This window comes from Balaenoptera physalus, assembly GCF_965194825.1.
Source record: "Balaenoptera physalus genome assembly, chromosome: 14".
Lineage (NCBI taxonomy): Eukaryota > Metazoa > Chordata > Mammalia > Artiodactyla > Balaenopteridae > Balaenoptera > Balaenoptera physalus.
In genome coordinates this window covers 72,704,403-73,686,145 of record NC_138893.1, presented here as the reverse complement: position 1 = coordinate 73,686,145, position 981,743 = coordinate 72,704,403, and the positions used below count along the sequence as shown (strand labels likewise).

At 45.6% G+C, this 981,743-nt stretch overlaps 5 protein-coding genes and 4 long non-coding RNA genes across 15 annotated transcripts; 5 read left to right on the top strand and 4 right to left on the bottom strand.

Annotated features, from left to right (window-relative positions):
• Positions 1-9,156: 9,156 nt before the first annotated feature.
• GRID1 (glutamate ionotropic receptor delta type subunit 1) lies at positions 9,157-669,420 on the bottom strand. 2 transcript variants are annotated; one of them, XM_082424199.1, is made up of 17 exons: positions 669,294-669,420; positions 666,919-667,074; positions 540,076-540,360; positions 476,537-476,742; positions 268,812-268,865; positions 230,249-230,419; positions 217,210-217,371; positions 215,587-215,706; positions 131,761-131,862; positions 130,111-130,308; positions 126,129-126,453; positions 124,786-124,924; positions 66,123-66,318; positions 38,418-38,584; positions 31,351-31,591; positions 31,011-31,092; positions 13,163-13,292 (listed from the first exon to the last, which is right to left on the bottom strand). In XM_082424199.1, exons 1-16 carry the CDS (start codon positions 669,370-669,372, stop codon positions 31,012-31,014), a joined length of 2,682 nt encoding a protein of 893 aa, XP_082280325.1. In that variant the 5' UTR covers positions 669,373-669,420; the 3' UTR covers positions 13,163-13,292; position 31,011. The 2 variants fall into 2 exon arrangements, with proteins under 2 accessions (XP_082280324.1, XP_082280325.1); XM_082424198.1 differs by lacking the exon at positions 31,011-31,092 and having other exon boundaries at positions 9,157-13,292.
• LOC309642553 (uncharacterized protein) lies at positions 669,371-670,529 on the top strand (the record flags this gene model as incomplete). The annotated part of the gene is made up of 2 exons (XM_082424246.1): positions 669,371-670,302; positions 670,361-670,529. 2 exons carry the CDS (start codon positions 669,371-669,373, stop codon positions 670,527-670,529), a joined length of 1,101 nt encoding a protein of 366 aa, XP_082280372.1.
• Positions 670,530-682,891: 12,362 nt separating this feature from the next.
• On the top strand, positions 682,892-688,906 carry LOC309642562. Its single transcript, XR_014253253.1, has 3 exons — positions 682,892-683,019; positions 686,625-686,860; positions 687,490-688,906. It is a non-coding gene; the product is annotated as an uncharacterized lncRNA (long non-coding RNA).
• Positions 688,907-753,801: 64,895 nt separating this feature from the next.
• On the bottom strand, positions 753,802-830,887 carry WAPL (WAPL cohesin release factor). Of its 4 annotated transcripts, none has more exons than XM_082424178.1 (19): positions 830,442-830,887; positions 827,231-827,751; positions 805,755-806,798; positions 802,863-802,963; positions 778,357-778,452; positions 776,754-776,906; positions 776,342-776,478; positions 775,518-775,629; positions 773,108-773,335; positions 769,859-769,970; positions 769,386-769,483; positions 768,602-768,678; positions 765,647-765,822; positions 764,833-764,948; positions 764,292-764,456; positions 760,830-761,037; positions 759,942-760,030; positions 756,476-756,571; positions 753,802-756,130 (listed from the first exon to the last, which is right to left on the bottom strand). In XM_082424178.1, the coding sequence occupies exons 2-19, from the start codon at positions 827,727-827,729 to the stop codon at positions 756,065-756,067; spliced, it is 3,573 nt and encodes a 1,190-aa protein (XP_082280304.1). In that variant the 5' UTR covers positions 827,730-827,751; positions 830,442-830,887; the 3' UTR covers positions 753,802-756,064. The 4 variants fall into 4 exon arrangements, with proteins under 4 accessions (XP_082280304.1, XP_082280303.1, XP_082280302.1 ...); XM_082424177.1 differs by having other exon boundaries at positions 802,863-802,981; positions 805,755-806,792; XM_082424176.1 differs by having other exon boundaries at positions 802,863-802,981; positions 830,442-830,886.
• On the bottom strand, positions 809,075-827,224 carry LOC309642565. Its single transcript, XR_014253257.1, has 2 exons — positions 823,758-827,224; positions 809,075-823,063 (listed from the first exon to the last, which is right to left on the bottom strand). It is a non-coding gene; the product is annotated as an uncharacterized lncRNA (long non-coding RNA).
• A 139-nt stretch (positions 830,888-831,026) lies between the features above and the next one.
• LOC309642560 lies at positions 831,027-834,532 on the top strand. The gene is made up of 2 exons (XR_014253251.1): positions 831,027-831,171; positions 834,150-834,532. It is a non-coding gene; the product is annotated as an uncharacterized lncRNA (long non-coding RNA).
• Positions 834,533-893,208: 58,676 nt separating this feature from the next.
• Positions 893,209-908,537, top strand: OPN4 (opsin 4). The gene is given in 12 exon segments (XM_082423106.1): positions 893,209-897,642; positions 898,865-899,010; positions 900,092-900,225; positions 900,545-900,748; positions 901,411-901,582; positions 902,024-902,188; positions 903,130-903,237; positions 904,097-904,277; positions 905,426-905,599; positions 905,601-905,641; positions 907,439-907,494; positions 907,497-908,537. Coding segments are annotated over 12 exon segments (1,989 nt in total). The 5' UTR covers positions 893,209-897,498; the 3' UTR covers positions 907,961-908,537.
• LOC309642112 lies at positions 902,001-906,707 on the bottom strand. The gene is made up of 3 exons (XR_014252977.1): positions 905,713-906,707; positions 902,546-903,040; positions 902,001-902,084 (listed from the first exon to the last, which is right to left on the bottom strand). It is a non-coding gene; the product is annotated as an uncharacterized lncRNA (long non-coding RNA).
• A 1,476-nt stretch (positions 908,538-910,013) lies between the features above and the next one.
• LDB3 (LIM domain binding 3) lies at positions 910,014-969,834 on the top strand. 3 transcript variants are annotated; one of them, XM_082424231.1, is made up of 15 exons: positions 910,014-910,172; positions 910,269-910,384; positions 919,820-919,971; positions 920,433-920,508; positions 926,067-926,089; positions 927,165-927,368; positions 932,022-932,191; positions 932,688-932,724; positions 945,359-945,541; positions 948,688-948,830; positions 954,213-954,627; positions 955,813-955,993; positions 956,609-956,729; positions 961,437-961,552; positions 967,041-969,834. In XM_082424231.1, exons 2-15 carry the CDS (start codon positions 910,292-910,294, stop codon positions 967,128-967,130), a joined length of 2,004 nt encoding a protein of 667 aa, XP_082280357.1. In that variant the 5' UTR covers positions 910,014-910,172; positions 910,269-910,291; the 3' UTR covers positions 967,131-969,834. The 3 variants fall into 3 exon arrangements, with proteins under 3 accessions (XP_082280357.1, XP_082280358.1, XP_082280359.1); XM_082424232.1 differs by lacking the exon at positions 945,359-945,541; XM_082424233.1 differs by lacking the exons at positions 945,359-945,541; positions 948,688-948,830; positions 954,213-954,627; ... (2 more) ...; positions 961,437-961,552; positions 967,041-969,834 and adding an exon at positions 939,016-939,807 and having other exon boundaries at positions 910,015-910,172.
• The last annotated feature ends 11,909 nt before the right edge of the window (positions 969,835-981,743 follow it).

The following is a 981,743-nucleotide window of genomic DNA, read 5'->3' as shown; positions in this document are numbered from 1 at the left end:
TATCCTGGGTGTGATGTTGTACTATAGTTTTGCAAGATGTCACCATTAGAGGAAACTGACTAAAGGGTCATTGGATCTCTTTGTATTATTTCTAACAACTACATAGTCTATAATTATATCAAAAAAAATTTTTTTTTTTTTTTAGAAATTCACGTTCTTTTATTTATTTATTTATGACTGTGTTGGGTCTTCGTTTCTGTGCGAGGGCTTTCTCTAGTTGTGGCAAGTGGGGACCACTCTTCATCGCGGTGCGCGGGCCTCTCACCATCGTGGCCTCTCTTGTTGTGGAGCACAGGCTCCAGACGCGCAGGCTCAGTAATTGTGGCTCACGGGCCCAGTTGCTCCGTGGCATGTGGGATCTTCCCAGACCAGGGCTCGAACCCGTGTCCCCTGCATTGGCAGGCAGATTCTCAACCACTGCGCCACCAGGGAAGCCCCTCAAAAAAATTTTAAGTTTAATTTTAAAAATGTTGAGTGAGGGGAGAGGAGGCATGTTCATGCATTTCTAAAATGTGAACAGTTTCTGGGGAAAATGAAGATTGAATTGGTCAGATGGTCCTAGTAGAATTTTCAGGTCTCCTTGAGACTGGTGATCATGAATTTATAAGGACAGCAATCTGCTCTGCTGTGAAGCTTACGTCACCTGTGCTTCACTGTCTGGGTGTAGGAATAGAGAAAACAGGTGGTTGGGTTTATTCAGGGTACAGGTGTCACTGAACAGGTGCAACAATAATAAGAAATGAAGGATAATGTTTCTCAAATCCATCTCTGTCCTTTCCACCCTCCCCTGCTGCTGCCTCAGCTCAGAATCCTGTTCTCACTCTCTGAGCTATGGCCAGCACCTCCTCAGGACCCTGCTACCTTTTGTTCCCATCCTACCACTTCAGCCACTGCTAGAGAGAGCCTTAGGAAAAAGTCAACACCCCCAGGGCTGACTTTTAACTGCTTAAGTTCCCTGGTGGCTCCTCATTACCTGGGAAGCACTTTATCAGAAGTGCAAACTGCTCTGGCCCTCCAGAGCTTACCCCTGACTGCCTCTTCCAGGCCCTCCACCAGTTCCCAGTTCCCAGCCACAAATAACTCAGCATCCCCACATCCATGATAGCTAGAGTGACCACATAATGTACCCCTCTAATTGAAGTGTATTAGTAACTCTGTTAGAACAATAAGCATAAACTGGGACAGTCTCTGGCAGATGAGGATGTAAGGTCATCCTCATTATAGTCCCACCACAGTAGACTTTGATATCTCCGTAGGAATTTCTATGCATCTCTCCATCCCCAGAAGAACATGGTGCCCTGCACGTTCTTGTGTTTGATAAATGTTTACCACCTCTCCTGGCCCTTGTCAAAAATATATGTAGAATTAAAATAATACAAGGTGGGAAATAAAATAATAAATTGATTTAAAGTGTTTTAAGGTGCTGACTTTGTCTTGGACATGGTAAAAATACATATTTATATCTTTAGGGTAATTCCTTTAAGAATTTAGAGGATATAAGACTGTATAACCAACGTGCTAGCAGAGACAAAGATATTGAATGACAAAGCATTATTTTGACTACAAAGTAGGCCAAAAAAGAAGATAATTAACATAGAACAAGAGGGACAAATAGAAAAATAAATAAATAAATAAGATTGTAGATCTAACCCAAATGAATCAGTACATTGAATGCAAATGGACTAATTACTACAATTAAAGATTCTAAGAAATATACCAAATTAAACACAGACCCCCCCACACACACATTTACACAGAACTTTAATCTGCTTACAGATGTCACACCTTAAATATAAGCGCACAGAAAAGTTGAAAGTAAGGAATGGAGAGGTGTCAATTTTCCCCAGATTTATTTCTGGATTCAATGCAGTTTCAATCAAAATGTTAAGAGGAATTTTGTGGAAAATAGGATAGTGATTCTAAAACTGATGTGTAAATGCAAAGGACTGACTTAAATTACCAATTATCACAACTGATTACAAGGCTGCAGTAATCAAGGCAGTGTGATCTTAGTGAAAATGGACAGATAGGCCATCAGAACAGAATATGAAGACAGGCCAACACATACAAGCTCACTTGATTTATGATAAACGTGACACTGCAATGGTGATGGCAACGGGACTTTTTTCCAATGCGTGGTGCTGGAATAATCAAATATCTGTGTTTTTTAAAATGTATTTTAAAATACATTTCTCGAAAGTTAAGTCCAGGAGGATTGTAGATGTAAATGTGAAAACCAAACTGTCCCTGGCCTGGGTTAGGTAAAGCTTTCAGAAACAGGACAAGTTGAGCACTGAGGGTAAAAGAAAAGTTGATACATGAACCTACATTTAAATTAAGAACTTCTGTTCAACAAAAGATACCAGAAAGAGAGTGAAAAGGCAAGTCACAGTGTGGAAGAAGAGAGGCATTTCACAAGAGCAGATATTCAGACAAGCATATGTAAAGGCTCAGTCTCATTAGTCAACAGGAACATGCAAATGAAATCCACAGTTTGGTATACTACATTCCCACTAGAATGACTGCAATTAAAATATCTGAAAGCACTACTGTTGGTGAGGATTTACAATACTTGCAACTCTCAAACATCACAGGTAAAGTGCAGAAATCCGCACAACTGTTTCTGAAAACTTTTTAGCAGTATCTACATAAAGTCCAACTGATGCTTATCTTTGAACCAGCACTCCAACAGAAAGGCATACATAAATTTGCCTAAAATCATGAACAAAAAAATGTTCATAGGGACACTATTTGTAATAACATCAAATGAAAACAAACCAAAAGTCTATCAACAGTAGACTGCATAAATTGTGATATTCAGATAATTAAATCCTCTATAGCAATGAAAATGAACTTCACATAGAAATGTAGAGAAATCTCTAAAGCCAATGTTGAATGAAAAAAAAAAAAGCCAGGCCAAAAAAAGGATAATTAATTCTATCTGTACGTATTTCAAAAATATATGAAATTAATCAGTGGCTATAGAACTGGGAGGCGTGGTTACCTTTGGGCTTCCAGACGTGTCCATTGGGAAGGTGGCAACGTTCTATTCCTGCTTTGGCCAGTGGCTACACGAGAGTGCTCACCTTGTTAAAAATGAATCAAGCTGTACGCTTATCATTTGTGCACTTTTCTGGTGTATTTTATAATTCTTTTAAAAAGTATATTTTCAAACAGTGCCCTTGTAGTCAGTTGAGCCCTTTGTGACCATATTTCCTACACTAACGATGTTCATCACTGACTAAGTACTTGCTATGTACTAGCCAGTGACGCTGGTACTAGACGTTTTATTCCAAGTTTTATTATTTCATCCTTTGAGACGGGATTGCTGCCCTCAGTGTATAGATCTCACAGATGTGGAAGCTGATACTCAGGGGGGTTAAGTGACTTGCTCATGGTCATATAGCAAGAAAATAGCAGAATTTGACTTCAAAAACATGCTTTTCTGATTGCAATTCACTGCCTCCTCTGTAGTTCCCCACCTCAGCATTATTTGGGAATCCATTCAGAAGAGTGGTCTCCAACAACTGGAGTTTTGAGGGATACAGTCACTCTGCCTCAGCTGTGAAAAGGGAAACGAGTGTTTTCTCCACAAATGTCACATACTCTGCTCTGCCTAGCTCACCCACAAGCTTGCAATCTGTGATGGCTGAGCCCCAGATCTGGGAAAGTGGCCCTCTGCCTGACGGTATCTCACGTCTACATCGTCTGAACATGCGGGGCAATCTAGGGTGGAAAGAACACAGCTTTTATCTAGGCTGACAGACTAGCTGGACCACCTTGAGCAAACCACTTAATTATTCTGAGTCTCTTTCACCTCATTTGTCAGAAAGTGATTTCTTGATTTTCCAAGGTAAGAAATGAGTTAATTCTCCTAGAACATGATAGGCATATATTCCACGTGACTCCCCTTTTTCCTCCTCTGGATCCCTGCTCTGTGCCTCAGGAGGCTGGCTAGTGTGAACTGTCTTGGTGGGCTCCCTGCCCTCTGCTCTTGGGATTAGCAGATTAGGAGGTGGGAGGACCAATGAAGTCAGAGTCTGTGTTCCCCGCTCTGGCTCCTTGTGGGGTCATCCCTTGGAGATGGACTCAGGCAGCCCGTTCCACACCTCCTCTCTCCCAGTTAGAAGACATGCTTTCTCCTCCTGTCCTTTCAGGCCATGAGGGGGTAAGAGTGTGCTGCTCTTTCTAACTACAGTCTTCTCCACTATCCTTGTGGCTTTCACGACCCGCGTACATCTTTCTGAATGGTCCCCCTCCTCAAATTCCTCAGCTTCAATGTGCCCTGTCTTTCCTACTGGGCAGGATCCTTACTGATCTGGTAGCCTGCTTTTCTCCTGAATCGAGAGGCACCTTCTACCTGAGGTAACATAGCTTGTCCAGATGCTGATCAAAGAAGATTCATCCACTGTGAGCTTCACACCTAAGGTAGTGGCAGAAACTGAAAAGCAGGTACAGACAGAGTAAATGTAAAATGATCTCAGCACACATACTCATGCATCTATTTTTTTCATAAGACACAAGGGAGTTAGGTCCTACCTCAGAAGAAAAGAGCCATCACCCCAGGAAGCCCCTGAAGATCTGGGGTTTTATGGAATACGTGACTATGGACCTCACCCCTGAAACTATATTCCCCAGGACTCAGTGCCTCTACAGCTTTGGAGGCTGGTCCTCCCCAGAGCCTGCTTCTTCTCTCATCTGCATTTCATTATGAGCACATATAGAAGTCAGGGCACTGACTGAACAGCTCCCAATCAATTCATGCCACTCTAAGTGAGCCAGGCTGCTTTTCATTTGCTTTCTGGGAACCATCAGAATTATTACCTGAGCGGGTCTTGGAAACGGGTGAAGGCTGCAGCCACTGTCAGCTCCCAGCGGGATAGGGCTGGGGCATAGGGCAAGTGTCCCAGTCCTAGGGGTGAAAATGGAAATGTTGCTTTTCTTTGACCTGGAAGGCAACTTTGCCTGCTGCCCAAGCTGAAAGGAAGTGTTCCATATGTGAACACTGTGAATGAGATGCTTGGCTCAGCTCCGAGGCTGAGCAGTTCCCACTGAGAAGTGGGATGATGTAGGTATGCAAATCACCCCAAGAGCTGCCATTTATGAGACTTTATTTGTGCAGATGCCTTATCACTGATCCTCACAACCGATCAGGACTCAGGACCCATTTTACAGGTGAAGGGACACAACAGGGGCTTGGAGATAATAGTGATGGGACCAGGGATACTCATCTGGTGAGTGACAAAGGCCAGACTTTAAGCCAGATCCGTTTGATCCTCAGTTTGTACTTATTATATGAATGTTAAGCCATGCTGCCTTCCATAGAGGTTCATTTGGCTCTACCTTAATGCAGAAGAAAGTAATTTGACCTCCATGAAGCAAAGGTAAGCATGGCCTTGCTTGTCAGCCTCTGCGTAGGTTCGACAGGAGACAGGTATCAGAAGAGGGGAGCTTATGAACTGGAAAAACGTCATTCTAGCCGTCTTAGGTCACAGACAGCTCTACGCATTTAGTCTCCTCACCTTAAATCCAGGATCACAGAGCTGAAAGGTCCAGAAACAAAATGAAAATCCAGGTCTTGCTTATTTTAGTGACACTCAGCAGTTGCCTAGCTTGAGGTCTAAGGGACACTGATCCCTTCTCCCCATTCCATCCCCCAAGGAGCCAGGCATAGGCAAATACATGTTGATATGTCCCAGGCCCTGTGCTAACAGTTTCAATGTAAAGTGTTAATACTTGGTCATGAGTAAGAGCGTGGGCTCTGCACTCAGATTGCCTGGATGTCACATCCCTGCTCCACCAGGTAAGCAAGTCACTGAACTCTGAGCATCATTTTCCTCGTTAGCTACAATGCGCGATAATAACAGGAACAAATGAGATGATACAGAGAAAGCTTTGGCACGTAGCAAACACTCAAAAACTTCCAGCTATCCATATGGTTACTAAGTATGGAATTCTCACAAAAGACAATGAGACAGATATTATCATCATCAATATATGAATAAAGCAGTGAGACTCAAAGAAGTAAAAAACAGCAACAACAACAACAAAAAACCCACTGTACTCAAGATGTCACAACCAATACGTGCCAGAAGTAGGATTCTAGCCCACACTTGGCCAGTTTCAATAGCTGTTCCTTCGCCTTGTCTGGACCACCTTCCTGTGCACCAGGATTACAGCATCAGCACCGCCCCATGGCCCCTGCATCCTGCAGTTTCTAGTGTGCCCTGCCAGTGGGACTTCTCAGCCTCAGGGTTAAAGTCCCAAGGGTCCTAGCCACAGTGAATTTCCCACACTCTTTCCTCTGGCTACAGTTCTGTAATTCTTTCCCCCCTCAGACAGGTACCAACTTGCCATCACACCTAAACACTGGCATTGGGAGAGTGGGACACAAGGGCTTGCCTGAATTCCATCTCTTACAGGCAGTGTCTTAGAGTTTTTATGAGATAATTTTTAAGAATATCCTAGAAGATACGGACCTTGTTTCTGAAAAGCATGCACACACACACAAAGTAACTCAACAATTTGACAAACAATTTTTAGAAGGTTGTCAGGCACCTCTGAGATCTATCCAGGGACTTCAGGGGAGGAATTCCTGCTCTGGGGAGAATCCTAAAGTGCTGTAGAGCACAAGTCAGCCCTGGAGCTTCCCTTGGCCTGATATACAGTTTGCTTTCTGTAGAAGGAGGGGCTTTTGGGAGAAGAGATACCCTCGGGAAGCAGCCCATCTTCTGAGTGAATCTGGCAGACTCTGATTCCCTGCCTGGTTAAGGGCTCTTTAAAGGAGCAGGTACCTGGCCTAGACTCTGTGGATAGTAATAACCCTGTTAGCCCAGGCTAGCCACGTCCACAGCAGGGGTGCAAGAGCAGATACTCACCAACACACCTGAGGCCACTGGAGAGGAAGCAGCAGATGCAGAAGCTGAGGGAGCTGGTGGGGCTGTCTCCACCATACCTTGGGACAGAGAAGGCCAGCACGGGTCCAGCGGCTGAGAGACAGCAGGTGTGCTCCCTACCGAGGGAGAGCCAGCTGTGTTGGCAGGAACACGTGCTATGAACTCAGACAGACAAGGAACTATGCATCCCAGCACTATCACTTACCAGCTTTGGGACCATGCCTTTTTGAGTCTCATCTTCCCTTTCCACAAATTTTGGATAATAATTTTTACTTCGCAGCGCTGATCTGAGAATGAAAGGGCATTTGTATGCAAGGGGTAGAGTACAGTCCCTGGAACACTCTACAGGCAGACCTCGTTTTATTGTATTTCACTTCACTTTATTGCACTTTGCAGATATTGCATTAGCTATAAATTAAAAGTTTGTGGCATCCCTGTGTCAAACACGTCTGTTGGCACCATTTTCCCAACAGCATTTGCTTACTTCGTGTCTCTGTGTCACATTTTGGTAATTCTCACAATATTTCAAATTTTGTCATCATTATTGTATTTGTTAGAGTGATCTGTGATCAGTGATCTTTGATGTCACTATTGCACTTTGATGTTATGACTCCCTGAAAGCTCAGATGATGGTTAGCATTTTTTAGCAATAAAGTATTTTAAATTGAGGTATGTACATTGTTTTCTTAGACATAATGCTATTGCACATTTAGTAGACTACAATATAGTGTAAACATAACTTTTATATACAATGGGAAATTCGTGTGACTTGTTTTATTGTGATATTCACTTTATTGCAGTGCTCTGGGACCAAACCTGCAGTATCTCTGAGGTCTGCCTATAGCTCATGTCTATTCTTATGTGGAAACAATTAGATGCCTTGGAGAATGCTTGAGATTTCTTTGCATATTTCAAGGATTTGGGTTGAAAATCCGAAGGATTTCAAAATAATGGTTTGGTTACAGTTCACTGCACACCGGGCCACCTGGCCAGAGAGAGGCCACTTTGCAGGAAATGCATCTCCCGCCACAGCGGCTGATTGCAGAACACCACTTGGCTGATGGTTGCATTGAGACTGCGCACTGGGCAGAAAAGCTCTGAAATAGCCTCTTTCTTCCCTGGACTCTGTTTCCTAGATCTGAGGAGCAGGACCTGCTTCCATGACCTAAGTGCATTGCTGTGTGCTTTTAAACTCTATATGCCTGCGCCTGCAACGGTGAGTGTGTGTGCATGGACCTCAGTGTCCGTGCATGAGCATGTGTATATGTGTACGTGTGCCTGTGTACCCTTGTTGTGTTTGTTGGTAAGTCTCAGTGTGTTGGTGGCTATTTTGTTTCCCTCTGAGCTTGGATACTTGGTTGTCCCTAGCAACTGTATGCTTGAATCTGCCAGCAACTGAGCCCTCCCAGAGACACATTTGATTGCTCACCCTGGTGCTCCCTCTTCCAGATCCTGGCCATTGACCATTGCAAATTTCTGTAGCAAGAGTTTTCTTCTTGCTGTGGAGAGACCCTCTCCTTTCTCTGGAGCTCAGCACCCAATATCAAGTTCAGAGGTGAAAATGAAAGCTAGAGGGAGGGTCTGATATCATTGACAATTGTCCCTTCCTCCCTTATAGGAGGTATTAGCTTACCTGATTTATCTGGAACGTGTGCACTTCTCTCATAAATAATCCCTCTGACTATATACCAATGGGAGGGAAAAAAAGACAGTAATTAAAGTTATTGGCACAGGAAATTGTTACCTATCTGAAGTTTCCTGGTATGAAGGGTAAGAGTAATAAGGATCAAGCATAATTTCATTTATTAAAAGCAACTAATGGTATGAAATAAAATAATATTTTAGATGTAAAACATGTCACATTAGGAACAGAAATTCTGTCTCTTTTATTGTGCTCATAACCAGGGAAGGTCAGTTAAAATATTTTGAAATTTTATCTAATCTTGTGTTGCCAAAGCTAGGAGAGCAAAACAAAGCTTTTGTTAAGACATAGATGCTAATTCATGAGCGCTCACCTGTGGGAGTGAAAGGTGAGTTTTTCTAGACAGTTTCCTGCAATGAAGGCAGAGGCCCGTGTGTAAGTAACCCCTTAGTCTTGGAAGCATATTGTCACACAGAGACCCAGGTTCTCCATGGGACCTTGCCCATCCCTATGATGATAAAATGAGAAGGCATAGACCAGAGGAACGGAATATTCCTTCCATGTGATCATGTGGTCAGTGGTCAGTGGTCTTTTCTTCCTTTGTGTGTCAGTGGTCAGTGGTCTTTTCTTCCTTTATGTGTCCTTTGTCTTCTTTCAGCACTTGAAAAGACAAGATTAAATATGGAATTCATTTCACCTTGGCAAGATTTAGAAGGATCTAGAATTTAGGAACTGGGCAGTTTTTTCTTAAGAAAATAGAACCCTTTGGGATTCCTGTCTAGATCCGTCTGTCTGTCCAGATGACCTGGGAATGCCTAAGGGTTCTCTGCCTCCCCCCTCCCAGCCTTTGGAGCCTGCACCCAACATTGGAGAAGCCTCTCATTGGTGGGGGGATAGAAGGGCAAGGGCCAGACAGGCTCCTTTCAGTGCCTAAGAGTTGAAAACTTGATCATGAAGACCAAATTCCTCAGGTCAGTCCTCTTTGGCCCAAGTCTGGCAGTGGAGCTGTTTCTCCTGCAAAGGCCTAAAAGTCAGAGGGGAACCTTGTGATGCAAAAGATAGGTCTGGAGAGCATATGAATCTGGAGGTCCAGGGCCCAGGCTGGTGATCCTGGGGCCATAGAGATGACTGGGCACATGGATGTTCACTGGAAAATGGTACCCACAGACCCTCTGAGGGCCAAATATTGAGAAGCCAAGCTGTGGGCCCTCAAAGAATGACAGACCCTTAGCCCGAAGGCCAAAGCACAAGGAAGCAACTTCTCCAAGGTCAGAGTGGATGTAGAAATGAGAGAAGAAACAAAGGCACCCAACTCTTAAAAGGATGTTCATTCCACAAGGCCATGGGAACACTTCCCTATGGAGTGTGGCCCAATTTTCTCCAAGGAGTTTCCCAAGAAATCACATATCACAGGAAGCTGTTAGGTTAACCAAAGATTAAGATGACTTCTCAGCCTGCTCTCACATTGCTCCCCAGTCGGTGTGAGGGTACTCTGTATACACACTGGGTGAGGAGTGCATGCCTCCACCCCTAGGCGTGTCTGAGTCCCACTTGGCCAACGAAGTTTCACTCACAACAGTCCACGCCAATGGGACAGAATCCAGCTGCTGCCCAGGAACAAGCAGATAGCATTCCTTCCCCCACAGAAGAAGAGGATAGGGAGCAAAGTCAAGTTTTATTATTAAACAACTTTAATCCAAATGCTGATTATTATTTGCAGTGTCTGAAGGCACAAAATATACCTAAAATGTATGGAATAGTCTAAACAGAGTTATAAATCCAAAGAGCAAAGCGTGAAAAAAAGATACATTCTGAGCTGACACAGAAATCTGAGTTGGGAAGAATTTTTTGCTAGATAATTTGCTTGGATATCAATCATTTCCCCTCATGCCAAGGATAGGAAATTTTAAAAAATAACATAAACATGGCGAAGAATAACACCATGAGGTGTTAATATTTTTTTATCAGCAAAATACCTTTCCCTCAAAGATCCACTTGCTCTCATCCTCTCTCTCTCTCTCTCTCTCTCTCTCTCACACACACACACACACACACACACACACACAATCTCTCACCTCTCCCTGACACCCATTCAAAGCAAACTGTCCAAGAAGATACCCATGGTATACCCCAGAAGACAGGTCATTTCAGGGAGAAAAACAAAAACAAAAAATGAAAAAAAACAGACTTGGGTGTGAGATAAGGCAGTGAGACCAGAATTTGATTAAAAAAATAGAGAAATATATATGACAACTTGACCATCCAGGGCAGGACCCCTCAAAGTGCTGATGGAAAGAAAATGAACCCCGTCCTCCCTCAGGGTAACCATTGCCCACCTAAGCTTCACCATGTGCGTGCACCCAGGTCTGGGCTCTACACGCTGTGATTGGAGAAGCGTCAGTGGATCTCCTTGGTAGCATGAATATCAGGCCATTCTCAGAATCCACAGATAAATAACATAATTATAAACACTGTCCTCCCCAGAGTGTTTTTAGCTGACTGTGTGATGCAGCCGCTCCTTACTGCTCAATCATGCCACGCGGGACTTTGGGAAAGAAATCAATCCCAAGCTAGTTATCACCCTCATAAATACATCTCTGGAGTAACTCCATAGTGCTATAGGAGAGGCAATCAATAGGACTCTGTATTTCTCCACGACCACAGATCCGAGCTCTTAGCCCCCTGATTACTGCTGGGAGAGGGAGCCCCACCCTTTTTGGTGCCAGAGGTAGGCACCACATTCTGGCAGGTTAGGAAAGCAGAATCACCTTCGTCTTCAGAAGAAGAGCTTGAAGGTACAGCTCACAGTACTCGAATTACTCTGCCCCTAGTGTTTTGCTTTGTTTTTGTTTTTTCCCTCTCTGGTTCTCTAGTTTAATTGCCCCAAAAAGGGCAATGGAGGGAGGCAGGGCTGTCAGGTTGTCTTCGGCTTAAGAAACAGAGTTTCCTAGCAGGTTCACCAGCTCAAGGATAGGCCTGAGGATCTCAGAAACTATATGATGCCATCAGCCAGGAGGGCCCCTGCTATGGGCCACATCACAGCTTGAGGGTTTCTGGTCTGGAGAAGGTGGCAAAGCAGGGTATGAGGGCTCATGCTGGGTTCCGGCCCTGTTTGGCAGACTGCCTGCAGTGTTTAAGACCCAGAGACATTCTTTTACTTTTGGGGCTACTTCCCTGGGGCCTGGGAATTACTTGTCTCCACATCACACACAGTTACGCTGTTCTTTCTCTCAGAGCCGAGGCTTCCTCTTACCTGAACCAACATGATCCCTTTGATCTACTCTGGGCACTCCCATCACCTACAGCACTGGTCTGCTCACCTGGCGTACCTCCCTCCACTCCTCCAACAGGATCCTTTTACCTGAAACCACGGGTCTCACATCCAAGGGAATGTTCTCCCCCTACCTGGCTTCTCATCCCCCCCACCTCACCTGGTCCACACATCACACCTCCCATCTCCCTATCCCCACAGACAAGGCCAAGCCCACCTCTGCCCAGTCTCCAGAGGAAATGATGGGACCTACCCTCCTTCTCCCAGATTCCATCACTTGTTGATTCTTCCAACTAGGAAAAGAAAGTAAAAAACAAGGCCAACAGGATAACCCTAGAGCATGTCGGCCTCAGGGCCCTCAGAGTCGGTTGCATTGGCCTGGGTGCTTCTCCTGGGTCCACAGCACACCGTGACATGCAGTGGGGTGACCAACAGGACTGTCCTGTGTCCCGGGAGCCTCCTCAGTCCCAGGCTGACTGGCACAGTTGATCACCCTACAGCACAGGGACCCAGGGGTCGGACCAGCACTGACTTGAGGCTCACCTTTTATCTACCCGAGAGGACTAAGGGGAACCGAGGGCCAGGAGCGGAGGAACATGGCAGGAAACCATGGGACAGGGCAGCAAGCAGCAATTGGGGCTCCTCTAAAGGGACCGGCTGCTTACCTTCCGCTCTCCGCCAGCAGGGGGCGTCCTTATCTGATCGCCCCTCCTGCCCTCGCCCTCAGAAAGGCCCAGGAACAGGGGGCTTCTTTGGCACTTCAGAATGATCACAAGTAATTTGCCTTTTTATTCATATAGAACAAAATTTACAAAGTCATTCATACAGTTTTTGTGGTTTTTTTTTTTTTACTGACTTCGAAAATTGGGAATATTCAAAATACACTTTTACCCCACTCCATTCTGTCATTATTTACACATATATACAAGAAAAATGAAAGAGTCTCTGTGTGTGTGTGTGTGCACGTGTGCGTGTGGTTTATGTTGTTTTCTGGTATTAAAAAGCTCTGCTGGTCGGGTGGGTGGATGGGTGGGCAGGAGGGCAGGCGGTGCGATCAGATGGAGGTGCCGTGGGAGGTGTCCAAGGCCTCCGGAAGGACGCCTCCAGGCACGGGCTGGAAGGACATGGGGATGGGGGTCTTCACGGGGCTCTGGCGGAACAGCCCCCCGTTGGGCGACCTGTGTTTGCACTGCATGGAGGGCATGGTGGCCGAACTGCTCAGTGGCAGAGGCAGGTTGCTGCTGGGCCCTGACGAGAGTGTCCGGCTGGTGCCGTGGCTGCTTTGCTCCGGCAAGAAGGTGCTGACCGAGAGCTGCGTGTTCTGATACTCCCGCGCCGGCTCCAAGGCCTGGCTGGGAGCCAGGCCCCCCATCTCCAGGGCCGAGAGCTCAATGGACGCTGGGGAAATCTGCTTGTGAGCAATGTCTTCATCCATTAGACTGTTCATACGCCGATGGACCTGCTCCAGATTCACTTCTTTGTCCTGCAGGGAGAGCACAGGAGGGTCAGGCCAAGCCCTAACAGGAGCCCCAACTGGCTTTCTGAAAACTCTGGGAGGCTGGAGACCCCAGGCCTGTTCAGCCTGCTGGGCAGTGGGTGAGCATGCCTCCATTTCTCCCACCTCCCCTCAACTGCATGGCCAGCCCTGCTACCTGGGGTACCAGTAGCCTGGGACACTGCCCCCAGGTAGCAAAGACCCAGCAAGCAGGACTTGGCAGCATCTGCCACCCGCCCCCACCCCCCCGCCCGCGCTCTGCTTAGAACGACTGTCACACCCAGAGGCAAGCCTTGGGAGAAGATGCTTTGAACAACTGGCAGAAACAGCAGCAGGAGTCCCATGGGAATAAACGGGAATGGTCCTTGAGCTCCTAACGTGCCCCATGGATTTGCCATTTAGTGCTCATAATGCTCAAAAGACCTGGTGGGATCAACCCCACCTTAGGCAAAAGGAGGCTTGGGTTCAGGAAGGTCGATGGCCTCCCAGATTCATAACCTCAGTGAGTGGCACAGGCAGCACAGGAAGCCTGGAGCATTCAAAATCTCCAGAGATGCCAGGGAGGGGGCATGTCCCCGTCTGGAGTCTCACGGGGCTGGGGTCCTGGATGAGGATGGGGGGTGGGATGGTGAGGGAAGAGACTTCCCAGGGGTCAGCTGACTTTTCCGCTATCATGAGGGTTTGAGGCTGCCAAGATAGGTGACCCTCACACACCTGACTCTTTCTCCATATGGTGAACGGCATCAAGGAAATTGTTTTGTTTGTTCAATTATCTATTTGCTTAAGAAAAGAAGCAGAACAAATATCACTGATATTTTGTCTACAGTGTCAGAATAAATCAAAGAGGCCAAACTACTTGAAAGCTCCTTAAAGAAAAAGACCATGTAATCTACTTCCTCAGTTTCTCCCCAGTGACCTGGGGTACAAAACCAGGTGTCCATGGAAGAGCCATGCTAGCCCTTCAATGAGGTGTTAGAAGTTGCAGACCTATTTTCAGGAGTATTAGTGCGGATGTGCCAGGCAAGGTTATTCCCACTGCCTTTGCTTCCCTGTTGTCAAACTGCATGAGCAATACCAAGTCAAAGCTCTGCTCCAAGACACAGCATCACAGGCTGTCTAATGTCAACATCCATATAGCAGAGAGAGAAACCTGTCCCCTGCCCACCTTGTAGGGTTGTTAGAAATATCACAAAATGTAAAAGCCCTGAATGTACTTTCAAAAGAAAAAAGAAGGAGACACACAAATCCAAGGGCCATTCCAGTGGCTGCTTTGGGCTCCTCTGAGGCTAGTGGGAGAGGATATTCCCCAGGAAGAGGCAACCCTCAATAACTGGCGTGAGCTCCCCTCTCATAGGAGAGTACATGGGGTTGGTTAAGTTTCATCCCATTAAGTCTCATCCCAGCCTTTCTCAGCAAGGAAGCTGTCTCTGCAGTCCACTCCATGCTCCCAATGCACCCTGGCATGGAGAAGGCAGGACCACTGCTCTCTCCACAACTTTGTTGAGTTCATGACTAGCATACAGGACTTCGCTTCTGGCGGGACACCTGCTATCTTCCCCAGAACCTTTCCCAGAACAAGAAGACTGACAACACCCATACAACAATGAGGAACTCATTCAAGGCCAAGAGGAAACATGAGGATAAGAAATCCAACTGGTTTGAGGGTGGAAGGCACTATGGGAAGTGGGTCATGTCATAATGGAAGCCACATCAGAAATCGTTGACATGGCCCCATGGGCAGAGCCAAGTTTCCAGTGATCCGAAGCCCCAGCTCAGCAGAGCTCAGCTCACCGTTGCTGGGAGACTAGCTCCAAGTTAGGGACACCTCTGGGTGGCAAGTACGACGGGTGAAATTAGGGGAAGTGGCTAGAGAGTACCAGGCCTTTACTTAGACTAAACATGGTGCATACAATGTCTTTCACTGGCTCCTTCAACAGTTTGTAAAATGTTTAGCAAACTAAATCCAAGTTCTCTTCTTAATTATGTTACAGCATGGTTGATCCAGCTCTGTGCAACCTTGCTCTTTTCCCTGTATCATTTATATGCTTTGTTTCTATTCTTGAATATTAAACTATTTTTAATAGTTGTTAAACTGTTATATTAGGCACTGGCTGTTTTACTGCTATCAAGCATCTATTCTACCTTCCCAAGAAGACCATGATTCATTTTCCTTGGGGGAATCACTTTTTCCCCACTGGATGACAGTTTGGCAGTGCCCTGCCTACCTGTAGCCAAAAGGCAGGACCATGACCCAGGTAAGGACAAGAGAACTGGATCTGAATCCTGAACAAAGAGATAAAGAGATAGAAGGTGGTTGATGGTCCATCCATGACAGCGGTAGTGCTTCAAGAAACTTTCTACTCTGGGACCACCTCCTCGATTTTGCCTCCCAGCCCTCCAAACAAGCCTTGACTTCTGCCAGCATGCTTCTCCAGCCTTCTCATGGCTGCTGTGAGCTCCTGATAAGCTTCTGATGCACTGTTTCATGTGTGTCAGCCAAAGTCAATGCCACAGCTGTGTTGGTAAATATTTGTATCTGTGGGCTATTTTCATTTCAAAATACATGAAGGGCAGAAGACAGGTACCAGAAAGACTGGAAGCTGGAGAAATTGAAGGAGAATTTCAGACACTTTTGGAGCTTAATAATATAAACTTCCCTTCTCTCTGCATCCAGCCAAGCTCGAAGAATGGACAAGCCAAGGGCTGGCAGAGCCTTTAGCCTAAAGAAAAACTGATGACCCAGTGAGTGGTCCTGGGATCACTGGAAGAACTAGTTAGTTGCATAATCTTGCCTTTTTCTCCTTTCTATTTTCTTTTCAGGGCTGTAAGAATCCTTTTGAGGACAGAAATAAGTAGTTTAAGAGTAGACTAATTTGGAGTGGGAGGTGAGTGTCTTGGTCCCAGCTGTGTTCACTCTGGATTCTAGCAGTTAAAGGAGAGGGCTTGGCCCCCTTTTTCATAGTCAATGGAACACTTGGCCAGGACAAGTGTTCAGATGCTCCCCATGTTTTTGGGGTTGACAGGTACAGAATGAGAACTTCCTGCCAAAGAAGGCCAGAGGGAGACAGAGAGTTGAGAGTGGGAGCAAAGTGAAAGGAGCCCTCTTACCTAATGCCAGGGAAACAGACATAAGGAAAGCATTGTGGGAAGACCAACCAACCAAAATCTTCTGGAGAAATGGGAGCAAAAGAGGTCACCCTTTTGATGAAATCCTTCACCAGTGAAGGACAAGGGAGAGGAGGTTTGGGGGCAGTATTATAAAAGTGATAGGGCACAGGCATAATTATATAATAATCTAGCATAATTATCACAGTTCTGAGGGGTTGACCAGGTAATATCAAAGCATCTAGAATAAAGACCATCCCAGAGTGTGGATGTGGAGACAATCCGATACCCTAGAGTGAGGATTTTTGGAGGCAAGAACTTGAATAAATAGCATTTTTGTGTTTTTTGTGTTTTTTTTAACATCTTTTCTTCCACTTATTATTAGCAGTTGACATGAGGTGGAGAAGAAGGAGGATGAAATTTGGAGCCAAAGCTTGAGATTTGAGTCTGGCTTCTGCTAAGACACACAATCTATCTGGGCCTCCATTCTCTCCCCTATAACATGGCAGTTGTACTAAAATCTGCTTCCTAGGAGCCAGGTAAAGATCAGGGAAGATGGTGAATATAAAAGCAAATGTTGTGATAATTGTACAAATATTTAACAATGTTAATAATATTTGCTGCTATTCATAAGATTGAAAAATATTTCCCAAATCTTGCATACCCGACTCCTGAGGCCTTTCTAAGATGGGTTTCTTTTTTAATTTTTATTGTATCATTCCCTATGTCATTTTTAAAAAAATTTATTGTAATTTTTTATACAGCAGGTTCTTATTAGATAACTATTTTATACATATTAGTGTATATATGTCAATCCCAATCTCCCAATTCATCACACCACCACCCCACCTCCACTTACCTCCCTTGGTGTCCATACGTTTGTTCTCTACATCCGTGTCTCTATTTCTGCCTTGCAAACCAGTTCATTGGTACCATTTTTCTAGATTCCACATATATGAGTTAATATACGATATTTGTTTTTCTCTTTCTGACTTACTTCACTCTGTATGACAGTCTCTAGGCCCATCCACGTCTCTACAAACGACCCAATTTCGTTCCTTTTTAGGCTGAGTAATATTCCATCGTATATGTGTACCACATCTTCTTTATCTATTCGTCTGTCAATGGACATTTAGGTTGCTTCCATGTCCTGGCTATTGTAAATAGAGCTGCAATGAACATTTTGGTGCATAACTCTTTTTGAATTATGGTTTTCTCAGGGTATATGCCCAGTAGTGGGATTGCTGGGTCATATGGTAATTCTATTTTTAGTTTTTTAAGGAATCTCCATACTGTTCCCCATAGTGGCTGTATCAATATACATTCCCACCAACAGTGCAGGAGGGTTCCCTTTTCTCCACACCCTCTCCAGCATTTGTTGTTTGTAGATTTTCTGATGACGCCCATTCTAACTGGTGTGAGGTGATACCTCATTGTAGTTTTGATTTGCATTTCTCTAATAATTAGTGATGTTGAGCAGCTTTTCATGTGCCTCTTGGGCATCTGTATGTCTTCTTTGGAGAAATGTCTATTTAGGTCTTCTGCCCATTTTTGGATTGGGTTGTTTTTTTAATATTGAGCTGCATGAGCTGTTTATGTATTTTGGAGATTAATCGTTTGTCCATGGATTTGTTTGCAAATATTTTTTCCCATTCTGAGGGTTGTCTTTTCCTCTTGTTTGTAGTTTCCTTTGCTTTGCAAAAGCTTTTAAGTTTCATTATGTCCCATTTGTTTATTTTTGTTTTTATTTCCATTACTCTAGGAAGTGGATCAAAAAAGATCTTGCTGTGATTTATGTCAAAGAGTGTTCTTCTTATGTTTTACTCTAAGAGTTTTATAGTGTCCGGTCTTACATTTAGGTCTCTAATCCATTTTGACTTTATTTTTGTGTATGGTGTTAGGGACTGTTCTAATTTCATTCTTTTACATGTAGCTGTCCAGTTTTCCCAGCACCACTTATTGAAGATGCTGTCTTTTCTCCATTGTATATCCTTGCCTCCTTTGTCATAGATGAGTTGACCATAGGTGCGTGGGTTTATCTCTGGGCTTTCTATCCTGTTCCATTGATCTATATTTCTGTTTTTGTGCCAGTACCATATTGTCTTGATTACTGTAGCTTTGTAGTATAGTCTGAAGTCAGGGAGTCTGATTCCTCCAGCCCCGTTTTTTTCCCTCAAGACTGCTTTGGCTATTGGGGTCTTTTGTGTCTCCATACAAATTTTAAGATTTTTTGTTCTAGTTCAGCAAAAAATGCCATTGGTAATTTGATAGGGATTGCATCGTATAGTCATTTTCACAATATTAATTCTTCCAATCCAAGAACAAGATGTATCTCTCCATCTGTTGGTATCATCTTAAATTTCTTTCAACAGTGTCTTGTAGTTTTCTGCATACAGGTCTTTTGTCTCCCAAGGTAGGTTTATTCCTAGGTATTTTATTCTTTTTGTTGCAATGGTAAATGGGAGTGTTTACTTCATTTCTCTTTCAGATTTTTCATCATTAGTGTATAGGAATGCAAGAGATTTCTGTGCATTAATTTTGTATCCTGCAACTTTATGAAATTCATTGATTAGCTCTAGTAGTTTTCTGGTGGCATCTTTAGGATTCTCTATGTATAGTATCACGTCATCTGCAAACAGTGACAGTTTTACTTCTTCTTTTCCAATTTGTATTCCTTTTATTTCTTTTTCTTCTCTGATTGCCATGGCTAGGACTTCCAAAACTATGTTTAATAACAGTGGTGAGAGTGGACATCTTTGTCTTGTTCCTGATCTTAGAGGAAATGCTTTCAGTTTTTCACCATTGAGAATGATGTTTGATGTGGGTTTGTCGTCTATGGCCTTTATTATGTTGAGGTAGAGTCCCTCTATGCCCACACTCTGGAGAGTTTTTATCATAAATGGGTGTTGAATTTTGTCAAAAGCTTTTTCTGCATCTATTGAGATGATCATATAGTTTTTACTCTTCAATTTGTTCATGTGGTGTATCACATTGATTGATTTGTGAATATTGAAGAATCCTTGCATCCCTGGGATAAATCCCACTTGATCAGGGTGTATAATCCTTTTAATTATATGATGGTGGCCTCATAGAATGAGTTTGGGAGTGTTCCTTCCCCTGCAAGTTTTTGGAAGAGTTTGAGAAGGATGGGTGTTAGCTCTTCTCTAAATGTTTGATAGAATTCACCTGTGACACCGTCTGGTCCTGGACTTTTGTTTGCTGGAAACTTTTTATCACAGTTTCAATTTCATTACTTGTGATTGGTCTGTTCATATTTTCTATTTCTTCCTGGTTCAGTCTTGGAAGGTTATACCTTTCTAAGCATTTGTCCATTTCTTCCAGGTTGTCCATTTTATTGGCATAGAGTTGCTTGTAGTAGTCTCCTAGGATGCTTTGTATTTCTGTGGTGTCCATTGTAATTTCTCCTTTTTCATTTCTAATTTTATTGATTTGAGTCCTCTCTCTCTCTTTCTTGATGAGTCTGGCTAAAGGTTTATCAATTTTGTTTATCTTCTCAAAGAACCAGCTATTAGTTTTATTGATTTTTACTATTGTTTTGTTTCTATTTCATTTATTTCTGCTCTGATCTTTATGATTTCTTCCCTTCTACTAACTTTGGGTTTTGTTTGTTCTTCTTTCTCTAGCTCCTTTAGCTGTAAGGTTAGATTGTTTATTTGAGATTTTTCTCGTTCCTTGAGGTAGGCTCGTATTGCTATAAATTTTCCTCTTAGAACTGCTTTTGTGGCATCCCATAGGTTTTGGATCATTGTGTTTTCATTGTTATTTGTCTCTAGGTATTTTTTGATTTCCTCTTTGATTTCTTCAGTGACCTCTTGGTTATTTAGTAACGTATCGTTTAGCCTCCATGTTTTTGTGTTTTTTACGTTTTCTTCCCTGTAATTGATTTCTAATCTCACAGAGTTGTGGTCAGAAAAGATGCCTGATATGATTTCAATTTTCTTAAATTTACCAAGGCTTGATTTGTGACCCAAGATGTGAATCCTGGAGAATGCTCCATGTGCACTTGAGAAGAAAGTGTAATCTGCTGTTTTTGGATGGAATGTCCTATAAATATCAATTAAATCTATCTGGTCTATTGTGTCATTTAAAGCTTGTGTTAGCTTATTAATTTTCTGTCTGGATGTTCTGTCCACTGATGTAAGTAAGGTGTTAGAGTCCCCCACAATTACTGTGTTACTGCCAATTTCCTCTTTTATAGATGTTAGCATTTGCCTTATGTATTGAGGTGCTCCTATTTTGGGTGCATATTTATTTAAACTGTTATATCTTCTTCTTGGATTGATCCCTTGATCGTAATGGAGTGTCCTTTCTTGTCTCTTATAACATTCTTTATCTTAAAGTCTATTTTATCTGATATGAGTATTGCTACTCCAGCTTTCTTTTGATTTCCATTTGTATGGAATATCTTTTTCCATCCCTGCACTTTCAGTCTGTATGTGTCCCTAGGTCTGAAGTGGGTCTCTTGTAGACAGCCTATAGACGGGTCTTGTTTTTGTATCCATTCAACAAGCCTGTGTCATTTGGTTGGAGCATTTATTCCATTCACACTTAAGGTGATTATCGATATGCATGTTCCTATTACCATTTTCTAATTGTTTTGGGTTTGTTTTTGTAGGTCCTTTTCTTCTCCTGTGTTTCCCACTTAGAGAAGTTCCTTTAGCATTTGTTGTAGAGCTGGTTTGGTGGTGTTGAATTCTCTTAGCTTTTGCTTGTCTGTAAAGCTTTTGATTTATCCATCGAATCTGAATGAGATCCTTGCCAGGTAGAGTAATCTTGGTTGTAGGTTCTTTCCTTTCATCACTTTAAATATATTGTGCCACTCCCTTCTGTATTGTAGCGTTTCTGCTGAGAAATCAGCTGTTAACCTTATGGGAGTTCCCATGTATGTTATTTGTCATTTTTCCCTTCTTGCTTTTAATAATTTTTCTTTGTCTTTAATTATTGTCAATTTGATTACTTGATTTGATTACTTCATGGACTTGGGTGGCTATTTCCTTTCCCATGTTAGGGAAGTTTTCGACTATAATCTCTTCAAATATTTTCTCAGGTCCTTTCTCTCTCTCTTCTCCTTCTGGGACTCCTATAATGAGAATGTTGGTGCACTTAATGTTGTCCCAGAGGTCTCTTAGAGTGTCTGCATTTCTTTTCATTGTTTTTTCTTTATTCTGTTCCATGGCAGTGAATTCCACCATTCTGTTTTCCAGGTCCCTTCTCTGTCCTTCTGCCTTAGTTATTCTGCTATTGATTCCTTCTAGTGTATTTTTCATTTCAGTTATTGTATTGTTCATCTCTGTTTGTTTGTTCTTTAATTCTTCTAGGTCTTTGTTAAATATTTCTTGCATCTTCTCAATCTTTGCCTCAATTATTTTTCCGAGGTCCTGGATCATCTTCACTATCATTATTCTGAATTCTTTTTCTGGAAGGTTGCCTATCGCCACTTCATTTAGTTGTTTTTTGGGGGTTTCACCTTGTTCCTTCATCTGGTACATAGTCCTCTGCCTTTTCATTTTGTCTGTCTTTTTGTGAATGTGGTTTTCGTTCCACAGGCTGCAGGATTGTAGTTCTTCTTGCTTCTGCTGTCTGCCCTCTGGTGGATGAGGCTATCTAAGAGGCTTGTGCAAGCTTCCTGATGGGATGAACTGGGGATGGGTAGAGCTGGGTGTTGCTCTGGTGGGCAGAGCTCAGTAAAACTTTAATCTGCTTGTCTGCTAATGGGTGGGGCTGGGTTCCCTCCCTGTTGGTTGTTTGGCCAGAGGCAACCTAGCACTGGAGCCTACCCAGCTCTTTGGTGTGGTTAATGGTGTACTCCAGGAGGGCTCACGCTAAGGAGTACTTCCCAGAACTTCCACTGCCAGTGTCCTTGTCCCCGTGGTGAGCCACAGCCATCCCCCACCTCTTCAGGAGACCCTCCAACACTAGCAGATAGGTCTGGTTCAGTCTCCTGTGGGGTCACTGCTCCTTCCCCTGAGTCCTGATGCACACACTACTTTGTGTGTGCCCTCCAAGAGTGGTGTCTCTGTTTCCCCTAGTACTGTTGAATTCCTGCCATGAAATCCTTCTAGCCGTCAAAGTCTGATTCTCTGGGAATTCCTACGCCTGTTGCTGGACCCCCAGCTTGGGAAGCCTGACGTGGGGCTCAGAACCTTCACTCCAGTGGGTGGACTTCTGTCCAGTTTGTGAGTCACCCACCCAGTGGTTATGGGATTTGATTTTATTGTGATTGTGCCCCTCATACTGTGTCACTGCAGCTTCTCCTTTGTCTTTGGATGTGGGGTATCTTTTTTGGTGAGTTCCAGTGTCTTCCTGTCAATGATTGTCCAGCAGTTAGTTGTGATTCCGGTGTTCTCGCAAGAGGGAGTGAGAGCACGTCCTTCTACTCTGCCATCTTGAACCAATCTAAGATGGCTTTCTTAAGTGCAGTCTTTTCCTGAGACGGCTACCTGCTCTCCTCCGCCTGGAAGGCCTCTCTCTGATCTTTTCCTCCAATAAACAGCATTTTTAAATCCATATTTTTTTCTTGCCTCCAATTAAGGACAAATTAATTAGTTCCAAGAAGGTCTGCAAAGCTGTGCAGTGGGTCTCAATTCATTAGCCTGTAACCTCTCCTCATCGGGACACAGAGAAAATGTCCATACCCACTGAACAAACTTTCCAAGGAGACCTTCCTACTCCAAATGGCAGTCAAGAAACCCATCCTCTCAACACCAGTGGGACCTCATTCTATTCAAAATCTATTACTGCTGGTCGATCCAACACAAAATCAAACCTGGGAAGAAGAGGGTGCCATCATGAGCTTCCTACATTGGTTGTTTAACTGCACAAGAAAATGAGTAGAACTAAGCCAAATACCTCCTTATCCTCTCTGAAAAACACATGCAGCCCATTTCTGAGTCTCCCAATATGTCCCATTAGGTGTCTGTTCAGGGGGCCAGAGCTGAAGTGCAGAGGATTGGAACAAACCACCTTCTTTGGAAACTCTGGAAACACTGTCTTCTTGGATCAGATTGAGCACACATCGAGTCATTTCTGGTGGCCCCCTATCCAAGGAAATAGGAGGCAGACATAATCCACCTGCTCAAGGAAAGAGGCAGGAGTGATTTGAATAATTATCTATATTTTAGACAAAATGGGGCATTCTATTATGTTATGCAAATTCAAATAATGGACTTTTTTATGTGCACTACATCAGTTTACATCCTCATTATATCGAGGTTTCAGTGTTCAACCAGGTAATGACAGCTGTGGAAAGAGACTTGGAAGATTGCTGCTGCATTCATTAATTTACTGTAAGTAACTGACCTAGTTAAACAGCCCTGAATATGACATAAAATTCATTGGTGGCATTTATCCATGAATCCGGCTGAATTCCAGTTCTGTGTTTCTTACCTCATATCATACATGACAACCTATGCACCAACAAAGGTTACTGGAGACCCTCTCCCAGCTATTGTCTTGCAGAGGAATAAAGTTCTGTAACTGAGCCTCTGTTCACCAACATGGAAATAAAACACTGTACTGGAAAACGGTAATTAACTAAACTATCATCTATGCAACAGCCAGTTCCAGGTGGGACTGATTACAACTGACTTTGTTTGGAGTCCAATGGCTCCTACTTTAAGTTAGGCAGGAACAAAATGGAATGAGGGACTTCTCACCTGATGTGGATGGTTGTAGGAGGTGATCTTCTATTACTGCAGACCAACCAGGTAGTAAATAAGACCCAACTGGCTGGGAGACAACCATCAACGTGATCTTCTAAAGTGTTGCTCCAAAGAATTGCTCCAACCCAAAGAGCTGGGCTGGGGATCTGAGAGTAACAGCCGGGTATGAGCAAAGAAGCTGAACTTTAAGCCAATGAAGTGGTCTCAGGGGACGAGATGGGTAGTATTTCAGAACATTAGAGAAAGAGTTCTGATGAGCTTATTTGCAGATTTTGTAGGGGCAGACAAGGAAAAGAGGGAGCTAACAGACACCTCCCATCATACGTGGTAGCAGCAGGTACACACGGGGTGGAGAGACTTGCTCACGGTTACACAATTCTATGGTAAGTGGAGCACCAGGATGACAGCCCTTGTCTACCCAGTTCCAAAACCTGAGCTCTTTTCCACTCATTTTCCCCTTGGCATGATGGTGTAGACCACTGGTTTTCATCCTTGACAGGATATCAGAAGCACATGGGGAGCTTCTAGAAATTACAGTTGTCCAGATCTGCTTAATATGACCCTTTGGGGAATGGAGCCCAAGCATCTGTATTTCTAAAAAGCTCCAGAATGAATCACCTCTGATGTGCAGCCAGAACTGAAAGCCATTGATTCAGCTGCAATAGTTCCACAACAATTTAACATTAATAATATTTTCTTTATAGGATCCTAGACTGGTTCATTCATTCGATAAACACTTTCGAGCTTCTACTACCAGAGGAGCTAATGTTCTTCATGAAGCATCCATCTTGGTCCCTGGCACACAGAAGGTGCTCAATAGTTTGTATTCATCACCCCTTAATGAGAGGTCCCACCGTTCCAGAAACTGAGCAAAGTGATAGGAATGCAGAGGTGGAGAAGAGCCAACAGACTCAAAGCAGAGATAGGCAGGTAAACCATTAGTGGCAATTTGGAATCCCACCCAACACTCAATCCTGCGTGTTTACACAGGGAGGTAAGAAGGCCCGTGGAGATGGGCAAGGGAGGTTTTACAGAGCGGGGTGACGTCTGAGCTGGTTTTGAGATACACACTGGTGTATGATAAGTGTTCAGTGCCTTCTTACTGAAAGGCCCTGAGTGAAGGGCTGAAACACACACTCACTGTCTTTACCCTCGTGCCCAGGGATTTGATATCAGCAGTGTAGCCACTGGGCCAGGATCAGTTTTCAGCAGAAGCTCTGAACCCCTCTGGGTTAGGACTAACCCCTCTGGGGTTCAGAGGATGTAAATGCCTAGCTAGGAGCCAGGATCCTGGTTCAGGGAAAGGATCACTGGTCTACACTCTTCATCCACAAACCATCTGGAAAGGCTAAGTAGGAACCCCTGCTCCTGCACACTCCTGATGTAAGGCCCAGTGGCAGACACATCATTCCTATCCCAGTTCTGCCCTTGCTATTTCTGAGTCCTGTTTCTCCAGGGATAGGGATACCTTCCTCAAATGTTGTTGAAGAGAATCAGGAGAGTTAAGAAGATAACAAGGGAACATGAGAATCATGTGGGGGCCTTGGAAAAAACAAAAAAAGACTCAGGTTCAGCTCTGAATCCATGGGGTGGGGCCTGGGAATCCGTATTTCTAACAGTGCTGCAGAGCCAGATTCCAGGCCTGGTTTGGGAAGGCTTCTTAATCTCTCCCCATCTGAGAAGCAACAACAGTGGTGGTGGTGATGACTATGACAATGACAATGACCAGACCAGCTGCCACGTTGTGAGCTGGCCTATGGAGAGGCCCATGTGCAAAGATGTCAGTGATGGCCTCTGGCCAACAGCCAGTGAGGACATGAGGTCTTCAGCCCAATGGCCCATAAGGAACTGAATCCTGACCACAAAAACAACCATGTGAGTGAGCTTGGAAGTGGATCTGTCCCCAGTATAGCCTTCAGATGAGATCCCAGCCCTGGTCAATAACTTGATTACATCCTTGTGAGAGACCTTGAGACAGAAGACCCAGCTAAGCTATGCTTCCATTTCCGACCCAAACTCTGAAATAATAAATAGTTTACGTTTTAAGAAAAAAAAAAAAAGAAGATAACATGTACTTTTCCTGGCACAGAGAAGGTGCCCTAAGATGTGATTCCTCTTCCTGCACCCCTTTCTGCCCATCACAAGGTCCTTGGGAGGGAGCAGCCCCTTGGCCACCATTCAACAAGAGCGTTCCCATGGGTCAGCTGCTACTTAAGGCAATTTACACACCGTCCCTTGTTGAACCTCAGAGTGACTCTGTGGGGTTAGCATAAATGAAGAAGGCAAAGGTGCAGGAGAGAAAGTCTCTACATGGAGTTGAAGAAACATCGGAGGATGGAGGCAGGGAAAGGTGTACATTTGAGGGGAGTGTCCTTAGCAACAAATCTCCCATGGAGCACAGGAGTGTGCTGTGGGTGTTCGCAGACAGAAGCTGGACCACTGGCCAGAAGAGAGGGGCTTGGCTGCTGCTTCACCCCTGCTGCCTGGCCATCCCAGACTCTGTCAGCCCCTGACAGAGGAAGCAGAGACTGGGGGAGGGCAGGCAAGGCAGGAAGCAACAAGAATTCCAAGCTCCCAGCCTAGTGACAAACGATTCATCCCTCACTTCTCATGTCATCTCGCATTTGTGCAGTTCTCATCTTTATTTCATGAATATTTTATTCTCAGAGCAATGACTCCACTTTCCCCATAAATCTAGAGGATGGCTCTTTACAGCAACTGCAGAGCGGGGTGCACTCACCTGCATTGGGTAACTACATAATCGTCTGATTCCTTAGAAAAAATATGACCTCAAATCCACATGAATATTAAGAGGTTGAACGCACATTACTACTCCTCCTGAAGTAGGTGTCTAAACTCTGAAGACGTCGCAGCATAAGCTGTTAAATACGACTTAGGACTCCACCCAAAGACAGGTTTCTGGCTTTTAAGAAATATGGCCAGTGTCCCCAAATGAAGCATTCTAAGCTCAAGCAGACACTCTCACCTAATTGCAAATGCTGCTCCATAAAATACAGGCAACCAGTAATACAAAGCGGTTCTCGATTAAATACCATCATTATTTGTCAAAGGTTTTCAATACATGCTTCTAAAATCTGTTGTTTCAACCCCTTTCCTAGCTCCTATTCCCTATGTGATGAGGTATAAACCCCTTGGCCTGGCATCTAAGTCCTTCAGAGCAAGTCCCTGCTTTGCACTCCAGCCTCCTCTACTCCCATCTCCTTGCTGATGCCCCAGAGCCCCAGGAGGTGTGATGACTTTGTCTACCCTGTGCTGGTCACCCTGCCCCAAAGCAAGCTCCAATCTCCTCCAGCTCGAGGATTAGTACCAATCCTTCAACACTCAGTTCCAACAAACCCAAGCCCCAGGAACTCTCCACTAACCAGTATCCCTACCCTCTGTGACCCCACCATGCCCCGGCTGGGCTGGGTGCCCCTGAGCCCTTGATGGAAACTGTGGCTCATTCCAGGGTGGCCCTGATCAACTGATGACGGAGACCGCTTGGCTGACCCCTCTGCCATGTCTGCCCATGTAGAGCTAAGCTCCCTAAGGACAGGAACTGTGTCCTTACAGGCGTACTTACTAAAGAAATGAGGAAAGGAAGGGAGAAATTTCATTTGAAAAGCAGAAACCTATAAAAACAGGAAAAAGATGGAACAGTTCTTCCTTTTACCGTGTAACACCCAAAAGGGCTGGAGGACAGGCAGCTACTATGTTTTATTCAACCCACCTCTACATCAACTCTCATTCCTATCTGGAAGCAGGCTGGCATCCCCAGGCAGAAAGTTCCACATTTTCTAAGCAGGAATACTGTATTTCATTCTCTTGTGCCTGAGATCCTGGGCTTATGTAGAAGCCAAAAAGGAAGCTAGGAGGCTTTCCAGGCAAGAATGGAGCTGTTCCTCTCAGCAAGGTCATCCCTTGGTCTCCTGGTCTTTCTCTCTTTGGGCCTCTGTCTTCTATGTCTCTCCAGTGATCCCCCCCACCTCTCTCAAACACATACACAGCCCCTGTGACAATTCATTCTGGGCTGTCCAGGCTGGACCTGGCGCTAGATACTGAACCAGGGGATGTGAAGAGACAAGGACTGGAAGCAACAAGGATGGACTCACAAAGGACATTCTGGGTCTGAGCCTGTGTCCCCTGATCTCCACACTGCCCACAGCGCCCAGAATGGTGCCTACGTGACAGTGCAATGCCCACCCAGCTGGAAAAGCTGTCCTCCTCCCCTAATCAAAGGGACATTTGTATAGAGGAACATTTGCTGTAAACTTCATTGAAGATTTTCCAGTAGCAAAAGAAGCTTGGCAATCTTGAGAAAGAAAAACGGAGCTGGAGGAATCAGGCTCCCTGACTTCACACTATACTACAAAGCTACAGTAATCAAGACAGTATGGTACTGGCACAAAAACAGAAATATAGATCAATGGAACAGGATAGAAAGTCCAGAGATAAACCCACGCACATATGGTCACCTTATCTTTGATAAAGGAGGCAAGAATATAAGGCAAGAATATACAGTGGAGAAAAGACAGCCTCTTCAATAAGTGGTGCTGGCAAAACTGGACAGCTACATGTAAAAGAATGAAATTAGAACAGTCCCTAACACCATACACAAAAATAAACTCAAAATGGATTCAAGACCTAAATGTAAGGCCAGACACCATCAAACTCTTAGAGGAAAACATAGGAAGAACACTCTATGACATAAATCACAGCAAGACCCAGCTCCTAGAGAAATGGAAATAAAAACAAAAATAAACAAATGGGACCTAATGAAACTTAAAAGCTTTTGCACAGCAAAGGAAACCATAAACCAGACGAAAAGACCACCCTCAGAATGGAAGAAAATATTTGCAAATGAAGCAACTGACAAAGGATTAATCTCCAAAACATACAAGCAACTCATGCAGCTCAATATCAAAAAAACAAACAACCCAATCCAAAAATGGGCAGAAGACCTAAATAGACATTTCTCCAAAGAAGATATACAGATTGCCAACAAACCCATGAAAGAATGCTCAACATCATTAATCATTAGAGAAATGCAAATCAAAACTACAATGAGATATCATCTCACACCGGTCAGAATGGCCATCATCAAAAAATCTAGAAACAATAAATGCTGGAGAGGGTGTGGAGAAAAGGGAACCCTCTTGCACTGTTGGTGGGAATGTAAATTGATATAGCCACTATGGAGAACACTATGGAGGTTCCTTAAAAAACTAAAAATAGAATTACCATACGACCCAGCAATCCCACTACTGGGCATATACCCTGAGAAAACCATAATTCAAAAAGAGTCATGTACCAAAATGTTCATTGCAGCTCTATTTACAATAGCCAGGACATGGAAGCAACCTATGTGTCCATCGACAGATGAATGGATAAACATGTGGCACACATATACAATGGGATATTACTCAACCATAAAAAGGAACGAAACTGAGTTATTTGTAGTGAGGTGGATGAACCTAGAGACTGTCATACAGAGTGAAGTAAGTCAGAAAGAGAAAAACAAATATCGTATATTAACACATATATGTGGAATCTAAAAAAAAAAAAAAGAAAAAAAAATGGTCAGAAGAACCTAGGAGCAAGACGGGAATAAAGATGCAGACCAACTAGAGAATGGACTTGATGATACAGGGAAGGGGAAGGGTAAGCTGGGATAAAGTGAGAGAGTGGCATGGACATATATACACTACCAAACGTAAAATAGATAGCTAGTGGGAAGCAGCCGCATAGCACAGGGAGATCAGCTCAGTGCTTTGTGACCACCTAGAGGGGTGGGAATAGGGAGGGTGAGAGGGAGGGAGATGCAAGAGGGAAGAGATATGGGGACATATGTATATGTACAACTGATTCACTTTGTTATAAAGCAGAAATTGACAATTGACACACCATTGTAAAGCAATTATACTCCAATAAAGATGTTAAAAAAAAAAAAAGAAGCTTGGGACGGGACCATTAACTGTTCCTGTCAGTGGGTTTTCCTCAAATCTCTTCCTTCCTCCTCTCATATGGCCCAGGGGTGACAGGAGACCCCTGAGTCTGTGGGAGACTCCAGCCTTGCATGGCCTTACATGAAGGTATACAGATAGCATGAGAGGAAGATGGAGGTCCTCAGAATATTTCAGACATGCTGAGTCAAACAGCAAGCTCTTTCCAGCAAAATCTAAGCGTGATGACAGAGAGCTCACTGCCTGGTATGAATGGAGGGTCCGTCCTCACTCCCAGTCATGTCAGGGGCTCTGTTACAGACTGATGTATGGGGCTGTGGTCAGCCAGCCTTTCCAGGCTGCAGAGATGGTGGCCATGGTGATGCTGCCTCTTTGAATGCTGGTTCTGGTTACTTTAGTGCTTCTTGTTTGAAATTTACCCCTGTTTGCATCAACATAATCTTTAAGTGGAGCTATGATTCAAGAATTAGCTGAGGTATATGTATCAGGTAGTGACAGCCCTACAGTGCAGTGGCTGGGCTTGTGCTACAGTGCCTGTGTGCAGGTTTCGACCAGGAGAGCATCATTACCAAATGACGCTCCTTGCCACCCTTCCCTAGAGGCATTGGCTCCAGGAGAACTTCATGAAGACTCTACAGACAAGAAAAAAAAAATCGAGCTTGAAGATGTGCAAAACCCAAAGAACAGGAAGTGTGGAGGGCAGAATCAGCTTGTAGTTGGTACCCATGGGGAAGGAAATGTGCCCAGAACCTACAGTCAGAACAGAGCCACAGTGGTCCCTGTGCTGGGTGTGCCTGGAGGGGCGTGGGCAAGGCTGGGCCCTGCAAGGAGGAGGAAGAGAGGGAGCACGGATGATGGGGGCGGGGGCCGGTCCTCCCTCCCATGCTGGGGAAGCAGGGCCCATGACCATTGATGAACCAAAGAGAACCAGGAAGGAATGCGGTTTCCTCTCTTACCCTACAGCTGGTCTCTCCAGGTCAGGGTGGAGGCACATGGGCGGGGCAGGGTAGGGAAGGCGCTGTTCATGCTGTACCCGCTCTATAGATAAATACACGGCTTTAGTGGCCATTGCTGGAGCCTTGGCACTTGCTCAAGCATGACAACATTCCTTACATTTGTTATCTGGCTTTCAAGGCAAAATAAAACAATGATACCATCCCCCCTATAAAACATTGCTGTCTCCAGACAAGTGGCTTGGATAAATACTAACTGGAAGAAAACCGCCCGCCGAGTGGCCCAGTGGGACTCTCCTGCCTCTAGGCTGCAGAAAGGAGAAGTAGGGCCCAGGGCACGGACCTCTTTGGGGGTCTCCTGGTGGCACCGGTTGCTGTTCCACCACAACTCCAGGGCGGCCACCAGGCAGGCGAGGAGGAGGCCAATGGCCAAGATGCAGAAGACCCCGGCGAAACTGTGCAGCTTGAGGGACTTGCCATCCGCCTGGGCGCTGGCATGGCTGGTAAGGTCGCAGCGGCCCGTGTGCGGCCACCACTTCTGCTTGAGCACATCCAGGTCCCCAGTGTCCTGAAGCTCCAGGATCCTGCAAGATACAATCCACATGAGCCACAGCCCTGGCCTCACTGACACAGCCATGGGGGCCCTGGCCCCTTCCCCACCATGCCGGCCCCTCCACAGACACGCTGAACCATCATAGTGGCTCTCTGCCTCAGCTTTTCCCTCCCAACCCATTGTCCACTCTGCAGGCAAAGCACCCTTCTCAAAACACTGCTCAGATTTTGTCACTTTCCTCCTCAAAGCCTTGATGTCCTCTCCCACCCTGTCCCACTGCCCATGGATGAAGTCCAACAGCAAAGCACATAAGGACCCTTGACATGGGATCCTGGGGCAAGCTCTGAGGATAAAATCAGGAAATACAGAAATGCATGATGCAATCACTCAGACTGTGGACCCACAGAAAGGCTTTCTTTCAAATGTCAATAACTATATCCTAAGTCTCTCCCACTAGGATTCATCAAATCACTCATTCATTCATTCATTGATTTGAGGAGCATCTGCATTGTGCCAAGTATGATGTTCAACACTGCTGAGAGCATGGTCCAGAGCAGGGGTCCCCAACCCCTGGGCCATGGACTGGTAGTGGTCCGTGGCCTGTTAGGAACCCGGCCCCACGGCAGGAGGTTAGTGGCGGGTGAGTGAGTGAAGCTTCATCTGTATTTACAGCCGCTCCCCATCGCTCGCATTACCGCCTGAGCTCTGCCTCCTGTCAGCATTATGGTGAGTCGTAAAATTATTTCATTATATATTACAATGTAATAATAATAGAAATAAAGTGCACAATAAGTAATGCACTTGAATCATCCCGAAACCACCCCCGCCGACCCTGGTCCATGGAAGACTTGTCTTCCGTGAAACTGGTCCCTGATGCCAAAAAGGTTGGGGAGTGCTGGTCTAGAGATACTTACCCGGACACTGAAACAATTAGAGCAATCAACGTGGAGTCAGAAGCTGTGATCAATACAACGAGATGAAAGTAGAAGTGCTAAGAAAGGCGCCCATTGGGAGGGTGGCCTGGACTGGAGAGTGAGGGGAGACCTCATCAAGGAGGTGAAAGGTAAGCATAAAATAGCTCACAGGGGTTTAGCACACCTATGTGCCAGGAAATCGCCTAAGTGCTTGACAGTGTTTAATTCTCATGTCAATCCTTTGAGAAGGCTACTTCCATGGTCCCATTTTTATAGAGAAGGATATTGAGGCACAGAGAGGTGAAATATCTTGCCAAGGTCATTTTGTGGTTGGCAAGGACAGCATTCAACAGGTTAGAGGAAGAGCCTTCCTGAGACTAGAACCATGGTTGAAAGTCTTGTCTAGGGTGAGTGTATGAGAAGCTAAAATGTGGCAAGTGAGGCTGTAGATGGTGGCTGAGGAGGAGGAGGAGGATGTGAGTTGAAGTTAATGAAACAGGCACACCCAAGAATGTGGGCTCTGAGAAGGTACGAGAAGGAGCCTGGCTTTTATCCTGCTCACAGAGGTGGGGCAACCCCCCTGCTCCCGTATTCCCCAGGTCGGTGTCTGGATGGCAGTTTTCCTTTGTTGTAGTATTTCATGGACTCTTCCTGTAATCCAGGGGTCTGGACAGTGAACCAGTGGTAGCTGGCGGCCCCCGGGCTCCTCACACCCAAGCTTTTTTATTTGTGGAGGCAGGGCTCTTTTGGCCTGGTCCATGGTCATCTGTTCAGTTGACAACACCCACGGTGGCCTCTCTGAGCCCTCTGGGTATGCACAGTTCAAGAGCAGTGGTTCTTGATGGTCAGGAGAAGTTCATGGCCAACTGGCCACTTGAGCAGACTCTGCCCTGGACCTGCATTGCAGGCCAGCTGTGACCACAGGCTGAAGCTGAGCTCAGTAACAATCATGGGCTGTGACTGTGGAGAGGGAGGGAGAGAGCCCAGAGGGGGTGCCCTGCCCTGTCAGCATCTAGGGGCCAGCGTAGCGTGGCATCTCGCCGGCTGGGTACAGCCTGGCTCTGTGCAAAGAATCTGCACCAATCCCAGCTGGGTGTCCTCGGACAAGTGACTCGCCCCTACTAAGCTTGGCTTCCTCATCATTGCAAGATTGACCCATGATTACCGCTAGCTGAGTAGATCCTTTGGATCTCCATGGCTTCCCCTGAGCAAGCACAATGGCCAGCACAACTTGAGCCATCAATGGATATTTGTTGCATCGATAATGTACGAATGTATGAACTGAATCATGAAAACTAACCTCAACTAAAATGGCTGTGGTGAGATAATGAGATAATGTCGGCTAAGTGGCCAGCGCACAAGTCAGCACAAAAGACTTAGAATTCAGCTTGGTCATTGAGATAAAGGCATGATTTACACAGGCATTTGGGGTCGCACTTGGTATGCCATAGGTCTCTTCTGTGGCACATGCCGTGATTAACTGGGCAGCTGCAGGGTCCCACTACCTCCAAGTGGCTCTGGACGTGTTAGGGAAGCTGCATGTCTGTACGTCCACTGGCTCATGCTGAGTGGCCGTTATGTAAGTCTCTACTGGCAGTTCCGAGTAGGCTGGGCCTCCTGGCAGTTACAGGAACCCCAGGGCTAGGTATGCAGGACCTCAGGGCATTCAAGAGGACTCGTGGTTGGGCTACTGGCTCACCATGGAGAAGCAGCAGAGTTTTTTATTTATTGCCGCAGATTCTGCTCTGATGGACACCAGTCAAACCCAGACTCTGCCATCACACTAGCCATGTTAGGAAACCTCTCAACTTTACCTTTTGTATCACTAAAATCTGAGACCATAACAAAGGTGAGAAAGGCTGGGACCTGGGACCCTTTAGCGGAGTGCTTGCACTCGTACCTGGACAAATGTCTGCTGGAGCAACAGAACACAAAGAAACTGTAACGGACTGAAAACAACTGCATGCATGTGCAGTCGGGGCAATTATGAAGAGTAAGATACAAAAGGGCCACAAACGAACTGCTGCTTCTAAGTTTCAGGGAGCAAAAGCAGGGTACTGCAAACGATCCCTGCACACAGCACCACCACGGGGGTGGGCAGACCACCTAAGCCAGCCCTCCAGCCAGACCCACCCATCCGCCCCCACCCTTACCCCGTTTAAGGTACAAGCTTGCCCCCCTCCCCACCCTTGGGGAGTGAGCAAGGGACCTTTGTCTTGTTTTTGCTCCCTCCTGCTGTAGCACGAGTCCCAGTGAAGCCTTGCCTGAATTCCTTGTCTGGCCTCTTATCAATTTCTATTGATTCAGGAGTCCAAGGACCCAGGTCGGTAACAAAAGCACCTACCTCACAGAATTATCACAACCAAATGAAAAGCGGGAACATGTGGGACCACTCAGCTCACGAGCTAGCAAGCAAGAAGAGCTCCTTAAATCTGGTCAGTATGGCACCACACTCTGGCGCCATACTGACCAGCAGTCCTATCCATCCAATATGGACACAAGCTGCCTTTTATTGAGGACACAGTAGGGACTGATCATTTTACACTGTTTTAATCCTCACAATAGCCTGCAAAGTAGTTCTTATGTCTACAGATGGAAGACCTGAGGCTCAGAATCTAGACGGCTTGCCACCAGTTGCAATTAGCAAGTGGCATAGCTGCTCTTCAGAGCTGGGTCATGCTGACCCGGGAGGCCACGCTCTCTCCAGAACACCAAGCTGCTAAGCGCAGTCAGCCTCCTCTCTGAGGGTCAGCTCCAGCCTAGGGGATGGTGAGACTCCAACAAGAGCGGGGCCAGAGGGCCGGATGCCCACTCTTCCGCTCGTTAACTGCAGGAGGCTTCATTTTGCTGACGCTTCCCTTCTTCCTGCTCCTTATAATTGTATGCATTTTTATGCCCAATATTATTCCAGGAAGAATGTGAGGCAATTTACAGGAAAACATAGAATAAAATAAAAACAAACAAGCCAATCCAAAAGGAAATTTAAATATGTAAGCAACAGAGGAAAGATAAAACGAGTCACGGGCACAAAATGACTCCTGGAATGAGGCTAAACTAATGCACACCATAATAATCTCTACTCCTGCCTATGAGTAAGCCAGAACGATAATAGCCACTTCCTGAAGCCAGTTGTTCTATTTTCCAGACAGATATAATTGCAGGTGCTTTCCTTTAGTCAATAGTCATGCAGGCTGCTACATAGTAGGTGCTCTATAAACGGCTATTAAGTTGCTTAACATTTGCTGAATGCCTACTCTGCACGCCATGGTCCATAAAAGGGCTATGGCACTCAACCGCAGTCCCACACACACACGTAAGTTGTAGCCTAAAGACCCAGTCCTCTGCCAAAACAAGGGAACATATCCGTATTCAAGGAAATAAGTTGAGTCCCTGGGACTCAGGGAAGGAAGGCTACAGCAGTTCCAGATAAGACTGGCATCTGCTATTTACACAGGATTCTCTTTCTGTCAGTGGCATGCGGCATTGCTTCCTGGACCTGCCCCCTTCCTCCTCTCAGGCATGACCCAGTTAGGGGCAGCCCACAGTTCTGCATACATCATATAATGGAGCCTCTTAAAGAACCGCTGGCAGCAGAAAGTTGGAAACCTGAAGTCTTGAGTGTTCCCCCCAAGTAGGTACCCATGTGTCCAGGTAGGGGAGGTGGGGGGATGCTTCCAGCCCAGGAAAGGCTAAAACATAGAGACCAATGACAATACTTCAGGAGGCCAGCACAGCCTACTGGGGACATTTACTTACAGTCCTAGAGCATGTGGCCTTCTGATGAAAGCAAAGGGTAATTAATCACTTCCTGCCAGAATAGCACAGAAACTGGACTAGCCACTTTCATTCATGTTCGTTGAAAGATCCAGCCAAGAACCAGGCTCTCTCCTCTCTCCAGTGTGTTCAGCAGACTTTCAGGGGATCTCTGAGCGGTTTGAGTGCACGGGGACCCTAAGCTTTCCACACTGGGGACGCTGTGCTTCTGTGAGCACTGTGTTGGGGCACATTAGCTGTCTTGGTGGTGCTGCTGCTGCTGCGTTCGTCCCACAAGCTCCCTTACCGTCTGTTTCAGAGAGGTGCTCACAGGTTGATGGCCTGGGGAATGCCCTCAGCATCCTGTCTCAGAAAACCAAGTAGGGTAAACCTCGAGAACACCACTGTCTTATATACCCTGGAGAGAAGCCATCCCTTCTTCATGCCTTTAATCCGAGCAATTGATAAATCACTACTCCTCCTTCTCTCGTGTCATCCCTCTCTGCTCCAGGGAGCAAAGGGAGGCATGGATGTATACTTGATTAAATTCTACAGAAAACCCCAAAGCCTCATTGAACTTAATTAGTTCTACCCCTTTTCCCAGTTCTGCAAACAAGCCACTGAATGAATGAGTTGCAGGCCCTCCTCCTAGGCCTCTCCCTGATGGGGTTTAGGCTCAGGTGCTCGTGATCAGAAGAGCCCAGTCAACATCTGGGAGGTGGGAGGAGGGACGCAGTAGGGCTCAGAGATCCGATAGCAACATGGGCACAGCACTGGGGCTCAGGGGATCTGCCTTCTCCTCCCAACTCCGCCAGTAGCTGGCTGAGCTGCCCTCAGCACACATTACCCTGAGCTTCAGGATGTGAAATGAATGATCTTTAACAATTCTCACCCCTCCAGGTGGACGCCCCTCAGTGCTGGAAAGCATGTGTTCATCAGGTAACAGGGCGCTGCCCCTAAGCCTCAGCGCCATGCCGGCCTTTTCACCGGGACACTTCCACCACAGTTTGGATTTTGGTGGACCAAGGCAGAGCTCTAGTTCTGCTCCTTCACCCACCAGGATGTCACCCCACAGACATGTATGAGTGGTGGGCTTAGACATCCTTGGGAACAAGAGCCCCTGTTAGCAGGCTGGCTGCTGGGAAAAGGCCACTGAGCTCACCCATGCTGTTCACCTCCATCCTCTCTGTGAGGCCAGGTAACCTGGTCAAGGACTAAGGTAAGTTCCTGTGGGGAAGCGAGAAATGGGGGTGGGATGATGAGAGATTATCTTCCTCAAGGAGGCCGACCAGGTGTCCAGACTGAGCACTTGGAAACTCAATCATGCCCAGGAGTCCAGAGAAGATCAAGTCCAAAGGATGGACTTGCACCAGAAAATCACCTGGGAAGCTAAAGAGGCCAATGCAAACTAGACACACATATCAATTTCTGGTGGACAGGGTCCACGTGTCTTTGCTTAGGCCAGAACACTCCTGTCTACACAGTGTTTCCCCCCACTCTCCCCCAACACACCCCATCGCTAGTATTAATTACCAGGAGCTGATCCGGAAAGGATGGGGAGGAGGTGGGCAGTGAGGGCCAGGTCCCTGTCCTGCCCCAGCGGGTAGCATCTGCTCCCTCAGCCCCTGTGCAGGTGAATATGGAGTCAATCTGCTTCTCTGGCCCCAGTTTTTCACGTCTCCACACTGACTCTTCCCACCCAGCATTTATCTTAGGAAGTTATTATTGGGCCCTTGCCAGATCCAGTTAATCTTTCATTTAATTTTAAATTACTAGGCCCGTCTGGCTAACTCCTACTCTACCTTCAGGCCTCAGGTGTCACCTCCTCTGGGAAGTCCTCCCTGGTCTTCTGGGTCTGGTCAGATGCCCTTCTTTGTCCTCCTCCACCCCCAGAATATCCTCTCTGTCTCACTGACTGCCCTGTGCTGACATCGCCTACTCACATCACAGCTCCCACTGAGACTATGCAGCTTCATGGGAAGGTTACACATACTTCCTCTTTTTTATCCCAGGACCCGGCACAGGACTAGTTGGGGACAGGGGTGGAGAGCAGCATGTACTGGTACATAGTCGGCACTGAGGAAAACGTGATGAATAAACAAGTTTGTGTTGGCTCTCATCTCTTGAAGGCTGGTTAAACCCCAACTGGAGCACGGGGGCTGCCAGCGTGTTCTCACTGACCGAGCCTACCTCTGAGAGAAGAGGTCCCTGTAGGGGCTGCCGTGCTGCAGGGCGATCCCATAGCCCTTGCTGCTAACGCTGTTGCCAGTGACAGTCACGGAGCAGTCGTCATCTGTCAGGGCTGCGTACTCCACCACGGCCACATCCCACAGAAAGGCGTAGTTCCCCTTCTTTGCCTGAAACACCAAAATCACCATGAAGTCAGGCAGACCTGGCCTCCCGTATTATTTTCGAGCAGGGAGGCCTCTCAGTGGTGGGATTTGAGGGACCCTTCTAAATGGTCCTCCTGCCCAACCAGCCGGCACAGCAACCTCTCCTAGCTTCTGGTCTGCAGATTCCACCCCGGGTTGATGCCGCTCACTGTGGTTAGACATAGAAGGATGTGATGCTGCATCTAGGAGGCCCCAGAGCTGCGCATCTCACAGAGAGGTGGGCAAGATGAGCTATACGTGGCCTCTGAGCTAGCCTCCTGGTCACAGTGGCATGGACCTGTTTCTCAGAGTAGTGAGCTCACCTTGGAGAGTGCAGAAAGTCTGACCCCAAGGAATTGAGATTTTCTGATCAGAGATTTAGGGGGAGGCATAATAGTATCCATTTAATGTTTCTACTTAGAGCTTGACTGAGCCCTGCTTAAGGCGAACATGGGAGACGGCCCTAGGATCAGTGCCCCTGAGTGGCTGAGACTTAATATCTAAGTCGTGAACTTGCTATGCCTGGGGAAGAAGCCATTAAGGACAGGGTCCTGACTGTTATGGTGCCAAGCCAGGATTCTGCCACTTCCCTTTCACTGCCCACACAAGAGTGTGCACACACAAACACACATGCACATACATAAGCATACACACATTTATATGCACACACATATATGTGCATACATGTGCACAAACACACGCACATGCATCTACATGGAGGAGGCTTCTGGTGTCAGTGTTTCTATATCCATGCAATGGTGGCAAACTATTCCATCAGAATTTGCCTGTGGCCACAGCTGAAGTCCCACTCCATCACACCCATCCATAGCAGACATTCAGTTCTATCCTGAGCCATAATCCTGACTTGGCCTGGAGTTTAGGCACTCGGAAGTAATGTGAGCTGCTTCGATTTTTGGAAGAAGATGCAAACTAGACATTGTCACTCGGCCAGCTTAAAATAGAGCATGATGTTCTTAATGCAGCCAAGAGCCTGGTTTTAATTCTCTAGTGAACACACAGACACCTCATGCTTTCTTCTCTCCTACCACAGCTCACACTAGATGCTGGAGGACCCCAGTCTGGGGCAGTGGCAGGGCTGAAACATCACAGGTAACAACAGGCCAAGCTGGCAAGCTACAAGCTTTGTGGCACTGTCAGCAGGGCTGTTATTCCCTTTTCCTGCCTTTATTCAGTTGTCTTTGTGTCCACTGAGAATCTCTGGAGAATGCCATAGCTGCTTAGATGAAGCTCATCACGATATTGCTTCTTTTGGGACCCTAGGTGTCCATGGGCCAAGCTGGCTTATTTTTTCATCAGGAGTTTTCCATCCGAAGGATTTGTGGGTAGAGCATGGCCTCCCCCTGCCAGGAATAGACTGCTCCTAGCCATTCACACAATTTTACCCGACGACCTTGTAAGAAATGACATAGACCATACCACCCATTGACATTCACCTCAGGGAACAATCCAAATATTACCTCAGAGCCTCTTTCCTTGGCCAAGTCAATTTCAGGAGTCCCTAAAGGCCGTTGACCCAGGTTGCAAAATTACACTCATCTCTCTCCCTCCACAAGGGAAGATAACAGTCTTTGAAATTTTTTCCTGCTGGCAAACACGTTTTCTCATGAAAAGATATAAATTTTCCACCTCTTAGTAACCGAGTTTCTCAGCAAAATGTTGACTTATGACCTAATATTTGGCTTCTGTCCAACTCTGGAGCATTTCATACCCGTGCTTGCAATTCAACATGACAATCAGACATTGTTATTTGCACAATTTCAAAAGGGCAGGTCATGTTGAAGAAAGAATTAAGATCAAGTTCATTTCTACGTTTCAAGTGATGTTCCAAGAAGGAGAAAGAAATAAGCTGGCCCACCTCGAGTGGAAACCGGCTCTGACAAAAGCCTGGCATGGCCATTTTAATGGGGCACTTGGATCCGTCAAGCCACAGGCATCTGTGGCTCCAGTTTGGGCTAAGTGACAGGTGAGCACAGATCCATGAAGGAAGCTGCATTTATAGTCCCGCTGCCTAAGCTGAGAAGGCAGAAAACATATGGAAGGCATGCTGGCAATGTCTCAGCTGCAAATCCCTGCTAACCAGGAAGGCAGTCAGGAAAAGAGGAGAAAAGAGAAGTTCTCCTTCTTGAGTTGCTGAATGACCCCAGACACTCATCTCCCTATTTGTAAACAGGGACTACATTTACTACCATAGCTCTTATGTCTGCTTCAAGAAGCATGTGGCTGGCCCCTATCTACCTGACGATGCCAGAACAGGGAAGACCTGGAGAGGCTGGCTGATATGCCACCTCTTATATGTGGGCTAACTCAGAAACTGCAATTGCAATGGAGCTCTAGCCTTATAAAATACTCCCCATCCCCAACGTCCCTTCCTCACTTCCTCAGCATCCCACGGCTTCCTGGGTCCTCTTCTCTTAGCCTCATGCTGAGTAAAATGCACCACCAAAACCTTCCCTGGGCTTCCCAAGTTCATCAGTTTCCAGCACAACTTCCTGGACCTTACAGATGTCTCCCCAATCTTCCTGGTATGTCGCAGCCCCTGTATGAGACAGAAAGCTTCTTAGGTAGGACCATATTCTCAGGAACACTTTGGATGCCAGTATCAGAAGCCCAAACATGCCATCCACCATGGCTATACCCCCTCTATATAGACCCTCTTCTTGCTCCAGGCAGAATGAACGCCCCATAACCTCCCCACAGTTATAACTCTTCCTTATAGGATCAGAACCAATTTTCCATGCAGCCCCTAATAATTATGTGTCCACCTTCTTATTCTGTGCTGCTTATCCAAAAGTTCTGGCTTCTCCATATGTGGGAGATGCCAGATACATCAAAAATCTGCCTCCAAGAGATCCAAGAATTTCCTCTCTTTCTCTCCCCTCCTGTCATAGGCTCATCCTCTGCCTTTCTTGAGTCTGAGCATCTCTCCCATTCTGCTCTTGGCTCAGCTCCTTCCTCTGTAGCTCAGCTTCTTGCCTCGTCTCTACTTCCATTGAGAAGGCATTTCTACGCCTCTCCCTCTACCCTCCACCCCCTCAACTCTATGCCAGAGATCTCGCACACTTTGGGACATCTGTCATTTCCTATTTATATTAACTACTTCTTTTTGCTGAGGATTTTTTTCCAGTCTCTTGGGAAGACAGACTATTGGCAGGAATCTAGCCTCTTCTCAACTGTGTGCCATCGGCTGCTCCTCACAGAGAAAGAAGGGTGAACCAGACACCTTCCTGCAGGAAACTGGGAATGCTTTGGCTAAATGGCACAACAGAGCTCTAGAGTGGCTATTTTGCCACTGTTCATACCAACTCATCCTTTCTTATGTCTCCCAGTCCTATCCTTTCTTATGTCTCCCAGTCCTGTCCTTTCCCTACTTCCCAGGGGGCTGAGGGGAGTTAAGGAGGATGTTATGTGAGATCAGGAGCAATAGGCAGTGAGCTGTTTACAAACAGATTATTGACATTTATTTCATAAAGTCTAAAAGATGAAAGTGGTACCATAGATTTGTGTTCTGCATTAAAACAAGAACAAAAACTGGATTTCACCTCTTTAATGAGTTAAATTACCTTGATCTGGCTGGCCCATTTATAATATTAAATGTATTCCTAACTTCTAATCATTGACTTACTATGCATCAATGCCTTGGAATGCGGCTGTTGGAAAGTTAGGCTGGAGACAAGGCTGGTAGATTCAGCCAAGCCTTCCCCGAGCCTTTGGCTCTATGCAGAAGGTGGGCACAGTGACCCAGAGAGCCCTTCAGAGCTAGCTCTGGGGTCCTGGGATTCCAGCCCAAGATCCTTCCAGGAGCTATGAAGGCATTTTTTAGCTCATCTAAGACAGTGGAGGTTTGACAGTTAACATAGCCTAGGAATATAATTTCCTACTTCCACAGTTTGTTTTTAATTGATCATATCCAGTGTTAGTGAGGCTGTGACAAAGTGGGCGTGATCCTTCGTGGCCATAGGCATCACAGAATGACACAACACTTCGGAAAGTAATGCAGCATCCATAACATGAACATCTAAAACTGCTCATACCCTTTGCCTAGCAAATTAAGAATTTAACCTAAAAAGTAAACCAAACGTATCGATGTATCTTAATGACATGACAGGCATTTTAAATCTAATGTTGACTATAAAGTAAGCATGGGACAGTTTAAATATTTAATTTAGGGAAATAATTTAATAAATTATGGTTCACTAATACGATATGGTTTTATGCAACCAATAGTAATTATAAAGACTATGCAGAAACATAGAAATGTATATATACATATTATATACATATGTATATACACATAGAAATATATACATATTATCTATGTAAATTAGTAGAAAACAATGGGATGGATACACTATTATTACTGTTCTGTATACATGTGAAATGTAATACGCCAAAAGCTGAACAGGAATATTACATAATGGAGTGGGATTAGTGATGATTCTTAGGACAAGTTAATTAAAATATTTTCTTTAATCTTGTTACACAATCTATGCTATCACACACTACATAGGTACCAGATCCGACCTCTGTACCAGATTCAATCTCCATTGCCCTGTGTGCTCTTGGCTCCTAAAGGCGCCTTTGCCCATCAACAGAGCACAAAAGTCTGTCAGAGCTCTCTGGTTTCCCAGGGCACTGGCTCCCTGACACTACTCAAACACCTGGGAAAGTCTCCCTTACATCCCTGGCCTGCATCTAAACATGTGGCTTCATTTCTCTCTCTCCTTTTCCTTAAAAAAAAAAAAAAAAGAAAAAAAGAAAAGGCATTTGGTTCACACATAAAAGAAGAGATGTGAGGACTCTGGGGAAAGGAGGAAAGAACAGCTTTGACATCGCATAAAATGTCAAAGAAAATGTCCAGCTGGCATCTCAGGATGCCAGGAGAGCAGCAGGTAGACAGACCACTCCTAGTTTGTCTCCCAGGAAGCATCTTAGCAAACAGAATCCAAGCCCATCCCTGAAGTCCACTCCCTACCGAGTCCACCCACACGCCGGTGCACTGCTACAAATGGAAAGGGATTGAGACCACGGGGCTGCCTGACCCCAGTGCTTAAAGCATCCTCCCTAACATCTGGGGGAACACGATCAGCCTACTTTGCTGGAGGAAGGCTGGGCACCATAAACAGAGTCACAAGTGAGCCGGGATATTGGATGGCTCATCGCCATTGCTCCACACTGGTAATAAAATGAGATTGCATTGCCCTTCATTGCACCACTGATATGGCCCTTCCCAGGACTCACTTGGAGCACAAACTTTCCAAGACAACAGCCTTGGAGGCAAGAACTTCGTAATGCTCTTCTACTCCATCCTAGCTGCTTTTAGAAAGGGACAAGCAACCACGCTATCCCCCCAAACAAGAATGCAGGTACTACAAACATCAAACACAAATACTATCAGAAAAGACGTGCTAAAGGAAATCAGGTGTCTGCATTGCCAGGTACAGGGTAGGTGTGAAGTACCTGCTGGATGCCGAGTTGTCAGATACATGATTCCTTTTCTATCCATGGTATAATTCTGAGGGGCTGAACATTAATCCCATTTTACAGATGAAGAAACTGAGACTCAGAAAAATGAAGTGACTTGTCCCAAATAAACCCAGATGGTGAGTAGTGGAGCCAGGTCAATCTGGAGAAAGACAGTCATTGCCATTCCCATGGGTTCTATCACCAACAGCATTCCCCTGGGAAGTGCTCAGAGGGTGAGGGCACCATAGCAGTTTCCCCAGCCCTCCCTTCATGAGTCCAAGCATGGCAAGGGGAAGAGCACAGGTTTCTTTGGCTCCAGTGACTGTCCTCCTCCAGCTTTACAGAGGTGGTTTGTGGAACAGCTGAAATGCGGGGAGAGGGAGGACACAGGGGCCTGTGCTGTCTGTGGATGGGGATGTTAGGGTATCAGGGACACCTTGGAAACCTGATGCAGCCTCATGGGCATTAACCATCCAGGGACACGCTCATTGTCTCTCCTTGCATCCACCCTTCACCCCAACAAAGCAGAGCTCAGCATCCCAAATCTTAGCTCCTACGCTCATGTTCACGAAATGGCCACACATCACCACAGGTATCCTGAATCCTGGCTACAGTGATACTTTATTATGCACTACGCCAAATCAAAAGATGCAACAGCAAGACCCAGATTATCTATGGAGAAAAGGACAATTTTACAGTCTGCTGGTAGGAGTGTGTGCTGGCATGATATTTCTGGAATGGCAATTTGGTGGGGAGAATCAAATGCTTTTAAAATGTGCATATGTAGCAATCCTACCCTTAGGGATTCATTCTAAGGAATTATTCCCTTTCAGAGAAGATGTTTGTACAAAGATTCTCAGGGCAATATTGTTTAAACTAGCAAGAATTGGAAACCATCTAAATGCTCCCCAATTGAGAATCAGCTAGGTAAATGATGTGTTAGATGATGGAATATTATGTTACTGCTACTATGGTGTTTTAAAAGAGCGTTCCCTGCTAAGGGAAACAACTGTCCATGATGAAGAAGAGCCAGCCTGGGTTCTGAAATCCAACCGTATAGATACGAATCCCAACTCCACTGCTTGCTGGCTGTGTGAGTACCGACAAGATGCTTAACATCTCTGAACCTCAGTTCTCCTGGATGTAAAATGGTCCATACTTCAGAGAGTTCTGATGATGATTAAATCCCTCAGTAAATGTAACATGCTTAGGGTTTTGCCTGGCATGTGGTGAGCACTAAATAAATGATAACCAGTATTATATTGTTTAGTGAAAAAGAACCTGTTACAAGAGAGTACTTACATTGTGATATCTTTTTAAAATTATCATGCAAGAACTTTATGAAGAATCAAAACCAGGTACCAAATACTATCTTTGGGTGATGCCATCATGGGTGACTTCTGCTGGTTTCTTTCAGTCTCCTGTGCCCCCATGTTTTCTGCAACTCAGCAAGCATTTCTTCTGTGACTGCAGCTGCCCAAGAGGGTAGTTTTAGTGATTCAGCCTCCTTCACAGAGCACAGTGTAGAGAAAAGAGCAGGATTCTGAACGAAGACAGACACACGGCCACATTCCAGCTCTCTGGTGAACCTACAGACTTGGGGCTTGAAATGAACCTATATAGACTTGGGGCTTGAGGATGAAATTACAGGACACAATGCACCGTGCCTGGCACACAGTGAGGACCCAACACAAGTTCCTTCTTCTCTGTCTGGCATTCCCCAGCTCGATTCAGAAGATCGATACCTCAGCTGTCATTGAAACATCTTTCCTCCCACCCACTCCCCTCCTGCCAACCATTCCTCCACCCTGACCAAGTCAGCAACATGCTCTGTGTGTGGGGGGCGTGTGTGTGAGTGTGTGTACGTGTGTGCCCATGAGGATGTGTGTGCATGAATGTATGCATGTGTGGAAGTGTGTGTGTATGAGTGTGAGCACCACAGCCCCCAGGGAAGCAGAAGAGAGGTGAACTCAGGTACGAAGCACCTGGAGACCACACGAGGTTCAGGAAAAGGAGACCTTCAGCTGGAAAGAAGAAGCCTACATCTCTTCGGTCCCTCAGAACAGTGGAAAGAGGCCTCCAAAATGATGTGAAAATGTAAGGCAGACAATCAACGGGACCCTCGGAAGTGTTCACATGCCCTCCTCAGGAGGATGTAAGGAAACCTGCCAAGCAAGGAGCGAAAGAGAATGACCCTTCACCTGGATCAGCCCCTGGACCAGCACAAGCAAGCAAAGCCAGGTGGGCTCAGTGGGATGGGGTACGGCAGCTGGGCTCTCCCATGGGTAGTGCAACAGCTGTTTTCCTGAAGCGTCCACAGGGTACAAAATCAATTTGGCTCCTGGCTTCAGACCAGAGTGAACAAGATGGAGCTGACAATGAGATAACCCAACTAAAGGGGTGGCAAGAACATCTGGTAGGGGGATGTCGTGTGTGTGTGTGTGTGTGTATGGCCACGAGCACAGGCCTGAGCCCTGAAGTTTTGTCATGGTGGTTGGTCCCAGGGAGGCCCGTTACCTGGGCAAGAGGACAGAGATGATAGAGACATCCCAAGGCTACAGCAGCAGAGAACAGTTCCTGACGGCCAGGCAGTAGGTCTGCAAAACTATTTCTGCAAATGATTACCTGCCCTATCCTGGTACTCCTGTGTCCTAGAGGAACAGAGTCAGTAGTGAGAAGCAGAGCAAGTGGTATAGAGTGGCAAGTCATTTTTCAGGCCACCAATGCCATTACCTTCTCTTTGATTCCTTAATTTCCTTTACAGAATCTTCAATTTCATTTCATAGAAAGTATGGCATGGTATGTGGGTGAGAGCAAGGGCCTGGAGACGGGGAGACCAGGTCTTCCCCTAGTGTCCTTAGCCAGCCACCTGAACCCTCTGAGCCTGAGTAACCTCTTCTAGAAGACAGGAGTAGCGAGCCCCGCCCACCGCTTAGGCTTATCACAGGAAGAGACAACACAGAAAGTGTCTGATTCATTGAAGGAACTCAAACAATAAGACACTATCCTTATGATCATGATAATCATCACCGGCATCATCCTTATAGCTTTAAGTTCAGATCCTAATTGAAATGCAGTTGCCTTGGGGAAAATAACACTTGAAATTGTCCTCAGTCATCCAGCCTGGTAATTTAGAAAGTCTGTTAGACGGGGTCACAGTCTTGCCCCAGTTACTGACTCACTACTGATTAGTAAAAATGGAAGATGAGCCCAGACAGTTCTTAAGATCTTCTCCAGCTTTAACATCCTCCAAGTTTATAATATAGACCAGTTGTTCTCAAAGAATGTTCCCTAGACCAGCAGCCTCAGCATCACTGGAGAAATACAAATTCTCAGGCTCTATTCCAGACCCAGTGAAAAGAAGACCCTGGGAGTAGAGCCCAACAATCTGTCTTAATAATCTCTCCAGGTGCGCCTGATGTGTGCTAAAGTTGGGATTCAATGATAGAGACCTCTCTGTCAATGAATTTCTGATCTTCTCTTCAGAGTAGGTTTAGGAAGGAAAAGAGTATTACGGCTCTAGGATCTTGAGTCGGGGCAGCAAATGGAGGAGGGAATAGCACAGGGTTGAGACCAGGGCTATTGAAAACAAACATTAAAGGAAAGTCACACTTCACATCTTCTTCCTGAAAGTCACTCTACTTGGTGCTTTCCCATCCATTCTCCTATTAGAAAGTTCAGGCTGAACTTCCACAGTACAAACTGTGTCCATTTTCCAAGGAAATGGAGACGCAAAAAGGACTTTGCCCAAGACCCCAGAAGCAGCTATTCCGGCAGAGCTTGAATGTCTCCCCAGGTCTCCTTGACTGCAAATGGCCTTTCCTTCTCCCACATCAAAAGTTCAACATCAGTAGCCCCGAAGAGCCACACAGAGCTCCCTGAGCAGCTGGCTGTCATCACACTGCCAGATTCTGGACAAGCTTTGCTAATGATGTCTGCCTCCAGCACCTTACCTTATGGAGGCTTCATAGCTGCTTTCCCTTTTAGGGCCTCTGGCACTCTGGGGAGAAAGAATCTTATTTAGTGAACCAAGTACTGTCTCAGTGGGAGAAGCTTTCTCACATCTCCAAGGGAGAAGAAGCTGGTTTGGTACAATGGAAAAAAGAAAGGCCCTAATTTGGAAGAATCAATGGCTCCTTCCTCAAAAGTCTGAAACTGTATACCGTCAGCAAAACTAGGGGCCATAAACAACCTTCTCAGCTGGGCAAAGGGACACATTGATTTTCAATGATTTGTCAAAAGTTTAAACTGTCCAAAGACCATGATAAACAACAATCTAATCTGAGTTATTCCATGGGAAAGATTAAGAATGATCTAAAAAAAGGGTAATTTGGTTTGCTTAGATACAAGATAGATTAGGAAGAGACAAGAATACAGAATGAGAAATACCCATGTAGGAAAGGGAAACAACCTAAGAATACATGAACCCAGCAATCACAGAGGACAGGCATCCATGTGGTCAAACATTCCACGAAGAAGCACAGGGATAGGGCTTCGCAGATACTCCCAGCACGCGTGCACATGCGCGTGCACACACACACGCCCGCGCACACACGGAAGGATGTGAGCCCCATGCGTGTCCTTTTCACCGCCCTAGCATGATGTCTGGCATACAGCTGGTGCTGAATAAATATGTATAAAGTGATGAGTGCAGAACTGAAGGGCTGAATACTAGAATCTGAGAAGCCTGGGGACTTGAATCAAAGCAAGCTGGGCTGGCTATGTCCTGTTTGCCCCTCCAAGTCTGCCTTCCACCCTTTTCCATCCTGTGCTCTCCTCCAGAGCCTGATTTCATGGATAGTATCAATGGTTACCTTTGGTCTCTGGCTAAGAGTCACTTCCTAAGATTCAGGAATAAATCAAATACTGATACTATTAAAGCAACAATCATACCAATAAGCACTATTCATTCAAGCATACGTTCTCAAACTTGAGAGGGAGTGAGAAACCCCTGGAGGGCATGTTCAAATACAGATGATTAACCTCTCCCCAACTCCCCTCCTCCAGCTTCTGATTCATTAGGTCTAAAGTAGGGCCCACAAGTTTCATTTCTAACACGTTCCTGGATGATGTTGATGCTACTGGTGCAAAGACCACCCCTGGAGAACGACTGTGTTAAAACACACTCTACAAGGCATTGCACTCATCCATTCACATCACCTCTACTCTTTACAATACATCTGAGAAGACCTGGTATTATTATTCCTATTTTTCAGATGAGATAACTTTGTTTAGGAGTAAGTTTTTTTTTTAATACATCTTTATCAGAGTATAATTGCTTCACAATGCTGTGTTAGTTTCTGTTGCACAACAAAGTGAATCAGCCTTGCCCAAGATGTCACCTCTGGCACAAGATGGGTACAAGAATCAAACCCAATTCTTTTTTTTTTAACTTTTTATTTTATATTGGAGTATAGTTGATTAACAATGTTGTGTTAGTTTCAGGTGTACAGCAAAGTGATTCAGTTATACATGTACATGTATCTATTTTTTTTCAAATTCTTTTCCCATTTAGGTTTTTACATAATATTGAGCAGAATTCTCTGTGCTATACAGTAGGTCCTTCTTGGTTATCCATTTTAAATATAGCATGTCAATCCCAAACACCCTAACTATCCCTCCCCCCTGCCCCTGCCCCCCACCCCGGTAACCATAAGTTCATTCTCTAAGTCTGTGAGTCTGTTTCTCAAACCCAATTCTTGTTAACTCAAATCCCACCCTTTAGTCACTACGCTACGTGGCCTTCACTGAGCACTTGACTCCATTGAGACAAAGTTCAAGTGAGACTCACGAAACTACACCCTGAGGCCAGCGTAGCTTTGCCATCTGCAGCCAGATCCTCTCAGTGTTTCTGTAGCCATAACGGGTTGTTGGAACCTGGCAACCTGGCCTATGCAGGAAGGAGAAAGAAGCAGTAAAGCTGCATGTGATCACGATTCATATTAAAGACTATCCCTTAATGTGTGCAGAGACCATCCCTGTGGGGCTTATGTTGAAGAGCCCCATTTTCTAATCCCATTTGTAGCTAAGGATTCCTTTATGGCCCTTGCTAAAATGTCAGCCTTGAGAGAGAGAGAGAGAGCTCTCACAATAGCCTTTCACTCTTTGAGGAGCCACACAAGAGGTCATGTCCTGACCAAAAAGATCCAGATGGACTCCCATCCCTCACAGAACGAGCTCTGAGCTCTACCTGTCAGGATGTACGGCTCTGTAAAGTCAAAGAATCTGCAAGATGCGCCACTAGAGGGGCCTGCAGGGTCACGGCCCTGATAGAAGCCCACCTCATGGTCCAGGGATGCTGGACACTCACTAGAAAGTGTAGTGATGCCTGCTCATCACTTCCCGACATAACCAGCTGAGGTCTGAGATCCGAGCTGCATGGATAGGTTCAAAACCTTTCAATGTGAAGATTCTTAGTGTTAGAAATACCAAATCTCACTGCTGAGCATTTTCTTTACCAGGCTCCTTCGCCATTCCTGTTTCCTTTATCTGACCCTTAGGAAGCATTGTTTTCTGAGCTCTTACTGTTCTTATAACTCTTCCTGATTTGAGTTAATCCACCTCTCATCTCTCTCTCTCTGTTTCTCTGCCTTTGTCCACCTGTTTGTGTGTGTGTGTAAAACACACACACACGGTAAAATTTTTAAATGTAGGGTTCAAAGCCAATCTTAATACCTCTATGTTGGAGAGTAAAGGGACTCTTTACTAGAGGTTCCCATCCCAGTGGAAACAACTACTTATACCCAAATAGGTTTTTTTGTTGTTGTTTTTAAAATTGAGGTATAGTTGATTTGCAATATCGTGTTAGTTTCGGGTGTACAGCATAGTGACTTGGTTTTTTGTTTGGTTTTTGAAGATTATATTCCATTATAGGTTACTACAAGATATTGGGTATAATTCCCTGTGCTATACAGTAAATCCTTGCTGCTTATGTATTTTATGTATAGTAGTTTGTATCTGTTAATCCCATACTCTTAATTTGTCCCTCCCTGACTCCCTCTCCCCTTTGGCAACCATATGTTTGTTTATGTCTGTGACTCTGTTTCTGTTTTGTATATACATTCATTTGTACTGTTTTTTACATACCACATATAAGTCATATCATACAGTACTTGTCTCTAACTTATTTCACTAAGCGTAATATTCTCTAGGTCCCTCCATGTTGTTACAAGTGGCAATATTTCATTCTTTTTTATAGCTGAGTAATATTCCATTATATATATATATATATATATATATATATATATATCTCACATCATCTTAAACAGTCATCTCATGATGGGCACTCAGGTTGATTCCATGTCTTGACTAGTGTAATACTGCTGCTACGAACACTGGGGTGCATGCATCTTTTCAACTTAGAGTTTCATTTTTTCTGGGTATATACTCAGGGGTGAAATTTCTGGATCATATGGTAGTGCTAATTTTAGTTTTCAAGAAACATGCATACTGTTTTCCATAGTGACTGCACCAATTTACATTCCCACCAACAGTGTTCAAGGGTTCCTTTTTCTCTTCATCCTCTTCAATATTTCTCACTTGTAGACTTTTTGATGATGGCCATTTTGACAGCTGTGAGGTGATATCTCGTTGTTTTGATTAGCATTTCTCTAATAATTAGCAATGTTAAGCATCTTTTCATGTGCCTATTGGCCATCTGCATGTCTTCTTTGGAAAAATGTCTATTTAGATCTTCTGCCCATTTTTTGACTGGGTTGTTTGTTTTTTAAATATTGAGTTGTATGAGCTGTTTGTATATTTTGGATCTTAATCCCTTGTCAGTCACAAATATTTCCTTATTGATGATGACAATGATGATGGTGATAGTAATAATAATAAACACATGGATGGTAGAAAGAGTGTGATAATCTTCAGGCAAATTGTTTAACCACTCTGAGTTTTACGTTCCTTATTTTCAAAATGGAAATATCACAAAATGCCCTCAATGGTAAAGATAAAGTATATGAACACAATAGCACGCATAATAATTTCTTAATAAATGTTATTTTCCTTCCCCTCTTTCTCCCTGCTTGTTCCTGGACAAACAACATTATACCAACAAAATGGAAATAAAAATAAGCTAAACAAAAACTGCCAATGATCTGACTGACACAATAAATCAAAATTGTTCTCACCAGCTACTGCTTCTTGATTTTAATGTAATCAAAGAACATAACAATTCAGTTCAAAATACAAAAACTTAAATCATAAAACCCAAAGCCATAATACTCAGTGGAACAAACAGAATGGAATCAGCCCACAATTATAGACAGCACTAAGGTGAAGTGTATCAGACTTGGGTAAAAAGCAAATTATGGGGCAGAGGAAATCTGAAGAATAAAATCAGATTTAAGGGAAGTGAATGTCCTCCCACACTTCTAATGAGGAGTTTGAAAATAAAGTTAGCATGATGGCACAGATATTGGTTTGATTCCAAAGCTTACCCTACCAAATTATAAAAATCGCAAAAGAAAGTAATTGAAGAATTCATAATAAGATTTGCTTGGCAATGCTCAAAACCCAAAGCAAAGTAATTTAATAAGGGAGGCACAGTGAGGGTTTTCCTTGACCTTAGCACTGTATTATCCCAAACCAATCATCATCAAACAAAGTTAAGCTGTAGGGCATTATGAAGGGGCCAACGTAGTCAACTGCATGGAAACCTGCTCCAGGAGACTGACTAAGTCCCCTGCCCTCCCCGCCCTTCCTCATCCCTTCTTGCCCCCTCTGCAACTAGATTCCAGCAATCCTGCTCATTCTTCTTGAAGAAAGATGCACATGGATGCATTTCTGAATACTCTCATTTCTTATTCACTGAACATTTATTTTGTTTGATTTTTGAAAGGATAAAAGGTTTTGGATGTCCATGTTCATTGCCCTGTGCTTACCTCTGCTCTAGGCCCTGGGGACAAACAAACGAATAAGAGACAGGCCCAACCCTGTGGAGGCTCAGAGTCTAGTCAGGATGTGACAGAGCAGGGCACTGAGGATGGGGGTGACATCTGATGAATCTGCACTCTGGGATGCATAGGGTGTTAAGGGAGCCCCTGGTCCTGCCCTGAGAAACGAGAAGCTCCAGCAGGGGGTCAGGAAGAGTGAACACTTCTGCTGAGGCTGGAGAGATAATCAAGAATCAGCCTGGCCAACAAAGAAAAGGAAGGCTTTCCAAGCAGCACGTACCCAGGTGTATAAAGGTGAGGAGAGGGGAAGGAACTGCTCAGGTTTCCTGTGATGAAGACACTAGGTAAGTGGCAGCAGGAGCTGAGGCTTCATTTTGATCATGCATCTCTTCCATTTTTGCACAGTGTCACCAGGTAATGACACAGGCGCTGGAGTGAGAAAAGTACTGAGTTCAAACCCTGGGTCCGATATTGACTCAAGCTTGATTTTCAGCAAGTCCCTTGCCCTCCTTAAACTCTAGTTTCCTAATTAATAAACGAGTTGTCTAGAAGCACAGCTGAGCTAATTAATGCACGGGAGAAACTTATCCTCACCCCTGATCCATCCGAGGGCTCTCTAACAGTAGCCATTGCGATTAAATTAACCTCCTGATTGTCCAAACATTGATGCAAGGCCCCAAAGGAAGGAAGGAAAACTCTGGGCAAAGTAACACAAATCTTTTATTTTTGAAATAACATACTGTCCCAAACCAGCCTTCATCTTCACTTTGACCTTACAGCAAGTCTAACTCAATTTTATCAGGAAAGTATCAAGCCCACTCTTACATATTAACTGAGCTCACCACTAGTAAATGAGTTGACGAATGAATAAAAAACCTATATATTTCAAACATCAAATCATTGCATAAATACACATTTGAGGAAGGGGTTTTTAGGTGCATCCATTTTATTATTAAACAAAGGTAGGTGTCTAACCATGATCTTATTCAGTTTCCTCAAATTGCCAAAATTCATGAATTTTGCCTAATGTAGGCCAAGGAAAAAGTGAGTTGAAAAGAAAGAGATTTCTTCTCCACTTCAGTCCCCGGAATAATAAAGCAAAATAAAGTTAAAATTCATATGTACCTATATAAAGAGAAAGAGAAAGAAACTTTAAAAAATCACTATAAAGGATTTGAGAAAAGTAGAAAAATACCAATTCATTAAAAGGCTTTTCCTACTAAAGATAAATCCACAAGGATTTAATAAGAAAACAAAAACAAAAACAAAAAACAACACTGAAGCCTGAGTATTCTTTTGATCCCAAAGATAGAATGTAATTTATTCAAAGCCCTGCTTTTGGCAATACTCAGGAATATTTTGTTGAGAGCTTTAAATGTTTATATCCTTTTCTGACACCATATTTCTACTTTTGAGAATTTGACCTGAAGAAATAAATATAGCTACTGAAAAACCATGAGGCACGAAGATGTTCATTATAATGTTATTTGTATTTGTGAAAAACTGGAATTGACCCAAATGACAATCAAGAAGGAAATGTTTAATTTTACATCTATTTGATAAATATTAAGTAGCCACTAAAATGATTTTTAAAGTTTTACAACAGTGTTAAAAAAGTACAGGATAAAACATATTTTCTCTAACATCATAATTACGTAAAACATTTGCAGAGATTCAAAAAAGACTCCCCAGAAATACCCATAAGAATTCCTAGAGCCTTATTTAGGTGGTGAAAAAAATATGTTTAACTGGTTCTTTTCTGCTTATTTTTAGAAATAGTCTAAACTTTTAAAAATGGTGACATATATTTATTTAAATGACATACACATTTAAATTATAAATGTATAACCTAAGATTTCCTCTCAAAACGTCTTATTTTAAACGTTGTCATGGATTGGGGGCTATTTAACCTGAGTGCCCTTGGAGTTGAGTTGGACCACAGATTTAAAGCATGTGAAGAAGGCTCAGGTATATTACAGGGTCAAGACAGCCAGAACTCAGCCTGAGACCCAGAGAAGGGATTCTGTAGACAGCAATTGTTAAACAGGGAAAATACCACTGCTGTCATTCTCCTACAAGGAAACTATACATTTAGTAGAAATAAAAATGAAGTTTTGTTCACATGGCATTCCACTGTCTTTTCTGCCTCTCTGGTTTCCCTTATTTTTCTGTGTATTTTATTTCCTGCTTGTCAGTTTTCTCTCACATTCTCACATTTGTATCTTCAAAACTGAAAAGGAATTGAGGCATTTAGATTGTAAAATGTAGGTACATGACAGGACTACCTTAGGAAGCTTTCCTCGACCTCACTAAGCAGAATAAATCCCCAATTTCTGTTCTCATACCCTTTTCCACACTAAATCACAGCCATTTGTTGTCCTCCAGAACTCAATAGGGATACCTGAAGAAAAAGACTGAGTCTGATGCTTTATATTTTGAGCTGATGATAATGAAAGCACAACATATAAAAATTCATGGAATTCAGCTAAAACAGTACTTAGAGGGAAATGTATAGCTTTAAATACTTATATTAGGAAAGAAAACAGGAGTAAAATCAATGATCTAAGTTTCAACATTAAGAAGCGAGAAGAGGTAAGAGCAAATTGAAACCAAAGTAAATAGAAGTAAGAAAAAAATAACAAAAAAACTGAAATCAATAAGATATAACAACAATCGAGAAAATCAATAATATCAAAAGTTGATGTTTTAAAAGGAAAAACTATGTTCATGTATTAAAAAACTCAATAGTGTAAAGATATCATTTTCCCCCAAATGATCTATAGATTCAATGTAATAGCTATCAAAATCTCAAGCTTTCTTGAGGAAATTGACAAGATGATTATAAAAATTAAACGGAAGTACAAAAGTTCTAGAATTGACCAAATAATCTTGTAAGAGAAGAACAAAGTTGAAAGTGCTACGTGATTTAAGGAATTATTATAAAGCTGTAGTGATCAAGACTTTTTTTATTGGCATAAGAATAGATATATAGATCAATGGAATGGAATGGAGAATCCAGAAACAGACCAACACATATATGTCCAGTTGATTTTCAATCAAAGCACCTAGTCATTTGTTAACTAAATACAAGTCTTTTAAATAAATGGTGCTAGGTCAATTGGATAGACACATGGGGAAAAAAAAGTGAATCTGGACTACTTCTTCATTCCATATACAAAAACTAATTTGAGAATGCAATGTAGACATAAATGTAAAACTTCTAGAAGAAAACTTGGAACTTTGAGGTAGGCAAAACTTTCTTAGGACACAAGAATTATTAACTGCAAAAGAAAAGAAAAATTGATATATGGGGCTTTATCAAAATTAAAATTTTCTACTCTCCAAAAGACATCATTAAGAAAATGAATGGGCAAATTACAGACTGGGAATTATATCTGGAGTACTTATATTTGATCAAGGACTTATATCCAGAATATATTTTAAAAAACTCATCTAAATCAACAATGAAAAGATGAAGTGCCAAGTAAAAATTTAAAAAGGACTTGAGCACACCCCTCTCCAAGGAAGCAACATGGATGCCGAATAAGCACATTAAAGTGCTGGACATTATTAGCCACCAAAGGAATGCAAATTAAAACAATGAGATAACCTCACAGCCACTTAATTGTTTACTGTCCCAAAGGCTGACAACACTAAATGTTGGTTAGGATGTCCAGCAACTGGAACTTACAAGCACATAAGTAGGATATCACTAGTGGGATTGTAAAATAGAATAATCACATTGGAGGTGGTCAGGCGGTTTTTTACAGAGGTAAACATACATCTGCCCAATGACCCAGAAAATTCACTCTATCGTATTTAGCAAAGAGAAATGGAAATATATATCCACAAAATTTTGTACAAAAATGATCATACTGCCTTATTCATAATAGCTCTAAATTGGCAACAAGTGAAATGTATGTCAACTGGAGAATGGATAAACAAATTAAGGTTTGTTAATATAATGGAATACTACTCAAAGGAAAATAAAAGAAGAAAGAACTCAGTACTGATATCTACAACTTCATGGTTAAATCTCATAGATATTTGTTGGGTGAAAGAAACTAAACACAAATATACATATTTTATATTATTCAATTTATATGAATTCCAAGAACAGTAAATTTAATCTGTGGTACCAGAAATTCATAAGTGGTTGCTTCTGAGGTTAGGGAGAGACGTTTCTAGAAAGTGACATGAGAAAACTTTTCAAGGTGATGGAAATGTTCTACACAGTTGGCCCTCTGTATCTGTGGGTTCTGCACTGAGAATTCAACCAACTGTGGATGAAAAATATAAAAAACAATTCCAGAAAATTCCAAACAAAAAAACCTGAATTTGTTGCGTGCATGCTGGCACTGATTTGCTGGCATTTACATTGTATTTACAACTATTTGCATAGCACTTACATTGTATCAGATATTGTAAGTAATTTTATAATGATTGATGATTATTTAAAGTACACAGAAGGATGCTTATAGGTTATATGCAAATACTCCACCATTTTATATAAGGAATTTGAGCATCCATGGATTTTGGTATCTGCAGTGTCCTGGAACCAATCCCCCTCAGATACTGAGGGATGACTCTATCTTCTTTTGGGTGGTGATTACGCAGTTGTACATAATAGTCTAAATCCATGAGATAAACATTTAATATAAGTGCATTTTATTGTTTGTCAACTATGCCTCATAAAAAGACTAAGTGTTATTTATCTTTATATTTTTATTATGTTCTTTTCCTAATATATAGTAGGTGCTAAGGCATTTTGCTGACATCTACCCAATGTCAACCTTGTACTGCAATCTGCACTGGACATTTTCCATTTTTGCAGTGGTAAACTCAACTCATCTGGGCAGGCTTGTCTCAGTCTCACAGATAGCTCAGAGATGTGAATTCTCTTGACCAAAGCCACAGATTAAATGTGATTGAAAGTGGAACTTAAATTCACATATCCAAGCTCTTAGGAGGAAGCTATTCAAATTACATTTATTGAATGGATGAATAAGTGAATAAATGAAGGAATAAAGAGAAGAGACCATCCAACTTGCAAAAAGGATATAGTGCCTTTTGACTATTTACAATAGCTAGGACAAGGAAGCAACCTAAATGTCCATCAACAGAGGAATGGATAAAGAAGATGTGGTACATATATACAATGGAATATTACTCAGCCTTAAAAAAGAATGAAATAATGCTATTTGCAGCAACATGGATGGATCTAGAGATTGTCATACTGAGTGAAGTAAGTCAGACAGAGAAAGACAAATATCATATGGCATCACTTATATGTGGCATCTAAAAAAAAAGGGTATAAGTGAACTTATCTACAAAACAGAAATAGAGTTACAGATGTAGAAAACAAAGTTATGGTTACTGGGGGTAAGATGTGGGGAGGGATAAATTGGGATACTGGGATTGACATATACATACTACTATATATAAAATAGATAACTAATAAGGACCTACTGTATAGCATAGAGACTCTACTCAATACTCTGTAATGGCCTATATGGGAAAAGAATCTCTAAAAAAGTGGATATATATATATATGTATAACTGATTCACTTTGCTGTACATCTGAAACTAACACAACATTGTAAATCAACTATACTCCAATAAAATTTTTTTTTAAAAAAGGATATAGTGCCTTTTGAGCAAGAATGAAAGAATAGAGATGAATGGGGAATTCTCTGGTGGTCCAGTGATTAGGACTCGACGCTTTCATTGCCGAGAACCCAGGTTCAATGCCTGGTCAGAACTAAGAAAGATCCCACAAGCTGCACAGTGTGGCCAAAAAAACAAAAAAAAACAATAGAGATGAATGATTATCCAACGTCTGTGAGTGTCTGAGAAGGAAGGAGGCATGTAGAATCCCCAAGGTGCACTGACTTAGCAGCAGAAAAAGGACAAAATATGTGTCTTGGAGCATGCCTACAAAGCCCACTGCTGCTACAGAGAACAGCATTGTTGGTTTCCACTGCACAGGGCTGCCTAGTTTGTACCAGTCCTTTTTCTGGGGGGTCAGACCTGCATCAAAGGATCCCTTTCATCAACTTGACCAAACCTTCCTGATCACCGAACCTAGCATCCCCAAGATATAAAGGAGTGCCATCCCATGTAAGCCTCTTCCCACTCCTCAGTAAGGACTTCCAGTATGCCATGGAAGCAGGATGCTTCCTCACTTTGCTCCCTCCAAATGGAGGGCACTGTGGGGCATCAGAGTTCCTGATCCTCCCATGGAAGACTGTAGTCCTTCTGGGGACCACCTTTTCTGCCACAAGGTATGGTCCCTGGCACTCAGCAGGGAGTGTGTACAATGAGAGCATCCTTTGTCACAGAGCAGAGAGCCAGGGCAAGGAATGAAGGCAGGTGCTGACTGGTGATACCCACACTCAATCCGGCGCCAGGGCAAGCATTAGATCAGTGTGGAAATAAATAAGATTTGTGGGCCCGTTTTCTTCCTGCATTTGCATTCACACTTTATGACCTCAGCGATACTTACTGAGTGGAAAAAACAACCTTCTGTTACAACTGCTTGATTCCAAAGTGACTTCCATCTGAAAAATACTATCTCCAGCCACAGGGTCTGAAACAAGCTACTTGTCTATTTATTCAAAGAGCCCAATGAGCTGTGAAGATTGACATTTAAACTATTAAGCTGTATTCTATTTGACAATGTTATTAAATATTAGGTTTGATTTATGGAAAGACTTAATAAATTGGCAGCCTGGGTTAGCCCTGACACTGCACAGAAATTGGGTTATGCTGGATGTTACTTCATAGAGTTGATCAAGCTAAGGAAAAATTTAAAAAGTCTTACCAACAACATTAAAGTCAGATTCCATGTGACAAAGCTATTATCATACAAATTCGAACCACTTGCCAGCTCAATTCTGCATCCCAGAGTTTCTCTAATTGATATTTTTAACAATTGGGAAATCAAAAGATAAAATCACAGACTTAAATAACCTTTGCTATGTCACATGGAAAGAGAGCTAAGGCTTTTAAACATGCGAGCCAGGCATATATCTTGCTACTTTGGTGTAAAAGAGGAAGGGAAATAGAAGCACAAGTAAACAGTATGCAAGGGGCTGCAGACACATTGGGTATAGAAATGGGGATGTAACCCCATGGGAAGAGGCAAGGTTGAAGTAAGACATGACTGTGCCATGGCTTACTCACGTCCGCGTGACCTTGAACAAGCTACTTAATCTCCCTGAGGGTCAGTCCCATTTCTACATGATGGAGACAGTAATAATCAAGTAGTTCTGTTTAGGATGAAAAGAACAATATATGTAGATCATTTGGCAGAGCGCCTGGTACACAGTGACTGCTCAGTAGATTTCAGGGGGGAATTAGGCCAGGTCAGGAGTGAGGCTGGGTCCCAGTATAGTGAGGGCAAAGACTGTGGGCCATGAGAGGTAGGCCTGAAAAGAACAAGAAAGGACAAAGCCTATATGCTACTAGATGGTACGGAACTTAGGTGATGGCATAGAGCTAGATGATGTATCCCTGCATGTGTTGACGTGCTATTAGATGACATAAAGCCAGAGGAGGAACTACCTGCTAGATGTGCTTATATACTCTAGTAGGTAGTTTTATAGAGCTTATTAGATGATAAGCTACTGGATATGTCTGTAAGTTATCAGATGGCGTTGACCGATGGGCAGTATCCCTGGAGCACCCACGGCTCTGGGCTAGGGATCCTCAGAACTTTTTCTACGAAGGGCCAGGTAAGAAATATTTTAGGCTTTGGAGACCACATGGTCTCTGCCACAACTACTCAACTCTACTGAAGTAGCAGAAAAGCAGCCATAGACAGTATGTAAATGACCGAGCGTGTGTTCCAATAAAAGTTTATTTGTAAAAGCAGGTGGTGGGCCAGATTTAGCCCATGGACCATAGTTTGTGGACCCTTGCTCTAGTCTGCCTCAGGCCTGACAAGTACAGGTGGCTGAGAGAAATGAAGGCAGCCTCTTTCTATTCTCCAAGGACCAGCAGGACCTCTTTCCTAAGAGGCGGGTATCAAGAGACAAGGGACTATAAAGCTATTTACCTCATCCCTCCCATCAAGGAATTCACAGACGGTAACCTACTCACTGATGGCACCAACTACACCCCTGATTTATGTGTCTCTGCTCAGTCAGACAACAAACAGATGATTCATTCAGGGACAATTCAGTATTTATTGAGAATTACTGGGCACCAGGCAGGTTTGCTCTAAAAACTGCACACTGTGGGCTTTTAATAAATAAATAAAACTTCCCTCCGCTTCCAAATTCCTTTCTGCTTTCTTCGCCAGGGCCCAGAAAGGGCTGCCCCCTCCTTATCTGAGTGATGGCTGGCATGAAGGAGTAGGTCACAGCAGTGGGGGCAACCATGACATAATTCCTTTCTCTGGTTCTGATACTGTGCAAAAGTGATCACCTCTTGCTAAGCAATTTCCCACCTAAATTGGTTTCAAGTCATTAAAAGCTGCAGCACTCCCAAGGAAAAAAATAATAGCAGCTCTCTGAGGTTGCTTTCAACACCAAGCTCCTTGACTTTAGCAGCAATTAGACATTGTTCCACTACCAAGCACTCTCTGGAAATGGAGCCAGGGTCACCAAAGAGTAACTGGAAATTAGAAGTTGCAGCATCCTCCTCTTGCTAAAGCAGTTTCCTCTGATATCCCTTGGGGGCATGCAGTCCTCACCTTTGCCAGGCTGCCTGCATTGCACCCACGCGGGTTCTGCCTGGGATTCGGAGAAGCCCCTCCTCCCTGAATATCAAGATCATGTCCATATTTCCCAATATGCTGGATTTTTCCTTACAGTTTCTGGATTCAGGATATGACCCTCACTCAGGGCACAGCCATCCCCAGTCTGGTGTGCTTCGGGCTGGGGATTCATAAGGTATTTGAAGTCAAAACCTGGGGGATGAGGAGCAATTCCATAGGGGGCAGGGGACAGGAAGAGTTTCGGATAAGCATGTAAATACAGTAGCCACCCAAACAGGCACATGCAGAAGGAAGGTTTGAGAGTGGAATCTGAGCTCTCCTTGCAGTAAAAAATGTAGTGCACTCCACTTTCTGACAGTACTATAAACTCACTTATATGACACTAGTTATAAAACCCTTAACATTTGCCGAGTGCTGACAGTCAGGTTTTTTTCTTAAAGATCCAAGTGCAAGAGGGAGATCTGTGACCCCAAAGCTGGCTTGGGGTTTATAAAATGAAGGTGTCATAAAAGTGACACATCCTCTGTACTGGAAAAAGATTAGATTCTGTACCATGAAGCTTTAGGCATTTATAAAGAACCCCTTTTTTGCATCTTCCACCACTTACTTTTTTAACATTGTTTTATTCATGCGTAAGACCCTAAATATCACCAGAGGGTGATGATTTCTAAGGTGCCAACTATGGACTAGGAGTAAATAGGATGATGGGGAGATATTTCTCTAACAACCCATTTCCAGGTTTATCGTGCTCCAGAGGGCGTTACTGGTGGCGTTGGCCTTCTTGAGGAACACCAGGAGTAGGCCTGCACCTGGGCACCCGCAAGGAGGGAAGCGGCTGGTGTGTCTTAAAGGTCTTAAATCAAACTCTGCCTGGCTGGCCTGGAATTATTTATTTGAAAGAGTAGGTAGGTGCAAAGAATGAGATTAATCACAACCCGTGGTTCAGGACACACGTCCTTTTGTCTAGGAACGGCCCTATTTTAAAATTAACTTATTAATTATTTATTTTAATGAGAAATGAAAAATTAAAAAAAAACAAAAAGGAAAGACTGACTATAAAGCTAACACTGACCCTGACTTAGAGCCAACAATACGCTTCTCTCCTTCCTCTTGCTCTGTCTCTCCCATCTGTAGTAACCCCTACCCTGAGTCTTATATTTTATCATTACTTTGGATGTGTGTATGCCTGTGTTTAAAAGGGTGTTATGTTGAATGTTATTTTCTATTAGTTGACCTATATGAAATTGCCTTTAATGCTCTTTTTTTTTACTCAATATTATTCAGCTAAGATTCATCCATACTATTACATGAAGCTGTGGTTCATTCATTTCATTGCAGGTCTTATTTTTTAACTTGTTAATGCTCATTTGGATTGTTTCCAGGGTTCTGGCTCTATAAGCAATGCTACCATGGTCTTTCTTATCCCTGAGGTGCTGCAGGAGTTTGTTTTGGGTGGATGTATAGGAGTGGAATTGCTGAGTCATAGGGTATGCAAATGTTCCATTTTCTACTAGAATGACAAACTTGTTTCCAAAGTGTCTGTACTGAGTACACTACCACCAGCAATTAACCCCCTGTTACTCCCATCCTTTCTACCACCTCTCATTTGGGGCAAGTCTAATTGAGGTAAAGTGAGTGATATATCTTTATGGTCTTGATTTTCCTTTTCTGGAAACACTAATGACTTTGAACATCTCTTCATATGATTATCAGCCATATGTGGTGCCTCTTCTGTGAAAGTCCTGTACAAGTCTTTAGCCCATTTTTCTATTAAATTGTTTGAGCTTTTCTTATTAATTTTTAAAAGTTCTTCATATAACATCTATATAGGATATTAATCCTATATTGATTGTATGCATTGTAAATATCCACTCGTAGTGTGTGACTTGCCTTTTTATTTTCTTTAAAGTGCCTTGTAATGAATAGAAGTTTGATAAAGTCAAAAGCTGCTATCTTTTCTTTTCTAAGTTCTTTTTGTAGCCTTGTTGCAATGAATCTTCATAAGCATCCAGTTTGAATGGGAGTATTGGCTCTCTGTGAGAGACAAGGAAATCAGAGAAGGGAAACTCGAAGGCCATTTGGCCCAAGCCTTATATTCATAAAAGGTCTTAAATCAACTTTGTATTCATTATCTCCAAATGAGGTCACCTACAGCCACAAAGATCCACTGTCAGGGATGAAAGAAGACCCAGCAGCTCAAGGTCAGGGCGCCATATTTCTCTGTGCACGAGGATGTAAGAGGTTTTAATAAACCTTGTGAGCATGGGAATAGCACATTTATGTTGCATTCTATTATTTTTGTCAAGATATCACCTGGTTAAATATAAACATTCCAAATCTACCATAATGTGTACTTTTAAATGTTTTAAGTGTGTAAAGGGAACCCGAAACAGGAAGTTGCCCAGGCCTCTCTCAACACTGAGAGGTTCCCGACAGGGAGAGTGGTGTGCTCAGTTTTATGTCATTGGTGAGCTGTGGGACTGGGATTCACAGCCAAACGTGCCAGGCCCCAGAGCCCAGACACTCTCTGCTGCTCAACTTCGCTCAACGACAGGGAGAAACCACCCCAAGCCAACTGCCCTGTGAGCACACGTGCCCCGGGGGCTCCCACGCCACGCAAAGCACTGCCTTCAGGGGCCAGGGCCTATCGCTTCTGAAGCAGGACTCTGGCTCTGCCTCTCTCCTTGGACCCATCTGGGGCTCTCCTGAGAGGGGCTGGCAAACTGCTGAGGACTCTTCTCACCGTGAAGAGCAAGGTGGCGGGCCCTAGTGGCCCCTAAGCTTTCTGCAGACTGCCCCCTTATATCCACCGCCCTCTGCAGTAAGGCTAAGGGATGGCCAAACGGCTGGGGATGTAGAACACGGGTATGTGCGTACATGAATATGTGTGTGCATTAGTGTGTGTGAGTAGTGGGAGCGTGTGCATGAGTGACTTTGTGTGAGAGCCTGTGAGAAGGTTCTGCAGAGGTAGAACTGATGGGTAGGGAAAGGCAGGACACACTGAGGCAGGCTGGACAGGTGTGTGCATGCATGTGGGTATGTGTGTGAAGGTTCCACAGAGGTGGTGGGGCAGGTTGAATAGGGAACAGAAGGGAAGAGATGCTGAGCGAGACAGGCTGGACAGCTGGTCTACCCAGAGAGGCAGTAGTGCTGGCCACGGTGCACACCTTTCTTGCATCATTCACTAATGACCAAGAGATAGTAGCCTCTGCATGTGAGGGTCATTGGGAAGAAGGTGCCACCACCAGCAACATCCTGATGACACCTGCCTTCATCCCACCACCTTCCTCCTCACGGACCTTCAAGGGTTCTGCAGCACATGGCAGATAAATACCAAACCCCTCAGTCTAGAACCCCAAGCATCAAAATTAACGAGGAGTGGGCTTCCCTGGTGGCGCAGTGGTTGAGAATCTGTCTGCCAATGCAGGGGACACGGGTTCGAGCCCTGGTCTGGGAAGATCCCACATGCCACGGAGCAACTCGGCCCGTGAGCCACAATTACTGAGCCTGCGCGTCTGGAGCCTGTGCTCGGCAACGAGAGGCCGCGACAGTGAGAGGCCCGCGCACTGCGATGAAAAGTGGCCCCCACTTGCCGCAACTAGAGAAAGCCCTCGCACAGAAACGAAGACCCAACACAGCCATACATACATACATACATACATACATACATAAAAAGAATGTAAGCAGACAAGAATAGCATTAAAAAAATAAAAAATAAAAAAAAATTAAAAAAAAAATTAACGAGGAGTGTAACCCACGGCTCTGATTCTCATCTGTACAATGGGATAATCATGATTAATTCGGGTCACTGTGGAAATTCACTGTAATAAATGAGCAAAGTCTAACCCACTGCTGAAGAATGTATTAACCTTTTTCTGCCCCTCCTCCTCCCATTCAGCCTCCATCCCGGGCTTGCTGTTCTTACCACCATCTCCCAAGCACACCTCTGCTCCACAGCTGGATCTTGCAGTGTGCCCAGCCTCCCCTGAGCCTGTCTCCCCACTCCCTCTACCTCTCACCTGGTCCTCTGCGTCTGCTTTTGCCACGTGTTCTCACCTGGGGCGGGGAGTCCCCTCTGCGCCACCATCCTCTGAGCCCAGGAGGAGGGAGGTCCATGTCTTGGGCTTAACCTGTCTGCTCTTCCCTGACCCTTTGGAAACTTAGAAAGGCCATAAGGACCAGCCCCTTTGCTTCTCCGGCCAAAAATGGGCGTCTACCTAAAGAATGTGTGCCTCTTTACCTGATACCCACATGCTTATGAGAAGTGTCTATCTAGGCTGCTAACATGGATCACCTTGCAGGTGACAGGGATACTCAAAGGAGATGCCTCTGGGAAGGTATCTCCTTCCCCAAGGATGACAGTCCCCGTGGCCCCTGTCACAGCACACACATGCCCAGGTGGCCAGCTCTCGCCTACCTTCCTGATGCCTTCTGAAGGGCTGGACACGCAGTTGTCAGCCCCTCCATTCTTGCTGATGGTCCGCCAGAGCTCAGCAAATGTGCTGTCTTGCTCTAGAGGGTTGGTGCCCTTGGCTCGGAAGTACTCGTACACAGCAGAATCCCGGACGGTGCCGTAAGACATCTCCACTTGTTTGGACAGGTCCTGGAACGTCCTGAAATACAAAATGGCCATGAAACATGGGTACATGTTGCAACTTGCAGGGACACACATGGGCTACAAGGCCCTCCTGAGGTCGGAGCCTGGCTGTGGCCACCGTCCACATCCTTCACTGCCAACCCCCAGCAGTATGAGTCCCTCAGTCTGGAGCACCACTCGCCAGGGCCTCATTCTATCCCAGTTACGTTCCCTCAGTGTAGATTAATTCAATAATGTCACTGAACACCTAAAACCAGGTTCTGTGCTGAGCCTGAAGGACAAAAGGATGAGAAAGACATGATTCCTGCCCTCAAGGAGCTTAGAGTCTAGCTGTAGAAACATATAGACAGACAGTCACAATATGAAAGAGTCAGGGCAACATGGGAGGCTGTACACTGAAGGTCTCCAACTCAAATTCCTGCAGAAGCACAGGAAAGAGAGACACGTTGGCAAGACTGACGATGGTAACTGGTCTCTGACACTCAGAGATGGCGTGGGGCAGACACACACTCAGAGGTTGTGTCAGTGAAGAGGCATGTTCCCTCCAAAGCTTGCAGCTGTTCTGGAGTTCCACCCAATTGTTGCCTTTTAAGAATCTCCGCCCAGTTTGTTTTTCAATAAAGAAATCTGGGTTTGTACATGAAATCTCTTGACTTTGAAGTGTTGACAGTTATTCAAAAGGTGATGAAGATAAAACAAAGCACTTCTGAGAGCCTCAGTCTGTTGTACATGGAGGAGAAGCAAGTAGCTCAGGCCAGGTGCATGATGCAGGGAGGGGTACATCAGGTAGGTCCACCAGCTGTCCAGGAGCAGATGTCTGAGCTGGGGGCAGAGGAACAGTGCCTTCCTTGGGGTAGAAGGAAGAGTCACATCAGGAAGGACCAACTGGCATAAAGTTTTCACTTGTCCCGAGATGAGCAGTACCTGACTCTGTGTGCTGAGAGGACAGAACTGCAAAACACAAAAAGCTCAAGGGTGAGCCAGCCTCTCTCTGCAGGCTCCAACCTGATCCCTCTTTATTTCTCTTCTGGGAATCTGTCTCTCCTTTGAATCAACCAGAATCATCATCCCCACCTCTCACTGAGTCACCGTTCCCACAAAGAGATCCAGTCATTTCCACCTGATCTACACAACCCTCCATCTTCTGATCTCATCTTCCCCTGTTGCTCCTGCATCCACAGGACCCCAAAGCCAAGGCTGAAATGAGAAATCCTACACAGTCCCCATTTATGGCACCAAACCATGGAGCTCCCTCTTCCTGGAATCCCTTTATCTTACTCATCCACCTGATACACTTCTGCAAACACCCTGAAGTTCCAGCTGCCGCCTTTCCCTGTGGGAAGACATCGCCATCCTCCGCCTCCCTGACCACCTCTATACCCTGCATGGCTTCTATGGAAGTAAGATCTCACTGTGATTGCAGGGAGCAGCACAGCAGAATGGGTAAAGCAGGGGCTCTGGAATCCAACTACCTGCCTTGCCTCTCAGCTCCACCAGCACTAACACTATGGGCCTGGGCAAGTTAGCTGACCTCTCTGTGCCTCAGTTCCCAAATGTTTAAAAGAATAGGGCTAGAAGCAGAGCCTGTAGCAGAGGCTGCTGTGAAGATGAAATGAGGTGATATGTGTTCAACTCTTAGAGCAGTGACTGATGTAAACTCAGTGCCTGGTAACTAGTAGCAATACTTCTGTGCTATTATGATATGGCTGGGTCCTCAGTAGATGGAGCCAAAGTAGCCCAGTATTTGCATCCTCAGCACTAGACCCAGGGCAGTTGCCAGCCTACACAGCCTGTACACAGAGGAACTAGCAATGGACGCTTCCTCCTGTTTTGGAGACACACTCCATGGAATTCCTTCAGGCCCTGCTACACGGCCCAGAAACAGAGCTCAGTATTCGTTTCAATACATTACAGATGAAAGAAGACACAAAATAACAAATTTGATGAAGAAATCTTTCTAATTATTGTTCATTATTTATATCTAATTGAAGCAAGATGTTCCTTTGCTTAAAGGGCCCCAAGGGTTTTAACTCTGTCGTAATCTGCCTGTAATGAAAGGAAGAGGGATCTTTTTTTCCCCCCGCATTTTTTATTTTTCTCATGGTAATACAAACAAACACAAGGCTTTGATGAATGGGAAACATCAGGATGAATTACACAGTTGAGTCTAAATACTGAACAGCTCTAAATTACTACAGTTTCCATGAGTCTGGAATGAATGCGTAACGGCCAAGGAGTTCAGCACTACTGTTTCATCCCCATGTTTGAAATGTAGATTTCCTCTCTCCTCTTGGTATTTATTCACAACGGAGCTCCTGGCAGGAGGCTCGGGGAGCGTCTCTGGAATGCAAGCAGGCAGCCCAAATGTTAATGGCTTCATGTCCATTTCTGTCCCCTTAGAGGTCACTGTTCCCATCCCCAAACACCACTGTCATCTTTGCTGTGCCAGCCCCCTGGCCTCCATCCATCACCTCCTGCAGCCATGAGTCTGTGTAGAGGGATCTTTCCCATCTTAAAGGCACATTGCTTCTTTCAAGGAAGGTCTCCAAGCTCATTAATACACAGTAAGTACTACCATCATATTTCAGAGTGACTAAACCTAAGGCTCTTTGGAATCTGGCGGGAGGGCCCGACTACTCATGGACCAAAGCTGTCATCTCCCTGGGGCACTCATCCTCTTGTCCGAGTGCCCAGCTTTGGAAGGGACATGGAAGGAGGAATAAAGAACAGCCAGCCATCCAGGCTCTAAGCCATCAGTCAGCAGAAGACAGATGTTCCCATCAGATAAGACGCCCATCCGAACAAGCAAGGGAGGCTTAGCCTGGAGAAGGCTGCACTAGAAGCACACTTAATTGAGCATGTGTCCCAGAACAGTCTCTTCAGCAACAACTGCTAGCAACTGTCCAAGCACCCTCACCACAGAGATGGAGGAGATCTTCCTGTCACAGGTGGTGTCTCTATAAACCAAAATCATGCATGATGCAACTGGCTGAAGTCGTTCAACCAGGTGTCTCATCCACAGTTAGCTAGCTAGCTAGCTAGTTAGTTAGTTGGTACTAGGTAAGGCACAGAGGCACATAGGCAAGGAATGGATGGTGGGCCTCATCAAGGGGTTTATAGTGACGGGTGATGAGTGGTCAGAGAAGTAAACCAACAGTAACTAAACAATGTGAGAGGGACTAAAGCAGAGTTCTGCATGAGGGGTCCCGGAAGCACACAGGAGAAGCACCTAGCCTGTTGGCCAGAGCTGAAGAAAGGATTTCTAGAAAAGGAAGCCTGCCTGGGTCTGGATTGACTAATTAAGTGTCCTGTGCAGGCATGCAGACTTAGCAGCTGACACCCAGCTCTGTGCTCGGCTGCCTATCTCCTTACTTCACCTTTTAGTAACGATGAGTGTTACAATCCTCCCACGGCAAAGCTTAGCCTCTCTTCCATGCTTTCCACTGAGCCAGTATCTTTTACTCAACTGAACCCTATTGAAACTGGGTTTGGGACCAATAGGAGCTGCTTCTCTGCATCTCCTGGCCTGGATGGCTGATTTGGGGATCTTCCCTAGCTGAAAGCACAGCTGACTCCTGTGAGCACGTCAGACTGTTTCACAAAAGAACTCTGTAAGCATCCCTTGCCTCTGAGAGCAGTTTCCTCCAATTAAACAGGCACCTTCTGGAAGTCCCACAATGGCTCCTTCAGCTGTGGCCAAGGACAGTCTACCCAGCCTGGCACCACCTCCCTCCCTCTCCGTACCTTTCTCCATAAATCAATCTTACTATTTCCCAGGTACATTTTCATTAACAAAGAGATAAATTGTTTGCAGCATGAGAAAAAATCAATAACACAGAATGTATAAATACGTCTTTGCACGTTACAGAAATACATTGGCAATGAAGATAAATACATTTGCAACAAGAGGAGAATCAATATACAGTATATGTAAAACAGATTTCAACAACTGTGGGGTTGCCATCGTCACGGGTCTGATAAATCTAAATCCCAAAGCCCTGTTATTCTTGCCTAAGGAGAAAAGGAATGGGAATTCCCTGGTGGGCCAGTGGTTAGGACTCTGTGCTTCCACTGAAGGGAGCACGGCTTCCATCCCTGGTCAGGGAACTAAGATCACACATGTTGCGATGCGGCCAAAAAGAAAAAAAGAGAGAGTGAGAGAAAAGGAACTAGTGGAGTACCCCAAAAGATACAGGCAGGTGGAGGTGCTCATCCTTGTAATCTGAAGCTGTCGTAACTACAGCCCACAGATGCCTTTGCTATCATTCTAGCAGCCTCACTTTTCTTTTTCTTATTAATTAATTAATTTTATTTATTTATTTTTGGCTGAGTTGGGTCTTCGTTGCTACACATGGGCTTTCTCTAGCTGCGGCAAGCGGAGGCTAGTCTTTGTTGCAGTGTGCGGGCTTCTCATTGCGGTGGCTTCTCCTGTTGCAGAGCATGGGCTCTAGGCGCACCGGTTTCACTAGTTGTGGCCCGTGGGCTCAGTAGTTGTGGCGCACGGGCTTAGTTGCATGTGGGATCTTCCCGGACCAGGGCTCGAACCCATGTCCCCTGCATTGGCAGGCGGATTCCTAACCACTGAGCCACCAGGGAAGCCCCCTCACTTTTCTCTCTCGTGTCTGACTTGACAAGAATGGTGCTGTGCCAATCAGTTGGGATTGCCTGGTCAGGTTTCCACAGCCTCCTTCCGGGACGTTTGGGTACCAGAGCTGCCCATTTCCCTGCCCTTCCTGAGCTTCTTCCCAGGGCTCCCCCTGTGCTTCCAGTCTCACTAATCCTTCTCCCATGCAGTGGCTCCAACCCAGGGCTCTGCCACGTTTCCCATTCTCTCCACCCCAGACCTGGGTTCTTCAAGGCGAACAGGACCTCAGGTGAAGGCTGAGACACTCCAAGATGCTTCTCAGCCTTGGGCCCTGACAGGCAACTCAGGGTCTTCATTCTTCCCTTCATCCAATGAAAAAAAAATCCTATTTCCTGAGCATCTGCTTCTGTCAAGCACTGTTCTAGGTCTAAGGATATGAGCAACGCAAAGTTCCCACTCTTGTGGAGTTTGCATGATGGAGGTGGGAGAGAGAAACAAACATATGAGCAACAAACAAAAGAACCAATAATTACAAAATGCTGGGGTCAGCAAATTTTCTGGGAAGGGACAGAGAGCACGTACGTAGGCAATAAGGGCCACATACCACTCTGTTGCATATTCCTTGATTCTGTGTTTTGGGGTTTTTTTTTTTAGAACATTGTAAAATGTTTCAAAAAAAGAAAAACAATCTTAGCTTGCAGGCTGCAGGAAAATAGGCTGCTAGCCAGATGTGGCCTGTGGGGACGTAGTCAGCCGACTGCCGATGTCATGTTTCCAGTGATGAAAAGTGTTACGAAGAGTAATAAAGCAAAGTAAGGGTTACAGAAAATGATGGAGGAAGTGATTATATGAAGTATGCAGGGGGGTGTTTTAGCCATCAGAGCTGACATCGAGGGCGTGTGTTTCTTCACTACTTCTTGAGCGGGTCTGGGAGGAGGTGAGAGTAGAGACTGCTGAGGGCAGGGCTTAGACCTGGAGACGCTTGCCTTCCAAGGAGCAGAGGCCGGCAGGCCCGAAGCTCATCAGCCTCTCTCCCTTGGAATGACCCCCTTAACGTGGACCAGGGACCCCCCCGGGAGGCTGCGGCAGGCAATGTTGGATATTACACGGGGCTCCTTTGTATCCACAGGCTGTCATCTGAGTGACTGCAGATTAGAATTCCAGCTTAGGAAACTGTCAGGTTAACACTGTATGAGGACACTTATACACGGGATGAGGGTCACGTGGCAGGAAAATGCCTCTTTGTAGGACATAGGAGGCCAGGAAGCCCTTTTTCAAAAGTGTGCCCCACGTGCCAGTCACAGAGGGCCCGGTGGGTACCGGGTACCCAGCTGATGTGTGCTCACTCCCTCCCCCAATCTTCCCTCCACATTCTTTTCCCTCCAAATCCCATTTCTTTGATTACTATTGAAAATCAAAGATGCCCAAAGTACGCTAAGGAAAAAAAAAAAAACCTCAATGCATTTGTATGTAGTATATTTCCATTCTTATAAAGAGTAACCATTAATAAATGTATGTAAATATAGGGACAAAAACAGGAGGAATGTGCACTGAACAGTAGTGAGACTTCCACTTTTTACAAATGTATTTCTGTACAATTTGCATTTTTTATTATATTGTAAACACAAGTGTGATCTGAATGACTTAACAAATCCTCCTGCTGCCCAAGTGTCAGTTCTGGGCCTTGGGAATTTAGCTCTGTGCTATTCTGTCTCCTCCACGTCCACCCCCTCCACCAACCGCCCCTGCAGCCAAGATCCGCTTGGAAGAAAGAGGCCTCTCTCCTGCCCCACTACACTCGTGCCCCGCTGACTGTAGGGAGAGGGCTCCAAGGGGCTGTGATAGTTGCATCTTCCGTCCCTGGAGCAAGACAAACATGCCCGTATTAACCCCAAGGGGGCTGAGCCATCCTGGGCATCCAGGGCCCGTCAGGACCAAGGTTCCCTCACCAAAGCAGGCTGGAGTTTCCCTTACTTGCACATTTTCTGCTTGGATTCAGCCCAGCTCAGGTGCCCTTGGTTGCCAAAGCAGATGGGGGTGGCTAAACAGGAGTTTCTGAAAGAAGGGCATATGCATCACATGTTTGTGATTTGCTAAATGCAGTCTAGACCCTGGAAGTGAGCAAGGCTCAGTAATAGGTGCTGAAGGATCAGTAATAGGTGCTAATAGTAATAGGTGCTCAGTAATAGGTGCTGAAGGATCACCTCGGTCAGGCCAGATAACTCTGGGCCAGGTACCGAGCCCAGGCCCTGGCATGTGGCAGAGGTTGAATATCCACATCTTTCACTGGGTCTAATCCGGGGACCGCCAATACCATTGGCAAAGGGTGCTCAGCCCATGGAGACTTCTGCACTCCGGTTTTACCTCCTCCAGCCTCTTCTCAGACTACCCTGCTCTCGGGTGTTAGCCTGGTGGATGTCCTGCTCTCTTAGGCCTCTGAACCTTCACTCAGGCTCATTGTCTGTTCCCCACACAGTTCCCTGCCTTCATGTGACTAAAACCCACCCTCCTTCCAGGAATCAGCTCAGCTGTCATCTCCAGTAGAGAGAGTGGATTCCCCCCTGGGCCCATGCCCCCTCTATGTGCTCCCCGCTTAGTCTATCCTATCCTACCTCCTGGACTTCACGTGGCTATTGACATGCCTGTTTCCCGCACCTTGACAGTGGGCTCCCTCAGGGCCGGACTCGGTGTACATCTCTGGATCCCTGTCACCCCTCATATGGTCTGACAGACAGTGGGTGCTGAGTTCATGCTTTCTGGAAGAATCAAGTCTAGTTTAAAAACAACTCTGTGTTTACAGCTGAATATGGCTGGAGAAAATCCAACTTGGAGACTAGCACAGTGATGGGCCTAACTTTAGAATCATGACCACTAACCTCAAGTGACCCCTAACGCTGCCTGGCAATCTAAATTCTCCTGTTCAATTCACCCTCCCACTCTCTTAGATGACTCTCAGATAAGGACCCTACTTCCAATTTCCTAAGAGAGTAGAAGTAATCAGTAGAGAAATTTGCCTCTCTATAAAGAACTTCCTTTTCAAAAATCATCAAATACCTGCTTTTCAAAACACTGGCTTTGCCTTTGCTCCTATTTATTTCTAACTCTGTCTTCTGGATCCCAGACTTTCTTGCTTTCTCAAGTACGTTGCCCTTCCAGTTGTCATCTTTATCTCCCACATCATGAAATTGCTTCTCTCTACAGGTCATTTCCATCAGCATACAAACACATACATCTTCTACCTTTTAAAAAAAAATCCTGCTTTGAATTCCCATCCTCCTCCAACCACTCTCCAGTTCTTCTAGGGAGCTGTCTATGGTCACTGCCTCCATTACTCTCTTCCCATTTCTCATGAACCTAGCTTAAGTTTTCATCCCACCACTCAACTGAAGTGGCTTCTGTCAAGGTCATTAATGATCTCTCAAACACAGTGGCCCATTCCCAGTCTTCACTTTACTCCCACCCACCAGCATTTATTTGACAAACTTGATCAATCTGTCCCTCCCTCACTTGGCTGCTGGGACAGCACTCTTTCTTAGTTCTCCCACCTTGCAGGCACCTCCCTATCCATCTCCTTTCTAGTTCTTGCTCTCTTTTCAGACTCTGAATCTTGGGGTGTCCCGGGTTCAATCCACAGATTCCTTCTCTTCTCTGGTGAGCCCCCTTCTCCACGATCTGGTCAAGTCAACTGGCTGTAGATACATCTATACACTGATGACTCCAATGGACCACCCCAGCCCTGATCCACCCCGCTGACTTTAGGCAGCTGCCCCCTGACATCTCCATTTGGATGGCTATTAGGTCCCTACACCAATCATGTTCAAATCCAAGTTCTTGAATCGCAAACCCCCAAACCTACCACCAAACCTCTATTTTTAGTTCATCCACCTCGGTCAAATGCTGCTCTATTTTTGACATGCTGTAGCCAAAAGCCATGGGGTCACTACTGATTCCTCTCTCTTGCATATTTTACATACAATCTCAGCATGTTTGATATCTTCTGCCATCAAGATAGATGCAGAATCACATCGCTTCTCATTACGTTCATGATGAACCAGTCTGTGTCTTACCTGGATATTGAGATCATCTCCCCAGTGGTTTTCTTGCTTCCACCTTTAACTCTATAGTCTGTTACTTGGGGGATAAGTAGGGTATCCTTTCAAAATCTAAGTCAGATCATGTGACCTCATTGCTAGAAACCCTCCAATTGCTTCTCACCTCTCTAGGAAACACCCCCAATCCTCACATGGCCTGAAAGGTCACACACAATCTGGACCCAATACCTCTGCTCTCACCACACTGGCTGCTCTGCCTTCCTGCCTTGGGGGTTCTGCAGCTGTTTTTTTCCATGTGATATACTCTTCCCTCACATCTCTAATTGGCTCATTCCCTCAGTGCTTTGGGAACATCAAATGTCACCTTCTCCATGAGACCTTCGTTGACAACCCTCTATAAAATACCACCCTCTTTAAATTATATGATAAAAACAAAGAAATATATAACAGGCTGTTTCATAGCAGTTCTCCCCCTAGAATGGGACTTGTCTGGTTTATTACAATGTCACCAGTGCCTACACCTGCATGACCAATCATCCTAGTTTGCACAGGACAGAGAGGTTTCCTGGGATACAGGACTCTCAGTGCTAAAACCAGGGAAGTTCCAGCCAAATTGTGGTAATATCCCCCCCTACCTACAACAGTGCCTGGCACATAGTAGATGCTCTAGTAAACATGGGTTATTAGGTGCATGAATAATATATTAACGAATTAGCCTTTTTCTCACTTTCCCATTATCTAGGTTGGATATTCTGTTGGAAAGGTCTTGGGTTGACCAGTGTCCTTTCAGGACAAGCGTGGGCCGGTCATCTGCAGAGAAGCAAGCATACTGATGGCTTGGGGAGTTTGAATGGAAGAGCTGTAGCCTTGGGCCAGGAGGTGCAGCACAGAGCTACACGGTCATAGCCAGGCCAGGAACAAATCACCAAGAAGCCCAGGGATCAGGCTGGGTTCTCCACGGGCTTCCTTCTCAGGGTCTGGAAGCTTCAGGATCAAGCTTTCTTACGGATCTGAGGAAATCAGCACTGGCTGAGAGTCTCCTCCTGGGTCTGAATCCCCAGCAGCTGCTGTCTGCCTCCCTAGCTCCCATGCCCCTCCTACTCGGTGGGAGCCCCACACAAACAGCTCCACCAGGCGGCAATACCACCATGCCAAGAACACGACTGGCTCCCAGCTCTCCGCACCCACAAATATTTGCTGCCACAAATCCATACAAAAGCAGGATGCACCATTAACCTTTAATATATCAGTGCTAGGGCTCTTAATCCATTATGAGGCTGTCATAAATGTGACTGAAATGCAAATCATAGCAGCAGCCCTCCGGGAGGGTGTGAAGGTGCCTTCACTGTCTCCTGGCACAGCCTGCATCCTCTGTGCTCTGGAGAAACAGCCGGAGTCTCCTCTCTCCCTGCTGGCTTTTGTTTTCACCCTCTTCCCCTCCCTCTGCTCCTTCTTTCCAGATGTCTGACTGAGCCCCTCTATTACGTCAGCTTCCCTGGCATGCAGTCACTTGATATGCTAGAAGAAAGCTACAATAATGTTAACTTCCAGACACTGTGCTAAGACTTCATTGGTATTGCTTCATTTAACCTTGGCCATAATTTCATGAAGTTATTATTATCCCTCCATTTTACAGATGAAGAAATCAAGGCTCAAGGAGATTAAGCAACTATGGAAGGCCACAGAAGCAGCAAGTAGAAGAGCCATCTCCCCACTCAGGACTGGCTTGATCCAAAAACCCACACATTCGATCACCATTCTACAGTGATGTTAGGCAGCCCATAGCTAAGTGTGGAGGATTAACAAGTAAGCAGACGATCAAAAATATCGTGCAGAATATATTGCTAGAAATAAGCTCAGAGTCATTAGGACACGATGTTGAACCTATCCCAGCTTGGCAGATGAGAGACTGAGGGTGGGGATAAGGAGACAGGGTTAGCAGGAAAGGCGGGGCTTAAGTTGAGACTTAAGGAGAAAGCGGAAATTGACATTGGAGGGGAATAAAAGATGTTCTGTGCAAAGGTGATAGTATTTTCAAACCATGGATGTCTTGAGAGCAAAACCTCCTGGGAACTACTAATGGTTTACTACAAGGGAGCAGAAATGGTAAGTAACCAAGAAGCACTAAGGATAGGATTGAGGAAATAATTATTCATAAAATACTTATAGGCTAGTATAACGGGATGGAAAAGCAAAAATGATGGTGTTCCCTGGACAATTACAGGGTCCAAGCATGTGGGAGATGAGCAGGTGGGCACGTCCTGTACAATGGGCAGTAGGGAAGGTACTGCAGAAAGCTATCACACGTGTTTTAGAAGGCAGGGCTGAGGAGTCACAGTGAGCCCACGTGCTTGCACGTGAGTGTGCATGCACGCCTGTGCACATGTGTTCAGGGCCTGGATGTGTGCATGTATGTGTGTGCATGGAAGGACTCCAGGGCAGAAAGAAGAGAGGAAAGAGGGAGAGTTGTATAGCTGGAGGGCTGGGACACTCAGATTAAGGGATGTCATTTGCTATGACAAATGTTAAAATAAATGAGCAGGTATGGGTTCTTCGGTAGCGGAATGGTGACCTCATAGGAGGCAGATATGTATGACGGGGAAACCAACCAAAGCATCTAGTGCAGGGATCATAGCACATGACACATCTTGCCCACTTGAGTGTGTTTATGGGCCTGGGCAGTTAGCACTCCTTGCGCAAAAAATCGGAGACTCAGGCCCTTGTCACATGGGGAAGCTGGAGAGAAAATACTAGCGCATGTGAGTCTGCTATTGAACAATACAAACCCAGCTGTAATTAAACGTGAAGCTACAAGATGTTAGCCATTCTGAATCAGTCTGCAGAATAATCACTTAACAAGGATATGGACGCCGATGGAGAGGTTAGGGAAGGGAGGTGGGAGGACAGAGGTATGTTCTGATACTGATGAGCCTTGCTTGGTTCAGGGATGGAGGGGGACCTACTTTGTGCCAGGTGCTACATGAGGGTCAGCTCATTTCATCTACGGAAACACACTTCGTGACAAGTTATTCGACCCCTTCCTAGATGAGGAAATGATGACGTCTTTAGGGCTAGTCCCATGCCAGGGCCAGGTTGAGCTTGCTGGTCTGTCTGATCCCGAGCTTTCCCAGGCCTGTATCTCTGAGATGCCTGAGAGTTCTTCCCAAACGAGCTCCAACTGGGGGTGATGTCCCTGCTGTGCACCATTCAGTTACAGCTGGTTTTCTCTTGGACAAAAGGCTCTTCTAGCACCATTAGCAATGCCAGGTGCCAGCCACACCACCCCAGAAGTCCCACCAGCCAAACGGCCTTGATCTGACACTCTCTCTGGCTAGTGACAGAGGCTGTCTGCTTCACTCCCCAGGCAGGCACCGTCGGAAGCTGCCAGTGCCCGAGCAGAGGAACACTGCCTACAGCTGCAGCACCGGGATGCTGGCAGAACTACACATGGTCCTGCTTTTTGTTCTCTAAGATGATTATTCATCCCATTAACTTCTTAGGGTTTGGGCAAAACACTCAGGACAACTCTGCAGTGTCCAACAGGAGACTGTCTGATGGGAGCAAAACACCCAGCTGTGGAACACTAGATAAAGGACCCCAGAGAAATTTCTGGAAAAGTTTCTGCAGCCTGGTGGACAAAGAGGAGGATTCTGGCACTTGGTGGGGGGGGGGGCATCCAAATATACGCACGCCTTCCTTGTGCTATCTCCGCTTTTACTGGATCCTCCTAATAGCTCAGGATGGAAGTTACCACAGTCCTCATTCTCAGGGCCCTGTGAGGCCAACTAACTTCTGCAAGAATTAGAGACTTGCGCCAACTTACCCAAGACCATGTAGCATCAGCACTAGAGCTGAGCATGTACATCTGTCTGTTCTGGCTGCAAAGCCTGGCTCTACACCTTGACGTGGTACCTCCTGAGAAACAGGAGCAAGTTAGGGAAGCAACATGGGCTAGTTTGGTGAGTCTGGGAGGTCTGGGACCTGGGTTCTGGGCTCTGCCTAGAGAACACGGCACCTCCCTGCTCTGAGGGGCACCCGTCCTGGGGGGACAGTGCAGGGCAGGGGTCCAGGGCTTCAGTGCTGGAGTCAGACTGTGGTTGTGAGTATCACGCTACACTGCTAGCTCTGTGGCCTTGGATAAGATGCTCAACCTCTCTGTGCCTCGGTTTCCTCATCTACACAACAGGGCTACTCACAAGATTGAGTGAATTCAGGAAAAGCCCTGAGAATAGTGCTGGACCCTGGGACACACTTGATCAATGGTTGCTTCAGTTTCCCTAACTATTCAATGAGAAAACGAGGCTGTGTCATGGTTATAAACTGCCAGTCCTCAGGACAGGTCCAGGAGTGGCTGGATTGGTCCAGCGTGGTGTTTGTGTTAAATTTGAATGCTTTTAACGTGGGCATGTGATTTCTGGGTCATCACAAGCTCCGGTGCTCTCAGACCCTCATGGACACTCTCTACCCAGCCCTGTAAACATTCGTGACTGAAACCCCTGGACAAGATGCTCTCTTAGATCTCCCCCGACCGTGATATCTCATGAGTCTATGGCCTGGGCTGGAACTCAAAACCTCATCTTATTTAGGATTCTCTCTTCTGACAAAGCAGCAGCGCCATGGACTGTTTTCTGTGAAAACTGGAATCTCATTTTCCAGTGTCTGTCAGGGCTCAGAGCTACCGAGGGGAGGACCCCACAAAGAACAGACTTCTAGCGATTAAAATCCAGTTTGTCCAGATGCCAGGAGACTTGCGCCTATGGGAAGCTGGCAGCGCCTCCCCAGAAGCAGGGGTCTCGGGAGCTTGTCTCCAAGTCACACCAAGGCTGTGGCCACAACCCACCTAATGGGGCAAAGCAAATTAACCACCTTCAAAGGCATCTGCTCAGGCCTCTGTGGGCTTCCCTGACTCTTAGCAGCATAATATTGCCCCCACGGTGCCTAGGGATGAAAGAAAAATGCACAAAAACCAGCCACAAACCCAAAGCGAAGCCAACCCCTTCCTCGATGTAGCAGGGAGGGTTGATGGTAAATTTTAGGAAGATGCTGGCTGTCATCTTCAAGAGAAATGAGCATTCCATGGGAACCTTCAAAGGACTGTGTTGTTCAAAGATGGGGTGCCCTGTGTCTGCCACCCTTCCAGATTGCTGTGTCTGTCAAAATCAAGGCTCTGCCTCAAATGTCTCCCTCCTGCCATGTTCACAGGCCATCCACATTCACAGCCACCTCCCGTGTCTCCTGGGATTCAGGACCTAGAGCACCAGGGCCAGGCTGTTCCTGGATCTTTATACCCAGATCACAAGAGTCACTAAGTAGACAGTGCACTTCCATTTGATTGAGCGGATGAAGGATGTATAAGCACACATCTCTGCTGCCTCAGCCATGCTTTTCTCTCTTTTTCTTCTCTTCTGGAGGCTCTGCAATAGTCACTTGACCTTGATGTGCAGCAGAACAGGAACACAGAAGTCAGGTCTCAGTAAGGAGCTCCTAGCTGGGAGTCAAAGATCACAGCCTGAGAGCTCACATGTAAGAGCCTTCAGCAAGAAGAGTCACACTGTGTAAAGAACACCTACTATGTGTCAGGCACCTGTCAAATCCTCATGAAACCCAAGACAGCTAAATATGAACATCTCAATTTTCCTATGAGGAAGCCAAGGCATATGAAATAGGTGACTTATGTGGTCCTGCAGCCAGTAGGGGTGTGAGCAAAGATTTCCTAGCGGTGTCTGACTCCAAAATGCTCTTCTCTTGGAATTAGAGGATTACTTTGAGGCTACACTTCGACTCACAATCTATGTTTTCAGTTTTTTAATCTCTTGTAATGTCTGAAGGTATTCATGTTTTATCATCCTGCATGGGCTGAGGAAGCATTTCAAAGTCCCAGCCAACCTTAGCTGTTCTTGGGGACCCAAGGGATGAGTTCTGTCTCTTTACTGAGAGCCGAGCTTGAAGCTGTAGCCATGGGTACCTTGGAGATGGTGGTGGCAGAGATAATAGAACCTGAGGTTTCATTTCCCCAAAGGAAATGAAACTCAGGAGGGCACAATAGGTCCCCTCTCAACTTGGAGGCTTTCCTGTCAGCTTTTCAGCATGAATACCTTATTAAGTGCTGTATGCCAGTGAAGAGCATTGGCTTTGGTTCAAACAAGCTTACATTTGAACCCAGGCCCTGATACATACCAGCTGTGTGAACTGGTTTTCTGCCTCGGTTTCCTCATCTGCAATAATAGTTCAATATGGTAACAAACAAATGATAAAATTTATGTAAAGCACTTAGGCAACTTCTGGCACATTATTGTACAACTCCCTCTTTCTCCAGTAAATGATATGCATCGATGCTGTCATTCCAATTATTATTAGTGTTGTTGCTGAAGTATATTCCCTTACAGAGTCAGGGAAATAGGTATGACTGATATTTCAATAGACTCCTCTATTATACACTCCAGTTTCCTTTCCACACAAGAAAACTCCAGCAGCCCCAGGGTCATACCTGGGCAGTGACCAGCCCAGGACATGCACTCAAAGCCCTGGGGCTCAGGATGAAAGATGTCAACACACAGATCCAAAGGTCTCTAAAGAGCCATCCAGTCCACACTCCTACCTTCCCCTGTTTCTTCCCATGGCTGTAAAGGGTTAACATGGTAATGAAAGCATGAGATCCTAGTTCTTATGATATTAATTAAAGTGAAAACTACAGATGGTGTTTAATAACAACTTCATCCCAGCAGGTTCCAGGCACTTTACCTAAATCAAACATATCATAAAGTTGGCATGAGAATCACAGAGCTTGGCCCTGGCACATCTAGCCAGGGACACATGTCCTCACCTGGAGTGAAAGTAACAAACCATCTCTATTACTTACACAGATGTGGCCTTAAGTGGCTTGACAGTCTGATTCTACCCTACGACCTCCTGGAGCCAAAAATAAAGGAGTATTGATTGCAAAGATTAATAACGGAGCTCAAGAAGGATAATGATGCAAAACACCTTTTTCTCTCCCTTCGTGATATAAACGCCTGCCACCCCTGCAACCTAATTTTGTCACCCAGCACACGGGAGTGTATTAATTAAAGTGACACCAAGGACAGGAAAATCTGAGCTCTGGGGGTGTGACTGGAAATACATAAATATGCATCTCCAGGCTGTCTCAGGAAGAGAGGCACGTTGCCAGGCAAGATCAGCATAATTCCACCGAGGGGAGGGGGGAGAGGAGTGCACACAGCTCACCCCTGGAGGTCATGGCTCCGGTTCTCCCAAATAGCTCCCGAAACCAGACAGAGAAACTAGACCAAGAGTGACTATCTGATATCCCACCTCTTTTGTAGAGAACTAGGCCATCACTTTTGTAAACATCCCTTGATAAGGCCTGGGGATTAGCTCATATTTAATGGATAGTTATTATGTGCTGGATTTTCACAATATACTGACACAGAGTGGTGTCAATTTGGATGAGGAAACTGAGGCCCAGTATGGCTAGTCAACGGCTCAGCAGAATTCAAGACCATGTTTGATTAAAATCACCGCCCTGCACTGTTCTGATCAAACAGGAGGTATCAGAGGCCAGGGTACAATGAGAAGGCTCTGTCCAGGGGACCAGTCCTGGGATAGGCCTTCTGATGGGACATCCCTCCAGGGTCAGAGCCTCCCTCCGCAAGACCATGGCCTGCTGTTTCCGCTCCCAACAGCAGAGGTTACACTGGGACTTGGACTTCCCAGCCAGGGAAGCTCTTCTCCCCAGGGAGGGGCAGGTACTAGCAACTCTCCATGGACAAGTTAGAGATTTAGTTGGGGTTAACTTGTAAGGCATGAGGAGATGGTGGATGATTTTAGAGACTCCATGTTTGCATTGCATTATTTAGGTCAATTTCACTGTAGTCAGTAAATCAGTTTTAGTAGTCGTCTGTGCTGTATGCCCTGATTTCAGATACTATAGGAGATGTGACCTCACCTCATCCTGAGCTCCCTTACTATAATTACCTGTTGGGCATCTCCACATGGACATCCATGAGCATCTAAAACTTATGGTCCCAACTGCTCCTCCCCTGTACACTTCACATCAGGTCAGGCATCACCAGCCACCCAGGCCCTGGAGCCAGGACCTGGGCTGTCCTGCTTCCTCACTTCAGCCTTCCTCCCATCTGTCATATCCCAACAGGCATGTTCAAGTTGACCTCCTCAATCTTTCTCAGATTTCCCTCCTCCTCCAATAGCACTGCTGCCCTAGTTCAGGAAAATACAGAGAATGTTCACTGGGCTGTAAGGAGAAGAGAACTAAGCAGAAGCAGAGAGGAGCAGACAGAATGAGCTTAGTCTCATTAAGAGCAGGAAAGTAGAGTAGATTCCACCCCTGGCATCCTTCTGTGATCCCCATGTTACGGGGGAAGGCATCCTGATACGCAACACTTCTTTTTCTTTAACCAAAGTCTTGTATTATATATCTCATATTATCTTGCTTGTTCCCCTAATAAGCTGTTATTTTAAAAAAGAAGAAGAAGAAAGGCAAATAAGAGAAGATTATTGAGTGCTTACTATGTACAGAGCACTGTTCTGAGTATTTGCAGAACAACCCTTTTAGGTAGGGCCTATTATTATTCTCAATTTACAGAAGGGGAATTCGGGGCCCAGAAGGTTAATTAAGTTGCCCAAAGTCATGCCTCCATTAAATATTGGGTCCCAGGTGTGAGTTCAGGCAATATGGCTCCCTAGCCTGCATTCCTTCCATGCTTTAAGCTCCATGAGAACATTCCACAGGTCTGCCTTCTTCCCCAGTAGGTCTCAGAACTGAGCACAGTGCCTGGAACATAGTAGGTAATCAATAAAGATCTGGTGAGTGGATGGGTCCAGACTGTCCTGCTGCAGTGCGTGTCATCACTCTAGGCCCTGATAATGGTTCCTGCTCCTGGCTCCCTCTGCTCCCCTCGGCTCCTGGCTCCACTGCCTGACTTGGCTTCCCTCCCCTACAAGAAATGGCACCTCCTCCTTCCCCACCTCTCCATCCATTCAGGCTGAGCCAGTGCTCTCGCCGGGAGGGCACCCACCATCCCCACAGTCCCCCGAGCAACAGGCAGAGGCGAGCTCCCCAACGATCACACACATCTCACCAGCTGAGTTCTCCCCATGTTCAGAGGCAAAGCCCATGCCAAGATGCTGTATGTTTTGACCACTGTTATTATGATATAAAGCACATTAGCCACGTGAGGGCATCAGGCACACGTGCACATCCCACAGCTTGCCAGACACAGGAGTCAGGAATGTTCTGACACAGAGGCGCCAGGAGTAATCCTAAGGAGGGAAATGCACCAACAGCCCTGCCTTTCTCAGCCAAAAGCAGAGAGGGGAGTAGAAGAAGGCAGGCAATGCACAAAGAGATCAGATTCCCTTCCCTTCAGGGTGTGAGCAACAGAGTACGTGGCTCGGATGTGCGTGCGTGTGTGTGTGTGTGTGTGTACCTGTGTGGCCACCTCTGAGTGGGTGTGTGCGAGCTGATGTGTGCCCTCCCAACGTGGAGCTCTGCAGTGGAGGGAAGAAAACATGTCTTTTCTTGACCCTAATCTGAAGCCTGTTTTGCTTAGTGGGCTGGGTCAAGAGAAGCCACTTCTGAGATGTTCTGCTACTGTGTCAGACCAGGGTAGCAGCTAAGTTGTTGATAGGCTTGCAAACTGTTGGAATGAGAAGGAACTTTAGAAATCTTGTAAAATCCCTGCATTTTATAGAAAAAGAAAGTGAGGCCCAGTAAGGACATTCTTCCAAGGACACACAGCTGTTGAGTTTGCCAGGACTCCCAGAAGCCTATGCAGTAGACTTTGCACAGTGCCCGAGGGGCTGCTATAAAACCTGCCACTGCTTTAAGGTAGACCTTATCCCACGTTTCAGCAGCAGAGTAAGACAAGGCTCCTAAGAAAGGCCACCAATATTCACATTCAATGTGGCACATCCAAGTCGCATTGGTCAATGCCTTCTCAACTGCTCAGGACTCTTCCTGTGAGTCCAGAAGCCAAGTCATGACAATGCGAGTGTGCTCTAAGGGGTCCAGAGCTCGGGAGGCCAGAGGGAAAAGCAGTGACCCAGAGGACACACGGGAAACCACAGAGGCTTTGCACTGATGAAGTCAGGTGTTTGGAAAGCATCATTCAAGTCAGGAATGCCCTTGATTCCCCCCGAGCATGATACAGGGCTAATCACAGGATTCCCCACTCCAGGCCTGAGCAAGCATGAGGCCCTAACCAAGTTCGACTCCATGTCCCTGGCCAAGGGGTATTTCATGGCCATAATCTGAAGCCAGGATATGGTCTTCTCCTACGGCTCTAGGTGGGAGGGTGGGGTGAGTACAAGTGGAGGACAGTAGGAAGTCTATTGATTGAGGACCACTATGTGCCAGGCACTGTGCAGAGCCCTTTGCTGATGGCATCTCCTTCCACAATCACAGAACTTTTGGGAAGTCAGTGCTATCTCACAGAGGAGGGACCTGGGGTTCTGAGAAGACTCCCAGTGCTTCTCTACGGGACGTGAGGAAAGACATGAAAGGCAAATGATTTCCAATGTGGACAAGTCAGCTGCAGAATATAAAAAACAAAACACATCCACATACAACCATGCTCACACTTCCCTGAGCCTCTAGCTTCACCCTCCCTCCACTCCTCTACCCCTCTGGTATGGCTCCCAACCCATTTTCCATCCCAGGCTTCTTCCTGCATATCCAGTTTGACCACCCAGCCTTACCCCTCATGGCGTCCTACCTCAGCCCTGCTTCGTGGGTCCTGATTTTACCCATCCTTAGATCAAGCTGTCTAAGACAGGACTGCAGACTCCCACCTCCTAGAACACACTCTGCTGTGATTTGGCTTACAGTGAGAGATACTGGCAAAATTGTGGCATAAAAAATGGATTTTGTTTCCTGTAAAAATGTGATGAAAATATTTTTATCAAGTTAGCTAATCATATTCTCTTTCTCATCTTTTTTTTAGGAGATAAATATTTTCGATTTTTTTAAAAAACAAAGTTCATTAGTAAAATACATTTGGGAAAGGCTGAACACTGTGGCTCCCTCCTGGAGATTTACGATGCACAATAACATAGTGAAGACTCTGACACGTCCTCTAAAAGAAAACTGTTAACTTTATTTAGCCCAACTTTTTCAATGTTAGGAAAATAAAGTTACTATGAATTCACTTTTGGAAATGTTGGTGTATAGACTATCCAAAGACCAGAAGGTTCCAAAATGGGTATCAAATGCTGAATCAGAATCAAGACTTGTATCAGAAACAGAGCATTCGGGACTTTTTTTTTCCCCTTTACAAGCCCTTGTATTTCCATCTTGAGATTAACTGAAGAAACTCTGCTCCTTGAGAAAGGGAGACGACTAAGGATGACACCTCAGAAAAAGAGCTAAAAACAATATCAGAAGTTAAGGACCTAAGCACAAAGTAACATAAAGATATAGTCTTCTGGGGTCTAAAGACAAAACTGAGGACAACTCAAGAGCACAAAAAGCACATGTGAATCCCCTGCAACTTCACTTTCTGCTCTCACCCATCAGTCAATGGGCTCTCCCATCTCCCTGGATCAGTACACCACCACTTCCTGGAAACTGCCGTATCCCTGGCCATCCACGTTGATAATGCCCTGTTTTACCTTTTCTCTTTCATCTCTGATTGCAAACCCTCTGTCACCTCCTCCATTTCCTCTGCCTCATCTCACCCACTTATAGATTGTTTGCTGTTTCTCCCTTACCCCTCCAGCCCTCTTACTCTCATGGGGTTATAGCAAGTGCCTCCATGATGCCAAAATATGGCCCTTCCACCCTGAGAACTCCATCAATCAAACTTCTTCCAAAACCAGCTCTTCCTCTTGACTTCTCTATTTCCTCTGAGGACACTGTCATCATTTAATCCCCTAAACACAAAGTCTTAGGACTATTTACTAATCCTTTCTTTTTCTCCATTTGCCATATTTAACCAATAGAATTCTACTGCCATCCCTCTTCTTTTTCATTCCTGCTGCTACCCTTTTAGTTCAGTTTCTTTCCCAGTCACCCAATTTTTGTAGTATTCTTGTCACAGGCCTCCACTATCCCAATCTCTCACTGCTTGAGTCCAGCTACAAATTCCTCTCAGATCTCTCTTCTTAATCTATAAATCCATTTTTAAAACCCGGCTTATGCTAAAAATTGTTACTTTTCTTTCCCACATCTCTACCTGTCCTACTTGATGAGATTTCCTTTCTGCTCCCTTCCATGAACCCTTCCACGAACCCTTCCACACTGGATGTGTGAGTTGGCCCTTTTCTCTGCGCCTCTTCTCTGGCTCATTTGCCCAATAATTACCAAACTGTGGGCTAGTCTGTTCTCCCCCCATACCTACCTAGAGGAAAAAAATCAGCATCTTTCTCCATTTGATTCTAGATGTCCCTCAGAAAGCCTCCCACAGACCAGGTACCCAGGAAATGGATATTAAGTAGAAATTAAATAAAAGAGAACAGCTTTAGCATATTCTGCTGCACAGCTCAAAGTTCAAGAAATACAAATTATAAAAGTCCTATTCCACAGATTGATGGGTTATAAAAGCTTATACGTTATATCTCATAAGACATTTTATAATACTCCAGGAATTAGCACACTGATTGATCAAGATGACTATCCTATAAAATTAACTGCAGTTATTTTTCCTCATTTTAAAAATGAGGAAACAGGATTCTGAGTGGTTAAGGGTTATTCCAAATCACAGAGCTGGTACTGTATGGAACCCTATCATCTATCCTTTTTGCTACATCAGTTATCACAAGAGAAGTTAGGAGATGACACTGTAGATTTTTTTCAAGTGCCACATAAATCCATCCACAGTAGAGACAAATGGATTAGCTACTATGACACAGCCAGTGTATATCCATAAGAAGCTCACTCATTATTAATGTAAATCGTAACCAAAGACACACTACATCCTTCATCCCAAGAGGGGATAAATGTAGAGACAAACTCTATTCATGGAGTTTGAACTCAGACATGTAGAGAATCGTTCTGCCTAAACTGATATATTCCATTGGAGTTTATTGAAAATTATCTTTTAAAGCTCATTTCCGGGTTCATGTTCAATGCTCTATCCATGGCTTTACAGCTGTTTCAGAGAAGATAAGAGACCGTCCATCAGGCTCAATGCTGCTGTTTTGTGTCATTTCCTCTTAGGAAAATTGTGTCATTTCCTCTTAGGAAAACTATCTCAGGGAAAGTTTTCAGAAATTATTCACACTATGAGAGGGTCCAGAAAGGATCTAATGTCAGTGTCTACCCTGGGGCAGCACATACATGAGAGCCTGGCGAGGAGGGAGTGATGAGGTACATTAGGGCTGGCAACTGACCAGCATGGACAGTCTGGAATGTAACTGCCCTCCTCCTCCATCCCTTCGCCTCCACCCCAGTTTCTCCCCAGTTCGGGGACAATGAAGAACTCAACCTGGGGCAAAACAATGCAGAAGGAGCTCGACCTTAGAGCAGGGACGCATGACAACTACTCGCGGGGAAGGCTGCTTTGAGGAATCACATTGTATGTGTGTCATTTAGGGGGCTCCCTGACCTGCTCCTGCAGACTATAGCTCAAGATCCTTAAGGGAGATGTCTGAGAAAATGACAAAGCAAGTTAATTAAAATGTGTTAATGTGGTGGAAAATCAGCCCCATCTCTCTTTCCATCTTTATCTCTCCCAAACAGAGGGAGGTCACAAACACGATGAAGCCAGCATTCAAACTTCAGGGATAAGAAGAAGAATGCCCTCTCACCGTCCAGCAGGGCCCCTGGTATAAAAATGCTGTACAGCCTGGTATGACACTAACCCGCAAAGGCAAAATTGGATGTGTCAGCTTCAGGTGTGCATGAGAGAGACAGGATTGGTTCTTGACCTGTGACGCAGAGTCAGAGGCCAGGGATGGAGTCTGTGTCAGGGGACCACAGGCAGGAGCTGTGAGCATTCCAGGCAGCCCAAGAGGGCCGGGAACTGCAGGGGAAGTGACAATTAGGAAGTGAAGGTCCACAGCTAGGCCCCAAGTTCAGAATCCTGGGCTTGGTCAAAGAGCATTTGGCAAATTCTGCCTCCTGCCCTGCCTCTCCCCATGTGGTTTTTCACTAAAAAGGCTGTGCAGTGCCACGGGGACAGCTAAGCTGGAGGGTTTTCATAGCAGCAAAGAACACAGGTATAATCTGAGTACCTGCTCATGGAAGGGAGGTCTGCCAGACCTGCACGGGATACGGTTGGTGCCCTGCCTAGATCCCTTTTTGCAAGGATGTAGCCACCCCTCCTGTGAGTGTTGGATGCTAATGGCAAAGGAGCTTTGCCCTCCACGGAGGGGAGCTCCCTCCCCTACAGATTACCCCCTCCTATCTCCTCTGCAGGGCGCAGCTCACAGCCCAAAACTGAATGATGTGGGGCTGAAAAAGGCCAGCCCTTTTGCCTGAGGATAGGACCATATCTGTGGGGTAGCTCCTACCAGAGCTCTTGTAGGATCAGTCTGGAGCTAGTTTCCGGCTGATATCGCATCCTTTCTTAGCAAATTTTCCCTGCCTGACTCTATTTCTCTCATTCTGCTTCTCTTGAGATTCTCCCCTCTCACCCCCGATCCCCTAAAACATTTGTGGAAGGTTCCTTGGCTCAGGCTCTGTTTGTAGGGATCCCAACTAGGGGCGAGAGGCCTGGAGCTTTGGGGTCAAATACACCATAAGGAAGATGCAGACTCCAGCAAGCCTCTCCCAGCCCCAGGCTGGCAGATGGAAGCTGAGAAGCACATACTTCCGAGGTACAGAAAGCTATGAGGCACAGAACTGAGAACGTCGTTAAGCACCCATTAAATCCTGGAGGTCTGACTTGATTGATAAAACTCCATATTTTCATACGGCTGGCTCTCTGCACACCTGCATTTCTGCTCTCCCCTAAGTCCTCAGGAGCCAGGCTCTGCAAGGACAATTAATTTCACGTGCTCACCAGATTGAAGCACAATTAGTCACTGAGTTTGCCATTAGTTAATGGCAGCCAGAACCATCAGAACCATCATTTTTCTGTTTGGGGAAGGAATAAAATAAATAAGGCCTAAGAGAAAACCTGATCCACAGTGGCTGCTGGTTGCAGACAAGCTGAGAAACCAATTCTTCAGCCCCCATGTTTGGACTGCACATTCCAAGCTGTGCTGATGATTCTGGACTGTGTGACTTTGATCATCTCAGAGCAGGACTTTCTGACCCACCCCGCCCAAAACAGTCAGGGTCACTCGCTGTTAAGCCTGGAAGCTATTTCTAGAACAAATTCTCATAAGCCAAAATGTTCAACAGGACAAGAGATCAAGTGGGACTAGGGCAGGTAAGTTTTAATTAAGACCAAGGTCAGGTGTGATGGCTGCAGGCAGACCAAGACTCCCCAGGCAGCCAGTCTTCCCAGCAAAATGTGGCGAGCAAGCGGGAGGAAGAGGGTCTGCTTGCCTGAGTCACCCCTGTGACTTGGAGGTGGCGGGAAAATGGGGATCAGAGATCAGTATGTTCCTGAATGCCTCAAGAATCGGGGATTTAAAAAGAGGGAAAGAAAAGAGAGGCGGTAATCCCAATGGAGGACCTACCATGTGCTAGGTGCATTCATATGGTGATCTCTATTAACCTTTTCAACAGGCTTATGGAGAAGGAATTCATTTTTCTAGCTAATAGCCCAAGGAAACAGAGCTGAGAAGATACCAACCTATATCAGTTGAGTACCAAAGTCAAGGTGATTTCCACCCACCACGGTTCTACTCTCAATATTTTTCTGGTATCCGAGTTGGATAGGGCCTTCCCTGGAGAGAATGGAGTTTTGAGTCTGAACCTGAGTCTCCCCTAGGAAGTAGTGTTTATGAGCTGAGCCATGAATGAAAAGTAGAATGTTGGAGGTATATAACCTGCAAGAACATTTCAGGGAGTAGGAATAGCATGAGTGATGATGGGTAATGAATGAACAGTAAGGTCCTACTGTACAGCACAGAGAACTATATTCAATATCTTATGATAAACCATAATGGAAAAAAATAGTTAAAAAAAGAATATATATATATGTGTGTGTGTGTGTGTGTGTGTGTGTGTGTGTGTACATATACGTATAACTGAATCATTTTCCTGTACAGCAGTAATTAAAACAACACTGTAAGTCAACTATACTTCAATTAAAAATTAAAAAAGGACATGACGCATTTTGCAGATTGGTGAGATTAGAGAGAAGTGAGCTCATAGAGCTGCATCTTGAGATACATACAAAAAATAAGAAACTCCAAAGAATGATGGTGCCAGAGCCCCCTCAGACACCAAAAACACCACACTGGAGTCTATAGAAGGGCTTTAAAATAGGAAATGTGCAGGCAGCATGCTGTTTCTCATTCTTTAGTTACATGGCACTCAGAGGCCAAGAATCCTGTTTCTCCACCACCAGCCCCCTGCCCCCCAACTTTAAGTTGGCCAGAGCTGAGGCAAGGCCTGGGATGGGCTTCCTGGCAAAAGTGGGGTAGTCACTAATGAGCCTTTCAATTGAGGCCTCACTGGGGCAGGAGGTTCAGGGCCCTGTTGGGTGCCAATCCACCCCAGGAGGAAACCTCAGCTTGGATGATTCAGCAGAGAAGTATTTTTTCTTATTGATGTCCTGAAGGGAAGGATCAAAGAGTGGACATAATGCACTCATTTCTACTTCTCCACCAGCCTCCTTCAAACATGTTCAAAGACAATTATGGCCCCAGGCTTCCCTTTTGCCCTTTCTCAAGCCCTAAGAGCAGAAATCGTAAACTGGGAAGAGTGGACTTCTAGAAGGATCAATACCCAAACATGAGCTTCTTCGACAGGTTGTGTCCGTGGAGAGGTCTTATCACCTCAAATGGTCTTTGCATCTTTATTCTCTGGTTCCTTTGTCCACCTGAATCTCACCTTTAATCTCATTTTCTCTAGTCTTCTTAGAGACTAGACCCCTTGATCAGTCCCTCTTTCTCTTACCCCTGGTTACTCTCATTCTAGAAGCACAACCAGGTCTGCCTTATCTGAAAAAAATAACTACAACATCCAAATCTCCCCAGACAGTTCCTCTCCCGACCCCAACCCTACCACCATCACCTCTGCAAGCTACAGCCTTCTCTCCCTTTCCTCTTACTGTTAAAATTCTCAGTAACAATATATCCTCACTTCTTCAAGTTCGGTTTATACTCCTTGAAATTTAAATTACACCCTTAGCATGCAACTAAATTTCTCTATCTATGGATAAAGGAGAGGGAGTTATACTCAGCTAAGTCCCACCCTATATGTTAACATGCATCATTATAGGTAATCTACACCTGCCATAAGAGAAAACAGGCTCTCAAAGAGTGCTGATGACCTAATTTGTCATTTAACCCAGCATTTGTGCTAGTCTCTCGTGCCCCATCACATCTAGAGACAGGACATCTTCCTGGTGGCAAGAAGGCCTAACTGCCATGGCAGCGATTCTCAGTGGTGGTGGTGGCATAGTTTCAACCCCCGCCCACAGGATTCTGAAATCAACCCCGGACCAACTGCCTCCCCTCTGCTGCTGCATCCCCACAATGCTTGCTCCTTGGAACACCATGCCAATCCAGCTCCTCGAGCCTCCCCCGCACCTCCCTAACCACAGATCTCCCTCCTCTTCCTTGGCCATACCCTACACGCAACTCCTGTCCAAGGTCCGTCCATGCCCTCCTGGTTATACAATCTACAGTATCTCCACTGAGAATTCGTTAACGTCCACAATGATGAGTGCATTTCCTGGCAGGGAGCTCTGAAAGCTCTGGGTTTAGCAGTCTTTACTTGTCTCAGACCAGCAGGTATACATTTCCAGCTGTTCCTCAACCCATCCTAGGGGGATCTGGGAAGGCCTCCTGGAGGAGGTAACAACTGAACTGAGTCTTCAGGGGCAGGTAGAGACATAAGTTCCCTGGAGAAGCAGGAGAGCAGATTCTGCCAGGCAGGAGAAGGATGCAGAACAGGGGATGCAGAGCCAGTAAGCCCCCAGTCTGCTAGGGAAATGTGTCACTGGTGGGGTTAGGGAAGTGCATGAGGCAAAAATGTTTCCAGAGAAATGACAGCTAGCTGAAAAGAAAATGAAAGAGAATCCAGCAAGGCAGCAAGTGTCCATAAATTAATTTCAGGATACAAAGACAATCCACCTGCCGGAGTCACTGCGGTGATATTAACATACTCCAGTCCCTGTCACTGAGGCAGCCCCAGTCCCTGTAAGGAGTAGCATGAGAGTGTTGAGCAGGCAACGATGGTGATGGCCTAGGGAGGGGGTAGTGGGTCAGTGTGGGTGGTTATAGAAGGAGTCACGTGGCTCTGGGAGGGCAGCTTGGGTTCTACTGCATCTGCCCTAACCTTGATCACATCAGGCCACATGGTGGCCTACACCACCAACCCGTTCCTCCTTTCTCTGCCCAAGCCTGGTCCTCTGGCCATTCCACAGAGGTCCTGGAACTCCCAATAATATTGCAGGGTCACTGTGAGAGTAAGTGTGCACGGAGTGGGAGGAGGGTGTAGAGTATGACAAGGAAACTAGGCAGCAGGAAGCTCCAGAAAGGCCAAGCTTAATACCTTTCGCCCTCCTCTTCAGGCCACGCCCCAACAGCACGCACATTCTGCCAGTCACCCTCTGCTGTATCTTCTTTCACTGGTGCTTCTTCCACTAGAGCTGCCCCCTGGAGATAATACCCTCATCCCTTCCTTAGCCCAGGAACTCACAACTTCTCTCTCCAATATGTTCACACAAACGCATCTCCCAAATGTGTCACCATGATCACGGCTGACTCCTGATTGAAACCCTCATTCTCCAAGTCATTAACTGTAAAAATTCTTGATCTCATGTGCAGGGCCCTCCATCCAAGAACCTGGCCCAACCTCAGGTCCAAGTTTATTCCCCTGGCTCCCCTATGAGCCCTGTTCTCCACCTAATCTGAACCCAGGAAGAGAGAAAAGGAGCACTTAGGGAATTATCTGGATACCTCCTTGGTGTCCAGCAGTGCATGCAACACTTCCAAATGCATTAGCTTCTTAAAAAAAAAAAAAAAATCCGAACAACCCTCATAAAGCAGATATTAGTATTTTCATTTATTTCTGGAAAAAGAAAAAAGAAAGAAAACTAGAACCAGAAAAGTTAAGTTGTGCAAGGTTTATTGATTTCCAGAGCAAGGACTCAGGCCTTTGTCTGACAGCCTCCACAGCTTTGCTCCTTTCACTCCAACCTGATGCTTCCCCAGAATACTCTCTAAATTCCCACCTCTGCTTTTACCCAACATGCATTGCCTCTTTACCTGGAATGCCCCGCTTACCATCACTTTCTAAATCTTACACCTCCTTCACAACCCAGCTCCTTTCCTGCCACCTCAGCTGAAAATAATTATTTCCTCCACAGTGCCTTTGGCCCACGCATCTGACACATCGCTCTGGGTTGTTCTGCTGGCATTTCTGCTTCTCTCTTATTTCCCATGTCAAACAGCAATGTCTCTAATGAAGGGTCCTTTCCAAGGACGACAGTATATGCCCCCACTCTGCCCACACATTGTCAGCACAGTGTTTAGGCAGAGCTGATGCTCAACTAGAGTTGAATGAATGTCAGGGTTCCCCAGGCAATTCATTCAAAAGCACCCTCTCAGTGTACTTCCTGGAAGAGCTTACACACTAGCAAACACGGAGAGAGCATCCCATCCCCTCTCTTATCATGGCCTGGAGTATTTTTTACGTGAAAGCAGCAGTAGAGAGCAACAGGTCCTGGATGATGACGACAGGAAAGACAGACTTACCTTCTCAGAACCAGCAGGCTTCTCTGTAGCAAGAGACAAGGGTTCCAACCAAGGCCTTGAAGATGTGGGGAAATGGTAATGAGTCAATATAAGAAGGCTATGGGAGGAAGCTCAGGACCACAGAGCTTTCATGAGCTGTCAGGTAACAGTGGGCAAGGCTCTTAATTTCTGAGATCCTCTATTTCCTCTTCAGTGAAATGGGAATAGTACGGCACCCACCTCCCAGAGAGTTGGGATGATAATGAGATTATGAGACATAATGACATTATGTTTATAACACATTTACTAAAGGGTTTAGTACACAGTGGTTGTACAGCATTTATGGACTATGGTTGGCAGAATGAATGCCCAACAACAGGCTCCGAAAAAATAAGCAAGTAAATAAATAAAAAAAATAAAAAGCCCTGAATTGTAGAGTGTGCCGATTTCTATGGTATGATACTCCCACCATGGCCAATTTCAAGCTAAAAACATGATGTCACCAAACTATGACTTAGTCAACTCCAGCATACCACCGCGTGTGGCTCACAAAAAAAAAAAACAAAAAAAAAAAAACAGGGTTAATTCCATGTGCCACTCTCTCCACCTCCCTGTAAATAAAGACAGACTTCTCTGCTAGGTGAAAAAGGAAACAACTACGACTTCCAACTGGGGTATGGAGAGAAGACTGAGACCTCAGGCACCCCCAACAGAGGCTGAGCATGCACTGAGCCTGCCTGCATGCCCTCAGCAGCATAGACTTGACTGGGTGGAGTGCCTGGGGTGTGGCCAAGCTCATGCAATGTAGGCACCTGGAGAGAATCACAAGCTTGCCTGTTCTGAGAATTCTCTTCAAATGCACAAGAGCCTCCTTTTGGCATCCATCTCCAGGGAAGATGGCTCATGGCCAGACAACTTTTCGGTTGTGGTCATTTCTCAATTTCCAAGGATATGAAGAACATCCTGCATTTTCCTTCATGATTAATTTTGTTTCATTTCTCAGTTTGCCTCAACCAGTCTGGTAAAGCAACCTCTTCTTATAATCAGTACTTAAGAGATACTCAGTTCCTATGGCAACATGTCAGACTAGTAGCTCTCACATCCAGCTCACGACCACTCCCAAATAAACAGCAATTCCAACAGAGATCCCATTTGTCTCTGCCTGAAACCTACTCAACATCAGAGACCTCACTTTATAGAAAATTCTAGAGGCTTGTTGTAGGCATGCAGAAGGAAAATAGGGAAACAAAATTTCACTGGACAAAAGTGAAAATGAGCTTCTACAGAGATGTTTTTAGGGATGTGTGAGTGCCAGAGTAGACAGGGTGAGCTCCAAGTCTCTCTCAATAACAATATACAAATCTGATTGGAGAGGTGATCTCTAGACCTTAAGAGAGGAATTTTTGAAATTTTTGATCTGACAAAGAAAATATGAGCTAATCGTCACAATATTGTTTAGAGCCCTTAGTGAAGACTTGACATGGGGCATAGGAAGTGTCCTGAGGACTGGTAATCTGAGACATGGTGCTGTGGAACATACAAAGCCATGATATCTACTCTAAAGCAAACATCTTTCCTCCTTTCCTCCTTACGAGCAGCAGAAAATTGCCATGCAATCCTTGGGATTCCAGCTTTTTATGGTTATTGGTCATGAACAAATACTTGAAACACAGCACTGAAGATGTCTAGTAAAATCTGACAGGAGAAAAAATTGAAAACTTAAATAGTCCTACAAGTATTAGAGAAACTAAACCCATATTTTGAAACCTTCCTGCATTGAAAATTCTTGGCCCAGTTAGCTTCACTAGTGTGCTACCAAATACTGAAGAACTAAATATTTCCAGTCTTCAACAGACTCTTGCAGATAATAGCCAACAAAAGTTTCTTCCTGTAATCAAGTGTCTAAATGCTCATTAAACCTATTTCCTCTTACTGGACACAATGGAAAACTACATTTTCTAGCCTTCCTGGCAGTTAGACTGGGGCCACGTGCTAGATTCAAATTAATGGCATATGGGCATAAATTATGTATAAAAATTCTAGACCAGACCATAAAACCTGAGCCCATATACTCTTTCCCCTTCCATGGAAACCTCAGGAACCACACATTTAAGATGAGAGCCTTATAGTATGCCCAGATTTTGGACCCTTAATCATCCCCATGCCAAAAGGAGTCTCCTGAACTATTCTAGACTATAATGCATCCAAAGTGAATTGTATTAAGGCATTTTGGCATTTAACTGTTATCACAATATAGCACAGATTAACCTGACAGATACTCATACCCCTAACCCAAGGGCTTATGAAACCCAAGTTATGAAACTAGCATAACTTTCACAACAAAATCTGACAAAGATAGTACGAGAATGGAAATTAGAGGCCAAACTTAATCACAAATATAGATGTAAAAATCCTAAACAAAATATCAGGAAAATGAATACAGCAATATATATTTTAAAAGATAAACATGGTAACTTAATTGGGTTTCTTTTATAAATGCAAAGTTGGTTTAGCATTAGAAATATCAATGTAATTTACCATGTTAGCATAATAAAGCAGAAAAAAAAACCTATGATCATCTTCATAGATGTAGAAAAAGCATTTAATAAAAATATAATATCCATTCATCTTAAGAAAAAACAAAAACTCTCAGCTTCATCAGAATGAAGGAATTTCTTAATCATATTTATCTGGAAAACATATCAAACATCATTCTAAATGGCAAAATACTGAAAGCTTCCCTTTTGAGACAAGAAACAAGATGAGTAGTATTAGTGAGCTCAGGCTGCCATAACAAAATAACAAAAACTGGTGGTTTAAACAACAGAAATATGTTTTCTCACAGTTTTGGAGGCTGGAAGTCTGAGATCACGGTTGAGTTCTTGGGGGGGACAATTCAGTCCATAGCACTCCATCCCTGGCCTGCCAAAATCATGTCCTTATTGCAGTCCAAATACATTGATTCCATCCCAGTAGCCCCCAAAGTCTTAACTCACTTCAACATCAATTCTAAAGTCCGAAGTCTCATCTAAATATCTAAATCAGATGAGAATGATAATTGAGATACAATTCATCCTGAGGCAAAATTTGTCTCCAGCTGTGAATCTATGAAATCAGACACGTTATGTGTTTCCAAAATATAAATGGTAGGACAGGCATAGGATAGACACTCCTATTCTAAAGGGAGAAACTGGAAGGAAGTAAGGCATGACAGGTCCCAAACAAGTTCAAAACCTAGCTAAGGTAAATTCCACTAGATCTTAAGGCTGGAGAATTATCCTCTTTGGTCAAATACCCTGCCTTCCGCTGGGTTGCCACCCTCAAGGCTCTGTAGGGCCACTCCTCCCCCTTGGCTCTCTGAAGACCCTGCACATGAGGCTCTCTGGAGAGGGCAGCTCCACCCCTGAGGCACTGGGCAGAGTGATCTTAACCCACTGAAACCAGAGAGGTGGGCCCCACCCTTTGAAATCAGGGCAAAACCAAATTTGCCCCTGGGCCTATGGTGGGAGTGGCAGCCCTGAAGATATCTGTATCACCTTCCTGGAAATTCTTCCCTTTTCTTGGAGAATAGCATATGTTCACAGCCAAATAAATCTATGGTCCAGGTCTATCGAATCCAAAGGTTCAAGTGACTTCCTGCCCTCCATCCCACTTTCTCTGACTCCTTTAGTTCAAACTGGAAATGTCTTTGTTGGTGTTAATCCCACTCTACTCCCGGATTTTGCAGAGATGGCTGATTAAGTCCACGAGGCACACCTGGGTTCTCTTTATTAAATGATTACTCTTTATTAAATGGCTGTTCAGCCAAACCATTAGTGTTCTCTTCAGAACACGATTTCTCATTTTTTGCAATATGGATAGGCTGAGAATTTCCCAAATATTCAACTTCTGGTTCCTTTTTGCTTAACAATTCCTCCTTCAGTTCATCTCTCCTTTCACCTTTTACCGTAATGAGTCAGGAGAAAGCAAGCTGCTCCTCTGACACTTAGAAATCTCCTCAGCTAAATATCTAATTTCCTTGTCTGCGAGTTCTACCTTCCACAAAACACTAGAATATAGTCAAGTTCTTTGCCACTTTATAGCAAGGATTGTACTTCTTACAGTTTCCAGTAACATGACCCTATTTCCATCAGAGACCTCACCAGAATTTCCCTCAAAATCCATATTACTAGCACACACCTTAAAACCCTCCAGTCTCTATCCATTACCAGCTCCAATGTGGCTTCCACACGTTTGTTTAGGTATCTGTTACAGTAGCACCCCACTTTAGCACCAACATCTGTATTAGTCAGCTCAGACTACCGAAACAAAATACCACAGACTGGATGGTTTGAAAAACAGAAATATATTTTCTCACAATTCTGGAGGCTGGAGGTCCAAGATCAGGGTGCCAGCATGGTCAGGTTCAGCTGAGAGATCTCCTCTGGCTTGCGGACGGCCACCTTCTCACTGTGTCCTCACATGTCAGAGAGATAGAGAGAGAGAGAAAAATCTCTCTTCCTCTTCTTATAAGGCCACAGTCCTATCGGATTACAGCCCCATCCTTATGATCTCATTTATCCTACTAACTCCTAGAGACCCTATCTCCAGATACAGTCACATTGGAGGTTAGGGCTTCAACATATGAATTCTGGGGAGACACATTTCCGTCCACAGCATCCACTACCATTGTTTTTATTCAACATTATGTTGGAGGTCCTATTTAGTGCATTAAATGAAAGGAGAATGAAACTCTAAGGAACTGAACAAATAAACAAAATCCTGATTTTTCACAAATGATATGATTTTGTACATAGAAATTCTAAAAAGACTCTATAGTTAAATTACTAGAATTATGACTGCTCTGAAAAGCAATTACATTTAAAATAAATAAACTAAATTATTTTTCTACATATTAGCAACATAAATATTCAAGATAAAGTTAAAAATTATAAGATACCATTTAAAATGGCATCAAAATTTCAAACACCAAGTAATAAATCTAACAAAAGGTGTTTATGTCTTTGTCACAAAAACATTATTGAGAGAAATTAAATTGAAAGAAAGAATATTTATATAAATGGAGAGACTACCATTTACATGAGTTGGAATATCCAATATTGAAGAAAAAAATTAAAATAAATAAATAATAAATGGAAAGAGAGATATACCATGCTCATGAATAGAAAAACTCATGCCAAAAAGGGGCCAATTATCTCAAAATTTATCTACAAATATATTATAATTTTGTTTTGGGGAAATATAAGAAGCTTATTTTAAAATGTTTTGAAAGAATTATGCTTCAAGGCAGTTTTGGAGAAGAAAAACAAAGATGAGTGTGGCAATTACAAAAGTATACAGTGCATAGGGGCAGACAAATAGACCATTCAAAGAGAAAGAAAGCCCAGACAGGGTCTCAGGGACATACAAAGCCTGTTTATGTGATAAAAGAGGCACTGGCAACAGTGGCGCTTGTCCAAACCCACAGAACTTTATAGGAGAAAGAGTGGTAGAATATAAATTATATAAATTGTGATACAGGACTCTAACTGTAATACAAATGTATCACATAACCTCTGAAAGGTATGGGGAAGAATAAGCTTACCCAGGTAACTTTGGCAAACAATGTTTTACTGAAAGGTGTAAGGCTAAGGACAAAAGGTAGTGTTCATAAATGCTGTGTTCTAGTTGGTAAATTTGTCTCTCGTGGAATAATGAGATCAATTCTGAAACCGGTTCATGTATTCACTGGGATTGAAAAAATAAGTAAATGAATGATAGATAGTGGGACCCAGGTTTCTGACTGTTGGAGAGGGAAATTACAGAGAAGCAAAGGGAGAAAACTAGAATGTAACATGTGACACTGAATTAGAAGCAGAGACAACACTATGAATTCATGTGTAACTTAGTAAAGATACAGATGAACAGATAAAGAAACAATTACAGACACATGGGTTAGTGAACAGATAGAGAGATGATAGACAGATACATAGACAGACAGATAATTTCCTAGCTCTAACCTCTGAGAGGGTCTAAAAGCAGTGATGCCCCAGTAGCAATGAGCACAGCTAGAACCTGTATGTTAGATTCCAATACCATTCTTAAACAAAAGAAGCCAGGCTCCTTGGATAAATGGCTGATTCTAGGGCTGGGGCAGGATATCGTGGAAAAGATGATTGTGAAAAATCCGGTAGTGTCAGAAAGCAAAGAAGTGCTAAAATATAAAAGAATGGGGGTATGCCACAGGAGCCAACCCAAAACAGCTCCCAATGGCCAAAGCTAAAATAATTTGAGTAACAGAATAAATGCAGTAGTATTGGGTTATCATTTGAAGCATAAAATATTCATGAGTCCATACTAATATAAATTAATAACTGAATAAATAAATAAATAGGGAGAGAAGGGATGAATTTCCCTTAGAGAAAAACTCCAAATAGCTTATGTAGATATTCACTCCTCCAGAAAGTGGAACTTATCCTCTCAACCCTCAGTGTGGGCTGTGCTTAATGACTCGTTTCTCAAGTACAGAGTACAGAAAAGATGAAAATGTAACTTCACATTAGAGAAACCTGGCAAACACTACCTTGGCCAGGTGAACAAGGCTAACATCACCAGTCATGAATAATGTCCATAGAATGTAAATGATATGATGATATAATGTCATGAGAAGGACATTTCTTCTCTATGGTCTTCCTCACAAAAACCCACGGGGAAAAAAAAAAAAAGCAAGCAAACCCCAACTGAGGAACATTCTACAAATTATCTGTTATACAATAATACAACACTCCTCAAAAACTGCCAAGGTCATGAAAAACAAGGAAAGTCTGAATAACAGTCACAGACTAAGGAGACATGATAAATAAGTGTAACATGGGATCCTGGATGGAATCCCAGAAAAGACGAATGACACTGGGGAAAACTAGTGAAATCCAAACAAACTGTGGCATTTAGTTAATAGTAATTTAAATAGTAATAGTAAATGCTGGATTTTAGTCATGACAAATATACCATCATAATATGAGGTGTTACCATAGGTGAAACTGGGTGAGAAGTATACAGAAATTCTCTGTACTATTTGCTCAACTTTTCTGTAAATATCAACTATTCTAAAATAAAATGTTTATTCAAAAGAATCACAGGGGAAAGCCTGGGTTTTTCCAATAAACGGTGCTGTAAAAATAGTTTATTCACATGGGTTAAATGATATTCTCAAAACCAAATTCAAGATGAATAAAAAAATCTATATGTGAAAAATCAATGTCATACAATGTTTAATACAAATTATATGACTTGGAGTTAGGTGTGATATATTAAAATAACACACAAACAGAACAAACCCTAAAGGGATAACTGATAAAGTTGACTATGTTAATATTAAAATCTTCTTCACAATAAAAGATACTGTAAAAAAAATAAAATATAAGCCCAGACAGGAAGAAAATAGTTGTATACACATAACAGATAAATGTAAGCTTAGTATGAATAAAACTAATAATCCAATTGAATAAAAGCAAAAGCAAGAAGTATGAAAAGGAAATGTGCAAAAAAATAAGCTTCAGTGGAAATAAACTCACGAAAAAATGCTTAGCCTCACTTGTAATCAGGAAACTGCAAATTAATATAGTCATAAAATATCATGTCAGACTCATAAGATCTTCAAAAGTGAAAAGTGTGAAATCATCAAATATTCAGAACATTAACAAACAATGGGTATTTTCTTTCACAGTTATTGAGAATGCAAATTTGCAAAACCACATTAGAGAGCAATTTGGCAATATCTAATAAAATCAAACAGGCCTGTACCAATGAGCCAGAAATTCTAGTTCAAGGTCTATATCCCAAGAAACATATCCATGTGTTCACAAAACACATATAAAAATGCACAAGGCAGGGCTGTCAATACTGGCAAAATATTGGAAATAATCCAATGTCAGCAGGGAGATAAGTAAAGATACATGCTTGTATAATTAAAATATACTCCACTATATAGTATCTAAATAAATGGACTAGACCTTTATGTATAAAATATCGACTGTAGGGACTTTCCTGGTGCTGCAGTGGTTAAGAATCCACTTGCCAGTGCAGGGGAAAACAGGTTCGATCCCTGGTCGGGGAAGATCCCACATGCCACGGAGCAACTAAGCCCGCATGCCACAACTACTGAGCCCGCGAACCACAACTAGTGAAGCCAGCGCGCCTAGAGCCCGTGCTCCACGACAAGAGAAGCCACCGCAATGAGAAGCCCGCGCACCGCAACTAGAGAAAGCCTGTGCGCAGCAACGAAGACCCAACACAGCCAAAAATAAATTAATTTAAAAAAATATTGATTGTAAAGCGCAATATATAGAAGACCTTCTACTGTACATAGATTATATGCTACAATACTACCTATATATATTTGAAGGTATTAAAAATATTACACTGAATATTTTAAATATATAGATATAAATATATTAAGATATTAAAAGAGATAGTAAATATATTAAAATAATCCTGTATTTTATTTATAGATGCATATTATATAGGGTAAAATTTTATTTATATATATGTAAACGCAACACACTCTGAATTCATGTCAGAAAATGCCTCTGGGTAGAATAAAAGGTAATGAAACTGGGAATAGGTTCAAATGTGTGTTCAGCTGTGTCTATAAGATTTTATTCCAAAAACACAATTTGAAGCAAATGGATTAAGTAACATTTGCTACATGTGGGTGGTGGGGCAAAAGTCTTTGTTATATTATTTTTAATTTTTTTTTCACAATTTAAATGTTTTGTACAAAACCCAAGATAACTAATGAGATGTGAACTATGCTACAAATGCAAATATTGAGCAAACCCTGAATTCATGTACTTATAGAACTAATATTTGTAAATTCTGGGTTATGGTCGTTACAGAAAAGGCATGCAAATGTCATAATTTTTTACCATGTATGTAAATACAATAACTAGTAAAAAAAAAAATGAAAGTAATGCTCAGGGAAATGGGGAGAATATCTGTGTATGGTATTTCTCTTTTTTCCGTAGTAGAGATTCAAATAATTGAAGCAGGTGGTTATGAAGTATTTGGATTCCTTCAGTTTTTCAGATATGATTTTATAACTACAAAGAATAATTTAGGAACTAATATTTCCTGCTATAAATAAATATTTATCAAATTTCAGCAGTATCTTTAGTTCTACTTTTTTCATTTTTCTTCAAGGTCAAGAAAAAATAAATGTAAAAATGTAATGATTTTACCAAAAATAAATTTGATCATATGATCCCATTGTTTCCTAGATTACCTCTCTATATCCATAAATATGCAGAACCAGACACCTACAATTATTTTCTCCAAATGGAAATATTCATTATTTTAGGGGAAGGGGAAGGATTTTGGTGATTGTTAGTATTTTTTACTTGAATTTTTATGGTAAGAATAAGAAATATTTATAAAAAAGAATACAACCACTATTATTTTAAGACTCATGAAGCAATGACAATGAAGTACCACATGCCAGAAGAGGACAGCGTGACAAGGAATTTTAAAGAAAGGAATACCAACTAAATTGGAAAAGTTCAAGAACAATTCAAGGAAGAAAAGACTTTAACCAGACCTGGAAGAGTACAGTGTCACAAAGAACGGAAGGATGGAATGTGTGTTGGGTAGTGGGGGAAACTAACTTGAAAATGACTGGTTCACTGACAGTGAAATGACTGTATTCAAAAATACAGTAATATTTAAACACTAAACTATTTAAATATTAAACATTTAAAATATTAAAATACTATGTAGGAAATACAGTATAGTAATGATACAATTTCAATAGAGGGAGTTGGCCATTAATATTGATATGTGTAAAGCCCTGGGAAAGCATAGGAAAATGGGATTGTTCAGAGTCTGGTAGATCACAGAAGGACTCACAGAGGATGGAGTACTTGAGTAGATTCTCAAATAGAAAATTATGAATTTTCCAGGAAGATGAGGGCTAATATTCCATGATGGAAAAAAAATGCAAAAGGACAGAAAGGAGACAACTTGTGATTAAAACGTGTGTGAGGAGAAATGGAGAAGGGTGAGGCTGCAAAGGCAGGCAAGGATAACGTTCTTGCCTTCGGTACTTTCTGGAAGAGCTTATATCTAGCAGAAAATCACTAATAGACTCTTTCTTGGAGTGGGGTGGAAATGGGAAATAACATGATCAAATTTGTCTTTTAAAAAGATGGTCAGAAGGAAATGGATGAAAGAAAAGCAGAAAAGATGGGTTTAAACACTTCCAAAGGCTGGGAGGAAGACATCCAGGTTTGTGAGCCCCTTCTCTAACAGTACAGTGAAGAGAGGAAGATTTTGAGAAATAATAATGAGGCAGACAATCTATAGGTGGCAAATGATTTCCTGTGGGAAATGGGGACAGGCTGGGTTAAGGATGACTGAGTGACCTGGTGGATGGGGATGCTCTTCAACGAATGAATAATGTTGGTGGGATAGTTTGGGGGCTGAGCTAATGAGCTCAGGGTTGAACAAGTTGACTTTAAGTGCCTGGCCTGGACTGGGGCCACAGATGTCACATCTTCCCGCATTTGGTGGTAATTGAAGCCTTCAGGATGGATGAGATTGGCTGTGAAGGTCAGGAGAATGAGCAGAGCAGTGAGCTGAATGTGTAAGCCTGGAAATACACCCAGTCAGGCATCCCCTAGACTGTCCTGTATATAAGTGGCTGATTATTTTTAGGTAGCCTGTCAGATTTCATTTATCCAGCTTGCTGGTTTCAGCACTTTGTTCCATGTTGTTGATACCATTTAGAGTCTTGATTCTATCAGTCAACATATTAACCATCCTAAGATGCGTCCGCTGAAAATGGTTTCTAGCTAGCACGCACTAGTCTCCCAACTTCCTAGTAAAATAACCATAGAAAGGATAAAATGTCACATGATCACTCAAAACTTAACAACTCTCTAAAATAGAAAATGTGCTGTTCCTTTGCAAACATTTCTGGAACTGGTACAGAAAGCCTAAGAAGAAAACAGCCAGAAGTGAAAAGTCAACAGGATGAGATGTAAAGGAAAATGGTTTATAAAATAAAGAATTGCAAGTGAAAAATTGTAATTGCTCAAATAAAACCCATGTTGACAGTAGAGAACACAGAATAAATTGTATGAATGACACACTTCAAAAGTTGGCTCTGAATCCAGAGTAAAAGAATAAAGAAATGGAAGGAAAATGAAAATAAATTGATGATAGTTGCAGAGGCAAAAGACCAGAGCACCACCCTCAGAATAGAGTAGTTCCTAAGATACACGTAAAATGTATAGTAGAAGTAATAGCCAAAGTTGTACTTTAAAAAAAATCCTCAAATACAACAAAACAACAAAATATAGGAGAAGGAAAGTTGAAAGAGTTTATCACATTCAAAGGGAAACCCATGAAAAGAAACCTACAATACTTGTACACATACTAACAAAAATCTGTCAAAAATACCCTACAATTCAAGCTTAAGAATGGAAAGCAGGACAGATCCAAAGGAAGAAAAATAAAGCTGGTCATTCATCTCATGTGGAATCTACATGCTAGAGAATATAAACTTGGGTCCACTGAGTTATCCTTCATATCTAAAGAACCAGAAATGAAACATATCTGCAGAAATGAAGGAGTTTTGAAAAGAAAATGCCTAGAGTCTGTTGTTAAAACACCTACCAAAAACATCAACCAATCAAGAGTTAAATTCACACTAAGAACATCAACCAATCAAGGGTTAAATTGACATTAAGAACCTAAACAGGAAAACCGTATATAAAATGATTTTCAGATTTTCCAAAAAAATAGTCAGCAGGAGCAATACTCTACCTTTCAAAATTATCTTAAAGAGAAAGATTTTAATAAACCATACCTATTTGAACTGGCCGTGAATTAAATCTGCAATAAAATAAGTATATATTGAAATATGCAGTCTTATATTTTTGTACTTTGATTTGTGCACTTGTCTTTAATGAATATGTATTTTTAATAATCGACTTTGTATAAAACATATTATATGTCCTTGAAATTTTATATCATCTGGGAAATTGATCAGTATGTCTTTGATATCTTAATGTTAAGACTTTAATGATTATTGAACACAGTGGTTCCAAGGTCAGAAATTTATGCCTCTCGACTAGGCAAGCATCTGCCAAGTTAAATCAAATATTATTTAATTAATGGTTTGGGACATTTTTAAAACCAATTACAAATCTATTTAACTATAAACCACATTTTCCCTCTTATTCACAAGATTACTATGTAAGAGCATCAAATGTATTGCTTAAATCAATATATAATATGTTTATACCATTATTCTATTTTGCCAGTCTAATAAGCCTATCAGAAACAAACAAAAACGAATTGAAAGAGGTTAGCCTAACCCAATATGATTTGTTCTTGGGGAATTGGTACCACCTCCTAGGAATCACTTTTTTGTTTCTAAGTATTTACAAATCTCTTTTCAACTAAATCATTCATAAATTTTGCCATGGTTGCACATCAAATTCACTAGCATATCAAATAAAAAATTCAACTGCTTTCCAAAAGGTTAGATATTTAAACATCATCAATAATCTGACACTATCCTCATTTTTAAATATTATAAGCTGTACATTTGCATATATATCTGCAATTTTCTAATGTCTTGGGATGGTTATCCAATTGAATCTGGAAGCAAGATTTAAAAGGCATCAGGGAAAAATGATTTATTTATTTATCGAGGACCAACTGAATGCCAACACCAGGCTGGATCTTATAAAGTTCAATTTAATTAACTGACATAACACAGCATTGAACTGGTAGGTTTGTGTCTATTTTGGAAATGAGAAAGCTAAGGCTCTGATCCATGAAGTGACCATCTAAAATCACACAGACAGCAACCACTATGCTAGCACAGTGTTCGAATGCCATGATTTTTATATTGCAGCAGTGATTTTGCTTCACTTTTTCATCCATTCATACCACCCAGTATTCCTTAAGCGCTGGCATTCTCTTTCCTTGTGACAGTTTTAAAATCAAAACTAGAGCTTAGAAATTAATTCTGACTAAACTTTACATTTGTTTTCTTCAGCATTTTTCCCAATTTAAGCTAATTCTGTAACTTGGCCCTACCTGCATGTGTTTTCTTTTTCTTTTTTTAAAATTTATTTATTTTAACTTATTTATTTTTGGCTGTGTTGGGTCTTCTTGCTGCACGCGGGCCTTCTCTAGTTGCAGCAAGTGGGGGCTACTCTTCGTTGCAGTGCGTGGGCTTCTCATTGCAGTGGCTTCTCTTGTTGTGGAGCACGGGCTTTAGTAGTTGTGGCTCACGGGCTCAGTAGCTGTGGCTCGCGGGCTCTAGAGTGCAGGCTCTTTAGTTATGGTGCACAGGCATAGTTGCTCCACAGCATGTGGGATCTTCCCGGACCAGGGATCAAACCCATGTCCCCTGCAGTGGCAGGTGGATTCTTAACGACTGCACCACCAGGGAAGTCTCATGTGTTTTCAAGTAGATGTGCCTGTTTTGTTTTATAACCCTGTGCATTATCTCTCAGCTTCTGTACTTGTCTTTTAGCCACCTGACCCCATGGGAGATGCCATGGGCATCGGCTTGCTGTCCCTTCCTCACTGGGATCATTTGTGATTAGACAACTACCATTTTATTATTTAAAGACCTGACCAGCTAGAGGGGTGGGATAGGGAGGGTGGGAGGGAGGGAGATGCAAGAGGGAAGAGATATAGAAACATATGTATATGTATAACTGATTCACTTTGTTATAAAGCAGAAGCTAACACACCATTGTAAAGCAATTATACTCCAATAAAAATGTTAAAAAAAATAGCATTAGGGCAATAATAAACATTATAAATAAATACAAAAGAAAAAAAAAAAGACCTTCCCTTCTGAAATTTCTTGTAATCTGAGATAACTGCCAAGTTATGCCTAGCTCTTTTTCTATTTCAGGTCTATTATAATAGATTTCAATAAGACAGTTTCTCTTTCCCCAAAACTTCTCATTACTTGCATTATCAACACATTATTTTCTTTCTATAATAATTAAAATGTGAACAGATCCACATGGCCCCAAATTTGCCATAAATATGCTGGTTGTTTTCCAAGACACTTGACCTGGGCTTGTTAGAAGACAGTTACTGAACACCAAGAACACCCAGGTTGGCTGGAAGATGGATGGTTCCATAGTCACTGAACACCAAGAGCAACGACCAACTCATTGAAACTACTTCGTTTCCACTTCAGAGGATACTGGAATCGGGGTCCCATTGTACACTGGGTGGTCTCACTTCAAATTGTCACTGTATCCCTCTCGCTCTCAGTAGCACTTGATATAGCCTCACTGGTACCCAAATGTCCCACATGATACTATACAAGCCCAATGAGGAGCTCATTCTCAGCAACAGATATTCTTCTTCCTGGTTTCACCAGCAGCCCCATTTTTGCTACTTTCTCTCTACATTCAACCATTTCTTCCTCCAGCTTTCAAATGCTCATTTTTGTTATTGTTTATTTTCCTACTGACTCTAGGTTACCTGAGTCTGTCAAGTTCTCTAGTCCATTCATTCATGCACCTGTCTAACCCTACTAAGTTCTAGCTAAGTACAAAACCCTTTACTTAGGATGGAGAATCCTAATATGACTCTTTTTACCCTCAAAGAGCTCATGGTCTAATAAAGGAGATAACTTATAACTGAACAGTAATAATTCAGTTTAATAAGTCTGATGATAGAAACACAAAGAGAACAAATAAATCAACAGTTAAAATTCAATTTAAGAAGTTCTATATGGAAAAAAAATAAGGGAAGGAAAACCATACAAGATTGAAAAAAAAAAAAACCTGCATCTTAAAAAAGTTCAACTCTTACACTAGCTAAGTACTGGAAGTACATATATCGAGATACCCATCATGACTTAGCAATTTGAGGCAAAACGGAATATACATGTAGTTATAAAGTTGAGTCTGGAAGGGTGGCTAAGGTCAAGTGAAGATTCTATGCTAAAGAAGCTGAATTGTTAACCTGAAATGTATGGGGAACCACTGGAAATTTAAAAGCAAGGAACTGACTTGATCAGAATTTATTTTACAAAGATGTTTCTGATGGCTATACAGAGAAAGGTTTGAAGGAGTTCTTCAAGAAAGAAAAAAGAAAGTCAGAAGGCTGCTGTAATAAACTAAGCAGTCATCAGGACCTGGATATGGCAGAAAGAATACATAAATGACACCTATTTGAGAGATTTAGGAGGTAGAATGGATATGATCTATTTACAAAATAGTCTGGAGAGTATGGAACAGGTAGGTTTTTAGAATGACCCCAGTTTCTGCTTAGTTAAAAATAATATTCAAAAAGGAAGAGGACAGGATGAATAGAGAACAGGGAATTTTTAGCACAGTAAAGCTGTTTCGTATGCTACTATGATACTGGATACGCATCATTATACATTTATCAAAATCTATGTAATGCACAATACATGAATGAGCCCTAGGTAAACTATGACCTGCAGTTAATAATCATGTAACAATGTTGGCTCATCAAATGTACCACATTACTGTAAAATATTAATAATAGGGGAAATTAGCGGGGTGGGTATATGGAAACTCCCCATACTTTCCACTCAATTTTCCTGTAAACCTAAAGCCATTCAAAAAACTAGTCTATTTTTTTAGAAAAAATAGAAGGTGTGAGAAATACCAGTTCGAGGTCTCCCAGCACCTTGGGTATGCCACTTTAAGGTAGCCATAGAGAAGGATCAGCTTCTTGAACAGTCTACACAGTAAGCCTGAGGAAGCCCTATCTCTACACTTGCTTAGGATCCCAACATCTGCTTCAGAGGACTGGGTTCCAAGCCTTTCACGTTTCTTTCACAGCATGATGACGTAGTTCTACATGCGACAGGAGAGAAGCGGGCATGCATCCCATCACAGGAGTGGCACAATCTGTTTGCCCCTTATGAACCCAGCTTTCCTGAATTATATCAATTTTGCTCATATATTGCGCATTCATAAGCCTGAGCCTGAATACAAATTCTACAGCCAATTTGTGCCTATGGATGATTTATCACAGCCATAAAAATCTGGAGCTTTTCAATTCGTGAATCTCATGGTTCCAATGTGAAACAGTACACAGACTGCAAGCTGCATTTCATGTGATTCTAATGGATCCATGAATACAGGAGCAATAGAGGAATAAAAAGAATGATTTAAAAAAATCAAAAAATGTGGAAAATCTCCAATGTGACCTTTAGAAAAAGGTGTTCTAGCAACACTTTGCCCAGCAGGAGACCAACACATATATCCAATAGAAGACTTTGCCCTCAAGATAAAAATAAATAATCAGAGAAAAACAAACAAAAAGCAAAGCCAACTCCTTCTTTGCATACAGATCTATAAATGGAGTGTGACCCAAAAAACAAGGAGCACAGAATACATGACTTCAGAGTTTAGGAGTGACATTCCTGATTCCCAGCTATTGCAGACACACTTCTAGGGATATGCAGCTCATCACCTCCCAAGGTCATTTACTAAACTTCAGACAGGTCTGACGCCAGGAAGGGACTTTTTGTTGTTGAGCTAAACTCTGTATCTTGAATTGTTCTACCCAAAGTTCCTCATTTTCTATATATGAACCAAAAAGAACAAGTCTTCCTTCAAAACTTAATGCATCCATTTAACATATATTGGGCATACATAGTGAGTGGTATGGACTGAATGTTGTATTCCACTCAGCCCTCCCCAAATTCACAAGTTGAAGCCCTTATCTCTGATGTGATGGTATTTCAAGGTGGGCCTTTGGGAGGTAATTAGGTTTAGATAAGGTCATGAGGGTGGAGCCCCCATGATGGGATTAGTGACCTTATAAGAAAAAGAGAGACCAGTGCTCCCTCTCTCTCCACCATGTGAGGACCCAGCAGAGAGAAGGAGGCCATCTGCAAGCCAGGAAGAGGACTCTCACCAAGAACCAAACCTGCTGGCACCGGGATCTTGGACTTCCCAGCCCCCAGAACTATGAGAAATAAATTCCTATTGTTTAAGCCATCCAGTCTATGGTATTTTGTTATGGCAGCTGAGCTGTGCCAGGCATTGTGCTAAGCATTGGTTATACAATGGAGGACAAACAAACTCAGTCCCTGGATCCATGGAGTTTAATATCTAGAATGACGGATGCATTATAACAAAAGTAAACACATAAACTCATGTGACAATTACTAAGAAAGAAAAGTACTAAAGTATATGAAAGAGAAAAATAGAAAAGGGTGATTTAAATTGAGGAATATCCAGGAAGGCCACTGTGAGGAGGTGACATTTGAGTAGAGACTTGAGAAATGAGTCAGTGTTGGTTGGGTCAAAAGCATAGAAGAGTGTTCCAAAAATAACTAGCTTAGTGAAGGCCACAGAGCAGAAAACTAACTGTGATCTTTGAGGAACATAGCCAGGGAAGCAAGAGCACTGAGAAATGAGAATAAATACAGTTAGACAGAGGGCATGCAGAATGCCCCTACAGCTCTGTAGAAAGTCTTGAAATCAAGTAGTGCTGGTCTTCCAACTTTGTTCTTTTTCAAAATTCTGTTCCCCATTCTAGAGCCTTTGAATATATATATATAATCTTTTCCAGTTCTATTTTTTAAAAGTCTGCTGGAATTTTAATGGGGATTGCATTGACTCTACAGCTCAGTTAGGACGATTTGCCATCTCAACATATTGAGTATTCCAATCCATGAATATTGGATATCTCTCCATTTATTTAGATCTTTAATTTCTCTTGGTGACATTTTCCACTAAATTTTCTGCTAAAGGTATAACTTATACATTTAAAAAAAAAAGTATTCCTAAGAATTTATACTTTTGGTACTATTATAATTTTTTAAAATTTGTTTTCCAGTTGTTGGTTATTAGTATGTAAAAATACAATTGATTTTTGCATAGGGACTTTGTTTCTGGCAGCCTATGAAGATTTATTTATTAGATTTAATTTTATTAGAAGACTTTTAGGATTTTTCACAAAGCTAATCATGTCATCAGAAAACAGACAGTGTTACTTCTCCCTCTCAAGTCTGTACATCCATCTTTCATTTCTTTTATTGCTTGTTGGTCAGACATGGACCCACAATATGATGTTGGGGAAAAAGCATCGCTAAGTATGTTGTTAGTAGTCAGTTCTCTGTGCTGTTATCAGGGTGTGGAAGTTTCCTTTTATGTATTTATTTATTAATCATGAATGGGTGGTTAATTTTGTCAGATGCTTTTCTGTATCATTTGAGATGATCATGTGAATTTTGTCCTTTATTTTGTTAATGTGGTGAATCACATTAATTGGTTCTCAAATACTGAAACAAACTTGTATCCCAGGGATAAGACTACACTGGAATATGATGTATTATCCTGTTTATGTATTGCTAGATTCAATCTCCTACCATTTTGTTGAGGATGTTTACATCTAAGTTCATGGGGGATATTGGGCAGTGATTTTCTTGTCTTGTAATATCTTTTTTGGTTTTTGGTATCAGAATTATGCCAGTTTCATTAAATGAATTAAAAAACATTTTCTCCTCTATTTTCTGAAAAAGTTTATGATTAGTGTCATTTATTTGAGTGTTGGCTAGAACTCACCAGCGATGCCATCTGGGCCTGGAATTTCATTTGTAGTGAGGCTTACAAATCCAATATATTTAATAGATAATTAATATTCAGATTTTCTGTCTCTTTTTAAATCAGTTTTTATAAGATGTGTTTTTAAAGAAATGTATCCATTTCATTTAAGTTGTTGAATTTACTGGCATAAAGTTGTTCATAATATTGTCTTGTTATTCATTTAATGTCTAAAAGATCTATAGTGAAATCCCCACTTTCATTCGTGATATTAATAATTTCAGTTTTCTCTCATTTTTCTTGATTATTCTTGTTTGGGGTTTATTAACTTTATTAAACTTATCAAACAACCAACTTTTGACTTTGCTACTTTTCTATGTTGTTATACATAATCTATGTCTTTCTTTAAAATTACTTTGAGTTTAGCCTGTTCTTATTTTTTTTTTATCTTTTCTGAGAGGGAAACTAAGAATCTCAAATTTTAGCATTTTCTGTCCCTTATATAGGCATTTAAAGCTATAAACTTTCCTTTAAGCATTATTTTACCTGCATTCCACAAATTTTGATATATTGTGTTTTCATTATTGCTTACTTAGAAATATTTTTTATATTTCTTTTATGATTCTTTTCTTTGACCCATAGGTTTAGAATTATGTTATTTAAATTTCAGTGGGGATTTTCTAGATTTTTTTTTTTTTTTTTGCTTTCTACTTTAACTCAATTATAGTGATAGAACATACTTGGTAAGATTTTATTCTTTTGAACTTGATTGAGATTTAACTCTATGGCCCAATGAATGATGCATCTTGGTGGATGCATACTTGAAAAGAATGTGTATTCTGCAATTGTTGGGTGTAGTGTCCTATAAATGTCAATTACATCAAGTTGGTTGATAGCATTTTTTAGATCTTCTATAGCCTTGTTAGTCTTTTGCTTACTTGTTATGTAAATTTCTAAGAGAATGAAATTAAAATTTGGACTATATTAGATTTTTCTATTTCTCCCATTAGATTTGTCAAATTTTATATCATAAACTTTGATGCTTCGTTATAAAGTACAAACATATTTAGAATTGCCTTTTTGGTGAAACTGTTTCTTTTATCATTATGTAAGGTCTCCCTTTACCCCTTGTAATACTCTATGGCATAAATTCTACTTTGTCTAATGTTGAGATAGCCTTACAAGCTTTCTTATGCTTATTATTTGCATGGTATATCTTTTCCCTTCTTTCTCAATCTACCTGTGCCTTTATGTTTAAAATGCTTGTAAACAGCCTATTTTTCCAGTTTTCCAGTTGTTAATGATGGGAGGTCTACTCAGATAACTGTTATTCCATCATGGCATGTAGAGTAAGTCCCACATTCTTTTTCTTGGTACCATTAATATGCACCATCTTTCTTTTACAGTTTGTGGTGCCCCGAAGGCAGGAACTGATGTATATAGCTCTATTAAAATGCATTTGTTAGTTGAAACCAATCGCTTCAGGCTGTTAGAATTTCATAGATCATTTTTGTCTAATTGGAGGCAGTGCTTTTCAAACTTTAATGTGAACAAAAATTATTTGGAGACCTACTTAGATAAAAATTCTGATTCATGAGATCTGAGATAAGGCCTAGGATTTATGCCAGCAATGTTGGTCTGTGTGCCACACTTTGAATAGCACGGATGTGTAAGACTTGCTAGCTCACAAAGAGTCATCCAGGTCTTCTATGTCACAGGGCACTAACTTGAATGACTTGATGTTGAAAGATGAGTATGTGAAAGTGTGAAGCTATCAGGTGTAATAAAACAGAGGATGGTGGGACCAGAGGCAACCTGAAGAGTGCTAGCACCACCAAAGTCATTCAAATTTAAATATTTAAAACACTATGCTACCAAAAAACCCCACAAACTTGGGAAGTAAATTCAGGTCACATCCAACTGTTTATGATTCCTGTTCAATGTCTTTATCCATAAGTTAACTTTAAAAATGGAATCTTCACATCCAAATTGATGATGATCCATGTGTAAAAAGCCTTTAAGTTCAGTTTGCAAAGAGCAATTGATCCACCTTGGGTTTGGCCATGACTTCTTAGATATAACACCAATAGCATGATCAATTAAAAATATGTTAAGTTGGCTTTATTTGGCCTAATACATATCTAGTGCTGCCCTGCTCATATTTTTTCCCATTTTATCCACAAAGATATCTTAAAACTTACATACATAGGTCTTCATAAAATCCATACATCTCTCTCTCTCTTTATATACATATATAAAATAAATCTATACATTATAAAATTTGTAAATATATATATATATACACATACATATGTATTTATTTATCATAAGGCTTTCACTTATCAATATGTATTTAAGGTTCCTCCATGTTTTTCCATGGCTTGATAGTTCCTTTCTTTTTAGCACTGGTATTCCATTACCTGGATGTACTCCAGTTTACTTATACTTTACCTCTTTAAGGACATCTTAGTTGTTGCCACATTTTGACAATTTAAGAAAACTGCTATAAAAAATTCACATGCAGGCTTTCATGTGGATATGGAGAAAGAGGAATGGGAGGGAGGAGGAGGAAGGATTAAACTAGAGGGAGGAAGAGGAAGGACAGAAAGCATAGGAGGGAGAGGAGGAAGAGAAGGGAAAGGGAAGGAGGAAGGGGAAGATGATGGAAACGGGGGGGAGAGAAAGAGGGGAGAACAGAGAACAGAGTAAGAAGGGGAAGAGAAGTAGAGAAAGAGGAGGTGAATGGGGTATACTTATGCTTCTCTGTAGCATTACATACAAGAAGAGCAAGGGAACAAATTCTATAGAATTCAGGCAATGGAGCAACTTCTATAGAATAGTAAGGGGAGAAGTTGTGACACAAGAATATTACACTCAGATAAGTTCAATTCATGTGTAAATAGAACAGAAAAAGATTCGCAGATATGCTGTCCCAGAAAATATACCACTCTTGCTAGATATATTGCTCAAAGAGCTATTCTAGTAGAGTAAAAATGCATTAAAATAAAGAAATGAATGATGGCTAAATCATAGAATAAAGAGGTAGTCAACAAGCACTGAAACATTTTGAACATAGAATTCAGTGCAAATAATGACTATAAATATGGATGAGATAAAACAAAAGAATGCAAATGCCAAATATGTATCTTAGAGAAACCGTAGAAGATTTAAAAACATAACAAAAGAAAAAAATCAGAGTAAACTGAGTCTAAAATCTCAGATTCTATCAACCAAAAAAATGACTGAGTAGGTGGAAGAAGAGGAAAAAAAGATATCCCACTATCCTCTTACATAGGAAGAGATATGAATACATGGTTTCACTCTTGATTCTGAAAGAGAAATAGCAGTGCATGCAAATTGAAGCCTAAAGGAAACCACTGGAGGTTAAAAGAGGATGCTTAATTTCTAGTGGGGGGGAAGGTGGTGGGAGAAACACAGTAATAACAATGGTAACTAAATGTTAAACTTTATGAAAATAATTAAGAATGCATAAAAATCATGTAAACATGATAGCAGTAAGAACAAATGTATTTATATCATAATACCTGTCAACTGTATTTTAACAAATTAGATAGTCTACCTAGATAAAATGGACAAATTTCTATAAATGCACAACCTACTAAGACTGAATCATGAAGAAACAATATCTGAATAGACCTATAACTAGTAAGGAGATCTAATCAGGATCTAATCAGAAAAGCCCAGGACCAGATAGCTTCACTGTGGACTTCTACAATTTAAAGAAGAATAAACACCAGGACTTCCTTGGTGGCTCAGTGGTTAAGAATCCACCTGCCAATGCAGGGGACATGGGTTCAATCCCTGGTCTGAGAAGATCCCACATGCCATGGAGCAACTAAGTCCGTGTGCCACAACTACTGAGCCTGTGCTCTAGAGCCCACAAGCCACAACTATTGAAGCCAGCATGCTGTGCTCCACAACAAGAGAAGCCACTGCAATGAGAAGCCCGCGCACTGCAACGCAGAGTAGCCCCTGCTCTCTGCAACTAGAGAAAGCCCACGTGCAACAAAGAAGACCCAATGCAGCCAAATAAATAAATAAATAATTTTTAAAAAGAAGAAGAAACACCAATCTTCATCAAACTCTTACCAAAAAAATTCAAGAAGAGGGAATACTTCCTAATTCATTTTATGAGGCCAGCATTACCTTGATACTAAAGTCCAAAAAAGACACTACAAAAAAAGAAAACTACAAACCAATATTCCTAATGAATGTTGATGCAAAAATTCTCAGTGAAATACTTACAAACTGAATTCAACAGCATATTAAAAGGATTATGTACCATGACCAAGAAGGATTTATTCCTGGAATGCAAGAATGGTTCAACATAAAAAATTTTATCAATGTAATATAGCACATTAACAGAATGAAGATACAAACCACATTATCATCTCAATGCAGGAAAAGCATTTGAAAAAATCCAGCACCCTTTCATAATAAAAACTCAAGCTAGGAATAAAAGGAAACAACCATAACGTAACAATGGTTGAGAAACCCAAAGCTAACATCATACTCAATGGTGAAAGACTGAAAGACTTTTCTCTAAAATTAGGAACAAGACAAGGATATCTTCTTTTACCACGTAGTACTCAACATAGTACTAGAAATCACAGTTAGACAATTAGGTAAGAAAAAGAAATAACTGGAAATAAATTGGAAAGGAAGAAGTAGAAGTATCTCTGTTGTCAGACATGACCTTATACACAGAAAATGCTAAAATTAGACAGACACATATGCACACACACACACAAAACTATTAGAACTAACAAATTAATTAAGCAATGTTTCAGGATACAAAAATCAATGCACAAAACCCAGCTGCATTTCTATACATTCACAATGAGCAGTCTGAAAGGGAAATTACAAAAACAATTCCAATTACAATAATATCAAAAAGAATAAAATACTGAAGAAAAAAAAAAGGCAAAAGGCATGTACACCAAAAACTAAAAATTTTGGAAAAAGAATTTAAAACACAAATAAATGGAATGAATCCTGTATTCATGGATTGGAAGACTTAATATTGTTATGATGTCAATACTACCTAAAGCAATCTATAAATTCAATGCAACCTCTATCAAAATTCCAATGATGGGGCTTCCCTGGTGGTGCAGTGGTTGAGAGTCTGCCTGCCAATGCAGGGGACACGGGTTCGAGCCCTGGTCTGGGAGGATCCCACATGCCGCGGAGCAACTGGGCCCGTGAGCCACAATTACTGAGCCTGCGTGTCTGGAGCCTGTGCTCCGCAACAAGAGAGGCCGCGATAGTGAGAGGCCCGCGCACCGCGATGAAGAGTGGCCCCCCGCTTGCCACAACTGGAGAAAGCCCTCGCACAGAAACGAAGACCCAACACAGCCATAAATAAATAAATTTAAAAAAAATTCCAATGATGTTTTCTGCAGAAATAGAAAATTCCACCCTAAAATTCATATGGAATCTCAAGGGACGCCAAACAGCCAAAACAATCTTGATAAAGAACAAAGTTGGAGATCTCAAACTTCTGAATTTAAAATGTACTACAAGCCACAGTAATCAAAACAGTGAGGAACTGGCGTGATGACAGACATACAAACAAATGGAATAGAATAGACAACATAGAAATACTGTCCCATAAGTGGTCAAATGATTTTCAACAATGGTGTCAAGATTTCTTTGTTATGACAACAAAAGCAAAGGCAATGACAACAACAAAGAAATAGATAATTTGGACTTCATCAAAATTAAAAAAAAACAAATTCTGCATCCAAGGACACTATCAGCAGGAAGAAAAGGCAACCCATGGAATGGGAGAAAGTATTTGCAAATCACATATCTCGTAAGGGATTAATATCCAGAATACAAAAATCTCCTACAACTCAGTAGCAAACAAACAAAAACAACTCAATTAAAAATGGGCAAAGGGGGCTTCCCTGGTGGCGCAGTGGTTGAGAATCTGCCTGCCAATGCAGGGGACACGGGTTCGAGCTCTGGTCTGGGAGGATCCCACATGCCGCGGAGCGGCTAGGCCCATGTGCCACAACTGCTGAGCCTGCGCATCTGGAGCCTGTGCTCCGCAACAAGAGAGGCCCCCGCAGTGAGAGGCCTGCGCACCGCGATGAAGAGTGGCCCCCGCTTGCCGCAACTAGGGAGAGCCCTCGCACAGAAACGAAGACCCAACACAACCATAAATAAATAAATAAATAATTTTAAAAAAAAAAATGGGCAAAGGACTTGAATAGAAATTTCTATAAAGAAGGTATACAAATGGAAAATAAACACATGAAAATAAGCTCAACATCTCTAATCACGAGGGAAATGCAAATCAAAACCAAAATGAGATCACTTCATACTCATTAGGATAGCTATTACAAAAATAAAAACAAAAAGCCAAAATAAAAACAAGTGTTGGTGAGGATTTAAAGAAATTGGAATCCTTGTGTCTTGCTGGTGGGAATGTGAAATGGTGCAGCTACTGTGGAATAAGGTAAGGTAGTTCCTCAACGTTATTAAACATAAAATTTCCATATGATCCAGCAATTCCACTTCTGACTATATACCCAAAAATATTGAAAGCAGGGACTTGAACAGCTATTTTTATGCCTATATTTATAGCAGCATTATTAAATAATAGCCAAAAGAAGGAAGCAACCCATGTTCCTGGACAGATGACTAGATCAATAAAATGTGGCATATACATACAATGAAATGTTATTCATCCTTAAAAAGCAAGGAAATTCTGACACATACGACAAAATGGTGAACCTTGAAGACATGCTAAGTGAAATAAACCAGTCATAAAAAGACAAAAACTGTATTATTTCACTTATATGAGGTACCTAGAGAGTCAAATTGATAGAGACAGAAAATAGAATGGTGGTTTCCAGGGTCTGGGGAAGAGGGGAATAAAGAATATTGTATATATATTTGCAAGATGACGTGATCTAGAGATAGTAGTGATATTTGCAGAACACTGTGATTATACTTAATGACACTGAACTGTACACTTAAAATGATTAAAATGATAAAATTTATGTTATGTATATTTTACCACAATTTTAAAAACAAAGATAAAAAAACAACAAACATGCATTTTAATAATATATTCTAATATCTAGGTAAATTTGTTGTTTTAAAAAAATGAAGTTTATTCAGTAAGTAAAATACCAAAAAATAACAATTTAAAAACTAACTTGAGAAGACTATCCATTGAATAAATTGGAAAAAAAACTAATTATCTCCTAAAAAGGAAGGGGTCAGACAGCTTCGAAAATGAGTTGTTGGGGCAGGGATGCAGTGGAACAGAATAATATAGGAGCAAAGTTTTTGTACACTATTAAAATAAGGTAGTATTAATCCAAGTTAAATTGCTATAAACTAAGATATTAATTGTAATGCCTAGGGTAACCACTAAGAATATAACTCAAAAAATATATAGTAAAAGAAACATTAAGGTAATTAAAATGGTATGCAAAACATATCTACTTGGGCTTCCCTGGTGGCGCAGTGGTTGAGAATCTGCCTGCCAATGCAGGGGACACGGGTTCGAGCCCTGGTCTGGGAAGATCCCACATGCCGTGGAGCAACTGGGCCTGTGAGCCACAATTACTGAGCCTGCGCGTCTGGAGCCTGTGCTCCGCAACAAGAGAGGCCGCGACAGTGAGAGGCCCGCGCACCGCGATGAAGAGTGGCCCCCGCTTGCCACAACTAGAGAAAGCCCTCGCACAGAAACGAAGACCCAACACAGCCATAAATAAATAAAAATAAATAAATAAATTTATAAAAAAAAAAAAAAAAAACATATCTACTTAACACAAAATAAGGCAGTAATGGAGAAAATGAACAAAAAAGATGTAAGACATATATAAAATGAATAGCAAAATGGGAGAAGTGAAGTCTTCTTTATCACTAATTACATTAAATATATAAATGGATTAAACTTTCTGATTACAATGTAGACAGTGGTAGATTGAATTAAAAACCACAATTCAACTATTTGCTGTGTAGAAGCTACTCACTTTAGATTCAGAGACAGACAGATTGAAATGATATAAAAGGATAGAAAAAATATTCTGTACAAACAATAATCAAAAGAGAAGTGGAGTGGCTATGCTAATGATCAGAAAAAGTAGACTTTAAAACAAAAATTTTATGAGACACAAAGAACATTAAATAATGATAAAACAGCCATCAATAAGAATATATAACGATTACAATTATAAACATATACACATGTAACACATGAAGAGAAATTGATAAAATTGAAGGGAGAAAGAGGCAGGTCTACAAAAATAGTTGGAGACTTCAATATCCCACTTTCAGTAATTGATAGAACAACAAGGCAGAAGATCAACAAGTAAATGAAAACATGAACAACACTATAAACCAACTAGACTTGATGAAACAGACAATATGAATTGCCCTATAGCTATGAAAAATTTAATTCACAATCTAAAAGCTCCAAAAATATGAAATCTCCATGCCTGGATGGTTTCCCTGGAGAATAATGCCAAACACTTAAAGATGAATTAACAGCAATTTTACATAATCTCTTCCAAAAAATAGAAGATGATTTCCTAAATCACTTTATGAGGCCAGTGTTACCCTGATATCAAAACCAGACAAAGACACTACAAATAAAAGTACAAACCAATATTTCTTCTAAGTTTAGATGCAAAAATCCTCAACCAGAATATCAGTGAACAGAATTCAACAATATATGAAAAGAATCATAGACCATGACAAAGTGAGATTCATTCAAGATATACATTTGAAAAAACAATCAATTTAATCTACCATATTAATAAGTTAGAGAAGAAAAAGCATATAATTATGGCAAGTAATGTAAAAAAAGCATTTGGCAAAATCCAGTACCCATTCATGATAAATATTCTCAGCAAATCATGACCTTTTGGCTTAAAGCAATTATAACTATAATTAATGCAATTCCTGTCAAAACCACAGAATTTTTTTATATAGCCATAGACAAACTTATTCTAAAATTTGTATGGAAAATGCAGGTCCCAGAATAGTTAAAACAATCTTGACAAAGAACAATAAAATGGGAGGAATCACTATGCTCAGTATTAAGGCTTACTGTGCAGCCACAGTAATCAAGACAGTGTGCTATTGGCAAAGGAATCAGCACACAGATCAATGGAATGAATAGAGAACCCAGAAATAGACCCACATAAATATGTTCAACTGATTTCGGACAAACTTAAATAGCAATTAAATTAATAAGTGGTGCTATAGCAATTGGACATCCATAGCCAAAAAAAAAAAAAAAAAAAGAGAACTCAAACTTCACACCTTATACAAAAATTAACTCAAAACTGATTGTGGACCAAAATGTAAAATGTAAAACTAAAAAACTTCTAGAAAAACAAGCAAACAAACAAACAATCCCAGATTATCTTCAGGGTCTAGGGCTAGGCAAAGAGTTAGACTTGATACCGAAAGCATGATCCACAAAAGAATAAATTTATAAATTAGACCTCATAAGAATTAAAAACTCCTCTTTGTGAAAGACCTTGATAAGAGGTTGATAAAACAAACTTCAGAGTGGGGGAAAATATTTGCAAACCACACATCTGGCAAGAAACCAGTGTCTAAAATATATAAAGAACTTTCAAAACTCAACATTAACAATCCAGTGAGAAAATGGGCAAAACACACAAAGAGGTATTTCATCGAAGAGAATACACAGATAGCAATAAGCACATGAAAAGGTATTCAATATAATTAGTTGTTAGGGAAACACAAAACCACAATGAGCTATCTCACCATGCCTATCAGAATAGTAAAATAAAAAATAGTGACAACACTAAATATTGGCAAAGATGCAAAGAAACTGGATCATTCCTGCATTACTAGTAATGTAAAATGGTACAGTCACTAGAAAGCAGTTTGATCGTTTTTTTAATAAAACAACATGCTATTACCACAGATGCAGCAATTACATTCTTGGATATGTATCACATATTAATAAAAACACGTTCACACAAAAACCTACACACAAATGTTCACAGTGGCTTTATTCATAATTGCCCAAAACTGGAAACAACCCAGATGTCCTTCAATGGGTGGATTGTTAAATAAACTGTGTTACACTGGCTTCTACCAAGCAAAAAGAAGCAATGAACTATTAATACACATAACAATTTGAATGAATCTCCAGAGAATTATACTGAAAGAAAAAGTCAATCCCAAAAGTGTGATTCAATTTATATAACATACTTGAAACAACAAAATTTTAGAGATGGAGAACACATTAGTGTTTTCCAGGTGTTAAGAACAGGACTGGAGGGGAAGAAGTGCAAAGGAGGTGAGTGTGGTTATAAAAGAACAATACAAATCTACACATACGATAAGATTGTGTAGAATAAAATGCACACACACACACACACACACACACATAGAAATGAGGGCAAGTACAAATGAGAAATCTGAATAGAATCAGTCAATTGTATCAACATTAATATCCTGGTTTTGCAAAATGTTACCATTGGGGCAAACTTGTTAAAAGATATTATGAGATCTCTCTGCATTACTAATTATAATTGCATGTGAATCTATAATTATCTCAATAAAATGTCAATTAAAATAAAGACTACATAATGTCATTCTGAATTCTGAATCCTAATCAAGGAATCTAACCTCTTTCAAATAGGCAGTTGGGAGCTATAGAAGCTGGTCGAGTATGGATGACTTGATTATAGGGCTATGGATCAAAAGAATCAATATGATGATAGTAAGTATGATGAATTAAAGGAGAAATTACTGAAGGCAGGGACACAGAAAACCATAATCAGGGATCAAGTAAGAGGTGATACTGAAGAGGGTATTGCACCCAAGGAAGTACGACTATATCTTTGCCTTTGGTCAGTTCAGCGATGACATATCTAACAGACATTCACTTTGTCCAAGCTCTTTTGTAATTCACACAGTATGTGAGAATCTGACTATAAAGCAAACGCATTTCCAAGTTATTTCACTATGTTGAACTAATTCTTTTATGCCATATTTTTAACATTTTGGTTAAAATGAAACATTTTTAGTCCTTGGTTTCAATAATTTTACAATTTTGTAACTGTAAGTGACAAATTTTCTAATCACTGTGATAACTGGCATGTTTCTAAAAACAATTTTTAGATGTTTGAAGACTGGAAAAATATATTAGACTTGTGGTTTTAATTAATTTTAATTAAATGTTTAAAAATTTTGATTAAATAAGTTGGTAATCAATATTGAAAGGTCTGAGGACTTTTACTTTGTTAATTTTTAATGTTTTGACTGATTAGTCTTATAAGCAGAATTTAAATGTTCAAAGAACTATTATTTAATGAATTTATACACTGTTTAATTGTGCATGAAATAAAACACAACAGGAGTGATGCTCCTCATGCATTAAAGATTACTGTCATCAAATTGCAGATCTGGAATCTAAGTCCTTCTCTGCCTCCTTGACACCAGGCTGCCCTGGCTAGGTTTGCATCCTCTCTTTACAGCCTTCTGGAAGGAGTAATGGATCTTACCTTATGGGGTTATCCATCCTGGACACCGTGAGGAAGGCAGCAAGATTGGCTGTGTAGGAGGAGCACACGATGAGGGTGAAGAGCCACCAGCTGCCCATCACGATTCGCATGGCCATGGAGTTCGCTGAGGATTCACCACCTGCAGGAGGCAGGCAAAGGGGATTGGTCCTGGGCTTCTGCTCTTGCTTGCATCTCCAGAGAAATTCTCTGCCCTGCGGCCAGGCATAGGGAACCACCCCTGGTGGTGAGCTGGGGATCAGGAAGGTGACTGCCGGCTGGTTATGGTGGGCTCTGACAATTCTGGGGAAAAAATGCCAGGACCACCAATCTTGGAAAGGGATGGCAGACCACAAAATACGGAAAAGCTAGGATTGGCATTTTCAGTGACAGGATGTTTGTCAAAATGCCAACAGTAGAGTTCCGAATATCGAAATCTTCTAGTTAGAAGATTCTACCTCACTGTGTTGAGAACTTTCAGGGCTGCAACCCTATGTAATGTCCCTTTCCATTTTAAATTCACATGGAACAGTCTCAGGAATTCTGTAAATGTAAAATTACCTCCTACCTGGAGGATTTCCTGGCTTTCTTTTAAGAAATGAGATGCACCATATCACTTTTATTATTACTCAGCCCTCACTAGATGACCTTTTTTTTTTTCCTATGATTTTCAGAAATCACTGCATGTGGCTTGTAGTCAGAAGCTGCCTCTTTGAGGCCAATTGTTTCTCCTTGGTCCCTTAGGTGGTAGCAGAAGAAAACTCCTCACTGACTATTCTTATATAACCTCTCAAGCAAGTAATGCATACATTTGCCATGGTGCAAATAAGGCTAGGACTCACATTAGGAACTTTGCAATTTGTTGTTTCCAGTCAAAACTGCACAATCCTGTAACTCCCCAAGTGCTATCCAGACTTCTCAGAGACAGGAGACTTTGTATCTCAAGAATGGCTGGAGTACCTCTTAGATGATTGCAAAACAATTTTGATTTTTTATCCCATTAAGACTTCAAATTTAAACAAGATAGAGTTTCATCTGACAACCCTGTCTGCATAACAATCAATCTAATGTAGGAGGCAAGGAAAGTGCAAAGCAGAACTCGGAGGTTAATTTTATCTAAAGTGGAAAATCAGGACTTGAAGTTAAGTTCCCTGTTGTCATCTCATTTAGTTCCTATCTGGTATTACTCAGAGAAACTGGGAGCAGCATGACATTAGGACTACCTTAGAGATTAAATAAGATTGCATTTCAAATGACTTTGGCAAAACGCATCCAAGAACTTTGCCAACGGACAAGTTCTTCCAAGCCCCTGGGGCTCTTCCAACATTGAGAAACCAGGAGGGTACCTTGCTGTACGAAGGCTCCGTAGACGATCCAGATGGCACTGTTTAAGGTGGCAGAAGCAGATGGCCTGGGCTGGGCAGCACTCTGAGCCCTCACGGCCTGTATCCGGTTCAACACAAATATCAGCACGCCAACCACAGGGATGGCTGCTGCAATGCAGGCCCACACGGCAAAATCAAAAGGAGCAAAAAGGGAGAAGATGCTGATTTTCTCCTCGGGCTTCTTGATGAGGATCCCCACCGAGTAGTCCATGTACCGCTTGCTGAAGTCCACCACACTCTCCCTCTCTGGGGTGATGGTGATGGCGGAGATGGCTAGGTCCGCTCTCTGAAAGGCAAACCCATCTCATCAGACAGCAGTCCTCAGTTTACCACTGGGTTCTACCCTGGGTCAAGGCCTGTCCTCTGCCCTTTGTTGGGTTGTTCAGTTCAGAGGAAATGGATTCGAGAGTTGACACCTCGTGACTTTGAATGTTGTAAGGAAAATCCAGCACTAAGGTGTCTGTTATTACCTCTTTCACCTTACAAATTTCTCTCCCAAACCCTAAAAGCTCCTGGAAACCACTTCTGGAGGAAAGAGTCTATAACCATCTTCATTCCTGTGTGAATTACAGTTTTTCTTCATTTTCTTAACAGTCCCCTTAGTGAACTATCTCCTTTCTTTTGTTGGTATTTCCCTCTTACCGCCCACCCCCATCCCCGCCCCAACTCCCTTCTATCTTCTTCTGGCCTTATCTACATCCTTCCTATACTTCAAGGCCACAGGGACACTCCATTTTTCCATCAAACCTCTCCAAACGTCATTAGCCCACACAAGTATCTCTCTTCTCTAAAACACTTTAGAAGTTATATGATGAGTATACAACTACCTTGAATCTCATTAGTGTATCAGGCCTAGATTGTTTTATATGCAGACTTTATGCCAGAGAGTAACATCCTCCAAGAAGAAAGGGGTCATCCACTTCCTTTGATCTTCTGCCTGCCTTAACTCATGGCTTCTCAGACAGATGGGCTGCTTTGTCCTTTAGTAAAGCCAAGCTGTGAAGGGGTTCTCTGGGCATCCTGTGCTGCGACCTCAGAAGTACCTCCCAAGATTTTTGCTTTCCAAGATGAGCTTAATTTTAAAATAGACAAAGAGGGCTTCCCTGCTGGTGCAGTGGTTAAGAATCCACCTGCCAATGCAGGGGACACGGGTTCGAGCCCTGGTCTGGGAAGATCCCACATGCCACGGAGCAACTAAGCCCGTGCTCCACAACTACTGAGCCTGCGCTTTAGAGCCCGCAAGCCACAGCTCCTGAAGTCCAGGTGCCTAGAGCCTGTGCTCTGCAACAAGAGAAGCCACCACAATGAGAAGCCCGTGCACCGCAATGAAGAGTAGCCCCCGCTCACCGCAACTAGAGAAAGCCCACGAGCAGCAACAAAGACCCAAAGCAGCCAAAAATAAATAAATAAAATAAATAAATTAAAAATACCTTTAAAAATAAATAGACAAAGACCCATTAATAGTCTCATGCTCTACTAACTGAGCTAGTTGGGCACCCAAGACCCCATTAAGATGGAACTAGATTGTGAGGTTAAAGCTGCCAAGACTGGTGGAGACTAGGATCCTTATGCCTAGGTGGATGTTAACATAAGAGCCTTAAAATGTACAGTGATCATCTCTATCTTGGCTCTGGGGTCTCTTAAGTAGGAGGCATCGTCAGAGCTAGGTTTATTTTAGAATGACCGGTTGCGACAGCTGATCCAAACTACATATTCAAATTGGGGAAAACTATATAGAAGGATTTTATCAGGTCCAATATGCGGGCTAGAGGGGCAAATATACTGACTTCTAAACTGTGAAATCCAACAACATACCTAGAGTAAAGAGAAAAAATGGTGGAGGTGACCGTGTCAGAGATCTCAGACTTGCCACATTTGCATCTCTGGTTCTTGCTTCTCTTCTCAGAAACCCACGATCCAGGGAGGTTTTCTGGTTTTTTTGGTTTATTTGTTTGTCTGTTTTGTTTTTGTTTTGTTTAAGTTTGGAGCATATTTAATGACAGAGGAAGAAATCTAGGGGATCAGGATAGGTTAACAACATAGGATGGAGGGAAACTAATTTATGAAACCAGGTCCAGAGGAGGCACAAGAGAGTTGACTCGTGATGCTGGTGGAGGGGTGAGCTGTAACAGGAGGAAAAACACTCCCCCTACCCCGAAACTGGAGGCGAGGGCACGTGTCTGCAGATATGAACTTCATAGGAAGTTGAAGTAGAATCTCATGCCCAGATGTCTCCATTTCTTTCCCTAATATAGGAGCACTTTGTTTTCTAATTTAAGATAGAAGATTATTAGGTTGCTTGAGGAGAAAGATAAAGTTTTGAAACAGTCTCTAAGGAATGTAGCCAAGGGGTCCAATAAAGGACATGTTAAGGAACTGTCCCGAAGGCCCAGTTGAGTTGGGAGGCCACACATTGTTCATACATCCATCTGGACAAATTTGTGATTTTCTCCTCTAATTGCATACAGCAAGCTGGGTGTCAGAGTCAGAGGGTAGATAATAGAACCAGGTCAGGGTTTCAATGTAACAAGAAATCAAGAATAATTTAGGAGAATCGTAAAGGATGAAGGGAACAGGGGTTTATCTGGACAACCACAGAGGACACACCAGGAAAGGATGCAGTATCAGAAGGGCGCAGAAATCTTAGAGAAGAATGAACCTCAAATACATGTGCCAAGTGAAAAGGGCCAGACACAAAAGACCACATATGGGATGACTCCGTTTATAGTAAATGTTTGCAAAAGCAAATCTATAGAGCTAGAAAGTAGATTAAAGGTTGCCTCTGGCTGGGGTTGGGAATGGGATTAACTGTAAATGAATATGAGGGATCTCATTGGGGTGATGGAAGTACTGTAAAACTAGATATGGTGAAGGTTGCACAACTCACTAGATTTCCTAGCAATCATTGAATGATACATCTGAAATGGGTGAATTTGATATATAACTTTTTCCACAATAAAGTTGTTGTGTGTGTTTTGTTTGTTTGTTTGTTTAAGCTTAGGAGAAACCGGAGAGAATATAAGCCTTGTGTCTGCATTCATGGGTTATAAAGCAGAGGACCTGTGTTTTAGGAACAAAGGCCAGAAAGAGTCAGAAGGATGACAGGATTTAGTTATGGAGTGGGACAGTGACAGTGACATGCAAGATGCTAACAGGATGCATGGCGGCAGGTCCTCAAAGGTCACTGGAGGTGAAGGGATCAAAGCACTCGAAGCCCAGGGTGGTCCGTAGTGATGTCAGAAACATCAAGATTGATGGCAACAGTAATACTGGAGACGGAGGGCTTGAGCAGATCCACCAATGTAAATGGTTGCCAGGAAATGACCTAGAGGTCATAAGACGGAAGGGGCAAGGATGGGGACACAGCAAATTGGCCTCACGCCATGAATCTAAATGATGACCCAGGTTCTACAGGAAGGAGGAAGATTAATGATTTGAAATTAATCTGAGGAGCTGGGGAATGCCGTATCACTTATACATAGCAATGCAGACACACCCACACACTCATTCACCGACACACATGCATGTGGACACACACGATATGCATGCCCACTTGTGGGCCTTGAAGAAGAGAATAAGCATTCACCAGTCCCCCCAACCACCCCTCGGGAGAATTGGGTTCCTATTGCAGCCCAAACGTGGGAGTGGATTTCATGAAGTGTGGATTACAGAACAGGCACAGTGGACACGTTTCAAAGGAATGAGAGCAATGGGCACAGAAGGAAAACACAAAGTGCCAGCGAATTAGAAAATAAAAGAGCAAAAATGGGTATAGCAGGGAGGAGGCGGGGTGGAGGAAAAGAGATCCTTAGTGTGTGGAGAGTGGTAACTGTGGTCTGTCTAGCTGGTCCCAAGGTTCCAGCTTCATAATGGGCCCAATTTAGACGTCACCCCAGAGGCAGACTGGGGTACCCCTCCCCATGGACCTGCTTTGGGGACCTACCTTGCTGATGAGCTCCCCGATCATCCCGTTCCAGGAGGTGTTATGGAGCTGGTGACCGTACCTGCCATCGGGGGCCTGGTAAATCTCATATTTGAAGCCCAGAGCCTTGGCCAGTGCATCCAGGACATCGATGGAGAACCCTTTGTAGCGCTTGGGCTGTCCAAGGATGTTCTCAGCCACCATCACAAAAGGCTCTTCCTGAGGACAACAAAATGAATGTTCTTCAACTAAATCACAGGTTCATTAACACACATCTTTCCAGGGTATTATTAGAGAGACCAATCCGATGAACCATAATTTCAGAACGTTTGTGGACATGTGCATTGTATTTACCCAATTTAGGCCTGGAGCCTGAACCTCTCTGCCTTTTTCTAAAGCAGTTTGTGGACACTCAGGATACAGGGCACAGGAAAATCCCTCCAACCAGCATATTGATGGAGGAACAGATTTATTTGTCCTGTGTCATCCCAGACTCGGCCCAGAGCCCCATCTCCCAGAATAGCATGGCTTGTTTTCATTCCTTCATTTGTGACATTGAGGCCTCTGTCCTTTGGAAATGCCATAATTCAGGACCCACATAAGAAATGTGGATACCTCTCATCCAGGATATTAAATGAAAACAGAGCTCTGTGATACTGGATTGAGGGAAGACAGTAATACATCTATCAGATTGTACTAGAAAATGGATGTTGAGTCACAGGACAAGGCCCTACTGCACGTCAAGGACAGGATAGTATTAAACCCCACGGTCCGAAAGTCCAAAGCCAGGCCATGTGCACATTCATACATTTTGTGCTGTATCACATGTGCTCTTGTAGGGCACACGATCATCTGGAAAACATCTCAGGCTTCCCCACCACCACCCTGTGAAACTGAACAAGAAGGAGGTTTTTGGCAACAGCCCCAGAGACTACATCTCATTAATTTAATTTTGGGGGGAAATAAGGTATAATGTTTATTCCTGGTGGGCATATGGGGAATGCGGAAACGCGGCTGCCAAAGGCTTCTAGAACCAAGAGACGCCAGTGCTGCTGGGACAGAGGGGAATGTTTGGACCATGTCTGACCAGCTAATAAGAGATAAATCTAAAATGTCTCCTACGGTTCTAAAGAGGTGAAGAAAGAAATGGAAAGGAAGATGCTTCTAAGGTATCTTAAATATGTAAAAGTCTCTGATTCCAGGACAACCATGCAGAGAAATTGCAACAAATGGTCTTCATTATGAACTCTGTGTCACATGGGCCCATCAGTGGTATTGGGTTCTGGAAGGATGTCCTCTCAACATCCTTCTGGGGACTCTAGCTACCAGCAAAGCTCTCCTAAGGACCACCAGTAGGTCAAGATCGTTTACATCCAAGAACAAGTAGAGTTGTTATTCCCACTCTGGAGCTCAGCACTGGATCCGGATTAGTGGTCCTTTTCTAGAGCAGTCCAGTGACCTCCCATGGAAGGTCTCAGAGGCCCTGGGGCAGAATCTCCAATCTCACTCTCCCTTCAGTATTCATAAAATTGTTTGAGTGAAAGGCCTTATGAAAGCTCAAGGCACTACTTAAGATCCCCTTCTCTCTAAACCCAGCATCAAGCCAAACAGAGAGAAGCCTCTGACTCAAAGCCTGAATGGCAGACCTCCCCCATATGCCCATGATCCTACCAAGACAGTCACCACTTTGAGAGTCAGTCCTTGGAGGCGACTGCCCATGGGCCTCTCCTGCAGGCTGCCATTCAGGCCCTTCTCCGAGTCCCACGTCGCCAGCTGTGAAGGAAAAAGGGAGTGTGAGGGACAGAACGGGCACCTGTGCAAACCTTAGGAATCGACTCCTAAACTGGGCTCCTGAATCAGGCAGATAGGTGGACAACAGCCCTAGGAGTTTCCCAGAGAGCAAGAGCCATCTTACAACCTTAGAAAAAAGAATAAAGGTGTGACAGATAGAGCTCCACTTCCTCCAGCAGCTCATCTGGATCTTGAGGACTTGCCTCATCCTTGAAATGAAACCAATTGGTAGGAACTTGTTTCTGGAATGAACATTTATGTCCAATTTTATTGTCCACCTACTGAGGCCATGTCACTGTGTCTCGCACAAAGTGCCCTCTTTCTTTAATACTCCTTTGACTTGCCCAGGCCAGAAGGTCCTTGAGATCAGCTGCTTCCATCACCAGAGCAGGATGAGACTCAAAAGTGAAGCAGGTAACAAAGACCCAAGTTTACAGCTTGTCTTACACCCTGATGCCAAATGCAAACAGGACCGAGAGCTCACTGTCTTCACTGTAGTGCAAACTTCATAATTTTCCCTGATAGGCAGGTAGAGGCCAAGAATACATGTGCTCTGGGTCTGCCATATCCTCCTGAGCCTGCAGGATCTGTCCAATAGATGCATTTAAGACTATCTAAGACCATCTAAGATGGTCAAGGAGACCCTATCCTGGCTCAGAAACAACTGGAGACACAGATGCTCTTGGGACTGCTTCCCTTCCCTGCCTCCCTGCAGGGCCTGAGCAACAACGATGAACCCTTTGTCTGATCAGTGATTCTCAATCATTAATTGGTGAGATGTAAAAAGATACAGATATTGGCCCCATCTAAAGCCAACATAATTAGGGTCTCAGCACTTGGACATGAGGAATGTTAATGCTTCTCCAGAGATCCTCGTTGAAAACCTCTGCTCTTCTAGGTCACTGGGCCTCTGACGTAGCTGCATATTAGAATCTCTTAAGAGGGTTTTTAAAACGAACTAAAGCCTGCCCCCCTGCCCGAGAGTCTGATTTAACTGGTCAGTAGTGGACTGGATACGGATCGTTTAGCTCCCCAGGTGATTCTAATGCACAGCCAGGATTGTGAACCACTGCTACAGATGAAAGCAGTGATCTTCAAACCTTAATATGCAGACAAATCACCCAGGGATTTTGCATGCACTTTCTGATTCTGGGACCTGAGATTATTCCTGTCTAACAAGCTCCCACGTGCTGCTGCTGCTGACCCATGGACCATCAGTTCAGTACCAAGGGGTTAAAATTCAGACTGTCACAGGTAGCACCTACCCTTCGTCAGGGAAAACCCACAAGACCCCCAGTTAGGCTGAGCAAAAGAACCACCCCTCTGTGGAAAGGTGCCACCAGGTGCCCTAAAGGAGCCACCAATAGTGCCGCTTACGGACGCTTCTACTCTCCCAGCATTTCCCATAGCCCTGACATCTGCAGCAAGGTCGGCACCCGGAGCCTTGACTATGAGGCCACAGTTCCAGAATCTGTGGGGCCGCTCTACCTGGAAGATCCTAGAACCCTGAGGCCTAAAGCAGGAACATCAGAATGAGATATGTGGTTCTATAACCAGTTTAAAGGAAGCTGGAACCTCCTGCCATCACTTCCAACATGATACAAGCTAAAACCCACTTCACCCTAGATAATAGGATGTCTGGAAGTGATGAATAAATCACTTAGTTAAGAGCACAGTCACATACTCTGAGGAACTCCCCACAGTCACCACTCATTAATTTGAGGGGCACTGCAGTGAAGAACAAAGTTAAGATCTATCCAAAGTCCTGTTCAAGGACATCAAAGATGCCACACTCTTGCAACTGGTATAGTGAGAAGGAAACTTCATGCCTATTTCCCTATGGGGTCTCAGGACATAGCCCTGGGACTTGGAATCAATTCCTGCAGCCGGATTCAAATGCTGGTCAAAGGGAAAAGACAAACTCAGACAGAGTCAAGGTGTTGACTCCCTGCATGCTTTGGACTCTTCGATATCAGACTCAGGGGACTCATGGTGTGTATTTGGGCAGCCTGCATCTCATCCCCATTAACTGTTTAACCCAGGCATTGGGGCTGCTTAACTCTATGTGTGATCTGCTGCACCCCCTGGGTTGGGTGGTGTTATGAAGGTCCCCTTTACTACCTCAGTGACTTACAGAGTCATAATGGAAGCAAAGATGACATGTCAGCTCCAGGGACTGGATATTCTGCTCTGTACCAGGACTTGAATTCATAACACCTGCTGCCCAACCTCCTTGGCACTGGTGAAGGGGCATCTTGACTTTGTGCTGCCCTGGTTTGGATGAGCACCTGGAATGAGGCTCTGCTTGGCATTGATCAACCGGCTTTACCTGTCTTTCTATTGGGATTGTAATCAGTCATGGGAATGGAAGCAGGAAAAACAGTTGGGATAAAGCCCTGTCCTTCTAGGGTTTTAGCTCAGCTGTGAGAAATGCTCTGCCTCTCCATCCCTGTCCTCGCCATCCTCTGCTTCTAGTCCACTGCCTGGCTCAAGGCAGCAGCACCTCTGCCCCGAAGTACTGCAACAGCCTCCCCCCTGTTACCCCAACCTCTCTCTCTTAACAGCCCTCCTCCATTGTGCTGATATTCACCATAAACTCAAATACAAACTATGTTAATTAAAACTTTCTAATTACTTCCTATTTCTTAAAGAATAAAGGCTAACACTTTTAAACTTGGCCTAAATGAAAAGGCCTTCCTGATCGAGACCCAACCTTGACTGTCAGCTTCAGTTCACTCCAACCCCACCAAATTCCTCACCTTTCTCAAGCGCATGGTGTTCCCTCCTGACTCTTTACATCCAGTTTCTTCCCCCTGGAATGCCATTTCTCTCTGGCTGGGTCTGGTAAACTCTTACTCAATTTCTCAAAAAAATAGTAGTTTAGATAGTAGTAGTTTTAGATTCACAGAGAAGTCGCAGAGGTTATGCAGAGACCGTCCATATACCCCACACCCAGTTGCCCCTGTTGTTAAGATGTTACATTGGTATGATTAGTATGATACATTCCTCCCAACTAATGAAATGTTTAGTTCAATCTCCGCCATTGATACAAAGCTGCAGTAGAAATGATCTTCAGTGTCTTCCATTCTAGACCTAAGTCTGTGATTCCGCTGTGCTATTTGGGTTTCTTACCCTGTTCCCCGGGATCCAAACCCTGTCTTCATAAACTGTCTAGAGTCTTGGGCACTTGGATTGGACCTTGCCTTGCTTATTCCCATCTCAGAGTTTCTAACCTTGCCCTGAATGCCATTTCTCCTCTAGACGATCAGCTCCCTATTACTGGTATAGTTTGGGAACTTGGAGGTATTAAATTAGCATATGTTTATGAGCCAATATAACTATGTTCTAGGTGTGTTTCCACCACTTACCTGAGTGACCTCAGCACATTTTACAGCACAGTACTTAAATCACAAGAGGCAACAAATATTTTTGAATAAATCAAACTTCACTGAGATTCCATTTTCCTATCTATAAAATGGAATAAAAATACCTTCCCTGCCTACCATGTTGAGGGGCTGTTCAAAGGAGAAAATAGTTTTGAAATAATATGTAATAAAATAACTTAAATAATAATCACAAAGTAAAGAATCAAGATATTAAAAGGTGTGTACAATGCGACCTTAATTATGTCTTTTTTTAAAGGCAGTGGTTAAAACGCAAGGAAATGTGTTTAAATGTAATATTTGGATTTATCTTGGTGGTAGAATTATGAATAACCATGATCACTTTTTTTTACAGTTTCCTATGTTTTTAACAGGTTTGTCATTACTTTCACAAAAAGGAAAATACGCTTTTGATAAAAATAGCTAACACAGGTGACAAAGCAAAATCCTGTCACATGCACTTGTATGACTGAGGGCTGAATGGAAGGAAGCAATCAGAGTCAAATTATCTATCGGTAGGTCAAGGCCAGTCTAAGGGTCAGAACTTAATATGGAATACATCAGTTCTCTGGCTGCAAGGAGCTATGGCCGAGGTGCCCATCTCCTAGAAGAGGCACATTGCAAGGTCTTTCAGGACAGCATCTCACATTCTAAGACACCTCCAAGATTGTGTAGGGCCCCATGAGCCTGTTTGGGTTTGGAGACAGGGCAGTGGCCCCTCCTGGGGCCCAGCTCCATGAAGACAGGCAGTCTTCCTCCACTAAGGAAGAGGGGCGGGCGGCATCAAATCCTATTAGTTACTATTCAGACCATCCTAAGGCAAAGTCATTTAAATCAAAGTGCAACTTCATGAGAGAAAGAAAAAAAAAATTCCTCCAACCTGTTATTATTATTCCTATTTCTTTCGTCTGAAAGTACTTAGGGCTTAAAGGTTTTTTAGTTTATTGGTTTTCAGTACTCACTTCTCTCTCCCTGGCCTTCAGGCATCCTGTACTCTAACAAAGAAAGAAAAAATACTTCAAAGAGAAACCAAAATTCTGCCTTCAAACACATCAAAGTAACCATGTTCCAGGATCTGGGAGCCTTCGAGTTGGGCAGGAAAGTGTATTATTCCCTCACATCAGCCTGAAGCCGAGTGCCCTAGGCTGAGTGAATCTCCCTATTTCCACAAAGCCTTGGCTCTTGTCCAGATCTTAAGACCAGAGTGGTAAACCTTCATTTGAGTGAGGCCATCCCTCTGAGCACGCAATATGTAAGACCAGAGCAGAGAAAGTCACAACCCTTTTCAAACAAAATCTTTTGTTTAAAAGACTGAAGTGGAAATTTTTAAAAATAAAATAAAGCCTTTAAATGGATTCCCAAACTTGCAGCCCATCAAGATTAGGAGAGACTGTGTTCTGCCTCCCTCCTGAGGACAGCTGGGGCTCCCGGATCAGAATGCTGGAGAAAAAAATTCAGATAATAAAAGCCAAATGAGGCTGATAGCCTTGATAAATGGGAAGCCAGAAAAACCTTTCACCCAAAGAAGTCCTGACACTTAGTCATACAGCTGCAGACCATTTCATTTGTACATAAGTGCATCTACTCTGACTTCCTCTTGTATTTTGCAGACAGCATTTTGTTTATGGGATCAATGAATTTATGGCCACAGAAACCCACTTTTGACAGCTGACCTGTCAAGAACAGTGCCTGAAAAACTAATTTCCAGCACTGTTTAACAAAACGAGAACTGCCGCTATTTGATAAGACAGCTATGGTTTTCATTCATTGCCAAGATCTGCTCTACCCAGACCAGAAGCGTGGATGGAGCCAGAGGTTACAGCACAATCATCACTTGAAAGGGGATAAGTGGTTTCAAAATCTGATGATGACAAACAACCGTTCAAGAGATCAGCCAACTGGAGAATAAATTTCATAAACCATTGGTCTCAGGAAAATATATTTCCTGAGTCAATCAGGGTGTTCTTCATGTTTGCGTTTGAGTTGTGAGATGTAGGGGTTTGGGACTTTGTGGCCTGTCCTTATTAAATGCAGGACTATTAACCCTAAATGGGACAGACCTCCTTTGGAAGATCGGGCTTTGTGGTCTGTCGTCTAGTTATAGAGGTGTCGTAAAGTGCCGGTCCTCTTTTCATGGCGGGGGCTGAGAGGGGAAGGAGAGAAGAGGCAATCCAACTGCTGTGCAGCCCAGAATATGACCAGCTTCATACATTGAGCCTTGCCAATTCCTTGGGAGGGGAGAGGAAGGGAAGAAGGAAGGTAGGTTTGCTTATCCCCAAATCTTATACTTAGCTATATCCAACAAGACAATAGATCAATAACCTCTATCGTCACATTTCGCAACTGAGTGAGCAATACTTTGGTGGTAAGCTTGTCTCAAGAGAGCACTGGAGGCTGGAAGTGAAGTTTTTATGACCATGCCAGTCAGGTCTCACAGCCATAGTTGGAGCTCCATCTGAGCTGTATCCTCATTGACCAGTGAGTGATTGCCATCAGCCGAGTGCAGACATCTTCGGCTGGCATACAGGATTCAGTGTGATGGCACATGGGTTTATCATCATGTCAGTACATGGGCTTTTCTGAAATAATAAGCCCTCTATTAGCTTTTATTCCTTGGTCCATTTTTATTGGAAAACAAAACTGTCTGGTGTATGTTTCAAAGAATCAGAGCCTTGGGTGGGGGTGGGGTGAAGGGGGAACCCACATCTTGAATCAGCGTGCACCGGGGGATTCAGCCAGCACTGATTTCAGTCAGGAAATTGCACATTTTAAACTTTGACTAAATGCAAGGACAACATGCTTAGACACAAACAGGGCATCTTGGAAGCAGAGTGCAAGCATCTGAGGATAGGATATTAATATTTGTAGCCAGGGTTCCTGAAGGAAGGCCTACTTTGAGAATTCATTTTGGGAATTCCAGTACATCAGGATTACTAAGGGCAGGCCTTGTAGAGTATGAACCATAGGAGATGACCATCAGATTAGATATATCTACGGAGAAAGGGGCCAGGACCACTCTTGAGGCTCCAGATGTGCTCTATAGGAGAGGGGAGGGGACTCACTCTGAGACATGGGATAACTGAAAATCTCAGCCCAGGAGCATTTGCACAGGGAATTAAGCATTTGGTGAAAGTTGTACTTTCTGAAAACAAGCCCCAGCAGAACTTAGGCTACATGTCCAAAGGGAAGAGCCCTTAGGAAGTGAAAGAAAAGTGAAATGGCTGGAGAGATATCACATATGGGGGCTTCATGAAAAACCTTTAGCAAGGATGAGAGAAAGATACTCCCCCAGTGGTATTACAGAGGAGGACGAGGAAAACTAGAAGTGCCCTTGACCCTGGCAACCAGGTCATTCATGATGCAGGCCACACACAGGCCCAAACTCTAGCCTCTCCTCTCTGAAAGTGTGGGCCCAGGGAGCCCTCTGGGAGCACAGAGGGCTCCCTGGGCCCACACTGACTGACTCTAGTGGTGCCAGCAATGAAATTCTTCCGTCACGTTCACAGGGAGGATGGAGGCAGTTCCACTTCTGCTTAAGATACAGAAAGCAAGATGATGTTGCTCTCGTTGTAACAAACAAACAAACCAACAAAAAGTCAGAGCATCAACAAAACTATATTTTAAAAATTATCCTCTGAGAAACCTGTGGTCCTAAGACCCTCTGGTGAACTGAATGTCAAAGGATGAGAAACCCCTCCAAGGAGAGACAGCACATAAGAAATATTTCATCTTTGGCAGAAAATGGGACAAAAGAGGTGGTAGTTATATGAGTGGATAAGAAGAAAAAAAACCGAAATTTTACCAAATTCTTAAAGGCCATGTGTAGGCCAGCATGACAGTGAGGCTGCCTGGGAGCCCAGACTCAAGGGAGGCCCCAAGGGGGGCCACACCCACTCATCAGCTCTTTCCACCAAGCCTCCACTGGGTGGAGTACAAGAAAGAAGAACAACAGAGCATCCAAAAGTTATGGGACAATATCAGATACATGTATATCCGACATAGGACTTGTGTCTGATATATGTGAAGAAAACTTACAACTCAATTACAGGAAGGCAAACAACTCAATTTTTAAAAATAGAGAAAGAACTTATTTTTCCAAGAAAATATATATGAATGGATAATATGCATATGAAAACTCAACATCATGAGTCATCATGGTAATGCAAAACAAGACCACATGGACATCCACTATACCTCACTAGAATGACTAGAATCAAAGGCTGATGTTACTGAGTGCTGACGAGGATCTGGAATGCAAAAGGTGCAGCCACCTGGAAGACAGCTTGGCAATTTCCTAGAAAGTTAAACATACACTGAGCATACCTTCCAACAATTCCACTTCTAGTTATTTATGTAAGGAAAATATAAAATATGTCCAACACAAAGGTCAGGACGTGGCTGTTCGTAGAAGCTTTATTCATAACAGTCCCAAAGTGGAAACACTCACATGTCAACCATGGGTGACTGGTGAATGGATAAACAAAGTGGGGTATACTTATACAACGGAATACTACTCAGCAATAAAAAGCAACAAGCTACAGACACAGGCAACAGCACGGATAAAGCTCAAAAGCATTACACCGAGGGAATGAAGCCAGACACAAAAGACCACAGACTTTATGATTCCATTTATATGACTTCCTTGAAAAGGCATTATTCTAGGTCCTGAAGATAGAGCAGTGGTGGCCTGCAGCCAGGAGTGGGAGGAGGGTATCAAATGCAAAGTAAAAGGAAGGCTATATGGGGGTAATGGCAGTGTTCTATATTTTGAGTGTTCTTGTGATTATACTACCATTTACATTTGCCAGAGCTGATCACCTAAACCAGTGAATTTATTGAAGATAATTGCATCTAAATAATCCTGACTTGTTTTATACACACATACACAAGTGCACATCTTGATAATGATTTGAAAGAGGATGGAGCCATGTGCTAGAGAGGTGGGCTAGTGGCACTAACCTGTCATGTGACCCAACTATGACCTTTTGGCAAGGATGGTAAGAGGGGAGGATTCCCAAAATAACATGATGAGCAGTGTTAGGACACTCGCGTAATTGTGCCTGAACTAGTTAGAGCTAGATGGATATCAAGTGGCCAAGAAATCATTTATCTATCTGGAAGAATTGAATTCATCTTTATAAAGGTTTAGGAAGAACATAAGGGCAGTTTTACCTTCAAATGGTTCCTTGGTTTGTGGGTTTGTGTGGGAGAAAAAATAGATTACATAACATTTTATATAGTATGATCCAATTTTTTCACGCTTATTTCATTTTGTGAGACGGTGCATGTGCATACCTAAGACACAAAAGGGTAGTTATAAGTGGCTATTTCTGGAATTAGGTAGAGTGATGAGATTGCGGGGAATGTTCATCTCTTGTCCAATACAATCCTGTAATGTTTGAATTATTTTACTGAGAGGAAACATTGTTTCTGTAATCAGAAGAAAAACAATAAGCTATTTTCATTTTGAAGCTGCATCGCAATATGGCTTATAACTGTAATGTTGATTTCATATCTCTAATTGTTTTAGGCTTATTGGTTTTGTCTCTCTAAATAAGCTGCAAGTTCTCCCAGAGGCAGTATCCATAGTGAAACAAGCCAGGATGGAATTTGTTTCTCCCACCTGTGCGCCGGAGGACCTCTGGCAAGTTACTTGAATTGGTCATATTCTTTTTCTGGGCTCAAGTGTGCACAACTGTTATTGGTTATTAATAGGCATTAGTTAGTGTTATTGACAATACTTTTTTCTCAGGTCTTTACTATGCTCAGGTCCATGCTAGCAGCTTAAGAAATTTTTGCTAGTGTGAATTGACTAGAATTAATGGCACTATACATTTTATACATCAGTCTGAAGTCTGACAAGATACCTTCTGACAGCCAGTACTATGAGTCTTTGCACTGAAAAAGGAGCAGGTGTCTCTCATTATACTCTCTCTAAATTCCGGGCTATCTCCTTTCCCTAGAACACTCTCTTTGTCCTTTGTTTTCTGACTCTGAGTCATCCTTTGAAGATCATTCTAGAGATCCTTCCTTGCACCTTTCACCAAGAGTACGTCTCCCGTTGGCGATCCCAATCCATAGCACTCCAGCCTTGATCCTGTGGAAATGCTTTTCACAATATATTAAAATTGCATGTCTATTATTCACAAATATACTCTATCTCTCTAAAAGCAGGGACTCTCTTTTCTTCATTTTGATTCCCTCAATAAAATTTTATTAGAAAAATTAATAAAATTTATCATCCCCTGGGCACTTTCTCATTAACTGGGCTGAAATTTCATGCTTTTCTCAAACTCTAACTCCCAGGATACGTCCCATATCTGAAGCTCTGTAAACGGTTTTCTCACTCACTTCTGATTTATTTATAATGGTTGAGAGTTCCTGGGCTGGATTTTCTCTTTTGCATGATTTTGTTTTGTATATTTACTTTTAAGACTTCTAGTGATGGGAAAGTGTTGGTAAAATGAATGATTCAAAAGGCATTTTAAAAAAACCCACTTTTTATGTCTTTACCTCTAGACTCTCATTGCACAAAGTGTGGTCTGTGGACCAGGACATCACATTTCCTGGAAATTTGTTTAAATCAAAGAATCTTGGCTCTATCCCATGTCTCTTGAGTCATTATCCACATTTTAACAAGATTCCCAGGTCACGTGTGGGCACAGAAAAATTTGAGAAGCATATTTCTCGATCATGCCACCATTATTTCTGGCCTAGAATCTTTATGAGTTGCTTTACCTGTCTCTCAATGTCTCTTATCCACCTGCTATCTAATCCCCACTCAGCAGCCAGAATTGTCTTTCCTTTCCTTTTTTTTTTTTTAATATTATTTATTTATTTGGTTGCATTGGGTCTTAGCTGCGGCAGGCGGGCTCCTTAGTTGTGGCATGCAAACTCTTAGTTGCAGCATGCATGTGGGATCTAGTTCCCTGACCAGGGATCGAACCCGGCCCCCTGCAATGGGAACGCGGAGTCTTATCCACTGTGCCACCAGGGAAGTCGCTTTCCTTTCCTTTCCTTTTTTAATAAAAATTGTTTTATTTCACTCTCTTAAAATTCTCAAGTGATTTTCTGTTAAACTTGGATTTAAAGGCATACATCCTTTTCATGGCTTATAAGACTTTCCAAGACCTGCCCCAGGCCTGCCCTTCTACCTCAGCCCCTGCCATGCTTTCCATCTTGCTTACTAAGTTCCACCAAAATGCATCACCTTTCAATTACTCTCTCAAGCCAAGATATTTGCTGCCTTGGGAACTTTGTGTACACTCTTCACTTACCTGATAATTCTTATCTCTGTCCTTCACATCTCATGTTTGGCTCTTTCTCATCTGGCAGGTCTTACCTTTATCCTCTTGATAAAGTCAAGCTCACTCTTCCTAAGTACTCAATATTCTTAAGTTCAGAACTTTGTTATTTTCTTTATAGCTCTCAAATATTGTAATTGTTAAAACCACCCTCCATGACAGAAATTTTTTTTTGTTTCTATCTGTTCCACTGTTTTTCTGTTTAGCTCACCATCCGATACCCGACCTCTGATACATTTCTAGCATACAGCAGGCACTTAATAAGTATTTGTTGAATAAGCAAATAAATCAATGAACTAGTCCAAGGGGTCAGCAAAGTTTTCCATAAAGGACCAGGCAGTACATATTTTAGGCTCCTTGGGTCATATGGTCTCTGGGGTCAGCTACTCATTGAGTGCGTGTGGCTTGATTCCAATAAATTTAACTTACAAAATAAATGACAAGCTAGATTTGATCCAAAACCCATAGTTTGCAGATCCTTAATACTTAATAGCTTTTTAAAAAAATTTTTTAATAGATCTTTATTGGAGTACAATTGCTTCACCTTACTGTGTTAGTTTCTGTTGCACAACAAAAAGAATCAGCCGTATGCATACACATGTCCCCATATCCCCTCCCTCTTGAGCCTCCCTCCCATCCTCCCCATCCCACCCCTCTAGGTCATCGCAAAGCACCGAGCCGATCTCCCTGTGCTATGCTGCTGCTTCCCACCAGCCAACTATTTTACATTCGGTAGTGTATATATGTCAATGTTACTCTCACTTCGCCTCAGCTTCGCCCCCCCCACCCCATGTCCTCAAGTCCATTATCTATGTCTACATCTTTATTTCTGCCCTGGAACTAGGTTCATCAGTACCAATTTTTTTTTTTAGATTCCATATATATGGGTTAGCATACGTTATTTGCTTTTCTCTTTCTGACTTACTTCACTCTGTATGACAGACTCTAGGTCCATCCACCTCACTACAAATAACTCAATTTCATTTTTTTTATGGCTGAGTAATAGTCCATAGTATATGTGTGCCACATCTTATTTATCCATTCATCTGTTGATGGACACTTAGGTTGCTTCCATGTCCTGGTTATTGTAAATAGTGCTGCAATGAACATTGTGGTACATGTCTCTTTTTGAATTATGGTTTTCCCAGGGTATATGTCCAGTAGTGGGATTGCTGGGTCATATGGTAGTTCTATTTTTAGTTTTTTTAAGGAACCTCCATACTGTTTTCCATAGTGGTTGTATCAATCTACATTCCCACCAACAATGCAGGAGGGCTCCCTTTTCACCACACCCTTTCCAGCATTTATTGTTTCTAGATTTTTTGATAATGGCCATTCTAACTGGCATGAGGTGATACCTCACTGTAGTTTTGATTTGCATTTCTCTAATAATTAGTGATGTTAAGCATCTTTTCTTGTGCCTCTTGGCCATCTGTATGTCTGCCTTGGTGAAATGTCTACTTAGGTCTTCCGCCCATTTTTTAACTGGATTGTTTGTTGTTTTGATATTGAGCTCCATGAGCTATTTGTATATTTTGGAGATTAATCCTTTGCCTGTTTTATTTGCAAATATTTTCTCCCATTCTGAGGGCTTTTTTGTCTTGTTTATGGTTTCCTTTGCTGTGAAAAAGCTTTTAAGTTTAATTAACTCCCATTTGTTTATTTTTGTTTTTATTTCCGTTACTCTAGGAGATGGGTCAAAAAAGATCTTGCTGTTTATGTCAAAGAGTGCTTTTTCCTATGTTTTCCTCTAAGAGTTTTATAGTGTCTGGTCTTACATTTAATTCTTTAATCCATTTGCAGTTTATTTTTGTGTATGGTGTTAGATAGTGTTCTAATTTCATTCTTTTACATGTAGCTGTCCAGTTTTCCCAGCAACACTTATTGAAGAGGCTGTCTTTTCTCCATTGTATGTTCTTGCCTTTGTCGTAAATCAGGTGCCCATATGTGCATGGGTTTATCTCTGGGCATTCTATCTTGTACCATTGATCTATATTTCTGTTTTTGTGCTAGTACCATAATGTCTTGATTACTGTAGCTTTGTGGTATAGTCTGAAGTCAGGGAGTCTGATTCCTCCAACTCCATTTTTCTTTCTATTGTTCTTTCCATCTAAAATGTTTGCCTCTCCAACTGAACTTTTCAAAACACTACACTTCTTTCAAGGTTTAATTTGTCATTTAAAAAGATTGTTTAACTGTCATGTTTTCCAGAAATCCCACTTTATCCCTCCAACCAGAAGTGGCAGATACTCCTGCATCCTTAAAGCATTCTGCTTGCCCCTTTTTCATGGCATGGATCACATTCAGATTTCCCTGACAGTTCCTGCAGCAGGCTGTATTTTCTAAAGATGGATGTGACAATGTTTCCCATCCCACATTCTCTTCTATAATATGACTTCACCACCCCCTATCAAGAAGTGACGTTTAATTCCCTTCTCTCTTAAAATCTGGTCTGAATCTGATGCTGCATGTCTTTGAGTCTAGGTCAGAAACTTCTGCTTGACTCTTAGGATGATGCTCACTCTAGGAAAGGGATTTTCAACGTCGACAACATTGACATTTGAGGCCAGATAGTTCTTTGTTGCGGGGGGTGGGGTGTCTGTCCTGTGCACTGTAGGATGTTTAGCAGCATCCCTGACCTCTATCAACTAGATGCCAGTAGCATCCCCTCCCCCAGATGACCACCAGAAATACCTCCAGACATTGCCAAATATTCCCCTGGGGGACAGAATCGCCTCCCATTTAGAACCTCTTATCTAGGAGAAGCCTGCTGCCGTGCAAAAAGTTCAGCAGCCCTGAGACTACCATGCTGGAATAATCACATGCAGGTATTCTAGTCAACAGTCCCAGATGAATCTGGTCTTCCAGCCACCTCTGCCAAAACACTAGACATGTGAGTGAGGCTATCTTAGGCCCTTAAGAGCAGCCCATCAGGCAGCTGAGTACCAGCAAGCGATCTCAGTTAATGTCAAAAGAATCACCAAACCAAGCCCTGATCACATTTCTGACGTGCAGAATACATGAGATATAATAATATTATTGTCTAAAATAGCAAATTTGGGGACATTTGTTATGCAGCAGTAATATCTCAAATAGCATTTGGTACCTGGAAGTATGGTGGCATTACTATAAGGAAAATATAAAATATGTGGAATTGGCTTTGGGACTGTGTAGCAGGAGGAATCTACAAGGACCTTAAGGAGACTTTTAGTGGAAGCAAAATGAGCCTTGAGGAGACTGGTTGTGAGAGTTTAAAGGAAGGTGAGGAAAAATACTGGGTTGGCCAAAAAGTTCGTTTGGGTTTTTCCATAAGATGTTATGAAAAACCTGAACGAACTTTTTGGCCAACCCAGTATTACTGGGAGCTAGAAGGAAGAGTACCCTTGTTATATAATGGCAGAAAATTAAGCAAAACTGTCACCTGCAGTAATATGGAAAATAGAAATCTACTTAATAAACAGATGGATTTGGCTAAGAGAGTGTCAGGCAGAATTTGAAGTGTCTTTTCTCTTAGCTGTATATCATAATGTAAACACAGACACATAGATAGTTCATAGATGGACTAAAGAAGGGATTTTGTTTTCAAGCAAAATTTAGAGAAAATATATAGAAGCCATGATTTGTTGGATTCAAAAATAAAAACTATTTCTCAACCCGTGTCTTTTCTAGCAGAAAATCCCAAAATAAAAGAAGTCCTTGATGCAAAGAAATCTCATAGGTTACCTGGAAAATATGGACCCATGAGGTCAAGGGTGCAATGGTAAAACCCTTCCTTAAGATCTCAGAAATGCTTAAGGTAGTATCTTGTAGACCTTTCAGAGAAGCAAATGGCATTTTCTGCAATCTGAAAGGCGTGTATCACAGGCCCTCTGTGGTAAACAATAAAGTTTCTAAAACTCCATGGCAAACTGTTAGGGAAGTCGAGGTAGAAAAGAACCTGTCTCAAATAAATTTGTAGGCATGGTTTTCATCTAATATAGTGAAACAACCAATAAACTTTATAAAACACCCACACAATTTTTTAAAGAATTGCAATGGCAGAAGCACAGCCAGGGGACATAGAAGCACAGACTAAATGGGACATAGAAGATGCAAAATGGAAAGAGCCTTTTAGACCTCTAAACTTCTATGGGCAGGAAGCAGCTGAGACAACTATTAAGCTTAAAACAGAGTATATATTTTTATGGAACAGTAAGGATGAATCAGAAGGCAGAATTGAGAACTCAGAGGACTGATAAGACAGAATCATTCCCAGGAAGCAGTAACAGGTCCTAATCAAGATGCTACTAATGTGAGCCCAGGTGGATATCAAAATTACTATGGACCAGCAATCACTATGTGCCTCCAGAGAGGAGATACTGCCCTCCCTTAGGGATGGAAGTCTTTCTTGCAGTTATCCTATCACCTTCTTACCTTTATATATTGAGTGTGGGGAGGCCAGAAAACTTATCTCTTTAGATTGAGGTCTTCAGATTGGGAAGACCTATACTTGGAAAGCTGTATGCAAGAATTTGTACCCAAAGAGCCTTATCCTCAGCCTGACCTGATTTCAATGAAAGACCCTGGACTTTGAGCCAATGCCATAATGTGCTGAGACTCTGGGGTCCTTGAGGGAAGGAATGAGAGTATTTCTCATTTGGGAGGGGTGAGGATCGCTGTGTCCAGAGGAAAGATCACAGAAGATTTTATCTTCCAAGGGTAGGAACAAAGTCATCTATCTCATATGCTCTTCTAGGATGTGCCTTGCCACTTCCCCATCAATATGTGGAGCCTAATTCCTCCTCTTCCCCTTGAGTTTTGACTAGTTTCTCTTGGAATTTATAAGTTGTGGTAGAAGTGACACTGATTTCTGAGGCTACATTCTAAGTGATCATGCAACATCCACTTGGTTCTCTTGTGACACTTGCTCTGGGGGAAGTCAGTCACCCTGTAAGAAATCCAACAGTCCTGAGACTACCATGCTGCATGTAGGTTCCCTAGAAGATAGTCTTAGATGAGCTCAGCCTTCCCTCTCCACTACTAAGGTTCCTGACATACCAGTGTAGTCCTCTTGGACTCTCCAAACCAGTCCATCTGCCAGCTGAGTACAATTAAGAAATCTTAGTTGTTTCCACAAGGAGCAAAAAAATTCCCAGCCAAGCCCTGCTCCACATCCTGACCTGCAGGATCTGTGAGATATAATAAAATGATTGCTGTTTGAAACCACTAAATTTTGGGGTAGTTTGTTATGCATCAATAGTAACAGTTTCCCCTGCATTTGTCCTTGTGCTCATCTTTTTTTTTTTTTTTTTTTTTTTCGCCACACCATGAGGCTTGCGGGATCTTACTTCCCCAACCAGGGATTGAATCCGTGGCCACGGCAGCGAAAGCGTGGAGTCCTAACCACTGGACCGCCAGGGAGTTCCCTCCTTGTGCTCATCTTAAAGGCATGGGCTGATTCATTTCTCTCTGTATTCTTAACGTGTCTAAAGTAATGCCTCCCAAACATTAAACGGACTTTTTTTACTCTACAAAGCATCATCCCACAATACATCTCATTTGAGTACCACCAAGACTTTGTCAGTTAAGCAGAACAGGAATTAGCATTCTCAACTTTGCCAGTGGAGAAATTGCCACCCAGAGAATTAACATGACTTGTTGTGTGTCTACTAAATATCAATAGTTTAGGGAGGCTGTAAACTCAAGACTTCTGAATCCCAGACCACTGGACTTTTCTTGTAAAATGTTCCCTCTGCACAGAGTAGGGCCTTCATAAGCATCTGCTTATTTCATAAAGGAAGAAGGAAAGGACACATGTCTCCAAGGCTGCTAACTTCCATGGTGATGGAATCTCCTCTGACTCCAGGGCTACGGATGAGGGGCAGAACCAGACACGTTCCTGAGGTCAGCCTTCTCCCGTTCTCCCAACATTTTATTGACATTCTGGGAGCCAGATCATTATTCTGGTGCAATCTGGAAACTTCACAGCCTCAGACCTCCTTTCTCCCATCCTTTCCTCTTAGCCTCACAATTTAGAGGTCTCTCCAACTGCATAGAAGGCAAATGGGCTCTAATTGCCCTCAGCACCAGAGTCAAAGAATTACCCAGAAACTACACATAAGGGTGACAATAAGAGGGCTAAAACCTACCCCTGAAAGTGATTGCTTTATGCAGTAGGAAATCAAGAGATAGAGATTTTGAAAGCATTTTATGTTATGGGGGATAGAAGAAGACTTGAGCTGGCTACAGGGACAGTTTAGGAGAAGAAAGATGGTTCTTCCCATTTCTCATTTTCCCTTTCATAGTCCACAACCAGAAGGGAAATGATATTTGCTTCCAGCCCCAGGGATTCTTCTTTAGATTATACATGTCACTCGGATCTGAAGGTAACCAAATAAAGCATCTTTATTTCTAAAACAGTAAAACCAGAAATGATCGGTACACTACTTTGTAAGAGGACTCTGGCTCTGATGAGCTTTAAGGCTACGAGCAGGGAAATGAGTCACAGGAATAAAGGGTACCTAGCCATCTTGACTGTGTGCATCAGAAGGTCAGCATCTGAAGGTATTTACCTCTTTGTGGCCTCCAAAGCCCTGGGCTCAAATACTCAGGGGAGATATTTGTAACTGAACTGAAATAAATGGAATGGAGTAAAATGTTTACATGACTCCTTATTGATGGAGAGGCAGTACAGTGCAGTACAATGTAGTAGGGTTGAAAAACTTACAAATCAAGAGTAAGATTGCCTGAAATATATCATATGACCTTAGCCAATTAATTTGAATATTCTATGTCCCATACTCATCACCTGGAAATTGGGGGTAAGAATTTTTTATATTGACTCTCTCCCCTAGTGAAAGCATGCATGAAAAAAGAGGGCTGAGAGCTACAAAATGGAACAAAAACTTGATGTTGCATTAATAATACTAAAGCAATTATTATCTTTGGCAGAATGAGTTTGGACAGACTTGAATTTGAACCCTATCTCAGTCATGCTAATTATGACCTTGATCAAGCTACTTAACCCTCTTCAGCCTCAAGTCTTCTTTAAAATAGAGAATATAATAACACTGATGGTAGGTTCTTCTGAGTTTTAAAATCCACCAATGATCTGATCACTTTCAAATTTTTCTTCCTAGATCAGGTTTCTTCCCTGGGCTCCAGATTCCAATGTTGGGGTTCCAACTTAACATCTCCGTATGAATACTTAAGAGACAACTCAGAGTCAAACATCTCCAAAACATAACTTTTGATCCCCAAACTCCTAAAATATGCATCATACACTAGTCTTTTATTTTCCTCCCCTCAGTTACAAGCACCATCATCCACTTAGTTGCTTAAGCCAAAGACAACAGAGTCAGCTTTGATTTCACCTCCCACATAAAAGCTATCTGCTTCTGAAATATGTCCTGAAACTGAACCATCTCTGTTGCTGCCTCCCAAGTCCCAGCCAACAGTATCATTTAGATCACTGAAACTGCTTTGTAACTGGTATCCTTAATAATACTATTTCCATGCCAGCCTCATGCGATTACAGGCAATTACTGTTCATCAGATATCAGTTATGTTCCCTTAAATTTCTCAGTCTTATTTCAGGGAGGTTGGGGCTGCCTCTAGGGAATATCTTCTCCATGCAGTGATTCAGGGATCCAGGCAACACCTATCCTGTGATAATCTCTATCAACATGTGACCTCCATGACACAAAGAAGAGATGAAAAGGAAAGCATACAAACTCTTATGTGCTCTGGACCAAAAGTAAGAATCCCTTTTGCAAACATTCCCATTTGTTAGAACTCAGGAACATGGCCTTATGACTAGCATATGGCTTTTATGCAGGAGGGGAAATCAAAGATGACTCCGAAGTCTTTGCTTAAGCATCTCACTATGTGTGAACAAAAAATAAACTTGTATTAAACCTCTGACAACAGCACAGTCTAGCTTATCCTGACCGTAGTCCATCCTTCACATAGCAGGCAGAGTGACATTTCAGAAACATCAATGATTTCATATCACTCCTTCATCTGAAATGCTCCCTTAGCTCCCAATTAAAATAAGATCCAAAATCCTAAGCACGACCTATGCCATTCTCCACGATCTGACCCCTATTACTTCTCTAATAACATCCTATCACTTCCTCCTAGTTACCTGAAACAGCCACACTGGTCTTCTTTCTCCTCAAACATTCTACAACTATTCCTAGTTTAGAGCCTTTGTACATGTTCCTCTTCTAGAAACATTTTTACTGTAGATCTATTCTGAGTTGGCTTCTTTGCATCATTTTCAGTTGGTCCTCATTTTCTCTAAAGAGATTCCTTGTCGATCTCAGCAGATTCCCCTGCTGAGTCCCTCTCTATCTATTTTCCTGTTTCATTTCTGAATAGTATATGTGACCATATAAAATTATCCAACTTATTTTATTATGTAATTGCTAAAAATTTTTATAAAGGTATAGTCTATCTTCCCTCACTGCAATAGAAGCTACCTGAGGACAGAATACTTTTGACACATTTTCAGCAGTGCCCTCAGCACTTATTAAAATGCCTGGCACAGAGCAGGCGCTCAGTAAAAGCTAATGATTAATACTATCATCATATCCAATAATGCAGATATGCATGCTATTTTTATAGTTAGTTGAATTCCAACAGAAACATCTATCCCAGTGCAGACAAATGACTAGAGTGTGGATCTGGAAGAATCCTAATATAAGATCATATGGTACGTTCCCTCACCCCAAATTCAGGGAAGACTCAGCTATGCTCAGAAGCACAAGACTCTTCTGACTCATTATCAGGTAAGAATTTAAGCATCTGATCACCTGTCATGATTGGTTGAAAGGTGTGATACTCTAGTGTCAAAAACAGGGCTTCTGCCCCAGCCTCACTGACAGAAAGCCTTGCATCACAAAACACTTGTAAAAACTGAAAAGAAAGAAAACCAGTAATCATACGGAAAAAATAAAAACAAATACTTCCACAGTATTACCTAACAAGCATGGAAATACGTTTCATCTAGTAACATAAAAAGACAAAGTTGTAGTGATATACTATTTCTTGCTTATAAAAATATTTTTAAAAAGTAAAATACCTAGTTGATGATACAGTGAAATGAGCACCATCATAATACAGGGTAAATTGGTACTCTGTGGAAGGTACTTGACAGTCTGCCTCAAGAGCTTAACAAATATACCTCTTGACTAGTCATTTCAATTCTAGGGGACTTTCATAGGGAAGGAACTCTATGCATTAATGACAAAAAAAAAATCATTCACATAGATGATCATCAGATAATTAAATACAATGGTGAAAACAAACAAAAAAGGACACTTTAAAATCCAATTACATGAGAATTGTTAAGTCGTTATGGTCCACCCCCAGATATAATATAATGCAGTGCTAAAAACGATTGTTAGAGATGGTAATAACATTAGAAAATATCATGACCCTAAATGTTGGGTAGTGATAATCAGAAGGGGACTCTTGTAACCGTTGAAGAACTGTTTAGTCAGTAGAAACAGAATGTATTGTGCCCGTGGGTTGAGGGGAGGCCCTGGAGAAAAGGGCACGAGATGAAGGCAGATTCTGGGTGTTTACACTCTTACAATCTCAAGAGAGAAGGGAGTCAAGAGTGGATCAGAATCCAACTAAATGGAGCAGAAAGTCTGTTTAAGTCTGAATTGCAAAAGCACCTCTTCTGGTTGCCCTGGTTACAGGCCTCCTTCTCTTGGTAATGGTATTATAAATGGGCCAAGTCACATGCAAATGAAGTAAGCAGTATTAGGGAACAGTAGGGTTGACTCTAAGATGCTCTGCTTTGGGGTAGGTCTGGGGAAGAATTTGGGAAGATTATGTGCAGGAAACAAAAGGTGACATTAAGAAGAGACAATGTCACAGTCAAAATAACAATGAACTGCTGCCAAAGCTTGAAAACACCAGATCTTCTGTCACTCCCACCAAGGTGGTCCCATCACAGCAGGGAGTCCACAGGCCTTTACTTGTTCAGTTTGTGGTTTTGGGGGTCAGTACAGGTCAAAGGCAGGGAATCAAGATTACCTGATTTTATAAGGAAACAAGAAAGATATATGATAAATATATTCTTATTGTTATATATGTGTATATATGAAAATATACACCATGTATATGGTATATAGTATGGGGATCTATAGTACCTGATAGATAGATAGGTACAAAACTTAATAATGATTCCTTTTAAGTAATGAAATTATTTTCTTTAGAATTCAGTGCATTTAAAAAACTTTCTATAATGAGCTTGCCTTCCTTTTATAATGAGAAAAATAAACTGTAATTTGAAATTAAGCCGTGCTTTTACACAAGAAGGCTCAGTGTTCCCTGGCAGAGAAGCCCAGGGGTATTTCCATGCCAGTGACCAGCTGAAAGCCATCATCCCCCTATTTATGCTAATCAGCCTATTTTGGCCAGGACAGAGCCACATCGGCCTTCCCCAAATGGCCTTTCTTTAATCCACATTCTTTAATGAAGCTTGGAATAGACAAACTGTAGAAAGAGTCAATGTGCCCCTTGAGCGTATCTTCATGATCCTTGTAATTGGTACAAGACCAAAGCACACACAATCCCAGCCCTCAGGCCCTTTATGAGTTAGAATTGTTGGGAAACACATCCCGGGACCAGCCCTGAGCTCATGTTCTTGGAGACACACTCCAGCTGGAGAAAGACCAGAAATCTTGACCCACACTTGGAGGGTAAAATGTGGAGACACATCTGGCCACCTTCTCCAAGGCTGGGAAGGCCTTGGAGGTGATCTCGCGCCATCATCTCCACATTTCCTGGGCATTACTCCTTCAGTGAAAGAATGTTAAGCCCCAAGACAATATGTGTATGCTTATTTATGAAAAATATACATATATACTAACATACTGCATATATTATAAAAAATAGGTAAAGTAGAATTTTACAAGTGGAGATACAGATGCAACCAATTATCGTTAAATGTCCTGCCAGACTTGGTAGATCATATTTTCATTAGGGAATATTTCAAGATCCAATATACACTTAAGGAAAGGTTCATTATTAACCACTATAAATTTAATTTGATATCTTTTTTTTTTTTTAATTTGATATCTTAAATAATTCTACTGATAACTTGGAATTTTTTTAACCAGTTTCCTACAACATCAGTACATGATGTCATTGTTTTTATCTTATAATATGGCTGACAAGGAGCTGACACGAAAATCTGGAGAAATGTCCACTTTGCTGTTTTCATGTTGTTTACCTTATTTGTATTACCTTCAATCTGAAAATTATTAATAGGTAACTTTTTAAGCCATTTTCCCCCATTCTCTAAGAATCATTTTACTTAAAACTCAATATTATCTATAAACCCCTTAACAAGCAGATATGAATTATAATATATTATAATTTATTGAAATCAAATTAAAACTTGGGCATTCTGGGCAACCATCTGTGTTCTAAAATCCCTACTTTTCCCTTGGGGTACCCCACATTCCACACATCAGTACTGCTTAGAGTGTGATCCGTGGACCAATGCCAGCCCTCAAACTATTTCTAGTCCTCAATGAGATAAGCAGAGAAATCAAAAGTAAGTGTATAAACACATCTAGCAATTTGACAGATCACCCTGTGTAGTCTAATTTAAGACAAAGAGGGAGAGACTTATGTTTGTAGGTCTTTTATTTCATTTTATCTTTTTAGAAACCCATTTTATGGTACTTCATGAAAATATTGGTTAGTGGCAGATTGAAAATAAAAATACGTGGTCCTTCCTTGCAGACAGCTGAGAAGCTCTGCCATAGGTGACACGTAGACAGAGTGAGGGCGCTGTCAGGCACACAGGTAAGGCCAGGACCAAAGCCTGAACGATTCGGATGGTAAAGCTACAACAAGCCACTTTTAGATTCAGACAGTTTATTACTTACATAGACAGAGAAAGGAAAAGTGGCCAAATGTACTAGCTTCCTGGGTCCTTTTACCACACACCAAAAATGACAGCACTGAAACAAAAGGGTCTAGACGACTGTAACACAAATGGTGGGATACCTCGTTGCTATGGAGCCAATTCGAGACTCAGCTAAGCAGTTTTCTAGCCCACAGCTATACTCTGTATTCAGAAAGCCTCCCAACTCATCAGAGCCCGAGCAGCAATGAGAAGCTGTCTCAGGACAGCCCCCCAGGAGAAATAGGGAGGGGATGGGAGATGACAATAGCGAACTCCTGACAGGCCTCCTCTCCTCTCAGGTTCCAGGAGGATCACAAGGTGTTCCACCAAGACTCACAGTAGCTGCAGTTCAAGTCTTTGCCTACGTGGCCCTTCTGGATACACGCAAGGCTGTCAGAGCATCATGGCAGAATCACTCCCCTACAAGCACCATTGTCAATCTATGTCATAAATACTGTAAAGCTTCATTTCCTTCTTAAGTTTTAGGAAATAAAAACCTATAAAAAACATTCTAATTTTATCCTCTGTCACCCGATGGTCCATTTCACTCATGAGACCACTCATCTAGTGAAATCCCCATATGATGTCAGAATCCACATAACAGCAGCCTAAATGACTACTTAGGCACTCAACCGATGGAGGGGAAGGGGCTCACTTCTATCCCAGGTGTCATTTTCGAAATATGGGCAATTCACTGAGTTATTTCTTCTATTGACTCATCAATATATCCATTAACTAAATAAACATTTATTGAAGCCTGTCACATGCCAGAACCTGACAGGCAGGGGTCACAAAGATGGGTGAGGTATAGCCCCATCTCATCCGTCTTAGAGAAATTTATGATCTAGAAGGGAGAAAGGAACAATGACAGAAAGTAATTAAAATCATGGGTTACATATGAGAGGGTTTGTAGAATGCACTGTGGAAAGACAGAGGGAAGAATGGCCCTCTGAGCCTGGAAGCCTAGGGAAACCTATGACAAAGAGAGTGAAATATGATATTAAAGGGTGAATAGGATTCCTTCAAACAAAGAACAGAAGGGTCATTGCTGGTTAAAGGAAGAGCATATGCAACATAGTAGAGGTGAAAGAGAGCATGCCATGCCCAGAGATTGCCCCTTCCCCCAAAAAATGTTCCCTTTCCTCGAGTTCCATCCAGTAGGCCACGAAAGAGACAGCAAGGCATACTGGAGAGAGGTCCGTCTTGGGAGTCGAACTTAGGCTCAAATTCTAGTGTCTCCCCTTTAGACACTGCGATCTTGGGCAAGTAACTTAACCTCTTTGATTCTGTTTCTCCACTTGCAAAATAATGAATTCTTACCTTCAAGAGTTATTTACAGGATTAGGGTAGGCTGCATGTAAAATGACTGGCTTATTGGAAGTTCTTATTTTTTATCATTGTTACGATTCTTCTTAACGCACTTGGGATGTTTCTGGATCAGTCTCATCTCTAGCACAGGACAGCCCTCCTGGTATTTGAAGCAGCCTAATGGGCCGCCTGGGGGGTTTTTAGTCTTTCTTCTCAACAGCTCCTCTCCTACCGTTCCTGATGAAGCATGCTTCTGAGTCACCCTTTTCCAAACACAATCCAGTTTTACTTCATCTGTGGGTAGAGAGGCAGCTAGAAAGGGGCCCAGGGCTCCAAGCCTGGTCTGACCTTGGCAGGTGTTTCAATGATCTGTTGTACCAAAACACACTATCCCAAAACCAAGTGGCCGGAAACAGCTACAATGAGCATCCAAGCGTGCGAAGTAAAAGCTGAGCGGCTTCCTGAGGTTCTGGAACTTCTGCAACATCACTTCTGCCATATTCTATTGGTCAAAACATGACACTGGCCAGCCCAGATTGCCAGGGTAGAGCAAGAGACTCTCTGTCTGGAAGGAGAAGCAACAGAGGCAAGTGCCAAGGAGCACACATGCAGAACGCAGGGATCTGCCACCGTGAGAGAACCTAACGGAGCAGAGGACTGTGCCGTTCTCACTTCTCAGCTCTGACGTGGCACGTCTGCTCAGGGACACCTGTGCAGGCAGCCCAGAAGGCAAAACAGACCTGAAAACACACATGACGGGGGCCCCGACACCCGGGCCCCTCCCAGGACCCAGTACCTGGTGATATGGACAGGAAAGGTCCGATACAAACTTACACAGGTTTCTCCCCTGGTCCTGGGCATCAGTCATCTCATCTTAAAATGAGGGGTAGCATCCTGACCTCTCAGAGCCCTTCCACCACCACAAGGACTTATTGAGACCCTGCCATGCACTGGACACTAGTGGAAGAAGCTCTGAAACAACCCTCACCATGGTGATCTCTCTCCCACTCTCTCCATCCCTCTCTCTCTCATCCCCTACCTACATGTATATATGGGCATCCAGCCATGTGTCCATCTGTCCTGTACACTGAGGTAGCCATTGTTTCTTTATTGATTAAATCAACAACTATATAGGTTATGCCAGGCACTGCTCTGAGCACTGTACAAATATGAGCTCCTCCAGTCCTCATGACGATCTAATGAGGTAGGCACCATTACCAACCCCAAGTACAACGGGAAAGAGAGGCAGGGAGTCGTCTTCAAGCTTTAAGGGCAGGTGGCTGCACTTTTTGATCAAATATGCTCATAGTCTGCTGGCTACTTGTACACAGGGATCTAGCTGTTAGAATGTGCCCTGAGCTATGTGCAAGACCTAAGATGTGAAAAACATACTGACCCCACAGAGGAGAGCCCGGGGGCTCAGGGCTCACCTATTCAGCAGATGCTTCTACCTCCCCATCAAGGCTCTGCTGCCCCCGCTCCCTGGGAAGCGCCAGCCCTCACGTAGGAATGCCTCCCTGCTCATTCTCTGTGGGTGAGAAGGAGACACTTGCCCATGGCCCAGCCAGAACCCGATCCCAAAAGAGCCACAAGAAAGCAAGCTGGCTATGGTACTGCTGTGCTGAGGACAGTGTCCAGGATGCAGAGAGGAGCCGATGCCCACTGTGAACAAAGGAAATCCTCCCATCTGTCTTCTGGGGGAGCTGGTGTGCCCAGAAAAACAAACATAATGGTCTCTGATCAGGGGAGTGAGGAGGGGCCACCAAGCCTGGGTTGTCTTACAAACTTTCAAAGCATCTCCGGGGTAGTGGCTGACCTTGATGTTGAAGGAGGGAGCGGGGGAGGCAGCTGAATTTAGACACAGTTCAGCAACAGCTTGAAGGTGTGGCAGCGCCTGCTGGGGACACTGACTAGTGGGTGCAAGAGGTGGAGCTGGACCAGGGGCCGCGTACGGAGGTGGAGCTGGACCAGGGGCCACGTACGCAGGTGGAGCTGGGCCAGGGGCCGCGTACGCAGGTGGAGCTGGGCCAGGGGCCGCGTACGGAGGTGGAGCTGGGCCAGGGGCCGCGTACGGAGGTGGAGCTGGGCCAGGGGCCGCGTACGGAGGTGGAGCTGGGCCAGGGGCCGCGTACGGAGGTGGAGCTGGGCCAGGGGCCGCGTACGCAGGTGGAGCTGGGCCAGGGGCCGCGTACGCAGGTGGAGCTGGACCAGGCTGAAATTCTAGCTGCACTCCAAACACACTGTGTTAACCTGAGCAAATTAGATCTCCAAGCCTCAGTTTTCCTATCTGCAAGCTGGGGACCATCATCTTAACTGTGGTAAGACTGCATGATAAGGCTGCTAAAAAGTGTCTAGTACGTTTCTGGAGTTCAGTAAAGTCTGTAGCATACCCCTAGGCTGGGAGGTATTCTAAAGGTGGAATGGAAGCTCCAACCAGACCAAGAAGGCCCAGTAGGCGGGGGCTCACTTATAACACCATTCCCTTTAGTACATCCTTGAACATGTACCAACAGAGGGAGCAGAGAATAGCACAGAGGGAGCAGGGAATAGAGTGCATCTCTGCACTCACACTCCTTGATTAATTTTGCATCTGCTACTTCCTAGCTGTATCATTTTGGGCATGTTCTACAGCTTCTTTGTACCTCACATTTTTTATCAGTGAAGTGAGTAGGTGTTTCAATCATGTTTTGCTGCATTATCAAACAACTGCAAAACTTAGTAGCTTAAGATAAAAAGCATTTTCAATCATTTTATTTCTTTGCTCACACCTTTGCAATTTGGATAGAGTTCAGCATTAGCTCGTCTCTGCTCCACGTGGCATCAGTCAGGGAAGCTCACAGGGGCAGCAGGGTCTACTTCCAGGATGGCTTTGCTCATCTGGCTGGCAAGGTGCTGGGGCTATCAGCTGGGATCTCAGCAGGGGCTACTGGCTGGGGCCTCAGTTTCCCTCCACATAGCTTCTTCTCATTGCTGAGGATGGTGGCTTCAGGGAAATCGGATGTCTTACATGGCAGCTGGCTTCCCCCAGAGCATAAAATAAAGGCCAACAGGTGTCATAAGATTGAGACCCAGAATGGTCCCAGTGTCAGCTCTGCCACATCCTGTTGATTAAAGCAAGTCATAGGCCAGCCCAGGTTCAAAGGGAGGAGATTACAAAAGGGTGTGAATACCTGGAGGTGTGATTCATTGAGGACCACCAGACTCACAGCTCACCACAGTGCCCTCTCCCTCATAAGGCTATTGAGAGGATTAAGCGCATGTGTGAATCTATGGCACTGGCTGAGTCATGAGTGACCTGCTCGTACTGAGGTGGGAGAATGGAGTTGTCAAAGCGAAGGAATACAGCCAAACTGCTGGAGTACCCCCGTCACTGGCAATGTGACCCAGGACAAGCTACTTCACCCTTATGCACCTCAACGTCCTCCTCTGTAAAATATAGATAATAACAGCACTTGCATCTAGAATTGTTGCAAGGATTAGACAAGTGGGTGTTTGTAAAGTATTAAAGACACCCTTTAACAACACTGAGCAACACTGAAGTTAAACACTAGTGTTGAACAACACGAAACTGCCTGGCACACAGTGCATATGGTAGAGGGCTTGCTGCTTTTATAATACTAATCCAAGCCCACTCCAATCTCTGAGCCTTTCCCCGGATCAAGTCAGTAGCATCAGCACTTCCCAGTGTGCAAAGTGACTTCTACAGAGTCACTGTCTTCTGCCTCATCCCTGAATGGTAGTCAAGGTCACCGAGTGCTATTCATGCTTCTGCCACCCTGCTGCTCTCTGCCAGGCAGCCCACTCTGATGGGATTTGCTGCCGGTTCCTGGACCAGCCCTTAGCCTGCTGTGTCCTTACATCCCCAGGACCTGGTCAAACAGCTGAAGGCATCTGCTCTTGGCGAAAGACCTGGAGCCCCAGACAAGCCAGTCCCCATCACTCTGTCTTCCTGAAAAGGAGAGCACTTGTGTTTCTTCGTCTTCATGAACAACCAACTCCCTCTTGGAATACGTCTCCCTAACTTTTTCTTGATTAATCACTGCATAGAAACGACCCTCCATAACCAGAGAGAACTGTCCTCCTGGGTGGTAAAAGGCGATTTGCACAGTGATAGAAAAATAATATTTTTTATCCAACCCATAATTAGGTCTTGGAGAAACAAATTAAATGAAGGCAAAATTATGTTACTTTAAAGCATGAATACTGATCTGCATAATGGTGTACATTTAATGGTTTTAATTTCCAAGGGAAACTATTTTTAAATGAGTTTGGAAAATATATTTTTCCCTTCAATTCTATGTCTATAAAGCTAAGTCCCCAGCCCTGGTGCTGCATCACCCCAGCCTGCAATCCTAGCTAAGTAGTGATGACATTTTAAACTTAATACAGCAAAAGCACCTTCCACCTCTGAGGGCACCCTGCCATGCAGGTAAAGAGCACGAGAAAGAAATGGTCCCCAAACATGGGGAGGGGGGAGGGTAAGCTGGGACGAAGTGAGAGAGTGGCATGGACATATATACACTACCAAATGTAAAACAGATAAGCTAGTAGGAAGCAGCCGCATAGCACAGGGAGATCAGCTCGGTGCTTTGTGACCACCTAGAGGGGTGGGATAGGGAGGGTGGGAGGGAGATGCAAGAGGGAGGCGATATGGGGATATATGTATACATATAGCTGATTCACTTTGTTATACAGCAGAAACTAACACACCATTGTAGAGCATTTATACTCCAATAAAGATGTTTAAAAAAAAAAAAAAAGAAATGGTCCCCAAAGCAAGGTGCATGGGAACTTGCTCGCTTGCCTCACAACACGCCTACCTCCTCTGATTCCTAGGCCTAAGCCATCTCGGTGGGACCCTTGATAGTAACAACTGTTGTTGCTATGAATATATAACATGGCTTTCTGACATACGTTTTGGCAGGAGCCCTGTAGCTTACCTCCTTAGGAGGTAGTGTCACAATAGGAAACCTGGAGTCACACGGCCTGTCTGACTTAAGTTAGTTCAGTCACAAATAAGATACACGGAAAGTGTTGACTTTCCATTGTTTTTTACCTACACAGATGGCAATTTTACATGGTTCAGCTTTATGAAATGCCTATATATGGCAAGTGCTCAATAGATTTCAGGTATTGTTATTATTATCGTTGTTGTTATTAATTGTATGAGTTGGGCAACTCATCTGTAAATGGGGAGTTGGGAAAAGCAGATGGAATTATATGAGATAAGGTACTTAGCACCCTGCCCAGCATACCAGCCAATTTCAAAACAATTTTGTTCACTCCCTTTGCCAGTTTTCGGTTTGCCCCATTCATTTGCTGCCAGGAAAACAGAATTAACTCAACAAGCCATAGGCACCTTGCATGCCTTTATCTTTAAGCCTGCCCACATCTTGGAAGAGCAGTTGAGGCTGGTCACACTCATCGTATCAGCTAGGGAGACAGAAGTCAACAGTAAGTTTGTATTTGCAATATTCTCTATGGTTTCTCAAGCACAACCTCCCCAATTTTCCCATTTTCTCTCTCCTAAGAGCTCCATGAAGTTATGCCTGGATTTCCCGTGTGGTAGCCATTCTGCTTGGCAGTAGCAATTTGAGGGTTATTGATCTTCCCGGGCAGGGAAAGCTGCATCTTATGGATACCAAGCCCCAGGAAGGCCATCAAACTCCACCTGTGGCAGCGATGTTCTCAGCTGAAAGCACAGGCAGAAGGTCTTTCTTCAACATGGGCAGATTTGCCCACTGACCACTGACACCCATGAGCTGTGGCTTTGGGCCCACAGCATCGAAAATACAACAATAACGCCTCTAACCTGTAGTTAAAGCTCCTGCCTTTTGGATCCTTAATGAAATCTTGGCCAAATCTTCCATAGATAAAGAGACTCTGAGGTCAGATGAATGAATGGAAAGTAACTTTTTATGCATATCCTAGAAGGACAGAGGGCTTGCCAACCTCCAGGCACCTACTATACACTCTTTCAGTTTGTCCTCTCAAAGATGCCCGAGACCAGCTTTATAATCCCCGTTGACCCGCAAGAAGCCAATCTGTTAGCTCCTGGTCCTGCATCAAGTGGAAGGTCCATGTTTCAAACACTAATGGTTTTATCTCTAGAGTGTTATAGATCACACCCCCAAACCAAGCGTCTTTGAGGACAGCTTGTTTAGGCTTCAGCACAGTTAGGGATGTGTGGAGATGAAGGACTGACTCCTGTTCTTTGCAGTTTTTGATCATACATTCAAACAAACATTTACTGAGCCCTTTCTTTGCAGGTGCTGTGCTGGGGACGGGGGAGCCAAGGCTGAACAAAGGATGTGGTCCCTGCTCTCACAGTGGGCGCCCACAGTGTACAGGGTAACAGGCACACAAATTAGCATATATGTTGATGTCGTTGTCCCGCGCAAGTAAGTGTGTGGCACCCAACCCAACCCAGGGTCATCAGGGGAGCCTCCTTTTTTTAAAATTGAAGTATAGTTGATTAACAATATTGTGATAGTTTCAGGTGCACAGCAAAGTGATTCAGTTATATATATGTCCTTTTTTCAATTCTTTTCCATTATACGTTATTACAAGATACTGAATATAGTTCCTTGTGCTAAACAGTACATCCTTGTTGTTCATCTGTTTTATATGTAGTAGTTTGTATCTGTTAAATCCATACTCCTAATTTATCCCTCCCCTGCTTCCCCTCTGGTAACCATAAGTTTGTTCTCTATGTCTGTGAGTCTGTTTCTATTTTGTAAATAAATTCATTTATATAATTTTTTAGATTCCACATATAAGTGATATCATATGATATCTGTCTTTAGGGGAGCCCTGTTAAAGCGAGGCGGTGGCAATACGTTCTAAAGGGTAGGTGTTAGCCAGCCAAAGGGAGGAAGGTAGGATGGGGGCCAGGAGACAGATAATCCTGATGTGGGTCCCCAACAGGTCAGCCTCTAATATCACAAACTCTGAAATCCTTGGGATCCACATTGCCCTGGTCCATCTGTCCACCAGACACTCTTCGTGCCACCCCCATATACTCCCCCAAACACACACACCCTTTCAAAGTCCCCTTCAGCAGCTCACTTGGATGTTTCAAGCTGAATTCTGCGATTCAGAAGAGGTGAGGCTACCACAAGAACAGAGAACAAAAGAAATGCTTAAAGACGGGGAAACATTTTTATCAGCCTACTTGAAATGTAGTTTGCTCCTCTCCAATATGTTGAAAACATTGAAAAGCCTTTCCAAATATCTCAAACATCTGCTGAGCGGGCCAAACGCCCCCTCCCTTTCGCTCCACCCACCATCTCTGTATCCATCAAGCCTCATATTAAGCGACACTCAATTACAACATGTATAATTCTGCACCACGTTCCTCAATCAAGAGCCCGTGCTGCGGCAGTCTTTTCCCCACTGTCCTCTGGGTGTGCATGGTGATGTCACAAAATGCACGTGCGTGATAATTAAATTTGGCATAATTACTTTTCCAAATGATCACTGACACTCCATTGTTCCAAAAGTATTAATCCTCAGCGCCTTCCTTATGCCGTCTGTTTCCTGGATCTAAATGAGATTTCAAAGAAAGTAATGTATAATAACCACAATCCCTAATGCACACTTTAATATATCCTTTCTTTGTTGCAGTCATTTACTGGTAAAATCCTGCCAAATTAGAATTCTCCTAGGATGATGAGCTACCTGTCCGCGGATGCTGGCTGCACTGTCACAGACACTCCACTGCAAGTCCCTCCCGGATCTGCCCTGATGCAGGGACTGTGCCTCAATCGGCTTCCTCTCTCTAGCTAAGCCCTGGACTACTCCACGGGCCAGGGAGAGGGAACAGACCACTTGCTCCCTTCCTGCTGACCCAAAAAGGTGACTGGGGCTTTGCCAGGACAGAGAGAGGGTAGTGGGGAGGAAAAGGGAACCCCCAGTCCTGATGTTGTAAAAATGCATGGCAAAAAAAAAAAAAAAAAAATGCATGGCAGTCAGGTTGGAGCCAGTGGGAGGACTGAGTGCCTGCTATGAACCAGGTGATGTGCCAGGTGCCTGATAAAATCTTAGCTCGCTGATTAAGCAGAATGATCCCAGGAGACGGCTTCTCTACCCCGCTCTGACACATGAGGCTCCTGAGCAGCCTCAGCGCTTAAACCTACACTAAAGTCACACAGCTAGCATGGCATAGGGCTAGATTTGCAATTACCATGTATCTATGGGGCTAGAAATCTCATGCTCTTTCTGGAAACTTGGAAACCACAGCAGAACACAGAGTACCTGGGGAGAGGGGGTGGGTGGACAGCAAACTGGCAAAGACCTTCTGTGGCCCGAGCAAGAGGTGCTGCCCTTCTTCAAAAATCAAGACGACTTTCGGGATGACAGGAGGGGGACGCTAGAATCTTGGTCTCTGTCATCAGTGACCCCACGCCAGCTGTCCCCTCCCCAGCCCACCCCCTGCTGCAGCTGTTAAGCCCCTCTCCTCTGTGTGCCTACCCCATCCTGTTGTCTGTTCCACTCCTTGTAAAAAAGGATGCTATGGCCACCTGGTCAAGGATGCCCACTGAGATGACAGTTCCTGGCTACATTTTCTCTTATGAAGAAGACAAGCAGCCACGATAAACCTTTGCAAGACTGTGTGAGGGGAAGACCTGGGGATGCCCACTTGCCTTCCCTCTCACTGACGGCCCCCTGGTGGACTAATGTCTGACACTCCATTTTCCCATTATGCCCTGACAACGCACCCCTACCCCATCACCTTCTGATTTACATAGTGCAACTCATCTCATAAAACGTTTCCCAAATGCTAGGTTGATTTCTCATAATAGTACCGATTTATCTGGTTAAGTAAACACCACCCACAGATATCACGAACATGGGTCTCATTTATAACACACATTTTTACCTTACTTACTGGAAACGGATAGCAAAAATGGCAATCACAAGGAGATTTGGGTATTCCTGCAATTTTAAACAGCATCCTCTGCATTAGTTAGAGTCTTCAGTATTTAGACAGATTTGAATATGTATAACATTTATTAACTATAACATTAGCTCTGACATTTCAATTTAATCTGTGTTACTGCAGACAAGTAAAGTAATTCTCTCATACTCATACATAAACAGTATTATCTTTTCATTTCCAAAAGGTAGCATTTCGCGATCTAAGACGCTCGGGGAATAATTTCATCTCTGTGTGGGGAGGCAGATGAGGAAAATCCAGCAAAGTCTCTGTGAGACTGCATTTGAAGATTAAATCACACATAAATTACAGAGGAGGCCACAGAGAAGACCTCTGGAGACGGCTGGCTGCTTCCACGTTAGTTCACAATAGAAGTTAAATAAATATGTTTTCTGCCCACAGAAATCCAGTTTGTTCAGGACTAGGACAGTGAATGAGCCTCTGAAATGGTGAGCCCTTCCATGAAGGGTGAGGGGTGGTGATCCTTAAATGCTCAAGAAATCCTTCCTGGATCAAGGGGCGGCGTGTTTAATAATCAGAGAGATGCACTGTCTTTCTACACTGCTGGGCACTGCCCTGCAAAGTGATGGTTCTAAAAGGGCATCACAGAGTGCCCCAATGAGAGCCGTTTTTAGTAGGGGGATATCTGGCAAATCCACCCACCACACAGCCTCAGAAATAAATGCAGGCCTTTTGCCTGGCCCTACATGGCAATTTTTGGCAGGATCACAAGCCCTCCGCTAGACCCTATAGAGACAGAGAGAGCAGGCAGAGGTAGAGAAGGGTTCCCTGGTCCCCTTAAGAGTCAGCCTTCCGGGTGTGGAGAAAGTCAGCCACCTGACTTTCTCCACACCCGGAGAAATCCTTAGGATTTACGTAGGATTTATGTAGGTAATCCGTAGACACCATATGGTCCAGAGCAAGCTACAGCCCAGGACGTGATGGGTAGACAGAGGAAGATGAATGTCCAACATGTGCTATGGGGGAACACTGGAAAACACACTTAGACTTTATTCCCGCATCTACTCCAACTAGGTTCTGAATCTGCTCCAACTAGGTTCTGAATCTGCTCCAACTAGGTTAACAAACCTGTGTCCTCGAGTGAGTCCTCCCACACCTATGCTAGGTCAGCACCCTCGCCCCACTCACAAAAAGCAGCTAGAGTTTGCTCATTGTAGCTTACACCTCTGGTTAATGTTGAACCCAAGCACAACTCAAGGAGAAGAGAAGAGGAAAATTGAAAACAAAAATCAGAATCACTAAATTCAAAATACTACTTGTCTGAAGGTGAGACTTTTATAATTCTAAAATACGAAGGGTCATTGGACCGTATAGTACAAATACGGCAAGGATTTGGTCCCAAAGAGGACAAAGCAAGTGGTTAGGTGGTCTTTTTGAGGATGTGCAGTGTACCTTTATACCTGGTATTTATTTAGAGCTTATGATGTTCCAGGTGCTGTACAAAGCAATTGAAATATATCTCACTTAAAACAATCTCATACGTTCGTAGTATTATTATGATGATCTCAATTCTCAACCTGATGAAACTGAGGCTCAGAGACGTTAAACAACTAGCGCTTGGTCACACCGCAATAAAGTGGGACCTGGTGTCTGCCTCCAAATCCCATAAGTGAAACCCTCCAGGAGGCATGAGAAATGATCATGGTTACCCCGTGGTGTTCTGCATGCAGAAGGAGATTTAACTAAAGGGGATCATTTAGGCCTCAGACACCTTCTGTTGCTCTAGCAAATTGGTCAGATTGCTAAGGAGGGGCCCTAGCTATGTGCTCCTATGCCCCTTTGTAAAATTTGTAAAAGTACAATACTTAACTGAAATCAATTAAGACCACTGTTTCACTCCAATTCCCTTTAGCCACACTTTCTCTTATGTCTACTACTGCTGGAGCAGCTGGTAGAAACTTGGGGAAGCTAAATTTTAGTATGTTTGGTTTGAGTTTAGTGGGACACATTTTCGCGGTCTAAGGGCACTTCCGTGCATAGTTAACCTATTGCCAGCTCTCCCAGGGGGCAATCCAGGATTTCTTTAAGCCACCCTGTGTGTCAACTCACCTGGCCTCATGCCACCAAGGTGCGCAGGTGAGGTCGTGTCATGGCAATATACATCCTGCAGCCCCTGGCACCAGAAGTATTGTGGCAGTGGAGGAGAAACAGGGTTTGAAATAAACCAAGTCAGAAGCTAGCCACGGAAAAATCTTCCAAATCTTACAACTCACATGTGGAAACCCAAATTTGACAATAATCTTAAATTTACAAGACCTTAACAATGATGGGAATCTGCATAAAACTTTTCTAACTGTTAATTAAAAAACCATTCAATCAACCATACTAAAGATTTAATTATCTTTCTATTCTCGCCATAGAAAATTAAATTTAAAGAGATGGTCATATGAAGAGAGGGTCAAACAGTAGTCAAAAAAAGATAGGGGAAATGTTTATAGACCATGTACCAGGCAGTTTATGTGTATGTGTGTATGTGTGTGTATGTGTGTGTGTGTGTGTGTGTGTGTGTGTGTGATTTGTTGTATTTGTCATCTTTTTCATGTTTTTTTAATGATTTGTGTTATGATTTATATTCTCAGTAAATATATATTCACTTTCATGTCTGATTTTATATTCACAATTTCATATTCTTTTCCTTAAAAAATGTTCTGAAATTGCATACACTTCCTGTCTCACAAAACCTGGATCCAACCTGCCTGCAAAGCTAACCAGAAGTGAAGGATCTTCTCCTTCACAGCATAAAGATCCATCTATGCCCCTGTTTCCTCTGTAATCAAATTCACATACATGATTGTCAATCCCAGAGAGCATTTGGATCTTTTGGAGAACAAGGGCCCAGGACTTGGTATCAGAAGTTGGACTTCTCATGGGCAGCTCTTTATCTTACTGTAAAGATTGTAACTAATATTCCCCTTTTTTGCTTTGCCTGCTAGGAAATATTGAGCCAAATAATGTGTGCAATGTAGCAACTGTACCAACTCATATAAGTCACACTTCTATGAGCCCATCTTCCTTTCTCACCATCATCCCTAACACCCTAGCTTTATGGCTTTCTTGCCCTTCATTATCAAATTCCACCAGTTATTTTTTCTTATCTTTTTTGGTTTGTTTAGCTGCTTCAAATTCTTTATTGAATCAGATTCATTAAAAATTCAAATAAGTTAAAAAGCATATCTATAACCAATGAACAGGCTTATTTTTATATGGGGAAATCAACTTTATATAGAAATGCATACAGAGACAAACAGGACCCAGAAGTCCTGAGTCAGTTACATTTTGCTGGAGTTTTCAGCTTGTGGTTAATCATCCCATTGGCAAGAATTGTTGAGTGAGGGAGATGGAAAGGGATCAAGGTGGAATTCAGGGGAAGGGCTTAAGCATTTCTTTAGTTATCTCTTCATACGCTTGACAGCTGATATTTTCTTCCACCCTTATGTTTTTACTTCCCAAATGTAGCCCCTATTCCACCTGTCAATATTTCTTTTGGCTGGCGGCACCCAATCTGTGCAGAGGCAGAATCATTTGGGAGAAATTAGCAAGCCATGAGGTACTTGTTGAGAACTCTCTGCTTGCAGATGGCTATGGCTGGTGCTGTAGTTGTAACCACCATGAAAGCACATCAGACACATTGGGCCTTGAGTTGCCTTTTGTAGGAAAAGAATCCTTTTGTTAAGGCTTGGAAAGCAGGTGACAAGAGTTAAGAAGTACACAGTAATCCCAAACAGAACAGGAAATACACACACTAGGGACCTTGACAAAGAGATTTATCACCTTCTTAGGAAATCCTAGGCTAAAATCCATTAAAGCCAATGAGAGTTGAGAATGTTTTGCCCTTAACCAAACCCTGAGAAAGTACAGAAAATGTGAATTATTCAATAAGTGGTGTTGGAACAACTAGGCGACGATCTGAAAAACTATTAAGTGGGATCCATTCTTCACACAAGGCACACAATATACGAAGATGAATTCCAAAAGGATCATAGCTTCAAAGCCATCAAATTGAAACTATAAAAAATACTAGAAGAAAACATGGAAAAATTATTTAAAAATCTAGGGTCCATAAAAGGAAAAAAAATGGTAAATGGACTACATAAACACATTCCATGTGGTAGAAAATAATAATGATGACAATAATAATGATAATAAGTAAAGTAAAAAAATAACAATATTCTAGAGGAAATATTGGCAGTGCACAGCACAAAGGGTAATAATCTCCCTGATGTATAAAAACACCTACAAATCAACAAGAAAGAGACACATCAACAACCCAATTTTTAACATGGAGAAGTTATATGAATAGTAGCTAACAAGGAAGGAAAAACAAGTGGATCTAAAACATTTGGAAAGATACACAGCCTCATGCAGCATAATATAAATGTAAATTCCAATTATTCTGTGTTACAATTTTTTACCTATCATATTGGCAGGTATATCAAAGATTGGTAAGACACAGTCCTAACAAGGCTATAGGAAATTGGTACCTCCACACATTGTTGGTGGTTGTAGAAATTGACACGACCCCTATGGAGGGCAACTTGGCAATATTTAGCAATATTACACACATACACATCCTTTTAATCAGAAGTTCTATTTCTAGATATTTATCTTAAAAGTTATTCTCACACACTTGTGAATTAATATACGTTCAGTGTTATTCATTCAATGATGTTTTCAATAGCAAAAGATTAGAAATAGCTTAAATGTCCCTCAACTGGGTACTAGTAAAATAAATCATGCTCCATTCACTCACAGGAAAGTATTGCAGTTGTAAACAGACAAATAAAAAACCTGTAGTCATGCACCCATAAAAAATGAATCATGAAGTACTTTCTGAATTATTAACTAAAAGAATATCAGTAAATAAAGGAAGGGCTTAAGGTCTATATATTCTTATTTGTTTGTATGTGGTTTAAAAAATGATAGGCAAGAAACTAACAACATTAGGTATCTATTCAGGCAGGAAGGAAATGAGAAGTAAACACACAGAAGCCACGCTACTTGTCAAAGAGGGGGAATGGAGGGTGGAGAGGAGAATTTTCACTCTATACTCTTTTAATACTTAAAAAGTTTTTTTGAATCATGTGAATTATTACATAATTAATTTATAAATTAAAAAAATTCTTACATGATGAACTTTAAAAATGATATTGCCTGAGTTGTATACCATCAGAAGAACAGCCAAATACTTTCTGTTGGTGGTATCATTAGCGAGGTGGCCAGTTAGAAGCTGTGAGCTGAGAGCCTTGGGTGTGCATCCTGACCTTGGCACTGACCCCCTCCACGATCCTGCCAAATCACTCAATACCCCTGGGTCTCGCATGTTGGAGGAGATGGTGGGTAAGGCCTCTGTTGCTCTGAGAGAAGCTATAGAAAGTTAGCAAGCAGACCTGGATGCCTTAGGCCCAAGAATGAGCACTTAACATGAGTGTATGACATACAATAAATCCTCAAAGCTATCCTGTTTTACAAATAAGAAAAGTGAGGCTTAGATCAGTTTCATGATTTCCTCAATGAAGGTCATGGAACAGAGAATTGATAGAAGATAAAATACGAAAGGTTAATAAATAAATAAATAAATAAGAAAGGCCGCCCCCTCCCCCCCTTCACTTATGAGGAAAATAGAAACACACCTTTACAAGACAATGCTGTGGTCCTGGCTGGGGCAGAGCTAAGGTCACCTATGCAGAGCATGGGCATGACTTAGAGCACCAAGTGGCTGAAAGGAAGTGACAGGAGGTGAGACGACTCCCGGAGGCCAGACCGCCAGATGGAGGTCTTCTACCAAGCATGATGGCCAGAACCTCAACTCAGGCTGTCACACTTGGATCCTCCCACACAAACAAGCAAGCACTACCGGTTACCAGAGAGCACAGGGAGCACCAGCCCTGGCAGAAGGGGTCCCGGGGGTGCTGGAGAAGCCGAGATTCCAGGCTCGTGGGATGAGCCCACATCCAACACACCTTTCCATCCTGTGAGGCGGGAGGGAAACCCAGTGAGGCTTACGGACAGGGAGCAGGGCATGGAGGGACGCGGTGATGAACAGGTGTTTCAGGGACGAAAGATGCAGGCACCAAGGGGAGCCAAGGCGACAGGGCAGAGGATGACAGCCGGCAACACTATTCCAGGGCCAGCTTGTCAAGAACCGTAAATACAGAAAAAAATGTATTGTGCTTCTCTTCTTCGCTAGTCACTATAGGCCCTTGGGATACTGCCATGAACACAAAAGATGCAATTCCTGACCTCAGGAAGCTCACTTTCTAGTGGATGGGAAGGTCTATAAGAGATCATTTCAGGGCATGGGGACAAGCATGTCACGTGTGCCAGACTGACGTTTTGGATTTTAACTGCCAGTAAGAAACCAAACATTCCCAGCAGAAAGAAGGACCTCAGCAATGAACTGTAGAAGGACTCCTGAGCTGGAGATGAAGAAAATGAAAGTTCCTCAAAGCTGGGCCGTGACAGATAGTAACTGGGGAGAGTGTGCACCAGTACAATATCCCCAGGAAATAACAGTATTTAAAGGGATGCAAAGGAGAAAAAAGCGCCTGAGAAGTCTGAGAGGGAGCTGCCTATTTAAACATAAACATTCTTATGTTGTCATTTTTCAAAATATTTTCAGGGAAGTACAATACCGCTCTTTCTTCCTGTTGTTCATGTGACCAAGCTGCTGGTCACATGGGGGGAAAGTTGGGTGGCAAAGCTGGCATGCCTTTCATGTGAGGGAAATGTGCACCTAGAAAGGCCCTGGCCCGGGGACGCCTCGTCTCATTTGTTGGTGTTTCTCGCTCTATGAAGGCCTCCAGGCAAGCACGGAAAACACATCAAATGGAAACAAGACTCGGTTTTTGTCTCCCTGCCTTACTCTGTCAGAAAAATCTAAAACCTGCCTTGGGGACGTGAAATCTCTCTTCCCCAGTAAGAGCCTCTTCAGTTCTCCTGCCAGAGTTTCATCACTGCCCCTCAGCTCAGGCACGGCTTACTAAGCCCCTACTCTGTGCCAAGCCCCGTGCTCCCAGCAGACACCACTCCCAGATGTTTCAGAAGGATGGAGCCCGACAGGATGATAAACTGCTTGGCAAATCCAAAAAACAAAAACAAAAAAAAAACACAGGCTCAACTGCTCCTCTCCCTGTGCAGCCCCTGCTTTTCTATTTTAATTAAAACATGTTGAATACCAGAAAAGATCGGACAGCGTTTGACAGCGTTATCCACTCTACAAGCAGAAATGTGACGAGGTTAATTACATCGTCTAAAGAGGTCCTAACTGCCCCTTCCAGGCATGTTCTGCTCTCAGTTTGCCCCTGAGAGAGCAGTCAATAATAGCAGCTAATCTCATACAACAGACACTGGCAAGGCAGCCGCTGAGATGAGGATGGAAAGAGAAACAGGAAAGTGAAATGCAGAAATGGTGGGTGGCTTCTGTGATGCCACCGCATCCAGGTCCTTTGCTTCGGGACCTGGTTGGCTAGAGCCTGTGGGTGATGGAAAGACGCCTGCGGGGACCAGGAAGGGAGAGCTGACTGGAGCCAGGGGCAGCCTTGGACAAATTCTCATTTTATCTACTTTCCACAGGCATGAGCCCAGATGGCGTGCTCTGTTACAACTCAGGTGGTGCCAGGTCAGGACTGGATGGAACGAAAGGAGTAAAGCAGCTCTACTTTGTGTCACTGCACAGAGCTGGGAGGACCGTGCAGGCCCCTCACCTATACCCAGCCCGAGGGTTTCAGAGCAAATCTTCTGTATAAGAAAGGAGGGTCTGCTAGACCCCTGTCCACTCACTGCTTTGCTCCCTTGGGCGCTGCAGCCCAAATGGACTGAAAGCCAAGGCCCCCAGCAGCTGGGATTCTGGAACATGTTGACCTTCAACGGCCAACAGATCCCCACAGACCCACAAACCAAGGTGTGCTTGGAGGAGGTCGTGGCGGAGGGCTTGAGGGGGGAGAACTGGTGAGCACTGCGGTTACAGAGAGGACGCGAGCCTGCTTCTCACCCTACAGCATCGGGCCAAGGTCCTGTCTCTCCCAGCTACTATTCATGGGACCTTGAGCACATTACTCAACCTCCATCAACCTCAGTTCCCCCACTGGTAAAACATGGACCATAACCCCTCCTAGAGGGTAGCTGCCAGGACAGAGAGGTGATATGCGCAAGGTGTCTGGCACGCGGCAAGCCTGATGTGAAATTAGCTATATCAATGACACACATGAGCCGACTTCCCCAACACCCAGTCTGCAGGCAGACCCTCTGGGTCAGGCCCTATTTTCACCCCTTCTAAGCTGCGATTCTGGCCGAGTTATACCTCCTTGCGCCTCTCTTTTATAAACTGGAGGCCAGCATCAGTTCCTAAGTCACAGAGGTATTATGAGGATTATATTAGTTATCAGATATAAAGTGCTTCCAATAATTTCTGGCATGTAGTTAAGTGCTTAATAAAGATTGGTTGCTGTGATGATTTCCAGAGTATGTGGTCTTGTCAAGAGACATGGAAGCCCTGCTTGGCCCAGCAGGTGGTTCCACAGGTGTGCTTAGAAACCCAGGCGCGAAGGGAAGGGAATGATTCTCTGTATCGCAGGAGGTGCCTCCCCCAATCCCTGTAGAGCAGCAGGAGACTCTTTCCGGCTCCCCAACCAGAAGGCAGATGAAAACATGGTGTGCTCCGAGGATTAAGAGCCGGCATGTGAATCTCTGCGCTCAGATTAAGTGTGAAGGCAGCAGAACCCAAATGAAAAAGAATCAATATCGAATCGAGGATGATTTTTCCTCTGCTAGAAAGAAACTAAAGTTAATTCCCCTCGACTCCCGAGCCATAATATCATTTGGGAAAGAACGTTTCCCTTCAAATATTGAGACACCTCTTTATGCTTCCACCGTGCCACGTAAGCACTTCTGGCACCACCAGAAGTTAATTCTTCGTCCTCTGAAATCCATACCGTTATGTTTTCACAGTGTATCTCTGACAAATGAAGAATCTTTGCTTTTGTAAAATGTGGCATAAATTTTGTAAAATTGATGACATAAGCTATAAGAGAGTGGTGTTCGACCAGTATAAACATGTAGTTCAGATGTGAAAATGGTGTGACATAGTTAATAGGCAGGTTACTAAGCTTCACTTTCTAGCCAGAGGGTTTGGCTCAGGGAATGCTAATTCAGTCCTTTAAGCCTCTTGAGTAAAACCTGTATTTAATGAACATCTACTACATGCCTGGCCTTGTGGTAGGCATTATGCACAAAGGATTTATTTAATAAGTCTGTGAAGTAAATACCATTGTCTCCATTTTCCAGCAAAGAAATAGAGATTTATTGTTCATTAAAAACTAGTTCAGGGCTTCCCTGCTGGCGCAGTGGTTGAGAATCTGCCTGCCAATGCAGGACACACGGGTTCGAGCCCTGGTCTGGGAAGATCCCACATGCCGCGGAGCAACTGGGCCCGTGAGCCACAATTACTGAGCCTGCGCGTCTGGAGCCTGTGCTCCACAACAGGAGAGGCCGCGACGGTGAGAGGCCCGCGCACCGTGATGAAGAGTGGCCCCCACTTGCCGCAACTAGAGAAAGCCCTCGCAGAGAAACGAAGACCCAACACAGCCATAAATAAATAAATAAATAAATAAATAAAAATTTAAAAAATACGTTAAAAAAAAAAAGTGAAGTGGCGCACATCACTTCTAAAAAAAAAAAAAAAAAAAAACTAGTTCAAAGTAGTTTTCACACAGTCAGTAACTGATTGGGCCTGGATTTGAACTCTAAAATATCTGGTCTCAGAAGCCATGATCTTAATTAATCACTAAGCCCTGACAAGGTCTTCTAGACCTTGCTGGTTATTAAGGAGGCCAGGAATTCTCAATAGTTTAGCATTGGTTTGACCTCTTTTGTTAGTCCTTTGTCTCAAAATTAATCTTCCTCAAGGCACAAATAAAAGTTTAATTATAATGAATCCAAATTAATATTCTTTTAAGAATTTCATGACATTCCTAAGTTGAAAAGCCAGCCAGGTCTGGGAGCCACAACAGTTAGCACAAAATGATAATGACAGAAACAATATTAATTCCGACACTTAACAATTAATCTTCAGACCAGAACCACAAATACACACACGCACACGCATACACACACAGCATTCTGAATCTATATCATAAGATATCATGTCAAGGAAGTGCTTGAATTATTGACAATCAATGTCTTTCACAAGGAGTCTGTGGGACGGACAGTATTATTGTCTATTGACAGCTTGAAGACAGAATTTCGTCATTCATTCGACAAATGTTGATTGAGCACGCCAGGCCCTGTGCTAAACCTTGGGGACCTAGCAGTAAACAAAACAAGCACAAATCACAGCTTTCCTATATGCTATGGTCTAGTGGAGAGAGACAGACAAAAAGCAAAACAAGTCAAAATAAAGAATGTGCTATATAATGTGACGGTTAATTTTGTGTGTCAACTTGACTGGGCAACAGGGTGGCTGGATATTTGGTCAATTATTCTGGGGGTTTCTGTGGAGGTGTTTTAGATGAGGTTCACATTTAAGTCTAGAGACTGAGTGAAGCAGATTGTCCTCCCCAATGTGGGTGGGCCTCATCAACTGAAGGCTTGACTTGAATAAAAAGGCTGACCTGACCCTCCCCAAGTAGGAGAGAAGTCCTCCTGCTAACTGCCTTCAGACTGGGAGGTCAGCTTTTTCCTGCTTTCGAGATCAAAATAAAACATTGGCTCTTCTTGGGTCTTCACCTGCCAGCCTTTGGACTGGAACCACACTAATCAGCTCTCCTGGGTCTCCAGCTGGCCACTCACCCTGCAGATCTTGGGACTTTGTCAGCCTCCATAATCATGTGAGCCAATTCATATATATATATATATTCATGGAGAGCCCTAGTGGACTAATACAAATGTTTATATGGGAAGAGGGATAGGGAGGCTTAAAATTTTAAGTAAAGGGGACCCAAAAAAGCCTCATTAAAAAGGAGATATTTGAGTGAACATCTGAAAGATTTGAAGAAATAAGCCAAGTGAATATCAGGGAGAAGAGCATTCCAGGCTGAGAGAAGAGCAAGTGCAAAGGCCCTGGGGTAGGTGCATGCCTGGTAGGCATAGAGAGCAGCAAGGAGGCCACGATAGCTGCAGTGGAGTTAGGGAAGTCAAGGATGATGGACTGCATTGGCCTCGGGACCTACTCTAGAAATGATTCATGTAAACGTCAGTGTGTTTGTGTGTGCATGTCTAATCCTCCTTCCATAAGGGATTTTGGGCACCTTAAAAACTTCATTGCAATAAAATAGTGTACATTGACATACGATCAAAAGAAGGAAGGAAATAAACAAGGATGGAAATAAACTGGAGCCAGACCTAACTAGAAATCAAAGATGTTCTCCGTATCTCCAACTGGTGACCCTCTCTTTTGCTGTCAGCCTCCTAGGAGCCAGCAGGAGGACAGAAACGCTGTTAGTCACCAAATTCCTCACCTCCAAAAGATACTTGCAAACAAAGCTCTCTCTGGGATTACAAAGGTTCTTGGCAATATGATCAGAAAAGACTATCTTCTGGGGGATCATAAACCCAGGCTGTGTACAACAAAGTGACTGACAACATCATTAGCAGTATCCTTACAATGAATGCAGCTAGAAGTTTCCCAGACCCTGTTTCTTAGGTAGCAAAGTGCAAGGTACTCAAAGCAGTTCTGCAGAGGATGCTGGGAGGGCTGGGTGTTTCAGCGTGTCACCTTTAGACATGCAGACTGACTTTACAATGTATTCTATCAAGAGGAGAGGTGAGGCCTCTTGTTCTTCATGTAATCCTCGCTGAATGGGGTTTCTTGAAGCTGAATTATAGACAGAAAGAGCTATGGTGAGCTTGGGACTGTCCGGAACTACCCAGCAAACTCCAGGGATGCAGCTCTCTGTTTGCCAGTTGAGCAGGGACCTCTGAGACTTAGTAGGAAACAGAGCCAGGGAGAGGGGACATCTTTCTGTAGAATCTACGGATCCTGATAGGAATGCATCCCACCTGTGTCATGAGGTGAGCTGAGAATTACTCCCGGCAGGGTCAAGAATCACCTCGGAAGACTGCTGTGAATCTGCTTCGAAACATGGACAAATGGGCAGTCAGGGACTGATCCAATGTTTCCTTTCATCTAGCATGGCCAGAATCATTTTACTCTGAAAAAACATAAAGCCATTGCCACCAGACACTTGTTTGAGCCAGAATAAAACCTCCCAAGAGCACGCAGAGAACAGCAGGCTTTGAGAAAGGATAGCCACACCAGGATGCACCTAGGAAACCACATTGTGTGTGTGTGTGTGTGTGTGAGAGAGAGTGTGTGTGAGTGTGTGTGTGTGTGTGTGGAAGGGGCTAGTTGAGGTCAGGGACACCCCAGCATTGGGGGGCCAAGGGCCTTTTAAGAACATGCACATGCGATGTTCAATTTCTGTGCGGCTTCCTGTGTGGGGCTGGGATACGACTGCCTTCCATCCTGTCAAAACTTCAGTAAAATCTGCTACAGATGAAAAAAGATCTGGGGGACATTTAGCAAAGATAATAACATAAATTTTAGGAAGGCTGAAGAAATGTGGACCTTCTCTTGGAGTAATTATTTTGGAGGGTTTACTGTCTGACCAGGAATCTTCCAGTTCAAGATGATAGAAGCATGTCAGCTGTGTGCGATATAATTTTTGATTCTCATCTCAATAGTTGGATTCATGCTTATCTATTACTATATGTATAAACATATATCAAACAAGAGCTTTGACTATATAAGCCAATCCTCAAGCCCATAAACCTATATACACACTCCACAGCACCCACCTCAGATGTGGCCACAAAGGCTGATGGGTAAAGAGCAACCTCTAGAGAGGGAATCAGAAGCCACAGAGGACATGGGTCAAGGAAGTTTCCCCCAGAGAGAAGAACTGGCCTCTGCTCAGGGAACTTTGTCCACTGCCAGGGAAGAAGAGCTCACGAGGGCTTTCTAGGAATTCAGCATCACTTTGAATGACTGCTGCGTTTCTCCCTTTCTTCTTTCTCCTGAGTGGGAGTGTTTACTGTACTTATCCTGTCCCGATTCCAGGACCGTGTATGATATGGTTTTGGGAGAGCGAAGCAGACAAGCAGAGGTATTGCTTTGCTTGTTTTAGCTCCTAAGCGGCAGAACCACAGAGAACCTCATCATAAGCTGACAGAATCCAGAACCCATGGCCTTTGGACCAGATCCAGAGGCTGGACCAGATTTGGGGGTTGTCTCCTTTGAGGATGAGGTGTATGTTCCACGTGAGGGGAGAAAGATGGAACACTGCATGGGCTAACTGTGGCAGTGCACTGTGGATGGTAACCGGACTCTCCTTCTTCTCTCTCTCAGCCCACAGTAGGACTGTATTTCCAGCCTCCCTTCCATTTCAGCCCGGCCATGTGATGGAGTTCTGCTCAATGAGATGTGACAGGGGACGGACACTTCTAAGCCTGGCAATGATCCTCCAAGGAGGCCCCCCGTGCTCTCCCCTGCAGATGGGATCATTTCACCTAGCATTGCTTTGGAATCAGTCACTCAGTCTGGGGCACAGCACACGATTGGGAGGAGCAGACCCCCTCACACACACACATACACACACACATACACACACTCCTCGTGGATTTTATATGAATGAGAAATAAACTTGAGTGCAGTTCAGAGGCTTTTAAACTCAGGGGCTAAATATTCAGGTAAGGAATGCCTTATGCTGGTCTCTGAACACCCCTAATCCTTCACTGAAACTCTACTACTGCAACAGCCCCGGGTTGGGGTCACTTTTGTAAATCAAAGGAAAAGAGTCTGGATCCACAGTGGTTCAGAGCAACACCAAGGAAAGAGACTCACAGGCGGAGATAAAATGATGAGGAGATGAATTCCTTGGAGGCGGGAGAGCGACGAGAAAGACGGTGACTGGGAGGAAGCGAGCTCCTCTGAGATGTCCAGAGCAGGGGGGCTGGGGTTACCACCATAACGTGGATGAACACTCAGCCATTTGTACATGTTGACAGAAGCATGACTTCCAGAGTCTGAGGCTTGTGGGCTGAGATGAACTAAGCTATCGCCACTGGTCCCCAGGGACACGGATGGTGACTTCCTTTTTCTGTGTTCCTGGTGTCTGGTGCTTCAGCAAATGAACCTCATTGGACGTTATGACAAAGCCCCCAGTAATAAATGGTTTGTACCCAGCTTTCTACCACAACGACCACCACCATCCCCAAGACTTCCAAACCCTGGAATCAAATCAGGAAATGTGTCTGGCTCAGGGTAAGGCTGAAGACAGATTAGCTCCCCTTCAATAGAAGGAAAAGGAAAAATGGTCACAAAGTACATCAAACAGGGTGCACATACACATGCAACACATCATCATATCACATGCACACACTCACAACCTCTAGCCCAACTACATACATCATGCTATGCAAAATGAAATGCTTTTTTTCATAAATTATTCCCCCAAGCAATCATCTTTCCCAGATTACAGAGGCAGTGAGTCCCGACTCCCAGATAGAAAGCTGCCTAGATCAACGGCCAGCCTAAATGACACAATATTTGTTTTTAATGCTGCTTTTTACATCATTTGCCGAACACTCGTTCGGCACCTACCATGTGCCAGACATCCCATTAGGCACTTGAGAAACTGCGTGTAGGGGCTGTCATCCTCATCCTTAAAGGATTCTGCAACCAGAATGCAGCGGCCACCTCCCGGGCACTGTAGCCGGTGGTGACTCTAGCTCTCAGGTCCAAGACGACACCCTCCCTGCAGGGTCAGTCCACCTGAGGTTGACGTGACCATCCCGCCTCTTTCCCAACGGCTGAATGGCCCACCCACCAGCAGACATGCTGGACTCCAGGGGAAGGTGGGGACGTCCCGGGGCGGCCCGGGGGCAGTAACCCGCAAAGGCGGTGGCCACGGTGTGAGGCGGCACTCTCCCCCAAAGCCCTCCCCAGCCTGCCGCCTCACCCAGGGGCTTATTTCTATTGGCGATCTCAGCAGTGCACCTCCGCATTTAGATAAGTGGCACTAAAATAAAATGGACTGTAATTATTGTTATAGATTACAGTAATTACAGAGGGGGAACGGGCTGATTAGATAAGCATGCCCACCCTCCCCCACCAGGACCCGGCTGACATGAGGGAGATTTGTGCAGAGGGCGATGAACCCACTGTGAGTGTTGGATGTCACTTAGGCCTCCCGGGGCCCAGGCTGCAAAGGGCAGGGCAGCTGAGGAGGGGCGGTGGAAGGGAGAAGGTTTCAACCTTGGAAATAAACCAGCCATTAGAGAACAAAGCCTCTTACCAGCTTGCCTGCGGGGGTCACAACCAGCCAACCCCACTGCCCGTATGAGGGGCAGAGTCGTATGGCTGGGCTTCCCACTGTGGCCCGGGACTCGGGGACTGAATCCTCCTGCTATGGAAAGACTTTCCCCTCTGCCTCCCAGCTCTGGTCGGCCTTCTGCCATCAGGGCCACACAGGCCTGCCTGCAGCACAGCATCTACCAAGCATGGCCGGGATACTAGCAAGTGACTTAGATTCTCTTGGAGCCTCGCTGTCCTCCTCGGGGGATGAAGAGACCACTCCCATTCATATAACGCTGTAGTAAGATCACAGACATAGAGCGTCCAGGACAGACTCTGCCTGGCAAGGAGGAGGGCCTGGTCTAGGTGACTGCTCCTTCCCCTGCCCTGGCCACTTCCGGCCCCCACTGGACCTGCTGGGGCTCCTATCCTCATGCCCAGCCTGGTCCCTACAACTGAACAATGCTGACCTTGGTAGAAGGACTTAGCCTACAACTGCCTTGGCCATGAAATGTGCATTGCCCTCTGAGTCACGGCTCTGCCGTCTACCTGGACCCCATTCATAAAAGGTCCCATGGGTAAGGTTACCACCAGAGCAGCTCTTGGCTTGTCCATGGACTGGGTACCCACATCAGTGCTAGCCTCCAGTGTCTAGGCCCCCCTCCCTCTCACTCATCTCTCTTACTATTATTATGGCCCTATTTTGAATCCTGGGGTGGGATAACTGGGAGCTGAAGTCAGGAACATCTCTTGCCCAAACAACCCTATTTCCCTTCCCAGAGCCTTCCCAGCTTCAGTGACACCTACCACTACCCGGACACCCAGGGCCACACATTTGTCTGAACCACGGATGGAGCCAGGCACATGCCCAGCCAAGGGCGCTGCCCCACCAGCTGGACCGCCACCATCTCCCAGACCAGACCATCCCCCAGCCAGTCTCAATAGGTGTGTTACTGCCACGGCCCCGCTCTTCTCTGACGCTCTGTCCAGTTGATGCCCGTCCGCCGGGGGCCCATGCGGCCAGGCAGTCCCCACTAAAGTTTCTTCCTATGCAGACACTTCCGCTCCTGGGTCTGAGAGGGTCCCTGCGGCTCACAGAATCCAGTCCAAAATCATTCCCCAGGGTTGGCTCCTCGTTACGCTCTCTGCTTTCATCTCCTATTTCCCTGCAAAATGCTTGTCACATCTTAAGTATCTGCTTACTCATCGGTCACCCTCAGGAGGCTATAAACTTCATGAAAAAAAAAAAGTTATTTTGCCTTTTAATTACCCCTTAGCAGAGTGTCTGACACACGGTAGACACCAATTAAGAGCTGATGAATGAGTGAAAAAAATAAGAAAGTATTGATGCCTAGAAGCTTGCCAGCCTCTTTTTACTTTCTTGATTTACTCCTTCTCTGTGGGGGGAAACTTTCCTTATGGAATATGGTCAGGGGTAGGGGGTGCCGTGAATCTGGCCAGAAGAGGCAGGTGCTCAGTGCACTGCTAGACAGGGACATGGGCCCAGCAAGTCAGGAAGGAGGCCTGGAAGCACTGGAAAACCTTACCTGTGGGCTGGCTTATTATCCCCCCTGGAGATACAGTCTCGGTCAATGTTAAGTAAGCTAGCGGATTCATGATTCCAAATGGTCTCCTCTTACCTTGCAGCCACTCCTGCAAGAGCTGAAACCCCAAGGCTTGACAGGAGGGCTTGTACAGCTTGGCTTCAGCTGCTAGATTATTATCTCTGCTCCTTACATTCACCAAGAAAAACTGAATCTAAATGAAATGCTTTTCTGAAAATCTGCAAGTTGCTACCAGGCCAGATTTTGTTTCCAGGCTCCACAGTTTGCCTGTTGGCCCCTGCCCTCTGGATAGAAAACCAAAGTGCAGATGTATCCATAAACCAAGAGCATCGGCAATTCGGCTACATCACCCCAACTATCAAGCTCTCACTCCCATTTCCCACTATCACAATCTGACCCAGAAGCATCTGTAGTGATATAGAACCTCAGAAGGATAACCACTCAGTGGAAAATCTTGGGACTCTGCTTCCCATGGAGGCAGGTCCCACCCAAGGTGGCCTCTCTATATACCCTCCACATCCTCCCAACATCCCTAGTGTTCTCTCTTAAAGCCAATATCTGATCAGATGAAAGTAGGGTAAGTCTGATCTGGGTCCTTCTGTACCATGTAATGCTCATGATCAGATTTCACTGGTGGCGGGAGCCAGGCAAGGTCACTTTCCTTCAGGTCCTAAATATACTGCCGAGTTTGCCCCCATACCCCCTCCTCTGTCTTGAGGACCAGGTGTTCCCCAGTAATGGGTAAGCTGAGGCAATGACTAGAGGGTCCCTGCATGCCTTTTCTTACCATGCAATCCTCAGAGAGATCATGCGTTGAAAACTACAAGCCATGGGCACTTCTGGGAGGAGCCACCTGATCCCTGGAGAATGAGGGCACCTCTTAGAGGATGCCTGGTTTCCTGCCCTGGGTCCTGTATCACAATCCTTATCACCACATCCTCAAAGTCCCCCTCAGCCATGCAGGCTCCTACACCAGCTCCTCCCCGCTCTCAGCAGATAAAGTCAATCCTGACCACAGAAGATGAAGTCCCCCACTGAAACCTAGCTGCCCTAACCCAGTGTCCACCCAGGCCTGATAAGCTCCCTTTACTTTAAGGAGGCCAAACCGTTGAAACCTCCAGAGCCGCTCCTGCCTCCAAGAAAGCCCAGACTCTCACCTGGAGCATTGTCAGAGTCAGGCTCTCAGGCTGAGGCCCTGGGAGCCCTAGAGTAGAGACACGAACTGCGAAGTCAAAGATCTTCGAAGCGGCACTAACGCCCCTCAATCCCTAGAATTCTCTAAGGTTTGTCTCACCTTGGCGTCTTTGCCCTTTCCTCTCCTCTCCCTGGCTCTTTGGGTGGCTTTCTCCCTCTCAACCTTCAGGTTTCAATTTGTGTATTACACCTCCTCAGAAAGAGCTCTACAGAGCACAGCCCTACCAACAGCGCCGCCTATTTCCCCATCAGAATCCCTCCCGTCCCCTTCTTAGAACTCACCAGGACCTTCAATTACTATGTGTTCTTTCTATGGTGTGTCTCCCTGATGTCCCCTCTCAAGCACCGAGCACAGCGGCTGGCCCAGAGTAAGGTCAGTAAGGACTTGTTGACTGATCACGTGAATTTATTCCCTGTTGAAAGGCAAACACCATTTGTATCTAAATATAAATCACCTACTGGAAGATTTCTTCAGTTCTGAGTATCTGGGAAGCCTCATCTTCTCCTGGGGTACCTGATTTGTCTTTGCCTTAGGGCAGTCTGGCACTTTGACCAGGACTTGTTTCCTTCTTCACTGTGACCAGTAGGAGGCTCCCAGGCACATAAGGAGCATCTGGAGCTGACCTCTAGCAATGGATCACATTCTCAGCAAATGAGTCACTGAGCACCAACCACAGGAGCCTGGAGGACTTTGGCTGCTTTAGAGGCCTCAGCCCAAGTCAGGACTCCCCTGGGAAACAGAACTGGGCTAGAGAATGCAGTGGGGGGAGGTAGAGTGGGTACATGCAATTCATAAACTCATCTTTCCACTGTCTTCAGCTTACACCCCTGCCCTCATTTTCCTCTTTGGCCTGATTTCCCCTATTTCTTGATTAGGGGGGAAAAAAAAAAACAAAAAGAAAAAGAACAAGAAAAACTTCACTTGTACATTAAGTATTTCTGTAAACTGCAACTAATCCTTTTTTGGAATGAGGCAGGATATAAATAAATAAATATAAATAAATAAATAAGTTCCATCTTCCCCCAGGGTGCCCCACTCCACTTGGATTTAGGTCATCCACGTGTCTGTTTGTGATCTATTTTCGAATTGCTGAATTCTGACTGTGTAAGCAGAAATCACAGGGCTGGCTCTGGGATGGAGACACCTGCCTGAGCTGCCAATCCATGGAGCCCCGCAGCCCAAGTGCAGGCTGAGAGCAGCTCAGAGGCCTGGGGAAGATGCTGGACCTTCCACGGAGGGACTGTCAGCACGCCGGACCTGGGCAGTCCCTCGAATCCAGAGGAACAATCAATAGTCACATCTCTTCCTGGGCCTCAGCTTGAACTTATGGGAAATGGGGGTTTTGGACAAAGAGCATCTCTGAGGGTGGAAAGGGGATTTTGCAGAGCTCCTGGTGCAGGGTCTGGGATAACGTATGGTCCCTGGTATCTACAGACCTTTCTCTTGCACGGGTGGTCTTCAGATGCTGTGTTCTAGGCTCGGCCTTACCTGCTCTTTGCCACAATTAAAGCAGCAGACACTCTCAAGGTTCAGAACAGAGCAGAGAGACGGAGCTGACTTCAGACCTGCCCATAAAGTGGACGATCCCCAAGCCACCCACACAATTCTGGGGCCTCGTGGTCAGGGTGAAAGAGGTACAGAGCAGAGGTGTACCGATGCCCCAGGCTCCAGCCTCAGCCGGTCCTAAACATCCCCACACCGTGGCAGAATGATCTCACAAAATGCAAACCTTCCCAGTACCCTCAGAATACAGTCTGAACACACAAGTGCAGGATGAGGGTCCGAGTGATTTGGCCCCTGCTCTCTCCCGCTTCACCCACCCTGAAGAGCCCCCAGTTCTTTGACAGCAGCACCCACCTTTCTCATGCCTCAGGGCACTCACATCTGCTCCTCCATCTGCAGGGAGCCCTCTCCCTTTTCCACTCCTTAACCTGACCCTGCTTCAGGCCTCAGCTTAGATGTTACTTTGTCTGGAAGCTTTTCTTGCTGCTGCCCCCGACCCCCTAGCCGGGCTGGGACCACCGCTGCGTGTTCTCCTGTAACACCCTGTCCTCCCCCAGTCACGGCACTCAGAGCATCACTGAAAATGTCTGCTGGGTGGGGTAAGGGCCGGCCACCACACTGGAGACAGGGCAAGGCTATGCCTCCTTTTGTCCCCTGTCATTTCCCTGGCACCAAAGCCCATAACTGGCAGATACCAGGAACTCAATAAATATAGATTGAGAAGAAGATGATTAAATGAGATGACACTCAGTCCGCCAAGCACCAGCAGTTTGTCACCAGGCAATTGTCCTCAGGGGACCTGGCTCTATACCCAGGGGCCATTCCGGGCCTTGAAAAAGGGAAATTGGCAAGAAACAAACAAGGTCTACATCTGCGAGGACATGGTGGGACAGAGAAGTCACGGTGGGGATTCAGAGCTGGGCAGAAAGGAAGCTCTGTCATAGGGAATGGGCTAGGTGGGCAGAGGTGGGGCAACAGATGGGATGATGTGGGGAGGGTTCAAGTCCCATCAGGACAGGGGACTAGGACACACTGGGGTCACTGGCTTTGCACCTGACCCTATCCTGGGTCAGATCAGGAGGTACCTGGCAGGGGGTGGCCCTTGGTCCAATCGGCTTTCTGGCTTGGTCAGGCACACCTGGGGATGGGTACCATCCTGCTCGGTAAGTAGCCATGCAGAGGTAGAGGACAGAGGTGGCTGCCGATAGACACCAGGCTTTAAAAGAGTCAGGTAGGGCTGCCCTGGTGGCGCAGTGGTTAAGAATCTGCCTGCCAATGCAAGGGACACAGGTTCGAGCCCTGGCCCAGGAAGATCCCACATGCCGCAGAGCAACTAAGCGTGTGTGCCACAACTACTGAGCCTGAGCTCTAGAGCCTGTGAGCCACAACTACTGAGCCCGCGTGCCACAACTACTGAAGCCTGCACGCCTAGAGCCCGTGATCTGCCACAAGAGAAGCCACCGCAATGAGAAGCCCGCACACCGCAACGAAGAGTAGCCCCCGCTCGTCTTAACTAGAGAAAGCCCGCACTCAGCAATGAAGACCCAACACAGCCAAAAATAAATATTGATTAATTAAAAAATAAAAATAAAAATAAAAGAGTCAGGTACCTTGTTGTTGTAGGGACATCCAACTTGTAATTCCTCCTCCTCAACCCCGTAATTTCTACCCTCACCCACTGCCCAGAAGAAGCCCTCATCAGGGGCTGCACAGAGTCCTCTGTGTCCCAGCTCCTGCTCTCCTGTTTGGGAAGCTTTCCAGGATGCCAGCCACATCCTGACACTGTGGGAAGCAGAGATGAGAAACTCACTGGCTCCTGGTCTTCCTGAGGGCCTGGGGGTGACACACTCTACTGTCCCCCTTAATCAGCTCCCCTTCTAATCCTGACTTTCTCAGAGACAACAAGGGACCTTCACCCCCAGAGACTCCAAACCACAGTGGTCAGAGCACACCTGTTTGGGAGTGATACCTGAGTGGGGAGACAGATGCTAATGAGCAGAACACAAGTGTCCCCAGACGAGTGTGGCAGGGAGCCTGTGGAAGAAGTGAGTGATGTCGCAGAACAGACCAGGTCAGCCCCCAAACACAGCAGGGGACCGAACAAGAGAAAGGCCATGCGGCGGTTTCCAGCCAGACCCCAGCCAGGAGAGATGCCCCAAGAAGAGGTGGAGTGAAGGAGCTGAGGGCAGAACCCCCCACCAAGTCATAACGAGGATAATGTGGACCTTAAGGGGATTTTCAGAAAGCCCCTTCACATTTTGAATCCTGAGAATTACAGAGACACACACACCCAGGACAAAGTGAGAACTCTCTCACGGAGAGAGTTCCCAGGACGTCATGAGAACATCACTGAATTGGATGGAGGTCCAGGATTGCCCCCACCCCCTCTGCACCCCCAGCCCCAATTCTTCCCCAAGCGTATTTTAACAGGGAGCTAGTGGTCCTGAAAGATGGGTGACAACAAGAAAGGAAACAAATAATGAATGTATGAGCAGAATTTCCCCCAAAATGGATTAAGAGAGGGAGAAGCAGGCATGGGGAAGAAAGGCTCATCAGAAAGAGCAGATAAAGAAAATGTAAAATCCATTACAAGGAATTATCTCTCAGGGAGAGAAAAAAAAAGAAAGATGAAGAGTTCAGACAAACATTCTCCCCAGTCTCAAAGAAATTACAGATAACATGGTCTCTCTAAGGAAAAAGAAAGCTAGGATGAGAGACGAGAGTTCAAAGAGGAGATTATAAAACAACAAACGGAGATAAAAAACAAGCAGTGGAGCTGAGGAAAGAGAAGCCAGGAGACCCTGTCTGGGGGCTCGGCGGGAGGGCTAGAGGGGAGGGTCCAGCTGTTCAGTTACGGGGAGGGCGGCAGCACTAGGTGGAGGGGAGCAGCTGAGGCCCTGAAGCCTGGGCAGCAAAGCTGCTGCCGGGCAGAAGAGCAGCTCAGAGAGAAGCGCATTTACAGGCTAGGGCGTAACTAAAGTTCTCTGTCCACCCCCTGCCAAATCGTGGAGCAGGGCTTTCCCCAAATCCTCCTTCCACCGGCCTGGGACTTCAGCCGCCCTGGAACCACTGCCCACCCCACTGGACCATCATGTCCCCACTATCAGTGCCACCAGAGAGCCATCTTGCTCTGTGAAGTCCCTGAGGACGGCAGCGGCAGCAGCAGGAGGAACAAGCTGTAGCTGTCACTTCTGAAATGCACACAGCATTGTCCCTGTTTCTGGATGATGCCACAGGACTCAGGTCCTCAAATGAATCTTGCATTGATATTTCCACCAGCGGAGGGAGCCCTGGTGAGGTGCCTTTCAATATTTTTAAAATGATTTTTCCTCTTGGCTGTACTTCATAATCAGTCATCAGACACTGGAAGCCAGAATTCTCTTTCTTGCTGAAATGATTTGTTCTCTGGCAGGATGCAAGGTTTATGACTCTGGAATCCAGCTCACGATCCAAGCTGAGCGTCGCGGAAGGCCTCGGGCCCCTGGTCTCCCTCTGCCATTCTCACAGCACGGACTGAATAAAGCGACAGCTGCAGCTCTGTCTGAGCACCCAGATTCACAGGGCAAGTTCAAAGGCAGGGACATTCCAGGCCTTCTCAAAGGAGGTTGTCTTCTTCCCCTTAAGTTGAAGCCCTCCTTGATACCCCAGTGGAACAATGGAAATAACACCCTGGAGTTCTACAGGGTGAGCCACAGGGATCCTGGGTCTGATTCCCCTTCCAACAAAACTATACCAGAGCGCACGGCTCGTGAGACAGCGGAGCGGCAAAGCAGAGGGCGATGGAGGCCCTCACCTTATCAGAAAGACAGCAGTGAGGATGATGCAAAATGTCTGATTTAGTCAGATGCCTGCTTCAGGGCTCTGGCACACCTGTCCCACCCCAGGCAAGCACCGGGCAAGGAAGAGAACTAGCCATGGACAATGGTGGGTCAAGTTGTCCAGGTCTCTGGAGGCCCAGCCACAGAGAAGTCCCACAATCTCCAGCACTGTCAACGTGGTTCTTTCTTTTTATCACCTTCAAACAAAACATTTGTTAATGGATAATATGTCTCATACGCTGCGTCTACAATGGAGGAAATCTGTATCCATATCTCTAGGGAGATGCAGACAGGAAGCTCAACATACCCAGTTTTGGTCCTCAACATGCACTGAGACTGGGGTCCCAAAAATGCAGTACGTGCATCCCATCCTGGGTTCCAAGGCCATCAAGCCACCAAGCACCCGCAGGACCTGATACAGTCTGGATCCAAATACGCACTGATCACGACAGAAAAGAAAGCACTGTGCTTCGTGTCATTTGTGTGATGTGGTCTTAAATCTGTCCCCATCTTTAGGACTACGGTTTCAGGAACTACTGAATACCTCAAAATCTGGAAGAGGCTCAGAAACCTAGAATGGGAAGGAACCTCGGAGGTCAGCTAGTCAAAAATCCCACTGACAACAGAAACCCCCTCTATAGTATCTGGAGTCTGGACTCTGCATGAATACCCCCAGGGATGGGGCACTCACTACCTCACAAAGCAGCCCATGATGTCTTCTGACAGCTCTGTTAGAAACTTACTTTTATTGCAAGCTGTCTCCCTATAATCTCTCCCTTCCGGAATGATACAGAGCACACCCTCATACCTTTATATGACATACTGTCCTAGGACCACTTCAAGGGTCATATGTGCTTTTAGAAGGCAAGGCCTCAATTATCAATGGTACCTAGTCCACCTAAGCAGCCCTCAAATCCCATCTCTTTCCTACAATTCTTTCGAGTCCTTCAATCCTTTCCAAGCCTCCCTGCCAGAGCCTTGGTCCATACTCTCAACATCTCTCTCCTAAACTATTTCAATGGCCTCCTCACCATCCTTCATGCCTCCAATCTCTCTTCCTCCCAGCCCCTCACCACATGGAATTATCCTTCTAAAAAGAAACCTAACTATGCCATCACCCCTTTTAATATCCTTCGATGGTTCCCCATTGCCTTTGGACAAACCCCACAATTCTCAGTAGGGATGTTTATAATGGATAGCTAGCTATTCTAGAACGTGTAACCTATATGGAACTCAGAGGATGTGCCAGGCAAAGCCTACGGTATCTCATTTAAGCCTTTAAGCTCCACTTCTAGCCCCATTTAACAAGTGAAGAAAAAAAGGCCTTTGTCAAGTCTCTAAGTAGCTTTCTCAAGAATAAATGTCTGGCAAGTGCCAGATGTTAGATCCCAGTGTTTCTTGCATAGGTACCCACTCGCTGTAGTTCAGCACCTGAGGATGGGCCTTGGCAATCTCTCCAGCACCATCTTCCATCTTCCTCTCCCCAGAGGTTCTATGATCTGGCTACACTACACTCACTGCCTCAAGCAGAAGCAACTATTGGCAGTTCCTTACACAAATTTTTGGGCCACACACTGTGGAGATGTGGCCTGGCTTCCCTGCTGGAAATCCTTAGCCTGCCACCCACCTGGCAGCCCCTGTCCATCCAGCAGCTCAGGTGACTGCTCCTCAATCATGAACCAAGACTAAGCAATTCCTCTTCTGGAGTCTCTTACCCCAGCTGCTGTCATATGCTGGGCCCCGTGTGTTCACTTGTCTGTCACCACTCCGGATGTTAAGCCCTTGGAGACAATGTCTATATCTTATTCGTAACTTTATTCACAGAACCTAGCACAGGCCTGGAAGAAGGTCAGTCAAGATGTGAATGAAGGAGTCAGGTCCTGCTCTTGGACCACCAGCTGTCACATGAGGTCCTCCAACCTCTATGATGCAAGGCCCCACCTTTCAGCATGCTTGGTATGCTTCTTTTTATTAAATGTATACACTGTATAAAGTGTCTGGACACCCCATAAATAGTAGCTATTGCTACTATTGTAAAGAAAGAGTTCCAGGAAAATAATGAAGAGTATATGAAAAGATAAAAGCGCTATGATAGTGGGGGACAGCCAATAGTATGAGGAAAAATGCACTGGCCTTTTAGGTTAAATGACTTAACCCAGCATTTTCTAAAGTGAATTCTATCGAGAACTCCTTAAATAGTACGAGGTCCTGTGAGGACTAACATCAACAATAACAACACGCAAAGTCCTCTGGTCAATGAACATTGGAAGAAAAAATGGCAACATCAAAAATTAAACACTTCTTTACTACAAACTTTTACTATGCTAATATGTGTTGTGAATGATCATAAGATATATTTGACATACAGCGTTTCCCATACTTAGTATTCCTCAGGGCTCTTCCTCTGGGAAGCATCTCCTGGAAACATGGTTGCTCACAACACACTTTTGGAAAAGCGAAATTAATCTCGCCATCAGGGCAGGTGTTTCAACTGATTGTTTTTACCCAAAGAAGGCTGTAGATTTTCCCCTGATGAGGTTATTTTGTTAGGCTTTACCAGCCTGCCATAATGATTTTTTTTATATGAATATATATCAATCCCAATCTCCCAACTCATCTCACCACCACCACGCTCCCCAACTTTACCCTGTTGGTGTCCATACGTTTGTTCCCTACATCTGTGTCTCTCTTTCTGCCTTGCAAACCAGTTTATCTGTACCATTTTTCTAGATTCCACATATATGCATTAATATACGATATTTGTTTTTCTCTTTCTGATTTACTTCACTCTGTATGACAGTCTCTAGATCCAGCCACGTCTATACAAATGACCCAATTTCATTCCTTTTTATGGCTGAGAAATATGCCATTGTATATATGTACCACATCTTCTTTATCCATTCGCCTGTCGATGGGCATTTAGGTTGTTTCCATGACCTGGCTATTGTAAATAGTGCTGCAATGAACATTATGGTGCATGTGGCTTTTTGAATTGTGGTTTTCTCTGGGTATATGCCCAGGAGTGGGATTGCTCGGTTATATGGTAATTCTATTTTTAGTTTTATAAGGAACCTCCATACTGTTCTCCATAGCGGCTGTATAAATTTACATTCCCACCAATAGTGCAGGAGGGTTCCCTTTTCTCCACACCCTCTCCAGCACTTGTTGTTTGTAGATTTTCTGATGATGCCCATTCTAACTGGTGTGAGGTGATACCTCATTGTAGTTTTGATGTGCATTTCTCTAATAATTAGTGATGTTGAGCAGCTTTTCATGTGCCTCTTGGCCATCTGTATGTCTTCTTTGGAGAAATGTCTATTTAGGTCTTCTGCCCATTTTTGGATTGGGTTGTTTGTTTTTTTTAATATTGAGCTGCATGAGCTATTTATATATTTTGGAGATTAATCCTTTGTCCATTGATTCATTTGCAAATATTTTCTCCCATTCTGAGGGTTGTCTTTTCGTCTTGTTTATAGTTTCCTTTGCTGTGAAAAAGCTTTTAAGTTTCATTAGGTCCCCTTTGTTAATTTTTGTTTTTATTTCCATTACTCTAGGAGGTGGATCAAAAAAGATCTTGCTGTGATTTATGTCAAAGAGTGTTCTTCCTATGTTTTCCTCTAAGAGATTTATAGTGTCCGGTCTTAGATTTAGGTCTTTAATCCATTTTGAGTTTATTTTTGTGTATGGTGTTAGGGAGTGTTCTGATTTCATTCTTTTACAAGTAGCCATCCAGTTTTCCCAGCACCACTTATTGAAGAGACTGCCTTTTCTCCATTGTATATCCTTGCCTTCTTTGTCATAGATTAGTTGACCATGGGTGCGTGGGTTTATCTTTGGACTTTCTATCCTGTTCCATTGATCTATATTTCTGTTTCTGTGCCAGTACCATATTGTCTTGATTACTATAGCTTTGTAGTATAGTCTAAAGTCAGGGAGTCTGATGCCTCCAGCTCCGTTTTTTTCCATCAAGATTGCTCTGGCTATTCAGGGTCTTTTGTGTCTCCATACAAATTTTAAGATTTTTTTGTTCTAGTTATGTAAAAAATGCCATTGGTAATTTGATAGGGATTGCACTGAATCTGTAGATTGCTTTGGGTAGTATAGTCATTCTCACAATACTGATTCTTCCAGTCCAAGAACATGGTATATCTCTCCAACTGTTTGTGTCATATTTGATTTCTTTCATCAGTGTCTTATAGTTTTCTGAGTACAGGTCTTTTACCTCCTTAGGTATGTTTATTCCTAGGTATTTTATTCTTTTTGTTGCAATGGTGAATGGGATTTTTTCCTTAATTTCTCTTTCTGATCTTTTGTGGTTAGTGTATGGGAATGCGAGAGATTTCTGTGTATTAATTTTGTATCCTGAAACTGTACTGAATTCACTGACTAGCTCTAGTAGTTTTCTGGTGGCATCTTTAGGATTATCTATGTATAGTATCATGTCATCTGCAAACAGTGACAGCTTTACTTCTTCTTCTCCAATTTGTATTCCTTTTATTTCTTTTTCTTCTCTGATTGCCATGGTTAGGACTTCCAAAACTATGTTGAATAATAGTGGCGAGAGTGGACTTCCTTGTCGTGTTCCTGATCTTAGAGGAAATGCTTTCAGTTTTTCACCATTGAGAATGATGTTTGCTGTGTGTCTGTCATCTATGGCCTTTATTATGTTGAGGTAGGTTCCCTATATGTCCACTTTCTGGAGAGGTTTTATCATAAATGGGTGTTGAATTTTGTCAAAAGCTTTTTCTGCATCTATTGAGATGATCATATGGATTTTCTTCTTCAATTTGTTCATATGGTGTATCACATTGATTGAATTGCATATATAGAAGAATCCTTGCATCCCTGGGATAAATCCCACTTGATCATGGTGTATGATCCTTTTAATCTGCTGTTGGATTCTGTTTGCTAGTATTTTGTTGAGGATTTTTGCATCTATATTCATCAGTGATATTGGTCTGTAATTTCCTTTTTTTGTAGTATCTTTGTCTGGTTTTGGTATCAGGGTGATGGTGGCCTTGTAGAACGAGTTTGGGAGTGTTCCTTCCTCTGCAATTTTTGGAAGAGTTTGAAAAGGATGGGTGTTAGCTCTTCTCTAAATGTTTGATAGAATTCACCTGTGAAGTCATCTGGTCCTGGACTTTTGTTTGTTGGAAGATTTTTAATCATCATTTTAATTTCATTACTTGTGATTAATCTCCTCATACTTTCTTTTTCTTTTTCTTTTTTTTTAATTTATTTATTTATTTATTTATGGGTGTGTTGGGTCTTCGTTTCTGTGCAAGGGCTTTCTCTAGTTGCGGCGAGTGGGGGCCACTCTTCATCGCGGCGCGCAGGCCTCTCACTATCGTGGCCTCTCTTGTTGTGGAGCACAGGCTCCAGATGCGCAGGCTCAGTAATTGTGGCTCACAGGCCCAGTTGCTCCGCGTCATGTGGGATCTTCCCAGACCAGGGCTCGAACCCGTGTCCCCTGCATTGGCAGGCAGATTCTCAACCACTGCGCCACCAGGGAAGCCCTCCTCATACTTTCTATTTCTTCTTGGTTCTGTCTTGGAAGGTTATACCTTTCTAAGAATTTGTCCATTTCTTCCAGGTTGTCCATTTTATTGGCATAGAGTTGCTTGTAGTAGTCTCTTAGGATGCTTTGTATTTCTGCAGTGTCCGTTGTAACTTCTCCTTTTTCATTTCTAATTTTATTGATTTGAGTCTTCTCCCTCTTTTTCTTGATGAGTCTGGCTAAAGGTTTATCAATTTTGTTTATCTTCTCAAAGAACCAGCTTTTAGTTTTATTGATCTTTGCTATTGTTTTCTTTGTTTCTATTTCATTTATTTCCGCTCTGATCTTTATGATTTCTTTCCTTCTACTAACTTTGGGTTTTGTTTGTTCTTCTTTCTCTAGTTCCTTTAGGTGTAAGGTTAAATTGTTTATTTGAGATTTTTGTTTTTTGAGGTAGGACTGTATTGCTATAAACTTCCCTCTTAAAAACACTTTTGCTGCATCCCATAGGTTTTGGATCCTCGTGTTTTCATTGTCATTTGTCTCTAGGTATTTTTTGATTTCCTCTTTGATTTCTTCAGTGATCTCTTGGTTATTTAATAACATATTGTTTAGCCTCCATGTGTTTGTGTTTTTTACATTTTTCTCCCTGTAATTCATTTCTAATCTCATAGTGTTGTGGTCAGAAAAGATGCTTGATATGATTTCAATTTTCTTAAATTTACTGAGGCTTGATTTGTGACCCAAGATGTGATCTATCCTGGAGAATGTTCCATGTGCATTTGAGAAGAAAGTGTAATCTGCTGTTTTCAGATGGAATGTCCTATAAATATCAATTAAATCTAACTGTTCTACTGTGTCATTTAAAGCTTGTGTTTCCTTATTAATTTTCTGTCTGGATGATCTGTCCATTGGTGTAAGTGAGGTGTTAAAGTACCCCACTATTATTGTGTCATTGTCGATATCCTCTTTTATAGCTGTTAGCATTTGCCTTATGTATTGAGGTGCTCCTATGTTAGGTGCATATATATTTATAATTGTTATGTCTTCTTTTTGGATTGATCCCTTGATCATTATGTAGTGTCCTTCCTTGTCTCTTGTAACATTCTTTATTTTAAAGTCTATTTTATCTGATATAAGTATTGCTACTACAGCTTTCTTTTGATTTCCATTTGCATGGAATATCTTTTTCCATCCCTACACTTTCAGTCTGTATGTGTCCCTAGGTCTGAAGTGGGTCTCATGTAGACAGCATATAGATGGGTCTTGTTTTTGTATGCATTCAGCAAGCCTGTGTCTTTTGGTTGGAGCATTTAATCCATCCACATTTAAGGTGATTATCGATATATATGTTCCTATTACCATTTTCTTAATTGTTTTGGGTTTGTTTTTGTAGGTCCTTTTCTCCAGTTGTGTTTCCCACTTAGAGGAGTTCCTTTAGCATTTGTTGTAGAGCTGGTTTGGTGGTGCTGAATTCTCTTAGCTTTTGCTTGTCTGTAAAGCTTTTTATTTCTCCGTTGAATCTGAATGAGATTCTTGCTGGGTAGAGTAATCTTGGTTGTAGGTTCTTCCCTTTCATCACTTTAAATATATCATGCCACTTCCTTCTGGCCTGTACAGTTTCTGCTGAGAAATCAGCTGTTAACCTTATGGGAGTTCCCTTGTATGTTATTCGTTGTTTTTCCCTTGCTGCTTTTAATAATTTTTCTTTGCCTTTAATTTTTGTCAATTTGATTACTATGTGTCTCGGTGTGCTTCTCCTTGGGTTTATCCTGCCTAGACTCTCTGAGCTTCCTGGACTTGGGTGCTATTTTCTTTCCCACGTTAGGGAAGTTTTCGACTATAATCTCTTCAAATATTTTCTCTGGTCCTTTCTCTCTCTCTTCTCCTTCTGGGACCCCTATAATGTGAATGTTGGTGCATTTAATGTTGTCCCAGAGGTCTCTTAGGCTGTCTTCATTTCTTTTCATTCTTTTTTCTTTATTCTGTTCCATGGCAGTGAATTCCACCATTCTGTCTTCCAGGTCACTTATCTGTTCTTCTGCCTCAGTTATTCTGCTATTGATTCCTTCTAGTGTATTTTTCATTTCAGTTATTGTATTGTTCATCTCTGTTTGTTCTTTAATTCTTCTTGGTGTTTGTTCTTTAATTCTTCTAGGTCTTTGTTAAACATTTCTTGCATCTTCTCGATCTTTGCCTCCATTCTTTTTCCGAGGTCCTGGATCATCTTCACTCTCATTATTCTGAATTCTTTTTCTGGAAGGTTGCCTATCTCCACTTCATTTAGTTGTTTTTTGGGGGTTTCATCTTGTTCCTTCATCTGGTACACAGTCCTCTGACTGTTCATTTTGTCTGTCTTTCTGTGAATATGGTTTTCGTTCCACAGGCTGCAGGACTGTAGTTCTTCTAGCTTCTGCTATCTGCCCTCTGGTGGATGAGGCTATCTAAGAGGCTTGCGCAAGCTTCCTGATGGGAGGAACTGGGGTTGGGTAGAGCTGGATGTTACTCTGGTGGGCAGAGCTCAGCAAAACTTTAATCTGCTTGTCTGCTAATGGGTGGGACTGGGTTCCCTCCCTATTGGTTGTTTGGCTGGAGGCAACCCAGTGCTGGAGCCTACCTGGCTCTTTGGTGTGGCTAATGGTGGACTCCAGGAGGGCTCACGCTAAGAAGTACTTTCTAGAACCTCTGCTGCCAGTGTCCTTGTCCCCGCGGTGAGCCGCAGCCACCCCCCAACTGTGCAGGAGACCCTCCAACACTAGCAGATAGGTCTGGTTCAGTCTCCTATGGGCCATTGCTCCTTCCCCTGGTTCCTGATGCACAAACTACTTTGTGTGTGCCCTCCAAGACTGGAGTCTCTGCTTCCCCCAGTCCTGTCAAATTCCTGAAATCAAATTCCACTAGGCTTCAAAGTTTGATTCTCTGGGAATTCCTCCTCTTGTTGCCAGACCCCCAGGTTGAGAAGTCTGAGGTGGGGCTCAGAACCTTCACTCCAGTGGGTAGACTTCTGTAGTATAACTGTTGTCCAGTTTGTGAGCCACCCACCCAGTGGTTATGAGGTTTGATTTTACTGTGATTCCATCCCTCCTACCGTCTCACTGCGGCTTCTCCTTTGTCTTTGGATGTGGGGTATCTTTTTCAGTGAGTTCCAGTGTCTTCTTGTCAATGATTGTTCAGCAGTTAGTTGTGATTCCGGTGCTCTCACAAGAGGGAGTGAGAGCACATCCTTCTACTCCACCATCTTGAACCAATCTCTCCCATGATTTAAATATCAACTCTGTCACCCATCATTTTAGCTACTTAATATGATCAGTAACCTAATCATTTACATGATTTATAATATCATAGGACAAGAACAAGCATGCTTTTTCTATCGCTGAGACTGAATCTCTGTGCATCAGTGCTTATAGAGAAAACGTTTCAGGCAGCAAATGTTTTCAAGATCAGGCTCATAATAAAGTTAATAATGAGTTTCATAAGTGTATTTCTAACCATGTCTCTCCATGACAGCCAATGACATCACACCAAAAATATTGGCTGAAATGGGTCTCCATGGAGGAAAGCAATTCTCAATAGAGGAAGTTTGTCTGATGCCAGCATTATCGGATTATAAACCTTAGAGTGTCCAAAGGATTGACGGATTGAATAGCTTTCAGGTAATCTACTAAAAGTATTGTTTCTCTCAAGCTACATTTGATGGGGATTAAGCAGTGGCAAGTTCAAAGTTTTACTTCTAAACAAGTGCCTGGGGTACAGCCAGTACTCACCACTGGGTGCCAATAGAGCCATGTGCTAGGAAAGGCAGCTGAGCCAGAGGTAAGACCTTGCATTTGCCTGCTGTCATCATGGGACAACATAGCCATGCCCTTGAGGTCAAAGGCTCATGGAGAAGTGTAAAGGTGGCTTGCTTCCAAATGATTGCTTTCCCTGCCCCTAAGGAGACAGCAAATTCAATGTGGATTATTCACCAACCTCTTGCACTACTTACCTAAGTCTCTGGTTTAAAATGGCAGATGGCACATTTCCCCCCAAATTCTAACTAAAATATTTATGAATACAGAGAAATGATTTTTTTTAAATCAAAGAAAAAAAGATGAAGACAATTTGGCAATCATCCTATTATAAATATTGGGGGAATTTCCATTGAATATAAGGTTGATGGATATGGATTGAGAAATATAACTACCTAAGTTTTCTGGCAAAAGACAGGACAGCCTGGCCCTTCTAAAATGGCATAGGCAGATATTCTAACATCACCCTTCCCTTCCTTGCTTGCTCTTGAGATTGGTACCCAGGGTCTAAGCTAACCTGAAGAGTGCACAGTAATTCCATGCGCATGTGGTTCCTGCTCTTAGGCAGCTAGACAAATTTCCCATCTTCCCAAACATATGACAGCAAAGGCTCTTGAAGGGTGATCTGCAGAACATTAGTCTTATAAAATGTATCACAAAGAGCCTCATCTAGCCCCATCACAAGGAGCTACAGAGCCATCAAAGCCTCAGAGAGGCCATTCAGTAAAGAATCCTTTATGGTTTTGTCTCACTATTTCTTAAATGCATTTGAATAATTTTATTTTTCACTTAATGTCTAATACACATTTGGAAGAACTACTGTTCCTTGAAACATATTTTCAGAAAATGTTCTAAATCCATTCAGGAAAAACAGTTTCCAGAGAACTAGAGCAAGAAGTGGAGAAGTATGGGGACAGGCAAGGACACACTGAATTCTGGGAAATGTAGTCCCCCCCAGCAAAGCACACTGGGCTGAGACAGATTTAGAAAGAAGCTTAGTCCTACAGCAGGGATTAGTCCTCACCGGGTAATATATTTAGAGTGCCAGAGAAAGTGACCATGGATAAAACAACGTACAATGTGGTAAACAACACAACCTGCAAAATAATTCAGAGGACATTTCTTTTTTTTTTTTTTTTAATGAAACTTACAAAGAACTAAAAGAAAACAGACTAAGATGGAAGTCACAGGAAGAGACAGAAAAATAATAAGCTGAGCTTAAGAGGCAGTTGGTGAGTTAAGGAAAGAAGGGTTGCCAATAGAACCAAACTTTTCTAATCCCAATATTCAAGTCTACATTGGAATGGACAAAGAGAAGACTGAATTGGTGAGATGACGCCTCCTTTCCCTGGCTATGTGAGGGCAATGACAGAAATGGCAATGGCAAGGGGTGAAACATACGGAGAAGACCAAGGATGGGGAGCAAGGCCAGAATTACAGAAGATTCTTAGAAAATACAAATCTGCAAATACACAAAAACTTTAACAGAACCAAATGAAGATACAAATGAAGGTATATTTTTTGAATTTTAGAAGAATCAATTGTAAATCAAAAGAAACTACAGTACTTGAAACAAAATTATTTCAAATAAATCTAAACATTTTCTGGTAAAATAGATATTTTAATTGAACAAACAGTACATATTACAACAAATTCCTACAGAAAAAATGTGATGTTGACTAAAATCAGATTATTTTGGATTTTTCCTTTCTTACACTAAAAACAGAGAAAAAGGAGTAAATGTCTCCAGCTTATGTAATAACACAAGAAAAGTGGATTACAGGTTAAGGATGGCATTGCTGGATATAAAGGTCCAGAAATTAATAAAAAGTGACATACTTGGAATAACTGCATAAATATATAACCCAGCAGATTGGAAAAATAGCATGAATATAAAATCCAGCCACCTGAAAGAAATAACAGAGTTCAGAAACCAAGATAGTCAAATCATGCTACAAAGGCAATGATGCTGAACACTGAAATAATTTAAGCACATAGTTTATATGTGTTAACTCTGATTTTTGGATTTCTGATAATTAAATGCCAACCTGTCACTTTCCTCTCAAAAGTAGATAGAATATCAAGAAGCAATACTAAGTTCCCTTGTTTGGAACACAAGAATGCAAGGTATTGGATAGTAGGAGAAACATCTCTGGACCACACTGGGTACCATAGAAAAGCAGAGGAGGATTATGAAGGAAGAAAGAGACAAAAAGCAGTCTGTGGGTGAGGCATGGCAGAGGAGAAAATAAATGAGGTAACTCTATAGATAAATTTTCCAAGACTTCAAGCAGTTATAACCTCCAGGAACACATGAAGAACTCTTATTAACCAATGAGAAAGAGAGAAATTATTCAATAATCAATGATAAAGAGAGCAAAAAATGAGCAAAAGAAGCAAACATTATCAGGAAAAATGTATGCTAAATTAACATGTGAAGAAAACTCAATCTTCATAGTGATCAAGGTATGCAAATCAAGATCATTTTCTTGACTGGCAAAGATAAGAAGTCCAAAATATAGTAAGGGGTAAAGAAGACATGGATCAGTGGAATATCACACACATCACTGGGGGCATGAGTTAATATAACCACTCTGGAAAACAAAATGATACTATATGTTGATTTTTAAGTTGATTATTCACAACCCAGCAATTCCATCTCTGTACATAGTCAAGAGAAACTCTTGTACATGAGCACATGTATAAGTCAAATAGTGTTAATGACAGTAATGTTTATAATAATAATAATAAAAACCTATAAATAAATCGTGTCCAAGTCCAGGGAAATAGATAAATCATATACTCAGAAAATATTATACACCCATGAAAATTAACCAACTTTGTTACACAGAACAAACGTTATTAACATAATGTTGAATTTAAAATTTATTCCCAGGAGAATATTTACAACATGGTATCCTTATTTAAAGTTCAAAACCATTTAAACTAAACAGTGCTTCGAACAGGAAGAGTGTGGCATGTAAATAAATATGTGATAGAATCATAAAAATAAGGGAACCTACCATGATAAATAACTATAAGACCTATTAAAATGTATAGAATAACTGTTTTCAGGCCTTTATATATCAACCATGTAGTACATGACTACATTTGAGATAATGAAAAAAACATGAGAAGAACCCAATAGTCACACTAGATCTTCTTACCTAAAGACATTTTTCAATCCATTTTGCATATACATCCAACAAAAGCACGGATTAGCAATCTCAGTAGGTGGGGGGAACAGTTTGTGGTAGCAAGGTGAGACAAATTTGTGAAGCATGTTGAGAGAGGAATAGCTGCAGTGAAAAAGTACAAAATATCTCTGCAAGAATTGCATGCATCTTCTTGAATGTCTCCTAGGATATGTATCCAGCTCGCAAAGAATCTACGAGGATGTGATTGACCTGCTAGGAGGATGGAGAAATAGGCAGGTACTTCAGAGTCTCAGGATGCTGGAGCTATGTTAAACTTTAGGCTCAGCAAACTGTAAACATCTTGATGAATATCAATCACTTTCAATTGAGATCCCAGGAAGCTGTGTCCTAAGAGTAAGAATTCTATTTTAAGAGTGAGGGAAAGATTACAATCATCAGAGGAAGAAAATACAAGCCAGACCCTTCAACATTTCTCACACAATGTAAGTGGAGAGATTCCTTAAAAATCACAACTTAACAAAACTGACTCAAGAAATAATATAAAATCTAAATACACTCATTGCATGTGTATGTGTGGTCAACATGAGTTTGCTTCACTAGTGGAATCTCCCAAACATTTAAGAATGAAGTTACACCCATGTCACAAGTTCTTCCAGAGACAGAAACAAGGCAAACACTTTCTACCTCATTTTAAGAACCTCAGCCCTTGATAATCTTGATACTAAAACCTAACAAGGACATTATCACACAGGATAATTACAAACTCTCCATGAACTTAAAGAAATTATCAACAAAATATTAGCAGATTAAATGTAGTGATATACAAAAAGGATAAGGAATTATGACCTAGCAGGGCTTATCTGAGCAATGAAAAATTGTTTAACTTTCAAAAATCAATCAAAGTGAAAGTTTCTGAACAAGATGGTGCAGACTCATTTCTCCCTCCTCCTCCCTGTTAAGTACAACTATACACCCTGGAAATAATGCAAGAGGCAACCAAAGGAGAACCTTGAAAGATAGAAAGGGGGCAAACTGGTCAAAGAACCCAGGACTAGAGGAACAGCAGAGTGATAGAGTGCCCTATGGTCCCCAACCAACAGAAGAAAGCAAAGCCTTGAATTGGGAACTACAATCTAGCAACAGAAGGTGGCCCATGTAGGCTCATTCTTTGCCCAGCCAGCCCGGCCCAAGAACACTGGAAAGGGAGATCCATCAAGAGCCTGTCTGGCAACAAATGGCCCGGTCTAGAAACTACTCTCCTTTTGCACCAGCCTGAGCACCAGCCTGATCCAACAAAAGACACCAGGCAGCTGGGCAGCACTAGGAAGGGGGTCTCACCACGTGCTTATAGTCCAGGCATTCCTTTTGTTGCTGTGGGCACAAGACTCTGTTCCCCTACCAAGAGACACTGAGGTAGCTTGGCAGGACCAACAAGGGAGATTCCACCACAGCTAGTGCTCAGTACACGAAGCCTCTTTTTCCCCATAGGCCTGAGAATGCCCTCCATCACCAAGAGCCACCAGCTGGCCTTAGCAAGGTGCATCCTGCCACAACCTGGACTCAGCCAGGGAAGTGCTCTCCATTCCCCACAGGCAGGGTGGTCTGGCCTCAGGTGCCCAGCCTGGGAAGTGCTCCTCATCTTCACAGGCCAGAGATTCTCTTCCTTCAACCAGAGGTACCAGGTGGGGTCCATCCTGGAGAAACCCCTTCACCTTCTTCAGGAAGCATGAAGAGGGAGCTATAGGAGCCCAATGGCACCAGGTAAACCAAGCAGACCAAATCAGCAGCACAAAATAGCACCAGCTCTTAAAATTAAGTAGTCATTGTAAGCACAGCAGACAAAAATAGGCCAGACATGTATGCTTAAGCTAAACAGGATAAATCCCTACTAAAACAAAAGACTTAAATAAAACACAGTTTCCTAAGATAATCACCATGATGTTCAGTATATAATAAAAATTACTCGGGCTTCCCTGGCGGCACAGTGGTTGAGAATCTGCCTGCCAATGCAGGGGACATGGGTTCAAGCCCTGGTCCAGGAAGATCCCACATGCCGCGGAGCAACTAAGCCTGTGTGCCACAACTACTGAGCCTGCGCTCTAAAGCCTGCAAGCCACAACTACTGAGCCCACGTGCTGCAACTACTGAAGCCCATGCACCCTAGAGCCCGTGCTCCGCAACAACAGAAGCCACTGCAACGATACGGCCGCGCACTGCAACGAAGAGTGGCCCCCGCTCTCCCCAGCTAGAGAAAGCCTGAGCACAGCAACGAAGACCCAACACAGCCAAAAACAAATAAATAAAATTAAAAAAAAAATTTTTTGGGGGGGTGAAGTAGAAAAGAATAGCTTTATTGCTTTGCCAGGCAAAGGGGGCCACAGCAGGCCCAGGCCCTCAAAACTGTGTGTCACAACCTGGAGGGGGTAGTGAGGAGTTTTATAGTAATGGTTCAAAGAGAAGGGCATGATCAGCTGGTGGACATTCTTCTGACTGGTTGGTGGGGAAGTAAGCAGGAGTCAGCATCATCAGCCTTCTGGTTCCAACCGGCCTGGGGGCTACGTGCTTGTGGGCAGCATACAATTAACTTCTCCCACCTGGTGGGGGTTTCAGTATGATTTTAGACGCTATCCGTTCCAAGGTAGTCTCCCAACCAGGTGTTAGTGCCCAAAAAGTTCTCACAAAGAAACAGCACAGAAGATGTCCCCAGTGGTGTTGATGATGAGCGGGAGTTGGTCTAGCTGTAAGTTGGGAATAAAGGGTCAGCACCTGGCTTCAGGACTTAAGCTCAGCTTCTTGATGTCTCATTGCAGAAAGAATTCAGTGAGAGACAAAGTGATAGGTAACAAGTGGGTTTATTTATAGAGAAGCACACTCCACAGACAGAGTGTGGGCCATCTCAGAAGGTGAGAAAGGCCAAAATAAATAAATTTATTAAAAAAAAATTACTCATCATATCAAGAACCAGGAAAATCACAACTCAGATTAAAAAAAAAAAAGACAATCAACTGATGCAAAGACCAAGACAATCAGATGTTAGAATTATCTGATGAGGATTTTAAATTTCATTATAAAAATGCTTCAACAAGCAATTACAAATTCTCTTGAAACAAATGAAAAAATAGAAAATCTCAGCATAGAGAAAGTATAAAATAGAACTAAATGGAAATGATGGAATTGCAAATTAACAAAAATAAAAAACTCACTGGATGGGATTATTTTAGAGTTTAAAGGACAGAGTATAGAATCAGTAAACTGGCAAACAGAACAATAAAATTTACACAACATGAGACTGAAAAAAAAATGAATAGGGCCTCAGGGCCCTGTGGAATAATAATAAAATATCTAACATTAATTTCATTGGAATACCAGAAAGAGAGGAGAAAGAGTGTGGGGATGAAAGAGTATTCAGATAAATAATGGCCGGCAATTTATCAAATTCAGTGAAAGACTTAAACTTTGAGATGCAAGAATCTAGGAACCCCAAACAGGGTAAATTCAAAGAAATACATAACACAATACATCATAATACAACTTCTGAAAAACAAACACAGGAAAAAAAAATTTTTGAAAGCACACAGAGAGAAACTAGCCAAAATAAAACCAAACTAAATGACAGCAGATTCCTAATCTGAAACCATGGAGGGCAGTAGAAATGGCACAACACGTTTCCAGTGCTGAAAGAAAAGAATTCTCAACCACAAATTCTGTATCTGGCAAAACTATCTTTCAGGAATGAAAAAGAAATAAATGCATTACCAGATGAAGGAAAATGAAAAGAATTTGTGGCTAACAGACTGATCCTTAAATATTGGCTAAAGGAAGTTTATTAAACAGAAAAGAAATGGTAAAAGGATTCTTGGAGCATCAGAAATAATAAAGAACCACAGAAAGAGTAGAAATATGAGAATATACAATAGATTGACCTCCTCATGAGTTTTTTATATTTCATATTTGATGATTGAAACAGAAATTATAACACTGATACTCAAGACAATGAAATTTAGAAGTGAAGAAAGAGACCCAAATGGAAGTAAGATTTCCATATGTCACTCAAAGTGGTAAAATGTTGACTGATAGACTGATAAGTCGCATATGTATATTGTAATACCCAGAGCAACCACACACAAACACACACACACGACACCACACACACACACACAAATGAAACTGAGGAAATCTGAAAGTGAGGCAGATTCATGCACTGGATCAATGTCTACCATTGGAAGAAACAATAAAGGGTATACTGGATCTCGGGATCTCTCTGTATTATTTATTACAACTGAATGTGAATCTACATTAATTTCAAAATAAAAGTTTAACTTAAAAAAGAATATTACGAAAAGGAAGAGAAATTAGGAGGTACCAACCTTTCCAAATACTGGAGCATATTGTAAAATAATAATATTCAAAACAGCAAGGTATAGTATTAATGTAAAAAAGAGAATTAATAAGCTAGCATCAAAAAGGAAAAAAATAAATCAATGCAATTTACTGCATTGAGAGTAAAAAGTGAAAATATAAGTTATATAATTATCTCAATAGATGTAAAAGAGTCTTTGACTAAATGTAAAAATGCCTTTGACTAATACCCCTTTTGACAAAGCTGTTACCAAACTAGAAATTCAAGGGAATTTTCTCAATCTGAAAAAAGAACACTTACCAAGCACATTGGGACTTCCCTGGTAGTCCAGTGGTTAAGAATCTGCCTTCCCGTGACTTCCCTGGTGGCACAGTGGTTAAGAATCCACCTGCCAATGCAGGGGACATGGGTTCGTGCCCTGTTCCAGGAAGATCTCACATACTGCGAAACAGCTAAGCCTGTGCACCACAACTACTGTGCCTGCGCTCTAGAGCCCGCGAGCCACAACTATTGAGCCCACATGCCACAACTACTGAAGCCCCTGCGCCTAGAACCCATGCTCCGCAACAAGAGAAGCCACTGCAATGAGAAGCCCACACACCACAATGAAGAGTAGCCCCTGCTCGCCACAACTAAAGAAAGCCCACGTGCAGCAACGAAGACCCAACACAGCCAAAAATAATAATTAATTAATTAATTAATTAAAAAGAATCCACCTTCCAATGCAGGAGACGCAGGTTCAATCCCTGGTTGGGGAACTAAGATACCACATGCAGCGGGGCTACTAAGCCCAAGTGCTCTGGAGCCCACACACCACAACTAGAGAGAAGCCGCAACAAAGAACACGTGTGCAGCAACTAAGACCCGACGCAGCCAAATAAATAAATAAAATAAATATCTTTTTAAAAAATGGTGCATTATAAAAAGTTATCCTCTGAGATTAAGAACAAGATAAGGATACCCACTATCATTACATCTATTCAACTTAAATTAATGATCCTAAGTAGTGTAATAAGTAAAGAGAAAGGAATAAAGGGCATAAAAATTTAAGAAGAAAAAAAACTCTCATTTTTCATAGATGATATGATTGTGTGTATAGAAAAATCTTAAAGAATCTTCAGGCAAACTATTAGAATAAATCAATAACTAGAGTTCACTAGAAACAAGTTTCATATACAAACCAACTATGTTTCTATATACACACAATGAACAAGTAGAAAAATAAATTTAATATATACTATATATATTATCATAAATGTCAATATCTGGAGGCAAAAATCAAACAAAGATTATTCATAATCTCTACAGTGAAAGCTACAAAGCTTTCTTGAGAGAAATTAAAGACCTAAATAAATTCAGGGGATACTATGTTCATGAGTTGGATTACTGAATATTAGTAAGATGTTAATTCTCCCTAAGTTGATCTAGAGTCCATGCAATTTCAGTCGAAATCCTAAATTTATAAGAAAATGCAAAGGGCCAAAAATAGCCAAGTCTATCTTTTCTGCCCATTCCTTCCTACACAAACCACAATAAAGGCTCTTGTTCACATTTTACCCTGCTGCTTCTGCCTCCTGACTAAGCCTGGTGTGTCCCCATGTGGCCCTGTATGGTGTGGTGTGCCCCCTTCTCTTAGGAATTGTAACAAACTATCTTTTCAATAGCAGGGATCTCCTGACCTGTTGGCCTCACCATACCTGAATAATAAAACCTATATTTTAAAACACAATAAAATGAATGAACTAAAACTATATACGATGAAAATAATAGTAAATCTCACAAACGTGATATTAAGCAAAAGAAGGCCGTTACAAAAGAGGTCAGAATAAGTGCGTTAAACGTCAGTAGTGTTTCCGCTCATGAGTGTAATGACCAGAAGGGGGCATGAGGGAGCCCTCTGGGGACACTGGTGATGTTCTGTTTCTTGTTGTAGGTGTTGATTGCATGGGTGTGTTCAGAAAATTCACTGTGATTTACTCATGATTTAGGCACTTTTCTATATGAGTGTTACACTTCAGTTTTCGTTAGAAAAACCACTAGGATTCAGCCACAACTATATTCAGAATAAAATAAGAACATTCCAAAACTGGAAAGAATAAAACTAAATTATCTAACACTTCATATGATAAGTTTAAAAATTAACGATGAAATAAATACTAGCAGCAGGGAGACAAGAAGGAAAAACAAATTAATTAGAGTAACATAAAATGCAACAAAATTGATTAAATAAATCAGAACTAGTTCTTTGAAGAAATCAATTTAGAAAACTTCAGTCAAGTCTAATCAAGAAATAAAGGAAGACAATACAAAAACACAATAGTATCAATGAAGAGAAAGATATTTCAACAGGTAGATATTTTTAAATTATTTGCAAATACTATATCAAGCTTTAATGAAACATTTGAAAATGCCAGTGTTTTCTAAGATTTTCTGTACAGCAGGTTACTAAAAATGACTCGAGGAAATGTAGCAACCAGAAAAGAAATTTTTCAAGATATCGAAGTAATAGCTCCAAGACCAACATCTAGCCCAGATAATTTTACAGTTGAATTTTTTTCCAACTTTCAAGAGCTCTGTCCATACAAGGGCAAAAGAATGAGCAATTCCTCATCCACATCATGAAGGGAGTAAACCCTAATACAAGTTGAACACAAGCATCTGAGAGAGAAACTATTGGTCACGGTCACATATGCATCTAGGTGGAAAACTTCAACTGCAATAACAAAAAAGCAAAACAACCGTTATATGAAAACAGAAAGCCAGGGTCAACTCCTGGGAAAGTTCTCCCCACCTATAAAAAGGAAACACAGAAAAGAATACCCTCTTTCTTCCCTGTGCTGCTGTCCTTCTGGGTATGGCAGTTGGAACTGCCACAGCCATCCTAAAACTATGAGGAGAGCTCAGACTCCGCCCTGTGGAGAGCCAAGAAGAAAGATGAAAAAGACCAGAGCCCTTGATCTGGGCACTGATCGTCTGAAGTGGCCAACCCTGGAGCCACCCTAGCTCCAGGCCTCTTTTCATGTGACATAATAAGTCTTCCTTATTCCTTAAGCCACTCAAAGTGAGCATTGTTACTTGCAGACAAGTACATTCTAATAATATACAAAGATGAATTACACTTAAGCAGAGGAAGAAAAGAAAGAAAAGAGTCTAAGAATTTTTTAAAAATCACTGAGGAAATACAAAAAATTTAGTAGAACATATGATAAATATGACATTCAAGTCCATGGGGGAAAGGAAGGATTACTGGATAAATGACAGAAGGAGCCAGTACTGAAAAATGTAAAAGATAGGCCATAACCTCACAATTTACCCCAAATCTAATCCCAAGTAGATGGCAGATTTCATTGAAATATAATCAAACCATAAAAATACTAGAAGAAAGTATGGATGAAGAGTATCTACTTTGCAAACTGGGAATGGCTTTCCAAAAAAATATAAACACATACATTTTTAAATGTCCCTATGTGAAAATATTTTCTTAATTCAAAAGCAAAGGATAAGGGACTTCCCTGGTGGCGCAGTGGTTAAGAATCCGCCTGCCAATGCAGGGGACGCGGGTTCAATCCCTGGTCCGGGAAGATCCCACATGCCGCAGAGCAACAAAGCCTGTGCACCACAACTACTGAGCCTACGCTGTAGAGCCCATGAGCCACAACTACTGAGGCCCGCGCACCTAGAGCCCGTGCTCTGCTACAAGAGAAGCCACTGCAATGAGAAGCCCGCACACCGCAACAAAGAGTTGCGCACCCTCGCTCGCTGCAACTAGAGAAAGCCCGTGTGCAGCAACAAAGACGCGACGCAGCCATAAATAAATAAATAAATAAGCAAGCAAGCAAAGGATATATGGGAACAACATATTTGACACAAATAACTATCAATTCCCTTCCGAAAGACAGGTTATATGAGTTGACAAGAAAAATTTCATTCCTGATATAAAAAAGCAAAGGACCTGAGGTATAATTTACAAAATGTGAAATATATATGACCAATGATCACATTTTTAAATGTACGATCTCCTAAAAAATGCAAATTTAGTAGCATTTTTTCATACTGTTACCAAATTAGCAAAAATGTTTAATATATCACTCAATTTTTGAGTATAGGCTATAACAGAGACTTCCATATATTACTGATGGATGTGTAAATTATTAAATCTTTCTATAATCAATTTGAAAATATGTATGTATCAAGTACATCAAGAACCTAAAATTATTATCCGTGGCTTGGTAATGCCACTTACTAAAAAAAGTTAAAGAAATATAGATGTAATAAAAGTATACATATTTTGCATATCTGTCACAATACTATTTTATAATAACACGGTGAAAATGCCTAAAGATACATCATATGGAAAGATAAAATTAACGATGGCTCCCTGTTAGTTGAGTAATGTGTTTCCATTAAAAATAGTTGTAAAGAATAGTTAAAGAAGTGAGAAAATACTCCCTAGACAGAATTAAGTGGAGAAGTCAGGATGTAAAATTTATGTACAATAAATAGCAATTTGATAAGTACACATATTACTATCTCTATCTCTATGTGCAGGGTGATGGAAAAAAGAAAAAAATAACTATAAGGAAAATGCACCAGAAATGCTAACAGTATTTATTTCTTGGTTCAGAGATTATAGCTGACTTTTATATTCTTCTTTTCATTTATCTGTATTTTCTAAACATTTTACCCTAAATGAGCATGTATCGACGCTATCTTCAAAACGAAGAGATGTCACTTAAAATGAAATATTTAATCGTATCTTTTCCTCATCCCTTTACTCAGATGAAGCAGCAGTGTTTGTTTTGGGTCTCAGCTCTATCCAAAGTGGTTCCGCACAAGGGTTTGGAAGGGCTGACATTTTACTTGGGAAATACGCTGCAGGAATGCTAATCCACGAAGAGACTGAAGTTTATTTCTCTTCTGTGACTCCCTGTGCATGGCCGGAGTCTCTATCAGAGCAGCTTAATAGAGACACTGCACAATTCTCAGGCTGGCTCCTCCCAGCCCCACCACCGCTCACTGCCCACCGCCCCTTCCCCATTACTGAACCCACTGCGAGGCTCCTGGCACTGCGGCGGGAGCCACCAGGTAAAGGATCCCACCTGGGCTCTAAGAGGCAGCTCCTGCTTCATTACCAGAGCTCTCTTGTCCGCTGGCTGATACCCTTTCCTCCTGGCCCCACTGCTTAGAGCTCCTGGACCCTGAGACTGTGGGACAATTTGTAACACAGTGCAGCAGACCTGGGTTAGAATGTTAATGATGTACTTCCAAGCCCAGGGAGGGCTGGGGTCCTATAGCATGACAATCACTCCATGATGAGCAATTATTACTCTGTGAATTATTTTCACAGCAGCCACAAGGCCCTGCCAGGGACATGACATCAAGAGAGGCATTTGATTCCTGTCCAAAGCCAGCTTTTACGAAGAATCAAAATTGACAGAGAAGACAGAAGAAACGTCTTAAACTAGTAAAGGAGAAGGAAGGCCTCCCATCTCCCTGGGTAACTGCTGGAACAGGGAGGCTGAGCCAAGGGCACTGGTGGAACTTCATGTCAGCAGGCTCTAGAGCAATGGGAAGGAACTATGGGGCCCTAATGCTGGCCGGGGGAGTGGGGTGGGCGGCAGCGGAAAACAGGCTGAGGGGAGTGAGGGAGTCACAGAACTGCATCATCCTAAATTCAGAAACGATGTTCCAGGCCCTTTGCCACACATCCCCCCACCCCCACCCCAGGAAACCTGGCTTCCAGCCCCAGCGCAGCCACCTGCTTGTTGGTACCACCTAACTGAGTCTCTCCAGGCTCTGGGCCTCAGTTTCCCAACTGGAGCTGCATAGAACACCATGGAGAGGCTGGGGACCAGGGAGACCGTGGGGACCAGGGAGACTGTTCAGGTGAAGCTCGAGACCCCCTGTCCCAATTCCCCACCATCGTAACCACTGCATGTCTGCTTCCACGACGGTTTAATATATTTGGGTTGCAGTAAGGTACTGCTGCAACAGATTTTCTAGGACTAGAGAAAAGCTGGAAAACCACTGGGCTAAATCCTTTCTCAGTCTCTTGGTCCTAACTCAATTCTACTCTATGGAAAGGAGCATAAAACAGTCCCTTTCTCTCTCTCATCACACCAGGGTGTCCTTTGTCCTGGAATGTCAACGCATAAAGCAGCTTCACAGTCTTTCCAGATGCTTCCCGCCCACTTCCCCACCCTCCTGCCCAAGGAGACAGGCTAACCTCCACTGAGCTAGTGAATTAGGTGGATGGTGCCCATGGGAAATGAGGTTCAAAGGGCCTTCAGGCATCTGGCAATTTTCCCAGAGTTTCACTGTATCAGGGAACCTCGTTAGTGGAAAGGAATGATTCCCCCACAATGGAATCTTTAGGACAGAGAAGGGCAGACATCCTCAGCAATCATGTCATGGAAGAATGTTTCTGCTGGCCTGTGGCTCACGTTACACTCCAGGCAAGTCATGCTTGTGGACAAGACGATAAAAATGTTTTCCTTCTTCCATTCATCATATCAAAACAGTCCTAAAAACAAAATCTCATCAGAGGTGAAGCCCCCAGCTCCCTCTCAGCCCTTGGTCTTTATAAGGAGTGGAATCTGCCCCCAGGCATGGAAGCGGGGATGGGCACTGCCCACCATGCAGAGCCCTGCTCCTGTCTCTGGCCTCAGGCTTTGGCACACAGGTGTGGAGAGGAGCTTCCTATCCAGGGCACCTGCAGGCAGAAAGCCGTGCTCTAAGCCTCCCTGTGCCTCTCTGCTCTTGTGGGATCTGGGGTAGAATACTCAGAGAAGGTGTACAGCTCCAGCCGCCCGAAGCTGATGGCCCAGGCCACACGGGAGAGCTCTCACTGCCAAGTGCTGCATCAGGGTCATTACTCTGGCTGACCAGGAGGTTCCTATTGTTTGCACCTTCCATCTGAGAACGTGAAAATTCAAAAAAAGGAAGTGGCTGCAAAAGCTCAGGAGCGCAGAGCCAGGAGCATCACAGAGGCCCCCAAGTCAGGGAGACAACGTACTGCGATGCATCTTTGCCCACAGTAGGTGCTCAGTGGTCCCTCCTTGGCTCCCTCTTGTCCTGTGCTTTAAACAACTTCCCCTGCCCCCACCTTTGGAAACTTTCCTACAGGTGGTCTCCACCAATCCCATCCCAGCTCATGTCATGAGCTGAGGATATGTGCAAGGACGAACCCATGGGACCCTCCTCTGGAGACTTCCGTCCGAACAAAGAGAAAGCCAAAGAGAAAAGTGTAGGGCTCCAATAGGAACAAGCATGGGTCCCCAGGACAAATATTAAGCCAAGTCCTGTGGGAGCTGGACAAGACTTTCCAGCAAAGCCTGCCCCTGGCGGGGTTGCTTGGTAATCACCCATGCCAGACAGCGCCAAGCGGAACACAAAACGCCAAGCGGAACACAAAGATGATTAATATTTTGCCTGGAGTTACACAGCAAGCAGGTGACATAGACCTTTGATTTTGCCATCCCACACTCCCTCAACAAGAACGCGCTTCCTGGATGAGATAATTTAATTAGTATTTGTCCAGCACCCTGCAGTGAAAGGCGATCACCCACTCCTTCCATCCTCTGGAGGGGCTGAGTAATCTACAGCCTCTTGATGCCACTTAATCTAAAACGTCTGGGTGACTCACCCTCCCCGAGAGTTCCCTCCAGGGTATTCACTTAAAGAAAACATCCATTTGCTCCTTAATTTAAACAATTCCTCTGGATTTAAATCTTAAAGAAACTACTTGGTTTTTGTTTTTGTGTCTGTGTTTGTTTACTGTTGTTGTCGTTCAATATAGATAGATAGATAGATAGATAGACAATATATTCATATATTGATACATATCATCTTCTCAGGGAACCCCTGACACTGCTCCACCATGAGAGCATTCTGCCATCAGTCCAGTTGGCTCCTCTATCCACAGAGATGCAGTTGAGGGGGCCTCCTCAGAGCTGCCCTTGCCTCCTAAGGATGACTGATCTTTGCACTGCCTTTTGTGTGTCTCTGAACCCTAACCCTACCATCACATCTGCTGCCCACCCTGAACTTTACTTTTAGGTTGCCCCAATTTCCCAGCCCTACCCCTCCCAGCCCCATCTTCCACCAGGAACCACAGCTCAGCTCTGCCTTTAAATGCTCTCCTAGACCCCTGCCACTCTGTCCCAATGCGCTCTCCTTGCTTCATCCTGAACCCCCCAAGGCCTTGCTTTAAGGCACCCTGGGCCTGAATAGCAAACATTTGCTATGGTAAATCCCATTCCCTGCTTTCCAGATAACTTCTCCTTAACAGAGATAAGCTGCCAGGCAGACAGATAACAACTGGGATATGCAGTTATTAAGGGCAAATTTTAAAATGACAAAAGATTACATTTAAAAATAAAGCCCACTTGAAAATCAGCTTCCCTTCCAACTCAATCACATTCAAACCTCCTGCTCAGCAGCTCCTTATACCGAGAGATTCCAGCTCCCATTGGCTTCAGGGTATTGGAGGAGCGTTGCCATGGCAACACGGAAGGCCCAGACACCTGAAACGGGAAGTGGAGGACACAGTACCTCCCGTCTCTCAGGCACCTGGAGTAGCCAGCATGACCCCAGTCAGCTGCCTAAGACGAGGCAGGGAGCCCTACAGCCAACATTCCCACCCAATGGGGGAACCTTGGGGTTAGAGCTGAGCTAAGAGAAAGTGGAGGGGGTAGCAAAGGAGCCAGCAGGCAGGGCCTGATTTTCTAGGACCTCAGAGGAAGACTTGGGGATGAAGGCAAGTACTGTGGCAAATATGAATGGTCACTGAGGCAGGCAGCTTCTTTCATACCAGAGTGACTGAAAGGGCTCCCTGGTCCTGGTTCCCCCTTGCCAGGTGGAAGTCCCAACACAAGCCAGTTTCTATAGTGGCCATGAATGACCCAGACCAACGCTGACCACCCATCCCCAGGCTCCCACCCACCAAACCTCACAGCTTTGGGCATCCCTAACAGACATCACAGGTCATCTCTGACACCCTTGACATTGCAGGCCACACCCTGGCTTCCCAAGGTTTCACACCATAGTCACTAACCCCCTTTCTGATGCCACAATCCTCCGAGCCCCCAAATGTCATCAAAGCTTGGGTGTCACCGTTGCCTCACAACCAATTATTGAACTTCTTATTATTTGACCAAGTCATGACTATACTTTCTGTCACAGAATGGGCTGAAAGTCCACCATCCCCACGTCACAAATGGACCCCCCCCAGCCAACCCAGCCTCTCCCTAGCAAGCCAGGTCTCCCTCCTCCCCACGTTCTAACTGATGAATGCTCCCCCCGTGCTTTCCAGCTCTCACACCCTCCACGACTTCACACATGCATCCTTCCATCTGGTCCTCAAGGGGCACAGCCAGAGAATGCCTTCATCCAGATTCTCAGTACCCCAACATCATGTAACCCCTTCCTGCCCCTCTGCCGCCCCCAGCCAATGCCAGAGGACAGGCTAGAGGGCTCTCTATTAGAGGTTTATCCCACCTGCTGAGAACTCACCATGCCCTTCAACTCCAGGGCACTATCATTAGTAGAGATGTCTCCCCCTCAAATGTATAGAAATTGTGTGTGTGTGTGTGTGTGTGTGTGTGTGTGTGTGTGTGTGTGTGTGTGTGTGTGTGTGTGTGTGTGTGTGTGTGTGTGTGTGTGTGTGTGTGTGTGTGTGTGACTGCAGGAGCCTCTGCCTGAGTCTATGCCAACCAGCTCATGCTTTAGTGCTTTCCTGATTAGACGGAGCCCTGTGACCCCTTTACATCATGGATGCTCCCATCTCTGGCTCCAACAAGCACGTGGTCTTCCTGTGCAGGCCACTTGTGGGAGAGCATCCCTGGAGAGCCAGCAACTGCCCTTACCTGCACCCCCGCTATTGGTTCCACACCGGCTCATAAGCACCGTATCTGAGGTCCCTTGCTGGATAACTGTTCCATCCCCTTGCTTGCCACACTGATCTCTTGGTCCTAACACCTTATTCGACTCTTGACTTCACAGGCCACCCCTTCAATTTGGGGAGTTCCAACTCTGGGTAAAGGCCACCTCGCCAGACCTCAGTTCTGAAAATCCCCGCCATGGGGTGGGGGAGTAAGAGACAAAGTATCACTGAAAAGAGTCCCCAGGCCTGCCACTTGCATCAGCACCAAATAAAAGCAAGTCAAAGCCTACCCTGAACTCTGCGGCTCACCTGTCTCTCACTTGTGTCTCCAGTGGGCGCCTGCACTGCCTACTTCTCACGCTCCGCGGAGCTCATTTTCTGGCCTTGGCTTTGCCTCACTCTTGATCGGGGACACTCTGGCCGTAACCTCTGCCTCCTGCCTCAGTAACAGTCACACCTGTCCCTGACGTTGGGCTGATTTCAGCGACTCACATCGCCCCTTCCGGCCTCGTCCAGGACCACAAGGCTGGTCCTCCAGGCCCAAGCAGCAGGACCCACTGGCACCAGACGCCCCTGCTGCACTCAGAGCTGAATTAGTGGCACTTTCTGTCCGAAACCCCTTGCAGCCCCCTCCCCACCATGCCCCACGAACACCAGCATCAACAGCAGCATCTGCAGAGAAAGACTGGAGAGGGGACTTTCGTGCCGGTTAACATCTGCTTGGAACACAGGCCCAACGCGTGGCAGTGGGAAAAGCAGGAGGTGCGCGCCCCGAGGCTTACCTTCCGCATATCTTTGCCAAAGGTCTCGCTGTAGGTCGTGCCCAAGATTTCAAACTGCACGTAGGGGTTCGATCTGTCTTCCCGAAACTCCATCACCCCTGTGAGACCAGTGATGTGGCCCTGCGAGAGAGAAGGAAAAACCATGAGAGGGTAGGGCAAACGTGGACGGGCAGGGGATGGAATCCCAAAGGCAAGGAAGAAAAAGGAAGTGTCACCAAGGTCTGGGAAACAATGGACGCACTGCAATAAGGCCAGAGGTGCTGGCAGTCCTGGGGCCTCGGAGCAGGATCAACACTTCCTAGGCCCTTGCTCACAAGGGAAGTTCCTAGGCTTGTCCCTGTCATTCATGCCGTTGATGTGATTAGAGCATCTGCTTTATTCCACACACCGTGCCAGCCCTGAGATTAGAGAGGGGCAGCTTTTGTCCCCACCCTCCTGGAGCTTACAGTCTTTCACTGCAACCTGCTCTAGGGGCTCACCTTAGCCTGAGCCAAGAGGGAAGGCCAAGGTCAGCGAGAGCCATCTCACACAGGTGGCGGAAAGTGGCAGGGCAGCGAGCGTGAGCATTGGAGGCTAAAACCCAGCTCAAGTCCTGGCTTTGCCACCTTGGGCAAGTCATCTCCCGTCTCCCAGCTTCGGCCTGGAGTTAATTAGACCCACATCACAGAGCCTGCAAGGGCCGAAGGAGAAAATGTGTACAAAGCGTGGTGTCTGGCACACACCGGATGTAGGGGCGTGCCAGTCCTGTGCCTCTCTCTGGTCGCTCTGTGGGCTCTGGAGTAGCAGGCGGCAGAGGGGCTGAGTGAGCCTGTGCTGAGCCCTTTTCTTTCTTCAAGCCTGGGGTTGGGGGTCACATCCAGCCTTGATCTCCCACAGACTGTAAGCGGGGAGAGTCCCAGAGAATGAGTTGGCCCCAAAGAGGCCCCCGCTCGGGCTTGGGCTGCAGCAGATTCAAACCAACATCAGACTCCATTCACTGCTATAGAAACCATGCAGAATTTACTGTGACTAAGACTCCTGGCACTATAGATTTCCCTAAATGTCTTTTTGAAGCCTCTCAAAGCCAATTCACTCTAACACGTCTTCTGCGGATTACCCAGTTCACTTCAGATCCAGTCTTTTGATGGATTTACTGTCACACCTAAGCATATAGGACACATGATGTCCTACATGCTGAGGTGTGACAAGAAATCCACAAAGTCATAGGTATGCCGAGGTATGCACAGGGATGCACACACACACACAAGGTGAGGTCCTGCTGAGTAGCACGTGCACTGCCAACTGAGACAAACTCTCCTGGGGACAGTGGCAGCCTGCAGAGTGGGGTATCTGGCAGGCATGAGCAAGCTGGTTGCCTCCATTTTTTACTTACTTGTGATCTTGGGCAAGTTACATAACCTCTCCGATACTAATCTCCTTATATAAAATGAAGATAATAATAACACGCATCCATGAACCCCAGCTCACCAGCCCTCAAATGCCGGGACAGGAAGAGTGGCAAGGGGAGAGGCCTGGGAGGGGCCTGGCTGGGTGACCACAGAAAGAGCTGGAGCGGGAAGAGAGCAGGGGTGCGAGAAGGGGCTTGTCTTTGGCCTTGGCCTGGAGGGTGCCCCTTGCACACACCTTTTTGATCGTGTCCAGCATGGACCTCCCTCCATTCCACGGCTTGGTGGACTTGCGGATGCAGTTGAGGCTTGCCATGCTGTGCCACTTCCGGTCCTCCAGCTTCCTATGGAAGGCGTTGGCCAACATCAGGACACTGTCGTACAGGTAGAGGTTAGAGATCTGCAAAGACAAAGATGGTGAAACCCTTTCCACTGGTGCATTTCCAGGGACAGGGAGAAACCAGTAGAGGACTAGAGTGACCCACGATGCTAACACTGAGAAGTGGGGCCCAATACCCAGGCCATGATCTTGCGGCTTCCAGGTGGTCATCCAAGCACCCAGCCAGGTGCTGGCGTCCTGAGTGGAATCAGACCTGGCCCTGCTTCAGGAACTAGAGTGGGAGGTGGATCTGTACATCAACAGAACCAGTGCGATCAGAGCCATGACTGAGGCTTGGACACAGCTCTGTGTAAGACTTGGAGGGGGCATCACACTCAGGTAACAAAGGATGGAGGGAAGGATGGGCAGAAAGCTCAGTCTAGAAGGATTAGGATAAAGGGTGGGCAGCATTGTAGGGAGGGCGCCACATTTGAAGAGGCATGAGGTGCAAAGAAGCTGGGCCAGGTAGAGCAGGTTCCACCAGCATTTTCGGCAAAGGACGAGACAGTAAAGATTTTAGACTTTGTGGGCCTTATCAGTCTCTTTTGCAACTGCTCAACCATGCTGTTCTAGCAGGAAAGCTGTTCCAAATGGTACAGACACAGAGGATATGCCAAGAAAAGTTTATTTAGAAAATAGACAGTGGGCCACAGCTGGCTGACCCCTGGGTTAGAGGGACTGAAAACAGTTCAAGATGTCTGCATCAAGGGGACAGTACGGAGGCAGGGATCATGACCTTGTGGGCCATGCTAAAGAGGAACAACATAGGTGGCTTCAGGATCTGTGCCTGAAATCAGATCTGTGCCTTAAAAAGACCACTCTGGTCCCTGGACAGGCCTAGGGTAGATGGTGGCCTGAGTGACACTGGCAGCTTGTGTGAGATTCTGGAGGCCACGGAGCCTGCGCTACAGTGACATCACTGCTGGCTAGGGGATGCATTTGGAATTTGCAACCATGAGCCTCTGAGAATTACTCCTTTGCTTGGCTGTCCACAGTAGAGCTGGATCTTAGAGGTGACATAGTCCCTCTCAGAAGTCTCGAGAGCACGGTAGTAAGGGAAAGTTTGTAGTAACAGTGAGAAGAACGGCACCACAGTGGTGAGATGCAGGGGTGGGACAGGTCTGGGCCACCCTCATGACCATGATTAAGACCCGGATGGGCATGAGCCTGGACTCCAGCGGTCACAAGAGCCCTTGGTGGGGAGGAGGGCAGCCCTGCTTTCCAAGGTTACCACCACCCCACCCCACCCTGCTCCTCCAAGGGGTTGTCACGGAGCATGAAGTGGTGGGGGGATGTAACACCCATCCTCGGTCAGGTTTGTGACCCCTCAGGGGTAACTGTTGCACAAACAACCATTAGCCAAAGTGGGTCAAGGGGATGATTCTCTGCACACCTCAGCAGCAAGGTGTCTGCTAAAAATATTTCAGAAAAACAAAATCGCCAGATATAAATAGGAGAATATGTTGGCCTCACAGGACTCCTGGGAAGATCAAATAGGATCCTTGGGCTGTGGAAAGAATTCCAGCCACCTCCCACTGCTCCCCAGTATGCCCCTCACACTCTCAACACCTCCATATCTTGTTCTCAGCCTGCAATTCCCTTCCTCACAAGTCTTAGATGGGATACCCCCAAAGCAGAGGCCCAGACAGGAACTTGGGTGTTAGGAACTGTCCCCTGCAACTGAAATCAGAGGTGGCCCAAAGGAGCTGGTCCAGGGCATCACACACATCTGCTCCATCGTGCCCTTTCCCCAACTCATGCTAACCTCCGGGGGTCATCTCTGCCGTGACAGGTCTGAGCAGAGCTGACCTCTTCCTCCATAGATGTCCCTGTGCTTGACCATTCCTGCACAGCCCTGTCCTATCCACCCTCAACTGGTGTCCTTGCAGTGGGCACAGGGATGTATGTCACTAAGGCCTGCATGTCTGACGCCTCTCCATTCGGTAGGTGGAAGATGGACAGGAGATGTCTCAGAGGTGGCAGGAGCAAGCCTGGCGTGACCGACCACTGCTGATTTAAACAAGGTCCTCAGGCCATAGGGAAGCAGGCATGTCAGTGCCTAGTGACCTTTTTCAGGGTCCTGCACTACACAGGTGCTTACCTGACAGCAGAGAGAAATCACTCCCACCACCGGGAATCCACCCCCTGTCCTGCAGGGAACAGACAGGACAGAACATTGTCTCCCACTCCTTGAAACCTGGGGGATGATTGCCTCGATGAGAGAGACAAACCCACTCCCTGCTCTTGTCAGCCCCCAGCTCTCAGGAGCCTCTACCATTGCAAAATTATTTCTGACATGTGTACCTCCCCTCTGAAATACAAACCAATAATGGAGGTGTTCTAAGAGGATATAAGCCACTTTGAGTTGGCTTGGTCTTATTTTTTATTTTATTTCTTCCAAAAGGATAACTCAAAGCTGAGAGTCCTTGACGATGTGAAGATTTCTCTTCTCAAGACGTTTGTGGATCTCCCGGCCACCCACTCACAGCCAATGCTATTCAACCAGCTGGGACCCTTTGACCCACATCCCCGCCTATATGTGCATTCACACACACACACGGGGCAACACCTCCCCTGCAGTGGCCCAGACTAGCGCCCAGTGGAATTTCCTTTTTTCCCTCCAGCACTTCTAGTCACAATAAATTAAAGTACTTAATTACATAAGTGATTCATACGATACAAATGTATGAATGCAGAAAGGCCTGACGTGAAGAGGAAAAAACAGGATGTGACTCAGAAAGGCCAAAGGAAGAACAGGCTTGAGCAATGCTCTTTTCCAGCTCTATATATTTTCACTATCTCTAGAACTCAGCACCAACCAAGACACACGGTTGGTGCTTAATGCATGTTTGATGGATGGATGCATGGTGGATGGGTGGATGGGTGGATGAGTCTGGATGGATGGGTATGTGGGGGTGAGTGGGGAAGATGGGTGGATGGACGGATGGATGGATGGATGGATCTCTGCTAAGAATGTACACATTGATCTTGGTTCACAAAAAGAGAAAACATACAAAATAGCACGAAAAAGAGATTTTCTGCCTCCAACTTTGACTTGAGAGGGGACCTCCTTTGTTCAAACAAAAATCTGGTTCTCATTTATAGGTTGCTCAGAATGTCTTCTTGAGCCTTCTTGAGTCAACTTGGAGTTGTTTCCATCTCTCCACTCACTCCTGCGCCTTCTCTTGTAAGGTGCTGTCTCAGTACTTCTCCCTGCCTTGGCAGAAGCTAACACTCCAGTACCGGCCTGTGGCTCCACAGTCTGCTCACCAACCTCAGCACCCTCACGTAGGTGACTTGCCAGGTCCACTGGTGGGTATACACAGGCAGGGATGCTACCCTCACAGTCTGGTTGTCCAGAGAAGGGACTTTTAGGGGAAAAGATCAAGAACATATAGTAAAAAGGCAGCCTCTGCTTGGGGCTCCCTCCAGGTCCTGACAAACATAAGAAAAGCCTTTCCTCACGGTGGGTGGGTGAAGACCAGTGTCCCAGTGTCCCGGCTTGGTCAAGCCAGGTCCCTGAGCCAAGAGGAGAAGTGTAGAAGGACAGAGGCTCTCAGCTGCATGGACCCTCGCTCACTGCTGGTCTCGAGGGGCAAACAGCCCGAGCTGGAGCTACAGGTCACAGGGTCAGAGAAGGGGCCCTGGCCTGAAAGAGTCCTTGCCTCTCTCCCTCACATCTCAGATGAGGTCCACCACAGAGTTCACTAGCAAAAGACAGACAAGCAGAGCAGACACTGTCACCTCACCCCTCTGCTGGCAGGAGCCCTGGGCTCTGGCTGGCCTAGGAACACTGCAGCACTAAAGCGACAAAAGACTAAAAGCATTTCAGGTAAGAGCAGACTTGAGAAGCTAAAGAGAGGCCAAGTGTCGAGGCCAAGGGCATGGCAGAGGAAAGACCCAGATGCACGGCAAAAGACCTGGGACCAGGTCAGAGATGCCAGATGGAGTAAAGTCAGAGGCAGACAAGAGCCAGAGCTGGGAGAGGCTTTCCTGGGAGCCTGTGGCCTCCATTCTAAGTGGATACGCAGCTGCAAGGGGCCCAGCTGGTTCAGTGAGCCACCCTAGAGATGCATGCTGGGGTCCCCTTTTGCTGTCATACAGTACAACTCTTACTCTACCATGTGGGGAGCTTAGCTGGGGCCCTGGGAGGATGAGCAAGAGCTTTGGATTCATCACAACCTGGGCCACCTCCACTCACTGCTGAACCCCCAGAGTGGACAGCAGCACATGGATATAGCACATGCTTGATAAATGCTCACTGTATGGGTGAATTGAATCTCCTCTGGAACTTACCTGCGAGGTGATGTTGAACAAGTCATTTAAAGCTCTAGCCTCATCTTGATGACAATAAAATACAGTGTGATCAGTGGCCCTAGAGAGGTGCAGTGGGGCAGCCCTGATTTACCCGCCCTGTGAAATGCAGATGGTGATAACCCTGGGTGCCTAGTACCATCCTGAGCTCTTTGCATGCATTTCTGTTTTGGGGGGTAACAGGGACAGAAAGGAATGGAAGGGGAAATGAAGGACCCCAGCAGGCTCCTGACTTCAATGTGGATGAGCTGAGAGCTTGTCCAGGGATATCGCTGGCGGCTGGGGCCCAGCGTGGGTCTTGCATACAGAAGCATGGGGGCTATCGTGAAAAGCAGTCTCTATCTTCCACCACCACTCACCCTCTCCTTCAATGCCCCTTGGTCCGAAAGCTTTTCAAGGGCAAGCAGGGGTCATATCTGGCTTCTGTAGCTTCTGGGTCAAAAGACTGAGCAAGGATCAGCCCTGAGTCTCACATCCCCAGCGTTGCCTGAAATCTGCTCACCTGGGTGCACGTCCCTGGCTTCCTCCTGGCTCGGCAGCAAGGTCATGACTGCCACAGCCTCCCAGGCCTGATCCGGGCCTTTCAGGTCTGCATGTTCTGAAGGGTTGCAGAGTTGCCCTTTGAGAAAAAGGCCACTTCTCTGCTCCCGGGGTGTTCTATAAAAGCTGCCAATACAGGAAGGCCCAGAGTGAGGGCCTCTACAATACCCTGACCCAGGTTCCTGAAAGGGAAGTGGCTTAGCCCACTTCAAAGGCCTGACATTTGCACTGCAGGGCTGGCTCAGCCACGGGAGCCTGGGGCACAGCCAGTCCTGCAGCAAGACCATCCAGGTGTGCAGGGGAGAGGAGAAGGCAGGCAGGATGTGACTAGGGACAGCTGCAGCCCAGTACCTGTGGGAGGTGCCATGCCCTGCACACTGTCACCGGCTGCCCGTCCCCTGCCCAGGCTTAGGGGTTTCACCCCTGGGGAAGCTTCCTAACATCCTCTCTACATGGTCACTTCCCACGGCCACTGCATAGTTCAGGTGCCCTCATTTCTCCCTGGGGAGATGGTAACCCCTGGTTACCTCGTCCCCCAGCCCAGGCCCTCCAATTCCACCCTGCACCGAGTTGTCGTTCTCAGATGCACATCCTGCCCTGTCACATCTCCAAGGGCTGCACCCCAAGCCTCGGTGCCCTGCAGCTGACCTCCTCGATGATTGATTTCCAAACACTTCTTGCCTCTCACCCCTTGCCTCAGACACTGAATTCAGCCCCTGCTCTCCTTGGCTTCTTGGCCTTTGCATATGCCATTCTCCATAACTGGAACGTGCTACTAAACGGAGATTAAAATTCTCAATTTATTTGGAGTTTGTGAGAATTCGGAGAGACAACATTTGTGAAATGTTTAACATAGGAACTGGCCCATAATAAGTGCTTAAGGGGTGTTTGTGGAATTAATGGATGTTGAATGAATAGTTTTAAATCTGCTCTTAGGAAGAAACACCGATGTAAACAGATGTCAAAGTGTTTGGAAAGAGGATGCCTCTTAGAATAGGAGTGATGGAGGACAGAAGCCACCCTGGGAAAGGAAACAGGACCTCCACATGGGTATATTCCATGTGGAACTGCCCATCTGTAGTCAGAATCTGGGTTATGTGCTCCCACGAGATGGGGGCATCCTGGCAAGGCTTGCATTTCCAAAGTCAATACCTACATAAGAGGCAGGTCCTCACATCTGCGGGAAACAGAAGAGAGAATTCAGCCATGAGCTCTTGACTGGGGCTTCAGCTCTTGAGAAACCCAGGCAGACATTCCTGGCTGCTGGATAATTAAAGACCAATCACATGAAGCCAGAGGACCAAGGATGGAAAGATATAATTTTTTTGAACAGTTAACACCCAGAATCCCCACTACATCAGTAACTATATTTTATTTAGGAAAATACCTGTGTCAGCAGGAGCAAAGGCTACCAGTAAAATTGTTAAATTGATCTTCATGAGAAAATGAGGCGAATTTACTTTGGAGTCAAGACCCAGAGGGAGAAAAGAGAGGGTGGATAGGCAAAGGGAAGCCAGCAAGATGTGGAGAAAGGATGAGGCCCTGGGTGGAGGGGGTGGGGCTGTGGAGAAGCACACACGCCTTCTCCGGGAAGACTTCGAACCTTAGAGGCTGTTTGTGCAGCTGCAATGCGAAAGTCCCACCTCAACCTCCACTGTATGTGACACCATCTCCGAGACTTGGATTTGTTGTCTTGTTGAAACCAGGAAAGGCATTGATTTCCCATCTGGATCGGTACTGGGTGGGGTAGAGGCAGCCCCATCAGAAGCTCAGATGATTTGTTTACTTCCTTACTGAGTCCCTAGCGGCAGGATTAGGGCCAGGAGTAATGAAAATAGAAGCCCCCTGTGAAATGTGCTGAGCTCTTCAGGAGACCTGTCCGCGTCCAGTCCTATCTGGACCTCAGCGGCCTGAGACCTATGCCCACCCCCATCAGGCTGGAAGGGAGAGGCCCCGGAGGATGACGGCCCTGCTAGGTAGGTCACTGGCTGTCTGCCTTCCCAGTGCTCTGTGCACGTTTCTCCACAGTAAATCTGAGAATTGAGGCAAGTCATATTAGGGTGCTCCAGCCTTGCCTCCCTTGCACTCCAGGGGCCCAGGGAACTGTTGTGCATCCACATGATCAAGGTACAAATCATCCTGGAAGGCAAAGGAAGATGAATGGCAGGCCAGGGTCACAGCCACACGGACCAGCTGCATCTCGCCACCAGACCACTACCCACCCAACACCAAAGCTAAAAATGTGGGAAATGTGCTCATTAAGAAAGGCTGCATTTCCTCCAGGCTTCTAAAGAGCCCAGTTTCCTCTTGCCTCCGTCATTAATCAAGCAAAGTAATTAATCAATCAAAGTGCAGGGAGACCTCACAGAGGCAAACAGCAGGAACTGACCTCTGACCAGATCCTTTGACAGGCTCTAGCCGTCCAGCGAAGTCAGACAAGCAGCCGGCAGAGGGTCCAGCTGGGAGGACAAGCTGACGCCCAGATATCACAGCTTGAGAAATCCATCTCCAGGCGAGAGCTCTCTGTCAACCTGCTGCCAGCCCACCCGTCCTGAGAGAGGGCGCCACAGACAGGCCTGAGGAGGGAGCCGATGGTGGCAGAGGGCCAAGAGGATGGGGATCTCTGCTCATGTTGAATCCGAGGAGGGGGGATGGGGGAGAGTTGTGGAGGAGCATTTGCTATACCCGAGGCTCTCTGGCCTCCAGTTGTACACATGGCCACCGGCGGCCAGAACTGCAATGAGCTGCACCCAAGCAGACCACCTGTTCAACTGGCCCTGACAAAGGCATCGATGATCACGCTTCCCCAGTCTGGTCCCTACATGTTCCATCTGGGTCTTCAGGGTGAAGAAAACCAGAGAAAGTGACATGAAGTCCAAGGTAGCTCTGAGGTGAGCAGGCTCAGTGTTGCTCCAGAGGAAAGAATTCTACAGGCAGGTTGACAAAAAACTTGTAAGCTGGGGAAAGAGTCCAGAAAGCCTTAAAGAAACAGGGATGTAAGGGGCAGGGTGAAATGCTTTAATAGATTGAGCGAGGAAGGAGTGATTCCATCTATCAAGCCATTCCGCAATTTAAAAATGCACAAAGCAGAGAAATTCCAACCTGAGGGAGCATTTTATAATAACACCACATTAGCCCCTGCAGCCTAGTTCAAGCATCAGGCTTCACAGTGACCAGACAACACAGCTTCTCTCATTCGCCTGACCCGCCTTGGAAACACATTTGAATAGAAATGGGGTAACAATGTGACAATGTGTCTGTTAGGTCAATTATAGCCCTGAAGTCACCAGGCAATGCAGTTCTGGAGACCAAGGATGCTAAAGATGCTTCTCTGACCAAGGCTACCCATGAAATCTGAGCAAAGTCTCAGGGGTCCTTAAGGTCTGGTTGTCACTTTTATTACTGGCTGAGTAAGACAGGCCCTAAACTAACTTGTCGAGAAAACAAGAATCAGAAACACCCAAATAAGACAGTGCTTCGTAGGGAAAAATAAACAACAGCACTGCACACTGGCAAAGGCAATACTCTTGGAGCCACTAGAAGCCACTTACTTAAGTACTTTTCTTCCAAAAGACGTTCTCTTTACTAAATAGGAACTAAAATCATTTGCTATAACAGTGCCTGGTTGGCTCTGGAGCACAGAAAGCCCTGACCACAGGCCTAATAGAAGAAGATGGAGCTTCTGGGGCCAGCTCAGTACAGAAGCGGAGAGATGAATGATCCTGTAAAAATTCCCTGTTTTTGATGGTCCGCTTGAAAACTTCTAATCCAGAATTATCATCCCAAGAACAGCCATCTGGGGGAGGAACTAAAGATGGACTTGAGGGTTCCATTTCCAAAAGGATTTTCATTAATTTCATCAAGACAAAGTTAATAATCCACGACATCAATGTTGTTTTTTTTTTTTCCAGTTGTGCTAAACATGTTAGAATCTTCTCCATAAATCTCACAGCTAGAGGCTAGTAGAAATCAGTTTGCCTTCTACACTGTCATTAAGAAGGAAAGAAGTGGTAATAGCTACTGAGGAAACTTGAAGGGAATGGCTTGTAAATGAGATGAATCTGCCCAAATGGTTGTTGGGTAGGATGAGTAAATAAATCCACGTTTGCCTCTCGTCAAAGCCCGCACAAGGAAGGAGATGCAATGAATGGAGATAGATTGCTTTAATAACGTATTTTATTTATGGATCTATAAAGAGGCTTCTAGAGACAGTTTAACTTATGTTAAGACCTGCATTCTTAACAGATCCACCCCATCAGTCCTTATCGAGAGTCTCCAAGGAGCAGGGTCTTGTCTGAAGAGCTAAGCGGGTCGCAAAGACAAGGCCTCTCCTCTCCCACACAAGGCAGCGATGATTGAGTTCCTGTGTGACTGATGCAGACAGAAAGTGGTGCTGGATGCTGGTGATCAGGGGCTGGACAGGTGGGAAGTGCTCTCCCACCCACTGTGAGGCTTTCCAAGAGCATGCTCAAGAACAGAGCGGACTACATCATACACAAAATAACGAGGCCGTGTTCAGCCTTGCCGTGGAAACCCTGAACACACCTGGCTCCCTCCTCCAGAGCGGTACTGTTAAGAGCTCAGCCTTGTTCGAATTGCTTTCGAACAGTTGTTCTCCCCTTTAATTTTCATTATGACTCTGAAGGGTAGGTAGTGTTCTAATCCCCAGTTTACACAGAAGGAAACTGAGGCACAGAATGACAAATAAATAATAATAAACATTTAGTAACTAGAGTTACTGAAATTTGAACCCAAGCAAGCTGGCTCCTGTGCTGTTGCTGCTGTTGCTACTACTTCTATTATTGCCACTGCTGCTTCTGCTACTACTGCTACTGCTACTATTACTACTACTGCTACCGCTACTGTTACTACTACTGCCGCTATCACTACTACTGCTACCACTACTATTACTAACACTACTACAGGTGCTACGGTTGCTACTGTGACTACTACTACTATTACTGTTACTGCTGCTACCGCTACTATTACTACTACTGCCGCTATCACTACTACTGCTACCACTACTATTACTAACACTACTACAGGTCCTACGGTTGCTACTGTGACTACTGCTACTATTACTGTTACTACTGCTACTGCTACTATTACTACTACTACTACCGCTACCGCTACTATTACTACTACTGCCGCCATCACTACTACCGTTAACACTACTATTACTAACACTACTATAGGTACTACTGTTGCTACTGTGACTACTGCTACTATTACTGCTACTGCTGCTGCTACTATTACTACTACTACTACCACTACCGCTACTATTACTATTACTGCTGCTATCACTACTACTGCTACCACTACTATTACTAACACTACTACAGGTACTACTGTTGCTACTGTGACTACTGCTACTATTACTGCTACTGCTGCTACTGATACTATTACTACTACTACTACCGCTACTATTACTACTACTGCTGCTATCACTACTACTGCTACCACTACTATTACTAATACTACTATAGGTACTACTGTTGCTACTGTGACTACTGCTACTATTACTTCTATTACTGCTGCTACTACTGCTACTACTTCTGCTGCTATTACTGCTGCTACTATTACTACTACTGCTGCTACCACTACTATTACTAACACTATTATAGCCACTGCTGCTGCTACTGTGACTACTGCTACTATTACTGCTAGTGCTGCTACTGTTACTATTACTGCTACTGCCGCTACTGTTACTATTACTGCTGCTACTACTGCTACTACTCCTTCTGCTGCTATTACTGCTGCTACTATTACTGCCGCTATCACTACTACTGCTACCGCTACTATTACTAACACTATTATAGCCACTGCTGCTGCTACTGTGACTACTGCTACTATTACTGCTACTGCTGCTACTGTTACTACTGCTGCTGCTACTGCTACAAGATCTCTATGATGTCACTCTTAAATGTTGCACTTTATGTAGTGCCTGGGTCTCAGAAGGAACAAAGAGAGGTAGGGTGGCCAGGATTCTAGGTTCGATATTGCACTGACCTCACTTGATGATGACTAGCTACCCACCTCAGAGCCATGGCTTTGTTCATCCTCCTAATGGGTGTGTGCCATTTCAGAAAGCCCTCTACTGCATTCCTCGCTGCTACCATCAGTCTCCTTTTCTCTCTTGCCCTCCAGGACAGATTCTTTGTATCCAATGTGTTTGATGTGCAACCAAAGAGCTCACCTAAGCCTTTTGCCCAGGGCAAAATGAGTAATCAAGACCTAGACAAGAAGCACTTTCTCCTCTCCCTCCACCCCATCAGGGCAGCACGTGTTGGTGTAACGGGAAGCAGCCCTCCTTTCTCCTGGAGTAGAAGGAGTGCAGTATGGTAAGCAAGAACTGAGAAAAATGGATGGGGGGTATGGGGCAGGGCGCAGCAGGGCTGGTGTACGTTTGGAGGAGGACAAAGCCCTTTGAGGAGAGAGAACTTGGGGAGACCTTCCTAGGAGTGAGACCCTCCCGGGGTCTGGCCCCACAGAGAGTGGCCGGCACCTCCCTGTCCTGCCCCGGGTGGGGATGAGCACACACTGCCTGGGCCACATGGTCGCACTGCACTTCCATCCACACGGAGAGTGGGGTGGTAAATACAGAGGCACCATGAGAGCCCCTCACCTCTTCTTCCAAACTCCAGAAGAGAGGAAAGCAGCACAGGTCATGGCAGGATCCAAAAACACAAATCCTTGCATTAAGCACCTTCCACGTCTGGCCCATATGCCCAGGGCTCTCAAGTCCATGGCCCTGTGGAGGCCTTTGGTCCACTCTCTCGGTCAACCCTTCACCACCTTAGAAAGACCCCAGATCTTGTGATGGCTCCCTGGAGCCGTGGCCTTTGGGGAAGAGGAAGTTACTCTAGCTAAAATCCCAGTGTCGTCTGTGTTTCCCTATCAACCAAGAACATATTTCTAGCGTTTGCTGTCTGTTGGAGCGTGTTTCCTCCCCCCGCCCTGCCCATATAAGGTGATAGACTGGATTTGGTACCATGGCAAATCACACATGTACCCAGCCTACCCTAGAGATTCTAATAACCCCCCTCCGCAAAACATGTGCCCCCTGATTAGATGATACCAAGATGTTCTGGGGTGGCACTGATACTCAGGTGGCAGATACAGCCCATTTCTGCCCTACAGTCCTTACGCCTGGTTAAGTAAAGAAGGTGTAACTAGTTTCAAATGCTGAGTGGCAAGCATATCCCATGCACAAACTTCTGAGCACTTTCCACAAATCCAACTGGGAGAAATTTCCAAGCGTCAAATGGAAGTTTTCTTGGGTGCTCTATTCCTAGTGGAGATGCAGATGCCGGGCTACCAACAGACAGTCTCCACAGTGCTTCACTGTTACCCCCAAACATCCAGGGAGAAAACCACCTCTTACAACAGGTGCACAGCTCCACATCCTCCTCCCTGGCCCGAGGAGCTAACCCTGACTGCACCTCTGTCACGAGAGTGGCAGAGTAACTAACCATACACACTGTACTTCTCATCTTGGAAGGAACGGAACAGGTGGGCAAGTGATGCTCCTACCCTTTTGCCCCTCCCTGCTCAGCTGGGAATCCAGCATGTTCTGGTTGACCTAAGCCTCAGCATTCAGAAGATGAACTGGGACAGTTCCCAGTTGTTTCCATATTATTGACTTTCTACACGGAAGAACTTAAAACAGGTTCAAAATGATGACTCCCTGCAGGAAGGCTCTACCCCCAGTCCTGCCAGATGAAATCATGCCCCACAAAACAGTCATCACAGAAGCCTAAGAGACAGGACTCTCCTTACTCCCTAAGCATGCAACTTTTAAATATCAGAGGCACCCAATGAGCTCGTATGTCCTCTCTGCTGACAATGGCCACAACTGCCTGCTAATGTGCTTAGACGCACTGCCCAGTTGACTGGTTTCCGTTTCAGCAAATGACAGAGTTCTAGTTATTAAAGTTGGTGAGCAAGGGCACTCAGCCAGAGCTGAGGCATATCGCTGACCATGACAGGCCAAGTGTACGGGTGAGACTCCCTCCTGGAGGGAGCTTGGGAGGCAAGCACTGACCTGCAGCATTTGGAGGTAGCCTTCCTGGGGGTCGCAGAGCAGGGAAGAGATGCGGTGGTTGTTCCTCATGCATTTCTGGTTGTCCTTTGCAGATGGGAAGATCTGCCGGACTACGGTCATCCTGCCAAGGGCGCTGTGGACCAGATCCAGAATCTCTGGGTCACTGATTTCCTGGGAAGATAGCCAGAAATGTTTACCATTGACTCATGAACTCATGATCTCTGCAAAAGACTTACCAGTAGTTGTCTAGGTCTACAGCCTAAATAGCTGATGCCAAAGGGGTTATGAGTTTGGGCCCAAGGTCAAAGAATTCATTTGTTGCTTATTTACAAATAATACTTGCTTACCCTAAAATGCAAACAGGATTATTCAACACCTTCCCTGAAGGACAGGAAAAGATATCTGCAGCTAAACCACCAATGCACTGGCTTCCACGGAGTCAAACTCTAAAAGAACCAGTGCTGTCAAATGTCACAACAGGCATTAGCTGGAATTAAAGGCTAAATTTCCTGTTGGGAGTCATCTACCTGATTTAGACAAGGAAAACTGGTTTTCTCTGGCATAGATGACGAAAATGCAACGAGTTTCCCCTAATTCTTTAATAATTATATTTTTTTTAAAAAAAAGATTTGCATACAAATTTTAAAAATATGTCCACTCATTCATTGCACAAAATCTACCCAATAGCTCCTCTGTGATTTGTTCTGTGTTGAGCACTGGGCATATAGCAGTGAGTGAGTCAGGCTTAATCCCATCTGATGAAACTCAAGGTTTCATCATAGGATGAAATATGCTGAGTGATGTCATATGGAAATCTAGGGGCAAAGGAAACCCATCGTGCTTCCGCATGAGACCACTTGCTAAGCTCTTTACACACATTTTCTCAGTTGGTACTCACAACAACCCTAGGAATTCTATGAGGAAGATCCTATTATTATCCTATTTTAAATGAGCACTCTCACGCATAGAAATAGCAAAGGGAGCAGGCTAAGGGGAGCTCTTTCCAGGATGAGGCTTGTGTGAGGAATTAGCGCTGAAGCTGAACCTGAAGGATGACCTTGTTAGGCAAAGTGCTTGCAGGTGGTGGGGGGGGAGGGGGAGGGGCAGTGCAGAGCTGAGTTGTTGGCCGTGCTCCTGAAGATGTGGGCAACAGGTGGCACCCTGTGTTACCCTCTTCTGGTACAGGTAGCGGGGTGCCCCTCCAACCTAGGGAGGGGCAGGGCCACTGGCAGGGGGGAGGGATGGTCAAAGGCAGCGTGGGATCTGTGTCCTGGGCCAGATATGGGTGTGGGGTTCAGTAAATCCCGCTAAATCATCCACACTAGAGACAATGAGAAGCCCTTGAAAGATTTTATGCACCAACTAGCCACAGTCAGATTTACATTTAAAAAAAATCTCTGGCTGCTGTATGGAGCGAGGATTAGAGAGGAACAAAACAGCTCCATGTCTGAGATCAACACAGGAACTACAAGAAATGGACATTCACCGAGGGTTTTGACGGTGGGAGAGAGTCAGGTTAAGAAAGCCCTGGTTCGCTGGTTCTAAGAAGTGACTCCATCAGTGTTGGTTGCAAGTCAAGATTTTAACTGTGAATAACTGTGTTTTAAAATTGGTCTTAAGTCTTCCTCCTTGCAGATGACACAGTCTAGAGTTGAGACAACGAGATGGTATAAATGGACCTAATGAGGTTAGAAATGAGTGATCAGGAGTTTCAAAATCACTTAAACAAGAACATAACATGTTTAAGGGTATAAGGGTAAACAAAGTATTTCAGGAATGTCCTAGGAACTCAATATGAGTGTGTAGACTGGTCAGTTGTAGCCATATGCTAGATCTGGGAGAAAGGAAGAAATTAAGAATTGCATCCTTTTAGAATGATCAGTAGTTCCCAAGTATGCAGAACTGCAGGCATTTCAAAAGAATTAAAGTGCTGTTACCTATTGAATCTGGGTTTAAACCACTTAAACTTTGTATTTCAGACAAAAGTCTGTTTAAGGGACAGTGATCTTGTTGGGTTGGGACCAACTGACAATCAATGGTGAGGAAATTGCAGAATGTTCATATAAGACCACCAAGTGAGACGGGCCCAGGACCCAGTTGGGCTTCAGGAAATGAAGCAGAGAATGTAGCTGAGCCTGGACATTTGTGCTCTGCTCTTAGCTGTCCTGCTAATGGATGCCTTGCCCCAAGCATAGGATGGTAGGATGAGAGAAATCATATTCTGACCTAATAGTAAGTAGAACTATAAGAAAGAGCAATGAGCAGAGTGGTCAGCTTTACTTGGAGAAGGAATATAGAGGCCTTTGCAGTGGGAGAGAGGGGGATTTTTTTTTTTTTTTTTTTTACCTAGAAAAATCATGAAGTCATGAAGAATGTAATTTGAATTATGCATAAGGGGGTTCATCAAAGCCAGCACACCTTGGAAAGGAAATGGATATGTTACAAACCTTTTGTTTTTCTCGCTTACTCTTCATAGCAGAGGTCACCATAGAAGTTCTTTTATTAAACCTCTCCTGCACCCTCAACTTCCTGATGAGAGAGTCAGTGGCATTGAACCCTCCCTACTGCACCCCAAGAAGAACCCTGGAAATTGTAGGGGACCTGGCTGATGGGGGAACACAGTTCCTTTCTAATAGGTGTAACCCTCACCTTCCCTGGCCACATGCAGCAGCACCTGGCGTGAGCGGCTAAAGAAGCCAGGACAGCCAGGACCTAATCAAGGGGGCTGGGTCCCTGTCCCAAGTAGCCCTGATCTCCAGACTATTCCTTTTCAATTCTGCCTACCCAGGGCAGAGATGAGAACTTGGTACAGCTTCCTCCAACCCATTAGCTGCTTTAAGCCTTCCTCAGAGTAAGGATCAGCTGGATTTCTGCAGACCTCCCATCTCCTGTGGCCCAGTTCTCACCCACTCACTCGGGGTTGAAGCACATAGTCTTGTCTGCCAAAGCACTCCTACACACCTCCCCACACTTCTGGGCCTATCCTTAGTATCTAGTACAGAGATAGCTGCAATCACATTCTAAGAATCCATGGAAGCAACTCCCCCGGATCGCTTGGAGGCAAGAAAAAGGGTCACTTCTCCTAGGAATGTATCCTTCCCTTGGAGACTTCCAAGCCTGCATCATCAATCAGTTCCGGCAGCTTCATGCCAGGCCCTCTTCTGTCCTGTTGGCCCCACCATGTCCCTTCAGTACCACTGGGCTGCACACAGGTATCTGCTCGCTGCTGTCAGGCAGGCACTGCCTCCAGGCTGCACACCAGGTCAGCCTCTGGACCACTGTGAACGGGACCAAACTCCGGGCCTTCCTAAGGGTGCAGAGGGCAATGCAAGCAGCCTATTGACACAACCCACATGGAGAACAAACTTCCCCTCTGTCCCAGTTGGACATTCCTTCCAGACAGTGCTGCTGATGAGCAGAAGAAACAAGACAATGTGTATATACTGTGTGATCTCCACTGACCTCACCAAAGTCATCAAGGCAGCAATGAAACAGTAACACATCATACCCAGAAGCTCACTGAAGTGCTGAAGGGCACAGGCTCAAAATAAATCTTGCTTATTTTATTACTTTTTAAGTTTGCCTTGTGAAATATATCTTAATGCACAAACATTACATAAAGTATGAATAATAAAATGATTTCAGTGTACCTTCCATCAAAAAATAACCTGGGGCTTCCCTGGTGGCGCAGTGGTTGAGAGTCCGCCTGCCAATGCAGGGGACACGGGTTCGAGCCCTGCTCTGGGAAGATCCCACATGCCGCGGAGCAGCTAGGCCCGTGAGCCACAACTACTGAGCCTGCGCGTCTGGAGCCTGTGCTCCGTAACAAGAGAGGCCGTGACAGTGAGAGGCCCGCGCACCGCAATGAAGAGTGGCCCCCGCTTGCCGCAACTAGAGGAAGCCCCCGCACAGAAACGAAGACCCAACACAGCCAGAAATTAAATAAATAAATAAATAAATAATTTTAAAAAAAATTAAAAAAAAAAAAAAAAAAATAACCTGCATCTTGGTTGGATGCCTCCTCCCCAAATGCTTACCATTTCCTCCTCACCAGGAGCTGCATTTGTCTTGCTATAACTTATGTACATAACCTAAATAATATATATCTTAGTCTTGTACGTCTTGTTCACCTTTGTGTAAGCTAAACAGTCTGCACGCCTCTTACAACTGTGTTTTAACACAGTGGTTCTCAAACTTTGTTGTGTATCAGGATCACCTGGGGAACTGGCAAAATTACAGAGGTACAGTCCAGTCCCATTTCCACAAGCAAGGCTTCTGTGTCTCCACTGGCTCTCCAGACAATTCCAGTACTCACCAATGTCTAAAACCCACTGGGTTTAACATTAAGTTTTTGTGATCTATTCATGGTGATGGATGCAGCTCTGGTTTATTCGTTTCCACAGCTGTACTATTATGCTGTGTGATTCTGCCACAATATATTCACCCTATTGTGATTACCATTTGAATGTTTTTGCTTCTTTGCTATTAGGAACAAAGCTTCTATGTACATTTTTCCTGCCTGTGTGTCTTGGTACATACTTTTAAGAATTTCTCTATATACCTAGAATTAGAATTCTTCCATGGGAGAATATGTACATGTTCAAGTTTACTAGGTAATACCAAATTTCCAAAGTGATTTGTATCCACTTATAATTGTGTGTGGTGACGAGAGTTCCTGTTGTTCTGCATCGTTCCCTGCTCCTAATATCCTATGACTTCCTAATATTTGCCAATCTGGTGAGAATGAACTGGTACATCACTGGACTTTAATTTCCACTTCCCTAATTCTTAATAGAGTTAAATATCTTTCATACATTCATGAATCATTTGTGTTTCCTTTCTTGTGTCTGTGTTTTTGTCCAATTTCCTGGGTTGGATATCTTGCATATTGATTTGTGGGACTTTTTTTTTAGTTCTGGATATTAAGTTTTTGTCACATGCTGCAAATATCTTTTTCAGCTTCCAGAATGTTAGGTAGAACTAGCCTATAAATTCATCTAAACTGGTGTTTTCTTTGTAGAAAGATTTTTATTACTAATTAAATTTCCTTATTTTTATAGGAATTTTGCTTGTTTTGTCTTCCTTGCCCTGTCACTTTTTTCTAAAAATTCAGCCATGTTGTCCAAATTTTCCAATTAATGTCATAAGCTGTTCACAATGTCACTCTACTTCTTCTATTCTCTCCAGTGCATCTAAAGTTGTGTGCCATCATCCATTTCTAATAATCTGTGTTTGTGTCTTCTTACTTTGATCCTAGAAGTTTGTGTATTTTATAAATTCTCTTTAAAAAGTAAGTTTTGGCTTAACTGATACTCTCTTACGTGTTGGTTTTCTATTTCATTAATGTCTACTCATCTTTATCATTTTTATTTTCCTATTTTCTTTGGATTTATTAAGTGGTTATTTTTCAAACATTTTTTCATATGAAGCTTAGGAAAGCTTTTGTCTTTCCTAATGAAGTATTTAAGACTATATATCTACACCCAAACATTGCTTTGGTTGTGTCCCACAAGTTATCATATATATTAATTGTATCATTATTTCTAAAATTCCTTTTTGATTTATTTTTGACCCATGAATGTTTACTAGAGATTTTTTTTCCAAAATTTTCCAAACATGAGGTTATTATTATTTTTTTTAGTAATCTTCATATTGATTTAACTTTAAATGCATTGTAACCCAAGAATGTGGACCGTGTGATACAAATCCTTTAAAATTTATTGAGCCTCACTTTGTGACAGTTTGCATGAATGTTTCATGAATGTTCACTGTCCAATTGTTGTTGATTTCAATGGTCTGTTTTTAGGTCCATTAGATGAGGAATTTTTCTATTTCTCTTTGTATTCAGTCTATATTTTCAAAAACCATATTGTCTTTTATTAATTACATGTAAGTTTAGAATCACAACCTCTTGCTCAACTGAACCTTTTATCATTATTTAGATATCCTCTTTATTTCTAGTAATGCACCTTGCCTTATAGTCTACTGTTATTAACATATCTACACCAGTTTTATTTTGGTTAGAATCTGCCTGCTTTTTTCTCATTACTTTGCTGTCAGTCTTCCTCCATCTCACATTTTAGGTGGGACTCCTGTAAGCAAAATATACTCGATTTTTTATATCCGTCCTAGACATTTGAGTAGAAATCTTAATCCATTTATATTGGATTATGATTACATACATATATGGTTTAATTTTATCATATTATTTACATATTTTACCATTTCTTTTTTCTTCCTTCTTTTTACCTTCCTCTTGGAATGATTTTTTCCTGTTTTCATTTTCTTACCCTCTTTTAGAAGTTATATTATCCATTATTCTCTCATTGGATATCATAGGTATTTTAATATGCATAAAAGTGTAAAATTAATCATTATTTTTTACTCTCTTCTTCGATCTTTATCTCTAATCACCATCGTTTCAACTAATGTGATAATGATATCTAGTATTTTAATTCTATCTTTGTGCCCTCTTATCACACATAATTTCCATTGTTTTATACAGTTAATATTTATCTACTTAACCAATATTTATCAATATATTTGTTAAACATTCTTCTGTGGACCTCAAACCTTACATCTGAGATCATTTTTCTCCCCCTGAAGTATATCATTTAGGATTTCCTTTAATGTGGGTTTGCTGGTGATAAACTTAGTTTCTGTTTATTCGAAAATATCTTTTGCTTAGCTCATTCTTGAAATAGAAAATTCTAAGTTGAACACTATTTTTCATAGCACAGTGAAGATAATATTACACTGTATTCTTGCTTCTATTTTTGTCCAGTGTATTAGTTTCCTATGGTTGCAATAACAAATTAACACAAACTTAGTGGCTTGGAACAACAGCATTTTATTCTGCCACAGTTCCACAGGCCAGAAGTCCAAAAATCAGTCTCACTGGGCTGATATGAGAATGTTGGCAAGGATATACTCCTTCCAGAGGCTCTAGGGGAGAATCTGTTCCTTGCCTCTTACAGTTTCTCGTGGTTGCCAGCACTTCTTTGCTTGTAGCCACATCACTCCAATCTCTTCCTCCCTGGTCACATTGCCTTCTCCTCTTCTGTATAGTTAAATATCCCTTTGCCTTCCTCTTAAAAGGACACCTGGGGTTCTATTTAGGGTACACTTGGATAACCCAAGGTAATCTCCCCATTTCAAGACTGTTAACTTAATCATGTTACAAAATCTCTTCTGCCATATAAGGTGACACTCACAGTTTCCAGGGACTAGGCCCTGGATATCTTTGTGGACCATTATTCAGGCCACAACCTCCAGTTATTAGGAATCAGTTTAACTGTCATTCCTTTGAAGATGACCCGTGTTTTCTCTCTGGATGCTCTTCAGACTTTTTATAGTCTCTGGTGTTCTGCAGTCACACTATGAGGTGTGGATTTCTCATTTTTATTCTGCTCCTGATCCTTGGGCTTCCTAGATCTGGGGTTTAGTTTCTTTCAATAATTCTAGAGAAGTCTAAACCATAATATCCTTTAATGTTACTTTTCCCTGTTATCTCCTATTTCCTTCTGGAAATCCAATCAACAGTATGTTAGATCTTATTCTATCTTTTATGTTTATTAACCTCTCTTTCATATTTTCCACCTCTTTGTTTCTCTGGGCTACATCCCAAATAATCTCTTCATATTTTCCACTTCACTAATTCTTTCTCTATATGTGTCCACTTTGATTTTTTTTTTAGCTTCAATTATTAGGTTTTTAATTTCCTGAAGCTCTGTTTCTTTCTTAATTCTGCTTCTTTTTAAAATGTGTTTTTATTCCTTGCTCATATTTTCCAGCATCTCTTTACTTTTGAAACATATCTAAGCATACTTATTTCATATTCTATGTCAGATAATTCTAATATCTAAAGTCACTTCAGATCTGATGAATCTGTCCCCCTTTTTTTTTTTCCTGGGATTTCACTCATGATGGCTTTTCTTTCTCTCTCATCCTCCCTCCTTCCCTTTTTCCTTCCTTCCTTCCTTTCTTCCTTCCTTCTTTCCTTCCTTCCTTCCTTCCTCCCTCCCTCCCTTCCTTCCACCCTCCTTCCCTCCCTCCTTCTCTTTCTTTCTCACATGCAATCTTATTCTCCTAGAACTTCCTTAGGAATTCTTTGAAGTTTGACGCAATTGCCATTACTTCAGAAAATATTTATGCTTGCTTCTACCATCTAGCTAGGATCACTCCCAATCTATAACCACATAATTTAACATGAGATTTTCCTTTGTGCTTTGTTAGGCACCATAGGTGGTGTGACTTGGATCACAAGCCTGCATGAGAGTTATCACTTCTCAAGAAAATATCCCTCCTCTAGACAACTCCAAGTCAAGGCAGGAAATTTCCCTTCCTATTCCCTTCTGCACAGTGGGTTTGTTTCTCATCAACCCTTATACTGAGGATGTAAGTTTCCAGCTTTATGTGGAAATCTCTCATTTGCTTGGTCCTTACACTGAACCTCATGTGTTCTATGTCCCACACAGCCAGAAGAACAAAAGCTCAAGGTCTCCACAGTGTGACCAATAGATTTAAGGCAAAACCTAATTTGAAGCTCAACTATTTCCCAGAGTTTCCATTTTCACTTTATATTTGGCTCTTGTGGACATTACTCTTGACTGTTCAGTGACCTATTTTAAACTATTTTTAAAATACATTATTTCCACCTTTTTTAGTTCTTTTCCTTTTGGGAGTGTCATTCAAGCTAATTATTCTTCTGTAAAGACATACTACTCAACCTTGTATATAGAATTTTAATTCTTTAAGGCATGGCTCTGCCTTTTTCTTGGGATACCTATCCATCTCCCAAATCCCTCTCCATGTGTCTTGGCTGTGTGATTGACTAAACCTCAGTTCTTATGCTACAATTTACATTTGCTTCATTTGCCTGCCTTCTCCAAAGTTCACTGTCATTAATATTAAAAGGAGGCCTAGTTCTGAGGGGCCCAAGAGAAGCATGTGTAACCTTTTCCATTTGGTTAAATCCCAATTGTATCCTTGAATCATCTCACTATTATAGGTGGAAGAAGGTAAATATTTGGCAGGTTCCACCTTATTTATTTTCTGTTGCTCCAGAAATATCCCCCCTGAATTTCTGTTACCTTCCTCTCCTGCAATCTAGAAGGCTCCACTATAAATCCTCTCTCAATACTGCTCACTCAAGAGATCATCTTTGTGAGAGATGACGCTGTCTTGGACTAAAGTGGTTCCAAATGGATCATCTTTAAAGATGGTAAAATGTAGGAAATGGAGCACATATTGACGTGGAATTAAAACAGAGAGATAGCAAACTACTGCTGGAACTAGCTTCTTTTTCAATGGAAGAATTATATGCAGTTTGGTAACAAAAATATTGTAACAACTAAAACAAGTAGAGAAGAAAACAGGGGTGACGCTCCCAGTAACAATACATCCTTCTTGCCAGTCATCAGGGGGAAAAAAAGACTCTTTTGTGTCTTGTAGCACACCTAAAGAAAGATTTCTATGAAAACAATAAAATGTGAGACTTGCATCATGCACTGAATAATAAAAATATTTACTGTATCTAAATTTGTACTGAGAATACACACTGAAGCGTAGGCGATCTTTATTTTGGCTCAATTAAATTATTAGGAAACCTCTACAAATCTCCACTTACAAAGAGTTAAAACTGAAGAAAAATTAGAAAAATTCGAAAGAAAATCCAATCCTCACAACCTCCCAGACAGGACATACTTAATTCACTGATCGAAACCAAAATTGTCCTTCTTAAAGAGCACAGAAAGGAACAGAATGGGATCTGATAGTCACCATTCAGAGGTAACGTGTGTCTTCAGCCAGTGTCTCTGGCTGGCTTCAGGGGGGCCCACCTTTCCCCCCAAATGTAAAGTATACAAGTACGTGTGCATTTTCCTGTGGAGAAAAGACCACAGGTTTCCAAAGAAGCCTTTGACTCCAAAAAGGTGATGAACCACTGATATGGAAGCTAGTAAGGGTTTTTAAAGTCTTCCTTGCTGCCAACTGTGAGAATATGAACGATGATGACAACATTGACAGAATAATTTGGAGACAAAGGAGTTTCAGTATCTGTCAGACTTAGCTGTTTCTTCCTCACTTCCATTCAGACCTCTGATGTAAAATCAACAACGAAGACAACAAAAATAGAATCCAAGAAGCAATGGAATTTGTATGGTGAACTACTATGCAGGAATAAAAGAGACTGAATAAATCTACAGTACTACGTTATTACCTGTACAGCTGTAGATAACAGAGCTAAGGAAAACAGAAAAAGAAAGGAAGACAATGAAGAGCAAGTTACAGAATGATATATCAAACAGTAGAAATGTATGTAATGAGACAATACAAACATGACTGTGAAGGACACCCACCGACCTCAGGAGAGGGTTGCCACTGGGGAACAAACAGATCTGCTGCCTTCCTGACCGTCTCGCCCCTCTTCTTCTGTGCTGGCACAGCCCTCATGTGAACAGGTGCCCTGCCCTCCACCATGGGATTCCAAGTCGGAGTGACCCCCTGTGCCCAGAACCAGAGGTACATCCTGCTTGGTCTGAGCCAACCTGCGTGGTCCTACTACTTTCAGCAGTTTTAGGGAGGGTACATGACTCCATTTCTGATTGCTGAGATGTGGGGGTGTTCTCTTTGAGGGATTCTGAGGTTTGCTCAGTATTAAGAAGACCTAGAAGAGACAGCAACTTTCTGCCTCTGGAGGTTTGAATCACAGGGAGATTCCATGTGAGGGCAGGCCCAGCACACTGAGGACCACAGACCAAACAGGGGTCCTGAGGGTACGACTCAGCCTCTGAATCACTCTGCCCTGTAACCATATGGCATATCTCTGAGCCTTCTCTAAGGAGAGATAATAAAATTTCGGTCCACTTAAGGAAATCAGATTCAGATTTTTCTGTAATTTATAGTCAACATCAATCTGTCTGGTACAGAATTTAATGGGATCGGTAAGTGGGTACAGAACAGACTCCAAGGTAAGTGGGTATAGAAAAGACTCCAAATCTATCTGAAATGGTCAATTTCTTAAAAATTAAGATCTCAAATAATGCAAAATTTGAATGGTGGACATATAGGTGTTTGTTATATCGTGCTGTGTATCTTTTAAACTTCTTAAAAATATTTTACTTAAAACAGAGGGAGAATCACTGCAGAAGTCTCACTTCAAGTATGAATAGCAAAGAGGATAAATTTTTATAATGAGGAGAAATCTTCGAAATAGCAATCAAAATGATAAGGCTCTCTTTTTTCTAAATACACATTTTGGCAAAGGAGATGCGAACCTCATACACAAGTAAGTTTTTGTCTGATCTTTAAGACTTCAGTAAAATTTCTGAACCTTCTGATATCAGGGGAAACTATTATTAAATATTTATTTAGAGTTCTAAACTTACATAGGGCTGTGCAATCACATTATTAGTCATTTCCTTTTATTCCTTAGAAAGACCTAGATCTATCAAACATCTGTGTGATACCAGCATTATTCCATCTCTGGAAAAATAATAAAATTTATTTTCCTCATAAAAAAGATGGTGTCAGTAATTTAAAGTTGATGATCGTAGAGAAACTTCACAGACAAGGCTGGCTTGAGAGAAGTTGAGAAGACGGAAGGAGGATTCAATAAAGCTGTGATGAAAGAATTACTCCCAGCAAAGTCAACAGGCTTTTCAGAATGCCTGCTGTATTCGGGTCCCTATGGAGCGCTTAAGGCAAGGCAAGCTAAGGCTCCAAGGAGACAAAGACATCCTGGTGAGGAAGAGAGGGCAGGAAGAAGCTGCCAAAGCTTGTGCTGGTTCCATTTCCAGGACAGAAGGCAGAGAAGAAGGGCACCTTCTGAGAGGTTGTTTTGACCAGAGACATACCATGTCTCATTATTCATCCCCTAAGAACACATGGGGCCTGCATGAGTCTCCCTATTTTGCATAGTATATAGAAAATAGCCATAGAGGATCCCCTTTGCTCCTCCAAATGTGGCCCAGGGACCAAAAGAATCAGCATCACTGCCAGCTTGTTAGAAATGCAGACTCTCAGACTCCTCCCAGACCTATCTAACCAGAATCTGCATTTTGACACCAGCCCCAGGTGATTCATAGGCATGTTATGTTTGAGAAGCTCTGGTCTAAGATATTATACAGTGAAGTGAAGAGGCTGTAGGATCTGGAATCAGATGGGTTTGGGTTCTGTCCATGGCTTCTCCTCTTCCTGGCTCTGTAACTTGGACAAGGCACTTAATTCCTTTGAGTGTCATCAAGTACATGGGATAACAGTACTTCCAGGGTTTTTGACTTAATTCAGTGACTTTAATTCAATGGGATCCAACACTTCTAGCACAAAGTTTTGCAGCAAGTACCGCTTATCCTTCTAACTCAAAAACTAAAGCTCTTTCTACAACCTTAGAAGGCCAACAGAAGACCCGCGCCAGCCTGGCCTCCAAGCGAGCCAGAGCAGCCCTTTTCCTGCCCTTCCTGTCACCCCATTGCTCCTGCAGCCTCTTCCTCACCCCTAAAGGAGCCCATAGCTGACCACCCCAATTTGCTTTGAGTTCTTTCCTGCTCCTCATCTCCAAGAGACCCCAGCATATACTTGACTCCCTGGATTCAACCACTCCATCATTTTCTTTAAAATGGCCCACTGATTGAAAATTTGTATGGCTTCTTTTATTTTTATAAATGGCACAAACAGTTTCTGATCACAAGCCCACACTCTTCCTGCCCCTTTATACTCGGGTTGCCGAGGGGTACAGGTGGCAGGGCTCTCCCCCACCCCACCTCCTCCATCACAGCCCATTCCCATGAATGGTCCAGTCAGACCAGCCAGCAATAAGCAGCTGAACTTGTTCCCTAAAGACCTGCAGCTGCCTGTGGCCAGAGGGCTGGACGGATGTCCCCTCAGGCTCTCTGTGAAGTTCTGGGAAACCCTCCCCAGGCCTGTTCGTTTACCAGGAGAATCTTCCGTCTTGCCTGAGAAGGTTAAATTTGCCCAGAGCTTTGCATTTTTAGTGGCTCTTTTATTCTATTTCATTTAATTGAGTTTTTATTTCATCACATTTTATTCTATTTTATTTGGCCATGAGCACATGGCCATGGATATCTGCCCTCCAATGAGCCAGGGGACACACACACGTCCCCAGCATTTACTGGGGACAGTCCCTAAAGCTCCTCTGATAGGCTGGTTATTTACGGATGACAGCTTGAGTGGGCTATCGGTGAGAGTCATCCACCCTTTCTCTCCCCTCCTTTCCTTCCTGTCTCTAATTTTCACTTTCTCCTCTATTTCCACTGTCTCCTGTCTCTCCCTCTTCATCCTGCCCCCCCTCTTTTCCCTCCATCTTCTTCAGCCTTCCTGCTTCCTCCAACCTTGCAAGTCCTGAATTCTTACAACCCCATGTCACCCACCTCTACTCATACAGTTTCCCTTAATTCCAGTGAACTTAGAACATCTAAGGTAAGTCAAAACAATTCCCAGAAGTGGTTCAGCGTTTGCTAATCTTACCCTCTCTTTTTCAGATGTGATATTCCTGAAATATGCTCTAAGTTGGACCTGAAATGTGTATTTCTGTAGGTCTGGACCTGGGCATTAAAAGCACTAAAATAACTGTAGGGACAGGCTAAAAATAGTTTGGTCTGCCATTTGGAGAGCAGGACAAATCAAAGTCTGCCCAGTTCAATAACTCGGGGCAGAGTCTGAGTAGAAATTTTCCATGTAACAGGACTCTGCAGTCACAGGCAGAGAAGTGGCCCTTCATGCAATCCTATGCCTCCAGCAGAGTAGCAAAGAATTCACCCCGGAAAGGGGGTCTCAAGAGCCACATAAAGAAACTCCATTTATTCAGATCCTCTGGTCCTTTGTTGTGTACCCACAACTCAGATCCAGATCTGGGGCACTATGAATTCTCAGTGTTCCCTGCACTGGAGGAAACTGCAGGTGTTTGTCTAGCACTGCATCTTTGCTGGAGCTGGAACCAGAACTTGCTCCTCCAGGACAGGGCATAGATCGCTCATATTCTGCTGCCTTCCTAGCGCTGAGCACCAAGCCTAGCAAATACTTATGAAGGAAGGAAGGAAGGGAATGAGGGAGGAAGAAGAGAGAAGAAAAGAGGGAGGGAAGAAGAGAGAGAAAGGGAGGGATGGAAGGAAGGAGTTCTTCAGAATTCCACACACACAAAAAATGAGGACCTCAAAAATTTAAACTTTTAAAGCTCTGACCTAAGTAACTATCTCTATAACACAAAGCCAATGCTTTCATTCTGCTGTTAAACTTTTAAAAGCTGGTTGAGGCTTCAATTTGCAGCTTACTCCCCAGGCAGATATTCAAAAAGAAAAAAAATAAATATAATAGCGGCTGATCTTTCACAGCATTCATTTGCTAGCTTGCTACAAACCACTTAATTATTCTGTTTGCAATGCCTATTTGTTCACCTCAGAAGAATATTTAAATCCACTTTTATTGGTGTACAACTATCCCTACCACTAGGAAATGAGACCTTATGTTTCACATTAACACCTTGTGTTATTTTTAACCCCAAGGAGCTGACAGAAAATTATAATTTTTAACTGCATTTATAATTTAAAATCCAGAAATATTACCAAAAACAAATTATAAAGATGTTTTTAAAATAAAATTGCATGGCACAGAGCTCTGGAATGGATGGCTCTGAAGTTTATAGGCCTGTATTTAACATATCAAAGCGCTTACATCTAAACTGGATCCAATTGTGTAGACCCAAGTGTAAAAATCTGAGAATATAAATTCAGAAGACTAGAGATATACAGCATGGTAGTTAAGTGTGTAGATGCTGACCTTGATGGACTAATACAGGTTGAACTTACTTCTCACCTTAAATAACTAAAAAACAAATGAAACATATGAAACAATAGTTCTCAGATGTGGGACAACAGGCATAGCTGAACAGTGATACCCAAGAAAAAAGAAAAAAATGAAATAATCCTGAGTTTATTGCTCCAACAGACTTTCCAGGTTGCTGCAGAGGAAGGGGAAACCTAGGCAGAACCTGATGGTCTCCATGAGTGGAAGACAGAGTTTGGGGTTTGAGAAGGCCAAGGAAGCAGAATTCCAGAGAAGAGAGAGTTACACAGAAAAAGTCCTCTAGAAATGTGTAGAAAGTTCCCTTTGAGTCTTGAGCTGAGTATGGATTAGCATATGTGCATGAGGAAACTACGAGGGAAAGGACCACCTGAAAGGATGGGGTTTAACAATCCTCAAAAATGGGTCAAATGGCAACAGACTAAGGACTGGTTTTGTCCTGCTTAACAAAACTTCAAAGCAAGTCTTGAAAAATCAAAATGTTCCAAAGTAACTTAACTGAGTCCCAGGGGGGAAAAGAAGTATTTAAAGGAATAAAAAGGATTCAAGCAACAAACTATGTAAAATTTACAAAGTCTAGTATCTACTCAAAAATTACTAGGCATGAAAAGAAACAGGAAAATACAACCCATAATGAGGAGACAAATCAGTCAATAGAAACAGGCCCAGAAATAATACAGATGGTAGAATTAGTAGAACAGGACATTAAAACAGAAATTGTAAATATTATAAATACACACCATATGTTCCAGAAGACAGAGGAAAATTTGTGCATGATAGGGAGAAAAATAAAAGACAAAAACTGAATTTCTACAAATAAAAATGCAGTGTCTGAGATGAAAAGTACTCTAGATGAAATCAACAGGAAATTAGACACTGTAGAAGAAAAATAAATGAACTTGAAAGTGTGGAAACAAGAAGTCTCCAAAATGAATCATAGGAAGAAAAAAAAAAAAAGACTGAAAAGAATCAACAGAGCACTAATAATGAGCAGTGGAACAACTTCAAGTAACTTAATATACATGTCATTTAAGTCCATGAAGAAGAGAGAAATGGGGGGACAGAAAAAAATATAAGAAATAATTCAAAATATGTTTTGAATTAAAATATGTTTAAAGAAGATATGATATCAATTCTACAAAACCCTTTCAAAAAAATTGAAGATAAGTAAACACATCCCATCCAGGAGGCTGGTGGTACCCTGATAACAAAACCAGACAAAAGATTTACAAGACAAGAAAACTACAGACTAACATCCCTTGTGAACATAGATACAAAACTTCTTTAAAATATCTTAGCTAATACTTTAGCTAAAATACTTTAGCTAACTTTAAATCCAACAATTCAAAAAATACCCAAAAGCATCAAGATCAAGTGAGGTTTATTCCAGTCCTGTGAGGTTGGTTTCACATTTGAAAAGGAATCTCCTTAGTTCTCTGTATTCACAGAATTTTAAAAAAGAAAAAGAAAAAAGAATGTGATTATCTCAATAGATGCACAAAAAGCATTTGACAAAATCCAACTTCCAATTATTTTTAAAACCCTCAGGAATAAAAGTAAAACTTCTTTAACTTAATCAAGGGTATCTATGATCAACATGCATCTAACATCATAATTAATGGTGAAAAGCTGAATATTTTCCCCTAAGGTCAGGAAAAAGACAAAGATATCCACTCTTATTACGTCTATTCAGCATTGTACTGGAGGTTCTAGCCAGTACAACAGAGCAAGAAAAAGAAATAAAGGAGACCCAGATTGGAAAGGAAGAAGTATAAACTGTCTTTATTCACAGATGGCATGATTGTCTACATAGAAAATCCCAGGAACTCTACAAATGAACGCCACTAGAACTAAGTGAGTTTAGCAAGGTTGTGGGATACAAGGATAGTATTCAGAAATCAATTGTATTTTCTGCATGATAGCAACAAACAATTGAAAATTTAAATTGAAAAAGCAACATCATCTACAACTGTATCAAAATATTAGATTAGATATGTAAGGATGAATTTAACAACAAGATTTTGTACACTTAACACTTCAAAACATTGCTAAAAATAATTCAGAAGGATACAATAAATTTTAAAAAATATACCTTGTTCATGGATCAGAAGACTTAATATTGTGAGGACCTTAACTGTCCCTCAAAGTATCTCTAGATTCAACACAATTGAAATTAATATTCTGTAAGTCTTTTTCTAGAAACTGGCAAGTTAATTCTAAAATGTATGTGGACAATCTCTAGGTCCATCCATGTTGCTGCAAATGGCATTATTTCATTCTTTTCTATGTCTGAGTAATACTGTCATACTAAGTAAAGTAAGTCAGACAGAGAAAGACAAATATATGATATCACTTACATGTGGAATCTAAAAAAAGGGTACAAATGAACTTAGTCACAAAGCAGAAATAAAGTTACAGATGTAGAAAACTTATGGTTACCAGGTAAAGAGGAGGGAGGGATAAATTGGGAGATCGGGATTGACATATATACACTACTATATATAAAACAGATAACTAATAAGGACCTACTGTATAGCACAGGGAACTCTACCCAATCCTCTGTAATGGCCTATATGGGAAAAAGAAACTAAAAAAGAGTGGATATATGTATATGTATAACTGATTCACTTTGCTGTACACCTGAAACTAACACAACATTGGAAATCAACTATACTCCAATAAAAATTTTTTGAAAATAAAATGTGTGTGGAAATGCAGACCAGAACTAGGGTGAGATATATGCACACACTTGAGAGTGAGTTCCTCCTTGAATTTTGTGCCTCATTTGCCTCACCCTAGTCCCAGTCCTGTGAAAATGTGGAGGACCTAAAAGGGTGGAAGCACATTTTTCAAAAAGAAAAAGGTGGAGAACTTATTCCACTTGATTTCAGGATTAACTATAAAGCTGCAGTATGAAGACAGGGTGGCACTGGTGTGAAGATAAACATAAAGGCTAATGGAACAGAATAAAGAGTCCAGGAAAAGACCCAAATACTGAAGGCCAATTGATTTTCAGCAAAGGATTCAAAGGGGAAAGGATACTATTTCCAACAAATGGTGCAGAAGCAATTAAATAACCATGTGTAAAAATAAAATAAAATAAAATCATTGAACTCAACCCTTGCCTCACACCATATACTAACATTAACCATCAATATACACAACAGTATAAATGAATCTCAAAATCACTGTGCCACGTGAAATAAGCTGGAAAAAAAAGAATAATCTGTACTTTATTAATCCATTGATATAAAACTCTGGAAAATGCAAAGTAATCTATAGTGACAAAACAGATTAGAGGTTGCCTGAGATCAGGTGGAGAGAGAAATGTATTACAGAGGGGCATGAAGAAACTCTCATGGGTAATATAAATGTGTATTATCATGACTGTGGTGATAGTTTTACAAGTAAATACGTCAAAACTCCAAATTGTAACATCAAATTACGCAGTATTTTTAATGTCAATTATACTTCAAAAAGTTTGCAAAATAATGAGAGTATAAGCAAGTGAGCTAGAATGCCTGGGTTCAAAGCCAGAGCACCCTACATAAACTACCACTCACCTCGCTCACACCCTAAAATATCCATCTCCCTTTCCCGGCTTTAAATGCTTGCCAGGAGTTTGCCCTTGGGCTAGTCATTTGCCCTCTTCGTACATCAATTTGGTCAGCAACATCTGTCAGCCCCACCTTCAAAATCTGAGCACGTCTCACCTCCTATGCTCATATCACCCCAGACCAAGCCACCATCATCTCTAATTAAAGGCCTTAATTTTTAAACTTTTTTTCACCCCAACCCCCGCCACACACACAGTGTATTTTCAACACAGAAGTCAGGGTGGGCCTTCTAAAGCATAATTCAGATCACATGACTCCTCAGCTCAAAATGTCCCAGTGGCTCCTCAGCTCACTCAGAGTAAAACCCAAAGTCCTTGTAGCAAGAGATGCAGCCGAATCTCTTCACACCCTCCCTCACATATTGCCACCTTCTACTCCAAGTCATTGGAGTAGATGACTGTCCATAATTTCATGCCCCATTGTCACCACACTTTCCGGTCCTAGTTGCTGTGACTGCTTCTCACCTGGGGTATGCACCCCTCCCAGGGCTGTGTCATGCAAGCTGAGATACAAAAATCTAATGGATGATAGAGCCCTTCTTCATGAAGCCAATATTTGGGGGAGGAAATGGCATTTTATATTAAACTGACCCATTATGCTAAACTGGAATTTCCCTTGGAGGCACCAAGCTTTAATGATATGAAATTCCATAGTGAAGTGCCTGGTGCATATGCAGATGGGCCAAGGGAAATGACTGAGAATCAATTCCTGGACTCCAAAAATTTTCACCCACAAGGAAGATATAAAAAGTCCAGAAGAGTCAAAATTGAAGGAAAGAAGATTTAGTGAGGAACACTTCTTTGAGGGGAAAAGAGAATTTGGATATGCTTCCACTCTGTGGAAGAGGAAGGAGGGTGCCCACCCTTTCCCTGAAAGTCTTCCTGAAGGGGTTTCACATGGGGGTCATCAAAGACACCCATAGAATAGAGCCAGAGCCTTGAACAAGCAGGATTCTTTCGGTTTAATCATAAAAGCTACTTAATGTTGTTTTTCCATTGGCCTTTTGACCCTGCTCATTCCCTTCTATTGGATGAAAATTAGGCAAAGTTTCATGACTTTTCTGTTCACTAACCAAGGTTAATAGAAAATTCTATTTAAGTTGCAAAACCAAGTTTTGACGCAGATATTTAAATGATCTAATCCAACAGAATAACTGGAATATTTACTTGCTTTGGTGTAGAAATTTTGACCCTTAAAAGACATAAATCAATAATGTATTTCCCATTAAGGTAGGGCTGGGCTGGTTCAAAAGCAGTACTACGTGGAAATAACACAGGCTTTGAAATGAGATCAACTTAAGCTCAAAATTCCAGCTTGTCTTCATACCTTAGACCTTTTCAGAGCCTCGATTTTATTATCTGTACTCTGGTCTTAACAATGTATCTCTTAGAGGGTTGTTGTAAAGATCCAGTCATATAACAAAAGACATACATTTGCACAAAGGACAGAAGCAACCAAGTCACAAAATTAGAAATAGACATGATCAACCAATAAATGTTCAAAGTATTTGACTTGACTAATAAGCAAGGAAATGCAAATTAAATCAAGGCAGTGTGAGCTTTTTTCATCTAAAATATTGGTAAAAATGAAAAACCAATATATATTTGTTTATGTAGATTATATTCATGTTCACAAGACATAATAAGGGTGGGATGAGACAGGCACTCTGAAAAAAGGAGCTCAGCTCTTTGCGAGCTCCCATACCCTGAAACAATATTTTTACTATCATAAGAAATCAGAGAGACATCAGCAGATCTAGGTATAACGATGTTGATCGCAGTATTATTTGCAATAGCATTAACTAACCTACATTTCCAAAAATGGTGAAGATTTACATAAATTATGATTCCTCCAAGTGACAGACTACTGCAAGGCTATTAAATATTACCCCAAATGCTATTTACTGAGCTGATAAAATGTTAATGATATATTATTAATTGAAAACAGTAGGACATAATACTGAACCAAACAGGAAAACCTCAATTTGGCAAAACATGCTACATATATAAGGCTGTTAGAAAAGATAATTTTATTGATTTTTTATATTGATTTTTTTTTGTATTTTGTTTTACTATTGTAGAAGAATCAGAAAGAATTAGAACAATTTTTCTGCACTTTCCTTCTATCTCTGTACCCCCCCTCCGCCATGCCCCTGCCCACACACACCCACACAGAGGTCAGCAATACCTTATGCTCTAGGAAGTTTGTGCTGTTCTTCCTCCCAAGATATTTTCTTTCAGTACAGGTGAACTGACAATGATGGCTGGCTGGAAAGCCCTCTGTGGCTTGGAGAGTGGAGGTGGTCAAAGTGGCCTGAGACAGGAAGCTTCCAGTAGATATAGAAGTGACAGAAGAAAGGCTTGTGGTCTACCCATCCCTGATCCACATTAGGCCCAGGGTGAGATATCAGAGAAAAATGGCTGGTGGCCATTTAGGAAGGCTGGGCCCCAAGCATGGGGTGTCTCAGGCTCAGAAAAAAAATCACCATCCCTAAGCAAGTGAACTGGAAGTTCCGAGTTCTCCGAGTGTCCACGGAGATCTTTCTATGATTGACCTTGACAGTGTAAAACCCAGGGACCTTTACACAACTTCCTGAGGACAAGGAGGAAGCTATCCTTTTATAATGGCTTCAAATTTCTTGCCATCTCTTTTTTTTTTTTTAAAGGAATTCCTTTATTTTTATTTTATTTATTTATTTATTTATTTTTGGCTGTGTTGGGTCTTCGTTTCTGTGCAAGGGCTTTCTCTAGTTGCGGCAAGCGGGGGCCACTCTTCATCGCGGTGCGCGGGCCTCTCACTATCGCGGCCTCTCTTGTTGCGGAGCACAGGCTCCAGAGGCGCAGGCTCAGTAGTTGTGGCTCACGGGCCTAGTTGCTCCGCGGCATGTGGGATCTTCCCAGACCATGGCTCGAACCTGTGTCCCCTGCATTGGCAGGCAGATTCTCAACCACTGCGCCACCAGGGAAGCCCTTGCAATCTCTTTAAGTGGGATTTCATGGGCAGATGTCATTTGTTTTGTCTATAAGGCATCCAAAGCAGGGCCTGTCACACAGTAGGTACTCAACAATGTGAGTCTCCTTGCTTCTGAGGACAAACCACGTGGCTCACTGTTTTTGCAATGCCCCACAGCAAACAAGCAGAGATCTGAGGGTACGGAGGAGGTTGTTTAGAACCCCCTGGCCTCACAAGGTGGGCTCTTCAGCAATTCTTGACCAGGAGCCCAACTCTACACCTGGCCAGGAGTAGTGCCAGACACGATGGAGGCAGCATCTGGTCCTCAGTCTCTCATTGCCATGGTAACTGACAAGCCAGTCTCCAAGGCTGTAGGAAACTATGTCACAGTTCTGATCACTGACAATTAAAGGGTTCCCTCCCCTTTCTGAAACTGCACAATACTCACTTTGGATTCTTCAACCAGCTCTAAGACACAGGCTGCCTCAGTGCACATATCCTCTGTTTGAGACAGCGGTAAAAAGAACCAAAGCTGAGTCTACTGTCTCTAGGAGCCCTCACACATGATTTAAGACACCTCACAAGAAGCTCTGGTGGCTTGAATTTTCTCCTGCCTCCATTTCTGCTTTCATGTTCCAGTTTTGAAAGGACTCTCCCTGAGAGCTCCTACAGGAGCTGCACATGAAAGCAGCAGCCTGTCTTTGCATATGTGTGTGTGTATGTGTATGTGTGTGTGTGGTGTGTGGTGTGTGTGTGTGTGTGTGTACACAAACCCTTGCTTCTCACTTCTCTGTGTGGTGCCTGATGATTATCCAGCCTGGCAAAGGAGGTGTAATAACAGGGTAGAAGGCACAGATAATAGGGTCTTTCTGGCACAAGCAACGAGTTCATCTGAATCCACCAGAATCCATTTGTGGGAAGAGAGATGGATAGGAATGCAGAAAGGTAGAGACGCTAACCTTTAGTTTTCAGATATATTTGCTGCAAGTGGTAATTAAACCTATTTTTATAACTCCCTAAGTGTCAGCACTCCCTTTCCCAAGCATTCTTCTGTCAAAACTCTGCAAAATAACAATAAACTTGCTGGAAACAATTGACTCACGTCTAAAACATGGAGTCTGATTCCACAGCAATGGGGTCTGGCTGAGCCGTTCTGTTTGCAGGGAGTTAACTTGCTCGCAAATTGCAGAGAATCTGAAGTGGCTCCTAGAATCACTGCCTAGCTGTAGTTTAGTAATCCAGGCACACATTTCCTACCCATGATAATATAAGCTGAGGGTGAGGAGCATATCTCTCTAATTCTCATAAGCACCCCCAGTGCCTCATAGGTGTTTGGTACATGGATGCTAAATGAATGATAGATGGTCAAGAGTTACAGATCCAGGTAGGGAAATAGGACATAGAGGAAGAAGCTAAGGACCACTGAAGAATCACAGCCTGAGTTCTCTGGGGTATTGGAAGAAGGAAAGTTTACAGAAGAAATCAATAGGTATTGCAAAGTAGGGAGAGGGTAATTTGATCTGAGTCTCAAAGGATGCATAGGAGTTTGAAAGACAGAGATAGGGAGAACTAGGGTCCCAGCAAGCTAAAACACAGTTATAAATGCTGCAATTCAAGTTCATCCAGGCGATGAACCAAGCTATGTCCCCAACCCCCTGACCTCCTCATAAAGACACGCACTGACCTGTTATCAAGTCCTTAAATCTGGATGCTTCTTTGATTAAGTTCCAAAAACAAACTTGCCCACAGAACATTAGCTGATTGTTAATAAGAAGAGCTACCTTTTAAGAGTTCCTGCTCTATGCCAGACCCTGTGAAGGGTCATTTCTGGTGAGTTATCTCATTTAGTCTTCATAAATTTCCCATGAGTTGTTTATCACAAACCCTACTGAGTGGATGAGGAGAATAAAGTTCAAGGAAGGAAGTAAAACAATTTACCCAAAGTCAAAGAAGTGGTCGGCACTGGAGTCAAATCCTATCCATGGCGTGTTCCCAAAGGTTGATCTAAAACACAATGGTACCTTGCTGCTTTCTCAATACTGCTCCCCAAAGGCACTATCAGTGTAGCTCCAAGTTCCCCCACATGGGGCTTTCAAAAGGGCTGAAGAATGATATTACACAACAAAAATTTCTTCATCTATCTGTAACCATAAGTGTTAACTCTCATAGATTCCTTTTGGGCTGAGAAAGGAAAACAGATATATTCTGATTAACAAACGGAAGTACATTTCCAGTAAATATGGTTTGTTCCTTTCAGATACTACTCATGTGACATGCATTAGCTTATTTGTGTGGGCTTTTCCAGGATTCTTTCACCTTTTCCATAGGAAATTTTATTCTTGAAATTTATTTTAATTTTTAAAAAAAATTTTTGGCTGCATTGGGTCTTCGTTGCTGTGCCCAGGCTTTCTCTAGTTGCGGTGAGAGGGGGCTACTCTTCATTGTGGTGCGCGGGCTTCCCACTGCGGTGGCTTCTCTTGTTGCGGAGCATGGGTTCTAGGCGCGCAGGTTTCAGTAGTCATGGCACGTGTGCTCAGTAGTTGTGGCTCACAGGCTCTACAGCGCAGGCTCAGTAGTTGTGGTGCCCAGGCTCATGTGCTCCGCGGCATGTGGGATCTTCCTGGACCAGGGCTCGAACCCACGTCCCCCGCATTGGCAGGTGGATTCTTAACCACTGCACCACCAGGGAAGTCCCATAGGAAATTTTAAAAATAAGGTGCTGATATGGAAAATAACATAAAGGGAAGAAATTTAATAATAAATAATAAAAATTTTATAATAAGACTTTCCACACAAGATTATATTACTACTTCCACATTATTTTTAAAAAGTCAAATATTGCTGGAATTCAGTCATGTATTTAGCATTTAATTAGTGCTGAGTGTGAAGGGGAAAGGTGAGAGAGGGGCAGTGTGGCATTGGGAATGTATTTCTTTTCTTTATATAAATTTGTCTATTTATCTTCTTAATTTTGGCTGCTTTGGGTCTTCGTTGCTGCTCACGGGCTTTCTCTAGTTACGGTGAGGGGGAGCTACTCTTTGTTGTGGTGGCTTCTCTTGTTGCGGAGCACAGGCTCTAGGCACATGGGCTTCAGTAGTTGTGGCACACGGGCTCAGTAATTGTGGCTCGTGGGCTCTGGAGCGCAGGCTCAGTAGTTGTGGCACATGGGCTTAGTTGCTCTGTGGCATGTGGTATCTTCCCAGACCAGGGCTTGAACCTGTGTCCCCTGCATTGGCAGGTGGATTCTCTTTATTTATTGTTTTTTTTTTAATTTTTGAATTTTACTTATTTTTTTATACACCAGGTTCTTATTAGTCATCAATTTTATACACATCAGTGTATACATGTCAATCCCAATTGCCCAATTCATCACACCACCATCCCCACCCCCCACAGCTTTCCCCACTTGGTGTCCATACGTTTGTTCTCTACATCTGTGTCTCAACTTCTGCCCTGCAAACCGGTTCATCTGTACCATTTTTATAGGTTCCACATACATGTGTTAATACACAATATTAGTTTTTCTCTTTCTGACTTACTTCACTCTGTATGACAGTCTCTAGATCCATCCATGTCTCAACAAATGACCCAATTTCGTTCCTTTTTATGTCTGAGTAATATTCCATTGTATATATGTACCACATCTTCTTTATCCATTCGCCTGTCGATGGGCATTTAGGTTGCTTCCATGACCTGGCTATTGTAAATAGTGCTGCAATGAACATTATGGTGCACGTGGCTTTTTGAATTATGGTTTTCTCAAGGTGTATGCCCAGTAGTGGGATTGCTGGATCATATGGTAATTCTATTTTTAGTTTTTTAAGGAACCTCCATACTGTTCTCCATAGTTGCTGTATCAATTTACATTCCCACCAACAGTGCAAGAGGGTTCCCTTTTCTCCACACCCTCTCCAGTATTTATGGTTTGTAGATTTTCTGATGATGCCCATTCTAACTGGTGTGAGGTGATACCTCATTGTAGTTTTGATTTGCATTTCTCTAATAGTTAGTGAGGTTGAGCAGCTTTTCATATGCCTCTTGGCCATCTGTATGCCTTCTTTGGAGAAATGTCTATTTAGGTCTTCTGCCCATTTTTGGATTGGGTTGTTTGTTTTTTTAATATTGAGCTGCATGAGCTGTTTATATATTTTGGAGATTAATCCTTTGTCCGTTGATTCGTTTGCAAATATTTTCTCCCATTCTGAGTGTTGTCTTTTCGTCTTGTTTATGGTTTCCTTTGCTGTGCAAAAGCTTTTAAGTTTCATTAGGTCCCCTTTGTTAATTTTTGTTTTTATTTCCATTACTCTAGGAGGTGGATCAAAAAAGATCTTGCTGTGATTTATGTCAAAGAGTGTTCTTCCTATGTTTTCCTCTAAGAGTTTTATAGTGTCTGGTCTTACATTTAGGTCTCTAATCCATTTTGAGTTTATTTTTGTGTATGGTGTTAGGGAGTGTCCTAATTTCATTCTTTTACATGTAGCTGTCCAGTTTTCCCAGCACCACTTATTGAAGAGACTGTCTTTTCTCCATTGTACATCCTTGCCTCCTTTGTCATAGATTAGTTGACCATAGGTGCGAGGGTTTGTCTCTGGGCTTTCTATCTTGTTCCATTGATCTATGTTTCTGTTTTTGTGCCAGTACCATATTGTCTTCATTACTGCAGCTTTGTAGTATAGTCTGAAGTCAGGGAGTCTGATTCCTCCAGCTCCGCTTTTTTCCCACAAGACTGCTTTGGCTATTCAGGGTCTTTTGTGCCTCCATAAAATTTTAAGATTTTTTGTTCTAGTTCCATAAAAAATGCCATTGGTAATTTGATAGGGATTGCATTGAATCTGTAGATTGCTTTGGGTAGTATAGTCATTTTCACAATGTAGATTCTTCCAATCCAAGAACATGGTATATCTCTCCATCGGTTGGTATCATCTTTAATTTCTTTCATCAGTGTCTTATAGTTTTCTGCATACAGGTATTTTGTCTCCCTAGGTAGGTTTATTCCTAGGTATTTTATTCTTTTTGTTGCAATGGTAAATGGGAGTGTTTCCTTAATTTCTCTTTCAGATTTTTCATCATTAGTGTGTAGGAATGCAAGAGAATTCTGTGCATTAATTTTGTATCCTGCAACTTTATCAAATTCATTGATTAGCTCTAGTAGTTTTCTGGGGGCGTCTTTAGGATTCTCTATGTATAGTATCATGTCATCTGCAAACAGTGACAGTTTTACTTCTTCTTTTCCAATTTGTATTACTTTTATTTCCTTTTCTTCTCTGATTGCCATGGCTAGGACTTCCAAAACTATGTTGAATAATAGTGGCGAGAGTGGACACCCTGTCCTGTCCCTGATCTTAGAGGAAATACTTTCAGTTTTTCACCATTGAGAATGATGTTTGCTGTGGGTTTGTCATATATGGCCTTTATTATGTTGAGGTAGGTTCCAGCTATGCCCACTTTCTGGAGAGTTTTTATCATAAATGGGTGTTGAATTCATCAAAAGCTTTTTCTGCATCTATTGAGATGATCATATGATTTTTATTCTTCAATTTGTTAATATGGTGTATCACATTGATTGATTTGCACATACTGAAGAATCCTTGCATCCCTGGGATAAATCCCACTTGATCATGGTGTGTGATCCTTTTAATGTGTTGTTGGATTCTGTTTGCTAATATTTTGTTGAGGATTTTTGCATCTATATTCATCAGTGATATTGATCTGTAATTTTCTTTTTTTGTAGTATCTTTGTCTGCTTTTGGTATCAGGGTGATGGTGGCCTCATAGAATGTGTTTGGGAGTGTTCCTTCCTCTGCAATTTTTTGGAAGAGTTTGAGAAGGATGGGTGTTAGCTCTTCTCTAAATGTTTGATAGAATTCACCTGTGAAGCCATCTGGTCCTGAACTTTTGTTTGCTGGAAGATTTTTAATCACAGTTTCAATTCATTACTTGTGATTGGTCTGTTCATATTTTCTGTTTCTTCCTGGTTCAGTCTTGGAAGGTTATACCTTTCTAAGAATTTGTCCATTTCTTCCAGGTTGTCCATTTTATTGGCATAGAGTTGCCTGTAGTAGTCTCTTAGGATGCTTTGTATTTCTGCGATGTCTGTTGTAACTTCTCCTTTTTCATTTCTAATTTTATTGATTTGAGTCTTCTCCCTCTTTTTCTTGATGAGTCTGGCTAAGGGTTTATCAATTTTGTTTACCTTCTCAAAGAACCAGCTTTTAGTTTTATTGATCTTTGCTATTGTTTTCTTTGTTTCTATTTCATTTATTTCTGCTCTGATCTTTATGATTTCTTTCTGCTAACTTTGGGTTTTGTTTGTTCTTCTTTCTCTAGTTCCTTTAGGTGTAAGGTTAGATTGTTTATTTGAGATTTTTCTTGTTTCTTGAGGTAGGCTTGTATTGCTATAAACTTCCCTCTTAGAGCTGCTTTTGCTGCATCCCATAGGTTTTGGATTGTCGTGTTTTCATTGTTATTTGTCTCTAGGTATTTTTTTTATTTCCTCTTTGATTTCTTCAGTGATCTATTGGTTATTTAGTAATGTATTGTTTAGCCTCCATGTGTTTGTGTTTTTTTACGTTTTTTTTCCCTGTAATTCATTTCTAATCTCATAGCGTTGTGTTCAGAAAAGATGCTTGATATAATTTCAATTTTCTTAAATTTACTTAGGCTTGATTTGTGACCCAAGATGTGATCTATCCTGGAGAATGTTCCATGAGCACTGGAGAAGAAAGTGTAATCTGCTGTTTTCAGATGGAATGTCCTATAAATATCAATTAAATCTATCTGGTCTATTATGTCATTTAAAGCTTGTGTTTCCTTATTTATTTTCATTTTGGATGATCTGTCCATTGGTGTAAGTGAGGTGTTAAAGTCCCCCACTATTATTGTGTTACTGTCGATTTCCTCTTTTATAGCTGTTAGCAGTTGCCTTATGTTTTGAGGTGCTCCTATGTTGGGTGCATATATATTTATAATTGTTCTATCTTACTCTTGGACTGATCCCTTGATCATTATGTAGTGTCCTTCCTTGTCTCTTGTAACATTCTTTATTTTAAAGTCTATTTTATCTGATATAAGTATTGCTACTCCAGCTTTCTTTTGATTTCCATTTGCATGGAATATCTTTTTCCAACCCCTCACTTTCAGTCTGTATGTGTCCCTAGGTCTGAAGTGGGTCTCTTGTAGACAGCATATAGATGGGTCTTGTTCTTGTATCCATTCAGCAAGTCTGTGTCTTTTGGTTGGAGCATTTAATCCATTCACATTTAGGGTAATTATCGATATGTATGTTCCTATGACCATTTTCTTAATTGTTTTGGGTTTGTTTTTGTAGGTCCTTTTCTTCTCTTGTGTTTCCCACTTAGAGAAGTTCCTTTAGCATTTGTTGTAGAGCTGGTTTGGTGGTGCTGAATTCTTAGCTTTTGCTTGTCTGTAAAGCTTTTAATTTCTCCATCGAATCTGAATGAGATCCTTGCTGGGTAGAGTAATCTTGGTTGTAGGTTCTTCCCTTTCATCACTTTAAGTATATCATGCCACTCCCTTCTGGCTTGTAGAGTTTCTGCTGAGAAATCAGCTGTTAACCTTATGGGACTTCCCTTGTATGTTATTTGTTGCTTTTCCCTTGCTGCTTTTAATAATTTTTCTTTGTCTTTAATTTTTGCCAGTTTAATTACTATGTGTCTCGGAGTGTTTCTCCTTGGGTTTTTCCTGTATGGGACTCGCTGTGCTTCCTGGACTTGGGTGGCTATTTCCTTTCCCATGTTAGGGAAGTTTTCAACTATAATCTCTTCAAATATTTTCTTGGGTCCTTTCTCTCTCTCTTCTCCTTCTGGGACCCCTATAATGCGAATGTTGTTGCGTTTAATGTTGTCCCAGAGGTCTCTTAGGCTGTCTACATTTCTTTTCATTCTTTCTTCTTTATTCTGTTCCATAGCAGTGAATTCCCCGATTCTCTCTTCCAGGTCACTTATCCGTTCTTCTGCCTCAGTTATTCTGCTATTGATTCCTTCTAGTGTAGTTTTCATTTCAGTTATTGTATTGGTCATCTCTGTTTGTTTGTTCTTTAATTCTTCTAGGTCTTTGTTAAACATTTCTTGCATCTTCTCGATCTTTGCCTCCATTCTTTTTCCGAGGTCCTGGATCATCTTCACTATCATTATTCTGAATTCTTTTTCTGGAAGGTTGCCTATCTCCACTTCATTTAGTTGTTTTTCTGGGGTTTTATCTTGTTCCTTTATCTGGTACATAGCCTTCTGCCTTTTCATCTTGTCTATCTTTCTGTGAATGTGGTTTTTGTGCCACAGGCTGCAGGATTGTAGTTCTTCTTGCTTTTGCTGTCTTCCCTCTGGTGGATGAAGCTATCTAAGAGGCTTGTGCAAGGTTTCTAATGGGAGGGACTGGTGGTGGGTAGAGCTGACTGTTGCTCTGGTGGGCAGACCTTAGTAAAACTTTAATCTGCTTGACTGCTGATGGGTGGGGCTGGATTCCCTCCCTGTTGGTTGTTTGGCCTGAGGCGACCCAACACTGGAGCCTACCTGGGCTCTTTGGTGGGGCTAATGGCAGACTCTTGGAGGGCTAACACCAAGGAGTACTTCCCAGAACTTCCACCAGTGTCCTTGTCCCCATAGTGAGCCACAGCCACCCCCCGGGCAGGTGGATTCTTAGCCAATGCGCCACCAGGGAAGTCCCAGGAATATATTTCTGAAATGTGTAGTCACTCACACTTAAGTTCAAATCCTGATTCTGCCACTTACTAAGTGATATTGAAAAGTCAATCCATTTCTCTAAGCCTCTGTTTCCTTATCTGTAAAATGGAATGATATAAGTTGAAGTACCTGGAAACTTATCCTCTAACCCTTTCCCAACATTCACCCCCAAGGTCACCACATCCTCAAGTCGGCAGCATCTGACACCAATGAGCTCTCCCTCCTCTTTGAAATAATTTCTTAATTTGGCTTCCAGGACTCCACCCTCTCCTAACCATATCAATACTCATATTGAATTATCAAAGCACTTTAATTAAAACGCAGTGTCAAGAGATATGGGGACATATTTATATGTATAACTGATTCACTTTGTTATAAAGCAGAAACTAACACACCATTGTAAAGCAATTATACTCCAATAAAGATGTTAAAAAATTAAAAACAAAAAACAAACAAACAAAAGAAACACAGTGTCCTAATGAATAAAATAGCAAGATCCAAGTAGGAATGGCCTTCAAGAAACATACTTTAAAGAAACAAATAAGTTAAAAGGAAAAGAATGGAGAAAACTATATTAGGCTAACACTAGTCAAAATAAATCTCCAATAGCTTCAGTAATATCAGATAAAGTATATTTCAGAGCAGAGGACATTTCAGAGCAGAGGGACAAAGAAGGTCATTCCGTAATGATAATAGATCAATTAATCGACAGGACATAAAAATCCTAAACATTTATGCCTCTTGTAACAAAGCTTCAAAATATATTAAGCAACAACTGATAAAACTGCAAGAAGTAGGCAAACTCAAAATTAAAGTTGAATATTTTGATACCCTGTTCTTAATAATTGATAGAACAAATAGACAAAATATAATCAACGATACAGAAGACATAAACAGCACTATCAACAAAATTGACCCAATTGACATTTATAGAACATTCCTCACAACAGATTACACATCCTTTTCAAGTGCACAAAAAAATTTATCAGCAAAGACAATATATTGGACTATCAAATAAGTCTCAATAAATTTAAAAGGATTCACGTAATATTCAAGAATTCAAGTAATTCAGCTATGGTCTCTGACCACAATGGAGCTAAATTAAAAATCAATAAGAGAAAGATCCCTGAAAAATCTTCAAATATTTAGAGACTATTATAACACACATCTAAACAACGCATGGGTCAAAGAAGAAATCAAAAGGTAATATAGAAAGTATTCTGAACTGAATAACAATGAAAATACAGCATATCAAAATTTGGGAGATGCCATTAAATCACTTAAAGGAAGTTTAAAGCAGTAAAGAAAAATAAAGTTCTCAAATCAATGACTTCAGCTTCCCCCCCAAGGAAGCTATAGATATAGATGGCAAATAAACACCTGAAAAGATGCTCAGTATCGTTAGTCGTTAGGGAAATGAAAACTACAACCATAATGAGGTGCCATTACACACCACTACAGTGGCTAATATCAAAAACCCTGATCAAACCAGGTACTGAAGAAGATGTGGAACAACTGGAATGCTCATATAACCTGGAAGTTTCTTAAAGAATTCAATGTACATCTGCCATACAACATTGCAATTCCACTTGGAAATGTGTACCCAAGGAAAATGAAAGCCTTTGTCCATACAAAGACTTGTATATGAAGGCTCATAGCACCCTTATTTGTAATCACCAAAATTCTCGAACAACCCAAATGCCCATCAAGGGGTAAATGTATGTTCAAATTGTGGTGTAGCCATACAATTGAACATGCCTCATCAATAAAAAGAACTATTGTTGTATATTGCAATATGGGTAAATCTCAAAAAAATAATTATCTGGAGGGAAATAGCCATAGCAAAATAGAAGAAAAGAAGAGTATGTACTCTATGATTCCACTTACATAAAAACTCTAGAAAATACAAATAATCTGTAGAGCGAGAAACAGACTACCTAGGGAGTGGGGAAGGTAGGACAGGGGTGGGGATTACAAAGGGGCATGAAGACACTGTCGGGGTGACATATATGTTCACCATCTTCATTGTGGTTACAGTTTCACAGGTGTATACATATGGCAAAGAAAAACTGTACATTTAAATATGTGTGTTTATTGTATGCGAATTAAACCTCAATAAAGCGGTTAATTTTTAAGTAAAAAATAGATTTGAAAAGTGATGCTCAGAAACAGTGCCTGGCTCCATCTAATGTCTGATAAACAGCGGCTCCTATTCTTCATTCTGGGCTCTCAGTGGGCTACAGAGCTGGCTAAGATGTGGCCCCTGTCCTCAAGGACTCCTCAGTGGGGCTGGGGAGAGAAACAAGTGAATCGATTACAATAAACATAATTGTTCTGGAGTGTTGGTAAATGAAATTTGCAGACGGTAAATGGTACAGGGACTTAACATCCGAACAGAATTGGAAGCTTCAGAATGAAAGGAAGAAAAAAAATTAAATCTTTACCCTCCCTCTCTTCCTCTGTGCCACAAATAGAGACTTCTTAAAGCTATTTGATTCAGCATGCATATCATGGTCTATTTATTCTTGTTTTCTTCAATTAGTATATTAGCATTTCTCTCCCTTACATTATGCATGTGTAGCCTAATCTCATTTTCATTTGCTTTAACTCAGTGTGTGTTTGGGGGTAGGGATGGTTTGAAAGTCTACAGTGATGTTCTCTGGACTGTTGACGGGAGTCTCCTCTGGGTCAGGCCAAGGTCTGTACCCAGAGGGTCCTTATGGAATGTTTGTTGGTGGCAAACCAGTGAAGGTGATAAGGTGGAGGCCAGGGCCTGAGGGGCAACAACAGGAGAACACTCTGGGCAGAGGGGGCTATGAAGAGGTCCAGACACTGGGATGACCCTGCACTTGGGGTGGCAGAGATGTCTTATGATACAGGCACAGCAGCTCTAGATGACAAGCAATCTCTGGAACTGAGACCAGAGAGGGCTCTGAAGTCAGCTCATCAACAGTCTCATAGACCACATGGAGGAATATGAACTCTATGTTATGGACCCTGGCAGCCCACCACCTGCCAAAGACCTATTCCAGCATACAGGTGAGCAGATGTCGAGAGAAAAAGCACATGAGTGTGTTTGAAACACAAATGCATGTGGCAGCCAGAGTGCACCACTTCATCCTTGGAAAGCACAGTATGCATTAGAGATGGAAGATGCCTGCAGGAGACAACTCTTTCTTGCTGTTTAACTTATCCACCCTCTTTGATCACAGAATCCTTTTTCCACAAAGCATCTACGAATTAGCAGAACATGTGTTCCCCCGAGCCCAGTGTGGAGACTGCTGCAGGAAGCCTGGCCACTGCTTCCCTTGCCCTCCTCCCTGGCTGCTCCACCACCTGCCAATGGCCTGTCCAGGGCACAGGGGAGCCTGTGTGCCCGAGAGGAAGAGCTTGTACCCCACAGGACTTGAAATGCAGGCACAGGAAAAGGAGATGCAATGGAACATGAGGTGTTGACAGCGGTAGCTCATGAAGCAGGATCACAGCTTTCTGAGTTCCTGAAGGATTGGGAGGTTATAAATGCCTCTTCCTCTACATGTAGGCAATTAAACAAGCAGAGTCAAGGTGAGGAAGCAGGAGGCAGATGCAGAGCAGGAGGTTTAACCCAGCACCTCCTCTGTGTGTGAGCCCCTCATGCTGGCGGCTCTAGGGAGCTCGAAAGAAAGGAGGTCCAGCCCTCACTTATAGGCTGTTCGGGAAGCCAGGCATGTGCATCAAGGCCCCAACACAGCATAACTGGGGTGAGGAGTACAGGACACCAGGAGAAGGAATAACCCTACCGGGAAATCCAGGAAGAGCTTTTGGCAGAGGCAATGTTTAGCAAACTCTTGCAGGAAAGGTAAGTCCTTGATAGTCAGAGACAGGCATTCCAGGAATAAAGGAAAATCCTAGCAAAGGTCCAGAGCCAGGAGAGGAAATAAATAGAGGAAACAACAAGTCACCCACTGCTTGCATGGATGAGCCATGGGAGAGTGGGCAGAGGGTAAGAAGTACAAAAGCATGGAAAGGTGTGATGGGGTCATCCTGGAGCAGGTTCTGAGGCAGGGAGCAGGATGTGGGCTTTTCTCCATTGGCTAGGGAGCCAACAAATAGGATGGAGACACCGGTCCCTGGGATTGGAGCACTGGGTGAGAACCAGGTTAGGGGGAGGATGATGAGTTCAGAGAGAGATGCACTGAGCTGGAGGTGGTCATGAGGCTTCCAAGTGGCTGAGTCCAGAAGGCATCTGGATCCGTGGGTCTGGAGCTCAGAGAACAAAGATATGGGATGTGGGGGTCATGGACATTGGCTGGCAAGGAGGCAGGGTGTGAGGGCCTGCCGGATGTGACTCCTCCCTCCTAGAGCCCACCTCCCCCTGGGCCCCTGCTGAACCACAGAACACAGCTCAGAACATCACTTGCTGACAAAACCTAAGTGCAAGGGTTATGCATGTGCTTCTGCATTTCTTGAACCACTTCCATCAAAGCTTGCTTTTGTTTCTATGCCTGGAGGAGCTAGTCTAACCATGAGAGCTGTCCAGTAACAAATGGAGTGCTTCAAGTCCCCTTCACAGATGGTTCTGGAAGAGGCTGGAGAGATAGATATATTCCATAAAAGAATTTCCTCCAAAAAGTTCCCAAGAGGCCAGGCTATGAGGCAGATGTGTCCTGCCTGGACACAGAGCCTCTCAGGAAGGGCATTCTCCACTGCGTCCCGACTCCACCCAGTACTGAGGACACCTGGTGCATCACTGGGCCAGAGCCACGTGGACAGAAAGCTCTCCAGACCAGCTGATAAAGAGGTTCTGGGAGCCAAAGTCAAGTCTGACTGGTCCTGAACTGGTAGCTTCCGATGAATGACCCAGAGCTGTCTCCTCCATCCCTGAGCCTCCCATCTTAATTGTTGCCTTTGCCTTTTCTCAGAGGCTGGCTGGGAAGTACTATTCAAAGCAACTTGTTCTGCCCTATCCTAAGTACATCGACTTGCCTTCAACCAAACCTTTTTAAGAATCTACTCTTGGGCTTCCCTGGTGGCGCAGTGGTTGAGAATCTGCCTGCCAATGCAAGGGACACGGGTTCGAGCCCTGGTCTGGGAAGATCCCACATGCCGCGGAGCAACTAGGCCCGTGAGCCACAACTACTGAGCCTGCGCGTTTGGAGCCGGTGCTCCGCAACAAGAGAGGCCGCGATAATGAGAGGCCTGCGCACCGCGATGAAGAGTGGCCCCCACTTGCTGAAACTAGAGAAAGCCCTTGCACAGAAACGAAGACCCAACACAGCCATAAATAAATAAATAAAATAAATTAAAAAAAAAAAAAGAATCTACTCTTTGCATGGGGTATTGGGGATTCAGTGGTGAGCTGGATTCTGATCACGTCCTCAAGGGACTCATGGCCTAGTGGCCACCTTGACTAATGTTCAAATTTGCTTTCCACACGTTCTTTTGAATCCCCCATCCTCCTCCAAATTAACGTGTAATTTAATCAATCAATAAAAATAGAGTTTACACCCCAAAGCACACCTGCTCGCCAGTGTCCCCACAGTGGAGCCCAGAGACCTGCAGAAATTGTCAGTGAGGCTCACATACTCACAAACCTTTCTCTGTATCCAATTACCCCTTCTCCAAATAAAACAGGCTTGTAACATGCAACACCAATATTCACTGGTGAAGGGGTAGATATATTAAGAAAACCACTGCATGAAGAAAGCAAACAAAAATATGTGCCCTTGAATGTTTATCTTGAATCCAGGAAAATATATTAAGAAACTCAAATACAGAGAGAGAAACTGGAGGACAGAGCCTGTAAGGAATGAGGGAAGCAGGGGGTGGAGCCGGAGGACAGCCCTGGAGAAAAACGTGGTAGGAAGAGGCACAGACCTGAGCTCATCTGATGGACTGAACTTCCTCCAGAGAAGTGGGGAGCAGCTCAGGAAGAGGGAAGATGGGGCCCCGGTGTAGATGCTGGATTCTGGAGACCATGTTGGAGCTACCAAATGCCTGTTCCTCTTCTTTTCCTATTTTAGTTTTTCCTAGCCATCACATATGATAAATGGAAAAGCAACTGGGAAAATATTTGTCTGTGGCTCTTTGAATAAAGCCTGGAAATCTAACTGTCATAAGAATAACAGGACTTGTTCCCAATGGGGCCATGCTGTAATAGGAAACAGCAGTTTTGAATATGGCTAGCTCCAAAGAATAAGTCAATTTAGAGAACATCTTAGCCATTAACCAGAGGCCACACTGGGGTCTAAGGGTCAAAGCTTTACAAAAGGACCCACCTTTAGATCGCAGGCTTCAGGAATGTCCATGAGCGGACACCAAGGCCAGCCCAAGAGTGTCCCTGTCAGTATGCATACCTGAGCCCTACTGACTGACCTTATTGAATTAGACCCTGACCATAGGTTAAGGATCGTTGTCAGGGCCACATGCATGATGGTGTCCTTTGGTGGAAAGGGCTCTGGAGACAGTCATCACACAGAATCCCAAATGCACCATTCAATAGCTGTATGACCTTGAGCAAGTGATGTAACCTCTCGAGCCTCCCTTTTCCCATCTGCAAAATGAGGATGGTAATAACTGACATACAGGGTTGTTGATGAGGATAAGGATATTAACAAACACAAAACGCCCTGACAAGTGCTTGGCCTCCCCATAGAAAAGGAAACCAAGAAAGAGGGAGGTCACTTCTGGAGGAGGACACACTTATCCCAGGGACAGTCACATGATTGGAGTGCCAGCTCACGGTGCGGTGCACTGACGACTGGGGTGGAACACAGCCATCCTCTTGGGTGCGGCTGTTCCAGTGTGGCTCCGACAGGTGCCTGATGCCTCCCAGTGGCACTAAGTAAGTCCTGGGTTCCAGCCGCCCCGGCAATGCCCTGGGGGCACTTCACATTGGCTAGTGTTAACCCCAGCCCTCGAAAGGGAATAAGAGGGACAGACAAGAGGGCCCTGGGAGTGGGTCGGGATGCAGGGGAGGAAAAAGGAAATAAGTTAGAAATGTAAAAATAGAGCACTTTTTGAAGACTGGCAATAGAGAAACACTGGCTATCCAATTTGGAGGCGCCCCCCCTAAAATAAAGCCAGCACTAGATATTTGCCTTAAGTGGTACATAGAATGCATCCTTCCCCCAAAATAAAAGAAACCTATAAAGACGTGGCAAAGCCCAGAGGATCAAACTTCCCAGGGACCACGGGGGACTCTGTCAGGCTCTGAAGAAAGGGGAGGTGGCTGTCATGTCCCTTCTCCTAATCAACAGCACAACCATCCGCAACCCGAGGGAAATGGGCAGTTACCTCGCATGCCTCCCACTGGCCCGTGTAAACGTGGCGCTAATAAGATATAAATTTATGGACAAACCATGAAAAGTGGGCCTTGCGAGCAGTTACTATCTGATACTACCTGCAAAATTATAAAATCAGCCACCCCAAGCTCTTTCAGCCATAGTAGCACCGAGCCGATGAAGATACACACATCATAAAAGCATAAATTACCTGCACAATAAACCTTGCATCTTCTAGTATGTGGCCATTAGAAATCGATCAGTTAATTTAGGAGCAACGGAAGGCCACAGGGCTGATGAAAGCCCGTGCCAGGAAGCACTTTCTAGAGTCAGCTGTGTTAACAGCTGGCTAGGGTCACCAGGCTGCCCTGGTGGGTGCTTCCTGAATGGATGTGCGGGCAGAGGGCACGGCATCACAGGCCACTCCCGTGTAATGTTTGCAGCGTGGAGGTGGCCAGGACAAGTTACGGTGTCATTGATGGAGAGCAGACCAGGCTGCAGTGAAACCTTGGTGTGCCCATTCCTCCCAGGACCCAAACCAGTGGAATGGCCAGTCATGGGAGAGATTTCCCATTTACCCCCTTTAAGTGGTTACACTGAACCGTGCCCTGACCAGCTGCATGGGGGGGGGGGGGTATGCACACACATACACATCCACACACACCTATACACACACACATATACTCATACACATACTGACATGCACACACACACTTATGCACACACATCCACACTCTCACAAATATATACAGTTACACACTCACACCTATGCACTCTTATACACACACCCTCACGCAGAATCACATAACACACATATCTTCAACCTCCTGCAGGAAATGCAGCCTCCATCCCCTCTGCATTCCTTTGCCCACCCCCTCTGCACCCCATTTTCTAACCCGCCCTCATCTCTCCGGTCTCTGACCCCTGACTGGCGACCTCCCCTCACCCTGCACATCTAATGCCTGACACCACTTCTCATTGACTCTTGACTTCCTCCTGGACTCAGATCTCCACTCTTCCCCTGGTTTCCACCTGCTCCAGGTGAGTAGCTTGGCAAGCTCTGTCTACCTCTCTCACCTCTTGTCTTGCACAGTGGAGCCCTGGAATCTATTCCAGCACCCCAAGTCAGAGTTGAGCCTGAAAGGATCACTCTGCACTTTCCCAAGGGGTGGGGGCTCAGTGCAGGCCACGCCCCTCACCATTCTGGGGCTCTTACCTCATTCACAAAGACCCAGTGGCTGTCCTTGGAAGCCAGGTTGGTCTCCACGGCCTGCAGAGAGAGAGAGAGAAAAAAAAAAAACATGACCAGAAGCAAGCCAGAAGCTGGCAGATGCACAGGATGACTGCCGAGATGGAGTTTGATAAACATTGTTTCTGGAAAATTTTTTCTGCACAAAACACGCCATCCCCCTGGGGCCAGCTCTGGCTGCCTTAGCTACAAGACGCATCATTTGAACACGGACATCTGATTTCCTGCTGTTCTTCGGAGCTCTCACGCGCCAGTGCAGTTCCAGGAGGCGTCACGGGGCCATGGGCGGGGACATCCCTCCCCTCTCTCCTCTTGGAGAATGCCTGCAAACACCTTTCTGGAGGGGCGCTCAGGGGGGAATGTCTCATCACTGCCTGAGGCTAGAGAATCAGGAATCTGGAACAAGGGATTTACAGCAGCTTGTCCAGCCTAGCTAAACAACACCCAGGAAGATGGCAGCTCACAGCTGGGGCTCTGAGCTGCCTTCAGCTCTAAAGAAGCCATCAAGGACCCTAGAACTGGCTCTTTTTTGCTCCGGGGCAGTGATCCCCATCCCCATCATTCTCTCTTAGAGCATTTTGTTCTATTTCTTTATGGCACTTGCCATGTCTGTACTTGAATAATTATCAGCTTATTTATTTTTTATTGTCTATCTCCTTCACCAAGTTGGGGGTCTCCATGAGGTCAGGGGCCACATCTGTGGCTGTCACATTTGTGTCTCAAAACCTTACACTATAACCAGCACATAGTAGGTGTTCAATATATAAATGAATACTGTTGTTGAAGATGTGAATGAAGTATAGGAGGGCGAAGCAGATAGGACCCAGTTACTTATTTTGTTTCTCATATGTTTTCATGAGTGCGCTTTCCCTTTTTTAATTGGTAATCCAACAGATTGAAAAGAGGAGGAACTGAGAGTTTTCAAGACTGTCCTGTAAGAATACTCACAGTTAGCACGAGCCAAATACTGCTGAGTGCCAGGCACTGTTCCAGGCCATCTACGAACCTGGGAGAGAGCTCAGATTGTAGTCCTCTTTTATTTTTACTTTTTTTGGTATTTTTTTAATGTAATTTTTGTCACTTTTTTATTTGGAAAAATACAGAAAAATTAAAATGTTCAAAATTATCCCATAAACCTGCCCCATTTTTTTAATGCACTACAGTAGTGAAAACACCCTACGTATCCCTCCAAATTCATCCCCCAGAGTGTTCCAAATGGCCCCTTCCAGAAGTTTTCAGTCACTTCTGCATGTATGTATCTACATACACATGTCAGACAGATGTTTTTATTAAAATGGGATCATGAAATACACATCAGGTTACAATTGTCATTTTTGACTTAGTGTATCAAAAATATCTTTCCTCTTCAGTACACAGAGATCTGATTCGTTCTTCCTAACAGATGAGTCACAAAGTGGTAAGGAGCCTCCCTGCTCCAGTAACCCAGGGGGCTGGGGGTCTGTGCTACCCCTTGGGGGGTTGACTACTGGGCCACCCTGCATGATAGGGGGCACTCCAGACTGGAAGCGGTCACAGAATGGGACAGTGAAAACTGATGGCCAGTTACAGTCACCAGGGACAGTGCAGGTGTGCAAGAGAGGCTGGAATTGCTCTTTGCAGCCTCTGAGAGTTGATTTAGGACCAAAGGCTCCTGTACTCAGGGGAGCAGATATCAACTCAATATAGAAGAGAAGTTCCTGACTTTCCAAGGAGTTCAAGATGGAATGGGTTGCCGCAGGAGCAACAAGATCTCATTGTGGAAATGCCTGCATGGAAGGCAGATAGCAGGAACATATATGGTATGCAAATATCAACACGGAGGTTGACCACAGGTGCGGGGTAACACGCCATCATGCACTGGCATTCTGCAGCTGTGAGTCTCAAGTCTGGCTGCATGTAACAACCTCCTAGGGAGCTTTTAAGAATGCCGATCCTGGGCCGCACTCCTTGGATTCCTAACTCACTGGGAATAGTCATGTGCCTGACATGCTGTGTTGTTTCAGAGCTCTGAACCCTGACTCTTAGCCTCTGGAGCTGAGAGCTCTACTCCAGAATGTACAGTTCTGTGAATCTGAAGGTATAGGTGCACCTGTACAGGTGAGAGGTCCTCCAGTGTCCCTGCAGGAGCCAGCAGTGCAGAGGACCTGACTCAGTTGCCAGGACATCCCAGGAAGCAGGTGGGAGCCCTGGCTACATTAAGGCATCTTCCCGCCTGGTCTCATCCTCATGCGTGGAAGATAGTGATGGAAAGAATTGATCAGAAAACCCCACAGGACAACTGGCCAACTTTCCTGTCCTACTTTCCCTCACCAATTAGCTAATTTGTTAAGCCTCTTTTCCCCACACGGAGATAAATAGCACTTGGCTACAGCCTTTTCCAGAGGGTGCAACTCCCACAGAAGCTGAGATAGATGGTGAGGAGAAGTGACTGCAGATTTAGCAAGAACACCCCTCCCCCCGATGGCTGGAGAGCTGCCAGCTCCGTGGGCAGAGCCCTAAATGTTCCCAGCCCAGTGGACGTGTCCCCTTCTAAGTGCCATCCTTTCCTTGTTCCTCCCCAGCCATGTCTGAGGCAGGTGGAGGCCCCCAAGACCTCCCTTTCACCTCAGAGCCAGCAAGGTAAGGAGGGGGCAGGCAAGCACAGGACGGTCGAATCCCAGGTCTGCCTCTGCTTAGCTGAGTGCTTCTGGGGGAGCTACTCCACCTCTCTGAGCGGCAGTCCCATGCATACAGGGTGTTCGGAGGCCAGCAGTACTATTGACACTCTGCCCTGGTCCCCCTCAAATTCCATTAGGAATTCGGAGCCCAGTGGCTCCCCGTATGCGTTCACTGCCAATGGCAGGCACTGCGGCCAGCTGTCAGAACCTTCCTTGGCACTCGGGAAAATGTACACCCTCACCAAGGACTGAGGGTGCCACGTATCCAAACCGCAGCTGCCCCGTTCCCTGACGGGGACTGCCCAGAGTGTGAGCTCAGCTGTTTCTGGATTCCTTCTGCGGGGCCAGCCCACACGACCTCGCTCATGCACCCTCGCTGGCTGCTTTCACTTCCCTGTTCCACTTTCCCACTCCCCAGCCAGGTTTGTTTTTTTTTTAATTCCCCTGGGAACACTTCTTACTAAATCACTGTCACACACACTCTTGCCCCAAAGTCTGCTTCGGGGGACCCAACCTGAGACAAACACCTCCTATCTTAAAGTTACTGTGAGAATTAAATGAAATTACGGGTGAAGCTTCCAGCCCAGAAAGAAGCTCACTATGGACGATCAGTGAACACGAAGGCCCTCCCTACTCCTTCCACTCACATCTCCTGGCTGGCTGTCCTTCGATGGTCTCTTTTGAATGTGTAGAAGTGGGTAATCTCTCATGTGTTCCTTCTTTCAGTCAACAGACGGCACCAGACACACACAGCAGCTGCCCTAACTCTCCTGCATACGGGTGTGAGCCAGGAGTCCCGTCCATGCCGCTGTGGAGCCAACAGACCAGTAACAAACACGCAGGTATGGTCGGCACTGCCTCCTCTACGAGTCCACAGACCCTTCAGGGCAGCACAGTGGGGCCTCCCCTCATCCCAGCCACGCTGCGGGTTTACCACTGCAAAACACTGCTGGCGTCTGCAGAGGAGTGCTGGACCAACTAGACCAATAAGGGCAGGCCCTTCATTCCACGGGTAGGCAGAGAGTGGAGCTGGCGTTCTGCTCCGGCTGGGCTCCTGGTCACTTGCCCACCGCAGGTAGGGAGGCTGGTTTCCTGCAACCGGGCTTCTCTCCTGGAACGGGGCACCACGGCTGTGAAACTCCCCACTAAATAATGCAGTGGCAGGTGGTAGAGTCCTGAGCAACTTCAGGAGCTCCGCACAGACCCTGGAAACTAGGTCTCAGTGAACCCAAGGGATGCCCGCCGTGGCGCAATGCCTCGGCACAGCACAGGCAGCCCTGCTTAGGTCATTGCTGTGAGTCCCTGAAAGGCTAGGCCAGACCATCAGAACCCAAAGGCCTGACTCCTGAGGCCCCTCAATAGAGTGGCAAGTGGAGAACTTTAGAAGAAGAACTGAGGAGGTGTGAACTTCTAAAGAGTCATGCTGACTCCTGTTTTAGCCCCTTTTGAATAGAAGAGGAGACCCAAAATGCTTCAGGTGGCATGTAGTCCAGGCTAAGAGCTGGGATGGTGGACACAGACAGCCAATGGGAAGGGACATCACTTGCAGAGGTAGAACTGGACATCTGCCCTTGTTCTGACACCCACATACCACCCTTTCGAGAGATAAGTGCACTGTCATAGGTAGACCCCTGTTAAAGCAAGCGGAAGGCAGCTGTTCTTCCCACACCCACACCTGGAGGAGGGAATGTGTCCCCTCGTCCGTAAGCAGCAGCCCCTGTCCGAACCTCAGGGTGCCTTTTCCTACGGCCAGTTGCATCTATGGAGCCAGAGTATAAGTGATGCAGGACACACCATCCCTGCAGGCTTGCCAGGCGCCAGGGGACATTTAGATGCTGTCCTGAACACCCAGCCACCTTGATCCCACAGTTTCCATAGGGAAGTAGAGGCAGACCAAACCCCAGCTCCTGGCTCCCAAAATGACAGCAACCCCTAGCACTGCCAGGAATGGGATGTGGGGGGCAGCTCGCCTGGAAGGGCCTGGGACCACGTGGAAGTGAGGATCAGTGCTAATATGCAAACATCTGGACGGAAGCAGAGAAGACAGGAGTTCTGAGGGATCAGAGAAAGCATCTCCAGCCTGTTCCCTTTCCTCTGTGTTCACAGTCTTTCATGCAGAACCAAGTTGCAGCCATTTCCAAGGGCGACGAGAGCCTGCTTTTATCAAGCACCAGCCAGATACTTCAATACAACCCGTCCACTTGACAAGCCACAGGTTTCGCTTGGTTCACAACACCCTAAGGAGCCAGGTAGGTTCTCATCCCCATTTCACAGCCGAGGAACTAAGATCTAGATCTAGACTTGGATCTTGCACAAGCCCCTCTGTTAGTAGAGACTGGATTTGAACTCAGGTCCATCTGTCCCCAAAGCCTATGTTCTTTTCCCTTGATAATGCAGCTCCCTAAAAGGCCTGGACAACCGTCAGAGCAAATGTACGAGCCTTTGAGCCTGGCCCTCTGACTATGGGAACAAAATGATCTTTTTTTTCATATCTAAGAAAATGGCCTTACTAGCCGCGGTGCCTTCCTTCCCAGGTTAACTTATCCTCCTAAGTATGAGACCACTGTACCACTTGCCGTTGTCAAGTCTGAGGCTGTTTCACTCTATCTTGGCCTCAAGGAATAGTAAATGGAGTGGAAAAAACCTCCACACGAAAGTCTTCCAGCAACATCGCTGAGGATTTATTTTACAAAGTGCAAATGCCACTGACTATTCATGTACATGTTAATTGTTGGCCACTTATCCAGCATCCCCCACCCCCCAACACTGGGAGCCTGAGATAATGAAAGCTTGTCAACGACTAGCATCTCTTTAAAACCACAACTCTAACATTTCAGAACATTCTCCCCATGGAGCCCGGGGCCTGGCATTTTCCCAAGGACAGATATTGAGCTAACTTTAAAGACCCACTGCTGCCTTTGCAACAACATGCTATTTAGGAACAATTCTCTCTGTGCAATGTCACCCCTCTGAAGCACGAGGGAGTGCGATGCCCCCCATTTGCAAGGAAGGGGAGTAGCTGATGGCGAGACTACGGACAATTTCAGGAGCCCATTTATAAGGAAATCAGCAAAGCAGCCACCATGAGGCCCGAGTTTCAAAAGATACGCCCAGAACCACCACGAGGAACCCCATAAAGGACAGTTATCACTACGTCAGGCCACACCATGGTTCCCAGGGGCTGCCTTCTTGGGAAAAGGGCCTGAACTTCTGGCTCAGATACTTTCTGGCCCTCTGTACTCCAGTCTTTTCTCTAGAACCTCTTGGAGCCTTCTTTTCACCAGAAAACTGCCTTAAGGATCTCCCCCAGTCTCCCACGGCTCCTACTTCTGGCTCCATCCTTACTCCTAGAGCTGAGTGGGGAATCTTGGGCCCTATGTGGGTCTCTTTTCCAGTTTCCTCTCCCAGACCCTTCCCAATAGATGGCACCTCCTGACTGAGTGTGAGGTTTCTGTTCCCACCTCACCCATCGTTCTGCTACAGCTTCCTTGAAGCCCAGGGCCCTCACCCTTGGTGGGAGCAGGAAATTCAGCCACCTGAGCACATGTGTGTATGTCGGGGGACGGAAGGGGAGTTTGCTGGAGGATGGTGGAGACAAGGAAATCACCCCAGCTACACAAGGCCATCTGGGGAAGGTGTGGCAGAATTAATCTTGCACAGCTTCCAAACATAACTCTGGGACAGTAAGAGGGTGTTTTTGCTGAGGGAGAGCTGAGCCTGTGGCCTGGGAGTTCAGGGAACGCTCTGGCTGGGAGAGGCTGGATGGAGATGAGAGTTGCTTGCAGGCTGGGTTCAATCACTGACACTCACTGAACAACTCTGCCACCCGACCTGGAGCTAAGCCCTCTGCACATGAAACCTCCCTGAGTCTCACAACAGCCCACTGACAGAGGTTCTGAGCCTACAGATGGGGAAACTTGCCCCAAGTCTCCCAGCAAGTCAGTGCAACCGAGGCAGCATAATCAAGCCTTTCAGATGCCAGATCCCACGCACTTTTGAGTGTATCATGCCGACTCAGGGACCAAACAAAGACAAACTCATTCTTGGCACTTTTTGTAGATGTTTCATGAAAAACCAAGAGTTGAGCGTGAAGACGATGCAGACAGTGGTGAGGCTTGGCGTGTGGAGCCACAGGGACTTCTGTAAAGTCAGGTCCTGGATTCTGGAGTTTCCTGCCACCACCCCTCCCCAGAACCCCTGGGTCAGGTGGTCCTCTGGTTGCCAAAGGGTTTCTGTATATGGAGAGCAGCTTACAGTCCGTCACCAAGAGGTGAGCTCCTCGAGGGCTGAGGTCTGGTGCAGTTACCATGCAACCCTGGCAGACAGTGAACTTCAGAAGATGTCTACGGAAGAAATGAATGGTGGGTTCACACGCCTGCACATTTCCCTGGTGCTCAGTATGAGGAAGGTCAGGGGCATAAATAGGAAGCCCAGCACAGTGCAAAGGGATATTGACATACAGGCAGCCATCACTCTGCACAGTAGGTACTGAACTAATGGAAACCCACGCATGAGGGGCCTGTGTCCTCGCTTCCCACGGCATCGATACGCACTTAATTTCCAGTTAACACTGTGTTGTGCGAAGTAAGTCCTGCCTGTATTTGAAAGTAGCATTCTTTTTCAACACATCTGTGAGAACCTGAGAATGAAGTGAAGTGAATGTGAAAGGTGGATAAATGCAAGATATCATGACCTTTAGATGCTGATGCCAACATGATCAAATTTTAGAGCTTTTTTGTGGGAATGTAATCGTTTCTTCATTTGTGCTGAGTTCTTTTTTTTTGGCTGTGTGGGTCTTCATTGCTGCTCACAGGCTTTCTATAGTTGTGGCGAGCGGGGGCTACTCTTCGTTGCGGTGCGCGGGCCCCTCACTGCGGTGTCTTCTCTTGTTGCGGAGCACGGGCTCTAGGTGTGCAGGCTTCAGTACTTGTGGCACGCGGGCTCAGTAGTTGTGGCTTGTAGGCTCTAGAGTGCAGGCTCAGTAGTTGTGGCACATGGGCTTAGTTGCTCCGTGACATGTGGGATCTTCCCGGACCAGGGCTCAAACCTGTGTCCCCTGCATTGGCAGGCGGATTCTTAACCACTGCGCCACCAGGGAAGCCCTGTGCTGAGTTCTGAACCTCCTGATGAAAGTCCCCATCTCTCCTGCTTAGCGACACAATAAGTTCTGGACTAGTTTGGTCCATCGATGGCATTTAAAAAGATACTACCATCACACCTGAGAGAGAGTGTTGTTCATGAGATTTGTTTCTTACACTTGCTTTGATCTCAGAAAAACTATTATGTTGCTATTGGGGAAAAAAAAAAAAAGAAAGCATAATTGACTAAGTACATGTAAAAATCTGATGGATCTAAACAATTTCTAGTCAATCATGAGACCTCCCTGCCCTCAGTCCCCACTGTTTACCAAGTTTGAGATAAACAGCTCTTCCAAACCACCTTCCCACTTCGTACAGAGGGCAGAAGGGCCAGCTCACGGCCTCTGGGGGATGAAGGTTCATTACAGATCACTTGTGGATCCTTCAGATGAAACAGAGACAGGTTCCAGGGCTGTACAGGCAGTGCAATTGACTGTAATAAAAAGTGAGAATACGCTACATGTGGACAATTTATGACGAAGTGTTAATATCAGCAGAAAAATGAAATGGAGTCCGCTCGCAGGCACGATCTGTTTAATAAGATCAACTTGGAGAAGTGAAGCCAGGCAGTGCCGATGAGTAGAAACTGATGGATACTTGGATTTTAATCAATGGTCCATAATTTCCCTGCCACCTGGAAGGCAGAGAAGCCAAATAAGGCCCTCTGTGTTCTCACTCTCACAGACACCCAAGCTGTTCTGATGGGAGGGAATGGGAGCCAGCTTTTCTGTCAATCTTATCTGATGGAAGAGAAAGGTATACCCGGCCCTTGGCCACACGGAGGCTACCACACAATCATTTGGGGAGACTGGGGTGTACAACAGAACAAATGGCTTCTGAACTTATTTACATCCGCTCTGGTTCGGTGAGAGCAGCAGCCAGTCTCTGCAGTGGGCTGTGAACAGTGTCACCACGTGGTCCCCGAGGGGGCAGGGTACGCTGCTCTTGGGTGGCAGGTGGCTGCGTTGAACCATTTCTCATACACTCTGCTGTCCAGCTCCAGCTTCAAGCGATTTTCAGATATAAGCAAAGAAAAGTCTAAAACTGATTAAAAATGTTTTTTTTCTCCCTCCCACGGGTATTTGCACGTTCATACTGGAGCTTGAGCCGGTGCTGTGAGCATCCAAAGACTGGCTCTGGGGACCCACAGCATCAGATGCTGCTGAAGGAGGGGATGGGGACCGTTTGGGGCAGAAAAGTCCCTCCTAGTGCCACTGGGTCACATAATGCCGCAGAGGCCTGCCCCCCACGTGTGGCTGTCAGCCCCAGAGACCAAGACCCACAGCGGGACGTCCAGTGGGAGAACAACGACACTGTCTCTGCTGCTCAATTAAAGCATCATCGTTCAAGGTTAATACCGCGACCCCTTCCAATTGTGCCAAGCAAGCCATTTCTGCACACGCATCTAATTCCTTTTCCCAACCTAAATTGTTTTTAAAAGATGGAAGCGTTTGAATTCTTTTTAAGGCAATAACGTTGAAAGCAGCAATTCTTTACCAAGCTGATAAGAGCTGCTGGGTGTAATTTGTATTCTTTTTTATGAGCCTGACTTTTGGGAGAATGAAATAGGAAGAAAAATCTCTTTTCAGTTCTGGAGACAAGAACCGCTTCTTTCTCTGGGTGCTGGGGAGGAGTTCCCTGGCTCAGGAGTTGTCAGGAAACAAGTCGCTGATTTGTGACACAGGAAAGCCAGGGAGACACCCTGTGCTGGGGTGGGGACAGGGGACTGGGGAGCTGGGGTATAAATAGCTGCTCATCTTGGGGCTCACTTGGACTCTGGATCCCCTGAAAATGATTCAGAGTCCATGGGTGGGGCTCCGAGGTCTTGGGGAGTAAGGAAGAGAGGATGTGGCAAACTCAGTGAAAAGAAAAGAGGGAGGAGGAATCCACAATATAAATTCTCACCAAATACAAAGCCTCTGTACAGTTGGGGCCCAGACCTGGGCATGGCCAGGAGCTTAGTTTTTAAGCAAAGTCCTCTGAGCCCAACAGTAAAGCCATGTCACTCTGCGTTGTGCTGCAGAGTAGATGTAGAAGCCAAATACTCGTGTGCTTCATCCTCGGGGGTGTGGCCCACCTGCCCCACCCTCCACCTCTACTGCCTGCACAAAGGACCTGGAAAGGCCCTACCCACGGGGTGGCATCATTTGGAGAAAAAAAACTCTCTGAACACAAGGCTTCCAAGCTCAGTACCTGGAGTGGAAAAAACAATGAATTTACCACCAATCTCGTCCTGCAACCTGCCTTGATCTGAGGCACCCCACTGGTTTCATCTACTGATCTTGGTATTAGGCATGACCTTGACCCCCAGGGCAATATTAAACTTTAAACTCTCCAAACATTCCTATTCCTGTGGGTGTGTGCATACACAAATATATACACATACACACATAAATAATTGTACTTCATTCACTTTGTGGGGGAAAATGGGGCACAAATAAAAAGAATATTAATGAATCAACAAACAAAAATGCCCAGCACAGGCATTATTGTAGCTCTCAAAAATTCTTGCCTCAAATCCACACTCGTCTTTCCATGATTTTTCATATGGCCTCCAAGGTGCTTATTCTAAAATGTAAACCTCAATCTACATTGCCGCTAATTCTTGCAACAATCATGGAAGGTGATCATTTATGATCTCCTATTAATAGAAAAAGAAAGTGAAGCTTACAAACTAGTATATAACTACATGGTCAGCTCTTTGGAGTCACCGACAGGAATAGCATCATCTGTGCCCAGGTGGGAGAGCCCAAGGGTACAGCTCAAACCATGATGGCACGAGACAGCCTGTCCCCATGTCTGGACTAGCCATCTGTCCCACCAGACTCCAAGGACAGGGAAGCTCATGAGGGGCTCAGCCCCTCCCCTGGTGGTCATTCAGTGTGGTTGTGATGCATCTTGACTCTGTCCTCCCTGGCACCAGTTGGCCATGGCCCAGGGAAGGGCCAAGTGCTGGCTAGTGTCCGGCTGGCAGTACAGGGCCCAGGGGAAGGGCCATCGGCACAAAGCAAGAGGCTTCAGGCTAGAAAGGGACCCACCCCATAGGCCTCCTGAGGAAAGAGCAAGACATGATGGAGGCCCCAGGGAGGATAGCAGGAGTCTCTGACTTGTCCACTTCATGGATTAATGAGATGGAAAAGTCAAAGAAGCAGGCGTCACCCTCAGGAAAATCCATGAGCAGGTGGGAGGGAGACAACAGCAGAACGCACCCACCCATTTAGCAAGCATGTCCTGGGCTCCTACTAGGTGCTGGGTGCTATGAAGGATGCTTAACATGGAGATGAGGCAGTCTTGGGCCCCATCCTTGAATAAAGCCAGCTGACTGGGAGAGACAAAGCCACAGAGAGAGAGAATTCCACTAGACCAAGGGAGAAAGAGCAGTGATAGAGAGGCTTTCAGTGAATCAGGAACCAGACACCAACTCTTGCCTGGCAAGTAGAAGCCCCCTGCTGGGGGTGGGTAGTGGTAGGATGGGAGGGTCTTCCAGTCTAAGGAGACAGCATGTATAAGCCTGGAGGTGAAAAGGGCATTCAGTTGGTTAAGAATGGTGGTTGAGTCACATCTTCACATCTTATGAATAAGGATTTGGTTCTCAGGTTATTAGATGAGGCAAAAATCAATTATAATCAAAATTAGCCATGGAGATTTCTTAGCTCATAGATACAGTACAGAAAATATAATTTGTGTAAAGAACCCTGTAGCCAATCCTCTAACCTTTATTAATCAATGTTTTTCCATGGTGGTCCTCAATTAAGGCTTCATTTTTTTCCCTGAGTGTACTGACTAACTCATCACCCACCTGCCCAGCCCTGGAATGCCATGCACCCTATGCTGCCCTGTCACGCCACTGCGCTATCCAAATGGCCAGACCAGAACCTCTTCCTGCCTTGTAAGTTAGGATGGTATATGTATGGTCAGATCTGCATTCCAGAGAGGTCAGACTGGCCATGTGGAGAAGCCCTTGAGACCACACACCCATTCTTTCCAGCAGGTTCTTCCTCACTATGTCAAGCTTCACTGTGCCCAGGGCCTGTTGGTGAGGCAGTCATGGCATTGTCTGGTCCAAGTACCTATCAGCTGGAGTTAAATGTGCGTGTGAACCATCCTCACTGTTGGTCATGCTGTGGCTTAAAATCAGGGGTGTAAGGGTCAGTAGCATGAAGCATGAGTTATGGACTGAAATACTGCCAGGTCCCAATCAGCAGGGTCTTACGCTATGCAGTGGAGCCTGGCTTTTACCTTGTGAATTGGGAGCTTCCAGATTGTGTTCTATGGAATAGAAAAGGCTTAGGAGGTGCTAAAAGTTCTCCTGTAAAAAAAAAGGTCTATGCTGAGAAAGTTTGAGATATACTGTATTTATATCCCTACCTTGAAGAATCACAAAAGGACACTAACAGAAATGTCCTCGGAATGTTATGGGCTGAATTGTGGCCCTCCATATTCATATGTGGAAGCCCCAATCCCCAGGACTTCAGAATGTAATTGTATTTAGAGGCAAGGTCTTTAAAGAGTTAAGTTAAAATGAGGCCATTAAGATGGGCCTAATCCAATTTGACTGGTGTCCTTTTAACAAGAATAAGAAACATGAGGGATGCAAGCTCACAGAGAAAAGGCCATGTGAGGACAAAGAAAGAAGGCAACCATCTACAATCCAGGAAGGGAGGCCTCAGGAGAAACCAACCCTGCTGACACCTTAATCTTGGGACTTCAAGCCTCCAGAACTGTGAGACAATATTACAAAAACACTGTTCCCTACTAAGCCAAGTAGTAGACTGTGATTATAGTATTTTCTTGGTTACACAACTTCTGCTTTTCTTGCATTAGCAATTACTTTTATTTGTATTTATACAAGTTCTATAATATATTTGTCCAAATGCTCAGCCATACAAAAGCAGCTCTCAGTTCCCTTTCACCCCAGAGACAGCCTCTCAGAGCCCTCTCTCCCCTGCTCCTGTATGGACCCCTGCTCTCCAGCTGGATGACCAGAGACTGCCCTGAGACTTTCCTATCTGTTCTGCTGGCTGGATTCTCTATACTTGTTATTACTTACTTCTATCTTTTTGGTTTTTATTTTCTTTTTCTGAAGCTCATCCCACAGCCTCTTCCTAAGAAAAGGTGCATGGGCTGTAAATTTTTGAGTCTATGCATGTACAGAAATTTCTTTAAAAAATATTTCTATCACATTGATTGTTTCACTTAGACATAATAGGGTAGTACTAACTCATCCACAAAAATAGTGTTTCTCCAGTATCTTCGTGCATCCATTGTTACTCCTAAGCATCCCGATGTCATTCTGATTCCTGTTCCCTTTATGTCACCTGCCCATCTTCCTCCTTCCCTCCTCCTCCTTCTTTTCTTCTTTCTCCCTCTCACTCTCTCTCTCTCTCTCTGCATCCCTTCTTCTCTCTCCCTGGTGCTCTGAAACTTGCCATTGAAGTACCCTGATGTGGGTGTTCTTTTCCTTTATTTTGGCTAAGAGAGAAATGGTTGATAGGACTTTTTAGTCTGAAGACACATTCCTTTTGTTCCAAAATATTTTCTTGTTTATTTCTTTGATATCTGCCTTGTTTCCATTTTTATCTGTTCTTTCTCTAGGATTTCTGTTAGAAGAATATTGAACTTTCTAGACTAAATCATTCATTTTTGTCAAGTTTACTCTCCAATTTTATACCTCTTTACTTTTGATCTTACTTTCCTCAACTCTAATACTTCTATTGGACTTTTAAAAGTTCAGTTAATTTATTTTTTTGCCTTCAGTTGCTATTTTGTGCTCTCTGTTCTTCTACATAGTATCCTGTTCATGTCTTAAGCAAAAAATATTTTTAATCCCTTTAAATCAGTGATATGGTTTTTGATGTTTTCTTCTGTTCCCTAAACTAAGTTTGGCCCTGGATTCCTTTTTCATATTTGTTTTGTACTCTCTCTTTCATATAAGAGACATTCCTCAAATGCATAATAATCCCTGGTTGTTCTTTCATGTTTAAAGTGGGGCATTTGCAGCATCATGGATGCAACTAAAGATTATCATACTGAATGAAGTAAGTAAGAAAGAGAAAAACAAATACCATATGATATCACTTACATGTGGAATCTAAAATATGACACAAATGAACCTATCTATGAAACAGAAACAGAACCACGGGCATAGAGAACAGACAGGTGGTTGCCAAGGGGGAGGGGGTTGGGGGAGGGATGGAGTGGGAGATTGGGGTTAGCAGATGTAAGCTTTTATATAAAGAATGGATAAACAACAAGGTTCTACTGTATAGCACAGAGAACTATATTCAATATCTTTGATAAACCATAATGGAAAAGAATATTAAAAAAGAATGTATATATATGTATAACTGAATTACTATGCTGTACAGCAGAAATTAACACAACATTGTAAATCAACTATACTTCAATAAAAAAAATAAAGTGGGGCATTCAAAAGCTCACTAAAGGGCATGAATGTGGCTTGTGGATGGATGGATTGGTGGGCTTCCCTGCTTTTGCACTGGAAGACACCTCTCTCCTCCACAATTTCAGCTCCTGGAGGTCTTTTCTCCAGTTCAGGTTCTCCAGAAAAGATTCTTCCAATAACCTGCCTGAAGGGTATCTTCCAGGTGCTGGCATTTTGAAAGCAGGAAAAGGAAGTAAAGGTCCTACTACTCTCCATGCAAATCTCTGCTTAATTTCTGCTGGTTTCTGCCACCTGCCTCATCCTACTTTCTGGGGTCTCTGGGTTCTAAGGCTCTCAAGCAGGTAGAACCAACTCACTTCCCATGAGCATCTTTATCATCAGGCACTGAGGTTGTAACATCCTTACCTCAGCTGAATCAGTCACCCTTCCTCCACCTACTCTCTACTTTCCAAAAACTAGCCCCAAGATCTCACCAACTGTTGTCTCCTCCCATGTAGTCTTTGACCTTGCGGGTTTTTAACATTTAACTTTACTGTCATTTTAAAATAGTTTGAGGGAAAGAGGGATTAAACATGGGCAACAAATCAGAATTGTCTCATCAATCAGAAATCAATAAAACTGAAGTCAGTCAGAGGTTAGTAGGTTCATTTTATGCTCAAGATAACTAGAGTAGGTTTTTGTTGTTGGCAACTGAGCACACTGACCGATCCAAGAAGGTTGTAGGAGGGCACAGTAGGGATGAGCATGGCCTGTGCCAGGGCTGATGAAAAACGGCAAGTTGGAGGCAAAACTAGAATGAAAAGGAACATCTTTTTTCTGCAGTTAGCCTGGAAAGCTAGCTGAGAACCCAAACTCCAAAACTTCTCATGAAGAACTTATTTTCATAAGCTTTGGGAGGGTAAGACTGCCTACCCAGACTTTGGGATGAGAGAGGGACAGCTCTCTTCTCTGCTCTTATCTACAGCCCCTGGAGGCTGTTTGGGGCAGTGTGTTCTCTGGGCAATCATGCAACTGAAAAGGTACAATTTCACAGAGAATTCTTGATCAAACCCACAAGCACATTTTGGGCTCATGCTCTGTTTATCACTCCTAGAGGGGAAGGATGTCAGATTCTTACCCAACAACTTCATTCCACAGCCCATTTAAATAACCATACATCAGGCAACCCAAGGTAAGGAGACCATCAACAACCTCAGGAATGATATGATATCAATCGGATGTGTGTGAGATTTGGGGATTTATAATAGCCTGTTCAAAGGAATCGTTCAAACATACTGGCTCACTTTTATCAACACATCTCTCTAGAAGAATGAAAGATTTAAGAATCTGTAGAATTCAGGAATCTGGACTCCTTCAACATAAACCCAGGATGAGGGTTTCCTAGGCATGTCCTTGACGCTGAAGGCAACAAGGGAAGCCATGGACGATGTCTCTACCCCAATCAGACCGGTTCTGTTGGGAAGACAGGTATGAAGAACAGATGTGCATGCAGCCTGTGGATGGATGAGCTGCCTCGAGGGGCCTCCGACAGGGAGACGTGAGAGCAGACGTGGGAAAGGCTCCTTGGAGGGACTGGGCTGGAAGGGTGAGAAGGTTTGGATAGACTCAAAGCAAGAAAGAAGCCGTAGGTAGGAAGAGTGAAGATGAGCAAAACGGTGAAGGCAACAGAGTGCAAAACATGCCCCTGTCCTCAAAAATAACAATAAGGATACAGACAAATGGCTCTGAGTCAAAAGTGCCCACAGTATGCCCCAAAATAGCGGCTTGAAGTACCTCTACTGACAGAGACAGAAAACATAAGAAAACCACAGCAGAGATAATCGCTCACCTGGAGCATGTTCAACCAAAAGGATGTACCACCAGGCCAGGGATGGGTCCAAGCTAGAGTCTGGGCAATACCTCAGAGTCTAGATTCACATGTGTGGCCCCTGTACCATGCATATTTCAGGGTGTGCGTATGTTTCCCTCTGGGGCTAAGATTTCTGCAAAGCCTAAACTCAGGGCTTCTTTTCTGTCTCTAGTACACAGTACGCTGTATTTACATTAACAAAATCATATGTTCTTCTCAGAAAAAACCACTTTACACATCACTTTCTGCACAAGTATGATGAAAAGTATTTCTTTTTTTTTTCCTGAATCCTTTTCTAGTAAAATATTTGTGTGTCTTTTAGAGCAGAAAATGCAGTTAGTGTGAACAGGGCACTGAGAAGCCCATCCTGGCCTGGATATACACAGGCAGATGGGAGGCCAGTGAGGCTGGCTGCAGTCACTGGCCAGGCCTGGGCCCGAGTGCTAGGCAGCCTACCTGTTGCAGGAGGGCCCAGGGGGAAGGGGTTGTACAGAGGCTCCTGTAACTCCAGGATCTGGTTGGCGAACACTGGTCTCCACCCACAACTAAGTCCTGGGGACCTTGGTTCAGATAAAGCCACCTTGGAACTTTAAGGCTTCCCGAGTCTTTCTGGCTATTTTCACAAAGATGAATTCTAAAGTGAGTTCATGTCATGGAGAAAAAGGTTGGGTGTAGACATCAGAGAAGTGAGTTTCCCAAAGCCTAGAGGAACTGCATCCAACACTGAGTGTGTGGCAATCACATGCTGGGTCCTGGCCAAGCGCTGTACATAGATGACCTCACTGGATCCTTACAACAGCCGTCCCTCCCAGTGGTACCATCATCCTTATTATTAAAGGTGAGACAGTTGATGTCACGTGACCCACCCTAGTTCACACAGGAAACAAGAGACTGAGCCAGGAGAGGATCCCAAGTCTGTTGGCGGCCAAAGACCCCTCAGTCGCTTCCCAAAGGAAACCGAGGCAGGGTGAGAAGCCCCGGAAGAAGGCTGGAGAGCCTCAGAGATGGAGTTCTGACCTTGGAATCACAAATATCCTTCCACAAACCTGCCCCACTGTGGGAGCACAGGGAGCTCTGAGAAGGATGCATGGGGTTTCCCAACCTCTAGACAGACGCAGCCAGGAGAGCCAATGAGCGCAGAGTGTCAGCCTGGTTCCCCACGTGCCCAAGAGCTGCTTTAGAGTGACCAAAAAGTGGCCGTCTGCCAGGCCCAGTATGGACGGACCACAACTCAGCACATCTGCCTACTAACACTGGCCAAGAGCTGCTGGGACACCAGACACAATTCATCATGGCCAATTACACACAAAGCAATATCGATGCACCACCATGTATCGATTCCCTTAATTCCCTCAGCAATCCTACAACATAGGTACTATTATTAGCCCCATATTATAGATGAGGAAACTGAAGCACAGAGTGCTTCTTTAACTTGTCCAAGGTAGCAGAGCTAGACAGTAGCAGAGGCCCAAATCTGAACCCAGCAATCTGGTGCCAAAGCCCAGACTTTAACCATTCTGTACACTACATCTCCTATACCAAGAACGGCTCTGAGTTTTGGCATGCCTGATAAATACCCACAAAGGCCTGTTAGGTGCCAAAGCCACTGTGTGAGCTGGGAATATGAACATAACTGAGGTCATGCCTACCTTTCAGGATCCCACCATCTTCAACACAGACACATAACCAGGTATAATGAGGTAGGGGCTCTATGGAGGGGAAGGATGCACAGGGCATTAGGGGAGCATATTGAAGGGAGCCTAACTCAACCTCAAGGAGTCAGGGAAAGTTTCTCGGAACAGATGATGCTGGAGCTACATCTTAAAAAGGAAGCAGAAGCGAGCCAGCAAGACAACCTAAGAAACACCACTTTTTAATTCTTCTAAAGCTTTTAAGTTCTTCCTTGTGCCAAGTCAAATCCCTAGGAAGCTCTGAGTCTGGGTGATATCATTTTGGCTTTTCACAGAAAAATCTGCACTGAACTGGAATATCACATTGTTTATGCCTTTCAGCCTTATGCCTTATTGTTTATGCCTTTCAGCCAAGGCTGATATAAGAGGCAGCCATATGAATCACATTTGCATTGTTTGTAGAACTGCGAGCAAAGTCACTATCCATTATGTTGTTCTATGTCCCCTTATCTAGAGACTCATGTGATAAATGTCTCCCAAAGAACTAAACCGAAAAAATAAGAAATAGAAGTCTCTCTCCCAATGGATTGGTGTTGTTCTTTGTCGTCAGCACTGAAGGCTATGCATTCTGTCAGGTTCTGTTGTTGCTTCGCCTACCACGAACCTCAGAACGGAGGTCCATATTAAAAGCTTCCCTTAGCCTAAGTTTTCTGGCCTAAAGGTCCCATTGCCCTTGGTTATTTGGCTCTTAACATTGTAACTTTGTTTTAATGGATTGAGGGTTTTATCTTGTTTTGTAACTAGACTTTTAGTTATCAATACTACTGTGACACAGTGCAGCATACGGAAAACAGCTGAGTAGGCTTGCTTGACACTCAGAGCCACCCTACTCCCCAACGCATTGATACCTACGATTTCCCATTATTTTCTTCAAACCCTGAGTGTCCCTTTATACCCCGAAGGGATGAGTACAGATCTGCAGTCAAATATGAAAGGGTCAAAACAGCCCCCATCTGCCACTTGGGGGATGGGTCCTCTCAGAAGAGAAGAAAGAGTTGTGCCTCACACTTCTCCAGGCATGACCCCCTCCAGGACTTCAAGAAAGCTCTGAAGACATGTTCTTTGGGAACTCCAAGCATCAGGGCCAGAGGCCGAGAGGCATTTGCGCTAACTCTGGTGAAAGGAGGTGCACTGCCATCTTTCACAATATGTATGTGTCGGCGTGTGTGTCTGTGTCTCTGTGCATGCCCGAATCCACCCTCTCATGCTCTGTCTTGGCATGACCGATGCTTTTTTATCCCCACCCACAAAGTGAGGTTGCTATGAAGCATTACGTACATACAAGCATTGCTATGATGCATCTGACATACAGCAGGCAATTTACAAAGGTTATCTCATCGTCATTTGCTCTCTCCATGCTAGACTACGGTCTCTGTGAGGGTGAAGACTGTGACTATCTTACTGTCTCAGTCTCAGTGCCTAAGGCATATCCTGGCCCTAGGAGCTACCAGACAGATGCTCAGTCTTAGAATACAACACTCACTGGATAAATATTGCTTAAATGAATCAGTGACAACAAACAACAGATCTGAACAACTGACATGATATAAAGCCGAGTTGCGATTTCACTCCTTTTACTCAGTTGTGCAAAGATAACATAGCCTTTTTCCAGAACATTCTTCACAAGTCTCCATCCCCACCCTTGCGCACAGGAAAACAGACCTGTGCATACACTGTGTCTCAGTCACTTTAGGTTTAGTTGGTCTCCTTGGTGGATGCTCTGTCTTCCGGATAGCCTCCCCCTTGCTCCTGCTCCTTTTTCCCACGGAGAGGTTTCATGACCTCGTGGTATGGGGCACTCTCCTCTGACCCAGCTGTTCTGGTCTGGTCTGGTCTGGTCTGGTCCTTCACTCCATGTGCTGGTCTTGCTGGCGGGGTTGGTGGGTGGTTTCCTGACTAGGTGAGGTCCTGGTGGTCCCACCTGGCTGATTTGGCTCCCATGATACTTGGACCCTGGTCAAGCTTCTTCCATGTCCTCCCTTTGACCACAGCTTGTATGGTCCTCATGCAACCCTTATAGGAAGAACATTCCATCCTTCTCCATGGCAGTGCTAAACCCAGCTGTCTTCTATTTTCTCCATTCAGAAACGTTCAGATCCCTTACCTATTCAACATACTTCCCGGCCTGGCACTCGGTAGATGGATGGGTGACCAGACCAAACTCATAGTGTATGTACCTTGCGTCTTATGTGTACGTTTCTTAGAGACTGTTCCTCACTCATCTGCTTCCCACCTGCTAGGATTGTCCTGGACAAATAAGAGGTACCACAAAGGTCAGTTAAACTGAAGTGAGCTGCACTGAACTAAATACAACTGAGATGATTTGAATTGGATACTGATCACTCCTTATTTCTGAGTTTATGTTAAGGAAAACTAAATCTTTTGAAAACTAGCTTGTAGAATCCATTCAAGAGAAGAACTTGACTCTAGTTTGAGAGAAAAAGCTGACATTCAATATTTTTATTGAGCTATTTTGATGTTCAATTTAAAGTATTTATTTAAAAGACAGTGCGCTTTAAAATGACATCCATAAAATCTCTTCCGGTACTAGTTTTAAAGATTGGTTTAATAAGTTAATTTTAATTCACATTTGTTTTTCCAATTAATGGAGTTTAATCTTATAAATTAAAACAAAGATTTGGTTTTCCAGAAGTGGCCATTCCCCAACTTTACTGATGTGAACCAGCCCAGCCCTGGAGAGTGGGTTTCATTTCGAGAGACGCAGCAAGCCCACATCCTGCTCTGCTTTGCGCAAACCCTCCTTCAGTCTCGTCTCTCTACTTGAGACCAATGGTTCTCAACCTGATGAGAAGCTTAAAAAAATTCTGTGTCTAGGCTCCATCCTTCACAATTCTGACTTAATTATTCTGGAAGGGGCCTGAGCAAGCCTTAGCACTTTGAGAGAAGAATAAGAATGCTAGAGACAGACTACGAATGATAAGAAGTGAAAACTGCCCAACAGACACACAAAGTCAAAATGTAGAGTGTGGTAAGGGGTCATTTGCTGTAGGGTCAAAGAGTAGTACCCTCTGATTGGCCCCTGTGGCATCAGGAAACCAAAACTGATATTCAAATTACTCACCTGTATTCACAAGAAAAGTCTCCTTGGTCTTGGGGTGGGAAGGGATAAATTAGGAGTTTGGGATTTACAGATACACACCACTATATATAAAATAGATAAACAACAAGTACCTACTGTATAGCACAGGGAACAATATTCAATATCTTATAATAACCTATAATGGAAAAGAATCTGAAAAAGAATATGTGTGTGTGTGTGCGTGTGTGTTTATGTATAATTGAATCACTTTGCTGTACACCTGAAACTAACACAACATTGTAAATCAACTATACTTCAATTAAAAAAAAAATTTTTTTCCTACATCATCCAGATAAGGACATCATGATCTATAAACATCTAGAATCCTCACAGCAGATTTGTTAGCTATCTGCCCTCAATTTGACAAGCTTTTAAATTTAATATATTAACCAGCAGAGTTCTTTCAGGAGGTCTGAGTGCCTCCATTCCAATGACAATCCCAAAGCTCTTGACAGAAGAGATGTAGATGGGAAAGACTGGCTCCCTAGGACCAGTTCTCCAGGAAAGTCCACATAAATTAAGGAGGAAGATATCTGGACACATGTATCTATAATTAGGGTTGAATACTGAAGGGGAGCTTCCAGCCACACCCATGACCCCCCTATTGGATCACCAGCATCTAAATGCTCCAGTGGGATTAAACTCCATCCTCTACACTTGCCTTGACCCTCAATACAGCATTCTCCAATTGTTCATATTATCATTCAAGTTTATAATAACAATGAGATAAACCATTATTTTTATTTGAGCACTTACTATGCACTACGTGATGTGCTCAGAATTTTATATGGCTTAACTCCTGGAATGCTCACAGCAACTCTGTGGGTAGTTTCTATCATTATGTCTATTATACAGATGAGAAAAATGAGACTCAAACATATGATAATACACCACGATACGACATAGCCAGGATTTCACCTCAGGGATAGTGAGTAAACAAACTGAAAATGTACAAAAGCCTCTCTAATTCTAATCAGCAGAACTCAGAAAGCCAAGCAACTGTCAACAACCCAGTCCTCTATGGGACAGCACCTATAACAACAGAGCAACAGATAGGAAATAGGCCAGAAACCAGTTCTGTTAGCCCCTAGCTGGACCACTGAAGATAGTCACTTAACCTTGGACGCAAAAAGCTTTAAAAAATTAAAGCATGCTAGTGCCAGCAATAAAATAATCTCTCATATTGGACCCAAAGAAATCACACAGAAATACATTATGTAAAATCCCTTTTTAAAATTAATTTCCTCCAAAAAAAAAATTAATCAAACATATTTGAGCACACTTATTCAAATCTGCCAAGGGCTGGTTATTTGAAGAATAGACAGTGACAGTTGTGGCCCCCTGGAAAGCTGGGCCTTACCAATGGCTGTGCCCTCCAGCCAACCCTCTACAGATGGTCATTGCTCAGCCCCAGTTCCACCTGGCACCTGGTCTGTAGAATCACCTCTCAGTCAACTCCCCTGAACTGCCTCGGGGAACCATAATCCTCACCTGAGTCAGCAACTAAGTCAAGTCTATGCCTTCCCACCTCACCCTACCCAAGGAGGTCTTGTTGGGCCCCATGATGCAGACTGAGATTTCCCTCTTATTGGTTCACAGAAAAGATACCGCTTGTGTTACTTCTCTATGGATGCTGCAACAAATTACCCCAAATTTAGCAGCTCAAACAACACAAATGTATCATCGTGGAGTTCTATAGATTAGAAGTCTAATATGGGTCTCACTGGTCTAAAATCAAGGTGTCAGCAGGGCTGTATTCCCTTCTGGAGACTCCAGTATAGAACCCATTCCCTTGCCCTTTCCAACTTCCAGAAGCTGCTTTCATTCCTTGGCTTGTGGTACCCTACCTCCATCTTCAAAATCAGCAACATTGCATCTTCCTGTGCCTTTCTTCAGTAATCACATCTTCCTCTGACTCTTCTGTCTCCCTGTCCAGTTTTAAGGACCATTGTGATTACATCAACCCACCTGGGTAATCCAGGATAATCTCCCTATTGTAAAGTCAGCTGATTAGCAACCTTAATTCCATCTACAACCTTAATTCTCCTTTGCCATGTAACTTAATATATTCACAGGTTCCAGGGGTTAGGATATGGACTTGGGGGGAGGTGGGGAGGCATTATTCTGCCTACCATACCACCTCTCCGATAGGGTAGCAAACTGTCAGAGGACTTTGGCCCACATGATAATTTCTTAATTGAATTTGAAAGCCTTTCTATGTGACACACCCTTTCCAGTTTGCCCAGTCCCTACCACTCTTGATTGTCTTTCTCCACCCTCTGCCCTCATTTACATTATCTGCCTGAATCAAGGAGGAATTTGGGTTTTCCAACCCAAGTCTAATAAATCGTCAAGAGAGGGCCAGTCTTGCTTAGCTTAGGCTCTTCTCTTAGGAGTGATCTTAGGAATGAACCCCAAGAAGTCCTTGGCACCATGCCATCTGCAGTGCTCTCAAAAGCTATTGGAATGAATAAGAAATGCAGATTCTTGGGTACACACACACTGATGTGATTTCCAAAAAAAGAAATTGGAGAAGCATTCATTTCTAGTGATGTCTGGGTGATATCTATATATCTATATATCTATATCTATATCTACCTACCTACCTATCTATCTATCTATCTATCTATCTATCTATCTATATCTCTCTATCTATCTCCGGAATGATTTATCTGAATTTTATAGACCCTAGACTTTACCCAGCTGAAACCCAGTTACTGCTTCCACAATAACTAATTGGATTGATCGCTTTAAATTTAAAGGGGCACTGGGAGAACTTTGGCTGCCTGAACTGTTTAGATCTTGTCCTCTGTGAAGGGTTCTGTTATACTTCTGGATGACCTGGACACAAAGCACGTCAGGTCCATGGTAAAAACATGGCGCTAGTGGAGGAGACAGAGCCAGAGCCGGGCTGGAGGGTTGGAGAAGGGCGCCAGCCAGAACCAAGGACAGCAGATCAAGGCAGAGGCTCAGGTACCAAAGGGAAGAGCTTCGGAAATAGCAGCTCTAGCAATGAGAGCTTCTGTGGAAGGGTGGTTATAAACTAAGACTGACAGAGGCAGGAACCCTGGTAGGGAATAAGAATTGCCCTGCCTGAGGAAGGCAAGGCAGGGCAGGTGGAGAAAAAATTTATTAAGGACCCACACACATCAGGTACGTTACATCAACCTATGGCATTTATTCATGTATTCTTCTAACCTTGGGAGGACTGTTGGGTCTTAATAATCAGAAAGGTATAGGTTCAAATCCCAACTGTACCATATGCTATCTGGGTGTCCTTGGGTAAGTTAATTAACCTTTCTGACCCTCAGCTTCTCATTTGTATTTAGAAATTATAAATATGCATACATATATAATTTGTATTTAGAAATTATTATATATGTATATATAAATTATAGTATACCTCGCAGAGCATGCACCTTTTAAAGTGTGTTTTCAAAGAGTATTTAATAGCATGGGGAAATGTTCATTAACAACATTAAAAGGAAAAAAAGTAGATGACAAATACCGATACAATTCTGACTTTGTAAAAAGAATATATATACTTTAAATCTACCTACAAATATACATATGAAAGAAAATATATAAAAATATTAATGATGGTTACTTTCATGGTGGGAATTCAGATGATTTAATTTTTAAATATAATTTTCATATTTTCCAAATTGCCCACAACGAACATGACATACTTTGAAATATTTTTCTGGATTTGCATTTTTATTGCAAAAGTGATCCATATTCAGTGTAGGAAATTAAACTTTGTTACCACTGGGAATAGCTTGTTATGAGTCCTTCCAGATATTTTTTTATGCATATCTAAATACATAAGTACAGGGCACGCATTTCACAGGCCACAAATTTAGGTGTGCAAAAGAGGGCAGCTTTAGTTTTCTGTCACTGAATTTTGTTTCGAGTCCCCATTCCACCTAGTGGCAGAAACTCCATTTTAAGCAATGGAGAGTAAGCTCGGGCAAATAAGAGTTCTCTCTGTGGATTTCACTTACCTACCTGTTCTCCTCCCTGGACTTGCACCTTCATCCTGGGGGGCTGACAAGGTATCCAGGTGTGTGGGAGTGTCTGGTGCTCACTTATCATCCAATCTTGTTAGTGTAACTAGTCGTGATAGACTTTTTGCCTGGCCTTGGTCTGCAGGATGTACCCCAGCTGACAGACCCTAAGACGTCAAGTTTCCCAAATCTACTTACCAACCGTGCCAAACACTCGGGGCACCCCTTTCTCAACTGCGAGCCCTCTTCTGGTCTAACAGCTCTGTGCTCTCCATTTCTCAAAACCCCTCTCAAGGGGCCGCATGGAAAACTTCTGGATGCTCTTCCACTCATCCCTGGGAGGGGCTTTCTCAGGCTCTCTCTCAGGCTCTGAGAGAAATTTCTAGTCTTCTAATGCTGCAGCGACCTGGCTCCGGGGACATTTTGAGGGCCACCACCCCCATTGAGCTCTGGCGTGGTCTCAGATCACCAACCTGCTTCACCCAGGGAGAGCCCCGAAGACACTGAGTCCCTCTCAGACGTCCCTCACCGCCCCCCCCATGCTCCGAGATCAACCTCTGCTCAGGTTCTCTCCTCTCCGGGGCTAGTGCGATCTGTGACCTTTAACCCCTCTGTGTGAGTTGGACAGTGTGCTTGGGTATCTGAGGGGTATGACATAAATCTGATGTTGGGAATCCTTTGCCTCAGCCTGGAGACTACACAAGTCTTGGCTTCTAAACAGTATCTCTATCATGGAGTCTAAAAGTCTATTTTAAAATCCCAAAGCTGGAAACTAACTTCGGTTCTGTGGCCTCATTTTCGCACTAGCATGACTATTCCTTTCCTACAGCAGGAGCAAGAAAGGACCTAATTGCTGCCTGAAGTTGGAGGGGTCAGTGGGCTTGGCATAGAAAGAACAGAAAAACACATCTGTGAATGTCTCAAAATATTAACTTACTGTATTTGTGTCTTTGGGTGTGTGAGATACATAGTGTAATAACAGTATCACAGTGGGATCAGACAACACATACTTCCACGGTGTTCTTTTATTCACTGAGCAATAGGTCTTGGAGTTATCGAGCTAATACATTCTTTGTAACAGTTGAGTGACAGTCTATTGTCCTATTTGGTTATCTAATCCTCTGTTTCAAAAAGAGAGTACTACCCAATTTTTCACTATTATAATGCTGCAATGCGCATGCTTGTTCATATCTTTTGTTCAATTGATCAACTATTTCTGGAGGATAAACTCCTAGAGGCCATTTTTTTTATGTCAAAGGATATTGCTAAATAACCTCCCACCAGCAAAATATATATGGGAATATTATAGGTTAAAAATTCAATTCCATGTAAAAATGATACTTTATTTAATAAATAAGTGTAATAAAAAATACTTGAATAAATCAGGATAAGTTAAAGATATCTAAGACATATACCGTATACAAAACGATACACTAGACAGACTAAAGCTCTAAATAGGAAAGAAAAAAAAAAAGGCTAAACCAAGTAGTACGAAATACCAGAAACATGAGTATTACCTCACCTTAGAATGAGGAAGAACTTCTTAAGAAAGATAGTTTTTAATACAGTAAAAGATACCACAAACAAAGCCAAGAGATCAACAAAAGATTAGAAAATATATTTATAAGCATATGACAAGAAACTGGTTAATGTCAAAAAACAAGGATCTCCCTTAGAATTGATAAGAAAAAAAAGAGGGCAAAGATTGCAAAAAGCAACGCAGAGAAGAAACTGGAAGGGTAGATTGCAAACAATGGCCACACAACTTCCCCTTCACATTGGGAGGTGGAGCCTAATTCTCCACCCCCCACACCAGTCTGGATTGGCCATGTGCCTTGCTTTGGCCAATGGAAAATTAACAAATATAATGCAAGCAAAGAAAAGTGCTTGATATTCGGGCTTGCCCTGTCTTGCTGCTCTGAGGAACCTTGTGACAACCACCCTGTGAACAGGTCCAGGCTAGCCTGGTAAATGATGAGAGACACATGGCCCACTCACCTCCCTCACCCTAGCCAACAGCCAGCCAACTACCATGCACCAGAGCCACTTAACTGACCAGTAGTTAACCACAGACCCATGAGGGAGCTGAAGCAAGACCAGTAGCAGAACTTCCCAGCTGAACCCAGTCCAAATTGCTGACCCCCAGAATCATAAGCTAGATAAATAGCTGTTGCTTTAGACCAGGGGTCCCCAACCCCCGGGCCGTGTACCTGTTAGGAACTGGGCCTCGCAGCAGGAGGTGAGCGGCGGGCAAGCGTGCGAAGCTGCATCTGCCGCTCCCCATGGCTCCCCATCACTTGTGTTACCGCCTGAACCGTCCCCCCACACCCCAGTCCACGGAAAAACTGTCCTCCACGAAACTGGTCCCTGGTGCCAAAAAGGTTGGGGACCGCTGCTTTAGACCATTAAGTTTTGGGTTGGTTTGTTATGCAACAAAAGCTAACAGAAACAGCTAATAAATAAAAACATGTTCAAACTCACAAGCAGCAAATTTAAACAAAACATCATTTTTTACCCATCAAATTGACAAAAATGAAGAAAAATGATAACCGGTTCAGGCAAGGATGTGAAGACATAAATACTTTCATTCACTGATGACAAGAGTGTAAATTGCTGCAAACTTATTTGAACAGTAATGTGAAAATACCTATTAAAAATGAAAATACATATACCTTTGACCATTTTGGGGGGTTTTATCTTACAGAAATTAAAAAATGTAAAAAGATATTTATTGGAGCATTGTCTGGATTGGTGGGGATGGAGGAGAAATCACCAAAGAAATAAGAAAAGAAGAAAGGAAGGAAAGGGCAAAGGAGAAAGAGATAGAAGGACAGAAACAAGAAAAGAAAAGAAACCCTGAGAAAACGTGTATACCTCTCAAAAGGAAAATGCTTAATAATACGTAGTCCATGCATATTATGGATTATCATATAAATATTAAAGGAATGAATTAGAGATATATCTACTAATATGGAGGGATTAATTTGATTTACTGTTGAATTTTTAAAGTAACTTATAATGTATATAATATAATCCTATTTTTCTAAAATAAAAGATGTATGAGCATGTGTTTTAGCAGAATAATACTGACATGTTTTCATATCACTAATTCCATTTATCCAGTGGCCCTCCTAAAGAACAGAAATACACATGCCATAGCAGATTACAGAAACACCAGTTAATTCATGGCTTTGAGTCTCAAATTCTGAGGTCTTTGTCTAAACCATAACTCCTAAACGTCCTGTGTACACCTATCAGTAAAACCTTTGAAGCAGGTACCCCATTATATATGTACTTAGCTACTTGAAATTTATGTACATGAATTACTATAGAGTATAAAACATATAAAATATATAACTATAAAGGGGAGAGCCAAAAGAGGATATAAACTATTTGTAATCAGTGATATTATTATATACAATTCATTGAGCACAAAATCTTTTTGCTATGATTAAAAATATATATCCTCAATCATAAATAATTTTTAGTGACAGCAGAGTAACTGGAAATGCTTTTTTTAAAACAATCTTGGTTTAACCTTGCATGATACAGTAATTCAAAGACCTGGTTCCAGTTTCCATTTATTTCAATGCTTGATTTTAATGGTAACTGTAGCTGAAAGAGGTGAATTTCAGAATTTCATGGGTCCAAATTAAAGAAGTTCATCTCTGGTGGCTTTGGTTTCTCAATCAAAGAATATGTCAAAAGTTCACTGGAACATTTTCATCCACCCAAAGATGTTAATCAGTGCTTCCTGCAAAGGCTTCAGAACGTAATGTAATTCCATGTTTTTAGGGGGTTAATTACTATTTGTGGGTGACATATGCTCTTTGCAGCAACAACAGCAAAATAATAGAAATATTTCCAAACATTCACTTTCAAAATGCCTTCCAAGAGCAAGCGTTCCTTTCAAAAAGCAATTGCTTTCTCATGAATTGTTAAACACTATCTTCCACTGAAGGAACAAATTAAATATGTTTAATTTCTCAAAAATACCTGCCAAGTAGCATTTGACTAATATTGTCATCTCAAACAAAGGTCGGTAAACTTGAATGTCTGTCTTTCTATGAAAGAAAAGGTATCTTAACATCTATTTCAACGAGTCTTTTAAGCACTTTGCCATGAAATCATCAGTGAAGCTCTGGGTGGTAAAAAAGATTTCAAAATGTCTCCCCATTTCATTACAAAGTACTGTAAAGAATCTACCGTTTAAAAGTCTTGTTTTTATCAAAGCAATCAGCTAACGGTACCCGTGGCACGTTACACGGGATGTGCTGTGATACCCTGAAGACAGACAGACAGGAGTGGTCCCCACCCCAGACACTCCTCACTGTCCAAGTGCCAACTCATATCACATATTAGGAAAGCTTAGTTCCTTTCCTTTTTGATTAAAAAAAAAAAGGGAGAGAAACAGATGTTTTAATATTTTCCTCTCATAACCCAGGGGATCAATTGTGCAACCCACTCTGGAGATGACTGCCCTAAATAAGCCATTTGGAAAAACACCTTCTATGCCACAAGGAGATAAAAACACATTGCTAGGGCAATTAGTGAGAGCATGAGGCACTTGAGAATAGAGTCAATAGGGTCTCTGAAAGCTGTGGTGTCTCCGCTCCCTGGGCCCTGGCCCCCAGCCCAAGGCCAGGTCTCGGGAGTGGGTGTTGAGGGAACCCCCAGACAGTCTTGGGTGGTTCTGAATGAAGAGGAGCTGGTCTTCCATTTTGCTGGGAGGCTATGATGCCAGGAAGCCTAGTGTTCCCAGGCACCTAGGAAGAAGGATGTGGGGCCCCTGACGGAACCCTGGTCACACTCCCCAGTGTGATGCTTAGAGCTGCCTGGTGACCTGAGAGTCTTGGACGAGGGCAATCATAGGTGCCGATGAGAAAGACACAGTACAAGTGCCAAAAACTAAAGACGTGGAAATGCGAATAGAGCAGGAGAGATGACAGCCAGTAAATTCAAGAAGGAATAGTCTATAGCTCAGAAGAAGGGAGGCAGATGATGACCCTGGACCAGAGCAGTCCCCACCATCCATCACCACCATTTCCACCACCAATCAGAGAGATTCCTCCAGGAGGAGGGAAGAGAGGAAATTCATCATGGCTATGACTGCTTTCTCCGGCCCCAGACAGAAAGGGAAGTTCAAGGTAAACATTAAGTTCACCCATAGACATCAACAGTTACATTGTTTTCACTTCTGAATTTGTGGTTTGAGATAAGTACCCACTATGTATGTTGTACATTATACAGAGATGTGCAAGGATACACTCCAGGATGTGAACAGGGGTTAGTTCAGCAGGCTGGGACCGGAGGGTGGCATAGGGTGGAGGAGGAATCACTAATTTATGCTTCTTTACATCGTTTCACTTGATCTGATGGCCATTTGTAACTTACGTAATTCAGATAAAATATAATTTAAAATATATATGTAGAGCGATTACCAGCTCGCTGGCTGGTTTTGTGAGTAAAGCTGTGGTCACAGACTCCTGTAGAAGACCCAGCCCCTGTCCTGGGGGGTTGTGGTTTGCCCCCAGGCTGCCACAGAGCAGTCCTGCATGGAAAGCCTTGTGACATTTCTACGGGATGCTGTGCCACAGGAAAGGACACAAAAAGCAGGACCAGTCAGCTTCACAGAATTTTCTCAAGAATGCTTAGCACGGAAGAGGCCCACCATGTCTCCAAAGGAGAGAGGGAAACTTGAAGACATGACAAAAGTATACAAGCCTTGTTATGGAAGCCTTATTTCCCTCTGAAGGGAAAGAAAAGAGGTTCAAGAACCCCAATGCACCAAATAGCCTCCTTCGACCTGTTCTTGTTTGTTCTGCCTATCGCCCAGACATCAAGGGAGAGCATCTTGGAAATGCTGCAAAAGAATTGGGAGAATGTTAAATAATGCTAAGGATGATGAGCACCTGTATTAGAAGTCAGCTAAGCCGGAAAAAAACTGAAAATGACATTGCTTTACTGGGTTAAAGGAGAGTCTGGCATAGGAAGAAAGGAAGTTGTCCTAATTACAGTGTGGTACCCTGGATGGAATCCTGGAGCAGGAAAGGGACATCAGTGGAAAAATTGGTGAAATCCAAATAAAGTCCGGGGTTTCATTAATGGTAATGCACCAAGGTTAGTTTCTTAGTTTTGACAAATGTACTATAATAAAGTAAGATTTGATTAAAGGAGATTGTTAACATTAGGGGAAACTGGGTGAGGGGACACATGAAAACTCTCTGTACTATGTTTAACAATCAAAAATTATTCCAAAATAGAGTTTATTTTTTAAAAAAGAGAAGTTGTCAAGGATAAAAAGAGAAAGACCCAGAAGAGAAAGATGAGGAGGAGGTAGCTGAAGATAAGTTAATGCATTAGTTGGTTCTAGTGAAGGTTTTCCTCGAAAGGAATAAACTACCCAATATACATCTCACTTGTTTAAAAAAAAAATGACTATTGAAATCACAAGGATACATAAGATCATTTTTTGTACAGTAAAGCTACTATTAAGATAACCCTGTATGTCAGTGAGATTTGCAATAGCCATTAACCTTGAATGGTACAGTATGGGGCTGTAAATTGGCATGGAAGTTTAAAGCAGGTCATGTATAATACAAATTATATATGGGTTGGTAGTTTTGCTTTTGATATACAGCTTATATTAAATCATTGTTCTGTGAACTGAATAAATTATTTTTTATAATTTTTAAAAATTTTCAACTGTCTTGTCGACATTCTGAATGCTTGGAAGTATATACATTTTTTTAAATTAAATAAAAATGTATTTTAAGGACAAAAAGAAATGTAAACATAATAACCCTCCCCCAAAATACCCTGACCATTCTGAAAGATAGTATGGTATTTTATTGTTGTCTTAATTTACATTTTTTGTTATTGTTTTTATAATAAGGAAAAGGTATACAGAAAGAAACTTTAAGCCCATACAGAAATACACAAACTGGAAAGGAGTGAAACCATGTGGACACCATAGCTAAATCTGGGCATAAAGGACAAAGGAAAAGCCTTCACTGTGAGAACAGAAGAGATGCTTGGGAGGGAGAGAGAGAGATACCAGTCTTTCCTTGGTATCAGGGTGTGGTAGTTTTAAACAGGCTTTGAAATATTTATGATGAAAATAACTATTATTAAAATAATAATATTTATAAAAATTTCAAAAAAGTTTTCATTGAAAATTCCTCTCTATCCCCCAATCTCATTTCCCAGAAGTAACTGCTGATAGCTGCATACTTTTGGGCAGCTTTCCAGACTTTCTACGCATATATAAAAACAGAGAGATGATGCTAATGGAAATAGGATAATATTATATATACTACTGTATAATTTGCTTCTTTTTTTCATGAAGCAATAGATCATGGACATTTTTCTACCCTTTGTGTATACAGGTCTAATTCATTCTTTTGAAAAGCTACATCATATTCCATTTTATGGATGAACCTTAAATTACTTATCCAGTCTCTTATTGATTTTCACTTACAGTGTTTTCAGTTTCTTGCTATTATAGATAGGGTTGCCACATTGTTTGTGCTCTGATGAGCATAATCTTTACAACAAGCCCTCTGAACTACTATCCTGGCACCTCCAAAGACAAACTCTGTGTTTTGGGATGGATTATTTCACCTCCCTGAAACGCAGTGCCCTCGTTTTAATTGGAGATAATACCTGCTTTATAGGGAGGTGTATGGATTAAATCAGTGTACATTAATGAGTAAAATTTTATGAACAAAAATGTCTAGTAGTTTCCCTGATATGTGTGTGTGTCTATAGATGGATGTGGGGAGGGAGAGAAACAGAGAGAGCGAGATGGATGTATATAAAGATGGAAGGACAGATGGACTGATGGAAGGACTGATGGATGGATGGATGGACCGATAGACAAGCAAGTGGATAGATACCTGGTAGGTAAGGACGCCTAGCAGGAGTTGCTCCTCACTAACAGGGCATAAGGGAAATTTTATAAGTTAGTGATCAATAAACTTAATACCCTTCCTTGTCTACTCACAGAAATAGGGAGCAGACAAAACACAGAAGCAATGGGAGAGTTAGATCCTCTAAGGTAACTGCTTGAGCAGTGTACCTGGAAGTGACAGTAGCCTGACTCAGAGTGAAGAGGAAGCAATGGAGGAGATGGCATTACGCCAGACCTAAGGAGAAGTGGCTCAGGTAATAGGAGTGGCAAGAACATTGAGAAAATGTGGCCCTGTCATTTTAATAGCAGGGTAGCCAGGGAGGGTCAAGCTCTATAGAATCGCAAATGAAATGTATCCCAGCCTTTGGCCAGAGACATTGTAAAATACCCAGAGAAAAGCAAGACTAAGATTCTTAAAAATGATACAGCTACAGATGTGGGAGGTTCTCAGAATCCAAAGTTGACCAGACTATAATAAGTAATCCTGGCAAGGAGCAGAAAGAGAGAATATCTCAAAGGCCTAGGAGACAACAAAATATTTAAAATCAGAAGCATAGCTTTGTAGTTACCTTTGATTCATCCTCTAATTCAATCTGTTCCCAAATCCCATAAACCTTATGTCCAATACAAACCTCCCACTAGAGTGATCATCTTAAACCTGTTTTTGATCAAGTCAGGCCTTCCAGTCCTCTGTGGTTTACAGAAGAAAGTCTAAAGTCCAGAGTCCTCCCAAATCTGGTCCCAGCCTGACTTGCACCACTCCCCTCTACATACCCTACACTCTGATCGCACCACCACTCAGGAGTCCCCTCCCGTGGTAGCGACGGCCTGACCCGTACCCTGGGCCCGGAGTATACACAGTGGACACTTGGAGTTTGGGTACCTGTTGGCACCCCCATTCTATTTGGAAATGGTCCCGATATGATGGCGTCTGGTTCCGGTTGGATACCACTCACAAGACCCCACTTCATACCTGGCCGTGGCAGGTTTACATCCTCCTGTTCACAGTGACTAGCCCAGAGGATAGGAACACAACCCAGGCCAGGCCAAACCCAGCCTTTCTAAGAGAGGTGACAGATGAACGTGGGGACAGACTCAGCCTCTATTTGCCTTGGGATCAGAAGCCATTGAAATGTGGGCTGAGGCTGCCAGCCCGCCTCCCGCCCACGATGGAGGAAAACTGGCCTCTGAGCTCCATAAGGGCAGGGGTTCCCCTCTGGCACATAGTGCCTGCATATTTGTTGAATGAATAAATGAATGTGACGGGATCAATTCAGATCAGCAGGCATATAATAGGACAGGCAGAGCCACTGTGCAGAGAGAGTTCTGAACGTGTGCCCTTTAGACCTCCTAATTAAGTCCACTCACATGCTCCATGTCTGCCTTTCTGCTTACACTAACTTGAGCTGGGCTTCTGTCACATACAACCAAAAGACCGTTCCCTATACATGCTCAAAAGTTCCAATCTCTCCAGATTTGTTTCACATACTAGTTCTGTGACGCAGTCTTCCCAGGTGCTCCCAGGTCAAGGTACCCTCTATACCTTCCAACTCCAATTGCATGTTATATAAACCTTCTAGTAACATTTACTATTTGTCTATCTTGATTTAAGACTGTTTACACAGCTGCAGCAGACACCATTGGTGCCTCACCTAGAAGCACCCCAGGATCCCTTTTAGTGGCCCAGCAGCTATGACCCTGCCCCAGAGGTTACAGGTGCTGGGCTAACGCTCTCACAATGTCCCTAGAGCTACTGAAGCCCAGGCGTGCCTGGGAGTTACCCACAGGGCCACATCCCCATCCCATAGCCAATGTGCTGAAGAACAAAAGATGGCCCTCTCACCTCAGGGCAACAACACTCTGAAGCACCATTCACGCTCGAGAGTCAGGCTGAAGCTAGATTTCTCCTGAAACCGCATTCTTGAGTAGCGCCACACTTTCCTCTCCCCCAAGTCCCTCACTCCTTTCCGCGCGTCTCCCTTCTTCAATAAATAAAGTGCTCACGAGTCTCCCTGCCAGGCTCTGCTTCTAAGAAATCCAATCTGACGTAACATTCCAACAAATCTCTTAAAAGCCAGATGTAGGTCAATTCTCCCTTCTATCTCCTGTAGTGCAGTGCCTTCCCGGCACTCTAAAAACAAACAGAAGGGGGTTGTATGAATGAAGGAATGAGGGAGCGACTGCATGGAGTTAATAATTTTTACTAAACAAGGAGGAGTAAATGTTATGACACAAACCTGTGAACACAGCATAAGGAAGCAAACTTCTAGAACAGGCCAAAACTATTCAGAGAACAACAAAAATGGCATATTTTTTTTAGCTCAATCCAGAGGAAAATCTAGACACAGAAATTTGAAAATCTTTTTATTTTTTTAATGATCCTCTTCAATGTTTCTTAAATCCCCCCACTCAAGTAAACTGCCAACTCATCTAAATTCCCCAATTCATCTTTGATGAAATGGGCACTTAGAAATCAATCCCAATATTCCTACAATGCCTTCAGTATCTATACAAAACCTGTTTTTTAAGATTTGTTTTCCTCCAAGCTCACCTTCCTCTCCAAAAAAAAGAAAAAAAAAAAAAAAAAAAGTCTTCTACCACCAACAAAACAAAACAAACAAAACCCAGGGAACAGGGCCTCGCAAATTGACTCAGTTCTGTGGGCTCCCTGGTATGCATTTTTTTCCTCCACTGATCTGGACTATCACCTTGGGAGAATTGTACAGTTTCTAGGATATTTCATGAGAGGAAACTTCCCGACTAATATAACTAAAAAGGCTTCCTCAGTGTGCAGAATCCATGGGCTCTGGGATACTCTGGGCTTCCCAACATTAAGCTCTATCAAGTACCCCTCCTCCTCTGCTTCAGCCCCTGACGGGTTAAGCGTTTAACCACTTCACAGTCTCTCTTTCAGGTCCACCGGCAGTATGCTTGAAGGCACAGGCGTAACCAGCACATGCACACTCACAGAAACCTTCACACAGAGACATCACACTTTCTGGTTTTAATATTCATCGGCTTCATCTCCGCCCAGAGTTCCTAATTCTCACTGTGGAACAATGTTTTCCTATTAAACAATTTCCCCTAAGCCTCATTACCTCTCTGTGGTAGAAAATCACTGTGGTGCTTTGGCTGTCTTTGCGGGGAAGAAGGTTAATTTACAAAAGAGGGCAAAATAATTTCCAAATAACAAATCCTTCTGAACCTTGGAATCTGGCACTTCGCAACCAAGTCAGATAGAAGAAGAGGCTATGGCTGCTCCACAAACTACAGGGAGTAGCTGAAACTGACCTGAAATTAACAAGTGCACAGAATGGAGGAAAGAAGGGGAGCCAGTGGGAAACCCCGGCCCCAGAAAGCCATGCCATGAAATGCCATTAAAGAAGACCATAATCGGATGGCACTCTCAGAATAGGTGGGTGACAACAAGAGAGGGTGAGACGTTCAATTAAATATAAACTCTAACAGAAAGAACTGCACTTCCACTGCAAATCAATGGCAGCCAATTATTGCATCAAACAAGTATAAACATCATCTCTCCTTATCTATTTAATGCCTTACCTATTTAATGAACTGAGAGTGACTTACAGTAATGGGAAATCTTCCGAAATTAAATCTACATGAAAATTTAAGTCATAAATATAGGAAATAAAAATGACCCTTTGAGCAGCACTCTAGGCATGCAAAAAATCTTTATACCTTTTATTTTAAAAGGAATTAATTCATGAAATACAGATAATTGACCTTTGATATATTTGAAAAAGCTTTCCCCCAATTGACAACAGTACTGTACATGTGGTTCCTCTGATAAACTGTGTGCTCTAGTATAAGCAGAAAATAACAAAATTGGGTGTTATGTGTCCCTACACCAGCTTCCCAGGTCCTCACAAGCTTGCTGAACTGTGTTAAACCCCCTAAATGCAGATCAAGATAGTAAATTACATTAACAAGTGTTGAAGTCGTGTGAACGCAAACACTTACTAATCATGTGATCTAGAATAAATCGCTTAATCTCTCTGAGCCACAGTTCCCCACCGTGTTGTTGTGAAACTTAATGAGGTCATGGATGTAAAGTGTCAAACCCATTGCAGGTGCTTGTCAAACATTAGTTTTTCTCCTTTCTAGTACCTGCTCTGAAATAGGTGTAAAGGATTGGAGTCCACAGGTCCAAGAATACTAAATACTCTGGCACATGCATGTCAGCTTGGCCCCATTCCCTGGGGAGAGCATGCATGTGATGGAGTGAAGAGGACCACTGATGCCCGCTCAGTGACTCACAGCTTCAGATGATGAGCTGCTGGGACTTGAAGGAGAAACTCCATCTCCCTGTCCCTTGGATGGTGCTCACTCAGCGGGAACTGGGGCAACAGTAGCTTTTCTGACCTTGCCCCAGAGTCCCAGCCCCCAGGGACCAGAGGTCAGCACCAAGGTGGCAAACCTCTAGCCACAGGAGTAAGTACCAAGAACCTTCATGCAAGGGCCTCTTTTAGGAGTAAAACTGGTGAAATCTGTGGAGGAGGGTCTGACAGGCTCCCTACCTGGCCCCCTGCCTAGGAGAGTCTCTGCAGTCAAAGCAGGAACAGCAGGGCCTGGGAACAGGAACTCATTAAGGGTACTGTTCTACTGCAAGACACAGGGCAGAGTGAAAGACAGAAAAATGTTTCCAGGCCTCCAGTCTTGTCTGGGATAAGAAAAAAAGAAAGCTCTAGCCAGCTATGTAAAGGGTCCAGTGGGTCAGACAGGTTTCTATCAACAGACAAGTGGAGGCTTCAGGACACCATGATTCATTCATTCACTCAGTCTGTCTCTACTGAGCATCTTATGTGCCAAACACTTTGCCCCTGTCTGCCAAAGGCACGGTGGACAGTGCAGCCGGCCTGTCCCTGAGTGCTGCAGTGGGCACCTCTCCTTCTCACTCCCCAGCACCCATATGCTGCCAGACCCCCACAGAAGCTCCTCCAGCTCAGCTTCCACAAGAGGGCCTGCTGGCCTGATACCAGCCATTGTGGGCTCCCCGGCCCTGTCTAATTCAGAGTATAGTAACAGAATTGGGATCTGACATGAGCGACAGTTTCTTGTGAATGTGACTGGCTTGAGTCACCTCCAGGCACCCTGGCAGAGTCTCAATTCTGTCCCTCGAAGTGGAAGAATAGAGTCCAGATATGGTTACTCAGGACCCATGATGTTCAAGCTACTAAGCAGCCTCACTAGTCAGCAAGAGATCTTGTACTTTCTCCCTTCAACATCCGATATGCCCATGTTCCATTATCCACATATTTTTTCTTATTTTCATTTTAACCAAAATAGTTTCCCAAATCAGATCATATGCTACCGCCTCAAATGGTCTGTGCCTACCTGGCAAATCCTGGGCTCCAAGAGGCCCAGACGAAGGGCCTTACAACTGGGTACCACTGACCACCTGAGCCTTTAGTTGGCTATGCCAACTCCTTTCCAGAACAATTCCTACTCCAGCAAGCTCCTGCTAGCCCAAACTTCCCCAACACTCTTCTCTGGATACCCTTGAGCTGCCGATGGCTATTCCTTTGAAAGTTCAGGAAGATGTTTGCAAGTTCAGTACATTACATAATGTCATATATTAAGAAAGTATAAAATACATGTTCAGGATTTCTCTTTTCAAATGGGAGCAGGTGGGGATTAAATGCAGTTTTGACCCCTAGGGACCATCTTAGCTTGATTTGTGCTCATGTGTGTGGTCTGATTACCATAAGCTTCCCAAACATTCAGTAGTAGCACGAGAACAGCCCCTTCCGAGCCCAGCATTCTACAAACTCTAATTAAAAGAGGCCAACTGAGCTGAATTGAAAATGCCCTTCCTCATATTGATGAGATCAGTGCAGGAATGAGGTAGAGATGAAAAGCATCAATTTGAAGTGGGTCCAGGAAGCTGCCACCACCACTGGGTTTCTTTAGTGCAAGCAACAGAAATTAATTCTAATTAAAGTTAAGGAATTATTGTAAGGAGTCTGGGAGTTGACAGAATCACTGCCAAAAGCTGGAAAATGAAGCTGGGATATAAGACAGCTCCAGGGGGTTGGAGAATAAATTACGGAAACAACCTTAGAGCAGGAACGTTGTAACCAGACTGTCCCTTAGTCCCATGCCCCCAGATGAATGAACTCTAGCTGGGCCTTTGGTCCTCAAATTTCCAAAGCTCCACAAGAAAGTATGTCACTAGCCACATTAGATCTTGGTGTTCCCTCTGCTTGTACTAGGGAGGGAGAGGAAATATTAGGCCTCTTTGGCATCCTGTTTAGTGGGAAAATCTCCCCAGACTATAAACAGAGGCAAGAGTCATCTCTCCAAAAGGAAATCAGAGAGCTGTGGGAAGGAGGAAAGTGTGAATATATCCCCAGTGAAAATGAAGATAAGGATGTCCCTTTAAAATCATGTGGCAACTCTGGAAATCATATTTACGCCCACTCCAGGGTTTGCTGTTCTTGCTGTTTGTTTTTGTTGCCTTTTGTTTTTTTAGTGGGTTTCCCGAATTAATTCTGTAAGTCTGTATTGTTTTTCACTGTGGTCACTGCAGTTTTGCTTGATTAGATTAGTGGTCAGCTGATGTCTGTACAGAAATTCCTTTTTTTTTTTTTAATTTTATTTATTTTTTATATATCAGGTTCTTATTAGTTATCCATTTTTTTTGTTTGTTTGTATAGAAATTCCTTAAATACCTGGAGCCAATAAGTTTCCCAGGCTTTATTGAGAGGCTCCACGTATTGGGGCATGCCTTTTAATGTTCAGGCAGGCAGTTTACAACTCTGCCTTAGCCTTTACTTCCTGCTTGCACAGAGCCTCAAGGTTAGCAAGAGGTGAGAGTTTAGGCTTTCTCAAGTCTTCCCTGGGTATCACACAGCCCTGGACATGTTCACAGCCTTGGGCATGCATGTAGCCCAGAGATTCTCAAGAATATGTTAGAGCTTTGCAAAGCATCCTATGGACATATTATTTTCCACATCTTCATTAAAAATTTTTCTGGTGAAAAAAAAAAATAAGATAAGGATGTCCTAACACCCAGAGCCCTCATGGCAGGATGACACCCTGCTTTGGACATCCTGGCTCCCAGCCAGGGTTGGCCTGGCAAGACCCCAAGTCTTCTGTGCAGACTCTCTCCCTGCATTCATCCTAAAGGTGAGCCATGCTTCCCAAGTTAACCTTTCCCCAGAGCTTGGGAGACAAGGGGTTAATGGAAAGGCAGCAAGACTTGGGATGTCTTGTCTGGCTCATCAAGTGAACCTGCCAGTCAGAGGCGCTTCTGCAAACCTAGCTGTCATCTGCCACAGTGAGACCAGCTGGAAGCAGGGACCTTTCCCCAAATTGAGCTACTTTTAGTTAAAATGAGAATGAAATGTGTGAAAGTACTCCTAAGGGAGATCAGGAAATGTGCTAGCTAGTTAGGCTGGTGATGGCAGAATCCAGAAAGTAGACAACAAAGGTAAACCTCACAGACCTGGGGCCATCGTCTTCTGGAAACCCCACCTGATACCCAGCTGAGTCAGGTCACCCAGGGCTGCTCCAGGATCCCACACAGCTCCTTCATGGACATTGTTGCAGTCTGCATTTTACTTCCTTGGGCAACTACTTACTGGGAAAGGTCTCTCTCAAAGGAGCACAATCTTCGAAAGCACTGGGACCAAGTCTGGTCTTACGCATGCTCCCACAAATGTCACCAGCATTTAGCATCTGGTACTTAGAAGCGGGAACTCATTAAATCTGTGTTGTGTTAGGCACTGAATGAATAAATGAATGAATACACTAAGCCTGACTCTCTTGTTTTCCACAGCCCAATTATTCATGTAATATCACTCCTACCTCATGGTGGCTAAGGTTCTGTAGAAGATACTGGCTTTATTCAGTAGTGCAGCAGTGATTCTAAACATGGATTGAGGAGTGGTGGCATGGAAAGCATGTGTGCCCAGAAGAACAAATCAGATTCTGGTACACTGAGCCTGTGTGCATACACTAAGTAATACCACATCTGTCTACTGCTCCAAGGCCCCTTGGTGACCCCTGTGATGTTAATTTTATGTGTCAACTTGACTGGGCCATGGGGTGCCTAGACATTTGGTCAAACATTATTCTAGGTGTGTTTGTGAGGGTGTTTCTGGATGAGATTAACATTTGAATCAATAGACTGAGTAAAGCAGATTGCCCTCCATACTGTGGGTGGGCCTCATCCAATCAGTTGAAGACCTGGATAGAACAACACGACTGAATAAGAGGGAACTCCTCCTGCCCAACCATTGAGCTAGGACATCAACTGCTTTCAGACTCCAATGGAAACATCAGCTTTCCTTGGGTTTCCAGCCTGTTGGCTCTCAGACTAGAACTTACACATCAGTTCCTCCTGGGTCTCAGGCCTTTGGACTCAGACTGGAATTTCACCACTGGCTCTCCTGGGTCTCCAGCTGATTGACTGCAGATCTTGGGACATCTCAGTTTCCATAATTGTGTGATTGTGTAAGCCAATTCCTCATAATATATCTCTTTATATATATATTATAGGTATATGTAATACATATATATATCTTATTGGTCTGTGTCTCTGGAGCATTTTAATACAATACCCCTCTAACACCTCTTCACTGTCCTGGCCACACTACACCCTCCCCTGGGAAGCTCTAGGCCTCCCCATGATCTGGCAGATGAAAGGGGTAAGACATGACACAGCAGGAAGTCGGCCTCCGATGCTCTAACAGCATCTGCTTTGAGGTATGTAGGTCAATGAGTTGACGAGTGCATCCACCACTATAATCATGATGTAGCACACATTCATCACCCTGGAAAGTTCCCTCTGCCCTGCCTAGCCAATCTCCCACCCCACTTCATCCCAGGAAACCACTGACCTGCTTCATATCACCACGGATCAGATTAGTCTTTTCTAGGGATTCATATACATGCCATCATACACATGGTACTCTTTTTAAATTCTGATATCTGTTGCTCAGTATAATGTTTTTGAGATTCACCTTTGTCTCTGCAGTTTTCAATAGGCTGCTTTCTTTTATTACTGCTCAGTTTTCTATTACCTGAATACATCATAATTTCTTTATCTATTCACCTGCTGATGGGAACTTGGATTATTTCCAGTTTTTTTCTATTAAGATTAAAGCTCTTCTAAACATTCACATCCAAGTCTTTGTGTGGGAATGTATCTTCTTTTCTTCCAGGTAAATATTTAGGCACCAAGTAGTAGGCTCGTAAGGTAAATTTACGCATAACTTTATAAGAAAGGGACAGACTATCTTCTGAAGTGGCTGCAGCACCTTCCATTCCCAGAGCAAAGTCTGAGTATCACTCTGCCCCCACAGACAGGTGAAGAGGTGTTCACGTGGGACTTGCAGGCTCTGCGGGCTGGAAGAGGTGACGGTATCACAGTGGGACAGGAATTCCCAGCCAGGTCTGGAGGGCCCTCCGTGCTGAAGCCTTCTCTAGCCCTCAAGTCTGAACTCCTCTCTGTCCCTCCAGTGTGCACAGTGACACGTGTCCACACAGCACTGGCCACACTGAGGTAGAGAGAGCACCATATGCTCTACCAGCCAAGGGCTCAAGGGCAGAGCTCCATTTTATCTACCTGGGTGTCTCTCCTCCTGACCCCCACCCCTGAGAAGCTTTCCTCACGCCTGGCATTACCATTTGCTGGTACATGTGTGATGAACAATTGCATGAATGAATAAATGAATGGAGCCTGGGTTAATCACATGCCTGCCTCACTCAATTGGAACACTGATTTCTCCACTTGGATGCACAATTTTGAGCACTGACCTCTCTCAGGGAAAACATTTCCTTCAATCTTTTGAGAAGAACACTAAGCCTGAAGGCTTGGGGAGGGAGAAGGGGCTTCTGCAGAGTTCCCTACCAGCCCTTGCCTTCTCCCTGAGGACTGACAGAGGGAGGTCCCCCTGGTGGGGTCTTTCATCTTGCACACACAGGCTGGCACACAGCTCTCCTATGTGGTTGTCCTGGTCCTGGGAGTGAGGGCTCCAGAGCTGGGTCTCATGCATCTCAGGAGTGGTCCCCGCCTTGGTTGAGTGGCAGGGTTATTCTAAGCCCAGATTTTCTCCTCTGAAAAAAGCAGTGGTAATAATACACTCACAGCATTGCTCTGAGGGTAGAATGAGATAATGTATATGAAAGTGCTTTCAAAACACTAAATAGCTCCCCAAACATAAGTCCCTATTGTCATGTGGCATTTGGCTCGCCTCACCCTGCCTGCATGCCCCCCCACCCGGTACCACCAGACTCATCAGCTGTGCTGAGCAAGTACTCATGTATCTGTCAGTCTCAAAAACCTATGAACAGACCCACCATCAGCACCCACAGTGACCTTGTATGATGAGCACAGTGAGAGCCAGACCAGGTAAGGGGGCATTCATCACTGGGGCTCTGAGGTAACAGGAAGCAGGGTTGCAGAGCCTCAGGACCTATGGGTTACACTTTCCTTCCTTCCTTCCATCTTTCCTCCCTCCCATCTTCCCTCCCTTCCTTCCTTCCCCCGTGTTCCTTACGTCTTTGGCTACAAAGCTACTTAGGATCTTGGAGGCTGGGCATGGATCCTCCTCCCTACCGCTTTCTCTCCAAGTTTCCACTTTGCTTCTCCACTTAGGAGACAACCTGAAACTGCCTGTCTCTAAAATCGGAAAAAAGCCCCAGCTTAGCAAAGTGGCACTGCTGAACGCAAGGCAAAACTCCATGATTATTCAAAAGCTCCACTCAAAGTTGATGCCCAGGGAAGTTGTATTGCCCTGAGCCAAATCAGCTCCCCAAATGGGGAGAAAGGGAAGAATATACCATTGCAATGTTGCTCCCAGTACAGTCTGGACCTCCAGGCACACAGGGAGCTCTGAGCAGGGATCCCGGAAGGCAAGATGGCGGCTCTGGAGAAACCATTGTGCATCAGGGGTCACCCTGACTCTAGGGAGGCTGGGTGTCTCAAACACTGAGGAGGGCTATGTCAACCTCATGCCTAGTTAGTATGAAAGGGCCCAGTCGCAGAGGGTGGCCACAGTTCTGCTAAGCACATGGTAACAAGCATGTGAGCCCAAGATCAGTAAACCCATCCCCCTCCCAGGTCAGCACGGGGACCTCACAAGTGCCTGGGAGAAAAGAGTCAATAGAAGCTGGGAGAGGGGCCAAAGTCTCACTTGACTTCAGCAACTAAACAGAACAAGGATTGGCAGATGCAAGTTGAGGAATGGCCAAGTCAGAATTGGCCATCCTGAATTGGGAGGCTGAAGTTCCTTGCCCAATATGTATTTATGATGCTGCTTTATCTGGACACACTGATCACTGGGCACCAGCACCACAGTCTATGAACTCTAAGCTCTTTGTGGTGAGGACAGAGGACACTGAACACACTGCTCAGGCTTGGGAGGTCCTGAACTTAGAGAGGGATTTAGGAATTGATGGAACCACTCAGTAATAACCTGCCAGATGCCCTTTTCCTCCCAACCCCCTACACCCAAATTCAGTTCAATGCACAAATTGTGAAGCCCCTACTCTGGGACAAGCTAGCAATATAATGATGAGTACGAACTTGGTTCCTAATCTTGAGATATTCATAGTTTATAAGAAAAATAGGCACATACGCAGATAATTTTAAAATACTGTGCTAAGTACTCTACTGGGGATAAAAAATAGGTTCTGTGTCAGCCTTCCAACCCAGCCAGGAGAGTCTGGAAAAATGGTCTGTGCTGCTGATGCCTGAGCTTACCTGAGCTAGGAATTGCTTCTCCTCTATTCATTTCTCCTGCTGCAAATGTATCATGGATTCTGGAACATGTTCCTAAAGGCAGTTGAAGCCTAGAGTCCATGGCATTCTTCATGTGGAATGAGCTACATCTTCCAGACACAGAATGATTCTTCTGACTTTTTCCTCCACATGCAACTAGGTCCTAAGCCCCATGGATACCACTGCTGAATTTTCTCCCCACTCCACCCCTTCCTTCTCTTGTACACTGCCACTGCTTTAGTCCATGTACTGGCCATCACTTCTCTGCACAATTTATATGGCAATAATAGTACAAAGGAGGAGGAGGAAACAGCTATACTGGAGTAAAGTTTTGTTAATATTAAAATTAAGCTACTATTAATCTGAACTAGATTGTTTTAAGTTAGGATATTAATTGTAATCCCCAGGGCAACCACTAAGAAAATAACTCAAAAATATAATAAAAGATACAAACAAAAGAATAAAGAGGTTACACTAGAAAATATCTATCAATGCACATTAAGTCACTAGGAAGAATAGAGGGATAAATACATAAGGCATATAGAAAACAAATGGCAAAATGAAACATGAAAATTATACTTTATCAGTAATTATATTAAATGTAAATAGCTTAAACAATTCCAATCAAAGGTAGAGATCAGCATATACAAATCTTTGAAAAGATCCAACCAGATGCAGTCTACAAGAAACAAACTTTAGATTCAAAGATAGAGGTGTGGCCAAGGTGGCAGACTAGGAAGTCCCTGCACCCACTTCCTCCCCACAGGCACACCAAAATTACAACTATTTACACAGCAACTATTTATGAGAAGGACCTGAAGATTAGCAGAGATTTTCCACATCTAAAGATACTAAGAAGGAACCACAGGGAGACAGGTAGGAGGGGTGAAGATGTGGTACAGTCAAGACCCACAACCCCAGGTGGTGACCCACAAGTGAGAGGATAATCACTGTGGAAGAGGTTCTCCCCAAAGAGCAAGAGTCCAAGGCCCACATCAGGCTCCCCAGTGTGGAGCAGCAGGAAGATGAACCCCAAGACTGTCTGGCTTTAAGGCCACTGGGATTGACATATAGGAGAGATAAAGAGCTGTAGGAAACAGAGACTCCACTCTTAAAAGATGCAAACAAAATCTCACACACTCCAAGTCTCAGTGCAGAGGCAGTAATTTGAAAGGCGACTGGGTTAGACCCGCTTGATGATCCTGGAGAGCCTCTGGAGAGACACCTGGAACTCCCCCTGGGGAAAGAGATGCTGGTAGCAGCCATTTCTTGGAAATCCTTCTACCATGAGGATACTAGTGCTGGCAAATGCCATTTTGGAGTCTTCCCTCTAGCCTGTTAGTGCTGGGGGCTTACCTGCCCACTAGTGAACTGAGCAGCTGGCCACATGGCGACTTGGGCCCACCCACCATCAGGCTGGTACCAGCCCTGGGACCCCCCAGGCTGCACAGCCAGCCACACTGAGACCCAGCCTCATCCATCAGCAGGCCAGTAGCCACTGCACAAGGCAGGGCCTAGGAGCCAAACTGGACAGGGGCCAGTCCCACCTACCAGTGACCCACTGTTGTTGACTCTGCCATAAAAGAAGGGCCCACACAGCCCGCATAGGGGGCATTCCTAGAGCATATAGCTCTGGTGACCAGATGGGGGTGAGCTGCTGGGCACCATAGGAAATCTCCTACATAAGGCCACTTCTCCAAGATCAGAAAATGTAACTGACCTACCTAATACATAAAAATCAACACTGAGAATTAGGCAAAATGAGGAGACAGAGGAATATATTCCAAATGAAGGAACAAGACAAATCCCCAGAAGAAGAACTAAGCAAAGTGGAGATAAGCAATCTACCTGATAAAGAGTTCAAGGTAATGATTATAAAGATGCTCAATGAACTTGGGAGAAGAATGAATGAACATAGTGACAAGTTTAACAAAGAGTTAGAAAATATGAAGAAGAACCAAACAGAGATGAAGAAAAAATACACTAGAAGGAGTCAAAAGTAAATTAGATGATACAGAGGAACATATCAGTGAACTGGAAGACAGAGTAGTGGAAATCACCCAAGCTGAAGAGAAAAAATAAGACAATTTTTTAATGAGGAAAGTTTAAAAAACTTCTGGGACAACATCAAGTGTACTAACATTTTCATTACAGGGGTCCCAAAAGGAAAGGAGAGAGAGAAAGAGGCAAAAAAAATATCTGAAAAAATACGTAATAGATGAAAACTTCCCTAAACTGGGAAAGGAAACAGACACCCAGGTCCAGGAAGCACAGAGAGTCCCAAATAAGATGAATCAAAAGAGGTCCACACCAAGACACATTATAATTAAAATGGCAAAAATTAAAGAGAGACTCGTAAAAGCAGGAAGGGAAAAGCAGCTAGTTGTGTGCAAGGGAATTCCCATAAGATTAAGCTAACTTTTCAGCAGAAACTTTGCAGGCCAGAAGGGAATGGCACAATGTATTCAAAGTGATAAAAGGAAAAAACCTACAACAAAAAGTCTCTACCCAGCAAGGCTATCATTCAGATTTGAAGGAGGAATAGAGTTTTATAGACAAGCAAAGGCTAAAAATGTTTAGCACCATTAAACTGGCTTAACATAAAATGTTTAAGCAACTCCCCTAAGTGAAAAAGAAAAGACCACAACTAGAAATACAAAAATTATGAAAAAAAATCTCATTGGTAAAGGCAAACATTCAGTAAAGTTAGTTATCAGCCACTTATGTATTCAACAATACATTCATCAAAGGATCATACCATGATCAAGTGGGATTTATCCCAGGGATGCAAGGATGATTCAATATCCACAAATCAATCAATGTGATATACCACATTAACAAACTGAAGAGTAAAAGTCATATTATCACCTCAACAGATGCAGGAAAACCTTTTGACAAATTCCATATCCATTTATGACAAAAACTCTCAATAAAGTGGCTATAGATGGAAAATCCCTCAACATTTTATTATGTTGAGGCCATATATGACAAACTTACAGCCAACATCATACTCAATGGTTAAAAGACGAAAGCATATCCTCTAAGATCAAGAACGAGACAAGAATACCCACTCTCCTTGCTTTTAGTCAGCGTAGTATTGGAAGTCCTAGCCATAGCAAGTCAGACACACACACACAAAAGAAATAAAAGGAATCCAAATTGGAAAGGAAGAAGTAAAACTGTCACTGTTTCCAAATGGCATGAAACTACATACACACACACACACACACACACACACACATACACACATATATATAATAGGTCTAAATATAATATGTATATATATATAGACACCAGAAAAGACTACTAGAATTAATAAATAAATGCATTAAAGATGCAAAATTAATATACAGAATTCTGTTGCATTTCTATACACTAACAATGAACTATCAGAAAGTGAAATTAAGAAAACAATCCCATGTACAATTACATCAAAAAGAATAAAATACTTGGGAATAAATCTAAGGCAGTAAAAGATCTGTACTCAGAAAACTATAAGATACTGATGAAAGAAATAGAAGATGACACAAACAAATGGAACAATATACTGTGCTCATGGATTGGAAGAATTAATATTGTTAAAATGACCATACTACCCAAGACAATATACAGAATCAATGCAATCCCTGTCAAAATACCCACACTTACATGAGAAATTAATCTATGACAAAGGAGGCAAGAATATACAAGGGGGAAAAGACAGCTTTTTCAGTAAATGGTGCTTGGAAACTGGATAGTTACACGTGGACTACTTTCTCTGGACTACTTTCTCACACCGTATAAAAAAATAAACTCAAAATGGATTAAAGATTTACATAGAAGACCTGACACCAAAGAGCTCCAAGAATAAAACACTCTTTGACACCAGTCTTAGCAATATTTTTTTAAATATGTCTCCTTGAGGAAACAAAATCAAAAATAAACAAATGGACTACTCAAACTGAAAACTTTCACACAGCGAAGGAAACTATCAACAAATGAAAAGGCAGCTTAAAGGGAGGAGATATTTGCAAATAATATATCTAATAATATCCAAAATATAACCAAAAAAGGACTCATATTCAGAATACATATTTTAAATAATTCTACAAATCAAAAAGAAAAAGACCAACAACCCATTGGAAAAGTACAGTGGGCAAAAGAGCTGATCAGGTCCTTTACAAAAGAGGATATCTAAATGTGATATCTAAATGTATATCTAAATCAGTAAGAATGTGAAAAGATGCTCAACATATTTAGTCATTGGGGAAATAAAAATTAAAACCACAGTGACACACCACTGCATTCCCTTCAGTAGACCTAAAATTAAAAAGACTAAGAGTTGGTGAGAATGCAAATATCTGAAACTTTCATACCTTGCTGGTGGGAGTGAAAAATGCTACAATCACTTTAAGAAAATGTTTGGTCGTATCTTCTAAAGCTAAATATGGACATACTTCATAATCCTGCAATTCCATTCCTATATATATGTATGAGAGAAATGGACATCAATGGACACCACCAAAAGCATGGACAGGAACATTAACGGTGGATGCATTCATACTACCACAAAATTAGAAATAATACGTATGTCCATCAACTGGGGAACGGACAAATAAATTGTGATACATGCATACAATGGAACACTACACAGCACCAAACCCATGGAAGACATAACAACATGGGAAAATCTCTAAGACATTATGTTGCATGACAGAAACCAGACATAACAAGAGTATTCCCTGTATGATTCCACTTATATGAAGTTCAGAGAAAACTAACTGATGGTGATAAAAATCAGTGGTAACCTCCCAGTGAGAAACAGATGAGAACTGACTGAGACTAGGGCACCATGGAACCTTCTGGAATACCATTATGTTCTATATCTTGATCTGGGTGGTAGTTACATAAGAGTGTACATATGTACAATTAAACCAAGTTCTACCATTAAAATTAACATTTTTATGCACTTTACCAAACCATGATTTAAAGAAATTTTAATCACATCATCAAAGATAAAATTAAAATAGATTGAATAATAGCAAAATAAAATAAAAATTATATTAAAAAAAACTGCACCCAGAACTCCAGCCTGAGTCTGCCCCAGCACACATCACGTCTATGTCCCCATGTCCTGTAGGTCTCATGCTGTTGTCTCAATAAAAGCAGCCAAGGATTTCCTGAGCATTTTTTACTGACCTAAAATATTAATGGCTCATAGTGAATTTTCAGTCAACTAAAATTCCTGACTCTCTTTTTTCCCATGCACAGCTAGGACCTATTGTCCTCATTCTGTCCTTATGCATGTTTAAAATTTTTTTAGTGTTATTATTATCACTTGTTACTGCAAATTGTAACAACCCTAATGAAAATCAAATGCAGTTGGGAAGAGGAAATTTTCCCATAGGCTTGCCATCCCACGAATCATCAAGTTCTAGGGCCCTCCGTTCCTGTCCACTTACATATTTAATTTTTATGCACTTATAGTCACCTCATTAGATACAATTTTGCTATTCTTTTAATAAATATACTGTTATATCATAAATATTTCCCATCGTCTTTATCATCTTTATTGGCTGCAGAATAGTCTATTGTGTGGCTACACCCATAATTTACTTAGCTAGTCTCTGCACTGAACTTTTAGGTTGTTTCCAATTTTTCAGTGTGATAAATAACACTGCAATAAAATCCTTATATATTTGTCTGTCTCATTTAAATTATACTTTTAGGCAAAATTCTTAGAAGTGAGATCATTGGGTCAAATGTATGATTCTAGGTATGTTTTGCAAAATGGTTCCTAATGGACATGGTCACTAAAAATGTATAAAGGTAACAGTTTTATCACTATCTTGGCAGGAGTATTATAACTTTTAATCAAATACAGTTGATATTAGATGATTTCATGGATTTTGTCTCATTTTGCAATTATATGAGTACTCCAGTAGTTGTCCGTTTTTGCCATGTTAGTTTTTGAAATTCTGGTATTTAGCACAGGGTCAGGCTTGGTGAAGGAGCTCAATAAACATCTTTTGAGTGAACTGAACTTTATCTCTTCTGATGTTAGTGTTCACGCATGCCTTTTGTACATTTTTAAATCAGGATTCTACTTTTTGTCTCATTAATTTGAATGAGACAAGGTAAATATTTCCATCTTGTCATATTTGTAACAAAAGCTATTCCTTCCATCATTTCTTTCTTTTTTGTCTTTAATTGCTATAGAGTTATATCTATTTACTTTTTTTAATTGAAGTATAGTTGATTTACAATATTGTATTCGTTTCAGGTGTACCATTTAAAATTTAGAAAATTATCTGAAAAATCTTGTGGTCTATTTTTTGCTAGTTTTCCATGATTTAAAAAATATTTAATTCCTTAATAGGACTATTATTTATTTTTGGCTCATTATGAGGTGTGTGGCTATTTTTTCCCTAATAACTAATAAATTCTGTCAACATCTTTTATTAAACAATCCTTCCTTTCTCCATGGTGTTTGATTTCTCCTTTATTGGTTACATAAATTACTTCATATAATAGAATCTTTTTCAGCTGTAAATCTGTGTTCCAATGGTATCTCTCTGATTTAATTGTTATTGGTTTATATGTCCTAAAATCTGTTAATACTGGTCCTCTTCATTATTTCCTGTTCCCTGAGTATTTTTTGTTAACCATCTTTCTCCTTCCAGAGTAATTTTCTAATGATTTTGTAAAAGTCCAATAAGAAAATTGATTGGGATTTTGATAGAGATTGAACTACAATTATAAATTGAGAATAGGCTTTTTTATATTTAGCCAAACACTCCATCCAGGAATACAGTAAGTCTCCTTGATTATTCTTCCCTATTTCTTTCAATTAAATATGGTGAAATACCAAAGCACATGGGCTCTGGAGTCATATTATCTAGGTTTGAATCCCAGCTTGGCTACAAACAGATATAGATATAGATATAGATATAGATATAGATATAGATATAGATATAGATATAGATATAGATATAGATATAATCAGTCAGTGCTGCTAAGTGACAACCATAAAATCTAGCTCAGCAGCACACAACACTGAGGACATATTTCTCACACTGGCAGGTTTCTAGGTCAGCTGGATGGCCCTGCTCTGTGTGTCTCATTCTTGGATCCAGGCAGGAGGGCAGTTAGCACCTGGGGCATGTTCTCATCTGCATGTGGTCAGAAGCAGAGGGACAGGTGGAAACATGCCTTGCCACTGAAGGCCTAGGCTCATAACGTGCACACTCACATTTGCCCGTATGTCATTGGCCAAAGCAAATCTGTGGCCAGGTCCAGCATCAATGGTACATGGAACTAAACGTATCAATGAATATTTAGGAAAGAGAATGAATATTTGTTGTACAATAATCTAGTCCACCACACCATATGACCTAGGGAAGTTCGCTTAAAGCCCCAGTCTCAGTTTCCTTCTTTTGTAAAACCTTATGATTGTTTTTAATTCTAGAGCAGGTACTAAAGTTGATCTTTTGAACCCAGGTGGAGACGTTCCATTTTTCCATATCAGATTTCATCCTGTTATCTCTGACACATTGTTCCAGTCATTGGAGATATTTGGAATCATCATCTATCATGTAAATAAATTCTGAGAGCGCTACACTAAGTAGGTTCCCATATATTACCTGGCTGGCTTGTGCGGTGCTGATGAAATAGCTTTCCCTGTTGACTTGCTATAATTTGCATGTTCAATCACTGTGCCACTGCTCTTCACAGGTGGTGGATGAGTCTAGGGAGACAGGACAATCCTGAAGCCCTCTTTCAATTGACAGAAATCAGTGAATCAATAACCTCTGGGTACCTGTGTTTAAAGTTAACATATCCACCTAACTGTCCTGCTTAAAATTCTGTGTTTCTCCATTTTCTTTACAAGGGCTGATCAAGAGCCTTGTATAAATCTGAATATGCTGCCTTAAGTATCTCCACTCCCATTCTGTGTCCTTGTCCTAAGTATGAATTTGTCCAAAATCTCTGGATATGGCTTTGTTGATCTATCCTAATCTTCCCTATCTCCTCTAGGGACTTTCACAATTATTTGTCCACGTTCAATTCAATCTCTGTAGCCCGAAGAGCCATCTTCCTTTGTTTAGACAAAAACACTGGGATTTCTTTGGGCGTTTTGAAATCTCCCTTACCAAGGTGAAGGGTGAGCATGTGCTTGCCCAGCCTTCCCTTCCTGGCTTCAAAACCTAAAGGGCCGGGGCCTTCCCTGGTGGCGCAGTGGTTGAGGATCTGCCTGCCAATGCAGGGGACACGGGTTCGAGCCCTGGTCTGGGAAGATCCCACATGCCACGGAGCAACTGGGCCCGTGAGCCACAACTACTGAGCCTGCGCGTCTGGAGCCTGTGCTCTGCAACAAGAGAGGCTGCGATAGCGAGAGGCCCGTGCACCGCGATGAAGAGTGGTCCCTGCTTGCCGCAACTAGAGAAAGCCCTCACACAGAAACAAAGACCCAACAAAGCCAAAAAAAAAAAATTTTTAATTAATTAATTAATTAATTAAAACAAAACAAAACAAAACAAAAAAAACTAAAGGGTCATCTGGGCAGCTTGTCACAAGTTTCTTTTCTCTTCTACTTTACCAAAAAGTTCCTCTATATCATCCACATGTAGGGGCAAGGTAGCAATTGTCTTCATTGGATTCTCTGTCCTATGGGAACTAAAGTTGTCAAAAAGCTATATGATGCTCAGTGAGACCTAGCAGATGCTAGTGGGTGACTGGGATCAGCTTAGGGGTCAGCCTAGAATTTTCAAACAGAGGATGCCAACTGGTTTCACTGTGAATGATGGGCTGGGCCAGTCGGTAGTAGGCTAAAGCGGGAACTCGACATTGCAGGGACTGACTTTTCTTGGTCCGGATTTGTGGTCAGTGGGTCTCCAGGTAGCCCTCCTTCAACCAAGCTCCCCCAAGGCAGGAGAACACCCAACAGGTGATCAAGAAAATCAGTGCACATGGCCAAGCTCTCTCATAGACCATCTTTTCCAGTAACTAGGTGAATTTGTGCTCCCCAAAAAAGACAATAGCGATTTTTTTCCCCTATAAAATATATTTCACCTACATGAAAAGTTAACATATTTATATGTCTTTTCTTTACTATTCTTCCAAAATCTATCTATCCAAAATGGTGTGCCATATGTGCCAGGAAGCCTTGAGAGAGCTCACCTAAGGCTCAGGAGCCCTCTTTGCCTCTGTTTACTTGTCAGCTAACTGCTGAGTTAAGCAAATGCCGTCTAATAGCCGCTAATGCCTCTGTGTTGTGTGTCTTCTCTTTCTTAGAATCCTAACATATTTGTGTTATTCTCTTCCTTTTTTTTCTCATTAATGTAAAAGCATTTATTTCTCTAATTTGATTATCGGGTTTTTGTTCTATTGTCAACTGAAAATAAAATGACCAGAGATCAAACTGTGGTCATTTCCTGCAGCAATTAATCTGTCTTTAAGGCCGTGTTCTGCTGAGCACTTTGATCCCCGTTAATCATGACTCGGGACCGTGTTCCATCAATACAGCACGACTGCCAGAGTGGCTCACAGTCAACTGTTTAGAATCACTGCCCCAGGAGCGGGGATGCCTCCAGACTGGGTGAAGGCAGTCTGTGCTATTGCTCACGTGACTCGTGCCTGGTTCTCTGCAGAGAAGGCAGGCCCCTTAGCAGCTCCTACTGACCTTGAAGGAAGGTTCCAGATTCTGGCTCCTCCCAGAACTCACCAGTGGGACAAACTACTGCTTCCTTGTCTTATAAAACCTGACCCACCCAGCTAGCCCCTTGCTGCCTCAGACACTCCCATGTGTGTGCAACCAACAGGTGGAGCGCTCACATCCCAGGTGACACCCAGGAAACGCAGCCCTCCTGTCCCTACAGCAGCCTGAGGAGAAACAGCAGCTTCTCTCTCAGCCAGAGCCCGTATCTCCTCATCTCTGGGTACATTTTTTGCAAATGTCTACCTTCAGGCCTGACGGTCTTCAAAAGCCCCAGAGGACAGGCAAAAACAGAAACACAGAGTTACTGAGGACCCAGGAAAATATAACACATTGCCACAGATTTGCTCCAGCCATAACGGGACTGATCCGTATGCTCTGCAAGCATAAATGATCTGAAATCATCAAAGGAACCATCCTCCCTCCCCTGGTCCATATGGAAGGCACTGAGGGAGGACATATTTCTAAAGGAGGCACTGGCCCATGGATTCCAAAGTAGTCTTTTCCCTCTGACAAAGCCCAGCTCCCAGGGGAGACGTGAAACCCACGAAGCCTGTGTAGCAAACAGCGATGCGGAAATCCTGCAAAATACTCTGCTTACATATCTGATGTGGGGTCCCAGCCCCCTCCACTGAAAATGCAGTTAGCGTCTACACGGTAGGTGTGATGTAATTTGAAGAAGACTAGAGTATTTTTTAATGCTTAGAATTGTGACTGGTACGTGGTAGAGATTCAGTAAATATTTTTCTTCCATCCTACAGCCTATTGTGGTCAAACTGCAGATGCTGGAGGAGCACAGACTCTGTCCCAGGTGGGTCATACAGGGAGGAGGGAGAGGAACAGGCAGGGAGGAGCCCACGACCCCGAGGGCTGACCCCAAGGATGTACACCCCACCTAAAGGCACCCCAATGCGTACTGCAAAAACCACTATGCCAGCCACCCAAACACATTTCTGAGCTGCCCAGAGGCAGTAAGTTTTCAACTCTGAGGAGAGAAACATCTGGAAAACAAGGGAATAAATATAGCTGTAGAACATTTCTAGCAACATAAAGGGAGCAGATCATGCACACCTGCTGAGCCTAGAAACTCACCCTCTTGCATGTACACACTCAAGGCTGCCCCCTCAGGACCCAATGCCATCAAGGGGTCTCCTTCACTTCCCTGGATTAGATCACAAGTCCCAGTTCCCATGCAGAAATGCCGGGCCAACATACATGTGGCAAATACCCACAATTCAATAAAGACCCTCCACCGAAAGTGAAATCCCAACCCATATTTATATACAGAGTGTCAAGGCTTGGACCCCAGTATGCCATCATGGACCATGCCCAGGAGCCTGGGAAGACACCTGGCCCATCCAATCAATGCACTGGAGGGTGAGCAGGTAAGACAGCAGTCAGCCATTTCAGGGCCCACATGAGGGTACCCATGTCAGGTTGGACCAGAAGGCCCAAAGGGCCAGGGAACTCATTCAGCTCTCTGAAAGCATTTTGCTAACCTTCCAGGACTCCCCAGGTAGCTGAGGTTATCCTTGTAGTTCTTGCTCTCCATATAAAGTAAAGCCACTAACAAGTGATGCAGGGATGGGCATTTTCCCAGGCCATGCAGCATCTATCCCACTCACTCCGTGATCAAAGAAATATCCCTGAAGACACATCCTTGGGCTTCAGGCTCAACACCATGCAGCTGCCAGGGCTGCTCCATTCGCCTCTGACCGTCTGCCAGACTAAAGGACCCAGAACGGTCACAAGATGTGCTGGCCAAAGTCTAAAAACGTGTTGCATCTACTTATGAACATTTTCTCGAAAGGAACTGGGATGGCTTACCATAAAGAATGTATTTAATCAACTGGTACAACATAAATAAAGCATAATAAATTAGAACGAGGGAAAGGGAGAATACAATCGTGCAAGCATAAGAATTAATAGTCTTGACCCTCTTGGCAGTGAGAGCAAAAAAAGGAAATAGATTCAGTTACATGGATCATGATGTCAGGGAGGAGGAAGCAAATGCTCACTGAATTCTGAAAAATATCCCTCCAAATGGTGTAATGGGCAATTCTTCAAGGGAAAAAGCAAATGCTCATTGGACATCGACTACATGCTGGGAATGCGATGAGACCCTTGACGTACGGGGTCACCCCAGCTCGTAGGGGCCAAGAAAAACATGATCCAGCGTGGAAGGGGTGGTGAGCAACGTGCTGACCAGGTCCAGCTCTGATTCACCCCCTGGCCACCGTGTGCAGGACACAACCTGCCCAGCTGCATGTGGCGGCCTTGTTTATGCACATCTTCTCTGCATCTTCACCATGACTCTGCAAGGACATGGTTCTACCTCACAGATAAAGAAACTGGGACTCAGAATCTTTAAGTGTCTTGGCCAAGTTCAAGTCAGTGAGTGACACTTGCATTCTCTGACTCCCATATCCAGCTTCTTTCTACTATACACCAATAACAGTGTCAGCCACAGACACTGTGGCAAATTCCATACTGCTTTGTTGCCTGTAAGACCCTTGACAAAAGCTGCCACTTTTGCATAGGGAACTCTAAGTCTGGGGACATAATGAAGGCCTAGTGCAGAGCTTTGTGGTGGTCCGGCTTCCCCCAAGGACAGAACTGAGGACCAAAGGTGAAAATGCACAGAGGGAGACCTGTGTGAGACTTAGGCTCTGCATCCGTCTCTCCCCACATCCCAGAATGCTCATCAGCATCACCTGGAGAGCCCTCTCCACCACCACACATCTGTGTCACCAAGAGTGGGACCCAGGTGTGCTGATGTTCCAAAGGGCCCAAAATTTCTATATGAAGACACAAGGGTGTATTAGCCTGTTAGAGCTGTGTAACAACCTACCATAGACTGGGTGGCTTAAACAACAGACATTTATTCTCTCACAGTTCTGGAGGCCAGAAGTCCAAGATAAAGGTGTCAGCAGGGTTACCTTCATTCTGAGAGCCGTGAGGGAAAAATCTGTTCCAGGACTCGCTCCTTGGCTTACAGATGGATGTCTTCTCCCTGTATCTTCACATAATCTTCCCTCTGTCTGCCTCTGTGTCCAAATTTGTCCTTTTCATAAGGACACCAGTCATATGGGATCAGGGCCCACCCTAATGACCCTGTCTTAACTTCATCATCTATAAATACCCTATTTCCAAATAAGCTCACATGCTGACGTACTGGGGTTAAGACTCCAACAGATCTTTTTTGGTGGGGGTGGGGATTCAATCCATAACAGAAGGCTATAGCCCAGACAGGTATGGTCTGTGACAAGGGCTGGTCCACAGGGATCAGGAAGGGTCAGAAGGCCAAGCAGAGAACTGGCCCCCTGCCAGGTTCCAGGTCTATCCACTGCTGCTCCAAGCCACCTTCATCCATTGCCAAAACAACATCAAGATCTTCCTGGCTGGTCTTCACTCAACCACAACTGTTGCCCCCATCCGGGCTCCACACAGCAGCCAGAATGAACTTTTCAATCAAACACAAATCTGATAACAGAAGTCACTGTTTAAGAGCCTTCAGAAAGCTGCCCATTAGTTTCAGAAGAGAGACCAAAGCCACTCCATCCTTATTACTTTCCAAATACCACCCTGGGTCCTGAAACACACTCCCCTTCTGACCTTCCCCACCTGGGACTCACACTTAAGTTCCTCTCAACCGCCAGATCCCAGCTCAGAAATTTTCCCTCCAGGGTCTCCTGTATCAGACCACAGCCCCCAGCACAACAACATCAAGTCTGTTCTGCTCCCACTGAAACCCCCTCAACACACCCCCCAGCACGTAGAACATTGCCCGTCACATGGTGGTGGTTCCATATTTGTTAAGTGAAGACGAAGTGTGACAGTGATTCATTTAAATGTATTATCCTGGATTACTTTCTCTCTTTTTGTGAATGCTTGTTAAATCCTTTCTAGGCTTAAGGCACTGCACTAGAAGCCTTAGATACAAAGAAAACTTTTATTTCCATATAATAGATGAGGAAGCTGAATTTCTGAGACCGGAAATGACCACCCAAGGTCACACAGCGAACGCAATCTGACTCCTGATTCTGAGTTCTCAACCACAAAGCTCCACTGGCTCCCCGGACTGGGCATTATCCAAGGCAGTCCTGATTTCTTCCTTCTGCATCTCACCTCTGGCTGTTTCCTGGCCAGCAGAGGGAACTCCCTGCTCCCTCTCCACAGAAATACCCTCATGTTCCCACCCAGAAGTTATGGGGCTAAAGGCTGATAAGAGAGCAATAATGAAAACAAGCAAGAGAGCTGGCCGTGCCCCAAGCACGGTCAGAAGAGGGATCTGCCTTCCGAACACGCTGTAATGAATTGAACCTTGGATCTGGAGTTCCCAAATGAGGCATCCGATCCTGCTTCTGCTACTTATGGGGGCAGGAACTTGGGAGAGTCACATGGCTTCTCTGGACCCTTTCCTTCTCTGTAAAATGTGAGGGAATACTGAAGCCCATTTCATAGCGAAGACTCTGGAAATCACAGATGCCTTGCTGGATGCCGGCCACTGCAGGCACCCAGGCAATGACAGCTGTCTCTCCCTTCCACCAGGGTGACTTGTAGCTTGGGGAGCCCCAGTGTAAAAGGGGCCACTGGCTCCCACTAAGGCTGTGGGACAAAGAGCTGTCTGAGGATAAATCTCAGTTCAACCACAGCCAATGAGCACAGAGTACTGAGAACTGACCAATAGGCTGCAGGTTCCAGTCCAACCCCTGGAAGAAACGACCACCAGTAGCCAAACGAGATGAATGTGGCCACTCCACACCCTCATCTCTGCAAGCACCACCTTCGGTCAGACGCACAGCTGAAAAGGCAAGACCTGTTTGATTTTGCTCTATTGTACGTGTGGAAATGTGCAGGCAATGGCCATGGATTGCAGTCACTCCAGGGAAGAGCCCTTGAGGATTATTAGCCTTTGTAGAAGGGAACCTGGCAGCACCTGGCTGCCAACGACGCTAATTGCACCAGGGCTTCATTGCCCGTCCAGCCTTAAATGGGAGCACGGCAGCCATGAGGAACCTTGACAAAGGACTTCACGTCGGACTCCTTCAAATGGTGCCAAAGGTCCTTTAAGCTCTGCCTCCTTGCCTGGGGTCCCTGGCAGGCTGGTGGCCTTGTGCCCAGATGTGCACATTTGGAAGTGTTGTCTAAAAGACCTGGCCTTCTCTTCCTTTACTGTCACTTTTTGTGTTTCCCCACCCCACCACCCCTTTGATCCTGGTGTTTGTTCAAGGAGTGCTTCATTCACCAAACACACAGAGTCCCGACTGTGTGACAGCTGCCACCGCAGGCATGGAGGAGGGTATGACAGGGGCAAGACAGACATAGACCCTTTTGTCGCAGCCTGGTAGGAGAGAGACAATCAACGGAGCACCAAACTAGCATATGATATAAGGTCAGGTCATGACAAATACTATGGAGTGAAGCAGGGGAAGGGCCAGAGGGGAGCGGGGAGGATGCTGTTTTAGACATAGTGGTCAGAGGCAGCCTCTCTGATGAGGCAGCATCGTGCAGAGGGACCAGCAAGATTAAGGAGGTGAACCTGAGGCTATCTGGGGGAAAAAGGGATCCAGTTAGAGGCAGTAGCCAGTGCCAAGGCCCTGAGAGGGGAGCCTGCTTGACATGTTTGAGGACCAAAAAGGAGGTACCAGGTGACACAGGGGATAGACGCTGGATATGAGGCCAGAGGGAGCAACAGCCGTTTCATGAGGGCCTTTGAGGTGATGAACAGGACTTTGGATCTTATTCTAAGTGAGAACAAAAACCACTGAAAGCATTTTGAGCAAAAATAATCTGAGTTATATTTACGAGGGTCATTCCGGGTACTCTATGGAAATTTGTCTCTAGAGGTCAAAGGTGAGGAGTCCTGCAGCTGTGGTTAATTAGGTAGGAAGGAGGGTGGCACAGGTAGTGTTCCTGGCAGGGGAGGAGACTCCTGGTGAGCCCAGCCCTTGACAGATGTCTGATTTGAGACAAGCTGGGGAGGCTTCTCCAAGCCTCAGCGTCTGCCTCTGGACAACACCAGGATCACGTGGGTTCCGAGTAAGAACGTAATGAGATAACATACGTAAAGGGCTTTGCACAGTGCCTGCCTCTTATCAGGACTTTCGTTCTTCCTCCACTATCATCTCTATTCTGGGGGGAGAACATCTCCCCACAGTAGCTGTTACAGCTGGAAAAGGTACTCCCTCAGAGGAGGCCCAAGTTTCTCAGCAAGAGCAATCCATGGGCAAAACACAGGAAAACTCAAAAAATCTCTTAAATCAGGACCTAAAAAACCATTATAAAAAAGACAACCTGCCAGTTTTACGGCTCCCTAAAAACACTTTAGAAACACACATGGCGTTCTCTCGAGGACCTCTGCTGTTGATCCAATTAGCCAGTTTGGGCCCTGGAAACAATACGGAACTCCAGAGACTGGTGGCCCCCAGAGAGGCGGGCAGCTACCCAGGTGGAAGCAGATGCTGGCCCTGACCTGGATGTAGGCCTCCAGGGGAGCAGGTGGGCAGCCCCTCTTGTGCCCCCACCACCTTGTCTGCAATGAGTGTGACTGGACAACCTCTGTTGAGTTGATAAGTGAGGAAATGGGGTCTCTCCCCAACGTGCCGGTTGACCCTGGGCCTGGGGTAGGACCCAGTTCAAACCAGAAAGGCTGGGGGAGCCACGTGCAGGAGGCAGGGACGGGAGGATGGGAGCAGGGTGTGTGTGAAAGTTCACTGGGTGAGACTGTGCCCTGCAGTGACTCCTGAGTTCACAGTACTGCACAGCTTCAGAGAGGAGCCCAGCTAATTTTCACAGCTGCCCTGTGAGATGGACAGGGCAGAAATGATTATTCCGTTTTAGAGAAGAGAGAATCTATTCCCCTCTGTGCTGACAGACAGGATATGAAGCCTTGAATGGAACCTGCTTCCAAAATGACCAAGGAGAGGGGACCTTCGAGATGGCAGAGGAGTAAGACATAGAGATCACCTTTCTCCTCACAAATATATCAAAAATGCATCTACATGTGGAACAACTCCTAAAGAACACCTACTGAGTGCTGGCAGAAGACCTCAGACTTCCCAAAAGATGCCAGAGGGCGACCTACATGCAGAGGCAGAACCAAATCCAAAGCAGAACCCCAGGAGCTGTGCGAACAAAGAAGAGAAAGGGAAATTTCTCCCAGCAGCCTCAGGAGCAGTGGATTAAATCTCCACAATCAATTTGATGTACCCTGCATCTGTGGAATACCTGAATAGACAACAAATCACCCCAAAATTGAGGTGGAAGATTTGGGGAGCAACTGTAGACTTGGGGTTTGCTTTCTATATCTAATTTGTTTCTGGTTTTATGTTTATCTTAGTTTAGTATTTAGAGCTTATTATCATTGGTAGATTTGTTTGCTGATTTGGTTGCATTGTTCCTTTTTATATATATATATATATTTTTCCTTTTTCTCTTTTTGTGAGTGTGTACGTGTATGCGTCTTTGTGTGATTTTGTCTGTAAAGGTTTGTTTTTACCATTTGTCCTAGGGTTCTATCTGTCTGTTTTCTTTTTTCTTTTTTTGTTTTTAGTATAGTTTTTTGGGGGTTTTTTTGTTTTATAAATTTATTTATTTATTTTTGGCTGAGTTGGGTCTTTGTTGCTGGGAGCGGGCTTTCTCTAGTTGCGGTGAGTGGGGGCTACTCTTTGTTGTGGTGGGCGGGCTTCTCACTGCCGTGGCTTCTCTTGTTGCAGACCATGGGCTCTAGGCACGCAGGCTTCAATAGTTGTGGCACATGGGCTCAGTAGTTGTGGCTCGTGGGCTCTAGAGGGCAAGCTCAGTATTTGTGGCACACAGGCTTAGTTCCTCCACGGCACATAGGATCTTCCCAGACCAGGGCTCGAACCCGTGTCCCCTGCATTGGCAGGCAGATTCTTAACCACTGCGCCACCAGGGACGCCCTTTAGTATACTTTTTAATGCTTGATATCATTGGTGGATTTGTTTATTGGTTTGGTTGCTCTCTTCTTTCTTTTTTATTACTTTTTATTTTAATGATTTTTTAAAATTTTTTATTTTAATGACTTCATTTTTTTTCTTTCTTTCTTTTTTTTTTCTCCCTTTTCTTCTGAGCCCTGTGGCTGACAGGGTCTTGGTGCTCCGGCCAGGTGTCAGGCCTGAGCCTCTGAGGTGGGAGATCCAAGTTCAGGACATTGGTCCACCAGAGACCTCCCGGACTCATGTAATATCAATCAGTGAGGACTCTCTGAGAGATCTCCGTCTCAGTGCTAAGACCCAGCTCCACTCAATGACAAGCAAGCTCCAGTGCTGGACACCCTATGTCAAACAACTGGCAAGACAGGAACACAACCCCACCCATTAGCAGAGAGGATGCCTGAAATCATAATAAGCTCACAGACACCCCAAAACACACCACCGGACATGGTCCTGCCCACCAGAAAGACAAGATCCAGCCTCATCCACCAGAACACAGGTGCCAGTCCCCTCCACCAGGAAGCCTACACAACCCACTGAAACAACCTTACCCACTGGGGGCAGACACCAAAAACAACGGGAACTACGAACCTGCAGCCTGTGAAAAGGAGACCCCAAACACAGTAAATTAAGCAAAATGAGAAAACAGAGAGATACACAGCAGATGAAGGAGTAAGGTAAAAACCCACCAGACTAAACAAATGAACAGGAAATGGGCAGTCTACCTGAAAAAGAATTCAGAGTAATGATAGTAAAGATGATCCAAATCTTAGAAATAGAATGGAGAAAATACAAGAAAAGTTTAACAAGGACCTAGAAGAACTAAAGAGCAAACAAACAATGATGAACAACACAATAAATGCAATTAAAAATTCTCTAGAAGGAATCAATAGATTCCTTCTTATCTGTTCTTCTGCCTCAGAATAACTGAGGCAGAAGAACGGATAAGTAACCAGGAAGATAAAATAGTGGAAATAACTACCGCAGAGCAGAATAAAGAAAAAAGAATGAAAGGAATTGAGGACAGTCTCAGAGACTTCTGGGACAACATTAAACACACCAACATTCGAATTATAGGAGTCCCAGAAGAAGAGAAAAAGACAGGGACTGAGAAAATATTTGAAGAGACTATAGTTGAAAACTTCCCTAATATGGGAAAGGAAATAGTCAATCAAGTCCAGGAAGCGCAGAGAGTACCATTCAAGACAAATCCAAGGAGAAACATGCCAAGACACATATTAACCAAACTATCAAAAATTAAATACAAAGAAAAAATATTAAAAGCAGCAAGGGAAAAGCAACAAATAACATACAAGGGAATCCCATAAGGTTGACAGCTCATTTTCCAGCAGAAACTCTGCAAGCCAGAAGGGTGTGGCAGGACATATTTAAAGTGATGAAAGGCAAAAACCTACAAAAAAGATTACTCTACCCAGCAAGGATCTCATTCAGATTCGATGGAGAAATTAAAACCCTTACAGACAAGCAAAAGGTACGAGAATTTAGCACCACCAAACCAGCTTTACAACAAGTGCTAAAGAAACTTCCCCAGGCAGGAAACACAAGAGAAGGAAAAGACCTACAACAACAAACCGAATACAATTAAGAAAATGGTAACAGGAACATACATATTGATAATTACCTTAAATGTAAATGGATTAAATGCTCTAACCAAAAGACACAGACTGGCTGAATGGATACAAAAACAAGACCGTGTATATACTGTCTACAAGAGAAACACTTCAGACCCAGGAACACATACAGACTGAAAATGAGGGGATGGAAAAACATATTCCATGCAAATGGAAATCAAGAGAAAACTGGAGTAGCAATGCTCATATCAGACAAAATAGACTTTAAAATAAAGACTATTACAAGAGACAAAGAAGGACACTACATAATGATCAAGGGATCAATCCAAGAAGACGATATAACAGTTGTAAATATTTATGCAACCAACATAGGAGTACCTCAATACATAAGGCAAATGTTAAAAGTCATAAAAGGGGAAATAGAGAGTAAGACAATAATAGTAGGGGACTTTAACACCCCACTTTCACCAAAGGACAGATCATCCAAAATGAAAATAAATAAGGAAACACAAGCTTTAAATGATACATTAAACAAGATGGACGTAATTGATATTTATAGGACATTCCATCCAAAAACAACAGAATACACTTTCTTCTCAAGTGTTCATGGAACATTCTCCAGGACAGATCATATCTTGGGTCACAAATCAAGCCTTGGTAAATTTAAGAAAATTGAAATTGTATCAAGTATCTTTTCCGACCACAACGCTATGAGACTAGATATCAATTACAGGAAAAAACCTGTAAAAAATACAAACACATGGAGGCTAAACAATACACTAGTAAATAACCAAGAGATCCCTGAAGAAATCAAAGAGGAAATCAAAAAATACCTAGAAACAAATGACAATGAAAACACGATGACCCAAAACCTGTAGGATGAAGCAAAAGCAGTTCTAAGACGGAAATTTATAGCAATACAATCCTACCTCAAGAAACAAGAAAAATCTCAAATAAACAACCTAATCTTACACCTAAAGCAATTAGAGAAAGAACAACAAAAAAACCCCAAAGTTAGCAGAAGGAAAGAAATCATAAAGATCAGATCAGAAATAAAAGAAAAAGAAATGAAGGAAATGATAGCAAAGATCAATAAAACTAAAAGCTGGTTCTTTGAGAAGATAAACAAAATTGATAAACCATTAGCCAGACTCATCAAGAAAAAAAAGGGATAAGACTCAAATCAATAGAATTAGAAACGAAAAAGGAGAAGTAACAACTGACACTGCAGAAATACAAAGGATCATGAGAGATTACGCAAGCAACTATATGCCAATAAAATGGACACCCTGGAAGAAATGGACAAATTCTTAGAAAAACACAACCTTCCGAGACTGAACCAGGAAGAAATAGAAAATATAAACAGACCAATCACAAGCACTGAAATTGAGACGGTGATTAAAAATCTTCCAACAAATAAAAGCCCAGGACCAGATGCCTTTACAGGCAAATTCTATCAAACATTTAGAGAAGAGCTACCACCTATCCTTCTCAAACTCTTCCAAAATATAGCAGACGGAGGAACACTCCCAAACTCATTCTATGAGGCCACCATCACCCTGATACCAAAACCAGACAAAGATGTCACAAAATAAGAAAACTACAGGCCAATATCACTGATGAACATAGATGCAAAAATTCTCAACAAAATACTAGTAAACGGAATCCAACAGCACATTAAAAGGATCATACACCATGTTCAAGTGGGGTTTATCCCAGGAATGCAAGGATTCTTCAATATACACAATCAATCAATGTGTAAACCATATTAACAAATTAAAGTATAAAAACCATATGATCATCTCAATAGACGCAGAAAAAGCTTTCAACAAAATTCAACACCCATTTATGATAAAATCCCTCCAGAAAGTAGGAATAGAGGGAACCTACATCAACAAAAACCCATAGCCAACATCTTTCTCAATGGTTAAAAACCGAAACCGTTTCCACTAACATCAGAGACAAGACAAGGTTGCCCACTCTCATCACTATGGTTCAACATAGTTTTGGAAGTTTTAGCCACAGCAATCAGAGAAGAAAAAGAAATAAAAGGAATGCCAATTGGAAAAGATGAAGTAAAACTGTCACTGTTTGCAGATGACATGATACTATACATAGAGAATCCTAAACATGCTACCAGAAAACTACTAGGACTAATCAATGAATATGGTAAAGTAGCAGGATACAAAATTAATGCACAGAAATCTCTTGCATTCCTATAGAGACTAATGATGAAAAATCTGAAAGAGAAATTAAGGAAACACTCTTATTTACCAGTGCAACAAAAAGAATAAAATACCTAGGAATAAACCTACATAGGGAGACAAAAGACCTGTATGCAGAAAACTATAAAACACTGATGAAAGAAATTAAAGATGATACAAACAGATGGAGAGATATACCATGTTCTTGGATTGGAAGAATCAACATTGTGAAAATGAATATACTACCCAAAGCAATCTACAGATCCAATGCAATCCCTATCAAACTACCAATGGCATTTTTCACAGAACTAGAACCAAAAATTTCACAATTTGTATGGAAACACAAAAAACCCCGAACAGCCAAAGCAATCTTGAGAAAGAAAAACAGAGCTGGAGGGATCAGGCTCCCTGATTTCAGACTATACTACAAAGCTACAGTAACCAAGACAGTCTGGTACTGGCACAAAAACAGAAATATAGATCAATGCAACAGGATAGAAAGCCCAGAGATAAACCCACACACATATGGTCACCTTATCTTTGATAAAGGAGGCAAGGACATACAATGGAAAAAAGATAGCCTCTTCAATAAGTGGTGCTGGGAAAACTGGACAGCTACATGTAAAAGAATGAAATTAGAACACTCTCTAACACCATATACCAAAATAAACTCAAAATGGATTCAAGACCTAAATGTAAGGCCAGGCACTATAAAACTCTTAGAGGAAAACATAGGCAGAACACTCTATGACATAAATCACAGCAAGATCCTTTTTGATCCACCTCCTAGAGAAAGGGAAATAAAAACAAAAATAAACACATGGGACTTAATGAAACTTAAAAGCTTTTGCACAGCAAAGGAAATCATAAGCAAGACGAAAAGACAACACTCAGAATGGGAGAAAATTGTTGCAAACGAAGCAACTGACAAAGGATTAATCTCCAAAATATACAAGCAGCTCATGCAGCTCAATATCAGAAAAACAAACAACCCAATCAAAAAATGGGCAGAAGACCTAAATAGACATTTCTCCAAAGAAGATATACAGATTGCCAACAAACACATGAAAGGATGCTCAACATCACTAATCATTAGAGAAATGCAAATCAAAACTACAGTGAGGTACCACCTCACACCGGTCAGAATGGCCATCGTCAAAAAATCTACAAACCATAAATTCTGGAGAGGGTTTGGAGAAAAGGGAACACTCTTGCACTGTTGGTGGGAATGTAAATTGATACAGCCACTATGGAGAACAGTATGGAGGTTCCTTAAAAAACTAAACATAGAACTATCATACGACCCAGCAATCCCACTACTGGGCATATACCCTGAGAAAACCATAATTCAAAAAGAGTCATGTACCACAATGTTCACTGCAGCTCTATTTACAACAGCCAGGACATGGAAGCAACCTAAGTGTCCATCGACAGATGAATGGATAAAGAAGATGTGGCACATATATACAATGGAATATTACTCAGCCATAAAAAGAAACAAAATTGAGTTATTTGTAGTGAGGTGGATGGACGTAGAGACTGTCATACAGAATGAAGTATGTCAGAAAGAGAAAAACAAGTACCATATGCAGACACATACATATGGAATCTAAAAAAAAAAATGGTTCTGAAGAACCCAGGGCCAGGACAGGAGTAAAGACGCAGATGTAGAGAATGGACTTGAGGACACGGGGAGGGGGAAGGGCAAGCTGGGACAATGTGAGAGAGTGGCATGGACATATATACACTACCAAATGTAAAATAGATAGCTAGTGGGAAGCAGCTGCGTAGCACAGGGAGATCAGCTTGGTGCTTTGTGACCACCTAGAGGGGTGGGATAGGGAGGGTGGGAGGGAGATGCAAGAGGGAAGGGATACGGGGATATATGTATACGTATAGCTGATTCACTTTGTTATATAGCAGAAACTAACACACCATTGTAAAGCAATTATACTCCAATAAAGATGTTAAAAAAAGAAAAATGACCAAGGAGTCCCAGTTGCCCAACTTCTCCTGGGCCAGTGGGTCACATCCTGGGCTGTCAGACTGGAACGGGCCTCTCGACCCTGTGGATTGTCATCAGGAACTGGCTGGGCCAAGAAAGGCCCAACGGAGTCTCCACAGCAGTGCTCAGCTCCTCCTCAAGGCCATGCTCCATTGCTTTCCCGGCCGAGTTCCCATCAAGGGGGGTGGTGGGGGAGGACCAAGACTCGTCATTGAGGCCACGGCCTTGGGAACTGCTGAGAGAAGAGAGCTCCGTCTCTCCATCCTGCACTGCACAACACTGTTCTCTCCCGCAGCCCCAGGACTCGTAACCCTCAGCACGCCCAAACTGAGCTTCTCCCCACACCTGTCACTTCTCTTCCCCTCCCTTCTCCTCTTGACACCTGGGGTCAGGCCCTCTCCTCCATAGCCGACCGCCCCCATCTGGCCATGGGATTTCAGGAAAGTTGCCCGAATCCAGCCCTCCTCATCACCTGCCTCCATGACATTTCAGCATCCTCATCACCTCTCCCTGACCACAGACGGAGGCCCTAGCACATCCTCTGGCCTCCTCCTGCCCCGCTAATCTCGCTATGTGTTTGCTGCCAGCAACTCTGCCACAAGGCTCCTAACAGATACCCTTTGTTCCTGGCTCCCCGGCCCGGTGGCCACAGAAAGACCTGGGACGAGTCAACGTGGAACAAGGAAGAGACACAAGGGTTCTCTTCCTTCCTGTGGACTCACCACACCCAGCCCAGCCTGAGGAGCTCCTTGAAGCCCAAACCTGCAGGGGTCTAGTATCTATCTACCACCTGGCTGCCCGGGGCCAAGGCATGAACTCCTTACACCAAGAACAAAGCCCCATGCTGAGGGGTCCTGGGGAAAAGCATGCTCCCCCAACTGCTGTGCTTCATCTCCAGCAGCTGCAGGCAGCGGGGATGAACTGGGTCCAGGACCCACAGCTGGGGACCAGGGGTGTGTGGCAGGACCCCTGTGAAAAGCTCACAAAAGCCCTGGTCCGGGCCAGAGCCCAGGAAGAACATCAGAGCCAGATGGCCCTCAGAAGGCCTCAGACCTATGACGTTACAGGCAGTGAAAGTGACAGCCAGAAAGGGGAAGGGAAGTGTCCTCAGTCAGCAACAGGCTCAGGACCCGTCACGCTCCCTGACAAAGAATACCCCCCACTATAGCACCCCTGCCCGGGGTCCCAGAGGCCAGACACGGAGCATCCAGGTGCCTGACAGGAGTCCCAGCAAAGAGGTCTCCTGCTCTTAACACCCTGAATTCAGTTCACCTTAATTCACACCCTCCTGGGTGCTAAGCACTAGGTGAAGCTTCATCCTTCACACCAGGGTTTCTCAACCTCGGCTCTACTGACATTCTGGGCGGGATCATGCTTCGTGGTGGGGGGTTGGCCTCTGCAGTGTAAAACACTGAGCAGCATCCCGGGGCTCTACCCACTAGATGCCACAGCCCTCCATCCCCCTCGCTGAGACAACCAAAAACGTCTGCAGACATTGCCAAATGCCCCCTGGAGGACACAATCATCTTGAGTTGAGAACCACTGGTACACACCATTTAATCCTTACGCTAGCAACAGATATTTCTATCCCAAGCTGCAAGTGAGAAAGCTGAGACTCAGAGAGGTTTCGTGGACTTGCCCAAGGTCACCAAGCAAGTGGCAGAGCTCATGTGTGAATCCAGGGCTTTCTGATTTCAAGTGCAGGGCACTTTCCGCTACGTAACTCCATCTCCTGATGCAAAGAGGAACAGTAAATCCCTGCCTACTTCAGTCTCCCCTCCTGTAACCAAGAGGAAAATGTCTGAATTCCATCAATAAAATATAAGTAACCTCCGTGTATGTACCTAGACTATGGCGTTCAGAGGTCAGAGGTAGGGCTCACTGCATGGTACAGGGAGCTCATGGGGTGGCCCCCTCCTGGTAGGAGCCATTCTCAGCACAGAATGAACATTCCCAGGGTCCCGGGATGGCTGCTCAGTGCCTGTGGAGCCCCTGAAATGCTACCTCCACAGTCCCCACCTGGTTGAGCAGGTGTTTGTGCCTGTCCCCACCGTGCTCCTCCATTCCATCCATCTTTCTATCTGCAGGACCTAAACCCGTGCCTGGAGGAGGTCCCATCTCCAGACATAGCCCCACCTGACCTCCCAGACCTGGCTGCCTGGCCCACGGGGAGAGGCAAAAGTAGGACAAGTCAGCTGCCGTCTGCCTGTCTCACCCACTGTCAGGTTCACCAGGGGAAAAGGTCAAGGTCTGGTCTCTTGGTACAAATCCTGACAAATTCTGAACAAATGGTTTCATCTCTCAAAGCCTTCATTTACTCCCCCAGAGAACAAAAATAATAATACCCACCTCACAGGGACAGAATGGAAATAGAACCATACGTTGGAGGCTAAATGCCCAGCACAGTGTCTGCTGCATTCAAGGTGCTCAATAAATTCATTTAATGAAATTATGAAACACTAAGCACAACCAGAAGAAAAGCTTTGCATGCCTCCCAGGTGTTTTTGAGCTCACAGATAGATTGGTTGGATACCCAAATGAATGCTAAGAAGTCCATGATAAGTCAGGCTCCCGTATTTGAGGCAGCCCCAATTTAATAGAGAACAACCTTAAAGGTAATGAAGTTGTCTCAGACTGCCGTGGTCTTAAAAGGCAATTGCCTGCAGATAGCAAGCCCAGAATATTTCCAAATGAGATGGGGAGGGCCCTTGGTGGGCGCCGAAGCAGTCAGTCTGAGAGAAAAATAATAATAATAAAGGTTGCTGTCCAAGGCATTTACCTGTGCATTCTGCTGGGAAAACAGCATTAGCTGCAGAGACAGGCATGACAGGGGGTTCAGCTGGGGGGAGATACAGCATGTGGAAAAGCTTGGTATCACTGCCAAAGCCCACCTGCAATATCAACACACTCCACCTGCCAGCCACACTGGGGGAAGGGACGGGTGTGAGCAAGCAGAAGGAAGCATGTCAGCACCAGGCCCATGGAGGTGAGGGAGTGGGCAGGGATGCTGGGGCTTTCTGAAACTTGCCCTGGCCCCTGGTCAACTCAGCCTGCATCTGCACCTAAGTCTAACATATGTGGAATATCATATATTCAACAAGTGTTTGCTGAGCACGAAGACCAAAGAATCACTCTAGGTACTGAAGATACAGCAAAGGACAACACAGGTAAAGCTTTCTTCTCTCTCAGCTCTCATGTGAGTGGGAAAGCGAACAACAGTCCCTTTTGCTCAGTTTCAATGGAGCCAGGATTCTGCCCACTCCCCTGCTCAGTACCCTGGCCCAGAGCAGCTCCATCCCAGCACGGCGGCATCTCCCAGCCACGGGTGCTTATTCCTAGGTGAGGACTGCCAGCCTGAGCCCCAGAGTGGGCCAGAACTTCTCTCCCTGCCCCACCCTAACTGTTTCTCCCATCCAGGTCTGTCTTGGGAGAGCAGGGGTGCACTCCAGCAGAGGACATGGCAGCCACTCAATGCTCAGACCTCAGAATTGTCCCCAGCCTGCCAGCTCCCGAGACCAGCAGCCAGAGTGGTCTTTCTAATTAAAGCCCACCCCGGATGGAGCCACTGTCCCCACCTTTTAAAGTCCCGCTCCTGAGGATCAGGTGCTCCCTCTCAGCCTTACCTTACCCACAGGAGGCTTTACCCGCCTCCCTCTCCACCTCGCCTCCCTCCCTCCCAGCCTCAACCCTGTCAAATGTTACAGAGAGGGTCGGGAAATGGCAACAAGCTCTGGACTGGAAATATGAAAACTGTCGGCCATGACAAAGGTAGTTTCAGGGCAGGGAGAGTGTCACACTGCGGTGGGTTGAAAGTGGACAAACAGAGAGAAAATGGAGATGAGAGAAACAGGAAAGTCACTAAAAGGGAGTGTGGAAAATTTCGTGGGTTTTTTTTCTCAGAAGATTCTAAAACAAGTTTCTAGGGAGGGCAGCGATGAATGCCTGGAGAGACAGCGATTGATAATGCTGGAGAGAGATGTGCAGAGGGGAAATGCAAAATCCTAGTGAGGGGAAAGGGGGTGGATCCAGAGCTCAGGGGAGGAAGTGGCTTTTTCAAGGTGAAGGGACACTTACTTCCTCTAGAGTGACAGGGTGGGGTCATGAGCCAAAGGGTGCAGATGCAGGTGGGTCTATAAATTTGGAGATAGGAAATGAGGGGCCTCCCAACCAATGGCTGAGAAGTAGGAAAGGAGGAGGATGGGGGTTTGAGAACAGAAGACAAAGTATGAAATATGGGTTTGGGGAGGAAGAGCAAAAACTGTGATTTGTGATGAATACTGCAAAGCGAAACCAGCTGCCTAGTTCTGTGACTCTCTACAGCAACGCTCAGTTTTTCTGTGCCAGATGCCGAGGTGGTGGCCAGGCTCAGCTCCTGTTGGAGTTTTGCCTGAAGAATATCCCAAAGGAAAGGGATCAAAGAAATTGGGCAGGCAAGGGAGGGATGATTCTAGAACAAAATTCTGAAGCTTAACTCAGAAGATATGAAGACAAGGGCTTTGTTAAAAAAAAAAAAATGTGGGGCTGGAGGTCTCACTAAGGTCGAAGAATATTTCAGTGGAAGAACTTGTTGGAGAACAGTATGTTGAGGCTGTGATTTCAGATACAGTGTGGTTATCACTAATGGGCGTGTCTAGAGTGGTATATCCACGAAAGCAGAAGGCTCGGGTAAGGGGAGAAGATGGAGATGAAGAGATTAAGGAAATACAAGGCCAAGATGTGAAGGTCATTAGGAATGAGCCAGATTTGGGATGGAGAGAGAGCCAGAGCGTTCAGTGAATGGTAGGAAAGGGGAGTGAGTTGAACATGAGGATAGGGAGAGGGGGGTGGAGGCAATGGCATGAGTTAGAAAGAGCAGGGTGTTGGCAGAAGAAAGAAAAGAAATGGTTTGCAGGTGGTGATGTGAAATAAGGAAGATACCTCCTAGGAAGCATGGAATGTAAGGGGAATAAGACCTTCAACTCGACAGGTTGTCCCAAGAGGACAACCAGGTATGAACCAAGGTAAGTAAGAAAAGAGAAGAAAAGGAGGTCAGAGGGTTTGCTGGCCCCAGGGCAGCAGTTACAGATGGAGAGAGGAAGTGATAGCAGGCGGAGGTTGTGCAGGTTCTGGGGCAGCTTTGACTGAGGTAAGCAGGGTTGATGGTAGTTGACAGATGCGTAGTGGGGAAGGGACTCAGTTCTGGAGCTGAGGTGTCTAATCCTCTAGTAGATGGTGTAGTTAATCCCAGGACACTACCTCACTTGGCTATTCTCTGCACACAAGTCTTTCTTTATATATTAGAAAACGTTTCCAAAGCATAGACATGTATATTAATCAAGAAGTAATGGGGAAGCAATTAATACTGGAAACCCACTGGTCCCAGAAGAAGTTATTTGTGTCCCATTAATCCTCCCACAATCTGCAGAGAAAATACTACTGCTCCCAATTTACACCTGAGGGAAAGGTTCAGAGAAATTAGGTACCACACCCAGGGCGTACAACTTGTAAGTAATAGAAGAAGAGCATCATTTAGATTTACTGCAGCAGACTTGTGGCTAATTGCTTTTCCATTCATTGTCTTATTTAATCCTCATGATAAAATTATAAAGCAAATTACATTATGTACTCATTTGATACATGATGGAATTGTGACTTGGAGAGTAATGAGTCTTGCCCAAAGTCAAAGGCAGGCACCCCCTTCTGTTGTTGCAGATGATGTGTCCTTGCATGGCAGCCTGCCCATAGGAGTCCTGCTCCAAGCTCTGTCAGGCATCTGCCCCATCAGGAGACCAGCTTATATACACAGCAGGTGCCCCTGCCACAGTGATGGACACCACATCTTTTAACCACGTCGGACTCTGGCCCTGCTGAGCCATCCCCCGTGATAAATCAGCTAATCAGACGTGTGCTGGGGCAGGGGCTGAAAGCTGTTTCAATTTTTCAAACACAACAAACAACAGGAAAGAAAAATGAGCAAACTACACCCAGAAAGGGGCTCGACCCAATGCCCCCAAATAGCTCCACCAGTCAAGAAACAGACCCTCCATCTGGGCTTACAGATGCTATGCAGTGACCCACAGCATGGCAGCCTGGTCTGCTGGGGCAGGCGTGAGGATTGCAGTGACAGCGTCTGTGAGCAGGCAGAGGTAAGGCAGGGTGGTTTCCAGTGGCGGAAGTTGACTAGGATTGAAATGGCCTGAAGTCCAGCCAATAACTGTCAATAACTGCAATCTCTGCACCAGACATCCCTGCCCTTGAATCACACACCTAGAATCAGAGACTGAGGACCACACAGAGCCCCAGCTGCCCACTTCTGTGTAACTATAAAACCGACTAAATCCAAGAGATAATGGGAGACTCTGGGATAGAGAAATAGAAGCCTGTCCTGGCCAGAGCACCAGGCATGCTCTTCATTTATTGGTGAACCACTGGATGCTCTGCACACTTGTGTGCAGTTGTGACAGTGGGCCGAATGCTGAGGTCACCCTGATGGTCACCCTACAGTCTAGGAACCATGGCTGGAACCTTATCTTCAGCTGCCCAGGCAGGATTAGGAAAGGCAGACTTTGGTTTTAAAGAGAGAGCCTTCTACAGACAAGAATCCCCTACTATTTAATGCAGTTTAAAGGTTCTTGGAGCAATAAAAAGCACTTCATGTGTGAGGTTTATTAAGAAGAGAAAACGGTATCTTCAGTCCAAATGCCACTGGGCTTACATTTTTAAACATTTCTGCTAGCCCAACCCAGGACTGGCTGAAACAGATGCAAATGTACAATTAACCTTTACAGACCCTGTCTGGTTTCACAAACTTACCATAAATGTTTTCAAAGGCACATATTTGTGTTTTATATTCTTTTCATTTATTTCATGTTAAACTTGGGGGTTTTAATGTTACAAAGTGATTTTCCAGAAGTAGAATCCTGCACCCATAGAAAATAACACTGTGTCCATGGGAAACTGAAGCTTCACTTACAACAACTCAAAGGAGGGGCATCATCTAGGAATAAAGTATTTCTATGGTATCAAGAGCCAACTCCTTGATTTGCCATCTATCGGCTATCCTGTATTCTGTTTCTAGATAGAGCAAGTGTCCTAAGAGCATCCATCTAGCAGAGCAGTCCCCAACTAGCGAGCAGCTGGATTATCTCACCCCATCTGTTGGCTCCGTCTCAGTTTCCAGGGACTTTCCCACCATGGCTACACTGTTTAAGGGTCTCCAGCCTTAGGTGTGAGGGAAGGTTGTAAACCCTACTTAAAGGGCTCCATAAAAACTACAGAAGGGAAAGAACATTCTCCAGCTGAGTTAGAAGCACACACCTGGTGAAGAAGCACACACCTGGTGAAGAAGCACATGATGGAGCAATCACACCCCACCATGATTCTCCCCTTGAATGTAGCCATAAAACCTGGCCAGATGCATGGACCAGCTATTGCAGGAATCTGAAGAGTAAGTAATCGTAGGCAGATAAGGGAAGAGGACAAGAATTTGAAACACCACGAAACTGGCTTTAAATTTACCAAGTTTTTAATCCTCTGTTCCTCCTACCACTTGACCCTAGAGGTAGGTACAGCAATGAAAGTATGCAGCAAGTCAAGATCACAAAGGTCACGTCTATCTGGCTGAAAGACCTTTTCAAAGGGGAACTCGCAGGAACAGGAAAATACTGGTGATGTCACAGAGAGGGAGCAGTCCAGGAAAACAGCCCTATCAAGTTGTTTATGAACTCCTGGGCTCACTCCTGAGCTGTTCATGCATGGATAGGATCCTAATCAGGATATAAAAAACTCTGAGAACAGAATTTAAAGGCAGATTACCATCTAAGTTCCAGACTGGCCACTGCAGGGGAGCACACATGGTGCAAAGCTTTGAAAACTGAACTGACATTGGAAACAGTCTACAGGGAAGACACTAGAACTTGTGGCTTTAACCAAATCTGCTAAAACAAAACATCAACATCCTCCATAGGATGTAAATGAGACCAAGAGTCTTATAACATAATATTCAAAATATCCAAGATAAAACCCAAAAATACCCGCAATAAAAAGAACGAGCAAAATCTCAACTCACAAGGGAAAAGATAATCAACAGACATCTACCCCAAGATAAGAGATGTTGGAATTTTCTTACAAAAGCTATTTTTAAAAACTGTTCTTAAAAATGTTCCAACAAGCAATCATGAATACCCTGAAAATAAATGGGAAAATTAAAAGTCTCAGTAAAGAAACAGAAGAGATAAAGAAAGACAAACCAAATAGAAATGTTAAGCTGAAATATACAATAACTTAAAAAAAAAATCATTGGATCAGTTGAATAAGAGAATGAAGATACAGAAGAAAGAGTTAATGAACTTGAAGACATATCAATAGAAATTATACAATGAGAACAAGAGAAAGAAATAAGAATTTTTAAAAATAAACAAATCCTTAGGGATCTATGAAACAAAAACATATTTTGAATATTTATGAAAGAGTCTCAAAATGAGAGGAGAAAGAAAAAATAACATTTGAAGAAATAATCGCTGAAAACTTGCCAAATTTGTTGAAAGACAAAAACCTATAGATTCAAGAAGTTCAACTAATCCAAAACAGGATAAACCTAAAGAAATGTATGTTAAGACACATCATAATCAAACTGCTAAAAACTAGAGATAAAATAAAAATCTTGAAGGCAGGACTTCCCTGGTGGTGCAGTGGTTAAGAATCCGCCTGCCAATGCAGGGGACACGGGTTCGAGCCCTTGTCCAGGAAGATCCCACATGCCGCGGAGCACCTAAGCCCATGCACCACAACTACTGAGGCTTGCTCTAGAGGCTGCAAGCCACAACTACTGAGCCCACATGCTGCAACTACTGAAGCCTGCATGCCTAGAGCCCGTGCTCTGCAGCAAGAGAAGCCACGGCAACAAAGAGCAGCCCCCACTCGCCACAACTAAAGAAAGCCTGCACATGCAGCAACAAAGACCCAAAGCAGCCAAAAATAAATAAATAAATAAAATCAATTAATTAAAAAAAAAATCTTGAAGGCAGTTAAACCCATGTAAACAAGAGACTATTCTCCTCTTGAGTTCTCTAAAATATGTTTGATGGCTAAAAGGAAAAATCAAAACATAGTCCAGTGGGGGTTTTGATGTATGTAGATATAATATATAAGACAAATAAAACATAAATTGAGGAGAGAAAAAGGAACTAAATTGTGGTAAGATTTATATATTCACTTGAAGTGGTAAAATACTGATTCAAAGTACACTGTGAAAAACTAAGGATACATATATTGTCTCCAAGGAAATTATTACAAAAGATAATCAAAGGAATATAATCAAAATCACAATATATATACCCAAAAGAAATGCTAAAAAAATGTTCAAATAACCCAAAAGAAGGCAAAAAATAAGAAACAGAGGAATAAGAAACAGAGGAATGAAACAGAAAACAAATAAGAAAACAGAAGACCTAAATCTAAACATATCAACAAATGCACTAAATGTAAATACCCTAAACATACCAATTAAAAGACAGATGGTCAGAATGATATTTTAAAAACACACAAAGTAATTATGTGCTACCTACAAAACACTCACTTCAAATATAATGTCATAGGTAGATTAAAGATAAAAGGGTGGAAAACATATCATGCAAGCATTAATCAAAAGAAACTTGGAGCAGCTATATTAATATCAAAGGAGACATAAGAGCAAAGAAAATTACTATGGATAATAACAAAAGGGTCAGTTTCCCAAGAAAATATAACAATCTTAAATTGTTATATAAAAAATTATATATTCAAATATACATAACAAATATATAGAACAGAAATTTAAATACACAGAAGAAAACCTGGAAGAATTAAAATGAGATATAAATTCATAATTATAGAGACTCCAACACAACTTTCTCAGTAATTGATATGACTAGTAGACAGAAAATCAGCAAAGATATAGAAGAACTAGACAACACCATCAGCCTACTAGATCTTGTTGACATTTACAGACCACTTCACACAACTACATCAGAATACACTTTATTATCAAGTACACATGGAACATTCCCAACAAAAGACTATACACTGCATCGTAAAACAAATCTTTCAAAGTTTTAAATAATTGAATCATAAAAAGTAGGCTTTCTGGTCATAATGGAATTAAACTAGAATTCAGTTACAGAAAAATTACAAGAAAATCTCCAAACACTTGAAAACACACTTATAAATAATCCATGGGTCAAAGAGAAAATCTAAAGAAAATCAGAAAATATTTTCAAGAAAACAAAACTTGAAAGTACAGCATTTTACAATTTGTGAGATGCAAGCAAAGCAGTACTTAGAGGAAAGTATTGTAGTATTGAAATACTTATAAAAGAAGAAAGAACTCAAAGCAATAATCTAAGTTTTCATCAAAAGAGACTTGAAAAAGAAGAGCATATCAAGCCCAAAGCAAGCATAAGAAAAGAAATAAGAAGATGGGAAATCAAATAAATTGAAAGTATAAAAACAATAGATAAAATAAATGGAACCAAAACTGGTTCTTTGAAAAGATAACAAAACTGACAAACCTTTAGAAAGACTAACAAAGAAAAAAGAGAGAATACATAAATTACCAATGTCAGGAACTTAAGAGGAGCCATCACTACAGACTCCACAGCTATTTAAAGGAAAATAAAGGAATATGATAAATAACTCTACACACATAAATTCAGCAGTTTAGATGGCACAGACCAACTCACTGAAAAACAGAAATACCACAATTCATGCAAAATGCAATCAATAACCTGAACAGTACTATAAGTACTAAATAAATTTAACGAATAGTTAAAAGCCTTCAAAAAAGAAAACTGCAGTCCTACATGATCTTACTGGACAATTCTACTGAACATTTAATGAAAAAATAAAACCACTTCTGCACCATCTTTTCCAGAAGACAGAAGAGAAAGTTATATTCCCTACTCTTTTATATAATGTCAGCACTTACCAAAGCCAAAAACAGTGCAGAAATTAAAAAAAAAATAAACCTGCAGATCAATATTTCTCATGAACATAGACACAAAAATCTTCAAGAAACTATTAAATATTATCAAATTGAATCTAGCAATATATATAAAAAGAATAATAAATGTGACCATGTGAGAGCTATCTCAGAAATGCAAGCCTAATTCAGTATTTAAAAGTAAATTATTCTTCATATTGAAAGACTGAAACTTTCCCCCTAAAATCAAGAAAAGGCAAAGATGACCACTTTCAGCATTCCTATTATACATTGTATTAGAAGTCAAAGCCAGTACAATAAAGTAAGGAAAATAAATTAAAGCACATGGATTGGAAAGGAAGAAATAAAACTGACCTATTCACAACCAACAAGATTGTTTATGTATAGGAACTCCTAATTAATCTATGGAACAATTTCTAGAATCAAAAATTAAGTTTATCAAGGTTGCAGAATACAAGGTCCACCCACAAAAATCAACTGTATTTCAATATAGTAGCCATGTAGAGTTGAAAACAAAATTTTAAAACAGTTCTATTTACAATAGCTCCAAAATAAGAAATTAGTTATAAAGCTAACATAAATTGTGAAGCACCTGTACAAAACGTGGAGAGAGGAAATCAGAGACCTAACTAAATGGAAGAACAAACCATGTTCACAGATTGGAAGACTCAACATAGCAATAATATCAGTTCTCCCCCAAATTGGTCTATAGATTTAAGGTAATTCTGATCAAAATCCCAGGAGGATTTTTAAAATATAAAGAAATGGTTTCTAAAATGTAAATTGAATGGCAAAGGAATTAGAATAGCTAAAACAATTTTCAAAAAGAAGTTGAAAGAACCACTCTATCCAATTTTAAGAACTATAGTGATCAAGACAACATATTGGTGAAAGGGCAGACAAATAGATCAGTGGAATAAAGAGTCCTGAAATAGACCCAAATAAATATGGCAAATTGATTTTAATGGTGCAAAAGCAATTCAATGCTTAAAGGATAGTCTTTTCAACAAATGTTGTTGCAACAACTAGACATTCATATACCAAAAAAACAAACAAACAAACAAAAAAACCTTGTACTAAGCCTCACAACTATACAAACGTTAACTCAAAATGGATCAGCCATTCTGGAAAAGTTTGGCAGTTTTAATAAGTTAAATATGTACTAACCAGATGCCCCAGCAAACTCACTCCTGGGTGTTTACCCTAGAGTAAATAAAATCTTCACACAAAAGCATGTACACAAATGTTTTTAACAGCACTATTCATAATCACCTAAAACTGGAAAAAAAAAATGTCCTCCAGCAGATGAATGGATAAACACACCATGGTATATCCAATAAAATCCTACTCTGCAATAAAATGAGCAAACTATTTGTGCACACATGGATGAATCCCAAAGGCATTATTCTGAGTGAAAGAAGCCAGTCTCAAAAGGTTACATTACCATCTCATTCCACTTAAAGAACAGTCTTAAAATTATAAAATGATCATGATGGAGAACAGATCGGGTGTTCAGGGTGGAGAAATGGTGGGACTATAAAGGAGTAGCATGAAGGAGTTTTTGATGGAATTGTTGTGTATCTTGATTAGGGTGGTGACGTCACAAATCTCTACATGTTAATATTCAGAGAACTGTAAACAAAAACAAAACAAACAAAAACACAATGACACAAACTAGATGGGACTCCGTGGCAGCCCCCAATCAGTCTCCAAGGTCTTGGGTGAAAGCTTCTTAAGTTAAAAACTTAAAACAAAACAAAAAACGCATTGGAAACCAGAAGACACAGAAGGATAATAAAAGCATTAAAGGAGCAGATGTGGGCCCCCTCCTGAGCCTGGAGAACTGTTCAGCCACTTTCCCCTGAATTTGGTGAGCTCTTATAGCACTGGTCCTCAAACTTGCCTGTACACAGTGTCCAAAGAGGTTTCCTAAAGAAATTTGGCCTTGCAATGGAAGGGCATGTGTTAACAAATGCAGAAATTCAGCTTCAGTGATGTCTGTGATTCTTCCATACAGTTTAGCATCCAACCATCTAGAAAGTTCCCTTATGTGGGATATACATCTGACAATTGGCTTGATTGTTGAAACTGTAGCTACCTCAAATATATTAGTTTGCTAGGGCTGCTGTAACAGTAAGCACAAACTGACTGGTTTAAAATAAATATATTCTCTCACAGTTCTGGAGGCTAGAAGTCCAAAATCAAGGTGTTGACAGGGCCATGCTCTCTCCAAAGCCTCCAAGGAAGGATCCTGCCTTGCCTCTTCCAGTTTCTGGTAGCCCCATGCATTCTTTGGCTTGTGGCCACATCACTCTACTCTTTGCCTCCATCTTCACATGGCCGTCTTCTTTCTGTGTGTCATCATATGACATTTTCCTCTCTGTGTGTGTCTGTGTCTGAATCTCCCCCTTCTTATGAATAATCCAGTCATATTGGATTAGGGCCCACCCTAATTAGACTTTATTTTAATTTGATCACATTTGGAAAGACCCTATTTCCAAATAAGGTCACATTGACAGGTATGGGGAATTAGGACTTCAACATACCTTTTGGCAGGATACAATTTAACCTATAATATCAAGATTTCATAGAATATAGGAAATGAAAGGTACAGTAATAGCACTGGCATTAGTTTGTTTGATGTACTAATAGCAGTTGATTCTAAAGAAGTTCACTGGCATTAAGTCTCTGTTCTCCTTATCTTGAATCGCCTTCTTGAGTTCCTGGGAAAAAGAGAGCCACCCCTTGAGCTGTATGTTTTTATATAATGCAGGCTACACCACTATTTAAAGTTTTCAAACCAGCTCTCACAGATGTAAAATTTAATGATTTTTTTTTTTTTTTTTTTTTTTGCACTTGCATTTCTCCTGTGTTTCAATTTCCCAATTCTCAGCAAAATACTTGTTTAACCGTCTGGCCTTTTCACAAAATTATCATGGTAGTTACTGGGACTGGGAGGGGTATAAACAAATCTCACTCCCCTCATAACCTCCCAGACTCAGCTACACGTTTTAGGAGGAAGGAGCCATATTTATTGCTGTGTTCTTTTGTTTAAAGGGACTATGTTGAATTATGCATATGCTAAAAGATTGTGAAATTTAACACTTTTAGTATACAGAAACAGAAGTGGCATTTCAAAACCATGGTTGGCAAGGATCATTGTATCTTCCTCCATTGGTTCATTTATTCACTCAGTAAATATTCACTGAGCACATACTATCTTCCACACCCCACGTATTGTGCTGGGGTACAAAGACAAATAGGGCAGAGCCATAAAACTGATAAAAATTCAGTTTTAAGTGTTCTCATGGGGTTAGCACAAGGTTCCTTGGGATCTAGGGGCTGCCTCTAATTCTTCCTGGAGAGTGAGGGGTGACTGTCCTCCAACTAGTTTAATTCATTTCACCATGTCCGTGGCAAACCCATACGGACAAAGATGTCTTCTCCTCCTTCTATCTCCTCTGCGTAATGCAGCCCAGAACCTCCAGGACAACCAGAGACACCTTACACACTCATTTAGCAAATGCAAGTGCACAACTACAATATGCCAATGCTGTGTCAGGCAATGGAGTTAAGTGACGGTAGAGAGCCACAGGGCACCTGTCCTCCCTGAGCCTTCATCTACTCGAGACTTGCTCCTAGGAAGCCAGGGAGGTGGGAGAATGGGGAGCCCTTGGCATATCAGCTGGCTGGGAGAGCCCATGAGGCAGCCGACAGATGCTCATCCCGATATAGCCCTGATGTCCTGAGAACCTGTCAGCTTCTTACTCAAAAACAAGAAGTATTTTTAATTCTCTGGCACTTGTGCCCCACTTAGAATATTACTTCAGTCACTAATCATGGGAGCCCAACTGCTCTGGACTCCTAAGAGCTCAGGTGGCTTCTCAAAGCTACCAGTGCCACCAGCAGCCAACAGGACACAGAGCAGGTGGCTCATGGAGCCCCAGGTGGGCCTGGCCACCTTCCCAATCTTCATCATGCCCAGGTACATGAGGGAAGCTGCCCTCGCAGACACCAAATGTGAAGGTGGCTTTCTTTTGAAACCAATAGCCACTGAGTATCTGAAAACATATTCAAACATCGGCAAACAGGGAGCTGTACGTGATAACAAGACACCACTTAAAGCCATCTGACAGAAAACTATAACACACTGATGAAAGAAATTAAAGATGATACAAACAGATGGAGAGATATACCATGTTCTTGGATTGGAAGAATCAACATTGTGAAAATGAATATACTACCCAAAGCAATCTACAGATACAATGCAATCCCTATCAAACTACCAATGGCATTTTTCACAGAACTAGAACCAAAAATTTCACAATGTGTATGGAAACACAAAAGACCCCGAACAGCCAAAGCAATCTCGAGAAAGAAAAACAGAGCTGGAGGGATCAGGCTCCCTGATTTCAGACTATACTACAAAGCTACAGTAACCAAGACAGTCTGGTACTGGCACAAAAACAGAAATATAGATCAATGGAACAGGATAGAAAGCCCAGAGATAAACCCACACACATATGGTCACCTTATCTTTGTTAAAGGAGGCAAGAATATACAATAGAGAAAAGACAGCCTCTTCAATAAGTGGTACTGGGAAAACTGGACAGCTACATGTAAAAGAATGAAACTGAACACTCCCTAACACCATACACAAAAATAAACTCAAAATGGATTCAAGACCTAAATGTAAGGCCAGGCACTATCAAACTCTTAGAGGAAAACATAGGCAGAACACTCTATGACATAAATCACAGCAAGATCCTTTTTGACCCACCTCCTAGAGAAAGGGAAATAAAAACAAAAATAAACACATGGGACTTAATGAAACTTAAAAGCTTTTGCACAGCAAAGGAAACCATAAGCAAGACGAAAAGACAACACTCAGAATGGGAGAAAATAGTTGCAAATGAAGCAACTGACAAAGGATTAATCTCCAAAATATACAAGCAGCTCAATATCAGAAAAACAAACAACCCAATCAAAAAATGGGCAGAAGACCTAAACAGACATTTCTCCAAAGAAGATATACAGATTGCCAACAAACACATGAAAGAATGCTCAACATCACTAATCATTAGAGAAACGCAAATCAAAACTACAATGAGGTATCACCTCACACCGGTCAGAATGGCCATCATCAAAAAATCTACAAACAGTAAATGCTGGAGAGGGTGTGGAGAAAAGGAAATCCTCTTGCACTGTTGGTGGGAATGTAAATTGATACAGCCACTATGGAGAACAGTATGGAGGTTCCTTAAAAAACTAAAAATAGAACTACCCTATGACCCAGCAATCCCACTACTGGGCATATACCCTGAGAGAACCATAATTCAAAAAGAGTCATGGACCACAATGTTCACTGCAGCTCTATTTACAACAGCCAGGACATGGAAGCAACCTAAGTGTCCATCGACAGATGAATGGATAAAGAAGATGTGGCACATATATACAATGGAATATTACTCAGCTATAAAAAGAAATGAAATTGAGTTATTTGTAGTGAGGTGGATGGACCTAGAGTCTGTCATACAGAGTGAAATAAGTCAGAAAGAGAAAAACAAATACCGTATGCTAACACATATATATGGAATCTAAAAAAAAAAAAAAGGATATGAAGAACCTAGGGGCAGGACAGGAATAAAGACGCAGACGTACAGAATGGACCTGAGGACATGGGGAGGGGGAAGGGTAAGCTGGGACAAAGTGAGAGAGTGGCATGGACTTATATATACTACCAAATGTATAATAGATAGCTAGTGGGAAGCAACCGCATAGCACAGGGAGATCAGCTCAGTGCTTTGTGACCACCTAGAGGGGTGGGATAAGGAGGGTGGGAGGGAGACGCAAGAGGGAGGAGATATAGGGATATATGTATATGTATAGCTGATTCACTATGTTATAAAGCAGAAACTAACACACCATTGTAAAGCAATTTTACTCCAATAAACATGTTAAAAAAATTTTTTTTAATATAAAAAAAGATAAAGCCATTTGACAGGCAAAGACTTTTAAGCCTGACAATATCAACCAAGCATTAGCCAGCATTTGTCAGTACCCAGGGAACCTCCAACATGCCTGCCCTACCCTGCAGCCTATCACAAGGGCACAAAGAGAGCCATAGGCTGTGTCCATCACAGCACTGCTTGTGACATCAAAACATTAGAAACTCCCCAACATCCAGCAGTACGGGCACAAGAAGGTAAGCTATTCATACAAGGAATCTAATCATCATTAAAATGAGACAATTCTTTATATATTCAGAATTGTTAGATCCCAACGACATGCTGCTGAGTAAAAATAAGGCAAGTTACAGAATATTATGTACTCTATGATACCATATTCCATCATTTGAAACACAGAAAGCACTGCTATCTCTTGTTAATGGGTATGTAGTTAAAATGTAGAAAAAAAAATAACTGCCAAATCAAATGCTACACTTAGGACAATGCTGCCTTCAATGAAGAAGAAAGGGAAAAGAACTTGCAAAGAGAAACAAAGGAGGTTTTAACTATATATATTATTTTTCATTTAACTATTTGGCATAAACATATCATATCATAATGTTTAAATGTATTAACTCTAAAGGTGAATGATAAAAACGGCCAGGTGTCAGGCACTGATCTATGCTTTGCATACATTACATCATTTAACCCTCACTACAACTCTGTGAGGTAAATGTACTATTTACCCCCATTTCCCAATGGGGAAACTGATGCACTGAGAGGATGCCTCAGGTTACCCACCCAGGATCCAAACCCAGGACATGTGGACCCCTATCTGTGCTCCTAACCACTCTAGAATCCTATCTCTGTGGAATGGACGTGGAGGCACATTGCAAATCTTCCTGATGTTTACATACGTTCAAACAATGTAATTACAGAAGAAGAGGGAGAAGTGCTACAAGAAAGAGATTTCCAAAGCCCCTGTGTGATGGTTCATTTTGTTTCAACCTGGCTGGGTCACAGTGGCCAGATATTTGATCAGACATTCTCCTGGATGTTCCTGTGAGGATGTTCTACATTTAAATCAATGGATGAGATTTACATTTAAATCAGTGGACTCTGAGTAAGGCAGAGTGTCCTCCATAAGGTGGATGGGCCTCATCCAATCAGCTGAAGGCCTGGACAGAACGAAAGGCTGACCTACCTCAGCAAGAGTGAATTCTGCCAGCGGGCTGCCTTTGGACATCATCTGCAACCTCAGCTCATCCCTGGGTCTCCAGCCTGCCAGCCCACCCTGCAGATTTTAGACTTGCCAGCCCCCATAATTGTGTGAACCAATTCCTCCTTAAAATCTTCCCCTCTCTCTCCCCCACATATATATATAGATGATAGACAGATATAGATAAATATATCTCTCTCCCATTGGTGCTGTTTCCCTGACTAATACACCTTCCCTCCAGCTCTTTCCCTACGGCGACTGCTGATGGACAGATGGAACAAGGCCTGTCTGGGCTGCTCCTATTCCCTCCTGTTTGGAGTCTTGAGAGAAAGAACCACAAGAAGCCACTAATTATCAGAACATCATACTCCAAGGTAGCTATTGTTAGTCCCATTTTATGGGAAGAAAACTGAGGCTCAGAAAAGCTAAAGAACTTCCCAACAGCTCCAGTCAGGCAAGGGACAAAGTGCTTCTATGCTCAAATCTCACATCTTTCCCTAAAGCATATGGCAAGGGCCAAGATAGTGGGTGCACCTTGGCTCTGCCAGCAATCAAACACAAATGGGGTAAATGCCAGGGAACCTAAGAGTAACTGAGCAATTGAGCAGACATTGAATTAAGACAATATACAGGAATGTATAGTTATGGGGCATAGCTCATGTTATGCTATGGAGAAATAGATGATGAGGGCTTCCACGACAGCAAGCAAGAGAAATATTGGAATACAAGGTCCTATCTGATCTAAGAAAACCCTAAATAAATGAAGACCCATACCATCCTTATGGGGAGGAATATATAGTATTATGCAGATGTAAAATCTTTTCCAATTTATCTGCATATTTAATGCAATTCTACTCAAGAGTCCAACAGGATTTTTATGGACCCCAACAGGCTGATTCTAAAATTTACATGAAAGAATAAAGAATAGCCCATACACTTGTGAGAAAGAAGACTGATGAGGAGAGGCTCGTTTTACCAGATATCAAGAATTATTACGAAGCTATAGCAATTACGACATTGTGGTACTACTGCAGTAGTAGATAAATTAACCAGAAGAGAATACAAAGCCCTGAAACAGATATTATAAGTATATGGAAATGTTCTAGGTGACACACGTGGCAGGTCAGGTCCCTCAGGACACATGAGGGACTATTCAACAGATGGAGTTAGAAAATATGGTATTCGCTTGGGAAAATAAGTGAATTTCAATCCCTAACTCAATTCAAACATAAAAATTAACTGTAGTTGGATTAAGAACTTAATGACAACAGCCAACTTTAATACTTTTATATATGTAAATATCTTTCTGATCTAGGGATAGAAAAGGATTTCTTAAACCCCCTCAAAACAAAACTATAGAAAATAAATGGGTGATAAATTTTGGCTATATCCAAATTTAGAACTCTTGTTTATCAATGGAAACTTTCAAGAAGATAAAAAAGCCAAATAAGAAAATAATATTTGTAATGATTATAACAGACAATGGACTAATATATCAATAACATATAAAGAACTACAAATCAGTAAGAATCTTCAAAACCAATAGAAAAATGAGCAAAAGACATAAATGAGCAGTTCACAGAAAAGGAAACTCCTGCGAACAATAAAGCTGTAAGATTCTTACTCTCCTTTGTGATCAGGAAATGCAAATGAAGACCATAATAAAATCCCGTTTTACACACATTCTGTCAACACAGATTAAGAAGCCTCTGCCTGTTGCAGAGTATGTGGATCAAGAGCATCTCCTATATGTTGCTGGTAGGAGGATAAATTGATACAGTCAATTAGAAAATAATTTGTAATTTTCTTGTAAAATTGAACATTCAGTCCCCGACAATTCAACAATGCCACTCCAGGAGAAACTTGTACATGTATAGCAGGTAACATGCATAAGAATGTTCACAGCAGCACAGCTCATAATAGCAAAATCTTGGCATCCTGCCTAATGCCCATCAACAGGAGAATGGATTAAAAAGGAGACACCGTTCACAACAGCATCCCATTGTAATATTATATAGTACTCAAAATGCTAATACATAACTAACTCTGGCTACACGTAGTAATAATGAGAATATGTCATAAACCAGGGATTACAATTAATCCAATTCCGTGGTCTAAAATATAAATGAAAAAAAGTGGGAAAAAAATCTTTGAAAGGACACCTATCTTCCCTGGTCAGACAAATGCTGTGATCTCATCCTTGCAAAGGGCGTAAGTGTTTATGGCAGAAGAATCATTTTAACAACAAGTCCTTCCTGACATTCCTCAAGCCAACGCCATAAATGAAATATCTACACCAGCATCCCAGAGTGAGATAAATTGGGATTTAAGTGGCAGAGGATGGGGGCTTAGCTACAGCCATTTTTATTTATGCATGCATCCAGGCAGAGCAAAAAGAGAATTCTATAGTCCTGATGATAAAAGTTAACAGGAACATCAAGCTACAGAATTTGGGAAGGAAATGGCTTCTACATCAGTCTGTCTGCTGGAACCAATTACCTGAGATAAAGCCAGGCCACGCTGCTAAAGGTGGATAATCAGAAGTTTATTGGACAAATGAACCAGCAATGATAAAAGAGGTAACCTCGTTGCCAAGAAGGTAGGTAAATATAGCTGGAACAATGGAAAAGGCTGTTGTTAGATTCCAGTTTCCCAAACATTGCTTATGCTCCTCCCCTGCAAAGGCTTTCTCACATTCCTAAAGAATTTTGAAGAACCAGGGACATGGACACATCATCCAGAAGTTTCCTAACCCAACCTAAGCCGTGGTCTGTAAGCTGCCTTAATTATCTGTTTCAAACACCAGAAGCAACAAAAAGGGGATAACCCCCAAAAGCTGGGTCATAATTATTAGCGGATTAATGAACAGGGAGGTTACAAGGCCGAAAACCTGTGTCTCAGTGGTGTCTGCAGACCAAGACAAAAATGCTACTACCTCTTTCCACTTCCTTGACTCCAGATAGTGAATTAAAACCAACAATTACCTCATTCAGGTTTGCATATCAGGCAGAGTAAGATCCAAAACAAAAAGACCCAGGCTACTGTCAAACACCCACTTAGAAACAAACTCAGTTCATTTCATGGCTTAAACTTTCCTGTAGGAAGCCATCCCTGATTGCCCTTGGAAGCCTTGAAGGGCCTATTACCCAAGTGACAATAGTATTACTACCATCCCTATTGTGGCACTTAGAGACTGAGTAGTCATTAGAATGGGTAACAGGATGCTGTTCATTCATTAGACGAATATCACTGAATACTGCTACGTGCCAGACAGCATGCTGCACACTAGGAATGTGGCAGTAAACAAACACAAACATGGCATCTGCTTTCTTTGGGCCCACTTGTTGTCAAGGGAGAGACCCTTCATCAGATAGTCATAAAACTGTAAGCTTGATTACAATCTGAACCAAGGGCTATGGAGGGCAGGCAAGGTGCTGAGGGACCAGATCATGTTGGCAGGGGTGGGAGTGAGGTTAGGAAGTGAAGTTTAACTTGATGTATGCAAAATGAAAAGGAAGTACCCGTGTGTGTGTGTGTGTGTGTGTGTGTGTGTGTGTGTGTGTGTGTGTGTGTATGCACGTGTACGTGTTTGAGTGGAGGAGCCAACAGGCAGAGGAAATGCGTGCAAAATTAGGTGGTAGATGGACCATGAAGGTCACGTTTAAGACTCTGGTCCTAACCTTAAATTTGATGGAAATCTTAAAAGGAATCTGGGGTAAGAAAGAGTAGGTGCAGGAGACTACCTCTGCATTTTGTTTTTTGAAAAATAATCACTCTGGATGAAGATTAGAGGTGTTCAAAGTGAATATTTGAAGACAAGTCAATAGTCTATTGCAATAAGAAACAATGAGCGATATCTGGGACTGATATTCCGGCCCCATTGTGAGCTAAAGTAATGAAAATCTTGTTGGGATTCAGGGATGAGAAGCTGAAGCCAATACTTTGCAACGATGAAATAATTCATCAGTTTATCACATATGATCATCTGAAATAAAATGTCTGCTAGACTGGGAACTCCGTGAGGTCAGGGATTTTTCTCAGTTTTTTTTTTTTTTCCTCCACTATATCCTAACACCTAGAATAATACCTAGTAAATAACAGATGCTTACTAAATGTTTGTTGGATGGATAGATGGATAGATAGAAGGCAAGCCTTTGGGGAACTAAGGCTAAAATCCCAAAAAGCAGTATGAAAGGCATAAAGGGATGAATAACAATGGAGTGAGGCAGAGGGGCAGTTACTAACTGTACCGTATAAATGAAAGAAAGAGAAAGAAAAACTCAGATCTCTGAACTTTAGGCCCTATAGGTGCTGAATTATATTAGTTGCATTTAAAATCTCACCAAGGGGGGGCTTCCCTGGTGGTGCAGTGGTTAAGAGTCCGCCTGCCAATGCAGGGGACACGGGTTCGAGCCCTGGTCCAGGAAGATCCCACATGCTGCAGAGCAGCCAAGCCCGTGCGCCACAACTACTGAGCCTGAGCTCTACAGCCTGTGAGCCACAACTACTGAAGCCCGCATACTGCAACTACTGAAGCCCACAAGCCTAGAGCCCACACTCGGCAACAAGAGAAGCCACCACAATGAGAAACCCACGCACCTCAACGAAGAGTAGCCCCCACTAGCCGCAACTAGAGAAAGCCCACGCGCAGCAACAAAAACCCAAGGCAGGCAAAAATAAACAAATTAATTAATTAATTAAAAAAATAAAATCTCACCAAGGGGCTTCCCTGGTGGCGCAGTGGTTAAGAATCCGCCTACCAATGCAGGGGACACGGGTTCGAGCCCTGGTCCGGGAAGATCCCACAGGACGCGGAGCAACTAAGCCCGTGCACCACAACTACTGAAGCCCATGCGCCTAGAGCCCGTATTCCGCAACAAGAGAAGCCACCGCAAGGAGAAGCCCGCACACTGCAACGAAGAGTAGCCCCCGCTCGCCGCAACTAGAGAAAGCCTGCAGGCAGCAATGAAGACCCAACGCAGCCAAAAATAAATAAATAAAATTTATTTTTAAAAATCTTACCAAGTGTCTTACGAAGTGGGGGCATTGACTGGGAACAAACAGGGAGCTGATAATTGAAATGAATATTAATGGGAGACTTTAACTCAATGTGCCCTTACTCCCAACCCACTCAGCCTCCCGTATTGGCTGAAACAGCTTCTCCTCCCTTCCCTGTTAGCACAACCCTCCTTTATTTGAAGACCCAAAACTCCTTTGATTTCAGCTTCTACTTTGAAACAAGGAGCTCATTTTCATCATGTTCTAACAACTCCAAAACACAACACATATGCACGTGTGCGTGCGCGCACACACACACACACACACACATATCACTGTCTCTATATCTATAACTAGAGTATTATCCCAGCATCTCTTGCAGGACAATTACAAAGTCAAGCGTGGGAGGAGAAGCCTTGATCACACACAAATATAGCAGGACTTAGGTAATTTACAGCAGGAATGGATGTATAGGTATGGATCTCAAGAGGGTTAGACCAAGGAGAGAGAAACATAATCTCAAGCCAGACTGAGTTCATTGATATGAAGGGACTCACCAGACTTCTTAAGTTCAGTGTCCTAGCTCAAGCAGCTGGGAGTGGTTCTAATTGTTTGCTCAGCTATTTTTTTTTAATATAAATTTATTTATTTTTGGCTGCGTTGGGTCTTCATTGCTGTGTGTGGGCTTTCTCTAGTTGCAGCAAGCAGGGGCTACCCTTCGTTGCAATGCACGGGCTTCTCATCACGGTGGCTTCCCTTGTTGCGGAGCACGGGCTGTAGGCACGCGGGCTTCAGTAGTTGTGGCATGTGGGCTCAGTAGTTGTGGCTCCCAGGCTCTAGAGCACAGGCTCAGTAGTTGTGGCACATGGGCTTAGTTGCTCCGCGGCATGTGGGATCTTCCCGGACCGGGGCTTGAATCCGTGTCCCCTGCACTGGCAGGCGGATTCTTAACCACTGCGCCACCAGGGAAGCCCTGTTTGCTCAGCTATTTAACAGGAATCTAAACTCAACAATGATCTATTCTAAATGAAGTTGAGATGCCAGAACTTCTTTGGCATAATGTAGATGAAGTAGCCCAAAGACCAGAGAATACCGACATCCCTTTATGTTATCTCCCTCTGCTTACCCTTAAGCACACTCCCACAAGCCATGCCACGCCCTTCACCAAGTGCTGATAAATACGAAGGTGAGGAGAGCACCAGCATTGTGTCTAAACATTTCAGTGCCTGATGCCTATAAGCTATAAAGTTCTGGTTCAAATGCAGTCTTGAAATTGGATGCCTGATTTTAACAGAGAGGAGCAGAGGCCAAGGGTCAGCATCCAAACACCAGAGGGAAGGTGAGCCTGGTGACTGAAAGAAGCAGCAGGACCAGATTATCTCTGGAATGTTCTTACCCACAGGCAGAGCTGACTGTGATTGACTCTGAGGTCCCCAAAACAAAAGGAGACAGGTGATCCACCAAGATCTTACTTAATTTGTATAACTGGGGGGAAAAAGAGGCCTTATTTAAGCCATAAAAATGGAAACACAGACTGTTTTCATCCAATGTCCAAACCCTGAGCCCCTTGAATGACCCTGTACTCTTTTTGTTCCCACCATGGGACTAGTAAACCGTTTATTATATTATAGTTTTTAGCAATGAATAGTGCATATGTCTTGTGTGTGTGTGTGTGTGTGTGTGTGTGTGTTTAGTTGTTTTTTTTTTTAACATCTTTATTGGAGTATAATTGCTTTACTATGTTGTGTTAGTTACTCCTGTATAACAAAGTGAATCAGCTATATGTATACATATATCCCCATGTCTCCTCCCTCTTGCGTCTCCCTCCTACCCTCCCTATCCCACCTCTCTAGGTGGTCACAAAGCACCGAGCTGATTTCCCTGTGCTATTTGGCTGCTTCCCACTAGCTATCTATTTTACATTTGGTAGTGTATATACGTCCATGCCACTCTCTCACTTCGTCCCAGCTTACCCTTCCCCCTCCCCCTGTCCTCAAGTTGTGGCACATATATGCAATGGAATATTACTCAGCCATAAAAAGAAATGAAATTTAGTCATCTGTAGTGAGGTGGATGGACCTAGAGTCTATCATACAGAGTGACGTCAGAAAGAGAAAATCAAATACTATATGCTAACACATATATATGGAATCTTAAAAAAAAAAAAAATGGTTCTGAAGAACGTAGGGGTAGGACAGGAATAAAGATGCAGACGTGGAGAATGGACCCTGTACTCTTTAAATGAGAGGAGGACCTGAACTCTTCCTGGAGCATCACAATTAAGTATTGTGAATATTCTTCTTGGCTTTTCTTAAAGAGACCTGAAACTATTTATCAAGATAACTTTGCACTGGAGGAAAGGAAATTCCATGACCTACTGGGTATTATCGAATGCTGAATCTTGGCTATTCCTAATTCCTAGAAACCTGGAACACTGCTGGGGCCTATCAGTCAGAGTGGGGGCTAATGGAAGTCAAACAAAAAATCGGGTTTTGACCCAAGTCAGCCTTATAGAATGTCCGAGGAACCCCAGACCATTTCCTGAGTGAATGTTTGGAATAGATAACTTCAGCAATACGATAAACTTCCTAACTGTCTGAAAATCGACTAAGGGTTAACAAGGCAGAAAGAGCAAAGTGGAAACCATTTCCCTCTCCCTGCTGAAATAAGAAAACAAAAACACTGCTACATCCCCAGGGAAATCAGAGAAATTAGCATCATCATTAAATATTTGAAAGGTGCAAAGCAGAAGATTCCAATCACATCCCATGCAACTTTCTAGGTTGACAGATGCAGAAGATAATGAGTCATAAGGAGTGACAGTGGATTATCATCAACTTAATCAAGTGGTGACTCCAATTGTGTCTGCTGCTCCTGATATGGTCTCTTTATTGGATCAAATCAATACAGACCCTAGCAACTGGTCCACAGTTATTGATCTGCCAGTATTTTTCCCTCTATCCCAACAAACAAAAAACCACTAGAAACAATTAGCTTTCTCCAGTAGGTGCAGCAATAAACCTTCACTGTCCTACCCGAGGGCCATATCAACTTCCTGTCTCTGAGTTACACAGTCTATGAGAATTTGACTATCTGACCATCTAATAGAACATCATGCTAGTCTAATACATTGATGACTTCATGCTGATAAGACGTGGAGAGCATAAATCAGCAGGTACCAAGTGCCTTAGTAAGACACACATATACATGGTAGAAAATAACTTCTAAAATAGTATAGGAACTTGCCAAACTTGGTCAAGTTTTTTGGAGTTCCAATGTTCTGGGTTCTTTAAGAATGTGCTCTAGAAAATAAAGAACAAGATGCTGCTCCTTGTATACCATGTCATTAATAAAGAGGCACAACACAAGGTGGACATCTTCGGATTTTAGAGGCAATAGATACCGTGTTTTATTTATTTATTTATGTATTTATTTATTTTTGGCCACACCTCACGGCTTGTGGGATCTTAGTTCCCCAACCAGGGATCAAACCCGGGCCCTCGGCAGTGAAGGCGCAGAGTCCTAACCACTAGACCACCAGGGAATTCCCAACAGATACCATATTTAGGTGTGCTGCTCCCATCCACTCACCGGATGGCCATCCCCCTCAGCCATGGGGACACACACTTCTCATGAGCTCCTTTACGCCACGAGGCATAACCAAACCCTGGCATCAGAAACCTCTGCCTGAAACACACCAAAGGTGACCCAGCTTGGTCAGAGTTCTGTGAGCACCCGTGGTGGATGCGAGCGAGGCAGCGACTCACTCTCTGGCTTCCCACAACTCTGTGCGAAGAGATAAGACAGGCCTGTGAGAAGCAGCCAGCACTACAAAACAGACGGCCTCCCGTGCCAAAACGTCTGGGGGAGCCGCATCCAGTTACACATGCAGCATTCTCAGCACAGCATGACAACCCGTCTCTCACTCCAGCAAGTCTAGGTTCTTTATTACAGCTCCGAGGCCAAGCGCAAACAGCTGGCTTTGGCACACGGCATGTGACTGCAGGTGCCCACGCCTCCATCTGGGCCGAGCCTCCATCCTCCGGAGCTGCTGGGTGACAAAAGCTATACCTCCCGAGCCCGTGGAGCCCACCAGTGGACGGCCAGCCAGAATGCTGGGGCCACAGACACACCCCCAAGACTGGCCTGTCACTGAGAGGAGCAGCCCCGTCTCCCAGCCCCGTCAAAGGCTAGTACGTGCTCCGCTGTTTCCACCAGCCACAGACCCAGGGTTCCGACACCATCCACACAGCGCTGTCCTCGCCTTCCTCAGGAGGCAACCAGATAGTTTCTGCCCTTGGGAAACCCCAAGAGAGCATGCACACCCAGCCCCCAATGGCCCTCTTCCAAAAGATACTCCGGATGCAGAGTGAGGAGTTTGCAAACCCCAAATCAGGATGCACGATCACGAGACCTAATACTGGATGCCAGACCATACGGACGATGAAGGACATGATGGCTGTTTTCAGACAGGAAGGTGTCTGTGATGAAGGTGGAGCCTTCTCACTCCTGTGAGGGTGCAGAGGGAGGGACACAGGCAGCTTGAGCCAAAGGCCTGGATGCGCCCCCGAAGCCCACCTGGGACACATCCAGACCCGACTTGGCTTCTGTCCTGCAGAGGTGTCTGGGCACCCCGGCACACCTCCACCCCAGTGCTGACCATGGCAAGCCCTGCCTCGCCCCTGCACCCCGGCTGCCCTCTGCACAGACACCGTGTCCCCTTGATGTGACAGTGCTTCCACAGGCACCACAACAGCAAGCCCCCCGAGGCCTCAGCCCCCTAACCCGAACCCCAGGAAGCCCGCCATCCCTGTCATGGAGAAGGCAGCAACTTCGGGCTCCTAGAGGACTTCGGAGCACAAGATGCTTCCCCTTTCCTTTCCCAGGACCCGAACCCCACTCCAATCCGCTTACTCCATCCCGGCGTCTCTTACCGTCCATATGGATGGAACACCCTGGCCAGGCCCTTGTCAGATCGTTCACTTGCTCCTCCCAGAAACCTCCGGGCGCACGCAGGTACGTGACTAGCACGAGCCACACCCTCTTGTGGTAGCTGATAAGTAGATCCGGGTTCAAATAGAGATCTGTCTGACTGCAAGCCAGGGCCAAAAGAAGGCAGAGGCACATCTATCTGGTCAGGGCCACAGGCCATGCTGGGCAGGGATGCCGAGGGTCAGCGGCCCGAGCACAGCACCCTAGTGGCGGTGACCCACTCACTGACAAGCCCCCACTCCCCAGCACTGCCGGCTCCGTCCTAGTGATTACAGAGGGAAACAGTGATCCCAAACCCACCAGAGGCTTGGAAATGCCCAACTCCAAATAAATTAGCTCTCCTCTAGCTGTCCTACCACAGGGGAAAACGTGACAGACATCATACATCACCTGAAACCAAATTCAATTTGTACCCATTTATAACACAAACATGTCTCAGGGGTAACATCAAGGGAGCTCATTTTGTATTCTGCCCACTCACCTCCGAGGGCTGGCAATGCACTGGCAGAGGCGAGACAGCACAGATCCACTTATGAGCAAACTTGTTCCAATGTGGGAGAAAAATTGGTTGACTTTAGATGGCAGGAGGCAGGGAAACCCCTCGCTCATTTGTAAAGTGCCAGACAGGAGGAAGGACGGAGCCCGCACAGGAGAGGAACAAAAGCTGAGCTGGCCACTCCGAGCCCCTGTGACTGACAAGATGGCTCCCGGCCACTGACAGGCTGACAGACAAGCCCAGCTCGAGATAAGCAGCCCACCCACCACTCAGCTCCAGCCCGCAGGGGGCCCTGGGTGGTCCTGGGTGCAGCCTGTGGGACCCAGGGGAATTGAGCTGAACTGAATTCAAATCTCTGCCCAGTGACCCTGTTGAAGTGTCTTGACTTTTCTAAGCCTCTGTTTCCAGCCTATTAAAATGGAATCAAGTCTGTGAAGGTGACTGTGGGTCAGAGGAAGTAACAGATGCAGGAAAAAGAGTAGGAAGTGCTTTGTCATCCATCATCAACTCCATCCCCCCCATTTGTGCAATCCTAAAGCATCATGTCACTTCAGCCAGCACTACAGGCCCCCAGCGTGCAAAGCCAGCAAGGCAGCCAGGCCTCCATGGGGAGGCCACTCTGCTCCACTCTGGGAGCCGCACCCTGCTGGCTTCTCATGGGTTTGGTGGCAGGGACAGCTAACTCTGGGGCCTTTTGTTAAAGAAATTATGTTTACTGAAGTATAAATGGGCAAACAGAAAGTGCAAAAATCCTAAAGACTGGCAAATTTTCATAGATGAACACACAGAGATGGGAAAACTGAATATTAGCAGCCCCACTAGAACTCCCAGGAACCACTTTGCAAGGTGTTTTCACCTTCTGATTCTCAAACATGCTTAACTTAACCCTGGACCAGCCTGCCTGGGAGGAGGATCAAAGTGTCTGAAAGCTGCTCTACAATTCGAAGAACATGTCTATGATCAAAGCTTGGATGGGATCCACCTGTAATCGCAGGGTTTGATTTGAGGCCTTGATGTCCAAAACAGAGGCCGGCCAAATTAAGAAAAGGTATTTTCTTTCTTTCTGGGCCTCTCTGGGTTTCCTAGTGAGAATTTCAGGAGAGACTTCTTGATGGGCAGGCGGCTTCTGCCTGCAGCTCTGCCTTGTGCTGTGTGATGGGCAGCCTCAAGGATGCTCTGATGAGATGCTTTGATGCACAGGTGCCTTTCCTGATAAGGAGGGATTCACTGAGCAAATTTCTTTCCCCAAAAAACACTGATGGCACTCTGAGATGTCTTGTTGTGTTCTTCTGTTTGTTGTTTGTTTTCCTTACTCTTCTGCCTAAATTTTTCAATAGACTTTATTTGTTAGAGAAGTTTTAGGTTCACAGCAAAATTGAGCAGAAAGTAGAGTTCCCACTGACCGCCTGCCCCTACGCATGCATGGCCTCCCCCATTATCAACATCCCCTACCCTAGTGGTCCACCTGCTACAACGGATGAGCCTGCACTGACACATCATTAGCACCCAAAGTCCATAGTTTAAATTATAGTTGATGTCTGTTCCAAACCTGCAAAACTTTCCCATTCACCCCCGTGGCATATTCTCTAAGTGAAGCCCAGAGCCATGGGCTTCTCAGACCAGAGGATAAGACTGGTCTCCTCGATTTTCTAGTTTTCTAGCAGCCGTCTTAAAAAGAAGCAGGTGAAATTAATTTTAATAGCAGATTTTACTTAGCCCAATATATCCAAAATATTATCATTTCAACATGTAATCAATATAAAAATTATCAATAGGATATTTTACAGTCATACTAAGTCTTCGACTGGTAAAAGTATGACTTTTACATTTACAGCACATCTCAGTGTTAAATTTTCATCAGAAATACTTGATCCAAATTTAGATTTCATAAAATGTACCTTTAGAAAAGTAGATTCACGTAATCAAGTTGTGCCCAACACACTTAAAATTTTTCTAATGCTTGAATTGGTGTCGGTGTTTAAAATTTAAGTTAATTAAAATTAAGTATTATTAAAAATCCAGGTCCTCAGTCACACTGCCACGTGTCACGTGCTGAACGGCCACATGGGGCTGGCGGCTCCTGTGTTGGCCAGGGCAGGACCATAGCGCAAGGCGGGGGAGTCCCACAGTTCATCTGGTGCTGGCTTTGGCCCACGATGGCCATTATCCCCCATGATGCCAAAGTCAATTAAAGGTGGAAAAGCAAGGGCAGCTCTGAAGTTCTTTTCTTCCCAAAGTCTCCCTGAATGGTTAGTTCAAGGCCACTAGTCTACTGGGGAATGAGCGGTCTGGCTAACGCCTTTTCCAAGACCTGCAAGATGGTTACGAGATGAGGACCCAAAGCAGGGTCACGTGGTGAGGAGGCCCATAGATTTTAACCACTGCCCCCCGGGCAGACCGACTGCAGCCCTCCCGACCTCCCATCCAGCCCTGGGCTGGTCGCCTTATCCCCTTGCACTGCCACCTCCTACTGTGTTTCAGGGTCTCCCCTGCCCTGAGGGACGTGGTCAAGAGTCCCAGCTCCCCACCCACTAACACCTGACCAAGGGTGAAAAGTGTGCCCGAAGGACGGCTGGAGAAACCAATCGAAGCAGAACAATAGCTACACCGAAACCCACAGCAGCCATGCCAATGGCTGCCTGGCCTGCCAATTCAGTGTCCGGCGCTCTGCGGTAAACACTCCAGCCTGCGTCACCTCATTGAACTCTCACAACCCCGCAAGCTAAGTGCTATGATGATCTTGTTTTTGCAAGGGTGCCCCTGACCTCTCACTGCCTCCGCCCAGCCCATCTATTCTGGCTCTGCCCCTGAGTCCGCTTTCCTCCTAGACTATCTCTCTAAACGATCTGCTCCATGCCTGCTGCTGCTGCTACCACCACCTAGAGACCCAGGCCTCCCAGCCAGGGCCCCCTCTTGAACACCATTTCTTTAGTACCATCTGCTTACTGAAAACCCCTGCAGGCCAGTATCGCACCAACCCTGCACACCCCAAATGCCCAAGGCTGGGCTTACCATCTCCCCCTGGCCAAACACGTTCTTCCGTCTGCCTTCTTAGTCTCCGTGAGTCATGTACAACTTACACAGCCACACAAGAAGCACCGAGGCCTCACCCCAGCCTCTGTCTTATGACTCATCTGTCTCCTATCTCCCTACGTTCAATTACATTAACCCTACACATGAACCAAGTTAGACCCCTCCCACCCCTGTGCTGCACATGACAAGGACCTCACCAGCTTTTAGTTACGCTACAGCAAAAGACACACAAGTTCACAGACAAAAAAGTAATAATCACAACCACATCTGAATGCCTAGCACATAACAAGCGTGTACGTATTAACTGTGCTGAATTAATGCCTTCCTCTTTTTCCACTTCATTCTATCCTCCATGACCTCTATGAACTGAGGCCAGCCATTTATGTCTCCAGAGGGTGCAGATGGTATAAAAGCTGACAGATTTCCCTATCGAGGGCCCCCACCCTCCAACAGAGGATGGTGAGAAGGAGGTGGGTGTCCACACTCTGACAGCCCACAAGCCATGGGAGGCAAAGCAACCGCTAGACTGGGTAACCTGGGATGAGACCACCCAGCTCCCAGATTGGTGGGCAGAGACTAGACCTGGTTAGCATCCTGCAGAATCACCTTCCTGCTCCCTCTTTGCCACCCCTTTTCCACGATCACCCAGTTGTCTGGTGGGAACGACCCATTTACACACCTCCGAAGTGACGAAGAGAAGCAGGATAATGAGGTAGCCAGCCCTGGGCCCCCAGGCAGTGAGATCACTGTGTGCAGGATGGGGTGCACGAGCCTCTCCGTCGCTCTCGTGTGTCACACATCAAGTGAGAGAAGATCTATTTTTCCCCCAGGCAGCATGCCTACAACTTCAACGGGCCCAAAATACGCTTGGCTAAATTTACCTGCGTGATGCTCTAAGTGGTACACTGTGTTCTATAAGAAGGCGTTGCAAGAAACCTCAGCACGAGGTGGCAGGGACCAGGAATCCGCAAGGTGAGCACATCTGAGCCAGGTGCAGGGCTCCTCCCAGTAAATGATGTCCCCCGTTCTGAGCCCCGTTTCTCTGGCTGGCTGCAGCCCAGATGTCCTTGTGGCCGCCATGCTGCTTCCCAGTGGCCTCACAGTGCCCTGCTGAGCCAGAGCGCATCTCCCTCCTGCCCCTGGTGGCTTCCTCTCCGAGTACCCAGCCCTGCCTCATCACTCACTGCTAGTACCAGCATGCAGGGGGCTATCGGTTCCCCAGCACAGGGAGCCAATGGAAGGAGAAAGATCCTCAGCCCCATCTGCCAAGACGTAAACAAGGAAAGCACCCAAAGAGTACATGAGCCCAGGCATCCTAAGATATCACCTGATACCCAGGGGTCTTTATGCCAGGATAAGTCCAGGAAAGCAGGCCTGGGGAGTCTGCAACATCGATTCCAATGAGCAGAAACCTGAAACAGCACCAGTGGCTTGAAATTGCCTTAAACACAGAGCGTGTGATGCGAAGGGCTCAAGATGCAGAAATGCGTCCCCCACATGGCCAGCACTATTTGGAGAGAGGCTGCCCTGATGGAAGGAGATGGCCACAGAGCAGTGTACTCTGGACCTGGACAGGGCTGGACTCAGATCCTGGCTCCCTCTGATCAGCCCTGTGACCTGGGCACACAGTTCCACTTGCTGAGCTGCAGCTCCCTCAGCTATAGGCTGGGAAGAGTAATGGGACCACCTCTCCATTCGGGAGGGAATAGGTCATAAAATGCGTATAAAGCATTTAGTGCCTGGCACAGAGTAGGTCCTCAAAAATAGGGATTACAGCAGTTCCCCTGTGTCTGGGCCGTGTGATTGTGGAGCCAGCCCTAAAGGGGAGATAGTTGGATCCCAACGCATTGCTCACTGACGGTGCCACTGGGTCACTGGCTCTGATAAGGAGACCCAGCGATCTTCTCATTAGATTCAGCTTCCCCCTTGTAGCTTCCCTGCCATCAGAGTCACAGTCATGGGACCCACCAACCGGGCACTAATTATACGTGCCAAGTTCTTTCCAAGTGGTATTCATTGGTCCCCACCACAACCCTGAGAGAGGATCCGATCTCTCCTCATTTTACAGAGGAAACAGACCCTTAGAGAGGGTAAGCTTCTCCCCCAGGGGTCCCACACACAGCCCGGAAGTGGCAGGGTTGGATTTTGAATGCAGAGCAGAATTCGATGCCTGTGCTCTGTACCGTGTCAGCAAGGGTAACCCATGCTACTCAGCCAAGGTGAATCTCCTAGCCAGCCGACACTGGGTTCCTAACTACGAATAGTCCAGTCTCCCCACTTCAGTTAAACTGGAACCATGCCTCTGGCCCATTCACTCCCCAGGGCCCCAATATAACTGAATTTCAGGTTTGCCAAACTGAAAGCCAGGCCCCTGGCCTGGGGAACATGCATCTAAGCCTTCTGCCTCAAGGTCTAGCCCTCTGCTCCCCGAGGCAGGCAGCCAGCACCCCTCCCCAGGCCACACCGCTACCCAGCTCTCCCGACACTCCCAGGCTTGCGAATGTGCTGCTGACACACCCATCACAAACCCATCTAAGCCCAGAGTACTGACAACAATCAGCTCAAACTAACATATGCGCCACATCTATATTGCTGCGTAATTTATATACATTTCACACTGTTTGTGGGGGATATATGCACTACACCACAAGCTATTTGCATATAGATGGCGGGTTGTAGACAGATGCTTGTATTCAATGGGTAATAGCTGATATACACACATACACACATTGCTCTTACAAAAGCTGAAACGCTCGCTTTGCCACCACTTGAAGTGCACTGATCCTTCAACAGTTTGTTAATCTGTAAACTTTACAATATTGAATTGTCCATTTCTGAACACAGAAATGATTTTCAACTGCTTGATGCGCTGTGGCTGCCAAGTCTCAGGGAAAAGGAGGATAAGGGTGTCGAGAAGCTTTACTTCGGAGAAGTTAGGAGTCAGGCTTGCTTTTGTTGAAATCACTCATATTAATGGTTGTCAAAGAGGACATCATCCTCCCAATCCAGTCTGCAGTCTACCACCAAGTCACCAGCCTCTAGGACAAAAACCTGACATTTATTTATCAGATACACACTCAAGTTTCTACCCTCTGCCAGAGATCACACGCTGTGCTAAGTACAGGGGACCCGGAAGCCTAACCCAGATGGTGAGAAAGCAGCCCAGACCTAGCATGGAGCCCGGCACACAGTCGGTGCTTAATAAATGGCAATGACTATGATGGTTGACAAGAGGTTCGTGCTCGTGGTGGCAAGTCCAGCCCTAATGTGGAGATGGACACAGCCAGCGTCTGAATGACAGGTCAGCACAGGCTGGTTCTATGATTTGAGAAAATGAATGACACTTTCCCAACCCCACACTCCTGGTCCATAAGCAGGAAGACTAATGCCTCCACCCTCATGGAGCTGCTATGAAGATCATGTCTAATGTGTTCTGGGCTGTGTCTGGCCCACAGAGGGGCAGTGGGAGACAGGAAAAAAAGAGCTCCAGGGCTTCCCTGGTGGCGCAGTGGTTGAGAATCTGCCTGCCAATGCAGGGGACACGGGTTCGAGCCCTGGTCTGGGAAGATCCCACATGCCACGGAGCAACTGGGCCCGTGAGCCACAATTACTGAGCCTGCGCGTCTGGAGCCTGTGCTCCGCAACAAGAGAGGCCACGGTGGTGAGAGGCCCGCGCACCGCGATGAAGAGTGGTCCCCACTTGCCACAACTGGAGAAAGCCCTCGCACAGAAACGAAGACTCAACACAGTCATAAATAAATAAATAAAAGAACGTGAATTTCTAAAAAAAAAAAAAAAAAAAAAAAAAAGAGCTCCACACAGCGGTAGCAGCCTGCCTTGAGAGCCTTTAGGGTAAAATCCCAGCTTCCCTTATCTGATTATTTTTTTACTGAGGTAAAATACACATAACATAAAATTAGCCATTTGGCCACATTAAAGTACGCAAGTAAATGACATTCAGTGCATTCACAATGTCTGGCAACTATCACTTCTATCCAGTTTCAGAATATTTTTATCCCCACAAGAGGAAATCCTGTACCTATTAGCAATCACTCTCCATGTCTCCCTTCCCCCAGCCCTGGCAACCACTAAACTGCTTTCTGTCTCCACGAATTTGCCTATTCTGGACACCGCATATAAATGGAGTCATACAACAAATCATATTTGTCATTTTACGTCTGGTTTCTTTCACTCAGCATGTTTTCCAGTTTCATCCAAGTTGTAGCATCTATCAGTACTTCATTCCTTTTTATGGCTGAATAATATCCCATTGTGTGGACAAATCACATTCTATTTATGCATTCAACAGCTGACCGACATTCTGGGTGTTTCCACTTTTTGCCTATTATGAATAGTGCGGCTATAAACCCTTATCTGATTTTAAAGGATGGGGACAACAGTGCTTCAATTTCAGGGTGCTGTGTTCATTAACTCAGATCATCATAACATCCTTAAGGGGTCTGGACCTGCTCCTCCCAATGTCCCTCGAAGACCAAGATTTCTTCTGGTAAAGCCAGCATCTGATGGCTTTTCCATTCATACACACCTTCTTTGTTTTGCCTACGTATCAGGCACCACCTTGTGTTTTCTCAGCTCAGGTTTCCTAATTGATTTATTGATGGAAAAAATCCACCCTCAAGTTATTACAATAGTCATTACAGAAACTGTTCATCATTAACTATTATCAGCATGAATTTCTTGTTGGCTGCATATAGATGAGGAAAGAGAATAAACATTGGGTGAGTGCTAAGTTCATACAAGGCTCTGTGCTGGCTCCTTTACCTACTTTATCTGACTTGATCCTCACAACCACTCTTTGAGGTAGGAGTTAACATCCCCTGTCACATGGATGAGAAAATTAAAGCTCAAAGAGATGCAGTGACTTGTCTCAAATTACACAGCTAATGAGAGGCTGAGTGACGATCATTCAGCCCCCAGGTGCGTTTGGCTCCAAAGCTGCCCCCTGTGTGATAAGGCAATGCTTTCTTTTTTTTTTTTTAAACATCTTTATTGAAGTATAATTGCTTTACAATGGTGTGTTAGTTTCTGCTTTATAACAAAGTGAATCAGGTATACATATACATACGTTCCCATATCTCTTCCCTCCTGCATCTCCCTCCCTCCCACCCATCCCTATCCCACCCCTCTAGGTGGTCACAAAGCACCGAGCTGATCTCCCTGTGCTATGCGGCTGCTTCCCACTAGCTATCTATTTTACGTTTGGTAGTGTATATATGTCCATGCCACTCTCTCACTTTGTCACATCTCACCCCTCCCCCTCCCCATATCCTCAAGTCCATTCTCTAGTAGATCTGTGTCTTTATTCCCGTCTTGCCACTAGGTTCTTCATGACCTTTTTTTTTTTTCCTTAGATTCCATATATATGTGTTAGCATACGGTATTTGTTTTTCTCTTTCTGACTTACTTCACTCTGTATGACAGACTCTAACTCCATCCACCTCATTACAAATACCTCCATTTCATTTCTTTTTATGGCTGAGTAATATTCCACTGCTTTCTTGATAGTATAATTATTAACACTGGGCCACCTTAGCGTGCTCCCGCTTGTCTCTGATGGCATCCGTTTGCTTCCTGCCCCATCAAACTAAGTACCACTGCCTTTCTAGGAATAAACAAAGCTCCCATCCTTGTATGCTGGGTTCGGGGGCAACTCTACCCCCATCATTCTGGGAAGGTAATGAAATTTTATACACTCAGCAAGGTTATGGAATTGGGATCCTGCACCAAGGGACTCAAAGCCCAGGTGTCTGGTGTGTCCTAAGTTACTGTCTGACTGAAGGTGAGCCAGTCTGCTGAACTGGCCTTCACATCTCTGCCAGCAAAAATGGACAGCTGTTGTCTGTCCTAGGAACTGTGAGAATTGTCTTTAGATACTGTTATCTTTAGCTATTCGTTTACATATTCACATGGAAGAGCTGGGCTTGAATCCAGGGAAAGGGAGCGAGTGATACTTAGTACTTACCAGAGAGAAGGCAATCAGAAAAGCCAGGGCTCCCCTTGGCACCAGCCCTCAGCCAGTGCCCAGGGTCCTGGGGCATCCCTTGTCTGGTAGAAGGAATTCAGGGGCTATGGAAAGGGGGTGTTATCCACTCACATGACAGCTCTTTAACTAAATAATGTTTGCCTCATCATAAGCAAAACATCCACACTTTTTAGAAAGTGTCCCAGGTCTTTGAGTAGAAGACTTCCAAACTGGAAGAGTCAAAGGTCCAAAAATCATGTGAATTCTCGGCGGTGAGAAGCAGGAAAGCGGCTGCTTTAGGCTCCCACCTTCAGTCCTTACAAACAGTCCTCCTGGGACCAGTCCTCAGACCTCTTCTCTTCTCAACCTTCACTCCCTCCCTCACCTGTGGGTCTCATCTGGTGTCCTGGTTTTTTGAGTCTGTGTGATGGTGTCAAGGCTGTACTTGCAGCCCTGACCTCCCTCCAACCCCAGTGTGGCAGACCTGACTGCCTCCTCGAAACCGCCGAATGGATGTCCAAGGTGCACCTCAAATTTAGCATGTCCAAAACCAAACTCCTGGTTTTCACATCCCCCCACATCCACTCTTCTGCAGTCCTCCACACCCCAGGAGACGGCCACTCCATTCCTGTTGCTCAAACCAAAATCAATGGCCCCATCCTTGATTCCTATTCCTCTCCACACCCACATCCACACTATCGGCAAATGCTGACAATCTGCCTTCAAAATACACCCCAGAATCAGACCACTTTCCAAGTTTCCCACTTCTGCCCCCTCGTCAAAGCCCCTTACACCTCTTGCCTGGACTGTTTCAGGCATGTCCTACAAGCCTTCCCTAACTCCTCTGTCCCGCTATGGTCTGTTCTTCACATTGGATCTGCTCAAAACCCTCCAACGGCTTCCATCGTGGAGTAAAATCCAATTTCCTTACCAAGCTCACAAGGCCCTACCTGACCTGTTCCCATGCTGCTTCTCTGACCACAGCTCCACACTCAACTGCGTCCAGTTCTTGAGCATGCCAAAGACCCGTGCTCAGTCTTTGCACTTAACAGTTCTCTCTGCTTGAAGGCTCTTCCCCCAACATCCCAGAGCCTCACTCTCCCACCTCCTTTGGACCTCTGCTCAAATGACCCCACACCTGATAGGCCTCCCTTCCCCTCCACTCTGTAGTAGAACCCTCACCCTTCTCTTTCCTCCTTATGCATCTTTATTTTCCTTCATCCTATGTATCCTTACCAGATGTATTTTATATTTATGTGGTTATCTGATTATTACCTGTCTTACTTAACTAGAATGTAAGCTTCATGATAAAGGGGGCTTGGTCTGGTTCACCACCATATCTCACTGGCTGGCATGTAGTAGGTGCTTATTAAATATTTATAGGAGGGAGGGAATGAGGGATGGAGGGAGGGAGGGAATTTTAAACCCTCAACAAAGTTATGGGAATCAGAATTGTCTTTAGATATTGGCATCTTTACCAATAATGGAAATTCAAGGCCAGAAATTCAAGCTGGGCTAAATTCATCCAGCTGGAAAGTGAAAAAGCCAGAATGTGTGCCCAGGCTGTGAGGCTCTAAAACCTTTGCTCTTTGTTCAACAATGAATTGCCTCTCTGGGCCACATTCTTTGTAGAAATTGAAATCGCTGTCCTGAGTCAAGCAGAGCTGAAGACAGATACCATTTCTAAGAAAAATGTGAAAAATAAATGTTATGGTAACAAATTGCCCATGATCTAATTATCATCATCAAACATTTATTGAGGGTCCGTGAGCACATGGTGCCCTGCTTGGCAGGCTCCTCAGAAGGACAGAGAAAACTAGAACAGCAGACAATGGGAGGCCCATTAATATGAATGATGCTTCAGCCTCTGTACTGTCCATGGGTGGGGAAGAAAGCAGAGAGCCAAGGCAGGCTAGAAATTAGGTGTAGATGAGATGGGAATTGGACTTCACTTTAAAAGACCCAATCTAGGCCTCTGTGGAAATCTCCTGAAGCCTTTGTAAAAGGACCACAGCCTTACCCTACGGAAGTGTGGACCCTAAGACAGTCTGGAGCAGCACCCAGACAGGCAGACGTTACTGCTTCCTTCCCACGGCTCCAGGTTGATGGGTTCCTCACGCCCCCACTGAGCTCTCTCTATCAGGGCCCAGGTCTCCAGGCTGGACTAGCCACCGGACAAGCAAGAATGTTAGCTCTGCCCCATCGCTTGCTGGAGGTACCGCGAGATGGAAATGGTAATCATCTCCTTTCAGAGCAAAACGTTCCAAATTCCCATCATCTTGGCTCCGGTTAAAATGTGCTAACAGCATTCCTGCTGACTTTGATATCACCCTGTAACACCTCACCCCCATTTAGCCTGGTGTCTCTCCTATAGAAAATATGGATTTTATGTCTACATTTGGATTCATGGGAAGAAAGTTTTCAGGGAACAGTGCTATTCAAATTTACAACTTCAGAATTATAAATTTGTTTATATTAAGTAAGCTTACCCTTCAGAGTAATCAAATAGAAAGCCCAAGGCTCCTGCTATGTGTGTTAATATTTGATTTTTTTTAACGAGGTACTTAAAACGTGTGCTAACACAGCTAATGGCATCAAGGTGGCAGATGTCCTTTTGAGTCGCCCAGGAAAAGGAAACACTTTAATGCTGAACTGAGAGTTTTAAATTCCATGGATGTGTGTGAGTGTGTATGTGTAAAATATAGGATATATAAATATCTTTAAACAGAATCTGTATTTTATAATGAATTAAGGGAGGCTTTGCACAGGACAGAGAGGAGGACACTAAAATTTACTGCCCAGCTACTAATGGCAGGCATTCTGAGCGCTCCACAGACCCCATCTCGCTGACTCCTCACAGAATTATGCTGGGATATCACCGTCTTCATTTTAAAGGTGAGGAAAATAAAGGCTCCGAGAGGCTTGATAACTTACCCACAGTCGCTCAAATTGTAAGTGGCAGAGCCAGGATTAAAATCCATTTCTGCCAAGTTCCAGCGCAAACATTCTTCGCACAATAACACACTGCTTCCCAGGAAATGGCTGAAGTTTCACTTCCTGGTAAGGAGTTCTCCCCTGGGCTCCCAGAGCATCTGCAAGGTCCCCGGTAATCCCACTCATTAAGCAATTTTGCGATTGTCAGTATTCTCTTTGGCCTCCCTTACTGAACGTGAGTTTCTGAGTCAAGGATCTTGTCTATCTTTTCACCTTCGTATCCCCATATTGTGCCTGGATGTAAGGATAGATGCGCAAGTGGGAGGATGGATGGATGCACGGATGGAATCAGAGAGGACTTTATTGAGTCTAGGTTCTAGCCTTCAGGAATATGGTTATTTGTGCAAGAGCTTTTGGGGGCTGGGCTGTCTTGGGCCAGGGCCTCTCTCCCTGGCCAATCAAAGGGCAGCAGCTATACCCACCCTCTCACCAGCCCCTTTTATTTTATCTACTTTCTTCTAATAGGCCTGCTATCCCTCCGTCACAGCTGGTGGTAAGATTTTACCGAACAGCCCTGGGATGGATTTCTGTGGAAAGGGAAGCTCCCTGTTAACAGATGCTATTCTTATTCATAGAGGTTTCTAATCCCCTCCCTAGTCATGCTGAATTATTTGCTTCAATGATGTCCTGCAGGATTGAGTTCCGAAGGTTGATTCATTGTATGCTGCCCAAAAAAGGGTCCCTGCGTGTCTATTTTAAATTTGCAGCCTTTAAGTTTCATCAAGTACCCTCCTGACTACGAAAGCACTGAGGGTGGGAGTGTGCTGTGCAGGACCCAGCCCCATGTGAATGCCCTCGGGTCCCAGGCAAGTGTCCCGAGTGGGGTGTCCAGAGTCCAGTAGGTCGATGAGGTGTCCCGGGGGTCCCCTCTCAGGGCTGAACTTTCTGTGCGTAAAACAACTATTTTATTGAGCACGCACTAGGTGCTAGGCCTTGGGCTAGGCACCAGGTGTGCCCTAATGAACAAAACAGATACAGGCTGGGAGGGAGACAATGAGCATAAATTAATAAATAAATAAATTTACAATGTAACATAAATATATAAATATTAATAAGTAGATATTTATAAGCTGAGATACACACTCCAATGAAAATAGCAGTGGTTTTGATAGAATAACATGGGCTGGCAAAATATGAGGAAATATCAGAAAACTGGTATCATCAGACACATGGGGTGGAAGCCTCAGGCTGAAGCTTTGGGGAGCCTCCCACAGTCCACCCCAAGTGGCCCTGGGTGTGACCCCAAAGGGCGAGGCTGTGGGGACACCTCGCCAAATATATTATAATTAGTTTGGGTAAAAGAAAGAGGGGGAACTTCCCTGGTGGTCCAGTGGTTAGGACTCCAGGCTCTCACTGCCGAGGGCCCGGGTTCAATCCCTGGTCGGGGAACTATAATCCCACAAGCCGTGTGGTGACCAAAAAAAAAAAAAAAGATTAAAGAAAAAGTTTCTTTTAAAAAAAAAAAAAAGAAAAGAAAAGAAAGAGGAGGTGATCAGCCTGGAACCCAGGGAGGGAAGAGCCAACAGGCGGATGTTGAGGGCACCCATGCAAGTGCTATCAGGGAAAGGGTGCCCAGGGCCCCCGACTTGAGCCCGCCAGGCCTGGGGCAGGTGGATCCTGGGTGAGGGCCCAGACCCGCGATGCCCCCACTGTGCGACTGCCCTCCCTGGGCAGGCAGGAGGTGTGCGTTCCCAGGCAGTCTGGCCTGGGGTCACACAGGGCTTTCCTTAGCTGGAAGTTTCCTTGGTGTGAGCTTGTCCTGGGAAGGGAGTCCCTCTAAACATGCTGACAAAATCAAGCTTCTAAGGATTCAACCCAAAGACCCAATCCTGCACTTTGGTGATGAATCTCCCAAGGAACTCTGGCCCCGGAAGTCTTGGAAAAGGGGCTACTGGCACTCTGACCGCATCCCTGTCACCTCCAGCCCCAAGAAAGCCTAGCCAGAGGTCCAGAGCCAGTTCCCCTGACACTCCCGTGGCCAGCAGAGGGCCATGGAAAGTGATCTTGTCTGGCCTGCCAGTCCCAGGGGTCTTGGGAACCAAGGGCTTTGGTCCAACCTCGTGAGCCCTTCTTTTTTTTAAGTTTTTGGCCATGCGGCACAGCTTGCGGGGATCTTAGTTCCCCGACCAGGGATCGAACTCACGCCCTCAGCAGTGAAAGCATGGAGTCCTAACCACTGGACCACCAGGGAATTCCCCCTGTGAGCCCTTCTTAAAATACCACAACCAGGTGGGAGTATCCAGCAGCTGACCAGCAGGGGGCCCCCTGCTGTCCGCTTGGTGGGAGAGGAACGGCCTGGAGGAGCTTGGAGTCCAGGAGGACCTCTGGCCTTACAGGGGCAGTGAGGATGGCTGGAACCCACACTCATGATGTAGGTAACCCAGACGCCAGGCCCAGGGCTCCTGTAGCCTGGAGGGAACCCTCTGCTCCCCCATGCTCTGCCACTTCCTGTTTAGTGGTTCAAACAATGTAGGCTACATTACAAATCAAAATAAGCAACACTACATTTTATAATTAGCTACAACTTGACAAATTAATTAGTACAGCAGCACAGTGTGTTCCCTGAAGCATCGCTGACTATATTTTGCTTATAAAATCTATGTCACAAATTATAGATGTATTATTAAAAGTACTTATGCAATCAGAATGAATTCTAACAGTGTCCTTTTGACACCACTTTCTGGGATGGAACAAGGGGCTCAAGGCGTTTAGAAATATCATCCAATCCACCATCTAAGCTCTGAACCACAAAAGTGTTTGCAAAGATTTACTTCTTTCCCTGGAGGGGGAACAAAGGCTGTCAACAGCCAAGATCTGGCCTCTGGAAAAGAGTTATTAACAATTAATTACTTGAGGTGGTGTGAAGGGAGAGATGCTGGGCCTCAGGAGCGTAATGATCAAGGGCATCAGACTGAGGGGCTGGAATCCTGACTTGGCCATCTATTAGCGGTACCATGGCGTTAGGCAGGTTTCTCATCCAGAAATTGATACAGTTATAATAATACTACCTATCTTGCAAGGTTACTTTGAGGGCTGATATGTGACTTCATGCCAAATGCTTGGACCAGGGCCTGGTCCGTAGGAAGAGGCCAATAAAAGTTGTCACTATTATTGCAAGATGCACTTCCACTGGAAGGTTCAAGAGGGTACTGTCTTAGGAAGCCTTTCAGGCTGGTGGCCTAGATGCCTCACCCATTCCTCCAGGGATAGTCCAGGGCGTGTTCTCAGCCTTATTTGTTCAGAAACTCAGAAACTGTTTCTCTTTGAGGAATCACCAAGCTCACTGAAATGGATTTACACACCAAAAGGCCAATGAATGAATGGCAGTGAGAGCTCTAACCAGTGGCGTGCTGGTAAGTGTTTAACAACCAGCTCTCAGGTGGTGGGAGGGGAGAGGGGGGAAGCCCTGAGTTGGAGGATTTACCATGCTATAAATACTCCCACCATGACCAATTTCAAGCTATCAACATGATGTCACTGAACACAGCAGAGCTGGGAAGAATGTACGCGATCAGCTCTCACGAGCAGGTACAAGCTGGTCCAGCACAACACCAGCGAAACTGAGCCTGGGATTGAAATCTTGCATCCATGAGACAAGGTGCATTCTTTTTGTGGAGGCAAATCTCCTGGGCTGCTGAAATCAGAAGCAGCAGGTAACTAATGGGACAAGTGGAGTTAGCCAAATGCACCATTATCTGCAGAGCTGACCGTCTGGCCGATAAGCCCGCAAGTCCATTAGCTTTCAGGTGCTGTGCTCACACTGGTGATGACACTGCCAGTGAAACCACGCCTCTTGCAGGTACAGGGGTCCCCCCACCCCACTTGAGCTGTGGTTAGATGGGCATGGCCAACTCCCCTTTGCCTTTGCTTCCGGGGGGACCAACCTCCACTTCTCAGCGCTTCTGAATATCCCGTTCTGTCCTGACACAGAAGCCATTCCTCTCTCTTTAAGGGAGCCACTCCATGCTTTCTGTGCACGTCTGTGCAGATCTATCTGTGTTGGCTAAAGTGATAACTCTCAGAGGATGGTCTTATTGCTATTATTTCCTAGTTCTTGGAATAGAGAGTCACCTCACAACAGCCCTTACTCTTCTCTTCAACAGGCTAAATTTGTAACCCCCGATCCCACTCTAAGCCAAAGTTATCCTTGTGATGACAAACCAAGCAATCAGCAAATCCCATACATTTTGTTTTCTAAACAAAAATTCTGAAACCCACCCCTACTGCCTGTCTACCACCACCTCCTTCCCTTAGGTCCTCATCATCTTCTGCCAAGACTATTCCATTGTCTCCTAGCTAAGTGTCCCACTTTTCTTCAATCTTACACCTTCCATTCCTTCCCTCCTTTACACAACTAGAAAGGGAATTCACAATGCAAAACTGACCTTGTCATTCCCCCCTCCCAACCTCCCTCTGGTCATCTTCCCCTGTTCCCCTAAACCCTACCCTCAACCCTGGCAGTTCTAGATGATACGATAGACCCTATGCTGTCTTTAAACATGCAGTTCCTTCCATTCAAAATTCTCTTCCCCACCCCAGTTGGACTACCTTGGACAGCTCCTCTTAACCCTTCAAAACCCTTTTCTGAGTTTTTCCACTCAATGTTAATAGATCATTATGAGGAACAGCTTACTCTCCTTCCCCATGTTTTATCCCAGATGCTAATGAAGAAATGCCATCCTTTCAATGCAGAAGAAAACGCTACCGCTCTTCCTTTCACCTTTCACAGGCTCCTCCCTTTAGGAAGGTGAAGGTGTTACCTGCTTGAGGAGAGGGCAAGAGTTTGACACCCACTGGCTCACATATCTCTAGTGGCCGGCAAGAGTGAGTAGAAGGGTGAAGACCAAAGCCCAGGACAGGTGCCTGAATGGTCAGATCTGTAGACTGTCTCCATGCGTAAGGCTCAACAGATGCATTTGAGGAGAAATAGCAGAAAACCCATTTTGACTTCAGCTCCAAAACAGGTCTTAATCCAGCAGTAAAACAGATATTTTAATCCCTATCTGACTCTTATGTATGTCTCTCCATGGTCCAGAACTCACAGAAGAGTCAAGTATGAATAATTAGCCCCTGGAAGCCGGAACGTGTGTCAGAAAGAGACTTGTACTCAGAGTGGTAATTATCTGCTAACTTGTTGGTCTCCGCCAGTGGACTGTGAGCCCCTGAAGGGCAGAGGCTGAGGCTTTTCTCCACTGAATGCAAATGCATTCCAGAAGCACTGAGTATCCATCCTACTTCGGTGGGGTGTCAACTGTTGTTGGACCTGAACGCTTTGAAAGAGCAGGTCCAAGATGGTCTCTGGGCTGCAGGACCCAAGCCTTCTGCAGTGTATAGTGGGGATGCACCCACCATGGAGGGATCCAGATGCTACACACAGCCCACTCCCTCTGTGGCTCTGCCTCGCTCTGCCACTTCCTCTCTTACCTGGTTCCTCTTACCCTTGCTCCTTCTCACTCTGCCTCTTTCTTGCTCCCTGCCTGTGTGATCTGTGATGTGACTGCTCGTCGGTGCCGGGGTGCCAACCACCCCTGGACCCCAGAGGAAGGGGCATCACTTCGTCTGCACGGAGACCTCCTAGAACACTTCAGACCAGCGGTGTTTAGGGCAGAGCCACTGCAATCTACTCCTACAAACAAACTAACCTGGGGTGTCAGTGGTGGGGCAAGGCCTCGAGCCCCTGTGGGGGTCTCCTGCATGGCCTGAAGTCTTAAAACACCACAGCCACAGAGCAGAACCCTCATCTGCCTTCACCATTACCACCACCAGGGGCTCAGAGAGAAACACACGGGCCTTTGAGGTGCAAGGCTACAAGCCACACCCTGTCCCGTGACCTGTGGGAAAGAGGCTGACCTTGTTTAGAAACCTCCCTGGCCAGTGCTATTTATGGGGTGGCATCCTGAAATAGGGTGGGAGAGGGGGAACTGATAGTTTGCTTTCTTCCCTGATGAGGCCAGCCACGGGACCCACCTGAAGCAGCCTGGTTTTCCCAAAGAGTCACACAAGCTTTGTTGTCTTCAGGAAGCTTGAGGGCGGAGCTGCCTGCTGGAGCCCCGGTGAACCCCTAATTCGGTTTCCACCACTTTTCACTGGAAGTGCTAACACGCCGTCCCTCACCACAGATACCTGGCCTCCCGCTGCCTGCCACAGGGGGACCGACCTGTCAGGCCCTCCCACCTGGGTAGCTGAACCCTCCCCTCTGATTCCAGCCACATCCTGGGGACCTATCCAAGGGGACCAAGCAAAGCCAACCATCTTGTCCAGTGGCGCCCCTCTGAGCAGTCTCGGCCAGGAAACAGGACCAGATCCACCAGCTCCTCAAACAGCCCAGCCATACGATGGGGAGACCGTGAGGATACCAGGGGGGCTCGTGAGGGCTCCAGACCATCTTATAAAGGGCTACGTCAGCACAGCGGCTGGCCTAGTCCTAATCCCTTCCTTCCAGATGACTGTTTTCAAACCCTCAGGACAGAGAGAAGGCTTGTTCGTGTGCCTGGAGTCTTTCCTCCCCTAGAGGAGGTCAGCCTGGCCTGGCAGTCAGGCCTCTGGGCTCCCAGACACCACATTCATAACCCACACAGCTTCCAGAAGAGTGGGAGCCTCCCTAAGAAACAGAGTTCCCTCTGCAGACTGGGGCCAGCAGTGCCTGAAGGAAGTTAGAGAGGGAAGAGGGAACTTGACCTGGAGAGATAAAGCCCCGGCTGCCCTGGCCCCCAGGACCAACAGGTGAGCAGAGGCCCCTGCGCAGCTGGAAGGTCTGGTCAGTGGTCCAAGAAGCTTCTAGGAGCCTGGAGGTTTGAAAGTACCTCCAGGAGGTACTTTCAAAGCTGGAGATGCTGCCAACACTGGAGTAGCAGGCTAATGGCAAACTCAAGTTCCACAGGGCTGCTTCCAAAGAACTCCATGGAAATCTGCCAGGAGCAGGAGGTGGTCCTGCCATTCCTGCACCATCCAAGCTGCACTCTGAGCATCTCCCTCTTCCTCTTCATCTCTGAGCAGCTCAGAAAGCCCAAGATGCCAGAGAAAAGACTTCTCGAGAGGCCATCAAAACGTCTATTCTACCAGCGGGAGCAGCTACACACCCTCCTCCCACACACAAACATACCTGAAACTCCCAACCAGGAAGGGCCCTCCCTCAGCCCTGAGCCCTCCACCCCTGGAACCCAGCAGAGCTCTCAGACTCTCTCCTCTCTAAGCACCCATTTCTGCACTCCATCGGACTATTAAAGAATCAAGACCAGAAACAAGTAAAGCTCTCCCTCTCCATTCCAACGGAATTAAATCAGCATAAGAAAGAACTTCCTGACAGCTGGGGGTTGGGATCGGGCACTGAGGATGTCAGGAAGCCCAAAGCCTCCCCTGGAAGTGTGTCCTGAAGTCTCTCCTGCAGGCCTCTTGCCCATGGCCTGCTGACCCCTGCCCTCATTACCGGCTGGACGGGCCTGGAGGCACAGGAAAGGGCACAGGTGGCCCGGCTGCAGGCTATGGGTGACCTACCTCGGCTCTGCATCCAGCTGGAGCTTCAATTTGATCTCTGGCAAATTCACAGCTCAGCTGAATTCAATCAAACCCCCTCTGGAACTGTACACTGCATCGTAAATAACCCGACTACCAGATTTTTGACCACTCTTCCAAAAACAATTTCTTCCCTTCCTCCATTTCTGATCCCCCAAACGTCAGCTCCGACACTGAATTTCACCAATCTATAAAAACTTGTATACTTTCTGGAACTCTTAATAGCTGGATCTTTACTAACAAGGTAAATTATCCCATGTGCTATGAGCCTATGACATTCTAAATTTCAGAGAATTAATGCATGACGATAGAAAATGAAAATAAAATATTTAATATGATTATTGAAAGACTTAACAATCATCATGTACAACATGTATTCTATATTAAGAAAGCAAGTAGTATATTATTATACTGTACCAGTTTACATCTCCTCAATAGACCACTAAAGAAATATCAGCTATTTTATCAGACTCCAGTACACAAACACTGCTTAAGATAATAAGGTTGTCAAGGTCAAGAGCTGAACTATGCTGTGTTAAATTCTCAACCCCAGCTCCTTGGCAAGTGCCAGGCTCGTAATATGTGCCATAGAAATGTTTGCTGAATGAAGGGGTGAAGGAATTAATGGCATTCCAGTGCATCGGATGTTTAATTTTCAAATTTCAGGCAAACATCCACACAGCCTGCCTCCTTCCCCTACTCAATAATCAGAGCACATAAACTTAGAAACCTGCACTGGCCTAACCATTTCTGACATGCCAACAAGTGTTAACTCTGGATATATTTTAATTGCCGGTCCTTCTGAAGAGCCAGGAAGGCCTGAAACATTGCTGATCTATAGAAGACACATGATTTGCTTAGAAATGAAGAACTAGACATTCACACAAGCAACTCTATCTTTCCATACTCCTTCTCTCTATTGCATATTCACTGAGAGTGTATGACAGCCCACCCAGTTTCCCCCGGGGTCCCGAGACCTTACCTCCCATAGAAAACATTATTCGAAAAAAGAAAACCTACTAATCATATCACAGAGGTGCTATTATCAGGTCCACAAGGGAATTCCCAACAGATAAGAACAGAATCTACCACACTGGGTGTTAGTGGATTAAATGAGTTAATACAAATAAAGCTCCCAAAACAGTATCTGGCACGAGAGAAGTCAGATAACTCAGTAAATGTTATCTATGCTGAAATAATTTCTATTAGACTGTAGATTCCATGAAAGCAAGTATTTGTAAGTCCTTTTTCCCAGTGTTGAGAGGAGAGCCTGGCACATAGCAGTTGCCCAATAAACATTTGCATTGACTGGCCCCAAGCTTCAGACGAAGGGGAGTAAAGCTGTATAAGAGGAGAAGCATGTGGGGCTCCTGGGACAATCTCGGAGGGAAAAGACAAGAGGCAGAGATGGAGGGAGGGAGAGAAGAGAGACCAAGATGGCGGAAGGAAGGCTAGGCACCAAATGACGGCTGACCATCTCTGCCCCCTCACCCCCAGCAAATCTTAAGGAAAGTCGACCAATCTCATGACTGATTAGTGTGATGATTGTTGACTGGTGGGAGGGTTGTTCCGGTTGTTGCTGGAATCAGAAGAGGGCTAAGGTTCCCACTGGGAATATGTGGTGCAGGGCAGCGGCTGGCTCAGAGAAAAGGAAGCCTGCAGACTGGAAAACCTTTGGAGATACACCACTATCTCTGGGTGAGCTCTGGACTTCCACTGGCCATGGACTTGGGCAGGGGTTTCAGGGTGATTTCACCTTGGTCTCAAGGCACAGAGCGGCCAGTGAGTTCTGGGTTATAGTCAACATGATCACATCAGGTAGACAGTTAAGAATTTCTTCATTCTCTTCTCAAAGTTTAATCCCCCAAAGAGTTGGTCTGATAAAGATCATACATAATAGTTAAACCCTAAACTCACCTTGATCCATCTGGATTGCTCGCCCCATGCCAGCAGAGGAGGAAGGAGGGCTTATCTTGACAGGTGATACTGTCAAGGAAGAAAACGCCGGGTGTTCATTTCTGGACAATTACTACCTCCATATAACTCCCAATTACTGATCTCGTGTATGCAGGCTCTTTACATATGTAAATGCATTGAATCCCTGCAATAATGCTGCAAATCATTAAGCCCACTGCACAAAGAAGACATGGAGCCTCAGTGAGGTCACATCATTGCTGAGGCCCATGTGGTCAGCAAGCGGTCAAGTGGGGACGCCACCCAGGTCTGTCGGTTTGATGGCAAAGGGCACGTCCTATCCCCACTCAAACTCAAGATAGGCCACTGGAACAGTGGTTGCAAAACTTCCCCACTGCTCACTACCATGTACTCTGAGCATCAGGACAAAGGATTGCCTTAAAACTAATTAGCTGCTCATCCTCAAAACTAATTAGTTTTCATTCAGCTCACTGAAGCCTCACCCTCAATGATTAAACATACCAAACCTGAATTCATCATCAAAGACGACTCCCCAGCAGGAAACCCACTCGTCTAAACAACTCAGCCTCCTGAGCTACCTGGGTCCTGATGGAAGAAGGGATTATGGCCATAGGCTGAACAGTAATCCACAAGCGCAGAGCAGAGCCAAGCCCTGAGTACACGACCCGAGCCAGGCTCATATCATTAAAACATAAGCTGAAAATCACTTATTCTGCATTAGGTGATTAATAGTGCTGGCCCTTTCCTGGGACATGGCAGAAGCCCTGAGAAATGATGCAATTACCCCCGTGAATGGAGATGTTAAGGGACTCGTTACTACCAGGGCGAGGTGTACAATTTCATGGTTAATTAGGACTTTGGGGGAGGGGGGTAGCACCGCTATATTACCCAGTCTAAACAGAGTTCCTAACCCTGCCCCTCTCCTTGCCTTTAAACTGTGATGAAGTAAACTTTAAGGACTGAGGCAATCAAAGAAGCTCTGGGCTAAGGAGAACACAGCCGTGATTGCTGGATATGGTTTTCACCATGATCCTGGATTAGCCAAGTCCTGGCGGCCTTTCATCCACACACGAGCCACCTGGATGCCCTCGCGGTACAGCAGAGGCACTGCAGATGTGGTTTCCAGAGAGAAAAATGACTTTTAATCAAGACTGGGAAATGGAATTACATGTGCAATTAGATAAAAGTAGCCACAAAACCACAAGCAAGGGAGCTCACTGTAATATTGGACTTCCTTTCTCAGAGGCTAGCAAGAACTTAGGCATTAACTATGCTGATGCAGGCATCTGGATTTTTGTTCTCAGGCTGACCGGAACTTCCCAGGAGGAAAATAATGGCTGCTTCGTCCTCATTGGAAACACCCCACGTGGCAATGCAGGGCTGCATGCCCTTTGTCAGTTCCTGCTTTTTGCTCTCCTGGTCCTGACCTCAAGCTTATCATCCTGGCAGACAAATGAACACATGTGTAGGTTTTCCTCAGTATTGGAAACAAACTCCAAATGCCTAGTGAGGAAGATAAACTATTACGAGGCTCTAGTATCAAAGGTCACCAGTTAAGGGCTCTAATTTGCATGCATTTCAAGTTCTTAGGCATATTAAGCAGAGTGCCATACACACACACACACACACACACACACACACACACACACATATATATTTTTAAATAGAAACACTGACTTCTTTGACCTCTGAAGGATCACTTGAGTGCCCGTCTTAGGCAAAAGTAGGGCAGACAGGCAGCTATGGCCTGGGATTCTGAGTCTATTAACACAATCACTTCCTTCGGAGCTTTGCAAAGCCTTACAGGGGCCTCCGGGGGGAGAAGGTACAGAAACCCCAACCACTGCAACCTAATATTCTAAGTTAGAGAGACTGCCAGAGGACACCAGCTGGGATCTTCCTGTCCCAGAGGCAGAAGCACATAATAAGACTTGGAAATAAAACCACATCAGGGAAAAGTGAGGCTAGGCCAGTGGCATGGGCTCAAAACCCAATGCCTGGCATCCATGGCAGAGCTTCTGGCTGATGCTAATGGCCTCTCCCTTCCTGATGAAAGAGTCTGGGTGAGTGGTTGTGTGTAGAAATGCCATCTGGGAGGTGGGGTGGGAGGAGAGCTGCAAATTGTGTGGCTCCATGTGGCCTAAAGCCACATTAGCTTTTTATTCCTGACACATCACACTGAAGATTGAACTAGTTTGTAATGTCAATAATAATAATAATACGGAATTCTGCAGGACATGTAAAAAGTTCACAAGTTTTAGAGCCCTACAGACTTGGGGATGCATCTTTTATTCCTTCTCTTTTCTGAGGCTCAGTTTCCTTCTCAGTAAAATGGAAATAGTAACTCACTTCTCCCACAAAAATTAGTGCAAGAATTGAAAATGGAAAAAAAAAAAAAAAGCTGTTCTATATATCAAGCCTTGTGCCAGACATCTTATATATGTTGCCTTATTCTCAGTCCTTCCATGAACTTGGCATTACCATTGTCCCCATTTTCCACATGGGGCACTGAGGTTCAGGGAAGTTAAGCAACTTGGTCCAAAAGCCATTAGCTAGTAAACAGCAGAGCTGAGATGTAAACTCAAGTGTGTTGACAACAGGTCCTGGGTGTATCACAACCACACAGCAGCCCCTCATTCAGCGGTCACAGCCTCACCTCCCCACCCCCATCCTACCCCCACCCTCACCCACTGACTTCGATTGGATCATTGGGATAGAGAGGCAGTCTCTTATACATTGCACTGATTCCTATCAAATTTTATTCTGTTCGATGTGACCCAACATTCTAGCAACATAGATATTTTTGACCTACAAAATTTCCTTCATAAAGACATTGTTCCTGAATAAAGAAGACTGTGGGAGAAGGGCTATTGTGTGGCCCAGGAAAAGCCTGGTCTAATAGTAAAGGTGAGGGACTAAACCAGAAGATGGAAAGCAAGTCTGGTACTAAAAACCAACGACAGAAAAAAAAAAAAAAAAAAAAAACCAACGACAGGGACTTCCCTGGTGGCGCAATAGTTAAGAATCCGCCTGCCAATGCAGGGGAGATGGGTTCGAGCCCTGGTCCGGGAAGACCCCACATGCCACGGAGCAACAAAGCCCGTGCGCCACAACTACCGAGCCTGTGCTCTAGAGCCCGCATGCCACAACTACTGAAGCCCATGTGTCTAGAGCCCGTGCGCCGCAACAAAGAGAAGCCACTGCAAGGAGAAGCCTGCGTACTGCCCCTGCTTGCTGCAACTAGAGAAAGGCCACGCACAGCAATGAAGACCAAATGCAGTCAAAATTAATTAATTAATTAATTAAATTTAATTAAAAAAAAACAACCAACGACAGACATACTAGGTCCCTGAACAAGGCAGAGGCTGCTTCCCACCGGCACTAAGACAATCCAGCCATTTAGTAGCAGTGGGGACCCATGAGAATCAGGGTGGCTCCAGAAGTCATGCATTTTTCCAAACCACTGGGCCTGTTGGTGGGTATGGCTGCATTGCTTGGCTTTGACTACCACCGGGATCAGACTCCATCCCACGAGTCTTAACTTGTCCAAACCCTTAAGAAATTACAACACTCTTCTTGAGACATATTTGGGCCCTGCCCACAGCTCAACTTCCCCTTCTCCTTGTAACCCCCTCAAGCCCGTCATACTGTCGCCAGTTTTTCTGCAACAGAATGTCCATGTCGCCCCTTACATTACATAGAATGTCCACATTGCCCCCTACATGGCTGGTTTTTAAAAGGGAGAATCTCTTCCTAGTCTTCCCATGGAGCGAGGGCACGTGTGTTGAGCACTGGCCAGAATTCAATCTCAAACTGTCTGCTTGGCCACTTCTGCCAAAACGTGTCAGGCAGTGGGGAAATGACAGGCTCTGCACACATGAAAATCTGGGTGCATTCTCACCAGAAAGCCAGGTGTGCTTCCACAAATGACACACATCCAAGGATCACTGGAAAACCAAGTCAATAAATTTGTGAGGGGTGACAGGTTGGTAGTGACACTTTATAAGTCTGTATTTCTGATTATTTACTTAAGCTTTTAAAAATTAAGCACAGATGGCTATCATCAAAAAGACAATAAATAATAAGTATTGGCAAGGATGTGCAGAAAAGGGAACACTCGTGCACTGCTGGTGGCATTGTAAATTGGTGCAGCCATTATGGAAAACAGTATATATTGGCAGTTTCCTTAAAAAATTAAAAATAGAAATACCTTATGATCCAGCAATTCCCCTTCTGGGTATTTACCCCAAAAAACCAAACGACTAATTCGAAATATACATGCACCCCCGTGTTCACTGAAGCATTATCTACAATAGCCAAGACATAGAAGCAGGCTAAGTGTCCATCAATAGATGAATGGATAAGGAAGAAATGGCATACACACACACACAGGAATATTACTCAGCCATAAAAAAAAAAAAGAAATCTTGCCATTTGCAACAACATGAATAGATCTGGAGAGTGTTACACTAAGTGAAATAAGTCAGACAGAGAAAGACATATATCATGTGATCTCACTTATGTGTGGAATCTAAAAAACAAATGAACAAACAAAACAAAATGAAAACAGACTCATAGATACAGAGACCAAATGGGTGCTAGCAGAGGGGAGGGGGTACAGAGTTGGACGAAATAGGAGAAAGGGATTAAGAGGTACAAACTTCCAGCTATAAAATATATATATAGATGTAATATACAGCATAAGGGATATGGTCAATAATATTGTAATAACTTTAAATGGGGACATATGGTTACTAGACTTATAGTGATCATTTCATAATGTATTTAAATGTCAAGTCACTATGTTGTACACCTGAAACTAACATAATATTGTACACCAACTATATTTCACTAGATGATAAAGTTTACTCAAAAAATTTTCTACATGAAGCACAGAAATTCTCAACTGGTAAAATTAATTTAGAACTTACAATATCTTTTCTTGAGTAGGACTTGACATCACAAAGATTTGGATTCTCCCTAAGTTAATTTATAAATTTAAAGCAATAAAAAATAAATGTCAATAGGTTGTTTTTCTGGTACTTAACAAGCTGATTTTAAAGTTCAAAAGGAAAAATGAACAAAGAGGAGAGCTACGGAAAAAAAAAACTCAAGTTAAAGAATAGTAGACAGTTTAGAGAGACCTAATCCTCCCAGGTATGAAAATGTACTTATTAGATAACATCAATAATTAAAATAGTTTGGTACAAACGTGAAAGATCATCAGAAAGATCAGTGAAACAGAACAGAAATTCTAGAAATAGACTCAAATATATGCAGCATTTCAGTATACTAAATTTATAAAAAATATATAAATTTATATTATAAATTTGGCATTGCAAATCAATGAGGAAAAGATAAGTGTTTCAATGAATGGTATTGAGACTCCATACCAAGCAAAATTCTAAATGGATCTTAGATTTAAATGTTCAAAATGGAACTATAATAGAACTTCTAAGAAAAATGGAGAAAATCCTTTATAACCTTGTATTGGGGTATATTTTGTTGTGAACTAAATTTCAGAAGCCATAAAAGATCGATAATTTTACTACATATAAATCAAAAACTTCTTCATGAAAAAAAGCAAAGAAACAACAACAAACTGGGTTCAGTATTTTCAACTCATGCAAAGAACAAGGGATAAAATCCCTAATTATAAAGAGCTCCCAAAAACCAACAGGAAAATAAGTAAAGCACATGATTAACAGAAAATGAAATACAGATAACTCCTGAGCATGTGAGAAGATGCTTAATCTCGCTCACAAGAGAAATGCAAATTAAAACTATGCTCTCATACTATTTTTGTCCATTCAACTGGCAACAATCCAGAAGTCTGATAATGTATTCTGTTGACAAAACTATGGGAAAGCAGGCATGTTTATACATTGCTCGTGGGAGTATAAATCGGCACAACCCTTTTGGAAGGGAATTTTGCAATAGCTATCAAAATTACAAGTGCAAAAATCCTTTTACTCTGCAATTCCGCTTTTAGAACTTCATCTGATACTTGGAAAAATGCAAACTGACCTAATTACAACATTATTCTTTGCAGCACTATTTTTCACAGCAAAAGATTGGATAGAGTCCTTATGCTCTCATTAGGAAGCTAGTTAAATAGGTAATGGTACATCCATACAATAAAATACTGTGCAGCTGGGAAAAAGATGAGAAAATTCTTGATATACTACTACAGACATATCTCTAAGATGTGTTACCAAGTGAAAAAACTAAAGTGCAGAATAGGTATACAGAGTATGTCCCCGTTTGCATAAAGAGGTGGGGAAATGTGAATTTATAGTTATATCTGCTTATAGTTCTTAATGAAAATCTAGAAGGATCCCCCAAAACGAATAATGTGTTTATCTGAGGGACTGGGAAGGAATGGAGCTGAATGGGGCTTAGGAGAATTTTCTCTCTACACCTTTTTACCCCTAGTTTTTGAGTCATGGGAACGTACTGTCTATTAAAAAATTAAATAAATATGTTAATTTTTTTCAAAAGATAAATGCTAGTGGCATAGATCACAGAGACCACAAAAATAAAGTGAAACTCTAGAACTACAGAGATAGAAGACATAAAAGAGAAGAATGATAGGAAAGGAAATGAGCAAGACTCTGTAGGACTAAAATGGAAGTGCCAAGGGCAAATAATTGGGATTGTGAAGGAATAACGCATAAGAAATAAGCAACCTAACGTCTTTGAACTTCAGTAGTTCCCTCTTATCCTTGGTTTCAGTTTCCAAGGTTTCAGTTCCCTGTGGTCAACCACGGCCCAGAATTATTAAATGGAAAATTCCAGAAATAAATAATTCATAAGTTTTATTTTTTAAGTAATTTTATTTATTTATTTATTTATTGGCTGTGTTGGGTCTTCGTTGCTGCACGTCGGCTTTCTGTCTAGTTGCGGCGAGTGGGGGCTATTCTTCGTGGCGGTGCGCGGGCTTCTCACTGCGGTGGCTTCTCGTTGCGGAGCATGGGCTCTAGGTACGCAGGCTTCAGTAGTTGTGGCTCGTGGGCTCTAGAGCACAGGCTCAGTAGTTGTGGCACACAGGCTTAGTTGCTCTGTGACATGTGGGATCTTCCCGGACCAGGATCAAACCTGTTTCCCCTGCATTAGCAGGCGGATTCTTAACCACTGCGCCACCAGGGAAGTCCCAATTCATAAGTTTTAAATTGTATGTCATTCTGAGTGACATGAGAACGTCCCACCATCCTGCAGGAGACGTGAATCATCCCTTTGTCCAGCATATCGCCCTGTTAGTCACTTACTAGCCATCTCCATTATCAGATCATCACAGTATCATAGTGTTTGTGTTCAAGTCACCCTTATTTTACTTAATAATGGCCCCAAAATGCAAGAGTAGTGATGCAGGCAATTCAGATATGTCAAAGAGAAGCCATAAATTGCTTCCTTTAAGTGAAAAGGTAAAAGGCCTCAACTTAATAAGGAAAGAAAAAAAATCATATGCTGAGTTTGCTAAGATCTACAGTAAGAATCAATCTTCTATCCATGAAATTGGGAAGAAGGAAAAAGAAGTTCAAGCTAGTTTTGCTGTCACAACTCAAACTACAAAAGTTATAGCCACAGTGCATGATAAGGGCTTGGTTAGGATGGAAAAGGCATTAAATGTGTACAATAAGATATTATGAGAGACAGAGAGCACATTCACATAACTTCTGTTGCAGTATATTGTTACAATAGTTCTATTTTAGTTGTTAATCTCTTACTGTGCCTAATTTATAAATTAAACTTTATCATAGGTGTGTATCTACAGGTAAAAATATAGTATATTCAGGATTCAGTACCATCTGTGGCTTCAGGCATCCACTGGGGATCTTGGAATGTATCCCCCATGGAAAAGGGGGGCTACTATAATCATATACATTATATAAAACTCTTATGTGTGCACACATTTATATAAATTTCATAATTCAAAACATTTTCATGAGCAATACATGCCCTTTGTCCCCAGCAATTGTACATTTAGAACTCTCTTTTAAGGAAATCACTAAGAACGTGCTCAAAACTTTGGTACAAAGCTGTACCTCACAAGCAAATGTTCGACAATAGATGATCATTAAGTAAATCATGGCCTCCCATAAAACGGAATGCCAAGCAGGCACCAAATTTATGCCGCAGAATGTTTAATGATACCAAAAGATGTTTACTCTCTGCTGGCAAAGATATACACTAAAATATTCACTGCAGTTATCTCTAGGACTGGGATTATGGATGACTTCTATTCTTTTTGCATATTAATATTTTCTAATTTTTCTACAATGAATATGTATTACTTGTGTAATAAAAAAACAATAAAAGTTATTAAAAAGGAAAAAAAAGAAAAAGAAAACCCCCAGCATAGCTGATTGATACCCAAGAGCACCAACCTCATGGACATCACTTATCTAGCTTCTCTACTCTAATAATTTTTAAATTACACTACGGTGAAATCCAAAAGCTCTCCTCAGGGGCTGCAGAGGGCAGGCAGGGTTTGAGGCTCTGCTCCACACTCTGGCTCTCCCATCCCTACACACACACATATTCAAACACACACTTAGAGTAGCTCCACTTTTTCACGTTTTACAAATAGGCCTTCTGCCTAAGATTTAACTTAGCAGATGAAAACACACAGGAATACTAGCCAACGAAGCTCTGTCCTGACACCTAGTCCAAGCACCAAGAAACCATTCAACTCTCAATTCCCCAGAAGTGTCTTCTCAAAACTCAGATCATGAGTCTGAAAAGCTTTTATCCCAGGCAGATGACAGCATGAGTGAAGGCCCAGAGGTTCGATTCAACAGGACTCACGGGGAAGCAGAGTGTGGGCTTGTCTGTCTGCTAGAGAGAGAAATGGGCGGCAGGTGGGGGTGGGTAGCAAGGTGAAACCAGAGTGGGCACCTGAGAAGCAGAGACAGACCAAGGAAGGGGATCAGAGCCCCCCACTCACTTCAGCAGGTGCCGGAGCACAGTGTGGGCTGGTCTTTGAGAATATACTGAGCTGCATCTGCCATCAAAGACGCCTTGATGCTGGAGGTTCAGACTTGGGCTGGTCTTTCCCCAACTCTAAAAGTAGGTTAAGACCAGCGTCCCACTGACTCTTCTTGAAGGCAAGGGCCCCTCACTTATCCACAGCTTTTTCCTTATGAGTGTGAAGGAGGGAGCAGCATGCCCTGCAAAGGCTGAGGTACTTCTCACTTTGGTCCCTGGCTGCATGAAGTGGCTGACCTGTATCTAGTTCTGAAAAGTCATCAGTCTAATAATATAATAGCAGTCATCATTTATCATGTTTTCACTGTTTATCAGGCACTGCAATAACATAAACAATTTCATTTAAACCTAACAGCAAGGCTCTGAAGTAGTCTGGGAGACGCGCTGTAAAAATGGTCCCACTTCTCCACTCCTTCCTGTATCCACGCTCTGTGTCATGTGACTTCTCCCATCAAGATGTGGAGTCTATATTTCATCACTTGACTTGGGGCAGATATTTTGACTTTCAGCCAAAGATGTGCAACAGAGATGATGCTGTGGCAATTCTAAGCCTAGGCCTCCAGTGTCCTTGCACACCCATTTTCTTGCAATCCAGCCACTTTCATGAGAACAAGCCTGGGAACGGGAACAAGAACATCCCCCTGCAGGATGAGAGGCCACTTGGAGAAGAGCCATCCCAGCCAAAGCCACCCTAAGCCAGCCAACCCTGCACCTGACCACAGACATAAGTGATCCAAGATCAGCCAGGCCAGGCCCAGATCAGCAAAACCACCCGGTAGACCTGTAGATTCATAAGAAATATTATATGGTTGTCATTTTCAACTGCTAAGTTCGGGGATAGTCTGCTATACTGAATTGCTACGGCAATATATTAACTGGAAGCGGGTGAGTGCTACTGTGGTTGCCAAACTCAACCTGAGAAAGGAGAAACTTTCCTGTCATAGACTGAATATGTACCCACCCCCCGCCACACCCCATCCCCAAACTCCTGTTGAAACCCTTACCCCCCGCTGTGCTGCTATTTGGAACTGGGGCCTTTGGAAGGTAATTAGCATGAGATGAAGTCATGAGGGCAGGGCGCTAGTCTGATGGGATTATTGCCTTTATGAGAAGAAATAATAGAGCTCACTCTCTTGCGCTCTCTCTCTCTCTCTCCTCTCTCTCCTCACTCTTCCTCTGCCATGAGACGAGAAGGTGGCTGCCTGCAAGGCAGGAAGAGGGCTTTCACTAGAATCCAACCACGCTTGCACCCCGACATAGGACTTGCAGCTTCCGGAATGGTGAGAAAATTAACTTCTGTTGTTTAAGCCCCATTTTGTTATGGCAGCCAGAGGAGATGAAGGCAAGAGCTCACAGCTAGTAGGTAACAGAGCGAGAACCCAAAGCCTGTGCCCTTGAAAAACAGTTCACGGCTTCCTACCCAGCCTCGGGGCTGTGACCAGAGCAGATGGACTCTGCTTCCAGGGAATTCATCAGCCACATCCACTGGGCTGCCCTCCGTCCTGAGCCATCCTGGAATCCTAAATGTTGAGGCACATGGAGTTCCAAAGCTGGAAACAGACTTGGAGGGCTTTAACTCCAACTCCCCGGTGACGTAGATGATGCTGCTGAAAACCAGGTGATCCAAATGAATTGTCCAAGGTCAGACTATATATAACGGCAAAGAGAAGACTGGAGTAAAGGTCTCCTAGCCCCCAGGGAAGTGCTCATTGGTCCACTCAGGGCTGCTCTGTCTCTCCAAGCATAGTAAGAGCAAGAAAGGGTTGTCCTTTGGCAAGTCTCTTCTTGCTCCCTACCCCAGTGCCCCAAGGGTCCCCAGTCTTGAGCTCCAGGAACCAAAACTCCTAGGAGCTGCTTATGAATTCCTATCTCATCTTCCCCCTTCCCCAAGCCCTTCTCCACAAATCAGCCTGCTAAGCCACACAGCCAACACAGCATGGGTAGATGGTAGGGCCTGGGTTCCTAGCGGACATGAGGCTGCTTCAGCCCACCAGCGTCATAAAGGCAGCAGCAGCGTATGCCCATGCAGGAGCCCCTGGGTCATCCTTAGAGCTTCTCCAAGGCCACACAAGGATCTTGTAGCAGAGGCTATAGCTTATGGAGGAGGTTTGGCTGTTGCCATGCATATGGTGGCCAGGCAGCTACTTCTAAGAGCTTGCACACCACACAGTAATCAGTAGCCCCTAGGGCTTGGGGCCCATCTGCTATGCAAAGACAGAGCCTCATTTCAGATGCCACAAAGCATCAAGGACGCTGTGTGCTTCCCTTGGAGCTGGAGCACTGCCCCAGCCTTCAGGTTGTGGTGAAACTCTTAGGGAAGATGGAGTTCGTTCAGTACACAGGCAAAGGGCTGCAGTCTCTGGGGCTCTGGGGACCTCTGATGAACACGGCATGGTTGTGGCCCTCGAGGAAGCCTCAGTCAAGTAGTGGGTGTCCTACAGAGGTTTATACAGTTGCAGGAGTGCAGAGAAGATAATTGATTCTGGTCTGGAGGCAGAGAGGACAGGAAGGCCTTAAAGAAAGCTTTTCAGAGGACAGGACCTTTGAACAGGGCCTTCAAGAAGCTCTTTCCCATGATCAGTTCTCTGGAGGTTGCCCAGAAGTCATCTAGGATTCAAGTCAGGAATGAAGCAGATGAGAACTCTGTCTCGTGTGTTACCGCCTAGACGTGCCATGCTCTCCAGCATCTGAGCTCACCTTCTTCTGCAATGGCCAACAAGATGGCTGAGATCCCCACCCTACTTACTGTTGCTATACTGCTTAAAAGCAAGCCATGGCTTCCCTTTTTTCTTCAATGAAGATTATAGCCCTCCATATGGTCTACAAGATCCTGCAGGCTTGCCCTCGCCCTCTTCATCAGCCTTTTTGCCTGTTCGCTCTTGCCCTCCCTCGCTGGGCTCCAGGCACTCTGGCTTTCCTTCAGCCCCGAGCCACATCCCACCCACACATGCCTTGGCACACACGCTGCTTCCCCCGAGTTTAGGTATCATCTCAAGGGTCACTTCATCAAGGGAGTCTTCCTTGGCCCTTTCGTTTAGGTCAGCGTCCTCAGATTTACTCTCTCATAGAACCACATCCCTTTCACAGTACTTTAATGTATCTTGAAGTTATATTCCTGTTGACGTAATTTTTTCAGTTAACATGTCTTGCCCACTAGTCAGTAAACCCCATGAGAGTAGAAATCGTGTCTGCTTTTGCTTATACTTGTATGCTCAATATCTGACAGTGCCAGGAACACGGTATACACTCAACAAATATCTGTTGACTGAATGGACAGATGAATGAGGATTGCAAGAATACTAACTGGGAGTTTTGCTCTGGGGAATGGAGGATCCATGGTGTCTTAGGTTGGGTGTCCCCAGACACAGATCCTGGGACAAAAATGTGAGTACAAGTCAGTTTATTTAGGGAGTGAAACCAGGAAGAATTGATCTAGGAGTGGGGGAGATAGGGAAAGAAGAAAGGAAGAAAGGAGGGAAGGTAGGAAGGAAGAAAGGAAAAAGGGACGGAGGAAGGGAGGAAGCACCAGGGTGTGTACAGGAGATCCCTGGACTAGATGGCTGGGGGTGATGGGGGAGGGAGGAAGGGAGAAGGAGAGGCTGGAGGCTCACCTGTGTGCATGACAGAACAGGTAAGAGAAAGCGAGGAACCAGCTCATTGCTGCTTGGTTTTCTACTTGATTTGTGGTGACTCCAGTCCCAGGTTCTAGCCACGCGGATACGGGAGTTATCGGGTCCAACCTCCCTGTTTCACTGCCACTGGTTTCCCGTTAGCACACAATTTCAGCTCCTCCAGGACAAGAATCTTTTTAGGTAAGTCTCAGGCCCTACCGGTGGCTACATGTAATACCAAAACTGGCTGATTACACTGAAAGGTCCAACTCATTCCCTCCAAAGGAAGAAGTGGCACCTTGTATGGAGACCATGACCCACAGCTGGAGGCTCCAAACACCCACCTGCCTCAATTTCCTAAGCCCATCATATTTATGCAAAATGACAGAAACCAACGTCTGCCAGAGGGTGTTCAAGACCCAGAAAGCAAGTCAAGATTTTATGACTAGCACTTCTCTTCCATCAAACTTCTTAATCTGCAAGCACCACACCCTCAGTCCAATGCCCAGCCAATGCTGTTGTGAGCACCTGCAGTGTGTCTGGTACCACTCTGAGCACTGGGAACACAGCTGTGAAGGCAGATGAGGTCCCTGCCCTTGAGGAGGTTATAATCCAGGGGAGGAGACATGCATGAATCAACCAACCACCCAAATGCATGTTCAATTACAACCTGGGAAGGAAAGGTACTCAGCTCTAGGAGAGCATAACATGGGGTGTGAGGGGACTAACCTCATCTAGAGGCCAAGGACACCTCCCCGAGAAAAGGACAGAGACAGATGTAGGGGTTAATGAGGAGAAGGAATGGGCAGGGGGAAAGCATGCACAGCAGAGGGAACAGCATGTGCAAAGCCCTTTGCTGGGAGGATCAGGACCACGTGGATGGGTGGACGCTGAAGGCAGGTGTGGGCTGAGATAAGGCAGGCAGAGGAGGCAGGTGTGGCCATCCAGGTCCTGAGTCCCACTGTGCAGGATAATGTCAAGGGGCCCCGCTTCTAGGGGACCTGACAACATCACGGGTGAGAGAGACCTGCTGGTCACACCCTAAAAGAGAGGTGGGAAAGATGCCGTGGGACTCTGACAAGAGGGAAAAGAACTGGCCTTTCCTGAGCACCTCCTATTCTTCAGGCATTGTGCCATATGCAAGGGTTTCACTTATGAAACCCTTAGATTCATTCATTCATTCAGTTCAACAAATAGCTATAGAGCCACAGCTACTGTTTAGGACCAAGTAAACAGCAAGGGTAATTTTTACCAAAATCATCCTACAAAAAAAGAGTGAGTGTACTTACACTCAAATCCCTGACAAACCCTCTCCTATTAAAGGGCAACCATCTCATTGACTTTATTTTAACCAACAAAGTACTATTTGGGGAAAAGACATTAGCCTGAAATAACCTCAATCAATGCTAGTTTTGGATGCTTATGAGAGATTTCCTGACGGAACTGTTAAAAAAGGAGGCAAAGCTATTTAACATCTATTTAATAATTATTCCTGTGTATGACCTTAGAATTGCAAGCTGGGGATGTTATTCTAAACGAGCCTTTTACAAATCACTTTAAAAAGCAACACCATGAGTAGTCACACTGCGGAGAGCATGAATATACCTACAGAACAAAAGGAAAAAACACTCCCCTAATATTATGCAAATAAGTGCAGGTGGCTTGGGAAAGAGTCTCCAGTGACAGCATTTTATACAGATCCACAAAATACTGGACCTCAAACAACTCCGATGGAAGTGGAGATTTTGTGCCCTGAAAACTAGGTTAGTCGCTGCCTATCATGGCTCAGGCAACGGAAGAAGCACGGCTGCCAAAGAAGAGGTCTTGAATAAAATTGCTCCATGAAATGCAAGAGAGGGAAGAAAGCAGTATTTCTAAATTATCATACTATTTTACATAACATGTGAGTTTAAATATGTACGTGTCACTAAATTAATAAATCCAGTGCTATAAATAGACATCTGACTCTTTCATCTACCTCCCGAAGAGTTTATATGTTCAACTTCAAGTTGATCCTCTCCCCTAAATATAGGATCTTCCCCCTGGGAAAATGCAAAAAGCACTTTCTTTGGGGAGCTATTTTGTATTCCAGCGTTTACGGGAACTAGCTACAGGGGGCAGAGTGGAAGCTTGCCCAATTCTACCTGCCAGATAGAAGTGGCCTGACCCCGCCAGCCAGAGCACTCCATACACGTACCTAAACTTTGCAGATAACGTATCCCTGTTTTATTGATGAGGGATTAGATCTGGAGAGGCCCTGGAGGCTGACTGGCTCATGAACACAGGCAAAAGGGCAAACCGGGACTGCAGCTGGATCTGCCCGACTCTGAACAATCTCGTCGCCTAAATGCTTCTCATGTCCCTAGGTTTCAGACTCACCACCACAGCAGGTCCCTGGCCTCAGCAACCGGCCTTCCTGTTTTGGCTCAGGAGTTCAGGGTGAGCAGAACCCCCCGCTGTGGTTTCCATCCCCCTACCACAACCGGAGAGCACGGCACCCAGACCAGGCTGTGACCCAGCCTCCAGGTCACAGGCAACTGCCCCACATCCGGCAGCCCCCTCAGTTCCTTGGACTCTCCATGGGCTGACATGCGCATCTGTCCCCCATCCACTGGCAGCTCCTTCCTTCACAGATGCCGAAGCCCTCTGCACAGCCACCTCCGAACGGAGCTGGGAAGGGAGTGAGCTGCCAGTGGAGCTGGTGATCACTCACCTCCAGCCACCAGGAGATCAGTGGACTCAGAACTGCACCCTTCCCAAAGCCCCCGAGGGAGGGGCAGAGAAGCCCCCCACTCTGCAGGGCGCCCCCATCTCCCCTGATGCCGGCACCATCCTTCCTGCGGCTTCATGCCCCGTGGCCTGTGTGGTACTGGGTCATCCTGGTGCCCGCTGCTCCCTCCTCTCCCTGCCCCCTCCTCAAAGTGGACTCGAAGGGCCTCATTTACGGCCCGCCAGAGTTTGGGACTCTCCATTCTTAATGCCTGGGGGCATCTTCACTAGGTAGGGGTCCCAAAGGCAGCTCATGAGAACCAAACGCTAACAACCACTTCCCCCGTGAGTTAGGTCCATTCAGCAGCAGGGCCAGGCTAAGCATCCCCCAGGCAAGAAGCCCAGGTGACGCCTCTGACTCTTCCCTTTCCCTGATCCCTTCTGCAGGAGGGACACCCCATCCCAGGATCGCTTCTGTTGGGGACTTCCTTTCTGTCCTGAAAGCAGCCACCTCACATTTGACACCAGCCTTCTAAATGGTGGCCCTACCAGCAGGCTCTCCCCCTCTAATCTGTCCTGCTCCTGTTGCCAGATTCATATTCCTCAAAGCCCAGCCGGGGGTTCATCAGATGCCAACAGGGCCCCCTGCCATTTAGCAAGGAGGGCAAAGCCTTCCATTGTCATTCCAGATGGTCACGGGTCCCCTCAGGCCCCTCATGACCATCATCTAGGACCTCCCTGCCTCCCATGGTCCCTGCCTGCTTCTGTCCCTCATGCCACCTTCAAAGTGCCATCAGCGCTGCATTTAAAACCTGGCATCGCTGCCACCCCTCAGGCTCAGCCAAGGCCCCTCCTCCAGAATCTGTCCCTAAGGGCTCCCATTCCTCAAGCACAAGATACTCGCCCTCCCTTCCCTATAGCATCATGGCATCGGGGAGAGCTTCCAGCAGGCCAAGCCACAACCCTGGCTCTTCCACATGCTGCGGTGAGCTAGTCAACTTTTCTCTCTAGTTCCTCCATCTGTACAATGAGAGGCTATTAACATTCTAGTTCAGGGAAGATGAAGTTTTGTTGTGCTTTTCACCTGAGCCACCCAGGCCCTGGGTGAACTAGATAAAGGAGAACACAGAGGTGGATGTGAAACACTATGACAGGAACCTGAGAAAGACCAGAGGGACCAACAAACGCTTCCTGAAGATCTACGGTGCCCAGACTCTAAAGAGGTTATTTCAAAACTGGACAAGTGTGCAACGATGTAATGTGCAGCTTATCCTCAGTATCATGTTTTCATAAAAATGAATTGGAAAAGCATCCAACAGTACTAGACTGGTTAAATCAATTACAAGTGTCCGATAATTTATTTATCCAGTCCTCTATGGTAAGAAATACCCTGCAGCTCTTAGAAATGAAAATATAAATGAGTATATATGTATAAGATTTCCATGCTATATTGTGAAGTGATCAGATTACAAAAGAAAAAGTATTAACCATTCCATGATTCTAAAATATAGGGTATAGTTTGCATAGAGTAAAATCTATAACAGGGGTCAGCAAACTACAATTTGTGGGCCTGTTTTTATAAATAAAGTTTTATTAGAAAACACCCCACATTCATTTATTTATGAATTTTCTGTGGCTACTTTCAGGCTACAAGGGTAAAGTTGAATAGTTTTGACAGAGACCATATGTGCTGCAACAATATTTACTAAGTGGCCCTTTAAGAAAGAGTTTGTTAAGCCTGGTCTAGAAGAATAGATATCAGATGTTAATATCAAAATGTTAATGATGTTTACTTTCAAGGTAGTAGGAAGTTGGGTAATTTTAATTTTGTTTTTTTTTCTTTATGCCTAGCTACATATTTATATTTTTTTCTACCATGATAATGTACAATCTTCTAAAAAGCACATAATTTATAAAAATAATCTATTGGCATATTTACATTAAAAATAATTTCATTAATGCTCACAGTGATTTTCCCCATTTTACAGCTGAGGAACCAAGTCTGAGAAAGTTCTAGCAATGTGTCCAAAGTCACACAGCAAGTGGTACATGTGAGACCCCAGCCTGGGTCTGTCTGACGCAAAGACCTTCTCGAGACCTCAATGGAAGGAAGGTCCCCAGGCTCCTTTCCTGAGAAGACAGGGACAGAGGGCCCCTCGCCAAGGAGAGGCACCACTGTAACCCACGGCCCCTCCTCCCTGCCTGGATGGGAAGCATGGCACCGAGGAGTGAGGCGTCAGAACTCTGCATGTGGTCACTGAGTCCGCAGCTCCCACCTCAGCCTGCTGGGCCAGCTGTAATGCGTACCAGTCTATCCCGGGACACAGAAGAACCGAGGTCAGCAAGCAAATCTGGCCAGGCTGGGGTCAGAGACCAAATCAAAACCTTCCCTGCCTGCTTCCCACCAACTCCTCCACCTCCCCCCTCCCCATCCAGGGGCGTCCACTCTATGCTCTAGCCAATTAGAAGGCTTTGCACTTCTCCACTCAGGGTGTTTTGTGCTTCTGAGCATTTGCACATGAGGTTGGTTCCCTTTGCGTGAGAAGTCCTTTCCCTCCCCAGCCACCTGACAAATTCCTATTCATTCTTTAAAAAGAAAGATCACAAACTAAAAACTCCCTGGCCCCATGAAGGCAGCAGATGTGTTTTCTCAGACCAATGTGGCCTTATAAAAATAAAGACATTTGATATAAAAAATTTTTTGAGATTCCCAGTCTTTCCAGACCAAGCGGAGAACCTAGCAACACGCATCCCACATTCCCAAACGGCCACCACAGGCTGTGGCTGAGTAGCAGCTGTTTTCTTTTCATGGGGTACATGCTTCTCGGCCGGCCAGGGACCCCGCCAGTGCCACCACCCAGCCTCCCCTGCTGGCCTCTGTAGGCATCTATCTAGGACTGCAATTCCTGCATTAGATGCTCTAGCACAGTGGTTCTCAAAGTGTGCTCCTCGGCCCAGCAGCGTCAGCATTACCTGGAAACTTGTTAGAAATGCCAACTCTAGGGCCCCATCCTAGACCTACTAAATCAGAAACACCAGGGATGGGGCCCAGAAATCTGTGTACCACCAAGCCTTCTGGGGGATTCTGATGACCGCTCAAATGTGAGACTCTCTGCTCTAGCACTGTGGGATCTCACCCAAGCAGCTGGCCAGCCTTCTCTACCCCTGACCGCCATCCTTCTATCCTCAGTTCCAGCAAAGTTCAGTCCTGTGCCAGCTCCTTACCACACTCATTACCCTTCAGTTGCATGCACTCCCCTACCCTGTGGCCCCGGGCTGTTTACCTGTCCGACTGTCTTCGTACCCACTGAGATCCTCTTGAGCAAGGGCTATTTTTGATCCCTCCCTCCCCAGCACCTAGCACAGAGCCAAGTCCCCAGTCAGGGACTCAGGGGCTTCTACAGCACTGAAGCAACCCACTTAGTGATCATTTATGTCCCCCTAATTTGTTGAAGCAAGAGTGACCGTGAGGCAGCCTCAGCCCTCCTCTGACATGACAAGGATGTCAAGCATCAAATGCTGGCAGCTCCAGGAGAAGCAATATTTCGGCAGAGATGAAGTAATTCCTATTCACAGCATCTGTTAATCACTCAAGATCCTTCTAGATGCGAGGGGCTATAGAATGAAAGGTGTTATTAATGAAACCGTACAGACTAGGAGGCAGTTCTGAATAGCAGCCCTCCTTCCTAACAATGCCTTCCCCTGCAAGTTAATCCCCTCCCATTATTTTAAATTCTTCAAGTGCTGGAGAAGTCATGTAGGTTGTTTTCCTGAATAGTCACTTCACTGACAAGCATTTTCTAATTGACAGAACATTCTGAAAAGACAGATTAAAGAGGGGGGAGAGAAATACTAAGATGGTGCAATTTCCCACACACAGCAGGAGGCTAAATTGACTGAAATGTTAGATTTGGAAGAAAAGTTATTCATCAAACCCCTCAACCCTGCAGCCCCTTCCTGGAGAGAAGATTTCAGAGATGTTCCTCCATGGGAGCTCTGATGCAAACACGTGCCCAGAGGGGCCACAGGTCTCTCACAAGCTCAAACCCAAGCTGAGAATCCAATAGCAATGATGAAAATTGTTACTAATAGTTGAGCAGTTAATATGTGTCTGGAACTTTCCAATAGGCTGTATGCCAAGAGGGGTTATACTTATCATCCCTGAAAGGATAATGGATAATGGATTTATCCCCATTTTCTAAAAGAGGAGACTGAGGAACACACTCAAGTTCACAACTTGTAAGTGGCAGAGCTGAGGTCAAATCCAAGTTTGCTTAACTCAGGAAGCTCTGCGTGTTCTTTCCTGTCATGGGGCCACCTCCACTCCTTTAAGGACATGTGCGTTGGTGTGACTGCAGAGTGGCAATGGGCTCAGATGGCAAACACCCTGAGCCACAGCCCAGACCCCACGGGGGTTGCCCTTAGGCACAAGCTCCCCATAGGTACAAGCAGGGCCTGGGGCTCTCTGTGGGCTGTCACCCCTGCCCAGGTGCCCCTGGTGCCGCAGAGCCTCGGGACAGAGCTAACCTATCAATCACCTTTCTTTTCATATCACATGGAGCTGATGGATTTCCCCCGACGGCCCTCAAACCATGCATGCTTTGAACAGCTAATGAGCCATGCAGGATGGCTCCAAATCTAACGTTTTCAAATTTCCCAGAGTGAGATAATGCCACAGACAAGGGAGTATGTACACTGAGCCGTCCCTAGCACTTGATAAGGTGTTAATAAACCTTAGCAAATGCTGATTAGAGGTGCTCCAGCAGCACAGAGCCGCTGTGCTGCACACACGCTGGAGGGTTGGCCAGTTAAGCCTGGAGAGCTTCTCAATTTGGAAATGATCCCAAGTCAGCAGCAGGAAGCATCTCCCGTGCCTTAGAGTTGCCCGGCAGGTACGGCTTGCCCCGTGGCGTCAAGCCTGAGTTCAGTGCCCAGGGACAGCGTAGGCAGGAAGTGCTTCACAGACCGCACTCCACAAGGCTGGAAAAGTTGACACACATCCCTCCTGCCCCGGATAACCTTTAGGTATCAGGCATGTAGGAATGGAGTCAAAACTTTCTCCAACATACTTTTGTAGCTGGTATAAAAACTCTTGAGAAAAGAGGTTTCAAAATGGTCAAGGGGAATGTAGTAGGTGTTGCTGGTTCCCCCACCCAGATCCCTTCTACCAGCTGGTGTACCCACCTCCCCAGTGGCTGTGCATGCGGACTCTGCCTCACCCAGAAATGCCTGGGAGGTCACCTCCCCCCTCTGCAGGTGGCCTGCAGCCAGCCAATAAATGACTGTGATGGGACACCCAAGTTCAGCCCTTTTGCCTCAAGTTGGTATAACCTTGTGGTACAATTCCCACTCCTTTTGGGATCAGGCTGAGGCCAGGCGTCAGCTTTACCGAGCTTCTTCCCCTGCCCTATCCTGCTTCCTTCACACTCTGAAGGACCTCACCTGAGAGCTGCCCCGGGATACATCACCCATGCAATGCCAGGCTCTGCTTCCAAGGAACCAGATTTAAGCAGGAGGAAAGAAGATGGGTGAGAGCTACTAATGTTTGAGCACCGTTAAGCGCAGGGCAATATTAGACATTTCCACACTGTTTCACTAACTTTCCTCAGTAAACCTGTGAGGTATGGAATCATGGCACCATTCACAGGTAAGAAAACTGAGGCTCTGAATGGGAAGGTGACTTGGCCAAGGTCACACGAAGCCTAAATGGCAAAGGCAAGATGTGACCCCGGACTGGTTGATGCTGAAAACAAAGCAAGTCTGTTTCCATGACACCATGTTGCTTCCCCCTGTTTACCACGTGTGGCGTCAAAAGGAGAGGGAACAGAGCTTAATAAAGATAGAGACATGAAAAGATACATAAGGCTGAAAGCTGACAGACCAGCAGGAAGAAAGAAAACCTCCCCACACTGAGCTGAGGGGCTCAAATCACCACTCTGTAAGCTCCTGTCACCCCCAGCAGAGTCTACACTATTGGCTGGCAAGAAACTAATCGCTTGCCACCTCTCTGCTTCCCAGTTGTAAAGCATATTCTACATTTTAATTTAGGATGTCTATTTCACTGGCCAACAGATTGAGACAAATGTTCCTTTGGGTTCCGGCCTACAGGAGCTCACAATTTCCATAAAGGTAAAGAAGGCTCCTGCCAGCGACAGTGCCTTCTGATACGGTCACACATACTCCAGCTCAATTAAAGCATGCTCTGTGATGAGCATCTCTGGAGAGGTAACCTGCTCAGATGGTGCCACCCAAGGATACTGTCATTCCTAAGAAGGCAGGGAGCCTAACTCCAAGCCAACAGTGCGATGCCACCCCTGTAAGGTATTAATTACTGTCCCAGTGATCTCAGAGCTGACAGGCAGCAGGAGTCAGGTGTCGAGGGAAGCCTCTTTCTCACCGTGTCACCTTTCTGCATCCACAGACCCCCTCCCTAGTGTCCAGCAAGTCCTGGTTCCCCTGGCCACAGTCAGAAGCTCCAAGCTGGTCTGCAGCCGTTTCGCCTCTGGCTTGATTTGATCTAACAATTTCCCGAGGATGCCGTGGCGAGGGGGAGTGTATGTGCACCACTGGGGAAGTTTGGGTGGTGGAGGATCAGGGAAGGGGCACGAGGCTGGAGTGTGTACGTGTTTATGTACTTGTGGCTCCCAAATGAGAGCTATAGGCGGGAGGCGGCTCCGCCCACGTGGCCAGGTTTGCAGCCACGCCTGCCGCTGTAGACACAGTCACGGCTGCCGAGTACACTCAGCCTAGATATGGGCAGAATTCTAAGTAGGCCCTAGCTTTCAGGGAGCAGGTACTGCTCCAGACCACAAAGCCAGGCCTTTGAGAGTGCTACAAGTGAGAGCACTTCCCTCCCCGACATCCTCAACAGCCAAAAGGTTTCATCAGTTGGACCGAGCTCTCATTTCCCATTTTCAGGGGGAAAAATGCCCAGGAAATTATGAAGCAAGCTAGCCCCGCAGCATCTTCATTTCCTGTTGGCCAGAGCACTCCGCTACACCTCAGCTGAGATCTGATGGAGCAATGAGGGCACTGGATGGATAAGAAGAGTGAACTACTTGCTCTTGAACATGGAGAAACAGGGACACCCAAGAGGAAACTCCTAAGTCGCTGTGGGTTCTGATATGATATCTGCTCTCAGCTTTGGAGCTAGAGGGACCATCTTTCAGAAGGTTTGTGGAATGGAAATCCAGTTATGAGCCTAAGGAGTACCAGATGCACCCCATGCTTATCTCCTTATTATTTCCCCTCAGAGTTCAGATAAGTTTGGGGATGTTCAATAATTCTCTCTTGGCTGGGCTAACCAGAGGAGTAACAAGCATCCAGGCTTGGAAGAAAGCACTGGGGTGGACAGGTTGGGGGTGGTCAGTGCCAGCGTCTCCCGGAGCAGTAGAAAACAAACGTGAACCCCTGGCGGGAGCAGAGTTGCACTTCATGGTTCACACGCTTTACCCGGCCCCACCTCTACCAGAGAGTCTCCTTCCAGACCCAAATCTTTCACGAGGGAAGCTGTTCCTCCCAGCACAGCCCTTGCAGTCTTCTGCTCAAATTAGGGTAATTGTTTCAAACTCTGGTCTGGCCAGGCTCCCCATCCTACCTGCTCCCACAGTCCGCCAAAAACCCTCGCCAGGAGCCCTCACCCCCATCGATGTCTGGATGGGAACAAGGTAAAGGAAATCCCAAAAGATGCACAAGCTCCCTTTTCTCCACAGTGGACATTGAGAAGTTTCCATCAGCCTTCTCAGAACCTCCAGAGCAGCAAGGAAAAAAGGCAACTCCGGTGACATGACCCCTTCCTGCACCCATGCCTCTACCCACCCACTCACTTGTGCACTGAGTGATGGCTCATCAAACATTCATTGACTGTGCCAGGCCCTGAACTAGGCACTGATAATACAGAAATGAACAGAATTGATCAGATTTTGTTCTTACCTTGGAGGAGCTCTCAGGTTAATAGAGGGGACCCCATAATGAAGGAAGTGTCTGGGAAGGGCTGAGAACCACCACATGCCCCTCCCTGTTCACCTAAAGCATCACCCAGGCATCAGCATCCCCAGGGACCAATTTCTGCACCTTGCTCCTCCATTCTAAGCTGGAAGATTGCAGGCGAATTTGAAAACCCAAGGTGGCCTCTAGGTGTGTGGCCCTCAGTTTATCTGCTTCACATATTGAGTCAACTTATGTGAATGTCTGAGATCGCTTGGCCTGATTTTGACATGTGCACAAGAAGAACTGCTTAGGAATAAACTCAAGTGGAGTATCTTCCCAACAGGCCCATGCAGGCACAGCTGGCCCAGGCCCAGCCTGTTCTGAGCAAGATCCTCCCTGAGAGAGTAGAGCCACTGGCCCATTGTCCAGAAATGATAAGCAGAGTTCTAGTGTGGCTCAGAATGCCTGCCTGGCATAACTGCCCAGAACTCAAATGCAGTAGCTGGTGGCACATGGACTCAGAGCCCTGCTCTGCCAGCCAGGCTGTGGCAACTCAGCAACTTACTGAGGCTCAGGTCCCTCGTGCACAAAACGGGGTCCACAATACTCTCCCAGGTGTTTGGTAATGGTGAGCAAGATGCTCCAGAAATGGTAACTCAAGACGACGGCCTTGAAAAGCAACGCTTTTCTTCAAATCCAAGTCATTTCCTTACTCTAGTTTACCCCGTTCCATTAAATTCATACGTCTTGCTTTCGACTAAACAAAGATTGACACCATTCTTTTTACAGGTTATGACAAACATTTTCTGAGCACCTAGAATGTGCTGGGTTCTGAGCTACCTGTGTGCTTAGGGAGGTGGTGGGCAGGTGGGGCAAGGACCCTGCCCTTGAGGAGTTGATGGTCTACTTGGAGAGACGGAGCTATTCCTAAATGACCCATAATGTCAGTATAAGATGGTAGCTGGTGAAGAGAGGGAAGCCCAGATTTCCATGAGGGGAGCCTCCCCAGCCAGCGGGACAGGTGCTCAGGACAGCAACCTGGAGGAGACAGCACCTGAGTGAACGGTGAAGGACATGAAGGAATAGTGAGGCGAGAGGGGGTGGAAGGCAGAGGGCAGTGAGGACAGGGCTATGGGTCATTTGGTGCTGCTGGCAGGGAAGGGGAAGGGAAGAGGAGTGGGGGCAGCGGGAAGAGGAACGGCTGGCAGCTCTCTGTGGACCCCACAGGGGCTAAAGGATCAGGACATTACTCTGGGACACTGGAGAACTGTGGAAGGGTTGTATGCAGGAAAGTGACAAGCTAAGTTTTCTATTTTAGACTTTCAAGTTTAAGACAGTGTCTGCAATAATCCGTACCTCAGCCAACTTCCCTCCAAAAAAATCTATGACAACTCAGACTAAGGTGAAAACTGCAAACGAAGATTTATCACCAACCAAGGGGCTGATGCCAGGAGAAACTTCTGCAATTTGTAACATCTAAGTTGCTAAAAGAAGACTCATGGGCAAGACAATGCCTGGCCATTTTTCAGGCCAGTAGATTTTTTTTTCTCAGACAGTAACAGGTATTTCCTCATGGTATACAGAGGAATCAATAGCCTCTCCCTCTCTCTCTCTCTCTCTCTCTGTCTCTCTCTCTATCTCACTCTCTCTCTCTCTATTTCTATTGAGTAATAAAATACATGTCTGTCATTTCAGGAAATATACATATGTTTTAAAAATAGCATAGGTCATTAAAGACCTATAGAAGTAAAACACTATAGAAGTAAAATAAGATGTAGTCATTCCAAACTCCTAAGGGAAATAACCACCTATGGAAGCCCAAACCACATATCAAAATATAAAATCAGAAGAAACAGCAAGAAAACAAAAATATAAAATAAAATATAAGAAATAAGACCAATACATATCTTTTAGGATGACAAACACAAATCAGTTCTCAAGCTGAGTCAAGAAGTAAAATCCAACCACATGAGGAGCCACACCTAACACAAAGCAGCTCAGATCTGACCAACACAGTGAGTTTCTTACCTTACTACTGTGTATTTTTGTTCATGTGTTTTCATCCTTCTATCCCATATTTTTTCATCGTCTCAGATGTCAGTCTACACCAAGAAGATATGTTCACTGCTTTGCTAGTGTGGGGAGCAAGTGACCTACTTGCCCTCACTTCAGCCACACTACTGCAGCCTGCGAAATGTACAGATTCCTGTACAGCACACCTTGTATCTACGGAATGGAGGTGAGATGGAGAGAAAGGTCACACTATGAGCACATGTATGAGTCTGCTTGGATGTTTACAGAGTCTCTATTTGCTAATCATTTTATTCAGAATTTATTTCACTTACTGAAATCTCTGGGGGTGTTAATGTCTCCTCCTAAATCCCTCAACAAGCAAAGATTTTTCCATTACTAGTAAGTTACAAACGGGAAATATGAATGGGCTGTTGCTCTGTGTTTAGTCCTTATGCTCCAGATTCACAAAGCCACACATCTGGATAAGCAGGGGAAATTCCATGAGTTAGCTGGATGTTTCCAAATACTATGGCTTTGGTATTGGGTAGACGAAAACATAGAATTTAAAAAAAACTTCATCTCACCTCTGTCCCATCTGGAACTCGTGATCTGGGGCTACTTGAGACTCCCCCTCCATGAATCATTCCCTGCTCCCTGCAGACAGAATCACATCCTCTATTTTCTATGTCTCCATGTCTCCATCTGCACAGACCTCCATTAAAGCATGTATTGTGTGACTAGGATTGGTGATCTGTGTCAGTTAAGGATTAAGGAGTCTGTCACCACCCTGATGTGGCCATGGGCTGAGCCGTCTCCACCTATAGATTGGGAGCTCCTATGGCCCTCTGAGGATGTATACTGGGAAATAGATGTCAGGTTCATTCACCAGGAGGCTGGTGAATGAATGGATGTAAAGCAGACAAATTACAGATGGGAAGAAACCTCGGCTTCAGACCCCACACACCCCTGCATGGACGTTAAGTTACAAGGACAATGGCCCACTCGGCCTGGTCTGCAAGGCAAGCCCCAGGAACTTCGGTTCCTAAGCTGACCAGGAAGGTCCCTCTGAGGCTGCCCAGGGGGCTTACAGGAGGCAAAATCCTGACCCACAGCAAGCCTGGTGGCTTTAATGCCCCCAGGGTTCCCTAAGACACAGATTAAAGAGGGACCTGGCAGTGCCAGGGCAGGCACTCACCTCTCCCTTGGCAGGCCTGACCCTGAGCACCCACAGGCCATCTCCGAGGAAATGCAACAGGCCTTGATTTTCAACTTTGCAGCTAGAAAAGGGCTGCGATCACACTGTTTATCTTTTCCGAAGACCAGGAGGCAGATGACTCCAAGGATATGCTTAGCAAAGCCCTGAAACGAATTTAATAGGTCACACGTGGATCCTTTCCTGCCTGGGCTTCTTGCCTCCTTCTAGTTTCCTGCTAAAATGCACAGCTGCTTCTTCACTGCAAAAAACCTGAAGTGTAAAATCTGTAAATCAGAAACGTCCTCTCGCGGGCGGTCAGCAGCTGGCCGCCCTGGGCACAGTCAGGAGGTGGAGCGGGTGCTCCCTGTGGCTGCAGCAGCTTCTCCACACCCTCTCCTGGCTCTGCTTCCCTCTCCCTCCCTCCTCTTCTCCTTATCCTGTAACTCAGGGACTCACCCTCTTTTCAAAACTCTTTATGTTCCTTAAAGCGTTGTCTCTTGTCCTCCATCTCCCCTGAACGAGGAATAAGTCACGGGATCGATGTGAGAGCAGGTGGCTCGGCCAACAACCGCATCCCTTCTCACTATTCACGGAGCCGCCGGCACGACTCACGGGCCCGGGCCAACTGGGCGATGGGAGCCAGGCACGCACGAGGCCTCGGGGGCCGCGCACGCACGAGGGCTTGGGGGCCGCGCACGCACGAGGGCTCCGGAGCCGCGCACGCACGAGGGCTCTGGAGCCGCGCATGCACACGAGGGCTCGGGAGTCGCGCACGCACACGAGGGCTCCAGAGCCGCGCACGCACAAGGGCTCGGTAGCCGCGCACGCACACGAGGGCTCCGGAGCCACGCACGCACGAGGGCTCGGGAGCCGCGCACGCACACGAGGGCTCCGGAGCCGCGCACGCACGAGGGCTCGGGAGCGGCAGACGCACGCCTAACCCAGCCTTCTCCACAGAGCCCAAGTCCCCCACCCCCACCCCTGCTCCCTGGGCTTTGCCGCTAGACCCCCGGCACCATTAGCCTTCTCCCAGCCACCCAGCATCGGTGGCAGTGAGGGGAGCCTGCAAGGCATTCCTCACTTATAAAAACATGCCCGGAAGCCTGCCTGGACCAGGCTCTGTGTAAGGAGCTGTACGGACTCAGGGCCACCTCCAGGGGGGCCCAACAGGCGTGAGGACCGACCACTCCCAGGGCAGAGCTGCCCCCAGGGTACCACAGCCCCAGCAAACCGAGTGGCAGACCAGCAGTTGTGGTTCCCTTCACATGGCACGAAGGGACTTCTGCTTCGTACTCAATGCGCCGTGCTCCCTCACCGGGTCACAGCACACGTTTCAGAGAAGTGAGTGTGGGGACGTGGACCCTGTCACTTCCGGGAAACCCCATTATCAGCCTCAGTGACTTGGACCAAATCACAGGGACTGACTGGCGCGCCTGGTGAATCACTCAGCCCTGTTTCAGCAAATGGCCTGGATGGGGGCTGATTACCCTTTGAACACAGTTCTGAAAAGGAATTTCTAAGTCGGCCTCACTCTCCCTGAGGGAGGCTGAATGCTCCAGATGGCGGGGGGCAAGGGCCTCCTGCGATTGGCTGGGGCTCCGCACTATTGATGATTTAATCACCCGTTTTTCTCTGGGGCTTATTCCACGGCTCAGCCAAATCAAGGGTTCAGGGCACTGGGCTGGAGGGAATAAAGGCAGTCATCAGACCAGGAAGTGAGAGAGACAGAAGATGGGAAAGAAATCAGGGTCCACTTTATGCACAGCTGTCTCAGGCCACATCTGTCTCCTCAAAGGGGAAGGAGTGGGACAGCCCAGAGTCTGAATCCCAGCACCACCCCTGGGGGCCCGGCCTTGACCAAGCCTCTGTTCAATCTGTGTGAGCCTCTGTTTCCTCCTCTGTATATGGCAATATAGGGCACCACCATCACGGGTCGGTGTCAAGATCAAGTGACTTAATGATGCAAAGTGCCCGGCACATATTGGGCCCTCCATAAACAGTCACCTCCCCCCTCAACTTAAAACTCATAGAGAAAATTAACTCCTGCTCTGTCTGAAGTGTGTGTTATTTCGTTTCTGTATATTCTGGCCAATCTCCCTGGAAGTGGGTACTGGGGGCAGGAAGATGAGAAGCAAAGGAGTATGAAAGGACCGGCCAGTAAAAAGTAAACCCGAAAGGGAACAGTGTCCCAAAGTCCAAGTGAGGAAGTGTTCCGAGTACAAGGTAGTGATTGGCAGGGCCAGAGACTGTGAGAAGTGGGGTCAGATGAAGCCCAGGGAACAAGCTGGGCTTGGGCCCACGGAGGTCACTGGTGACCATATAGGAGCAGTGCTGGGATGGTGGGCATCACCTGATTGGAAAGTATCTGAGTCTGGGTCCCCAGAAGCAAACTCTTGAGACAAGGATTCAAATGCAAGGGGTTAGTTTGGGAGGCACAGAGGAAACCGTCAGGGAGTAGGAAGTGATACAGGGAAGGGAAGGCAGCCAATAATAGAGTTATCAGGAAGGTTCCACATAACGGCTGGAGCTTCCTCCTGCAGGGAACGCCTGAACACAGTGTGGGCCTTGGGATCACGCCACCTGTGGAACAGGGGACAGGGTATCTATACACCAACTCCCATCCATCTTCAGTGGAGGGCTGTTCCCAGGTGTGCTAATTCCCCGGCACTTCCTGCCTGCTATGAGTGAAAGCAGAGCATGGCCTTTGAGGTTCCAGAAAAAAACCCTGGTCACAGAGAGGCAGATGGAGGCAGATCCTGCTGAAATAGGAGGGTCTGAGGAGTGTGGACCAATCACTGCCAGCGCCTGTCCCAGGGGGCCTCTGCGAGAGAATGCAGGGAACATGAAGTGCAAATAGCAAGTACAGCTGACTATTTTGAAGAGTTTTTGCATAAAGGGGAGCAGAGAAATGAGGCTGGAGATGAATGGGGGGTGAAGAGAGGGTTATGCAAAGACGGGAAAAATTAAATTACAGCGTAGTCGAGAACTAGTGAATATGATCTGTTTTAAAGAAGACATTAAACCTAAATGGGAAAAGAATCTGAAAAAGAATAGATATATATATGCAAAACTAAGTCACTTTGCTGTATACCCGAAACTAACACAACACTGTAAATCAACTATACTCCAATAAAAAATAAAATTTAAAAAAATTTTTTTTAAATGCTTGTAAAACTGAATAAAGTATTGGAAACAAGAAAAAAAAAAAAAAGGAGACACTAAGGATGCAAGAGTTCCACTCTTGAGTAGGTGACAGGGAATGGTTTCCAGTTTCCAAGGAAAGGGGTCGCCTTTATAAGGGCCCCACAGTGTTCACACACAGCATCAGGACAGAGGCCAAGGCTCCTGGGTACCAGTGATGGAGGCTGGTGGGCATAGCCCTGGTCCACAGATCAGCTCTGTCCTCATCCCTCCTGTTTCTTCAGTGATTTAAAGAGCAAGGTCACGATGTTTATCACAGCTTTACTGACAAGTGCCAAAACGTGGAAGCAATCAAGATGTCTTTCAGTAGGTGAATGGATAAATAAGCTGTAGTACATCCAGACAATGGAATATTATTCAGCACCAAAAAGAAATGAGCTATCAAACCACGAAAAGACATGGAGAAATGTTAAATGCATATTACTAAGTGAAAGAAGCCAATCTGAAAAGGCTACATACCATATGATTCCAACTATATGACATCCTGGAAAAGGCAAAACTATGAAGACAATAGATCAGTGGTTGTCGGGGGTTAGGGGAGGAGGCGGGGAATGAACAGACAGAGCAGAGAGGATGTTTAGGGGAGTGAGACGACTCTGTATGACACTATAATGGTGAACATGCATCATTATACATTTGTCCAAACCCATAATATGCAACACCAAGCGTGAACCCCAATGTCACCTAAGGATTTTAGTTAATAATAATGTACCAATACTGGCTCATCAGCTGTAACAAATGTACCCCATCACTGCAGTATATTAATAGGGGAAGTTGGGAAGGAGAGCGAGGGGTATATGGAACACAATACTTTCTGCAGAACTTCTCTGTAAATCTAAATCTGCTCCGAAAAGTCAAGTCTATTAATTTTTTTAAAAGAAAAAAAAAGTCAGCCAAAAATAAGTATAGAAGAAAAACTTTTGGAAAATTGAAGAGAGGACACTTGTGAAATATTCTTCTCCAGAGTGGGAGAATGAAGGGACTAGGGGGAGTGGCAGGAAGGGTCTATCTGAGGTGGGCAGCCAGATCACAGAGGCCAGGTTCAGCCTGGTCGTGTGTTTCCCTCCAACCACATCTGACTGCCCGGGTGCAGCTGCAGGCGCAGAAGGGAGAGGGAGTTGGATTTACCCAGCATGGGGTTGCAAGCATGCTTCTTGAATGTTCTCCTCTGCCCCCATTCTCATCTCTCACCTGGGCCACTGTAAGAGCCTCTCACGAGTCCCCCTCTGGTGAGACTCCAACCTCAACATGACTGCCAGAGGCAGCTTCAAAGAAAACTCACCCAAGGAAGTCACGCTCCCTCTTCACAACCTCTGCTGGTGCCCAGTTGCCTACAGGACAAACACCAGGCTCCTAACGCAACACACAAGGAAGCCTTTAGCCACCCAGGCCCACCCTGGCTCTCCTGCCTCTTCTCCCTATCCTCCTCCACGCCCTCTGCTCCTGCCATGCAGGGTTTCCCAAGCCATGACTCTCCCTTTGCACACACCGTCCCCTCTGCTCACTGCCCTGCCCTCTTCCTTCACTTTTATCCTGGACACCCAGCTCACGTGTCCCCTCCTGTGCGGTGCTTCCTCAGCACACTTAGGGAGAGTCAAGGAAGCAGTCTGAGCTCTCACGGTTCTGGAATCCTGTTTCCATTCCTGCCTTTATGCCTGTGCCGTGGAAGGGCTTGTCTGCCTTTCCGCTCCACTAGACAGGAGCTTCTGGGGGATGGAAGGCGACACGTTATTCCTCTTGTCACCATCTCCACTCCCAGCACAAAGCCAGACACACGGCGGGGGCTCAGGAAAGTCTGTGCAATGCTGAGTGAATGGGTGAATGTGAATGGATGGAAATACCACCTGGCCCAGCTCCGACCTGAACGTGGAATGTAAGGCAGCATTTTCTTCTTCCCTTGGACATGATACTCTCGAGCAGAATCATTTCTCGAGCATTACTTGCTGGGAGATAGATGTCATCTCTGAGAAGGGCACGGGGCTGCGGTGGGGCTCGGCCCGGAGCCGGCCGGATGCAGGGGAGCTAATGCTATCTCCACCTTCCCAGAGCCGGTGTCATTCTGCTCCCATCTCTACCCCGTGTGCTCTTGTGAGGCCGCGGTGAAGCACACTGCAGGTTTGCACAGTCGGTGCTTAATTACTGCCAGCTAATTCCCTTCCTTGCTGTAATGGGACAATTCTTGTCAAGAAGTCTGCTCCTTAAATCTCATTTCAGAAGCAGACATCCCCCCAGGGGATAAGGACAGCTACCACTTATACTGCTTTCTCAAGTGATAGTGAAAGGCCATCCCACCTTCAGCTCCAAGTCTCTTGGCCATTCTGAGAAATGAAGGGGCTGTCAGTAAATCACAAGGAATATAAGTTATGTCGTTATCTTCATCACTGGGAAGAAGAATGATAAATCTGCCACCATTAGCTTCAGGAATCAGGTCACCTTGATCAACACTACCAATGACCTCCACTCAACACCTCACTCCTGTGCAGACCAAATCCAACTCAGCTCACACTAAGCTGTGCTTCTGCTTTTCCAGCTATGAGTCCCTAAAACAGCACTGCTTTCTAGGATTGTGCCAGAACCCACGAGAAGCTCTCCCAGTGTCCTTGGGCCAGCAGCCCCAGGGGAGGGGATCAGGCTTTTCTCCTGAGTCTGGAGTCCCACTGTTAGACCCTGGAGGCCAGCCTGGGTCTAGGTGTTGGGCATTCATTCCACAAAGATGTCCTGAGTGCCTCCTGTGGGTCAAAGGGTCAGACCCTGGCATGGATGGGGGTGGGATGAAGAGGGGGAAAGGGGACAAGCACTAAATAGACAAGCACTGAATATTCACAGCATGTTCCCACTAGCTGCTCACAGACTAGCTAGGGAGGAGTCATGCACACAGACAAAGTAATCAAGGGAAGTACAGGGGGCTGAAGGAGCACAGGGGCTAGGTGCCTTGCTAGGCTGGGAGCATCAGGGAAGACTTCCCGGAAGAGGTGATGGCTGACTTGTGCCTTAAAAAATAAAAAGGCCTCACACCCACTACTAGGTTGGCTTCTATTAAAAAAAGAGGGACATCCCTGGCAGTCCAGTGGTTAAGACTCTGCGCTCCCAATGCAGGCGGCATGGGTTCGATCCCTGGTTGGTGAACTAAGTTCCCACATGCCACACGGTGAGGCCAAAAAAAAAAAAAGAAAATGACAAAAACAAAATAAATGTTGATGAGGACGTAGAGAAATTGGAACCCGTGTGCATTGCAGTGGGAATGTAAAATTGTACAGTCACTATGGAAGACAGTATGGCAGTTCCTCAAAAAATTAAAAATAGAATTACCATATGATCCAGCAATTCCATTTCTGGGTATATGTCCAGAAGGACTGAAAGCAGGATCTCAAAGAGAACATATACCCACATTCATAGCAGCATTACGCACAAAAGCCCAAAGATGGAAGCAACCCAAATTCCCCTCACTGGATGAATGGATAAACAAAACGTGGTCTATACATACAGTGGAATATTATTCAGCCTTAAAAATGAGGGAAATTCTGACACCGGCTTCAATATGGATGAACCATGAAGACATTGTACCAAGTGAAATCAGCCAGTTTCAAAAAGACAAATACTGCATGACTCCACTTATATGAGGTACTTAAGTAGTCAAAATAATAGAGACAGAAAGTAGACCAGTGGTTTCCAGGGGCTGCAGGGAGTGCGGGATGGGGAATTTGTGTTTAATGGGTACAGAGTTCCAGTTTGGGAAGATGAAAAAGTCCTGGACATGGATGGTGGTGATGGTTGCACGATAATGCGCTGAACTGGCACTGGACTGCACGTGAAGATGGTTTAAATGGTGACTTTTATTTATGTATATTTTACCACAACTTTTAAAAATAAATAAATAAAAATGAAGGGGAGTCTCCAGGGGAGAGCATTTCAGGAAGGAGTGCTGTGATAAGCCTCTCTTGCTGCTTCTACGGGCCTCAGGGTGGGGAGGGTCGGAACACTGCAGGGAACAGCTGGGGAGAGAGCCAGGCTTTCAACGAGCCTCAAGGGTCCTCAGTTTGTCCTGCTGGGCTTTCAGGGCTCACCCAGCTCTGCAACGTGCTCTGATCCACCCACATCTGCCTGCCCGTGAGGTTCTGCCTTGTTCTGCCCATTCCACAGGCCCCACCATGCCAGCCCCCAAAAGACAGTGCACCGCCCAAGGATAAGAAGTTACAACGGGACCAGCAGACACAGGCAGACAAGTGTGAGAAGACGGTGGAACCAAGAGTACAAGTAGAAACACCCCTAGAGCAGGGTCAGGAGAGGATGGCTGGTCGGGCCCGTGAGAAGCATCGGTCGCCCATGAGAGCTACACTCTCCAGGAGTTAAAGGTAACCCCCTGCCTGCCCTGACCACCCAGCTTTTCTCTGTCACATCCCCTGCTCTGTTTATTCACTTATTTTTGTGCTGTCTGTCTCCTTCTAGTAGCATATAGTTCCAGGAGGGCCAGCGTCTTATCTGACATTTTTGGCCAGGTACCCAGATTCAACACTGGGCAAAAAGAGTCAAAATATTTGTAGAATAAATGAATGAATGGATATTATCTGCCAGGCACTTTTGCGCCCATCGACTCATTTGATCGGGAAATGGCTTTGAGATAGGAATTACCATCCCCACTTTACAGATGAGGAAAGTAAGCCCTTGGAGACTGAGTGCCAGGCACACAGTGAGACAGAGACAGGGCTGAGATTCAAAGCCACATCTGTCTGAGGGTCCTGCAGAGCCCTCAGGGGGACGTAAGAAGCAAATGAAACAGTATGCACGTGTCTGTGTGTATGTGCTCACCAGGCACCAGCCCAGTGCCCCTAGGCCTGGGCATGGCTCCACCCCACAGGCCTGAGAGCTCTTGGAGGAGAAGGCCCTTGTCTTTTTCACATGTTTGTGACCAGGACATTCCATAGGGCCTTCAACTGAGCTTCAGTAAAAGTCTGCTGAACTAACTGCAAATCCAAGAGCTGTCTCCATGTGAGCAATCGTTGTTTTAAGTTCCTGTGCTTTTTTGCATGTGTATGTCAGGGGGAACAGGGCACCTGAGCCTCCAGAGGCTAGCTTAGCAATAGCTTAGGGGTAAACAATGAATGTATTGACATGGAGGGCGTGGGGCCTGGAACCAACAAGCTCCTGACGCTCCACGCACTTCCTGTCTGGGGCTCCCCACCCTGCCTCCTATGTCACCTCTGTATTTGGAAGATGGAATGTATGTGTGTGAGTGGGTGTATGTGTCTGTGTGTGTCTGGGTGGGTGGAGTCTTCTGTGTGAGTCTGGGGGTGTCTGTGCATATGTGTGTGTGTGTGTGTGTGTGTGTGTGTGTGTGTGTGTGTGTGTGTGTGTATGTGTCTGTCTGTCTGTGTGTGTCCTGCTTCCCCCTCCAGACTCTAAATTCCTGACAAGAGAGAGACCAGGTCCCCTCCTTCTCTTTTTCTCATTGGCCACTTTCTGAGTGTGCGATAAGTGCCAATTTGTTAACTAATTTGTCAATTAACAGCAGGTGAGCTCAGGGCTCACCCTTCCCCTGGATCCCTGTCCACAGGGCCTCCCAGCCTCACAGTGATGAGGGCCCAGCCAGCCCAGACAGCACAAGGCAGATAGCCCCCACTCCTCCACCGCTCACCCTCCCACCCCATCTGCCTCAGCTCCCTCCACCCGCCTGGACCACTGACACCCCACCCTGAAAAGGCAGCCCAAGTTTTCAAGGGTTCGCTCAGGCCTGCAGCACAGCCGCCAGCTCCCATTCAAGCCCCTGCAGAGGCTGGTCTTCCCCACCCCCTTCGCCCTCCATCGGCTCATGCAGGGCACGTTGTGTGCTCAGTGCAGAAGGAGGAACTGTCTGCAGAGCCCCCAACACTGGCTGCCTGTGTCCTCACCAACAACCGCGGACTGTTCCAGCCCCACAAACGCTTCCGTGGCTTTGTCTCCATTAAAGGCACAATCTTGCTCAACCAATTAATGAAGCACCTTCTCTCCTGCAATTCTAAAATTTCCCCAGAGCCAAATGTAAAGTGTATACAATTGCACAGCCCATGGTTTGATAAAGGAAGGCTTACATCTTTAATAATTCTCAATGAAAGAACATCCTGGGAAAGAATTAATTAAAAGACAACAATGAGAGAAAAGGCAAATAAAAAGGAAAAAAGAGAGAGAGAGATGACAACTGTTGATTCAGAACTAATCCTCCACTTGAGATCCTTAAATACTTTTCTTAGAGTCCAGATATACTTGTTTAGCATGCAAATGAATTCTAGCGTTAAACATGCCAGAAAAATGAGCAACTGTGCTTTAACTAACTTTGTATCTCCCTGCTTAAAGAACAGCAGACGTCCCGGGGAGTGCTGGAATTCTAGCTCTGAAGCAGTGATTCTGCTTCTCCAGCACAAATCTGGGGTCGCTGGAAAGGAGCTCAACGAAAAGGGGATTGTTAAGGGCAGCCACAGTCTAGACTTCAGCTCCTGGGGAAATGGAATTGACATACTCTCCCCTATTCCTCCTCCTAAGTACAATTAAAATCCCCAAACATTATACAGAAAACAAACATAAGAAGAATCTGAACAATGAAGAGAAGGCAAACCAGCGAGGGACCCAAGGAATGTGGTGATAATGTGATCCCTGGGTTTTCTTTCTGTCTCATATATTCCAGCTTTGGAGTTGAATAGTTGGCAACCCAGAAACACCAACCGGCATAGGCCAAAAAAAAACACACAAAGCCTGCTCTCTCTATCCAAAGGTCCAGGAAAGGGGCAGTTTAAAAAGACAGAAAACCCCTGGACAGTAAGCACTCTATTCCAGCCAAACACCACAGAATAAAGTGCGTTCCCAACCACACTCTGACCAGCAAAAGCACAGCGGAGACCCTAGAGGTCCACCTTCACCAGGCCGTAACAAGGCTCCCTTTCCCCTACCTGTGTGATGTCACAGGAAGCTCAGTGGGGAGTCAGGGCTTTCACCACCACAGAGATAAAGAGGTTACCCCTGTGGGTTTAGTGCAGGTAAGGAATAGTAATGGGGCACTCCTATTTCTCCCAGCCAGGGAGGGATCAGTGAGGCCTCAGTGGGGAGCCTAGACTCCCACATCTGCACAGCGATAACATGCAAGCTCACCTCCAGTGTCAACAGAGGCCAAGAGGAGAATCAGGACTTTACTCTCACTTGACAGTAATGAGAAAGCAAGCTTTTCCCTAGAGTAGAGTCAGAAGAATCCAGCGAAAGCAGAAGGTTGACCTAAGACCCAGAGCCTCATAGTATAATAGCCAAAAATGTCCAGGATTCAAGTGAAAAATCACTGTTCTTACCAAGATCCAGGAAGAACTCAAACTGAATGAAAAAATACAAGCAATAGATCCAACACTGACATCATGAAAATAATGAGCACAATCTGGCAAAGATTTAAAGCAGCCATCATTAAAAAAAAAAAAAAATGCTTCAATGGGAAATTGCAAATATACTTGAAACAAATGAAAAAAATAGAAAGTCTCAGCAAAGACATATAAGATATCACAAAGAACCAAATGGAATTTGAGAACTGAAAAATGCAATAATTGAAAATAAAGCTCAGTGGAGGGTTCAACAGCAGAATGGAGGGAACAAAGGGAAGAATCAGTGAACTGAAAGGTAGAACAATAGAAATTACCCAATCTAAACAACAGAGAGAAAATGTACTGGAAAAAAATAAAAAGGAACAGAGCATCAGGGACTTGTGAGACTATTAAAAAATATATCTAACATTTGTGTTATCGCAGTCCTAGAAGGAGAGGAGAAAGAGGGTGGGGCTGAAAAAGTACGTGAAGAATTAATGGCTGAAAACTTTTCAAATTGGGCAAAAGACATAAATCTACAGATTTAAGAAGCTGAGTGAACCCCAAATAGGAAAAGCCCAAATAAATCCATGTCAAGATACATCTTAGTCAAACTTCTAAAAACTAAAGACAAAGAAAAAATTATTTAAGGCAGAAAGAGATAAACAGCACCCTACTACAGGTGAAACTCAATTTGAATGAGAGTAGATGTCTCATCAGAACCGTGGCGGCCATAAGGAAGTGTCACAAAATGTTTCAAGTGCTGGAAGAAAAGACCTGTCACCCAGAACCTTATGCCAGTAAAAATATCTTTCAGGAATTATGGGAATATAAAGATATTCTCACATAAAGAACCTCTAAGAGAATTTGTTGCCAGCAGACCTACTCTAAGAATGGCTAAAGGAAGTTCTCTGAACAGAAAGAAAATGATAAAAGAAGGTACATTAGAATATCACAAAGGAGGAAAGAATACGGTAAGCAAAAATATGGGCAAACACAATATACTTTCTTCTACTAAGCATTATAAATTATGTTGAACCTTGAAGAAAAATTACAACACTGCCTGATGTGTTTCTAAATGTATGTAAACATGTAAGATAAGATAATTATAAATTATATGACATAAGTGGGAAAACAATTCTTTTTAAAAGAGAGGTAGGGTTTCAACACTTCATGTGAACAGGTAAAATGTCAACACCAGTATATTGAGCCAAGATTTTGTGTGTGTGGAGAGAGAGAGAGAATCATACTTATAGCAATCACTTCAAAAGCTAGGCAAAGAGATACACTTAAAACCTCTACAGATTAATCAAAATGGAATTCTAAAAAATGCTCAAGTAACGAAGTGGAAGGGAGAAAAAAGGAAATAGAGAAACAAAAAACAGAAAAACAAGCAAACAGAAAAAAAATAAATTAAATGGAAGACTTAAGCTTTAATATATCAATAATGACATTAAATGTAAATGGCCTAAACATGACAACTGAAAGAGAAAGATTGGCAGAGTGGATTAAAAACCATGTGCACCTATATGCTGTCTACAAAAACAAACTCAGTTTTGTTGTAGGAACATTGTTTCAATATAACAATACAGAGGTTGAAAGGGAAAGAATGGAAAAAGCTATATTATGACAGCATTAATCAAAAGAAAGCAAGAGTGACAATATTAATATCAGATAAAGTAGACTTCAGAATAAAGAAAGTCAACAGAGACAGAAGGGATATTACATAATGATAAAAGAGTCAGTCCACCAAGAAGACATAGCAATCCTTGATGTTTATGCACCAAACAACAGAGCTGCAAAATGTGTAAAGAAAAACTGATAGAACTGAAAATATAAATATTCAAATCCACAGTTATAGTTGGAGACTTCAGTGCATATCTTGCAACAATTGATAGAATGATTAGGTAGAAAATCAGCAAGAATACAGAAATACTTAACAGTACAATCAACCAACAGAATCTGATACATATCTATAAATACATATCTCAACAACAGGAGAGTACACGTTCTTTTCAAGTGCCCAGAGCACACATACCAAGATAGATCATATCTTGGGCCATAAAACAAATGTCAACAAATTTTTAAAAATTGAAATCTTACAGAGTGCATTCTCTGACCACAATAGAATCAAACTAGAAATTAATAACAGAAAAATAACAGTAAAATCTCTAAACATTTGGAAATCAAACAACATACTACAAAGTAGTCCGTAGGTCAAAGAGGAAGTTGCCAAAAAATACACTTAACTGAATGAAAATGAAAATACAACATACTTTAGCTGGGACACAGCTAAAGTAATAATGAGAAGAAATTTTATAAAGCTAAAAGCACACAGTAGAAAAGAGGAAAAGCCTCAAATCAATAAACTAAGCTCCCACCTCAAGAATCTAGAAAAAGAAGAGCAAAATAAACCCAAAAGAAGCAGCAGGAAGAAAATACTAAAGATAAAACCCAAAGTCAATGAGATTGAAAACAGAAAAAAGAAGAAAAGATAAATAAAAAAGTTTGTTCTTTGAAAAGATCAATAAAATTGAAAAAACTCTAGTGAGACTGACAAAGAAAGAAAAGAAAAGACACAATTACCAATACCAGTAATGAAACTGGGATATCACTACAGATCTGCAGACAACAAAAGGATAATAAGGGAATATTGTGAACAACTCTACACATCTAAAATTGACAACTTAGATGAAATGGATCAATTCCTCAAAAAACACAAACCACACAACTTATCCATTATGAAATAGATAATCTAAATAGCCCTATCACTATTAAGGAAATTGAATTCATAATTTTAAAACTCCCCCAAAATAAATCTCCAGACCCAGATGGTTTCACTGAAGAATTCTATCAATTGTTTAAAAATGAATTAACACTAATTTTATACAATCTCTTCCAAAAAGTAGAATAGGAGGAAATACTTGTCTCAATTAATTTTATGAAGCTATCATTACTTGATACCAAACCAGACAAAGACTGTACAAAAGAAGAAAACATTAGATTAATATCACTGCTGCATATAGATGCATAAATCCTTACCAAAATGTTAGCAGATGGATTCCAGTAATATATAAAAAGGATTATACAACATGACAAAGTAGGGCTTATTCCAGGGATGCAAGAATGTTTCAATATTTGAAAGTCAATCAATTTAATAACCTACCATATTAACAGACTGAAGAAGAAAAAGCACATGATCATCTCCATCAATGCAGAAAAAGTATTTTACAACTTTCCATGTCCACTCATGATAAAAACTCTCTGGAAAAGGAATAGAGGGGACTTCCTCACTTGGCAAAGAACATCTACCAAAAAACCTACTGCTAACATCACACTTAATGGCAAAATAAAACTGAATGCTTTCCTCTTTCATTTGTTCCTCATTTGGTAGGGAACAAAGTTAGAATATCTGTTCTTACCACTCTCATGCAACATAGTACTGGAAATTTCAGCCAGTGCAATAAAGCAAAGAATGGAAATAAAAGGTCTAAAGACAGAAGGGAAGAAAGCTGCTCCCATTTGCAGATGACCTCATTGTTAAGAAAATCACAAGGAATCTAGAAAAAAATAGTTAGAAATAATAAATGAGTTTAGCAAGGCCACCCGATATAAGATATACATACAAAAATCAATTATATTTTTATAGACTAGCAATGAACATACGGTCACTGAAACTGAAATAAAATACTATTTATTATTGCCAAAAACTGAAATATCTAAGTGTAAATCTAAAAAAGAAAGAAAGAAAGAAAAACATGTATATGACTTACATGCAGAAAACTATACTGTTGAAAGAAATTAAAGGAAAGACATCTAAATAAATGGAGAGACATAGCACATTTATAGACTGGGAGACTCAACACAGTAAAGATATCAATTGTACCCAAATTGATGTACAGGTTTAAATAATTCCTGTCAAAACCCCAGCAAGATTTTCTCTAGATATAGGCAAGATTAATCTAAAATTTATTTGGAAAGGCAAAAGAAGTAGAATAGCTAAAACAATTTTGAAGGGGGAGAAAAACAGAGTGGGAAGAATTGGTCTACTCAATTTCAAGACATTATATAGCTACAGAAATCAAGATTGTGATGGTATTGGTAGACAGAGACACACACAGATCAATGGAACAGTACAGAGAACCCAGAAATAGACCCACACAAGTACACCAAATGGATCTTTAGCAAAGGTGCAAAGTAATTTAATGGAGGAAGAACAGTCTGTTTAACAAATAGTGCTAGAGCAATTGGACATCCACTGGCCAAACAAATAATAAATAAATAAATAACCTCAAACTAATGCTCACACTTAATACAACAATTAACTCCAAATAGGTAACAAACTTAAACATAAAACCTGAAACTATAAAACTTGTAGAAAAAAAATAGGAGAAAGTCTTCAGGATACAGATGTGGGCAAAGAGATCTTAGACTTGACACCAAAAGCATGATCCATAAAATTAAAAATTGATAAATTGGACTTCATCAAAATAAAATACTTTCTTTCTGCAAAAGATCCAGGGATGTTTCTTTCAAACAACAAAAGGATAAAAAGACATACTACAGACTGGGAGAAAATATTTGCCAACCACATTATCTGTCAAAGGCCCACTACCTAGAATATTAAGAACTCACAAAACTCAACGTAAAAAAAAAAAAATCCAATTAGAAAATGAGCAAAAGACAGTTCACTGAAGAGGGTATACAGATGGCAAACAAGTAGATGAAAAGATGTTTAACATCTTAGTCACAGGGAGACACAAGTTAAAACCACAGTGATCTATTACCACACACCTATTAGAAAAGCTAAAATAAAAAATAGTAAAAAAAAAAAATTAGTAACAACATCAAATATGCATGAAGACAAGGAGAAATTAGATCATTCATGCATCGCTGGTGGGAATATAAAATGGTACAGCCCCTCTGGAAAACAGTTTCTTCAAAATAAAACAAAACAAAACATGCAACTACTGTATGACCCAGAAATTGCACTCCTGAATATTTATCCCAGAGAAGTGAAAGCATGCTCACACAGAAACCTACACATGAATGTTTTTAGAAGCATTATTCCTAATAGCCAAAAACTGGGGGGGAAACATGTGTCTTTTTTTTAATAGTCCAAGCTAACTCTTCTCCACCACCACTATTTTTCCTGAATTATTTTTTTTTAATTTTTACCTTTTGACCCCCTTCACTCATTTCTCCCACCCCACACCCTTGCCTCTGGCAACTACCAATCTGTTCTCTGTATCTATAAGCTTGTGTTTTTTGTTTGTTTCATTTTGTTTTGTTGTGTGTGTGTGTGTTTTAGATTCTACATATAAGAGAGGTCATACAGTATTTGTCTTTCCCTGACTTATTTCACTTAGCATAATGCCCTCGAGGTCCATCCATATTGTCACAAATGGCAAGATTTCATTCTTTTAATGGCTGAATATTATCCCATTTTGTGTGTGTGTGTGTGTGTGTGTGTGTGTGTGTGTGTATGTATACCACAATTTCTTAATCCATTAATCCATTGATGGACATTTCGGGTGTTTCCATTTCTTAGCTATTGTAAATAATGTTGCAATGAACATGTGGGTGCATATATCTTTTAGAATTAGTGTTTTTGTTTTCTTTGGATAAATATCCAGAAGTGGAATTGCTGGATCATATGGTAACTCTGTTTTTAATTTTTTTAGAAACCTCCATACTGTTTTCCATAGTGACTGCACCAATTTACATTCCAACAGTTCCAAGGGTTCCCTTTTCTCCACATACTCACCAACACTTGTTATTTTTTGTCTTTTTGATGATAGCCATTCTAACAGGTGTGTGGTGGCATCTAATTGTGTTTTCCTGATGATTAATAATGTTGAGCATCTTTTCATGTACACCATCTGTATGTCTTCTTTAGAAAAATGTCTGTTCAGAACTTCTGCCCATTTTTTAATTGGATTGTTTGCTCTTTTTACTGTTGAGTTGTATTAGTTCTTTATATTTTCTGGATATTAGTCCCATATCAGATACAGGTTTTGCAAATACTTTCAGTAGGTTGCCTTTTCATTTTGTTGATGGTTTCCTTGGCTGTACAGAAGCTTTTCATATGATGTTCTCCCACTTGTTTATTTTTGCTTTTGTTGCTTTTACTTTTGCTGTCAGATTCAAAACATCATTGCCAAGGCTTATGTCAAGCAACATTCCCACCAGCAATGTATTAAAACCAGATGTCTTTTAATGAGCAACTAATTAAACAAACTGTGATATATTATGCCATGGAATCCTGCTCAACGATAAAAGGAATGAACTATGAATACATGCTACAACCTGGATGAATCTTCAGAGGATCACATTAAATGAAAAAAGTTAATTCCATAGGCTACATGTTGTATAATTCCATTTATATAACATTCTTGAAATGACAAATTACAGAAATGGAGAACAGATTACTGGTTGCTAGGGGTTCCGGAGGGGTGAGGTATGAGAGAGGTGGATGTAGATATAAAAGGCAACATAAGGAATCCTTGTGGTGACAGAAATGTCCTGTATCTTGACTGTATTGATGTTAATATCCTGGTTGTGATACTGTATTATAATTTTGCAAGATGTTACCACTGGGGGAAGCTGGATAAAGTTACATTGGGTCTCTGAATTATTCATTACATCTGCAAGTAATGTAAATCTCTACTTATCTCAAAATAAAAAGTTTCATTTAAAAAAAGCTGAGGGCAGAGAAAAGTCCAGCATTCAGGATGCCAACCAGCATCTCCAAAGGTCACTTGCATGAGTTCCAGAAACTGCAGACACAAGCAGCCCAGTTCCTGAGCCTGAGTAGCTCACGGCACTGGAGGAAGAGAGAACAGGGGCAGGATTATCCTCCCCGAAGACCACTTCTGTGAGGCAGCCGGACGGCAACAGAGATGCTCCATGGCACCCCATTATGGCCACTGTCCTTTGCTGTCCATCACAGCACCCTGCCTTGAGAGGCTGGGACCACGAAAGGGAGATGATGGCAGAACCGCCCAGTTCCAATGGCACAGCTCTGGATCATGAAAACACTGGCTGGATAATGACAGTGAAGCTGGGTCACTCTGGAAGGTACCTTCTAGGCCAGCCATAGACTCTGAACACGCCAAGTTGAAAGGGTGCCAAGCAAGCCTCTTGTCCAGGGTACATTCCCTAGGTTTACATGATATTTTGGGGGAAAGGATTCAGTGGTCAGATTAGTTTGGGAACCGTTGCATTTTTGCATGCCCTTCTTGACAATTCATAGTGCACACTAGCATGCTGAAGGCACTGAAAAGTCCTACCGTAAACAATCTGCCAACATTTCATAGTTTGATTGGCCAGAGAAATCTATTGCCATGCAACTTCCTTTTTGATTACAAAAAGCATGCTTTGAAAAATGATGATCTACTCCTAACTTCCACTAGATTCAAGAGACCCAAAGAATGGTTGCTGGCCTCTGCTTGGACACATGTGGCAGTGAGGAGCTCACCACCTCACTAAGCAGTCCCTTCTACCAGGGGACAATACAAGTGGCCATGGTTCAAAGAGCAAAGGCTCTAGAGAAATGCAATCATGTACCTGAATTTGGCTATGGGGCCTTGGGCAAATTGTATAAATGCTTTATTTCCTTATCTGTAAACTGGAGCTAATAATGTCTGCTTCACACGGTGGCTATGAGGATTACTTAATTACAACAATAACGATAATGTCAACCTTTGTTGATCACTTACTATGGGCCGAGTACTGCACTCAGTGGTCTCCACCACCCTAAAAGCAGACATCTCCATCATAAGAGGATGAAGCAGACGCTCAGAGATGGTGAGGAGCTCCCCAACATTACCATCAGCACTGGTAGGTGGTTTTACTGGAATCTAAACCCAGACCCCTCCAATATCAATGTCTGCACTCTTAAACAGGGCAAATGCAAAGCACCCATCACACAGTGGATTCTCGGCAAACATTTTGTCCCTTCTAACTTACTAAAGTCCTTTTAAGAACGCAGTGCCTGGATTTAAGCTCTGCACCTGGGTGTCCCCTGGTCACCCCAATGACACCAGGGCTCTCACTGGTTAATGGTGCCTCAACCCCACTGAGCCTCTTTGCAGCCTCCCATGGCCACCCCCAGGAAGCCTGGGCTGCCTGACCCACACCAGCCTTTGTCCCATGATGTGGGGCTCACAAAAGCAGTTGTCCTGATGCTCCAGAAATCAAAGGGCCAGTTTGAGACTATAAAAAATAGTGCCAAATGAACAGTCCGGTATATCTTTCTTTGTGGAAATACAGCTTAATCAGTTCAGGCTGCTATAACAAAATCACATAGACTGGGTGCCTTAAACAACAAACATTTATTTCTCTTTATTAGCTCTGGAGGCTAGGAAGTGCAAGATCAAGGTGCCAGCAGATTCAGTTGCTGATGAGGGCTCTCTTCCCGGTTTGTAGAGGGCTTCCTTCTTGCTATACCCTCACATGGCAAAAGAGGGAGCTTTGATCCCTTCCTCTTCTTCTAAGAACACTAATCCCATCAAGGGGCTCCACCCTCATGACCTCATCTCAACGTAATTATCTCCCCACCCCCAAATACCACAACATTCGGGTTAAGACTTCAACACATGATGGGCTGCGGGGGACAGATACAAACATTCAGTCCATAGCAGAGTGTTTCTGAAGGGCACATTCTCAGGAGTGAAGTCAACAGGGATGAGAATTTTGTATTATAATAGACACTGCTAAGTATTTTTTACCAATTTACCCTCTTGCCAACAGTTTGTGAAAGGGAACATTGGCCTACAACTACTTTATAGAAATAGAAAAATGCCGAAGATATATTGCTAAATTAAAAAAAACAAGCAAATGCATACTATGACCCAACCTTAAAAAAAAAAATGAATACGCTATAATTACATGACACTATATATGTGGAGAAAGATGGGCAGATACACACTGAACCCTTGATGTTGATTATCTTTGAAGGCTGGGAAACAAGCCTTGTTCACGTTTAATCATGTAGGGATTGATCGTGGTTGAAGTTGATACAACTGTCTCTTAAGTTTGTAAGCAGAAGAAAAATATTCAAGGCACTTTTCAAGAAAAAGAGAAAGTGATAAGGAGCTAAATGTGAAACAAAACAAACAAAAAATTCCAGATATGAAGAAAATGCAATCGAGCAGCAATTTTCCAGCATGGCTTATCATCAGAAAGCATCTCTTTCTTTTCACCAAAATGAATTTAGATGAAAATATTACATGCGAGAGCAGTTTCCTGACCCAGCTTTGCTGACCATGGAACCTCTATTCCGGCAGCATCCAGGTCTCCACTCACACCCCCATGTCAATGTAATTACTAGACTACTGTCCCCATATGAAAGAAGTGCATGCTTACTATTAAAACTATGATTTTTGAAGCACCCATATTCACTCCACCCTCAAACAATCATAGTTACCGTTTCTGTTTAACTTCCTTCCAGATTTAGTTCTATGCAAAGATCCCTAGGATCTCTTACATAGTTATAACATGATGATGTGTACAATCTTGTGGCTTGCTTTTCCCCTCATAGTCTGCGTGTTCATCTCATGCAAGCGGGCGAACATTCATGGAACGATACTCGATCACTTGGCTATTCCATAGTCTCCTTAACCACTCTCCTAACGTTGGCTCTTTAGATTGTCACAATTTTTTATTCAGCTGTTTTGAACTACATCGTGCAGAAAGCTTTCTGTGTAATTAGGATAATCCCTTAGGAGAGATTCCTAGAAACGGAATTACCAAGTAAAGGGTTTAAACATTTTTATGGTTCCAGATACTCATTACTAAATTATCTTCCAGAAAGTCTTCATCAGTATACAGTAGAAAAGGCAAGCGTTCATTTTACCAGAGTCTCACCAGCACTGGGTATTCTTTAATTGAGTGGTGAAAAATGGCATCCTGTCGTAATTTGCTTTGCCTTGATTACAGCTGAGGTTTTAGTGATTTTCCATATGTTTGTTAACAAGATGCATTTCCTCTTGTGATTTGTTTGATCATGTTCTTTGCACATTTATCCACTGAGAGTGATCAGTATCATAATTAAGTTTCCCTAAGCCCTCTCTGTCACCCTTCTGCTATGACTCCCCTATTTGTTGACTGCCTTCGGTGCCCACCTGAAATAACACTAGCTATGAAATTTTAGATCTGTAGAGCACTCACCACAAGCAACCTCTGGTTTGATTTTCACAACAGTCCTATCTATTTGTAGGACAGACGGGATTTGTAACCCCCATGTTACAGAGCAGAAAGCAGAGGTCCAATGTGATTAGATTTCCAGGGCTACATGACCACTAAATAGCAGGGCTGGGACCAGAATGGGTCCTTCAATTTCAGGAGGCAAGACAGTGCAAAGGTTATGAGTCCAGGTATGTAAACCAGCTCTACCCTGACCATCTGTACCACCTCGAATGGGCAGACCTCGCCAAGCCCCAGGAATGATAGCAGCGATTTCCTCCCGGGGCAGGTGAGGGGGCAGATGAGATGATGGATGTACAAAGCTGAGCACAGTGCCTGGCTCACTGTAACTGCTCCATAAATCATTAATGCCATAAACACTTGCTGATGCCTTTGAGGCCACTCTCCCGGGCCCTGGGAATGCACCATGGGAACGCAGAAGTTCAGAGTCCGGCAGGGAAAATAGACAGACTGCCAATCCACGTGGAAGGCCTCACAGAAGCGCATACAAGGCACTGAGTGGGCATGACCCAGACTCCTTGTCCCCTCACCAAGACAGAATCCATCACTCAAGGTCAGATTCAACATTCTGATCTTTCTCGTTTGGGCAGTCTGGCTCTTTCAGCCCAGTGTCATCCATGAGGGGTCATCAGACCAAACAGAATGACTCTCATAAATTTTCCCACGTCCCATCCATCAAGCCCCCCCTCCATTTCTCTGCACTCGGCAGGAGGAGCCTACGTTTTTCCTGAACATGTGCTTCTGTGATCTCTGCCCAGAGGCCCAGCCACCCATCCTCAGGGTCTGAGCACTTCAGAGTCTGCAGAGAGCTGCCCTTCTGGGGTCTCAACAAACAGGGGCCACTAGTGGCTGGAGGTAGCACAGAACAGCCACTGGTGTCCCCGAGGCCCCACGCTGTGCCCGACTCCCAGGTTGCTGAGAGGGGTGTTTGGGATCCACCTTCAGCACCCTCATGGGACTGAGCTCTAATCTGGTCAGTTATTCTGACTCCACAGGGACTCTGGTGCAAGGAAAGAAGCCAGAGCGTGGAAATTGGCATGAAGGGAGATACAGAAGCAGCGCAGCACTGAGGAAACACATGAGCTCTCAGTTAAAGAGATCCTGGTTCACCAGATGACTTTGGGCAAGTGACAGTCTCTCCCTGCTTCAACGCCTTATCTCTGAAGTCAGAATTCAAACAGATCTTGCTTCAAAGGTCAATCATGCAAATTATTGCAATAATGTATATAACTGAGTCCCCGACTCTCCCAACAGCATTCAGGCATTCAGCATTCAGAGTGATAAGAGTCGCCAATTATTGAGCACTTCCTGTGTGCAGTACTGTACTTCAAGCATGTCTCCTAAATTCATCTCACTGCATTCTTAGCATAACCTCATTCAGTCATTGAGGCAACTATTTATTGGGCATTTTTCTAGGTGCTGGAGATACAGTAGTGAATGAAACAGCCACGTGTCCCTCCTCTGGTGCAACTTACATTCCAGTGAGGAAAAGAGAAAACAAACAATAAATAAAATGTATATTAAGTTACAGGGTCATGAGTGTTTAGGAAAACAGTAAAGCAGAGAGGAAGGATAGCAAATGTCTAGCTGGTGGTTAAAATTTTAGGAGGTTGGTCAGGGAAGGCTTCCCTGGGAAGGTGACAGTGGCAGTTTGGATTACTGGTAATATTCATAGCCCTACTTGCTTTGGCAAGTGGGATGTTAACAGACATGACATAAGCTAAAGCTTGAAATATGCACATACAGGCACTTGCCTTCTTATGCTTTGGCCATGGCCAAAGGAGAGCATCTTAAGGATAGAGAGCTGCTCCTCTAAGCTCTGCCCCAGCCAAGGTGCCAGGAAGCAAATCCACAGGTGGAAGAAAACCTACCCAGCCCAGCCTGGATGAGTCACCCCAGCCAGCCTGCAGGGATGCATGAGAAGCTGAATGCCAGTGAAATTTGCTGGGTTGTTTGTTATGTAACATGATGTGGTCATATTGGTGACTGATAGAGAGACTTTGGGGTAAAGACCCTAAGGAAGGGGGAGAAGGAGCAATGTGACTCTCTGGGGGAAGACTGTGTCAACTGTGCCAGGCAGAGAGGAGAAGAAGTGAAGAGATCATACCAGGAATATTCAAGGGACAGCAAGGAGGCCTGGGTGGCTGCAATGGAGGGAACAAGAAAGAGGGCAGGACGAAATGAGGTCAAAGAGATGATGCACGGCTAGATCACGTAAGACGTTAGAAATAGGATGACCACATAATTTATCATCCAAACCAGAATATGTTTTTAAAATTGAACTATCATTTGCATATAGTAAAATACATTCTTTTTAGTGTACAATTCTGAGTTTGATCATTTTAGACCATCGTGTAACCAACCCCCTGTTGAAGATATAGAGCAGTTCCATCACCCACAAAAATTCCTTGGTCTCTTAGGGCCAATTCAGCTAGCAGCCCTGGCAAATACCACTCAGTTTTCTGCCCTGTACTTTGGCCTGTTTCAGAGCATCATTAAATGGAATCATGAGTATCAGGCCTTTTGAGTCTGGCTTCTTTCACTCGGCATATGCTTTTGAGAATCATACCAAGTTTCTATGTGTGTCAGTATTTTGCTCCTTTTCGATGCTGAATAATATTCCATTGTATGGATGTACCACAGTTTGTTATCCATTCACCACCTGAAGGGCATACAGGTTGTTTCCAGTTTGGGCTATCATGAATAAAGCCACTACAAGCACTGGCATACAACAAACTAGGACAATTCTGAGAGTGAATAATTCTTTTGGGTCAAGAGGTATAAATGGGGACCATTGCATGAAGATGGGGAAGTGTGTTCACCTGACTTAGGTCAAGGTAGGGACTTTGGCTGTTCCCCTGGAAAGATGGGAAGCTATGGGAAGATTCTGAGCAGAGGAATGACGTGATCAGCTGCCATGTTAGCAGGATCATTCTGGCTACAGGGCCAAGGACAAAAGCAGGAAGGCCAATCACGAGGCTATTGTCATAATGATGGTGGGATAGACCAGGGAGGTGGCCGTGGCAGTGGTGAGGAGAAATCAGATTCCAGATATACCACAGGGAGAGCTGAAAGAATTGTTGATGGGTTAATTGTGAGGTGTGAGAGAAAGAAACATCAAAAACAACACCAAGATTTTTGACCCGAGCAAGTAAAGAAGGGTTGCTTCGCCCATTTTACAGAGGAGAACACTGCAGGCTTAAAACGGTTAAGACATTTGCTCATGACCACACATCAAGACAGCAGAGCCAGGACTGGTGTTCCAGCAGCCAGCTGCTGGGCGTCACCACACCATTTGCCTTATGTCAAAAGGAGGAAGCAAAAGTTCTCCTCCTAAGGAGAAATCGCATGTTGGGAGTCCTCCAGACACAATTCCATTCCGACAGCACAAATGTGCCCCCTCCAGGAAAGGCCCAGCCAGGGGTGAGCTGCCAAGAGGCCCCAAGGGAGGGAACTGGATCTCCCCCTGGGCTGTTCGCAACCAGAATATGAAGGCTGGGGAAGGGCTGGGGAGCAGGGACACGAAGCGAGGACAGGCAAACAGTAGGGCCTGGGGGCCCTGACCACACCCCAGACTCATCAGCCCACTGAGTCTGTGCATTGCAGGAGGATGGCTGAGCAAGACGCAGTGTGGGCGTTGGCTGCCACTCTGCTACCCGAGGTCGTCCACGGCAACCTGGTTCCTTCTGGGACTAGAGGTCCAAGCTGGCACTGAATTCCCTTTGGGGCGCAGGTGGGGAATTCTGGTTCCCTCAGTAGTTCTGTGTGAGCCTGTGACAGAGGCCACAGCCCCCTGCCTACCCATAGGCATCAACTCAGGGCCTACAGCTAGATTCATAATTTGACCCCTAAGGAGATTCTACCACACCCCCAAACCATGGGCTGCCATCCTGGCTCATGTGTCCAGGCTCCCAAGGGCAAGTGTCAGCCCCGGGAGCTGGGAGACCCTGTGGATGAGCAATGACACTGCAGACAGCAGCGGGAGGTAGGGGCAGGGCAGGGGGCTCCCACTGCTGGTCAAGCGCCACCTTTCTGGTGGGTGGGGGGACAGGCCCCGCCCCTTCATTTCACTGTATCTCACATTCTTGCACACACAAAGTTCCTAAGAAAGGATATGCCCTGCAGCCCAAGGGTAGCAAAGCAGAGGGCAGTCATCCTGGTACAGTCACCTCCTTCTACCTCAGCCATGTCACTGAGACAGAGAAAATCATTACTTAGCACTGTTGAGCCGAGCCCTGCACACTGCGAAATAAATTAGTCGTCCAATGACAGATGCTAGACGGACACAACCCTCAGTGTTCCCACTCACCATCTCTAGACGGCTATCACAAATTGCTCATCTCAAACGTCAGGACAGCTCCCTCTGCCGTCCTTCTCTCGTAAGCACCGCTCTTGGTGTGGCCCTCAGAGTCTATTCCAACTACACGCACACACACACACACACACACACACACACACACACACACATGCACACTCCAGTCTGCACAGAGGTGGGTGGGGGCCCCTTCCACTAGGTAAGGCACCATCCCACTGCCTGCCTCACTCTTTTCAATATCACAGAGTTGACAAAAGCAGGGTCTTGGAGACACATGGACCAGGGTTCAAATCCCAAACCTGTCACTCTCTGGCTGTGAACTTGGTGCGGGTCACTTAATCCCCAAGCCTCAGCTTCCTCACCTGTAAGATGTCTCGAGCTATAAGAAATAAACGTGCTCATGTGTAAATGTGCCCAGTAGAAAGGAAGACCTCAGTCCTCTTGAAAAGCTAGCAGATAGCCTAGCTCAGAACCTGGGGTGTACCTGCAGGCTGTGCCCATCCCACACCTGCAAACCTCCTCAGCTCTGTGGGGAAGGCCTTAGCAAGTGCAAGGGTGTTGAGGCCTCTCATACCTGTATCCTTTAACCTATGGAGGGCACAGCTCACAACCACTTGCTTGGCCGGGGGCCTGGAGCCCCCTCCCAGGGTACAGGTCCCTGCTACAAGGACATCCCAGACAAGGGTATGCCCACCATGTGCAATGTGTCCCAAGGCCCAAGGCTCAGCCTTAGCTGGCGGCAGACAGGCAGATAGGGAGGACCAGAGAACAGCTCATGCCATATATCTGAGGGAATCCTCAGCAGACTTAATGCCAAGAGCCATCCATGCTTCCTCTGATGGGACCCAGCCTATCCCCCACCCCAGCCCCCCAAAACAGAGGGGATCTGCCTCTGCCACTTCAGTTTCAGACACACGCCTGCACCCAAGTTCCCACCATACTCAGATGCGGCTGAAATTCAGCCCTGATGCCTTGCTCCCATGACCCTCCAGAGCCCGACGAGGTGCATTGGGCCTTTCCATGCAGCTGGCGGTCAGACAGCACACTGGAAGGCAGGTCCAGGGCCATGAGGCAGGGAGGACAGGAGGGCAAAGGCCGCAAGTGAGAACTGGGAAACCAGCAAGACCTACAGCCGGTGGCAGGGCTGCGGCGAGTCCCGGGCCCCCATGCACCTCCACTTGCTGCTGAGATGAATTTACCTGACGCATCAATCCAACCCACTTCTGACTTCATGATTTATTCACATAATTACACCTGAGTTTTAAAAAATACTGATTTACAGCTGCTCTAACATCTGGATAAGGATATCACTGCATTCCTCCCCAGGAAGTTGAGGAGCACTTTGAATTTAATGGGCTATGTTATTTTTTGTTTTGGGGTTTTTAAAAAATATTTATTTATTTTGGCTGCACCGGGTCTTCATTGCAGCATGCGGGATCCTTAGTTGTGCATGCACATTCCTCAGTTGCGGCATGCATGTGGGATCCAGTTCCCCAACCAGGGATCGAACCCAGACCCCCTGCATTGTGAGTGCAGAGTCTTAGCCACTGGACCACCAGGGAAGTCCCTGGGCCGTGTTTTTACAAAAAGTGTTACCCTTCTTCAAATACCTGGGAAGAAAGCCGAATGATACGGGCACTGGGGTAGCTTTCATTTGCTCAAGGGGACAATGAGGGAAGGGAAGGTCACTTCCAAGTCATGGTCATTTCCCAGGGGGGCAAAGTGTGTGCCCATTGTCCAGGTGAGAAAACTGAGACCCAGAGGTATTGACGGCTCGGCCCAAGGCCCCACAGTTACTTAGTGCAGAGTTAATCAGGAGCACGTCCTTGCTACCGCCCGCAGCCTTGTTTGCCTCACCACACCATGCTGTCTTCCAAGAACATTACAGATTTGCTCACTGTTCTTGCCTCCTGCTGCTTGCACTCTATTCTCAAGCTTGAGATATACCCTTCTTAGGCGCACAGCTAGAGTATGTTGGGAACATTTTTCTTCAAGGAAAGCAGAGCATGAGGGGCCAGCTGCCCCTTACCAGTGGTGTCCTTGGCATGTGGAGTCCTCATTCCCTATTCAGCAAGCATTTAGTAAGACCCTTTTGCATGCTGGGCACCAGGCTGGCACTATGGGGGGAAAGGTGGCCATACCACCCTCTGTAGCACAGATTAGAATCTAATGGGCAAGACTGACATTAGTCAAATAATTATGTGACTGATATATCACCGCAGAGTGAAACATGCACTCTGCAGGAAAAGCCCGGGGTGCCATATGCATATCTAACAGACCTGGGTATGGTAGGGCACCCAGGAGAAGCTGCCCCGAGGAGCAGTGATTGGGCTGAAATGGAAAGGATGATAGGAGTTAGTGAGGTGTGCAAAGTGGGCACAAGAGCAGCAGGGGCTACTCCAGGGAGAGGAAGCCAGTGTGAGAAGATTCTGGAAAGGCAAGTTTTCTCATTTGTAAAAGGAGGGTGATGATACCACCACACGGCATGGTAGCCAAGACCAAGATGATGTCGTTCAGGAGACTGGCACCCTGACTCTTTTGACCCTGGAAATTTCCCATCAGCAACAATCCAAGGAGGAAAATAAAACCTGACACATGGAAATTTTCACTGAAACACTGTCCAAAAAAAACTGACTGAAGAATTGGAAAAAGTTACAATGTCCAATAACAGGAAACATTAGGTAGGTTATGGAACATCAATTCTTTATCTCAATGCAATCATTTAAAATGATCATTAGGAGGTCTCTGCAGCAACACAGGAAATGTTTATGCCAGGATGTTAGGTCAAAAGAAAAAGCAGGGGGTTTCCCTGGTGGCACAGTGGTTGAGAATCTGCCTGCCAATGCAGCGGACACGGGTTCGAGCCCTGGTCTGGGAGGATCCCACGTGCCATGGAGCAACTGGGCCCATGAGCCACAGCTACTGAGCCTGCGCGTCTGGAGCCTGTGCTCCATAACAAGAGAGGCCACAATAGTGAGAGGCCCGCGCACCGCGATGAGGAGTGGCCCCCGCTCACCGCAACTGGAGAAAGCCCTCGCGCAGAGACGAAGACCCAACACAGCCATAAATAAATAGATAAATAAATAAATTTTTAAAAAAGAAAAAAAAAGCAGGACACAAAATTGCATCTAGATTATGAGTGACTCTTTATGAAATAGGTGTGCATGTGGTTAGAGAAGAATACAGAAAACGAAAAAGGGGACTGGGCTAGGCAGTAAGGTTATGAAATTCATCCTGATATTGTCAGAATGCTTTAAAAATAAGCAAAATAGGTGTTAGACTATGAAGAAGGACTTGCGTTCAGGTGTGAGAATGGGAAGAGGGACCTGCCTTCAGGAATGGGGATGGGAGGAGGGAGACTTAAGTTCAAGTTCTATTCCTGGGTGGCACACTTGGGCCAAGTCCTTCACCTCTCTGATTTCTGCTCAATGAGGTGAGGGTGGGGGTGTTTCAGTGAGGTCAAAGGACACGTCTAGGGAAGCACTGGAACAGGATGGAAAGTTTGAGTGGCAGAGTGGAGGTGGAGCAGTTCTGCAGCTGGGCAAGCTCCAGGATGAGGTCGTAGGAGTCGGTTGCTAAGACGGATGGAGAAGGTAAAGGCACTCAGAGGGGAAGAGAAAAATGAACTGATGATGACAAGGAGGAGGTTAGGGGAGGGGTGAGGTGAGAGAACCCAGACACCTGTGTGGGCTGAGGCCAACCCTGCCTACATAAAACCCAAAGTAGATGCAAATGGATTATTGCACTACAGGCCCAGGAACAGGAGGTTTTCACCGTGCAGACACAGCAGGAACGTTGAGGACTTGAACCCAGATGTTACTCCTGGTGCTGTCTCACTGAGTATGACTCTCATTGCCTTAGGTAGCCCCTGACACTGGTGGTGATGCAGCCAGGGGCTTACAGGCCGTCAGCCTGCAGTTACCACTCCTCCAGTCTGCTGGGCATCTCCTTCCTCCAGGCAGCCAAGACACCAAACTTCAAGGGCGTGTCCATGAGCTTCCAGAGGAGCCCCGTGCAGCTCACCACCTACCTGCATCCTCTCCAGGGCCTCACATTCCCCCTGCGTGCTTGCTGCTCTGAAAGGGAACCCAGGAGTGGGCTGCAGCCCTGCACCCCTGCACCAGCCCAAAGAGCTATTCTGCCCAAGAGCGCTGACAGCAGAAGTGTGTCATGATAAGATCCACAGCTACCATGACCACGATCTGAAAGGTGTCCCTTGAAAGCGTCCAACATACAAGCAGCGCAAGTGTTAGAAGCAAATCCTGAGCCAGGCTGCCAGCCCAAACCCTAGCCAGGTTAGGAATCATGTCAGTTTTTCCAAATAAAATGGAAATGCACTTTGTTTACATCTCTACCTTATAGGATTGAGGGGATTCAATGAGACAAGACACAGAAGGTGCTCAGAAAGTGCCTGGCCTGTGGTCAGCCTCCACAAGTATTAGCTGTTATTATTACTGCCTGATTGGAATGGAGCAGTTATCCATCTGTTGTCCTCTGGCACTGGAAACTTCCATGAGAAGAGGCGTGTACACACACACACATCTGAATGCACACACACACACGGGTGATATTTGGGAACCCAGCTCCATCTCTGTCTAGGAGCAGAACCCCTGGGGTAGGGGGGAGTGGTGCCAGCCCTCACACGCCACCACCTGTACCAGACTGCCCTCTGCTTTTCTCCACAGAGTTATTTACATTTTCTCATTTGCCTTTCTTCTAGTCTTTCTGATTTCCCACATTCTTTTATTTGTCCATCCTGTGTTCAACAGGGGAGGTCTTTGATCACTTTCAAAATTCCGTCAGCACTTTTTGGAAGAGGCCCACGGGTGCCTGTGAGTCTGGCAATTTTTGTGTTTGATCACTCGGTCTCCCTGAGTTATTTCAGGGCAGCCCTTGCCTCAGCTGGCTTTCATCCATCCCCACCCTGGCCCGCTTCCCTCTCGGAGCCCGTTCCCTCCCTGCACACCATCATCTGAGTTTGCTCCTCTGCCTAGCCCTGAACGCCGGCCCAAGTTCAAAATTCCAAACATTCATTCCACTTTCCCTTCATTGTCCTTTGCTTCCGCTTTTCTCCTGACCCTTTTCTAAGCAAACACTCTTCCAGCCATGGTTAGAGACTGAATATCTATCACGACATGCATTTGCCTTCCTGTTTATCTTGCTTTAAGGTGTTTTCCCTCATCTGTAAGTCAAAACAGCCATTCCCTAAATTCCAGCAAGGCCTCTGCTTAGCAGCTAAGCAGTGAACGAAGGGAAAAAGGAGCCAATTGAAGTGCAAAGAGAAAGAGAAACTACACGCACAGGGATGATCACTCACCCCAGCGCCGCCAGGCGTGAGCACGGCTCACAAAGCTCTCAGCAAAGGGCTTGGGTGCCCAACACACAGAGCCTCACTGACCTGCCCCAGGGTAGCGGCCTCTGTCATCAGGCCCAGGGGCCATGGCCACCCTCGAGGTCACAGTGGCCAAGCCATGCCAACTCCCTCGCACACACAACTCCACACAAGAACAGCAGCGCCCACTACTCTGTGTCCCGATGCCAGATGGCCCTTCAGCCCCAGCTGCAAGCAGTAAGGCCTGGACATCATATGATGGTCCCGCCCAGATGTTCATCAGATCACCTAGGGAGATTTTTAAGCATCTGATTGACTGGTCACAACCCTACAGCTCCCTCCTAATGGATCTAGAGTGGGGTCTGGGCCTCAAAGCTGTCTGAAAGCTCCCTAGATGCCTCTATTGTACAGGCCGGGGTGAGACCACTGCACTCCCGAGAGCTGGGACGCAGGAGCCAGGCGGCTGGGATCCAATCCTGCTTCCACGATCCACCTCCAGCAAGTTACCCCACCTCACTAGGCCTCGGTGTCTTCAGTTATAAGAGGGAGAATCAAAATAGCACTCCTGGTATATGAAGTAGAAAAGGCATGTAAAGAGCCTAGCACAATGTCAGCACTCAATAAACACCAAGTACTCCCGTTTTTCTTTCATCCCGGGGTCATCCCATCCCAATTCTCTCCCCGTCCACCAGGAGGCCTCTGCAAAGGGCTTTTCAGAGGGAAATGGAAAGGCCCCTGGGTCTGTCTCTGGGGTTGGGCTGACTGCCCCAGGCAGTAGGGAAGATGGTGTGGGTCACAGTGCTTGTCGCAGGACTACTGAAGCACCCCACTAGAGCAAGCAGCTACTGGGAAGGGGGACAGCATTCCTAGAGAGAACAAGGGGTAGGCGGGGCACCAGGGGGACTTCCAGTCTCTACCACCACAAGCCCAGGGTTCAAGGCAATTCTCCTCAGGCCACTGTTGGACAGGTGTTCCAGGACCAGGCCCTCATGTCCCATTCTTCCTCCCTCTCCCCAGCTGACACTCATACTTTTCATCTGAACAAGACTCTGAAAGAGTCAGCCAGATGGGGTGGGCACCTCAATAGCCCCAGAAGACCCTCAGGTTCAGAGTGTCCGTGTGTGTCAACTTAAATGAAGGGTCAACGTTAATAATCAGGTTTAACAACCAAATAAAATTCTTCATTCATTCATTCATTTGCTTACTCAGTAAGCTGCAATTGTCCAGTTGTTGTCTTCTGGCAATGGAAACTTCCACTACACCTCTACCAGGCATGATGCTGGATGTGGGGAATGCAGAAACAAATACAGCCCACTGTATCAGTAAGTTCTTGCCATAATAATGTCATGTAACAAAACACCCCAAATTCAGTGGCTCCAATAAAGATGTTAAAAAAAAAAAAAAAAACTCAGTGGCTAAAACCAACCGTGATACATTTTTACAGATGTGTGGGTTGGTTGGGGCAGATCTTTTTCTCACTGCAGGTTTGTGGGTCAGTCAGCTCAGTGGCTCTGATCTGACCTTTATGTTTCTCATCCCCCTGGGACTAGTGGATTACCCAGGGCTTATTCTTTCTCTTCTTAAAGGTGAAGGTGGTAGCAACTCAGGAGGAGAGGTGGAAACATCCTACATCTCTTGTACCCAGGCTCAGAACTAGCACCTTGTCACCCCTGCTAACATGCTGTTGGCCAAAGCAAGACACACGGCCAAACCAAGCCAAAGCATGAGAAAGTATACTCCACCCACCATGAGGACACAGCAAGGGCGTGATGAAGAATTGGGGGTAACTATTCAACTGGCCACACCCAGCCTGTGCCCTTCAAGAGTTCCTCCTGGACAGCACGGGGAGGGCAACGTATCAAGAATAATTGCAGCACGATGTGTTTTTGCCCCAGTCATTGGGGCCATTTGGGACCCAGAGTCTTTTCTGGCCAGAAGGGGATGTCCCCTCTCTCATTCCCCCTACATACAAATTAGGCCCAGCAGTTTTTACCCCATTTGACATGTGGGGAAGAGGCAACTTAGAGGGATAAAGGGGCTTGCCCAAGACACACTCAGTTGCCTCAGTTCTCCACTATTATTTGCATTTGGTGAAAGGGTTTATTTGAAAAAGGAAGTAGATGTAGTGTGCATAGCTTCCCAGGCTAATAGAAACCAGAGATGAGCTGGTCAATAAGTCACGCTATTTAAGGAGGTCAAGAAAATCCAAACTGATGAGAAGGAGCACTCATGAATTGGCACAGCCTTAATCCGCAGGAAGGTACCATTTTTTGGAAAGAAAATGCAAACTTCCAGAGGACTTCCATGTTCTGAGCACACTACAGATACTGTCTCACTGAATTCTCAGGGGAACCCTGTAAGATGCTGTGAGCTGCTGGCTCCATTTAATGGATGAGGAAATGGACAATCATAGCAACTAGAGTCCTTGCCCTGAGTCCCACAGCTGGTGGGTGGCAAGGACAAGGCTGCAGGCAGGCACCTTCTGTTTGAAGACCTGAGTTGCCACTGAATGCCTTAGATGACAACACAGGAGTCATCCATGTTGGCCCAGGTGAGGACAAAGCACAGGCCAGGCCAACAAGGAACAGATGGGCTCGCAGAGAATCCCCATGCCATGTCTATAGGATGAGGGGTGGCTCAGCTCTCACCCACAACCTCCTGGGATGGACCTCATTGGCCAGCCTCAGGGATATGCATTCTCTTCCCAGCTCCTCAAGCGAACATCTGTTTTTCTCAAAGCTGTGAATGTCACATCAAAAATTTCCAATTACCTTCCCCTTGGTTTTATTCAGCACCAGTGTACTGGAGGCATAATTAGTCTGAGATGAAAACCTGTATTGTTCCCTTCTCCTCGGCAATGAAATAGGTTTCCAAATGTGCTGAGAGGATTCTTCTCCAAAAATGACAAACAGCAAGTGAAGGATGAAAGCAGGAGTGAAACACAGATTGATGACAACTGTGGCTGAGTTAGGACGGGGGTGGGGGATGTGATGGTGGAATCTGCCAAGGAGCTCCAGCTCCAAATTTCACCTCCTCCTCGCCTTCTAATGAGGATGGGCCTTTTCTGCAACATAAAAGTGACGCTGATGAAGATGAAAGGCCAATTTCTGCTGATATGTTTCCTAATGATACATCATGAGAACGAGGTGCCTTGGGGGATTGCTGAGTGTGGAGGTGTCTGAGCATTCTTCTCCCCAGGGCTGGCCATACCCAGAGCCTGGGGGCCTTGGCTGGGGTGTGGAGGCTTCCCATTGGCCGGGGTTACCCAGAATTGGGGGAAAATAAAGACAGACACAAATTTTACATGAGTAGAAAATACTCCTAGAAGTTGGGTATTCAAGGAACCAAGACTCAGAGGTTCTCATTGACCCCAAGTCTTGCAAGAGACGAGATATTTAGCCTCTGATTTGTCCAGTACTTGTCCAAGCAAATCTTCAAGGGTCCTATTAGTACAATACGGGCAATGATATCCATTTTGCTCCCACTCTTGCCTTCTTATAGGCTCGCCCCACAAAGCAGCCAGAAGAATCACTAAATGGAAAACAGGTCATGTTATTGTCCTAGAAAAACCCTCCAATGACTTCCCTTCACACTTAAAATAAAACCCACTTCCTCACCTGGGTCACAGAGCCCAGGAGGTATACCCTCACCCATCTCTCTCACCTCACCATGTCACTCTCTCCCCTCCTCTCACTAAGCTCCAGCCACTCAACCATTCTCGTTCTGTTCTTCCAACCAGTCGGCCTTTATTCCCACCTTGGGACCTTGGCAATGGCAAAGGTCTCCCTTACAAGAGCAAAGGCCCTCACGGGCCTGATTCCATCAAGCAGGTCCTAGCTCAGAAGTCGAAAGCGGCCCCCAATCACTCCATATCACATCATCTTATTCTGGGTTCCTTCTTATAGATATCATGTGGTATCATCTTGCTTTTTGCCTCTTCTTCTCACACCTAGAATGTAAGCTCTGTAGTTATGGAGACCTCACTTGTCTTATTACCCACCACACCCCAGCACCTTGCAGAGTTGCAGAGCATCTGACACACAGGAAGGGCTCAATAAATATTGATGGACTCAAGACCAGTAGGGAAGCTGGTGGGGCTTGGCTTACAAAGAGGGCCACAAGATGAATACATACTACCTTCAGATAACTGAGGGACTGACATGGGGAAAAGAGTAAAATTGTTATGTGGCCCAGAACACGGATCTAAGACTAATGAGAAGCCATGGGACAGATTTTGCCCAACATTAAGTAGGAGCTTTCTCACTGTTGAGCTGCCCAATAACAGAATGGGTTTCCTCAGTAGATGGCGAGTTCCCCATCTCTGGAGGTGTGTAAGCAGAGGCCACTGTTTGTGCCCATGAAGTCAAGAGATGAACATCCTTCTAAGTTCCTGAGTCCACAGCCATCATCAACATCCACTTTGGTGTCTTCTGTCTTGGTCTTGTTCTCCCATCCAGATCATGATCCCCTGAGCAAGGGCAGAGTATCTTTCTCCAGCACAGCCCCACAGTGCCTTGCACAGGGCAAGGCCATGGTGACAGATGGAGCACAAACATCCACCAGACATGGAGTGGAGTAAAACGTGCCTGATTCCCTTTAAGGTGAAAGCAGGAGGCTCCAGGCAGGGCTATTTCCGTGGGGCCCCATGTGGAGATGGACACCTTCCTGGCAGGGCTGAGCTTGTGGCCTGTGCCTTTGTCCAGGGACACAAGCCTGGAGAGTGGACAGGCAAGGAGGTGAAAGAGGAAGAGGTGGCGGTCACAGAACACCACAACCTGCACTCTGACTGCTTGTCCCCCCCGGGAGGGGCTGACATGATTTCCAGCCCCAGACAAGGAACCAAGGCTCAGGGAAGCCAGGCTTCTGGTCCAGTCCTACAGTGGGTCTAGGTGACGCTGAGAGTTGAGCTCAGATCTGAAGGATGCCATGACCTGCAATCTTGACACCTTGACTCCCAATGGGACAGACACTTTCCTCCCCATTTTAGACCTATCCAGTTGGAAACATTCTCAACTCATTCTGCCTTTTCCTCTCCCTTGTCTCCGGAGAAATTGAGGCCCCTTCAATCCCCCAAGTCGAGCCCAAATTGGAACTACATTCAGTTCCCTGTTGTTTCATCCAGCCTCATGCCTGTTCAGAGGGAAGCTGGTAGAACAAGTACAATCACATGCTCCCTCCTCCCAGCCCTGTGCAGGCACAGAGGTCTCTGTACATGCCACACCTCCTTCCCATCACCTGGGACAGGTACTCACATGGAGGCACTCAGCGCCGATTTGCCAAATAACCACGTGTCAGGACAAGTCATGTCAGAATACTCTTCCCTCCCAGCCCACTAACAGGGACCCAGTATCAGCCACTGTATCTCCTCCACTTCCTCGGGCTTCCTGCGCTGGTTTGTGGGCTTTTGCAGGAAAACAAAAAATAGGGGCAGAAAGAAGGAGGAGTGAGGAAGAGAAGCAAGAGCACATGTGGACTGTGAAAGGTGACGTATCCAGAGTCTGGGGAGATGGTGGCTTTTAAGAGACAAAGGGGGAGAAAGAAAGAGAAGGAGGATCCCAAGAAGTGTTGTGAGTGATGAACTGGATCTTCTGACAGTCTTCAAAGGATTCAGTCGAGAACTGTTAAGCACATCATTATGTTTCCTGTTTGGTTTTTTTTTTTCTAATGTGGCTTTACATAGAGGCTGGGACATGGGGCACCACCAGTTTTATTTGGATTACAAATGAATGAAATGCTAGTCTCCAGTGATAGTACCTCTGACTTACTACGTTAGCCATATTTAGAATTAGTCACACAAAGAAACTTGGCTCCTTATTCATATCATAGTAAAGTGTATTACCCTCCCCACCACAGAAAGGAAAGACATTCAGTGAAAATTCTGAAACTGTAAATGTCTATTTTTGTACTCAACTATGAAAGAATTTGTGAATATATGTAAATATGTTAAATAAATTTTATTGGTCATGTTAAAATATTTTTTAAGCAGATGAATGAGTAAATAAATGAGAACCCAAAATCCATTGTTTAGCTCACAAAGTCATAAGTCTCTCCTGCCTGTGTGAGAAATGATAACAGTCAATACTTCCTAGGTAAAGATCTGCCCTGTGCTAGGCACCTTTTTACATGTATTAACTCCTTTAATCTTGACAGCCATCTATGAGGTGGGTAATAACATTACCTGCATTTTGCAGGTGAGAAAAGTGAAACATTCACTTTGGATCCCATAGTTAGTGCTGGAGCCAGAATTCCAACTCAGGAGGATGGTTCCAGCCTCATGTGTTTAGCTACTCTATGAATCTGTGCAAAGATCCAACTTGCTTGCTGAGCCACCTACCCCACTACACAGGGTCAGCCCCATCCCAGCTGCTCCTGTCAGAAGTAGCCTGCGAGCTGTTGCCCTGAGAGGCCAAAACATGTGCATATCTTGTAACAGCTTAGGGTTAAGTGGCAGAAAAATCAACCAAATGCAGTTGTCACCTTCTTGGCTGTAACTGATAAGTGTTTACAAAATTTTATTTCACAGAAACACAATAACGACATGAAAAATAGGTATTTGGAAAGCACTGAGCCTCAAATGTTGAGGCTGAGGCATGTCTGCAATACCTCTACCCCCGGAATCTGTCATGCAAACGCCCAAGAGCAATAATGCTGCTCCTCAGCCCTTCTCCTCAATAGGGCACTCAGGGAGGAGCCCCAGGGGTGACAGGCTGGAAGGGGCAGGGTTGGAACCTCAAGCAAATTTAGCTTGTCTTAGAAGCCATGAGGCTGGAGACTGCTTATGGGAGGGTGGTACCCATAAGCAGAGGGCTTCTCAAGGGCTGAGAATGTGTCTCACTCATCTTTCTATTTCTGGAGATCAGTGCCAGGTCTGACACACATGCAAAAGTCAACACGCAAAAGTGCTTGTGGGTTTGACTTGAATTAATAAGTTGAATTGAATGGCCTTCTCTGTGTCATAGAGTAAAGAGCATGAAAGTTGCAAGACAGACCAGGCGGCCAGGGCTGCGGCTCACCGAGAGGATGTGGAACATAACCCCTTAAGTGTGGGCGGCACGCTGTGGCCTCTTTCCAAAAAGGACAGTATAGGAAAAGGGAAACAAAAAATAACTTCGTGGTGAAGACACTTGACAAACACGACCTCAGCCAGGTGGTCAAGGTCAACATCAACTGTGATCACTTATATTGATAGCACATTCTTTGATGTGACGATGAGAACGGCACTCTTCCTCTCCCAGTCTAATCATGAGAAAACATCATACAAATCCCAACTGGGGGACATTCTACATCATACCTGACCAGTGCTCCTCAAAATCATTAAGGTCATCAACAGCAAGGAAAGTCTGATAAACTATCACAACCAAGAGGAGTCTAAATGATGACTAAAGCAATGTGGTGTCCTGGGTGGGTTCCTAGAGCAGAAAAGGCACAGAAGGAAATCTGAATAAAGCATGGACTTTCGTTAATAAAAATGCATCAGTAATGCTTCATTAATTGTGACAGATGTACAGTACGAATGGAAGATGCTCTAATAGGGGAAACTAGGTGTGGGGTATATGAGAACTCTGTACAATCTTCGCTATTTTTCTGTAAATCAAAACCTATTCTAAAATTAAAAGTTTATTTTTAAGAATTGGAGCCTCATCCTGAGTTCTATACTTCCAAAATAGTCCTCAAAAGTGTTCCCTTTTCCTGAATTATCCCTGCCTTCATCAGTGCTATGTCAATGCTCACCCAAATATTGCCACCACCCTTCCTCCCTGGCCCCAGGCCCCCACCCAATCCACCCTGCTCCCTGAGGCCACCCAGAGCTTTCAGCAACACAGATGTGATGAGGCACGCCCATGTTGCAATGGCTCCCATATCTTCAGGATTGATTCCAGTCCCCCGCACTGCATCTGGGGTCCTTTCACAGCCTTGCTTCCTACTCTTCCTTTAAATGCCTATTGCTCTTTCCCCAAAAAGCTATTCCTCCAGCTTCCATGTGCTTCCCTCCCATGCTCCTGTACTTGCTCATTCCTCACCTGGGATGTCCTCTGCCCACTGTTTACCCAGGCTGACTCATGCCTGTCCTTCAAGACTCAGCTCATACACTGCTTCCTACAGAAAGCCTACTTTTGCCCCAGGGGGGATATGTTGGCTTTGGTGGACACCCCAATCATACCTACACTTAAATCTATTCTATATTGTTGATGGTTGCCTACTTTCGCTGAGGGCAGGCACAGTGCTCTCACTCATGTATTTCTAGCACCAATCTTCACCAAATGTTTATTTAACAATGAGTTAATCACTAGGGGAAAAGGTGGGGTAAAAAATCGTACCCAGCATTCCAGGACTTTTGTTCCTGGGTTTTAAATTACAAATTCTATGCTTCAGAGACCCATCAACCTCGCTAGAGTCCTATGTAACCACATTCCATTATATGGCAAATGTAATGGTTACTAGATTTAACTATAGCAGGATAATTAATGTCAAGGTATTGCCAGTTTGGACATAAATATTAAATATCACCTTCAATGTAACTATTCTCTAACCCTGTGATGACTGGGCTTGGAAATACCAGTTTCTGATGAGAGGTACCTTTACCATGGGGGAAGCGATGCCACGTAGGACTTCTGGTTTGCCAGCTGCCATTGTCCTCCAGGAAGCACGCCTCTGCCCTGGCTTGAGGCTGAGCTCCTGGCACCCCTAACCCTGAGATGGGCCCCATCTCTTACACACGCAGGCACAGACCACCATACCTGGTCTTGCTCCGGCTAAACCAAGGACCTTAGGCAGAGGAATTTCTCAAGGGATCTCTCTAGGACCCTTGGGAGGTTCCCAAGTCACACATCCTTTCATGACCTCAACTTACCTCCATAACAAGAAGTAAGAGCAACCATGAGGAATGAGGGACTCTCAGAAGCTATGTCAAGGCAGAGACAGTACAGCCAGCTCAGGGAGGGGATGCCCCACTTGCTGCAGACCAGCAAGGCCTCATCTTGGGCCTCCAACCCTCTGCCATGCCCTCTTCTCCAGCCACTCACAAGCCTGGCTCTGGCTCCATCCTTAGTGTGATTGTGATTTCATTCTGTGCCTTAACAAAAAACATTGTCTCCTGTCAGCTGACTTCTGGCTACTCTCAAATGCTAGGACCATGAATGTTCACACCACAAAAGCCAAACACAGGATGCAATGTGCCACCCTAGCCCCTCTCTCTCCCTGGATCCAGCCATGACTCGGGAAGAGACAAGCCCAAGCTCCCTCCTGGCTTGCTGGAACATTTATAAATACTAGAGCCCTGAGCAGCCACGTAATAAATCCTACTACCCTAAGGCCACCATGCTGTGAGGAAGCTCACACTAGTATATTCAGAGAGATCATGTGAAGAGGGAGAGATGCCGAGCCAGCCTCCAGCTTCTCCTTCCCCTCACTCTTCCAGATCCAGCCATTGTCTGACTGGAACAGCAGGACAGACCCAATCCAAAATCACCCAGCTGAGCCCTTACCAAATTTCTGACCCAAGGAAAACATGAGAGAAAATAAAATAGTTTTTGTTTTAAGCCACTAAGTTTTGGGGTGGTTCATCACACAGCAATAGGTAACCAGAACAAAGGTCCAACATCAGAGCCACTGCAGTGAACAAACAGTTCTCGGACCCTTCTTCCAGCAGCCAAAATTGGCTTCAGCTTCTCAGAGTGGTCCTGGTCCCACTGTGGGACAGAGAATGACGCGCCAATGTCCTGGTGCTCCGGCTCAAACAACTCCGTGAAACATTTACTCATACCCCACAACCGCAAGGCCTGGGATTCCCAGGCCCCATTAACCCCACACAGCAAGGACTCCTTGCCTCAACCTCACTCCCACCCACCAACCAGAAATGAAACAAAAATCACCTCTGAGCACTCTACAACTGAGCTGAGACCTCACGTTACAAGTAAGACAAAGACGGTGCCAAAGGCTGTAGTTCTGATGGGAAGCACAGACTTCACTGTCATCCACATCATCATTACCACCATCAGCATCATTACCATCTGAACAATCACCATCATCATCATCGCCACCATCTTCATCATAATCTTCATCACCATCATCACCACCATCATCACTACCACCACCACCACCATCATCATAACTATCATCATCACCATCACCACCACCTTCAACCTAATCATCATCGTCATCATCACTATCGCCATCATCACCACCATCATCACTACCACCACCACCATCATCATCATAACTATCATCATCACCATCACCACCACCTTCAACCTAATCATCATCGTCATCATCACTATTACCAGCAGCAGCAATAGCAGAAGCATCACCACCATTATCCCAGTAATACCAGGGACAGTTACTGAGCACTTTACTATGTACCAGAAACCATCCTAAGCACTTCACATGCACAGTCTTGTCAAACTCTCATCACATTCTCATGATGTTGTCCTGCTACTACCCCCCATCCTAGAGACGAGAAGACAAAGTTTTACAGCAGTTTTATAACTTGCCCACAGCCACCAGCCGTAAGGCCAGTGCTGGGATTCTAACCCCAAATGCACTAACTCCAAAGGCCATGCCCACTCTAACTGCTCTGGCTCTTCTTCCCTCAAGCCGGCTCCATGGCTCGTCACCCTGAATTGCTTTAGAAATATTCCACTGGAGATCCCAGACCCCCGAATATAGCCCAGCAGTGCCTCAGTCCCTGCATCTGGAAAATGGGAGTGGTGACAACGGCCCGGTCTGGGCAGAGTGTCAGATCTGAGGGACCCTATGTCGTGGGAGGGGGCAGGGTGCAGTCACTTACTAATCACCTGCTCTAGGTCAGGCAATGCTGGGCACTTCCCACACATCTCATTTAAACTTCACCAAGCCCCGTGGGTAAGCAGGGATTAGCTTCCCTATTTTACCAGTGACCCCAGATTCAGAGAGTGAGCCCAGCTGTGTAACTCCCAAGCCCTTGCTCTTTCTGTTGCCCCCAATGTTCCCCGAACTTGAGCACGGGTCATACCTGCCACATGGCAAGGCCCCTCTGTCTGACCATGTCGGAGAAGCGGGGTCATTCACTGTACATTCACTTAGAGGGATTAATGGGCCCGGGGTGTATTTGCTTTGCCTTCCCTGGGGCAGGCAGCCATTCTGGGCACGGCTCCATCCTCAGAGGAAGAGCCTCCAGACAACTGGAAGGGAACACACAGTCCCAGGGTTGGAATTCTCCCTGCTCAGCCTCTTCCTGGCTCTGGAGCCCAGCCGGGCACCCAGCTAGCTTATTATACAACTTCCCTTCTTTTTGAAGCTAAAACTAGCCAGATTTGAAAGGACACCTCCCCTCAAAGAAAGAAAAAGTCATGATTTTTTAAAATTGGCCACTGAATTAAATGTGCAAATAGTGTTCCCCATCACAAAGAAAAAGTCTTTTTTTCCCCCACCTTTTATTTGCCTCTGAGGTTTCCTATTATGCCTAGGCTATAGCCATGGCCCTGATGGGACTGACCCCATGGGGTTTGAACACATGGAGAGCCCCAGTGGGGTGTGGAAGGGGGTTGGGGGAAGCAGGTGGATAAAGCTGGGACCCAAGAGCAAACTGACCCGCGTTACACACACACACAGGTACACATGCACACACATGCACACAAACATACAACAGCAGCCCAGATTTGTTTACATATTGGCACAAGTGCAAACAAGCAGAGGCTCAGTAGCAGTCCTGCCTGACTCCCATTAGGTGACTGAGGAAAGGTTAGTCATGGTTGGGTTTGAATTCCCTGGTGAAGGATAGAGGAAAGATGTTTCTGCAAAGAGCATGTCCTCTCGGCCTTTCCGGAAGGAGAGCTCTTGGGACAGCAAGGCAGGCCCCTTTGCACACAGGTGAATAAAATGCAAAGCTCTTTAGCCTGATTACTTGCTCCTCACGGAAGCTGCCGTGGTGGCTGCCAGGAGGCTGCACTCCCCGCTGCGAACTTGCTTGGTGAGACACAAAGCAGGGGCCTAATTCCCACACCAAGGGCCCATGCAGAGAGCCCCAAATGAGCTCCTGTGCCCTCCCAGAAAGCAGTGCTTTGTGCTCCGACCCTGGACCCCTCCCCACATTCACCTCCCACCACCCTTCCCCCGGCTCACCCTGCACCAGGCACACCCTCCTCCTCACAGATCCTCCAGTGTGTGCCAAGCTCAGTCCAGCCTCAGGACCCTTGCACATGCTTTCCAACTGCTGAAATCGCTCTGCAGTCAGATCTTGCTTGATGGGCTCCATCACATCCTCCTGGTCACTCCACGAAAGCCTCCTCCTTGGCAGCACCGTCCCTGATCACTGCAACTAAAACAGTGTCCCAACGACCCACTCTCTTCTTACCTTGCCTTATCTTTCTTCATGGAGGTTGTCACTAACTGAATTACTTTGGGTTTATTCATTTATTTGCTTAGTGTCTGCCCACTGCCTCCACTAGAATGTGAGCTCTTTGAAGTCAGGGACCGTATCTGTCTCAGCCCCTCTGTATCCCCAGTACCGAGAATGGCCTGATCCATACTGGCTGCTGGATTAACATTTAATCCATTTCAAGACAAGCAAACTGAGACCTGGAGAGGCACTAGAGTCATATAGAGCACAGCATCCCAGGGGAGCCTGGTCCGGGCTGGGCTCAGGCATTTACTTGGGCTGTAGGCTCACTTTTCATGTTTTTTCTAAACCATGTCTCACTTGCAGGAAGGGACCAACCTCACCTCTCAGTTGCTTCCCAGTGCTCAGAAAGAGCTGTGTGCAGTAGATGCTCAGAGAGTCACCAAGTACATCAGCCAGGCTTTTAAGAAATTGACCAGTTCCTGGTATCATAGGAGCACCCAGGGCCGTGGAAAGCTACCACACTCAAGAACAGAACACTGCCAGCCCCAGGATAAGCAACTAGCAGCAGCACTGTGGAGTACTATTAGGGGCCAAACCAACACCAATGATAACCTCTGTCTAAGGAGTTGACCTCCACACACTTAGTTCACATTTAACGTAGACTTTGAGCAATGATGGGTAATAAGCCCAAGAACTTCCTGCAAATAAATACAAAGAAGGATCCTAAGGCAGGTCAGCAACATCCTGACGCCAACTGGCAAGGGCAAGAAGAATAACAGAGGCACAGAAAGTGGGGCACCTTGAGGATCCAGGAGTGAAACAGGAACTCTTAGGAACACTGTGCTAAGGATGATCGCTGATTCCTAGTGAGAAAGAACTGGGAAAGGAGAATGGGCTCACTTCACTCCATGCCCGTATTTTAATATGCTGAAGTTGACAGTATAGAAGAGATAAGTCAGACGTTGCCACTCAGCAGTCTGAAAAGTCTTATCGGCCCTGCCACAGGCAGAGTTGGCCAATGGAGAGCTTAAAAATCTAGTAATTGGTTGCCGACATTTAAGAATTAAGAGATTTCACAGTAAAGTCCAGATTTCTGCCTCCTGTTGAGACACAGGAAGCAGCAGCTGCACCAGGCCTTCACATGGGAGCCTCACTGAAGCCTGACCATCCCCTCCGGGGAATGACGTGCCCTCCAGGTGCCCACAGGTGCTACCCTCTCAGCTCTTCTCACAGCCCACCTGCTCTACCCTTTAATATACCTGCCTGGAGGTCATGGGCATTCAGGTTTGTGATTTGTGTTATAGCTGGCTGGCATTCCAAAGGGTGGCTTTAGCCATTCTTACCTAACCCTTTGGTTGTCTTCAAAATCCGCACGTAACAGAATTAGCCAAGAGTGGTTCTTGTGGTTGCCTGGGTTGGATGGACCCACTTGATTACTGCAGAGCTGCAAGAAAAGAGCTGATGCACAGCGCCTTCCCCCATGCTGTCAGCATGGCGCTCTCTCCAGTAGGGGGTTCACCGGTGGGCATCCAATTCTCTCGCTCATAGCTCTTCCTGAGTGTGAATTTTCTCTCCAGTTAAGCTTGGCCACTCTTTGGGGGCGGAGCCTGTATCTTTCTCCCCCAAAGCACTCACTGTGAGGGGTCTGGGGGCAGGGCCCACTCTGTCTTGATGGTGGCCGACCACCCGACAGTCCAGAAGGAGCTCAAGGGCTGCTCAAAGCACTGCTCCTCTGAGCCACTGACACTTCCGCCCTTGACTCCAATAGCCCAGGTTGGTTTTACAATCTCAGCCAAGCACCATCCAAAGACACGGGGAAGGTATTTTTATCCCAGTTAGCAGACCAGTAAACAGGCTCAAAAAGATGGCACCAGTTGTGAGCTGGGATCTCACTGTGTGCCTATTTGTTCCAAAGGCAATGTCCCTTCCTCTGTGCTGTCAGCAGCCCTAGTTCCTGAAGACACACCATCGTGTCCCCAGCTGAGCATCTAAAAGCCTCAGATTTCCTCCGGGAAGAAGGAACTAGGTGGGTACGGGAGGAAGGAGGAAAAAAAGGGGACACACTCGGGTCTTCTGCCCTGGCTCTTGTTACTGAAATTAAAGTGTTTCTAGTCCTGAATCTCCCTATGGAGAGATTCATGGTAGGAACCCAACGCCCTCCCTCACTGCCTGCCAGTGTACCAGGGCTTTGTATATGGGGTTGGGGGATGCACACAGGTTTCCCCTAGTAAATGTTTCCTTCGATGTTCTACGTGCATCTGCTTCTTTCTCTCACACCTTCACACTCGTCTCCCCCAGCATCTCCTTTCTCCCCCATCTCCAGGGCTCCAACTGTGAACCACAACCCTTGTTCCTTGCTTTCTCCCTGACATCACTCATGGATGCAGATACTGAAGACTCACGGGTAACACACCAGGGGGAGGGATACGCCACTCCACTCCCGCATAGCAAACAGCTGAGAAATGAGTATTAGACCCACCTATTAATGGCCCATCAACCATGCCCATGTCTCTCCTTCAGTCAATTGACCCAGCAGCAGTTCCCCATCAGAATCCCTAATGTCAACCACCAGCACATTTCAAAATTTGGAATGTTGACCTTGCCCAGAGTCACAAAAGATTTTATTCCTCTCAATGCCCTCAGGGCCTCATATCCTTAAATTTTCTAAGACTCATCCATCTCCCCGTTGACACAATAGTGCTAGCCATGTGCTAGGCACTGTGAAGGAGGAAACAGGGAGACCTGCACCCCAGAATGTTCTCTATGCTTAATTCTTAGAGTAACCTTGTGAGTCAAGTATCATTAACTCCTTTGTACAGATAGGGAAGCAAAGCTCAGAAAGATGCACGGTGAGGAATGGGACAGAAGCTGGACCATGTCTGTTTGGAACTCTGCTCTTTCCCCGTCCCACTGACCACACTATAGAAGGGTCAAGTAAAATGCCCTCAGGCTTTCTGGTGACCAGAGTGTCCCCTGAAAGATGCTCTTCCAGGTGCCAAGGAGAGGCACAGGCAGCCTGTCCATCCCCTCACACTCTCTGCAGGTGTGTTGGCAAAGACAGGACCGCGATGGGGCAAGAGGGATCCCTCGTTCCCCGGATGAACTCTCAGAGGTATCCAGTCAACCTTCTGGAACCCTACCCCACCTGCTCCTCAATGGCAATTATCATCGAGCCCACCATTTGCCAAATTATAGGAGGAAAATGGGCCTCCCCTTGATCTGTCAAAGGCAGCAAGTTTCTTCCTTCTCCCAGTGGCATATAGTCAAAAAGATCTGGGCTGTGAGTCAAGGAGTTCTGAATTCCCATCCCAGCCCTGTCACTCTATCTGTGGGAGCACAAGCAAATCCCTAAACACCCCAGGCTCCAGAGCTCTGTGACAGCCCTTCCTTTCCAGCATTGCTGAGGAGATTTGGTGAGTTCATGGGTCTAAATAAGCGAGTTTGATAAAGGCCTGTTTTCCATCTCTCCTGCTGTTCCACATCCCCCACCTTGCCACTCTCACCCCAAAGTTGAGCAAGGTCAAAACAAAGTTCAAGAGGACCTTCAAGATGGTGGAGGAGTAAGACGTGGAGATCACCTCCCTCCCCACAGATACATCAGAAATACACCTACATGTGGAACAACTCCTACAGAACACCTACTGAATGCTGGCAGAAGACCTCAGACTTCCCAAAAGGCAAGAAACTCCCCACATACCTGGGTAGGGCAAAAGAAAATAAGGAAAAGCAGAGACAAAAGAACAGGGATGGGACCTGCACCTCAGGGAGGGAGCAGTAAAGGAGGAAAAGTCTCCACACACTAGGAAGCCCAGGTCTTCACTGGCGGAGACCAGGGATAGGTGCGGGGGAAGCTTTGGAGTCATGGAGGAGAGCGCAGCAACAGGGGTGCAGAGGGCAAAGCGGAGAGATTCCCACACAGAGGATTGGTGCCAACCAGCACTCACCAGCCTGAGAGGCTTGTCTGCTCACCCACCGGGGCGGGCAGGGGCTGGGAGCTGAGGCTCAGGCTTCAGAGGTCAGATCCCAGGGAGAGGACTGGGGTTGGCTGCGTGAACACAGCCTGAAGCGGGCTATTGTGCCACAGCTAACCAGGAAGGAGTCTGAGAAAAAGTCAGGACCTGCCTAAGAGGCAAGAGACCATTGTTTCGGGGTGCGCAAGGAGAGGGGACTCAGAGCACTGTCTAAACGAGCTCCAGAGACAGGTGCGAGCCGCGGCTATCAGCGCGGACCCCAGAGACAGGCATGAGACGCTAAGGGTGCTGCTGCAGCCACCAAGAAGCCTGTGTGCGAGCACAGGTCACTATCCACACCGCCCCTGCCGGGAGCCTGTGCAGCCCGCCACTGCCGGGGTCCTGTGATCCAGGGACAACTTCCCCAGGAGAACGCATGGCACGCCTCAGGCTGTTGCAATGCCACGCTGGCCCGTGCCACTGCAGGCTCGCCCTGCATCCGTACCCCTCCCTCTCCTGGGCCTGAGTGAGCCAAAGCCCCCTAATCAGCCGCTCCTTTAACCCCCTCCTGTCTGGGCAAGGAACAGATGCCCTCAGGTGACCTACAGGCTGAAGAGGGGCCAAATACAAAGCGGAACCCCAGGAGCTGTGCAAACAAAGAAGAGAAAGGGAAATCTCTCCCAGCAGCCTCAGGAGCAGCGGATTAAATCCGCACAATCAACTTGATGTACCCTGCATCTCTGGAATACCTGAATAGACAACAAATCATCCCAAAATTGAGGTGATGGACTTTGGGAGCAACTGTATACTTGGGGTTTGCTTTCTGTGTCTAATTTGTTTCTGGTTTTATGTTTATCTTAGTTTAGTATTTAGAACTTATTATCATTGGTAGATTTGTTTATTGATTTGGTTGCTCTCTTCCTTTTATATATTTTTTTCCTTTTTCTCATTTTGTGAGTGTGTATGTGTATGCTTCTTTGTTTGATTTTGTCTCTATAGGTTTACTTTTACCATTTGTCCTAGGGTTCTATCTGTCCATTTTTTGTTTTTCGTTGTTTTTTTTTTTTTAGTATACTTTTTAGTGCTTCGTAACATTGATGGATTTTTTTATTGGTTTGGTTGCTCTCTTCTTTGTTTTATTATTACAGTTTTTAATTTTAAGAATTTTTTTTATTTTTTATTTTAATAACTTTTTTTTTCTTTCATTTTTTTTCTCCCTTTTCTTCTGAGCCACGTGGCTGACAGGATCTTGGTGCTCCAGCCGGGTGTCAGGCCTGAGCCTCTGAAGTGGGAGAGCCGAGTTCAGGACATTGGTCCACCAGAGACCTCCCGGCCCCACATAATATCAGTTGGCAAGAGCTCTCCCAGAGATCTCCATCTCAACGCTAAGACCCAGCTCCACTCAATGACCAGCAAGCTCCAGTGCTGGACACCCCATGCCAAACAACTGGCAAGACAGGAACACAACCCCACCCATTAGCAGAGAGGCTGCCTAAAATCATAATAAGGCCACAGACACCCCAAAACATACCACCGGACATGGTCCTGCCCACCAGATAAACAAGATCCAGCCTCATCCACCAGAACACAGGCACCAGTCCCCACCACCAGGAAGCCTACACAACCCACTGAACCAACCTTACCCACTGGGAGCAGACACCAAAAACAATGAGAACTAAGAACCTGCAGCCTGAGAAAAAAAGACCCCAAACACAGTAAATTCAGCAAAATGAGAAGACAGAGAAATACACAGCAGATGAAGCAGCAAGGTAAAAACCCACCAGACCAAACAAATGAAGAGGAAATAGGCAGTCTACTTGAAAAAGAATTCAGAGTAATGATAGGAAAGACGATCCAAAATCTTGGAAAGAAAATGGAGAAAATACAAGAAAGGTTTTAACAAGGACCTAGAAAAACTAAAGAGCAAACCAACAGTGATCAACAACACAATAAATGAAATTAAAAATTCTCTAGAAGGAAGCAATAGCAGAATAACTGAGGCAGAAGAACGGATAAGTGACCTGGAAGATAAAATAGTAGAAATAACTACCGCAGAGCAGAATAAGGAAAAAAGAATGAAAAGAATTGAGGACAGTCTCACAGACCTCTGAGACAACATTAAACACACCAACATTCAAATTATAGGGGTCCCAGAAGAAGAAGAGAAAAAGAAAGGGCCTGAGAAAATATTTGAAGAGATTATAGTTGAAAACTTCCCTAATATGTAAAAGGAAATAGTCAATCAAGTCCAGGAAGCACAGAGTGTTCCACACAGGATTAATCCAAGGAGAAACACACCAAGACACATATTAATCAAACTATCAAAAATTAAATACAAAGAAAAAATAGTAAAAGCAGCAGGGAAAAGCAACAAATAACATGCAAGGGAATCCCCATAAGGTTAACAGCTGATCTTTCAGCAGAAACTCTGCAAGCCAGAAGGGAGTGGCAAGACATATTTAAAGTGATGAAAGGGAAAAATCTACAACCAAGATTACTCTACCCAGCACGGATCTCATTCAGATTCGACAGAGAAATTAAAAGCTTTACAGACAAGCAAAATTTAAGAGAATTCAGCACCACCAAACCAGCTTTACAACAAATGCTAAAGGAACTTCTCTAGGCAAGAAACACAAAAGAAGGAAAACACCTACAATAACAAACCCAAAACAATTAATAAAATGGTAATAGGAACATACATAACAATAATTACCCCAAATGTAAATGGATTAAATACTCCAACCAAAAGACACAGACTGGTTGAATGGACACAAAAACAAGACCTGTATATATGCTGTCTACAAGAGACCCACTTCAGACCTAGGGACACATACAGACTGAAAGTGAGGGAATGGAAAAACATATTCCATGCAAATGGACATCAAAAGAAAGCTGGAGTAGCAATTCTCGTATCAGACAAAATAGACTTTAAAATAAACACTATTAAAAGAGACAAAGAAGGACACTACATAATGATCAAGGGATCAATCCAAGAAGAAGATATAACAACTGTAAATATTTAGGCACCCAACGTAGCAGCACCTCAATACATAAGGCAAATACTAACAGCCATAAAAGGGGAAATCAACAGTAACACAATAGTAGGGGACTTTAACACCCCACTTTCACCAATGGACAGATCATCCAAAATGAAAATAAATAAGGAAACACAAGCTTTAAATGATACATTAAACAAGAGGGACTTAATTGATATTTATACGACATTCCATCCAAAAACAATAGAACAAACTTTCTTCTCAAGTGCTCATGGAACATTCTCCAGGATAGATCATATCTTGGGTCACAAATCAAGCCTTGGTAAATTTAAGAAAATTGAAATCATATCAGATATCTTTTCCAACCACAACGCTATGAGACTAGATATCAATTACAGGAAAAAAACTGTAAAAAATACAAACACATGGAGGCTAAACAATATGCTACTAAATAACCAAGAGATCACTGAAGAAATCAAAGAGGAAATCAAGAAATACCTAGAACCTATGACAATGAAAACACGATGACCCAAAACCTATGTGATGCAGCAAAAGCAGTTCTAAGAGGGAAGTTTACAGCAATACAATTCTACCTCAAGAAACAAGAAAAATCTCAAATAAACAAACTAACCTTACACCTAAAGCAATTAGAGAAAGAAGAACAAAAAAACCCCAAAGTTAGCAGAAGGAAAGAAGTCACAAAGATCAGATCAGAAATAACTGAAAAAGAAATGAAGGAAACAAGAGCAAAGATCAATAAAACTAAAACTTGGTTCTTTGAGAAGATAAACAAAACTGATAAACCACTATCCAGACTCATCAAAAAAAAAAACAGGGAGAAGACTCAAACCAACAGAATTAGAAACGAAAAGAGAAAAGTAACAACTGACACTGCAGAAATACAAAGAATCATGAGAGATTACTACAAGCAACTATATGCCAGTAAAATGGACAACCTGGAAGAAATGGACAATTTCTTAGAAAAGCACAACCTTCCAAGACTGGACCAGGAAGAACTAGAAAATATAAACAGACCAATCACAAGCACTGATATTGAAACTGTGATTAAAAATCTTCCAACAAACAAAAGCCCAGGACCAGATGGCTTCACAGGCGAATTCTATCAAACATTTAGAGAACAGCTAACACCTATATCCTTCTCAAACTCTTCCAAAATACAGCAGAGGGAGAAACACTCCCAAACTCATTCTACGAGGCCACCATCACCCTGATACCAAAACTAGACAAAGATGTCACAAACAAAGAAAACTACAGGCCAGTATCACTGATGAACATAAATGCAAAAATCCTCAACAAAATACTAGCAAACAGAATCCAACAGCACATTAAAAGGATCATACACCATGATCAAGTGGGGTTTCTCCCAGGAATGCAAGGATTCTTCAATATATGCAAATCAATCAATGTGATAAACCACATTAATAAATTGAAGGATAAAAACCATATGATCATCTCAATAGATGCAGAAAAAGCTTTCAACAAAATTCAACACCACTTATGATAGAAAACCCTCCAGAAAGTAGGCATAGAGGGAACTTACCTCAACATAATAAAGGCCATATATGACACACCCTCAGCTAACATCGTTCTCAATGGTGAAAAGCTGAAACCATTTCCACTAAGATCAAGGACAAGACAAGGTTGCCCACTCTCTCCACTATTATTCAACATAGTTTTGGAAGTTTTAGCCACAGCAATCAGAGAAGAAGAAATAAAAGGAATCCAAATCAGAAAAGAAGAAGTAAAATTGCCGCTGTTTGCAGATGACATGATAGTATACATAGAAAATCCTAAAGATGTTACCAGAAAACTACTAGAGCTAATCAATGAATTTGGTAAAGTAGCAGGATACAACATTAATGCACAGAAATCTCTGGCATTCCTGTACACTAATGATGAAAAACCTGAAAGAGAAATTAAGGAAACACTCCCATTTACCATTGCAACAAAAAGAATAAAATACCTAGGAATAAACCTACTTAAGGAGACAAAAGACCTGTATGCAGAAAACTATAAGACACTGATGAAAGAAATTAAAGATGATACAAATAGATGGAGAGATATACCATGTTCTTGGATTGGAAGAATCAACATTGTGAAAATGTCTATACTACCCAAAGCAATCTACAGATTCAATGCAATCCCTATCAAACTACCACTGGCATTTTTCACAGAACTAGAACAAAAAATTTCACAATTTGTATGGAAACAGAAAAGACCCCGAATAGCCAAAGCAATCTTGAGAAAGAAAAATGGAGCTGGGGGAATCAGGCTCCCTGACTTCAGACAATACTACAAAGCTACAGTAATCAAGACAGTATGGGACTGGCACAAAAACAGAAACATAGATCAATGGAACAGGATAGAAAGCCCAGAGATAAACCCACGCATATATGATCACCTTATCTTTGATAAAGGAGGCAAGAATATACAATGGAGAAAAGACAGCCTCTACAATAAGTGGTGCTGGGAAGACTGGACAGCTACATGTAAAAGAATGAAATTAGAACACTCCCTAACACCATACTCAAAATAAACTCAAAATGGATTAAAGACCTAAATGTAAGGCCAGACACTATAAAACTCTTAGAGGAAAACATAGGCAGAACACTCTATGACGTAAATCACAGCAAGATCCTTTTTGACCCACCTCCTAGAGAAAGGGAAATAAAAACAAAAATAAGTAAATTGGACCTAATGAAATTTAAAAGCTTTTGCATAGCAAAGGAAACCATAAACAAGATGAAAAGACAACCCTCAGAATGGGAGAAAATATTTGCAAACAAAGCAACTGACAAAGGATTAATCTCCAAAATAAACAAGCAGCTCATGCAGCTCAATATCAAAAAACAAACAAACAAACAACCCAATCCAAAAATGGGCAGAAGACCTAAATAGATATTTCTCCAAAGAAGATATACAGATTGCCAACAAACACATGAAAGAATGCTCAACATCACTAATCATTAGAGAAATGCAAATCAAAACTACAATGAGGGGACTTCCCTGGTGGCGAAGTGGTTAAGAATCCACCTGCCAATGCAGTGACACGAGTTCAAACCCTGGTCCAGGAAGATCCCACATGCCGTGGGGCAACTAAGCCCATGCACCACAACTACTGAGTCTGCGCTCTAGAGCCCGCGAGCCACAACTATTGAGCCCACGAGCCACAACTATTGAGCCCATGTGCCACAACTACTGAAGCCCATGCACATAGAGCCCATGCTCCTCAACAAGAGAAGCCACCACAAGGAGAAGCCCGTGCACCGCAACAAAGAGTAGCCCCTGCTCACCACAACTATAGAAAGCCGGCACGCAGCAATGAAGACACAACGCAGCCAAAAATAAATAAATAAATTTATTTTTAAAAAAAAAAAAAAAACTACAATGAGGTATTACCTCACACCGGTCAGAACGGCCATCATCAAAAAGTCTACAAACAATGAATGCTGGAGAGGGTGTGGAGAAAAGGAAACCCTCCTGCACTGTTGGTGGGAATGTAAATTGATACAGCCACTATGGAGAACAGTATGGAGGTTCCTTAAAAAACTAAAAATAGAACTACCATACGACCCAGCAATCCCACTACTGGGCATATACCCTGAGAAAACCATAATTCAAAAGAGTCATGTACCACAATGTTCATTGCAGCACTATTTACAATAGCCAGGACATGGAAGCAGCCTAAGTGTCCATCGACAGATGAATGGATAAGAAGATGTGGCACATATGTACAATGGAATATTACTCAGCCATAAAAAGAAACAAAATTGAGTTATTTGTAGTGAGGTGGATGGACCTAGAGCCTGTCATACAGAGTGAAGTAAGTCAGAAAGAGAAAAACAAATACCGTATGCTAACACGTATATATGGAATCTAAAAAAAAAAAAAAAAGGTTCTGAAGAACGTAGGGGCAGGACAGGAATAAAGACGCAGACGTAGAAAATGGACTTGAGGACACGGGGAGGGGGAAGGGTAAGCTGAGACAAAGTGAGAGAGTGGCATGGACATACATACACTACCAAATGTAAAATAGATAGCTAGTGGGAAGCAGCTGCATAGCAGCGGGAGATCAGCTCGGTGCTTTGTGACCACTTAGAGGGGTGGGATAGGGAGGGTGGGAGGGAGATACAAGAGGGAGGGGATATGGGGATATATGTATACATATAGCTAATTCACTTTGTTATACAGCAGAAACTAACACACCACTGTAAAGCAATTATACTCCAAAAAAGGTGTCAAAAGAAAAAAAAAAACCAAAGTTCAAGAAAGGAGCCATATGGCCCCTGTCACTCACAGACCTTCCTCCCAGGAAGCCCATCTGGGAATGGTAGACAGATCACAAAGTGGCCCCATCCACTTTGGCCCCATCCAAACTCATCATCCTTTACTGTTTCCACTCCCTTTGCAATGTAGCCTTGCAGTTACCCCAAGAGGAATTTCCCCAGCGTCTCCTTCGCCTGGCCCTTAAATCCAGGCTCATGGCTTGCTTTGGCCAAGAGATCATGGCAGAAGCCATGATGCACCAGGTCTGAACCTAGGCCTCAAGCAGCCCTGAGCACTTACATTTGCTCTCTTGAAACTCTGCTGATGCCCAGTGAATAAGTGTGGGCTAGCAACTGGTGATGAGAGACCCAAGGCCTGGTCACCAGCCACCCCAACTCACAGCCAGCCCACCACCATCCTAACCGGCCAACCCCAGCTGAACGGCCAGCTGACCACAGATGAATGAGCAAGCCCAGACAAGATCAGTCGTATCTGACCCAGGTCTGCTGACCAGAAGACTCATTAGTATGACTATTATTGTTTCACGACACTGAGTTTGGGGATGGTTTGTGATGCTGCACCAGCTAGCTGATGCAGAGGCCTTCTATTCTCCAAGCCGACTGGCAGCTTGGACACAAAAGACAGACGACCAAGGCCAAGTTCCTGATGGCACCAAGCAAGGGCCCCATTTGGTAGCATGCAGAGGATGGCACCAGATATGGGCTGCACGGCACAGACAGCTTCTCTGAGATGAATCCTTGCCAAACGGGATCACCTCGCCTCAACTCTGCCTCTCTTTAACACCCCAGCCTTCCCGTGGCTTCCCGCAGTGCTGAGGAAATTCTGCTCCTTTCCCACTGGGCTCCCCACCCAGCCCTTCAATCAACAAAGGGCTGACTCACCACCTCAGGGGAAGCCTCCCCAAGCTGAACACCCTTAGGGATCCAGAAGCGGAAAGGGTAATTGAGTCATTCCACTGCTGCAGGCTGTTTCCCTTTGTAAATGCCTATTTCCCATGCCTGCCCGCAGCCCCAGCCCCAGGGGCTACCTGCTAATAAGCCACAGAGACCCCTGCAGGGAGGAACTGACACTCTGCCGGCTATTTAATGGTCCACAGAAGAAGAAAAGAACACCAGGTATCTCCAGGCCCATGCTTCAGGTTCAAGATCCCTCTCTTCAACCCCAGAAAGGAGCAGACAGGCCTCCCAGACAGCTGAGTAAGGCTTTCCTCAGCACCAGGAATGGTGTGGCAGATTCAAAATGCAACTTGAAATAGAAACAGCACTCAAACAGCAAACGAACTCCAGAAGGTCCAGCCACATTCAAGCATTTCCTTCGAGGGAGGGCTTGGATGCTCCTTTGAAATTTAAAAACCAAACATTTCATTCTTTCAAAACAATCTCTTATTCAGGTGCCCCTGCTTGGCCTGAACCTTAAGAATGTGTTTACTCTGTGCCCACTGGGTAACTGAGCGTCCAGAGACTATCTGCCTGGAGCAGGAGTCAGGGCTCCTGGGAGTCAGCCTTGCATCCATCCCTTTGAAAACCATCATCCACAGGCTCCGAAAAGGCCATTAACAAAGATGAATATGTCCCAGTCCCAGCTCCTGGCCTCACGTGCTCCTAGGTTCCACGGGGAGAGAGACAAACACGCTCACAGCACAGTGGGGGCTGGCTGTGGGCCCTGCGGTGAGGGTGGCCATGGAGGTATGCCCAGGGTGCTGCAGTGCCCTGCAAGCCCTCAATGGCTTTCCCAGGGTGTGTTGCAGCAAAAACAGAAATGAAGTTTTCCCTCTCCTGAGAACAAGGAGAATAAAGGGAACAGTGAACAGTCTAAAGAAGAAACATAACCTGGCCTGAAAGAGTTAATCACTCCTAGTTGCTTTTTTTTTTTGACTGTTACTAATCTGTAACTAGATTTGTACTTCACAAAGCTAACCTATTACTCTTTAACACTATGTGAATTACATCCTGCACTACCTTGTAGCAAATCACCCCATGTAGCATTTGCATTTCAGAAAAAAAGGTCTCAGGCAGATAACCCAGAGACAAACGGACCCAATTACTGGGCTGCCTGATGCCAGCTGTGACTCTTTTGAAATAATGCAGGAAGACGAAGAACGCAAGACCTTCACTACTTTGATACTTATCATATACCCTGCACTGTGAGCCCCACATATAAAATCTTCTCTGATTCCCGAAGGAGTAGGGGGGCCCAGTTCTTGAGGCGCTAGCCTGCTGTGTCTTCCCTTCTGCCTGGCAGAAAAATAAAGCCATCTCTCTCTTCCTCCAAAATCTCTGTCTCCGTATTTCTGTTTGGCATCAGTGCACAGAGAAGCCGAGATTTCGGCAACAGGTGCACAGGGTTCAGAAGGATGAGAGGAGTGTGGGAACAGAGAAGGAAGGAGACGGTGACCTGGACACAGGCCCTGGGGGGACAGCTGTCTGTTCCCTTCCCCATCTCAGCCAGGCCCCGAATTCCGGCTGCCTTGAGCATCACAGAGCTCCAAACCTGCCAGAACAAACTCTACCGAATATCTCTTCCTCCTGAGCTCATTTCTAAGAATTTCTAAAGGGAAAAAAAAGAATTTCTCAGACTCGTTGTACTTTTGCTAAACTACTAAGGCTTTAAAATCCGTAAACAGTAGGATATAATTAAATGCAAATGCGGGGCCACATTTAAAAATTAATCTTCTATAATTAATTAGCAATTTTAAACATTCTGATAAATGATACTTAAATGGCACAGAATTATCCTAGCTCTGAGTAATAAAGTCATCTGCTTAAGATTTACCATGGTGGAGTGAGAAATATTTGCATGTATCATGTGGAACAACAGAACATTGCAATCACTTAATTTACCTTTGCTATGAATGTATTTAAAAGCACAGTCTTTATATTCAAATTGTAGGAGCAAACTCACTCACTGCCGCAAACTCTGAGAAGCAACTGATTCGGAGCCAGGCATTAACCCTGGCTGTGCTTCTAGTAAAGATTAAATTGGCCTCCAGCCACACCCCTTGCCTGGGAAGCCAGTCCAGGTTGGGGTGGGGAGGGATGCTTGGAAGTGGCCCTGTCCACCTTTGTCCCTTCACATTCACCTACTCCTCCCAGCCTGGGTGAATGATGGCCCCCACTCCCAGAGCAATGGGGAGCTGTCCTACGAACAGGCTGCTCCCTTGTGGTTCTTTCTCTCATCCTTCTCGGTACAGAAAGAGGTCCCTGGTATCATTCTAACCGCAGAGGCAAAAGCCATCAGCTGCAACTGTCACTCGGTGCTGCTATTTCTTTCCCAACATTGCAATGCCTTCCCCAGACTGCTCTGCCATCAGCAGTGCCTTTCAGGGTGTGTGTGTGTGTGTGTGTGTGTGTGTGTGTGTGTGTGTGTGTGTGTGTGTGTGTGTGTGTGTGTGTGTGTGCACGCGTATGTGTGTGTATCAGTGCCTCTTGGGCCATGCTAGTCTGAGGGTCTGCTTGTACCAGAGTATGTGGCTGGTTGGCGGTATCACTGTATCAGCCTGTATCCGTGTGTGCGTCCGTGTGTGTGGGTGTGTGAGTGTCCAGTCTCCCACACCTGCCTGCACTGCTGCTTATTGCCAGCCCTCTCCCAACCCACTCACCTCCCTGCACACTGCTCTCCCCCTGTGGTACCACGTGTCACCCGCAGGAAGAGCTCACCCCATTCGCTGACCGAGGAACCAAGACCAGGCCAAAGGCAGGGTTCTGAAGCAAACTTAAGCCTTCCAAAGAGCAGAAGTTTTAAGACCCAAGCCCTTGCTGATGGGCTGGCCAAGGACCTGATGACCAACCAAAACAAGGCAACCGAGGAATATACAAGAAAACATAGCTTTGTATTGGAAGTAAGAAATATAAAATATCCATTCATCATTCCCTCAACAGCCACTGCGGGCCAAGACTTGTGCTGCTCTTGGAAGATAAAACAGTGGACACCACGCAGTCCCTGCCCTTGAGGGGGTCACATTCCCGTGGGAGGGACAGGCTGCACAGGGCTGGACGGCGCTCGGACTGCAGGGCGGGGGCAGGGCACGGTGTCTGCCTCACGAACTGTCAGCAAACAGTGGCAATTCTTCTCCATAAATGCTTAAAATACCTTAATTTTTCTACTTTTTCCAGTAAAACAAAACAGACTGGGAGGGAGAGGAGAGAAAAATAAAGAGGATACAAAAGGAAAGAGGGAAGCCCAAGTACAGCTAGAGACAGAAGCACAGAAATAACGAATGAGAGCTGAAAGGACAAAGTCCTGGAGTCCCCCTTCCCCGCACACGCCCAGAGGAGGCTCTGGCGGATGAGAGCCCTGGGGCGCCCCCTCTCGGCCGCCACGGCGAGTGCCCAGCAGGACCACGGCCACGGTGTAGCCACAATGTTCGACACCATAGTAGGCAGCCAATCCTGGTCCATAGTAGGCACCCAATCTGTACTGGCTGCATGGATGACTGGGTGGGTGGATGGATGGATGGACTGAAGGACTGATGCATGAACACACGAATGGATGGATGGACAGACAGATGGACACACAGACACATGGACAGCTGATGAACGGATGGATAGACTCTCCTTCAGGAAGATGAGATGAAGCCCGGGGCCAAAATGGACTGTGGACTGGAGGGCTCCCCATGAAACCTGACCTGGAGAAGAAATAACAGAGAGACGTACACACCCCTCAACAGCTGTGGCTGTGGCTATGGAGGCCACTATAGACTATTAACCTCGAAGACCCTGAAAAGAACAAACCAAGAACAAACCGGTCCCGAAGTCTGGATTCCCCACCCCCGGAATAGGGAACCCCTTCCTGCTGCCATCCCAGCCTCAGCCCCACCACTCCCCACCCTGCACACCCACTGCAGCAACCTCACCACACACATCCCTGAAGATCCTAGGGCTCTCCGGACCCCTGTCTCCACCCCCACCTTGACCATGAGGTTAATCAAAGTTCATCCCTATAGACCCAGACCCAGTGTCACCTACTCCAGGGAGGGTCCCTGACCCCTTGGCCACCCCCATCTCTCCCGGACCAGAGGACACGGCTCCATCCTCGGTGCTCTCACAGGACCTGGTCCACACCTCTGCTTTTATAGGTGAAGGGGTTTGTTTACACCTCTATCTTCCCCACCAAGCTGGGAGCCCCAAGAGAGCAGAGACAGTAGCCTTAGTGCCCGGCACAGAACTTAGCACAGCACTCGGGCTCATTAAATGCTGGACAAATGAAAGAAGGAACTCCTGAACAGAGGGGAGGTGGCTCCAGCAGCCAGGAGCAAGACCCCTGGCCTTGGCCCCTCTCAGCAGCTGTCACCTTGATCACTTCAGGACTTCCACAGCCCTGGAGTGAGTGAGGAGAGGACAGTGACATTCCCACCTCCCCTGGCTGGTTTGGGCTGACAGGCTACATGAGTATAGCATCATAGATGGCTGTCACCATCCACTAAACCCCCACTTGGCAGACAATGGTCCAGAGAAGAACCAAGGCCCAGCTCAGGATAGGATGAGTCCAACTCAGTCCCAATTAGGGGTGATTGGAAGGTGCCACCTCCCCTCACTCCGAGAGTCCCAGTGTCGAGCCCATGCAAGGCTTCCCTCCATGGCCTGTGCCCTCACAGCCCCTCAAGGGCAGCACCCTGGGGGGCTCCAAGTCTGGAACCAGGAGACGGGAGTTCTGTCACCCCTGAGCCCAGTCTCCCCAAGGGGAGCCTTTTAAAGATAATGCATTGATGCAGTGATAATATTAACACTGTGATAAAAAAGATCTCAGAGGAGGCAATGTGGATTCAAGACTGAGTGATAAAAGCTGAGAGGAGCTTGAGGCGGGGCCCATTATATGAGCCCACAGGGCCCCCCAAGCAGACCCCAGTGCCTCAGCCTGCGGCACACCCCTCTTCTCACCCACCATCTAGGCTAGACTCCCCAAGCCCACAACCCCTGGCAAGGGCAGCCCCTTGCAAAGTGGGATCACAGAGAGGCCAGAGGTGCATGGGCCCCCAGACCGAGCCCCCCACACAGCCCCAGTGACTGAGTGGACCTCCCAGCACAGCATATGAACAGCCTGGCAGGTCCCAGACAGCCATGTCCGTGTCATATAGAATTTGTCATTAACGACAGCGAAAGCACCGGCCTTCCCAACAGATTCACATGCAGCAAAATGTAAACGATTCAAGCAGAACTATCTTCCTCCCTCACTCCCATCAGCCAGGCTTTCTGAGTGGGGAAGTGGAGGAGGTACAGCTAGGAGGACCACATAACCCAGTCCTACTGGAAGTTGTCCATACCAGGCCTGATCAGACACAATATCAACATGTCATCAATAGCGGCGCGGCTCTGAGGCCATTCACTTCCCCGCAACAATGTTCTGTGTTTCATAAAATTCAGGACATGCCCTGGCAGTGGGTCACCCTTGTGAACCTCCTCTGTCCTTGTCACAACAAAGAAGAGGTTGGGTTACTCTGCTCAAAAAGCCCAAGCAATGCCTGTGTGCAGTGCACAAAGGTTTTGTTCTGGGATTGGCATCTCCAAGTCTCTCCTGGAGGACCCGCTGGGCTAGCCAGCCATACAGGACACGTTCACCTCCAGAATCCAGGCTCCTTCCCCTACCACGCTTAACAGATGCAGTAAAATTCTTTGAGCATAAGCACCCTAAAAACCTTTGCCAGACACTGGACAGAGGCAACTGAATTATACCTTCCCCCATGAAACCAGCATGGCCCTGTTTTACCCAGTACAGTAACTCCTATGCTTGTCTTTTCCATACAGGCAGACCTCAGAGATACCGTCAGTTTGGTTCCAGACCACCGCAATAAAGCGAATAGTGCCATAAAGCAAGTCACATGAATTTTTTGGTTTCCCAGTACATATAAAAGTTATGTTTACGCTATATTGTAGTCTATTAAGTGTGCAATAGCATTATGTCTAAAAAAACAAAGTACATATCCTAATTAAAAAATATTTTATTGCTAAAAAATACTAAGCATCATCTGACAACAGAGGGTTGCCACAAACCTTCAACTGGTGAAAGACACCATATCTGGGAAGCGTAATAAGGCTAGATGTGCCTGTAACATGGCACAGAGGGGCTCTGGAGTGGGTCATTCTGGACTTGAGTCCTGTTCAAACCCCGGGTGACTGCCTGCATGACCTTAAGCAAGGCATTTAACTTCTTCAGCTCCAGTTGCCTCATTTTCAAAGTGTTAGGATTAGAGAAGGCACACAGAGGGCCAGGCCCATGGCGGGCACCCAGGAAATGATGGTACCCTTCCTCCTCCTGATAGCAGGCACGTGGGACCAGAAACCAAGACTCCGAGCAGCCGGAGCTGGAAGCAATGAAGCCCAGGTGCTGTCCTCCCCTACAATCTCTGGCCACCCCTCCCAGGGGCTTGTCATTCTTGCCCGACATTAAGAGCAGCCACTCCAGGGGACTTCCCTGGCGGTCCAGTGGTTAAGACTCCGCGATTCCACTGCCAGGGGCCCGGGTTTGATCCCTGGTCGGGGAACTAAGAGGTTACACTGCGAGGTGCAGCCAAAAAAAAGAGCAGCCACTCCAGGGGCAACCCCAGCTCCGCAGCACCCAGCAAAGCAAAGGCTTTGCAAACACGGTCTGGGAGATCAAGAAGGCAACCGGCCAAAGCCAAGCCAAGTGTATCCAACACTGCAGGAATTTGCATAATTAACCACTTGGAAATAATACCTTTAGGCCAGTCTTGGTTATGTGTTAAATCCTTGCAGGGCCTAGAAACAGGGCAAGAGCTGAATTCATCTGGAAGGGAAATGATGAATGTGAACAGTGAACAAGCACAGATGCTTCTCGAGAAGCTATGTGTCCATCACCGCCTCCATCCCTACTTTCAGATGAAGACACTGAGGTTACAGAGGTGAGGCAAATGACCCAAGGTCACACACAGAGTAAGTGGGGGAGCTAGACTCGACCCCAAAGTTGCTTACATCCAAAACCAACGTTCAGCAGAGCAGTAGCCGGGAGGAAAGGAAGCAAGGAGAGGAGGCGAGGGATTGGCGAGGAGAGGGGAGGGGAGGAGCCTGGCGACACTTAGCAGACACCAGCCCCAGAGCAGACTCCACCGGCCTTTTAGCAAGGAGAAAAGCTTTCCTGGGAGCAGACACTGGCACGGACACTGCTGGGAACATTCTGAGAAAGCCTTGGACACATTAGTGCTGCTAATCCTAGCCTGCCCATTACTGGCCTGAATGACTTCATACAGAGAAATGTGTTCTGGTGAAAATGCCGAGCATCGCCCGGACCTCACAGCCGGGCTGACCACCAGCGTGATCCGGGGCCTGATTAGTCCAGAACGGCAGGGCTGCTGGCCAACTGCACCAAATTAAGCGTTCCCAAATTTTAAGTTCTCCAGCAGTGGGCTTCGTGCTGGCTGCTGATGCATGAGGTAGCATTTCGAGTAATAATTAATTAGAGAAGAAAGCAAAATAAGCAAGCAAAGGACATCAAATGGAGTTAGTACAATTCTGCCTTTCACTTCATTTTACATTCAATCAGAGAGGGCCAACAAAGTGCCCGGGGCTGGAAAGAGAACCGCTGGGAGCATTCAGCCACCCCCTGACTCCTTCCGTCCACCGCTGCTGCCAGGCACACCACACCCGCAGCCTGTCCCCCAAAACCTACCCAGGCCGGAGAGGGACCTGCCAACTCCAGGTTGTCACCTCTTTGCCATTAGACCACCAGGGCGCACCCATCATCAGCTCATATAGTACTTCTAGTTTTCTGTTCCCAAATTCATGGATTCTTTGTTAAACTGGTGGGTCTGACCCCTAATAAAGTTGTTTAGAAAAAAATCATTGATTATCCCAGGCACCAAAAAAATAAGCACGTACACCAAGTATCATTTGGTGACATGCAAACGACACCTGCTCCGGGTGTTAACACATCCCAAAGCAGAGCTGCCCACCTCTGCCGAGAGCTGGAAATTTACTTTATCCCTAGAGGCTTACACCTGTCAACCAAGAGAGGAAAATTAAAAGGAAAAAAACAACAACGGCCTAAATTTTGCTGCAAAATTCCCTGGCAGTGACTAATAACCAGGTTTCCCACTAGCCGCCCCCAGCCTCTCAGCATCTGGGCAGGCGTTGGGTCACCTGTCGGGGACCAGTCAGGAGTCAAGTTGTGCTGGGGTCTCCTCCTTCGTGGTATGTGCTGTGGGCCCAGCACCCAGGGATCCCCACGTCCGTTTCAGCCATGCCCGAGCAGACAGTGCCTGCAGCCCACCTGAGCCACCCCCAGGGAGCCCTGGGCAGCGCTCCTGCGCCCCAGGCCCCACCACCTACCTCGTTGATGAAGGAGTGTGCCCCCAGCGGGCTCAGCAGCAGGATGGCGCGGCGCAGTGTGTCCCGGTAGCGGTTCAGCTCCTCTGTCTTCATCGTGGTGAAGAGGCTGGTGAACACGTGGCTGACGTTCTTGTCCACCTTTTGTAAAGAGACATCAAGGCCCAGCCGCGAGGCCTGGTCCAGAAAGCTTTGGAGCCCACGGATATCTGAGCAGTGGAGAAGACGAGGGAGAGAGAAACATCTTTAAGCGGGAAGGGACCTTGGAGGGCGTCTAACTCCAATGCTACCCCCTCCCATATGGGCCTTGAGCAAGGATTCAAGTCTGCCTCCATGGTCCAATGAACAAAGGATGGAAGACATGTATTTAGTCCCAATGTCCCTCAGCAGCATCCAGCCCCTGGGTAAGTTTCTCCCACCATAGGAAGCACTTCCTGCCATCCAACAGGTCCTGTGGCCACAAGTGTCCTGCATGATAAGCTCCTTTTCTCTCCCTATTGCTTTCACCCAATGGGCGTGAAGGTTCTGGCAGTTCTGTCCTGGTTGCTACATGTGGTGGTGGTCCCTAACCCTGGAACCCTGTTCCCTCCACCTGGCTCTGCTCCCCAGGGCTATGACTCCTTGACCCTCAGTGGTGAGCTAAGGCCCCTGACTGCCCTGGTCAGAGCAGGCCCAGACTCAGTCCCTGCCCCAATCCTGTAACTGAACAGCTTGCACCCTCACAGCCTCCCTGAGGCTTGGGACTCTGTCTTGTTCCAGGGACTTGATTTTCCTGGATGAGCTCTCCTCCTCCACTCTCTTTCCAGCTGGGGTGATCTCACCCCAAGTCCAACGAGAACTCTGCATCCTGACTGGTTCAGGGGTGAGCAGGTGGTCCAGGATGGTCCTAGACTGAGCACCGTCCTGACACTTTGGTGGAGCACCCGGGAGAGAGGTCTGCTATTTCCCCTGTGATCAACCAAGGGATCAGGATACAAGCCCAGGGCAGGAGGGGAGCATGGAAAGCTGGAATAAATTACCAGGAAGCAGGAGCCCATAAGGAGCTTGGGGCCCAGCTACATAAAATATTAGTGCAAACCTACTCTTGTGATGGCCGGGGCTGCTGAATATTTTTTTTTAACTAGGGCCCAAATCTCTCAGCGGCAGCCCTGCATGAGCCATCTGGCTTCTCTTAAAGGAGATCTGCTCAAGAATGGAGCCAGCAAGCAGGTCCAAGAGTGGGGCACAGTCCCGATGATGTCATTTAAGCCTCTGGGTCCACCTATGAAGCCTGTTTCTCCTGGATCTTTCAGTTTCATGAGCCAAAGAATACCCTTTCCTGCCTAAGCCAGCTTGAGCTGGATTTCTGTCACTTGCAGCCCAGAGTCTCAATGCATAGGCCACTTTTTCAAGTCTGGAATGTTTCCTTCATCTGGTCCATATCTGTGTTCCAGCTCCCAAAGGCAGGCCCCACACCTGAGCCACCCCCTCCAAAGGACACTGGGCCAGTCCACATCACACTCGTAGTACTCCCTCAGTGTCTGGGATGTCCGTGGGCTGCCCGGGCATGCCCTGGCCCATCCAGTCACCCAAAATCAAATTCAAAGGATACAGTGTTAATTCAACCCAATTGTTTTTCCCAACCAGTTCCTCTTCCAAACTTTCACTTCATGCCCATTCCACAAATTTCATGAATTCTACACGTACCAGGCAGCATGCAAGCTGCTACAGTGGTTCCTTCACTGCCCATCTTGCTGGGAGGTTGGCTCACCAGTAAGTCTGGTCCCAGCTGGATACGACAAGAGCAGCCATGGAAAAGCAAGCACGGTGCCAGGGAGACCAGAGTACCATGGCAGTCATAACTGGGGTGCTGGGGGGAATGTGCACAGAGTCCCTCTGTTCCCACGATGGGGGGAAGCCCTAGAATAGGGTCTGAGTACCTGTTGTAGACTCAGACACTTAGAACTTAGTACAGTTCCTTAGTAGAGTTCCATCCACTTTGTGCCTCAGTGTTTTCATCTGTAAACTGGGGATGAAAGTTCCTGACTACCATTTTCATAGGACTGTGAGGAACCACAGTTCTTGAAGGTACCACCTGCTTGCATCTCAGGGGCCTGCACCTGGGAGGCACAGAGAGCCTACATCCTAATGGTCCATCCGAGGGCACAGCAGTGCCCAAATGAGGACCCTTGGGTCCCTTCCAGAGATCGCAAATGTGAGACTGATATTCAAGTCCATGTGTTCAAGTCCAGCCATGACCTCAGCCAGCTTGGTCTATCGGCAGCCTGGCCCCTGAAGCACAAACATGCACCCAGAGCTGCCTGCCTGACAAAGCACAGAGGTCTCAGCGTTGCTCTGCCCACTGATCCAGACAGGAAAAGGTGCCAGGAAGCAGGATGGGCCCTCTGCACCAAGCCCCAGGGCTCCCCCAAAGGTGACCAATGGAAGACCACACAGTGCCTTACACCTGCCCTGGCACCAGGGGCTCCCAACACACAGGCCCCGGGTTGTCAACACCCCTTGGATCCCCAGAGAGGCCATGCAGTCCGCATCAGCCTGCTTGGGCCCCTAGAGATCTGTAGCCTTAAAGCCTCTTGAAAGAAAAATTTGAAGAGGTTCTTCAGAGCTTCTTCACCTACCAGAGGGAATGGCAGGCAAATGGGCAGAGATGGCTCAAGGAGCAGAAGTATAGCAGGGGGAGGGGACCCCCAACTAGGAAAAGTCAGGGCTGGTGTCAACACCGGCCCCTCCCTCTCCTGACCACAGCATAACTCACGCCTGCCAAGGGCAAGCTTGAGAACATCTCAGCACCGAGCAGACACCCATATGCCTAAATCAGCAGTGCGCTCCTGTGCCGGGCATGCAACAGCTTGCACCCAAGTGGCCCATGATGGCTTCCCCTCAATCTGGGCTGTCACTAGCCACCTGTAGCTATTCAAATTCAAACTTAATTTCCTTAAAATTAAATAAAATCACACGCTTAGTTCCTCAGTCACACAGCCACATTTTAAGTACTCAATGGTCGCATCTGGCTGGTGGCAACCATACTAAATAGCACAAATATAGATCATATATGATGGATCATCACAGAAAGTTCCAGTACAGGGTCTGCCTGAGAAACTGTCTTTTAACCTGTGCAGTGTAAATGATGGTCCCAAATGTGGGAGATGAGCTGCATTCAGGCCTCCCTATTACCATGCCTCTTGCCCTGTCACTTTGAAGACCATTCCGGCTCCTACTCCAGGTTCAACCACATGACCTGCTTTGACCCATGAGACCATTGTGACTTGGTATAAGCCGAGTTTTGAGTAAGTGTGCATTTCTGTTTCCACTCCTGGACCCTGCCACCACCATGAGAACAGCCTTGGACTAGCCTCCAGAAGGATGCAGACACGTGGAGAAGAATCAGGCGGACCGGGCAGCCACCCCCGGCTACATGCCAGCTGAATTCAGATACACCAGTGAGCCCAGAGCAGAACTGCCTAGTTGATCGATAGACTCACACACACACACACAAATGACTGTTGTTCTATGCCACTAATTTTGGGGATGGTTTGTTTCTCAGCAATAACTAACTGATAAACCAAGTTCATCAGATGCATTATATCTAATATGCCTTAGGAAAAGTTCACTGAAAGAGCAAGGCCTGTATCTTAAAAAGTCACCCACACACACAGCTTCCCCACATGGGGCCGAGTGCGAGCCAGTCCTGGGGTGAGGACACTGGTAGCTTCTGCAGCGCTATCCCTTCGCCTGGACACCAATGTCCTCACTGCCCGTGGCCTTGGCTCTGACCCAGATCTGAGCACAGCCGATGGGACAGGGATAAAGGCAGCGCTCTGAGACCCACCATCTACCAGTTCCCACTCCACTTCTGGCGCCTTTCAAGGCCATTACAAGTATTTAAAGTGGCAGAGACTGGCACGTCTGCAGAGCCATGCTTTACGTGAGCACATGCGCAAAGAGAGCTTCAGGGTGGCTCTGTGCGTGTGCCCATGGGTCCACCAGTCTGGTAGGGGTCCAGGAACCTCATGCATCACACCAGCACAGCCGGTCCTCACAGGCTGGGGAAGAAGTCCCCTTCAGTCTCTTCCTTGAGGTCCCCCTACCTAAATCCATCTCAAGCCATAGGACTGTTTCACTTCCTCAGGGAATAGGAGGTGCCATGGGGGGTGGCAACTGTCTCGGGACCCACAAGGACGCACGAGGACATGCACACACAGGGAACACAAGCCCTCAGAGCTCCTGCGCATGCGCAGCTGCTGCGTTTCTGCCTTCTGTTCGGGCAGCCCCTGATGGAACTGAGCCATCGGCGAGAGTTTAAGCTCCCTGCCAGTGGCTGGCTCCTCACACCTGGAACAAGTGACGCAGGCTGAAGGCAGTGCTCCTGAGGGACCACGGCCCCGGCTACAGCCGCCTGCTCCCACTTGGCTGAAAAGGTCAGCCCTCAGCCTCTGAAGGTCTTATTCAGTTGCCCTTGAGGAGAGCTGGGGGGGCAGAATAACAGTCAAGAGCACAAGCTAACTTTGCCACCCTCCTGCCGTTCCCCAGGAATGGGGCCAAGGAAGTCCACTTCTCCAACGAAAATCCTTTCCTCCCTCAAGACTGAGACTGAGTGTGTAACACCACCCTACCCTCATCCCCTAAGAAAGCCAGCTGTCCACTGCTACTCCCCAGAAAGGGAGAATTCTCCAAGAAGTTAGACTAAAGACAGAGATGGGGCTGCTCTCGGGGTAGCAGTGTGGGCATCCCAGGAGCCCTTTGGCCCCCTACAGAGTTCTGGACCTTGGCCCAGGCCCTTCCACTGGGAGCTCTCTGTGCAGACTGGCCGGCCCAGTCCACCTTTGCTGGTGCAGCTCCCCCCAAGCAGACCCACCTCCACTAGAGGAGGGAGACGAGGGGGCCACAGTGGGCGTCACATCAGCCGCAGCCCAGAAAGGGCAGGAGAAGGCAAACGGCCCACAGCTCTCCAAGGTGGCAGCGGGGAGGATGTGGGGGGCACGAACCATGAACAAGGGCATCAGCCACCCACAGGGATGACAGGGAGAGGCTCCCAGGAGAGACGCCCTGCTCCCCAGAGAAAGGAAGCAGTTCAGGGAACAGGGCAAGTGCATTCCTGCGAGGAATCTGATGTGACGACACCCCAGGACGGGCCTCAGCTGCCTTGGCCCACCCTCTGGGCTCTCAAAGGACCTGGTCATCAGAAGTCTTTGCAATACCAGAGTAGTCCTGTTGACATTCATTCATCCCTCCTTCCCTCCAATATTCACTGAGAACTTTCTCTGTGTTGGTCCCTCTCCTAGGGGCTGGGGAACAAGAATGAACGAGCCCACGGTATTCCCACTAGCACGGGACTTCCATTTCAGGGGCTGGAGAAGAGACTGGAAACAAATAAACAATAGATAATTTCTAACAGTGGTGTGAGCGCTGAAGAAAGTAGAGACTGGGTTGCAGGAAACTGCAGAGGGTCGGGGTGGCAGAGGCCCCTGTGAAGAGCATCGGTGAGAAGGAGCCAGCCCTGGAAACCGCCCGGGGAAGACCACTCCTGACCGAAGAAACAGCACGTGGAAAGTTCCAGAATGAGGCATCTGGGATACCAAATGAAGAAGGGCCTTGCTCACCCCACAACGGGGACCAGGAAGAGGGAGGACTGGAACTGTGGGGCTGCCAGGGAAGGAAGCTGGGGCCCCACCACCAGCAGTGGAGGGGGTGAGCACATGCATCCCCAGTGCCCGAGCCCTGGGCCTCCTCTGCCCCATTCCTCCTCCCCTCCACAGACCAGCTTCCGAATGCTGGGCCCAGGCACCCTCTGGCACTTCCCAGCACTCACCTCTCTGCCCACTGCCACGCACACCATGCTGCTCTGAAGCTCTTGCCAAAGCCATCAACAAATGGAGACCCTCCTCTCTCTTCATTTTCCATGGGTTCTCCGGAGCACCCAGCCTGTGACCGCTCATCCTTGAAGTCCTTTCTCCCCCCCCCGGGCTTCCAGACACATACATGTGCCCCTTCTGCTCCTGCCTCTTTCCTGATCCCTCCCCTCATGCACTCCTGCTCACAGCCCCACATTTCTGGGCTTCCCTCTGGCATCACCCATCAGCCAGGCTTGGAGAACATCAACACCAGACACCCAGGCTGGCCAAGGGCTCTCCACTTCTCCTAAACATCCCATCATGAGCCCATTTCCATGATCCCTGCCCAGGTTCAGGCACCATCATCTCCTTCTTGGGACTTCTGCCACAGTCTCCTACGAGGTCCCCCTGACCCCGGGGTCCTCCCAGCCAATGCCTTCCTCCGCCAGGATGTTTTCAGAGTTCATATCTGCTCATGATATAGCCCTCCTCTAAAACCTTCCATGAATAACACATTTCTTTTAAAGTTGCCAAGAAATTAATATTCGCAAAAGAATCCATCAATCACAAACAAACAATAAGCCTTCCAGAGACTTTATTATTGTATATAAATCAACTCCATGCATCTTAGTCTGATACATAAGAGACTCTCTGGTTTTAACAGCTTTTTTTATTTTTGCTTTTGTATCACCATCACCTTCTTCCACCACCACCACCAGAAACCATGCACCCAAACCCCAGTAAAAAAAGCTCTTTGCCTTTCCCTGGACACCCCCCTATACACACACCCCACACACCACCACACCACACACACACACACACACATACACACACACACGCACTCATACTCTCAGCCTAGATGCTCCCAGTTTGAAATTTACGGAGCCCTACCTTTCCATCAGACTCAACTGAAATCATACCTCCCCCCAGGCCATCTCAGATCCTCAAGTCAGAATTCATGCCTCCCTGAAGTTTCATAGCTCAAGGACCTGAGAAGCAGAAACTAGGTCTTTCTCATTTCTTTGTCCAAGCCCAAGGCTCAGTGACTAGCACAGAGTCAAAGACAGTCAAAGTCAGCGGAATCAAACTGAATCAAAGCAAGATCCAGCCTGAAGCCCAGGGTGATTTCAGCAACCACACAATTGCCCTGTATCTGATGGAGGCACAGCCCTACTAAGCAAGAAAGCTGTAACTATCCCACTACTCCTTCTGAAAAAAGAATCATATAGTCATGGGTGTTTAAAATACTTTCTAAAAAGTAACTGAAATGAAAGAACACATTTCAAATTGCTTCCCATACTATCTTCAATTTCCAAGAAATGTCCAAGCACTGAGAGTACTTGTAAAGAATATTTTACCATCTGTAATATATATGTATATGTATGAAGGCTGCCACCTCACACCCAGAAGTTCAAAGTTAGAAGTGTTTGGGGATTACTGGCAAATTTTCCAAAAGCTGAGACGCAACTTTCATTCTACTGACTTTTTTTTTTTAAACTCCTTTCTTATCTGGCCCCCAAATACATGGTTCGAATTTCTTCCCAGCTAGAGTTTACCCAAATTCGAGTTCACTTCCAAGACCTCTGCCCAGGGTCCTCTCCTCCTTAATTGCTCACTCCCCTCCACAGCACCAACTCAAAATGCCACCATGCTTGTCATTCATGGAACAGCTCCAGAACTGGGGTGTGACGGAGGCTGGGTCTGCAGGGGAGGAAGCAGCCACCGTTTCCAAGAAAAGAGATCACAAAGACCTGCCTGCTGCCAATCAAAAGTGATACCCCTTCCCTCTGCTCAGAATCCATTTGGTGCCTCACCTCCTAGAACGCAGCTGCCCAGCTGTGCATTCCCTCCCTCCCTTCTCCCTCCCTCTTCCTCAAATATTTCCTGAGCACTGCTCTGGGAACAGCAGAATTTGAAAACTTCACAGCCCAGTCCTCAAGGAGCTCTCAGTCCTGCACGTCAGACTGAGCCCAGAGCAAAGAGTGGCTTCGCCCTGCCACTCACTGAGCACCTCCCATGTGCCAGCGTGGGTTCCATCTGCAGACTACATTTCTTGGATGCATTATCAATCCATGTTGGTGGGATAAAGGGCATCTCTATGGGAGCGAGGTGGTCACAAAGCAGGCCCATGGGAGTTCAGCAAAGAGAGGAGCAGAAATGCACAGATGCGGCGCATCCAGCCGGCTCTCAGTAAAGCAGGATGCAGGCCTCTCCCTGTCATGAGATGACAAGGTCCCCCAGAGCAAATGCCCCCCCAGGGCCCAGGCAGGGGCTGGCTTCAGGTGAGCAGGAAGACCCTCAGGGGCTGTCCCACCTTCTTCGGCGGCACAGTGCCACTGTTCTATGTTTCTTGGCAAGGTTCTCAGCCTCCCTCTCCTGGTCACAATCTCAGCTGCTCAGCTGGCCCTGGGAGTCCTCCAGAGTGACCTCCCATCCCAAACTCCAACCCCCACCCCCGCCAAAACCCTGCTCTCTGTAGTAATCATGTCTTTTATCAATACTTTTGGTATTCTGAGGGCATCTGGAGCTCTGCTGACCCTAGAGGACTGTCCCTCAGAGGGATAATCAATTCCCAGAGATAGTAAACAACTTACCCCAGAGCACCTTGTTCATATGCAAACCAACCAATCCAGGGCCTGCACCCTCAACCACCTCCTCTACGGGACTCGCACACATTGAGCCACTATCCACCCGCTCCAATCACCCCAGGACCAGGTACCAGACAACTCGGGACACCCCTGTGCCCCACAGCCTGCCAAAATTATTCAAACCAGCCACTCCTAAGCCTGCTTACCCCACCTCACCCATTCTTTCTTGCAGAAATCACTTGAAGGGCTCTTGCCCATAGTTTCCCTTCGCCCTCTGCTTCCTGATCAACCCTGGTGCTTCCCCCAGTGGCCACCCAAGGCATGGTGTGCCCCCTCCACCTGGGAATTGTCACAAACTATCTTTTCAATGGAAGTTGTCTCCTGATCTACTGGCCTTGTCATACCTAAGTAACAATAGAACATCCTCTGCATGGTGACCTGGGATGCAGCTCAGGGAGGGGCACACAGAAGTAGCCCCATTGGCCACACTCCCCGCCCCCTCCCCCGGGGGTCACAGAATAAGCACAGGCATGGGTTCGAATCCCACCCTTCACTAGCCCAGTGACCTTGGGCAGCCATTTCTCTGAGCCCATTTCTTCTGCAAACAGAGCTAATTCCACCTTCCTCCTAGGAGCACTATGATCCTTCACTGAGTGGCATATGTTACTGCCAGCAGAGTGCAAAATAGATGTTCAGTGGCTGTCAGCTCCCTTCCAACCTTCTCACCAGCCCTGGAAACACCCCCCAAAAGGTTCCCAAATGAACAAATCATCTCTCTTGTCCTAGAGGCTCATCAAGAAGGGAGGTGCCATCCTGATAATCGGATGACACAACAGAAGACTAAAAAGGTCGGCTCTCACTTCTGTGATAATGGAAATTCCAAAGTTGTAAAGTGGCTGAGGGGAAGGTCTGTCATTGAAAACTCTCTGAGAAAGAGACCAAATTTCTGCCCATAATAGGGGCCAATAATATCCAGGAGCCTCTGTTCAAACAGGTCTCAGAACAAGCCACGAAACTATACATGAGCAGATTCTGTATAGGAGAAAGGGTTGTCTGGGTAATTCCTTGTGAGCACATTTACATGGTGTATGCACACACATGTGTCATTTCAGACACAGGAGTCCATGCGTGAGCCCTACTCACACCCACCGCCTGAAGCCCTGGCAAAGGAGGGCATAGCATGATCATAACATGCTCACTTCTCCCCAGATTCTGTTCCTTTCCATTTAAAAAGCAAACCCAAGGGAAAAACATTTTAAATAATCAGGCTGGCAGATCAAGATTAAAAACAATTTAAAATAAACGTCTACCCTGGCACTTTGGAAAAAACATATCACGCTGCATTAAGTGCTTTGAATTAAGTAAATTGCACCAAGTAACTAATTTACATAATGATCAAAATTTGCATTTTACACATGTTATGATGAAAATAGGTTTATAAAAGAATTCTTCACCAACTTCTGTTCCGAGTTGGGTTCCAGTATTTAGATAAAATTCTGCAGTGCTGATCTGCTACTGTCTTTCATGTTTCAAATCTCTGGCTCCTTCAGTATTTTTTTTTAATCTGGCAGGTCCCTTATTCCCACTGCAATAAATAGTCCCTTTGATTTGCAATTCCCTTCCATCAACTGAGAGAGCTCATATTTTTAAAGAATCCATAATACACTAATGATTCTTAGAATTTTCACAAATAAAGTTTGATGTTCCTGTCACCTTTCACTTACTAGGTATTTGGTATTGATTTTAGCAATTCTTCCTCCAAGATTTATAGGATTGGCTTAAAGTCCTGCAGTTTTGGTTGCCATCTTTTCAGGATGAGGCATCAGAATGGCATTTCTCAACAGGCTTGCACCAACAGGCCCCTCAGAAAAGAAGCAAGACCCCACTGGACATACTCGACATGCCCAGAGGAGGCTGAGCACGAGGTCCTTAAGGAGACTGACCACCGGCCCCATGAGGCCACCCCGCGCCTTTTGGTCCTTGATGCCCAGCAAGCGGGCCCAGAGCCAGAACTCCCTCTCCTGGAGCTGCTGGATCCTTAGATGCTTCCTTTATTCTCTCCTTCTCCACAGCCTGTGAGGAAGGGACAACCTTCCCATTTCACAGATGAGAAAACTGAAGCCAGAGAAGTTGAGTCCCTCCATCAACACCACACAGCCAGCAAGAGGAACAACCCACAATCATGCGTTGAGAAATTTCTGGATGTTTTTCTGGACTTCTTTCTAATTTAAGTAAGATCCTGAAGCAAATCTAGAAAAGTAATTTCCAAGTGTTTACCCAAAACAACCATGTTTGAATTTCCAAGGGGCCCCAGAGATGATGACTTTGCTTTTTGATAATGCCACAGACAAATGCCCTCCCTCCGTGGCATGGCGGGAACGATGCCATGTGGTGAGGAAGATGGAATCATGCTCACTGCACTTGCATATTAAGGCCTGGTGTGGTGCCAGCACCATGCTAAGCATTTTGCACATACTGTCTTATTTAGTCCCCATGACACCCTGATGTCTGGCCCAAAGTCATCCAGCCCTTTAGAGGCAGGACTAGGGTTCAAATCCAGAGCTCTGATGCTGGAGTCAGAGCTCTTTACCCACATTCGCCAATCAGCCAAAGGCACCTGGGTAGGGATGGGAAGGAGGCAGGTCAGAGCCCCCCACCGCGTGCACATGCTGAGCCAGGGGCCTGTCACACACACTTCATCTGAGCCTCACACACCCCTAGGGAATGGCCAGATCACGCCTATTTCACAGATTAGCCCCTGGCTCAGAACAGAGCTGATTCAACCCCAGAGCCATATACTGTCAGAGGCTCTGGTCTGTGTCACATCAAGGCATGGGACTTGCTGATGGTGGCCAGGGTTTCCCCCAGACCCCTGCCCAGGCCTACAGAGTGGTCATCTCAAGCACACAGGGCTCCAGAGAGACCACGCAGCATGCTGGTCGAATGCTGGAGTCTAGCTTTTAGGAATGGCAAGAAGATGGAAATGTGACGCATGCTATTACCAGCTGTTAATTTGCAATCAGTTTTAATAACTGACATTACACAGTGAAATGCAGCATCTTCATTAATTCCGTAAATTATCGCTGTAGGGAAAAGCCCACGCTCCCAGAAACGGCAGCTCGACTGGGCTGACTTGGAAGCAACCCTGGGCCAGGTTCCACATCTTCAGACCTGCCCTGGGGGGTGCCCAGGGATGCCGCCTGCTGACCCCAATCCTTGCTGCCCCAGGACCGCAGCAGCCTCCCACCTCCCAGTGCCAAGGGTATGGGACTGGCCCCCGACTCAGGCTTTCTGCAAGCGTCTGGTGCCCACTGTGCCGTAACCATTGTGGAGGCTTGAGAGACGGATCAGACAAGGAGCTCAATGGAAACAGACACGCAAGCAATGCTTGAAGATGTGCTAGGACCCACGAGAAGTACCTGGGAAGCAGTCTGTTTCCCCAGGCAGTGTCAAGTGAGGAAAGATCTCCGGGAAACCTTCAGAGAGCTCAGCCCAGGAGCTGGAGCCAAAGTGGCTGGAGGTCAAAGTGGCCTTTTCTAAGTAGACAAGAGAGGGAAGTGTACTCCAGACCAAGAGAACATCAGGATCAAGGGCCTCGTGGAACCCAGCAGCCCACCTGGGGGACTTGCTGATGGCTCTATTTGGCCATGAGGGACACAGGGCTTGATGTGCCCCTGAGGAGGATGGCCACAGTGGCATTCTTGGGACTGACCAGAAAGCAGGAGAAGGAAGAGCATCAGAGTGGTCTTTGGGTCAGCTGAGACCAGGGCTGTGGCCACAGTCCCACCGAGGGACCGAGGGGCAGCAAATTCAGTTGCTCTGGAGGCAGCCTGGAGCCCCAATGTGCGCCTGAGTGTCCCCCATGGCCGGAGCCAGGAGGCCTGAGCAGCTGCTGCCCAACTCCTGGGGGGGGCCTTTCCAAAGCAGAGCTCTGGCTCCCGGGTAGGAGAGAGTCAAAGAGCCTCAGTTGCCACCTCTGTAAAACGGGCAGAGTGATGCCTCCTAGGCAGTAGGGCCATTGTAGGGAGCGAGCGGGATGATGGATGCAAGCACCTGGGCCACAGTCCAAGTGTGGGGAGGGCTTGGAACGATGGGCCTGCCTCACCAGTGACACTGCCATCTCCATGCCACCTCCAGCGCCACCCCGCCCCTTCTGCTCCTCCCCAGCCCTGCCACAGGAAACCTCTGTCTTCACAGCTCTCTGCTGACCTCATGACAAATGTTCTTCTACTTATGCATTTAATTTACATAATTACTCTCTGATATTTACTCGGATTTAATTTGTTTCCTCTGGAACTTGCCTTTGAAGAGGCAGTGCCAACCAGAGACAGGAGTGAAGCGCAGCAAGGGGCTCACAGATGCCACCGCCCCTCTCGGGGGGCCTCCAAATGCCGCCTCTGCAGAAGGACCGGGCTCTGCCCGCACACAGGCACCATGCACGGAGCCTCACACCTCCCGGTGTCAGATGGGGGCCAGGCTGGGGAGGATCACTGCCCGCGAAGACCTCGCAGTGGAGAGAGAGGTGCGTAAACACCAGTGCCAGGAACGACTCTCTACGCCAGCCCCAGAGGGAAGTGTGGGCAGTGCCAGGTGGAAGGACGGCAGGACTCCTCTGCTCAGGAGTGGTGGGGAAGTGGTGGAGCTGGGCGTCAGACTGAGCTGGAGTCCAGAGGCAGTGGATGGACTGATGGCACTGCCAGGACCCTCTTTGGTGCAGCAGAGTGGGGGTCCCAGGGGCGTCGTGTAAATGAGGCTGGAGTCCAGGTCTGGGCAGACCACAGAGGGCAGCACAGACACACCGTGGGGTGGAAGAAAGGGTCTGATTTTGAAAAATCCGTTTGGCAGTTCTGTAAGAAGGGGCGTGACCTGGAGGGCAAAGGGCCATAGGCCATCAAAATCTCAAGGCCATGGCCCAGGCACAAACACGGGCAGGAGCACTGAGGTGGAGAGGAGGGCCTTCGGCTCAGAGAAAGAAGGTGAGGGAGGAATTAAACATGAGGGACGCCGGGTTATGCTTGCCAGGCTGGTGGACGGGGAACCAAGAAGAGAAATATAGGAGGGGGATGGGGGACGGGGGCTCAGTCCTGAGTGGCCTCAGCCACTCAGCCCCAGGCCTACGCTGGGAGCGCAGAAGCACCTCTCCTCCTTCACCTCTGCTCCGGGATGCTGATGGGGATGGGTCCGCCCTGGCTCTGCTGTCCTGAGAGTCTCACTCACCCCCAGTTCTGCGCCTCTTTCCTCCTAGTTCCTGGGCTGCTGTTCCAGGTCGCTGGGCTAGAGCCTCCCCCAGATTTTGTCCTTTACAACTCATTGATTTTTGTGCACACACACCTACTCACTCGCATACACTTACATGTTCACACTCATACACTTACATGTTCACGCACACTTGTGCTCACACACTCACATCCATGCCCACATTCTCACACTCATACATTCGTACTCACACCTTCACACACACTCGCTCACACACACTCACCTGCACCCTCACCCTCACGTTCACCCACACACACACTCACTCACACAGCAGCGTGCTGGAACCAGCCTGTCCCATCTCACGAGAGGCCGTGGTTAAATTTTCAGGAATTCTGCAAGCCAGTTATCAAACACAGCCACTATAAATTAAATTATATAAACGTATAATTAAACAAATTACATTACAAACAAAATTGACAAATACACAAAGCTCATCACTTCCTAATTATTTTGCTACATTTTACTCTTATCTGTGTTCATGGAGCTGTTAATGTCTGTTGTATCTGAAATACCACTTAATGGTGCATCATCCCCTCCCAGCTCCACATTCAGTGATATCATGACGCTCAAAATCAGTCACCCTAGGAGTATTTACACCCCAGAAACCAGCAAAGCTATAAAGCAGGGCTTTCTGTTTCCCTGGAGAGCCGGGTGTTGAACACTTACTAGCACACCAGGGCTTACAATGCTGCGCACATTCACACTCCCCCACTCTCACACACGCACACCTGCGCCCATGCTTAGCCACTCACACGCACACTCACACCCGCACTAACACACTCACACAGCGCCACTCAAGTCACGTACACACTCACACTGACACACACAATGCTCCCTCACTGTCTTACACACACACCAGCGTTTCATTTCCCTTAACATCACACAGACGCTCAGAAACCACAGCCACGCCCGGGAAGGAGACCAGAACCGTACAATCTGCTCACCCTGGCCTCCCCCCACCCTCCCCCAGGCCTGGGAGCTGACTCCCCCAGAAGGCTTCTGTGCTGCAGCCTCCCCACACCGCCTGGAGGGCACCTCACTTTGGTAATAAAAGCAAGACGACGGCAGAGATCAGTCATAATGGGGTCGGTTGTCCACAGAGACGAGGAGCTCTGCAAGTCCAGGTGAGATGCCTGGATGCCCTGATCCAGGCAGCCCGGCCATTCTGGGAGCAAACACAGGTGGCCAAGGGCTTCTGTGGCCCCGTGCAGCCCTGCTAAACCCCCAAATTAAACCCGCACCTATACTAGTTGAGAGCCAGGCTCTGCAGGCCTAATAGAACTGCCGGCCCATCTGTCACAAGCTAGTTAACTCCTGCCAGAACCTCTTGGGCCAGATTACAAATGGGATTCAGGGTGGGGAGCCAGGGGAGGCAGGGTACTATCCTGAAATATAATTTGAACTTTCCTTCCAAAATACCATCCTCAGGCTGATCCATCACAGGCCCACCCCTGCCCGCACCCACCACAAGCGAGGCCTGGACCGTGGCACCTTCCACCACCAGCCTCTGGAAGGTCCTGGAAATGCCAGGGCTGCTCCAGGGCTCCGAGGAGGATGGGGACAACTGGGCTAACAGTTTGATCAGTGTCAGTGGGGCAGGCCAAGTGACAGAAACGTGGCTGCCAGGGCCAAGGCCACCCCTGCTCCTCCTCCAAGGGCAAACGTCCTCCCTGCCAGGAGCATTGGGTTGGGGACGAGGGGAGCAAAGACCAGTCACGGAGCCCCTTCTGTGTGCTAGCCCCACACACTTCCAATTCATGACCTCCTCACAGCAAGCCTGTGAAGGCAGTATTAGTATTCCTGGCTTACAGATGAGAAAGCCGGAGCCCAGAGAGCTTCAGTCACTCAAGTAATAGGGGCTGACCCAGTCAGACCTGACTCCACCCGACGCTGCTGCCCCCAGAGCAGTAAAACAACAGAACATCGAGCCCCTAGGACCATATTCCGTGCCGCGGTCTCCAGGAGGCCCCCTGACTCCTGCCTGACTCTGGGCCAGCCATAATATCCCAGGGGTCCCATCCCAGCAGCAGCAGGTGTCTCTGGCCAGTGGCCAGGGATTCTGAGTATCTGATTCACCGTTGCACATCCTGTCCTCCAAGCATGGCAGCTCAATAAAGCGTCATGGGGAAAATGTGTGAATTAACTAATGAAAGGCAATTCTCTGTCCAGGGGAGGAAGTCCATGTCCAAGAAGAGCCTCCTGGTTGAAGCAGAAGCCCGCACTGGAGCTGGGTCATGCAACTGGAGAGGAGGGGCTGGCAGGGCGCTGCCATTGCCGGCTGGCCTGGAGCACATGCCTCTGCCCACCACGCATTCCCCAGGAGCAGCAACCGTGGGGGACATCCTGGCCGTGCACCCGGCACTATGCCCTGTGCCCAGCCCTGTGCTCTCCCTATCTCATCTACCACCCCAGCAACCCCAGGAAGGCAGGTCTATCATCATCCCCATTTTACAGATAGTAAAACTGAGACTCAAGAATGCTAAGTGCTAGAGCCACCGTTCCAAAGCCTCTGCCCTTAGCCTCTCTGCTTTATGGGGACGTGGCTGCCACACAGAACCTCCTCATTATTGTTAGCCCCCTTTGCCTTCCAGGAAAACCAACAGTTAAAATAAACCCACACTCTGCCCAGTACCCCCTCCTCCCAGGCCAGCACCATGGGCTGTCCAGTGCACTGAAGGCTGGGGACCGCCCCACCATGGCCCTGGGACTGAGCTGCCCCAGCCTGCAGCCGGCGGCTCAGTGCCCACAATATCGACCTCCACGGCTCTGGGGGGGCGGCCGGCCTGCCATTCTCCACAGCAGCAGCCACACAGCCTCTGCCCGGGCACCAAAAGGGCTCTTTCATAGCCCACAGCTGCCTTTTCCCCCAACTTCACAAAAGCAACTGGAGATGCAGTTTCCGATTCTGAGTCGGAGTCTTCTCCGCGATCCTAGTGATTTCCAGTTTAGAGGGAAATGAGCACCCCAGAAATCATTTAGAATTAACCCTACCGTCCTGGAGCAGCAATAAAACTCCGTCAGGAATGAAAGACAGGCAGTACGTCGCAAGCCCTGTCACTGGGAGAAAAGAGAGATCCAATTGTCTGTTGGCTGGCTCGGGTTCCCAGGCAGGTGGAAGTATCAAAGCTCTGGCAGAAGCTCCCCCTCCTCATCCCCACTCCCCTGCCTTTTCCTCTGACTACATGCATCAGCATAAGGGAGGGACAGGCTGATGGTCCTCAGGGCTCTCTTGTGGGACGGGGGGGTGAAGAGTGCCGGACGGAGGGAAGTCATGAATCTCAGGCGGGGCTCTACCGTGTGCCCCTCAAGGAAGGTCTGAGGATCCGCTGCACAGATCGCAGGCCTGGGGAGGAGGTGAAGGCAGAGAAACATCCGGGGAACGAGGATTGCTCAAAGCATTCAAGAGTGACCAAGTCTGCCGACGGGTAGGACCAAGCCCCCAGACAACCAGGGTCTGGTCCAGTCCACACTCTGAACTCACGCTCCTCCTAGAAGCCAGGCGGTCAGGACTTAGAGGTCACCATGCACGTGCTGAACTACCAACTCCTTTACGATGAGGCAGAATCAGAGATCAGGACCAGCACAGGATCCCAGAAGGAAAGGGAGAGAGGGGATCTCAGATGATGGCGTTACTGTCACAGTTTCTGCAGCCATGGGGGAGAGCAGCTGCCAGGGGATGGGGGTGGGGAGCTCCATTTAGCTGGGACTCGGGAGTCAGCACCCCATTCTCTCCAGAGTCCCGAGCAGCCTCTTCTCTCCCCTAGGTGATATCATCCAGTCCTGGGGCTTCAAATACCATCCACACCTGAATTACATCACCACCCTGGACTCTGCCAGGATTTCCAGACTCACTTATCCACTCGGAAATAGGCATTTCAAACTTAACCCGCCCAAAAAGGAACTCTTGATTCGCAGTCACCCATTAGCTCTGCTCCCCTTTCTAATAAACGACATCACCATCCCTCCAGTGCTCAGGCCCCAAGCCTGGGAGTCTCCCTGGAGACTTCCCTTTTCCTCACTCTTCACCTACAATCCACCAGAGACTTTAAACCCAACCTCTCCCCGCCATTGCCACTGCTGTCCATGCCACCACCGTCTCTACCAGAGGCTATTCTGACAGCCTCCTACCTGGCCTCCCTGCCTCCACCCTCACCCTCCTGCAATCTGCCCACCACATGGCAGAGACAGTGATTTTTCTAAGCGTGACGCAGACATGTCTCTGCCCTGCTTAAAACCCCACCAGCCTCACAGCACGCTCAGCATAAAATCCCAACTCCTCACTCAGGACCTAAGAGCCTCCACACGACACAGCCCCTGACTTGATCTCCAACCCAATTTCTTTCTCTCCTCTCCTTCCCACCCTCCAGCCACACAGCCTTCGTCCTCCTTTTTGAACACTCCAAGTTCACTGCCACCTCAGGGATTTCACACCTACTTTTCCCTCTGCTGGAAAGCTCTTCCCAGTTTTTATCTTACTGCCTCCTTCAATGCATTGTGTTACAGATCCAAATGTGACCTCCTCAAAGGGACCTTCCTTGAGCTGCCGGGTGGCCCCATCCCTACCTGTGAGTCTCTGCCACATCCCCTACCCTTTTCTTCATAATACTCCTCATCTCCTGAAATGATCATCTTCATTGATCAGTCCTCATGTCTTATCTTCCACTGTGTCCCCAGGGCCCAGAGCAGTGCCTGGCACATAGCAGGCAGTTACCAGATGTTAACTAATGGCCCAAGTAAAACTTAGGGGCAGCATGTTGCAGCGGGGCGAGCCCAAGTCTGGAACAAGCCTGCTCTGGGTTTGAAATCAACTCAGCTCAGCCCCTCATAGCCATGTGACCTTGGGCAAGTCACTTCAAATCTTTCTAAGCAGCGATTTCCTCATCTATATGATGATAATAATAAAACCTCCTCTGCACAGTGGATGCCAGGATTCCATGAGATAGCAAGTGTAAGGTGCTTCGAGTGAACTTAGCAAACAGTCAATATTTTTATTAGTAGCAATAGCAGCAGATGTGAAAATACCTGTGTGAAAGTGGGAACCAGAAAAATGATATATGAGCAGGGGAAAAGGAAAGAAATGTACATACACTTGGCATCCCATGCCCCAGGCAGTCTGCTGGCTCAGGAGTCCACAGAGATGAACAAGCATCAGCAGTGCCCTGGAGCAGCTGGTGGGCTGGGGCAGAAGCCAGACTTGGAAACGCTGGGTCAAGTGGCAAAATTAAGAACTATATTAGAGGCACATGTAAATGCTACGGAAGCAGAGGGAAGGTCTCGCCGTCATGAAGACGTGGAGGAAAGCAAGACAAAAAGAGGCAGTGGATACCCAGCTTGGCGTGTGCCGAGCACAGCCCTCTTCTTCTGGGAACAGCCCTGCTCTTGTTCCGGGGGATGTCTCCTCACCCTACTCCAGTCTTGCAGTTCTCGTGGGGCTGCCTTCCAGAGTCCTCTGTTCCCCACACACTGGATTCAGGAGACGGCACCTGATCCAGGCCAGGCCAACAGAGCTACTCCCTGACTTTTTTCAAGCTGGAACTAGGAGAAGAGGGGTACGCCCTCTAGCGACAAAGCACATCATGTCAGCTCAGGCGGTGAGAGCTGCCATGTTTCTTGCCGTATGGAGGAAGCAAGGCTGAGGGAATTAGCCAATATGCAGGTGGACACACAAAGGGGAAAGGTGGGGATAAACCTTAGCCAGATATAAAGGAACTAGCTGATTGCGATTGTTGGGGGGTGGCAAGTCTGAAATAGGTAGGGCAGATCGCAGGCTGGAAACTCTCAGGCAGATGATGCTGTCGTTTGGAGGCAGAATTTCTTCTTCCTCGGGGAAAGTTTTGGTCTTAAGCCTTTTTCCACTGATTGGACGAGCCCCACCCAGATTATCCAGGCTAATCTCCTTTATTTAAGGTCAACTGATTGCAGATGTTAACTCCATCTACAAAATACCTTCAAAGCAACACCTAGATTAGTGTTTGATTGAATAACTGAGTACTATTGCCTCTGCCAAGGTGACACATAAAACCAACCATGGCAGAAGTGAAGAAGAGGCAGTAGGGGCAGTAAATACTGATGACACTTTCAAGACTCCTGCTCGGAGGGAAGACGTGAGCTTGGAGGAGAGGCAGGATGGCAGGGGAAGGAGCCGGGTTTCCTTGCCCTGTAGGGATGGGGGAATTGAATGGGAGGGAACTGAATCAAGAGAGAGACTGAAATAACAAGAAACAGAGAAACTGATCTGAGAGGCGAGGCCCCTGAATGGAGCAGAGAGGATGAGAACCGGGGGTGGGGCGAGGGGGGTGGTTCTCTCATTATCCACTACATCAGGGCCACGGTCAAGATCTACACAAGCAGTTCAGCATGGACACCAAACAACCAAATGGATGCTGGCTGCCGAATGGGAGGGACCAGAGCATCTGCTCCAAATCCTTGCCACGCCCTGTAAGGAGGTGTAGTCCGTCACCCTAATTTCATAGATAAGGAAATGGATAGAAGCCCAGAGACATTTAGTAACTCACTTGGGGCCCCACAGCTAGGAAGCAAGGCTGTGGACCTTGATGTGGGAAGAAAGGAGGAGAAGATGGGGGCAGAGTCTACGTACCACATCCCATCTCTCACTGGGAATCCTAGAAGCCCACATACAGCAGCCCTAGGCCCTTCACCTTCTCTCTGGCTGAGCTGGAAAAAAGGACAGAGGCCAAGGGCTCTGGAGTCTGAAATCTCTGTCAAAGAGGAAGCTACCACCATCACTACCACAATCATCACCACCACCATCATCATACCCACACCTTCATCTTCATCATCACCACCATCACCATCATCATACTCACGTCTTCATCATCACCACTATCATCGTCACCATTATCATCATCATCATCATCACCATCATGTGGGTCAAAGCACACTTGTCCACCCCATATCTTCAGGACACTAATCTTTAAGCTGGGGGCTGGGCTAGGTTGACTCTGATTTCCATATAGAGGAACCATCATGTACGAGCTATGGCCAGTCTTGCCAAAGTCTCTGGTTGAGGACGAAGGAGCCCTGTAAGTGCTCACTCTGTGCCTGTCCTCCCTCCCTGCTGAGTGCACTTGTCCAAAGCACACATTCCATCTCAACCACGTGGAATTCCCAGCTCAGCTCAGTCCACACCACCTACTTGGCCCCTTCTCTCCCAGCTGTCATGTTTCCTGAAGGCCAACCTGGCCACGGCTGCTCTCAAGTAACTCTTTAGGAACAATGACATCAACAGATGACACAACCATGCCAACAGGAAGGACGTTTACATATGCCTTCTGGCATTCAGAGGGGAGGGAAGAAGGAGGCGTGGTCAGCAAAGGGTCCAGAGGCTGAGTGGGCTGGAGCCAGCAGCCTGTTAGAAGTCACCATGCTCCAGCCTGAGTGCCTGCCCACAGCTCTGCTCCAGACGTGCTGGGCAGAGAGAAGCTCATGGGTAGCAATCCCCAGCAAAAGCCATCCGTATGCACTGAGGGCCTACTATATGCCAGGAACCATGTCCCCAAAACAAACCTTCTAGGTGGGAATAAGCACCCTCATGTTTTAGATCAGTAGCCTGAGGCTCAGAGAGGTGAAGTAACTGGCCCAGGGTCACACAGGGCATAAGTAGGGGAAGCAGAGAATAGAATCTACGGGAACCCAGCTCAAAAACTGTTCTCCTATCATGATGTAGCCCACTGTCAGAGTACACACTCAGCACATGGGGACTCAAAGCATCCTTATTCTTAGAAGCCAAAAACCTTCATCTATCTCTCCACATCTGTTTGAAAGTTCCTCTCAATACTCAAGAACCAGGGAGTTCTTGTTAAGAAGTGTTAGCCCAGCTGGCTCTCGGGAAAGCTGTGCATCTGTCCCAGGCCTCCTACCTCTCAGCTGTCACTGCTAGCAACGACAGACAGGCTGACTGTGAAACCTGAAAGAAGCCACAGCCATGTAAAAACCACCTTACCCTTGACCCAGTGACCCAGAGAACCTGGTATCAGCCACGCTGTTTGGAGTAAGAGATGTTATGAGAAACTAAGCTGATCCCAAGAGTATCAAGTGGGAAAACGAGCAAATTCTGGGCCCTGGTCTGACATCCTAGCACATTCAGAGGGCTCAGAAAATGTGGGGATTTTTATGCTGGGATTTCTGAAGGCTCATGGGGTGGGTGGCCCAAGAGAGGGTTGGGACACTTGGAGAAATGACTCAGTTTGAGAAGCTGAGCCAGGACAGGCAGCTGCAGGAAGGGACATTCTGGGCCAGATGGTGGGGCAGGTGATTGACATGTGTCATCCCACTGAGTGCTCCTGGTTCCCAGGAGAAATACCCTAAGCCCATTGTACAGATGAGAACACTGAGGCTCGGAGAGTATGTCAAGCCAGGTAATAACCTCAGCAACTGAGGTTAGAGCTGTGAGGGCCTGAGGGAGTCTCCAGGAGGGCTTGTCTTTTCATCAGTCAGAGCCTGCCTTCCCAAATATGCTGCGGAACTCAGCCACATCACCCTGGTTCGAAGGAGGCAGCGATGACCTGCTGGCTGCTTTGCTCACACAACAAGGCTTGCAAGCAGATGATGGTGGTCATGAAGGAAGTGGATCACAGAGAGGGCTGGGGGTGGAGGAATTGATAAGAACATCTCTATCTGTTTGGAAACCAAGAGGAAAATCAAACAAAAATTACATCCAGCTTCTTCCTCCTAAAACCAAATCAATAAAGAAGGCAGAAAAACAAGTGTGTTTTATTTTCTACGAGCTTCCAATTGCCACACTCTGTCCAAATGCTGGCAATCACACAGGAATGCTCACGACGGCTGGCTGAAACCCAGCCTGTTCTGGGGGACAGCAAGACACGTAACCCTCAGTGGGGCTTGGGACCAGGTGTATTTTGGGGGTGCAATTTTACTCCTAATTCATATTAAATATTAAATAAGTGAATGTGTTTTGGTGTTAGCAATTTATCCAGCTGGATCCCTGTGTCCTGGGCAGCAAGGCCCAGGGAGTAAAGGGGAAGAGGGTGTGGCCATACAGTGAGGAACTGCCAGGAACCGAGAGAGGAAATAGGTAAAATCATGGGGACTTCAACACCGTGTCCCTGCTGAGGCCCGGGGACCCTCACTCTTCCCAAACCCAAGAGGGGACACTGGTGCATCTGCAGCCCTACAACCAAAAGCCCAGCCAGCCAGCTCCCAACCACAGCCCCTTCAAGGGGGCCATGAAAACGGGAGCGTCCACAAGGCTGGGCGGGATGGGCCCATCCGGCACACCCTCCTCGGCGTTCCTCTCAACTGTCCTGGCAGGCACAGCACGTTTAGGGTCTCTTCCTGCTTCCTGAGGGGAAGACTTTTCCAAGGGCCCTGGGATACCGGCCAGTACCTGGCTGGGTGTGAGCTGGCATCCTCCCCGGCTGCGACCTCCTCTGCCTTCAGACTGGGTCCATGCAGCCTGCAGGACAGTCACTGTGTGACCAAGGGGCAGCCAGGGTCCAGCAGCAAGGGTGCAGGCATGGGCCAGCATGTGAAGTCTCAGCCTCTGACCCCTTGTCCATGTCTCACATCAGTGCACTGACCTTTCAGTCTAGATGCTACGTTCCTGCCTCTCAAGTCTTCATCACTGGCTTAAAGCTAACTGACGTGTCAACAGAGCATCTTTAAGACATGAAGGCTGAAAGGTGCTATAGGGGCAGCCAGGAAGTCCCAGGCCAGCCAGGTCTGCCCGAACCTCACAGAGTTCCCAGAGGAGGCCCAGGCTGCTCCGTGAGGGGCTGGGGGCCGGGGGGCAGAAGGATTCACTCTCCACTCCCAGGTCTGAGGTCTGCCCTCTCTGGACAGCCAAGCTGCCCAGAGTGAATGTGGAATGGGGATGGGGATTAGGAGGGAGGTGGACTCTGCATTAAGAGGGAGGGATTGCTGCCTTCCTAAGACATGCCTGGTCGGCCCACAGGCCCGACGGCTCCCTCTGGGGCCCTGGGCTCCCTGTGGCCTTCCAGCCACAGCCCCAGCCCTGACCTGACTTGCCCCCCAGCTCCACGCATCTCCCGGCACACTTTCTCAGTCTGCCTTTGTGGCTGAGACTGCCATTCCCTACTAGAGGCCGACTTTATCTCCTCATCTGCTCCTTCTCACCCTTGGGCTCTGAGGCCATCATGCCCCTGCCCTGCCAGGAAGCCAAGCACCCGGGAAGCGCACACCCTCTGCTGGGCGAGTGGCGGCTCCAAGCCAGCACCTGTCTGCCCCGCACTTCATGCCTTCCTACTCCACACTTCTTAACCTGCACCTCCACCCCATGGGTGGGCACCCTTTCATAGACGAGGGAATTGAGGCTCAGAGTGGTGAAGTGATGGGCCCCACATGCCTCAGCCTGGAGTAGCAGAATCTGAACTCACACCCAGGCAGACAGGTGCTAAGGCCGTGCTTCCCTCACACACGGCGTAGAGCTTCTGCACGTTGCTGGCCCCAATCCCAGGACCGCTCAGCAGGCAGAGAGAGCCAGATGCTGCCCCCTGGACCCAGAGCTCCGTCCTAGCTTTCTTCTGTCACCAGGGCCTTCCTGCATAATAGCTCAACAGCATCTAAGCAAAGGCCTTTTCCTCCCCATCACCCAGACTCATCCTCACCCCCTCCAGGACCCAGGGGAGCCCCCCATCTCCCCAGCCCCCGAACACCCATTTGCATGTGCTGGCAGAGCAGACAGCTTCACATAACACCCTCACCCGCCCGCTGATGCACAGCCGGCCAACTCCACATCCAAACGGACCCTGTGCCTTTCTGCTTTTGAAAAGATGGCCCCCCCAGGATCCTTCTCTTATACAGGAAACCCTCCATTTCTGAAGACTGAATTTGCAGAACTGGGAATGGAAACTGGGTTCGAGCTACTCTATGACTTACCTAAAGAAAGTTCCTGAAGACAGAAAAGATTGGTAGGTTCATGTTCTGGTGATAAAGCTGTTTTCTCTGGGGCGCCCAACTCTGTTTTGTTTTTGAGTGATGTATAACACCTACACAGTTTGCTGGTTACCTGGCCCCTCCCACACCTGCAGGACTCATTCTGGAGAGGGAGGAGGGAGCCACACCTGCTGAGTCCCTGCTGGGTGTCAGGGACAGTGCGGGCCACCTGTCTGTGGCCTCATGTAATTTTCTTTCTAGGGAAGTATGACCGTCCCCACTGAATGGCGGAGAGGCTGCAGAGCAGAGAGGGTGGAGAGCGGCCCCCGGATCTGGCTGGTGAGCAATTGTCCACACAGCCTTGCCCGTCCCCTTGCATCACACACAGAGTCCACCTCGGAAGGCGCTGGTGCACAGGAGAGGGTCTCGGCCGGAGGCCTCTGCACCACTGGTCCTGCTCAGCCCAGCTGACCCCAGTCCCTGGAGCCCAGGTGGGGGCTGGCTGGCGAGGCAAACCCCAGCAGTGCTTTCGCAGACACATCAGGCCAGGCAGAGCGGGAGGGGGCCTTGTGAGCTCAGCGAATAGATTACCTGCTTCAATTATTTTATCTAACGATGACATTTGTACTGTAAAAGTCAGCACAAAAATCAATGAGTTGTAAAGGACAAAATCTGGGGGAGGCTCCAGCCCAGTGACCTGGAACAGCAGCCCAGGAACTAGGAGGAAAGAGGCTCAGAACTGGGGGTGAGTGAGACTCGCAGGACAGCAGAGCCTGGGCGGACCCATCCCCATCAGCATCCCAGAGCAGGAGAGAAAGCCACGCTGAAGCCCAGCCCTGGACCCCCCAGCTTGGGACAAACATGCACTGAGTGGCACCTGTGTTCCAGGCAGCCTGCTCTACACCGGCAGGGAGGACAGTCCCTGCTCTTGCCCAGCACAGTGGAGAGGCTGATGTGCAATTAAATTGATAATGGCACAACGAAATAGTTACGTTACAATTAAACGAGGGCAAAGTATAGCTTGTCAGGAGGGTCAGGGAGGGTTTCCAGAGAAATGACTTTAAGCTGAGGCTTGGAGGAGGAGTTTGCCAGAGGGGTGCATGCAGGAACAGCATTGGGGCAGATGGAAGAGCAGGAACAAAGGCTGGGAGCTTGGTTTCCTCAAGGACCTGAGAGAAGCCACCTCCTCCAATCCACTGGACCCCGCGACTACTCAGCCCCTCCCTTGGGGCCCTGAGGGGTAGAGGATGATGGTGGAGGCACTGACTTCCTCCTGCACATCAGCAGCCTGCGGAGGCCACGTGGGCAGTGGTAAAGCATGTCTGTGTGTGCTCCCAGCCCAGAGGCAGGCCTGGGATCCAAAGCCAGGAAGAGGTGCAAAGAACAGTGGACAGAAGCAAAGGAGTGGTGGAAATCCACGGAGCCCAGCCTCAGTGGGGCTGCCCTCAGCTGACTGACCTACTATGTGCTCCCAGAGGCAGCCTGGGCACCTGGCAGGACTAACAGCCATAGAGCAGCCATGAGGGTTTCCCTTGGCCCCGGCTACACCCACTAGAAGGAAAACTAATTCTGTGATCCTGGAGGTTTGCTCTCAGAGCACATTTCTTACTCTCTTTTATTATGTCCTGGGGGTGAGGGGCACGGGGAGGGCAAGGAGCGCCACAAAGAAGTAGAGCTGAGACAAGGTAAAGAGGGGTGGTCACGTCAGAGCAGCAGCAGGACGCTGCCATGCTCGGGCTCAGGCTTCGTTGAAGAAATGCCTAAACAGTCCTTCTCCTGCATAAAGGACCAGGCCCAGGCTAGACCACGGAGGAGGGGGAAAGAAAACACTTGGGCTCTGCAGGACCAAGGGGCAGGAGTGCAGCATTGTTTCCTGGCTTCCTGGAGAGAGTGGGCTGGGGGAAGAGAGGAGATGCAGAGCATCAGGATAGAGCGTGACAGCAGGGGCTAACGATCAAGCCCCAGGGGCTGAGGAGGCTACCTATGGCTGGAACAATTTACAAAGGGGGAGATCCAATACGGAGCTCTGGTTAAGTTTAGGATTAAGACTGCGTCTGAGGCTAAGGATTAGGCCTGGGGTCAGTTTGGGGGTCAGGGTTAGGATGAGTGTTGGGTCTGGGATGAGTGTTAGAGCTAAGGTTGAGATCAGGGCGAGGGGTCATCCCTTCTTTTAGTCCCAAATGTTAAGTGGGTCTGTCCCACAGGCCACTTTGCATTGGGGTACATCAGAGGAGGGAGCATGGGGCAGTTCCTGCTGCAGGACCAGGTTGGGGGGTGAGTTGCTGGCAGTCGCGGGAAGTGACACATGAGCAGGACTTGGGATTCAAGAGGTGAGATTCACCTCCTGCTCACACCCCCAGAAATCCTGTGCAGAGCAGCGGTCCTCACCACATTCAGACGAGGCCCGCATCCTGTTGACTGGACATTAGAGCAAAGGGAGATGGCAGAAAGCTGAAGACACAGGAAAACGTGCCACGGTTCATTATGTCTAAGCTAACTGTGGAGTAAATGCAATCCACGGATCGGCCTCCGTAATGTGAGATCTGTCGTTCTCAGCAGTCCTTTTTGTCACTGTCATCATCTTAGCACGATTTAATGAGCCTCGGGTTCAGCTTTACGGTACTTTACTATGTTTTTTCACTTAGTCCTCAAGAGAACTCTGTAAGATCTATATTACTGTCCCATTCTGCAGATGAGAACACTGAGGCTTGGAGAGGACAAGTAACTTAGTGTAGTCCCACAACTGGGAGGTGTCAAAGCAGGACCTGCAGGCAGGACAGCCCAATTGCTGGCCCACAGTAGAAGTTGGCTTGGCTGACATTTAAAGTTTAGATAGAAACAAATTACTCTATCTTTGCCTCCCCAAACCAGGTTATCTGTGACCAAGATGCAGTTTCCTTTGGTTACCACAGCCATACCTGAGTTTTTGCTGGGCAGTCTCTACTTCCACGCTGTTTGTGGCAGAGTTGGTTTTTGCCCTGTGCCCAGTACCTCCTCTCCTCCCAGTTAAGCCTGAGCCAGGCCCCAAACCCAAAGTCCCAATTCTCAGGCTCAGAACCTTCCTGCCTTTGTGTTTGGGAAGCTACAGGTGTCTCCACCCACCTGCTGCAGCAAGGATGCTGGGCTCTGTTGGCAGGGAGGTTCAGTGAACAGCACCCACCCCCCAAGCCCAGGAAAGGCCCAGCCAAGTGGAGCAGGAGAAAACTACCTCTCCCTCCGTGTGGCACTGCAATTTTCCCCACAAGCCCCAGCACCATCTTGTCAGGGAGCCCAAAGGTCATCCCACAATGTGAATGATGGTTGATTGGGTAGCCAATCTGGGGTTTCCAACGAGAAAGAACAACGGGCCTGGCACTGGGAGTGTGTCCAGCCACTGGCAGGAGGCAACCTGCTTGCCAATCGGGATCTGGCCAGACCCTCCCTGCTCCTGCCTTTCTGGGGATGGGCAGGGGGCAGGAAGGGCCACAGAGGCAGCCTGAAGGCCTTCATACAGGCCCTGCCCAGAAAGAGTGCCTGTCTTCTAGAAGGAACCATGGAGCCAGCTGCAGAGAAGATGCCTTCCCTCTCTGGAAGATATTCAGGCATCTCCCTGAGATGCAGAGGATAGATCCCAGAGGTCACACACATCCCTGCACCTGGCTCTTTCCAAGGACTTCAGAACCAGGCAAATGGACCTAAGGTCCTGTTGGGAGAGAGAAGTATCTGCGGGGGTGGCAGGCGGGAGGGCTTCCCTGCAGCATTCTCCAACTCCGGACAACCTGCTGGACCTGGACCATCCCACCTAGTCTTCACCAAGGCCAGGCAGGGTCCATGGTGTCGTCCACTTTACAGATGAGGAAACTAAGGCTCTGATGTCTTCTCTGCCTCCCAACCACTGGGGGATCAGCCCTCCAAAGCCTATTCCTGAGCCTCTGCCTTCTGGACACAAAAGAGGGCTGGCTGGACACCGGGCTTGGTTTGGGTCAGCTACGGCCCAGGCATCCTGCCTGAGAATCTCGAGAGACTCATGAGACAGAAGACAGTGTCCTCAAGGGAAGGAAAGAATCAAGGCTGAACACTTGGGACTGCAGGTAAGTGCCAGGCCAGGCCCACAGTGGGTTCTCAGGGAAGGAAGGTGTGACAAGAAGCCACACAAGCCCCATAGCTTCTGAGCTCACAGTTCAAGCTCAAGAGCCGACTGAGTGTAATGAGGGTAGGAAAAGAAGGGAGCAGTCAGGGCAGGCTGCCTGGAGGAGGCAGACATAGGCATCAGTGGTTTGAAATCCTTCATAGGCAAGAGGGCAGCCTAAATAGGTCCAGACTCTACAAGAGGCACCAAAGGGCAAAGTCAGCCTGTACATGGGTGGACCTTCATTTCCTTGCCTCAGGCAGTGCCGTGACTGGAGAGAAAGAGCACAGGCCTTTGAATCCAAGACAAATCTTCCCCCTAGCATATGGGTTGTGTGGCCTTGGTCAGGGACTGAACCACTCCAAGCCTCAGTTTCCACCTCTGAAAAATGAACACAGTGACATCTATCTCACCAGGCTGGTGTGCAGAGCTAGTGAGATAATGCAGGTTAGATAAAGCGAGTTGCCCCTGCCCTCATCCATGGCACCAAGACAGGTGGGCCCTGCCTCAGTTGAAGGCTGTTATTCCCTTGGGTGCATCTGAGCCCTGAGATGCCCTCAAGGATCAGAACACCTCACCTCTGGTCCCAAGATGATCACCAGCACTGAATAAGCCTGCTGTTCACACTCTACCTGCTGAGTTGGCATCCCCTGCCCTGCAAGGTATGGAGAATGCCCAGCCAACTGCCCTCCCTCACCTGTCCCAGCCCCGAGGCAGCCCCAGCCAACCCAGGGCAGAGCAGCAGGTGAGGCACTGCTGGTAGGGAGAAAACACACAGAGACACACAGAAATACTCATTCACATAGTCAGACACACACACGTGATTTATGAAAACATGGGCCTCTATTAGATCTTCTTCTAACCCCATCCACTGCTCCTGAGGGATGGGGCAGAGGACCTGGGGAAGGTGTACATCAGAGGGAGGGGACATGGGAGGCAGCACCATTCAAAGTCCATAGGCCCAGAGAGAGTGAATTGGACTTTCCGAATTCAGCTGGGACTGCAGGGAAGGGAGGTCAAACCTGAAGGGGGAGCACAGGCCCACAGCTCCAGCCGGCCCCTTGCTCCCAACCCTAACATGCCCCCTGCATGGATGCAGGGGGCTGCTGAGGCATCCAGGCATTTTGGGGACGCTGCAGGACATGGGCTGTGACATTGGAGGTGGCTTCTATGCAATGATCCAGGCCAACCCAGGACCAGGCCAAGAGCTAGACTCGATGGCAATTAGGGCTTGGGTCAGGCCTATGGATTCAGTCATAGCGAAAGGGCAGCAAGTGACCTCTGGAATCATTGTTGTGAGAAAGCCAAGTACCCAGGCATGCAGTGATGCTGGGCTTGGGCAGATGGAGAAAAACACAAGCACTCTTGGGCTTGTCAAGCCATCCTGCAGCCCCAGGGGTGCTGGTAGAGGCTTAACAACAAGCTCTTGGAAAGTAAATAAATAAATAAATAAATAAATAAATAAACCCCGGAACTGTAGTATTTGCAGATTTCCTTGGTGAAGATACATCCAACAGGGTCAATTTCAAGCTACCAAAGTGACTTCACTGCCCATGGAGTTAGGAAGCCAGCCAATAAGAGCTACTTCCAGCACACCTCTGCCTCTGGGACACCCCCATGTGCCTCGTTCTATTTCGGAGGTGTGGAGGGCAAGCCACCCAGGAGAAAATGGGAGTGGGAACCAAAGAGAGACCTCAGGGAATGCTAACAGGGCAACTGGTAAGGCTTCCTGAGTCCAGCAAGTCAGAGGAGCCATAAAATTCTTCCAGATATTTCCCAGCAGCAATCCAGACTGGGATTTCCGGAACATGGGCCCTCCCAAGCCAAGGAAAGGCCCCCATTCTAGAGGCAAAGAACCAAATCCTACAAGAGGAACCACTAGCAGGAGCCTCGTCCCAAGAGATTTGCTGCTGAAACAGGACAGTGACCATTCACGTGACTCAGCCTGGGGCTCTGAGAACTCTGCTTCTTCAACGTATAGTCACCTCCTTTGTCCTGTTGCCCAGGGAGTGAGGAGAGGCAGCAGAGGGGTCCATGCAAGTTCCAAATCAGTACTGCCAGGGGCTTGCAGCGGGCAGGCCTTTCCCACCACGCTACCTCTCCCAGGAAGTCTCCAGGCATGCCTAGGACTCCAGGGAATCAAGGGGCCAGAGGGGATGAGGATGTCCAAGCCAGCCCCGGAGCCTGTGCAGCTCTGGCTCGGCCCCCAGGGTTGGGTCCCTGCAGCTGCAGATGTCACCCCTGCCATCACTCCCGCCCCAGCCTGGAGCTGCCTGCTGTGGTCCTGATCCAGGCTCTACCATCCATCGTCCGTGGGTCCTTGGATGCATGCCCCTCCACCCCCAGCCTCAGTTTACTCGCCTGTAAGGTGGAGCTAGGACACCAGAGTGAGGTTTGAAGCCTGCAGGAGATAAGGGCCCCAGCACCGTGCCTGCCTCCAGAGGCCCCTTCCCCAGGAGAGGCAGACACCCTGTTCTTCAGTGAATGGACCGCTCTCCCTGGTGGGCCTGCTCATCTCCGGGAGGATACAAGCCTCTGCTCCCCCAGGGACAGGCGAACCACAGAGAAGCAATCTGCCAAGGGCCCTCAGCTGAGCAAACCTCGCTGTTGTCACACAGGCACACACGCTCCCAGTGCCAGAGGACAACAACCGACACATTTGGTTGACAAAGGAGGAAGAGTTCTGCCCGAGGATGTGTCAGAGCAGAAGGGGAGCTATTTTGGTCCACGTTCTAAAAGCTGAATGGACGGCTGGACCCATGCTTCCCATCTATCTATAGCAGAATGCCGAATGGTTTTTAAATAGCACGTTTACTCACAGGCTTTCCTCTACACACAAGAGAAATGTTTACCCTCTGTACTTCCTACCCCCAGTAATCAAATACTCTTGATTTTCCTGCCTTCAGCCCTCCTATTTGGTGTGTCTTCCCTTGGAGGTGGTGGTTCTCACACTTAGCTGCATATTAGAATCACCAGGAAGCTTTGAATAATCTCTATAACCCGTACCAGTTACATCAGAGCATCTAGAGGCGGGACCCAGGCATCAGTATTTTTTTTAAACTTCTCAAGTGATTCCACGTGCAACCACTATGGAACGTGTGCTTTGTCCCTGCCAGGGCAGCAAGAGTTTAAATTAAAGCAATACTACGCATTCCCCTCATACTCCAAGGAATGACCCAGGGAAGGGACCTAGGGCAGATCTGAGGCCATCTGCCTTGAGCCCAGGGATTGGGTCTGCAAGCCTGGAACTTGAAAGGAAAGGAAATCCCCAACATCAAGGCCAATTCTCAGTCACTTCTGAGGGTCAGGCCTCTCTGTGTCTCACTCACAGCGGTTTAGTCAATTAAGAAATTATTGAAGGAAGAGAGATAAATTAGGAGATGGTGAATCAATTAGGTTAGCTACTAATTAGCTTTATATCTGTTAATGGAAGGACGACTCTGAAGGCTGAAGTTGTACCAAGATTCAGACATTTCAAAACCTGAAAAACGTGGGTATAGGAATAGAGGACAGTCTAAATTGGGGTGGGAGTGCAGCAATGCAGGAAAATGCCACATTGTAGACTGTGTAGACTGTCCAAAGTCTTTTCAAGTTTCTTTAAGAGAGTCTTTTTTAATACCAAAAATGTGGAGATAGATGAATAATCTATTTTAGAAGACTTTTAAGTCCAGGCCAGCGTATGGTCATTAAAACCCTGAGATTGTACTTTTACCTAAACCACTGGCATCCAAAGTTTCCATAGCATGATACATATTAAACACTTCAGAAAGTAAATGCTGCAAGAAAACGCTCCCCCCAATGATTTCAGTAAAGCACCGAGAATCATAACCCCCGCGTGACATGCCAGGCACTCTCCTAAATACTTTACACACGGTATTTCATTTCATCCTTAACTCAACTCTATGACGTGGGTGGTTTTTTTTCAAACAGTTTTATTGAGATATAATTTACATGCCACCGAGTTCATCCATTTTAAGTGTGCAATTCAATGGTTTTTATTATATTCAGAGTTGTGTAACCATCATTACAGTCTAATTTTAGGAGATTCCCCCATCTCAAAATGGCACCTCATGTCCATTAGCTGTCACTCCCAGCTATGGTCTGAATGTCTGTGTCCCCCAAAAATTCTTTGTTGAAATCTTAATGTGATGGTACTGGAAGGTGCTTAGGTCATGAGGGTGGAGCCCTTCTAATGAGATCAGCGCACTTATTAAAAAAAAAGAAAAAAAAAAAAAAAACACCATAAAGCTCCCCACCCACTTCCATCATATGAGGACACAGCCAGAAATCATCAGTCTGCAACCCAGAAAAGGGCTTTCACAAAAAGAATAATAATAATAAATTAATTTCTTTATTTAAAAAATAATAAATTTTTTAAAAATTTTAAAAATAATAATAAAAAATATTTTTAAAGCAAAGGGCCTTCACCAGACACTGAACCTGCTAGTGCCATCATCCTGGACTTCCCAGCCTCCAGAGCTGTGAGAAATTAATGTTTTTTTTATTTATGAGCCACCCTACCTATGGTATTTTTTATAACCGCCCAGACAGATTGGGAGATTTCCTATACCCCTAACCCACACCCAACCCCAGTCCCTGGCAACCACTTTCTATCTTTATGGATTTGGCTAGTCTATAAATTTCATATAAAGGGAATCATACAATATGTGGTCTTTCGTGACTGTCTTCTTTCACTTAACATAATGTTTTCAAGTCTCATCCAAGTTTCAGTACTTCATTCCTTTTTGTGGCTGCATAATATTCCATTGCATGGGGATACAGTAGGTGTTATCTTTATCCTCATTTTGCAGGTGGGGAGTGACTCCCCAAGGTCAGAGGACGACTACGTGCAGAGCCAGGCAGTCTGCCTTCTGAGTCCACACTTAAGCTTCTATTAACGACCTACCATAAAGTACTGGCCTATTTAATCCCATGGTATGAATCATTTCCTTATAAAAAATAATAGGACTATATTATGTGCATGTAATTTTGCAGAAGTATCCAGGGATAAAAGTAAGCTGTCCAGGAAACTCGACTGGTAGTTTCCTGTTCTCATTAATATTTGCTCATCACTTATCCATTCATCCTGCCATCTGCTCTTCTCTCTAGCCAGCAAGTAACAACAGCACCTAAGGTTATAGAAAAGTTAAAGCATAAAACCTAAAATAAAAACCAAACAATATTCCTTGCATAACTAGAGGAAAGAATACTATTATACGATTTTATTTTACTTTTTATTATGGAACATTTCAAACATTCAAAAGAGTGGAATGAACTTCCATGCATCTATCACTCAGCTTCAACTCTCACCAACCATACCTCACCCACCCCCAAATTATTGTGAAGAAAATCTCCAACATCATATTTTTCACATGTAAACATTTCAATTGTATCTCTTATAAGACAAGGGTTAAAAGAAAAAAAAACATAAACACAATACTCTGAGAACACCTAAAAAAGTGAAGGATCCCTTAATATCTTCCAATATCTAGTCAGTATTAAAATTTCTCAAGAGTCTCATATAAGTTTTTTTTAAACAAATTTTTCAAATCAGGATCCTGATGAAGTCCATTACATACAGCCAACTGTTTGATGCATCTTTTTAGTCACTTTAGTCTATACTTTGCACCTCTGTTTCCTTTTCTCCCCCAAAACAGCCAGTGTTCCACAGGACCTTTGAGAAGCATGAAAAGTTCTAGACAGATATGTGTGCGAATGTGTGTATGTGGGTGTGTATACATATGTATAGATTCAGCTGTAAATATAGATAATAGATGTAGATGCAAATGTAGATAGAGATGTAAATATAGATTAAATGTTGCCAAGTGCTGATCTGGTTGTTCTCTATGTATTTCTCTCCCCCTTTTCTCACTCACTCACTTCCCAAGGAACATTTCTTCTACTCTCCTACCTTCATCAAAGCAGGAAAAAAAAAAAAGACTCAAGGAAATGCCAACCTAAGTTTGAGAAGATTCAGGGCTAGTTTTTCATTTTTTACTTCTGAGACGCTAGACAGGTCCAGCCCGGGGGAAGGTCAGAGTGAAAAACTAGAAAAGAAAAACTAAAAAAGCAAACTGGGGAGAGAGGGAGAGAATCAGACAAAACCTTCTATAAAGCGGGACCAGGAGGGGTGGGATCAGGAGGGTGGGAGGGAGGGAGGCTCAAGAGGGACAGGATATGGGGACATATGTATACGTATAGCTGATTCACTTTGTTTTACAGCAGAAACTAACACACCATCGTAAAGCAATTATACTCCAATAAAGATGTGAAAAAAAAAAAAAGAGGGACCAGGAGAGACAGGCAGAGACGCAGAGGTGCCCATAAAGATGGAATACCCCTCCCCAGCGACCCACCACCCGAGAGCCCTCCACCATCCTGCACCCTCGAAAGAGTCCCGACCAGAGGTTAAGGGCCTGGGGTACCCTGTATAGGGATGGGGGACACAAAGGGGAACAGGGGGCCCTGCCCAAGGTAGAAATGAACTATTAGCAGGGACAGTGGTGGCCACACTGCCACTGTTACACGTGAGCATGACCTGACACGGAGATGGAGCTAGACACCATCTTAACCACATTGATTAAGCACCTTCTCTGGAGATACAGAGATAAGCAGACAATGACTACAGATGGACAGATCAAGGCGCCAATAGCATAGATGGACAGACGGATGCACAGACACTTCCCCGGTTGCTGCGCACACATACACACATGTAGGCCTGCACACGCGCACGTATGCACATGCACAAACGAGCTGCTGGATACGGATGAAACTAGAGACAGGTGCCAAGCGTGCCGGGCCAGGGTGGGGGGTGTGCCTGGAGCCATTTCCTGTCAACGGACCCCCACCCCCTTAACTCTGGGCCTTGACTCATGCTATTCACTCTGCCACGAACACCCCTCACTCTGCCTCCTGCTCTCTCCACCTCAGACTCCAGGGGGCGTTTCCAGACCCTGCCCTTTCCCTTCGACCAGTTGTCACCCGCTGCACTGCCTGGAACTGTCAAGGATGGTCTTCATTCTGTCCACAAATGAATACGTGAATGACTTTAGACATGTCAATCCAGGACACGCTAATAAGAACTAATGGCTCAATGGTCAGCAACGAAGGTTCTGGAAATTCTCCAGGCTTTGGGGTCAAGCAGACCTGGTTCCTACACCAGTGCTACTTCCCAGGCCTCAGTTTCCTCACTTGTAAAACAAGGTGATGCTGTCGCCCTGAGGATGAGATCACAGAGAGAACAAGAGGTTTCTAGCCTGGTGTTTTCCCCAGAGGAGGTGCTCAGTCAGTGTCTCCTGAAGACCAGACCAGCATCCAATCTACCAAACACTCCCCAGCTACTGTGCCAGAGAGACGCAACCTCAGAGAGAGCAAAGAGCTGCGGCAGTGAGGAATACAAACCCCACCTCCCTGAATGTCCCCACGTGCTCTGACCATCAGCAGCAAAGGCAGCGAGGCTGCCGGGCAAGGCCACAGTTCACAGCGATGCTGCACCAGAACAAAGGCGCCCCAGTTCAGGCCCGCGGTCTGGCCCAGGAGCTGCCTCCTTGCCTTTGCCTGGAGAGCAGGCTCGTCACCGAGGTGAGCCCCCTGAGAGGCCTTCAAGGTGGGTGGGACAGGGCAGGGCTGCTGCAATCTCCATGACCCACAAGACCTGCCTGCCTGCCTTTATCCGACCTTGGACTTGCATGACCCAAAGAGCAGACACACGATAGGGACGCTGCCTCAGGCCCTCCCTAGCTAATGGCCTTTGCAACCCTCCTCTGCCCTGGCTGAAGCCACCTGACACCCCCAACACACATATGCACACAAATGTACACACATGCACCCCTCTGCAGGACCCAGAACGCCCCCTGTGGGGACTGAGGGACCTCAGCCCACCTGGACCTCTCCAGCACATCTTCCTGGTGTGGAGCACCACACAGTGGCAGGAGCCTGAGTGCTTTGCCACTAACCAGCTGTGCGATCTTAGGGACATCCTGTAACTCTCCTGAGTCTTAGTTCCTCATCTGTAAGATGAAAACAATCATTTCTGCCTCAATGCAGAACAGACCAGACATGAGAAACACTTGTTGAATAAATGCGCAGATGAACAAATAATCTACCCAAGAGCCTGGCACTAAAACTAAGGACTGCAAGTTTGCTTCCCCATGCTGACCTGGTGTAGACATTGTGTGACAATGCTGCTAAGTGAGCTCTGGGGGGTCCCCACACTGCCCCCACTTCCCGGGACAGGACGCTCACCCTGGCCTCCTCTGCCTAACTCCCATCCTAGTCTGCACTCTGCTGCCCAGCTCCTGAACTTGGCCTCTGACTTGTGCCTGACTGCTTCAGCCTTCTTCGATAGGAGCTGGTACCCTGAATGTGACCATGACCTTGGTTCACAGACTGCTCTCTGCTAGTGTCTCCACCAGCCTGGACATCTATGAGCCCCTCCCCAAACACTACCACCACTCGGGTACCGTGTACACCATTTCTTCTTAAGTGAACCATAGTCAAACCTGCTGCCAACCCTACCCGCCCCACCCCCAGGCTGCTCTGACTGTCCTGTGACCAGGGATACCCTGCCACATCTGTGGAGCTGCCCTGCCCTGCACCTGCTCATGGCATGCTGGGAGTCCTGGAGGTCATGACCATGACACTTAGAAATGGCAGGGAAAGGACAGCCTACAAATCTCTCCAGGGCTGAGCTCATCAGCGGCCAGCTGGTAAATGGTGCCGGAGAAGCCAGATGAGGCTCATCTCACTTATAACACACGCATCCTGAGCAGCAGATCCCATCCCCTCTCACCGACTCAAGGACATCACTCGACCTGTCGTCCCTTCTCTCTTGTTCGTGGCACGCTTTCTGCAGGGACATTCCATCAGGACACAAGCACACTGCCATGGCTCCCATCTTAATGAAAACATCCCTCCCTTGACACCAACACCCCTCCATGACTTTGTTCCCCTTTATAATGAGACTTCTATCAAAAGCTGCCTGTACCTGCTGGCTCTACTCCCTCTCTTCCCATTCTCTCTTGAACCCACTTCCATCAGCTTTGGCTCCATCATCCCACGGCAACATCTCCTGTCAAGGACCTCAAATGCCTTTCTGCTGTAAATCCAATGGGCAGAACTTAGCCCTCATCTTCCCTGACCCACCAGCACCATTGGATGAGCCTCATCCCACCCTCCCCCAAGAGCGCCATCTCTTCCTGGTTCTCCTCTCACTTTGTTGGCAGCTCCTTCTTGGTCTCCCTTGTTGGTTCTCGGTTGCATCATCTGACACACACATTTACTTATGTATTTGTTTATTTTCCACCTCTCGCCCCTAGAATGGAAGCTCCATGAGGTCAAGTTCATTGTCATGTCCCTACTGCCTAGAGCTGTGCCTGGCACATCGTCAGTGTTTGATAAACATTGGTGGATGAGCCCATTTGGGGAGAATGGACCACCATTCTTGAGGACTAGCAATTGCCAAGTCCTGGGCTGGATGCTGGGGATACAGAGGTGGGCAAAGCATGGTTCCCACCCTCAAATACCACACCCCAGGTGGGGATAGGAGGACATTAGGATATAGAAAAAAATGAATACTACAGCACAGTAATAAAAGCATAATAGTAGTCATGCAAAGAAGAAGAAAAAGGGGGAGGGGAGGGGAGGGGGAGGAGGAGGAAGAGAAGGAGGGGAAGGGGAAAGGGAAGGAGAAGAAGAAGAGGAAGGAGACGGAGGGAAACAGCACAGGGGAGCATATATCTAATATTACCTAGAAGAACAGAGATGTTCTCTGAGCTGGGTCCTGAAGGCCTATTAAATTTACTAGGGTACAAGGTGAAAGGAAAGCATTCTCTGATAGGAAGATCAGCATGTGCAAAGGCACTGAGGCTTATAAAATTGGGGTCACTAGCAACGAGCAGTCCATGCATGTTCTGAGAACTAAAGCAATCCAGTGTTGCTGGAGATTAACTGCAAAGATGGGAGAGTAAGAAAAGATGATACTGGAGAGGAAAGGAAGGCCCAGGCTAGGAAAATTCTGAGATGCCATGCTGCAAAGTTTGAACTTGATCCTGAGTCAACAGAGAGCCACCAAAATTATCAGACTGGGATTCGACTGATCAGATTCATGTTCTCAAATCCCCTTTGGTGACTGTGGATTAGAAGCAGAAATATTGGTTGAAGGAACTTTGACAGGTCACTACCATACTAACCTAGGTAAGAAATGATGAAAGTCGGTAATGGGGGGATGGAGAAAGGACAGATTCAAGGATGTTCAGAAGAGTGGGTGATCAATGGACTGAGAGCTGTGTGAGAAAGTAGGGAATACCCCCCCGGTGACAGTGGTGCCACCAGCCAAGACAGGAGGGGACCAGATGTGGAGGAGAAACAGTTGAGTTCAGACATTGCGCCCCCGAGACAGCCCCAGGCACACAGCCCGGCTTCTGTCATGTCACTGTCCCGCGTTTCGCCCCTGAAGCAGCAAAGACCAGCAGCACCCAGGGTCTCCCACCCGCCCTGAGGGGAAAGAGGTAAGCACCGCCACCAGGAGCAAGCGCTTCCAAGACGGAAAGAAAACCCATGGAAGGAAATAGCTGTGTCTGCTCCTGGAGAACTTATTTGCCTTTAACACTCAGCGAGAAGGGTTATTGAGACCAATTACAGTGCATTGTCTTTTCCCTACTCCCTCCAATTAGGGCTGTTTTCTGAGCCAGCCCCTGGGAAAAGCCTGCCCGACATCCAACTTATTTCTCTGTCGGCTTCAGGCAGAAGTGTGTGTGTGTGTGTGTGTGTGTGTGTGTGTGTGAGAGAGAGAGAGAGAGAGAGAGAGAGAGAGAGGGTGCACGGTTGGAGGGGGGAGCCCAGCCCATCACTGTGAAGAGAGCACCGAGCCACTCTCTCTGAAGAGACAGTCACAGCCTTGAGGGCCATAACGGGTGAGGTGGCTTTTCAAGGAGGAGGCCTGTGGCTTCCTGTAGACCTCTGTGCTAATATTTTTCTTCAGAAATCAGGTCATCTCCACAAAAACCAAATCTCCACAGGCCATTGCCCAAATGACAAGATCACCAAGCGACCAGTTCCCCTAGCGGCCAACTGACCAGAGGCCAGATCGCAAAATCCCGTGTCTCTCAAACACCACTTGGTGTCACTAAGGGTTTTTTTTCTAAGTTTTCTGTTTATCTTGCTCCTCCCCCACCTACCCATTTGCACATAAAACTGAGGCAGAGGAAGAGGCAGGGGGAGAAGGATACAGCGCAGAGGCAAGGACTGGGGTAAAAGCAAAACTGGGGAAATATCTCCAGTCTTTCAGCAAACAGACTATTCCGTGAGTTGCTCTAAGGACAAATTGGCCTGATTTTTGGCGAATCGGCACAGGGCTACTGGTGAGGTCACCCAGGCTGCTCCCATCCACGCCCCAGAGTCATGCCCATGGGCCGTTTCGCTGCTTGTGGGGGGTCGCAGGAAGGGTTTCTGCCAACAGCCAAGAGGACAAACCCAAGAGAGGCCACACTTCCACATGCCGGCCTCCAGCTGACCAGCACGTGGCTCGTTCCTCAGGACCGTGGTCTCACACGGTGAACCAGGGGCTCCTTAAATCAAGCAGCCCCTTGGTCCGCACTTTGGAGCATAGGAGCCACAGCCAGGCCTTCCTAGGCCTCTCGGACTTTCTGTTTTCTCTTCCCCCTCCCCCATTCCACTTTGTTCTCAGCAGGCCTTTCCTCCCTAGCATCCCTGCTTAATTCTGAGTGGGACCATCTAGCCCAGAGGCCCTCAAAATCAGTGTCATCACCAGGGAACCCTTCGTAAGTGTTCTGATGGGGAGAACCTTCTCTGAGACTTTGAGCTGAGGGCCTTGACCTTGGGCAGGCAGGACTGCAGAGGCTGCAGAGTCTGACTGATCTTCAAGCTTTCCTCTAGCCCCACTCTCCTCAGGCTGGTGGTCCAGGGTCCCAGCCTGGCCGGAGCAAAGGATGTGATGGAAAGCACAGGGGTTCCGGCGATCAGATCAAGCTGGGCACCTGCCAGCCTCCAGCAACTCTATCCCCTCCCCCTCCATCCTTCTCCTCACTGTCCTGAGATCCAGCAGAACATTTATTTATCCAAATCCAATCAGGCTCCCCCTGCTGATATGCCAGGCATCCTCACCAGGTCACCTCCTCTGATTCTCACCACAGCCCAAGCAGGAAGTCACTTCCACCCCCAGATTTCAAGGGAGGAAACTCCAGCTCAGAAAGTTTCCCTTCCTTGTCCAAGGTCACATAATTTGCAAATGGAGAGCCACAATGTAATTCTGGATTTTACTGGCTCTAACAGGTGATGGGATTTTGTGGGACCTCAAGGCCCCTTTTCTCCTTGGGTCCCCCACTTACTGCACCAACTGGCCATAGGACAGTGTCCTTCCATCTATGGGAATGTCTTTATGAAGCAGGGAGCCACAGCTCACACAAATTCTGCCCTGCCCCAGAACCACCAATCACGACAGCCACAGATGATCCTCCTGGCCCAAACCAGTCAATCAGGTCTAAATAAATGTTGGCTAGGATTTCAGCCACCTTAATCAAGAGACATCTGACAGTGAAAATCACCCTTCCCAGGTGACCACGAGGAAGCCCATCTTTCCCCCCAAAAGCCAGCTTCCTGCAAAGCGAGATGGGAAAGGGGCTCACATTATTACTCATCCACCTCCATCCAAACCCCTGCACATGGGCAGGGAGAATCCCAGGCTCTGGGTCCAGAAAGACTCCCAGAGAGGTCATCATCTTGCTTAAAGGCCTGGAGCACCATAAAGCAAGTGGAGCTGCAATGGCCTGAAACAGAAGCACAGCCGAGAGTGTGGGACACGCTGGGGCAGGGCAGAGCAGGGCTGAACAAAGGGAGGGGCGTCCTAGGTGGTGGCTACGGGTGAGGTGACCCGCCAACAAGCCTGTGAGAGGAAGCGTCCAGCTGGTGCAAGGGAAGGAGACCCAGGGAACGTGGTGGGAGAGCACCATACCACGGGGTCCTGCAGGAATCACCTCAATTACTCCTCTGCTCGACTCCAATAGCAGGTGTCCCTCTGCCCGTTTTCCTGACAAATGACACAGAGTCCCCAGGTGATCAAATGCTTCCCAGGGCCGTGCCTAGGCATGTATAAGGGTCTTACTCTGTTAGGAAAGTGACTCTGGGATCCCTGAGACTCTGAGGTTGTCCTCAGAGTGCCCCATACTGACCTTGTTCCAAAATAATCAGAACCTGTGGTCTGCTGAGTGCAGGGATCAGGTCAAGGGCAAGGACCATTTGAGGGACCAAGGTTACCGGCCCCATGGGCTCCCTGCCCTGAGCCGGGCTGGGGCAAAGGTATGGGCACTGGGGAGCCTTGTGGGAGAAAGCCCATGTGTACGTACTCAGTCCCAAGCCTCCCTCACACTCTCCAGGGGCTCGTCCACAAAAGGCCCCAACTTCCTGTGAGCTGCAAGCAGGAACAAGGTAGCTGCCAGAGCCTTCTCCACCACCTGAGGTCAGGCCCTGGAATTGGGCGGTGAGAGTCCTCTGAGACTAAGACACAAAGAGCAACAGGTGCACCCAGGGCCCCCCCAGCACCCTCCTGAGATGGAGTGGAGGGAACCCAGGGCCAGACCAGAGAGGCCACAGGCCCTGAGGGACCAGGTAAGCTCAGGGCGGGCTAACCTGGAGGGTCCAAGGTAATGCTGAGGATCAGGGTGCACAGCGTGGGGTCCTCACTTGGATGCTGGCCGTGTGGAGGGTAGCTAGGCCCAGACCCTGAGGCTCCCTCAGACATACAGGCCACGGGCAGGACAATCTTCAAGGCTCAGACCTGACACCCGGCAGGCTCCTGACCAGTTTCCTGGTCCAGGACAGGAAAGCGAAGGTTTCTGCACATGGCCCATCTCCTGGGGCCTCCCATGGTAAATGGAGACCCTGTTCTCATGATTGCAGAAAGACCTAGTACTGGGGCAGAGTGACCTCTGCCACTCAGAAAGCCGCGTAAGAAGCCCCTTCCGGTGTACACAGACCTTAATCCAGAGAGGGAGGCAACAGCTCAGAGCCCAGCTGGGAGAAGGGAAGACAGACCTCTCTGGAAGTGAGCTGACAGAGAGACAAGGAGGAGAGAGTCATGGTGGGTCCAGGAGAGGCTGAGGACTGGACACCTGCACCCATGGACATGAGGGGGTCGGTGAACTAAAGTCATGGGTCTACCCGTCCTTGCAACATGGACCCTTTAAGCATTTGGTGAAAACTACAGACCTTTCCCAGAGAAAAAGTAGAAACATGCGCACGCACACACACACACACTTTTCCATACAATTTCAAGGAGCTTAGGGATTCTGTGAACCCAAGAAGTGAACCTCTGAATGAGAGGAAGTCATATATATCTTGTGCATTAAATAAGAACAAGATTATTAATCACTTATTGGTACTTATCTTCTTGCTTCCTTATTTCTTCATTTTCTGTCTCCTATGCTGGACTATAAGTTCCATGAGGGAGGGCAGAAATCTTAACTCTGTCATTCTCTTCATTCCCCAGTACCTAGGACAGAGCCCGGCATGCAGACGGCATATGATAGACACCTACTGGATGAGTAAATGGATTTAGAATCTGCTATGTCCTCGCTCCCACTGGTCAGCAAACAGGCGTGGGACAAACCACAAAGAAGTGGACTTCTTTATGAATCTGACTCAGAAACTTCAGACTCCTCCCACCAGAACTAGACCCTGGCATCATTCCACATGAACCTCCACAGACGCAGACAGCCTGGAGCTGAGAGCTCAGCTCTTCTGGTTGGGAGCGTGAGGTGAGATGGTGGGGGCATGCAGAATTCCAGGGTCTGCGGGCGCTTCCCAGAAGCCCTGCCCTGAGGCTGCTGCCCACCAGCCCTGGAGAGCAGCCAGCAAACTAGTCTGTGCACCTCTGCCTCTGGGCCGTGAAGATGGGAGGCAGCAGCGGGCAGGGGTGAGGGGGCCTCCACTCTGCTGGCCACTGATCTCCACTAATGAATTTCTTTGTGGAAAGGAACAAACTGCTCCACAGTGAGACTGGCCAAGGCCGCCCCAGCTTGGCAGCCTGGTGTCTCGGGCATGCTAATTACCGTGCTGTCTGAGTACATCTGATCAGCTTCTCCCCACCGCTGTTCCATAACTGGCACGCTACTCTGCCCCTACCTGATGGCTTCTGAGCAGGCCAGAGACTTACTAATCAACCCTAATGCAGACAGTTGATAAAGGAAGAAACTTACAACACTGAGATTAAAAACCATGATGTCAGCTTCTAGAAGATCACGATTCACTTAGCTTCTTTTGTAGTGCATTTCAAGGACTAACGGTTGAAATCACTCATTGTATTCAGGGTCCCTGATACAATCCTGACTGTTTCACCCTTTCTGTCCCATGTGTGACAGAATTCCAGCAAGCCAGCATGACTCACTTATGTGGTAGATGTTACACAGATGGATTCTCAAACTAATACGTCTTTGGAAACCATAAGAAAAAGTTTGAATGAATTCAGGCATGCTTGTTTCTTTGGCATGGAAACAGAACCCCGGTGACAGGCAGCATGGTATCTGGAAAAGGCAATGAAATTCTTAACAGCTTTATTGAGGTATAATTGGTATGCAATAAATTGCAAATATTGAAGTGCATGATTTCAACATATGTATTGCCACAATCACCACAATCAGGATAACGAACATATTTCGTGACCCCCCAAAGTTTCCTTGTGTCCTTTGTGGCCCCTGACACCCACCCCAGTCCCCAGGAGACCACTGAACTGCTTCTCTCACTATAGATTAGTTTGCATGCTCTAGAGTTTTATATAACTGTAATCATTCGGTGTGTATTCTTTTCTGTCTTCTTTCACTAAACCTAATTACTTTGAAATTCATCCATGCTGTTACTGTACCAATAATTGATCTCATTTTATTGCTGAATAGTATCCCATTGTATAGTTGTGTTTATCATCTATACCACAATGTGTTTATCCATTCACTTGCTGACAAACATTTCAGCTGTTTTCTGGTTTTGGTATTACAAATTAAGTTGCTCTATATTTTTGAGTGGATATATGCTTTCATTTCTCTTAGGTAAATACCCAGGAGTAGAATGGCTAATATGGTAGGTGCATGTTTAACTATTTAAGAAACTATCAAACTGTTCTCCATAGTGGTTGTGTCATTTTACATTCCTACCAGCAGCGTTTACAATAGCCAAGACATGGAAGCAACCTAAATGTCCATCGACAGATGAATGGATAAAGAAGATGTGGTACATATATACAATGGAATATTACTGAGCTGTTAAAAAGAATGAAATAATGCCACTTGCAGCAACGTGGATGGACCTGGAGATTATCATACTAGGTGAAGTCAGACAGAGAAAGACAAATATCATATGATATTACTTACATGTGGAATCTTTAAAAAAATGATACAAATGAACTTATTTACAAAACAGAAACACTCATAGACTTAGAGAACAAACTTATGGTTACCGGGGGAAAGGGTGCAGGGAGGGATATACTGGGAGTTTGGGATTGACATGTACACACTACTATATTTAAAATAGATAACCAACAGGGACCTACTGAATAGCACAGGGAACTCTGCTCAATATTCTGTAATAACCAAAATGGGAAAAGAATTTGAAAAAGAATAGATACTTGTATATGTATAACTGAATCACTTTGCTGTACACCTGAAACTAACATAACACTGTTAATCAAATATACTCCAATATAAAATTGTTTTAATTTCTTAATTAAAAAAATAAAAACAAAGAATCCCAGTTGCTCTGTAACCTCACTAACACTTTGTATTGTCTGTCTGGCCATTCTAGTAGGTAGGCAGCAGCTTTTCTCTGTGGTTCTAATTTGCATTTCCCTAATCCCTAACTAGTAAGCATCTTTCCATGTGCCTACCTGTCACACATATATCTTCTTTGGTGAAGTGTCTATTCAAATACTTTGCCCATTTTTCATTGTGGTGTTCATTATTATTGAGTTTTAAGAGTTCTTTATAGTCTATATGTGACTCCTTTATCAGACATGTAACTTGTAAATATTTTCTCCCAGTCTGTGGCTTGTCTTTTGATTCTCTTAACAGTGTCTTTCAAAGAGCTTCATTCTTAAAGTGGTCTTAATTTTAATTAAATCCAGTTTACCAATTTTTTTTCTTTTATGTATTGTGCTTTTGGTGTTGTACCCAAGAAATCTTTGCCTAACCTAAGGCCACAAAAATTTTCTATTGTGCTTTATAGATGTTTTATAATTTTAGTTTTAGTTTATAATTTTCAGTCTGTGATCCATTTTTCACTTATGTTTTATATACAGTACAGGTATAGATTGAAGATTATGTCTTTGCACATAGATATTTACTTGTTCTAACACCATTTGTTGAAAGCGCTCTTCTTTCTTCATGGACTTGCCTTTGCACCTCTGTTGAAAATCAATCATCTATACATATCGGGGTCTATTTTGGGGTTTTCTATACTGTTCCAGTAGTCTGCTTGTCTATGTTTACACCAAAACCACATTGTCTTGACTATTATAGTTTTTCATGTTTTGAGGTCATTTAGTTAGTCCTCCAGGTTTATTCTTCCTTTTCAAAGTTGTTTTGGCTATTTTAGGTACTTTGCATTTCTGTATGAACTTTAAAATCAGTTTGTCAAAAAGCCCTGGTGTGTAGCACTTGCTGATTTCCATGGTGTAAATACTCCCACATGGTCAGTTTCTAGCTACTAAAGTGCTGTCACTGAACATGGAGTTGGGAAGAAGTGGCCCAGCGGCTCTCGTGAGCCCGTGCACGTTGGCTGCTGGTCACCACACACACCCCTCCCCGCACTGCCTCCGTCCCCACAGCAGATGTGGAGGCCCAAGAAGTCTCACTGTGCTGGTGCCACGCCCTCTGCCGTGTCAGGAGAGGCTGAAGCAGCACCCCCCGGCCACTGCCTGGCTTTGTGGCCAGGGCCTCTGACCACAGAGGTTGTCACCAAGGCACAAGGGAGGTCCAAGGTGGGCCGCTGGGGAGGAAAGCTTCTCCCCCAGCTCCCGTCTCCGGGTACCAAGGTGCCCCTGATGCGCCATACCATCCTGCAGGTCTGGAGCGCACCTGACACTCACTTTGATGCCCTCCCCGCACGGGCTGGCTAACTGGAAGTCCTCAGGAAGATTTCACCTTGAGCTGCCCTAGGCCCTCCAGTGAAATCCTGCGCCGCTTAGAAGGAAGCAAATTTATTGATCTTTCTTGGTGACTGTTAGCAAGATTCACAGCTGGCAGCAGACTACATTCATCTGTGCCTCTGACTTTAATTACCACAGGCGCCTGAGGTGTGTGCGTGCCTGCACGTGTGTGTGCTCATGTGCGTGTGTAAGCCTCCAGATCTCTGGTCTTTTTATTTCTGTACCTCTGACCCATGTCAGCTCAGCGCCTCCTCCATGCTCCCAGCTCCCACACGGTGGCCTCTCTGGGAGATCCCCGTTCCCACTGGGCGGTCCTGGCTCCAGGACCATCTCTCCCATTTGCCCCTTTAACCCTGGGTGTTCTGGTGCCTTCCTAAAGTTGTTAGTCTGGGTTGCTTCCATGTCACCTGTCTCACCTCCGGTAGTAGATAAATTCCCTCCCCTGAAGGACGGGGAGTGGATTGTGTTTCCCTGACTGCACCCCAACTGATACATCCTGTGTAGCCAGGATTTACAGAGTCTTGGGGGAATGATGAGCAAAGAGGTTGGAGAAGGAGTGAGGCAAGGAACAGACCTTGAGGCCCATGGGCTCCCTGAAGGGATTTGAACTTCACCCGGAGGAGAAGCGGCACCATTGCCGGGCTCTAAGCAAGGCTGTGAGTTTAAGGAAGGTGACTTTGGTGACAGAGTGAAGAATGAATGGACGTCTTCCAAAAGGTATTATATGCAAATACACGCTACACACACACACACATACACACACACACACACACACACACACACACACACACGCTCCCAAGAGACTACACTTTTCTTTCATTACCCTCAGAAAGCAAAGTAGACAAAAGGTGGGAACAACCCAAATGTCCACCAACAGATGAATGGATTAACAAAATGTGGTGTATAGACATACACTGGAATATTATCCAGCCTTAAAAAAGAAGGAAATTCTGAGACATTCTATGATATGGGTGAGCCTTGAAGACTTTGTGTTGTAAGATAAGTCAGTCACAAAAAGACAAACACTGTATGATCTCACTTATGTGAGGTCCCTAGAGCAGTCAAATTCATAGAGGGAGGGAGAAGGGTAGTGGCCAGGGGCCGGGGTGGGGCACTGGGGAGTTAGAATCTAATGGGTACAGAGTTCCAGCTTCACAAAATGAAAAGAGTTCCAAATACAGATGGTGGTGATGGTTCCACAGCAATGGGAATGTGCTAAATGCCACTGCATTTGCACACTGAAAATGGCTAAAATGGTAAACTTTATGTTGTATAGATTTTACCACAATTGAAAAAAGCAAAAAAGCAAAGTGGGACATACCCAGCGTACAAGCAGACTGCAGAACATGTCACAAGGACCCGCAGGTGACATCCCTTCATACCTACATTTGTGGCAATGCCACAGAGCCACGGAGGTCTCCAGCAACAAAGTCCATACAGGCCACACAATGAGGGTACACCCTCCAGAGCAGCCTTCTGAGTTCCGGCCCTAAGGCTGTGCTGTGTTCATGTCCAGGAGGTGTGCGTCAGGAGGGTCTGGAGGATGGGAGGCAAGGGGTGGGGGATGCAGAGAGGGTGGGACGGCCAGGAAAGGCCTCCCAGCCCCCTGGGCCTCCTCCCACTACAGCATCTTCTGACCCAGGGGCCCTCAGGGTGCCACCTGTCCCACCCCTCCTCTCCCTCCTCACGCCAGGGGAACACACACATCTGTCGCTTGGAGCAGTGGGGAGGAGAGTAAGGGTTTGAGACTTGAATTGCCACCTGCAGCTGTAACCCCTCCCAGCCTCAGTTTCCTAGACTAGCTCGTGTGCAGCTGCCAACCTTGCTGATTGGCTGTGCAGACTGAGAAAAGGATGGTGAAGGCGCCTGGCACAGGGTAACTGCACAAGAAGTGTTCTATCCCCTTCCTTTTGGAGAAACAATGCAGGGCACATCACTCTGTTTATGGTCCCTAAGCGAAGCTCAACCAAACGGCCTTTAGCCTGTAGGCCCGGGGAGATGAGGCAGAGATCTTCCATGGGGACCTTTGGTTAATAATGACTTGTCACCCAAAGATGCTCCCCCCATCCCAGGTGGACAAGGGACAGGGACCCTTCCTGCCACAGTGACCCCGGGGGCTCCCTGGGGAATGGAAGCAGCCCCTTCTAGCTCAGACCAGCTCTGACAGCTGGAAAGTTCCTGATTTCCTGTATCACCTCCCCCTTAGTCCAGGTCCAGTCCTGATACCACTTAGAGTAGGCTGGAGTCTTTGGCTCACATCAGCCCTTCCCCCAGTCCCAGGCCCGTCAGCTGCTCCTCCAGGGACCACCCACGTCGGCTTGGCTCCATCCCACCAGTGAGGCGTAACCCCCTCAAAACAGGACACACCACAGGACCACCCGCTCCCACTGCCCACCCCCACCGAGCTGCAATGACTCAGGTCTCAAATAGTTTCTCGTAAGAGCTGCTGCTGGGCTTCCTTGGTGGCGCAGTGGTTGAGAATCTGCCTGCCAATGCAGGGGACACGGGTTCGAGCCCTGGTCTGGGAGGATCCCACATGCTGCGGAGCAACTGGGCCCGTGAGCCACAACTACTGAGCTTGCGCGACTGGAGCCTGTGCTCTGCAACAGGAGAGGCCACGATAGTGAGAGGCCCGCACACCGCGATGAAGAGTGGCCCCCGCTTGCCACAACTAGAGAAAGCCCTCACACAGAAACGAAGACCCAACACAGCCAAAAATATAAATAAATAAATAAATAAATAATTTTTTAAAAGAGCTGCTGCTGACCTAAGAGGGCCCCTGCTCCACCTCATCTGCTTCTCTGATTTTGGATTTTGTCCGTGATTTTCCGCCTAATCACACTTTTTCCCAGCAACATGGCATCCAAGAAACTATCTTCCTCCAAACCAACAAAAAAAAAGAAAAAAAACAAGGACCGGAATAGGGTCTGTTCTCCAAAATACTTCTCTTCCTGCCTGCCTTATTTTGGTACCTGGCACCTTAGCACTATCTTTCTAGCTTCCTAACTGGAAAACACAGGGCCCACTGCAACTCAGCAACTCTACTTTGTAGCAATCCAGCCCAGAGAAATACTTAGGCATGTGCACAAAGCTGTGCCTTCAAGGGTGTGCATTCTAGCATTGCTTGTAAGAGCAAAATCACCAGAAACCACCCAATGAGGAAATGGATCCATAAACCCCACCCTGCCAAATGTTGTGCAGAGCAGGTAAGGAGAACAAGGTAGAACCAACGGGGCTGACATGGTGTGACGGCTCCGAAGCAACTCAAGTAAGAAGCACAGCACAAAGCAAAAGCTTCCGCTTTTGAAAAGCTCCACGTATGTGCACATGAATGTCTGTACATGAGAAGTGTGATGAGCCCAGGCAAGGCCTTTACTTAGTTAGCTCTAGTGAGGAATGCAGGGGAGGGAGCATTAAGGGCACCTATTGTTCTCACCTTAACTGCCTAAGTTGTTTACCTTTTTTTTACAAGACATATTCATTTTGTGTTATTATTTATACAATAAAAATAATTTCAAAGAAAAATCAACAAAGCAAAGAAAGCAGAGTGATTTACCCTTCCATGTTTCCCCACTGCCTTTAGAATACGCAGCCTCTCCACCACCTGGGCCAGGTCCACGTCCCAGTCCCTGACCCCAGACACTAGATCCAGACAGACAGAACTTCCTCCAGCTCTCTCACCCCTGGGCCCCTATATCTGCCCACCTTGCCCTCCCCTCTGCTCGGCCCTCCTCCCTCCATCAGGACTGAACTCCACTCTCAAAGGCCTTCCCAGGCTCTGCCGGGCAGGCCGAGCTCCCTGCCGCAGCTCCAGTGGCCGTCACAGCATGGCCTCCATCACGACCCTCTTCCCCAATGAAGGCAGTTACCCTTGGGGCCAAGGGGACAAAAGCCGTGCCTGCCACGCTCACCTCCAATTCCCCAGCACAGCAGCTGGAACTCAGTGGGTGTCTGGCCGATGGAACTGGACTGATTAGACACAGGAGGCCTTGCTCAGTGGGCAAGAAGAATCCACAGACTCCATGAAGACCAGCCTAAAGAAAGCTCGGGTGGCGGCAGTCCGACCCGCCCTCCGGGAATGGCGAGCTCTAGCAGGAGACCACCCTCCATAGTCAGAGGACTGTGAGTGACAGTCAAACAAAACCCACCTCTGCCTTTGCTTTAACGTTGAGCCGGGATTACTATCACACTCGGTCTTCCGTGTCCCCTGCATAGACCAGGTTCCTCCGGGGGAATCCTTTGAAGTGCTGGAGAAGCCGGGTCCCGCTGAGGAGCAAGCTGCCCTGCTTCCTCCTTCTGGAGGATGTGGACGCCCTGTAAGCCACGGCTTCCTTCCCCGCATCCTGCCTGCCAGGAAGGCGTGCTCACGGCGCTCCCCACCACCCTCCCAACCAGCGCAGCCTCTGTGGCCCTGTCTTCATTTCCTGACTGCCGCCGCCTCATTAGGAGACTCTGCAAACCCTCTCTAGGTGTGTGCAGGAAATAAACAAATAAGCAAACAGGCAAACACGGCATCCCAAAACAATTAAACCAAAAGTCACGACAGCATGCCAGGCCCACGTGGAGGCCCCTGCCCTGGACCAGGAGGCTTGGGGCGAGGAGCGAGCAAGCCCTCACAGGTACCAGGTCAGCAAGGGATCAGATAAATGGAGGCCTGGAGAAGAGACATAATGCCACTTATAGGGAATGTGGCTGTGTCAGTGCAACCCCTCCATCTGCTGCTTTCACGTGAACTTGTCACCACTCTCAGAGACTCCAGTGGGAAACATGGGGTGGGCAGCAGCCCCCCAAATCAAAACTGCCAGACTTCTTACAATGGAGAACTGGCCACACAATGTACAAGCAACTTCAACCTTGTCACATTCCAGGGTGACACAACCAAAGAGAACAGGCTTCTGTTCCTAAGCATCTCACTAGACAGGAGAGTTCCCACGGAAGGGCAAGCCTTGATGGCACAACACACACCTTGCATCGGAAGAGGGGAAACCCTGCCATAGACATGATGAATTAACCACTCAGATGCTCCCGGCCAGGTCGCCTGAGACTGTGTGACGCGGCCCCTGCCCACCCTTCCCACTGACACCTTCCATCACTTCCAGCTCTCAGCATAAGCTGCTAGCCCTCCAAACATTCCTCTAGAACATGCCGTGCTATTTTACACCCTGATGTTTTGCACACAGGTTTCCCCTACCTGGGATCTCCCTCCCCCTTCCTCTACCTGACGAAGCCCTCCTTGCTCCTAGCTAATTCAGAACCCACCGCCTGCCAAAGCAGAGTTGAGGGGGGCTGGGGGGGGGGCAGTTTAGGCTTCAGGGCTCTGCAATCACAGGCCGGCACTTGTGGCACTGTCCTGGGTACTGAAGAGTCAGACAAATGAGAAATGGACTGGTACCACAAGCTCAATCGCTCTCAGATCCATCATTTCATTTTATTTCAACCTCTCAAGAACCCTCTGAGGTAGGCACTTTTATTATCCCCACTGCCAAAATGAGAAAACCAAGGATGAGAAATATTTGTCAATGGGCCCAGAGATAAGTGAGAAAAAAGGCTGAGGCAGGAACAGAACCAAAGTTCCCCAATGTGTTCACCCACAAAACCTCAGCGGCCACTATTAACCTTGCACTGTGATATAAACATGTATTTTGTGTTTATTCCTCCTGTGAAGCTGTGGGGAGAGCTTTCTCAAGGGCTGGGCCCATCTGAACTCTCATCAGGCCCTGCCCCTGGGTACACAAGTGCTCCCTCCACACTTGCCAAGAAGGAAGGTGTAGACAGAAATTCAGCAGCCTGGACACACTAGTTCACTGGTGGGAGTGGAGGAGGGTGAGGTCTTGCCTGATCTTTGGACTCCATATAAATCACATGTTACTGCCGTAATTAGGAATCTCACATAAAGAAACAAATGCTTCCTGCAAGAATAAATAGGCAATGAAGCACCCCAAAATATAGATTCATTCACTCATATATTGAGTATTTATTGAGCACCTACTATGTTCCAGGTGCTATTCTAAATGCTGGGTACGCAGCGTCACTTAATAAAACACAAAACTCACATTTTCATTGGGGGAAGACAAACATCAAAAAGTAAGTAAATGGCAGGTAAATTCAATGAAAAAAATAATTCAAGGAAGAGGGAAGTGGGTATCAAGAGGAAAAGGAGTTCAATTTTTTAATGAGTTGGTGAGGGAAGGCTTTTGGGGGCAGAAGTGCCCCAAGTGTTCCCACACAACACTTCACAGGGAAACATCTTAGGGTATTCCTGGAGCCTTTCTGCCTCCTAAGACTCCCAAGGAGAAGGATGTTCCTAAAACTGCTCATAGATGCTGTCTAGACACATCTAGACCAGCAAGACCCATGGCTCCCCTCCCCCAGGGCCCAGCTGCTGAGCAGCCAGGAAAGGAAACCCACTTCCCAAGCCTCCAAAAAGGCTTCTTCAGGGCTGGGTGGCATCCACTGAGATTCCATTTGTGAGAAGCAAAGGAAAACTTTTAAAGCATAAGGCTCTCAACCTGCTATAGCGCTGAGAACGTGCTTGGCCAGGATCCACCAGCAGCCTAGGAAAGAAGCACTATGATACCCATCTTACAGATCAGGAAAACCAAGGCTCTGAAGGGTACCCATAGCTTGCCCAGGATGCAGTAAGCAGTGGAGCAGGGACTTGAATGTCATACTTTTCTGATGCTGGAGTCTGTGCCCATAACCACCCGAATGTCGCCTCTCAAGGAGATGCCAGGCGTCACTTGGCAAGGGAAGAGGAGCTATCTCTGGCCAATGAGCAGACAGTCAGAGCTCTCATCCCGGCTGGAGATGGCTTCAGCCCGAGTGCCAGCCACAGCTGCCAGAGGGCTTCCCTGGCTCCCCCCACCCCTCCCCTCCCCTGCTTTCCACTCCTCCCCATGCTTTCCCTGTCTTCTGGTCAGACACACTGACACTCCAGGTCCCTGAGAACACTCCTAGGAGCAGAGGAGGGTACACGCAGGCTCCAGGCATATAGAATTGCTCTCAGGGCCTATGGTTTTCCAGCCAGTGCTGAAGTGACTGGGGCCAGAAGGAAGTTAGCTATGATGTTCTCTCTTCACAGCAAAGGCATTTCTATACCTGGCAATGTTCTGCACCTTGACAAGGATGGTGGTTATGCTAGTGCATACATTTGTCAAAACCCATTAAACAGTACACGTCTAATGAGTGTAGTTTATTGCATGCTGATTATGCCTCAACATAGTTCATTTCAAAAAATGAAGGAACTCTCCTGACATTGCTGGATCCTATTAGGAAAGAGCCCTGCTCTCCCTGATGGGAGGGTAGGAGATGGTTCAACTGAAACAATGAAAAGGACATAATATTTCATTTCACTGGGCATTGAGGGGAGGATCAGGATCCCACTTGGGCCAACAGTCCTCCCAGATGTTTGGGGCCCCATCTTGTGGGTGCCCTTCCTGGAATGCTAGCATTTAACACCAAAACCTGTTCCCTCCTGTATCCTGGGGCTGAGGAGGTCTGGAAAAGCAGGGTCGGCAGGAGAGGGATGTCGACAGGGCCACATTTGTCTTCCAAGGGGGCACTGTGGCACGACATGGGAAGAGGGGGGTGTAGGCCTGGCCAAGTTCTTGCTGTGGCGACTCCCTTGGGCCCCAGCTGCACAATGGGCCATGCGTGGGGGCCAGGGCAGCCTCGCCTTCCTGTCCCTCATCCACGCCGGCATCAGGCATCTCCTCACATCCTCAGACGCGCCATGGAATCTCATGGAAGGGTGAGGGAACTTCAGAGTTACTGAACTTTAATCTTCCAGCAAGTGCTACAATGAACGTGCCCCAAAGTACAGTCGCTTTATAATTAGATCGGAGAACAAACACAAAACACCTGTCCCGGTAAAGTTATTGTCGAACTTCTTGGTAGGTTTCCTAGCAATAAAACTCACTTGTTCATTTCATCTGGAAAAAGTATTTATCACTTCAATTTAAACTAATGCCATAATGATAGGATGTGTGTTATTTTTTTTTAATAGATCTTTATTGGAGTATAATTGCTTCACAATACTGTGTTAGTTTCTGTTGTACCACAAAGTGAATGAGCCACATGCATACATATGTCCCCATATCCCCTCCCTCTTGAGCCTCCCTCCCATCCCCCCATCCCACCCCTCTAGGTCGTCGCAAAGCACCGAGCTGATCTCCCTGTGCTAGGCTGCTACCTCCCACTAGCCAACTATTTTACATTCGGTAGTGTATATATGTCGATGCTACTCTCACTTCACCCCAGCTTCCCCCGCCCACCCCATGTCCTCAAGTCCATTCTCTATGTCTACATCTTTATTCCTGCCCTGCAACTAGGTTCATCAGTACCATCTTTTTTTTTTTTTTTGAGAACGCTCACCATCGCCGTTCAGTCGTCTGACTTCCTATGCCGGGGGCAAGAAAGGAGATTTTGTTGGCACAAAGCATTGGTTAAAATAGCATTTGTCCAGTAATTCTCTTTCTTCTGGGGAGTTTCATGTCAGGAGGACTCGAGGATGAGGACCAACAGCCGACAGATGTTTGCCACGAGAAACTGTCAGGCTGTCCAGCTGAGAAGGTGCCATGGCTCACCAGAGCTACCTGGGACCGTGCAGTGAGCCTGCAGGGATGCCCAGCAGCTCAGCCCTGCTGCCAGGGAGGCCTGGAGTGTCTCCTGCAGGTGAGAGAGCTGACCCTTCCACAAGCACCAAGAATATAACTAAGATGTGTTCTGGGCCACAGCAGAGATGAACCAGCTAGAGGCTAAGGGAGAATGGGCAGTAAAGGGGCCACCACTGGGTGCAGCTCCTGAGCAAGGAAATTTTCCTGAGTACTCAGCATGTGCTAGGCACTGTGCTAAGCTCTTGGCGTGTATTAATTCATTTAATCCACACATCAAGCACACCGGGGGGAAATGATTATTTATCCCCAATTGACAAATGAGGAAACTGTTGCACAGAGAGGTTGAGTGACTTCTCCAATGTCACACAGCTATAGAGACAGAGCCGGGATTCAACTGAGGCAGACTGCTCCTGAGTCCTTGCTCCTAACCATTATACTCAAGAGTAATCCTGAGGAGGGGCAAACAGCCAAAGCTCTTTTGCCAAGACTCTACCAAGCCCTGAGCCCACACCCAGCCATGAGAGGGAAGAATACTGACCACTGCCACTCCTGGTTCCCACACATGATTTGTTATTATCATATAGACCACTTGCCATGTACCAGGAACTCTGCTGGGGGTTTTACTCTGTAGCTCAGAAATTACCATCCTTGTTCCTTAGGTGAGAAAGCAGAAGCTCAGAGAAGTCACCATGGGCAGTCAGTAGGAGGGAGGAATGGCAACCTCCACTCTTTTTTATTTACTTACTTATTTTTTGTACTTGAAACAAAACTTAAAAGATATTTTAAAATATGCAGTAAAAAATATATCTCCCATCCCCATCCCAAGTCACTGTGTTTCCCTCCCTAACACAGCACTCCTTTATGACTGTATGTGTACTCAGATACACACACATGTGAGCTTGCTTTGACCCAGAGCAATACTGGCACCACTGTTCTCACTTTGCTATTGTGAGCTAACAGTACCATGTGTTGGAACTATGGCCTCTTAATACATAAAGAACCATAGTTTTCCATTATATATATGTATCATAATATATTTAACCATTAAGGTTGTTGGAATGTCTGCAGTTACCAACAGTGCTACAATAAATCCTTGTGCATTAAGAAAAGAGTCGACCTGAGGTGTTTGTTCCCCACAGTTTTGCCACGAGGACCAAGATGCTGTGAGCAGAGCTGTGATACCCGGGCTTTGGGAATCAGACCTGGCCAACCCCCCTACTCACCAGCCATATGGCCTAGAGCACATCCCTTTACTTCTCTGAGCCACAGTTTCCTCATGTGTAAAACAAGGATAGTATACACCCACCTGGAAGGGTTGCCATAAGGATGATGTTAGCTGGAGCACTTAAGGCACTTACACAGTGCCCTGCTCAGAGTGATGGCTGGAGAGACGTGAGCTGTTACTCACTGATACCTGGGCCACCTGGGTTACCTGGGAAGTTCAGCCCTTGCCTCTGGCTTGGACTCTGGGTCTGGGATTTGTCCTCAGTCAGATCACAGCTCTTCTCTGTGTGTTAGTTTCTTCCCTTTCATAGACAGCCAATGAGTCCAGACACAGGCAACAGAAGAACCAGAGCCCTCTGGAGATGGAGACCCCATGTCTATCCTCAGGTTTCTGGACTGGGCGTGACGAATAGGACCCAAAGGCACCACCTGAGGTAGTGAGCTATGGCTCCCAAGGATTTCTGGGGACTTTGAGCTCATCAGTGAGGCCTCTAAGGCCTGCCTGGCCCAGAGCTCCAGCCTCACCCATGGCCACTGCCCACAGCCCAGCCATATGATCTTTCCCCTCTCCATTGTCCCCAGGCCTTCCAGCATGCTTTTCCCTCTTCCTGGGACATGCTTCCTCCCCCCTCCTCCCCCAGTGCCCTCTGCTTGCCTATCTCCTACTAGTCTTTTAGACCCTTGCTTACATGCCACCTCCTCCTGGAAGCCCTCCCAAGCCACCATGCCACAGGCTGTGCAATCACCACCAAGAATAAGACCAGCTCTGTGACTATACAGAGCAGAGCAGTGTCAGAGAGGAATGTCAGGCCACGGTTGCAGGGAGAGATGGTCTAGCACTGGGATCCAGGCACACCCAGGGCCAGGACCTAGCTATGGACATCCAGGCAGGAGGACAACATTTGTTCTCAGTGCAGAGAGAGAGGTTTCAGCAGGAGAATATCTTTATGCCAATTGGATAGGGAAGGACCTCTTAAATGAGACAGGAAACAGAGCTACTTGTCTAAAAGTTGAATAAATTTGACAACAATACAATATAGAACTTCTGTGAATTAAGACAACTAACTGAAAGAAAGTATTGAACATCCCTAACTTACAAAAGAAAAGGCTCAATCTTAAAAATAGGCAAAAATTAAAAACTACATACAGGTGTTTAGAAGAGCAAACAAAAATAGTGCATAAGGATATGAAAAGATTCTCAGCCTCATCTTTCATCACAGCAATATAAATTAAAATCACAGCAAGATACCATTTCACATGAAAATCTTAAAAGTAAAAACAGTACCAGGTGTTGGTGAAGTGGCGAGCTTCAAGAACTCTCATACATTGCAGAGAGCAGTGAAAATAGGTAGAAATTCTTTGGAAAGCAATTTGGAATGATATACTAAAGTGAAACACGCATACCCAATAGTCCAGCAATTCTGCTCCTTTGAGATAGACCCCTAAAAAATTCTTGCACACGAACACCAATAATCTTATCAGTATTATTTGTAATAGCAAAAACCTGGAAACAACTCAAATGCCCATAGTAACACAATGGTTAATAAATCAGGTGATACTTTGCAGCAGTAAAAATGATCGAATATACCCATCTGCACCAAATGAACAGATCTCAAAAACCTAATATTGAATAAAAAAGAAAGCAATCACGAAAAGTGTACAGAAGTGTTACTCCAGATATTTAAGGTTCTCAAAGAGGCCAAACTAAGCGATATGTATCTTAGGATCCATACTTGTATGATAAACTATAAAGAAAAGCAAGGAACTGGTTAGAACACAATCAAGATAGTGTTTATGTCCCCTAGGTAGGAGAGGACATGATACGAGCTAGACACACAGGGCTCCTGTACATTTTTAAACTGGTCTGGGTTCATGGGAGTTCACTTTATCACCATTCTTTTAACTTGACATATACACTGTAAACATGTGTGACTTTTAAACTTTTTAAAATAATTTTAAAACAAGCACGAATAGGAAATGGCCACAAGTTTAGAGCTTTAAGCTTTTGTTTCTGTGGAATCCCAGCTCCCAACCCCATTCCAGGCCTGCAAGCTGGCCCAGAGGCCAAGAGGGACCACCACATCCCAGAGATGCTCTGGAGGAAAGAGCCCTGGGGTCCTGACTTCACATCCCAGCCCTGTGCAACTTTAGCCAAGATACTCCACCCATCTGTTTCTTCATGAAAAAAGAGTACCTAGCAAAACAGTTGTACATGGTAGGGACTCAGTGAATATTTGTTGAATGAATGAGTCAGTGATTTCTAAGATCCCAATCGTAAATACACCCCTCATCCAAATGTATTCACCAGGGAGAAACTGTGCCTGCAGCTCCTAGCACATCCTCCCCAAGACACACACGAATATCCCAGAATTTGAACTGGCAAGTCAGAAAGTTCTCTCTTCTGTTCAATCCAAACTTTTGGTATTTTAATGTTACAGATTTTCTCTCCCAAATGTCAGCTTCTCTTTCATTTTTCCTTTCGCTGTCACAACAAGCATACAAGTATTTTTGATGGAATTTTACCAAATGGCACATCTTGCATTTTGTAAACCTTAAATACACAAACTCCTCTCCCACCACTCTGCCAAACTCTCTCTTAGAATGTGTTTTTGTCTCTCTGACCCTTGACTCTTGACTCAGATGCCCAGTCCTCAGGCCCCACCCAGGGAAGGACATTCCTTTGTTTAAAGGGAGGCTGAGGGGCAAATGAGGAAGGATCAGTCCTCACCTTGCAAGGGTGGGATCTTACATATGACATTCATTAGCAAGTCACTGACTGCACAAAGCTAGGGCATGCCAAGTCCATTCCACACACCCCATCCTTTGCATTAACTCTGCCTGGCTGGGGCTAGGAGAAGAAGGCTGGAGCCTAGCAAGCCCCAGATTACAGAAATAGGATGGTGCCTTGGCTAAGTGCATGGGCATCGAAGTCAAAAAGAATCTCTCTGAGCCTCACACTCCTCATCTGTAAAATGCAGCAATAATCTCACCTCAGAGAGTTATTAAATGGCTTTAATAAAATAATATATGTAAAGATACTTGCAGATCAGCATAAAAAAAAAAAAAGTCGCTGTATCCCCAAACCACTTCTATTTGACTTTGGAAGGAATGAAACAGTCTTTACACTCAATTTGCTTTTTAATTGGGCTCACTGCAGCTAGTATTGCAGTGGTCGGGTGGAGGAAGGGCCCTGAGGAGTTGTGGAGGCACCATTTGTCTTGGGCATATCAGCAATGTAAATCCACCCACGGCCCTCGGAGAGGCCGATGCCAGCCAAGCTGAGGGAGCACCCACACCCCGAATTCTTGGGGTGCATCAAACAGCACGTGGGCTTCTACCGCCTTGGCTCGTCTAACATGTTAAAAATGGGCCAGAGGTTGGGCTGTGCCTGAGGGGCATGGCCAAAACAAGTAACAGTGGTGAACGTTTTATAGAGAATGTTTGGGGTAGAAACCCGGCCTCAGAGGTTGTCAAATCAGGGGGCCAATGACCAGGGCAAGCAAAGGCAGGAGGTTCTGCACAGTACCCAACGAAAGAGCACTGGGCTTCCCTGGTGACGCAGTGGTTAAGAATCCGCCTGCCAATGCAGGGGACACGGGTTCGAGCCCTGGTCCAGGAAGATCCCACATGCCACGGAGCAACTAAGCCTGTGCTCTACAACTATTGAGCCTGCGCTCTAGAGCCCGTGCTCCACAACAAGAGAAGCCACTGCAACGAGAAGCTCGCGCACCGCAACGAAGAGTAGCCCCCGCTCACTGCAACTAGGGAAAGCCCGCACGCAGCAACAAAGACCCAACGCAGCCAAAAATAAATAAATAAAATAAATTTATATTTATAAATTTATTTATTTATTTATTTATGGCTGCGTTGGGTCTTCGTTTCTGTGCGAGGGCTTTCTCCAGTTGCGGCAAGCGGGGGCCACTCTTCATCGCGGTGCGCGGGCCTCTCATTATCGCAGCCTCTCTTGTTGCGGAGCACAGGCTCCAGTCGCGCAGGCTCAGTAATTGTGGCTCACGGGCCCAGCCGCTCCGCGGCATGTGGGATCTTCCCCGACCGGGGCACGAACCCGTGTCCCCTGCATTGGCAGGCGGATTCCCAACCACTGCGCCACCAGGGAAGCCCAAATTTATATTTAAAAAAAAAAGAAAGGTTTAAAAAAAAAAAGAGCACTGGCCTCCAGAAAGGCTGACGTCAAATGGATCAGCACCTCGGACAGCGACAGCCAAGTGTAAGGCAGCTCTGAAATGCTTGATTCTCCCCTACCTTCCAGATCAGAATCTGCAAACGGGGCAGGCTGCTGCCAGCCCGTCCGCGCACCATGATGCTTCATGGAGCAATCACAGCACTTTTATTGCTGAGCCTACATGCTTCCTCAGAATCCTTCCCAACCCAGCATTCAAGGCTCAACCAATTGCTTGCGGTGGTCCACCAGAGGAAAGCTATTGGTTACCCTGTGTCTTTATAGAATTACTAATAAAGGCCAGTCTGGTTGAAAACTCACTTCAACCCTACCAAAGGTAGCAAAGGTCTCCATGTCAGAAAAGAGGGGCACACCTTTTGGTTTGATTGGCGGGTCTGGGTGGGAGAGGAGAGGGGGCAGAGGAGTGTGCCTACAGAATGAAACATCTGTTTCCTAGCTCACCTCCCCTGCCTCAGAGGTCAGACTATTCAGTGCCCTTGTCTTTCCCCCCATTTCTCCTTTGTCTTGTGTGAAAATTGCTTGAAAAGTCCATGTCCGCATAAACGAGTGGGTTCATTCACACAGTGACAATTTCTTAGGGCCTACTCTGTGCCAGCCACCATGCTAAGCAGCAGAGACATAGCAGGGAAGAGCACATGGCCCACTGTCTTGGAGCTTAGGGCCTGGGTGGGAGTAACTGTGCATCAAGGGTTAGCCCTCATGAGCGTGTTGCAACAAGCTGAGAGCAGGCTGAAGGAAGGAGACGTGTGTCTGTGAGAGCATGTAACCAAGGAACCAGCTCTATGAGAAAGGGAGGAGTCTGCAGGCAGGTGGAGATCAGGTGCCCTTCCTTGGGGACTTGATCCTTGAGCCAAGTGGGGGTAAGGGATGTAAGAAGAAGAAAACACAGAATTTGAGCAAGTGCTATTAGGTGTCATTCAGTCTTCAAGAATTACAGGAGCCCAGATGGGATAGGTAGGCTGGAGAGCTGATACCTGCTTCCTATGGCTGAGGTTCCCACCGAAGCCACCTTAAGGGCTTAGGAAGAACCAAGGCTTGAAGAGTTTCTATAGGTCAGAGCAAAAGGAGAGCAAAGAGACCAGGAGCAGTGAGGTGGGAAGGGTCTACAGACACTGGACCAGAGCATCCTTCAGCCCTGGCAGTGTCCACACCTCCCTACAGGATGCAGCCTCAGAGCAGACCCAACGTCGGGGGTTGAACCACCAACACAAAGGGTTCTCAGGGGAAGGCTGGGCCACTGAGAGGTGCTATGACATGGTCTCAAACTCCTTCCCAGAGTCAGGGATTGAGCGGGGTCTGGAAAGAGAGGTCGAGTCCTGGACAGAGTCCAGTTCAAGCGCCTGCAGCCTCCGGCTGCCCTTCTCCCCATCACCACCTCATCTTAATTTCAGCACAGTGACTGTCTGCTCTTTCAGTTCCTTCTGGAAGACTCTAAACAGCATATTTGCTCAAGAGCTGAGGACAACATTCTGGTCTTAGAGAAGCAGAGTATTTAGGCAAAGGCAAACATATGCTGGTTTCTCTTCTGAGTTACATTCTTGGCAAAGGAATTATTTCACCAAGAGAGAAAAACTGGACTTTTGAGGGTCCACTCCATTCTACCCTTGCCCCAGCTATGCAGCTGCTGACCCTCACCAGTCTCCCACACCCTTTAAAGACACGTAATGTGGGTGGCTGTGGCTATAAAAGGGTAGCATGGGGATCTTTGTGAGGGAACTGCTCTGCCTCTGACTGTGGCGGTCACATGAATCCACATGTGATAAAATTGCACAGAAGTGAATACACACACCCAAGTGCATGTCAACTGGAGAATATGAGCAAAGCCTATGGATTGTGTCAAGGTCAAATCCCACTTGTGATATGGTATGACAGGCGAGATGTTGGAGCACACAGAATCTCTGAATTGTTTCTCATAATTGCACGTGAATCTCAATTAACTCAAAATAAAAAGTTTTTTTTTAAAAAAAACGCATAAGGTGGAAACCATTTTATCTTGGGACTAGAAATGGTCTGTTTTCACAAAGCAGTCATAGAAAACCTAAAGCTATTTCTTCAAAGCCCACTGTTCTAGTTTCCTCACAAGCAAATTGTGATTTTTTTTTTCATATGGGAGGCCTCCAAAGAAGCCATGACCAGCCAGGCCCAGTGTCCCCAGACCCACACAACCCCAGCCTGGCTCCATGACATTCAGGGTGTCCCTCCCCCTGACCTTTGCCCCAGCCAGAAACCCTGAAACTGAGGGCAGATCAGGGCAGAGGGAGACAAGGAGCTGGGAAGGCTGGGAGAGTGGCCAGTGAGAGGGGAACACTTTGCAGAGGAGGCTTCCAGGAGGACCCATGCTGGCCAGCCTCCACCACTGCCTGCGTGCAGCCCTTCGGATCCCTGCCAGTGGCTTATTAATATTTTATTGAAAACTCTAAGATGATTCCAACTTCAGCTGTCATGATAAGGTGTTGTTGCTAGGCAACTTTAGTGCCTGTCTACAGATCTGTTTTCAGAGTTCCTCCCCCACTCACAAAGCTCGAGGTTCAGTCCTACCACCCAGAGACCCACTTGGCTCAGACCACCAACCGCTGTCCACACCCAGCCCATTCCAAAGCGCTCAGCCTCCACGAGCGATGGTCCAGCTCGTAGATCTCCCAGTGCCTGGCCATGCCCCCACCAGAGCCCCAGAGCAGCCCCTGCCCCCAACTCACCATACTCGCTGTCGTAGAACATGACGAACTTCTGCCAGCGCAGCTCTGTCACCAGCCTGAGCATGACATCATTGAGGCGCACGGGAGGTCTGGAGGCCAGCGTGTAGGCCTCGCCGTCAGGGCTGGGGTTCAAATGGCAGGCGGTACGCGGAGAGCCCCCTGGGTTGCGCTGGACAAAGAGGTGTGGGATGTGCATCGCGTCTGTGAGGGACTGCAGGGCGTTGGCAGATGCACAACCGGTGGATGTGACCAAGGCCAAGATCCCCTGGGTCATGAGGTCACAGGCTGGAAAGAGAGGGGAGAGAGAGGGTGGGGTCAGCATGGGGGTGATGCTGCCCTGGCTTCAACTGGCACAGCTCATGCCGGGCAGCTCATTCCCAGGGTTCCAAGAAACACTGCCTCCCTCCAGGGACCAAGAACCCATGTCAGGCCAGGCCAGAGGCGCTCACAGGCACAGTCTGTGATGCCCTAGTGATGCTGCCAGCTAGACGTTCTTGTGTCCATTCAACAGATGAGAAAACAGAGGTCAGGAGAGGCAAAATCATTTGTCCTAGGCTACTCAAGCGGGGAGAGTAGAACAGGGATACAACCCACATCTGCCTGAGACAGCCATCAGTGCTACTAAATTAGCCATCCTGTTTCCCACTTGGGCTGTGAGCCCCTTAAGAGCTGTGAGCTCGTTTTGTTGATCCACGTGTTCCCAAGGCCACGCCACAGGCCAAGAATACACTGTGTACTCTACAATTGTTGGCTGAACTGAACTGATTGGGGCTGAGGGGAATGAATAACATTGGAAAGCCAGGGAGACACTTACCCCCGAGGATCCAGATTGTAGGCAAATCCCCCCAGAAACCCTAGGTCTTCCGGCCAAGTCCATTTGATTCATATCATAAAGATACTAGGTCAAATCCCAGAGGAAGCATTTGGTTCCAGAAGCCCAGGATTATTCAAAAGCCACTTGACAATAACAAAGGAAGATGCTCGTGCAGCTGGGGCGCTGACCACAGGTGTGCAGGAGGAACACGACCAGACGCCAGCAGCTGTTTCTAGGGTAGCTGCGCTCAGGGATCACCTTTTGAAGTCATCCAGCAACCATGAGTTCCAGTAACCCCTTTTAGCCACACAGACCTTTTTGGAACATCAGACCAATTAATAGAAAGATGCACCTCCCAACACTGCAACCCACTGCACCAGTTTTGAAGCAAACACTTATTAATAATGCTTTATGTGATGGCAGGAATGTGGGAAAGCAGATGCAGTTTCAAAACACAGCCTGTGAATGTCAGCAGGCCTCTACTGCAGACGGCAGACTTTTGAACAACTTTGACAATGCGGTTCTTTCGGTTGAAAGCACCTGGGTTTATGTAATGCCTCAGACCAGGCTGGGAGGAGGAGACGAAGACTAGGGGGAGGAAATCCAAGGAGCAAGGCAGTGGGAGGCTGGGAAGGTGCGGGAAGAGGAAGACACCTCCAAGCTTTCAAATACCAAAGGCCAGCTGCTCCCCACGCACGGACTCTCACCTTGCACATTCATGGGCTTCGGCAGGAAGACAACTCAAATGCCCACAACTCTCCCTGCTGAACCCTCAGCCTCCAAACACAAGGCAGGAGGAGGGGGTGGTTAAACAAGAGATTCTCTGCCGTCTCTCTTGAAGACCATGCAGCCACCTAAATGCTCTGGCCCCTCGCATTCAGGCTCCACGCGGCCGAGTTCACTCCTGAATTGAAATCCAATCATGTCATGCTACTGTTTAAAGCCCTTTGGTGGCTCCCAAGACCGCTGCGGATAGAGTCAAACTCCTTAGGGCGGTCTTGCAGGCTCCCCAGTGCCTACAGCCTCAGGCTCCTCACACGCCCCCGCCCGCTCTGTTACAGACCACTGCCCACCTTTCGGCCCCTGGAACCCATCACATTTCCTGTTGCCTCCTGAACCTTCACACTCACTCTCGCTTCAAGACCCAGACTCTACACCCCCAGACTAAGGACCCTTTGTCAAGTGCTTCATGTGCATCCCACACTTCCCCTATTATGACACTGCATTGCGTGTATAACTGTCTCTCTCTCCCACTTGACCTCAAGCTCCAAGGGGACAAAGGCCATGCCCATTCTGCTCACCATCCTTTTCCAGACACACAATGTGCCTGGCACACAGCAGTCAGTCAAGACTGATACAATAATATCATAAGCCTTGACATTTTCATGCCCTCTGGTCAATAATTCCACTTTGGGCATCCATCCAAGCTGTAAAAATGGCTTTAGATCCAAAAACATTCAGAGGATACTTATCCAGACTCTTGATATATATTGCTAACGATCTAAAAGATGCGAAGAGGTGAGTGACATAAAAGTGTTCCATTTGTTGAAAGCACACACAGCCTTTAAAACTATTTATGAAGATACTACAGTAAGATGCGAAAGTGCTTGTCATAAAAAAGTTATGTGAAAGTAATACAAAATTGTATGTGTTTTATGATACCAATTAAATAAAACTTAACATGCATGAAAGAAAGACCAGAAGGAAATATTGCAGAATGTTAAAAGTGACTGCATTTTAGAAGAGGTCTAGACATGGTTTTCCTTTTTTTCTATATTTTGCCAAAATTTCATGTTGTGAACAGGTAATTCCTTTACAAAAGGAAAATAATCCTCCAACAATGGATAAGCATGAAGCTATGTAGGAGGAGGGTCTATTTTGTGAGAATTTCCTCTGTGCCAAAAACCTGTGTCGAGTACTCTATATACATGAGTTCACATTATTCTCATGACATCCCTGTACGGCAGGCATCACTGTGTCTATTTTCCAGATAACAAGATGTGAAGCCACACAACCGATAAGGGCTGGACTAAGATGGCTTCTCGTCTAAAAATGCTTCTGGGGGGTGACTAACTGACAAAACCAGGGCACGACATTTTACGCTCACCAGGATTACAACTAGGTGGATAGCATGCTTATGAAAAAGGCAAGAGAAGACACTAAAAGCCAAGGTCTGTGATGATAAATGGATTTTTCTTTCTTCTCTTGTACATATTCTCTTTAACGCTGATACACTGCATTTATATGTTTAAAAAGTAATTTTACAAAACACACTGTACATCACTAGGGTGTAAAGTTGCCCAGGAACTCCAGCCCTTGGTCCCAGCCCAAGACACCCACTGTACCATCACTGGGTCTTGGCTCTCTGTCGTCCACCCCACCTGGCTCCATCTCAGGGACTTCCTGACTTCTGATGGCAAGCCCCATCCCCATTCCACCTATGCTGGGTTATTAAGTCACTAAACCTCCCTGAGGCTCAGTTTCCCCATTTGGGCACACATCCCACCGCTCACCATGGATGGATTTGTCTCTTCCCTCCTGTGTGTTTCATGCATACACTCAGCACACCCCCTAAGCACAAAGCCCTGCAATGAGCACTAGGGAGGGGGAGGGGCAAAGAGCAGGATGAACACAGGCCCCATCTGAGGAGCTTAGGATCTACCAAGGAGCCAGACCCCACAACCTGGCCTGCGAGGAAGGAAAGGGGAAGCTCCCTGGGACCCAGAAGAGGCTGAACTCATGTGGGGTCAGCATCAGGGCCTGAAAGGAAGAAAAGGATTTAGACCAGGAGAGATGGGGGGAGCAGTGTGAGTGAGGGGTGCAGTGGGACAAAGACATAGGGGCTGGGCAGTGGGAACGTGCTCAGGGAACAGGTCCCTCTGCCCCAGCCCTGGTGGCAGCCCGAGACACCAGCTTCTTGGCTGGGCCTGGGCTCACCAGGGCAGCAGAAGGAACGCTAGAATCTCACAGACCAAAGTTCCAGTTTGGGCTCCTCTGGCCAGCGACTGTGTGGTCATGGGTGTGTCTCCTTCCTGAGCCCCCGTTTTCTATTAACTGAAGATATGAGCCTCTACCCAGCAGAGCTATGGGAGCACTGACTTAGAACGTGGACCACAAATGCCAATCCCGTGCCATGCACAAGAAAGATGCTAAATATTAATACATGTCAGTTTCCTGCCCCTCTCCTTGGGCATCCCCAGCTCCCCATCAATGTCCCCACCCAAGTCATGCCCAGGATCCCAAGAAATAGCAGTTACAACGGAGAACGACCTCACTCCTGTTGCTGACCAACCCTCCCCGTGGAGGTGGGCACCCTGACCCGTCCCTGTACGGACACCTGCAGCACCACGGAAGCTCCTCAAGGCCTCAACCTCCTAGGTGAGCAGGGTGGGTAATTAAGGCTGGAAGCCTCTCCCAGGCACTAATGGTGAAGCCTGATACAAGTCAATTTCTAATCCACTGTGAATGGCCTGCTAATTGGGGCACTGTTGAAATGACGGTTATTTAGAGGCTCCTAACATAAAAATAACAAGATCAAAATACATCAGATCAAAGCCACACCAGCTATTAGCTTAAACAAGGTTGTGTGCTCATTCCTAGGACAGGACATCACACAACTCACACCCCAGTTGTAGAAGAGACACCGAACTCCAGTGCTGGCGTCCGATGGCTTGGATCTGAATCCAGGCCCTGCCACGTACATGCTGTGGGACCTTGGGCGAGGGGCTGACCCTCTCTGAGCCTCTGTGCTTTTTCTGTCAGAGAAGGATGATGGCACCCACTTCACAGAGCTGTTGTGCATATTCTCTGAAAGGTCTTTGTATGTGAAGAACCATTTGGCACTGCCTGATGCATGGTAAGAATGCAGAAGTCACCTCTGTCTCCAGCTTAGAGGTGCTTCTGCAGCTCACTAGAAGATAACAGCCTTTGTTATAATTCTTTGTCTCCAATATCATATGGTCATAAAGCTGATCTCTCTCTTGATGATAACAATGCAGGCTTGATGGATTGATATGAGCTCCCCAAGAATGGCTCATCAGCTGTGAAAGTAAGAAGTGGAGATGAATGTAATGAGCAGCTTCAAGACCCCTTACCCAAGCTCAGCGGCCTAGGAGAGCAGAGGTCTCCGGGCCACGTGATGGATTCCCAGGAATCGGGAAGAAGCAGGCTGTTCAGACTCAGGTTGGGCCCAAGCAAGAGGATCATGGAGCTCAGCCAGCATTCCCAGACAGCCCCACAGTCACATCCCTGCCAGCTTCCCCTGAGATGTCAGCGTCCTGCTGATCCAGGATTCTCCAGACACAGGACTCTCAGGGTAGGATGTGCCAGGTGTAGCACTGACAAGCAGGGTCTCCCTAATTCTCACCCCAGGTGAGCTTTCTGATCCCCTGGTGAGAAAACTGAAGCACAGAGAGGGCTGACCACTTGGCTAGGGTCATACAGCCAGAGAGTGAATGGCAACGAGAGCATCGGAACCAGACCACCAGGTACCTCTACAGCCAGTCCCAGGAAGAGATGGTGGCCAGCAGAGGACAGAGGCCAGGATTCCATGGCTGACTCTACCCAGCACTTCCCTGGATGGAAACTCCTGGGGCAGCTCCACACTTAACGCAGGCCCTAGAGAAGGAGCCAGCAATCAAGAATAAGGCCTCCCTCTGCTAAAGGCAAATCCTTGGTGCATCAAGTCACTCGGGGCCTCAGGTGGGTGTTGGAGATAAGAGAGGTGCCCCCAGACATTGAGATCAGTCTGGGAACCACTACTGATCCACGCCCAGTCTTCTCCATCCCCATGGGCATTCCTGGAAAATTCTCAGGCCAAGACTGCGGGAAGCAATACCCCAGGAGGCTTGTGCTGGAAGAGATGCACCATTCCTGGTGCCGTCACCTAATAATGATGCTGACCACGGCCATCCCAGCCCTTCCCTCCACCATGTGCCCTGAATGCATGGTGCCCCGAGCACATCCACACCTGTTCCTCCTGGAAGACTTGACGTGGTCCCCAAATAGGTGAGATCGCCCATGCAGCCCCTGCTTCTCTGAGGCTACAAACCCTTTCAACCTCATGTGCTAACTGGCCTCTGGGTAGCCCCTTAAAGAGTGACAGGACTTCTCCAGATGGACAAGGCAAGAGAGGGCACTCCACCCGAGTGGAAGCAGCCTAGTAGAGGTGCCTTCATGTCAGAGAAGCTGGGCAAGGCTCTGCTGGTAACAGCAGGCAGCAGAAGGGAGAGCTGGCTCCGGGCAGCCCTGGGCTCAGCCCTGCCCTCCAGAGGTAATGATCTCTCTCCGACGGGGTCCAGCAGGCCAGCCCCAGGCCCTCCAGCACCTCTGCCTGCCCCACAATCCGGGCTCCATATACCACCTCGCTACTCCAACAATGTGAACAGCCAGGAGCACTCACCCTCCCCCAAGCTACCCTCATTATCTGTGCCCTTCCTTTCCTCCTTTAAGCTGGCACCAACTTTATTAATATTTGAATTCTAGTGGCTAATGCTTTAAATTAAGGTAGCATTTATAAATACTTTATAGCTGATGAATAATTGACCAAATTTAGTATTGTCGTAACTCAGTAAATTACTGATCTATGGAGAATAACTATTTTTCATGTTTTATTAAGACATTTAAAAGGTAAACAAAACCATGAAATGGGGGGAAACGGGTGGCAGCACCATACAAAGGTGAGCGCTAGAGCTCGGGCCCAGCAGGACCTTGACCCCCATCGCCTCTCACCATCGAAAGGCCCCCAAAGGGGAGGGTCACTGAGGCCTCGCATCCCTCCTGAGCACAGGACAAACTTGATAAGCATCTTGTCCTACAGACCTTTTGCTTAAGTGACTCTCCCACCAGCATCCTCCTGCCTTCACTCCTGACTCCTTGCTCAGTTTGGTTTCTGCCTGTCTATCGATACAGTCCCTCTGCTGCAAACTCCCTCTCTCTGCTCTCTCTCCTTATATAGGACGGCTGGGAAACCCCAACCCAGGGTCAACTGTGGTGGGTCCACCTGCCCACCCACTTCTCCATGTCTGTGAGCAAACAGCGGAGAGTCAGAGAGACCCACGCACCCAGCAATGCGGGGACCCAAAGTGGGAAAGCTGTGTCACCATCCTCAACAGGGCTCCTCACCCCGCCATATTCACTTACATCCTCTCCACCACCTGCCTTGCTCATTCTCCTCAAACCTTCCGGGCTTCTGCCCCAAGTTCAACTAATGACCTTGCTTCATTTTTCATAGATTAAAAACAGAAGCCATCATCATAAGGAACTCATCCCAGTTCTTATCACCAGATCTACACATCTATCTTCGTTTGTGCTGAAAGCTGAGGAAGAAAGCTTCTCCCATCTTAGGCTGGCCCCTGCTTACGAGCTCTGGTCGCTCCCATGACTTGCCATCTCCCAGACCCAGACCAAGACCCAGACCCAGACCCAGATCCATCACTATGTCCTCTCTATGGAATCATCAACCTTCCTTGGTATATCTGACCCATCCCTTTGAAAGTTACACCTCGGTTCTGTTGACGGTTCCTGTAATCGCTCCAGCCCACAGCCCTCGCTGGGCTCCTGACCCCCAACCAGGGGGTCTCCCACAATGAGTCCACTGGCAACTCAAACTTGGTGTGTCAACACCGAACTCCCTGGGGTGTGATCCTGTCCCTCTTGGTCTCCCAATCTCTGTAAAGGGGCACTCCCACCCACCCAGATGTTCTTGAACCTTCTCTCTCCCTGACCCTCTGCACCCAAGCCATCACCAAGTCCTGATTGTTTTATCTCCAAAATGTATCTTGGATCTGTCAACTTTCCTCCATCTCCAATGCCATCACCTTGGTCTAAACCACTACTATCTCCCCATTGGACCTCCACACACCCAACCTCCCCCAGAACCACATGCCACCCATTCAGTCCACTGCAGTGGACTGGCCTTCACAGATTAAAATGCCAACCAGACTGTGCTGTCCTTGCTTAAAATCTGCATTAGCTTCCCGTCGGCCTTAAAATAAAGTCCACACCCCAACAGGGCCCTGAGCCATCACACCCGTGCCCTGTGTTCCAGGTAGCTGGCTTTTGTGCAGTAACTCGGATGCCCAAGCTCTTGCCCACTTGTGGGTCTCCTCACGTACTCGCCCTTGGCCTGCCGCACTCCTCCCACTTCTGTCTGGCTATCTCTCCTCATTCTGTATTTTTGGGGGTAACTGTGACTCCCTGAAGAGAATTTTCCATGAGCCCGATCTTCCCTCAAGGTACTCCGCCTGCAGACCACCCACGGACGTTTGCAATCGTGGACTGTTTTGTCCCATTCTCTGAACCATGAGCCCGTGAGCAGAAGCACCTGTATAGTGCACACCCTCCTAGCCTGTGGCCCAGCCCCCAGCATGGCCTAGCAGAGCAACAAACTATTTAATACTCTTAACAACTCCATAAGACAAGCACTATTGGCGTCCGTATTTCATGGGTGAGGCAGAGCTTTCAAACTTGCCAAGGTCCCCAGATGCTCAGGTCCTCCCCAGAGTGAAGCTACATCCCACAATGTGGAGAAGGGGAGTTTCTTAAAGCTGACCCTCCACTCTAAGGCGGGTTTCACCAAGAGCTTAGAGGGTACCAAGGGGACAGTGGAGAGGAAAGCTGGCTGGGCCCAAGGCCTTGCCTAGGCAGCAGCGCCTGGGCGGGTGCCTCTCCTGCAGCATCTCCCACGCCCCTCTGGCCTCATGGTCAGCCCAGCCCAGGGAGGGGAACAGGAGCAAGGCCAAAGGGTCCCACTGGATGTTGGACTGTAGCCCAGGGCAGGGGGGCAGCTGGTACAGGCAGGATGCACGGAGCCAACCAGTAGGGTGGGGAAGGCCCGGCGGCTCCACGCCAATCTCTGGGGCCTCATCCTTATGCCAATTAATGAATCAAAACGGATTCCCTGCTCCCGCAGATTGGAAACACAGGGAACACTGGGTGAGATCGTGCTGGCTTATTTATAGCTCTCCAGCTCCTCGTTAATGACTTTTACTGCTCCACCAAGGGAACACCAGGCTCCCAGGCCGGGATTCACCGGAAGCCTACACTGTGAATGTTAAATCAGGACGGTGATGAGTCCTGGGAGATTCAGAAAACCTCAAAAGCAGCCAAGCACCAAGGGGGGGTGGTGGGTGGCGCCTCCTGCAGCATCTCTGCCCCGAGGCCAGACGTCTCTTCCTGGGCTCCCCTCACCGTGTATCTGTGCTTGCACTTACTCATTCCTTCACCCAAAATCCTCTGATCATCGCTGTATCAGGTCCTGTGCCTAGAGACACAGAAGGCTGTGAAACTCAGTCCTTTTTCTTAGGAATTTAGGAATTCAGCATAAAGTCAAATAATACACACTCAAGAGAAGTGTGCTAGAATCTTGCGGGAAAAGGAATGATTAATTTTGCCTAGCAAGGAGATGTCAAGGAAAAGTTCCATAGAGAAAGAGACATTTGGGATGGGTCTTGGGGGATGAGTAGGAGTTTGAAAGGCACAGTAGGGGCCAGGCACCATTCAGGGCCCATCCAACTAATCACTGAGTCCCACAGCCTCCCAGGGAAGTGGGTTCTGCTACCTCATTTTAGACAGGAGGCATAGGAGCAGAGACCCGAGGTTGGGGTATTGCCTGAAGTCACAGGGGAGCCTGACTTGAAACCCTGAGCTGCCCCTGACCTCAAAGTTGAGCACATGGGCCCAGGAGGCAGGCAGGCCCACTGCTACAGCTGTGTGCCCTCAAGCAAGTCACTTAACCTCTCTGAGCCTCAATTCCTCACTTGTAAATGGGCTAAGAACAGTCCCCACCTCTAGGACTCTTACAAGGATTAAATGAGCGCAGTGAACCAGAGGTCACATTTGGATATACATGGACAGGCCAGACCACGGAGCCTGACCTCAGTCCTCCCCGCATCCCCAGGGTGCCCAAGGCCAGCTCCGTGCCTGCCTCTCCCCTCCCTCCACCTGCATTTGTCTCCGGAAAGCCAAGGCCATCCAGACACCAGGCCCCAGCCTGGTGCTCCTTCCAGGGCCCGTTGGCCCTCTCAGATGGGGAATAGAGACACCATGAGGCTTCAGGTTCTCCCTTTGCATCTCAACCCATGTCTGACTTTTTCTAGCTCTCTCTGATATCTCTCTTATTCTCTCTGTTGTTTCCCACTTTCTAAGTCTCAGCTCTCTGTCAGAGAGAGAGAGAGTATATGTGTATGCAAATCTCACTCTCTCCCCCACCAGCCTATGCCCTCTCTCCCAGTAGGACTGACCGTCCCAAAGGGACAGAGCCCCACATCTATGCCTTGGCACCCAGTCTTCATCCGGGGCTTGAAAGCTGACCCATGGATGCCCACCTGTAGGCCTTCAGCTATCTGGTCCTCCCCGCCCAGGGGATCAGTGTAGCAGGAACAAGTGTCACCTCTGGGCCAGGACTCCTTCCAGGAAAATGTGGAGGGCGCAGAAACATCCCCATCCTGCCAAGCTCCAGCGCTGAGCTCCAGCTCCAAGACTTCGCACTAATCCTGCAGCTTGGCCTGCCAGCAGGCTTCCAGAAGGCAACTCCCAGGCTCCAAGGTGCAAAGCAGGGGTCCTTGAGGTCAGGCTCAAATCTCTGCACCTGCACTCCCCTGCTAGAAATTCACATCGCTGTCCCCTCATCATCATTCCAGACCCAGTTCAAGTGCCTCTTCCTCTCCAGAGGCCTTCCTCACCCAGTTAGAACAGCACAGGCCTTGCGCCTGCTGTATCCCTACCACACACACGATTACAGCTCAGTGTCACTGTTTGTTCGGGGGTCTCCATCACCTTCTGGACTGAGCACCCTAAAGACCTCTCTGCGCCTAGCACCCGGGCTGGGATCGACACTCAGATGCCTCAGGGGAGCAGGCAACAACAGGACAATGCTGGAGGAGCACAGTGCTGGCCTTGGTCCACCACCATCACTGGGCAGCCCCAGATGGTTGCTACCACCAGGCAAACCTTAAGGCCATAGGTTGTCACCATCCTGCGGGGATGTCTTTAGGGTAAGTATCCACAGGGACACCCACACACACCTCAGTCCCCCTCCAACAGCCTGGGCAGGTCAGGCATAGGTGGATCTGGCCCTCTGTGCCACTCCCTGGCCTGTCACCTGGTTGGAACCATGCCTGAAGCCCTCCCAAAAGGCAGGGATAGCCCACCCTCCAGGGAAGGATACCACCCCTAAACCCCCATCTTCTGGGCTCTACTGGCCCAGAGAAGCCCCCAGTCCATCCTGCTGCCTTCCTTGGTTCCATGACTGGAGAGCCACACCCAGTCTCCAGATGTGAGCCTTGAGCTCAACACTGCCAACTGCCAGATGTCCCTCAAATGAGGGATTTGGGCTGCCGAGCCCTCTTCAGGGCCCACCCCTCCACAGCTCAGCCCCTTTCCTCACTCTGCCCCACCTAGTTGCTGGCCTCTCTGGCTGTCACCAGCCCCCATGCTTTGAAGCCAAGCCCAGGAAGATAAGCAGCGAGGGGCAGCCCCCTCACGCCTTCCTCACTCCTCTGTACACTGCTCCCCACAGCCCTCATCACATGGCACGGAGGGTGAGGGCAGGAGGCAGGAAACTGGGCAACACCGGGGAGGTGGTGGTGGCAGATGGAGCTGGTTACACCGCCCAGGTCCCGCCGTGTTCTTCACATCCTTGTCATAGTCTTTGCATGAAGAAGTCCAAGCAGGCTGCCGTCCACATTTACTGGTCCAAACCCACAGCTGACTGTGGACAGAATGCTGGCAGGGAAGTGGTCCCACAAATTCCTGACGTGCCTCTTATATGTGAACTTCTGTCCATCCAGCCCTCTGATACTCCTCCCAGGAGGCAGCAATCTTGAAACCCAAGCCACATCCTGTCACTCAGCATCCAGCCCGAGCTGGACACTCGTCAGACGTCAGTGTCTAATTTTTTTTTAATGGGAAGAGGGCAGGGAGGGATGGGTCACAGCACCCGCATTACACAGAAGACATGAAAAGAAGCCTCTGGCACAAAATACATCTTGAATCAATTCTAAGATGCTAATGCCTTCCCCTTGGGAAGCGTCTATTCATTCATCATTCATTCACTTATCAAGCACTTATATTAGCACACTCCTTCCCAGCCTCTTTTATTTATTTTATTTTTTTTAATAAATTTATTAATTTTATTTATTTATTTTTGGCTGCGTTGGGTCTTTGTTGCTGCGCACAGGCTTTCTCTAGTTGCGGAGAGCGGGGGCTACTCTTCGTTGTGGTGCGCGGGCTTCTCATTGCGGTGGCTTCTCTTGTTGCAGATCACGGGCTCAAGGTGCGCGGGCTTCAGTAGTTAAGGCATGCGGGCTCAGTAGTTGTGGCTCGCGGTCTCCAGAGCACAGGCTCAGTAGTTGTGGCACACGAGCTTAGTTGCTCCGCAGCATGTGGGATCTTCCCGGACCAGGGCTCGAACCCGTGTCCCCTGCATTGGCAGGCGGATTCTTTTTTTTTTTTTTTTAATTAAAATTTACTTTTTTTTTTTAACATCTTTATTGGAGTATAATTGCTTTACAAAGTTGTGTTAGTTGCTGCTGTATAACAAAGTGAATCAGCTATACGTATACATATATCCCCATATCCCCTCCCTCTGCGTCTCCTCCCTCTCACCCTCCCTATCCCACCCCTCTAGGTGGTCACAAAGCACCGAGCTGATCTCCCTGTGCTATGCGGCTGCTTCCCACTAGCTATCTATTTTACATTTGGTAGTGTATATATATGTCAATGCCACTCTCTCACTTCGTCCCAGCTTACCCTTCCCCCTCCCCGTGTCCTCAAGTCCATTCTCTACCTCTGCGTCTTTATTCTTGTCCTGGCAAAAGCAGATTCTTAACCACTGCACCACCAGGGAAGCCCCCAGCCTCTTTTAAACTGAAAGCCACATTAGTGCAGAGGACATCCGATGACATATAGGGGAAGGTGGCAGGCCACTGTCCAGCCCTCTGGGGCTAAAACAGAAAGAAATGAAGCACTGCTTCCCTCGTAGAGAGATGAACAGTGCAGTGGTAAGAGAACAGGTTCTGGCGCCGAACTGTCTGCACTCAAATCACTGCTCTTTTCTTACAGCTACATGGGGCTTTGGGCAAGCCACACCCTCTCCAGGCCCCACCTTAAAAATGGGATTACAACAGTGATTTCAGATATGATAAATGCATTTAATCAACAAACCGAACAAAACAACAACGAAATATAGTGCCCAAGGCCTGCCTCTGCCCACCTGTGCACACGCCTAGCAGGGTGCCAGCTGCAGCTCTGCTGGTGAGTGGTGAGGGGGGCTGACACCCAGCCTGGGTGCCCGCCAAAGCCTGCAGCTGCTTTGCTCATTCACCCCAAGGCCCTGCCCGCCCTTCAGTTCTAACAGCTCACCATCATCCTAACAGCCATCATGACAACACCCAGCCTCCAGAATTGTAGAGACGGGGCCACTTTTAGAGAATGAGTCTAGAAGAGACAGCTGCCCCTGCTCCCAGCGGCCCCCACCTGAGGGTCTCTCAAGAACAGAAAAGGGGATGGGGCGGGTGCTGGTCTGGCCCCCAAAGGCAGCCTTCCCGGCTGGACCAACCCTACAGCCTGAGGAAATAAAAGCAAAACGCTCAGGACATGCGCTGTGGCTTGCGTGGCCCTGGCCATTCAGGCCACCCTGCTGATGGCTCACTCCTGAGACATGCATGAAAGAGCCTGGCTGGTCCAGGGACGTTACCCATCTCAGTTCCCAGGTGCTTTGGAGCAGACCAGGAGAGAAGTCAGAAATCTCCTGCAGCCAGCAGGGATGAGAAGGGATCTTTGCCAGTGATAATGAAAAATTTCATAGTAGCAGATGCTTGGAGAAAATTCAAAAACAATACGACAAAATTCACAAACCGGAGAGGAACTTAAGAGAAATGTGATCGGTGGGGGTCAGTGTTCCCATGGGCACCTTTCTAGCCACAAGAAGACCGATTGGGAGACAGGTCCTCCCCATCAGGTAGTCAAATTGCCCCCAAGAGCCCATCCCAAATCTCTCCAATCACCAACTATATGCCCAGCTGGGGCCCACGCTGGGAACACAGAGATGATGCAGATCTGGCCCCAGGTCCCAGAAACGTCATGGAGGGGGACCCGGGGCATGGGCCAGACGAGGCTTGGTGTCCACAGAGGGATGTCAGGCAGGAGGAGAGTGAGCTGGCGGTCCTGTGGCCTGGAGTGGCAAAGGGCTTCACAAAGGGCAGGGCTGCTGATGCGGGGCCAAAACGTAGATTAAAAAGGGGACCAAGAGAAAGAGGGCAACCAGGCTGGTGGCCTGGTGAGAGCCAAGGCCCACACGTGGCTTTTGTGGATCTGCCAGGAATGGGCCACTCGTCCTGGGGTGAGGGGGACACAAGGAGGTGGGTTCACAGTGGACGTCTTGCCTGCTCAGCTGAAGGGCTTTGTTTTGACCCCATGAGCACCAGGGAGCCTTGGAGGCTCCCCTCCTGAGCACAGGCGAGGCCTGCCTTTGGCAAAGTGGCCCCAGTGAGGACACAGCCAGAGGACAGGAGGCTTAGGCTGACTCTTCCCGCTCCTCATCCTGGTAGGACCTGGGTCAGTGAGCACCGGGACAGGAGGCAGAGAGGACAGTCAGGGCCATGGGCGGTCAGGGGACAGAGTCAGCTAGAAGCACAGACTCAGGGACAAAGAGATGGGCAGACCTAGGAGCCCAGGCCCCACCCCAGAGCCAGCAGGACTGGGGGAGGGGCACCTATCGCCTAGTGGCACGCGCTACACTTACAAACTATCACCTGGTATCTTCTACAAGCCTAGGAGGGCATAGCCCCCCTTTCCAGAAGGAATAGTTCAGGCTTGGTGACATGAGGTCTCTTGCTAAGTCTGACCCACCCCCAGGAAATGAGCTGAATTAGATGGAGAACTCAGGCTTCTGAGACACACAAGCTGCCCACCTCAAGCCTGGGCCGAAGGCCCACAGGGCAGGACAGGACAAGAGCCGGTGCCTCCCAGCCCTGCGGGGAATGAGGCCAGCCCTTCAGCCCTCCATCAGCATCTGGGTAGCCCCTGGAGGCTTGAGGGAGCTTGGTGAGGCCTGAGTGCCAGGGAAGAAGCTGGCGGAGGAGAGCAGATCAGGGTTAAAAGGAAAAGCAGCGCCCTCACCTAGCTCTGCCCTCATGGAAATCTCATGGAGGTCACGCATATCACAGGCCAGGATGAGCACAGACACACTGGCACACCTGGCAGCCAGCGGGCAGGGCTGCCTCGGGCCTGCGTGCTGAAGGGGATGAGAGGCCTCTGAAGGATGCACCCTAGGAGAGGCACCCTGGCAACGTAGGGCATCAGAGCTAAGGGAGACCCTACATGCAGGGCCTGTCACTGGGACTGATCACGTCCAAGACCTCTGATGGGTGCAGAGAGTGTAATCGTGAGCAAAGCTGTGTCACAAAACTCTCCAAGTCAGAGTGGGCACCAGCAGCACATGAGCCTTTCCCTAGAGGCCAGCTTGAGGGCAGCAGGCATCCCCTTCCTCATCACCGGGCACCAGCACCTCAGTCAAGCAGGAGGCGGCAATGCCAGGTACACGCACAGAACGGCACCATCACAGGTGGAGGCACTTGTGAGGCTGCCCCCCACCAGGGCAAGCTCAGCTGGGCACAGGCCCCCTGGGTGAGCTCCTGCTGGCCAGGAGAGGAGCCCGGGGACACAGGTTCCCATGCAGCAGGCCTGCTTCTGGAGGGCACTGTGGTGCATCAAACCAGGGCGGGGAGGTTTGGAGAATAAATGAGAATCACCCTCCCGCACACACAAAAATAGCACAATATGCTGCTTATTGTGATTTGCATTCCCCCAAGGCATTTTCTTGCTGTGAAAGAGGTGCCCTGTGGATGGCTGGACCTCGAAGGCATGGTAGGTTGAAGTGGTACCCAGCTCCAGCCCTGCCCCAGGCGTGGGAGGCAGCGCCCCCATCGCTCTTCTGCCCAGACACCTTCCCTGGAGAAGACAAGGGGACACGGGGCAGGAGGACACAGTCACCAGTGTCCACACCAGAAGAGGAATGGGGAAGATGGGGGTGCTGAGGGCTTGGTCCCTCCGAATGCCCCATCCAGCAAACATGCATGCACACCATTCTGCACAGAGAAGGAGGTCCCATGGCGGCGCTGGCAGCTGCCCAAGCCTCAATCCAAGCCACTGAGCCTCGCCGGGATTTGGCAGGGATGACTCCGGGCAGTTCTGCAGATACCTGAACTCCGTGGCCTGCCTCAGGGCTGTCTCTCCTCCCTGCAGGGATCTACACCTCATCGAAGGGCAGCTCGGCTCAGCCCTTTGGGCAAGTGCACTCCCTCCCATAGGCCCATGCGAGCGGGCAGCCCCCAGAGGCCTGAGTCTGCTCTCCAAGATGTGGCTGAGGTGTCGTGGACAGCAAGCTACAACCACATGCTTCGTCTCATCACAGAGACACGGTGATACTGTGGGCAGAACAGGCCAAGGGAGAGACCTAACTTATTGAGCAAATAAGTTCCGCATGACAGCTTCTTCCTTATCTTGTTTGATCCGCCTGACAATTCTCAGATAAGATTATTGACTGTGTTTTTCAGACGAAAAAACTGAGGCTCAGAGAGGCAAGTCCTTTGCCCAAAGTCACACAGCAAGAAGACAATAGAGCCTGAGTTCGAACTCAAGTAAGTCTAACTTTGCAGATCCTGCTATTCCCACTCTCCCAAGTGATACAGGTGAAGACCAAGGACCAGGAGGCGATAGACTGATGTCGAAAGTCAAATGATAAAAGGAAAGAAGGAGAACTTTCCTGCTCTCATTCCCACTAACTGGGCTCTATTCCTCCCCTTCCCACCTCCTACCGAACCCCCAGAATTCCCACCCTCTCCAGCGCCACCCCCCACAACACTCCCAACATACACAGACTCACAAATCTATTTCCTGCATCTATTTAAACCACGATAGCATCAGGCTGAGTAAGCCTAAGTGCCAGCACCTATCTGGGCAGAGCCTTACTAGAGAGGGGCATCACTCCCCACCCTGGCCCACTCCTCCTCCTTCTTAGAGAGCTGCTCACACTCCCACACAGTTAACCAGAAGACACTCCCTAAGCCTCAGAGTCTAGGGTGGACAGAGGAAGGCACGAGGAGGGGTGGGCACTGGGACGCTGCAGCCCACCCAGCTACGGTCAGACTCATGGCCACCCTGCCCCACCAGCCCTGCCCTGGGGCTCCCAGCACAGCTGTTTCTGCTCTGACAGGGCCACATGGAGACTGGGTATGATGGGATATAGGGGACACACAAACAGACAGTGCCCATTCACAAAGACCCCACCCCCAGGTGGCACCACACTCCCTGCACCTCCATCGTGCCCCAGGGGTCCCGACCTACCCTGAGGAGGCAACCAGCTGACATCTTTAGTGCACCCAGGGTTCACTCCCTCTACACAGCCATCCAGAGCACTGGCCATTGTCACACCACCACCCAAACTCCATGTCCCCCTCCTCCTCCCACTTCAAAGCTCAGCTCAAGAGTGTCCACCTTCAGGAAGCCCCCTGGGACCTTCCACCCACATACACCCACACCCCCAAGCTCAGCTCAGCCTGGTACTTGTCACTCTGAATGATCACCTCTGTCTCTGCCACCAAAGTGTGAGCTGTTGGAGGTCTGGGACCGTGTCGAGGCCACTCCAGTGTCCCCAAGGTGCAGCCGCCTGGGATTGAATGTTTATTGAAGGAGTGAGTGAAACTGTTGAGTTAGATCAAGCCGAGGTGCTGAGGACTCACTTCTTATAGAAAGTATTGATTTTGCCCTACAGAACTGTGGCTCGAGTTTTCCACCTGAGGACCCAGGTGTGAAGAAGAAGGGGAGGGGAGGAAGGAGGGGGATGCCATTCCCAGCCCCTACCACAGGCCAGAGTGGAGAGCTGAACTGCCCAATGACTTGGCCAGGGCCCTGGTACATCACGGAACTGAGATGCAAGCACCGCTCAGGGTCTCCGTCCACTTCCTGCACTCCTGCAGCCGTGGCACCAGGAGAGGCAGCCGCCCAGAACAGCACAACTCTTTTACCTTAAACGGTTGACTTCTCAAGTGGTTTGTAAAAGCATATAATACCAAGGGAAGCAGTACTCCAGGCTGAGAATTACGAATATTTATAGTGTTTAAGCATAATCGTATTCAGATGAGGACTATAGATTGCTCACTGCAATTCGCAGTCTCCTCGGAGCACATTATTTTGCAGGGAAGGTGGACTGATGCCCGAAGTTGGCCTGGATACAGCGGGGTCTGGAAGGCACCTTAAGAGGTACCGGTGTCCCGGCTTAGAGGTCCCACACCTCTTTGAGGGCGGAACCTTTTTTAAGTTCAAAACTGGTCCCTACCCGAGGTAGTTGTTCTATGAGTACGCACTGGCTGAGAGCATTCAGCATGAGCAGATGAACCTTCAGTAAATGAACCTGCACGTGGTTATACCAACCAGAGCGACACTGTGGTGGTGGGTGGCCAGGGTCAGGCTGGGAGCACTCATGGAGTCATGTCTCCTTTCTATAGAGCTGGGACCCCCAGGGACCCACTACAGGGAGCTTTGGAATTCCACAGGCCTGGTTCAGTTAACAGCTGCCTGATGAAGATGTCAAGACCTGCGGATGGGTAGGTGGGCTGATGGGGCACAGGGCAGAGCCACGAAGAGAGAGAAGAGGGTGAGGATGAGAGAGAAGAATCCCATCACAGGCATCCCAGAAGACGCACAAAGCCACACACCGGGGAAGAGGGGACCGGTCTGCTCCTACCCACCCATCCTTGGCCACCAGACACAACACACACACACCACACACACACACACACATGCACACACCCCTCACTCATATGTAAAGCTATGGAAAAGCCACCTTCCTGAGCTGACACTCCCTGCAGCGGCGGACAGAGCCCACCCAGCACAGCTTCCCCCCTCTGTGCTCCCAGAGGAGTAGGGGTGTTTGCAACAGCAGGAGCCACCCCGGCAGGTGCCTCAAGTCCTGGCCCAGCCTCTTCTCTCCCGCCCTCCACCAGGAGCTCAAGGAGAAGCCCCAACAGAGAAGCAGCGGGACCTCACCTCTCCCGCAACCCCTTACCCAGACGCAGTCCCTCCCCGAGCTCCACAGCTTGCAGCGCTAATTAGGAAACTGAGAAACCAAAGGTCACCTGGAGACAAGTGCAGAGAATCACCAGGCTTCAGCCCTGCCATCATCTCGGATTTGATGCATGTGCCCCGCCCGCCCAGGCTTCAGGGGCCACAGTTCCTCCTTCTCTGCACTGTCACACACCTGGAGCAGGAGCCACCTGGAGTGTTTATGCAGCTCATGGAAACAGCCCCAGATGCACACAAATCTGCCAGAAGAAGGGGGTGGTCTCCAGGATGTGCATCCCCCGGGCCTGGGTGCAGCCACAGCAGGTCCCTCTCCCAGTTCGGGTGAGGCCTGGTACATCTGCTGGACAAGTCCAGCACTAAGGCCCCAGGGGCCACCCTAAGAACTCCTGCAGAGCCAGATGGACAGTAGCAGAGCACACAGCCTTCAAGGAGAGTAGAAAGGAGGCCCCAGCAACAAGAGGCAGGGAGCAGAGGCTCCCTGAAAGCAGAGCTCATGGTCCTTCTTTCATCTTCCTGCCTCCAGTCTTGCCTCTTTGGTACATTTCTCACCCAAGGCATCTTTCTAAAACGCTCCCCTGCTTAAGACCCTCAAGGATTCCCATCCCTATGGGACCAGCCCCTAGAAGGCCTGGCCCAGCACTCTCATGAGCTGAGCCTCATCCAGCTTTCCACTCCGTTCCCCAACGCCTGCCCCACCACTCACACTGCATCTCACAGATGACTTCCTGCTCCCTGCTGCCCTTCTTCCTGCCTCTGAGCCCTTGTCCATGCCGGCCCTCTGTCTAGAAGACCATCAGCCCAAGTCCCACTCGTGAATTCCCTACTTGGTCCCCAAGACACAGCTCGAGCACTGATCATCTCCCAAAGCCAGCCAGTGCTCCTACGGTGGGCACGCTCCCCTCCATCACAGGCCCTTGGTGCTCTCTCCCCACCCCTAGACTGTGAGCCAGGATCCTGGGGCCCAGCATGGTGCCTGGCACGTGGTAGATCAAAAATGAACACAGAGGGAATGAGTGACTGAATGATGACAACAGAAGGATGGATGGATGGGTGGGTGGGTGAATGGGTGAATGAGTAGGTGGAAGGGTAGATGCGTAAATAGGTGGTGGGTAGGTGGATGGGTGGATGGGTGAATAGAAGTGAAGGGAAATGCAGACAACCAGGGGAAGGCTGACCTTGCTCTGGCCTTGGGCCCCTGCCCTCACTCCATGCTGCCAGAGCACAAAGGCACTTAGAAGGATTAAGCCTCCTTGATACAATTGGAGTGGCTGGAAATAGCTCTGTGCAGCCTGCGGCCACTGTCTCCCAACAATCAGCCTCAATCAACACCCACCTGTCCCTGCTGCCAGTTAATTCCACCTGACACCCTGGCTAGGCAACTCGGAGCCGCCAGGTGTCAGCCCCAAATGAGGGATCGTAGGGGCTGGGCCTTCTCAGCCAAGGCCAAAGCAAAGTCAGCTTCCTGGATCCCCAATGTCTAATAGGGACAACAGTGCCAATGAGCTACAGGCAGAGCAGAGCTTGGAGATCCCAGGAGACCACACACCTCCAAGGGAGCTGGGTCAACCTCAGGAAATGGACATGTGGGTCCCCTTCTGCCTCAGCTACTCTCCTAGATAGTTCATGGCTCTAGAGAGTTGGTGCCCGGAGGAGGGACTTTTAAGGGCTTCATGCATTGAATAAGGAGTCTCTTCAACACCAAAAAATGACAATGGCATCTTGGTCATTATTTGCGGGAGTGAGGAAGAGGGGTACATTCCCTCCATATCCTCTACCCACCCAGAGGTACCCCAAACAAGGGTGGGCCGTGTGACACCACTGGGTGGGCAATCCAGTGGGGAGGGGTTATTCTGGCCCAGAAAGGGGCTCTCTGTCCTCCAAATAAGGACGATCTGAAGCTCAGAAAGGGTTTCCATGTGATCTCTTCAGGGCCTTCTACTTTGTGACCCCTCCTTTCCAGCTCCCTGGCCCCTCAATCTTGCAGCCATATACCTTCCATGCCTCCACGGTACCCCCGGTCACTCAGTCCCAGCAAGTGCATGGGGCCAACATGGCCAGTGCCCCTCCTCCTGGGGCAGAAGGGAGGCCCCACAAAACACCAAGCGTCATGCAAGGAGAGTGCAGGGTTCAGAGTAAAGACACGGGAGCCAGGCTGCCCCCTCTCCCAGAAGCCTCACCCTTTCCAGAAGCCACTTGGTCACGTGATATACAACAAAAGGGCAGCAGACCTAGCTCATACAGCTTCACCTAGTCAACTCTGAGTGAGCCACCATCAGCATCAAGCCCAGAGCAAGGAAATATGCATTCCCTTCTATCTCCACACCTGAAATACTCACTGTTCCCAGAACAACCTCACCTTTCAAGATTTTGTACTTTTGCATGCCCTGTTACCTCCATCTGCAGAACTCTCCCCTGGCCACTATAAACTCCTACTCATACTTTAAGAATGTGCTCAACTGTCACATCCTCCAGGAAGTCCTCCCTGATTTCTCCCAGGTTGCTCCTCTGTATTCCCAGAATTCCCTCCCCCTCTGGTCTGTGAGTTCCTCCAGGTAGGGTCATGTCTAAGCCATCTATTCATCTCCCTGCCCAGGGCTGGCAGGAAGGAGCCCTGGCAGATGGGTTCCTTTCACAGATGGTATGTGAATGATGCACTGTCACCTCTGCCCTGCAGTGTGGATAGTGATGGGCCCCAGGTGGCCCTGCATCTGTCCAAGCTGCCACCCCAGGTCCCCTGAGACTTTGCTGAGCACTGGGCTCTTTCCAAGGTCTCTAAACACAACCCTGGCTTCAGCAAACTTGGAAACCTGTGGTGACGGCTGGGGACAGAGGAAACGCTGCCTGCCTAGCCAGGGTTCCAGAAGGGGCCTGTGATGCACATTTTGCAAAAGGCAGGAAACACACATGTCAGAAAATTGTCCACTATCAATTTCAAATTCCAAACGGAAATGGTTGGTTTGCTGAAGTCCCTGCTAATTTGCCTGAATATCTGAAGAGAGTGTCTCCTGGGAGGGCAGCAAAGGGATCCAGGGCTGGTTCCTGGAAGGTCAGAGATGCTCTTTTGACCTCCCCCCACCACCTCCGAGTACTCAGGGCACAGCCTTTCTGCCTGAGAAGCAGGGATCAGTCATTCTGCACCGGGACAGAGGCTCCGGCTCAATGGCTCCTGAACCAGCAGCCCACCTGTAACCCAATTCCAGCCCCACTGTGTGAAGTCCCGTGCCCTAAGCCAGGAGCAGGCTGAGCCTCGGTGGGCACAGGGGTCTTATTGCTCAACCATTGTCTCACACCACAAGCGCCCACCGAGAGACCATCTCCCAGGTAGCGGTCTGAAAAATGCCTCACCTGAAGCTTTGTATGAAGAGCACAATTGGGTTATAGTGTCTCTAAGGACCTCAGTTTTCCCACTTGACAAATGGCAAGAATACTTGCTATCAGGGGAAGTAGCAGAGGGTAAGCAGCTATTATAAACCAGCCATGGGGGTCATGCGACATCTCATGTTGAGCTGGTACCTATTCTGTGCCCACCGTGTTTGCAGACCCAGTGTCTTCATTTACTCCTCGGCCAAAGCCCTCCACAGTAATCTGCATTTGCCAGTCTGTCTCCCCAAGAAAACAGGCCCTCTGTTACCATGATTCCCCATGGCAGGCCCCCAGAACACATTCAACAAGTGCTTGTGGGGTGGGGGATGGAGTGAGCCTGGGTCCCGTACTGCCGACCCTCCCATGCATCCTCACTGACTTTTTTTCTCCCTCCTGAGGACTGGGCTGCCCTATCCTCCCTGCACTTGGGGATTAGAGAGGGGAAGAAGAGATAGAAAAAGGGCTCATGGGACCCCTGAATCCTAGCTCCCCTATCCTGTAAAAATGCAGCAATTGGGAAGCCAGGAAGGGCCCCAGAGTAACAAAGCAGCCATCATAATGAAGCCAAGAGAAAAGGAAAGCTGAGCAGCTCCAATCCTGTAAGCCCTGGTACACTGAGGGTTCTCTAGCTGGCGCTCCCTGGGCATCTCTATAAGCCTCACTTTTCCAGTCTCTATAATGGGGACAAAGTTGATGTGAAAACTCGATTTTTCAAGAGCCCAGGGCCTTAGCAGTGCCAGGCAACACAGGCCAGCTTCCTCCCCTGCTCCCTGTCTTGCCCACACCCGAAACTACCATCACCACCATCCTGACAAATCAGGCCAGCCTCTGAAGGAGAGAGACACTAAGAAGCAGTTGGAATAAGAGGAGGGAGAAAATCTAGAAAAGAGAAGTAGAGAACGCTATAGTACAAATGCCCATTTTTAAGTTTTTCTCAAAGAATAGGGAATGCTTAGCAGGGTTCAGAGTGAGGCTTCCTTTTCAGCGTATTAGCAATTTGTATTTTTTCACTGTCTGTCTTCTCTGCAATCCTTTGCAGAGAGGGGAAGTCTATAAATAATTTTTTTTAAGAAACGACTGAATTTTGATTAACTCAGCTAAGTGAGTGCTTTGCATATGAATGGAAACTGATTAGCCCGACACTTTCCCACAGCAGCGAGGCCCGCAACTCCAAGCTTTCCAGAGAGTTAAAAAGTTGAAGCGGCCACATTTATGGGGCTCCTCTAATAAAAAAATCATGCAGCATTTATTATTAATGCTCGGCTCTGATAAATATCCTCATCTAAAATTCTTCACTTGCAGGAACCCTTCAGTATTATTTCTCAGGATAACCAGAGGGGGCACTTCAGCCCGACCTTTGCAGAAGCCATGGAGTCTCTGTCGGTGGCCTGGGGGACATAAAGCAAGACCAACTTAAGTGGCAGGCAGGAGTATTTGAGTGAGAGCTGAGCAGCCCTGGGCATCTCGAGAGGGAAATCCATCAGCCTCAGAGGGGGCTCTGGTTCTGCTGTCACAAACTCTTCCAGGCTCGGGGCAGCTACTGAGAAGACTGGCACTCAGATTAAATACCCAGATGAGATGGCTGGGGAGCAAGGGGCTGGGTTTCTGTAATTCAGAGGCATTTGCTAATTGACATCTATCCCTGCACCCCGCCGACCAATGTCATGTTGTGGTGGTGTGGCTGCCATTCTCTGAGTGGACCGTGCTGTCACTCTTACCTGCTCAGCATTGGGGGGCCGAGAGTCACAGCGACCTCCTTCTCCAGCAAACCATCCTCCCCTGAGGGAGCCACCTTACCCAGAAGTGATGGCCCACTCCCTGCCTTAGGGCAGCTCACAGCCAATGACCTACAGTCATGGTGGCAGAGAAGGTGGTCTCCTCCTTACCCCCAGAGGGGACAACCCTATGTCCCAGAGTCCCCAGCTGGAGACAGCCTAGACTTCAATGACACCACATTCTTGCTTGGCTCTTTCTCTTTCTCTAACCTGCTTCCCCCAACAGACCACACGCCCCAACCCCCATCCCAGGTTCTGCTCCCAGGGAGCCTGAGCGGAGATGATGTGCCCCTCCCTGCAAAGTCACTCCTGCGCTCTGGAAGGCTGGCCACCGTGGATGCCATTGCCAGAACTTCCTGTCCTCCAGTTACCTTTGGGATTTGGCCAAGGGGGACTCAGGCAGGAAATGAGAGGGCGGAGGGAGAGGGAGGGGAGGGGGGGGTCTCCCCTGTTCCCTCCTTGCCGGGTTGGCCATGGCTGCATCTGTGCTTTAGCCACTGTCCCCTCTCTTGGCTCCCTCAGTAATAAGAAGATGACATCTCCCGGCACCACTGACCCAGGTGCTTCAACAAATCTCAGCTGGCCCACACTTTTGTAAAGACTCAGTTCGTTAACCTCGCTCCGATTACCCTTTGAGTGTACCCTCCGTTTCCTGCCAGCCCTTAACTGGTCCAGAAGTGATGCTCCAGCCTCCCTTGCCCTCCCCAGTGTGAGGTGGGGGGTTTCATCAGAGGCAGCCCCAGAAAGAGAAGTATGTGGCTCTCAGGATTATTGAGACTCTCCCAATCCAGCACCTCTGCTCCCACCTAATTTACCTTACCACTTCCCACACTATATAATGGGCCCTCCTCCCCCAGTGGAACCATAAGAATGAAAGCCAAGCAAAGGAATTGGTTTTTCCAAAATCCCCAAGTGTGCGTCCAGACACACACAAGTGCCCGCACCTTCAGCTCCTTAGTAACTAACAACATATGAAGCATATGATGCAATGTGAAGCAACAGATTAAAATTTCATGCCTTTGGCTTCAAAAATCTATAAAAACTAAGTTTCTTGGAAGAAAAGAGAAAATCCTTTTCTCCAAGCAACACAAAAAGCAAGCCGTGGCGCAAGCCCTCCCCTGGCTGGTATTTGGCTGTAAATCTTTCATTTCATTTGCCGCTCTTGTCCTCTGACCCCAGCAGTATTCCATCAATATTTAGGCAGCAGGCAGCAGGCCTGTTTTCCACTTTGGGATGCTCATGGTGGGACTGGGAGGATGAGAAAGCAGCCTCCGTGGTCGAGCCGCTCCCGGCCCAGCAGCAAAATACAACAGGCATTCTGGAGGCCCAGGGAGCTCCAGGCTTCCCTAATGAGCCGACATGCTGCAGGGAAAATCTGGCTCGCTACCTGCAGCTGCACTGAGGCCAGCCCAATCAATAGCAGTAGAGAAACCTCGAAGGGAAGGAGGTGCGGCGGAGACGAAAACCAGCTCCACAGATGGACATGCATCGAGATAGACTTTGCAGAAAGGACCTGGAGCTGCCGGCCAGCCCTCTCAGCCTCCTACCCCTAAGTCCAGACCTTCACACACCCCATGCACTTGCACACACATACCCTTCCCAAAAATCTGGGCCTTCCAGAAGGCACTTCCCAAATCTCCAGTTCTCCACCCACTGCCAAATGTAATTGTAACCTCACCTGGGGCTCCCACCCTGCTGAGGGCAGAGGTCTCTCAACTCCTGCCCAGGCTGATCCGCCTCTACCTGGTGGTGGGGGCCAGAGGCCAGGGCTCAGAAGAAGGCAGACCTTGGTTTGAATTCTATCATGGCCATTTGCAAGCTGTATGGTCTTCAGCAACTTTTTAGCAGCTAAACTAAGCTATAATTTACATATCATGATATTCACCCATTTTAAGCATGCAGTTCTTTGAGTTTTAGCAAACCCATCCAGTTGTACAACCATCACCACTATCCAATTTTAGAACACTTCCATCACCCCCCAAAAGTCCCCTCATGCCTGTTTGCAGTCAACCCTTGCTTCCTCCTCTAACCCTAGGCAACCATGAATCTGCTTTCTATTTCTATAGTTTGGCCCTTTTCAAGAAATTTCACATAAATGGAATCATATATGTAGCCTTTTGTGCCTGGTTTCTTTCACTTAGAATAATGTTTTGAGGTTCATCCATGTTGTAGCGTGTGTCAGTGTTTCATTCCATTTTATTACCAAGTTGTATTCCACTGAAATACATATGCCCAGTTTTGTTTATCTGTTCACCAGCTGATGGACATTTGGGCTGTTTCCAGTTTGGGGCTATCATAAATAATGCTGCTATGACCATTCCTGTACAAGTTTTTGCATGGACTTCTGCTTTCACTTGTCTTGCATTAATTCTTAGGTGGAACTGCTGAATAATACAGTTAAGTATATGTGTATCTTTTTAAGAAACTGTCAAACTGTTTTCCCTAACAGCTGTACCATTTTACGTTCCCACCAGCAGCGTATGAGGGTTCCAGGTGCTCCACATCCTCCCAACACTTGTTACTGTCTGTCTTTATCATAGCCATCCTAGTAGCCGTCTTGTGTTTTGTGAAGTGTATCTTGTGTTTTGATTTATATTTCCTTAAGGACTAATGATGTTGAGCATCTTTTCATGTGTTTATTTGCAACCTGTACATCTTCTTTGGTGAAGTATTTATTTAAATCTTTTGCCCATTGTGTACGGCATGGTTTGTCTTCTTATTATTGAGTGGTAAGAGTTCTTTATATATTCTGGATGCAAATCCATTACCAGATATGTGATTGGCAAGTATTTCCTCTTAGGCAGTATTTCAACCTCTCAATGTCCTCATCTGCAAAATGAAGTCTGCCACAACACCTCGCCATGCTGCAGTGAAGAGCAGGGGTGATGTGTATGAAGTGCCCAGCCTGAGGCCTGCCACACACTAGGCCTGCAATAACTGGAACCACCACCATCACCAATGCCCCTGGATGTCAAGGTCCAGTCTTTGTCTGTGGCTTGAAGCGCCCAGTAGGGGCCTGGTGCAGAGGAGGACCTCAGTCAGTTTGAGCGCCCACCCATGCTGGCATCCCCTTGCATATTCCCTCCAGGACCCCATCCACCCTCAGCAGCACCAGCCCTGGTCCTTGCAAAGTGCAGGGCAACGGGCAAGACCCCATGCGAGCACCAGGAAGAGAGCTTGTGATGGGATATTAGCAGGGGAAGAACAACAAGAAGTCCTGGCAGAGGGGACAGCATGAGCACAGCACAGAAAACGACAAAGTGCACGTCACATTCTGGGAGCCCAAGACAGAGTTACACGCCCTATGCAGGGCGTGTGGCCAGCCCGGCTATCAGGGTCACCAGGAGGGCAGGAGGGGGGATGGCGCTCTGGAGAGTCAGGCCATCCTAGAGCCCCTGGGGCATCTCTGCTGACATGGTGACTGGCAAGATGCATTCATGAGAATGTTTACTTCCAAGTGTTGCCAGGATGGCACAGTCCGCTGCTTCTGCTTCTGCACTCTTCCCCCTGGCCTCTGAAGGAGCCCATAGCCCAGGGAGAACCAGAGGGAAACCCTCTGTGCCAGGGGCTGTGTCGGGACACTGTGTCATCCTCTCACTACAATCATGTCAGGAGGTGACATTACTCCATGTTATGGGCTGAGTTGTTTCCCCAAAATCCATAGGTTGAGGTCCTAACCCCCAGCATCTCAGAGTGTGATTGCATTTGAAGAGAGGGCCTTTAAATTAAGTTTAAATGAGATCATTAGGGTGGGCTGTAATCCAATATGACCAGTGTCCTTGTATGAAGAGGAGATTAGGACACAGACACACAACAGAGGGAAGACCATGCAAGGACACAACAAGGGGACACCCATCTACAAGCCAAGGAGACAGGCCTCAGGAGAAACCATCCCTGCCGACACCTCGATCTCTGTCTTCCAGCCCCCAGGACTGTGAGACAATAAATTTCTGTTGTTTAAGCCCCCCAGTCTCTGGTACTTTGTTATAGCAGCCCTAGGAAACTAATACAGTTGACCCTTGAATGACATGGGTTTGAACTGCATGGGTCCACTTATACGTGTTTGTTTCTTTGTTCCAAATAAATATGTACTACAATACTACATGACCCAGGGTTGGCTGAATCTGTGGATGTAGAACCTTGGATACAGAGGAACCGAGGATACAGAGGAATCCTCTGTATATGTGGATACAGAGGGCTAATGATAAATAATACCCAGATTTCTGACTGTGTGGCAGGTCAATGCCCCTAACCTCCGTGTTGTTCAAGGGTCAACTGTATAGCCCATTTCCAGACGAGACTGAGGCTCAGAAGGTGGCACCGTGCCTGAGGCCCACAGCTGGGGAGAGGCAAGCCCAGGCTGTCTGGCTTCAGATCCCTAGATTTCCATCCTGTCCCCCTGCCACCTCACCCCAGCATACACCCCAACTAGCACAAAGAACCATGCCTGGCACACAGAGGGGCTTGGGGACCCTCTGAGGGATGGGAGCTGAGCACCCTCTCCCCCTGCACCGAGCCCCACGCTGGAGGAGCAGGAGGCACCCAGCGGAAAGAACAGAGGAGGCAGCAGATCTGTGAGAAGATGGGAAGCAGGCTCCGAGCAAGACCTTAGGGACTGGGTGTGCGAGACTGGAGGGAAGATGTGCCCCAGGGCCCTAGCTCCTCACAGGGGGACCGCCAGCTGAGCTCTAGGGCCCCAGGGGCAGAGCCAGGACCCACGAGAAGCGGACGTTAGCGCCAAGGAGGAACGACCAACTGCCTGCCTCTGGGTCGTGCTCCGTGGTGGACAGTCAGAGCAGCCACAAGGGGCCGCACACAGACCCAGAAGCCGAGGAGGTAACCTCCATGGCGCCCTCCAGCTCTGGGGCTGCGCCCGCTTGGGATTCCCTACCAGCCAGGCAGCAGCCAGAATATTCTGGCATCCCAGCCACAGCATCAAGGCCGCCACCAAGCTGTGGCTCACCCTCCCCAGGCCTTCATCCTCCAGAGGTGAGAAGATGGGAGCCCCAGGCCAGCCTCAGGGAGCCCAAAGCACAGAGCGGCAGGAGGGCCAGAAGCAAAGCAGCATCCCACCCCAGGGAAAGGCATGGAAGGTATTCTTCCTTCCACTAAGCACCCCCAAACACCACTTCCCGGGCCAAGTCAGGCCCCTCGGGCCCCTGAGGTCCTGCAGCCTGAGTGGACACTGTATCTTACAGATCCACATCAGCAGACAGTCTGATGCTGAAGTCCCGGCAACAGGGCCACACAGAACACCATCAACCTGCCCCCCCTCCCTGATGGACAACCAGGGTCCCCAGGCCTTGGCCAGCCCACACTCCCCTTACACAGGGCTCTTCATCACTATCTGACCATCGGGGAGTTAATAGCACTGACTTAACCCCAGATAAAGTCTGCATAGTTATTTCCACTTTTTGTTCAATTAATTATTGCAATATCAATAGATCTTTAATTTTCTCATCACTGAGTAATGGGAATGAATCTCAATTCCACAATATAATTAATTAGTTACGAGTGTTCAAGTGCAAGTTCCTACTCAAAGTCTTGCTGGGACAAACTCCCAGCCACTGACCCAGGGAGACCAGCATTAGCAGGCAGATGTCCTGTAGGGAGCTTCAGGGCACATGGCCCAGCCTGGCCTGAGAAGGGGCAGGAGACACCCCAACCCAACCCAACCTGGCCAGAGCCCACGGGAGGGTATGAACAGATCTTCAGGAAGTGCTTCCTGTGTGCTGATGCCCATGCTGGACCCCTGGACACAGGGAACAAGCAGCCCCCACCCTCAGGTAGGGCCCTGTGTCAAGGGCTCACGTGGAGACAACAGAGGCATGACACGGGCAGAAATAACGTGCACTAATTCAATTACACAAATCTTTGTTGAGCATCTACTATGTGCCAAGCCCTGTGCCAGATTCTGGAGACACAGTGGAGTCTGATGGAGGCAATGACCCTACCTGGTAAGGGTTGGGGGTTTTTAAAAGCAGGAACTAAGCTTTGAAGGCTGAGCTGTGTTCAGCCTGTAAAGAATAGACTCAAGCATCCCAGGCAGAAGGAACAGCATATACAAGGACCCGGAGACAGGACGACGGCACTGGTCCAGGGAACTGCAGTTACTTTTTAGATCACACAGGGAATATCTGGGGCAAGAGCTCCATATGATGCTGAGAAGGGCATGAGGGGAAAAGGAGACTTCCTCCCCACCCCTACATGGTCACTGAGAGCCTCGGGGAGCCAGGCCACAGGTCAGCCAAGCAGAGGCCTGACACACTTCCACTTCCAGGAGGGAACGGGGGTGGGGGTGGGGAGGGGCAGCATGGCAGACTCTGGAGCTGCCTGCCTGCCAGAGGAGGGATGCCTCATGGGAAGCCTCACCCTACAGGCCCTGGCTCAGCCCCACTTGGATCACTTCTGCAAGTCCATATGGGTAAGACAGCTGATGAAGTGCAGGGCTGGAGCCTGGGAGGCTCCCGAGTAATGGAAGTGGCCCATGCCAGCCCCAAGACCTCGGCACCAGCTCTAGACCCCCTCTCCAAGAGGTCTTCTCCAGGATCAAATCTCCTCGCTGCCCCGCCTCCCATAAATAATCAGAGCTCTTCATAAGCCCAATACAGGGCTAAGTGCTTTACACAGGTGAACTCACCCCATCCTCTCCGAGTGATGCCACCCCAGGTCACAGATGAGCGAGCTCAGGAACAGACGGGTGACTTGCCCATAGTCACAGTGATAAGTGGCAGGGTGGGGAACTGACCCTGATAGCTGGTGGACATGGACATGGACATGGCCTCTCCATCAGCCCTGCACACACCCGCCACTGGCACGGCCTGGGAACAGGCTCAAGCTCCCTGTGCCTCATCTCTAAGACGAAGCTCGTAAGGGTGCCCACCTCCCAGAGCAAAGGTGAGGATGTCAATTCCAGGGACAGTGCACATCACCTGTCACTCTTGCCGTTGCTGCTGTGGTGGAGGTTGTGGTTCATAGCAGAAAACCTGGCACAGATGCGGTGCCATCAGGAACAGGCACCACCCCCCAAGGAAGAAGAGAAGGTCTAGCTCGACAGACCAGAGCTCAGTGGGGCAGGTCTCCAGTGGGCGAGGCCGGGATGGGGCCAAGTGTCCTCAGACCCTTTAGGGGCTCCGATACTCTAGAGCCCCACCACAGGCCAGGGAACAGAATGCTGCCAGCCTCTGCCCACCCTTCCACACACATCCACATGGCCCCCATGCCATGGGGCCTGCTGGGTACTGTGTGCCAGGTGCCAGCAGGCACTCAGCTCTACACACCACCCCGCGAGCCATGCAACGTTAACCCCATTTAATAGATGACGAACCTGAGGCTCAGAGAAGTAAAGTAACAAAAAATAATAATGAAAAGAGCTAACACTTGTTGAGCAGCTGCTCTATGACAGGCCCTGGAGAAAGAGCGTCGATTGCATTATCTCCCTTAATTCTCAAAAGTAGCGGGATTATTGCTGCCAGTTTGCAGATGAGGAAACCCAGGCGTGGAAGTGAAAGTTGCCTACCAAAGTGCCACATCTAGCCACAATCAGATGTGGGATCCCCACCCTTGAGCCTGATGACGGCCACTCTCCTTTCACTCACGGTCCCCAGCATGCCAGGGTGGACAGGGGCCGCAATGTCTTTTAGGATGTGTAGCCCAACCTTCCCTCACTGCCATCGCTCTGCACATGCGCACACATGCACACAGCGCCTCCCTTCCTCACTGTGTCTCTATTCCCAAATTGGGGGCATAATCAGGCTGAGCATTGGACGGTGTCAGGACAGGGAATTTTTCTAAACCAACCCCACTTTCTACCAACACCATCTTCTCCCGGCTCCCCACAAGAGGCAGTGGCTATATGGGAACCCTCAGCAGGGTCAGCAATCCCATCAAATTGGCGGAAGGAGGAGAAGGCTCTTCTTCAAGGGGCCAGCTGCGTGTCCAAGGCCGGGCTGGAGGCTCAGCAGAGCCAAGCCAACCTCCGGCCTCTCAGAGGCCTAGGCAGGTTCCAGAACAAGAACTACTGTCTGGTAAAGAGACACGGGGATTTGATGCTGCAGCCCTGATTTCTCTGACTGCTACTGATTAAATCGGGGATAATGTCCCTGATGTAGGAACGAGATTCGATGCAGCTTAAAATCTGCTCAGACACGGCACCATTATGCTAAGCAGAGCGGCTGCAAGGGGGCTGCGCCGCCTCGTTTATCATCCCCAGCAACAGAACCACAGCCAACCGGGCCACCACCCTCTCCAGCGGGAAACGGGAGGGGCAGCAAGGCCCACAGCACCTTCTCCCGCTCCTGGATGGACAGACGGACAGAGGGCAGCCATGGCCCCCTCCCTAGTCCCTCAGGCCCAGAGGCAGCCACAGTGAAAGGCTGTGTTCAGGACATCATTTCCCAGAGCCTGGGCTGAGCTACTACTCGAATATCCTCAGAGGTGTAAAGTATGTGGGTTAAACTAATGAGCTATATATGTATCTTTCATCCCCTAATTAACTGTGGTTTAATGAATTTCTCAGCGCATTGCTGCCAGAATAGCCTTGCAGTCCAAAAGATTTTTTCCCCTCCATGTCAGGTAAATATTTAAACACCCCAAATGAAAGGGGGCACCAGTGCCCAAAATTGGAGGTTTGATGCTACCCACGGTAATTAGATCCCTGTCTCATTGATTCTGCATTTTCATTTCTCCCTTTCTCTTCCCAAAGCAATGGCAGGTACCTTAGGCGCTAGGACCCTGGGCTGGCACAAGGCCTGGGGCTCCTGGCAGACCAACGGGCCTATGTCCAGCTCCCCACACCTGGAAGCTCCTCTCCCAGGCTCTTGGGGACTGGCTCCACCCAGGAAGGGAGTGGGAGATGTTACCCACCTGCCAGTCCTGGGGTTGGCACAGAAATCCCTCAGGGCAAGGGGGCCCACGACATGGCCTAGTGTCCTGGGAGATGAGGATGCTGCCCACCAGGGGCTCCCATCCCAGCACCCACCCTCCCCTCTGACGGTCAACTATTCCCAAGGCTCATTATTACTACTATCATGACTCCTATTATCATTAACTTTACTCTATTACTCATAGCTAATATGTATGCTTAAGGCACCATTATCTGGAGGCCAGGCCCAGCTAGAACCATCCCACCCCTAGGCCTCTCTGGCTTTGGCTCAGGGTCAGCCCTGGGGAGGGGTGGGGGGAGCGGAGTACCCTCTCCCCTCACCTCTCCTCACTGGCCCTGACGCTTCCCACCCCCCTCTGACCAAGGCCACTCAGGCAAAGCCAAAGACCCCTGGGAGGCCACGTGGCCCACCTGGGCTCCCTAAGGGCCCGGTATGGACACCTTTCCTCGCTCTCCCAGGGCCTCTCTGGTGCCGGGGATGGTGCGTTTGGAAAGTAAGAAAAGCCCTGGCCTGTCGGAGCTTCAGCCACCTCCAGAAGAAACAAGCAGGAGAGCTCCTGACGATGACTCCAGCTGGCTCTCAGTGCCCCAAACCCGGCCACCTGTGGGCCAGCTCACAGGGCAGTGACGTGTGACCCTGAGAAATGAACCTCTGGACCCAGGGACCGCCAATAGAGGGGGTGCTCACCCCTCCCACTGCCCCCCACATCCCCCCGAATGTACAGAATCCCCATCCTTGCTTATTAAACTCCTTCCCCAGAACCCGCAAGCAAAGCAGGGAGACAGCACAGAAGGAGTGGTTTCAGATGCAAAGGCACTGTCTAATGAGATGGCTTCTGCCAGAGACCGGTCACCTTCACCCACCTTCACTCCCCCTCCCCCTCTGCGTGCTGAGGCCTCACCCCAGACAGGTGGCCACATTCAGGCAGATCTGCAGAACCAAACTGGGAGAAGGAAGGCAGGGGAGGGGGTGCTGCCTGGAGCGGCTGAGACAATAAGAACAATATTACATGAATCAACCAAAAATACCCAGGAGCTTTGTTTGGAATTAGCAGACTTGGAAGAAGGCTCTACCTTCTGTGCAGGTCATATAACCTGGGATAAATCCGTTTCTCAATCAGATTGTCTCTGTGTGTGACAATCCCCACCTTCCAGCTGTCGTCAGGATCGAAGGAGCCAGAGAAAGCACAAAAGCTCATGGGCCCAGGCACTTTCCAAGCACAGGGAAATGGAGCCATACCGACCTTCACCTTCCCAGGAGAATGGCCTCCCTGACACCTGCCCTCTCTACAGGAGGGGCCAAAACCTCTAGGGGGCTGAGGCCTGCACTTACTCTGGGGCAGGGCAGCCCACAGGGGCCTCCAAGAAACCCTCCTGTCTGCAAATACTTCCTCTTCTGACTGCCATGATGCCATCAGATGGAGAGAGGGTCCCATACTAAGGCTTCCCCTATTCTTTAGGAGGTAGGGGTTCCCAGGGTGACCCTTCCTGACAGCAGGACCTGTGCACTGGGGTTAGGGCTGGGAGGCAGAAAAGGGTCCAGCATTTGGCCACCATGGGCCAGCTGGGGTCACCACGGACCCTACCTTCAAGGCCTCCACTCCCCCACTGGAGTTGACTCAGATCCTCCCCCCAATTCATGCCGCCCCACCCTCTCCAGTCTCTGACATCAGACGAAACTACCTAAACAACGATCCACCCCTCCCCGACTAGGAGGAGAGAGCTGTTCCGAGCCTCAGTGCTTTAGCCCAGGCAGTCCCCTCTACCTGGAACTCCTTTGCCTCAATCACTGCTTTGCAGAGCTAATGCCTTTTTAAAATTCAGATTTACCCCAGGCATCCGCTCCTTGAGAAAGTCTCCAACTGCTACCCAATTACTGAGCCTCCAGGTCCTCTTATGCATGTTTACTTATATGTATGTCTCCCCACAACAGACCCTTCCAATCCGCAGTTACTGGACAGGGGCCAGCTCACAGAGAGCCTCATCGGTGTTTGATGAATGGATGCACGAATGGATGAATGAATGAATGGATGAATGAATGAATGGATGAATGAATGAATAACTACACAAATGGATGGATGAAGAGGTCCAACAAGAATGCCACATGAAGAAAATGCAAAGGTAGGAGCCAGTATGGACACTGTCTCCAAGGGCCAAGATTCCCTCCACGCAAAAGAGGCTCCACCAGACTGTGAATATGGCACATTTCCCTCTGTTCAGGGCATTCAGGGCAGCCCTACATGGAGGCAAAGGGGTAGATGAGTTGACCTCTTCAGCATCCCCTCAGCATTGAGCTTTCCCCTGCTGCTGCCTTTGAGCAGCCCCCTCGTTTCCACACTTACATTCTCAGTGCACAGACTTCCAGAAGAAGAGTGGTGTGGGGAGGCCTCGGCACTGGAGTGTCTTCTGAGCAATGGGAAATGCTCTCAGTGGGCAGGAGGGTGTCGAGCCTCCGACTTTCTCTACACATCCAGCTCCTCGTGCAAGCGTGCTGTATCTCAGTTCCCCATCAGGACACTCAGCAGGCTTTCCCAAGAAGTATTTTAAAATTGTGTGGGGGCTTCCCTGGTGGCGCAGTGGTTGAGAATCTGCCTGCCAATGCAGGGGACACAGGTTCGAGCCCTGGTCTGGGAAGATCCCACATGCCGCGGAGCAACTAGGCCCGTGAGCCACAACTACTGAGCCTGCGCGTCTGGAGCCTGTGCTCCGCAACAAGAGAGGCCGCGATAGTGAGAAGCCTGCGCACCGCGATGAAGAGTGGCCCCCACTTGCCGCAACTAGAGAAAGCCCTCGCGCAGAAACGAAGATCCAACACAGCCATAAATAAATAAATAAATAAATAAAAATATATATATATATAAAAATAATTGTGTGTACTTTACAGATATAGAGAGTAAACTAGTGGTTACCAGTGGGGAGAGGGAAGGGGAGGGGGTCAAGACAGGAGTAGAGGATTAAGAGGCACAAACTACTATGTATAAAATTAATAAGATACAAGGATATATTGTACAGCCCAGGGAAGATAGCCAATATTTTATAACTTGCAATGGAGTATAATCTATAAAAATATTGAATCACTATGTTGTATACCTGAAGCTAACATAATATTGTAAATCAACTCTATATCAATTTAAAAAAAAAAGAGCCCTTAAAAACTGTGTGTATTTTTATATACAATATGAAAAAATTAAGCCAAATTACCCAGTCTCATAGCTGCGACCAATCCCTGCACCTATGGCTCATAGGCCCCTCACCTCTGCCAGGAGCTGGTGCCCCCAAGCCTTGCAGGGCCACTACCCAGCTGTTCCTGGAAAATCCTAGATTTGCACCCTTCTGCTCACTTCCCCAGAATGTCAGGCCCCAGATGGAGTGGCCTTCGGGTCTGCAGTCAAGGGTGGGCACCGCCACCTGAATCTACTCAATCCACTGCTAGGAAGGGCAACGCAGGAGTGCCTCCTCCAAAGGCCTCACACTTTGGAATTTGTCTGCCAATCACTGCCTGTAAGAGTCAGAGCGAGGACGGGCCGGCGGCTGGAGTGAAACCACCCTCAATCACCCAGCTGCCTCTAGGGTCACTCGAGGTATCACCAGGGATCAGGGAGATGGATACCTGGCACGGACACAGATGGCTCCCACACACCTGTGCAGCTGGGAGGTGTCTCAGGGCCAGGCGTCTGCGGGGGCTTCTCTAGGTCCAGCTGGGCCAAGGGCTGTCCTGGGAGACTCTGTGGACACAAACTTCCCAGGGGAATATCCTGATCGGTGCTCTCCTTACCTAAACGAGGTGCCTCAAGCAAGACCTGAAGCAGCACCTGCATCTTGGTATGTTGTTTCATGTCTCTTCACCACTGCTCTAGGAGGTACATGTGAGTGTCGTTTTATACATGGGGAGACTGAGGCTCTGGCCTTACCTGAGGTGACCCTGCTACTGAGTGGCAGAGCAGGTGTAGAGCCCGGGTCCAGCTGAGTCCCAGGCCCACAGGGGCTCTCCCCTCCATCCCACAGGCCTCTAAAGTAGTGATGGGCCCAAGAGGAAGCAGGGAGATGCCAGTCTTCCCTCCAGCCAGAGACACTGGACTTGGCCGAGGAGAGCTTCGTTACTTCAGCCTCAGGCTGCCCAACTCCATCACATCTACGCAGACCCTGGTTGAGTGGTACCTTCCCCGAGGGCCTGCCTGGAACACCCACACCCGCTGGGCAGTTCTGGTGCCTCCCCCACTGTGTTTCCTCCCACCCCAGCACTCCTGGTACCCCTCCATCAGAACCCCCAGCACGCTGCACACACAGGATTATTGATGGGGCTGGGTGAATGGATCCACAAGGTGCATGAATAAACGGATGAACAAACGAATATGGGGTTTGGCACCAACTCTAATTTGGTGTGCAAATTCTTTATGTCTCCAAGAACAAAGAGAAAACACGTCTCCCCGCTCACAAGCGGCATTCAGTGACTTCCATTTTCCTAGACCAAAGACACTCAGCAACCGTCATCTGTGTTGGTAGCCAAGTGACACCATCTGACACCTACCGTGGCCAGACGGCGGAAGGACGTATTTACATAGTTTGTGCTCCCTGAGATAACATTACCGTCTCCAGGGGGCCTCCGGCTACGTGTGAAATATTGGTGCCTCCATGATGATTTCATGCTGAATTTGCTAAGTCTCCGAGCAGAGTCATAAATGTAAAGGAGGACTGTTTCTCTGGGCCTTCACCACATCTTTCATCCAGAAAATAAGTGGTGATAATTTGTGTAATAATGTTTACTGACAGGACAGGGGGCTCTGTACAGATAACGCTTTTATGACACAAAGTACTTAACTAAAATGGAAAATGGCATTACTCATGTTAAATTTAAAATGAGCATTTTGTCCCAGATTGCTAGAAACCCAGTAAATGTCATTAGCTATCTGAGGTTACAATGAAATCCGCAAAGGGTTACTCTTTGGTAATTACATTTACTGTAGCTATAGAAACAAGGGATGTCAGACTTCGCCGGGCTGACAGCTCTGTCTTTTCCCCAAAGGATGGCTCATCTGCATGTTGCCATCTCCAGGGATGGGACTCCAAATCTTGCATCTCGGCAGCCTGCTCTTGGGAAAACTGTTGTCCCCACAGGCACCAGGCTGGAGCCCCAGGACACGGGCTGCTGTGATTCTTGATCGGAAAATGATGATAAAAGACAGAGATAAGGACGCGCTCTTCCTGTGGTTTCTGCATTGAAATGTGCCTCCTGAACGTGTGCCGGGAAGTTATGCTTCCTGGGACCATCCTTCTGTGGAGAATGCATTATTTATGGCCAGAGTGCTTCTGTGCAAAGCATGTACCCACCACAGAGCCCTGCACTCACTGCCATGTCCCGCCCAACCTTCACAGCCCCACCTCCAAGGACCAGAAACACGCCCACCCTAAAAGAGGCCTCGGACTCCACTGGCCTTCTCGGACCCCTGTGGCATAGGGGGACAGACAGGCCAGGTCCGAGGGCACAGGAAAGCGGGAATGGGAGGACAGACAAGGGAACCTAAGAGATGGAGGCCGCTTCAGCCTCAGTGGCAAACGGGGCTGATACCCCTATCAGCCAACCAGAAGGGCCAGTACCTCTGTCTCCACCTATAACTGACAATGCTTCCCTCATCTCACGTGCGTGACGCCAACAGCTTTCCTCACCACCTGGTGGCCCAGCACCTTCCCTCTCCACCTACAACAAGCAAGGCCTCCCTCACCAGCTCTGCCGCAAGCCACCAGCTTTCCTCATCGCTCACTGACACGGACACCTTCCTTTGCCACCTGTCAGAGCCAGCACCTTCCTTCACCACCTACACCTACAACCAAGCGCTTTCCTCACTACCTGATACCAGCCAACACCCTCCTCCGCCACCTGTGGCAGCCATCACCTTCCCGGACCACCTATGGGTGTGGCAGCAAAAACCAGCACTTGCCCTCAGCACCTGTGACAGCCAACCTCTTCCCTCACCATCTTTGACAAACATCTTCTCTCACCACCTCCGTGTGGCAGCCAACCCCTGCCCTCACCCCCTGGGAGAGCAGATACCTGCCCTTACCACCTGTAAGTACCAGAACTTTCCCCAGTCATCTTCCTCTAAGCCAGTGGTTCTCAAAGCACACTCCCCAGACCAACAGCATCAGCACCCCCTTGGAAACGTGTCAGAATTCAATTTCTTGTAAATTCTCAGGCCCCACCCAAACCTAATGAATCAGAAACTTTTGAAGTAGGGCCCTGCAATTCGTGTTTTTTAGCAAGATTTCCAGGTGATTCTGATGCACATGAAATTTGAGAACCATGGTGGCTGTTCTTTAGAATCACCTTGGGAGCCTGCAAAAACCCTGATACCCAGGTGGTACCCCCAGAACGCAGGGGCCCTGGTGTCACTGATTTTCCAAGCTCCCAGGTAATTCTAACATGCAGCTGGGGCTGAGAGTCACGCTCTGGCCCTGTATGCTTCTCTGGAAGAGCCCAACAAGGCCAGGTTGGGCTTCTGGCAGAGGCACCCACTACCTGAGACTGGCCATCACCTGTCTGATGTCCAGCAGCCCCCCTCTAGGGGGACCAGAGTCGCTAGCAGCAGTCCTGGCCAGACCCAAGCCTGCTACACCCACCCAACCAGGGATCCCTGGGCTGCAGAGAGACTAACGCTGGCCATGCCTGCCGAGGCGGTGCTCAGGACCTCACTGACAGACACCTGCGTTGACAGGGGAGAGCCTCAAGGACACGGGAAGCCCAGAGGAGGACTGGTTTACAGGGCGGGCCGCATGGGAACCCACTGTGGACAAGCCCTGCACGAGCCTGGCCCCGAAGCCCCAGGCCAGGCCTGCCCTTGGTAGCCAAGCTCTCGCCCTCTCCGTGGGCCCTCCACTCACCTGAGTGTCACCCCACTGTGGCTCCTGCCCTCCACTCCCTGAGGAATTGCAATTATTTGAGAAAGGGCTGGAAGGCAACAAGCCAAAACGCAACCCCGGTTGGGTTAGGGTGTGTGGTAAAGGTATATTTTTTCTTTCCTTTCTTTTTCAAAGATTCTGTCATATAATTATACTGCATTTATACCTTTTTTTTTTTTTTTTTTTTTTGGCCCTGCTACATGGCTTGCAGAATCTTAGTTCCCCGACCAGGGACTGAACCCGGGCCCCAGCTGTGAAAGGTACCAAGTCCTAACCACTGGACCGCCAGGGAATTCCCAATACTTTAAAATTAATAATTAGAACAAATTGTCTCCATACCTCACAGCCTAGGTCAATGCCCCCTTCAGGGACACCTTCCTTGGCCTCTCCACACTTGGGATGCCTTGGCCAAGCTCCCTTGCAGCCCATGTGCACACCTGGCCGGGCTCCGAGCACCCATGGCTCAGGAGGCCCTCCTTCTGCTGTCACCAGCTTTCTTGCCCAGTGCCAGCCTGGGGCCTCAGAGGGGTCCCGGACTGCCCCCTAGGAATCCTGGGGTAGCCTCAGCACTGTGCCTGTAAGAGTTCAGTTTGGTCCTGCCAGGCAGAGGCCCTGGATATCGCAGCTGGAGAGACTGGCTGTGTCCACTCACCTGTGCTGGGCTGGGTCAGCAGTGGACGGACAACCTGAGAGGAGTCCGAGGGCCGCACCTCGGCCGCCCACCCCAGCACACACTTCGTCTCAGCTCCTTACATCCTACACACCACCAGGATGCACAGGACAGCCAGCAACCAGAGCTCCCGGAGAGGAAACAAGGCTCATTCAGATCACAGCCTGCCTCTGCGTTTCCTTCAAAAGCAGGCGTGTAACAGACACCATCCAGCTCCTCAGAAGGTGACAAAGCTCTCCTAGTCCACGGGTGTGTCAGTGTGAATTGTGTCTGTCTGTCTTGCTTAGGACAGTCCTGGGTAGAGGGACAACTCCATGACCTCCCATCCAACCCCTCCCACCCCTGGGGGCTCTGCCAGCTCTCCTTCCCCTTCTCGGCAGCCTGAGACCACTGTGTCTGGCCAGGGCAGGGGCTCGGCTCCCAGCAGGAATGGCCCAGCTAGCTCCCATAGATATTTAATTTGCCAAATTATGTAAGTATCATCACATCCCCATGACTGCAATTAAATTCACCTTGTTGGCAAGAGAGTCCACAAGTGATGACAGACAAGCCCAATCTCCATTCCACGGGATCAGCCCCTGAACAAATATTTAATTCACGAGATTGTTTGGGACTTCAATAAGTAACTGCGAGTAGCACCAGACAGAGGTTAAGTGGCACTGTTGTAGAAGCGCACGTGGTCACAGCCTGACCTGGTGAGCTGCCTATTCTTTTTGCACCTCCTGATCCACCCTCCCATGTGCCCTGCGAGGCTGGCCTCCGGGGACTCCACTCCTGGGCTTCCTTGCTTCCTGGTTTCTACTTGGCTTTACATGCCGGGAGGCAACAGCAGGCGATCAGAGAGTTGAGCTGAGCCCGGATTTGCAGTGGCTGTGTTCCCGCATCTAGGACACAGCTCTCATCGGGCAGCCCCTCTCTGCCTGCTGCATCCTTCTCTCAGGCTCAGTAACCCTGCCCCTGCCCCTGACCCTTCAGGCCCAGGGATGGTGCAGCTCCCCTCTCGTCCCTGATTGCTTCCTTATCCCTGTTTGGTTCCTCTTCATCTAATCTGCTCAACGACCCTTGAGAATGTGTAGTCTGTTTCTTGCCCGACACTGACTTCACCTGGAGATCTATACCTATAGGCTTTGGTGTAGGGTTGGATTTCAGCAAACTATTGCACAGTCCTCTGAGGTGGGCTGGGTGCCAGTACAATCAAGTGGATTCAGAGACTGAATTAACCAGATCCAAAGTCAGATGATTCATAACAACCAGCAAAGTGTCTCTAGTGATATGCCTCAGGGCTCTGTCCTAAGACCTCTTTATTCAACATTTTTATGAGTGATTTGGCAGAGGACATTGATTGCTACTGATCCCACTGAAGAGATAATTAGTATACCAAATCAAAGTGTTTGGGATCCAAGATGGTCTCAGCCACATGGAACAATGGGCCACAGTCAGCAAAACAGAGACAGATGGAGGCTTGGAGGTTTAGAAGGCCAAAGGCATAAGAAGAGGTGAAGACTCAGTGAGAAGCTTATGGAAGAAAGACTTGGGTTCAGCCACCTTTAAGCTGAATATAAGTCAACAGACTAACGTGGCCGTCACATTAGTGATAGGTGAATTAACAGTAGGACACCAAGGATAAGGAGGGAATAGGCCAGATGTCAACTGAGAGCTCAGTTCCATCCTGGGCTCTAATTCAGTAGGGACAGTGGTACTGTGGGGAAGGCTTGGAAGCGGACAGCCAGGCCAAGTGTACAGGACACAGAAACTCACCACAGGGCATGGCTGAGGGGACCAGAGAGAGCCCGGGAAGCGGCAGGCCAAGTGAGAAGGTGACATGAGAGCCGGCTCCAGACAGCTAAAGGGATTATCTCCGGGAAGATAAAGAACAGGGGAGCAGTGCCAAGGACTTTCTCCACCTGATCCAATTAAAATCATCTGCAACCACCAAAAAAAGAACATCAGCAGCACCAACAGCCCTGACCCAAAAAACGGACCCAGCCTCAAATCACACGCTTCCTACCACCAACGAGGGTGCTGGGGTGGGTGTCCCCCTCCAGCCTTACAGCCCAGCTTTCTACCCGAAAGCGTCTACTAAAGCCCTCAGCAAAACAGGAAGGAACAACAGAAAAAACACAAAGATGAGTAAATAGGTAAAAATAAAATCAAATCTCTATGATCCAATTTAAAAAAAAGAAAGCAGTACAATTTCAGAGGCATGGCCAACCCTAAAATAGACTCATACATGGAGCACAAGAAGATTTCAGAAAAATGCTACCAGTTGTTTTCAAAGAGGAAAAAAAATACATCACAAATTGAATAATAGAGTTGAAAACAAAAGTAATATTTCTATGATTCTAATAAACCCACTGTTGGAAGCAGTAAAAAACAGAATTGGTACTGCCAAAAACTTGTACCAGTAAAACAAAAAACACATTGGAGGGATCTTAGTATTAGTATTGTATAAGTCAGTTTAAGCTAAGATACGCTGTCATAACAAGCGGCTCCAAAATCTCAGTGGCTTAAATCGACAAAAGGTTATTTCCCCCTCACACTACATGTGTACTGCAGGTTGACTGCAGCTCCTTTCTGTGACATCTTGATCCAGGCTGAGGGAGCAGCCCCCTTCTCTCATGGCAGAGGGAACAACAAACATGCCAAAATCATGTGACGGCTCTTAAAGCTTCTGTTCAAAAGAGGCTTATGTCATGCTCACCCCTATTTCATTGGCCCAAGCAAGTCAGGTGGCCAGGAACGACATCATCAGAGAAGCCCATAAATTCTCCCACAGTGGAGATTTTGAACAACACAACAGCCTACCACACATATCCAGGATACCGAGTGAATAAGTGGAGAAGATGACAAATATAAGAGAAAATGCTGGAAGAACCCAATGGCAAGAGCTCTGATTCCCAAAGAAAACATAAGAAACAGATTGTAGCTATCTTCATAAGCCCAACAAAAGAGTTCCTGGAACTGAACCAAAAACTGAGATTAAAAATCAAAAGGACACACCCTGTCTAAGGAAAAGTTTACACACAGAAAGGAATGTTAAATTTCATGACCTTACTCGGTCAATTTCAAAGAAAAAGAGAGAGGGATATTCTGATGAGGAAATGGTGCCACTGTGGTCTCATGCAGGTGAGTGCTGACAGGGGCTGACCCCACAAGGGCAAGTCTGTCACAGGTGCTCCACAGCTATGCCCTCAAAGCCTCAAGAGAATGCATAAGATGTGGATTTGCTTCCTTTGATGAGCCCAGCCCCCTGCTCAGGGCAGATAGCTCAGGATGACCTCTTTGCAAACTGTCAGCTCAATCGCTAATCCCAAAAGTGTAAAGACAGGACTGGCTGGTCGCAGACCTCTGCAGTCTTTTTCTCCCTTCTCCCTCATAAATCTCCATGTGCCCATGTTCACTGAGGACAGTCTAGTGCCCATCCTTCCTCATCTGTGTCTGTAAACTATTTGCATGCAGAAAACGAAATGTCTCTGAATCATTAAAGGATATGAAAATCATATAAATCTATAATTACGTATAAAAGTATATACATAAAAATTTTAATTTAAAAGAAAATCAGGGGAAACTTGGGCACCACCAAAAAGAGGGAAAAAATCTGAAAGCTTCAAAGCGGAAAAAAAGTTAATTTTTTCAAACGTACTTAATCAAGCGTGGAGTCCAGCTGGAATTGCATCTCTAATAGTGCAACATCTGTGGGGGGAGGGAGGCACATATGGGGTAGGGGACAAGAAGAGAGAGAGAAGGGGGCAAAGGTAAGAGGAAGGAGAGGATGGAAAGAGGCCAGTAAGGAAAGCGCAGGGAGCAGAGGAGCCAGGGAGAGGCCGCGTCCTGACCTCTTTCCAGAGTAGGCTCCAAATGGTGACCAAGACATCTCCTGAGACCCACCCAGGAGGGTCACCCCCACGGAGACGGATGTGGGAAGCTCCCGATCACCTGGCTCACGGAGAAGCTGGCTGAAATTGGACTCCCTGCAGGGATTTCTCATTGGAGGAGCACGTGAGAGCCCAGCCAGTGGTTTCTCCCTGTGACTTAATTCGCTGGCATGTATTCAGCCAAAAATCAATCACTCCTGAGTTTGGTTAGTATGACTCAGTTTCCACCTGGTCCTAAGACAGCCATGAGTCTGCCCCCGCCCCAGCCCATGGAGCCTGCCCCCACCCGTGGGAACCCGGTGGAATTGTCATCTGGGCAACGACCACCCTTCCTTTCCTAGGCCTTGCTCTCTACTCTGCCTTCACCAGGGAAATTCAGGCAGTGCCCACATGGCTTCTTGCCACTTTAGAGCCAGCCATTTCTAAACTATGTGCCAGGCACTAAGCTATACACTGTGAATATTACTTTGTGATAATCCTTTTAACAATCCTTATAGCCAACGGGTACCACCATCACCCTCATTTTAGAAATGAGGGAAGTGAGGTTCAGAGAAGTTAGGTAACTTTCCCAAGGTCACACAGCAAGCGACAGAGCTAGATTTAGAAGCCGGGTCTGCCTCGGAGGCCTGTACTCGCCCCCAAGTGCCCCATGCCCTCCTCCATAGAGCTTCTTTAACGGTCCCTGCAGTGCACTTCTGCCTGGACCCCAGCCAAGTCTTCAGAGTTCACAGTCTCAGCAGGGACACAGACAGACACACTGAAATGAACTGCATGAATGCCAGCTGACATGGCAGAAGGCTCAAGGTGGGGGCCAGGAAGGGCTGTAAGGAGCTGGGCCAGTAGAATAAGTGAGTGAGTAGAGGTGGGAGCTACACCTCCAGAAAACAGAAAGTCCCCAGTCAGCCCTGCTTCCCCAGCGTCTGCTTGGGAATGTGATAACCATGACAACAGACAGGAACAGTGATGGAAAGCGAGCCCCCCAGAGGAGGCCCCTACAGCCAGACTCCACAATTAAGGGCCTGTGCTCACTGGCAGCTCTGGAGCTGACAAGACAGACAGTTCCTTCACTCTAGATGCAAGAAATGTTTTGTGTTTTCTGCTTTCACTTTAATTTGGAGCTAAACAAAGACCCAGCAGGTGGGAGATGGAGTGCTGCCTAGGGAGCCCGCTCCCTCCCAAACACATGTTTCCAAAACCAGAGGAAAGGCAGGGGCTGGGGCTGCAGAGGACGTGGCTGCTGCCCTGGGACACAGCCTGGGACTTTGGAGCCCACTTCCCAGGGAACGAAACACCCAGCCACGTGGGACAAGCCCCACAACAGCTCCGTGCTTGCTGGCTTCCTCCTCACACCCCGGGAAGTGATGTGAGCGGTATCCCAATTTTGTGGATGAGGGATCAGGCTAAGACAGGTTATATGACTTGCAACTTAACAGGACTGAGTCAAGTTCCCATCCGCCCCACCTGAGCCCAGAGCTCTATCTCCGCAGGCCTAGCAGGACCCTAGGAGACAGGGAAGCCACACAGGATCTGCCTGCCTGGGAAAGGGGTGGGGTTCAAAGCTGGCCACAGACTGTCCATTCCACGGTGAGGATGAGATGTGAAAAGCACTAGCACTGAAACTGACATTGGGAAAGCGCTCAGTAATTGTCATTTCTCAGAAGACGGAAAGCTCCATGAGGACAGGGACTTCTTCTACTCTGCCCACCTGGGACCCTAGTGCCTGAAGAGTACCTGATGACACCTGCCAGGAGAAGCTCCATCAACCATCAGGAGTCCATGCCCCATGCACCTGCATCAGGCTTCATCTGACCAAGTCCAGGCCAGGGCACTTTCTGAATTTTCCTTTTCCAACCTCTGGGCTGGATGAAATAAAGCTCTGATGGAGCAGGTGGGAATAAGGGGGAAGGCACAAAGGAGGAGGGGAAAGGCAGAGCAAGACAGAGGCAGCTCACTGCCCGAAAGGCCAGATCCTGCCAGATTCAACAGAACCCCAGGTCACCCACCCTTGAAGGCCCGGGGCAGGTTCACACAGGTAGCAGCACATAGGGACATATACGCCTCCAGTGGGCCACCGGCATCAAATCAGCCCTGCTCCCCAGTTCAACCCCCAGAGGCCACAACACGGCTGCTGTGCTCATCACTGCATCTCTGGAGACCAGCCCAGGACCTGGCACAGAGTAGACATTTCATAAATATTTGTTACAGAACATTACTGCCCAAAGAGCCTACTATGTGCCAGGCACTGTTCCGGGAGCTTCATGTTTCATGACCAGTTTTCCAAACCCTTGGAAGTACTGTTCCAGTCTCCGTAGGTGGCAAAACTGAGGCTCAGAGAGGAAGCAATGCGCCCAGAGTAACACAGCTAAGAGGTGACAGCAGTGAGTCTGGCCTCAAAGCCTGTGCCCTTTCCACTGCCCCACGTGGCATCCAGAAGGAGGAAAGAGAGGGCGAAAAGGGCTCTTCTGGAGCAGAAAGCAGTTACTCTCCCCTGAGCAGCCTCCCTGAGCCCTGTTCCTACTGACCCCAGGGCAGCCAGGGCAGCAACTCAAAATCTCTGTATTTAAATTTGCCCCAGGGCAAAGCCAAGTCTCCCCTGAGATTCTTGTCCCACCCAGGCAGGGGCCTGCCACGCACTGGGCAGACTCTGGGGAGTCGGAAGGGGACTTTGTACCATCAGTCACCCTAAGGAGCTTGGGTCCTTCAGCCCAGGCCCCTGATCCATACCACAGGGCCAAGGCCCAGCAGCACAGCAGCCTCCTGGGTCCCCACACCCCACCCCCCTCCCTTGGGCATCAAGTTTGCAGAAAGAGGAGGCGGAGCCCTGATGGTACTGCACCCATGGCTCCGCCCTCAAAAGTTGGCTCTGGCTGGCGCTGTCCGAGGTCCTTCATTCATTGTGTGTTATCTTGCATAGGAGGGGCTGTTATCCCCCTGTCCCTAATAACAACAGAGCTCGGAGGGGTTAAATAACTTGCCTAAAGATGGCACAGCTGGTGAGCAACACACAAACCCAGGCACATTCGTTAAACACAAAGCCATAAGCACAACACACACTGCCTCTCTACGAGCCCTAATTTCCAACCCCATTCCTCCAGACTCCCGCACTGTCCACACAACTGCGGGTTGGCTCCTTTCGCCCAAAGCCACAGAGACCTGGCAACAAGACAGCCCAAGAGCCAGAAACCCCCCGGGGCCAGTGGCCTCACCCCAGCAGGAAGCACCCCACGAGCCCCATTCCCAGATCCCCGTTCCCAAGCTCATGCCTCCTGCCCTCCCGTGGGGAGCTGAGCAGCAATATAGGCTGCATTTGTGGGAAACCGGGACTCAGCGCGCAGAGAGGGGGTCACTTTATTCGGGACAAAACATCTTTCTTCTGCGAGTGAAGGGGAGCCATTTCCAACAATTTAATGCTCTGTTCACGGGCCCGGGTGCTGGGGTTGCAGCGCGAGGCTTGTTCTTCGAGGCAGAGCGGCACATAATGAGGCTTCTCACTGCCGCTCCCTGCCATCCTGCCAAAAATCAGAGCAGTTATTTATCCATTAATCTGACATTACACCCCCTGCATTTTATCTGCTTAAATAAATTTGGTGGTTAGAGTGTGTGCCTGGCGGAGAAACTCCCGCATTCAATTTCTTAGGTACCAATGTGCGCATCGCTGCCATTATAAACTCGCCTTTGACACCCCGCGGCCTCGGCGATCCCAGCTGGGAAATGGAGAGGGCAGCAGCCAGGATCCAGCCTCTCCCAGCTCATCCAGATCCAGGCCCCTGTTCTCCAGAGACAGTCTGTCTGGGGCCCCAGCGTGCAGCCGCAGGCCCTGAGTCACATGCTGGTGGCCTTTCTCCCAGCAGAATAAGCCACCTCTTTCCACTATCATCTATAGACCGCGGGGAACAGTGGGAAAACCTAGGGCCCCGCTGCCTGGGCTGGAATCCTGGCTGGGCCACTCGCTAGTTGGGTGACCTTGAGATGTCACTTCACCTCTCTGTGCCTCAGTTTCCCCACCTCGTTCCCAGGGTTGTTGTGAGAATTAAATGAGTTACTATTTGTAAAGTGTTTAGAACAGTGCCTGGCACATATTAAGTGCTCAGTAAAAACTGGTTTAAAATATACATAATTTTGAAAATCTAGGGCAAGTGTTTGTAAGTAGGGCTTTAGAAATAGGCTAGACCACTGGGTCCTAAATGTGTCCTGCAAGAAGAGAGAAGGTGAGCAGAGTACCGCCCAGCTCCTCCACCCCACCCACTCCACCTACGTCACTCAGTTAAGGATAGAAAGGGTCCTAGAACATTTCATTTGAACTAAGGGTCCCACTGCTTGAAAATGTTTGAAAGCCTTTCTTTTTTTTTTTTTAAAGCCATGCCTTGCATTTTAAAGAGAAGCAAACTGAAAGCCAGAGGGGAAAAAGGACTTGTCCAGGGCCCTCAGCAAGTTCATGGCAGAGCTGGGAGCAGAATCCAGACCTTTGCCCCCCAGGTCCTTTTTTGTTTGTAACGTGTGACTTCAGGATGCATTCACCTCACTTTCAGTAAGGTTCTCACCAGCCTCTCTACCTAATGCCAGGTCAGGCTAACCCACAAATGATACCAGCTGGGCACTCTCCTCTCCTACCCCAGCAGCTGCAGTGCCAGCCCCCCCACCCCCACCGGCAGATAAAACCCCGGGACCCTCAGACTTCAACCTTCCCCCACTCTGGAGGCTGGCAACCCCTTGCCCATTTGTCCTTCTTTTGTCATTTCCTTTCCTCCTCTGGGTCTCTGCAGCATCTCCTTGGCCTGGAAACTTTCTGAAACCGTCTGCCTCTCCTCCCTGTATTTTGTCTGCCCCTTGGAACGCTGCACCCCTGCCCCCAGGGCTGGAGTCTGTACCCTGCCTCACCGGCTAGAGACCAACCCAGGGCTGGGTGACCCCTGAGCTTCACTGCCCTCACCACCATCCTGCAGTTTCGGATGCAGGCTCCTTGGATGCATCCTTGCCCAGCTCACACCCAGCCTGAGCTCACTACACCCCTCTAGGGGCTGTCCCCAGCCAGGGCCAGTCCCTGAACACCTCCCAGAGGGCTGGCTGCTCTGCCTGGAGAATGAGACTTCCACAATCTTCTCACCCGTGCGAGCCTGGCCCGATGCCCCACGCTGACTGTCGAGGTGGGCGGGGAGCGAAGCGGTGAGTCTGTAACCAGAGAGAAGAGCTGTGTCCCACGCAGGAGCCGCTCTGCCCAGGCAGCTGCAGGCCCAGCCCCTGCCTCCTTCAGAGCAACAGAGAGGCAGGCATGCGGGCAGACAGACGCCCGACACAGAGACCTCCCACACGCTCGCCCGCCGCATCACTACTGCCTCTTCCTCCTCTGCCCCACAGACTTGGAAGCCCCTCCACCTACGCTCAACGGCACCCTTTGCCAGCCAGAAGCTCCCAAGGGAGGATGGCTATTTCCTAACCTCCAGGAAGCCCCCTGAACGTTGCCATCTGCCATCAAGGTCTGGGACCAACCAGGTAGGACCTGCACTTGCCCAGCCCCTGTCTTCCAAGCCACATTTAAGCAAGAAAAGTGCCATGAGCAAGGAGAAGCTCCCTGGCCACACAATGGGGACAGAATGGGGCTTCAGGTGGCCAACCTGGCCTGGGCCTTCACCCTACCCAGCCCCCAGCAGATGTGAGCTCCTGACACTCCTACCTTGGACAATCTCATCTTAAAGAATTATGCTCATTAGCCTCCTACTCTACTTTCCTGACTGTTCCGTCTTTTGATCTGTGTCCTGCCCTCAGTCTCATGCTCACGCTTGACTGATGCTGCTACTGGGAAAGTGATCTGTGTCCTGGACCACATCAGGTTCTGATCATTTCAGCAAGGTCCAGGCCAAACCCCCTAATAATCTGTGCCAGGCACTGTGCTGAGAGCTTTAGAGTCTAAGACGTAATTAGGTACACCCCTCCCATTCTACAGATGAGGACACTGAGGCTTGCCCAGGGCACAAAGCTTCTAAGTGGTCCAGCCTGGATTTAAACCCAGACGTGTCTGAATCCAGAGCCCCAAGTGTTACCACCAACCCTGCCACGTGGCTGGCGGGCCCACAGATCTGTTCTTGCCTTTTTTCTTTCTTTCGTTCTTTCTTAAAGCCTTTACTTTTCAGACATGACAGAAAAATCTTACAGGTACATATGGAAAAGCAATACATGATTACAGTTGAAAGTCACTCACAACCAGGGGTCTCTCTTCCTTCAGTGCCATTAAGACTTACCTGTCGTTGGCAGAGAGAGGAAATCAACATTTTACAGCAGTAAGAGGCTGTTCCTGGTTAGACATCAAACAAATCAATCTTCTCCGACAGTTAATTTTCATTTTGCAACTTTCCCCAGTGACAATGGCAAGTAATGACCCTTCGGGTCTGCAAAGTCGCTGAGCAGCAGCCCAACCTCCCAAGCCCCTGGCTCCTCACGGCCCTGGCTCAGCCCCTCCCCTTCTGTGCCTGCCCCTCGTCTGCTTGCCCCCCAGGCCCAGCCCACAGAGATGCCTCTCTATCCAGGAAAACCCCAAGCTGCCCCCTGGGGTATGCAGACAAGAAACAGATCCTTCAGAGCTCAGGAACAGGCACTGATGACCTCCTAGGCAACAGTCCCCACCCCATCCTCGCTGATCTCCACCCCTCACCACACCATCAACAATCTTCCCCAATCGGCCCATCATCACTTACTCTCCAACACACCTGTGACTCCAGGACCTGCCATCAAGCCTGCAATGCACAGCACCAATGACCCCAACAGAAACGTCCTCAAGCACACCCCTCCCACTCCCCAAACCCCATCATGGGGAATCCACACACAGGGCACTCCTGTGTGCCCTCAACAACCCAAACCACCATATCTGGTCCCCAAAGGCACCTCCCAGATTCCCAGCACTTCCACGCAGCTGAGGAGACCCCAGACTCTGCACCTGCCCCTGGTCCTGCCCTAATCTTGCCCAAGGCTTCCCCCGTCCCTGTGTGAGTTGGTGGCAGGATTAAGGCAGCAGGGACAGAAAGACAGATCCTTTCTGAGGGAAGGGGCTTTGCCCCACTCTCCCAATCCCAGGTCTCTGATGGGGTGTCAGCTCAGCTCGGAGCCTTCCAGCCAAGCTCTCCACAGCCAGCTTTGTGGCCTGCTAAGAGAGACAGGGAAAGGCCCACTCGTCCCCGGGCTGTGGCTCCACGGTGAGCTCCAAAGCCAACTGCAGCAGCTTTCACTGGCTCAGGAAACCCCCTCTCCCCACTGTGCCCTGGGACTCACACCAGGACAGAGCTGAAGTCCACAGAACCTTCCCATGAGCCCCACCCCCTTTCTAGCAGGGCTGTGACACCAGGGAGTGGTAGGCCCCCTCCCTCCAATTCCCAGAAATGCTCCAAACCTGGGGGCACTCCTCTCCTAGCCCCACAGAGCTACTGGCCTCAAGAACAATAGTGACTACCACTTAGTGAGTGTCCCCGTGTGCCCACATGGTGCCAGCCAGGCCGTCTGGCCAGCACAGTCCACGTCAGCCTTACGTCACTGCGTGGATGCCGACGCTGGGACAGTGCACAGCAAGAAGCATTTATTGAATAAATGAATGGACAGAGGGCTTTCCACCTGTTCTCTCATGAAACATCTCAGCCACCTGACAAGCTGGGTAATATTACCCCAAACAATTTGAGGATAGCCATCCACTAGCAGAGCCATATTCAAACACAAGTCTGTCCTACTCCAGAGCCGCTGCTCAGCTCTGACCCACAGAGAGCCCCATTCAACAGGGATGACATGGGGAGAGGCTACTCGCTGCAGCCCCACCCTGCTCAGGACAGGCCTCCGGAGATCTGTGCCCATCTCTTCCTGACACCAAACCACAGCTCCAGGAAGTGCAGGCAGCAGCCGCTGCATCTCCCTGGCAACCCAGGAGCTTTTGTTCTTGAAGAATGGAGCTGATTCATCCCCCCAGGGTGAAGAGCAGAGGCTGCCAGCAGGGGAGCAGGGTTGAGACCCCCCGTCGGCAGCCTGGAGCAACCTGGGCTAGGCTGATGCATGTGGGGAGGGGGGCCGGGCCAGGCTCCCTGGACGGGCATTCCCAGCGCCCACCACACCCTCCAGCCGGAACTCCACAACCACAGCTCAGCAGCGAGACAGCAAAACCATGAAAGCCCTATTCCTGCTCCCCTGCAACCTCGACAGCCTCTTCCCCTTTCCGCCAAACCCCCGTAGGCCCCTGGACTCCAAACACACAGGCCACTGGCTTCACCGAGTCCCATGCTCTCTCCATGCCTTTGCAACCCTGTCCCTCAGACTGCAGAGCCCCTTCCTTCTTTGCCCCTTGCTAGGGATTTCTTATCTTTGAACCAAGGGTTCAAGTGTTCCCCCCCTGCGATTCTCCCTGAGCAGAACACATCACCGCTCCCGTGTACCCCACAGCCCTGTGCTCGCCTGTGTCACACACAGTTCCTCTCACTCAGAGACATCCCTTTCGTGGGGCAATGACTGTCTTGCCACTAGACAGTGAGCTCCTGGAGGCAGGGAGCAGGACCCTTCTCCCCTGAGCACCCCCAGCTCAGGAAAGCATCACGGGGACCCTGAACGTCATTCCCCAGTGGGACAGCACAGAGCATCCACTGTAGACTGTTGCTGTCACCAATGCCCAATCACTCCCCAGTGCCACTGAGCCAGGCCTGGCAGGTGACCTGCTCTGGCCAATGAAATGCAAGCAGTTGTGATATGCGTTCATTCCAGGCAGAAGTTTCAGAGCTGGTCTGGCTTCTCTACCAATATCGCCAACAGTGGTTTGGAAAGTGGCTCTTGCCCAGCCTGGTTCCTGGAGTGAATAAGATGACAACAGGCTAGCAGCGTCCCCGGGCCAGCCTATGAGGGACACGTGGTCTGAGCAGGAAATAAGTCACCAAGATTTGCAGGCTGCTTGTTACTGTCACTTTCTGGCAAAGCAAGGAGAGAAGGAACAAATGCTTCCCATACCTGCCCAGGAAAGTACAGGTGTCAGGACTCTGCAGGATGCCACTAACATGGCATGGCTTTTGAAGTACGCCTACTCCGACTGTGTTTCAGAGGCCCTTGAGGACCACATGACAATACGAAAAAGGAAGAGAAACTGTAGGGCGTGATAAAAAGACTGAGGTTTAGAGGCAGATAGACTTGGGTTCAAATCCAAGTTAAGACATATCTGTGACCTTGGAGAAGTCCCTTCGCCTCTGTGAACCTCATTTTCCTTACCATAAAATAGATGCAACCATACCTATCCCCCGAGGGCATTCTTAAAGGATCAAGAGTACAAACACTGCATGTAAAGTGCCTAGCACTTTGGGAGTCCCTCATTGCTCAAAGCTGCCAGTTCTTTTGATTGACTCCAAGATGCCTGATGGGTTCCGGTGGGACCGGGATGAGCCAGGCTGAGCCCTAAGCCCTGGCATGGGAAGGCTCGGGTACCATCCAGCCACCGTGAGACAGGCTGTATCTGAGATAACACCACCTGTCACTCACACGGAGCAGAGAGTGGCCTCAGGTTGCTGGTGTGCTGGGCTCACTGAGGTCACCAGCTAATGCTCCAAGTTATGCCCCCCACGCCTCCTCCCACACGCAAAGACAAATGGCAGCATTCTGAGAAGTCCCATTTCTGGCTCCTCTGGGGCACCTGAACCCGGGCCTCCACTGACCCCTTGCAGATTAACAGTCTTCTTGTCCTCATCCTCACGTCTCTCCTGGTCCTCTGTCCTTCCTCTCTTCCTCCCTGGCCACAGACGGCCCTTTCCTCAGGCCCCATCTAAGGCTGATTTCTCTGTCCTTTAGTCCCAAACAGAAGACACTTTTGAGGCAGGTTGACAGCAGCTTCTTGGAGACAGGGGCACCTCCCGTTTGCTTCCTGCTGTCCCTCTAAGCCTTCAGACTTGTCTTATTTAGGGGCATAACAGGGGTGACTCCTAATGAACAAGGGGTCCCATAAGAGCCAGAAACTGCACCTCTCAGAATGCAGTCCACAAACCAAAGCCCGCCCCCCCGGCTCCTTTCTGGCGAGGGTCTGACTCTGGCATGCCTAGACACTTGGGACTCATGAGGAAATGCCCATCAGAGAGTCACGCTGTGCAAAGACACAAAGCAAAGCTCATTCTGCACAAAGACACAGGAACCACATTTGCCGATCACCTCCTAGATGCTAGGCACCATGCTGGGTACCTTACATGTGCGCCCCATGAAAACCCTCCAAGATGCCTCCCATTATTCCATTTTAGTGTGCATACAGGCACTAATACTCCCTAAGGGGAGAGGACCCAGGGGGCTCACATGTAGGTCTTCTAACCCCAGATCTCAAGCTCCTTCCCACAACCTCTTCACAAAACTAACCATCCTCTTCCTGTAAGGGCTGAACAAATCTACCCTGATTTGTAGCCCTTCCTGGAACAGCATTTATAATTGCAGTCAATGAAACATGTTTTAAATGAACCTAATTCTTCATAGTTTGGAAACATGAAACACCTGCTTTGTCTCAGCAACTGTATCTCCTGATTAAAACAACTATAAACCACTTCCCCCACCTCTTCAGATCATGGGCTTCTAGAAGGCAGGGGCTATAAATTATTCCACCCAGTACCCACAGGAGCCTGGCAAAGAGTATTGATCAGTAGCAAGTTAAATAATTAAATCATCCCTTCCCACCTCATTCCAACAACTGTCTCCTCTCCACCATCCCTTACATCTTTATCCATTCCATTCTCTCGATCATTAAATAAAACCAAATTATCACCATTAAGAATAATAACATTTGGACTTCTGCTTCTGACCAAGATGGAGGAACAGGGACCAGATTTACCCTCACTCCTGAAACAAACAAAAATGGGGGTAAAATATATTAAAAAATGGTTTTTAAGATACTGGATATGAGACAACAAAGGACAGTGATCGGGCTTCCCTGGTGGCACAGTGGTTGAGAATCTGCCTGCTAATGCAGGGGACACGGGTTCGAGCCCTGATCTGGGAAGATCCCACATGCCGCGGAGCAACTGGGCCTGTGAGCCACAGCTGCTGAGCCTGCGCGTCTGGAGCCTGTGCCCCACAACGGGAGGGGCCGCGATAGTGAGAGGCCCGCGCACCGCGATGAAGAGTGGCCCCCGCTTGCCGCAACTAGAGAAAGCCCTCGCACGAAACGAAGACCCAACACAGCTAAAAATGAATAAATAAATAAATAAATAGAGTAGCTATTAATTTAAAAAAAAAAAACAAAAACCCAAGATTATTGGGCTTCACCCTCAGAGTCTCTGACTCTGTAGATCTGGGGTGGGGACAATACTTAAAAAAAAAAAAAAAAAGGACAGTGATCCCTGAGAGATTAAAGTAAGGTGAGCTCTATGGACATCTTCCTGTCCTAAGAGAGTTTCCAGGGTGACATAAGGGTTGGGCACACAAGAAGAGTCCAGCAGATGCCCTGAATTAAGGATTTGAAGCTGAGAGTTCAGGGAGACAAAGACAGCCAGAGTTCACAGGACAGAGTACCAGAAAGTAGAGAGATGTACACAGACAGAGAAATCAGAATTTTCAGAAGGTCCCACTTAAGTATTTAGCAGAGTAAATCTTTTCCAACACCAGGAAAAGAACCATCCAAAAATATTTGAGGGACTAGTGCCTGACATTTACACAGGGCTAAGAACAGTGCCTATTTCCAATCAGACTAGAAAACCTCATGATTCACAAAATGCTGGGGAGATTACACACAAAGGTTCTGCCTTAGCAGTAATAGCTGTAGTCTTGCCTGACAAATGTAAAAGCAAGACCCAAAAGGATCAAACTGTTTCCAAGTAACTTAACTGCACCCCAGAATAAAGTTCAAGAATACTTCTAGGAATATAAAAATATCCATCACAATGCATGTAATCCAACAAAACTCATGAGGTATGTAAAGAAGCAGAAAAATGCAAACCATATGCAGAGAAAATCAATCAGTCAAAACCAAACCAGAACTGGTACAGATGTCAGAATTAGCAGACAAAGATATTAAAACAGTCATTTTTACTACATGCCGAATGTTCAAAAGTTAAGGAGAGACATGAAAGAATTAAAATAAGATGCAAATTAGACTTTTAGAGAGAAAAACTACAATTTATGAGATTAAAAACTGAATTACAGGGCTTCCCTGGTGGCGCAGTGGTTAAGAATCCGCCTGCCAATGCAGGGGACATGGGTTCGAGCCCTGGTCCGGGAAGATCCCACATGCCGTGGAGCAACTAAGCCCGTGTGCCACAACTACTGAGCCTGCACTCTAGAGCCCGCAAGCCACAATTACTGAGCCCACATGCTGCAACTACCGAAGCCCACACGCCTAGAGCCCGTGCTCTGCAACAAGAGAAGCCACCGCAATGAGAAGCCCGGGCACTGGAACGAAGAGTAGCCCCTGCTTGTCACAGCTAGGGAAAGCCTGCATGCAGCAACAAAGACCCAACATAGCCAAAAATTTAAAAAAATTTTTTTTAATGAATTACATTAATGTTGGATTAGATATAGTAGAAAAAAAAGATTAGTGAACTTAAAGACATGGTAAAAGAAAGTATAGAAAATGAAATAGAGAGTTTTATCTTATACCGCTCAGAAGGCCATCATCAAAAACTCTACAAGAAATAAATGCTGGAGAGGGTGTGGAGAAAAAGGAACCCTCCTACACTGTTGGTGGGAATGTAAATTGGTGCAGCCACTATGGAGAACAGTATGGAGGTTCCTTAAAAAACTAAAAATAGAGTTACCATATGACCCAGAAATCCCACTCCTGGGCATATATCTGGGGGAAATTATAATTCAAAAAGATATGTGCACCCCAATGTTCATAGCAGCACTATTTACAATATCCAAGACATGGAAGCAAACTAAATGCCCATCGACATATGAATGGACAAAGAAAATGTGGTACATATATACAATGGAATATTACTCAGTCATAAAAAATAATGAAATAACGCCATTTGCCACAACACAGATGGACCTAGAGATTATCATACTAAGTGAAGTCAGTCAGAAAGAGACAAATATCATATGAAATCACTTACATGTGGAATCAAAAAAATTATACGAATGAACTTACTTACAAAACAGAAATAGTCTCACAGACATCAAAAACAAACTTATGGTTACCAAAGGGGAAGGGGAGGAGGAGGGATTAATTAGGAGTTTGGGAACAGAATATACACACTACTATATATAAAATAGGTAACCAACAAGGACCTACTGTCTAGCACAGGGAACTACACTCAATATCTTATTATAACGTATAATGGAAAAGAATCTAAAAAAGAATATATAGATAATAGATAGATAACTGAAGCACTTTGCTGTACCCCTAAAACTAACACAACATTGTAAATCGACTATACTTTTATAAAAATTTTTCTTAAAAAGAAGCAAAAAAAGGAACTAAAGAAAAAAGAGGAAAGAAAAAAGAAAGACGAGAAGGAGGGAGAAAGGGGAGCAGGGAAGGGAGGGAGGGAGGAAGGGAGGAGGGAAGGAGGGAAGGAGGAAGGAAGGAAGGAAAGGAGAAAGGAGAGAGAAAGAAAAAAGAAAGGGAAAGAAAGGAAAGAATATTACTGAGCTGAGGGACAACTTCAAGCAGTCTAATATATGTGTGACTGGGGTCCCAGAGGAGCAGAAAAGAGAGAGAAGAGGAGAAGAGGAGAGGAGCGGGATAAGAAAATAAAAAAAATTTATAGAAATAGTTCATGAAAATTTTCCAAATTTTATAAAAACTATAATCACACAGATACAAGGAACTTAAGAAATCCCAAAGCACAAGAAACATGAAGAAAACTACACCAAGACACAACATAATGTTCAAAACCAGGATAAAGAGAAAATCTTAAAAGCAGCCTAAGAAATAAGGTGTGTTATGTACAGAGGAACAAGGATAAAGATGACAGTAAATTTCTTACCAGAAACAATGGAAAAGAGAAGACAGTGGAGCAAATCTTTAAGGTGCTGAAAAAGAAAAACTATCAACCTAGATTTTTATACCCATCAAAAATAGCTTTCAAAAAAAATGAAGGTGGAACAAAAATGGCAGAATTGGCAGCTCTAAGCTCTCATCTTTCTATAGAAACATCAAAATCATCATCATCATTATCATCATCATCATCATCATCATCATCACAAGAATAAACTGCCAGAACCAACTTTGTCAGAAATCTGCAAAACAGTCAAAGGTTTACAGCAAGCAACAGAACACTTAACCACAAAAAAAGGCAACTCGAAAACAGTAGAAAAGCACTGTAACATTTTTACTTGCCCTTGCCCCACTCCCCCTCCAACATGGCACATTACCACAATAAAAAAATAAAATTAAAGTGAAATTAAGACACTCCTAGATAAACAAAAGCTGAGGGAGTGTGTTACCACTAGACCTTCCTTATAAGAAATGCTAAAGGGAGTCTTTCGGGTTGAAATGAAAGGACACTAGACAATAACTCAAAACTGTTATGAATGAATAATGATCTCCTAAGTGACTACTACAGACTGAATTATGTCCCCCCAGAATTCATATGTTGAAGCCCTTCCACCCAGTATGACTGTATTTGGAGTAAGGAAAACAGGCAAGGTTAAATTAGGTCATATGTGTGGACCCCTGATCCAATAGAATTAGTGTCCTTATAAGTAGAGACATCAGAAAACTAGCTTTCTCTATCTCTCTACCATGTGAGGACAGAGTGAGAAGGCAGCCTCCTGAAACCTAGGAAGAGAGTCCTCACCAGGAACCAGATCTGCTGGAAACTTGATCTTGGACTTCCCCAACCTCCAGAACTGTGAGAAAATAATTTCTGTTGTTGAAGTCTATGATATTTTGTTATGGCAGCCCAATTTGACTAAGTCAGTGATCTGTGGGAACCACTGAAAGACAGAGAGAATTTTAAAGGCAGTAAAAGAGAAGCAACTAATCATGTCCAAGAGATCACCAATATATTGGTTTACTGTAGAAGCTGTTAACAGAATACCATAAACTGAGTGGTTTAAACAACAGACATTTATTGTCTCACAGTTCTGGAGGACAGAAGTCTGAAATTGAGGCTGGTCCTTTCTTTTTTTTTTTTTTTAATTTTTATTGGAGTATAGTTGATCTACCATATTGTGTTAGTTGCAGGTGTACAGCAAAGTGAATCAGTTATACATATACATATATCCACTCTTTTTTAGATTCTTTCCCATAGAGGTCATTACAGAGTATTGAGTAGAATTCCCTGTGCTTTACAGTAGGTCCTTATTAGTTACCTATTTTATATATAGTAGTGTGTATATGTCAATCCCAATCTCCCAATTTATCCCTATCCCCAGCCTTTCCCCAATAGCCAGGACATGGAAGCAACCAAAATGTCCATCGACAGAGGAATGGATAAAGAAGATGTGGTATATATATTCGATGGAATATTACTCAGCCACAAAAAAGAACGAAATAATGCCATTTGCAGCAACATGGATGGACCTAGAGATTGTCATACTGAGTGAAGAAAGTGAGAGAAAGACAAATATATGATATTGCTTATATGTGGAATCTAAAATAAATGGTACAAATGAACATATGTACAAAACAGAAATTTATGGTTATCACCAGGTTGGTCCCTTCCAAGCGCTGTGAGGGAAGGATCTGTTTCAGGCCTCTCTCCTTAGCTTGTATATGGCTGTCTTCTCCTTGTGTCTCTTCATATAGTCTTCCCTGTATGTGTGTCTAGCTCTGTGTTCCAATTTCTCCTTTTTATCAGAATAGCAGTCATACTGGATTAAGGACCACCCTAATGATCTCATCTTAACTAATTACACATGCAGTGATCCTACTTCCAAATAAGGTCACATTCTGAGATACTATGGGCTAGGCCTTTAATATGAATTTTGAGGGGGGGGGGTGACAATTCAACCCATAACACTCAGTAAGATTAACAGCCAGTTTCTCATCAGAAAGGAAGGAGGCCAGAAGGCTGTGGGGATGACATGTTTAAAGTTCTGGGGAAAAAAAAGCTTTCAACTAAAAATTCTACATCCAGCAAAACTTCCCTTCAAAAGTGAGAGACAGGGCTTCCCTGGTGGCGCAGTGGTTGAGAATCCGCCTATCAATGCTGGGGACACAGGTTCGAGCCCTGGTCCAGGAAGACCCCACATGCTGCGGAGCAACTAAGCCCATGAGCCACAAGTACTGAGCCTGCGCTCTAGAGCCCGCGAGTCACGACTACTGAAGCCCGCACGCCTACAGCCCATGCTCCGCAACAAGGGAAGCCACCGCCATGAGAAGCCCGCACACTGCAAAGAAGAGTAGCCCCCACTCGCCGCAACTAGAGGAAAGCCTGCATGCAGCAACGAAGACCCAATGCAGCCAAAAATAAATAAATTTATTTTTTTAAAAAAAGAGACAGAAATTATGCTAAATGAAATAAACCAGTCATCAAAGGACAAATACTATATGATTCTACTTATATAAGGTGTGTGGAATAGTTAAATTCATAGAAGCAGGAAGTAGAATGGTTATCACCAGGGGAAGGGGAGAAGGAGAATAAGGAGTTATTGCTCAATGGGTACAGAGATTCAGTTTGGGAAGATAAAAAAAGTTCTGGAGATGGAGGGTGGTGATTGCACAAGGTGAATATACTTAATGCCACTGTAATGTACATTTAAATATGGTTAAAATGATAAATTCTATGTTATATATATATATTACCACAATAAAAAAATGAAAGTGAAATTGAGACATTTCCAGATAAACAAAAGATAAGGGAGATTGTTACCACTAGAACTTCCCTATAAGAAATGCTAAAAGGAGTCCTTCAGGTTGAAATGAAAGGACACTACAGAGTGATTCAAAACTGTATGAAGAAATCATAATCTCCAGTGAAGGTAACTACATGGGCAAATATAGAAGTCATTGTTATTGTATTATAAGTCCATTTTTTTAATTTCCTAAATGATTTAAAAGACAAATGCATTTTTAAAATTATATATCTATGTTAATGGACACACAATGTATAAAGATGTGATTTGTGATAATGATATAAAGGGCGATGGAGTTGTACAGGAGCCTAGTTGCGCTCTTCAATTGCTATTGAACTTAAGTTAGAATCAATTCAAACTACATTGCTATAAATTTAGGAGGTTAAATGTAATCCTCATGGTAACCACAAAGGAACTATCTAAGAAATACACACAAAAGGAAATGAAAGAGGAATCAAATGGCTTGCTACCAAAAAAAATCAAATATATACCCCAAAAAAGCAGTAATAAAGAAATGGGGGGGGGAGCTTCCCTGGTGGCGCAGTGGTTGAGAGTCTGCCTGCCAATGCAGGGGACACGGGTTCGAGCCCTGGTCTGGGAAGATCCCACGTGCCGCAGAGCGGCTGGGCCCGTGAGCCACAATTACTGAGCCTGCGCGTTTGTAGCCTGTGCTCCGCAACAAGAGAGGCCGCGATAGTGAGAGGCCCGCGCACCGCGATGAAGAGTGGCCCCCACTTGCCACAGCTAGAGAAAGCCCTCGCACAGAAACGAAGACCCAACACAGCCATAAATAAATAAATAAATAAATAATTAAAAAAAAAAAAAAGAAATGAGGGGAAAAAGCTATTAGACATACAGAAAACAAACAGCAAAATGGCAGAATAAGTCAACCCTTAACAATAATTACTTTAAATATAAATGAGTTGAGCTCTCCAATCAAAGGTAGAGACTGGAAGAATGGATTTTTAAAAATATTAATTCAACTATATGCTGTCTATTAAAAACTCACTTTAAATCCAAAGACATAAGTAGGTTGGAAGTGAAAGGTTGGAAAAACTTATTCCCTGAACATAGTAACCAAAGGAAAATTGGGATGGCTATCCTAATACCAGGAAAAAATAGACTTTAAGTCAAAACTGTTACAAGAGACAATGAAGGACATTATATATTTATAAAAGAGTGAATTCAATGACCTCAGATTCTATTTAAAAATTTGTTTTAAAAAGAGCAGACTTGCAGTTTCCTCTTCTGCATATAAGAAGCTTGGAAGTCATCACTTTGTCCAAAAAAAAAAAACAAGTAAAAAGCATAACAGACTGAAAAATCAACAACTCTTCCTGGATCCATAAGAGAGAAGAGTACACAGGGAAAAATCACTGCCCGCAAGACTGGATAGACAGGTGAATATAGGTGGCCGCAGTTTACTGGAGCAGAGACTCGTGAGTGGAAACTGCTGTGGGAACCAGTGGTGGGAAGGAAAATCGGAATTGTAGCTGATGAATTACTAGAGGTTCATTGTGGGCAACTCTGAGAGTTAAAACTCCAGGGGATCCAGTAATAGGAGGGATCCCACAGTCCTATGAGATTTGCCTCCAGGAGCTCAACCAGATTCCCACAGTAAATATCAGAGAAAAGAACACTGGGGCTCCTGGCATCCCAGGTCAGAATTCGAGGAAAGGGCAGAGTCACAGCAGAGGGGTGTGGGGTTAGGTGCTACAGCAGGGCCGGTTGGGCACTGTGCTTCAGAAGAACGAAGGGGACCTGTGGTCACTCAGGTGGGCTCTGCCCCAAGCGGCAGGGTGGCCTGGAACAGCCTTGCCATCCTCAGGCCTCACTGTCATGATATGCAACAGGGACAACAGCAGTGGGGTCACTGGAGGGTACAGTAATGCACGCCCCTGCCCGCACCCAGCCCCACGTGGGCCCCGCTGGCCTCACACTCCACCTGTCAACAGTTCTCCCTCCACAGTGAGGTGACATCAGGACAGGCGAGAAAGGGGCTGTCCTGCTGGTCAGAGACCTTTGCCTCTGCCCCGCCCAGGTCAGATGAGGGTCGAGGGCGCTCCTGCAAACACCACCCCCAGCAGCGGCACTGTCAAACTCAGTAGCCCGGTGACGCACTGCGTCCCCAGAGCCAGGGCACTGCAACCATCAGGACGACGCATGGGCCAGACACCATCTCCCACTCAGTCTCGGGCTGCCAGCGAGGGAGTTCCTGGGTGGCGCCTTCAGGACCGCCCTGTATGTGATGCTCACAGAGAAGCCCTGTGGTGACACACTTGCCTAAACCAAATATGACATTCCTAATGATCCATCCGCAAAGGAGATCCGCAGGGAGACGTCAGACACAGAAAGAAAGGGGCTGCTTCTAATAAACAAGCTGTTTAAATGTCCGGGCCCTGAGTCCCTGACGAACAGGTCAGCGAAACGGGAAACCTGCACCATACAATCAGGTCAGGCCTGGAGGCCGTGCAGGCCAAGGAGGAGACAGAGGGCAGCGTGGGGTGGGCAGCGTAAAGCAGGCGTGCTTCCTGACCCTCAGAGAGACCCAGCACTGGGCCCCAGCACTTGGCTTCAGTAAGAATAATCACAAGTCAGCTAACACATGCACAGTACTCACTGCCTGCCAACACTGCTCTGAGATAGGTAGGTGTAGCTGTAGGTATAGGTGTAGATCTAGATTAATATATACATTACATATTAATATATATAAATGTAGCTATAGGTACAGATTAGACATATATGCAGATAGAGATAGAGGCAGAGGTATATAAAGGTATAGATGTCTGTATATAGGCTCAATCTCAATCCTCACCACAATCCAGGGAATACATATTTAATCTCCTCATTTTACAGATGAGGAAACAACGATAGCGGAGAGCCTGGACCACCACAGGGCAGTGACCCTGGGAACCTGGCCGTCATCAAGGACCTAGGAAAAATGCCTTGGGGAGCAGCCTGTGTACTCCCATCTCTGGATGGACGAGGGATGGAGATGGAGGCAGCCACCAAGACTCTATCATCAGGGAAAAAATTCCCGGCTTTCCCCAGGTTATCTTTCCCTCTCCTGCCTTTTCACCGGTTTGGAGAAACTACCGTCGGCTCCACAAGGCCCCAGCTCCCTCCCACGAGTGAGGCCACAGGAATCGGGAGCGGGAGTTTGCAGTAGGACTGCCCTCCACAAAGGGCAGGGAGGGAACGCTTCTCAGCAGCTCAGCATATGGTTAAGATCCTGGAATCGGATCAGACGCAGGATGAAATCACCACTCTGCCAGACACCAGATACGTGACCAAGACAGAGTCACTGGACTTATAACCTCTTTTCCTCATCTGTGAAGTAGGGATGACAGCAGTACCTACACCACATGACGGAATTAGCAAAGCTCTGCGCTCAGGGCCTGGCACCCCACAAATGCTCTATCAGTGCTACCTACCCTCCCTTGTCAGTGAGAAGCTATCAGTGCCCACACAGAGGACCAGAGGGGAAAAATTAGGGCCCTCGGGACCCTGCCCCCCTGCCCCCAGCAGGAAACCCACCGGTTTGGGCGACCACTGCCTGGGCACCTACAAGGTCCCAGGTCCTAGGTCACAGACACAAACAGCCATGTGTGTCTGCTGAGTCAAACCATGTTTCTATAGATCATGCTTCCTGCTCTCGGGAGAGCCCCAGGCCAGTGGGGAAGGTAGACACATGACATATGACTCTGACTCCTGCTGGTGCAGTGGGGGATTAGGGAGAAGGACAGGGGGACCACTCTGTCTGGCGATTGGAAGGATCCACAGACAGGACCCTCAAGGATGAGAGGGTGAGATGCAGAAAGGTGCACGAGACGGGCCTGGAGGCATGGAAGTAGCCAATATGCCTGGGGCACAGGAGGCCCTGTGGTGAAGGAGGCTCAGTGAGGGTGGAGAGGAACCAAGGCCAGACAGAAGCAAATATGCCACACGAGAAGCTCAGATTGTAAAGGTCACCAAATTCTCCAAGGTATTCCTGAAGGAGTGGGTCAGAGCGTTCACAAATTCACCCCTAACTGAAAATTAGGTGCCCACCTCAAAGCAAGAGATAACTAAGGAAAAGTCCAGAGCACTGTGTCGGGGCCCCAACTGATTTGTCAATTAATTAAAGGTAGCTGCTGCTACTGGTTTATCAAGTGGCTTTTGCAACGAGAAAAAATGCACATGAATGACTATACTTCCGTTCGGCCCAGCCCCCTGGTTCAAATGGGCTGTCTGCACTGTGCCAGGACCCAAGAGAACAGAGAGGCGGCTCATCCTGAGGATGTGATACTCAGGCAGACCTCTGACCATCAGCTGGGCCATCAGAGAGACCACAGGACAGAGCTGGCCATCCCCCTCCAGGAGGTGCACCCCAGCAGGGTGACCACACTTCCTGCTTTGCCCTACACAGCTACAATGCACTCGTTGTTTAGCATAATTATTAATAGCACCAACCTTCAGAGGTTTCCCAGTTTGGATGATCATGCGATCAACCTAAATTCTGAGCCCTGTGTTTTCAGCTCAGAACTCCTGCTGTCCTGGGATTTTCTGAGGTTACCTAGACACCCGAGTCAGAAAGCGGCTGGGATCCAGATCAATAGAGGATGTACACGCAGACTCCAGGAAACTCCTCCTTGGTCAGTACCTCGGCTGGGGCGTGCTCAGAACTGCCAGGGTCGCATCTTCCAGCTCTGACATGCGCTCCATGCAGGCCCAGTGCCGCCCTCCAGAGCTCCTCAGTCCCTTCTACGTTCTGCCTCCACCAAAGGTGCCGGTTGCTAAGTCATACCATTGCCTCCTGGGAAAAAGACCCCCAACAGCAGTGCTCTCAGCTGCCCAAAGATGCTCTGACAGATGCCAAGCTGTGCACAGCAGAACCTGAGTGTGTGCAAGAGGACAGGACTCTCACTTCTGATCACGGGCTGCCTTCCCTACAGGTCAGAATCTCACCACTCATGTACCTGCTCGCCATGCCAGAGCTGAGTGCAGCAGCAAACACCAAGAGACCCCAGTGTCTCCTGGGCAAGAACCCCCTCAGCTGGAAGGAGCAGGCACAGCCCACCAAGAACACGCTCAAGGAGCTTGAGAGAGCCCACTGTATCCAGTCAGGACTCTCTAAGGGCAATAATGGTGTCTTTCGTTTGGAGAGCGTGTGCTCATTTACATTTTTGATCAGGGAGGTTCCCTGTTGCAACGTTCAGCCCAAGACCTGGGTCATATCCCCACAAAGGAGGCTTTTCTGGGGCACTGTGATTCTAGAACGTGATCACCATTCTCTCTAGAAACTTGCTCCTGAATTGAGTCAGAAATTGGAAACAAGATAGAACCTCATGAGGACCCAGAAGTCCTACTGAACACCCACACCGGCCCTTCAGGTACATTCTAGGAGAAAAGCACCTTGGTCGGTAGCCTCCCCCAAATGGCACCTCAGTCATCAGACTCTCAAGCTTCACCGCAACCATTACCACTACAAGCACTCACATTGCCAGATAACTTTGTCAGGGTCCTTCTCTGAGCCATCACTGATGGCTATGCCAGCCTCATGAATGGCAGGCAGTGCAGGCGCCAGGACGCCCCAGACAAGCTCCAGGGTGATGGCTGCAGGAGAGTGGCAAACCTTGCCCAGGTCCTCGCCCCCCTGTTCAGCAGCAGAAACTGGTCTTACACACACCTCATGTCACTTATGTCTGCCCCAGCTTAGAGGTGAACAAAAATATGCTCTGCCCCACAGTTCTTATCACACTGGGGCCCAAGAGCCCACTGCCATCAGAACTACAAGCTTGACAGGTGGACTCATAAGTCCATGTCACTCAAGGTCAACAGACAGACCAATGGACCCCACCAGGCTGACTGGAGAAGCACAGTCCATGAGGGCCAAAGCACCCTCAACCCTCAAACTGTCTGACAAGACCAATCAGCTCCCAGGAACATCAGCCCCAGTCACAATGGGAGATTTTACGCTGTGATATGGAGAGCAATCGGGGGTTTTGACCAGAGGAATGATGTGATATTAGTTTGTATCAGCATCACGCTGGCTGCCATTAAGAACAGACTGAAGGAACAAGGGCAGAGGCAGGGAGACCGTTCCAATAATCCGAGTGAGAGACGGTGGTGGCTGAGACCAGAGCAGCAGCCAGCAGGGTGGTAAGTGGGGCAAGATGGAAGGAGGGGCTGCCCGGGCAAGGGGAACAGAGGAGAATGAGGGGACCCCATGATGTAGGCCTGAGCACCTGGAATTATGGGCAGATGGAGAAGACTCAGGGAGCCTGCTTGGGCTGAAGAACTGAGCTTGGCTGCGGACATGCTCATCGGAGAAACCATCCAAGGGGACAAATGAGTCTGGAGTGGAGAATAGTGGCTGGCTGTACTTGGGAGTCATTGGTACGTACGTGGCATTTAAAGGTAGGAGAAAGGTCAAAATCACCAGAGAAGGGAGCGTCACTGGAAAAGAGAAGAGGTTCAAAGTCTGAGGCTGGGACACTGCAAGGTGTGGAGGTCAGGGAGGTGAGAAGGACCCAGCAACAGAACCAGGAAGGCTGGCCAGAGAGCTGGGAGGAAACAGCCCGCTACCCCTGCTCTCCAACCCTGTGAAAAGTGGGCAGGGGTGGCGTCCAGTGTTCCAAAGGCTACTGATGGGTCAGGTAAGAGGGGAACTGAGATGACTGCATCACTGGACCGAGCAACGTAGACGTTGAGAGGGGCAGTTCTGATAGAGTCTTGAGGGCTCGCTCCTGACTGCAGTGGATTCAGGAGCGAATGGAGGGAAGGCACTGGAGCAGAGAGCATAGACGGTGCTGTGAAAGGGTGGGGAAGTGGGGCAGTAATGGAGAGGAAGTGCGGCCAAGCCAGGGATTTTTTAAGGCAGAAGGAGATAGCACCGTCTATGCATAAGCTGATGGAAAAGATCAACAGAGAAGGAAACTCAACAACAAAGGAGAGAAGGGAAATCTGCTGGGACAGCCGCCTTGAGTGAGCAAGAGGGGACCGAGCGTACAGCCCAAGGGGAGGGGTGCTTCAGGTGAGGACATGGACTTGTCCGGAGGGACCCAGAGCATTGTCCGAAGTGCAGACTGGTGGTAAAGCTAACTTGGTGGTGAGGAAGAGAGCGTTCTCTTCCACTGGCTTCTATTTCTCAATGAAATATAGAGGAAGCAAGTCTTCTGCTAGTGGAGGGTGGGCAGCACAGATGAGGGAAGGTGTTAGTGATACGAAAAGAGACAAGAAGGCAAAGGGAATGGAGTAAGTGTCCCCTTACACCATGGATTTAAAGTGAGACTGGTCAGCATAGATGTTCATTTTTCCCCATCAGAAGCAGCAGCAGGTTGGGGTGATACTGTAGCTCACATCTGAGCTTGTCTCGCTCATCTGTATCTCTTGCACCTAACAGCATTCTCTCGGCACTCAGTAAACGTTTAAGAGGAGGAATGATGAGGGAAGGAGACATACCAATGAGATGTACACTGTGCCCACCTGGCCCCAAAGCCAGAGAGATCTGGCAAGTATCCTCCTGTTCATCTGTACAGGACTGTAGAGGGCCATTTCAGTCAGTTGATTCCAAACTCATCTCCCCATTTCTCCTGCAGAGGGTGCTTCTGATTCCTTGCTCCTGCTGTTTCCACGGAGGTTCATGGAGCTGGGATCAGCCTAGCCCTGGCAAGCCCTGCTGGGAACAAGGCAGCTCCCTGTACCGCCTGCTCCACCAGCTCTGTGTTAATCACGGCACCTTCCACACCATGGCCATAGCCACAGCCGTCTCCCTCGCCCCCATACGCCCCTCAGGACGTCTGAGAACCAACATTCAGTCCCCATGGCTCGCCATTAAAGGGGATCTTTAGCAAAACTCTGCAGCAAGAAGGGAAAATGCTTATGATATAGTATAAGAGAAGCCACGGGATGCCAAACAGATCACCACTGCAGTTACAGCTATGCACAGCGTCTGTCTGTGGATAAGTTCTAGAAGGAGCCACAGAAAAATTTAAACCATTTGCTTGTTAAAATGGTGAGACTGTGGGTTACTCCCTTGTTTTCTTTATGAATTCTGCAATTGTTATTGCCATCTTGGTTATACAATAAATAAGAAGCATAATTTGTAAAATTGATTATTCTATCACTGTATTCTAGCCAGGCATAAATATAAAATAAAGTTAAAAAGGAGAACCCATTCACAGGAGCATCAAAGAGTTATAACTACTTGGGAGTAAATTTAACTACAGATATGCAGGACCCACTTAAGAAAACTACCAAACTTTATTGTGAGTTGTAAAAGACGATTGAATAAATAGAGAAAATAACTGCTCCCAGATGGGAAGACTTTATGTTGTAAAGATGTCAATTTTCCCCAAAGCTGATTTATAAATTTAATTTGATTCCAATCAAAATCTCAAAAGGATTCCTTCAAGGAATTAAATAAAATTATTCTAAAATCATTTGAAAATAAACAGATGAGAACAGTAAATACAATTCTGTAAAGGGAAAAATGAGAGGAAACTAAATATAAAAATATATTATAAAGCAAAATAATTTAAAATACTATAGAGCTGGCAAAAATATAGAAATGTGGATCTGAATTAAAAAATCCAGACCTAATTGCATGAAGAATTTGTAATGTATTACAAAGTAGGGCTCACCAAACAATGGAGAAAGGAATTCTTGGTTGATAAATTATGCTGTGATAACTGGTAATTTTGAGGAAAAGTAATTAATTCAGAAACACACTTTACCTCACACACCAAAAAATACACTATTACTCAGCCATAAAAAGAAACGAAATGGAGGTATTTGTAGTGAGGTGGATGGAGTTAGAGTCTGTCATACAGAGTGAAGTAAGTCAGAAAGAGAAAAACAAATACAGTATGCTAACACATATATATGGAATCTAAGGGGGAAAAAAAAGGTCATGAAGAACCTAGTGGCAAGACGGGAATAAAGACACAGACCTACTAGAGAATGGACTTGAGGATACGGGGAGGGGGAAGGGTAAGATATGACAGGGTGAGAGAGTGGCATGGACATATATACACTACCAAATGTAAAACAGATAGCTAGTGGGAAGCAGCCGCATAGCACAGGGAGATCAGCTCGGTGCTTTGTGACCACCTAGAGGGGTGGGATAGGGAGGGTGGGAGGGAGGGAGATGCAAGAGGGAAGAGATATGGGAACATATGTATATGTATAACTGATTCACTTTCTTATAAAGCAGAAACTAACACACCATTGTAAAGCAATTATACTCCAATAAAGATGTTTAAAAAAAAAAACACTCTGGAGAGATTAGAGAATCAAACAGAGAAGTCAAATGAAAAGAAAAAAAAAACAACTTAGCAAGAAATATTTATCTGTTCTTTGGAGGGAGTGATAACTTCTCAAGTTTCATACTGGTAAAAGAAAGTACAAATGAAAAAAAAAACAGATTCAAAAATATAAAAGTACAAAAGCTTTGTGGGAAAGGAACAAGATAACTAAAATAGAAATAGTCTAGGAAAAATATTTGTAGCAATGTGTCAGGCACAGTGTTGATAACTCTAATACAAAGAGTTCACACAAATCGTTCTGAAAACTTCAAGATGCCAACAGATGAATGGGCTGAACTGGAAATCCACATACGAAGAGGTATCTTTAGTAAATACACATGAAGAGAAAGGCTCCATCCCTCTGTTAAACAAATGGGAAATCATTTCTCATCTATTAAAACAGCAACAAAGAAAAACAAAGGTCATTGCAACACCAAATGCTTCTTGAGTTATAGTCAGACTCATCTTCTCACGTATTGATGGGAAATGATCCTTTTTGAAAACAACTTGGCATTACCACTGCAAGTACCACGAAAATGCACACACTCTTTGATCCAATAATCTCACTTTTTTCCCTGAGAAAATAATTCATGAAATGGAAAAGCCTACTTTAAGAAGATGGTCAAAATGTAAAATAGATAGCTAGTGGGAAGCAGCCGCATAGCACAGGGAGATCAGCTCGGTGCTTTGTGACCACCTAGAGGGGTGGCATAGGGAGGGTGGGAGGGAGGGAGATGCAAGAGGGAAGTGATATGGGGATATATGTATATGTATAACTGATTCACTTTGTTATAAAGCAGAAACTAACATACCATTAGTAAAGCAATTATACTACAATAAAGATGTTAAAAAAAAAAAGATGGTCAACATTACATGATTTATAATATTCAAAAACTGAAAACAATCTAAACAATCTCAACCTCTAACAAAGGGGGATGTTTAAGCAAATTAAAGAACATTAACTTAATGGCCAATTTATGCAGCCATTGAAATGATAATTATGAAAACTCTGTAGCTACAGTGAAAAATGTTTACAGTATAATGAAGGAAGCTGTAACCAAAACTGCAGTTGTGCTGTGATTAAAAATATGCCTGTGGGGGCTTCCCTGGTGGCGCAGTGGTTGAGAATCTGCCTGCCAATGCAGGGGACATGGGTTCGAGCCCTGGTCTGGGAGGATCCCACATGCCGCGGAGCAACTAGGACCGTGAGCCACAACTACTGAGCCTGCGCGTCTGGAGCCTGTGCTCCGCAACAAGAGAGGCCGCGATAGTGAGAGGCTTGTGCACCGCGATGAAGAGTGGCCCCCGCTTGCCGCAACTAGAGAAAGCCCTCGCACAGAAACAAAGACCCAACACAGCCAAAAATTAATTAATTAATTAATTTTAAAAAATATATGCCTGTGGACCAAGGACTAGAAGGGAATATAGAAAATGAAAATAGAACCATGGGGTTTGGTTCTGTTATTTCCATTCCAATGTAATAGCATTCTTGTATATTACATTAAAACTCAGACAAAGGACTCTCTTGGGCTCTGTGGTCAGCCTAACCTGCCGCTTGCCCCTGAGCTCCAGAAACCCTGTGCTGGGGCTGAGAGGTTCTGATGCCACCTGGCCATTCTCGGGGTCCCACCCAGGTCTGGCCTGCCCCGGCTCTGTGGGTGCCCCAGACTTGTGCTGTGTTTCTCCTGGGATGCCTGAAACACCCCACTTACCTCCCTGGAAAAATCGCATCTTTCAGGATTCATTCCATGGCTTACATGTCCACGAGGCTTCCTCAGCTCCCCCCCAGTACCCCATATAAACTCCGCCTTCATAGCACCTGCAACTCTTCTGGACAGAGTTGCCAGTGTATCCTTGTCCTGCTCCTGCTTTGCCTGGGGGTTCTCTTGAGGGCGGTGATTCAGTCCAGTTTGCCTTTGTAGTCCCAGCACTGAGCTCCAACCAGGTACAGAGCGGACATCAATAAAGACTTGCTCATCTTTCACATATCACTGGCCTCCCATTTTCTACCGAACCTTGGTGGGGTGGGTGGGGCAGGGTACGTGGAAAAGTACATAGGAGGAGGGAGCAGCATCTGGCCTTCTAGAAGTTCACAGATTAGCTGGAAAGGAAGGGTAGTTCACACTTATGAGGCACTGTGGGGTAGTGTCTGTGCTTTATCCCACTCCATCCTCATCCAACCCTGTAAGGGGGAACTCTCATCACCTCCACTTTACAGATGCCCTGACAGATGCCCAGGATGTAAACAAAGCTGTTGATCCAGAGGTTGTGCCTTTGCTCTGTAACCTCACTCAGTCTGTCTGTCCCACAGGGGACCTGCAGAACAGGGACTGGCTTTCCACATGAGCAATAAGAATAACACTTTGCTAAAGCAGATTGTGAGGTCTTAGCAGAAAGCCAGCAGAATATCCAGGCTTATCCCTTCCCCTTACACCAAGGCCCATGCACAGTCAGAGGCTACCAACCACACTCCCTGCCTCAAAGAGACTGCTTCTCACTGACACTCTCCAAGCATCAATGGCCACCCCACCTGGACAGAGCCATGGGCTGGAGAGTCTTGAGGGCAAGAAATGCTGGCACCACTAACTCACATCTGCCTGGGCTGTCCAAGCCTCTGCCTGGACCCACTCAGATGGGATATGTAGTGGGTTCGGTAGTTTCCCCCCAAAAAAATCTTGCCCACGGAACATGAGAATGTAAACTATTATTGGAAATAAGGTGATCGAAAATGTAATTAGTTAGGATGAGGTCCCACAGGATTAGGGTGGGCCCTAAATCCTTACAAGAACTGGTGTCCTTATAAGGAGATGAGAGGACACCCAGAGACACACAAAGGGAAGAAGATCTCATGAAGATGGAGGCAGAGGCTGGAAAAATGTGCCTACAAATCATGGAATTCCAAGGACTGCTGGAAGCCACCAGAAGCTAGGAAGGGACAAGGAAGAGTTCTTCTCTAGAGCCTTCAGAGGGAGCATGGCCCTGCTGACAGCTTGATTTCAGACTTCTAGCCTCCAAAACTGGAAGAAGAATACATTTTTGGTGTTTTAAGCCATGCAGCTTGTGGTAATTTGATACAGAAACCCTAGGAAACTGGATGCGACACCTCCCAAGTCCACCTGGAAACAGCCTTTCCTCACATGGAATTCTCTAGAGGCTCCACCCTCTGGCCTGGTCCTGCCCTTGGGGTCACACAGACTGGCCTCTTCAAGGTCGCACCAGAGCCATCCAACACTTATGAATGAAGCTCTAGTAACTATGGGGTAGGAGGGGCAGAGCCCCTGAGGCCCTGGGACTCCGGGCTGCATCCCAGTGGAGCCAGGCATTCCCCACCTCCACCTGGAGAATGAGCAGAGAGTCCAGAGTGGGGCCCCAGGAGCCTGGGCCACGAGGAAGAGACGGGACAAGACAGACCCACAGCATCATGGAGCAGCAGGAAGAGCAAGAGCTTTGGAAGCAGGAAGAGTGAGTTCAAATTCCACCTCCAGCATTTACCAGCTGGGCGATCTTAATTAAGTCGCTGAAAATGAGCAATCCTATGAGAGTAGGGAGCATGGCATAGTCCATTCTGCAGAGCTAACACATGTCTGCAGGCCCCGCAAGTTCCTTACGCGCTCCAAGGAAGGCAAAGAAAATATATCCTTATTTGAAAAGTAACATAAACCCCTCACGGGAACAGAAAAGAAACAGCTGGGCCAGGTCCCCATGGGGACCAAGCCACTGGTCACAGATAAGCTCAGAGGCACACGGGCCTATGACCCACGACTCCCAGCTTGGCCCTGCTGCCCGGGCCCTGGCCGACTCTGGCTGAGGGTGGCTCATCGACTTTCTGCTTCAGGTTGCACTGAAGAAAAACCCAAAATCAATCATCCCCATCTATCTATCTCTGCCAGTGACACCCTTCATTTCCATTCATTTTCCTCCCTGTTGTGCTAATGGTGTGTGGCTAAGCCACAGTATAAAAGAAGATATAAAATTATACAGCATTATCTTTCCCCTGAGCCTGCGCACATGCGTTTTTCTCTCCAGCTCTGCTGACTCTTTAAAGACAGAAGTAGGTACAAATCTCACCCAGTTCAGACCCATTTCTCAAGGGGCTCACTGGTCCAGTAGATGGCCCTTCAGACACAGAGTATCATTCCAACTTTGTAGCCCAAATTTTCTGAGGAAAGGGGCAGCAGGGACCCAAGAGGCCTCAGAAGGGGAGCACTAACACGTCAGCCCCTTGCCTTGACTCTGAGCTGTGTTTGCCTGAACCATTAGCATCACTGGTCCCAAGGGATGACAATCATCACTAATAACTGACTCCAGGGTCCCCTTCTACCATCAGGCTCTTCCCCCTTCTTAAGGCCTCAGTGCTATTAAACAAAGCAACTGTTCACAGCCTTTGGATAACAGCTGTTCTGATTCAAGTGAATATATTCTGGAGTCTTAGGTTGTTCTGTACCTGAAGGAGCCTCTTAAGCCATCAAGGCTGTTCTCACACACCCAGAAATGAGCTGACTCAGGGCGTGGCTCACCACCTCTCTCCTAAGTCACTCACCCTGCCAGCCCTGACTCCACTTCCCACCATCCTGGCTCCTGGCCCGGCACTTGTTTCTCTGTTCAAGGCCCCACCTCGCTCTGCGCAACTCCATAGCTTTGACCTTGCACTTCTCTCCTTGCCCTGGCATCTGGTGTGGACCATGCCCAGCGGGCAGATCACAGACACAAAGAGCAGTGCCTGTGACCAAGTTCTTCCCCAGGACTCACTCCACAGGGACAAACACACCTCCTCGGGAGACACATCTGCAGCAAGAGGCGATGATCTTCACCCTGCAGAGGCATTTCTGTGGATGAGGAGATGGGGAAAAAAGAGGAACCAGGGACAGTTCTGATGTGTCCTCAAGGGTTTGGGAAGCCCTATGGGTTGTCTCTCATGAGTGAAAACTTCTAACGCTTCTTTGAGAATATGACACAATTAATGAAACATTTACCCACCTCCCAAAACGTGTACACTCACATCTAATAACATCCACCTACAATCCCAAATGGTCAAGAACCCTTTGATGCCCAACCATGAATTGCACTGAAAGATGTTTTATGTGCCTTTTGATACGATGCAACATGAAGCATATAGCACCCCGATGACGTATTCTCACCACAGGGTCTTACGTGGATCACGCTCAACTCCAAACCTAACATCCAGTTTATAGGCAATACAGCAGGCAGATGAACAAGTTAAATAACACTATGAGGAAGTAACCAGCTAAATCCAGTAGAGGACACCTTCTACAGGACAAATGGCCCATGCTCTACAATAAGTCAATGTCACAGCAAAGAAACAGGGGGATTGTTCTAGACCCTGGCTACTCAGAGTGTATTCCGTGGACCACCAATAGCAGCATCACTTAAGAGTTTGTTAGGGCTTCCCTGGTGGCGCAGTGGTTGAGAATCTGCCTGCCAATGCAGGGAACGCGGGTTCGAGTCCTGGTCTGGGAAGATCCCACATGCCATGGAGCAACTAGGCCCGTGATTTTGCCACAACTACTGAGCCTGCGCGTCTGGAGCCTGTGCTCCGCAACAAGAGAGGCCGCAATAGTGAGAGGCCTGCGCACGGCGATGAAGAGTGGCCCCCGCTTGCCGCAACTGGAGAAAAGCCCTCGCACAGAAACAAAGACCCAACACAGCCAAAAATAAATAAATAAATAATTTTTTTTAAAAAAAAGAGTTTGTTAGAAATGCAGAAGTTCAGGCCCCACTCCAGTCTCCAAATCACAATCTGTTTAGCAAGAACTCCAAGTGATTTGTACGCACACATGAAAATCTGATAAACACTGGTCTAACTAAGAAGAAACTTAGGAGAAATAACAACGGATGGCAATACACAGTCCTTGATTGAATCCTGGCTTGAACCTATCAGCTGTAAGAGACATTTTGGGGACAACTAGGGAAATCTGAATATGGATTGTTAGATTATAATACGAAATTATGATTATTCTGCCAGGCACACTAACGCTGTCGTGATTGTGTAGGAAAATGTCCTGAAATTTTTAGGGATACATACTTAAGTATTTAGGAGTGAAAAGTCATGTCTGTAATTTACTTCAAAATATTTCATCAAGAAAAAATAGTAGACGAAGCTGATATATAGCAAAATGTTAATAATTTAAATCTAGGTGATGGACATGTGGGTGTCCATTATACTATTCTACTACTTTTCTGTATGTATGAAAAATTTGTATAATAAAAATTAGAAATAAAAGGAAAGAAGGGGCTTCCCTGGTGGTGCAGTGGTTAAGAATCCACCTGCCAATGCAGGGGACACGGGTTCAAGCCCTGGTCTGGGAAGATCCCACATGCCGCGGAGCAACTAAGTCCGTGCGCCACAACTACTGAGCCTGCGCTCTAGAGCCCACGAGCCACAACTACTGAGCCCATGTGCCACATCTACTGAAGCCCACTCACCTAGAGCCCATGCTCTGCAACAAGAGAAGCCACCGCAATGAGAAGCCCGCACACCGCAACGAAGAGTAGCCCCTGCTCGCCACAACTAGAGAAAGCCCGTGCACAGCAACAAAGACCCAATGCAGCCAAAAATAAATAAATTAAATAAATAAATTTTTTTTAAAAATGGAAGAAGCTTTTACTTCATGAAAGAGATTTTCTAAACAAAAAGTAGAGTACTCCTCAGGTAGGAGTCAGCTGAAGTGATTTCTCCACTTGGCAGGGATTAGGCTCTACAGGTAGGCGGTGAGTGGAGGAGGGGTAGGCGAGGGGAGAACACACATTGCTTCAACACCTACTACCTACTGGGCACAAGAGTAGTTGCTATTTGTTTTCCTCATTTATCTTAACATCACCCCATGAGTTTGGTCTTATTTGCCCCATTTTACAGATGAGGAAACTAAGCTGCCTAATGGACAGCACATCACCCCACATCACACAGCTGGGTAAGGATGGGGGTCTGGATTTCGGTGACAGCCTCAGTTCTCTCCAACACACCAGCAGCCCATCTGGTTCCACAGGGAGCTATCTGAGACACCTCACCTGAACTCTCTTCTGGGCACCCCGAAGCTGGCAGGAGTGGGGATGAGGCTCATCCTGAGCTGTTCCCACCCACACCGGTGCCTTTCTGGACACCCCCTCCTAGACCTGCCTGTGCAAGTTATCTCCACCCTAACTGACCTCACAGATGCTGGCCTTTTAAAGACCCAACACAGTTTCCCTTTTTAGTCTCAGATCATTACTTCTCATTACACTGCCTTTTCCCATCTCCAACATTTCCTCCCCCTCGAGCTGGATGCTTGCATTGTACCTATTGGCTGTGCCAGGAGAAGATACAATGTCAAGTTTCTCCACCACTCTTCCTCGGCAGACTGTTAGGACCCCTGACCCGGGTGGTGACCCTCTCTGCTCTTTCCTCACTCAGAAGAGGTGCTGAGAGGGTCTCGAGGGTCCAGTCCCCAGCTCACTCCACTGCACTTCTCTGTACGACCTACTTGACCTGCCTCTTCAATAACCAGCTTCAAAATGCACTCTACCCCTTGTCATACCACAAGATCTTCCTGGGGAGCCCAGAAGCTGCATGTTTAAGATGCACCAAGACAAAGGAGGGCACAAGCAAGGACCTGATTAAGAGGAGGAAGACATCGGCAGAAAGGATTCCATTCCTACACCTGAATAAATGCTCCATGTGTCTCACCCGCAGCTGCCACATTTGGCTCCCCATGAAGTCTGGACCTGCCCTACCCCCAGCTCTGCAGCTGGGGTCTCAAAGAGGATCCCACTTGCTCATGGGCCCCTGACATGGACCCAGAAAGCACCTGCTAAGCCCTACTGAATTCTGCCTCTGTCTGCTTCCCCCAGTCCAGAGGGCATGGCAGGTGCCAAGGCTGTAGACAGAGGCTCCCAAAGGCAGGAGGACAAATGGAGAGGAAACTAACACTCTGCCATATCTATGATCTCAATCAATCGCCAGCAATCCTGCAAACTACATAACTATTGTCTCCATTTTGTAGATGAGAAAATTAAGGCTCAAAGGACAAAGTATCCTGTCATTGCCAACAGCATGCGAAGCAGAGATCAGAACCCAGACTGGTATACTCAAAAGCCACACTTTGTCAATGGCCAGGGTGTAAGGTGTTCTCAGCCCTGAAACTCACGGATTTAAACATGGGCTACAGGAGCATTTTAAAGTCACTGGATGGCATTGTCCCCATCTGTGATAGTTAATTTTATGTGTCAACATGGCTACGTTATGGTAGCCAGCTGCTTTGTCAAACACACCAGTCCAGATGTTGTGTAAAGGTGTTTTTAGAAATGATTAACATTTAAATCAGTAGACTTTGAGTAAAGCAGACTATCCTCCATAATGTGGGTGGGCCTCATCTAATCAGTTGAAGGTCTTAAGAGGAAGACTGAGGTCCCCCAAAGAAGAAGGAATTCTGCCTACAGACTGCCTTCAGATCCAAGACTGCAACATTCTTCCCTGGGTCTCTAGCCTGCTGTCCTACTCTGCAGATTTTGGACTTGCCAGCACCCACAATCATGTGAGTCAATTTCTTAAAAGAAATAAGTAACTCTCTCACTCTTGCTCTTGCTTTGGATGGATGGATGGATGGATGGATGGATGGATGGATGGATGGATGGAGAAGAGAGAGAGAGAGAGAGAAATAAGCATGCCTATTGGTTCCGTTTATCAGGAGAACCCTAATACACCATTCCCTGGAAGAAGCCCTCCTCAAGATCCTCTCACTGGTCAGGAGTATGGGGGTACTGAGAGGCAAGCAGAGAAGCAGGACCTATGCCTGCCCTGAGATATGCCCTGTAAACCTTTCTTTATTTCTCTTAAAGTGACTGGAAGCAACATGGCTAAGGATTGATCCTGGCTTTATGACTGTGTAAAACTCAAAAGAAAGAGCTGTTAGTTTATAACCATGTGATTCTCAGCCCTCATTCCCCACCCCTACTTCCCTCCTGCCCTAGGAAGCAATAGAATATCTAACGTCCACAGCAGAGGCCCCAAAGGCTGTAGGAGCAGAAGCAGAGGGGGAAGTGCTGCCACAGCTGGGAGCACTTCTGCACAGAGAAGCTACTCAGTTCAGCCCCTCTGTGTAGAGAAGGGGGTGGGGTCTTCATTAGTCCCAGGTATCAGCTCCCAGAAACAATGGGAATTGGGAATTCCAGGGAGGTCCTTCCCCAGGGCCAGACCACTGTGGTCCCCCAGGGACTTCAGAAAGGAGACTCATACAGCATCTTGGATCCTCTGAGAAGGAAGAGCTGAGACTCCCACTGAGCACTTTCTATACTTTGTCTCTAATCTTCCCAACCATCCTATAAAGCAAGCAACACTGTCCCCATTTACAGCTGAGGAGCCTGAGGCTCAAAAGTTGTCACAGTCCTCTTTCCAAAGGCCTTGCAACGAGACGGTTGGAAGCCAGGGTTACGAATGAGTGTTTTGACTTCAAAAATGCATGCTCTTGTGTTCCAGCCCAAATCCTTCCACCGACCTTTATATGGTGATCAGCGCCCCAATTTACCTGACAACATTTAGAAATTCCCCTTCCTCAGATGTCTCCCAGCCACGGAAAACGCTGACTCCACCTGACATGTGAATGCAGAGACGAGAAACTGCCTGCAGGGACCATCCCACCAAGACTCTTTAAGCAAATCTTTAGGCAAACTGGGCTCCCAGATTCTTCTCCAAAACTAGAATGGATGAGTCCTCCACCCCAGCTGGTCCAGCTTGGGTCCCCCTCCTGCTAGAGCCCCAGACCCCAGCTGGCCCCTGCTCTAGCCTTGGCTCCCACAAGAGTTGTGTTAATGGGCCCTGGTGGCTTGTCTAGGGCTCTCCTGAGCCAAGGCCAATGGAGAAGCCTCTTTCCATGGGTATCCTTCCCCAGTCACTTCCTCTCACTGATTTAAAATTGTTCCTAATCACATTTGGCTCTCTCTTATCTGCTTCAAGGAGACATCCAAATCCCAGGGAGAAACAGAGGAGCTATCTGGAAACTCTCAAATATAAAGTTGTGGTGACCTGGGCTCAGAAACCACAGGGTCTCTAAGGTGGTTAAAACCCCTACGTCTGGGCTCAATTCCCTCAATTCTCTCCCTCCTGCCCTTGCCATGAGTCTGGCTTCCAGAAGCCAACAGCCAAAGCAGTGAAGAAGAAAAGAAAAAGCCACCTTTTTTTCATGGTCAGGGTGTGGGGTGTTCTCAGATCTGAGCCTCTTGGATGTAAACATGGGCTAGAGGAGCATTTCTAAGCCACCAGATGACATTGTCCCCAACTGGTGGTTAATTTTATGTGTCAACTTGGGTAGGCCTCGGTGGCCAACTGTTTGGTCAAACACTAGTCTAGATGTACTTCCCAGGCTAGAAAACAAGGGCCCCCATGACACAGAGATCCAGAGTCCTGAGGATATGTAGCATGCAATAAACAATAAAAGCTCCAGAGAGACAGCAAGGTACCAATGGCAGTCTGGACTGTGGAGTCGAATAGTTCTACCTCTGAATTGCTTAAGATAATGACACTGCCCTGGAGCTGTCCAAGGTGCTGACCTGACCTCCTGAAGTGTGCTGTGATCAAAGCGAGGATGGAAAGAACCACCATTCTTTAACCCCACACCTGGCTGCCACCTTGATGTGAAGTCTACTGTCCAAAATTCAGGTACCAGTTCTGCCCTCACCTCTTGCCACCCTACCCTTCTTGCCTTCTCTCCCCGGACACTTAACTTTCCAGCTGGACCCTGCCTTAGAAGCACCTTATCTTTAGCTTCATGGACCTATGAACTGAGCCCACCTCTAAGGGCCCACCTGGGTCCCTCCACCCTCAGACCTGAACTACGGCCCACCAGACTTTGGGGTGAGGCCCTGACACTTGGGAGCAGCCCCAGAGCCACCTCCAGAAAATGCAGATATTTGATTCAAACAGGCTATTGCCTCTGTACATTCTGACAAGCTGGGGAGTCTATGACCAAATGTATTGGTGGAATAAGAACACAAAGCACCCGGCCTCCAAGGGACTTTGTGTCACTCTTCACAAGTCATAAACCCTCCTGTAGGGTGGTATTGATTAAAGAGAAATCTGCTGTGCTGGAAAAGGAGAACGTATTAGGTTCAGTAGTAAGTATATAAAATAAACTTAGTTAGAGGGTTTCTAAATATATAATTATTTGGTTATTTATTTTTGGAAATAGTCTATACTTTATGTTAATAGGAAGATCGTATAGTAAATCAGTGGATTCAGGAGAACCTGTCTTAGAACTTAGGATTTATAAAGTCGTAGGGGAGGTAAAGGGGGAGGCTTCAGAGCATTAATTTCTTTGAGACCACAGAGTGAGGTGAGTCCTAAACACAGCTAGATTTGACAAAGTGAAAAAAGGGTCAGCTGAGACTAAAGCCTGCAGACTCTATTCTCAGTCAGCCATCAAGGGGCCCCCTCCTCGTGCTAATGAAAAAAAACTACCCTGGGTGAGGTATTGGGGTGGAGTTTAGAGGGATTGAGTAAAGGACAAAGAAAGAGGGCACAGGGAATTCCCTGGCGGTCCAGTGGCTAGGACTCTGAGCTTCCACTGCAGGGAGCACAGGTTCAATCCCTGGTCCGGGAACTAAGATCCCGCAAGCAGCGTGGTGTGGCCAAAAAAAAAGGGGGGGCGGGGCATAAGTGTGAGGGCCAAAGTGATCCATAAAAGGAATCAACTGAGCCTGTGTTCTAGAGAGTTCTGGGAATGGTACCTGCCTGTTGTGTCTCTTAAGGGCACAGTTTCAAAGAACTGTAAAGAACTGGGGGAGTCCACACTGCATCATCTTCTACCTGGAAAGAAACCTGGAGAGGAGGGGATAGCATTTGTTTCCCTGGCCACTCTTATGAGAGTCTCGAATTACTAGCAGCTGGGCCTCTGGCCTCCATGGTTAATGTCATCAAAGAACCCCACCCCAAGGGAAGTGCAATAAGTGGAGTGAAGTCAATATGCTTCAATACTTAAACACAGCTATGCAATGTGCCCACAAAGGTTACACTGAAGTTCCTCCTCCTACAAAGACCCCTTTCTGGGAGAGAGCCCATCCCCTCCAGTGCATCCCGGAAGCCAGTGCCTCAATGAGTTCAGCCCCTGGAGCTCTAAACCCTGCCCTCCATCCCACCCCTGCAATATGCACACACCCAGGACGAGCCAACTCCACTCTATCTCCCCACCCCCATCTTCTCAGAACTCAGAGCCAGGTCTGTTCAAGCTTATCACCACCCCCTCAGGCCCAAGCTGGATGACCTGAGGCCACCTGCCAGGGTCAGCAGCCCCAGCGCCACCATCTGTGTGGCTTCTGATTGCTCCTGCCGTCACCTGAGCCGGAAATCCCCCATCCTACTCTCCTGCTGGATCTGCCCTGTCCCAGAGCTATATAGTGGCAGTCCTCACACCCCCCTCCCCCCATCCCCAAACCCAGATCCTTCTAACCAGGCCCACAGCCACTAGTGGATTGAACAGATAGAGCCCAATGTCCCAAATCTTTCCCCAAACATCTCAATGGACTGAACTCACCCAAGGTTCTGCTCAGGACAGAACCACAAGGGTTCTTTATACACTTGGACCTGGCACCTCCCCATCCCCCAGCACTCTCTCCAGGGCCAGCATTTGCAGGAGGTGTTTCCTAGCCCTGGGTGGGGCAGAGTGGTAGGAACAGGACTCCATCAGCTCTCAGCCTGTGCCCCACCCCACCAATGAGCCTTGAGTCCCGAGGACCCCAATCACAGTTTAATGTATCAGCCCAGCAGTGCTCTGGCAGGGGACTCAGGTGTCTGAACATTGGAGAGAAGGGCATATATAGGTCCAGAATCCAGGTATCCCCCTGCCTGGTCTGTGGTTTCTGCAAAGAGGCTGGAAATCCCAGAAGAGGCAGTTGATCCCACTCAGACCCAGCCAGAAACACCTGAAGCCCTTCTGTCATCTTGTCCCAGAGACTCACGTGCACTCCAGTCTGCTGGAGCCTGAAATGTCCCCACATTTATTTTTGGAGCTTCCAAAAAGCCAAAGTCGGAGGAACTTACAACTTGGCCAGCTTTGCTAACACTGTGCAGCGGTCTGCACAGTAAAAGCGTGTTATCTCTGAGCTCAGATCTCTCCAGCCCAGACAGCAGAGGGTACAGGAAGGTGAGCATGATAGATTTCCAGCCAATCCATCCTGAAAGAACCTCATGCGTCAAGATGGAGGAGTGAGCGGAGGAGGTGGGGAAGAGGAGGAAGAGAGGGCAGAGGAGGACGAGGAGGAGGAAGTGGCTTAGGAGGGACAGAATAACGTTTTCTGAGCACCTCCTCTGTGCCAGCCTGGGAGCCAAGGCATCATATATTGATATCTTGTTCAATCCCCCAAAAGCCTGTTAGGCAAGTGTTATTCTGTCTTTACAAATGAGGAAACCAAGGCTCAGAAAGTTTAAGTGTCCTTTAAATCACACAGCCTGTAAGTGCAAACTCAGACTGTCGGATGTGAAAGATACTCCTCTCTCCACTGTATCATGCAGTTTCCAACAGGCAGTAGGGGAAACCTGGGGCAGCTGGGAGACCTGGTCACAGGAGATAAGTGTCACCCACATGTTTGTTCCCATAACGTTCTACCATATCATGCATGGGGTGCTACCCACACCCATAACAAAACTTCCCTCCATCAAAGCCTGGGAGTGTTACTGGTTCCCGAGAGGACCACCCCCCACCCCCAGGCAGGGAGGGCAAATACCCAGACCACATCTTTATGACCCAACAGAAGAGAAGAGTCAGGGGCTTCCTGGCTCCTAAGAACACTGGGCCAACAGAGTGAAGAAATGTACCATGATCCTTCCCTCTCTCTCTCTCTCACTGTCTCTCCTTCCCTCCAACCTGAGCTCGGGGTTCAGAAGCTAAAGCAAAAACCCACTGGCAGCACCACAGTCTGTTTAAACTAGCTGGTTTTGAAACCCTTGGGTCCACAGTTCCGAGGGTCTCTAGTGACTCAGCCCAGGGTGCCTGCCCCACATGGACAGAAGCGGGGAGCCTAGCTTCTCCCCTGGGGCTGGCTTCTACTTCCCAGCACTTGTAATCTGAGCAAAGTGCCTCCTGGCTGAGTGCCACCGTGCAGGCTCTTTCTGCTAACATGGACACTTTTGTAAAGTTCAGACCACCATGGCTACTGTTAAGTTAAATGTGGGTGAAAACAAAGCAAAGCTATCTCCTAATGTTTTCAGGTGGTTTAGCTCCGCTAAGCCCAGATGACATCAGAGTCATTTCACTTTCAAAACAGAAATTGCCCCAACCTGGAAAAATGACTTTCCATGGAGGTGCTGAGGAGTGAATGCAGGAAATGCACTTTTTGGTCCCCTGTCCCACCCTAAACACACTGCCCCTTTCTCTGCTGGAGCTGATGACAAGAGGGCCCACTCGTCACCTCCCAAGAAGCAGCTCACCCTTCATTAGTCAGCAAAAGGAAAGTGATTGCTTTCCTTTCCTTCCAAGCTGCTCCCCCAGAGAGGGATTTCTCTCCTTCTAACCTCTGGCAATGGATGCAGAGGCCTTGGTCCAGCCTCGCCACAGTCCATGGAGGTGGAGCTGCCTTAGACCTCCGACCACGGAGGCTAGGCTGGGCCTGGAGGCAGCAGAATGGGAAGAGCTGATGGTACAGACAGGGCGGTGGGAGGAAGGTCCATATCTTGGCTCCATCACTTACAAGCCCTGCAACTTGGGCAAGATGCTTCACCTTTCTGCCCCTCCCATTTCCTCACCTGGAAGCCACCATTGGTCACATTTCACAGGATGACTAGGGAGACTGAGCCCTTTATTAATGGTTACGTGCTGTCAGGGCTTCTGCCTGCCCCACCCTCGGGGTGCCATTCACCTAGACTGCAGCAAACGGTGCCCAGGGCTGCGCCCCCTGTGGGAGGGGGCTGTGTGCAAATGAATCCCAGTAATAATATCCGCCATGGTCCACCCACTTTGGTATTCCATTTGGAGAAGCAATGGGACCTCAAAGCAGCTCTGTAGGACAGGAAACCAGGAAAGAAGATGCCAAACTCAGGGGCTCTTTCCTTGCTACCACAAGGGCATGTCCTGTGGAAAAGACCAGGGCTGAGGGTGGGCAGCGAGGTGAGGGCACAAGAACCTGGGGCTTGGCAGGCTCTCTTTAACTCCCCTGCCATTAATAATACAGGAATTATACTGACACCTGCCATCACCCAGCACTACCCATGAGTCAGGCACCATGCCAGGCTCCTCAGACACATCTTCTCAGCTAATCGTCATGACAACCTTGAAACGTTGACAGATGAGGGTACTGAGTTTCTGAGAGGCTCCACAGCTGTGGCCCAACTCACTCAGCCAGTAGGTGGTGGGGCTGGAATTGGAGCCCAATCCCTTGAGCCTTACACATCTCTTGAGCACATGAGCTGAGCAAAGGGGTGTTTATGTCATGAACAGAGGAGAATCTCTGGGATCCCCTGTTCAGGTTCCCTGTCTCCTAATCTCACAGTGTGACACAGGAGCAGGAAGAGCCACCCGGGAGCCTCCCTTCCCAGGTCTCCATAGCAGGAGGTCTCCCCTCCAGAGGTGCAGTGCAGCATGACCTGGCACGGCATGCCATGGTGGCCCAGGACTGGGTGGCATCCTGGACCTTGACCCCTCCCCCATGGCCCAGTAGCCAAGGCTCCCCCAATCCTGACCCCCACTCCAGTTTCCAGGCTCTAGAACTTCAGTGCCGAAGCCCAGGAAATTCACGGGACAGGAACAGCCATCCCCTGGCTGGGGAGCAGGTGAGAGCTGGGCTGTCCCCCAAATGCAGCATCCGCTGCACCCCGCATCCCCAGCCCACAGACTCACACTCCTGGTGGCTGGCTCCCCGCTGGACAGCCAGGCCTTCCAACGCTTGCTGTTTCTGCTAAACTTGATGCTATTACAACAAAACCCCTGTATTTCTCGCAAACAATTTTCCCCTTTGCAATCTCATAAATTAATTCCCTCCTTTCGAGCTGACTGGCTTCCTGCTAATCTAACCACTAACCTATCACCAACCATAAACTAAATGATCCGTAAACATTCTCCCATCTCTAGCCTAATGCACTAACATTACTTTTCTGTTTTTCCTGCTTTATCTTTCTTTGCTCAGGCCAGCTCAGGTCCAGCTTTCTCTCTCCTTCCTCCTAAACATGGGGGCTTCCTGCCCTTCACTTCTGAGGCTCCATTCCCTGTCCCTCCCCCGGACTCTTTCACCAAGAGGTGGGGCTGGCTGCTTCAACTGGTGTCCAAGGTCTGAACTGATGAGGGCTGACTCCTCCAGCCTGAAACCCACCATAAAATAAGCTAAGGTTGTCCTGCCCTGATGTCAGAAGCTCCGGATGAGGGTGAGTGGCATGGAGGTGGCTCAGATCCCTGAGACCAGGGCTCCTCCCACCCCTTAGGCTCCTGTGTCAAGCAGCCATCTGCCCTCCCAAGCCCTCAGGATGGGATCAGCTCTGCCTAGAAGGTATCAGAGCAACCCATGACCTGGCCCAGAGGCAGGGACAAGGAAACTTCAGGAGTTCTGGGGTTGCTTCCTGCTGGCCTGGGAAATCACGACACAGGGCCCTTGGAATGAAAGTGTCAGTGGGCTGCAGGGAGCACCTGCAGCTTATCAGGGGAAGATCCCTGAGAAAGTAGCTCTGAAGGCCGTATCTCTTATGAAGCCACCTTGGCTCTTGGGCAGTCCCTTCTCCCAGCACTTGTCACAGGTATGTCAGCTGTCTGACCCTCTGTGCTGAGCCAGTATACAGGGCTGCCATTCCAGAGCCGTGCCCGGTCCCCTAAGACCTCGTGTAGGAGCATCAGAAAGGCCACATAATCAACAGAGGAATGGATAAAGAAGATGTAGTACACATAAACAATGGAATATTACTCAGCCATAAAAAAGAAAATAATGCCATTTGCAGCAACATAGATGGACCTAGAGATTGTCATACTGAGTGAAGTAAGTCAGACACAGAAAGACAAATATGATATGATATCACTTATACGTGGAATCTTTAAAAAAGGGTACAAATGAACTTATTTACAAAACAGAAGTAGAGTTACAGATGTAGAAAACAAACTTATGGTTACCAGGGGATAAGGTAGGGGAGGGATAAATTGGGAGACTGGGACTGACATATACACACTACTATATATAAAATAGATAACTAATAAGAACCTGCTGTATAGCACAGGGAACTCTACTCAATACTCTGTAATGGCCTATATGGGAAAAGAATCTTAAAAAAAAAGAGTGGTTATATGTATATGTAAAACTGGTTCACTTTGCTGTACGCTTGAAACTCAACACAACCTTGTAAATCAACTATACTCCAATAAAAAATTTAAAATTTAAAATTTAAAAAAAAATTTTTTAACAGAAAGGCCACGTGGGTGTGAAGCCCAGACAGAGGACCCAGGGCCCCATCGCTGAGTCACCAAGCCCCTGTGTTCATTTATCCCATAGGAAACACTCGCTGAGACCTGCCCTCTGCTTGGGCCTACAGTCAGGACCCTCCACCCAATCTGTCTTTCCCAGGACTGACCTTCTGCCCCAGACCCCACTGTGATGTCTCTAGTTCAGAGCCCCCAGCCTCTGCTGGACCTCCAGGCTCTGCCCGTGTCAAACAGCATGACCTTGGGCCAGTCACCCCCCCTCCCCCAGCTTCAGTCTCCTCCTCTGTGAGGCCCATATCTCCTTAGCCATCCTAAGAATGAAATGGGAAATGTAAACAAAGCGTTTAGCACAGTGCCTGGCTGGGATTCCAGAAAACAAAGATCATGCTCTCCCTTCAGCTTTTGTCCTCCAGGCTCCACATCACAGCTCTCACCTTGTCACCCAGGCCAGGCACAGCCGCATCCCAGGCAGGACTCTCCAGATTCCAGATGACCACACTCACCAGGCAAGGATGGCTGGGGCCACAGGGCAGAGAGCAACTCTCAAGGCAGGAACATGGTCTGGTGGCCCAGTGTGGAGTGCAGGGATGCTTCCCCAAATGGGTCTGAGACTGAGTAGCTTCTCTCAGAACCCCTTCAGCTTCTTTGAGTCCCACAAGGAACCTGGATTTCTGCATATCTGGCTGCAGCTTAATATTATATTACTTAGCCTCACCATCCATCTGATCTACCTCCTACCCAGCAACCCCCATTAACCCATTCACCTGTAGATCCATGCATCCATTCACCCTACCTCTCATCCACCTATCCTCCCACCCACCTATACATATACCCCCACCTATCCATCTTTTCCTTCATCACCCTATTTATCTCCCTCCAGTCATCCACCCATCCATCGACCTACTCCTATCTACACTCCATCAATCCACCCATCCACCCAGCCAACTCCATCTTCCAATCCATCCACTCATCTGCTAATCCAACTCTGATTTCCATCAATCCACCATCTACACATCCTCCCACTGACTACCCAGCCAGCCATAAACTCAATCAACCATTCATACATACATACATACATCTACCCATCTTTCTAAATCCTATCTATCAATTCCATCCACTCATCCATCTAGCCCCCATGCATCTATCCATTTACACATCCACCCATCCACGATTATCCACACATCTACACATCCAGCCAAACTCCATTCCCCTGCTCTTCTCCTAAGACTAAGCAAGTGTGTCTTAGAATACAACATGGGGGGCTAGCACTGGCCACAGACCCAGCCTGTGGCACCCCGTCCACTCTGGTCCATACTGGGAACCTCTGTTTAGCCAACACCTACCACAGCCTTCAGGCACTGCACTCTTGGAAGTCTTCCCTGATGCCCCAGACAGACTCTGTACCTCCAGAATGTTCTGGAAGGATCTCACTTCACTCACTCTCCATCCCCACACCACACTCCTATAAGCTGGGACTGCCAGCTGCTTCATGCCAGGGACTTTGCAGCCTGGACTTTTGCAAGCGAGTCCAATCATAAGGCACAGCCCTCCAGGGTCTCTAGAGCTGCAGTGGCCCCATATGGCAGGCCCAACTTGGCCTCGGAAGCTCTGCACACTCCCGAAACCAAGTGAAAGAGCCTTTCCCCAACACTGGACCCAGAGGCCCTTCAAAAGTGCCCCCAGCCAAGTTGGAATAGCATAGGCAAGACCTCCAGGCTTGGCAGAGCCAGACCCAATGGAAGACAGGCATGTGGAGCCCAGCCTAGAAGGACCCAGCAGTGAGTGCATGAAACCTGAGTGCTCCTGGACCCCAGCCCTCCCAGCTCCCAGGTCATCTTTATGGGCATCAGTTACAAGTGTAAAAACCCCAAACCAACCCGTTCAGCTTCCAGATAAGGTCCCCATCTTGGTCTGGTGTAGTTTTTGTCTGAGACAGGGACAGGCTGGAGTTTGGAACCACCTATTCCCAGCCGGTGCTTCTCAACTACAAAGTGCACAGGAGTCACTAGAACTATCCATGATGAAATGCAAATCCCCAGGCCTTTCCCCAAGAGACTCAGCAGGGGTGGTGGAGGCAGGAAGATGTACACAAGTCCAGCCTTGGTGATTCCGATATAGGTGGCCCCAGGGCCACTCGTGAAAAAACACGACACATCTAAATCCCCTGAGAACGGAGTCCCTGCCCCTCACCTCCATGCAAAAGGCAGACCCTCACCTTCCACCAGCCCACCCTAGGCCCTTTCTCAGGGCCTCCAGCCTCAGCCCACGTGAGCATAGCTGCCCCTCTGCTCTGACTGCCTCATGCCCTGATTCTAAACACTTGGCTTGCAGCTCACTGCTACGACCAGATGGTGCCTTGTCCCACAGCGCTCAGACCCCTGAACACAGAACCTTCCCCACCCAGGCCTGCATGCTCCTGCTGCCTAGGCCAGCCCACCCACAAGACCCCTACATCCACTCTGAACAAGACAGACTCCGTGGAGGAGAGGAACACAGTGAGTGGATGCTCTGTGGGCCTGTGAATTTCTGCAAGTGTTATGAATGACCCAAGGCGAAAGCATTTGTAAAAATGATGACAAATAGCTTGACAGTGTTTTCAATTACCCACAATTACATCTCACCTTCTGAAAACAGATTCTCCACGCTGCTGTTTTTCTAGGGAGCACCCGCCTGGCATTCTCACAGCCTGCCTCTGCTGGGATGGCAAAGAGAGGTCGGGGGGCTGCCTACAACAAGCACCTTGTGCCTGGGGAGCTCAGTCAGTGCCCCTGGCTGGGTCATGATGGCAAGTGGGCCCCCTTCTCTGGCTCCGATTTAGGGAGCAGGAGGCCAAAGGACACCACCCAAGTTGTGTCAGTTTGGCTCATACAGTCTGCAAAGCCAGCCTGGGCTTCCCACGTGGAAAGAAAAGGCCCCAGGTGCTTGTGGCACCTCACCCCACCGCTGGCCTGCTCTTCAGAGGCATGAGAAGAGCCATGGCCCACCTCAGTGCAGGCAAGTACTAGCAATGACTCAGTACCTGAGTGCTGGTGCCAAGTGTGGCCTCCCTGCCCCCACTGCTGTAGGCCCCAGTGCCCACTCGGGAAGGGTGAAGAACCCAAGGGCAGAGGAGCCCTGAACAGACACTCACCAGACCTTTCTGGTGGTCTTAGCCTCCTTCCAGCCTCCCCTGCAGCAAGGGACCCAGGCCTCTCTCTTAGACCGTGAGGCCCAGACTTTCACTATTCTTTTAATAGATTCTGACCCCTCTTTCCAGCTGCCCCTATTGTCCCTGAGCTAGTGTAGGGGGCTGGTTATCCCCAAAATGCCACACCCCATGTTAAAAGTCAGCACAGCCAAGCACAGGTAGGACCCTCAGGGTGAGAGAGGCAGGGGGCAGGGGCTTTGGGCCCAAGGGATGCACAGGAGTTAGGCAGCCGGCCCCCATGCTCTCCACCAAAGTCTGTCTTGGTAATGGAACAAGGCTGACCCCAGAAATCATGTCTCACTCTGGTTTTTATTCCACATACTGCATAGAACTCAGACATGCTCACGGCCACAGCTGCCACGCAACAGCTGTGCCAAGGCTGGAAAATGCCCCCGCTGTCCCCAGTCAAGCTCTGTGCTCTGCTCCAGCGGTTACTCCCAGCCCTCTGGCCTCCACCTGCCAGGGCCGGCCCATAGCCACGCAGCACAGGTTGACGGAGTGGGCAAACCTCACGTGGCTGCCGCTCCAGCTGTGGAAACCCCACTTCTGGTGTCCTAGGGATGTGCTGGGGCCGAAGGACAAGAAAGCCCAACCAGGCCAGGCCCAATGTCCCGCCTGTCCACCTCCTGCTGGGACCCATCTGAGCCAAGGTGCTGGGCCTGAGGTCATGGGCAGAAGGAGAGACTGTGGAAGAGGAAAGCACTGCTCTTCCTGAGACCCTATCATAGACCGGACAAAGTGCTAGACACTCATTCATTCATTCATTCATTCAACTGAGCAACTACTATGTACCAGGCACGTGGGATTCATCTGAGAACCAAAGAGATTTAGAACCCTATCCTCATGGAGTTTGCATTCTAGCAGGAGGAAGTGTATTAAAAAATAAACAAGTACGTTACGTACATAAGGAGCACAGAGTGGGTTACAGGTGATAAGTGTTCCAGGGAAAGAGCAGGGAAAGGAAGATTGGGCAATGGGCTTTAATCTAAAATAGGGGGTTAGGGTAGGTCTCATCGAGGTGATGTGTGAACAAATACTCAGAGAAGGCGGGAGGGGAAGCCACGTGGGTGTAGAAAGAGCACTCCAGGCAGAGGGTTCAGGGAGTGCAGAGACCCTGAGGCTGAACCGTGCCTGAGGTGCTCAAGGAGCAGGGAGGAGGCCAGCGTGGCTGAAGCGGAAGGAGCACAGGGAGAGAGGGAGGAGATGGGGCCCAAGAGGTAACAGGGGACCCGATCATGAGGGGACCCAGAGGCTTGAACTCTCAGAGAAACAGAGAGCCATGGCAGGTTATAAGCAGAAGAGCGACATGAACTGCCTTTGTTTTATAAGGCTCACCCTGACAGCAGTGCCAGGAATAGAGGCACAGACACTAGACTGACATATCAGCCTTACAAAAACTCACCACAACCCGCAGGGTGACACAGCAACAGAAGCCAAAGCTTAGAGAGGTTAAGAAGGTGATCCCAGGTCACTCAGCAAGGACTGCAGAGCCGAGAATCCAATCTGGGGCTCCAGCTTGTTGCCTCCAGGACCCTGCAAAGACTCCATCTACCACCAACTGGCCAGCTTGCCCCGCACATTCCCCAGGGCAACCCCTGCACTGGGCAGGAGGGAATGAGGAGCCTGACCGAGGGGAGCTCTGGGCAAGCCCCAGGGAGTGAGGAGCAGGAGTGCGTGGGAAGAGGGGCTGGGATACTCCTGCCCACCATCGTTCATTCCACTCTCTCCAGGCCCAGTGGACCTCTGGAAGCGGACCTCACCTCTCCCCTCCTCCCACTGATAAGGCACCCAACCTGCCATAAGAAACAAAGTTGAGCTGTGACATTGGGCAATGAGCCTCCATTTACCCATCTATAAAATGGCCAGGGTAACAGCTCCCTCAGAGGTCTCCTGAGATAATCTGAGAGGTGGGGGGGGGGTGTCTTGGTGTCTCCATGGTAACAGCTCCCTCAGCGGTCCCCTGAGTGAATCTGGGAGGTGGGGGGTCTCGGTGTCTGCAGAACTTGCTGACAAGGACCAGCGAGAGTGGCAAAGATGTTGCTGATAGCTCTCAGGAGGACTTGCTGGGATTGGTGCCCAGGCTGCTACAGGTTCTGGCCCTCTCCATCCCCCGAGCACCCTTGTACTCCACCAAACTCCCTCCCAGGGTCAGCTATTAAAGCATGAACTGCAGTGAGAAGCAGCTGTACCAGGAGCCCCCTCACTCCCTTGGTGACAGAACCAGCAGTAATGAAATAATGAAAATGCAATTCCATGTTTAAACTGCACCCCTCGCTGTCACCTAGCCACTCACCCCACAGGCACAGAGCATCCTGGGGCCTCCCCTCAGGCCTGGGCCCCTCAGCCCACTGACACAACGCATCTGGCGGACGAGGGAGAAACAGAGCAGGCAGAGCGTGAAAATTCAATGTATAGATTACTGCAAAGTAAGCTTATGAGCACAAACTTCCAGACAAGCCCTGTTGGGAATGAAATTCCATTTTATTTGGCTCTGGCTCTGAGATGAATCACTAAGCGAATGAGGATGGCAGAGTCTCTGGGAAAAGCCCTTCTGCGCAGGAATGAAGAGAGAGGACAGACACCCAGGCCACCTCCAGAGACAGCACTGTGGATTCCCGAACTTGGGTGACCGAGGCGGGGCAAGGGGAGGAAGGGGGACAGAACAGGCATTTTAAAACACACACTGACAACATGAATGAAGCTTGAAAACATTATGCTAAGTGAATAACCCAGTCACAAAAGGACAAACACTTACATGACTCCACTTATATGAGGTACCAAGAGTAGTCAGATTCATAGAGACACAAAGTAGAATGGTGGCTGCCAGGGGCTGGTGGGGTGGGAGATGGGCAGTTGTTTATCTGGTAGGGAGCTGCAGTTTCAGACGGTAAGAAAAGTCCTGGAGATGGATGGTGGTGATAGTTGTACAACACTGTGAGTGTACTTAATGCCACTGAACTTTACACTTAAAGATGGTTGAAATGATAAAACTTGTTATGCACATTTTACCACCATAATCATAAATACACACATGTATCCTCTTAGGACTCTCCCTTAGAAAAATAATCCCAACGGTGGACAAAGTACAAGAGGTTCACTGCAGCATTTTTGATTATAGTAAAATGTTGGGAAGAAAAGGGAAATAGGTGAGTCATTTAAGGTAGAGCCACTAGAAGAAATATCATGCAGTCATTAAAATGATGATTACAAGGGACTTTTAATGACTGGGAAATGATGACCATATCATGGTAATTATATGGAAAGCTGTGCAACATTATAAGGTCCTTCTGGAACAAGGTCATCCACAAAAAAGGAACAGAGATTGGATCAAAATGTTGTCCTAAGGACACACTCAGCCTCTCCTTCCCAACACAAAACACTTAAAATGACATGAAAAGTAATTTTTTAAAATCTGCTTCAGTGCTAGAAAACAAGAATGGAATTCTTCATAGGGCAGAAATCATGAGGAATCCCTGAACAGTGGAAGGCTAATGTATTCAGATTGGAAATAGCACCAAATATGCCCAGGAGAGGGCTGCCATGAAGGCAGCAGCTTCAAGCAGGCAGTCGAGGAAATGGGGACACAGAAGAAGCCCCAGATCAAATGTAAGGGTGGATGATGGTAGGTGCCCCTTCCCCACAACGTCAAGTAGTGACCTGCCCACAGGAGCAAGGAGTAGGAGTACTTGATTCCCAAGGACAGGTGGCTCTAAAGTGGTACCAACACCCAAGAGGAAAGTGGAACCCCACACCCCCAAACACTAGAATCTGGTGCCACCAACATAGCAGTCCAGGGACCCAACCCAGCCATTGCTGGGGACGGGGATGGCCTCACAGACATGCCAACGGGAAATTTCAAACACAAAGACAAATAAGTACACAACCCAGAATCACTCCCCTACATTTAAGAAGATCTACGCATCGAAAGAGGCACACCAAACTCATCAACTACAAGAACTAACGCTTGAGGACATAAGAGATACTAGGACAAACAGAATGACGCTTTAGAATAAGAACCTTCAGAGTGATGGGTCTCAGAGGCTACTGCATCCGTAAAAGAAGAATGAACTAGATCTGGGAACCAAACACTTCATGCTAAAGTATAAAAAGGGGTTTGAAGAGCAGCACAGAACTGATGAAGATAAATTTAGCAACCTGGAAACAGAGACAGGAATTCTCCCAGATGGCGGCACAAAAACCCAGAGATCGAAAGGATAAAAGTCAAGTAAAGGGAAATGGAGGATAAACTCCAACCACCATCTAAAAGGAGTTCCAAAGAGAGACCTGAGAGAATACAGGAAATTAGTAAAATAAACAAATCCGGAAAGACACAAATCCTCAGATTGAAAGAACTCACCACATGCAAAGGAGGATTATGTAAAAAGAAAATATTTAGGCACACAGTGGTGAAATTTAAGAACCCAAGGGAAGAAGAAAAAGTGCCAAATTCTTTCAGGGAATAAATGACACAGATTTCTTACAGTGGAACAGAAGTCAGAGTGACGGATGGAGACTTGAGAGCCAGGAGGCCTGGGTGTGAACTTCGGCCCCTCTTTCCTAGCGGTGGAGCCCCTCCTCACTCTGCCTCACTCTCCCCATCTCTTGGGTGAGGAACAGTGCCTACCTCACAGAGGTTGACATCAGAGTTAGGTGGGTTGACATTTGTGAAGCCCTGGCACAAAGCACCCATCGTGTAAGATTTAGCCCTTACAGTTATGAGAACATCAGATGTACACAAGTCAATGAAACAGTGTCTCAGACGTGCTTAGGTGGAAATGGTATAAACCTTGAATTCTCCACTCAGCCTTTGGGAAGGGAACAGGCAATTTCAGATGTGTGAGGACACAAAAAGTTCATCACCCACATACCCTCTTGGAAAGAATTACCAAGTGGTGTGTTCCAGCCACCATGAAAATGAATCCAGCACAGAACAGATGAGGGGTCACCAGGGGCTGGGGAGAAGGGGGGAATGGGGAATGACCACGCATAATGGGTACAGAGTTTCTTTCTGGGGTGATGAAAATGTTCTGGAATTAGATAGTGGTGATGGTTGTACAACATTCTGAATGCACACTGGAAGTCACTGAATGGTACATTTTAAATGTACATTTAAAATGGTTAAAATCATGAATTTGATATTATGTGAATTTTACCTCAAGAACAACAAATGAATCCAAGAACAAGACGTGGAATACAAAAGCAGCAGTGAGAAAAATTTTTAATTAACTGTTAAAACCATCTATTGGCTATCATTAACTGCTAAAACTTGGAACTAAAATCCCAGCTGGTCTCACCTTGAATGGAGATAAGGTTTGGGTGTGGAGGCAGTGAAAGCATGTTAAAGTTCTTGATTTGTTCCAGGACATAATGGAAACACTGATTATATGATAAGAGACAAATATGAACCTAAATATATCTGTAAAATATAAAAGTAATCACTAGAAAACAAAAGTATCATATATTACTTGAAACCTTAGTAGATGGTTCTCCACTGGGAACAGAAAGAAGAGGACATTTTTGGTTGTCACAGTGATGGGCAGGGCTCTCTACTGGAGTGTCCAGGGCCGAGAATGCCAAATGTCCATCAATGTAGGGAAGAGGGCCACATCCCAAGGGACAGTCCCACCCAAAATGATAGCAGCGCCCCCACTGAGAACATTGCTTAAAGGAACAAAAACCGGGACAAAGAAAACCCAGTAACACGACAAAAGGCAGGAGAGGAAAAAAAATTGTACAAGAAAGCGGAGCAAGTGAGAAACAATAAAATGGCAAGAAAAATGTCCAAGCATATCAGTAATCTCATTAAATGTAATTAGATTAACTTCCCCTAATAAATATCTCAATTAATGGAGCAAATTCTTTTAAATTTTTTACAAAAAGTTACAAAGCTAAATACCTAGGAAGGTTAAAAATAATAGGATGAGAAAGGCAATACCAAACAAAAGATAATCCAGAAAAAGAAGGTGTTTATCAGACAAAATGGAATTCAAGGTGAAAGTGCTCAAAGGAAAAGACAGGGAAATTTCATATTGATAAAAGATAACAAGCCACACCAAAAATATAACAGTCGTGGCAAGTTATGATCTTTACAACACAACTTCAAAATAGATAAAGCAAAATTCGACAATAGTTAAAGAAGAAACCAACCAATCCACAATCCTAAAGGTGACAACATTTTTATTTCAGATTCAGTAGGCAAAAAATAATAATATGGAAGATATGCATATTTCGCCTACAAATGTATCCAATAATATTTATTTTATTAAGTACTTGATCATGTTCCAGGTTCTGTTTTAAAGTTTTCAATTAAGCAATTTAATCCTTACACAATGCTATAATGTAGATACTATTATGATGACCATTTTATACATGAGAATACTGATGTCCAGCCACTTGCCACCATTACGCAGCCAGTAGGAGGTGGGCTGAGACTCAAGCCCAGGCACTCGCCCCAGAGTCGGCTCTCAATCCCCACTTCTGCACCCTTCTCATGGTACCCAACAGAGACAGCACCGTCCTTTCCATGCACACCCAGCTCACCATAGTAGAAATCTCAGTAAAATCCTAAAGGAGAAAATTATTCAGAAATTTATTGTATCTGGACTTCCCTGGTGGCACAGTGGTTAAGAATCCGCCTGCCAGTGCAGGAGACATGGGTTTGAGCCCTGGTCCGGGAAGATCCCACATGCCTCGGAGCAACTAAGCCTGTGCGCCACAACTACGGAGCCTGTGCTCTAGAGCCCGCGAGCCACAACCACTGAGCCCACGTACCACAACTACTGAAGCCCATGTGCCTAGAGCCCGTGCTCTGCAACAAGAGAAGCCACCGCAATGAGAAGCCTGCACACCGCAACGAAGAGTAGCCCTAGCTCGCTGCAGCTAGGGAAAGCCCACATGCAGCAATGAAGACCCAACACAGTAAAAAATAAATAAGTAAATAAAATAAGTTTATTAAAAAAAAAAGAAAGAAATTTATTGTATCTTATGCAATCAGATTAGGGATTAACAATACAAAGAAACTGTCCCAATCTATCTACTTAGAAAACAAAATATTCTTTTTTATAACTTTTGGCTGAAGAAAACATGACAACAGAAATTCCAAGTTATTTAGAAATGAATTTTAATTGGGGCACCTGTTAGGTTTGACCAAAATATTACTCTTGGTAAAGACCCTTCATAATTCTTAGTAAACTAGAGATTGAAAGGAACTACCATAACCTGATAAAAGACATCTCCCAGAAACCTACGCAAAAGTCATACTTAATCATGAAATTTTAGGATATTCTATCACTATCAATATTTAGAATTGTCCTAGACAATGTGATAACACCTGAAAAAGAAATAAGCATAAATGTTGAAAAGGAAGAGACAAAGTTGGCATGATTTGTAGAAAATATGAGCATCAACCTATAAGCTCCAAGAGAATCAACTCATAAACTATTAGAACTCATAGGAGAGTTCAGCAAAACTCCTGGATATAAGATCACTGTGCAAAAATCAATAGCTTTCGTGTATACCAGCACTCCCAATTAGAAAATGTAATCCAAAAGAAAGCTCACTCATATTAGAAAAAAAAAAAAAAAAAAAAAAAAATCCATAAAATCCCTGGGGATAAACCTACTAAGAAATGTGCAAGACCTATATGAAGAAAAATGTAAAACTTTACTAAAAGCAGTAAAAGACTCTGAATAAATGAAGAGACACAGTATGTTCCTGGATGGTAACTATCAGTATGTGAAGATGACAGCTCTCGCTTTGTTAATCTATGTATTCAAAGCATCCAGTGACAGACACACCTTTTCATTTATAACTGCTAACACCAGCGTGTGACAAGTAGCTAATGATTGTGTATAAGAATTGCATTCTGGGCTTCCCTGGTGGCGCCGTGGTTGAGAGTCTGCCTGCCAATGCAGGGGACACGGGTTCGAGCCCTGGTCTGGGAAGATCCCACATGCCGCGGAGCAACTGGGCCCGTGAGCCACAATTACTGAGCCTGCGCGTCGGGAGCCTGTGCTCCGCAACAAGAGAGGCTGCGATAGTGAGAGGCCCGCGCATCGCGATGAAGAGTGGCCCCCGCTTGCCGCAACTAGAGAAAGCCCTCGCACAGAAACGAAGACCCAACACAGCCATAAATAAATAAATAAAAGAAAGTCTTGAAAAAAAAAAAAGAATTGCATTCATTTTCCAAGCATTCATTTAATTAATCAAATGTTTGTTTTATTAACAATTAAGATCTGCTAAAATGGCATATGTCATGTAGGTGGTATGAAAAGACTCACAGTAATTAGGAAAATGCAAATTATAGTAACAATGAAGGGACTGCCTATTAGCCACCAGATTGGCAAAAATCAAAAGGCTGATAATATCAAGTGTTGGCAGGAACATGAGGAAGTAGGTCCTCTTCTTAAACTGTTTGGTGGGAATGCAAATTGATTCAGCTTTCTAGAGGGCAATTTGGCAGAAGCTATTTAAAAAATTTAACCTTGGGCTTCCCTGGTGGCGCAGTGGTTGGGAGTCCGCCTGCCAATGCAGGGAACGTGGGTTCGAGCCCTGGTCCGGAAAGGTCCCACACGGCACAGAGCAACTAAGCCCATGCGCCACAACTAATGAGCCTGCGCCCTAGAGCCCACAAGCCACAACTACTAAGCCCGTGTGCCACAATTACTGAGGCCCACGCGTAGAGCCCATGCTCCTCAACAAGAGAAGCCACCGCAATGAGAGGCCCGCGCACCCCAATGAAGAGTAGCCCCCGCTCGATGCAACTAGAGAAAGCCCGTGCGCAGCAACGAAGACCCAATGCAGCCAAAAATAAGTAAATAAAATAAATTTTTAAAATAATAATAAAAAAATTTTAACCATGCCTGCTGTTCAGCTAAGCACACGTGCAATCTTGGAATCTACCTAGATAAATACTCATAAACATGTATAAGAATTTCAATCACAGTATGGTTTGCAATTGTGAAAATCAGAAGTACCCTACATCTACTAACAGGGAAACATGTTGTAAGATTCTGTTTAAAATTTGGTGGATTTATATGAAATAGCGTAGCGAGCTCTCCAAGACATATTGGTGATTGAAAATAAGCAAGGTGCAATGTAATACGTGCAGTCAGCATTAATCAAAACACACAAAGCAAAACTCTGTATTCCATTTTGTGTATTCATAAATGTAAACACAGAAAGTTCTGGAAGGACAGAGCAACCTGATTTCAGTTTTCCTTCTACAGAGGGAAATGGGACTTCTATAGTCAGTTTTTCTTTTTTTTTTTAAACTGGGGTATAGTTGCTTTAAAATGTTGTGTTAGTTTCTACTGTACAGAGAAGTAGTTAGTTTTTCTTATAATTAGTTCTTAAATCTTTGATAATGACAGATTTTTTTTTTTGACAATGTTTTAAAGAAACAGAAGTGTTGAGGTTGAAGACAAAACAAGCAAGTCGTATGAGCTCAACCTTGTGAAGAGGGAAGTTTGCAAGACTAGAGGCTGGAAGATGTGAACAATGGTTCTCTGCATGGCTGCATTCCTAGCAACGTTTATCTACTTTCTTGTGCTTTTCAGGATGTCCTAATTTTTCTGTGATACTTTTACAAACAGAAATTTCAGGAAACCTTTTTATGTACAGATGTATGATGCCCCACTGCTCCCACTGGGAGAGAGTCCCCATAATTCTCTCATATTCTGAGAACCAGTGCAGGGTCAAGAGGGAGCCCCAAACCCTGTGCACCTGGCAAGACCCCTGCTGCCCATGCCAGCCCCTCAGACTCACCATTCCCCCAAGCCGAAGAATCACTGGATATGGGGACTTGTGCTCCACTTACAGCCCTCTCCAGGACGCCAGGTCACCCCTCCCCCCTAGCCCCCACCTGTCGTTGGGCCCAGAACCTCCCTGTACTGCCAGGTCCTTGTAGGAGAATGCATCGAAGGCCTGGGATTCGGGGACTGAACTTGGGACCTTCCAGGCCACGAGGACTGAGCGCCCCTCTTCAGAAGTCCTGCCTCCCTGGGATAGGTGGTCAAATCCAGGAAGCCCCAACTGAGGGGAAGAAGCAGGGGTACAGGTCCTCAGCAAACATCTTCTGGCATCTTCTTCCACGTGTGCAGGCAGATGCCAGGATCCCTTCCCACCCTCTGAAGGGAAATGATAAGGTGACCGCCTGGCACGCCCGCCCTCGCCAGCCCTGCCGGCCTATGGCACGCACCCCGCCCGCTGCAGACTCCACAGGGCTGCCGAGCCTGGCCTGCCCCCACCATGTCTCTGAGCACCCCCAACCATGTCAGGACTTCCGGGACCCTCTGCGGCAAGAGAACATACTGTGGTTTCAAAGGACCACCGGCCCCTAACAAGCCCACGTGGCTGGAGGGCAAGTACCCTCAACGTGTCACAGTGAAAACCAGGAGTAGGGAAGAAACAGAGCCTGTGGGCCACCTTCCCTGGGAAGGACTTTGGGCAAGAGACCGCCTGCCTTTGCGTCAGAGGATGGGAGCAGGCTAGGGGGAGGGGGGAGTGAATCCCCGCCTCCAGCAATCAGAGAATGGCCCAAATGACCTCCAACACCCATATGCCCCCTTCTGCGCCCATCCTCTACACTACGCCACTGACCCCTGATCAGCCATCTGGCAGAACCAGGAGGTCCCAGCTGCAGAGACCTAGGGGACAGAGCCCTGCTGGGGACTCTACTGGGGAGCATGCCAGTCTCCTCCCTGCCCACGCTTTGGACAACTCAAGATTCAACTGCAAGGACCTGGGGCCTTGCTCTTCCTGCAGAAGCTGGAAGGAGGCCCCTGCAAGGCAGACCAGGCCGCATCACGGCTTAGCAGGTGCATCACTGGGGGCTCCTCACTGCCACAGGACTCAATCCAACCTCCGAGAGGCAACCCACGCCCGGACCTCTCCCCACATTTCCACTAGGCATTCTGGCCTCTGGCTCCCACGCTGGGCACCCATGAGTGGGGCAGGAAGCACACCCAGAGCCACCCAGAGACAACCTCCTACCCAGGCAGGTCACTACACATCCGAGTCTGAGCAGTTCCATGGATGGCCAGGGTGGGTGGCTCCAAAGCTCAGCTGCCATGGCAGTGCCCCCCTGCCCCCCAACTCCCAGCGAGGTGAGCAAAGTGCCCATAGCACCATTTGAAGCTTCATGGCCAAGGGCAACCCCATGCTGGATATTCCCACCAGCGGCCCCAGCCAGGCAGGGCTGGAGGGGAACAGAGACCTCTAGTCTACCCACAGTGTTACCTTAGGACCCTGGGAACAGGTAGAACAGAAAGAACCCAGAACTTGGGGTCAGCAGACCTGAGTTCCCAACTCAGCTGTCACTTCCATCCCAGCTCTGGGGCAGATACTGAGAGTCTCTGTGTCTCAGTTTCCTCGCAGACAGGTTGTCCTGAGAAATAAATGCACTAGTGCTTGTAATGCACCTGGCACAAGACAGGTAAAGCAAGGCTGCCACCTCTTCTCCAGAGAGAAGGGTATCAGGCCCACCATCACTGTCGGATCTTACTGGTACTCTGTGGTGGGCAGAGCTGGATCAGACACAGGTCCACTGCCTAGGACACTGGCTATCTTGTCGGACAGGGCTGCAGAAACTGACTGCAGGGCACAGACCAGATGGAGGCTGGGGGAGTCCAGGGCAGGCCTGCAACACCAGAGCTGCCTGCAAATGTCAGAACATGCTGGGTCCAGATCATTCACTTCAGAGATGGAAAAACCAGAGCCCAGGGAGGAGGGGACTTCCCTGAGGTCACACAGCCAGCCAGTGACAGCCTGGGACACAGAGTTAGCTGTCCCTGGCCTTCCCCACCCTCACGGCTGAACCGGCTCCTTCACAGCCCTCCTCTACCCTTCTGGAATCAAGGTCGACTTCCTGCCCCAGGAGGGGAGGCTGCCGAGGTGAAGGATGAGTAAGAATAGACTGTGGAGAGGAGAGGGAGGCCTTCCAGGAAGAGAAAACAAGATGAACAGAGGCCAGGAAGACACAAGAAGCAGGGGTGATGAGGGCCTGGGAGGCTGGGTTGGAGATCCTCTTCTGTTCTCCTTCAAATCCACGTGTGAAGGACAATGGGATGTGCCCCAAACCCCTCTCTGGGAGTGAAGGGCCCCTAGGATGCTGCTTTCAGATGCTCTTCGCCATCAGCTCCCGATGTGGATTTCCCCAGCTGATGAGAAACCATGCTCCCAAGTCACATGCCGTTCCTAGAGCAGCTGTCCCCCCCGGGGCTGAGCAGCACGGGATGTGAAGGGCCCAGCCCCCTGACACCATGTCAAAACTCCTCTGAAGGGTCATTGCATCTCATCTTCAGAGTTCCCAGGGTATGTGCAGGGCCTTCCCCAAGGATGACCTCATTCCTTGTCTTGTCCCCCTGCCCAGGCCTGACTCTGTCCCCATCCTTCCCTTCCCCAGGTATGGGTCCCAAGAGCTCCCACTAATAAACCACCTAAAAGTCAAAGTCTGTATATATTCTAGAAATTAACCCCTGATCAGATATATAATTGGCACATATTTTCTCCCATTTCATAGGGTGACTTTTCACTCTGTTGATTGTTTCCTTTGCTGTGCAGAAAATTTTTAGCTTGATGTCCTCCCACTTGTCTATTTTGTTGTTGTTGTTGTTACCTGTGCTTTTGGTGTCATACCTATAAAACTGTTGTCAAGACCTATGTCGGAAGCTTTTCCCCTATGTTTTTTTCTAGGAGTCTTATAGTTCCAGGTCTTTCATCTAAGTCTTTAATACATCTTGAGTTGATCTGGTGATTTTTGTGTCTTGCATAAGATCCTGGTCCAATTTCATTCTCCTGCATGTGATATCCAGTTTTCCCAGCACCATTTGTTGAAGAGACTATCCTTTCTCCATTCTGTATTCTTGGCACCCCTGTCGAAGATCAATTGATTGTATATGTGTGGATTTATTTCTAGACTCTCTACTTTGTTCCATTGGTCTGTGTGTCTCAATAGCAAACAAACAAACAAACAAAAAACACTAACAATCCAATCAAAAATAGGCTAAGGACTTGAATAGACATTTCTCCAAAGAAGGCAAACAAATGTCCAACAGGTACATGAAAAAATACTCAGCATCATCAATCATCAGGTAAATGAAAATCAAAACTACAATGAGATATCACAACTTCCAGGGTGGCCATTATCGAAAAAAAAAGCAAAAAACCAAAAAAAACCAGACAAGTGTTGGTGAGGATATGGAGAAACTGGAACCCATGTACACTTTTAGTGGGGATGAAAATGGTACAGTTGCTAGAGAAAACAATATAGCACTTCCTCAAACAATTAAAACTATAACTACCATATGATCCAGCAATTCCACTTCTGGATATTTAGCCAAAAGAACTGAAATCAAAATCTTGAAGAGAAATTAGCAAATCCATGTTCATTGCAGCATTATTCACAACAGCCAAGATGTAAAAGCAATCTAAATATCCATCGGTGGATAGATGAATGGATAAATAAAATGTGGTATAACTGCACAATGGAATACTATTCAGCCTTAAAGAAGAAGGAAATCCTGCAATATGTGACAACATGGATGAACCTTGAGGACATTATGATAAGTGAAATAAGCCAGTCACAGAAGGACAAATACGGCATAATTCCATTTATATAAAATATCTAAAACAGTCAAACTCATAGAAACAGAGAACAGAATGGTGGTTGCCAGGGGCTGCACGGGAGGGAAAATGGGGAGTTGCTGTTCGGGGGTATAAAGTTTCAGTTATGCAAGATGAATAAGCTCTAGGGATCTGCTGTACACCATTTTGCCTGTAGTTAACAACACTGTATAGTGCATTTAAAAATCTGTTGAGCGTAGATCCCATGCTAAGTGTTCTTACCACAATAAATAAAGATTTAAATTTTTTTTTTAATTTTTAAAGTTGTTTCCCAGGTACCTGCCTCATCCCTGCTGGAGTTTCCTCCCCTGCCTTCCAACACTGAATCCCAAAGTGCTGCCTCTAGCATAGCCCTCTCCTCTGGACGTCTCACCCAGAAGGACCCACAGGCACCCCAAACTCTGTGGTCAAGACTGACCTCACTGCCTTCCCCTGCTCCTCCCTGACTGTCCATCTCAAGTGTGGCCTCCCCTGAAGGCCTAAGCCCAGACTTGGGCTTCACCCTGATCCTCTCCTTCCCTAACGCCAATATCCCAAATCCAACCACCATGCTCCTGCCTTTGCTTTCATGAAATCCCTCCTCACTTCTCCCCTTGGCTGCATCATTGGCGTCTCCAGCACACCTTCCACAACGATGATCTCCCAGAAACACAAACCACCTCATCACATCACCCCAGCTTCAAACCACCCCCCTCATCGCCTCTCTGCTATCAGGCTAAACTATGGCTCCTCTCCTTGGGAGACCCACTCACCACTCAAATCAACAGCCTCATCTCCAACCAGATCTTCCCTCATGCCAGTGATCAGCAAACCACTGGACACTCCCTGTATATCCCATACAGCTTCCTGCCTCTGCTTAGAATGCCATGCCCCACTAACATCTCCTATCCTTAACCTTAGACAACCTGGTCAACTCCTATTCACACTTCAAAACCCCAACAAAAGTGTCCTCCAGAAGCCTTCCCTGACTTCACTAGAGAGAAAACTTTCCCCCTAGTCTATGCTGCTTCTATGATAACCTCCCATTTATTCCATGAACTGTAATTATTTGTTTCCACATATAACCTCCCTCCCCCACCAGACTGGGAGCATGTTGAGGGAAGAAATTGCACTGGAGTCATTCTGGAATCCCCTGCATTTAGCACAGAGCCTGCCATGCAGTGAGTTCTCAATAGATGTTTGTTGAGAGTATAACTGAAGGAATAAATGAATAAATCCACTATAGCATTGGATGCCAGCCACCTCCTCCTCCTTTCCCCTCCCCAGCCTTCCCTCCCCTCCACTCTTTTCTCATGTTGTGCTCAGCCCATCCAGGGCAGGACCCTCACCTCCTGCATCACTCAGGGCAAAAGCTGCTTCCCCCAACTCTTGGCCTCGTGGCACCCGGCCCCTCCTGGCCCTTCTAGACCATCCATCTACTTGACTAATGAATAGAACAACCTGTGTTCCTTTTCCAGGGAATGCTCCTGCCTTAAACTGCTTTGAAGAGCACAGCACCTGCTCACATATCAATTAAAATTATAATTAGGCGGTGAGAATATATAATTAAAATAACATGTTCCATCTCCTTCATTTATTGCTGCTGCTGGCTGTCAGGAGGAAGTCAACCAGTTCCCCAGAACGGGGTGGGGGCAGGGATCACTCCTGTCTCTGAACATACCATGCTTCCCTTCCTGGTGTCTCTTCTGGCGTAGGAAGCAAATTCCCGAGGCTGTCCTATCCAACCTGAGAGAGAAGGGTTTTCTGTCACTTGTTTGGTCCTTACACACTCCCTGCACATTATGTATGGTTCATGTCACAGGTCAGACTTTTTCAGGCTTCCATGCCTTTGTACCTGGAGTGCTGTCTGCCTAGAATGCCCTTCTCCTACGACATGTATAAAAAAACTCCCATTCATCCTTCAAAAGCCAATTCTGATTTTCACCTGTGCTCGGGTATGGGGATACAGTGGGGAAGATGCAGTCCCTACTTCAAGGCACCCACAGTGCTGAGCATGATGATCCCCATGTTCCAGAGAAGTAAACTGAGGCTCCCTCATCCCACATCATGTCTAGGAGGCTGAGGAGGTGCTGGGTCTGCAGAGCCTCCCATGCCCTCAGTCCCTCCCCACATCAGTGGCTGCAAGGACGCTTTCTCCAGAACACAGGCCTGCAAAATCCACTGCCATCCACAGGCTAGCCAGAGGCACTGCCAGGTAAATCTGTCAGGTGGAGTGTCTTGCTAACAAGAACAGGAGTGTGGCTTTGCTATTGGATGGTGCTTGGCAGAGATTTTCCCAGCCAGGAGCAGTGCCCAGCATCCAGCACACCCCACTGCAATATTTATGAAGTCCTACGTTGGCAGAGCATGGGGAAAATCACTCCTTGCCTTTTTAAGATTAAATTCACTTTGACTTTTGTTGCTATAACCATTAATACCTGTGTGAGCTACCGTCAGCTCCATCAAGCTGATTTGTGAGCAGCTGGCCCTTGCCTGGTCCCTGTGCCTCCTTCAGGACACCAAGGCAGGGAGAGACTCACAGTTATTGAGCGCTCACAGGTGCAAGGCGCTCTGTGGGGTACTTTACATATGCTGCCTTGGCATTTCCAAAATGGGTTTTGCGAAGCAGTGATTACACAGGATGCTATCGGGTGCTCTGCCAAAGAAAGTTCCATGTTCAACTGAGCCTGCAAATGCTGAGTTCACAAAAGTGAACGGGCTTCTTGACTGCAGGACTTCTCAGAGCCTTAAATATGCCAATGCACATGGTGATGTCTCCAAGAGAAGCATCTAGCTGGGTCACATGTTGTGTCTCCCACAACATTTTGTAGAACTAGTTGTGCAGAACTCAATTTGGAGCATGCTGTTACTATATCTCATTCCTCAACAGCCCAGGAAAGTCGAGTGGTCCCCATCTTAGAAATAAAGACACAGACTCATGAGGTCTCTCCTATTCACTGCTGTATCCCCAGAACCCAGCACAGAGACAAACGCATGGCAGGCCCTTGACACACAATTAGGAACTGCAGTTCAGGAAAAGATACCAAGTGAAAGGCACACGCAGGAGAGCTGGGCCAGCCTTCTGGAACTTTCTGACTCCCAGCTCCTTGCACTTTCCATGGTCACTTCTCCAAGATGACAGGAGGGCCCCTCCCCACTCTGACCTCCCCAGGGAACCGCGAAGATAATATGGGATGGGATGTCCGGGGCCCTGGCCTGGTCCTGGCCCAGGGCAAACCCTTTCGGGGGGCCTCCCGAAGTTCTGTTGTGCACGGTTTCTGTGGGGTCTCACCCGCCAGTAAAGGGTCAGGAATCCAGTGGTCATGTGAACATCACACCTACTGATCACAAATGTCGGCCCTGAATGGAGCCAGGAAGGTCCCAAGAGTCCCCGCCTCCAAACTGAGAAGTCAAGGGGTGCAATCCAGGGTGCCCCGGGAAATGTGCAGGTAAACACCCAACATCCGCTAAGAGGGAACAGGGGCTGCCACTGAGGGGAAGAATGCAGGGGGGAGGAGCTGCTGGTTTTCTAACCCTGCGGAAGTCATCAACTCTTTCAACTATCTGCATGTATAATTTTGATGAAAATAAAAATTAGGGAGGGAGAGAAGGAGGAAGGATAGGAAGGAAGGAGGGAGGGAAAAAAAAAAGTGGCCAAGAACTCCCTGCCTGCTGGAGCTTTCAAGGCAGCCAGAGCCTGCAGGGGCATCAGAGCAGAGCTGCTGGGGTGAGGACTGGTGACCGGAGGGGCTGCCTGGAGAAGGTGGCCCTGGAGGAATGCATGGAGGGTGCCCACGAAGGAAGGGAAAGGCAGAGCTCTCTGCCCGCCTAGTTCAGGCCCCTCGTATCCGAGGACCATAGGTGGACCCCCTACTCCCCTCAACTCCAGGCCTCTCCCATCCAGCCCCTACAGCTGACAAATCCAGTCCATCTCCTCCAATCCTGTAAACTCTTGGAGGGCTTCCACGCTCTTGAGCTCCTCAGGCTCTGCAAGCTCCCACTGCCCACCTCACACTCCTGCCCTTACTTCCCCCAGGGCACCCCTACTTTTGCCTCTCAGCCTTTGCACATGCTGTTCCCCATCCCTTCCCTGGAAAAGTGTTCCTTATCCTTCAGGCCTGACTTAAGACATCGCCTCCTGCAGGGACTGTCCCTGATCCCCCAGGTCCATCTTTCAACAGGAGCCCTTCAAACACAAGAAAAAAGGGAGCAAGGTGATCTGGAGACAGAGAGAAAATCCTACTGCTGACACAGAGATCCCGATACGACATGCTGGCAGATCCCCCAGGGCCTCCACTGCCCAACTAAACAAGCCAGAAGGACCACAGAGAACCCTGTGGCTGATGGCCCGTGTCAGCTGCATCCCCTCACGCAGCCAGGACTCTGGGCACTCACACTGCACCCCTCCTACCAACACGTTATCCCTGCTCAGGGTATAACTGCAGCCAGTGAGGACAAGCAGTTCTCTGCTGTAGGGCTCCCAGTCCCCAGTCCGCCCTCAGCCCAGGCATCCCCTTTCTTACAGATTCCAGAAGTACAGAGCTCCTCACCAGTTGTAAATACCAGACACACTGCAAGAGGCCACGTGTCACGAAATCTCACTCACATCTCACAACAAGTGGGTCCAGCATTTACATCTGTGGAGTTGGAACCTCCAGCAGTGGGGCAGCGCCCCTCTTCCCCATCCCTGCCCACCCAGAGAGTGAGGCACTGTGCTGAGGTTCTGAGCTTGTTCTGGCTTCGAAGGCATGGTTCTGGGATTCTGTAACAGGGGAGCTTAGCTTGGAGGGTCTGGGCTGGGTGGCTTCCAAACTGGGTCTGCAGGCTAGAGAGTTCTGAGTCTGCCGCTCTTATTCTGAGGCGTCCATGTAGAGATTTGGAACCTGAGGTTTTGCCATGGAGATTTTTAGCCTGGGATGCTATACTGGGGTTTGTGAGCCTGGTTAAGGGGTCTAGATTTAAGGGTACTAATTCTAGAAGTTCTATCAGGGGGTGGGAAGGGGTTCTGGGTTTGAAGTTCTATGCTGAGAAAGCTTATGGAAAAGGATCGCTCTGGGCTTTTCCAGCAGAGGGCTGATGTGGGTGAGAGGCAGCTGGACCTCCTGGGCTGGCTCATCCTGCTTACTCCTGAACCCTTGAGGGGATTCTGGTCTTTTCCCATGGCCCTGTTAAGAGACCCTTAGCTGACAGGTCTCCAAACACAGTGCCCATGGACTCAAGGAGCAGGGGCAAGAAGAAAGCGCTGGAGAAGGAAGGGGTCTCACTGCCCTCACGCTGGAGGGCATATCTCCCTGAGACTGTGGTAGGAGCACCACCGCACACTCTGCCTGCTGCAGCATCAGGAACAGAGAGGGCAGCAACTTAACGAAGGCCACACAGCACTTCCGGATGATCCCAGGTGCTGACTCCAGTAGTGCGTCAGCTCCAGGCCAGGGGAACCAAGAAGGGTGAATCCCATCGCCTCCAGTGCAGACACACACACACACACACACACACACACACACACACACACACACACACACACACAGCTCCCGACTGGATCCTCAGCCAATGGTCATCAGGACCCAGGAGTCTTTTCTGGCTACTCCACTGGCCTGAGTAGGGCAGCCTCACCCAGTTGAGAGGTAGGCTGACCTAAGACTGGGCCTTAGTAGATACTCAAGGGGGTCCTGAGACAGGGCCCAGGGCCCCAGGACAGAATGAAGAGGGCAGGGCTGAGGGATGCCCTGGGTCTGAAGAACAGGAGATTTGGCCTGGCCCAGCCCACCCTCCAGGAAGCCCTAGAGAGCCACAATGCTCCCTTGCTAGGGGCAACCTGAGTCAGACCCTTGTGCACCTCCTCAGCATTTAGAGATCATCAACAGAGAGGGCGCCCTGTGAGCTGTGAGGCCTGCCTGGCCAGCCAACCCACAGAAGCGCTGACTACTGAAAAGGTCTTATTTGAGAGTCATGTAGATAAATGCTTGTTTCTCTGGAAAGCACCAACTCTTTAAGGATAAAGATCATGGCCTTCCTTGCTGTGTATCCCCAAGTTTAGGGCCGAGCCCACAGCAGACACTCATGAATGAATGAATGAACGAACATTTCCTTTCCAATATCCTGACTGAAGAATCAACAGAGAAATTTATACAGCATAGGAATGTTCTCTCTGTTGCCGTCAGAGCAACACTGATAGCCCTGTACATCACTTGTGCTCTGAAAACCTTGTTCCAGAGACAGGGAGATGCTCAGAATTCCATCCAGGAATTCGGGCTGGGTCTTCTGTAGACATTTATTTACCTTCTTCTCACATAACAGAACCACGCAATACTCACCTGAAGCTACCTCATAGCTAATTTTCTGAATTTCTATATATAAAATAAATCATTTTACAAAAAAATCTGTATCTACAGTGTATGGAACAAAAGGAGATTTCAAAGCCCATTAACTCACAGAGATGGTATGTTACTGGGAGAATAGGGGCTGTATAATTAAAACAATTTAAATCTGATTATAAGAAGACAGTGGGCTTTACTGCCTACCGCCATCTCACTAATGGAAAGAAAACCAATATCTTGAGTTTTTTTAAATTCCTGTAGAACTGTGAATTAGAACACGCACGTACCACCGCTCCACTGCTTCACGTTACTGATGAGATGAGATATTCCTTATGGAGAACGTAAGCCTTCTTCAGCTCAGAGCTGCTAGGCGTATGCAGCATCTTTCCCGAGTTGGGAAAGGAGATGGTCCCCGTGTCAGCCAATGCGAGGGAGGGCTCTTTCTGGAGACCCCAGTCCCAGAGTGAGTGATGCCTGGCTCTCCTTGTCCTCTCTCTACTGAACTCCAGAGCTCAGTGTCTGAGGAGGGAAAACCAAGGGGCCTGGGACAGGGGGATGGACCAAATGACAGTTCACGGCCCAGCCAGGAACACCTCCTAGTGGAGCAGAAGTGCGCATTTCTGAACACGGTCTAAACTGGAGGAGCACGCCCAGAGCTGAAATGAAAGAAATCTATGGTGATGAGCGCCTCCATTAGCTCACCTGCTGGGAGGCAGGAAGGAGTCTGGGTGGCTCACATTTCTTCCTTGACCCCCCACCCCGCCTGCTTTCTCTGGCTGAAGTTAATAATTTTAAAGTAATTAAGTCCAGCAAACCATATCCAATTAAGTAAGGACTGCTGGTGGCCAGCAGAGCCTAGCAGCCTCACCTCTGCCTGAGTCCCTGTTTGGAGGGCAGCTGGGAGGGGGCCTGATCCCAGGCCCAGTCTCTGGGGGCCTGACCACCACGTGGCAGAGATAAACCTCTCTGAGCAGCCAGCCACCTAATGAGACTGTCAGGGGACTTCTTAACGAGATTAGGTAGGGCCCGGGCTCTGCGTCACAGCGTGTGGAGGGTTTCTATTCAATTAGCCGTTCAGTGTGGGGCAGATACTGCCCAGGAGGATGCGGGAGCCTCTGCCGATAAGGCAGCCCCCTCCTGGCACTCCTAGTTCTGCCATGACCGGCCCAGCCTCCCAGGGTCCACGGTAGCCTGAGACAAGTGTCCCCACCGGACAGAAGGGTGAGCAGAGCTGGCCCTCTGCTTTGCTGGGGCAAGCCAGGTCTCTGGCTGCCAACCCAGGACCCCTTCCCCTCCCTTGGAACCTAGGTGAGCTCCTGGGGTGGCCACAAATGGGCCATCTGGAAGAAGGGGACAGAGACCCCTGCCCAAAACAGGTGGTGTGTGTGGGGATAGGAAAGACCCCCTCACCCCAGGTGGAAAAGGTTGAGTCTGGGGCCAAGGCTACAGGTTGTGTCTACATATAAAGTGGGGGCCAAGTGTGTAAGGCCAAGACCCACTGCCCTGTCCCCTCCTGCAAATAGAGTTTGACAGCACGCACAGTATGGGGCAGGACTGCAGACACCCCAGGACCTGCAGGAGGCCACAGGGCAGTGAGTTCCACCTCCTGGGGATCAGGCCCTGCCTCCCTTCGGGACTTGGGGGTGCAAAGGAAGGTCCAGGTCACACCACGCCCACAGGAACCCTCAGGACACCCAGTGGGGAGAGGGCCCAGGCCCCAGGTCCCCTCCCCCTTCCCATCCCCCAGTCCCTGCCCCACCAGGCTGGCTCCCACCCTTCCCTCACTGCCCCAAATGCCACCCACAGCTCAGCTCACCCTGCCCCATGCCTGAAACGCAGGCTTCCCTCACTCAAAGCCTCCTGGCCTTTGGGCTAGCACAAGTGCCCCTCACCCAGAAAGCCTTCCGGCCCCGCCTGGCCCCCCTCCCGTCTGCTTCCCGCCGCGCACAGGCACACCACAGAGCTCAGACCCTGGCTCTCACCCTCCTAGTCCTGCCCGCCGCACAGAGCTTTCGAGTAAGCCAGGTCTGAGGTCTCCTGGAGCCCACTGTGTGGGAACGTCCTGTCACCAGGTGCGGCCCCAGGGCTTCCAGCCCAGTTCCAGTCCCGAGTGTCCTGTGGGCAGAGAAGCCCCACGCTGAGCAGCCGTTCCCACTTCCGGGGTGACACCACCCACCCAGGTCTGCTCTGCCCCTTCACCCTCAGCTTGGGGCTGGGGCAGCCCCAGGCCTGGCCAATCAGGGCACCCCACTCCACTGGCACCAGGACTGATTCCAGAAGGAGCCTGTCCCCATGCCAGGCCAAACAGCAGCAATCCTGGGACACCTGTGAGACTCTTGTTAAACAGTCCCCCTCTTCCCGTGGGGAAGGACCAGGGGGCTGGGCCGATTAGACATCAGCCTACAATAGCCTGGGGGCTCTGAGTGGATGGGGCTGCCTGGAAAGGAAGCCCGCCCAGGGGAAGGCAGGGACAGGGTGTGGAGAAGGAGGTGGTGTCCTGAGGACACCGTTTGGGCCCCTGGATCCAGCCATGCCTGAAGTTACGCAACGTCAGGCCTTTTCCATTACACGGCCTGATAAATATCCCTATTTGCTTAGGCCAGTACGAGTATTCCTGACACCCACGTGACTAATATAGAGCGTGATTTCAGACACTCGGCAGGATTCCCTGATGTGAGGCTGCTAGGCGGTGGTATTTTCAGAAACTCTCCACATACCCCACAGTGCCATGGCTCAGCCACCTTGCCACAGTCCCAGTGGGGTCCTCAAGGCACACCCCTGGCAGGCCACCTGACAGGTTCCCCCAGGGAAGGGCTCAGTCCGTCTGCAGGGGTATGTCTGGGAGCGCGCCAGGACACACAGGCATGCACTCCCGTGTGTGTTTGCAGACCCACATGTGTACATGCCATCAGTACAGTCAGACAGCCACTCAACAAACACTTGCTCCAGCCCTGCATGTGCTGGGAGTCCTGAGATGCAGAGCTCACAAGCCTCACAGGCACCCACTGAGACACAAGGGGAGACATGCAGGATGGCATGGCAGCCAAGAGAAGACCTCGCCCCAGCTAAGGGAGCAGAGCAGTCAGGGAAGGCCTCCTGAAGAGCGTCCCAGAGGCAAGGTTGGAGCAGAGCGCACATGTAGTCCTATCTAGCTGCACAACGCCATCTAGAAGCTCCCCTGGAGCACTCGCCAGTACTGATCAGTGGGTGCTGATACCCATCACAGAGCCGCCATCTTCCCCTTCAAGAAGTCCATTTTCTTGGCAGGAGCTAAGCAGCCTGACACAGTCGGTCCTCTGAGCCACGCTCAGGCTTCTCCTGATGAGGTTTCCATCATTAACAACTACAGAGCTTCAAAGCCCCTTCAGCCCCAGCTCACTGGAAGGGTTCTAACTCCTGCTTCCTCAGAAGCCAACGTGGCAGGGGTGGCGGCTACATCCTCGTAAATGGGCGCTGCTCACCAGCTCCTGCAGGGGTGCTGGGGGGAGGGTTGGCAGTACCCTCCCCTCCAAGCTGAGGCTGCCAGGCTCACTGGTCCCACACCTGCAGCTGCTCCTCCCTCTCCCAGCCCTTTTCCTTACCCAAGTTTGGAAGAGGCAGTGGCTAGGACAACGTCATCTCCATTTCATACATGCGGAGACTGAGGCCACATGTCGGGGTGCGGCTCCCGAGACCACCAGAGGATTCCCAGGTGAGAGACGAGGATGGAAACCCAAGTCCTGGCTCATGCCCAACACCCAGACAGCAGTCAGCCCACACAGCCCCCAAGGGCCAGCACCTGGAGCCCAGGGGGAATGTCTACTTCCCCAGGGCAGCCTCCCTTCCCTCACCACCCACTCCGATCTGCACAGGCGCATCTCAGAGCGGATGGACAGGCCAATGGCCCTGAGCCCCTGCCAGAGCAGCTCAGGCAGGGAAACGCCTTCCAGAAACAGGTCCTCCAAAACTATTTCCCGCTCCAGCCCATGAGCGTGAGAAACCCCTCCACTGTGACTGTACCCTTTGTGCTGGGCCTTGGAATCCCCCATGGAAGTGGCCACTGCCAGGGAGAGGCTGTGGTATTTGCTCCTAGCATTTCTTGCCAGGAGAAAGATCTTCACATTTAGAAGCTGGCCAGGAGGGAACAGCTGGCATAAGTGGGCCTCAGGTGGCAGGACAGGGCTGCTATAAATGCATCAAGCCTCCAGGCCCCACATGGCATGGGACTCTGAGTGGTTCTGAGCATGAAGGCAGGACCACAAGCTTGAGGGGACCTCAAAGAGCAGAGGTCTCGTGTGTCCATCTGTTCTGTCATCCATCCAGAGGCTTTTACTGAGCACCCGTGACCAGCTGCACACCAGGCTTGGCTCTGGGAACCCAGCTCTGGAGGAGACAGACACTTCCCTGCCCTCACAGACCTGACGCTCCTCACAAATAAATTAATAACACAATTGCAGGTGAGGAAGCATGCAAAGAAGGAAAAGAAGGCTTTGACAGAGAATAAGAGGGTCCTTACTTGGAACCAAGGGGAGCCTCTCTGAGGAGGTGAGATCTGAAGAATAGCTGAGGCTGAGAAGGAGCCTATCATGTAAAGAGCCTTCCTGCTGGAGGGAACAGCATGTGCAAAGGCCCTGGGGTGGGAGCGTGCTTCAACTGTTGGAGACACAGGAAGAAAGTCAATGTGGCTGAAGCAAAGAGATCAAGAGGAGTGGCAGCAGTGAAGCAAGTGAGCTCAGCCCTTGTTGTACTTGAGGCCTTGCAGGCTCTAGCAAGGAGTCTGGATTTTATTCTTAGTACTGCAGGGAGCCACTGAAGGGTTGCAGCAGAAGAGGGAGGTGACAGGATTGATTTTTCTGATAGCTCTGGCTGCTACACGGACAGAGGCCTGGAAGGGAGGAGGGCAGAGCCAGGTAACAGTGAGTAAGTGACCACAGGGATCCAGGCTGAGGCTGGGGAGATGGTGGTAGAGGTGGAGAGAACTGGACAAAGGCTGAGATAAAGGGAGGGTCATGTGCATAGTGGGAGGGCAGGCAAGGAACAAGGGGAATGCTGGCTCAGCGACCAATCCTTCGCGTTTCTGAAGCAATCCCTGCTTCGCTCTGCTCTCCATATAATCTCCGTGCTCCCTGGGGTGGTCCAGAGATGATGCTCATACAGCCCTGGGCACAGGTGTCAGTAGACACTGGGTATTGACAGACACCTCTGCTTTTTAACAGGCCATCACCAGGAGCCTATAGCAGACACAGCTGCCAAGCTCACTGCATTCCCTCCCTCGGTGAGGCTCCTGGGCTGGCTCCCAGTGGCAGCTGGAACTGCGGCTCTTTCCGCCAAACGTGCCCAGGCAGCGTGGACATCTGCAACAGCCTCCTCATATGCGCACATGTATGTGCACAGACATGCACACCCATGCACACACCTGCACACCCATATACTGGCACACAGGGACATTCACACACACACACACACACAGGCAGGGGTACTCGGCCCAGATTCCAGGGCATGCCAGAGGACCCGACCCCCGCTGCTGGACAGCCCCCCCTCCTCGGCACTGCCCAACACACCACCCTCCCCCGGAGGCCACCCCCTGCCTGTCCCTTGAGGAACACTGGCCATAGGCACCCTGTGCAGCCCAGCTCTGCACTGTGGGTCGCGCAGGGTCATGCCTCAGCCCTCAGAAGCCTTTATCCAGGATGTAGGCAAAGCCCCGAGCCAGCTCTGAGCTGAGGTTTCAGCCTGGGGCCCCGTGACAGGGATAGATGCTCCCCCAGAGCTCTAGGCTTGGGCTGGCAGCCCACAGGACTTGGAGGCAGACCACTGGATTGTTTGGGCTACCAGAGCCCGGGAGGGAGGGAGAGGCGAGTGAGGGCAGGTGCCCTGGGAACCACCCAGGACTGAGAAGGAGCCGCATCTGATGCCTGCGGCCGTGACAGGGAAGGCAGCAAGGGTCCAAGGGCCGAGCCAAGTCACGGCCTCCTCGGCGCTCGGCCCCGACCTCCTGAGATGGACACCACAGAAACGAGCGGCAGGGGCCTCGCCCAGGGCCCAGTACAGGTCTCGGAGCTTTGAGCCCCGAGCCCAGACCAGGGCCCAGAGTGTGGCCCCTCCCTCTCTCCCAGGTCTCTGGGTGCTCAGACAGAAGGATGGAAGAAAGCCCCCAGTCCCGGTTCAGGAACAGAGCCAGGGCAAGACCCAAAGCCTCTGCCTTTGTACCAAGTGCAGGAGGGGCTGCGTGGGAATGGGAGAGCATGGAGACAGCCTGCCAGGCCAGGCCCAGGGCGAGTCTGCAGGGCCTCAGGCCACATCAGGGCGGGCACATGGCCAGGCTGAGCCAAGAGCTCCAGCCAAGGGGTGGGGGTGGGGATGGTGTCCAGCCAGCAGGGACCATGTCTCTGCCCTGACCTGGGGTTTGGTAGCACCCAGGCAGGGCCCAGAGACCAAGGGGTGTCATGTACCCTTGGCAGGTGAACAGGCGAACAGAGCAAATGGTGGCCAGGACACAGAGAGAACCGATGCCTACTTAGTGTACTGTGTGCCACCACCCACACCCTCAGTGTGTCTCTGCTGGGCGCCCCAGTGGGCTGCTGCGTGCCAACAGCCTCCTTCCTGCCAGGTGTAAGTCGCCTCTCTAGATCCATCACCACAACCCCAAGGTAGCCCACTTCACAGGTATTAAAACTGAGGCTTGGAGAAGACGAGTGACCTTTCAAGACCACACAGCTAATCAGTCACAGAGCTGAGATTTGAACCCGTACCTGCCTGACCCCTTTCCACCAAAAAGAGCAAGTTATGGGTACTACGGCCAGCTGCTCAGGGGCTGGGCCAGGCTGGCTGGATTCGGGCCACTCCGTGCACTCAGAACAGCAAGGCTGCAGCAAGATTGCAATTCCATGCAGCGACGGTCTACAGGTTCCCGGAGCCCCAGCCCACACTGGTGGCTCCAAGCAGCCTCCACGTAAACCATGTCATCAATAGCAACCTGCCTACCTGCTCTCCTGGGACACCAGCAAGGCCAGGATCAACTCCAAGCCACCCTAAATAGGGCAGGGGTTGGGAAAGCCCGCCCAGCCCAGGTCAGAAAGTGCAAGGAGGCCAAGAGCCCCTTGGGACCACTCAGGCTGGTACTATAACAACCATCCCAACCTCTGTGCTTGGCCCTTGGCTGGGCATTGTAGTACATTTCCTCAACTGACCATCACTGTGTCCTCTGTGTCGTCATTCCCATCTTCCAGTCGAGGAAACTGAGGTAACCTGCCCAGAGTCGGACAGCAGAGCAGGGACAGGAACCCTAGTCTGTGCGTGAGATCAATAAGACTCCTTCTGCCCCCAATTCGGCTTGTAGGCACCATGTCTAATGTCACGCAGAGGCATGGGAGGGCCAGGCTGAGCTCTGGCTGGGAACAGGCACAGGGCAGGCAGAGACAGAGCTGCAGTGTCTAGCTGCCTCTGGTGGGTCTGGCGAAGAACTAATGTAAGGTAGGTAAACTAGGCAGACAGGACTAGCCAGAGCCACATACTCCAGATGTGGCTCGAGGAGGAGGGGAAGCCTGGTGCCCCTGGCTTCACCCACTGCGAGCCTGCCCTGCCCAGATTGGGGCCAGAAACAGATAGAAGAGGGCCATCTAACCACCTCCCAGCTACCCTGCCTGTGCTTCAGGCCCGGAAGGGAGAACCCTGGGTCTTTCTCTCCCAACCTGTGGCCATCAGCCAGGAAACTGGCTGTTTACAGGCTGGAAGGAAGGTCTTAGGAGAACCCAACTGATGGGATATTGGACACAGACCCAGCTGCCTTCCTGGGCCCCATGCCTGTCAGAGAGGCCAGACTCCAGAGAAGGGAGCTGTCGCAGGCCAGCCCATGGCAGAGATGACTCTCCACTCCAGCCCAGTGCCTTAGCAAAAGAGAGAGAGCTGCTGCTGTGGGGGAAAGTAGGGATGAGGAGGGCACTGGGAGGAGGCAGGGGGTGTCTGTAGAAGAAACAGGGCCACAGGGAGTCCTGCTGAGTCCACAGGAAACACAGACTTGCTTAAGTCCAGCTGTGGGGGCCACTGATGCTGGTGTCACAATAGCCAATCTTCACCTCATTCCTTAGGAAGCACTGAGCCCAAGTCTTCCTGGGAGAGCTGGGCCCATCCAGGCCCTAGTTCACAGAGGACAAGATTGGTAGACACAGATTGGCTCTCTTCTGAGAGCCTGGAGGGGCTGGAGACCCAGGCTTCCTGACGTTCCCCTACACCAAAGGGCTGCCTGGCGCTTTCTGGAGCAGAGGGACAAGTAAATGTGTGGGCAAAGGGGAACTGATGGGAGCCATGGATTTGGTCCAGCAGGATCCAATATCTAAAATTCTATTTGTTTTGTTTTTGTTGTTGTTTTAACGAGTCACCAAGGAAATGGGAGGGTTGTTTTGACATGACCTGAGTAGTAGATATTTGTGTCATTCACCAACTATTTCCAGTTCTCTCTCTCTTTCCAGGCACATAGTATGTCTGTGCTTCCTGGATCCCTTACAACTGGCTGGAACCACACGACTAGTTCTGGTCAATAAATTATAAGGGGCTTCCCTGGTGGCGCAGTGGTTGAGAATCTGCCTGCCAATGCAGGGGACACGGGTTCGAGCCCTGGTCTGGGAAGATCCCACATGCCGCGGAGCAACTAGGCCCGTGAGCCACAACTGCTGAGCCTGCGCGTCTGGAGCCTGTGCTCCGCAACAAGAGAGGCCGCGATAGTGAGAGGCCCGCGCATCGCGATGAAGAGTGGCCCCCGCTTGCTGCAACTAGAGAAAGCCCTCGCACAGAAACAAAGACCCAACACAGCCAAAAATAAATAATAAATAAATTTTTTAAATAAATAAATAAATAAATAAACAAATTATAAGTAGAAGTGACATGTGTCACATCCAGGCGGAGACCCCTAGAGCTCTCTTTCCCTCTGGCACAGCAACTAGCAATATTCAAGCTGAGTGACCATGATAAGCCAAGCTGCAAGCTGGCACGTAGCATGAGCAGGAGATAAGTTTGCGTTATGTTAAGCCACTAGACTTCGAGAGTGTTTGTTACGACGGCATTAACTTAGTCTATCCTGACTGATACAAAGGGAACCACAGAACAAAACCAAAGGGTAGGAACAAATAGGCACTTCCCTGTGTGGCCAAGTCTAAAAAGATTCATATCCAGGTTATCAGACTGGGTTAGAAATGGTTTGGGAACAAGCAGTACAGACTCAATGTTCCAAGTTTTTAGGTGACAGAATTTTCTGGGTAGTGAAAAGTCCAAGTAAAGAGAGAAGATGGCTGATATAGGGACCAAGGCAAGGGGATTTTTGACCTGGCAACTACAAGAATTTGGAAAGAGTCTGTCTGCCCTTACAAGATGTGGCTTTCAGTGTTAAGGGATAGCCTTAGCTATCCTCCAAGAGAAACCTGGACAAATGGCCCCAACGTGCTGCTCTAGACAGGAAGGTTGTTAAAGTTCCCATGTCACCAGGAATGGGAATAGCAGCAGCTTGGAGGCAGCACGAGGAAAAGTGTCTCACTAGACCTATGGCCTCCAACTCACACGCCTGGCATGAGATGCCCATCTGTTCACTGCCAGTTAAGTCCAACCTCCCAATCTGGGGGCAAGGCTACGGCAATAGGGATACTAAAAGGGAGCCTCTGGGACCCATTAAATATGAGGATGTGGGGAGGGCAGGAGTACAGTCTATGAAGAGAGAGTGTGTGTGTTTGGACACACAAGAGTGACCCTAGAATGAAGGACAGCTCTGAAGCCTGGTAGTCTAGCTGAGGGAAGATGGCAGTTATTATTTTACATAGACACAGGCTTGTGAGGAATCCAGAGAGGGGACTAGATGGTTCCCTGTCCCCAGCCCAACTTTAGTGAGCGGCCATCAGCACCTGCAGCCATGGCCACAGCCATCTTCTGGCTTGAAACATCACTGGCAGAAGACCCTGTGTGTCAGCTGAGAAAGACTGACCTTTGTAGGGACCCCACCTACAAAGGGTCCTTTGTAGGGACCCTCACCTTGTGCTCTAGGTGAGCGGGATGGAGGGCGGGGAGAGGAGGGGGATCTGAAGAACCTGGCCTGGAAGAAATGGAGGGCATGGACCTGCACGGTGGCACAGACTTACAGTCTAGTTATTCACAAAGCAGATTCCTCTAGGAACCTCCTTAGGCACAATCAGATGGCAGGCCCCAGGAAGGAAGTCAGTGTGTCATTGGAGAGCACAGGGAAGTCTGTAGAGGCCTGCAGACTTACAGTGTGCCACCTCCAAAGCGAGTCTGAAAGACAGGGAAACATGGCCATATGCCCCAAGTGACAAGAGGATGCCACCCAGTAAGCAAAAGTGCAGCCAACCGAGTGGAAGAAAGGGAAGGGTCACGATGTGCACTGCCTACAACAGGCACCTGCCAGGTGTGCCAACACAGTAGCAGAAAAATGGTCCACAAACACATGCACATCCTAATCCCTGGAACAGCGAATATGCTAGGCTACAAGGCAAAAGAGAAGCAAGGCTGCAATGGAATTAAGGTTGCAAATGGAATTAATCAACTGATTTGAAGACAGGGAGATAGGCCTGGATTATCCCAGTGGGCCCAATGTAATCACAAGGGTCCTGGGAGGAGGGAGACAGAAGAATCAGAGGAGTGGGTATGAGGACAGAAGTGACTTGCTGTGAGAAGGACCCCACCCACCATCGCTGGCTTTAAAGATGGAGGAAGGGGGCCAGGAGCTAAGGAAGGCAGGCAGCCTCTGGAAGCTGAAAAGGCAAGAAAATGGATTCTCTCCTAGAGCCTCCAGAAGGAAGCAGCACTGCCAACACTTTGATTTTAACCCAGGGAGACCCATGTCAGGCTTCTGACCTGCAGAACTGTAAGATAATACATTTCCGTTTTGTTGTTGTTGTTGTTTGTTTGTTGTTTGTTCTGGCCGCACCACATAGGCTTGTGGGATCTTAGTTCCCCAACCAGGAATTGAACCCGGGCCCTCAGCAGTGAAAGTGCCAAGTCCTAGCCACTGGACCACCAGAGAATTCCCTACATTCCCATTTTTAACCAGCAAAGTTGTGGTAATATTTGTTTCAGCACCAAGAGAAAAATTATGCAGCTGAGTGGATAGGAATGATGGTGTGGGCCTGCAAGTATCTTTAATGACTCTAACATCACACCCAGGGAAATGCTGACAGTGTCTCCCAGGCAGGGACCTATAACGCCGTTATCAGGGAGAACAGTGGGTCTGCCAGCAGAGGCTGCAAAAATACAGCCTCAGCGGGACCTATAATTCTGAAGGGAAGTCAAGGAAGACACCAGAGGCATCAAAGCTCAGGGAGCGAAACCATCTAGCAGATGTCATAGAGTGTAAGGGGCAGGGTGACCACCTAGGAGTGACCAGTATAATATGAGCAAGACCATCAGATGGACACCACCAAGCTCACTGTGCTTTACTTTCCTCTTATTTCATTGTTTCATTGTTGTATTCTGTGAACACCAAGCTATACTTGGGTGATTTTTACCTTGTCTTCCTAAAACACTTTTGTGCTTACTGTAACTAAAAGGAATAATGCATCACATATATTCCTTTTTTTCTTCCTCTTCCCTAAATTGTTATCTTTCCACTCTGTGACAGATATATCTACAGCATAACCAATAACTCAAGTCTTTTACTTACAGTAAAAGATAATACTGTGAACGGAAGAGACTCGTGTTCAGGCAGTTCTTTTATGCATTTATGCATTTATATAATCCTCTCCTTGAGCAGGCACTTCAAAGCAATATGAAATTTTTTTATTTAACAAATTAGTATCTCTTCTAGTATCTAGAAGACAAATTTTCACACTTACTGTTAATATGGACTTTGCCAACTAAATCTAAGATACAACCTTTTAGAGATTTAAATACCATTTCTGTGTTATCATTTGCTAAATCCTCACCAAATGTATATTTTATTAAAAAGTGATCCAATCTTTTACATAAACTGACCAACTGCCTCAAAAGGTAGCTTGTAAGAAGCTTGTACGGATACAAAATCAGCCTGAAGAAACTGCAGGTATAAATCTTAGGACCAACAAGCCAAAGTAGAGTTTCTTGTTTTCTCCATTAAATACTTAAGCATATCTTAACATAAATGTTTGCATTTTTAAAAATCAGTTGTTTTGGATATTGAAAATATATGCAGCCGTTAAAAGTAATGTTTACAAATAGTTCACAGTGATTTCAAAAAAAGCCAATGATATGTTAAATGAAAAACAAAAAAAAATATATATATATATATATACACAACTGAATAGAATAGGAACTCTCAGCACTTACGAAATTCAGTGCGCGAAAAAAGACTAGAAGGAAAGAACAGTGGTAGAATTCCAAACGATTTTGTTCTGTCTCTTGATGCTTTCCTGTACCTTCCACATTTTATATAATGAGCATGCGTTGCCCTTTTCCTCTTTCACATTTTTAAATTAATTCATGCTCATTGTAGCAAAGCATTTCTTTTATAATCAGGAGGGAAAAAGTTAAGCAAAAAGCTGAAAATGAAAAGGTCAGTTAGGGTCCGCTCTCAAGGAATTCACTAGCTTAAGCAACGGTGCAGCTGAAAATAACAGCCTCAGGAGAAGCTGAGATGGATTCACAGCTGGTCAAGAAATGGAGAGGGAATTCATGTTTACTGAACACCTACTGCAGGCCTTCTGCAGACAATTCATACATGTCTCATCTCATTTAATCCTCACAATAATTCCAGGAGGCAGGTACTGTGATTGTTCCCTTTCAACAGATATGTGAACAGAAGCTCAGAACAGGGCCAGGCCTCTCCCAAAATCACACTGCACGTGAGGCAAGCAAGATTTGAACCCAGTCTCTTGGGCCCCAAGAACTAAGCTCTTATTCCTGCATGGTGCTACCTCTCAAGCCAAAATGGGGCAGCATCACTTCAATCTCAATTCCACCTCGGGGGTCGGGGGGTTGTCACTGGGAGCTCGCCCAGTCCATGATGGAGACTGAACCCCAGTCTGCCTTTGCCCTCATCCTTGGCCACTGCCCAGCCAAGAAGTCCTTTCCTTTCCCATCCGAGCTGTATCTACCACCCATGTCCTGCTGCTGTGACTGTCCAAGCCCAGGAGAGAGATGAGATATCTATCAAGCAGGGCCAAGGAGAGAGATGAGCTATCTATCAAGCAGGGCTAAGCCATGGGATGGACAGCACCCCACAGAGCACAGAAGGAAGGACACCCAGCCAGCTGAGGGCCTGCCGTGCCAAGCCTCGGGCCAGGGAGGAGGAGCCTCCGGGCCCCGCTCTGTACTCCCTGAGGCTCTCGAGGAGTCCCATCCCAGGGATGGGATGAGCTCCTCCCATCCCTGGTAACATCCCAGGGCTTCAAAAGGTCATGGGATAATGATGTGAATTTCTGCCCACAGGGCTGATCAGTTGAAAGCATGCCAACTTTAACCCCCACACGCCCTCTGGGCAGAGGGTAGCCCAACACCACCTGGTCAGTATTCCTCTACCTGGACAACTGTCAGCCATCAGCTTCCAATTCTCTAGTTCTGGATGTTCGCACACACTCACTTCACACCCTTCCAAGACTGTGTCAGCCTGCCATGCTTGGAGCCTGAGACATTCTTCCAGTTATAAAAATAGAAAAAACTGAGACCCAGAAAAGGCCCCTGGGTGGAGCCCTGTGTCTCCAGAACAAAGTTGCATTAGGGCTTGAAGGCTGAACGGCCCATAGCTCTGTTTTATTTGGCTTGTACTGTGTTGTTCAAATTGTTTGATTAGCCGAGAACAGTTAGAAATCAGGTTTTACATTAAAGTCCAGATTTGGGGCTCCTCTTTAAAAAAAAAAAAAAATCAGCCCATTTATAACACTAGGATTTTCATTCCCAAATGGTAAAGTCAGCTGAAGCTATGGAACAGCTGCTCCTTTTGACAGAGGTGACCTCTCCAGATCCCACACTCCAGGTTCTTCCAGGCCCAGCTGCCCAGTCCACCCATGTGTGTTACCTGCCTGAGACTGTAACCCTGGGCAAGAGCATTACCTTCAGTCTCTGGGGACCTGCTGCTGGAGGGAGGTTGGGGGGGGTGGCCAATGGGCGTCATTTGGAGCAAAATGAATGAGCATGGAATACTCAACACAGCGAGGGTAAGTCAATGGAAACAAGGTATGTCAACAGAGAAGGTGAAAGAGCCAAACTGCCATGGCGAACACAGGCGGCATCCCTATCACACTGTGAGCTCCCTGGGGCAGGAAATAGGTGCTACCCAGCTGTGTCCTCAGCTCCCAAGTACAAAGAATGAATGTCCACAGAGACAAGTGTATGGGGACAGTGTCAAGGGAGCATGAGGCACTGTGAAAATTGTGGCATGTAACTGGAAAAGCCTGTGTCACCACAGATCCCCACCCCAGCTAGGGTCATTCCTGCCTAAGGAGGTCCCACCCTCCCCTGGCTAGGGCCCACCCCAAGCACATGCAACAGTTGTGATGAGGGCACACTGAAAAAAAAGTCCAAGGACAGGGCATGTGGGGGCAGGGACTGCAGGTAGGACATGATCAGACAGCAAAAAAGGACAGGGATTCCTTCCCTTGTACCTCAATGAACATCAGACATCTGCCAGGGCCGGGAGTGGCAGCTCCCCTGACAGAAAACACCAGCCTCACCCCACTCACCACCACCCCCAAAACACATCCAGACCTCCAGCTTTTCACAACTACCTCAAGACATCCTTGGACTTTCAGGCCCCAGAGCTGGGCCTTCTCCCTCCTCTGCAAGAATAGCAGACTCCGCAAAACCTCCTTCCAGCACCAAGTTCTCCCCAGCACCAGTTCTGACCTTCTGGACCCAGACCAGAGCCTTCACTGAGTCACCCTATCCCTGGAGATACAAGAAAACCAGCAGCCAACATATAACCTAGAGCCGGAGGAGGTCTCTGGGCCCAGGGGCGGGGGGAGGATAACTTGCCTGGAGCCCTCAGCCAGCCCACCTCCTCCCTACACCGACCCACTGTCCTGTCTGTTCCTCCTGGGAGAAATCCCCGCCACCAGCTGTGGCCTCTGTCCTCAATACTCCTGGGCGAGGGCCTCAGAGTCAAAGCCTTGGATATATGGAACTAGGAGAAACCATGGATATGGGGGCAGAGGAGAGGAAAGGGGCCCTGGGCCAGGCAGATATCAGGGGCAGTGAGAGCCTTAGTCTCTGATGAGGAAGCAGGCATCGTGGGAGAGATACCTGAGGCCCAGAGCCCAGGCTCAAGCCCGGTGGGAGGGTGAGCGAATGAGAGAGGAGGGAAGAGCAGAGGGGGCTTCTGCGCTTAGCCTCGCACTTGTTGCCTCTGCCTGCGGGCCGAGTTTGCGGACCACAGCGGCCCAGGCGCGGGCTAGGATTTCCCCGCAGCCTGGCCTGGCCCAACTCCGCTGCTTTTCTGGTCAAACAGCGCCCACCTTCGGCCCAGGCAGGGACGCCTCCACCCACGGCGGGGACCGCGAGGGAGAACGGCTCCTCCAAACCCGGAGGAGGAGCGCGGCCGGCCGAGAAACGCCAGCCGAGGCACAGAGGGACCTTGAGGCGAGAGATGCTGCGCATTCACGGGCTTGGGCGCCACACTCTCCTCGCTCCTCGGTTGATAGCGAAGAAGACACTGGCCCATCCAGGTCAGGGGAGGTGCACCAACACAGGTACCCTGCTCGCAGACACACCCACCCACACTCAACACAGACAGCCCTGAGCCACACACGCCTGCGCGGCTCGTAGATGCGCCCACCCAGCTGGAAAGGAGCCGCACAAGCCCGAGACACGCCCCGAAAGGAGCCCAGCTCCCCGCTCAGAAGCTCTCCGCTCCAGCCCCAAAGCGCAAGGCACTCCCGCACCACTGCTTTGGTGGGCCGGGGAGGGAGCGAACACCGTGCACGGCACCGTGACTGCCCAGGCACACAGGGAACCCTTCGTGGCCCAGCCCTTCGCAACCCTGCAGGGCTCCAGCGCTGCTGGCAGGCCCCCACCCTGTTAGCCCTGGGCATGGCGGCCGGCCACTCACCTTCCTGCACGGCCTGGAAAGGATTGTTGGCCTCGATGACCTTGATGGAGTAGGTGATCTTCTCACTCTGCAGGATGTCATCGTTGAGGCTCAGGTCGGATACGGCCAGCTGGAACACCCTGTCGTCCTTGGCCGCGTTCTCCTCGAAGATGGCACCTGGAGGAGAAGAGGGGTCAAGACTAGGCCTAGAGAGGGGCTCTTCCCCACCCCACCCCTACCCCAGCCTTGGCCCTCTGGTCATGGTGCTGGCAGGACTGCAGGTTGCCAGGTGGCAGGACTTCTGGGCTGCGGTTTCAGCCTGATAGGATAGTTTAAGGCTCTCCTCATTCCCCCAACACAGAAATACGCCCCCCAAATATTCCAACACAGTAGACATGAGTTACACATGCACATGGCACATGATGCCACCAGGTCACACAAATGTCTCACAACCAAACCACCTCATGTACCAACCATGCCCCACATAATGGACTGAGCCAAGCTGTTGTGACCTCAGGCAGCACCTAAATGCCCTGACAGGGCCCCACGAGTCCTATCCCAGGAGCCACAAAGTTCCCCTGCAGGCAAGTCTCCCCAGCCCCAATCCCAAAATGGAACAATGACTTCCTTCTGCCCTGCGCACCCCCCTCTGCAAAGAGCTAAGCAAGCAGGTCCACAGTGGCTCTCCTATGCCAGGGGGCTTCTTTACGCAGGGGCCTTTGATAACCGATGACAGGCAAACAGGCAGCTCAGTCCCAGCCTGGATCCCTGGGCTCTGCCTCCTGCTTTCCATCCCTCCCCACTTTTTCTCCTGCCGCGTTATGTTGGGGGGGGCGGGTAGGGGTATGTCCCTAGACCCTTTGCCTTCTAACCCAGCAGGGCTGAGGAGCCCAGAAGGAGCCGCTCTTGAAAGTGCTTTCTAGAACCATGAACAGCTCCTCTGGGGCGGCCTCGGCTGGCCCTTTGCGCTCTTAGCACCGCCTTGGCCGACTCCCAGCGCTTGAAGCCGAGATCGGTGGGACTCGCCGAACCTGGCCCTGCAGCCTGGACAATTCCGGAGTCCTCCCCCCTCACCAGGCCCTGAGGGTCACCACAGTCCCAGGGCTGGGCCCAGTGATCCCCCGAGCTGGGGGCTGGGCAGGAGGAGGGAGGTCCCTTTCCATGCTACACCCAGAGCCGCAATGCCGACCTCGAGACCCAAGCGCCCCCCCCCAACCTCCACCACCATTGGGAAGCAGGTTTGGAACCGGCCCCTGACCCCTGCGGGGGGATTGCAGCGCACCAAGCCCAGGCCTAGTCTCTGACCACCCATCACACCCCTGCCTCGCCTGTCCCATCATCCCTGCCTTCTCACACCTCCCAACCCCCCAGCCTCTCTGGGCTCGCTGGTCTTTCCCAACTTCCGGAAAAGCGACTGCAGACGGGCTCCCCAAAAGCAACCGCTGTCAGTCCCCCAGCCCGGACCAACTTCCTGGGATTTCTCCCCTGCTGCTACCAACTCCCACACACTCCCCATCGGCGACGCGCCCCCTCCTCCTCTCCTCTATCTCGTCTTCTCTCCTCTGCCGGTTCTCTCCCTCCATCCGTCTCTTCCCGCTCAGCGCGCGCACACACACTCCCCCCACACACCACACACCGCGGCCCAGGCTTCTTCCCTGATTCCCACCACCCAGACCATGTGCCGACCCCCAAGACTTGGGCCATAGGAAACTCTGGGACTGTCCAGGATTGGGCTGCTGTCGCCACAGCCAGATACACGCACACACACACATATACAGAGAGGTACACAGACACACACCAGAGAAACAGGCAGACACTGTGTCCACTCTAACAGGCTGACAGTCATGCACGCACCAACACAGGCTCCGATGGCCCCATACACCCCAACGCCCTCTCGCAGTGACACCAACACGGAGCCACAGGCGCACACAGAGACACACGCTGACAACACCCACCCACCCACATTCACGCACGGTTCCGGTCGGGCCTCTTCAATCCTGCCCTGCCAACTTGGCGAGAACCCGGGCCCTGCCCGCCTTCGGCCCCCGCTACTCTGAGCTGCGCCTAAGGGCTGGCCCTACCCCGCCGACGGCCCCGCCAGGGGCGCGGGTCTGGACTTGCGCCTAGCCCCGGATTTCCCGCAGCCGCGGCCCTAAGTGTCGGCAGAGGCCGCGGGGCCCCGCGGGGGGAACTGGAGCCCCGAGGAGCAGTGGGAGCCCGCGGGAGCGCGGCGCGGCCCGTGCACACCTCCTCCGCGGGGCGGCGCGGAGCGGCCCTTCGGGGGAGCACCGCCCGCCGAGCCCCTCGGCCCAGGGAACAGCCAAGTTTGGACGCCGCGCACCCCCCTCGTCGCTGGGGCCCCCGCCCAGCCTCGGCCCCGCGCCCGCCACGCTCACCGATGTGGATGATGGAGTCGGCCCGCACCGACACGCACTGGCATATCCAGGGGAGAAGCCACAGCGTCAGCGCTTCCATGTCCCCCGGGCGCGTGGCTCATCCGTCCGGGCCCGGGGCGAGGCCGAGGGCAGCGCGGAGCGGGGAGGCGCCGGTCCGGGTGCAGTCCCGGGCCGCTCCCCGGGAGCCAAGCCCGCCCGTGCGTCTTTCCCCGCGCGCCCGCCCCCTGCGCCCTGCGCCCTGCGCCCGCCCCAGTCCAGCCCAGCCCAGCGCGGTCGGGCTCCCGCTCCGGCTCCGCTGGTGGCTGCGGCGGCGCTGGCGGCCCGAGCCCAAGCCGGCGCGGCGGGGGCGGCCCGCGGCGGCGGCGGCGGCGGCGGCGGCGGCGCTCCCCGCGGCTCGGGAGGCTTCGGAGGCGGCGGAGGCGGTGGCGGCGGCAGCCGGGCCGGCACGGCGGCTCCGGGCTCGCTGTGTGTCTGAGCCCCGGCGAGGAGCCGAACTGCGGAGGACGCCCCCTCCCCCTCCCCTCCCCCTCGACTCCGCTCCCCCTCCCCTCCCTGCCCGCCTCCCTCCCCTCCGCCCTCCTCTCGACCACGTGACTGCGGAGCCTCTGCCTCGCAGCGCGGCGCTCTCCCGCTCGCGGCTCGGAGGGGGCGCTGGGTGCTCAGCGCTTCCAGCCCGAGGGACGCTCGGAGGCCAGCCGGGCGATGGGGACCGGCCGGGGCTGCGGCGCGCAGGGACTTGGCGGCCCTGGGCCTCGTGCCCCCCGTGCCAGGGACCAGAGGATGGAGAAGGGTCGGCCTCCGACTGCCCTCGAGGGTTCCCGGACCCCCCTGGCGCCCGCCGACCTCAGCCGCCTTGCGTCTTGGGCCATGACCCCCGCCCTGGGCAGAGAGCCCCTCGCGGAGCCAGGCCAGGGGTAGCTGGGAGAGAGACCGGGCGGGGCACTGAGCCAGGCACCGAGTCGCAAGGGGAGCCAAAGGGGACCCGCCGCGGCCAAACGTCGCGGAGCAGGCACCGAGACGCAACGGGCGCCAAAGGGGACCCGCCGCTGCCAAACGTCGCGGAGCAGAGCCACGGCCGCAGGCTCCAACCCTAGCTGGCCCCACCGACATTGGCGGGCGCCCATCCCCCACCCCGCGGCCCCGGGCCCAGCCGGGAGTCGGGCAGGCGGCTCGCACTCTGAAGCCCAATTCATGGCCGGAAACCGGCGCATCCGTGACCGCGGCGCCTGGACGTGAGGAGCCTTCTAAGCGGCCGGCGTGCTCAGACTCCGACTCTGCACGGAGCCTTTACGCGCGAGCCCAGGGCGAAGAGCCGGCTCCTCGCGGCCAGCGCAGAGCGGGGCTCTCTCCACCGCTCCGGGAACGCCTCAGGCCAGCCACCACCAGATGTAGCGTTAAGCTGTTTGGGCTCCAGCCTGGGTGGAAGTGGCAGGCCTGACGCGTAGCCACCCTGCACCGCCCCCCCCCCAACAAGTTCCAGACTGGGCTCCACGTGGCACACCCAAGATTTCAGGAAGACAGCTGAGCCTTCCCGGACCGGGATTCCGCGGAAGCTTGGTCCGGGCGCGCCTGGCAGAGCCTAGTGCAAGGGGCCACTTCCGCGAGCCCGGGAGCGCCGCTTGGCCCTGTCGTTGGCCCGCGCCCCAAGGCCCCTGCCTTGATCAGGGCCGTGCGCAGGGCGTGAGGGATTCAGAGAGACTCAGCAACAGACCTTACCTGGAACTCCCCGCTCAGAGGAGCGGCAGACACCTAAACAGATCATTAAAAGATGTGGCAAGGACCCTGAATAAGCTATGTATGCACAGGCGCGTTCTGGGCTGTGACCCAGCCTGGGAGGAAGAGCCAGGGGATAGTTTCCTGGAGGAGGTGACAGTTCTAAAGGCTGAGTGGGGGTTACCAAGGGAGAAGGAAGGGAGGCTTCCAGGCATTGAATGCTGGTTAGCGAGCCAAGATAGGAAGAAAAAGAATTTACTGTGAGTGTGTGTGTGTGCGTGCGCGCGTATGTGTGTGTCCCAAGCTGCCTGCCACAGAAGTCACTGGCAAATTTTAGTTTGGAAAGGTGTGGAAGGAGGCTGTGCAGAGGGGGACAGTGCAGGCTTGGAGAACAGTGAGGCAGCCCTTGCAGTGGCTGGTGGGGCCGCAGTGGGAACCTAGGGGAGAGGAGAAGCTGGGTTGGAGAAACAGCTGGGAACCACATGGGCTGGCAAGGTGACTTCCAGGGTGAAGGGGCCACGGGCAAGAGGAGAGGAATGACCATGCCTGAAGGAGGCTGGGCTGTCCAGCTGGGTGTGGTGCCCACACAAAGGCACTTCCTCAAGAAATCCATCTTAGGGGCCTTGAATTGTAAAACACACCCCGGGCTCTACAAAACCCCCATGCCTCCATTCTCACTCCCTGGAAATTCTACCATTCACTGGCTGAAAAGTTGTAGAAAGAAGGGAAATAAAGAATGGGTTTTATTATGTAACAGTTTGGTTCCTATGGAGACAGTCTCCTCCTGGGAAGGATGGTGGTATGTTCACCCTGTAGGGGCTCAAATCTGAGGTCAAGAGCCACAGGGTCAGGGATCCCCAAACACACTTGTTTGGACCCCTGTAGTATGTTAGTAAAGTAGCCGTGTGATACTTCAACCCAGTTAGAAGTTTTTCTTGATATTTATTATGCTAGGTAGTGGCAGCATGATTACAGTGAGACAAGTCTCATGCCCCCCCCTTCCAAATATTAAGAAGTCAACCTAGAAACACACATAGTTTGGGGAAGAGTTCTATCAGTTTCTAATCTGGATGATGAGGTGCCTCTAGTTTGGGACCTGAGGGCTATGACACAGGTTGACATTCCCCTGGAGGCACCTCTCCTGGGTACCACCTTCCCCTCCATTTCTGACAGTGTGGAGTCCTTCACCATCCCAAGATGCTCATCTCTTAATGCTCATCCTCTTATACTTCCAAGCCAAGCCGGTCTTCCCTACCAGACTGGAATGGCCTAGATATACCTTGACTGGCCAGGAAGGATACTCTGCACAGGTCCCATTTCTACTAGAGCTGGGAGGCAGACCCAGAGATCACTGGGGCCCTATGCCTGTTTACCTCTAGGCAAAACTATTTTAATCCTCTCTGCCACCTGAAGTTGGGATTACCAGCTTCCAAGGACATTGGCTTATTGGGGATTTATCAGATTCATCAAAACCTTAATTACTTATTGATCCTAGCCAGCCCAGTCCCTTTAGACCCTGATAACCTCTGGGGCTGTAAAAGCTGCCACCCCCAATACAGGCTCCCAGGCAAGCAACTCTACCTGATGAACAAGTTCACCCTGACTCTAATAACCTGGCTGGAGAAGAGAGATTAGCAATCTCTGGGTCATATGATACAAACCCATTTTACAGAGGGGAAAACTGAGGCTCAGAGAAAGGAGTAACTTACCCAAGGCACCAAGTGAGTTGCTGCACCCAGGACTCAGTCCTCTTGGTTTGCTCCTCACTACACAAAGATGTATTCACAGAAATTAAAACTGGGTCAATAAATCCTTCATTTGCACAGAGTTCAGCCAACACAGGTGATTGCTTTTTCTAAAGAGATCTTCAGTTATACTAATTATAACCATATTTATTTAGCATTTAACATTTGCAGGCACTGCACTCAGCACCCTACATTTTACTAGGAGATGATATTCCCATTTTCCACTTGGGAAAGGAGGGTGCAAAGAGATAAACTGGGCCCATCAGCACTCTCAACTAGAATACTACTGGAAGCCAGTAGTTTGCCACCAAACCTGCAGGTGAAATGTCAAGACAAAGAGAATATGGTGGTCCACCAGGAAGTCACGACAGTCATCACTTAAAGCTTCATCATTCCATAAAGCATACCTCTCCTTTCTCTGTCATCTTGTTTCTCACCCCAGTCAATAACTGGACTGAGGAAGCACCAGCTGGAATCCTGACCCTCACAGGAGCCTGTTGCCCTGGCACATTCTGTGGGGAGCTGTCTACTCCATGTAGAACTACCACTACTCAGCCCCTGAAGAGATGCCCCCTCTCCAATCATGTTTCTTTAAGCAAGCCCCCAGATTAAACAAGATAGTGTACCATGAAAGATTGCCTTCCTCCCTCGCCAGCATAGGGCCCACCTGGGATTTCTAAGATAATACAGCCCACACCTGCATGAAGGTTGCTACTGGCAAGACACACCAAGGCCCAACCTGGAGGATTCTCTGCCGGCCATGGCACAGAAGACCAGCTCTCCTGAGAACACAAGGAAGAGGGCAACCCAAGTCCCAGGGTCGATCCCCCACCGCCACCAGGGAGAGGTCAACCAGCATCCTAGAAGGAGCCAGGCTTAATGCCCTGAAGCTTCAATTCTGGGCTGGGCCCTCCCTACCCATGGGCTCCAAGGAACCCACAGTTGGCCAGAATCTGAGCTCAAAAAATCCCACTGCTACCTTCCTCTATTAACCCACTGGGTTTTTCTTTAAAAAAAAAAAAAAGAAAGAAAGAAAGAAAAAACATTTATTGGTTACTTCATCCTTTCCTTCATTCTCGGCATTTGGTCTTCTGTTGTATGTTCATTTTCCATTTCTACTTTGTCTTCCTTACCCCTTCTTGCCAACCTCTTTCCTCTCATTTCTACTGTTTCTCAGCTTGTATTTATTTTATTTGATCTTCTTTTATATTATTATGTTTTTTATTTTATTTTTACTCTGGTTAGCCCCATGGGTTTTTACTTTTCAATTTCCCAGGGCAGCAGTCTTTTGCATCGCTCTTTCCATTATTCGAGGCTTTCTATTCATTTAGTCTTGGGTTTTCTCCACGTTGGGGGTTGGGCAAGTGAGACTGAAGGTGCCCTCCCTGCACCCACCTTGCAGGAGCTTCCAGGGCAGGACCCACTAGTACGTCCCGGCCCCCTGCCCACCCCCAGCCTTCACACCCTTTCCAGGTACCCATTCCAGGGCACTGCCAATGGCACATGCAGGTGCCACATCTGGGAGCCCTGTTGAGGAGCCTTCTGTTTGCTGGAACCACACCCCACAGGCTAATGAGGAGGAAGGAAATCACACACAACATGTCCTTCTTAGAGAGGAGCATCTCATTTTTGCAGGGCAGGGGCCCCTCTTTTTCACCATTATATAGTCCATAAACTGGGGCCCAGTTTGGAGTGTGCAGTCCACTTAGAACCAAGATACTCCAAAAAGTTACCAGTGTGAAAAGTTGCTTCCTTCACAAAAACAAGCTGGAACCTCAGAGGTCTGGTCCCTGGACCCAGGCTCTCCAGGCAGGGTGGGTGGCAGGACCAAACACCAACTCAGGCCCATCTGGAGCTCTCATGCTGATATCCAGCACTCCCCTTGGCCCCTTGGAGTTCAGCAACGTCCCTCACTTCCGTAGGTCCCTCTGAAGGGCAGAAGAGGCAGGCCGCAGTTTGCACAAAGGCATTACCAAATGCCAAAGGACAGCAAGAGGGGGGAAGGCCCAGTTCCCAGGAAGGACCCTGAGCAGTCATCTCAGGCCCAGGCATCCCGGGGCAGCCTGTATCCCAGCCTCCTCCTAAAGCAGTGATCCTCCAGGTGTGCGTCCCCCAGCCTGAATCCAGGGTGTTCTTTAGAGAAAGTTCTGGCTTCCAAGGCTCTAGACCCACCCCACTTCCTTCAGGCTTGACCTGTGTGCTCCGAGTCCATTGTGTGCAAGGAAAGGGTTCTCCTGCTGAGAGTCTAAAGTTTGAAAACCTCAGCATTGACAGTCTCTCCTGAGCCCAAGGGCTGGTCCAAGCCCTTCCCAGTTTGCATGCTGGGATCCCTGGTCCCCCACTACAAGGCCTGGGGAGGCTTCTCCTTTCTGTGCCTAGCCCCTGGGCCCTGCAACTCTGCCTTTTTCACTTGGGAGAGCTCCTGATTCCCCAGGAAGGACCAAGTAGCTGGGAACCAAAACCTAGCCTGTCTTTTTCCAAAGAAAAACTCAGGCCTCCACACCCTCATCAGCCACTGCCAAGGCTCCAGACCCAGGACATGGTCCCCCTTTGCCTCTGCCATCTGCTGCAGTGGGTCCCTCAGTGGGCTCTACAACACAGGCTGAGTTGAACCCGTGAGCTGAGTTAAGGAAGATTATGCGCTTTCCAAGCAGAGAGAATAGCAAGAGGAAAAGTATGGAGGCAGAAGCATGTAAAGGAACACAGAGGGAAGAGCAGCAAGTTGTGAAGGAGAAGTTGGTGGAGGGGCCAGGATGGAAGTTGCCAGAATAGTCCTGGTGGGAGATGCTGAGGCCAGTCTCACTACTTTTCAGACATGTCTCTACAGAGCAGGGTCCTGAGATGGCCCTGGGCAGCCAGAGACATGTCAACATGCATGTCCTCAGTGGCCATCTTAGGGAAGCCAGAGGGCCACTGATCCACAATGGACAGTCAAGACAGAGGGGTGAAGCCCTTGTGCCCCTGGCCACCAGGGAGCTCACAGGAGGCTGACCCACCCTGACTCTGCACACAACACTCTGTGCCAGTCCTATGTCCTCTGCACTCATGCGGGATGGGGCTGCGGGTGTCCATAGGTGAGGTGGGGGCCCTGGGGGCTTACTGGACCCCAGACCTGGCCTGCTCCCGTCAGTGATGGGACACCCAAGTGTCACCCCTCCCACTGGGCTGGGAGCTGCAAACCACAGGCACTCTGAAATGAATATGAGAGGCTCAACCCACCCCACAGCATCCCATCCCAAGTCAGGTATAGCCCTGCTGCTCTTACCAGCTTGGGCCTGTAGCCTCTCAAAGCCAAGCTTCCCCTTTCCCAAGGGGCAGGGATTGGGGGAACTACATCTGCCTGGAGCCCTGGCTCATCTGGCAGATAACCTCTTCCCCAGACCCAGGCCTCCAGCTAGAAGCAAACCCTAACGAATCAGATCACCCTGCTCATGGACACACCCATTTCCATGAGCAATTTTTCTTGCCTGTAAACCTCTTCTGTTATGCGGTGATGAAATGAAATTGTGATTGATTTTCTCTGTCTGGGTGTCATGGCGCATTTAGCACCCTGTAACCCCGAAGGATGAAGGCGCTACCTCCCGGGAATGCTTCTGAGGACTCGGCTTGGAGCAGGGACTGCCCAGTGCTCCTCCAGGTGAGGCAGGGAGACGGCACAGGCCCTGGATCCACCGCTGATATGCTGGGCAACCTTGGGCAGGGTCCCTAAATTCCCAGACATTCATCTGGAAAATAGAGAGGGAGACCCAGCGTGTTGGTGGGGGAAAACACGACAGGGAGTAGGACAGAGCAGGAGCCCCGAGGGGAGACCCCAGGAGAGGAAGGGAACTCACATGTTCTGAACTTGCCAAGTGCCAGACCTGGGTACAGCAGCCGCGCACACACCTCACTGCAGAGAAGCAGCAATGCCAGAAAAAGAATCAGTTGGAGATGGGGATAAAGGTCTGCTTATCTCCCAGGTCTCCCAGGTTCACTGTAACTGTCTCCAGAACCAGGTGAGATTAATGATAAAAGGGGATTGGAGGGAGAAGCTGCCCTAGGAGATGGGAACAGCCCTCAGAGATCAGAGGGGAGGGGCAGGGCTCAACCACAGAGAGGCCCAGTCCTCCCATCACCTGCTCATATGGTTGGTGATCCGTACAAGACCCTCTAGAATAGGGTTCACATCCCCAAACTACAGGTGAGATCACTGAGGCTCAGCACGGCAAAATCCCTGGACAGTTAATGGGTGTGATAGGCTGAAAGGTGGTCCCCCCAAAGATATTGATTCCATAATCCTCAGAACCTGTAAATGTGACCTTGTTGTTTTTTTTTTAATAAACCTTGCATTTTTATTTATTTATTTTATTCATTTATTTATTTTTGGCTGCATTGGGTCTTCACTGCTGCACGCGGGCTTTCTCTACTTGTGGGGAGCGGGGGCTACTCTTCATTGCGGCGCACGGGCTTCTCATTGAGGTGGCTTCTCTTGTTGCGGAGCACGGGCACTAGGTGCACAGGCTTCAGTAGTTGTGGCACGCAGGCTCAGTAGTTCTGGCTCGCAGGCTAAGAGCGCAGGCTCAGTAGTTGTGGCGCGCAGGCTCAGTAGTTGTGGCGCACAGGCTTAGTTGCTCCGCAGCACATGGAGCTGGAGCAGGGCTCAAATCCGTGTCCCCTGCATTGGCAGGAGGATTCTTAACCACTGTGCCACCAGGAAAGTCCCGTGACCTTGTTATTTAAAACTGTTTTTTCAGATGTGGTTAAATTAAGGACTCAGGATGAGAAGATTGTCCTGAATTGTCTGGGTGAGCCCTGAATTCCATCACGTGTCCTTATGAGAGAGAAGCAGAGGTAGACACACAGACAGAAAGCAATGTGATCATGGAGATAGGGATTGGAGTGATGCAGCCACAAGCCAAGAAATCCCAGCAGCCACCAGAAGCTGGAAGAGGCAAGGACAGATTCCCCACTAGTGCCTCTGGAGGGAACATGGCCCCACCAGATTTCAAACTCCTGGCCTCTAGAATCGTGACAATAAATTTCTGTTGTTTTAAGACACCTCATCTGTGGTAATTTGATACGGCAGCCACAGGGAAGGAACAAATGACATTGGCTGAAGCTTTGCTCCTGGATAATAAAAAGGCAAGCACCTCAGAAGGAGAAAGACATTACTCTTCCCCTTCCCCTTTCTTCCTTCAGACCTGAAATGTAAACAGCAGATCCAAAAGACAGACTGCCATCTTGTGACCTTGAGAAGCCAAGCAGGAGACTGACAGCCTCATCCCAGGATGGCAGAGCTGCCAGATGACAGTGGTGGGCTTTTTCAACCCTGGACACACAAGACAGTTAAGCCCTCAACTAGTTAAACTACTGGAGTAAAGTTTTCAATTATTCGTAACACAAATCCTAACTGATAACCACCAACCTGAAATAACAACTGCTGACATGATAATGTTTTTCTTTCTGTCCTTTTCTCTATTCAGGTATAATTTTTACATACAAGAAGACAAAGTATCATACCTGAAATTATTTTATTTTTTAGTGTTTGTTTATTGTCTGTCTCCCCCCTGTAGAAGATAAGCCTCACCAGAAGGATAGTGTAATCTCATTATGATTTTATTCCCTGTATCCAGAACAATGTCTGGCATGTCTAGATGTTCAATAAATGTTAGTTAAATCAATGAATTAATTAATGAGTGAATGAACATTTTAATGTGAGCCCTTCCCCTGGCCATGAAATTGTTTTCTGAAACCTTGAATTTTTTGCTGACTACAGCTCTCTCCCATGCATCTATCATACTTTATTTAACCAGTCACTTGCTGGTGGACATTTTTTAACGCTACTGTAAAAGTACTCTTACATGCATTCCAGGTCTTATGCAATTATTTTTTACGATAAATGCCTAAAAAGGTTATGCATAATTTAAATCTCTTAGTGCATATTTCCAAAATTGCCTTCCAAAGCAGTTTTTAAAACCAATTAACATTTCCACAAGAAATTTATGACAGTGTTTCTCTACACCTCCACCAACATTAGGCATTATTCATTTCTAATGTTTTTTCATTTTGGTACATGAACAGTTATGTCTCGCAGTTGTTTTAATGTGCATTCCTGATCGCTGGGGTCACAGATTGTTCTTTCACCAGCTTGAGGCTTTTTCGCAGGTCTTTTCAGGCCCCAGGCTCCTGCGGGGGGATGGGGCGGGTGGAGGGGTGGCCTTGAAGCCTGCATCTGCCATCATCTACTGGAGGTATGCGAACACAGACGGTGAAGGTGGGGTCCCCTTGGCCAGTGTTCAAGGCCTTCCAGGAATTGTGGAGGAGGAAAGCCAAGGGCTAGACCCCTGGAGTCCCTGAGATTCCAGAACTGGAATCATGGAGGGGCCTTTCTTTACTGGAAGCTGGGCCACTCCCCTGGTCCCCTGCTAGGGGCCATGGTGGGAAAGACACGTGTTCTGGTGTGAGATCCAGAGCCTGATGGTGGGAACTTGGGAAGCCACAGGTGCGGACAGGACTGGGCTTGGGGGCTGGCAAGGGCCAAGGGAAGCTGATGCCAGGCCTAGAGAGACCCAGAAGGCTGTTAAGGACTTCTGAGAAGCCTAAGCAGAGTTAGAAGAAGAAGAAAGGGGTAGGTATTTCAGGAAGCAGACGCAAAGGCACCGAGCAGGTTCAAGAATGAGGTGTGCTCATGCCCAGATCAGCCCTGTCTTCAGGACCACATAGCTAGTCACAGCCTGGAGCAGAGACGCCCCCGTGCATATCCTCATGGCCACACTCTCCCTCAGTTGGTCACAAGCCCAGAAAACTGCCAGGCCACAGCCCAGGCCAGCCTACTCCCTAAGGAAGGCCATCGTGGAGGTTGTTAAAACATCTCCTGCCCCTCACCTTGCAACCTGCAACACAGCACTGTTACCCCATTTCACAGATGTGGAGATTGTGCACCAACTGAAGAGCATTGTCTAGTACCTCCAGGCTGCACAGGGATAGAGAAAGAGCCACAAGTGCCCCGAGGGTTGGGAGCCTCCTGAAGGAGGAGCCCCGGGCCAGGCAGAGAGAGGGCCACCTCCCTGCTCCCATGCCCACCATGCCAGACCAGAGGGTATGGACCTAGGGACTCAGCACCAAGCTTCCCAGGCTGGAACTACTGTCCTGAGCGGGGGCAGCCATGGTGCAATGCTGCCCCCTGCCGACGGCCAGGGAACAGGCCCAGCTGCAACTGCGATGAGGCCCCCAGGAGACAGGACCTGGCTCTGGGCTGTACGGTCGCCTTGACCTGGGTGGGGATTGTTGGGGAAGCTGTGCTGGGCGGTAGCGAAGTCAGAAGCCAGAGAGATTCAGATCTCAGTGAAAATAACAATAACGGCCATCATTTACTATGAGCCAGGTGCTGCTCTAATGCTTTACATACATTGTTAACTCATTTACTCCTAACTCACTTCTTAATAGGGGAGGCACACTAATAATCCCCATTTTACAGAGGAGGAAACTGAGGTACTAGAAGGTTATGTAACTTGCTCAACTAGGAAGTGGCAGAGTGCCCCAACAAGGTCTCACTCTCTGCAATTTCTAGAGCCCATCCCGCATGTCTCAGCCACAGCTGCAGAAGAGCAGACAGGTGTCCTATAGCCCCAATTATGAACCATTCTTTGCTTGGGCCACATGGAAGGACTGAGGCCCTGGATTTCACATGGGCCTGGGACTTCTCTGAGCCTTCCCACGGAGTTTAAAAGGCTGGAATCTCAAAAGACTCCAGAATTTAAGGGAATGACCCGAGTCATCCTTGTCCTAGGTCACCCAAGATCCAGATGGAAAAGAGCCCTGTGGGCCTTTGTGAAGAACACCTGTGTGCAGTGTCTGTCCTCCCAGCCACAGACAGCTCTGGCCCTCCTATTCTCACCCTGATTACTGCAAAAGTTTCAAGCTCAGTCCTCTCCCAACCATATGTCAAATTATGACATCCTACTTAAAACCCTTTACTACAACTCAACAACAACAAAACAAACAACTGGATTTAAAAATGGGCAAAGGATTTAAACAGATATTTCTTCAAAGAAGATATACAAATGCCCAGTAAAGATGTAAATAGATGCTCAACGCCTTTAGTTATTAGGGATATGCAAATCATAATCATAATGAGGTACAACCTCACACCTACAAGGATCAAAATATTATTAAAAAAAAAAGCATTGGCGAAGATGTGAAGAAATTGGAACTTTTGTGTACTATTGGTGGGAATGTAAAATGGTACAGCCACTATGGAAAACAGTATAACATATTCTCTCAAAAAATTAAAAATAGTATTACCACACATGCAAAAATAAATTCTCTAACCCGTATGGTGATGGGTGTTAACTAGATTTATTGTTGTGATCATCTCGTAATATATACAAATATCAAACCATTATGTTGTACACCTGAAACTAATATAATGTTATATGTCAATTCTACCTCAATTTACAAAAAAAACTAGCAATATATGGACTAAAAAAATTACATATGGTCTAGCAATTCTGCTTCTGGGTATATACCCAAAATAATTGAAAGCAGGATCTTAAAGAGATATTAGTATAGGCACCTTCACAGCATTCGCAATAGCCAAAAGGTGGAAGCTACCCAAATGTCCATCAAAAGGTGAACAGATAAATAAAATGTGGTGTATACATACGATGGAGTATAATTCGGCCTTATAAAGGAAGGAAATTCTGACATATGCTACAACATGGATGAATCCTGAGGACATAAACTGTATGAATAAAACAGTCCCAAAAGACAGACACTCTATGACTCCTCTCCTTTGAGGTCCCTAAAGTAGTTGGATTCATAGGGACGGAAGGTAACGCGGTGGTTGCCAGGGGCTGGGGGAGGGAGGATAGGTACAGAGTTTCAGTTAGGGAAGATTTTTAAAGTTCTGGGTAAGGAATTCCCTGGTGGTCCAGTGGTTAAGACTCAGTACATTCACTGCTGTGGGCTCAAGTTCAATCCTTGGTCAGGGAACTAAGATCCTAAAAGCTGTATGGTGCAGCCAAAAAAAAAAAAATTTTTAAAGTTCTGGGTAAATGTACAGTTCTGTGATGTCTGTTTTACTCAACATTTATTCAAAAATTAATTTTGTTTAACTTTTTTACTTTTAATCATATAAAATGCTGTTTAATGTAGATAAATATGAAACACAGAATTATCTAAATAGTATTTCAGTCTAGTATATATAGGTAACATGGGTGTTACGAACTAAAAATCCTGCTAAGTTATATATTTCTTACCACTAATAAACATAATAGATGCATCTTTTTTTTCTGTCTTTATTTATTTATTTTATTGGAGTATAGTTGATTTACAATGTTGTGTTAGTTTCACGTGTGCAGCAGTGATTCAGTTATACATATACGTATATATCTTTTTCAGATTCTTTTACATTATAGGTTATTACAAGATATTGAGTCTAGTTCCCTGTGCTATAAGGTAGGTCCTTGTTGATTAGCTATTTTATATATAGTAGTGTGTATAAGTTAATCCCAAACTCCTAATTTATCCCTCCCACCCCCCATCCCCTTTGGTAACCATAAGTTTTTTTTCTATGTTTGTGAGTAATAGCAACGTGTTTTTAAAGCTCTGGAGCTGGATGGTTGAACAACAGTGTGAGTATATTTAATGCCATTAAATATACTCACCTAAAAACAGTTAAGATGGTAAATTTTATGTTATGTGCATTGTATCACAATTAAAGATTAAAATTAAAATTAATTAAATTGAACAAATCCTCTTCTGGCCCCTCTGACTGGTAAGCAAAGGTCAGACTCCTCCAGCTGCATTGAACATCCGCAGGACTGGCACCCAGTAACAACTCCTGCCCTGGGGAGTATACCAACCCCCAGGGCTGCAGCACTGACAGTTAGTGGGAGGGGAGGTAGATAAGCCTCTGACAGCGTTGGCTTTAAGGGGAAGCCCCGCCCTGGCTCTGGCTTGCTTTCTCCTTCTCTAAATTCCACTTGGAAAACCAGAAGGCAGAGGCTCTGGGAGCTCCGCGGGGCCTCTTCTCCTGGGGTCAACATGGGGCGACAGAGACCTCTGGGCTCACCTGCAAGCTGGTGGTAGGAGGAGTCTCCAGGCTAACCACCTGAGGTTGCCTGGGGTCCCAGCCTCCTGCCACTTCCCCTAGCAAGTACTGGGGCCCAGCAGGCTAGACTGACAACTCCTGCGGACCAAGGCAAGCACCGTCGGGGAGCAACTGAGGGCCCAGGGAGGAGCAACCTCCAGCCTGTGAAGTAAAACCTGCAGGGGGAGTCACCCAGGTAAAGAGCTCGGTGGGGTCCCAGCCTGGGGCTTTTGAAGGCTGGGGAGGAGGAGTTTCTTGGAAGAAGAGACAGAGGCCAGTGTGGCTGGACTGAGCAGAAGAGGCAAGGTGGGCTGCTGGCAGGAGGAGGGGCTTGAGGTCTGGCTGAGGATAGGGGCTTTTCCCCAAATAGCCGCTGAGAGATTTCCTGTTTGTTAGCAGAGTGACAGGAACAGACTTGTCTTTAAAGATACCTCTCTTGAATCAGAGGAAGTAGGAAATGGAAGCAGAGAACAGGAATCAGGGACAGTGTCAGCGGTGGCCTGGACCAGGGGAAGGGAGGGAGATGCAGAGAGGGGATAATGCATGTTGGAGATGGGATCCAGGGACAGGGGATGAGCTGACTGCATGTGGGGGTGAGGAGGAAAGAGGGAGCAGACAGAGCCCCAGGGTTCTGGTCTGAGCAGGTGGGGAGATGGAGCTGCTGATGCATGGACATGGGGGAGGGGGTGGGAAGAGAGTCCCAGAAGGCAATTTGGGGCCAGTTAACACTTAGACCCTTATAAGATTAGATCAACTCTGATCTACTTTCCTAATGAAGTCACTGGGAGAAACTGCTTCCCAGGGGATTTTGAGCAAGGCTGAACATCTTCTTACTCCAGGTGACTAAAAATTCTCTTGTTCCCAGTGAAGTGGACTGTTTATACTGGGGTTGGGTCTAGATATCATGTTCCAGCCAGCCTCAGTCTTGGGGAGAGGCATTCAAGGACAGGAACATAAAGACAGCAGCAAATGAGATTGTCAAGTCTACCTGGTGATGGCAGCCCTTCATCTGCCAGTCTGTCCCTGGACCACTATGTGTCCAGCCAGAGAAGCCGAGCCTGCCAAGCTGTGTGCCCCGTGAAGGTGTCCGTCTCTCTGCTGCCAGCACTGTGGTGATGAGTGTGGACAGTGCAGCCAGACTGTCTGGGCTTGTCATCCCACCTCCAGGTCCTGCTCCCTGTATGGCTTTGTGTCACAGTGTTACCACGGCCCAGGCCAAGGCTGGAACCCCTCTCCTCGGGTCTACTCTGGAAATTAGAAACCGTTAAGATCTTAGGAAGTTCTTGCCCATCCCTCCCTATGTGGGGACAGTATTCTTCTGGGCTCCAGAGAGTGAGCACTGGCACACGTGCACGCACACACACACACACACACACACACACACACGTGCACAGTGACATTAAACAAGGTCTTATGGGGTGGGATCAGAAAAGGAACAGACATGGGGGGAGGTAACAAGAGGAGGAAAAAGGGATTGGAGGCACGGCCTACATGTGACACCACTCCCACACTTTTGAGTTCTTTTCCCACCTATACCTGAGGACATCCCGAGAAGAACATGCTAGAATCATTCCCACAGTGCAGATGGGAGACAGATAGGCCTTGAGAGACACAATGCCTTATCCAGAATGGAGAACAGGTACGAATGAGGAGACGAGTCTGGAGCCCAGGTCTGTCTCCTGAAAGCTGCCCACAGACCCCCACCCCGGGGGCTGTGGAGAGGGCTGCGGGTGTGACTGTGTGAGATATGGGCTTATGTGGAGAAGAGGGTGAACAGTCCGCCACCCAGAGCGCTGTGTGGAGAGCTATTGTCTGAGGAGGGGATTCAAGTAAGGGGGCCCCCGGGAGTGAAGTCACTTCCTTGACAACAAACTCCAGCAGAGCTCGGAACCCTCCAACCAGGCACCCACATTCTAGTGACAGCCCCAGCTCATAGAGAAAGATGTTCTCCTGCTGTGGCCCGACTACCCGGGGCTTCTGCTTCAGGAAACCCTGGAGTGAGAGGTTTTTCAGATGCTGTAGACGTTGGTTCAACCCTCAAAACCAACACCTCTGGTCATTTACCAGGAGGTCACCTAAGGTAACATAAGGTGGCCTAGAGCAGGCCAATCCAGGCCCAGCCACCTCTGGGAGCCCACCCTGAGCAGGTCCACATCCCTTCATCTCCATGTGGAGGAAGGGGGACTTGAAGGGAGGTTCCCCCGTGGGCAGGAAGTGGTTGGTGTACACTTGGTAACTTGGTGGTCCTGTCATGGTCACACCCGAGGACAGGGCTGGCATGGAGGAAAGAGGATTCCTGAGGTGCCAATGTGAATCCAAGGCCCTCAGCTTATCAGCTTTTTTTCTGTCCTTGGTGGAGGTCTGTGCAGAGTGGTAGGCCTGTGTCTGGGGTGCAGGTGTCTGGTGGGTCTGAGAACCAGCACAGACAGCCGGACAAGGCTCTGAGGCTTTCTGCCTGGCTGCTGGGCACTGATTTCTCAGGGCTCCACACAGGAGATCGGACAGGAGCCGGTCCACGGAGCCCCCTGCTCCATCTCCCTGCAGGAGGGGCAGGTGCCCCACACCAGCAACAGAGCCCAGGGCAGGCTCAGGGTGAGTGCTGGAGAGGAGACTCCACACCCAGGAAGCCCTGGGTCCCGGAGCCACCCTGGTCCTCCCCTGGGCTCCCTCCTAGAGCCCTGCTCCCAGAGGAATCTGGACCCCATCTCCCCTCCCACCTGCCCTACTGCCCAGTCCCTGCTTTGTCCAGATGCAAAGTCATTGTCCTCATATTTGTAGGAATCTCAGAAAGACTGATAGGATCTACTTCATGTTAAGTCAAGGGTGTTTCTGCCTTTTTCTACAGATTTTCCTGTTTTAACTCCATCCCCAGGTGTCCCTGTTTGCCTGACCATCCTGATCCCTCCCACCCTGGGATCAGCCTCTGTGTTCTCATCCCTAGAATGGCATATTTTTATAACAATCACAGGGATGATGCAGTTAATACAGGAAGGGGCTCTCAGTACTGTGCTACAAACTGCCCTGAGATCCTAATACATTTAATCATTGCCCACGGCCAATTCTACTGGTGACGCCAGAACCTTTATTCTGCTGAGGGCGCTCCTGCCCCATCTCCTGCCACAGGTCCCTGAGGCTTGGGGATTTGGTCTCAGCTCCAGCCCCAGCCCTCCTGGTGGTCCACGGTGCTTCCTCTGACTCGTGTCTCTACTCTGTTCCACCCCAGGGGGAAATGTGTCCACAGGGGACAGGAAAGAGACTCTCATGGTGTGGAGTGTCCAGGCAGGCAGGCCAGAGAAGCTGGTGGGCAACCTGGTGCCTGCCTTCCTGGACAGTGACCCCTCCGACCTCCCCGCCTTTCTGGGCACCTACAGAGCCCTTGCAACCACCCAGCAGGTGCTGGACCTTCTGCCCCTCCTGGGACATTGGTGACTCGGCCACCTACTAGCTGTGAGATGTGGGAATGTCACTACACCTCTCTGAGTCTCAGTTTGCCCCTCTGCACACTAGGGTAAAGAGAGGACCAGCCCCCTAGGGTGACTGTAGGGACTAAGTGGGTCCTTCATGGAAAGTCCTTTCTGGGGACCTGGCCCCATGGAAAGGTCTGCTGGAGGGGCTGTGGTTGTGCTACGTTGTCATTGGCTTCTGTGCCAGTGGCCTTGACTGAACTGTTTTCCCATTTGAATGTTGACGTGTGATTCAATTTGGAGTGAGAGCAGAGATCCCTGGGGGCGAGCAGTGGGGCCCAGGACACTCAGATATGTGTGATGGGGCTGATTGGGCTCATTCATTCTTCAAATACAGAGGAAGGCCCACTAGGTGCAGGCATTTTTCTAGGAACAACCATCATTTAATGCATCAGCAGACAGCAGCCCTTCCCACCAGAGCTTCCATTCTCCCTGGGGTCACACCGTCACACTGGCCATCACATCCAGGTGTCCTCAGCACAGTCCATGTGACGCCTTCCTGGCCTCCTCTAGGTACGGATGCATCCTCCCTTACTCCGATGAGGATGGCGGACACCTGCACCAACTGAAAATGTGAGTGGGCTTTGATTCAAGAGGGAGGGGCTCCATTCCCCAAAGAGCTGTGTAGAGATGTAGGGTCTGTGGATGGGCAGGAGCTGGCAGAACCCTGGATCCCACACATTGCAAGGTGGAAGGAAAGGCCAGGCCTCTGACTCTGCTGCCCACCTGACTACTCCCAGGGCCGTGTCCTCCATCCTGGGCACCTGGCTGCACCATTATCGTGAGGATTTTCACCAGCCCCCAGAATTTCCCTGCCTGAAGATGCTATTGGCTTACCTAGAGCTCAGCATGCCTGGCTCAGACCTAGAGCACCATGCCCACCTCCTTCTGGCACAGCTGGAGCACCCGGAGCCCACTGAGGTAGAGAGTGATGGTGAGGAGGACTCAGGGTGGGTGATGGAAACCAGTGGGGAGCGGGAGTGGCTGGGCCACACAAAATAGAGGCTTCAGAGGCTAGAGCTGGGCTAGGAGCAATGAGGAGGCTCAGATCACTACTCTCCTGGACTGCAGTCCTGGAAGACTTCCTGGGGGTGGCATGTTGGACTGAGACTTCACTGATTGGCCATGAGAAGTTTCTTGTCTTTGGGAGGCCCGAGGAAAAGCAATCCTACTGATGATATTTTCTCTTCTTGGAGCTACAGCACAGGCTCCAAAACAAGCTCTAGAAACACCTTGAGACCTAGAGCCACCTGCACCTCTGCTGCCCTCTACAGCTCCAGAGCCAGAGCAAGCTCAAGCCACAGCTCTCACTTAAGTTCAAAGACAAGATCAAGTGAATATGCCAGCTCCAATTCCACAACCAGGGCATGCTTATGCCCTAGCTCTCATTTAATCTCAAAAGGGAGAAAAAGCATCTACACAGGCTCCAATTCCTGATCCAAAGAAGGTTCCAGCAACAGCTCTCCTCCCATCTTCAGAGCCTGAATCATCACAGAAACCTGTCCTAGTGCTTCCTCTACAACTTCAGCCAGTTTCCTCAACAGCCTCAGTTCAGAGCAGAAGCCACCTCGGCGAGGGCACTGCCCCTGGCTCTGGAGCCCATCATGCTTTGGCACCAGCTGTGGCCCCGGAGTGTATCCAGCTCCAGTTCTGGATTAGAGACCACAGCAGACCCAGTTCTTCTAGTTACTCAGGTGCTAGAGCCAGTTCCTCCCTTAAGATCCCTGGAGCTGCTGCCAGCTCAGCCACAAGCACAAGCCCATCACATGCAGAGCCTTCAGGGCCGAATTAGGAGCTGCCCCAGTGCCTACAGCAGCGCTGGAGCCTTCCTTCCCCTCCCCTCTAATTCCATTTTCTTTAATATTTGGGGGTTTTATTACAGATACTAAATTGTTTATTCTATGATATAAAGTTCACTTAAAATTTAATTCTTTGATTATTTAAAATTGTACATGTAAGTGGCACTAAGTACATTCACAGTGTTACATAACCCCCTCTAATGTCTATTCCAGAACATTTCATCAAAGGGAAATGCTGTATGTATTAGTCACTCCTCATTCCCCTCACCTTCAGCGCTGGGACGCCCCAATATTCCTTATATCTCTGGATTTATCAATCCCTGGTTTTTCGTATCAGTGGTAACATGTAACTTGTGGCCTGTTGTGTCTGGCCAAGTATGTATGAGGAGACTGATTAAAGTTTGATTCTGGGTTACATAAAAAATGTTAAAAATTTAAGGTGGCCACTGAGTTAAGAGGCATGACTTTGGATGTGTTTGATCCAGGGGAATTTCTGAGTGGCGCTTGTGTGAGCAGAAAGGGTTTTAACAAAACATAGCAGGTGCTCAAGGAAGCTTCAGGAAAGTCAGAGTCTCAGTCCAGGGAGCTCAGGACTGAGCACAGGCCCCACCCACCCCTCAGGCTCCTCCAGCAGTGATCCACCGCCCGCCCCTGGTCCAGCCCCCAGGGCTGGCCTCCCTCCCATTCAGCTTCTGCACAGGAAGGGGCTCTGCCTTTTCCCCAAAACCACAAATGGGTGGGGGCATTACGGGCCACCTTGTCCATCAAAGTCAAGTCAGGGGCCCTGTTTGGGAAAAGCATCTTAGGAACTTGTTTGGAAACAAGCAATTTCTTTTGTAATTAATTAATTAATTTATTTATCTTTGTCTGCGTTGGGTCTTCATTGTTGCACACGGGCTTTCTCTAGTTGCGGCGAGCAGGGGCTACTCTTCGTTGCGGTGCGCGGGCTTCTCTTGTTGCGGAGCATGGACTCTAGGCGCACGGGCTTCGGTAGTTGTGGCACACGGGCTCAGTAGTTGTGGTGCACGGGCTTAGTTGCTCTGCGGCATGTGAGATCTTCCCGGATCAGGGCTCGAACCCCTGTCCCCTGCGTTGGCAGGTGGATTCTTTTTTTTTTTTTTTTTTTTTTTTATTTATGGCTGTGTTGGGTCTTCGTTTCTGTGCAAGGGCCTTCCCCAGTTGCGGCAAGCAGGGGCCACTCTTCATCGCGGTGTGCGGGCCCCCCACCATCGCGGCCCCTCCCGTTGCGGAGCACAGGCCCCAGACACGCAGGCTCAGCAATTGTGGCTCACGGGCCCAGCCGCTCCGCGGCACGCGGGATCCTCCCAGACCAGGGCTCGAACCCGTGTCCCCTGCATTGACAGGCAGGTTCTCAACCACTGTGCCACCAGGGAAGCCCCGGCAGGTGGATTCTTAACCACTGCACCACCAGGGAAGTCCACAGCGATTTTTAGAAGGTGGCTGCTCTAATCTACAGACCTTAGACTTCAGCTGCAACGCTGAACCCTACTCAGTTCAGACTGGCCCCCCTCACAATCCGAATTGGCTCTGGCCAATCTATCCTGTTACTCTTTGTCCTGAATGCAGTGGTTTTCGTATACTGACAGACTCCTCGGTTTGTCTCAAGTCGAAAGTCAAGGAGAGATTCTGTTAGCAATCAAGGACCTGTGTTCAGTCCTGAATGGCAGGTTTTTTCTCCAATTCCAGGGCTTGTCCCTATACTGTGCTCCTAAGTGTATAGTTATACCACCCCTTAGATTGTCTAATTGTTGAGTATATTGTACAGTGTTAAATACATTGCACCCTTAAAGCTGTCTTATCCATTTTATCTTTCAAAAATCTGAACATATGGCCAGCATATACCTGAACTCATTTTTGGTGAAATTTAAATGTCAGTAAAATAGTATACCCATTAAAAAAAAAAAGTAAAGTCATGGGGAGTCCCACAGTCTGAGTTATTGAGTCCATGGTCAGCGACCTCTCTTTTCTCTTCCCAGAGATGGAGCCCCCCTAAAGCAGAGAACAAAAGTCCTCACAGGGAGGAAATTCTAATCCCTCCCTTGAGGAGGAAAGACTGAAGCCCCTGATTAAACTTGGAGTAGATGAAGCAGAGATCAGAGGACCAAAGGGAAGGGCTGCCTGGGCTGAGGCTCTACTATAATGGTTAGGAGCACAGGCTCTGTGTTGGTTTGCAGGAAGTGGCCAGGAATCATCCCATCAAAGTCTCCAAATTCACCTCCAGAGAACATCTTCACTAAAGAACCCAAAATATCACTTGGTCACCTGGAGTCTGTGGAAGCTTGAGACGCTGTCTAGCTCGTGAGCAAGGAGAAGGGTTGAGGACGGGGTGTCCCACAGTGTTCAGGGCAGTGCAGGTTGTCTGCCTTAGCAAGGAGGGCCCACTATCATTGGATGCCCATATTTCCCTAATATAGCAGAAAAACCAGAATACCACAGGCACAGGCAAGAGGGAGATTTCTTCCTTTCTCATGAATGTAAACTGTTCATACCAACCCTCAACTGCACACCTTGGTAGTCAGCCCATATTTTTCTGCCCCAGCATTTTTAGCTGGTGTCCAACCTCAAGGCTGTCTGTCTTTTGGTACAAAGTGGCTGCTGGAGCACCAGCCTTGACCAGCCACCAAGTCTTCATTTCTGAGGCAGGAGGGAGGAAAATGAAGGGCGAAAGGGCCAATCCAGCTGTGTCTGCTCTATCTAAACAGCCTCCCACAAGTCCACATAATCCTTTTGCTCACTTCTAATCTGCCTGAAGTTCACCTGGCTGCTTTCAGCTGCAACAGAGGTTAGGAACTCGACCGTTGAATTTGGCCAATTTCCATCCTCATTTAGACTATTTTTCTCTTCTTAAGGAAAATATAATGAAAACCACATGGTGACGACCAGGGCTCTTTCCCTACAATAAACACCAGGATGAAAGGGAAGGAGATGGAGTGATTTTCAGATGAATTAGACATTCATTTCGCCACCATGAACTCTTTCCCTGGTGTCTTTTTATTCCCAGAGAAATTAGAAACGTGGTTCCTTACCAGGATATTTGAGTGGGAAAGATTCTTTCAATTCCTAGGCAGGTGATTGGATCCACTGAGTAGCTTCTTTCTGCCTGTACCTTGTAAGTAGCTCTGAGAACACCTTCTGTTCTCTAATGAGGTGGGCAGAATAGGAGGGTGGTGGAGGCTTTTGGGCAAGTGTTCCAAAGGTTGCATCAAAATTGAATTGCTGGGACTTCCCTCATGGCACAGTGGTTAAGAATCTACCTGCCAATGCAGGGGACACAGCTTCGAGCCCCGGTCCGGGAAGATCCCACATACCACGGAGCAACTAAGCCCATGAGCCACAACTACTGAACCCGTGAGCCACAACTACTGAACCCGTGTGTCACAACTACTGAAGCCCGCATGCCTAGAGCCCGTGCTCCGCAACAAGAGAAGCCACTGCAATGAGAAGCCCGCGCACCGCAATGAAGAGTAGCCCCTGCCCGCCACAGCTAGAGAAAAGCCCGCACACAGCAACGAAGACCCAACGCAGCCAAAAATAAATAAATAATAAAATTAAAAAAAAAATTGAATTGCTGTCTTCAAGGAATACACTGATTGGACACAAGCCTTTTGACATTAAGAACACTTGCACTGGGACTTCCCTGGTGGCACAGTGTTAAGAATCCGCCTGCCAACGCAGGGGACACAGGTTCCATCCCTGGTCCGGGAAGATCCCACATGCCATGGAACAACCAAGCCCGTGCACCACAACTACTGAGCCTGTGGTCTAGAGCCCACGAGCCACAACTACTGAAGCCCACGAGCCACAACTACTGAAGCCTGCGCGCCTAGAGCCTGTGCTCCTCAATAGGAGAAGCCACCTCAATGAGAGGCCTGCACATCACAACAAAGAGTGGCCCCCGCTCGCTGCAACTAGAGAAAGCCATGTGCAGCCAAAAATAAATAAATATATTTAAAAAAAAGACTTGCACTATCATGGAGAATATTAATAGTAAAAATAATACATACCATATAAAACTCCATGTGGTCAAATGTATTATTGATTTAAGATTGATGGAAGAAAAAGATCATTTTGAAGTTTTTTTTTTTTTTTTTTTAAATAATTTTATTATTTATTTATTTATGGCTGTGTTGGGCCTTCGTTTCTGTGCAAGGGCTTTCTCTAGTTGCGGCGAGCGGGTGCCACTCTTCATCGCGGTGCGCGGGCCTCTCACTGTCGCGGCCTCTCTTGTCGCGGAGCACAAGCTCCAGACGCGCAGGCTCAGTAGTTGTGGCTCACGGGCCCAGCTGCTCCGCGGCATGTGGGATCTTCCCAGACCAGGGCTCGAACCCGTGTCCCCTGCATTGGCAGGCAGACTCTCAACCACTGCGCCACCAGGGAAGCCCCCATTTTGAAGTTTTTTGATATCAATATTTGACTCAGCTCAGTTGACCAAGTACAAATAATGATCACTAAAGAAATCTTACAATGAGAGCACTTATAGTCAGTCATTAAGATGTGATGTGAACAAAAAACCTGTCGTTTATTTTTTTTAAAAATTGATCCCAACTAAAATACTTTTAGTTAATTTAAAATAAACATAGATAAACTATAAATAATTTACTGTGCTGTATTTTCAAAACAGGATCAAAACAATTAAAATGTCTGATTGAAATTTTCCCTGTAAAATACTTTCTCAATGCTATTTTTCAAATACTGTTATAATTCTGATTGCAATGTTTATTAAAGTCAGAATAAAAAATTCTGAGGAATCAAAGTTCTCTGAGGTCAAATGACTGGGTCAGAAGAGCAGGATTAATTTAGAGGATGAAACTAGAAAGGCAAAATTGAGTTTTGTCATTTTTTTTTAATTTTATTATTTTTAAAAAATATTTATTTATTTATTTTTGGCTGTGTTGGGACTTCGTTGCTGCGTGCGGGCTTTCTCTAGTTGCTGTGAGCAGGAACCACTCTTCGTTGTGCTGTGCGGGCCTCTCATTGAGGTGGCTTCTCCTGTTGCGGAGCACAGGCTCTAGGTGCGCAGGCTTCAGTAGTTGTGGCTCACGGGCTCTAGAATGCAGGCTCAGTAGTTGTGGCGCAAGGCTTAGTTGCTCCACAGCATGTGGGCTCTTCCCCGACCAGAGCTCGAACCCGTGTCCCCTGCATTGGCAGGCAGATTCTTAACCCCTGCGCCACCAGGGAAGTCCCTGTCATTTTTTTTTTTACATAAGTATATTTATTTATTTATTTATGGCTGCGTTGGGTCTTTGTTGCTGCGCAGGCTTTCCCTAGTTGCGGCGAGCAGGGGCCACTCTTCACTGCGGTGTGCGGGCCTCTCACGGAAGTGGCCTCTCTTGTTGTGGAGCACAGGATCTAGGCCTGTGAGCTTCAGCAGCCGTGGCACACAGGCTCAGCAGTTGCGGCTCACAGGCTCTAGAGCGCAGGCTCAGTAGTTGTGGCGCACGGGCTTAGTTGCTCCGTGGCATGTGGGATCTTCGAGACCAGGGATCGAACCCATGTCCCCTGCATTGGCAGGCGGACTCCTAACCACTGCGCCACCGGAGAAATCCTGTCCCTGTCATTTTAAATGTACTTGATTGATGCCTATTTAAGTTGATGCTATGATGAAAATTTTTGTGTGTATGTTAGTTTATGCTGAATTACCAAACAACTCCCAAAATTTCAGCAGAACATCACTCTACATTTCACACATCACAGTTCACATTGGGGAGACTGCACTCCTTCACGTGGTCAATCAGGGACCCAGAGTTTTCCATCCTGGGCCTCCTCCATCCCTAGGACCTCATCCCCATCTGCATCCATCAGCAGAAGGGGCAAGAACATGGAGAAATGCATGTGGGAGGTGATTATGGGCCAGGTCTGGAAGGACACACATCAGTTCCTCTCCTGCTCCATTGGTAAGGACATGGTCCTATGGCTACAAAGGAGGGTGGACAATCTTCCAGCTGTGCACTCCAAGGAGGGGAATGGATTTTCATGTACAATTCACATTGTCAGCAACAGCAAGTAATTCACTGAGATTTATTGTGTTTTCAAATTATTATTGAGCATTTACCATATGTAAAGCACTGTGCTGCGAGTGGCCTGAGAACTGATTGAACATCATCTTGGTCTGAGAGAAGCTCTGAATCCACAGGAGAAATGACATGGAATTGAAGGCCTGCCATCCGAGGAGAAAAGGATAAAGAGAATGTTCTCTGGAAGTTCAGGGAATGATTCTAGATTTGGAAGCTGCCTGGAGATGATAGGATTTGGACTCCACTTGCAGAGATGAACAAGATACGGTTGTGGAAGAAGCTGGAAGCAGGAGCTATAGAAGCAGGTCCTTTAAGTACAAGGTATCATAAAGAATATCACGCAGCCATTAAATTCGTATTTTCTAAAACTTTAAATGGATGGAATATTTATTCATATTAAGTGAAAAAGTGACCGGTAATATAAGGTAATCCTTTTCTTTTTAACTCTATATAAGTTTGGATGAATTTATACAGATACGTCGAGTGACAGTTTCCAATTTTTTAAATCGCTTTATTGTTAATATAAACAGAAAAGTGCCATAAACTTCTTTGGTTGGATAGGCTAATTTCACCTCACCAGACACGCAGTGCTGGGATGCAGACAAGTGAACGCCAGCACGTTCCCACTTTCTCCCTGCAGGTCCCATGAGGCAGCGACCTCTCTATTCTCTGCTGTGGACCCTGGGCCTGACACAGGGGCTCAGTCAACACTCTCTGAAATACTGCACTTGGGAAGTGGCCTATTGTGTCGTAGTCAAGACAATGACTTTCACTAGAAGGCTCCCCCAAAACTTTGAGTCTTACAGAATGTGGTTTGCTCTAACAAGACTGTGAATTTTGCAAGTTGTATGTTGGTTTCTTTTGCTGATGGATTCTTGGAGCCCTGCAGCAGTCATGCCACATCTCATAAGGCCACCAGAGGGCAGTGTGCTTATGACAAACACACTGCTCCCATTCAAAAGGGGTCCTTTCCAAGTTAGCCTTCATCAGAACATGTTTTATAATGTTACAGGATTTCTTTAAAGTATATTCATTTTCTTTTCTTCTTCAAACTCATTTTTAAGTTAATGAAAATCCACTGCAAATAACAGATGTAAGGTGACCAACTGACTGGGAGTTGTCCCTTATGACACGTAAAGACATGTAAAATTATGTGTCCAACCCCCCATCTCTGTCCTTTGTTTCTTCCTCTCTCCCTCCATCCATCTATAAACATCTATCTGTGTAAAACATTTTTGACAATCTATGTAACGTATTAGAGATATTTTTCAGTCATGTTGCCTCTTCTTTGTGATATGAATCTTTGGGGGGCAAGCGGTCTGTTCATAAGATGGTGGAAATGTCCCCGAATCCCTAGGAGATGATGTGAAGGTGGGGAGTAGGTCTCAGTGGGAGTCGGTAAAGTGGGAGATCTGTTCAGCATAGCCAAGGTCGGCCACACTGTCTCCTAGCCCCAAAGCACTGAGTAAGCTTTCCCCTGTGGAACTTTGCTAAAATCCTTTATATGCTGAAGAAGCATCATGGCCAGAATAATGAACAGTGGTTATAATAATGTGGGAGAGAGATAAGGTTATGTATTTTCAGTTCTTATCTTTATGTCTCAGATTCATTTGTGAGTTAACTGTCATAAATGGTGTTTGCAGAGGTCCAGCCTCATTCCTCTACACGTGGATGCCACATTCTCGCAGCACCCTTTGTGGAAAAGTCAGTCTTTTCCCCTTGAATGATCTTGGATCTTGCCACTCTTGTCAAAAATCATTTGACCATATATGTGAGGGTTTGCTTCTGGGCTCTGAATTCTATTCCATTGATTGATAATTCTGTCTTTATGCCAGTACCAAGCTCTTTTGATTACTGTAGTTCTGTAGTAAATTTTGAAATTGGGAAGTTTGTGTCCTTCCATATTATTTTTCTTGCTCAAAATTGTTTGACTGTTTAGGGGTCTATTTGGTGTAAAGTGAATTTTAGGATGGCGTTTTCAGTGTAGGATGGGGTTTTCGACTTAGAATGGGGTTTTGATAGGGCTTGCATTGGAATTGTAAATTGAAATGGGTAATATTGAGATCTTAGCAGTGATAAGTTTTCCTATCCATGAAAATGGGATTTGTGTCATTTACTCTCTTTCCAAAAGTTTGGCAAGTTTCATTGTGAAAGTCTTTGCCTCCTTGGTCAGGTAAATTACTAAGTAATTTATTCTTTCTGATTTTATTGTAAATAAAATGGTTTTCTTAATTTCCTTTTCAGATTGATCACATTAGTATACAGAATTGCAAATGATTTTTAATGTTGACTTTGTATCCTGTTACTTTGCTGAACTCACTTATTAGTTCTAATATCATTTTTGTGGCATCCTTAAGATTTCTACATATGAGATCACGTTCTGTGAGAACAGGGCTAATTCTACTTCCTCCTTTCAACTTTGGATATCAGTGATTAATTCCTTCATTCATTTATTGATTGATCTGTCTTTCGTAACTGCTGTGGCTAAAACTACCCCTACTATGTTGCTTCTTTTGTGGGAAAACCCAGCATGCTTACATGCTTCCTGATGCCAAAGGAAAAGTTTTCAGTCTTTCACCATTATTATGATGGCTGCAGGTTTTACACATATGGCACTGATTATGTGGTGGTAATTACCTTCAAACCTAGTGTAGAGTGTTGTTTATCATGAAAGTGTGTTGAATTTTTTCAGCTGCTGTTTCTGCATTCAGCTGATCCTGTTTTTTCCCTTCTTTCCATTAATGTGGTTCATTACACCAATGCATTTTCCTAGGTTGAAGCATTCTTGCATTCCAGGAATAAATGCATTTGTTCTTATTATATGAATAGATATAAATTATTATTCATGTCAATAGATATGTGTGCGTTCCCAGCCTCAGCTCAGGCTTCCTGAACCCTGGAAGGATGGCAGGCGATGGCTAGGACACAACACTGAACCTCAGAGGTTTATGACTCTAATTGGTCCTGATGATTGTTATTACTAACGCATGACTGGTGTTTCACACACTCAATGACTGTCTGACTTAGACCTGCACTCACCCATCTCCTGCCTCTGTGTCTCTCACACTCCACTCCTTCCTTCTGGATTTTACTCTCTTCTTCCTTAAATACATCATCCTTCCTCACTCTCAGTGAGAGCCTGAGAGAGGTAAACTCCCTTAGTCTTTTTTATCTGAAAAGGTTCTTATTTTGCTTTATTCTTGAGTGATAGTTTAGAATGAAATCTATACAGACGTTTCTGTGGCATTTCCCTTGGCCTCTGAAGATGTCATTCCCTTGTGTTCGCCTTTAATTGTGACTGCTGACTGGTCTGCTGTTTGGTCTCACTGTCGTCTGCCTTCCCTCCTCTTTGATAATCTCTTCAATTGTCTTTAATATTCTACAGTCCATTACTGTAGGGCAAATTCGAGTTTATTTTTATTTTTCCTGCTCGGGACTGGAATCTGGAGATCCTTGCTTACCAAAATTCTAAAAACTTCAAATCCTGTCTCTTCACCACTCGTTCCATTTCTCATCCTAAAATTCCATGTACATTAGACTCTCTCTATATATATACCTCATGTGCCTCATTGTACTTGCCCTCTTTTTTTTTTCCATCACTTTATCTCCTGTAACATTCTGGGTCACTGGTTCTCTCTTCAACCCTCGTTAATCTGCTGTCTAATCCACCCAGTAGAGTTCTAATTTCCATGGCACTGTGTTTTTAGTTTTAGAAAATTTTTTATCTTGTTTTGTTTTTCTAATTTTCCTGTTATGTTTTGACAGTATCTTACTCACTTATGGTTCCAATACGATTTTTTAGGCCTTTAACCAATTTACAGAAATTTCTGTAATTGTTTAATCAAGTTACTCTATTTCATGAAGGTTTTGGGGTTCTAATCCTCCCATTTGTAGTGTCTGCTGCCTCTTGTTCACGGTGAGATCAGGGCATGTTTTGGTGATAGTGGATCCTTGCTGGCTTGGGGGTTTTAATGTATGTATATGTTTTTTTTGTCATGTTCAGGACATTTCTACCTATGGCCATTTTTGTTAAGTGTTATTCTGGTTTTTAATCAGAAAAGGATACTGCGTTTTCTCCAACGCATTTTCAGGCCCTCTGGAGACGAACATATAGAATTCTTCTTAAATATCATGTCGTTCCTCTTCTTCTCCACAGAAAGGCTTCACTTATCACCCCAGTTGAAACAAAACGTCCCCCAATCCTCACCTCCACCCCCTTCCTCTGTTTACTTCTATCCACAGCACTTATAATCAGACACTGGCTGCCAGAATCGCAGGCTGTCTTATCCCGTTTGGGCGGCTATAACAAATACCATAGACTGGGTGGCATATAAACAACAGAAGTTTATTTCTCACAGTTTTAGATGCTGGGAAGTCCAAGATCAAGGTGCTTGCAGATTCCCCATCTGGTGAGGGCCCACTTTCTGGTTCACAGGTGGCCATATTTTTGCTGTGTCCTCACATGTCAGAAGAGGCGAGGGGGCTCTCTCAGGCCTCTGGGCTCTTCCTTCTGACCCAATCACCTCCCAAAGGACCCACCTCCTTATATCGTCACTTTAGAGGTTAAGATGTCAACATATGAATATGAGGGACATAAATATTCAGGCCATGACACAGGCCTAGTAATATCCCCTCAGGGGATTCTCTTTCTTCCTCACCCACAGCCCAGGCAGCAAAGCTTCCTCAATGAGTTGAATGTTTTCTAGTCAACCTTCTATTAGGGGCAGTCCACCAACAGACCTGGCTGTGTGTGTGTGTGTGTGTCTGTGTGTGTGTCTCTGTGTGTGTCTCTGTGTGCGTGTGTCTGTGTGTGTCTCCATCCCTGATCCCTGCCTCCTGTCACATCAGAAGGCAGTAAATCTCAGTCACTCACGTGATTGCCTGGACCAATAGCAGGACCCCCACGCTGGCAGCTTGAAACACTGGATCACAAACTTGCACCTGGTTTTCGCTTCCCTCCTCACTCTCAGGGCCTTTCCCGTTCTCTCTTCTGATCTTGGCCAGGTCGTCACATGTATGGCTGTTTGGATTGCCTGGTCTACACCTTGCCTGGACCAGGAGCTGTCACATCCCTAGCAGTTACAATCGTCCTTGTTAGCAATGAGGACATACCTAGGCCTTGAACAAACAGTAGTCTCTTGTTGTTGTTGTTGTTGTTTTTAATGTATTTTTAAAATGCTTTCCGTACATAAAAAATAATTCTGGTTCCCCATTTTTTCTTTTAAAGTATCCTTTTTAAAACAAAATAAATTTCAGAATTCCGGGAAAATGGCAGTATTCATGGAAGCATAGCCTTTTCTTCCAGAATCCCCACATAAACACAGACAGAGCAATAAGATATCAAAACCAAAACCCATGGGCAATATTCACAACAAGAGTAGCTGACAAGGTATCCCCGCGTTACCACAAAATACGAGTGGGTGGACAACAGCCAGGAGACCCGCCCAACGTCACCACGAGTGCGGGGAAAGTGGAAGGAAGCAACAGTGCAGCTGGACGCCTGAGGGCCGGCGCATGCTCAGTACAGGAGCAGAGCGAGCCTGCACCTCCCCCTTCCCAGGAGGGCCCCCGCATGCGCAGTGCAGGGACCCAGTGAGGCTCCACAGCAGAGCCTAGAGGTTGTGCGGAGCAGGAGTCAGTCCCGGACCTGCGGCTGAGCCAGCCAGGGAGGCACTTGGTTCCCTCCACCAGCGAGTGAGGCAGAGGTCTAAGGTAAGACATGAAACTCTTTGAATTCTCACACTGAGGTGTCATGGCTCCATTGGGACTGGACCCACAGTGGACATCAGCCATAAGGAGTGACTCAAAATTAAGTGGGATGGGAACCGAAAGACAGAGGACAGCGCAGCTCCAACGCGGCTGGAACCAGAGAGGCAGGAAAGGCACTGGCCTTTGGCACAAAATTTCAGGGGCGCCAAACAACTCAGAAATCAAGATAAATGAGATTTTAATGCAATAATTTTTCAAAAAGCAAATTTAATGCCAAAAACCCTTGATGAGCAAAATATCAAATTTTAAATAAAGATAGAATTAGTAACATTCTGACACTGAACCGTCCTGGAGCCTTGAGGCAAAAGGAAAAATCAGTATTACTGATCCAGTCTTTATTACACTGTTTCAGTAGAGTGTTCCAGAGCCCTCCTTGAGGAATCTACTAAAGAAGCAGCTTCAGAAACCAAAATAACTAAAGAGACGTTGCAGTAAGGATTAGTGTGAGCAGTAAATATATAGTTATTTGTAGAATTAAGATTAAATGAGGGTTAAAAGGGGATTATACTAGGTAATTGGTACGGTTTTGGGTCCTTGGCCTCTTTAATCAATAGAAATGGATAAGACGCCCACAGGAGGAATTAAGGCACGGCTTTACTGGGACTTGTGCTGAGGGAGCGAAAACAAGTAACAGGTGCCCTTGTTTGCTCTCTGAGGAAGGCAGGCTGGTCCCTTAAATGGGATAATGGTGGGGGCGGATTGGTGGGTCAGGCCAGAGGGCTGGCTTAGGTGGTCTGCCCACCCGCTTGGTGGTGTTGTGTGCAGGCATCACGCAGTTCCCTGCTTTTGCTCCTGGCACCTCAGAAGTGGCAGTTGGTTTGTGGCCTTTTTGTATCTTACTGTTCATAATTGCACATGCATGCAGGTCTTTTTAGTCCCTTAGAGGGTTTTGTGTGTTCTCTTGCTCAAGGAGACGTTTGTCCAGGTGCAAGTGCAAGTGCTCAGGTAGAGGGACCCAGGTCCCAGTCTATCTCATAATGGCTTTATGTTCTGAGAATGTGGATATGGTACAAACACAAAATGGGGAAGGGAGAGGAGAGAATTGAAATATCACGCAAAAAAAAAGTGTTTCCTCTTTTCAGAAGTCACAACTGGTTGTGATATATTTTTCCTAGGATATCATAGGGGGTTTTTTCTGAGGTATAGTTGATATATGACATTGCTAGTTTCAGATGTACAACCTAAGGATTCAGTATTTGTATATATTGTGAAGTAATCACCACAATAAGTCTAGGATGACAGGGTAGCAATTCATCCTCTTGATAATGGATAAATACATGAAAAGAAAGAAGCATCTAACTGCCTTTCCCCTATGCACTTTTCCACTGGGTGACCAAATAGTCGATGAAGGGAATTGTGTCTTTATAAAATTAATCCAGCTGATAAATGAGAAAGAGATGATGTAATTAGAATACCGTCATTTTTCACCCCAAGTGGATTAATGGATGTGAGCATTGAACATCATCTCTGCTAACATCTCAGAAAAAGACAGACACCCTGACATTATGTGTCCCTTGATGAAAGAGCACATCAATACCTAGAGTCTCACCCAAAATCTTGATCCTGAGTCTGGTCAGTCCTCTGAATACACTTGAAAATCTGCAGGAAAGGTAGAGAACAGAGTGATGTGTTGAACTGCATCCTAGAACACAGTCTGTAAAATACATACTGGAAAGTTCCATAGGGGGAAGGGCTCAGGTTCTTCCATGGATACAGTGTAAGAAAGAGAAAGGGATGCAGAAGGAACTTATACACTAAAAGATTTAAAAGACATCAACAAAATGAGCAAGCCTCATCTACAGGGTCTAGAGAGGACACTTTGGTGATAAAACCTATAAAGAAACTCAAGGAGAGTAATGAGTATAAAAATCAGGACAGAGAATACTTTTGGAAGTAGGGAGGTGGTTGAGATTGGGAAGGGGCACAGGGAGGGTATTCTGGAGTGGATGGAAATGTACAGTTTCTTGGCGTGGATGGTGGTTACAAGGGTTTTTTTTGTTTTGTTTTTGAGGTATAGTTGATTTATAATATTATACTAGTTTCCCGTGTAAAACATAGTGATTCAAAACTTTACAGATTATACTCCATTTAAAGTCATTTAAAATGCTGGCTATATTCCCTGTCTTGCAAAATATGCTCTTGTAGCTTGCTTGCTTACTTATTTATCTGTTATTTAAATCTCAAAGTATTTGTGCTGACTGAAAGCAGCCAGATACAGAAAGATGTCATTTATATAAAATGCAATGTTATCTTTAGTGGAAACAAAGCAGATTAGTGGTTGCCTGGGGATGGGAGGGAGGGAGGTGTGGATTACAAAGGGGCGTGAGGAAACTTTTGGGGGTGATGGGTATTTTTTTACCTTAATTAAACTGATGCTTTTCTGGGTATATATATTTGTCGAAGCTCACTGAACTGTACACTTTAAATATGTGCAGTTTTTTGTACCTCATTTGTGAATCCATGAAGCTGTGAATAAAGCAGCACAGAGCGAATGATTATGAGCAGTGTTTCCCAGTTATGTTGATAGAAGCTCCTGGTGCTGTGGAAAGTCCATTCTCCTGGTCCCACTTGTGAGTCCTCCATGAAGCACCAGGTGATTTATGCTTTCAATAAGGGTCCCGGGAATTCTCGTGCTCAGGGAGGTGGGGAAACACTGGTATGAAGTGGGTGGTAGCTGAGAAGGTGCCTTCCCTCATCTTGACCAAACCATCATCAGGTGAAGCCAAATGAAACTGCCACCAACAACAAGCTAGGGGAACACAAGTTTATGATTTCCTAGTTTCACACAAGTACCTGATGGTTATCTACCGTATAACAAGGGTTTGTCACCAGTGTCTCCCTGAAGGAGCTTTCTCAGCCCCCAGCATCTTATATCATTGGATTAATTGGGAGAAAGCCATGCTGATGGGTGAAATGGCGCCTCCATGAGAATCCGTGTGATTGCAATTATCCAATCAAGATCCTGTCTCCTATAAAAGAATCACGAACACCTGTGCTTAGCATTTCATCTTGAAGGGTATTTGCTGGTGTCTGTAGTGAAAGAGATGCATTTAATGCTAGGTTAAGCACGCTACCATTTTTTAATATTTATATGAAAGTAGTGGTGTGATTGGAACTCACTAAAAATGCCCTCTTTGTTATGACTCAGTAAGGTCGGGGATGTCTTTTGAGATTCACTGAGCATTTCCTCAGATGTGAATTTTCTGTCATGCACTTTGTCAGTTTTTCTGTTCTTTTTCTTAATTTGTGGTATTCTCTGTATGTTATTGATTTTAACTCTTCTTCTCTTATCTGTGTTGAAAATATATTCTTCTATTTATCACTTACTATAACCTCATTTCTGGTGTCTTTTTTTCCTTTATGGCAGCTGTGCTTCATTTTTTTCAGTAAAAACTTGAACTTTTTTCTTTATATAGCAATATTGAAATTACACAAAGATGCATTCACCCTAGGAATTGAAAGCAAAATTTTAAACATTGGAAATGGAGGAGGAATTTAATATGGATAATGTAAAACAGCCAGTTGGAAAGCAAATGCTGTGCTTAATGGATACAACTTAAGGCTGGTTTTTGGAAAAGAATTGTTCTTCTATTTGGAAATAAATGAACTCTGTCAAGTCATAAGAAATTAGCTTATTATGAAAAAGACAAGAAATTGTGTACAAAAAAAAGAATTCTAAAAGAGATAATGAACAACTTCATTCCTATATACTTGACATGTTAGGCTATATACATAATCTTCTGGAAAACAAAAGTAACCAAAGTTTCATCTAGAAAGAACAGAAACTCCCAACAGACCACTTTCTTAAAAGAATTTTAAAAGTTAGTCACACATTCACCTAGAGATGGACTGAAAGCTGATTCCCTGGAGCTGTTGGAAAGGTTGCAATTATTTTATTCGACAAAGGTAGCTTTACCCTAGCCCCAGCCTCCATAAAAACCCCCATGACAATACAAGGGCCTTACATAAGTTTAAAACATGTAAAATTCCTGACAACACATAGCTTATTTATTTTATACATAGTAGTTTCTGTCTCTTAATCCTTTACCCCATCCTGTCCCCCACTTCCCTCTCCCCACTAAAAACAACCAGTTTATTCTCTATATCTGTGAGTCTGTTTCTGTTTTGTTATATACATTTATTTATTTTTTAGATTCCACATATAAATGATAACATACAGTATTTGTCTTTTTCTGTCTGACTTCTTTCCCTAAGCATAGTATCCATCAGGTCCATCCATGTTGTTGCAAATGGCAGAATTTCATTCTTTATTATGGCTGAATAGTATTCCCTTTTATATAGAAATATATCTATTTTATCCATTCATCTGTTGCTGGACACAGATTGCATCTTATCTTGCCTATTGTAAATAATGCAGCTGTGAACATTGGGGCACATGTATCTTTTCAAATTTGTGTTTCCTTCAAATATACACTCAGGAGTTTAGTTTATGGTGAATCACCAAACAACTCCCCAAATTTCAGCAGCGTATCCCTCTATATTTCCCATATCACAGTGCTGGGTGGGTGTTCACTTTGGGGAGCCTGCACTCCTTCGCGTGATCAGTCAGGAACCCAGAGTTCTCCCATCCTGGGCCTCCTCCATCCCTAGGACGTCATCCCCATCTGCATCCATCAGCAGAAGGGGCAAGAACGCGGAGAAATGCATGTGGGAGGTGAAAATGGGCCAGGTCTGGAAGGACACACATCAGTTCCTCTCCTGCTCCATTGGCAAGGACATGGTTCTGTGGCCGCACAAGAGGCTGGAAAGTCTTCCAGTTGTGCACCCCAAGGAGGGGAATGGATTTTCATGGACGATTAATGTTGTCACTGCTACAGTAAAATAATATCTCTTTAGGAAGATTAAAAAGGAGAGAAATCCCCTAAGGAAAGAACATAGAAAATGGACCTGGTGTGGCTAACAGGGACCCAAAATAAAATGGAGCCAGGCGGTCATGACAGACCTGGGGTTCAGTAACATGCTCTGAGTTCTTAGAAAACCACAAACAAAAACTCTAAAGGACTTCTGATTCTGCTAAGGGTCCCACCTGGAAAAGAGCCAAAGGTGAAGCTCGGGTGACAGCCAGTCATCGCAAACTGTGGTCCAGCTGCGAGGACTTGTGGTCGCACTGCAAAGGGCCATCCAATCCCCTTACAAGTCTCCCAACTGTGCATTCTGCAGATTTTGCCTTTAAAAATGCTTCACTCCATTCACGCCCCGGGGAACCTACTTTCAGTTACAGGCAAAATCTCCGTATCCCCAGATTGCAAACCTTGCCAACAATAAACCAGTCTTTTGCCACAAGATAACCCCGATTCTTTTCTGAGATTTATTTCTAATTTTAGCATGACTTCAGCAATAGTGAGTAACTCATTTGGATCGCTTGTGTTTTCAAATCTTTATTGAGTATTAGCCCTACGCCAATCACTGTGTGGAGAGCAGACTGAGAATTTATTGAGCAGCATCTTGGTCTGGGAGAAGCTGTGAATCCACAGGAGAGATGAGATGGAATGAAGGCCTGCCATCCTAGGAGACAAGGATAAAGAGAATGTTCTCTGGAAGTTCAGGGAATTATTCTAGATTTGGAAGCTGCCTGGAGATGATGGAATTTGGACTCCACTTGCAGAGATGAACAAGATAACCAGGAGCTATAGAAGCAGGTCCTTTAAATACAAGGTATCATAAGGAATATCATGCAGCCATTAAATTCATAAATTCTAAAACTTTAAATGGGCAGAACAATTACTCATATTAAGTGAAAAAGTGACCGGTAATATAAGGTAATCCCATTTTTTTAGCTCTATGTAAATTTGGATGAAATTATACAAATATGTTGAGTGACGCTTTTCCAATTTTCCACAATGTTTTATTGTTAACATAAACAGAAAAGTGCCATAAACTTCTTTGGTTGGATAGACTAATTTCTCCTCACCAGACACGCAGCGCTGGGATGCAGACAAGTGAACGCCAGCACGTTCCCACCTTCTCCCTGCAGGTCCCATGAGGCAGCGACCTCCTCTCTATTCTCTGCTGTGGACCCTGGACCTGACACAGGGGCTCAGTCAACACTCTCTAAAATACTGCACTTGGGAAGTGGCCTATTGTGTCGTAGTCAAGACAATGACTTTCACTAGAAGGCTCCCCCAAAGCATTGAATCGTACAGAATTTGGTTTGCTCTGACAGCAAGATTATGAAAGTGTGTAAGTTTGAGAGTTGGCTGCTTTTGCTGACAAAACCATGGGGCCCTGAATTACTCATGCAATATCTCACGCGGCCACCAGAGGGCGGTGTGTAGATGCTTATGACAAACACTGCTCCCATTCAAAAGTGGTCCTTTACAAGTTAGCCTTCATCAGAACAGGTTTTTTTGTTTTTTGTTTTTTTCACATCTTTATTGGAGTGTAAATGCTCTACAATGTTGTGTTAGTTTCTGCTGTACAACAAAGTGAATCAGCTATACGTATACATATATCCCCATATCCCCTCCCTCTTGAGCCTCCCTCCCATCCTCCCTATCCCACCCCTCTAGGTGGTCACAAAGCATCAAGCTAATCTCCCTGTGCTATGCAGCAGCTTCCCACTAGCCATCCATTTTACATTTGGTAGTGTATATATGTCAATGCTACTCTCTCACTTCATCCCAGCTTCCCCTTCCTGCCCTGTGCCCTCAAGTCCGTTCTCTACGTCTGTGTCTTTAATTCCTGCCCTGCCGCTAGGTTCATCAGTACCGCTTTTTAAAATTCCATATATATGCGTTAGCATATGGTATTTGTTTTTCTCTTTCTGACTTACTTCACTCTGTATGACAGATTCTAGGTCCGTCCACCTTACTACAAATAACTCAATTTCATTCGTGTTTATGGCTGAGTAATATTCCATTGTGTATATGTGCCACATCTTCTTTATCCATTCATCTGTTGATGGACATTTAGGTTGCCAGAACATGTTTTATAAACTTGGAGGATTTCTTAATTAATTTACTTGCCTCTCTTCTCCAATCTCATTTGGAAACTAGTGAAAATCCACTACAAGTAATAAATATGAGAGCCACTGACTGGAAGTTGTCCCTTGTGACACATTATAAGCATTTAAAATTATCTGTCCAACCCCCCATCTCTATGCACCAGTCCCCTCCTTTCTTCCTCCAACCATCATAAACATCTATCTGTGTAAAACATCTTTTGACAATCTATGTAACTTAGATAGATTTTTCAGTCATGTTGCCTCTTCTTTGTAATATGAATCTTTGGGTGGCAAGTGGTCTGCTCATAAGACAGTGAGAATGTCCCTGGTGCCCTAGGAGACAATGTGAAAGTGGGGAGTAGGTCTCAGTGGGAGTTGGTCAAAGCGGGAGATCTCCTGCTCAGCATAGCTAAGGTCAGATCCACACTGTCTCCTAACCCCAAAGCACTGAGTCTGCTTTCCCCCCAGGGAACTTTGTTAAAATCCTGTATATCCTGAAGGAGCATCAGGGCCAGTATAATGAACAATGGTTATAATAATTGTGGGAGAGACATAGGTTATGTGTTTTCAGGTCTCACCTTTATTATGAGTTAACTTTTATAAATGGTGTTTGCAGGGATCCAGCCTCATTCCTCTGCACATGAATGTCATGTTCTCCCAGCACATTTTGTGGAAAAATCTGTCTTTCCCCCATTAAATGATCTGCCACTCTTGTCAAAAATTATTTGACCATATACATTAGGGCTTGTTTCTGGGCTCTGAAGTCTATTCCATTGATTCGATAGTTCTGTCTTTATGCCAGGTACCAAGCCATTTTGATTATTGTAGCTTTGTAGTAAGTTTTGAAATCAGGGAGCATGCATCCTCCCACATTGTTTTTCTTGCTCAAAATTGTTGAACTCTTTGGGGGTCTATTAGGTGTAAAGTATTTTAGGATGGACTTTTCGATTTAGGGTTGGGTTTTGAAGGGATTGCATGGAATTGTAAATTGCAGTGGGTAATATTGAGATCTTGGCAGTAAATTGTCCAATCCATGAAAATGGGATTTGTGGCATTTACGCTCTTTGCAAAAGTTTGGCAAGTTTCATGGTGTAACTCTTCACCTCCTTGGTTAAGTTGTGTAACTCTTCACCTCCTTGGTTAAGTTAATTACTAAGTAGTTTATTTTTTCTGGCACAATTATAACTGGAATCGTTTTCTTAATTTCCTTTTCAAATTGATCATATTTGCGTATAGAAATGTGGATGATATTCAGTGTTGACTTTGTATCCTGTTACTTTGCTGAATTTATTTATTATTATTTATAACATTATTTTTGTGGCATCCTTAGGATTTGTAAATATGAGATCATGTCATGTGTGAACAGAGATAATGCTAGTACCTCTTTTCAGATTTGAGTGTAAGTGATCTATGCATTGATTCATGTACTTATTGACCTGTCTTTCCTAACTGCTGTGGCTAAAACTACCACTTTTATGTTGCTTAGAAGTGGTAAAACCCGGCATGCTTACATGCATCCTGACGTCAAAGGAAAAGTTTTCAGAATTTCACCATTGACTATGATGTTGGCTGTGGGTATTACATATGTGGCATTAATTACGTTGTGGTAATTACCTTCAAACCTAGTGTATTGAGTGTTTTTTTAAAAATTTATTTATATTTATTTATTTATTTTTGGCTGTGTTGGGTCTTCATTGCTGCACGTGGGCTTTCTCTAGTTGCGATGAGCGGGGGCTACTCTTCATTGTGGTGTGTGGGCTTCTCATTGCAGTGGCTTCTCTTTGTTGCAGAGCACAGGCTCTAGGTATGCGGCTTCAGTAGTTGTGGCACGTGGGCTCAGTAGTTGTAGCTTGCAGGCTCTAGAGCGCAGGCTCAGCAGTTGTGGCGCATGAGCTTAGTTGCTCCGTGGCATGTGGGATCTTCCCAGACCAGGGCTCGAAGCCATGTCCCCTGCATTGGCAGGCGGATTCTCAACCACTGCGCCACCAGGGAAGTCCTGTTGAGTGTTTTTTATCATGAAAGTGTGTTGAATTTTTTCAACTGCTTTTTCTGCATTAATTGAGGTGATCCTGTGTTTTTCCCTTCTTTCCATTAATGTGGTTCATTACACCAATGCATTTTCCTAGGTTGAAGCATTCTTGCATTCCAGGAATGAACCCACTTGTTCTTATTATATGAATAGATGTAAATTATTATTATGTCAATAGATATGTGTGCGTTCCCAGCCTCAGCTCAGGCTTCCTGAACCCTGGAAGGATGGCAGGCGATGGCTAGGACACAACACTGAACCACAGAGGTTTATGACTCTAATTGGTCCTGATGATTGTTATTACTAACGCATGACTGTTGTTTCACACACGCGATGACTGTCTGACTTAGACCTGCACTCACCCATCTCCTGCCTCTGTGTCTCTCACACTCCACTCCTTCCTTCTGGATTTTACTCTCTTCTTCCTTAAATACATCATCCTTCCTCACTGTCAGTGAGAGCCTGAGAGAGGCAAACTCTCTTAGTCTTTTTTATCTGAAAAGGTTCTTATTTTGCTTTATTCCTGAGTGATAGTTTAGAATGAAATCTATACAGACGTTTCTGTTACATTTCCCTTGGCCTCTGAAGATGTCATTTCCCTTGTGTTCGCCCTTAATTGTGACTGCTGACTGGTCTGCTGTTTGGTCTCACTGTCGTCTGCCTTCCCTCCTCTTTGATAATCTCTTCAATTGTCTTTAATATTCTACAGTCCATTACTGTAGGGCAAATTCGAGTTTATTTTTATTTTTCCTGCTCGGGACTGGAATCTGGAGATCCTTGCTTACCAAAATTCTAAAAACTTCAAATCCTGTCTCTTCACCACTTGTTCCATTTCTCATCCTAAAATTCCATGTACATTAGACTCTCTCTCTATATATACCTCATGTGCCTCATTGTACTTGCCCTCTTTTTTTTTTCCATCACTTTATCTCCTGTAACATTCTGGGTCACTGGTTCTCTCTTCAACCCTCGTTAATCTGCTGTCTAATCCACCCAGTAGAGTTCTAATTTCCATGGCACTGTGTTTTTAGTTTTAGAAAATTTTTTATCTTGTTTTGTTTTTCTAATTTTCCTGTTATGTTTTGACAGTATCTTACTCACTTATGGTTCCAATACGATTTTTTAGACCTTTAACCAATTTACAGAAATTTCTGTAATTGTTTAATCAAGTTACTCTATTTCATGAAGGTTTTGGGGTTCTAATCCTCCCATTTGTAGTGTCTGCTGCCTCTTGTTCACGGTGAGATCAGGGCATGTTTTGGTGATAGTGGATCCTTGCTGGCTTGGGGGTTTTAATGTATGTATATGTTTTTTTTGTCATGTTCAGGACACTTCTATCTATGGCCATTTTTGTTAAGTGTTATTTTGGTTTTTAATCAGAAAAGGATACTGCGTTTTCTCCAACGCATTTTCAGGCCCTCTGGAGACGAACATATAGAATTCTTCTTAAATATCATGTCGTTCCTCTTCTTCTCCACAGAAAGGCTTCACTTATCACCCCAGTTGAAACAAAACGTCCCCCAATCCTCACCTCCACCCCCTTCCTCTGTTTACTTCTATCCACAGCACTTATAATCAGACACTGGCTGCCAGAATCGCAGGCTGTCTTATCCCGTTTGGGCGGCTATAACAAATACCATAGACTGGGTGGCATATAAACAACAGAAGTTTATTTCTCACAGTTTTAGATGCTGGGAAGTCCAAGATCAAGGTGCTTGCAGATTCCCCATCTGGTGAGGGCCCACTTTCTGGTTCACAGGTGGCCATATTTTTGCTGTGTCCTCACATGTCAGAAGAGGCGAGGGGGCTCTCTCAGGCCTCTGGGCTCTTCCTTCTGACCCAATCACCTCCCAAAGGACCCACCTCCTTATATCGTCACTTTAGAGGTTAAGATGTCAACATATGAATATGAGGGACATAAATATTCAGGCCATGACACAGGCCTAGTAATATCCCCTCAGGGGATTCTCTTTCTTCCTCACCCACAGCCCAGGCAGCAAAGCTTCCTCAATGAGTTGAATGTTTTCTAGTCAACCTTCTATTAGGGGCAGTCCACCAACAGACCTGGCTGTGTGTGTGTGTGTGTGTCTGTGTGTGTGTCTGTGTCTGCTTATGTGTCTGTGTGTGTGTGTCTCTGTGTGTGTGTCTGTGTGTCTGTGTGTGTGTGTCTGTGGATGTCTATGTCTGTGTGTCTGTGTGTGTGTCTGTATGTGTCTGTGTATGTCTGTCTGTGTGTGTGTCTCTGTGTGTGTGTGTCTCCATCCCTGATCCCTGCCTCCTGTCACATCAGAAGGCAGTAAATCTCAGTCACTCACGTGATTGCCTGGACCAATAGCAGGACCCCCACCCTGGCAGCTTGAAACACTGGATCACAAACTTGCACCTGGTTTTCGCTTCCCTCCTCACTTCCAGGGCCTTTCCCGTTCTCTCTTCTGATCTTGGCCAGGTCGTCACGTGTATGGGTGTTTGGATTGCCTGGTCTACACCTTGCCTGGACCAGGAGCTGTCACATCCCTAGCAGTTACAATCGTCCTTGTGAGCAATGAGGACATACCTAGGCCTTGAACAAACAGTAGTCTCTTGTTGTTGTTATTTTTAATGTATTTTTTAAATGCTTTCCATACATAAAAAATAATTCTGGTTCCCCATTTTTTTTTTTTAAAGTATCCTTTTAAAAACAAAATAAATTTCAGAATTCTGGAAAGATGGCAGTATTCATGGAAGTATAGTCTTATCTTCCAGAATCCCCACATAAACACAGAGCAATAAGATATTAAAACCATACCCATGGGCAATATTCACAACAAGAGTAGCTGACAAGGTATCCCCGTGTTACCACAAAATACGAGTGGGTGGACAACAGCCAGGAGACCCGCCCAACGTCACCACGAGTGCGGGGAAAGTCGAAGGAAGCAACAGTGCAGCTGGACGCCTGAGGGCCCGGCGCATGCTCAGTACAGGAGGAGAGCGGGCCTGCACCTCCCCCTTCCCAGGAGGGCCCCCGCATGCGCAGTGCAGGGACCCAATGAGGCTCCACAGCGGAGCCTAGAGGTTGTGCGGAGCAGGAGTCAATCCCGGACCTGCGGCTGAGCCAGCCAGGGAGGCACTTGGTTCCCTCCACCAGCGAGTGAGGCAGAGGTCTAAGGTAAGACATGAAACTCTTTGAATTCTCACACTGAGGTGTCATGGCTCCATTGGGACTGGACCCACAGTGGACATCAACCATAAGGAGTGAATCAAAATTAAGTGGGATGGGAACCGAAAGACAGAGGACAGCGCAGCGCCAACTCACGGCTAGAACCAGAGAGGCAGGAAAGGCACTGGCCTCGTGTACAAAATTTTGGGGAACACCAAACAACTCCTAAATCAAGAGATTATGAGATATAATCTTGATTTATTATGAAATAAATGAGATTTTAATGCTAAATTTTTTCAAAAAGAAAATGTAATGCCCAAAATCCTTGATGAGCAAAATACCTAACTTTTAGTTAAAGATAGAATCATTCACATTGTGATGCTGAGCCATACTGGAGCCTTAAGCAAAAGGAAAAATCAGTAATACTGATCCTGTCTCTATTACAGTGTTCCAGTAGAGTGTTCCAGAGCCCTCCTTGAGGAATCGACTAAAGAACCAGGTTCAGAAACCACAGTTATTAGAAACATTGTAGTAAGGATTCATGTGAGCAGAAAATATGTAGTTATTTGTAAAATTAAGATTAAAGGAGGGTAAAAAGAGATTATAGTATGTAATTGATACAAATTTGGGTCCTTGGACTCATTAATCAACAGTAATTGATAAGACACCACAGTAGGAATTTAGGCAAGGCTTTACTGGGACTCATGCTGCAGCACGAGGGAGCGAAAACAAGTAACAGGTGCCCTTGTTTGCTCTCTGAGGAAGGCAGGCTGGTCCCTTAAATGGGATAATGGTGGGGGCGGATTGGCGGGTCAGGCCAGAGGGCTGGCTTAGGTGGTCTGCTCACCCGCTTGGTGGTGTTGTGTGCAGGCATCACGCAGTTCCCTGCTTTTGCTCCTGGCACCTCAGAAGTGGCAGTAGGTTTGTGGGCTTTTTGTATCTTACTGTTCATAATTGCACATGCATGCAGCTCTTTTTAGTCTCTTAGAGGTTTTTTGTGTGTGTTCTGTTGCTCAAGGAGACGTTTGCCCAGGTGCAAGTGCAAGTGCTCAGGTAGAGGGACCCAGGTCCCAGCCTATCTCATAATGGCTTTATGTTCTGAGAATGTGGATATGGTACAAACAAAAAATGGGGAAGGGAGAGGAGAGAATTGAAATAGCATGCAAAAAAAAGTTGTGCCTGTTTTCAGAAGTCACACCTAGTTCTGATATATTTTTCCTAGGATATCATAGTGGGTTTTTTTTGAGTTACAGTTAACATATAACATTGTTAGTTTCAGATGTGCAATGTAATGTTTCGTTATTTGTATATATTGTGAAATAATCACCACAATAAGTCTAGGTGAGATCTGTCAGCATGCATAGGTACAAAAACTTTTCCCTTGTGATGAGAACTTTTAAGGTCTCTCTTAGCAGCTTTCAAATATGCAGTATAGTATTAATAACTATGGTCGCCGTGCTCTTTCTTGCATCTCCATGACTTTTTACTATTACAGCTGGACCTTAGTACCTTTTCACCTCCACCCATTTCACCCCACCCACTTCCCGCCTCTGGCAACTCTAATCTGTTCTCTGTAGCTGTGAGCCTCAAATTTCTTTTTACATGTGTAAGTGAGATCTTGCAGTATTTGCCTTTCTCTACCTGAATTATTTCACTTAGCATAATGTCCTCAAGGTCCTTCCACATTGTCACTTGGCAAGATTTCATTCTTTCATTTGGCTAAATAATATTCCATTGTCTATCTATACCATAATTTCTTTATCCTTTCATCCCTCATTGGACTCTTAGGTTGTTTCCATATCTTGGCTGTTGTAAATAATGTTGCAGTGAGCATGAGGGTGCATGTATCTTTTCCAAGTTAGTGTTTTCCTTTTCTTCAGATAAATACCAGAAGTGTAGTTGCTGTGTCTTGTGGTAGTTCTATTTTTAATTTTTTGAGTAAACTCCATACTGTTTTCCATACTGGCTGCACCAATTTACATTCGTACCAACAGTGCACAAGGGTTCTCTTGTCTCAACATCCTCTCCAACGTTTGCTATTTCTTGTCTTTTTTGATAATAGCCATTCTATTAGGTCTGAGGTGATATCTCATTATGGTTTCGATTAGCATTTCCCTGATGATTAGTGACGTTGGGCATCTTTTCGTATACCTACTGGCCACTTGTATATCTTCTTTGGAAAAATATTTATTCAGATCTTCTGCCCATTTTTTAATCAGAGTGCTCATTTATTTGCTATTGAGGTGTATGAGTTCTTTATATATTTTGTATATTAATTGCTTATCAGATACATGATTTGCACATATTTTCTCCCATTCAGAGGGTACCTTTTCATTTTGTTGATGGTTTCCTATGCCTTGCAGAAGCTTTTTAGTTTGATGTTGTCCCACTTGTTTATTTTTGCTTTTGTTTCCTTTGCTTTTGGAGTCAGATCCAAAAAAAAACCATCACCAAGACTGAGGTCAAGGAGCTTACTGCCTGTGTTTTTCTAGGAGCTTTCTAGTTTCAGGTCTTACATTCAAGGCTTTAATCCATTTTGAGTTAATTTTTGTGTATGGTGTAAGATAGTGGTCCAGTTTCACTCTTTTATATGTGGCTATCCAGTTTCCCCATCATCATTTACTGAAGATATTGTCCTTCCCCATTGTATATTCTTAGCCATTTGTAGTAAATTAACTGACCATATGTATGGGTTTATTTCTGGGCTTTCTATTCTGTTCCATTCACCAGTGTGTTTGTTTTTATGCCAGTACCATACTGTTTTGATGATTATAGTTTTGTAATATAGTTTGAAATTAGGAAGTGTCATGCCTCCCTCTTTGTCCTTCCTACTCGAGATTGCTTTGGCTGGGCTTCCCTGTTGGCACAGTGGTTCAGAATCTGCCTGCCAATGCAGGGGACACGGGTTTGAGCCCTGGTCCGGGAAGATCCCACATGCCGTGGAGCAACTAAGCCTGTGCACCACAACTACTGAGCCTGTGCTCTAGAGCCCATGCGCCACAACTACTGTAGCCCACGCATGCCCTAGAGCCTGTGCCCCGCAGCAAAAGAAGCCACCGCAATGAGAAGCCCACGCACTGCAACGACAAGTAACCCCTGCTCACTGCAACTAGAGAAGGCCCATGGGTATCAATGAAGACCCAACACAGCCAAAAATTAATTAGTTAATTAATTTTAAAAAAAGAAGATTTGTTTTGGCTGTTGGGTGTCCTTTGTGGTTCCACACAAATTTTAGGATTGTTCATTCTATTCCTGTGAAAAATGCCATTGGAATTTTGATAAGGATTGCATTACATCTGTAGATTGCTTTGGGTAACTTGGACATTTTACCTAATTCTTCCAATTCATGAGGATAAAATATTTTCCCATTTAGTTTTATCTTCTTCAATTTCTTTCATCAGTGTTTTATATGGTATTATGGATATTGTTAATCTGAACTTGTGTGTGCATCAGTTGAGCTGAAACAAATGACTAATTAGATATTCTAATTCAGTTATTCCCTGTGTCCTTGAGAACCAGATTTCCCAGTGTGGAAGAAAGGAGGTACAGATGTCACAGAAGAGGTTAAATAAAACCTTAAAGTTCTCAGTTTGAATTGGATGTATCTATGTAAACTATCAGAGTATTTTCTCCTATATGTAATATCTAGCTCTTCCCACTGAAAAGACCTAGAAACAATGATCAAACCAGAAAGAAGGAGGATTCCTAACATTCTAAAGTTCAGTATTTAATATTCAATATTATTTCCTACTAAAAGAAACCAAGGTTTCTTAGATAAGTGACTGATTCTAGTCCTGGGCAGGAAATATACAAGATGAGCTTGAAACATGTTGATAAGCTAGATATCAGGAAGCGTTCAGACTACTAGGGTCACGTCAAAAGGACTTAAGAGTTAGCTTGAAGGTGTTCCAGCTGGTGAAAGATGAGACCCTATATATATACATATATATATATACATATATATACATATATATATATATATATATGTATATATATGTATATATATAAATTTATTTATTTTTGGCTGCTGCGTGGGGGCTTTCTCTAGTTGTGGCGAGTGGGGCAGCTCTTCATTGCAGTGTGCTGGCTTCTCATTGCAGTGGCTTCTCTTGTTGCAGAGCATGGGCTCTAGGTATACAGGCTTCAGTAGTTGTGGCTCGTGGGCTCTAGAGAGCAGGCTCAGTAGTTGTGGCCCACGGACTTAGTTGCTCCGTGGCATGTGGGATCTTCCCAGACCAGGGCTCGAACCAGTGACCCTGCATTGGCAGGTGGATTCTTAACCACTGCGCCACCAGGAAAGTCTGATGAGACAGTTTGAACATCAACACATATAAATGCAATGTATTGAAATCCATCAAATATGTTTTAATTCTTAACCTCACCATGTTTTTAAAAAATTAATATATCATTTTTGGAGGATGACAGGGTAGCATTTCATCCTCTTGGTAATGGATAAATACATGAAAAGTAAGAAACATCTAACCTGCCTGTTCTCTATGAACTGTTCCACTGGGTGACCAAATAGTCGATGAAGGGAAGTGTGTCTTTATAAAATTAATCCAGCTGATATGAGAAAGACATGATGTAATTAGAATACCATCATTTTTCACCCCAAGTGGATTAATGGATGTGAGCATTGAACATCATCTCTGCTAACATCTCAGAAAAAGACAGACACCCTGACATAATGTGTCCCTTGATGAAAGAGCACATCAATACCTAGAGTCTCATCCAAAATCTTGATCCTGAGTCTGATCAGTCCTCTGAATACACTTGAAAATCTGCAGAAATGTAGAGAACAGAGTGATATGTTGAACTGCATCCTAGAACACAGTCTGTAAAATGCATACTGGAAAGTTCCATAGGGGGAAGGGCTCAGGTTCTTCCATGGATACAGTGTAAGAAAGAGAAAGGGATGCAGAAGGAACTTATAGACTAAAAGATTTAAAAGACATCAACAGGGGCTTCCCTGGTGGTGCAGTGGTTAAGAATCTGCCTGCCAATGCAGGGGACACGGGTTCGAGCCCTGTTCTGGGAAGATCCCACATGCCGCGGAGCAACTAAGCCCGTGAGCCACAACTACTGAGCCTGCGCGTCTGGAGCCTGTGCTCCGCAACGGGAGAGGCTGTGACAGTGAGAGGCCCGCGCACCGCGATGAAGAGTGGCCCCCGCTCTCCGCAACTGGAGAAAGCCCTCGCACAGAAATGAAGACCCAACACAGTCAAATAAATAAATAAATAAATAAATTTATTAAAAAAAAAGACATCAACAAAATGAGCAAGCCTCATCTACAGGGTCTAGAGAGAAAACTTTGGTGACAAAAAACTATAAAGAAACTCAAGGAGAGTAATGAGTATAAAAATCAGGACAGAGAATACTTTTTTTTTAAAATTTTAATTTATTTATTATTTATTTTTGGCTGTGTTGGGTCTTCGTTTCTGTGCGAGGGCTTTCTCTAGTTGCGGCAAGCGGGGGCCACTCTTCATCGCGATGCGCGGGCCTCTCACTATCGCGGCCTCTCTTGTTGCGGAGCACAGGCTCCAGACGCGCAGGCTCAGTAGTTGTGGCTCACAGGCCTAGTTGCTCCACGGCATGTGGGATCTTCCCAGACCAGGGCTCGAACCCATGTCCCCTGGATTGGCAGGCAGATTCTCAACCACTGTGCCACCAGGGAAGCCCGAGAATACTTTTGGAAGTAGGGAGGTGGTTGAGATTGGGAAGGGGCACAGGGAGGGTATTCTGGAGTGGAAGAAAAAGTACAGTTTCTTGGCGTGGATGGTGGTTACAAGGTTGTTTTTCGGTTTTGTTTTGAGGTATAGTTGATTTATAATATTATACTAGTTTCCCGTGTAAAACATAGTGATTCAAAACTTTACAGGTTATACTCCATTTAAAGTCATTTAAAATGTTGGCTATATTCCCTGTCTTGCAAAATATGTCCTTGTAGCTTGCTTGCTTATTTATTTATCTGTTATTTAAATCTCAAAATATTTATGCTGACTGAAAGCAGCCAGATACAGAAAGATGTCATTTATATAAAATGCAATGTTGGGCCTCTCTGGTGGTGCAGTGGTTAAGAATCCGCCTGCCAATGCAGGGGACACGGTTTAGATCCCTGGCCCGGGAAGATCCCACATGCCACGGAGCAACTAAGCCTGTGCACCACAACTACAGAGCCTGCGCTCTAGAGCCCGTGAGCCACAACTACTGAAGCCTGTGCGCCTGGAATCCGTGCTCTGCAACAAGAGAAGCCACTGCAATGAGAAGCCCCCATACCGCAATGAAGAGTAGCCCCTGCTCGCCGCAACTAGAGAAAGCTTGCACACAGCAACGAAGACCCAAGACAGCCAAAGATAAAAACAAATAAGTAAATATTTTTTAAAATGCAGTTATCTTTATTTATTTATTTATTTTTAACATCTTTATTGGAGTATAATTGCTGTACAATGGTGTGTTAGTTTCTGCTGTATAGCAAAGTGAATCAGCTGTACATATACATATATCCCCATATCTCCTCCCTCTTGCTTCTCCCTCCCACCCTCCCTATCCCACCCTTCTAGGTGGACACAAAGCACCCAGCTGATCTCCCTGTGCTATGCGGCTGCTTCCCACTAGCTATCTATTTTACATTTGGTAGGGTATATATGTCCATGCCACTCTCTCACTTCGTCCCAGCTTACCCTTGCCCCTCCCCATGTCCTCAAGTCCATTCTCTACGTCTGTGTCTTTATTCCTGTCCTGCCCCTAGGTTCTTCAGAACCATTTTATTTTATTTTATTTTAAATTCCGTATATATGTGTTAGCATACGTTATTTGTTTTTCTCCTTCTGACTTCACTCTGTATGACAGACTCTAGGTCCATCCACCTCACTACAAATGACTCAATTTCGTTTCTTTTTACGGCTGAGTAATATTCCATTGTATATATGTGCCACATCTTTTTTAGCCATTCATCTGTCGATGGACACTTAGGTTGCTTCCATGTCCTGGCTATTGTAAATACAGCTGCAACGAACATTGTGGTACATGACTCTTTTTGAATTATGGTTTTCTCAGGGTATATGCCCAGTAGTGGGATTGCTGGGTCATATGGTAGTTCTATTTTTAGTTTTTTAAGGAACCTCCATACTGTTCTCCATAGTGGCTGTATCAATTTACATTCCCACCAACAGTACAAGAGGGTTCCCTTTTCTCCACACCCTCTCCAGCATTTATTGTTTGTAGATTTTTTGATGATGTCCATTCTGACTGGTGTGAGGTGATACCTCATTGTAGTTTTGATTTGCATTTCTCTAATGATTAGTGATGTTGAGCATCCTTTCATGTGTTTGTTGGCTATCTGTATATCTTCTTTGGAGAAATGTCTGTTTGGGTCTTCTGCCCATTTTTGGATTGGGTTTTTTTTTTTTTTGATATTGAGCTGCATGAGCTGCTTGTATATCTTGGAGATTAATCCTTTGTCAGTTGCTTCATTTGCAAATATTTTCTCCCATTCTGAGGGTTGTCTTTTCGTCTTGCTTATGGTTTCCTTTGCTGTGCAAAAGCTTTTAAGTTTCATTAGGTCCCATTTGTTTATTTTTGTTTTTATTTCCATTTCCCTAGGACGCGGGTCAAAAGGATCTTGCTGTGATTTATGTCATAGTGTTCTGCCTATGTTTTCCTCTAAGAGTTTCATACTGTCTGGCCTTACATTTAGGTCTTTAATCCATTTTGAGTTTATTTTTGTGTATGGTGTTAGGCAGTGTTCTAATTTCATTCTTTTACATGTAGCTGTCCAGTTTTCCCAACACCACTTATTGAAGAGGCTGTCTTTTCTTCATTGTATATTCTTGCCTCCTTTATCAAAAATAAGGTGACCATATGTGCGTGGATTTATCTCTGGGCTTTCTATCCTGTTCCATTAATCTATATTACTGTTTCTGTGCTAGTACCATACTGTCTTGATTACTGTAGCTTTGTAGTATAGTCTGAAATCAGGGATCCCGATTCCTCCAGCTCTGTTTTTCTTTCTGAAGATTGCTTTCGCTCTTCAGGGTCCTTTGTGTTTCCATACAGATTGTGAAATTTTTTGTTCTAGTTCTGTGAAAAATGCCATTGGTAGTTTGATAGTTATTGCATTGAATTTGTAGATTGCTTTGGGTAGTATAGTCATTTTCACAATATTGATTCTTCCCATCCAAGAACATGCTATATCTCTCCATCTGTTCGTATCATCTTTAATTTCTTTCATCAGTGTCTTATGGTCTTCTACATACAGGTCTTTGGTCTCCTTAGGTAGGTTTATTCCTAGGTATTTTATTCTTTTTGTTGCAGTGGTAAGTGTGAGTGTTTCCTTAATTTCTCTTTCAGAGTTTTCATCATTAGTGTATAGGAATGCAGGAGATTTCTGTGCATTAATTTTGTATCCTGCTACTTTACCAAATTCATGGATTAGCTCTAGTAGTTTTCTGGTAGCATCTTTAGGATTTTCTATGTATAGTATCATGTCATCTGCAGAGAGTGACAGTTTTACTTCTTTTCCAATTTGGATTCCTTTTATTTCTTTTTCTTCTCTGATTGCTATGGCTAAAACTTCCAAAACTATGTTGAATAATAGTGGTGAGAGTGGGCAACCTTGTCTTGTTCCTGATCTTAGTGGAAATGTTTTCAGTTTTTCACCATTGAGAATGATGTTGGCTGTGGATTTCTCATATACGGCCTTTATTATGTTGAGGTAAGTTCCCTCTATGCCTACTTTCTGGAGGGTTTTTATAATAAATGGGTATTGAATTTTGTCAAAAGCTTTTTCTCCATCTATTGAGATGATATGGTTTTTCTCCTTCAATTTGTTAATATGGTTTATCACATTGATTGATTTGCATATATTGAAGAATCCTTGCATTCCTGGGAAAAACGCCACTTGATCATGTTGTATGATCCTTTTAATGTGCTGTTGGATTCTGTATTTTGTTGAGGATTTTTGCATCTATGTTCATCAGTGATATTGGCCTGTAGTTTTCTTTCTTTGTGACACTTTGTCTGGTTTTGGTATCAGGGTGATGGTGGCCTCATAGAATGAGTTTGGGAGTATTCCTCCCTCTGCTATATGTTGGAAGAGTTTGAGAAGCATAAGTGTTAGCTCTTCTCTAAATGTTTGAGAGAATTCACCTGTGAAGCCATCTGGTCCTGGGCTTTTATTTGTTGGAAGATTTTTAATCACAGCCTCAATTTCAGTGCTTGTGATTGGTCTGTTTATATTTTCTATTTCTTCCTGGTTCAGTCTCAGAAGGTTGTGCTTTTCTAAGAATTTGTCCATTATTTCCAGGTTGTCCATCTTATTGACATATAATTGCTTGTAGTAATCTCTCATGATCCTTTGTATTTCTGCAGTGTCAGTTGTTACTTCTCCTTTTTCATTTCTAATTCTTTTGATTTGCGTCCTCTGCCTTTTTTTCCTGATGAGTCTGGCTAATGGTTTATCAATTTTGTTTATCTCCTCAAAGAACCAGCTTTTAGTTTTATTGATATTTGCTATCATTTCCTTCATTTCCTTTTCATTTATTTCTGATCCAGTCTTTATGATTTCTTTCCTTCTGCTAACTTAGGGGTTTTTTTGTTCTTCTTTCTCTAATTGCTTTAGGTGTAAGGTTAGGTTGTGTATTTGAGATGTTTCTTGTTTCTTGAGGTAGGATTGTATTGCTATAAACTTCCCTCTTAGAACTGCTTTTGCTGCATCCCATAGGTTTTGGGTCATCGTGCTTTCATTGTCATTTGTTTCTAGGTATTTTTTGATTTCCTCTTTGATTTCTTCAGTGATCTCTTGGTCATTTAGTAATGTATTGTGTTTTGCCTCCATGTGTTTGTATTTTTTACAGACTTTTTCCTGTAATTGATACCTAGTCTCATAGCATTGTGGTCGGTAAAGATACTTGATATGATTTCAGTTTTCTTAAATTTACCAAGGCTTGATTTGTGACCCAAGATATGATGTATCCTGGAGAATGTTCCCTGCGCGCTTGAGAAGAAAGTGTAATCTGCTGTTTTTGGATGGAGTGTCCTATAACTATCAATTAAGGGCATCTTGTTTAATGTATCATTTAAAGCTTGTGTTTCCTTATTTATTTTTATTTTGGATGATCTGTCCATTGGTGAAAGTGGGGTGTTAAAGTCCCCTACTATGATTGTGTTACTGTCAATTTCCCTTTCTGTGGCTGTTAGCATTTGCCTTATGTATTGAGGTGCTGCTATGTTGGGTGCATAAATATTTACAATTGTTATATCTTCTTCTTGGATTGATCCCTTGATCATTATGTAGTGTCCTTCTTTGTCTCTTGTAATAGTCTTTATTTTAAAGTCTATTTTGTCTGATATGAGAATTGCTACTCCAGCTTTCTTTTGATTTCCATTTGCATGGAATATATTTTTCTCTCCCCTCACTTTCAGTCTGTTTGTGTCCCTAGGTCTGAAGTGGGTCTCTTGTAGACAGCATATATACAGGTCTTGTTTTCGTGTCAGTTCAGCCAGTCTGTGTCTTTGGTTGGAGCATTTAAACCATTTACATTTAAGGTAGTTATCGATATGTATGTTCCTATTACCATTTTCTTAATTGTTTTGGGTTTGTTATTGTAAGTGTTTTCTTTCTTTTGTGTTTCCTGCCTAGAGAAGTTCCTTTAGCATTTGTTGTAGAGCTTGTTTGGTGGTGCTGAATTCTCTTAGCTATTGCTTGTCTGTAAATGTTTTAATTTCTCTGTCGAATCTGAATGAGATCCTTGCTGGGTAGAGTAACCTTGGTTGTAGGTTTTTCCCTTTCATCACTTTAAAATATGTCCTGCCACTCCCTTGTGGCTTGCAGAGTTTCTGCTGAAAGATCAGCTGTTAACCTTATGGAGATTCCCTTGTATGTTAATTGTTGCTTTTCCTTTGCTGCTTTTACTATTTTTTCTTTGTATTTAATTTTTGATAGTTTGATTAATATGTGTCTTGGCATGTTTCTCCTTGGATTTATCCTGTATGGGACTCTCTGTGCTTCCTGGACTTGATTGACTGTTTCCTTTCCCATATTAGGGAAGTTTTCAACTATAATCTCTTCAAATATTTTCTCAGTCCCTTTCTTTCTCTCTTCTTCTTCTGGGACCCCTATAATTCGAATGTTGGTGTGTTTAATGTTGTCCCATAGGTCTCTGAGATTGTCCTCAATTCTTTTCATTCTTTTATCTTTATTCTGCTCTGTGGTAGTCATTTCCACTATTTTATCTTCCAGGTCACTTATCCGTTCTTCTGCCTCAGTTATTCTGCTATTGATTCCTTCTAGAGAATTTTAAATTTCATTTATTGTGTTGTTCATCATTGTTTGTGTGCTCTTTAGTTCTTCTAGGTCCTTGTTAAACATTTCTTGTATTTTCTCCATTCTATTTCCAAGATTTTGGATCATCTTTCCTATCATTATTCTGAATTCTTTTTCAGGTAGACTGCCTATTTCCTCTTCATTTGTTTGGTCTGGTGGGTTTTTACCTTGGTCCTTCATCTGCTGTGTGTTTCTGTGTCTTCTCATTTTTCTTAATTTACTTTGTTTGGGGTCTCCTTTTCACAGTCTGCAGGTTCGTAGTTCCCTTTGTTTTTAGTGTCTGCTCCCAGTGGGAAGGTTGGTTCAGTGGGTTGTGTAGGCTTCCTGGTGGAGGGGACTTGTGCCTGTGTTCTGGTGGATGAGGCTGGATCTTGTCTTTCTGGTGGGCAGGACCACTTCCGGTGGTGTGTTTGGGGGAGTCTGTGAACTTATGATTTGAGGCAGCCTCTCTGCTAATGGATGGGGTTGTGTTCCTGTCTTGCTAGTTGTTTGGCATAGGGTGTCCAGCACTGTAGCTTGCTGGTTGTTGAGTGGAGCTGGGTCTTAGCATTGAGATGGAGATCTCTGGGAGAGCTTTCACTGTTTGATATTACGTGAGGCAGGGACGTCTCTGGTGGACCAGTGTCCTGAACTTGGCTGTCCCACCTCAGAGGCTCAGGCCTGACACCCGGCTGGAGCACCAAGACCCTGTCAGCCACACAGCTCAGAAGAAAAGGGAGGAAAGAAAAAAGAAAGGAAAAATAAATAAATATAATAAAATAAAGTTATTAAAATAGAAAAAATTATTAAAAAGTAATTTTAAAAAAAGAAGAGAGCAACCAAACCAGAAAACAAATCCACGAATGATAGCAAGCACTAAAAACTGTACTAAAGAAAAAAAAAAGGACTGTTAGAACCCTAGAACAAATGGCAAAAGCAAAGCTATACGGACAGAATCACACAAAGAAGCATACACATACACACTCACAGAAAGAGGAAAAGGAAAAAAATATATATATATATTTTTAAAAAAAAGGAAGAGAGCAACCAAATCAGTAAACAAATCTACCAATGATAATAAGTTCTAAATACTGAACTAAGATAAACATAAAACCAGAAACAAATTAGATGCAGAAAGCAAACCCCAAGTCTACAGTTGCTCCCAAAGTCCACCGCCTCAATTTTGGGATGATTCGTTTTCTATTCAGGTGTTCCACAGATGCAGGGTACATCAAGTTGATTGTGGAGATTTAATCCGTTGCTCCTGAGGCTTTTGGGAAGTCTGAGGTCTTCTGCCAGCATTCAGTAGGTGTTCTGTAGGAGTTGTTCCACATGTAGATGTAGTTTTGATGTATTTGTGGAGAGGAAGGTGATCTCCACGTCTTACTCCTCTGCCATCTTGAAGGCACCCCCTGCAATGTTATCTTCAGTGGGAAAAAAGCAGATTAGTGGTTGCCTAGGGATGGGAGGGAGGGAGGTGTGAATTACAGAGGGGCATGAGAAGATTTTGGGGGGCGATGGGTATATTTTTTATCTTCTTTAAGCTAATGCTTTTCTGGGTATTTATGTCAAAACTCATTGAACTGTGCACTTTTTAAAAAAAATTTATTTATTTAATTTTATTTTTTGGCTGTGTTGGGTCTTGGTTTCTGTGCAAGGACTTTCTCTAGTTGCGGCAAGCGGGGGCACTCTTCATCACGGTGCGTGGGCCTCTCACTATCACGGCCTCTCTTGTTGCGGAGCACAAGCTCCAGACGCGCAGGCTCAGTAGTTGTGGCTCACGGGCCTAGTCGCTCTGCGGCATGTGAGATCTTCCCTGACCAGGGCTGAAACCCGTGTCCCCTGCATTGACAGGCAGATTCTCAACCACTGTGCCACCAGGGAAGCCCTGTGCACTTTAAATATGTGCAGTTATTTGTATCTCATTTGTACATCTGTGAATCTGTGAATAAAGCAGCACAGAGCGAATGATTATTAGCAGTGTTTCCTGGTCTCTTGCTGATAGTAAGAAGCCCTTGGTGCTGTGGAAAGTCCATCCTCGTGGTCCCATTTCTGAGTCCTCCATGAAGCACCAGGAGAATTGTGCTTTCAGCAAGGGTCCCGGGAATTCTCATGCTTAGGCAAGTGGAGAAACGCTGGTATGAAGTGGGTGGTAACTGAGAAGGAGCTTTCCCTCATCTTGACCAAACTGTCATCAGGTGAAGCCAAAAGAAACTACTACCAATAACAGCCAGGGGAACACAAATCTTTGACTTCCTAGTGTTTCACACAAGTACATGATCGTTAACACCCATATAACAGGAGTTTCTGTCCAGCTTCTCCTTAAAGGAACTTTCCCAGCCCCCCAGCCTCTTCTATCATTGGATTAATTGGGAGAAAGCTAAGCTGATGGGTGCAATGACTATCCATGAGAATCCATGTTGTTGCAATTATCCAATCAAGAGCCCATCTCCTATTAAAAAAACACGAAGATCTGTGCTTAGCATTTCATCTTCAAGGGTATTTGCTGGTTTCTGTGGAGAAGAAGTACATTTAATGTTAGGTAAAGCATGTTACAGTTTTTTAATATTTATATAAAAGTAGTGATATGATTGGAAGTCATTTAAAATGCTCTTTATCTTATTACTTGGTCAGGGATGTCTTTTGAGATTCAGTGAGCATTGCAATTCCTCAGATGTGACTTTTTCATTATACCGTTTATCAGTTTTTCTATTTTTTTCTTCATTTGCGGTATTCTTTGTATGTAACTGATTTTAACTCTTTGTCTTAGCTATGTTTAAAAGATATTCTTCCACCTATCACTTACTATAACCTTGTTTCTGGTGTCTTTTTTCCTTTATGGCAGCTGTGTTTCATTTTTTTTTTCATTAAAAACTTGGACTTTTTTCTTTATTTAGCAAGATTGAAACTACGCAAAGCATGCATTCAACCTAAGAATTGAAAGCAAAATTTTAAACATTGGAAATGGAGGAGAAATTTAATATGGAAAACCTAAAAAAACCAATTGGAAAGCAAACCTCATGCTTGATGGATACAACTAAATGCTGGTTCTTAGCAAAGCAAAGTATTGCTTCTATTTGGACATAGATGAACCCTGTCAAGACAATAAAAAATTAGTTTATTATAAGACAAGGAATACTCTACCAAAAAAAGAATTATAAATAAGGTAATGAACAACTTCATACCTGTATACCTGACATTTTAGGCTATGTGGATAATTTTCTGGAAAACAAAAGTGACTAAAATTAATCTAGAAATGACTGAGACTTCAAACAGACCACTTTCTTAAAAGAATTTTAAAAGTTGGTCACAAGTTCACCTAGAGATGGACTGAAAGCTGATTCTTTTGAGCTGTTGGAAAGTTTGCAATTATTTGACAAAGGTAGCTTTACCCTAGCCCTGGCATCCATACAAATCCCCACAACAAAACTGGGGCCTTGATTAAGTGAAAAACATAAATGTAAAAATTCCTAACAACATATAGTTTATTGTATACATAGTAGTTTGTGTCTCTTAATCCTTTTCACCATCTTGTCCCTCCCCACTCTCCTCACTAGTAACAGCTAGTTTGTTCTCTATATGAGTGAGTCTGTTTGTGTTTTGTTATATACATTCGTTTGTTTCATTTTTTTTAGATCCCACGTACAAGTGATAACATACGGTATTTGTCTTTCTCTGTCTGACTTATTTTACTAAGCATAATATCTTCCAGGTGTATCCATACTGTTGCAAATGGCAAAATTTCATTCTTTTTTATGGCTGAGTAGCAATCCATTGTATATATATACTTACATATATATTTATATTTATATATATATTCTTACATATATATTTTATCCAGTCATCTCTTGCTGGACGCTTAGATTGCTTCCATATCTTAGCTATTGTAAATAATGCTGCTATAAACATTGGGATGCATATATCTTTTCAAATTGGTGTTTTTGTTTTCTACAAGAGTTTCTTTTTCTACATATCCTTGCCAACATTTGTTATTTGTTGTCCTTTTGATGATAGCCATTCGGCAGGTGGGCAGTAAGATCTCGTTGTGGTTTTGATTTGCATTTCTCTTGAGGATTAACAATGTTGAGCATCTTTTCATGTGCCTGTTGGCCACCTGTATGTCTTCTTTGGAAAAATGTCTATTCACATCTTCTATGTACTTTTTAATTGGATGTTTTGGTTTCTTGACCTTAAATTGTATGAGGTGTTTATATATGTTGGATATTAACCCCTTATTGGTCATATCATTTGCAAATATTTTCTCCAATTCAGTAATCTGTCTTTTTATTTTGTAGATGGTTTCCTTTGCTGTGCAAAAGCTTTTAAGTTTAATTAGCTCCCATTTATTTTTGCTTTTGTTTCCTTTGCCTGAGGAGACAAATTTTTAAAAATTGCTACAATTTATGTCAAAGAGTGTTCTGCCTGCTTTCTTCTGGGAGTTTTATGGTCTCTGGCCTTACAGTTAGGTCTTTAATTCATTTTGAGTTTATTTTTGTATATGGTTAACTCATTTTGAGTTTATTTTTGTATATGGTATGAGAAAATGTTCTAATCATTCTTTTACATGTAGCTGTCCAGTTTTTCCAGTGCCTCTTTTGTCATAGATTAACTGACCATATATTCATGAGTTTATTTCTGGACAGTCTCTTCTGTTTCGTTGATCTATGGGTCTGTTTTTGTGCCAGTACCATACTGTTTTGATTACTGTAGTTTTGTAGTATAGTCTAAAGTCTGGGAGCATGATGCCTCCATTTCTGTTCTTCTCTCTTGAGATTGCTTTGGATATTTGGACCTCTATTTCTGTTCTTCTCTCTTGAGATTGCTTTGGATATTTGGGGTCTTTGTTTCCATAAATTTTAGAAGTGTTTGTTCTAGTTCTCTGTTTTGATGTTTTGATAGGGTATATCTTTCCATCTGTTTGTGTGGTCTTCAATTTCTTTCATCAGTGTCTTATAGTTTTCTGAGTAGAGGTCTTTTACCTCCTTATATTTATTCCTAGGTATTTTATTCTTTTTGATGTGATGGCAAATGGGATTGTTCTCTTAATTTCTCTGATAGTTTGTTCTTAGTGTACAGAAATGCAACAGATTTCTGTATATTAACTTTGTATTTTGAAAGTTTACTGAATTGATTGATGAGCTCTAGTAGTATTTTGGTGGCATCTTTAGGATTTTCTATGTATAGTATCGTGTCATCTGCAAACAGTAACAAGTTTATTTCTTCCATTCCATTTTAGATTCCTTTAATTCTTTTTCTTGTGTGATTGCTATGGCTAGGACTTCTAATACTATGTTGCATAAAAGTGGCAAGAGTGGGCATCCTTGTCTTGTTACTGATCTTAGAGGAAATGTTTTCAGCTTTTTACTGTTGAGTATGATATTAGCTGTGGGCTTATCATATATGGCCTTTATTATGTTTAGGTATGTTCCCTCTATGCCTACTTTCTGGAGAGTTTTTATCATAAATGGATGTTGAATTTTGTCGAAAGCTTTTTCTGAATCTATTGAAATGAACATATGATTTAAATTTTTCAGTTTGTTAATGTATATATCACATAGATTTGCAGATATTGAACCATACAAGGTTATTCTTCTTGTAATAATTCACTAAGCTTCCCATTTGTTTTGTGTCATTTTCTATACATTGGATATTTGATACAGACTGAGAACTTCTAACTCCAACACCCAAGGCTACAGCCCACAGAGGCAGAGTCTGTCAGGTAGAAAAAAGGAAGGCTCCAGGGATCTCTAGTTAAGACAAGGTTGGGAAATGGGTCCCCTGCTACCCATACTGGAGACTCGCTGCAGGGGGCGCTGTAGGCACACTGGAATCAAGGAAAGGACTGCAGTTTTTTGACCTGAATCCTGGGAAGCCCAGAGGCCTCCCCAGTCCAACTCAGAACCGGAGAGCAGACAGTGAGGAGGGCCTCAGGGATCTGAGCCCCGCAGCTGGTTGACGTAAGCCCCAGGGTCGGACAGGCAGGCTTGGGCACATGGCCCTGAGCACCCAGAGAACTGGCTTGCAGCCAGGCACAGGAGGGTGGAAATCTGCAATTTGCTGAGCCCCAGCCAACAGTCTGGTCCAGGAGGAGGCGGCCCACCCCCCGCAGCTGGCTGACTGCCAAGGTTTGCTTGTCCTGGTGGCTCCTTTGATTGGGCTGATGCCGATGACAGTTGCCAACCTCTCGGACTTCCCCTGCAACCCGCTCAGGCAGACCCCAGCCTGACTTGGGCTCTAGAGCTGTTTGCGCTGGTTGGGGTCAGCCTCGCCACCCCCAAGTTCCCCCACACCCACATCTTCCAGGCTCGGAGGAAGGGCCAGTCAATCCAGTGAGGATGGTGGCGCAGGGACAGAGGAGGTCAAAATTGGAGCTGATGGGCTCCCCTAGGGACTGTGGGGAGCGGGAGAGGTGGATCTTCCCTTGACTGAAGGCTGGGAGCATGAGGCCATGGGTTTGAATGGGGGCCGAGGTGCCAGTGCCTCCTAAGGCCCCCAGGGGAAGGAGCAGAGCAGGGCAAGTTCCGGGGATGTGGTGCCTATGCCAGGATGTGTCACTCTGCCTACCTACTTACCCACGTGGTGACACCCGCGAATCCTGGCCCTGTGCCGCCAGCCCTGGGGTGCTGACGAGACCCCAGGAGAGGTCAGACAAGGACAAGGTTAGGCAGGCCTGGGGCTTAAGATGGCTCTCAGCACCTACCAGGATCAGCCTCCTCTCCAGGTAGCCCTTGGGCGGCTTGCTCCTCCTGGGGCCTCCGATTCCACCCCTGGGTGAAGAGAGCTAAGTGGAGGGGACATCCAGCTGGCTGGGGTCAGCAACGCAGTTTCCTCCACGATCTAGCCAGTGTAGAGATGCACGCAGGGACTGGAGCCCTGGACTTGGAGTCCGCCAAGGGCAATCTCCTGCCCTCCTTACTGCTCCTTGTCAGCTTTGAGATGGTCTTGGGGGTAGAAGGGTGAGTCAGCCCGGCTCCACTGCCCTCGGGTGCTGACAGGAGAGAAGGACACACCAGTGTCTGCAGTGAGAATAGAGGGGGCAGTAGATGGAGCAGGGGAACCATAGGAGGGGAAGTGACAGACGGCACACGAGGCATGGGAATCACAGGACAGCCGGCAGAGGACTGATGCACACATGCTCCTGAGGGCTGGTCACCACTACTGAGATGTGTCCCGAGTTCCCTGTGTGTCCATCCCTAAGGGACCTGAGAGGTTCCTTGTTCTGTGCAGCCTGCGAAGACCTAAGGAGCATGGGCAGGGCAGATGGAGTAAAGCACAGGAGCAAAGGCTTCTGGGGACCAAAGTGTGAGCACACCAAACCCAAAGTAAGTACAGTTCTGATCAGTTCGGGTCACTTGTAGCTGAGAGGAGAGAGAAGTTTGAGAGGTGATGAAAACAAACCATGGGAGTCCTTGAATGCCGTGGGGAGATGCTCAGACTCCAGAGGGGATGGGCAGCCATGGCCAGTTGTGAGGTTGGGCAAGGCAGTTTCAGAGCTAGGCTGCAGACTGATGTATCTGGAAGCTGGGGAAATGATTTACCTAAGGGTGAGCCTAGAGACTGGTTTGGCACCAGCACAAGAGCCCTAGTGGGACATGAGAAGGACCTGAATGAGGTGGTGGAAATGGAAAAGCAGGGGGTCAGTGTGACAGATGCTCTGGAGGCCAGCATCACAAAGACTGATATGGAAGAGATATGGGTTAGGCTTATTTATTTAATCATGTGGACAAGCCCATTCAGGCTGCAAGTAGGGGGGAAAGGGATGTCTTCTATAAGGGCAGAAATGAAACAGAACCAGGCCTCATGGGAACAAGGCTCGGATCTGGGAAGCATTAAGATCAGAGGAGGCTCTTCTTTTTATGTGTGGTCCTTGTCTCTCCTTTCTGAGACGGTTCCACGTTTCTGTTCCCTGTGACTTCATTCTGCAGTGGTCCAGGGTTGCCATGCCACCAATTCTGACCTCTTATCTCTGTGACCTGAAGGTTCCAGTGCTGCACAGTTATGAACAGTTTGGGATCTTGACATGGGAATACTTGTCTAGCATTGAACTACGTGTGCGTTGGGTCATGTATCTACTCTTGGGTGAGGTCACCCAGGGCTGCCCCTTCTTGAGCTTTGGCAAAGCAGATTAGATCAGAAGTTGAATGACATGTCTGGTAGAAATGCTGAAGAGAAGCAATCAAAAGCAATAGCAGGGACAATCTATTCTTACTGAAATACGTTGCTGCATCTCACTGAAAGGAAAATATGAGAGGGAGCATTTGATGAAGTTCAACACCAGGTCATAACTTTAAAAAAATCTACATCAGAGATTGTTGTCAATGGGAAAATGTTAAAGTTCCTTTAAAACTAGAAATATATAAAGGATGACCACAATCACCACCTCTATTCAATATTACGTTGGTGATCCTAGCCATTGTAGTAAGAGAAGAAAAAGAAAATTAGTGTATAAAAAATGGAAAGGTAGAAGCAAAACTGTCATTACACAAGTGATATCATTGTCTAATAGAAACCAAAGAAATCTATAGACAAACTATTATGGTAATAAAAGCTTATCTAAAAATCAATCACACTTCTATACCTCAACAGCAGTTAGAATAAAATCTTAAAAATAACGTATTTTCATTAGGAACAAAAAGCCCACAAGATAGCCACGGAAAAATCTTACACAAGATGTACAACACCAGTATGAAAAAAAATTTGAAGCCTCTTGTAATACATCAAAGACCTAAGTAAATACAGGAGTATACTATGTTCTTAGGAAAACTCAAGATTGAAAGAGGTTAATTTTTCCCAAAATGACTATTCATAGAGTCAATATATTTCTAAACAAAACCACAATAGGGTCTTACGAGGAACCTGACAAGCAGATTCTGAAATTTATCTGGAAAAGCAAAGGCCTAAGAAGAGTCAGTTAGCCAAGACATAGGGAGGAGGAGGATGAAGGACCTGCTTTACCAGGATCAATAGTTATTATAAAGCTACTGTAATTAATAATAGATTAATGGAGCAGAATAGAGAGCCTAGAAAGCCTCAGGAGAATGTGAAACCTTGACATATGACAAAGGTGATGATGAAGACTATATTAGTTTCCGGTGGCTGCTGCAACAAATTACCAAAGACTACGTGGTTTAAAGCAACACAGATTGATTATCACATCATTCTGGAGGTCAGAATTCTAAAATGTGTCCACGGGGCTTTGTTCCTTTTAGAAAGAAGCTCTAGAGAAGAATGTATTGTTATTCCTTTTCCAATTTCTAAAGACGCCTGCATTCCTTGGCTTGTGACCCTTTCCTCTGTCTTCAGAGTATATAACTCCATCTCTGACCTCTGCTTCTGTCCTTGTATTTCTCTAAGTCTACTCCTCCCTCTTATGAAGATCCTTCTGATTACATTGGGTTCGCCCACATAATCCAAGTTAATCTCCCATTCTCAAGATCCTTAATTTAATGAATACCTGCAAATTCCCTTTTGCCATAAAAGGTAACACATTCTCAGGTTCCAAGGATTAGGAAGTGGACATCTTTGGGGAACCATTATTCACCCTACCACAAAGACCAATAGAGAATGAAGACATATCAAGCTAGGACAATTTGTTATTCATATGGAAAAAATGAAATTGATATTTGTAACACAAAAATCAATTCCAAATCAAACACTTAAATGTGAAAGCAAAGTTTAATACTTTTAGAAGGTAATACAGATGAATGTCTTTATCAACTTGGGTAGAGGATAGTTTACTAAACAATATTTTAAAATTCTGGGAGTTCCCTGGTGGTCCAGTGGTTAGAACTGGGCACTTTCACTGCCATAGCCCCAGGTTCAATCCCTGGTCAGGGAACTAAGATCCCACAAGCCACATGGTGCAGCCAAAAAAAATTTTTTTCTAATCATGAAAGAAAAGATTAATAATGCAACTACATTAAAATCAAAAACTTCTCTTTGTTAAAAGACACTATAAAGAAAGTGAAGAGTCAAGCCACAAACTGGGAGAACATATTCACAACATGTATAAGCAACAAAGGAATATTATTGAGAATAAATAATTATAACAATCAATAAGGAAACGATAACCTAATAGAAAAATGGATAAAAGACCAGTGGTCCATAAATATGCTCCAGCTTATTAGTAATGAAGAAAATGGAAGATGACAATGAGATATCATTTTATATTCACCAAATTAGAAAAATTTTTAAATCTGATAGTTCAAAGTGTTTGGGGAAATATGGAGCAATGGGCGGCACCTTTAACTGCAGGTGGGAGTATAAATTGGTACAACCACTTTGGAAAACACTTCGACAGTATTTTGCAAAACAGAATATGACCACATTCTATGAGCTGTATATTCCACTCCTTTGTATATACCCTAGAGAAACTCTTGCACAGGTACACAAGAAGATATTTGCAAGATGGATCCTAACAGCATTCTTTGAAATAAAAAAAAAAAAATACTGAGAACAACATGGATGGGCTAATGCATAAATAAATTGTGGGGGAAAGAATCATGTAGAATGTTATCCAGCTGTGAAAATGGGTGATCTACAACTACATGAAGAAATAAAGATGGGGCTTCCCTGGTGGCGCAGTGGTTGAGGGTCTGCCTGCCAATGCAGGGGACACAGGTTCGAGCCCTGGTCTGGGAAGATCCCACATGCCGCGGAGCAACTAGGCCCGTGCGCCACAACTACTGAGCCTGTACGTCTGGAGCCTGTGCTCCGCAACAGGAGAGGCCGCGATAGTGAGAGGCCCACGCACCGCGATGAAGAGTGGCCCCCGCTTGCCACAAGAAGAGAAAGCCCTCGCACAGAAACAAAGACCTAACACAGCCAAAAATAAATAAATAAATAAGTAAATTAAAAAAAAAAAAAGAAATAAAGATGAATCTTGGAAACAAAGTGAGTAGGAGGAAAAAAGAAAGCCTAAGAAGACAACACAGTATAAAAGACTATTTTTATAAATCTCAAAAACAGACAAGTGGAGCAACATGTTGTTTAGAGATACATCCATATTAGGTAACACTATTTTTAAAAGTATGTGAATGATAAATACAAAATTCAAGACAAGAGTTATCTCTGAGGGAGTAGCAGGGAGGGAGTAGTTGACTTGAAGGGCAAGCTGCTCCAAAGTAGGGGTCACGTTCTAGATCAGAAATTTGGGGTGGGTTTGCAGGTATTCATTTTATTATTATTATAATTATATTATAATAATTATATTATTATAATATAATTAATTATAATTATAATATGTATTCATCATATTTTTAAAAAGATAAGTCCTGGTTCATTAAAAGTAAATACTTAGGTTAAGCAAAAGATATCACTAATAGGCAAGCCAGCGACTGGGAGAATAGATTCACAACACATCTATCTGACAAAAGGACACCTACATATCAATAAGAAAAGGACAAACAACTCAATTAAAAAATGGGCAAAAGATTTGAACAGACACTTCATAAAGAGGCATCCAAATGGTCAATAAGCTTTCGAAAAAGTGCTCAACTTCATCATTCATGTGGAAAATGCAAATTAAAACCTCAGTGAGATAGCTACATACCAGACAGGGCAGCTAAAATATAAAAGTCTGACAGTATTAAGTGCTAACAAGGATATGGAGCACGCTTCATTTTCAGAGGGAGAGTAAATGATTTTATACACTTCAGAAAACTGTTGGACGTTGTCTACTAAAGCTAAACATATGCTCAACCCTACGAATCAGCAATTTCACTCCTAGGTATTTACCCAAGAGAAATGAGTGCATATGTCCACAAATATGTAGGAAAGTGTTCATGACAACCCTATTCATAATAGCCCCAGACTGGAAATGGCCTTCATGTTCATCAACAAGGTATATAAATGTTGGTATATTTGTACAATAAAAACAACAAATTACTAATACAACGTGGATGAATTTTCGATGTTATGTGGAGCAAAAGGAGTCAAAGACACACATGCTTTGTATTTCCATATGTATGAAGTTCAAGAACAGGTTAATTAATCTATGATGATAGAAGTCAGAGTAGTGGTTACCTCGTGGTACCTAGGAAATGCATGAGGGAACCTCTGGGATGATGGATGTCCTAGATCTGAGTGGTGGTTACATGGTGTATACATATGCACATTTTATAGCACTGTACAATTAAGATTTGTGTAGTGTACTTTCTATAGGTCATACCATTAAAAAATTTTTTTTCTAGTGTCCCCTTTCAACCAGGTTTCTCCTCCCCAGCATGCCCTGTATAAGAATTTTGGAACCTTTGACATTTTGCCTGAGGAAAGCCACTTGAATCACAGTGAGCAATGACAGCAAAGAAACTGAGTATTATTAGGGGCACAATATGGCTCACAAGATAAACAAGAAACCAGCTGACACAGTTGAGAGGAATGTATTTTGTTGATGGAATGGAGATAAGTAGGACAGGAAAGCTGACTGCCCCACGAATTCATTTGTTATTCAACAAATACTTTTTTGGACTTCTGCCATGTGCAGACATAGTGCGAAGTTCTCCTCTAAGGATCAGGCCGTCTTGTTTATCCCTTAGCAACAGAACTAGCTTCATCTTCCCCTTCATAGTTTGTTTCCCTCTGTACCTGCCTCATTCTGTCACCTTTTCACCCTCTTCTCTGTGTACTTTTTATGCTCCTGAGTTTAACTTGCTTGGATTCAACCTTGGGCTATGAATCTTTCCAACTTAGGCTGTTCCTAATAAGGGTCTGTCTCAGTCAGCTATAGCTGTGTCACAAAGTACACTCAAACTTAGTAGCTTAAAACAACAATCCTTTTGTCAGTTATGGTTCTGTGGGTCAGAAATTTGAGCTGGGCTCAGTGGGCATGGCTTCTTCTCCACATGGTGTCATCTGGAACGGCTCAACTAGGGCTTCCCTCTTCTTAACAATGCCTGCTCATTAGGCATTACTTTAATACATCATCTCCTTTCCCATTGAGGTCTTGTGAAACTTTCACATAATGGCTGCCACAATCCCTAAAACAAACATAAAGTCATGCTAAACCAGGGCCTTGGGCTTTGCATCAGCATCAGGTGTCCACTGTGTGTCTAAGAAACCTTGCTTAAGGAAACACACAGAGATATTATCCATTCTGTAATTAGGAGACTAAGATTCTTTATTTCTTTCACGAAAGAAAAAAGAAAACTTTACTTTGGGTGAACCCATGAGTGGACAATTAAGTCAGTCTCCTCTCTTGACACTGTTCCCCACTACACCCAGCTTCTTCCTGGATATCTCATTCAGGCCACATCTTCAAAAAACCTAAGTATTAGTAAAAAATGTAGATGGAGCAAAACAGAAATAAATGTCAAAGACTGCACAGATAAAATACATCAGTCAGTCTTCTAACCCAGCAGATTATTTCAGGAAACATCCATGGAGCTCAGCAGGACATAACTGCCCTTCAGAGCTTGCAGACACAGGGAGCATTGCTGGTACAGGACAGGCTTAGAGAATTGGGTTACAGCCCTGAGTTAGCCCTTATCTGCTAACTGTGATCCTGGCCTTCTCCAGGCCGCAGTTCCTGCCAGTGTGACAATTACTGAGGGAGTGCACAGGAAGCCCCTAGCACCATACGTAGCACCTTGTAGATATGCAGTAGATGTTGGCTTTTACTGGGACTGCTGGAGCAGCCCAGCCTTGCAAACAGCTGGCCATGTCCAACCACTTTATCGACTGTCATGGAACCAGGCCCTGGTAGGCTCTCCCCACTCGGCACTGCCTCTTCCAAAGGAGTTGTTCATTTTCCTACCACATGAGGCTGTACACACCTGTGGCTCACCCCTAGTGGGTCCAGCCCTGGCGGGTCATTTTACCATGTAGAAGATTTGATTAAAACATCATCGTATTAATTTGATGTAGCATGTAAGGGAGCTACACACTACATGATAAATAACTCATTAACTTCCAAGGAAGCCCTAAAGTTAACCTTCATTGCTTTTTACCATCATACTGCCTTGAAAATTAAGTTAGCTTGTTCACACTTTATAAGGTCTTCAAGCATAGACTTAGAACCCCATAACTGAAACATCAGCTCTTCTGGAAGTATCTAAATATTGAAGGCTGTGCCAGGCACATCCTAGGTGCTCAGTAAAGGTTAGCGGTTTATATTAAAACGTCCCTCAAAATGTCATCCTAGGTTGGAGAGGCAAGGAGAGGCATTGGAAAATTAACAGGTGCTTTAAAAAGATGCTTTACTTTATTCCATTTTAGTTTCTCTTGAATGTGGCTTTGCTCTGTCACTCCTAAAACCCTAAAAATAAATGCTGTATTTAATATTAGCCCACTTAACCTATTTCTGGCTGGCCATGGTAGATTGTGCAGTAATTCATGCTTACCGTTTCAGAAACTGTTCAGTGATCCAGAGGTTAAAGGCAGGAAGTGGTTTATTCAGCGTCTGGCATAGATATAGCGAATGTTCAGTGTAAGTGAATTATTTTTATGAAAACTGTGCTTACATTTTCACCTTGAATGACAGGAACAGAAAACAGAAAAAGTTGGAGTAGCAGTATGTGCTTAAGTAATGTTTGATTTGTACTGTTTTATTTTCCATGATGTGCTGTATGGCTAGAGTACTGACAACTACAGTACTAAAACCCTGAACGTTTATTTTTGTTTCTTCAGTTTAGTCACCAAAAATTATTTGATGCTCCACATGGCTAATCATGCAAGAATTCACACTCAAGTACTTCAGAAACAGTTCCATGGTCTAAAGGTTCAACTCAGGATGTGGGTTCCACCCTGAAGACGGTCCCAGCTACCACTCACTTTACTTTATAATTTAAGTTTTATCTCTGTCAAAGTAATATATGTATGTACCTTAAGAAGGCAGAAGTTTTACAGTGAAGATGCTTACAATGAAATATAACAGTTCCCTTGGCTTTCCTCCAACGCACCCTCATCCCCGTTCCCCAGAAGTACCCACATCCTGCTCTTTCAGCTGTTTCTTCTGCCTGTTACTTCCTTATTTCTTTTTTTAAGTTTTTTTAAAAAAATATTTATTTATTTATTTGGCTGTGCCAGGTCTTAGTTGCAGCATGTGAACTCTTAGTTGTGGCATGCATGTGGGATCTAGTTCCCTGACCAGGGATCGAACCCAGGCCCCCTGCATTGGGAGAGCAGAGTCTTAGCCACTGGACCACCAGGGAAGTCACACCTCCTTATTTCTAAACAATATGCTTATACTGCTATTTCTTGGTATTTTCATCAACTAGCCACCCTGGAAGACTCAGATTCCCTCTCCTATGGCCCCCACCCCACATTTACCCTTCCAACATATCTATGTCACAGGTTTTGGTGAAATCAATATTCAATATTTGTAATAACAATTGTGTAAATATTACTCCCAGATGAGCGATATATAATATACCTTGATTACATTTCTTGTGCAACTTTGGTTACCTCTAAGTTAATAATTTGCTTAGTTTTCTAAGTACCTGTCTCTAATTCATCCCAAATTGCCAACTGACATATATAAATTGCTTCTCAGCACATTCAAACTAATGAGGTATCCAGCAGCCTAATTTTTTTTTCTTAACTATGTCCCTCCTGGAGTCCTACTGTTTCTAATTACTCTCTTCCTTAGAACTTTAAATGGTTTCTTCTTTGCTGTAAGAAATCAGAATTTATTTTAGAAATTGGATGAGAGAAAAATAAAGTTATTTTAAGCTAGTTTCCTCAGGACCCTGAGCATTCAAACATGAATAAGTCGTGCTTCCTGCCCTCAATAAACTCAGTCTGGATGGGGAAACCCATGAAACAGAAAGATGCAGAGACCCTTGCAGGGGATACAATGAGAGGTCACCCCAGGTGGGACAGCGTGGGTGCGTACCTTTGGAATCAGGCAGTTTTGTATTTGAATCCTGATTCTGCCCCCGGTGGGACCTCAGGTAACCAACCTGACCTCCCAGAGCCTCAATTTATTTCTCAATGAAATACAGATACCACTCACCCTTCCAGGATGTCGGAGAGATTATATCAGAGAAGAGACATGTGAAAGCACCTAGTACCACGTTGGACCCGTAGCAGTCACAAAAAAACTCTCTAAATAAAATCCAAGGTTCACATACCTTAGGATTTGTGCCAACATTAATTTCATATTGCAATCATCCTCCCCAAAACCACCATACAAACTTCGGGCTTTTACAGTTTTGTAACTAGGGGAGTAAAAAGCTCAATTTTACTGGAAGGTAAAACCTTTGTTTCAGTTCATCCCCATTTCAGAGCTCGACTCAAGTTTTGTGTGTCAGACATACTGGCGATTGGTTGTGAGGAAAATTGCCCCAGTAAAAATTCTGATGTTTCATATTCTAAGAGAATTATAAGGTTTCAAATCAGCCATCAGGGAGTATTACTTGAAAGCTGAAAAGTGCGACCATCCTATGGCGTCATCCTCAGCTTGGCTCTTCATCGGAGGGTCAGGTTTCTGCTGCTCACAGGCCTGCTTTCCTACCCAAAGTCTTGATCGTTTATCAGCAAATAGTGGTCCCATTCTCATCACATCCTTGCACAGAGTTGTTTTGAGTTACTTCTGCTCTTGATGTTTTAAAACACTTTAAATACCTTAAACAGACTATCATTTGGAAATCGACTCTCTTTTCAATAGTATTTGCTTTTTTCCAGGGATCAAGACATTTTAGATTTTAGAGGATCAAGACATTCATTAAAAAGATCTAAAAATCATTCACAGTTTTGCATTAAGCTATTCATATGATGCTGGTTGAAATATACAATACCTGTTAACCTGTCAAGGACTCTTAGTTGCATGTAACATGTTTATTATATTTACTGCCTACATCTGGCACTGAATAATGATAACTTGCCCCCACAAAGGTCAGGTTTCCACTGAGCTATTAGGACTATTTTAACTAAGTTGAGGGTGGTTTGCTGGGATGCTCTTGAATGTAACCAGGTCACCATTTAGGCTCAATATTTAGAATCCTCTGCAGATAGCTACTAGGTAGCAGTGGCACAAATACCAGCTTTATGTCTGTTCATTTGATTTTCTGGCCTTTCAAATTTATTTTTAATACATATGAATAAATATGTTCTTATTTAAAAGAAATCCAAATCGATACTGATTAAACAAAGTTCACCTTGACATCTCCCCTCATCTCATCTTCCAACATAAAAATCATTGTTATCAGTTTGATAAGTAGCCTTCCAGAATTTTTCTGTCTATGCACTCATAAGCATATCTAGATATCATATAAATATGTACTTTAACTGATTATGATGCACTGTACATATTACTGTGCAACTTAAATATCCCCCTAACAATATGACTTTGAGATCGTGTCAGTAGAAGAATGATCTCTTTCTTTCCACAGATGTATGGTATTTCAGAGATTTGCCTATGTAATGTTTATGATGCATAATCCTTTTTAAAGTTTCACTGTTGGGGCTTCCCTAGTGGTGCAGTGGTTAAGAATCCACTGGCCAATGCGGGGACACAGGTCGGAGCCCTGGTCCGGGAAGATCCCACATGATGTGGAGCAACTAAGCCTGTGCACCACAACTACTGAGCCTGTGTGCTAGAGCCAGTGAGCCACAGCTACTGAAGCCCACGAGCCTAGAGCCCATGCTCCACAACAAGAAAAGCCACCCTTATGAGAAGACCACGCACCACAATGAAGAGTAGCCCCCGCTTGCCGCAACTAGAGAAAGCCCGCATGCAGCAATGAAGACACAATGCAGCCAAAAATAAAATAAATAAATTTTAAAAAAAGTGTCACTGTTATTACCTGTGGACAAGCAAATCCCTCAGGGCAAAAGTGATTGTGAGTGCTGGGTTCTTCCTTCTCACCTCTTTGTTAAGCCAAGTAATGTTTCATTAGCCTGTTAGTTCTTCAATGCTTTTCTTAAAGGGTTTAAAAGAATTTTTTTTGCCAGCATTTTAATTTGTCTTCAGCAGGATGGTTGGTTTGAACTCTTCTGTTGGCTGTTCGGTTTTTTTAAATTCTTATCTACTATATTGCTAAACTGTCTTTATTTCTAACAAATTCTCCATGGATTTATTTGGATTTTGTATTAGACAATCATATCTGCAAGTGGTTTCAGGCTTTCTTTATTTTCAGCTTTTATGTCTGTAATTACTTGTCATCACACTAGCGAGGACCTCTAAATAATGTTCAATAGAAGTACTGACATTGGAAATCCTTATTTTGTTACTGACTTTAAAGAAAATGCTTCTAGGGTTTTACTATTAAGATACATTTCTGTAGATTTATACTAGATACCTTTGATTGTTTCAAGGAAGTTCCCTTCTATTCCTACGTTGCTAAAAGATCTTTTTCTTCTTTGAATATTTTTGAATTTGTTTTGTTAATATTGAATCTTCAAATAATTCTTTCAGCTAGTCTTTCGATTTATTTTATTTTGAATATTTATCTTTGAATATTATTTGAATTTAATTAAATGCTTTTTGTGCATCCACTGAGAAGATCCCACGGTTTTTGTCATTTATTAATATGATGAGTTACAGATACTGATTTTCCTAATGTTAATTTACCATTGCTTTCCTGTGATAGATCCAACTTGGACATGTTCTGTATTTTTTTTAATAAATTGCTGGACTCAATTTGCTAACATGTTTTAAAGGAATTTAGTGTCTATGGTTTTGAGTGGGAGAAGCCTGCAATTTCCTTTTCCTTGTTCTCCTTGTCTTATTTTGTTATCAGTGGACTTCATCGAGTATTTAGGCAAGTTCCCTCTTTTTCAATGCCCTAGAATTTTTGTAAAATTGGAATTGTTTATTGCTTGAAAATTTAGTGGAAATAACTTTCAAAACCATGAACTTTCTGTTATATATGTTATGAAGTTTTTTTCTTAATGTTGATTTGATTTCTTTAGAAGTTATAAAACTCTTTTGCTTTTCATTTCTTTTTGTGTGTTTTGTTCACTTAATTTTTCTGATTTGATAATGTCTTTTAAGTTACCAATTTCATTAGCATATATCTATTCAGAGTATTCAGTTAATGTCTTTTAAATCACTGTCTCTGTACTTTCGTATTTTTATAGTTAATTTTTTAATGTGTACTTTATTTCTTCCTTCTTGGTCAGTATCCCAAAGTTAGGTTACCCTCTTCAAAGAATCTGTTTTTGGCCAATTAAAAAATTTTTTTCTATTAACTTCTTTTTTTTTTCACTTTAAAATGGCTAAACTGATACTTTTATTTTATGCATGTTTTCCTAAAATTAAAAAAAAACTATCAAGAAAGTAAAAAGACAGCCCACAAAATGGAAAAAAAAATATTTGCTAATCATATATCTGATTAGGGTCTAGTATCCAGAATATATAAAGAACTGTTACAACACAACAAAAAAAAGAACAAATAACCCAGTTTCAAAAATAGGCAAAGCATTTCAATAGACAGTTCTCCAATGAAGATACACAAATGGCCAACAATCACATGAAAAGATTCACGCAAAAGATTCTTGTATACGAATGCAAGAGATTTTGTGCATTAATTTTGTATCCTGCTACTTTACCAAATTCATTGATTAGCGCTAGTAGTTTTCTGGTAGTATCTTTAAGATTCTCTGTGTATAGTATCATGTCATCTGCAAACAGTGACAGCTTTACTTCTTCTTTTCCGATTTGGATTCCTTTTATTTCTTTTTCTTCTCTGATTGCTATGGCTAAAACTTCCAAAACTATGTTGAATAATAGTGGTGAGAGTGGACAACCTTGTCTTGGTCTTGATCTTAGGGGAGATGGTTTCACTTTTTCACCATTGAGAACGATGTTGGCTGTGGGTTTCTCATATATGGCCTTTATTATGTTGAGGTAAGTTCCCTCTATGCCTACTTTCTGGAGGGTTTTTATCATAAATGGGTGTTGAATTTTGTCAAAAGCTTTTTCTCCATCTATTGAGATGATCATATGGTTTTTCTCCTTCAATTTGTTAATATGGTGTATCACGTTGATTGATTTGTGTATATTGAGGAATCCTTGCATTCCTGAGATAAACCCCACTTGATCATGGTGTATGATCCTTTTAACGTGCTGTTGGATTCTGTTTGCTAGTATTTTGTTGAGGATTTTTGCATCTATGTTCATCAGTAATATTGGCCTGTAGTTTTCTTTCTTTGTGACATCTTTGTCTGGTTTTGGTATCAGGGTGATGGTGGCCTTGTAGAATGAGTTTGGGAACGTTCCTCCCTCTGCTATATTTTGGAAGAGTTTGAGAAGGATAGGTGTTAGCTCTTCTCTAAATGTTTGAGAGAATTCGCCTGTGAAGCCATCTGGTCCTGGGCTTTTGTTTGTTGGAAGATTTTTAATCACAGTCTCAATTTCAGTGCTTGTGATTGGTCTGTTTATATTTTCTATTTCTTCCTGGTTCAGTCTCGGAAGGTTGTGCTTTTCTAAGAATTTGTCCATTACTTCCAGGTTGTCCATCTTATTGGCATATAGTTGCTTGTAGTAATCTCTCATGATCCTTTGTATTTCTGCAGTGTCAGTTGTTACTTTTCCTTTTCATTTCTAATACTATTGATTTGCGTCCTCTGCCTTTTTTTCCTGATGAGTCTGGCTAGTGGATTATCAATTTTGTTTATCTTCTCAAAGAACTAGCTTTTAGTTTTATTGATCTTTGCTATTGTTCCCTTCATTTCTTTTTCATTTATTTCTGATCTGATCTTTATGATTTCTTTCCTTCTGCTAACTTAGGGGTTTTATTGTTCTTCTTTCTCTAATTGCTTTAGGTGTAAGGTTAGGTTGTTTATTTGAGGTGTTTCTTGTTTCTTGAGTTAGGATTGTATTGCTATAAACTTCCCTCTTAGAACTGCTTTTGCTACATCCCATAGGTTTTGGGTCATCATGTTTTCATTGTCAATTGTTTCTAGTATTTTTTTATTTCCTCTCTGATTTCTTCAGTGATCTCATGGTTATTTAGTAGTGTATTGTTTAGCCTCCATGTGTTTGTATTTTTTACAGACTTTGTCCTGCAATTGATATCTAGTCTCATAGCATTGTGGTCGGTAAAGATACTTGAGATGATTTCAGTTTTCTTAAGGCTTGATTTGTGACCCATGCTATGATCTATCCTGGATAATGTTCCATGAGCACTTGAGAAGAAAGTGTAATCTGCTGTTTTTGGATGGAATGTCCTATAAATATCAGTTAAGTCCATCTTGTTTAATGTATCATTTAAAGCTTGTGTTTCCTTACTTATTTTCATTTTGGATGATCTGTCCATTGGTGTAAGTGGGGTGTTAAAGTCCCCTACTGTGATTGTGTTACTGTCGATTTCCCCTTTTATGGCTGTTAGCATTTGCCTTATGTATTGAGGTGCTGCTATGTTGGGTGCATGAATATTTACAATTGTTATATCTTCTTCTTGGATTGATCCCTTGATCATTATGTAGTGTCCTTCTTTGTCTCTTGTAATAGTCTTTATTTTAAAGTCTATTTTGTCTGATATGAGAATTGCTACTCCAGCTTTCTTTTGATTTCCATTTGCACGGAATATATTTTTCTCTCCCCTCACTTTCAGTCTGTATGTGTTCCTAGGTCTGAAGTGGATCTCTCGTAGACAGCATATATACAGGTCTTGTTTTTGTATCCATTCAGCCAGTCTGTGTCTTTTGGTTGGAGCATTTAATCCATTTACACTTAAGGTAGTTATCGATATGTATGTTCCTATTATCATTTTTTTAATTGTTTTGGGTTTGTTATTGTGTTTTCCTTCTCTTGTGTTTCCTGCCTAGAGACGTTCCTTTAGCATTTGTTGTAAAGCTGGTTTGGTGGTGCTGAATTCTCTTAGCTTTTGCTTGTCTGTAAAGGTTTTAATTTCTCCATCATATATGAATGAGATCCTTGATGGGTAGAGTAATCTTGGTTGTAGGTTTTCCCCTTTCATCACTTTAAATATGTCTTGCCACTCCCTTCTGGCTTGCAGAGTTTCTGCTGAAAGATCAGCTGTTAACCTTATGGGGATTCCATTAAATGTTAATTGTTGCTTTTCCCTTGCTGCTTTTAATATTTTTCCTTTGTATTTAATTTTTGATAGTTTGATTAATGTGTGTCTTGGCATGTTTCTCCTTGGATTTATCCTGTATCGGACTCTCTGTGCTTCCTGGACTTGATTGACTATTTCCTTTCCCATATTAGGGAAGTTTTCAACTATAATCTCTTCAGATATTTTCTCAGTCCCTTTCTTTCTCTCTTCTTCTTCTGGGACCCCTATAATTCAAATGTTGGTGAATTTAATGTTGTCCTAGAGGTCTCTAAGACTGTCCTCAATTCTTTTCATTCTTTTTTCTTTATTCTGCTCTGCGGTAGTTATTTCCACTATTTTATCTTCCAGGTCACTTATCCGTTCTTCTGCCTCAGTTATTCTGCTATTGATTTCTTCTACAGAATTTTTAATTTCATTTATTGTGGTGTTCATCTTTGTTTGTTTGCTCTTTAGTTCTTCTAGGTCCTTGTTAAACGTTTCTTGTATTTTCTCCATTCTATTTCCAAGATTTTGGATCATCTTTCCTATCATTACTCTGAATTCTTTTTCAGGTAGACTGCCTATTTCCTCTTCATTTGTTTGGTCTGGTGGGTTTTTACCTTGCTCCTTCATCTGCTGTGTGTTTCTGTGTCTTCTCATTTTGCTTAATTTACTTTGTTTGGGGTCTCCTTTTCACAGGCTGCACGTTCGTAGTTCCTGTTGTTTTTGGTGTCTGCCCCCAGTGGCTAAGGCTGGTTCAGTGGGTTGTGTAGGCTTCCTGGTGAAGGGGACTGGTGCCTGTGTTTTGGTGGATGAGGCTGGATCTTGTCTTTCTGGTGGCAGGACCGCGTCCAGTGGTGTGTTTTGGGGTGTCTGTGAACTTATGATTTGAGGCAGCCTCTCTGCTAATGAGTGGGGTTGTGTCTTGCTAGTTGTTTGGCACAGGGTGTCCAGCACTGTATTTTGCTGGTTGTTGAGTGGAGCTGGGTCTTAGCGTTGAGATGGAGATCTCTGGGAGAGCTTTCGCCATTTGATATTACGTGGAGCCACGAGGTCTCTAGTGGACCAGTGTCCTGAACCTCTCCCACCTCAGAGGCACAGGCCTGACACCTGGCTGGAGCACCATGACCCTATCAGCCACATGGCTCAGAAGAAAAGGGAGAAAAAAAGAAAGAAGGAAAAAAAGAAAATCAAGTTAGTAAAATAAAAAATAAAAACAAATTATTAAAAATAAAAAAATCAAAAAGTAATAAAAAAAAAAAAGAATAGAGCAACCAAACCAAAACACAAATCCACCAGTGATAAGTGCTAAAAACTATACTCAAAAAACAAACAAAATGGACAGACAGAACCCTAGGACAAATGGTAAAAGCAAAGCTATACAGACAAAATCACATAAAGAAGCATACACATACACACAAAAAGAGAAAAAGGAAAAAAATATATATATCCCAAGTCTACAGTTGCTCCCAAAGTCCACCACCTCAATTTTGGGATGATTCATTGTCTATTCAGGTATTCCACAGATGCAGGGTACATCAAGTTGATTGTGGAGATTTAATCCGCTGCTCCTGAGGCTGCTGGGAGAGATTTCCCTTTCTCTTCTTTGTTCGCACAGCTCCTGGGGTTCAGCTTTGGATTTTGCCCTGCCTCTGCGTGTAGGTCACCTGAGGGCATCTGTTCTTCGCTCAGACAGGGTGTGGTTAAAGGAGCAGCTGATTAGGGGGCTCTGGCTCACTCAGGCCAGGGGGAGGGAGGGGTATGGAATGCAGGGCAAGCCTGCAGCGGCAGAGTCCAGCGTGATGTTGCAACAGCCTGAGGTGTGCCTCTGTTCTCCCGGGGAAGTTGTCCCTGGATCATGGGACCTTGACAGTGGTGGGCTGCACAGGCTCCCGGGAGGGGAGGTGTGGATAGTGACATGTGCTTGCACACAGGCTTCTTGGTGGCTGCAGCAGCAGCCTTAGCATCTCATGCCCGTCTCTGGTGTCCACGCTGATAGCTGCAGCTCGCTCCCATCTCTGGAGCTTGTTTAGGCGGTGCTCTGAATCCCCTCTCCTCACGCACCCAGAAACAATGGTCTCTTGACTCTTAGGCAGCTCCCAACTTTTTCCCAGACTCCCTCCCAGCTAGCTGTGGCGCACTAGCCCCCTTCAGGCTGTGTTCACGCAGCCAACCCCAGTCCTCTCCCTGGGATCTGACCTCCGAAGCCCAAGCCTCAGCTCCCAGCCCCCGCCTGCCCTGGTGGGTGAGCAGACAACCCTCTCGGGCTGGTGAGTGCTGGTCAGCACCGACCCTCTCTGCAGGAATCTCTCCGCTTTGCCCTCTGCACCCCTGTTGCTGCACTCTCCTCTGTGGCTCCAAAGCTTCCCCCCTCCACCGCCCTCCCCCCATCTCCTCCAGTGAAGGGGCTTCCTAGTGTGTGGAAACTTTTTGTTCTTCACAGCTCCCTCCCAGAGGTGCAGGTCCCGTCCCTATTCTTTTTTTTTTTTAATAATTTTTTTAAAATTTATTTTTATTTATTTATGGCTGTGTTGGGTCCCCGTTTCTGTGCGAGGGGTTTCTTCTAGTTGTGGCAAGCAGGGGCCACTCTTCATCACGGTGCGCGGGCCTCTCACTATCGCGGCCTCTCTTGTTGCGGAGCACAGGCTCCAGACGCGCAGGCTCAGTAATCGCGGCTCACGTGCCCAGTTGCTCCGCGGCACGTGGGATCCTCCCAAACCAGGGCATGAACCCGTGTCCCCTGCATTGGCAGGCAGACTCTCAAGCACTGCACCACCAGGGAAACCCCCCGTCCCTATTCTTTTGTCTCTGTTTATTCTTTTTTCTTTTGCCCTACCCAGGTATGTGGGTAGTTTCTTGCCTTTTGGGAAGTCTGAGGTCTTCTGCCAGCGTTCAGTAGGTGTTCTGTAGGAGTTGTTCCACTTGTAGATGTACTTCTGATGTTTTTGTGGGGAGGAAGGTGATTTCCACATCTTACTCCTCTGCCATCTTGGAGCGCTTTAGCCCAAGCACAGTCAGGAAGCCAGGCACCTTTAGCCTCAGTTTGTCAGTTGGGGAAAAAAGGGAAGGTGAAGACTCGCTATCCTCTTCCTCTAGCTGGAACTGCTTCGCCCCGGGGGCTGTCTGCCGGGTGCAGCACACCAGAGCCTGATGCCTGTTAACTTCTTTCTACTTATCAAAGGTTTATTCTATTGCTGTTCTATCTTTAAAGTGGAAAGTTTTCCTTTAGAGTTTTCAGCCATGCTGTTTTTCAAATATAAACATTTAAGGTTAAACATTTATCCTTAGTATTGTTTTGCTGCATCTTACGAATTTTGATATTTTATTTGTCATCATTTAGTTCTAATTTTTGAAAAATTTCCACCATAATTTCTCTAACCCATAAGTTATCAGGAGGTTTGTTTTAAACTTTCTAAACAAAGAATTTTTCATTTAACTTTTTGTTATTGTCTTCCAAACTAATTGTTGTGAATCTTTTCACCTTAAACTTGTTTTGCCAGTTCTACAAATTTGTATCAATTGATTCATGCTATAAGTAAGCTTTTTTTGTTAGGCTTCTTCCACTCAGCATTATAAATAGGAGATTTATCTACATTGTTGATTGAAAGAGTAGGTCATTCCTCTTTATTGCTAAATTCTGTTGCATAAATAAATCACAATTTGTTTATCCATTGCCTGTTGATGGACGTTTGTGTTGTTTCCAGTGTTTGGCTATTGTTAATAAAATGGCTATGAACATTTTGTCACAAATTTTTCTGTTGAATGTTTTCATTTCTCCTGGACAAAATGGAAACGCTGAGTTGAAAGAGAAATGTATTTTTAATTTTACAAGCACATCCCAAAACTTTTCCAAAGTGGTGTTATGACTTTACATTCCCACCAGCAACATTAACAAAGTTCCAGTTGCTCATTTGTGCCAACATTTAGTGTTATATTTGGTTGAATTTTGGCTGTTCTGTTGAATAGAGTAGTATCTAGTAATTTAAATGTGCATTTCCATGAATACTAATGATGTTGAGCACTTTTAAATGTGTTTATTAATTATTCATACATCATCCTTTGTGAAGTTCCTATTCAAGTTCATTTAAAAATTGGACTGTTTGCTTTTTTTTTGAGTTGTAGTTCTTTCTATATTCTGGATACAAGTCCTTCGTCAAGCATATGATTTGTGAATATTTTCTCCCAGTCTAAAACTTGCCTTTTCATTTTCTTAATGGTGTACCTTTATGAACAGGCATTTTTGATTTTAATAAAATTTAATGAATCAATTTTTTGGTTATTGATTTCTGTATCTTGTCAAAAAAATTCTTGCCAATCCCCAAATCATGATGATGTTTTTTCATGCTTTCTTCTAAAAGCTTTATAGTTTTAGCTTTTACACTTGGATCTAGGAACCATCTGGAATTAATTTTGTGTTTGGTATGAGGTGGGGGGGGTGTGTCAAGATTTTGTTTTAATTGGGTATCTAGTTGTTTCAGAACCATTTGTTAAAAAGTACTTTCTACATTAAATTGCTTTGCTGCCTCCGCCACAGATCAGTTGGTGATATATATGTGCTTCTGTTTCTAGGCTCTCTTTGCTGTACTGATCTATTTGCCCTATGCTAATATCACATGGTTTTGACTACTGTAGTTTTATAGTGAAACTTGAAGTTCAGTAGTGTACATCCTTTGTTATTCTTCAAGATTATTTTGACTACTTTAGGTTCTTTGCATTTTCATGTGAATTTTAGGTCAGTTTGCCAAGTCTTCTTAAAAGAAAAGTATTGAGATTGGACATCTCTGCCTTTTTCTCAATATTAGGAGTAAAGTATTCTACATTATATTACTGTACTTTTCCTATATGCTCTTTTTCTTATTAAGGTGGTTCCCATCTATTTCTAGTTTGCCAAGAGTTGGGGGGTTTTAAAATCATGAATGGGGGGGTGCATTTCATCAAATACTTTTTCTGTATCTAAAGAGCTGATCATATTATTTTAGTCCTTTATTTTGTTAATATGGTTTATCGTCTTGATTTTCATGTTAAAACAACCTTGTACTCCTTTGATAAACCCCACTTGTGATGTATTATACTTTTTATGTAATAATGGATTTTATTTTCTAGTATTTTGTTAAAGCTTTTGCATCTTTATTCATAAAATTTGGTCTGTAGTTTTTTTTTTTCCCTTTGCTGTTTATTTTTTCCATTGTCTGCCTTTAGTATTAGGGATATATGGGTAAGACCCATAAAGTGATTTGAGAAGTATTCCATCCTCTGCTTTCTCAATAAGTCTATTTAAGATTCATACACTTCCTTAAATGTTTTATGATACACTAGTGTTCTTCTGGGACAGGACTTTTATTTGTAAGAAAGTTTTAAAATATAAATTATTTTTATAGATAAGAGGGCAAATCAGGTTTCCTATTTCTTGAGTCAGTCTTGGTAAGTTTTGTTTTTCAAGGAATTTGCTCATTTCACTTAAGTTGTAAAACTTACTGGCTTAAGTTGTTCATAAGTCTTTATCATCCTTTTAAAGGTCTGCAGTATCTATAGTGATATTCCATCTTTCATTCCTGGCATTGGTAATTTGTGACTTCTTTTTTCTTGATTAGTCTTGCTAAGTGTTTATCAATTCTACTAACTTTTCAAAGAACAAAATTTTGGCTTTGGTAAAATTTCCCCATTGCTTGTCTTTTTTATTTTATTGAGTTCTGCTCTTGTTTTGACCTCTTTCCTTCAACAACTTACTTGGGTTTAATTGCTCAACTTTTTCTAGCTTCTTCCAGTAATTAGCTTCTTCAAGCTAATTTTCCTCTAAGCACTGCTTTATCTGTATCCAACAAATTTTTTTTGTATTTTGTCGTTTAGTTCAAATTTTTTTCTAGTTTTCCTTGTGATTTGTTATTTAGACGTATATTTAATTTTCAAATATTATGTTCTAGATATTGTACTGCATTGCCTTCTGATATAATTCCTTGTGGTCAAGGCTTCAGTCATCTGAAATTCACTGAGACTACCATCGTGTGCTCTGTCTTGGTAAAAGTTTCACATGCATTGGAAAAACTGTTCAGTGTAAATGTCCCACAAATGTCAGTTAGGTCAAGGTAGTTGATATTGTCATTCAGATCTGTAAAATATATCAATTCCTGAGAGGTGTTAAGATATCAAACTGTGACTGTATCTATTTCTCCTGTGGAAAAAGAATGTTGCCTGCCCTCAGCCACTGCAGACCCCCTCTCCCCACCACCACCACGAAGGCATACCCTGAGGGGAATTCAGGATGGAGAAAAACAGTTAAGATTCTGTGATCTGGATACTGGCCCTAGGTAGTTAAGATGCGTATCTTAAGGAATGATTTGTGAGCCCAGACTCTTGCATCTTCCCATACACAGAAAAGCACTAAAACCATTAGCTTGAAATTTTTGTAATCAGCAGTAATCTTTCAGTGTTTGACTACATGTTCTTTTCAGCAAAAACTCCTATGTATTCTGGCTCCACCCTCACCTCTTTGGAGGAGTTCCTCAGAGCTATATGAGAAGCTCTCAGGCTATAGTCCTCAGTAAGGTCCCCAAATAAAACTTAACTCACAACTTTTAGGTTGTTTTTCTTCAGTAGACACTCCCTTTCAGTTTTTGCTGTGCATTTTAAAAGTTCTACTGCTAGGTGCATAGCCATAATTGTTATTTCTTACTGATACAGATTTCCCCCTTTCCCTAATCATTATGAAATAATTCTTTTTAGACTTGTTAATATTCTTTTGTCTTAAAAGTCTACTTTGCCTGATTTTAATCACTCCAATTTTCTTATAATTCTTGCACAATGTATCTTTTCCCATCCATCTTCTTTGAAACTATTTGTATATCCATTTTCTTTGAAATTATTTGTATATTTGTGTTTATTGTGTGACTCTTCATTTTTCAATTTGACAATCTCTGCCATTTAATTGGAGTGTTAAAATAATTCAAAATAATTACTGGTATCATTAGATTTAGTGAACAACCTTGGCTTGTTCCTGTCTTAGGAGGAAAGCAGTTTTTGCTTTTTACTTACATGTGTTTTCTATTTTTCTCATCAGCTTTTTGTTACTGCTACTCTTTCTCTACCTTTGGTTAATCAAGTATTTTCCAGTGTTTGACTTTGATTCCTGTAAGGGGCTCGAGCTGTTATCTTTTTGCATTACTGTTTACTGGATGCTTTAGGCATTATAACAGGCATCTTTAATTGACTTAAATCTACTAAGTATTACACTATTTTACATTAAGATTTCTGAACCTTGTAACAGTATAGTTCTATTTACCCACAGTCTCCGTTATACAACTCTGGCAGACAGGTCCTTTTAATCTAGGTGGTGTACAGGTATGGTTTTCTATTTTTGCTCCTTGAGCCAGTGCACGGCCTTTGGAGTATTCAAATTGCAAACACAGAAGCTAAGGAAATAGAGGTTTGACCAAAACACTCAACAGTATTTATTCAATTTTTTTCTTCAGTTTAAAGACTTTCTGTATGAAATTATTTATCTATGCATCCAGTACCAGGATATCAATTAACTGACAGTGAATTGTGCAAACTTCTTCTGGTCCTTGCTTCTAATGTAAGGAAAAATCTTGTTTGAAACATTTTAATGATTACTTTATTCCATTTTTCCCCTGCTTTATTAGTCACTACCAAGATATTATTAATAGTATGTTTTGAAACAACAATTTTAGAGATTTGCCTTTAAAGTAACCCAAACCCAGTACCCTCAGTGATATGAAAAGGTATTATCCCAGGTGTTTAAAATTGTTCTTTACAACATTTTAATTTCCTGATGGAGTGAAAACAAAATTGTTTGATAAAAGCCGTTTACCAAGACCTGTTTGAAACACTGAATGCTTCACATGTACCATCTTGATCTTCACAACACTGAGATTAAGTACTATCCCCCATTTCTGGTTGAGTAAACAAAAGTTCAAGAGTTTATTCGAAGTCCATAAACATCACTAATATTCAAAATATATACATTTTTTTAACGATCTTTCTATATCCTTAGCCTGCACTCTTAAACAGGTTATATACTATCTCTATCTGGGTAAGAGGGGAAAGTAGTTGGGAACTTCCAGGACAGATCCTTTCATCTAGGTTTGTAGTTAAAAGCACTGAGGAGAGGTTGAGGAACCCACTTGAGTAAATACAGGAAACTTAAAGGCTGTCAACTAGGAAGAAAACTGAAAAACTAAAAAGCAGCTCTAAAAACTCAAATGCAAAGAAGTCCTGGGTCATATTCAGAGGAGCAAAAGGATTAAAGCAACTTAAAAAACACACCAAGGGCATGACTACTCAACCAGAAAACTACCATCCCTAATATGTGAGTTGCTGAGTTGACATTACATTCAGATGAGTATTATTAAAAACATGGAGAGATACATATTGTTTAACAAAAATTGGTTAAATTTTTATGTGCATATTCAAAGTGTGAAATTCACTTAAGTGACACATCATGTTTCCCATTAGTTGGCTATATCAAGTTCGTGAGACTTCTTCCTCCAAAATAGTTCAATAGATTTATGTTAAAGACAACATGTGTATTGAAAGTAGCAATTTTATTTGAGTTAAAATTATTTACAAAAACCCAAAGACATACTTCATGAAACTGGTACAAACTATTTTTTTTTCCTGCCGTTGGCTTTTGCTCCAAAGATCACAGCTGAGAAATACTGTATAAAATAAAAATAGGATTGGATTCAAAAAAGTACTCTACCTTCTAATTTCCAATTGGTAGTATTTACAGAAATATTTACAATGGAAAAAAAGGTTACTTTAAAACTTTAGTTAATTTGCAAGTCAGCCTCAAGTACCCTAAAATGCAGAGTTCTCTGAGGGTTAAAAACACACAAATGCACTGCGGTTGGTGAGGTGATTTCTCCCCCACCACTCCCCACCAAAATCTGCATCTCTATCAGTGCTTGACAATTAGTTATTATTTAAAAAACAAAACAGAACAAAAAAAACTGTTAAACACTGAGGTAAATCAATTCTCAAATGATTACCAGTGTAACAGAAAAATGTAGTTCACCCTGATTGTTCTTATCCAAATGTTTTATAATACCCCTTACCATCTGCTACAAGTCAGTTTGATCAACACTAAAAATCTCTTCCTAAATCCAATGAGTAATAAATATCAGTGTATTTTAAAATAATTTAACTAATTCAACTTTATGGATATCATTTACCAATAAGCTTTTAAAATAGTTTGCTAAGCTAGCTTTTATACTCAGGGCAAATACAACCTCAATCTTTCCCAAGTTACACTGGCATACTATGCTCTTAAAAGGTGATGGGTGGGGTGTGGGGTGGGTAGGAGGAAGAAGAAAACAATTTGACTGGAATCAGTTACTTCCTTATAGATTTCCCAACAATCTGCATTATCAAAAATAGGAAGACAATAAAAGGCAGCCACTGCATTAAAAAACATTACAGGTGGCACTGATCCAAGAGCCCCAATTTGTCACTTTATACAAGGAAATAACAAAGTCTAAATGGGTAAAAATTAGACTTTCAGCTATTTTCCCCAATACACACCAAACTAATATTTTTATGGCTTCAAGTTTTACAAATCCAATGAAGAAACATAACTACCTGAAAGGTGTTTTAATGTATTAAACGAAATCTCTGGAAAGCCTGTATTCAGGCCTGATCAAGAAAAAAATGTATTAACCAGTGGTCTGAACAATAATTAATATAATAAAAATTTGCAGTGTTGTGAAATTAAATACATAAAATGTGTTTTGTGTGTTCCAAACAACACACTGTTCTATGAACTAAAAGAATCTGAATGAAAAAAAAGGATCTTCTCTAAACCAACAATTTAAGGCTTTGCGTTTATGCATTTGATCCTGTCACTCTTATAGAAGAATATACATGTTATCTGGAAACATGAATTCTACATTGGTGTTTTAGCTTACTTATATTTACTGTACTGAACATTAGAAAATATATCTAGAGAGTTCTCCCTCAAAACTTAATCATGTTTCAAGAGCCTCCCCTAACATTAAGGGTAAACTACCCTGGGTTTGTCTATTTTGCTTCATCCTTTTAACAGGGCACATCATCTTATATTCCCTCAAACTGTTATTTGTTTTCTTGCGTCTATAGCTATGACTCATTATGATATGATAATGAATATGGTCATGGTCTCAAAGGTGAAAAACAGTTTTGACAAACCAAATCAAGAATAAAAAAATATACTATTAATCCCTTGTGTCTTTGGATTCCATCTAATTTTAAATATAGACAGTAGTTCAGGGAACAACAACAAAAAAAATTCACAAAATTATTAAAAGCTTTATTTACGATTGGAATCATTCAACAAAAAAGCAAAAGCAAATGAGCCTGAAAAAGGAACTAAGCTGTTGTCTAGAATGTCCCCAGAACATTCGATACCTCAGTAGCTAAGCTGCCTTTGCACCTGGCTGGCATGACAACAGTGGCTCAACATACACAGCAGTTGCACTAACAGCAGCACAAATTTTCCCCTTAAAACTTGCCCAGAATAAAAGCAAGAAAACAAGGGGAGAGTATAAATTCTGCCAAAGTGTGTTTAAATACTGTGTGGAACTGTTAACAGCCTGAACCTTTTCCCTCATTTTTGATAGTTGCAGATTGATGTAGTAACTGTCATTTAGCAAATGCAGAATGCATGACGAAGAAGAAATCAGGTGGCCTTAAAAATCCACATATGAATGATACTGATGAATGTTCTTGGTATATCTTCAAGGACTTCTTTCATGACTTTTGTCTAAGAATAGCTCCAGCATTACCGAGCACCTGAAGCAAAGGTAAAGCAGCTAGCAATGTTCCAAGTATTCAATCACTCTGGAGATAGATTTCTGGCCTGTGGTTCCAACAGCACACTGAAAAGGGGAGGATTGGAGGTCGGGTTTGGGGGGGAGGGGGGGGAAGGAAGTAACAATTAATATTTATCAAATTTTCAAAAGTATTGAATCAAAGCTTAAATTCTTTAGCTTTACTAAACCAAATAAACACTATGAATCAAAACAAACAGATTAAATTGTGGCTTTGATAATATAGTATCAATATATTTGGCCATAATAATTCAGTTTTCTTAAAGAAATAGAGCACAATTATTAGAAGAGAATCTTTTTTTGCTTCTATTCACTATGGCCAAATATTTGTATTTCTACTGTCATTAATGTATCATATTTAAAACCACAGAAGCTGCAATAGAGGTCACTTACAGTAAGATTCATGAAGCTCAGGAATTTTTTGAGCATCTCTGTCATTATGGAAAAGTCCCCTTCTGGCAGATACTCACGCACAGTGGTCACATTGATCTGAGGAAACATGGAAACATTGATCAGGCGACAGAAAACATGAGCTTGAACCTTGCACTGTGTTGTTGGTTTTGGCACACACACCCTATTTCAAACTTCTACAAGGTCCTTGAACTCCTTGTAGATAGTAGTTCAAGGACCTATGTGATTTCCTTTTCCACACTCCTTAATTCTGTAAGTGTGTGTGTCCATTCCCTACTCTATCCCATTCTCCGAAAGAAAGGAAAAAAGGTAAAGCTGACAAAGGCTACAAAGAAACGTGTGCATATTTACTTTTGTAAATACACAAAAAGATGCCTGAAATAACAGAATGCACTGTTGAATGTGTGTGTTGCGGGGGGGGGGAGAGGGGGGAGATGTAAGGAGAGGGAAGGAGTACAGACTTAGAATGTATCCAAAAAGCTGCTTAGGAATACAAAGAAAAAGATCAAAGAAAATTCTTCGTGTTCCTATGTAGGCTAGGAATTAACTACATCTTTCCAAAAATAATGTAATATCATCTATGAGAAGGAAAATGTAGGCAATGCCAGGAGAGAAGATTAAGATGTTTCCCTCCATTATTACCAAGAAGCAGCCAAACTATATATAAACCAATTTGTTGTAAGAAAAATAGACGGCCTGCTTAAAAAACTATTTCAATATATTTTTAAAATGCTTTAAAGGTTCATAAAGAATAAAAGGAAAAGCTCTTCTAAGGAGGCTCACCTATAATAAAAAGCACATACAAAAAAATGTTGTCCCGAGTTTTGGGCCGCAAGATGGGGAGGAAGTGGGAAGCTTCTGATTTGATTTTTGTTGATGGAGGCAGGGGAGGAAAGAGTACATGTTATCTCTTAGGAAATTTGCAACCAATCCCCTCCTTCCCACTTTCACTGCTACTGAGTTAGATCTTGGAGCTAAAATCTTTAAAATACTTATATTTTTAAAATATACTGAAAAGTGGAGAGTATGTTATAAGGGCAATAGCTATGGTAACTAACTGCAGAGGTAAAGGAATGCTGGATTTAATAACATCTTTAACCAGCTTCTAGGAAAGGGACATGATAGCACAGTGGGGGTAAGAATAGTGGCTATGTTGTCTATGAAGAGTGCTCAATAGAAAAGTGTACTTTTATCATTCAGAATAAATGATTAGATCCTAGGTTTTGAGTGAAAGCCCTCAACAACCCAAATCAAATCCTTTTCTATCAACACACTACAGAATACAACATAATAAGTAGCTGAGGCATAGGAAGGAGAGCCTGAGCATTTATTTTTAAATAGTGTGCAGCAGGTATAAAAAGAAAAGGTGTTAAATGGCATGGCCTATTTGGGAAATTTAGAAAAAGTACCCACAGGGTATGACAGATTTTAATATTGGATCAACTATACTTCAATGAAATAAAATTTAAAATAAAAAATAAAAATTGGAGAAGCATTTAAGTTTGGAGTCTTATAGCAGTAAACAAAGTTATCATTCCCTAAATGATGGTGAGTCAGGAAAGATTGATGAGAGAGGAGTTACATGATCATATGTGCTCGTAAGGAAGTCAGCTATGGTGGCAGTGTGCAGGATTTCAGGAATGGAGAGTGTCAAGAGAGCAGCAAGGACAGAAAGACCAGAGAGAAGACTGACCATTGCAATGCACCAAGATGTATAGTGGGTAATGGAAAATGACACCAGAGTCTCCTGGGCTTCCTAAACACGTTGTCCTTTACCATAAAGCAGCAGCATTAACTGCATATAACCACCTGCTTTCTTGTCTCTCCTCTACTTAAACATTGGGCAAACTAGTTTCTTTTACATTTTGTGGCATCAGCTAGCTCTTTGGGGTTAATCATAATGATTCCCAAGGCAACAAAGACATCCTGGGCTCTATGAATTCACAATATTGTTTACAACCTAAGGATTTTATGATCTCTTTAAAGACAGGAGAGAAACAGACAAATAGGAAATCATTATCATGGGAAAGATGGCCCTAAATAAATCACATCTGATAATAACTCAAGTTAATTTTAAGAATGATTATTTAAGAAAGAACATGATTGAAACCAGGTGTATACAAAATACAATACCTAAAAATCTTTAAATTTAAATAGCATACCCATTGTTTTTTTCTTTTGGGGGGGCGAGGGGGGGAGTCTTCCTCCTTCCCTTTGCTTGGTATGTGTTTCTCATTTGTCCTTAAATCTCCGAATTTTAAGGAAATAAGGAAAAGAGCTGAGCTGAAGAGATTCAGGAAAGGGAATAAAGATTTGCAGGGCCTCCAGAGCCACAGTAAGAACTCTGGTCTTGATCCTGAAAGCAGCTGTGCCAGCAAGGGCCACAACGAAGTGGGCTACTGTGCATTTAGATCTGAGCTTGTCTACAATATAAATATGGAAGAGATGAACAAGAAGGACTCAGAAAAATACACAGGACTTAGACAGATACAGGGCAATGCAGAAAACTCAGTGGCAAAAATGAGGAAATAAGGGTAGGCTGACAGAAGCCCTTCATATCATAATTATGTTCTTCTAATCCTCCAGTCTCAGAAAAGAGAAACTAACCATCCCACTATACAACACATCTCCACTCTTTCTTGCATCCTGAATGCCCTTGCTTGTAAGGGAAAAAAACACCTCCCTTTTATTGTAAAATTTGGCTCTTCTACTGGGCCTCTTCTGTTAAAAAAAAGAAAAAAGAAAAAATCCATATGTCCCCGATTTTAAAGCAGACTGTCTGAATAGCCAGAACTGTCCACTTTTGTGCTGATTCAGCCCAATTGTGTAGACACTCACATGCTTCTCGTAGTTAAATCATGATGATCTAAATCTCACAAAGTAATCCCATTTTCCCGGCCAGTGAGTAGATCAAACAAAATCATGTGAGCTAATGTTGGCCAAGGTAAAGGGAAGTCTACTTTTTGCAGTGGGTGTGGAGAGGTCCTAGAGAAAAGAAACCATTGCTCTTACAAAGAAACAAAGCCACATTCTTCTGCTGGACATTATTTAACTAGATGAGACACATAGCCAGAGTCAGCACAGGGCCATGAAGAGAGCTAGCAAAAGATAAGACAATATGCAGAGGACAGCAGAGTTTAAAAACAGAAATTACGAGTCCTTGATGGTATCACTGAGGCTAGACTTTTCCACCTTAAGTCAGTTGAGCGCAGGTTTTATATGATGTTCTTTTACTTCAACCAAAGACACGTGAAATCAATTCCTCCATCAATCTGGAACTTACTCATCAAATCCAATATACTCTTACTTTGAAATGCACCATCTAAAGTTCACCAAATATGTAAATGTTTTTAGCATGAGGGGAAATAAATAATAAGTTAATTAGGTAATGATGTGAAGTGGTCGCAATGGAATCCTTTTAAGATACATAAAACAACACTGAACTTACTGGACTCTCCTGGCAGAGACACCCGAGAAGTAGTGCTGTGTATGAGGCCACGATACAATCCTCCATGTGTTTGCCAGCATGCTGAAGGGCTGGAAGTATTAAAACAGAAAACCGTAACAGTACATCCAAAAAAAAGCCCACAAAAAAACAAACAAACGCCCCCAGGAAACCAACAACTGTCATCTTTTCTTCAAAACTGCTGAACATCGATAAATGGTGGTAGGAAGATGGGATATCCACACAAATTAACCAAAAAATAACACAAATGGAAGAGGGACCATAATGTAAAAGCTAAAACCGTAAAACTTTTAGAAGAAAACACAGGACTAAATCTTTGTGACCTTGGGTTAGGAATCTTTGTGACCTTGGGTTAGGAAATGGTTTCTTAGACACAACACCAAAACCACAAGTGACAACATAAAAAACAGGTTAAGTTAGACTTCATCAAATTTAAAGCTTCACCATCAAAAAAGTGAAGACAATTCACAGAATTTATCTGCAAATCATGTACTTGATATGAGTCCAGTCTCTAAAATATACAGAATTCTTACAACTCAACAACAACAAAAAAAGACAACCCAATTTAAAATATGGGCAAAATTTCAAAACTCTAAAAACCTTTAGAGGTCATATTATTTGGCTGCTTCTCTTTACAGATGAGTAAAGAACGAACCAGGGAGGAAAAGCAAACCTTCCCCACACTGCACATATACCTTCCTCACTGCTAGGAAGCCAATGAAGAAGAACTATGAAAAAGCAAGGCTTGTCTCCACTGAACTAGAGAGGCCATAAAATAGCAAGATTATGACAACACATGAATTAAAAGAAAGTCTTGCAGGAAAAAAAACCACATTACTTTTTTTAATACACCAGTCAAAATAAATATACCTTTATTGAGGTCAAGTTCTTCATCGTCCTCCTCCTTCTTATGTTTCTCTTCTGTACCATCAGTCTTTTCAGTTGATACCCACTGTATTTCTCCACTTGTTTCTTGCCACTCTCCACTCTTATCATGCTGAGTGGTGGGAGCATCTTTGATCAATTCATCTGTTTTACTTTCTGCCAACTGTGCTGCTCGCTCTCGCTCAAGGAATAGCTGATAAACATCATTTTTGAAGATCATTAAAAGGGATCACCAACCAACATGTATGTACCCAAATATAAGGTTCTATTTGCTTTTAAACATCACTATCCCTAAGAAGCATGTTGTTTGGTAAAAAGGTAAGTATCAATAAAAGCCTTCACTCTACATCCAACTGAAGGCCAAAACAAAAATATAAATGCCACTGGGGTTCAATCAAGTGAATTAACTATTGATGATGCATACATTGTTTTTAAGAAAGAAAATCTCAACTCCTTCCCTTAATTTAGATAATATTGACAGGAAATTCAAGCAAAAACTACAAATTAAAGGTTAAAATTAAAAGAGTTAAAAGTTCTTTAAACCTAAGCAGCCTGGATAAATTAACTGGAAGGAAGGAAGGACACTGAATAAAGCTACATAGTATTGGGGAAAAGCAACATAGTTTCCTTAAAAGAAATTTAAAGAAATAAACAAGAACCAGTGAAAGTAAAAGGCCAGTTTTCAGAGAAAGACTCAGAACTGAATCTTAACTAGTATTATTAACAATAGAAGTACAGGGTGTGGAGAAAAGGGAACCCTCTTGCACTGCTGGTGGGAATGTAAATTGATACAGCCATTATGGTGAACAGTATGGCGGTTCCTTAAAAAACTAAAAATAGAACTACCATATGACCCAGCAATCCCACTACTGGGCATGGGCATATACCCTGAGAAAACCATAACTCAAAAAGAGTCATGTACCAAAATGTTCATTGCAGCTCTATTTACAACAGCCAGGACATGCAAGCAGCCTAAGTGCCCATCAACAGATGAATGGATAGAGAAGATGTGGCACATATATACAATGGAATATTACTCAGCCATAAAAAGAAACGGAATTGAGTTATTTGTAGTGAGGCGAACGGACCTAGAGTCTGTCATACAGAGTGAAGTAAGTCAGAAAGAGAAAAACAAATACTGTATGCTAACACATATATATGGAATCTAAGAAAAAAAAAAAGGTCATGAAGAACCTAGGGGCAAGACGGGAATAAAGACACAGACCTACTAGAGAATGGACTTGAGGATATGGGGAGGGGGAAGGGTAAGCTGGGACAAAATGAGAGAGTGGCATGGACATATATACACTACCAAACGTAAAATAGATAGCTAGTGGGAAGCAGCCACATAGCACAGGGAGATCAGCTCGGTGCTTTGTGACCACCTAGAGGGGTGGGATAGGGAGGGTGGGAGGGAGGGAGACACAAGAGGGAAGAGATATGGGAACATATGTATATGTATAACTGATTCACTTTGTTATAAAGCAGAAACTAACACACCATTGTAAAGCAATTACACTCCAATAAAGATGTTAAAAAAAAAAAAGTACAGTGCTCACTTCAGCAGCACATATACTAAAATTGGAACAATACAGAGATTAGCATGGCGCCTGCGCAAGGATGACACACAAATTGTGAAGTGTTCCATATTTTTTACAACTAGAGATTATCATACTAAGTGAAGTAAGTCACAAAGAGAAAAACAAATACCATATGATACCACTTATATGTGGAATCTAAAATATGACACAAATGAACTTATCTACAAAGCAGAAACAGACTCACAGATACAGCGAACAGACTTGTTGCCAAGGGGGAGGGGAGTGGGGGAGGGATGGATTGGGAGTTTACGGTTAGTAGATGCGAACTATTACATATAGAATGGACAGACAACAAGGTCCTACTGTATAGGACAGGGAACTATATTCAATGTTCTGGGATAAACCATAATGGAAAAGAATATGAAAAAGAATGTATATGTGTAACTGAGTCACTCTGCTGTACAACAGAAATTAACACGTTTTAAATCGACTATACTTCAATTAAAAACAAACAATGGAAGTACAATTGTCAATGGAAGTATATACCAAAAAGTCTAAAAGGGAACACACACTAAAATCTTTTGCCTTCACTTACTTCCCTGTGCTGATACAGTGTTGAATGTACAGAAAGCATTTCATATATTTGCTGATATGATTTGGAGAAAATCCCAAGTTACTAATGACAACTACCTGAAAACTAAATGCCAAGCAGATCTCAAAAACTTGCTGAGTATATACAAGAGTGGTATGTAAACTTTAATACCCTTAAAAAAATAAAATTTAAGCTTTATATAAAGCAGTATTTCTTAAAATTGGGTTCAAGGATCCCTAGGGGAACGCAAGATCCTTTCAGGGAGTCGGTGAGGTCAAAACTGCATTCATAAGAATATTAAAAGGTCAACTGACTTCTTTCATTCTCTCATGACTGTATGGTGGAGTGTTCCAGAATCTACATGCTATGTGATTATGTTATTGCTACAATGGTTAACAGAATGAGTGCCTGTATTTTACACTTTTCTCTGTTTTGATTTCTAATTTAGTAAATATCAATAGATAAAGCACACATAAACAAAAGTTCTTTGGAGTTCCCAATAATTGTTAAGAGTATAGAGAAGTCCTGAGATCAAAATGTTTGAAAAGAGAATGATGGGCTTCTAGTTATGACTCAGGAAAAGATCCAAGTTGTTGAAGATTACTTCCTGAAGATACAGTTCAAGCACTTCTAGTTTCAAAAAGGCCAAAAGGATTAAAGGTTAGCAAAGGCTTCAGAAAAAATGAAAAGAATGGTTCACTATCACTTGTGAACATGTGCAAACTGTCATTTAAGAAAATTACAAAGGTAGCTAGGAACTGGCAAAAAGTAAAAACTGTAATGCCCAGCACTGTCAAAAAACAAAAACTCACATACAGTTTCGGGGGAAGTATAAATCGAGGTGAGAGGGAGTGTTTGGTTTTTGGGGTGGAGCGAGTTGGAGACATCAATTTTAAAACACATATTCTGACACAATTCCTAAGCCAGGAAATTATACTCTGAAAAGTATGTCCCAATATTTAGTTGCATACAGTCCTGGGCACAGATCAGACCAGTAAGTAAATGCTGGAGGACATGAACCAGGATAGGGCTAGAACTTAATTCCTAATTTGTTGTTAATAATCTACCTTTGATTCATAAACAAATATGCCTTGTTTCTGCTTTTTGCTAACAATGTCTAATGAGTGATTATAGTAGTTGAAAACAGTCAGCAGAGAAGTAATGGTATACATTCTAACCCAGTGTACCTCTCACAGAACTGGTGAGAGAGAGAGAAAGGGGGAGGGGAGGTAGGGGGGAGAGAGAAGATGCAACTGATCAAGAAATTGGACAGATGCAACAAACTAAAGTGTTAGGTTTTAAATTATTGCTTACCTGCACTAACGCCTGAACTGCGTGAACTTGTCCAGCTATCCTTAAACTATCATCTCCTTCTCCACTACAGAAGGAAGAATCAAAAGAACACGATGTTTCCATGTTGACAAGACAGTGCCGATTCCGAGCACTATACTCCACTAGATTTATCAGTAGACCTAAACCCTATAAAAATTAAAACATGCATGTTACCACAGAGGAGAATTAAAAGCAAATGAACACAATATACATAACTCTTACTTGCAGCCAGAAAACTAATCAGTGCTCTACCATCTACAAAGTGGTTAAAAACCAGTATATGATCTTCCCAAACAAAGATTTCACCACTTTTAAAAGTTACCACTTTTAGTTCTTATACTTTTTATTTTTACACAGGGCCCTTCATAGCTCTCTTTTGTACAATAAGAGGTATATTCATAAGGAATCAATTGAAACCCACAACATATTAAACAACTGGTTCTTAAATCCAAAACTAAGATGAAGTTTTTATCATCTTAATAGATCAAGTACTCATTTCTGAAATAGTTACACTTCAACTCACCAGCACTCGAATATCAAATCTCTGCTCCTGAGGTAGGTACTTTGGAACCTGAAGCACACAGTTCATCGCTGTGCCAATCAAGCCATCCTGTTCTCCTGTTTTGGTGCTGCCCCATTCTAAAATGGAGAATGGGAAGAGTATGAAAATTGTTACTGATTCTTTATGACAACCAATACTTATTAACATGAATATTAAAAGTTAAAAACATGTATCTTGAAAAAAAAGTATAGCTATTCCTTTATTAAAATACATTGTTGACTATAATATTTCTGAGCCAAGCTACCAAGCTGGTTCTAAAAATATCAACTCCTAAAAGCAGTTAAATCTATACATGAATAAGTGAATTACATGATGGCGATTTAAAAATCACTACATCAAGACAAGAAACAAGGGAGGGGCTTCCCTGGTGGCGCAGTGGTTGGGAATCCGCCTGCCAATGCAGAGGACATGGGTTCGAGCCCTGGTCCAGGAAGATCCTACATGCCACAGAGCGACTAAGCCCGTGTGCCACAACTGCTGAGCCTGCGCTCTAGAGCCCGCGAGCCACAACTGCTGAGCCCACATGTCACAGCTACTGAGGCCCGCGCGCCTGGAGCCTGTGCTCTGCAACAAGAGAGGCCACCACAATGAGAAGCCCACACACTGCAACCAAGAGTAGCCCACGCTCACCGCAACTAGAGAGAGCCCATGCACAACAACGAAGACACAACACAGCCAAAATAAATAAACAAGAGTCAAAAAAAATGGGGGATTAACTTTTTTTAACATGTAATACAATCTATCATTGAGAATATATGTAGAAAATATGACTTACCATTATCATTAGTTAAATTGAGCAACACCCCAATGATGGCCCTCATGCAGTCTTCCACTGCTTTGCCCACATGATTAGTTACATTCTGGTGAGGCAGAGGCTTACTGTCAGGTAAGCATATACTGTTCTCAGCACGGTTATACTGCTTAATCAATTCTTCACAATGTTGTAATGCTCTTAAAGAGAAGACAAAATACAGACTATTATGCTAAACTAAAATAGTTACACTACTTACTTCGACCTTAATGTTTTAAATCTGTCATAGGGACTACCCTGGTGGTCCAGTGGGTAAGACTCCACGCTCCCAATGCAGGGGGCCCAGGTTCAATCCCTGGTCAGGGAACTAGATCCCGCATTCATGCCGCAACTAAAGATCCTGTGTGCCATTACTATGACCCGACACAGCCAATAAATAAATATTTTTAAAAACACACAAAGAAAAAAAAAATCTGTCATAAATGCTGCCAAATTAATTTTTTCTACCCCAAAAGTTATATCAACTATTCAGTCATGTACCAAACATGTCTGATATCACACCAGGTGCTCAATTTTATTTTGGGAAAACCTGATAATATAAATTTTTCTAAGCAAAGTTAAAATTATAAAGTCAATGCGGAAGTTTATAACTATACTACCTACAGCTGTTCCCCATTTTACCAATCTCTCCAACATAACAGACCTACCACTACCCCACCCCAAACAAGGTAAAACCTTTAAAAGCTAACACTGGACACTTCTGAATTTCATTTAGATGTTTTTCCTTTAGAATGTAAGCTCTTAGCAAGTAAAGAATATTATTTATATTAACATTGCATAATAACCTTGTATAAATGGATGTTAAATACTTCATAAACATCAGAGCAAATCATTTTTTTTAACATGAGGTCACTTAACTGACATGTCTCCTGGCAGACATACAAGGGTACCAGATACATCCAAGGACTCTCAAGATGCTACCCAAAATAACAAGGAAATGTAATCTTTAAGTGGGTCTAGTATTTCTGAAGACTCTCTTTAAATCACTAACTCCATTAACTTAAAAAAGTCTATGAGAGAATGAGGTAAGCTGACTCTGTCAGTTGATTCTTCATGTATTATATACCACACAAGACCCTTAAAGAAAACTGTACTATATTTAATCCCCCTCTAGCTGCTCCTTAAAACACATCCTCTAGTTAGGAAGGTGTTCGTGTCTAACCTAAAATAATTCGTTTAGATGTTTGGGGATGTTCGCCAGAATTACCATGCTGTTACTGTTAACTGCCTTAAGTAGCACTGAGCTAAATCTGTTGGGAGGTGAGGGGAGAACAGTAAGGGTGTACCATTTAATCGTTCAATATGCTATCCCTGCATTTATCAGGGTTCTACTGAAAGTTTCAAGAAGTCTTTCACAAACATCCAATTCTGACGTCTACTGCCACTTTTAAGACATCTGACACAAGTTCCTAATCGCAAAGGTTCCTAACCTCCTTTTAGAAGTCCATTTGTCAGGGGTCATGAAGTATACAGGAGACGTTTTAAAAATAAGAAATAGATTTAACTTGCAAGAATACTCTTTGGTGAGGGAGGGTAAAACATGGTAACAAAACAACCAGAACACATGCCTTAAGGATACTAACTGTGATACAAAATTTAAAGAGACGGAGGGGAAACCTACAGATTAAAAACAAGTCTATTGGGAACTAGAGACTATTAGAAATTTGAGACTATGGCAAATTTGAATACTGACTGGATTTATGATAATATTAAGCAATTAATAATTTTTAAGAGATGAAAATGGTATTGTGGTTATATTTTTTAGAGTCCTCTTTTAGAGATTATATACTCAAGTATTTATGGATGAAATTATATGAAATCTGTAATTTGCTCCAAAATAATGTAGAGGGGGGGAATGGATAGGGTTATACATGGAAACAAGACTGGCCAATGTTTGATGATTATTCAAGCTGCATGAAGTGTACATTGGGGTTTATCAAACTATTGTCTACTTTTGTCTCTGTTTGAAATTCTCCAAAATAAGAAGTTAAAAAACAGATAAACTTGAGTCAGGCTGTAGTGGACCTTTGATACTATACTAAGGACTTTGGACATATATCCAAAGACAAGGGATCACAGAGATTAGGAGTTTGGGATTATTTTTACAAAACAGAAATCTGGGGAAGGTTAACCCCCTGTGGTATTATGTTGGAGAAGCTAGAGGCCAGAGTACCAGGGCAGAGGTATCAAAAACTAAAATAGACATATTAGGAAGAAGCTACTGTAATAAGCTAGAACCAGGACTGGAGACATACTTGGAAATTTTACACACACTGAGTGACAGCATTAGCCTAATGTCAAGAAAGTTGGGTGGAGAGTGTGAAACGGAGGGAGCTACATATAGATCTGGGAAAACAGGTATAAATAAACAGTAGAAGGCAGCTAGTAAACTTCATTTACAATAAAAATAAGGACTAATGCTTAGTGTTTACTATATGCCAAGCATTGTTCTAGACTTTATGTATATATATAAAAACTCCTTAATATATATTGTATATAATATATATTATATACAATATACAAAAGATATTTTAAAATCTTTTTTAGAATTAAAATATTATTTAAAATACACATTTAAAATATACATCATATATAATTTAAGATACATTAACATATACTAATACTTTTTATTGTAACAACAATCTTGGGTAGGTAGATACAATTATTACCCCCCTTCTGAGGAACCTGTAAGTATTCTTGCCCAAGGTTATAGGGCTGAAGTTATGAAGCTGGGATCCAAACTCAAGTTATTCTGGCTTCAGAATCTGTACTCCTCTAACTTTTGTACTATACTGCACTGCTTCTGGTTCACAGAACTTGACAGAAAGTACTTTATGGAGGAAGGTGATACAATGGCACTTCCTTAATGGTCAATCCAAATGCTTTAAATAAATAGCATGACATTTCAGAAAAACTTACTTAGCTGATGAAACAATGAGTTGTGAATCTTTATATGCTATCAAGTAGCTTTGATTCTCTGGATTATGCACCGTTACCTAAAAGGGAAAATTTTGAAGTTTTGTGGCAATCCATAACATTCATTCATTCACACACAACACACAGTGCTCTAAAAGACATAAAGATGAGGCATAATTAGCCCTTGTCATCTAAGGGAATAACAACCCACATGTTCTAAATTTAAAATAGAGCTATAGCTTTATTACAAAATCTAAACACCACTGTTATAACTGCTTGCTCATAATTAATATATTCTGTACTATACATTCACTGTAATGAACTACCAAGCACTTTAAATGTCAGAAAAGAGCAATCACTAACTTAATAAACAAACTAATATTTTAAACTACTTAAGTAGATTTAGAATTTTAAAAAATTAGATCTGTTTATCAAATGTACCTCACACTCTAGAAAAGGAACAATTTCAATTTCATCTGTGCCAGGAACTTTTCATTCACACTAGATTATTTTCCCATAGATGTTTCATAAAGTACCTAGCTAATCCAGTGTGGTCAACACACAGTCTATGCATCCTGAAATTCACTGGCAGAATAAATTCTAATCTGCACTGAACTAGGTTAAGTCATTCATAAAAGTCAAAGAACAAATAGACTGCATTACAGTTACAATTTCAATTTGGATTAACAAAAGTGAAACTCTAGGGATATGTAATATAAACTATGACAGTCTCACATACAGAGTCACTTTTAAGATTAATTTTCTCCAAATAATTGTCCATACTTACGCTTTCTAAGACTCGTAAACATCTCTCTGCTCCCCATAATGAGGCTACTAGTTTCTCTTCATCCTCATCTTTACTTAAATGATCCACACATTCTTTCACTAGGAGAAAAGAAATGGACATAAATTAGCATGTCTCACCACTTCAATACTTACCCCCTTTACTAATATTAAAAGCCATCTGTACACGTGCTATGAATATGCTGGAACCTCTCCGAACACTGTTTATTCTAAGTTTTATACTGTAAGATGCTGAAATTTATGAGAATCTAATTTATTATAATTATTTTATTTCCATAATTCCCCAATATCAAACTGTTAATGGCTTTTCCTTTAAAAGTTAAGAGATTTTCAAGATGCTACTAAAAGGAACAGATCTTTTCAAACTGATGCAATTATTCTTTGAAGTATGTAAATAGAATATTTTCCGCAGGCTTTAAATAATATATAAAAATGTTATACGTGTGTATATCATACCTTTATCTACAATATGATCCAGACCACCCAAAAGCCGTAGTTCTTCTTTAAACCAGTCTCCGGCTCGTTTAGAAGTAAGGGACAGTAATGTCTCCATAGCTAAATGCCCAGTCTGAAAATCAAAAGCACCATTAATGAATACTGACTCTTAGCAATAACTCTGAGGCAACACTTCTAGAGACTGCTTTTTTTTAAAGCATATTGCATGCTACCAGCCCACAGTAATACAGTAAATGCTTTTTTAAGTAAAATTAAACTAATTTAAATTCTTAAGCTGAAGAAATGTTTTTAACCATTGGGTTGTTTTCAGAGAAAATCCATTATTTAAAGTAGTCTATCACTTGCCAGTTCAATAAAATATATACTGGTATCATCATATAAAGACTCAAGGGCAAATCGAAGGGTACATGTATTTTAACTGCAGATCAATATATTGGATTAATTTACCACAAAGGCTGTAAAAAGTAATACTCTAGGAACAAGGTGTGGGTGTGTCTGAATTTTTGTCTGTTGGTAAAAACTGAAATCTTATTGCTTTGCTTTGTATTTTTCTAATTATAGCAAATGAGCTTGTTTTCACATATTTATCAGTTAACTGTATTTCTTCTACTGTAAGTCCCCTGTCAAATATTCTTTCCTTATTTTCTTGCAAAGTTGCTTGTCTTTTTCCTGTTGTTCTATACATTTTCTTATCTATTCTGAACAAAAATCCTTTGTTACTTTTAGGGTTTCAGATTCACCAGTTCTAAACTTTATACTAAGGGTTAGCAGCTTAGATATACATAATGTGGCCACCATGACAAAATTATATATAAATAATGATTCAGGACCACCACTAGAGGAAGCATAGGACAGTCAGAGCCATATTTATAAACCAGTTTAGGTTTTTCCTTCTCTTTATTTGCCTTTAATTATTAATCTTACTTTTTAGTGTATTTCTTTTAAAAAACATAAAACCACCCCCCAACAATGGGCAACTTGGTTCCTGTTGCAATAAAGGAACTTTAGTGTAAAAAAGAAATGCTTTAATTAACAAGGCTGAAAAGACCTGGGTATCTTCCCAAAGCTTTTTCCTTTGAAAGATGCAAGTTTACATTAAGTCTTCCTGGCCTATTTGGAACTGAATATAAATTAGATATTCAGAAATGCAAAAAACAGACCTTATCAGCGAAAATCTTCCTATTACTGATTTAGAAGAGATTTTATTCTGTACCTTATAGATTTTACTCTATACTTTAAAAAGAACAAGGTTGATATCCAAGGTGACAAATATATAACTAGAATTCAACACTACAAAAACAGATTAAATTTTGCTCAATTCTCATTCTAAGTTCCTGAAAGAGTAATGTAATGAGATCGGTACAGGTAGGTTAGCACCTGAGTCACAGAAGTGAAACTAAAGACTAATGAGGCTTTCTTTGCTTAGGAAGATTTGATGTTAATATAGCAAAGACTCGTAAGATTTTATGCAAAAAAGGGACTTGACTGTTTGTTTCTATAGGCATAAAAAGGACTGTTTGGATATTTTAGGCTATACTCAGTATATAATAAGCTAGTATATTAAAACAGCCTACAATTCAAACATTTTATTTGAAACTGGAATAGTCCTTAAAGAGTTAAATCACAACCAAATCACTAATCAGAATGCTATTCAGCAATTGCAAGCTCTCAGTTATCTGAATTATATTTTAATATTATAGTGTTAATGTTTTAAAGTATCTTTCCATGGCACATCAGGAGAAGCAATGTATTTCAAGGAAGAGGTTGAGCAATTAATAAAACAAAATTAATGTGTAGGAGATAATCACTGTACGAAACAATGGCTATTGTTAAAATTTAAAACAAACACAATATCCAAGAATAGCTGAAGTTGGGGTGGGGGGAGGCAGGCATCCTAGTATTAGCAACTGTGTGTTCTGGTTTTAATCATGTGAGTTAACTACTTAACACAATATAACAAAGTTATTAGCTGGTATTTACCATCCTAATAAATTCCACAAACAATGGAGAAAATTCAATGAACAAGTTTCCCATCATGTTATTTAAGAGCGAATGCCTGTAAAGAATTTAAGTGTTCAACAGTACGGGAGATGAAATAATAATAATAACTTTAAAGAGCTGTATTTATTCCATTATGCAGCAAATAAAATTATAGGCTCAAATTTATTCTTTTATAGCATTAAAAATTAGTATATGTTGTAAAATTGTTAAAAGTAAATAAAAATTATGAATATATTTTAAAAGCAGTATACAAATAGTTTGGTGAGGTAGAAGGATTGTTTAGCCACACTTTGAGCATAACAGCTATTTTCTAATTTTAATAAGTGAAAGTACTGAACACGTGTCAATTTTGTATCCTGCCTTTTAATGTTAACTTGCTTTACCCCTCAACCCTCCACTCTACCTGAATCTATTCCCTACTCTACCTTAACTAAACAGAGCAATAACCCTAAGTTCATATGTGGGTAGCACAAAGCGTTCTGTAATTTTCTGAGGCAAATGTCTTCAGTTGTCAGTTTAGTGGGCAGCAGAAAAATCAATGTTTATATAGTTCAGATGTTGGAAATATCTGAAAGTCAGGTATATATAAATAATCTTATTTTTTCAAAATGACAAGGCCAATTCATCTTCTACTGGCCTACTAGTCTTTGGGGATTCTACAAGTTAAAGAAAGCCAGAGGAAAGTAGAACTAAAATCAACCGAAGGCAACATAGTCATCTTAAACTTAGGGAGTTGTATTGAGCATAAGGGTAGCCATGGCCATGACCCTGAGTATTAGGGACATTGCTCGACGGAAGGGCAGGTGCCTAGGAATCTTCCGAGTCTTGGTCCCTTGCAGCAGTTAATCAGACATCGTGAGATACTATGGAATAAATGAATGCTCATTGAAACTGGCTCTTTCTGAAGATCCTTTAAATCTTTATTCCTGAAACCCACAGAGGGTTAAAAATTCAAGTTCCTAATAGCCTAAATGTAGTCTCTACACTGAAAAAAATTTTTTTGCAAAAGGAAAGGATTAGGCAAAACACAATAAAAAATTTATTGGGAAAAAAAATCTAAATACCAATGGGCCAAGTTTAGAAATTTCAGGCAGGGAACAGAATTATGCTCAGAGCTAAACCTTCGAAGAATTTGCCAAATTGTAAACCAAGAGGTTAAATGATTTGTCCAAAGTCACACAGCTGCTGTGACAAATTAAAAACTTTCTGAAAGTAATTTTCATTTTACAATAGAAGGAAGGAACCCACCGTTATATTTTCTAGATCAAGGTGCTTGTTGTGTACAGTTTCACAGAGCCTTCGAATTTTTTCTTTTATTTTGTTCATGTCTTTTTCATTCAGCAGCTTAGCTGAAGAAGCATCTTGTTCCAGTTCTAGAAGTCGAATCATTAGATCTAGGCTAGCTCTATCAAGATCCATGTTCAAACGATCTCTACTCAGTATGTACATGAGGGCAGCTGTACAAAGGGACAGATTCTTCAACGGACCCCCCCCAAAAAAAAAAAAAAAAGTTAATGTAAGCAATTAGTGACAATTTCAGGAAACAAGACTATTTTGACATTTGTTCACATGTTGGAAACCTTGAATATGTTTTATTCAGTGAAAACCTTCCTCAAAATATTCTAGGGAAATGTGAATTAAATAAATACATAAATAAAGCACCACTGCTTAAGATTTTCCTTTCTACAGACCTTCCCTATATGAACGCCCCAGAGCTAGAAGCGTTTAAGTGGAATTACATATGTTTTTAGCCATTCTATGCTAAATGAAGAGTTCACAAAACATTTTTTCAGCTATATAATCCTATTTTACAATACACTTCACTCTTTGTCCTTTATGATATAGTAAAGTCAAATTTCCGTTTAAAATCAATAATGTAGGGACTTCACTAGTGGAGCGGTGGTTAAGAATCTGCCTGCCAGTGTAGGGCACGCGGGTTCGAGCCCTGGTCTGGGAAGATCCCACATGCCGTGGAGCAACTAAGCCCATGTGCCACAACTACTGAGTCTGTGCATAACTACTGAAGCCCACGCGCCTAGAGCCCATGCTCCACAACAAGAGAAGCCACCACAAATGAGAAGCCCGCGCACCGCAAGGAAGAGTAGCCCCCGCTCGCCTCAACTAGAGAAAGCCCAAGCGCAGCAACGACGACCCAACGCAGCCAAAAAATAAAAATAAATAAAATCAATAATGTAAATGTGTTTTAAAATCTGTATCAGAAACTTAGCTATTTTTTTCCTGTAAAAATAAACACAGCTGGGTTTGTGTCAATACATAAAACTATGATGCTCAAATAAACATATTTAGACTCATTTCTTTAAAATAAACCTATCAGGTCTGGTCGAACCAAGTAATTTTTAAAAAACCATTAATATAATGTGCTCTCAAAATCATTCAGATCTGGTAGTTAGCACACTCTGCTTATAATAAAATCTACAAGTACTGAAGGTGATATAGGTAAACATTAATATAACAAAGAGGTCTATGTTCGAATATTCCAACACTTGGGATATTACTTTTCTCCCCCCTACATATGTATTTATTTTTATTGAAGTATAGTTGATCTTACACTTATTTCAATGCACAGAAACACAATTAACTATCTAAAGGTTTAAACTTTGAATCCCCAAAATTCAGACTAGGTGACTAATTAAATGCTTACAGAGCAAATATTTTTGGAAATAGGGATGTCACAGTACAGGCCTTAGGAGATCCACCGCCCCTAAGAACACACATTAATGCCTTGGTCCTCTCGTAACTGCATAAGAAAGCAAATTAATTCTTGTTCTCTTCTCCCTCATTGTTTTATACCTGCTACAACTTGGTAATGGAGTTCTCCTCACTCGGGGTTAAGTATACTGCTTTCAGTTTCAGAAGACTCAATATTAGATTATGTCACCTAATCTGCACTTGGAACACAATTTCCCTGAACAAAAATATAATAAAGCCATCTCAAAATATCACTATTGATGATTAATAATGATTTTTTTCTAACTTTGAAAATGTTAAACCTGACTTTTATATGTAAATATGCTTTATTTTTAAGTGTCAAAGTCATAATGAAAATGAGGATATGATTCCTTTTCACAGTGGGATTCAACATCCAAATTGCTAAAAAAAATTAATATCAAAACTTTTTTTCATGCTATTAATATCAAAAACTAGTAAAAGATTTTTTTTTCCAGTACTTTCTGATTCGAGGAAATCAGTACTTACAGAATTAAATATCCAGTATGGTATGGTATGTTAGCTACAGTATCCAGTATGGTATGGTATGTTATGTTATACAACGGTTAATAGGATATACTGACAAGTTAAGGAGGAAAAATGTCATGAGAAGATAATCTTAAATGATTTATTAAGCAAAAATTCTGGCATTAAGCTCTAAATATTTAGCACATAAAACTAACTCAACCCATAATGAGAAATATTTACAGATGAATATCCAATGAAGGTTTTTTTTTTTTTTCCTATTTTGGTCATGCCACGCAGCTTGTAGGATCTCTGTTCCCTGACCAGGGATCGAACCCAGGCCCCTGGCTTTGGAAGCTCAGCATCCTAACCACTGGACCACCAGGGAATTCCCAAAGGTATTTCTCAGTAGCCAAATAAACTAGAATTCTAAAATAATGCTTCTCAATCCCAGAAACTTAAATACCTGATGATGCTGGGAATCATCCAAGGTTTTAAAGACCATTGCTACCATTCCATGTGCTCTCAGGTGCATTCGAAAACTGGGCATGGCACATTTAGTAGCCAAGCTAATAACACTAGAAGAAAATAGACTAGGTTAAGGGGGCTGAAGTTTTTTTATTTGCATAATACCAAAATAAGCAAAAGGGCGCTCAGGGGTGGGGGTGTATGTGTGTCAAAGCATTGCCCATGCAGATCACAATATTAAAAACACGGGCAAAACAAGTTATTAAAAACTTACTGATGTGATTAGGTATGCTATATAAGAAATATGAATAACCCATGATCATCTTCAGTGTTTTCCTTACATTACTACTACCATTAAATGAAAAGCAAAAAACCTCAGCTACCTTTCATAATGCTTCTGATCCATAAAGATTATAAATATCTAACTGGACATATTCCAAATGACTGGATAACTCAGTCAAACCAAGATATTCAATCCATTACAGTATGTAAAAGATGATCCAAATCAAAACATGCTTAAATTAAATCTATCACTTGCATATGTAAAATCTGGGGCTAAAAGTACTTAAAATATTCTTTGGCATAACACTCTTTTAAGCATCTGGAAACTGAAGCCTATGCTGTGCTAAAATGCTGTATCATCCAACTTTCCTTTGTGCATGTAGAATCAAGTCCCTTAAAAGAAATCAATCACATTTTAACATCACTGGCTATAACCTACACCTACGATAACAAAAATCACAAATGTTTGGCTCTAATGAGCTAGAAAATTTTAATGAGAAAGCACACACACAGTTTTCAAATATAAAAATAAGATCTTACCTAAGGCAACGTGTGTTTAGAGGCTGAGTGCTCTTTAAGCCACTTAACAAGTACTCAATGTCATCAGTGAACTCTTGATTTTCACCAAATTCCACCACATCATTGAAGTGCTTCACGTGCTGAACAACAGTATACAACTGCCAAGAAAAAAATATGTCCACCTCTTTTGTAACTATGAAGTAGCATATTTAAATATTTAAAGCACTTGCTATGCTTTATTTAAAAGTGTATAAAATAGTTTATTAGATGGCAACCAAAAAAAATGTTTTAAAAACATGGGTAGTAGTAGGACAAGATAAGTTTGTGGTTCAAAACTGAGTATCAGTGTACTGATATGTGTTCAAGACATTAAAAGGCTAAATTACATACGAAATTCTATCCATGTGCAGTAAAACTGTATATGGCTGCTTACTTCTTTGTCTTCTTTTCTGCATTTCAGTGCAGTAACTATATCTTGGTAGGGCTGAGTAGGTATTGTCACAGTTTTTATCACTTTGGGTGGTGGTGCAGGAGCCTTAAAAACTCCATCATCTTTTTGACTTTGCTCCTTTGAAGACAGCCTCACCTATTAATAAAGGTATTAAATTAGTTGTTCTACATAAATATATAAAAATAGTAACATCTCATCTACTTGGCAAATTTAGCTTAAGAGTAATAAAACCCCTATTCTCCCCCTCAAAGGTAGGGGGAGGCCTCTGAAAGGTCACAAGGGATACTTTAAAATTCCATGCACTACAAGGTAAGACTCATATGTGTTTTATTCACAAAAGAACCACTCAGGAACTTACTCTGGTCTTTTTAACCTTACATTTCATACAATTTGTTATCCATCTCCAGGACCATTACAAGGAACAAAGAACCACCATTACATACATAAATAGTATTGATAAGCAGCTCAGGATAGACAGGAAAACTACAACAGATAGACAAAAGAATTTTTAAAGTACAGGAGTCCATAGTTTAGGGTAGGGGGGAAAAGCCATAATTAAGAGCATGGTATTTAATTACTAATATACACAATAATGGTTTAATACTAGTGAAAGAAGTTTAATATATCAAGAAGACAGGGAACTGTACATTACATTTTAGAATGATCTCTATCCCTATTTTTTGTTGTTGTCTATAAAGAACCCATTCCTTGATAGCTCCAGATGACTGAGGTGTCACCATTAATCTGTAAGTATTAATGCATGGTCCTACCAGTTATTCTGAAAAAAATAACTTGATAAGAATCTTTTTCAAATGTGTTTTGAATTGAATGGTATTACTGGAATGCAGGAAAAAGTTCTGCTCTGAAAAACAAATTAATCACTCAAAGACACTTTAAGATCAATATAGGATATAATTCATAATATAGCTCTTAATCATTAATACAAACTTGAAATATGTAATTTATAATATAGCTCTTAACAGTTAATACAAACTTCAAATAATTTGCCCTTAAACACTAAATACTATAATTCCATAAAATGTCAGTAGTGAAAAAAGTAGTCCAATATTTTTTAAGGCTTTCATTTATAACCGAGCAACACCAGAATTTCTGTTATCCTGTCCACAATCCTTACTTTTCCAATGAATTAAACTAAAGCCACTAAATTTTAGTAAGGAAGTTGAAAATAAACTGTTAAACAGAAAAGCCAGAGACTTTCAAATTATGAATGAAGATAGCAACTGCTTAATTTAAAATTCATTACACAAACATGAAATTAAAAAGTACAAGGGTAAGCTGTGACAAAGTGAGAGAGTGGCATGGACATATATACACTACCAAACGTAAAATAGCTAGTGGGAAGCAGCCGCATAGCACAGGGAGATCAGCTCGGTGCTTTGTGATCACCTAGAGGGGTGGGATAGGGAGGGTGGGAGGGAGGGAGATGCAAGAGGGAAGAGATATGGGAATATATGTATATGTATAACTGATGCACTTTGTTATAAAGCAGAAACTAACACACCATTGTAAAGCAATTATACTCCAATAAAGATGTTAAAAAAAAAAAAAAGTACAGTTCACTTACTGTGACACTCTGAGGTTTTACTACTGGTGGCCCTGGTAGTTCTTCTGAATCTGGATGGTTCCAATGCCTGGCATTATATACAGCTTTTGTAGGAGACTAGAGAAATGAGGAAAAGATCAACTGTTTCCATCTTACTTTGCATACTTATAAAATTACCTCATTTTAAAACTAAAACTAAAAATCATAAAGAGTAATTTAAATACATAAACATATATCCTAGACAGAGTAGGATAGACAATATCTGGCTTATACTCCCACCATGCTCCCATGCCGATGGCAGACATGGAGTCACAGTGCTATTCTGACACAAAATTGACAATCAGTGTTCTGGACGATTATTACCAACCAAGAAAAGAAATTAAACCTCTTGCCAGGCTTATATTAACTTATAATTATATTAACTAATCAATATAGTTAAATTCAACCTGTTCTTTATTCCTCATACTGCTGATTCATGCCCCACATTCTTCCAACAATGAAAATCAGGCAGGTTATGACAAGGGATAAAGTCCTTATTCATTTAAGTGAAACTGGTGAGGCCAGATGAGTGCCGTTATTCAAGTTTTCAGGTTTTATAAAGGTAAATATGGTATGTATAACACGTAATACATAACACACTGGAATCTAAAGCAGTACTATATACTAAAATACATGCAAAATGTATAAAAATTCACACCGGGTGGGATAAAGATGTAAATTGCCCCACCCCAGTTCAGATTAGTTTGCTGCCAAATCAATATACTATAAACTTAATGAAAAAAAACTTTGTTTTAACACTTTGAATTTCAGAATTGAGGATAAATAACTGTGAGCCTGCATGATCAAATCCATAGGATTAAATCTGTATAAAAGGAACAAATCCTCACTTTCAAAAGAGGACTGATTAAACAGACTGATATTTTCTCCATCCTTTACAAAAGTGATGTTAAATTATGTCCTTTAAACTTCAAATAAATAATCTCATTAGAAATTTTGTGTTTTTAAGAGTGTAATTAATTAATGATCTTCATACTTTCAGTACTACATAAAAAAATAAAGAGTACAAAAGAAACATACTTCAAGACTGGCCAAAAATCTGCATTAAAAAATTAACCATCTTCCCTTATTAGCTGCAGTGAAGTAACATAATTGGAATTAAGCATCATACAAAGTTATCTTTTTATACAAATATTATCTTCAAAATAACCATGCTGTGACAAAGACAACAGTGTAAGCTCCACAAGAACTGGTTTTTCAAAAGATAAAAAGTTTAAACTGACTCACGTATTAAATTTGTCAGAAAATCTTAACAGTAAAAGGAATCTACTGTGAAACTTACATAAAGCAGAAAGTCTCATTTGTATTGTGTATATGAACGTATTATTCTTATATATCAGGTTAGCATAAAGTAATGCCGCATTAGTAATCTAAAGCAATTTATGTACTCATGCAATGACTTGATCAGGCCCCCTAAGGCACAACCATACAGAGCAGACTGAACATAAATTTTTAAACCTAGCTCTATTCCTTACTATTTTTCTCTCAAACATTATCTATATAATCTACATGCCTGCTAACTGTTAGATCCCTCATTTAAGCAACCTCTAATCCCCAAAGCACAGCCATAAGCTCAGGAAGATAACAGACTTTTGAAAGGAATAGGTGCCTCAAGGCTTAAGCACTTTACTTATTTTTAAAAAGCACTGACTTCAGGTAACAAACAATCTTTTGGATAACAAAAAGGTTATCTGGTTCCACAGGTAACAAAATAGCACAGTCAGGTCAATGTTCTAAATTAAACAGACCCTGGAGATTGGGATTGACATATACACACTACTATATATAAAACAGATAACTAATAAGGACCTACTAGATAGCACAGGGAACTCTACTCAATACTCTGTAATGGCCTATATGGGAAGAGAATCTAAAAAAGAGTGGATATATGTATATGTATAACTGATTCACTTTGCTGTACACCTGAAACTAACACTGTAAATCAACTATACTCCAATAAAAATTTTAAAAAGATTAATACCAAAAAATATATACAAATTAAACAGACCCCCTTCCAGTTAATTGTGAGTGGCAATATATACCTAACAGTTATAAAGGAGACACAGGAACCAGATGATCCAGATAAACAGTAAGCTCTACTACTGCTTGTTACTAAACATTTTTCTCATCTGTAAAATGGGGTTAATAACAGTACCGACTGTAAAGGGTTGTTGTGAGGATTAAATGAGTATATGTAAAACACATATTAGAGTGCCTGAAACAATATGTGCTATACAAGTTTTACTGCTGATAATTCAAGTTATAATAATTGTTATGTGATGATGTGCAATTCTGAGTTCAGCATCTTCATAAAAAGAATTGGAGTATATGGTCTACCCACATAACAGAGGGACTGCAATAAAAGGGATAACTGACATGAACACACTCTGTTAACAAATATTATTATTATAAAAAGTAGACTGGGATATACTGTTCTAATTCATCTCAAAAGTAATTGAATGATATGCCTGATAAATACAGAGGCAAAAATCCTCAACAAAACACTAGAAAACTAAATTCAATAGCACATTAAAAGGATCATACACCATAACCATGTAGGATGTATCCCTGGGATGTAAGGATGGTTCAACATATGAAAACCAACCAATGTGATACACTGCCTTAACAGAATGAAGGACAAAAATCACATAATCATCTCAATTGGTGCAGAAAAAGTATTTAACAAAATTCAACTCTCTTTCATGAAAAATCACTCAACAACAGGAACAAAAGGAAAGTACCACAACATAGAGGTCATATTTTAAAAGCCTGCTGCTAACATCATACTCAACAGTGAAAAACTGAAAGCTTTTCCTCTAAGATCAGGAACAAGGCAGGGATGCCAATGCTCACTGATTCTACATACTAGCAAAAGTAATTAGGCAAGAAAAAGAAATAAAAGGCATCCAAATCAGAAAGAAAGAAGTAAAATTTTCTCTATTCACAGATATAATCTTGTATATAGAAAACCATAAAGAGTCCATCAAAAAAAAAACCCTGTGAGAATAAATGTATTCAATAAAGCTGTATGATACAAAACTCATTTGCATTTCTATACACCAACAAAAAACAATCAAAAGAGGAAATGAAGAAAATTCCATTCACAGTAACATCAAAAAGAATAAAATACTTAGGAATAAACTTAACCAAGGACGCAAAAGATCTGTACACTGACAACTACAAAATGTTGAAAATAAAGGCACAAAGAAATGGAAAGACATCCTTTGTTCATGGATTAGATGACTTGATACTGTTAAAATGGTCATACTACCCAAAGTGATCTGCAAATTCAATGCAGTTCCTGTCAAAATCCCAGTAATAATTTTTACAGAAATAGACAGAATGAACCTAAACTTCATATGGAATGCCAAAGGACCCTGAATAGCCAAAACAATCTTGAGAAAGAACAAAAAACTCAAAGGCCCCACACTTGCTGATTTCAAAACATTACAAAGCTACAGTAATCAAAAGAGTAGGCTACTGACATAAAGACAAATATATAGACCAACAGTACAGAATAGAACGCCTAGGAATAAATCCACATATATATGGTCAAATGATCTTCACCAATGGAGACAGTCTCTTCAATAAATGGTGCTTGGAAAACTGGATATCCACATGCAAAAGAATGAAACTGGACCCTTATCTTATACCGTACACAAAAAACAACTCAAAATGTATTAAAGACTTAAAGACTTAAACATAAGACCTGAGCTAAAAACTCCTAGAAGAAAACATGGGAGAAAAAAATACATAACCCTGGTCTTGGCAATGACTTCTTGCCAAGAAGCACAAGCAACAAAAGCAAGCATAGACAGGTAGGACTACATCATAAAAAGCTTCTGCAGAGCAAAGAAAACAATCAAGAGTGAAAAATGCAACCTACGGAATGGAAGAAAATATTTGCAAACCATATATCCGATAAGGGATTATTATCCAAAATATATAAGGAACTCCTACAAGTCAACAGCAAAAACAAGCAAAACAAAAAACAAAACAACAACAAAAAACCCTGACTAAAAAACGGGCAAAGGACTTGAACAGAAATTTCCCCAAAGAAGAAATGGCCAATAGGTATACAAAAAGATGATCAACATCACTAATCATAAGAGAAATGCAAATCAAAATCACAATGAAATACCACTTCGCACCCATTAGGATGGCCACTAGCAAAAGAACAGAAAATAACAAGTGTTGGCAAGGACGCAGAGAAATTGGAACCCTCATGCAGTGTTGGTGTGAATTTAAATAATGAAGCCATTATGGAAAACAGTATGAAGGTTCCTCAAAGAATTAAAAGTAGAACTACCACATGATCCTGCAATCCCACTTTCAGGTATTTATTCAAAAGAATTAAGAGCAGGATCTCAAAAAAATATTTGCACTCCCATGTTCAATGCAGTATTTTTCACAACAGCCAAGAGGTAGAAACAACCTAACCATCCATCAACAGATGAATAAAGAAAATGTTACATATCCATACAACAGAATATTATTCAGCCATAAAAGAGAAGGAAATCCTATCATATGCTACAACATGAACCTTCAGGATGTTACCCTAAATGAAATAAGCCAGTCACAGAAAGACTTTAAAACTGCATGATTCCACTTATGAGATATCTAGTCAAACTCATAAAAACAGAAATGGTGGTTGCCAGGGGCTGGAGGGAGACTGAAGTAAGAAGTTACTATTCAATGGGTATAGAGTTTCAGCCATGCAAGATGAAAAAATTCTAGAGATCTGTGGTACGATACTGTGCTTACAGTTAACAATACTGTACACTTAAAATGTTCCTAAGAGGGTAGACATCATGTTGTGTTTTCTACCACAATAAAAAAAAAAAAACAACTTTGAAAAGGCTTTGAAGCTTAAAAGTATACAGAATAACTGCATAAGTTATATTCAAGATACATTCAATGAACATTTTGTTTACTCTGTTGAACTAGGCAGCTTAGTAAATACTATTATTTTAAAAGTTTTGACAAGGTTTTGCCATTTTAATGCTAATGATTAATCTAAAAGAAAGTGAATCCAATGAGAACTGTTCCTCGACTATTCATTATTTCAAAGTTTTACAAGGTTAATATAGAGTTTACTATCGGCAGCAGGAGGAGATGAAGATACACCCTACTATCTAAAAATTAAAATAAAAAATAACATCTGGATGTGGCTAATACACACACACGGGGCGAGGGGGTGGCAGAGGTTAAGTTATGACAACACTGACCAACTCTGAGCTCTTCACATCATTCCAAATAGTATAACAATTCCACATGCACCTAAGTGAATTGTATATGGAAACCATACAATACTACTATGTCACATAATAATGTCACTCAGTGAAAGTGACTGTGTACAGTATCTGCAAATATACCAGATAGCAATCAACTTTTCATGGAAAATGAAAATCACTCCTATCATTTAGCAACCTAGCTAAGTTTTAACTGGGTCATTCTGATTACACCACCAGGCTTATCTTTAATTCTTGTTAATTTTTTTCTGGTTTAAAAAGCAGATGCACCATATTAACCAGATTCCTTAACTTTTCTGTGTTAAAATATTTGTGGATTCTGTTTCCTCTGAAATGTAATGGGAAGAATACTTAGAACAAAATAAGCAGAAAGCTCTTAAGACTACTCTAACATTCTAAAGATTTGCAATCATTGTAGCACATTTCAGTCCTAGTAATCTTAAACATACTATTCCTTTCTTTCAGTTCTCCAGGGGCATGACAAACAAGGAGAACCTCAAATGTAACACTGTATTACAGCTAAGGAAAAAATATGCCAGTGACAGACCCTAGAGCATTTATCCATGAGAGGGAATCCAGTATCTACAAAAACAATGGATTAAAAATTGGTTTTTACAATTATAATGCCAAGGCTGTGGTTAACAGATTGCTTGTTAAATCACAATTATAAAGCAGAGGTAAGAAGAGTTCCTTCATGAAAAGCTAAGAAGAAATTACAGTATTGTTATCCTTTATTGAGCTGGCTCTCAAAAGGGAAAAAAATTGGAATAACCGCTTTTAAGCCATATGAATTTTTTAGCAGTACCAAACTTATTTCTGAGTTTTAAAGAGTACTATGTATACTGTGTACTAAAGGAGAACAAATATAGTAAGCCGATTAGAATTCATCCAGCCTTACCCACACAAGGATGTCATAACAGAATTGCACTCTCACCAGTAATTCAATCAGCACATTCTAAAACTAAATGAGTTCTGAAAAAGCAAAGTGCCACAACGCACCACTGTGCGTGCGTGTGTTTGTGCGCGCACACAGTACTTTAGTGGCAATTCAAAAAGGGGGAAAATTAATCTGAATTTGGCTTTTTAAATAAATTGTTAAGTTTGTTTGTTTTTTCCTAAAGATGGGCAGTAGAAGCAGAGGGAATTTGAGGAAGAAAGTTTTACAAAGATTAGGGTACCTTTTAGCTCTTTAGAACTTTCTTTTAAGCATAATCATATAATCTCAAGTTGTCTTAAACTATGACCAAAAAAGCTTTAAAGTAAATTTTCATAATTTGTTAAATATTCAGGGCATTAAATTATTTGAGGAAAAACTGCAGCTATCCCTAAACTAAAACCAAGAATGTCTGTACTGCTAAGAACTAGACATTTAGAATATGTTAAGATAGAGCACTATGCAAAGAATATAATCCACAGGCACACAGGAGAAGTAGAGCTGAAAATCTTTCTTTTCTCCCTGATTCAATTAAGTGCTACAGATAAACCTTTCAAAGATACAGCTGCTATTTTCATGAAGAAACTGTCAATTCCTATCCACAAGAAGAACAATACACCTACTACTCAGTTGTTTTAACTTCAAAAGTATTTATACCAATATTATAAAACTTTATAAAAGCAAGCATTGCCACATCAGAATATCACCTTGAAATAGCATAACCTGAACATAAGCTCTAAAAAAGTCCAGGTAACAAAGCATAAAATCCAATACTTGGCCCTTTGTGAAAACGAATACAACTAAGCCTACAACTCAACAATTGTTAAATAAAAAGATACTAGAATGAGCCATGATGAAAAATCAGCTGAAATAAGCATCAGTTTTACAACTAAAAATATCACTAAATATAGAATGGACCAGCTGTATTAGGGAGATGATTTATCAAATTCAGAAACACGAAAAGAGAAGCTGAAAATATCTTGAGACACCTATGGGTAGATAGAGAATGTTCATTCTCCCCTTCGTTTTCCTCTTAAGAATATTTAGCTGGACACATGCTTGCCCTGATTTTCCAACATCTCTTGCTACCTGTGTGGGCACGTGACCAGGTTCTAGTCAATCAATGAACAGAAGTAGGGTACACCTTCTGGGTCCTGGCCTTCTAGGGATGGTTCTTTGCCTCCCCTTCCCATTCTTACTATTTGTACTCTTCAATACTCTACAGATGGTAGAACACCACCCACAGAGGAAGGGGTCCCTGACAATACAGCAACTTGAAAATAGTCCAGAGATAAACAGCCAAGGTCTGATACGCCACAGAAAAATAAGCTACCAATTAAAAACTAACTTGAGATTTCTTTTACAGTAGTTGAGGCAAATGCTACGACTGAAATTAGGACTAAATAATGATAGGGATGTGCTGAATATATAAGATTTTGCCAACACTGGATTTGTATATACATAACCTACACACGTATAACCTTAAAAGAAACAATTTGAAGGATATAAAGAACATTTAAGAGAAGAAGGAAAAAACCAAGGAAAAATACAATCTAAAGCCAACTATTTTTAAAACAAACGTAAACATATATATTCTGAGGAATATCTGTGAACTCACATGGTACAATTTCCAAGAGTTATTACTAAATAAAAATTTAAATAGAAAGCAAAGTGCCAAAGTGCACATACAGATGCTACCTTTTATATAAGAAAGGGGGAAAATAAGAAAATTTGTGCTTATTTTTATAAAAAGAAATACAGAAAGGATAAAGCAGGGAAGTCAGTTCCCTACCAGGGGTGAGTGATGGGCTAGAACATCACTCAATGAAGTGACCCTTCATTGAACTTACCTTTTTGTATAGTGCTGACTTTTGGAAGCATGCTAATGTTGTGCATATTCAATCAAATAAATTAAATAAATGAGAATGAAAGGGGATAAAAACCTAAAAGTGAAAGCAAACCAGAACACATAAACCTACTCATAATTCAAATGAATAGCAAATACAATGAAGGGAAGATAGAAAGAAAAGATAGGCAGACAGAACTAATCTAAATAACTTATGAACACAGTATTTGACTTTATACCTTGAGTCAGTGGCAGTGTAGGGTAGGGCAAGTGCAGGATTACAAATAAATCCTAAACACAGTAGTAGAGTTATTTATTGTAGTGGAATGGACAAAGCAATTCTCAAACTATTTTAGATGCATTATAGGTTTTAGTAAAAGTGTTGATATTGCTGGGAGTCAGGGTTAAGACAGAAGGCAAGAAAGAACCCTGTAGGGATGGACTAATATTGAAGTTAGTGTGAACACATGATTTCTAAAACAGATATGTGCATATGCAGGAATCCATATGCATATACATGAATGTTTCCTATCTCCATCTACTACTAAAAGGGCCAAGAAGTGATGACCACATCTACTGACCAGATCTTGGTCTCTAGTACCATTCCCCACTAAAGGGAATGGAGACTTCTCAGAGAATGGGCTTAATTCCAGGGCTGGAGCAGAGCAGGTACAATATGAATCTGGAAAACTGTGTTATGTCAATAAGTAAGAAAATGCCCATAGAATGATGGGGGTATGTCACAGAGATGGAAGAGCCAGACTAGCCAAATCAGGACAAATGTACCTCCAAAATAAATAATGAATTATGAACCATTAGGCAGGAATTCATGAGTCCATACTGATAAAAGAAAAATAAAACCAAACAAATAAAATAAATAAATAAACGGGGAGAACTGACTAAATGAATATTTTGCAAGCAGCACAGCAAACACTGAATCAGGAAAGCATCATCATGTATATCAAATCTAAGAGTATGAAGAACAAGGTATTTGAATAGTCTCTTCAAAGACTGCTTTTTAGTTGCATGGGGAAGAAAATAATTATACAGCAGAGGAACAGACAACCCCTTAACTGGGTGATCATAATTAACATTCTCCAGAGGTGGCACGCTGAAAAGAATACATCATCACTTACACAGTATCCCAGCCTAAAATGAATAACCTGAATACAATCATGAAGAAACTTCAGATTAAACCAAAATGAGAAGCTTTTTTTTAAAGGGGGATCAGGGGATGTCAACGTCATGAAAGACTACAGAAATGTTCCTGGTTAAGCGACTAAAGACACAGCTAAACAGCTAAATGAATGACAGCTAAATGAAATACCTAACCCTAGACTGGATCCTGTAGCAGAGACGAGAAAATGCTACAAAGGACATTACTGTGTCAACTGACAAAACTGACACAACAGATTAGGTAAAAATACTGGACCAATGTTAAATTTACTAAAGATGATTACTGTGATGTGGACATGTAATTGATTAGGAAGTACACACTGTATTTAGGGTACAGGGCTAATTATATATATATATGAACTTACCCTTAAATATTCAGAAAAAATACGTATGTATGAATATATATACACACAAACACAGAGAAAGAACAAATGAAAAAGCGAATATTAAGATAATATTCGTAAGGAATGTTTGTTGTACTATTTTATTTTTGTAACTCTTCTGTAATTTTGAAATTATCTCCAAGTACAAACTATTTTTAAATTATTTCCAGATAAAAAAATGTTAAAAATCTTTTAAAATTCTCTCAGAAAACTTGTAAAATAGAAAAAGTATAAATCATCATTCTATCAGTTAATATTTTAATTTCCATGAAACAACTAAATCAAATTCAGACAACAGTAAAAGAAAGTAAGAAATCAAAGAGTAATAAAAAGATGAATTCAAGTTTAATACAGGCAATCCTACAAAATGGGAAGGGATAAAGATATTCTTCATTTATGTTCTTAAATCAAATGTTAATTAAATAGCCCATCAGTAACAAATGAAATAACAATACTTCTTAGCTGAGGCACAGAAAAAGATGAAAACATAACCCATACCTGGCCCAAGGGTAGTAAGAGTTTTCTGTTTTTAATGTCCCCTCCTAAAAAGAAAACGGGCCACTGATAATCTTCTCTGCCCTGGCTTCTAAGAAGCTCAAAGTTGTATTTGTGGTAGGTCCCCAGGAAATCCATCAAGACAAAAAGGCTTGAATTTTGGCTTCAACTCATCTATTCCTTACTTTTTCTTAACACAGTTTCCTCATTTATTTTCAATCTGGTTCTACCAAATTTGTCTCTGTTCACTATAAGAACAGACCCAGAAACAAGGCAGATGACAGAATGAGGAGACAAAGACACTGAAAATAACTGTAACTATATTCCACATATGTAAGAAAGTAGGGAAAACAACTGAGTACGTTAAGTAGACAAGAAAGATATAAAATAGACCCAAACTAAACTTTCAGAGATGGGATTAATAGCTGATTAGATGCTGTAGAAGAACCTGAAAATGGGCAACAGAAACTATCTAAACTATCTCCAAATGAAACCAAGACTGAAAAAATTAAAAAGATGGAAAGAATGTCAGCACATACTGGGACAAGTTCACCCAGCCCAATAAATGTATGAGAAAGTAAAAATTAACTCCCTTCACAGATAGTACTTTGCCCTGAACCTCTCAAACACTGTTTCATTTAAATTTTACCCAAACTCCCCAGTTCCCCCAAAATCCTACAAAAACTTTTCTTTGGTAAGACGCCCCTTGGTTTCTCTGCTCTGCAGTATCCTGTATTGCAATAAGTCAATAAGCCTTATTCTGTCAGATTACAGGTTATACGTGTTGATCTTAGGCTGATTCAAGCAAGACAGTATAATAAGAGTCCCCAGAGGGGGACAGAGAGCCAAAAACTATTTGAAGAATATTGGCTAAAATTTTCCCAAATTTGATGTTTACCAATTTTCAAACATAAAATAGCCAAACATTTAGTACTATATGAAGATTCTTTGCTGAAAGATACTTCCAAAAATCCTAGAAATAAACATTTATGAACACCTTCTGTATCTCAGACACTAAGAATTTAAAGGTGAAAAAATATATGGTCACCATCCCCAAAAAACTCCCAATATTTTACATCTAATGTTAATTTATGGTCATCATTAGCATAAAGTCATAAGACTATCAATAAAAGAAAGTTCAGCAAAGAGTTTTCTGGATGTCAGAATCCAAATGAACTCTAAATAAAATGTACTACAAACTGGAAAACCAAATTCCAAACTATAAACAACCTAATACACACACACACACACACACACACACACACACACACACACACACACACTCTCTCTCTCTCTCTCTCTCTCTTCCTCTGTCAAATATTTGTTCGAGTTCCCATGCTCTTGATTAACCCATGGCTACATTTTCTCATTTCAAACTTCATTTTCTGGGAAATAAGTTATAGTGAAATATTTTGAACTTTCAAACTTTAAAGGAACCTGAACTACAGAAAATAAAAAGATTAATGGTGCTTTTATTCCTTATTAAAATCCTTCCAGAATAAAATATTACAGGAAAAAAAACACCAGAATTAGATCTCATAAAGAAAATAATTTACACTTTCCTACATCTTTATAGAATACAGATCAATGATTTAAGTACGTGGTTCAATGTTAAAGTTAAATACTATCTATATAAAAGGAAGACAGATACTCCTGCTTTGGAACAAACACAATGAGTATGAAATACTAAGACTACTCAAAAGTTTCCGTGGGGGAAAAACATTCTACCTCACTTTCTAAGACACTTACTTATCTTTCTCCTTTTTATATCCCCAGTACCTAGTACCGTGAAATGCAGGTATTATGTAAAAACAATGACAAAGAAAAGTCAACTAAAACTGACCCTCTTCCATACCCAGGCTCAGCCAGAACACGCTCAGCTTCAACAGCTCTTTGACCCACCAACCTGCTTTTTACTTTTACACTTTGGCCAGCATCCCTCATCAGCAGACTATGGCTGCTGATGGCTAGAGTCTCTTTTTGGGCTTCACGTTTATCTATGTCTCAGGTTTCTAGTCCATGAGACTATAGTGAATCTCATACTGCTATCTCGATGACTGGATCCCAGGATGGTCAATGAATCCCCAGACACAGAACAAAGGTAACCATGGGTAAAACAATTTGACAGAAAAATAAGCTGCTTCATCAGAGTGAGTTCTAATTGCTGGAGAAGGATACTATAAAGGAATATCTGTTCTTGGGTGAGAGGTGGAACTATCTGTCCTTTAAAATCTCTTCAATTGTAAGATTCTGTTTTTAAGTTGACAACCTATATATATAAACTCATTTTATAAAACAAAAAAAAATGAGTTTACAAAACTATAAAAACTATACTTAACTTTAAAACTGCAGCTTTACACAATTCTAACTTTTGAATACAGCTAAATATATAACCATGATTTATACTGATAATCAAGTTTTAATTCAACTGCCCATAAACCCACTATCCTATGTCATATTGAATGACAGGAGGGAAGAAGAAAAAGAAGTCCAGAATGTTCCTTTGAGAGTCAAACAAAAGACAGTACCAGATGGGCCCAGCATTAAACCACAGGGAAATGATGAAAGTGAAGGTATAAATATTTGAGAACTGAAACTGAGATTGACATCATGGTTAGTTTCATCAATGACCCAGCAGATACTCTTAACGGGCAAAATAAGATGGCCAAAGCCCAAGGTAAAATATAACCCTCCAAGCACTGAAGGTTAGTTGGGATGATTATACAGATAATCCCTTAGGAAGAGAGCAAACTGGCAGCAGCTGAATGGAAAGCTAGAAATCAAACAAAAAGCAGGGCAGGCAGAAAAAATGATCTAAGTTTATCAGCACATACAGGGTTGGCCAAAAAGCTCCTTCAGTTTTTAAGTAAAAATAAAAGACATATTTTTCATTTTCCCCAACAACTTTATTGAACAACATATTCACTGTTTTGTTCCACTACCTTCTGCCATTTTTCAGGCAATTTCATAATTGCATCTTCCCAAAACTTTTTATCTTTCTGAGCAAAGAACTGTTCCAGGTGCCTTTTACAGTCTTCCAGGGAATTGAAAATTTTTTCCATTAAGAGAATTCTGTAAAGACCAAAATAAATGGAAATCCAAAGGTGCAATGTCTGGTTAATATGGCGGATGAATCAGAACTTCCCAGCCAAGCTGTAACAGTTTTTGCCTGGTCATCAAAGAAACATGTGGTCTGGTGTTATCCTGATGGAAGATTATGCGTTTTCTGTTGACTAATTCCGGATACTTTTCGTCCAGTGCTGCTTTCAGCTGGTCTAACTGGGAGCAGTACTTGTTGGAATTAATCGTTTGGTTTTCCAGAAGGAGCTCATAATAGAGGACTCCCTTCCAATCCCACTGTATACACAACATCACCTTCTCTGGATGAAGACCAGCCTTTGGTGTGGCTGGTGGTGGTTCATTTCGCTTGCCTCACAATCTCTTCCATTCCACATTATTGTACAGTATTCACTTTTCATCACCCATCACAGTTTGTTTTACAAACAGAACGTTTTCGTTACAATAAGTAGAGAATCGCATGCGGAAATATGGTCAAGAAGGCTTTTTTTGCTTAACTTATGTGGAACCCAAACATCAAAGCAATTACATAACCAAGCTAGTGAAAATGATTTTCAACACTTGATTTGGATATTTTGAGTATGTCGGCTGTCTACCACGTGGTATAACGTTGATTGTTCTCAATTAATGTCTCAATTTGATCACTATCAACTTCAGCTGGTCTACCCGACCGTGGAGCATCGTCCAGCGAGAAATCTCCAGCACAAAACTTTGCAAACCACTTTTGACACATTCGATCAGTCACAGCACCTTCTCCATACACTGCACAAATCTTTTTGTGCGCTTCAGTTGCGTTTTTACCTTTCTTGAAATAATAAAGCATAATATGCCGAAAGTGTTGTTTTCTTCCATCTTCAATATTAAAATGGCTACACAAAAATTCACCAATTTTGATCTTTTTTTTAATGCACGCTGATATGACAGCTGTCACATACAATCTAACAAAATTGTTTCAGGACTTCCCTGGTGGCGCAGTGGTTAAGAATCCGCCTGCCAATGCAGGGGACACGGGTTCAAGCCCTGGTCTGGGATGATCCCACATGCCGCGGAGTAACTAAGCGTGTGCACCACAACTACTGATCCTGCGCTCTAGAGCCCGCGAGCCACAACTACTGAGCCCGCGTGCCACGACTACTGAAGCCCGTGCGCCTAGAGCCCGTGCTCCACAACAAGAGAAGCCACGACAATGAGAAGTCCACTCACTGCAACAAAGAGTAGCCCCGCTCACCGCAACTAGAGAAAGCCTGCATGCAGCAACAAAGACCCAACGCAGCCAAAAATAAATAAAATAAACAAATTAAAAAAAATTGTTTCAAATGAAGTTAATGACAACTAAGCACTACTAGAGCCATATTATGGAAAAAAACTGAACGTACATTTTAGCCAACCCCGTATATGGCAACTACAAATAATGGGATTCAGTGATTAGAAATAAGATGGCACTGAAAGAAAAAAAAAAACTATTAAAATTATCAAATGATCAGGACTTCCCTGGTGGCGCAGTGGTTAAGAACCCGCCTGCCAATGCAGGGGACACGGGTTCGAGCCCTGGTCCAGGAAGATCTCACATACTGCGGAGCAACGGGGCCCGTGCGCCACAACTACTGAGCCAGCACTCTAGAGCCCGCGAGCCACAACTACTGCGCCCGCGTGCCACAACTGCTAAAGATTGTGTGCCTAGAGCCTGTGCTCCACAACAAGTGAAGCCACCACAATGACAAACCTGCGCACCGCAACGAAGAGTAGCCCCCGCTGGCTGCAACTAGAGAAAGCCCGTGCGCAGCAACGAAGACCTGACACAGCCAAACATAAATAAATAAATAAATATTTATTTATTTTTTAAAAAATTATCAAATGATAAAACCACATACAGAAACAACAGGTACTTAAAACCAGGTATGTTTCAACCTAATCCCTCAAACTCTATCTTTACTTTTCTCCCTTGCAAGTGACAACTTTTCTGAGTAATCATTTCAAATATGTTCTTACCAGAAGTTTACTTTACCTTCCTCATCTTCTTTCTGCCACATGTGTTCACCCAGCCAGCCCTCAATTCTGTTATGAACAGAATTCTCTATATACCTGGTGAGGTGCTGGGGAAAATTCTCGCAGCCAGCAAGCTTAAAAAGTTAACGTTTTTTTGTGTTTCTTTTTTTGGCTGCACCACACGGCTTGTGAGATCTTAGTTCCCTGACCAGGGATCGAACCTGGGACCCCAGCCATGGACGTGCAGAGCCCTAACCACTGGACCACCAGGGAATTCCCAAGTTAATGTTTTCTAACATGGGAAGATAGAGAGAGGGAAGAGGGACCTCTTGGCTGGTGGCACTAAGTGATGGCCTGTGTGGTCAGGAAATTGGCTATATACAAGAGGACTGAGCAAATACGTAAATGTATTGAGGATACTGGGAACCAGATTCCTCACTGTCGGCAAAGAGAAGTAAAATGTGCAAAGTGGGAAGGCTAGAATAAAACATGTGGTGTTGAACTAGAATTGGAGGTATCAGTGTGAACTTATGGTTCTAAATATACATAGATATGAAATAAGTATGTGTCTGTGTGGTGATGGGGCGGGGGGCGAGGGAGAGAGGAAGAAAATGTATATATTCAAGTGTTTCCTTGCTCTGTTAACTCAAAGAAGGCCTAGAAGCAATGACATCCCAGAAGAAATGACCATACTTGGCGACCAAATTTTATTTTTAAATCATTCTCCACTAAAAGAAAACAGGGGTCCTTGGAGGAATGGTTGATTCCACAACTGGGAATGTGCATCATGAGCCTTGAACATCTTAGTGTGTCATTAGTAAGGAAATGCAAAATGGTGGGCCATGTTAAAAACCAGTTTGAAAAAACACAAACAGGCCAAGTCTAAGAAAATCTGAGTATTGAAATAATAATAGTACTATCATTTAAATAAATAAGTTAACAAATGACTGAATAAAACAGAAATCCATGTTCATACTGACATAAGGAAATTTACCGGGACTTCCCTGGTGGCGCAGTGGTTGAGAATCCGCCTGCCAATGCAGGGGACACAGGTTCAAGCCCTGGTCCGGGAGGATCCCACATGCCGCGCAGCAACTAAGTCCGTGCGACACAACTACTGAGCCTGCGCTCTAGAGCCCGTGAGCCACAACTACTGAAGCCCACGTGCCACAACTACTGAGCCCGTGTGCCTAGAGCCTGTGCTCCGCAACAAGAGAAGCCACCGGGGTAAGAAGCCCGCGCACCGCAAAAAAGAGTAGCCCCCGCTCTCCGCAACTAGAGAAAGCCCGCGTGCATCAATGAAGACCCAACACAGCCAAAAATAAATTAATTAATTAAAAAAAAAAATTTATAAATACTTAAATGAATATATAATAATGAATATATAATGTATACACTATATAATGAATATATAAATACATATTCTTTTATATACACGGAGAGGAAAACAATCTACCTTACCAGTAGAAGGCCAACTACTAACAACTAGAGAAGGCAGAATGTAATTAGAAAAAAAAATTCAACAACCATCATAGTAAAGATTGATTCAGGCAAAAATCAATGCTAAAACTAGTGGGTAAAAGTTTGATGAGGGGGCTTCCCTGGTGGCGCAGTGGTTGAGAATCTGCCTGCCAATGCAGGGGACACAGGTTCGAGCCCTGGTCCGGGAAGATCCCACATGCCGCGGAGCGACCAGGCCCGTGAGCCACAATTGCTGAGCCTGCACGTCTGGAGCCTGTGCTCCGCAACATGAGAGGCCGCGACAGTGAGAGGCCCGCGCACCGCGATGAAGAGGGGCCCCCACTTGCCGCAACTAGAGAAAGCCCTCGCACAGAAACAAAGACCCAACACAGCCATAAATAAATAAATAAATAAATAAATAATTAAAAAAAAAAAAGTTTGATGAGGAGTTGAGGAACCTGACAGACCTCAAGGGATAGTTAACATCAATAGTAATGGTACAAAGTGACATTGTGCGCCACCTGGTTATGATGCAGTAAGAACAGAGCACCTCTTCCGAGGTATTTCCACCAAATACACAAAACCTAAATCTAATCGGGAGGAAACATCAGACAAGCACAAACTGAGGGACATTCAACAAATAACTGATTTTAACTCTTCAAAGATGTCAAAGCCATGGAAAGACTAGGAAAGACACAGATGTTCCAGACTGAAGGAGGGTGGAGACTTGTGACAACTAAATACAACATGTGATTCTGGATTGGATCATGGGTTCTTTCTTTGGAAGATGCAGGGGAGGGGGCAGTAATGTGTGATTTGTTCTGCTATAAAGGCCATTAATGAGACAACTGGTAAAACTGAATGGGATCTGTGGATTAGACTGAATTATTATATCAATGTTATTATTAGCTTCCTGGTTTTGACGGGTATACTATAGCTATAGAGTAGAGTACTCTTGTTTCCAGAAAGTAAAGACTAAGGTATTTGGGAGTAATCAGCATTAAGTCTACAACTTACTCTCAAATCATACATACACACACATACCCCCAATGAGAGGGGAGCCCATTTTGACCCCCATAGGACATTTAGTAATGTCCAAGACATTTTTGGTTGAAATGGAGGCGGATGGAGCAGGGGAAAACGGTACTAGCATCTGGTGGGTAGAGGCCAGGGATGTTGTTAAATATCCTCCAATGTACAGGGCTACCCTCCACAACAGCTTTATTCAATCCAAAACATGAGCTAAGAAAGCCTGATAGGTAAGGAGGAAAATTTGCCACTACAAGACGTGGGCCACCTCTCTACCACTCAGAAATGAGGTCATTAGTGCCTTTAATCAGAATGCAGAAGACCCAGATACTCCCACTGACCTATCAGCTACAGGAGGGTACTTCTATTATAATGGAGAAATGGAACAACTGTTGAGTACATTTCCTATGCCCACCTACCTAGTGACCCCTGCCTTTCCTTTTTCTCTGGAGATTTGTGGGATAACCTACATAAAACTCCTTGGAGAACTGAGCTTATCCTTTTTACATCGAAAACATGAATCCTGATTTCTCAAATATGAAACAAATCTATTCTTTCCACTCTGTTAATCTATAAATGCTTAAAACTTTGATCCCATTTCTTTCCTGTATTCCTTTATACTCATCAAAACTCAATAGGTTAAATTTCCACTACTTCTGTTTCTCAATGGTTCTCTCCTTTTAAACAACTCTTAAGTAGTCTTTTAGCTGTCTTGAAGACAAATGGATGACCTATTTAAGAGCTAGGGATTTTATACTGCTTAACTTCTTGCTGCTCTCTTCCTGAAGGAGGCTTCTAAATTCTTTACCTAGATATTTTCATAAGGATACATAACTTCCATGGGATCTAAAGCATTTTTTATTACTTTTTACTAAAGTACTATAACACTCTGGATCAAAGTCTCATTTTTGAATCTTACTGATCCACCTAAATAGTAGTAGTATCTAAGTGAAAAAATTCTGACACAATTCCACTTAAAGAGGGTTTTGGGCAAACCTTTCAATAGGAGGTTAAAAAGGAAATTAAAACATTTACTGAAGCCTCTTTGGGGATTAGATCAGGACTATTGTTTTAAGGCAGGCTTTACTTATATTACATCTTTTAAATGAGTTCAATCTCATAGCTCTTTTGGTTTCATAAATTAATAATGATTTTCTTAATTTTCCTCTGACACTATCCATCAACAGTAAATAGGTCTTCTGCCTACCTGGTTGTATGACCTGATTTACTTTAGGCCAGAGAGATTCCTTCGTAATCGGGTCAAGTACATGTACACTGCTGCCTCCTAAGTCGTGTTAGTAGGAAAGAAATATATCCAATATTAAGTTTAAAACTAAGTTTAAAAAAATGAACATAAATAAGTACAAATGAACTCAAATACTGAATTAACATACACAAGATAAAAATTACTTCAAAACTTTTGAACACATTACTATGACTCCATCCTTAGTGAAATAATCTAAAGACAAAAAGAACTGGAAAGAAATTTTAACTTCACTTAGTGTATTTACTGTTCATAATAATATTGGTGTTATAATTTAAAAAGTAATGTGTGCTGTAGAATAAAGCAAGAAAGCTAAGTACCAAATTCTGAAATGTTAAATTTGAAATGAAACTATCAATATGAACTCAGTTTATTTTTCAACGTATTTCATAGCTCTGTCCAGTGAAAGAGCCTAGAAGCAATGAACACACCCAGCACTTAGTTCTGGGTTTCTAAGTACTAATCCCCACAAAAAGAACCAAGGATCAGGATCCTTGGATGCGTCCATGATTGAAAGCACAAGATAAGTCTGGGTCATCTTTTGTGCAGAAAGCAAAAGAAAAGCTCAAAGATGATGGACCTATATCAAAAGGACACAAGAAATGGCTTGAAATGGTTTACTCTGGCCAAATCTATTATAAATACATTTAATAAGTAAAAATTATTGAGTCTATAGTGAAAGGAGTTCGGGGTTGGGATGGGGAGAAAGAAAACTCCCTTTTTACAAAATTCCAGTTATTAAATGTAGAAGAAATCGCAATTAGAAAACTCACCATTCTGTAACTGTCAGTGTAATAACTGATGCAGGCAAAGATCAACAATGGATGCTAAAATGATGAGGTGAAACAATAATGGGGAACAGAATATTCACGAGCTGCCAGAGTAACACCCAGAAGCTTACTAATTAAATTATAAAAGGAAAAACATACTTTTATTTTGGGGAGATCCAGTGGTCACAACCTTCAATAGGTGGTCAAACAATTTTGAGTGGAATAACCAGGTATTACATACCTTCCGATGTGATGCAACATACACAATATTACTTTGAGGCATTCTTGCCAAAATATGTTTAACCTCAGCCTAATCAAACATAGAGACTTACTCCCAGTGTTCTATGACACCATACTACTTTAATATAGTGGAGTAACAACTTACATCATCAGGAAACAATCAGATAAATTCTGAATGTGAAACATTCTACAAGACAGATATCCTGGGCTCTTAAAAACAAAAAATAAACAAAAAAAAACAACAAAAAACTAGTGCCATGGGGAATTTTAAAAAGATGAGGGGACTGCTCAAGATTAAAGAGACATAACAAGTAAATGATTATAGTTTGGGGAGAAAAACAGCACTAAAAGACATTTTGGAGACAGCTGAGGAAAACTAAATATGGACTGGACATAGGACTATATCAAAGAATTACTAATTTTCTTAAGTATTATAATCATATAACCACAGTTAGGTATGAGATTGTCTTTTTTCTTAAGAAATGCATGCTATCTCAACAACTTACTTTCAAATACGACAGGAAAAAATGTTATATAATATATATACACACACACACACACACACACACACATACCCATATATGAAGAGAAGAGAAAAAGGGGAAGAGGAAGGGGACTGTGTGTGTAATTATGACGATTTGGTGGGGGGGGTGGGGATCAATCTAGATAGAGGAATATAGTTATTCATCACATTGCTTTTTTACATTTTCTGTATATTTTAACGTTTTTATAATAAAAAGTTGAGGTGGGAGAAATAAAGAATGCTTTAAAGGACTCAGGAAACTCTTCCAGGGTGTCTACAAAGACAAAACCATTTTCACAATAATAATATGCTGTTTGCCTTTTTCACTTTGTTGATATTTGCAGGGATGGTGCAAAAGCAATGCTGGGTAAAGCTGTTGGTGCCTCAGCATGAATCAAGGTAGGGGCTCTGAACTATATTTAAGTAGTCATATTCTTCACTGCTACATACTTCACAGTTAAAAAATAAAATGCCAGTTTCACATAAGAAAAAAGCCCTTGATAAAGGAGTGAAAATTACTATTAAATCATAACCCTAAGTGCACTAATGGTCTATGTGACAAAACCAGTGTGCCTAAAACACTTCTGTTGCATACAAAGTGTGGTTGTATCAAAAAAAACACTACTGGCTCAAGTTTCAAGCTGAACTAGCCACTTTTTTTCTGAACACCATTCTTTACTTGAAAGACTGACAAACTATGCTTATACAGACTTGGGTATTAGGCAGACATTTTCTCAAAAATGAACAAAGTAGGCCTGTCATTGCCAGTCGTTTTCCCTGAAGTATTTTCTGCCAATGAAAAAATTTCAACTTTTAAGCAAAAACTAAAATTCTGGAGAACTGTGAACTTGATAGCTTCCCAATACTTAAAAGACTTTTCTGATGAGTTTGGCAGTGATATTAATGATATTTTTGATACTGTATAATGAAGTGTGTCACCATTGAAAGATTTAGATACATCAGTCTAACCAGTATTTTCCAAATGACCAATGTATAATGTTACAAAGCATGCATGTGTAAAAGATCCATTCAAAGGCAAGACAGACCAACAGATTTTAATGCAACATTATGAAAGGTTCACTGGCAGGGTTTTAGATTCCAAGCTGCAACTAATCTTTAAGAAACTCCTGGGGTAGGAACTTTCCTCGTGGTCCAGTGGGTAAGACTCTGCGCTCCCAATGCAGGGGGTGCCTGGGTTTGATCCCTGGTTGGGGAACTAGATCCCACATGCCACAACTAAGACCCGGCGCAGCCAAATAAATAAATAAATATTAAAAGAGAAAAGAAACTCCCGGGGCTTCCCTGGTGGCGCAGCGGTTAAGAATCTGCCTGCCAATGCAGGGGACACGGGTTCGAGCCCTGGTCCGGGAAGATTCCACATGCCGCGGAGCAACTAAGCCCGTGCGCCACAACTACTGACCCTGCGCTCTAGAGCCCACAAGCCACAACTGCTGAAGCCCACGCGCCTAGAGCCCGTGCTCTGCAACAAGAGAAGCCACCGCAGTAAGAAGCCCACGCACCACAATGAAGAGTAGTCCCCACTCGCCGCAACTAGAGAAAGCCTGTGCGCAGCAACGAAGACCCAACGCAGCCATAAATAAATAAATAAATATATTTATAAAAGAAACTCCCATTTTTTTCAATTTTGGTGTAATGTCAACAAAGAATGTCCATAATTATCCGAAAAAGCTACTTAAAATACAACTACTTATCTATGTGAGGCTGGATTTTCTTCATATTTTTTCAACTAAAACAACATAATGAAAAATACTGAATATAGAGGATATAAGAATCTAGCTGTTTTTTAAAAAAATTTTATTGAAGTATAGTTGATTTACAATGTTGGGTTAATTTCTGCTGTACAGCAAAGTGACTCAGTTATATATATTCTTTGTCATATTCTTTTCCATTATGGTTTATCACAGGATACTGAATAGAGTTCCCTGTGCTATACGGTAGGACCTTGTTGTTTATCCATCCTAAACATACTAGTTTGCATCTGCTAATCCCAAAGAATCTAGCTGTCTTTTACTAAGCCAAACTTTATAAAGAGATTTACAAAAAATGTACAACAATGCTACTCTTCTCACTACTTTTTTTAAGAAAATAATTCTCGCTAAAATGTTATATTAACATGTAATGGGTTACTGTTAAGTGAATTATTAATAAGTATCTTTGAAATATGTTTTCACTTCCAATTTGATAAATATAACATATATAATCAAAAGCTTTCTGGGATTCTTAATAAAATTTTTAAGAATGTGAAGTAGTCCTGAGACCAAAACATGTATAACTTTTACACTAGAAATCAACACATGCCATACACAATTTTATAAACCAAAAACTCACCTAAGCATTAAGGGCTATAGCCATTACACCACACTACCCTGGCCCCTGGCTCCAGAGCAAGTTAGCTCTGTTGAAATGAGCATTAAGCATTTTTTTTTCTGGTGGGGGGTGAGCACCTGGGGCTGCGAAAGTATAACACAATCACTCTGAAAAGATTCCTAACTGGCTGTTTACAGAGGTAAAAGAATAAAAATAAAACGAGGCCAGATAATATGGACACACTCATTCTTTAGTTGCTTAAAAGTAGTTCAATCTACAAAAAATGTCAACAACTTCTAACTGCAATTTTCAATAACAAAACTGTTTAACACTATACAAGCTATTTAAGTAAAGGAATATTTTTTAAAAAAGGTAAAGTCAAGCAAATTATTCTCAATACCTATGCTGGACCATATTAAAATGACTTATATAATGCATAAGAATGAAGCTGGACCCTTAACTTACACTATATACAGAAATTAACTCAAAATGGATCAATGACCTAAATGTAAAACCTAAAACTATAAAACCTAGAAGAAAACATAGGGAAAAGGTACATGACATCCAATTTGACAATGATTTATTAGATATGACACCAAAAGCACAGGTAACAAAAGAAAAAAATAGATAAACTGGACTTCACTGATATTAAAGCACACTACCAAGAAAGTAAAAAGAAAATCCACAGTATAGGAACATCTATGTGCAATTTATGTATCTAATAAGACATTAATATATAAAGAACTCCTATAACTCAACAATAAAAAACCAAACAACTTGATTCAAAAATGGGCACTGAATAGACATTTCTCCAAAAAAGATATACAAATGTCCAACAAGTACATGAAAAGATGCTCAACATCAATAATTAGGAAAATGTAAATCAAACCACCATGAGATACCATTTCCCACACATTAGGATAGCTATTATCAAAAAAAAAAAAAAAAACTCAGAAAATAAATGTTGGTGAGGATGTGGAAACACTGGAAACCTTGTGCATTGCTAATATGAATATAAAAATGGTGCAGTCAAGGTGGAAAACACTTTGGCAGTTAAACAAAGACCTACCATATGTCCCCCAAATTCCACTCTTAAGTATCCAAATCAATTGAAAGCAGGGACTCAACTAGCCAAAAAGTGAGAACCACCCAAGTGACCATCTACAGCTGAATGGATAAACAAAATTTGGTATTCAGCCGTAAAAAAGAAACATTCTGATATATGCTACAACAGGGATGGACCTTGACAACATAATGCTTAGTGAAATAAGCCAGACACAGATAGACAAACATTGTGTGACTCCACTTATATGAGGCACCTAGAATAGGCAAATTTATAGAGACAGAAAGTAAAACTGTGTTTACCAGAGGCTGGGAAGGTCAAGGTGGAGTTATTGTTTAATGTGTACAGTGTTTTTGTTAGAGGTGATGAAAAAGTTTTGGTTATAGGTAATGGCGACGGTTATACAACACTACGAATGTATTTAATGTCACTGAATTGTACACTTGCATATAATAAAGACTATGTTATATATGTTTTACAACACTTCAAAAAATGGTTACAATGCTTTTAAAAAATAATTTACATATATCCTTTGAAAGACAAAATTTAATTGCCACGATGTTTGTTAGTAATTTTTAAATTAAAAAATTAAGAGTTGAGCCCTCCAACAATAATACAAATCACTGATAGTGCTTTACTTACCCGTTTGGGGCCACTAAAAATCTTTCTGGTATTTTCCTTTGATTTATCTCCTTGTTTATTTGGGGGCTTCTTCACACTTTCAGGCACACCAGGCAAATCCTCTGTAAAATCCAAGTTTTCTGAAATGGTAATCAAAACTAGCTAGCTTTCTATTATTTCAAATTATCTACCAGACAACCTATGAACATTTTGAGGAGAAAGAGGCATATTGTGGGGAGAAAAAAATAAAGGAATAAAAGCACCACAGAGTTGACAAAATACTCCAATGATATTAAGTCTCATTCTCCCGTGCTCACTCCCTGCTTGTCCCCTACTCTAAAAGAAAATCAGAAACCTAGTTGCTATGTATATGCTCCAGTTTTACTGGCAAAATCAATTCTTTTCCAGAATAATTTGTTCTTCAAAGTTCATATAACTGCTAGTTATCTATCAACATTAACACTGGCATGGTCTAGTTTAAACACACACACACACACACACACACACACACACACACACACACACACACACACCCCATCAGGTGATATGTACCTGTAACATTTTTCTAGAATTTAAGTACACTGAATCATGTTGGCCTTCAAAGAATGCCTGCTTACATCTGAAGAGGCCACATTTTTAAAAAAACCCAAAAAAGGATATAGCTATATCCTTGGCAAAAGATACAGAATGACCTAGTACAATGCAGTTCAGTGGTCTGTGGTACTCCCACAAAACTAACCAAAGGATTACATTAATTTCCAAATGGTTATATTTTTTTCTAGCCTAAACGAAAACAAAAAAGAAAAAAATAGGAAGGGGACTTCCCTGGTGGTCCGGTGGCTAAGACTCCACGCTCCCAATGCAAGGAGCCCAGGTTCGATCCCTGGTTAGGGAACTAGATCCCATGTGCATGCCGCAACTAAGAGTTCGCATGCCACAGCTAAAGATTCCACATGCCGCAGCTAAAGATCCCACGTGCCGCAACTAAAGAGCCTGCACGCAGCAACGAAGATCCCGTGTACGGCAACTAAGACCCAGCACAGCCTAAATAAATAAATATTTTTTAAAAACTAGGAAGACTTTTCTCTATCCCAACCCTGAAAAATGTTTGCTGTTTCATACACTGTATGAAGACTCAGATTCCAACTTTGGATATATCAATCAAACAGTCTCTAATTTTTAAACATATTTGGTATCAACATGACGTTTTTCAAAGGGAGCCTAATGATTTAGGATAACTTGCTATCAAGGTTAGGATAAGAGCTAAGAAGGTTGTAGCAGGACTGGAGCTCAGGTTTCAATACATAATTACTAACCACCCTCCTGAGAAAGCAAATGTAAAGCTGTCTAACCAGTCATATCTCAAGCAACTAGCAAGGCTGCAGCAAACTTCAGTTCTTCAGAAGCAATTCAACACAACGTTGAATTCTGAAAATACTCTTATTTTTAGCAAACCTATTTTTAGGCCAAATGAAGCAAAATGGTAGGTAGCCTCAAGTATGAGACACTCTATAAGAGAATCTATATGTAAAAATACTATGGGATCTTTAGTTGCAGCCTGTGGGCTCTTAGTTGCGGCATGAGGGATCTAGTTTCCTGACCAGGGATCAGAACCCAGGTCCCCTGCATTGGGAGCATGGAGTCTTTTTTTTTTTAAATTTATTTATTTATTTATTTATTTTTGGCTGCATTGGGTCTTCGTTGCTGTGCACGGGCTTTCTCCAGTTGCAGAGAGCAGGGGCTACTCTTCACTCCTGTGTGCGGGCTTCTCATTGTGGTAGTTTCTCTTGTTGCGGAGCACAGGCTCTACGCGCGTGGGCTTCAGTGGTTGTGGCTCATGGGCTCTAGAGCACAGGCTCAGTAGTTGTGGCGCACGGGCTTAGTTGCACCGCGGCATGTGGGATCTTCCTGGACCAGGGCTCAAACCCGTGTCCCCTGCGTTAGCAGGCGGATTCTTAACCAACTGCACCACCAGGAAAGTTCCGGGAGCGTGGTGTCTTAAACACTGGACCACCAGGAGAAGTCCCTACTATGATAGTTCTAACTCACCATAATGACTCTTGTTCTATGACCCTAAAAGGACAAAAGCTCTATTTAACAAGTAAACTGATATAGGAAAAATGTATTTGGTTAAATACAAATAAATTTAGCCCCTGTATCCCAGAGGCTTTCACATACTCTTCCTCGCTCAACAGTCAATCCACTTAACAAAGCCCTTGTCAAGTAGTGACTTACTCATAGCAAAGCTAACCTATTTCTTTTGTTTGTCTCTCAGTGGAGACTATCAACTCCTCAAGGACTTCAAGTCATTACTGGTCCTACTATCTTAAGGGACAAATTAATTTTTCACTGACAAGAGTGTATAAATACTTAACTAGCACTTTTTAATTTTATTAAGTCAACTTACGAGGATGATTCTTAAGATTTAATCTTAACTTCATAAATTTAAGATTTCTTTAGAATGTTTTTTAACATTTATTGATTGATTACGCTTTTTTATTTTAATTTTCTAATATTTCCCTCATTACAACCACCTAATATCAATATAGTTCTAAATGACCAAAATCTATCCTTATGTCTCCATTGCATTTAGTTTTTCAAAGCTGAAACATCAAGATGTTCAGTTTCCCTATACACACACACACACTTTAAAATTCTCAAGTGCTAATGGTAGAATTAAAATACAAATATGAAAAGACTCCCCAATTTACAAACTGGTTCCTTAAAAGGTGGGACTTTATTAACATTTAAATGCTGTTATCTTTGGATAAGGTAATCTTCGGCACTAAATAGGTATTCCTATTAAAATTAAATGTAGTAGCAAGCTAAAACTGAGTATCCAGGAGGAAACTACGTAGCTGTTATTTAAGCCTGAAAAACACGTTTACTAGTAGTTTTTTTTTTAAGTCTTACCTGCATTATTAGTACTAGACTGACTGTCCTGGGAATTATCACTGCTTTCTGGAGGAGGCTGCAAGGAGGGCGATGGAGCCGTTTTAGATCTTTTTTTGTTTGTCTTTCTTTCCACTTGACAGTCATCATCTTCATCATCTTCACTTTCACTGAGATCATCAAAGCCAAAATACTTAATTTTGTAATTAGAACTCCCAGAACCTCCTTCATCACCTCCTGTCTCATCATGATCTTCAAAACCAAAAAATTCAAGTTTAACATCCTTTTTAGATTTAGTATTACTAGGTCGAAATCTAGTAGTGGTCTTAGACGTTGCAATATCTGCTTTTTTTCTTAGCCGGCCAGCTTCTCCCAAATCTGCAGGAGTTGATGCAGTGAACTCATCCATGCTGCGTTCCATAGTATCCTGTATGGTAACATTACAAACTGACAAGCAAGATGGATGTAAAACAGTATAATCTCTAGTCCGTCCAACCGTCCCTCTAAAACTGGTCCCACAACTTACACTGCCTTTCTTTGCCTGATTCAGGCCATCTTTACTTGATTCACTGTTTGCTTTGGCTAAGGCCTGACTGGTGCCGTCCATTAGCTTATCAAAATTTGATGCTCCTTGTGAGGATTTTGCTTTATTGGCCCTACAATACGTCCTACAGTTGCTTGGCCTAAGAACACTTTGCATGATGTCTTCTTCAATGGCTTCATTTAGATTTTCCAACCGATTTTTAAAATCCTCATCCTTCATCTCCAAAAGAGGATCACTATCCAAACTTAAAATACAATCTTCTGATCTGCTATCTTCAAAGTCATTATCCCATTCATACAAACCAGTTCTTACAGATCCCTTGATTGAAGATGTTTCTGATGGAGATTCTGACCTTCTTCCAAGCTGGGAGTTCCAAGTATCATTTGTTTCTTTGATTTCATCAGCTTTGTATCCAGAAGCCACTGTAGTTTCTGCATTGGGTTTCTTAGTACTGTCTTCAGCATTTTTGTAAATATGGTGACTATTTTTTTCATGTTCTTCACTAAAGTTCTCCACTTTATCTATAAAAATGAAAAATAAGTCAAAGGATAAAAATATGAGTGACAGCAATGTAAAAGTTAACAAATAAAAGGGACATTTGGTTAATTAATAGTACAATTAATTATGAAATAATTGCAATAATTTTAAATTGTGAAAAAAATAAATGTTTACAAATCTGATAATTCCCCTTCCAGTATACAGCTCTCATGTCTTCCAGTGACCTCTCCCTAGGCATCCAAGTCCCTTAAAATCGTCACCCTAAACTCAAGAGATTTCAGCAGTGTTAAACAACAGGATCAATTCAGAATGACATATAAATAACTCGGCCAAACCTTCTAAGACGTACTATGGATTTTTCAAATAAAAATGTTTAACCACTGTAAAGCAATTATACTCCAATAAAGATGTTTTTAAAAAATGTTTAAAAATTATTTAATAGAACCTAAACAACGTAACACAATTAATGAAAACATTCTGGCAGTATCTATTTCTCTGGGGTAGGGTTGCCCATATGGCATGCCAGCTCTGTCTAGAAACCTGTTCCAGGGTCAGGTTTCTTTAGCTATTTCTGCTTTCCATTCTTTTTTCTAATCCTAAAAGCCATACAACTTCAAGGCTCTTTTTTTTTTTTTAAACAGTGGCTCTGATGCCTAAATTGCATGGCTACAGTGGCTATTTATCCATATCAGCCAGTGGTAAATCTTAAATTGCCTATTCATTTTGTACTTGGGGAATTCATTTTTGTTGTCTTTAATTTTATCATCAGAAATATTTTTTAAATTTTTCTAAATGAGATGGAAATGTGATTCAAACTGGTACTACAATTAATTCTCCAAGCACTTGTTAGTAGAAAAAGTCGGGTTAAATGTTTATGCCAAATAATAAAATTACCAAAAAACAAAACAAAAAACCACCTATATTTAAGAAAAGTCATTTACAAATCTCAATTAACAAACCATCAAATAAAAGCAAAGGGATGCTTTACATGAATTCACTGTACAATTTTTAATGCTACCCAATGGGTGTAAATGTAATTTATATTTACTTACCTCTACAAAGCAATTAATTTATAGGTATACCTGTTTTATTCTTGGATATTTCCCAGCCAAAGGCAAGGAACTATAGTTTTCATAATCTCAGAAGTACCAAATCACTAAGTATACAATACTGAAAAGATAAGAATTAAAAGCTGACTCTGACATCTGATACTTTCTTAAAGGGGCAGAAGCAAAGCCAAGTTTAAAACCAAACCTGAAGAAATGATACCCGTGCTCTCATAACAAGTGGAAAGAGCACTAGTAGCTGAATTTGGAGACTTGTGTTGCCCTAACCAACTAGCCCTATAGAGCTCAGGCAAGACCCTCAACTTTGGGCGTTTTCCTGAGGGCTTCAATTCCCTCCTGTGCTCAAAAGGGAAGCCACTGACCCATACTACTTTACAGCATTATTAAAGGAATTATTTGCTAAAAAATGCCTATGGGAATGCTTTGTATGCTTAGCTACACAGACGTCTATGAGATGTCATTAAATGTTATACCACACCACTTTTAGTTACATAGCATTCTACTGTGTTAAGGTCACAAAATTTATTTAAGCTGTTTCTAATTGTTTTATGTAATAAACATCCTTCTGACTTAAAAAAAAAAAGGTTATGTTACAGTAAACTTTATTATCCATGTTTTTAAAAATTACTACTTTTAAGTTTTACTTACCACTCCCATTTCCCCTAAAGTCAGAGAATATGTGTTGTGTTTTAACAGTTACTATTCTCATGGGCTGCCTTTCATATGTAAATCTAACTCTGTTGTGAGTATACCTTATAAATTTAAGTGCAAAGAGTAATAAAGAGCCTCAGAGAAAGAAGTTTTGTCACTAAAAGTTATGTCACTAGTAAATACAATTTATTCATGTATTCAATTATATAGCATAAATAATCCTACAGATGAATTATTAAAAGTATATTAATATAATTTTTAAACTTCAGAAATACACTGCATAGATAAAAACTAATTTAATCAACAAAGAGTTCTGCACAAGGAAAGCTATCTAAGTTTTCCACAACAGTATTCTGATATATAAAATAAATGTTTTCTACAGTCCTTCATCATTTAGGTCTTCAAGAAATATTCTTAACTATACCTTCAGAAGAGAAAGCAAGGCTATCTTGTCCTAAAATGCAAAATAGCAATTACTTTCAACTGCCCTCCTTCCTCAAACATCCCAGCTTCCTTGTCAGATAAACTCACTTTATATCTCAAAACATCAAGGGCGGGGAGGGGAAACAAAAATGAGTTGGTTTTTTTTTCTTTTAAAATGGCTTTTACTGAGACACTTCAGGGCTTCTGCAACATTTCTACTTGGAAATCTTTATTTCCAGTTCTTAGGTGGCTAAACCCTTTTCTGTATGCCAACAAGGCTCACTCACACCACCTTAGCAGGGAAGCATACTCATCTATCTTTGCTCAAATGTCCAACCTGGTACGCCCCCGCGCCTCTTTTTTTTTTTAAACAGAAAAGATAAATATCAGTATTTACTCTGTTTTAATCTAAACCAGCTATATAAACAGAAATGTATTTCTAGCAAAGATAACAGTTTAGGAGTTAAACGGATGAGTGCCAGCTCTGCCACTTAGCGGCTAAAATGACCTTAGGCAAGTCACCTTAACTTGGGACAGGGACTTCCCTGGTGGTCCAGTGGTTAAGAATCCGCCTTCCAATGCAGGGGACTCGGGTTCAATCCCTGGTCAGGAAACTAAGATCCCACATGCTGCGGGGCAACTAAGCCTGCACACTGCAACTACTAAGCACGCAGGCCAAAACTAGAGAGCCCATGCACCACAACTACAGAGCCCATGCGCTCTGGAGCCCATGCACCACAACAAGGAACCCACAGGCCAGAGCGGAGGATCCCACGTGCCGCAACTAAGCCCTGATGCAGCCAAAAATAAAATAAAATAAACATTAAAAAAAAAAAGAAGTTGGGACAATTTCTTCATCTGAAAAAATGAGCTAATAAAATCTGTCTCAAGGGCAAGTTGAACAGATAAAAGAAGATAAAAGAAGATGTATCTAAGGATATATGCAGGTTACAGAGCATCACACAAATGCAAATTATCACAGCTGTTACAACTCTGCCACAATATAGCATATATTTTTAATAATCTTTTAGTGAGACATTTCTCAGTGGAATTTAACCTGTATGTTCATCAATATTCCCTTAGGTCCCGTGTCTATCAGCTTCAAGCAAGGAATCCAAAACTGCATTCTAAGGCCTACTGTTCTTCCTCAGTCTAAAGGGTGAAGATTGGATATGTAGAAAGTTTTCAGCAGAAGACTTAGCCTAGCACCATCTGCAAAGATACTTAATAAATGCTTTTTAATATCACTAGATTTTAGTATCACTGGATAGGTACTCAATCTTTTGTATATTCGGTATTACACAAGGGAGAGAATTTAGCATAATAAAGGCTACGTGGAATTTGAGAAACATGGTATTGAACCACACAGCTAAGACAATAACTAGACGTGTAAAAATTTGGCAAGTCGTATTTCCTCTCTAAGCCTCATTCTGCTTATCTAAAAAACAGTACGCAACCTCACATTAAAGATTAATTAAATGCCTATTATTCCCTTAAGATTCTTAATTTTGAAAGGAAACAGAAGATTCCCTTAAAAATAAAAACACATCAGTACCTGCAATAATATGAGTATATATGGTTTTATACAGGAAAATAATCAGGTGGGATAATTTAAGGCTTCCATGCGTAAAGTGAACTCTGAAGTATTTAAAAAGTGGGAAGGGAGGTTTGATCAGAGATTTATGAATGATTTCATGGGATCTGCAAATCTTGTGACACTGTGTGAAAAAAAATGCCTGTGCACACATTTTTCAGGGAGAGTATCTATAACTTTAGCAGGTTTTCAAACACTCCAAAATATATTTTTTAATTGGCAAAGGACAAGAGAAGGAGCAAAATAGCTGTGGGAAATCAGTATATGTTAATTGCAGAATTTCAAATCTCTATGGGAAGGATTATTCAATAATGTGTACTGGAACATCTTTTATCTTTAACCATAAAGCAAAAGAAATTTCATCAAAATTAAATGTCCATTAAAAAACCACTATTTAGGGAATTCCCTGGCAGTCCAGTGGTTAAGACTCCACACTTCCACTGCAGGGGACATAGGTTCGATCCCTGGTCAGGGAACTAAGATCCTGCATGCTTCAGCACAGCCAAAAAAAAAAAGAAAAAAAGAAAAGATTAAAACACACACACACACACCAAAAAACGCTATTTAAGAGAACTACCATACCAGAGAGAGAGAGAAAGAGAGTGAGAGAGAGAGAGTGAGTGTGTGTGTGTGTGTGTGTGTGTGTGTGTGTGTGTGTGTGTGTGTGTGTGTGTGTGTGTGTGTGTGTGTGTGTGTGTGTGTGGCTGGGTCAGGGCTGGGGGTTGATTACAACTATGTAAAGAATGCCCCAACTCAATAAGACACCCAATAAAAATTTTAAATAGAAAAATGATCAAGAGACTTGACCAGTCACTTGATAAAAAAGGATATTCAATAAACATATAAAATATAAATATATTAAAAGGCATTGACATTCATTGGTTATTAGGAAGATGCAACTGAAACCATAATGAGATGCTACTAAACAACCACCGAGAGAGTTATAATTCACAATGCCACATATTGCGGAGGAGGTAAAGCAACTTCAACTGTTCAGAATGGAAATGGGAACAACCACTCTGGCATTATCTACAAAAGCTAAACGTAACAGTTACCCTATGACCCAGAAATTCCACTTCAAAGTACTTACCTAAAAGAAATGTATGCATACATGCACTAAACGACTTATTAAACTTAACCATACAAAACTCCCACTTTTAAAATAATCAAGTATTAGCAATTCCACGTAGTTCAACGTAAGGGAAGTACACTTATGACAACATCATTCCAAAACAAAGAAATATAAATATCCATTAACAGTACAATCAAAAGTGGTCTATTAATACAAAGAAATACTGCAGAGCAATAAAAATAAATAAAACTACATTTCTGTAGGAGTATATCTTAGTACAATCACTACAGAGAGCAATTTGGTAATACTTTTTAAAATTAAAAATGTACATATGAAAGAAATAGACTGACCCTGAAGCAAGCTGTTTTATTTACTCTACAAATAACTCTCCATGAGTATGAATAACATAAGTAACAAGGAAACTCACTACAACATTGTTTCCTGATTTCTGTTTTCATAAACAATACAAATACCTATCAATAAAGAACTAATTAAATTATCATACAACCACATGTCTGAATACTATATAGCTGTTAAAAAGAATGAGGCAGGTCTACAGATATGGTTGCCCTTAGGGAAAGGGATGACAGAAGGATAAAGGGAAAGTCTTCCATACCTCTTGAATTTTATATTGTCTATAAATAGTCTATTCAAAAGCCTTAAAAGTAAAAATTAACCAAAAAAAACAAAAACAAAAAGTAAAAATTAACAAAGGTACATATTAAGTACCTTAAACTGTAACAGTGGTCCTACAGTTATCTTTTTTTGGAGTGCTGAGCTGTTAAAGAATTATATTTATGTACGAAATACAGTGTCTGGAATTTGCTTCAAAATAATCCACTGTTGAAAGGGAGTAGGTGGTAATAAAAATGAAATAAGACTGACTATGAATTGATGTTTATTGAAGCTGGATACACACACATCCCTGTATAACTGTATGCTAGTCTGTATATACAAACAGCATATATACTACCTTCACCCTTCTTAGAAGAAAATGAAGATATTTCCTTTCACTTTTCACTAAACCCATCATTATAGAGATGAAGAAAAGGCAGCCCAGAGAGGCCAATGACGACAAAGGCTGCCAATTAAACCAATGACCAAGAGATCTTATAAAAAGAACCATACCAAATTCTAATACATATTAACTACCTCTAGTGGTGGCTGCTGAAAACTGAAATACTAAAACAGATAAACCATCTTAACCCACATTAATATAAGAGGTCTAGATGAGATGAAGAGGTAAAAATCTAATGTGTTGGGCAAATTGCAATGAGTATCACCTGATGTGCTAAATACTAAATTTAAACAAAAACCTTTGACTTCTAAGGAGACTGTACAGATGACAGAGAAGTGGCTTTGGAGACCATGACCCATGAAATACAGTTGAGGTAACGAGAAAAGTTTAATTTGTGAGGCGGGGGGGATGTGCCACCATTACATGGCAAGCTGCCTCTAATCTGAGTGGCTGTCATGCAAAGAGAGAACAAACTTATTCAATGTGTAGAAATCATTCAAATTCACAGAAACTAAAAGGACTGATGAGCATTAAAGGTCAATTAGAGGGACTTCCCTGGTGGTCCAGTGGTTAAGACTCTGCGCTCCCAACGCAGGAGGACCGGGTTCAATCCTTTGTCAGGGAACTAGATCCCGCATGCCTCAACTAAGAGCCCACAGGCCGCAACTAAAAGATCCTGCATGCCGCAACTGAAGATCCCACACGCTGTAATGTAGATCCTGTGTGCCACAACTAAGACCTGGTGCAGCTAAATAAATAAATAAATATTTTCTTTAACAAATCAATTAGAGCCGTCCAATGAAGGGGATGCCTAGGGAGGAGAGTGTACTCCCTTGTCATAAAAGAAGTATTTGATAAAATGGGGCTTCATCAAAACCAGTAACTTCTGCTCTGCAAAAAACACTGTTAAGAGAATGCAAAGACAAGCCACAGAGTCAGAGAAAATGTCTGCAATAAATATGTCTGATACAATACTTGTACCCAGAATAAAGAACTCTTAAAATTCAGTGAGAAAATAAACAACCCGATTAAAACTGAGCAAAAAAATGTGAGCAGACGTCACCAAAGAAACTATACTGTTACCAAATAAGTACATGAAAAATGATCATTAGTCATGAAGGAAACGCAAAAGGCTGATTTCCTTAATATACTAAGAATTCAGGGCTTCCCTGGTGGCGCAGTGATTAAGAATCCGCCTGCCAGTGCAGGGGACAAGGGTTTGAGCCCTGGTCCGGGAAGATCCCACATGCCGCAGGGCAGCTAATCCCGTGCACCACAACTACCGAGCCTGCGCTCTAGAGGCCGTGAGCCACAACTACTGAGCCTGCATGCCACAACTACTGAAGCCTGCATGCCACAACTACTGAAGCCCGCGTGCCTAGAGCCTGTGCTCTGCAACAAGAGAAGTCACCGCAATGAGAAGCCCGCGTACCGCAATGAAGAGTAGCCCCCTCTCGCCACAACTAGAGAAAGCCCGCGCGCAGCAATGATGACCCAGCGCAGACAAAAATAAACTAATTAATTAATTTAAAAGATTTCTATGAAAAAATATATATATACTAAGAATTCTTACACATTGATAAGTCCAATGAACGTCCCAGCAGAAGAAGCAGGTAGAGACACATAAAAGCAATCAATAGAAAAAGAAATAGAATGAATTAATAACTTATGAAAAGACACTCAATTTCATTCACAATTAAAAATCAGAGTACACGTTATATAATTATATCTCAACAAAGCTGGAAGAAGAAAGTAAAACAAAGTTGTTTTACTAGTACTGCCCTAAATACTTTCCATCTATTAATTCGTTTGATCTCTTAGCAACCATCTGATGTAGGTACTATTACAAGTTCACAAGCTTTTATCCACAATTCTAACATCTAAAAAGCTCTGAAAACAAAGTTTTCTCATAATGCATTTTGAAGCAAAACCTGACCTCACCTAAGTGAGGCTACTGATAGTATTTTCTTTTTCTGAAGAAACAGCTGTCTTGATTAGAGTGCTACCTAGCCCCTGACGGGTGTTAATGTAAAATACATACACTTCCTAAATTCCAAAATAATCCCAATTTCAAGATAAATCTGGCCCCAAAGGTTTCAGGTAAGGAAATGTGAAGCTGTATCCCATTCTGCAGATGAGGGACGGTAGATTTCAGTTTGTAGACAGTTGACAGCCACATAGTTAAGTGGTGTTTATTGTCTGAAAAATAAAGCAACTTTTTAAAGCAAACAAAAACACTGGAAGCAACCCAAAGGTCTGACATCTACAAGGAACTGGTTAAGAAATTACAAAACATAGGTAAATTGACACACCATGCAGCAGTATTTTTAAATAAAAAAGGGAGGGAGGCCAGAAAGAAAACTTTCATATACTGACATAGAATTATTCCCAAGATATATTAAGTGAAAAAGCAAGGTACAAAACAACACGTTATCATTTTGCAGATCTAAATACACACACGTATATGTAACTGTTTGTATTGCTTGTAGGTGCACAGCATATGTCAGAAAGGGTAACAAAATTATGAATGGTCGATCACGCCAAGAGGAACTGGGACAACTGGAGAAAGGGGCTGGGAAGCTTTTAACTAACCACTATCATTTTGTACCATGTGCAGATATTTTTAAAACATAAAGATGTATATATTCTAAAGCAGAAAAAATTAAATCCCCAAAATAAACAAAACATTTTTTTTCTACTTTCAGCTAGACAAAGTCCAAAGTTCGACAGAATGATATGCTAGAAAAAAAAAGCCACACTGTTAGTGGGAAATTTGGTAATATCAATTGAATATTTAAATGTATATTCTTTTTCAATTCTAGATGTTTCAACTTCTAGAAACATCTTCTGCCACAATACTGACATGACTCTCAAAAACATAAGTAGAATGATGTTCCAAGTAGCATTTATTTGTAATAGCAAATGACTAGAAACAGCCAAACTACTCCTAAGAGACTTAAGTATGGTACATCCATATAATGGAAAACCATGAAGCTGCTAAAAAAGAACAAGGTAGATTTATAAATACTGATGTGTACATCTTAAAGATTTTTCCGTGTTTTTTAAGGCACAATACACTATACACACACAGTATACACAGATATATATCATGCTCCCATTTATGTGTTTGTTTTTAAGGATACATAGATTTACATGCTGTGCATATTAAAGATTATGAAAGTATATATAAGAAATTGTTAACAGCACTTGCTTCTGTGAAAGGGAACTGATTTTTCACTGTCAGCGAAGGTATGTGGCTATCTATCAAGGGCACTTAAAAAGTCACAGGAAAAACATGGCACATCATCTTCAGTGGGTCAGTTTTACTCAAAGATCTGGAAGGTAAAAAGTACTTAAAAAGTTAAGCATTTCAAGTGGTAATTTAAAATGTTTTTATATTTTATAAAGCATACCTATCAAACACAAAGCCAACATGTAATTTTAAAGATAAAACAGTAAATATAAAACAACTTCAGGGACTTCCCTGGTGGTCCAGTGGTTAAAAATCTGCGCTTCTACCGCAGGAGGCACGGGTTCAATCCCTAGTCAGGGGACTTAACATCATGCATGCCGCACAGCATGGCCAAAAAAACTTCAAAAGCAGCATTCAGCTGGGCCCACTACACAGAGCAGTACAAGTCAACTCAACTTCCCCTCAGTCCTCATTAACAACAGCCCATGGAGAGCCTTACTGCCCACTGCCATTGCCCACCCACACACCAAGAAGCTTGTCTGCTCCTGTGGCCTCCTGCTCAAGCTGCCTAACTCTGCCCACCCTTGCAGAAGAACAGGGAACACACCCACATACCCAAGCCAATACTCAAACAGTAGGCCACCCTGACAATTAACTCTTCAAACTAGATACACAGACCCCTGGAGTTACACAAAGACCTTCCAAAACATATACAGGCACAATTAAGTTTTAGGGACATTCATTTCTAAATCCCCACCTTCCTCATGTACTCTGGTCCAAAAACTGATCTACCAACCCATCTGGGATTAATCATTCTTCTCCCATGTTACAAATAATGGCATATCCCTCACCTACCCCTAATCTATGATACACTGCTCCTACTCTGGCATGACCTATAAAGAAATAATGTGATACATTATTAGTTTCTGTGCTTAATAACTGAGTAACTCTAATGTCTTGGTAACAAATCCTTTGCATGTCAGGTGGTTCCAATTATTGCTTTCCAAATAGAAACTACCATAGCAAAACTCTCTCCATTCTTATTTTTGTCAATATGGTATCCTAATATTTACATGTATTAAAAAATAGGAATAGGGACTTCCCGGGTGGCGCAGTGGTTGAGAATCTGCCTGTCAATGCAGGGGACACGGGTTCGAGCCCTGGTCTGGGAAGATCCCACATGCCGCGGAGCAACTAGGCCCGTGAGCCACAACTACTGAGCCTGCGCGTCTGGAGCCTGTGCTCCGCAACAAGAGAGGCCGCGATAGTGAGAGGCCCGCGCACCGCAATGAAGAGTGGCCCCCGCTTGCCGCAACTAGAGAAAGCCCTCGCACAGAAACGAAGACCTAACACAGCCAAAAATAAAAATAAATTAATTAATTAAAAAAAAAAAGGAATAGGTTGATGCCAAAGACTTCGTAATTCTAGCAATAATATTCATCCACATATACATGAGCTAATTGAAAAAAGGCACCACGCATATCATTAAGAGGTGTATTTCCAATAAACTTTGCCTTTAAGACTCACAGCAATCACATTTGATCAATTATACACTAATAATTATGGTCATAACTTAATCTAGAAGAATTTTTAAATACTTAAAGCATCAGAATCACAGAAAATTCTTAAAAGTTTACATTTAAATTTATACACATATTTTTGTACAAAGAATTATGAAAAGATGACCATTAAAAAACATATTCAGGGACTTCCCTGGTGGCGCAGTGGTTAAGAATCCGCCAGCCAATGCAGGGGACACAGGTTCGATCCCTGGTCTGGGAAGATCCCACATGCCGTAGAGCAACTAAGCCCGTGCTCCAACAACTACTGAGCCTGCACTCTAGAGCCCATGAGCCACAACTACTAAGCCCACACGCCACAACTACTGAAGCCCGTGCACCCTAGGGCCCGCGTGTCGCAACAAGAGAAGCCACCGCAATGAGAAGCCTGTGCACCGCAATGAAGAGTAGCCCCCGCTCGCCGCAACTAGAGAAAGCCTGTGTGCAGCAACAAAGACCCAAAGCAGTCAAAAAAAAAAAAAAAAAAAAAAAAGACATATTCATTAGGATCAAATTCTAAAGGGGAAGTGGGATAGAAATACAATTTCAAAAAGGATAAAGGGTGCTGTAAGTCTTCTGGCTGTTAAAGAAAAACTTGTTCTTTTATTTTTTTTAATGTACGAAAGTGAACAGCAAATACTTATGTATTTGTAAGCAAGAAGGTGATTACAATAAAAGACAGGATAGCAATTACTTTGAGGTGAAGGAGGGGACACAAGGAAGAGCTTCTGGAGTGGCTGGCACTATTCTGTTCCTTGATGTGGGTGGTGGTTACAACAGTGTTGCTCCTATAATAATTCACTAAGCAAAACATGTATTTCTAGGTATTTTATTATATTGTGTGATTTTCTGTATCTGTGGTTTTTTTTACAATAAAAAGTTAAAGAAATCACTATGCTACCTATTGCATGTCAGTTTTATTTTAAAATGTCAATATTTACAGGAAATTATATTATTATTTTACAGAAAATGTATATCCTTTGCAAGCATTTCAATATTTTCGTGACCAGCAATCCACACCTAGGTACATACCCCAAGAGGAATGTGGACATATCTCTACACAAAAACCTAAATGGAATTGTAAGCAACTTCATTCATAATTGCCAAAAACTGAAAACCCAAATGTCCTTCAACTAGTGAATGGATTGTGGTACGTACAATGGAATACTAGTCAACAATAAAAATACTGAAACAGTGCTCACTTCGGCAGCACAGATACTAAAATTGGAACGATACAGAGAAGACTAGCATGGCCCCTGCACAAGGATGACACGCAAGTTTGTGAAGCGTTCCATATTTTTGGCATGGACATATATACACTACCAAACGTAAAATAGATAGCTAGTGGGAAGCAGCCGCATAGCACAGGGAGATCAGCTCGGTGCTTTGTGACCACCTAGAGGGGTGGGATAGGGAGGGTGGGAGGGAGGGAGATGCAACAGGGAAGAGATCTGGGGACATATGTATATGTATAACTGATTCACTTTGTTATAAAGCAGAAACTAACACACCATTGTAAAGCAATTATACTCCAATAAAGATGTTAAAAAAAAAAAACTGATACATGCAACAACGTGGAATACTCTCAAAAGCATTATGCTAAATGAAAAAAGCCAGACTGAAACTGCTACATACTGTATGACCTCAGGTATATGAAATTTTGGAAAAAACAAGGCTGCAGGGACAGAAAACAGATCAGTAGATGCCAGGGTTGGTGGTGGGAGAAGGGACCCACCACAAAGGAGCATGAAAGAACTTTTGACATGAGGGAAATAGTCTCTGTCTTGATAATGATTACCTAATTGTGTACATTTCCACAGTTTTGTTTTGTTTTTTTTTTAAGATACTGCACCAGTTATCTTCTACTTGCCCTTCCAGATCTACTCTCCACCCTGATCTCAGCCCTGGGAGGCTGACCTGTAATAAAGTTTCCTTACCCTCAGGCTTCCATTGGGTTCCATCTATGAGGAGCCTCAGGACAGAGGAGGGAAGGAGCAGAGTTAGGTTCAAATACTTTATCCTCCTCAAGCACCCTCCTTAGGAGGTCCCTTCAACAGAAGGATACTGCTCTTCTTAAGGTGGCCTCTAAGCGGCTAAATTAATCGCTTGCCCCTGTGAAACTGGGTGATAATAGCTTCACTGCAGCTAACCCAGGCTAGGCTTTCCCTAACATTCCTCCCACACCTTTGTAAATAGCCTAAAACCCTCCAGGTTTGAGCCTAACTGGGGCCCGCCATGTTTCCAAGTGTGACCTTGACTGATAAATCAAGATGAAAACTTTAAAAATATATGTATGAGAGGGCAAACACATCTTGTCATCTACCTCCTCCTGTACTCTAACTCAAAATGTACCTGTACTTCTTTCCCATCTCCTAATCCAACAACCCACTGCCCCCACCTCCCCGTACCTTTTAAGTCCAGAGTATTCAGGCCTCAGTGACCAGCAAACTCACACCCACCTGGGGGTCATGCCCTCTATCACCTCCTTGCCCTAACTGAAACCTGACTAAGGACGCTACTTCTCCTGCAGTGCCCTCTAGTATCTCAGAGAAGGATGGCTTGCCCTTTATACAACTATTACTACTCCCCAATCTTATAAAAGCCCATTCCTTTGAGGCTTGTGCCACCTGGCTAGTTACCCTCTAATATTCCTCATATCTGTCATCTAACAACCTCTTATTCTTCATTTAAGGATTTTACACGAAGATTTACAATCTACCCCTCCATGCCACTTTCGCTATCATCCTGAATTCCACCAAATTCCAACCCCCTGACCTCCCAGTTCCTTAATCTTCTCCCATCAACAGTCTTCTACATTCCATCTGAGCCACCAGTTCACAGTTTCACCCAGGAACTTGTCATGTCCTAAAATGCTTCAACTTTCAAATATTAAAATCAGATAACCCATATTTTAATCACTACCAAATCCAACTTGCTTGTTCCAGTAATCCTATTCTTGACTTTTATTTAATAAGACTCTCAGTATACTGACCTCTCTTCTCTCCTTTCTCCTACCCACCCACCCTGTCCAGTTAGTAAACTTTAAACTGCACAGTCCATCATTTCAGTCACTCTCTGGTTGATAACCTAAATTCTTTCTTCTCTATCTGTTCATTCCATATCTACTCAGACAAAATGCCAGTCCAGGGTAATTCTCATTATTCTATCCAATACTCTGTATTTTGTGCAGGTTCTGGCTAATAGGGCCTACTAAAGAAGAGGGGGAAACACACATACTCAATGGGGAGATCAGCAATCATGAGTTTTCAGTGATACAAGCTTCAACTAAGGCATCAATAATGTCCAGAAATTCTACTTTCTCCCTAGACAGCTCCCTCCTTTTCCACTTTCTGCAACATCTATTTGAACCCTTTGCTCCTCCCCTCCAGCCACCACATACCCCTTCTTTTTTCTTTCTCCCTTTCAGAGATGACTTCTTTCGCCACTTTACGGAAAGAAAGAAAAAAAAAGAAGCTTTTGTTCATAAACCACCTTATCTTCCATCTTCCCATTAAACTCACATTTTCACCCACCTTTCCTCCTAGCCAAGAAATGCAGCATCCCTTCTCCTAAGACCACTCTCCCCCTGGGTTTTGGATCCTACGCTTCAAGGTTCCCTTGTATAATCAAACCTTCCAGAACCCCTCATTTATCTCTAGCTGCCCCTTTTCTTCTCTCCTTCTAACATCTTTAACAAGTTGAGTACACTTGCCAACCCCATTTCCTCGCTGTGTACTCACTGCTCAGACCACTTCTATCCAAGCTGTAAAGTCCAATGCCTGCTCTGCAGTCCTCATTTTCATTGATTTTACAGCAGGAATTCCAATTCAGTAGATCCTTCATGAAACACTTTTCTGTTGGATTCTATAAAATATCACTCACATGATTTTCCTTCAGGTACTCTAGCTTCTCCTACTCAATTTCCTTATCTAGTTTTTCTTCCTCTTCTCTCCATCCATTAAGTATTGCAAGTTCTTCACAGTTCAGTACTTTTCCTTACATTCTCTGTAATGACTTCTAATCCTGTACTTTCAAATAACATTTGTATGCTGAGTCGCAAATTTATCATCTCTAACCAAGACTTCTTATCTAAGTTCCATACCAGCAGATCCTGCTGCCTCTTGAACATATCTCACAAATATCTTAAACTCAATGTATCCAAAACTGAACTCACGAACTTCCCCTCATAAATGTCCCCTTATCTCAATGAATGATACTACAACCTACTCAGTTGCTCACATTAGATACCTGGGATTCATTCTTTATGTCTCCTTCCTTAAAGCCCACATCACCAAGCAGATTCACTTTTATCCTTTCCCAGTGCACCAGCAGGTCTCAAGTCAAATGTCAGTCTTGCCCCCAGGCTTCACTCAGACTAGGTAAATTAGCCTATGATATATTTCACAGCATCCTATATTTTTCTGTCATTTTCTGCAGAAAATGTTTGTCTTTATGCAATCTCTTATTCTTTATTCAATCCATCTTGCCCACTAGAATGTGAAAGAGCAAGATCTTGTTCATGGACATACACCCAACACCCGGCATACAGAAGACACTGAAATTATAGCTGGACGGTTGGAAGGAAGGCATCCCCACAACTACTTATGAAATATTCATCCTCCTCTACCACCAGAGGTCTGGAAAAGTTGAGAACTATTTCCTGAAGAGTCAGGGGCTGAACCATAAAAATATACGGTGCATCATCTTGTTCTAAATTCTAAGAATATGGAATACATGTTGAAAATGCTCTGAAAAACAACTAACATTACAAAAATGTGTTGCCATTGTTTTAGAAATAGTTATTTATCATAACCAGCAGAAGTCAACAGTTCCATCCCTAGAGGGCAGAGACTATGCTTACGGTTTTCTTGTACCAGCTCACGGCTGGTATTCAACCTGGATCTGAGAAGAAACTTATTAGGGATTACCTGCACTTGTGTTACCGCTCAAACCCTGAGAATGAACCTCCTTTCACAAAGAAACTCCTTTACAAGAAACTAAAGCTCTACTTTAAAACAAAATGTATTTACTTGAAATTACAGTGTCTCTCAGAATTTGCATATTGTTAAATTTCCATACAGAACAAAAAATTAACAAATAGAAGATACCTATTAACCATAAAAATAAGGTCAGCTTTCTTCAGTAAGTATTATAGGTAGTTTGGCCTCTATTCTTATTAAAAAGCAAATTACTTAAACAGAGGCAAGAGATAATCCATAATTTGTTGTCAAAGTTATTTCCAACATCAAGAGAAAACTCACTGTATAGTGACAGTCTATTATTTTAAATATAAAGCTTTAAATATGATAAAATTAAGTTCACTCACATCAGAATACAGCAGCACTGTATGAAAAGAACACTTTGGACGTTTCTCAGATCTTCCACTTAATAGTTCAAGTTATTCAACTTCTCTGAACTATGCTTTACCCCCTCTAAAATGGGAATAAAGCCTGCCTTAAATAGTTGTGATTAAAGAGCAACTGATATATAAAGGGCTTAGCACAAAGGAACAACAGGCATCTTCTCTTCTCTCTTTTTTTTTTTTTTCTTTTTTGGCCAGCTTTGCAGCTTGCAGGAGCTTAGTTCCCCGACCAGGGATCAAACCCGTGCCCCCTGCAGTGGAAGTGCAGAGTCTTAACCACTGGACCACCAGGGAAGTCCCTTATCCTCTTCTCTTACAAGAAGCTGATTTCAGGTATGACAAGTATATTCTATATGACAAATACATTCAATATCTAAATGAAGGCAGGTAACTCTTGCTGATGCTATACTTGCAGAATTCTTCAGTAATCCTTATTAATCACCTGTACTTTATCCAATGAGTAGATGACAATCTCTCAGGTCACAAGTTCCTGGCCTACTTTAAGCTTTCAGAACTAGAACAATTCATTTCCCTTTCTAAAAACCATCTTCAGTTCTAAATCAAAGTTGCTAATTTCCTGACAATAACGGCCCTCTAACTTATACAAATACTCAGTACAGTTTTAAGCAAATGGAAAAAATTTTATTGGCTACAAAGACAGTCATGCAAATTAAGAGCCTATGCCATAGTTATCTCAATATTTGGCAGGATATGTAGACTGAATCCCAGCTGGCTAGCAAGGAAAGTGTGCCAAGTAGAAATACAAGTCTTTACACACTTTATTCTGGAGCCCAGATTAAAAACCTGCAGCAGAAAGCACAAAGATGGAAAATAGAAGTAGCTGCATATAAAAGGCAAGAGAAGCTTTCTTTTACCCCTAATGCACATAGCCCTGGATTCCAAACTTTATAAGAATACTCCAAGATCTCTCAAAAGGTCAAAGTTTTAGGTCCTGCTAAAAGTCATTTTTAAGTGTCACACTTGTTTGAGGATTCACTGGCTTTAATGATAACTGCAACTAAAGTATCTACAGATAAAATAACAAATCCTGAAGCTGCTTTAAAATAATCCAAGAGAGGGAATTCCCTAGTGGCACAGTGGCTAAGAATCCGCCTGCCAATGCAGGGTACACAGGTTCGAGCCCTTGTCTGGGAAGATCCCACATGCCGCGGAGCAAATAAGCCCGTGCGCCACAACTACTGAGCCCGCACACCTAGAGCCCGTGCTCCACCACAACAGAAGCCACCGCAATGAGAAGCCCGCGCACCGCAATGAAGAGTAGCCCCCGCTCACCCAACCAGAGAAAGCCTGTGCTCAGCAACAAAGACCCAACATAGCCAAAAATAAATAAATAAAATAAATTAATTAAAAAAATAAAATAAAATCCAGGAGGCAGAGACTCGTGTGTACAATAGATGGAACAAGATTTGCCATATACTGACAACTGTTGAAGCTAGAAAACAGGCACATGACGTTCTTTTTAACATTCTATTTTTGTGTGTCTGAAAGTTCCACACTAAAAAGTTTTTTTTCTTAAATCAAGGTTAGGATGTTTTAGCAACTCAGTACTTCCCTGCAGTTCTCATTCAGTTTGTAATCTTGCTTCTGGTTCCCTTACCCACCAAGCATCTATTCGGAAAATAGCAACCATCATATTTTATCATGACCTCATTCTGGGTTTCCTCTTCAAATAAGCCACAATCTTAAAAAGCACTATCTGGTATAAAATATTTAAAACAAAGAATTTTAATAGTACCTAAAAATTAACCACATACTCCCCCATAAAGAGATCTACTTTAAAACTTAATGCCAGGAGAAATGATATAATAAGTCTGAGCTTGGATAAGTCCTTTTCACTGATGTGATATAATTCTGCAGCAAAAATGGTATGAATGAGCAGGAACATTCCACTGGAAGGATACCAAAGAAACTGACTTGTGCACTTTGAACAGAATAATCATAAAATTTCCTGTACATGACCTGCAAAGAATTTCTGAGACCAAAATAGGTGTACAGCACTTTTATCTGAAGTCCAAAATTTTATCATTCTCAAAAGATCTCTAATTCAAAAAAGGTTTAGGAACCACTCTAGATTTACAGAGACTCCTTTTATCAAAACCTTAGGTTTGAATTTCTAAACTTCAACTAAAATCAGAAGGCTTTCTGAACGATAGCAAAGGCAATGACAATCTGACAGACATAATGCAAGAAAAGAGTCTAGGCACAGAGAAATGCCCAAATTTTAGAGAAGACGGGCAAAAAAGGAAGCTCATAATGTATAGAAGTATTCTCAGAACTATAACCAACTTATAAACATGAACTTATAAAGGGTTTATAAGAACAATAACTTGTACATCTTAGGGATAGGATAAGACCATGAGAATTAAAAGCACTCCTTCAAAGTTCCCTTCTTATCCTACAGCAAGCTACCAGGGTTGCTGCAGCTCTGGATGGGCGAGGGAGAGGAGAAAGTAAGAAATATTTATAGTGCTACACCATTCCCTTCCTACTAAGGGTGCCTTGTGAAGAAAGAAGGAAGAGGAACAAGATGTTCTTGAACATCTATTTTCTCTATTTTAGTATATATTTTCCCCTCACAAACCCATTATAATGGAGTTTGGCTTCCCAGTCAATCCACAGTATCAGCACCAGAACTACAATTTAGCTACATTATACTGGGAAGCTAATACCTCATTTCTACAGAACATTATGTTTCCAGTTCCCAGTGAACAACTTCAAATGGCACTCTGGATATATATAGATGTAACATGAACAAAACTATATAAGCAATTGCTGCCTATGAATATTTCACTTCCAAGTTCCTGTTCCCCCTGCAACTAAACATTTATCCTATTGATGATACCCTCTGCCTGCCAGTGATGCCCCCCTCTCCTCCAAAGACAGCACTTGGGGAAGCTTGTGTCTGCACACCTTGACCAGTTTCACCACTTCCCCAGCCTCATCTTCCCTCCTCCAGCCTATCTGCCCCATACTGAGGATTAGAACACTGGATAACTGACTGGAACAGCATTCCCAGAGCCTGGCACAGTGAAGGACACAGAGTAGGTGCGTGTTTTGAAAAAAATCAATAAATGAATCTCATTCCAATTCTGCCACTACCCACACTTGGACTGTTAATCTTTTTGAGTCTCATCTATAAAACAAGGTAAGCTGAATTAAAGTTCATTTTGGCTCAATGGTTCTATGATTAGAATACATTTTTAGGAGCTGATCTGGGAAACAGCTTTTATGCTCTGTTTTCTAATGAAAATTTAACCTAACCTTAATTTATGAACAATGCTTCAGGAGAAATGTAGGCAAAGGATAAGAAGAGCCAAGTCAGAATTAACCAGGAGGACAAGGGCATGACAGTAACAGCTGGCTCACACTCTCATCCAAGGGTGAGAAAAAGAGTGAAAAATGTTCAGGATTTTTTGTAAAACTATGCGAGGCAAAGTATTTGAGGTGCCTTATGGTAAGCCCCCAAAGGACAAATTCCTCTCCAGAATTCAGAAATAGGAAAGTTTTGTCTTTACCTCCTTTTAAAATATGAGCTCTCTGTAATTTTTTCTTTTTTTTTAAGGCCGCGCAGCAAGGGGGATCTTAGTTCCCTGACCAGCGATCGAACCCGAGCCCCCTGCAATGGAAGCGCGGAGTCTTAACCACTGGACTGCCAGGGAAGTCTCTATGTAACCTTTTATTATCACTAAATTTTGCCAGGAAGTCAAGAACTAAGGTTTGTTTTAGACCACAGTGCGATCCTTATCCTATTGCTGATAAGGCACGCAGGCTGTCTCCCTTGCCATCTCCAATCTAAGCTCTTCAGTCTTTTGGTTAATTGCACTTCTTATCATTTATTATTGTAAGTCTTAAATCCTTTACAAAAATGAGTTAGGGGTACAACTGATAAAATACATTGTTTTAAGAACAAACACTAGATGCCAGGTTTACAAATTAACATTTTAAAAATACAACTGGTTTTGTGGATGAAAATCTATTAATACAAGTTGCTACTGGCACCAGACTCCAAACTAATTTCAATTTGCTCAATTCTTTGTTTCCACTCCATACTTCCTTAATCTTCCTAGTTTTGGAAGAAAGTCTAACACTCCTAAACTTAATCCTCATTGTAAATGCTCATCTCAGTTTCATTATCAGTAACCATCCAAATCCTCCACAGTAATAGAAATGAGATACTGTGCAATCCCAACACAACAAAAAGAGATGTTTCTTACTGCAATTGGAGCTAAGGATTAATGAAAGATCACTCCCAAAATGTACTGTGAGTACAGTCTGGAAACATTAATTTCCAAGTTGCTTAAGTAAAATTTCAACTCCTAATTGGTTTCTTTAATTTCTTAAATCGCCTCTACAAAATTATCTTTGGTCCCCATTAATTATTAATGCAGAAAAAAAACCCAAGAGGTGTAATATTTCAGAATCTAAATCAAAATCATTTAACTAAATGGCTTACACAAAGCTCTCCTGGCTCAGAATAAAGAAAATCAAAACTTACCTGAAGTCATTAATTTAGCACAGCTACTTCTGCTTGCATCATCGTCTAAGACACGGTTTGTGCTCTTTTCTTTCCCAAGCAAAGTATCCTCCAAACGTAAGCATTTATCAGATACAACACTGTCTTCACCCATCACATGACTAATTTTGCTATTAGTTTCAAGTACAGAAGTGACCTCTTCCAGCTGAGCAGCTTCACTAGATTCTGAATAAGAGGAACCTTTACCCTGGGCTAAATTCTTTGAAGAAACTGGTAGAGACTCATCATCACTGTCAAATCCAAAAGGATCTCCAGTATCTTCTTCTTCCATCTTAGGTTTCTTCGGAATTTCTTGGATATCCGGTTTGAAATTGGGCCTCTTCTGTCCTAATTTAGCCATAAATGTGGTCTCTCCCCACTTTGTGCTAAGGGTGGTCCGTTTGTTGGAAAAGACTTCATCAAACTTTGAACTGCCATTTCCTCCTTTCCTACTGTATGTTTTCCCAAATCTGGATGTCATTTTGACACCTGTTTCATATTCTCTGTGGAAAAAAAAGTAAGAAAATATATAATCACCAAATATTTAACAAGTAAATATGGCTTTTCTCCCCATATGGCTTTTCCACGTTCAAGGTACAAATCTTTAAAAACAGTTAAATAAATAAGGGGAGGGAGTATAAAGAGAGGGGCTCATTTTTTACTCTACATACTTCTGTTAACCTTTTTTACGAATACATATTCATATGCTACTTTCAGAATAAGAAAGCCTAACAACTAACCAATTTATAATACAGCATTCACAAAACCAACTTATAGTGGAACACTGATTTCTTTAAAAGTTTGAAATTAATCTACTTACTATTCTCATATCACTTTTACCATAAAAAATAATCTGAATAGGTTAATTACCCTTAATATAAAATCTTAAGCACAAAATGTTAATTTTTTTCAGGATTTTAGAGATGTCAAATAATTGACTAAATATAGTTCTTTGAAACTTCAGAGCACTTACTCATATAAGGGGGAAAAAGTCAGAAAAATGGTGCTACTTTCTCACATATTAGAACCTGCAGCTTTTAACCCATCCTTAAAAACCTGATTTTTGGTCTAATGTAATATGAACTATGACTTGAAAAATATTCCTTACTTGGTCATCTCCCTTAGTGCACGAAACCATATTTCTTCTACCTTCCTTGTCTCCATAGTGCTGTGCTCATTTGCTGGAGCTAGTGAACTCCAGCATATTACACTGACTGGTCCATGGATTATTAAAAGAAGCAATAGAAACATGTAACTTTATTTTCCTCTTTGCTTGAAGATAGGATAAATTGATTCATCTGATTTATCTACATACTAAGTACTAGGACAAAAATATTTCAGGACAGTAAATCAAGAGTCAAACATTTTTAAAACAAGTTAAAGTACTTCTTAAACACTATCAATCCTCATCCATTTCTTACACAATACAACAATCAGAATGATATTTTGACCTATGCTTCTCAAAGTTTTAATTTGTAGTTTATGTTTCCCTTTATCAACTTAAATTCTCCCAATTTATAGGGAATCCCTATAAACTCAGTTTGATATATATATGTGTGTGTGCATATATATATCCAGTAAAGGAATTTCCCCTCTAATATTTTGGTTAGAAGCCAATTCTAATTGGACAAAATAATACTTAATTTAGTCATCATACACATCTGCTTTAAGAGAAAATAATTTGTAATTTGTTTGAAGACCTTTTAACATGTCACAAAACTTTTTCCTTTGGGAAATCTATTTCCCCTTCTACTGTAGATTTACACTAAAAAATCTTGTCTTTCTTGTTAAGTATAGCTAAAAAAAACTAAGTATATTTGGCAGCTACAAGAAACACAAAATAAGTCATTTCTTTTCATTCCTCCTTGGATGTAAAGCCCTGATCTACAGATCTACATTTACACATACACCAACAAAGCTGGAATGTTTTGGATACACTAACACGGTAATTACCTAAAAATGCTGACTAAAGGCCAAACCAAAAATCTAGACTTGGGCTACTTTAGGCCCATACCAGAAAAACTCATGGCAAAAGTGGTCTGAGAACCATAAAGCATTCACTGTTACAACTTGAAAGTGTGCAGATGAATATTTGATATTAAGGAGTGAATTATTTTAAGTTACAAGAAAATCATGCTTATGTTTTTTTTAAAAAAACCCATGTCTTTGACAAATATATACTGAAATACTGATGCAATAATGTCAGTGATTCTCTAACTTTAAAGGGTGTGGAATGGAAAGTGCATAGATGAGAAAAATTTGGTTTAGAGTTAATAACTGTTGAATCTGAAAGATGAATACATGGGAGTTCATTATACAATATCTCCTACATTTGCCTGTCTTTACAGTTTTCCACGTCTTTTTTTTTTTTTTAAATCACTAGACAAACTATTGTGATGGCATTATCCAAGCCTCGAGTGTAAAGTACACAGAAATTCAAAAACAAGTGTGTAGACGTATGTGACATTATATTTTCAGTATACTTCAAGAACACAGGCTGTCTTGCTCAGGCTTCAAACTCCAAAGATTACCATAACCAAAAAGGAAAGAATGATTCACAAGTAAGTCTTTTCTGTCGGTGGGCCTTTGCCCCAGCCCAAAGCCAGGTCGAATTTTCTGGGAAGTGCGCTGGGATAAAAAGTCCTTACACTTAACCCCCAAGCAAATTCAGCGTCTTTCACATCTCCAAGAGCTTAGGGGCTTCCACGACGGAATGAAAGCCGGAAAAGCCAAACCTCATCACCCAGAAATCCTCACCTGGGGGCGGCGGTGCGCGAGAAGGTGGCGGGGAGAGGCGGCCCCCCTCCCGCTGGAAGCTCACGCAACTTTTCTCCTCCCCACCCCCACCTCCCAGGAAAGGGATGTTGCTTCCGACGCCCCGGAAGCCTCTGCCACCGAATCCCCAGGGCAGTGGAAGGCCTCAGTGGCGGCCAGGGGCGGAGGAAAGACGGCAAAAAATTCCGGCCTGAAACCAACGCACTTGACCGCGCCTGGGGAGGGAACTAAATCAGCCGTAGCCCCCGAAAGAACTCAGAATAAAGGGGAAAAGAGTTCTTCAGATTGTTCCCCTGCCCAACTTCCTCAGAGGCCGGGTGGGTGAGATACAGAGACTTCCATCACCCCCTCCCGGACCCCTGCCTCCCCCACCCTCGGCAAGCTCCGGGCCTAGGCAGCCACCCGAGACCTCACTTACCCTCGGCGCCTGGAAGGTGCTTTAGCCTCGGGCCGCCTCCGCTTCTCCCGCTCCCAACAGCCCACGGGCGGGCGCCGGAGCCCCGCGCGGGAGAACGGGGCCGGCTGGTGAGCGAAGAGAAGCCAAGGGCTCCGCCACCGTCAGAACCCGCGACTCCGCTCTCGGTAAATAGGAAACCCGGTGGAGGGGGGGAGGAGCGGCGGCACCGCAACTTCCCTCCCCACCTCGAGCGCCGCCGGCCGGGCCCGGGCCTAGGCCTCCCTGGCTGCCGCCGCCGCCGCCGGAGCTGGTACCAGAGCCCGCTACGTGCCCCCGATGGGCCGCCGCCGCCTCCTGCGCCGCCGCTTCCGTCGGTGAATGGTCAGCGCTAGAGTTTGAACAGGGCCCTGAACCATCTCAACGCCATTTGCGCTCCCGGCCCCCACCTCCTTCCTCCAACAGCCGCTCGCTCCGTCACTCCGCTTCCCACAGGCCCCGCGCGGCCGCCCGACCCCGCAGCCAATCGCGCGGCTGCTTACTCAAACCGCCGCGCAGGCGCCGCGCCCCGCATGCTCCGGCGCCCGCCATTGGGCCGACCGCGGGGCCCGACGGGAGTTGTAGTCCGAGTCCTCGAGGTCGCGGTGCTGAGAGCTCGACGCGGGAGCTGGCAGCGGGAGGAGAGGTTGCGGCGGACCCGGGCGGCCCGGGCTCCGGAGCCAGTTCCAGCTGCTGGTCCTGCCGGGAGACGCAGGTGCCACGGGGGAGGGCCGGGGGCGCAGTGCAGGCAGCTGTGTCAATCGTTTCCCCTCCAGGGACTCGCCGGTGTCTGGGGACGGTGGGTTGTACAGCTGCGCCGGGCCTGCTGGGGTCGCCTCCTCGGAGCCGGCCGGGAGGCTGGGAGCTCGCGGCTCCGTGCGGCCCTCGACCCGTCCTGGCCGGTGCTGTACCGGCGCAGTTAATGACAGCGGGAACGGGGAGGCCCGGGGAACTGGGCACCCGATCCACGGCCGTGGCCTGGAGCGATGTCGGCTCGGCTCTGTATTGTGCCACCTGTATCCCCTCGGTCCTTACCTTCGTAGTTCTTTCTCCCTCTGTCCGTCCCGAACCCGTTAAAAGTGACCCCTGAGAATATTGGATGGTATTAAGGAATTATCGTTAACCTTGTTGGGTGTGATGACAGTAATGTGGTTATGTGAAGGAGAGAAAGAAAAAAAAAAAAGACGAAATACTAAAAGTTTTGACAGATAAAATGATCCGGTGTCTGGGATTTATTTTAAAATAACTCCTACAAAAACTGATGGAAGGAGAATAAAACAAGCCAGTGGTGTGTTTTTCATTGCTGATGCTGTGTTATACACGGACTCATTCCAATAGATCTACCTATATATCTGAAATTTTCCATAATAAAAAATTTAATGAACCAGTGATTGCCTCTGGGGAGGACAGGGAGGTGGCAGATGATGGGAGATCATTTATTTTTCTTTATACACCATTTTGTGCTGTTCGAAGTTTTTTCTGTGTCAATGTATTACCTCTTCAGAAACTCGGAAAGTTTTAGTTTTCCTTTTTTGTTTTTAAGGCTGCGGAGGGAAAACCACGTTAATAGTAGCACAATTGGTTCCTCCTAAGAGATGTACATGATTCTTTGGGCTCGGATGGCACTGCTGTTAGGTGGGCGGTGAATGGAGATCCACTTGGGAAATTAGAAAACTACTAATTGAAAAGCCCGCCTCTTCCTCCACAAAAGGCAATTTGCTTTTAATGCACCGGAAGTTACCAAACTCCTCCAATATATTCGGGCAGCTACAAACAGAAAACATAGTTCAGACATCCTGTAGCCCTTCCCAACGGGAATTTAAAGTGGATTTTAGTCTGGCTGAACTGTTTTACTTTTGCACAACTGCTTGCAAAATTTACATTCCGACATTTACATTTCCCAAATATATCAATACTTGATTGTTTCAAAACCAACTTCTTTCTCTTTTTTTTTGGCTTAAACAGTAGAAATTTATTTCTCACATTCTGGAGGCTAGGAAGTCCAAGATCAAGGTGCAGGTTGATTATCTTCCTGGTGAGGACTCTCTTCCTGGCTTGCAGATGGCTGCGTTCTTGCTGTTTCTTCACATGGTAGAGAGAGATCATTTGTGTCTCTTCATATAGTGGTTCTACCCTCATAAACTATAACCTCCCAAAGGCCCTACCTCCAAATGCCCTCACATTGGGGTTAGGGCTTCACTATATAATTTTTTTTTTTTTTCCAAAACCAACTCAAGTAGCTTATTCTAATGGAAGTTGTAATGAGTCTGCGTGTTCCACGGCATGTGACTTTTATTTGGGTCAGTTTTGTCTTTTTAAAAATTGGCATAGGATCTCGTTTTATCAGTGTGTTTGAAGACTGCCAGCAGAGGTGCAAGCTGCACTTACTATAATTATTTAGATGACATGGTGGTGGGTGCTAATTAAGGGGTAATTATCATCAGAGGCAAAGGCTAAGATCAAAAAGCTGAAAATGGTGGGGAGACAGTTGCAGGATCTTTTTGTAAAAGGGTGCTGTGAACCCTCTGGGACCAAATGATGCCCTCACAAAGCTCATTATGCCCTGGCCTGGCTGGTGCTGGGGACTTAGCTTGGTCAGTGACTCTGCATGAAGCTGAAGTGGAAAAGTAAAATTTTTAAAGAAATAGCTAGTCCGTGAAGCTCCTTTTGAGGGTTTTTGTGTGGTAGTTGTGTTAAGTAATGGAACTTAATGTTAAATTCTTGCTACTCCAAGAGTGACCCCCAGCATAGTCAGAAACTGGAAGCTTGTTGGGTGATGCAAGAATCCTTGTCCCCTCCCCAACTCCCCTGAATCAGAATCTGCACTTTAACAGGATTCCCCCAGGTGATTGGTCCACATGTTAAAGGTTAACAAGTACTGTTTTAAAGTATACCCATAGCGTTTGATAGTAATCTAATTCTTTTTGTTAGGATGGGGGAGAACATTAAGAACCTACTATGCATCAGATATGATATCAGGCTCTTGAGGAAGTCTTCATTTGCATCTCTACCTGTTATCTTTATTTTAAGAGTGAGGTAATGGAGACAATGGAGACGTTGGCATTTGCTCGAGGTGTTGTAACTAATGAGGAAATCAAACTTTTTCTTAAGCATTCAGGACCCATTATTACTTTCAGATCTTCTTGAATCCAGTACATGATTTGAAAAATAAATTGTGTGTGTGTGTTAAGTCTGTGGAAGCTTGGTGTATGAATACTGAAAAGAGCTGTGCTAGGGCTCTCCACCCTCATGTGTCCCACACTAAAGACAGGAGAGCCTGCCCACTCCAGGGCCCCTGCTAGAGGAAGTTCAGACTGTGGATCTGCAAGCTGTACCACCACTTTACCCTTTACCTCCCTGGTTCCACTGAGGCTAACAAATGCTCTGAAGGCTCCACCCCATTTCCTTGCCATGGCCCTGAGTTCCATACCAGAGTGAGCGAACTGGATTCCAGTGTGGATAACACATGGGCAAGCAGCTTTTTGGTTTTTTTTATATTTTATTGCTTTTGTTTTCTTAGTTCCCTCAGCTTATACTCCTGCCCATTCCCCACCCCCTAGGTTGGTTCTCTTCACTTCATTTGAATCTGCGCACATACATACCCAGTAGGTGCTTTTTTCTTTGCTAGAATGCCGCTATGCAAAGCTCTCAGATGTCTGATTTTTTTTCCATTAAATTTCTTATGTATTTCAGAAACTGAAAAGGATCTGAGGCAAGCGTGTACCCTTTGATGCTGCAGGCTGTCCCTGTATGCTGCCTAGAGGAGCACAGCATCCCCACTACCTTGAGTTCCACTCAGATGGACTCTAGCTGAAAAAAGAAAATCCCACAAAGAAAACTAATAGAAGAATCTATTCTGCCATTGTTGTGCCTTTGTTTTAGCCCAGACATGGGAACTGTCAGAACTGGAGTTGCTAAAGAGAGCTATGCAGTCTTTTTCTGATAATGTGTAGTAAAATGTACTACAACTTATATAATTCAGTTCCAAGAACTAGAGGTCAGAAATTACCACATCGGCTAGAGGAAATTTTTCCTTTTCATGGAATGTGGAATAAAATTATAAATCATACCCTTAACATTGTAGTGGTTGTATTACAAGATGTGGGCCCCGCCCTGCCTTTATCCCTCTGACACTCCCCAACCCTTCTCTGTGTTCTGAGGAATATTGGGCTGATAGGACTTTTTCAACTAATCTCCCCCTGACTAGCCTATTTTAAATTGTAACACACCCACTCTCAAATGTTCACTATTCCCCCCCTTATTTTTCTTCAGCGCATTTATCTCCTCATCCAACATATCACATATTTTGCGTGTTTATCTTCCGTATGAGGGCAGAGATCTTTGCCGGTCTTGTTTTTTGCTATATCCCTTGCACCTAGAAGAGTGTGTGGCACATAGTAGGTGCTCAGTAAATATTTGTTGAATAAACGGCCCCATTTCTTTCTTTTTTTAATGTCAGATTATATCATAAAAAGAAAGTGACTTGAAACTAACAACAGTTTCACATAAACTGTGGCTCCATAAGTTGAGGACTGGGTTTTCCCAAGTGGGAGGGAGTGCTTTCTGGAGCTACCTTTTGTTCTTGCTTTGGATAGGTTTTCTTCTGAGAATTGAGGCGATGAATATTGCTATAATCCCAATTACCTTGTTTTCTGGGATAATTGGAACATGTTCTCTGGAGATAGTGACATCCTTTGGGGAATAAACTGCTGTCTAGGTAATTGAAAGACAAAGCAAGGGAAATTCCCTGGGGACAGGCTGCCTGATAAGGATTGGTACCCAGTCATCTCTAAAGGTCTGGCTACCTGACCCTTGTCTGGAAACAGCCCTCTTCTCCCCAAGGTCCTCACCCCTAATGCTCTATGATACCCCTCTCCCTCAACAAAAACCCTCCTGGGGCTTCCCATCACCAAAACTAAACTCCAAAGTCCTTATCATGGCCTATAAGGCCCTGCATGATCTGGCCCCTGACTACTCCTATCCCTTCCCACTTTGCCAAGCCTGCCTCTGTCTACTACTAGAACCTGCCAAACCAGCTACTGCCTCAGGGTCTTGGTACTGGGTCTTGGTACTGCTGTTCCCTCCACTGGTCCTGGAGATAAGCACAGGACTCATGCCCTCACTTCTCTCAGGTCTTCGCTCCAGTGTCTCCTCAGTAGCGTCTACCCTGACCATGCTATTTAAGTTAAACCCCTCACCCTGCTGTCCCCACACTCCATATCCTTTCCCTCTTGTCTTTCACCATAGAAGTCATCATGTTTGTTTTACATATTAACTTGTCTGTTTCCTTCCACTAGAATATAAACTCTATGAGGACAGGGATTGTTGACTTTTCACAGCTATATGCCCAGCACACCTAGAATAGTGCCTAACACACAGAAAGCATGCTGAAAATATTTGTGAACTAAATACCTCGTAAATTATGTTGAACTCTTCCATATCTTTATTTATTGTTTGTGTGTGTGCTTTAACTACCAATAATTGCAAAAGGTATATTGAAACCTCCCACTGTAAGAGGAATTTTGTCAATTTCTCCCTACAATTCTATTTCTGTTTTTATATTTTTAGGATATTTTATTGGGCGCATACGAGTTTAGCATTGTTATAACTTCCTGATGGTGTTGAAAGCTTTTTAAGTAATATGGGAGATGAATTGCCAAAATCGCCTGAATTTTCCATCCCTCCCTGTACACACACCTCTTGCAATGTGTCTTTGCAACTCCTCCCAGAATCTGGGCTGGCCTTGTAGCTTGCTTCTGCCAAAAGAATGTGGCAGAAGTGATAAATAGTTCTGAGCCTGAGCCTTCATAAACCTTGAATGCTTCCACATTCTCTCTTGGATCCCTGCCTCCACCATGAGAACAGGCCTGGGCTAGCCTGCTGGAGGATGAGAAGCTATATGGAAAAGAGCTGAGGACATCCTGTACCAGTCAACAGCCAGCAGACCCCAAACAGGCAAGCCTAGCCAGGATCAGCATAGCCACCCACCTGACCTGCAGCTGCTCACAGATGCATGTGTGAGCCCACCTGGGACCAGAAGAACTGCCCAGCTGACTTGTAGACTCATGAGCAATAATAACTAGCTATTATAGTAAGCCTGTGAATTTTGAAGTGGCTTGTTATACAGCATTATTGTGGCAATAGATAATTGATGGTTAATGCCTCCTCATTTGGGTCTCAGCCTCAGAAAGGCTTTTCCGACTACCCAGTCAATCTAAATCTGCCTCCCAGTCTCTATATAATACCGGTGTATTATTTTCTCAATAACGCTTATCTCTCTCCAGAATGATTTGTTGACTTCTTTACTATCTGTCTCCCACACTAGACTGTCAACAGTATGAGGTCAGAGACCTTGTCCACCTGCTCATCCTCAGCATCCAGCACGGTACTGCACTGTCCAGCTGTGTGTGTCCACCAAGCACTGGAAATGTGGCTAGTCCAACCTGAGATGTTCTGGAAATACAAAGCACTGGGTTTCCAAGGCTTAGTACAAAAAATGTATATATAAAGTATCTCAATTTTTATACTGATAAAATGTTGAAATAATATTTTGAATACATTGTGTTAAGTAGAATATGTTATTAAAGTTAATTTCATCTCCTTTTTACCTTTTTTAATGTGGCTACTAGAAAAAGTAAATTTGTGACCTTGCATTATATCTTTATTGGATAGACAGAATCTATAGAAGTTGCTATAGAAGTTTAGTAAATATTTATTGAAGGAAAATGTAAAAAAATAGACTCACCAGAGAATGCCCTGGTGGTCCAGTGGTTAGGACTCGGCTCTTTCGCTGCCAAGGGCCTGGGTTCAATCCCTGGTCAGGGAACTTATATACCACAAGCCGCGCAGTGTGGCCCCCCTCCCCCAAAAGAAATAGACTTACCAAAAGAAATGAGCTCTCAAGCCACAAAAAGACATGGAAGAGCCTTAAATGCATATTACTAAGAGACAGAAGCCAGTCTGAAAAGTCCACATACCGTATGATTCCAACTATATGATGTTCTGGGAAAGCAAGATGAGTTGAGATAGAGTGATTGCCAAGAGATTTACAGGAAGGGAGGAGGAGTAATGAATAGATGAAGCACAGGGGATTTTTTTAGGGTGGTGAAACGATTCTGTATGATACTGTAACGGTGTGTGCATGATAGTATGCACTTGTCAAAACCCATGGAACTGTAAAACACAGAGTGAACACTAATGTAAACTAGGGACTTTAGTTAACAATGTATCAATATTGGTTCATTAATTGTAACAAATATACCACACTAATGCAAAACAGTAAACTGGGGGGTGGGGGCGTGGGGAGGGAGGTATATGGGAATTCTCTGTATTCTATGCTCAATTTTTCTGTGAACCTAAAACTGTTCTAAAAAAAGTCTATTTAAAAAGATGAATTCACACACAGCCACCAGAATGATAATTCTAAAACATGAATGTAACAAACCACCTACCTCTTTTAAAAAAAACTTTGGTGGCTCCCCACTGTCTACCGGAAATGAGTTCACATCCATTGGCATTTGCAATGGCATTGACCACACCTCCCGTCCCGCTTCCTCTCCTCTCTACCTGTATCAGACTACTCAAGAGCCTCAAGCCTTCATTGCAAGACTCGTTCAGTCCCCTCTGCCTGGAAAGTCTTTCTCCCTCTCCACTTGTGGACCCTTATCATGAATCATATACCCTCTCACATAAATCAATCATCCTCTATTCCGTGTTTCCATAGTTCTCAATTAAAAGTAGATACAGAAAACCAGGCATATGGAGTTTGGGTCATATTGGAGTTCTGTGCCTCTTTCTAGTTAAGTCCGGAAAATGGCTATGATGAGTGTGTGTATTGGAAGTGTTGAAAAAGAATTCTGATATCCACAGGCAGGCTAGAGATTAATATCCTTGAGATGGAAACAGTGGAAGAACAAGGCTATTGAATGTCAGTGAAGATCTGCTTGGGCTCCCCTCCTAGGCAGGAGGCAGTGGGATATGCTGCTGGGAGCAAGATCCATCCCAACAGTGAGGTGGTGTTAGCTGACTGCCTGGCTACAGTGACAGGAGGCAGGCCTCTGGGTTGTCACCTGCTCTGAAAGCCAATCTCCCTCTGACTGCTGCTCCCCCAAGCCAGGATGCCAGGGTGATTCAATTTCAAGTATTTCACTTGCAGGGCAAACGACAGTGTGGTAGTGACATTACCGTCTCTACTATCATGTAGTAGAGCCTCAGGAGAGCATGTGAGAAAACAGGTGAGCAGGCTTCCAGGTGCTGAGTTTACGATGCAGATTTCCCTACATCTCCTTTTCAGGGATTTTGGTTCTATTATCCAACCACTCTGCTGATGGGAAACTTAAGGAACACTGTCAAAGATAAATGATTTGCTCAAGATCACCCAACTACTTAGGTGTCTGTCTTTCTCCAAAGGTCACAGGCATGAAGCATGTACTATACTGGGTCCTTAATATCAGGCCATGTAGAGGAACCCCATCGTTTTGCTGTCCTTTTAAGCCAGAGGTTCAGGCCTGCCTGGAAAAGTAAGAATCTGGTTGAGACTTTGGGGGTATTTAGAGGAAGAGGCCAGGTTGGAGTCAGGAATGGACTAGTCCTTGCAGGAAGATAAAACAAATCTAGGAGACCCTAGGAGATATGTAATCTGTGAACACCAAGGGTAGAGGGGCAGACAGGTGTCTACAAGACCAGGCTTATTCACCAGTTTGGGGCCACAGTGCCTAGTCTTACTCAGGTGATATACAATCTCTTCCCACCTTGTCCATTGGGTCCTCTGACAGCACCCAGCTGCTATTACTGGGATAGAGAGCGGGCTCCTCTACTCTAAGCTGTTCCTCCTCCCTTCCCTGTGTCCCTCAGCTGGCCCAGGGGATCCACAACTTGGGACAGAGGAAACACAGGAATTGGGATTTCAAAGAAATGCTTATGAATAACCTGGGCAGGGATTTCTTCCAGTGACAAACTCCAGCTCTTGGGTGAGAGCCCTCCTACTCTGTACATACCCCAGCCTGGCCCATAGTTTGGGCAGCTCTGAATATTCTCTGCGCTGAGGGACCTCTCCCAGGAGAGTGGGAAGGAATTCTTTCTTTTGTGTGACTTGCTTCATTATGTATGAGTGTTGTTAGCTCTTATAGTTGAAAAATGATCATTTCTCTGTTGGGTTTTCCCAGCTTGAGGAAAAAGCTTTTGGAAGGCCAGGCAGCGCCTGCTTGGAGGGTTTAATGGATTAAAGAATGTTGAAGTTGGGGAACTGTGGAGGCCTGGCAGCGTTCCAGGACCACAATGGCGCCCTGGCGACCTCCACAGCCTCTCTGCAGCATATATGAACCCCAAGCCCTTGGAGTCATACCTGCACAACTGGAACCCCATACTCTATGCGCGCATCCCGATTTGCTCTCATCCCGAGAGGATGGGTGGAGAGTAAGTGATGTACCTGTTCTAGAAAGAAGCACGTCGATGACTTGAATCATCTCATCACAAATTAATCCATGTGAAGGGATTCGAACAGTGACTGGCAGAGTGTCAGCGCTGCCAAAGTGTTCGCGGGTACTATTATCATCGCTAGCAGCTGGGCTGAGCAAAGAATCCGACATGATGCTATTTTGGCAATAACCCGACAACTATGGAATGTGAGCAGGGAGACACAGGTCAAGTCTTTTAAAAACACCGGTTGTGACTACCCTCTGTGTCCTCCCGCTGCGGAGGCTGGGCGCGTTAGGCTCAGGCCTACGGGCCAGAGACACAGAACCTCGCGGTGGTCGGGGCTTTTACTCCAAGACATCCGTAATTCTAGCGGCCCCTTGGCGGTGGAGCTGCAGGCGGGGAACTGGCCTGACAGCACCTGGGCGGGGCCTGGGCTTGGCTCCGCCCGAGCGCGGCGCCGCCTCGCCCTCTACCTGTGGCCCGGATTCCACCGTGCGGGTCGGGGGGCAGAAGGCAGCGGGGCTGGGGCCCTCAGCCCGGAGGGTGCAAATAAGGGCCTGTAGATTGGGAAAACTCTCTCCTGGAATCTGTGCACAAAAGAGTCTTTTTAAAGCGAGTGGCGGGACTGTGTAATGATTTACCCGCGTTTGTCCTAGTACACCTGCCTCTCTCTTTGAGACCAACAAATGTTTACCCGGCTCCCATCCAAGCCAAATGCTGGTTTGTTTATTAATCCCAGAGGCTGCAGCCTGCTTTCAGGGAGACAGATGCAGGCCTACGGGAAGCTTCAAAACATTAACATTTCAAATGAATGCGCTCCGTAATTGTGGGGGAAGGGTGCGGAGTGGGGGCGGGATTCCTCCGGCTGCTTCTCTCCCGGGACTCCACTGTGCCCGGGGACCTGGCCCGGTATTTACAAGACAGAAGGCGCCGCTTGGGGCAGCCTTTGTTGTACCGATGACCTCGCGGGCACTTCCTGGACTGACCGATGGCCCGGCGGCTTACGCGGGGCTACTCGGCAGTGGCCCGGGGAGCGGATGGGGGATGATGAACGAAGGCGGGTCCTTGGGCTCCCGCGGGCGGAAGAATGCGGGGCAGTAGCCTTCGCCCGAGCGCACCGGCTCTACTGACCCGCACAGTAGTCGGGAGCCGCTGGGGACCGGCTAGCGGCGGCAGGATTCTCTCGTCCACCCCCAACTGGGCTTTGACCTCCTTATCTGAGGCTTTTGAGTCCAAAAGGGCTTAGCAACGACTGGCACTGAGCCAGCCCGGTTGAAGTGGACACCCGCACCTCCGTGCCTCCCGCCCACAGCGTCCCATCGAGGTGTGGCCTGTGCAGCTCAGGAGGGAAGTGTGGGAGTGAACCCGCGGTCTACAGCGGGTCCTGGGCGCCGGTGGCCACGCGCAGTGCCCATCCGGCCACGCACCATGCTACCGGGGTCTCTGTTGCCGGATGCACGGTTCCTGCACGTTTTGCCGCTGTCCCCTTTCCCCCGCGCTCACACCTGCATTGCTTCTTCGGTCCTCCTGAAGCTGATCAACACAGCAAACCTGAGGCCTCCGAGCCCGTGGCCTCTTATCCGCCCCCAAATCCCTGGGCGACCCCGAAGGTGTTCCACAAAGTTGTAGTCGCAGTCATAAATAGTCGTGTGCGCCCTGGACTTCCTCAGGCCTTGGCTTCCCTCGGTCTCCCCTGGAGAATGAATGTTTGCACACAGGGTCTCCCGTACTCACCCCAGGCTGTGCACCCTTTTCTCTGGAATCACGGAGATACCTCCAAGAGGACCCCTGGGATTATAGAAAAGGAATGAGTTGTCAGTTTCAGTGAAATGAAAACAATAATACCAGTCCCCCTTCCCCCTGCAGAAAGGGTTTTAGGAGGCCCGAGTGAGTTAAGGGCCACTGTACTTCAGGCAGGGTTGATAAACTGTAAGTTCCGATCCTAGGCAGCTTCCGAGTTTTATCTCACTCTGCCCAGAAGCAACAGTGGCTCTCAACCTTTGAGAAAATGCTATGAGCTCTGTTAACCCTGTGCCCTGAAAAATGCACGTGATCTCTCAGCTTTGCACCCAGTTTAAGTCTCCAGGCCATGAAATTTGTCTGGGCCCAGGTACAAGAATCCTATTCTAAAACCTTCCCAGCCTCCACTTCCCTGCTTATTCCCTTACTCCTGTCAAGATGGCTTACTTGTTATTCCCTAGCAGGTACCTGGGCTGTCCAGCTTCAGTGTCTGTTAGCAGTGAGTTGCCTACAGGAATGCCACCCCTTGCAACTCTCCCACCCCTCCCACCCTCCACTGCAGCCAGGGGTCATCACCTCAGAACTGCCACAGCAACTGACTGAACCTTGTGACCTGGAGCCAGCTGCCTCCTAGCCTTTGTCTTCCTTGGGTTTGTCTCAGTTCCCATGACTGGCACACTCCTGGGACGGGGCCTTTACTTCGCTCTTCTCTGTTCCCTCTCCACCCACCTTAGTCCAGAGCTGACTGGAGGACCCCTTTGATACCTTCACCTTAGAGGTAACCTCCCAAATGCTGCTTTCAGTGGAGATGTCACCAAGGATGGTTCAGAAATTCCCAAATGGCACACAGAATAAATTCAGAAACTTGGAAGGATTCTTCTGCCTAGGACAAGCAGCAGGGCTGGAGAGCTACTTTGGGGCTTCTCACATTGAGGGCTCTGCTAATATTCTGTGGGCTACTCTGAGCTCAGTGGGGTGGGACCATCAGCAGGATGCTGATGGAGGACTGCTGTGGGCCAGGCAGCGGGTCAGGTTAGGGGTACCAAGAGCATGGGATCTAAAAGATGACAGCTACTGTGTCTGAACTCAAGCAGCACATCCTGAGCTACTCTCAAGGCTTGAAATTTCTTCCAGCTCCACCCCACTGCATTAGTTTCTCCTTCTATGCACCTTTACTTTCCTCTCTTTGAGTACTTACTACACTATCATTTGTTAGTTTTATCAATGCCCACCAGAGCCAGGCTGGCGCCCACCTGAAGGAAAATCACCAAACAGTTGATGGTCAGGACGACCTCCAACCCCAACTCTCAAAGGAAGCCAGGAAAGGGATTCCAAGGTTGGCCCTGGGAACTCAGGGTTTTTTTTGTTTGTTTGTTTGTTTAATTTGCGGTTTTTGTTTGTTTTAGTGTAGCAGGATATAAAAATTACACAGAGCTCTCAGCTCTTGGTTTCAAATACCATTCTCCAATAAAAGGAACCAGGGTCCCTTGGAGATATGACTCATTCTAGGACTGGGGTAACAAATGTACAAGAAAAACCTGAGCATCTTGTAGTGCCAGAAAGTAAGGGAGTGCTGAAAAACAAAGCCTCACAATTCTGGGAGTGTTAAGGGGACACAGACGTCAATTGAAAGAGTTCCCAATGGCTAAAGCTGGAGCAATTTGATCAATGAAAGTAGTATTGGTGATAACCCAAAATATAAAATAAATATCCATGAGTCCATGCTGATATAAATGATTGAATAAATAAATAAATGGGAAAGAAAAGACAAATCTCCCATGCACAAGAATTTCAAATAATGCATGCTGCCGATGTGAGTTAGTTAAATCTTGAAATTTTTTTCATAAAAGGCTGCTCCTGTGTTTTATGTTGCAATCTGACCTTGGGACAAGCTGGGTCTGATCTCTATAGTCCAGTAGTTCTCAGTCTTGGCTGCAAGTTAGAAGGTCTGGGAGCTGCTAAAACCCAAATTAAATTGGACCCCAGAAAAATTAAATCAAAATTTCTCTGGCATGAAAGCCAGAGACAGTGTTTTCTAAGACTCTCCAGGTGATTCTAATGTGTAGCCAAGGTTGAGAACCATAGTTCTCGTAGTAGGTCTAGATACAGCACCAGGTGGGATTGGCCTTCTCTTGCAGTTAACTCGCTCCAGAGTCTCTAACGGGTCTTCAAGCAAGGTGACTCTTCAGACAAACGAGGCTGAGTATGGTTAGAAGTGTGAACCTCATTGCACTTTTGAGAATCCTCATCACTGCCTTGACTTTCAGCTAAGAAACAGTGAGGCTGGGGCTTCCCTGGTGGCGCAGTGGTTAAGAATCCGCCTGCCAATGCAGGGGACACAGATTCGAGCCCTGGTCTGGGAAGATCCCACATGCCGCGGAGCAACTAAGCCCGTGCAGCACAACTACTGAGCCTGCGCTCTAGAGCCCATGAGCCACAACTACTGAGCCCACGTGCCACAACTACTGAAGCCCATGCTCCTAGAGCCCATGCTCCGCAACGAAGAGTAGCCCCCGCTCGCCACAACTAGAGAAAAGCCCACGCTCAGCAATGAAGACCCAATGCAGCCAAAAATAAATAAATAAAATAAATAAATTAAAACAAAAACAAAACAGTGAGGCTGTGAATTCAACTGATCATGTAATTTATCAGATTACTGCTCAAACTTTGGGTCTGACTTTTGGCTACCTCAGCCAGTGGCAACAAGAGGTGAGAGATTCTTTTAGCACAATCCCAGCTTACATGATTTCATTCCTAAAAGAATTCTCAGTCACTTTGAGCAAGTGGTTTTCCTACTGTATTCTCTGAATGGAGGCAATCTCTTTCTCTGATTTTGTTTTTATTAAATAAATGTCTTCACCATTATGTGAGGTGGGTAGAAGTAAAACCACACATAACTTGAAATTTCTGAGCTAGCTATTAACTTATGGAACAAAAACAGTGGGCAGAGGGTTCAAGGGAAATTTGATGTGGTTTTTCGTCCTCAATCTATTTGCCCTGACCCTCTTGTAACAGTTATAACTGGTTTGGATTTTCCGGCTGTCATCAATTTCTCCTCGATTTTATCAGAATTTTGCTTTGTTTCCTGTGATTTTATCATATTTAATCCAAACCCTTTTCCTGTATACATTTTTTAAGGAATAGAATATTTGTAAATAAAGGTTTTTATCTTGTCTAATGCCAAAAAAAAAATTATGACATTTTCTTTCTTTCCTTTAACCTCGAAACAATCTCAGAATTACTTTTCTTTTTTCCCAGAACCATTTGAGAGTAAGTTGCTGACATGATCATCCTATAATATTAAAGTGCAGCCTTTCTCAGCCAGGGTTCCTCAACTGAATGACAGAAGAGGAGAAAATGATTTGAGTGACTATTCCAGTTCTCTCAAGGATGGCACATAATTCATATCATTATGCTCAGGAGAGAGTTAATTCATACTATATTATGGGTGCTTACGATATTAGAGCTTACTTCTTTCATAGAACACTAAGTTAGGGTGTATTTCCTATGAAAAAGCAACCTATATCAAAGTCAGGAAATTAATATTACTACCATCTAATCCTCAGATCCCATTCAAGGTTTGCCAAATGTCTTAGTAAAATCCTTTAGAACAATAGGATCCAGTGAAGATTGGTACATTGCTTTTATTTTATTTACTTTATTTCTTATTTTTTTATACAGCAGGTTCTTATTAATCATCCATTTGATACACATCAGTGTATGTATGTCAATCCCAATCTCCCAGTTCATCACACCACCATCCCCACCCCCCCACCGCTTTCACCCCTTGGTGTCCATACATTTGTTCTCTACATCTGTGTCTCAATTTCTGCCCTGCAAACCAGTTCATCTGTACCATTTTTCTAGGTTCCACATATATGCGTTAATATACGATATTTGTTTTTCTCTTTCTGACTTACTTCACTCTGTATGACAGTCTCTAGATCCATCCACGTCTCAACAAATGACCCAATTTCATTCCTTTTTATGGCTGAGTAACATTCCATTGTATATATGTACCACAACTTCTTTATCCATTTTTCTGTTGATGGGCATTTAGGTTGCTTCCATGACCTGGCTATTGTAAATAGTGCTGCAATGAACATTGGGGTGCATGTGTCTTTTGGAATTATGGTTTTCTCTGGGTATATGCTCAGTAGTGGGATTGCTCGATCATATGGTAATTCTATTTTTAGATTTTTAAGGAACCTTCATACTGTTCTCCATAGTGGCTGTATCAATTTACATTCCCACCAACAGGGCAAGAGGGTTCCCTTTTCTCCACACCCTCTCCAGCATTTGTTGTTTGTACATTTTCTGATGATGCCCATTCAAACTGGTGTGAGGTGATACCTCATTGAAGTTTTGATTTACAATTCTCTAATAATTAGTGATGTTGAGCAACTTTTCATGTGCTTCTTGGCCATCTGTATGTCCTCTTTGGAGAAATGTCTATTTAGGTCTTCTGCCCATTTTAGATTGTGTTGTTTGTTTCTTTAATATTGAGCTGCATGAGCTGTTTATATATTTTGGAGATTAATCCTTTGTCCATTGATTCGTTTGCAAATATTTTCTCCCATTCTGAGGGTTGTCTTTTCGTCTTGTTTATGGTTTCCTTTGCTGTGCAAAAGCTTTGAAGTTTCATTAGGTCCCATTTGTTTATTTGTGTTTTTATTTCCATTACTCTAGGAGGTGGATCAAAAAAGATCTTGCTGTGATTTATGTCAAAGAGTGTTCTTCCTATGTTTTCCTCTAAGAGTTTTATAGTGTCTGGTCTTACATTTAGGTCTCTAATCCATTTTGAGTTTATTTTTGTGTATGGTTAGGGAGTGTTCTAATTTCATTCTTTTACATGTAGCTGTCCAGTTTTTCCAGCACCACTTATTGAAGAGACTGTCTTTTCTCCATTGTATATCCTTGCCACCTTTGTCATAGATGAGTTGACCATAGGTGCATGGGTTTATCTCTGGGCTTTCTATCTTGTTCCATTTATCTATGTTTCTGTTTTTGTGCCAGTACCATATTGTCTTGATTACTGTAGCTTTGTAGTATAGTCTGAAGTCAGGGAGTCTGATTCCTCCAGCTCCATTTTTTTCCCTCGAGACTGCTTTGGCTATTCGGGGTCTTTTGTGTTTCCATATAAATTGTGAAATTTTTTGTTCTAGTTCTGTAAAAAATGCCATTGGTAATTTGATACGGATTGCATTGAATCTGTAGATTGCTTTGGGTAGTATAGTCATTTTCACAATATTGATTCTTCCAATCCAAGAACATGGTATATCTCTCCATCTGTTTGTATCATCTTTTTTTTTTTTTAATTTTTATTTATTTATTTATTTATTTATTTTTTGCTGTGTTGGGTCTTCGTTTCTGTGCGAGGGCTTTCTCTAGTTGCGGCGAGCGGGGGCCACTCTTCATCGCGATGCGCGGGCCTCTCACTATCGCGGCCTCTCTTGTTGCGGAGCACAGGCTCCAGACGCGCAGGCTCCAGACGCGCAGGCTCAGGAATTGTGGCTCACGGGGCTAGTTGCTCTGTGGCATGTGGGATCTTCCCAGACCAGGGCTCGAACCCGTGTCCCCTGCATTGGCAGGCAGATTCTCAACCACTGTGCCACCAGGGAAGCCCCTGTTTGTATCATCTTTAATTTCTTTCATCAATGTCTTATAGTTTTCTGCATACAGGTCTTTTGTCTCTCTAGGTAAGTTTATTCCTAGGTATTTTATTCTTTTTGTTGCAGTGGTAAATGGGAGTGTTTCCTTAATTTCTCTTTCAGATTTTTCATCATTAGTGTATAGGAATGCAAGAGATTTCTGTGCATTAATTTTGTATCCTGCAACTTTACCAAATTCATGATTAGCTCTAGTAGTTTTCTGGTGGCATCTTTAGGATTCTCTATGTATAGTATCACGTCATCTGCAAACAGTGACAGTTTTACTTCTTCTTTTCCAATTTGTATTCCTTTTATTTCTTTTTCTTCTCTGATTGCCATGGCTAGGACTTCCAAAACTATGTTGAATAATAGTGGTGAGAGTGGACATCCTTGCCTTGTTCCTGATCTTAGAGGAAATACTTTCAGTTTTTCACCATTGAGAATGATGTTTGCTGTGGGTTTGTTGTATATGGCCTTTATTATGTTGAGGTAGGTTCTCTCCATGCCCACTTTCTGGAGAGTTTTTATCATAAATGGGTGTTGAATTTTGTCAAAAGCTTTTTCTGCATCTATTGAGATGATCATATGGTTTTTATTCTTCAATTTGTTAATATGGTGTATCACATTGATTGATTTGTGTATATTGAAGAATCCTTGCATCCCTGGGATAAATCCCAATTGCTCACGGTGTATGATCCTTTTAATGTGTTGTTGGATTCTGTTTGCTAGTATTTTGTTGAGGATTTTTGCATCTATATTCATCAATGATATTGGTCTGTAATTTTCTTTTTTTGTAGTATCTTTATATGGTTTTGGTATCAGGGTGATGGTGGCCTCATAGAATGAGTTTTGGAGTGTTCCTTCCTCCACAATTTTTTGGAAGAGTTTGAGAAGGAAGGATGGGTGTTAGCTCTTCTCTAAATGTTTGATAGAATTCACCTGTGAAGCCATCTGGTCCTGGACTTTTGTTTGTTGGGAGATTTTTAATCAGTTTCAATTTCATTCCTTGTGATTGGTCTGTTTATATTTTCTCTTTCTTCCTGGTTCAGTCTTGGAAGGTTATACCTTTCTAAGAATTTGTCCATTTCTTCCAGGTTGTCCATTTTATTGGCATACAGTTGCTTGTAGTAGTCTCTTAGGATGCTTTGTATTTCTGCGGTGTCTGTTGTAACTTCTCCTTTTTCATTTCTAATTTTATTGATTTGAGTCCTCTCCCTCTTTTTCTTGATGAGTCTGGCTAATGGTTTATCAATTTTGTTTATCTTCTCAAAGAACCAGCTTTTAGTTTTATTGATCTTTGCTATTGTTTTCTTGTTTCTATTTCATTTATTTCTGCTCTGATCTTTATGATTTCTTTCCTTCTGCTAACTTTGGGTTTTGTTTGTTCTTCTTTCTCTAGTTTCTTTAGGGGTAAGGTTAGATTGTTTATTTGAGATTTTTCTTGTTTCTTGAGGTAGGCTTGTATAGCTATAAACTTCCCTCTTAGAACTGCTTTTGCTGCATCCCATAGGTTTTGGATCATCGTGTTTTCATTGTCATTTGTCTCTAGGTATTTTTTGATTTCCTCTTTGATTTCTTCAGTGATCTCTTGGTTATTTAGTAACGTATTGTTTAGCCTCCATGTGTTCGTGTTTTTTATGTTTTTATCCCTGTAATTCATTTCTAATCTCATAGCGTTGTGGTCAGAAAAGATGCTTGATATGATTTCAATTTTCTTAAATTTACTGAGGCTTGATTTGTGACCCAAGATGTGATCTATCCTGAAGAATGTTCCACGTGCACTTGAGAAGAAAGTGTAATCTGCTCTTTTTGGATGGAATGTCCTATAAATATCAATTAAATCTATCTGGTCTATTGTGTCATTTAAAGCTTCTGTTTCCTTATTTATTTTCATGTTGGATGATCTGTCCATTGGTGTAAGTGAGGTGTTAAAGTCCCCCACTATTATTGTGTTACTGTCGATTTCCTCTTTTATAGCTGTTAGCAGTTGCCTTACGTATTGAGGTGCTCCTATGTTGGGTGCATATATATTTATAATTGTTATATCTTCTTCTTGGATTGATCTCCTGATCATTATGTAGTGTCCTTCCTTGTCTCTTGTAACATTCTTTATTTTAAAGTCTATTTTATCTGATATGAGTATTGCTACTCCAGCTTTCTTTTGATTTCCATTTGCATGGAATATGTTTTTCCATCCCCTCACTTTCAGTCTGAAAGTGTCCCTAGGTCTGAAGTGGGTCTCTTGTTGACAGCATATATATGGGTCTTGTTTTTGTATCCATTCAGCAAGCCTGTGTCTTTTGGTTGGAGCATTTAATCCATTCACGTTTAAGGTAATTATCAATATGTATGTTCCTATTACTATTTTCTTAATTGTTTAGGGTTTGTTTTTGTAGGTTCTTTTCTTCTCTTGTGTTTCCCACTTAGAGAAGTTCCTTTAGCATTTGTTGTAGATCTGGTTTGGTGGTGCTGAGTTCTCTTAGCTTTTGCTTGTCTGTAGAACTTTTGATTTCTCCATTGAATCTGAACGAGATCCTTGCCAGGTAGAGTAATCTTGGTTGTAGGTTCTTCCCTTTCATCACTTTAAGTATATCATGCCACTCCCTTCTGCCTTTTAGAATTTCTGCTGAGAAATCAGCTGTTAACCTTATGGGAGTTCCCTAGTATTTGTCGTTTTTCCCTTGCTGCTTTTAATAATTTTTCTTTGTCTTTAATTTTTGCCAATTTGATTACTGTGTGTCTCGGCGTGTTTCTCCTTGGGTTTATCCTGTATGGGATTCTCTGCGCTTCCTGGACTTGGGTGGCTATTTCCTTTCCCATGTTAGGGAAGTTTTTGACTATAATCTCTTCAAATATTTTCTCTGGTCCTTTCTCTCTCTCTTCTCCTTCTGGGACCCCTATAATGCGAATGTTGTTGCATTTAATGTTGTCCCAGAGGTCTCTTAGGCCGTCTTCATTTCTTTTCATTCTTTTTTCTTTAGTCTGTTCCGCAGCAGTGAATTCCACCATTAGGTCTTCCAGGTCACTTATCCGTTCTTCTGCCTCAGTTATTCTGGTATTGATTCCTTCTAGTGTAGTTTTCATTTCAGTTATTGTATTGTTTATCTCTGTTTGTTTGTTCTTTAATTCTTCTAGGTCTTTTTTAAACATTTCTTGCATCTTCTTGATCTTTGCCTCCATTCTTTTTCTGAGGTCCTGGGTCATCTTCACTATCATTATTCTGAATTCTTTTTCTGGAAGGCTGCCTATCTCCACTTCATTTAGTTGTTTTTCTGGGGTTTTATCTTGTTCCTTCATCTGGTACATAGCCCTCTCCCTTTTCATCTTGTCTATCTTTCTCTGAATGTGGTTTTTGTTCCATAGGCTGCAGGATTGTAGTTCTTCTTGCTTCTGCTGTCTGCCCTCTGGTACATTGCTTTTAGTTTTCATATCCTTTTAATCTCCTTCACTCTGGAACAATTCTTCAGTCTTTCCCTAACCTTGATATCCTTGATATTTTGGGAGATTATAGTTCAGTTATTTTTTTTTAGCTCCCAATTTAGATTTGTCTGCTATTTGGGTTATCACCAAAGTGATATTGTTTCCTTCTATTTTCATCCAATCAGATGGTGCATGATTTTGATTTGTCACATTGCTGGTGATGTCCACTTTTTTTTTTAATAGATTTTTTTTTTTTTTGGTCTCACCACATGGCACATGGGATCTTAGTTCTCCAGCCAGGGTTCAAACCCGTGCCCCCTGCAGTGGAAGCTCGGAGCCCTAACCGCTGGACCGCCATTTTGACCACTTAAGTAAGAAAGTGTCTGCTGGGCCTTGCCACTGTAAAGTCACCTTTTTCTCCTTGAAATTAACAAGTATTTTGTGGATATTTTGAAACTCTGTAAATATCCCATTCGTAATTAATTAATTTGTTTATTAATACATATAGACTCATGCTTTCCTATTTTATTTTAATGAGTTGTACTTTCTTAATGTCATTTCTTTTGACTGGCTCAAATTGTCCCAGATTTGGCCAGCAGGAACCCCTTCATGCTGGCTCACAGGTCCTTTTGACATGTCTCCAACATTCTTTGAGCAAATCCTTGCCTTCTGGTACAAAAAGATGTTTTGCGCTCATCTTGTATATTTCCTGCTCTAAGCCTGGAATCTGCCATTTCTCTAAGGAACACTGGTTCTTTTTTAGGAAAAATGGTATTTCTGGTTGCTAGGTATGCTCATTGCTATTAGGATTCTCCTCTTCCAGGCCCCCTAGGCAGCAATAGGAAACACACACACACACACACACACACACACACACACACACACACACATATCTATCTATCTTTCTAGAAAACCATGAGTTAACATTCATATCTCCAACACCACAGGATTTATGTTATTTTTCTCCCTTTCTATATTTGTAACTCAGTCTTCTGACAGTGAGAAGCTCCAGTTATCCTTAATACACTTACTCACGTGCTCAATCCCCTGTATGCAAACTATCTTCCACCACTGCTCCCACCCCCACACAGACACAGATGACTTCCTCAAACACAGTTGGGCTCTAACTCCCCAAACCAGTCTGTCTCTCCATATGGATGTCTTCTTCACCCTGCTTGGGCTCTGGAAACCCAGGCCAGCTTCCCCTTCGTGTGTATGCCCTTCTCACCCTGCTCAGACTGTGAGACCCCATACCAGGCTGTCCCTCCATGGCTTCTATAGTGGTTTTAAAATATGTCTGTGGATTCTCTGATACTCCTGCCTTCAAAAGGTGGAACCTAATTCCTTGGCTGTGGGCTGGATTTAGCGACTCACTTCTAATGAATAAAACATGAAGGAAATGATGCTATATGACTTTTTAGGCTAGGTCATAAAAAGGATCACTTCTTCCTGACTCACTCTCTGGGATCACTGGCTCCCTGGGAAGCTAGTTGCCGTGTTGTGAAGACACTCAACAGCCCTGTGGAGGGCGCCACATCTGGATAGGCCCACATGGAGAGAAGCCAACTCTTTAGCACTGGCTTTCCAAGTCTGAAGTGAGCCACCTTAGAAGCAGATCCCACCAGCCTCAGCCGAGACTTCAGATGATTTCAGCTCTCCACCTGTCAAGTCTGTTAGCCAGGGCTCCAGATGTCATAGAACAGAGACAAGCTATTCCTGCTGTGCCCTGTCTCAGTGCTTGACCCACAGAAACTGTGAGATAGTAAAAGGTTATTGTTCTAATGTACTAAATGTGGGGGTAATTTCCTATGCAGCAAGAGGTAATTAATATACTTTCAGTGTCATGCTCAGGCTATGACGCTCTCACTGAGCATCTCCTTTGCAGGGCTGTCCTACTCACCCTTCTTGGGCTCTAACACCTATCCTAGGCCGCCCTCCTGTGCCCTCCACAGCCAACTCAAGTTCTGACTCTCTATGCCAGGCCGCCCTCCTATACAAATGCTCTCCTTACCCAATTCAGACACCAATAACCGCTCTGTGCCTCCACAGTTCCTTCCACTCCAGGCACAAATGCCTTCCTTGTTCTGTCCTATCTAATGCCTTTAGGATTGAATTTTTCAGCAAGGTAAGGGGAAAGAAGAAAAGGGAAAAGGAAAAGTAAAAAGAAGTAGAAGAGGAAGAAGAATTTATGAACTTGTGCTTATCAATCTCTTTCCTTAAATTGTGCAGCAGAGTTCAAAGCAATGGCATCACCCATAGCCCTTAAATTCCTTGTTTCCTATACGCTGGTTTTTGGTGTCAGCCATCCGGTCCCCCAGAGCCTTGCCTCAATGGATGCTTCATTGTAGGCAACCCTAAGCAATAGTTAAATTACTTATTTCATCACCACATGCCATAACTTGCAAGTTCCCATCCCTAAATAATTACTGTTAGTTATCCTTTGGTACATAACAAATTACTCTGCAATTTAGGGGCTTAAAATAACACACACTTATTATTTCACAGTGTCTGTGGGTCAGGAATCTGGGCACAGTCTATATGCATCATCTATGTCAAGGTCTCTCACAGGGTGGCAATCAACGTATCAGTTGAGGCTGTGATCTCATCTTGATGGAGAAGGATCCACATTCAAGCACTCTCACATGGTTGTTGAGAAGATTCAGTTCCTCATGAACTATTGGTCAGAAATCCCCATCAGTTCCTTGTCATTTGGGCCTCTCCAACATGTCAGTTTGCTTCACTAAAGAGTGCAGACATATGGTAGGAATGTAAATTGGCGCAGCTACTATGGAGAACAGTATGGAGGCTCCTTAAAAAACTAAAAATAGAACTACCATATGATCCAGCAATCCCACTCCTGGGCATATATCTGGAAAAGATGAAAACACTTAATTCAAAAAGGTACATGCACCCCAATGTTCATAGCAGCTCTATTTACAATAGCTAAGACATGGAAGCAACCTAAATGTCCACTGACAGATGAATGGAAAAAGAAAATGTGGTATATATATATATATATATATATATATATATATACACACACACACACACACACACACAATGGAACACTATTCAGCCATAAAAAGAATAAAATAATGCCATTTGCAGCAACATGGGTGGACCTAGAGACTATCATACTAAGTGAAGTAAGTCAGAAAGAGAAAGACAAATATCATATGATATCACTTATATGTGGAATCTTAAAAAATGATACAAATGAACTAATTTACAAAACAGAAAAAAACTCACATAGAAAACAAACTTACAGTTATAACCCAAAGGGGATAGCAAGGTGGGGGCGAAGACATAAATTATGAGTTTGGGATTAACATATACACACTATTATATATAAAATAAATGAGGATTTACTGTATAGCACAGGGAACTATATTCAATATCTTAAGCTATAATGGAAAATAATCTGAAAAAGAATATATGTATAACTGAATCACTTTGCTGTACACCTGAAACACTGTAAATCAACTATACTTCAATTAAAAAAAAAATGCAAACATAGAAGGCAATAGAGCAAGATGGAAATCATGGTCTTTTGTAACCTGATCTCAGAAGTGATATCCCATTATTTCGCCACTCTCTGTTTGTTAGGAGCGAGTCACTAGGTCCAGATTACAATATAGCATGACTAGCAGGAGGCAGATCTTTGGGAGCCGTCTTAAAGACTGCCTACCACAATTATCTTAACCCCAATAAGGGAAGATACCAGACTCAGATTCTCTCCATTTCCCTGAGAGTCTATTGCTTATACCTCACACCTCATATGAACTGCCGTTATATTCAAGGTTCTTCATGGCAAAATAAAAAACCAACTCTGGTTAGCTTAAGCAAAAATGGTCTCTATAAAATTAGGGTTAGTGTTCTCAAAAGTTCTTGGTATTCTCAGAACTACCATTAGGTATGTAGCGAACATTTTGTGGTTTTTTGAATAAGCTAGTGAGACAATGAATGTATAAATGAATGAATTAATAAATTCTCCAGTAGTAGGTGGATGTTATCTGGTGGCATATTTAGCTTGGGAAAACTCTTTAAAAACCAAGCTTATTACTGTGAAGCTACTTTCTAAAAAGCATGATATCTATAATTACTCACTTGGGAAGTTGTCTACAATATATTTCTTCTTTTTTTAAAAAAATTAATTAATTTATTTATTTTTGGCTGTGTTGGATCTTCGTTTCTGTGCAAGGGCTTTCTCTAGTTGTGGCGAGCGGGGGCCACTCTTCATTGCAGTGCACGGGCCTCTCACTGTCATGGCCTCTCTTGTTGCGGAGCACAGGCTCCAGACGCGCAGACTCAGTAGTTGTGGCTCACGGGCCTAGTTGCTCCGTGGCATGTGGGATCTTCCCAGACCAGGGCTCGAACCCATGTCCCCTGCATCGGCAGGCAGATTCTCAACCACTGCGCCACCAGGGAGGCCCTACGATATATTTCTTGATGAAAAAAGCAAGTCCTAGAACATGAACTTGTTCTGAACAAAATTCAGCTACATTTAATCCCAAGAAGTTATCCAGGACAATCATGGTGAAACTAAAAATCAGAGATTTGTAGATTTTTTAAAAGGATTAGAGAAGAGTAGTCTTCCAGAATACATTGGACACTCCAATCAATATTGGTGACTCCACCACACTGATGCAGAAAGGAGTTTGTAAATTTTCTATTGCCGTGTCACACATCATCCCAAAACTTAGTGACTTAAAACAATGGCAATCATTTTATTTTATTTTATTTTATTTTTCTTGGTCACTGCCTAGCTCAGCTCAGCAGTTCTCGATGGCATCTCTCCTGTAGTAGTCAAACCATGGCTGGGACCTGAAGGCTTTCTTATGTTTAGAACCTCAGCTGGGGTTTCAGCTGGATCACCTGCCTGTGACCTTTCCCTGTGGCCTAGGTCTCCTCACAGCTAGATTCCATGAAGGAGTGTCCCAAGAGGACAGAGGCAGACAGAAGCTGATCTGCTTTTATGACCTAGCCTCGGAAGTCACACCATATCATTTCTTCTGTATTCTATTTGTTAGAAGCAAATTACTAGGGACAACCTATATGCAAGGGAAGGGGAATTAGACTCCACTCCCGATGGTGAGAATCTCCAAGAATTTGTGGCTGTGTATTAAAAACCACCACAGGAACCATTAGGGAGATTGCTCTGGGCTCTGCAAGCAAAGGCTTCCTGGGCAAATGCAGTGTTTGAATCATGAGGAGGGCACACACCAACTTCAGGAAATACAGAGGGGGAATGGGCTCAGGATGTGCAGCAGCCTAGGGCATGGAGGAGGAGAAGAGCCCATTCCCCGTGCCCAGTGCTGGACCTCATCCCTGGTGCCCAACTTGCCCACTCCTCAGGTCAGCTCCTTCCTGGGTAGTGTAGTCTGGCCTGGCAAAGGATGCAGACCAACCTGTTTCCCAGTGTGGTTCTGCCACCTACGAACCCTTAAACTTGGGTGAGTTACTCCTTATCTCTTCAGGGATTATATCGGTCAGCGTCCTGCTAGAAAACAGATGACACACTCTATGGGGTAATTTGAGGAGAGTTTACTAAAGGGACTATTTACAAAGGTGTGAATAAGGTGTAGAATAACCACCAGGGATAGTGTGGTCCTCTGGGAGCAGAGACTAGGGACTAGGAACAATAGGGCTGTCATCTCCCGTGGGCCTGAAGGACAAAAACTGGAGACAGAGAGGCTGTGCGGAGGGCTACCCTGTGGGTGGTGGGGCCCTTGGTGGCTGGACGTAGCCAGCCAGTAGGGGCTCTTCAGTGGAAACTGGGGAACAAACACCTCAGGTGTTCTCTCCTCTGTGTGCCACCTCCTGCGGTGCTCCCCATTGGCCAAACCCAAGGGGAAGCCAGAGCAGGAAGGAGCTGGCTGACGCTGTCTCAACAGCTCAGCCTCTGGGGCACAGGGTGGGTGGAGAGGGGTGGAGAGCGGATGGGGGGCGTTGCGGTGCAGATATTAAATGGAACACGAATGAAGAGTGCCTGCCCGGCCCAGCGAAGACACTCAATAGACCTTAGTTCCAGCTCACTGCTCAAAAGATGTAGAAAAAGTTATGCTCCCAATTTGCAGGTCTTTACTTGGCATAAAAATGCATACAGGTGTGTCCTAACACAAAACATTTCAATGCATGTTTGTCATTTCCCCCACAGGAAAGAGGAAAGGCAAACACTGCCTGTCTGGGAAGCATATCACAGCCTATAGCAGCATCTAGTGGTTGTTTAATACATGGGGAAATGCGAGGATCAGGATATTCCCGTCAAACCAACTGCCATAAACCTTAGTGATGGTTTGCATCCAAATGTGACAAATTTGTCTAGGACTCCTAGAATTTGGACACCATGTTTTTAATCACACCTTTCTTGGAACCCATCTAAGGATGTAACTAGGCAAAAAATGCCAGCAGATGATTCAGAATAAATTTCAAAATCATAGTGAGATGGGCTGCCTGACAAAAATGAAAACTGATGTTGAAGAGATATCTGCACTCCCCTGCTCACTGCAGCATTATTCACAACAGCCAAGATACAGAAACCACCTAAGTGTCTGTCAACGGATAAAGAAGATAACATACATATATATAACAATACATAATAAAAAATAATAATAATACATAATATACATAATTCTATTATATATAGAATACTAATCTATTTTATTCTATAATATTCTAATATATGTAAATATATATACACATATACATGTATATGTGTATTAGTATTTTTTTTTTATATATATATATATATATATATATATATTAGAATACTATTCTGCCATGAGAAAAAGGAAATCCTGCCATTTGCTACAATATGGATGGACCTTGAGGATATTATGCTAAGTCAGTCAGAGAAAGACAAATATGGTATGATATCTCTTACATGTGGAATCTAAAAAACCAAATTTGAGGAAAGAGTGGAATGGTGATTACCAGGGGCTGGGGGGTAGAGGAACTGGAAGAGATATTATGTAAGGGTTCATACTTACAACTAGTAGATAGGTAAGTCCTGGAGACTTACTTGTACAGTGATTATAGACAACAATATCATAGCATAAACATGTACAGAGTACAGTGATTATAGACAACAATACCATTTTATAAACATCAAACTTGCTGACATTAAGTTTTAATTGTTCCCATCACTTTGAAAAATGGTACTTATGTGACATGACGAACAGTTAGCTAATGCTACAATGGCAATTGTATTGCAATATAAATGTATCAAATCAACACATTGTACACCTTAAACTTACACAATGTTTTATGTCAATTGCGTCTCAATTTTAGAAAGTGAGACCTGATATTCGGTTGTCACTCATCAGAAAACTCAGTGAAGTGTCTGGTTCACTTTGTCCTTCCCTTTTCTTACTGGAAATGCAATAAAAAGACATGAGTGATGTTTTTAAAAAAGAAAATCACCTATAATCCACACCCTAACATAGCAACTTTTTTTTGGAGTGTGTTTTCTGGTCTTTGTTCATGTAACTTCATATTATTTTACTACAGCTATAGACCATTTTCTCCACTTAAGTGTTTTTCAGTGGTACAATGGTTCAACAAAGACTTCATAATTATCATTCTTTAATCACTGCATAATATTCATTGAAAAGATACACTGTAATTTATTTGACCTGTTGTACATTTATATTATTCTAGTTTTTTTTTTTTTTTACTTTTATAAGAGAATAACGTCATGGACACTTATTTTTTTATTTTTTATTTTTTTAACATCTTTATTGGAGTATAATTGCTTTACAATGGTGTGTTAGTTTCTGCTTTATAACAAAGTGTATCAGTTATACATATACATATGTTCCCATATCTCTTCCCTCTTGCATCTCCCTCCCTCCCACCCTCCCTATCCCACCCCTCTAGGTGGTCACAAAGCACCGAGCTGATCTCCCTGTGCTATGCGGTTGCTTCCCACTAGCTATCTATTCTACGTTTGGTAGTGTATATATGTCCATGCCACTCTCTCACTTTGTCACAGCTTACCCTTCCCCCTCCCCCTATCCTCAAGTCCATTCCCTAGTAGGTCTGTGATGGACACTTTTATACATCAAAGTTAGTCCTTCTTGAGGCTTATTTTCCCACAGTTCCTGAAACAGGATTCCAGGGTATGGGGCTAAAGATGAGATACATGGCATCAGCACCAAACACTGCATGTCTAAGCTAAGTCCTGCAATGTTGGGAAACCTTCTGCTTTGTTAAAACAAATATGCTTGTGCCTCAGAAGGGCCAGGGTGTGTAATGGAAAGATCAGTCAGACACGCTTGGGTGTACATCCCTGGCTTTGTGAGTCTATGTGTTAAAAAACAATATACCACACTGAGATACCACTTGGGGATGGCTGTTATTTTTTAAAAATGAAAAATAAGTGTGGGTAAGGATGTGAAGAACTTGGAACCCTCATACATTGCTGATAGAAATATAAAACAATGCAGTCACTGTGGAAAACAGCATGGCAGTTCCTCAAAAAGTGAAATGTAGAATTACCATATGATCCAGACATCCCACTTCAGGGCATATACCCAAAAGAACTTAGAGCAGGAACTTGAACACATATCTGTACACTAACGTTCACAGCAGCATTATTCACAACACCCAAAAGGTGGAAACACCCAAGTGTCCATCAACAGATGAATGAGTAAACAAAAGGTGGTACATCTATATAATGGAATATTATTTGGCCTTAAAAAGGAAGGAGATTCTGACACACGTTACAACATGGTTGAACCTTGAAAACATTATGCTAAGTTAAATGAGCCAGACACAAAAGGTCAAACATTGTATGATGCCATTTTATGAGGTACACAGAATAGGCAAATTCATAGAGACCGAAAACAGAATAGAGACACCAGGGTTGGAGGGAGGAAAGAACGAGGAGTTACTGCCTAATGGGTGTGGAGTTTCTGTTTGGAATGATGAAATGGATAGTGATGATGGTTGAACAACATTAGGAATGTACTTAATGCCACTGAATTGTATGTGTAAAAATGGTTAAAATTATAAAATTTATATTATGTGTATTTTACCACAATAAAAAAGATAGATCCAAATGAAGAAAAAAGTAATTATAAATTCCTTTACTGTCATTTTATCGGGGTTTCCAGAGTAGTAAAATTAGATGCGCATGTTTAATTCACTTTTTTATCTGCTCAGTGAATATGTATTAAATGAATAAATGAATCAGATCTAATGGAAGTGTTGTCGGATATATACAGTGGAGCAATCACACAAACCTTCGCGGCTGAATCCCTTTTTCCCATCTGTCTTTTAAACTTCAAAAGCAATATATGAATTCATGGTTGCTATTAAAAATTATACACACGGGACTTCCCTGGTGGCACAGTGGTTAAGAATCCGCCTGCCAGTGCAGGGGACATGGGTTCGAGCCCTGGTCCGGGATGATCCCACATGCCACGGAGCAACTAAGCCCGTGCACCACAGCTACTGAGCCTGCGCTTTAGAGCCCGCAAGCCACAACTACTGAGCCCGCGTGCCACAACTACTGAAGCCTGTGCGCCTAGAGCCTGTGCTCTGCAACAAGAGAAGCCACCGCAATGAGAAGCCTGCGCACTGCAACGAAGAGTAGCCCCTGCTCACCACAACTAGAGAAAGCCCGAGGGCAACAATGAAGACCCAACGCAGCCAAAAATAAATAAATTAATTAATTAATTAAAAAAAAATTATACACGCTTAAACAGTAACTATGTGACAGTTCACTTTCACAGATTCTCTATCCTACCCCCACTCTCAAACGTTTACTTCCAATGATAATTGGCTGAAATTAACACCCATGTGTACCTGTCAAAGCTTGCCTTCCAGCTTAAGCCAGGACCCTGGTCCAGCAGCCTCTTCTCAGGAAAGCCTCTTGTGTTCTCATGTCCGACTCCTGCCCCCACTGCTGTCCTATGAGACACACACACACACACACACACACACACACACACACAATTTTAAGATTGAGGGAACTTCTGTAGCCTCTTTTTCTTTTCCACCAGCAGTGCAGGCCTGGAGATCCCTGCTAGGTTGTGGGTTCCCTTATTTGCTCTGATTTCTATCTAGAGAAACCCTGACAAAATCCAGATGCCTGAATCAGGGTTATTAGTTGCAAACAACAGAAGCCAACTCTGACAGATTTAAGGAAAATGGAATGTATAGAGTGAATATGGGGAGACTTGGAGACCCAGGCCTGGAAAATAAACAGGTCCAAGGGAAGCTATGCAGCCAGAGCCACAGCAAATATGCTGTAAAACGAAACCTGTGATATAAAATGAGGCCGCTGCAGCATATACTTGGTCTGCCAACATGGAATCTGGGACATCACCACTGGACCCACTGTCAGCCCTGGACTCTCTACTACCATTGTTTCTGGGATACCTACACTGTCCCAGGACCTGGGTGGTATCCTTGTTGCAGCTGATGACCCTAGAAAGGAGTCTTCACACCACTAGCTCTCACTTCAGGCTCCAGGGAGGATGCAGCTGATTGACTAAGCCTGTGTCGTACGTGCCCATGCCCTGTTTGTAAAGGAAGCTGGAAAAGTGGGTATCTGGCCCTTATGGCTTCCACAGTGGAAAATGATCATCTCTGCCTCCCACCAAGAGACATAGATACGTTCGTGCTTGGCAGCTTTAAAAGAAAGTCAAAGCTCCATTCTACCCATCTTCAGCTAGATTTTTCCAAGCCTCCTGTGTCACTGTGCTAGTCACTGCCCAGACATCACATTACTCTGTAGTGCAGAGCAGAGTTACTGAAGATTTAAAGAAAACATCAGGGAATTCCCTGGCGGTCCAGTGGTTAAGACTCCGCGCCTTCACTGCCGAGGGCCCGGTTGGATCCCTGGTCTGGGAACTAAGATCCCACAAGCTGTGTGGTGTGGCCAAAAAAAAAAAAAAAAAAAAAAAATCAACTGAAAAATGATCTCTGATGCTGGCAATGAATGATGCTTGCTTGGATGCAGATGGGGCTAGTGTGTGTGCATATGTGTGCATGTGTAAAATAATTTTATTACATTCTTCCTAGATTTGATGATATCATTCTTGTTGGGTTTTTCTAAAATTTTAAAAAATATTGGTAATACATTTACCTGGTTCAAATACAGAAACAGTATATAAATATTCATGCTCAGAAGTGTTGCTTGCACTCACATCCCCATCACCCCATTACCTCCCTATCTGCTCTCTGCAGAGAACCACATTTATTCATTTATTGTGAATACTTACAGTGTTTATTTATGCAAATAAAAGAAAATACAGGTAAGTGTATATTACTCATCAAGTTGTATCATTAAATATGTGCAGTTTTTTGTATGTCAATCACACCTCAATAAAGTAGTTTATTTATACACATTTTTTCTCTCTTTCTTACAAAAACAGGTAGTACATTATTTACACTGTTTTGTGCCCTGCTTTTTTATTTAACAATATTTCCTAGAGAAATTTCCATATCAGCATATAAAGAATTTATTCTTTTTTAAAAATACCTTCCACTATATGGATGAAACATGGTTTATTTAATCAAAAACCCACAGAGGGACACTTGAGGAGTTTCCAATATTTACTATTAAAAACTATCTTATAAGTAAGTAAACTTGTATACACATCTTTTTGTCCATATGTAGGAATATATGTCAGATACATTCTCAAAAGTGAGATTGCTGGGTCAAAATGTATGTGCATTTGTAATTTGGTGGATATTGCCAAATTTCCTTCTTTGGGGAAGGTGCCGTTCTGCATCTGGACCAGCTATGCATGAGCTGCATACATATGTGACTGTCTCATGCATGACTGCTTTCCCACGGTTTCAGCGGGTGTGTTGTCAGTCTTTTGAATTTTTGCCAATCTGATAGGTGAGAATGCAACCCCATTGTGGTTTATGTTTGCATTCTCTTTTTATAAGTGAAGTTAAACATCTTTTTCATATTTGTATTGCTTTTTCTGAAAACTATATTCATGCCTTTCTACATTTTTCTGCATAAATGTTCTGCATAAATTGTTGGTCCTTGACTTCTTGATTTTTAGATATTCTTTATTATTAGAGAGATTGGCCTCTGTGATCTGAATTGCATATATATATATATATATTTAACCACACTGCGAGGCTTGCAGGATCTTAGTTCCCCAACCAGGGATCAAACCTGGGCCCCCAGCAGTGAAAGCATGAGTCCTAACCACTGGACCTTCAGGGAACTCCCTGAATTGCATATATATATATATATATACAGACACACACACACACACACACACACACATATATATATATTTTTTTTACTGTGTTGGGTCTTCGTTGCTGCGTGTGGGCTTTCTCTAGTTGCGGTGAGCAGGGGCTACTCTTTGTTGCGGTGTGCGGGCTTCTTAATGCGCTAGCTTCTCGTTGCGGAGCACGAGCTCTAGGCGCGCAGGCTTCAGTAGTTGCAGCACGCAGGCCCTAGAGCACGCAGGCTTCAGTAGTTGCGGTACATGGGCTCAGTTGTTGTGGCTCGAGGGCTCTAGAGCGCAGGCTCAGTAGTTGTGGCCCATGGGCTTAATTGCTTCGCGGCATGTGGGATCTTCCCAGAGCACGGATCGAACCTGTGTCCCCTGCATTGGCAGGCGGATTCTTAACCACTGCGCCACCAGGGAATTCCCTGAATTGCATATATTTTAAAAACCAATTTGAGATTTTAAAAATCAGCTCAATTGAAGCATAATTTATATATAATAAAATGTTCCCATTTTGAGTACAATTTGATGAGTTTAGAAAAACATACATGCAACATGTAATCAGTACCACAATCAAGATATAGAATATTTTTATCATCCCTAAATGTTCCCTTGTGCCCATCCCCAGGCGATCTACATGCACCACTCTCAGATCCAAAAAATCACGTATCTTCTTTCTCTAACTATAGATTTGTTTTTCCTATATTTTATATAAATGGAATGTACAGTATGTACCCTTTTCTGTCTGGCTGCTTTTGCTCAGCAGATTGTTTCTGAGACTTCACCATGTTGTTGTGTGTATCAACAGTTCATTCTTTTTGTTTTCTTCATTTTCCTGCATAATATACCACTGTATGGATATACAGTCATTTATTTATCCATTTACCTGTTGATGGACATTTATACTGTTTCCAGATTCTGGCTATTATGGATAAGGCTACTATGAATATTCACGTACAAGTCTTTATGTAAATATATATTTCCTTTCTCTAGGGAGTACAATTGCTGTATCTTATGGTAAGAATATGTTTCATCTCATTTTTTAAAAAAACTACCAAACTGTTTTCCTAATTGGTTTTAACATTTCATACTCCTACCAGAAATATATGAGAGTTCTAGTTTATAATCATAAATACTTGCCAGTCTTTTTAGTTTTAGTTGATCTAGTGGGTGTGTAGTGGTATCTGATCATGGTTTTACTATGAATTTCTCTGATGATTACAGACGACGAGCATCTTTTTCTGTTTTTTGACCATTCATATGGTGAGGTTTTTGTTCCTGCTTCACCAGGCTTTTCTCTTTTTCCTTAATTGAAAGAGTTCTTTATATATGTTGGAAACAAGTCCTTTGTCAGTTTTGTGTATTGTAGATATTTCCCCAGTCTGCAGCTTGCTTTTTCATTTTCTTAATAATGTCTTTCAAACAGCAGTTTTACATTTTAAAAATTTATTTTATCATTTTTCCTTTTATGATTTGTGCTCTTTGTGTCCTATCTAAAATGTATTTGTTTACCCCAAGGTTGCAAAGGTTTTCTCTTATGTTTTCCTCCAAATGTTTCATAATTTTAGCTTTTACATTTAGTCTATGACCCATTTTTTAATTATAGCTTTATCAAGATATAATTCACATACCATAAATGTCACCCTTTAAGTGTACAATTCAGTAATTTTAGTATATTCAAAGAGTATACTATAAAATTTTTGAACATTTTTATCATCCTTCAAAATAAACTCCATATGCAGTTGCTACCAGTAAATACCAGTTACTCCCAATTCTCCCTCCCCAGGTCCTGCCATCACTAACCTACTTTATTTTGGATTTTCCTATTCCAGGAAAGTCATATAAATGGAATCATACAATATGTGGCTTTTTGTGGCTGGCTTTTAAAATCTAGCATAATGTTTTTGATGTTTAGCCATATTGTAACATGTATCAGTACTTCACTCCTTTTATTCCTGAATAACAGCCCATTGTAGGGGCAGTTCCCTGGTGGCCTAGTGTTTAGGATTCCAGGCTTTCGCTGCTGGGGCTGGGATTCAGTCTCTGGCTGGGGAACTGAGATCCTGTAAGCTGCTCGGTGTCGCAAAAGAAAAAAAAAAAGTCCATTGTAGGTATATATGATATCTTGTTTATCCATTCATCAGTTGATGGACATTTGAGTTGTTTCTACCTTTGACAATTATGAATAATGCTATGAAAGCCATGTTCAAGTTTTTGTATGAACATGTTTTCAGTTCTTTTGAGTATATACTTAGGAGTAGAATTGCTACGTCAAATGGTAACTCTGTGTTTACCTTTTTGAGGAACTGCCAAACTGTTTTTCACAGTGGCTGCACCATTTACATTCCCATCAATGATGTATGAGGGTTCTCTACATTCTTTTCAACACTTGTCATTTTCCATTTTAAAAAATTAAAGCCATCATGGTAGATACGAAGTGGTATCTCATTGTGGTTTTGATTTGCATTTCCCTACTGGCTAATGATGTTGAGCATCTTTTCATGTGCTTATTGGCCATTTGTATATTTTTTTTTTTTTTGGAAAAATGTACTGTGCTCAAGTTTAAATTGGATTTTTAAAATTGTTAAGTTGTAAGAGTTCTTTATATATTCTGGATATAATCAGTCCTTTATCAGACATATAATTTGCAATTATCTTCTCCCATTCTATGGTTGTCTTTTCACATTCTTGATGGTGTCCTTTGAATCCCCAAAGTGTTTAATTTTGATGATGTCTAATTTATCTATTCCGCCCCCGCTTTGTTTTCTTGTGCTTCTGGGGTCATACCTAGCTTAAGGTCATGAAGATTTCATTCCATGTTTTCTTCTAAATGTTTATAGTTTTAGCTCCAGCAGTTAGGTATATGATCCATTCTGAGTTAGTTTTTTTCCATATGATGTGAGCTAGTTCACTTTGGCATGTGGATATCCAGTTGTCCCAGCACCATTTGTTGAAAACACTATTCTTTCCCTTTGAATTGTCTTGGCATCTTGTCTCTCAATTGACCATAAATGTAAGGGCTTATTCTTGGACTCTCAGTTCTACTTTATTTATCTATCTAGCTATTCTTATGCCAGTACTACACCCTCTTGATTCCTGTAGCTTCACAGTGAGTTTTAAAATTAAGAAGTAGGACTTCCCTGTTGGCACAGTGGTTAAGAATCCACCTGCCAGTGCAGGGGACACAGGTTCGAGCCCTGGTCCGGGAAGATCCCACGTGCCGCGGAGCAACTAAGCCCGTGTGCCACAACTACTGAAGCCCGCGTGCCTAGAGCCACAACAAGAGAAGCCACCGCAATGAGAAGCCCGTGTACCGCAACGAAGAGTAGCCCTGCTCACTGCAACTAGAGAAAGCCCGTGTGCAACAACAAAGACCCAACTCAGCCATAAATAAATAAATTTATTTATTTTTTAATAAATAAATAAAATTGAGAAGTGTAAGTCTTCCAACTTTGTTCATCTTTTCCAGGACTTTTTGGCTATTCTGAGTCTCATTCATTTCCATATGAGTTTTAGAATCATCTTCTAAATTACTGCAAAAAAGTGGGGGCACCTGAGACTTTGATAGAGATTGTTTTGAATCTTTAGAACAATTTGGAGAGTACTGCCATCTTAATATTGTTTTCCAATCCATGAGAGTGGAATGTCTTTCCATTTATTTAGATCTTCATTAATTACCTTAAACTACTGTTTTGTAGTTCTCCATGTACAAACCACGCACTTCTGTGAAATTTATTCCTGATATTTTATTCTTATTGCTGGTACTGTAAATGGGATTATTTTCTTTTTCTTTCTTTCTTATAAATTTATATTTATTTATTTATCTATTTATGGCTGCATTGGGTCTTTGTTGCGGTGCACGGGCTTCTCATTGCGGTGGCTTCTCTTGTTGCAGAGCATGGGCTCTAGGCATGCAGGCTTCAGTAGTTGTGGCACACAGGTTTAGTTGCTCTGCGGCATGTGAGATCTTTCTGGACCAGGACTCGAACCCGTGTCCCCTGCATTGGCACGCAGATTCTTAACCACTGTGCCACATGGGAAGTCCCGGGATTATTTTCTTAATTTCACTTTCAGATTATTCATTAGGAGTGTATAGAAATACAATTGATTTTTGTATATTGACCTTACATCCTGCAACTTTGCTTAACTTGTTTATTATTTACCAGTTTTTTAGTGCAATTTTTAGGATTTTCTATGTAAAAGATCATGTCATATACGCATAAATATAGCTTAATTTCTTCCTTTCCAATCTGAATGACTCATTTCTTTATGTTACCTAATTACCCTGGCTAGAACCTCCAATACAATGTTGAATATAAGTGGGGAGAGAGAACATTCTTGTTTCTGATCTTAGGGAAAAATAGTCTTTCACTATTAAGTATGTTTGTTACCTGTGGGGTTTTCATAAATGCCCTTTATAGCTTGAGGAAATCTCCTTCCATTCCTAATTTGTTGAGTGCTTTTGTCACAAAAGGGTGTTCAATTTTGTCAACTGCTTTTCTGCATCTATTCATGTGAGTGTGTGGTTCTGTCCTTTATTCTATTAAATATGTATTAGGGAATTCACTGGCAGTCCTGTGGTTAGGACTCTGTGCTTTCACTGCTGAGGGCCCGGGTTCAATCCCTGGTCAGAGAAATAAGATCCTGCAAGCTGCACGGCAAGGCCAGAAAAAAAAAAAGAAAAAAGGTGTATTAGTGTTTATAGTATTCCCTTAAAATACTTTTTATTTTTGTAAGGTTAGTAGTGATGTCTCTTCCTTCATTCTTGATCTTAGTAATTTTAGTCTTCTCTATTTCTTGTTCATTTTACCTAAAGATTTGTCAATTTTGATAATATTTTCAAAGAACCAATTTTTGGTTTTGTTGAATCTCTCAATTTTTTAAAAAAATTCTCTATCTCATTAGTTTCTGTTTTGATCTATATTATTTCCTTCCTTCTGCTTGCCTTGGGATTAGTTTCCTCTTCTTTTCCTATTTTCTTTTTCCCAGCTGTATTATGATATAATTGACATATAACACTGTGTAAGTTTAAGATGTACAAGGTGTTGATTTGATACACTTATCTATTGCAAAATGATTAACACTAGAGCTTTAGTTAACACCTCCATCATGTCACATAATGACCATTTCTTTTTTGTGGTGAGAACACTTAAGATTTACTCTCTTAGTAACTTTCAAGTATATAACAGAGTATTATTAACTATAATCTCGAGACATGCTGTGCATTAGGTCCCCAGAACTTATTTATCTTTTACTGTAACTGGAAGTTTGTACCCTTTGACAACATCTCCACATTTCTTCCACCTCTGAGCCCCTGAACCACCATTCTACTCTTTGTTTCTATGAGTTCAGCTTTTTAAGATCCTACATATAAATGATATCACACGCTATTTGTCTTTTACTGCCTGATTTATTTCACTTAGCACAATGCCCTCAGGTTCTATCCACATTGTTGCAAATGGCAGTATTTTCTTCTTTCTCATTGCTGAATAATATTCCATTGTGTGTGTATATACATATACATACATACATATATATGTACACCAAATCTTTTATTTTTAACATCTTTGTTGGAGTATAATTGCTTTACAATGGTGTGTTAGTTTCTGCTGTATAACAAAGTGAATCAGCTATACGTATACATATATCCCCATATCCCCTCCCTCTCGCATCTCCCTCCCACCCTCCCTATCCCACCCCTCTAGGTGGTCACAAAGCACCGAGCTGATCTCCCTGTGCTATGCGGCTGCTTCCCACTAGCTATCTATTTTACATTTGGTAGTGGATATATGTCAAGGCCACTCTCTCACTTCGTCCCAGCTTACCCTTCCCCCTCCACGTCCTCAAGTCCATTCTCTACGTCTGCGTCTTTATTCCTGTCCTGCCCCGAGGTTCTTCAGAACCATTTTTTTTTTTTTAGATTCCACATATATGTGTTAGCATACAGTATTTGTTTTTCTCTTTCTGACTTACTTCACTCTGTATGACAGACTCTAGGTCCATCCACCTCACTACAAATAACTTTACGTCATTCCTTTTTATGGCTGAGTAATATTCCATTGTACATATGTGCCACATCTTCTTTATCCATTCATCCATTGACAGACACTTAGGTTGTTTCCGTATCTTGGCTATTGTGAATAATGCTTCAATAAACATGGGAATGCAGATAGCTCTTCAAGATTCTGTTTTCATTTCCTTTAGATATATACCCAGAAGTAGAATTGCTGAATCATATGGTAGTCCTATTTTTAATTTTTTGAGAAACCAGCATACTGTTTGGCTATACCAATTTATATTCCCATCAACAGTGCACAAGAGTTTCCTTTACTCCACATCCTCCAAGACTTGCTATCTCTTGTATTTTTGATGACAGCCATTCTACCAAGTGTGAAGTAATATCTCATTGTGGTTTTTTATTTTTTTATTTTTGGCCGCGCCATGCAGCATGTGGGATCTTAGTTCCCTGACCAGGGATTGAACCTATGCCCCCTGTATTGGAAGCGCAGAGTCTTAACCACTGGACCGCCAGGGTAGTCCCTCTCATTGTGGTTTTGATTTGCATTTCCCTGATGGTTGCTGATGTCAAGCACTTTTTCATGTACCTGTTGGCCATTTGCATGTCTTCTTTGGAAACATATCTGTTCTGTTCCTCTATTTTGTGATTGGATTGTTTGAATCTTTTTTTTTTTTTTTTGCTGTTGAGTTGTATGAGTTCTTTATATATTTTGGATATTAGCCCCTTATCTTTATCTTTTCCTTTCATGTACTTATTTTAGATTTAAGTTGTTGTTTTCCTAGCTTCTTAATGTACTAAATTGGATTTTTGATGTTAGACCTTTCTTCTTTATATTTTATTTATTTATTTTTGGGCTGCGTTGGGTCTTTGTTGCTGTGCACAGGCTTTCTCTAGTTGTGGCAAGCGGGGGCTACTTTTCATTGTGGTGCGTGGGCTTCTCATTGTGGTGGCTTCTCTTGTTGCGGAGCAAGGGCTGTAGGCACACGGGTTTCAGTAGTTGTGGCACACAGGCTCAGTAGTTGTGGCTCACCGGCTCTAGAGCGCAGGCTCAGTAGTTGTGGCGCACGGGCTTAGTTGCTCTGTGGCATGTGGGATCTTCCTAGACCAGGGCTCGAACCCATGTCTCCTGCATTGGCAGGCGGATTCTTAACCACTGTGCCAGCAGGGAAGCCCCTTTCTTCTTTTTAAATATAAACATTTGAAGTTATAATATTCCCCATAAGCACTGCTTTAGCTTCATCCCACAAATTTTGAAATGTTGTGTCTTCGTTTTCAATCGGTTCAATGTACTTTCTGATTTTCCTTGTGATCTTCTCTTTGATTAATGGGTTATTTAGAAGTGTTGTTTAACTTCCAAATATTTGGAGATTTTTCTAGATTCATTTCTAATATTGATTTCTCTTCTAATTCAACTCAACTACTAATTCTTAATTTAATCTCATTCATACAAATGTTAGACTACTTGATATTGTCACATAGCTCATTGAGTGCTATTCACTTTTTTCAGTCTTTCTTTTGCTCATTTGCTTCATTTTGTATTTGCGTAATTTCAATCCTTTTAATATTATTGAGGCTTGTTTTATGGCATTTGGTATATTTTAATAAATGTGCACGTGAAAATTATATATTGAGTAGAGTGTTCTATGAATTTAAATTAAGTTGTTGATAATGTTTTTAGGTTTTCTACATCCTTACTGATTTTCTTCCTATTTATTGAATCAAAGACCGAAAGAGGCATGTTTGTATTTCCAAATATAATTGTCGATTTATTCATTTATTTTAGCTTTTTTGTTTATTTCTTCATGTATTTTGAAGCTTTGTTATTGGGTATGTATGTATTTAGTATATTTATGTCTTTGTAATGTCCCTCTTTATTGCTTGTAATATTCTTTGTGTGATATTAATTTAGCCATTCTAGCTTTCTTATGATTGGTGCCTCCATAGTATATCTTTCTACATTCTTTTACTTTATTTTGTCTGTGTCTTTATGTTTAAAGTGGGTTTCTTGTTTACAGCACATTGTAAAGTATTGCTTTTCTATCCAGTCTGATACTTCTGCCCTTTAACTAGAATGTTTAGACCATGTACATTTATTGTACTTATTGTTATGATTGGGTTTAAGTCTACTATCTTCTATTTGTTTTCTACTTGTACCAACTGTTCTTTCTTTTTTTACTGCTTATTTTGGATTTTCTTTTTTTTTTCTTTTTTTTTTTTTTGCCGTGCACGCGGCTTGCAGGATCTTAGTTCCCAAACCAGGGATTGAACCCGGGCCCTTGGCAGTGAAAGTGCAGAGTCCTAACCACTGGACTGCCAGGGAATTCCCTTGATTAATTTTTTATGCTTCCATTTTACATCTTCTATTGGCTTACTAGCTCTACCTCTTTGTTTTATTAGTTTTAGTGGTTGCTGTAGCACATACAATATACACCTTTAACTTTTCACAGTCTACCTTCAAATAATACTATATAACCTAATGTAAGTTGTAAGAATCTTACAACAGCACACTTCCATTTTCCTTTTTCCACCCACTTTCACACATTTTACTTCTGCATTTGTCATGACTCCCAACCATTTATGGTGCCATTCCTTCCTGTCTATAGATCAAGGTTTCCATGTGTTTCATTTTCCTTACATCCAAAGAACTTCCTTTAACATTTCTTGTGGTACGGGCCAACTGGTGACAAATTTACTCAGCTTTTGTTATTGTTGTCTGAAAAGATTTTTATTTTATCTTCTTTTGTAAACAATATTTGGTACATATGTATTCCAGGTTGATCATGTTTTTTAGCACATTAAAAATGTACCATGGCCTTATGACTTACATAGTTTCTGAAAAGTTTTCATTAATTCTTATCTTTATTCCTTTGTTTCTTTTTTCCTCTGGCTAATTTTAAGATTTTCTGTTAATAATATTTTGGCTTTCAGCTATTTGATTATAATGTGTCTTGATTCTGGTGCTGGTGCTGGTGGTGATGTGCGTGTGTGTAGTCATCCTGTTTCGTGTTTGTTGATGTTTTTGGATAGTATTTATTGCCCATGGAAAAAATTTTGACCGTTATTTCTTCAAATATTTTTTTCTGTATTATTATTTCTCCTTTCTTTCTGGGTTTCCAATTAGAACTATGTTAGACCATTGGATACTGTCCCACAAGTCCCTAGACTCTGTTCACTTTTTTAAGGCTTTTTCTCTCGTTGTTTCATTCTGAATAGAATCTATTCCTGTCTCTTCAGGTTTACTGATTGTTTTCTTCATTGTTTAACGTGCTTTTAATCCCATCCAGTGATTTTTTTTTTCATCATAGGTATTGTTTTTCACCTCTAGGAGTTTCATTTTGCTCTTTTTTTCCTATCTTTCGTCTCTTTCTTATTGTGTTCATGCTTCCTCTCCTTATTATGTTCATGTTTTCTTTTAAATACATGAAATAGCTATAATAGCTGTTTTAATATTCTTATTTGCTAGTTCTATCAAATCTATCATTGAGTCATTTGTATTGACTGATTTTTCTCCTAGTTACAGATCACATTTTCTGGCTTCTTCTATGTCTAGTAAATTTGGATGTTAACCATTGTTTTACATTGTTGTGTGTCTTATTTTTGTTTTCTTCCTCTACAGGATGTTGGGCTTTGTTCTCATAGTCAATGAGAACAGCTTGATCCTTCAGTTCAGCTTGATCCTTTTGAGGCTCCTCTACAGTGTCATTAAAGTGTGTTTAGAGAGGCCTATATTCTAGGGATAGTTGAGCCTTTTTACTAAGGCATGGCCCACTTAGGGCCCCAAGTGATGGATTAGATCTCTCTATTCTGGCTGGTCAGAACTTAAATGTGTTCCAGTTTTTTGTGAGTTTGGGGAACCATTCAGCTCATAGCTTCCTGGTTGGTCTCCAACCAGCCTCATGAAGTTTTATCCCATACATTCACATGTTAGTATTCAGCAAAGATTCATGGAGGTATCTATGGAGATTTCTGGAATTCTTTTTCTGCATAATCTACTCCTCTCTGAACTCTGCCCTGCAATTTCCAGCCATCTCAGATAATCCTGAACTCTGGCTCTTCATCTAAGCAAGATTGTTGGACTATGTTTGGACTCCTCTTCCTTACTCTACAGTTTGAAATATGCCTCCAGGCAGAAAGCTGTGGTGATCATAGGGCTCAACTCATTTGTTTCCTTTCTCTCAAGTATCACAGTCGTGGGACTTCCCTGGTGGCGCAGTGGTTAAGAATCTGCTTGCCAATGCAGGGGACACAGGTTCGAGCCCTGGTCCAGGAGGATCTCACATGCCACAGAGCAACTAAGCCATGCGCCAAAATTACTGAGGCTGTGCTCTAGAGCCTGCAAGCCACAGCTACTGAGCCCACGTGCCACAACTACTGAAGCCTGCGTGCCTAGAGCCTGTGCTCCACAACAAGAGAAGCCACCACAATGAGAAACCCACGCACTGCAACAAGAGTAGCCGCCGCTCACTGCAACTAGAAAAAGCCAGCACACAGCAACGAAGACCCAATGCAGCCAAAAATAAGTAAATAAAATAAATAAATTAAAAACAAAAAGTATCACAGTGTGTGTTGCCTGTTATTTGATGTCTGAGATCAATTTCACATATTCTGTCCAGTTTTTTGTTTAATTGGTCTCTTGGCAGAATGCTAAATCTGGTCCTTTTCATTCCATTACAGCCTGAAGTGAAAGCCTGTCATTTTTTTTGACAATTTGTTTCTAGAGTTTTCGTTTTGTTATTAATTTTTTTCCATGCAGAAATGTCTAGATTTTATGTAATCAAATTTATTGAATTTTAGTCTATGACTTCTGAATTTTGAAGAACTTTGAAATTAAAAAGGATGTCCCCACTCCAAGTTTAGGAAGGCATTCTAGGCCATTTCTTCACGCTGATTCTAATCTTGTTTTCCATGCAATTCATGTCGCTGTAACCTTGACTTGAACACTTCTCATCTCTTTGCCAGGTCATATTTGTCCTGCTTGTCCCCAGGGAAGTGGAAATTTTATCTCAAATGTGTGAAGTGGGGTTAATTTGGCATTTTACCTACAGTTCCCCAAAACAGTTATTTATGGCATAAGCTAGATGCCCTGAGTTCTTTTGGGCTTTATTTTTGACATCCAAGGCAATGGAAAGCTTTGGGGATTCTAAAACCCTTTCTATCAAAGTGGTGTCTTTGTCACAAATTCTAAAAGCCTATTTTAGAACTCAAAGAGTTCTTTGATACCTATGCCCATTTGAAGTAATTGACCTCTCTTGAGACAGGATTGGGAGACAGGCCTAGCTGATTGGTCTGGGGAGGGCCACAAGGCACTAGGAATTGAAAAGGGAAAAGCACAAAGATCAATATATCAAAATATTTTTCTACCACACCCTCTGTCTTCTGCACTTTCTGACACACCAGCAGAGTAACACCATCAAAAGAGCAAATAAAGTTAGCCTGATACTGTCTCTTCTTCATTCTGGGGTTCACTGCCTTTTTAGGTCAGCTCACAAACCAACCTCTCCAAAAACTCAGTCTACAATATGACCCTGGGCCTGCAGGAAGTTCACTATGGAGGATTCTTTTTTGGAAACTGGAAATGGTAACCAACTAGTTTTATTAGCTTATTTGCAAGTTTTCCAGAATGTAATTCATCAGAGCAGGAGACCTGTATTATTTAGAACAGTTTTCTTATTAATGCTGTCACCCATCTTTGGATCAATTCTCTTTTGGTGAACTTGTTTCTGTACTTTTCAGTACCATAAACAAGGCCTTTCTCGCAGTCATCTATCAATATCATGTCTTTAGTTTCCAACAGAAGACTCCATTTCTTGCTCCGTAAATTATTTGCAATCAAGTTTTGTATTCCCTGTCTTATTTGAAACATCAGTTGAATTTACCAATTTTATATGCCTTTTAAAATATTAAGCTGCTTTTCCTTCTGGTGGGGGGGGGGGCTGGATTTTTTTTTCTAGTGGGCAGGACTCTTCCCATTAGGAAAAGTGACCTATTAGCATAAAAGTGAAGCAGAAAGCTTATCCTGAGCTTGGAAAGTAAGACACCGAGTGCCCCACTGTCGACAGAGCTGTAGGAGTATTTCCTGACTTGGCAGCATAGCCATGGGACTCTCAGGCGGAGAGCTCTGCTGCTGGATTCATAGAGTCCAAGGCAGCAACGGGTCTCACCTCCCACCCAGCGCCCCATTCTGGCCAGCTGATTGCCCAGCCTCTCGCTGTTGTCCTGGAGCAAGGGTCAGGAAACTCAGCCTGTGGGCCAAATCTGGCCTGCTGCCTTTTTGCAAATAAAGTGTTATTGGAACACAGCCGTACCCATTTCTTGTCGTATTATTTATGACTGCTTTCATACCACAGTGGCAGGGCTGGGCAACTGCAACATAGACCATATAGTCCACAAAGACTAAAATATTTAATTACTGGCCCTTTACAGAAAAAGCTGGCCAAACCCTGTCCTAGCACACTGGAACTGTGACGGAATTTTGGTATTCTCCTTTTTCTAGGTTATTCCAGAGCCCTAACTTGGCGTCAAGGAGTGATTATTGCCCTCAAACCCCTTGGTTCCTCCATCCTGGCTGATTCCCATTTCCTACTTGCTAACAAAGCAGAGCATCTTAGTTTGAGTAGACCCAGGAGCAGATTCTGACATAAGGATTTAAATGAAAGTAATTTATTTGGGAAAGGCTCCCTGGAAACCCCATTAAGGGTGTGGGAAAGTAAGTTAGGGAAGGAAGTCAATATACTATGTTATCAAGCAAATTACCATTGTGGGCAACAGGAGGTCAGTCTGGTATGGAACTCTGGAAGTCAGTGTAGAACAGCTGGCTCAGTGTTCTGCCAGCTGAGGAGTGAGGGAGCTGGGGTGTTTATACACCAACTCCTGCCTATGATTAAGTAGAGGGCTGCCACCAGGAGGGATGAACTCTCTGTCACTTCTGGACTGTTTCTGAAGGCAGAGTGGGCTCTAGAGAATGCTCTCAGGCAATTAGATGCACATGCCAGCATTCAGAAGTCAGGCCAGCATACAATGAAGTGAGAAAGTTAAGAGGGTACAGGTAAGGTAGCATCTGCTACAGGAAAATACAGAATACCAAGGTGACTGCCGGAAGATACTCAGGGCAAAGGGGCTGGCTCTTAGAAAAAGAAAAACAAAAAGTTCCTCGTGAAACATCTAGTTGAAGAGAAGTGAGCACTCACTTCCAACTGTGTGATCCTGGCCAAGCTCCCTACACTCCTGGGGGTTCAAGGGGCCCACCTGTAAGACAGAGGTGAACTGACTGACCTCCTCCCTGACCTGGTGAGGGGCAGTGTTTTGTTTTGGCAAAATTTATGCACAGCAATTTATTTAACACAGGTTCACTGTGGGAATTTCACAAGCTAAGAGCATACAGGATAATGTCTCTTAATAAGCCAATAACGAAATAACATACCCCAAACCACTGACAGATTAATCACACTATTGTTCCAGGCAAGGGGAGAGGAAAGGAATAAAGTCCAAATTCAGCATGAGGTGTACCTTTATACAAGCTGGGAGGGGACAGATGCCTTAGCCAACTACTAGCTGATGTCCAGCTGCCAGCACAAAAGTCAAAGTCCCTTGTTGCTAGAGCACATTGCTAGGGAACGAAGGCACTGTTGTTGATAGGCAAGATGGCCTCCTTGGAGGAGCCGCTGAGAGGCTTTCCCTACTGCCAGTAAAAGACTCACCCTTATCTCACAGGAGCTAATGTCTAACAGTCCCCCAGACTACTTAGATCAGCAAAGGGCTGCCTGCCCAGACGCTCAGATAGCCCCACAAACACTCAGTATTTACAGGCATACCTCGTTTTATTGCATTTCACTTTATTGCGTTTTTTCACAAATTGTAGGTTTGTGGCAACATTTTGCTGTCAAATGATTAGCATTTTTTAGCAATAGAGTATTTTTAAGTTAAGGTATGTACATTTTTAAGATATAATGCTCTTGCACACTTAATAGACTACAGTTTAGTGTAAACATAACTTTCATATGCACTGGGAAACCAAAAAAAAAAAGTATGACTCGCTTTATTGCAGTGGTCTGGAACTGAACCTGCAATATCATCTCTGGGGTATGCCTGTGTCAGTTCTTCACATGTTCTTATCAATAAGCTCCCAGTGGGGCCCCTCAGCAGCTGAGCTACTGAGTGCTTACCAGTGACAACAAACCAGATGATGACTTCCTGACACTACTTACTTCATTCTTATATCAAAACAATTTTACCTCTAAAAACAACTTTTTTTTGGTCTTTGCCATAACCAAGTAGATTAAAACAACTTCACTTCAGTCATAAACAAGTGGGTTTGAAATCATATCAAACCCATTCACAACAGGCAGATAACTCATGAAACATCCAAAGATATAGGGATTAAAGTGTTGGAATATTTGTTTTCTCCCCAGATGGAAACTCTATTATTTTTACTGACCATAATACTATGAAATATTACAAAAGGTTTTTTTTTAATCCAAAAGAGTAGAAATAGGAAATTTTAAATCCTTCCCAAAGCTAGCAACTTGCAAAAGTTTAATGTGCTCTATAACTTTCCAGATTTTCTATGTATATATAGATTTCTATTTTTATATAGAAGAACTCACAGGAACATACTAGTTTTTAATCTGCTTTTTTTTACTTGACAATATATTGAAGATCTATTGGCATACATGAAGAGGTATGGATCTGGGCTTCCCTGGTGGCACAGTAGTTAAGAATCTGCCTGCCAATGCAGGGGACACAGGTTCGAGCCCTGGTCTGGAAAGATCCCACATGCCATGGAGCAACTAAGCCTGTGCACCACAACTACTGAGCCCGTGTGCTGTAACTACTGAAGCCAGCGTCTAGAGCCCGTGCTCCGCAACAAGAGAAGCCACTGCAATGAGAAGCCCGCACACCACAACGAAGAGTAGCCCCCGCTCGCTGCAACTAGAGAAAGCCCGTGTGCAGCAACAAAGACCCAACACAGCCAAAAATAAAAAAAAAAAACAAAGAAACAAAAAAACAGGTATGGATCTATTGTATCTTTTTTAATAGTTATACGGTATTCCATTGTGTGCTTATACCATAGTTTAACCAATATACTCTTTTTTTTTTTTAACCAATCTACTCTTGATGGACTTTTATGATTTTTCCAATTTGCCTATAAAGAAAATAGTACTACAAGGAAAATCCTTGTATATCTGTTTCTGCTTAGTTGGGCAGGGGTTTCCACAGGATGAATTTCTGGAATTGGAACTGCTTGATCAGAGTATACACACTGGGACTTCACTGGTGGCACAGTGGTTAAGAATCTGCCTGCCAATGCAGGGGACACGGGTTTGAGCCCTGGTCCGGGAAGATCCCACATGCCGCGGAGCAACTAAGCCTGTGCACCACAACTACTGAGCCTGTGCTCTAGAGCCTGCAAGCCACAACTACTGAGCCCACGTGTCACAACTACTGAAACCCACGTGCCTAGAGCCTGTGCTCCACGACAAGAGAAGCCACCACAATGAGAAGCCCACGTGCCGCAATGAAGAGTAGCCCCCGCTCGCCACAACTAGAGAAAGCCTGCACGCAGCAACGAAGACCCAACACAGCCAGAAATAAAAATAAATAAATTAACTGATTTAAAAAAAAAAGAGTATACACATTCAACAATTTTTAAACTATTCTCAATTGAAAGACTGTATAAAATTACACACCTAGTCATAGAAAGTGAGGGCCAGTTTCATCTAAAACTGGGCATTTTTAACCTTTTGTGAATTGTATTTTTCATCTCTTTTGCCCATGTTTCAATTGGGGTTCTCATTTTTTATTTGATTTATATGAGCTCTTTATGTATTAAGGATAATACACCACCAAGATACTGACAAAGTCAACAGTAAGCTCTTACTGATGAAATGACCAGACACAACATCACTTGCTTAAATCTACATATCTAAAATCTATAAAAAGAGCTCAGTGGTGCCAGGATACCCCATAAAGGGATTAGAAGCATTCTGCAGAAGAGATGAGGAATAAGATAAATTCCCAGTTTCCCCAAATCCTCTCCTGGAACCCACAGTTGCAGAAAATAAAATCTGTGCCTGGGGGTTGCATCATGCCTCTGGAAACTCAGTTGCCCCTCCTCCAAGGCCAGCTTCTGTGCTGAAGCATTTCTGCACCTAGTCCCGTCTGACCCGAAAGCTCCTCATCAACGTGGGGATGAAATTACATACAATCTGACTACAGAGTGTGGTACCACAAAGCCTGGGCCAAGTGCATTTCTTGACCTTCTTGCTGCATGACTCTTTGTAACATTAAAAGGTAATTGTTTAGGAGCAAATGGGCAAAGGCAGAGGAGAGGGCAGGACCAGAGGGCTTTATCTCCCTTAATCCCCATCAGCTCCCCTCAGGCCATCCTCCTCCCCTCCCCTCATTACTCAAATAGGTAGTTACAATATATAAAATTTTTGTTGCTTTGCAGAACAACAGAAATGTGTAATTAAAAGCAACTTTGGAAAACTGAAATTTGTATTGATCTGTAATACACTATTTAAGTGAAAAAGTTGTGCAGCCCTACGCACATGTTGCTTGCAGCAAAGCCCCTTGTGCCTCTTCTGGAGTCTCTAAAATGTGACCTGGGCTCCCCAGCTGGGGTGGGCAAGTCTGGCTCTGGGGCTGGAAACTGGTGGAGGGGAGTGTGAGGAAGAGCTCCCTCCCTGGCAAACCCTGGGCACCTCCAAGCACCCTTATCACCTCTCACCAGAGTCACTTGTAAATGACAAAAAGAGGCGCAGAGTATCTGCTTGAAATGATACACCGGGTCCTGGCTTGCAGCCCCCGACCTGCCCTGTCCCTCCTGTGCCTGTGGTAGGATTGGGGGCAAAAACAGGTGGCCCCTTCAAGTGATGGGTGTGTGTGGTAAGAGCCCGCCGACCCCGATGCTGACCACCTGTGACGCACGGGTTTGAAGTCTCCAATCACTAACCTCCGCCAGTCCGTCTTCACCTGTGTTTCTCTTTAGGAAGTCGATTTTAGTTCAGCCTTTGGAATGTGGGTTTCAACATCATGATGCATTCATTTCTGAATAGAAAATTTGAAAACAGAGAGTCTTTGTTCCATCTTTAAAAACTTGATGAAAATATATCTAGCAGATATTAAACCATTTATTTCCCTGCTGCAAAGCTGGGCCTATCAAATTTTACAGACTCTGTGGAGATGAACTGTGCTCCAAGGACAAAGACATATTCTGGTTTTCCAGTGGGCCCTGGCCAGGCCTGAAGTGAGCACAGGGAGTCTGCTGCCCCCAGCTGCCCCACCTCCCAAAAGAAGACCGGGGCGCACCTTCAGGTCAGCAGGAAACCACATGGGCTGTTCTGTTGCTATTTGACTTATTTTCCCCCACCCTGTGGCTTCTGACTAACATTTTGCATTTTCAACATATTTGTGCACATGAAAGACCCCTTTTACAGATGCAGTCACTGAGCCCCAAGAGCTGCGGCGTCTGGGCCCAGGTCCCGCAGCAAGGTGGCACCAGAGCGGGGACTGGAGGCCGAGCTCCAGGAGGGCCAGGAAGCGAGAGGACAGGAGGCCGGTAGTCTTCCAACCCTTCCAGGGGTTTCCAGCATTTTCTAGTCGTCCTAACACTGGGGCCTCTCCATGTCCCTGAATTAAGTGCTTCACGGAGGTAAAGAGCACCCTGGGGTGGGAGGGGGGTACGGGGTTGTGGCACTGCGGCTCCTGTGCACAGAGGCGCACCGCTGCTGACGGAGGCTTCCCGCCGTCAGCTGCCCTCCTACGCGCCCTGCAGAATCCTCTCCCCCCACCCCACGTCTGCACACTGTGCCGCGGGAGCCAGCACCATCACAGCCATCCTGTCCCAGAATGGCCTACAAGGAATCCTGTATCAGCATTCAGACACCGCCTCCTCCCTCGGGCCCTTCAGTTGGAACCACTCGTCAGAACAATTAATTAGTTATCCGTGTGTCTCTCTGTCTCACCATGGGCTCCTGGAAGGCAGGAACTATTTCTTGTCCCTCTTGTAACCCCTGTGCCCGGCACAGGAGGGCCCAGCATCGCTCCCACTCCTTTTTGTGGCTAGTATCCCGGCGGGCCTCTACCTTTCTTGAGGAGCCGCAATGCCACCCAGTGGCGGGCTGGCTGTACTGAGGATGCCGGCCGAGGGCTCTTCCGCTCCACCCCCTGCTGGTGGAGGCCGGTTACTGCAGGAGTTGAATGTGATCGATGGGTCGCCTTCTCGGCAGGGCCCTCCAGCGCTCCACAGCCAAGGTTAAAATGGGGGTGGAATGTCAGAGAAGCAGGCCCAGTGCCTTTGGGATCCTTGGGCACAGAGACTCAGCTCTACGTTGCTGTATCTGCCTGAGGCTAACGTTGTTCTTCCCTTCCTGCTGTCCTTCCTCCCTTCCCACTCTACGAAAATGCACTTCCAGGCTCAGCTCAGACACCGCCTTCTTCCTTTGCCCCTCGTATGCATGCAACCACAAGAATCTAGCTTATTCAGCCTAGATTCACATCCCAGCTTTGCCCATTATCTGTTGTGAGACTACAAGCAAGTTACTTAATTTCACTGGCTTCAGTTTGTTTATCTACAAAATGGAGAATAATAATAGTACCGGCCCTGCTGGATTGTAAGGAATAAATGAGTCCTTACAGGTAAAGTATGTGCAAGTGTTGTGCCTGTTTAGTTGGTGCTACTATTCCTCAGTCAGTTTCACTGCCTGGAGACAAGGACCAGGTCTAATCCATTGCATCCTCACAGGGCTGGCATGGCATATGGCAGGAACTCAAAAGCTGCTGCACCTGCCAAATGCATGGGAACAGTCAGCCTTTGACTTTGGTCATAGTGAGCAGTGGAGATGCAGGAAGACCTTCATCCTAGTCCTGGCTGTGACACTTTATCATTGTGTATCCTTGGACATGCCACGCCCCTCCCTGGGCCTCAGTTTCCTTATGAATAAGTTAGGATATACTGAAGGAGGGACTATGCCATGATGTGAATACTAGGAGCAGGGATCATAGGGGTCATTTTGGAGGCTGCCTACCACACAGACTCCTTAAAAATAGATAGAAAAATGTTTTTATAATCTTGGTAGCTAAGCATGTCAATAAATCCAGAAGGCGAAAAAGAAATATTGATCATTTTATCTACTGTATGGTAAAAGACATGACCAATACTTCATTTCTCTCTTTTTAAATATATATATAGCTTCCTGGTTTTCTTCTGTAAAATTGCTTCTCTCTTATTGTGTGCAGTTTTGGTGGCTGTGATAGTCTGGGTATGCTAGCCACTGTAAAAACAACCTCCAAAACTCAGTCTCAATCCAGCAAAGGTCTCTTTCTGATTCATGCCAGAGGTGTCCAGTTGGGTGACTTTCCTGCAAGCAGACAGGGAACCAGGCTCTCTGCATCCAGTGACTCAATGGTCCCCAGGGCTCTTGAACTCTTCTCCTGCATCTGGCCAGCTGATGTGTAATGGGGGAACGTGGAGGGTTGCATGAGAAGTTTAAGGGCCAGACCTGGAAAAGGCACACATCACGTCTACCCACATTTCATTGGCCAGAATTAGACATCTTGATGCCAGGGACTTGGGAAATGTAACTTTCTTTACTGTGTGCCCAGGAGAAAAACAAATCAGTTTGGTGAGCACGTGATTTTGTGTCTGCCATGTGGACCTGGAAGTCAGGATTTCTGTTCTTCACCAGCCCAGGCTTGGCTGTCCAATGGAAGGATTCATTCTTTTCAGGACTTCGAACCATGAGCCAAGTGACTCCAGGACTGAATCAACTGGGGGAATTACTGGAACTCAGTACGTGAGCCTGCAAGGTCTCTGGGTCGGTCAGGTGTTATTGACCCCTCATCTCCTCTTTTCCCAGGGAAGTGCTGCCTTGTATAAAGAAGTGCTAAGTTACATTCCATGCACAGTTTCAACATCGTTAGAAACTTCTAAAATGCTACCCAAGGGAATTTTGCTGAATATCCTTCAATTTGCCTCCCCAGATGGACCCTTGACACTTCACCTTGCTCTGTTTCTCGGAAGCAGGTGCGAATGCACTGCATCACGAGTGCCCTGGCCCTTTAACTTCCAGTTGGGTTCGGTCAACAGGAAGCACCAGCAGGAGATCCAGAAAGTGGAGTCCCTGGAGAATGTCATACTTAAAAGCAAAGAGAATAGTGTAATCATCCCCCAAGTACTCAGCAACCAATTATCAATTGTGGCTAATCTTGTTTCCTCTTTACTTTCCCCTTCAACACACACACACACACACACACACTTCCTCTCTGTCTCTTTCCCAACCTCTGCTGCTGGGTCATTTTAAAGTAAATTGCAGATATTATGTATCTTTAAGAAAAGCACTCAGGAATTCCCTGGTGGTCCAGTGGTTAGGACTCCACACTTTCACTGCCGAGGGCCGGGTTTGATCCCTGGTCAGGGAACTAAGATTCCCACAAGCCACGTGGCACGGCCAAAAAAAAAGACTCTTTCAACATAAACACCATTCTATTACTTCATCTTTAAAGCAAATAATCATTTCTTAAAAACGTCTAATATCCAGTCACAGATAAAATTTCCCTGATTGTCTCCAAATGTTGGTTTGAGTCACACACTGCATTCTGTTGACATGACTTATATTTCCTTTAATCTATCAAAGTTCCCCCTCCTTTTTTTTTTTTTTTAAATGACTCTCTTTTACTCTTTATTTATTTATTTATTTATTTACTTATGGCTGTGTTGGGTCTTCGTTTCTGCGCGAGGGCTTTCTCTAGGTTGTGGCAAGTGAGGGCCACTCCTCATCGCGGTGCGCAGGCCTCTCACTATCGCGGCCTCTCTTGTTGCGGAGCACAGGCTCCAGACGCGCAGGCTCAGCAATTGTGGCTCACGGGCCCAGCTGCTCTGCGGCATGTGGGATCTTCCCAGACCAGGCATGTGGGATCTTCCCAGACCAGGGCTTGAACCCGTGTCCCCTGCATTGGCAGGCAGACTCTCAATCGCTGCGCCACCAGGGAAGCCCACCCCCTCCTTTTTTTTTAAATCTAAGGAACCCTTTTAGATCCTTTGTTCGTAACCTAACCTGCTGTGACCATGTCACAAGTCCCAGGGTCATTTGCTTTTCCCACCCTTTAGTAGACAGTGCTTTGGGTGTTCCCTTGGTGTTACACCAGTCTCACACCTCCACAGAGTGGTCAAGTGGGTCCCCATTTCCACCTACAATAAGTGCACCATCTGAAAACTTATTTCCTTGAGACCTTTTTGATGGTAAGTGGGGAGCTGGAATTCTCAGGCTTTTTGGTTTTCTGTTCTCAAGAAGTGACTTTTTCAAGAAACCTGTTGGATGACTCAACAGGAGGCTCTCGGGTGATAAACACACTGGGTTGTTTCACAAAATGTGGAATGGGGGCTTCCCTGGTGGTGCAGTGGTTGAGAATCTGCCTGCCAATGCAGGGGACACGGGTTCGAGCCCTGGTCTGGGAAGATCCCACATGCCGCGGAGCAACTGGGCCCGTGAGCCACAACAACTGAGCCTGCGCGTCTCAAGCCTGTGCTCCGCAACAAGAGAGGCTGCGACAGTGAGAGGCCCACGCACCGTGATGAAGAGTGGCCCCCGCTCGCCGCAACTAGAGAAAGCCCTCGCACAGAAACGAAGACCCAACACAGCCAAAAATAAATAAATAAATTAGTAAATTAAAAAAATAAAAGAAAAAAAAAATGTGGAATGGGACAAAGAAACATTTATAGATTGAAGTATCACTTTAAAATATGGTTTAAAACATGAGTAACTAAATTAATAAACTAGATGAATGCAGACGTAACTATTTCCTCTATATTTCAAAAGTTTTATATATTCATGATGAACAAAAATTGAGGTATTTTGATGAAGAGTTGTCATGCGTTGGGTTGCATAAGGTGCTTTTCCAGTTACAGAAGGACAGACTCATTTCCTAAGAAGACTGCCTCCCCTTGTCCCTCTACATTTTTTTATTTTGTGAAGTTACTTCTCCTTCCACTGCCCTTGATCAGGTGTCTCACTTTCTCCACACAAAGAACTCTGAACATGCTCTGGATGTGGTCCCTAGTTATTGGCCATCCTTGGATACCACCAGCTCTGTCCCCTTTTATCTGGGTCTCTGCTGGGTTCTCACCGATTCACTTCCACTAGCTGCACACACCCTTCATGCCAGCTGGTAGCAATCGCTCAAGTGCAGGAGACAAGGCAAACACAGTCTCAACAACCTCAAGCCTTAGGAAGCAGGAGTTAACTTCCTTTTTGTTTCCTCTGTGGCCAGGAGGGATGCTCCAGCGGCTTCTACTTGGCTTTTCCTGTTACAATAGACCTACTCTTTAAGTCAGGGAGCAGTTCCATGGCAATCAGGCCATCTGACCATTCAGAAACTGGGGAAATGACCCTGATGATTGCTGCTTCACAGGGCCTGCTGTTGACTCTAGTCAAAATTTCAGTTATCCTCTGATGCTCTTAAAGCCCTGAGTGGTGGACCAAGCTGGTGGTCTACGTATCAAGGAATTGGTTTTAGCTCAGAGCTAGGGTTGATTGTAACTGAAAGTTTGGGAGGGCGGTTCCTCTTTACCTGGTAGAGTTACCTGGCAAAATCACCACAGGTTCCTCGGTGGAAGACTAGGAAAAAGTGCATAGTATGTGCTTGTGCTGTTAAAGCTGATCAGGGGCCTCTTAAGTCTGGAAATGGGCTCATGAGGGGCTGCAACTCGAGTAAAATTGGGCCTCTATTCCCCAGACCCAGAGTACATTAAATTATACAGTTCATCTGCTGCTGAATTATGCTGTTGACCAAATATTTCCTGCTCTCCACCTTCGGGGGTCCTGGTGGTTTGCGCTTCCCGGCCACCTTGTGGTTGGGTGGGGTACTACATGATTAGTTCTGGCCAATCTGCTCTGAGCAGAAGTGTGTCACTTCAGGGACAGAACATCTAATTGCTGATTTGTCACCCTCTAGAACAATCCCTCTGCTTTTGAGTCTGGCAACATTCAAGATCATGACTGCTCCATCAGCCTATATCCTAGAGTGACAAGGTATAAAGTGAAGAGGACCTAGCAACTGGCAATAGATATACAGCATGAACAAGAAATAAACCTTCGTAGGGTCTTCCCTGGAGGTCCAGTGGTTAAGACTTTGCCTTCCAGTGCAGGGATGCAGGTTCAATCCCTGGTCAGGAAGCTAAGATCCCACCTGCCTCTCAGCCAAAAAACCAAAACATAAGACAGAAGCAATATTGTAACAAACTCAATAAAGACTTTAAAAACGGTCCACATCAAAAAAAATCTTTAAAAAAAGTAAATAAATAAACTTTCATTATTTTAAGTCATTCAAATTTTGACATAATCTAGCATACTTTGATTGATACAAAAATTGATGCTGAAAGACTGAGGGTGTCTTAACAAAATCTGACTTTTGTGACATTGATTAATGGGGCAAGGAAGATGATTTTGGAAGCTATTTTACATGGGTACATTTGACAAAACCATCACCTACAATAACTTGGAAGGTAGACAATGAACCTAGTAAGCTTGTAGCTCCAGGAGAGGGAGACTAGAAAACAAAATGTTAATAGCAGGTGTTGGTCAGTGTTGGCTGCAGCCTGACACACCCACATCCCTGAGGCACAGGGGATGCTTGGACCCTCATTGGAGGGAGCTTCCTGAGCTGGGCACAGCCTTGTGGTACAGGCTGTGTCTGCCTAGTGCCCCCCTGTCCAGCCACCTGAGCCTGCAGCACACCTGCTCCCCCAATTCATGCTGCATGTCTCTTCCTCCTGTCCTGAAGCTTGTCCCCAGAGAGACACAAGCAGCTGAAGCCCCGCTTGGCACCTCTGCATGCTTATTGGCCTTCCAGGCAGCCTGCGGAGTTGCGGGCTACAGGATGGCAGGTGGGGAGTGCCACTGGCTCCTGCCTACTGCCTGGCTTACCCCACAAGCTGTAGCCGGTGTTGAAGGTGCACCACCATGGCCTTGGGATACAGCTCTTCCAACGCCTGCTGGGGCCGCAGGGGGCAGCACACACAAGTGCAGGGCTGGAGAGCTCCTGGTAAGGCCACCCAGTAAACACAGCAACAAGGGGATGGGAGTTCGTGGGTCAGTTCTTCTCCCCCCCCCCCCCTGCCCTGAAAACCCTGAGGCGGACTTTCTGGCATCGTGGTGGTTCCTATGGCCCCTCTGAAGATGGCTTACACAGCTGAGTGATTGCTGTGCTTATCACAGCGCTGTGGCCAACTCAGTCATGCCTTCCCTCCCTCTTTGCCTGCCTCACTCCTGCTTCCCTGGGATTCGCTCTCCCCAAGAAGTGTTAACATCTAAACTTTTGCCTCAGACTTTTCCAGGGAATCGAGGCTGAGGCAAAGCTCATTCTTCGCACTTTGTTTTACAAAAATCACCCTGTGACATCAGCTCTGCTCAACACACAGGCACTTAGCACCTCCTCCTGTTTTCTGGGCACCAGGAGAGACCTCGGTGAACACAACAGGTACAGTCCTTCCCCCAGAGCCTTTGGTGGGAGGCGCCAAGGGAGACAAGGGGGACAAATTTCCCATTATATAGGAAGCAGGAAAAGCAAATTCTAGAAGGCTTTACACTTATTGCTGGTCAGTTCTAAAACCTGTGAGCATGGAGAAAGGGAGCAGTGGCTAGATTTATAGGAAGTCTGCATGCCAGATAATATCTTTCCTGAAAGTTGACTAGAGTGGATGGGCAGGGGGGCTGGCGAGGTGAGAACTTGGGTCATGGTAGTCGTCTGAGAAGACATTGGCCAAAGACTCTTCCAGCAGCTTATGGTTCAGTTCGACCACACAGGCTGGAGGACAGGACACTCTGGTGGACTCAAGAGATGACAAATCTGGAATGTTAAACCTTCGAGAGGAAGGGACTCTCCTCCAGAGAGGGTGGAGCAGAAGCTGGGAGTCTACCTGTAATGATCTCTGGCCCTCCTTCCCACTCTAGGATCCTGTGTTTCACTGAGCACCAGCTGTCTTTTGGAGAATTTCAGTCCAATTACTTGCTCAATGTAGCAGAAATTTTTGGTGCTCTGCCCAGGTCCTGTGGTGCACATTCACCGGTCCTGTGTACCCACCCCCTTCTAAGGACTGGCATCTGGGTTTCCTCGTCCCTGGGGCTCTGGAGTGAGCTGGGAGTGCTTGAGAGTTTATGTCCCTCCAGGGTAGCCTGTAGCCAAGAACTGCTAGTGAAGGAATGCTAAACTTCCTTGCCTTGAGGCTGGGTCAACTCTCAAAGGTAATTTACACACCAGAATTCCCAGAAGAATCAGGCAGAGTCTAGGACTTTGCCTGAAATGGCACCTTTGACTGCCATTCTGCTGACCCTACTCCTAGGTCTGGTTGAGCCCTTTCCACCCTGATATTTCAGTGTTCTTGAATCTGAAGTACCAAAAATTTCAAATCAAAAGTGGCAATAGGGTTGTCTGGGTAGGCCCTCGAGAGCTGGCCGAGAAGAATGCCCCTGCCCCTGGGGCTCTATGCAGATGGGCAGGGAGCAGGTCCTAGTGGCTGGCAGGGTGCAGTCAGGGCCTGCAGAGCTCCAGCCACAGTCCCTCCCCTTGTAAAGCTGGAGGGGCACAGGCAGGAAGTCTTTCCTGGGCCTCTCTCAGGTCAGCCCCAATCAAACAGCACTGGTACATGGTCTGGTTGGGAGCCAGCCCTGAGCACAGGATGGGAGGTCAGGTGCAAGAGCAGGGCAGAGGGGGAGGCAGGGAGCTGTCCTGGATGGGATATACTCCTGCTGATGTGGCCTTCAGTGAGGCACATACGTGCTCAGACGGGTGTCTCCACCCTTCTCAGGGGCGCATGAGGCCCTGTTCCAAGGGGAGGCTTTGTCACTCCTGGTGCCAGTTTCCTCCTCAAGGCCTAGCCCTGCCCCCACCTCCTGCAAACATCTGTCTTTGTGTCCTCAGCAGGTGCTGAACCCAGGATGGAGCTTTGCCTATGCCAGGGGGCTCAGAGGTATCCGAAGCCTCACACCCAGGCCCCCTGGATTCCGGCCTCTCCAGGGACACTAACCAGAGGCAGGGGTAGCAAAACCTGTGATAGAGAGAAATGCAGCTCAACTTTCTTCCCTGAGTTTGAAAACAATATACTCAGGGATCCCCAGGCCTGGATTCTTTCTCATGGGGAAACATCATTTCTGTGCAATAGGTCTAAAGGTCAGAAACCTGAACATGAGGAAACGCTAATTCAGGGCTTGGCTGTTTGGGGGAGGGGTCTGAAGCTCTGATGGTGCTTTTTAATTAGACCTGGGGCTTGAGGAGGGAGTCGGGGGCGGGGAGAGGGTGGGTGTGCTTAAAAAACTTTTAGGTTTTTATGCTCAGGGTTCTATAAAATCCAAGTAATGTTTCCCCATCCTTCTGAACAAGATTCAGCACGTAAGCCTTTTATTTATTAATACGGAGATAAATAACAGCAAAAAAAAATACTAAAGGGTTGAAAATGGTTGCTTCCAGGAAGTAGAACAGGGGAGTAGGGGCGACTGGACTGGGCACTATTTTTGTATAAGCCTTTCAGTAAGATTTCATTTTCTTGTTTTTTTAGTATGATTTCAGTTCTAAAGGAAGTGCTGGTATTAATTAGATCACACAAATAAAAACTACAAAACAAGTCTAGGAATTCCCTTGCCCTGGCCCGTTCTCGGGGATTCATGGGGGCGGGGAGGGGCGGCGGTGGTGGGAGGAGGCCGTGAGCTCTCACTCTAATCCCGTCACTTGCTTACTCACCCCTGCCCACTGCTGCAGATGCCGAGTCCTGGAGCAGGAACTCCTGGGCGGGGTGTTGGGAGCAGCTGCCCTTCACGCTGGTGTGAAATCACAGCCTTCCCAGTCCTGTGGGAGAAGGTGTGAAGGTTTTGCTCTTAGAACTAGGATTCCGAGAAGCTCTTAGATGATCAGGAAAAGGCTGAGGCTCGTGGTGGAGATGACAGCCTCTTGGAGTGAAAAGGGCAGAGGTGCAGGCCTGGCTGGAGGGTCCAAGCTATGGGGCGTGAGTGGGAGTCTCTTTTTTTTTTTTTTCAAGTTTTAAAATTCTCCAATTTTATTTTATTTTTCTAACATCATTATTGGAGTATAATTGCTTTACAATGGTGTGTTAGTTTCTGCTGTATAACAAAGTGAATCAGCTATACATATACATACATCCCCATGTCTCCTCCCTCTTGCGTCTCCCTCCCACCCTCCCTATCCCACCCCTCTAGGTGGTCACAAAGCACCGAGCTGATCTCCCTGTGCTATGCGGCTGCTTCCCACTAGCTATCTGTTTTACATTTGGTAGTGTATATATGTCCATGCCGTGAGTGGAAGCCTCTTTTGTGTCAAATGGCAAGGGATGGGGGAGCCCCAGGCACTGGAAGTCAGCCCTGCACCTGGTTCCCACCTCTTGGCCTCTGTCTCCACCTCCACGCTCTGTCCAGCCCTCCCTGGAAGGCCCGGCAGCTCCTGTCTCTCCAGTGAGGCGCTGCCCTGAGTGCAGCTCACCTGCTCAGACTGTCTCAGGGCAACTGGCACACCCCGAGGCTCTGGGTGGCCCAGGCCTCCTGCAGACTCTGCACTCTCACAGTGTTCGTCAGCTCTGCTGGCTGCAAGGACCGCAGTTTATCGGAGGAAAGGGGAAGGCAGGCCCTGCAGCCACGCACCAGGGCTCAGGGGTTGGGACGGATAATGGGGGCTCAAGGCCAGGAGGTTCTTGTCAGACTCTGGCTGGCTCGGCTGGCTCAGGGGACCCAGGCAAAGCTAAACAACCGGACCTGGCACAAACCAAGTCTCCCAGCAGAATGGCTAGTTCTTAAGACTCCCAGGCAGCCCTTGTGGGGGGGTGACCCAAAGGAGGCCACTTCCAGTCCCCGGAATTATGGCTCCCATCTCCTGGTCTCTGAATATCCCCCTGCCTTATCTTCTACTCCACTTCTACTCCACTTCTACTTTGCTGTGCCAGGGACCCCTTTGGGGTTCTGTGCAGCCTTAAAAGGAGCCCTCTTCCAGAATTTTTTTTTTTTGGCCATGCCTCATGGCTTGCAGGATCTTAGTTCCCGGACCAGGGAATGAACCCAGGCCATGGCAGTGAAAGCGCTGAATCCTAACCACTGGACCGCCAGGGAGTTCCCCAGAATGTTTTCAATGCATGAAATAAAATACACAGAATTACAAAAGAAACCGATTGTAGTGAAATACTGTTACTAAAATATTAAATAATAAACTTGTGATGGAGTAATATGTGTGCTTCTTAACGAATCATCCAAAAGACCTGGTGGGGGCTTTAAGCAGACCCATAATTAGGAAGTAGTGATGAGCAAAACCAATATCACGCCATTGTCTGCAACAACTCTACGGTCTTAGAAAAGGAGCAGTGATTTCCAATGGTGACAAAGTCATGCGCACTATTACTTGGGGTTTTGTCCGCGTTTGTAATGAAGGGAATTGCTAAATTTCAGCTAGAGGTTAGTGCAAACAACAGTATCCTTTTTTTTCTCACCCGAGTTCATGGGTGCCCTGACCTCTACCCGCAGACCCTGGGCTCAGAACCCTGCCTCCTCCTCCTGGCCCCTACCTCATAGCTTCTACCCCTCACGCTCCTTGCCGCCAGACTCCTCTCCTGGGCTCCTCTGCCCCTCAGCATCAGGCACTGGACGCCCCTGCACCACCTCTTTTCCCCACTTTTCAGGGGCTCAGACAGGCTGGTTGAGGTCTGAATCCAGACCTTGCCCTGAGCAGTTGCAGGTTGGAGAGTGTTGGGCTGCACCCCTTGTAAGCCTGCACTTGCCCAGCTGTAAGACCGAAGAAAGAGCCTGGAGTCAGCAACAGAGACATCAGTGGTTTAATGGATGGGGGGATCTTACATGTCTGAAGCAAGGTCCTGGAGCAACACCCCACCAAGTGCAGCAGACAGTGGGCAAAACATGGTGGCAGTCTTCGCTCCTAGGGGGGAAGGGTAGATTACCAGTTATAGGGGAATTGAGGTCAGCTGGGCTCACTAGTTACCAGAGAAACCAGCAGAGGGGCATGCCCCTCAGGGCCCCTTTGATGAGAACAATCACCAGCTGGGGCCTGGGGCGAGTACTAAGAAGATCAGTCGTATGCGTAAAATATAGGTGAAGCAGGCACTGGTCGGGCAGGGGATGGACAGAGAGCAAGAGAACAGCCATCTTGAGTGGCTTGACCATACAGAGAGTTTGCAAAGCAGCGGCAACGTGCAGAGCAGACAGAGCAGAGAGCCAAGGTGGGTGGGAGGGCTGGGGTGGGGCCCACCTGTGAGTCCAGGTGTGTGCATGGATGGCACTGGCATAAAGATGTGAGTCAGTGCCTACCACTCTGTGTTCGGCAGCGTTTGTAAAAATCCCAATGCCTAGACCCCACCCTGGGCCAGCTAACACAGTCCCTGGAGTTGGGCTCCAGGTGTCACAATTTGTTAAACTCCCAAGTGACTCCAGTGTGCCTTGGGGGCTGGATGGGAAGGCAGAGGACGGGGTAGTGAGCAGGAGGAGAGGAGAGAGGCCTCAAAGGGCTCCCAGCTGTACATCTGTGTGCTGATGGGGAGCTCAGCCTGGAGCCAGAACTGGCCCGAGTAGGGAAGAAAAGACAGGACAGAGGACTGGGGCTCCCTGAAGGTTTCTGCCGAGTTTGACAGCCCTAACGTGGAGCGTGCCAGCCATCACCAGCCACTAACTTTGGCTGCCTGAAAACTGCTAGCAGCTCCTGGAATTAGCTGGTCTTCCAAAAGGAGAGAATGAGCACCTTCCCTACCAATCCGGTCACCGCCCTGCAAATAACTAACTCCTGTGGCCCCTGAAGGTGGGGAAGCTGGGACCTCTGGATGCCATGGGGCTGGCCGTGCTTGGCCATGAACTCCCATTCATGCCAGCTCACTTCCCCTCTCTGGGAAAAGGGCTGTGGCCCACATACCTGCCTTACCTCCTGCTGCTCCTCTGCCTCCTCCCAGAGGGTCTGGGTAGGGGCTCCCTCCGCCACAAAATGGCCCATGACAAGAGCTGCCTGGGCCCCAGAGGGAGAAGGGAAGGCCCCGTAACCACCCCCAGCCTCAGGAACCAGGGGAAAGACCTGGGGGCTGACAATGCCGAAGACTGCTGTGTTCTAGGCACTGTGCCAGGTGGTTCAAGTTTCTTGTCAAATTTAATCATCGCCGCCAAAGAGGCTGCCATTGCGATCTCCATTTTATAGGTTAAGAAAGGAGGCTCAGAGGGCAAGGGTCAGCCAAGGTCACGTGGTTCCACAGGGAGGTGCAGGCCGGGCTGACCCCAGTGTCCTCTGGTGATGATGCAGACATTAGTGCTGTACAGAATTTGCCCCCCCAGGCAAGGCAGCCCCTGCGAGCCTCGGGGAGGCACGCTAGTGTGCTCTACGCACTTTCTTACGAATGAAGCAGTTTTAGTACCTCAATCTATGGGTGAGGAAACTAAGTCTCAGAGATGTTCCTTGTCACTTCCCAGACCCTCACGGCAGCTAGGGGCAGCGCTGGGCTGGTGTGAGAGGGAATTCACAGTGTTTACAGCTTTGGGATTCTGCCGGCAAAGCTGATATGCCTACAGTCACATCAAAAGACAAAGCCAATTCCACTGCAACGTTTTCGTTCAGAAATCTTCCAGTGCCACTCATGCCATGTTCAGATAAACGAGGGCTTGTGGGGGGTCACTGGGAACAGACCCAGACCCACATTATATTCCAGAATCGTTCTTCACTAAGAACATCTTTGTGTTTCGTGTAGATTTCCATTCTGCCCTATGTATCTTCTATACCTGTGCTCTCTGAGCAGTCAGAAATTGCTCTAGGATGTCATAAATCAAAGTGGGTACCTTCCTCCCTTCCTCTCTCCCTCAGACAAATGCTCCACTTCATGGGAAACCGCTAGGGAACATGGCTAAGATCAGTTATATTATTTTAAAGAAGAAAATTGTTTCTCCTGCTGTTCCAGCATATCACCAAAAGGTCAGAAAAAGTATATAGTAATTCCTAGGGTAGATCGAGCCTCTTTGTGTGCCCCAATTAGAGTGCCCTGTGTGCCAACTAGGAAATGTCAAAGGCACTAAGGAATGAATTTCATGTTTTTTAAAAAATTGAGATACAATTGGTATATAACATTATATTATTCTCAAGTACACGACATAGTTCAGTATTTGTATATATATTGCAGAATGATCACCACAATAAATCTAGTTAACATCCATCACCACACATAGTTACAGAAACTTTTTTCTTGTGATGAGAACTTTTAAGATCTAGTTTCTTAGCGACTTCCAAATATACAATACAGTATTATCAACTATGCTGAACACTACATCTTAGGAATTAGTTATTTTATAACTGGAAGTTTGTATTTTTCAACTGCCTTCACCATGTCGCTCACTCTAAATTTCATTTTTTAAGTCCGGTAGCAAATTCCTGCTTTTGATGGGCTGCTGGGTGTGCCCAAGGTATGTGAAATACAAGACCGCCCACTTCATGGGTTTTTTTTTACACCAACATGCCCCTCTAGGGTATGTAATCAGTTCTCTACTTAAAAGTTTATTCTTTTGGCCTTACTCATGTTTTCCTTGACTTTTTGTTTTCTAAGTCCTCTCTCACACCTATTAACTGGCCCTGACCCCCTCAACAGAAGCCTCCAGCTAAGGGGCGGGGGGCGAAGAGGCCACTTTCTGAGGGGTGACTATTACCTAGCAAGCTCGCCCGGGACAGCTTCTGTGACAGCATCCCAGGGCATGGCACACTGCTGTAGTTGTTTGATGAATGCATGGCACTTGGATGGGTATGAAGTTGAAGGCCACCAGGCTGGATCGCTGAAACGACACACGTGGACTAGTAGTAATAGCACAGGGGACAGCTCTAAGTGCCTGGGTCAGGACCCTAGGCCAGGAGTGTGAGCACCAAGCGGTGTCAAGCCCAGGAGCCAGCCACAGAATACAGTGCCACAGTGCTACGTGGACTCTGCCCCATGACTCTCCCCCGGCCTGCCCCCCTTTCGCTAGCATAGGCTGCGTAGGAGAGAACTCGGTGGGAGCACTCCAGAAGGGGAGTAAGGGTGGAAAGAGCAACAGAGAGAGAGGCTGGCCACAGAGACATTAACAGGACCACTGGGTCAATTGGCTGGCTCCCGAAGGGCACGTGTGCACTTGGTTGGGGAGGGAGGGAATGGATAGCACTTCTAAGCCCAGGGCAGGTAAAACGGCAGGGCAGGCTACACCTGCTGCTGTACGATGTAAGGCAGCGGAAAAGCAAGGATTTTCTCAGTTTCTGCTTTTATGGTCCCTCCCTCAGGCCACAGGAAGAAGGAAGGGCCCTATCCTGAGAGGGTTTGCCTAGAACCCAGCAGGATCCAGGTGAGGGAGGGTCCAGGTGAGCTGCTGGCCAGGTGCCTACAGGAACACATTCACTGAGACATTTAATATTCCCCTGGCAACAGCTCCAGGGAGTTTCCCAGGAGTCTCTGGGTAACCAGATAGCCCTGGCCAGCCCCAGGTTGAGGAAATTGATCCCCAGGAGTGGACAGGATGGGAATGGCATTACTGTGCTGCCTGCTAGGCCATGCTGGAGGGCAGGAAGATCTGCCTCCCTCCCCGGATGCTGGGTGCTACCACCAGACAACAGAAATGCAGGGCCCAGGGGCTTTTCTTACAAGGACTTTCACGACTTCTCCACAAAGGACAGGAATTCTGGGGCTCAGGAGACCTGTATGTAAAGTCGGCACTGGGGGCCTGTGGACAGTGTCATGATGCTGGTTGATAACAGTCCCTCAACAAGTGCGGTTACATGTCTGCTGAGGGCCCACTGATCTAACATCAAACGTCATACCCCTGCCTCCCCAGCCCCCCCACTGTGCAGATGCCCAGGCCTTCTACGTCGCCCCAGGGCAGCTTTCAGGCCTCCCCCTTCCTATGCCCCTGGTACTCCCCTGTGGGTGAGGGACCTGGAAAGCTTTTCCCACCTCCAGCCACGCCAGCAAAGCGTGAAGAGCAGACAGTGAGTCAGTGCAGAGCTGTGGGCGAGGGCTCCGGGTACCACGAGGCACACTCGACATCTTCGGATCTCCCTGGCATGGCGAGTGGGATGGCGGGGGGGAATGGGTGTGATCGCCTATAAACTCCTAAGCCAGGCTGAGCAGAAGGGTGGCTCGGGCTGGTCCAGGGGAGCTATGGAGACTGGCCAGGCAGAGAGCTGGCACCACTGCCCACCCAGGGCACAGGACATTTCTCCATGAGCAGCCCCTGGGGTGGGGTGAGAAAATTAAAGAACAGGAACATCCACAGGTGAAGTGGGAGGGCTGACCTCTTGGCCAGTAGTGGGAGTGGAGGAGACCCACACTGTCTACTGGCAACAGTGGCAGGCGGGGGTGGTGTGGAGGAATGAGGCATGTGGGCTCCGTCACCCTGCCCTGCTCTGCTCTCTGTCAGAGGGAACCACATCTCTCAAGCCCCCCTACCTCTGGCTTCCAGGTAGGTTTGGCCATTGCAAGGCACCTGAGAAGGACAGGAGATCAGAAGGAGAGTGGTGGGCGTTCATGACCCGCTTTCTGCTCACTGTGGCACTTCGGCCAGCGGTCGCATCCCCACTCAGGCTCCCGCTCCCACCTGGGAGCACACTCTCTCTGGGACACCCTGCTGTGCAGCCCCAGCCCCTGGAATCCCACCTTCCTCCTGCTGTCCTCCCCCAAGAGGTAGGCGTGGCCTGGGGGTCCTCGCCACCTCTCTGATACTCACTCAACTCAGGCCAGGCCTGCAGGCCTGGGTGAGCTCCCAGGTCTCTACCAGCTTTGTGGGTTTTTTTTTTTCTTTTTTTTCAATCTTTCTATTTCATTAAAAAGTTTATTGATCAAAGACTAACAAACAAAAGATGCCTCGTGATCTGATCTCCCCCCTGATTGTGCTATATCCTGGTGTATCCTCTTAGCTTCTGCATCTGTGGCACGGGGGGACCAGCCTTGGTTCTGGATGGGATGGTTGTGAAGGTGTGATGGGTTATGTGGGCAGACACGAGGGGAGGGCGCCCCGTGGAAAGGCTGAGTCTGGGCTCCACAGAGCCCTGGAAGGGGGGGGTCTTGGGGGCGGCAGAAACTGTTCTTGATGAGCTCAGGGAAGAAAGAGAGCCTGGCCAGAGGGGAGGACAAAGTGCAAGGGCTGGAGACTGGCAATCTCTTCTGAAATATACACATACACACACATTCACATGGACACACACTCTCATACTCACACACACACACACACTCACTCGCCCACACATTCACACATGCGTGCCGCCATCATCAGGGACCTGTGTCTGAGGGAGCCGAGGCGCCGAGTGATTGGGCGTGTACACTCCCAGCTCCGCTACTTAAAGGTGGGGACAGACCCTGTGACCGTGAGTCGCCATAACTGTGACACTCTCTCCTTTGTGCTTCACTGGACACAGAGCAGCCACCAGCCCCAAGAACAGCTCCAGCCTGGGTCTACGCCGGACAGAGGAGCAGGCAGCCGGTGGACCGCGAAGGGGTGCTGAGGATGGAGGAACGTTGGGAGGCTGGGCACAGCTAATATCCTGAGCTCCCCGTGCCCTTGACTTCTCCGTGGGCTTGAGAAGGGCCACCCCACATCAGGATGAACTCTCCTTCGGGGACAGAAGCCCCACCGGACCCAGCCCAGGAATCCAACGGCATAGCCACCCCAGCTTCCCGCAGCAGGTGGGACAGCTCCTGGAGCAGCACCTCCAGCCTGGACCACCCTCCGCCCGTCAGCCCCACGGTAAGCCTGGGGCGAGCGTGTGCACGCAGAGCCTCCCTCCCCCTCCCTGGTGCTCTTCCTGGGGACACACAGGGGCTTTGACAAGGTTCCACAGCTCTGCTGTGGGACCTTGGGCACGTTACTGAACTTCTCTGAGCCCGTCCTACGCGAAGAGACCAATAGAGGGGAGTGTGGCAAGTTTTCCTTCCTCGTGGAGAGCATCCAAGGAACAGAAAGGCCAGCCCTGTGGGACAAAGGGCTGGAATGGCCCGTCCATTTCTTTCTGAGGGTAGTAGGATGCCCCCCAGAGCCTTCCAGAGAGGAAGGCCTGCCCTGGGCCCCTGGGTTTGTCCCAGCCCAGAGTGAGGTATTTGGTGCCTTCTGCTGCTTCCATCATCCTAGCCAGGGCCCAGGGCCATACCCCAGCAACCCCACCATTAACTGGGGAGGGATGAGGGTACCCTCAAGACTATGGGATGCTGGCCTAGGTTCTGGACAGGATGGGAAGGCTCCAGTAGCTACAGGAGCCAGGGCAGGACAGAAATTAAACCACTCCCTTCCCTGGCAAGGAGCTGGGTGGGAGGAGTCTTTAAAGCCTTTTGTACTGGCCTCATAGGATCATGACCTCCCTACAGTGACCTAGGGGGCCTGACTTTTCTTTTTAAAAGATAATTCTTTTTCTCACTCTCACACCAGGTGTCAAAGTCAGCCCTACCCAGTTATACAGTGGGAGAATACAACCTCCTTCTTTGAGGCTGGGAAGGGTGGGGGACTCCTGAGGAGAGGGGCTCCACCCCACTCCACCTCCCCAGAGTGAAAGGGGACTGGAATACCATTGCTGACTGTCTCGGGCACTTGGGATGGGGCCCACACAGAGGGGAGGAGCGCACCCAGGAGATGGCTCTGCCTTCTCCCCAAGGAAAGATGAAGTCACTCCAGCCATGTCCCTGCTTGCCAAACATGTGTCTGTCTGTCCTACCAGCCTCCAAAGGTGATCTGAGCACACTTCTAGAAGACTTTTGCATCTGGGCCATGGTATAGGAACTTGGGCTCAACTTTAGGAGACCTGTGTTTCCATTCCAGCTCAGCCACTTGCTAGCTGTGTGGGCAAATGGCTTTGCCACTCTGAGCCTGCCTCACTGCGGCAGTTTTTCACCTGCCCCATTGGGAACCCTAACTCTTCTCAGGACTATTTGAAGGTGATGGAGTCATGTGATGACCTTGTTTCTCTGTCTCTTCACAGGCAGCCAGGGCTCAGGCTGCTGCCTGGGTCCCCTTTCCCACGGTCGATGTTCCAGACTATGCCCACTACACCCTGGGCACGGTGATCCTGCTGGTGGGGCTCACAGGGATGCTGGGAAATCTGACGGTCATCTATACCTTCTGCAGGTGCCTGGTTGGCAGGATGGGGGCCTGGGCACTGAGGGCAGCCAGCCATGCAGAGACGGGGCAGAACACAGGGTGGAAATTCTGGTGCCAGCTCTGCCAGGGCACTGTTGAGCCTGGGTGGGGAGGCCAGGGACAATGGTCTCAGGCTCAGGCCTCTATCTTCAAACCCAGGAAAGGGGCCCAAATGTAATCCAGGGCAGCTTGAATGGCACATTTAAGTGGGCCCCAGGCACACCGTCTGTGTAGGGTATGTGTCCCTATGACACACACGTCTCCGCCTATTCTGCCCTGCTCTCGGCTCACCTCCACCATCACCTGTCCCAGTGGGCATCCTCTCTCTGCCTCAAAGAGCAGCCCTGGTACCAGGGTCCTGAGTCCTCAAGCCCTTCAGCAACCAGCCCTGGCCACCACCCTTGGCTCCCTTCCCTACCTGCCCCACTCACCGCCTGAATGGCTGAGACAGGCACGTGGAGAAGTGAACTCCTGGCTCTACCACCTATTAGCTGAAGTGACTTGAGCAGGTTACTTATCTTCTTTGAGTCCACTTTTCTTGTCTGCAAAATGAAATTGTGATTTACTTCATGGAGTCAATGTGATGATTAAGTAAGTTTTTATATGTGCGGTGCCCAGCAAATGAGTGAATCCTGGCTGTGCCACTTACTGAGTCTTGTGACCGCAAGCCACTTCACGGGTGGGAGCCTCAGTGTTCTTATCTGCAAAATGAAATGGGGTGAGGGGGTAGATGTGAAGATGGATGATTATGGGACGTGAGGTTTGTGAAAGTACCTGGCCTGTGGGCACCATCGTCAACTCCTCTCCCCTTTGCCAGCCCCGCAGGTGAGGACTGCAGGAACACTGGGAGAAGGGGGACAGGAGAGGCATGAGTTGCTGCCTTGAGGGGTCTCACTTCTTAGCCCACAATGCCAGGCTCCAGAGCTGTTTGGCTGGTACTTGCTGGGCAGCGGGATGGGCCTGTGGGTCAGCAGCTCGTGCCTGTGTGCAAGCATACATGTGTGTGCACATGTGTTTGAGGGAAGCTCCCCAGCAGAAGCGCCTCCTGACAGTTTCTGACCCCTCACAGGAGCAGAGGTCTCAGGACACCTGCCAACATGTTCATCATCAACCTCGCAGTCAGCGACTTCCTCATGTCCTTCACCCAGGCCCCCGTCTTCTTCGCCAGCAGCGTCTATAAGCAGTGGCTCTTTGGAGAGGCAGGTAGACACTTGGGACTCCCTTTTGCTGGAGGGAGGAGGAGGGTTGGGACAGGGGACGCCCACAGTGGAGGGTGGCCCAGATGAGAAGGCGGTGTGCTCTTCCTGGGCAGAGTGGGCGGCCACCCTCAGTCTCATGAGTTAGCAAGAGGTTTCCATGAGCCTCTGTCAGATGCATGAAGGCGGGGTGGAGAGGAACTAGGCCTGCTTTCCTTGAGAGGCGAGCGTAGGAGCTGAGTACACGCAATCCGCAGACCCTCCTTCCCCTGGGGTATCTGATGGGCTCCCTGCCAAGGACTGAGGTCAGGGAGCTGTGCCCGCAGGCTGTGAATTCTATGCCTTCTGTGGGGCTCTCTTTGGCATCACCTCCATGATTACCCTGACGGCCATCGCCCTGGACCGCTACCTGGTGATCACACGCCCACTGGCCACCGTCGGGATGGTGTCCAAGAGGCGGGCGGCGCTTATCCTGCTGGGCGTCTGGCTCTATGCCCTGGCTTGGAGTCTGCCGCCCTTCTTTGGCTGGAGTAAGTGGGCTCAGGGAATCAGGGGAAGGGAAGATAGGCTGGGAGGGGTACGTTCAAGGGGCAGGTAGGTGGACTTGGGTTGACCAGCTGGCAGGAGAGGCCAAGGGACTGCTTAAGTCTCAGAGCAAATGGACATTCAGGGGGCATGACATGACTAGCAGCAGGGGGATCTGAGGCTGTACCATCAACAATCAGAGGATAACCTGGGCTCCCATCCCCAAATACAGAGGGGAAGACCACGTGGTTCCTGGCTGGCGGGAAGTGACAGGTGCATCTGATGCTGAGTTTGCAATGAGTCAGACAGGCAGGAGTTGGGGTGTGAGGCCTCAGCAGGTAGGAGGGTTAGCAGCAAGGCACCCACCCTTCTGAGGTAGGACCAGGAAGCTGGCTGAAGTCTTGGGGGAGTAAGACCCTGGGGCTATGGTGAGGTCTCTCTTCCAAACTGGCAAGATTGGGCAGCAGTGGACTTTGCCAGCTGTCTCCTGCTAGAATCATCTTGGAAAGCTCCCCTCCACGTGCCCCGGCTTCCTCACTCCACTAGGGCGGGGCTGAGGCCGGGGCCAGTGTTTGAGAAGCTCAGACCCCACATCCAAAGCCCCTGCTGGATGAGGAGCCTGAGTCAGCACTGCCCTGAAGGCTGAGCACCTGCCCCTGGTTCCCAGGTGCCTATGTGCCCGAGGGGCTGCTGACCTCTTGCTCCTGGGACTACGTGAGCTTCATGCCATCGGTCCGCGCCTACACCATGCTGCTCTTCTGCTTTGTGTTCTTCCTCCCCCTGCTTGTCATCATCTACTGCTACATCTTCATCTTCAAGGCCATCCGGGAGACGGGCCAGTAAGAGCTGGGCATGAAGGAGAGGCTCCGTGGGAGGGGGGCTGTGCCCCTTGGCCAGGGATGCCCGTGACTCACATCTGTACCCACACCCCAGGGCACTCCCAGCCCCAGATGGGCAGAGACCAGCTCAGTACCTGTGCTTATGGGATGGGGTGCCAAAAGGCCAGTACAACCTGGGTGCTTAGAAAAGTCTCAGGAGACACGGTCTTCTGAAGCGGGGCCTTCAGCCTTGGTCAGGGGGTGTGGGGGAAAGAGTAGACACGACAGGTAGAAGCGCAGGGAGGCAGCTTAGGCTGGATATATTGGGGAACTTTCTGGGAGTCAGGGCTGCCTGCACTGGAAGGGATGGCCGGGTCCAAGAAGGCTCCCTGACAGTAGCCATGACCCTGGCACTCACTGCAACCCAAGTGGGGTCAGACCCAGACTCTGCATGCTTCCTAGAGCTCTCCAGACTTTTGGGGCCAGCGAGGGTGGTGGTGAGTGCCCCTGGCAACGGCAGCGTCTGCAGAACGAGTGGAAAATGGCCAAGATCGAGCTGTTGGTCATCCTTCTCTTCGTGCTCTCCTGGGCCCCCTACTCCACTGTGGCCCTGATGGGCTTTGCTGGGTGAGCAGTGGCTAAGGGGCTGGGGCAGGGGCTGGAAGGGTGGGAGAAGGGTAAGAGGACCCTGGGGCGGCGTCTCCCTCCCCAGCCCAAGCCCAAGCCAGCCGTCCTCACACCCTAGGTCCAGCCTCACAGACTTATTCTCCCCCTGCTATGAGATGCCCCACGGGAGCCAGGCCTGTCTCATTCCTGGAGGCACTAGGAGACATGCTGGGGGAGTTCTGGGCCACACTGGGTTTGGCTTGAGGGCCTGCAAGGGCTGCCAGGTTCTGCCAGATCCCTTGGGAATATGCAACTTTCCCTGAGGTTCTGGTTTCCTCTTCACCCAGACTGTGGGCACACAGCCAAGGTGCTACTCACCTCCCGCCCTCTAGTCCTTTGTGGCTAGAGTCTGCGGACTTTGCTATCTGCAGCAGCATGGAGGCAGGCCAGACTTCAGGAGCACTTTGAGACAGTGAGAACTATGAGTCCTTGCAGGTGCTTGGGTATGAGACCTTCTCCTTGTGCAGGAACAGCCTGGTCCCCTCTGGGGCCCTCCTGTGCAGTTACTCTCAAGGAGCCAGGGGAGAAGCAGGCATCAGGGTTCGGCGGGGCATGGGGAGAGCTGGGCAGAGGGCCAGAGTCATTGGGGGTGGGGAGGGTTTACTGCCAGCAGCACAGGCTCCAAGGGACAGTGGGACCTGGTGAAACCCCCAACCTGGCACATCTTCTCAGCACCCCTCCCTCAACTGCTCCCTGGGTTCCCACTCACCTCAGATCAGGATTCTCCCTGGCATTGCAGTCCCTCCCCCGGGGATGACTTGGTCGTGCTGGTTTGCACCAGGCTGGGCTGTGCCCTGGCAGGGCTTGGTTGGCCTATGAAGAAGGTTCCTGAGAGGGCTGGCGGGTTGTGGAGTCCCCAGGGAGGGCCAGCTGGCAGAGGGACCACAGCTTCTCTGTCCTAGGTACGCACATGTCCTGACGCCCTACATGAACTCGGTGCCAGCTGTCATCGCCAAGGCCTCTGCCATCTACAACCCCATCATTTATGCCATCACTCACCCCAAGTACAGGTGTGGCCCTCTGCCAGAACCCAGCCCCAGATCCCCAGTCCCACCCTCATGGGCATAGAGGGCCTGGGCCTATAAATGGGGGCAGAGGCCAGCCATCTTTCCTGTCCCTTGTGTACATGCATTGGGTGGGGAACTCTAGCAGCTGAGAGCAGCCAGTGACACTGGATGGGATCTGGAGCTGGTGTGACCCTCTCTGCTGTCACAGCTTCCTAGGAGGCTCAGCTTGGAGGGACATCAGAGTTCCCTGGGCAGTGTCCAATACTAACTGGGATTTTCAGAGCTGAGGCCAAAAGGCAGCCAGGATGGCTGATCAGCAGTGCTGCTCGCTACAAAGAGAGGCCCCCAGACAGTGACAGCCTGGAGAGATCACAGCAGGCAGAGCTCCACTCCACTTCAGGGGCCCTGGCAGAGGCCTGGGGCTTGTTCTGGCCCAGAGTGCTCTCTGCTGATAAAATCCCAGCACAGCTGGCCTCTTCCACGAGGGGGCCTTCAGTGCTTCCTTTTGCCTGGTGGTGTCAGTAACTCAGCACCCTGCTGAGGCCAGCTGTAGGCCTTAGCCCATCCAGCTCAGAGGCGGCTCAGGAGTGTTCTTGGTCCCCATTTGCAGAAATGTGGCTTAGGTCAGCCACTCGAGAACTGAAAGCAAGCATCTGGCTGAACCTGCCACCCTAAGGCTCTCGCTCCATGCCCATGGACCCAGTGTCTGTCTGCCCATCCTCATAACCCCAATGTCTGTACGTCCCCAATTCCCCAGTGGCTCTTTGTCCACTCCCATTAGCCCAGTATCAGTCTGTCCATCCACCCCCATCTCCTCAAGTCTGTCTGTCCATCCCCCTAACCCGATGTGCTGTCCTTGCAGAATGGCCATCGCCCAGCACCTGCCCTGCCTCGGGGTGCTGCTGGGCGTGTCAGGCCAGCGCAATGGCCTGTACACTAGCTACCGCTCCACCCACCGCTCCACACTGAGCAGCCAGGCCTCGGACCTCAGCTGGATCTCTGGACGGAGGCGCCAGGTGTCCCTGGGCTCTGAGAGCGAGGTGGTAAGGAGGCTGGGCCCTCACTGACTGGCACCTCACCATCTTTTCCTCTGGGCGGGGCTGCCTCTGAGACTCAGGGACCCTCAGGAACCTGGGACGCTGGCAGGAAGAGCCCCTCACCAACCCCCCCAATTCCCACACACCATCCTCCCTGCCAGACAGGGGCACTGGGGTCAGAGAGGCAACATGTTGGCCCAAGGTCACCCAGCAGCAGGGCCAGGACTAAACATGGGTCTTCCAACTCCAGGCCGCCTCTTTTCCATGCCAGCACTATCCCAGGACCTTAGAGCCTCAGATTGAAAAGACTAGCATTTCTGACCCTAAATGGGCCTCTAGAGAGACAGGCAGGAGCTAGCTCAGGACCCTTCATCCTTAGCATTAAGCGCCCTCCTCCTGGAGCTCACAGGATACAGTGGAAGGAGCACTGGCTCTGGATTTGGGGGACCTGTGTTCAAGCCTGAGTTTAAGTCCTTACTGTGTGAGTTTGTGCAGGTCACTCACCCTCTCTGAGCCTCTGTGTCCTCCTCTGAAAGGGAAAATCATCATGTCTACATCTAAGACTAGATAGGGTGCCCATGGATGCTGACCCCACCATTGTGGTCAGCCATGGGAGCTACCAGTCTGCCAGCCCCTACTTGGGGCCTGGAGTGCTGATGCCCCCTGATGTCACCAGGAGAGTTCCCTGTGACCTGAGCCCCTGTCCCCAGCTCCTCCATCATTGTGCCTACAGGGCCCACTCTGGGCCTCACCAAGTGCTTCCACTTACCTCCTCCCACTACCCCCATCCCTGAGGGTCTCAGTTGAGGGGCTGAGGGAGGAGCTGTCAGAGGACCCATCCCTGAACTAATGTAGTAAACATCAAGGAGTGAATCTTATCCATTAAGAGGGCCTAGATCCTCATGAAGACATACCCATCCTACATGCTTAAGAAAGCACACAAGCACACACACACACACAGACACACACACATCCCAGCACATGCACGCACAGTTTGCAAGGGTTTGGTGACCAGCAACCCTGCAGACAGTGTTGTGGGCTTCACCCCAGTGAATAAGTGTAGAGAGGATGGAGAAAGGCCTGGTCAGGGAGGGGGCAGAAGCAGGGATGTAGAATGTCCCCCTCACATCACAGGGACTCTCCCACTCCCCCAGGGCTGGACAGACACGGAGGCAACAGCTGCTTGGGGGACTGCCCAGCAAGTGAGTGGATGGTCCCCCTGCGGTCAGGGCCCGGAGGATGTGGAAGCCAAGGCCCCTCCCAAGTCCCAGGGACAGGAAGCAGAGGCTCCCGGAAAGGTAACTGGGCCCAGCACCTGCCAATCTATAAAAGGGCGGGGATAAGGAGCAAGCAGCCCAGGGAGCAGCCAGGAGAGGGGAGCAGGCCCAATGCCCTCTGGGAATCACCACCTCCCTGCACCTCCCAGCTTTCCCTTGCTCACCTGGGGGTCCTGGGTGTCTCCGTGACTCCAAGGTGTTCTGAGCAGGTGTGAGTGTGACTGTGCCTGAGAGTGTCTGTGTGTGTTTGTGTGACCTTGACTGTGCATGTACATAGCAGGTGGTGGTGGCTCTACCGTACTATGATGAATGTACGTCATGTATGTAAATGTGTGTGACCGTGTGCCTGGCACACACATTCTGTCCCTGTGGCACCGTGGGGCATGGGATTGAGTGTGCCCTAATGTGTCTGCTCTAAGCCGTGCATGTGACCAAGTGTGGGTGGCACGTACCTCTCTGTGTTTGGAAACTGGGTGTACCTGGGGGTGTGGGGCTGCAATCGGTGTATGTGCTCACTGCGAATGCCCTGAGATTAGGGTATCGCCCTGAATACTTGTGGCTATTAAAAGAAGGCCAGCTGTCAGCCCAAGTGCCTATGGAACGGAATGTTGATGGTGATTAGAGAAGGCCATATTCTGGAACGCTGGAAACGCCGTGCGCACAGGTCCTGAGGCTGCCTGCCCCTCAGCTGACAGCTCCCCACCCTGCCCCTCCACTCACACCCACACCACACCCCCAGCTCCCGGGCTGTCTCGGGCAGCGAGACGAAGGCCAGAGGCGCTCTCCTGCCTTCCTTCCCCCAGGCTGCTCCCCTGCCTGTCCCAGAGAGGGGGAGCCCTGGGCGGCAGTTGTGGGGCCCCTGCCTCTTCCAGCGTTCCCACCTCAGGGAGCACCACTCCCCAGGTGCCCCAGCCCTGAGCCCGGGAACTGTTCATGACCACAGAGGCCAGGGCAGAGGCCGGCAGCGTCCCCCAGGCTGGCCGGGCAATGATGAAAGGCACTGTGCCTCTCCTGGAGAGAATACTGGGCTGGGGTGGGGCGCTGGGCAGAGAGGGACAGCACATCAGCAGTCACCTAACGCGTGTGATAAGCACTGCCAACGAGGTATCAGCACACAGGGTGCTGAAAGCAGAGGCAGGTCCCCGAGGGTTCCCAGGAAAGGTGGAGGTAAAGCAGGGATTGCCAGGCAGGATGGGGCTGAGGAGCAGGAATTGGGCGGTTCAGGCTGAGCAAACAGCCTGTACAAACATAGCAGGGTGTCCCAGAACAGAATGTCTCCTGTGACCCCAGGAGCAGCCAAGGGGCTCTGGGAGCTGGCGGTGGGGATGGAGGAGGGAATGGGGAAGGAGGTGGTAGGAGCCATGGGGAGGCCCACTAGGTGCTGTCGTGAGGGGTCTCCAGTCACAAGCCTGGGGGACAGGGAGCCCTTGGAGGGCTTCACGGAGCACTGAGGGGCTTGGTCAACTTAGCAGATTAGCTGGGCCTCCCCGCAGTGGCTGGGGAAGGACAGGTTGAGTGGAATGAGCCGGCAGAGAGAAGATGGGAGGAAGTCGGTAGGACAGGCAAGGAATGAGGCATTTAAGACCGCAGGGAGAGAGGAGACTCCGGAGCATGTGGAAGAGGACTGCAGGGAAGGGCGGAATCAGATGGTGGGGGTGAGGAGAGCTCAGTCCCGACCCCAGGAGTCCGAGAGCTTGGGGACATCCCAGAGGGACGGCCTGAAGGTGGCCTCGGACATCGCCTGAAGAAGGCCCAGCCCCCAGCCAGGACAAAACCTGGCCACACAACCACCCTCTGTCATGTGGTGCCCCTAAACACAGAGGGTCCCTGGGAGACTACTCCCAGTGGGATACTCCTTGAGCTAAACAAATGTCTGCTGTTTGCTTTCAGACCAAAGGGCTGCTCCCCAGCCTGGACCCCAGGATGTAGGGTGCCCATCGGTTTGTCTTTCTTCTGGGACATGTCCAACCCCTTCACCTCCCCCTCACACACACAGACCCAGGATTACCCTGTGGGCCTGCGGGCTTTGGAAGTGGCCCTGTCACCCAAGCTGTGCTGGATTCGTGGCCCTGTACTGCAAAACTCCTGCTCTGCAAAGTGGTCTGCACCCACTTCTCAGCTCAAGAGCCTGCGCCCCAGGCTCAGCCTGAAGAGTGGGCACCCAGGCCCTCCCGCAACCCGGAACACAGACCTTCACTCGCTGGAACCCGTTACTCACCTCTGGCTTTCCCCCCAGAGTGCTATTTCCACCATGGCCCACCCTCTTCTGCACATGTGCATTTTCGGGCACACTCTCCTGTGTGTACATATTTGCATGCACACCAAGTACACGAGTGCACACACTGCACCTGTGGTTTGTTTCAAATCAGTGGTCTAATTCATCCCAGGGTGTTTGGCTCTGGCAGGATGTAGAAAAATAAAAAGCGGAGAAGGTCTCTGACAAGCACAGTCTCTACCTATTGGTGCCACCGTGGGAGAGAGAGCCAAGGCCTGGCCTCTGATGCCGACAGCAGCCACTCTTCCTCCTCTCCCTCTGTCCCCCACCTCGTGACTTTCACCCCTAAAACCCCATCTCAAACTGCAGGGAGCAGAGTGGAGGAGGGGCAAAGACCAGGCTTGCCCCCATCCCTACTCCCCGATGAGCTGCTGTTACTGGGAAGCAGCTCACGCCCGGCTTGTGAGTACCAGCTGCTCTCTGGCTGGCTTCGGATCTGCCAGGGGAGGCAGATGGAGGGAGGCTGGCCTTCCCCTTTAAGAGCATCCTTCTTGCTACCCCTCCCTTTCCCCGGAGGCAGCATCAGGCATCAGGCGGGTGCTTGAGTCCAGAGAAAGAGCCTGCAGCTCCAGGTACGGCCTAGCCCAGGGTTCCCCATCCCTGTGCAGGATCAGCTCCTTCCTTTCCCCACACTGGTCACGCACTGCTGCTGGGTCCTCACCAGCCTGGCAGGACAAACACCCTCCTTCCCTGGAGAGGAGATAAAGCTGGAGTCAGGGATGGATGGGATGGGGCCTGGGGGAGGGGCAGGGGATGGGATGGGGGAGGTCGGGGGGCTGGCCATGAGCTGCTGGCCTCCTGCGCCAGACCTAGGCAGGCAGGACAGCTGGGCTGCATGACACAGGGCAGAGGAGGTGATGAAGTGGGGGAAAGAACACAGGTCCCTCCCTGGCTTTCCCACTTGATATTTCTGTGACCTTGGGCAAGTTACCAAACGCCCCTGTGAAGTGGGGACTCCTTGTCATGCATGTTGTATGTGCTAGGCCCAGAGTTTGAGGTGGGGTGTTGGCAGCTGGGAAATTTCTCACACCCAGGCCAGCACTGAGTCCTCAGGGCCCAGCTCAGGCCAGAGCCCTCCAGGAGGGCAGAGAACAGAGGGCCCAGTTGCCTTCCCTGAGCCTCAGTTTCCTGAGCAGGGTGGGCCTTGATCTACCTCCAGACCACACAGAGCCTGAGGTCTCTTCTGAGGAAGGGCTTCTGGAGGTATCTTGGCTCAAAGACCACACTGGCAGGAGTCCCGAGGGGCCTAGGCCCCCATCCAGAACATACTGTCTCTGGGTTATGGACTGACCACAACACACACATTTTCCCCTCACGGCCCCTTCTGGCCCCTTGTCCCAGCAGCTGAGCAAACGGCCTCTCCTCCCCTCCTCCCTGCCCCCTGCCATTCCGGTGCAAAGGGCACTGGGGCCTGGCATGCAACACTGGCAGCTGGAGCTTTCCATGCTGCTGTCAAGTTTTCAGAGCCCAAATGAGACAGGAGAGCCAGGAATAACTGCTGGGCCCCAGAGGGTCTGGAGGGTGGGGGCCTGCCCCAGACCTGCTTTCACACCCTGTGCTGAGGGTGCAGGCAGGGGCCCCCCACTGCCAGCTTTGGGTATCAGGAGGTGCCTGCCACCACCTGCAGCCCGTTATCTGGCATGAGCCCCCATAGGAATGAGCTCAGACTCCAGTATGGCTTGGGTCTACTACCTGTGTGACCTTGGGAAAGTTACTTAACCTCTCTGAGCGGGACAAGTGGCAGCCTCTCAGGATCTGAGGAGATAATGGCGTGAAGGGCCCAGAGCTGAGCTTGGCCATGCCCAGAGCTGCTGCTATTATTATGATTGTTTTTATGATTGGACAACTCTGGGCCCTGAAGTTGTCCCTTATCTTGGGCCACCATGAGGATAAGAGGCAACTTCAGGGCCCTCACCGGGGAACACAGGGCAGCAAAGACCCAAGTCACAAAGCCCCTGGCCAAGGGAGCTCAGCCACGGTCTTCTGGCAAGGGGGTGGGTACAGCCAGGCAGAGAGGGCAGCTGGGCAGTCTGGGCTCTCCAGAGGGCGGAGGGAGCAAGGAGAGGAGAGCAGGGGGGCAGAGCATTATCACTAACCTGGCCAGGCCCCTCTCCTGCCCCCTGGGGGGTGCTGGGTGCCGGACACCCCTCCCCAGGGGCTATATTAGCCTTGTGAGTCACAGTGGACCCGCTGGGAGGCGGAGGGCGGGCGGGCACAGTGTAGGGTTACAATCCATTTATGGGCGCAGTGGAGGGCAGATATCAGTGTCGATGGCATTCGTTCCCAGCTATTCTTAGGAGCCTCTCAGGAGCTGCACACAGCCCGGCCAGGCAGAAAGGGACGGAGCAGGCAAGGCCGGGGGTCGGGGGCAGGGGCCGAGGTACGGGCTGGGGAGGCAGGGTGCGTGAGGGTCCTCTCACTCTACTCTTCTCCCTTCATCCGCAGAGGTCGCCGCTGTCAGCACCGGCATGTCTTACAGCGTGACCCTGACCGGGCCTGGGCCCTGGGGCTTCCGTCTGCAGGGGGGCAAGGACTTCAACATGCCACTCACCATCTCCCGGGTGAGTGTGCACGGTCCACAGCCTAGAACCCGCAGGGGCGGGGCATGCTCAAAGGAGGGTGTGTGAGTCCATCCGTCCATCTGTCTGTCCTCCCTGAGGCTCTTGGAAAGCAGAGCACACTTCCCTGGTCTGGGGGTGGGACTGGACTCAACTGGATACTGCCGGCCACAGGCCCCTGGTCTTGGCCACAGCTGTTGCCCACCCTCGTTGGCTGGCCTATTATGAGTATGAAACATGGGCAAGCGGCTGGTGTTTTGAGCAGAGAAAGCAATGCCAAGTTTGCAGGCCAGGCAGGCAGGTAGACAGAAAGTACAGGGCTTTCCTAAGCCTTTCTCTGGGAGGGTGGGCTCAGGGTACCCCCCAAGCCTGGAAGTGGGCAGCTGCTTTGGGGAAAGAGCACTCCTCGCATGGAGAGGTCAGGTGACGGGCGGGCGGATGGTTAGATGTACAGACTGCTGACCTTGGCTGCCCTGCTATCAGGGCTCGGAGCTGGGCTGGGCTGGTAACCGGTCTCCTGCATCCACTCCATCCCAGACTTGAGGTAACAGCCCCCTTCTACCCCTGCCTTCCTGGGGCTGCTGTGGGACCTCACACTGGCTGGCTTCGTGGAGCTGGGCCTTCCTCGCTTGCTGGAGGCCCTAGCCATTCACCTACAGCTGCTCTGCCTGCCTGTCTCAAGTCTGGTTCGCCATGCTCACCTGGGGAAATGGCCTGTGTGTTCTGCAGTGTCTGTGATCAGGGAATGGCACTGCCTGATGGGAATGTCACAGATCTTTGGAGATTGTCTGAGTAACTCTATTGCCCAGCTGGAGACACTGAAGTCCAGAGAAGCAAGAAGCTAGATCTGTTTGAGAGGAAGCGGTCTGTGAGAAGGGACTTTGTTTTAAACACTGCTGTGTCCCTGGCACCTAGACCAGTACCTAGGACATAGCAGGTGCTCAGGCAACACTTATCAAGTAAAGGGAAGTCCAGCAGAGGGGCGCTGAAGGCCTCAAGGCTCAGGGTGGACTGTGAAAGGTGCCAGGGCAAAGACAAGCCCTGCCTGGTGGAGTATGCTGAGACTGAGCCCCAGCAGTGCTGGTGTGGGCACAAGGGGGCAGGCTGAGGCCCCAGGCTGTCACTGGAGGGTGATGGATGGGCAGGGGTGTCTGGGTCACTGCTCACCTGGAGACAGGGAGACAGTTTCTTCTCCAGGGCATGGAGACTTGCCTTGGGCCTGAGAGTGGGACGGGGAGGGTGGTGGGGAGGCACTGAGGTGGGCAGCCAGGGAAGGCCTGAAAGGTGCTTGGCAGAGGGGGCAGGGAGCCAATGTCCCCACTGGAGGCACAGTCCTGGCTGTGCAACCAAATGTGGACACTTGGGGGGACCCTAAGATGGAAAGCCCCACTGAGGTGTGTTATGGGAGCCTCACGACAGCAATAGCTTCACAACAGCCTCACAACTCCTCTGGGGTGCTGGCCTGGCTCTAGTCCAGGGAGAAGGCCTTGGCCACCATCCTGCTGGAGGTCTGGCTTATTCCAACCTGAGTCTCCAGACCCACTGCCCTGGAGACCCCAGGGTCCCATATTAGAAGGGCACCCAGAGACTTACACACTCAGTCTGATGATATGGTGACACAGGGGCATTTGAGACCCAGCAGACACACCCCCTCTGCCCTCAGGACCCTACACAGCTCCCCATCCCCCTGGTTACAGGTCTCCTCCCTGTACAAGGCAGGACCCTCCACCCTCACTCTCATGGGTCCACCAGCTTCCCACGCCTGGGACTGAGCCTAGCTCTCCCCCAGCCCCACTATCCTCAAGGCCTCCTCCTGCTGCTCCCAGCCCCATCCCTGCTGGTGGAAATTAGCCTCCTGGCTCAGTGGCACCCAGGATAGCTGATGACTTCATCCGGGGTCTATGCACCACCTGGCCCCAGACAGCCCAGGGCTTAAATTGCAGCACAGAGGCCTTAAGCTAGACAGCAGGAAGAATGTCCTCACTGTAGGCAGGGGGTGTATTGGGATGCACTAGAGCCAACGACTAGGGGGGACTTTTAAAAATAGAACCCGCAGCTCAGGCAGGGCATCAGGGGATGGGCCTCTCAACTTCCTTCAGGGGCATGCCCCCAAATCACCGAGGCCATGGAACCAGCTGGACTGGGTGCTGGGGCCTTCCCAGGGCTTGGAGCCTCTTGATAAGTCCTCTGGTGTGCTGCTGATACCCTGGGCTCGGGCGTCCCAGGCTCAGCGCTGCTGACCAGGCAGGCCTCGGGACACTAGCCCTGCCCTCCCAACAGGGCTGTGGTATTTCCTGCTGGGGTGCTCGAGGTCCTTCTGCACCAGGAACTTCTCCCCTAAGGGGATGCAAGGCCAGAGCTCTCTGGAAGAATCCACTGCAGCCCTGACCTGCTTCCCACAGAGGGCCAGTAGATGTCCTGGCCCGAGTCTTTGCGACAGGGCAGTAGTGGCGTATTGCGGCGGGGGGACTAGCAAAGGCGGGGCCAGCTCGTTCTCAGCAGGGGCCGGCACCCCTGGGCACACACACTGTAACCCTGAGGCAGGTGGTCAGGCAGGCAGGTCTGGGATTGGCATCTCACTTCAGAGCCGGGCAAACTGAGGCTCCAACTTGCTCATGCGCTCCTGGGACCTTGGTAACCCCATGCCTGCTTCCTCACCCTGTGGCTAGGGGCTAGTAGAAAAGCACTGCGTGGGGCCCATCCCCTGTGTGCTGCAGCTCCTCCTGTAAGAAGGCTGGCCACGTGCAGCCTGGGTGGTAGCCCCTGTACCCACCCCACCCTGCCCACCAGCCCCACAGAATCAACCTTGGGGCAGTAACAGCCCCTCAAGTCCTCCCTTCGGTGGGTCTCAGCCTGAGGACACACAGAGAAATGGGTTCAGGAGGGAGACTCGGAGGGTGGAGGGGAAATGCCTTTATTTATCCTGGACAGGTGTGGCTGGGCCTGCAACATGAGCTGCCCTCCCACCCCCACCCTCCCCCAATCCCAGCCAGTCCTCCAGGAAGTGGGGGAGGGGTGGGAGCAGCCGAAGAGGGAAGGTTCCAAAGGCCCAGCCCCCACCCCTGTCAGGGCAGCTAGGCCAGAGGCCAGGGCCACGGTCTGGGGCCTTGCCTCTTGGCTCACGAGTTGCAGCCCTTGACTTTATGGTGGCGACGTATGCTTTTGTTTGGCTCTGCTACTCACAGCTGTGTCACCTTAGAAAATCAGTTCACCTGCTCAGCCTCAGTTTTCTCATCTGCAAAATGGGGATGGTATGTCAGTAAAAGTACACGTGAGAGTTCTTTCTAATGTGCACTTATGAAAATACACCTATTTTTCCACATGGGCTGCTTGTGAGGATGGGGGAGTGGTGGCACTGAGCCTGGGCCCGGGGGGTCCTGCCTCTCTGCTCCAAGGCCTCTACTCCTTACGGCCTTACCCACAGGCCCAGCAGGCTCACCTCTGCCCCTTTGCCGTTCTCGGTTCCAGTATTTGTCAGACTCTCCTGGCTATGGTGGCGACGCAGAGGACAGAGGGTCCCTGGGAGGGGAAGGGGGACAGGCTGAGATTATTCTGGGGCACCTGCACCGGCGATTCCTGGAATTTTGAGGCCATGGTACTGTTTCTTGGGCAGCGCCTAGCAGTGCTGACAGCAAGTGTTGTTTATAGCCATGCTGAAGGTCAGGCAAGCCTCTGGAGGGCTGCTGCAGGGCTGGCTCCCAAATGAACGAATGGGGAAGATAACCAGTCAGTGGCCCACCGCTGGGGAATACATCCTTAGAGGTTCCCAGGCCAGGCCCTCTCCCAGCATGCTTCTTCTCCCTGGTGCACAGAGCTGTTCCTGACCCCGGGAGGTCCCTGAAGTGAGTGGGCATGAGGCTGGCTGGGTCCTGGGGAGCGGGTCTTCTGAGGTCCTGGGCTGGGACATAGGACAAGGGCAACTTCACTGGCAGTCCCCGGGGGCTCCTCGGGCTGAAGGCGTTGTGAGACGGCAGCAAGTGCGAGGAGGGCAGGGCTTCCTGGGTGATGTCTGCTGGGCTTGCTGGGGCAGCTGTCCTGCCTGGGAGATATCTCCCCAGTTCCCTGAATCTCCCTCTTGTCCAGGGGCTAGCCATGATTGAAAGGCCCCCTCCCAGGGCCCTTCCATTCCCAAACACAGCTTCTCCACCCCTTTGAAGCCAGGATCCACCTCTTCCCAGGAACCATTCTAAGTGGCATGAAGCAGACTTTGACATCCAGGACCTAGAACTGGGGGACAAGAGGAGAAGAAAGAGACTCAGAAGGCCAGGGAAGGGTGTGGTCAGCTAGGGAGGGGGCCAGTGACCCCTGGCTTTGGCACAGGGAAGTCATTGGTATGTGTGGAGTGGTGGGGGCCAAAGTCAGATGGCTGATGTGAGAGGGATGGGAGACTGTAGAGGCCAGATGTGCTGGTCACTTCTTGGAAATGCCTGGTGGTGAAGAAAAGGAGAGAAACATGGCAGGAGCCGGTTGGAGCAGCTAAGGCTTTTTTTTTTTAAGACAACTTTTTTAGAGCAGTTTTAGGTTCACAGCAATGTTGAGAGGAAGATAAAGGGATTTCTCATAACCCCCCTGCCCCCATGCATGCACAGCCTCCCGCATTACCAACGTCCCCCTCCAGAGTGTACATTTGTTATAACTGATGAAACTACACTGGCACATCATTATTACCCAGAGCCCATAGTTTACATTAGTGTTAACGCTTGGTGTGTACGTTCTATGGTTTTGAACCAATGTATTATGACATGTATCCAACATTATAGTGTCACAGAGAGTATTTTCACTGCCCTAAAAGTCCTCTGTGTAAGGAGAGGCTTTTTGAGCATAGATAAGACTCTGGCTTTTTTATCAGCCAGGGTGGGGTTGGAGAGAGGGGCCATGGGAAGACAGAAGCTTCCAGTGAGAGGGCGAGGGATGGAGCAAGGCCCCAGGGGAGGCCAGATGGGAAGGGAACAGAGCATGGCATGACAGTAATTTAATCACACAATGTAAAGTGCACTTAGGGCTCCCTGGAAATCCCCTGGGATGTCAGCCTGGGAAGGTCAGGAGGAGATGCTGGAAGCTGCACAGTCCACAGCACCCACAGCCTGCCCTTGCCTCCCATCCCTTGCCGCACCTACACTGGCAGGTCTAGAGGGAAAGGAAGTCAGGGGCCTGTCTGGCTTTAAGCACTAGGAGTGATGGCCGGGACCTTCTGCGGAGCCCAGTGGCCCCCTCTGCTGCCAGGGAGCTGTGGGAATAGGAGCCAAGGGCATGGGTGTGCCTGAGCCCCAGCCGGTGCCTTGCTTCCCTGGGACCCTGGACAGAACTTCTCTCCCCTCCAGCTGATGCTCAGGCCCCTCTAGGGACAGGAGGCTGGCTCAGGACTGATCAGTCAGGGCTGGCCCTTCACACACCACCCTCTGCCAGCTCCAGATCTTGTTTCCTCTGGAGGTGGGGGCTGCAGCCTCCCAGACTCCAACCCCTGGCACCTCCCAGGGGAAGGGGTCAGGGACAGCACTTGCACCTCCTCGGTTGGGAGCTTCCCTGAAATTGTCTCAGCTCTGCACTGTCTTTGTATAATGCCCTATTTAATGATGAAATCCTCACCAAAATCCCGGGAGAAAGGCATCATTGCTGTCTTTACACAGAGGTCATGGAGGCTGGCACTGCAACCTCAGGTCTGGCTCAGACTACAGTCCATGGTCTTTGCTCTACTGCTTCCCCCCAGGCACCCGAAGGTCACGGGGGCCACAGCTGCCCCCTGGCACCAGCTATCCCTGTGCCCCCTCTGGGGTGCCCTAAACCATGGCCCAGCAAGGAGGGTGGGCTAGGTGGCGATCTTGGCCCCCAAACACCTAGAGCCTGCCTTAGGGGCTTCTGAGACAGGACCTCGGTCCTGGAGCTCTGCTCATGGCTGGGTTCCCTGTTGAGAGGTGGCTGGTGACTAGAGAAGGTGAAAAGTGGAATGAAACAATCATTACAAAGAGTTTTTCAAATGCTCCAAAGGGGCTAGAAAGACTTAAAGAAAAAAAAATCCTCCAAGGATTTAGGAGCTTTGGGTCTTTTCTGGGACAAGGAAAGCAGAGGGAGGGGGCTAGGGAGTCAGACAAGAGGTACATGGGTACCTCACACCTAGACTGTACTCTTCACAAGCCCTGGGCTCTGGGCAAGTGTTCAAGGGTGGCCGCACCCTTCTGCCAGGCAGGCTGCTCCTGCAGAGCGAGGAGGGGTCTGACGGCCCTTGGGCAGAGCTGAGGGGCAACTTCCTTAGAGTCCCTGCCTCCTTCTCTAGGGAGACCTGGGCAGAACTAGCAGAGCGCCTCCCTACAAGAGGATTATAGCATCCTCCACCCCACCAGCCCGAGGGGTCTTGAACCCTGCTCAGGGCAGCCAAAGGTCGGGCCAGCTGAGCCCTGATGAGCACACACAGGTGCAAGGAGAGGCGCCAGGGGCAGGCTGGAGCCAGCTTGGTGGCAAATTCCTCAGGGGGTTTGGCTGTTGACCAAGCCTGGGGGAGCCTGGGCTCTTCCCTGGGAAAAGGATCATCTCAGTCTATACCGGAGGATGCGGGGGAGCCAGCCAGGGCCAGGCAAGGGGAAGGTGGGAGCCCTGTGGGAAGGTATGATGTTAGCTAACCCATGCCTGAGGGAGAAATAAGTCCTCAAGACAGCTCGGAAGGGAGGGCATTCCAGATGGCCCCGTGGTTTGCCCTAGCTGAGCTGGCCCCAGCCTCTTTTGGATGTCATTCTGGTGTCCTTGTTCACACTTAATCCATGATCTCCTGGACACAGCTCTGGTCCTGCCTGGCAGGCATCACCTCTGCAGGCATGAGGCCCTCCCCTCTGTCTGGGGTCTGTGGCTGCCCTGCCTGGGAGCTCCCTGCTGCAGGCTGATGGCCCCCTTCTCTGTGGTTGCTTAGAAGCATCTGGGGGAGCCCTGGGTCGGGAAGCCCTGGCATGGGGGTGTCCTGCTGTGGGGGAACCCTGTGGGCAGTCCACTAAAACAGCAGAGGCATTGCGCAATTCACCCTGAATGGGAGCATACTGGCGTCTGCTACTTTCTCTGAAATGCTTCACACATAATATGGATTGATGGATGGAGAGAGGGATGGACACTTGACCAGCAAGTTGAGTGAAATGCTACAGTAGAACCTCGGTGGTGGGTATTCAGGTGCTCCCCGTAGAATTAGTTCTGCCTTACTGTGTTTGAAGGTGTCTATAATAAAATACCCGGAAGAGCAGAGGCCTGAACATGAAGCTAGAAGGTGTAGGGAAAGGTGATTTTCTTGCAGGACAGGCCTGGCTGGGCAACTCAGTTTGCCCTCAGGAGTCCCCTCTCAGCCTAGAAAGTGTTTTGCTTTTCTTTGTTGTCGTTTTTTATCCTTTGCTTAACCGCTTAAATCAAAGGAAACAACACACTCCTGTCACTAGTAGAGGCTCTGTACGGCCATTGATTTGGGGATAAAGGCGACGTGTGTTTTCAGATGGCCCGAGCGCTTCCAAGATGCCCCTATGGGAGCCTGGAGAGTAGGCGGGACTTGGCAAACCGGACAGTGTGGCTTCCTGACAATCAAGGCATTTGTTTCTCTATTGTCCTGGCCTCATCCCAGCAGATTCCAGGGGCGGTGGGGAGGCTGCTCAGGGCACAAGGTGGCCAGTGTTTAAGAAGGTACCACAGTCCCTGGGTCTGAAATGGCGGGTCAGCGGCAATTGGCAAGAGTTCTCCTGGTCTTGCTCTAATCACTGGGTTAACACACGTGGCTCCTGGCCCGCCCTGTAGAGCCTGTCTGGGAATGGGCTGGAGGCTGGTGGCTGCAGGGCTCTGGTTAGGATGGGAGTTCCCTCCGAGGGGCCCGGCAGGAAGTTTCCATCCATGTCTGAGAGCCCAGAATCTGGCCAGAGGCCCACCGAGGCCTGGCACCCAGGGCATGGGACTGTCCCCAGGACGTCTTTGGGCTCCTTCTAGGATGGTCCCCAAGCCTTGGCCAGAAAATGGCTTCTGCCAGCATTAGGAGCCAGCCTTGTCCTTGGGGTACAGCCAGGAAGGTGACTGGGATGTGCCCAGAGAAGCCAGGAGGGCTGGCTGGTGGGCATGTTGGGGAGGAAAAGCCAAGGGACACCCTCTAGGCACAGCTCAGTGGGGGGTGACTCCCAGGGGCTCCTCTTTCCTATGATGTCACTGGAGGCAAGCCCTGCCCGGCACCCCATGTGATGTCACAGCGTGCTTCCACATTATGTCATGGGGGTCAGGTTATAAAATCATTCTATGTGATGTCAGGAGGGGGTGCAGCCAAAGTCTCCACGACATCCCATGAGACACCTTTAGGGGTGAAGCTTCATCACACTCCATGTAATGTCACTAGGGGCCGGCCCACAAGCTATTTTAGGTGATGTCACTAGGCCTTCCAGAATTTTGCATTTCATGGTATGTCGCTGCATAGGAGGCCACCATGGCATTCAGGGTGCTACTACTGGGGGCTGGACATGCAGAATTTGGCATTGTGCATGATGTCATTGGGAGTGGAATCTGAGCTATCTCAGCATCCCAGGTAATGTCTCTGGGAGTGTGGTCTTCCTGACATTGCATGGGGGGTTCGTGGGGTGGCATATTCATGGTATTCTGTGTGATCACACTGGGGGTAGGGCCCCCAGACTCTAACATTCTGTAATGTCACTAGAGTGCAAGATTTGGGAACTGGCCTCCACATCTGCACCTCCCCTTTGGAAAATATGAAGCCAACCACAGAGCACTGAGCTCCATATCCCAGCTGACCTTGCTCCCACAAGCAGGCTTGACAGCTCTGCCAGCCCTCTCTGCACACCTGCCACAGTAGAGTAAGACACACTTACACTAGGATGCTTTTGTGAGGGTACATTTGGCCTGCCTGTTGGCCTGGAAGCATCTCTGTGGTGGTGCTGAGTCTTAGCAGCTGCTGAATTCTTCTGGAGCCTGGAAAGTGTGCCATGGGTTTTCAAGGTGCAGATGTTATAGTAGGCTAATTGGTGTAACAAACAACCCCCAGTTCTCTTAGCACAGTGGAAGTTTATTTCTCATTCATGCAACATCCAGTTCAGTGCTCCTTAGTCATCTCTCCTCCAGACAGTGACTCCATGATCCAGGTCCCTTCCAGTTAGTGGCTTGGCTGTCCTCCTCTGGGTCCTCTGCATCCAGTCAGCTGACAAGCAGAGAGCGTGCAGGATGGCAAGATGGTTGCTAGGGGCAGGCCTGGAAGTGGTGTGCTTTGATTTCAGAGCTAGTCTCATGGCTGCACTCATATACAAAGCACCAGGAAATGTGGTAGCTCTGTGCCAGGAAAAGGAAGCAGGCTTGGTGGTCATAGTGAATGAAAGACAAAATGGCAAGCCTCTACTGGATGATCCCTGGTGATTCTTCCCTGAGGACGGGCCCATCCTCAGGTCACCCTTCTTATGTTCACCCCCCCATCTGCTACCCTCTCAGATCACACCGGGCAGCAAGGCCGCCCAGTCCCAGCTCAGCCCAGGTGACCTTGTGGTGGCCATTGACGGCATCAACACAGATACCATGACCCACCTGGAGGCCCAGAACAAGATCAAGTCTGCCAGCTACAACCTGAGTCTCACGCTGCAGAAGTAGGTGGGAGCTCTCCAGAGCAGGGGGCAGAGGTTGGGTGTGGGCACCAAGGGCCTGGGAGAGGAGCTGTCCAGCATGGGCCCAGCCTCGTGCTACCGGACCGCACAGGGAAGTGAGGACAGCCTCTGGACCAGAAGGACGGGCCCAAGTCATCAAGCACCTGTCATGTCTGTGTCTCACTTTACAGATGAGGCTCAGAGAGGGTGGATAACGGTGCTGCTGGTATGTGGGCAGCCGGGCCTGGAAGCCAGGGTCTTGCCTGCTTCCTCTGTGCACAGGCAGCCTCCCTGAGACCTAGCAGAGGCCCGTGGCTGCAAAGTACCCCAGAGCCGTGACTTCTCCATGCTGGTCAGGCCTCTGCCCTGGCTCCCTGGGTTCCAGATGTTCTCCCCTCTCCAGTCCTTCTCAGGCAGGAACTCCTGGACCCAATGGCAACTGTCTTCATTTCTGGTTTTTCCAGGTCGAAGCGCCCCATTCTCATCTCCACGGCAGCGCCCCCAATCCACTCCCCTCCGCCTGTGATCCCCCACCAAAAGGTAGGTGCTGACTGTGGGTGGCAGGCTCCACTCTGGGCCGTGGCTCCCGGAGTGCAGCCACTGGTCTGCCTGACGGACCCTCGGCTGGCCTGACTCTGGCAAGGTGGGGGGATCAGCCCGGCCCCAGCCCTGCCCCTGCCTCGGCTGATGCCGGGGAGGTGGCGCAGACCCCCCGGGGAGAAGCGTTCAAGCCCCATAAAATGCTGCATGTAGGGGTGCCCGCCTGGGTGCTTAGCCAGCACCCTGGGCCTCATGGGCGGGCTGACAGGAAATCCACTTAGGCAGCGGTGTTTTCAGGAAAGGGACCATTCTCCCAGCCAAGTAGGGACAAGTGTCCAGAAGGCTCTGACCCTCATCCTCCTGAGGGCACTGGGGAGGGTGGATGACCGTGGCATGAAATCCGAGGCCCCAGTTTGAGCTGGTCACCCCAGGAGGAGCTCCCAGGCATGGGGGGCCTGCTGGCCCTCAGGGTTTCTCCTGTGTCACAGGCTGTCTCCCTCCCGTGTCCCTTTCTCCTCCCAGTTGCACGCTCCTATACCACACTCAGAAGTGCTGGTGCAGCCAGCAGGTCCCAGGCCCCTTCCCAGCTCCCTCTAAGCAGCTCAACCCTGAGGGACCCAGAGCATGGGAGGCCTACCCCACCGCTCCTACAGGACTACACACTCCCGCCACTCTCCACCCCTCCTTGCAGGACCTCATACTGACCCTGTCTGTCCAGTGGGGTAGAGTGGGTGATGGGCAGGGTGGGGAGAGGGGACAAGAAGAAGATGACGGGGGTCTGGGGTGGGTGACAGATTGGGGAAGTGGGCAGAGGGCTGTTGGGGAGAAGCTGCAGAGGCAGACTGAAGGAAGCAAATGTCAGCCCCCCTCCTTCCTCAGTTTCCCCTCTGCACCTCTACTCTGCCTGTTCACCACTAGCCCAGAAGGCCCCCTCTCACTGGCCGTGTGGGGCATTGCAGAGTGGGGTCAGCAGAGCAGGAGGCAGGGCTGTGCTCACCAGGTGCCCCCATTCAGGGGAAGGGGGAACAGATGTAGGATGGAGGGGTCTCCCCACAATTCCCTGAGACCACACCCCCTTTCCTCCAGCCCTGCAGTCAGGCTGGCTTGGCCTAGCTTTCTGTGTGTGGCTTTGCATTTTGTCCAGGTGGATGACAGCTTCAGGGCCAGGAGCCTCACCCCGCTCTTTTTGACAAAACCCTTCTCTTCCAGGTGTCCTTTCTATCCCCCAACCCTGACCTCCGTGCAGTGGGCTGCAGGCTCCAGGGTGGTGGGCTGCTAGGCGCTCGCACTAACCCCTCTGTTTCAGGTTCACGCAGAAGCGCTGGGATGGGCATGGCCTCTAACTGCTCTCTTCTCTCTCCCCTGCATGGTGCTGCCCTGGGCCAGGACCCTGCTCTGGACACGGACAGCAGCCTGGCAGCACCCAGTCCCAACCCCGAGGCGAGGGCCATCCTGGGCACCCCAGGCACCCTGGAGCTCGGGCAGACCTTTAGCTCCTCCTTCTCCCAGACCTCCGTCTTCTCCTCACACACGGAGGCCTCTGGCGCTGGCCCTCCATGGGGCAGCCCGGGGGCCAAGGTCAGCCTGGAGGGGGCCCTCGACTCTCTAAGCCTGAAAGCCCCACGGGGTTCGAGCCAGCCAAGGCAGTATAACAACCCCGTTGGCCTGTACTCGGCAGAGACCCTGAGGGAGATGGCTCAGATGTATCAGATGAGCCTCCGAGGGAAGGCCTCAGGTGCTGGACTCCTAGGAGGGTAGGTAACGGGCTCACAGCTCTCCACTGGTGGTCAGGGGCCATCTGGGTCCTCAGTGCTCGTAGAGGCCTGGTCAGATAGTCAGAGCGAGGAACTGGCCTCATTCTGGCCAGCCCCAAGCCCATGAGGCAGTGCAGGCTGAGAGCAGTGAAATCAATCATCCTATTGACATTTGCCATGAGCCGGGCCCATCATTGCTTTACACAAGCTGGGGCGATGTGTCAGATTTTGCAGAGAGGGAAACTGAGGCTCAGAGAAGGTTAAGTCAAGGTCCAGCTGTCCAGCTACTAAGTGGCCAAGCTGGGCCTGAATACAAGAGACTCTGACTCCCAAAACTTTCACATCAGTTCACCCACCAAGACAGGACAAAGCCTAATACCTCCAGGAACTCTGGGGCAAAGGGACAGGCTGGTCCCCACCCCTTTGGGAGTCCTGAGAGGTGGGAGAGCAAGTTCTCTAGGTCTGGCAGTGGTCTGGGAAGGCTGCCTGGAGGAGGGAGCACTTGAGCTGGGTACAGAGAGATGGGGCAATAGGGTGAGTGGAGTGGGTTGGCAAGACTGACCCTGGCTAGGGTGGGGAAGCAAGGGAGCAGGACCCTGAGGAGAAAAGGGCCCTGCAGGAGAACAGCAGGCCACCCCCTGCTCCCCGAGGTCTAGCTAATGGTACTCTTGGAGCACAGGAGTTAAAAGAACCTAGAGGCAGAGCCAGGGTGGGCATTGTGGAGGGGCTGAGGGGAGGGAGCCTCCCAGCAGAGCACATATTAGCTTCCAAGTCCTGAAGGTTTGTTATCTCATTGTAACTTCTTCCATAGCCCCATGCAATTGGTATAATCGTCTCTGGGCTGGAGGCAAAGCAGGCTGAGTCAAGGCATATGGCCCAGTGGCTAGGGATTCAGGGCTCTTCCATGAGACTGTCCATATCTCAGGATTACGGGGAGGATTGAAGGAGATAACACGTGCATAGTGCTGAGCTCTGTTCTGGCACACTCACTGCGTGCTACCTGCCATCACTGCCTGGAGTCACACGACACGTACACAGATGAGTCAGCACTGCAATCCAGGTCAGTGTGATCCAAGCCCACACCCTTCCTTTGACCTAGCCGCACATGGTATCTGTGCTCCGCCCGTTCACTGCTCCCCTGGGGATCCCCAGCTCCCCCAGATCCCATAGCTCTTTCTGGGATCCTGAGTAAAGCTGGGCGCTCTACGGTCTGAGCACTTGGACCCTGGCTTCCCTGGACCAAGGTGGCAAAGCTTTCTACCCCCAGGCTTTTTCCAGCAAGGGGCTTCTGCCAGAAAGCTCAGGGAAAGACAGAGTAGAAGTGGACTCTTTCTCCTGCCTTGGATGGGCTGATAGCTCTTCCTGATTCTCTTTGGGCCTGGCCCCCAGCAGGGAGGTCACGCTCTGGTGGACCTGGACTTCCACGGGGCCCACCTGCAGTGATGGTAAGGTCTTCCCTCACGGAGGCCTCAGTCGAGGCTGGGGCTGGTTAACAGTCCATATGCTTTATCTAACACAACTCTCTCAGCAACTTCAGAGCGGGAGCATCATTCCCTCATTTTATAGCTGGGAAATAGAAACCCAGAGAGAGCAAGTAATTTGCCCAAGGTCACACAGTTAATGAGTGGCAGATAGGACTGGCACTCAGGTCAGTCTGACTTCTCCCAGCCAGGGACCTACCTGCCTGTCCCACCCGTTTCTCCCAACTCCCGACAAGCCCTCCCATTGGCACAAGGGCTTCTCAGAACCTGACAAGTGTTAGATTATTACTTGACACTCAGAGCAGCAGGGTCCAACAGTTGCTTCAAAGGGAAGATGGGCTAGGGAGGGAATATGGTGCGTGCTTCATTCAAAGTGAAGGCTGATGCTGTGGTCCCAGCAGGAAGGGCAGAGCCTCTGACCTGGGCTAGCCGAGGGCTGAGGCCACCACCTCACAGGAGACAGGGTTGGCAAATGATACTCCCTATGTCTGTTCATCACACACTTAACCCATGCTGAGGGCTTTACACTCAGGATTCTGTTCAGTCTGTGGAGGGCACCACCCTCTTGGTGTTATGAATGAGGAGACTGAGGCTAAGACAGGTGGGTAACTTATCCAGAGTCACAGCTCTAGGAAGAGGCAGGGTCAGGATTTGAACTCTGTCCTGTCTGGCTCCAAAAGGAAGCTCCTTCCCACACTCTCTCTCTCTGGGTAGCTTCAAGGTGATCCCTTGGCAGCTTGTACGCCCTTGGGAGGAGTGGAGAGGAACAGAGGGGGTGAAAGAACAGCCGGGCCTGCAGCCCCCTGCTCCTTGTCCTCTCTGGGGCTGGTACTGAAGGGCAGTGTCCCTCAGGCCAGTTGGTGCGAGGGCACCCGGGCGTTTTTACATCTTTGGCTCATTCTCCCCAAGACCTGGCTGCCCCTCTCTGAGCTATGTCTGTTGCAGGCATCTCAGCTTCCAGGTCCTCAGGCAGAAGCTAAGCAGGGGGCAGGAATCAATGCCAAAGCAGGAGCTGGCTACCTAGGCAGGGAAGGGCATAGGCAGCCCCTGAGGCCAGCACTGCCCTCTACAGGGGGCACTGGGCTGGTCAGGGCAAGAGCTGATCCTGCAGTTGTCAGCACTGGCCAAAAATGGAGAAGGAATTGGAGATCTGTGATGGCCCTTTCTTAACATAGCTCCACTTGCAGCTATTTTGAGCCTGGGAGGACAGAGGGAATTTTATCAGCCCTGAGACAGGGTTGGGCCGCCTGGGACTGGCGGGGGTGGGGGTGGGGGTCTCCCTGGCTTTGGTCTGGATCCCCAGGGTCCTGGCCAAGGGGTGACCAGGGCCAGGCCAGCTGAGGCCCAGGCTCTCCCAGCCAGAGCCCAGAGTGGTCAGATATGGGAAAGTGGCAGGGTGTGGGGAAAGGGACACCACTTTCTGCACTCTTCTCCCCTCACGTTTCTGACAAGGGTCTGTCACTGCAAGGAATTTGCATTTAAAGAAACATAATGCAGGCAATGCCTCCCTCAAGGAGATGATACTCCAGGAGGCTGGCTCTCAGATAAGAGTGAGGGTGGGGTCCCTCTTGTAGTGTCCAAGCTGGGCTGCCTTGTCTGGGGGTTTTCCTGCAATAAAGGACCTGCACTTCTCCCAAGCCTCCTCATTCCTCCATCCTGCCTCACTGCCCATCCACAGGGCCTTTAAGGGCAGTTACTGGGAACTGCACAGACCCCTTACTACTGTGCCCCGGGAGGAGTGTCCAGGGCTGCCTGACCCTCCTCTGGGAAAGAGAGCATGTTCCCGGGGCTGTGAGAAACCCCACTGCACACAAACCCCAGCACCACTGCAACTCCTGCTCAGGGAACAGAACTCCTGGAGCCGTCCCCGATTAAACAAGGGTAAGTCCAGAGCTACTGTCCGGCCAGGAGGCACCTGGGGCCTTGGTCGTTCCTGTAGCAGCCATCACTAGTCCGATCTCCATCTCCAGCTTCCTCGCCGGGGTCTACAGCCAAGGTGTATGTAGGAGATTCATGTACATGGTAAATGAGCACCTATGAAGATGGACAAAAAAACCTTTCTCCCTGGCAAAGCTGCAGGTACTGTGGACGTACACTGCAGCTGACATCTCTGACCCAAACTGAGAGGCTGTGATCGGGATGCTGAGCTCTTCCCCCTCCTCACTCTGCACTCTCCTCACCCAGTGCCAGCCTGGGCTGCCTCTGCCTCCACAGTGGCCAGTCTGAGGACCATCCCTGGGTCCCTACGCTCAACCCCCCTGGCAGGACCCTCACTCTGATAGCCCTGTTTTCTTTGCTTTTTCTCTCCTCCCCCCCCCCCCAGGTGGTAGCCAACTCTCCAGCCAAGTTAGTATCAAAGGAAAGCACGTGTGTGTGCTTGCCTGCATATCCCAGCATGCGACTGCGTGTCTGGGGGGCTGGGCAGCGTGCGTCTGTGTCAGCAGCATGTGTACATGTATGTGCATGCGTGAATGGGGGTGCATTTGTGTCCCTGAGTGAGCCTGCATGTGTGTGAAGCTGCGAGTATGGAGTGGAGGCAGTGGGGAGGGGCGCTGGGGCTCCAGCAGATGCCCCAGACCATTGTGTTCCCAATTAGCTGCTGCAGCTGCTTAGACCGAAGGCTGGCTCCGGTGGGCGGTGGGTGGAGTGCGTGCTGACGCCGGTTCTGGGCGAGCCTGAAGACATTTCTAGCCTGGCCGGACCACTCAGAAGGGCTGTACCTGACCTTGTCTTTGCCTGGGGAGCACGCTTAACTGTTGAAGGGAAAAGCCTCCATGGGTAGAAGCTGGTGGGCCACCCAGCAAGTTGGACTTGGGCGGGGCCTGAGCAGCTAAGCCCTGCTCCGAGGAAGAAGCACATGCACTGAAGAGTCTGGAGGAGCAGAGCCCCGGGCCACCCAAGATGAGTCCCTTCGTGGAGGAACCAAGCTCAGAATCCCTGTGGGTGCCCAGTGGGGCTGCTTTTTGCCTTTGGGCGTTCTGGACTCCGCTTGGGCTGCCGCTGCCTCTCACGCGTGGCCCAGCTCCTGTCTCCTAATCCCAACCGCCACTCCGCAACCCCTTCCGTTTCTGCTTCCCTGCGGGTGTGGTGAGAGAGCTCTCAATGCCTGGCGCCCCCTGCTGACCCTGGGCGGTAGCTCAGGCTGAGCCGGGCCCTCCAGGGATCTGGGAAAGCGGAGACGGGCAAGAAGAACCTTCCGCAAATGGCTCTGGGGAGGGTGAGAGGATTTTCCGACCAGACCCAGCCCGCCCACGTCGGTTGGGGGGACTCGGGTAGCCTTCCTGGGATCAGGCTTAGGGAGGTCTCTCTCCACACCCTGCACCACCAGCCCTCACCTTGAGCCGTGTAACACCACCTGTTGCCCCTTCTCTCCTTCCACCTCCCTCCCTCGCTCCCCTGCCCCCATGCTCCCCTCCCCCAGCGCCGACTACCAGGAACGCTTCAACCCCAGCGCCCTGAAGGACTCGGCCCTGTCGACCCACAAGCCCATCGAGGTGAAGGGGCTGGGCGGCAAGGCCACCATCATCCACGCGCAGTACAACACGCCCATCAGCATGTACTCCCAGGACGCCATCATGGACGCCATCGCCGGGCAGGCCCAGGCCCAGGGCAGTGACTTCAGTGGGTAAGCGCCTCCCCTCCTCCACTGGCGCTCGCCGCCTCCGCCGCGTCATCACCGAGGAGGGCACCGGGCCGCTGGGCGCCATCGGAGACTTTGGGCATCGGGACCAGCTGTCCTCCATCATCTTGATCCTCCCAGGGTACAGCCCTTGGAGGAGAGCCAGCCTTCGCCCGGGCCTCCCAGAACGTGATGTTTTCTCTTCAGAATCAATCTCATGGTCAGCTTTAGGAGAAGGGTGGAGAAATGCAGCATGTGCTTTTCACAGCCTCTGCATTTTCCCAGGCTCCATGAGGGGGCTGGTTTAGAAAGAGGCTTCTGGAATCCTGTTAACCAGGGTCACATTCTGGATACCTCAGCTTCTCACAACTAAGCCATTCTTTGGGGGGAAGTTGCTGTGTTCTTCCAATGATGAGGGCAATTCAGATTCATGAGTGGGTTTCTTGTTTGGGAAGGGGCCTCCGGACCAGCCATCCACAGTGCTGTTGGCAGTCAGCCCCGCCACAGAGCCAGGGGTCACCCAGCACTCGCCTCCTCCTGTTTGCCCCAGGGAAGCCCAGCCTCAGGGCAGTGGGACTTAGGACATCCTTGGTTCCTGACTTTGCTTGTTGGCAATGGTTGAAGAACTTGAGGGCTGAGTAGGGAAAGAGTTGGCTGAAAATCATTTGTGGATGAAACTGGTAATAGTACAAACATTAATGTGGACCTCTCTCCCTCTTTCAGAATTTCTTTCTGTCTCTGTTTCTCTTAGTCTCTGTTTCTTCTCTGTATCTCTTTCTTTCTGTGTATGTCTCTCTTTCTGTCTCTATCTCTCTGTCTCTTTTTCTGTTTCTGTCTGTGTGTCCCTTCCTTTCACACACACACACACACACACACACACACACACACACACACACACAGTCTCTTACTGTATTCTACTTGGAAATACTGTTAGTATTGACTTTCAGAACTGATTATCTCTGTGGTAACGTCTTATCCCTGAGTCAGGATCTCCAGCAACTCAAGGCAAGAAACCTTAAAATGATGGTTGTCCTTTTTTCCGAAACTAGGAAAAACAGATATTGTAAGAGGGATAGAGGCGTTAAAAAGTCCCGGAGAACTCCTATAGCGTTTGGCCTTTGTAGAGCCCAACCCTCGTGACCATGACGAGTGTGCAGGTTATAAAGTGCAGGCTCCAAAGGCCAAAGGATGGAACGTGGTGTGGACTTCCTGGCGCTCCTGGTCAAACGGAGCCTGGCCCTCTCAGGCGCGCAGTACTTCCTTCGGGCCACCAGGGGGTGGATGGTTGCTTGCCCTGGAGCCGTGAGTCAAACCCTCCAGGCTCAGGTCTGCAGTTCTTTGCGGAATTCTCTGGGCAGGGTTGACTTACTTAATCCCATCGTTCAAAGCAGAAAATATGACCATGAAAGTTTAAAAACACAACTGTTGCTTATGTGTACCCAGGAAGACAAGGCTGCCCGATTAAGCCAAAGAGTTAACGGGGATTTCCTGTTAACATTTGTTTGCCACGTGTGTCCTTGGTGTGCTCTTAAAAGTGGTAACATTGGCCAAAGGGAAGCACAATGGAAGATAATGGAAGAACTGCTGTTCACTAACTTTATGTTTTCTGTACCTTGGGAAAAGACTACAAGTCATTTGGTTTTACCTCTAGGTCGCCCATGATATATTTTTTTAACATGATGCACTGTTGATCTAATCTAGGCTTCTCCTTCCTATCACCTTCCCTCCCATCCTTTTCCCCTCCCTTGCGTGCCTGGGAAGCAACATTCTTCCTTTTTCTTCTAACTCAGCCCTGCTGGGTTGATGCTGCCGTGGTGCCAGTGGGTAAAAGCTGCCCTTGTCTGCCATGAGGTGTTCCGTTTCTGCTGTTAATTTCCATGATTCCTTCCTCACTGACAGTTTTCTTTTTGTTTCTCTCTCTCTTCCTCTTTTATCCACCCCACTCCCCCATAACTCATTTCTGATCCTAACCCTGCTCCCTTGTGTATGCGCCTCCCCCGCCCTCCCATGATGGACATGCACTCACTGCTGGGTTTTCCTCTGCTTGGCAGGGCATCACCGCTGGCGTAAGTAGACCCCACAGTATCTGTTCCGTCGTCCGTCTGTCTGGTTGCGGGATGGTGTGTGGGTTTGGTGGGATGTGCCTGAGGACGGTGGTTCTGTCCACGTTCTTCCTCACACCCACCTCACAGGTAAATGACATGCCCCGCGGCCTCTACAGGCAAGTGCCTTTCTTTTGGGGTTTTCCCCAAATAATGTCATTTGGGTTTTGGGGTTTTCCCCAAATAATGTCATTTGGTTTTCCCCAAATAATGACATTTCTATGTCACTGTGGACATAGAAATCAGAGTAATGACACCATACTGGCTGGGGGTGTATCCCGTGTTCTCCTTGCTGTGCTTTGCGGGGGCTTCCCCCAGCCTTTCTTGTCTACACTAGGACAGCGTAGATCTTAATGTCAGAATCCACATGGGGCCATTATTCGGGGAGAGGATGATAAGGGGGTCTGTTGGAGGCCATTCCCCAGAACCCTCACGGAAGATGGATCTGGAGGAGCCAGCACCTGCCAGGACCACCCATAAGAGGCGAAAGATGAGTCAGACTTGGGGGCAGTGTACAGTGGAGTGAATGCCCACCGGTGACCTTGATGTTGCGGGGACCATGGAGTGTTTTTGTTGGCAAGAAGTTCATGCTGGAGTGGCTCCAGAGAGTGGCCTCGGACCCAGGGTCCCAGAACTGGAGGGCCTGTTCTATCCCCTCTCTGTATATATTCTTCCTGAGCCCCAGATTCTCAAAAGGCACAGCAGTTCCTTCGTCTAGTTCCCAGTGTCTGTCGCGGCAGCACCGCAAGTCCCTGGTCTTTGCACAGCATTGTGGGAAGGGAAGCCGACAGTGTGACTCCCAAGGGACTCACTCCTGGGGTTCACTTTCTTGAGCCCTTGGAGCTGTGGAAGGAACAGGGAGCACCTTAAGGGCATGTTCCAGGGAAATGGCAGCCAGTGCCTTCCATCTGTTTCAGGACCCCTTGAGACTCCTCCCTATGCCAGAAATGACCTCTCCAGCGGGATCCCAGCTTCTCCTCCACTCCCTGGTCTTCCCTATCTGATCTCAACCACAGGCTGACAGACCTGTAGCTTTCCAGGCCAGGGCAAAGCCTTCAGAAAAGTAGGGGTGGCTCCACCCAACCTTGGTCAGTCACCTTCCATCACGTTTCTCCACCTCTGCTCTCATAGCCCACCCTGAGCTGACTTAGGGGACCAATCCTGGGAGACTAGGCCAGTTCTTCCATCCAGCTTCTTGCAGAGAGGGTAGAAGACAGGAGCACTGGGGAGGTCCCCTCTCCAGCTAGCCAGCCCTCAGGGGAGCAAGGGCAGGTAGAGGCAGTCATAGCAGCAGGCGGGGCGAAGCTGGACAGGGGGAGCGTCTGCGCTGGGCCATGTCTCCAGATGTGGAGCATCTGGGGTGTGCAAGTCCCCAGTGGGCAGAAGTGGCCTTCCTGAGCCCGGTCACTGCAGAGGGTCTGATGGAAAGGACACTGAGCTGGGAGCTGGGGAGCCTGGGTTCTAACTCAGTGGGTCCCCTACATGACGTAACCTGGAGCTAGTCGGCTAGCCTCTCTGGACCTGTTTTGGCATGTGTAAGAGGAGATGGCTGGGCCACCGGTCCACAGGCTGGGGAGACAGGCTCTTATTGCTGTGAGCTTCTCCTGAGCCCACCCTGACTCCTGAGAGGGCGGGCTGGGCAGCCTAGATTACCCAGCCCTCTCTGGTTGGAATGAGTGGTCATCCATAAAGCTTTTAATGTATCTTGCCCTGCAGTCTGATCTGGGCTGAGAGACCCTGGACTCAAGGGGCTCTGGGGTCCCTTCTGATTCTGATCTAGGATTTGTTCATTCAACTACGTTTTGAGCAGCTACCATGTGCCAGACCTTAGGAGTCTAAGGGAAGGTCACCAGGTCCCCCTCAAAAAGCTGTGCTGCCCTGGGGCAGAGGACTAGTGACCCTCCCTGCAGCTCTACGCCCAGTTCCCTCGGGCGAGAAAACTGTGCTATCCATGGGTGATGCCAGGCTTTAGGGGCCTGATTGCCTTGTTCCTCCAACCACCTCCTCGCCGAGCTTCCCTGTCTTTGCAGAGTGGGAGCCCACAGTCCTCCCCCAGGGCAGTCACGACATTGGTGGCTCCCTGTTTGGATCCCAAGCTTTGAGGAGGCCAAGGGACTGACCGTGAGGAAGCCTTTGAGTCCCCCAAATGGCCTGTCCTCACCCAGCCCCAAAGTCAGGACCTGCTCAGGGAGGTTGAAATTACTTCCAGAAGACCTCTTCTGCCTCTTCTTTCCTTAAAGGAGATACAGCTCCTTGGGGGGCGGGGGGTGGTGTCTTCAGGCCTGTGTCAGGAGTTAGCCTGGGGGTGGGGGGGTGGGTACTGGCAGGAGGGTCTGAGCCTCCTGACCCTCCGTGAGCGGAATTCACTGTCTCGCTGTGACCACCCTGAGCACTGAGGACCCAGGTCAAGCCCTTGTTGCAGGCTCTCAGAAGGGCATGGTGGATCCAGACAAGTAGGGGTTACCCACATGCATGGGGGGTGCGCCAGGGGGAGGCACAGAGGTCGGGGGCAGGGTTCCAGACCTGCCCTTGCCCATGGCCTCTCTCTGCATTGCAGGAGCCTTCCTGTCAAAGACCTCACCGTAGACAGCACCTCTCCCGTGTATCAGGCTGTGATTAAGAACCAGAACAAGCCAGAAGACGAGGCTGACGACTGGGCCCGCCGCTCCTCCAGCCTGCAGTCTCGCTCCTTCCGCATCCTGGCCCAGATGACGGGGACAGAATATAGTAAGGGAGGGCTGTGGGGTGGCAGGAAGGGGCAACGATGAAGGGCCAGTGAGGGTCCTGGGCCCTACTCCACAATCCCACGGAAGCCAGGGAGTCGAACCCCCAACCCTTGAAGATGAGCTGGCCTCGATAGATAGTTAGCAGCCTGCTGCGCCCCTTCTGGTCCCCTGGGGCAGGCACAGTGACATCAGCCTGCTGCTCTGCTCCCGGACTCCACCGGTGGGCAGCAGACTGGCTGTGGTGCTTTCCCGGATTGGGATGAGAGGACTTTGCAGGCCACGCCTCTGGCTACTCCCTCCCACCTCCGCCTCTTCCTCTCATGCCCCCTTTCTCCCCCTGCCCTGTGCCCAGCACACAGCCTTTTCTTTCCAGAGGTCACAGGTAGGGAGCAATAACTGTCCCATCATGGGTGGGGACTCCCTGCCCACCGAGCTCTAGTAGCTTTTCTTCCTGATGTTCCTTGTGATTCCTCCTGACCTGCAACTTCTACCCACAGTGCAAGACCCTGATGAAGAAGCTTTGCGAAGGTCAAGGTAAGTGCCTGGACTCAGGCTCTGTGGCCTTGCCCGTTCTAATCCCATCCCTCCCAGGGCAGCCCCTAGGTCAAACGACTCATGGAAGGAACGTCTCAAGTTAATGCATTTGGAAATTCCCAACCCCTGAAGGGCTCCGGCAGATGCTGGCTTGGGGCGTGCATCCCGGGTCAGTGAGGTGGGTGCCTAGAGCTGAGTCTCTATCCCCTGGGCCCGGGCTGCACGAACGAGGACTCTGGGCTCTCCCGGCTCTGTCCCTGGGCAGCGGGCAGGGCTGCTTTGGCCTTTGCTGGGCTGTTGAGAATGAGGGCATCTCTCCCTGTGAGGCACCGGGCCGGCTGCCTGGCCTGCCCACTCATCTCAGGGCCTGTCCCCTGTGAGTCTGAAGGGTAGGCACTGGGAAGCAGGCACGTGGAGGGCCGTGCTGGGTGGGGGCGACGGACCCTTGGACTCACCTGTCCAGACCCATGTTGAGGTATCAGTTCCACAAATTGCTCAAAGCACCACAGCTGCTGCAAGGAAGCAAAGCCCTGGGTATGAGGAGTGGCTTGTGCAGGGCTAGGTGTCTCTGAGTATGGTCTCCCCGATGGTGGCAGGCCTAAGGCCCCAGCCACTGGCCTGACACCTTTGGCCTGTCAGGTGCTCATGGCCCTGTGCATGAGGGGGGCACACTGCCTTGGAACCCATTGGAACCCACTAGGGCCTTCCATGGGGAGGCATGAGGCCCAGTGTGATTGTGCTTACACTTCTGGAAGCAAATATGTCATCTGCATGTCCTTCCTGGGAGAGTCTGCCTTGGGCCAGCACATCCTGTGGTGGCCTCCGTGTGAGGGGCTGGGGCCCAGAGGTGCCTTTCCACCCTGGGCCAAGCTTTCTGTTCTTGCTAACCAGTGTGTAGTGGCCACAGGACTGTGTGGAGAGTGGGACTCTGGGATCAGCTTGAGTTGATGTGGATTTTCTTTTTGAACCTCTATTTCTGCCAACTGAAGTTGCTCCCACTCTTTGGCTGGGGCATCCAATCCTGAAGTGTGGTCCTCCCTGGCCTGCTAACAGTGGCATGCGGTTCCAGTGGTGGTTCTTAACCTGTCGGTGCCTGCAGTGTGTCTGTAAAAAGCCTGAAATGAGATGGTGATTTAGTGCAAAGGGTAGTATGGAGCTATTTGAAGCGTGACTAAGCTGTCAGCTCTCCCCATCCTGTGCTCCTCTGCTCCTGCGCCATTTCTGTGTTTGTCTCACCTCCTCTTCGGAGCCACTCACAGAGATGCTCCAGTGGGCAATGTGGTCTTTACTGAAGATTTGATGGAGGGGCTTTACAGCACATACCCCATAGCAAACCGCTTAAAAATCTGCAGGTCCCTTCCATCAGGAAGCCAGCAGGGGCCTGCACTTCTTTTCCAGCCGCCGTCACCCCATCTCAGTCCTTCTGGTTACTTTATGTTTCTCCCGCCAGTCACTCTAAGTTCGCATCTCAGTAACCAGACACTGTTTAGAAGGTGGAAGGGTACTGGTGGAGGTAGATTACAGGGAACCGTTGTCTTTCATATTTTCCCTGGAATATTTGCAGGCTCTGTGAAGTTATTGAGTGAGAACACAAAAGGCAGTATCAAGGGTGGTCTGCAGGCCTTGGCTTTGGCCTTCCCCTTCCCTCCTTTCAGAAGCATCTCTTGGGGCTTGTTCGGCCTGGTCCTGTAGGCCCTTTCCCCCTGGGGCCTAACTGCCCACTAGCTCCATTCAGATCCCAGCAGAAGGCAGGGGGTCTTGAGAACGCTGCTGCAGGTCTTGGAGTCTCTCCCCCAGCCCCTGCAGGGTTTGGTTGGAGGGAAAGCTGGAAAGGGGGGGCCAAGAAGAAACTCTAGCCTGCTCCCTCCCTCTGTTCAGGCCCCCATCCTGAGAAAGCATCTCCCCCGCCAAGGCCCTGTGCCACTGTCAGCCTCTCCCTCTGGGGTCTCTGGCCCTGCAGTGTAGGCTCTGAGGCAACCAGCAAGCCTTCTGCCCAGGACTGGAGGGGCCTAAGCCTGCTGCCCTTCTCCTTTTTTCTGACTTTAATTTCTGGAAGGTTGTCTTCATGGCCTCCCCTAAAATGCCCATTCTGTCCATGGCCACAGGAGGAAGGTAGGTGTTTTTATTTCCCTGAATCCCAAGCAGCCTGTGGCCCAGAGGTGAGAGGTGGGGGTTCCAATGGGTACAGTGGTTCAGTTCTGTTTGTGATTAATGCCCGAAGTAGCGACTGGCCACTGGTCACGTGTGGGGTCACAGACTCATCCGAGTGGCCATCTGAGCAGAAGGGAACACACTTACCCCCACCCTGGGTCCAGGCTGGTTAGGGATCTTGCTCCCTGGGGAGCCCCACTGGTATCCGTCCCCCGTCCCAAGTTGGAATCTGCACCCCCAGATCCATCTTGTTGGCTGAGGGCAGACATGGCCCCTGCCCTTCCCCCTCCCAGTTTAGCCTGACTCGCAGTGGGGAATCTGAGGGTCTCTCATGAAGGCTGCACCTCCCCAGAGAGGCTTCACTGCACCCCGCTTCCAGGTGGCTCACTCCGGCACGGCCTGAGTTTGCCAAACGCAGGGCCCAGCAACCTGGGCACTGTGGCAGCCTATACAGGCTTGTACGTCTGCTGGGGCGCTTCTTCCTTCCTGTTGCTGTGTGCTGGGAAAGCTGGCAGGGATGCCAGGTGTTCTGTACCAGGAAGGACACTGGTGGCCTCGAGGGCGGTAGTAATCTGCATGTTAGAGGACCCTGCAAACTTGCCCCTCACCTGTCACTGCTCCACCTCCGAGGCCTGCCCCGCAGAGTCCCAGAGCAGCTCAGAGCCCTGCCCTGCCCTGCCCTCCTCTCCTCTCAGGCCCTGGCTGCTGGCACTGTGACGCTGTCTCTGTATCTGGTGGCAAGTAGCTTCCCTCCGAGGCTCTAGTGCCCACCTGCTGGCCTAATCTCCAGCGACTCTATCTTTACAAGGGAGGCAGGGGAGGCCCTGAACAGCCCAGGCATCAGCTGCAGACTTGGCTCACCTCCCAGGAAAGACCCAGCACCTTAGCAAACTGTCCAGGTAGGCTTAAACACCAGCCTACTGCCAGGTTCAACATGGGTACAGGTGGCTCCCAGCCTTCATCTGAAGTAGCAGAGCCCCATCCAAAGCTGAGCCTCTAATCTCAGAGAGGTCACCACGGCTTCTGTCTAGCTTCCGGAAGGCGTTCAGGGCCCAGATGGCTTAGAAGGTTGGGTCCACGTTGGGCAGCCCTGACAAGGGTGGGAATACAGGCAAGCCTAGCTTCATCCTAGGCAGGGCTTGAATCTGCAAGGCATCTGGATCCCACTGCTTGGGCATAACCATCCTGGAGGGCCCCGGTGTGTAACTCAGGCATCTCCTGGCCCCCACCTTGTGGTGCCGCTCTCTACACGTTCAGTCTCTGTGTTTACGTAATGCTCACCTCAGTAAAGAACTCCGCATCTCTTCCTGGTCCCCAAGCATTAAGGAAAATGTTGATTTTAGTGACCAGTTCCCAGAGGAGTTGAAGGTGAGGGTTGCGTTGTACAACAGGGCATCCGCAAACAATGTAAAAACCCTCCGAAGTCCCTTCTCCAACGTGCAACCGTCCAAGGTTCTGTTTCCTCTCCACCCCACCCCCACTTCCAACAGAGCACCAGGACTCACTGGTTTCCCCCTCCTCCCCCTGCAGCCCCCCTGGGCATGTCAGTGTCCTCCTTCTTCCCTGTGCACTCTCAGCTCTGTCCCGGCTCACAGGCAGACTCTCCTGGTGCTGGCGCAGCTCAGGGCTGGTAGTGAGAGTTTCGTGGATTTTTAGTCTTTGGTGTTCTGCCAGCCTAGCAAGTTCAAAATTCACAACTGGAGAGACCAGGACACCCCTGGGTGTCACCTGAGCAGCCCTCGTTTGTGTCCTGGGACCTCCCTCCCTTTCTCTTTCACCCACTCTCCAATCTCTTCCCGTCTCTTCTCTTCCTCCCTCTTCTTGCTCCTCTCTTTGGCTAGCTGTGAATTTCCCAACAGCTCCAAGCAGAGCAGACTCACTACCCTCGCCGATTCTCCAGGACTGTTCCTGACCCTGTCACTGAGCACTGATGACAAAGGCTTGGGCCTGGCTGGGCAAACTGGCTGTGTCTGTGTCCTGGGTGGTCTCTATGGGCTGGTCCATTGTTGCCGCCTGTGGTGCTGTCTGCAGGGGTACGTGGGCTCCGCCGCAGGGCCTGGGCTTCTGCCGTCATTGCCCCTTCTCCCCACCCTAGGAGAGGCAGTAGCAGGGGATGCCTGGCCCTTAGATCGTGGTTCTGCCTCTGAGTTTCCGTGTGGCTTTAGGCTATTCATGTGATGTGTTTGGGCCTTGGCTTCTTCTTGGCATTAGGAAAGTTTGGACCAGTGGTTTTCAAATATGTTAGCAGGGAGCCCCTCTTGTCAAACAGAATCTTACACAGAGACCCATATGCAGGACTTAAGGTGTAGGGGAGAGTCTGTCAGGTAATACAGATGTGGGAAGGTGGCCAGGTGTACATGTGGGGACACAGGATTGTTACCATACAGAAATGTAAGACCAGCATTGCCCCATCCTCTGACTTTTAAAGACCTAAAGCCGATCTTCCTGATTTTTATATGCTGGCAATTCATTTGTTAAACTGTTCATCTTGAGACAATTGCAGATTGGCATGTAGCTATAAGAAATAATACAGAGAGATCCTATGTAGCCTTTACCCCCAATGGTAGCGTCTTGCAAAACGATAGTACAATATATCCCTACCAGGGTGCTGACACTGATACAGTCGAATGCAGAATACTTCCATCACCCCGGGATTCCCCCATGTTGCCCTTTCATACCACACCCACCTCCCTACTGCGCACGCCCTGTCCTTAACCCACAGCAACCACTAACCTGTTATCCGTTCTCTGTTTCTATAATTTTGTCATTTCAAGGATGTTATGCAAATGGAATCATACAGCCTGGGACTTTATGGGATGGGCTTTTTCAGTCCGCCTAATTCTCTGGGGGTTCATCCAAGTTTTGGAGTGTACCAATGGTTCATTCATGTCTTTTTAGTGCCGAGTAGTATTCCATCATCTGGATATAGCAATTAATTTTTTTTTAATTTTTATTTATTTATTTATTTATTTATGGCTGTGTTGGGTCTTCGTTTCTGTGCAAGGGCTTTCTCTAGTTGCGGCAAGTGGGGGCCACTCTTCATCGCGGTGCGCGGGCCTCTCACTATCGTGGCCTCTCTTGTTGCGGAGCACAGGCTCCAGACGTTCAGGCTCAGTAATTCTGGCTCACGGGCCTAGTTGCTCCACGGCATGTGGGATCTTCCCAGACCAGGGCTCGAACCCGTGTCCCCCGGACCGGCAGGCAGACTCTCAACCACTGCGCCACCAGGGAAGCCCGCAATTAATTTTTAAAATGAGTTTTCAACACTGTCCAGGTTAAACACACTGCGTTTGTGGCTACATGTGGCCCCTGGGCCACCAATTTGCACCTCTGTTCTGGAGGATGTTAGAGGCCCCTCTGGCCTGGAGGATCTAGGATTCTGGCATCTGCGGCCCTGGACTTTCCCGGGCACACTCTCTCCTCCATTTCTACATTTCTGGCCGTTCCTTACTTGCTTTGTCCTATGCCCTCAGCTGAGCAGGCTGTGGGCTGAGCCCCAGAGGCCCTGCTGGTGGGAAGTCCTGGCCCTCAGTATGTGTGCCAGCGGCCTTGTGAGTATGAGTTTGCACGTGTGTGCCTGGCTATGCTCAGGCCTAGGTGGGCGGGGCAGTCAGTGGTGTTTGAAGGCTTCTCTCTGGGGACAGAAAAGGGTTGGGAGAGACGGGCAGCACAGGGAGATGGCAGGTCTGCTCACCAAGCCTCATCACGGGGACAGGCGTTCTTCCTTCTTGATGCCCAGCTAGGGGACAGAGACCATGCAAGGCTCACCTGCCTATGGGGTTCAGTCCTGAGAGACAGCCAAAGCAGCCCTGCCCAGCCCTAACCACGTGGGCCAGGGAGAACCCAGAGACCCTCCCCATTTGCCCAGCCTGCCCTCAGGCTCTTTAGCCAGGCCCCTTCTCCATGGCTCACTCAAGTCGGGAACATCAGTCCCTCCATCCTGGTCCTTGCGACTCTGCCTGACCCCCTGGAAAGTACCCCCTGGGTGGCAAAGCCTCTCCAAGCTGAATCCCTTCCTCCCTCCCATGCCCTCTGCCCCAGCTCTCAGACAGGGTGATGGCGGACACACCCCCTAACCCCTTTCTTTCTTCCTTTCTCTCTTTCTGTCTCTGTCTCTCTGTTTCTCTCTCTGTGCCACAGGGAAAGGTTTGAAACGGAACGTAACAGCCCACGTTTTGCCAAATTGCGCAACTGGCACCATGGCCTTTCGGCCCAAATCCTTAATGTTAAAAGCTAAAAAGCTGTCTGGAGCCCCCTCACCCCTCTCAGGCTGGACCCCCTCCCTCCTTCCCCCTACACAGATCTGGCATGTGAGCCACACGGTGATGCTTGAGAATGTATAGCTGTGCTGGGGGGCACCTTCGCTAGTCACCTGCAGCAGTTGTGCTCTCTGCCCACCCTAGAGCTGATGGCCGAGGCCCAGCCCCACGCAGCACTGCATCCACTCTACCCCCACCCTTCAGTGCAAACCTCACGGGCCCCCAGATAGCCCAAGCCTCTGCTCCCCTGTACAGGACCTTCCTGTAGATCAGAGAGAATGTGATGGGGTTTGCTGGCAGAACACCCCAGAACTAAGGGAAACAGAATGTGTCACTGGTCCATTTCCTACCAACCTCAGCTCCTGGGAGAGGCAGCCTGGCCTAGTGCCATCCTGGAACAAGCTGCCCATAGATCAGGGTCCTGAGAAGAGGCCAATTCCCCGGCCCCCCTCACTCCCTCGTGCCCTCTAGAGCCCAGGCAGCCCAGGACAGGGCTCCCTGTAGAGGAGGAGGAGGAGGCCCCAGGGTGGATGAGACAGAGGCCCTTCCTGGCCGTGGTGAGATTGGAGCGAGTGTTCTCCTCTCTGTGCTGTGTGTGCTGGCTCCCTAGTTCTCTCTCCTGTACATATAAGCATGCTCATTCTGAAATAAAGAGGATTTGAAATGAACCAAACCAGCCCCAGTCCTGCTGTGCCTGTGTGCATGTCACCAAAGGGGGCAGGTCTGAGACGGGGAGAGGATAAGTACCTACAGAAGAGGTGCAGGGGCAGTGCCCGCCGGGGCTGGGACCTGGTGAGCTCTGCCCACCACTGTTTTCCTGCCCCTAGGGCCCTGCCCAGGGCTGCAGGGCGCAGGCAGAGAGGACGGCAGGTGAGAATCTGTTCTGCGGGCTGGTGGGCAGCCTTAGCCTCCTTCGGGATAGCGTGTGTGTGGACAGAGGAACGGGGTCTGAATGCCCCCACCTCTCCTCCCATACCCAGCCACAGCCAGCAGGCCAAGCCATCCCTCCCTCCCCATCAGAAAGCGTGCCACAGCCCCTGTCCCAGGAAGGCACTGCTCATGCTCAGCCCTGGTCCAGGAGGGAGACACACCTGAACTAAGGAGCGGCTCACAGGGGAAATGCTGGGGGTCCCCCGTGGGCTGGGCCCCGGCTCAGGGGAGAGGAGCTGGAAGGTATGCCTGGTGGAGTCTTGCTCAGGTGGCAGGAAGGAGGGGAAGGCCCTTGCTCCTGGCCTCCACACACCTATGGCCTTGTCCTGGTCCTGAGCATTTGGGAAGGGCTGGGCTGGCAGGCTCATGTCCTCCCCACCCACCTGTCTACCCATCAGCCTCACCCCTGACTGGGGGAACCACAAGCTGAGAACATGAGATCGTCGGCACTTGGCAAATAATGACAGGTGCTGAGGCCCACCCCTCAGGGCTCCCTCACCACCCCTGGGGCTGGACTGGGCCAGAGCCCCGTGCCCACCCCCACTGCCTGGGCACAGACTCTCTTTCTCACCCTGGGGACCTTGGCAATCCCGTCTAGAAGAGCTGGCCAGGGAGACTGTTGTGTCCTGCCTACCACCTTGAGATGCTCCCCTAAGCCCCCCACCAACCTGTTCCACCTTGGCCTCCCGGCTCTTCCTGCCTCTAGCAGTTTGACTGCAGGGCCAAGGCGAAGACCAGGCGAGGCAGGCTGGCTAGGGGATCAACTGGGGAGGTGGGGGTGTGTGCTTCTGCCTGTATCTAGGCATCCTGGAGCACACTCATATTTAGCTGACCTTTCATTGAGGACTTCCAAGGCCAAGGGTAGGTTAGGGGTTAGGGGCTGCCAGACAGAGAGAGGCCCCAGGTAGTGGGTGTCCTAAGGCTGGCAGAGGACCTGAGCCAATCCATCAGAGCTGGTGGCCTCCCCATCCCCTATCCCCATCCCCCTGGCCTGTCGGAGCCCTCTTGGATCCACCTGATTGAAGCCCTGGAAGGCTCTTGTTTGCTTTCCAGTCTGCCTGGTGCCTCCCCAGTGACCCCAGGCCGCTGCATGCAGCACCTTGGGTGGCCCCAGGCCAGGGGTCTGTGTAAAGCCCTCTGGAGTAAATGGGAGAGATGTCCTCATTCAGCATTCCGTGTCCATGGGCATTAGTCAAGGCACTGTGCCTAGCTGCTGTAGGTGCAGAAGGAATCAGAAAGAGCTGATGTGATTGTGGCTGACCGTAATGCAAGGCTGATCATGTGAGGTCCAGAGACAGGGAATGCTCCTCTGACTGGAGGATCAGGGAAGGCTTCCTGGAAGAAGGGGTCTGTGTGTTTGATCTTTGGGAACAGTTAAGAGTGGGGCATGTGCAGTTATGGAAGGCTGCACAGGTACTCTAAGCAGACAGAGCAGAGGTGCTGGGTCAGTGTCCCAGAACCCTGACTTAATCATTTTGGCTGGAATGGAGGGCGTGCAGAGGATGTTATGGTTAGTAGTGGTCTGGAGCTGAAATGCCAGGCTCTGGATTTTGACTGTATTCCGACACAATGTGGAACTAGTGAAAGCTGCAGGGCACCAGTCACACTACAGCCTGTGGGGATCGTTGTGGACCGCACAGTTCTTGAGGGGTGTCATCACCTAGACTACAGTGTCACTGTGGCCCCTGGAGTCATGCAGTGCAACAGCCCTGCTGCAAAGTGACATGGTCAGGGCTGCCCTGAGCAATAGTCATCAGGCTGCAAGGTGGAATGCTAGGTAGGCGCGTGGCAGCAAGAACAATTTCAACAACCACTTGACTGGCATTCTATCATCATCCAGTCAACAGAGATGTTCATATTCCATTCTCCATCATCACCCCAGTTATGGCAAACAGCACCCAGAACCATCAATCACAGCACCTCCACCATCATCAACATTTCCAGCCTGAGCCCAATGACTACAAACCCCCAGGCCCAGCACCACCACCATCAACACCATCCCTATCCTTTGCATACATAGTACCACTGTCATCAATAAGAGCATCAACCAAAGGCTACCACAACAGAGCAGGGCACAGGGTTAGCACACTGCACCCTGATGCCAACTGGGTAGAGAGACGGGCTGAAAAGGGGACTGGAGCCAGGCTGTGTCTCTCCTTTGGCCACACCCTCCCCATGCAGCCACCAGCAGTTAATATAGTTGGGTTGGTTTGGTTTTTGCTTTGATGATTAAGGTGAGTTATGACCAAGGCAGGAGGCAGCTATAGAGTCCTAGACCAGGCTGGGGTGATCTAACGGGTACTGTCTTTAGGACTGAAGCCAGGGTCTAGTAAGTTCTCTGCAGTGCTTGCTTTCTGAGACCCACGCCCCACTCCTTGGGGTTTCTGGGGGCTCAGGGAACTTCAGGCAGGAGCTGACCTGGACAAGAACCCAAGATCCTTCAGGATGCTCTTCAGTGCCACTCCTACCTCCACTAGGCCCTGGTTGCTTGGTGTCTGCAGACAGCAGCCCTAGATAGGATGCCCCTCAGCCGGAACCCCGAGCAGCAGGCTCACGTGCATGTCCTTGGTCCTGCCCTGCGGTAGATGATGAGTTTTCCTAGGGTCACATCCAGCTCCAACTTCACCCCACAGAATCCAGGGTTCACGTGGAGCTATGCCTGGGGAGAGCCGCAGGTAAGCTGGTCTGACAGGGGATTGGAGCACAGGGGACAGGCAAAGCCAATTTCCTATTTGCCCTGCAGAATACTTTCCCCAGCCTGGGTATTTTCATCACTGCTGTCCTCAATTCCCAGAAGCCCACTGGAAGCATGTGGCAGGGTCAGGGAGAAACAGATAAAGGAGAGGGTTGTCCTCTGTCAGGCGGAGGCTTCCCAGGCCATACGTGTCCACGCCATGGGGGTCTGAGCAGCCAGTTCAGTATGGTGTCAGGACCTGCAGCTGTTTCTCTGAGGCGGCCGCTTCACAGGCATGGCTTCCAGAAGCCAGGTTCTTTCATGAAGGATGAGGAAGTGGCCTCATGGAAGGGCCAGGGCTGGGTACCACCAGGCCTAAGAGCTGGGCTGTCCAAGGCTTCCTTTCTGAACCACTAAGCTGGGAAAGGGCTGGACAGGGCATGGCCACTGCCCTTGTCCACCCTGGATGCTTCCTATGCAGTCACAGAGAAGAATGGTGCGCCCTCCCCTGAGGCAGTCAACTCAACCTTGCCTCTTCTCCAGCCCTCTTCTTCCCTGACCCTCTCATGCTGTTTCATGCCTTTCTCTACCATACACTTCACTGGATGGAGGAGAGCACATCACGTCGTGATGCTTTGGTAAATAGCTCATGGCCCCCTGGCATCTCTACCTGGGACAGACCTTTGCAGTACCTTGGTACTCAAAGTTTGGTCCACGGACCAGCATCACCTGAGAGCTTGTCAGAAATGTAGACTCTCAGCCCCACCCCATACCTGCTGAGCCAGAAGCTGCATTTTAACAAGATTCCCAGGCAATTCGCCTGCATATTAAAGTCTGAGAAGTGGTATAGTGGTTAGGGATCACGCCTATCTCTGCCAGTTGGTAGCAATGTGATGTTTTAGCAGAGATTCAATCTTTCTGGACCTCAGGTTCCTCATCTGTAAAATGAGGATCTTGATACCAATCGCCCAGTGAGGTTGAAAGGATCAAATGGAGTAATAGGGTGCCGCTTATACAGCTGTTTAGTGCAAGGCCTGGCATATGGTAAGCACTCAGAGAGGGAAGAGGATTATTCTAATTATTTCAAATAAGAATAGAGCCTTTTGTTGGGGAAAGATTCTACTTGACTGATTGCAGGAAGAAGGTTCTTTGTTCCTGTATGAGGGACCACTTGAGGTACTAGGTAAGGCTTCAAATCCACATGCCTCAGTCAGAGCCTGCTGTCACTACCGATAAGTTCTAGGAGCTCGAGCAATTCAATTCTCTCAGTCTGCATTCCTTCACCTATTAAAAAGAATTGATAATACCCACATCAGAGAGTTTTTGTGAGGATTAAAGACATAGGCCTGGCACATAGTAGGAGGTCAATAATTGAATTTCATAGCATAAGGAAAATCATTCCCACCTATAGGAGTTGCAGTATCCTGTCGCCATCACCTGAGAGCTTGTCAGAAATGTAGACTCTCAGCCCCACCCCATACCTACTGAGCCAGAAGCTGCAACAACCCATGTACATTTCTTTGCTTTCCTATAATTTAATTTTTATTCCCTCCCTCATTTCACAGGTGGCTGAAATCTAATCTCATCGACCCAGGCTCTGATGCTTCTCTTGTCTGGGGTGGTTTTGGGGAAGAGGGGCTTGCAGAATGCCAAGGAGGGTGGGGTGGGGAGTCTGGGCACCTGATCCTTGATCATGGTCTACCTGTGCTGGCATCTGCTGAGGTATCTCCATCTGTCTGGTCACACTGGTCCACACTGGCAGAGCAGTCACCTCTCATGTTCCCAAGTACAGGGACTTTCAGATGTGCAGGCGCTCAGGGCCACGTCCGTGTCACTCTCAGGTGTGTGGGAAACCGTCTACAACCCCCAGGCCACAGGATGGCCTACAGGTCTTTGGGCTGCCTCAGGCCTGCCTGCCCCTTCACCATGGGCCTGGGCATAGGGGACCCTGGGGTCCTGCCACTTCCCCAGGGTTTGCCCAGAAAACGGGCACAGCTGCCTCTTTTCTTGAATCCCTCACGCCACGTTGCCCCTTTTCTGGTCCAGATGACCTTGATCTGTCTGGCATGGTAGCTTTCACCCATCTTCCAAATGTAGCATCAGTGCCCTGAGTGCTTCGCAGCCTAAAGCCCAGGCTGTCACAACTTCAGAGCTTAAGCCCTTGACAACAAAATATCTTACCTCCGCTTTTTTCATTATATCATCCCTTCTCAAAGGCAAAGCATGCCTCTGACTAAATGAGGAAGGGTGAAAGAAAGGAAAACAGGATGGGGGAGAAACCTTGGTTGATAATTTAGACTACTTTTTGACCACACTGTTTTTATAATACACGTTGAGAAAGACAAATTAGGAAGTACACAAAGATGGGAGGCAGGGGAATCTCACTAGGCTTGAAAATATTTTTGATGTTACTGTGATCCTCCCTGTGGTCTGAGCCCTTCCCTCTTGGGGTCCTGGGTGGGGGTTTTCTTTCCCTGAGCCTGGGGACAGGACTTCTGGAAGATCCTGCTCTGTTGGCAGTAAGGCTGGTACCTTCCGCCCAGCCTGCCTCTCCTGCAGCCACCGCCCCCCAGCAGAGGGGCACCCTTGACCTGTTGTCTTTCTCGGTCCGCCTCATCAGCACCCCTATTGAGCATGCTCCAGTGTGCACCAGCCAGGCCACCACACCACTGCTGCCCGCTTCTGCCCAGCCGCCTGCTGCTGCCTCTCCCAGCGCAGCCTCGCCACCGCTGGCCACAGCCACTGCCCATGCTGCCGCCGCCTCTGCCGCAGCCCCTGCCTCCAGCCCTGAGGACAGTCCAAGGTAACTGGCCCACAGGTGCCAGCCCTGACTGCGGGGAAGGGAGGCAGGAAAGGCCTCCCCCGGGTCCATCTGTTGGCAGCTGTGTTGGGCCCTCAGAAAGGCCCATCCAAAGCGGTTAGGACCCCAGGGCCCTGGGGACGCCAAGGCTCTGCACCGCTTGGTGCTGAGAGTGAAGGGGAAACTGGAGGTGCATTTCAGGGAAGCGCACTGGGACGTGTCACCCTGCCCCAGGGGCACGTGCTCTAGGGAGAAAGGTGAAAGTCACACACACACATACAAAGTTAAATAACAAAGGGAGACTGTGTGGAAAGTCCGTGTTCCTGGAGCTGGGATTACAGAGAAAGAAAGGAAATCAAGGAGGCCTCCGTGGAGGAGGCTGCGTTAGCCCACTGAAGGCGGGTCAGATTTGGGCAGATATTTAGCCACTACCTTGCCTTCTTTTGATGGAGAAGCATGCTAACTCCAGAGGCACCTGGTGGAGTGGGATTTACATCTCTGCTCTACCACTTACTGTCTCTAACCTTCAGAAAGTGACGTAACTCCTCTGAACCTCAGTTTCCTCATCTGCTAAGGCATTAATGCAATGCCTATTTTACAAGGTCAGGATAGAAAAAGTGTACATAAAACACCTAGCACATAATATGCTCTCAAGTATTGCAGGTTACTGCATTCCTGCCTGCCCTCATGGATACTCAGCCGAGACGGGGAAGGGGGGTGTTGAAAAGGGTGTGGGGAGGCAGAGGGGGTGGGCTGGACAGGTCATTCTGGAGCCGCCAGGCAGTGTAACAGGCCAGGCAGGCCCAGCTCTTTCTGGGCTGTGTGGAGCTGCCAAGTTGGTGTTTGGTGTCAGAGCCAGCTTTCCCAGTCGCCACACTCCCCTCCCAGGGTTTTGCTGGAAAGACACGGCTCTAGGTCAGGGTGCATAGTTCCCTGGTGCAGCCTGAGGCCCATGAAGGGTCGGCAAAGTGGCCTGTGTGCTGCGCCCCTACCCTCGGGCTCCACAGTGACCCAGGTGGTGCTGAGCCCAGCCTTTCCCCAGCCCAACTCAAGCGTCAAGGGTGAGCCTGGCCCAGGCTTCCGGGGCTCCTCATATCCCAGCTTCCTGGGGGCATTTAGCAAGCTGCTTCCCTTCTGCACACCAGAATCTCTTCAGGTAAGGGCCTTGCTCCCTGCACAAAGAAGAAACCTTGAGGAGGATAAGATATATCCCTGCTGTCTAGTGAGAAGATGCCTCTCCATTCTGAAGGGGGTGCTTTAGATGCTGCGGCCCCGTGGATGGTCTAGCCTCATCCCTGGGGCCCCAGCCCTGCTCAAGGGCAGGCTCCAGCACCCGCTCCAGGCCTCCCTCAACAGGACAAACCCTTCCTCTACTTTGCCTTGCAAAGAGATGTGAGGCCTGGGTGGAGGTTGGAGAAGGACCTGGAGGGCTCCCAGCATCAGGCTGGAGCAGAGGGGGCCAGGGGACCACGCTCTGGGCCCAGCTACCTTCCCTCCTTGCACACGGGCTGGGATGGAGCTAGAGGGAGCCAATGGGAGACAAATGGACACCCAACGTGGCCTCAGAATTCTTGCTGGGTATCTTAAGTCTCTGCTTGCGGCCCCAACACCAGTCTCTGACAGAGGACCTGTAGCTCCCGGGATGCTGGGAAAACATCCTCCACTGGTGGGAGAGTCTGGCCTTCTCCTACCACAGTGGAAGCTGGGCACCTCTTGGACACGGCCTCTTTCTCTTCCATGGAGGCTCCTAGTCCACTGGTCTTAACGGGGGTATGTCAGAGAAGGGCAAGCCCAGGGAGGGGAGGCAGTATCTTCATTCAGCCAGAAACACGGCAGCTTGGCATGGCAAGCCCCCAGGTCTGGGACACTGGCTCTCTGAGACTCATTCTACCTCCAGTTGTCTGGGACATCACCACAGACCCTTCTGAATCTATTTAGGAGCCTGGCGGTGGGTTCTTAGCTCAGGGCAACCCACTCCCAGAGCCCTAGTGAAGAAGGTATTCCCTTATCCTGTGACTCTGCCCAGCAGAAATGGGCAGGCCCTTGGCCCATGAGCAACAGGTGGAAGGCAGGCAGGAAGCCATGGGTGGGCAGGGGTCAGTATATTTTAAGGGGCTCACTTCTCCAGCACTCCCATCAGTGCCCCATTTGCCCTGGGGGTGGTCATGTCATCCCCGTTAGGATGTGAAAGATGCAGGGAGAGACCAGGGACATGTTCTATAAGGTTTCATTAGTTTTAAATGAAAAAAAAAGGGGGGGATTCACTGACTAATGGAATTGGGAAACACTGGATCAGACAAAGTTAAACAGACTGCTTAGCCGTAGGAGTTCTTGGAGCCTTTAGTTCTCTAAGAGGAGAGGCCAAGCACAGCATTTCCTGAGGGCAATGAACTGGAACTTTTTTGTTTTTCCATCTCTTTGGTCCCATGGTCCCTGGGTCACAAGTGGGAAAAGGCTGCTTAGGCTTCTTGGCAGCTATTCCACTGGGAGGAGGGCAACAGGAATCCTGTATGGAAGAGGAGCCTCTATGTATGTGGGGGGGGGGGGCGCCGGGGGGGGGGGGTCTCCTGGCCTCCCATGAGACCTCCCCGGAGCACTCTTGCCCAGAAACCTGAGACTTTGCTGCTCCTTCCAGCAACAATAGAAAGGGGGAGGGGGAGGAGGCCAGGTGGTCTGAGGCTATGAGGTGCCCCCAAAAGGTCGGGAGGTGGAGGGAGTAGGGTAGCTCTGAACATCTCCATCTCCCCTCTCTCCTTCCTCTGCCCCCTTCCCTGCCCCAGCCTCCCCCCTCACCATTCCATGGTCTCTACCCAGGGGTTGAAGTGTTTTCACTGCTCCTCCTATCTGGCTGGTGCCTCTCCTCCCTCTCTCCTAAGGCGGTGGCACCAGCAATGGGCTGTATTTCTCAAGGTGTCTCTGCTGCTCTGACCAGACTCACCAAGAGTCAGCACCCAAGGAGCAGCTTCCTCCCCCTGAGACCTCCATGGTCTTTCCTTCACAGCCTCTGGCAGCTCCCCAGGGACATCTTTGTCAGGTTTCCTCCTGAGAGGCTCCTTAAAGATCTGGGAGCCAGCCTGCTGTGGCTCCAGGCCCCAGGGCCCGGGTGGGGCTGTCCTTCTGGCTGTTAACTCTTCCCCCCTTGGTTCCAGGCCCCAGGCCTCTGCCTACAGTGCCGCTGTGGCCACCTCTCCAGCACCTGCCGCCCATACATACAGCGAGGCCCCAGCTGCCCCTGCACCCAAGCCCCGGGTTGTCACCACTGCCAGCATCCGGCCTTCTGTCTACCAGCCAGGTGAGAGGCAGAGTGGGAAGGGAGGCTGTCTAGGCTGGGCGTGGGCTCCAGGGGTCAGCTCCAAAGCCACATCCCCCTGAAGGATGGTGGTTATAGAGGCGCTGCTAATGAGGTTTCAGCCTTCCTTCCTCCAACTGTGGGCCAGAATCCTATGGAAGCTGCCTCTGGCGCTGGGGAGACAGGTGGCCAGTGCCAGGCAGGGATGGAGCCTCCCAGCTCTCGGGAAGAGGACATTCCTGCCTGGGGATTTCCAGGCTCCAGGTAAGGCAGAGAGGGTTTGGGGTGGGGGGGGCTTGTTCCTCCAGGAGTCTGGATCTGGCTCAAGGCAGAGGATAGGCAGCTGTAACAAAAATGCCACGGGCTTTGAACAGACCTACCGCATAATGTGATGCTGGGCAAACTGCTCACCTATCTGGTCTTTGGTTTCTTCAGCTGGGACAGGCTAATTAGAGGCATGGAGAGCACATGTGACAGGCGGGAGAGTGGCCCACACAGGGTCTCCCGGTGGCTGGCCTCACTGGCTGTGTGTTCCATCACTCTGGTCCCCATTCTCATCACTGCGGGGACGAGGGCTCAGCCTGTGTCTTCCCTTTTCCTAGGCAAAGTTGGGCCTCTCCCCAGAGCTCCAGGGCGGTTCTCGGGCTGGCTTAGACCCCTCCTTCCCCTGCATGCCCCTGCTCAGTGAACTTAAGGGAAGATAAGACAGGGACTGAGGCAGGAAGCACCTTGCTTGGGGGAGTTGACTTGATGTGCAGGGCAGAGGAACCACAGTCAGCCCTCTGTTTTACAAAATATACTCTGACATTAGTGCTGAGTGTGTAGTCGTGGCTTTAGCATCAGACTCCGGTGCCAGGCTCCGCTTTGGTATCTAAGGCAAAGTACTTCATCTCCCAGGCCTGTATTTCCTCGTTTTAAAAATAGGCATATTATGTACACCTGGTGCTCTGGGGATGAAATGAAGCACCCAGCACAGTGCTTGGCACACAGGAGGTGCCCTTCTCTGTCTCTTCAGAGGCAAGAACACAAAGTTCCGAGGTTAAAAGTCCACAGTATTAGGAAGCAATTTGCAGCGGGCTGCTGTGGTGAAAAATCTCGGATGGAGGTAGAGGAAGCAGCTGCTCTGCGGAGATGGGGGGCACAGGAGGGAGGGTGATAAGGAGTTTGGAGGAGCAGCGGCGGATGGAGGGGGCGCAGGGAGAGTATTTCCGCCCGGGTGCGGGCTCCGCTCCCAGGCAGGTCCTTCTGGGCATCTTCCGGGGCGGGCCCCGGGTTTCGGCGCCCCCGCCTGGGCCGCCGGCTCTCCTCTGCAGGCCCGCCAGGGGGCGGCACGGCTCCGGGGGCGCGCACCGCCGGGCCCCCCCTGGCGCCTGTCTCCTCCTCCTTCCGGCACTGGAGCCCGGGGCGGGGCGAGACTTGCAGGAGCCCCGGAGCTGCGGGCCTCCGCTGAGTTCCCAGGCCTTGCAGACGTTAACTCATTCCTGACCGGAGGGAAGGAGGCAGCTGGGCGGCACGCGCCTGTGCCGGCCTGCCTCTGCCCCCTCTCCTGAGGGTGGGGTCCCAGGGAGGCTGGCAGGTGGTCTTGGGAGAAACGAGGATCGTGGACCCGGGCCCCTCCCCTCCTCTCCTCCACCGACCCCGGCCCCGGGGAGAGCGGGGAGCCCGCGTGCCGTCCGAGCTGCAGCTCCCCGCGAGGGCTCCTCCGGGTCCAGGGTGGCTTTCTCAGCCCAGATCTTATCGCCTGCGCCGAGGGTGGGCGGCCGCTCCCCGGAGCACCTGGGGCCCGGGAGAGGGCCGTGGGCAGAGGGCCCCCCCACTCCCACCCCGACTCGCGGGAGTCGGGGGAGCCGGGCCTGACCTGGAGTGAGTCAGAAATCACCTTGTTTAATTACACATTCCCGAGCCAACGAGTGCGATAGGGGCCTTTTGAACTTGCCAATTAGAGATGAAATATCACCTTCTAATTTGGACGGGCTTTATTCCGTCAAGCAGAAATAGCAACAGCCCAGGGCTCGCAGATGGGATATCAAGTCTCTCTCCTGGCACGTCGGGGATGGTGGGGCCAGCCAGGCTGAAGGGCGCAGAGGGAAGGGAACTGGGAAGCAGCTGCTCCCCGCGCCCCCATCCTCACCGGGGACCTGATGGCTGAGGGAAGCTGCCGGCCTGTGCCTCGAAGAAGGGAAGGGCCCTAGCTCTGGGAGGGTGTAGTCTTGAGCAAGGAAGCAGCCCACCCGGGCCCAGATGCCGGGTGCCTCTGACCTGCTGAGAACTTCGTGTTGTGGGGATTTAGAAAAGGGGGGTGGATCATGGAGTCTGGAAGGCCTTCCGAGGAGGGAAGAGAATGGCTGCCAGGCAAAGGGAATAGGGTTAGTATTGCTGGAGGGAAGCTGGAAGTGGGCAAGGGCCCGATTTGGAAAGGGTGTGCTAAAGCTTGTTTTGCTGCCTAGGGAGTGGTTAAGCAGGGAATCTGGAGTTGAGACCTGCTGCCTGAGTGCGAGTTTCAGCTCGGCGTTTCTTAAATTCTCCAAGCCTCAACTCCTCTTCTGTAAAATGGACTTGAAAATATTATCTGCCTCATTGGATTGCAGCGAGTATTACATGAAATAGTGCACATAAAGGCCCTGGCATGTGGAAGCAGTCAGTACTTGGTAACCGTTGTTCTGATTAGGACAGCACTGTCTAATAACAATACATTTTCTAGTAGCCACAGTTTTTAAAAAGTAAAAGGAAGCAGGTGAAATTAATTTTAATATATTTTATTTAACTCAGTATATTCAAAATATCATTTCAATGAACAAGCAATATAAGATTATTATTGAGATATTTTACTTTCTTTTCTTGTACTACGTCTTTAAGAATTGGTGTGTATTTTATATTTATAGCGTGTTTCAATTTGGACTAGCCACATTTCAAGTGCTTAATGGCCACATAGGGCTATGTATTGGATAACACAGGATTAGGGCTTTCATTCTTAATCAGAGATCCCCCCCACTTTACAAAAAAAAAAAAAAAGGAAATAAGATCTTGCACAGAACCCCATTATTCAGAGAGGGCTGAAGCTGCTCTAGCATTTTGAGACCCTCTGTTCCAGGCACTTGGGAGCTATGCAAGCTTGTTAGGGAGGGAGACAACACCTCAAGTATGGGCTTCACAGGTTTACTAGTGCACGCAACATGTCACTCCAGTAGGTCCCCACCCTGTGAGGCAGGCAGGGATGTCATACCTACCACCACTGATGATTAGACTCAGTCCCAGGTTACTGACTTCAGGGGTGTCACATGTCCCACCGCCTACATCCCACAGTCTCCCTGGGGTGGGATCCCTCAGGTGACCATCAAGCTGTGAGATGAGCTGACAGTTCATCTGGACCATGAGACCCAGGAGTCACTCTCCTCACCATCTTCACTAACATTTAATGACACATACACAGTGCCAGGTACGAGGCTAAGCCTTTAGAGTTCTTATCTCCCATCATCCTCATAACAACCCTGTGAGATACTGAGAATTATTATAGCCATTTTTAGACGAGGAAATTTGGGCCTAGAGACGTTAAGGAACTTGCCCAAGGACACACAGCCAGGATGTTGTAGAGCTGGGACCTGAACCCAGGGCTCTTGATGACTGTGCTACATGCCAGACCATGCAGCCTCCTCCAGGTTGATAGGTACTCCTCCATAACATGGTGCACCCAAATCTTCTGGAACTTGGACTCATGGTTTTTACAGAGGCAGCTTGGGGTGATAGAAAGAATGGTTTTGGAAATTCACTCTGCCACTTACTAGCTCTGTCTGAGCCTCAGTGACCTCAACGGTAAAAGGGATTAACCCAGATGACCTGTTATGTGCCTAGCCTACCCTCTTAGTAAGTGGGAAGAAGATTTCCTTATGGAGAAAGTTTTACCTTTGGAAGCCAGCGTCACTCCCAGGATGGCTCTAGGGCAGGGCTGGAGAGGGTTTTACCCCTTCTGCTTTCAATAACACAGGCCTGGTCCCTATCCATTCCCAACATGGGGGTTTCCATGTCACCCACCTCTGAAGGGCCAATCACCTGGGAGTAGAAGGTATGGGGTTGGAGCAGCAGGCCACAGGCCACCTAAGGTAATCTAGGGGAACCAGGTGGGGAGAAACCAGGAACTTTAGCCCTGAGAATGTCCTTCCTTTCCAGGCTGGAGCCTGATGGGGGCTGCCTCAGCATCTATCAGCACAGTCTATTCACCAGGCCAGACTCAGGAATGGGGAGGGTGGCTGCCCCGACACACTTCCTGGGGTAGGGGGAATGAGACCTCTTTCCAGAGGAACAGACTGTAAGCTGAGGTGAGGCTTCTGGAACCTCCCTCCCTAGGAGGGGAAGCTGGTGAGACCATGTGTGCCGGACACAGCTGGGTCTGCCCCGGCTGGCTTTGCAATGGGAGGCAGCAAAACTTAGAAACCTGGGTTTTGAGGGCCCAGGCCTCAGAGGGCTTTGGGTGAGCAGCTGCTATGCTCCTTTGTGTTGCCGCCCTAAAAGAGTTTTCAGCTCTCAGTGGGCTGGAGGAGGGGGTTCTGGAAGCGGGGCAGTGCATTCTCATCCTGCACTCTGGCTTCCTTGGTAACCTCCACGCAGTTACTCAGACATACTCTCAGTTTCCACCAAAGTGATGAGGGGGAGCATGTGTCCCCCAGAGGCAGCCACAGGCTGAGGGAGCAGCTATACCTAGGCTCTGTCACCCCAGCATCTCTGCCCAGCTTCCCTCCGAATGCTGCCTTCAAGACCCACCACCCAAATCAAACCAAAATGGAAGTTCCCCCCAGTACAAATCAAGCCAAGCTGTTTTTCAAGAAAACGATTGTAGCTAAACCTGAAACCTGAACCTGAAAACCTAACTGTCCCTTCATCTGCTTTGTCCCAAAGGCTGGACTAGGTCCAGGTTCAGCAAACGCTTGTGATTGAGGCATTTCAGATGTCAAATCACTGGTCAGAGTGCAAACAAAGGCATCTTCCAGTTAAGGCCAAGCTGACCCACTCCCACCCTCTTCCTGGCCCAGGGGATCCAGATATGAGCCTGGCCGGCCACCCCTGCCCCCGTCCCTGTCTCCTGCAGGCCTCTGGCAGCCAAGGCCTGGCAGAGCCGCACCCCGCACAGCTGCAGATATTTATAGCCCTGTCCCTTCCCAGCCCTGTCCAAGCTCCCGAGGGCTCTGGTCTGACGGCTATTTATCTCCCTTGGCTCTCTGCTGCAACTTCAAATCGAGGCCATCAAGAAGTTCAGGGACGCGTCTCCTGTAAAAACTGGAATTGTGCTGCTCTAATATTAAAGTTGTCTTTTCCAGTTCTCTGGCTGGGGGCGGGGGAAGCTGGGAGAATGAATTCCTGACACATTTTTCTTTGGGTATTTTTGGCTTGCAGTGCCTGCATCTACCTACAGCCCATCCCCAGGGGCCACTTACAGTCCAACCCCCTACACCCCCTCCCCTGCCCCCGCCTACACCCCTTCCCCTGCCCCCGCCTACTCCCCCTCCCCAGCACCAGCCTATACCCCCTCACCAGCCCCAAGCTATAATCCTGCACCCTACAGCGGGGGCCCTGCGGAGTCTGCCAGACGTCCCCCATGGGTGACAGACGACAGCTTCTCTCAGAAGTTTGCCCCTGGCAAGAGCACCACCACTGTCAGCAAGCAAGGCCTGCCCCGAGGGGCCCCTGCGTACAACCCGCCACCGGCTCCCCAGGTGTCCCCCCTTGCCAGGGGTACTGTCCAGAGGGCCGAGCGCTTCCCAGCCAGCAGCCGGACTCCGCTCTGTGGCCACTGCAACAACATCATCCGGTAAGGGCTAGCTGTGCCCCTGTGCTGGGGTGCTGGGACGAGATGGGGACAGGAGGGCAGGTGTAGGGAGAAGACTGCATGCAGGACAGCCTCAGGTCCCTCTGGCTTGCCATCTGGTCTGACCCTCTCTGAGCTTTAGCTTCCATACCTGTGTGATACCCACTTCCCTGGGGAGTTGGGAGGATTCCACGAGGTGAGTGGGTGAAGCTCCCAGCATGGTGCCTGTGCCAGCACCACCCCCGTGGGCTAAGGCTGGGTTCTGGGAATTGCAGGTCTGGATGGTAGATTTATTGGCCTTGTTGCAAGCTGGCTGACAGTGCTAGTTTTGACCCAGCTTTCCTTCCTTTCGAGGTGCTCCTGGGTCTGTCCACAGACAAGCCCGTGCTGCTCAGGGCTTTGGTGGGCATCTGCCACACTAAAGGAAAACAAGTCATTTCATGCTTAGAGGCCAAGGATCATGGGTGGTACTTGTTTGAATATAATATGTTTATAGTATGTGCATATGTGTGTGGGGGATGAGCTTGTGTATATGAAAAATACACTTTTATTTTAAAATAAAGTATCATTAGAAAAAATATACTCATTAGAGAAGAATTAGAAAATTCAGAAAAGTAAAAATTAAAACATAAAGTGTTTCTTCAGGCCCACTGTCTGACTACTAATCTGGAGCCAGGTTTGTGTCCTGGGTCTACCATACTAGCCCTATAGCCTTGAACAACTTACTTAACATCCCTGTACCTCAGTTTCCTTATCTGAAAATGGGTATCATAATAGTACCTGCTTCATAGGATTGTTGTGAGAACTAAACACGTTAATAAATGCACATTTCTTCTTGAATGGTACCTGGCACAGAGTAAGCACTTAATAAATGCTAGCCATTAGCACCATCATCATTGCTCTTCTTACTACAATTATCAGTAGTCAACCTAATGGATACTCCATAATATACCTACCCAGTCCCCTGCTAGTGGATGTTCGAGTTGCTTCCCCATCTCTGTTTGTTGCAAGTGATGAAACAACATCTTTTTGCATGGAGCTTTATCTGAATTTCCTGTTATTTCATTAGAACAGTCACAGAAGTCAGCGTTATAGGATCAAAGTGTGATTATTGTTGAGCGTTTTGAAATATCTGGTCTTAAGCTTTGGGGGCTGCCTTAGAGGAGGTACTATTCTCTGCTTCCCCAGGGGCCCCTTTCTGGTAGCCATGGGCCGCTCCTGGCACCCAGAAGAGTTCAACTGTGCCTACTGCAAGACCTCCCTGGCAGATGTGTGCTTTGTGGAGGAGCAGAACAACGTTTACTGTGAGCGGTGTTATGAGCAGTTCTTTGCTCCAGTCTGTGCCAAGTGCAACACCAAAATCATGGGGGTAAGTGGGCCGCATTCCTCTCCTCTGACCCTTGTCTCTTTTCCAACCAATCTTTCCTCCTCCGCAAGGTTGTGGGGTCCTATTTGGAAGCTAAGAAGTTGCTGTGCTAACAGAGCAAGAACAACTCCATTTCTATCCTAGAAGGGAGTTGGTTTGCCACCAGTGAACTAGGGAGTAAATGAACTTGAAGCGAGAGATCCGTGGGCCACATCCCTGGCCACACAGCTTGAAGTGGTGGCAGAGCTTCTGCAAAGCAAGTTACTGCTTCATAGCCTGACCTCACCGTGCACCTGCATGTGGCTTTGACCCTCTATGCTCCTTTGGTAAAATGGCGGTAACACGTAGTACTTCCCTCCCAGGTTGGGTGGGAGGGTGAAGCATCACAGCTTATGGAAGCGCACACAGAACCTGGCACCCAGCAAGTGCTGCATGAGTAGGAGCCTCTCCTCTGCCGCCCCTAGCCTTCCTCGGTGTGTCCGAGGCCCGCTTTCTGGGCTCTCCTGCCCTGCTCCCTGATGGGATGCTCCGGCAGTGACCGGGGCTGGTGTGGAAGTTAAGCCTGCCTTCTTCTCCCTCCTGGACCTTTCTGTCCTGAGCTGAGGCTCTTTTCCCCAGGAAGTGATGCATGCCTTGAGACAGACGTGGCACACCACCTGCTTTGTCTGTGCAGCCTGCAAGAAGCCCTTCGGGAACAGCCTCTTCCACATGGAAGATGGGGAGCCCTACTGTGAGAAAGGTAGGACCTCTGTGCTGTGGGGAGCCCCCACAGTCTGGGAGAAAGGGGTAGGAGTTCCCTTTCACACACATTCAATCTGTGCTGTTTTCCCTGCACCAAATATGTGGACCACAAGTCGGCATCTTGTGACCGCTTGGGAAACCTTTCAGATGATTTTGATTTGAAGACCACAAGGTCTAGTCTGAAAAAGCTTTGGCTCTGGCCTTTGTCCTAGGTTCTGTTCCAGGCTCTGTTTCAGGCTGGCTTTGTAACCCTGATTGAGTTACTAAACTTCTCTGAGCCTCACTCTCCCCATCTGTAAAAGGGGGAGATCAACATCTGCCTCCCAGAGTTGTGGTGAGGATTAAACCAAAGAAACTTCGGAACTCGTCAAGTACATGCAGGTCCCCTCCCAGCTCCTGTGATGTTTACCAGACTTTGATGTTCCTTCAGAGTCCAGCCAACTCCCTGTCTGAATTCGGAGTTTCTCTGTTCTCCCCATACACTATGTGTTATCTTATAACTTGGAGTCAATTATGGTAAATTCTGAAGACAAAGCCATCTGTTAGAGTTGGGCATCCTGGCTAACTAGCCATTCAGTCACTCACACATTCACACGCTCATTTATTCATAGCCTGCCTCTTTCAGGTAAGGATTTGAGGCAGGTTCCAACAAAGGTAACAAAAACATGAAAGTTAAGACAATAGAACTAGCAAATCAGCACCAAGTAGAAGAGGGAAAAGGAAACATGCTGATTATGAAGAATAACAGAGCTGCACTGACTGGGTAGCAAATGTGAGAGCAAAAAGAGAAACACAGTAAGTTAGTTTACTTTAAAACCAGAAAGGAGAAAACATTCCAGTTCTTCAAGGGGAAAAGGAAAACAAAATAAAACTTTTTTTCCCCTGACAATAAATTATAAAAGAAACTTCTTGGGTTCTGAGGTACTGGTGAATTCTCTTTCCAGCTCTGAGGCTCACTGAATGACTTTAAGTAAGTCACTCAGTCATTCTGGCCTCAGAGTCCATATCGGTAAAAGGGAGAAGATAACACCTGTCTTTTCCCTTCTTAGGAGGAAATGGTGATGATTGGTAATTAATAAAAGTGCTATGGTACCAATACAAATTGCTATTATTAGTCGACTGAGAGCATTATAACTTTCATAATGTGTGATAAGCCACAACTTATGCGTGAGGCTTGTGAAAGAATGATAGATTAACACTGTTACCAGTGCTCCTCTCCCTAGCAACCCCCCCAAAAGATTTTCAAAAATGATGTTCTGATTAAGAAGACCCAGGAAAGGGATGATCTACTGTTAAGAAAAGACAGCAAGGAAGCAGGTTTAGCCTCAGCCTTAGGCACACTGAGAGACCCTGACTGAAGGCCTGCAGGGGCCACTTCCAGGCTGTGTGACCATGGACAAGATGCTTGCCCTTTCTGAGTCTCTCCTTCTTCACTTAACTCTCAGAGGCTGTTGTGCGGATTAACTGAGATAATGGGTGCACAGCTCTGTAATGGCTCTGGGAGACCCACAGCTCTCCAAGGAGCACAGTTTGAAACCACTCCCTTAGGCAATGGGAGTCACTGTGATGTTTTAAGTAAAGAAATAACACAATTTAATTTTTACTTTAGAAAGAGCATTAGAAATTTAATATGCTTGTTGAATGTGATAAAGGGTGATATTCTTATAAACAAAGTAAAGAAAGGAGAGCTAGATGAGCCAATAGTGAGGTAAAGTCAAGCCTGTTGGTTAACCTGCCCTAGAGATAAAATATCAGAGTCAGCCTGTCCCCGTACCATGGGACACTGTGTTTGGTTCTGACCTTGTCATTTTTTTTTAATTATCGTGGGGGAAAAAATACACATATAAAATTTACCATCCTAACCGTTTTTTTTTTTTTTTTTTTTTGGCTTTTCACTTTTTATTTTATATTGGAGTATCGCCGACTAACAATGTTGTGATAGTTTCAGGTGCACAGCAAAGGGACTCAGCCATACATATACATGTATCCATCCTAACCATTTTTAAGTGTACAGTACAGTAATGTTAAGTATATTCACACTGTTGATTGATCTGAAACAGATCTCCAGAATTTTTTCATCTTGCAAATATGAAGCTCTACATCAATTAAACAACTCCCCTTTTCCCCTCTCCCTCCAGTCCCAAAGAAAATTATAAAGACCTAATAGGAGAAATAAAGGAAGGAATACATAAATGGGAAACTAGATTATTTTCCTGGAAAGGCCCATGCACTAACTTTATTTAATACCAATTATATTCCCCTTTTGTAGAATAAATGAGGAAAATACCAGCTTTTTAAAAAAATGTATTAGGGGACTTCCCTGGTAGTCCAGTGGTTAAGACTCTGCGCTTCCAATGCAAGGGGTGTGGCTTCAATCCCTGGTTGGGGAACTAAGATCCCACAGGCCGTGGGGTGCGGCCAATAAATAAATTAATTTAATTGATTTTTTAAAATGTACTAGGGTCACACCTGTGATACCAAATTCTGAAACAAAGTGGCAATTTTCCAGATAGTACAAAATCAAGTTTAAAACAAAAAAATTAATCAGTAGGCAGGACTAGACATTCCAGAAATAAATTTGAGCCATTGAAAGAGCTTAATCTGTGAAAAAACATAGGCTGCACAACAGGAGAAGGAATCACTATTTAACAAGATTTTTGGAAAAATATCTTTGTTTGTTCACTCATCATTTATCCATCAAATGTGTGCCAGTTCCTGTGAAGGGCGCTAAGTATAGAGCAGAGGACTCTGCCCTGAAAAACCTCAAGCAGACCCATCAATGTCTGATATGCTGGCACATAAATGGACAGTTAAGAGATAATGAATAGATAGATGGATGAATGAATGAATGGGGAGGGAGAGAAGCCCAGGAAAAGCCCTCAGGAATGCTGTCTCATCTCTCTTGGGTGGGATGGGGATGCGGTCTTCCCAGAAGGACGGCAGCCCAAAGGATTGCAGAGATTCAGGTAGACGAAGTGGGAAGGGTTTTCCAAGCCCAGGACCCAGTTCATACAGTGGCATGAAGATGGAGGAGAGAATCCAGGGCATCTGGAGACCAACTGGGCAGAATGAGAGAGAATTCAGAAGTGGGGTGCAGGGCTTGCCCTCGAGTGGAGATGGGTTAGCCTATAGCCCTGCTTCTCACCCCACACTAGTAAGTTCCTACAGAGCACAGAGTGAACCATAAACCTGCCATAATTCTCTAAAGGAAGCAGAATGATGTTTTCCTAGCTCTGGTGAGGCAATAGATTTTTGCCCACTGAAGAAATGAAGTATTTTGTCAGAAACAAGATTGATGGACTGTGATGTATATAAGAGCATTTGCACGACAAACTATAATTAAACCCCAAAGGGGAAACCATACATTGGAAAAAATATGCAAGAGATATAACTTATCTAAAAAGCTCCATGGCAAATAGATAACTGAATAACAGCCCCATGAGTTAGGTAGTATAGTTATTCCCATTATATAGATGAGAAAGTTGAGGCACTGAGAAGTTAGGTGACTTGTCCCAGATTTTAACAATTCCTGGACAGAGATGGGATTTGAGCCCAGGTCTTTCTTTCTTCAGAACCTAAGTTCATAGCCCCCACTGCACGTTGACTCTCAGCAGGTGGTCTGAGACAGTGACTAGGCATACTGTCCACAAGGAGATCTGAGCAGAAAACCTCTGTAAGAAAAAGCCAACTGTGGCAGAGCTGTGGAGAGACAAGTACACTTCTAGGGTAATGAAGGCGTTGTAAAAGGCATCAAGATTCTTCTAGAAGAATCTGGGAGAGTTCTACAGTGAGTGCAATGGGAGTGCTGCCCACTACCAGGCCCGGACAACTGGGGCTGAGAAGCACAGGCCTGGCCCGCTGTCTCACCTGTGTGGCTCTGGGTAGGCCCTTCACCTCTTCCAGCCTCATCCGCAAAACAAAACAAAAACAATTTCACCAAGATTAAGTTTATTCATTAATTTATTGATTCAGTGATTCATCCATTCACTCATTCATTTGACATATGTGTTGGGTACTGACTTGTGTGCCAGGCATTGTGCTGGGAGTACAAAGAAAACTAATACATAGACCTTGACATTGAGATACTAGCAAATAATACAATCTCTGTGAGGAAGCTTGGTAAACTGTAAAGCATTATGTAAATAGTATTTGGTATTATTATCTCTTTGGCTGGGGGAGGGGAACATGTCCCAACAAAGTAGCTCAGGTATTGTTTCTAGTAGTGATAATTTATTATCAACACAGATGCCCAATGACAGAAGAATGACCAAGCCAAGAACATGCTATAACTCTAAAAAATGTTAAAGGCTCTCACTCTTCCAAAATAAGCAGAGCTGCTGGGAAATAGGGTTTTTTTTTTCTTTTTTGGGATTGGTCTGTTTGGACCATAAGAGGTGACAGAGAAGAGGAGAAAATCACCCTGCAGAAAGTTAATGACAGTTCCAGAAAGTGTTTGCATATCAAACCAGCACAGGGTGGTGACTAAGCCTGAATCTGCACCACACCAGTGCAAATTATTGGAAAAGGAAAAAACCAATCATGTAACTGAGTATTCTGTCTGCAAGATGACAAGTAACCAATTAGGTTTCATCCACTGCCCCCAGCCCAGTGATTTGGGGGGTTGTTCTGGCATTGGGTCGATGTGGCTGGGACATTCCTCCCAGCCTGCCTGGATGCCTGGTCCTTACTCTGCCTTTCATTTCAGACTACATCAATCTGTTCAGCACCAAGTGTCACGGTTGTGATTTCCCCGTGGAGGCCGGTGACAAGTTTATCGAAGCCCTGGGGCATACCTGGCACGACACCTGCTTCATTTGCGCAGTATGTTATTTGCTTGGGGTTCTGACTTTCTGAAAAGAGGCAGGAGGGACAAAGTGGGGCCAGATGACCAACCCTTTACATCCCTTTCAACTCTGGCATTCTAATATTCTGTCATTTTTAAAAGCCGGCAAATACCATGATGCCTTGATATGTCACAGCTGAGCAAAGTTTTATTACTAATAATGATTTATTAACAAATATGGCTTTGTTACTCTCCACTTCATTAAGGACAGAAGAGTGTCTTAGGATCTGGCAAACTAGCAGCTTTCCTCAGCAGCAATGCTCTCAATAGGTGGGAGGAGTGAATGATGTTGGGATTTAATAGGGGCAGGTGGTTTCCCATGGTTATAGGTCGTTTAAGATATGATGATGTGATTCAGGGTTTTCCCCCAAATTTTCACCACGAACACTAGATTGGAGCTTATTGACTAATCCTATGAAAAGCTGAGATAAGTTTTCTTTTGACTGAACCTTTAGAAAGCAGGACTGAGTATCATTTCATTTTCCTAAATGGTCCTGTTCTCGATATATAGTTGCCAGGAGATAAGCCCTAGATTAAATATTAACCATATGCAGTTTATTTCTGCTGAACTGCCAGGTCATTTTTACCGTGAGATTGACGTTCTCCTTCCAAGGGCTTTGGGTTGGGGAAGGGACAGGGCAATGAGCCTGCCGACATTTAGAGTCTGCATTAGAGTTAGAAAATAGTCGTCTCTGATAAAGCCCCGTAATGTGAGTCTGTAATTGACTAAACTTTATTTGGGAAAATCAATGTACTACTACTGCTATTTTTTTTTTTTACCAAAGCTGCTCAAGGTAAATTTTGGGAATGTGTGAAAGGTCTACATAGTTTAAACTTGAGCAATTATTATAGACTTATGACATAGGACAACCCTAGTCATAAAGTTTACTGCAATTCACTTCAGCTTTTATACTTCATTTCTATATCCCCTCCCATCTGTGGGGTGCATTGTATTCACTCCGTATATTAGTTTGCTAGGGCTGCCGTAACAAAGTACCACAAATGAATAGCTTAAACAACAGAAGCTTACTCTCTCACAGTTCTGGGGGCTAGAAGTCCAAATTCAAGGTGTCAGCAGGGAACTGCTCTCTCTCCTAGCTGCTGGTGGTTGCCAGCCATGCTTGGTGTTTCTTGAATTGTAGCTGCATAACTGCAATCTCTGCCTCCATTGTCACAAGGCTGCCTTCCCTCTGTGTGTCTGTGTCTTCACATGACAGTCTCCTCTGTGCAGGTATCTGTCTCTGTGTCTCTTCCCTTCTTATAAGGACACTAGTCATATTGGATCAAGGGCCCACCGTACTCCATATGACGTCATCTTAACCTCAGTCTTAATTAAGTCTGCAAAGACCCTATTTCCAAATAAGGTCACTGCTATGTCCCTGTACTGGATAGGCTGGAGGTACTCGGAGTTGGGACTTTAACATGTGAATTTAGGGCGGCACAGTTCAATCCATAACACTTTTTCCAGCCCTTTGAACAGATTCTCTAATTGCCTTTTAGGGTCCTTTAACTATATCAGGACCTCCCCTCCAAAAAGGGACAACAATATAAATATACCGGCTTTGGGGCTGTCCCCTGAAGAGCCACAGCTCAGCGAGGCACCGTACAGGGCTTTCTGACCCTTACCTTCAAGCCATGGCTTGTCTGATCCTAAGATGCTGCCTGCAAATCTGGTTACCCAACTTCTAGAAAGATCTAAGAGACTTGGAGGAGGTCCAGGGAAGACAGAGGCATAGAAGGCCTGTTCTCCAAAGGCAGGCTGATGAGAGTTCTGTGTCACATGGAGAGGGAATCACACAAAGGTGAGCATGGGTCTGCTCCCTCAAGCTTGCCATGTTTGGTTGAGTCATGATGGCACAAGTCCTAGAGAGAGACAAGAAGAAGCGGTAAAGCCTGGGGTTGTTCAGGCTGAGATTACAGATAAGTTCCAGTCAGGTGTGAAAGACCCACAGCACTGCCCAGAGGGTCTGCCCAAAGAAACCAGTCAGATCCTGTCCTCAGGAGAATCAGCACAGAGAATTGTTACGCCTTCCCCCAAACTAGCCCTGCGTAGCAGTCACTGCCCCATGAAGCTATATCAAAGTGGAACATGGTTTAATTTTTGGAAAGCAACATTTTGATTGGAAAACTTTCAGGGTTTTTTTTTCCTTTGGTCCTTTTTCCATCACTTTGTATTTCCAAATCACTTTTAATGAGCATGTATTTTCCTGTAACTTAAAAAAAAAAAAAAAAAACTAGTAAGAAAGGAAGGTCAGTACTAGCTCTTCCAGCTGACATGCTGTTTTCCCATCAGTTAGATCTCAGGGGAGCACATACTTCAGACTAATTCAGTTGAGTTTTGGGAATACAAAAGTGTCCCAGAACAAGTCTCTACCTTCAAGGAATTTAGAATCTTGAAAGGAAAACAAAGCTGACATATATGAACAATTAATGAACAGAACAAGACAACATCTCTAAAGCCCCAAGCATATAAAATGAAGGCTGAGAAGGACAGTGTGGGTCAGGGTGAGGGTTTACCTCCTGTCTGGCTTTGGCACTTGAGTTCTAATGGAAAGGATGTGAATCCTACCTTAGTTGGGGAAAGATGTCTTACTGGCCCTTCTTCTCCCTTAAGTCTAGTTGGTATCTAGTTGGTGTGGGTACCAGGAAGGGATGTGCTGTGGTGTAACTTTTGTGGGCAGTCGAGGGGCCTCTGCAGCTGGCCTGTTTCATCGCCTTCCACTCTGTCGTCAGCACTCTATGGCCACCGCTCCTTCCCAGCCAGGCCCTGCTGCCACTTGACCACAGAGCCTGGGGGTTGGACCATCCCTGCTGTGCCGCTGTGCTGGGTAGGTTGGAGGCCTCCTCCACCATGGAGCCCCCTTGCATCCCACCTGCAGGCTCCTGGCCCAAGGCACTGAGTACGACCTCTCTATGACAGTTCTTGCCCTCAGTCTCATCTTATCAGTGAGCCACCTCTGAGGCTCTGGCCTTTCCTCACTCCTTGGTCTTCAGTCTCCCAACACCCTCTCCAGCCTGACTCGTCCAGAGTTTTCACAAGCAACCAGCACTGTCTCAGACCAGGCAGGGTCTCCTGGCCAGAGCCCCGGATGTTGACCAGCAGCTCCTTGCCAACTCATTCCAGAGCTGCCTTTCTATCTCTCCCAAAACCCATCCTCACCAGTTGGATCTTGGGTGCCACCATCTTAGACTTACTTGTCTCCAAGTTGTCACCACAGCTTGAGGCCACCACAGGAGCCTGGTTACACTCAACATCACTGCATCTACCTGGGATGTTTTGAGACACTTTCTCAGGTCATTGGCTTCCAGAGCCCATTGGCAGCCCTGTGTGATCTCAGGTATAACATCCTCAACTGGGCCATCAGTACCTCACACTTGGGACAACCATGATGCCACTTTTCTTTCCAGCTTTCTTGGAGCAGACACATGCTCAGTGACCCAAGCTCATCTTGGAAGGGTGATTTCTGTATCCTCATGCCTACCTGTACCTGGGAATTCCACCTGCACTTCTTCTCATGTCAGTGTCCTGGATGTGGTCCCCAATTCTGCTCCCCATTAGGGATCTTCAGTGCCCTCTCTGAGGCTAGGGCCTGTCCCAGCCTATGTGACTTCCCAGCTGACTGGCAATTGGCAGATTGCCCACCCAGGACCAGACCTCATACTGGTAGTCCAGCAAGCTTAGTGAACTACCTCTATACAAGTCTGTAAACCCAGAACAATTTCAAATAAACATAGCCCCTCTCTGCTATGAGGTGTGGGGAGAATGAGCTTAGAACTGGAGTCTCACAGACCTGAATATGGATGCCCAGGTTCTACAACTTACTAGGTCTGTGACTTGAGCAAGACACTTGGGCTCTTTGAGCCTCAGCTTTCAATTGTGAAATGGGGAACAGTCATACCTATCCCATAAAGTTTTTGTGGGAATTAAATGAGACCATGTAGGGACCTCCCTGGCGGTGCAGTGGTTAATAATCCACCTGCCAATGCAAGGGACACGGGTTCGATCCCTGGTCTGGGAAGATCCCACATGCTGTGGCGTGACTGGACCTGTGTGCCACAACTACTGAACCTGTGCTATAGAATCCGCTTGCCACAACTGCTGAGCCCGCATGCTACAACTACAGAAGCTTGTGCACCTAGAGCCCATGCTCTGCAACAAAAAGAAGCCACTGCAATGAGAAGCCCGTGCACCACAACGAAGAGTAGCCCTGCTCACTGCAACTGGAGAAAGCCCGCATGCGGCAACGAAGACCCAACACAGTCAAAAATAAAATAAAATAAGATTTAAAAAAAAAATGAGACCATGTATACAGAGTGTCTGGCATCGTACTTGACCCGCAGTAGTCTCAACAAATATTACTGATCTCCCTTCTTTTTGTTTAATCAGCATCTTCAAACTGCACTCATATGTTGTCATCATGGGGATACATAATTTTGCCTCTTTTTTTTTCACTCAGTATTTTCCTGCATACACTTTGCCATATATATATATATATTTTTTAAATTTATTTTGGCCTCTCGGCATGAGGGATCTTAGTTCCCTGACCAGGGATCGAACCTGTGCCCCCTGCAGTGGAGGCATGGAGTCTTAACCACTGGACCACCAGGGAAGTCCCTGCCATATTTGATTTATTTTTTCGTGGTGGCCTGTCATTGGAAAAATACACCATAAAAATTAACTTAATTATCTCCCCATTGAGAGAAATATTAGTAGTTTTTCAGTTTGTAGTTGAGCATATGTTGCTTTCCTGTTCTGTGCAATAGTTGCTGCAAGATGAAATTCTCCAGAGTGGTGTTACTGGGGTACAGGGCAGACACATTTTCATGGCTTCTCTTCAGTGTTGCCACATCCCCTGCAGAAGGCTGGGCTGATTCATGTGTCCCTAGCAGTGACAAGTAGGCCTGATCCCCTTTTGGCATTGCTGACTTTTGACTGATTACTTTTTTTTTTTCATTTTCTGGCTCCAGTCATATAAGGTTAAAGGTGACAAGCTATTGAGGCTTTTTGTTTTATTTATTTTGCTAGATTAACAGGTGTCTAGTGATATCTCATGGAGGTTTTAATTAATTTTTCCTTTAATTATTAGTGAGGATCATTTTTCTGACATTTTATATTTCCTTAGGTATTAATCACTTCTGTGGATATTGACTTATGAATTTGTATTGGTTCCTTATAAATTTTGGATAGCATCAGTTGATCACCTTATTGTGTATATGTTCCGTATTCCATTAATTTAATTTAACTTGAGTTTGTTCCATGTTCCTCTTTGGAAGTCTTGACTTTTAGATAGCTCAACGCATCTACACTGCTTTAGCTGTCAAGCACTTGTGGTAGGGAGAAGCAGGCTGTTGCCTTTTCTCCCGTCTGCCTGTGACAGCACTTTGTCTTAAAGGGGTGGCTGAAATCTTTTGTTTGTGTCCCCCTGCCTCATGGGCTGTGTCATGTGTATCTGTTCTCTGTCCCAGGTCTGCCACGTGAATCTGGAGGGGCAACCATTCTACTCCAAGAAGGACAAACCCTTGTGCAAGAAGCATGCACACGCCATCAACGTGTAGGGAGCCCAGGGCATCTGCTGGCAACCAAGGATTCAAGGAGGCTGATGTTTCTTTTTGGGGGGAAAAGAGAGAAGACAGGAAGTGACTGAGCCCTTTTGAAGTATAATTTTAGTCCTTTCTTCTGCACACAGATTGTGTATTTGCATAGTTCAGACTAGAAGCCAAATGAAGATTCCTGAACCAAGCTAGTAATTAATCCAAGACTGGAATTGTACTTCAAACATTGAGGACAGAATTCCAAGAACTCAAAAGTGAAAAAGAAAAAGTAACTTTCCCCACGCGATACACTTCCCTGAGGTCACCAGAGCAGGGACAGAGCTCAGGGCAGTTATGGAGAATCTGAAGCATTCTGCGGAGTTCTTTAGAGCTCCTCCAGCAAACAAAATGAAGTGCCAAACAGTCCTCGCTGCAGGGTATTTTTAGAGCCATAGCTGAGCGCTTGTTAGCTAAGACCGATTGGGCTTTCCTCACCAAAAAAGGAAGTGTTATTCCATTACTTGTGTCATGGAGCTACCTCTGCGCATCAGACTTCAGACCTTGCACAGGCTTGAACATTCTCAAGGAAGCCCAGACATCGGAGGGATGTCTTCTGGGAGCCTCCGGGCAATCGACAGGGCTTCAGGAAAGGGTCAGGCTCACACCACAGACAGCTGAAGAAAGAAGGGCTCTTCAGCCACCCTCTTTCAGTCTGAAATATCCAATGTCCCCAGAAAGCTTAGCTTCTTTTTGAGTTGTGGTGGGAAGGTGGAATTGGGTTTTTCCAGTTTTGCTTTGCTGTTTGTGAGAGGAGATTTTAAAACAACTCTGGGCTGTGTTTGGCCTCTGTTTGGCTTTACGAGGTTCATTAGCATGAACGTCTAGTCTTGTGCATGTGTTTCATTCCCAATACTATGACTGCTCATGGCTGAAGTCTTCCTCAGCACCCCTTCCCCCAACAGGCTTAGTGACCTGTGGAAAAGAAGAGAGAGACAGTGTCTGAAACAGGATGGCAGAAGAGGCTGAGAACATGCCCAAACTCTGGGTGGGGAAGAGGAACCTTCCTTTCTGCCAACCTCAGTAAGAACGCACGAGCTGGCAGGACCTCCCACTTCAGAGCTGCTCCATCCTTCTTGTATCTTCCTTTAAATGCAGTACACTGATTATATACAATTGTGTTGACTGCTGGAAGGGAAAGATGGTATATGATATATACACGTTTGCCATTTTGGCCAATATTTTGAAAAAGTATGAGCTGAGTTTATCTAGCAATTATTTAAGCATTTATTGAAATAGACTTGGGTCTTCAGACTTCCTTAAAGTATTAGTGATAGTTTGAGTTAAGTAAGCATTTTAAAGCTGTTTGGTGATAAAGAGAGAAGCTTAGTTTTTGAGGTTGGAAGTGGTGTAGTCTCTTTCCCTTTTAGGAAACGCTGTTATTATGCTCATTGAATATGGCCATGAAGCAGGTGGTTTGAGTGGATGTTTCTCACTTGAGCACAATATTTAGGCTCTCTTCCAAATCACTGCTACTCTTTCCTCACTCCTGTTTTGGATTTTCTCTTTGCATGTTTGAAATGTTTTATGAGAATGCATTAGAATACTTCTTCTTCTGAGAACTGAGGCTTCCAGGGGACTGCCTTTTTACCTGAGGCAGAAGGAAGCAGCTAGATGTGTCTCTAACAAAAGACCCGAGGTTTTTTTTCCAAGGGTGAAGTCACCAACATCCCCCAGGGAGCACCAGGAGGGACGTAAACATGCTCCTACCACAGGACCCTTCTTTACTTCTGGTGCAGGGAAAAAGTCATAAAGCACCAGGCAGAGTAAAATCTGCAGGGAGTGCCTGGAGATTTTTCAAGAGTTGCAAACAAGCATTCTGTTATTTTTGGAAAGTTCAAATACACAGGAACAAGGAGGTTGCTGACTGTACAGAAAGGCTCTAGGCAGGTTTTCTCTTAAAAAACAAAAAAAAACAAACAAAAAACCCCCACAACTTTTAAATTATCAGGGACTGGTCTCAAGGAAAGGGAAAAATTTTCCCTAGAGTTGTTTCCAAAAATATCGTTTAAAAGATTTTACACATACACACACACAAGTGTGCCCATTAAAACGTGTATGATCATTAAAAAGAAAAGTAAAATCTCAAAGGAGAACTTCATCATAGTCATTTATTGAGTCGGTTTTTCTGCATTTCAGAGCTAGTGTAGATTCTGAGGGACTCTTTTATTTACCAAAACACAAAATCAACAACAACAGCAACAAACATTTTAAAGGTAGCAGGAAAAGGAGGTAGTTCTGAATATGGTTCCCTCGATGTTTGTAAGTTTGGCGTAGCGTTGGGTTAAGGTTGTGTCTATTTCAAGTTAACATTGTGGATGTCCTACAACACCAAACACAATTTTTAATAGTTCATGGTGGGGAGTACACTTTGGATCTACAGTTCTTGTCTCCTCATTGTTGACATTTATTTAACATTTATAAACATTAACTTTTTGCAACTGAGTGACTTATGTCTGCAGTGTTTGTGTTAGGAATCTAGCTTTTATAATGCTAAGTTTTCAACCCAAGTACTCTTGCTTTGGGATATTTTTTAAAATTTTTAACATTTCAGAAGTGGAATATAGTGTGTTAGAAGTGTGCGCAAAAATATTTTGCATGTTTTTTTTTTTTTTGGCCTGTGTGAATTCTTTTTAGCAAAATAAAACCCTAAAACGGATGTGCAAATACAGATTTTTCTGTGTAAAGTTTCTTCATGTGACAACCAAAAGTAGGTTATTTCTATATGGCCTCAAATAAAAGTTTGAGACAAAACAAAATGCCCTAAGGAGAAGAAACATATAACTCACTTGCTCTTTTGGCTATGTGGCCCAACAGCAGTTTAATCGTCTTGTTTAAACAGACAAGGATATGCAGGTAATACAAATGTTTTGCATACAAAATGAATTTACCAAGTAAATAATAACCTGAAGACCAGGCTTGGCCTTTTCCTTTTGGAAAGATTGATTTATTTAGCTACTTTAGATTTATTTAGCTAGTTCAGATTTTTTTTTTTTTCCTGTTCTAAATGACTTCATTTCTAGAAAAGTTGCTATATTTTCTTCCATATCTTTTGTCTTGAAATAAGCTAGAGTAAAATCCTCTCACGGCATTTTTTAAAAATAATGAAGACTCCTCGGAGGGTACTATGTTTAACACAACCAATTCATTCTTTTTCAAGGTATTCTATTTCTAGGCATTACTTTAAAAGAAAGGGATATTTTTCATAATTTATTTGATTTTTAGTACCCAAATCAGATTTTCAAAGAGAAATAAAATCTTATTTTAGTATTTTGTAAAGCTATAGCAATTTTTCAAAGAGATGATGGAGAAAAAAAGGCTCATTGTCACAGAACTTAAAGTTGGAAGGAACCTAAGAGATCACCTGGGCATTTTCCAGATGTACGAACCGAACCGAGGCCCAAAAAGGGGAAGTGGCTTCCCGGCATATACACAACCAGCTAGGGAGGCAGCCAAGTGCCATGAAATAAGCATAGACATTGACATGATAAGACCAGTGTCTTATCAAGGCTAGATCAAGGCTGATCTAATACCACCTGAGTGATATCAGAAGAGTCTCTCTAAGCCTGCATATCTACCTGAAAATGGAGGTAATAACACCTGCATTTTGTTTTGAGAAACAAATGTAATAACTTTTGGAAGAAAATTGCAATGCAAATGTTACTTGTTATTATCACCAATAGAGTGGGCTCAGAACTCCTCACTCCCGCTTCATTTTCTTAATGCCTTCAACTTGTCCATCCAGAAAAAGTACATTGGGAAAGCCAGCAGCAATAATAAATATTACACAAATATCCCAGAAGTATGAACCATGTGAATCAGAATTTGGTATAATTACCTGGTACCAAAATTTCTGCCCTCTTCACCGAGGAACTGTGGACCGAATAAAAATTGCTTGTTCAATACTTTACAAAGCCAGCATTACCTTGGTACCAAAACTAGACAAGGACACCACAGAAAAAGGAAATTATAGGCCAATATCTTTGATGAACATAGATGCAAAAATCCTCAACAAAATATTAGCAAAACCAATCCAACAACACATTAAAAGGATCATACACCACAATCAAGTGGGATTTATTTGAGGGATACAAGGATGTTACAACATCCACAAATCAATCAACATGATAAATCTATTGATAAAAGGAAGGCTAAAAATTATGTGATCCTCTCAATAGATGCAGAAAAAGCATTTGACAAAATTCAACATCCATTTATAAGAAAAATTGTCAACAAAGTGGGTATAGAGGGAAGATACCTCAACATAATAAAGGCCATACCTGGCAAATTGTATGTCCCATAAGGGGTTAGTATCCAAAATGCATAAAGAACTCATACAACTCAACAATAAGAAGCCAGACAATCCATTTTAAAAATGGTCAGAGGATCTGAATAGATATTTTTCCAAAGAAGACATACGGCTGGCCAACAGACACATGAAAAGATATTCATCACTAATTATTAAGAAAATACAACTCAAAACCACAATGAGGTATCGCCTCACACTTGTGAGAATGGCCGTTATGGGAAAGACAGGAAATAACGTGCTGGCGAGAATGTGGAAAAAAGGAAACCCCTGTACACCATTGGTGGGACTGTAAATTGGTGCAGCCACTGTGGAAAACAGTATGGAGATTCCTCAAAAAATTAAAAATAGAACCACCATATGAACCAGCTATTCTACTTCTGGGTATGTATCCAAAGAACACAAATACTAATTCGAAAAGATATATGCACACCTATGTTCACAGCAGCATTATTTTTTTCATTACTGCAGCTTTTTTTTTTTTTTTGACTGCGTTGGGTCTTCGTTCCTGTGCGCGGGCTTTCTCTGGTTGCGGCGAGGGGGGGCTCCTCTTCGTTGCGGTGCGTGGGCTTCTCATTGTGGTGGCTTCTCTTGTCGTGGAGCACGGGCTCTAGGCGCGCAGGCTTCAGTAGTTGTGGAACGCAGGCTCAGTAGTTGTGGCGCATGGGCTTAGTTGCTCTGTGGTATGTGGGATCTTCCCGGACCAGGTATTGAACCCGTGTCCCCTGCACTGGCAGGTGGATTCTTAACCACTGCACCACCAGGGAAGCCCCTACTGCAGCTTTTTAAAAAAATTTTATTGAAGTGCAGTTGATTTACAATGTTGTGTTTCTGGTGTATAGCAAAGTGATTCAGTTATTTTATATATATATGTATATACACACACATACACACACACACATAGATATATGTTCTTTTTCATATTCTTTTCCATTATGGTTTATCATAGGATATTGAATATAGTTCCCTGTGCTATACGGTAGGACCTTGTTGTTTATCCATCCTATACATAATAGTTTGCATCTGCTAATCCCAAACTCCCAATCCTTCCCTCCCCCACCCCCCCTCCCCCTTGGCAACCACAAGTCTGTTCGCTATATCTCTGAGTCTGTGTCTGTTTCATAGATATGTTCATTTGTGTTGCATTTTAGATTCCACATATAAGTGATATCATACAGTGTTTGTCTTTCTCTTTCTGACTTACTTCACTTAGTATGATAATCTGTAGGTCCATCCATGTTGCTGCAAATGGCATTATTTCATTCTTTTCTATGGCTGAATAATATTCCATCGTATATATATATACCATATCTTCTTTATCCATTCATTTGTCAATGGACATTTAGGTTATTTCTGTGTCTTGGCTATTGTAAATAGTGCCAGAGCAGCATGATTTATAATAGCCAAAATATAGAAACAATCTAAGTGTCCTAGTGTCCATCAATGGATGAATGGATAAAGAAGATGTGATATATATGCACATATATATGTGTGTTTGTATATATACACACACACACACAATGGAATACTCTCAGCCATAAAAAAGAATGAAATCCTGCAATTTGTAACAGCATAGATGGAACTTGAAGATATATGCTAAGTGAAATAAGCTAGACAGAGAAAGACAAATACCATATGATTTCACTCATATGTGGAATATAAAAAAAAAAAATGAACAAGGAAAATAAACTCATAGACACAGAAAACAGATAAGTGGTTACCAGAGGGGAAGGGGATTGGGGGGCTGGGTGAAAGGAGTGAAGGGCGTCAACTGTATGGTGATGGATGGCAACTAGACTTGTGATAGTGATCACTTTGTAGTGTGTACAGATGTTGAATCATAATGCTGTACACCTGAAACTTATATAATAAAAAATATTTATTCATTTGCTTATTCATTCATTCTTTCAACAAATATTTATTGAACACCAAATGTGTGCCAGGCACTGCTCTGGACACTGAGAACATGATGGTGAATAAAACAGAAAACATTGTTCTCATGGAATGGAATCAGCCAAATTATGTATCTAATAATTTAGATAAATGACTACATTATTTTGGGTTAGTTCTGAGGAGAAATATTTTGACTATTTAAAGTGGCTCTGCACAGTGGCACTGGCATTCAGCCGGACTTAAGCTCATGAATGATAACATGGCATGAAGAATGGGTTCTGGATCAAATGTTAGGAAATAGCTGCATATGCTATTCACCCTAGAGATTCACAGCACACATGGGAGCTGTGTGGGTACTGAGTCCCTCAATAAAGAAACCTGTTTAACTTATTTGAGAACAGAATATGGAACTCCAATTTGGAAAACGTTGCCTAAAGTTTTGGTTTAGGCTTTCCTGAGCTCTGACTTTCCCAGGACAATCCTAATGTCAAATAATCTTTCTCAGCGTTCCACTTACACACTTAGTTAAACCATCAACAACTTGGGCAATATACCTTTTTTCTTAAATAGACTTTATTTTTAGAGCAGTTTTAGGTTCATAGCAAAACTGAGCAGAAGGTAAACAGATTTCCCATACACCCCCTGCCCCCACACATGCACGGCTTTCCGCATTATTAACATCCCCCACCAGAGTGGTGCATTTGTTACAATCAGTAACCTACATTGACACATCTTATCACCCAGAGTCAGTAGTTTATATTAGGGTTCACTCTTGGTGTTGCACATTCTGTGGATTTGAACAAATGTATTATGGCATGTATCCACCATTATAATATCATATAAAGTTGCTTAAGAATTCATTGTGCTCCACTTACTCATCTCTCCCTCCCCCCTTAACCCCTGACAACCACAGATCTTTTTACTGTCTCCATAGTTTTTCCTTTTCCAAAATGTCATATAGTAGGAATCATACAGTATGTAGCCTTTTCAGATTGGCTTCTTTGACTTAGCAATATACATTTCATTCTCCTCCATATTTTTCCATGGCTTGATAGCTCATTTATTTTATTATTATTATTTTTTTAAAGGTTAGACTTTATTTTATTATCCAGATTCTCTTTTTATTTCCTGGGAATTGTTTTTTTCCTTTTTAAAAAATATTTTATTTATTTATTTATTTTTATATTTACTTTTGGCTGTGTTGGGTCTTCGTTTCTGTGCGAGGGCTTTCTCTAGTTGCGGTAAGCGGGGTCCACTCTTCATCGCGGTGCGCGGGCCTCTCACTGTTGCGGCCTCTCTTGTTGCGGAGCACAGGCTCCAGACGCGCAGGCTCAGTAATTGTGGCTCACGGGCCCAGCCGCTCCGCGGCATGTGGGATCCTCCCAGACCAGGGCTCGAACCCGTGTCCCCTGCATTAGCAGGCAGATTCTCAACCACTGCGCCGCCAGGGAAACCCGCTCATTTCTTTTTAGCACTGAATAATATTACAGAAGTATAACTTTTCATTCCACAAACACTCACTGAATGGCTAGGCTTTGTTGTAGGGATGGAAGATGACAATACAGACAAGGTTCCTGCTTTCATAAAGCTTACCCTCTAAAGGGAAGAGACAAGCAATAAGCAAGTAGTATATAATCAATACACTATAAGTTAGTGAGTGCTATGGGAACATAAAACAGAGCGATATGTTGGGGGCTGGAGTAAGCTACTTTTGGTCGGGTGGTCAGTGAAGACCCTGCTGAGGAGGTGACATCTGGGCTGAGGTCTGAATGTTGAGAAGAAACCAACCACACCAAAATTTGAAGTGGAAGGTAAGAGAAATGTGGAGGCTTTCAGGGTACAGTTTGGGCACAATGAAGGCACAGGGCTTGAGAGCAGAGGTGAGGAGAGGGCAGCAGGAGAGGAGGGAGAGAGCACAGAGGCCCTTGGAGCCTGTGGTAAGGCAGGCCAGATGATGCCTTCTAATACCTGCCAGTTGCAAAGAGATGAAATAAATATTTGACTATAAGTGAAGGACTTCACTTTTGGTAGTAGAGTACATTTTATTTTTCCTATAAGACTTTTTTTTTTTTTAATTTTTATTTATTATTTATGTTTTTATTTTTGGCCGTGTTGGGTCTTCGTTTCTGTGCGAGGGCTCTCTCCAGCTGCGGCGAGCGGGGGCCACTCCCCATCGCGGTGCGCGGGCCTCCCACCATCGCGGCCCCTCCCGTTGTGGAGCAGAGGCTCCAGACGCGCAGGCTCAGTAGTTGTGGCTCATGGGCCCAGCCGCTCCGCGGCATGTGGGATCCTCCCAGACCAGGGCCCGAACCCGTGTCCCCCGCGTTGGCAGGCAGACTCTCAACCACTGCGCCACCAGGGAAGCCCCCCTATAAGACTTTTGAAAAAAATGTCAAAACTGTTCATCAAGCAGTTCTGGATGAATACGGCCAAAGGTTGTATGCAGGAAATTCCCTGGAGGTCCAGTGGTTAGGACTCTGTGCTTCCACTACAGGGGGACCAAGTTTGATCCCTGGTGGGGGAATTAAGATCCCGCAGATCCCTCAAATCCCGCAAGCCGCGACGCACGGCCAAAAAAAAAAAACGGTGTTATGCAGTTGTCTAAAGTCTGGGAAACATTAGTTCTGTGTGGATACAGCACAGTGTTGTTTTCTGAAATCTGGGAAACACAGACCTATTCTTGTATATACACTCACACAAACTGCACACACACTTTGTGTTTACTTAATTGGAATCATACTATATATACTGTTCTGAGATTTGCTTTCTTTTTATAACAGTGTATTTTTTAAACTATGAACTTCACTGTTTGATCCTACTTAAACCTCTCTAAAATACATTTTAAAGGTTATCGGAGTAATAGTGATCATGAGGGCTCCATCTACAATTAGGCATTAGATTGGAGAGATTTAGAACCGAAATGACAAAAGGATGCCATCCTTGTTATCGCTTAGCTGGGATCTGTGTTCCTTTTTTCATGAACTAATTCTATTAAAAAAACCAAAACATCTTATTAAGAAAATTCTTCAAGGACCTACTGTATAGTACAGGGAACTATATTCAATATCTTGTAATAACCTATAATGGAAAAGAATCTGAAAAAGAATATATATACATATAACTGAATCACTTTGCTCTACACCTGTAACACTGCAAATCAACTATACTTCAATTAAAAAAAATTTTTAATGCAAAAAAAAAAGGAAAAGTTCTTACAGACTACCTTTCCATTTGCAAGTCAGTTATCCCCTTACCTCTCTCTAGTTCAAAGTCTATTGATGCATAAAAATAGGTATAAAGAGACTATTTCAAAATAGTTTTTAGATTCAGGGGAGAAGTCAGCTAACAGAGGTTTTCTCTTTTACTTCTAATGAAGTACTTGGGAATGCTAAAGGGTCCTAGCATTTGTGGAAGGAAATTGGTACAAGGCGCCCAGCATGCGCCTGTAGGAGAAGATGGAACGCAAGTAGTGAGGGTGAGTCTACCTCGCATGGAGTCATCACTACAGAGACCCCTGTGGACCCTCCTCTCATACTTGTGACTTTCTGGTGATCTGTAGGGTAGGGAGACATTGGAGAAAAGTAGGGACAGGTTTTGTGGAGCCATCTTTAAGAAAAAGAATATAAAATTTCAAACACATAATTAACTACAAAACTGAGTATTTATTTAGAATGACAAGAAAGAATCACAACAAATTCCTGGAATCATGGCTCTCTGTGTCTCTTTCTTCTGAAATCTCTTAGGCAACTTATCAGAAAAGCTTACATAGGAATGCTCCGATTGCAACCTGACTTCCCCTCTCAACCTAGAACATTTCAAGGAACTCTCAGCATAAAGAGGGGCCTTTGAAAGTGAGGGACCCTGAAGCTTAAGCTTCATTAGTTTCCCAGTAAATATACTCCAGACCTAGGCCAATAGAACAAAGGACACAGCCATTTGGGGATCCTGATTCCCTGGCTCATGCTCTAAGTTAGGAATTGGCAACATTTGTCCAGGACCAGGTTCTGTCTCCAGAACCAGGATTAAGACATGCCTCAGAGTTGGGAGAACAAATCAGATTACTGAGTGAAGCAAAACTTGAAATGGGTCCTGACTCTGCAGCTCACACTCCTAACAGGTGGTTATCTTTCTCCACCTTCTAGTTGAATTATCTCTATCTTATAAGCCCAGGTGTAATGGGAAAGTCACCAAGACAGTAAGGAAGCCGTTGGATGGTATGGTAATATTAGGTTGGAGGTTTAGGAGGAAGGACCAGGGTGCTGCAGGAGAAGCTCCAGGCAGTGGCTGAGACTTGAGCCATGGATACCATGTCTGTTTTGAGTTGCTTGGAAGGACTGAAATGACCAGAATCATCTCTTAGCTTGTAGATTAATGACTAGAATGTGACTTTAGAGAAAAGTAAAGAAGCTTTTTTCCACGCACCTTTTATGTGCCAAGCGCAATTCACTTTGTGAATCTTTTCTCATTGAGTCTTCACAACCCTACCAGGTTGGGAAGCCAAAGGTCAGATAGTTTAATACCTTTCCCAAAAGTACAGCTAAGATTGTGATCTAACAGGCACTCGATGTGAAGTCCTGTCAGTTAAACAATTTCAAAGTTCCTCTCCTTGGTGGAAATACTATAGTTTCCCCAAAGTACTGGAGGAAGACAGAGAGTTGGGTTCAGCTCCACAAACTTTCATGGAGCCTCTACTCTGAGCCAGGCCTCATGCTAAGTAGCTAAAATTTGTGATTCAGAGGCAAATGAGGCACAATCCCTGCCCTAACAGAGCTCACGGTCTGCTGGAAGAAACAGACTAGTTACCATGTGATTTCACTATCATATGGCAATAAATGTTTCTCCAACTTCTCTGAAAAGCAGATCTAAAGCAAAGGACAATGAACATATGTCTTCTAGGAACCTCTACAATTGTGAATTTTTTTTTTGGCCATACCACACAGCTTGCGTGATCTTAGTTCCCCAACCAGGGTTCAAACCCGTGCCCCCTGCAGTGGAAGCACGGAGTCCTAACCACTGGACCACCAGGGAATTCCCTGAAATTTCTTATGTAATCTAATATTTTGCCTTAAAAAAAAAAAAAATATATATATATATATATGCCCTTTGTTTTATTTATTATTAGATAAAATTGATGCTCTGGAGAAGATGCCTTATAACATCCCACACTCCATGCCCAATGCTGGGTTACCCTGGTTTGAGAAGCAGAATGCAAGGTAAATGATAGTACAGAAACAAGCTTGGGGTGCCACGGGACTACTCGGGAGGGACACTTAATCAGCTTGGGAGTGGGCAGCGAAGGCTTTCTAGAGAAGGAAATTCCTGAGCCAAGGCTGGAACGAAGAACTGGAGCCCAGCCCAAGCTGAAGCAGAACTCATATACTAATTACTGAACTGCACTGGGCTGTGTTTGAAGTAAGGCTCATTAAGAGTTTTACAGTTTGTTTTCCTTCCCCTTCAATAGAACACCAATGGACCAATCACTTCCTAGAACGAAAAGGAAAGGTAAGTGAAATTAATTGAGTGTGGATTCTGTGCCAACTGTTTTCCAAATACTCTCAGTTAATTCTCACATCTGCCTCATTAGATTGGTATTATTTATCCTCATTTTATAGATGAAGAAACTGGGATTCAGAGAGGGTGACAAACTGCCCAAGGTCAAAAATTAGGAAGTTCAGTCAGAATTCTGACTCCAAAGTTGGTGTTCTTCCCACCATATAATGTTGCTTAGCTTGTATCTGAAGTGTCTCTCTACTTGGCGGGTGCAGTAGCAGTCAAGAAAATTGTGGATTGGCTTCAAGTTTCAAGGACAAAAGGAAAGAAAAACAGAGGCTTTCCATGATCTCTTGACCCTCTCCTTTGGTCATGGAAAGTTCTGAAAGGGGACTTTTGGGATACTCCTCTGGCTGGCATTGCAGCACCCTACCTCACCAAGCCAGATCTGCTGAATCTGGACTTGGAGAAGTAAGGGTTCACGGGACATCCTTTGGGAGTGTTCACTGAGGTCTGCTTTATACAGTTTATAATTTGCTGTAAACAACTTGCTGTTCCTAATTAAACCTGTATGATCATGCCTGAACTTTTAGGAAACAAGGATTTCTTTTTTATGGTTCTCTTTTCAGTGGTAAAAGTAGAGCTCTCTTCAGCTCCATGAGCCTCCTTAACCTGTTGGGCCTTGATTCCGAGACTCTGAACTATAGTCTAGAAATTCATGGATCCTGGCAAAATGTCCAAGAAATGCCTGGGTGAGACAATTGCTAGTGATCGTGAACCATCTCTTCCGGAGGGGTGTTCTGTGATTCTATTTGGCAGGATTCTAGGACAGGTTCTCTGATGCTTTTCATGCTAGGATAGAAAGGAATACAGATCTCGCAACTAAAAGCTGTTGGCTGAGTTTAATTTTTAAAGAAACAGTTGCTCAGAATGACTACTTCCTCTCTTTAAAGGCAGGGGCTGGGGACTTCCCTGGTGGTCCAGTGGTTAAGACTCCGTGCTCCCAATGCAGGGGCCCGGGTTCGATCCCTGGTCAGGGAACTAAATCCTGCATGCTGCAACTAAGACCTGGTGCGGCCAAATAAATATTTAAAAAAAAAAAAAAAAAAAAAGGCAGGGGCTGGATAAAACCACCTTAGTTTGAAACTAGTGATAAAAAAAATGAATGGGTTTAAGTATCTTAAATGTGATTTTTACTAATTAAGAAAGGAATATGTGCTTATTGAATAAAACCCCCAAAAAACACATATAAATAGGAAGAAGAAAAAAGTAATCATGGTCCCACTACCTGGAGACGCCACAAACACTATTAACATTTTGGTCAGTTTTCTACCGTTAAGAAATATACATATATATCTATTTATTTTATTGTGGTAAGAACACATCTTACATAACCGTAACTTTAACCTGTTGAACAGCAACTCCCCCATTTCTGGTGCTCTACATGTTCAGAGAAACTTCTCAAGTAACAAACTGTAGAGATGATCCTGAAAGTAGCCTTTCTACCATTCTAGCCTTTCTTGAATGGTGAGCACAGAAACATCAATTCAGGAGATGGACTCAGATACTGTTCACGAGGCCTGAACAGAGCAGGTCACAGTTCATAGCAACACTGTCCAATAGAACCTTCTGTGAAAATGGACATGTTCTATCTCTGCACTCTTCCCATATGGTAGCCACTAACCTCACGTGGCTGTTGAGCACTTGGTGAGCCGAGACTGAGAAACTGAATTTAAAATTTTAATTTCATTTTAACTAATTCAGAATTTACATAGCCACACATGGCAAGTGGCTATTGCATACTGGACAGTGCAGGTCTATACAGAGGATTTATAAAAGAGTCACTTGCTGATCTCAAAGTAAACAGTAGGCAGGGATTGCAAGTTGGCACTGAAAATGCCTCTGTCATTTCAAGCAATAGCAGAACTCGGAATATTTCTCAGCAGTGAGAAAGGCCACTCCAAGAAAAAGTATAGAGATGGGCTCACAATTAGTCTCAGAAAAGGAAGTCAGTCATTAGCTACCTTCTGACATCCTAGCAATTAACCAGTCTTGGGAGAAGAGCAGGTATCTCCAGAGAGGTGCCAAATAAATAGGAGATAAGAGACTATAAAAATGAAAAGCCACTTGGTCTTTCATCACAGGATAATCCAATGCATGTGAATTAATGGCAAAAGGCTCAATAATAGCTTTTGTGAGGAAATAGGAGCAGTGTAGCAGGATATCCTTTTTCCGCACTAAAGCAACCAATTCTTTCGATTTTATATACAGCGGAAGCAATTAATTGTACTAGAAAGAAATCCACAGCTGGCTTTTCCTGATGGCCCCATAAGCAACAAGCACTATTGTTCAGCTTCCAGGATAAATGTAAAGTCATTCTACTGCACCGCTGAGATTTTTCTGATTGTTTAGTTTGACTTTTTCCAAAGATAAAAACATGTCCATTCCTCTTGTCATCGTACGTTTTCAGTATAAGCAGATGTCAAAAAGTTAATTTTTTATTTGTAATGTAATCCAAGCATGTGACTTGATGCTAGTATTTCTTCTAAACTTTATGTGACTGAATCATAAGTTTTTCACTTTTGTTTTACGTGTCTATATGCAGTTGAACTGTACTGTCTCTGCTCTTGTGGTTAACATTCATAGTGTGGCTATTCGAGGATCATGCATAATAAACAAGTAAGTTATATGTCAAAAACCCAGAAACCTAAGGTTTCAAACTACTGGACTGCATGGTGTTGTTTTGCCTTTTAGATGCATTAAAACACACTGTATTTCATCAATTCTTAGAAGCACATTTTTTGACATTTTATCACCTCTGAAATTAGGATGTCTTACAATTAATGATGTAACATAGTTTAATTGGCAGTGCTTTTCTTTCCTAGTTGTAC

Coding starts and splice junctions, on each gene's coding strand:
- WAPL (XM_082424176.1), bottom strand. CDS start 827,729: ATGACATCCAGATTTGGGAAAACATACAGTAGGAAAGGAGGAAATGGC. Junction 764,457..764,832: donor GATTTGATATTCGAGTGCTG/GTGAGTTGAAGT, acceptor TAATTTTTATAG/GGTTTAGGTCTACTGATAAA. Junction 761,038..764,291: donor CAGTTCAGGCGTTAGTGCAG/GTAAGCAATAAT, acceptor GATGTTTATCAG/CTATTCCTTGAGCGAGAGCG.
- LDB3 (XM_082424231.1), top strand. CDS start 910,292: ATGTCTTACAGCGTGACCCTGACCGGGCCTGGGCCCTGGGGCTTCCGT. Junction 926,090..927,164: donor GTAGCCAACTCTCCAGCCAA/GTTAGTATCAAA, acceptor CCCCTCCCCCAG/CGCCGACTACCAGGAACGCT. Junction 956,730..961,436: donor GGAGCCCTACTGTGAGAAAG/GTAGGACCTCTG, acceptor CTTTCATTTCAG/ACTACATCAATCTGTTCAGC.
- GRID1 (XM_082424198.1), bottom strand. CDS start 669,372: ATGGAAGCGCTGACGCTGTGGCTTCTCCCCTGGATATGCCAGTGCGTG. Junction 217,372..230,248: donor GCTACCTCCAAATGCTGCAG/GTCAGTGCTTGC, acceptor TTGTCTTTGCAG/ATCTCTAACCTCTACCTGTA. Junction 130,309..131,760: donor TCAAAGTGGTGACTGTCTTG/GTAGGATCATGG, acceptor TGTTGTCCTCAG/GAAGAGCCTTTTGTGATGGT.